This window comes from Peromyscus leucopus, chromosome 7 (assembly GCF_004664715.2).
Source record: "Peromyscus leucopus breed LL Stock chromosome 7, UCI_PerLeu_2.1, whole genome shotgun sequence".
Lineage (NCBI taxonomy): Eukaryota > Metazoa > Chordata > Mammalia > Rodentia > Cricetidae > Peromyscus > Peromyscus leucopus.
In genome coordinates this window covers 82762041-83915473 of record NC_051069.1, presented here as the reverse complement: position 1 = coordinate 83915473, position 1153433 = coordinate 82762041, and the positions used below count along the sequence as shown (strand labels likewise).

The following is a 1153433-nucleotide window of genomic DNA, read 5'->3' as shown; positions in this document are numbered from 1 at the left end:
CATGATTGAAACAACCCTTTCTCTTGAACATAAAGAAGATATTCAGAGCTGGAGAGATAATCGCTTACCAATGAAAAGTAGAAACTACTCATGCAGAGGACACAAGTTCGGTTCCCAGCGTCCACATTCAGGGACTCATAACTGCCTATAGCTCCAGCTCCAGAGAATCCAACACTCTCTTGTAGTCTTGATTTTTACTCTTTGGCTATCTGTGGGGGAGGTGCCGGCCAGCTCCCAAATAAATCACACAGAGGCTTATTCTTTTTTATGAATGCCCAGCCTTAGCTTGGCTTGTTTCTAGCCAGCTTTTCTTAATTTAAATTATCCCATCTATCTTTTGCCTCTGGGCTTTTTACCTTTCTCTATTTCTGTATACTTTCTTTCCTTCTTAATATGTTTCTGGCTGGGTAGCTGGGTGGCTGGGTAGCTGGGTGGCTGGGTAGCTGGGTCCTTCTTTTCTTGATCCTTGATCTTGCCCCTTCTCCTCCCAGATCTCTCCTTCAATTTATTTTCTCTGCCTGACAGCCCTGCCTATCCTTTCTTCTACTGCTGTGGGCTGCAGGAATATATCATAAGAACTCAGCAGGTTATGGCAAAGTCACTACCTGGAGGGATCAAGGATTTCCTCCAGAGGAAGCCAAATTCCAAGGAGCTTTTGGTGTTACTTGGCTTGTTATATATCAGCTGTCTTCTGTTATGAAAATCATGTGTGCCTTCATAGTTTTCCCAGTTGATTTTTCCCTAAGAAGGGCTAACAGCATGGGCTGATCACTCTCTGGACATACACATTCCAGGTATTTGGAGAACAGCCTCAGGAAAGGCTTTCTCTGGAATCAGATATCTCCCCTGGCCACTTTCAAGGACTAGCAGTAATAACAGTCCACATGCAAGTCTCCTGATTTAAGATAAATTCCACAAGGAGACACCGCCTAGGTCAGGTGGACGTTAAGTAATAGCTTTACACAATTTAGCTCGGACCCGCCTTTCTTACAGCCTTACTAACTTTATATACCTCTGACTCCTTACCTAAGCACTTCTAGGAATATTTAGATAACTTTCTGTGCTGACAGCTATGTAGCTAGAGTTTTCCTGCCTTGCCCACAGTCAGGACAAATCTTTGTCACCTGCCAGTCCCACAGCCGCTCAGACCCAACCAAGTAAACACAGACTTATATTGTATACAAACTGTATGGCCGTGGCAGGCTTCTTGCTAACTGTTCTTATAGCTTAAATTAATCCATTCCCATAAATCTATACCTTGCCACGTGGCTGGTGGCTTACCAGCGTCTTCACATGCTGTTGGTCATGGCGGTGGCTGGCAGTGTCTCTCTGCCTCAGCCTTCCGCTTCCCAGAATTCTCCTCTCTCCTTGTCCCACCTACTTCCTGCCTGGCCACCTACTTCCTGTCTGGCCACTGGCCAATCAGTGTTTTATTTATTGACCAATCAGAACAATTTGACACACAGCCCATCCCACAGCACAGCTATGCTCATCCAGAACCCCAGTTCAAGCTTCCCTGTATTTATCATCATTGGCAGCATCCGGCCAGGTCCATCCCCAGATGGAGGAAAGTACTTTATCAGAGATACCTCTGTACTCTCTAAGAACAGACTTAAGCATCCAGACTACCTGTTTGAGAAGGCCTGGCAGATGTGCCAATTAAGCTTTACTTCCTCCTTTCCCAAACCTTACCTCCAGTTCCAGATCTCCCTTTAGCTATCACCAGAGGCATCTAGCTGTACACAGGTTGCCTAGAAACTGAGCACACTTTCCCCCACCCTGCAGAAAAAAACAGCAGATAGCTTGGACAGATATGAGTCACAGGAAAAAAGAAGACAGTTTTATTTTCTCCCATTGACCTAGCAACTTATAGATTCTTAACATTTTCTACTAATCACGTTTAAGACTATGGTTGAGCACATAAGATCCCTCTTCTTAGATACTACCCTAATTTAGCCTTTAGTTAATTAATTTCCCCATTGGTCACTTCCCTTTGGGGTTGCAAATGATAATTAACGGTTATTGCCTCTCTATGTGATTCTTATCGCCCCTCCATTTGACTCTGGAAGCCTGGCTTTACACTGTCAAGGGAATACTGCTTGTAAGTGTATATATACCAGGACTTCCAGGGCACGTGGAGGACAGAGAAGAGAAAAGAGAATGGAAGAACTAGATGGGTAAGAACTTGAGAGGAACAAACTGCGATGGGGAAGAAGTAGATTGAAGGGCTAGAAGAGAAGACTAGAGGAATGAGATGGGAGATGAGGAAGAGCCAGATGGGGAAGGACAAGATGAGAGAGAAGGAGATGGGAGAGGAGCTGATATGGAAAAGAACTAGGTGGATGAGAACCTAGACAGGGCAGAAGTAAGATGAAGGAATTTAGATAGAACCTAGAGGGGACAACAGATAAATGTATAGAGAAATTGAGCAAGAAAGGAGCGTAAAATGAGAGCAGAGTATAAGCTTGTAGAAAGAACTGACAAAATAATAAAGTGTATGGACTAAGGAATTTCGTGTACATAGATTCATTTCTTTTCTTCAAAAATTAATTATCAGCTGGTTGTAGATTCTTCTCAGACCCTGGGAGGGGACTATCGAGGGGCTGGGCCCCCATAGTCCCCAATATTCTACCTTGCTACTGGCTGTTCAGTTCAGACCAATCAGGCAAAGTAACAGAGCTTCACAGAGTTAAACAAATGCAACGTAAGAGAATTAACACATCTTTGCATCATTAAAATAAATGTTCCACAGTATAAACAAATGTAACACATCTTAAAAAAAAATTCCACGACACTCTCTCCTGGCCCCAGTGGGTACTGCACTCATTTACACAAACCCATACACAAACACACATCTATACACACGATTAAAAGTAACAACAAAAAATCTTTTAAAAAATGTTGACCCTCGGTGTTGGCAGCTATCGCCTCGCCACCTCCGTGGCCGCTGCCGCCGCTCCCTAACTCCAGCGCCGCCTCTCGCTTGCAGAGCTCCAGCTGAAGGAGAAGCGGGGTAAGTAAGGAGGTGCCCACACCATGGCTCCTACAAAGCAGACTGCCTGCACATCCCCCTGTGGTAAAGCTCCCAGGAAACAACTGGCTACTAAAGCCGCTCGCAATAGTGCGCCCTCTACTGGAGGGGTGAAGAAACCTCATCGTTACAGGCCTGGTACTGTGGCACTCCGTGAAATCAGACGTCCACTGAACTTCTGATTCTCAAGCTCCCCTTCCAGCGTCTGGTGCGAGAAATTGCTCAGGGCTTCAAAACAGATCTGTGCTTCCAGAGTGCAGCTATTGGTGCTTTGCAGGAGGCAAGGGAGGCCTATCTGGTTGGCCTATTTGAAGGTACCAACATTTGTGCTATCCATGCCAAATGTGTAACAATTATGCCAAAAGGTTTCTGGCTAGCACGCCGCATACGTGAAGAACGTGCTTAAGAGTCCACTGTGGGGCTGAAGAGATGGCTCAGAGGTTAAGAGCACTGACTGCTCTTCAAAGGTCATGAGTTCAATTCCCAGCAACCACATGGTGGCTCACAACCATCTGTAATGAGATCTGGTGCCCTCTTCTGGCCTGCAGTCATACATGCTGTATACATAATAAATAAATAAATCTTTAAAAAAAAAAAAAAAAAAAAAAAAGAGTCCACTATGAGGGGAAACATTTCATTCTCAAAAAAATTTTTCCTCTTCTTCCTGTAATCAGTAGTTCTGAATGTTAGATATTTTTTCCATGGGGTCAGAAGGTACCTAAGTATATGCTTGCAAGTGGAAAAATAGGGGACAGAAATCAGGTATTGGCAGTTTTTCCATTTTCATTTGTGTGTGAATTTTTAATATAAATGCAAGATGTAAAGCATTAATGCAAGCAAAATGTTTCAGTGAACACATTTCAACAGTTCAACTTTATAACAATTATAAATAAACCTGTTAAAATTTTCTGGACAATGCCAGCATTTGGATTTTTTAAAAATAAGTAAATTTCTTATTGACAGCAACTAAAAGGTGTTTGTAGCATTTTTATCATACAGTAGATTCCATCCATTCACTATACTTTTCTAACTGAGTTATCCTACATGCAAGTACATGTTTTTAATGTTGTCTGTCTTTTGTGCTGTTCCTGTAAGTTTGCTATTAAAATACATTAAACCATAAAAAAAAAAAGTGTTGACCCTTGCTGGGCGTTGGTGGCACACCCCTTTAATCTCAGCACTTGGGAGGCAGAGCCAGGAGGATCAGGAGGATCTCTGTGAGTTCAAGGCCAGCTTGGTCTACAAACCAAGTTCCAGGCAAGGCGCAAAGCTACACAAAGAAACCCTGTCTCGAAAAAACAAAAAACAAAACAAAACAAAACAAACAAACAAACAAAAAACCACCACCAACAACAAAATGTTGACCTTCTAATGAAAAACACAAAGTGAAATGCCAGGAGATGTTATTGCTCATGTAGTGTGTTGGCCAAGACAAAAACAAAACAAAACAAAACATAAATAAATCAGGTATAAACCCTGCAAACAAACCATAGAAAAATAGGAGGGGCCGTTGAGGAAGACGAATCTGCAGCAGCTTCAGGAACTTCAGTGGTGTGCATCTTTGGATTCAGTCAGCACTTATCCTGCGGGTACAGGCAAAGCAAAGCAAAGCAGGCATACGTAAAGGGGTGTTCACTGCAGCACTGCTTTTAGAGACAACTTGAGTGGAGACTGAGTGATTTAATCACGAGCATAGCTGTAACAGAACTGTGAGACAGCATCACTTCATTGAAAGGGGGTGAGTTGAATGGCTGGAGCTCGCTGACAGGAAGCAACCCCACGGCCAGCTGCAGGAGGATCACTGAGAGTTAAGCTGGGAAAGGAGAAGGTGGTGGAGAAGGGGCCAAAGCACAGAGGCATTCTGTGGAGGAGAAACCGCCACAGACCTGCTGAGCTAAAGGTCAATGAATACATGGTTTTGTTAATGAGATGTAGGAAATCAGTGAGTATTGTCTTCTCAGCTGTCGTGGGCAGAGCAGGGGAGAGAGAGAGTTGAGCCCTCAATGTCTACTGACTTGTAGTTTTAAAGTTTTTATAATATAAATATTTTGTCAATAAGACAATCTAATTAAAAAATGTGAATGCTTCTGTTTAAGCATGGGATTCCCTTTGTGTAATTCCCTCAAGCTTGCTTTGCCTCCAATCTGACATGGTGCAGCTCTTGCATGGGACTGCACTTCCTGTTACTTAAGCGCAAACCCCAGTTCTTTCCTCCAATCTGTGCTGACAAAAAGGTTTGTGCATCTATTTGATTGCATAAGGCAGGGTCCAGACAAGGTTTCAAGAATTTCCCCTTCTCTTCATCCCTTTCTTCCAATTTAAACATTTACCACACAGCCAGTCTTGCTGGTACATGCCGATAATCCCAGCACCTGGGAGGTAGAGGCTGGAGGACCAGGAGTTCAAGGCCAGTCTCATGAGTACAGGAGTTTGAAGCCAGTGTGGACACAAGAACCTGCCTCATAAACAAAACAAAGGAACATCATCATCATCATCATCATCATATCATCATCATCTCCTCCTCCTGCTTCTCCTGCTCCTTTTCCTGAATCACTTATATGAAGACCACTTCTCTCACATTCTTTTTCTTATCTTCTAATACACTTTGAAATCTACATTTTGATTATGTAAAATGGAGGTTGGAGGAGGGTAAACCCAATCCCAAACACCACGTGTGATATGCCCTCTGGTGGTTAAATACTCAAACTGTTCATTTACTAGCCTCTAGTTTTCCAAAAACACAAGGACTCTTACTTTGAAAATCTAAGTAAAAACTCTTACTCCAGGTCTCACGGCATGGCTCAGCAGATAAAGGCGCCTGCTGCACAGGCCCAGAGAACCCCAGAACCCCCATAAAAGAGGAAGGAGAGACACAACTCCACAAAGCTGGCCTCTTTGTGGCCTAATCACCCCACATACAACACGTCCTGCATGCATAATATATACACATATAAACATACATGTGCATATATACACATATAAACATACATGTGCATATATACACATATAAACATACATGTGCATATATACACATATAAACATACATGTGCATATATACACATTATATACACGTTTTTGGAGCCGGGATTTCTCTGTATGGCCCCGGCTGGCCTCGAACTCAAGGACCCACCTGTCTCTACCTCCAGAGTGCAGAGATTAGAGGCATGAGCCACCACACCTAGCTTAAATGAATTAATTATTAAACTCTATACATTTTTTTTAAAAAAAGCTGGGGGGACACACAACTATGTATGTCAAGAATATGCCATAACTGTGGAAGACAATAATTGAAATGTGTTTAGTTACCACTCATCTTCCCCAAGCCAAATATTCAGGTCGTGTGGTCTTCAGTTTAGAGCCAGGTGTGTGGACACCTTCCCTCACTTGGAGGTGAAAACCCAAACTAACTACAATCTAATTTGCCCATGAAGGCAACAAGGGAATCAGCATAAAATACACACCCACTGGGGCGGGTGATGAAGAACCCTCATTTCGGTGGATGATCTAAGAACAGGGAGGAGTCAGAGAAAAGTTTCATTTGCGGAGAGTCCTTGTGCCTGACTGTGGTAAATCGGGGTCTCTTTGCACAAGCCTAAGGAGAATCAGGGTGCGGTTTTCTGAGAGCGCTTTTGTCCCGTGGGCAGCAAGGCCAGCTGGGTTAGGAATGAGAAGTGGGCGTCTTGATGAAGTGCTGGATGCTTGTCCTGGGGCCAGTGGTGGGAGGTTGCCCTGCAGAGCGCTGTACACTACTGCTAACGGAGGACATCTCATTTCTGTGCCGTCACCCTTGGATTCTGGCAGAAGCTCACGGATGCTCAACAGGCCATGTGTGCTTGGATTTTCCTGGGAAAGTGGCTCTAATGAAGAGTGACCATAAGTGGACTAGCCCTTCCTCTCTCTTGGCCTTTTTCTTCCTAGAGCTGACCATGCTTTAATATTTGATGGGACATTGTACTGGAAGGGACGGACAAAATGAAAGAACAATGATCATGCTTTGTCTCCTTGGACCTCAAGTAAAGGGCTTTCAGATAATTACACTTCTGAGTTCAGTAAATCATAGTTGGTCTGGCTGAATTTCTTTGTGATTGATTGATTGATTCATTCATTCAAATCTTTATCTCTTTTTCTCCTATTCACTTCCTGTTAAGACATTACCTAACAGCAGTAATTGTAATATGTTTAATGTGTATCTTTCTTTGTTTGTTTGTTTCTTATTTGTACAATTTATTGGTTTTGTGTGCATCTTATATATTTTTCATTTATTCAGTCTATTTGTTTGTTTGTTTTTTGAGACCTCGGGCCAGCCTAGGATGCCTTCCATAGTCAAGGACGACTTTGACCTCCTAATCTATCTCTACCTCCAGAGTGCTGGAACATTAGCACCTTGCTTGTGCTGAGGATTGAACCCAGGGCTTCATGTATGCTTGGTAAGCATCCTACCAAATAAGCTATATCCTGAGTCCTATTTTTGTTTTGTTTTGTTCTTTTGAGATAGGGTCTTGTCCAGGAAAAATCACAAGGTCAAGAATCAGATACAAAAGAAATTGGAGAAGGGGAATAAATTCTCCTCCCACCCCAGGGAAATTGAACCCAGTGCCCTTTTCTCTATCTTAAATTGGGGCTTGCTATAATGAATTTATGAACCATTGACCTGTATTATGAGCAGCATGGATAGGTGCCATCCATTCTCAGAACATGGTATTACAATCAAATAACTGTAGTCCTGGCTGCCATGGAATTAATTACTATGTAGACCAGGCTGGCTTCAAATTTGCAATGATTCTCCTGCCTCCACTTCCGAAGTGCTGGGATTATAGGTGTGTGCCACCACACCCAGCTCTTATACAAAACAGTCCTTGGTGTGTCTTCAGTTTCTGGTAATCCTCTCACCAAATCTCAGCTATCCAATTTCTCTTAAATTCTTAGTACCAAAATCATAGTTTCTCTTTATGAGCCTAAAAAGGAATATTGTTGGGATGTCTACTGCAGGGAAGGGAATTTCTGAGCCATAGAATTGAATATATTTATTTTTAAGTGAAGTACAAGATTGTGCTTAGAATGGATGAACCAAGACCTATAGGAAGGTCACTGAAAGGTCTGTAAGTTCTTTGTAGCAGCTCCCATCAGAAGGTCCAATTACAGCCCTGGGTTCAGTCTCTAAGGGAGGAAAGAGTGCCGCTCGTTTTCCATCCTCCCTTTCCCTGGCACTGGATTTAATCCTGTATACTTTTTGAGCAGTAACAGCATTTTCTAACTCTATTGTTCGAGGTCTGCACCAGACCTCAGGAGCCATTACAGTTCCTATTGTTGAGCTTGGAGCCCTCCCAACATCATGCAGAAGCCCAAGCTAACCTCACAGGGCTGAGAGATGTGTGGAAAGGATCTCCAGGCAGGCCGTCATCCTCAGCTGAGATGCCAAACACTTTAGTGAGCTGTGAGATACCAGAGCAGTAGATGGCTGTCAAGCAGAGACCAGTCCTAATTCCCTACCTACAGAATTATTTGCTAGTTAAATGGTTGTTGTAAGTCAGTTTTGGGGTGCTTTTCTCTGTACCTATAGATATGTGATAAACTCCCACCAGAAGAACTGATAGTTCCCATATCCCCACGGCCACCTGGCATTGACCAACTTTCTAATTTTTACATCTCTTATAGGGATAACCTGTTTAATAGCAATTTCTCCAAAATTGCTAACGAAGTTGCAGATTTCTTTATATTTTTAGTAGACTTTGGGCCTTTCCCTCTTAAATTGTCCATGTATCCTTTGTTTAGCTTTCTCATGGAGTCCTATCGTTCCTTCATGGTCTGCTGGAGTGCCTGTATATTCCAGGTGTTTCCAGGTTCTCGGCATAGGCTTCAAACTGAAGAAGCTCTTCACACAAGAGGCTGAGTAACAAAGGATTTTATTCAAAAGCAAGGCAGTGCAGAGACTATACACTAGAGAGCAGCTGGCTCTGAGAAGCCGGTGCAGCTCAAGATTGGTGGCTAATCACTGCCCAGGGGCTTCCTTTCCTGGGTCCAGGAGGACTTGCTTACTAGGGGCAAAGGCGGGTGGTTTTCGGTTTTGATTGACAGGCTTAGGTTATGCAAACACTTCCCATATCCTTTCCACAGTGTATCTGATTTTGATCACATGCATGCCCAATTAGGCACAAGCATAAGATGACAAGTAAAGGATTTTCCCTGAAAGTTCACTCACAGGATGTAGTTTGCATTCCAGCACGTGCACCCATAAAGAGTCCAGGCTGGACCAGCCCACTCATTGCCCTAGTTCCAAGATATATTCCAAGATGTACTTGACCATAAAAGGGAGGGGGTTAGTATGGGTTTCTAGAGAGCTACAGGTCAGAGTGACCAGCAGCTTTTTTGGAGAAGGGTTTGTGTACAGTCGGGTGTAGCTGGGGGTCCTGTTGCTGAGTGCTTTGGTAGAAAAAGAGTGTGTATGTAGCCCAACCCAAACAGGTTGCCAAGATATCCCTTGCTTATTTCCCTCAACACCTTTTCATTTTTTAATCTCTTCTATTCTGTACTAACTCTGTGTCTATTGTTCCCTGTCTTAGTCAGGGGTTTCTATTGCTTCGACAAAACACCATGACCAAAAAGCAAGTTGGGGAGGAAAGGGTTTATTAGGCCTACACTTCAGCATTGCTGTTCATCACTGAAGAAGTCAGGACGGGAACTCAAACAGGGCAGGATCCTGGATGCAAGAACTGATGCAGAGGCCATGGAAGGGAGCTGCTTCCTGGTGGCTTGATCTGTCCACCTTCTTATATAACCCAGGACCAATAGTCCAGGGATGGCACCACCCACCATGGGCTAGACCCTGCCCCATTGATCACCAAATGAGAAAATGCCTTACAGCTGATCTCAAGGAGACCTTTCCTCAGCTGAGGTTCTTTCCTCCGATAACTCTATAGCTTGTGTCAAGTTGACACTAAAAACCACCCAGTACACCCATTGAGACAGGGCCTGCCTTTGTGGGTCAGCTCAATTCATAAGGGTCATACTCCCTTTCCAATGCTGGCATTGCAGGTATGCACCATTATGTCCTGTTCTGTAATCTCTATTTTTAATCTATGATGGCTTCTAAAAGTAAAGTTCTTTAATTTTTAATGTGATCAAATGCATCCACTTCTTGCTCTACAGTTTATATTTGTGAGGTTTCGTTTGAGATGTTTGTATTAGTTAGGGTTTCTATTACTGTGACAGAACACCATGAGGCAACCTATTAAAAAAAAGTACTTAATTAGGTTTACAGTTTCAGAGGGTTAGAGTCCATACTGGCAGAGTAGACATGGTATCAGGCAGCTGGAGCAGGAGCTGAGTGATCACATCTCACAAGCAGGATGCAGAGAGCACACTGGCAATGACTGTGAGTCTTCTAAAACCTTAAAGCCAGCCCTCAGTGACACACCTTTCCCAGCAAGGCCACACCTCCCAATCCTTCCCAAACATTTCTGCCAACTGGGGATCAGTATTTATTTATTTATTTATTTATTTATTTATTTATTTATTTATTTATTTATTATGTATGAAGTGTTCTGACTGCATATATACTTGTATGCCAGAAGAGAGCACCAGATCTCATTATAGATGGTTGTGAGCCACCATGTGGTTGCTGGGAATTGAACTCAGGACCTCTGGAAGAATAGCCAGTGCTCTTAACCTCTGAGCCATCTCTCCAGCCCCGGGATCAGTATTTAAAGGTGAGCCTATGGGGCTATTTGAATTCAAACTTTCCTGCTGAGTGTGTGGAACACACCTGTAATTTCAGTATTCACGAGTAGAGACACAAGAATCTGGAGTTCAAGGTCAACCTGAGCTATGGAACAAAACTCTGTGTCAAAAGAGGCTTTCCAACTCTGGAAATGCAGCCAGTGCTCTTAAGCACTGGGCCATCTCTCCAGCCCCTTATCTGGGCCATCTCTTCAGTCCCTTATCTTGGTCTCCTGCCTTAGTGTCACTAGTTCTGGGATTATGACCAATAAGGTCAGTGTATTTGTCTTGGGGTTTCTATGGCTTAGATAAAACACATGACCAAAAAGCAAGTTGGAGAGGAAAGGGTTTATTTGGCTCACACTTCCACATCACTGTTTATCATCAAAGGAAGTCAGGACAGGAACTCAAACAGGGCAGGAACCTGGAGGCAGGAGCTGATGCAGAGGTCATGGAAAGATGCTGTTTACTGGCTTGTATAGCCTGCTTTTTTACAGAACCCAGGACTGCCAGCCCAGGGACGGCAACACCCACATTGGGCTGGGCCCTCCTCATCAATCACTAATTAAGAAAATGCCCTACAGGCTTGCCCACACCCTGATTTTATGGTGGCATTTTCTTAATTGAGGTTCCTTCCTCTCAGATGACTTTAGCTTATGTCAAGTTGACATAAAACTATCTGGCACAGTATTATCTCAATTTTACAGATAAGAAAATAGAGGTTCCGAAAACTGACATTCACTATGCTAGGTTCATGTGCCCATTCCATGGTCTCTCATCCCACACAGCATGCTTGGCTTTTCAACTCATGGTCTGTTTACCCTCCAAGTTCACTGAAGGGGCTGGGCAGTGGGGCAAGGTGAAACTCCATCATTCCTATCTGTCAGGGAACACCAGCCTGGATGCAGAGATAGTTATCTGCTCTTCCAATTCAGATCTCATAATATTCTGTTTAAACAGGTAAGCCTAGTGTCAGCAATGGTTAGACATTCTAAAACCAATGTTCTGTGCTGGATTTAAGTCACACGGGTAATAATTTACAGAATAGATCCGTGGGTGGTAGGAAAGCTGTAGAATCTATAATTATAACATACTCAGTTCAGCTAAATGATTAAGAAGCCAGTGAGCCTAGGTCCTCACAATATAAAAAGAAGCAGGGTGGTAGTGGTGTACCCCTTTACTTCCAGCACTCGGGAGGCAGAGGCAGGTGGATCTTGAGTTCAAGGACAGCCAGGGCTATACAGAGAAATGAAAACAACAACAACAACAACAATAACAACAAACCAATATAAAAGAGTGTAGGTTATTTCCTTTCCTTTTCCTCCCTTCAGCAGAGCCTAGATTTTGTTTGGATAATGAATTTTCAGGTCAGCCATGTGTTCCTTACGTATGATCCAGTCCTTGCCTATTCATTTCATCTTATTCCCCTGACCATCAGTTGGTTTAAACATGGGGATTTACACATCTCTGGCCGCACGGGGAGAAAATTTGCCGGGATGGTTTCTAGGAAGTGCCCTCCCTCCACGTCCCAGACTTAAAGAGATATGTAAGCTTAATGGGGGCTTAAAGCATAAACATATATTGTGCCACTGTCCAGTCTCCCGCCTCCTCCAATCCCTCCCTGCTCACCAACTAGGCATCAAAGACAGAAAAATTATAGTATGGTGCATGGAAACCCATCTGAAACCAAGTATCGAATACAGATATAGCCCCAAATAGTGAGGGGCCCAGATGCTATGGTCCAAAGGTGAGGGGGCTAGGCTATGGGAAGAGAGGATACAGCAGATTCACATAGGCATTAAACACGGGGGGTGGGGGGGTGGGTGCAGGAAGCAGGGTCCAGTGGGGGAGCTGGGACTCAAGGTGTGGCTGGAGCACAGGGGACAGCCAAGAAACAGAGAGATGAAAGGAAGGCGCTTTCCCGTGTTCCCTAAGAAAAGAGAAAGGAGGGAATCTTTTCCAGGTGGGAAAGGTACCCAAGTTACAGCCTGAGAAAACTTCTTTGTGGACAGTGAACTTAAGCAGGTGCAAAAAAAAAAAATTATATTGGGCCTTTGGAATTTTTGTTTATTGAAGAATGTTAACAATAGTATGAAGAACTATGCAGGATGGAGAGGCTGCTCAGTGGTTAGAGCACCTGCTGCTCTTGTGGAGGACCTGGATTCTGTTCACAGCTTACAACCGGCTGTAACTCCAGTTCAAGAGAATTCAGTGCTCTCTCTGGCCTCCTAGGGCCCCAGGCATACACATGGTGCACATACATATGCACAGACAAAATACACACACAAAATTTTGTAAAAAATTTTTAAAAATCGGTATCCTAAAACTCTCCTGCAGAAATACGCGTTTAAAATGAAAATACTATCCTTCAGTTGGCAGCCATTTCTCAGCAGTATTCCCAGTGGGCCTGTTTGAGGGTTTCTTCCTCCCAGCATTACCTGCTGCTGGTGATGGGGGATGGAGATGCGGTCTAGTCACTGGGCTCACTCAGGCTGTGCAGGAGCTAGGGTTGGAATGATACAGGAACATGAGCGTGGTTCCTGCGCAAGGATGATGTACAAGGAGTGAAACATTCTACATTAAAGAAAACAAATAGTTTGTCTCTATAGGACAAGTGACTCAACTTCTTTAATACATTTTTATCTTAAGAGGAAAAAAAAAAAAGAATTGTGAACAGTGATCCAGGCACAGTAGTATATGCCTGTAATCCTAGCACTCTAGAGCCTGAGACATCAGGGTGGTGAGTTCAAGGCCAATGTGGGCCACTTAGTACGACATCATCTCAAAAAAAAAAAAAAACAAAAACAAAATGAAACACTAGAATTATGAACCGTGAGGGTAAAACACACACACACACACACACACACACACACACACACACACACACACACACACACCAGTTCAGGAATACCCCTGAGAATCGATGAATGCTTATCAACACATAGGAAACAGTAATCATTTCCCATTGTCTAGTTATTTAAATGTGGCTTTTGTCTCCATTCGAAACAATGACCTACCCCAAAATAAACAGTGAAAAGGATCTACAATGAAAGAGTGTATGTCCCACTACCCCTGAGCCCCAGAATCTTGTTCTCTTTCCTAATGACAAGTAGAGTTTCCGGTTTTAAAAAAGGAATATATTGCATGAATGCCTTCACAGATATACTTGTTACATTACATCAGGTAATCTGTTGTGTAACAAATTACCCAGAATTTTATTAGTGCCAAACAACAAGCATTTTTTGTTGTTGTTGTTTGTTTGTTTTTAACCTCCCATTCCCCCTACTTCAGACCTGAGCTGGCTCTAGTGAGGACTTCCTGAGGCTGGCTGGCACGTTGCCAGCTGGTGCAAATCCTCTCTCTGTAGGTCTGCTGAGACCCCTGCTGGCCGGGCAAAGCTCCTCACTGGCTATTGGACAGGCAGTTTTGTTTGGTCTCTGGCTTTTAGCCCGAGCCTTCCTTCTGGTTTTTGCTACATGGGCCTCTCAATAGGAGCACAGGACATGGCTTTAATAGAGCAAACAGAGGGGGGGGGGGGGGGAGCAGGACAAGCCAAGGGTTTTTTTTTTTTTAACCTGATCTTGGATGGACAGCCTGTCACTGTTGTTAGGCTCAGTTTGTTAGAGGGAAGCCATCAGGCTGAAGCACCAGTCAAGGGAAGGGAATCCAATGAGGGGCTGATCTAGGTTGGAGGCCACCAGGGGCTGCCTGCCACACGTGTACTGTATTTTTATCTACAAATGCATTTCAGATGCACGTCCACGTCCACACTTTTCCTCACACAGCTGCAGTTTCCAAGTCGCTCGTTCGGGAAGACCTCTCACTCTAACGCTGTCACGGCATCTCAAGCCCGTTCCACACAGCGTTCTTCGGATGCGTGGCCATAACGGCAAGTCCCATATTGGCAGGCTCTGGGTTGTTGGCCACACAGTGGCTTCTCAGCGTGTGTGTTACATGTTGATAGCTGTGGCCAAATTGCCAGCAGGGGGAGGTTGAACCAAACTGGCAAACCTAAAGCAAGGATTCAGGTCTGCTTTATCCACAGCGTCTCTCTACAAATTCCAAAGACAGGAGGAAAGTGAAAACCTAAAATTCAAAGCTCCTAGACTGGACAAACTGGGGCACTTAATTTTTATTAGCTAAATGAGGAGCAAGACTCTGCTATCCGTTTAACTGGATCTGGGTTTACCCAGGGATTCTTTTCCTATTATTCAAGTAAGATCTGCAAATGGTGCTCATGCCTGCAATCTCAGCAGGTAGGAGGCCGGCTATGCTGGCAGGGAGGTGGCTATCAGGAGTTTAAGGCCACACAGTGAGATGCTATCTCAAAATGATGATGATGATGATGATGATGATGATGATGATAGAAAATAAAGAACACACGCAGATAATAACAGTAAGGATCCTTCAGTGCAGGCCTTGGGGTACCTGGTGATCCCTCCGGTTCCAGTAACCATAACCTGAAATAACATTTCTTACTGAGGTTGCTGGGTTTCTTAGGGGTACTCTTATTTCTTAGGGGTCAGCTTATTAGATTCAAACTTTATGGGATGTGGCGCTAGATGCTGTCAAACCGAGTTGATACTGAATATTTACTTTGGAAATGTTGCACCTTTGGCCATTTTTGTTTTTCCTCCTAATCTTTAAGGCATGGGAAAGACAGAGGCTGCTGGGTGGAGGCTGCAGGTGGACGCCTCCGATCCTCCAACTGTCCTTCACGTAGAAGAGCTCTTTCTACAACCCGTCCTCGTCTCTGTGTGTGTCACACGGAGAAGCGTTGGCTAATCGGTCCATCGCTGAACTCGCCTCCAGGTTAAAAAAGCGTGTTGTACCTCGAATGAAGATGGAGTTGGCTGTTCTGTGCCTTCAGGAACACGGAGGGGACGTTGGCTCTTCGTGGCCTATTCCTGAGGCCTCCTGTGTTGTGCTTTCCTTCCACAGGGTGACTTCGATTTCTCACTCTTTCTTCACAGGAGTCACTTTTCAAGTGCCTGGTCGCACTGATTCCGCTCCTCTAAACATGCGTCCAAGACCCAGAAAGGTGTGGAGTGCAAACTAGCAGGCTTTCTGTGGGGCCCCATACCATAGTAGGACTTAGTTACTGTGATTAGAAACAGTTGACTGGGGGCTCACAGTTTCAGAGGGTGAGTCCATGGCCGTCATGGCCAGGAGCGTGGCTACAGCCTGTCAGCCATGATGCCGAAGCAGTAGCTGAGACCTTACCTCTTGAGACAACAACTACCCGAGGCAGAGATGGGAGTGGAGGATGGGGGAGGGGAGCGACAGGGGCGGGGAGTGGGAACACAGAGAGGAGAGAGAGAGATTCTGCCATTTATGTAGTGCAACATGGATGGACCTTGAGGACATTCTGGAAAGTAAAATAAGCCAAAGAACAGATACTGCCACACCTGTAGTTTTTACAAAAGGAGCTGAGACAGGAGGATTGTTCAAAGTTTGAGGCCAGCTTAGGCTAAAGAGTAAGAGTCTGTCTCAAAAAAAAAAAAAAGGACAGATATTGTAAGAATCCAGTTACATGTGGTGTCTACAGTGATCGTGTAGACACAACAAGGCTGATGGGAAGAGGGAATGGGAACTTGGCTTTAATTGGCTAATTTTTATTATTATGTGCTTGCATGCCATGGTGCATGTGTAGAGGTCAGAGAGAAGCTCTCAGGAGCTGACCCAGGGATCCACCTCAGATCACTGATGCTTCTACCCACTGAGCTACCTTGCCGGCTTATTATTTTTTTAAACATGGTATCTTGCTACGCTGCCAGGCTGCTCTCAGGCTCCTTGGTGTAGACATGCCTCCTGGCTTAACTCCCCCAGTAGCTGGGCCTCCAGGTGTACACCATAGCACCTTACCATGGTTACCACTGAGTGGATAAAGAGAAGGAGAAAAAGGTCTAGAGATGAGTAGTAGTGATGGCTACAGAACAATATGGATGTGCTCATGGCCACTTAGTTAAAATGAGGCGCTGGAGGGGTGGCTCAGTTGTTAAGAGCACTGGCTGCTCTTCCAGAGGACCTGGGTTCAATCCCCAGAATCCGTATCAGGCAGCTCACGGGAGATTGAACATCTCCACAGACACTTGCACTAGCATGCACCTGTACACACATATACATGAAATTGAAAATTTTTAAAAAATTTAGAAAAGCAAAGTTAAAATGATAAATTCTATTATGTGTTTTCACCACAATCGCATTAAACCTTACCGCTCCCAATAGCATCTCTACACATAGGAAAAATGTCTGCCGTTTGTCTGACCCCTGTTTTCCATCCAGTCTATGGTTAATTTTGGCTCACCACCTCTTCCCATCCTTAAGTCTTTGTTTATTCCACAGAGAACCTTTTGGATCCATTTATACAACGGAGGACTGCTTCCCTGGACATACTCTGACCGGAAGTGGGCAACTAACGTGATTTCAGAAACCTACTTTGTGTAGGGGTGAAAATGAGACGATGAGGTTTGCAGCTCTAAGGCTGTCGTCTCCCCCATAGCCACTGCTGGGAAACACGAGGCTACCCTGCTGGAGTAGCCAGTGGAGACTTAGAACAGGCCCCACTGCTGGGAGACCCCTGGTGTTCTCTCACATAACTTTGCTACCCTGACTATTTTATAGACTTTTTGAAATGGACACCTTTCATATTGTGGTTTTTGTTCTCTCTTTCTTTGAAAATCACATCTAATCTCCCCTCTGAGTTATTTTCCATTAAGCACAATTTTCAGCCTCAGAACAGACCCAGTTACTCAATGACGGCTTGGCCAACAAGGATAAGATATTAGAAAGATTCAGACTTGGGCTGGAGAGATGGCTCAAAGGTTAACAGCACTGGCTGTTCTACCAGAGGTCCTGAGTTCAATTGCCAGTAACCACATGGTTCACAACTATCTATAATGAGATCTGGCGCCCTCTTCTGGCATACCGGCATACATGCAGACAGAATACTGTATATGTAATAAATAAATAAATCGTAAAAAAAAAAAAAACCTGTTAAAAAAAAAAAAAGAAAGAAAGATTCAGACTTATAATGATGAGCACGTCAAGAACATCAGTCTCTCTCCCAGAGGTTCCTGGTGTCTTCACAGAAAACTTGGTGGGGTGCTGAATGTGGTGGTGGTGGTGGTGGTGGTGGTGGTGGTGGTGGTGGTGGTGGTGGTGGTGGTGGTGGTGCATGCCTTTAATCCCAGTGCTCAGGAGATAGTCAGGCAGATCCCTATGAGTTCAAGGCCATCCTGGTCTATAGAGTGAGCCTCCATTTTATGGATGAAAGAAAGCCAGGCGGTGGTGGTGCACACCTTTAATCCCAGCACTTGGGAGGCAGAGGCAGGCAGATCTGTGAGTTCAAGGCCAGCCTGGTCTACAGAGTGTCTTCCAGAACAGCCAGGGCTACACAGAGAGACCTTGTCTTGAAAAAGAAAAAGAAAAAGAAAGAAAGTCAGTTTGGTGAGTGATTTTTTTTTCTTTGCCCTTAGCAGCAACACCATGTGGCAAGGCAGTGCTCAAAGCCCATGGAGCCTGTTTATGTAGAAATCCCACCATTCTCAGAGTGCAGCCTGTCTATGCAGAAATCCCACCATTCTCAGAGTGAAAAAGGTCTTCATCTTTCTCTTGCTTGTAGCAAGTCCTGCGAGTCAGTCCTTACATACACTATCCCTTTGTTGTTTGTTTTGAGAGGGTCTCATATAGCCAGCCTAGTCTTGAACTCTTTATGTAGCTGAGCATGACCTTGAACTTCTTATCTTCCTGCTTTCACCTCCCAAGTGATAGGATTTTAGGCATGTGCCAAAGTGCCTGGTTTCTGTGGGGCTGGGGATTGAATTTAGGACTTGGTGCATGCTAGGCAAGCACTCTGCCAGCTCAGCCACACCCCCAGCTCCCAGAGATGCAAACAATTTTGTTTGTTTGTTTGTTTACATGTACATGCCACAGCTTGAAGGAGTTGGTTTTCTTCTTCTACCAGTTGGGTTTCAGGGTTCAGCCCAGGTCATCAGGCTCAGCAGCAAGTGCCTTTACCTGCTGAGCTTTCTCCTTAGAGATGCAATCTTTAACAGGTTTATTTTATGTGTATGAATGAATATTTTTGCCTGTACGATGTCTGTGAACCATGTGCATGCCTGGTGCCCACAGAGGCCAGGAGAGGGCATTAGATCCCCTAGAACTGGAGTTACAGATGGTTGTAAGCTGCCATGTGGATGCTAGAAATTAAACCCATGTCCTCTGGAAGAGCAGCCACTGCTCTTAACTTCGAGGCATCTCTCCAGCTCCCAGAGCTGCAAACTTAAGAGCTGGCCCAACATTCCCTGAGATTCAGCAGTGCCCATCATCACATTTCTCCCCAGTTCTACCTGTACTTCCTCAAGCCCTTCTTTGGTATTGATTTAATTTGATAAAAGATGCTTATTGCTTGTTGTGTGGTACTTAACCTGGTCCAGGCCCTTTAGATACAGCAGTGGGTGTACCTCAGCCTACAACTCCAAGTCCTACACTCTTGTGTCCTCTTGATCCCAGGAGGCCCTTTGATTACACTAACCAGTCTCTTTTCATCTTCCCTGGAACACGTTTTGACCCACTGAGTTTTCTAGTAATGATTACAGAACCTCGCTGGTTAGAGATGACTGTTATTGATTAGGACCATTCCATGTCAGTTCTCTGGTTAGGATTCAAATGCCATGCCTGTCAGGGACAAAATATAGATATGGAGATTTCATTATAGCTGCTGTGGACTGAAGTATGGCTCTTCAAGTGGTCCTAATCTCCTGATATTCGAATATTCTAGTGTACATGCCAAGAGGACTTTGTGGCAGTGACAAGCCCCTTTTAGATGATCCTGGATTGTCACAGTGGCCCTGGGTTCACAGAGTACTTACAACGTGTGATCCTAATTAGTCTTAACAATAAAAACCTGGAGTCAAATATGAAGGGTGAAAGTTGAAAGATCAGAGAAGCAGATCAGCTAGCTACTAGAGACTTCTTACCTTTACGAATCCTCAGACTGAATGGGCTCGAGATCCTGTCTCCACCTCCCTAGTACTGGGATTAAAGGTGTGAGCCTCCCAAGTGATGGGATCAAAGGTGTGTGCTACCACTGTCTGGCCTCTATGGTTAACTAGTGGCTAGCTCTGTCCTCTGATATCCAGGCAAGCTTTGTCAGAATACAAACAAGATATCATACAACATACTTATAAGAGAGAGCCAGTTTGGCTGGAGAGATAGCTCAATGATTAAGAACACTGAGGGCAGACCAGAGGCACCCAGAAAGACCAGAGGGAGATGCTGTCTCAGCCAGGAATGGCTATGTAACTACAGCCCAGTGCAAAATGAAAAGGTGGGTCCCTGTTCACAAGATACAAAACAAAATCTCATAAAATTTTCTGATGGTGACAGCCAAGTATGTGTGTAGGTCACACGGCTTTGATTAAAATGGACAGCTTGGCTCTACAACAGCTTTCTGAAAAATAAAGTCCCAGGCAGAAGGATTAAAAAAAAAAAACCAACCAACCAACCAACCAAAAAAACAAACAAACAAAACCCACTGGCTGTTCTTCCAGAGGATCTGGGTTCAATTCCCAGCACTCACATGACAGCTCACAACTGTCTGTAACTCCAGTTCCTGGGGATCTGACACCTTCACACCAACGCACATAAAATAAAGTTATAAAGAGAGAGAGAGAGAGAGAGAGAGAGAGAGAGAGAGAGAGAGAGAGAGTTTAAGGATAAGGTACATGTTAGAAAATGCTGTACCGATGGCTTTGAAGCTGGAGAACTGGGTCACTAGCTGAGGAGTGTAGGTGAACTTCATTCAGAAGTTGGAAAAGGGAAGGAATAGATTCTCCTCTAGAACAGGGCTTTTTAGACTTCTGACTGGTAAGGAGTTTGATAGTGTATGGGATATGCAGGTAGATGGGGAGAGGGGCCATGAATATATAACGAAGATGGTAAACTTCCACCCTCCTGACCTGGCAGCTTAGAACAGAGGCCTGGTAGGCTCTTCTATCTGTGGACAAGTTCAAGGCCAGATCAGGAAGTTGTCCACCCCCCAACCCTCCCACCCCTGAGACAGGGTTTCTCCATGTAGTTTTGGTGCCTGTCCTGGAGCTCGCTCTGTAGACCAGGCTGGCCTCGAACTCACAGAGATCCACCTGGCTCTGTCTCCCAAGTGCTGGAAATAAAGGCGTGCGCCACCACCGCCCAGCCCAGATCAGGAAGTTTTACTCCAAACTTGATCTGTTAGTTTCCCCAACTTTGCTCTAAATGGGGTGAGGAAGTCCCCCTCAAAGACCCTAAAATCCTCAGTCCTTAAGGAGAGAGGAGGCTTCCTGAGCCTCTTTGTTATCTGATGTGGTTGTGTCTGAGACATCCCCTCCCCCGGTCCCCACCCCCATTTCTCTGTGTAGCCTTGACTGTTCTGGAACTCACTCTGTAGACGAGGCTGGCCTGGAATGCAGAGATCCACCTGCCTCTGACTCCTGAGTGCTGGGATTAAAGGTGTGCGGTACTTGCCTGGCTCCCTCCTCTTAATTATTTAACTGGCATAGAAAATAAATCTGATCAAGACCTCTAGACAGTGACAATGGGACGGTGCCACCCACAGTCAGGATGTGGAATTCTGGAAACACCCCTGTAGACACATGCAGAGGTGTGTTTCCATGGTAACTCTAAATCAGTCAACTCGACAATGAAGATGAACCACAATTCAATACACAACCCCAAAGTCATCTTCATCCTCATAAAACCACTGAAAGCATTCTTGTTAAAGTCAGGAACAAGACAAGGCTGTCCACTAACACCATCTGATCCCATTACTCTCCATGAGCGACACAAGAAGGGGGAAAGGACAAGAAAAAAAAGGGACAAGAGAGCCGGGCGGCGGCGGCGGCGGCGGTGCACGCCTTTAATCCCAGCACTCGGGAGGCAGAGCCAGATCTCTGTGAGTTTGAGGCCAGCCTGGTCTACAGAGTGAGTTCCAGGACAGGCACCAAAAACCTACGCAGAGAAACCCTGTCTCCAGGAAAAAAAAAAAAAAAAAAAAAAAAAAGAAGAAGAAAAAGAAAAAAAGAGGGACAAGAGGAAGTGAACTAGTTATGACTTGAAAGTGTTACCACTGTATTTCTGGAAGCTTGAGAAAAGAAACTGACGAACTGCACAAATAAAGGAATTTGGGGAGCTGGTTCAGTGGTTAAAGTGGTTGCTGTGTCCAAGTTTGGATTTCTAAGCACCCCCACAAAAAGCCAGCTGAAGCGGTATGTATGCAGAGTCTGGCAGAAGGGAGGACACTTGCCCACCAGACTCTCAAGGTAGCTGCAGGATCGTGAGAACTGAGAACATGGTTCAGTGGTGGAGCGCTTGCTTTGCCTGCACAAGGTCTTGTGTTCAATTCTTATCAGGGAAGGAAAGCCTCTTGAATTAGAGTATTATCAGTTGAGCACTACTGTAGGTTTTAACTTTGAGGGCTTTTTTTGGGGGGTCCCAGGAATCAATTCAGGATCTTGTGTGTGGCAAGCAAGGGCTCTATACTGAGCTACCCTGTTAGCCTGGAACAATTGTACTCAAGATCACTTTCAAACTATAGATTCCACAATCATTTTTTAAAATTTATTTTTATTTATGTGTTTGTCTGCCTTGTGTGTGCTGGTGGCTTGAGAGGCCCGAAGAGCACATCAAATCTTCTGTAGTTGGTGTTACAGGTGGTTGTGAGCCATGTTGTCATGGACCCTGGGATTCAAATCACAGTTCTCTGGATAGCAGAAAGTGCTCTTAACCACTGAGTCATCTCTCCAGCCCTGTACCATTTATATTGTTAAATATAGTCTATATCCTCTTTCCCATTTTAAGAAACAAAATATAAGGGCTGGGTAGCGGCGGTGGTGGCGGCGGCGGCGGCGGCGGCAGCGGCAGCGGCAGCAGCAGCGCACACCTTTAATCCCAGCTCTCAGGAGGCAGAGGCAGGTAGACCTCTGTGAGTTCAAGGCCAGCCTGGTCTATAGAGTAAGTTCCAGGACAGGCTCCAAAGCTACCCAGAGAAACCCTGTCTCAAAAAAAAACAAAAACAAAAAAAACCCAAAAAGATGGGGTTGGAGATTTAGCTCAGTGAGAGAGCGCTTGCCTAGCAAGCGCAAGGCCCTGGGTTCGGTCCTCAGCTCGGAAAACAAACAAACAAACAAATATTTGGGGGCTCCTAAAAGTGTGGAACCAAGGCACTGGGCCCCCTGTTCTGCCTCTCTGATTTCAGCTCTGGCCATTGCCTGGAGACTTGAATATGACTTAGACTGTCCCACATTGAACACAGGCAGGCTTCATGAGGAAAATTTGTCTACCATATACGTGGTGGGGTCCTGGTCAACTGAGGTGTACAGCTCCTGTCTCGAAGTTGCAGTAGCTCATCTTAACTAGACTGTGCCCTAGAATTGCCAGTCTTTCCCGTTTTTAAAGAAAAGCTGAGTTTTATGTAACATCTCCCAATTTTAAAATGTTAGATCAAATTTCAAAGAAAAAAATTATTAAGCTAGACAAAACGCCGGGCGGTGGTGGCACATGCTTTTAATCCCAGCACTTGGGGAAACAGAGGCAGGCAGATCTCTGTAAGTTCAAGGCCAGCCTGGGCTACAGAGTGAGTTCCAGGACAGGTTCCAAAGCTACACAGAGAAACCCTGTCTCGAAAAACCAAAAAAAAAAAAAAAAAAAAAAAAAAAAAAGCTAGACAGACCATTTTGATGGACTGTCTTTGGTACTACTTTGTAACTTAAAACAACCATCGCAGGGGGAACTGAACAAGTGGCTGCTGTGAGAACCAGAGAGTTGACGTTCAAGGAAAAGCGGTGTCTGGTGTCATGGCAGAGCAGGAGGCCAGGAGCAGCGAAATGTGCGGTGCTTTTCACTGACATGCAGCTCTGGTTAGCAGTAACTGTGAGTCAAATTCTGTGCTTGAGGCTCTGCAAAAGTCTACTTGGGTTAAGTAATGCGTCACCCTCCTTAGTTTGCAGTGGAATAACCAGGCCAAGGTGACATGGTTTAAATGCACTAAGGATAACTGTTTAGAACTGTGATTTGGAAGTCTTCAGAGTAGACTTAACTGGTCTTAATGAAGACCTATGTCTTACTTCCGTCAGGACACATTTTTACAAGTTGCTCTGGGCCTTACTCTGCATTCTTTTATTTTATTTTTTTAAATATGTAGGGGTGAACATTCAGTACAAATTTTTTTATTTTAGAGAGATTATAACAAAATCTTCCCTTTCCCTTCCTCCCTCCAAGTCCTCCCATACGCCCTTTTCTGCTCCCTTTCAAATTCATGACTTTTTCTCACTGTTACTATGAATATGTGTGTATGTGCACATATAACCTGTACACACACACACACACCAACCCTGTTTGGTCTGCATAATGTTACCTGTGCATATGTTTTCAGAGCTGACGGTTTGGCACTGACAAGCAGCTGGTGTGTTCTTCTCTGGGAAAACCCACCTCTCCCATCCCCGGCTTTCCCTGACCACCTACAGTTCTCTGTGCAGCATTCAGATCTCGTGAGCTTTTCTCTGTCCAGTTTGGCCCAGTCACTGGTGTCATCCTTGGTCGGGGCAGTCCCACTGGGGAGACTGTGGGGTAGCTTCTGATATTACAGCCTCACAGCAAACTCCAGACCCTCCGGCTCTTAGCCTCTCTTCCTGCTCTTTGCTGTGTCCCCGCAGCCTTAGGTGGAGAGTGTTTTGTATGTATACACTGGGCCTGGGCTCCACAACTCTGCAGTCTGGTTGCTTGTGATTTTCTGAAGTAAAAATTATTTCAAAAGTAGGGGTGTGGGGGCTTGACTGAGGAGCGGCATATACCCCTACATTCCAGGCAGCTGGTGGGACTGCCGGAACACCCCTTCCCAACCCTTCCTCTGCCCAGGGGATGATTTCACTTTCTTTTTTCCCTCAGAGACAGGGCTTCTCAGTGTAGTCCTGGCTGTCTTAGAACGGACTCTGTAGACCAGGCTGGCCTCAACTCAGAGATCCACCTGCCACCAAGCTTAGAGATGATTTCACTTTCTAATCCTAGACTAAACAATTAAGATCTAATGTGACAAACTCTAGTTGGAAAATTACGGGTTCCCATGGAAACAGAAACAGGTTTCCAACAGGCTTGGCTGGGGAGGGAAGTCTGTAAACCTTCCCAAAGGAAGTGATATCTTTAGTGAGTGTAAAAAATTAACTAGATTTCAATTACAGGCAAAGGTCAGATTGAGAGAAGAGGCTCAGCATTGAAGATGTGTGACAGGCTCTGAGAATGGAGAATCAGTTGGGCTGCAAGGTACAGAAGAGCATTCTACTGTAATTTCATGGATAGCAACTGTTACTTTCTAATCATTGGCTCGCTGTTATTATGGCTTCCGCCCTTACTGCCTCGCTCGCTATTCCTCAGGGCCTGGCACCAGATTCTACTGACCTTTTTAGAGGGTCTGACAAATAGCCTCCTAGTCTAAGTGTTTCCCTGACCCCCTTCACCATACCCCCATCAATCAAAAGATAAGATTCAGCTTCTGCGTGGCAAATGTTCTGGCTTCTGTGAATCTGTCATCTCCTCACCCTATTCCCACTCTCAGAGTTAATCATTTCTTGCAGTCCCTCCCCCTCCTGGTCCTCTCTTCAGCATCAACTGTGCACAGGGTTACTTTGCTGTCTCCTTCTTTGCTGTCCTTGTCCCCAAGTTTTGCACTGTACAGTGTTATATTTATCTGTTTTGGTAAGTCACAACACTGAGCAGGCTTTCGTATATTAAAAACAGCAGGGCTTGTGGGGCGGCGGTGGTGCACGTCTTTAATCCCAGCACTCAGGAGGCAGAGGCAGAGGCAGGCAGATCTCTGAGTTTGAGGCCAGCCTGGGCTACAGAGCAAGTCCCAAGACAGCCAAGGCTACAGAGGAACTCTTGTCTTGAAAAATCAAAAACCAAACCAAACCAAGTCAACCAACCAACCAACCAAACAAACAAACAAAAAAAAATGCAAGGCTCAAATAATGAATTAGGAACAAGTCACGAAGCCTACACTACAGCATTCACATCACATCTCTCCTTAAACCTATTGCATCCTGAGAATACGATTCTAACTTACAACCACACGAGTTACCTGGGAGTGTCCCATGTGAACTTGTTCCTATAGTAATAAAATACTATATGTTTTTGTGCTTGGTACTGGTATAAAAACTGACATACAGACCAATGGAATCGGATTGAAGACCCGACATTAATCCACGCACATATGAACACCTGTTTTTTGACAAAGAAGCCAAAACTATACAATGGAAAAAAGAAAGCATCTTCAACAAATGGTGCTGGCATAACTGGATGTCAATATGTAAAAGATTACAAATAGATGCATATCTGTCACCATGCACAAAACTCAAGTCCAAGTGGATCAAAGACCTCAACATAAATCCAGTTACACTAAACTTAATAGAAGAGAAAGTAGAAAGTACTCTTGAATGCATCGGCACAGGAGATCACTTCCTAAATATAACACCAGCACCAGAGACACTGAGCACAACGATTAATAAATGGGACCTCTTGAAACTGAGCTTTTGTAGGGCAAAAGACACAGTCAATAAGACAAAAAGACAGCCTACAGAATGGGAAAAGACCTTCATCAACCCCACATCTGACAGAGGACTGATCTCCAAAGTATATAAAGAACTCAAGAAACTAGACATCAAAATACTGAACAATCCAATTAAAAACTGGGCTAAAGAGTTAAACAGAGAATTCTCAAAAGAAGAATCACAAATGGCTGAAAGACATTTAAAGAAATGCTCAACATCCTTAATCATCAGAGAAATGCAAATCAAAACGACTCTGAGATACCACCTTACACCTGTCAGAATGGCTATGATCAAAAACACCAATGACAGCCAATGTTGGAGAGGATGTGGAGCAAAGGGAACACTCCTCCACTGTTGGTGGGAATGCAAACTTGTACAACCACTGTGGAAATCAGTATGGCGGTTTCTCAGAAAATTGGGAATTGATCCACCTCAAGACTCAGCCATACCACTCTTGGGCATATACCCAAAAAATGCTCAATCATATCACAAAGATACATGCTCAACTATGTTCATAGCAGCACTATTTGTAATAGCCAGAACCTGGAAACAACTGAAGAATGGATTAAGAAAACAACTGAAGAATGGATTAAGAAAATGTGGTACATATACACAATGGAGTACTACTCAGCAGAGAAAAACAATGACAGCATGAAATCTGCAGGCAAATGGATGGAACTAGAAAAAATCATCCTGAGTGAGGTAACCCAAACCCAGAAAGACAAACATGGTATGTACTCATATAAGTAGATTCTAGATGTAAAGCAAAGAACAATTAGACTACAACCCACAGAACCAGGGAGGCTATGTAGCAGGGGGGACCCTAGGATGACTGTGGCTTATAATAATTTTTGGTTTTACTCAATTACTGGGCAAGCCTCAATGAAACATTTCACTCACTATTAGGGTAAGAATTTATGCCTTATCAAGGTGATAATAGAAAAATAAATAAATAAGTAAATAAATAAGTAAATAAATAAACCCTGTCTTGCCGGGCAGTGGTGGTGCACGCCTTTAATCCCAGCACTTGGGAGGCAGAGGCAGGAGGATCTCTGTGAGTTCCAGGGAAGCCTGGTCTACAGAGTGAGTTTCGGGACAGGCTCCAAACCTACACAGAGAAACTCTGTCTCAAAAAAAAAAAAAAAAAAAAAAAAAAAAAAAAGAGAGAGAGAAAACAAAACAAAACACAACCCAAAAAACAAAAAAGCCCCCGTCTCGAGAAACAAAAACCAACTAACCAACAAACCCCAAACCAACAAAAACCAGGAGCATGGTGGCCCAAGACGGTAACCCCAGGACCCAAGGCTGAGAGACAAGAGAATCAGCAGTTCAAAGCCATCTTCTGCTACACTGCTTTTGTGACTATGCTCTACAAAAGCAGACGCTGGCTGCAGATGGCTCAGAGGGTAAAAGGTGCTTGCTGAGGAAACCCCGCCCACCTGAGTTCGATCCCGGGATCCCAACGTGGTGAAAAGGTGAACAACCGCAAATTATCCCTCTAACTGCCACTCGGTTGCTACGGCGTGCCTGCACTACCAGGTAAAAATAAATAATTTACACATACGCTCGATTTATAACACCGTCTCTACGATTTTTTTTTTTTTAATTATTTCAGTCTCTGCAGGGGTACCATGCTCAGACGTCCTGAACAGTTTTTATCCGATTATCCTCAGGTTGGGCCAAATGCTTTTTCTCAACTCTGCAGTCACCACCACTAGCTCACTGCCCAGCATTTTAACGTGAGCAGATTGCCAATCTGCCTTCCCACCAAGGTCTGAGAGCTCCCCAGGGGCCGTGGCGCAAACAAGTGTCTCGCCCGTCAGATCTATTTTCTGAGCGGAGCCGCGCGGCCCACGTGGCTTCTGCAGTTCTTTTAAGCAGCAGCTTCCTTCCCGCCCCAGGAAGTAGAACCCGCTCGCATCTAACACCGGTTGGCTCGAGAAAGAAAATGACTTGAGTTATCACTTGGCCTTGAAAGTCGGGTCAAGGAGATTCCCTAAATTCCGCGGCGCCTGTAACGTGACTTAGACGCCCGCAATTCACCGGAAGACGAGCGGAGTGGGCGGGGCGCGCGAAGCGCCGGGACACGGAAGTCACCCGGGACGGCGCGTCGGAGAGTTCTTTATTTCGGCAGTCGCTTATTTCAGCCTGGCTGAAGTCTGGCGCGCTCGGCGGCGATCTGCTCCCTCGGTGCTCGACTCACCCGCGCTGCTGCCTCCGCTGAAGGAGGAGCAAAGCTCAAGATGGCCGACAAAACGCCAGGCGGATCTCAGAAGGCCAGTTCAAAGGTAGTTTCTTAGGGATCTCCGTCAGTCAGCGGGTCTTCCGCTGTGGTCTGGGGCTCTCAGAAACCTGTGGCCCTCGAGAGCTTACTGGGGTGAGGGCCGAAGGCCTGTTGGCCACAGTGGGCCTGGCACCGCTGCACCAAGGTGCGCAGGTGGAGAGGCCTGAGAGCGCGCGTCCCTCCCGGCCGGGATTCAGCCCCACACTAACGTGCCTGGGGGCGGTGGCGAGCGGGGCTGGCCCCTCTTTTGACTTTGGGGTCAGACCAGTGGTCGAGACATTGCTTCGGCGTCCTTGGGTCGCATCTTGCTGCGCTCGGAGGCCGCGGGGCCAGCGTCTGGGAGAGGCGGGAAGGTTCCCGGGCTGTTTCTCCCCCTCACCCCCCACCTTCTTTTTTTCGGGTCTCACTAGCTCCTGGCTTTTACTCGGTTTCTCTCATCCCTTCCGGGAGATTAGCCTGGACGGTCGCAAGTGTGGGAGAGGCCCGCCGGTGGAGGGGCCTCGGGGTGGGACGTGTGGAGGGAGCAGCTCTCTGTGCCTCGGGGTTCCACATGTGGCTTTCCCATCACTTCTCAGGAAGTGAAGAGTGGACACCACTTTGGAGGGCCGCAGACTTGGGGGTCTCCATCACTGTGTGGGGTTTCTACTGGAGAGGAAAACTACTGTAGGCCTGGAAAGTGCCTAAAGAATAGAGCCTTGGATTAGAGTTCACCGGGAACCCAGTGCACTGCTGGGGAAACCGTTGGCCTCTGAAAGTTTGTTAGTGAGGTGGTGTTAACATCTGGTGTTAGTTACCATCTTGGCCAGGGCGTTTAATCGTGTGCGTTTTTGTTTTTTGTATTAATTTGCTTTGAGGTTCTCATCCCTCAACTTGATATGGAAGGTGATAAGTACTGCCGTAAACTAGTTGTGAGGCTTTAGATGCAGAGACAAGAAGTTGGGTAACACTTATAAGAGCCTAGGGACTTAAAAGTGTATGGTTATCAGTCCATTATTAGGTAATTAAGTTTACAGAAAAGGGAGTCTTGTATTTGCCGTTATTGAAAAACAACACATTGAATACTTGCTCTCTGTTTTTAATAAGACTTGAGTTTTTCTGTCATTTTGCTGAATGAATGCCCCATATTTTCTTTGCAAATAGTAATGCCTTTACTAAACATTCTTTAGTTAGGTGAAACTATGGTAGGGGGTAGTTTTGGGTGTGCTTACACCGAACCTTTGTCGTAAGTTAGTTTCCTTTCTCTCTAGTAGATTTCCCCTCCTAACCTTTCTTGGGGAGAAGGTGAATAAAGGGGTACCTCATGCTGCCAGCCTTCATTTCAGACCCACGACAAAAACAGCTTCTCACTGTGTAAGGAGGCTGTTACATCCATAAAGCTAGCCACATCCATAAATATTCTGTTTTTTCTTCTCGAAGTATTAACTGTCCTCTACTTGAGGCCGGATACATTGAAAACTTTTCAAAGTGTGTGTTCAGATTTCGTTCTAAAAGAATATTTCTCATGGCTGTGAATGTGTAGTTGCTTCCTTGAGTGTTAAGTAACTTGTTGGATTTTTCTATTAATACTCTTCAGTTTATAGTCCCTTAGATGTTACTAACAGGTTTCTTACCGGTGTCTGCAAAACTCAGTTTTGGCATGATTTCTTCATTAGTATGGAAGTGCTGTGATTGAGTGGCAAGGTTATAGGTTTGAAAACAAGACACTTTTGGATTCAAATCTTGACTTGATAATTAAATATATTTGTGATAATATTAAGGCACATTGCTTAATCTCTTGAGCCTCAACTTTTCTCATTTTGTTACAGATAAAATCTTAATCTTTGTATAGGTCTGGCTGTCCTGGAACTCACTTTGTAGACCAGCCTGGCCTCTGCCTCCCGCGTGCTGGGATCAAAGGCCTGCACCACCACCACCCGGCCTATGAATAGTAAATCTTACGAATATTCACCTCATCCTGCTTACTAGGTTTTTTTTTTGTTTTGTTTTGTTTTGTTTTGTTTTTTTTTCAAGACAGGGTTTCTGTGTGTAACAGCCCTAGCTGTCCTGGAACTCGCATTGTAGACCAGGCTGGCCTTGAAATCACAGAGATCCGCCTGCTTCTGCCTCCCTAGTGCTGAGGCTAAAAAGGCGTGCGCCACCACATCTGGCTGCTAGCTAGGTTTTTGAGACAGGGCCTCATGTAGCCCAGACTGATTTGAGCTTGCACTGTAACTTTTAGCATCCTGATGCTCCTTCCCTCTATCTCCCCAGAGTTGGGATTATTGGTATGTGTTAACCATTTCCAACTCCCTTTACTTTTAAAAGGAAATAGAAAGCTCTTGGTTTTCAAAATGTCAGGATACACATTGATCCTGTGATTCTTTGGGTGTGCTTACACCGAACCTTTGCCATAAGTTAGTTTCCTTTTTCTCTAGTAGATTTCCCCTCCTAACCTTTCTTGGGGAGAAGGTGAATAAAGGGGTACCTCATGCTGCCAGCCTTCATTTCCGACCCACGACAAAAATAGCTTCGTAATGACTGCTCAAATTGGTGTTTCTTTTATTTTGAATATAAGTTCAGACATGAGATTATAAGATCATTTTGGCTAGTACTACAGTATTTGGAATTTCCAGCCTTTCATATGACTTGATTTCTTTCTCTGGAAATAACAGGTATTTACAGGATAGAGGTACTTACTAAGTCATTTCTAGACATTGAAAAAAATGTTAAGTTTGTACAAGATACAGGGCTTTTGCCATTGACAATGGCAAAGTCTTTCTTTTTTCAAAAAGTGTGTGTATGTGTGTGTGTGTGGACTCTCATGCCACAGTTGCATATATGAAAGTCAGAGGACACTGGGTTCTGAGAATCAAACTCAGGTCTCCAGGCTGTGTGGCAACGGCCTATATTCTCTGAGTCATGTCCCTGGCCCCCTTAGTGTCTCTTAATTACAAAATACACAAACCACTAGAGTTCTTTTTAGCTTTAAAATTAACTTTATGTATTTATTGTCAAATGATGTACACAGTGTATGTAGTTGTCCCTGATGAGGGAACTTGATTCCCTTTCATTTTCATGTAATTGTTTTATGCTTTTCACTTTAATATCTCCTGTTAGACATTAAATACATATTTTAGAAACGAACAGAAATTTTCCTATTGCATTTTTTTTAAAATTTTACTAAAGTATTTCTTGGCTTCAGGAGGGGTTTTGGAGCCGTGTTGCAGCTTTGATTCAGAGGGGAGAGACAAGAACCTATGGTTGTTAACCTAGATATTGCTAGACATTAAAATAGTTTATTAAAATTTTGTTATTTTGTTGGGCAGTGGTAGTCCATGCCTTTAGTTTCCAACACTTAGGAGGCAGAGATAGGTGGATCTCTGTGAATTTGAGGTCAGCCTGGTCTACAGAGCAAGTTCCAGAATAGCCAGGGCTACACAGAGAAACCCTGTCCAAAAAAAAAATGTTATTTTGACTTTATTTTGTTATGCATGTTCATACAAATGAGGATATGAAGAGAATGATAATTATACTCTGTGGCAGTGACAGTGCCCATTTCCTTTCCTTTTTTTTTTTTTTATGCATTTATTGTGTGTGTGTGTGTATGGGCATGGGGTAAGGTCAGAGGACAGCTTGAACGACTTGGTTCTTTTCCTTTATTATTTGGGTCCTGGAGATCAAACTTAGGATTGTCAGGCTTGGCAGCAAACACCTTTACCAGGTAAACCATTTTGCCTGCCCCAGTACCTTTTTTAATTTTAATTTTATTTTTTGCTTTTAAATAATCTCTTGTGTAATACTTTCTGGGAGATGTGAACCAAAGTCTACTTAACTCCAGATAGGGAACTGACAGGCAGACTGAAGACAAAAGTAAGGATACCAGCACCGTCCAACTTGGTGAACCAATGTATTTTATGGGGCGTACTTACAGGAATATGGATGAGATGTTATTTACAGAAGAAGAAATGACTCAAAAAAAGCTATTTGTAATTGGTCTGAGCTTTTTCCAGGTAACTCTGCTTGTCTGAGAGTCTTCTGGGCCTCTTAGCTGGTCTCTTTAGGGTGTCTTTGGTCTGAGAATGTCTCTCAGGAGTCTTCAGTACTTAATTCCCTTGAAAAGGTAGCAGTCTAGGATACCTGGTTAGTTTCAGGAACTTCCTGAAGCTTTTGGATTATTTTCTGAGCTTCCCTGCAGGATGGAATGTTTCACCTCCCTTTAGAATATTGTGTCTTAAGATCTTCTCTCCAACATGGAGGTTTAGTTTGGAGGAAGTTGTTGCACACTACCATCAAAAATTATTTTATAGAGGTGAATGAATAAAACAGGAACTACTGAATAGTTGAGCATGTAGTACTGAATTGAAAGACTGCTTACTAGCAAAAAAGTAATGCTTAAAAATAGTAAAATTAGAATCTAAGGCTTGAGATTCCCATTTATCTCCCCCCTCCCGTGTGTGTGTGTGTGTGTGTGTGTGTGTGTGTGTGTGTGTGTGTGTGTGAGAGAGAGAGAGAGAGAGAGAGAGAGAGAGTGTGTGTGTGAGGATTTAAGTGTGAAAAATTCCAAGCAGAACACAAACTTTGAAAATTCAGCTCTTCATAGTTTGCCAGCTTGAAACTGAACCTTTAATATGTCATGATTGTAACTTTATCTTAAAATATAAAATGGTTAATGTTTTTGGTGGTTGGTTGTGTTTTTGAGTGGAAGTAGGAAATATGACACCTCCTCCCCATTTCTTTGAGACAGGATCTTATTCTAGTCTAGGCTAGCTTTGAACTCATTATATAGCCTAGACTGGCCTTGGACTCTGCAATCCTAGCACCCTGGATAATAAATATTCAGTATCCAGGGTGCTAGGATTACAGGCCTGATCATATGTCCAGTTTGAACTTAGTCCCTCCCTTCCTCCCTGCATCCTTTATTCCCTCCCTCCCTCCCTCCCTCCCTCCCTCCTTTCCTCCCTCCCTCCCTCCCTCCTTCCTTCCTTTTTTCCTAGACATGGTCTAATGAGCTTGCTTCAAACTCTCTATGTAGCTTTGATGACTTCGAACTCTTCATCTTTCTCTCTCTACCTCCTGAGTGCTGGGAATATAGGCATGTGCTACTTCCTCTGGTGTATAAAGTATTGGGATCAAACCCAGGGCCTTGTGCATGCTGGGCAAGCACTCTCCTAATGGAGTTACATCTCTGGTCTCTGAACTCCCATTTCCTTCCTTCCTTCCTTCCTTCCTTCCTTCCTTCCTTCCTTCCTTCCTTCCTTCCTTCCCTTTCTTTTCTCTTCTCTCTCTCTCTCTCTTTTTCATTTTTTGAGACAGGGTTTCTCTGTGTAGTTTTGGTGCCTGCCCTGGATCTCGCTCTGTAGACCAGGATGGCCTCGGACTCAGAGATCCGTCTGCCTCTGCCTCCTGAGTGCTGGGATTAAAGGTGTGTGACACTGCCGTCCGGCTGAACTCCCATTTTCTGGATGAGTGTGTTTTAGACTTGGTGTTAGGTATATGTTTACTTTATGTGTATGAGTGTTTGCCTGAATGTAATAATGTATGTACATCATGTTTGTGCCTGATGTCCAAGGAGGTCAGAAGAAGGCATCAGTCCCCTGGAACTGGAATTGCTGTAAAAGGGCTGTTTGACCCGGAAGGGATCATGAGCCACAGGTTGAGAACTGCTGCTCTAGATCCTGTGTTTTAGACAAGCTTTCAGCACTATTTTGCTAGATTATGGCTGCTGGTGTTAAACAGTATTATCTTACTGGACTGATTTGTTTTCTAAAAGCCTTTTGTTTTAATTCTTTTGGCTTTTATTTTGGATACTTTCTTCTTGGAAAGTAAACCTTAGAAAATATAGTTATCATAGTGGCAAATGAATGAGATCATTTGGTGTACATGTTGAAGACTTTTTTTCTCTCACCCTTCTTACAAAGAACATCACTTTTTTAAAAAAATTTTTTATTTCATGCACATTCATCTTTAGCGTGCATGTTTGTCTGTGAAAGTGTTAGATCCCCTGGAACTGGAGTTACAGACAATTGTGAGTTGCCATGTAGGTGCTGGGAATTGAAACCAGATCCTCTGGAAGAGCAGCCAGTGCTCGTAACCACTGAGCCATCTCTCCAGCACTTAGTATCAATTTTGAAATAAATAATAAAAATTTTGTTATGGAATTTTAGAATAAAAAATTAATCTTGCATATTTCCTCTTAAACTGTATTGTCACTGGGAATTGATTCTAGGACCTTGTACATACCCGAGTGTACACTCTGTTACTGAGGTACACCCTCAGTTCTGGAAATAAGTTTTGAAAGCCAATAACACTTGAGACTATTAAGAGCTATAGGTTTGTTCCTTAACTTTTAAGAACATTTAGAGACATTAAAAAAATGTATTTAAGCGTTTCCTATATTGATAGTATTTATGAGTATGAGTAAATAATTATACAGAATGTTTTAATGTTCTTAAAGTTTTAAAAAGTACTACTTCGTGTGTATGGGTGTTTTGTCTACGTGTATATCTGTGGACCATGTATGTGCCTGGTACCCATAGAGACCAGAAAAAGGCATTGGATTCCTTGGGACTTGTGAGCAGCTATGTACGTGCTTAGAATTGAACCCAGGTCCTCTGTAAGAGTAGCCAGTGCTCTTTAACCACTGAGCCATCCCCCCAACCCCCAGATTTAAGTGGAAAGCTTGGTTTGGCTTGAATAGCCACTTGTAATGAGCAGTCAGGGTGGTGTGTAGTCTAGAGTGCAGCTTTTTTGGTAGACATTTGTGTAGACTGGGTATAAGTCAACAGTTATATTGAAATTCTTTCTCTTGCATGATCATGAGTGTAATGCTGAGATACAACATTTCAAACAAGAAATTTCCAGAGTTTGGGGGAGCATGCTGTGTAGCACGAGTGTCAGTGTACAGAACAAGGCAGACCTGTTAGAAGTATCTGAAAGTAAGGAAATGATAGGCTTGAGTGGAGATTGGGAGCTATCCAGAGCTTAGTGGAATTTGATTGATTGCTTTGAACAGTGAGCAGAGCTTTGAAGGTTGTATTTTGGGGTATTAGAAAGAACTGGGGAAGATGAAGACAGAAAATGAATGGGAAATGAATTAATTGTTGAATGACTAGTCCAGGTAGTGTTCAGTGCACTTTCATGGGGAGAATAAAGACTGGACAGATAGTGATTGGGCTGAATTGTGGAGAGGTTTGAATGTGGGGAATAAAACAAGAGCTGGAAAGTCCTTTAGGAGAGTTGTTCCAAAATATAGATTAGAAAGAATTTGAAGGTTGGAGGGCCAGAGGTTAGAGGTTATTGAATTGCTGGCTTTACTTCAGATAACTTCATATACCCTTTCCTAGAAGCTTTTCCTGGCAATCTTCCTTTCCCTGCCAGGTTAAGATTTGCCTGGCCAGATGTGCTCTTGTGGTATAACCATATTGTTTCAGCTGTCTTTTTTTCTTTAAATTAGTGTCTAGGCCAGGGAAAGGTTCACAGGTAAAGGTGCTTGCTGTCGGGCCTGACCACCTGAGTGCAATCCCTGGAGACTCAGGTGGTAGAGGGAGAGAACTGACTTCTACACATCGTTATTTGCCCTTCATAACACACACACACACACACACACACACACAAAATCACCCATGCACATAAAGTAAAAGTCTTAGGAACCTCAGTTTGCATCTCTTTGTTAATCATAAGTCTAAAATTATTCTGATCTGAATGCTGGGTAGCAAAGCAGCATATCATTGGTAAAAGGTTTGCAGTAAGTATTGACATCTTACCTTAGTTGAAATCAGCTGATTCATCTTCTCAGGTCCTGCTGTTAGTGCTTTATTTACAAGTTCATCACATTGTAGCTGACTTTTGAACTGGTTACATTTGATTTTGAGATTGTTTGCCAACTTAGTGAACAGTTATTTAAGTGATAGCATTTTTTTTTTATTTTTGGTTTTACATTTTGTTGTTATTTTACTTATTGTGGTGACAGGATGGACCGCTGTGGGAGCTGGCCCTTTCTCAGCAGGTGGATCGCAGGGATTGAACTCAAGTCATCAGGCTTGGCAAGCACCTTTACCTGCTGTCTCAGTGGTCCTAAGTGACGATAGTCTTGATGATTAGATTACAAATGTCTGGCGTCTGAAGAGACTTAACTTTGGGGAAACAGAGTATCTGGTGGCTTTTATTTTGAAATCCTAGAAATGAAAACAAAAAGATAAATCCTAGAAAAGGCCATTTGGTTATGACAATGATACACAGATTAAGGAGATGCTGTCTTCTTCAGCTGCTGTCTTGCAAGCTGCTGCTTCTGTGTAAACTTCAGGGTTATCTTGACAATTCCTTTGCTACTTGCAAAGAGTTCTCTTTGGGATTTTGAGCTGTTGAATAAAGTTGTATTACATATATAAATAATTTTGGATAATTTTAATATGGTTTTAATATTGAATTTTCCTGTCCAGGAATGAGTCTTCAAAAAGTGATTTGGATGAATGGATTTTTTTCATAAAGTTTGTGTTTTTCCTTTTAAAAAAATCTTTAAAGTTAGTTCTGAGTATTTTCTGTTTCTTGTTACTGTTACATTATTTTTGTTTGCTAGTGGGTTAGAACTAGTGTATTGGAAAGTAGTTGTTTTCCTTTAGCCTCTTGACTGAATTCATCTTTTGTAAAAGTAGGTATTTGTTATTATGGATTTTCTAAGTTCCAGATGACTAAAGATATCAAGATGTGTTTTACAGAGTTTACATGGTAGCTACCCCTGCACCCCACATCCTCTTTACTTTTGAGAAAGGCTAGCTGGGAGAAGAACATTTACTTTAAAGATGAGGACAAACCATACAGAGAAAGATGAAGGTGGTGGGGCCGCAGTGCCTGCTGCCTCTTACTAATTTTTCTTAAGGCTTGGCTCACTGGGTTTCAGAGAAGTAAATATTGTAGATGAGGTAATTAAAACAATACTCAGCACCTTGTGTACTCTGAAATGTGTCGTTTAAGAAAAAAGTAATGTGAAGTTGTAACAGTTGACATTCCCCCAAAATGGCAGTATTTAAAGACAGTTCTTTTCTGTGCCAGAAGTTAGCCTGTTGGCATGCTTCATTAGAAATAGTTAGCCAGCTCGCTTACTTGCTCTTTCCCTGAGACACGGTCTCACTGTGTAGCCTTGACTGGCCCAGAGCTTACTATGTAGAGAGGTCCTCCTGCCTCTGCCTTCTTGAGTGCTGGGACTAAGGATGCCCTATACCAGCCTGGCAGAAGCAGATCTCTTACAGCCAGTTGAGCATGAAGATTTGATAAAATTTTCCTTTCCTTGAACTAGTTCTGCAGTGAATTTTGAGCCTTCTCCTAAGCAACGAAGGTTAAGAAGTGTGTTTTCTTGCTGTTAGAACCCATTATTTATGTTTGCTGTGAGTGACTAGAAAAACAGAGATTTCTGTGTCCTAAGAAGTGCTGCTCTGGCAGTGTTAATGTTGGGACTTGGGAGAAGCCTTTGTATACATGTTTTGTTAGGAATAGTGTTAGGTTTGCAGCTTGTACTATGAAAAGGTAGTTACAGTTCAGATTTTTCATTTGCATTTATGTCATATTTTGAAATATGCAGTTAATTTTAAAGAATTTACTTAACACATATACCTTGGATCACAGGTTGTTTTTTTTTTTTTTTTTTGGTGAGCCAGAGAATGCCATTGTATTGTTCATTTTCATTTGCTGAAAAACAGTTACTGAAAGCTAGGGAAGATTAAACCTCTGCAGCATAAGAAACAATGTAGAAAGAATTTCTGATCCTTTAAATACTTGCTTTTGTTATTTTGATACTTGTAGAGCCGATCATCGGATGTACATTCATCTGGGTCTTCAGATGCGCATGTAAGTATAAAGGATACCTTTTTTCTTTAAAATACAATTTCTCTTTATAATACAATTTCTCTTTATATGTCTATATGTATGAATTACATGGTAAATGAATACAGTTATATTGTGTGAACATTTAAGTGTATCTGGCTTTGTGTTTTGTTTATATAAACTTCCTCAAATTGTATATAAACTCCCTCAAATTGCACTAGAAACTTGACATGTATATTTTATTTTTTATTGTGCTCATAAAAAATTCTGTGTACATGAATGTGTTTGTTTATATATTGATTACATTTACACACACCCCTTTCTTGCTGCACATTGTATTTGCCTATTGAGATTCCTGAAAATAAGCTGGCATAGAGAGTGCTGATCAGTTCTTTATCATGATATAATGTTCCACTATAGAAAGTTAGATGTATTTGTTTTCTTAGTGGTTATATACCTTTTTCATTTAAAGCTTTTTGGCATTTTGAATGTTGCAATGAATACCTTTTTCCTGTGTTATAACAGTATTCAAAGCATGGTGTGCAGACTCCTCCTACAAGCTGTTGAGAACCTTTTAGAAGTATATGAACTCAGCTGTTTCGTGATAGGGGCTTGGGAGATGGCTCAGTAGGTAAAATGCTCACCACAGTACCTGTGTGAAAGCTGGGCATGGTGGTTTATGTTTCATTTACTCTTTGTCCTGGGGAGACAGACAGGTGGATGGATCCCTGGAGCACTCTGGTGGCTAGCCAGCTTCTGTTCAGGTTCAGTGAAAGACCTTGCCTCAAATAATAATGTGGCAAGTGACTAGGGAAAATACTTGACAACAACCTCTGGCTTCCAGACTCCTGCACAAACAAGTGCACATGTGCTCTCCTCCCATGCTTCATGTAGGCCAAAATAAAAACCCTTTTGTAAAAATGCCAAGGCATTATTTGCCTTTCTCATTGTGTTGACATTTTCCCTGGTAGTACAGAAGCTGGTAGGCAAAATATTGGCACATTAGCATGAATCAAGGAAGTGACTCCAAAATAAACCGTTTCATTCATTCCCATCTTCTACAGTAAAGTATGCTAGTTTAAGGATATTTTAGTGGATGAGCAGGGTGTAGCCCCAGCATTTGGGAGGATAAAGCAGGAAGGAAGATCATGGGATCATGAAATTGAAGCTGACCCACTATTTTAACAGACCTTGACTCAAAAGAAAAAAAAAATGAGTATTGTTAAAACAAAAAAAGTAAAGTTGTAAAATTGTTAAGACTCCACTCGTGTATGAGTCTTTGGTTTTTATATCCTGTGATGAAACAAGTACATAGAAGGTCTGCTACTTACTAAAGTGTGTTTGTAGTAGTTCATAACTGCTTTATGAACTAATAAACCCATTATCTGACTTGGGTATTTGACAGATTATTTTCTTGAAAGAGAAGGAAAGAGTAACAAATGTTTCCAGTGTAATATTTTGAGCTTTCAAGGGTAAGTCAGGGTTAGAAAATCGCTTAAGGAATTTACTTATGAACTTGGTGTTGCTAATAATGTGTTTTTTAGATAACCTAGTGAAAACTGTCAATATGTAGACACTTTGGATTAATTCTAGTTTTTAATACTATGGATGTCATTTTTGAAACCATTTTTAAAACTTTATCTGAAGATGGATGCATCTGGACCCTCAGATAGTGATATGCCAAGTCGAACACGACCCAAAAGCCCAAGAAAACACAATTATCGGAATGAAAGTGCCCGTGAAAGCCTTTGTGATTCTCCTCATCAGAATCTCTCAAGAGTGAGTATTGCTAAAGATGACAAAGGATGGCTAACGGTTTACTCTGTCCTTGATTGAGTATGGTGGTTTTGTACTTGTTTCATTTTCAGTTATTTGAAATTAATATTTTTTATTAGCAATAAACTCCATTTATTTAAAGAAACATTTGTAGCTTATATTAGACATTTTGTTGAAGGTGTTTGTTTAATTTTATTTGAAACTTAAACATTTGAATGTAAAGTGATTATTGTCATGTTTATTGAATTACTAGACATATTCAGGCAATTAATACAGTCCTTGGATCTGGTGAAATTGTTCAGTAGGTAAAGGTGCTGGCTGTGCACGCCTAGAAACAAGTTGGATCCCTAGAACCTGTGTGTAGGTGGATGGAGAGAAATGACTTCACACAGTTGTTCTCTGACCTTCACAGACATGCCTTGGTGTGCACACTGCCTACCCACAACATGAACACATACACAATATAAAAAAGGATGCAGTCCTTGTTTCTAAGACCGTATATTCTCTCTGAAAACAACAGGACTAGATTTTAGTCACTTGGGTAAGTGGAGTCCTGGGACAATCAGGAACACAGAAAGAGGTTCTCTTCTCTGTTTGTACATGTATAAATGTGTGTGTGTGTGTGTGTGTGTGTGTGTGTGTGTGTGTGTGTGTAGGTGCAAGTAGAGGCCAGTGGTCAACATTGGGCATCTTTCTTAGTCACTCTACGTAGTTTATTGTGAACCAAGGCCCCTTCACTTAACCTAGAGCTCCTCTTGCATTCTGCAAGCCCAGCTAGCCACTGGGCCTCAGACCCACATGCTGGGGTCACAGACACATACCTCCCTACCACTGGCTTTTTGCATAGGTGCTGGGGATCCGTACACAGGTTCTCGTTGGTGTAGACATTTCACTGACTGAGTTATCTAACCTGCCCTCGAGAAATGGGTTCTTTACTACAAAGCAACACTGATCATACTTTTTTTATTTCTATTTTTTTTTTAAAAAGACAGGCTCTCACTGGGTGGTGGTGTCGCACAACTTTAATCCCAGAACTCAGGAGGCAGAGGAAGGAGGATCTCTGAGTTTTAGGCCATCCTGGTCTACAGAGTGAGTTGCAGGACAGGTTCCAAAGCTACACAGAGAAAACCCTGTCTCCAACCCCTCCCCCCCAAAAAAAAACCCCAAGCCCCCCAAAAACTGACTTACAAAAATGATTATATTGCTTCTTTGAGAAACATTCCGTAATTTTCTTTGCCATTTTCTCTTCTGGATATCTAAATCTAGGTGTTAGGATACTAATAAAATATGAGCACATGAATTTTGTTTCTTTTCTTTCTTCCTCCTCCTCCTCTTCTTCCTTCTTCTCACACCCTCCCCCCCCTTTTGCTTTTTGAGACAGGGTGTCTCTGTGTAGCCCTGAGAGTCCTGGAACTCACTCTGTAGACCAAGCTGGCCTCGAACTCGGATCTGCCTGCCTCTGACTCCTGAATTCTGGGATTAAAAACATGTGCCAACCATTCCCAGCCACGAATTTTGTTTCTTAAAATTGTGTTTTTTCTTGAATTTCTATGTAATTTTCATTTGTTTAAACTTTGAAGCTAACTCCAATGACAGTGAATGATGGCAAGACATTTTTCTTTCTTTTTTGAGGAAAAGGTGATTTTGAATTTGTTTTAAAAAAATTGACTTTTGAGGCTGGAGAGATGGCTCAGTAGATAAGAGCACTTGCTATTTTTTGCCCATGGCCCAGGTTTAGTTCCCAGTACCCCACAGGTGACTCACAATTATCTGTAACTCCAGTTCCCGGGGAATCTGACACTCTTCTGATCTCATTGTGCATCACATGCATATATGCAAGCAAAACACTCATAAAATAAGTAAAAATCTGAGAGAGAGAGAGAGAGAGAGAGAGAGAGAGAGAGAGAGAGAGAGAGAGAGAGACAGACTGCTTGATTGATTGCCTTTTGTATTTTTAACTGCTTTTCTTTCCCAGAGGGATTTTAATGTAACTTCAAAGTAGGTGGCCTCAATGTTTCTCTTCCATACTACACTTCCAAAGTAACTTAGTTCTTTGTTAACTTCTCATTTTAGTAAGGAAGAGAAAAACTTCAGATTTCAGGGCTTTAGGTTATATTTAATTAATAATCCTACCTTTAAAGTTTATGAATCAAATGAGTAACATGAAGCAACTGAAAACCTATAGACTATTTAGATCAAATTTCAGAAGGAAACTACTTCTAAATTGTACATATGAAGGCTTCATAAAAATACTGTTTTCTTGGACCAGCTAGGTGGCTCAGGTTGTGAGGGCACTTGCCACCAAACCAGACCCACCCAAGTTTGCTCCTTGGGACCTCCATTGTGGATGAAGAGAACCAGCGCTCTCTCTCGCTCTCTCTCTCTCTCTCTCTCTCTCTCTCTCTCTCTCTCTCTCTCTCTCTCTCTTTTCTGGTTTTTCGAGACAGGGTTTCTCTTTGTAGCTTTGCGCCTTTCCTGGAACTCACTCTGTAGCCCAGGCTGGCCTCAAACTCACTCCGCCTGCCTCTGCCTCCCGAGTGCTGGGATTAAAGGCGTGCACCACCACCAGCTCTCTTAAGTTGTGCTTTGGCCTTCACACATATGCCTTGGTACATGTGCTCTGTCCCTTACATGCAGACACACAAAAAATAAATAAAATTAAAATGTACTAAATTCTTTAAAAATGTCTTCTCTTAAAAAATTGAGAATTTCATATGTATATAATCCACTATTCATCCATTCTTCCTTTTTCAACTCCTCTTATATCCCCCTCCCAACTTTTTGCACTTTTTCTTAATTTTTAAAAATTTAGTTAAAATAAAATTACATCATTTCCCCCTTCCTTTTCCTCCCTCTGACTCCTTTTCAAATTCATGTCCTCTTTTTCTTTGATTATTTACATACACACACACCCTGCTGAGTTGGTTTTAGTGTTGCTTATGTGTATATGATTTTAGGGCTGACCTCTTGGTATTGTATAACCAGTTGTGGGCCTCATCCCTGGGGAAGACTAATGAATTCTCCCTCTCAGCAGTCTTTAGTGGCCTCTCTTCTGTCTAGAGGTAGGGCCACTGGAGATTTCCCTCTTCCACTTAAGATGTCTGTTGGTGGTGTTATTCAGGTCTGTTTATGCAGCCAAATTGTCAGGGTGTGGCTTCATTTTCATTTTTAGGAGACACAATCTCAAAGCAGACTTGCTGGTCTCTGGCTCTTAAGTCTCTTTCTCCAGCTGTGTTTTTGAGCTATTCCTTGGGTTTGGGCACCTCACAGTCAGTTGTTCCTATATTTTGAACAGTTGTAGTTTTCTGTAATGGTCTTCTACTGCTACAGAGAAAAGCTTCTTTGAGGGCTGAGAGCTGCATTTATCAGGCAGAGGCAACCCCCAACCCCATTCCACATCTGGAGCTAGGCCTGTGGGTGTGGAGATGGCAGTGGGCAAAGGAAAGGATGGAGGATGGAAGGAGGACTTCCACTTTGTATTTTTTAAACCAACTGGGTTTACTTAGTGCTGCCAGATACAGTGTTCTTATGTAAGCTGAGTATCTGAACTGCTTGGCATGAGAAGTGTTTTGGACTTTGGAATTTTTTTCAAGATTTTGATTTTTTGGAATATTTTCATATACCTGAGGGCATGGGACTCAAGTCTAAACATAATATTCATCTGTTTTGCATATATCTTCTTAAAAATTATTTATGTATGTATTTATTTATGTATGTATTTATTTTTTTTTGAGACAGTTTCTCTGTGTAGCTTTGAAGCCTGTCTTAGAACTAGCTCTGTAGACCAGGCTGGCCTCGAACTCAGAGGTCCACCTTCCTCTGCCTCCTGAGTGCTAGGATTAAAGGTGTGCGCCACCACTGCCTGGCATGTTTTGTATATATCTTATACATACAGCCCAAAGGTAATTTGTTACATGGTATTTTGCACCTGGATTTTGACTGCAACCTGTTCTTTAAGATCAGTTGTGGGACCTTCTACTTGTGGTATGGAGTGTTTCAGATTTTGGATTTTCAGATTGAGGATGCTCATTTGTGTGTTCAAAAATTATTGATAAAGTTTTATAGATGCTGAAAGCTGAAATTTGCAGTAGATGGTACATTCCCAGCAAAGAAAATGAAATGTTAAATATCAATATTTTTGATAAGTGAGGTACTTAATCAAGTTTTATAAAAGGATGTGATGTGGTTTTTAATACCTGAAATGGAAATTACAGATGCTTCTTGAGAATGCCCCTCCCACTTGATAATCTGTTTTCTGTCATTGCTACTTTTGCCCATCATTATCTATATTTTCCCTCCTCTATGCTTTTGTTTTTGTTCTAAGCCTTGGTTTTGTGGAATATTAGTTTTAAGATGTGTTGCATTACTTTATGCTGTGGAATATTTGTTTAATGATACAAAGATGTGTTGCATTCTGTTATGTTACATTTTAAACAAATGTTACAGTTAAACACTGTAAAGGTTACTTTGCCTGCCTAAAACACCTGAGTGGTCCAATAAAGAGCTGAATGGCCAATAGCTAGGCAGAAGAAAGAAATAGGCAGGGCTGGTGGACAGAGAGAATAAATAGGAGGAGAGATCTAGAGAAGAAAAGTCAGGATTGAGAGAAGGAATAGAAGAGGGCACCAGGGGCCAGCCATGGAGAAAGAAGGAAAGAAAGATATAAAGAAAAAGAAAGGTTAAAAAGCCCATAGGAAAAACGTAGTTAAAGATAAATGGGATAATTTAAGTTAGAAAAGCTGGCTAGAAACAAGCCAAGCTAAGGCCGGGCATTCATAAGTAAGAATAAGTCTCTGTGTATTTATTTGGGAGCTGATGGTGGGCCCAAGTTTAAATAGTCCTCAATGAATGAGTATTTATAAGAACCAGCTTGAGGTAGGCATCTGCTTGGAGTAACCCCAGCTTTTTTTTTTGCATTGGTACTTTTAAAACAGTAACTCTTCTAAAGACTTGGTTATCAATTAAAGTATGTTAGAATTCAGAGGTAACATTAAAATATGTATGTAAAGACAAAATAATCTTTCTGTTTCTTTTCACAGCCTCTTCTAGAAAACAAGCTTAAAGCATTCAGTATTGGAAAAATGAGCACAGCAAAACGAACTCTAAGTAAAAAAGAACAAGAGGAGCTGAAGAAAAAGGTAACGTTTGAAGTGTATTTTAGGTTATACTTGGAAATGAGTGTGCAAGGGGCACTAGAAGCGGTGTTTCCTGAAGGGCTTACTGCTTAGATGTTTGCAGCTCCACACGAGTCTGGTCTCTAACATGAGGGAGTTTAGATGAGTTCAGCTGCTCTGCCTGTCCTCTGATTTATAACTCTGTGTGATGATGAGTTATTTTTTGACCAAGTGTGAGTGTGTGTTTGTATGTACGTGTACTGTATTGTACCCATTTCCCTTAGATGGATGATAACCTATAGAGTGAGAGTACTTTCCTCCATTTATCTTTTTTAACCAAATGTTACATCTTTGTGATTACTTGTAGGATAGAAAAAATTTTACATTTTTATAGCTTTGTGTTCATTTAAAATCCTATTGAGGGATCTGTGGTTTTACTCTTTGGACATTATATTACAAATGCTTTTTATGAATAGATGCATTTAATTTTTTTTCTTGTTTTCCTTTTGGGACATATTCCTGAAAGGGGAGATTGTTGGAGTGAATGGTATATTAATAAAAGTGATGACCCCACCTTCATATACTTTCATGTAGTGAATCTTACTGAAGGACTCTTTGCCACTCTGTAGTGTGAAAAATAATACCTCAGTGTAGTTTTGAATTTGAATTTCTTTCAGTGGGATACAGTTGAGTAGCCCCTTCCCCCTGTTTTATTTTATTTTTTTTAAGTTTTTCTTCTGATTTTATTCTTATATAAACTATTGTTATAATCACTTGGGAAGTCTTTCCCATGATTTGTTGTTTTAACCAAAGTTTTTTTCCTTTCTTTTTCATTTCTGGCTTATAGAAGAATTTCCCTGTATTTTCTTCTAGGATTTGCATTCTTAAGAGAATCCCAACGAATCCCTAGGATTGTTTCCATTTTTAAGAAAATTTGATCTTCATGCAGTTTTTCTTGGCATATAATACAAAGTATTGATTTCATTTTATCTCTTTTCAAATAGTTTTTATGCCAGTTTTATTTATGGGGAAGTCTGTGCATCTTTCTCTGACACTAGACACTCCTTTTATTGATATACTTACCCCTCTATTGAGCAACACTTTTCTCCTTGTTATTGGATGTGTTTCTTTCCTGATGCTCCATTCTTCTGTTTGATTTGGGTTTTTGAGGCAGAGTCTCATTAGTAACTCAGGCTGGTCTGGAACTCGGTCTTCCTGCCCTCACCTAGGAAGTGACAGGCACGTGCCACCGTTCTCAGCTTGGTGTTCTTATTCATATATATTGGGGACGTTAGATGATGTATAGTTGAGAATGTCAGTTCTTCTAGTTTCTTCTTTAATGCCATGTTAGAAATAGGTGCTGTGGCTTTGCATGTATTGTATCTTTGGTTATTTGAGAATGAAATTTTTATGTTTGATGAATTAAGTCATTGTGCTTTGGAGAACTTCTCAGATGGTAATAGGCTAATATGTTTTCATACAGTCATTTGTCTTGTGCTCTTAGTTGTTGAGCTGTCTCTCTACATAGTGTGTCTTTAATCCCAGCATTTGGTAGGCAGAAGTAGGCAGATCTCTGTTTAAGACTAGTCCGGTCTATATAGTGAATTCAGGTCTGCCTGGGCTACATCGTGAAATCCTTCAAAAGCCAAAAACTAGTCAAGCCACACCCAAACAGCAATTCTTATGTCACTAATATTTCGTATGTCTTTAGGAGGATGAAAAGGCAGCTGCTGAAATTTATGAGGAATTTCTTGCTGCTTTTGAAGGAAGTGATGGTAATAAAGTGAAAACATTTGTTCGAGGCGGGGTTGTTAATGCAGCTAAAGGTAAGAGCAGAGATCTGGATTTGAACAAACCTTGGGTGACGCAGCAATATAGTTATGGAAGACTTTTGACTTTTGAGTTTCACATTTCTTTCCTATTAGCACCCTCTAGTGCTTAGATTAAGTAGCAACTAAGTGACCAAATATGGAATAATGAATTCATAGTAAAAGAACAAAAAACTTAGTGCCAAGCTTAAAAAAAAGCAGATTATGTTGCAGAAATTTTAATGTTTCATAGTTTTGCTATAATGTGATTAAATTGTGACTTTTCAGGGTAGTGATAATAATGTAAATTTAATTTCATGTTCAAATCTTAATACTAAAAGCATCTTAATTTTCTTCTTAAATAAAAATAACAAAAACCAAAATTATATGAAGTTAGTTTTACAACTTAGTATTTTAAATTTCAGATGAACATGAAACAGATGAAAAAAGAGGTAAAATTTATAAACCATCTTCAAGATTTGCAGATCAGAAAAATCCTCCAAATCAGTCATCTAATGAAAGGCCGCCATCTCTTCTTGTGATTGAAACGAAAAAACCCGTAAGTAATTATTAAATAATTGAGGATTTATTTTAGAAGCTGGTATTGTTACTGGTACTTTGAGTGCATCCCCTGCAAGAAGCTTTTTATGGTTTATAAGTCTGGAGTATTGGGTTTTGATGTTGTCTAACTCGGTAATTCCTGTAGATGAGTGATGGCAGATTGGGTTAGGACGTGGCAGTAACACCCTTGGACATTTGTTACTGTATTCATATTACATGTTGTAAGTCAGAAGCTTTGTGAGTGTAGGGTAACACCGTTCTTTTCAACCGTTCTGAAACTAAGATCCTAAAATTATTAGCAATATGTACATGTTTCTCAGGATGGTTTTAGAACTTCTTAGTGATTACTGTCAGAGCTGATGTTATCTGTCTTTTAATTTCTCATTATAGAGTTTTTATTCATCGGAAATAGGAGTTTTATAAGGGATAATAGGTTGATAAATGAGGGATCAGGCCACTTGGAGCCACATTTGGTTAATTAAATATGATTACATTAAATAGTGAGATTGATTTTTCTTGTGTGGCTGTTAAGATAGCTCTGAAAGCAATTAAAATATAACAGCTTTATTGCTATGTAATTCACACACCTTAAAATTTGCTCTTCAAAGTCTGTATAATTAGGGTGGACTCTTAGTATATTCAGTTATTCAAAAATTGCCATTTTGCAATCCCAGAAGATTTTTATCACTGTCAAACCATAAATCTTGTTCAATCTTCTTTGTTTTCAACTGTAACTTATCATATTCTTTATAGCCACTGAAGAAAGGGGAGAAAGAAAAGAAAAAAAGCAATTTGGAACTTTTCAAAGAGGAACTAAAACAGTAAGTTTTATAGGGAGAATTCTCTATCATAGGCATCCTGGACTGATAATTATATCAGATGTTGGTATGTATACTAGTTATCAGCTGGCTTACAAGTGAGCTTGCTGTAGCTACAATAGATGGTAGTATGTGCTTGAGAGTCAACTAGCATGTAATCAGTGTCCATTGCTGCTTGTCATGTGTAGATTTAATTCAATTGGTTTATTTCCTATCTGGAATCCTATTTACTCACTAGGGTAGAGGTCATCAGATCTATTAAGAGCAAAAATGTAAGCAGTAGTTTCATGTTGAATTTTCTTTTCACCCCCAAAGAGACATTATTTTCAGTGTGGACTTGTAGAGATAGGCTTGTTCCTGTCTTGTAACTTGAGGGGCTCACTGATCTTGGTTATAATTACTGGTAATGCAAATACGTTGCATTATTTGAAGATGTTACTTCGATAAGCTCTGTTTATAAGTATGAATTTGGCTTACTCTAAGTCTGCTAAATATTTTCAACAGAATTCAGGAAGAACGTGATGAGAGACATAAAACAAAAGGCAGGTTAAGTCGATTTGAGCCTCCTCAGTCAGATTCTGATGGTCAGCGACGTTCTAGTAAGTGACGTTTATTTTAGTGTATGTATTTATGATTTATTGTCTTAAAAACTAAGAGTTGTTCCCTTTTTTTCCCTTTAAGTGGATGTGCCTTCAAGAAGAAATCGATCATCTGGTGGTAATACAGTTTTTTGCTCTTCGAATTAATAGAAATTTCAGCTTTGTATTTCACAGAGTGTAATTTGTTTTTTTTCTCCTTGTTTTAGTTCTTGATGACTATGCACCTGGCTCACATGATGTAGGAGATCCAAGTACCACTAATTTATACCTTGGAAACATTAATCCACAGGTAATCTCAGTAAAATAAAATGAGTGTTGACTTCCGGTTATTTTTGTTGTTGGACAGTTAGAAAAGTAAAATTTAGATTCTGAAGTTAACGAATCTGATGGAATTAGATAGTATTTGTAATTGTTTTGTAAACTTGGCACTTACTGGTTAGATCTAAATTGTTTCCTGTACATTGCTGAAGCTGTGTCTTCCCTTTAGTGACTGAATTGTGCTTTTTGAGGCACCTCTTCGGGAGGTGTAGCTCTCTTAGAGCTCCTTTTCCTCCTCCTCCTCCTCACGCTTTCCCTGCTGAACTGTGTTCCTGTTTTAGCTGGAGCTCGGCTTCAGTGTTTCAGGTCCTTCGCTTCAGTTTGATGAGTATGTTTTGGGGGATACAGTAGTGAGATGGAATATTTTGTTGAAAAAAATTGTACTTCCGACTGTGCTGTGTATGTATAGTTTTCTGACTTTTTTTGATCACCCTGATAGATGAGGACTAGAGAGAAGAAAGCAATAGAGTCTGTTTTTCTTTCCATCATCCACAAATACACTCCCCACTCTTGCCTGAAATGCTGTTCAGTTTATAGCTAAACCACTGCTGTCAAACAGGAAGAGAACTCAGATACACCTTTGGTTCCAGTAGCTCTAAGATCCTAAACCCTAGCAGCTCTAAGAACCTAAACCCTAGCTGCTTATTTAAATAAAATAGAAGGCTTCTAATATGAAAATATTGCAAATACCCCAGTGTTGAGTTCCTAATATTAGGATGTAATACTATAGCATTAATATGTTGCTTTTTACTTTGTGAAAATGATTTTGCTTTCTGGGCTGCATAGACTTCTTTGTGCCCCTCCCCCTTTGTGTATAACCGAACACTCTCATTTTTTAATAGATGAATGAAGAAATGCTGTGTCAAGAATTTGGAAGATTTGGACCATTAGCTAGTGTAAAAATTATGTGGCCTAGAACTGATGAAGAACGAGCAAGAGAAAGAAATTGTGGCTTTGTGGCTTTTATGAATAGAAGAGATGCTGAAAGAGCTCTAAAAAATTTAAATGGTAAAGTTCTTACGGTCCATTTATAGAATTTAGATCTTTCTTTGGTATAGAAGATTATTCATAAAAACTGTACTAAGATTTTAAATCAAATTCGAAAGGCTGTAAAGGAAATTTAATTCAGGTTGCCAGAAATACTTTTTTCTCTGGAGGCTTGTCAAAGTAACCTTTCTCTTTTCTTTTTTCTTTTGTAGGAAAAATGATTATGTCTTTTGAAATGAAGTTAGGTTGGGGTAAAGCTGTACCTATTCCTCCACATCCAATATACATTCCGCCTTCTATGATGGAACACACACTCCCCCCACCTCCATCCGGACTGCCTTTTAATGCGCAGCCTAGAGAGCGGTTAAAAAACCCCAATGCTCCCATGTTACCACCACCTAAAAACAAGGAGGATTTTGAGAAGGTAATTTAAACAATGTACATAGGGCTGAATCTAATATGTAAATACTAAATCTGTGGTAGTATTTCTTTTCAACAATTTTATAAAAATATGTGTGTTACTCTGGCAACTCATAAAGAAATAAGTAGATATGTTCCCTGCCTTAGCCCATGGAAACCCTAGATTGAATTAATTTAGGTCCTATTTTTATTTGTGGCTACCATTCCCTTTTGACCCCTCGGTAAGCTCCCCTCCCCTTGTTCAGTGTTGTATTCAGGTTTGCTTGAATTCAGTGTTTGAATTTACTTTGTTCTAAGAACATGATAGTTTTTATTTGGTTAAGAGACTTTTCAATTAGAAAGACCACCTAAATAAATTGTTTGGATGGCAGCAAACTAACTTAGCTTTCGAGGTCTTGAGGTGTATTAGACTATATAACAGCATATATGGTATTTCAAAAATAGTTAATTAATGTAGTAAAGGCAAAGGGTGAGTATTTTTCTTTATTAAACATAAAACCAACTTAATTTCAAGTTTAAGAATTTGTTGGTTCTGTTACGAGTTAATTACACTTGAAGTTGCAGGGCTGTTTTTAAAGGCTTGGGAACAAAGTAGCAAACTGTATGATCAGAGGCAAACAGTTAATTACTTCACGAATTAAAATCTTTATCTGATAATTCTCAGTGTAGTACCTATTTCAGTGCATTGATGTGCATTCTAGCAGGAATGTTCTGATTCTTTGCATTTGGTGAACATTAATTGTTCACTGTGAACACATCCATTTGCATTTATGTAATTTCATAGTGTATAATTACTTCCAGTGCAGTGATTGCCTGCAGAACTTGTGATTAGATGTGTAGTGTTTTCAATGCATTATGTATATTTTTGCTTGTTACTTGTTAACAATACTCACATATTCTATGTTTATTATCTGATGTGACTTCATATACAGACTCTGTCGCAAGCCATAGTCAAAGTGGTTATCCCAACAGAAAGGTACATGTTTTTCTTTATTATTACTGATCTAAATATAGACAATATCCCCTTCTGAATTGAAAAGAAATGGTGTTGAGGAAAAGGTAATATCTTGACTGAGCAATGGCTCCTTCCCAGTGCTTTTGGGGGATGTATAAAAACTAATAAGTTATTACACTTGGGAATTTTATGTTATCTTTTCTTTTGTTTTTATTGTTATTGTTTTACATAGTTTTTAATAGCTTTAGAAATTAGAATGGTTAAGTAGATTAATGTAGAGTTGTTGGTCTAGTAATTTGAAACTATTGTGAAGGGAAAATAGGTATTTTAAATAAAACATGTCTTAAATTTTAAATAATATTACAATTTGAACCAATCTATTGCTTTTCTCTTGGTTTCTGGATTATCTACATTTAATATATAATCTTGGTTTTAGATGTGCAGTTTTTTTTTTTTTCCATAATTGATTTTGAGAAGAAATTCCAATTGTTTTTGTGGACAAAGGACATAATAGGAATTTTTAGTCATGATAACAAAGATATTTGGATCTTTTTATTTCTCTTTCTTCCCCTTTTTTTTTTTTTTAAATACATTGCTAATGAAGAACAATCATGGTGTAGGTATGCTCTTGCTCAGTCAAGCTCAGCCTTTTCCCAAACACAGGAACACAACACTGGTTGAATAATAAATGAACACAAAAGAATTCCAAATTCTCTTTGACATTGGCCTTGGTGAGCAACACCAGCTGAACTGTCTGCGGCAGCGGGGGACCAGGAAAACATCATGGGATGGATTGGGAAAGTATACAGTTTTTGACCAGACATTGGTACGATCGACTCCAATAAATGTGGTTTTATTATAACTGAGAGACTTTTTTTTTGTGGTTGCCCAGAATAAGATAATTACTGTTTAAAAATAAAATAATGCACTTTAAAATATAACATTTTTGTACTACACTGTTTTGTTTTGATTGAAAAGTCATTTTTTAAATAAGAAAATTATATAATCCTTAATGGAAGAATATGATTGCAATGCTTTACTCTTGATTCCAAGATAGCAGCAACTAATTGTCAGATTTTGATTTTAAATAGTCATATGAAACATTTTAACCTCCTTTATACTTGTAATTTTTTTATAGATAGATTTTTATCAGTGCAAGCCTATTTAAAACTATAGTGGGTTATTTTTCCACTGTTAAAACGTTCACAGGGAAAGTATTTTTTGTAGCATTCAAAAAAAAACATACCCAGTAATTTTATGTGTGACTCAGATTATTTCTAAATAAAATTTTATGTATATATTTTGCTGAAAAATCTTGACTTACCATTAGAATGAATCCCTTGCTATGATAAACCATTTTTCATGTTCCTTAAATGACTGAAGTCAAGTTGTTTTTGACTGTATTGATAAAAGTCTCTGGGTCAATAACATTTGTCTACTTGGTAAATGGTCATGTATTATGATTTGCACATGAAACTTCCCTGAGCTTTAATTTGCCTTGTATCAGTGGGGATTTTAGAACTGACTAATAACTGCATGGCCCTTTCTAAACAGTGCCACAAACTATGAGGGTGCTGAGTTCCTTCTCACTAGGGAGCAGCACTGCGTATCTGCCCAGTTAATATATTTGTGAAGGAGAATAATTTTTAAGTTAAAATTAACTGATTTTTTTTTAACAATTTGAAGTTGAATTGATAGTTCTAAAGGATAATTTCCCCTTTGTAAAGATTTAAACTTCCATGTAATTTTTTTGATCTTTAGAATTATTTTTTTCTACTATGTAGAAATATTAGTGTCCATTTGAGTAGGCTTGTATAAAAATTGTAGAAAATATAGTCAGTATAAGAGATGATTTCACGATCAGGTATTTTGAAGCAGAGTATTATAGACCTCCCTCAAAACAAAAAAAATCTGTCTTGTATAACTATATTTATATTCTAGCAGTTACATGGACTTAATTGAGCCAAGAATGCTCAGGCTGTAATTTATATGTGTCTTCTCCCAAGAGTCAATATCCTTTTGCTTCTCCCAGTTGTAACTTGCCCACTTTGTACTACTTGGGGACTGGTGGAAGGGAAGTCAAGAGCAGCTTAGGAATAAGGAAGCTGAGTCCTTTCTGCCTGACACATTACTCAATATCTGAAATTAGTTTGGAATCTTTTAGTAAGGATTTTATTTTCTGATTTAAAAAATTAAATTCCTCCTATGAGTGCAACCAGTAAAGTAACTTAATAAACAGTAGCTCCAATCTTTTTGGCTCAAACATTGGAAGATAAGTATTCCAGAGAGTGGACACCTCACCATGTCCCCTGTTTTGTAAAGTGTAGGAGGACTTCCTTTACTCATGGCTTTACAATATAGTTTTTTCATTGGTTGGTAATATGCAGGCAGGATTACACGTTAGGAATTCTAAACTAATTTTGAAGTGCTTCAAAGGGATGTTGCCTCATTAAAGGTCAGATTTAATAAAAACTACATCTGGTATGTGTGTACTAGAACACAGGAATTTGGATGGGTCTTTTATTAAATCAGGCCTTATATTTGTTAAATAGTTTTACATTTTTGTAAATTAAAGTTATGGTCATAACATTTCAATATCATTATGAAAGTATCTGTATTAGGACTAATTTCTTTAAAAAAGACATAGTGTATACATTTTTAGATGGCTGTAACATGCAAATTGCAAGTTGCTGATATCCAATTAGTTGTGATTTATAATTTAATTTTTTTGCATTTTGGAAATGATGTTAAGTGGCATTTAGGAAATTCAGTCTGTTACTGTGAGGCTGTTTTGTGGCTCCCCACACTCCTTCACCTCTCCTTCCTCCCTTTCCTCCACCCTCACTGGCCCTTTCCCTCTTAATGCACAAGGCCTTGAATGTGTGCTCCAGGTTACTTTTTTGATATGAAATTCTGTTAGTCAGCAGAATGTTTTTTTTTTTTTTTTAACTGCACCATTATAGTAACTTAGGTCAAATGTAGTTTGATATAGGGGTGTGTCTGAATCCATTTTCTTTAACTGTGTTGTTGTTGTAGGAATTTGCTCGCCCTGATACACCGAATGATAGAATTTGTTGTACGTGAAGGGCCAATGTTTGAAGCTATGATTATGAACAGAGAAATCAACAATCCTATGTTCAGGTGTGCTTCTTTTATTATGTAATAAATCTATAACAAAATTTAGCATTAACTATTTTCAAGTGGCGTTAAATACATTCACATTATTTTACAACATACCACTTATCAATTCATTTCCAGACATCTTTTCACCTTCCAGAACTGAAACTCTATACTTATTAAATAAGAGTAACTCTCCATCTCTTCTCATTAGCCCCTTGGAAACACCATTCTTTGTATTTCTGTGAATTTGACTGCCTTACATATTTTTCTAAGTGTAGAATCATACAATGTTGGTCTTTTGGGACTGACTTGACTTCAATACTTTCTTTTGGAGGCAGATGAGGCGTAGAGTGAGATGATCTCATTCTGTAGCCTAGACTGGCCCTGTGCTTGTCCTACTTTAGTACTGAGATTTACAGGCAAAATCCATCCCCAGCTCCTTTTAAAGTCTGTGTCTATATTCTATACTTTAATTATCCTCATATAGGTATGAAAACCTTTTAACTCTGTTTCTTTCTCTTTTGATACTGAAAATATTTCCAAGAGTAGGCTAGTGAGACAGCTCACTGGGTTCAGGGCTCTTGCTGCCAAGCTGACAACCTGAGTTCAGAGTCCAGAACCCATGTGGTGGAAAGAGAGAGCTGTTTGTTCTGTGGTGTGCATGAGCATGTGCACACATGCAAACAAATACATCGTATATAGATGTATTTTCCCAAGAATAAAATTCTAAAAGTAGTAAGATTTAGCTCTTAGCATTGTCTAGGAGGAAAATAACTTCCATTATGCTTTCCCGTGAAAGTCATAAGCAAGCTAGAATTGAGCAAAGTAGTTTGAAAGAAATTGTTTATCATCTGAATTGCTTTATTTAAGACATTGATTCAATATTCTATTAAATAGGGTAAAAGCTTTTCAAATTACCTGTTGAGAAAATCTCTCCAGTATTCTAGTTTATCTTCTGCCCTGTGCTTTATAATGCCAGTTATGGTATGGTGGTGCACACCTTTAATCCTAGCACTTGGGAGGCAGGGGCAGGTAGATTTCTGTGAGTTGGAGGGTAACTTGTTGGTATATATAGTGAGTTCCAGGACAGCCATGACTACATAGAGAGATCCTGTCTCAAAACCAAACAAAAAATTTAAAATTATAAAAGCAGTCATTCTGACTGTTCATATTAGTTTTTAAGGCAGTCTGGGGCATGGGAATGGTGCATATTATGGAAAAATGAAAGGACTCCTTTCCTACCCCCATGCCACAGGATCTTTGTTTTTGGTCTTCTTTAGAAGTAAGAGGGCAAATAATATTTCTCATTTGTTTTATTTAATTGATAGTAGTGTGCTCTCTGTCTCTTTTTAATTGAATAGGCACAAGGAACTGGTTTCATGTAGACACTAAAGTAGATAGCTTTCTCCTAAAGACTATGGTATTTATTGTTTTTGTTTGTCTTGTTTAGGTTCTTATTTGAAAACCAGACACCAGCCCATGTCTACTACAGGTGGAAGCTTTATTCTATTCTGCAGGCAAGTAGGATCAGTTGCTTTGTTGACTTTAACTCTGAGGTTAGAGCTTTCTAATAACTTTTTGGGTATTATTAGGGAGATTCTCCAACTAAATGGCGGACAGAAGATTTTCGTATGTTCAAAAATGGATCTTTTTGGAGGCCACCACCATTAAATCCATACCTTCATGGGATGTCAGAAGAGCAAGAGGCGGAGGCCTTTGTGGAAGAGCCCAGTAAAAAGGGAGCACTCAAGGAAGAGTAAGAGCTTTTCTGTTGTATGTTCAGGAAAGTTGTCCTAATGCTTGCTGCCTTTAGTTGTCTGCTCTAACTCTTTCAAGCCATAAGAGAAAGCGAGATTCTCACTTGCCAGTGTGGAGCATGTTTTATTTCATATTTTAGGATTTTAGACATCTTGGATAAATATAATGGTAAATAACAAGAGTGTATCCTGTTGAATTTAACTACCTCCTGATGAAATTAGTGATCATCTCTTAAATATAGTTGAGCTCTTTCTCTAGCATTGCAATACTTAAGGTTCTTAGAGAAATTACCTAGAGATTATTAGAATTTTTGCCAGAGTCCAAGATAAGAGAAGAAAAATTACCGTGTATTGGGGTCAGGTAAAGCCTTTCTGTAGTTTTATATAGAACTATAGAACTACTACTATTGTGTGTAGTAGGTCTGAGATGGCAGCTAGGAAAACATTAATATTAGTGCACACCTAATATGGCTCACCTAATAAAAGCTCTTGTTGCTCTTGCTGAGGACTTGGATTCAGATCCCAGCACCTACATGGTGGCCCACAACCATCTCTATCTCCAGTTCTAGGGTTCCTGTGTCCTCTTCTGGCCTCTGTACGCACCAGATGTGCATGTTGTGTATGTACATACACACATGGAAATAAAACATTCAAACACATAAGATAAAAATTAAATCTTACGCCGGGCGGTGGTGGCGCACGCCTTTAATCCCAGCACTCGGGAGGCAGAGCCAGGTGGATCTCTGTGAGTTCGAGGCCAGCCTGGACTACCAAGTGAGTCCCAGGAAAGGCGCAAAGCTACACAGAGAAACCCTGTCTCGAAAAACCAAAAAAAAAAAAAAAAAAAAAAAAAAATTAAATCTTACAAAGAGTGTTTGTTTAGAACTGGTATAATGAGTTAGCTCTATTTTAAAAAGCAGACATATTAAATAAGTGTTTAGAGGTTCTTTATACCTCGTGGAAAATGTTGGCTAAAAGATTTTAGCATGTAATGCTACATACTTCATTGCACAGTGTGGAAAGCTTAATACCCATTGCCTCAGTGCTTTGTTGGTGAGGTGGTTTTTGCTAGTGGGGTCCTTCAGTTGTTGAGTGTATTTGTTCCTTTAGGTTTATGTTCATTACATTAGCTATAGATCCAGTCCTTAGTCTAATTCTAGCTATCTTCTGGTTTTAGAAATGAAGGTTAAAGTTCTTATTACATTTACTTATTATATTTGTATATGTGTGTATGCATACTCATGGTATGCATGTGGAGGCTAGGGGACAGTTTGCAGGACACTATTCTTTCATCTGTGGGTCCTAGGGATGAAACTGGTTATCAGGTTTGGAGGCAAGTGTTTTTACCTGCTTTGCCATCTTGCTTTCCAACTAAATAAAGTTTAATTGAAAAACAATGGTGCTCATTGCTTTGCATATATGTAAGGCTTCCTTGGAATAATAGCAGTAGAGGAACTGTTATAGGGACCATGTGATCTGCAGGACCTAAAATATTTATGTTTTCCTTAAAGAAAAAGCTTGTCCTACTTAATTCCTTGTAATGCTAATAAAGTAATACTTCCTTCAAAGAAAGGATATGGAGAACTGGGAGGTTTTTTATTTTAATGGGCATAGTAAGAGTGGAATACTTTTGGAGACTTTAAAATAAATGACCATAAAGTTACTAGAATATTTTGTTATTTTTAGAAAAAGTATTCTGCTCTATATAAGTTTTTAAAAAAATTGTAGATGGGCAGTGGTGGCACATGCCTTTGATCCCAGCACTCAGGAGGCAGAGGCAGGTGGATTTCTGTGAGTTCGAGGCCAGCCTTGTCTACAAAATTAGTTCTAGGACAGTCAGGACTGTTACACAGAGAAACTCTGTCTCTACCCCCCTCAAAAAAAAAATTATACCAAATTTGGAGAGAACCTAACAAAACTCAATCTTGAAAACCATTTTATCTGAGTGGGTTTTAAACAAACTAGTCTTTGTGAGGTGAACACAGTAATTGGTAAATTTACTGAGAAACACCCAAAGAAGTTAGTCTGTGAGCAGTAGTTATTGGTACGTTTGGAATATTATGTTTAAATATTTATAAGTGAAAACTTATATTCAGACAGCGGGATAAATTAGAAGAAATCTTGCGAGGATTAACGCCAAGGAAAAATGATATTGGAGATGCCATGGTTTTCTGTCTTAATAACGCTGAAGCTGCTGAAGAAATAGTGGATTGCATTACTGAGTCATTGTCTATCTTAAAGACACCTCTTCCCAAGAAGGTATTGAAATGATTTCTCTTTCTGAACTTTAGATAAGGGGTTAATAGTTGACTTTTTTTTCTTTTTTTAATTGGAATTAGCTTCTTTTTTACATGAAGAGCTTGACGGATGAAATATTTTCTATGTAGTCTTTTCTTTTGTCTGAGAAACTAGTTGAAATGTAAATAACAGATTGTATTCCTGCAAAAGTTGTGTTTGTAATGATGATGGATCTCATAGAGATTAATTATTATTTACTATTAAATTATAGCCAAACTCAAGGAATGAGTGTACAGGTTACTTTCTAGATATGCTGTTGGCTATTGTTTTCCTTTTGTCTCATTTTGCATTACAGATTGCCAGATTATATTTGGTGTCTGATGTTTTGTACAACTCTTCAGCCAAAGTTGCCAATGCTTCATATTACAGGAAATTGTAAGTATGAGCTGATACTCTTAAGGTGATGAATTTAAGGATGAGGAGTTCAAAAGGATTGTTCTGTTAGTATTGTTCATTAACAAGAAATAATTTCAGAGCCATCTGTGAGATGGCTCAGTCGGTTAAGAAGTTTTCCGTGCAAGCCTGATGACTAAGTTTGAGTCTGGGAACTCGGGTAAAGGTGGAAGGAAAGAAATGACTCCACAGAGTTGTCCTCTGACCTGACTTCAGTCCTCACTCCCACAATAATAGTAATAATAAATCAGAAAATTTAAAAGCAATTTAGTAGAATTTTTAAAGAAATGGACTTATGTTTATTGAACGAAACCACTGTAAGGTACAGTAGTAGTTTTTTGAAAACTTCTTTCAGTTTTTCTTATTAATGACATTTATTTGTGTCTATGTATGTGTGAACATGGAACATCTATAAGTAGTCAGACAACCTGTAGGAGTTGATGTTCTTCCACCATGTGGGTTTCTGGGATAGATTGCAAGTTGTCTTTCCTAACAATAGTGTTTTTATCCACTGAGCCATGTAGCTCGCTCTTGTTTGTTTTTTTATTGAAGTGGGGTCTCACTCTAGCCCAGATTGCCTAGGATTTACTGTGTAGCCTAGACTGACCTTAAACTTGTGGCGATACTCTTGCCTTAACCTTCCAGGTGCTGAGATTATAGTGTGAACCACCATGCATTATATTTTATTTCTTAAATATTGACAGGACAAATAAGTGGCATTTAAAAAAATTTAAATTATATATTTTGCCTATTTAGCTACTTTATAATAAACATAAATAGCATAATAAATAATGGCATATGTAAAAGAAGAAACCAAAGTTTTAACATCATTGTTTTCTTTTGGTAATCATTGTATTGATTTATTTTTTTTAAAAGATTTTTTTTTTTTAATTTTTATTTTTTCCATATGAGTGCTTTGCCTGCATGTATTATGTGCATCACATGTGTGCCTGGTGCATGTAGGCCAGAAGGAGTCAAATCCCCTGGAATCATAGTTATGATCTGCCATGTCCATGAATGAACCTGGTGCTTTTAGGAGCTAGCTTGCCAGCCCTGTTGGTTGGTTTTCCTTGTTCTTATTTTCTAAAGCACAAGGGAGTTGTAGTGGGCATTGTAATTCGTATGTAAATCTTCAGTTCCACAGAGTTCCCCCTCTGTCTGTATTTATTAAATGGTTAGGCTCAGGGAAAGGAATTGATTGTAAAAGGAAATTGAGAATTATGGCCTGGACTGGGAATTGTAACTCAGTCGGTTGAGTGCTTGCCTGGCATGAAGAAGCCCTGAGTTTGATCTTCAGTACCACTTAAAACCAGGTGTGGTAATACACACTGTGATCCTGGCAGTCCAGAGGTAGAGGCAGGCAGCTCAAGGTCATCTTAACTAAGCTATATAGTGAGGAAGAAACTGGGGACTGGTTTGCATCTTAGTCTCTTTAGCTCTTTGAAGTTTTTTGGGCTCCCCTCTTTCTCTTTAACCCACTAGCACTTTTTATTGATAAAAATAGATTTTATAATCTATCCAGAAGTTGATTGACACCACTTTCCTGGCTGCCGGCCCAAGTTGCCATTGTCCCACCTGAATTACAGCAGTAGTCTCCTAACTTGTTTCTCTTCTGTACCCCCTGATCAGTACAGCGTCCAGGTCATCCTTTGAAATGAGTGGAGTTCAGTTTGTAGAGTGCTTGCCTAGTGTGCCCAAAACTCTTGGGTTTGATCCTCAGCACTTTATAAAATCAGATGTAGTGGTATGTGCCCAGCACTTGGAAGGTGGAGGTAGGAGGATGAGAAGTTCATGGATATCCTTGGCTGCATAGCAAGTCCTAGGTTAGTTTATGCTACATATGTATGTGTATGTGACTGTGAGTGCTTGTGCAGGCGAGAAAAGGAGAATGGGATCGGGAGAGCCCTTACTCTTAGTTCTGCTACTAATTCTTTTTCCCTTCTCTTATGTCACTTACCTTTTAAGTTTGCTATTATATGACAAAGAAGGAGGGCCAGATGGCTGAATTCATCATAAATATAAAATTGCTTGCTAAAGGACACTGGTATTTTAAGTTTCTTAATTTGCTTTGTATGTAAGACGAGTGGTTTTTCATTGGCTAGCAGGCTGAAGAGAATGTGAGTTGTTAAATTCTATTTTAAAGAATGTATTGTTTGAATTTCAGTTTTGAAACAAAGCTATGTCAGATATTTTCAGACCTCAATGCTACTTACCGTACAATTCAAGGCCATTTACAATCTGAAAATTTTAAGGTATGTATATTTTATTGTTTTTGCCCTGATGTGTCAAATAGAGGAGGAGGGCTATAAAAGAATGTCAGACAAATATAATATTCAAGACTTGGATCTTTTAGAAACTACTCTTAAAATTCTTTAAATATTGTGTTGTCAGATAGTTTTTAGTTTTATGTTAATTATTTAGATACTTTTATTTTAAAATTTTTCTTTCATGATTTATTAGTTTTAATTATGTGTATGTGTCTCTGTGTGGGTATATGCACATGTGTGTGGGTTCTTAGCTAGGCCAGAGGTACAGGATCCCCCTGGACTCAGAGTTACAGGGAATTGTAAACCAACTGATGTAGGTGCTGGGAGCTGAACTCAGGTCCTCAGAACACATTCAGAAGGCCATTTGTTTTATAATGGTATATGCAATTTGTCTGGATTAGGAACATGCATTTCGATTATTCGTGGTTGTTTAGAAAGTATCTTCAGGGCATTGTTAGCTCAGTTGATATAGTAGGTGGTTGTGATGTGAGGCCTACTGTGGCATAGGGCCTGGAGTGCCGCCTGACCCTGTGTTTGCTGAGGTACCATGCTTGAGCTGGAGGGCAGCAGCCAGCCACGTCCTCCGGAGTCTTGGGGTGACCAAAGTTTTGGCCTGTATCCCCTCCCCAGAAAATGGGAAGATTGAGTAGATTTAGTGACCGCCTTCCATAGCACGCCACAGAGGAGAAAGGCCCCACTGTACCCTAGTGTGAAGTGAGTCATTAGGAAAGCAGAGGGCCAGCTGAGACAGTTCTTCACAGCTGGGACCAGGTGCAGAACTTGATAGAAAGAGAGTTGACATCACTGGTTTCCTAGTTTGCAGAAGGGTGCTTGAAGGTGACCACTACTAGCTTAATAATAGCGGGAGCATGAAGGTGGCTTAAAAATGTCCTTGATAATGGTTTGAAAATTTGGTCTTCAGAAGTTGTGTGGAAGATTTAAAATTTCTTGGAATATGGGGAGTGCTGGACACTGTTATTGTTTAAATCATGAATACACATTTAAGACAGGCAGCTGGAAATAATTTTAATGAACGGCTTTGAAGGAAAAAAACCTCAGTTTTTTAAAATAACTGTATTTACTATTTTATAATATAATATATTATATAATAATATCTTATAAAAATAAGTGTATATATATTTTATATGTAATACTATATTTTTAAAATCACTGCTATTTTATAATACAATATACTATATAATAATAAATATCTTATTATATATAATATAAAATAAAAAATCTTATAAGATTTACTATTTATAGGCTGGGCGGTGGTGGTGCAAGTTTTTAATCCCAGCACTCAGGAGGCAGAGGCAGGCAGATCTCTGTGAGTTCAAGGCCAGCCTGGTCTACAGAGCGAGCTCCAGGACAGGCACCAAAACTACACAGAGAAACCCTGTCTCAAAAAACCAAAAAAGAAAAAAAAAAAAAAAAAAAGAAAAAAAAAAAGAAAAAGAAAAAAAACAAAAAACAAACCAATAACATTAAGCTGTAGGCTAATGTTAAGAAAAAGCCAGTCAATCTCCCCTGTTCCCGAGATAGTAATTGAATAAGTGAATATACTATTGCGGGAAGAAGACTTTCTTTGTTGAGAAATTTCTTTAGCTTGGGAAGCTGTCCCATGACCCCATTATATAGATATTTGTCTTAGTTAGGGTTTTATTGCTGTGAAGAGACACCCTGACCACAGCAGCTCTTATAAAGGAAAGTATTTAATTGGTGCTGGCTTATAGTTTCAGAGGTTTAGTCTATTATTGTCATGGCTGGAAGCATGGTGACATGCAGGCAGACTTGGTGCTGGAGAAGGGGCTGAGAGTTCTATATCTGGATCTACAGGCAGCTGAAGGAGACTGTGTGCCACACTGGATGTAGCTTGAGCATAGACGATCTCACAGTAACATACTTTCTCCAACAAAGCCACACCTCCTAATAGCGCCACTCCCTGTGCGCCAAGCATTCAAACACATGAGTCTATGGGGGCCATGCTTATTTAAATCACTACAATATTCAAACAAATCCATTAAAATTTTTTTTAGTCATAAGTTTTGATTGTAAGTTATACTTTATAGAAAAGTATAGGAAATGTGCAAAGGAAAGTTGTTTGCCAAGACTTCATTGGGTCATAATTGATTCAGGGTAAAGCTTGATTGCTTTGGTTTCTAGTGGTCAGAAGGTACTGTGAGATTGTTTTTCAGAATGTGGCTCACATACATTATGGACAACATGAGAGTTGACCTTAATTAAAAAACAAGTGGTTTTCTTCCCCCCACCCTCCCACCCCCTGTATTTTTAGGCCTTTACTCTTTTTACTTGGAAGATAACATTGCTTTAAAAAATTTGGAAATGACATATATATTCTCTTTAATTTGGGAAAAAAAAAAGATCTAGCAACTTAAAGGAAAATTCAGCAAATCACAGTTGTTATCCTCATGAACTGAAGTTTGAGACATACTGCCTCAACTAGTCATTCACTTCCTATTTTCTATTTATTTAGCAACGGGTAATGACCTGCTTCAGAGCATGGGAAGACTGGGCAATCTATCCAGAACCATTTCTGATCAAACTTCAAAATATTTTCTTAGGACTTGTAAATATCATTGAAGAAAAGGAAACAGAGGTAGGTATTCTGTACTTAAAAATTGGTCTGAGGAGAGGGATGTTACAAGCATATATATATATGTGTGTGTGTGTGTGTGTGTGTGTGTGTGTGTGTATATAATTATAAATATAAATAATTTCTTTGTGAGAAGTGCCTCTGTTTACCATTAAATAACCCAGGAGTCAATGTTAGATTTGTCAGGGATTTTCATTGTTGTCTTATTTGATAGTGGCTGTTTGTTTTTTTTTTTCTTTTTCTTTCTTTTAATAACATGAAAAGATTTATGATATATTAGTAGAAAACATAATACACAGAAGTCCCTCAACAAGGAGTTCTTCATAAACTTACTGTAAATAAATTATCATTAAGTTGAAGATGCATTGAATACTTGTATCTATATGACTGAATCTGAGAGCTTAGCCTAGCCTACCTTGAATATCTCAAGCAATTAACCTATAGCTAGGCAAAAATGATCTAACAGGAAACCTAGTTTTAAAGAAAGTATTGAGTATCTCAGTTAACTTATTGCAAAGCTGCCATCAAAAATGATGGCAACGAAACACTGTAGATAGATAGTATTTGTCCACGTGATCAGATGGTTGACTGGTGCCCATAACTAAGTGCCACTGCCCAGCATCATGGAAACACCACACTGTATGTCGCTATGTGAAGAAAAGATCATAATTGAAGTTATTACTAAGTGTGTATTGTGTTGCACCATTGCAAATTTTCAAAGAGTCAAACCATCAAGAGTTGGGGATTGTTTCTGTATAAAAATTTCGATTATGTTAAAGTTAGCTCAAAAGTAAACATAGACTTGGAAGATGTAGCATGATGGTACCGAATTGTGTTCATCATCATTCTCTTGCTTTTTCCCTCCTAAATGGTTTGTATATCTTTCATCTTCATTTCTGGTAGTAATGCATGAATCTCTTTGTTGGTGAATTGAGGCTATTCATGTTTAAGGTTATTATTGAGAATGGTTTCCTAATTGTTATAATCCTAATTGTTCATTGTTTGTTTGTTTTCCTGTTTGTTCTTGGGTTTCTCCCCTCTTAGGATCCGAGTTTGCTGGTTTATGAGGTTGGATATGATGGATTCTTTCCTATTTTTTCTTTGTTTATATAGTCCTGTCCTGAAATTTTTTTCATTCCTGGCTCTTGTGATTGAGACTGTCTTCCTCTTCTTGTATATGTATATAGTATTTAAATATCTTTTGCAGTATGGCTTGGTGCTTGTGAACTGCCTTAGTTTATGCTTGTCTTGAAATGTTCTATTTCTCAGTATTTAAAATAAGACAGATTTGCTGGCTATAGCACTTTTGGTTGGCAGTTATTTACTTTCAGGGCTTGATTTATATCATTTATTGCTCTCCTGCTTTGGGGTTGCTGAGAGATTTATTACTCTGATGCTTCTGCCTTTGTGGGTGAGTTAACATTTTTCCTTTACACCTTTTACTGTTGCTGCTTTGCTTTGTATTTTAATGTCTTGACCATGTGTACCACAGAGAGGTTTATCTGGTCATATCTGTTGGGGTCCTAGTGCCTTGTGTGTTTAAAAATCTGGATTTATGAAATTTTCCACTCCTAAATGTCATTGATTCATTAATTCACTGTGCTTTTAGTGCTTATCTCAACTTGTACTGTATCTTGGGGATGGTTAGGTTTGGGCTCTTGGCCATATCCTAGAGTTCTTAGATGTTTGTGGTCTTGGTCATTGATTCCTTTGTTATTCTTACTGATAATTGAGTGCAATATTTCATCCACGTTGTCCTCTACACCTGATATTCTTTGTTCTGCTTCGTAGTCTATTGGTGATGCTTCCTACTGTTTTGTTTTGCTTTAGATGTGTTTTGCCTGCATATGTACATGTGTATGCTTGGTGCCCACAGAGATCAGACAAAAGGATCAGATCCCCTGGAACTGAAGTTAGTGATGGTTAGGAGCCACCATGCGGGTGCTGAGAATTGAACTTAGATTTTCTTTCCAAGAGCAAGTGTTCTTCACCATTGAGCCAGCTCCCCAGTCTGCCCCTATAAACACACACAGACAACTAAATTTAAAAAAAAAAACAACAAAAAACAAAAAAAAAACCCTAAAACAAAAAAACTAACCCCTTTTTAAAACTATTTAACTTTATAATGTGAGCAGGCATGGGGGCATGTACTTGACACAGCTCATGAGGAGAGTGTAGAGGACAGTCTGAATGTTTGTCAGTCTCTCTCGCTCACCTTACTTAGTTTAGTCCACGGGTTGAACTCAGATTGTGAAGCCTATGTTCAAGTAAGTGTCTCACTTGCCATATCATCCTGCTGACTCACTGCTATCAGTTTTATTTGATTCATTGAGGCTTGCATTTCTAACTTTTTTAATCCAGATTGTTAACTTTCTTAACAATTTTTCTCTCTATTGCTCTCATTTACGGCCTGGTTTGTATCGTTATGTTTACAAGAAAACGTTGTCTTCTGACTTTTAACTTATATCAATATCTGAGTTTCCTAGTGGAGAACTTAGGATCTTTGGGAGGCCCTTGACTTTTACCTTTTTCTGTTGCTGTGTTGTAACCTATGCATGTAGGTGTGACTGTCCTTGTAGTAGGGAGTCTTACTGAGCAGCCCTCTTTTGGAGGGCTTAGTCTCCAATACTCTTTGGTGAGGTTGAGGTAAATTGCTTTTGGAAGCTAGACATGTATTTGCTTCTGTTCTTCTCCAGAATGTTTCCGCCTCTATGGATTTTCCTGACCCTCCTTTACCTGTTATTGATGGGGAGACAGCTACTCTTCTGCCACTTTCTTAAACTTGTTTCAGTGTCTTCAGTGTACGGTGTTCTCCTGCCACTGCTCTTTGTACATGTTCTTCTGTCTGGACCTTGTGTGTTACCAAGTGTAACTTCAGGCTACCTTACGACTTCTTTATACGAAATTTAATTATTCAGTAGTATAATAAGTACCCTTTTTATGTACCCTTTTAATTTATTGTTCTGATAGATTTCTTTTTTAAACAAAAAACCTTTACTGAGTTCTTTGACAGAAGAACCAAGCCTGATTTTGTTCATCCTTGGGTCACAGGCTAGCTGGCCCCAATAATAAGCACCTAGCACATGTTAGGTAAATAAATGTATAGATAATTGCTGCCTTGGCAGGCTGGATGATAAAGCATGTGTTTACATTGTGTCTGGAAATATGGATCTCCAGCCACATTAATCTAATAGTGAGAGATTTAAGAAGTCGAGAAAATACTACAGTAGAGCATGTTTCTGTAGGATGTGCCAGATGATCTTGATGGTGCTCCCATTGAGGAAGAGCTTGATGGTGCACCTCTGGAAGATGTGGATGGAATTCCCATTGACGCCACTCCCATTGATGATCTCGATGGAGTCCCTATAAAAAATCTTGATGATGATCTGGATGGAGTGCCTTGTAAGTTCAGATTTCAAACATTAAAGCTAACAGGTTTGATTGCCAAAATGCTTTATTTTCTCACATGATGTTCTGGAGAAATGTGGAGAAATGTTTTAATTTTTGACTATGTCAAGTTACTCACCTTTTCTGATATTTTAAAATTTTAAAAGGAAAGGGCTCTCTTATGGTCATCTTTCTCTTTTGGACTGCTACTCTCCTGTAATAGTAGCAGATTTCCTTTTTGTGTCAGTTGTCTGAAAGCTATGGGCAATATCTTGTGTTTGTTTATAGCCATAATGTCAGATGCCCTGTGTCATCTGTTCTCTGGCCTAAAATTATATTAAACCATTGGATAAAGTATAAACTTTGCAGCCCCGAAAACATTTGTTTGTTTGTTTGTTTGTTTATCTCCCTCTCAGCTCCGTATGTTTAAAGTGTTACCTGAGTTTTCTGGGTAGTAGTTTCTTTATGCCCATTTTCTGTCTTCCTGTTCATGCTTAAAGTCACCCACTGCCAACTTCGGTCTGCAAATATTAAATGGAAAGTTCCAAAAAATTGCCAAGTTTTAGGTATCATAGTACATTCTCACAGTTATTCTCTTTCATGATTGTTTATATTACATTTTTACTGTGCCTAATTTATAATTATGTGTGGACAAGAAAACATAGTCAATGTATAGTTCAGAGCTGTTTCTCAGACATTTACTAGTGGTCTTGGAATATGTCTGCTATGGGTAAAGGGGCTTACTTTGCACTGCTTAGAAATTGGGTCTGAAGCAAAAAAAGTGAGTTCATTATAATCCTTGTCCTTGATACTGTCAATGTTTTCTCTACATGTGGACTTACTTCTATTAGATTTTTGGTAAGGCCATTAGTTTGAGTCATCCCCTAATATATTTAATAGCTCATCTTTTCTTCAATAGTGGATGCAACTGAAGACTCAAAGAAGAATGAACCCATATTTAAAGTAGCCCCGTCAAAATGGGAGGCTGTAGATGAATCTGAATTGGAAGCACAAGGTGAGTAAATTACAAATATTGAGCTTTTAAACAGTTGTGTACTGGGATAGTGGTATCATTCAGTGGTGTAGTACTTGCTTAGCGTATGTATGACACTGGGTTGAATCCCCAGCAATTAGTGAGGGGAAAATTAAGTTCTTATAATAATTATTGGTGCCTTTGTATTTGCATGTGTATGTTTTCTTTTTGTGTAAAGTCTTTGTTTTCAGCTTTCACACTCAATGCTGCCATGTTTTAGGTCTATCATAATCATTCATTGATTGTTGGTGTTCCTATAGTAATTGTTTTAGATCCTTCCGTTTGGAAGCTTTGAGAGTACAGTCAGAAATCATGAAAACCTTTCAGGCTAAGGTGTTTCAATATAGTCTAGTTGGGAAGCAGCATCCATTTGGAAAGCTACTTCAGGGGTCAGTTTCAGAGAAACTGAGCTTTGACCTCCTATAATGTTTATTAGATCCAGTTTACATTTGCCTTTCTCTTGACTCTTACTTGGTATCTGTTAATATTTGTTGGTCTGATCAAATAAATCTTGCCATTCACCATAGAAATAAATATGACAGTGTTTTTTAATCATTTCTGAGTTTGCATAGATATCATGTAGGTATGAGACAAGAACATGTAGTGTATAGTACATGAAGAAGAGATAAGCTTAAGATTAGTTTCTGTAATATAAACTTTCAGCTCTAAAGCTGGGCTTCTACTGTGCTGTAGCAAAAAAAAGCTAATCTCCCTTTTCCCCTGCAGCTGTAACAACTTCTAAGTGGGAGCTATTTGACCAGCACGATGAATCAGAAGAAGAAGAAAACCAAAAGTAAGAATCTTAAGTTTCACATATACCCAGTTCCCTGCACATGTATACTCCCTTTTTCACCTACAGGTATGGTTGAAATAATAGTGAAGAGGAAAACTTCACCTTCAAATCCTTGGGAGAGAATCATCTTTAGCTTGCATCGTTTTTTTCCAGTGAATGAAGAGCTTTGCTCTCTGGTCTTTGCACCAGGCTTCACTTTGCTGAGTTTTCTTCCTGAGGCTGTACATTTCTGCCTTGTAGCTACTAATGCAGTAATTGTATTTGTTTTAATTTTTTGTCATCAAATATTGTTTTAGAGCCACAAAAAAGTGATTTTTAAAATGTTAAGTGGGAAATTTATATTCCTTTCCTTTTGGATAGTGCATTGCTAAGTACTATTTTATTATTTTAAATGTTTAAACATGTCAGAAGAACTAAGAATGAAGGGGGAGGACCTTTGTGAGTATAAAGAAATTACGATTTTGATAGTTTTCTTTTTTGTAATCACCATAGAAGTATTTTTGCCTTTGGCATAATGGTGGTAAGAACTTAAAGTTTGTATTGATAAGTTTTAGGACGCTTCATACTTTTTAAAGTCATTGTGTGAATATTGAGTTTTATAATAGGAACAATTGGTGTCAAGATTATTCTAGGAAGAGCTTTTTGTTTTGTAACAACTATAGTCTTTTATCCTCAGATGGAAGAAGGAAAACGGGCAAGCCCTTCTGCTGGCCCAGCACATTTGTGTGCACTCGGTAAGGGACTGATGGGTTGCAAGGCAGTGTGCTCAGGCAATAGTTTGTAGGCACTTTGATGGCCTGAGGAAACCAACAGTGATCTTGGTGTGACTGAAACAAGTTGGTAGTGGTGAGATGCTTAGAAAGTCAAAGTGTGGCTTATCAATGGCGGTGGCTCTCTGCAACTGCAGAGTACTAGAGTTGAATGCTTTGAAATGTTTTCATTGACGTTTTATGTCGGTGACTCTGTCATTAGCAACATCTCAAAATGTTAGCATAAACATATACTGTACTGGTCAAATAATTCTTTAATTTACAGTGAAGGGTAGAAAGTTCATCCCATAACTCGATACGTAATTAGGTTCATTTTCTGAAAGCATTAGGGGGTTTTGGGTATAAAATTGATTTTTGTGTTACTGTATGAGAATGTTTTAATATTGATGTGGAAGTAATCATTAGTAGAAACATGAGTCAGAAGTAGAATTCATATTTTTAATTTTTCTTAAACCTCCGAGTAAATCATGTTAGTATAAAAATGTAGTTTATGAAACTGCAGTGCAAGAAACACTAATTTGCACATAGCTTTCTGGTTCTTCAGAATTTTTACAGCTCACTACTGCTCTCTAGTGGCTGGATCAGAAATGCCTTTTGGCTGAGGGCTGCTTCATATGATAAACTGTTGCATTTTCAGTAGAGATGGAATTTAAAGTTAATACTTGTAACGGATGGAAAGAAACGCTAAAAACAATAGCATTTGTAATGAGTTTGTTACAGATTTAGAATTTTGAAATTTTTTTTTTGTTGTTTTTGTTTTTTGTTTTTTTGAGACAGGGTTTCTCTGTGTAGCTTTGCGCCTTTCCTGGAACTCACTTGGTAGCCCAGGCTGGCCTTGAACTCACAGAGATCTGCCTGGGTGTGCCTCCCGAGTGCTGGGATTAAAGGCGTGCGCCACCACCGCCCGGCTGAAATTTCATTTTTCATAAAATTATAGCAGGAAGCTGTGGCTCAGAGGTTACTAGCACTTGTTGCTTTTGAAGAGGACCTTGATTTGATTCCTAGTACCTGCATTGAGGTTCACACATATCCTTAACTCAGTTCCAGGGGCTCCAAAACCCTCTCCTGATGTTCATGGGCAACAGTGCATGTACATGGTACACATACATGCATTCAGGCAAAATACTCATACACATAAAATAAAACAAATAAATATAAAACAAAAGGAAGTACAGACTTCATAAACTGTGGGAGACCAATCCCCACATTTATTTACCCCAGGGACTCTTGAGGAATGAGGAATAAGAGACTTTGTTAGAAATAAAGAGGGGAGAGAAACGCAGGATAGCCTTAGGTGGGTCTGGATCTTTATCCACCAGTCAAGAGCTTTATTCCAAAGGGCTATTTATAATAATCCCAAGAGGCGGGGCAAAGGACCTCCCCCTAGCTAGGTACAGCCAAGTGTTGACCCTTACAAACACCTGATACTCAGGCCTGTGGTCTAATCAACCGCTTATGCAGTCCTGCTGGGTACAGCCACTAGGAAACCTCGTGGGCTCCAACAATAAACGTATATAAAACAAGAACTGAATGAAGAGCTATCTTTCAGGATCAGCTATAACATAATAGTTCAAGTTTTCTAATACTCAAGCTTTATATGGTGCTTTAGTATAATGTGCTAATCAGTTGAGGTCCTTATGTTTTGAATTGATTATTGTATGGTGAGTGTGACAAATTCATTTATTTTCTAGAGTATAGCCTTTGTGGAAGGAGGGTAAACATTTGGCTTTTTAAAAATAAACCTTTAATGGCGGGGCGGTGATGGCACATGCCTTTAATCCCAGTACTCGGGAGGCAGAGTCAGGTGGATCTCTGTGAGTTCGAGGCCGGCCTGGTCTACAGAGCGAGATCCAGGAAAGGTGCAAAGCTGCACAGAGAAACCCTGTCTGGAAAAATCAACCAACCAACCAACCAACCAACCAACCAACCAACCAACCAACAACCCAAAAAAACCCAAACCTTTATGAGTTCACTGAACTGAGTAATATGTAGCACGCATTGGCTATTCATTTTATTTCCTTGCTTGACAGTGTTACAGAATAAAAAGCACACTGATAACATTAACACAGAATTTATTAAAAGCATGATTATATTATTATATTGAAACTCAACTTTTTTTGTAGAAGGAAATGTTTTTCAGAACAGTCTAAAATATTATTTGACCAAATATTTACAGAAAATGTTTTAGATGTTCTTCAATGTCATTTAAGTTCCAAGACAGTGAGAAACAAATACGCAAACTGTAAAATACAGTATTTTGTTTTCCCTACTGTGACATGCAGTATATTCTCTATTTCCACAGTCAAGAGGAAGACAGTGAAGATGAAGAGGACACTCAGAGTTCCAAGTCGGAAGAACATCATTTATACTCTAACCCAGTCAGAGAAGAGATGACCGAGTCTAAGTTCTCCAAGTACTCTGAAATGAGTGAAGAGAAGCGGGCTAAGCTTCGTGAGATTGAGGTTTGTGTTGCAGTAAAGTTAAAACTACTTTCGTGGCTTTAACGGTCAACACCGAATTGACTTCCCCTTGGCATGGCATTCTCTGCTCAGAAACCTCCAGACGGGTTAACATTGCCTCTTAGTTCAAGGATCCCTTTTTCTGAACACTAGCCTTGTTTTTCTCTCTAGATTTGTTTCCTGTCCGATTATCCCTGTGATTTTACTTAGGATGTGTGTATGTGTGTATTTTGTCCTCTGTTTGAATGCATGGCATATTGGAGAGCCTCTGAGGAAATGGATTCCAAGGAATAGCAAAAAATGTTCAGTTTTAAATGCTTACCATATATAACTAGGAAAAAGTAAAATGTTTTCTGACACATTCAATTTAGGTTTACATTTTCTTAATTATAGTGGTTTATTTGAAGTTTCTTGACAGGGTGCGAGTATACATTGCCTGAGTCTTAACATTAAGAAGAAAAAAAAAAATAGATGGGCAATCCCAAACTCTCTCATGGAAGTTTTCCCTCCTCCCTTAGTCCTTTCTTTTTACAATGCTCTTTGTGTCTCAGGCTGCTTGGACTTTTTGGAGAGAAGCATTTGGTGAACTTCAAAATAAATGGTTTCTATTAGTATATATTAACTATATATACTGAGTTTCATAACATTTTCATACATGGATTTAATGTATTTTAATCATATTCAACTTCCATTACCCTCTTGTGTCCCACCTCACCCCAACTCCCGTTGAGCCTTTTCCTGTTTCCAGCCAATCTTACACTTTGATGATTGGTGATTTTGTGTGTGTGTGTGTGTGTGTGTGTGTGTGTGTGTGTGTGTGTGTGTGTATGTGTATGTGTGCGTGCGTCTCCCAATGAATTTTCATTAGGTTTGCTTTGGGATCTTGAGTGGTAAGAGCTTATTTATAGGGAAGTCTCTCCTTCACATGACAACCTTTAACTGTTACAGATGCTCAGGGAGGGACAGGACCTCATGAGGAGAGAAACATTATTGAGTGCTCAGGGTGGTAAACTTTCCCAGCAAAATAACCAGTTAGTCTAGAACTTGAAAAGATGTGTGAGAGTCCTCAATCCATAGTACACATTAATAGTAACACTGCATGCCTGCTGTGTGCCCGCACCTTTCTTCTTATGATACATACTGTATTGATGGTCTCCTTTCTACTTCTCTCCATAATCACGGGAGGCATATTCTTCCCTATTACCTCTTTCCCCAACATCACCAAACCAAAGACAGCATTTTGTTTTAACCCTATGCAGAATCAGCATGATTCCAATTTGTCAGTATAGATAAGAAGCTTTTAGTTAGTAATTTAATTCATTTCCCCTATAGGACATACCTTTGTTCCCTTATTTAGGGGAATAAGGTGTTGCATAGTGGTGAACACACTCACTGTTGGATCTTTTTCATCCTGTGAAATCTTTTGTAACTCACTAACTCCTCTGTCTTCCTGAGCAGCTCTTCCTATTTCGACAAACTACTAAGAATAGACATGAGCAATATATGCTTATAACCTCAGACGCTTGGGACCCTGGGCAGGAAGGGTATAAGTTCGAGACTTACCTGGGCTACCTAGTGTAGCTGAAGCTTTCCTGTGTCCTATCCAGTCCACAGCTGCTCAGACCCAAGTAAACACACAGAGGCTTATATTAATTAAAACTGCTCGGCCATTAGCTGAGGCCTACCACTGACTAGTTCTTATGCTTAAACTCAGCCCATTTCTGTTAATCTATATGTTGCTATGTGTTCCGTGGCTTTACCTGTGTGCCATTACATGCTGCTCCTTGGACGGCAGGTTGGCGTCTCCTCACTCAGCCTTCCTCTTCCCAGAATTTTCCTTGTCTGTTTATCCCGCCTATGCTTCCTGCCTGGCTACTGGCCAATCAGCGTTTATTAAACCAGTGTACAAAAACATTATTCCACAGCAACCTAGAGAGTTCAAGAACAGCCTGAGCAGATTGTCTCAAACTAAAAAGAAAGTAACAGAGTGTTTGGAGTGGGTGGGTGGGGGTGGTTCTTGGGGGCGGGTGGTTATCTACTAGGGTAGTTGTTTTAGCACGTAAAAGACTGGTGTTTCAGTCCTCAGGGCTGGGGAGGACAGTGTAGAAATAAAGACTGCATTCAGTAAAAATACATTTTCTTGACCCTTGGAATGTCAGTATAGGGCTGGGGGATGACTCCGTGGGCAAAGGTGCCTGATGGCACACATGGTGGAGAGCCAGGCCCTAGTCAGACCCCTACTTGGATTGCTGTGGCTGTCTGTGTGCACACCCAAAAAGAAGGGTTTTTAAAGATACCAGTACAGATTGCCTAATTCTTCTTTTCAAATGTTTTGTTTCCTTATTAATATAAAGAGAAGAAAACCACATAGTGTAGCTTTGTTAGCTGTTTTTTTGAGGGGGGGATTTCGAGACAGGGTTTCTCTGTGTAGTGTTGGTGCCTGTCCTGGATCTCACTCTGTAGCCCAGGCTGGCCTCAAACTCAGAGATCCACCTGGCTCTGCCTCCCAAGCGCTGGGATTAAGGGAGTGTGCATTTATTATTTCCAAATTCTGTATGTATGTTTGTATGTATGTGGTATATATTGTGTGTGTGCACTGTATGTGATCTTTTGTAGTCAGCTTCCTATCCGTATATCTCCAGCTCTCATAGTACCTACCTGTCTTATAATTCGGAAGATAAACCAAATCCTAGGTTTAAAAGTGCAGGTCTTCGCTTCATCTTGGCAGTACCTAAATTCTCCATCGTCACTCTGAGACATTTACGTCATGGTACAGAGTTTTACAGCTGGCAGCAGATTTGAATGAGAACTCTAGTCTCACGAACTTTGTTTCCATGCTTTCTTACCTTGCTTCCCTGTGCGTCAGTTTTTTGGTCTTAAAATTCAGTGCCTTTATTAGAGAACTGTTAAGTAAAGAATAAAGTTCTACATTAGTTTCCCTAGGTAGTTTTATTATATACTATATTTTATACTACAGTTTTTCTTCCTTTCCTTAAATGCGTCTTAATAAAGCTGCCTAAACAGCTAAACATACTTTAAACTTGGCACTAATAAACACCAATGGACTTGTCTTTCACAGAACTACTATTCTCTACAAAAACACTTGAAATCCTACAGCCATGAATTGTGCTGACTGGATGCCACTTCCGAGTGGCACTTGGGCTGGTGCTCTCTTTCCTGTACTGCTTTCCCTGGTTCTGCCAGCAGGGGTAGGGAGTAGAATGCTGGGAGCCAAGTGGAAGGAAGGTCTTTGATGGTGGTGGGGAATTTTTTTTTCCTGCCTGTCCCTAACGAAGGACTGTTGAAGTGAGAATGTGAGCCTGGTTGTTGTCAGCAGGAATATTTATTAAGCCTTTGCATTGACTATTTCCTTTTGTGTTGAGAAGTGTGGTCACTCTTTTTTATGGGTATCTTAACTTGTATTTGGGCCTTAGTTAGGCCCTATTATCAGAAACTCTTTAAGGTGGGATTTTATAATGTTTTCAAAAAATATTTTTAGCCATATTTGGTGGCTGATACCAATAATCCTTGTACTGGAGAGTCAGAGATGAGGAATTAGAAGTTTGATTCTAGCTTGACCACATAGTGAAACTGTCTCAAAATAAAACAGGCTGGGAGACAATGCAGTCTATACAGTGCTCACCATGCAAATCTGAAGACGACCTGAGTTAGAGACCTAGAACACATGTAAATACTGGGCTTGCTGTTGTGCACCTGATGTTGCAGCACTACACTGAAGAGGATGAGTCAGAAGTTGCAAAGTTTTCTGGCCACCCAGTCTGTTCTAATTGCTGAGCTCCAGGTCCCAGTAAGAGACTATCTCAAAAAACAACCAAACAACAACAAAAAAACCCAACAAGGTTGATGGCCATCCTAAGGCATAATGTCTACACACACATACATAATTATAAATATATTCCCTCCTCTAACATTCAGTTTGTTGTTTGATTCATAGATTCATGGCTTAGTTTTCAAACCAATTTCCCAGTGTTACAGTCTAAGCAACAGAATTTGGTTAGAGGAGGATTCATACAGTGGCAAACTCAGGGATTTGCATCATCTTGCTTTTTTCTCTCAGTTTAGTGTCTTTTAAAATGTGTAATTCATCAAAACATGAAAAGTACAAATTTTAAGCTAATTTTAAGATTTTTTGAAGGAATAAATGGAGAGAACCTTAAATCTCTGGTTTATAGAACCCTGCTATGGAAGTGAGATGGGTAAAAAAAGGTCAAAATCAAAGAACTTACAAGATACAGTCATGAATTCAGACAGTGTGACAATACTTCTGTTTGTTTGTGGGGCGGGGAGAGGATTAGAATCTTTCTCCAACGCACAGGCTTTATTTCCTAAATGCCTCAGTAGCATATAGTCTGTTTGAATGGCGTATAGCAGAGTGAGATGGTAGTGTGCTAAGATGTTCTCTTCATCTCTTCAGTAAAACAGGGTTGAACAGGTTTGGAATGTCTGTGTGCTTCTCTCCTCATCACTCTCCTTCCCTTAGTTGAAGAGGAGACTACTGTCATCTTTTAAGATTTCGTGAGACATTTAAACTCCTGGATGCTTCAAACAGTTTTTATTTTAATAATTGTGTGTGTGTGTGTGTGTGTGTGTGTGTGTGTGTGTGTGTGTGTGTAGGGTGTGGTGAGAGGAGAAAGCAGATGCATTTTGTGGAAGTTGGAGGACAAGTGTCAGGGGTCAGCTCCCTCATACCTTGCTGAGACAGGGTCTGTCTTGCTATTTCTGCCATTCTGTATACTCCAGGATGAAACAGCAGCAGACATTTTATCTTCTGAGCCTTCATTCCAACCCTAATGTCTTTCTTTAAGCTTGAACTATACCATGAATTTATTCTCTTCAAAAAGTTTTAAAATTACATTTAATATTTTGTATATGTGTCACATGTGCATATCACAGCCGTCAAATGGAAGTCAAAACAACAATGGAGCTCTCTTTCTACCATGTAGTTCCGCGGGATAGAACAGGTCATCATCAGGCTTGGCAGCAGGCACCTTTACCCACTGAGCCATCTTGCTGGCCCACATTATCTTTTTTAGTAGTCTTTACAGAATTGTAAACATTTTTACTCTGGCATATGATGCACACCTGTAATCACAGCACCCAGGAGGCCGAGGCAGAGGGTCGGTCACAAGTTTGAGGCCAGCCTGGGATACATTGTAAGACATTGTCTCCAGGAGTAGGGGGTGGTCAAAGTATTTCAATCTCCAGAATAAAATGTGAAATTAGTCTCACCTTTTCTTACATTTTCTTTTTCTGTTACTGATTATATATATATATATATATTTGTTGTTGTTGTTGTTGTTGAGGGGAACTGTGGGGGTGGGTACAGGCTTTCAGATTGTTATCTATTGCAAATGTGTGTGTTTCTGATTTTTGCATATAATTAGCCAGAAATCTTAGGATGACTATGTAAGTGGTCTACTAGCATGCTACAGGGAATATTCATCATTTACATAGCTTAGGGCATTCTAAGGGATCCATTTTAAGAACTGGCACAAGAAAGTGTGATCTTTTGTAAGTCAGCATTTACTCTTCTTGTCTTAACCGGTCTGAACAGTCTGAATGTGGTTTGACTCAGTGCTCTGAGGGTCAGTGGTGCCCTGCTGACTGCAAAGTGCAGCTTCGGATCATGCCACTGGGGGTTCGTTCGTCTGTTCTAAGGAGCGGTAACTAGAACGCCGCCATTGTTTCCTTGAGGCTTTCAACTGTTTTCTGTTGATGTCCTGTGACTCTTCAGTCTTGCTCCACGTATGCTTGCCTGCACTCACTTTGTCCTTCTCATTTGGAGAACTAGGTAACAAATTCATTGTTCTTAAGGATGTGAAACAGTCTATGGTTTTAGTCCTCGCCTGCCTGAGGATGTGTGTTGGTGTTTGATGGTCTGGATTTTGTGTGGTGGGTGGGCTTGTCTGGCAGACTTTCTGTTGAGGTTGTATTTTGATCCTAACCAGTCCTAACCAGTCACTGCTTTGCTGTAGGAGAAAAGCAATGCTTGAGAAATTGTGATAGAAAATTCTTATTAAAAATGTCATTTTTCACAGCTCAAAGTTATGAAGTTTCAAGATGAATTGGAATCTGGAAAGAGACCTAAAAAACCAGGCCAAAGCTTCCAGGAACAAGTGGAGCACTACAGAGATAAACTGCTACAGCGAGTAAGATTCGAATATGTTCTTCAGTAACAGCATTCCCACAGTCACCTACTGTGGAGTTGGGGTATAGCATTCTAAAGGGAAGTGCATTGCACATGGTAGCCTTTAATGTAGAAATATTGAATGATGAGTGGAAATATTTGATTCTGGGTACTACCCGTGGACTAGACAGTCTTGCTAAGAATATGCTTTCAGAACTGGAAAACCCTATGAAAAGACATTACATTGATGGTAGTAAGAAACCGGTAATGCTAGGAAGTAACGTGAATGAAGATGGAGATGAGGTTCGGGAAGTGCTGCTGCCGGAAAGTTCATTTCCAAGAAGGTGTACTGAGAGGGAGAATGCCTATGCATCAGGGGGTGCTGGCTTAGGTACAATGAATTAGGAGCGCATAGAGCACCAGAACTCGTACCCCATATGGTGACTGCTGGAATGCCCAGGCCTTCCGTTGGAATTGCTGTTTTATCTTGTACCTTGGCCGTTATTACAGTGATAGCAATAGAAGAAAAAGGCGTGCCTGGGAGCTTACGGGTACAGAATTGGTGCCAGGGAGCTGCCCAGTCAAGTGACTGTATAGCTGTGCTGACCTGTGGAATCCTGTGCTCTTCTCAGCTGTGCGCCACTGGAGTTCTCTCTGATAGATCATAGTTAGAATTGCTATCATTGTTACTCTGGTGTTAAGTCAGAATGTTTAAAATAGATTAAGTGTAGTATAGTCTCTATACAATGTGTAGACAATCAAGAATTAATTTTTTATCATCATTCCAGGAAGTATATACTGTGCATCATTAAGAGAAGTTGGTCTCCCTTGTACCTCTTTAGATTTATATTCTGTGATGTATTTGGGCAAAAGATAAATTTTATTTTTAAAATGGTACTAGTTGTTTGTCTGTACGCTTTGAGTACCTTCGTTGATGGTATCAGGTTATTAGTTTGCATGGAAGATTACATGTTGAAAAGCTCCCTGCATCTCAGTGGCAACAAATGAAAAAATATGTCAGTTACTAGTTTAGTTTCCTATATTCCATGAGTGTTAATTGGAGACAAGATTGTGTTTTTAGAAGGCACATGATGAAGGTCAGCTAACTGTGATCTTTGTTTGTAAATAAAGTTTACTAGAACACAGCTATGCCTCTTCACCTAGGTATTGTCTGTGTGGTTTTCTTGTTGTGATGGTGCAGTTGAACAGCTGTTAAAAGGATTGTATATAACCCTCAAGACAAAGTGTTTTTGGTCTGGCTCTGTAAAAACATTTGCCAGTGTCCAGTTATAAGATTTTCTCACTTTTTAAAAATGAGAAGCAGAAGTTAGATAACATTTTTGATGCATGCCAATCATAAATAAATTCCATTTCTGTTATTAAAGGGCTAAGTTGGTTCAGTATCTTTAGCCACTACTTCAATTATTCTACTATTAATAGAAATTAGAGTTTTATTGAGAAATGACAGTAAGGACAAATAGGGATAAACAAGCAGTTATTTTTCTGGTTTATATAATTATATTAGTATATAATCCGTTTATAAGTTAGGATTACATTTCCTTTTACAATTACAATAAATCTTTGGTGAGAACTCTTTATGAAGTGAACCTTCTGTATACAGGCAGAATCGCTTTGACAACTAGATTCTTGCAATCTGTGATGGAAAGGTCAATGTGTTGCTTGTTAGCTTTTCCTGATTCATTTCTTCCCTCCTTCCCCACCCCTCCCTCCCCCCATTTTGAGGTGGCAGGGATGGAGGGATAGGAGCTCTTAGACTGATGTCCTGGCTTTCTCTGGTGTGACCGTCGTCATTGTGCCTAGACTTTTTGAGTCTGGTTTTCCATATCTAGATTGAGGAGTGATAGTGTTTTAAAGGATCACAGGATGACTTGGTGTGTGGAAAATTGTTACTCTGTTGTTTGGGCTATGATGAGTACTCAGTAAATATTTTGCTGCTGTACAAGGATGATGATGATGATTTAGTATATAAGAGATGGCTAGTTGCCAAAATGAAAATGATATCATAATTTAATTAGTACTTGAAAAATTCCTAAAAGAGAAAATATGGTTAGATACATAGGATAGTCTAGATTGACATTTTTTAAAACAACTAAATATTTTCTTTTAAAAAACAAAACAGGAGAAGGAGAAAGAATTAGAAAGAGAACGAGAAAGAGACAAAAAAGATAAAGAAAAATTGGAATCCCGATCCAAAGACAAGAAGGAGAAAGATGAATGTACTCCAACAAGAAAAGAAAGGTATGGCATGTCATTGTTAATCTGCTTTGTTTCAAGATTTGGAGTGCTGCTTGGTTTTAAAGTATTTCTATCATCAGAAGCAACAAACCAGAAGTGGTTTTTCACAATAAACATGTTTCGCTTCTGCCTGTAGGAGGCAGAGTTAGCTGAGTGGGACAGTTAGTTGCCACTTGGCTTAACTAATTAGGGCATCATCTCTTTACTTGGTTCATATGGTATCCTTAGCCTTAATTCACTGCAGGAATTCAATTACACTATTGGGTATCAGCCCCTCGGCTTGAATAACAGCTTGTTCTATCCACCTGTTGACTCCACTGTAAGCATCTTTTTCCATCTTGAAAGGAGATTATATATAGAAGCCACAGTGACTTCTTCATCATGTTAAGTCCTTGGTTCCAGCTTTTCTCTTTCAGTTTTTATTTAATTTATATTTTTTTAACTTTGTTCCGATGGTGTGTGTGTGTGTGTATTTTGTGGGGGGATAGATATACTGCCATTGTGCTCTTGTGGAGGTCAGAAGAAAACTGTGGGGTTTGGTTCTCTCTAAAGGATCAAACTCAGGTTAAGTGTTCTGACTTGCTGAACGGCCTCACTGGACTGTGTTTCTACTGTCATAGTTTTTAAATGTCTACTGTAGTGAAGCAGTCGCTTCAGTGAACAGAATCAGAGTTTTCCACATTAGAAAAAACCAAGTGGTTGCAAATGAGTAACCTGGCTTAATCACTCTGTGTATACTTCTAAAAAGCAAAATATACAGATTGGCTAACAAAGAACAAAGAAATGCCACTTTTTTTGTCTTTTATTACTTTTATATAATTTCAGTTTTACAGAAGTTCTAAGAATAGTATAATTAACCCGCATGTACCTTTCACCCAATTGCTCCACCTACTAAAATGCGTCTACTTCTCTTTTCAATTCTTCCCTTTGTACCTCTCCTCCAACCAGTTCGTTATAATTGGCCAGTACAGAGTCCAGTTCTCTGAATAGTAATCATTTAACTTCAGTAAAAGTACCACATTAAGAAGTTAGCATTGAAAAAATAAACCTTCATTGTTAGCCAGTCCAGAACATCAGATTTTCTTCATCTTCCTAGTAATCTCTTACAGCAAAAGAAAAATGAATTTAATTGAATTCACTTGTTTTTGGGCACACTGTCTTAAGATTTACTTGTTCATGAAATAAAGGACATTGAATGTCTTCGGGAAAATAGCACTGTTATGGATAGTGAGAGTTAAGTTACTGTAAGCTGGAAGGGATTTGTAGCTAATTCAGTGAAAATTGAAAATGAATACTTGTCTTTTTTTTGTCCCTTATGGAGTTTTATGTGCTTTGCTTTGTAGGAAAAGACGACACAGTACTTCTCCCAGCCCATCTCGAAGTAGCAGTGGTAGGCGAGTGAAATCCCCATCACCAAAATCAGAACGTTCAGAACGGTCAGAAAGATCTCATAAAGAAAGCTCACGGTCCAGGTCATCTCACAAGGATTCTCCTAGAGATGCTAGTAAGAAAGCCAAAAGGTAAATACAAGTCACTGCTGGTTACAGCTCAGTCCCCGGCTAACTGTTCTATGGGCTTCGGAAATCATGGAGTTGGCATTTTCTTTTTTCTCTTTTCTTTCTTTCTTTTTTCTTTTCTTTTTTTTTTTAATTTTTTTTTTTTTTTTAAGATTTCAGAAAACCAGAGAAATATACTTTTATTTTGGGTTATCTCTCTCATTCCTACTCTGGTTTTTGTCATGATTCAAGTGTAGAAGAATGCTAGCAAGTTAAAGATTAGCCAAGGAATTTTCCACATGTCCACTGTTGGAAATAGGATGTTACTTTTCATTCTAATTTTTGTTTCTATATAATAAATAGCCTTAGATTTTGTCAAAGCTGAAGAAAAGGAATACCCCTTCCCCACAGAAGTAAGTGTGTGGGTAAGGAAATAGAATACTATTTAGATCATCTCTTCAATATATACTTTTATATTTTGTTTTATTTAAGCCTTTTAATTTCACAAAAGTACTTCATGAATGTATTTGATGTTAACAGAGAGAAATTTTCTTGAACTGCACCTGGATTTATATGCTAATACTTTATTGTCATAACCATTTTCTGTGATGTCTTTATATAATAGGTGACTTTCTCCTGTTAAGATCACACATACTCTTGTGTATATGTAGGTGTATATGTATATGTATATGTATTTGTTTGGGAAATCATCATGAACAGAATTTAGCCAAATTACTGGGGCCAGATATGGTGTTAGATGCCATTAATCCCACTACCTGGGAGGCAGAGGCCAGCTTGGGCTACATAGTGAGACCCTGTCTCAAAAACATTAAATTATGTTGTTTTAAATGATGGCCTTGAGTAGGAATTCCCCCCCCCCTCAAAATTACAGAGTGCACAGCTTCTGTGCTTTTAAAATTGTGTGAATGTCTTAGTTGCCACCTTGACCTTGATCTTATGGATTCAAATTTTGGAGTATTAGTTCAGTTACCTGGGGAGCTTATTAAAATGCACATTCTCAGTAGAGCAATAGTAAGGCTCAGAAATCTGTCTCTTTTTTTTTTTTTTTGGTTTTTCGAGACAGGGTTTCTCTGTGTAGCTTTGTGCCTTTCCTGGGACTCACTTGGTAGCCCAGGCTGGCCTCGAACTCACAGAGATCCGCCTGGCTCTGCCTCCCAAGTGCTGGGATTAAAGGCGTGCGCCACCACCGCCCAGCAAGAAATCTGTCTTTTTAAACAAGTACTCTACTAATCATACATGAATGGTAAGTATAAAATAAATCTGTGTACACAATAAAGAATAAATTTGAGTTTGCTGTTTTATCATTGACTTCTGGGGCCACTTGAAGCTCCTTTTAAGCCTTGTAAGAACGTAAGCAGTGTTGTGGATGAATGCTTAGACACTGTGCTTGTTTGTTTCTTCAGGTCGCCTTCTGGTTCAAGGACGCCTAAAAGGTCTAGGCGGTCTAGGTCTAGGTCGCCTAAGAAATCAGGGAAGAAATCCAGATCCCAGTCCCGGTCTCCACACAGGTCTCATAAAAAGTCAAAGAAAAACAAACATTGACATATATTTTTAAGATGCTGTCGCTTATTGGAAATGCAAGTTTGTTTTGTGCCTGAATGGTCTGTTTGGTTTTTTTTGTTTGTTTGTTTGTTTTTGTTTTGTTTTGTTTTTTAAATAAAAACACACACACAAACACAATTCTAATGAAAGAGCATTCCTGGGGTTTTTGTTTGTTTGTTTGTTTGTGAATGCATGTGTAAACTCATGAGTAACTGCATCTGTAGACCTGTCATTGTTTTATATTGTATAAATTACTTTTGTTGTGGCTGTTTCTCAAGATGAAATTTTTATTGTGCTAATGAATTTCATCAGAAATGTGTACAATGGATCTGCTGGCAGCAGTAGTATTTGTTTTAGGATGTTGTGACTTAGACACATAATACAGATGTCTTCCCCTCTTTTGTAGCTTTGACAATTTGAATTAGATTTCAAATAAAATCTGAACAGAAAACTATAATGTTGTTTTTTTGCCCAGTTGGTGACACCAAGTCCCTTAAAGACCTACTAAGTGAATTTGGCACTACTGCTGTTTTATACCGAGTGCACTTTACGAGCTCCAGTGTTCACGCAGCTAGTGTTTTGTAGTTACTCAGATGACTACCAAAAGTAAGGGACCGGTAAGAAGACGTCCATACCCAGAGATCAGAAGGCTTAAGTGAGTGGGTATGATGTGGTATTTGTTAGTGTAATGCCCAGTTAAAAGTTGGTTTTCAAAGAAGCAACATGATTTCAAAGCACTCAACCCATCTTCTGAGCAATTACATAGTTTAGGGTAAATTTAATTTTTATCTTCTATCATGAAACAAGTTTATTTATAAAAGATTTTATAAAAAAGATTTGCCATAGAATTCTTTTGTATAATAGTTGCCTTTTTATAATTGTAGGTTATCTTTAAAACACTGGTATCATGATATTTGTACAAATTTGTTTGAAACAGCTTTTCTATTTTGAAGGATTTGGTTTGAAGTACAGCTTTAAATAAAAATTGAAAATTAAATGGTTTCCAGGCAATTTAAACACCCAGTGGTTTGTAAATTCAAGGTGCAAAAAGTTGACTTAAACCATTTGCAGAGTTAAATTATGTTATAAACAGGAAAGAACTTGCTGTAGTCTGAGGGAGAAATAGGAAAACTTGTGAATGTTGATCAAAACACTGCCGTGAATATAATGTAATAAAGGGTTACATAGACTCGGACTAACACTGTTGTTTGTCAATCTTACTTTCAATTTTTCAGTTAGGTACTTTATGTAGTTAGTTATGTTTCTCTCTAATAATGGATTGTTTGGATTTAACTTACTTTTTAAAATCCTTTCACCTTGTTTACTTAATCTTGCCTAATCACAAAATAAGGCTCCGTGATTTGGGGGGTAGTCCTGTCAGCTGTATAGTAAGGCATGTTTTGCTTACCCAGCACATCTACAGCAGCTGTAGAAATGAGCCAGTCATATTGTCTGACATAGTGGTTCTTAGCATGAAAACATTGTTCAGTCCTTTGTTTACCTGCTTTATTAGGAAATATTAGTTCCTTAAAGTTGCTTAGAATAATTTATGTGAACATTTGGTGCTGATAAATACAGCTGTTACAAAAGGAACATGTTTTTCTTTGGTGTTCATTGTCTGGGAGAGTGGCATTTTATATCATCTTTCTTTTCAGGAAGATAGTGTGGAATTGCTGGTAGTTGTGGCATTCTTCATTCTTTGGGTCTTTAGATAGGCCAAGAAATAATTGGTCAGAAAGTGATTTTCTTTCTTTCTTTCTTTTTTTTTTTTTTTCAGTCAAGTCATGAGGGATAGTTACTTTTCTCTAAAGTACAAAAACCTTAGCTTGGTTTGGGGTGTTTATTTGTGGTGTTTTCTACTGCGGTGGATCCATATGTAACTATTATAGTTAAATCTTGCAACAGATAGACTTGGCTTCCTTCTGGGTAGGTGGGAAATTACTTAGACCTGATAGAATATTTTCTGGAGTTTTCTAATGTATATATTATTAGGTTGTGTTGAATTTTGGTTTTTTTGAATTGTAAATAGCATTAACTAGGTTATTTCCAATTTTACTTTATGAGGAAACATCTAGAATAAGCTGTTAAAATTCACAATGGAATCAGGTGGCACACACCTGTTAATCCCAGCATAGAGATGTGATGACTGTAAACTCGGGAGTTGAGACCAGCTTGGGCAATAGAGTGAGATCCTGTTCAAAAACATGTTCCCTGTAAGTGTCATGGGGTTAGGAACTGGTGTGATTCTTACAAGAAGGGAGCTGTTCTGCATATTTTTTCTAATAGCTTAGTTTTCCTATCTAAAGAACACATAGCATAATTTCTGTGAGTTGACTTAAGTGTTCATAAATGATCTGAGAATTATAGGAAAGATGGTTCCAGCTGTGTGACTCAAAGCTGTTGTCTTCTACTAAGTTGTATGTGTGAGGAAATCCTCTGGTTGTCCATCCTTACAAAGGACCTAACACAGGAGTCCCTTACCAAGACGATGCTGTTTGACATATTTCTACACACAGGTAGAAAGTAACATGTTGGCCGGTTTCTTGCTAGTGAGACCTGTGACTGAAAAGGATTGTGTTGGTGGTTTTCCTTGGCCTTGTATTTCCGTATAGCTGTGAGTCAGCATGTTGGGGTTTCTGGCTGTAGTGAGTTGGAGATTAAAGAACTAGAGGAGACAGAAAGCCCCGATCCCAAAGGATCCTTTTATTTGGCTCACAATATTTTTGGCTTCTTTTGCTAAATTTTGTAGAAATTGTTCTGTGCTGACCTAATTTTCTTTATTGCAGACCATTCCTGTGGGCTTCACCTGAGAATTCTGTTCCAATTAAAGAGTGTTGGAGGGAATGCTTCCATTGACCTATGTATTTTCCCTGGTCTTTAATATTCTTGAGTACTTGAAAATACTTTAAAGAAATTTTGTTTATGATCAAATTTAGGCTTATTAGAAATATCCTATATACTTTGCCATGATGGTGGTATAAGTTCTGAAAAATTACATGACTATGATAATAGTTTATGATGGTTAAAAGTGAGGGCAGATAAACCTCTGTTGCCAATGTGGCCTAGCCTGTTCTGATGACCACAACAGTGTGATTTCTTTAGTAGAGAAAGTTGTTTTTACAAATAAACAGTACCACTTTTCTAAAACTATATTTTGAAAAATAAGCTTTTTGTTTATTATTTCCCTCTTCTGATTTTTTAGTGGACAGCTTAACTACAAAGAATTCAGTGCAGATATTTGTGAAGACAGTGTAAGTTTAAAGGGTCTTGTGATTAAAAACTCACATTAACAAAATGTTTGGTGTTTTCACATTTCAAATACACGCATGCAGATTTTTAGGGAGCATTTATTATCCTTTTGGCTTTTTCTTGTTTTTCTTATCATCTTCCTAAGATTTAGCTAATACATGAATATAAATCCCAGAGAAGTGTAATGAGAGACAAGAGGTGGGAATGTGCTGCTGTTGCAAGTGAGCCTTGTTCCATTGTTAAATTTCAATGCCTCTCTTCATTCAGTACCACCTCATGGGGCTCCAGTGTAAATGGATTATATGTATAACTGGTCATTTGTATGGTTTTGTAGATAAAATGTCCTCACTCCCTTTCTCATGTAACTGTGCTTAGTGTATTGGTGTTTTTTTCTTCTAACTTCAGCAGGGTCTTGTATGTTGTGTCTCTGGTGATTTGAAAGAGCAGAAAAGACAGATTTTTTAGAACTGGAATGACATAGTTGGAAGTGGCTCAGCTGATGTGCCCAGAGTGGGACAGACTCCATGGAAGGCCAGTGGGGCTGCTTTCCAGACTAGACATAAAGATTAGTTGCAAACAAAGCTCGTGGAATTCACTTTTATTGCCTTTAAAGAAAAAATTTTAATTACTTAAATAAAATATATTGTTTTCTTAGTACATTTAGACTGTTCATGTAATTTTCTGCATATAGTTTTCTACTGGGAACCCTATAGGGTAATCTAGCTTTCAGCAGCTTTCTCCCATGCAGAACGGTGATGTGAAGAGCTGCGTCTCTCCATTGTAGCTACAGAGATAGGACATTTTATGCTCTTACACTCTCATCAGATAGTTTTATGACAGCTGATTCCCTGTTAACTAGGAAATTTCATACCCTTATTTTCTCTTTAAAGAAAGTTCTTCTGTTTGTTTCATTGAGGAAAGCTTCAGAGTCCAGCATACAATAACAGCCATCTATCCACCAACCTATAAATATCAGCTCGTTAGTTCGTGTGTCTGTTTTGATTTTAACCCTCATCATGGTATCATAACACTAAAAACTCACTGGTTCCTTTTTCAGGTTTTGTTTATTTTTAGTTATGATAAAATGCTCTTGGCAATATTTATCATCTTAAGCATTTTTAACTGTACAGTTTGCTGATGTTGGGTATATTCACATTGTTGTGCAACCAACCTATATAAATAACTCTTTCATTGCAAAACTGAAACTCTGTACCCACTGAGTTCCCCTCCCCTCCTTATAGCCACATTCTGCTTTGTTACTGTTTGACTAATCTAGAAAGTATAAAACATTTAATTAAAATTCTTTACCATTTATACAACATGGTGTGCTCTGTGGTCTCTCTATGATTTGTATGATGTAACTTCACACCAACACGTCATAGCCTGGCATATTAAAATACTTAGGAAGCAAACTGTTTTTGAAACTGCAATGGATTAATATTAATGACCATGCTCAGATGCTTTTCTGGTTCTATTTATTGGCTTGTGAAAAGGAATGGAACTTTTCAGTACTTGCTAAACTTAGAGCTCGCTTTAATACTCATTTTGCTACAAAGGGAGGGGAAGATAAATTGCTGATTTTGGTTTTGAATGTTGTTTTCCTCATTTTAGATAACAGTATTATCAAATTGTTTTAGAATAAAGAACCTTCTTTGAGGGCTTTAAAATTTGGTGTGACACACCAGTAGTGGAGAAGAGGAAGGACCTGGGCTGTGGAGTCAGGTTAGGGTGTTTGTGATGCCTTCTTCCTTCTCACCTGGCAGCGGAGAGTGCAGCCACATGTACACTGCCCGCATAGGGCTGTCTTTAGTGGTCTTTCGTAAAGAGTCAGTATTCCTGGGAACTGATGGTGGAAGCATCCTGTACTTCAATTAAAAAACACATTACAAAACACTCAAATATTGTTTAACAATTTAAAAAAATTACTACATTTGCTTAACAGATAACCTGTGATCTTTTGGTATGTGTGTGTTACACAGTATTGACCACTTGGTAAATCTATTAGCCCAGGATAACATTTTGTTTTTAGTTACTTTGGCGAAAACATTGTGAATGCCAGGCATGGTGGCACATGCCATTAATCCCAGTTGGGAGGCAGGGGCAGGTGTTCGAGGCCTCCCTGGTCTGCATGGTTCCATGCCAGCCAGAGTTACATGGTAAGGCCCTGTCTGAAAATAACAACAATATAAGAAAAAAATATCTTTTGCCAGTTGTCATTTACTATTGTGGAATTCTAGTCAAGATTTCTGAATGGAGAAGTTGACCATGAGCAGGTGAAATAAGGTGTGTAGGGGTGAGCCTGGAGATTTGCTGTGCAAAGTCAAAGGACTTTTTTTTTTTTTTTAAGTCTACACAAATCAATAGAGCTGAGCAGAAATATGCGCTTTTCATAAAACTGACAGAACAAAATCCTCTAAGAAAATGAAGGCGGGCCAAGCGAACGTGATCTCATTTGTATTTTATATGTATTTGCAAGTTGGAGTCTAGCTTCAGATTGTGCAAGAAGAAATGTGCCCTAACACTACTTTTAGACTAGATCTTTAACTGTGTGGAATTTGGAAAGGAAATTACACTTTAAATTCTATTCTGAAATAGCAGCTTTGTGGTAATGTCCTCAGGACTTTGGCAAAGCTCCTTTGGGGTTCTCAAAGCTGTAAGACATGAGTTTGGAGGAGCCGAGCTGATGAAGAACATCTTGTGGTGGCTTCATCCAGGGAATCCCTGCCCTGAAGAAACACCTCCCTGCACACTGACTTCCTCAGCAGCTGAACAGTCCCCTTATGAGAAGTGGTGTTAGTTGATTTGCTTGTTGTTTTTGTTTCAGCATATTTTACAGCAGTGTGCAGAAGCTACTGGGCATAAGCGGTTTAGTAAAGTGTTCAGGAAACTGCTTTTCATCAAGTTTGCTCTGCTAACATTCCAATAAAGGCTGGCGTAGCCTTCACAAGCCTCCCACAATGTAGTGAGGTATTAGATACCAGAGATTGTTTTATTAATAAGCAGCTATCTTTCTAATTGCCATAATATTTAGGTAACATGAACTTAAGCCCTGTAAATTTCAGAATGGCATGCTATGTGTAGCGCATATGTTTTACATTATGCACAGGATATATCCTAAGAGCATGTTTTGTCCAGAAAGCTCTGCAGTGTGCCCAATGATGCCAAATTCTGTATGTGTAAGTGCCACAAAGCAGAGGTACCACTCCTCAAATATTTCTCAAGAAGCATTTACATCAGCGCCTAAAAATAGTGGTTTAATTCTGAATTGATTGCCCTGAAAGCATGCTTAATTTGACTTAAATAGCAGGTATGTTAGAGAAAGTCTTTAAGTGGGGAATGATCATTTTACTTGTTTGTTCTCATGATTGACATAAGAACTTGTTAAAGCTTCTCAGAATATTTGCATATGTTTTGGAATAAAATCTAGTGGAACCTTTACTTTGTGAATATTAAATGATAAAGCCAGAATTAGCAATGTGTAGAGAATGGGAGAAGGTCTGGTGTCAAGAATTAAGCTGCCTACTCTATACTTCACATCTGTTCTTAAGTGTCAGAACTCGGCTGTATACAATAGCTTATCTCTAAAATATTCTTGGTTTGTAATCATGGCGTTAATACTGACAGTGTTTATTCAGTGAAGAGCAGGTGATTTTCGATGCATGCCAGACTTCTCAGTGAACTTCAAGTCCTTAAGTGACACAGATTGCCCGTTTTCCCAGGACCTCAGACCTCCTTCAAGAACTCAGGTGATAGGAAGAAAACCTGCAACGTAATCTTTGTAATCTTGGTGTCTGATGCCACGTTTGTGCCTTTGGTCAGTTTATATTATGTCTTTGCATAGCACCCATGTTATGTGGGTCCTTGAGAGCCTTGCAAAAGCTCCCATGGGTGTTAGAGCTTGGTCTCCATTGAAATGGAAGGTGTACCTGTGGTGGACTTTTGGGGGTGGGTGGGGGGCAATGGAAGATTTGTCCTGCCCTTCTGTCTTCTCTAGATTCCCTGGCAGTGCTTTACTTTCTTCTCTGGAGCTTCTACCTCGTTCCTTGCAGTATGTTGCAAACAAACTGAAAATGATTAACTGCCTGGTCTTGGTTAGAATGATGTGTCTCTTAACTGCTTAATATATACAGATCCTGTGACCGAAGCTGCCCATGCAAGACAACTGGGATAGGGGAGTGGAAGGCTAGTTAGCACTCTCACAATCGCATGCATGAATGGATCCAAGTAGACAGACTTCAGGACCTGTGAGGTCTCTAGGTAGTTTGTAAAGTGATTTTGGTAGTGGTACCTAAGATTTTATTTATTTATCTATATTCATTTATCTATCTATCTATCTATCTATCTATCTATTTATTTATCTATTTATTTATTTATTTATTTATTTATTTATTTATTTATTTATTTATCTATCATCAACTTCCATATAGATGGACTCCCACAGAGAAGTCTCCTGTCAAGGAATTCAATAACGGGAGGGGCCAGGCCCAAATTGAACAGGATGGCTTCAGATGGCAAAATATTCTGAAAAATGGGAAACAGCATGAGAGGGATAAGTACTGCCATGGAGGGTAGCAATGCCTGAGCTGAGGGTTCAGTAGTAGGATGGAGCTGGTGGTGGGAACAGAGCTGCAGGCTGAATGGGCTGAGGGTTAGTGTGTCTCAAGTGGGCACAGTACCCCTGCACTGACAAACAGGAGGCACTATAGCCCGAGTACAGGGAGGAATGGGGGATGGCACAAGATGTGGCCAGGTAAAACCTGGCACTTTATTAGAGGAGGAAGATGCAATTTAAAAAGATGACTGCTGTGCAGAGCGGGTGGGACGGGGCAAGAGCAACAGGGAAACCAGAGAGGAGGCTTAGGGCTCCTCTGTGCAGGTTAATGTGATCACGTGAGTAAGGAATCTAGCACTGTCCCTGTGTGTAGCAGCTCTCGTCTAAATAATTTATGTACTCATCATTTCCCTGGATCCTGTGGTTCCTGCCCACAACAGAGGCTAAGTGTTCACCCAGATTGACTTCATTTGCCTTCCTGCGCAAGACTGCCAGCAAATGAGCAGGACTGACTCCTTGCACTTGCTGGCACGTGAGAAAGTGATGCAGCTGTACCACACAATGATTCTTCCTGTCTCCTGTTCATTGCCATCTGCTGCCACCAGCTCCTGCTGCACTGCAGAGGGTTAGTTGGAAAGCTGAGTTGTGAGATTAACTATGTTGGGCAAAGCAGGCTTCTTTACAGGAGCCCCTCTCAAGACCATGCGTGTGTATTGTGTGTCCTCAGGCAGAGTTGACATCCCTGAACCTGATTTCAGGAGGATAAGGCACAGCCAACACACTTCGGAAAACTCTTTGGAACTGTGGTTAGGTAACTATTAGTGTCTTTTGATTAAAAAGTCAGACTGTCCCTAGTTATATTAATAGGATTCCTGGAAAGACCTGTTTGGGGGCGGGGGAATGACTGCAGTTGAGAGAGAAAGCGTCAGGCTCAGGAAGTAATTACAGGGGCAGTCTCGAAGGTCCCCACCAGGAAGGGTTGAAGCCCCAGGCCTCAGCATCTGGCTTGGCTAGAGGTTCGGATTCCAGGAAGGGACTGCCTGATAGATCTCCCCTCTTCCCCACTGTGCCCTGCCTTCAATGTTGAGAAGTCTAGGTTACCTGTGATCAGATCATTTACTATAGTTTACTTTGCCAATACCGTGCTAGCGACTTGGGTCGTTTCTACTTTCCTCCCATTCTGGACAATGCTGTGATGCCTGTCACTGTGCACACAAAAAGCTTGGGGTTGTTTTCTAGATATAAAACTGTTGGGTTAAAGAATATAAACATTTTAAAGTTCAATGGTGCATATTGTCAGCTTTCTTTAAAAGGAAAAAAAAAAGTATCATTGTTTTAGATTTGTAGTGTTGGGAAATGAATATGTACCACACCTCTGCCAGCCCTGGGAATTTGTGACACACTGTTTCAAAAAGGAATTCAAATTGGATGAAATTACTTGTTCCCAGCTGGGGAGATTTCTGGACTCTATAAAGCAGGGGGAGATTTTGGCAGGCTATCTGGATGAGTGAAGTAACTGGTTTAGTCATCTGGAGAAATCTGTGGGTCTAAAGCAATCCCACTTGCATAAACCATGCTGAGTGGCAGCCATGTCCCCAGATGCTCACTGATTTCCTCTGACAGCTGAGGCACAAAGCCAAAGACACCCAGTATGAGTCTTTTGTGCCCACTTCCCCTCTTTTTAACCACTATACTATTTATGGGAGAGAGAAAATGTATAGTAACTTCAGTGCAAGTCTTGGGATGACTTTACCTGTTCTCAAGTTTCATGTGTAATTTTGCAGGGTTAGTTTTGTGTATGCACAAATATATAACACTATGTATGTGTTGCCAGGAAGACATTTCTTAAGGAAATAAAGGAAGACATTTCTTAAGTTAAAAAAAAAAATCAAACTAAACAACAGTATCTGTCCTCTTCCAAAGAGAGAAGAACCTCTGGGTACGCTTCCAGCTCTCTGGTTGTGTACTGGCAGATGATTTGCTTGCGAATCGTCTTCCAAATGAAGACTGGGATGGCATGCTCTGGGCCCTTCACTGAGAGCTAGTTCATCAGAAACTACACTATAAATTCTTACCTTCAAATCTTATTTTGTGTTTATTATAATCTACAGAGTAGCAGGGATGAGCCTCAAGTGTGGCCATGTGGAAGAGGAAAGCATCCCACCCTTCGCCGTGAGTGAGGGTAACCCAGGCCTCACTTGTCAGAGCGTTTGCTATGGGTTGCCTCTTCAAATAGTGGTCAGGTTATCAGATTAATAGTGACCTCCCTCCCCCACCGCTGATAGTCAAGAAAAGGCCCTCACATTAAACAGTGGTCATGAGGAAATCAGACATTCAACCCTCCTTTTCCTGTCACAGCTTTTCACAATCTGGGTCTATTTCTGTGCTCCTATAACCTTCCTATTAGGTCTTGGACCTTGAAGCTGCCACTCTCAAATCAAGCCACACCCCCTTGCAGCTGACAGGCCCTTGCTGTGAAGGTTAGAGGACACAGATCTTAAGGTATGGGTTAGGAGAACAAGCTCAACCTCTCTATAGCTATAAGATGAATGTATGGGTCTATCAGTATCTAGCACCTTGCCATATAGGCTGTGATACACTAAATCATGAGATGGGAAGCTTCCCACCATTTCCTGAAAACCTAGAAGGGTCAGAAAATCTCCTTGGTGGGAAATTGCTCTGGAGGATTTCCGTGCCCATCCCAATGCTGTACATGAGGGCTCTCCCTGCTTATATCCATGCTTTACGTAAGGGCTTTCTCTTCTGCTCTTTCAAACTATTAATCCTGGCATCCTCAGAATGCTCACAATGCCCACTTCAAGGGCTGATCATGGTCTCATGGTTGTGAGTCTTGCTCTTCTAATAAAGCTCATTCTTAAGGTTAATTGGTCTCAACTTCCTTCTCCATGAACCACCGTGGTGGGCTGAATGAAAATGGCCCCTTAGACTTGTATATTTGAATGCTTGGTCCAAGTTAGTGGAACTGTTTGGAAAGGATTAGGAGGTGCAGCCTTGTTGGAGGAGGTGTGTCACTGGGGGTGGCTTTGAGGTTTCAAAAGCCCACTGGAAGCCTAGTCTTTCTCTTTTTACCTGCAACTTTAGGATCAGATGTGAGCCCTCGTGTGCCATGCCTGCCTGCCTGCTGCCATTCTCCCTGTCATAATGATCATGGACTAACCCTCTGAAACTGTAAGCAAGCCCCTAGTTATTTTCATTTATATAAATTATATTGGTCATAGTATCTCTTCACAACAATAGAATAGTAACTAATACAACCACTAAGACTAAATCAATTGTCTTTGCCTCAGGTTACGGGCCATCCCTCACCTCCAGTATCCCAAACCCCCTGGGACTGGTTACTCCCTATACTGTTCATGATTCAAAATACAGCATTATTGGCAAAACCTTTGCATCCTTACTATCCCAATCAAAAGGGTTGCATTTTGTTTATCTGAAGGAAACCTCATAAAAGATGAGTTTAGCTCTACTCTGGCACTGGAGGATGGCCGGGAAGGCCGTGACCTCGCTGTCTAGTAGTCCCATTGGGAACTAGCATCAGCTGTCTCTGACTTGCCTTCCACACACAGAAGACAGGGAGGTCTTTCCAGATCAAGCAACCCTAAGAGAATGGTTCCAGGTCAGGGGTGACAAAAGATTCCAGACAACTCCCGGGAGAGTTTCTTGTTGTGTGCCTTTAAACTGGGTCAAAGCATCATGTTACTTAGGAATGAAAGCTCACAGGTACCTGCAGGTATCTCATGAAGGACTCTGGGTCAGACTGAGGCAGCCTAGGTTTTTCCATAGACTGAGTGTAGGCAAGACATTTCTTGTCTGTGTGCTCCAATTCCTTTGAGTCATCAATTTCCCAGGCACCAGCTCACAAACCAACTCCAGAAGAATTACGAAACTCTCAGAAACTCAGATTCCTGGTCCAGCAAATCTGGAGAGGGGCCTAGGGCTCAGTGTCTGTTTGCATTGGATTCTGGAAAAATTCAAACTGTGTAAAGAAGGAGAAAGAACAGCACAGTGGATCCAGTCATTCAGAGCCACTTTGATCTGCGTGATTCCCAGACAGAACTGTAATTATGTGTCTGTCAGCATGCTTGTTCACAAGGTACGGAATGGAAAGCCCATGATTCCATAGCACCCCACAGAAGGTTACAGGTGACTTCTTGGTGTCATCAGGAGTATTGGCAGTATTCACAAATTCACAATTGTCTTATAAACTTCTTTCTTTTTCCTTTGAAGCCCAAAACAGGTCCATTCATGCATGAATATAGCTCTCAAATATTTTTAGTCCATTGATATAGTCCATGTGGCCCAGTTTCAGCTTTCTGTAAAGAAACAGGATCGTTTTAGATCGACCCACAATCTGAGTTTTGTCAACTGTACTTCACCTTCGTTTTACTTCCTGAAAATTCGTAATTTGACCTGAAGTCTAGGTTGGACTTAAGTTTAAGCATTTTGACATGATTATATGACAGAAGATCGTGTGTAATCCCTCAGGGGCTCATGATGTCTGCCTGTGTCTCTGTGGCATGAGCAACTGTTGATGCCTGAGTCCACTAATTTTTTTGGGGGGGAGTTGCAACTGGTCATTGCCTTTTCACTGATTAGCAGAGAAACTTCCTCTTGTTGACTATCTGCGTACCCACAGTGCAGTTCATTGCTGACTGGCAGCCTAAATGCTGGATTCTCTCCTTTTGTTTTCAAAGTCACTCTGGTGCTGGCTCTCACTATTGTCCTCCAAAGTGGCCATTGTGCGTCATGTAACCTCCTCGATTCTGATGTATTTGGTGGGCTTTAGTTCTTCACATCCTTATCCTTCCAATTCATCCCTTTGGCCAGTGGCAGCCTCTTCAAGCTGCTGCTGAGTACTTTGATAGATAACATTGCTTTTTCAGAACTTCCTACTTTTTAGAAATAACAAATCTCCAAGACCCTCTTGTATACTTCTACTCCAGGCTTGAAATGGCCATTTCTCCAAGGAGCTTTAGTGGGACTCATTATTAAAAAGACTCTTCAGAAGGTGCCAGGTGTCACCCTCTGGCCTACACACACACACACACACACACACACACACACACACACACACACACCCCTCCCCAGGTGATTCTGACAGGACATCAAGTTTAAGGACTGTTGGATTAGATCTGAGGTTCCTTCCTACTCCAACCTATTCCAGAATGCTGTTGCTATCTTTCTTGCTAACTGACTGCAAACAATGTAGTTTAAATTATCTTTTAAACATTTATATAAGCCCAAACTTATATATGTGACTTACATTCTTTTTCTTTGCTTATTGCACTGTCAATTGATATATCCTTTTTAAAAAGAAGTGTGGGTATATATTCCATATCCTAGTCATTATCTGATCTGGAAGTCCCACTTTTAAAAGGTAGGTCTAAGGAAAGAATAGAAAAAAATATAGAAAAAGTATCAGAGTTTCATTTGGAATCTGTAAGACAAAAACAAAAATCCCATAAAAACATGTAGTTCAAACATCCAAAAACAGGGAAGTGGTTTGGTAGAATGCTGAGAAGTTGCTGGAAAGAATATTTTGAGGCCATTAAATAATGCCTAGGAGAACTATACTGCCAGAGGCAGGATTATATTTACAGTGCCATAATATGCATATGAAAAACTTTAAATGGAATATATCAAAGTGATAGCAGTATGTTAACATATACATAGCTGATTTCTCCCCACCCTACCTTCTTTTTTTTAAGCAAATGAGTTAAATAGGGATTTTAAAATTCTATAAGTTCTTTTTATTTATTTACCGACTTTGTCATTTGGAAAGAACAGGTGTGTGGGATGGGAACATAGAGCACACACAAGAGGCGTCACGAGGCAGGTGACAGTGAGAGAGAAGGTTCAACACTGGGCAGAGAAGGGCCAGGGTGCTGCTGCTGCCTCCTCTGTGCTCACACACAGCTCTGCTACAAGTGTGCCTTTGACTCACAGTGTCTTATTGTCCCCATTGGGTGTCACAGGCATACTGTCCCTGGGGAGTATTGGGGTTTTTTGCCTCAAAGATCTCTGTTGCGTGGGTTAGAAGTGGGATGGCTGTCCAGCCTAGCACAGGAAAGCATTTGGTGGTGAAGGGATCGATTAAACACTGGGGCTTGCCCTTTAGTGATTAGATATTGAACACATTCTCCAGGGTCGTGTTTCTCTGTGTTACACTCTTAACATCTAGAACCCCTCCCCTCCATTTTCTCTATCTAGACTGGAGCTGATACCTGAGGCAAAGCTCCATTGGGGGTGGGGGGTGGGGAGAAGCCCACATCCTGCCACCAGCTTACCCTTCTGCTTGACTCAACTTCATGGCAAATCCTCTAGGGCACACACCTCTCCATTTTCTGTCTTGGCAAGAGGCTGTGAGGCTGTGAGGCTGGGAAGGCAAGGAGGAAGCCCATCACAGAGGGTTGGAGATAGCAGGCTGAGACTTCCTAGCTTCCTTCACCAGGCACCCCGGTGGGCTTTGAACACCAGGGCAGGGTTTGAACAAGGGCATGATTTAAACTGACCTGCAACTTAGGAGAACCACGTGCAGTGTATTTTGAGGGCCGGCTGGGTGTTCTGGTATAGACCCAAAGTCCAAACATGAAAAGAAGACTCGGTCTGTTAACTTGGAGTGAAAAAGAAAATAAAGCAATAGATAGGAGACATATTTCATAAGCGCTTCTCATTTACATATTTTTATGAGGTTTCCATAGGAGTCTACTTCTCAGGAGACCTGACATGTTGGAGAGGCAGCCTAGAGGAAGCCTGCGAGGTTTCAAGTTTAATTTCTTTTCTTTTCTTTTCTTTTTTTTTTTTTAATGATTATTTTGTTTTATGTGAATTGGTGTTTTGCCTGAATGTATGTCTGTGTGAGGGTGTTGGGCCCCCTGGAATTGGAGCTACAGTTGTGAGCTACCATATGAATGCTGGGAATGGAACCCAGGTCCTCTGGAAGAACAGCCAGTGCTCTTAACCTCTGAGCCATCTCTCCAACTCCTAAGTCTTAACTCCTTAAAATTTAATTAAAATATTTTTCATGTGTGTTATGGTTATACGTACTAGTCAGTACCTCATACCCGACCTCATGACCTCATACCCGACCGACCTTTGTTAAAAAGAAGATGTATTTACTTCTTTATTTGACTTTATATGTATGATGAGCCTTTACCTGAAGGTGTGTTTGTGTGCCTGATACCCTCAGAGGCCAGAAGAGGGCGTTGGATCAGCTGGAACTGGAGTTACAGACAGTTGTGGGCTGCCATGTGGGTGCTGGGAACTGAACCCAGGTCCTCTGGAAGAGCAGCCAGTGCTCTTAACCACTGAGCCACCTCCAGCCCCCGTGCCCAGCTTCCATGTGCCCATGCTTTCGTAGTGAGCACCTCCCTCACTGGCCCATCCCCTCCCTCCCTCCCTCTACACATCTAACTTGCTTTTTATCCTTACTGGGCCTTGGATCTGAGTTCTTGTCGTTGCCTATAAATCTGCCTTGTTCTTTACCGACAGACATTTAACTTGTTTCCATTTTGTTTTATTACACGTGTGGTACAATGAACAGGCTTTGAGCATTGTAAGAACACTTCAAGGAATATATCCACAGAAAGAAAAATCCCTCAGGGTGGAATTGCTGTGTTCAAGAGTAGGAACATTACATTCTACAGTTTGACAGGCATTTAAATTTCCTTCCTCAAAAATACCAATACTTTTTTTTTTTTAATGAGGGGAAAGGGCTAGGGTGCCGAGAAGGAGGGGTAGGGTAGAGGGGGAGAGAACCGATGTGTGAGGACACGAGGCAGATGGTGCTGAGAAAGAACCAAGCCCTAAGAGGAAGGGCACATCTTTGATTAATACTCAATTGTCACACTACTGGAATTAATTTGTGAGTAATTGGCTCTGAAGTCTTTTTTTTTTTTTTTAATTTCATTTTTTCTTGATACCCCCAAAGTCTGTAGCTCATCCTGGCAGAGGCTAAAATGAACAGAACTAGGTTTGGGGGTGGAGGTAATGTGCCCTGAGTCACAGTGAATGGACCTGGGCCCCTCCTGGTCGGACTGGCTTCCTAAGGAGAGGGCTGTCCTCACAGTGCACTCATGGGATCTGAGGACCAGGGCACAGCTCGACCGGGTTGCTGGCAAGGTCATTGATTAGAACACCACTAGATCTAGAGCATGGTCCCCAGACCAGGAACAGCTGCAGCCATGGGAAAATGGTTATTCTTGGCCTGACTCCAGGCCTACAGAGTCTACAGACCCAGCAGTCAAGACCTGTCGGTGACCCTAAGAAGTGCTCTGTAGCAGAAGTTTCTCCAGTCCCACCCGGCCCTGCGGTCCCATAGCCGCTTATAAAAAATAATCATTCAGGGGCTTATATTAATTATCAAGTGTATGACCTATGGCAGGCTTCTTGCTAGCTAGCTCTTTTATGTTAAATTGACCTATAACTATTAATCTATGTGTCACCACATGTTCTGTGGCTTTACCTGAATCCTATTACATGTTGCTCCTTGGACAGCAGTTCAGCTCCCCCCCTTCTCCGTTCACTATCTCCCTTGGATTTTCCCACCTGGCTCTATCCTGCCCTGCCATAGGCCAATGTAGCTTTATTTACTAACCAATGGGAACAGCATATATTCACAGCATACAGAAAGACATCCCACAGCAGTGCTCCAGTTTGAGAGCTAACCACCTATACCAGAATTCAGAGCAGATACAGCAGAGCTGATTTCCAGGAAAGCAGCTGTATTCTGCCCTTTCTGGGGCAGAAGTGACTTATGAACAGCACTTACCCCTCCCCTGCCTGGACCTCTCACTCCTGTTCCAGTGGGAAAGGGTGCTGTGGGTGTGCCAGGGTCTCCCAGGTGTGCCGAGGTCTCCCAGGTGTACCGAGCTCTCCCAGGAGGTCGGCTTGCTCTTTTGCTTCTTCATCATGAGTGTAATCTATTGGGCTAATAAAATGCCTTGTAGGCCTCATCCTGTAGGTCCCCTGGTAGATCCAAGATAGAGTCTCTAATAAACACTCCCCACATACAGGGATAAAGGGGAGCTGTGTGAAGAATAGCTTAAGGGAGTTAGTAATGGTGTGAGTCCTGCTTTGGAGGAGATAAAAGCCACTGTGCTCGCTAATAGCTTTACCATCGTATTTTAGAGTCCAGGAAGTTATACATATCAAAGGTAAATATCTTTGTCAGGAAAAGGGCCTCTTGGGATGCAGAGAATATGAGAATATTAGAACTGAAAAGGGCAGCTTGAGATGGTAATAAAGTCATGTCTCATCTAGGAATAATATTGAAAAATGCTAACACAAATGATTGAAACTCTCAAAGGAGTTAGCCCATTGTGATGTGGCCCAGTAGAATGGGCCTGGGAGACACTGTGCGGAATGGAATTCCAGAGGCATGCTGGGCATGGTGGATGAACCAGGACTGCATGTTTCCACCCTCTAGAGAGGGCAGATGCCGTTGGAACTGGCAGCTGGAGCCCAAAGGTCACCTGTCCAGAGAAACTGACCATCTATTCTGAGTGGGTAGAGACCTTTCATTGCCCTCTGAGAAGAGGACACAGGCTGAGGGTAAATGTGGGGTGGCCAACCTCCCCTGCCACAGAGTGGAGGCAATCTCAGACCCTTGCAGAGGCTCGAGGCTATGTAGCACTTCTGCCTGTATATTTCCATGCTGTGTGGAGGGACAGGACTCCTCCTCTTCCCACCTGCCTTTCCCTAAATTCTACTAGTACACATGAGCAGCCCTGTGCTGGGCCTCCTTCTGGAGGTGGGACGTTGGACAGACAGCCTGCAAAGCTAGAGAACAGACATCTTTTTTCTTCTCCGAGGTCCCCACTAGAGGTGGCCTGCAGAGATCACGAAGACGGTACCTCTGCCAGGCTCCCTCTGTGTATCCTATTGTAACACTTTCTTGGTAGCACCTTCCCATAAAAAGGAACCTCTGAGTCGCCCTGAGGCCTTCTGGCCACAGTCACATCTGTGCCCACCAGAGATTCGTTGAGGGCAAGGGTGCATGGGTGACAGGCTGATTCACAGAAATTTCCCGAAGCTGCAGGTGAGAAAACAATAAAAACAGATGGGTTCAAGGTGTTGTAGAGGATGACAAAGGCTGGGCAGAGCAGAACTGGCTTTCCAAGCCTGACGTCAGGCAGGCAGCAGAGTAGTACTTCGGTCTGAGTGCCTAGTGCCTGGAGCGGCCGGCACTCCCTGCCTGGGATGCCTGCCCAGGGTCCCTTCTTGTTCCCCTTCAATGCATCTGCAGTGAGAGGGGACATGATCCTGTTGGAAGGGTTTGCAAACGTTTGTGGACATCTTGACCTTGTAAGGTGGAAAAGACAGCTTTAATGAAGGACTCTGCTTGAGACACACCGCTTCACGCCCCCACCCCTCCCCCGGTGACCTTTTCTTCCGAGAACAGGCTTCTGTTAGCAGCTTTTCCTCCTCCTGGACTCATTCTTTTCGACACGATTAACAACAGGTCCCTAGCTTCTGCTGCTGATGCTGCGATTGGAGGCTCTAGCCGATGAGCAGAAAACAACTTGCACGATGAATTCCTAGGTGGGGTCCTGCAGTGAGCGAGCTCAGCAGCAAGGAAGAGGTACGAGGCGGCGGGAAAACACCCGCACCGTGATACAGGCAGGGGCCGCTGAAACAAGGATGCCTTGCTGCGCTGTAGCTCGCCTCACTGGACCGGGGCAGACGCCCTTCTCTTCTCCTAGCTAGGGCCCATCAGTCCTGAAGTGCAAGCAGGCTGCTGCAGGGCTGCATTCCCACTTACTGCCAGAAGGAACTGCAGCTTGGATATGGATGTGTAATAGAGTCTTTTCTCCTCTGCCTCTGACATTTGTATTCTCTTCTGTAAAATAAGCTGGGTCAAAAACACTTGTTTCATCCACATCGCTTAACAGTGCCACAGGCCGGCTTTCATTTTCAGAAGTGATTTTTTTTTTTTTTTTAAAGAGAATTCAGTAAATAATTTAGTGTTAGCAGGTGCACATGTTAGGTGAAAAAGCGAGGCACAGTGACCCCCGGGGCTTGACACTGTACAAATTAGGGTTGTTGCCTGCGTATAATAGTCACTATTGTGTGCTTCCTGTTGACAGTTACTTAGTGTATCCTAGACTCATTAGGAAAGAGGCAAGCCTGGCTGAGAGCACGGCAGAGTCCCAGGCACTAGCAGCACTGACTCTCAAGGCCACCACTTGTTTGATACTCTGCTATCCCCGTCTCTGCACTGGGGACCAGACAGGCTGAGGTCAAAGGCTACACCCTGGATGCAAAGAAACCAGGAACTTCTCAGCCCCTTTGGCCTTATTGCGTGGGGGAGGGGTGGATTCTGCTCTCATGTTGATGATGTTTCCCCACGAGACAGGTTTTGGTTTCTGGCGAAGTGTCTTTGCAAATCTTTCCCCCATTTCTTTCTTGAGTTGATAACTCATTGCATTTCTTATTCTTCTTTCCGAGAAGTTTTTTGTTTTTTTGTTTTTCATTTATATTGGGGAATTTCTGGAAAAACGATGAATAGCTTAAGATGAGATTCAGTTAATTGCCTAACCATACGGCTAATATTAGGCATATTTATTTCTCAGATTAAAATGTTTATTGTGAGCAGTATATTATGTAGGGTTATGTGGAAATGTCTGGTGTGCATACACCCCTGGATGCCTTGATCTTTCATTTTTATTGAGTAATTGGAAATAAAAGAATCTTATTTGGTACATTTTGATTTTTTAAAGAAAGATAATGTTCAAAAGGCATAACCTCAAAGAACTAAGGCGCAGTCTCTCAACTGGAGCCCATTATTTGAATTTGTACTTTTAATAGAAACATTTAACTCAGAATTCATTGATCTAGAATTTCAGCCCACTTGCTTTAAACTGCACAATTGGTTTTTCCTACCACATCTGTTGAAATGTATTGAACATTCACTACAACCTGTCATTAGGGAGACGTAGAAAGAACCAGCCTCGAAGCATCTGCTAAGTGAGTTGGCCTCTGGAGCTTCTATGCTTAGCCGCTGAACTCCAAGGAGGGCCAGGACTGCTTAACCTGAGCCTGCAGAGAAATCAGGTGAGGACCTCCCCATTTGATTTCTGGTTTGCTAACCTGGTCAGGCAGCTGCAAGGCTTTCCTCATGCTTCTGTCTCAGCATTTCCCAATGCCTTACATCCTGTACCTGCTCCCAACACCCATGCTTCATTTCCTTCCTTCTGTCCTGCGCGTAGACCGACTGTGAATCATTTTCATGACTGTTCCCATCTTCGGCATCATCCACACCTCACAACTTGCCATGTGTCATGCTTAAGCTAGCTTTTAAGGTTTCCAAAGCAAATAATACTGCATAAAAGCAAGTCCAAGAAACAAAAGAAAGACATATGAATTCAGAAATGGAATGATGTGGAAACCCATACAGCTACTGTCTGCAGAGCGACTCTTGGCTCAGAGCATCCCTTCCGAACCCAGAAGACCAGCCACTCCCCATCTCAGAACATATTCACTTTATGCATGCACGTGCACCAACAGCCAAGGGGTGCGCAGGGGACCTGAACGTGCTGATAGGAACTCCTCCCTGGAATGTGAATCCACAGTGACAGACAGGCAGACAACACTTGGCTGTCGTTCGTGCCAGTGGCTGACTTCCCGACTCTGTCCCTCATGAGCTTGATTCCTCTGTCTTCTTCTCTGCCCCGCAAGGTGACCTCTCTCCATAGCACCTTAATAGAATCTATTTCTATCTGCCAATCGAACTCCGTTCCTGTTCTGACTGATATACTCTTGACAGGGTTTGGGGGAGACACAAGCCAGTGGGGTGTCTTTCAGCAGTAGACAAAAACCACATTTTCAATTAACAATTATCATAAGCAAAGCACACTGAATATTATAAAATTATAAACAGTACATGAAGCCCACAGTGTCATGGGTGGTGTTGCTTAGAAAGACTGAAAAATTCATGTGTTCAAGTTAGAAAAATGTTATTTTGAAGGAAATCATGAAGTGATAGTATGGGCATCTCTGGCTGTAGGGGGAATACAGATGTCATGGGGCACCACCACAGTTACATTGAAAAGAAAACTCTAGATTTGGGTTTAGGGAAGTTCTCTGAACCACTGTCAGGGTCAGGAATGTGAAGAGAGACCGGAGGCAGTGAAAACTGGGGAGACCTTCTGCCGTGGCTTGGGGGGAGTCCGAGGTTCAGAGCTGAGCTAGGATGAGCTTCTTTGAGCCCCCCAGATGACCCTTCACACACCCCTTTGTTTGGTGCTGAGAATTCAGGGCGGGACCTCATGGATGGTGAATCTCGGTTGTCAGTTTCTTTCTATCTGGAATCAACTAAGAGGCATGTGTATGGGCACACCTGGAGGGACTTTCTTGATCAGTTAATTGAAGTGGGAAGATGCATCCTAAATGCGGGCTATACCTCCTGTGGCAGCAGACAGAAGGAGGTCCAAGGGAAAATCTTTTGGTTTCTGCCTTGGTGCCTCCCCATCTCGCTGGGCAGTTCAGTTAACCTGCTCGTGACATCATCAGCTCTGGTGCTGCCACCACCGCTGAATTCCTTCACTGGTAACAACTTAGCGTTTCTGGGCTTCCGATCTGGACCGAGGACCAGTGGCTCACCAGGAATCCTTCAGGCCTCCAGCACCAGGTTGGGACTCTTGAGGTACCCAGCCTTGTGGACTCGGCAGGTACCAGATTCTTAGCCTCTTCAGTGTAAAGACAGCCATTCTGGACTATCTAGAATGTACTGGGCAAGCCACTCTAACAGAGTCTATTTTAACATACATTCATTCTCTTGGTTCTTCTCTTCTAGAGAACTCTGATTAACATGCTAGCTAAATGCTCAGCCATGCAACTACACCTTTATCCCTACTGTCTCCCTTCTTGAAGGTATAGCACAACCAGCTGAGGCAGGGTGGAGAAAGATGCTCAGGGAACCTGACCCTCCTCTCTTCTTTTTCCTCACCTCCTTCCTTCCCTTGTCATTTTGTGTTCTCTGGCTACTCCCATCCCCAAATGAAGCCTTTATGGCTTTGATGGCTGAACAGTCAAAGGTAGTCATTATGCCAAGTGTGGGGCTCTGAAGTCACCTTGCTCCCAACGAAGGGATGGATGTGGAATGGAGACCCTGTGGTGGTTTGAATGAGAGATGTCCCTATAGGCTCAGGTCCTTGATCACTGAGTCTCCAGTGGTTGATGCTGGTTTTGGCAGCATTGGGAGGTGTGTGTGGGGCGTCATTATGGAACCTTTAGGAGCTGGAGCCTTGGTGGAGGAAGTAGTCACTGGGGATGGCTTTGAGAATTCATAGTTCATTTTCTCTACCTGTTTGTGGTTGAAGATGTGATCACTCAGCTTCCTGCGATGCTGGCCGGCTTCCATTCCTCCCTGCCGTGATGGACTCTCCCTCTGGAACTTTAAGACCAAATAAACTCTCTCTCCTATGAATTTCCTTAGTCATGATGTGATATTTGGGACAGAAGTAACAGTTTTGGAGTGAGATTCTTATACTATAAGGCATATTGTGTATATTATTTAGAGTTCAAGCACAAACAGTTATTCTCCCCTCCCCCTGTCCCAGACAGGGTTTCTCTGTGTAACAGCTCTGGTTGTCCTGGAACTTGCTCTGTAGACCAGGCTGGCCTTGAACTCAGAGATTTACCTTCCTCTATCTCCCAAGTACTGGGATTAAGGGCATGTGCCATCACTGCCCAGATAACTTCCTTTTTTTTTTTTTTAAAGAGAAAAACTTGTGAGATTTTATTTGATCTTTTACACCAAACTAATTAAAGGTTTTTAAAGATGAGTGAGTTAACAATCTGGTGAAGTCCATGAAGCTTTCTGTTCACTATGCTCCTATCCACTGCCTTGAAAAAGTAGTCCCAAAGACTACAAAAGCCATGAAGGCGAGTGTTCCTTTGAACTAAAAGAATTCCGCAAGGAAGATACAGCTGTGGTAAAAGAATACATTTCAAACATATAAAGGAGTGAAAAATGGAAAGGGAAAGCTTCCTTCAGCTACTGGAGTTATCCCCAGAGCAAATACTGTAAGTAGTTTCTGTCCTAAATTCTTCCAGCATTTACCATCATAAATTGATGGAATATGTTTGTGCTTCTATTTCTTGATTTATGAGCCTTAAATGGGAACTTTTAATTTTCCTCTACCAAGAAGGAAGGCTCAGAGGACAATGGCGGTGGATCTGAGGGAAGTACAGGGATAGATGTGCGGATGAGAAGGTCAAGCAGAGCCTATTAAATTTCTTCTTTAGTTTAAATTAAAAAAAAATAAAAAGGAAGTACACTTTAGCTCCTGAGTACCGCTGCTGAAACTGACAGTCATCTGCGATGATTATTACAGGGTCCTCTCTCCCCCTCCACTGTCTCTCTCCATTCATGCCTGTCATTATCACAGCACCGTGTTTTCCTAAAGACTGTCTTCTACCTGTAGCTCAAACACAGACCTCCATCCTGTCTTCACTCGGAATGTGAAAACCTGTCACTGCCTTTGTAAAAATGCTGGTATGTAAGTATCGGCCGCCAGAGCCAGCTGTGCCTTGAAGCAGGTAGAAGAAGATAGTCAATCCTAAAGAACCTTTCAGGCAGGGTGTGGCTCGGGGTTAGAACACTTGCCTATGTGCATGAGTTAAAGTCCTATCGCTGCAAAGTGTGAAACAAAAGAAACAAGAAAAAAAAACGTGATCAAGGATTAAAACAAAACAGAACAACACCCATCTTTGCTACTGGAGGAGACTTTCCCCAAATTCTCAGCTCAGTGAATTTTCTCTTAAACTTTCTTTCACTTCCATAAGCTTGTGTTCAATTGCATCGTGTGTGCGTTGTTTTAGCTCATTGAGTTTTGCTCACTTAGTTCTTTCAACTAAGATATAGAGTAAATCTTTTGGTTTTTAATTGGGAATATATTTTACTCTAATACTTGACTCGTTATTTACCAAGGCATAATATTCTTGGTAGGAAATAAGTGTCCATTAGATTATTGAGTCACCCCCCTCTTCCCAACTGATGGTTTCTTCTCTTCAGGTACGATTGCATGGTTTTACTGGAATTACTGTTTCATAGGTGTCAAATTTCCCGAATGCATTTTTCATGCCTCTACTTTTCTTGCTGTGTTTTAATTCCTTCTTCCTTCCTTCCTTCCTTCCTTCCTTCCTTCCTTCCTTCCTTCCTTTTCTTTCTTTTTCTTTCTTTCTTTCCTTCCTTCCTTCCTTCTCTCTCTCTCTCTCTCTCTCTCTCTCTCTCTCCTCCCTCCTTCCTCTCCCTCCCTAACTTCCTTCTTTCCTCCTCCTCCTCTTCATCCTCCTCCTCCTCTTCTTTTGACAAGGTCTTACTGTGTAACCCTGGCTGACCTGGAACTCACTATGTACCCTGGACTGTCCTGGAGCTAGCAGAGAACTGTTTGCCTCTGTCTCCAGAGTGCTGGGATTAAAGCTGTATGCCACCACCGCCCAGCTCGTCATACATTTTAACTGCTGATCTCTCTCTCTTTTTTCAGACTGACCATTTCTCATAGCATCCAGTAGTTGGCATGAGTTTCCTCTTTAGATATCTGAGTTTTACTGAAAGGAAACCTGTGCTTTCAGGTAAATGGGTAGGGGTCAAAGAAAGGCTGATATAATGGGGACATTGACCAGAGAAGTCTGGCAGGTGTCCTGGGAGATCCCACTTACCAGTATCAGGAGGGCTTCAGTGGCATCCACATGCCTCTGCCCCAGTCAGGGCAGCACTGCGGAGTCCTGACTGTCCCTGCAGTCACTGTTCCCGAGTCCTGACTGTCCCTGTTCCTGAGTCCTGACTGTCACTGTTCCCGAGTCCTGACTGTCACTGTTCCTGAGTCCTGACTGTCCCCGCAGTCACTGTTCCCGAGTCCTGACTGTCCCCGCTGTCACTGTTCCCGAGTCCTGACTGTCACTGTTCCCGAGTCCTGACTGTCACTGTTCCTGAGTCCTGACTGTCCCCGCAGTCACTGTTCCTGAGTCCTGACTGTCCCCGCTGTCACTGTTCCCGAGTCCTGACTGTCACTGTTCCCGAGTCCTGACTGTCCCCGCAGTCACTGTTCCTGAGTCCTGACTGTCACTGTTCCTGAGTCCTGACTGTCCCCGCAGTCACTGTTCCTGAGTCCTGACTGTCCCCGCTGTCACTGTTCCCGAGTCCTGACTGTCACTGTTCCCGAGTCCTGACTGTCCCCGCAGTCACTGTTCCTGAGTCCTGACTGTCCCTGCAGTCACTGTTCCTGAGTCCTGACTGTCCCTGTTCCTGAGTCCTGACTGTCCTGCAGTCTCTGTTCCTGAGTCCTGACTGTCCCCGCAGTCACTGTTCCAGAACAGCTCTTTGTGAAGACCTCACACACATACACTCTGCCTTGACCATCTGGCCCCACCATTTCTTCTCTCTTTCCTTCTTATCCAAGTCCTTTCATAGGAACTTCCTCTAGTCTCTGGTCAACTATTGAGGCCTGCACCTTTCCTGGTAGCTAGGGAAGGGCATTGTGCAGGTACCCATATAGAGACCATCTTCAGGTGCAGCTGGAGAGTTTCTCTCCAGCTCCCATCAAACCCCCGCAGTCCCACAGTCCACTTATAAAACAAACACACAGTTGCTTATATTATTTAAACTGTTTGGCCTAATGGCTCAGGTTTCTTGCTATCTATTCTTCTATCTTAAATTAACCCGTTTCTATTAGTCTATAAGTTGCCACGTGGCTCATGGCTTTCTGGTACTTTACATCTCGCTTGCCATGGCAGCAGCTGGCTGCGTGTCTCTGCCTCAGCCTCAGCCTTCCACCTCCCAGAATTCTCCTCTCTCCTTGTCCCACCTACCCTATCTTTCCTGCCTGGCTACTGGCCAATCAGCATTTTATTTATCAATCAATCATAGCAACATATATTTACAGCATACAGGACATCCCACAGCATTCAGGAGCCAGGGGCTGTGAGATTTTCTTTAGTGTTAGTTCCACAGTCAAATGCCCGGTGAAAGCCCTTACCACCACAAAGTGTATCAGGTACACCTATAGACTTATTTTTAAGGTAGCTGATATGTGTTGGTGTCTAGATGCCTAATTAGCAGGAGGAAGATGCTGCTTTTGCACATTCTTTGGCTAATTAGATCTGCTATGAAATCATTCACTTGATGACCACCCTAATGAAGCCAATAAAGACCTCTTCTGAAGCATTCTATTCTCCCTACCTTAAGCGCCGCACCTCACTCAGCAACGCGGGCACCAGTGCTAACAGACTCATTATCTTCCAAATTCTGATGTCTGCATTCACGCTCTGTTGGCTTCATTAGATACAAAATAAAATCACTACCTATTAAAATTGCATTAAAGCACTAACTTAAACCGACAAAAGCTGAGGAACTTAGAGCCTGAGCTGCTGTTGGGCCTCCTGTATGTGGGAAACGCCCGCAATTTGCAGACTCCGTGGATTGGGCCTCACCTGGACTTTACAGCCTAAACTTGATTGCTTCCCTCAGCTGAACAGAGTTGCTGGTGAGAGGACAAGGGTTTTAGCTATCTGCAGCCCAATGCTACTTTAATGTTTCAGCAGTTATTTTCTGATTGCCAGAAGGAAGAGAGATTCTCTTTTTAAGTCTAACGCAGTGTTTTCCAAAAAGACCACTGACCGACCGGTTTCCTCCGTTGACAGCTTAAGGCTGCTTATAAAAGGGCAGTCAAGAGGCTGTGCTCCTCCTATCCTGTCAGATTGGTGTCACCAAGATTTAAAAAGCACAAAACAAACGTACGCTAAACCATCTTGGTTCTTATATTTTAAAAGGGGGCAGGAATTTAAATGCTCAAAAGCAGCATGTGAGTCCGCCTCTTCAGGGGAGTGGCAGAGGGAGAGATTTGGAAAAACTCAGCTGGCAGTTACAGAAGGAGAAAGATGCCGGTGGAGAGCAGAATGCTGCCCCAAACAAACCCACAGCTAGATTAACCTGTGATCTTGGCTCAGTTGCTGTGGATGTTAGTTTTCTTACCTAGGAGTGGACTTGTGGCACCATATTGTAAAATGCTCCTCTCATAAGCCAGTTTACCTATGTGCATGCATGCATGCTTGCGTGCGTGTGTGGATGTGTGTGTGTGCTTTTAAAAAACTGCCCTCCAGCCAGGCATGAGTGGCAAACACTTGTGCTCCTAGTACTTGGAAGGTGAAGGCACAAGATTAGAAGTTCAAAGTTATGCTCAGCTATATATTGAGTTCAAAGCCAGCCTGAGATACCTCAGTCTTTGTTTAAAGAAAACCAAGCTGGACAGTGGTGCACACCTCTAATTCCAGCACTCTACTCTGGAGTCAGAGGCAGGTGGATTTTGGTGAGTTCAAGGCCAGCTAGGGCTACACAGAAAAACCCTGTTTCAAAAAACAAAAACAAAACAAAACAAAAAAGAGAAAGAAAGAAAAACCAAAACAAATCAAAACACAAACCAAGCAAGAAGCTGCCCTCCAAAAGACCTGCCCACCCCCATAAATAGCACTGCTCAGCCATCACAGATTTTTTTTTATAATATGTTGTATTCTGTTATTTTGAGATGTTCTATGAGCTATTATGTCTGATTGCTTTTCTTTTCTTTTTTTTAATTTTTATTTTTTAAATTACACTCACATATGTGGTATTCATAGATTACATTCGCAGTATTCATTCAAATATATATATATATATATATATATATATATATATATATATATATATATTTTAAATGTCAAATGTCATTTATTGAAGGAGGGAGGAGGTCTTAAATACAGGCTTATAGCACAGTGGGAGAACCCCGGAGGTCAGAAGTTTGCTACTGATGTTTTACAATCTTGCATTTAAGCTGTTAACACCCATTATTTAGGATACACAGACAAGGAACTTCCCTTAAGCATTCAGGAGAGTGGAACTTGGCAGGGAATTAGCATAGGGAGGATATCAAGGTCAAGGTCCTCAAGCAAGGCAACAGTTATCCAAAATGGGGGCCAGGGACCTACTTTTATTAAAAAGTGAGCTTCTGACTTGGGTTGCGTGGGACATCAGCAGGTCACCTTACCCGTCATGGAGACGCCTGCCCAGGCCACACAGGTGCTCTGTCTTAGGTTGGTGAGTGCCCCCAGGTATTACCCGTCTCTGAACACTCATTATTATACAGGTTCAATCGTGTGTGAGCTGCAGAGTTAACTGCTGCCAAAGATCTCAAAGTGGCACTGGGCTTGCAATTTGTGTGTTCGACACAGAAAAGACCAACAGAGGTCCTATCTCACCCATAGCCAGTAGGCTAAAGGCAACTGAGCCATTCCCTTCCTAAACGAGCCGTACTGTATGTTGGAGTCCTTGTAAGATAGTATCCCAAAAGCAACTGGAACTTGAGTTTATAAATTTATAATTTTCAAAGCCAATCGAGATGTATATTAACTACTGAATTAAATTTATCATGCCCAATAGAATGGAAGATTAGTTAACTGTGGTAGCTACTTTTGTTGCCAGGGTCTCCACTGTGCTAGCTGTAGTAAGCAATTATGAAATGGTAATCCCAGAAACAGTAGCAGTGGTGGCTGCCATTGCTATAACAGCAACAGCAGCAGCAGCAATGTCAAATTCTCTTCTGAAGTGTGTGAACATCCATTGGCATGGATACAGCTCCAGTAACATGAATCGCCAAGGCCCATTTTTCTTGATCCTAGCACGACTTTAGCTGGCAGCTCTTCTGGAGAATCCAATCTCATGGCTACAGTTCCTAGGCTTACATTAATGCTTGCCAAAGCTGGCGATATTGGGCTCTCAATCTCCACTGGCATCAGAAGGGTAGATTTTTTCATGAAGACCCATTAGGTCTCTGTCATGTTGGGCTTCAGCAGCAGTCACAGGGCATGTTCAGTGCTCAGGAATCCAAAGAGGAACCGCATTGTCCTGAGGAAAGATATAAACAGAACCCCGGGGCCACACCAACACTAGATCGGGTCTCCTCCACGTGCTAGTAGAAAGATCCTTCCATCTCTCCAGAGGGTGATTTGCAACAGGAGCCCTCCAGTGCTTATCTGCAGCAGATACTCCAGCAGAATCCACTGATAAAAAATTTAAAATATATAAAACAAGGGAAAGAATAGAATGTGGAGAGGAATGATGAGTCCCTAGTTCTCCCTTTTTTACTTTAGTAAAATGTTTGTTTAATATTTCAAGTTTTTCTTTTATTTTTATTTGTTTAAAATTAATTAATTAATTAATTTTTCTATTATCAGCTTGATACAGTATGTATTCTTATCTTAATAGTGAGATATTTCATTGAGGCTTGCTCAGTAATTGAGTAAAACTGAAATTTATTATAAGACGCAGTATCCTAGGGACCTCCATGCTATATATATAGCCTCCATGGTTCTGTGGGTTGTAGTCTGTTCTTTATTTTATATCTAGAATCCACTTATGAGTGAGCACATACCATGTTTGTCTTTCTGGGTTTGGGTTACCTCACTCAGGATGATTTTTTCTAGATCCATCCATTTGCCTGCAAACCTCATGATGTCATTGTTTTTCTCTGCTGAGTAGTATTCCATTGTGTATATGTGCCACAATTTATTTATCCATTCTTCAGTTGAAGGGCATCTAGGTTGTTTCCATGTTTTGGCTATTACAAACAATGCTGATATGAACATAGCTGAGCAAGTGCTCTTGTGGTATGATTGAGCATTTCTTGGGTATATGCCCAAGAGTGGTATGGCTGGGTCTTGAGGTAGTTCAATTCCTAATTTTCTGAGAAACTGCCATACTGATTTCCACAGTGGTTGTACAAGTTTGCATTCCCACCAACAGTGGAGGAGTGTTCCCTTTGCTCCACATCCTCTCCAACATTGACTGTCACTGGTGTTTTTGATCGTAGCCATTCTAACAGGTGTAAGGTGGTATCTCAGAGTCGTTTTGATTTGCATTTCTCTGATGATTAAGGATGTTGAGCATTTCTTTAAATGTCTTTCAGCCATTTGTGAGTCTTGTTTTGTGAATTCTCTGTTTAGCTCTTTAGTCCATTTTTTAATTGGATTGTCCAGTATTTTGATGTCTAGTTTCTTGAGTTCTTTATATACTGTGGAGATCAATCCTCTGTCAGATGTGGGGTTGGTGAAGATCTTTTCCCATTTTGTTGGCTGTCCTTTTGTCTTATTGACTGTGTCTTTCACCCTGCAAAAGCTTCTCAATTTTGAGAGGTCCCATTTATTAATTGTTGTGCTCTGGGTCTGTGCTGTTGGTGTTATATTTAGGAAATGGTCTCCTATGCCAATGCGTTCAAGAGTACTTCCTACTTTCTTTTCTATTAAGTTTAGTGTAGTAGGATTTATGTTGAGGTCCTTGATCCACTTGGACTTGAGTTTTGTGCATGGTGACAGATATGGATCTATTTGTAATCTTTTACATATTGGCATCCAGTTATGCCAGCACCATTTGTTGAAGATACTTTCTTTTTTCCATTGTATAGTTTTGGCTTCTTTGTCAAAAACCAGGTATTCATATGTGCATGGATTAATGTCAGGGTCTTCAATTAGATTCCATCGGTCTGTATGTCGGTTTTTATACCAATAACAAGCTGTTTTTATTACTATAGCTCTATAGTAGAGTTTGAGGTCAGGGATGGTGATGCCTCCAGAGGTTGCTTTATCGTATAGGATTCTTTTAGCTATCTTGGGTCTTTTGTTTTTCCATATGAAGTTGAGTATTTTTCTTTCCAAGTCTGTGAAGAAAGACTTTGCTTTTGGTTAAGATTGCCATTTTTAGTATGTTAATCCTACCTATCCATGATCATGGGAGATCCTTCCATTTTCTGATATCTTCTTCAATTTCTTTCTTTAGAGATTTAAAGTTCTTATCAAAAAGGTCCTTCACTTGTTTAGTGTTATCCCAAGGTATTTTATATTATTTGTGGATATTGTAACATAAAGATATGTTTTTCTGACTTCTTTCTCAGCCCTTTTATCATTTGTGTATAGGAGGGCTACTGATTTTTTTGAGTTGATCTTGTATCCTGCCACTTTACTGAAGGAGTTTATCAGCTGTAGGAGTTCCCTGGTAGAGTTTTTGGGGTCACTTATGTATACTATCATATCATCTGCAAATAGTGAAAGTTTGACTTCTTCCTTTCTGATTTGTATCCCCTTGATCTCCTTTTGTTGTCTTATTGCTCTAGCTAGAAATTCTAGTACTATATTGAATAAATATGGGGAGAGTGGACAGCCTTGTCTTGTTCCTGAATTTAGTGGTATCGCTTTGAGTTTCTCTCCGTTTAATTTGATGTTTGCTGTTGGCTTGCTATAAATTGCCTTTATTATGTTTAGAAATGTTCCTTGTATTCCTGATCTTTCTAAGACCTTTATCATGAAGGGGTGTTGGATTTTGTCAAAGGCTTTTTCAGCATCTAATGAGATGATCATGTGGTTTTTATCTTTCAGTTTGTTTATATGGTGTATTACATTGACAGATTTTCGTATGTTGAACCATCCTTGCATCCCTGGGATGAATCCTACTTGGTCGTGATGGATAATTTTTTTTGATGTATTCTTGGATTCGGTTTGCCAATATTTTGTTGAGTATTTTTGCATCAATGTTCATGAGGGAGATTGGTCTGTAGTTCTCTTTATCTGTTGCGTCTTTGTGTGGTTTGGGTATCAGGGTGATTGTAGCCTCATAAAAAGAGTTTGGTAGTGTTCCTTTTGTTTCTATTGTGTGGAATAATTTGAAGAGTATTGGGATTAGTTCTTCTTTAAAAGTCTGGTAGAATTCTGCGCTAAAACCATCTGGTCCTGGGCTTTTTTTGGTTGGGAGACTTTTGATGACTGTTTCTATTTCTTTAGGGGTTATTGGTCTATTTAGATGGTTTATCTGGTCTTGATTTAATTTTGGTATGTGGTATTTGTCCAGAAAATTGTCCATTTCTTCCTGGTTTTCCATTTTTGTGGAGTGCAGGTTTTTGAAGTATGATCTGATGATTCTCTGGATTTCCTCATTGTCTGTTGTTATGTCTCCCTTTTCATTTCTGATTTTGTTAATTTGGGTGCTCTCTGTGGTGGTAATCTAATTGTACTGAAATGTGATTTTGATTGTATGTTAATAAATAAAGTTGTCCGGGGGTCAGAGCTATTAGAGCCATAGCAAGAGTGTGGCGGTGGTGGCACATGCCTTTAATCCCATAGATCTCTGTGTGTTCAGGGATACAGCCAGCATTGGAGACATATACCTTTAAGACCTAGGGGGCTGTACATTCAGACAGTGACGAGGCAGTCATGTGTTTGGGTTTACAACCAATGAGAAGGCAGAACAAAATACTATAAATAGACGAACAGACAGGAAATAGGTCTCTTTCGGGTAGCTGGGACACCACAGGCGGAAGGGTGAGATTTTAGCTCTGAGCTCTGACCTCTCGGCTTTCTCTTTTACATTGTTTTTGTGTTTCTTATTTAATAAGACGGTTGGTTACATCAATAGCTCTCTCTTTGCCTTTTGGTTAATTTGGCTAGGGGTTTGTCTATCTTGTTGATTTTTTCAAAGAACCAACTTTTTGTTTCATTGATTTTTTTTGTATTGTTCTCTTGTTTTCTATCTCATTGATTTCAGCTCTCAATTTGATTATTTCCTTGCTTCTATTTCTCCTCGGTGACTCTGTTTCTTCTTGTTCTAGAGCTTTCATTTGTGCTGTTAATTCATTGGTATGGGATTGCTCCATCTTCTTTCTGTGTGCATTTAGAGTTATGAATTTTCCTCTTAGTACTGCTTTCATAGTGTCCCATAAGTTTGGGTATGTTGTACTTTCATTTTCATTGAATTCTAGGAAATCTTTAATTTCTTTCTTTATTTCTTCCTTGACCTATTAATGTTTCAGGTGGGCATTATTCAGTTTCCATGAGTTTGTAGGCTTTCTATAATTTTTGTTGTTGTTGAAGTCTAACTTTAAGGCATGATGGTCCGATAAGATATAGGAAGTTATTCCAATTTTTTTTGTATCTGTTGAGATTTGTTTTGTGGCCAAGCATGTGGTCAATTTTTGAGAAGGTTTTATGGGGTGCTGAGAAGAAGGTATATTCTTTTGTGTTAGGATGGAATGTTCTGTAGATATCTATTAAGTCCATTTGAGTCATAACATCTGTTAGGTCCTTTACTTCTTTGTTAAGTTTCAGTCTGGTAGATCTGTCTTTTAGTGAAAGTGGTGTGTTGAAATCTCCCACTATTAATGTATGGGGTTTGATGTGCGTTTTAAGCTTTAGTAGTGTTTCTTTTATGAATGTGTGTGCTTTTGTATTTGGGGCATAAATGTTTAAAATCAAGACTTCATCTTGGTGGATTTTTCCCATGATAAATATGTTACATCCATCCTGATCTCTTTTGATTGATTTTAGTTTGAAGTCTATTTCATTAGATATTAGGATAGCTACACCAGCTTGTTTCTTAGGTCCATTTGCTTGGAAAGCCTTTTCCCAGCCCTTTACTCGGAGGTAGTATCTGTTTCTTGTATACAGCAGATGGATGGGTCCTGTTTTCTTATCCATTCTGTTAGCCTGTGTCTTTTTATAGGTGAGTTGAGACCATTGATATTGATGGATATTAATGACCAGTGATTGTTAATTCCTGTTATTTTTTGTGGTTGTGTTGTGTTGTTCTTCTTTGGCGTATATTGGTGTGGGATTATCTATTGCCTGAGTTTTCATGGATGTGTTTAGCTTCTTTGGGTTGGATATTCCCTTCTAGTGCTTTCTGTAGGGCTGGGTTTGTGGACAGGTATTGATTAAATCTGGTTTTATCATGGAATATTTTGTTTACTCCGCCTATGGTGATTGAGAGTTTTGCTGGGTATAATCGTCTGGATTGGCATCCATGGTTTCTTAGTGTCTGCATAAGATTTATCCATGATCTTCTAGCTTTCATAGTCTCTATTAAGAAGTCTGGTGTTATTCTGATGGGTTTGCCTTTATATGTTACTTGGTCTTTTTCCTTTGCGGCTCTTAATATTTTTTCTTTGTTCTGTGTGTTTAGTGTTTTATTATGTGGCAAGGGGACTTTTTTTTTTTTTTTTTTTGGATCCAGCCTATTTGATGTTCTGTAAGCTTCTTGTATCTTCATAGGTATTTCTTTCTTTAGGTTAGGAAAGTTTTCTTCTATGATTTTGTTGAATATATTTTCTGTGCCTTTGAGTTGGTATCCTTCTCCTTCTTCTATCCCTATTAGTCTTAGGTTTGGTCTTTTCATGGTGTCCCAAATTTCTTGGATGTTTTGTGTTACGACTTTTTTGTCTTTAGTGTTTTCTTTAACTGACAAATCTATTTTCTCTATTGTGTCTTCAGTGTCAGAGATTCTCTGTTCCATCTCTTGCATTCAGTTAGTTATGCTTGTTTCTGTAGTTTCTGTTCATTTAGTCAGGATTTCTATTTCCAGCATTCCCTCGGCATGTGTTTTCTTTATTGTCTCAAATTCATTTTTTCAGATCTTGGAATGTTTCTTTCATCTGTTTAATTGCTTTTTCTTGGCTTTCTTTGATTTCTTCCAATTTTTTTTTGTTCATTTTTTCTTCCATTTCTTTAAGGGGATTTTTTATTTCCTCTTTAATGGAGTTTTTCATTTCCTCTTTAAGGGAATTATTTATTTCTTCTTTAAGGGCCTCTATCATCTTCTTAAAGTCATTTTTAGGGTTGATTTCTTCTGTTTCTTCTTTCTTGGTATGTTCAGGTCTTGCAGGTGTAGAATCACTATGTTCTGATGTTGCCATATAGGTCTTTATGTTGTTGCCTTTATTTTTGCACTGGCGTCTACTCATCTCTTCTTGTGCTCGGTGCAGGTGGTGTCTGTGTCTGAAAGTGCCTCTCTTGTTCTAATTTTTAGTCTTGGTTCACTAGGAGTTCTTGGTTAAATTGGTGCTGTTGGGCTGTTTCTTTGGGAGCAGCTGATCTCAGTCGGTGAAGTATATACTTATGATTCTGGTGATCTGGTTTGGTGGCTGGGCAGCACCTACTTCTGTGTTCTCAGGTCACGTTTTGCTCATTTGTCAACTCCTCAACTGATCCTGTTTCCTCAGACTTCAAACTGTAGGGATCTGAATCCTCTCCCAGATGGATTTCAGCTGAGTGGGGTAGTCTCACCAACACCTCCAAGTTGTTGGGTTTTGCAGGATCAGCATCTGGGCCCTGGTTGGTCTTAGACAGAGTGTTCTGATCTGTTCTGGTTCCATCCCACAGAGATAGCTTCTTCCCCAGGTGTTGGGATTAAAGGCGTCCCTGTTCCAAGCTCTTGGTTAAGAGCTTGTTTTCACTAACTCTTCAGTGGGTAATAGCTCAGTTTCTGGTCTTTATTGCAACTGTGTTTTGGCTGCCACCCACTGGGCCTGCCTGCCTCTGCCGGCCTCTGCCAGGCTACCCGGGGCCAACCTGCCTCTGCTGGCCGCTGCCACTGGGCCTGCCTGCCTCTGCTGGCCAACACTGCACCTGTCTGCCTCTGCCGGCCGCCACTGGGCCTACCTGCCTCTGCTGACTGCCACCCATCTGTCTGCCTCTGCCGGCCACCACCAGGTCTGCCCACCTCTGCTGGCCACCGCCATGCCTGTCTGCCTCTGTTGGCCACCGCCGGGCTAACCCGCCTCTGCTGGCCACCGCCGCCACCACGCCTGTCTGCCTCTGCCCACAGATTGTTTTTAAAAGAATAAAGGCTCAGGGACTGGGGAGAGGGTTCAGTGAGCAAACTGCTTAACCTGAGTCCATATCCCAAGCGTTACCATAAAAAGATCAGGCAGAGTGACATGTGCACATAATGTTGGCACTGCAGAGGCAAAGATAAGAGGATCCTAGGAATTTGCTGATCTCTCCATCTAGCCTAATCAGCAAGTTCCAGGTTCAGTGTGAGAACTTGTCTCAAAAGGAAAAAAAAAAGTGGAAAGCAATAGAGACAGACACTCAGTGTTGACCTCTGGCCTCCAGACACACACGTATGCAGGTGTGCAGGCACCCACACATATATACACACACACACACACATGAACACGTACGTACACACACCTACACCACACATGCATAATACACAAAAGGAATAGAAGTTCCACGCTGGTACCTCTTCAGAGTTTCAACACACGCTGGACATCTGAATTTTCATATGAAATGTCCCGATTTGAAATGTTGACAGTTGTATTAAGTGAGGCTGCTGTGACGAAGGTCCCGAAGCATCTGATGATTCCAAGAGGATGGAAATCCAAGTTGGTGGGACAGCTGTGCTGCATACGGACACTCAGGGGCCAGTGTGGAATATTCCTTTATGCCGTGTGAATATATGTCATTGTGATTGTTTTAATAAAGACGCTGACTGGTCTACAGCCAGGTAGGATAAGGTTAGGCTGGAGAACCAGACTAAGATAATGCTGGGAAAAGAAGGAGGAGGGGTCTGAGAAGTCGCCAGCCAGACTCTGAAGAAGCAACGTGAAAAGTCCATAGATGAGGTAAATGAGCCTCAGGGCAGCACATAGCTTAATAGAAATGGGTTAATTTAAGTTATAAGAGCTAGCTAAAAACAAGTCTAAGCTATTGGCTGAGCATTTACTATTAATAATAAGTCCCTGTTATTTGGAAACTGGCTGGAGGGACAGAAATGTCCGCCTCCAGGCCAAGGTTCCCATTTGTTGTGTGGCCTTCCCACAGAGCATTATCTTCTACTGAATCCTGGCTGTGCAGTGACTCTCTGGAGCTGGGTCAACCTTGAAGTAGGTGAGAGCTGAAGGAGGCCTCCAGACACACTCTCTGGAGCTGGGACTGCATACAGATGGACTTATTTGCTTTCTTAGCTTTGGACTTCGAGATCATTCCACTTATCTGCTATTAGAGAATGTTGTAATGTTTTAGCTAAGAGTTTTAGATGCAGCCTTTCTTTACAAGTTTCTGAAGTAGAATGTGCATCAGAGGCATTGGCTTTTCTACTTCCAGTTTCCTTTGTTTCCTTTTCTCTCTCCCCATGTCCTCCTGTTTCTACTCCCTTCTCCCTCCCTCCCTTCCTTCTTTCATTTCCTTTTATCTCATAAAATATGCTACATATAAGAGAACTATACAGAAAACATGCCCAGTAGTTCATACTGATGAACACTCACATATAACCAATAATTATGCAAAGGAAACAACTCTCTGAATTTTAAATATTGTTTGTTTTATTTTTGAGATTATAATATAATTGCATCACTTCTCCCTTTCCTTTCCTTCCTCCAAACTCTTCTGTAGACCACCCCCACCCCCTTTACTGTCTGATTTTGGTGGAAAGCACATTCTGCCTTTAGAAAAAAGAGTTTATTTCTTTATGTGTATAGGTGTTTGGCCTGCATGTATGTATGTGTACCACGTGCATGCCCGGTGCCTGCAGAGGTCAGAAGAGGCTGTTAGATCTCCTGGAACTGGAGTTACAGATGATTGTGAACCATCACGTGCATGCTGGGACCTCAATCTGGGTCCTCTGCAAGAACAGCAAGTGCTTTTAACTGCTCAGCCACTTCTGCAGTCCCCAACAATCCTGTTTTTTAAGATATAATTTTCTACTTATGTGTACATATCAAACAACCTAACTAGTTTCACTTATTTGTGAAGTTTACACAAATGAGCAAATCCTCTTACCTTGTCTCCCTGTTTGATGTTCTCTCAGCTCTTCTTGGCCTTTATGTAATATGGCAAGTGGTGTGTTCATCTGAACAAGTGCTTTTGATGTTAGCAAAAGTGAAAACTACTGTTGAAGGATATAAAAATCCTTAAAAATGAGCCAAACACTTTTAAGAATTTTGTCATACCACAGAAAATGAGCCTCCAGGAAGGTGACCATCGTTCACACCATGAGCTGATTATAAAAAGATCAAGGGATGGAAGGGACTATATATGTACTGCATGTAGTTTGTTCTTTTAACAACTTCTCAAAAATATGTTGGATATACATGAGTCATATTAAATTCTGGTGGTGGAATGGGTAGAAGGGCCAAGGCTACTGGGCTGCAGACTGTGTTTTCCCTTAGTAATGTACTACATGTAGGGTACCTGCTATGAGCTGACTTTGTTTCCCCTAATGCACAGAGTCAGGAATTAACTTGTATTTGGAGGTAAGGTCTTTGTGAAGAAAATAGTTGAGGTCGTGAGTAAGGGGCTTTCATCATGAAAGTAGAGACTTTATTTGAAGAGGAGAGAAATGTCTTTTTTTTTTAAACCACCTGAGAACATAGTAAGAAGACAGCCACCTGCAAGCCAGTGTTGTGGGATATTTGTATGTGGTGTGAAGGTGCATTGCTGTGATTGGTGTAATAAAAAGCTGAATGGCCAATAGGTAGGCAGGAGGTGTGGGTGGGAATTCCAGGGAGAAAAAGAAAGAGGATAGGCACATGGAGGATGCCAGGAGACAGAGAGGAAACAGAAGGTACAAGATGGAGGAGAGGTAACACCATGTGACAGGATGTAGATTATTAAAAATGCGTTAATTTAAGCTGTAAGAGCTAGCTAAGAACAAGCCTATGCTATAGGCCAAGCTTTCACAATTAATGAAAAGTCTCTGTGTCATTATTTGGGAGCTGGCTGGGGGAACAGAAAAAGACTCATTGCTAATGGCACCCGATGTGGGGCTCAAACATCCATATTGGCCTGATAAAGCAGACTATCAGGTAGGGTCTTTTAAGATGTCCTGCTTGAACAAGCACTTGAGCTGCTGGCACTGGGTACAAACTCCTGCTTCAGGCAGACACAACAAATTACCAGAGCTGGGGTGGGTTAATGTGGCTATAAGGCTGGTATCCACCAACATGAGACTAGGCTGTCATGGAACTGAGGGGGATAGAGCCATCTACCAGTGCACCACATGTTAAGCAGTGCCATGCAGTGGTACTAGCAGTTTAAGATTTGGCTCATGCTGTCAGGGCAGGCTGCAGATGTGGGGGAAAAAATCCAGGTCCAGGCTGACACAACCTCTGAACAGGTTATATAAAGATGTACTTAGATGCTAAATAAAGAAAAATAGATATAGACAGTTATAAAATATAGTTTAAAAATAATAAAGTCTTTAAAGAAAGAGTAAAGTAATATTTAAAAAAGCTATGTAACATGTCAGGATGGGAAATACACAAGGCATCTGGATCCTGTATGGTGCTTTGTTGACTTTGAATTTTTAAATGCTAATGTATAAAAAATAATAGTTGTTGAGAGACAATGGATTATGGAAACTGCTAAATTAAACCAACCTATGTGTTTTAAGATTACCTTCACTTCAGAATGAAAGTCAAAAAATAGTGGCACTAGGGGCAAGGTTATACCTTTGTTTCCATAGGAAACAAAAAGTTATGGTTCTCTTCAAAATTAATGAAGATCAGATTTGATTGGGGGAGACTTCCTAAAAATCTTGACTACAGACATGGAGAAAACAAAACAAAACAAGAAAGACTACAGGACAGGTGACATGTATGCTGATCCCTCTCTGAGACTGGATGAAACATGACAAATCTTGTTGGCTACAGAGTCCTCATGACTTATTATTACATGCCATCCTTTCATATAGCATGGATAGAAGTTTATTTATACAGTCCAAACAAACTTATACAGTTGACAGATGCCTTTTACCTGCTCAAACATAGAATTAAAAGTCATATTTAGCTGACTTGTACACACTGCACATTCCATACTTGTTTTAATACAGACATATATGTTACCTTTAAAAGTTTATGTGTTTTCTGAAAAAAAAAAGGACCAGATACCAATAAAGACAAGTATCTCAAGTGCTCTAGCCTCTCAGAATGCTTCTGTTACAGCTTCCTCAAAATTTTGCATCTAGGAAAATTTCAAAGCTGCTAGCTGAGATGGTCCAGCCTCACAGAGTATCTAGCCAAGACTTAGATAATCTCTACACTTTCCCATCACATAGAGACTAAGCAAAAAATAATACAGCCAGTTTTCCCAGTTCTTGACTATTATCCCAATTTTCTCAGGGTTTTCCAAAGATGCCATCACAGCCAGACAACAGGAAGTAGTCTAGAGAACACAACTCTCACAATCCCAAGAGGTCGGGTGGATGGTTTTTTGGTTATTCAGTGGATTATAGATGTTTATCATCATTTGGGGGGTTGGTTACAAGCTGTTGTTGGTCATGGTCAGAAAAAAACCTGAACAAAGAAGATTAGATTCACAGATCTCTCTCTGAAGGGAAAAAGGGGGATATAGAATGATGAGATACAAAATGTGGATTGTTGAGTCTGCTTTTGAACAACCACTAGTCTCAAATATTTTACCTTTGGTATGTATTTTTATATAGTGACCCACATTTAAGGTTATTTTGTTATACTGTATACATGTTTGCACTCTTTTTTTTTTTTTTTTTTTTTTTTTTTTTTTTGGTTTTTCGAGACAGGGTTTCTCTGCGTAGCTTTGCGCCTTTCCTGGAGCTCACTTGGTAGCCCAGGCTGGCCTCGAACTCACAGAGATCCGCCTGCCTCTGCCTCCCGAGTGCTGGGATTAAAGGCGTGTGCCACCACCGCCCGGCTACATGTTTGCACTCTTGTTTAAACTATTGTATCTATGCAGCTTGTTTAAAAATGTAATGTAAAGTTCTAGTCCTTAAAGCTATTATAAACCATTTATGATAATTAAGAAACACAGGTCAGCTATAACAGTCAAATTTGTAGGCATGCTAAATATGTTTTCAAAGTCATACAGAAATATATTTTAGATACATAGATGGTCTTCAAACACTTCAGAGATCTACAGAATATGGTATTTAAGATGTTTTAATAACATAAGGCTTTTCATGACAGTGAGACATGTCTGCTACTGGTGGCACCAATTTATTTCAAAAAAGGATGATGGGTATCAAAGAACCTCCATATAGAGTTTGTTTTCAATGTGGCAAAGCTAGCCATTTGGGCAAGGAACTGCCCTTGCCTTGACTGCTGACAGCATGCTGTCCAAACTGGGCAAGCAGGACACAAAAGAAAGTGACTGCTGAATTTTGCCGTGACAAGTTCTTCAAAGTTCCTGCTTCACAGAAAAGTCTGTCAGATATTCTAGGGCTGTAGGCCAAAGATGAATGCCCCAGCATTGCAGAGGAACTGTGGGTGACTGTCCAGGCAGCCAGCTGTCTCTGTCGTTTCTGTAGTTTTGGAAGTTGCTTGCTCCATACCTTCTGTTTACTCAGGTAATATTATATCCTTCTTGGATATATGATAGGGATTGAAGACTAGATAGCTATACACTTTTTCCTGTTACCAAATTCAGAAAAAAACTTAGGTAAGAGAAATAAAGCTTATAAGGTTGAGAAACACAAAAGCTTAAGTTGTTTATCTAAGGAGATGCTTTTAGGTCTAAGAAGATTTTTTTTAGGATGGTAATAAAAGTTATGTTAGAAAATAGTTTAGATATAAAACTTTGGCCTCACTAAGTAGGATAGATAATAGGGTACTTTCTCCAAATTTGCCAAATACATATGGATTAAACATTGTGAATGTAATTCTTACTTGATAATTGTTCTTATTTATATAGTTTTACTATGTCAGAATTAAAACCCTTCCTTTTTTATTTTAAAAAAGGGGAAATGTTGTGGGATATTTGTATATTGTGTGAAGTTGTATTGCTGTGATTGGTGTAATAAAAAGCTGAATGGCCAATAGCTAGGCAGGAGGTGTGGGTGGGATTTTCAGGGAGAGAAAGGAAGAGGAGGAGAGATCTAGGGGCCCAGGGGAAGCCAGGAGACATGGAGAGGAAACAGGAGGTGCAAGATGGAAAAGAGGTAACACCACGTGATGGAAGGTAGATCAATATAAATGAGTTAATTTAAGTTATAAGAGCTAGTTAGGAACACGCCTAAGCTATTGGCCGACCTTTCATAATTAATAAGAAGTCTCTGTGTCATTATTTGGGAGCTGGCTGGCAGGGCAGAAAAAGCCTCGTTGTGTGCCAGGAAGAAGATGTACCCTGGGAGCTTCATCAAGCAGCTTGCTCTTGGGTTTCCAGTCTTCAGGAGCATAGGAAGCAGTGAGTGGCCTGTCCTTTAAGCCACCAGCTCTCTGGATTTTTGTATAGCGCCACAAAACGTCTAATATTCATGTGACACCAATGCAGAAAACAGTTGATGAAGTATCCTGCAAAGATGATTTAGCTACATTGAAAAACAAGGCACATGTTTTGAAAACTTCTTAACTATAAACTTTCACAATCAAAGTAGGCTGTGGGTAAAAGTGGTTTCCACAAGCATTTCAAAATAGTGACCAGGTTTTGTGTTTATTACACAAGCATTTCAAAATAGTGTTCTTGAATCCTGCTAGCGTCATATGCAATGTCCATGAGCCAAGAATGAAGCTGCTAATAAGCTGCTAATATAATAAGACAAATAACAATTGTCATGGCTCATGCCTGCCTGTAATTCCAGCACTAGAGAGCTGAGTAGATGGACTGCTGTGAGTTCAAGGCTAGACTGGTCTACATTGCATGTTCCAGGCCAGCTTGGGCTACAAGAGTGAGACCCTGCCTCTAAAATAAATAAGCAAACAAACAAAAAAAGTAAAGTAAACAGTGGGAAGAACCTGTTGAGTAGTTTGGAGTACAGGCTTCAGATGGAGTGAAATCATGTTAGGTTTCCTCTCTGGAAACATGGACCCTCAGGTACAGAGAAGCTAAGAATGGAGGGCTAGTATCGGACATAAACTAACATCAGGGTCTAAACTGAAACCTAAACTTGAGACCTAAGTGGTGGATTCCGGCCGGCCGTGTGGATTATGACCGAGTGTCAGCAGGAAGAGTAACGGCACTCCAAATAGAAAGTGTGAGCTACAAACTACAAAACCACTTGGGCCTCCATGAATGACCAAGCTGACTGAGGCAAAAACCGCATGCAAATCAGCTGCTGTCTGCTTCTTGTGTAATCGAGACATGCCACACCGGAAAAGGAATTTGGAGGGTAGACTTTGCATTGTGTTAAGGAGCCACTGAACTGGAGCGCCAGAGGCTCCCGGAGCAGTTAAACTGAGAAATGGTACAGAGTCAGTTTTACAGCCTGGATGTTTGTACATTGTGTCCTTCAAACCCTCAACAAGTATTTGGCCATCACACTCCATAAGCAAAGCATTCATGCTAAATTCTGAGGCAGTTTTAGGAACATGCACATCATGATCAAATGTTTTGATTGATTTCCTCCGTGGCTCTATCTCTACCTTTCAATCCTTGAATCTCCCCTAAAATTTAACCCTTATCTTTGAGAAACTTGAAACTTGTGGAGCATTGATTCTCAAAGAAAGGGACCCTCATATTTACTTGAGGTCTATGAGACAGTTTTCAGAAGAATGAGACACGATTCTCAGTTCAGTCTGGGACTGTGCATGCCTGTCACGGTCTAATAGCTAATGTCCGCTACCTTTAAATGTAAAACAAAGCAGGGGACACATGTAAGTCAAACCAGAGTTTAATGACTTCCTTTTGTTTTTGCTATATCTGTATTTCAGTTACCTTTATTTCTGTAACATAATGGCTTCCTGTTTATAGTGGTGATATATAACTTCTATTTAAAATCAACTTAGGTTAGGTCTCAGCCAGCAAGTCAGATGAAAGCAAATACCAAACATACAATAAGGCCAGTAGTGGCCGTCCCTGGGACCAAGGAATGAATGCACAAGAGGGACAGATGAAGAGCTGGGAGGCTCACACAGGAGAATAAGACAAGCACACATCTTCCCTTATAAGCTCAAGAGTTCGTACAGGAATGGCAGAAGGAGCCTGGACACTGGCTGCTTCTCTTTCTGTAGGAATTCTGGGGTGGAGGAGACCAGCTCTGACCTGTTGAGGGTTCTTGTGGGAAGGAGTGAGGAATGAAGAAGTACTAGATAGAAATATAGACAGAGATGACAAGAAAGGATAGAGACACTGAATAGCTTCGGGAGGGCCCTGGATCAATACCCAGTCACCTCCAGTTTATTCAAGATGGGCTTTTTATACATCAGCAAGTGGAAGGGCAAAAGACCTCTCCCCTTCGGAGATTGAGGTATAAAGTATCAACACGTGTAGACTCATCAAAACACCTGGTAACCATGCTCTTGGCCAAATCATCCTATTATGGAGCCCTGCTGGGTAAAGCAAGCTCAGACTTTCTGACCTTGAGTAAGGCCTTACTAGGGAGCCTCTGTGGGCCCCCACACTGAATGGCTCCCCAGAGAAGGTTTTCTATGGGTAGAGAATGGAATTGGGGCATAAGACCTTCTACTGTGAAAGCAGATGCTGAAGTGGACCATGAAGTTCCAACTTGAGAAGGCTTTTTTCTAACCTGCTTATTCTCAAAGCCTAGACCCTTGGAGTTATGGAGTCAGTGGGTGGGGGAGGGGAGCATTCCAGCCTCACTCTGAGCAGGTCCTAGAGCCACTTGAGAGAACCTGTAAATCTAAAAAATTAATTTAGAGCTGCAGACCTGGCAGAAGACACCGAGCACAGATCCTCTGCAAGTGGCCTTCTGCTGGGGGACAGCTGGGCGACTTCCTGTTTCCTCTGCCTTTGGCTGCAAGCAGTGGTTGGCTGTTTCAGCAGGTTTCTGTGTCCTTATGTTGCCCAGGAGACTCACCTGCATATTTGCTACTATTAGGCGGCATTTCTGTAGGAGCCACTGGGAGGAGAATGTGTGGATGTAGGAGGCTCACATTTCCCTGTTCTCGACAGAAGCCTAGCACGTGGCTCGGCATTCACTGTTCCTTGGAGGACACTGTGAAATGAGGATGCTAAAATTCTGCTGGACCTGGCTATTTATGGGCAGCATTAGTACCACATTTCCCAGCTTTTTGAAATTTCCATCTTTCTCTAGTGGGAAATTATAAGGCCTAGCATCTGTAAATTGCTTTGAGAATAAACCGTGGCTGTGTGAGTAGGTGGCATTGTCTGCCTGGCACTGGCAGAAAGACCCAGCGCGGGGGGGGGGGGGGGATATAAAGACTTTTCAAATTAGGAGGAACCATGGGATTAAACTGAATGTGAGCCCCAAATACAGAGTGCATAATCAGCACTTTGCCTTAAACTACCAGATGGATAACGCTGTTTGGGGATTACAGCGTGGGTTGTTTCTGGGGAGATGAGATTGCTGACCCAGCCTGGGACAGTGGACGGGCTGTGGGCACATTCGCAACTACTGAGCACACATTTCTAAAGGTTTCCACAAGAACATCAGTGAGCAATTGACTGCCCAAGTGATGGGGGATCCTCACAAGTGCCATAAACCCCCAAACTCCTGGCTAACATGGCTGGCAAAGTCCAGCTGTTTGCAGAAAGAGCCAAAGCCTCCCACATGGCATCACGCCTCTCAGGTTTCTCTGTAACATGGCATTCCAAGCGGAAAGGCCACATTTGAGAGGTGGGTCTCCAGGGTCTCTGACCTGGTGACACCAGCAAAGATTTGGCAAACGTGTAAAGCCATGATGTGAGCATTGTTGTGGACAGAACCAAACCGTCCAGGGAGCCCGAGCTTCCAGGACAGTTTTGGTTATGTGACCCAGGAGGATTCATTCCCATCATCAGGAGAGGGCTCCTGTCTGTGTCAGTGACAGGTCTTCCTCTGGGTTGTGACTGCCAGCTGTCGGGCACATTACTAAATGTTATACATTACATCTGCATTCTCCAGACAGAGCCCAGGTGTTGGCACTGAAGGAACACCGTGCTGTTCTCCATAATGAGTATGAAGCAATGGAGCAAAACAAGCGTAAGGCCCACTGGTCAGAGAAAATGAAGTTGGGGTGGGAGCAAAATAGCCATCATTAGAATAATGATAGGAAAGTGAATCCAGATGAGGCCAGATGCTTGTCATATAAATCAGAACATACTGGCGTCATAAATTCCCAGTTTCTTATGTTGCACAGAAATTGTACCCCATCAGCTTGATCCTGAAGTAAGTAACACATTGGGCGTTGGCTGGAGATGGAGAAAAACAAATTATATCCCCAGGAAGGCTAGGGCCTTAGGTGTTTGTTGACCTGGCATTTGACCCGTGGTGTTAAAATGCAGATCGTTTCCAAAACTCTTAAGTGGGGCATGGGTTTGCAGTAGAGAATTTCCAGCAGAAGAAGCTGAGTCCTAACAATGGAATGTGGCACAAAAATAGACAGTGACAAGGCCGAGAGAAAGAAGCAGCTCCCCACACCAACAAAGCATTCTGTGCTCTAGAAACGGGAGCGGCAGGGCCTGCCCGTGGCCTGAAAGGTTGCTCTTGGGAGGTAAGTGGGACCACATGTAACGTCGTGACTGAGAAGAAAGATGTGCTGGCTGAGGGCGCATCCGCCAAAAATGGATACTGTATTCTGAACTGAAAATGCATCCAGGTTTCTTTGGCATGTAACTAAGGCAAGATCTGAGCGAAAGAGTTGACACAGAACTCTGGGAACTCAGAACCCAGACACTGAAGTAGAAGACAGAGAGGGAGGGACTAGGCAGAGAGCCGTGGAGACATAGAATGAAACCCTGTGAGCGGAGCACTTGCTTTGTTTTGTCTTTAGTTATGTTTATGTGTGTCTGTGTGGTGGTTTGAATGAGCCCGTGTAGGCTCATATGTTTGGATATTTGGCCCCCTCGTGGTAAACTATTTGGGACGGATTAGAAGGTGTGGCCTTGTTGGAGGAGGTGTGTCGGTGGTGGCAGACTTCGAGGTTTCCAAAGCCCAGGCCTTTTCCAGTTCGCTCTTTCTCTTTGTGCCTTGTGTGCCTGTGAGTCAGATGTGAGCTCTCAGCTGCTGTTCCAGTGCTACCTGCCTGATGCCATGCTCCCCACCATGATGGTCATGGACTCTAACCTGGAAATGTACGCCCCAGATTAGATGCTTTTTATTATAAGTTAACTTGGCCGTGGTGTTTTGTTATGGTAATAGAAAAGTCATGAAGACTCTGTGTGTGTGTGTGTGTGTGTGTGTGTGTGTGTGTGTGTGTTTGCACGAGCACACATGCACATGAGGCTAGGTACCACTAAGGCTAGAAGAGGGCATCAGGTCACCCTGCAGCTGGAGTTACAGGCAGTTATGAGGCACCTGACATGGGTGCTGGGAACCGAACTAGGGTCCTCTGCAAGCTCTTAACCACTGAGCCATCTCTCCAGCCTCCGAACACTTGCTCTCTTCCATCCTTTCTTCGACTGCGTTTTCCGTCTTGTGATATCAAAACCAAGTATGCGTGGGATCGTGCATTCCACTTTACTCACCAACGTTTCATAGGAATGGGACACACGAGCCTGGGGTCCCGTCTGGAAGTCTGTTGCTGCAAAGTGATTTACCTGTTAGTTTCAAGAACCAGGGTGCACTGCTTTGAATGGGATTTGCCTTTGTGTGTGGCCATGTGTATGTCCTGGGTGGCTCAGGGCATGTCCAGAACCATTTTCTTCACAGGGAAGTGGTGTGACCCTACCTCGTGACTGTAAATGCTTCTCTGACTTCCATGTAATGCAGCCAAAGCAGGCATCTCTATTGCTTTTGATAAACATGGGGAGTTGAGAATGACGGAATCATCCTGAGAACTTGAAAACATTATTTTTCATGTCTTGGTACCAAGGGCCTCATAGTGTTGCACAGGTTGGGTCTGCAACTCCAGCGTCAGAAGCAAGTGGTTCTGAAAGCGAACTGCTCTTCTCGATCTGTGCAGGCTGGTGTGGGGCTGTAAGGAAGCAGTGTGTGTGTGTGTGTGTGTGTGTGTGTGTGTGTGTGTGTGTGTGTGTGTGTGAGAGAGAGAGAGAGAGAGAGAGAGAGAGAGAGAGAGAGAGAGAGAGAGAGAGAGAGCTCCCTTTCATCTTTACGAGGCCATTGCAAGGGCTAGCAGCTGCTCAGAAACTGTCCCCCAAACCATCATTGATGTCCCTGCAAGAAACAGTAAAGAAATTGCTAGAACACTCATCTGCCCAAGAGACCCTGTGGCCTCTTTCACCTGCTTTCCTTCCTCCCTGGAGCTCTTTCCTGCTCTTTTCTGGGTAGGAGAAAAATGACTGTTGACTAACTACCCTGAGGTCCTCTGTTCTCACCCAGTTTCCCCAGGGATCCTATGTGAGGGCTTTTCTTACTCCTGGGTTACAGACAGAAACTTAGGACTAATATCAGGTCACATTTTGACCAAGAACATAGGTCTATAAGGTTACCTGGTAGGAAGTAGATTTAGGTTTGGTTCCAAATCCTGTTGGTGAGCACCTACATCCTGCTTCTCAATTTTAAGGAAGTTAACTTTCGTCAATAGAGAGAAGCTTCCCATTGACAACCTCTTGCAGGTTTTGTGGGACACCAGAGGCCTGGGGTATCATGGGGAATGTCCTTTAATCTGGTTTAAACAGAATTCTCTGGCTGTGGAGCCAATGGACTTGCGGAATTCCTATTGGTAGGGCATTTTTTCTCCTTCCGTGTAGACAGTTGGTTCTGGTGAGTCACTACTTGTTTTCAAAACATTTCTGATCATGACCTAAAGCCTCATTGTCAAAGTTCTCACAGGTTTCCAAATACACTCATATCTTCTGAGTGACTGGAGCCATGTGGAGAAAAGGGTCCAAGATGTCCACAGTGCCAGGGGCAGGCCCACAGGAGACAGAAGACTGGCTCTAGGAAAAATTCCTGCAGACTGAAGCTCTGGGAGAGGCACACTACGTAGTTTGATGATAAGCCGTATAGTGGGCTCACAACTCATGGATTGTGTGATACTGAGGAGGAAAAGTCCATGGGGAAATGAAATGATTTTCAGAATGCCTCAAGGCTCCTTGACAGCTGAGAATAGAAGAACACAGCTTCTACTTTGATGGGAGATGCTTCACAAAAAGCTGGGGGAAGACCTGATTTTACTGTGTCCATGTATTTAAGGTCGTAGTCTTAAGGACATAGTCTTCTTATCACATAAGTCATTTATATGGAGCCACAACAAACCAGGCAATAAATACTTACTGCACACTTGCTTGCTAAACGCTATGATTCGCTTTGTTGGAAATAAAGCAGTGAACAAAGAAACCACACGATCAACCTTGGGAAGGATTTTTTTTTTTAACCCATGCCAATGTTGTCAACTTCCTAAGAGGCCTTCCTTTTTCACTGTGCTTCCTAGGAAGCTCAGAGCCAAGTTCTTCAACTCACTTTTAGCAATTGCTCAAACTCTCGTGGGAAGAATTCATACAGGCCATGCCCTTGCCTCCCTGAGGTTTTCCGTTTTTGTCTTTGTGGACCACCTTGCATCCTTGTTATCTTTTTTCTTTTCAAATAGGAGTTTTCAGTTAAATAATAAAAGATCTCAACAGTTGTGTGAGACAGAGCAGATACTTGTGGTGAGATGCTTTGTTACCACATCCTCCCCAGACCTGTGGGAAGTGAGCACTACTGGGAAAATATGCTGCTAGGTGAGGTAGCTCCCAGGGCCTTGGGAGCTGCAGGCCGGGGCTCTTGAGAAACAGGGTCATGGGGAGGATGCCAGAGGTGATGCTACTGGTCCTGATGTGGGACCGGAACAGAGAACACCGGAATAATTTTGGCTTGAGATTAGGACAAAATTTCTAGTAGTTTCTGAAATGGTCCTAAACAGGTTTCTGCCATTTGTACTATGTATTTGGGTGAAACAGTGTTCTTAGCACCGATGATCATATAATACAAATATCCATCTGCTCTGAAGAATGTTGAAGATGCTCTCTGTCTTGCAGCATCAAACGTAGACCAAGACTTAATGCTCTCCATAAAAATGAATAACCACATGAGATGATTAGTGTGCGTGATGGTTAATCTTGATTGTCATCTTGATGAGGTTTAGAATAGCCATAGAAACAAACATACGAGCATGTTTGTGAGGGTTTTCCAGATTAGGATGAGGTAAGAGGACCCATCTTCATGGTAGCCACACTCTATGGGATGGGATCTTGGACAAGAAAAGGCACAAAACGATAGTGTTTATCTCTCTCTGCCTCCTGACTGAGGAATCAATGTGATCAGCCACTTCGAGGTCCTGTCTCCATGACTTCTCTGCCGCCGTTGACTGTACCCATGAGCTGGGAGCTGAAATAATCCCTTTTCTACTTAAGCTGCTTTTGTCAGGGATCTTGACCAAGCAAGACTAGTCACAAATACAGTATGCAAATTTACTTTCATTTGTGTCAAAGAATTATTTTTAAAGAAATGTGTTATTTATTATCAGTAAATGTCCGACTTGCATACTATTCTATATGCCTATATATCTGGGGTTATCAGAAATTTTCTCAGGCAGAAAGGGGTCAGGAGAAAAAAATGTTTAAGAAGCCCCTGAATTAGGATCTAGAAGAAAAGGAGCACAAACAAACAATGAAATGAAACGAAACGAAACGAAACCAAACCAAACCAAAACCAACCCTCTAAGGCTTTGTTGCCAACATCTAGTACTAAGGCAAGACCCAGGAGGTAGACAGCTGGTACAAAGGGCAAGTTTCAGTTCTGGTGAGCATGTCCAGGCAGGGTGTGGGGAGGAGAGTGCTGAAGGTAGGCATTTACTAGCTACATGTTTTTAGAGAAGTAAATTGGAGCTTATTTCTCCTACAACCCCTCCCCCCCTTTTAAAAAATCTCCCATATATTACATTTGGACCACAGTTCCCCCCCCCCCCCCAACACACAACCTCTCCTCTTCTCCAGATCCACTCCTCCGTTTCCCTTCAGAAAAGGGCAGGCCTCCCAGGGACATGAACCAAACATGGCCTATCAAGTTGCAGTAGGACTGGGCACCTCCCCTCATATTAAGGCTGGGTGAGGTGACCCAGTAGTAGGAAAAGGGTCCCCAAATCAGGCAAAAGAGTCAGAGATAACCCCACTCCCACTGTTAGGAGTCCCACAAGGAGACCAAGCTACATAACTGTGACATGTACACAGAGGGCCTAGGTCAGACCCAGGCAGGATCCCCAACTGTCAGTTCAGACTCTGGAAGCCCCATGAACCCTGGTTAGTTGATTCTGTGGGCCACTTTCTTGTGGTGTTCTTGGCCTCTCTGGCTCTCTCAATCTTTCCTTCTCCTCTTCTGCAGGATTCTCCAAGCTCCACCTAATGTTTAGCTGAGGTTCTCTGTATTTGTTTTTGTTTCCATCAGTTGCTGGGTAAAGCCTCTCTGATGACTACTGGGCTAGGCACCAATCTATGAGCATAGCAGAGTATCATTAAGAATCATTTAATTGACTTTTTTTTTTTTTTTTTTTTGTTAGTTGGGTTTGGTTTTGGTTCTATCCTAGGTTCTCTCTGGTCCTGGTCTTCAGGGGTGAGCTCCCTCTCATATGACTCTCAGATTTGATTGGTCAATCCCACAATTTCTGCGCCACCTTTAACCCAGCACATCTTGCAGGCAGAACAAATTTTTGGTCAAAGGTTTTTGTGGCTGGGTTGGTGTTCCAATCCTTCCACTGGAAGTCTTGCCTGCTTACAGGAGATGGGTCTCTCTCTCTCTCTCTCTCTCTCTCTCTCTCTCTCTCTCTCTCTCTCTCTCTCTCTTTCTCTCTCTCTCTCTCTAGTCATGTTTGGTTCTATCCTAGGTCTCCAGGCTATCCAGCTTCTGATTTCTGATTCCTGGCCCTCCAGGCAGCTACAACATCCTTTTAAGTCTTCTTATCAGGCTGCATTTTAAAGTTTAAGGTCAAGGAAACCATTTTTGTATTGCAAGCCAGGCAAACCCCAATTAGGAGACTCTATGACCTCTTCACTGGATTCTGGTCCAACCAGAGTGCTTGCTGCTTGCTTTATTGATTGATTGATTGACTTAGTTATTTTTATTTTATTTTATTTTATGCTTTGCCTGCATGTATGTCTGTATACTGTGTGTGTGCAGTATTCACAGAGGCCAGAAGAGGTCATCAGATACCATGGGGCTGGAGTTGCAGATGGTTGTGAGTTGCCCTGTGGGTTCTGAGACTTGAACCCAGGTCCTTTGGAAGAGCAGCCAGTGCTCTTAATTACTGAATGGTATCTCCAGACCCACTCTGGTTGCTTCTTACAGATACCGACCTCATTCCGACTCAGGGTTTGTACTTGGGGTGTCAGCAGCACTTCTCACACCCTCAGCCCCCCACGTAGCAGTCAGGAGCATGCACTTCTCACGTCCTCAGTTTCCCATCACTTCTTGCAAAGGTCACCTCCCCAATGTAAAGTAGCTGCTCCCAGGTATGATCACAATACTTGCGTTTAGAACAATCTTGCTTATTTAAATCCATGTGCACTGAATGTCTCCTAGTCCATGAGGGTGGCGGGCAGACTTGTCTCTGTCACGCCTGTATCCTACAGAACTCCACCGGGACCTGATATTTTGCAGGTGCTTAATATTCATGAAGTGGACATTATGCTCCTGGGATAAACACAGCTTGGTTACAGAGCATTGCCCTTCCCCTCAATTTGATTAGATTTACTTTACTCATATGTTTTTATACACATTATGTATTCACCCCCACTCATATTTCCCTCCTCCCACCCCTGTCTCCTTCCAGATAATATCCCCTAGGCTGAGCTGGGGGAGTACTTCCTCAATTACTATTGTGGGAACAGTTTGTATAAGATAGAAGCTACCTAGGCCTTCAAAGTGTCGGGGAACCTTCTTTAAATCCCCCTGAGCCAGCTGTTTTTCTCACGGGAACATTTTAAGTGACTGCCCCAGTTCCTTAATAATCTCAAGATTACTTAAGCTATTTCCTTTTGAGATTGTAAAGGAAAACATTCTTTAAAATTCTCTTTGGGATGTGACCATTTCATCTAAATTTCTAAACTAAATTTAGTAGGAGTGACTACCTTTGGGTGTTCTTGGCCTATGTAGTAGGTAGATAGACAAATATTTATTTTTTATTTTTATTTTTGTTTTTTTGAAACAGGGACTGGAACTTGCTTTGTAGACCAGGCTGGCCTCAAACTCACTGAGATCCACCTGCCTTTGCCTCCCAAGTGCTGGGATTTAAGGCGTGCGCCACCACAGCCAGGCTGACATATATTTAGATTATACTAAAACATATAAGAGGAGGGAGTCACTTGGACTAATGAGGACAGTATGTCTTAAACCAAAGATTTCTGAACCAATTGTGCACACTCAAGGTCTACAGGAAACTTGTATTTATTGAAAGTGCAAAGGAAGGAATGAGTTTTAGCGCTCAGGAACAGCATTTCCCAAAGACAAATCTGGGTTCACTCATAGACCTAGACAGGAACCAGCTGTGAGCCCCAGTTTCCCCAGTTTTCTGTTTTCCAACAGGAACACCTGATCTCTGCCACTTCCCCCAGGCTGGGTTCTAGCCTTCCACACAACAGAACATGAGAATCCGTCTTTGTCCAGGAGCAGGACAAAGCCACAGCACCTTCCAGGAGGAGACAGGACAGCTCAAAGGACATTCTAGAAGAGATCAAATTATAATGAACTAAACAGTGTTTTGAAACTTATGACACCCTGTGGCCCGATGGGATCCTGTGCAAGTGAAATTGTTATATGATTTATTACACACACACACAACAACAACAACAACAACAACAACAACTAGACCCAAAGGAGAGAAATTCCTGGACAAATGCAGGTGGAAAGGCATCATCTAGTTTTTGGAATTCATTAGCTGTCACAAAGTTTGGAATTAATCATGACACTGTGCAAATAGTAAAATATTTGCAAGCAGGGAGAGGGTGGAGATGCCAGAACCTGTGAATTTATACCAGCTGAGCATCACAGCGGAACATCACTGTGGAGGCGGCTGACAAATGGAGTCACTATTTTGCCAACTCCAGGAAAGCGTTACACAATTGCATCAAAATTGTTTCTATGCAAACAATTGTTTTTTAAAAGGGCCCTTACCTCAAATAACTGCAATTGAGTGCTTTCTGAGTAAGCACAAACCCACATATTAGCTTCAGACTCTTAGAAGGTATTTCTCTGGGAATGGTGATGGAGACCATAGGTGTGTTATTCTCTTTTTTGCTTTTCCTATTTCCTCCATCTGTTTTTTTTTCCATTCAAAAACACAGCTTTAGGTTTGGTGGGGTAAAGAGTAGAGGGAAGAAGCAGGAGGTGTATTTAAAGGGAGGTGGAGGTGGGCAAAAAGGAGGGTGGAAGGCAACACATTGAACATCTACTGCAACATCTACAGGCTTCATTTCTACCCAGAGGGAATGAAATGACGCATCCACTTAAGAAAGTTACATGTGAGCTGGGTGGTGGCGGTGGCGGCGGCGGCGGCGGCGGCGGCGGCGGCGGCGGCGCACGCCTTTAATTCCAGCATTCAGGAGGCAGAGTCAGGTTGAGTTAGAGGCCAGCCTGGTCTACAAAGAGAGATCCAGGACAGGCACCAAAGCTACACAGAGAAACCCTGTCTCGAAAAACAAAACAAAACAAAAAAGAAAGTTACATGTGAGAGTTGATGGGTCTGAGAGATGGCTCAGCCTGTAAAGGTCCTTGCCACTATGCCAAAAAACCAGAGTTACACCGGCAGAACCCACATGGTGAAGAGTCAACTTCTGCAGGCTGTCCTCTGACCTCCACATCAGTGCTGTGGCACTGCACGATCCTATATATAAAAATGTTTTATAAACTGAGTATGTTCTAGAAATGTCCTATCCACATACTTCATTAGAACCATAAGGGAAATAATGCTTCAGCTGAACCTTACTCATGACAGACATTATGGATTTTTCTGGAAAACAGGACCAAGTCAAACCATTAACATTTTTTGTATTACTTATTTGTCTGTGTGTGTCAGGATGGGGGCATATGTGTTAGGGAGCACATACGGATTTCAAAGGACAACTTGTAGGAATCTATTCTCTCCTTTGGTCATGTGGATTTCAGGATTCGAATTTAGATCTCGGGCTTGGACACAAGTGCCTTTAACCAAGGAATCATTCCGCTGGTCCTACATCATGCTATTTTTAATTTTTCAACCCCCAAACTAAACCCATACAAAACAAAATAACAAAAGAAATAAAGCAAAAAAAAAACCCAAACAAACAAACGAACAAACAAACAAACAAACAAACAAACAAAAAACCCCCCAAAAACTCAAAACGAAACCAAACCAAAATAGTTAAAACCACAGAACAATTGAATTTTCACCCCCTCCCCCAAGAATCCTTGTACCCAGAATATTCTGTATGATTCCCTGAAGAAACATGTCATCAACGGCAACGCTTTAGATTTAGAGGGGTCATCAGGCCACGGGAGGCTGCTCCTGGGAGACTAAGATAATTCTGCAGCAATTGTGTTTTACTTGTAAAAGCTTCCAAGGGACGAGGCAATCAGCCTCCCCGTGATCCGCAGTTTATCACAGGGTTGAACCTCAGGACCACAATGACTCACCTTTCCGCCTGTCTAGGTGGAAACTAGAAGACCTATGTCGCCTTCCAACCTTCCCCTATCCTGCCTTCACCTAGGGCTACTGTAGCTGTTACATTTCACAGTTGAGGCTATGGTTGACTCGCGGTATCTCCCTCACTAGTTAAAAAAAAAGTACATAAGCCAACACAGAACAAACTAAAAAAGTAAACTTTCAACGACCAAGAACGTTTTCCTTTGCGATCAAGTTCTTGGATCTCGTCTCTTCCTCTTTAAAGTCAAGGGACCCGACAAGTATTTTACTAGAAATGAAAACAAAGCGTCCACCCCTCCCCCAGCAGCCCTGTCTCAGAGGATGTTAGCAGAGGTGGAGGCTCCGCTAGGAGCGCACGCCTTAGAGCATCTGCCGGGAGGGCGGGAGGTGGGGGTGGGGGTCATCGAAACCTAGTGGCCTTGTCCAAGTCCGGGGCACTCGGATAGGGCGCCGAAAAGCACACTCCGAATCCCTTCAGTGACCCCGGGGCCAGAAAGATTTACTACTTCCTCTTGAAGGAGAAACCACAAGCCAGCTGGGAAGGGCGAGCACCAGGGTCGAAGCCTCAGCACTGTGTTCCCATTATACCCAGCGCTGCTTGGCGGCGCTGCTCCCGCCTTGGGAGAGGACACCAGCGCTGACCGCTGGGGACGAACGGGGGATTTCTGCCCAAACTTTTATCACCAACTCTTCTCGGAAGCAAATACTCGAGCCGAGCCTTGCAGCCGCTGAGCACCCAAGTCTCCGGCAGTCCAGGAGAGCTGCGAACCGGGCGCCGGCGCCGCGCTCTGGGAGGACCTAGAGCTCTGTTCTGTGACTCGGGGATGGCGGCCCAAGCAGCGCCGCCTTGAACCGGGTCGCATCTCCAGCCCCTAAGGAGGTGGCGGCGGGAGTCGGGAGCTGCGAGGAGGGAGGGTGTGGGACAGGCATAGGAGGAGGGTAGCGCGGCGAAGGGGAGGAGCCGGGGCGACAGACGGCGGCGCGCACCAACCCCGAGCGGGCTGGCAGGAGCCGCGCAGAGGCCGGCCCGAGCGCGTTGCAGGCGCCCGGCGTAGGGGGAGTCGGGTAGCAGCATCCTCCCCGGCGCCGCTTTAGTGCGGCCGCGGCGGGGGCTTCCTCTGCCTCGGGACTTGGTTGGGCAGAAGCAGCCGGTGCCGGGAGAGGGTCCCGCTCTTTTGCCTCCACCTACGTGTCCAGGGTCCTCCTGGGCTAGTCCGCGGTCACGGAGCTCCGGGGCTCGCCTGAGCCGCCTGCCCGGACATCCTCCGGGTGATGGAAGAAGCAACCGCCGCTGCGGGGCCGTGCTGTACCCTATCCGCCGCCGCCGGAGGGATGGGAAGGTTCGCTACGTGGAGGCCCAGAGCGAGAGATGGAGAGCCGATTAACCTGGAGCTGGGACGTGTGTAAGCCATCCCGCACCGTCGCCTCCAGCCTGCTTCGTGCCCCAGAGCCGGGAGGGAAGCTGCGAGTCCCAAGAGACTCGGGGAGACGTAGCTGGAGCCGGGACGCGCCGCGCTCGGTGGAGCGCAGAGCAGGGATCTGGGCCCGGTGAAAGTTTCCCCTCCCGAGCTGCAGGGCGCCCGCTGCCGGGAAACTCTGCCTAGGGCTAAGGCAGCGGAGTCCCACGGCTCTCTGGAAGGCTTGGGGACCCTCGGCAGAAGAGAACCGGACAGAAACCGAGGAGAGCGCTAGCCGGACAGTCTGCCGGTCGGAGATCCGGGGACGCTCTGGGGGCGCACCCGCTGCTCCAGGTGAGTGGGGGAGCCCGCAGACCAGAGGGTGGGCGTTACTCAGGCGGAGGAGGCATCTGGGCGGGAGACTAGGCTCACCCCTTGACTCCGCTTCCCCTCGCAGGTCCTTCTCGGAGCCGCTGCCATGGGAGAGCCAGCCCTGGGCGCAGGGGACCAGCCGCCTCTGCCGCCGCGCCCGCCTCGGATCGGCGGCCCCAGTCCCGGCGCCCGCAGCCGGCCTGCAGCGTCCCCCTCCCGGGCTGCAGGGCCGCCTCCGCCGCGCCGCCGGCCCCGGCTGTGCCTGTGATGAGCCGCAGCTCGCCGCGAGCTCTGCCCCCGGGCGCGCTTCCCCGGCCGCTGCTGGCCGCGCCTGCCGCCGTGCAGCGGGCCCTGCTCCCGCCGTGGCCCCGGCGCGCAGGACGCCGCTGGCCTGCGTCCCCGCTCGGGATGAAGGTGTTTCGCAGGAAGGCGCTGGTGCTGTGCGCGGGCTATGCACTGCTGCTGGTGCTCACTATGCTCAACCTCCTGGACTACAAGTGGCATAAGGAGCCGCTGCAGCAGTGCAACCCCGACGGGCCTCTGGGTGCCGCGGCGGGGGCGACCGGAGGCGGTTGGGGACGGCCGGGGTCGCCTCCTGCAGCGCCACCCCGCGCTCACCCGCGTATGGACCCCCGTACCCCATACCGCCCTCCCGCAGCCGGCGTGGGGGCAGTTCCCGCAGCCGCGGTGGGGGCTGTAGGAGCTGCGGCCTCTCCAGGCAATGGCACTCGAGGCACCAGGGGTGGAGGGGACAAGCGGCAGTTGGTGTATGTGTTCACCACGTGGCGCTCCGGTTCCTCCTTCTTCGGCGAGCTCTTCAACCAGAACCCCGAGGTGTTCTTCCTCTACGAGCCTGTGTGGCACGTGTGGCAAAAACTGTACCCTGGGGACGCGGTTTCCCTGCAGGGGGCAGCGCGGGACATGCTGAGTGCTCTCTACCGCTGCGATCTTTCGGTTTTCCAACTGTATAGCCCCGCCGGCAGTGGGGGGCGCAACCTCACCACTCTGGGCATCTTTGGGGCAGCCACCAACAAGGTGGTGTGCTCCTCGCCTCTCTGTCCCGCCTACCGCAAGGAGGTCGTCGGGCTGGTGGACGACCGCGTGTGCAAGAAGTGCCCACCTCAACGCCTGGCACGCTTCGAGGAGGAGTGCCGCAAGTATCGCACGCTGGTTATCAAGGGCGTGCGCGTCTTCGATGTGGCTGTGTTGGCACCGCTGCTTCGAGATCCAGCCCTGGACCTCAAGGTCATCCACTTGGTGCGTGATCCTCGTGCGGTTGCCAGCTCCCGCATCCGCTCGCGCCATGGCCTCATCCGGGAAAGCCTGCAGGTGGTGCGAAGCCGGGATCCGAGAGCCCACCGCATGCCCTTCCTGGAGGCCGCGGGCCACAAGCTGGGTGCCAAGAAGGAGGGTATAGGTGGGCCAGCAGACTACCATGCTCTGGGTGCAATGGAGGTCATCTGCAACAGTATGGCCAAAACACTGCAGACAGCCCTGCAACCCCCTGACTGGCTGCAGGGACACTACTTAGTGGTGAGGTACGAGGATCTGGTGGGAGACCCTGTTAAGACCCTACGGAGGGTGTACGACTTTGTGGGGCTGCTGGTGAGTCCCGAAATGGAGCAATTTGCCCTGAACATGACCAGCGGTTCGGGCTCCTCCTCCAAGCCTTTCGTGGTGTCGGCTCGCAATGCCACACAGGCCGCCAATGCCTGGCGGACCGCGCTCACCTTCCAGCAGATCAAACAGGTGGAAGAGTTTTGCTACCAGCCCATGGCAGTGCTGGGCTATGAGCGGGTCAACAGTCCTGAGGAAGTCAAAGACCTCAGCAAGACCCTGCTACGGAAGCCCCGGCTTTGAGAGGGGTTCCCAAGAGATCTGAGGCCCTCTGGAGACACCCACAAAGAGGATGGTGTGTTTAAACAAACACAGCCCAGACCCAAGCTGAGGAAGCCCACATATTCTATTATAGATATATAATATAAATAACCACACAGGCACTTGCTGTCAACGTTTTGAGTCAGTGAATTTCAAGGAACAGCCTCAACACACACACACACACACACACACACACACACACACACACACACACCTCAGAAAAGGCAAGACTTGAAAGTTCTGACAAATTGCCCTGTCCTCCTGCCTCCTGTTCCTCTCCCCTTCTCATCCTCTCTCCCTCCTCCCTTCCATATTGAAGTGGAATGTTGATAAATCAAGTTCCAGTAACCCAAATCTTGTTTACAATTTTTTTGTGGTATCTGTGAATGTGTAAGATTAATTTGGATGTGGGGTGGGGTGGGTGGAGAAGGGGGAAGTGGTCCCAGAGCAAAAAGCCCCCACCGGGCTGGTAAACCCAAGGAGGCATTCTTCAAAAGTAGACTTTTGTGTAAACAGCAAAGGTTACGTGTGAGTATTAATAAAGAAGATAATAAATAATATTCTTTTTTTTTAATATTTGCCTCCATTACTCTGGATTCACCAGTGTTACTTGTCTTTGTAACTTCAGGTGGCCTCTGCTCCCCTCCTCACCCTACATTTCCAGCCATCTACTTGGGGGACTGCTAGGCTGGGAGAAGCCTTCGTAATAATCTGTTTCATGTGTTGTTTTCTCACATGTAAACCACAGTCTGCCAGATGCCTAGGACTGGAACCAACCTTCTACAGGCAAACCCCAGCAGGGCAGAGAAGAGAGCACACACTAGTCTCCTGTTCAGCCTTGAGTCGAGAAAGGAAGAAACAAGCCCTTGAGATTTGAAGGCATTCGGTTTTGATTACTACTGTATTGTGAGTTGAGACAGGGTACCTTGAAGCAGAGACTGGTGTTTTTGTTCTAAAGTTGGTTCAGAAAAAAAGAAAAAAAAAAAAAAAAGAGAGAACATTTAAAGGCATATAATTTTTTTTAAAAGTTCTGATAACTAGAATATAAGTTTGAAAATGGAGTGGATTCTTGGTGGTGGCGGCAGCAACTTCTGTAGTTAGTGGAACGACAGAAATATCTCTTTGGAGTGTTTTTGTCTTTGACACAGTATCCGGAGGCATATTAAAGTGAAGTGAGGACCGGAGGGGCACTCACACGTTTCCTTTCCTCACGTCCCATCCAACTAATAATACTAAAGGACAGGAATTTGATATAGTTTGCTTGGGATTTGGGGTGTCCTGGAGAGAGGATGGTCTCTTTATTTCCTAAAGGCAAGTTTTCAGAACAAAGTATGTGCTGTAGACAGTGTAGGATTTTAGCTAAGAACTTTTAGATACTAAAAGGGTTCTAAAGAAGAGGAAATAAAAATGGATTGGTGTGTAGGATTTTGAGATTTGGCATTTTCCAGTGGGGGGAAAAATTAAATTTCCCAGCAGTGGTTATGATACTCCTACATCCTGAACTCATATTGTGCTGAAGTATTCTGTATGGTGTCATGTTACAATAAATTATGAAACCCAAATAGGAAAAACAGACAGTATAGTTGTATATTGTATATTATATTAAATACGGTACAAGTTCAGTATTCTCGCAGCTTTATTTTACAGTAATTTATTATGAGATTCTGGAAAGCCAGCAAATGTGGGTTGAATGCTGAGGACTTTATTTAAAAAAAAAAAAGATAATATGTACATAGGAAATGTTTTAACATGAAGTGATTCTTGAGTTTAATTATCATTACAATGTGAAATCAAAGATGAAGAAGCACATTTTTTTTTAAAGGTCTATTAGAGGGGTTATTTCCTAATCTCCTGAAATTGTTTCCCATGTCTTGCTATTGAGCTAGACTGCTACTAGAACACTGATCAAGATTTCCAAGGTGTTTTTTATGGTAGTGCCTTCAGCAGCAGAGGGGACTTTGTAAGAGCTCTAATTTAAGAATCCTTTAAAACTGAACAAAGTAAATATTAATGGGGGTGACTATAGATGAAAAAGGGCTTAGCAGCAAATTAAGGCCGTGTCATTAAAAACAATGATTCTGGATAAAATAACCAGTTAAAAACAAATTTTGTATGGCATTAGAATCAGCTCTTTTCAGCCACAGTGAAATTCATTTCTTGTTGAGCAGAAGATTTTTAAAGCAGGCGACTTCATTCTTTTCCAGTACATCCACAGACTTGGATTGCACTAGAATCGAATTATGGTTTTGGATCTTGTATTTAAAACTTACTAAGTGCTGTAGAGAACCTTAGCGCTTACAGAGCATTCACGGCCTCTGCTGAGAGGAAATTCTCAGCTAACAGCAACAGCTCTCCCCTCCTGTTTGCACAGAGTTTCTGTCTGTATTTTCCTTGTTTTGCAGCAGCTGAATTCTCGCCACTCCGCCACTCCTGGGCTCTGCAATTTGAAAAGGTGAATTGTTGCTCCTGGAGATTTGTACCTAGCTGCATTCTAGGAAAGTGAGATGGGTGTTGTTCCCACTAGAGGCCGAGAAAGTCATATCAGTGACATTTAGCTGCCAGAGCTTGGAGAAGGGGAGAAGCATTTTTGGTGTTAACAAGCTCTTGTCAGCCCCTGGTGCAAGCAGACCTGTGCCATGACAAACTGCAACAGAGCTGTGACCATTTCTGAGGCAGCGTGTATGAAAGCAATCCTTTCACGTTTCCCGACCTGGCAGGATGTCCATCAGCGGGAGGAAATATTCCTCAGAGTAGCTTATCTCTCAGAGATTCTGTTTGTGACTTCTGCCTGACTGCTGACACGCCTGGCTTGGCCCTTTGACTTTGGAATGTATTTGTTAATTAGAAAGCTCCATTTAGAGAATGGAGTCCAGGCAGTGCCTTTAGTCAACAAATAGGAGTTTGGAACAAGACAGAGGCGCAGGCTGGGTGCTTGAGTTTCAGGAATCTCAGAGCCAATGAAAGATTGTATTTACACTGACCCCTGAGTATAGGAACTGGAGCAAAAATCTATGCCCTTCAGTATCTACCCACAGTGAGTGCTTGATAAATATTTGTTAGATAAGTGGATGAAATATGTGGCTATCAAATACTGAAAACGTTTAGAGGGAAAGAGGAGAAGATTATGTTAACCTGGACAGGGAACGTGCCAGGCTGCTGAGCAAGGTCGGGGCCTGCAGACTGTTAGATGCATGGAGCAAGTGATGCGTATCTGCAATGTTTCCAAGGTGACCCAGCTCTTTAATTCCCACCAAAGAAGGAGAAAGAACTGCAGAATTTATTAATGTGGAGAGGCAAATTCAAAATAAGGAATTCAACTTCCGGCATTTGTTTTCCAAACGGCACGAATACAGACGGGCAGGGATCTGACATAACCGTGGATCAGAATTGCCCAGGTGCCTAGGGGTGGTCTGTGAAGTTTAGTTTTGAAGCAACTGTAATGTTTACTGTTCTGAGTGCTGTGGATGCACAGACTGAAGAAATGTAGTGTAGGCTGTGGCCAGGCAGAGCAATGGCTACTGTCAGAAAGCCTGTCCCACTGTGGATGCTGAGCCAGACAAGGCTGCTCCCGTGTATCCACAGCCTGGCTACAGCCAGTTCTGCCCAAGATTTTGGTCTTGCACTGTATAGTTGTGGCTGGATTATGCTGTTGGTTTGAAATGAATGTGAATTTGGGTGAAACTACTAAGCTAATATTCCCTAGGAAATGAGCAATTAAATAAAGATCATGTTTGAAACACAGTCATTCTCTAGACATGAGTTCAGGAGGAGCAAGAGAAATGAGATGACTTCTGTTAGTCATGGTTGATCATGATGATGTGTCTTGTCACCCCTTACTGACACACAGGCCCATGCAATACCCCATACTTGATTTCCTGTACTGTCTTCGAGGGTATTTCACCAAGAAATTTTCTTCTTTTCTTTTCTGGTGTTGAGGATGGAACCCACAGGGCTAAGGCAAGTGCTCTATCATGAAGCCACATTCCAAAGCCATTTTTTTTTTCTTTTTGGAGAAAGGTTTTCATATGACCCAGGCTGGCTTAAACTCATTATGCAGCCAAGAGTGATCTTAAGCTTCTGGCTTCCTGTTTCCACCTTCCAAATGCTGGGCTTATGGTTGTACACCACCATGCCTGGTTTGTGTGATGCCGAGGATCAAACCTGGGGCTTTGTGCATGCTAGGTAAGTACTCTACCAACAGAACTGCATCCTTGGTCCTCAAGAGAATGCCTTAGTATCTGCTAACAGTATGTGATGAGCTCACTTTTGATCTCAGGCCTCTGGAGAGTCAGTGAGCAATCATTGTATCAGAACTGGTGACAGTTCTATGTCAAGATACAATGTGGATAGGTAGAAAATGACAATTACAAGGGAAGAAATGGCCTGAGGTGTGATGGGCTGTCCAGAGATGAATGCAGAGTTTACAGCCCCCCCCCCTTTGTCACTCACCTTAAGGACAGCTCTTTCAAATTGTTAAGGCCAAGAAAATAACTTCCCTCCCTTGCGGATGTTCAACTGCTGTTTTTACAACTCAAGTAAGAGCCACTGACCAGCTCCAGTCCAGGATCTGGTCTGAGTCTTTAATAGCAGAAGTGATAAGACTTAGCATTTATCAAAACCCTGCATATCCTTAATCAAATTGTGCTCAAGAAAATGTTAAATCCGACCTAACACATTAAGTCCACGACCTGGGAAACTTGAATCAGTGTTTGGGGACGCAGGTGTTTATAAACTTGAAGGAACTTTAAAAGGGGAAGACCTATTTACACAGTTGCTAATGGGATGATAAAGTGTAGTCAAGGTCAAAATGTAACATTTGGTCAAATCAGTTACCTGTAACAAAATGTCAGAAGTATTTGGGGGCTGCTTAAACTCCCAGGTTTGTGACAGTCACCCTGCAAAGTGAATGGTATCACTATAACACAACTGGACTCAGAAATACTTTGTGATGGCTCCCATGCCAGGCGTATGGACACGGCTTTATAGAAATTCACCTCATAGTGGGTTGTTTTCTGGACAGAAGCAGATGCATAATTTGCAATGTTCAGTGTGAAATGAAAATGCAGTTCTCCTTGTTAAAAAAAAATTAGTAGGCCTTTCAGGATGACAGCCACAGGAGATTGAACCAGCTGGGAAGCCTTCCTAAGCATGTGGCACCATGCAGTTGTAGGGGTTGTGCGTCCTAGAGCTCCTGCTTCCAGATGCAGGGAATGACATGCCTAGTTACAGGAGAGACGAGCTATCTGTGCAAGGGGAACTGCAGAAGCAGGAGCTGCTGCATGGGACACTGATGAAAGCAAAGGTGTGTAAGGACACTTAGGTGATGAAGTTCTAAGTAGCTGAGTGTACACATGCAAATCCCCTTTGGTGACTATAGCAAGTTCCTGGCAATGCCCTTTTAGTCATGGTGGGGCCCGAGAACCTCAAGATTATCCATTTGAAGATTCACAGAACACGTACTGTTCTGTGACCAGTTTTCCCAAGAACAACTCAGAAGTCTCACATAGGATGAAGAACAAGAATGCTGGCAAGTTTTGCTAATAATATTTTCTTCCTTCTAGAACTCATATAGGGATTTCTTTCTGTATATTTAGCATACATAAAGACAGCATCCAAGTATGGAAAAGCAAAGCTTAAGTTACAATGTACCCAAAGGGCAAAGGTATGAGGTGTACTAAGCCAACTGGTATATCTTTACTGTGTTCTGTACAGTTGATTGAGATTATTTTTATTATAGGGTTGAGACATTCATATTATACATATGTATACACACATACATTCGGTATTTTCTCCTGGGTACCACTTTTCTAGTCTCTACTATTCTCTCTGCTTCTTTCTCCTTTTTCTTCCTCTCTTTCTTTTTTGTTGTACAGGACTCAGCTATGTAACCCAGGCTAGGCTGGAATTCTTGCCTCAGTCTCCTGGGTTTGCTTGTGGATGCTTGTTCATTATTGAAGGTCCTGGATCTTTTGAAGCTTTTACATATTATCAACCCTGCTCCAAGATGTAGAAATGTCTTCCTGTTTTCTCGTCTCCTTTGCCACACTGTGCACAGATCTGCCAGTGTGAAGCACATGCTGGTCGGCCTGTTTTCCTCCCTTAGGGCAGAGCCATTAGAAAGGAAGGGACTGAATCTTGTTAGTATATGTTTGTGTTTCCTCAGGACCAAGAGTCCTGTGCACATAGGTATTTCTTAAGGGTGTGACAAATAAAAGATGCAACCAGGACAGGATGATTTGGGGATAAATACTCTGTCAAATAGCTTCAGACTCAGTACTGCTGTATTCTACCAAGTCTTAGCCTTCAGATGCATGGCCAACAGAAGCTAAGAAAGCAAGATGAATTAGTATGGATGAAAAAGAATAGTAAGTTAACTCCCAAGGAAGATCTAGATGGTAGTCTTTTTCATATTAAGTTTGAAACAGAAATAAACAAATTGGAACCCTCCTCCATAGAAAAGTCACCCATTATAGTCAAACCAAATGATAATTTTTCAAGTCTGGCACAGGAAAGAGTGTCACTGTAATGTAGCTTGCTATTGTGCATTTGTGACCTGTAGAGGTCTCAGCCAATATGATCATCTTTTAAGCATTTCAGGGACCTGAAAAATTTCAAGAACCATTGAGGTCTAAATGTTACAATTCCACTTTGAGATGTCCCAGTTACTCTGGCACATTCTCTGTCTCTCTAGGATTGTACTAGCACCTAGGAGGAATCGAAATATTTCATGTTCTCATCTTTGCATTCAGCACCTACATGAAGAATGGAATTGGGTTATCACCTTTAAAAGAAAAACAGCCCTGGTGGTGTTGGCACATGCCTTCTCTTCCTTCCTTCCTTCCTTCCTTCCTTCCTTCCTTCCTTCCTTCCTTCCTTCCTTCCTTCCTTCCTTCTTTCCTTCCTTCCCCCTCCCCCCCCTTTTTTTTTTCAAGACAGGGTTTCTCTGTGTAACAGCCCTAGCTGTCCTGGAACTCACTCTGTAGACCAAGCTAGCCTTGAAGTCACAGAGAGTTGCTTGCCTCTGCCTTCCAAGTGCTGGAATTAAAGGTGTGCAGAGGAAGGTGAATCTCTGAGTTCAGGTCTAGCCGGGTCAACAGAGTGAGTCCCAGGACAGCCAAAGCTATATAGGGAAACCCTGTCTTGAAAAACCAAAACAACAACAACAACAACAACAACAACAAGACCCAAAAAACCAACCAACCAACCAAACAAACAAAAAAATACACAAACCAAAAACCAAAACAACAACAACAAAAAAGAAAACACATCTTCTCTCTGAGATAACATCCACATCTATGGTTTTTAGCCCAACCAGTTTGGCTAAAAACCAATTGGTTTTTAACCAACCCAGTTATTTAAAAGCTGGTGAGACCAGTATTTTCCTAAGGCTATGGGTCTGGAGTTCTCTTTGTTGAGGTTAAAACTTGGCTGTCTGTAGTTTTTTCTTTTATGTTTTCACATTTCCCAAGTGATTCCTTCATGTACAGTGCTCTTTATAGCATCCTATCAATGTTCCCATTTCACTTTCAGATGCCCTGAATGCCAAGGATGATGGTGTGCCAGGCACTGTGCAAATGTCCTGTAAGTAGGGTCCATTAGAGCCCATAGGACAGGTGCCATGATGGGTCTCATTTGGCAGATGGGAACACAGGTTCAGATGGGTCATTTCTAAGGTCACTAGTGAAGGGCAAGCTATCTTCTTGTTTAGTACATCTAAGGTCACACTGTTTGCAGTTTAAGTGTTACCAACAAAAAGCAAGCCCCACCCCCACCAAACAAACAAACAAACAAACAACCAGCCCAGTTCCAGCAAATTGCTTTCTGAGAGATGCACCCTGAGCGCCAGCTGCACTTTGATTAGGTGCCAGTATCTTTGGAGAGGCGTTCATATATAACAGAAGAAAGCGGTAATTGCTATTTTAGGCTCTGGTCAAAATTTCTCTTACAATGGATTTTATTTAGCAAACACTGTAATGGGCCATTTTGGGGGGTAGGGTGCAAGGTAACTCTACAGAAAGCCTAGGTGGGAAATTTGGGGGTTGGATAAAGGGAGGAAAAATCGGGACAAGATAGAATGTTGGAGCCCAACAGGGGAAATGACCGGGATACCCATGAAGAGACAACAATAGCCTGGGACTTGAAGAACACCTGTCCTACTGGGAGTTGTTTACCTGGCTGAGCCACAGTGCTATCACTGATGAAACCTCGGTGATGGCTTCTCTGTGTTGGGCAGCTTCCACTAAGGCAGAACACAGAGAGGCCCGAGAAGCTCCCGGGAAGTTAGAGCTGGAGTTTGCTCAGAGAGTGTTGGTTCACCCTGGGCATAGGGAGGAGCAGGACAATGTCTTTCCCACTCTGAGCAAAAGGCAGCCTCACTAAATGATGAGGTGGTCTCGACACAGCTTCAGGGGCAAAGCCTGAGCAGGAGGCTAAGACAGGGCATAAGGAACTCAGTGGGCAGGCCCAGGAGGCAGGCTGAAGCATGACGGCATGTTACAAAAGTTGATGCAGTGGTGTCATGTGGGGGTATTGTGTCCCCCAAAATATTGTGTATTCTAATAAATTTATCTGGGGTCAGAGAACAGACAGCCACTAGATACAAAGGCTAGAAAATGGTGGCACTCACACCTTTAATCCTAGCATTCCAGAGATAGAAATCCCTCTGGATCTCTGTGAGTTCAAGGCCACATTGGAAACAGCCAAGCATGGTGACACGCCTTTAATCCCAGAAAGCCAGCCTTTAATCCCAGGGAGTGGTGGTAGAAAGTAGAAAGATATATAAGGCGTGAGAACCAGAAACTAGAGGGTTTTGGCTGGTTAAGCATTTGGCTGGTTAAGCATGTGGCTGGTTAAGCTTCAGGCTTTTGAGCAGCAATTCAGCTGAGACCCATTCCAGATGAGGACTCAGAGGCCTCCAGTCTGAGGAGACAAAACCAGCTGAGGATCCGGCAAGGTGAGATAGCTGTGGCTTGCTCTGTCTCTCTGATCTCCCAGCATGGACCCCAATAACTCACCTCGGGTTTGATTTTATTAATAAGAACTTTTAAGACTCCTCCTACAGTGTCATTCATGGGTGTGGAGTCTGAGGTATAAATCACGTGCCCACACTTACAGCTCTCATTAGAGAAGAGTCACAAGCTAGAGACTATAGTTTGAAGTCCTGGCCAGGAGCTCTCTGATGGTCCGGAAGCTTTTTTCATTCGTAGGTTCCTAGGATCCGTTTGACAGTTCCGGCATTTCCTAATGAGTCAATAGCACATCTAAGGCCTAGGGAAAGCTCTCAGATTTTTGGCTTTGGGGGCCAACACAGTCTTCCTGGAAGCCTACAGCTGAGGGGCTCGGAGAACATCTGTCTGAAGTTGGTCATTGGTCATATTGACTCAAGTCGGTTGAGGAGAACAGGAAAACGTGGACAAATGGGGGAGCCTACTGGTGAGCGATGATGAGCCAGGCTGGATTCTCTCTTTTCCTCTTATTCCTCCATCTCTCCCACCCTTCTTCCTGTTCTTACCCACTGCTACCTCCCTCCTTCCTTTCTTCCTCTTTTTTCTTTCCATTTCTTTCCTTTTCTTTTCTTTTGTCCTCCCCACCCCCCTTGCTTCAGACATTCAGAGGTCTCGGAAGACAGAGTTGGATTAGTTGAGGCTGGCTCAGGTGTTTGTTTTGGCACCTGAGTAGGGTGCCTTGGTTGACAGTGCCATCCATCTGTGTGTCATGTAGGGGAAGGCATTTCTCGCAGGAAGATGGCCTGTAATGATCAAACACATGTGAAATGGATGCCAGGTGGTCTCAAACCCACAACGTCTGTATGCTCATTTAAGCACTTTTATTATTACTCTCTGGTTGCCATGCATAATCAGGTACTGTTTGTTTTAGAGTCAGAGATGCATGAGGAGTGTGCTGCATTGTGAGCAGAGGTGTGTGCCTCATTAGCTAATTGGGCTGCCAAGCTTATTGGATGTACGGCCATCGTTTACTTAGTCCCAAGTAATATAGATAAATGGCATGCCAGATGGAATTCTTGTGATAAAATTCTTGGAGGAACTCTATTTTATGGTAAGTTTTTCTTCAAGATTTTACAATCATTCCACCTTACACTTCCATAGTACTTTGTTGTTTACCAAGGATACTGCCAGCTTCCCGCCTACTATACGTTTTCTTTTTCTTTCTCACTCACAGAACCTTAATTTTGTTCAGAGAGGCAATATGCTTATCTAAAAATATTTCCCAGTCTTCTTTGGAATTAGAAATGATCACATGACAATAAAGGAGGCATAAGTAGAAGCCTGCTGGGAACATCAGCATTTTTCAAATATTGCCTTCTGTCTCCTTTCCTTTCTCCCTTCCCCTCTCCCTTCTCTCTCTTTCTTCTCTCCCCCTCCTCCAGCTTCCTTCCTCTTCTTGCTTCTGGACGGCCTGCAGAATTGAGTATGGAAGGGGGCCTGATCTTTCAAGTGACATGCAGCCATGATGGTAAAATGTGTTTTCAGGAAGATGAGGGGGGGGGGGATGTTGATGATGCTGTTGATGATGTCCTGAGGTGACCACACCAGCCAGGAACCACTAGTTTCCAGAATAATTGTGATATGGAAAAACACACACACCTCCTTGTTTAACTGTTGCCAATAGCTTCCTGTTAGTGTCAAATATAGTCCTCATGAACTCACCGATTAGCTTCACTAATAATATTTTATTTGATCATTTGAGACTTGCAACCATGGGGTGGAAGTGTTACTATGAGTCTTCTTTGAGGGAAGACCAGGACTTGGGGAAGCTATTCAGGTTCAGGATGCAGAGTAGGTTCAGTTTGGATGGCCAAAGTGGCTCTCTTTATACTAGCCAGCAGTTTTCAAGTGGTTGTAGGACTGTGCCTGGAGTCAGTCTGGTTGAGGGAGCAGATTATTAAAGGAAAACCACTGACATTTTTTTCTATGATTATAGATTACTACTGGGTTTTAGATGGGTTAGCAAAGCGGTGCCGAGTCTTCTGCCCTGTTCCCAACAGTCTTTTATAATGAAGGCTTGTTCTGTTCAAGTGCCAATAGTGCTTTCCTTGAGCAGGACTGAGATAAGTTAAGTCAAATGAAATTGCGCGCTTGTCGACTCAGAACCAGAAATGAAGATGTCTCATAGTCAGACTCAATTGGTACTAATAAATGGTATCACCAACAATGCCACTGTTTTCACTGTCACTACCCGGACATTTGTGGTTATAACTAATTGTAAGGTCAGTCGGTTATTCCCTAGTTACATTATGAAGCTTTAGGCTGGGTGCAAAGAAGACATGCAGTTGGGGATGTGCAGTGGAGAACCAGGAGGGATACAGGATTGGAAGCAGTGTGAGATGAAAGATTTGTCATCTATATTTTTTGGCAGGACAGAATGTGGAAGTGGTGATGTCAGGAATTCCAGAAGCCTCCCCTTTGTGAGAGGGTGAAGGTGTTATTAGTCAAGGGTTGGGGGAGTATGTTGGAATGCAGATGGCCGTGATAAACATGAAGGCTAGGATGTCAAATGGCTAGGTGCTCAAACTGGGCACTGCAGTTATGGATCATGTTAGAGGAGGCCATAGCAGAGGGGGAAATCATTGTGATGGGCACCAAAGGCTTGCAGAAGGCCACATTTTTTCTTAAAGAACAATGTGCTGTCCTACAAGTTGTTCAGGCTCTTCATGTCTCAGGGCACCAGCCAGCTCATTACTGCATCTGCTAGGCCATGCCTGTGGATGCTTCTATCTCGGGCTGTGTCCCATGTCTCTTTTCTCTGTCCACCTGGCTGTACAGTCATCTGTAACTGGCTTCAAATCATTCGATGTGTGTTGATCTGGTCTATATTCCAATGTGACGGTAATCTCCTTGGGAGCAATTAAATCACACTTTCCACTTCATACCTCCTGCACACAAAGTAGTGAGTGAAATATTTGCGGAGTAGCTGATTTTCTTGAGGGAATCCATGCCTTCTGCTGTCTTGGTGTGCACAGTTCTTCAAAACTCTAGGGTTTGCTGCTGGAAGTTTGATTATCCAAAGACCACAGTACTTGGTTAAGGGTTGAACACATGGCCCATGTAGAACCAGTAGAGACGTTTGTTAAGGTTTCTGGGAGAAGCAAGCTTACTTATTACAGAGTAAGATAGGAAGGGCAGTATTCAGTGCAGAATTTACTTAGTGTGTGGTAAGCAGCCCAGCTCCTCTAGGGCAGGGCCCTTGTCTCGTTCTCTGTGGGCCTCCAGCAGAAGGCGTAATACCTGGTACCTGGTCTGTCTCCAAACTCTGTTTCTTTCATTGTGAGTGGAATGGTGTCATGTTTCAGCAACTCAGACTGAGGTCCTCAGACCCCACTCAATAGACTTCTACATCAGAATCTGCATTTTAATATGATTTTCAGGGATTCTTGTGCTTTGGGGAAGGATGGCTCATGAGACCTGTAGTCTACTTCATTTTGTAAACATTTGGCTCGGAGAGGCTGTTCTGGGGATTGCCAGTTCAGTACAGGCTCCATCAGAGAGTCTGCTCACAGGGCTCTGTGAATACACATCTAAAGAGGCTCTGACGGCTCAGTGTGACATCTGAAATAGGTCCCTCCCCATGGGAGGAGAGAGGCAGAAAAGCCCCCGGATGTCTGGATCCTTCCCTAGCTCTGTGTGTACTGGCAGGCAGAGTGCGTGCTTACTTGTGGCTATGTTAACAAACTACCAGGTTCCTCACAGTCTGGGGAGCCTGGAGAAGGCTAAGTGAAGCCTAACTTCTGTGACAGTCTAGGGGATACTACGTGTTAAGTGAATTCTGGACTTCCATCTTGCACCATGTTTGTCCAGAATTTGAACTTTAGAAGAAAATTTGTGCATGTACTATTAGGAGGGCTATGGGAAAACAAGCAGTGTGTAAAGAACACAAAATAATGAATATCTTTAATGTGTGTGTGCCTGCACGTGCATGTATGATACATGTGTAGGGGCACATGTGTGGCGGTTAGAAGACAATGCTTTGTGTTCGTTTTCACCTTACACCCTGTTTTGAGGCAGAGTCTCTGTTGTTCGCCACTGTATCCACCAGGCTAGCTGGGCTCGAGCTTCCGGGGATTGTTGTGTCCTTACTACAGGGCCACAGAAGCACCGGGATTGCAGACACATGCAACTGATCCTGGCTTTGCATGGGTTCTGGGGACTTGAACTTAGGTCATCACACTTGCAGGGCAGGTGGTTTATTTCCCCATGCCTTAATATGCTTGATTCTGAGCTTGTTTTCTTTTTCTTTTTTTAAATTTTTTTCCTTTTATTTTATTTTACAATACCGTTCAGTTCTACATATCAGCCACAGATTCCCTTGTTTTCCCCCCTCCCGCTTCCTCCCCTTCCCCCCAGCCCCCCTCCATTCCCACCTCCTCCAGGGCAAAGCCTCTCCCTAGTACTGAGATCAACCTGGTAGACTCAGTCCAGGCAGGTCCAGTCCCCTCCTCCCAGACCGAGCCAAGCATCCCTGCATAAGCCCCAGGTTTCAAACAGCCAACTCATGCAATGAGCACAGGACCTATACCACTCTTGGGCATATACCCAAGAAATGCTCAATCATACCACAAGAGCACTTGCTCAGCTATGTTCATATCAGCATTGTTTGTAATAGCCAAAACATGGAAACAACCTAGATGCCCTTCAATTGAAGAATGGATAAATAAATTGTGGCACATATACACAATGGAATACTACTCAGCATAGAAAAACAATGACATCATACGGTTTGCAGTCAAATGGATGGATCTAGAAAAAATCATCCTGAGTGAGGTAACCCAGACTCAGAAAGACAAATATGGTATGTACTCACTCATAGGAGGATACTAGATGTGGAACAAGGATGACTGGACTGCTACTCACATCACCAGGGAGGCTACCTGAAAAACAGGACCCCAAGAAAGACACGGGGATCGCCCAATGACGGAGAAATGGCTGAGATCTACATGAACAACCTGGACATGAGTGGGAGTAATGAAGGGCGAGGGTCGAGGGAAAGAGAGCCTGTGGGAGCGGGAGCTTGTTTTCTTCTTCTTCTTCTTCTTCTTCTTCTTCTTCTTCTTCTTCTTCTTCTTCTTCTTCTTCTTTTTCTCTTTTTTTGGTTTTTCGAGACAGAATTTCTCTGTTTAACTTTGCGCCTTTCCTGGAACTCACTTTGTAGACCAGGCTGGCCTTGAACTCACAGAGATCCACCTGGCTCTGCCTCCCAAGTGCTGGGATTAAAGGTGTGCGCCACGACCACCCGGCTCTGTGCTTGTTTTCAAGTGACCTAAGTTCCGGTCGTTAGACTCTCCACTGGCTATAAATGACAAGGCAGATCTTACTCTTTAAGATTCTCCCTGATTTCTGTTCAGCCCATCCATGGAGAATATATTTCTACTCAAAGGAGTTGTACACTCAAACATAGCACATGGGTGTTTGGATGCAAAGACGGGGGTCTCCTCGAAGGCTCAAACGCACATTTATATGCATAGACACTCGACAGAAGTGACCTGTACTCATTTCACGAATGCAGGGCAAATACAATGAGTCCCTTCTTCTCTGTCGATTGGAAGGTGAGGTGCTAAGCTGGAGAGAGAGGAACACGCTCATGGCCCCGTGGCTGCTGTCTGCCAGGACGTGGGGCATGGCTGACTCAGCACTGTCCCTGGAGGGGAGGAGTCTGGGTATTGCCAATGGCAGCTGTTCTTCTGGGCCTTTCGGGACACCTGAAATAGCTCCGGACCTCTGGCCTTGAGATCTTCCAGCCTCCAGCCTGAGTGTGAGTCAGTTCTCTGGGTGACAAATGTTACGATGCCTCCCACTCCGACAGCAGAGGCTTCTGTGACTTCCTGACGCTTGAAGGTTGTTTCCTCAGCACTCTGGATGAGGACATCCCGGGAGTGCCACCGTACATCTTCCCATCCCACAAGGGTCTCTTTTTCTTTTTCTTTTCTTTTCTTTTTTTTTTTTGGGGGGGGCGGTGCAGGTTAAGTGTTCTCATTTATACATTTTTTTTTTGACAGCCACATGGTTTACAACTCCATTAAATTGCAGTCAAGCCATTACATACTAAATAGGACACATTATGGAAGATATTCAACTTTGGGGAGCAAGAGTATTCTGTGCTTGGCCACAATGATTATCACCACTGAAAGCTAAGAACCCTCAGTGTGTGTGAGTATGAGTGCAGGCACATGTGTACTTCTAAGGATGCTTTCTCACAGATAAGGAACACTGTACAATATCAAGGCTGAGCAGGGTAAAAACAAAACAGTGTGTCAGTGCATCCAAAGCGTGGGATGCAGAAAAATGCTTTCTTCCCCTGGGAGAGGTATCAGTCCTTCTGTATTGGCTAAGCTGGTGGTTCATTCACTTTTGAGAAGCAGCTTTATGTTTTGCAATGGAGGAATGGAAAGATCATCCATCCTCTGACACCCAGAGGATGATACTTTGTAACTTTGGTCCTCTGCATGGGTCCAGCTACTGGCTATGCATTATTTAATCCTTACTGTGAGGAACTAAATATACACACAGCAACCTTTGAGATTGCCACTACTCATAACGATGTCTGCAGATCACTGTCAGAGAGGTGAGGTAACATGCCAAGGTCACACAGCTAGTAACTGGTAGAGACAGGCTGTCTCCTCTGGGGACTCATCACTGAATCCCATCTCACTTATAGAGTGGATAGTTGTTTTCATTTAGATCAACCTGGCTACAGTAACTCCTGACAAATAAAAAACCTAGAATAGGCGTGGCCATTTGACAAGAAGATGAGAGCATTGTAAAATTCCTTCCTTTTGTGTGAGTAATTACTGAGTGATTCTTGACTTTCTACTTTTAGGTTTTTTTTCCAAAGAATACTTCAAGTTATCCAATCCAAATATACAATTACGATGTAATTTCTAATTTGAATCATCATTATGTATCATCTGCAATTGGAACCAAATTATCAACTTTAATGGAAATACCCTTTTTAGGGGGATGGGGAAAGAGACTACATTTTTGGGTGACATTGAATCAGCTTACAGTATAGACTGACTAGAGAAGACTTAGTTGCCTGTTTTCTTAATTGGAAGTACACCTCTGACCTGTAGTGACCTGTTGCCAATAAAGACACACATTTGAAGCTTAGTTACATTTGGGCCTTGTGTCTTAGTGATCAGGTTCTCAAGACATTGTGAAGACATCCTGTGCAGTTCAGAGTAGGCTGGGAAATGAACACTCTTGAGCCTGCCGTCTTGTACAATGTATGTTCCTAAAAGATTAGGATTAAGGGGCTGGGGAGATGCTCGGCAATTAAGAGTACTGGCTGCTCTTCCAGAGGACCAAGATTTGATTCCCTGCACCCACATGACATCCGATAGCTCTGTAACTCCAGTTCTAAGGCACTCACTGCTTCCTTCTGGTCTCCACAGGGACCAGTCTTTCAAGTCGTGCGTAGACATTCATCAGGTAAAACACACAGATAAAATAAACATTTCATAAAATGGTTTAGGACGTCGCCTGTGGTGCATGCATGCACACATGAGTGTGCGACAATTCTCACGGCCTTATGCAACAGCACAGTGCTCACTGTCAAGGAGAGAGCTGAGGATCACAGATCTGGTGCTGCATTGTGCCTACCCAACAACCAGGAAGCAGTAAGAAGTCCAACGATCATTGATTGATAGTGGCATTGGTGGATGATGATATTACAGACTCACAAGCTAAGGTCCTGGAATGATCTGCCCAGTTGAGGACTTCTTCATGAAAGAATTCTTGGCTGCCTGTTAACGTTCCTTGAGTTTCCAGAGAGAGAGAAGTCATCTTTGGTATCTCTTTCCAGGTGAGAAGATAGTCTTATTTATCATCTAGGTACCACTTTAACCTGTTCTGAAACAGCGTTTGTATAGTTTGGAGGTATCAAATGGGGTGAAACTCCTAAGATAGCTGAACACAGAATGCTCGATGGCCTAGCTCTATAAAAACCGACTTCTGCAGAGAAGTAAGAGCAAACTCTCAACACACTAATTGCTGCCCAAGATTCTACTTTTGGAGGTGTGGTATAATGGAAGCAAAGAACGTAGACAGCTCCAGGTGTGGCAGTCAAGCGGGGTCAGGCTTCCTGTAATCCAGTAGATCCCTTTTCTCTGTTCTTCTGTCAGGCTTCGGTGGTTTGCACATTCCCCTCTTTTTGTTTGAACTCTGGGCAAGAAAAACAGCCTAAGAAGCATCTTTCAGCCTCTTTCACTAAATAGTAAAACCCAGATCCACAAATGTGTGTTTAAGATTTTGATTTGGAACTAAAGGAAAGGGTAGGAAGCCAAGGACATTTAGCATTTTGGGTGAAACACCTCATTTCTTTGGCTCATACAGTTTTGCCTACTGCTCACAAGATACCAAAGAAGAAATTAATGTGAAAAAAAAAAACCCAAAGGCTTTTAAACATTAAACAGGCTTTTCATGTTCCTGAGCCACCTCTGCTGTGTCTTCAACCAATGGAGTCAGATGTTGCTGCAGACTCTTCTTGCTCAGGAGGCTGGTGTGTGCCACCCCAGGCTGGAGGCCGCTCCAGCTTTGGTTGATTTCCTTGAAGGAAGAACCAGGGACATGTTGTCCTCCATCTCAGCAGGTGCAAACATTAGTCAAGAGCAGGACAAGCACCCTTGGGGTCCTGTGGAGTATGCAACATCTGGATTCTTTTCTTTCCTAAGCAGTGGGTTTGATTCTACTAGTACTTTCTCTACCACCTGACTGGATCTGGGGCGAGGTGGTCATATTTATGCCAAGAATAATTCTTCCATTGGCCAAAGCAACATTAGCTTGGGAATTCAAATATGGACTTTTGAAAGTGCATATGTCATAGTCAGCAGAAATATAAAGTGCTATAATGTCCTAGGGAACGTCACGTAGTTTACATTGTGGGAACACTTATAAATGGTTCAGGCGCGGTGTGATAAATGCCATTTCAGGACAAAGTTCTGGGCAGGAGAAGCTGATCCCTGCTGGAAGGTGGCCAAGCACTTAAGAAGGCTTGGTATGGGAAGGAACATCTATCTCTTCAGGTACCAAAAGGTAAAAGAGGGATTCTATGACCTGCAAGGGTGAGGATCAGGTGGGGGAACCAGGCAGGAGTGTTGAGTGCAGTGATCTGAAGCAGTGAGGAGGACTGCTGGCAGGTCCCAAACAGCATTCTCCATTCACCTACAGTGAAAGGACCACCAAGCTCTAGGAAGTTCCCTGGCCTCCCAGAATGAAGACTGCATCTCACAACCTTCCTTGCAACTGGGTGTGGCTCATGACGATGCCCCTAAGGGGTGTGTCCTCCCTCCTGATCTTTTTTGCTTTATGATATGTCTAGAATATGGATGATGTCATGAGCTGTAGCTAGAGTTTTCTTGCCTTGTCCACAGTCAGGACAAATCTTTGTCACCTGCCAGTCCCACAGCTGCTCAGACCCAACCAAGTAAGCACAGAGACTTATATTGCTTACAAACTGTATGGCCATGGCAGGCTTCTTGCTAACTGTTCTTATAGATTAAATTAATTCATTTCCGTAAATCTATACCTTGCCATGTGGCTCATGGCTTACCAACATCTTCACATTCTGCTTGTCCTGGTGGTGGCTGGCAGTGACTCCTTCTGCCTTCCTGTTCTTTCTTTTCTCCTCTCTGTTAGTCCCGCCTATACTTCCTGCATAGCCACTGACCAATCAGTATTTTACTTATTGACCAATCAGAGCAATTTGACATACAGAACATCCCACAGCAATGAGACTTCTGGCAATAGTCCTAACCAAGACAGGAGTTGGATCCTGATCCAGGAGGCATCTTAGAGCCATGAACCATACATGATTAAGTGGGTGCACGACAAAAATAGCCTACCTTGCTTAATTTACTGGTATTTTGGGTCTCTGTTATAGCAAGTAGGTCTGTGTTTTAAATAATTCAAGAGGCCAGCTTTAGCTGGAGTCTTCTTCCACTGATGACCAATCTGGACAGAGTATCCACTCTCAAGCCACTGGACTCTGGTGAGGCAGTCAGTAGTGCTTCTTATGTAAAAGGATAATAATACTGAGGAAGATGATGGGAGCAGCCAATGTTTATCACAAGCCCTCTGTGCTGGAAAGCACTCAGTGTATTATTTCTTGTACTCTTTATCCGAGCCAGATGATCTGGCTGCTATTATTGGCCCCGTCTTATAAATGAATAATGAAGAAATGAAGTAGCTTGTCTAAAGCCTCGTGGAGAAGTTTGTTCTCTATTTTTCATGACCTTTGATACCTTTGAAAGTTACTGGCCAGTGACTCCATGCATAGTCCCTTAATCAGACTTTGTCTAATGTCTCATATGGTTAAATACAGGCTACTCATTTTTGACATGAATATCAGGAACTGATGCTGTCCTTCATGTCAGGAAGTATACAAGATTGTTCCCCAACTGATGATGTTAATTGATAACCTGTTGGTACTTGAAAGGGTTCTTTTCTATTGAAAAGTTACTCTCTTCCCCTATGTAACTCATAAGTATTTTATGGAGAGATATTTTGAGACCATCTACTTGTACTAAATTAATTTAGTCCCCATTGATAATTCTTGCTGGAACAATTGCTATTGTTGTATTTGTCAAATGATGATTGTTCCATTTCCATCATCCCTTCCATATTTATTAATTGAAATTCTACTGGAAAGACAGAGCCTTTTATTCTCATATTTATTTGTCAATTTAGTTTTTATATCAGTATGGATGAATGGATTCTATTGTATCCTATAGGGAATTATACATTTCCGTCATTACTTATTTTACTGCTGAAACTGTCTCAGACTTGGACATTTGGCTCCCATGTCATTTTAACATAGCCATATCAGTGTTTGAAGGTTCTTACTTCTTAACAGCTGGAAATAGTTCTTGTTCATCTTTTACCGACTCAGACTCAGTCCTTTCTCCTAGGGCTCTGATTCCTTTTTGTTGGTGAATGACATTTATAAATTAAGGCTGGGGAGCTAGATCTGGTCATTCTGACAGAACCATTTTGTCTCAGTACAGGTGGGTTTACCGGTTGCTGCCATTTTTCATTCTTTCCCTTTTAGTTCCTTCTGTCTCATGAATTTATTTTTGTAGTCTGTGAGGTGTCTAGATAGATGCCACCATTCTAACAGTTACATCACAACAGCACACATATTTACTTTCGTTTACTGTGTAGCAGCAAATTATTTCTGAATATTTACTATTCTGACAATTCCTCTACTAGTCAATCAAAACTTATGCTTGGCCTAGATGAGAAGACACTGGACTCAAGAAAACCACCGGGCGGTGGGGGCGGCACATGCCTTTAATCCCAGCACTCGGGAGGCAGAGGCAGGTGGATCTCTATGAGTTCGAGGCCAGCCTGGGCTACCAAGTGAGTCCCAGGAAAGGCACAAAGCTACACAGAGAAACCCTGTCTCGAAAAACAAAACAAAACAAACAAACAAACAAACAAAAAAACAAAAGAAAACCTAACTGTGTTGCTACATTTAAGTGTTTGGTGTGAAGAGACTGGTCCCTAACTCAGTTCCTCAGCACAATTAGTTTGGAGAATGTGTCAGCGCTTTGTTTCCCAGCTTGATGGTATTGGGAAGGAGTGGAAACCTTGAGGGGTGAAGCATAACTGGAGATCTTTAGGTAATGGGACATGTAACAGTTTGAATTTGCACTGTTGGTCACTGGCTCGTGTTCTCAGTGTCTCACAGCCGATGGTGCCATGGAGGCTATGGAACCTTGAGGAGATGAGGGATGGCTGGGAGAAATGGTTGCTGGGGGTGAGTTTTAGAAACTTATAGCCTGGCCTTAGGTCCAGCATATTCGCTGCTTCTTGGATCCCCATGTGTAGCTGGAAGTTTTCCTGTGTCCCGCCCAGCTCCTAGGCTTGAGACAGAAAAGAGAAAGGATATAGATAGTCATGAAAATAAAGTCTTAAAAAATAAAATAATATGTAAAAAATATAATAAGCCATGTAAAGAAGAGAGTAGAGAGGTGGCTCAGCGGTTAAGAGCACTGACTAATGTTCCAGAGGAACAGAGTTCAATTCCCAGGTCATCTGGAGTTTGATCACGCCAAGCTAAAAAAATAAAAATAAATAAATAAATAAATGGAAGAAAGGACCATGTGACCTCCCTCTTCTCTCCTTTTAAGAGGTCACATACAACAGCAAGAAGCTTTACCTTCTTTAAATCCTATAGCCCAAGGTCATGGGTGGAGCAAATACCACTGCACCCATGGTGTGAGGAACCTTCCCCACATGCTTCTGCCTCCACAAACTCTGTATTTCTTTTCTTTCATGATAGACTGAGGTCCTCTGAAACTGTGAGTCTTCTCATAAGCTGTTTCTGTCAGATGTTTCTGTCACTAAGATGCAAAAGTAAAAGTTTGAATGTGAATGCCCTTCAGGAGATTGTGGGACTCTGGTCTCTTCCTCTTTCATTCTGGCTGAGGCGAGTGGTTTTTGTTTTGCCTTGTGATCCCTTGCCACAGGCCCAAAGCAGGGAGGCCAAATCACCACAGACTAAAACCTCTACAACTCTGACCCAAATAAGCATATTCTCTTTCTAGGTTGATAATCTCAGCTAAAGATTCCTCACCTAGCATGCACATGGCCTGAAGTTCAACCCTCTAGTTGAATGAGTTGATGGTCTTCAGGACTTGTTCTAGTGATAGAAAGCTGACCAATACCAACACACCAGCCATTTACCCACATCGTTGCTTAATCATGTGCAAAAAAATCAGACTAACACGGTGTTTGGCATGGTCACCATCTAAGTAATTATGCTTTTCATTGTTTACAACAATAATGTTACCACATATGTACAGCTTTGGTCAAAATTTCAATTTATGAGTTGGTAATACATCTGTCAAGATCCTTTCCCCCAAGGAACACTGCAGTTATGTGCATAGTCAGCAGGTAATTTATGGGCGCTAAGACCCAATCTGCCAGAGCAAGAACTATTTTGTTCTGTTTCAGTGCAGGATGTCTTTATTTCATTTTCTATGGGTTCTTCATCAAAATCGCTCACACAGTTTGGTGAGAGACTCTGGGAACACAATTCAATCATGTTGATTTAGCCAACAATTTCCCATGTGGATAATGCAGTTAGAGCAATCATATAAATCAAAACACCCAGTTCTTATCTACAAAGACTTTCCTATGTTGTGCTTGATGAGTTTGGTGGCAAGTGACAGATGAAGAAAGAAAAACTCAAGATTTTGAGAGAGAGAAAAGTGAGGAAGAATTCCATCTAGTCTCCTAAAATGCAGTTTGGGGGTTGCAGTTGTCTTGAACCAGCTCTACAAAAAATGAGCCATTCCTGAATGCTCCAATCTGGGCTGCTATTACAGAAATAGCATAGACCTCCCAGTGATGATTTGACCTCCCTACTTTTGGGTTTCTTTGCTGTTCAAGAGTGGCCTCTAAGTAGGACACTTGTTAGACATTGTGGAGACACTGTCTTCCCTAGGGAAAGGTTTGCAAAGACACCCAGCATCTCTTGGACTTCCTGTGTGCTTTGAGGAACTGTTTCAGCAGAAGCATACTTTCCCATGAGTGGTTCGACTTAACAATGTGTTCTGCAAAAATAAGATCTGGTCCAGTCTTCTGTTAAGCACTAAAGTGCTGTGGGATGGTCTGTATGTCAAATGTGTGCTCTGATTGGTCAATAAGTAAAACACTGATTGGCCAGTGGCCAGGCAGGAAGTATAGGCGGGACTAACAGAGAGGAGAATTGAGAGAACAGGAAGATGGAGGGAGAGATTGCCAGCCGCTGCCATAACAAGCAGAATGTGAAGATGCCGGTAAGCCACAAGCCATGTGGCAAGGTACAGATTTATAGAAATGGATTAATTTAAGATATAAGAACAGTTAGCAAGAAGCCTGCCATGGCAATACAGTTTGTAAGCAATATAAGTCTCTTGCGTTTACTTGGTTGGGTCTGAGCGGCTGTGGGACTGGCGGGTGACAAAGATTTGTCCTGACTGTGGGCCAGGCAGGAAAACTTTAGCTACACTAAAGACCCAACATGATGCTACATGAAGCCCCCAGGGAAGAGTATTTCCTCAATGAGAGCTCCTGGTGTGGAGGAAGTCAACTGTTGTTCAAATCTTAGATGGTCTTTTAATGAAAAACCCAGAGCCAGATATCAGGGTGAAAGCTGAAAGATCAGAGAAGCAGAACAGCCAGCCACTAGTTCTTACCTCCATGAAATCCTCAGCCTAAAGAGAGTGAGTTCCTGTTTCATCACATCTATATACCCTTCCCTGCCCTGCCCTATTACTTTCTAGGATTAAAGGCATGTGTGCTTCCCAAGCAAGGGCATGAGATCTCAAGTGCTGGGATTAAAGGTGTGTGCCACCACTGCCTGACCGCTATGTCTAATCTAGTGGCTGGCTCTGTCCTCTGACCCTCAGGCAAGTTTATTATGGTGCACAATATATCACCACAGTCAACTGCTCTCCTCTGGTTCAAGGACACTTGTCTTCCTGTTGGCTCTTGCTGTTGAAGCTTACAGTCCTCAGCTCAAATTATGTGTCCTGCATGACTATTAAGGGATCCCCTGTGGCCATCATAAGAAGTTTGGAAAACTCATGATTAACCCAGCTCAGCTGCCTTGACAACAAGGTATGCAATCCCCCAGTGTCTGTCAGAAGTCTAACATGCAGCCTGGTGTCTGCCAAAGATCTCAGACCTTCCCATTTGCACTATGATTTGTGTGGTGGTGCTGGTGGCTGCCATAAAGAGCTCAGAAGGGGGTTCTGTAAACATTCTGTGCATCTGGAACACAGCATTGATATTTTCCTATTCTCCTGGGAATCCATGCCCTTCGATCTCCTTGCACTACATCTACACCAATAAGCCAATAAGGCATCTGCGGAGCACACTCTGGGTTGCCCTGGAGACCTGGCTGGCTGTTCAGGTATGTGGCATGGCTGTGGGCCTGTGAGGGCTACAGGGAGGGGTCTGGGCAGTGACTCACTTGGGGCACCCTCTACCTGGGATGCCTTTCCTGCCATCTCAGGGTGTCCCCTCTGGCCATTAAGGGATCAGATGGCCATCCCTTCTCTGAGTGTTTCCTTTGATCCCACAGGCACCCTCCCTAATTCTCTCAATTCCAATTTCCTTCCCCCCTCCCTTCAGTGAGAGCCCCTGGTATGGAGGAAGTCAACTGCTGTCCTCTGGCTCAAGGACACTTGTCTTCCAGTTGGCTCTTGCTGTTGAAGCTGACAGTCCTCAGCTCAAGTTACATGTCCTACATGACCTATAAAGGGAGGGAGCTCCTGTGGCCATCATGAGCCCCTTCCCTCTCCTCCCCTCCGCTCCCCTTCCTTTCCCTTCCCGTACCTCCCATTTTTGAGAAAGAGTCTTGTTCTGTAGCCCAGGCTTGCCTTGAGAATTTGTGCCATGCCTCCAGCTTTAGGCTCCTGAGTGCTGGGATTATAAATGTACACCATCACATCCATCTTCTAATTTTATTTTCCTTATGATTCATACTTTACCTGATTCTTTGTACTTTCTCTCCCTCCTTCCCTCTCTCTCACTGCTTTCCTTCCTTTCTGTTTCATGATTGTGTGCATTTGTATGCATTTGTGTGTGTGTGTGTGTGTGTGTGTGTGTGTGTGTGTGTGTGTGTACATATGCCATGGCATATGTGTAGAAGTCAAATGTCAGCCCTCCCTCTCTACCTCTGACACAGGGTCTCTCTGATGCTTTTCCACTTTACTTACCACGCTAAATTGCCCACGAGTGCTGGGGATTATGTCTCTACTTCCCATCTCCACGTAGGCATGCTGGGGTTACAGACACTTGAGTAGATGTCTAGCTTCTACTCCAGTTCTGTGGATCCGAACTCAGGTCTTCACAATCACACGATTATCACTTTACCCACTGAGCCATCTCTCTAAGGCCTTAATTTTTTCTTTCTTTTTTCTTTTCTTTTCTTTTTTTTTTTTTTGAGAGAGTTTCATGATGTGGTCCAGGCTGCTCCGAAATTCACTGTGTAGTTTATATTGGCTTCAAACTTGGACTCTTCCTGTCTTGGTCTTCCAAGTGCTGGGATTACAGTGCTGACTTGTTTTCCAGACTCTAGGAACTAGCATGAGGACTCACAAAGGTTACAAGCATGTCTTCAGGCTTTGGAACAGTATGGAGACTCTGCCTTAGAACAAGTCTACAATACTCATGTGGATCTGAACATAGAACCTTCCACTCTCCAAAGCAGAACTGATCTTGCTTTCTTTGCTGGCATGGTGGAGTCTTGGGAACATCTTCTAATTGACAACTCTCAGGCCTTGGTGGCTATCTCTTATGGAATCTTATTATTCTGCTGACTGTCTTTGTAGTGGCCGAGAAGAGTCACGTGACTCATGTCAGATTGTGTCTGCTAAGACACACACACACACACACACACACACACACACACACACACACACACACATGCGCGCGCACGGGGCAATGTATGCATGTCACACTCAAGTCACTCCACCGTGTGTGTGGGTGCTCATAGGGTTTGCTTTCCTCTGAAATTTGGGGGCTGGCTGTTACTTCTGGGGGGACTCGGCGCACCTCAGCTGCTGCACCGTGGGAGCTGAGCGGAAGCCTGCCATCTGACATCTCTCCCTACCCCAATTAATATCACGAAAGGGCAATGTTTATGCAAAGCCACATGCCGAGAGGCCTTTTGCTCCTAATTTAAACTATTAAAATGCCATTAAGAATTGCGGTGCACACTTCAGCTCTGTTTTCCTTCATTATTTCTTGTTGAAGAACAGCCATGTGGAAGGGAAGGCATTTTGTTTCCATGCAAGTGGGGCTCGTTTTTCAGGACAGTTTATGATGCCCTTTGGTGGAATTTATCATCCCCGAAGCCAGCCCCCCACCCAGGGATGGAGTTAGCAGATGCGATTTCTGTCAGCAAAAAAATAAGTGCGATCGATATGAACATACCAAGGCATTTATTTCAAATATTGTCCAGATAAATTGTCATGGTCATCATGCTGGGGACAGTGTTGATTTCAGCTGTGGAGGGCTGGGGAACTGGTGATATTTCTATTCCATTCGTTTGCTCCTTTGCTGTGACGCGTCAGCATTCACTTCCGCAGCAGACACCTCATCTGAGGTGACATCTGCTGCTCAGATACAAGGCATGTTGTCCGAGAGGTGGTTGGCATGTCACAGGAAACTTTCCATGAATATAGAGTCTACCCACGAGGCTTGTTATTTTTGAAGTTTGGGCCCAATTTACATTTTTTTTTTTAAATTTTGAGATTAAAACACACACAGTTTGATCTCGGCTTTGACCTTTTAAATTGTTACAACTTTATCTTTGGCTAAAAGCATGGAGAGTGGGGTAATTACATTTTGTGAAAGAAGAGAGTTCTATGCTCAGAGGGTAGTCACAGCTATGGTAATGTGTCTCTCACACAACGACGGTCCACGCTAGATGGTATAAACAAAGAAAAACAGTATTTTTGTGCATTTTTATTGAAGAGTGTATTTAGCCTCTGGATGATGGCTGCTTTGCAAGGAGCTGTTTCTGGGTCTTTTTCTTATCTTGATGTCCTGTCTCCAGCTGGGTAAATGGTTTTCTGAAAATTCTGTTCTGGGCTGCTGCAGCAGGGCTGAGGAAGGACACAAGGTCTGACTCTCCAGTGACTCATTGAGAGAGTGGGGGCTTCCTGCAGAAACCAGCGTCCCTCCAGGCCATATCTTGCTGGCTTCTGAAGGAAGAACAACTTTTGCCTGCTTTACCTTGCTAACTCCCTGCAGCTGGGGGCAGGGGCCTCCTCTGGGATCCTCCTATTCCTGCTGGAAGATCAGGAGGGCTCACCAAGCTTGCTCAGTACCGCTTTGTGTTCCAGATACCATCTGCTTTTCCAGGCCTCACCATCACCCCTGAGGACTGTGTAGTTGCCCCTATATACTAGTGGAGAAACAGGTTTTTCACCCCATCTACTGGGTTCCTAAGCCTACTCCAGGCTCCGGCATCTGCTCAGGGCAGGTTGTCCTGAGCTGTCATGTAAGGGACGCGGGAGGATTTTTAGTCCAGCTATTTGCTTGACTGCCCAAAGGAATATATTCCATACAGAGAACAATGATATTCTCTCTCATGGGATATGGACCACCATGGCATCCCACAGTGAAACCCTGTGACTTGGGAGCACAAAATAAATCAGCTACTACTATCTCCAAAGTCAAGCCTGAGCCAGGACACCTTGCTCCTCTGGTGCTCCAATGCCATCGCAATGCTCTCCTGCTGTCTCCTTTGCACATAGTGCCGGGCCACAAGCTTTTCTTAGAGATAGGGCAAAGGACACCAGATATGGTGTCCAAGGCTTCACACCTGGGCTCCACTGACCATAAAAGGTGACTCTAAGCAACTTACCCAAGAATTATAACCTTTGGCCTATCCTTCAAGGGGATGATCCGGTTCCTGCAGCAGCCCTTTACAGAAAGGAGTTGAGAGTTAGGTAGAGTCTGTCTGCAGGGGACTGGGTAGGCAGGATAAGGACCACTGAGCACACTTCTTTCTTTGAGTGATCTGTGAACTGAATTGGTGGCAATTGCATAGGTGTTGGAGGAGTGTAACTGCTTCTCTTACCAGGATGGGAAAGTTCTGGTGGTTACTCTGTAATGGTTCTGTTGCTCTGTGATAGTTCTGTTGGTCTGTGATGTGTATCAAGCTTTCTTGGACCACCAGACACCAAATCATGACACAGAGACTTATTATTAATTATAATGCTCAGCCTTAGCATAGGCTTGTTTCTAGCTAGCTTTTTTTCAATTTAATAACCCATTTCTATTAATCTATGTGCTGCTTCAAGGCTTGTTTGCCTCATCTATATATTGCTCATCCTGCTTTCCTGCTGCCTCCATGTCTGTCTGTCTGTCTGACCCCTGGCTAGCTGGTCCCCAATTGGCTGGCCCCTGGCTGGCTGCTTCCCCTTTTCTCTCTGCCTGCCAGCCTTGCCTATACCTCCTCTACCTAGCTATCGGCTGCTCAGCTTTTCATTAGACCAATCAGGTGCCTTAGGCAGGCAAGGTAAAACAGCAGCACGTCTTCCCATAGTTAAACAAATGCACCATAAACAAAAGCAACACATCTTCACATAGTTAAACAAATATTCTATTCCATAACATTTCCCCCTTTTTGTTTAAATAAAAAGGAAAGGTTTTAACTTCAATAGTCATGGTTCTATTGTCCTGTGATTGCTCATACACTATAGTTTTAATTCCCCTTTTGACCATGGCTGAATGATATTTCTTGCTTTTCTAGTTTTTTTTTAAAATGAGAACCTTAAAGCCGGGCGGTGGTGGGGCACGCCTTTAATCCCAGCACTCGGGCAGATCTCTGTGAGTTTGAGGCCAGCCTGGTCTCCAAAGCGAGTTCCAGAAAAGGCGCAAAGCTACACAGAGAAACCCTGTCTCAAAAAACCAAAAAAAAAAAAAAAAAAAAAAAAAAAGCTATTTATTATTTTCTTTCTTTCACCATATGGTACACCCTGGTGGAGGAGAATGCCAACTACTCATTTGTAACATCACAATGTGATGGTTCTAAAGAGTAAAACACATCCAGCACATATACGCATGAAGGAGGCACTCAATAAACAGGAATGGCAGCTACCCCAGCCACTGTTGAAAATTGCTCGGCTGTTGCTTTTAGTGAGACTGGTAATTAGATAAGTATGAAACAATACTTGCCAGTGGCCAGTCCTGTGCAGAGGAGGAAGAAAACAAAACACACACTGCACCAGTTGCCATAAGCCTCCTCACCCCCCTAGACAGCTCTACCTCTACCAAGGAGATCTGAGGTGTAGACAAGACTAATTCATGTGCAAAGTTATTAGTGTTGGACTTTGGGGTACTGGCATATGCTGCTGGGCTCTTCCCACGGCATCTGATGTCAGCAGTCTAGCCCCACAGACTCACACTCGATGACAGATACAGGGGGTTTCCAGGCTGCTGTGTGTGCTTGTACCACTGTGGCCAGCTCAGCTGCGCAGCTCCTCCGCTGGGCCATGATAAAGGCGCATTATAGTAGTAACACCATGGTGTGTGTGTGTATGTGTGTGTGTGTGTGTGTGTGTGTGTGTGTGTGTGTGTGTGTGCACATGTGTGTGTATGTCTGTGTCTCTGTGTGTATGCAGGCATGGTTATGTCCAGCTAAAAGTATATCAGACTCCTTGTAGCTAAGAGCAGCCTCAAGACTTGGGGAAAAGTTTTTGCTTTCTGGAGACAAACGTTATCCGTTCTTTCTCTTCTTTCTGCCTGGAATGTCAAGGTGATGACTGAAAGAGCCGCAGCTGCCTTGGAATCTTGAAGCTTGAAGATGGAGATCTGAAATGCAAGGCTTGTGACGCCAAAAGAAAAGCTGGACTCCTGAGCTGTTCCCAGATTGCTGACCCAGACTGCTTCTGCATAAGACCAATAAATCATTATCCTTGAAGCCCTTGCCTGTCAGGCTTTTCTCTTATGTGCAGCTGACTGCATTTCTAACTGGCACAAATAGCTTCCATATCAATGGGCTGCAGACATACAAATTTCACCCTTTGAAATGGGCTCTGGGTTTTATGGGAAAACAGAGCACATATGAACAGATAATGAAAACAATATACAGTCTTTCTCAGTAAGGAACTGGCCTTTCTAGCTACCACTTTGTCTTAAATTATGGCATCTGGCCTCCTGTGTCTTTTGATTCTTCAAAAAATTTAATTGAAACAATTCATTGTAAGGAAGCAGATGCTGCTGTGTCTGGATCTGGCTAGGCTCTGTCCTGTTCTTTGGCCTGATTTCTTGTCCTGGCTCTTTCTTTTGGTCATATCCCCGGCTTCCTCCTGGCACTGTTTATCATATAAGCCCATTCCCTCTGCAGTTGTGATTTCAGAGGTAGCTATTGTCCACCTTGACAGCTATGAGTGACTTGACCAAAAGTGGAGAGAACTGCCAGAGAAGCCAGGGACGGTCACATTTGCTTTTCTTGGCACTTTAGAAGGAACTGAGTGTCCAAAGTGTTCCTGGATTTTCTCCTTTCCCTACTGATGCAGGACCTGGTTTCCTGGAAAAGAAAGAGGGATACAGTTCCAGAAAGAGAGGCATGGCTTCCAAAAGAGGAGCAGGGCTTCAGAAAAGAGTACTATGGTTATAGAGGGAAGGATATGGTCTCAGAGAGGGACATGGTATCAGGAAGAGGGATGTGGTCTCAAGGAGAGGGACGTGGTCTCAGGGAGAGGGGCGTGGTCTCTGAGATAGGGGCGTGGTCTCTGGGATAGGGGTGTGGTCTTTGGGAGGGGGCGTGGTCTCTGGGAGAGGGACGTGGGCTCTGGGATAGGGGCGTGGTCTCTTGGATAGGGGCGTGGTCTCTGGGAGAGGGGCGTGGTCTCTGGGAGAGGGGCGTGGTCTCTGGGAGAGGGATGTGGGCTCTGGGAGAGGGTCGTGAGCTCTGGGAGAGGGACGTGGGCTCTGGGAGAGGGACGTGGTGTCTTGCAGCTAACAGTAGAGTTGCATGTTCCTTACCCACCTCCCACTGTGCCTTGGAAAGAGCTCTGGAAAAATCACCTTCAGCCTCTCCCAGCCACCAGCACATGGAGACTCCAAAGTCTGCACTGTGTCCATACCTGCCTAGAGATTTCCCATAGCAAAGAGTTCCAGATCATTCCTTGCAGATAAGGAGGTCAGATAGAGAAGTGGGGGGTGTTGTGGATGATTGATTGATAAATAAGACACTGATTGGCCAGTAGCCAGGCAGGAAGTATAGGTGGGACTAGCAGAGAGGAGAATTGAGAAAGCAGGAAGATGGAGAGGAGGAGATGCCAGCCTGCCGTCCAGGGAGCATGATGCAAAGACAGCAGGCAAAGCCACAGAACACGTGGTGACATATATATTAACAGAAATGGGTTGAGTATAAGAGTAAGAGCTAGACAATGGTAGGCCTGAGCTAATGGCCGAGCAGTTTAAATAATATAAGCATCTGTATGTTTATTTTATAAGTGGGCTACAGGACTGCCAGGGCTTGGCGGGACCCAGAGAAAAAACTCTAGCAACAGTGTGGGGGTGGGGGTGGGGGTGGGGGTGGGGGAGGTACAGAGAGGCTGGTGGTGTTTGTGAACTGCTCTGGCAGTGTGGAAACTGACCCCCTCTGAGCCCTGCCTTTCCCAGTAAAAAACTGTGCCAGTACCACCTACCCGCAAACAGACAAATGGGTGAAGAAACTAAGATGAACTAGGACACCCCCCCCCCAAGACTCCGTTGTCCCTGATTTCCAGCGCCGCGGCCCCCTGCAGGGGCCATCCTCCACAGCACTCCCTGTGGGAGAAGGGACTTTCCCCTGCTCACCTCTTTGTCCTTGTGTCATTTATGGAAGGCTCTGGAGCCAGGTGCCGAGGCACTTCCAGCATAAGCTTCGTAAGTTTTATGAACCTCAATTGAATTTGCTTTTTCGTCTCCTTAGTCCAGGCCTTTTAGCTCATTTCTGGCTTATAACCCTGGGTCCACTGAAGCAGCCACCGACACTCCCCCACCCCCTGCTCGGTTTCCTCATGCCTGGATGTACCCGGGATAGGGTCCCATGCTACGCCTGGGCATCTGGGATGGGACACATTGCCTTGGCTGTTTCTTCACTGTGGGGTCCCCTTCAGAAGTGAGGCTGCCTCCTCTCTGGGAACCTCCCTCCTACAGTGCTGAGCTGACTCAAAGTACTCAAAAATCACAGGCAAGGGGGTGAGGCTAGAGAGGATGGCTAAGTGGTTAAAAGTGAAAGACCCTAACCCTTCAGGCTTACACCCCCAAGCCCCAGGAAATGAGAAACTAAAAATCTAGTTCCAAGGGGCAAGCTGACTCAATCATTATTCAACCACCCCTGTAACAATGTAACAATGTAAAAAGATTTCTGTTAAGAGATGTGCTCAACTGTGACTGGGATAGTTGCAAGTGTTCCAGGAAGGACCACTGTGACCTTTGTGTAAACTCCACTCCCGCCCTGATACCCCCCTTGAGGTTTCAGGAAGAATGTACATGTGGACGTGACTGTACCCACTCGGTGATCAGACCGTGATCTTGTGAAACGAAATTGTATGGGAATTGTAACCTTATGGCTTTTGTGGGTTTTTCCTTTAAAAGCACCTATGTGACTACAGTACGATGCGATTCTTGCTCTCAGGAGCTGAGTTTGCCTGACTGTACAGCTGCAACAATAAACCTCGTGCTGTTGCATCAACTGGACTGGAGTCTGGGTTCTTGGGGCGCCCACTTGAGACCCTAGATTTTTGGGGTCTAACAAAAGTACTTACTGGTTGAGCAGAGGACCTGGGTTTGGTTCCCAGCACCCACATATCTGCTCTCAACCACTGGTGGCCAGCTCTAGATCATCCAAAACCTTCTTCTGATTTCTGTGGGCTCCTGATTGCATGTGCTGCACATGAATGCACTCAGACACACTCACACACAGTAAATAAATATATATTTAAAAAAGTCAGAGGCAAATGAATTTGCTAGACCTCGGTATGTGGGTAGGCAGTGTGAGGCACCAGCTTAACAACCGAATGAGACACACAGAGTTGTCCAAGCATGGATGTCACTGTTACTGTTGGCCTCTTGAGCACTGGAGCATGCTTCCTTATTGTGGAATATCTATGTCTCAGACAGAGCTGGTCCTGGGTGATTCCCAAATGGGGGCAGGTGTTCCCTGTTCTTCACTCCTTTTCTTGACATCTCACAGAGTTTGGAATTATCAGGGAGTGCAGAGTCCACTGAAGATGAGCTATGGTGGCTAGAGCTGGGTGATGTTGATCCTGCTGGGAATGACCTGAGAGTGTCCTACCTGGGTGGGTTTTATGTGTCCCTGGATGCTCAGCCTCTCCCCCCCGCCCATGTTTTCCAAACTAGACTTTCTATCCCTTGTCTACATATCAACTGCCCACATTATTTAGGTACAACCTCAATCATAGCAGGCACACCAAAGACAGTGCAATCCCTGCTCCCCATTGGCCCACCCTCACATCAGCAAAACTGCAAGAAACTGGCCTGGTTGGTCTCCAGACTCATAGAGATCCGCCTGCCTCTGCCTCCAGAGTGCTGGGATTAAAGGTGTGTGCTGCCATGATGGCCTCAGGCTCGTTTTCTTCAACTCATTTTAAGAGGTGACCAGTGACTGACCTTAGTCCCCAAGTCAGAGCCAAGTACTGCAGGGGTTTCCAGAGGAAGATGCAGCGACCTCCTCAATCAAAGCCCCTTTGATCCCTGCCCCATGCAAAAGCAGTGTGGGCAGGGATTTTCATTTCTCCAGTCCATACACCTCTAAAACACAGAAATGGGCCATGCTGTAGAGGTGCATTTTAAATTTTTGTTTGTTCATTTTTCTCAGACAGGCTCTCCCTGTGTAGTCCAGGCAGCTACCAAACTGTCTAAATCCCTCTAAGTTCTGGGATTACAGGCATGCGTCACTATACCTGGCTCTGGATTTTTTTTTTTTTTTTTTGAACCTTCCCCCAACCCTCCAATTAGCAATCCTGAAGATCTTCCCATAACAGTGCCGTATGTTCTTTGTGGAATTTGCCTTAATTCCAAACCAGAGATCAATGGACTCTGCCCTCCTAGAAAATTCCAGGCCAGTGGTCAATGTTGGCGATCTTCCTCAATTACTTCAGTTTGTTATTCTGGAGACAGGGTCTCTCATTTGAACCTGGAGCTCAACAGTATGGCTAGGCTGCCTGGCCAGAGCTCCAGGGCACATGTCTGCGTCCACAGTGCAGGAATTACAGGCATCCCAGGGAACTCAACTGTTTCACATAGGTGAGGCAGATCTGAGTTCAAGATTCCTTGTCTGTGCAGCAAGCCCTTGCTGACTTCCTCAGCTCCCTCCACATATTCCATTATTGATTCTGTAATGTTTTATCTTATACGTTATTTAACCTCTCATTTAAATATGTAATTTTCTTTAGATAAGCGTCCTTTGAAAAACCCTGCATATTCATTATTGTGTTCCTATATAATTTTTTTTCTAGAATAGAATAGAATTGAATTTTTTTCCTCTAGACTAGAATTTTTAGGTCAACCGTATATGTATTCACAGTTTTGAAAGCTGCCACCGGGCCGCTTTGCCAAAAAAGCTTCATCAGTTCTCAGTCCCCCTGATGCCAACAGAACAGCCCATAGTTCAGTCCTCCGGCCCTTTGGTGATTTTATGGGCACCTCAACATTCTTTCCACTGAAAGCTGCCGAAGTGATTGTGGTTTTCTGTACCAGAACTGAGCCTGAAGGGCTGGGCTGTGGTCCCATCATCTGGCTTCTCTGTTTAAAACACTTCCGTGACTGGTAAATACAGTCCACCCTGCACCATAGGTCGCCTCCCTGAGTCCCATGTTTACTCCCAGCCAGCCCTATTTCTCCTGCCTTTGGGCTAAGCATGACTCAGCCCGCCTCTCCTCATCCCCAGGACTCTGTCTCTCTTCTCCCTGGTCAGGATGTTTCCTCTTCTGCTAGCTAATTCTTCTCTTCTTAGCTGTGTCCCTATTTCTGTCTGTGCGTCGGGAGCCTGGCCTGGCCTGGCCTGGGCCTGCTTTACACGCATGCCCCTCCCCCATGCCCTTCGTATGCACTTTGCTCTGGGGCGCACTGCTGCTCTGGAGTGAATTAAGCATCTGGTTAGACCAGAATGGACAGTGTTCTTGGTAACCATTTCACACACTTGCATTTTGTCCTGATATACACGAGGATGGGGATGGTACCATGTCTTGTTTTCCTTTTGTGCTCGAAAATGTTCCCAACACGATAGAAGAGAGGGTATTTCTTGAGTACCTACCATGGATGAAGTTCTTTCTTAACTATGACATTGGTTAATATTCACAACCATTCCTGGAAAGCTGCCTTCATGTTTCCGATATGAAGCAAATTGCCCTTGAGAACTCCCCTCAGTATAAATTCAGATATGCCACCTGAGAAATTCCTCCAGTGAAAACTTGGATGTGCCAAAGCACAGTGCTTGGTTCTTCCTAAACCCACCGAGTAAGCAACTCCCTTCAGGAGCTTCCCACTGCAGAGTGGCACAGTGCTGAACTCCTCCTGAGAGAACTAAGTCATGAGGAATGCAACAGCCCATCTTCCCGAAAAGATCTTTCAAGACCTAAAAGGTTCACAACGTGTTACCTTCTTTTTTTTGCATATCAAAGCATCTTTTTGGACTTTAAATATTGACTTATTTTTATTTCTGACAGTTTCATAATGTACTTAAGGACGTTTACTCCTACCCCCCTTGCCCACCCTTATCTCCTTTGCTGTTGGAATGCTTCTTCTTTCCAGGTCACCATTCTTTTTTTTTTTGGGGGGGGGGGTTTTGAGACAGGGTTTCTCTGTGTAGCTTTGTGCCTTTCCTGGAGCTCACTTGGTAGCCCAGGCTGGCCTCGAACTCACAGAGATCCACCTGGTCACCATTCTACTCTCTTGTCTCCTTTCTGTGTGTGACCCACTGAGTTCACCCAGAGATGCTTGCATGAACGGGGTTGGGGGGATTAACTGGGGACTGGGCAACTCATCAGTGGCCTCACCACTGTGGAAAATGACACCTCTTCCCCACAACCACTAACTGCCTGTAGCTCCTCATGGGCCCATGACATGTCCATGGTCCAACCTTGCGAAGGGCTGATGCAAGTGAGCACAGGTGCTCTGAGTTCCTGAACGCCACGGCTGTCGCGCCCACACGATGACTGTTTGCGGCACGCGTTCTCATCCCCCTGGCTCTTACATTCCTTCTGCCCTCTTCTGTGGTGTTTCCTGCGCCTTGGTGGTACGAGCTGTCTTATTCAGGGCTGAGGACTTCATTGTCACTTACTCTAGTCACTTTGATCACTCATGAGTCACTTTTTTAACCACCGCCCAAGGGTAAGAACTTTCTCTGATCAAGGGTGAGTGCGGCTCTAATCTACGGATATAAACATGAGTACTTAGATGGTAGTTTAACAACACGCCCATTTTTCAAACTATAGTATCAAGTTCCACCCCAGAACCTCTGGCATCCTCAGCCACGGCTACTGATCAGGTTTATCGTATGTACAATATCAGGCATGAGTCCTCCTATAGAGTAGACCTCAAATCTAATCAGAAAGCAGTTGATATAGCGGGTAGCCATTCCAGCTTTGATCTGGAAGTTCCAACCCCCACTGAGGCTTCGGTAACTGTCACGTCTACAAGGCAGGGCCGAGAGAGGACCCTGAAGGCCGGAGATCTAGATGCACCAGCTCTTTTGGTTCCTGGACCCTGGACGCTGGAGGTAGACCGAGCAGAGTTCTCCAGAGAACACCGCCAGACTGCGCTATACCTTTCCTAGACCCTGTTACCTACCCCTTCACTTGTAAGTTACCCCACAAAATAAACCTCCCTTTTAACTACGTGGAGTTGCCTTAATAATTTCACCAGTAGTTGATTAACCCCATAACACATGCTAGTACTGTACCAATGGGCATATCTTTTTTTTCTTTTCTTTCTTTTATTATTATTATTTTATATATATATATATTATTTTACAATACTATTCAGTTCTACATATCAGCCGTGGGTTCCCCTATTCTCCCCCCTCCCACCCCCTCCCTTACCCCCAGCCCACCCTCCATTCCCACCTCTTCCAGGACAAGTCCTCCCCCGAGGACTGTGATCAACCTGGTAGACTCAGGCCAGGCAGGTCCAGTCCCTTCCTCCCAGACTGAGCCAAGTGTCCCTGCGTAAGTTCCAGGTTTCAAACAGCCAACTCATGCAATGAGCACAGGACTTGGTCCCACTGCCTAGTTGCCTCCCAAACTGATCAAGCCAATCAACTGTCTCACCTATTCAGAGGGCCTGATCCAGCTGGGGGCCCCTCAGCCTTTGGTTCATAGTTCATGTGTTTCCAATGGGCATATCTTTAATGGCAGGTTGTTACTATTGCTCGGAAGGTTCATAGTTGGGTAAGACTGTTAATGTCTTTTCTCTCTCTCAGCAGCCTGCATATCCCTTTCCAGTACTAGAAAGGCATCCCCTAGTAGGGAGGAAGCTTCCAGTTCAGTTCAGCTTGATTTTTTTTCTCTGTCTAGTGATAAAAGTATGTGGTGTCTTCAGCAAAGGGTCATATGTTCAAGTTCCAGTGGGCAGCCAGGAACAACGACAATATCATATATTATAAAAGCAGTCTTTCACTTGGAAATCTTTGTGGGCTCACAAAGGAGATGCCAAAATAGTGCAGACAGCTTCCAAATACCTTTTATCAGGCTTTCCCAATGTTCAATTTACATAATTATAATTACAAAAACTAAGAAAACAATGCTGGTACAGTACTAACAAAATATAGATTATTATTAGTACTTTTATCAGATTTTTTTTAAATACAGATACCTTTCCCATTGTAGAATCTCATTATCTCACTGGTGCAAAAACTGAAGGCATTTCCCTTAGGGTGAAGTGCTTCTTCCATTCAAATAACATTGGAAGTTGGAGCCCAAGCAATGAGACAGGAAAAAGAAATATAAAGTATTCAAGTTGGAGAGGAAACAGTAAATTTTTCTTGCATTCACAGATAACATGACTTTATCTAAAGAAAATTCTGAAGACTGCACAAAAGGACAAAATAACTGGCAATGAATCCTGGGGCTATACTTCTATACTTCTATACACTGACAATGGATAATTTGAAAACAAATTCTACTTATGACAACATCAAAAAGAATAAAATTCTCAAGAACACATTTACTAATTAAGCAAAATAATAATTTATTTATTAATATCTTTTGGATATTTTAAAAACTAAATTATTACTTAACTGATTTAAGTCATAAGTGTCAACAACTTGAATTAATGTGATGTCTTGATACATGTATACATTATACAATGTTTAAATCAGGCTAAAGTTATCTACTCAAACATTGATCACATTCTGATAAAATTTTCCAAAATCTTTTCTTTTTTTTCCATGCTAGCCTAAATTTTTTTTAAATTTTGTAATTTAATTTAATTTTACATATCAGCCACAGATTCCCTTGTTCTCTCCTCTCCCCCCACCCTGCCTTCCCCCCAGTCCCCTCCCATTCCCATCTCCTCCAGGGCAAAGATTCCCCTGAGGACAAAATCCTTTCTTCTAGTGTTTCAAAGACTCTTACACTAGAAACTCCAAAATGCTGCTGAAAGACATCAATGAAGATATTAATAGATATGAAGACATTCTGTATTTACAATTGGTAGACTTCATAGTAAGGTATCCATAGTTTTCCAAAGTGATTCACAGATTGAATACAATTCCTGTCAAAATCTCAAATGGTATTTTTTTTTTACAGAAATAGAAAGGGAGTTCAAAATTCATGTAGAGCTTTTAAAGATTATGAATAGCCAATTCCAAGAAAAAATAACAAAACTAGAGTGAACACACTAACTGACTTAAAAATACATTACAAAGCTGCTGTGGGATGTTCTGTATGTCCTGTGAGAGCCCGTTCTTGGGTTCCTTGTGGCTTTACCCAAGCAGGTCCGCATAGAGGATGATTAGAACCACGAGTATGAGTGCAGGTGTCTGAGATGGTCTGCACTTGGCTGTGCTGTGGGATGGTCTGTATGTCAAATTCCTCTGATTGGTCAATAAATAAAATACTGACTGGCCAGTGGCTAGGCAGGAAGTATAGGTGGGACTAATAGAGAGGAGAAAAGAGAGAACAGGGAAGCAGAAGGGGTCACTGCCAGTCACCACCAGGACAAGCAGCATGTGAAGATGCCGGTAAGCCATGAGCCACATGGCAAGGTATAGATTTATGGAAATGGATTAATTTAAGCTATAAGAACAGTTAGCAAGAAGCCTGCCACGGCCATACAGTTTGTAAGCAAAATAAGTCTCTGTGTTTACTTGGTTGGGTCTGAGCGGCTGTGGGACTGGCGGGTGACAGAGATTTGTCCTGACTGTGGGCAAGGCAGGAAAACTCTAGCTACACAAAGCTACAGTAAAATGCATGGCACTGGCCTGGAGACAGACACACAGGCCAGTGGAATAGAGTAGCAGGCTCAGAAACAAGCCTTCACATACATAGTCAAAAGATTTTTGACAAGGGTGTCCAGACCGTTCAAGAAGTAAGACAGTCTTTTCAACATATGTTTCTGGGGAACTGAATATTCACATGCAAGAGAATAATAAAGCTGAAACCCCGCCTTATGTCATATACTCAACATGGAATCAATATCCAAATACAAGAGCTAAAACTACAAAACTTTTAGTAGAAAAAAAACATAAGGGGGAAAGTTCATGGTTTGGCAATTTCTTGGCTCTAACACAAGAAAAATGGGCAACAGAAGAAAAAAAAACAGATAAGTTAGACTTCACTTATATATATATATTTTTTGTGCATCAAAGGCCACCATTACTGAATACATTTTCCTAAATATAATAGTAAGTAGCTGGTAAGAAAGACACTCATCATCAGCAATCATTAGAAAAATGCATTCAAAACCTCCATGAAATTCTGTACCACACCAGCAGGATGGCCAGCATTACCTAAGCTGGAGATGAAAGCATCTGGGAGTATGAGCAGATACTGGGACCTCAGAGTGCTCTGGGAACTGTCAAATAGTGTCTCCATTGTGGAAGACAGTATGGCGATTATGCAAAACAACATACATAAAATCACCACATTATATACATTGCTACTGTGTATGAATTAGACATTGGTGTGACATTCATAGCCAAATGTTCATAGCAGCCTTATTCACAGCAGCCAAAATACGGAAACAGCTCAAATGACCTTCAGTAGAGGAATAGATAATAAAAGTACATATACAGACAGCAGAGTAATACCCAGACATAAGGAATAAAACCCTTTAAAATAATATCTTTTCATATTTGAGAATGTCACACAAGGTATTTTTACCATATTCATTCCCTTTCCTCAGTTCCTCCAAGATCCTCCCCCATCTCCCTACCCGCCAACTCCATGTTCTCTTTCTCTCATTTTAAAACCTATCAAGCCCAGTTTGTGGGGTCTGGGTGTGGGGTCTGCCCTGGGTTGTGCTCAATAAACCAGATGTCATACACACCATTGAGGAAAGATGCCTTTTCCTCTCCTATTAGCAACCAAATGCCAATAGCTCCTTAGCTAGGGGTGGGACTTCGTGGCCACCTCCCCTCCTCCATCTTAAAATTTTTGTTTAGCTTAAACTTTCACAGGGTTTATACATGCTGTCACAATTGCTCTGAATTCATATGTGTGATTGCCCTGTTGTGTCTGGGAAACACTCTTTCCTTGATGCTATCCACCACCTCCTGCTCTTACAGTCTTTCTGTCCCTCCACTCCATATAGATCTTAAAGCCTTGAGAGGAGTGTTATGGAACATTGTTAAAGGTATGTTACATTCATTTATGCTGTGGAATATTAGTTTAATGATGCAAAGACGTGTTGCATTCTTTTGTGTTGCATTTGTTTAACTCTATGAAGCTGTGTTACTTTGCCTGCCTAAAACACCTGATTGGTCTAGTTTTTTTTTTTAAGATTTATTTATTTATTATGTATAGTGTTCTGCCTGCATGTATGCCTGTACACCAGAAGAGAGCACTAGATCTCATTACAGATAGTTGTGAGCCACCATGTGGTTGCTGGGGATTGAACTCAGGACCTCTGGAAGAGCAGCCAGTGCTCTTAACCTCTGAGCCATCTCTCCAGACCTTGATTGGTCTAATAAAGAGCTGAATGTCCATTAGCGAGACAGGAGAGGGATAGGCATAGCTGCCAGGCAGAAAGAATAAATAGAAGAAGAAGAGAAAGGGAGGATCGAGAGAAGGAGAAGAGAGGACAGCCAGGGGCCAGAAGAGGGGCCAGTCACCCAGCCACACAACCAGCCATAGAGTAAGAAAGAATATAGACTAGAGAAAGGAAAAAGCCCAGAGGCCAAAGGTAGATGGGATAACTTAAGAAAAGCTGGCTAGGAATAAGCCAAGCTAAGGCCAGGCATTCATAAGTAAGAATAATTTTCTGTGTATTTATTTGGGAGCTGGGTGGCAGGCCCCCAAAGAATAAAGACAACTAACTACAGAGGAGTGTGATACAGATGTCCCATTTAGGCCTGAACACTCCGAAGTCTCTTACTCCCTACATATTGACAAGTTGAAGGCCTACAAGAGGTTACCCTGATGAGAGTTGAAAGATGCACTGATCTATGGGTATAGCAATAAATCATTAGGAGTCATTTTAATGCTATGTCAATTTAGCAGAATAATGGTAGGTTTTCCTCTAAGGCACATAACCTATTTAGATATAGTACTTGGCCTCTTACATGCATTTCATATTGGGCAGCAGGCCTTAAATCCTTTAAAAAAGATTGATGAGGGGAATATTGAGGGGGTGGTTTGAAGGGAGGAAAGGGAAGAGAGAAATGTAATTAAATTATAATCTCAAAAATTAAAAAAAAGAAAAAGAGTGGTTGGTTACTTCCATAACATTTGTGCTACTATTTGCACCAGTGGACATATTTTGCTAGGCAGGTCATTATTGTAGCTTGCAGAGTTCACAGTTGGGTTACTGATTATTATTTTTCTCCTCTGGTAGTGTACATATCACCTTCTAGCACTATGAAAGCTAGAAAATAGGGATGAAGTTTCCAGTTGAGTACCAGCTAGATCTCACCACATTCTATGTCTCAAATATGTGATGTTTTCAGCAATTGGGTCTTACTGTCAAGTTCCAGAGGGTAATCAATAGAATTGACAAGAGCCTATAATGTTTTCTGGGGGTCTCTATGAGACCTCATTGGCCAACAACTCAAAAAGAGGTAATCCTTATCTGGTACTAGGGTTTTTATTTGGTAAGATAGGGTGTCTAGCTAGAGTATCCTCCATTATATGGTAAATCCACTTGAACTTTTAATATACATATACATTTTAGGGTGCTTCCACAGTAGTAGTTTTCTACATACCATTTTGAAAGGCCTCTAGTATTAATTAGCCCTTTCCATAGGAATAAAATTCAAATACATGCTACAACATGGATGAACCTTGAAAACATTATGTAAGCTGAAATAAGGCAGATATAAAGGGCATGTGTTATATAACCCCCTTTATTAGAGGTAAGAATTTCAGTTGGAAATAACAGAAGGATTCTGCAAGTGGGTAGTAATGATGATTACACAGCAGTTTAAGGTGTATGAAGTGAATGTTTTGAGTCACACCTAACAAGGGCTTTGACAGTGTGTTTTCTGTTTGTATATTTTATCACAATATCAAAAATAGCCACAGACTCACACTGCTACCTTTGGTTTCACCCTAGCATCAACCATCACCCTTTCCTTAATTGTAGAGTCTCTCTCTAACAGAGAGTTCTTGGTTCTCACAAACCTTGCTTCTGTTTATCTTCAACAGTGGCACACACACACACACACACACACACACACACACACACACACACAGTTGTTTCCGAACTGCTAAGTCAATATTCCTAAAAGAACACAGCTTGCCAATAACAGTCAGTGTTCAATGTACACCCTTTTGTCTTTGGTCTGACTGAATTGGGTTGAGATCCGGTTTCTAAGATTACTTTGCTCTTTTCCTTTCTTCCACATGGTCTTTGGTGTGGTTATGTCATTCACTTCAATACAGTTAGGTCAATTTGTTACAAGTGCCTACTTGACATCAATGAGATAATGCATAGGATGTATCTAATGCACTACCTGGCATAGTGCAGAGCCTGCCAATAGGACCTGGACCTGAGTTTGTGCCCTTGATTAGCATTTTCCAAAATTACTCTGTACCCATGGAATGCCGAGAGAGCGCTGCAATCTGGTTTGGTGTGCCCTCCACACCAGTGATTCTCAACTATGGTTACCAGCAGTATGGATCAAGTTGGAAGGGCTTGCATTCATTGTCATCCTGTTCCAGACAGCTGAACTATTTACCGCAAGAAGATAAATCTGTACGTTTAAATGAGGAATAATTATGAAAAACGTAGCCATGCAAGGGACAGAGGACTCAGGGTGTAAAACCTCAGATACGCAGAAAATGAGACTGTACCTCCTCTTCTTCTTGTTTCTCAAACATGCTTTCTTTAGCAGCTCTTCCCTGCCAGTCACCTTGGTCTTTGCAGTGGGTTCTGAAGCCAAGTGTCTGGATCAAATGGTGCATCTTCTCTGCCGCCTCGAGATCCAGGAAGGATTGTTTTCATTGCATACAGCAGGAGTTACTCCCATCTGAGAAGCAGCTTGAGCAGGAGAGGGAGATGCTGGAGGGCATGAGGCAGCCAGCTCACAGAAGTGAAGGAAAGCTGCCAGACTTCGCTTGGCAATGGTGGGCCAGAGAAGCTCTGGGAACTCAGGACCGGGAGCCAGCATCCCTGTGTCCATGCCATGGATGTTGGCTTGAGGCCCTGGGGTTTTCCTGATGTCAAATTTTATGACACTCTCAAATAAAATTCCCATATAAATCAAACCATTAGAGCTGATTTAATACAATGCCAAGTTTAAGGTATGGGATTTGAGGATGGGAAGAGTGGATCTTCCACTCACTAGCCATGTGTTCCTTCACATTACTTAACGTCTTCTACAAGGTCCAATTTTCTCATCAGTGTGAGGGAGGTTCTAGCAAATTTAAAGCACGGATGTGGGATCAGGAATTTGTGTTGATTTTCTGGTTCACACTAGCTATACAGCCACAGAGAAGTTATTTGGTGTCCTTACATTCTTTGCTTATCTACAAAATGGGTACTAACCCTCCAAGGCTTGATCTGAGCACTATATGCGATGGTTTGTGTATCTTGCCAATATTATTATTATTATTACCATGGTGTTTTGGAGAATTAAATGAACTGCTGTATGTGAGCTGCTTGGCAGAGAGGGTCTTTACTGTGGTGATCCCCTAATAAGCGATGGGCAGTGGTTTATGTGGCTTCTTGGAGGTTGGTGAATTATCCATGCTTCCTTACACTTGTGTGAGTAGTTGACTTCTTGTTAATTGCTCCCCGTTGCTCTTATTTTCTTCACAGGAGTCTAAAAATTGCAACAACCTTAGGAGACTTTTGGAGGAATGCTTATACACTGATTTGATTCGACTGCATAAATTCCTCACAGGTCCTGATATGGTGAGACTCGTCCCTAATTACAGAGGTCTTTCTGCTTCTAAAAGGTGAAGCTGAGAACTGATTCTAGTAATTCAGGTAAAGGAAAATGTAGACAATCTTTTTCCTGACTGTGAATTCGTCGGCCCCAGGTTCCCCAGCTCTGTGACACCGGGTTCTGTTGGTGGACACAGGACTGTCCCCACACAGCAGAGGAGACTCATGAGCAGAAACAGCACTTCCGTTTGCCTTGGCTACTGCATCTGGAGTGCCCTGCTTTCCGCATCCTGCACCCTTCAGCAGCTTTCTGTCCTTATGACCCATCCCCTCATGTTCCTCTAGAGGCGGTCTTCCTTCTCTGCCCTGGGGCCTCCAGTGTCCACTGCAGCCACCTCATGATTGCCTGCTGACAGTGCCCTTGGGATAGGTGGAAACTGCTCCCTCAGCTCTCCTGAAAACCAGGGAAATTTGAAGAATTAGTTTGGATCCTTGTGTCTCTGTGTCATGTCAGCCTAGAGTAGGCCCAAGGCCTGGGGCTTTTCAAGCTCTCAGGTATCACTGTCCTCCAATGTTGCTGCTTCCGAGACACAGTTCTTGATGTGCTTTAAGCCTCCAGTGAGGGCTTCCCTCCAAGCAGCTCCTCTCAATAATTCCTCATCTTCTGGCTAGATCGGCCTTTTCAGTTCTTTAGAACGACTCTGTGGGATGCCGTAGGAACCCCCTCACCTAAGTACTTTCCAGTCTAGTCTGAAGTCCTCTTGTAACACCTCTGTGTCTGAGAACTCTGTATACTTCTTATTTGTGACAGCTGTAGCGTCCTGGTAACTTTCTGTTTAAGAGGCAGCTTGCCCACACGGTCTCTGCTGGTTCTCGTGAGAGAGGCGGAATCAGGATAAGAAGAGCTGTAGGGATTCACACGGTTCAGATTATGTATACAGCCTCATGGGTGAAAGTAACACACGACCATCTTTTCCTTGAAAAATCCTTAATCTCATATGAAATGTAGCATATGTTGTTGGCAGGTACAACTTTGGACAGTGACCTGGATGTACAGTTTTGTCTGTCTGTCCTGAAGAGCTGGGGATGTCTAAAGAGTCCATGAGGTGCCTGCATCCCCAAGAGCAGGAAACCCGATGGAGGTTCCAGCCTGTGGATACGTTAAGGGACTGATACATGGCTCCCAAGTGTGAAGCTGGGCCTTAAACTCATGTCTTCTTTTTGTCTCCTCTTGCTGTATCACAGGGGTTAAAGGAGATCTAATGGTTCAACCGCAAGTTTTCCCTTCTGTAATAGTTCATTGTCTGTTTCCTTAGTTTATAACTTGTATGTACATAGGGGAATTCTCCCAATAAAATCCTACAAATTTTGTACAATCAGCCCAGTGTTAGACTTCTGTCCTGAATCTCTCTAAATAGCAAACCGTCTAGGGGCTTTTGGAAAGGCTGTGTTGTGGGTGAAAAATCACTTCATTTTTCAGAATGTGATTAACCTTAGTTTGCTCATTTGGCAGTTTGTAATCCTCTTGAAGTCAATGCCCTTCTGATTCAAAACTGTCAAAACTCTTCTGTCAATGGGATAACACATCTGGGGCTGAAGACTGAGGCAGTGAAGGGTCTGCCCCATGTCCTCGGGAGCTCTCTGTGTGAGAGAACAGCGAATGGTCACTGTCAGGCTGATGGAGGCAGGATCTGGTGGGAACTAAAGTGAATCAGTACTTTGAACAAGGCACGAGGGCACAGGACTCATGGTTTAAGAGAACACTTACACCCCCCCCCCCAGGCAGTCTGTATCGAGTATCTACTATGCATGTGCCACTGTGTCTGGTGATAAAAAGGACAATCACATCCAGATTTGGCTTCTGATACATCAAAATAAGGTTGTTGGAAGTGGGAAACCCAGTTTTGAGGGTTAACATAAAGGAATGATACAAATTGGTATAACAACTATCACTGTGATTAAATCAGTTGTCTGAGTGCAACTGGAATTTATGAACGTGAGGTTGAGGAAGACTACATGCGATGGGAAAGTCTTCCTAGGGAAGAAGGGGATGGGTTAGTCTTTGAAGGAAGAAATTTATGTGGCATGATTTCCAAAGGCATGCCTTTACAGATATGGAGGCTGGGTCTGAGTCACATGCATCATCTAAGGGACAGCCCATCTATGGAGCACCAATTTCCTAATATGTAAGCAGCTAGCACTACAGTATTATTACAAAGATTATGATAAGCAGGTATTTTGACTGGGGACCAACTTATCTCAGTTTTTGAAATGAATAGCACTGGGATAATTGGTCATCTATAAGTGAGTGAGTGAGTGAGCCTCAACTCCCATTAATAATCCATATTCAAATAAAAATGGTGAAATGGATTATAGTCAAAATGTATAAAATTAGACCTGTAGTTTCTGAAAGAAAACAAGGGAAATGTCTTCATAGTTTTGGAGCACCAAAAACTCTCAGGGCATAACAAGCACTAAACATGAAAAAGGAAGTTGACAAATTACTTCAAAAGAAATCGTGATAACAACTGTCCAAAATGAAATTGAGAAAAAAAAAATCTCAGGCTGGTAATGCAGCTCAGTGTCCGAGTGCTGGCTCAGCATGTACCAGGCCCCAGGTTCAGTCACAGAACCAGAAAAAAACCAACCAAACAAAAAACCAACAAAAAGCCCCACAATTAACCAAGGAGGTGAAAGGCCTGTACACTGAGATTTATCACATGTAAGGATGAAAGGAATAAAAAGGGACATAAATGAGTTTGGCGTGCTGTGTTCATGAACTGGGAGGCTTGGTACTGTTAAATGTCTACACTAGCCTGTCGCTCCTCATTTTCAGTGCAGTTGCCATGAGAGTGCCAATGATTTTTATAATAGAAATAAAGGCAGCAATCCTCAAGTTTGTATCGAAGCATAAAAGGTTCACTATAGCCAAAGCAATCTTGAGCCAAATGAGCAAAACAGGAGGCATTGCACTATTGACTTCAAAATATATCACAAAGCTATAGTGATCGCAACAATATGCTCCTGGCACAAGAGCAGATATACAGACCAACGGGATAGACCAGAGTCCAGGGAGACAGCCATGCATTTACAGTCAATCTTCAGGAAAGGTGTCAGGAACATACAGGAGAGTAAAGGACGGCGTTTTCCATAAAATGTCAACAACTGTACAGCTACGTACAGAAAAATAAAATTAGACCCTTTCCTCACACTATGAATGAAAATCTACTCAAAGGGGATTAAAAATTTCAACCCAAGAACTGAAACTGCAAACCTAGGAAAAACTCATGGGGGAAAGTCTCCATGATCCTAGGCTAGGACAATGATTTCTTTGGACGCCAACTGAAAGGCACAAACAACCAGACAGAAATAGACAAATGGCATTACATCGAACTAAAGAGTTCTGGACAGACAGAGAGACAGTGAACAGGATGAAAAGATAATCCATGGAATGAGGAAAATATTTACAAAGTATGTATCTGCTAAGGGTTCATGCCCAAAATGTGATTCAGACAATTCAATAGTAAGAACACAACTAACCCAGTGGGAGAAAAATTAAAATCACAGTTGGATGCCATCTCACACCTGAGAGAAAGGATATTGTCAAAAAGATGGAGATGAGTGTAGCAGAGGACTCAGAGGAAAGGGGTGCTGTGGGGTGATACACAATGGCTGTCTCCCATTCATGAATGGGCAACATGAGTCTGAGACTGTCAAAAGCCATCGAGCTGAGTACTTCGGATCTTTATAGTTTTCTCTATTCCTGAATTTTAAAAAAGTGTGGAAGAGTGCATAGTGCAGGCCAGCTTCTTAGCAACAGAGCCTGTGGGCACTGCAGGCACTTGTGTGTCTTGACACTCTACCTCATTAAGCTGGTGGGTCCATCAGCCACCTCTTTGGCCGAACAGAGTCCTGCGGGACTCAGATGGGACTCTGGCCAGAGATGCGATGCTTTCGTTCTGTTCCTTCAGTGGTGCATTTTACCAGGACAGATTTTGGGAAGAACTGTTCAGGAACTCCTCTTCCCCCACGCCATACACACAATCACGAATTGACTCCCTCCTTATATTTCTCATTTTCTTTTCTCCTTTCTTCCTTTCTCTTTATCAATCATACTTTAATTTTTTTTTGAGATAAGGTCTTTTATGTGGCTCAAGCTGGCCTGGAAATCATAATTCTGCTGCAGGCTCCTAAGTGTTGGGAATACAGGCATCCACCATCACACATGGCTTTTATCTGTCACCTTTATTCCACTAGTCCAAAGACAATTTAGTATGGCTTATAAAAATACGTAGTTACTTGTGTAGGAAATGTGAAGGCAAACCCGCAGAGAAACAGACACCATTTGGTCCTGAGCCCTCTCCATGGGCAGGCTACAGAGAAGGCTCCAAGCTCCTTTACTACAGCAGCAAAGGGGGAAATGACCACTGTCTACAACTGGTTTCTTGGGTAGTGAGCTAATGGCCAGTAGGAGAGGAACTGGATCTTTTTGTTCTTGGCTAATTTTGCTTCAGGAAGGCACTGATGGTCTGAAAGTGAATGGCTCTGGGCCCTGAGTCTCTGTGGCCATCTGCTGCGAGCTTCTGCAGCTCACTGAATGCTCATCCTCACACTGCTCTTCGGGAGTCTTACTTTTGATGTGTGTGACACCTCTTCTGAGTTCTGGCCAGACACACTTGTCACTGGATGGTCAATCCCAGCAGAGGTCTTTTTGGCTCTTCTTGGCTGTTTTTCTTTGATTGTGGTAGACTTGCTTTTTTTCCCCTTTTCCAATCTCAGGTTTAGTTTAGACTTTTAAACTCTCTTAAGGTTTTAGCTGCCTCTATCAAGCACGTGGGTGCGGGCAGTTTGTAGATCAAGAGCTCTCTCCGGCTGATCCTTCTAAGAGTGAACTTCGTAAGCGGAGGCAGTCGATGCTCCTGCTGTATATTACAGACCCATCTTCTGCTCCTCTAATGAGCTACTTCCTCTCAGACCTACCATTTGGTACCTGGGAATGAGATTTTGAGAGCACTCACCAAAATTAAATCCCGACTTTCAAGAATGGGCAGTTTGCAGTGGCTTCAAGCATATCGGACTCTGGAGAGGGGACATGAACCTCAGGTTGAATTCTAGGATGGAGCACGTACCTCGATCTTTCAAGGCTGCTTACTATATAGTACAAAGAGGGATATAACATCCACAGGTTGTTGTGAATGTTAGATAAGCTCTAATGCTTGGGAACTCTGAAAATTCTTGTCTTTTCCACTGTAAGTTCTGAAGGAGAGAACAAGAGAAAACGCATTTACAAATTTGACCATGGATTTCATTTTGCAGGTTGCATTTAGACCTGTGGTGGAGGACAGAAAATCTGATTGATATTCTCTGTTATGAAGACTTTCAGATAGAGCTACACAATGCAAAACATGATTACAATTCATTTTTTGTTATTGTTGTCTGAAGATTTTGTTGTTCATTACTCTTTGTCTAAATACTGAACTTCTTCTTGATGATAAGTAGGCATTACAAAAAATATCTCCTCTTGAGAGGGATGTTCGTGATAAGTTGCATTTATCAGCTCATCATAGGTCTCTTTTTGCTTAGATTACCAGCAACTCAGAACTATATGTATTGTCAAAATGTCTGAGATGTCCAAGATGCTAGAAGCATATTCTTCTTTACCTTCTTATTCCATCTGGTCTTTCTTTTGGGGGTCATTAAGACAGTCTTATTGGATACTTTTCTTTTGGTACAGATCTTTTTCAGAAGTGTAAATATATAAGTTGATGCCATAAATAATGTGGTTACATCATGAAACACTATAAACGCTGGCCCAGGAAACGGTGAGATCCTATTCAGCACTGTCCTGGCTGTCTTGCTCAGTAGTAAGAGGCTCTCTTGAATTTTAAAGCTGCTGCTCGAACATTGTTTCCTACAGAAGGAAATGGGTGCCAAGTGGAGGCAGCAGCAACTACAGTCCTTTAGGTTTGTATAGGACTTTGAGCTATTCCTCTCTCTGTGGCTCAGAGTGTCTACCCAAGTGAATTTATTTTCATTTGTGTGTGTGTGTGTGTGTGTGTGTGTGTGTGTGTGTGTGTGTGCAGTGTGTGTGTGCAGTGTGTGCAGCTAATACTTGACACCTGAACCAATGCTTTTTCAAACTTTCAAGCACATACAAATCATTTGAAGACATCTTTTTATAGTACAGACACTGAACTCTTGTGACACGCCTAAGAGTTTGCATCTACAGCAAGCTCCCAGGCAGGCAATACTGACGTTGCTTGTCTGTGGGCTATGCTTTGGGTAGCAAAGACTTTGAAGATGCATGACCCAACCTGTCAAACGAAAAACCTGACTTGTCTGGGAGTCACACTTCCTAATCTCAGAACTATATCTCTAGATCTTTGCCCCCCCCCCCTCCTAGGCCCTCCTAGAACCCTCTTCTTCATAGTATGTGATTTCTATCGCCCAGTGTTTTCTGTTAGGGATATAGAATTTTGTCTTCCAATATCTTTCTTTCTCTCCCTCTGGACCCACAGCACTTGCTGAAGTTCACTCCTCAAGCAAATATGCTGCGAGCTGCAGTGTTAATGGGTGAATCCAGCACCCTTAGTCTTAGAGATTGCTTGGCACATGTGGTAGGTTCCACAGGATCTTGGGTCTAGTAGGTGCTCCATGGATATCTGTTAGCTGAGCAACAGGCCTGTGACTCTAAACATTTTATATAATTGAGAAATGTGTGACTTTCCATCACCCTCTTTCTTGTTTTCTACAGTTGCTGGATTTTAATAACTTACTGTGTGTGTACTGAAGAACTGTCTGTAGCAGAGTATTAACTGAACATGGGTATTTGTACCCAAGCACTGGTGAATTTGGAGCAATAGCTGTAACACTGATCAGCACATATTTGATCAGAGACTAAAGGTACTCACAAACCAAGGACCGTGTTTAGAAATACTACAAAAATGTGCTGTGAGGTTGCACACATAAAGCCACCATTTCCAGCCTAGACCACATGCTGTTTACAAAGTCTTTCCCATTAGCCTTGCCATTTCCTGCCTCAGTCAGGATATGAATAGGGACATCAAGTATAATTAGATAGAATTTCTTACCTGCCCACATGATATGTGGTTTAGTAATATAGTCATAGGTAGCACGACATTGTAGAGCTTATGTAGCCACATAATCGGACTTTTCTGTTGAGTTATTTGATAGATCATAATTGCCCAAGCAAAGGAAAGGCTCCACTTACGTATCTAAATATCAGTTATTAGTTATACTTACAGCATCCAAGTTCACTAACAATAGGTTAAAAAATAAGTTCTAGCAGATTGAAGGCTCCTGTGTAATACCTCCATCACCATGGCCTTGCATTTGTTGTGGTTTCATGAGCGAGTGGGAGAGAAAAGCGCTGTCACAATCAGCGAGTGACGACTTGAGTATGCATCAGACATACTCCGGCACTTGTGCTAAAGCCCCAAAGCCAGTCATGATTAGATCATAAATTCCTCTGAGGTTTGGCTGAACATGTGCTGCTCACATTTAAGAGTTGATGAAAACCGTGAGCATGAGGGCAATGAGCACCTCCAACCTACATGGAGAGAAGAGCAGAGATCAAGCAGCTTGACAGAGGCCGCCAAGCGTCTGCTCTAGGAGACAAGGCCTTTGTCTCTTCTTCCTGTGCGCGGGGCTGGGTCTTCCCGTGGCACCGACACAGGGCCCTAAGAATATCAGCTAGCTAGCACATATGTGCCTTCTGTGCTGTCCCCTCCTTTCTAACTCCAACTGTAGAAGAGGCATGGGTGACACATGAAAGGGCGGCGGAAGTACAGCCACCCTCTTCCTGTGCTTGGCCCGGCTAAGCGGAAAAGGCGGGGCTTGATTTGTAGAAGTACAGGAAGCTAAGCACCGACTTGTAGGGGACTGATTATTTTGATGGAGACTAGCCTGAGTCTGAGAATGGACTTTCTTTATGTAAAGAGAGCTTATTTGAGGGACTGACAGGGACTGGAAAATTTTCGATCTGTTGAGCTGTGGTCCAGGAATAGAGAAGGAAGTCTGATGGGGCAAATACGTAGGCGGTGGATGGAGGAAAATACAGTTGTTCCCAATTTGAGTGATGCTTGGTGCAGACTGTGCAGTAAAGCTGGCTGAGCATCCTGGCTATCTCAGGGTGAAAACGGAGAGGAAAACATTGGCCTAACCCTTTTTTGTATCTCAGGAGTGGACCTTAGTTGAGTTAAGTCTGATGTCACATAGCTGTGATCCTAGCACCCAGGAAGCCGAGGTAGGAGAATTGCTCTGAGTTCGAGGCCAACCTGGGCTATATATGGAATGCCAGTCCAGAATGTTACATAGCAAGACCTATGTCAGAGAAGGGGTAGGGGTGGGGTGAGGGGTGGTGTCAGGGAGGGCGGGGAATGTGGCAGGGAAGAAAAGGAGGAGAAAAAGAGAAGAGAAAAAGGAAATACTGCCTTAGTATTCTGAGGTGTGCTTGGAAGCTTCTGTCCAAAGACGTTACCTCATCGACACCTCTTTCCTTGGATTAACAAACACCTGCCCTCCCTTTGCCTCTGGGAAGTTGTAAATTGAAATAGAAATATTCCCAGGGCATTAACAGTTGAGGCAGTATGATTGGGGGTGGGGAGGGAGCGGCAATCAGATAGGAGGTGGGATCAAGTCACCCTTCCTGCTCAGAAACCACTGATGACTCCTCAGTGCTGCTGTGCTGAAGTCAGATTTGGTCTGGAAAATCCCTGGCAGGCAAGGTTCCGCAGAACTGGCTTCTGCTGCTCTTCCTGGCTGGGGTTTTCTACCCCTGCCTCATTCATGGCTCTCCGGGATCTGTGGAGTCTATGATGCGCCCTCTGTCCTGTTCCATCATATTCTCCTCTTCATCATTCACCCACTGGGAGCTGGGTGTAGTGGTGTGTCCCTGTAACCTAAGCTGCTCCAGAGGCTGAGGCAGGAGGTTATCGAGTTAGAGGCCAGCCTGAGCTACATGGGAGAGCTCATCTGAAAAACAAAAATAGCTTATCCATTGGGCTGGCTTTTGATATTCCCTCTTACGTAAGGTCTTCCTTAAGCACCCCAACGGATGCTTACGTAAGGTCTTCCTTAAGCACCCCAACGGATGCTTCCTTCCCTTAGTACTGCTAAATGCTGAAAGCTGCTCCGAGATAAGATGGCATTATGTGCTAGCAATTAGAGAGAGAGGGGGGGTGGGGTGGGGAGAGATTTAGCAAGTGAGAGTTCATGAAAGGCTTCTGAACAAATTAGGGCGTCTTTTAGGTGTTTGTCATCAGCATCTCCTATTTTTTTCTTTCCCCAGATCTATCTTTTCTTCTCTTGAGTCTAATGAGATCTCCTCCCCTGCTGATTACAAAGCAATTCTTGGGCAGACCCCACTCTCAGTTTTATGTACTGAAGAACCGGCTGGTGAGCACTTCAAGTACCCCCTGCCCTCCTGCCCCCTCAGTGCTGAACTTAATAAATCACTTGCAAAAAGTCCTGGTGTTTGCAGACTTAAAAGTTTATGACATGCTGTAGCTTTGTCCACACACAACTCTAGGATGTCACCTTGCCTTCCAGACTTAGATGACCCTGCCCGCGCTCCATAATTGACTGCGTATATCCCAACTTTGATGTACATCTTTCTCCTCAGAGTGCTTTGGAAGTGCTTCGTAAGTGTTTTGTGTGTGGTAAACCATAAGATCCTAGAGAGAAAAACCTAGTGAAAAGCTTAATGAAGGTAATTTCTGAAAGAGCTGTGAACAAGGGGCCGGGTGTGCCAGTGACCATCAGGCGGCCATTTTGCCTGGATTGGCATGTACCAGACTGAAGCATCCCATTCACGTAAGACATCAGATTTTCAGGGAAAGACTCTGTGGTGATATTGTGTTCCCCAAAATATTATGCACCCTAATATATTTATCTGGGGTCAGAGAACAGAACAGCCATAATATTAAACATAGAGTTTAGGCAGTGGTAGCACAAGCCTTTAATCCTAGTATTCTAGAGGTAGAGATCCACCTGGATCTCTGTGAGTTCAAAGTCACACTGGAAACAGCCAGGCATGGTGACTCACACCTTTAATCCCAGGAAGTGATGGCAGGAAGCAGAAAGGTATATAAGATGTGAGGACCAGGAACTAGGGGCTGGTTAAGCTTTTAGACTTTTGAGCAGCAGTTCAGCTGAGATCCATTTGGATGAGGACTCAGAGCCTTCCAGTCTGAGGAAACAGGATCAGCTGAGGAATTGGCAAGGTGAGGAAGCTGTGGCTTGTTCTGCTTCTCTGATCTTCCAGCATTCACCCCAATACCTGGATCTTTTTTTTTAAAGATTTATTTATTATGTATACAGAAGATGGTACCAGATCTCATTATAGATGGTTGTGAGCCACCATGTGGGTGCTGGGAATTGAACTCAGGACCTCTGTAAGAGCAGTCAGTGCTCTTAACCTCTAAGCCATCTTTCCAGCCCCTGGGTTTGTTTTTATTAATAAGAACTTTTAAGATTTGTGCTACAAGAATCCTTCTTGCTTTTTCTCTGTGTTTGTTTTGTCTGTCTGTCTGTCTGTCTCACACACACCCCCTCCGTGTGCATGTGTTAAATGGTTTCAGGATGCACAGATGTGGACTCAGGAGTGAGGGGAACCATAGCTTTGACCATATTTCCAATATATAATGAAGTTTTGGATTTTTCAGTGGATCCAACTACATCTAAACAACAAACTTATGGCATTGTTCCTCAGCTGGGTGGCAAAATGTAGGACAAATTTATCCCCATAACAACAACAAAAAAATTAAAAGGAGGATATGCACCAGTGTTTTATAGTTAGCTTCCCCTTCTGTATGGAACTTCTGTATTCTTCATAAGAATCTCTCCTTTACAAATGATCCTACCGCACTTAATACCCAATGATGCCCAGTTTAGCTCTTGCTTATAACATCTTGATATTTTGGGTAGTCTCCTTAAAACATAGCTTTTGCCTCCCTTTGCCTTCCTATTTATTTCTTCTATTATTTCTTTCTTTTCCCCTCATGGGACCGAATTGACTATATGGGGGACTGAGTAATTATTGACTATTTCACAGTCTAGTTAGACCTACTGTGGGAGTGTTTCAGTAGGGTGCCAATTTTTAGGGGTGTAGAAGAATATTTTGTGGGAGTCATCTCTAAAGGCAAAAAGAGGAAAATTTTAACCAAGTTGGCTTTTCTGGAAGAGCCTAACAACTTGAAGTAGATCAACAGACTTTTTAAGAAATAAGCTACAAATGGCCAAAAACCACAAGAGTTCAAATCACATCCGGTGTAACCCTGGGAGAGAATTTCTGCGGCAGAAGGAAGTCTGCTATTCTTGACCTGAACTTCAGTATTCTGCAGGAATGTGAGGGCAGCCAAAAGCTCCTGCTCTCACCGATGACGGCATATTCCTGCCCATAAGTCTTATCTGACAGGAGGGAGCCGACCGCCACAGAGCGAACAGATCTCCCCAGTTGACATGTACACACAGCGAGAATTCGGATATACACTTAAATCAAAGCAATTAATATTATGAAACCCTCATCTCATTTTAAATGATGTTTCTCTTTATATGACGTGCATTATTTTTAAAACACAGCACAGACATTGCCTTTCAACTCTCCCCTCCAGTGCCTCTGGCATTATTCATACTGAAACTTTCAACTGGCAGACTTGGAAAATGCTTTTTAACTACAGCTCACATCATTAGTGTTTCTGCTGTCTAAGCAGAAAAACAATGGGATTCAGTTTAGCAAAAGGCTTCAGGAAAACATAAACTCTGAAGGGTAATAGATCTGTTTCTCAAACGGGTTTCCTGTCTAATGAGCAACCTCATGATTTTTTTTTTCAATTAAAATATTTTCACAGCTCTCAGAACAGTTGACCCAAGTCTGATTTGTTTGGGATAATCTTCGGTTGCTGACATGTGTTGACTCTGAGGTCACTAGTCTTTACTCAGTCCTTGCCCTGCCAACCTTCTCTTGGCTGCCTCATCCCTTCCAGGGCCCTCACAACTTGTTATGGACCAATACAATGCCTGGACTCCAGGCTGTTCTTTTGGGCTCCCTGATAGACATTTCTGAAAGGTTATTTCTAACTCAACAAGTCTTGTGATGTTCTCTCTAAGCAGCACATACACTAAAACCACCGTGACATCGTCTGCACGTTCAATCAGCTTTGTCTTACAGTTTTGTTTCCTACATCCAACCGCTGCCCAGTCCTGTTGCTATTGACCTTGACATATTGTCAAGAGAGCTCTCTCGTGTTTCCTTTTCTGTTTTTGCTGCCTGAGTTCCAGCCACACCATCCCTTGCTTGTCTGGCGCACGACATAAACCGGCAATCTAGTTGACCTCGTGGGCAGAAACTGATTTTTTCTCAGACGCCCCGTTCATGTTGCCCCAGAGTACTCTTCCCACAGAATATCTGGGGTTAAGGTCCTTTCTTGCTAAAAAAATCCTTGTGGTGGGCCTCAATTTCCTTTCGGATCTGTTTGCAGCTGTTCGGTTCTATTTTTTGATATCTCTCTGTACCGAATCCCAAGAGACAGCTCCTTACTGCTCAGTGGAATGTCTGGTGTCACCCCTCTGTGTCTCTCCTGGGTTTCTACTTCTGTGTGTCTAACAATGCCACACACGTGTTCTGTAGCTTCCATGTTCTTCTTTTGATGTTTTAACAAAACTCTCTTGGCAGGCTTTATGAAGATCATGTTTATATTTATGTTTCTGTTAACATTAAACTTGGACTGCTAGATGAAAGGATGTTGTCTTTTTTTTGCGTGTCTTTTTTTTTAAACCTTTGTTTTTGCTAAAGCTCAACTTCTTGATAAATTAAAAACATTCATGTGTCTCCTTGAGTAAATGAACTGTGAATCTTTCATCTGATCTTCCCAAGTTCAATGCTCTCCTTTTTGCGCTTTCTCTGTACTTGATGTCTAGCGGTTTTATTTTACTGTCTTTTCTTGCTGGGAATCAAACTCAGGACCCATGTATCCTAGGCAAGGACTCTGCAGCTGAGCTGTATTCCTGGTCCTGGCCATCCGTTTTCTATAAGTGATGTTGGTGTTTCCTTTGTGTTTATCTTTGTGGGGCTTGAGGTGCTTCTGGACCCCGAGGCTTGATGCCTTTTGTCAGCTTTGAAGTATTCTTGGTCAATGCCTTCACATATTGCTCTGTGCACCTCTTCCACGCCTTTTCTTTTGAGACTTTAATCCCATATATGTTAAATTTTTCTTTTCTTTTTTTATTTTTTTTTCATTTTATATACCAACCCCTGTTCCCCTCCTTCCCCTTCTCCTGCTTACCGCCCCCCTCATCCCACCCCATCTCCTTCTCATAGGGGGTAAGGCCTCCCTTGGGTACTTAACATAGGCTGGCATACCAAGTTGGGACAGGACCAAGCCCCTCCACCCCCATCACTGCTGAATAAGGCATCACACCATAGGGAATGGGCTCTAAAAAGCCAATTTGTGTATCTGGGATAAATCCTGGTCCCATTGCCAGGGGACCCACAAACACATTTAAGCCATGCAACTGTCACTCACATTTAGAGGGCCTAGTGAGGTCCCATGCAGGCTTCCTAGCTGGCAGTCCAGAGTTTGTGAGCTCCCACTAGCTTGACAGCCCCCCCCCCCCGCCACTTGCTCCTATAATCCCTCCTCCTCTTCTCCCTGAATTCCAGGAGCTTGGCTGAGTGCTTGGCTGTGGGTCTCTGTACCTACTTCCATCAGTCACTGGATGTAGGTTCTATGATGACAATTAGGGTAGATACTAATCTGAGTGAGTACAGGGGAAGGCTAGTTCAAGCACCCTCTCCACCATTGCTATGAGTCTTAGCTGGGGGCCTCCTTGTGAGTTCCTGGGGATTTCCCTAGCTCGAGATTTCTTCCTAACCCCTTAATGGTTCACTCTGACAAGATATCTCTTTCATTGCTTTCTCTCTCTCTCTCTGTCCCTCCAGCAACTCGGCCATCTCGAGCCCTCATGTTCCCACCTCCCCTCCTCTCCCCTCTACTCCCCCTCCCAGTTTCCCACCTCCCTTTCTCTCCCCTCTACTCCCCCCTCCCAGTTTACCCAGGAGATCTTAACCCTTTCCCCTTCTTGGGGTGATCCGTGCATGTCCCTCTTAGGGTCTTCCTCTTTACCTAGCTTCTCTATGGTTGTGAACTGTAGCCTGGTTATCCTTTGCTTTACATCTAACATTCACTTATGAGTGAGTGCATACCATGTTTGTCCTTCTGGGTCCGGGTTACCTCACTCAGGATGATTTTGTTAGATTTTTCTATGGGATTTCCCTGTATCTCCTGCAGTTTTTTTTTCTATATCTCCTGCAGTTTTTTTTTTTTCTATCTTATTTTTCTGGAGTAGTTTCTACTTTCCTATCTTCCATGTTGCTAGTCCCCTTTCCAGTTAAATCCACTTACTGAAGTAATTTTAGTACTCGTTCATTTGGTTCATTCATTTATTTTTAGTAGTGTTGAACAAACCCATGGTTTTGTGCATGTTAGGTAAGCTAATATCAACTTAGAATTTCTATCTACTTTTTATAGATTTAATTCCCTGTTGCAATTTTCAGTTTTATAGATTTTCATTGACTTAGCAACTTTAGGTGTTCAGAAGTATTTAAATAACTTGCTGGGTCTCTAGAGGGTCTGTTTCTATTTTTATTTTTATTTACCCTTTATGTAGTGCATTGCCTTCTGCATGCCAGGCCAGGACTCTGTCTCTACACTGCATTTCCACCCCAAGCTTGCTCCTGTTGCTTTTAAAACATCTTGTGGTCATGTCTCTTGGTACGTCTTATAAAATTTTACTGATAGTCAATAGTGTGTGTATAAAAGCTACAGGTTCTGAATGGTACTTTCTCCAGGGGGACCTTAGAATCTTCTGCTATGTGACATGGTCAGTGGCCCTGCCCGGCTTCTTTCTTCCTGAGAACCTCTTTCTGCCTGAATATAGGTGTTTCTGATGAGTCCAAATGCCTCACAGGAGTGGTGTTGTCTAGACTGTTGGCTTTGACTTGGATTCCCTTCTCTCCTGATGCTCTGGCTTTTCCTGGTCTGAACAGTCTTGCTGGCCCTGAACTCCATTTTTTGTCTCTCTAGACCTGCAGGTTGTTAAAAATCCACAAGATCATTTGTTTATTTCACCTCCCTCCCTCCCTCTCTTCCTCTCTCCCTCCCTCCTTCCCTCCCTCCCCCTTCCTTCCTTCCTTCCTTCCTTCCTTCCTTCCTTCCTTCCTTCCTTCCTTCCTTCCTTTCTTTCTTTCTTTCTTTCTTTCTTTCTTTCTTTCTTTCTTTCTTTCATCATTTTGTATCTTAGGGGCTGATTATTGCTCAGCCTCAGCCTCTCCACACATGACACATATCAAAGAGAAAAGGGAGGCTGTTGGGCCTGCCTCACTAGGGTGTCCTGGTCCTGCAAATCCTGGCTTCCTCAGGAATTTCCAGTGTCTTCAAATTTTAAGTTTTAAAAGTCTTTTCACACCTCTGTAGCGTGTGTTCAGTGGGCTGACTGTTCTGTCATGAAAGAATCATGAAGGAGCTAGCCGTAGCTGGAAGTGGGCGGGTGTCTCGTCAGAGTTCTTTGTCCTGTGAGACACTTGAAGGGATGTTTGTTTCTCCAGTTCTTTAATTCCTTGGGTGCAGGAACAGTGAAGAATGGAAGTTTGTTTCAGTTAAAATATGAAATGCTAATTCATTCCTTAATTATTCTCTTTAAATTAAATTTATTTATTTTACAGAAGTTTCTCTGCCCTCCTCTCCTCCCATTCCCACCCCCCACCTCACCTCTGCTCCCCCAATCCACTCTTCTGTTTCTGTTCAGAAAGGGGCAGGCCTCCCATGGGTATCAATAAAGCATAGCATATCAAGTTGCTGTAAGACTAAGTACCTCCCCTTGTATCAAGACTGGGTAGGGCAACTCAGTATGAGGAACAGGTTCCCAAAAGCAGGGACAGGCTCTGCTCCCACTGTTAGGAATCCCATAGGTAGACCAAGCTACACAACTCTCACATATGTCAGTCCCATGCAGGCTCCTTGGTTGTCGGTTCAGACTCTGTGATCTCCTATGAGCTCAGGTTAGTTGTTTCTGTGGGTTTTCTTGTGGTGCCCTTGACCCCTCTGGCTCCTACAATTCTTCCTCTTCTCTTTAGCAGGATTCCTCAAGCTCTGTCTAATGTTTGGCTGTGGGTTTCTACATCTGTTTTCATCAGTTACTTGATGAAGCCTCTCTGATGACAATTTGGGTCTTCACTAATCTATGAGTATAGCAGAAAATCGTTAGACATTATTATGTTGACATTTTTTTTCTTGAATCATGTTTGATTCTATCTTAGATCTCTGGGGCCATCCAGCCTCTGGGTCCTAGCACTCCAGGTAGTGTCAGGGGTGGGCTCACTCTCATGGCATGGGTTTCAGGCTGGTCCAGTCTTTGGTTGGCAACTTCCACATTCTCTGTGCCACCTTTGCTCTAGCACATGTCCATAGGCAGGACAGACTGTAGGTCAAAGGTTGTATGGCTGGATGGTGTCCCAATCCCTCCATTGGAAGTCTTGCCTGATCACAGGAGATGGCCAGTTCAGGCTACGTATCTGCTTTTGCTAGGATTCTTAGCATGGGTGATCTTTGTAGATTCCTGGGAGTTCCCTTCACCAGGTTTCTATCTGATCCTGAAATTCTCCCTTTCCAGTCATCTCTTTCAGTACTCTCCCCCTCCACCCACACCTCAACCCAGTTCCTCATGTTCCCACCCCCTCATGCCCTCAGACTACCCACAAGATCTCTTCTATTTCCCCTTCCTATGGAGACCCATGTGCCCTCCTTGGGCCCTCCTTGTTACTTTAACCTCTCTTGGTCTATGGATTGTAGCATGGTTCTCCTTTACTTTACAGATAATATCAACTTATAAGTGAGTATGTACCATGTTTGTCTTTCTGGGTCTAAATTATCTCACTCAGAATTTTTTTTCTAGTTCCATCCATTTGCCTGCAAATTTCATGATGTCATAAAAAAAAAAAAAACAGCCAAATAATACTCCACTGTGTAAATGCACCACATTTTCCTTATCCATTCTTTGGTTGAGGGGTATCTAGGTTGTTTTCAGATTCTGGCTATTATGAATAATGCTGCTATGAACATAGTTAAGCAGGTGTCTTTATTGTATGATTGAGCATCCTTTGGGTATATGATTAAGTGGTATAGCTGGGTCTTGAGGAAGATGATTTCCAAAGTGGCTGTACCAGTTTGCACTCCCACCAGCAATGGAGCAGTGTTCCCCTTGCTCCACATCCTCTCCAGCATAAGCTGTCATTTGTGACTTTGATCTTAGCCATTCTGACAGGTGTAAGATGGAATCTCAGAGTCATTTTGATTTGCATTTCCCTGATGGCTAAGGACGATGAACATTTCTTTAAGTGTTTCTCAGCCATTTGAGATTCTTCTGTTGAGAATTCTCTGTTAAGCTCTGTAGCCCATTTTTAAATTGGATTGTTCAGTATTTTGAAGTCTAGCTTTTTGAGTTCTTTATGTATTCTGAAGATCAGCCCTCTGTCAGATGTGGGGTTGGTGAAGATCTTTTCCCACTCTGTAGGCTGCCATTTTGTCTTATTGACAGTGTCCTTTGCCTTTTCAGTTTCACGAGGTCCCATTTATTAATTGTCAACCTCTGTGTTTGTGCTATTGGTGATCTAGTTAGGAAATTGTCTCCTGTGCCCGTTCCTTAATTCTTATGACAATATTTTTCTTTTGAGTGCTTGCTATGGGGCCACATGCTGAGAAAATAGCCACGAGGAAGACTCAGGTTCTGTGGAACTGTGGCCAGTGAGGAAAAAGACAAACTGGAACCCTTCAAAGATTGGAAAGTACCACATGCAGGGTCAGGCTGGATGCCGGATGGGAGACGGGCTACCTAACCCCATCTAAGTGGGACTCATTGGAATTTACATGAAGGGCACAGTTCAGCCTCGAAGAGCTTTAGGTCCCAGGAAGGAAGAGACAGGCAAGGGACCTAAGAGGGCTGCTAAAGTGGATTAATGCTGTGAGATCCTAAATTAAAATTTTCAACGTACTTTTTTTTTTTCCTTTTAAGAGAACATTACTTTGTACACTTCAAAACATTTCTAATCTTGGCTAAGCAATTATCTCTGGCTTGTAAGTGGGTGCTATATATACGCTGCTTTAACTCATTTAGAAATCAGGGTATTACAGCTCCTGAAGAAGTCAAGGTGCTTTCAGTAAGCCCGACTTTCTTCATCAGGGCTACTCACCTGTGGTAGACCTGAGACTATATGTACATGCAAATAGGTTATATTTATTTAAATGTAACACTGAGGCATAATTGATATATTTTTGAAACTAAGTTTCTTTTATCTGTCAATATCTCAGCCAATAAATCTAATGTATACAAAGTGACTGCAAACAGGAGGCTGATTGAAGGAGTGTGGGCGAGATCAGGGGAATAAACACATCCCAGGCCTGTAGGGACAGAGAGCAGTGCACAGGACAGTGGGAAGATGCAGGCAGGGATGCAGCAGCTGTGAGAGAGCATCTTCCAGCCAGGGAGTGAGCAGCAAGGAAAGATACTGTCTTCTCTCCCCTCCTGAAGCTGAAGCGAGCTTCAGTCAGGAGGGCCAGGCGGATGCTTTCCCATGGCTCCTCTCAGCACCGCAAGGAGAAGGGCAAAGAATGGACCTGGGGACAGGGGGCAGCTATCGGTGATCTGCACAGGCCCAGGTTTGATTAACAATGACCAGGACAGGAAGAGAGGCTACTGGCTTCTTCCGTAGTTCCAGCCTTGTGAGGCTAGCTGACAGAGTGGCTTTCCTATGCTGAGGACTGACATTCCAGAAGGGTTTCCGTCATCTCTCAAATCCTTAAGACAGAAGTCGCTGAGAGGAAACTTGCAATGAGATTGAGCAAATATAAGGACGTTGGAAAATGCAGAGTTTTACAATCTGCTTAGTCGCTATTTCATGCCGTTGAGTGGTGCTGCCGATTGGATTTTCTTCTGAAGTCAGGGAGCATGGAAAGCGAGCTTAGAAATGTCGTAGACTCTCACTTGTCCTGGTGGGATGGGCTGCGGACTCTACTCATGTCTTAAGCAAAGTGTGGCATTCATGGTGGGTGCAGAAAGGGATAGACTAGGAGAGAGAATGGGGCCAGAGATGTCAGTGACAGAGATGTCAGAGAAGGGACTTTGAGAGGGACACAGGATTCATAATCATTGTTATTCAAGAGACTCCTTTAAATATGGTCATCAAAAAAAACCATCCCCCAACAAAGTTCAAGATGTTGATAGGACCATAGTGTTATGATACAGAAGTAGCTATTTTTTTTTCCAATTCTGTAATTTAATAGCAAAATCTGGAAGACTTTACTGCTTAGCACATACAAACGTGCCTATATGTATTGGTTTGCACACCCAGCTGCATGAAGTGTCTGTGTCCCCAGGCCCCGGGACTTTGTGCAATTAGGCTAAATTGCATTCAGTCCCTATCTGGTATTTTTTCTGTAAAACCTCCTACTCTGAACATCTTTCTGCATTTCATGTTATATAATATTCCAGTAACTTTTTTGTTAATTTCTAACTTAAGCATTTATTATTTTTTTTTCAGGTTGAAAATAGGCCAGTTCTTAAAAAGGGAAAGAGTAATGCAGTACCTACCCCTTTTAAAAAGGAAATCAATATTATTCTTTTTAAATAATTCAGTTTAACTTTATCTTACATATCTGAGTATTTTGCCTGCATGTATGTCTGTGAATCACATGTGTACAATGCCCTCAGAGTCCAGAAGAGGGCGTTGGATCCCCTGGAACTGGAGCTACAGATAGTTGTGAGCTGCCACGTGGGTGCTGGGAATTGAACCCAGCCAGTGGTCTTAATGGCTGAGCCATATCTTCAGCCCCGGGAATCTTAACCATCAAAGGGTAGATGCACCATTTTGCTCCTGAGAGCCTGAGATGGTATATATTCGTATCAGTTTTTCAAAAGCATTGTTAGTAGCTACTTGTGTAAATACTTTGTTCACTTTAAGTTCATTAAATCTCATGGGAACAATATGAACATGAACAGGTGCCACTAATGTTGTTTTCCTTATGTATGCGGAGAAGCAGAGAGCTGTGACAAGGAGAGGTCATGACTAGAACAAGACCACCATCTAATAAAGGGAAGAGCCAGGATTCAAACCCAGAAATCTGGCCCTGAAGTGTCTGGGCTAAACTATTGTGCCCGGCCATTGTCAATCAGTGGGGAATTTGTCTCAGATGATCCTGCTGCAGTATGGTTCAGATGTCCATATTATGAATGGATGTGTTTATCTATTATTTAACTAACATTTTAAAGAGTTTCTTGGGTGTAAGTCCTCAACTTAAAAAATCTGGGGTTTACCAAGTTAGTTTGACCATTCCCCACCCCCCCCAAAAAACATCAAAACCCTGTAGATCAGGGTTGCCTGATTTTAAACTGATTCCTTAAAATCAAATCATGGGCTGTAATTTTTCTAGCAGGCAAGTGAAAAGTGCGGAGTGGCCGAAAGCATCAACTAAACTAGACAGGGATCCAGACTTTGTGTCTGCCCTCTTTCATTCACCTCTAAAGCTTGTCTGAAATCTGCTCCATGGATATTTCACACCATTGAATAGTGTTGTCCTTGTTGGATTTCCTTCTGATCTTAGGCAGCCTGAAAAATAAGCTTGGAAGTATAGTGGTGAACCTCACTTGCCCTAGTGGGGTGTGCTGTGAGGTCTCTTTATACAGGGAGGCTTTGTGTGACATTTTGGAGTGATTTCTGAATGCTCAAAAAAAAAAAAAAAAAAAAAAGGGGGGGGGGGCAGGTTCTAAATGCAGAAACACTGAGATGTATCTGGGAAAAGCAGCCCCAGGGAGGGCACACACATGTGAAGAGGAGACTATTTAAAAATGTGTGTGTGTGTGTGAGAGAGAGAGAGAGAGAGACAGAGACAGAGACAGAGAGAAGAGAGAGAGGAGAGAGATCTCTCTTATAGAGATCCCACACTATAAGTTGTCTGCACCTGGACAGACAAAGGATGTGCACTCACACATCTCTATTAGTGTGCACTCTCCTGACACAAGAATCAGGGTTAGCTGAACTTCCACACACCTGCTTCCGTCTTCGGGCCTGAGCCGCGGCTGGATCTTCTCTTTTTACAACTTCTGCATGCTCCCCTCACCTTTTCTCTCTCTCTTCAGTCTTTCGGTCCCTTCTGTAGGAGAGGACAGTCCTGTGAATGACAGTGGAGAACCATCTGGGTCTTTTAGACAGCTGCCGCTCACATTTCTCTCCCTCAGCCAGACTCCTAAGGATCAGGACTAATGGGAGCCATTGTTGGTGCTGTGCCTCAATTTTCCATTAGACTTGGGTCTGCTCTGGCAGAGAGGAAACTACTCTCTGGATGTAAACTTGTGACCTGTGCAAAATGAATTCACTCTTCCACAGCACTAGAGGACCATTTAGTAAATTACTTTCATTGCACAGAATACCACCCCTGTGTCCTGAATGATGGAATCGTTGTCACACGGGTGAGCTATTTTTTCTCTTAGAAAAAGTGTACTTACACGAAAGGCTGTTGATGGAGCCTCACTCTGCTGGGTGGAGTGGGGGATGCCTTGCCAACAGTCTACTAGGACAGGGCATGCCTGCCTGGTATATACTGAATTTTGTCCATGAAGTTTCTAGAAGGGCATAAAGAGGATTACCTGCCAGATCCATAACTACATTCCTGACTACAATTTGCAGCATTAGTATAAATGAATGGTAAAACCATCACCAACAACTGCATTTAGCTACCAGATTCTGGCACAATTGAAGATACATACCACATAGGATGCTATTTAATTAATGATACAGGCTTTTACATCTATTTTTTGGCTGAAGAGATTATAGATTGATTAAGCCTCATGCTTGAGGTCATGTGCATAAATGGTGGCTGACCTTCTGACCCACAGTGAGATGGCATTAGGAGATGAAACCTTGCTGTGGTTCATAGGTCATAAGACTTGAGCCCTGATGAAGGTGTGCCCTTAAAAGAAGAGATAATGAAGTTTTGTTCTTTGTCGCTGCTGTCCACCATGAAAGGACACAGCGTCCATGGGTCCTTGGATCTGCTGGAGCTTTTTACTTTTGACTCACAGCATTCAGAATGATGAGAAATAAATGTTTGGTCTACAGCCTCAGTTATGGCAGCCTTAGCATTGTCTAAAACAATCATGAGGGTTCAAATTTATTTATTATTTAACAAATTTATGTTCCAGGTACATAGACGAGAGAGGAGAAAACACCCTACAGTATGAAAGTGCTTGATCTAGCTTGGGGTACTGGGAGGTAAAAGTGGCAAGCAGAAAAGATAAAAGGAAAGAGATGAAGTCAGGCAGGTGGTCACCAGTGGCCAGAGCATGCAAGGACAAGGCATACAAGTTGTTGTTGTTGTTTTCTTTGGACATTATAAGGACAGTGGGTACTCATATAGAGCTGTATGGAAATCATTGGAAAGTTCTCTCAGAGGTGTGTTGCTGAGTTATCTTACACTTTAAAAAGTTGCTGAATATAGACTGTGAGGGGCAAGGGACAAGGTCAAAGGGCTATTATAAAGTGGCTGTAACAATCCAAGAGAGCATTGATGGCAGATGAGTCCAGGGGTGACGCTGAATGTGAGAGGTGTTTTAGGCAGATGCTACAGGAGTTTTGCTGTTGGATATGTTATGCAAGGATTCCTCTAAGCTTCATCAATTTCCTGTTCACACTTTGTCACAGCACTCATGCTGCACTGTAGTATGGGACCTTTGCTTATGTCTGTCTATCAAAGACAGTGTTCCCAATGTGGCTTTGTATTTGGTGCCTAGCACACATGCCAGGCACTTAATAGCATCAGAGACATGCATGGATTGTACTAGTCCAACCTGCACATTTGGTATATGGAGAACCCTTTGGTCCTTAGGACAAATGTTGTATTTGACAAATGAGCTCAGAGAAGGGAAATGATTAATCCAAGGTAACAAAGTTAAAAACAAGATAAGAACTGTCATCAGAGAGGCTTCATCCAACAATTGATGGAAACAGATGCAGAAACCCACAGCTAAACATTAAGCAGAACTTTGGGGAATTCTGTGGAAGAGGAAGAATTGTAGGAGGCAGAGGAGTGAAGGACACCACAAGAAAACCCACAGGATCAATTAACCTGGACTCATAGGGGCCCACAGAGACAGAAGTGATAATCAGGGAGCCTGCATGAGACAGACCTAGGCCCTCTGCACATAAGTTACAGTTGTGTAGCTTGGTCTTCTTGTGGGACTCCTAACAATGGGAGTAGGGGCTGTCCCTGACTCTTTCTGGCTTTTGGGACCTGTTCCTCATATTGGGTTGCCTGGTCCAGCTTTAATACGAGGGGAGGTAGCTAGTCTCACTGTAACTTGATATGCCATGTTTGGTTGATATCCATGTGAGGCCTGGTCTTTTCTGAATAGAAACAGAGGGGTGGATGGGGTTGGGGCAGAGGCGGAGGTGGTGGGGGAGGGGCTGGGAGCAGAGTAGGGAGGGGAAACTGTGGTTGGGATGTGTGAAACAAAATAATAAAAAAAAAATGATAAAAAAGAACTAAGGGAAGCTGATATATAGACTACGTCTAGGCAGTACCACCATGGACTATGTTTAAAGTGTGCACTGTAAGGGGTTTCTCACTGAGAGGTTATCCCCTGCAGATTGGTGATGCCTGTTATGAGCACGAAGAGAGGTGGAGCTCCTTTCTCCCACACCACATACCTGGGAAGTTTCCTTGCCACAAGGAGCGCCATTTTTTGATTTTTGTCAGGGTACTCTAAAGATGAACAACGGTCCATTCTTTTCCCATGGGCGATGTCAAGCGCCTGCTGCCCATTAGTGATGCAGAGTCAAGTGACTCAGCCTTTTTGTCCCTGGCAGAGAGTAATCATCTTTTGAGCTTTCATGAATGGGTCATATAGATGTTTCCACTCTACCTCATGAAGAAATGCCTTAGTCATCCACACCTCACCCTTGAGGTGCAGTTTATCTGTTTACTTTTTCTTTAACAATTGTATTAGTGTATATTCTCTGTACAAAGCTATGGGCTTCATAATGGCGTTTTCACTCAAGAATATCATGCTCTTTGATCATATTCACCCCCTTTATCTTCTCCTGTCCCCACTTCTTCTACTTGCCCCTTCCTCTTTCCAAATAGGCCCCCTTCTGCCTTCTTGTCATATATATATATACACACACACATATATATGTATATAATGTGACATATATGACCATGTATGATATGACACATATATATGACCATTTACCGATGACAGCGGGTTATTGAAGTCATTCACTATTATAGTATTGGGACCTATCTGCCTCTTTATGTCTAGTAATGTCTGTGAAATCAGCTGCACCAGCATTTGGTGCCACTGTTGGTAATCATTATGTCATCTTGTTGACTTGTTCCTTTACTTCTGTGCAGTGACTTTATTTCGTCTAACCCCTTTTGACTTGAGTCTAGTCTGTTGGATATAAGGATGGCTCTTTCTGTCTGTTTCCTGCTTCCTATAGCTTGCCATACATAGCTTCCCATCCTTTCATTTTTCGTTTATGTGTCTTTTGCAAACCACAAATAGTTGGATCTTGTGTTCTGGTTTCATCAAGTAGCCTGTATCTTTAAAAAGATCTATTTTTAATTATTTTCAATTGTGTGTGTGTGTGTGTGTGTGTGTGTGTGTGTGTGTGTGTGCGCATGTGACCTCAGATGTCCTTGGAGGTCAGAGGTGTCAGGTTCCATGCAGTTGGAACCACAGGTGGTGGTGAGACTTCTGATGTAGGTCCTGGGAACTGAATTCGAGTCCTCAGAAGTGCAGAGCACACTCTTAATTGCTGATCCATTTCTCCTGCACAAGCTTGTATCCTTTAACTGGGGAACTGAGATCATTAACATTAAGGGTTATTGTGGAGAGGTATTTGTTGGCTTTATTGATTGGTTCAAAGAGTTTTCTTATTTTCTTTCTTCTTTATTCTTCATGGGGTTTTGCTGGTTTACTGAGCTACACATGTTTGATTTTTTTCTGGTTCTTTATTTATCTGGTCCCTTTGTTGAACTAATTATTATTTTTTTTAATGCAGCCATGCAGTGACTTTCCTCCTCATCTGTGTGAATCATTCTCTTAAGCTTCTTTTGTAATGCTGGACAAGTAGTAATAAATAGCTTGATTCTGTGCTTGTCTTAGAAGATTCTTATGTATCCATCAACTAAAAAGGATATCTTCGCTGGACAGAGGCATCTTGTTTGGCAGTTACTTCAGGAAGCTGACTTCTATGACTCCATGCTTTCCCAGATCTTAGGGAGTAGATTTGTCATTGTAGGAAAGTTGGTTTCTCTTCTTTCCAGATTTTAGTTTTATTTGTTCTGCAGTTTAAACAATGAAGTGGCTTGGAGAGCTTTTACTGTCTGTGTCATGTCTACTTGATGTCTCTTGCACTTATATGCCCATCTCTTTCCCTAGGTGTGGGAAATTTTGACTACAATTTCATTGAATGGATTTTTCTATAAATTAGGTTTTTTTTAATTTAATTTTATTTTATCTTAGCTCCTTCTTCCCATCTTCTGCAGGATAGCTCATCTGCCCTGTAGATGATCAGGTTTGGTCTCTTGATAATGTCCCAGAGTTCTTGAAAGTCGTGATAATGCTTTATTATAATTTTTCTTTCTTTTCCTTTTGTTTTGGAATTTGGAGCTGAACCCAAGGTCTTCAAGAGCAGGAATCAGAAAAGGGAAAAAGAAATAAAATAGCAACAATAGGGAAATTATTCAGACATGGTAGTTCCTTTTCTTGTTTCTCTAACAGCACACATGGCAGAAGCAATGTAAAGGAGGAGAAGATTCTATTGTCTCATGGCTTTAGAGAATAGGATCCATCATGGTTGGGAAAGTATGGTGGCAGAAGATGGTGGGATTGTGTTGCTGTTGTTTCCTGCCTGATAGGCAAGTACTTTAAGACTTAGTATATTTTCATCTTCATTTTAATTTTTATTTTGAGACAGAATCTCACTAAGTTGCTCAAGCTGGCCTTGAACTCATTCTGTAGTCCAGGCTAGCTTTGAACTTGTGATTCTTCTGTCTTAATCCTGGCATCCCTTAGTATCTGGGATTATAGGACTGTACCACCAGGCCTGAGTACTTTTTTTGTGCATGGCTGTCTAAATATGATACTTCTTTAACCTTGTTTTCCATCCATGGTATTCTTTCTTCTGCTTAATCTAGTCAATTGATGATGTTTTCCATATTTTTTTATTTGATCAATCGACTTTTTCACATCTAATATTTCTATTTGGTTTCTTTTCAGAATATCATTTTTATGATTTTTTTGTGTTACTGAATTTTTCATTCATGTTGCAGACTTTCTCATCCACATAATTGACCTCTTTATCTAGGCTCTGGGTTGCCTTCTTCACATCATTCCTTCACTTGTTTGAACCTTCTTGGAAGACATTCCATATTTTAAAAACTATTTTTATTAATTCTTTGAGAATTTAATATAATGTATTTCAAACATATTCACTCTTCCTCCAACTGCTCCCATTACCACTCTCTCCACCATGACCTCCCTTCCCATAAAATTTGAGTTTTCTTCTTCCTTCCCATTAAGTTTGTGTTGTCCAACTCATCTTGGAAGTGGGGCCTTCCCTGGGCTGTGGTTGACCTATCAGGGATCACAGCATTAAAGAAAACTGACTCTCCCTCTCCCAGAAGTCATCAAATGCCAATAACTCCTCAGCTAATGGTGGGATCTCATGCCCACCTCTAGGCTGGGATTTTGTCTGTTTGAATTTGTGCATGTCTTGCTCATGCTGTCATAACCATTGTGAGTTCACATGTACAACTTCTGTTGTGTCTGGAGAACACTGTTTTCTTGATGTTACTTCTGGTTCTTACAGTCTTTCCAACCCGTCTTCCACAAAGATCCCTGAGCCTCAGAGGCAAGGATGTGACACAGACGTCCCATTAAGAATTGAGAGTGCTGATATTTCTTATTCTTTGTCTGTTGACAAGTTGATGGTCTGTGTTAATTGCCATCTACTTTAAGAAGCCTCTCCGAGTAGAGTTGAGATATGCTCTAACCTATGGGTAAAGCAATAAGCCAGTAGGAATCATTTTAATATGATGTCCATTTACTGAAATAATAGTACTAGGTTTGTCCTCAGGATCCATGATCTGTCTATACATCAGTTCTTGACCTTTTTTAACAATGTTAGGAATAGGTTTCATCTCACGGAGCAGGCCTCAGAGAGTGGTTGTTTGCTCCCATAACATGCATGCCACTATTTCACCAGTGGGCATATCGCATCAGGCCGGTTATTATTATAGTTTTCAGAGTTCACAGCCTGGTGAGATTGATGAGGACTATTTCACACTATATCCATAACAGCAGGTTGAAGATATGAGAGATAATAGAGAGAATATAATAGATTTAGTACAGAAGAAAAGAGCAGAGCAATCATAAAGCTTATGCAAGCGAGGTAAAAATGAAAACAAAAAATTAAAAATACAAATGCAAAAGTAAAAAAATTAAAAGAATAAAAAATAAATCAAAACAAAAGCAGAAAATAGTGTAAGAGTATAATAGTCAGTATTTCTACTTTTATGCGATGACTGTAGCTTTCTACCCCTGGGGTATCTTTGAACTCTGAACTCTGCCAGCGGGCAAGCGGCTGCCAGCGTATCTTCCTGGTGTTCAAACAAGAGACTAAAATGACTAGGTGAATTCTGCGCTCCGTTTTGCTTCTGAGTTGAATTTCTGTGTATAACTGGTCCTCTTCCTGCCTCTCCTGCTGAGAACAAGTCTCTCCAGCCTTCAGCATGGGTGCCCCAGAGCTTGATGCCTGCCCCCGCCCTATCCTCTTCTTTGGTGGCGGGTAGCACTTTCTACCCACAGGTTTCAGTGTCCGGGCCTCCAAAGGGGCCATGCATCTTTCTTTACCTCTGTAGTGACATGCTCTCTTTCTGCTGCTCTGCAGCTTTGCTGTCAGGTCAGCAGCCTGCAGTGTTCACTTGAGTGCGTTTGTGCACAGGTTCACTCCAGTCCCGTGTTCCCATGGTTCTTGGGATAGTCTCCGGCTTAGTAAGTGGAGTGTGTGTGTGTGTGTGTGTGTGTGTGTGTGTGTGTGTACATGCACGTGGGCACACATACACAGAGGTAACAGTGTTTTTTTTGGGGGGGGGTTATTTTATTTACTTTTAACTTCCTTCAGCAGAGTAGTTTGACTCCAGGGTTTCTCTGAGCATTGGCTCCATCCTTCATACCAGCTTGCAAATCAGAACCAGGGCCCTTCTCTAGGCAGACAGGTTCTTTCTCCAGCATCACTCCATCACAACACACAGATGAAAGCATCTCAAGTTTTGTTTTTGTAGTGTTTCTGGAGGCTTTCCACTTCCTCGTTTGCAGCCTCAGAGCAGGGCAGGGTATTTTCCCTTCTTTGCCTGTTCATTGGTTGGTTGTTCTAAGTTGGGGTCTAGGGCTTCCTCTGTAAACCTAACTTTCAGTATTTCTGAATCTCATTTGGTCTCTCATCATCTGCTGTGGCCTCCCTATTCTCTCTATGCTCTCTGTAGTCCGGGATCCAGTGTTTCCTTTAAGGTTAGTGGTGATACAGGAAAGTGCTGTTTGCCTCTTCTTTGCTGTGGCAAGAATTCTCATCAAGCTGGGGAGATGGTTCAGTGGGTAAGATCACTTGCTCCCTAAGCATGAAGACCCAAGTTCAAATCCCTAGAACCCACATAAAGAGCCAGACCTGACTGTGTGTGTGCCTGTAACCTCAGCGTTAGGCAGACAAAGACAGATGAATCCCGAGGGCTCTCTGACACTCAACCTGGTCAAATGTAGAGCTATCAGTTCAGTGAGAGACCTGGGCTCAATTCAATAACTTGGATAGTGACAGAGGAAGACATATGCCCTCATGCCCTGGTCTCAGTACTGCACATCTGTGTACATACAACACATGCTCTCTCTCCCTTCCTCACCCCTCCCTCCCTCCTTCCCTCCCAGGTACCTTTAAAGGCTTACATAGGGAAGGGAGTTTTGATGAGGTCCCATAAACACTGCCACAGACTACACAGCTGCTCTCAGATCTCTCCCCACTTCCCCCACGAGAGACTTCCTGGACCAACCCCGTGTAGGTCATGAATATTTCAGCTTCACCCCTTCATCTGCCTTCATCAGAGAACCTGTCACAGCCAGGCCCTTATCATCACATGGTTCTCTGCATCTTGAGATGGACCCTTCTGTTCCTCTTCATCGGTCCAAACCCTTTGGAGTTCATAGTTTGCCATCAACAGACAGACAAACCCTTATCTCCCCAGAGTTGTTTCACTGTCTTTCCCCTCTGATGGAACCTGGCTCTCCCCAAGGACACTGTTCTCTCCGAGGCCCTCTCATATAGACACTTTTGATTTTGTGCCTTAAAGGGGGAGTGTCTTCCTTACTCCCCTTCCAGCCTTTAATTAATTATTGCACTTGCTTTCAACTTCAAAGACCACAGCCCTTTGAAGCGCATCATCAGATGCTGCCACCTGCTACCCCACCTTGCTGCTGCCCTTCACTGACGTCCTCCTCGGTTCTTCCAGCACCTGACCTGCTGCCTGCCTTTGTCTCTAGTGCCAGTGACAGCAAGAGTTACCACTTATTGGAGAATTTCTCTTTTCCTGGAACCTTCTAAGCACTTTAAAACATTATTTTGCCTAATTCCAACAATACTCTACAGTAGGTGTTAATATCACCCTCATTTTATAGCTGAGTAGAGTGAGGTGTAATGAGATAATGTGCTTTGCCTGAAAACATACACAGTGGTTCCAGCAGGCTCAGAAAGATAATCTGGTCCCAAGAACGCACCCTTAACTGGTAAGCGGTCTCCGTATCAGTGTTGCTGGCAGCATCATCTGTGTAGTTGTCCCTTGACTTTGCTGGTTCCTCTAACACACCCACAGCCACCCACCTATGAGACTGTATTCACCATCTCTGCATCAGCCGGGACAGCATTATCTTAAAATACTGTTTTCTGTTTTTCTATATTTTGTGTGATCTCTAGTCCTAGCAATTCCTTATTGAAAAACTTCTACTTCAGAAGATCCTCAGGTTCGTGGGAGCTTCAAATCCTTCATCTGTATTGTCCCTCCCACAGGTCCCCATATCTCAGCATACCTGCACTCCTCATCTCCTACCAGTGGCTGATGACAGGGTTGAGAAGCATTTTCTAACTAGTTATGTGACATTGTATAGTAAAACACCAGTTTGCCCACAATTCTGTGGGTCAGAATTTGAAAGGGATTGCTGGATGGTTCTTCATCCCCACATCTGCTGGAGATTCTCATGGCTGTAGTCAGACAGTGAACGAACTTAGAGGAGATGGCTTCATTGACTGGAGCCTTGGGGGTGACTGTGGGATCTCTGTCTCTCCCTCCTTCCTTCCCATGCTTGTCAGGGTGGCCTCCACATGTCTCCTGTAGGCTTCCTTGCTTGCAACTGTATCTCAAGACCACCATTCTATTTAGCAAAGGTGGTGGCTGCAGATCTTTTCATGTTTTACTCCAGGAGTTCAGCTATACAATTTCTGTTCTATTCTTTCAGTCGAAATGACACACATGGCAAACCTGGATCTAAAGTGAAGGGGAAATTTACCCCCAAGTTCATACTGGAAAAGAGGCACAGAATGATGGTGTGTGTGGGGATTCCTGTTGTAGCAGCTTTGGAAACACAATTTTATTGGGACACAAACCTGTAATTTTTTCACTATAGCACTGTCTCCCACATCCTCCCCTAATTCTTTCCTGCCTGGCACGGTTCCTGTCCTGATGGTCAATTGTCTGTTGACTCCATGTCTGCAGCTGAATAGATTAAACTTTCTAGAGAAAGCCCACAAAGCATCCTAAGTCCTCTCACCTCTATATTATCATCCAGAATCTCAACCAACCACTCAAGACAGCTAAACAGTTTTAACAGTTTCCTGGATTCCTACTTTGCACTCTCATAGGTTTCCTACATACCACCCCTCCCTTCTTAACTCCCTAACAGTACTCTACTCTTCTAGACAATGGTAGTTAACAAGTTAACCAGCTCATCTCCTGGTTAACTCTACACAAGGTTGGCTTTATGAAGCAGTGATGCAGTCACATGAGAAGTGACTCATTGCCGCCACCCGTCAATATACCTGAACCTGGAGTGTTTTGCCTTCCGTCTGTTGGTGTGGGTAACAGGTCCCTGAGCCAACCCATGCAATTGCAAGAGGTGGGCTTGTATGGCATTCCCATCATTTCCAGTCTCCTCCACAACTTCATTACTGCAAGTATGCCTTCCTTTCCAATGTCAAGTTGTCTGCTAAATTAATCATTCTAATTAGCATACAAACAGACTTTGATATTACTACTTTAAACAAGCAAGTAAAAACAAGACCCTGCTTTGACTTCATATCTTGCCCAGTTACTAAGATTTTCTTTTGTTTCTTGACAGAATGTCTCTAAAATAACAATCTGAACTTCCAAACTCAGATTCTTCATCTCTTGTTCCTCATCCAGTCACACTGGTGGGGCTTGTCTCTGCAACTCCAGGGGACCTTAGGCAATGCCAGTTCTTTTGTGTTGTGGAATAATCTTTTTTGTGAAGATGTGTTTCTGCCTTTGGATTGGTTTAATAAAGAGCTGAATGGTCAATAGCTATGCAGGATAGGTGGGACTTCCAGGGAGACAGAGGAACTCTGGGGAGAAATCTGAGAGGTGGGAAATGCACTAGCCGGACACAGAGGAAGCGGGACATATGGTACAGAGCAGAGGTAACAAGCCACATGGCAGAATGTAGATTAATATAAATTAGCAGGTTAATTTAAGTTATAAGAGCTAGTTGGAAATAAGCCCAAGCTAAGGCCAAGCTTTTGTACTTAATAAGAAGTCTCCATATCATTATTTGGGAACTGGTGGTCCAAAAGAAAGTCTGACTATAGTTTTGACATTTTCTCCTGACAAAATTCTGGCAGCTACAGTAGAGCCTTTGCTTTTCTCCATTCCATCCATCCATCCATCCATCCATCCATCCATCCATCCTCCACCCATCTACTTATCATCCATTTGTTTACCCATCATCCATCCATCTACCATCCCCCTACCATCCACCCATCCATTCATCCATCTGTTATGCCCAGATTGCAGGGACCTCCAAAAGACCACCACAGAGACTGAATCCTGCATGTAAAAGCAAGGAGCCTTTATTTCAAGCTCCAGAGCTTGGTCCCTCTGTTTGTCCAACACAGCGGTGAGAGCAGAGAGCCCTGAGTTCAGGTGGGGCAGAGTTTTTATCATAGCAGAGGTTGGGGTAAGGGGATTTCCAGGGTTCAGGACCCTGATTGGCTGACAATTGTCTAGGGGTAGCTGTAAAACAAAAATAGGTGTGTGCTAGACTCAAGGAGATCTGGCCACTTTATTTAATGGCTGGAATGTTTGGGATGTCTGGTACTTCCTCACCCCTGGGTGGATCCCTGGGTGGTATCAGCTTAAGGCTTTTCCTGGATCTGGGTGTTGCCTGCCAGTAAGCCTGTCACAGAAGCTGTGTCTAGGCCCCTAAGCCTGTCATGGCTGCAGTGTGGTCAAGCTATTTTGGGGCCCCTTCACACCATCCATCCAAATCCATCATCCACCCATCTACTTATTATCCACTTGTTTATCCATCATCCATCCACCTACCATCCCCCAAACCATCCATCCATCCATCCTTCATCCACCCATCCACCCATCTATTTATCATCCATTTGTTTACCCATCATCCATCCACCTATCATCCATCCATCATCCATGCATGCATCTATCTATAGTCTTTTCATTCTTCTTTAAATATATTCTGAATTTGGATGTTTTACCATCTCCACTATCACCCTCTTTAGAAATTGTCACATCACCTAGCCTCCCATCCCTCTCCTGGATGACAGCTTGTTCTGTTCCTAGTTGGAAGGTGATTAAAATCATTGCCTGTGTAATCATATTGCCTGATTCAAATGACAAATTTATTAAGAGTCAATTCAGACATCACTCCTTTACTTAAAATTCTTTAATAATTTTTGCGTTTTAATTTAGACAAAAATCAAATTACTAATTGTGACCGAAAATAGCCCATCAAGTCTGGCCTCTACACACTTTCTCAACTCCACTCATGACTTCCCCCTTACCCATTTTGACTGACTGGCCTGCCTTCCAGCCTGTGAGTGTGCCAGCCACACTTGCAGATTTTAGGCAACACTTTCCCACACCCTGGAACAGTTGCCTTCTCTTTGTTCAGGTCTCTGTTTCAATGCTGTCCCCTCCCAGAAGCCTCTCTTGATTTCCCTAGATAGATTGTGCCGCCCCTCTTTAATACATCTCCACAGAACTAATTACTTGAAATCAGCTTATTGATCAAATAATTTCCATGTTACTGTCAGTCTCACTGATAAGAATTCTAGATTTTACTCGACTGCAAGGATTATATTTATTAATTCCCAGGACTTGGACACGGCTGGAGCAGAATAGCACTCTATAAATATGTATTGACTAGGAGAATGAGAGATTTTTGATTCATTAAAATATAAGTAATATAAGAAATTTAAGCATGTAAGAAAATTTTCAGATAGCATCCAGGCATAAAATAACAGTGACAATTTCCTCTTGCCTGCATGTAGGACATCTGCACTATGCTGCCAGTCTCTAATCCCGAGAGGCAAGTTGGCTTTGGAAGTCACAGAATCTAGTACATTAATTAACATCACTCATTTCCTCATGCACCATTTTTCAAGTCACATTGCTTAAAATGTCTTCTTCGGGTTACCATTAAAGCCATAGCAGCAGATGTGGCTACAGTGTCTTGGATAGTCGTTATGTCCGGAGAGAACACGAGGACCACACACTTCCTCCCCACTTTTCTCTGGCCCCTCTTAGCTTTCCATCATCTTTTTTTCACGATCAAGGTTTATTACACTTATACTCTGATCCACGGCTATAATTAAGTCTTCTGTGCTTTGAGGAGAGTTTAGTTTCTTAAAACCGAATACCATTAAATGGCAGTTGGAAATTATGATTATGTAAATATTATTCAGTAGAGAACCAAGTAGTTTGATTAGACTCAGGGAGAATGAAAATAATCTTAACTCTCCAAACCTGTGGCACTCTATTACAAAGGCCCCATCTTCAGATCAAATGAATTCTGATTTCAGCTTCACATTTCTTCAGTCACTCAAAATCACACTGTATTTTTATTTGATTTGACATACGACATTTCTTGACAGCTTCATTTTATCTTTCTCCAAATCTCTAACTGACTTCCTTTTTTTCCCTTGGTACAGAAAGTATATTAAAAATAAGCCTTTTAGGGGAAAATGCTGAGTGCAGTGTTCTAGGTATTTTGTACGCATTATTTCATCTACTATTCAATATGACATGAAGTAATAAATATTAAATAATATTTTATTATTATTATTATTATTATTATTATTATTATTATTATTATATGTGAGCGAGTGTGTGCGCATGTGTGTGCGCACAGCTGTGGGTACATGCGCACCATGGCATACATGTAGAAGACAGAGGACAGCTGGTGGGAGTCTGCTCCCTGCTCTCCCTACGTATGCTCTTGTTCTGAAGATGGAAGTTAGGTCTTCAGGCTTCAGAGGAAACACTTTTACCTGCCGAACTGTTTCACCAGCCCAGCAATCATTTCATATGCGATTTTCTTTTTGAGACAGAGTCTCGGTATGTACTCCAGGACTCATGATGTTCCTGTCTCAATTTCTCAAGAGCTGGAGATGTAGGTGTGTACCATCACATCTTACTTGCATTTGCTTTTCAAATAAGAAAATCAAACTTCAGAAGACACAAATGATTGCCCAAGTTTGTATCATTTGTGATTTGGCTCGAGCAGCCTGAAGGTTTGGATTCTAACCATGTTGGGATGTCCTTATGAATTTCAGAAACTTCCCAGTTTTCTTCATTACACTGTCATTGAAGTAAGATGTAGTCTTAACTGAAGATATGTTTAAGTCCCTATTTGATCCTGTGCTCTTCTTTTGGCATTACTGTACGGGTATCATCTTGAGATTTTGTTTATGACCACTGCATTTCTGGTTTTGTCTATGCGGTTTTATTTTTTATTTATTTTTATTTATTTATTATGTATACAGCATGTATGACTTCAGGCCAGAAGAGGGCACCAGATCTCATTACAGATGGTTGTGAGCCACCATGTGGTTGCTGGGAATTGAACTCAGGACCTCTGGAAGAACAGTCAGTGCTCTTAACCTCTGAGCCATCTCTCCAGCCCTATGTTTTTTTTTTTTTTTTTTTTTTTTTTTTTTTTTTTTTTTTTTTTTACCCTTCTATTTTACTTAATATTTTTTCTGGCACATAGTAACAGACAAGTTTCCCAGGAAGGGCAGTTGGGACCCATCATTTCTGAGTCCTTAAACTCAAAGTTATTATGATGTCCTTACACTAGACTGATAGTTGGGCTAGGTATTGAATTTTGGGAGAAAATAATCAATCAGAATTTTGCCAGCTTTGCTCTTTGCTCTGCTTTCTTTGAAAATCCAGTATGATTGATGAAAAGTTTGATAAAAACTCATTTGTAGATTTTTTTCTTCTTGTGGAAGTTTTATATTTACTCTTTATCTTTGATGTTTCAGGAGAGTCTATTTTAGGTATGGTCACTGTGATCAGTCATTGCAGCACTGAATCTTGTTCTTGCCTCTGGTCCAGGAGACTTCCTTCTATGATTGACTTAATTATTTCCTTCCAATCTCTCCCCACCTCTCTCTGTGTGTTGGATGAGTATTAAAATTCTTGGATTAAAGTCTGGTTCCCCAAATCATGCTTTTCTCTCTTTCTCCTTGGAGTACTGAGGGGCAAACCCAGGACTTCACTCAAGTTGGGCAAGTTCTCTACCAATGAGCTACATCCCTGGCCCTTTGTTTAAACTAAAACACTTCTTTTTGAGACAAAGTCCCTCTCTGAGTTGCTCATTTTAATTATGAATTTGTAATTCTCCTGCCTCTGCTTCCTGAGTATCTTGGATTATAGGCCTGTGCACCTAGGCCTGGCTCTTTCTCCACATCTTTGTTTCTTCTGTCTTCCTCTTTCTTCTTTGTTTCATTCTCTTGTCTTTATTTGATTCTGTCATATGTTGGTTTTATTTTTAAAATTATACTTAAACATTTTTAAGTGCGTTTGTTCTCTGTACTATGTTTCAATATCCTGTCCTGTTCCTATGGGGGCAGCCACTCTTAAAATCTACCTGATGTTTAGTTTATTTTGTTCTTTATATATTCTAGATACTAGTCAGACGTACAGCTGGCAAAGATCTCTACTCTCTGGGCTGCCTCTTCCCTTGATTGCAAGTTTTCTTTACTGAGAACCTAAAAAAACTAAAAATCAAGAAAACAAACAACCCAAATAAAATATAGGCTATGGAAATGAACTCTCAAAATGAGAAGTACAAATGGCTCCTACACACTTTGAATGTGTTCAACAGCCTTAGCTGTCACAGGAATGCAGATTCAAACTACTTGAAGATTTTACCTCCCTTAGTCAGAATGACCATGATCAGGATAGAAATGCAAACAAACGCTGGCCTAGATGAGAAAGGGAGCCCCAATCTACTGTTTGTGGGAGTGCTAACTAGTGCAGTCATTCTAGAAGTCATTTTGGAAGTTTCTCAAAAAACTAGAAATAGAACCGCTAAGTGATTCAGCTATATCATTCCTGGGCAGATACTCACAGGACTTTATATCCTACCACAGAGACACCTGAACATTCTTGTTTATTGCAGCTCAATTCACAAAGTCCAGGAAATAGAATCAACCAAGATGCCCATCAACTGATGAACAGATAAGGGGAATGTGGTACATGAACACAATGAATATTACTCTGCTGTAAAGAGAAAGGAAACCATGAAATTTCCAAGTAAATGGATGAAACTGGAAAAAAATTATACTGAGTAAGATCACCCAGGCTCAGATAGATGCCACATGTTCTTTGCTGTATGTAGATGAGAGCTTCATATCTTTCATTTTTATATGTTTAAGCTGGAATACAAATACAAACTAGGAAACTAGGAATAGGCCACTCAGGGTGGAAGTCTTAAGGGAAGGGGAGTAGTTTAGCACAGGTAAAATGAAAATGGACTGGAGGACCAAGGGGGGACGTAGGGTTTGAGCCTGGAAGGGTATGGGGGGGGGAATCAGTTGCTGACAAAGGCTTAACCCAAATCAAGGGTGTGTGTAAAAGTTACATGAACACTTACAATCTTTCAACCCCAAAAATATTCAATTAGAGGGGATACTTGAACACAGGTGATGTGAAAGGAGGGGACGATATACTTGGGGTTAAAGTTTAACTGGGGATAAGGGCTGGGTGAGGGTAGGAGATAGGTTAGTCAAAACTGATGACTCTCGAACAAGCCTTATAGAAACCCACCAGTTTTTAGCTAATAAAAAAAAAAAAAGATCTCCAGGCTTGTACACACACACACACACACACACACACACACACACACACACACTTTACAGAACGGAGCTTGAACAACAGTGTCCTGTGTGAATGGACAATGCTGCAGCACCCAAAATAACATAGGCTATTACCATTTCTCTTGGTTGCCCACCATAACTAGATGGTAAGACCCTATTGCTGAAGACATCACTTAGGGTGTAGGATACAGAGAACTCAACCTCAAGCTGGCCAGGAAGCCCTTCCCTGCTGACTAGCTTAGGTAGTTTTAGAAGGTGTTATGCAGCCTGCCCAGGGAGAAAAGACACCAATGTCTGCTCTGAATCCTGCGTGCTGCAAGAGGACATGCTGGCAAGTTGTGCCCACTGGCACAATACTGGTGTAGTGGTCGTTGAGGTTAACGTATCTGACTGGATAGGAGGCCTGCACCACAGGAAGAATTTTATTTCTGGTACCGTAAACCCACTCAAAAGTTCATGGCTAGGAAATCCTAGATCCTAAGGGGAACCTTTTTGTTTTCCTAAGTGGTCATGCTGCCAAGCTTCATTCTAAGTATTTATGGTTATAGTTGTACATATTTGCCAGTCTCAATTTTGGTAAGAGAAGGCTCTTTAGCAGTGGGTAGTGTTAGCACAGAGACTCATGACTGCTTCAAGTACTGAGTATAAATAACTCTACATGGTGTAACATGAATTGCTAAATGGTCTTATTAATAAATAAACAAACAAACCAGGAGCCAGATATTGTGGTGAAAGCTGGAATATCAGAGAAACAAAACAAGCCACAGCCAACCTCACCTTACCAACTCCTCAGCCTCCAGAGTGAGACTTCCTGTTTATTCACACCTTATAAACCTTTCTGTGCCCTGACATCTTCCTTCCTTCTGGGATTAAAGGTGTGTGTGCTTCCCAAATACTCGGTAGCAAAGGCATGAGATCTCAAGTGCTGGGATTAAAGGCGTGTGCCACCATGCCTGGCTCTGTTTCAAGTGTGGCCTTGAACTCACAGAGATCCAGAGGGATCTCTGCCTCCCAAGTGATAGGATTAAAGGTGTGTGCCACCACTGTCTTGCCTCTATGTCTAATTTAGTGGCTGGCTCTGTTCTCTGATCCTCAGATAAGTTTATTAGGGTATACAATATATTGGGGTACACAATATATCACCACCACGTGGTCAGATGTGGATGGCCATCTGTATCAACCTTCTTCCATCCAAGGCTCCAGATACCTAGAAGAAGGGATGGAAACAGTTATGCCAGTTTGGTGTGAAGAGCTGTGAAATGTCAATTTCTAGCCACGACATGGTTATTGCACACATCAGCTCTCAGTAGCTATTGGTACCTGCATAAGACCTGCACTCAAAATTCCAGCAAGAACAGGGGAGGGGCCCGCAAACCCCACCCACCTTTGAAGTAGCTACTGGCAGCCAATGGCTGCTGAGGGATGGGGAATCACACATCATGAGGACATGGTGCTAGCAGATGGCTCATGCCCCTGTGAGTGGTTATACATCTTTGTGCAGAAGGGCAGCATTGAGTGGATTTGGGAGTTATTAACAAGAAAAGTAAATAGATAAAAAGAAGTCATGAAGTTGAGAGGGAGATTGAGTGGAGGACACTAGTTGGAGGGAGGTAGTGGTAGATGGATATGACCAATATACATTGCATAAATGTATGACATTTCCAAGAATAAAAATTACTACTACAAATCCATTGGAGGCTGGTTGTAGTGGTGCATGCCTGCAATTCTAGCAACTTGGGTGGCTGGTACAGGAATGCACTTGTGAGTTTAGGGTTAGCCTGGGAGGTTTCAGGCTACTCTGTGTGATTGCAGTAATGTGTGAGAGTGGTCCTGCCTCTTTAAAAAATTCCATTTGAAATTGCATGTGGGGTATCACAAGGAGATATCAGAGGGAGCAGGGGAATGCAAGAGATGAGGGGAAGGGAAGTATCCTAAAGCATACTTCCTTTGAAAATGCCATAAGGATATCTGCTACTTTGTCTGCTAATTTAAAAAATAAAAATAATCTATCCATGCATTCTTGGTAATCTGTTATTCTGTTTTCCACAGTGGTTCTCTTTCATGATGCTTATTCCCCTCAGATGTCTCTGGAGGTTTGCTGCTTGCTCCTGTTTTTAGCAAAAGGATTAGACTGGTCATTATGGCCCATTAAGGTGGGTGGCAAAGTGGGTCCATCCCTCCAGCATTATCGCCTTCTTTTAACAAAGCCAAAATAGAGTGGGGTTGCTGAATGTTACGTTCTAATGAGAACCTTCAACTTTCCCAAGGTGCTATGACCTAAACAGCCCCCTCCCCACTTTCCAGCAATTCCCTTTGCCTTCCAAAACCATGGCAAAAATTAATCTCCTAAGCAACAGTGTTTGGAGGAGGGACCTTTAAGATGTGGCTGGGGCCTGAGGTCTTTCCAGTGAGTGGAATGAAGTGTCTTTGTAAAAGGCTTGGTGGAGGACTTCGCACTCTTGATTTTGTGCCGTCTACCTCATGACTCAACCTGTATGATGGATGTGTATTAGCTAAATGGATCATGCTCCACCTTCAAGGTCACATGTTTCTTTCTTGAACTGCAAGAGCCCTTTCCTCCCCACTGCTCCTGGGGCATCAGAGATAGCCTGATGACAAGCACATACTATGGGCTGCCATGGTGGCATACAAGCTCTTCTTCTCCTCCAAAACCTATACAAAGGCCCTGATGCTTGCTTCATGAGTTTGAACTCTCCTCAGAGCTCCTGGCAGATATCTGTCTATCCGTGGTGTTAATAACTCTTCTATTAAATCTCTTACTCCAAAAGACAACCTGCCTCAGTTTCCCCTTGGTTCCCAAGCGTGAAATGGTTCATAATAGTGTTGTGACTCAGATGAAGGCCCCACTAAAATAAATTGCCCTTTGGGGACTCCTGTATCACCACTTTCTCCAGGCCTGGCACAATCTTCCACTTTCCCCTGGGGAGTTTTTGGGTTTTCTGAGAGTTCTTTCCTTCTGTTTGGCTTTTTCTGACAACCTGGATCCTGGGTCAGAGTCCTCCACCAGGATTGGGTTAGACCCCATTGCCCTAAACCAGCTGACTCTAAGGACACTTATTCCCACTCAGTTTACTATTTGTGACATGACATGACATTTGTGACATGACATGACATTTGCCACACCTCCGGAGGGGAGTTAGAGTTTTGAGGATGCTTTTCTCTCTTATCCCTCTCCACCAATCAACTAACTCACCCCATACCTCTTAACATGTACCTTTGACCTCAGAATTCTTTCAGAATTGCCTTGAAATAGCAAATGGCTGAAGACTTCCGGTATCAGAGCATTTTTTCTACCTTAAAACTACTTTCTTTTCTGATTGTTGTATATGCTGTTTGCTAAATCTTTCTACTAAAAACTTACTCCCCCGAGTTTCTTTCTCTGGCTGGCCAGACTGGAAAACTTTTCTGTGCCAGGAGACAATAGGCTGCCCTGTCTCCCCGACCGCCCCCAGTCCCGCCCACCCCAGCCAGATTCCTTTGCTTTGATCATATAGGAGTCTAGTTTCTCCTAAATGGTGTCACCCAGAGTCTCCTTGGTTGAGTTCCCCCTGCTCTGAAACACACGTGCTTCCTCCTCCTTTCTCCCTGGCCTGGCACGGACATTCACCATGCAGCCTTTCCTCTCCATGTGGTGCCCCACCGGGACTTGTCTCAGGGCTGCACCCACTCTCCCAGAGAAAAGGCCACCTGTCGCCACCTACAAATTCTCAGCCCCTCCAGAAGGATAAATCTGCCTTCTCCTTCACCGCTGTCTTATGGCTAACGTGAAATCAGGTTTCACTGCAAGGCAGACACAAAGGGGGCCCCTCATTCTTTACAGCCCACACTGACTCACCCCTGAGCTGCTCTTAAAAAAACTAAAAAGTAAAACTCAATTCCCACCCCGCCAACCAAGGCAACAACGTATGGGTCCTCCAGCCTTTCGCCTGTCAGGAAGCTCAGTCCTCAACAGCAAGCCTGTCTGGAGAACAGGGTTGAGTCCACACCCCCACTGCCACCAGCCAAGCTTGCAGGGGCTGGGTTCTCAGCAGCCAAAGTAACTTCAGAATCGAGCAGGCCTTGCTACTGCTCATTCTCAGACAACTCACCTGATAGTCCATATTCCGTCAAGAGGGTCTAAAAGTGCTTCTGTAGGCCCCCAAATCTCCTCAGCCAAGCCTCTTGTAATTTCCTTTCATCCTCCAGGACTACATCTGGGACACAAAGATCTGATCCTTCCTACACTCCTCCCCTGCCCTGCAGTTCTCAGCCACAAGCTACAAAACCGTGTGTGTGTGTGTGTGTGTGTGTGTGTGTGTGTGTGTGTGTATGCATATGTGTGTGTATGTGTGTGTGTGTGTGTGTATGTGTGTGTGTGTATGCGTATGTGTGTGTATGTGTGTGTGTGTGTGTATGTGTGTGTGTATGCATATGTGTGTATGTGTGTGTGTGTGTGTATGTGTGTGTGTATGTGTGTGTGTATGCATATGTGTGTGTGTGTATGTGTGTGTGTATGCGTATGTGTGTGTATGTGTGTGTATGCGTATGTGTGTGTATGCGTATGTGTGTGTGTATGCGTATGTGTGTGTACGTGTGTGTGTGTGTGTGTGTGTGTGTTTGTGTGCAGGCACATGTGCCTGCACACATAAGGGGATTTGAAAGCTGCCTAACGTGCCTCCCTCTCTGCAGTGGAAATCTTCCTAAACACTGTCTGCTCAGCCATAAGCCTTCACTCGGCCCTTTGCCCTCTCAGTGGTGAGATGTAATCATGTTATTTAATGTGTTGTCGTTTTGTTTATGTGCTGCAGCTGTGTGTCATCTGTGGTCGTAAGTGTTACTTGTATGTAACCTGTCTTTATGTGTCACTCTGTGTCCGAAGGGGAGGAGAAACCTAAGTGAGACCTTGCTACTGTTGAGGTCACAGAATGCTATATACCCGATTGTAAGATGTGAACATGCACATGGATGTGAATGCGTGACTGTGCAGATGGATACAAACATTTTAAGAAAAAGAGATTTTTGCTCAAATATCTACAGGACATCTTAGAATTTATAGATAATCTTATGTGTTTTACTACATCATCAACACAACTTTTTTTTTTTTTTTTTTTTTTTTTTTTACAATATATTTGGGTTAATAACTAGTTTTTGTGATGCAATGTAATTTCCTGAGAGAAGAATTATGGACATGAAGTACATTTCTGGTAAAGAAGGTTAAAGAAAGGAAAATGCTTTGGGATGAAAAAAGATTTGATATGAAAATTTATAAGGGATGGTCCGAATCATTATATACCATACATATCATAGGTCTTATATGATGTAATAATTCCTGAGGTTAGAATTCCACTGCACTGAGATGAAATTAATGCCAAGTCTGTGTACAGCAATATGATTTTCCTAATATTGATCCAATCACAGAGATATTTTTTAAAAAAAAAAACCGGTTTACAAACCGAGGATTCTGCTTTATCCTTTTACTGAGATACTGAAAACATGTGTTTACTTCTTGGAATCCTGAACACACCTCAGTACTGGGCAAAGCCTTCACTTATTGCATAGACACGGCCTTCAGAGCCGGGAAACAAATGGCCGCCAAGAATTACTCCCGCTTGAGTCAATCCTGTTAAACTGCATAATGATTACAAACTTACTCTGCTGGACAAAAACATAAATCTCTATGAAGCTGGCCTATTATGCAAAATTTCATCATGTCTATGATCTTTGGTCATCAAGATTGATAATTAAGTGGACAGCTGCACTAATGAAATCAAAGTTTACCGATGTAAAGTGCCTGGAAAGTAAAGACAACCAAATTATTTCATTAATTGGAAGAGGACCCTTTCTAGCCGCAAGGGAAAGGACCATGCTCTTGCATTTATTAAATCTTGTTGTATTTAAAAAGTATTCAAAAATTTGCTGCATTATTCCTCAGTGATAAAAATGATGCTCGTCTCGATTCTGATAGAAGTACAAGTGACGATGACATTGGGCCCCTCTGGTGTAACCGTGTTTACTCAGTTCTCTCTCCCATCTTACTTGAAAAAGATCGCTTAAAATGATTCAAGTGTTTTCACTACCTTGGTAAAATGATTTCCTTATTATTCAGTATAATTTGGATTTAAAAAAATCTAATTTAAAATTGACAAAATCTTAATTTGAGTCTTCCAGAAGAAAGTCCATGGGGACTGCTTATGTTGTAAACACAGACTTTTAGAGCCCCATACAAACTTTTCTTTTCCTACTAAGATAAAAGAAAAGAATATTAACTGGCTCTGCTCTAACCAATTAGATTACTTCCGTTTTACTTCCATTTACTATAGCTGGTGATATGTGAAGATTTAAATGAACTCTTCTCATCTGAAGTGGAGTCTTTGTCTCCTTCACCCACTGGCTTTTCCTCTTTCACACATACTATATGCTTTTTATTATCCTAGTAGATATAATACCTGTTACCTCAATGTTAAATCAGATACAGAAACAGAACAAAAATCACTCCTGATTACAATGGTTCATAGATTAATAGGACCTAGAAATTTCTTTCCTAATGACTTTAGCAACCATTTCCCTCTCCTGAAGATCTGTTGTCCTGCCTACTCAGGTTCTAGGACAATACATCTTAGCAACGTGACACATGGACTCATAGTTGTTGTGCTTGGCCAATGGGAAGCCGTGAAGTTCCCAGGAGAAGCAAAGCCTGTGTCCTTACAGTTTCAATGAGCTATACACTGTGTCACCAGAACTTCAGCAGTGAGCATGGAGAGTCAGAATGTTACAGGTCTAAAGCCAAAAATGAGAGCTTGGCCTACCTAAGCCTGCCTGCCTGCCTCCCTCCCTCCCTCCTCCCTCCCTCCCTCCCTCCCTCCCTCCCTCTCTCTCTCTCTCTCTCTCTCTCTCTCTCTCTCTCTCTTTCTCTCTCTCTCTCTCTTTCTTATACCCAGTCTATTACCTCCCTCTGTATATGACTTAACATTCTTGTGGCCAAAATTCAAATAATCTATTTAATGATTAGCTTTGTGGAGATCTATAACAACCCTATGGAGACCTAATTTAACTCTCCGATACCTTCTACCCCAACCTCCTCTAGGATAAAGATCTTGGATCTCATGGCTACCCCCTCTTCTGACGGTGCCCATTGTGTTACCAGATCCTCTATTTACCCACTAGTCCTTCTCGACAACTGTAATTCAAACTGTCCGCAGAACTCTTCACAGACGTCCTTACACACCAGGTTATTCTTTGACAACCTTACATAGACACAGACGTCCTTACATACCAGGTCATTTCTCTGACAACCAGTGTTGATGGTTATATTCATAGGCCCCTCTCTGATCAGTCTGCTAACTCGATTCATTCTGACCACTTCATGTCACACCCATTCATGTGACAGCACCTTCTTGATGATTGAATACCGTTACCAGTCTCTGACCCAGGCTGGGATGGGGAGGCCTTCCAGCTCCGTGCTTCCCCAACAGACAGCAGGAAGCTGTCAGAAGCTGAGTATGGTGCCCAGAACCCTGAAAGACCCCTCATAACTCCTCTCCCAGAACCCCCTTTCTTTTTATAAAATAAAAAAGCCGGGAATGTTGGACTCCAGGAGCTGCTCGGGTCTTGCCCATCTGTAGCTAGGACAGCTGATTCTGCAACAAGCCCCAGGCTAACAGACTTCAAGCTAACGAGAGCTTTGGGTAACACACCCCAAATGATGAATGCACTTTAAATCTCTCCCTCCCCATCCCTGATACCGAGGTAACATTTTTCTTCCTCAAACTGCACAACCCTCTATCAGAGACGACCTCTTTACAAGCATGGGCTGCTAGAGGCCTCATCAACCATGTGGCATGGAGCATTCCCATTCTCCGAACCCTGTAAGAAGGCTCTTGCACTGTGTGCCACATGAGCCTGAACTCTGCTCAGAGCCCCCGACACACAGCCCATTTCTCTGTTTGTATTGTTAACAACTTCTAATAATCTCTTACTCAATAAATCATCTGCCTGAGTGTTCCCCTTGAATCTGGCACCTTTCACCTGCCAACACACTCTGTCTTTTCACTAGTTAGCCAACTTATTTTTACACAAATGATAAAAATCCTGAGCCAAAATATCACGAAGAAACTCGTAAAAGCACTGAGGAATCTGTTTTGATCCAAGCATTTCTGAACCAGGAAGTCTGGGTCCTGCCCCAGCTCTGCATTGGCTGGCTATAGGGACCTGGGCCTCAGCATTTCAGCAGTAAGATGAGGAAGTCTTTTCAGGTTTGCTCAGACTTCTTTGGGTAGGCATAGTCTCAAGTCTGTTATTTAGGACATAAAATTGTGTGACAAGTGGTCTCCAAAAGGAGTGACGTTGTTACACGTCCACAGCACGGTGGTCCCAGACATTCACAGAGCCTTGGGCATGTCCACACGCCTCTCCTAGCTGACATTCACTGGGAAAAGAGCAGAGCCAAGTACACTTTGGAGTCGGTTCAATTTCGTGTATTTGCCAGCTTTCAACTCCGTGATAAAAACAAATCGAAGACCACCCTACACTAGCATTGTGTCAGTTCCAAAGTAGGGGTAAGAGGGGAGTGCTGAGGCGGGGGGGCTCTGATGAAGGATGGGGGCCTGGGTCATGTTACCATTTTGCAAAGCTCCAGGGAATCTGAACAAAAGAAACAAGGACTTTGAAGGTCCCTGCCAGGCTCTTCTTAAGAGCAGTGGGATTAGGAGGAAAATGGAGCCCCTGAGAGCCTAACCAAGCATTTACTGTCCCTGGCAGCCTACCCAGCAAGCACAGTCACCTTCATCTCACGACTTAAAAAGGAAACCCGGAGGACAGTGGCTTTACCTGATCTCTTTGATTGGATCGTAAAGCTTAGGTCTTACGTAGACAAAGCTTGATGACCAGGTAAAGAAACTCTGGACATGTCCACCCAAGACTTCATTTCCAGAAGAATGGGGCTTAATTTCTGCATCATAAATGCTCTAATCCGCACAACTTTCCTCATTAAAACAATTCAATTAAAAAAAGTGGAAGCATGAGCTCACTTTGGTGGTAGCCATTAATAGCTCTCATTTGGATGAATATGAAAGCCTGCCCCCACCGTCACAGAAAAATGAGCCGATGCCTTAGCAAGTCCTGAAAGAAGAGTTTAATATATTGGCTAAAAACACAGCACACACTGAAGGAATGGATTATGGACATAAGCCATAAAAATGTTTTCAATTTCTCTTGCTGTTAAGATACATCGTAAGAAACTAGTCAATTTCTAGAGAGTCACTCGAGGCGATTTGCATATAGAATGTTTATTGCAGGATGGCAGATGTGACTCGGATAGAGTGAGCAGGGCCAGCTCTTGTGGATTTTGCTGCCCTTCTCTGCATAGGCTTCCAGTATCAGAGGATGCAGCTGAGCCACATTCCAGAAAGCAATTCAGGAGGACAGTTACAAGGAGGCCTCTCCCACAGAGCTGGTTAATTCCAGCTTACTTTACAGCAAATCGATGTGACACTGCTCAAGTTTATCTTGTGAGATGAGTCCTCTTGAGAAGTTCTTTCAACATCAAGAGAAATATTTGGTTTACTCCCAGTGCCAGAAGCCTTTAATTTTGTAAAGAGAAGTTGGAATAACATAGCCTTACCCTGCGTACGCACGGACATCCTTTCCAATAAGGCAGCTTGCTGCAAAGCTGTATTGGTTGCAAGGTTCTTTGAGACATTTAATGATGCAGGGAGGGTCAAAGGGGGTCGTGAGTAAGAGTGATGAGGGTGATGATCATTCTGGAAGGAGGACAATGTGCTCAAAGAGACAGAAAGTCAACCAGGAAGTTGTCTTTGACTTCATTCCCGACAGAAGAGGTCTTAAGATGCAATGGTCTTGCTAACAGAATGGCTGTCCCCTTGAGGGTCCCCGGGAAGAAGTGGAGGGGTTAGTCCCACTGGTTGCATTTGCTTGGTTTCTCATTCCCAAGGCGGTGGTGGCAGCAGTGGACAGCCACTTTCTCTCCTTAGCTGAGCACACACCCAAAGCCTCTGCTGGGGTGACCTTGTTGCCAGCCACCCACAGGCTCTAGGTGTCTCTGGAGAGCAAATGTCACCTCCTCAGGAGGTCTGCTGTAACCTCCCTGTCTCAATTACATGTCCTTATGCACACAGTGGCCTGGGTTTCTTTGGTGGCTCTTATGGTAGTCTTGTGTTTCTTTTCTTTTCTTTTCTTTTTTTTTGCACATGGTTGGTTTTTCTGGCTGATCTCTGTGTGTCCCAGGCTCCCTGCTGCTTCCAGGCTCCAAGACAGGCCTAGCACAGGGAAGATTCTCAGGAAGTCTCTGTGACAAATGAGTGGACCTGGTGGCTTTTGAAGGAACACTGATCCATTCCCTTGCCTAGTGCGGGAAGAACTCTCCAGCTGCTTGATGTCTACTTGTCCTCTCCCACTCTGCCTTTCCGGTCCTCTGCCCTTCCCCATGTCCATTTGTAACAACTCTGTTGGTCTCCTTGCTACATCTCCCATGCTGCTGTAGAAGAAAACAGATGGGTAGAGGATTTCTGTTGAATACTGAATATCACTCTCCATTGATGAGATCACTTTGGAATTTGCTAAAATTATTCTTCACACTTACATGGCCAGGGAGAAAAATATCCCTAGGTTTTTTGAGAGCTGGGATGATACTGCCTGCCTTGAATCATTGTTATAGAGACAAAGGCTTACCAGGGTAAAGCTGTCAACAGTTTACCCCCGGCTGAAGACTATGTTCAGTAAACTGTCTTCACCAGAAGTAAGGCAGGACTAGAGCTCTCTCTCTCTCTCTCTCTCTCTCTCTCTCTCTCTCTCTCTCTCTCTCTCTCAATCTCTTTCTCTCTCTCTCTCTCTCTCTCTCACACACACACACACACACACACACACAGAGAGAGAGAGAGAGAGAGAGAGAGAGAGAGAGAGAGAGAGAGAGAGAGAGAGAGAGAAATACCTGTCACTGTATCTAATCATATTGGGATGCTTACCATCATTTAGACTGTACCAGTGGTATCTACAGTCTGAACATCAACAGGAGATGGTGTGTCCCTGGAAGGAAGAGTTTTCATGGAACAATCTTGATATTTCTCTCTCTTCCTTTAGAAATGTGGCAAACACATAGGAAGACTAATGATATGCCTTGAGCATCTGAAAGGAGTTCCAGGTGTTACTGCCTGCCCGCCATGGTTGATTATCTCCATGGTGGACAATAAAGTGCTTATAGGTGTGGCTTCTTCAGAGAGGCATCTGAACTTTCTCCAGGTTAAGGCCTCCAGCTGCTTAGAACTGATGGAGTTGAGTTGTTGAATCCCAAGTGCAAGTAAACACAGCCATGGCAGCTGCAGGTTAAATACCTCCTCCCCCTGGTGATGGTCACAGCAATTTGACTCTAGGCCAACTCTCTCCCTCACCTTCATCACAGCCCAGGAAAGGCTGCCCTGGTGAGAAGCTGCGGCAAGTCTCAACATCTCAGAGCAAGCAGGGAGGTCTGACAGTAACCTAGCAACGGGGTAACAGAAGCATCCTCCCGGTGTTCAGGTTTTCCAATAATGAAATGATAGTCATAACATTTTGCATTTAAACAGCACAGTCTCTGAGGCTTGCAAAGTCTGCTGTGAATACAGAAAAGCAATCCCAAGAACCTTGTCTTCCAGGGCTGGCTAAGTCCATTTTATAGACAGGTAAGCCGGAGTAAACAGGTTACAAGGGTCATTGTCATTTTAAGAGGGAGAGCTAGCAGGAGAGGATGCAGGGAGAACTTCTAACCAATAGAAAAGGAGCCATGGAGCAGCTTATTTTTTTTTTTTCTTATTAAACTTTAGCGCTCCTAGAGAGCAGAGACTGCTCTTCACATATTTTGAAAAGTGCTAACTTTCCTGATTGCTAAATTATAGATGAAATCGATAGGTAGGTGGTCCAGGTTACAGCTTCGCTGCTGAACAGGGATTTGGCTATTGGAAAAGTTTGCAAGACATTTTCCTGAAGTATGATTATTCTGTGATTGTTTTCTGAAAATGTAGCTTATTTCTGATCCCAAGGCACACACCACTGTTTGCCTGACTCTGCTTCTCTGCTAACAGCAGAAAAGCGGTTTTAAGAGATGATTGGAAATTTTTTTGATTTTTTTTTTTATATTGAGGAGTAGTCGCTGTACTTTCCCTTTGAATTTTGGGAATCTAAGGATGGATGCAATCAAGAAAGAATGGTGGAAAGTTATGCTAAGTACTTCTTAGGCTGAGTTCCTGAATTACTCTGACCATCTCATTGTTCACAGAAATACTTACATTTGGAGCCCAGGGAAGCCAGAGAAGGAGTCTGATTCCTTGCAGCCTGATGCTGTGTGGAAGTCCAAGCCCTGTGGGGAGGCCACGTGGAGGCGTCATCAGCCAGCAAGCTCAGCTCCCGAGTCTTCTGCCCAAGCACCAGGCACGTGCAAAGAGGTCTTCAGGGAACTATTCTGGTCTCCCAACAATCTTAATTTTTCCACCTAAAGCTTTAGATGTCACAGGATAGATACTGGTCACCCTTCCCAAGTCCTTTACGAACTGTAAACATTGTTAAATCATTGTTGTTTTATGCCAGCGAGTTTAAGAAAAGTGTCTAAGCCAAACAAAGGAGAACAGTAACAGGACCCTATTCTTTGTCCTCTGAGTATTTACATCCCGGAGAACAGGCTGATCTCTTTCTTGACTCCCTGCAGCAAATGTTTTGTCTAAGGCACTGCAGTCACGTGATTTTATATGTAGGGCAGGATGAGTGGAGAAGTTTGCTTCTGGGGACGTTTATTGTCAATATGATGGGCAGTTCAGAGTGGATCTCAGTGCCACTGTGGGATGTTACTCTTTGTGCATGATGCTTATGCCCGAGTGCCCATTCTAGAGCTATCAGAGAAATCACCGGACACACCTAGCAGAGACACACCTCACACTAAGGCAAAGGATGGAGAAGCAATTTCCTCGATGATACTAAGCACAGATGATGTTCAATGCCTGCCCTACTGCTACCAGCCAAGACTTCCTCACTACCCACTGATGTCCCAGAGCATAGAGACAAAGGTCAAAAGAATTAAAGTCTGGATGGCTGCAGTACTTGGTCACCTCTTGTGACTAAGCAGGTTTTCTTTATAAGGACACAAGGAGACTTAGAACACACAACTCCATTTGTAAAAACACTGTCCTGAGTTCCAGAGAATACCCCAGTGAACAGAAGGGATCTCACACACAGACAAGGGCTATAGATGAAGCTTTGGAGGTAGGTCACCCGGTTTGGGGGGGAATGGTTTGTCACCCCTGATGCAATAGCTGTACCTCTGCAGTTCTCAAAAGCTCGGAAGAGAGGCTTGGAATGCCCTAACGTGTTTTCTTGCTATGGGCTTAGCAACAATTGGGTGAAGACCTCATCAGCTAGGTCTAAAGCTGTCTCAACAAGCCAATCAGACAGAATTCCATCCAACCCAGGCAAAGGGCTGACAAGGAAGAGGGAGCTGTTGTTGAGCATTCTCAATGTAAGGCAGCACACAGCACAAGCAGGTTTTCCAAACACAGGCCAAGGAACCCTGCACCCGAGTCGCTCAGCGGGCAGCAGAACAGGGTGCAGAATTGCCCACAAGCAGTGGTTCTTGGTAAGCTGAGTTATGGAACAAGTGACCTAGGGGAGAGCCGTCAGGCCCTTCAATAGAGAAGTGTGCCCATGAGGCTGTGGCTGTCAGCATGGGCCTTAGATACAGGGCTGGAGAATTTCCTCAGTCACGTGGAGCTGAGTCAGGATATTTCAGACAGTGACTTTCCCGAGTGTTTAAAGATGCTTCACAGTCCCGCTCATGCTTGCCTACAAAATTCACACAGTTATTTTTGTCATCTCCCACCTTCTAGGTATCTGGAATGTTTAGCTTGTAAAAGCTACATTGGTCCCATAACAAGCCCTGCTTGGGATGGTGGTGACTTGTTCCTTCCCTGGTTCTCTGTCCTTCCTACAACAGTCACAGGCCTTTCACGGTCTCATCCAGTGTGTGGAGAGTTCCGGTATTCTGTGCACTGTGGAGACTCAGACACCCCTTCTAAGGATGGGAGAGCAGGGGTGGGGTACCCTGTCCTTTTCTTCATCCCAGAGACTCAAATCCAACCTCACCAGAGTCCTTTTGGTCACTTGCCTTCTTAATGGTGACTTGAACACTACTAATTTTAATTAAAAACAACAACAACAACAACAAACAAACAAACCAGGTATCATTTTAGCCCCTAACCCTGGATATCCAGGGACACAGTTTTCCTTCCTTATGACAGGACCAGCATCCAGTGGTCCCAGAGGGTGGGCTGTGAAGCTAAGCAGGGTTCTCCTGGAGCCCCAGGGTCTACTGCTGTTACCCTGCTCGGTTTTGGACTTCTATGGGGACCGTACCCCGTTCTACTCTTGTATTTCCCCCTTTCGGAATGGAAATGTCGAACCTATGCTTATCCCGCGATTGAGTTCAGGAAGTACATAACAGTCTCACAGCTGGAGAGGAATTTTGCCTTTGCGTGAATCACACCTTGGGTCTCATCCATATCTAATTTAGATGCCATTTAGATGAGACTTTGGCCTTTAGAGTTTGAGTTGATGCTGGAATAAATTAAGGCATTTGGAACTGTTAAGATGGAATGGATATATTTTACATCAAAGAAAGACACGGACTTTTGCAGGGTTCAGGAGCAGAATGCTTTAGTCTGAATGTTTGAGTTCCCCAATTTCATATCTTGAAATCTTAATCTCCCATGTGAGAGCGATAGGAGATAGAGACTGAGAGGTTGTGAGGGTGCATGTAGCCTTTATGGGCAGAATTAGCATCCTTTATAAAAAGAGCTTCCAGAGAGCTCTTTTGTCCTCTTTTGAGAGGGGACAACACTGGACAGCCACCTGTGAACCAGCAAGAGGACCCACACCAGAAATTAAATCTTCCAGTACCTCAACTCAGATTCCCAGTCTCCGCTGAGACTGAGACATGCATATTGATTGACCCACCCAGTCAATGGCATGTTAGCACAGCCCACGCTAAGTCACATTGTGATCCCTTTTTTGTGTTCAGCCCAGGGCTGAGCATTTTGCATGCCCTGTCTTCTTTAATTATTTCTGTTGTTATTGCTTGTTGTTCTTTTTTGTATACAGGGTCTCACTCACAGAAATCCTCCTGTCTCTGCCTCCCAAGTGCTTGCTCTGTTCTACCAGCTCTCCATTGGTTTTTGAAACTGATCAATCCCTGGAGATGCCTTGTTCATTTACTTGGGTATTGCTGGTCTTCCTGAAAGCTGGAAGTTCATCTGAATCACTCATAGCTACCGCGCCCCACCCCCAGCACTGGAAATGGAGACTAGCACAGGACATGTGAGCAGTAGGTGCTTTTAAAGTGAACAATCTTAGCCTTCAGTGATGAAAACCTTCTCATCCTTATTTTACATGTAAACTACATACCAGAGCAACTCAAATTTCTCCTTACCGAGACAAGTAATGGTAGGTAGTTCCTTTCTGGGACCTTAGCTATAATCCACTTTCATATCTCCTTCTTTTGATTATCAAAGTACATGGGCTCAGAATCAGGCAAACTCAGCTTAAAACATTGTTTTTGCCGTTTAGATACTATTCGACCTTGAGCAACTTGCTTACCCTCTCAAAGTCTAGTTTGTTGTTGTTGTTTGTTTATGGCAATAAAATGATGATTCATTCCGAGGGCTGTTGCAGGGTTAGGGGAGATTGCTGTCTCACAGTGGTCAGTAAATGTCTCATTTTAGGTGTCCTTCGGGACGAGTGTCACATCTAGGGTTCCCATGGTACAGTGAGTGCTATCAATATACACTCCCTCTGAACGCCTTACTGTTGCTAAAACCAATATAACCAAATGCCATACGCCGGGTGGGTACAAACCACAGGCCTTTGTTCTGGAGGCTAAGTGTGTGACACCCACGAACCAGTGTCAGTGAGTTCTGCTGAGGGTCTCTCCTGAGTAGCAGTCTGCTGACTTCCCACTATATCTTCACGTGCTTCAAAGGCTCCTTGGTGCTTTTGGAGAAGGGCAATGGTTTCAATCCAAGCTCTGTTGCTTTTGGCCTCCTCATGTCCTAGAGGACCCATCCTAATGTCATTGCCTGGTGGGGGGTGGTGGGGGTGGGGCTCTGATTTCAGCCTATGGCTGGGGTGGGGCACAGACATTTAGTCCAGACACTGTTCCATCATCTAGAGGAAAGGAAAGGAAGGAATGCCTGAGCTTAAGCAGGGAGGGTGGGAGGACAGGAGAAGATACTGGTTTTTGACCTTAGAACTTTCCTGGGGTCTGGGCTTTTAGGGGAAACTACTATTTGTATATTCAAAAGAGTTCCAAGGTCCACGGTGCTCACTCCAGGCATGAAAGCTGGGCCCTTTGGCATTGCTATTTATTTTGTAGATGTCTTATTAAGTAAGATCTCCGCTTGTAATGGATGGCCTCTCAATTTCTGACTATCGTGAAGCTCCCGTAAACAACACTGGTTTTAGGGCCTGATGGTCCCTGGGAGCGTCCAGAGCAGCCCTGTCTGGTGGAAGAGGACCAGCACATGCGAATTTCGAACACTTGCAGTGAGGGAGATTCAGGCTGTGATGGGCTTTGTTGTGAGCATTCAGCAAGTTCTGGGTATTTGGCATGGAAAATGAGAACACTCAAATGCTTTTTAAGTTGGTTGAGTGTAGAAATGAGAACTTGTTGAACATATCAGGCTAAACAAACTGTACTGTTAGAATGTGTCTTCGGCTGCTTTTTTTACCTTTTTTTTTTTTTTTAGACAGGATTTCACTTTATTAGCCTAGAATTTGTTGTGTAGACCAAATTGGTCCCAAACTCAGAGATCTTCCTGCCTCTTTCTCTTGAGAGCTGGGAATAAAGGTGTATGTTACCATGTCTGGCAGCTTTTGATTTTCAAACTATGGCTTCCAGAAAATACTGAGTTTCCACATTCAGCTTATACTACATTTATCTGTGGTATAGCCTTGGGACACAGATATCAAAGGTCATCTGCTGTGACTTCTGTATAGAAACTGGGCAACCTTTTGCCTCAAAATTGGTTCATATTTTGAGGTAGATTATGACATACACACACATCTAAGTGGGAAAAGAAAAGTGTTGTTCTTGGGACTTTCTGGAGAAAACACAGTAGATCTAAAGAGGTCAAAAAATGGCTTACGAGTGTGAGCAGGAAATAGTGATTTTTTTTTTGGTGGGTATGGTATGGGGATACTTGAAGGCTCTTGTACACTAGAGGGTTTGTGTGACTTGAAACACCACAGCGGGGAGAATCGGGACTTTCTTACTGACTTTCCCAGATGCGGGCAGAAGGGGAGGAGGGAGGAGGGAGGAGGAAGGAGGGAGGAGGGAGGAGGGAGGCTTTAAAGTATCAGTTCCTAGTGCTGAAAACAAGTGAGTCAGACGTGTTACATCACTTCATATTTTGTCTTCACGTGACACACAAGGACTCGGAAACAGAGAGGGGATGGGGCTTAACCAAGGTCACACAGGTAGAGGTGGCTGCGGTGTTGACATAAGAGTCCGGACACTTCCTTCTCTCTCTTCAACTGGCCTCACAAAGAGTCACCTAGAGGGCCAGAGGGTCCTTTGTTCAGGTGATGAGTGTCCATTTTGTGTCTCAGCCAGGCAGGAAGTGCTAAAAAAGTGCCTGCCAGGCACACAGGGTTCACCACGGTCTCCTCACCAGGACAGCTCCAGGACAGCTTGCCTGAGGTTTGCTAGGGACAAGATGGCTCAGGCTCTGAATTTTAAAAAGTGCCTCAACATAAAATGAAAAGAAAGCCAGTAGTATGGATAAAACAAAATGAAACAGACAAACAAACAAACAAACAAAAGCTTATGAGCACACAGTGGGTCCCATTGCATTCTCCTCTGTGGACTTTAAAGTGGACCAGGAAGCTGAGACCCTGGATCCCACCCAAGGGTAAAAGACTTCCAGCAGAAGCCGTGAGGCCAAGGAGGTCATCTCTTGTAGGAGGAGGACATAAATGCTTTAGAAAGAAGAGGAAGGACCCTCACTGGAGGAGTTTGAATACTTCCAGGTGAGTCTTTTGCACTCACAGCATGCATTTCAGAAGCTCTGGATGCTGAAAAATATACCTGGGAAGAAGTTGGTTCTAAAACCTGGATCTTTGCCTGACTCTTGGCTGCTTGGGAGCATAAGTAGGGGAATATTTTCTGTCCACTGTACTAAACACACACACACACACACACACACACACACACACTCTCTCTCTCTCTCTCTCTCTCTCTCTCTCTCTCTCTCTCTCAACACAATCTAAATTTGTTTTGGTTTTTCTGTCTTCTTCTTCCTCTTCCTCCACTTCGTCATCCTCCACCACCTCCTCCACTTCCTCTTCCTCTTCCTCCTTCTCCTTCTTTTCAACCCTGGAAGTAGAGCTGACTTCTCAGTGGAAATGACTTGGGGTTAAATCTCAAATAATTAGTAGCTAGTTCCAGCTGGCAGCTGCTGGGGTTCTGGAATGCACCCTGTTCGCTGCCTTCCAGGAAGAGAGAAAGATGGGAGAATTGGTGGAGAAACAGATATGGGGCTGAGATATGGCTGGGTGGTAAAGAGCAATTGCTGCTCTCCCAGAGTTTCATCCCTAGCAGTCACATTGGGTAGCTCAGAGCTGCCTGTAACTCCAACTGCAAGGGATCCGATGTCCTCTTCTGGTTTCTAAGAACACCTGTACACATGTAGTGTGTGCCCACCCATCCCCAGCCTCCCAAACATGTAGGGTTCTCCTATACGACCACCAGCAAGAGAATTTTCACATGTCTGCTTTGGAGTTGGTTCGCAGTTGTTTGGTGAATGGGACACAGTGGGCACGGAAAAGTACAGGCAAAGCAAAGACATCTGCCAGGGGGGTTGGGGCATCAGCTTTTCCATGCTTCCAAGAGTAAGGTGTTTAGTCATATTTTACCCCCAGCATTAGGTCCTGTGCCCTGGAAGAGTATTCTCTTATCAATGAACTCTCTTTTACCCAACATCCCTCCCCCCCACCCCCCGCCTCGACTGTCCTAGTATTCCATTCATATTCTTTCAGCTGTGCCTGGCACATGCTGACAAGAAGATTGAATGACTTGGTCTGTTGTCATCAGTCATATCAATGCTGGCACAAAAATTAAGTTGCCATGGTGACTTGAGATGGAGGCTACTTATGGAGCCATTTTCTGTGACTGGTATAGTTGCTGCCAGCACCGAGTGGTCAACTTGACAGCGACAGAGCCCAACAATGAATCTAAATGTAGACTCTACCCTCTAGAGGCAAGGTGACCACACTGGGCCGCTTCCCTCCTGGGAGGTGCGAAAGCAACTCATTCTGTGTAGTCAGCACATTTCCCAGGTATACTCAGGCATTTGCTGCATTTTTTTAAACTTTTATTTATTTTTATGTATATGTATGTTTTTCCTGCATGTATGTCTGCATACCACATGCATTCTTGGTACCCAGGGGAGTCCCGAAAGGGATATCGTATCTCCTGAGGACTAGAGTTAGAGTTGTGAGCTGCCATGTAGGTGCTGAGAATGAAAACCATGTCCTTTGGAAGATCAACCAGTGCTTTTAACTACTGAGCCATCTCTCCAGCCCCCTTACTGAGTACTTTGTCCACTGACATGGGACTTGATAGAACATTTCATTGGAGTGAACGTTTCATTTGCAGCAGAAGGCATTTGACAGAGGGCACATAACCGTGGGACCTAAAGTTCTACAGAAGCTTCTGTTCCGATAGAGAAAGAAAAGAGTCTTTTGAAAGCATGACTGAGGTCCCATTGTAGAGCCGATACCTTGAAAAGAAAGGGTCCCACCCTCCAGAACAGAGCACATATCCCGAACCAACAGTTGGATGGCACAGGGTCCCCAGTAGGGAGGGTATGTGAATCCTGGAAGGAGAGGGTACAAGTAGGAATGGGTTGACTTCCTTGTGGCCCATTTGGAGACTTTTCATTTCTTTCTCTGCAACTCTAGGTTTACAAGTTCAAGATACTTCCATCAGGGAATACTATGAGTACCATCAAACTTCAAGCTGTGGTAACAGTGAGTCTCTCTGGACTCTCTGTACCAGGAAAACACCAAGAAAGAATAAGGCGTCAGTCTGGCATAGTCAATTTGGCCCTGATAACCAGGAAGGAGATGGATTGATGTTGCACAGTGAGGCAGGAGAGACCATCCCTGCACACCAAGTCGGGCGACTCTCCTCTGATGATCCTGAGGGAAAAAGTCTGGTGCTACACAATGGCCTAAGCATTTTAGGATATGTGAGAAATTAGCTCTGTCAGGAGTGGAGAAATTTTCAACAGAGTTGCAAACTGAGGCATCCAGAATAAGTGGTTGCAGAGGAGATGGTGCCTATCAGATGCTGTCAAGATAACTGGCCCTTCTAGCTCGCCCTGAGCTATTCTGGTTTAACCACTGAAAAATCTCACATCCTGGGTGAAGCAGGACCATTGTGCTGTGTGACCTAGCCATAGCCTGGAACCCTGCAGCAGGGGCAGGGCTGAACTGTGCCCTACTAACCATTCTCTCGCAAATTTCTTCAGAAAAAGAAAGCACCAGGCTTCTGGAGGTGTTCTTTCTAAATGGGGTGACTCACACAAATGGAGCAGATACACTGGGAGGTGGCTGGGCAGAGGGGACAGCAGTGACCGCTACAGCACCTCAGAACCCTGCCTCAGGGTGAAGGAGTCCACCTCCCACCCACACACGGATTTCCTGCTGTGGGTCTCCAGCTGAGGTGCTCCTGGAGAGTTGCCTTTAGCAGAGAGAAGCCACCTTGCTCCAGGTCTGTATTCCAGAATGTGATTGCTCTAGCTTCTGGCCAGTGCAATGGAGGAAAGTGTGGCTAGTTGCTTCAAGCTGCATCCCCTGAAGGGCCATTCTACCTTCAGGGTACCCAATGGGGTTGGCTAAGGATGCTCCTGCAACTGTATCTCAACTCCACTTCTTAAGTCTGATTCCTTTCTCTCCTTATGGTAATTCTTCCCCCCAAACACTCCACGAAAATCACCTGGCGCTCGGGTCTCTTGGCTCCTGAGGTTGGACACTTTGGAATGAGTCGTGGCTCCTGGGTTCAACACTCCCATTGCATGTGGCCACTGATGCTGCGCCATCCCTCCTGACCCCGATTTACTTTCTAATTTCCCCCGTGAGTTTTTGGCTTAAGCAAAACTTTTTAATGTTTACTATTCTCTGTCTATGCAATGTATGAATGTGTGTGTATATAAATATTTATCTTATAAAGCCAGTTCACATAACTTTAAAAAAATCCCAAACAGTAATGATTACATTCCATATATAGTGAGCATAATTTATCATGTTTACATTGTGCTTTCAGGCACATTTAGAATACTTTATAGTACCAGTTTTATTCTGAGTGTTATTGAGACGACATGGTTTTTCATACGAATATATAAAAGTATTTCAATCAACCGTGAAGTATACAAGCATACTGCTCTCAAATGACCACATCTTTATCAACTGGGGGCTCTTCACACGGCTTCCTTTTGCTCTTAAAGCTGGCCCTCTGTCTTTGAAAAGAATCCTTACTTGACCTGAAATTTCTTTCCCAGAAAGAAGAGAAACATCTGCCCTTCAAGGATCCTGGTTCTTCTGGCAGAACAAGACTTGAGTGCTAGGGTAACATCTCAGTTAGTTGCTGCCAGGCTGCTTTCAGAAACTACACTGCTGGAATTGATAAAGCCATGATCTCAGCCCAGTATTTTCAATTAGACATTTCATATTGAACTTCAGTCACAGATCCACTGACCTAAAATCCCACACCATGGATGGTCTTACATACTTTTTATGATGACTACTGAAGTAGGGACCATTATTCTAGTTAAGTGATCAAAATGAAGACCCACAAGTCGGTCGCCTTGCATAAAGTCAAGAGAAGCAAATATTTGCTGGGCAGAATTGGGTGCTAGCTTGTGTGTGTGAAAGTGCCATTGTCCCATTGGCTGCTAGCATACTCTAGTAGCAGGTGTTGGGATTCATGCCACGTGACATTGATTTTGAAATGTACCGGATGGATGGATGTTATAACTCATTGACTTCTCTCTTCCATGGAGTCTTCCTCCATGCTGGAGGTCATGAATATTAAACCTAAATTCAACTTCCTTCTTATTTCTTAAGCTGGCATTTATCTCTGCTTTACACTTTCCTAAGTGCAGAAGGTCATTACATATGCTGGGCAGGGTGAGAAACCCCCAAACTTGCCATTGGCTGGGATAGTGTTTGGGTGAGGAAAAACAGTAGTTGATCTCCTCCTGATTTACAGGTTTAAAAGCTGAGGTTTGCTAGCACTGTTAACCAGAGTTGTTGAATCTATTAGACTGGCCTTACCTGTGTAATCTGAATCTCTAATCCAGGTGACATTTCTAAATATGGTCAGTAACATCTAGAAATTCATATGATTTGAAGGGTAATATCTTTTATTAAGAGACTCAGGGTATCACTTTGTCTGAGGGTCTTCTCAGCTCACAGCAACTTTATGCCTGAAGGTCTGCACTTGTACCATCAGGGATGGAGTCTTGGAAGCCAGTTTTCTGCTAAAGACTTAGCCTCTTTAGCCACAGTTCATCGACCCAGGATAGATGGGCTAGCATATTCTTTTTTCCTCAATGAAATGTAAATTAACAATATAACCCATTTTAGTTACTCAGGTCTTCTAAAAAAAAAAAAAAAAAAAAAAGATAGAGTCTTGGGATGTAACATGAGAGGGGTGAAACGATTGCCAGAGAACTTTCTTTTCTTTGCTTCTGCCCTTCCCTGAGCCCAGCTTTTTTTGCCTCCTGAGATGCCTCTTAGCTTTAAACAAATGAGCTCTTCTCTGTTACTCAGAACCAAAGAGACTTAACTTAAAACACAACTTCATTTGCTCAACCATTCCCCATGCCTACACGCCACTGTACAGGTTTACCTCCCTCCTCCCCCTTCACCCCCCTTCTCCTCCTTCTTTCTGCCCACCTCTATTATTTTTCCCCCAAGACTACATTATGATCGGGCATTCAGGTTCCAGAGAATCCTCGTTTTAACACAAAGCCATTTTCTTGCCAGGAATCACATAGCAACAAACTCTCAGCTTTGAAGGAGCAATTAAGCTAAAGGGTATACCTGCCAGAGTGTGGCTCACAACCTGTTGTCTGAAGAAAATCTGCAGCGTCACGGCTGTTCTCCGAAGGCAGCCTCCTCTCCGCTAAGCACACATGTCTAGTCCCATTTCTATGAGTATCACCAGCTCCTTTCCCTGAGAAAGGAACAAGCCTAGAAGACGCAGGAAACCAGGGGATACCGTGGCCCTTTACATGCGTTTCTTCAGCTGGCTTCACGATTCTTTAATATTGAAGAAGAAAGACTTAATAGTCGTCTCTCCACCTGTCAAGGAGAGTCAAGACACAGCGGGCTTGTTTGAAAAAGATCGTTCAAATTCAATATTCTTGCTTGCTGTGGTAAAAGGAAAACAATGAAAACCTGGAAATAACCCCATATTTCAGATATGAAAAAAAATGCTTGAGTAAATGGTGAGATAGCCGCACTTGAGAAAGGTGAGCAGTTATTAAAATGAAATGATTCAGAGCAAACAGATCACACCAAGAGCTCTGTCCAGGGCTAAGCCTACCAGCTTGGCATTTACCCATTTCACCCTCATAAGGCCACCCCTTTCTGTGTTTTTTCACCATATACACCAAAGAGGACAACATTCTCCAGTTTTCCTTGCCAGGATGTGGCTATGTTCTGGTTCATGAACTATGTTGGGATGTGAGATGGGCAACGTGCATGGTGTAGCATTCCAGAAGATTCTTGGACCATCTAGCTTAGGATTGTTGTCAGGCAAAAAGAAACTTCTGTTCTGTTCATTTTACTATATGCTTCATAGTGCCAAATTGATAGCATAATTAGTACCATATCTAAGAAGGAAAGATATTCAGTTGTAGTGCATTCAATATGGTATTATGTAAAAATATCTGTGTTTCATGGGGATGATAATACTCCTCCCACCCAATAACCATAGATGATGTAACAAAACTCCCAGTGCCAGATATGGGGAACATCCTCAGAGTTGTACATTAGAGGAAATCCAAGAGATTCCCCAAACTCTATAGACTATTGCTGATTCCCTTGCTTCCATTCTAGACTTGAAGTTAAGATCCTATTGCTGAAGGCACCACACACTTCAGATGCAGTATGTGGAAGATACGAGCTAGATTTGACCTGGAAGCCTCCTCCCTGCGGACTAGCTTTCATAGTACTAGAAGACACTATGCAAAGAGTCAAGGGGGGAAAGGAATCAATGATTCTACTTGCAAAGCCTGGGAACTATAGCAATGGCTGGCTCAGCAAGATATCCCTGGTGGTATAGTAGTGACACTATTACCTTGAAGGCAATTAACAGCCATCTAATAGGACTTGAGGCCTGATCAATAGGCAGGAATTCATGTCTTGTACTGTAAAACTAGCCAAACACCCATGGGTGGAAAGGCCACAGACCCCCGAATAGAACCTATTACTGCCATTTTCCCAAACTAATATAATTTGTAACTATATTCTAAGCACTTATTATTATACCCACAGATAAGTGAAACTTTCATGCCTTATCAAAGAAGCCATTTTTTTAAGCAGATAGAGGTTACTACCGAGATCTATTATCTGTCAAAATGCAGAGAATAAGTAACCATGAAGTGCCCAGCCCCAACTGATACATCTACAATACAGCTCGCATACATAAGGCTCAGGGATCATGACGGAGAAGGGAGCAGAAAGATTGTAAGAGTCAGAGGACCGGGACATCTGCGGAAGATAGTGTCTTCTAGACACGACAGGGAAGCTGTACCCTGAGAGCTCTGCAACATGGCTATCTAAACAAGACCTGCATAATGACAACTCCAGTTGATACGCCAATGAGAGGAGAATAAGCATTCTCTGGGGACAAGTTACTCGGTAGGTTATCCAGTCCCAAGTGGTCAGTCCTAAACAGGTACATAAGAGCGACACTAAATGGACACAGTAGGTTGTGTGTGTGTGTGTGTGTGTGTCTGTGTGCATGTGCGTGCGTGTGAATAAGAATTATAGAAGGGGTCATGAACATGAAAGGAAGTGGTGGGGGAGACATGGAAGGAGTTGGAGGGGGTGATGGAGGGATATGGAGGGATGGGAATGATGTAAAAGCAATGCTCATGGGTGAAATTCTCAAAAATAAACCATTTAAATAAAAATTACCTGTGATAGAATCTACTTTAATGTACACATATTTAAATAATTTTAAGATGGTTAGGGAAATGTATGGCCATGCTCTAACTTTAATTCCTGAGGGATAGGATGAGAAGGTGTTTATGATTCTCTTTAACTCCCTTTATTGAAATTCTAGCAATAGCATTTACAGAAAAAACAAACAAACAAACAAACAATTCTAGTCCCCTCGATGCAGGTGCAGTTGGTTATTTGAACAGTGAATGTAATCAAAAGCTTTGGGTTCAAGTTCAAGAGTAAAAATGTCTCCTATTGTTCTGCTGGCAGGAGCTACATCTGCCCAAGAGTTTCACATCTGTGAGGTCATTCTCAAAACTGGCTTCCAGATAGAGAGATCCTGCTGGGTCCTTCTTGTGGCTGGATAAGTGCTTCTGGGGAATACTGTTTGTTTTATATTAAAAGAGGAGGGGCTATTGTGTTTCCCATAAATCCTAGATGCACCTTCATCATGGGACAATAGTGGAAAGAGGTAGTTAGATTAGAGGAGGGAAGTCATTTAGTTATGGGAAAACTTGTCCTAAGGGACTCCTCAGCTGACCATAGGGTCAGAGCTCAGGGTGAAGGGTGGTAGCTGACTCACAAGGGCTACTACAGTATCATCTATAGGGTGCAGAGAAGTCTACATATTGGTCTACAGATGCTTATCTGAAAGTGCAAATTTGGAAACACCAGGCTTCTACAAAGTCAAATCACAGTAACACATGCTTGCAAATGCCTTTTCCAAGATGTTTGGAGAGATATCTACATCTATATAGCTACGTATACCTATATCTATAGATGTATATCTATATCTATGTCCATCTCTATATCATCTATCTATCTATCTATCTATCTATCTATCTATCTATCTATCTATCTATCTATCTATCTATCTATCTATTCATCCATCCATCCACCCACCCACCCACCCACCCACCCATCCATCCATCCATCCATCCATGCATCTATCCGCCTGCCCGCCCTCCCTCCCATCTGTCCATCCATCCATCCATCCATCCATCTATCTATCTACATATCTATCTATCATCAATCTGTCTTTCCATAATGCAGTACTGTGTTCTACTTCTTCATTTCTTTAAGGAAAGAAATAACTGCCAATAGTTAAAATTACACTACTAATTAAGAATAGGAGCTAATTGATTTTTCTCCACCTTACTGAAGAAATGGAAGCTGCTGGCTTCTTTTGGCTTTCTCTTCCTTCATAAGGTGAAAAAAATTCAGGAGAGGTAAAGAGTGTGACAGAGACACATTTTAAAAGAGATCTTTTCCAGGGCCATGCACAAGCCATTAACAAAGTAGTAAATGCATCTGAAGTGATACTCCATGCTGACATAGGTAATGGTGTTCTGGCATTGTGGGAAGAGTATGACTTAGGGATAGATACATCTGTGTTCAGGTCTCTAATATTTCCATTAGATTAGTGTAACAGGATGAGAACACACGCCCCCTTTGGTGTCACCTTGGCAGGGCCTCAAGACTAACTTCTGTTTGAAAGGGGAGAGTGGGGTCACCATGCAGGACAGGCAAATGATGTGCTCAGTCTTTTTGGGGTCCTCATGTCCCTCAGCCACTGAGGTAACAAGAGGACTAATTTGAAACAGAAATGGTTTTGTATGAAAGGTTGGAACATGTTTTTCTTTCCTTTCAAGTCTAGGAGAAGGTCTTTAATGGAGTCTCCAGTGAGCTTGACACACGTCCTGCTAGACAAGTGTCTGAGTCACATCTGAAGGGTAGAAAGGGAAAAGGCTGCCGCTGCTTTGCTTCTCTCGGGGAGGCATGGGAAGGTGTCATGACAGAGGAAGGACTTCCACTCCTCAAGTTCACTGGGGCAAGACATAGATTTCCTTTTGATGAACTGCTAAGTGTGAGGAAACAGGTGGGAAGTTATCCAGACTCCAACCGCGATAGTTTGAATGAGAATGGCCCCCACAGGCCTCTTATGTTTGAATACTTGATCCCCTGTTGGAGGAACTGTTTGGGAAGGCTTAAGAAGTGTGGCTTTGTTGGAAAGGTGTGTCACTGGGGGAAAGTCTTTGAGGTTTCAATAGACTCCTATGAATCTCTGGTGCTCTCTCTCTGCTTCACAGTTGTGTGTCAAGATGGGAGCTCTTGGCCTTTTCTTCATACTGCCATCATGGGCCCTTTGAAACCATAACCAAATTATATGCTCTCTTTTATAAGTTGCTGTGGTCATGGGAAGTGTTACATAGAAAAGTAGCTAAAATATTAACCAAGAAGACAGCCTAGAAGGACAGAGGCAACTCAGCGGAGAGTGTGGAGCCCTTTACATAAAAATGCTGTAGTATTTGTGAATAGCCTGGGCATATTCTTCTGTATTCTTATTATTTCTGTGTTCCTTTGAGTGTCTAATACAATGTAAATGCTATGTAAATTGTTATTATATTTTAGGGTATAATGGTGAGGAAAAGTCTGTACACGTTCAACGCATAGCAACCATCACCGTGTTGGTTAGCTTTTTGTTGGCTTGACATAAGCTTGGGTCATCAGAAAAGAGGAAACCTCAGTTGAGAAAGCGCCTCCTTCGGATTGGCCTGTAGGCAAGTCTGTGGGATATTTTCTTGATTAATGACTGATATAAGAAGGCCTAGCCTACTCTAGATGGTGTCACTCTAGGAACTGGTCCTAGTTTGTATATGAAAGGTAACTGAGCAAACCAGGGGGAGCAAGCCAGTAAGCAGTGTTTTCCCCCGTGGCCTCTGATTCAATTTCTGCTTCAGGTTCCTGCCTTGAGCTCCTGGCTTGACTTCCCTTCATAATGGACTGTGATTGGGATGTGGATGCCAAAGAAACCCCTTCTTCCTAAGTTGCTTTCAGCCGTGGTGCTTTATTATGGCAGTAGAAAGCACATCAAGACTCCCAACTATACAGTCACACCAGGAACTGTATAACGCTATTTTCCCAGAATATTTTTAACTCATGTTGGTTGAATCTGTGTATGCGGAATCAATGGCTATGAAGAGCTGATGGTATACTGTGGATATGAGATACCCAAGCTAATACTGGACATTGCTGAAGAATGATCAAGAAAAAATTAGAGAACTTGATGGCCAAACAAATAATTAGATAACTAAAATTCTACATTTTTTAATCTTCTACTTTCACAACTCACTGCAAACAGGTACTGGAATCATTTTCCTTTGTCTCTTAAAAATTGATGCACTTATTTTTAAACAGATGCATAATCATATAAGAATTGTACACACTAGTGGGGTACCATGTCATGTTTCAGCACATGCAAACATTTAGTATCAAGTTAAAGTAATGATAAACATACCTATATCCTCAAAATTTTTGTCTTTTCTTTATGGTAAAAACTTTCAAAACCCATTTGTTTATGTTTTTAAGGTGATATGTGGCACGTAATTGTCATCCACAGTCACTTGCACTGGCACAGCAGCACTTCCCACTCCTACCAACAGTAATTTTGTGCCCACTGATTAACCTTCCCACACTTCCCTTGTCCCATGTCCCCCAGTCTCTGACAGCCATCACTCTGTGCTCAGCTTCTGTGAGGTTGACTTTTCACCTATTACACAAATGGCTGAGATCATGCAGAGCCTGTCTTTTGTGTTCAGATCCTTTATTTAACATAACCATCTCCAGTCCCATCCATGGTGTTACACATGACAATATTTTATCTTAAAAAATAATAGATGAATTGTGTTCCACTGAGTACGTGTGCCCCATTTTCTTTATTTGTTCACCAGCTGATGGACACCTAATGTTATCCTTTTGTTGAAACATTCCCTAGAGGCTCATGTGTTTGAACAGTGGGTCCCAAGCTGTTGGCACTTCCATGGGAGGTTAATTAAGACCTTTAAGAAGTGAGAGTGGGACTCACCAGAGAAAATGAGTCACTGGGGGGGTGGGCCTTATGGATTATAGTCCTGTTCTAGTTCCAAGACCAAGACTTCTCTGTAGATGTAACCAACCGTCTTATTAAATAAAAAACACAGAACCAATGCAAAAAAGAAAGCCAAGAGATTAGAGCTAAGAGCCTTACCCACCTGCTGAGCTAGCCAAGAGACCTCTCCGAAAAGTGGCCTACTTCCTGTGTGTTTGTCTTTATATAGTCTTTCTGTTCTGCCTTCTCATTGGTTGTAAACCCAAACACACGACTGCCTTGTCACTGCCTGTTTGTACAGCCCTCCAGGTCTTCTATGGTATTGAGATTAAAGGCGTGTGTCTCCAATGCTGGCTGTATCTTTGACCACACAGAGATCTACCTAGTTCTTCTACCAAGTGCTGGGATTAAAGGCGTGTGCCATGAATGCCCAGCTCTGCTATGGCTTGCTATTAGCTCTGACCCCCAAGCAACTTTATTTATTAACATACAAATAAAATCACTTTTCAGTACAAATAAAATACTACCATACCTCTCTGCTTTTGGTCAGGTGCCTAGATGTGAGTCATGAACCCAGAACTGATGGGCCTGCTGCTATACCTACCCTACCATGAAACTGGGAGCTAAAAGAAATCCTCTCTCACATTGTTTTTGATGTGCATGTTGTCAGAATGACAAGAAAAGTAATTAAGTCACTTAGGCTGTTTCCATGTCTTAGCTTTTGTGAAGAGAGGTATAATAAACATAAAGATACCTATGTATCTCTCTCTATATATGCACACACACATAGGTTTCCTCACAAAGAATAAGGGTTAAGATATCAGCATCATTTTGGGTGAGGTAGAAACCTGGTACAAGGAAACTCCCAGGATTCTATAAGGATGACCACAGCTAAGACTCCTAGCAATAATGGACATGTAGCCTGAACTGGCCATCTCCTGCGACCAGGTAAGACTTCCAATGGGGGGACTGAGACACCAACCCAACCACATGACCTTGACCTACAGTCTACCCTGCCTATGGGATGTGGCCAACCAATGACTGGTTTAGCCTGAGACCCATGCCATGAGAGTGAGCCCATCCCTGACACTACCTGGAGTGCCAGGACCCTGAGGCTGGATAACCCAGAGACCAAGGATAGAACCAAACATGACTGGAGAAAAAAAGTGTGAATGTAATGATGCCTAATGATATTCTGCTATACTCAGATTGGTGACTACCTCAACTGACATCAGAGAGGCTTCACCCAGTAACTGATGGAAACAGATGCAGAGACCCACAGCCAGACATTAGGCAGAGCATGGAGAATCCTGATGAAGAGGGAGGAAGGATTGTAGGAGCTGGAGGTGTCAAGGACACCACAAGGAAACCCACAGAAGCAACTACCCTGAGCTCATAGGAGATCACAGAGTCTGAACCAACAACCAGGGAGACTGCATGGGACCGACCTAGGCCCTCCACATATGTGCGACAGTTGTGTCCCTTGGTCTGCTTGTGGGACTCCTAAGTGGGAGCAGGGGTTGCCCCTAATGCTTTGGCTGGCTCTTGGGAACCTATCCTCATACTGGATTGCTCTGCCCAGCCTCAATACAAGGGAAGGTGCTTGGTCCTACTGCAACCTGATATGGTATGTTTTATTGATACCCATGGGAGGTCTGTCCCTTTCTGAACAAAAACAGAAGAGGAGTGGATTGGAGTATGTTGTAGAATATTATTTTGAGATGTGTTACATTTGTTTATGCTGTGGAACACTTGTTTAATGATGCAAAGATGTGTTGCATTCTTTTATGTTGCATTTGTTCAACTCTGCGAAGCTGTGTTACTTTGCCTGTCTAAAACATCTGATTGGTCTAATAAAGAGCTGAACGGCCAATAGCAAGACAGGAGAAAGGATAGGCAGGGCTGGCAGGCACAGAGGATAAATAGAAGGAAAAATCTGGGAGAAAAGAAGAAAGAACAAGAGAACAAGGAGAGGAGGATGCTAGGGGCCAGCCACCCAGCCACCCAGCCACCCAGCCATCCACAGAATAAGAGTGAAAGTAAGATATACAGAAGTAAGAAAGGGTAAAAGCCCAGAGGCAAAAGTTAGATGGGATAATTTAAGCTAAGAAAAGTTGGCAAGAAACAAGTCAAGCTAAAGCCAGCCATTTATAACTAAGAATAAGCCTTCATGTGTGATTTATTTGGGAGCTGGGTGGCGGGCCCCAGCCAGAAGAACCAAAGAGCCAAGAGTAAAAACACAACCAACATCGGGGGCAGGGCAGAGGGAAGGTTGGGGGAGGGAATGAGAGGACAGGAAGGAGGAGAAACTGCTGTCCATACAGAAATAGATTTAATTAAAAAATAAGAAAAGAAAAGAAGCAAGCAAATGTCTGGCAGTGCTTTTAGTATGCCCAGTGTTAGTTGCCGGGAATCGGCAACATTACTGTAGACTGATGTTCAGACCCACTTCTTAACATGGCCTTTTACTCATAGGTAAACAAGACAACACAGCCTCAGGATATTTTCTTATATGTCAATAGGGTTGTATTGCACATATTTTCTCAAGCTTCGAAAGTAACATAGTTATTGAGCCTTGTTAAGGCCTTCCATTAGAATACAAGTTTTTAACTTCTGTACTGAGACTACAAAACAGCACTAATAACACCGTGTCAACAAAAAATGCTATTTTCCAGTTTTGGCAATGTAAATGTCCTCAATTAAAGTTCTGTAATGCTATATATAAAAAAAATATCGGCATCAAGCGGTTAGGAAGTAAGTACTACTTTGTGGGATTCAAAGCTGGCGTCAGCAGCTGAGAAGATGCAAGGTGAGAAGTAGAGGATGCTCTTCCGGGTCAGGTGAAATTATAGCTACTCGCCCCCCCCCCTTCCTTGGTTAGTCTGGGGGTTTTGAGCCTAGGTTTTGGCGAGAAGGACAGCTAGCCACAGCCATGGCTCTGAAAGCCTTCTGCATGGGCCTCTAGATTCCTCTTTCTCTGCTGCTGTGACATTTAAAGGTCACGCTTTCTAGGGTGAGTAACTATAAGGAGGAAGTCTCCCTGACCTGTGCGTGACCTGTGCTGGGTTCTTCATGAGCGTGTTAATCCACAGCTCTGTTAGATTAAACTGTCACTTAAAGCAGCCTCCTGGAAAACAGAAGAGCAGGAGCAGGAACATGAAGCAGTTTCCACAGGCAGGTCTAGAGGTGGAATCAATATTTGTTTCAGATCAATGCCTGTGGGCGAGAAAGGCAACAGGGAAAGAGAGAAGAAACAGTCCTGAGTACCGTGTGGTTGCATTAAAAAACTATAAAAAGAAGAAAAACCATATTTATCGAGATGTACAAAAGTCATAGAATAGTCACAGGCTGCATGTAATGTGCCTCCTCCAGCACAGGAGGAAAAGAAAACAGGGTGAGTTTCCTTCCTGGCCTCTTTCAGCCACTCCCACCAGAGGACCCAGCATCCTCTTCAGACTCCATGTTATCAGCGCCGTGAACTTGCAACTTGCCTGCTTTCCCACTTTCTCAGAACCAGAGGAAACACAGTAAGACAGGGAGGAACTGAATGAAACCATTAATTGAGCTGATTCAAAGTTTTAGCCTATTAGGTTTTCGTCTACTTCATTTTCCTTGAATAAATATTATACAAAAATCCATAAAATGAGTGACACGTGGTACCGCAGTGGATGTCTTACCACTTTAAAGAAAGGCTTTGGTGCCAGACTCAAACGCCAGCTCAAGGCTTACTGTGTGCTAAACAGTTTCTATCACTGAGCTAATCTTATCTTTTTGGGCTGATCTTATCTTTTTGTGGTGGAACTTTACGAGGTAAATCACACAGCATAACCCAATCTGATGATAAGCGGAGACTGGAAAGTCCCAGAAACAGCAGCTGAAGAATAAAAGGATAATGCCTGGTATAATGGAAATTAAAACCGAGTTTGAACTCTATTGAAATGCAATGAAAAGAATAATAATTGATATGAAAAAAAAAAAACAACTACTACTGCAGGAGTTGTCATCGTAGAAAAACTCATAGCCTTAAATATCCTCAGCAGTACAGGAGGGAGACCACACAGACATCATCTGTCTTAAAAATAGCAAAAACATTGAATAATGGAAAATAAACAGGAAGTAAGGATTACCATATTTCATCAATTTAAAGGCCTGCTTGACTTTTCACTTTGATGTCTCTGCAATTGGGATAGGTCCTCAATTTTTGTTGGTCATGTAGTGGCATGGCTTCGTTGTTATTGCCCATGCATGTAAGAACTTGACTGTTCTTCTGGTGACAAAATTGAAATCCCTTGGCACGTCAGTCAAAAAGCCATTTAAGCGATCTCTCAGCAGCGCTATGAGTGTGGGCTGAGGTCTGAACTACTCCGGGTGACACTTCCACTGAGAGATAAGCAGTGGGGAAACTTGTAGAAAGAGCAGGGACATTTTGTGAAGCAAACTTGGAATGCATAGTGTGACACTCTTCCAAGAAATGAACATTGCCTTGCCTCAGTGAGGACCAGCACCGTGGCCAGATAGGAACACTGATGGCTAAGTGCACTGTGACTTCAAAGAGCTGGTCTCCCTCAGAGAAGAAGACCTTTTAGAGACACCCGGAGCAGCTTCATATTTCCCTTTTATGGATACATGAGGGAAATAAGACCAAAACTTAGGTCTAAATAAATCTGAAACTATTCTCCCAAGAAATACCAAGTAAATGAAGTGCTAAGAAGGCCTTATGTTGTAGATTATGTGAAAGTGTTTTGTTTTTCAAAATGGTCCAAAATAATCATGAAATGTGATAAAATAGCCAAATGCTAGAGTTAATAAGAGTGAGAAGTGAGAGCAGAATGTATAAGTAACTATAAAAACTAGTTTCTTGCAAAAGCTAGTAATGGCTTTGTAAACTCTTCGTGAGCTGGTAAAAAAGGAGAGTAAGATCAACATGTACAAGATCAAGGATGAGAAAAGAGGAGTAACAGACAATGCAGAGGTTTAAAACCACAAAGGAGCATCTTATACAACTCATTGGCAAGCTTTTCAAAAACTAAGAATATGAGTTGGCCAATGTGTGTAGTAAATATTTTAGACATTGTGTACTAAAGGATATTACGCTGGCATTTAAGTGCCATTTCAAATTCAAACATTTAAAAATTTATACATCAGATTTTGCTCAGTAACTGTAGGAAATGAGATGTTGGGCCAGGCTGGGCCTGAAAGTCACTGTTTGTTGACTTGATTCAGAAGAAAATAATAATCTTCTAGAAAAACACAGTTTGCCAACAATGACCTAATAAGAGATGGAAAATTTGAGTAGAAAAATTATTGTGGGAGAATTAAAAAGGTTGTGTGGTCTAAAAGACCAGAGTTAGGTAATTCCACAAGTTAATATTTTGTCTTCAGATAAAAATTGCTTCTTGGCCTTTTGTCTAAGATTAGGTAGTTGTCATCTTTAAAACAAAAACAATGCCAGAAAACTATTAAAGATCATAGAAAAAGATGAAAATCCCTCAAATTCATTTAGTCAAGCCAGTGCCACACTGTTGTCAACAGCAGTTGTTACCCAAATAGCATGAACATCAAGACAACATAGGAACCCAAGGGCTAACCTCAGTCTACCTCACTAGATCTAGAGTCCCCGAGGAGATGGTGTGGCACATCTCTGGGAGTATCTGTGGGCATGCTTCCAGAGGAATTAACTGAGGGAAAGACTTACCATGGATGAGGAGTCCTGGGGTAATAAAAGGAAAAGGGGGGCAGCTGCCAGAGTTCCAACCTTGGAAACCATGAACCAAAGTCAATTTCTCAGTATTGTTTATCAGACTACAAATCAAGAGAGAAACCATGTGATCAGAGAAGCAAGTACCGAAAAAGTACTCTGATACTAAAATATTAAAGATAAGTCAAAATTAACTAATGAAACACTGATGCAAATAATTATCTTTGTTGTTCAATATTGTTTGGAGATTTTAGTGAATGTACACAGGAAAATAATAAACTAATTTGTATAAACACAAGGGGGAAAAGCTAAACTGACTATGTGATTTTATATCTAGAAGAGCAAAGAAAGTCTAGATTCAAGAATTTCTAGAACAATTAAGGTAACTGGGTAATAATAGAAACAGATTTTTCTCAGGATTAAGAACTTCAAAATGGGAAAACTGTTTTCTGTCATATGTGGCTGTAAGCTTTAAGATTTAGACACACATGTTTAGAATAACTACAGACGTAGGCAGCTAATAAGGGGTGGTGGGGGTAGGTGGGAGAAGAAGATCTTCTAAGGAAGGAAGAATATAATGTTAGAAAGAGATAGAGGAAAAATTAGAGCAGGAGGATTAAATGGGGTGAGGATGGAAGAGTGGGGTAGAGGTGAGAATATGGGGATGGACAACTACCACTAAAGGTCTTTGGAAAGCCGTGTGGAAACCTACTGCTATAGACATTTAAATGGAGTTACCATGTAACTTGGAGGTGCAATGCCCCATTAGACATCATATACTACCAAATTAAGCCCTCAAGTACCAGGGATGGGTTATATCTTTTTGAGTTTCCAGAGATCACCCCAAACATTGTGGGGTATTGTCAATGTTATTGGTTACCCTCCACAATCAGACAGTAAGACACTGTTGCTGAAGACACCACAAACTTAGGTCACAGACCAAATCTAGCTGGTAATCAGCTGAAAGCATCACCCCCATTGGCTAGTGTTCATGGTCCTGGAAGATGCCACACATGCCACCAGAGGAGAAAAGCAATCATCAGTTTCACCCAACTGTGAACTTTTTGAGCAATGATAATGACCTACCTAGCAAGCCTAGCCAATTGGTGCAATTGCAGCACAAATGCTGTGGTAGTACCCCCTTGATTGGATCTAAGGCCCACTCCATGAGATGGAACCCATCCATACCTGACTCTGCTAATTAGCCCAAGAACCTGGCATTAGCCTGGTAGGGCCGGCCCTAGGAGAAAACCTACTTTGAGTCTTCTGCTAAAATAACATAGCAAGACAATGACTCCCTAATGACTTACTCATTTCTATACCTGTATATCAGAGAATCTCCAACCTCTCAACAGAGAAGCTTCTTCTTACAGTAGATGATAATTAACTCAGAGAGCAACGACTGGACAATGTGCACAGTGAAAGACTTTGGCGTGCTCATCTCCAAATGGGATTCTTCCCAGACTCTTTACCTTAAGGCTTAGGGGATCTATGCAATGGGGAGGTGGAAAGATTGTAAGAGCCAGAGGCGGTGGATGGCTTTAAGGAAATAGAATTTTCCAGCCACAGCAGGGCAGTTGCCCGTATGAACTTATAGAGACTGTGAGAGCATGCACAAGACCTACATAAATTCCAGCCAGACAAAAATCCCAGCATGTGGGAGGGGAAGTGGATGTGTAGTCTCACTAGACAAAAAGCCATCAGAAACTGGTAACTGATAGCTGAGAGCAAAATTAGTTTTCTTCAATGACATGACACCAGGTATATCAGCCATACTCCAGAACAGGGTCTATGCTGACAGGAATTTGACTTTTCCCCTCATCCCTCTGTGTGTGTGTATGTGTGTTTGAGAGAGAGAAAAGACGTGAAGTTGGATGAATAGGGAGGTGGGAATGGATCTGGGAGGAGTTGGGGAGAGGATATAATATGGTCAAGATATATTTATTGTATGAGCTTCTCAAAGAATAAGTAAAAATATTTTTTTTTTTAGAAATAGAGCTAGGAAAATGCTCCTTTTGTAATACTAACAAGATTTTAAATATTTGAGAGAAAGTATAGAACCTATATGAAGTAAGAAAGTAAATTGATATCTGATGGAATGGAAAAACTTAAAACTTTGGATGGGCAGGGCTAATATAACAAACCATGTCAGTCTTAGGAAGTTAATGAAATAACCTGGAATTCTAATGCAGACTTTTTGGTGCAGTAACTAATGGGATCTTGCATTTCATATGAAGAAACAGTGTCCATAAACAGCCAGTAAATATGCAAGAAGCCGCACAGTGAAGAGGCAGCTGCTTGGCTGAATATTAAGATACTGAACTCACCATCGTAAATCTGTGTGTAGAGGCAGAGGGTAGCTGCATAGATCAGAGTACAGATGGACAATTCATAAATAGATTCCATTCTATATGGAGAATTCTGTATATGAAAATGTGGTGCGTGTTTTTCAGTAGCAGAAGAATGGTTTATTTAATAATCTCTGAGTACAACAGACTCTCCATCTGGAAGAAAATTAACTTTCTGTATCTAGGATAGTTCACAAGAATAAACCCCAAGGAATTAAAAGAATGAGACGTGTGGAGAGAGACCTTGTGTTTTGAAGGTCAGTTCTGCTACCTAGCTCCTCCTAACTCCATCCTACCCTAACTTAACTCCTCCCAGCATGGAGAAGGGGATGCTGAAGGACAGAGGGTGAGGCCAGTCAGGTCAGTGCAGCAGAAAGGCAACTTAGAAGTGAAGGCTTCAAACCCAGCAAAGACAAGGGGAGTGGGCAGCTGGTAGAGTCTGCTCACGAAAGCTAGTGGGAAGGGGGAGGAGAGGGGCGGTGGAACGGAGAAAGGGAAGGAAGGAAGGGAGGGAGGGACGGAGGAAGAGAGAGACAGAGAGAGAGGGACAGAGATACAGAGACACAGAGAGAGACAGGCAGACAGAGACAGAGATAGAGAGACAGAGACAGAGAGACACAGAGACACAGGGTGAAAGAGACAGAGACAGAGAGACACACAGTATTGTAATAACTCAGCAACAACAATCAATATATAATGTAGTACGATAAGATTTTGATGGAAGCCCACGAGATGGCTTAGTTGTTGAATGTGTTTGATCCCACGGGATGGAAGGAGAGAAGCTGCTCCTGAAAGTTGTCCTCTGACCTCCACACGTGCAATGGTGGCATGTGTGCATATGTGTGTTCACACACACACACACACACACACACACACACAAAAAAAAAAACAAACAAATAAATACATACAATAAAAAGATCACGAGAGGGCTGAAACCTTCACATCGCCTAGTGCCATCGCCACATGAGGCAGGTCTCCGGCGTTTGGGGTGATGTGCTGACAAGGACAAATGTACTCACTGCTAATTATATAATAGAATACCATGTACAAGTACAGTCCACAAAAGATGACAATGCTAATAAAATTCTGTTCCTGCAGACTGGAGAGATGGCTCAGCAGTTAATAGCACTGGCTGCTCTTCCAGAGGCAGATTTCCAGCTCCCACAGGGTGGCTACCAACTGCTGTAACTCCAGTCCCATAGGATCCGATGCACTCTTCTAGACTCTCTCAGAACTGCACACACATGGCACACAGACACACATGCAGGCAAAACACTCATACACACAAAATAAAAATAAAGAAATCCTTAAAAAACTCTGCTACTGATTTGTACAGTATGTACAGATGATCTTTGAGTCATCATTCCAGCGTGTGCTCCTTTCCATGAGAAGCGGGGAGTGCTGTCATGTTGGTTTTGGTGTCATTCACACCTCATGTTATTCGAGTCCCCAACGTCCCCAGGAGCCCACCCCAATCAGTTGGCTTCAGCGATGATGGTTGTGCAAGTGGAGGCCACTAAAGACGTGTTTCTCAGAACGCAACCCTGTTAAGTGACACATGGTTGTGTGCTTGCCCTCAGCTGGGATCATTTGCTCTTACTACAAGGCAGGGTGGCTTTCCTACTTGCTTTTGTTTGCTTTGGCTTCTGGCCAGCCATTTACTGGTGTTCCAGCTGTCTCTTCGAGGACAGGAAGGCTGATTTCATCTTAGGTACCGAGGAGGAAAATGTCAATTATTGTGTTAGAAAACTAAGCAAAAATGCTGTCTTCTTGACTCATTCATAAAGAACACCCCTGCCAACCTGGTCACTAGAGATAGGTGTGGGGATTGGGTATCATTCCACTATGGCCTGTGGAGAGTCTTCAAGTAAATTTTGGTGGTGAGGAGTTGCTCTTGAGCTCCTAGAGATTGACTGAGGGAAATCGTGGGTGTCAGGGAGGAGATAAGGGTAGATGCTGACTGAGCAGCCAGACTGGAGAAGCCAGTCTACTGAGTCTGGCTTGGGGATGGGAGAAGCAGCAGATCTGAACTGAGGTCCTGGGAGAGGAAAGAAGCTTGAATGGGGTGGGGATGTTTGAGCTCAGAACCCAAGGCAATGCTTCGCTGCAGTAATTGCGAGGTGGGACGTCTGAAGGGCTATGGGTGCTAGAAAGGGCAGTGGTGGGTGGTTTTCCAAGATGCCAAATGACACAGACAGAGGGATATTTAAGGAAATTTCAAGTAAGAACAGGGACAAAGTACATCTAGAACCTTCAAGAGCACCATCTGGCTTCTCTCATAGAGCCAGAGAACTACCATCCTGGCTGGTGACAGCGAGGCTCGGCACAGCCACCAACCATGCCAGTGCACAGCACTTCCCAGAGTGTACCAGGCTGCCCCCAGAAAGGATGTCAGAATGTGGTAGCTGGAATGAGAGTGACTCCCACAGGCTCACATGTATAAGTGCGTGGAGGAACTGTTTGGGGAAGGATTAGGAGGTGTGGCCTTGGAGGAGGAATATCACAGGGGCTTTCAAAAGCCCACACCAGGCTTAGTCTCTCTCGGTCTCCAACTTGTGGATAAGAAGTAAGCTCTCAGCGGATGCTCCAGCACCATGCCTGCCTACTGCCATGCTCCCTGCCATGATGGACATGGACTCCACTACCCTATGGAACTGTGAGCCCCAAATTAAATGCTTTCTTCTATAAGCGGACTTGGTCATGGTGTCTCTTCATATTAATAGAAAGATAACTAAGATTCAGAATAAAGAACTGCAGTGAGAGGGTGGATAGGCCTGGGTTTGGATCCTAACTGGCCACTGACTGGCCATCTGGCTGATCTTGGGGACCCAGCAATCCCCCTCCCACCCCAGAGTTATGTTATGACTAACATGAGAGTTGCTGGAGGGTTCCAGAAGATCATGAGCCGGGCACAGAAGATGGCACTCAGTCAAAGTGGGATTCCCTCATTCTGTGGGATGTCATGAGAATGGCCTTCCTCAAGCCGTTGAGGTTCCATCCACTTTTAGTCAGGTTTACCTGGCCCTGGTCCAGTGGATGGGGTAGGAGGAGCTTAGCAAACTGTAGTTCAAGGTGTGGTTATGATTTGCTCTCTGTGGCTTTGCCAGGAGTGGTACCTGACAAAGCACCTCTCAGTGCCACAGAATGAGTGAATCACTGACTTGTTATCAGCAGACTGTTTTGAGTAAACCGTTAGGTTGTGCCGTTGGCACCTAACACTTAGTGTCCTTTGAGTCCTCTCTTCTCTGCAGTTTGTAGTTCTCCACAAAGGCTCGCCACACCAGCTTTCAGATCTCACATCATGCTATGCGTGTTAACATGCACCCGAAGCCCACATTAAAACCGTATTTCCCTGTAAAGTAGGAAAAACGGGTTTTGAAGGGTCCTTTAGAAATAACTGGCCACTGGAAACTTACTTAATTGGCAATTTTGCTGTGATTTCTTGGCAATCATCCTGTTTGCTCAGGGGATTTTGCAAGGTGAGCAGAAGTCACAAATAGAGTTCAGATGTAATGAAATTCTTAGGAAAACAAAGCAGAACAGTTAGTGGGGTTGAAATGCTGTTACATTTTGGCAATAGATACCTATTAATTTATATTTTGTTCATATTTGGAAGGAAATGGCTTTATATCCTGGCCTCCAAGATTTTTGAAGTCCCCGAAGGACTCACACAGATCAACACTGAGGATGGATGCCTTGGCTGATAAAACGCATTTGAAGGACTGTGGATTTAGCATGCCCACGACTTACTCTTACCCAGGGTGGGTCTAGGTGCCTTCTTGATGGAACGAGGACCTCTTAGGACACTTTCCTAATTCTTGCCTTTACTCCCTCCACTCCTGTTTCTCCTGCAGCTTCTTCCCTGATGACTTCTACTTTGTTTTCATCCTCAGCATCGAAACCTGCCCTGTTCCATCATGTGCACCAGGGCCACAGTTCCTGGTCAATAAGACACACTGATCTGTATTATTCAGTTCTTGCAGGGGGAAGGTGAAATCATTTTGTATTCCTTACAAAGGGAGGTTAGTGAGTGAGTTGAAGGCAAGAAACAGCAGATCAATTCTTCGGGTCAACTCAAAGGCATCTTAATTCTCAGGCAATGTGCTGTGCTTGTGTTGGAAGAAGGTAAGAACCCAGAAGTCACAGGGTCTCTCTTCTCATCCTGGCATTGGCCTCCTGTGTCTCTAGTTTAGAGAGAAAATGACAGGATAAGGTGGAGGAGAGAGAAAAGGGCGGGTAGTTGAAGATGTGTTTATGTAATTGCACCGCTAGATCTTTGAGACCTGGATGAGGGCCGAGAATGAGGATCATCTACAACCTGGGACTCAGAAGTCAGAAGTGCGTGGATTCAGGCTCCATCCAGACCTGCCCAAGAAGCAACTGCATTTTAACAGCTCCTGGCTGAATATGTGGGGATTAAAGGCTCAAAGAACCCTGGACTGGGTGTTAGAGCCCAGCATGCCCACGGCTCTGATTAGGACTCTTGCATCTGTCCTTACAATGGGTGCCGCTTCCTGAAGCTGCTCCACAGCTGAGGTGCTTTAAACAGAGTTTCATTGCAGGGCACACAAGGGTTAATACTGACTGGCAACTCGACAGACTCTGGGATCACTTAGGAGATATGCCTTTGGGTATGGCTGTGAGGATTATCTAGATTAGGTTAGCCTCTTGGCATGCCTGTGAGGGATTTTTCTAGCTTAGGTTAGCTTCTAGGCTTGCCTATGGGAGATTTTTTTAGAGGCTTACTGAGGTAGGAGACCCATTTTAACTGTGGGTGGCACTATTCTGTGAGCCTGGGTCCTGGACTGAATAAAAAGGAGGAAAGAGCTGAACACTAGCACTTAGGGCTCTCGGTGACTTCCTTGCCACACACCATATCCTTCAACTTGATCCAGAATAAACCACTGCTTCTCTAAGTTGCTTTTATTGGGTATTTTGCCATAGCAAAGCAACAAATAATTAAAACAGGATGTGTTTATTGCGTATGTTGTTACATTTTTACTACTGTGCTCTTCCAATTAGATTAGAAACTTCTTGGAGATAGACACTTGGTCCAGTCACGTTCTTTCCATCACCATTAGTTAGCACTGGATAGGAAACAACTTGATTTTCTTACCCAAGTGTAGGGGCTGAGCTTCTTCTTGGAGATTCCTTTTGGCTGTAAGATTCTTTGATCCTGTGATATGCCTTTAAAAATCAGAACCGTGAAGTCGAGGAACCAACTAGCTTCCTCCCACTTCCTCTTGGCCCATGATCTGGCCTTTTAACCATAGATCAGACATGCCATCAGATGACTGTCTAACCTAACCGTGGACTTCTTGAGTGGCAGAGAACTTAGTGACTCCATAACCAGTGGGTTACATTTTTCAGAAGGCTCCTGTGTGTGTAGAAATTTGTTGACATGTTTGTGGATCTACATGGTCAAACTGAAAAAAGAATGGGTATTAGTATTACAACATCTCTCTCATTACACTGAGTGTGTAAGTCAACAGATGCCCAGGTACCCAGAGTCTTTGCCTTTTGGTGTGAATGCAGCTGCACAGCCTTCTTGCCTTGAATGCAGTCGAGTCCTGTGACTTATTTCTACGCCACAGAATATGTCACTTTTGTGATTACATTACATTATGTGTTAACAGTGAGGTCACTTCTGCATTACACTAACACTATCCAGCATTCCCTGCCCTTATCTGTCTGGCTACCTCTGTTGATTTCATAGCCACAGGGAATGGAGTCTACTGACAGTCTGAAGAAGTTTAGAAGTTACAATCTCACAGTTGAGTTTCCAGATGGGAACCCATCTCTGACACTTTGATTACAGCTTTTCTGAGGATCCTGCTCAGCCATTCCTGGCTTCTTGACCTAAAGAAACTGTGCAAGAATAAATGTGTATTTTTTTTCAAGCTGATAAATTTGTTACACAGCATAGAAAACTTATATACTAAACTAATAACCAATTTCTGTAAATTTAGTGATATAGTAAATAATCTCTACTATGCTGGGCTCTTACAGATATAAGAGATTATTGATGGTTCCCAGTAGGTACTCAAATAAGATGGTTACTTATTTCAATTGTTATTCTTTTCTTCTTGCATTTTCTAAGTGTCTTCCTAGTCAATGACATGCAAACATTGTACATTCTGTCTTCATTTCTTTGTGGCTTTATCCTTGGTCAGTCAGTCTCTCCCATCTAGTTCTTACCTGTACCAGATTAGTCCAGAGGCTCTTGTCCTGGTGACTAATGACAATGCCAGCTTCACCCTGTCAGTAATGTCTTTGAATCTTAGAAGATTTTGCTATTACTCATGACTCATGCTTTGAAACACCATTTCTCTTTGCTGTTCTTTTTGTTTACTTGTTTATTACTGTCTTTGGTTGACATCTCACCTCTATAGAACCTCTCAGTTCCATAGAGTCTGGTGTTATGTCCTTTTCTCTGTACATACTCTATGAATTTGAGATAAGGTCTCATTATATAGGCTCTCCTGGAACTCACGGTCCTCCTGCCTCAGGCTCCTGAATGCTAGGATAACAGGTGTGCACCACCACACCCAGATCTATACATAATCTTGTCTTTTATGATTTTTAAATCAGTCCTGTTAAATGGCAGTCATAGGTTGTTACCTCTCTAAATCCACTGGTCCTCTTCAGTGTGTTCTTCTGAGCTCCAGACTCATCTGTCCAAATGCCCTCTTGAGTCCTTGTTTCAACCCAAACATGGGGAATCACACCTAGCTTCTTGTTTTCACACATTCTCCCTATCTCCACCCACAAATCCTATGTATTTTAGCTTAATAAATCCTGGCTCAGCTGTGGCCACTTGTCTCCTTCTCTTTGGACACCACTCTAGTCCGACCTTGCACAAACAACCCTTGAACTATGACAATATCCTTTTAGCACACTGTTCTTCAGGCCACAAGCAGTCATTTAATTTTTTTCTTAAAGAATTAACAGCATATCTTTCCATTGTATTTAAAGTAAAATTCAAATTTTAAGGGTCCCAACATGTTCTAGGTGGGGGCGCTCTCACCATGTCCCTGCCCTTTCATTTCTTCCTGCCTCTTATTCACTCTAGAGATAATGGCTGCCTTAGCATGATGTAACTTTCAGATTTATACCTAGTCCTCTATTCCTATGATGGCTTTTTTTTGTAGATAAACTAGCTCATTGGATGTCAATATGTAAAACAATATTTTGATAATCTTTTGACATCTCATGCTCATCTTGAGAACATGTATTTAGTTTGAGTTGAAATGATGACAGTATGAACAGCCATGAGCAAGTTTGCCGTTCAGAGGCTGTGGAAATGCTTCCACAGTTGCCAATTGCCTTGATTTTAAGGTATATCTAGATTTTAAAAAAAAAGATTAAAATGGAGCAGGGGCTACTTCTGAATAGTTTGTGTCTGGATCAAAACTTTTGATGGCTCCATGCCCTGAATTAACACCATGAGAGGAGGGCCGTGGTGTTAAAATGCTGGGGAAGGCGGGTCGGTCAGTGATGGCGTGAACAGTTCCCAGATCAGAGAGACATGTAACAAGGCTCTTTGCTGAGCAGGTTGTTCAACATGAGCGGTCACCATCGGCGCCTGTAATTTTCTTATCGCTAATTGGACAAATGCTTGTGTTGTCTGTCACTTCCTGCATTTGTTTTCTGCCTCACTGCACTCTTCAGCAAGGCAATGAGGTTCTGCTAGAAAGAAAGGTGTGTGTGTGTGTGTGTGTGTGTGTGTGTGTGTGTGTGTGTGTGTGTTGGAGGGATTGTGGATTGTGGAGGGAGAGTGAGTGGGAGGGAGGGATGGAGTGGGGCGGGGAGGGAGATAAATCTGGTCCTGAGATGACAGGATCCAGTGAGCTGTGTGGAATTCAGGAGGAAAACACAGTTCTTCAGGAGTATGCTGCATAAGAGTGCATGAACGCGGTCCCTCAGAAGGACCCCTCCCACTAAGCCTGTGTCTGAACACCGAGGACTGGAGGAAACAAAATGAGAGCTCTCAGACCAGCGCCTCCTGCTGAGACACAGATTTCCACTGTGTGTGTGGTGACATGAAACCCTTTGTGTGTCCTGTCAAAGACTTGAAAGGGCCCAGTCTGTTTTTGATGGTTTACTGAAGAAAACAAGCTGGTTTCGGCAGGGTTCCACCTGACCTTCAAGTTTGGGCACCTCAGTCCCTGGACCACCCAGTCAGCTCAATTCTTTTTCACATGGCATGAACGAGAGCAGCGTGCCAGTGTTGGCTGGCTTGTCAGATCTTGAAAGGAAGGATTGGACTGCCTGGCATCAGGTCTCCATGCTGCCCCCGATGCCCCTGACACAGGCAGGCTGTGAATGGTGCCTTTTCTGATGTGATTTTACTGTTCTTTGCTCCCTTAGCTCCCAAACCATTAAGTTTCCCTTTTTATTGTTTGTATCTGAAAATTCACCTCCTTTCTGGGCATAGAGCAGAAGACAAGAAAGGGTTTTTCTTTATTGGAAACAGTACTTGATATGAGATCACATTAGTTAAGAGTGTGCTCTCTGTAGTCGGATGAAAGGATGACAGAACTTGGCTCCTTTACTGACTGAGCTTTTGCCTTGGGCCAGTTCTTCAAGCCTTGTAAATCTGCTCATTTGAGAAATGAGGACCGTCACGGGAGACATGGCTCCCTTGGAGCCCAGCCTGCATGTCACCTGCTGTGTGTCCAGTGAATGGTCACCACACTGGCGTATCTAGACATCTGGCGGGGTTTTTCTCACTTTCTTCTCCAGCCTTCAGACTCCATCTCTTATAAGTCCTCTTGTCCTGCAGCTAGGTTTCTGGCCTTGGCCAGGGTATTAGTTCACAAACGTTTCTGCCTCCATCTGGCTCTCCAGGCTTCCGCTTGCCTTCCTTAAGCCTCTCTTCCTCATCTAGGTCTTCACATTCACCTGTCTGTGGACACCAGCCTGTGACTAATGCAAAGACTGAAGCCACTGTTCTCTGCCCAGCCACAATTTTCCTCCAGGATGTTCCTCTCTCAACACCATCTGCCAGTCTTTCAGTAGGGAAATTTGGCTCAGCTCAGCCCCCTTCACTCTGTCTCTCCGAGTTCAGTGATTCAAGGGTCTCCTGGACCCTCTGCTTTACTTTCTTATCTTCTGTCTTAAGGCCTCATAGTTTCTACACCGTCTTCTTAATAGCTGCCTTGTTTCCATTCTCTTTCTTTTTCTTTTTCTCTTTCTTTTTTTTTTGGTTTTTCGAGACAGGGTTTCTCTGTGTAGCTTTGTGCCTTTCCTGGAACTCACTTGGTAGCCCAGGCTGGCCTCGAACTCACAGAGATCCACCTGCCTCTGCCTCCCAGTGCTGAGATTAAAGGCATGCGCCACCACCGCCTGACTTGTTTCCATTTTCTGTTTTCCACTCCATCTTTCTCTTGGTTGCCCTTAGCTATTCTTCTTGCTTAAAGCTGCTGTGGTGGTTTGAATGTGAATGGCTTGGTGCAAAGTTGGTGGAACTGTTTGGGGGATTAGGTGTGGTCTTGGAGAAGGATTGTCACTGGCTTTGAGTTTCAAGTGATCCACGGGGTGTCCAGTGCTTTCTCTGCCTGTGGATCCGATGTCAACTCTCAACTACTGCTCCATCTCCATGCCTGCCTGCCGCCGTGCTCTCCATCATGATGATCATGACTCACCCTGAAACTGTGAGCCCCCAAATAAATGCTTTCTTCTATGAGTTGACTTGGTCATGATTTTTTTTTTATGGTAGTAGGAAAGTAACTAAGACAGCTTCTACTGCTTCCCTGTTATTTTAGCATAAACCTGAGCTCTGGAACAGCCTGCAGCGTTCTTCTTGATTTGTCCAGCCCTCTCGCTACCTGGTTTCTCTGTCTGAGCTCATACTCCAGCCACAGCAAACCCATGGCGAACAATCTTCCTGCTCAGACAGACTCTAGTTTGCACGCTCCTCCCTCTGGAATGCACTTGCTCTTTTCTCCACCTGGATTATTAATTTCAATATTCAATTCAGTTGACACTTTCGGAAAGCCTTCCCTTTATATGGATATCTACATATATGGAAAGCCTTCCCTTAGATATGGGCCAAGCTTCTCTCCCTTTGCATTCTAGACCTTTCTAAATCCAAGCTCTGGTCACACTCCATGGATGAAAGGGATTCACTGTTGTTGCTTGAATATGGTGTCACACTTAGCAGCAAGACTGGCATATGGTAGACATGGCATGTATTTCCTGAAATGGTGAATGGAAAAAAGAAAGAAGAGGAAAAAGATGATAACAATCATCTTCATGGGAATATTTAAGGTCTTCCTGAAAGACATCTAGACATTGTTATTTGCTCAGGTAACTTTATGCGATGAACTGCGTGGGCTTCATCTCTGTTGTCCTCTCATAGGGAGCAAGCCGGGATACAACTGCTCTTTCTGGCCAGCTCCTCAGGCGCAAAGCGGCTAAGCAGCCTGCCTCCTAGGTTCTGCCTTTCTGAAACAGGGGAGGTTACCTAGTGGCTTAAGTCTCCTTGTTCTAGGACTAATAGGGAATGTAGGAGAACAACCGCCAAGCTGCATTGAATGCTAGCTCTGACTTGCCCCCTCATGGGAACTGTGCAGCTTCTATGGGCCTGCATGCATGGCCAAGGGCCTTTGCAGTGGTTAATACCCCCTCCTGCACCTCATTTTCTCTTGTTAGTTTCTTGTTCTGCATGCCAAAAGAGAAAATTTGACAGAAAATGCAAGTATATTTGTAGATCTAGAGTGAGTTTTGAAAGCTTGTGGGCTTTTACCCCTTTTTAAAAAACAGACTGTGAAGACTCCTGGGTCTCTAATTTATGCTGAACACATTTCAGTTCTGAACAGCTCTGATCGACTTACTTTCCAGAGCATTTATCTTTGGCACACAAGGGGAGTTGTAACATATTCTTTACCCAGCCGGGTACATTTTCAGGATTTTGTCTTTTGTTTCCTTAAATGACAGAATTAAAAGGACAGAGAGGAAAGTAAAGGCAGCATGCAGCAGGAAGATGTGCCTTGGCTGGCTGTTCGGGCATTTGGTTATTGTAGATCAACAATTAGGCTTATGAGCTACCTTGTGCCCATTGTTCCTGTAAAAGGTCTCTTAAGTGCCAAGTGGCACGCGCGGGTGATTGGCAAGGGAGGGCCACAGAGTTGCCCCAGGGCATGCAGGTAAGCAGCAGGAGTTTGGCCAAAGTACTCTCTCATGTTGTCACGTCAAGGTTTGGCTGGTTAGCATGGTCTGATCTTTATTGATTTCTCTCTTTTGCGTCTATCACACTTTTGTCAGCCATCGTCCTCCTTCGTGACTAACCAGACCCCTTTTCTCTCCTCACAAACACCAGAGTTTTGACCTCCTCTGAAGCCAACCTCGGGAGCCCTTAGCTCACCATCCTCAGGCACAAAAGACACAGTGATGGGACATACACTCCCTCAGACACGGCAGACATCGTCCCCAGGTGTCAGCAGCCTGGAGCTGAATCAGAAATCTGGTCCCGTGCCCCGAGGGTCCCAGCATCTCCTGTGGAGTTGTTCACGTCTTGGCTGCATGTTCAAAAGAAAATTCTTGGACATAGGTCCCAGCCCTGGAAGTTTGTGTTTAAGGCTGAGGCATGGTTGCTCTTAAAATCTCTTTGGATAACTTTAATGGACAGTTAGAGTAAAGAACCGAAATTCTTTTATTTATTTTTAAAAAGGTTTTTTTTTTCATTATATATACCAATCCCAGTTGCCCCTCCCTCCCCTTCCCCACCTTCCCCCCAACTTCCCCCGATTCTACCCACCATCCCCTCCTCAGAGAGGGTAAGGCCTCCCTTGGGGAGTCAGCAAAGCCAGGCACACTAAGCTGAGGCAGGACCAAACCCCTTCCACCGGGTCAAGGCTGAGCAGGGTGTTCCACCCTAGGGAATATGTTCCAAAAAGCCATCTCATGCACCTGGGATAAGTCCTGGTCCCGCTGCCAGGGGCTCCCCAAACAGATCTAGCCACATAACCGTCACCCACACTCAGAGGGCCTAGTTCAGTCCCATGCATGCTCCTCAGCTGACAGGCCGGAGTCCATGAGCTCCCAGCTTGGGTCAGCTGTCTCTGTGGTTTTTCTCATTATGATCTTAACTTCACTTGCTCCTGTGATCCCTCCTCCCTCTCTTGGACTGAAGTCTCGGAGCTCCGCCCAGTGCTGGGTTGTGGATCACTGCATCTGCTTCCATCAGTTACTAGACAGGGGAAGAGCCGATGTTCCTGGCTGTTTTGTCAGTTTGGTGTGAAACCACTGGATCCTGACAAGCTGGTTTTGCAGACATGGCCAAACTTGTCAGAAACGTCTTCTCATGGAAGCCACATTTATCTATCATACTCTGCAGATGCCGAAGCAAAGGTGCCTTAGCCTTGGGAATTGTAGACAGGAGATAAAACTCCTCAGTGCAGAGGCTGAGGTGCGTGTGGCAAAAGGAATTGCATAAGAGTCATATGAGGCAGTGGGATAGGTAGAGTCTGAAGTGGGGGAGATTAAGCCTGTTGAACCTGTCAGGAGCCCTTAAAATGGAGTGCCAAATAAGAGACTAGTATTTACAGTTTGTTTAGTCTTTTCAGAAGCCTTTGGTAAAATTAGTTCACAATAAAGCAACCAAGTAGCCGTGTGTGTGTATGTGTGTGTGTGTGTGTGTGTGTGTGTGTGTGTGTGTGTGTGTGTGTGTGACAGAACTACTAGGGGCCATGGACTGAGGAGGAGGTGTGACACTTTGCACCGGGAGCTACTGGGCATTTTCACTCTGGCAGGCTTTAGTCAGGGCTCCACACAATGATCCGGTAATGGACTTTGAGGCTTAAGAAAATTCCTCTCTTGTTGTTGTCTCCCAATTGCATTGCAGGATACTGTCTGAGAAAGAAGCATCTCCAGCTAAAGGGTGGTCAGCCCCCTTCTTCTTCCTGCACTTCCGTCCCAGCTTATATCCATCTCTTCACCCTCATTTATCCATGACCGGGCAGTGCGGTCAAGTGGCCGTAACCTCCGGTAATCTACTTGAGATAATAGAATGTCCTGTGTGGTGTCACAAGGAAAATTAGCCATGGACATGCTCGGCACGGCTCTGCAGGCAGATGAGATGTGATCCTTTCTCTAACGACAAGCAGACCAGACAACTACAGCCTCCATTGCTGCCTAGACCTTACATGTCTCCTTCCACACTTCCAGGGCCTGCTAGCTTGGCTTGGGGACCTCCTGAGATGTTTCCTTCTCCAGTTTGTTCCAATCTGAGTGCTGTGGTTCCTTTTTGGAAAACTACTTGTCACCAGCTCCCAGTGTCTGGATTCAGGTGGAAGCTGCCACTTACTGCCCTCCCTATGCCATAAGCAAACCTTGGATCCAAGGACTAAACATGCTTCCCAGGCCTGACCAGTTAGCCTGGGCTACCCCTTTGGTTCACTGACTAGTACAGGGATGGTCACTGGGCCCAATGTGGTCCAGTGAAATCTAGTACAGGGGTTTTGTTGAAACTATGGAGAAAGGTGCTCTTGTCTACTGGGCTTGCTAAGCTGGTGACTAGAAGCTGCCTTCAGGGTGCAGTTTCCTGACAAAGGAAGACAGAACAGAAGAAAGCAAAGACAAGAAATGAATCCAGTAACATCTCTATCAGACATGCCGACTGGACTTTTCTGTGATGCTAGCCAAGAAAGCTTTCAGTCTGTCTTTCCCCTTAAGCTAGGCAAAGCTGTAGCTCTGTTATTGGTCATCTTTTCCTATAAGGTCCCTAGTAGGTGCCTTCTGCATACTGCAGTATCCCAACCCACTGCAGACATGCTGTCCCATCTTCTTAGGGATTGGGTCTTAGGTAGCGGTGTGTGGTAAGTCCATATGCAAAATTTTTCTGTGCCTAGAAGCTGATGGGTGAGGGACAGGAGGGGCGAGGGTCAAGACTTGCCTTTAAACAGCAGTTTTCTGGAGACAATAGTTCTCTATCTACAGTTAACTCTCCACAGTGATTTGGGGAGCTTAGGTGAAGGAGGAGATTGGGAACAGGTTATCTTTTATGTGCTTTGGTATTGTGTCTTAAGCTCAATGTGTGGTACCCACCTCGAGTCTTACAAAAACCTTAACAGTATTATGCCTGTCTTATAGGCCAGAAAACCATATCAGTAACTATCTATCAAATACTGCTCCAACGCTTCTATAATTTTATTTTAGCCATTATGCTTATAACTTGCAGTAGATCATAATCAATATTTTATAGATAATGGAATCAAGGCTCAGAAAAGTTATGCAAATTTATTATGTCTGCACAGATAATATGACCACAGGAGTGGTGACGTCACTGAGGACAGGGCTTTAGCCATACAGGACAGTGACTGGTTGGAATACAACCTTGGCATCAGGATCAGCCAAGCTCTGAAGAGTCTTGTGGTGTATTTTATGTATTTGTAATTGGACATTTGTAACACTGGTGGCTAATATTTATATTTCCAGGTACTCAGGAAGACATAGATAGACCTAGTTTGGAAGTCAAGCTTGATGGTAAGCAGATCCTAATTTCTAGGCTTGTTACAGGGCCTGGGAGAGATAATTCAGCTAATGGGGGCCTGTATCTGCATGCCTGGCATGGGAGGGGGATCTTCAGAGAAAGGCTATCACACATGATGCTCACTCACTCTGAGCTCCACACCTCAGACCTTGACATACATAAGTTAGGACCTCTGCTCAGGTAAATTGTTTAATAAGATTTAATGTAATTATCGGCCCTGCGCTTTATAAAGTCAACAAAAGGGGTAATTAAGTACACAGAGTAAAATATAACTCTCATCCACTCCATATATTACAAAATAAAGATACAAAAGTCCTAAGCATAATGAGCACACCTTCAGGTTCTTCAGTTACTAGCTCACAAAATGTGGACCTGGCCAGGATCAGGGTGTTTGTTGGGTCCTATCAGTATTTTTTTTCCTATGTTGCATTGCCTGGGATAGTCCTTGGGCATTGCCTAGTCCTGGGCATTGCCTGGGATAGTCCTTGGGTATTGTCTGGTCCTGGGCATTGCCTGGTTCTGGGCATTGCTTGGTCCTGGGTATTGCCTGGGATAGTCCTTGGGCATTGCCTGGTCCTGGGTATTGCCTGGGCTAGTCCTTGGCCCACATTATGTCCTCTGGCAGCCTGTGCTTCATAGTGAATCATGCTAGCCCATTTCAGTCAAGTTCGAGTGTCTGCTTTGTGGTGCAGTCACTCAGAATCAGTCTCATGAACATCAGTCACTCCATCACTCCCGTTTCTATCCCACAATCATGACACTGTGGTAAACTGAACAATAGCTCTCAGAGGTGCTCACTTCCTAGTCCCTGGAGCTTGCCAGTGCCCTCTTCCATGGTGAAGGTGTTCTGCAGATGTGAGTAGGGGTGTGAGCGAGGGAATGTGTTAGACTATCCAGGTGGATCCGCTGTAATCTAAGATTCTTAAACAAGTAGGAACTAGGCAGATAAGAATTGGAAACAGTAATGGAAACAAGAGGTTGAGTAATCCAAGGAAGAGTCACAAGCCACAGATTCTGGCATCTTCTAGAAGCAGAAAGGGACAAGAGACAGCAGGTGCACTCAGAACCCCCCAGCTCTGCCCTAAGCCTGAGCTATGGACCAGTGCAGCTGGTCTTCTGACTTCTAGTGCTATCAGGTAATACATTGTGTGGTTGAAGCAACTAAAATTGATGCAATTATTTGCAGTATGAGTGACAAACCAAGATGTGCTACAGGTCAAGGTTTGGGTTGTCTCAAATCCTTTTCTTCCAGTGACTGACTTCCTTCTACTATGAAGTACTTTGATCATGTGCTTGCAAAGGTGTGCTGCTGACTGCCTTTGCTATGTGGCTGGACTTCATGAATCCATGTTTTAGAAGAGGAAAGAATAATTTTTGGTTTGGGCAAAATCTCAAAGACCCTGCCTGTTACTTACAAGGCCCTTTTTCTTCTTGCGTCACAGGAGTACATGCCCAGACACCACAGGTAATAGTTCAATCTGCACATTTGTTCATTCCTTGGGTTTTGTGGTGGTGAAAGAGTTTTCCTTGGTGGACAGACTCAAACATTCAATTCAGATTTCCATGTTGTTATGTGAAGGTGGTAGGTCAGTTGACGGGTCCCAGAGAGCCTTGAGGGTGGTGAATTCACAAGGGACCTGGCCTCAGCCAGATGGGAGGGTGACTTGACTTATGTGTTATTAGTAGCAATTAAAGTCATATGAGTCTGATGATTATACTGGATTTTGCACAACTGTCATCAGGCACATGTAATGCTGGTGGCTGATATTTATCATCGCTATTTGGGAACCCTTTTTTTTCTCTAGCAGGCAAAGAAAAATTATCTTTGTAAGGTTGTTCTGTAACTATGATGTCATCTCAAGGGGAAAGAGCAGGATAGCAGAGAGTCCCATAGATATTTAGTTAAGGACAGCTGTTTTTCAATGAAGGCTCTTATTAATTAATTTATTTATATTTATGTCTGTATAGTATCTGTATGTATGTGTGCATGTTCACATGTGTGAGTGTATGTGTGCGGAGGTCAGAGGTCAACCTGATGCCATTCTTCAGGTAGCATCTACCTTGGCTTTTGAGAAACAGCCTCTCATTAGCTTGGAGCTCACTGATAAGACTAGGACTTGCTGGCCAGTGAGCCCCAGGGGTCTTCCCGCTTGATTCCTCTCTCACAGCACGTGGGTTACAGGAATGTGAGCCCATTTTTGTTGTTGTTGTTTAAAACATGAATTTCAGGATCAAATTCAGGTCCTCATGTTTGCATGGCAAGCATTTTTATTGAACGAGCTAGCCCCTCGGCCATCACTTCTGGTTGTTGTTGTTGTTTTTCTTCCTCCTCCTCCTCCTCCTCCTCCTCCTCCTCCTCACTCCTTTTCTTCTAAGGAAATGTTTAGTGTCGATCAGTATGTGATCAGTATGTGGGATTTATGGGGGTTGGGGCTGCTCTGGCTGCTTCAGGGTTGGGAGTTGAGATCACAGGAACTGGGCAGGTTGGATTCTCTTGCTGACACTTCCCTGAGTCCCCTCAGGACTGTGCTGGGACCACGCTGCCACTCTCAGCTCTGTGGCTCCTCCCTTTGTGCTCCATGCCAACCCTTCTGCCTTGCATTCCAGAATCTGTTCTTAAACTGGGTACAATACAATTGATTAGGATTTATTTATCTCAATTACAATCACAGTTGAGTTTTGTTTCTTAGAAATTATACTCTGGTCCCCTTGATTGGAGTTTTGAGTGTTCCCAGTCCCTTCAGTCACACATCTGCAATCTTTTGGGTTATTTTCAGATGGCTTAATTCACGCATATTGATGGCTTTACTGGTGGTATCTTGCCGGGCAGATGTGCTTCTGAGTGGCTCTGGGTCCCACAGTCACTGCCACACTTTCTCCATGTGTGGTGACAATCTTACCTCTGAGCAGGAATACCTGCTGTCTTCAAAGGATACACACACACACAATACCTCCACAAAGGAGAGACTGGCAAATATGCTTTCACATTCTCCCCCCTCCCCCCATCCTGAAAGTGGAAGGTATTTTGAGAAGAGGCAGGAGACCTGGCTCATGAAGAATGCAAATCCCCATGCTCCTTTGTCAATTTAGGTGCACAGAACAAAGAAACAGTTTGAATACTGTGGTGGTTTGAATGAGAATGGCCCTCATTGGCTTTTATGTTTGAATGCTTGGTCCCCAGGCAGTGGAACTATTTGAGAAGGATTAGGGAGTGTGGCCTTGCTGGAGGAGGTGTGTCACTGGAGGTGGGCTTTGAGGTTTCCAAAACCCATGCCGGGGTCAATGTCTCTCTCTCTCTTTGCCTGCTGCCTTTGGATCAGGATGTAAAGCTCTCAGCTACTGATTTAGTGCTTTGTCTGCTTCCTGACATGCTGACCATGGGCTCACTCTCTAAAACTGTAAGCAGCTCCCCAGTTAAAAGCTTCCTTTTATAAGAGTTGTCTTGGTCATGGTGTCTCTTCACGCCAATAGAGCAGTGACTGAGACAAATACTCAGGGACAACTTCACAGGTGATGCTGTCCAGCCCAGCACCTCTGTGCTCCTGGGATTATGCTAACCCAGCTCTACTTGGCTTACTCCCCACACTCCTTCTCACATTTCAACCAACTGCCACTTAGCTTGTTAGTAGTTACTTTTTTCTTGTGATTGTGTTGAATGGACAACCATGTTGAGATAATAGTCCTCCTTCCCTGTCCTTCAGGGACTATGCATGCATTACAGTGTCTGCTCTTTTTCTCTGCTCACTTTTCTTCTTCACCTGGTTCAGACATCTGTGTGTACATACCTCTTTATCACGTGGTCAGAGTGTTATCCTGCCTCCCACAGTATCCATGTTTGTTCAGAAGTCTCCAGGCCCAGCCCGCTCCCCACTGAGGGTTCCCTGCACTCTTTCTTACTCATATATGTTATCTGCTTTCAGCACTTGAGCTTGACCCACTGAGCTGCCCTTCAGAAGATCAACCCAGAGTGGGAGATGTATAGATGGGCTAACTGCATAGGAGGGAGGGAAGTTTATCCCTCAGAGCAAGCTCTCTTGAGGTCAAGGCTATTGTAAATGCTTGTGAAGTGCTGTCTGGAGAGAATGAGCTTGTAATTGCCCCATTTCCGCATGTCCAGTGGGCGTCAGAGGGAGGAGCTGTCATTGTGGCAGTGTGATAACTAGAGGTCATTTTCATCCAGTGCCAAATGGAGTTGTGAGCCTTTTCTCTTTTTAATGTGGATAGGTCACTGTTTTTATGGCTGCACTTGTTTCATCATTCTTATAACTCACTTGGCTTGTTGGCACAGCTGGGTGTTGCAGACTGAAAATTATTAGGAGTATTTTCCCTTCAAGTGGATTGTCTTGTATACTTTATTCCAGGCTATCTGTCATCAGTACTCAGTATAACCTGATTTGTGGTAGGCAAGGGAATGGGCTGGATTTGCTTGTCACTTCTCAGCCTGTTTCTCAAGATGTGAGCAATTCATGAGCTACCCAGTGGGCATGTGATATGCTAGTGCCCCACCACTTTCATGGAGAAAAGACTCAACAACGTTTCTCCAAGGCTCAAACAACAAATTATAATAATTTAGTCCGATTTGGTCCCCTGACATCTGTAGTCTAAGATCTATTGCAGGGCAACCACATCTGATACAATGATGGAGTGTGGGCTACAGACGAGCAACTCTAGAGAGCTTGTTGCTTTTCCTCATTAATATCTTTCCTGAACTTAAAAGGCTTAACTCATTATTATAAGTCTTCGGTAATGAATGAATAAGTCAGGGAGTTCAGGCTATCTGGGTAGAAGGTGAACCCAAAAATTTCACAGTGTTTTCTCAGTCTCTATATCCAAATGGGTTAGTGATGCTGTGGAGGTTTAGATATACTAGCATAGAAGCCAATGGTAAATGGGTTCCTTATTTACTATTTGGCCATTTTTGTAAGTTTCTTCTAATTCTATCATAATATTTAGATGTAGCTTTCATGTATGCCCATTAATAAACCATGTATTTCTTTCTCTCAGAAGAGAAAAAGAATTGTCTTAGAAAATTGCCACTTCCAGAGATGGGAGTTGTAGGCAATTTGCTTTTGTAGAGATAGAGCCAAGCTGTTCAGGAACTGAACACATTGCTGTGACATGTAACATGAGGAACAAAGTTGGAATGATGAGTTATAAAGATGGCTTCTGCTGGCAATCACTGTCATGGAGGAAAAAAAATAATCTTTTCTCTAAAACCAAACTCCCTACCATGCCATCCATTTAGAGCACTTGGAAATGAAAGCACAAAATATTCACTGTGCATGGTCTACTGTTATGGAATGTTATTTTAAGATGTGTTATATTTATTTATGCTGTAGAACATTTGTTTTAATGATGCAAAGATGTGCTACATTCTTCTATGCTGCATTTGTTTGACTCTGTGAAGCTATGTTACTTTGCCTGTCTAAAACACCTGATTGGTATAATAAAGAACTGAATGGCCAATTAGCAAGGCAGGAAAAAGGATAGGCAAGAATGGCAGGCAGAAAGAATAAATAGGAGAAGAAATCTGGGAAAAAAAGAGATCTAAGAGTGAGAGGAGGAGGAAGACTTCAGGGTCCAGCTGCACAGCTATATAGCAAGCCTTGGAGTAAGAAGTAAAGAAAGGTATACAGAAATAGAGAAAGATAAAAGCCCAGAGGCAAAGGGTAGATGGGATAGTTTAAATTAAGAGAAGCTGGCTAGAAACAAGCCAAGCTAAGGCTGGACATTTATAATTAAGAATAAGCATGATTTAGAATGATTTATCATGATTAAGAACGTGCATGATTTATTTGGGAGTTAAGTAGTGGGCCCCCAAAAAGAGCCAAAAAGTAAAGAGTAAGAGTTAAAAGAGTTTTTTGTTTTGTTTTGTTTTTTAAACTGAAAAACAAAAACTATACTCTACAAGGCATGGTAAACAACCAAAACAATAAAGAGTGCAGTTTTTATTTAACATTATGTAACATTAGTGTTAGATCAAGATCACACATGAAAGGTTACCTGAAATGCCAATGATTGCCAGGAAAAGGAAATCCCAGGTCTACAAATGGAGTGTGTGTGGGGCGTGGGGGGAGGGGACTCAAAGTTCTACCTTTAGATGAGGAGGAATACTGGCAATTGACAGCTGCTGGGAACTTTCTTTAAAAATGTATGTATCCCTTGATAGGCTGATCACAGTTCAGTGGAAGACCACATATCCAAGAATATATGGGCAGTACAAACTGGACTTGATGGACATTAAAACAAGAAAATAATACAAAATCAGGTGGTGAGGGGGAAGGATCTGGGAGAAATTGGAGGAGGGGTGAATAAAATTGAAGCACATTTGTATGAACTCTTTTAGAGAGAGAGAGAGAAAGCGAGAGAGAGAGAGAGAGAGAGAGAGAGAGAGAGAGAGAGAGAGAGAGAGAGAGAGAATTCCAGGTCTAGATAGCTGACTCTGTTGGAGGATGGAAAAGAAGTAAGGGGAATCCAGTGATACTAGCTCAGTAGGACTCAGTCTAGTCCAGCCAACCTCCACACAGATGTCTTCTCTAAAGAAACCCTCACTGTTCATGTGGCTGAGCTTTTAAAATGTATATAAAGGAATAGCAGACCAATATTCTTTACTATGTGCCTCGAGTTTATTTTCACAAAGCGCAGAGTGATTCCTTTAGAAGCTGGGTTTGCCATTTGCTGATAGCTCTCATGACTGGCTGCCACTGGTTCTCATTTCACTGAGCATGAAACCAGTCTTTACAACAGCCTACAGAAACTGCCCTCCCTTGACCCCTCCCACTCTGGCCTTGTATTCTGCTGTGGATATCGTTCTATATGCTGTGACTGTGTTGCTCTGATTGGCTGATAAATAAAATGCTGATTGGCCAGTACCTAGATAGGAAGTATAGTATAGGTGGAATAAAAAGAGATAATTCTGGGAAGAGGAAGGCTGAGTCAGGAGTCACCAGCCAGACACAGAGGAAGCAAGATGTGAAGGCAGAACTGAGAAAAGGTACCAAGCCATGTGGCTAAACATAAATAAGAATTATGGGTTAATTTAAGTGTAGGAGCTAGTCAATAGTTAGCCTGAGCTAATGGCCAAACAGTTTTAATTAATATAAGCCTCTGTGTGTTTATTCAGGTCCAAGCGGCTGTGGGATCAGCAGGTGAGAGATTTGTCCTGACCCCAGGCCAGGCATGATGCAGGAAAACTTCAGCTACAGTATTCTACAGTTCTTGCTTATCTTGTTTTCCTGATGTTCTCGAAGGTTACAGACAAACCTGGCCACCTCTCCTTACAGATGTATCTGACTCAACTCATCATCAACTCATCATCTTTGCCAAGTCTCAAATGCCACCTTCTCATGGAGGCCATACCCTCTATGTAAGGTCTAACTTCCAAGTCACCGCCAAGTCTGTATTCTCAACCTGCTTTTCTCTGCTCTCACACCCTGTGGGGCCATGCGGCTTGGTAATATACCACATAGGTACATTTACCTCTTGCCTTAATGAATGCATGGCTTCCATGTGTAAGGACAGTACCAGGCATAGTACAGGATCTCATTAGGTATTCACCAAATAGAGAACAGGGAGTGTATTGGTGACCATTTTGGTTCTCTCTGCTAAAGCAATGTGAGGGTAGACATGCTTATTTTTCTAGCTAAGACTTTCCCCATTACCCTAACAGGATTCTGTCCTTATGACCCTAACACTACTCTTTCCTAGTCTGCTCCATCAGGTATAGAACAAGCATTTTCAGAATGTAAAGTCTTTGCTGTGGCAAGGGTGTCACAAACAAGAAGGAAGCTTTCAGTTTCATCCGATCTCTCACATCAGCTAAGAGCTGTTTTGTATCTGTATATATTGATGACACTGTTAGTCTTAGCTGATTTCCTGTTGCTGTGGTAAAAAACAAAACAAAACAAAACAAAACAAAACAAAACAAAACAAAACAAAAATCCCTGACAAAAGCAGCTTCAGAGATAAAGGGGTTATTTTGTCTTCAATCTTGTTAAGGTCCTTGAGAAGTCCCACAAAAGACCACCAGTCACATATGCAATCAACAAGAACATTTAATTTCTTGAGAATAAAAATTCTTGCATGCTGGAGTCAAACCATCTGACACAGTGGCAAAATGGTGACCCTGAGAAGTTCACAGGCTCCTTTTAAGCAGGATTAAGGGAATTCCATCTGTGGTTAAGTGTACTTTGAAGGGATTGGGTACAGTCCCTTACTGGTATATTTTATGATTGGTTCATGACATCTGGTTAGCAACTGTGGTTGCAGTGTCAGGGGTCTGTTCGATTGAAAATAGCAGGAACAGGTCCTGCTTGTGGCCAGATAGGACCCTCATTGGATGTACTTCCTGAGTGTCTGATTGAAGCCAGACATGAGTCAACATAGGATGGTGGGGTAATATGGGGCAGAGATCTTAGCAAACTGGCCCCTGGAAAAAAGCAAGCAAGCAAGCAAGCAAGCAAACAAACAACAACAACAACAACAAAAGCTGGCCCTGTTAGGGTCAGTCCTGTTATAAGAGGGGATGGCCACTTCAGTTTTCAAGGGTAAAGTCCACCATGTTGAGACATTCTGTAGGACAGTCCTGTTGCATCTGCTGTCAGGGAGCAGAGAATGAGGATGTTTGTGTTCAGTTTGCTTTCTCCTACTTGATAGAGTCTGGGATTCCAACCCAGGCAATGGTGTCAACCAGGAAATGGTGCCCCAAACAGCAGGGGAGGGTCTTCCCAACTCAATTAGCTTAATCAAGATACTCCTCCATGGGCACATCCAGATACTGTCTCCAAGATGATTCTAGACTTAGTCAAGTTGGCAGTTGAACTTAACCAGAACACCGAACCACTGAAAAGTCCAATATTAACTAGCAAACATGTACAATCAGAAAGGGGTTTCACCTTGAAAACTGTGCCCTAGAGTCCATTCTTCTCCTCCTCCCCCTCCTCCTCCTCTTCCTTCTCCCCAACCTCCCCTCCTCTCCCCTTCCCATCTTCTTCTGGATTTATGGATAGGATCTTGCTGTGTGGCTTAAGTTAACCTTAAACTCATGATCTTTCTGCCTCCATCTCTCAGAGCTAGGTTTAGTGATGCATGGTACCATTCCTGGTGATTTCATTCTTTTTAATTAAACTGGCTTAAGAAATACTTTGGCAAAGCTATAGCTTGACCCATTCTTGCTGCTAGGTACATAGCTTTGACTGACATTCTTGTGGCTTAGGAGTCTACTTAATTGTGGATGGAATTTGTGGATTTTTGTACTAGAAATATTTTTTTTACTTTTCCTAGAAGCATTCAAGGGTCCACTCTCTGTTTTGAAAATTTCAATTTCATGCCCACCTCTAGCAAGCCTCCTCCAGGGTGAGTCCTGCAGAAGTGAGGGGTGAACTGCTAAGAGAATTTCAGTCTGTTCCTGTGGATTTTTCTGTGACCGTGTCAGCTCTGCAGATCCACTTGCCCAGCCTCTAGCATCAGGACATCCACTCTTATGGAGTCCCCTTTGCAACCTCTATCGATGCTGTGTTGGATTTTTGGTACTTTCAGCTTTTATGTCCTAGAAAATTATAGTTGAGTGAATCATAGAGGTTTATGAATTCTGATGATATAATACTAACAACTAAAATGGATATTTGTTAAGTATAAACAAACATTGGCACCCAAATAAGATGAAATATATTAGAACCAGCTTTGCCCTGTATTAACTGGAGGGGTAGCTGGTGCAAATCACAAATCCACTTTTTCATATGTGGACATACTTAAAAAATACAAGAATTTCTGTGAAAAATCTCTGTCAATACATTTTAAATGGGTAATGTGGTTAAAGTGGTAAAGATGTTGTGGCTGCTTTAGCCCTGAAACTTCCAGATTGCCTGTAGACAAGAAAATCTCAAGCCTGATGAACATTGCTCTGTCCCCTGGCCATTGGGAAGTGTCCTCCAGGAACACAGACCCTCAGGTCCTACCCAGACTTCCTGCCTGGTTTTAATAAGATCCTTAGTTTATCTAAGTACATACTAAAATTAAAGAAGCCCTCCCACACACCCCTTTGGAATAAGAAGGGCACGAGGAGGGCTAGCTTGTTTACTACAGAAAAAGCAACAACTGGACTTTGAAGGAAGGGAATAAACACCTAGAATGGGCAAATCCTGTCAGACCAATAGTCATCTCTCCACTTTCACATGGGGTGAACTGTGGGATTGAGAGTGGGGACAGTTCCCACTGAAGATTTGAGTGGCGACTGAAGGCACTTAGAAAACATACATCCAAGGTGTACCGAGCCAGAGTTGAGCCAAATTCAGATGCATTTTTCAGCTTTTGATCTGGTATTAATGAAAGGAGACAATTTGAAGTGGTATGTTGGATGACATTGTTGCTCAATCATGGGTCCTCAAAGGGAGCGGATATTTTTCTTTCTTCTTTTGTCCAGGCGGCAGCTGTGGCTCCCTAAAATGATATCCCAAATGTGTTGCATGCCAAGGATTTAGAAGTTGATGATTCACAGGTTTTGTGAATTGGAGTTTTTGGTTCTGGAGTTAGCAGCTGAAGTTTGGAATTAGAATGAAAACTTCGGTAGCAACCTCATCAACCTGTGATGGCTTTTTACTTGGATGCTCCCCATAGCCCCAGGTCACATGACCACACATCTACCATGTGACTTGCTTGGGTTCTTCTCCTCTCCTGAACTATCCTCTCTGATTTTGAAATCTTTGACATGCTAACTCCAAATTACTCTAGGAAGCCTCTGATGCTTTTTCTGCAAACAGTTGATGCCTCTCCATTCTCGAGGCTCCTATCAGCTCCCAGTTGTTGTTTTATGTAAGTCTCTATTGTTCTATTTACCAATAAAGACTTGGGAGTCATATGTTGGGGTGAAAACCTGCTAGCTCAGAGAGACCAAGAAGCAACCAGCTAACCTTTCTTTTTGGCCAAGACCCAACAAGAGAGTTTCTCTTCAGCTATGTCCCAAACAAACAAAATCCCTCAAAGCTCCAAACCCCTCCCTACTCCTTCCTGTACAGCTGTCTATCTGTCTTTCTGGCCCCTCTGTACTCTCTATAATTAGTTCCTGTCAACCTGTTGCTGACTCTGCCCCCTGGCTCCAAGGTTGATTTTATTAACACAGTCTTGGGTTTTCACAGTTCAATCAAATATCCCACAACACCTGGTTCTCAATGTTGTTTGCACAGTAGAATAACCTGGGGAGCTTTGAAAAATATTCCTGGATTTGGGCCACAGTCTGGCTTGATTCTGAAGCTCCAGGGGGTGGGAATCAGGCATTAATAGTTTTAAAAGCTCTCCTGGTTGGTCCAATGTGCAGGCCTAATGGTGAGCCAGGACCATGATGCTTTCTTGTTATGGCTCCACGTAAGCCTAACATTTCTATGGATTGCAGAAAGAATGCCATTTTCACTTTATTGCTCTACCCAGATCAGAACCCTCTAGAAGTCCGCAACAATTTTCGTCTCTCTGTTCCCTTATAACAATTAGCAGTTAGCTCAGTGAGCCCATACTTTCTCTTTTCAACCCTGGTGGAAGCCTTGTGTGACCCTGGTCAGAGGGTGTGTGACTACTGACACTTTGGTGCTGTCCCTGCCTTCCATTGGTGAACTCAGCATCAGGGGGTGGGGAAATCAGGTCTGTATATGCTGAGATGGGGAGATACAATCTTTATCATTAAACAAAGGATGTGCTTTTACTGCAAGAAGTGTATCATGGGATGCATGGCTACAGAGCCCTTTTTGTACATCCAGGAGCTTTGTATTGTGACTACTGCATAACAAGCCAGCCTCAATGCCAGTGACTATTAAAACAATAGTCCATAGTTACTTTTCTACAGTTTCTGTGGATCAGGAATCAGGGAACAGCTTCACTGGGTGGCTCTGGCTCAAGGGCTTTCATAGGTTGTAGTCAAATGTCACCTGGGACTGTTATTATTTAAAGGAGGATCCCTTCCAAGCTGGCTCACTCGTATGGTGAAGAGTTGTGCTGGACATTGGAAGCAGCCACATTTCCATGACACATAAACTTTTCTACATGACTATCGTTGTGTGGCAGCTGATTTTCCATAGTGTTAAGACCTAAGACCACCTGGCAGAGGCTGAAATGCTTTTTGATTATGAATTATTATCTCCACAATCTCCTGTTGGCTATGTAGGTTAATTTAGGAAGATACAACACAAGAACTTTGTAGCAGTACTTTCTCTTTGGGACTACCAGCCTGCAAATAATGACATGGAGACTTATTATTAATTATAAAAGTTTGGCCTTAGCTTAGGCTTGTTCCTAACTAGCTGTTATAATTCCAATTAACCCATTCTTCCACAAGGCTCATTACCTCATCTCCATACTGCCCATCTTGCTTCTTCTGTGTCTGGCTGAGGACTCTGCCTTTCTTTTTCCCAAAGTTCTCTGTCTGCCCAGAAGTCCCTCCTATACTCTCCTACCTAGCTATTGGTTGCTCAGCTCTTTATTACACCAAATCATAGCAATACATCTTCACACAGTGTACAAATATCCCACAACAGAACTTAATTTTTGTTTTTGACGGGAGTTGTCCACCAAATACTTGTGTTTGAGACTCCAAAAGATGGGCATGTAATATGAGCTAACTGACCCAATAACTGCCCAGAACTGAGCAGGAGGCACAAGATGATCAATCACAGAATTCTTAGGATTTTACTAGTGCAATTAGGAGAAAGCAACCCTTAGGGTATAGGAATCACAGGCCATAAGGCTGACCAAAGCCCAGGAGTGCTGATGGGCATCCTTGCCATGCCTGAGGCCTACTGAGGTCCAAGCTAAAGGGGAGAAGAGAAGGTAGAGAAGCCAGCATCATAAAGCCCTGGTTTGGGTCCTTACCTGCACCAGAGCTAGCTCACTGATCTCTAGGTTACACAAGGGAGAATTTCCTTTCTGCCGCTAGATTTATGAAGGTTTCTACTACTTAGTACACCAACTAAGGTTTGACTAATCCAGGCCCTCGGGTCTTCTAGCTTACCCTTTGGCACTGGCCTCTACTCTGTGCATGGCCATTTACCCTCCATCTGGTCTGTGTGCCATAAACCTTATATTACTGGGTTGTGTCTGTCCAATGCTCCATCCAATGCTAGTGTATGAAATGGTCTTGGTGTATACAATGTATTTTTTTTCCAGCAGCTTGGCATAGCAGGAAAATACCCATGGAGCTATATTATTCTGGGTTCAAACTTTGCTTCTTCCATTAGTCACCCATGCAATCTTAGACCTTGTCTCCTTGGACCCTGCACATAGGCGAGGATCTTAGGATGATGTTTCCAGGGTCTGAAGGACGGAATGAGATAGCATGCGTAGAAAAGCAAGGCCAATGCAAAGGCTCATCCATATCTGCTTCCTTTCCCTCCTGCTGTCACTTTCCCTTTCTTTACTCAGGAGACAGTGCCAGGTACAAGGGAGCCAAAATTTAATTCAGTTTAATTCTGCTTAATCGGCATGTTTTCATGCTTGCCATCTGCTAGATGTGGGTGGAAAACGTGCTTTCAAGAAGGGCTATTTGGCGGTTTCCACTAACTGAGAGTTCTCTTAGACCAGGCATGGGCTAGGTAATTGTCCAGTATGGTTTTGTATTGCTTTGGGCCTCATTAGGAGGTGGGAGACACTTGAGTCTGATCTTGGTGTTAAGACCATGCTGAGCCACTCCCCACCCACTGCTCAGTGGGGAGAGGAGTGGAGGTGGATTCTGATATGCAGAGAAGCTGACCACTATAGTGTGGTAGTTAGCTGCTCCATGCTTCTTTACCTTAGGCTGGGGGAGATCTCCTCTCTTCCCTACTCATTGCTAAATTTGAGAAGTCGGTTTGATGAAGCAGGAGATCATGTTTCCAAGTCAATGCACTTTCTGGCCTTTACCATTGCTCCTTCTCCCTAGTCATATTTATCCCATTAATGACTCTCACATTGGCAGTGCCGAACCGTGATTATCAGTAGTCTATTAAAAGGGTTTAATAATTGTTTGTTGAACACAGTGAATGACAGGCTGATGGAAAATATTTACAAAGCATATGGAACCTTCTATGTTAAATAGCTAAGCTTCTTATACCCTCAAACAACACCCCCCTACTCAGCCTAACAACTGCTCTCACACGAATAATGGACACACTTGAATGCTTCTTTGCTGGTCTCAGGTATTTTAAGGGTTTGCTTCAGGACCATTTTCATGAACATCAGCTCTCCTTGAACTACACTGCAGACAGAGAAGGGTGATTCACTGCAGACAGAGAAGGGTGATGCACTGCAGACAGAGAAGGGTGACTCACTGCAGACAGAGAAGGGTGATGCACTGCAGAGAGAGAAGGGTGATTCACTGCAGACAGAGAAGGGTGATTCACTGCAGACAGAGAAGGGTGACTCACTGCAGACAGAGAAGGGTGACTCACTGCAGACAGAGAAGGGTGACTCACTGCAGACAGAGAAGGGTGACTCACTGCAGACAGAGAAGGGTGATTCACTGCAGACAGAGGAGGGTGATTCACTGCAGATGAGAAGTGTGATTCACTGCAGAGAGAAGGGTGACTCACTGCAGACAGAGAAGGGTGACGCACTGCAGACAGAGAAGGGTGACACACTGCAGACAGAGAAGGGTGACGCACTGCAGACAGAGAAGGGTGACTCACTGCAGACAGAGAAGGGTGACTCACTGCAGACAGAGAAGGGTGATTCACTGCAGACAGAGAAGGGTGACTCACTGCAGACAGAGAAGGGTGACTCACTGCAGACAGAGAAGGGTGACTCACTGCAGACAGAGAAGGGTGACTCACTGCAGACAGAGAAGGGTGACTCACTGCAGACAGAGAAGGGTGACACACTGCAGACAGAGAAGGGTGATTCACTGCAGACAGAGGAGGGTGATTCACTGCAGATGAGAAGTGTGATTCACTGCAGAGAGAAGGGTGACTCACTGCAGACAGAGAAGGGTGACACACTGCAGACAGAGAAGGGTGACTCACTGCAGACAGAGAAGGGTGACTCACTGCAGACAGAGAAGGGTGATGCACTGCAGACAGAGAAGGGTGATGCACTGCAGACAGAGAAGGGTGACGCACTGCAGACAGAGAAGGGTGACACACTGCAGACAGAGAAGGGTGATTCACTGCAGACAGAGAAGGGTGACACACTGCAGACAGAGAAGGGTGACTCACTGCAGACAGAGAAGGGTGACTCACTGCAGACAGAGAAGGGTGACACACTGCAGACAGAGAAGGGTGACACACTGCAGACAGAGAAGGGTGATTCACTGCAGACAGAGAAGGGTGATTCACTGCAGACAGAGAAGGGTGATTCACTGCAGACAGAGAAGGATGATGCACTGCAGATGAGAAGTGTGACACACTGCAGACAGAGAAGGGTGATTCATTGCAGACAGAGAAAGGTGAGGCCACTGACCAGGTCAACACTAAGAAATACCTCAAGTGCCCCCTTTGAAAACATCTCATCCCATCAGATGTCCATGTGCTTCATTTACTCTTGTAGATATTCTTCTCACTGCCGATGTCCTTCTGAGTCTAGTCTGAAGGGTGGAAGGAGAGATAGCAATATTGTACGATTATGAAGTTCTTTAAGTAGGTAGTATCTGGAGGGCAGGCTCTCACCAGGGCACTAGACTCTCTAGTGGGTGTGAACATTACTATCACTAGGTAAAATGTTTTCCCTCCATAAACTTCAGCTCTATTTCTGAGGCCTTCAATGGATTGAATCAGGGCTACCCAGATATTCTGGAACAACCTTATTTAATTAAAGTCAACTATTTATGAATATCAACCATCTATGACGTATACCTTCTTAGCAACAGCTAGATTAGTAATTGATTGAATAGTGAGGACCACAACAGCCAATTTTACACACAAAAATGGCCATGAACATCCATTCTTGTCATTCATGTCTCCTTAAATCATTCAGTCTCAACATAAAGACAATAACAAAGTCCCAGTTCCTTCTGGTGTTACAGTTGTCTTGCGTACAACAGAAACCCTTTCCTCAGAAGAGGATCAAAGTCCTTGGAGCAGCTTTTCTTCTTTTTCTTTGACTTCTTGTAACAGTACTGTGACACAAAGTTAGCTTCAATTAATCTGTCTTATATTGAATGATAGATAATATCATAGGAGAAAAAAAAACAAAAATATTAGATTAATATGTTGATGACATTTCAACATATAACAAAATAAGACAGAAAGAACCATGGCTACTGAGTCCTAACTTCTGTAGCTCAACATGTTGTAGCTGGTATTCAGATCTACCTTCCTCTAACTGCTCCACATTCCTTTTGTCTCAGTAAGAACCTTGGCTGGCTATGGTTCTTAGATCCCCAGAGCAACTTATTGTCTCATCCTGATGAGTTTGGGCCATGAATAGATTTTCCTAATCGAGCTATTGTAGTTTGCCACTGACTAGACTCACAAGGTATGGTTTGCATCATACATGGTCTCTGGAACTGTCAATGTTCTGGACTTTCTCCTCTTTAGGTCTACTATACAGTATTAGTTCAAGTCCTCAGAAGACACTTCAGACCACAGTCTATAGAGCAACACCCTTCTTTGTCTATACTTACAGTTTTTGAGGACTGGAGTGGCCAGGCAGGACATTGTGGTCCCTGGGTGGAAGCATCTTTTCTTAGACTGGTAGACCAAGAGAACATAGGATTATGAGGGCATTTATTTTTTCTCAAGGGAGAAGCACTGTGTCAGGGAAGTCAAATTGTAGATGGAGGTTTCTGTCACACCCAATCCTACAGCCGTTCAGTCCCAAATAAATACACAGATGCTATGGGATGTCTTTCTGTACACTATGAATATGTGTTGCTCTGATTGGTTGATAAATAAAACTGTTTTGGCCTATGGCAAGAAAGCTTACAGCCAGGTGGGAATTGAAGGAGAGATACAGGGAGAAGAAAGGTGAAGTCAGGAGAGACACCAGCTGCTGCCTAAGGAGCAGCAAGATACCTGCAGACTGGTAACATCATGGCCAATGGCAACATATAGATTAATAGGAATGGGTTATTTTAGGATGAAAGAGCTAGCTAGCAAGAAGCCATAGGCCATACAATTGGCAATTAATATGAGCCTCTGTGTGTTTACTTGGGATGGAGCGGGGGCGGGACATGGGAAAACTTCTGACTACACACAGAGGCTTGTATTAATTATAAACTATTTCGCATATTGCTCAGGATTACAACTAACGAGCTCTTACACTTAAATTAATGCATAATTCTTGTCTATGTTTAGCCACGTGGCTTGGTACCTTTTCTCAGTCCAGCATTCTCATCTCTGCATCTTGCCCCACCTATACTTCCTGCCTGGCTACTGGCCAATCAACAGTTTTTTTTTTTTTTTTTTTTTTTTTTTTTTTTTTTTTAATAGGGTTTTTCTGTGTAGCTTTGGAGTCTTTCCTAGAACTCATTCTGGCTTCCTCAAATTCACAGAGATCCACCTGCCTTTATCTCCTGAGTGCTGGGATTAAAGGTGTGCACCACCGCGACCGGTCCAATCATCATTTTATTAAACCAATATGAGTGCCAAATTTTTACAGTTACAAGAACATTATCCCACCGTATCAAATTAATACCCAAATATGTATTCCAGTACAAGCAAAGGGCTATCTCTTCCACAATGGGAGTGGCCCAGGAGAATCAATCTGTCACCAGGTGGCTGCCTGATTGCCTGGGTAAATAGAGCTATGCTGGGGATTCAGTGTTTGTCTCTGCCAGTGGCAGACTGGCACTCAGCAGTGGTTGTGGGCAGGTTGGCTTTGGGGAACGAAAGTTCATGTTGCTGAGCTCACACATACCTCCATCCCTGCCACAGTGGACACTGTTTATGAGGCCATTGGGTAGACCAGTGGCTAGACAAAGAGACACACGGGTACCCACATAATGGGTCGTTTTCTTCACTTTTCACTTACTTATTAAAATCTACCATTCTGAGATCATTATTAATTTGTTAGCATGGACATGAAACATAATAAATGCCATCACATTCCTTGCACACTCAGAGATGTCTCTGTACATTCCTCTTTGCAAGGCTTCTTGCCTCTAATTTCCCAATCATGCTGTTTCTAACTTCAAGCCATCCGGCCAAAGCCGTAGCCCATGGCAGTAGAGATCTTTATCTTTGGCTTACTTCTTGTCCAAACAAAGGCAACAACAAAGTGTCCTGCTCACTGTGAGGATTGACTGGCATCTCTGTCCCTCAGAGATGCTAGGGAAGAGGACCACAGCACTGCAGCTGTCTACCTTTGAATTCTGCATATCATGTAAAACCATCTGTAAACCAAGCCTGTCTCAGGCAGCTGTTTATATGGTATTCCTTGTGGGGCTATGGGTACAGGATGAGGAAGAGAAAGTAAATAGTGGAAGAGGAACCATACACATTTGGATGTATCTTCACACAAATTAAAATGTACCTTTAATGCCTGCCTGGTCATTTTATATATCACTTCCCTTAGCTTCATGTCTTGGTGGGCTATACAGCACTCTGTTCATGATGGCAGCTCAGGTCACATGCCCCCGTGGTGGTCCATGAGTATGTGTCAGTCTCTCCTAAGGTCCAGAAACAGACCAGATTATTTTTCAACCATAGGTAGTTATCTACAAAGGACCATAATACTTTGCTTTAAAATCCTAAGGCTCTGAATGGCAATTCATCTATAGGGACTTTCCAGAGCCAGTATTATCAGATCTGCTGGATCATGGGGCCCAAGTGCCAAGAGAAGTTTGCATTGTATCTTGGATCAATTACAGAGCCTTCTCTTGTTTAGAGTTCCTCTCAAACTCACAGCTCTTCAGATCATTTGTATACGACTTTCCTAGACCCCTTGTAACATTACCACACACTGATTGCTTAAAAACTTAGACATTTTTTTCTTGTACAGGTCCAGAGGCCAGGAGTTTGCACTCAAGGTCTTACATTCTCCATCTTTATGCTTTGAAGGAAAAATGCCCCCTCCCTGTCTGCTAGCTGCTAGTCTGCAGGAACCCTTGGCTTTCATTGGCTTGTAGCTGGCATCACTCCATTTTCTGCTTCCACTGTCACATGCTATCAGCCCTGAATGTCTCTATTTCCATATAAAGACAGGAGTTGTTAGAATTAGGAATTGCTCTAATCGCCTATGATCCCATCTTAACTTGATTACAGCTACAAAGATACTATTATTAAGTAAAGCCACATTCGTGGGTGCCACGTCTTTTGAGGGGTATATAATTCAACTTTGGTAAATGATCTGGTTCAGCAGGTAAAGAATCTGTTCCCTCTACAGTCCACAGCCAGTGTCTATTATGCCCTTTGTAGTCTCAGAAGGGATCATATAGAATAGCTCTCCTTCATCTTCAAGAGGATAGCTCGATATGCTTACACCACCAGACTGGGCAATTTCTCTGAGGTTCAAAGTTCTGGCATTTTTGTCAGGTTTATTTCCAAGCTCCTGACAGGCAAATGTCTTACCATTATGTTCAGAATAATAGCTACCCCTTGCTCACTAGGTCCAAATGTCATCAATGTATATAGACCAGTGTGATGCCTTGGGGGAAGGGAAAGGCGATCAGGGTCCTCAAGGACTAAATTACGACCAGATTAAAAGAGCTGACATGCCACTGACGGAGGACAGTGAAGTGGCATTGCTGGCCTTGTCACGTGAAAGCCAACCACTTCTGGTGGTTTCTACGAGTTATCAAGAGCAAAGCATTTGTCAGATCAATAGGTACTGGGGAAGTGATAATATGCTCGGGCTTGCTGTCACAGCTGGGGAGAGGAAGAGCAGGTGTGTGAGACCACAGATATGGAGACAGCAGAAATCAACATTGCTCTGTGTCCAACTCTCTATTCCATGCAAATGTCAGATCTTGGATTCCTAGTAAGGGACCCTCCAGGGGATGTTTCACAGGTGCAGTCTGTCCAATTATGCACTCCAGCTTGCCTCAGCTCTCCATTTTGCTCCCCTTTCTTTCTTGTCTGTAGTTCTTCCACGGCACCCCAACCACTGGTTTCTTTCGGAGACAGTCACGCTTTCCCTCAGACAGTCTATAGTCTCATTGAATAGAGAACATATCAGAATCTCTTTACAGGAGTTAGAGAAATACAAGAGTCAAATGGTACCTGAAAAACTCCTCCATGAACCCAGAATGCACATCTCATTCCTCAAAACCCACATCTCCAACCAGAACTTTTACCTAAATTTTCATTATTATTATCATTATCATTTCTACTGCAAAGCTGAGGATCAAACCCACAGCCTTACAAGTGCTGGATGAGTGCCACTAAGCTATACCCTTGCCCCCTCAAACTTTGAATCCACTTAAACAGCACCTCCATATCTCTAGAGGTGCTGGATGGAAGGCCCAGTTTCTTCTTGTTCAGAACCAGGTTGACTGGCTTTTCTGTGAACCCTTTCTTCCTCTCAGTTCCCTCCCAAAGGACAGACTCACCAGTCATTATATAAGCCTTAGACTGGGTGTCATTTTGGTGTCCTGTATGCCCCTTCCTTCCACATTCCTTCAGTTTCAGCTGCGTGTGTTTCACCTCTGAACCTTATCTAAAACCCTGCCTTCCTCTCCATCCTCCTGACATTGTATTGGCTGCGTCATCATCTGTGACGGCTTGAATGAGAACTGTCACTCATAAGCTCAGGTGTCTGAACGCTTGGCCCTCAACTGGTGACACTGTTTGAGGAGATTATGGACCACAAAGGAGGAAGTACGTCACTGAGGGTGGCTTTGAGAGTTGACAGCCTCACTGCACTTCCGATTCAGTCTCTGCTTTGTGTTTGTGATGGAAGGTATGATCTTCCTCCAGCCACCTCCCACCATGTCTCACCCACCAATATGGACTCTCCCTCTAGAACCATAAGCCAAAATAAACTCTTCCTTCTACAAGCTGCTCTTGGTCATGGCATTTTATTACAGCAACAGAAAAGTGCCTAATGTATCTTCCTTCTCAGCTAGTAAAGTAACACCCACAGGGAGGAACACTAGGCAGTTCACTGTCTCTATCTTTCTCCGCACTCCATCTCCACCCGGCCCATGTGATTATCTTCCCTGCCTTAAGTATTTCACCGACTCCCTGTTCACACAGGGTTGTGGTGCACCGTAGTTTGTTCCACACCCCCAGAATTGTCTCCTGTTCATCCATTTCTCACCTTCAAACACATAGCAACCCCTGCGGTCACCATGTGGAAACACCCCCTTCCTCTGTCCCCCTGTCTCCACTCTCCCCTTGGGCTGGGAATGCCTTCGAAGTATTCTAATAACTCAGCTCTTCCTTCTCCTCATGGGACGGGGCTCAAGAGATCTGGAAAGTCTCTCATCTTTCAAGACCTCCCTCAAATGAAAGCTTTGAAGTCTCTCTTAATCTCCCCTCTCCTCCGCTCCCCCATCTTAAAGCCAAGGCCACTCTCAGGACAAACTCCACATGCTTTTTATGGCTTTCCCTTACTTTTTACAGAATTCAAGTCTATATCACTTTACTCAGATTTTCCTAAACTTCTCAAATTATTTTAACAGAGAAATCATGATTATAGTATCATTATAAAAATTAAACAGTTCACACAAGCCCCCAAACCTCATTCCACGTAGCTCTTAATCCTAACCCCCTTTCGTCTTCTATCACTCCAGATTGCTTTTCACAAACAAGACTGTGGTATTCCGGTTTCTTTGTTGCTGTGATCAACATCTGAGAAGAAACAGTCCAAGGGGAAGATGGATTTATTTTGGCTCATGACTTTTGCGATTTCAGAGTGAGGGCAAGCCTTGTTGCTGCGCTTTGAGGAGACCAAACATCAAGAGCCAACGGTATGGGGGAGCAAATTTGTTCACTTCCTAGCTATGAGGAAGGGAGGGAGGGAAGGGAGTGAGACCCCCCCCCACACACACAGAGAGAGAGAGAGAGAGAGAGAGAGAGAGAGAGAGAGAGAGAGAGAGAGAGAGAGAGAGAGAATGAACAAGGACATATTTTCAGTGGCTGTTTCCTCTAGCTTTAGGTCCCTTATAACATTTTTCTCCCTCTCAAAAGAGCACCACCAGCAGGTTATAATACATGATCCTATGGGGATATTTCATATTTAAACCCTACTGATCATAGTCTAGAAATATTTCCGTTTGAGTGCATGCAGATGGGCTAATCATAGCATGGGATTGCTGCAGTGTTCTACAGAACCGAACAGTTTAGGTGACCCTTCTGCTATTAATGGACATTTGGGACTTCCCCTAACATTTTGTGGCAACAAATAGTGTCACACTAAAGATTGTTCTGTGTATTTCCTTATGTGTATATGTCAATTATTGGTTTTCTATATAGTTACCCTAAAGAAGAAATTCTGACTAGAAGGTGAACAACAGCTAATCCTATAAGCCTCAGCACCACTTTTTTCTTTGAAATTTGGTAGTCTTTAAACATTTTCCTCATGTTTTGGTAAGAATTATTTGTGCCTGGTGGTGGTGGTAGCGCACACCTTTAATCCCAGAGCTCAGGAGACAGAGGCAGGAAGATCTCTGAGTTCAAGGCCAGCCTGGTTGGTCTACAAAATGAGTTCCAGGACAGCCAGGGCTACACAGAGAAACCCTGTCTAAAAAAAACTTTAAAAAAATGTATATTCTGGAGAATAATCTTTAACCTATACACACATACATACATACATACATACACACACAGACACACACACACACAGACACACACACACACACACACACACACACACACACACCTCCAAGTTTGTTTCTTGTTTTCAAACTTGGTTGTATCTAACTCAGGAAGTTTCAAACTTTTAAGTCATATTTGTGTTAGTTTTTAGTTTCTGTCTCAGGAAGACTACATGGCAAGGTCACTTGCATGTTTTGAAGTATTATTTACTTTTAAGTTTCCTGTTGTTTTGCTTTTTATGTTTAGTTTTTTTTTTCAGTCACTTGGGATTTAGTTTTACATGCATTAGAGGACAGTGTCTAACTTTCTTTCATACTCTAAATTGAAAAGTAATTAGTCCACTTATCCCCAGCCCAAATTGAAATGCTGCATTTCCCAAACTAGACTTCTAAAATATTCACAGGTCTGTTTCTGGGCTTTGTACTGATCTTCGTGATCTTGCCTGTTTCTGGGTCAGCAGAGCATTGTTCTAGCTACAGTCTCTTTTTCCTGTATTTTGCTATCTGATAGGAAACCACTTTTCAAAAAAGTGCTAATTATTTGAGAGGAGGGGACAGTTTCAGTCGTCAGTGAGTCAAAGAGCTTTTGCAGAGCGGCACCTGTGAGTGCTGAATGAGTCAGTGCTCAGTGCTCTGGACGCTGCACTTCATACCCTTAAGGTCCCCGAAAGATGGTGTTGAAAATAACAGCGTGTCCAGCTTTTCACTGCTCAGCCTTTCTCTTGGATGATTTCATAAGTGTCTAATTATTATTTTATTTTGAATAAATAATACGTCTGCAGTATGCATAACTCAAAAGGGACAAAAGTGAAAACAGACTCCTTCCAGTTTCCAACCGTCAACCACTTCTATCAAGCCCAGCATGCATTCTGGCCTGAACTTTGTTGCTCTAACACAGTGTCTCAAAACTCAGTCTATATCAGCATATAAGATTCTGCTTTATGAAATGGATGTACCATAATTTATTAGTCAGGATGACAATCAAGTTGTTTTAATAAGCACTTTCAATATATGTAATTTCTCATACATTCAGAATACAAATTGCTGTTTTCAGTATAGTCAAATGGAAAACCTGACATTTGAACAATTTTGTTATTTGAAATTCTGATCTATATCTCTTTCTTTGTTGTGTGACTATACATATGAGGTCTACTTGTATATCATCTTTTTTGTAGTAGTTGGAGCAGTTCCTTACTATGTGAGAGATCTAAAATTTTGATTGTCAATCCTGTAGTCTTATCCTACTGAACCAAAGAGTCTAAATTTTGTTTTAAAAGTAGAAGCTATATCTATACCATCTCCAGGCTAGTGCTGCTTATTTTGGGGTCTTTTATTGTACATGTGCCTCTTATAGTATCCAAGCCTTCTAAGAATGAATAGGCATTGGTCATTTGAAATCAGTCCTACTCTGGCTGATTATGTCTTCTGTGAAGCTTTGTAACTGTTTTCTGTTAGCATTTCTTCAACAATATTTGCTCATGACAGTTGTGTGTTAAGCTTTATGAAAGTGTTGTTTGTGAACACTCTGCAGAAGTACAGCCTCTGACCAAGGAACCCGATGCGAGGATACTACCCACCGAATAAACAGAATGGACTCTGGAAATGCTTGACCCATGCTCCATTCCTTCTTGACTTCTTAGCTGCTTAACATTGGCCATAAAAGGTTTCTGGCACTAATTCCTTGACACCTGTCTCTTACCCTCCCAGTGCAGGTTCAAATCAGACCAACCAACTGTAAATCTTAGCTTGGCAATGAGACACAAGAGAGAACAAACCCTCTGATGGTAAGTCAGCAGTATCTTTGGAGAATGTTGTTCATAGACAAGGCAGGAGGAGTTGTCAGAACCGAAATGAAGTCATGTTGGACATGTAGTGCTTACTGATAACCTCAGCACTTGGGAAGTTGAAGATACCAAAAGTTTGAGACCAGCCTGGGCTTCATAGTGAGATTTCATCTCAAACCAACAAGATAGAGTTCCTTATGCCAGACTTTCCAAAAGTAACTAAAGGCAAGAGGCTATGCAGAAATGGTTTTTCTGTACCAGATACTAACTGAATGTGCTCTAATCTTGGCTCCCACTTGTAATCTGATTCTATTTGTTTTAGATGCGGGTATACTTCACTGAGTTGTTAAAACAAGCAGTGGGGGAATCTCTGTAAGTTCAAGGCCAGCTTGGTCTACAGGAGTTCTAGGACAACCAGGTCTGTAAAAAGAGCCTGTCTCAGCCGGGCGGTGGTGGCGCACGCCTTTAATCCCAGCACTTGGGAGGCAGAGCCAGGCGGATCTCTGTGAGTTCGAGGCCAGCCTGGGCTACCAAGTGAGCTCCAGGAAAGGCGCAAAGCTACACAGAGAAACCCTGTCTCGAAAAACCAAAAAAAAAAAAAAAAAAAAAAAAAAAAAAAAAAAAAAAAAAAAAAGAGCCTGTCTCAAAAACAAAACAAAACAAAACAAAGAAAAACAAACAACAAACACAAGGAGTGGGGAAATGTAAGCAGCCTGCGTGGCAGAAATAAATACATTCTAAAGAGACACTTATGTCCCTCTCTTGGGCTATTATACTATTCAAACAATGTACACCAACAAATTAGAAATTCTAATTGAGAAGAAAATCCAGAAGCCCTGGTGACAACTGGAGGAGGAAATTGTCTACCAGAGAAGGAATCTAATGTGTCTTGGAGACAGGCTTGCAGGAGAGATAGGAGCAGAGACTATGGTGGGCAGGACCACACCTTGGCCAGACAGCCTGGTTCTGCGTATTTCTTGCCTTCCATTTAAATGCTACTCTCATTTTAGGATTGCAAGTTGGACTTGGGGTCCCCTGGGTATCTTTGTACCACTTCCAAAATGTGGCTACATTGAACATTTTCCTTTATTCTGCTTTTCACTGTAAACAATTAGCTCTGAACATGATGTTGGAGGTGCAGGGAGTGCTTAAACTTTCAGCTTTGATGTATATTGTTAGATTGATCTCTAAGAAGTTTTGAGAAATTTCACGATGAATAAGGACTATAATAGCGTTTGATGCTGGGTTTCAGACCTGCTCAGACATACCCAAGTATTATGGAAAGCACCAGAGAGGCTCTGGACAGGGCCCTGAGAGTGAGTCAACCTCTATGTGTGTGAATGTGCATGTGTGTGATGTACCCATGTTAAAGCATTTGAGGAAGCACCAGTCATCTAATTAATGAGAATCCTGTTTAAAGCTCTAATAATGAATGAAAATATTAGTAGCTTGACTAAAGAACTCTTGCCTTTATTATTCATTAGAAACTGGCAGTAAATAATAGGTTTGAATTTCACAGTCATGAGGCTGCTAATCAAAGCACAGGGCATTGCTTAAGATCATAATTCATTATCCTTCGCAGCAGTAGCACAACAGGGCTTGTCTATTTGAATTGCTAACTGAGCACCAGCCTCTGTTAGGCTCTTGGACTCATCCAGAGGGAGGAAGGCTGGTAGTCACACAGCAAGATGAGAACACTGTCTCAGGTCTAGGATGAGCCATGATTGGGATCCTCCTCCAGGATTCAGCCCGGTGAGGGTTATCCCCATGTTCTTGTCAGCAGTAATTCATGATGGCAGGCTGGGAAGAGAGCTTATCTCTAAGCAAGCAGCCTTCTGGGAGGCAGAGACTAGTTTTGTTCTAACTCATTCTTCATGACTTGGTGGTGCCTTCCGTCTGCCCCCACCTCCTCACACCTTACTCCATTTCATCTGGTAGGTCAAATTCTTCTTCCTTCCACTTGCTCTGGTAAAATCACTATTGGGGACTCCTGCCCCCCCTCCCAACACAGAGCAGACACCAAATTTGCAGCCCCCCTTCTACTTGACGTGGGCAGAAGTGAGATGACTCCTCGCCTTCTGGCCCTCTTTCCTCCCTCCTTTAGTGTCTTCTCTATTTTTATAGCTCTTTATAAATTCTGGTCACCTCTGGTGGGATGAAAGGAGGCTGTGCTGCTTTGCTTGACTCAGTTTCCCCTCATTTGGGGCATCCTCTCAGGTTTTTTTTTTTTATTCCTTCAATGGCTTGTTGCTCTAGTCCCTTTGTTCATGGGTCTGAGGGCTCACACATCTCCCTTATGTTAGCATTTAGTACCTGCTGTACCCAGATTTCTAAAGACAAGAGTGGAACACTCTCAATTAGCCTGGTCAGAGGAGACGCCTTGAAATGAACCTACAGTCAACACAATCATACTCCATAACAAAATTTTATTAGGATGATGTCAAATTAGAAAATTTCTCTACTTGCCATATTTACCCGAAATGACAAGATTTTACTTAGTTGAATATAAAAGTTTCCCCCATTTTCTACTATTTGGAAGCAAGAAAACTGACATGCAGAGCAGTATACCTGATACCACAGGTCTAAGCCTTAAGAAGTGGTCAGCAAAGCATGCATTAGTTTTAAGCTTTGGGCTTGAGAAAGATATCATTCTCTATCTCCCACAAAGGCAAGTCCATCATGTCTTGGGCTCCTAAGTCTGAAGCCTGCTCCTTGGAGCCTAATAGCAATGTCTGCATTTCAAGAGAAGCTAGGTTTGAGGTATCTTATGGCTTCAAAGGCACAGGTCATGCAGCTGAATTAAAAGCTATTGTGTTGGTCTCTCCAATGCAGCCTTGAGCCACGCTGGGAAAGGGTAGGTCCAGATCGGTGCTTGTCCTTGGTGCCTCAGTGTGGCCTAAATGCCACCAGCCCTATTATTTTTGTCTTTTTGCCACCAATCACCAGTCACCAGCATTGAAATTGGAAAAGGTCAGGGCCCCTGCACAGTCTCCCCCATGTGGAAGGGTCATGCTGCAAAATATGACTTCCCAGCATGCAGAGGGAACCTGATTCAGGAGCCGAGAAGTTGCTCCAGTGCATACAAGGAGGAGAGGCTTCATCATTGGAGCAAAACACAGAATGTGGGAAAGAAACCAGCTTTCCCTGGAAAGAGTTCCCTTAGGCTGACAAGAGGCCCTGGGTTTAACATAGACACACCTGCAGGCAAGCAGCCCCTTGGAGTAGTGGGAAGAACAGTATGGAGAGAGTGCCAGCAAGGACCACAGGGCCTCCAACTCATGCACATTCTCTGAGGCCATCAGTAGTGGGCACTGAACACTCACTGGACTCTGCACATAGCCCTAGAGTTAGTTCGAACAAGTGGAGTCAAGTCCTAAGAGATATGAATTATCGCTTATGCTCAGGGGCTCCTTTTTCATGTTATTAATGCTCCATAATTAAGGGAATAGAACCCCAAATCCATGTGAAGGGCCCAGAGAGCTGCCTGAGGAACAGGAGGGAGGAGCCCCCTGCAGACCGAGCAGATCTGGTTCATCCCAAAGGCAGCCAGACCTGACTCGCCTGGTCCCCCCAATCCAGCAGTAAAAATGGCTGTCAGATAATTAAATGAGGTTGCATAATACAGAGGGAAGGTAATAAATTCTCATTTCTGAAGGCACGGGGGGATACATGTGACAAGGTTTTGATTCTGTCCAATTTATGTTCTTAATTCTCGTTGTGTCTCTCTCTGCACCGCCTCTTAGGCTCTTGGCATTCCTCCGTGGTCTTACATTACTTGTGATTACATCTGCACTCATCATGCCAATTAGTCCATCTGGGGTTGACCCCGCGTCTGCTCGAGCTTGAGTTCGTAGCTTCCCAGGCCGAGGTCTCCCTCGTAGATGTTTTCCTTGCCAGGAGTCTGGAGTGAAGGCTTCTGGTCTAGAGCTAGCTTTGTGGTAGGACTGCTGGGTGAGGAGCCTGGCTCCTGGTAACTCATGGCGAGCTCATCTTGGTTTACAATACATTCCGCATCGTCCTCTTTCAGCTGTTCCTGGTTTGTTGAGAGAGAGAGAGAGAGAGAGAGAGAGAGAGAGAGAGAGAGAGAGAGAGAGAGAGAGAGGTCATTTCATGATGAAGACAGAAAACAGACGCATCCCCATTGTGTAAGAAAAATAGAATTGTGTGTGTGTGTGTGTGTGTGTGTGTGTGTGTGTGTGTGTGTGTGATACATACATACATGCAGGTGGAGGCCAGAGGTTGACATCAGGCGTTCTTAATGGTTTTCCACTGTCTCTTCATTTTTTTGAGCAGGGTTCTCTCACTAAACCCTGGACTCACCAGTTTGGTTAGATTAACCAGCTAGCTAGCTCTGGGGATCTGCTCGTATCTATCTCTATAGTGCGGAGATTACAGGTGCATGCCTGGTGCTGGGGATCCCAACACAGGTCTTCCTGTTTGTAAAGCACATTCTTTACTGATGGAGTCATCTCTCCAGGACTGGAGACTCCCTGTTCTTTGAATTAATGACCAGTTTTACTATGGCCCATCGTACTTGTTCACGGCATAGCATTCTCTGTGTCAGCATGAAAACTTGGCTTTCTACACAGCCTCAAATAGTCTCCAAGTTCAAGGCCAGTGGAGACCCATGACCCATCTCCTTGAGCTGAGGGGAGAAGAATGGGATTTGGTGGATTTTCTTCACTGGCACCCAGGAAGGTCAATCAGACTCAATATAGCCAAATCCTGTGTCTTTAAAGAAGCCTTATCCTGGTTTTGAGAGGTGCCCGCCTTCCAGAAAACCCTTGGAGCTGAAGATGTTATATTTCACTTTAAACCAGGACATTTCTTGAGACAAGGGTCACAAGACTAGAAGTGACTAGCATTGACCCTAGAGAATGGGATAACGGCAGAAATGCATAGATTGACCAGGGATGGTCACCTCATCCAGAGGTTCCCCCGAAGGGCGTGGCATCTCAGCTCTTCTCCCATTGGTTAGGGAGGTTGACATCAAATCACTGCACAGAGAGGGCTGGCTGGATCACCTTAGGACAGGGTTCCCACCTTTAGAACTCCGGGGGCATCTGAGAGCTATTTAAAACAGGTCTGTTGTGTGAGGATTATTTCTGTCATGTTCCTCTGGGAAGCCCCCAGGTGCTGTTACCTGAGAGGAAGAGTCTCTGTCTGTAAGGGAATGCTGGCAGACAGCTCCTTAGGCCACTTTCAGCTCCTAGAATCTGCTCTTCTCCAGCTCCCTGACACTCTGATTTGCTGGTAATGACTCTAATTGCTTCTCAGTAGTTTTTTATTCTACTCCCCTGAGCTATAAAGCACAGACCTAATATTCAAAACTTCAAAACACAGCAGTTTGTGAGGACACATCACTTTTACATTTTCTAAGTTCATTTTATGATTAAAGATATTGGCAAAAATAAAAAAAAATGCCTTTTTAAAAAAGAAGAATAAGCCAACATCAGCAACAACTGAGCAGAGAAGAGAAATACTTTTTGGCACAGTAAATGTCAAAACCGCCTCCTCCTCAAGCTAGGGAGTAAGGGCCCTGATGTCTCTAGCTCATCAATACTCACCAGACTTCCCCCTCTCCCCCCGACTGTTCACTCACCCCGTAGGCCTGAGGACTGGTGAGCAGCCTGGAGACTGGTCCACACCATGCAGGCAATGTGGTGGTCAGTGGAGGACCTGAGTGCGTTAAGATGGGCTTCAGATATCTGGGGTGGGGGCTGTTAAGGAATACTTGTCAAAAGGAAGCTAGGCTTTCATTTCTCACACAGCAGAAACCTGTACATGCTGCCCAAACAGACAGTTATGTTCACCTTTAAATCTTCTGCTCCCTCATTTAGGAAGCGATTTGGCCTGAAAAAAATGTTGTTTGTAATCTTTGCTCTACACACACTGTTGCAGCACTCCAGACAGCCTTTCATCATGCAGAAATGGCGAAGGGGCTCCACATGTTAGAGAGAGATGCAAATATCCCTCCTGATCCCTCCAGCCCCCACACCATGGCTGATCTGTTTTGAGAATGCATTTTGAAGAATAACCTAGAACAATAGTATAAAACACACACACACACACACACACACACACACACACACACACACACACACACACACACACAGGGGAGAGAGAGAGAGAGAGAGAGAGAGAGAGAGAGAGAGAGAGAGAGAGAGAGAGAGAAACACCAGTCATTTCCACAAAGAAGCAAGAGGTATTTCATGAAATGTCCAGCTATTTCAGAACTGGGTAGTCAACATGGAATGTTTTCCAAGATTCTTCATTTTCAGTATTCAGTACAGTCACTTTATACTTCATACATCAGTGCACTGCTATACAAAATTATGCAAATGAGCTGCTGCTAGGTTTGCTCTATTGTTTAGCACCTGTCTTTCCCATCTCTTCATCCCAAAGTGTTCTAACCAGTTAAAAGGGAAACCTGTTCATCTGAAGCCATAGTGCTTCCCTCCAATCTATCAATAATGAAATCCCCAGAGGCAACCTCATGTGATATCATCATCATCATCACCATTATTATTATTAGCTGAAAGAAAGTAGTAGAATTATTCCACCATTCTATTAGAAATGACTTTTAAGTTTATATTCTTCCCTCTGCTGGAGAATATTTCACTTCATCAACTCTCTGCAAAGCGATGATAAAAAGGGAAAGAGGAAAAAGAGAAGCAGTTGACACTGGCTGGCTTGTGAAGATCTGCAGCCACCCACAGGCACTCGGGGTGTGAGAAGATCGGGCGATGAATATAGGAACCTCCCATAACTAAAGAACACCTCTTTCACTCCTGTGATGCCCCAGCAAGTGGGAGCAGAGGGAGGACCTCTGGTCCCCTCTGAGTGCAGGTCACTTGACGGTCAAACAGCAATGAACATGGCCTAGGTTTGCTTGGAGGAAAATGATCCGATTTGCAAGCCAGTCTGCAGTACCACATGCAAATGGGAAGGTTGGCTCCTTTAAGATGAGTGGCTGGTGAGGCTGGTTGAGGACCAGGGAAATTACCCTTCAGAGACCGGCTTTGCTGTCACATCTTGTAAGTACATATACAAATCTGAAAGCCCTTGATGAGATCCTATTAATTTTCATTAAAGTGTTATTTCCTTCATTTTCTGGATGAAGGGATCAAGGCCTGGAGATATTATGATTTTATATAACCTAAAGTCTCCCTTTGCAATTTTGGTTGATAGCCTGGCCGTTGGTGGCTGAGCCCTCCCTCCATGCCCCCCACCTCTTACAATTATTTTGAATTCACCACCATCATCTCTGTCTTAGTTAGGGTTTTATTGCTGTGAAAAGACACCATGACCATGGACACTTTTATAAAGGAAAACATTTAATTGGGGCTGGCTTACAGTTCAGAGGTTTAGTCTATTATTGTCATGGCAGGAAGCATGGTGGCATGCAGGCAGACAAGGTGCTGGAGAAGGAGCTGAGAGTTCTACATCTTGATCCAAGGGCAGCAGAAGAAAACTGAGACACTGGGTCTTGCTTGAGCTGCTGAAACCTCAAAGCTAGCTCCCAGCAACATACTTCCTCCAATAAGAGCACGTCTACTCCAACAAGGCCACCTCCTATAATGCCACTCTCTGTGGGGGCCAGTCCTATTCAAACTGCCACAATCTCCTTGGGAATTTATCAAGGCAGAATCAGGCATGGCAGATGATCTGCAGGGTTCTCTAAAAGCAGACTTTAGAGTCTCTTTGTGCTGGTGAGCTGAGCACACCTTCTGGGTCGGGGCAGGAGGGTATTGTGTCCTGTCAGAGTTTACAGTTAGTACAGGCCCATGAAAATCTGTGGAAAGGCTTTTGAATGACCAACTGAAGAACAAGGAAAATGAGTTAAGTTGGTTTCTTGAGGTCTAAGTGGTGATGCATCAACAATGTCCTAGGGGTGCCACTGTGGTCAAGGCTGTAAGAGTGTGAGAGAGGCCCTGGGACCCTCCACCATGCTTCTCAGTGTGCTGAGAAGTTAAAAATGACAAAACAGAGTTATTTAAGTAAAATACAAATTTAGAGTTGTTTTAAGAACATTCTTTTAATCCTGATGAGGTACTTCTTTAAATTATGTACCATTAGCGTATAACCTTAAAGGCTAAATTTCTAGTGTATATATATATTCTTATGAATGTTAGAACTCAAACCAAACAGAGCCATATGGCTCCTTCTCGATCGTCTCTGCAGATTATACAAAGAAGCCATGGACATGAACACTCGCTGCATCGCACAACTGATGGTTCAGTTCTTATTCTATCTGAACCTCGGGTTTGTTATATTCAGTAAAATAACATAAACACAAGGGCTTGAAGCTTTGACTTGCTATTCAGATGCTATTTTTTTTTTTATGGCATTGAGGATTAAGCCCAAGCTACATCCCTAGCCCTCTTTTTACCTTTATTTTGAGATGGGGGTAGGGGAGAGGCGTTCTCAATAAGTTGCCTATGCTTGCTTTGAACTTGTAGCTTTCCTGCCTCATTCTCTCAAGTACCTGGGATTACAGGCCTTTGCCACCAGGCCTGGATCTATTTATTTGATTTTTAAAATTTGTTTTTAATGTTCTGGCCCTTGTCTAAGTGATAGTGGGGCTCAACAGTGAGGGTCAACACAGCTGCCACTAAGGCATTTGATGTAGCATTGGGATTATGGGCTCTGAAAGCAGACCTTGTGCCCCCGAACAGCTGTGTTGATTGAGTTGGGGCTAGCAGGAAGTGATGAGTGAGGGAGGGGTGGTGATGTGTGACTCCTGGGAAGCACGCGATGCCCTTTGATTGTTCTGTAGTCATGTGAACCCCAGAAAGCATGAGCTCTGTACATGATGGGAGGTATGAAGCTCCATGCATTGTCATGTGATGTGGAGCTGGGGCTGTACTCCCTAACACCTCGGTTTGCTCAGTGATGGCCATGTATGATGCGCTCAGTGGACCATCTGCTGAGTCTCTGGTACAGGATGATATTCAGAGGTGGTGTGGTGTGGGGGATAGAAGTAGGTTCTGAATGAGTTCCAGAGAAGAATGAGAAGGGCAGATTACAGCCAGTGCATGAGGTTTTCCTGCGGACAGAAGGCCAAGAAAGGTCAAATGGACCACTTGAGTTTGTGTTATCAGACAATGGGGATCCCAGGAAGAGTGATGATGGAATAAAATAAGATGACTCACTCACCCACCCACTCACTCACCCACCCACCCCACTCACTCACTCACCCACCCACTCACTCACCCACCCACCCCACTCACTCACTCACCCACCCACTCCACTCACTCACTCACTTACCCACCTCACTCACTCACTCACTCACTCACTCACTTACTCACCCACCCACCCCACTCACTCACTCACTTACCCACCTCACTCACTCACTCACTCACTCACTCACTCACCCACCCCCTCCTTTCTCACCATATGCTTTTGTTTCATGTGCCACACTAGTGCAAGATAGAGACAAGCACCCGCAGAAGCAGAGTAACAATTATGTGTGAAGATGGAGTGCTTTGTTTCCAGCCTGCTGGACCCTTGAGTGCAAGGCTATTCCTTTTGTCTGTGTACAGTATTTGGTACATCTTAGTCACTCAATAAATGATTGCTAAATCAATAAAGACACCAGCTAAGCGAGGGTAAATACAGGCTCAATGGAACCCAGCAGACCTGTCTTGAGACTATGGACTCTTCCCTCACAGTTCTGTCCTGTCATAGAGGCAGACTGTTAGCATTTAGGCATCTGGACTGTCCCACCCTTAGGGTCCTGACAGGATGCATCCTCCGCTGCAGCCACTAAGAGCACCCCCTGTGCACATTCGCTGCTTTCCCTTATAAAAGGCGGGCCTTGCCCACCTCCGTCTCTCTCTCTTCTTTTGCTCCTGTCCCCAGGGACCAGTCTCTGGCTCTTCTCTCCCCTCAATAAACCTCCCACGTGGGCCCTGTTGTATGGCGTGACTCCTTCTTGCCGCTTTTAAAATCCAACACAGACTAACTGGACTGGCCTAGTAAGATGATGGAATGGAATTGGGAAGCAGCGACTTTCTGGTTCTTCATTGCTAAGCAATATTGGAAAAGCAGCTGGATCTCCAAGGTTACCTGAATTATTAAAAAGTAAGAAAAATCTTTTGATCTACAAAAAAAAAAATCCTCAACAGCAGATTTTGCAAAATGTGTTATTTTTCTCATTAGGGCTCTAGTATGTGTTTGGGGAGGGAGATTCCTCAAGGGGCATTTGGCTACGGCTAGTTTTGCTTCCCTCGTAAGCTGAAATTACACTGAGACAAAAATGTGAAGCTCTTGGGGGAAAACAGTGGCTTTTCTCATTTTTAAAGGGACTAGTGGTTTGGTTCAGGGAAGAGTGGAAGCTGGAACTCAACCTGAAGTTGAACAATGTGAATTAGGAGACGCCATTAGCAAATGTATTTTCTCCTTTGGCCAGAGACACTAGAGCAAAATTTAGTAGCCATGCACACTAACAACTAAAGTACCTGGGCACAGGAATGCCTCTGATGTCTGTTCTGGTTTGGGTTACTGTGGATCATTACTCTATCATTACATCATTGCATCATTCATTTTAAGTTCCTTCAACCAATGGATATACATTTTGTTGGTGTTTGCGCCTTGTCAAAGTGACTTTTCATAGATTGGCGAGCATCGAAGACCCTGCTCATCTTCCCCTCTAAGGCTCCACTACCCCTTGCATGGACCCAAGATTTGTTTTCTTTCTGAGTCCTGTGTTGGATAAAGTCCTTGCTTCAATGTGATGTTAAGTAGAGATAGAGCCTTTGAGGGATATCATGAGGTCATCAGTGTCTGTCATGAGGTCATCAGTGTGGATTTCCCATGCTGTGATTAGTGTCCTCAGGAGAAACTTGCATTCTCTCTCTCTACCAGGAGAAGGGGCTTCACCAAAACTTGACCATGCCGGCATCTACTCTTAAAATTTCAGTTTCCAGACCAGTGAGAACATCAATTTATGTTTTTGGAAACCAACTAGTCTATGGCATAGAAGCCACAGCAGAATAAGATATCCGTATCTCCATCCTTGAACCTGGTTTTGAGACCCTTGTAAGCTTGTTTCTTATCATATGTTTTTGTTGTTTTATGTGGCAAACTGGAGCAGGACAGAGCCACAGAGGCAGGGTAACAATGATGTGAGAGGATGGAAAGCTCCTTTTCCAGTTGCAGGACCCTTGTATTTCCCTAAGCTAGCCTCCGAATTCCAGTCACCTAGAGAGCTTTGTTAAAAATTCTGATCTCAAAGACCTTTGGAAAGTCTGATTCAGTAGTGCTAGAAAGGGTCTTGAAATGCCTTTTCTTTTCTTTTCTTCTTTTTTTCTTTTTGGTTAGGGTCTTTACATTTTAACCAGCTTTCCTGTGACCCATGTTAGTTTCAAATTCACAGTAAGTGTCCTTCCTCAGCCTCCCAAGTGCTGGGGTTACAGGTGTGAGTCACCATCTCTGGCTTTATTTATTTATTTCTAGGAACTCTTGTTTTTTTAAACAAGCAATGCAGCTAACAAAAGATCAGGCAAATCTGGAACACAGTGGAGTCTCTTTGAGGTACATACTGCCACCCATTTAATATAGACCTTAGAGGGGAAGACAATGAGAATGTCTTTTCATGTCCATAAGTGTACAAAGTTTAGGATGAGGACAGGTGGAAGGAAAGCCTACTTGGCCCTGAACCCACATCTATGCAATGGCTTCTGATGGTTGCTTTATCTTGTCTGAGTGACGACACAGATACTTGGCCTAAGACAATGAATACTTGATGTTGGTCTTGGATGATCAGGGCAACGGGTCTTGGCTTGTGGAGGAAAAATTTGTCCTTCCTGGGAGCACTCGCATGAGCCTGTAATGTACTGGCTTGGTAAGTAGGTTTCATATAAGCATGGCACGCTTGCCAGGACCCAGTTGCATAAAGAATGAAAACACATGTCTCTAGGTCAGGTCCTTGGAAACACTCTACTGCACTCACTTCTAAGCATTCCCATTTATCTTGTTTTCTCAATAGTAGAGGCGGGGGCAGCAGCAGCCCCAGTTTTTAAATCAATAAACCTGGAAGCAGACAACTTTTTGAGTTCCAGTCTTTTCGAACCCACTCTTAACTGCATTTCCTGAGTACTTTCAGCTTCTAGTGCCAGCTTGCCAGCAGAGATAGTGAGGGATGAATGCCAAGATGGTGAGAAGGGTAAGTGCACGCTGGACTGGATGCCAAATTGACTCTCAGCCCTTAGGTTCCTGCAGAATACCTGGTCCCACATGCTCTGGCTCTCACCTTTCTGAGCCCCACAGTGCTATTTACAGAGCATCCAGGAACAGGGCTAGCAGAGGACATCCAGACTCATACACACCCAATTGTTCTTTGATTCCAGTATACAAATCACACCCTTTTTGTTTGGTTCTAGGGAAATGTAGCCTAACAAAGTGCGTCCTTCCTCTTCCCTTTGGATATGTCAGATCTTATCATCCGACATTCACTGTCTTGCCTTGCTGGTTAAACATGTAATGGGCCATTCCGTAGAGTTGGCACGTGGGGTTCAGATAGCAGGAAGATTCCTACAAATTCCTTCATCCCTCAGCTCCCTGGCCAAAGGAGGAATTCTAGCTGTGCAGTGTGCTTGCAGAGACTGTGGCTAGGTGGGACCCTGCCTTCACAGCAGCTACTCTGAAGAAAGAGCAGAGGATGAATCTTTTCTCCCCCCCAGATTATTGTGGTGATACATTGCGTACCCTAATAAAGCTTATCCAGGGATCAGAGGACAGAGCCAGCCACTAGCTTACCTCTAAGAAATCCTCAGCCTCAAGAGAGAAGAGTTCCTATTTCCTCATGCCTTATGTACCTTTCTGTGTCCTGCCATATTCCTTTCTGGGATTAAAGGTGTGTTTCACCACTGCCTTGTTCTGTTTCTCTCAAGTAGCCCAGTATGGCCTTGAACTCACAGATATCCAGATGCATCTCTGCCTCCCGAGTAATAGGATTAAAGGTGTGTGCCACCACTGCCTGACCTCTATGTCTAATTTAGTGGCTGGCTCTGTCCTCTGATCCTCAGGTAAGCTTTATTGGGGTACACAATATATCATCATGGAGTGTATGTGATGTTCTGATTTTAAAACAACAGAAAGGCCGGTGACACTAATTCATTCACATAATCACATAATAATATGCTCTTTAGGTCAACAACTGTACCCCCCATTCTCTTAGAGGAAACTGCTGTAGACAACTGCAGGACCACAAAGGAAGAAACAAATTCCAGAATAAACACCAAGGGCCCTGGGTTGCCTAGAGGAAGCCAGTGCCAGGTGAGCTGAGACCCTTCTGGTCTAGTCTCTGAGCTCTGTCCCTCACATGTCCTTCTGGAGAAGCCTGTCCCTTGAAGTCCAGGCAGTGTGTTTCCTCCTTTTGGGAGCCTTCCTGGACCTGCCCTGCTGAACTGCTTCAGGTCCACACTGCTTTGACAACCACGTGTACACATCTGTCTGAAAGCATTTGTCAAATTGCCTCAAAACTAACTGTTTACAACATGATTTCCCACTCCAGACTCTTGATCTCCTTGATGGCAAGAACTTTATTATATTTGTTTTTTTTTCCCCTAGTGATGGGGATCGAACTCAGGGCCTTGTGTTTACCAGGTGAGCATACTTGATTATATTTTAAAAGGATTTTCATTACAGAGAGGAAGAGGGAATTGGCAAACTTTATAAATCTAACACATTGGTTAATAAATCTTCATAAAACAAGAAACCATGCCTGCTTGGAAACACAACTTGATCATGCACCTGCAAAATCCTTGCCCCTTGCTGGTGTTTCATCCTCATCAAAGTGTCTCCTTCCTCCCACAGGGACCTGACATCCTGATTTTTATATGAACCACATTCTTGAGCTTGCATCACAGTTTTATTGCCTGTAAGTGCATTCCTGCACACAACAGTTTGTCTTGCCCACTAAGAAAAGTGTGTATGTCCTCTGATTCTTGGGCTCCTCCCCAACATCTTCATTTTTTCCAGCCTACCTGCTGATGATCCAGTTGACTTTGGGCATTTCCCACAGTCTGCATTTTGCTGATTGGCGCTCAAGTGAAACTCAAGAACTTTCTTCTGCCCTGGGCACTTCCTTCATATTTCCAGATGGATTAGATTCAAGCTCTGTTCATACCTGATTGTCACTCTTGATGTGGTCCTAGCAGCCACTAGCTGACAGGTAAAAAACAGGTTATCTGTTTCCTACTGGGAATTCCAAAATAATGAAATTCTATCTCTAGAATAATTTTATTAGATAGAATATTTTAAAGAGGCATTCATTCATTTGGTATATTCGGTGGTACATTTGATATGGAAGACAGAGCCTGAGTCAGTCCATGTGTTCCTCAGCATTGAAGTTTCCCTGTCCTGACTGCCTGTTCCCAAATAAACACACTGAGGTTTATATTAATTGCAAATGCTTGGCCAATAGCTCAGGCTTATTATTAACTAGCGCTTACATTCATCATTCTCAGTTTGGCTCTACTGCCGAACTTTATCCTGTTCAGCTATTGGCCAGTCAGCTTGTTTATTAAACTAATCATAGTGACATAAACTTGTTCGGCCATTGGCTGGTCAGCTTGTTTATTAAATCAGTCATAGTGACATATGTTCACACAGTGTACAGAAGGATTATTCCACAGCAATAATTAATTTCTTCAGTCTTTCTAACAGTGACTGTTATTTTTGGTTAAATATCATTGTGAAGTGATAAGTTAAACTTTGATTATAGCTATTATCGTTGATGCTCAAATTGACCCACCTTTGGTTAGTGAGTCTTAGTGACATGATTCCAGTGTCTTTTTTCTTTTTTGAGACAAGGTCTCATGTGTCCCTGATTGCCATTCAGAATGATGCAAATTGATCTTGAATTCATAGAGACCTGTCTGTCTCTATTCCCAATTTCAATATCTTTGGTATCATTCTTATCACCTATATGACTATTGTTTTCAGTCTCAGTTTATACATATCTTGGCTCATACTTTGGATCAAAGATTTCTCTGAAATTTCCTGTTTTCTTTTATTGAAAAAGTGATATTTCAGAGCCAGACTCTGGACACTAAGGATGGCTACATATAGTGGAATAGAAGTAAATGACATCAATCAAGCTTTCTATTTAAGTAAAATAACAAATAATAAACACACACATACACACATACATACAGGCTGGTTTGCAGCACTTCCTCATATCCATGGGGCAAGTACTTTCCTCACGGTTAACTTTAAGATACTAATGTGACATGGTTAAGTGGGGAGCTGAGGAAAGTTGGGTGCAGTCTGCTTTTGTCAGCTTCCCAATGTATTTCAGGTTTGCTATCTCATGCCTTCCTACAGACACTTGCACATCAAGTTCAAGTTTCTAATTATTCAGGACATAACAAAAATAATTAGAATTTTCCATAATTATTCACTCGTTATCTCCCATATTGCACACAGAGCAGACATGGAATATTACTATTGCCACCATAATAATTACCCAAAATGTTAATTTTTGCATATTTGAATTTTTTTTTGCTTTAACACTCCTTTTGTATTCTAGCTTCCCATTTACAACACCCCATAGTAACCATAGATAGCAGCCCCTTATTTATATTGCCTGAGTGTATGGTATTAATACTTCCCTAGTCCTAGCTGTGCAAGGACTGTGTATCAAAAGCTCACCATCAGATCTTCTGTCAATGTCTCACAAGTCATTTAGATTGAAACTTGTTATTCAATAGATTTCTCAGGAAAGGCTCATGGGATCAATATTCTCTGAGTTCTTGTATATTGATAACAGTCAGTGCCCATTATATTTTGAAAGTCAATTTTTCTGGAAATAAAATCATTGACTTACTTTCTTTGAGTATCTTAAATATATCACTCTATTTCTTTTGACACAAGAAGTTGCTCCTGAAAGTATAATGAAAATGTAAATCATGTGCTTTTCTACTTGATGTTCAAATGGCTTTTCCCCTAGAATTTATTAATACCACTAACATTTGTCTGTCGCTGTCTGCTCTAGGCTGATGGTCGGAGGCATGAGGCATGCTCTACCAGCAGCTCCAAACCTGTTGTTTCAGGAAGTGTCTCTCAACTTAGAAGTTGCGGTTTCCTTGCTCTTGTGGTTTGAATAGGAAGTGTTGACCCCAAACTCATGCTTGATCCTGAGCAATGGTCAGAGGTGGGACATCAAGGGGTGGCTGGATCATCAGGGTGCTAGCCTCTCAAATGGATTAACAATCCACAGATGAATTCATGGCTGAAAAGAGTAGGGGAGGGTGGGGTCTGGCTGAGGAAGTGGGTCAGCTGGGATAGGGTGTTGAAGGTATTTAGGATCCTGCACTCTTCTTCTCTTTCTGCTACCTGGCTACCAGGGTGGAAGCAGCCCGCTCGGATGCAGTTGCTGTTGTAATTTCTCGCTTTACCTTAGGCTGAAGCAGGGCAGCCAGCTAACTACAGGCTGAAACCCAGCAACCGGGAGCCGGAACACCTTTTCCTCCTGTCAGCTGTCCTCACATATTTAGTCACAGAGAAAGGAAGGTGACACATGTGTTTTGCCTTCTTTCTTTAGGGGCTCCTGTTTCCCGGATGTTCAGCTTTCTTTGCTTGTCTTTGATATTTGTTATTTTTTCTCAAATTCTTTTTATAGTCTTCTTTCTTTTTTATTTAAATTTTTATCCTTTTCATCAGCTTTTTTTTGAAAGTATTATTCATTGTGTTTATTTGGTTTACGTTCTATGTAACTTAGCCACGATTTCTAAAATGACTTTTTTCTTGTAAATTATTTTTGGAGTTTAAGTTTTTATGATTCTGATTATGGTTGTTCTTTTGCATCTTGTATCATTTGCATTCTGCTTTCTAACTTAGCTAGTGAGTGATGGTATAGTTCTGATTTACTTTATGGCTGCATTTTTGGGCATACTTTCCTAGTGTATGTTATTTCTGTTTTATTTTTTTCTTGTAAGAGCTACCTAGACCTGGCTTCCATTATTTTCACAGTGTTCATTTTTACATGAAATTATTTTCCTTGAACTTATGGAAAGACTCGCATTTCAGGAAACTATTTGCAATTTCGTAGTCCCTCTTCTGTTGAATTAACTATGGTGGCTTGTGTTCTGAGCTTTCCTGCCTGTGTACTTCCCCAGCTAACCTGAAACTCATGTGTGTTTTGATTCCACTCTGCAGTCTCTCACCCTGCCCTGGTGGAGCTATTCTGAGAGCTTTCGGCCTTCTTGTTTGTTCTTGCCCCGTTGGCCCCTCTTACTGAGACCTCTCCGTTTCTCTTGATAGAGAAGGTGGTACTCTCCACTCTGTGAGCATCTTTAATGTTTGTGTTCATGTTAAGGTACCCCAACTTCTCAGGGATGCTGTCTGCTCTTAGGGGCTTCTGCTCTCAGCTTCTTCCAGATGCTACTACTCAGTTGCTTTTTCTTACCTTCTGTCCAGATGCTTGTGTTTATATCTACTTGTCATCTGGCTTTATGAGACAATTTGACCCTAATTTGGTTGGAAATGTGTCCACGGGTGTTTGGTTTTGTTATCTAATTGTTCTACCCATTTTTTTTATATAGGGTTTTTAGAGATTCAAAGACTGCAGTGTTGATACCACTACCGCCCTCCCAGTGTCCCCCAGGGGTGCTCAAGCTGCCTGAGACCTGCCTGTGATCAAACAGTACCCCCTTAGAATTATCAAAATGAACATCCGGGGTCACAGCCAGGTGAGCTGGGTAGTCAGATGATGCCCGGAGCCATGGTTCTCCACCTTCCCTGGCAGAGGATTTATCTCTGAAAATGTGCCAACATGCTTATCATCTGAATGCAACTTTATAGGACATTACAGAGCTCCCAGATACCTTGAAACTCGTCCCTATTCCCCCAGAGGCTTGAGAGGTAGAAAACCCAGGAATGATTAAGAAAAAGGGCAGATGAAGGACTGATAAAGTAAATGCTGACAATCCTGTTTGTGCTGGGGGTTAGTTTTAGCAGTGATAGCTATAGGGATCTACTTATCACATGCTAAGACAAATCCATTTGGCTCCTCAGATCCAGACGATCCGGGGACAGAGAAAGGGCATCAGTGTTTGTTGGAAAGCTTAAAGGAAAGAAGAGTGTTCTAAGATACCAATGCACCAGTGTAAGTAGGGCAAATGGAGTAAAGATAAACCAGCAGACGTCCTGGGATAAGGAGGAAACCCTAGCATTCTTTCATCTAATCTACATCCTTGGATCTTCAGAAGAAAGTCTAAACCCAGTCTCTACCAGCTGGTCACCTGACGGCGATAGAAGCTCCTGCTGTGCTTATTAAAATGAAGTCTCCTGGGCCCTTGAAATGGACCCTCTCATGTAGGTGGGCTGAGTGATCTGTACTTTTAAGCAAACCTGTGATACTAGACCCTGTTCCAATATGATCTCAGCTCTTCTTTACTCATTATACTTGCAAACCAACCTAATTACAAATGAGGTTGCATTTTGAGATCCTTAAGTTAGCACTTCCACACATCTTTCTTGGTGGGGGGTCAGGTGGGGTAGGGGTGTTATTCAATCTATAATACCTAACTACTTAGCTGCCATCTAAGTCTGCTATTTATTTATTTACATTTTTCTCGAAGTAAAAGGACAAGCTAGGCTTGAACCACAGCGTTGTTACTGATTATCCATGGATGGCAAAATTTCTTTGAACTTTATAAAATGGAAACAATTTAGCATAGTGACCTCATAACGGAGAAGATTAGATAAGATAAAAATTAGACATAATTTCTAGCACCATTTTGGGCACATAATCAGTACTCACTCAATAGGTATTAGCTACTATTTTTTTTTCACTGTTTCCTTTGAGGAGTTACAAATATTAGAAATATTTCAGGGATGGAGAAATGGTTCAGCACTTAAGACCGCTGGCTGCTCTTCTAGAGGACCTGGGTTTGATGCCCTTAGTAACTCACATGGTGACTCACAACCCTATATAATTCCAATTCTAGGGGCTCCAACACCCTCTTCTGGCCTCCCCAGACATTGCAAATACATGGTGTATACACACACACAGACAAAACACCTATACACATAAAATAAAAATAAATAAATATTTAAAAAAAGAAATATATTTCAAACATCCTAAGTCAAGTTACTTCTGTAACATCAACCACACAGTCTGTAGAATTAACAGTACTTCCTTTGCTGGCTGCTGGATTCCTTAGAAAGATATTGCAAAGTTCCTCCCCTAAATCCCCAAGCAGATACTGCTCATTTTATGACCAATGACACAGTTTCACAGCATAATATGTCAATTATGCACTTAGAGGATAAAGGTCCTCCTCGCCCAGGAATAACTACATCTTTATAAAAGTGAGGTATATGTTTAGAAGTGGGGACTTTTACATTGAGCAGCAGGTTTTTAATGCCACCTTTGTTCAGTCTTCTCTCATTGTTTGTTCACAGGGTCCTAGCTGTCCTTGAGGCCACCTTCTAAATTTCCCATATCCATTGGTCACTTTTTATTCTTGGCCATTTAGAAAACTCCTTAGTAAGATATCTGTGCCCACTCTTTGAGTAAGACAAAGCCAACACACACACACAAGAGGGTGACAATGTAATCTTGACTATCACTCATTGAGTTGATGTAGATGATATTGAGTTATTTTTGAGCTGTGGAGTGAAAGCTGTTCAGGAAGTATGAAGACTTCTATTTTTTTTTTTTTTTGGAAAGGACACAGAAAAGAGCCCTATGTTACTGGTCATGTCTTATAATCTCTTAGAAACTTTACTCTGTGGTGTTGTATGCAAGTTGGACAAAGAATGCCTCTTTTGTAAGTCATCACTCATGCAGAAATGGGATTTTTAATGGTGCAGATGTCCAAGGGTCATTCATGCTCCTGTAAGTAATCCCCCAAAAACTCATTGGTTCACCAAGTTGGACATGGGTGGAATGTCTCTTTGTTATCCATCAGTGTCCTTTTGGGACTGAGCAGATGCCTATCCATGCATTTCCAAGAAAAGTCAACAGCATCCCTTCCATTCTCATAAGCTAGTCTGTCCACTGCCAGCTTGTGCTCTCTGATGTCTAGTTCTCTTTATTTTCCTGGTACTTGAAACAGGCACATCTGCTGCATCCTTGAGGTAAGCTGGACTATGAGACCAATGCTGGCCCATGTGCCATGGTCATAAATAGCAAGTATCATTTTTTTGAGATAGGGTTTTTCTCTGTAACCCTGGTTGTCCTGAAAGTAGCTCTGTAGACCAGGCTGGCCTCGAACTCACAGAGACTCTCCTACCACTGCTTCCCAAGTGCTGGTATTAAAGGTGTGCGCCACCACTGCCTGGTACAAATATCACTTCTATGCAGAAACATGAGCAGGTAGCAGGTAACTCTTTGCTACAGTGACCCAAGAGTGAGACCCTGAGTTAATACATGGTGAGCAGTGTGCCCAGAGACTTCATCCATCTCTTCCAGAGCCTTTAAGTGTGAGAGAAACAAAACTGCTGGATGAGCCACTGAGATTTTAGGAACATTTGCTACAGCACAGCCTGTCTATCTCAATATGACTTACTATGCCTTGTCAGAGATGTTTGGGATCTCAGAGGCATTCAGGATTGGTAAGGGATATTTATATACCCATAATGAGATATCTTAGAGATGATGTTATGTCTAAACACAAAATTCATTTATGCCTCATACGTACTTATTCAGTACTCTACTGGTAATTTTATTATTTTTGTGTATAAGTGTGTTTTGACCCACCTGTCTCATGAGGCTGGGTGTTGAATGGAATATTCTACTGGTGGCTTCACGTTGGTGCTGAAAGGGTTTCAGATTTGAGTTTTGAATTTTTCAGATTTGGGTTTTCAGATTCAGGGTTCAAGATCTATATTGTGCGCTCTCTATTTTATTTTTTTAAATGCTAACCCTGAGTTATTAAAATGATTCCACAACCCATGATGGGTAGTCACATAGAGTTTGCAAATCATTTGATGGGCCCATCTGGCCCATCTGTTGCCCAGGAGTGAGAATAAGTGCTCCAGGGAGGAGGGAGAGCACACTCCAGTGCTTGCTTTCCTCAGCCCCTGTCAGAAAGTCTGGGAGGAGATTCCTTTAGTCAGTGGACTGGTTCTGTCTGTGGGATTCTTCCGCTCAAATGGACGAGGATCCAGATTCAGGTCTTGTGAGCTCCATGCTCTAAGTATAGGCCTGTGCACATTGAGGATTCAGATTACAGTGTATCCTGCTGATCATTAAAATAAACTGTTGTACAAAGACATGACTGATGTACTGAACTGTCAAAGATGGGGTTGGAGGCCTCCATCACAGCTGTGCCCTTAGTATACAAGCCTGCAGGGCGACCCTCCCTGCATTTCTCTGTAATCTCATTGGCCATACTCTTTTACATGCTATCCTGAAATGAAGCTGGATCCTTTTTAGTGTGCTTCTGTCTCTCTGGGTCTTTACATAGGCTGTTCATTCCAGTTGTACACCCTGGCACATGGGAGTTCTTTACCCATTCATTCACGTGCAGATCTGTGTCTCTGAACAATGACCCTTTGATGTTTCATTCCCCACTCTCCCAGGGCCCCTCACTCCCTATCTTACACAGATTCATCATTAAAGCACAGAGCCCTTCCTCCTACCACACCTTGCTTGAACCAGAGATGTTTCTCTTTTAGCTTCTCATCTTGGTGGGGTGGGGTGGGGTCACATGAAATACCATCCAAATAGAAGTGCTTTGTAAATGACGGAAACTTCAATGCATACGCCAAGGTTAGCAATGCTACGTACTTTAAAAGACAAGATTGATTTATGAAGGTGGACGTGAGAGGCTGTTTTGTAGTACTCATGTTGTCTCATCTCCATCGTATACTTATTAGAGATATTTACCTTTGCACACACTGACTCTTAGGTCTTTCCTTAAAGCCTGTAGGATAGGGTGGCATTTGCCTGCCCAATGCCTAGTCCCCCTTCCAATAAAATCCCTACTTCCTCAACAGATTAGGAAGCCAACAAAATGGAAGAAATTGATGGCTAGCGTTTCTAACTATTTTTTTTTTAAAAAAAGCATTAATCTTGTCTCCTTTCCCTTCTTGTCTAGAACTTGACTGCATTTTCTGGAACCCCAGAAGCTACTTTGAGGTCAAGAGTAAACTTGGGGATAGATAGAAAGCATGCATTAAGACTGGCATAAAGAAAAAACAATGGATTGTAGTAAGTAGTACCAATGACATCACCGAGCTCCGTGACCTGCCATAGTTTATCTACAGCCAGACTTCTCTAACTGGGCCTATTTTCTCTGCCTGCTGTCTTCCCCCTCACACCCCCACCACCAGGGAAGAGGTGCTTTGCCACGCCTACCTGCTGTGATGGACTGAAATCTCTGAATCCTCAAGCCCAAATCAACCTCTCCTTCAGGTGGCTTCTGTTACAATAACGACAAAAGTAATTACTAATACCTGAAGCAGAGCTGGGGTCCAAGTCGGGCAACGCTTCTTTGCTATGGGTTTTGTGCCCACTAGAGAACTTCCTCACCAAGGCTCCACAAGCTTCCACCCAGACCATTCTGATTACATGTATTACACCAAAATTATCTGAGCACACGTTTCACCTCCTGTTAGGCTGCATGCATCATGAGGGAGGAACACTGTCCCTCATCCCTCTTGGTCACTGTCGCTCACTCCTCTTTGTGCCCACATATGCTTAGTGCCCGGTGACCAGAAATGAATCCTTTCAAGTGGTACTTGATGGATCAAATTGAGACTTGAGAGAGATTAGGGGTTGGCATGCAAATTCTCTTGGGATTTTGTTTTGGATTTCACTAGTAAGTAATAAAGTCTTGGGCTATGAATGGCACTGATGGGGTCCTTTGAACCCCTTATTGGAAGGAAAGGGATAACAAAGGTCTAGCTATGGATTTCAGCTATGGATTCCCCCCAGGGAGGTTCTTACTTGCTGTCACATTTTCCTGCTGTAGAATCCATGTCCCTAGAAAGCCCTGAAGCAGCCTGCGCAGTAAGAATGCCTTGCCTGGCTGTTCTAGCCTCCTCAAGAGGCAAAGCCTTTCCCCAGGGACTGGGGATCAGAGATAACTGGCTCCTCAGGCACCGCTGCCTGGCTCCTCTGCAAGCCCCAGTCCTGTCCCCTTGGCCCTCCCCAGGCACTCTGGGAGGACCCTTCATGCTTGAGTTGCAAGATTAAATGAATGTATGTTTGGATAAGATGCTTTTAGGCTCTAGATCAAAGTTTTCGCCACTGGGGGAGGGGGTGTAGACCCCTTTCAGCACAAGTACAAAGCCAGCTTTCCCATCCTGGGGGCTTATGGCTCCCAAGGAAGGCATAGCCTGTATCTGCTGTACCAACACATTTTCTGGGGGAGTAGAGGTCATGGCTACCAGGGAACCAATGCGATGAGAAAATGGAAAATGCATGTTTTATTAAAACCACTTGAAATGTTATTTGGCATGAACAAAATTGATCCTTTGGCTAAATAAAACCACTGGAGAGCAAATTAAACTGTGACTCATAATATGATTATTCTGTCCTTGTAAAAATAATAAAAATTGTTTTGGTAGGTTTGCTGTGGGTGTTTGTGTGCTTACTTTAATAAACAGTTCTAGGGCCCTTTCTGGGAAGGTACAGATATGGACTTAAGCCAAAGCAGTGGCAGGGGCTGTTCTGTTTGCCATGTTGCAGAAGAGATGGAGAAAGCACCTAGCCCACAGACAGCCTTACTCTCTCAATTCACCTCGATTATTTACCATTCCTTTGCAATTGTGAGAAGACTCACAGAGCTGAGTGGAACTGGAAGTCTATTCATTCTTTAAAGAGACATAAAGTGGCAGTTGGAGTCCCAAATGATAATTCTTTTCTCCTTATTAATATCCAACTGCTGCTAGGAGCCCTGGGAGAGAAATTCATTTAATGCCAGCTCTGGAAATTTCAATGGGATTTAGCTCTTGTCCCAGGTTTGAAGCCTGTTTTGGAAATCACCTCAGAAATTGGGAAGCTGAATGGCTTGTGACCTTGAGGTGCAATTCCTCTGTAATGTTTCAGAAGGATGTCGAGCTTCCCCTCACACGCATCTGCCTACTGCTCAGCAGTGGTAAGGGAGAAAGTATTGGTAGTTTTCCAGAAATATGATTATGTTGTGGATATCTACAGCTCAACTTGAGCCTTAGCCAACTGAAATTTGCTAAAGAAAACTGGATCTTAAAACATTTCCACCTCAACCCCACAGGACTTTGGTGCCCAGGCACTCTTATAACATTTAAACACATCACCAGAAAACTTGCTGCCTGCTGGCAGACATCATCAATGATGGGAGGGTCTCTGCCATTATTCATGGGTCATCTACCAAAGCCCAAGACTTTCTGTTAGCAAAATGCATGATACAGACAGCTGATTGCTCTGGATCTACACAATATTTCAAATTCCTTCAAACTGCTTACTGAATAACCATTTCTGGGGCTCTCCTGCTGGCACAGGGAAGGTGTCCACATGCTGATAGCAGTGGCCCTGTCCAGGTTATGGGTGTAGACTGGCTATGTCCTTTCCCCAATTCTATGACTATCCCTAAGTTTCTGATATAAGAATCAAAAGCAGCCAACTCCTGGCTCTCTGACCTTTCAGTTTGGGATTGAAATATTCTTGGTGCCTACCGTTGAGTAGACATGATCTACACTGGAAGCTCCATGCCAGCTTTGCATATGAAAAATCCTCTTTAATCTGTTTATCACTATCCTCATCTTAAGACTGAGGTTACCAGAGCCTGGGCGATCAAGAGGCCACTACACGGCCATGTAGTCAGGATATAGGGGTACCAGGTAGAACTCCCCAATGTTGTACTCCTCACCTTACCTTGTCTCTGGAGCAAATGTAGTACAACCACTTCCTTAGCTTAGGCTGAGTCATTGGAGGGGTCTCCTAGGAAAACAGTATCACTCTGAGGCTTGGCAGCCTTCACGCCCAAGGCTGTCAACCTAGTAGGTGAAAGGAACCTGAGAACTCTGTGGCATGACTCATGGTAGGAGAACCAACCATAGATTGTTAGGCAAAGTTTTTTTTTTTTTTTTCCCCACTGGAAAATTTACTGGAAACTTCCATTTGCAAAGATGGAAGTTTTAGTATCTTTGTCTTATTGTGTCCAGGTTCCTCTAGGACAATGTAGAAAAAAGAAGAGGAAATTCTCTCTCTCTCTCTCTCTCTCTCTCTCTTTCATTCCAAGGTTACATCCAGGACTTGCGCCTTGAGAATTTGGGAAATTAAACAGCCAAGGAGATTCTTATAACCCAGACCCCAAGAGAGGCAGGGGTCTCAGGGTTAGTAACACATACAGAACTGAAGGATCTTTTTTCTCAGGGTTAGTAACACACAGAGAACTGAAGGATCCTTTTCTCTTAACCAGATAGAGGGAGGTCAAGGGCATCTAAAAGTTGATGATTTTAGAAGCTGGAAATTCCATATGCCATCTGCTGACTGAATGGTAGTTGTTATCATTTTCTCCTAATTGAGCTTCTTTTTTTTTTTTCCCTGTTGCTGAGCTTAAGCGTGCTTGCCAAGAAGGGCATGTGCACTCTCTGCAGGTAAGCATGGTGGGCAGGGGTAAAATGCTCTCCAATAGCCTTCCCGGACCTCCCCGAGAGCCCTGGCAATGGCTTGACCATAAACCCAGTGTGGATGTAGGACCTTTCAGAGCATTTGGAAGAGTCCAGGCAAGCAGACCAGCCACCCTTCTGTTGGCTTTCACAGGACCCCAGAAGCCTGATGCCACTCAGAATCAGGGGAGTAATTTGACATTTTGAAAGGAGTCCAATGTAATTTTTAGTCCAGGCGGTAGCCAGGCTCTGAGCAAATCACTGGTGTTGACTGTCTGGTGACATCCCCTCTAGCTCTGATTTGAGTTTAGCGTTCTTGCTCAGGCTAAAGCAGCCATTGTTCTATGCCACGGCTTGGGTGAATTTTTGTCTTTCCCATTGATTGTTTCCAGGTCAGGGATGTAGTTCTGGATTAATACATGTCTGGAAAGCAATCAGACTGGACAGAACTCAGAGGCTCTAGACCACCACCTGTGCAGTGTCTCCTGGTGTTTTCCAAGACTCACCTAATGCAGAAGACCAGCTCTGAACTCTCTAGAAGAATATTTCTGAATTCCTGAGAGACTGTGAAACAGATGCTGGTGTGGCTTACCCCTGAGACATTAGAGTCCACATCACTAGAAATCTTGAAGCAGAAGGTTCCTTTTTTTTTTTTTTTTATTTTATGATGTGTTTATGGATGGAATTTCCCCGGTCCTCTCTTGCCTTGCAACTTGGGTTAGTGTGCTGGAAGACACTAGCTGGCAAACAGGGTGGAGGGGAAACATGGCCACTGAAGTACTTCCGAATGGACTGTGAGCACTGAGTGAGAAGAGATGGCAAGGCTGGTAGCATTTCCAATTTTGTGTTCAATCTTTGGCTTGGTCATTTCACAGCTTGGACATGGTTCTCGCTTTGTGGATATAGATGCGTGCTAGTAAAGCACGCTGGGATTTATTTGGTGAGTCAAATAATAGCCTGCTACAGGTAAGCAGGAAAGGAAGGCACTATGATCTAACGGGGAAATATTTCTCTTGTCTTGTATTCTGGAAGCTTCTCTTTCATGCTTGCCATCCCTGGCTGCTCTTGTGGTTCACAAGGTCCTGGAGTTGAAAGAAGAACGTGGAGCAGATCACCCACAGCTTCCAGGCAGCTCCGTGAATTCTCTCCTTGCTCACACAATGAAGGAACTGATGGTACAGCTGCTGCCTCAGGATCTGGAAGAATTCCCAGTGCTGATGCTCATGCAGGCCACTGCAATCATTCTCTCACTCTCTCTCTCTCTCTCTCTCTCTCTCTCTCTCTCTCTCTCTCTCTCTCTCTCTCTCTCTCTCAGCCTCCGGTTCTTTAGTATTAATGGAATGATGGTGAATTGCTTCTTGGAGTCATCAGCCTACATACCTTTGCCCTTCAATTAGGAATGACCTAGGTGAAGAGGATCACTCAAATAAAGTGGACTCCAAAGAGCATTTGGAAGACTTAAAACATTTCCCAGAGATAAATTACTTGATTTTTTTTTTTTTTTAAAAACAGACCCTAAGTTACACCAATTGCTTACTTTAAGTAACTTTATAACAAGGATGGCATTCTCTGCTAAGTGCTGGTCTCTATCAAAAAGTCTTTTCTTGAAAAAGGAGCCAGGCTTTTGATTGATTTGTTTTTATTCAGAAAAACTGGAGTGGAGTTTGTTTTCTATGTTGAGAGCTGGTCATCGCTTCTGCTGCTGACAGGACCACAATGGACAAAAATGGACCATTTCCTTCTACACGGAATCGTGGAGAACTGAGAAGTAAAGAGCGTGTGGGAAATAGCTTCCAAGTGATTATTCTTGTTTGCGTAAATGCTTGATTATGAGGATTGTTATTCCAGCTATTCACAGAAAGAGCATGGAAAAGAAGCTAAGCCCGGGCTTCCATTATAATAACAATGGAAACAAAATTAAAGGACACATCACACTTTTTAAAGACCAAATGCTTGTAGGTTTCTGGGATTGCCAAGTAAAAAACAAACAGACTCAGGATCTACTTCCAGGGCCAAGGGTTCTTTCTAGGCTCTCTTTAATACTCACTTGGGGTCACTACAATACATCATGAAGGAATATGTGAATTTTCTTGTTTAGTCTGCAAAGCTTGGCCCTCTGGACTACAGCACTAGATTTTGTAGGGTGGCTAACACATCTTCAGATGCTTCAGGGTTCTAGAAATTGGATTCCAGCTGCCACTGACCCAGCTGGTTTTAGAGAAGGTGAATTTATGGTTGCTACAGAGAGGATGCCTCCCACTGCAGTGCCGTCTACCGAACAGCCCCCCCACTGGGGGCGGCTCAGAAAATCATTGTTCCCTCTTTTATAAGGATAAGTAGGACCACCACAAGTGTTTGGGAATTTTATTTCATTTTTTTTTTATATTAAGGTCAATGTGAAAAATGTTAATATGCCTTGAGGCTCATAGCCAAAAATGGCTAGAGACCCAACTACAGGATTTCAAATGTCCTTGACAGACCCAAGAACATTCGTGATAAACTAAAGCTCTGTTCTTCTCTGGCCAAGAGCAACAAGAATGCCACTACCCCAACTCTCTGTCTGTGTTCAGTGACCCAGGGACATTTGGAACTTAGGGAAACAGTGACATAAGGGAGATGATGTAGCTGGTGAATGGCTTCCAGATCACCCGTCAACCGACTTTAAACCCGAGACCGTTTGACAACGGGTCGTCCCCACCTGAGATCATTTGCTAACTGGTAGTCCCCACTTGAGACCGTTTGATAATGGGTCGTCCTCCAGCTGGGCTGTCAGACTGGAGTCGAAGGCTCTGTGCTCATGGTGGGTGGGAGGGATGCTTACAGGATCCTTGTTCATCCCGGCTCTCATCCCACAACAGAGGAGACTAAGAAGAGGATCTTGGCATTAGAGGGTCAATTCATTGCCTCCTCAACAACAGCAGCAGTGATTCATGGTACCAGTAACAAGGCTGCCCTGGTACACTTTGACTTGGCTTTTTGTTTCATTCAGTTTCAAGGATGTTTCTGACTCTTTTTTCTTTTCTTCCCCCAAATGTCCCTGTTGTCTTTACCCATTCAGCACTGAAGCTTTGGAAAAAGCCAAGGACTCTCAGAAATACAGCAAGGCATTTTACACTTATTCTGACTGAAACTGAATGTACCATCTCTCATTTCCCTGGACCTGTTTTCTCCTCTGTTCTCCATGTCTCATCAAAATGGCCTCTTCCTCTTTCATGACCCAACATGGGCCTAAACTACGAGTCTTTCTTTGCTTTTCTCCACTACGTCAAATCCCTCATCAGCTTCTGTCTGGTCCCTTCCTAAGACATTCCCATCATCCTTGTATTCATGTGTCTGTCAGGCCATCTATCCACTCACTCACTCTTCCTTCCCCTCCAGTCCATAACTAGTTCCTTCACCTGGGTTGTTGGCAGCTCTCCTCAGAGTTGTAATGATGCCCTCACAGGTCTACAGGCAGTGCTGATCAGTCCAGATCTTTGTTCCACTTCCACTCAGAGCCAGAGATAGTATTCTGTAAAGCTGATGGGATCATAGGGCTTCCCTGATCAAAACAAAACACAACACAACACAACACAAAACAAAACACAGACGGCTCCACTGGTCCTTAGAAAGAGTCTAACACAGCTGGCCTCTGAGACCAATCTCCTCCCATGAAGCTGTATGCTCTGAGACTTGTTTACAGGCTTCCTTTGGACTTCACCACTGTCCCTGGTCACTACCTTCTCAGTTATCTGGAACGTAGCTCAAATGTCAGGTTCTAACACTGCAGGCCATAGGAGTCTAGAGAAAGGAGGGGCAAGAAAAGCATCTCAGGCACCTGCTTAAGAGGATGGCAATGCCTGGTTCCCAGTGTAGTTGACTTCCATAAGAAGTGTTCAGTACAGATTTGTAAGTATTTAAGGGATGAATATGACAGCAGAAAAGAGCAGTTTGGTCATGTGGTCCCAGATTCCAGGGTCCAGGGAAAGCTCTGCCTCTGCACACTGCCAGTTGGCTTGGATACCCCATGGAGCTAAATCTTTCCTGTTCTCCCTCTGACAAAGCCCTCAGCCATCCCACATGGCACAGAAATGGACGTACCAGATGGCCTTGCCAACACCACCAACATTCTGAATATCAAGGAGCATCTTGTGAGATGAAGTAGAGAAGAACAGATCTCAAAGTGTGTTTCAGGAGGACAAGCAACTTGGATAACGTGTTATATGACAGATGAGCTCAGGACTCCAAAGAAGCCATGTAGATTCAGACTATTTCTAAGCAATGATTTTCAGATTCCAATAGCCCCCGGCACTGCCCCCTTTGCCTTATCTGCCACCCAGGTTTTGTATTCCACGGAACCTTCTTTGAGAACCAGCACAGCGTTGTGGCTTGGGCACCGGTGGGTAGCTGAAAGCCTTACACCTGTGGAAAGCCCAGCTGAACTTCACTCATCTTCTTAGTGCCTTGCCCAGGACCTGGCTCTCAGCTGAGGCTCAAAGGATTCCTGCTTCACCTAGGCTGGAAGTCTGCATTAGGCTGGAGATAGAGAGCTTAAGGTTGGGGAGGCCATGGCATCTGTCAGGCCAGCTCTGCAGGTAGAGCAGGACAAAGGAGGATTCTGGCTTGTCTGAGAATGGCCCCGGACCAGTAAGGTCACCACAGCTGACCTTCCGTGTGAGCATCACCCTGTCTCCATCCTCACCCTGCCGGTGTCTACACCCATAGCCTCTCAGCTGTCAGTCTCTGACACCAAAGTGCCACCACACTGATGAGACTGGGCTGTAGCCAGGGGCACCTGCCTCCGATGCTTCCCGTTGGATAAAACCTTTCTGACCTTCAAGAAAAACTACTGAGTGGCAGAGGACCAGGTGGTGGGGCTTATTCTGAGCAGGGTCCACTCCACACTCTATTTATTACTCTACCCGTCTGTAGGGATGGTCTGGGCTATGGCAGGTAAAACTGAACCCAGTGCTCACTGAGCCAAAGGCGTGACTTCAGGGCTTGTTGAAGTACCAGCTGATTGTCTCTTCTGAGGTGACATTCTTTAAACTGTATGTTACAGAATGATGGGATTCCCCTAAGGTTTCAGCGGGAACCCCCCCCCCTTCTTCCTCACTATGCAGCTCAAACTGTCCTGGAACTTACTCTGAGGCCCAGATTGGCCTAGAGTCTTGTGACAATTCTCCTGCCTCACCCTCCCCAAATGCTAGGAGGATAGGGATGTACCACCACACCTGGCATCTCTTCCTTTTCTCATGTCTCTTCTCTATGTTAAAATGGGAGGGAAAAGATCCAGGAAATGTCACAGTGCAGCTCTGTTGTGAGCTACTGTGAGCTTCAGGGGAGTACAGCTGGGCGCGTGCCCTGCCTCTGCTCTGAGTGGCAAGGCCAGTGCTGAGGAGAATGCAACCATATTACATTTGTCTCAAGAGGAGAGCCAGTCTTCAGGCTCCTCCTGGTCAAACTGCTACCTGACTGGGGCAGACATGAGCCAGATGTGGGACCAGCACAAGGAAGATACAGGGATGGAGGCCTTACCTTGGGCTTAGAAGCCTCTTGGAGGGCTGGTACTTGGCTGCTGTGGGATGAGGAGTGGTAACATTCAGCCCCGTGTTACTTTAAGGAGGTTTTGCCTCCAAGTCAGTTGAGTTCTAGTCAGATTTACCACCAAATGAATCATGAAGCACATTCAGTTTGCAAATTGTGAACTCTGCAATGGTATTACATCCAATGTTCCAGTGAGTGAAGCAGGAGTCAGAATGTTTAGGGAGTGTGCCTCAGTTCATATAGTTGAGATTTATACATTTGAGACCTGAATCTAACTCAGCCTACTCTCAGCAGAACCTAGAGCTTGCTACTCTTTTGACTACATCAAGGTCCCCTTCTCTCCTGTGTTGGATGTGCAGACCCCGTGGTTGGGGATATCCCAAAGCTATAAAACCAGGTGCATGGGCTCCGCGATTGTGAAGGTCACTTCTTGTCTCTTCTTTTATATCTCTGACATGTCCCCTGTCTAAGATGGGCTCACCCCTGATAGATACTATGAAGATAAATTTGTTCCCTCTGAGACATCTTCCAAACTGCAAGACCCTCACGGTTGTGGACTGAGTGGACATGTGAGACCTTTCATCATTCTGTGCCTTCAGGGCACTTCCTCTGCTTGAGGCCTAGGTTGTCTTAACTGAGCCAGGAGCTTGGTGTGTTAATGTGTTCCCTGCTGGGGATAAAAGAGAAGGAAAGAGGACCCCAGAGTTGTGTCATTAGCTCGCACTTCTCTTGTGGTGGTGGTGGAGTAAATTAGAAAATTCACAGATATTCGTCTTTTTCCATCGGTCTTTACAGTGGAGTCTTTAAGGATACATTTTCTATACATTCCTCTCCTCATGTATCCATACACTTATATCAGTTCATAAATAAAATATACAGCTGCCTGGCTGAAATGTATCACCTGCTGCCAAGATTCCTTCTGCAGGTTAATGCCTCCTGCCAGGGGAGCTGCCCTGGTTAGTGGTGACTTTCGATGACCTACTTGTATGCAGCAGTCAGGGCCTCACTTAGCAGTGAGCGGTGCATCCGTGCAGATCCACACACTCATGTTATTTTAGTTCTTTATCCCTCCCCCCCAGATCAACACTATGCACACGAAGGTAGCTGTGTAAACACACTTTACACGAGCAGCTGACAGGAACAGCTGCTTCTGGAAGAGGCAGGGGATGAGAGACCAGTGTACACTATTTAGCGTTTTAGCACTGCTCATTCTGGCCATAATTGACATCTTCCCTCTAACAGCCCTCAGGATCCCCTGCTTCTGGAAGGGAGGGCCTTCGAACTGGAGCTCACCTGAGGCCTGAGTCTTCCTGCGCAGGGGTGAGGTGTGGGGAGGGAATCTAACTGAAAACTGAGTGAGATTGGTGCTGTGAGTTCCAATACGTACCTGTCAATCACAGCAGCATAGCCGAGCCTCATTTGGCCCAGAAAGAATTGGAAATTACTAAATAATTCTCGAATAATAACCCAGGCACGGGCTAGTCTCCAAGTCAGAAGTTGGTTTAATCACCATGATCATATCTTAAAATAAAGAGTCCTCAAATTTTTCTCATAGCTTTTTGCAGAAGTCAGTGCTTTGAACATTGTGGCTATTGCAGGGCACAGTCACTGTTAAATGGGGCGTTTAACTAGGGCCAGGTATGAGAGACTAGAGAAGGAGGGTATATACATCTCTAGTCTTGTCCATGTTTATAGAATCAACTAGAACAGACATGATGGGTGATGAACACAGACTCCTACAGCAGACATGCTCAGCCTCATCCTGGGCTTGGAGAGCTGAGAATTATTCTGTTTCTTGTAAACTAAATTACAACAACTTGGATAAAAAAAAATCAATGGACTATTATTTATGTTCCATTTAATCCAGGTGTCTTAATAATGTCTATCTGGCCAAATATAGGATTGATTTTTCATTGCTGTGGGACTCACTTAGCCTCAAATAAAACTAAGCAAAACTAAGTCCAAATTGCCCACTGCCTCCCAGATGTTGCTGTTTACAGTGGGGGAGAACACACTAAATTCATACACCAGAGACAGGAGGAGTGGGGGGGGGGGTTGGGAGCTTTTGCTCTCTGTGCTTTTGACTAACAGAATTCTGATTGCAGGGCAAGGCTCAAGATCTTTTTGCATTTTTTTAAAAGACTGATTCATGTAGCCTAGTCTAGTCTTGGACTTGCTCTGTAGCTAAGGATGACTTGGAACTCTTAATCCTCCGGCCTCAACCTTCCAAGTCTCCAAGGATCACTGGTGTGTGCCACTATGACAGCTTTGGGGGTTCAAGATCTTATTGCACTTCTTCAAATCTTAACAGGAACCCAGCAAGGGCTCAACCAGTCAACCAAGGAATGTAGTAGAAGATTGATCTGCAAACTAGAAGCCACACTTGCTGTCTCACACTAACTTGTGAGGAAATCCACTGGATTCTAAATGGGTGGCCCAAACGATGATACCAAGCAATTCATAGCCCAGGGAGGGCTGAGGGGTAGAGGGCAGTAAAGACACATCCGGGGCTTCACAAGCTGCTCCTGACAGGTCTGGCATACAGTCACATCTGATCATTCAGTTCTTCATTTAAATCTTATCTCGACTCTAACTCAAATGTCCCCATTTTGTATAATGCTCAGAGAGGTTCCACATTTCCCACTTAGCAGACCTGTATGTAATTCAAACTCAGTATGTCAACATGCATGTTCTTTCTGTACAGGCCCATATAATAATACAACTGTTATAAGTCAAAAGTAGCATTTACAGAAAGATTAATATTATAATTTAGACTGGTGTTTACGACGTGAATTTTCTGTCTATAGCATGAAGGCACTGATAGACACTCATTGGGCCCCCTGTGTGATAGCATTAGCTTTAAGTGGCAGCTGATCACTTAGAATTGTCTGCAGTCCTTTCTGAGTCAATCCCCATAAAGCTTCATTGTCTTCCTATCCTGGAAGGCAAATGACCTACGGCTTTTGCTTCTTCTGTTCTTCAGATCTGGGAGCCCTTTGATTTGCAATGCCTGCCATGACCTATGGGCATGTTGAGGGCTTTCCTGACACAGGGCAGAGAAGCATCAAAAGCGACGAGAGACACTTGCGCTCAAGAAGCGACCATGAGGACAATCAAGTCTACGATCTGAGGCTAGCCCATTAACCCCTCGGAAGCTCATGTTACTCTTGGTTCAGTGGGATGATGGTTGGTTTGGAGAAAATTAATCCCAGTGGATATTCAACAGCTCAAAGACACTCTTTTAAAAACGTTATTTCCCTACCTCCAAGCCACAGAGGATGAGGATGCGGTACCTGATGATGAGCAACAAAGACACTCTCCCATCCATCCCCACAGCCAACCTAATTCCTAATTCCTAATACCTTTTATCCTTAACTGCCCCCTCTTTCATTCTCTCTTCAGCCAACTGACTTTCTGTTGTGCTTTCAGACCATTTCCAGCATCCCTGTAATTAAGTGATAACGTAAAACTAAACGGAACAAATGCGCAGAAATACCCTAAGGCTCTTGCCTTCTACTGCCCATGACACCCTTCCCTGTTGAGAAAGAAGGGACCGTACTTTCTGGCACTAGACAACTCTCTATTATTCTATTTCTAGGCTCTGTAATAGTCAATCATATGGCATGCCCAGCAGAGCTGAATGATTTCTGGAAATTGATTAACTAATTGCGGTAATGACAGCTGTGCTCTGATCATGTTTTTATGCACACGGCACCACTCTGCCAACTGTAGTTGCGTCATCGAAGGTTCAATACTGACCTCAGGATGACGGAAACAGTGCTGCTGTCCTAGAGAGCAGGCAACAACTGAGCAGCAGTGCCACTGCTTTTTCTCCAAGGCTGGAAAGCACCGTTCCACCTTCCTTCAATGCATTTGCTTTTAGACACCGCATACGAAGGCTACCTAAGGAGCATTTGCCCTTCGGTGCCTGGACTTTTCCGTGTAACATCATGTCCTTTAGGTTCTGCCATGCTGTCCTTTCCAAGGTTAGGTTATACCCCTTTAGATGTAGATGCTGCATTTTCTCCCTACCTTCATTGAGTGACAGGTTGGTTTCATATCTGAGCAGCTGTGAAGCATTACAAATATTCTTGGAGGTCTGGCTTTTAGTTGATTTGAAGATGGACTCAGAAGTGGGGGTGCTAGTCAGATGATGGTTCTATTTATAAGTTTTCAGGAAAGAATTTTGCCATGCAGCCTAAGCTGGCCTCAAACTTACTTCACAGACGAGGGTGGCCTCAAAATTGCAATATTTCTGCCTCAGTTTCCCAAGTCCTGAGGTTACAGGCATGTATTATTGAGGCCTGCTAAATTTTCATTATTTTAGGCAGTTCCACACTGTCTTCTTTAACAGCTGCATCAGTTTGTGCCCTCACTCAAAGTATGTAATGCATTCTATTTGCTTCACTGTCTCACAATGTTTGATTAAAACAAAACAAAACAAAACAAAACAACAGCCATCTTAACTAGTGTGACAAGGACCTCATTAGAATTTAGACTTGTCGGGGGAGGGAATAGGAGGAGATGAGGAAGGGGAAACTGTGGTTGGTATGTAAAATAAATGAAAAAAAGTTAATTAAATACAATTAAGTTAAAAAAAATAAAGGCAAAAACAAAACAAAACAAAAAACACTTGGAATTCAGACTTGTGCTTTCCTGCTTATTAGTGTTTCAAGCATCTTTCCATGAGCTAGTTCTAAGTGTCTACTCAGAGAAATGACAATTCAAGTCTTTGCCCATTTTAAAATCAGGTTATTTTTTTGCCACTGAGTCGTAGAAATTTCTCAGGTGCTTTGGACATTGATCCTTATCAGATCCATCGCTTGCAAACCTTTCTCCCATTCTGCAGGTTACCTTTCCACTCCACTTACTATTTCCTTGATGGTGAAGAAGCTTTCAGTTGACCTGGCCTGCCTTGTCTGGCTCTGCTCTTTGCTTTGTTTTATTGGTGTCATAGCCAAGGAATCGTTGCCTAGACAAGCGCCACGTCTCCCTGTCTTTTTTTTTCCTTTAGGAGCCCTATACTATCGGGTTTAACTCTTTAAGTTGATTAGTCCAACTTCACTGACTTTCATGGAGACATGCAATGCCCCTAGCACTATTTGTTCTAAGGGATTCTCCTCTTCCCACTGTGTTCTTTGTGCTCTTGTTGAGACATGTTGACCGAATGTTCGTGGCTTTATTGCATCAACATAGACTGACAACTGAGTCTTAGTTAAAGTTAAAGTTAAAGTCTTAGTCCTTTGGCTTAAAACATCCATTTTACCTAGCAATATACTCTTTTAATTACTTTATTGTAGCTCTGTAAGAAGTTTTGAGATTAAAAAAAAATGTAGAGTCTCTAATATGATTCTACTCTCCCAAGACTGCTTTGGCCATTTTTGGTTTTTTGTGGCTCTATATCAGTGGTTCTCAGCCTTCCTAATGCTGCACCCTTTAACACAGTTCCTCATGTTATGGTGACCCCCAACCATAAAATTATTTTCTTGCTTCTTTATAACTAATTTTGCTACTGTTCTGAATCGTAATATAAATGTCTGATATGCAGGGTTTCTGATTTGTGACTATCATGAAAGGGTCATTTGTCCCCGAGGGGGACACGACCCACAGATTGAGAACCACTGTTCTATATGAAATTTATGATTATCTTTTCTATTTGTGTAAAAAAAATGACATTGGAATTTTGGTGGGCATTACAAATGGATTTGTGTCTCACCACAGGTGGAATTAACATGCGATATCTTCTCGTTAATTTCTATTGTCAATGTTTTTAGTTTTCAGTGTGCAAATCTGTCACTACCTTGGTCAAGTTCATTTCCGAGTATTTTACCCTTTTTGATGCTATTGTAATGGGTTGTTGGTTTTTAGCTTTCTTTTGGGACAGTTTGCTGTTAGTGTTTGCACATTGGTTTACATTCTGCAGCTGAGCCCGTTCTTGGTTCGAGGACACCAGTCACACAAGGTGGTGACACACAGGCAGAAGGGATGCAGTGGACTCAGAACCGAGTTCAAATGGTGATGAGAAGTAGTCACCCTTGGGCTGGGCACGGGCTTGCAGGAATCTCAGGCCTAGGCAATCTTCACCAAAGACACTTAAGAAAATAACCGATCTGCATTTGACAAAGTGTGAAAGTCAAATACCATCACTCAGGGCAGAGAATGTGTTTTCTTTGTATGAATGAGAAAGGCTGAGCACGATTTTTATTTTGCCTACTGAGTTCTGCAAATGACTTTAGCCATTTGGACTACAAGTTGGAAGGGCTTCCCTTGTCTTGATGTTCTGTGTAACCTGTGTGTGCCCATCCTAGGGAGGGATGTGATGACTAGGAACTGGGTATTTAGATGTTCTGGGGAAATAGGCAGGGATGAAAGCCTATACTGACCACATAACCCCTAAAGACCCTCCGTCCACTAGCTTGCTCTGCCATGGCTCTCTGAGTCAGTCATCGCCTCCTTTGTTCTTGGCATTTAATGAACAAGATGCTCTTCCCGGGGAGCAGGGCAGATGTACTCCCCTGCACTGTTATTATCCTGCTTCATCTTTTGAGATTTCCTCTCCCATGCTGTAGGTGTGGTCATATAAAGAGCAAGGCTCAGGGCTGCTTTCAGGGCACTGAAATGCCATACTTGGGGCCTTGGAACAAGTGCTGCTGGATAGAAGAGACTCCTAAATGCTGCAGGATGCACACAGGTGAGATACTTCAGTTTTCATGACTGGCTGATGCCTGCCCTGAGGAGAGCTTCCACAGCACAGTGTGAGTGCCGACTCAGGAACAGAGCCCCAAGTGGGCTATGAATGGACAACTCTGCCATAGAGGCTTGTTCTAGTCTTTCTAGAATCCAACTGTTCCAGACCCTGAAAAGATTCATTTTTTTTTTTTCCTGCTGGAGGTATAAGAACAGAGGAGCAGAGGTGATAAAAAGCAAACCCTGAGGCCACCATTGCCACTTGGGGATCTTAAGCAAATCAACCTGTCTCTAACTTCAGTTTTCTCAGACGATGTTAAATGACATGATAGACATACCCATTGACCTGTGCTCCTGATGCCCGGCATAGAGCACACGCTCTTAAATGCCGGTTCTCCTTTCTCTTGGTGATGTCCAACTCTTTTATGACCTTAGCAGAAAGTGGGTTAAAACACAGAAAGAGCATTTAATATTTCATCTGCTAGCCACCACTTACTTTTACATCCTAAAGCATTACAGCTTTTTTTTTTTTTTCCTAAGGGGTAAAGAAGGCCCTAAGAAGATTAAAGCAGCATGTAAATTTCAGCTTAGTTTAAAGCTAAGCCCCTTAAGAAACCTCTCTTTGCAGAGAAGCTGAAGCCTGTGGCAGGGAGCTCCTGCTCCAGAGCTCAGGGCTGGCTTCCAGGCTGGCCCCCGGGGCAGCTTGCTGTAGTGGTCCGTCCTCGGACAGCTTGCTGTAGAGGTCCGTCCTCGGACTGAACAATGTTAGAACTACCCAGAGGCTCACTAGGAAGATCTAGGGGTGGTGGTGGGGACCTTACATGTTTCCCGATGAGAAGATGCTTTCAGTTGGAGGACACTCTGAAGATCATGCATGCAGGGAACTGGGACTCCTGCACTCGGGGCCCATCTTAGTTTTAAGGAACTGGGTAACCTTAAGTAGGACCTTAATCCCAGGGGACACAGTTTCCTCCATGCCTAGTGATGGGAAGAAAGGATGATTTGGCAAAATTGTCACTTAAGGTAGAACTTGCTAGATGTTTCTTCTGTGCTGGATGCTGAGGACCAGTACCTGGGTACATCTGTAACCCATTCAGATGTTTGACATATGGGTTTGACATACTGACTAAACAGCCAAAGCAACAGCACTCACATCCTGCATCCTGGAAACTCTAGGTGTGTCTTCACCTCACCATCTGGTTGGTATTTTTGCCTTTCACCTAGGTCTGAGCCTCAGTCTTATTAGCTATGAAATGGGCACAGAGCTTCTACCCATATCCAGGGTCATGATGAACATTCAATTAAATAATGCAAGAAGAGTCCTCAGTGTGTGTATCATTCATTAACAGTTATTATTGTCATTCTGAAATTCTTCGGTTCATTCTGTGCTTATCGTGTATCTAATTGGAGGATGATTATCCTCTGTAAGCCTCTTCAGTGTAAAAATAGGTCCTCTGGAAAGTGCTTCCAATCTTTAAATGCATTCAAATTACCTGAAGATATTGTTCAAAGGCATATCTGGTTCCAGGGGTCTGTGGGGCCTGGGATTCTAAGCAGCTCTTGGGAACTCTCCAGGCTCCTGACTCACAGAGCTAAACTTTGAGGAGCAAGGCTTTGGGCAGCGGTCTGGAATCAGATGCATATTAGAATCCCCTGGGTGGGGTCCTTCAACAAGTTTTAGCCATGCCCCTACCAGTTAGATTCCTGTGTCTTTGGGACAGGACTGAGCCTCACAGTTGTAGCTACCTAGGGGCTTCCAAGCATGCCAAGACAGGACCTCCACTCTGAGTTGGCTGCATACTGCATTTAAAGTGAATGATAATGGAGCCTTATCCCCAAAGACTCCAATTCAGGCCTGAGCATCAGGGTCCTTTAGGTGCTTCCTGAAGCAAGTTTAGGAACCTCTCACTAAAGCCTAAAGTAGTTCTTAGTAGACACAGGGAGACATCAAATCAACTTGTATTTAAGTAGTTAATTTCGCTTCAAATGGACCCTTGACCCATAGAAGACTTGCATTAAAATATAGCCAAGTAAGAACTTAAAAACAATATCAAAAACCATACTTTGTAGGCAAAATCCCATTTAACATCTGTATTGGGAGATGCTCTGCTGTCCAGTAGCTAAGAAACAGGTCCAAGAGAAAGATCCTCTGAGCCCCTAATCCTTTTCATCACTGACTTCAGCATGACCTCGGGGAATTTATTCATGTTTATGTTTCTATATTTTCTCATTTGCAAAACTTGGATAATCCTGTAAAGTGATCTCAGGATGGACACACCCTCAGGTTCAACACACCCCTGCCACAGGACCCCTGGCCCTTCTGATTTACTGACTGAATGCCGCAGTTAAGTAAAAATGCACAGTGTGTGAGTCTGGAGGATCAGGTGCGTGTTAAACCACAGTCCCCTGTCTGCTTTAATGCTGCCCAATGCTTCCTGCTCTTCTGCAGGGTTTAGGATGAGTGCCCCGGGAGGTGCAGAGAATCAGCCAGAGGCCAGCAATGACTTTAAAAATGTGGCGGGGTTAGACTGCTTCCAGTGGGAGTCAAGGGGACAAAGGGGCTCCGTACATAGAACCAAATGGTGTGTCTGGAGCTATCCTGCCTCGGGAGGATGCTTTCAGGGCACATGATGCAGTGGTTCTTCTACCTGGGAGGCTGGGATAGACCACAAAGATGCAGAGCACCTAGGTAAGAGTGGGCCTGGCCCTTGTGTTTTTGTAGGTTCCCCGGGTCATTTCCATACTGACCCAAAGTGGAGACTTCTGTTTAGCACTAGCTGTCCCTTAGTGTTTTCAGGTACTGTCTTCTATTTCACCACCTGAGTCCCACAGACTGAACTCAGGCCACCAGGTTGGTGGCAAGCACCAATCCATCCAAGGCCAAAAGGCTTCATGCCAGCAATAAACACCGGAAGACTTCATTTTCAGGTGTTGTGACCCTCTCACTTTTGGCATAGCTTGCCAGGATCCCCTTGAAATTTGGGGTAGCAACGGTGAGCTGAGGGGGTTTAGAGATAGGGAGTAGGGAGTGCAGGGCTTTGGGAGCCGGCTAACTGCACCATGGCTTTGCAAAAAGGGGGCACACATATTTGTTTTAGTAGGATGGAGCATGTTGCTAGAATACAGCAAGAGCTCCCTTAAGGAATGCTTATCAGGGCCAATGAGACGGCTCAGCAGGTAAAGGTGCTTGCCACCAACCTGATGGCCTGAGTTCAGTCTTTGGGGCTCACGTGGTGGAAGTAGAGAGCTGACCTCAGCCAGCTGTCCTCTGACCTCTACTAAAAGTTCAAAAGGAAATGCTCGCCAGAGCAATGAATGAACAAGGTAGCAAGATGAGGGGATACAGAGGAGCCCAAGGACACCAGAAAACAGAACGGGCACAACGTCAGAGGAGGGAAGCAGGTGGACATGAGGTGTTGGTGTCCACAAACAGCAAGGAGAATGAAGCACGGGCCTGCAAGAGCCCGCAAGGGAGAGGCAGGAAGCGCTTGGAGCCCTGGGAGCTTGAGTGGAGTGGGGGAGGAGCAGAGGCCCCGAGACAGACAGGTAAGACTGTGAAGAAATGATAGGAGAGAAGACAACAGGGGTTGTGATGAGGGGCTGAAGGAATAAATAGCCAGGGAGGGAGGCTAAAGCGGTCACGAGGGAGGCCATGTTTGTCCAGGAACCTGTGCCTGAGCAGGGCAGAACCAGTGTGGGTGAATGGTCAGGAATCTCCTTGTGTCTGGAGTGGGAAGTTTTCAAACTGCACAATCCTCCTCATTCTCTGTTATCCTCTACAAGACAGCAGAGTTCCTCCCACATGACAAATCCACCTCAGCTAAGCTCCTGATATCCTCTTCTAATACCACAGACAACTTTTTGGCAGCCTTCCCACCCACCACATCCTGTCCCCACCCCCACCGAGACACAACTGGACCTCTAGGCATTTCCCTTCTCAGTGTGGACTCAAGCCTCCTTCTTGTTCTGTAGACTTCAGTCTACCCAGGCTGCAGTTAGTTTATATGCAGCTTTTGTATAAATTAGGGAAAGGAACCTGACTGGGTCCTGGGTAGATGATATAGGGAAGGGTGTGGGCGAGAAAACAAAACAAAACAACAACAATAACAAAACAAAGTTAGCCAGGAAGGAGCTCTCCTGTGCTGGGGCGCCATGTGGTGCAGCCTCAGGAACTCCAGGGAAGTTCCTCACAGGAATATCTGAACTAAATAAGTTATCAAAGTACCTTGGGAATATCAGCACAGATATTCCCTGCTCCAGGTATGCATTCTGGGGGAAGGCTGGCAGAGGGTGAGGTCTTTCCAGGGGCTTGAGCAGGAGCAGGGGTGGGCAGAGGTTGGTATTCAGTATTGTGGGGTGTGTTTGTCTGAGAGAGTGTGTTTGTCTGAGGTCCATGTTGGGGCCAAATGTGGGAATGAGGTGAGAAGAGACAGGAAGGGTCAAGCTTTTGGTTTCAAGCAGAGATAAAAACACAGTGAAATATGTCCGTGAGAATGGTCATTCCTGGAAGGTGAGACTGTTTTTTTTTTTACTGGGAGAACTTTCGGCCGCAATGAGGCATTTGTAAAAGACCTGTTTCTGGTCACAGAATCAGCGGTGGAACCAGAACCTGACTGCACTGTGCTGTGCTAGACTATACTTCAGTCTAGGTGATTGGCAAGATTTTCCTCTTTCCTTCCCACCTGCTAAGCCAGCAAGGACAGGTTTGGGTCAGCATAGATACCATCCTTGGTCCTTTAAAAAAAAAAAAAAAAAAAAAGAGAGAGAGACAGAGAGATATGGCTTAAGCATTTCTCTTTCCTCCAAGTCTTCACAAGCGACCAGGTTACCATGTAGAAAGTTAAACCCAAACCCCATTGGCTGCTGTCTGACATGGATTTCTAGAAAACATTTATACTGGATGAAGTTGGGGAGGAGGATGAAGAGCGTTGGGCTTTGGTGGGAAATGCTGTTTCTGGTCAATTAGTAGTCACCAGCTGGAATGACGAGTGAGTAAGCTGAACTATAGCCAGAGCTTTTGTCTGCACTTCCACTTGAGTTCATAGCAGGCTTGCTTATGACAGAGAAGGGACATTTCCTTAGTGTTTCCCCACTTTTCCCGTCTCTTGGGAAGGCTACTCACAGAGATGGCCTTGGGGAGACGAGAGATGGGAAAATCCACGCTGTAGGTCATGTAGACCTACCCTTCTGGAGCACTTACTGGCTGAGCCATCAGGAAGTACATGGCTTGATGGCCCTGGGGCTTTGTTAAACTCCAGCAGCAGTGAATACTGGAGGCGCTGGAGAATGGTTCCCAAGGCTGAGACAGCACACAGAGAAGGGCCAGAGCCCCGATCCTTTGGAGCTTTCCGGAAAGGCACTGGGAGAAGACAGAAACAAATACCTCCCTTGAACTTTTCCTTCCCTGTGGCCCTGAGGCTGTGGGGAACTTGGGTTGAAGTCCTCAGATCTGATAGGAATCCAGCCAAGTTTGACTCATCAATGGGACACTCAAGATGTATTTGGAGAAGCCAATAAGTTATTATTATCTCTGCTTGATAAGGTTGTGTCTCCTAGAAGTTTCTCTCAAGAAAGATAATGTGAATAATGACTCTTCCCAGAGTGTTCCCCCAGACATTGAGAATCTGCCTTCTATTAGTAACAGTTTGAAAGTCTGATTTAGCATCCCTCCTTCCCTTCAGAGTCTTGTTATTAAAGCAAAAGTCCTAGAACATCGGGGTGGAGTTACAGCGATCACTCCAGAGGTGGACCTTCCCCTGAAAGCCCAGAAGAGGAATGCTTTCATTACCAGTTCTCCACCCCAGGCCCCACACACTCTTTGGTGGCCTAGCACCTCTTCCTAGTGACTGCTCACTCTGCGTGTAACTTACAATAACCAACTGATTTGGGTCTCTGGATGTTAGCACTGGAGAACACACATTTTTATATCTGATCCTGAACAAGATAACAGAATCACTGCTGATTACTGGTATTAAGAAACAGATTCCCTTTTAATGAACTCAGAAAACAGTAAGACACAGGAACTCCCCTTTCTATCACCACTCACTTGAGAATCCTAAACTCCAACTGATGATGTGAGATGTTTGGCTAGGCCAGGGAAGAGAGAGCTGTGAGCAGATTTCTGGGAAGTGCTATCGGCCATTTCTACTGCTGCTTCTTCACCCATGTTCTGGTAGGTGGTCCCCATCCCTCCCGACTCTCTCCCGGAGTGACAGTCACTTTGGTAGACTGCTGATAACTCATTTCCGTTCTCAGGAGTAGTATGTGTTCTTACTATTGAGCATTTTGTTTGTGTCCTTACCTCATTTCTCTTTCTGGACAACCACAGAAAGTGAGGAAAGAGCATTCTCACTCAGAAACAGGCCAGAGAAAGTAGGTAAATTTCCTAGAGTAACAGGGCTCCTAAGTGGTTAGAAACTGGGACGTGAAGGCCTGAACTGTTTCTGTTGGACCTTGAAGGACAGAAAGCAGAGTTTTCTTTCACACAAATTCACACCAAGTTGGGTCTTTGTGTGTTTATGAAGGGGAAATACATCGCTAGAGAAGGCCCTGGAAAAAGGCTGTCTATACAAATAAAAATATTAGAGTATGGGATGGTCTCAAGGAAATCCTTGGAGAAATAAGACAGACGTAGTTAGCAGAGGTCATTTCTCTTTAAAGCCCACAATCAAAATCAACTGCCCATCACCTCATATAAAAAGAAATGATTGGAAATAAGTGTATCACCAGCTAGGGTCTGGCTGATAGTCAGACGTGGTCACTGGCTTGTCTCTACAGTGTCTTTCTTAGCTTGTGATGGAGGACAATGCTTGTCACTTGTCAGATTTATTGCAGCAAAGGACAAAATAGTCATACAAATGCTCCTTTGCAGTGTAGTCTAATAGGCAACTAATCGGATTGCGATCATTTGCTTGTTCCTATTGGTGTATGTGGTCTGCAAAATCACAAAATGGATTTCTTTGAAAAATATTTTTAAAAATGTTAGACCTTAGCAAACATAGGCATTATTCTTCTGCTTGTCTGAGACCAACCTGGCTGTTTCCTGGGCCAAGACTGTTGGACACTATGGAGGTGTCCTCGGGGAGTGAGAGGAGCTGGGTGGGGCCACTGTACAGCAAGCCTAGGCCTTGCTGACAGGAGGCTAGGAGTTTCCCAGGGGACCCAGCCCACTTCTGCCCTTCTAACAGCACCCCATGCCTTCTAACCCCAATGGGCACAACTTGGAGATGACAGCTAAGCTCCTGGCTAGACTCTGGGCACCTGCACTGAAGTCCTGCCAGCTTCCTACTCAATATCTCCGGCAAGGGCAGCACTTGTATCTGTCCCCACAAGTGTGTGGGGGTCAACGGAACGGTGTCTGCCAAGTGTTCAGTGCTGTGGTGGGCATGCAATGAGCTCCGAAGATCTAGCCATTCTCCCAGGGCAGTTCCATGGTATTGGGTCTTGTTAGTACTCTAGAGATGATGTTAGGAGTGGGATGGGGGTACAGCTCAGAAGTAAGGTGCTTGTACGTACAAGGCTTTAGGTGCCATCTCCAGCATTGCAGACAGGTAAAAAAAGAAAAAAAAAACAGCATTCAGAAGGATTGGTGTAGGTCTCAGCAGATACCCTGCCATGCTATATACTGGATTTGATTGTCTATGGATTTGAGTCTCCTTGGGGGGTGTTGGGAGACTGAAGGATAACTGATTATAAACTCAGCCCAGGTCACCAGCCTCTTCTGCCTGGGCTACCCCACGACCTCTCTCTGCTTCCCTTCTGTCTCCACATGCATTATTCACACTGCAGCCAGAGTGGGCTAAACCGTAGGGTGAGTGCCATGCATTCCTCCGCATAGAACCCGGCTCTGGAACTTGTCAAATGCTGCCACTGGCGCCTCTGCTCTCTGCTTTTCCTCAGCCCGGTGTTTCTCTGTTCCAGGCTTTTCTCAGCTGTGTTTTCATCTTTCCGTCCCCTCCCTCCTGGCCCATCCTCACCACTGCTTCTTTAGCCCGTTTATAGCCAGACGTTTGCCACGTCTAGTGGGACTCTGTCTTTTTAGGGAGGCCTGTCCCATTCTGCCCCATTGTGGCGACTATTTGTTCTCTGTCATGGTACCACAGTCTGTTCCCAGTGGTCATCTGGTGTAGGCTCCATCGCGGGAGATAATGGACATCTCCTCCTACTTCTCTATCTAGTGACAGATGGAGCCACAGGGGCAGTAATTACACTTGGCATATGCCATAAAGTAGTCTTTCCCTTTTCTCTGGATAACTGGTTTTTAAACATTTATGATCATGCCACTGACTGATTCCGTAGGTGCCAGAGGTATCTCAGTCTGTCCCACAGAGCCTGGCTCCCACTAGAGCTCTGGAAATATTTAAAGAGTTGAATAAACATAAGCTGAAGCGTTTCAGTGTGGCCACTGAGCTCTTTGACCTCAACACTCACTCTTGAGTTTAATACTACTTCCTCGATTTCCAAATGATGAAGTTCAGGCCGAAGAAAGAGAAATTATTTGGCTGGTTCACAGAGTAGACAAGCTGGGGATCTGAGGCTGTACACAGGCTCTGGTCCATCCTGCTGCCTTAAGGACTCCATACTGCTGGCAGTCTGGCTCTGGTCTCTGGATATCGCCCACAGCAGGCTAGTTCTCAAGCTCGCTGATCCCTCCGTGCTTATTTGCCTGGCTCCCAGCCTCGCAATGACAGTCAGTCAGCTGCCTATCTATGTCTGGATCAGGCTCTTTAGCTTGTTATCTGGATGAGTCCCATCTCTGGAGGTCGTATCTGTAGCCCACCAGCACAGAGAATGGCATAACAGATAAGGTCTGAGACACTTCTGGAAAGCATTACTTGGATCCCTCAGTATAATAACCAACTCAACCTAATTTTCTAGGGACTCTTCTAATGCTAGCACAGAAAAAAGAATTAGTTTATGGTAAACTGGGATGCGTGATAACTGTATTTGGCAACATGACCCAGAGCAAAGAGACTTTGGGTCCTCCTTAACAGGGGATTACCAAGGGGCTCTGAAATCATGCCACTCATGAAACTTCCCCCTCAGCCCAGCAGCATCTGCCCCTACTTCCCCCTGCTGAGATGTTTGCAGTCTAGTCTTGGAGAGAGTGGCTGAGGCCAAGAACAACCAGTTGAATTTCCTCAAGCTTCTTTGGACACATCTACCAAATGGAAATAATGCGGACTCTCTACTTAATTTGTGGGGATTGATACAAAATGAAAATGTTGTTTAAAAACAACAAAGGATTTCAAACCAGTGGTTGGATGGAACATTAAACCAAGTACACGGTCCTTCTGAGTGGGGATGTCAGGAACTGACTAGGTCTCCTGTCTGGGAATCTGGCCCTGGAGATGATAAGGTCCCACACCAGGGCTGTGGGGGTTAAACGGCTTCAAACATTTACTGCACTGGGGCCCATCCATGGCCCAGTGGCAAGTGCTTCACTGAAGTCCAGGTCTGCTTCCCCATCTTGTCTAGCTTAAATTTTTACCTTGACACTGACTCAACTGGGTGATCTTCCAAAAGTCACTTCAGCTTCTCTGGGATCAGATCCCCCCCTGCCCCCCGCCCAGTTTATCACACAGGGATTGCTAAAATCTCCACAAAGCTCACCCGCTCCAGACCTGTCTCGGTTAGCTCCGTGACATGTATATACATGAGCAGAGTCTTAATGTTCTTCTGGAAGCGCTTTCTCCCTCCATGGGTGCAGAAATCCTCTTTGGATTTCAAGGTCCATTCCCATTATGAGGTCTCTACCTTCTGAATACATACATGAAGGGCTCCTAGACTACTTCTAAAATTCCTTCAAAGATCACCCATGTCATACATGAGCAGCTAGAGGGTTAGGAAGGTTTTAGGACTCAGAGGATGATATGATGGGGTGGGGGATGGGGGGGTCTAAGCCAGTCCTCCACAGCGTTACATTATTTTCTTATGGGCTAAGGGAGTATCAGGATGCCTCTATCTATGACTGCACTTTGCAATTATTCTTTCTAGAATAATTTCACATAAGAATAAATAGAAAAAAAAAGACAGAAAAGCAAAACCAAAAACATTCCTTGTCATCTGGGCTCTCTATATGATTTTTTTTTTTTTTTTTAAAAAAAAATGAGTTATTCCTGTTTTCTCAAAGCCTGGACACCCAACACAGAATGGATTCACTGCTCTTTCTACAGTCCGTTTGCATTCAGCTAGGAGAGTGGAGGGTTTCCAGACCCTTTCTTATGTTTTCTGCTGAGCAAATGGATGCTGCCTATCTTAAAGGAGCTGTTCTTAACCTTTCAGCTCCCTCAACCTAAGTGGTGTGTTGGGGCTATTTCACCATTCCTCTTCTTCAAAGAGAAAGTTGGAAGGAGAGGAGGAATGTTTTCAGTCCTGGATCTGGGCCATGTGAAAGCATGGGGCATCTGGTCATGTGCCTGGTGGCTGGAAACCTTTGAGCTTTTCCCAGGGGTAAAGAGTTAAGGGAAAAACAGTCTCTGGCTCTGTAAACCTTCTTACTCCCCAAATCATGCCCACCCTGTGTGCTCCGGTCTTCCCACAGTGGAGCCGTGGCTGTGTGAGGCTCTGGCTCATTTTTAAGGCAATTGATGACTTTATTTTAAAGAAAAAATGAAAAGTTTCACTTTCAACATGAACTGGCTCAGGGCCAGATGCATATTCCTTGTTGGGGAAGATGGTATTTTGCTTTGTTTTCTCATTTTTTTTTAAGGCTTGCTTTCTTCTAAGCCGCGTGCCACCTTCTACCACAGAAATGTTGATGGCAGAGCTCCAGCTAGCTGGAAGGGTCTTCAAAATACTCAGGATGTCCAGGACCACATGCTACTTTCTCCATTTTCAAGCTTTGTAATGAAGTGCAAAGGCTCAATTTCAGAGGCCTCGTGATTAGAAGGCCAGTGTGGGACCACGAGTGAGCTTGTAAACTAGGAACCATTTCTGGTGGGTGCTTTCTTCCTTTTCCACAGGGCTGAGGAAGAATCTTTCTGGAAGGCTGCTATGAATTTATAATTGGTATCAAGCCAAGGAGTTCTGAGAGGCTTGGATCAAAGTGTGGGGGTGGTATGGCCTTTCTAAAACAAAACCAATCGGCTAACTTTAAAAAAAAAACAAAACCCAATTTAGAATCTAAATTTGTGCTGACGTGAGAGGTGGATGCCTTCAGTTTTCTGTTCACTCTCATGACATACAGGATGCTCTCTGTATGGAGAACTTCTGTGCAGCCATTGAAAAAAATGTGTAGGTAGATAGTGCCTATGCTAGAGATCCTAAGGGGTACTGTGCCCTATGTGCAGAGAGGGTGGTGACGAGAGCTGGGGCATCCAGAAGAATTTGTGCCCTGGGGCTCCCACATACTCGTTTGGCCATGTAGGTAGTTATAACGTTCATAAATAGAAAATAATATTTAAGTTCCAGAAAAATCTTCTGGGCCTCTAATCATCCAAAGCTTAGAATGTCTTTGAGTTAAACCGGATTGTTTATCTGGGAGGATGTGGGATGTCCTTAGGCTTCTCTGTTTAGATACCAGGAAATGAATTCTGAGAAAGGTCAAGTGCCTTGCCCAAGGTTGTAAAAGGGAATGACTGTAAACAGCTTGACTTCAGGGAGCCGTTGCCATCCACCTCAGACCAGATTAAATGGGCTCTTTGCCTCAAACAGTCAGCAGACTTTCCTTTTAAACTGTTTTTATTTTGTGTATGCTGCTGTCTTTTTTTTTCTGCATTAATGTCTGTGTACTCTCTCTCTCTCTCTCTCTCTCTCTCTCTCTGTGTGTGTGTGTGTGTGTGTGTTTGTTTGTGTCTGGTGCCCAATGAGACTAGAAGAGTGCATTGGATCCCTTGGAACTAGAGTTACAGACAGTTGTGAGTTGCCATGTGGATGTTGGGAATCGAACTCTGGTCCTCTGGAAGAACAGCCAGTGTTCTTAACTAGTTTTTTCAGCCCCAGGTAGTCTTTTCTTTAAGAACAAGTTCAAGCTGGGCCTGGTGGTACAGACTGGTAATCCCTGCTCTTCTAGAGGATGAGACAAATTTAAGGCCCACCTGAGTTACAGAGTAAATTCATGGCTAGCCTGGGCAACTTAATGAGACCCTGTTTCAAAAACAGTAGGTAGCCTCATATATATGTAGCTCCATAGTACTTGCCTAGCATATGAGAGATCCCAGGTTTGATCTCCAATATCCCCAGCACTCTGCAAAGAGAAGTCTATTGTCTATTAATTGAAGCTGCCTGCCTGAGCTGTGAGACCTCCTGGCTGCCAGCATCTCCTCCCATGGGGGAGGGTTCGCATCTCAGCAATGAAGAGAAGGGTGTCTCAGGAAGCAAAGACAGTGAAACGGTCTTGAGAGCCAGAAAGAAACAGAAGCATGACTTTGTAAGTTTGATATTAGTATTTCCATTCCCCCTAAGCCAAACAGAGACCTCCCACAGCTTGGGAGTGAAACTGTGTATTACTTTGGCATGGGGTCAGAAATGATCTTCATTAATAAACTACCACGCCTGCTTTGCCTGTTGGTGATGACCCTCTCCTCTGGCTAGATGGGAAATCAATGGCATTCAGACATTTAAATGTCAGACTGTGATGCAGTGTAGGGTAGGACTTAACAGTTTATTTGACCTTTTGCATACATCATTTCATGTTTTCCAGACGTGTGTGTGATCTTAGTTTTACAAACAGGGAAATAAAAACATGGGAAATGATTTATTAATAAGAATACAATTAAAGTGGCAGGTGTGGGCCTCAAACCTGGGGCTTCTTATTCCAATTCAAAACTCTGTACCATAGGAGAATTTAACTTCCTGAGTCATGAGATAGTCTTCCTTTGTCACCAGGGAAAAGCAGCCTTCCTCCTGCGCCGGCTGGGAGCTTCTGCTCTTGGTACCCACACCTTTGACCTTGAGAACAAAAGGACACTAACTGGGAGAATTAGGTCCAAGTACAGCTCTATTAGAAGCAGGTGAAATGTCAGTCTTATGACATAAAATAGAAATGATGAGGACAGTCCCTCCGCTCTGCATGTCTCCTTGGGATGTTCATCCAATTGTGCTGACAGGGTAGAGGCAGGAAATGTGTTGGGAGTGTTCTTTTTTTTTTTTTTTTTCCTTTCTACTCATTGCTCTGGCTGACTTTGCCCCTGTGTGTCCTGAACACCAATCCTAAATACTATGAAAATGATGAGTGAAGACCATCATTCCATATTTTAATATGTCTAAGAACATTCTAGACACAGTCTTAGAAAATATTTTGAAACTATATCATTCTTCTCTACCCAATGGGGAAAATTTTTACGTGAGTCCTTTTGACAGATAGAAACATTCTATTTGTCTCCTAGAAGGAAACAACACACTAAGCTCCACTATTCATGGGGGAACAAAGCCTGAATTATGACATTTTTGTCTGTTAAGTGATTTTTAAGATACAGAGAATGGAAACATCGCAGGAAAATAATCAATCGCTCTGTCGTGGTGTCAGAGGACAGAGTAAGACCTACTTGTGTCATTTAGTGAGTGAGAGCTGGTGTGTGGGTGGTAAAAGCCCTGCCACAGGCTCAAAACAATAGCAAGTCAGAAGGAGCAGGGATGGACTCAGGAGAAAAAACCAGATGGCTTTCAAACAGTTGGTCTCACTGCAGAGTCACAGCAGCCCTCAGTAAAGGGTCTGCTTGCAGAAGCATGAACATTTTTATGGACGGGGCTGGTTGTGGCTCAAACCTCCATCCTGATGGCCTCTGACTCTCTCTCTCAGAACCGAGGAGCAGGTGATCTGCTTGCTGTCACCCACCAAGGCATCAGCATGGCCCCTCTACCCCAAGGAAGCCAGCTGTTTAATCATCCTACCTTTCTGCCTAGCAGATGAAAACTTACCCTCCCTGCCTGCCTGACTGAGAAGCAATTTCTACACCTTCCCCAGGTATCCTATTCCCACAGCTACCGGGAAGGTCATCTCCCTTTGTATCTGACTGAGTCCTTCCAATTGCAGGGTTCGGTCCCGACCTTATCTTCCTTCAGATGATGACCTACGTTTCTGATGGTGTCAGACATTTGAGGACTGAAATTGTCCCCCAGACTTTTACCACTCACACCTCTAACCATTGCTCACTCAGACCAAGATGGCACCCCCTGCCTCATGACAACCCCACCACCTAACATTTCAGACCCAGGGGGTTCCTCAGTCATCCTTCCATCCTAGAGAACAGGCTCCTCTTCAGATACACACCTCTTCTTTCAGACATCTTCCGTCAGACTACTGTCTGGGCAACAATGAACTCATTCCTTTTGGAGACTTCACTGAGGTTCTATTTTACTGGACATTGACTCAGGGAGTTAGGAAAACAACTGCAAAAAGCCGGAATTAATTAGTTTCCTGCTGGAGACAGCGCAGCATGCCAAGGGCTTTCACAAGGCTCACCACTGTCCCCCACAGGGGTCCTCCCAGGTAGTGGTGGCTGCTGCTACTTCAGTGCTGTGGAAATGGAGCCTGCATTCAGCAGCCAGTGGGAGAACAGTATCTTGCTGTTTCTAAAGCTGTTCTCAGCCACACAGCTCCTCACAGAAGGAGGGCAAATGATGGGGGTGAGCTGTATCCCACAGATCAACTCCCCTCACAGCCTAGCCTCTTTCTTCCCCCTGGAGCCACAGGAAAACAGTTTTGCGAGTAACTTTCACTCAGAAAATGCATGGCGGGCTCTGGTTGTGTGGAGGCTGAAAGCCACATCTGCTCTTAGATGGGTTTGCCTGTCTCTCACATCACAGTGGCCACGAGGTTTCGTCATGCTCCTTGGCCAAAACATCAACAGTTCCATTCCCTCCTTGCATCCTGCTAGAGCAGCGATCCTCAATCTTCCTAAAGCTGCGACCCTTTAATATAGCTCCTCGTGTTGTGGTGATCCCCAAATCACAACGTTATTTTTGTTGCTACTTCATAACTGTAATTTTGCTAGTGTTATTAATCATAATACAAATATATTTTGGAGATAGAGGTTTGCCAAAGGGGGCCACATGTTGAGAACCACTGTCCTAGAGTATTTTAGCTATTATTTCTACTTGACAGAGAGACTATCATCACCCCTGTGAACAATAGAGGCACGAACATTCTTGACCTCATGGCTTTTAGAGAGAGCGCTTGCTAGCATTGCTGGGGAACCGTCTTGACTCTGATGCTGGCTTTGGAAGCAGTCTGACCACTCACAGGCAGAGCTGCATAGAACACGGCAGTAGGTAAGAGTACAGTGCACCTGATCCTATCTGTATCAGACAGAGCCCATCTCCAGAGGCGCCATGCTATAGCAAGCATGGAGCTGGTCATGCCACCCACTCCTGCCTCTCTGTGGGATGCTGGATGTCAAGGGGACAGAGGAGCTCAGCATCCTCTCGCTGAGCTCCTGTTTACCACGGTGGCCACCACAGCTTTCTTGTTTAGTTCTCTGTGCCACGATTTTTTTTTTAGTTCTCCCCGCCCCCAGTGGGCTGTAAGCTCCTTGAAGCTGCATTTTCTATTTTACAAACCCAGCAGGCAGCTGTGTGCTTGCTCAGAGTAACTTTTCAATAAATGTGTTCTGGACCAATGAGGAGAGAAACATGGCTCTCTCTCATGGAGCCTGGTTTTTGCTGTTAAGGTGGCACCCTGATACATCTCATCAGATGTCTGCTGAATTCTCTGCCCCTCCCCACCTCCCTCTCCCAGGCTCACCCTTATCCCTCCATGCAGAGGGCCGATGCCAGGGAAGAGCCTAGAAACCCGGCCCACAGAGCGGTACAAATGAGCATTCTGAGTAGGTTTGAGAGCAGCGAGAGGATGGGCTGGATTAGAGTTTTCTAGGGTTTTCAGGGGGACTCTGGGAGTGACACACAGCAGCTGTTTCCACTTAAAATTGATTAACAAGTATCACTACAATGAACTCAGAATTTAAAACAAAACTCCATGGAAACGAATCATTCGAGATCATCGCAAAATGGCTCAAAGGAAAGAAGTTTTTTTTTTTTTTTTTTTTTTTTTCAACGGATGACCCACAAGATCTTTAACCCAGATTCTCCCCATGGATAAACCCTCCTCGGGGCTGCGTCATAGACAGGCACCGGAGCCCAGGCCCCCCCCCCCCCCTCCCCCCCCCCCCCCCCCCCCCCCCCCCCCCGCTGCCTGCTCAGCCTGAGAACTGTAAGTTGGCCCCAACAAATGCCCTGGCTGGCTCTGCGAAGCAGGGGTAAAGTATCATTTGTGACAGAGGTGGCCCAGGCAGCCTTATAGTGCTTTGGGCAAGAGCCACACTCCAGGGGAATAACCTCGGAACTGCTCCGGGGACTCTTGGAACCGGTCCACCACCGTACTGCGCAGCGAGTAGCTGCTGGCCGGGTGGGCAGGGCTCAGCCCTTCCCCACCTAGGATGTTAAACAGAAAATACTGTTTGGTTTTTTGAATGTTCTCATTAGAGTTAAGAGTCTAATTCGCAGAAACAAATAACCCCCAGGTGTGACACTCAAGGAAATTTCAGAGCGTCCTGTGGTTATTAACGGCGGTACAATGGGGCAGTCTTAGTGGAAAGCCTGATGAGGAGGTAAATCGAATAAAGAAAATCAATTTTCGAGAATAAATGAAATTTAAAATGCTCCAGCTGCAGGGCCCCAGCAAAGACAAGGCGTAGTCCATCTTCTGGTCATCTAACTAATGGAAGTCACACTTTATTCCTGTTACATTGGGTGCACATTACCAAGCTCTGTTCTCTAAAATTAGATCTTTGCTAAGACCGAGCTGGCTCCTCCTGACAGGGCCAGCGGTGGGGAGAGCCTCTGATGCCAACAGGCTCCATCTGGGCAGACTCTGTGCTGCTCAGCTCCATCTTGCATACTCTGTGTCTCCAGAGCTCATGAGGTCACCACATGACATGAAAAAAACAAAGCTCAAGGTCTTCTGCTTTCCCCTCCAAGAAAAAAGGGCCTTGGCTGTTCCCAGTCAAGCATTCCCACACCCCAGCCGGAACTGAAAGTTGCCGCTATGCGATTTTTCTAAGTTAAAAATCATGTGTTAGGCTCATGGGTAAGGAACCATAGACACAGGTCACAAAGACCCAGGGGTGGTTGTCCTTTTGTGACATAAATTGAACGATACTTTCAGTCTGTATGAATTTTAGGTGTTTTTTTTTTTTAATTGTCTCTTTAATGGTAAGGATTCCCACTGGGCAGAGTTAAAAATAGACACTGTTTAATGTTGCCCTGGGGTAGTGCTTAAGTGTATATTAATGTGCAGTGGTGCAGTGGACACCATCCCTTACCCTGTGCTGTGGAGAGGAGAGAAAATGGAGGCTGATCTAGGTGGAGAGATGTAGGGGCCTAGAAAGATCTTTAGTTTCCTTGCCTGGGTTCTGTGTTTCTGAGCAGGTGGGTGGATTATGCTTGGCTGAGGCAGTTGGGGCTGATGATTGCTGGGGATGGACGGAGTTAGAATATTTAAAGCTAAGAAAGGTGGGGAGGGTGGAGAAAGGCTGGATGGTAGAACTCATCCAGGTGAAAACATTCCCCAGATCTTTAGCCACCCACTACCCACAAGACCCCAAAGTTGGTTATATGGGGAGAGTGGGTTTGCCAGTTTTATTTCGTGTTATTGACAGAGCTATGATCAACCTTGGGGGTCACAACCCGTGTCTCAAGTCAGGTCCGGCCACCCATCCCCAATAAGCCAATTGAAAGAGCCAAAGGCAAAGTGAGAGCAGAAGAAGGAGGTTTATTGAACGTGGCCACACTGGGAAGAGGGAAACGGGTCCAGTGAATTGCCTGCATCGACCACGAGTCCATCTTTGGTGTCCTGAAGTGAGATCAAGGTTACAGAGAGGGGCGAGGATATGCACATCTCAGCTGTCCTGATCAAGGTGTGGGTGCACCCACCACTGACCGTTACTATCCGGATTTCAATCTCATCCTGTAAGGGGGTCTGGCAAGGTGCTAGAACTGCGTGGAATCTCTTTTCCAGAGCCAAGCCCCCTCCTCTGGCTGGTACCCTTTCCTTTTTTCAGCATGAGATGCCTGGGGGAACCCCCCCTTTCTTCGGCATCCATTCTTCCAGTTCTCTGATAGCCACATGGGGAGACACAAATGTCTCTTTAGAACATCTTCATTTCTGCCAGGGCAGTTACAGATCCAATCGACAGTTATATGTCTAGTGTATCAAAGACTACCAGCGGATGAGAACAGTAACAACCACCCTTGAGACACACTCCCTGCCCTCAGATTTGTTTCTGTCCCAGTAAGGACAAGGAAAATAAGCAGAGGACTTCAATTTCTGTGCTCAGTGACCTGAGAGACAAGGGACGGGGATCTCTGGAAGTGTCAGGAGTTGTGCTTATAACAAACTTGGTGGCAACAGGACCCCTGCCATGTGACAGTGCTTCGTAGAAGTACTGGCTGCAACAGTGACCAGCGGACGATGCTGTGTGCTGTGAATTGCAGAGTGCGTTGACGCTGATATATCTCAGTTCTATTAAGAGAATGCCATGCTGGACCCACATCGTGAATGTATATAGAGGGTACTGCATCCTGGACATTCAATAAACCCTGACTCTGACAAGGACCCAAAACAGGGCGGGGAGAAAACTGGTTCTTCTGGGAAGGAGTGGAGGAGGATGATATGGCCAATGCTAAGAGTAAAGGCATGAGTACTTAAGTTATTTAACAAGTACCCCTGCATGTAATTCTCTCAACAAGCCACAGAGGGAGGAGATGCCACTATTTTTATCTCTAGGATGAGTATACCGAGGCAGGGAGGAGTCAAGTGCAGTCCTTGCCCTGTACCAAGGCACCCAAGTAGTAAGTACAACATTGGATCTCACTTCCTGTCTAGCCATATGCCCTTATATGGGCAATGTGCTAGAAACACGGCCTGGGATACAGTCAACACTCAATAATTGTTAACTGTCCCCCCCCCCCACACACAGAGAGAGAGAGAGAGAGAGAGAGAGAGAGAGAGAGAGAGAGAGAGAGAGAGAGCACTAAATGTCCACTGAAGTTTTCTTCCAGGGGAAAAACAGATAATTCCCCCTTAAATTTCCAACCCAACACAGACCCTCTGATGACTAAACACAAGAGGCGATCAGGCAAGCACTCGCCAGCTGTCTTCTCCCTCTAGCCAGGCGCCAAGCCCACCAGGGGCCAGCCATGGAGGAGCCTGTTATGTTTGCCCCAACCCTGTCCCTGATCGCTTCTCTTGGGACTGATATCTCAGGGTCTCCTGGACTGAAACATTTCCCTTACTCAAGTTGTGATGTTCCCACTAGCAGGAGACTGTGACATCATCAGAAAGTACAACCAGGAAATTTGGGGGTCCACACTTTCGCAGTGTTTGCCAGATGTGGACCATCTGCCTACTAGACAAGTATCTATTTTCTTTCTTTTAGAGAAGCGGTGCTACAGCTTTTATTATTTACTTACGAGGCCTGAAATGTTCACCGTTCTCTTTTCTCTGCCTCCCACCATCTATCTCTTTGCAGGCTTTCACCACACAGTGAGATTTCTGGAAGGTTATTCCAACAGGAAAACTACTTTTCAGTTTTACAACTTCTCATATCATCTACTTTAAAAAACTACACCTAAGATTTAAATAATATCTCAAACCTCTACCTGGTAAGTACAGACCACAGAAACTCCACAACAACTGGTCTCAGGGGGTGGCATCATCTCTGACCCAAGTTACCAAAGTCCTCACTCAACAAGAAGCAACCTAGGACCCAGGCTTCCTCGATTGTCTCCTTGAGTCCTAGGACCAGGGCCCAACTGCTACACTGCATTGTTTTCCACTGGCAAGCAGTAGGCAATGAGGGATGCCTGGGCCTCATGAGGGTGGTGGTGAGTGGGTGCAGGGGTGCGGGAGGGTAGGGGGTTGGGTTCATGCATTTGTCAATCACTTTGAAAACCAGAGCTCTCTGCTTCTTTGAAAGTCAGTTCCCTCAGAAGAGAGGCTGCATCTCAGGGCAGTTACTGCTCTCCAGTGCTTGGATAAGATCTCCCCTGTGTTCTCATCTGTCAGGGGAAAGGTTTATTTAATTAGCAGGCAAGGGTTTTCTAGAGGCGGCCTCTGTGAATAGGAAAGAGGCAGCAGCTTCCCGGGCTATTATTGCCATTTGTCTTTTTCCTCCCTGACATTTGCAGTCTGTTGCAAGACACAAATCCTACAGAATAGATGTGCTGGGGGTGGGTGGGTGGAGCAGCTGGAGGGGAAGGCGACGGGTCACCAAGGATTTGGGCTGAAATTGAAATTGAAAGCCTCATAAGAAACGTGCCAAGATGGTCGGGGCAAAGTGGGAGCAGACAGTGCAGGCCTGAGCACTGGGAGCAATGCCTTCGGAGAGCACGCTTCTGTGTGCTGGCTCAGAAATGAGTGGGACAGCCCTTGCCTGTCCTTTTGTCTGTCTTTCCTCCACAGCATGGTGTCTACTGTGTCCGGACTGTCATCTGCCCATACACGTGAGTCACTTATTTGCTGGGCATCACTTAGGGCTTGGCTACCTAGATGGTCTCCTTGGCATGGATGAGATCCTGCCTCTCTTCCTCTTTCTGGTGTGCTCCTTTATTCAAAGTCTGCCTCTCCGTGCCTCGGTGAGATTCATGAAAGCAGGTGGCTCAGCTATCTCATTCACGGTGGCATGCCAGTTTGGGGGACTGGTCTGGGCATGGGAGCTGGAGGGCTTCTATATGCTAAGGTGCCAATGACAGCATACTCCTGTGTAGGGCAGAGGATGCAGGAGGACAAAGCAGGAAAGACAGGAAGACACTATAAGCCAAGGAATGCTGAGGATGCCAGCCACCATGACAAGCAAGAAGGAGCCAGGAAGGACACCTCCCGGAAGCCAGGGGAAGGTGTGTGGACTGTTGACACCTTCATTTGCAGCAGGTAACCCTCAGGGCCTCGAGGACTCAATTGTAGCTAAAGTCATTCCCAGCTTGGGGTACTTCGTTACAGCTACCCTAGAAAATGAATCCCTGATATCACACAGCTTAACCAGAGCCCAGCAGAAAGCCAGGTGGCAAGTCCCACCTCGGTTGCTTGAAGCTCAGTGTCCTGTGGCCTCCACTGCAGAGCAAAGCTGCAGGTTTTCAGGCACAGCCTGGTGACTTGCTGGTGATGACAGATGTGTAGAGGCTGGTAGGGTAATGTGCGGAGTCCACCAGCCCTCTCCCTGTACCAGGGCATCCCTGACCTGGCTATCTGATTTTCAGCTCGGCCCACCTGAGGTCCTCCCTGTACCACACACACCCTGGACACGATGGCTTTTCACATAAGTTTTCACTTTGTCTGGTTTGTGTTCTCTGTTTCTAAGGAGTCCTAGGATCTGCTCTGGGCACTGTGCTCTACATGCCAGTTAAGTTTTGGGATACTTCTTCTCCCACTTAATGATTATACAAGTAGCAACACCCAAAGAATCAGCAACATGGTATAGCCAGGGTTCCTCTAATTAAGGACTATTTGTAAATCCATATGGAAGGAAGGTCAGTGGTTCATGGGTTTGGGTTTTGTGCTTTAAGGCAGATTGTACTACTTTGTGACAGTGACTCTCACCTTGGTAATGTTGGGCTCTTGAGAGTTTGGGACTTTATAGAGTCTCTCAAAAAGGTCAAGATCCATGTGATATAGGAAGGATACATTGGATCTTGGGCTCTCTGTTAGGAAGCCATGCTTTCCCCTGGCTGGAATGTTTTCTCCCCATCCCAGCTTGTGCAAGAAGCAGCTTCTTGTTCTTCCTCTACTAACTTCTCTGAGGCATGTGGCTAAGCCCAAGCCCTCGGCTAGCAGGGAGACTGCTGAGGAATCCTGACCTTTTGGTCATTCTCTAATGACTTTTTTCCTTTTTGAATAGTTATACTAGTGTTGTGGATAATTACATGTATCCACTTGGTTGGGCTACAGGGATGCCTAGGTATTTTGTCCAACATTATTCTGGGTGTGCCTGTGATGGTGGGGGTATCTGTGAAGGTATTTCTGGGTGACATTAATATTTGCCCTAGTAGACTGAGCAAAGTAGATGGCCTGCTCTCAAGTGGGTGGGTCTCATCCAACTAATTGAAGACCTGAAATAGAACAAAAAGGTTGAGTAAGGAAGAATTTGATTTTTCTGCCTGACTTCATAGCTAGATACTGCTTTCCTGCCTCTGGCCTTGGACATAGACAAGAACTAGGACCATCAACTCTCCAAGGCTCCAGCTGTCTGAGACTTACTTGGGGACTTCTCAGTCTCCAAAACTAATGCTTTAGTCGATGCCTTATAATTAGCATCTACACAGATATGTTTCTGTTATCTGTCTGCCTGTCTGTCCATCCATTCATCCACCCTCATGGTGGTTCTGATCTTCCTTCCTTCCTTCCTTCCTTCCTTCCTTCCTTCCTTCCTTCCTTCCTTCCTCCCTCCCTCCCTCTCTCCTTTCTTTCTTTCTTTCTTTCTTTCTTTCTTTCTTTCTTTCTTTCTTTCTTTCTTTCTTTCTTCCTTCCTTCCTTCCTTTCTTTCTTCCTCCTCCTCCTCCTTCCTTTTCTCCTCTTCCTCCTCCTCCTCCCCTTCCTCCCTTCCCTCCTCTTCCTCCTTCTCCTCTACCTTTGCTGGTACAAGGAGGGAAAGGAGAGATGAGACATATACTTCTTATCTATGGACCCTCCATGGTCCAAAGTGTCTCTATATTTGCTTCTTTAAATCCTAAATTCCAAGGACTACTTCTAAGGTATTAACCATTATAAAATAGTATGCCTATAGATTTGAAGATCTACCAAATTAGAGTGTTGGCATGCTCTTCACACTGGTAATCATAAAAGGTAGTTATGCTTGCTTTGTTTCCAACACTTAGTTCAATTTAGAATACATACCCTCTGTGAGTTTCTGATATTTTAAAAATGGATGCTGGGAGTTGTTTGGTTGGAACTTGCAGCTCGCCCCTGCAAGGTCTGAGAAACCCCATCTCTCCTCTCTCTCTCTCCAAACCCTGCCCTCTCAGAGAATGTCCAACAAAGAAAAGGTGACAAAAGCCCAGTCCCACACTCTTGGCACCTGCAGCAGCTCCTCCTTTGAAGTTGCCAGCGGCCTAAGTCCCTGCTTAAAGCATTCAGTTTTTGACTATACTTGGGCACAAACTCAGCTTGTGGCGGACACATCATCACCCCTCACCTACAGGCTATCTAACCTCCCTGCTTGTTTAGTTCGGGCACGTGACTTCTCCTGCCTTGATCTCTGGGACTGGAGAACTCACCTGGGAGTTGCTTTGCTCAAATAAACCTGTTCTTTTACTTTTCAGTTCAGCTTGATCTGCCTGAGTGAAACCTATTATCACATTACAGAAAACCCATTAGGAGTATGCGAATGCTAGTCCTCACTAGTCCATTTACACAAGAAAGTGGTCATGTAACCTTCAGTTGTTTGGTTGGTTACACACTTGCCCTTGGTGTGCTATGCCCTTCCCAGTGTACTCAACAGTGGAGGGGAGACTGCTTTTCTTTGCTGTTACTCTCTCTTTCCTGTCCTTGGCCTATAGCACCCGTTCTTCTGGGAGGGGACACAGGTGTGGGCAGGAGGACTATGCCAGCCTTCTTGAACAAGTGGGAGCTATGTGGGGAGGTATGGGGGAGTGCTCCAAGGTGACAGGTTGGCCTGGTCTAGGCTTTGTTTCCAGCAGTGCCCCAAGTCACACTCCAGGCAGAGGAAGGTCCCACTGCAGTTGAAGCCTGAACTACTCCTGGTTCCAGCTAGACAGTGGGAAAGGAGCAGGAGAGGTTTAGAAGGTTTTGATCAGGCTTGCCTAGATCTGCCAAATGGCTACTCACCATCACCTTGGGCAAACCTCCAGTTTAATATACTTAAATTGAAATTTCAAGTTGCGAAACACAGGATTTGGGGTAGCTTAAATCTGTGTTGCCAAGCCATGGTCATTCCAGTACGGCTTCAAAATACAAGTATCTCTTGTATCCTTTACAGTGACATGCTGTGGGATGGTTTGTATGTCAAATTGCTCTGATTGGTCAATAAATAAAACACTGATTGGCCAGTGGCCAGGCAGGAAGTAGGTGGGACAAGGAGAGAGGAGAAGTCTGGGAAGTGGAAGGCTGAGGCAGAGAGACACTGCCAGCCGCCGCCATGACCAGCAACATGTGAAGACGCCGGTAAGCCACCAGTCACGTGGCAAGGTATATATTTATGGAAATGGATTAATTTAAGCTATAAGAACAGTTAACAAGAAGCCTGCCATGGCCATACAGTTTGTATGCAATATAAGTCTCTGTGTTTACTTGGTTGGGTCTGAGCAGCTGTGGGACTGGCGGGTGACAAAGATTTGTCCTGACTGTGGGCAAGGCGGGAAAACTCTAGCTACAGTGACAAGGAAAGACACAAAGGATGGAAGACAGACAGATAGACATGTTTAAGTCTTTCAGGTCCCTAGTCTGTTTCTTATTATTGCAACAAAGTATCTGAGAAAACAGGTTAAGGTAGGAAGGGTTTATTTGGAATCAAGATTTCATAATTGTTAGTACATTGTTGGTGACTCACAATTTCAGAGTTGTTAAATGGTTGGTTGGCACTGTTGTTTCTGGGCTGAGAACATGTGGTAGAGGAGGCTGATCACCCACCTGATAATGGAAGGTGGGAGAGCAGAGAGAGGAAGAGTAACCAGAAGGGACCAGGGCCAAGTCAGATCCTTCAAAGGCATGGCCCAGTGACTGGCTTCTTCCAGCGAGGACCCGCTTTCCACAGTTTCACTGCCCTGTTCAAAGTTTGAATCCACAAATGCATTTAATCATTCAGTAGATAGGAGCCCTCATGGCCTAGGCCCCTCTAGAAACATCTTCACTGACGTAACCAGAGGTATGCTTTGCAAATCTAGGTGTCTCTTAAGTCAGTCAAATTGGCAGTCAGGTGTACTCATCATACACGCACACACACACACACACATACAGAGGCACTGACACACACACACACACACACACACACAGAGGCACTGACACACACACATACACCACACCCCTCCTATCAGCAGATGACATCATCATCCACAGGACTGTGTTGTTAGGACCCTGGGGAATCAACCTTGGCATTCCCCTTTCCTTCATCCCCTTCCACACTCAGTGCAAACAAAGTCCTTTGATTCTCACTTCAAGGCCAGATCTCAAGGCATCACGATTCCTTAATTCCCCATCTGAGTGATTTCTAGCTCTTGTCTACGCGAGTGCATCAGCTTCCTACATGGCTTCACCTTCCAACAATCTCCACAGCACAGAGTCACCTGAAGGGAAGGGACACCAAGTATGTCATTTGGTGTTTAAACCCCATGAATGTCTACTCCATTTAGAATGGGAACTCCACTCAGGTGGCTGTGGCCTGTGGACCAGGCTGCCTCGTGGCTTCCTCCTCACTCACTGGCTTTTCCTACACCGTGGCCATGCTGGCCTTCTGTTTCTTAAACGTGCTTAGCTCTTTCCTCCCAGGTCTTTGCACAGTCTGTCCCGTTTGCCTGGAATGTTCTCTCAGCTCCTGAGGAGATGCCTCCTGCTCACCTCGTTTCAGAAAGTCGGTCTCTCATTCCCTCCTTTCACACAGTCCCTTAAGGGCTTCATTTGTTTTCTGTTATGTCAAATTATGATCACACAATGTAGTTGTTCCTCTTGCTAATGCCACCCCCCCCACTACATTATTCCACTGAAAGCTGTATGAAAACAGGGGCTACATCTTTCATCACCAAGTACAGTGCCCAGCACATACTAGGCACTATGTAATTGTTTATTCAATGGGGTGTAGGTCTTTGTATACCTGACAGTCACAAGACTCTGTCTTCTGCTTATGGATTTAACACATAGGAATAGGGGTCATTTACATGGCTAAATCCTTTTTTTTCCTCAGTGGTAATGACCCCCTTGAATCTGTCAGTACAGTGTACATGTCAAAAGATCATTCCAGCTGAAAAAAGAGTGCACATGGCTCTTGTAGGTCTTCTAAAAGCATGCTTGGGGGATTGGCAATATGTTCCTGCAGAACTTCACCAGGACTCCACTATAGAGGCACTTGCAGACAGGACAGAAAGAAGGAAGCCTAAAGCCTCCCAAAGTGACAATGATAAATCCAAGTGAGGGCTTCACTTCCTCTCTGAACAGTCACGGCCTCGCATATATAAAGAAAAGCACACTGAACGACAGGTGTAGATTATGGTGGGGTCCAGTCGAGGAGTCTATAAAAGGAGCTCTCCTCATAAATGTGTATGAACTAGGGTAGGGGTGGGGGATCAATTTAGACACAGGGCCAGGTGGTGTAAGAAGTACCTTAGGGAGCGATATTAATTTCTTCTACCATTCCAACCATGTTCCTATGTAACAGTGAAGTCCAGGTGGCCCTTGACCCCCTGGAACCATCCCCTGCTCCCCATCACCTCGATTCAGCACCACGTGGTGCCGGAAGTCCAGTTCAGTGCAATCTGCTCTCTCAGAACCTCCACTCTCCACTTAGAAGTCATTTCCATCATTCCAGAGCTCCACTGGGAACTTTTTGAACTTTCCCATGCACACACAGACACCTGTGTTTCTTTAGCTGCTAGATGTCTCGTTTGCTGTTCCTGACTAGATCGAGTCAACCCCCAACGTCCCTGTAGCTCTGTCTCGGGGCACCTCTTTCCTTTGCTCGCCTGCCTGTGAGTCTCAGTGTTTATATTCTGCTGTTAATTTGGCCTGCACATGCTCCATCCATGTAAAAATCAGGCCAAAGGGCACTGGACGTGTAACCTGTTGCCCGCTGTGGGTCTTGTACTTTCCACTTCTGCTGACCTTTGAGAGAGGCACTTGTTCACAAAAGATTACAGAGTCAAAAGACCAGCTTTGAAAACCACCCAGTTAACAGGGAGCTGCTTCCCAAGCCCGGCAGGGCCAAGCTGCATGTTCTGCCTGCCTGCTCACAGCAAACGCTGCCCTTGGCAGAGGGGGAGCATCCTGTCAGGGCAGCCAACAGATCCTCTCATTCATTGTCTCTTGAAGGGGGCGAGACGGGGAGAGGGAGAGGAAAGGGAAGGGAAAAATGGGAAAGTTGATTAGGGTGGAGGTGTCAGTCAAGAAGTTGACTGGGACATAAGAGAGAGAAGGAGAGGCCTAGACAGGATGCTGAGTGACCACTTAGGAGGAAGACGCCCACACGAAACAGAGATGTAGGGTTTGTCCAGGGAAACTCCTCTGACTTGGTACCATTCAAACCTTACTGATATGAAGTTGGAGATCATGGGCCAGTAAACAATCAGACCTTTTCATGTAGTTGTTGGCGGAGTAGGGATTGGTACCATGTAAAGTGGGGATTGGTACCATGCTGCCATCCCCAGCAAGGCTCACTAGCTGTCTGCTAGTAGCCTCCCCTGATTCTGTGCCTCCTGTGGCTTTAGGTTCCTGGTGCTGGTGGAGAGGCTGGGCCTCTCTAGCCTAGGGTCTTCCCTCCCCTTCACTCCTCTCCCCAGCGTCATCATGGTTCCCCTTCGGCCTGTAAATTCTCACCTCAGCTAGGGGCTGAGGTGCGCTTGGTGGCAGGACTCAGACCATGTATTTCTTGCCTAGCCAAGCACTCAATGCGGTTATTCCTGAACCTCTCTGCTGTGTTCCACGTTGGCTGGTTCTGGGTTGGGAACTGAGGTCTTTGAGGGAGGGTAGTTAGGAGGACAGCTGAGGAGACCTTTAGAAGACCGGAAGATGTTGGTGTCAAGAGTGGGATGAAGTACAACGTGGGCTGGCCCAGGCTCCCATCGGGCTCTCATTCGGGTGGAACACGAGAACAAGGGAAGTGGGACCCGCTCCCTCACAGCCAGGATGTCCCGTGCGCAGGAGCAACGGAGGAGGTATGCCAGTTACACTGAGCATGCGCCTTAGGGCAGAAGGACAGAACGCAGGACAGTGCTCATCAAGAGCCGATGGGCAGCCGATGGACCCTTCAAGCAGTGTGCCCACAGGGCATCTGAACTGTGCTTTAGGGGCCCTGGAAACATCCTGATAACTAACCTTCATCTAAAGAGAGGCAGTAGAGTGTTTACATGCCATTTTGAAAGTGGCTCTTTATCCAAAAATGTGTCATCAATGGCCAATGTCTTAGGGCGCGCTTGCTGCGTTTTCCTGAGTGTCAAACACCTGCTCTGTCCTGAACGTTATAAAACATCCTCCTCTATCCTGTCAGTCCCTCCCAGCAGTGACATATCCCACTCTCTTGTTTCCACATGCTTAACTATGTTATAGTAAATGTCAATAGTGAATTAACTACCCTGCTGCATGCTTCAAATATGACTTTTAATTAAGCACATTAACCCAATGTACCATCATTTGAACAGCAACTAAAATAAGATTATATGCACTTTAAACTTTTGGGTGCCCACAGAACATGAGAAGTATTTTATGAAGCTTGTATTAATGCATATTTCATTATAATGTAATTCTCTATTAGATATTCCACTTATGCACGGAGCTGAAATAGTTTCTGTTCTGCAGTGATGCTGACTTAAATGAGTAAATCACCAGGAATCAAAAAAAAAAAAAAACCTTAACTCTTTTTGAATCCCAATGTTGTGCTTATACACAGTTCTTTGGGCCAGAATTCCCTCTGTATTTCATAAGGCCCAATACTGGGGATGCAAGTGGGTGGAGTGAGAACTCGTGGCTGCAGGCCTTCTCCTGCATACATTAACTAATTTGGGATGATGGAGTACATCCCCTCTACATGCACAGGACATGGCTGATTTTGAACGAGCCGTGAGACTGATCTGTACAGGAGAGAGGGGCTGCTGGCCGTCTTGACACAGCCAGGGGAGCACGCACACATGAGGCATAGAGAGACCCTGGATGCTAAACGCGTGGTGCTGCACAGCTCTGCCCTAAAGCATCCTGTGCAATATTACTAATAGACATTTTATGATTTTTATAGCTTCCGAGTTATTTTTGCGTCAGTACTAGCATTCAATTATTTCCTGTTGAATAAGAAACAACACAGGCCTAAAGATGGAGAGGAAAGGCTGCTGTGGGGAGAGGTCTCTCCAGATGGAAGTTTTCTGGCAGATTGTGCTTTATGACTCAGAATGAGCCCAGATTATTGCAGCAGATGGGTGGCAGCAGGGCCCACAGACACTGCTTGTCACTCAGCAGGCTCCCCTGAATTCCTACTATGTGTCAGTTATCCACTGGGAGACAGGAGGAGTCAGCATAAGCATATGCACCTGAGGACTCCACTCCTTCCCTCCCTCCCTCCCTCCCTCCCTCCCTCTCTCCCTCCCTCATTCACTCCCTCCATCACTCATTCACTCACTCATTTACTCACTCCCTCATTCACTCACTCATTCACTCATTCATTCCCTCCCTCATTCACTCACTCACTCATCCACTCATTCATTCCCTCCCTCCCTTCCTCATTATCAGCGATGTTCACTGTATTAGGAGGGCTGCACACATGTAAACACAGAGTACATTACTACACAGCATAGCAAAATCAATTAGAAAGAAGAGAAAAATACTATGCAGCTTAGAAGTGAAGACAGAGACTAATTACACTCAGGGCAGTCAGAAATCTTTGGGGGAGAGGTGACATTCAGCTTGAATGTTGGAATAGGAGTCAAAGGTTATTGGGAGGAAGAAAGGGTGGGGCCACTCTAGCAAGGAGCTGGCAGGAAGTGAAGACTTGGAACTCAGGTTTTTTTCTGCTTGGTAGGGACAACAAGGAACTGATGGTGGATGTAGCTTTTGGCTGAAAGACAAATAACCTGTTCAAGATCTTTGGTTGTATTCACGTGCTGGCTTCGCTCTGCATGCTGGGAGAGGCAGACTCAGAGCTCTTTACTTTCTGATCCTAATGGTGGCCTTTGTGCTAGGCCCAGGCTGGTTCTAGAATCCTACACAATGGGTTTTGAGAAGCCACAGCCGAGTTACTGGAAGCGGCACACTGGGAAGTCTATTTAGCATGTTTGCTACCGGTGAAGGAATCTAAAGTTTTCAACAGGACAGTGTCAAGGTCAGGTCTGGTAGCTGGGAGCACTCTGGAAGGGGTGTCATAGAGAAGAAACTGAGTGGAGAGGGTCAGCAATCAAGAAAATTAGAAGGGAGCTGCTGACTTAAGCCATTAGTTCTCAGCTTGGGTGCATATCGAACCCCCTGGGATATTTTTAAAAACACCAAACCAGGGTTTTACCCCGGCTAACTTATCTGGATTTAATCCAAATAATACCCAAAACCAGGTGGTTCTGTACGTTCAAGCATTGCAATCTATTTTTGTGGGTTTCTCTTCGTGAAAACATTTATTTACATAGGCACTTAATGGAAATTTTACCCCCTTCAATATAGACTCAAAGATGAGGAAGGATTTGCCACTATTAGGGGGATATTGGTAAGGAATGTTTTGATGCTTATCTAACTATGTGCCTACTGTGTGTGTGTGTGTGTGTGTGTGTGTGTGTGTGTGTGTGTGTGTATGATTTCATTTACTTTCTTACTTTTATTCTCTGAGTATGTATTTATTATTCCCAGTAAACAGAAGAAGCAGCCAAAGGTTGGGGACCTGTAGACATTGAGTTAACTTACTCAAGATCTTAGGGCAATCGACATTAATTACAACTGCCAACTAACCATCATATTTTTGGGAAGACTGATAGGTTATGTGAGCATTTCTTTTAGGGTTAGACTAGACCATTGTTGTCCATCTATTATTCCAGCATCCTTTCACATTATTTCCTGATTGTCTCAAATCGGATGTGCATGCTACACTATGGTCCTGAGAGGTACGTTTTCTCGACTGTAATTCCTGTCCACTGTACAAAAAAAAGGACCCTCAAATCAAAGACACCTTCACTTTGTTTAGTCTTTCACAGATGTTTATAAAATTTGATTTGTTTTGCCAGATGTCACTTATCAACCAAATAATCCTCATGGCTGTCTAATTATCAGAACTGATAAACAGAACATTGTTGGTAGCTAGAATATTCCCTGTGTGTGCCAGGTTCTTACTCTTTTGGAAACGTCTGGAGTCGCTACACAAACAGCCATCACCCAAGATGTGCATCTAATTGGCAATCTGGATCCCATGTATAAGGCCACAGGCTGCTTCCTGACCTGAGCCCGTAGCTAGGGAGCTTCATGGCTGGCTAGTGATGAAGGATGCTGGAAGGGTGGCACACAGCAGAGTGCTGAATTCCTAACCTGCTGCCTTCAGTCATCAGATCCTATCAATCCCTAACAATGGACTCTAGCAAGGGGCAGTTAACGTATTTGTTACCATTCACTCTCTTGACAAAACTCCATGCATTTCCGTAGCTTCTGCTTCTAAAATTATCCTGGGGGAAGAGAACCCAACCCTTCCAGCTGGGCTCTTTCCAAGATTCCACAGTGGGGGAGAGGACCATAGCAGATGTTATAGGAAGAAAAGAAAGCGGAGGAGAAGCAGCATTTCCCTCCCATCTCCTCTCGTTGATTCTATATTAAAAACAAAAAAACAAAACAAAACAAAAAACCCAAAAAACCATTTGTTACAGTTTCTGTGAGATACACTGCCCTGGACAGGGGAAATCTCTGAGTGAAGCATTTGTCATTCAGTTGAATTTGTTAATTTGATCATCTGGAAACTCAGTCTTGATGCTGTACATGTCATCAAAAACTGACATGAACACAGCTGTCCCAAAGATCACAGACTTGACTCTCAGGTGAGGTCCAGGTCCACATGTGGATCTTTTACCGTAACCAAGCAGCTGGCGTAAAGATGCAATTGGTAAATTCATAGTCTTGGTTCCTAGGTTTCAGGAAACAGCATTAGTAAATGTGGTTTGAGGCCAACATGCTGAGATGTGATAGATGGGAGGAATGAGGCAAACGGGCACGATTGGAGCTGAGAACTGATTCCTCACAGAAGCCAGAGTGGACTCTAGAGTCCAACAGAGTTTGGTTCACCATCCAGTTCACTCCTGACTTCCTTTGTGACATCAGGTCTCGGGGTTCTCTTCTACGAAGTGGGCTGAATTGCAACACCTGACTCTTAATGTTCGAGTGGATTAAAGCATTCCTGTGTGCAATGGGCACAGACAAAGGACACAGTAACAATGCCTCTGTTAGGAAGTGACCCAAGCCATTTTCTTTAGAGGTCAAAACCCCTTGAGGTCACGACGGCACTGTCACTCACATACTAATTCACAATGGCATCCGTGGATTTATGTGATTATAGATTCTATAAAAAGATGTGCTAGGCTGGGGCTAGGTGCACAAGAGGCTGTGCGTTTTAGAAAACTTCATAAACAACCTCATGTGTAAAATCAAACAAGTTTTCAGGACTAAGGCAAACTTGCTTGCTTGTGCTGCTTATATTCAATGTGGTAACAATAGAAGGCCTAGCCAGGGCAATTACATAAGAAAAAAGTAAATAAAAGTGACTCATCATGAAAAGAAGTAATAAAATGATCAACTTTTACATCTTGAAAATCTTAAATAAAAATTCCACGAAAGACTATTTGAACTAAGCATTACACCAGAAGGCTGGAGCATACAAAGCCTAGTCGAAAGAATTAGTTAACTTTCCATATATCAACAGTGACTAAGACAAAGGAAATGAAGAACTCAGTCCCATTAATGAAAGGGTTGAAAAGAATAAAGACATGAGTAATAAACACAGGGGAGGACCGAGAACAGAATGAGAGCAGACACAAGTTACTGGAAGACATCTTGCTGCCATGTGTCAGAAGAACGTGTTGTGAAAATGGGTAAATAAATGTAAAAAGTAAAAAAATAAATAACAAGGGCACTGGGGAGATGGTTCAGAAGCATGAGGACCAGGGTGCCGGTACTCAGAGCCTGTGCAAACGCCCAGCAGATGAGGTGGCCACATGCAATCCCAGCTCTTGAGGAGCAGAGGTGGGGATTCCTGGGAAAACCTGCCTGGCTAGACTAGACAGATAGTGAGTGCTGTCTGATTCAAGTGAGAAGAGACTCTGTTCACACATGAGCAGTCCAAGAAGACACGTGACACGAACCTCTTGGTGTGCCACACTCCTACTTTCTTTGTCTTTTCATTTTTACTACATTTATTTATTTATTTATTTATTTATTTATTCTATGCGTGCCATCCTCCTGTGTGGTGGTCAGAGGACAGCTTTTGGGAACTGATTCTCTCCTATCTCCATCTGGACCTTGGGACGGAACTTGGGTCAACAGGCTTGGCAGCAGGTGTCTTTTCCCCACTGAGCCACGTGACCAGCTGACTCTGCTCAAATGTCTACACTAGAAAGTGATCTAACAAATTCAGTAGTATTCTCATTAAAATTCTAAGTGTACTCTAAAAACCAAAACCAAACCAAACCAAACCAGAAAACTTCTATCATTTATATGGAATCAGAAGGGCTCCCAAGTAATCAAAACATCGACAAGAAAGACAAAAGTTGGAGGCTTTATACTTCCTTATTTCAAAACACATTACAAAGCTAAAATGATCAAAACAGTGTGGTACTACCATAAAGACAAAAATATAGATCAAGGGGGTAAAGAGATCAGAAATATATATAATCTTGTGTATATAGTCAAATTATTTCCCATGAAGTGCCAGGAACATATAATGGGGGAATGGACAGTTTCTCCAACAAATGACCTTGGAAAACAGAATCTATGTAAAACAGTGGAGTTGGAACCTTACCTCATCTCGTAAAGATAAAGCAAACTGAAAATGGACGAAACTCAGAGAAGAAAACAGAGGGGAAAGGTTTTGAGACATTGGGCTTGGCAATTATATTCTGCTATGACATCAAAAACAATAAAAGGGAAAAGAAACCAATGATGTGATATCAAATCATAAAACTTCACCGTACATGAAACAATCACCAAAGCGGGAAAACAGCCTACAGAATGGGAGACAATCCTTGTAGGCCATGGATAAGAGCTAATACTCAGGGCATATAAAGAACTCTCACAGACGGCCACAGAAATAAACAACCCAACTGAAACAATGGACAAAGGACTTGGTGAGACACTTGTTCACGGAAGTTATGCTCAGGAAAAGGTGTTCAGTGCCACGGCTGCTCGGAGAACAGTGGGTTAAAGCCACAGGGAGCAACCAGTTGACACCCGCTTTGAGAAACCATCCTCTTGCCTGTTCATTTACCTCAGAGGTCCTCACCCTTCCTAATGCTGCAGCCCTTTAATACAGTTCCTCGTGTTGTTGTGAACCACAACCATAAAATTATTTTTGTTGCTGCTTCCTAACTCTAATTTTGCTACTGTTATGAATTGTGGTGTAAATATCTGATCTGCAGGGTATCTGATATGCGACCCTTGTGAAAGGGTCATTTGACCCTTAGGATCATGGTCCGTAGGTTGAAAACTTCTGATTTACCTGATCTGGTCATTCAAAAAGCCCCTAGATCAGGTAGGCTCTGCCCGAATGTGTCAAGGCACCTCTTCCTAGGGCCTGGATTTTTCTTGGGCTTTCTGGTAGATTTTATAGCAGAATTCCCCTGGCACAGGTTAAGCAATACGGGCCTCTTGACCCTACCTCCAGACAGCCTGAACCCCAGTGTTTAGATGTAAGACAAGCTGAACTCTAAGTGTGTGCCCAGGTGTCTGGAGCCTTCCTCCTTTGGAAGCCACAAGAGGCAGCTCTGTGAACCCGAGAAAGGTTCTTGGAAGCTACAGAACGAGAGGGCCATCATAGTCTGTGGTGGCCTTGGCCTCTCACATCGTTTTCTTTTCTGACCCATGCTTTCTCTGTCAAAATAGGATCAGCTTTAAAAGTCAGTCACTGGGCAACCAGTCGTGTCCTGCTAATGCAAAGTCACATACCTCCAGATGGCCCGTCCTCGAAGGTGAATGAAGGGAAGGGTCCTGGAACACTATTTAAATGACTTGTTTTAAAAGATGAGAGTAATATGCAATAAGTCAAAACTCCTTTAAAAACATAATTAATGTGTGTGTGTGTGTGTGTGTGTGTGTGTGTGCACTTTTGCACATGTCTGTTTGGTATCCACACTTCTTTGCCCCCACTGGACCACTAGGAGACCTGGAGAGTTTCAAGAAAGAGAAAGTATTCATGTTGGTTGCAATGACAAAATGTTGTGGATGTCGCCTGGCTGGGCCTAAGTCTGTTTTAAGATCCTTTGTTGTAAGTAAAACTAGATTCTGCTTTCTGTAATGTTTCTATTTGCACAAAGCTTGTGATACAAAGAGAAAGTCATTGAAAACGGTTTGGGCCCAATTTGGTCTACACGTTGTTCTATGTCAGACTAATAAGCCAACAGGGTAGTGCTCTATTTAAAGACACCTCTGTGAATCCCAGGAGAGAAGAGGAAAAGGGAGAAGAGAGGGCAGAAGAAAGAGGGGGAGCCAACAGGACGGCCTCTAGTCAGCTCAGTTTAATCATATATTCTGATTAACTCCTCAGCCTAAATGAGATGCACAGATCTTGGGACACATACACACACATTTTAATACAATTTGTTTAAATTGTGACACACCTGGCTGTCCCTGACGACCTCAAGAGGTTTAGACTCACAACAGCTACTGGATAGAGGAAAAGAACCAGAATGGATGGGCAATTTTTACGCTAAAAACAACCCAGAGCAGCCTGAGGATCACACGAGTGAATTGTGGGTAGCCTAGTGAGTCACAGTGCTCCGCTGTGAAGACACACGGCTCCTGTTTTAAGTAACTGAAACCAGAGATTTGAAAACACAGCTTGCTCCAGTCCCTCAGGTGTTAAGTGAAAGAGCCAGGGGTTCAGATCCTGCTTTTAAAATTCACATTCTGCATGTTCTAGAGCCTGAAAGAAAAGCTTGCGGACAGAGGCTGTCTCTGCTTCTGCTCTCTGTCGAGCTTTGCTGGTTTGCTGGTGAATTATAGACAAGAAGTAGTTGAGAAATCTAGGATCCTTCAGATGCCATATTTAAATCTTATTGATGCCTCCCCCACAGAACGCCCTGTCAACTGACAGCCCGGGGCATGGTATTTTGGTTTGCTTATGCTACTACCAATGGTTTTCCCTCCCAGTCATTGCCAGTAATTATTTGTGAGTCCCCTGGAATTCCACCTTACCCTGTCTCACAATCTCCTCATTAGCAAGCACTCCTGATGTGGATGTTCCTTGGAGAGGGACCCTCCAGCCTCCTCTGCTAGTATGCATTGTCTGGCATCCTTTTCTTGGGTAATTAATTGCAATTTGCACAGCTTCCTGTGAAGTGAGAGTTTGAAGGGAAGAAACACAGCTTCCAGCTCGCTCACTCACCTGTGGCAGCTCAGGGCTGGGTCTGGGGGTTTTCTCTGCTGGAGTTGCAGGCTGCTCACTTCTCACTTGGTGGGCAATCCTTTTCCTCCCTGTCTCTCTATACTTTACCCCCACCCCACCCCCCACACTGACACCTACTTTGCTTCTTAATGTGAATAAATTACTCTCCAGATCCTTTTTGCTAATGTTCTTGGGGCCTTCCATCACACCATATTGACACGTCATTTAAAAACGTGTGGCGCTAGGTGAACAATAGTGAAAGCAGACTGCTGGGCTGTTCTCTGGAGTTCTCAATGATCACAGACATGGTGTTGGGTTTCTTCCCTACTGCAAAGCTGTACCTGGCTGGGTGCGTTCAGTTCTGATCCCTGGCTTCGTGTTAACAACTGTTGCTCAATTCACTGTTTCCTTCTAATTATTACCAGCACTCCAGAGTGACAAATGCTGGACAAGGATGGGGCAGTCTAAATGCCGGGCTGTGCTATCTGCCATCATAGCTTCCAACCGTCATGGGTAAAAAGTACAGACTATTACAAAGTTGAAATCTCAAAAGCACTGAGGATACAAAATGTAAACTTGTTGCACAGTGACTTTGTTAACAGAATAGTAATAAGTGCCTTGGAAATCCACGTTGGAAGTCCCCGGTACTGTTGGGTCATGCTTAGTCTCCTGTAGTGGTATTGTGTTCCCCAAAATATTGTGTACCCTAATAAACTTCTCTGGGGTCAGAGACAGAACAGCCACTAGATACAAAGGCTAGAAAATGGTGGCACTCACACCTTTAGTCCTAGCATTCCAGAGGTAGAAATCCCTCAGGATCTCTGTGAGTTCAAGGCCACATTGGAAACAGCCAGGCATGGTAACACACGCCTTTAATCCCAGAAAGCGAGCCTTTAATCCCAGGGAGTGGTGGCAAAAACAGAAAGGTCTATAAGGCGTGAGGACCAGAAACTAGAAGCATTTGGCTGGTTAAGCTTTTAGGCTTCTAGCAGCAGTTCAGCTGAGAGCCATTCTGGAAGAGGACACAGAGGCTTCCAGTCTGAGGAAACCGGATCGGCTGAGGAACTGGCTAAGATTCATGCTACAGTCTCCTGTGCATCCTTGTGCACTGCCAGCAGCTAACACGCCATAATTTCATGCTTGACCAGCTTAATACAGCCCTAGGCTCCAGATTCTGTTCACAACCAGGCCAAGCCACAGAAGTTAAGTGCCAAGCAAACAAGTCAGTAGAAGAGTGAATAGCTGTCAAAAGACAATGCTGCTACCACCCTGAAACACAGCAAGGCTTGCCCCGGAACACCCCAGAATTTCTGCTGTCATTGAACTGAAGGGCTCCTTTCATTCCCTGCAGATCAAACATTAAGTAGGTATTTCTGGTGCGCCTGCCATAGCCCAGCACAGCGGGCCTATTGGCTGGAACTCGGAGGAAACAGGCACTAATGGACACCTACAGTTTCTCAATAGAGACTGAGATGCTACGCTCTTCAGCCACTGTGGAGCCAGGGGGTCTTGGAGAGGTCCACGGAGGTGCCAGTTGGGTCTTTGGTAGGTTTCCCACACCTTCTTTGGGGTTCTCGCTGTCAACGGGGCATCAGCTCCCTACCCTTTCTCAGATGTGGCTCCCATTAATTATTCACCCTCCCATATTCGACAGTTTGTATTTCAACTAACTCAGGAAAGGCCTTCTGCTTTGGTCTACCTGCACTCAGGCAAGATTTTCCCTCGGGCCTCGAAACCATTCCCAGGGACCCTTTCATTTGCTCTAAGGTGAGAGTGGAAACGGTTTAGTGTGAGGAATGCGAAGAAGAGAAACTGAAACTGTGTCGAGAGATGTCAGGCACCATCAGGAGTGGCTTTATTCATTTCGTCATATTTTACGCAGTAAGCATCATTTGAACTTAAGCTTTTTTGCAGATAGCAGAATCACAATTAAAGCTGAAAAGGACCCTTAATTCTAAAAAATTCTTGAAGAAATCCTTAACAAAATTCTGAAGACTGTCTCTCTCATTATCCTTCAGGCTGAATAGCCTGTCCAAATACCTTTTGGCACTTCCAGTAAATATAATAAATTCTTTTCTCTGAGAGTGTCTCAGGGCAGCATTAATTTGGTATGATTGGGAGGCAATTTGCTTTAATTAGGATCCTTCCCACTGTTCCTTAGAGCCTCTGTCACGCGGGCTCTTTGGAGAAGTGGGTTTAGCTCCTGTGTACTTTGGTCTTGGGCCTGCATACCTGCGATGGGATCAGTTTGGGAGCCTCTGATGCCTGCAGTCTGGGAGCTCAGTAGGATTTTATAGAAGTAATAATCAATTCGGTAGACTGAGTTGTAAAGGAGGCTAGAAGACTCACGCCAGGCCACTACTGAATAATGTACATTTTGATGGGAGAATGGAAGGTACTGGAATGATTACCATTTCCTGTCTATGAGTTTAAATACACACTTCAGAAGGTGACATGTTGCTTGCCTTAGCTCCAAGTAGGGAAAGCTGTGCAGAAATGTTGCAAAGAGATGTGAAGAGAGTTAACCCTCAAAAAACCACTGAGAGTTAAACTCAAAGAATTTCTGAACCTTGCTCAAACACACTGAAATTTTATTCATTCACCAAAACGGCACTGACAGGCAGGTACAAAAAATGATGCTATGTAGGGATTGAAATCTTTAACAGTTGTGATTTATTAGAAAAATTAATGCTGTAGACTGTAAATTACCTTATTTTTCTTCCAGCATTTACTCACATGGATAGGAATACAGTGGAGCCTGAAGACTGCCCAATTTATGGGTTTCCTCTTAACAAAAATAATACAAACTTCTGAACATAAAATCAGCACAATCACCTTAAAAAAGGCCCATATAACTGAAGGGCCCCCAAAGCTGGTCGCCTATCATTTGACTACCTTAGATATAAACTACCATGCTCAGTGCTACCACCCTTGGGGCAACAAGATCGGTGTCCACAGCTAGAACAACCTTCAAAGCCAAATAGTGGCCCAGAACCAGAGTTTGCAAAAAAGCTATGGCAAGTTATCAAAATCAAGCAATGTTTAAAAAAACAGGCTGGGTGGTGGTGGTGGTGGTGGTGGTGGTGGTGGTGGTGGTGGTGGTGGTACACGCCTTTGATCCCAGCACTTGGGAGGCAGAGGCAGAGGCAAGCAGATCTCTGTGAGTTCGAGGCCAGTCTGGGCTACCAAGTGAGTTCCAGGAAAGGCGCAAAGCTACACAGAGAAACCCTGTCTCGAAAAAACAAAACAAAAACAAAACAAAACAAAAAAATGCACACCCCATCATAAACCATCACCTTATTTCAAAAGTTGGATAAAGATGAAAATGAGCTGCAAAAATTCCTGCTGAGAGATCTCTATTTAATCACTCAGGCTAGGTATAGCATGTCTGCCATGTAGTCAGGCTGAGTCATACATGGTAGGCCATATACGCATGTGCAACTACACACATAGACATCTGTCTATTCTTGAGAGGACTACTCCCTCTTCCTGTCTCTCCCGTCTGTGAGCAAACTGTCAAAGCAATCCTCAGCTGCCAGGTAACACAATCCTCAAATGCTAGTAATATAAAAATTACTATAATAATGTAAGTGATGTCGTAGCTGTCCGTGGCACTTTGAGTGCTCAATCTGCAACTATCCTATTTTCTAATCTTTATTCTTTTATTCGCCAAAATGACTGATGTGGGCAGTTTAGACACCCGGCAGAGGAGGTAAAGGTTTTTTAACCTTAATAGATCATTCCGCTGTGTAGTGTATCCCATAGACTCGACATGATGAGAAGTTATAGATATTTTTTTTCTGCTTTGCCCTCTCTATATGTTCAGCACATGAACATATGTATGACAGGAAATATTACATTCTTTTTGAGTTTTTTTTTTTCCTTTGGGGCCTGGCAGGAGCAGGGGGGTATTCTTTTAAAATTTCTTTTCCTAAGAAAAGTGTGGGAACAAAGGGCGAGAATAAGTCAATTCTCAGAATAAGATGTTCCACCAAGATATAAGGGGGGGGGGCAAAAGTAATTTTCAACAGCTAGGCGTGAGCTGGCATGAGTGGGAGTCGATCAAATCAATGACAGGGCTTCATAATGTGGTGTTGGCTGCAGCAAGCAAATACTAGAGAAAACGCTGCAGGAGCCCCCATTATGTCCCTTCAGGATGAATGAGTCATTCTGCTGGAACCCGGGGTGTTCAGGTGCTCTGTCTGTCACTGATTCCTCTGGTGTCAAAGGGGATCTGCAGTTACCTAAAAAGGGAAGCATTTTTTGTTTCCTTGCTGAACACTTAAAATGAGAGAGATTTGTCTTCACTCGAGGGATCAGCCCATGCCTCGCTTCTACAACCCAGCCCAGGGACTTGGTGTCTATGAGCAGAGATCTGAGCGCTCATCTAACTATCCAAGCAGTAGTCTAGATAAACTTACAGTCAGGTGAGTGATCAATGGCTGGCTCAGCTTGCAAGCTATGGCTGAAAGAATGGCTTACCCATCAGAGCCACATGACTCCTGGAATAATTCTGATTCCAGCTTTTGTGCTGGACATTATTTAAATGGATGGTTACTTACAGAACTGACAGCAGGGAGAAGATTTGTGTAAATTGGCTTCATTCAATGGATAGATCCATTTATACTTCACATTGGGATAATTCATGCTAGTTTTCTCTGATGTCATCTGTTGTTCAGGTCACAATTAGTCATGGTCTGTATTAACTGAGGGGTGCTTTGTATATTGGCAGAGGGAAGCAGATTATTTGGGAAAGTACCTATGCATGTTGAGCTTTGAATAAGGGTAAAAGAGATTATTTGCAAAGACAAAATGTTTATTTCCTAAACAACTGGATCTCTTCATTCTCATGAGGCTTTGTGGAGGAAAGTGTTTTCTTTACTAGTGTACAAACAGTCATGAATAAAAGAGACTAGGACAAAATATTTATTCTAGCTGTGTAGTGCTCTTTGCTAAAGGAAAAGATGGCAATTTAAAATATGTTAGGAGATGTCTCTTTTATAGGCCACACTATGGATCTTTTGATAAATCCAATATGAACATGCTCATTTATAAGATTCAATGATCAGAATATTAATTTTAAAATGCATTTATAATGTCACCAAATATAAGGGATGTATATGTCTATGATGGTGAGACAGTAATCCATTTCAACTTTCCGGAATTCTTGATGCAGATTGGAGTACTTTGTGTGTTTCTGTGTGTGTAATTTAGTGACTCTGATTTTTAGGAGGTAACAAAAATGGTGCCCACTACTAACATTCCCTCTGAAAAACAACAATAACAACAAAAACAAAACTAAATGTTTCCTGGCATATGATTTTTTTTCTTTTTGCAAAACATGTCTGGTCCTGAACAGAATTTTATACTTACATAATTCCCCCACTCTTAATTCTTTATTGTCTTAGTGCATTCGTAGTGGTGGGGTATTGCATTGCTCCTTAAAAGAAAGCCAACCAGACAATAATAATAATAGCGCTCTGAATATTTATCCTGAAGGCAATAGCAAGGGTAAATGACAATTTGTATAACAGCTGGATGAGAGAAAGAGTATCCAGAAAATTCTTGAGTATCAGCATGGAGGGAAGAATGGATGTGGATTAGGCTTGGAGGAGGACTCTGAAGTTCAGCTGCAGGAGTGACTGCTGTGCCCATGGGGTACACAAATGCAGTACTAAGTAAGGGCAGCTAGGAGGCAGAGCTTGGTGTGGGGAATACATGTAGGGCTCATCTTGGTTTCCATGTTGTTTTAACCCCAGAATAGAAAGGAAAAGACAGAGACTTTAGTAATAAGGAAGGAAGATCTTAACAGCACCGTAGTTAACGCTGACATTTAATGGACAAAAGAAGAAAGGTAAGCCTGGGTCAGTGAGATGGCTCAGTGGATAAAGGTGCTTGCCACCAAGCTTGATAACCTGGGTTCAATTTAAGGACCCAAATGGTGGGAGGAGAGAGCAGACTTAGGAGAGAACAGACTCTTGTAAGTTGTTCTCTGACTTCCACATGTGCAATGGGGTACACACACACACACACACACACACACACACACACACACACACACACTATAAAAAACAAACACCTTTAAAAAGGAAGATGAGCCTGAAAACGCCTGCCCAGAAGAGTGGTGGGAAATGCCCAAACAGCATGGAGCTAAGGAGGGCGTGGACAAGAGCACTTCAATAACAAGGCCCCGTGACCAATGATCAGCAGTGTTAGCTGCAGCTGCAAGACAGGTCAGAACAGCAGTACCCAGTGTTTGGTAATGGGGTGTCCCTGGGGACTGACAAGGGAAAGAGGTGACAGTACCCAGGGTTTGGTAATAGGGTGTCCCTGGGGATTGACAAGGGAAAGAGGTGACAGTACCCAGGGTTTGGTAATGGGGTATCCCTGGGGACTGACAAGGGAAAGAGGTGACAGTACCCAGGGTTTGGTAATGGGGTGTCCCTGGGGACTGACGAGGGAAAGAGGTGACAGTACCCAGGGTTTGGTAATGGGGTGTCCCTGGGGACTGACGAGGGAAAGAGGTGACAGTACCCAGGGTTTGGTAATGGTGTGTCCCTGGGGACTGACGAGGGAAAGGGAACCAGGCAGCAGGTGGAACAGCTGGGAAAAACAAATAGTTGGCAAGATCAGTGCTTTGAGGAGTTTGACCCTGAAGGGGTGGTGACGTGTGAGGGGCTGTGAAGTCACTGGAGGGTTTATTCATGTCTTTGTTGCTTAAGCGGTCAGGACCTATGCATTTAAAAGTCCTTTCAAAGGATTTAGTCGGAAGGTTGACTACACAAGAAAGGAGAACTTGTAGGAATGGACTGTTCTTGACGTTTGACAGGTCGATGGGAACAGTTCCTACCAATCTGTCTTCCGCATTCTTTGTGAGGAAGGAAGCGAGCTCAATTGTCCAGAGTGAGAAGTCAGAGGGCTGGAGATTTTGGGAAAGGCGGGGTAAACTCTGAAGTCACTGAAGACAAAACGATGAGAGGTGTCCAGTAGGGGGTGTTGGGTAGTGCAGGTCTGTTAGAGGTCGATGATTAAACATTTATTTGTAAGAAAGGCAGAAACCAGTTTTTATGGGTAAGCAGCTCTGTAGCACAACCATTCAGACTGAGGTAAGGACATTGACTCATGAGCTGTGGTGGCCGTGGAAGCACAGGGTAGGAGTTTTTACGGCTGGGGACTTTTTTCAGATGAGTGGTATAATGGAGGGAGTGGAATCTGGTGCCTTTGCAGGGCTGTTGTGAAAACGGTGAAGCATGGCTCCCACCTGGGCAAAGAGGACCATGAAGGAAGGGTGTGAGCCAGGCTCGCTCTCTCTTGGCTTGAAGAAGGGCCTCGTTTACTGGTATGCCACCTTTAACACAGCTGTTCCACAGAAGGAGGAAAAACATGTGTTCCCTTGAAAGCTGTAATTTTTCTGTAAAGGCTCTGAATAGAAAGAATTTCCTCTTGATCAAAATAAAGGAGAAAGAGAACTGGGTCTAACTTTGAACAGTTCTCTCTCCCATCAGGCTCGTAGGAGGCCCGACTACAGACAGACAAACTTCAGATGAGTCCGTGCTAATGCATGTTCATATGTGAGAATAAGTTTCTGATATGCCAGACACAGCTCTCTCAGAATAAGAAGTTTGTAGGAGAAGCCATCATTCCTCTTCATTCGGCTAAGGTAAAAGAGGGTCACTGTATGCCAAGAGTTGCTGTCCAGATGAGGAGAAAGTACAGGAAAAGGATGAATATCAAAATCTTACTCCAGCAGGAACCTCACCTAACTATCTACCATCCTATTGAAAGGAAATCTGAGCAACTGCTTGAGAAAACTGATCCATGAGGCTGAAAAGCAGAAATCTTACTCATTCTAGAGTGTCCTTCATTTTTCTGTAGTATGTAGCCTTTTGATAATATTTTTTTATAAAAACTTGTAGATGAGATGAAATAGCAAAGTAATGAAACAACATTTGCTATGTAGAAAGCAGGTAGGAAAACAGTAATGAAATAATTTACGGTCAGACTTCACAACATTTTTAGCCGACTCCTCAATTTTCTTCACCAAATGATGAGTGATAGCCAGTGTAACCTCTGCTTCCCAGAAGGGCAAACAACCAGGAATTTCAGGTAAGGAAACTGACCAAACCTCGAATAAAAAGAAACAATGGTCGCGCATCCCTTTAATCCCAGCACTCAGAAAGCAGAGGCAGGGGGATCTCTGAGTTCGAGGCCAGCCTGGTCTACAGAGCAAGTTCCAGGGCAGCTAGGGCTACACAGAGAAACCCTGTCTCAAAACGAAAACGAAAACAAAAACAAAAACAAAACACCACAAACAAACAAACAAACAAAAACAAAAATAATCTAACTGTTCAAAGAGCAACCTGGACTGAGCCATGGACCTGAGGCAGAGGCTGGAATCCTAGCGCACGCTGCTGTGTGAGTTGAGATGATGGATCTAGCTCTCCCTGCAAGGAACACCAGGCTATTTTTTCCCCTTGAGTGTGAGCACCTCTTTCTACAAGCATGATCCCCAAATCTGGAGGGCTCCACGTAGAAGGGGCTCTCTGACTGGCTTAATGAGATGGAAGGGTAGGAAAGGAACCAGCATGTTTTTTGTTTGCATCAACAAATGGAACAATTAAAAAGATAAGAAGGGAAGCCAAAATGAAGACTATTCAAAAGAAGCAGATAATGGAAAGAACGAAAGAATGAAACAAGAATCCCTCAAAGACAGTTCGTCCTAAGAAAATATGGGCATTTTTGGTTAAATCAGTTCAATGGGAACTACGTGTCTTTGAGGTCCAGTGTTACTCAAGCACAGGTCAAGGAAACAGTTCTTCAATAGGGGAGTTCTGGCTCTGGAGTTCAGGCTCAGCTTTTCTGAGCCTCAGTTTCCCTACCTCTGAGGATCAAGTGTTGTTCCTGCTCAGTGCTATGGCAGAAAGGCCGTTCGTTATCTTGCCCTCTCCCATCCACAGCCACCCTGATGGGCGGGGGATGGCTGTCTTCTCAGCCCCTTTTCCAAATGCTGAAAATGTGCCTCTGGACAACTTAGAGAGAAGAACTCTTTCTAATTTGTCCTAGAAAAGTTTATTCCAAAGCCAAGATGATGAATGGGACAAAGTTGGGAAAACATATATTTGTAAGGTGACAATCAATTTAAAGAGTCCCATAGAATAGATGAGGTTGTGACTGTCAGGAGCGAGACAATGTTGAGAAGAAGAGTAAAAGCAGGTCACGTTGGGAGCTACATCTAAAGTTAAGCAGCTATTTATGGTAGCATACTAAACTTTATATCACATCTTTCTTTCATATTCATGCATATTTTCTGTGACCAAATCACATCAAGTTAAGGTATCAATTACCTCCTAGTGGCCTAAGAAAGCACACTTGTTCACTACATGCCATCAAACAGACCTATTACATTTTACTGAACATGACAAATGTACCTTAGTTCTGGAAGGTACATTTCCAACACACAACAGAAACCAGGAGCCTTCTTCCTTTCCTTAAATAAAACCATGAATATATACTTGTTCATTTTGATACAAGTAATCTTAATCTGGCTAACAAGGGCCAGATTCTCACAGAATAAAACATTTCCACTCTGAAGTATGGTTTTGGATAAAAACAACTGTAAAACCAGCTCTAATTGCCAAGCCTTATGAAACCATGGAGAAGGGTCATGTGAAAATAGGGGTTCTTAGGGCGTGAGGGTGCTTACACAAACTTGCATGCAGACTGCTTTGGGTTAGAGAAGTTGCTTTTGTGGCAAGAGAACCGGGAGGGGGTTTCCTTTAGCTGTCAGACAGACAGGTCCTTGAAGGACAGGGTCAAGTTCACATGGCCAGCAAGCCTGAGATTCAAGCCTGATCCATATCTTGCTGCTGGTGACCTCTGGGACCTAAGTGCATGGTCTTTGAATAAGTTTGGGTCTATTTGGGAAACACGGACTTTTCCTGCAGTGAACACTCTATTCACTTGAATAAAAGCACTTGCATATATAATGCTTACAGTCTACCACTTATGATAGAAAAAAAATGGGCAAATTCATTTTCAGGATCGCGTAGAAGCTGTTGTACTGGTGGTTGAGGCAAGAGGAAGCCAGGACACCAGTGCTGCTGCCTGTAGGCAGAGACTACTCCTTCTCTCCCCCCAGTGCTCTGTCTTCAGCCCTTCAAGACTAGAGCAAGTAGTCTCAGCTCTGAATGTTGATCTTCAGTGAGGGATACTTGGCATTTCCAGACCACACTGAATTGGAACAAAGGTATTTTGTTGGGAGGGTCTATAGCTCGGCTTTAAGGGGTCCAGAGAGCAGAGGGTCAATGAGAACACTTTGTTCCTGAAGGGACAGGACTGACCTGGCAGAGGTTCCTCTTGGGCAGAGCCTAGATGACCCCTTCTATGGGAATCGGGAAAGGCTATGGGGTGGTTATGGCGAAACAATATCCAATTCGTGCCCTTGGGTCATAATAATCTCCTTTTGAAGCTCTTTGTTACATATGCTGTGTACAGTTGTGGGAATCTCACCCAGACCATGCAATGAAGAGGTTATTACTGTCGCCAGCCTTATTTTATAATCAAGGTCCAGAGAGTTCCAGTAGGTGGCCCCTTGCCACATAGCTGGTAGGTGACAACGGTGTGAACTGAGCCCTTTGGCTCATGCTGTGCCGCCTGGGGCTAATGAGTCTGAACTTGACTTGGTAGGATGGGGCGCAGCAGCCTCGCCTATTCATAACACGAGTTAGCCTGAGGTGAATTTCAGCGAGGTCTACAGACAGAAGACAAGTGGATGAGACCAAATTAGCGCAAAATACTGAAATAAATGTTCTGTCTCTCTCTGCGCAGGGTGTTAACTGTGGAGCACTCCCCTGTTAGAGAGCTGCTTGAGGAGAAAAAGCAAGTTCACTCAGAGGTCTAGAGAATGCCATCTGTGAGGCAAGTGGCTTGCCTATCCCCAAGAGCTGGCTCAGCGTGAACTCATCAGATACCTGCCTGGGTGGGAGGGGATGCACTTCCTAGTTCTCTCCCCCTAGTCTGTCCACTATGACTATATCATCCAACTTAGGGTCACCAGGGCTGGACACCTATGGTCACCTGGACCCCTACTTCCTTACACCCTGGCCCTTTATCTCCGTAGATCTGATGTCCCCACGAATATCACACCTGATTCTGAGGACTCGGAGCAGGAGTTTCCTAGCCCTCGCCCTTTCCTTTCTATTCCCATTGTAACCACCATAATTAGGTACCCTGTGACTTCTGAATCAATGCTGTTCGATCAGTCTTTCTAAAGGCAGCCAATATCACTCCTGTGTCTACACACCACCTGATTCTTCATTGTCTTCTGAATCACATCCAGACAAATTCCCCCAGCACTCAAAATCTTTACAAAGTTCCCTTCTTAGACTTGCTTCTTCTAACAGCCAGTCCTCACCGTGCTAGGCTGTTACTCCTCCCCCCGCCCCCCAAACGCATGTAACACTTCCCTTTCTTGCCTTCTCTGAATGTACCTTTGCCTGGAGACAGGAGACAGTGAGCACATCTAGTGTTTGTTTGATGTGTCAGTTTTTACTTCCTCCATTTGGGCGGTACAGTTTTTCTGCAGGGCAAATGTGATTGGACTCATTCAATGGATTTCAAAACAGTGGCTCAGAGGGGCACAGGAGCCTGAGGTTCCGTACCTAAGAAGTCAGAACCTCGAACTTCATTTTGTCCCTACCATCCCCATCCTATCTGTCAAATTCTAAGTCCAGCTCGAACACACCAATTCTGTGCTGTTTCCGAAACCAAGTAATGAGGAGCTCACTCCTCTGGGTCCTTATAGCAACTTATCTCTCTTGCTGACTACTTAAAACAATTGGGGGAAAGTCCTGAGAATTCCTGTACAAGGGCATGGTAGGGCACAATGCCAACAGAGAGAGATCAAGCTTTCAATGCACTGTACTCTGATGTATTAGAAATGGTGGCTAGGAACTCACTAAACTGATTTTGAGACCCACGCTGAGTTCTGAGCTGCAGTTCGAAAATCTCAACCTGAAATCTTCTAACAGCCCTTCAAGATTTTTAGAGGTTTGCAACAGACTGGACTCACAAGAGAGACATGTTTAGCAGGGATTTACGTGTAGTTCCTCCAGGAACTGGGTCAGGAAGGAAAGGCCTTGGCCAGCCAGAGGACATCAGCTCCTTTCGGGAAGGTCAAGGGTGGCCATGTCCCAGTAGGGCATTTTCAAAGAGTGAGATTTGGGCAAGCCGAAGATGCAGGGAGCAAGATTTCTCAATCGGATGTGTCTGAAGACTGAGAGGAAACTTACATGCTCATCATAATCTTGAATATAGTGGGAAATCAGCTAGAATTTAAAAATAATAAAAATGTAATAAACTTCTTTGTTTCTCTCTGCATAGAGAGTCTTCAGGCCTTCGGGCCTATAAACCTGTCACTGAATTTAGTATCATTTCCACTTTATGAAGCACTTGATGCTTGCAAAGTGCTGGTACAATTACCAATTACCATATTGTTCATCTTCTGAGCATTGCGGCTTACAGAGGGCCCGAGGACTTCAAAATCAGAGTGAAGAGTTGTTTTTTTTTTTTTTTTTTTTTTTTTTTTTTTTCCAAAAGGAGAAACATTGGTCAAGCCAGTTAAGAGCTTATACTGCTGGAGCTGCTTAAGATGTGGGGTGCTTCCTTCTGGAGACCCCTTCATTTTTCAGCACCTAGAGCCTGTAGAACACACAGCCTCTCATGACAGACACTGGCATGCTACACTTGAAAGTGCCCAGAATGCTGGGCAGTGGTGGCGCACACTTTTAATCCCAACACTTGGGAGGCAGAGCCAGTGGATCTCTGTGAGTTCGAAGCCAGCGTGGTCTACAGAGTGAGATCCAGGACAGGCACCAAAACTACACAGAGAAATTCTGTCTCGAAAAACAAAACAAAACAAACAAACAAAAAAATAGGTGTCCATAAAGACTCAGTGCTCTTGGAGCACAGGCTGGAAAGACACATGTAAAATCCAAGCCTAGGCCAGAGGGAGGGGTGCAGGGAACAGTTTTTGCAGTTGCTGGGGAAGAGCCGGGAGAGTAACACAAAGCTGTTCCAGACCCTTCCAGTGCTAGCTGGCTAGTGCACATGAGAACTCCAGGCATGGGCTGGCACAGCATGCTGTGTTCTGGCTGTGTTTATAGGCAACACGTCAATGAAACCCAGTCCACTGCTGGATTTCAAGGAATTTTGAGGAAATAGCTTCAAGGGGTGTCAAAGGCAACTGTTTCAGGATGTGTCTGCTTCCTTTGGGAGGGAGTGGTTCCCCAGTGCTTCTTCCCCTGCTTTTGAAAGACAACAGCACCAACCACTACCGTTGACAACAGGTTGCCCCCGGAGCTGGGCGTGACTGAGATGCTGGTTCCCAGACTGGGAACAAGAAGCAACTTTTTCTTTGAAAGTGAATTTTGAGCCACACATTTTCTGTTAGGTCAGCTACGGCCTCTGTCGGAAATCCTGCAGTTTCTGACAGTAGATCACCAGCTAAGTACCAGGTCAGCTGGCTGATGGCTGTGCTTTTAGCTGGAAAGTGTTCTACTTGACTTTGCCTGGAATGCTTACTCTACTGGCTCATCTTTATTAGGGGATATCTAAGACTCAATCTCTTCATGAGAGGATACTTTCATATTTTAACACATTTATGTCTTAAAATGCATGTTGAGGGCTCCAGAATATCATCCAAAGTAGGATGAGAATTTCACTGCACTAATTTTTACCAAATAGGAAATTGGTGGGTGTTTGGGAAGCAACTATCTAAGATCATTTCATTCTCTCTGTCACAGCATTGCACATCTGGCCACCAGTCGTCATCATTATAACAAAGGTACTGGGTGACTCTGTGCTTAAGCATTCATCTCCTGCTCTCAAGAGGAAAAACGGGTTTCTTGCCTGTGACGTGTGTGTGACTGACAACCTGTGCGTGTTATTTCCTGACAGTTGTCCCGTTTTTCCCAAACACCTTGAACCTGCTGGTGATCTTGCTGCCCTGCCAGAAAGCCTCTCATGCCCTCAGTCTCCTTGCAGGTTCTAGCCAACACTCAGTGCCCGAGTCCTCTCCACATGGATCCCTGACTCTCTGGAGCTGCTGCTGATCCCATGCCTTTTTGGCTCCCAGCTTCTCAATGTTCCAGTTGTTTGTGTTCCCAGAACTCATCTGTGGAAACCTAAGCCCCAAGGGGTGACACTCAGAGGTGGAGCCTTTGGCAGTGACTCGGTTTAAAGTGTTCTGCTCTCATAAATGGGACTTTTGTCCCTATGAAAAGGACCCGGTGACTAGTTTACTGCTCTGACTTCAGAAGAAGGTTGAAGACATACTTCCCCAACCCCAAGGAAGAAAAATCAAGAAAATGTAAACAAAACGCCTATAATTTTTATGAAGACATTGAAACCAAATCCAATCCTGGAAGTATTAAGGGTAGGCGCCTGATAACTGACTGTCACAGGGATGAACAAGAGATACTTTGGTCCATTTTTATTAGCCAACTAAGCCACCAGACAAAATACAAATTAATGAGCAGTAAGAGAGAATCCCCCCCCCCTTTCTAATACAGGGTCTCCCTGGAACTCATATAGAACAGGCTGGTCTTGAACTCACAGAGCTCTGCTTACCTCTGCCTCCCAAGTTCTGGGAGTAAAGATGTGTGCCACCATACTCAGCTGAGAATTCTTACTGTAACTGTAACTGTGGAATGCTTAAACGCATTCCTTACTGGAAATAATCTTGCCCTCTTGAGACTGCATCACCTCTTTCTTCTGATTCTCTCTGCCTTGCTGGTTTTCTTTGATCCATGTATGCCACATCTGTCACAGGTTTTTCTGTCATGGCTTTCTCCTTGCTTAGAATGCTCAAGCTCCCTTCTCATTATTGAATTCCAGGTTAGGAAGCCTGAACTCCTCCATGGACTCTTTCTGACAGAAAGAACAGTAATTATCACTCCATTAAGCCCTTCCTCTGTGAAGCATCAGTGTACTCAACTTTGTCCACGCTCACTTATGAGGTGGTGTGACATACACACAGAGACTGTACCATCACCATCTCTACCCTGAGAAGGAACCTTAATTTAGGGCAGTCCGTGCTGTGTGGTGTCGACGACGACGGCTTTATATGCAGACAGGTGCTGAGTAACTTCAGTCCTCCAGAGAGCCCAGGCTCTGCCTCATGCCAGGTGGTAATCTGTGCAGGCGGCAGCAGCCATCCATGCTGATAACGTGTCTCTGGTAGTTCATGCATTTGTTGGCAACTGGAAAATACCCTGGCTGCCACAGTTGAGGAGTGACTAAGTAACAATTAAATGTTAAACAGAAGACTTTTTCTTCCCCCCAAGGAGGAGGAAATAAAAAGACAAAATTCAATACTGGCAACCTTGAAGCAGTGTGCATTTGATTTTGAAAGTCTTTACATTTTTTTTTTTGGAATATTTTTAAACCAAATGATATAGCACTAACCTAGAAATCATCAATAGGCCATCTCATTGCTAATGGCAAAACAGGACAGCTTCACCCGGAAGGGGCAATTGGAAGACTTCCTTTATCAAGGGAAGGACGGTACAAGAGGAATAATTATCATCAAAGCCTAGTATTGCTTCCATTGTGGAGTCAAAAAATTGCTGCACTTCTCTATCATGTCCAAATTGCTCTCCATGGTATAATTTCCAGAAAAGTAACTATGGGAGGATGGAGCATAACTTAGGAAAAAATTTAAGTATATACAGCACAGAGCACAAAAAAGTGCAGCTTAGCCCCCAGCCTGGGCCACTGACTCGGGATCAAGTGAAAATTGTGGCTGGCTCACAGCCCAAGTGAAGCCTTTTGCTTATGGAGACTGAAGACTTCCTTATGGTACTAAAATACAGTGGTTATAACTAAACACTATTGCTGGGATATAAAATAATGGAAGCTGGGCAACTCACAGATAACAAGTGATAATGAATATTAAATGCATTTCATGACAGATCTTTTAGAACTGTGGCTGTCAATACATAGGAAAGTTAACAGAACTCTAACGTTTATTAAGCATCACTCCAAGTGCCCTGAGTGAATTCTTTTAATAATCAAAACAAACCGAACAATTACATAACTAGTCCTGGGTAGGCCATCATAGCAAATAACAGTTGATTTAAGCTAAGAGGCAAAGAAGTGATTCACAGTAGAGAATCAATGCCTGGCCATTAAAGCAGACCTTCTTCAGTTGATAAGAAGCAACAGTGGGATGTCTGAGTGTGCCTTGCTTTATACTAGAAATGCCTTCCTGGAAGGATGCCTATAAACCAGAAATCATCAAACAAAACCATATAAAACACAAGCTCTGTGGAATTCGTCCACACCATGGAGTCTAGGATAGCCTTGGGCCATGGAAGACTCTTGACAGTTATGCAACAAGCCAAAGAATGAATCACTGAAGGAGTGAGGAATGTCTAAGACAATGCTGCGCATTGGGAAAATATTCAATAGATTGCTTTGGTGTCATAATTTAAAGGAATTTGTGAACCTATTTTTCACAAAAGGAGGTGCTATGTTCTGATTTTGTGGTTGCATAAATCTCAATTTTCACATTGTTTGCTTAAAGTGGAGGTGAAATGAGAAAGTATTCTCTTCTAATAGAGATATTATTAAAATGTTTATGGGAAAAAGAGAAGAAACATTTCGGGGGGCTTAAAGTTCAGGTAGAACCATTGTAGAAAACTCAGTCACCATCTTTGGAGCCTGATTTTTATAATGGCAGGGGAGGCTATGGTGTTTACACAACTGTTCAGAGGGTCAAATCTGTAGTTACAGTCAATGTCTTGGAGAGCTTGCTCCAACTGTGGACTTAGGCTGTAGGGTCTTGAGAAAATAGCACGCTGAGTGTTTTCAGTGTTTTGGTTCTGTGATGCTAGTGAGTTGGATTGCTTTCAATAGGAGGCTGTTAATAACTAGTCAGCTTTCTCATGGATTCAGACAAAATAAAGGGTAACATGCATTCATCCTATTACATGGAAGAAGAAAGCAGTGAAAATCCACACTATGACTTGTACATGATGGTTCCGTGTGTTGCTTCCATCAAAATGTCCTGAGTACACAGGGCCCAGGAAACTGGCTTTTTCTTGCAGTTAATTTTAATTTCCTTTGTTTGAGGACTAAAATCAAGGGCTAGATGTAAGCTATTTCAACAGCGGCACCTATGAAGGCAAGGGTGACCAAAAGCCAACTGACCAAGGGAAGGGGGCAGTGGTGGAGCTGCTGTTCCTTGCAGGAGCTCTCCTTCTGGCCAGCTTCCTGGGGGAAGCAGATACAATGCTGTAGGCATTCTTCTGTGAGGAAGCCATCAGGGAGCTATTCAGAGAGAGCCTTCAGGAAGCAGATTCCTTTTGCTTGTCTCAAATATGCACAAATCACGGTGCTTCCTGAAACCACTTTGGGATCATCTGATTGCATTTTGTAAGTGAGAGCTACAAACGGCTGTATGGCTGTAATCTGTAGCTCCTTTGAAAACATCCTCCTATCCCCAAGTCTCTCACTAGTGACTTCAAAAGGATGTGGGGCCAACCCTCACTTCAGCAAGGTAAGCAGCAGAACTTCATAAGGCTCAACCGTGCCCACCTACCTTGTTTGCTACTGAAATGTAGCATCTATTGTAGTGGTTCTCAACCTTCCTAATGCTGTGACCCTTTAATACAACTCCTCATGTTGTGGTGACCCCCAACCATATTGCTACTTCATAACGGTAATTTTCTACTATTATGAATCATAATGTAAATATCGGTGTTTCCCGATGGTCTTAGGCGACCCCTGTGAAAAGGTCATGCAACTCCCATGGGGATCATGATTGACAGGTTGAGAACTGCTGATCTAATGTGTCACCTGGCATATAGTGGATACTCATTAAAGTGTTACTTGTATATTCTGGTATCTTTCCGGCTTGCTAATGAAAATAAAATGTGCCTCATCCCCAGGCTGATGAAGCCTTTAAAAACTACTAGAGAAAGGATGACATTACAGTCACTAAAACAATGCTAGGCACATGTACAGCACTAGCACTGCACGTATGTCAAGGACAGCAGAGCTCAGTAGCTGGATCACATGAGCCAGGAGCCTTGGGTTCCTCTGATGGGCACATTGAATTGAGTAGGATGCTGGCTTCAGATCCATCAGCAACATTGGATATCTCCGACGAGCCTTTCCCTCCTTTGGGCTCAGTGGCTCCTCTAGAAAGCAGAGGTCCCTGCTCTCCTGGAACACTGCATAAGGCAAACTCAAGTCATTCAGGAAGGCCATGGCCTTCTGCAATAAATGAGTTACGACTGCTTCCACCAGTCAGCATAGTGAAAATCTGCATGGTGGGGAATGGTCATTTGAAATTGAAATTGCTGCTCATAATATTTATACCTAGGATTTAACATTAGAGTGACCATGTGGATGGAGAGCCTTCTGTCAAGTTTTAGAAGTATTCTTTCTTTCATTATCACTCACTTTTTCTTTTTCTCTGTTAAGATTAAAATACTGTTTCACTTATGGTCCCTAAATATGTGGTCCTAAATACCACTGGAGAACATCGCAGATACTAAGTGTTTATGGCTCCTGGAGTGGAGTCCCACCCACTCAAGCTCCAGGGTAGCAGGGAGTCTGCTACTCTGCCCAACAGGAACATACAAGAGCCACAGCATTCACACATCCTGCAGTGGGCCTTTCATTTGGTGGGTACTTTGTATGAGAGCTCTGTGAGCTCTCTACCCATGTGGCTTTCTGGAATTGTATTTCTGGGTCAATTGGCCAACTCACTGTTATCTCTGAGAATTCTTCCCACCATGTAAAATGCTGGCAAGCACACACTAAGTGCTTATGTTAGTTAATATTGGCACAAGGGAAGTGCTCAAAATGATTTTATGCTGCCCTTTTTATTTTGGAAAAGGTCATTTTTTATCTTATGTCATTTGCTTTTGTAGGACTAATATATACACATGCTTAAGGAGAGCAATGATAAATGATGGGATGAAAAAAGACTCTACAAAGCCGACAACCCAGCAGGACCATTAGTCATGAAGAAGGCATGCAAGATTCCCACACCAGCTGTAACACTCTGAATCTAGGCAAATAACTCTATGCGATGTCTTAAAATATGAATAAGGATGCATCAATTTTAGCTTCTAACCTGCTCATTATCTGAGATTCTTAGTGAGGTTGATAGGTGGCTCTAAAAGTTTGGGTTTGGTGTTAATAGAACCAACACTGGGATGAGATAAGACTCAGTCACCCCACAGAGCACATGGAGCTTCTACTAGGACTAGGCTAGACACAGCGGTTCAGCTGTGGAGTAGAACATAAATGATGACATGTAATATCTGGGTCATTTGAATTTATCCTTTAAGAGGTCAAACTGTGTTCAAACTTTAAAAAAAGTCCTCCCTTATATGCAGTGGACAATTATCTAATTTTAGCCAAAATCTTAGCCGTGAAATTTTGGGCTCCTGTGTTCTTAATTAAGTCACTAGTAAATTAGGCTTGCAAAATTCCGGTGGTTATACAAGAAAATTAATGGGAAAAAAACCCCATATTTCTTTCTTCCTATGTAGGGTAGGGACTAAGGAAGGGAGAACCAACCATAGACTTGAGTTCAGCTAAAGTAATTGGGAACCAGGTCAGGTGTGTGGCTGTCTGTATCCAGAGAGTGAGATACATAGGCTAGGGGGCCCTGGGTGAGTATCTACATGGGGCAGTCTAGATGAAAACCACTAATATCGTCCAATTGGCCTTGCCCTGCTTACAGACTCATTTAGTAAACTTCAGATAAATTAATATGCATTTCTTGCTACATCAATAGCTGAAGTGATAGGAAACATTGCTTTCTGGCTTGTTTGCTTGCTGCTTGTCTGTTCATTCATTCATTCATTCAACAAGTATTTATTGAGTGTCCCCTCCCTGCCAGGCATTATTCTATGTCCTAAGGACAACCACAGAACAAGAACAGACCCAAATCTCCATCTCCAGAAAGGATATATCCTGGTCAGAGGAGGCAATTAAAACCAAGCACATAATGTATCAGAAAGTACTGTTGTGGTAAAATTATAAAGCAGAGAAGAACTAAGTGAAAGCCCCATAGGGACTTGTTCATTCTAAGGACGGGCTTGCAGGCAAGAGGAATGAGAGAAGGGAAAGGCAGAGGCATTGCAATCTGAGGGGAGAGCCATGGAGAAGCTGTCCCTAACACACCCAGAGCACATGGGGCCAGATTGTGACTTTAGTCTTCTCCTGGATAGGGAAAGCTATCCCACCCCATGGGGACATGTTAATACAGAAGTTTGATGTCTGGTTTACATTTCTGCCTCCTTCAAGCTTAGTTAGACTAAGTCTATTGTCTTAGGAGATGGAAGTACTTCTTAGAGTCCCTTGCATAACTAACTTTATACCCCTGAAAAGTTGAAGATGCAATTTGTTTTATGGTGCTAGGGATTGAACTTACCACCTCACATATTGTGAGTGCTCTAGTGTCATGTTATAAGCTCAGTTCAGACTTTGAGGATGTGACTAGAAACTTAGCGGCTCCTCTGTGATGGTGTTCTCTTTGTGATCAGCTCTGACTCCTAACCCTGATATCACCAGAATATTGTCAACAGATACATTGACATATCAGAACTAGTCCTTGTTTGAAGGGCAGCTTCAAGCACATATTGACATATGGGGTTTTATAAGTAGAGTAAGATAATCATTCACAGTAAAGTTCACTTAAATACTTCAATGGACTTTGGAGGGATCCGGGCTTGAATCATGAAATTGACTTTTACCAGCTGTGGAATGTGAAGTTAGTTAGGTAAGTGATCTGGGAGTTTGGCTTTCTATCACAAGGATGGCAGTAAGAATCCAACCCAAAAGAGTGGTTAGAAGATTCACGAAGTCAGTACCTGTTAGTGCCCACTAGCATTTATTCCTCACCGTCCCCTTATGTCTCAATTTCTTCTTTCTGTTGCATGATTCAGAATTGCTGCCCACACTGAGTTGTCATGAGACTGCCATTAATCATCAGTTTTGGCACCAAAGGTTTCCAACAATATGGTTGAACAGGAGAGCCAGGTTGTTGCTCTGAGGCCAGCCTTGACCTCAATGGTCTCTTTGTGTGTATTCTCTAGCACCCCACCCTCCTGAAGAGCTCAGAATGGAAGTGAGGTGCCGAGTGGAAAGCCCTTGGTACTGTGCATGGCTATTGCTCATCTTCATTAAATCTTCCTTTGTGTAGTTCTGCCGATTCCCGAAGTTTTGAGAAAAAATTTTATAATATATATATGAATTACATGCCATGTAAAAGTAAAACAAAAATATGAGCCCTAGTGGTTTGTTTTATTGCTAATGATAAAATAATAAGCTATACCTGAGTACCGGGTATCGACTGCATAGGAATGGGAACTCTCATGGCTAGATTCCTGAGAGACTACCTCACTAGCCGATCAAACCCTCCCTTAGATGTTACTCTTGAAAGCATTTGTATATATGGTTAAATGTACAGTCAGTCAATTCTAAGTAAAATAAATTACCCAGTAGGCCTCCTGTAATTTAGTTGCACAGCCTTGAAACAAGAATGGAGGTTTCTCTGCAGGATTCTTCCTCAAGATCACAGCATTAGCACCTACCCTAGCTTCCAGGCTGAGAGTGTGCCCTTCAAATTGTGTACTTGTTAGCTTCTACAACTGTACAAACCAGCTCCTTGAAATGGGTCTCTGTATGCACATATGCATACGTAGATTCCTCCCAGAAATTGCTTCTGTTTCTCTGGAGAACTCTATCTAATTCAGTGTCTGAAGGCTCATTTATTTATTTTTGTCAAAAATTCCCTTTTTATGGTGCTAGGGGTCAAACCCGGGGCCTTTCATATTAGGCAAGGGTCCTATCACTGAACTACCTTTGCAATCTGTCATGAATATTTGGCAGAAGGCTGAGGCAGGATGGTAGCAAGTTCAAGGTCTGCCTGGGTTATAGACTGAGTTCAAGACCTGCATGGGCAACTTAGCAAGATGCCATCTCAAAACAGAAAATCAAGTAGGAAGCATTCATGGCTCATGGGTAGCATATGCAAGGCCCTGGGTTTAAACTCGCAGTACTACAAAAATAAAGAACGATTCTTTATGATGCTGCTTCAACCATGCAATGGGATTTTACAGAAAGGAAGTATCAATAGCGCCGCACCATACAGTGCATTTCTGTCAGCCTCCTAAAATTTCCTTTGGTCAAGGATAGGTAACCTGACTCCAGTGGGAGACGGTCCCTACTTTGGCAATGACTAGCATGGCCTAACCTCTCAGGGTCACAGGGAACATCAACGGGGTTCTAAGTGAACAACAGAGTGAATGTAAATGCCAAATTCATTACTAGATTTAGAGTGTTAACAGCTGGTGTGGGAATCTTGCATACCTTCTTCATGACTAATGGTCCTGCTGGGTTGTCAGGTTCTTAGAGTCTTTTTCCATTCCATCATTTATTTATTTATTTATTTATTTATTTATTTATTTATTTATTTATTTATTTGAAACAGGGTTTCTCTGTGTAGCTTTGTGCCTTTCCTGGATCTTGCTCTGTAAACCAGGCTGGCCTCAAACTCACAAAGATCCACCTGATTCTGCCTCCTGAGTGCTGGGATTAAAGGCGTGCACCACCACTGCCTGGCCATCATTTATATTTATATTCTTAGACAGGTTATGAATTTGGCATTTACATTCACTCTGTTGTTCACTTAGAACCCTGTTGATGTTCCCCGTGACCCTGATAGGTTAGGCCATGCTTTTATTGCTAAAGTAGGGACAGTCCCCCACTGGAGTCAGGTTACCTATCCTTGACCAAAGGAAATTTTAGGATGCTGAGAGAAATGCACTGTATGGTGCGGAGATAGTGATACTTTCTTTCTGCAAGATCCCATCACATGGTTGAAGTATACTCATAACTTGTCTAAAAATATAGCTATATGATGAGGTCACAGAGTAAAACTGGTTGGCATGCTCCTCTCCAGGTAAAATTTGGACCTTAACTAGGACACAAAACTCCTGTTGTCTATGAGAAAATATATTTGCGCAAGGATGGCTGCACTGCAGCTTCTAGAATGAACGCACGGGAGGACAAATTGCAACGTGGAGAGATATTACACAGAGGATAAATCTGCTTCCATTTCTACTAGGCTGTCCTTAATCGTATGGAAATAAACCTTTGGTGGAAAGTGAGATTAAAAACTGTGACATCATCTAAATTTAGAGCTGCTGCTCCAAGCTAAAACCTTGAGTGGGCTCCAAATTTCATTTTCTTGTCACCTAGTTAATTTTTCTACTTTCTCCTTTTTCTTTGTTGCAAAGCTTCCTCGCAGCACTTTCACAATTTGGAGGAAGAAAATAAAAACCTCTTACCAAGTCTCTGATTTCCTATTTCCTCGCCGTGTATTTCATTAGGTGTTTTCTTCAGTCATTTTTTATACTTTCCTATAAATTTGGTTATCAGAGATTGAAATCAAAGGCAGGGGCCAATCCTGTTTCTAGAAGGAAAGTCCAGAAGGAGTATAAACCTGGAATCACCTGCCAAGCACAAACTCCCCTAGAGACCAGGATGGCTCCAGGTTGCTAATGAGACCAAGACAAGAGCTTGCTAATGACCAAGATGCATTGCTCTTTGTTGGGTGGTAACCTGTACCGCGTACGCAAACGCAGAACCAAAAGTGAGGGGAGACATCTGGCCACAGACAGTAGAGAGATGTGTTTAAGCACAACTAAGCTCCAAGCCCTGCCCTCCACAGCACCACGTGATGTCAGAGCACGCCAGGGATGTTTTCTAATTCACATGCAAACATGCTCTCACTTACCTCTGTGCATCTTCAGTTGGCTTCACTTCTTTCTTAATCCTTGTTTCCAACTTCTAGTCCTTCTTCAGTCTGTGTTTCTCTCATTCCTGATGTGAATTTACAATATTTCTTGCCTCCTTGTCCCTTTCCCTCATAGCCTCTCCTCCTTCACCTGTTTGCTGAGTTCTATCACACTTCTAAAAAAGATCCTTTCTCTCATCTTAACTCCCCCTTTCCTCTTGACATGTTGTGGTTTTAATCATTGCTTTGGATTTTCATCCCAGTGGCTGGCTTTTTCTTACTGAACGGAGAGGGATTTTGTCACTACAGAAAACCAGCAAAGACCCAACCCATTCGGTTCACAATTCAACTGTCTGTGTTCCTCCCACGCGGTGCTACTGACTGGATTAGCCATGGACTGCTTGCTTCTATAGAGCAAAGCACTTCAGCCTGATTTTTCAGCCCTCAAACTCACATGGCAGGGCATGTCTGAGCTGCCGCATTCCCACTGATGGCTAGAGTTGTTAAAAAAAAAACACATGCTTTTCAGAGGAAAGCCCTTACCTAAGTGTTCCTGAGGGGCAAACAGAGCAACACTATTTTATACTATGAGGAACCAGACTTGTAGTCCTCAGCCTGGTCAAAACTCCTGGTAGAAACTCCTACCCCATTTTTTTTACACAGGAAAAAAAGGTATACAGTGGACTCCTGGGAGGCGCATGGAGCTCGGTCCTGCCCACACCCATGAGAACAGTCCAAACCTGCAAAGGCCACTGAGACTGTTCAGTGAAGCAAGTCTCTGGCTAACCCAACTGGAAGTAAGACCTTTATATAGGAGAACAAAATAGATAAGTTCTTCAGGACCACCTGGTTTTGTTATCTGACATTAGAAAATACCCAGTCACCACAGAAACATCATGTACACTTTACACGGGGATTTCACTTTGCTTTTTCAACACTCCACAACTGTTTACCTGGTTTTAGATTTTGAACTCATTCCTTGGTGTAAGGTTGCCTGTGGATTCACTTTACCTTTGTGTGCTCCTCAGGATATAGGCCCCATTCCTTCATGATGAGGGTGCAAAGTAATCTGCCCCCAGGAGGACCTGCCACCTTGTCATTAGAAAGGATACTTGTGATCAAATCCATACCACATCCTGAAGAGCTGTGCACTCTCTGTCTTGGTCAGGTTTTTATCCAACTTATTTGCTTCCTGGAGAGAGACCATAGAAAATAGTACATCTTAAATACATGCCAAACCAAATCCAATTCAACTACATTCCTAAAGAAACATTTCTTTAAAAAGAAGTCTAGGCATGTTCATCTTAATAGTGAAAGAATTTTCAAATTAGCTCAGAGATTTTACTTTGTGGATGAGACTTTTTGGTACAATTCAGCATTCTCTTTCTTAATCATCAATTTCATTAAATAGCTAAGAGATATCACTTTCGGACACCAGTGAAAATGGTGTTTCTGTCACATTGCTGTTGTGGGAATTTTGCAGTCCATTTAAATCTAGGTGACATTTATTTACAGAGTACCAAGAAATCACTAGAGAAGTAATAGCCTACTGATCATTACACTGGTTTTCATTCATTTTCTTTTTGGTAGATCACTATTAAAGGCTGTGACTGGTTTTTGATGCCTTTCTGTTAAGATTAGGAACAGTTCAAAGAGATGTTCCTGATGGGAAGCCACTAAAAACTGTAGGTACACTTATTTCTCCCCACCCCACAAGCGCCGGAACGTCAGGGAGAAGGAAATAAAGACAAAAGAGAATGACCATGTATTTGAGGCATTGTGTCAGAGCGGAGGATGAAAGGTGGAAACAGGAAAGAAGGCAACTGAAAGGTTTTGTGCTAACAATGCTTGCACCATGGCAAGATGGATCTGCAGGAGCGTTTTGATGCCTGAATATTCCATTCTGCATATTAAGGAAAGTGAATTCCAATCAATTTCGATTGTGATGGCTGCTCACACTGGGCTTAGTGTGGGCTTTTTGCTTTGTCTGGGCCCAGAATTTCCACTTCAAACTATCTATGACTTGGCTGATCAGCAGTAAAGTGAGCATTGTTCTGATGCATGATGACGCATGGAAGACCATGGAAACCCACCCACTACACTGAAGTCAGCCCTCCTCAAGCCCAGCTTGACTTGATTTCATTGAATTTAACTTGTTTCTTGCTCTTCCCAGCCAGCTCCATTACTGATAATGATGAATAGCTATGCTTTGCTCTGTGAAATGTCTGCTAGTGAATGTTACAGCTCCAAGAAATGGGAATACAGGAATGGTAAGTGTGTCCTATTGTTATTTACCATTTACCTTTTGTAGAAAATGGTACAGCAGAGACTCACATGGAAACCAAACCCAAGTCCATCATCCTTCTGTCTTAAGATCTCTAACATTTCAAAATTGAAAGCTTCCTACATGATGCTCCCTGAAATACCACTGTTCCTGTGATACTGATAGAAATTCCACGGCAAACAATGAGGATAGATAGGCTAGACAGTTCCTTAAAGGGTTCCTTAACACCCCAACGTTCCAACTTTTTGTTTTGTTTTTGAGACAGCACCTCACTACTTAGTTCTGGCTATTCTGGAACTTGCTGTGTAGACCAGGCTGGTTCAAACTCAAACTCATGGAGAACCACCTGCCTCTGCCTCCTGAGTGCTGGGGTTAAAGACCTGGTGCCACCACCTTCTAACCTTTTATAATGACCATTGGAAAAAAATCTTCAAGAGGGTAATGTTTCCACACCCACTGGACTATAGACCTCATTTTTCATTCCCAATCTTTCCATGAGAGCCTGTTGTCTCTCATGGGCACTATGAGGTCTCTGCTCTGTAAATGATGAAATGCCATGCTTTGGTCTCAAGAGTTAGAATTTCTTCTTATCTCTCTCCAAAGGAAACAGTCATCTAACTTGGTCTCCCTATCCTTTCTCTCTGTAGCTATGTTTACCCAACAATGGCATCAGAACAACTGCTTCATACAGCCATTTCTGCACCATGAAGCAACCTGGGCAAGCTATTTATGAGCCTCTATTGCTCACAGCATGGCAGGGTAGCATGCTCAGCTACCAGAGCAAAACTTCTCACAAAAAACTGGAAAACCAGACTAGTTAAAAAAAGCTCTGCACAGAATGTGAGGACTTTCTTCTCAGGGTCTCTTTTTCTTTTTTCCTTAGGAACAAGGACTTTTGGAGTTTTACCCATCAACAGGCATGGGTGATTTCAGTAGTTGGTTGCATCTACTAATCACAAAATAGTTACTGAGTAAAGTTGACAAAAGGGAGTGTTGGGACCTTTCCCCTCTTTTAGAAAAGAAAGGGTGGGTGCTGAGGTGGTAAGCTTGGATGGCATTTGGAGGCTCAGCTGCCAGCCTTCAGCAGCCTAGCTGAGCGGCTTTGAAATAATGACAGTTCCTAGCTATTGAAGGCTCGTTAACTTCCAGGCAGCATGCTAGTCACATTATTCAGCCATTAATTTTTCCAATCGTTATTTTTCAATTTTCACCACAATCCATCTAGGTTGGTTGAGGTCTAGTTATTTTGTACTCAAGGACCTAGAGACACACAGAGAAGGGAAGATGTGAGTACAAAGTCACACAGTTAGAAAGAAACAGCAGTGATTTGAGACTGGGATTGAATTGCTGGACTCTGAAGATGATGTTTCCTCCAAGGGTCTCATATTTAAACCATAGAAAGCACAGCCATTCTCTAATGGACAACATAATTTCATAGTTTTCTTTTCCTCTCTCTCTTCTTCCTTCCTCAGACTCTTTCATAGGCTGACCTCAAACAACATCCTCCTGCCTCAACCTCATGAATGCTAGGATCATAGCATACTCAGTGTGACTTACAGTTTCTTAATTGTAAAATTAATTGAGGAAATTAGACTGGTCTCTAAGGAACAAAAACCATTTGGAATTACTAATTTGTATTATTGGCCATTCTTAAAAGCAGTGGATGCCTCTTGAGCACATGCCAATCAATGTCAAACAACACTCTAAATGATTTTTGCATTTTGTAGATTCTGATAAAAAGTCATGAAAGTGTGCTCTGTCATTACCTCCATTTTAAAAACAAGGAACCCAAGGTGAGTGGGGAACATGGAGATTTCTAAGCACACTTTAAGTTCCCCTAGAAGCAGGAATTCTTTCATCCAGCTAGAGCTCTGGGTTGTAAACAGGAAGCCAATGGGGGCAAAAGAGGTCTCTGAGAAGGAAGATAAATTCAGGACACTGAGATGGTCGTGGAGACAGAGGGAACAGCTACATACAACTTAGGCTCTTGGGCATTCTTTTCAAGGATTTTCTATAATCTTAGAAATTCTCCTCTCTTGTCTTTCCTCTTTCTCCCCCCTTTTCATTTTGCTTCCTAAGGATACAGAATTGGAACTTATAAGCACTCCTGAGAGGACATATTTCTGGAAAAACTTCTACAGATTTTTTTTCTCAGTCAGCTGAAGGGTGCAATATGTAATTAAAAACAACCTTTATTTTAGTTGAGTGACTGGAGATGTTATTCATCTCACTTTGTAAAAAAGTAAATGGAGTTCTAATTCTAATAAAACAGGGGTGGAATGTGTTTTCCCAGGTGGGAAAATTCCACTGATGACTAAGAATTGACTGTTTTGCTGATCCTAGTTAAAAATTTCAATATGTATCTTAAACATCTGTTGGCCCAGATCTGGATCCATTCATTTATTTCTCTGGAGTTATTGATGACTTAATAACTTGGTTATGAAAGACCATTAATAAATGAGCAGAAATAAATGAGTTAGTCCAGTGTGTGTTCTGCTCGTGTAGTGGGGGCTAAAGATAAAGGAGCCAAGGGAAGGCCAACCTTTGTTGTCACAGTGGAATGGGGAAGGTAGCCGATAAGACAGCATGGGAAGCAAGCCCTTAGAAGGGTCCTAATGTGCAGAGGACAGAAGGGGCATCAATCTACCTGCATTATTCTGAAATAGAGATCAACACAGGCTTCAAGCAGAACGGATGTGAACGGTCATCTGGAGGAGGATGGATTTACAGTTCCATGGTGTTTTTCTTTCTCACTAACAATGGTTATTCTCTATTAAGTTTCTTTATTCCACAGAAGCGATATGCATTTTAGAACAAGCATAGGATACAACATATCCTCACCTTTTCTACTCCCAGATGAATTCTTAAATGTTCCCAAGACCAAGATTTGGACTTTCTTCCATTGAATAACAATGATACACTCACCAACTCAGAGCCTCGGGTTTCCCAGCTCTGCATGGGAACTGGAAATTCAAGAGTGTTGAATTGTACCTTGCTACGTCTAAGAAGCAGGATGATGGATGTATATGGAATTTCTGGCTCCTTTATTATCTTCTGTTTCTGGGAACATTTAAAAATGGCTAGGCAATCTGATCTTTCTCCCATCCACCCCCACTCTTTGAACAAGGGAGCAGAGTAGAGATTGGGAAATGACTGGGCACAGCAGGAAGTGGGTAGTTTTCTTTTTACTGAGCCTCTCATGTATGGCACCACTCTGAGAGGAGAGATTATGACGGTCTTCTTTATTTTGGGTTTATTTGGACTGGTGAAGGAAAAACCAAGGGCTCTGGCCAGAAACCTATAAAAACCAGACACAGAAGCTAGGAAGGATGGTCTGCTGCGTGGGCTCCAAAGAAAAGCACTAAGAAATGAGAAGGCTTTGCCCCAATACTGTGAAAACGGGGCTTTTCCTGACTGGACTGGGAACTGCAGCCGGTACCTACTGTGGGCTGCCGCTCATTTCAGATGGGTGTGTGAAGGAGTGTTTTCCTTTCTCTTTCTCAGTATTTCATATTCAATACTAATGTCAGTAGAAGTTAAGATTATTAAATGGATCCTGAAATTATTTCAACAATGATAGGAGGCCCCGTCTGGGTTCCCAAGTTGCTTTTCAGTGGTCCATATCAATGGAATTGACTTTTGGTATTTTGCCTTATCACTTCCATCCAGATGGAGAGTCTTATGTGGTAATCTCAAATTTATGCCTTGATTTACTAATTACTAAGGAGAGAACCAAATTTTGTGCTCTAAAGGGAAAGATTACAGGATTCTGAAGTGGGGAGGGGTGTCATAGCATAACTGAAGGGCAAATGGAAAACTTTTGAAGTTACCTTTTAAAAGGTCAACCATTAATTCTTACTTTTCACATAGAAACACTTTATGCAAATGTTCTCACCATCTCTATTCCGAAATAATTCTTCCATTTCCTGATTCCCTTATTTGGAACATTTATGTGTAAGAAGAGAACATGGAGGCAGATAATGATCAGGAGATGGGCAAAACTCTAATAAGATGCTTCCCAGGTATCTTCATAGGTCCATAGGTAGCCTGTACTACCAGCTCCAGGGTTAGCTGCCAAGGAGTGGGCCTGGTCCATATGACTTGGGCTGGTAACATGTATATTCATACAGGGAAGATAAATTGTTTGGCTTTTGGCTCAGGAAAATGCAATATTGGTTTTTAAATGGATACTTACAAATTATTTGATTCTACTTTCCTTAAAAGGTAGAGCCTAATCTCCCTCAACACTGTGTGCAGTATTTACTTAAAAACTCGTATCTCCTGACTAAAATGTACTATACAAGTGGTGTGATAGTATGCCATGCTCAAGATTCACTCATAAAAAGGCCCCAGGATTCCCTCTTTGCTTCCTTTCTTAGACTGCCTGCTCTGAGAAGCTGGCTGTCAAGTGAGGACTCTGTAGCAGGCCTGTAGAGCATTCTGTGTGTTACCACAGAGCCTTCTACAGCTAGAAAGAAACTGGTGGCTTCTGACAACATAGATGTGGATTCTCTGGATCCAGAAGTCTTCCAAAGACAATCACTCCAGCTGACATCTTGTCTGGGACCTCATGGGAGACCCTGAGTGGAAATACTCAGTTAAGTTGCTTTCAAATTCTTGACCCATAAAACCTTTGAACTAATAAACATGTTGCTCTAAGTCATGATGTAGCAGTAGAGAGTGAGTACTAACTAGCTCACTCTCTATTGTAAATTATAGATAGAAAAGGTACTCACAGGAATTGAAAAATGTAATAAATGATGATGCCTGCATTTGCATAGTTCTTTACAGAGTATTTTTTTCTTTTACCAAATAACTTATTTGTAAGGTAGAAGATTTATCTTCCCTATGAACAGTCCATCAAAAACTAATCATGGGTCCAAAATGACCATATTACGAATTGAAGACTGAGGACAAAGACAAAACAGAAACAAAACAAAAACAAAAGACAAATGAATGGATGAACGTAAAGAGGGGAGGGTGTTCACACCATGTCATTGTTCTTGTTCCAGAGTACTCTTACCTGATACCTGATTTATAGTATGGTTTAGTTGGTATGATACCCCTTTTATATACCTGTATCCATATGCACTCATAAACCATAATGGAAAATGCATCTTACAAAACAAGATCCTGGCTCAAGCTTCCCTCAAATAGGCTAATATACCCTCAGAAACAAAATTGCCACAATAAAGCTAAGAGTTGCACATTCAGACACATGGCCCTATTGTATTGCATTCTGCATACATCTGAAACAAAGTGAAAGGAAATAATATTTCTTTCCCTATAAAATGACTTCAAAAATCACTTTTGGAATACGTAATGGTGTGTCATGTGGGGTGACTGGTATCACAGACATAATAGGACTCAATGATTAGGTAATAGGCAGCAGAGAACAACAGCGTAAGCTATAGATAAAACAGCAACAAAAATGAAACACCTGAATCGGCAACCCATAGAAACAGAGCTTGAAATAACTTGGGTATTAGAATTAATATGCAAAGGCTTTAAAACAGCTATAAAAACATGCTGGAGAATTTAAATTCACTGAGGTAATAAGTACAAAATGAAGACCTCAGAAGAAAAAAATGTGAGCTATTAAAAAAAAGAGAGAAAAAAGAAAGAAGGAAAAAAGGGAGATTCCAGAACAAAGGGTTATGATATCTCCAAAGAAAACCTGACTGTGTTGGCTTAAGGGCTGAAGAGATGCACTGTAAACACTGGCAGTGAACTTGAAAAGAGATAAATGAAAGAATCCAACATGTAGAACACAGTGAAATTAGGATTTGAATCATAGGAAAGTGCCTAAGTGACATAAGAAAAGTGTATAAAGCAGCTTAGCAACTCCATGACTGGAATGCATGAAGGGAACAGGCAACACAGAAACCAGGACGTCTGAGAAAGACAACAGGTGGATTCTACACACTTGACTGAAAGCATCTACACGGACATCTAGAAAGCTCAGTGAATCTGAATTAGGATAAATATAAGGAACAACAAACCATAGTCAAACTTCTACAACTGAAAATAAGAAATTAGAGTAAAAGAGATCAAATTATGTCTAGCAAAATAAAATAAATTCTACTAATGTTTCATGGAAAAAATAAAGGCGTGAAGGCAAGAGAATACAATTTCCAAAGTGTTTAAAGAAATTGAATTCTATATTCAGAGAAAATTCTGAAGTATATGAGGCAGTATTGGTCAAACAATGAAGGAGAAACAGGCAATTTCTAGTGGGGGCAAGCTGCATCAGCAGCTGTTAAATGAGTAGGTTAAAACAAAGTATTAATCTGACGTAGTTGACGTTTTGTGTGTGTGTGTGCGCGCGCGCGCGCGCGCGCGCGCGCGTGCGCGCGTGCACGCGCATGTGTGTGCGTGCGTGTGTGTGTGTGTGTGTGTGTGTGTTGCATATATATTTGCATGAGTATGAGAACATGTGCATATGAGTGTGCGTACATGTATGTATGAAGGGCAGAAGTTGATGACTTTTAAACTCTCTACCTTGCTGGGTGGTGGTGGTGCACGTCTTTAATCCCAGCACTTGGGAGGCAGAGGCAGAGGCAGGCAGATCTCTGTGAGTTCAAGGCCAGCCTGGGCTACAGAGTGAGTTCCAGGAAAGGTGTACAGCTACACAGAAAAACCAAAATAAAAAAATAAATAAATAAATAAATAAATAAATAAATAAATAAATAAAATAAACTCTCTACCTTATTTTCTGAGACAGGGTCTCTCACTAAACCTGGAATTCATTGATTCATCAAGGCTGGTTGGCTAATAACAGTGATCCACCTGTTACTGCTTCCCCGCACTGGGGTTATAGACATATATCCCTGTGCCTGGCCTTTTATATGGGTGCTGGGGACCTGAAACAAGGCACTCGTGTTTTCTGAGCAAGCACCTTACCAACTGAGACATCTCCCTACCCAGCCTTTTATTTTGAGAGGGACTCTCATGCTATGTAGCTAAGGATGACTTTGAATTTCTAATCCTTCTGCCACCACCCCTTAGGTGCCTGAATTACAAGCATGTAACACCAATTCCAAGCTTGTGCAGCACTGCAGAATGAAGGCATGCCTTTAGGCATGCACTTCAACAACTGACCTATATCCTCTCCCCCAATGATTGACACTGATGTAATATTATACCAACTATATCCTGCAGTTGTTGGGTGTGCTATTAAAACAGTTGCTAGAAGACACATCTTTTCCACATAGAAGAGTTTACCAAGATGGACCAATCATAATTATAAAATTATAATTACAACCATGTTAAAAGACTTAAATCTTATCTATTATAAAATTGAAACTCTTTACCCAAATGGCAGATCAATTATGTTAGAGATCCCAATTTCTCAACTCTCCCCATGTTCCTGGCTTTCCAATGAAACCTGACAGTACTTTCCACCAAGAAGAGTTGCCTATTTATCTACCTAGTTTCTAGGATAGTCTTCAAACTCTCTCTGGTAATAGAATACAGCAAGCAGTGCCACAATATTAGAACGGAGGCTAGCCCTAAGAAATATTGCATGCTTCATCTTATATTCTTGCCCTCCATCTTTGCCAGTACAATGGTGTGCCCAAGGTAGCACACAACAGTGGGACTCCTGTTGCACACCTCTTAGTGTGTTACCCAGCCTTAATGTGGTGACAGATAACCACACAAGCTGGCTCCTGCCTCTAAGTCTTCCAGATGCATAGTCTCTAATGTTCCCTGTGGCTATGACAGCGGTAGAGCATCATTACTACTTATCACACAGGCTGCGGAGGCTCCTTCCTCTGGGATTTTGTCCCATCTGGAATGTCCTTCTTTTAGACCTCCATGGGAACAGGAGTTTTAGACAAGCAGCCCTCGCAAGGAGGAATTAAGAAGCAGAGGATAATGGGGGGAGGTTGTAGTCCCTACTTCACTATAACTGAAGGTTGACACACGGTGGAGAGGACTTCCTAGACAGTGGAACAAGGTTTTCGGCTTAGTGGGTATGGGGGAAGGGAGGATTCCATATTGAGATAACCAAGTAAAAGGCGAGGGCTATGCGCTAGGGCTTTGAAATGAGGATCTGCTTAAATTCTTGGTAAAACTGAGAAGCTAGACTGGCTGGGAAAGTGACCACCTCAGTGTCAATGGGAAGGGAGACTGTATATAGACTAGGCAAGTGCCCATGGAGGACTGCCAGGATAGAATGGCTTTGGCTTTCAGTCCTGGCTCAACACCTCACCGGTTGGTTGTCTTGGGGAAGGCTCCTTCTTAAAACTTTCATCTTCACTCTTCAATATAGGGCTATAACAATAGATATCCTGATTGGGCAAAGTAAAAATTAAAGATGATTTAAATCTTATATATAAAAAGTGTAAAAAAAAAAATTGCTCCTTAAGTTGTACCTTCCACCTCTCTCTGCTCCCTCGTTATTATTCCTGCTTTCTGGAGCATGAAATTAAAGAATCTGCTGGTAAGAGAAACATGTGGAAGTTGGCCCTATATGTAAAAATGTTAGTGGAGAGTGTGCTTCTGGCTGTGTGTGACACAGTTAAGTATAATAAACAAAAACTCCAGAGTTAGTCAAGGGAAAAACCTAAGGAATTTGCTTAGGGATATTCATCTTAATTTTTTTTTTTTTTTTTGGTTTTCCGAGACAGGGTTTCTCTGTGTAGCTTTGCGCCTTTCCTGGAACTCACTTGGTAGCCCAGGCTGACCTCGAACTCACAGAGATCCGCCTGGCTCTGCCTCCCGAGTGCTGGGATTAAAGGCGTGCATCACCACCACCCGGCTTCATCTTAATTTTATCAAGGCAGTTTTAGTTACAATGTAGCATTAAAAGGTCACATCTGGGCCATATCAGTTTCTGAGCCTAGCACTCTACTCCAGAAACACTTGCTGGGTGTTGTGTGGAATTTGCATCCCATGAGACCAATGCCAACTATACAGACTCCAGGGATGAGGCGAGTGCAGAAGACATTTGCTGCTAAGTGTGATGCCTGGAGGTGGAGTCCACGGTTCTGTTCTTGTAACTGAATTAGGAGTACTTGATAATATAAACAATGGGAGGGTAAGTCTTATGTAGTGAACTAAATGACCCTACATTTTGGTCATTAGTCTCTCCCTGGGATGAACTTACCTATGTTTCTGAGCTCTGCACCTCTAGGGGACCCAGGGTAGAAAGTGTCATCTGTGCAGAGGAATAAATCCCTCTACTCTGCACGGGTGACTGCAAGTTTCAAAGGCGTTCAAGGTTATTGCTTTCTGAGAGTTGGCAGACAAGTGTGTTTGTTCACTGTACTTAACGCCCTTCATGTTTGACAGACAGTTCTTTGTGCCTCTGCTTAGCATGGGTCTTTCTGGGGAAGAAATCTTATCCTTTAAATCCCTGGTGTTCAGTCATGGCGGGTGTCCTTCTGCTCTTCTTGGGACCTTTTGTAGCTGGGATTTGACTGTCTGGAGCCACAGCAACCAGAACCAAGATTACACCCACACAGAATGGACAACCAAAACCAGACCTTCAGGAAAGGGACTACCGGAAGTAAAGGAAAGTGCAAGCTAATATTTAGAGAAACCCTGGAGAGATTAGTACTGTGTTAAAAATAAAATTATGTTAGTGAGCTTTATCGTAATAGTTGACAGAGTAGGGTTAGGAGAAATGGAAGACTTCTAAGCTTGAGAAACTGGTGAGTGTGTCCATCACATACAGAGTGAGAGCGAACTCGCCATCACAGCTCAGTGACTGGCCCTGTTTATCACTCCTACCTCGACTCATTTACTTCTGCCTTGTTCACTCTCTCCCAGCCACACTGGCTTGCACACTGTTCTGCCTGGGCTCACACCAGCCCACTGACTCATCCTGCATCCCTGCTGGGCCTTCTGACTGGACCACTGCCTCCATTTCCACTTGTTTTACTTCGGCACATACTTCGGCTTTCTATCAAATGGTACTTCCGTAGGCCTGTCTTATATAGCCAGTGGCCTCTCCTCCCTTTTCTACTTCCACGCCCGCTTTATTATCTTTCTCTGAACTTACATTACAACCTTTACTTACTGTCTTTTTCGAATAGGTTTCCCTCCTTGGAACATAAGTTCTGTGTGGGAAAAGACTTCAAAATAGTAATGGTTGAACTCTCCTCACAGCAGCTTAGTATATGACAGGCATAGGGTCAACGATATGCATGCATGCATATCTGGTAAAATGAGATGTTCTGGAACCAAATTGCCTTCTCTGTGCCTTTGGTCATGTGATCTAACTTCCGTGTGTACAGTTCCTCTGTTTGTAGATGGGATGATATAGTACCTGTTCAGAGTTATCTTTGAAACTGGGGCAATACATATAATATACTTAAAACAGTATTAAAAACCATGCCCAGAATTTAATAGGAATATTATGACAGGATAATGAAAGGGGAAAAAGAAGACATACCACTGAGGCCTCTCAAGTCCTGGAAATTTCCATCAAAGGCAGGAGTGGTACTCCAGAGATTTTTCCTATGTCAAAAGGGCATGCTTCCAAGAACAGGGACACAATTACAAGGAAAACTTCCTAGGGGTTGGGGGAGGGAAGCACTATTTGTTTTTCAAGCTTCTGAAACATACACAGTATCTTCCATTTCCCACAGCAGCACAATTGCAAACAGTGTGCCTTTAAAGCTTAATGGCTGCTTTGGAGCACGCTTTCCAAAGCTTCCCAGCCTGGTATAGTAAGAACGCACCATTATGCACTGCAAAGAAGGGAACAGTGCTTCGAGTTCACATCCCAAAGGTATTCCCTACAAGCTCAGAGGTGAAAATTCTTTTATAAGCAGCCACATTTAATTATACATGCTTAGCATTGATTTTGAGGCTGTACAGTCGGTAATGGCTGTAAGTACTTTAAACAGTTTTAGCTTTTGGTTAGGAACTGCTGTTACGATTGGCCAGTGCAGAAATTATCCTACTTCTTAATCTTGTTAATATAAACATAGTTTAATAAATGCAAAGCAAGTAGAAGCAGTTTTGCTGAAGCAGACTTAGGCTTGTGATCAATAGATACTGATGAAAGGTAAGGCGCTGCCAGGCAAAAGGGGAGCAGAGAGCTTCTTGACAGAAGGTTTGGAAAGTACCAAACACTCTTTGCCCAGGTTCAGTGGCAGCTGCGGGGATCCTGTGGCCAATTACTTCTGGTTGGAGTCCACTGCCTTTGACATGAAGAGACAATGGCCCCAAACTCTTTCTGAAACAGGTTTTGCTATTTGCTAGCTAAAGAATATGGTGAGAGCGGGGCGGTGGAGGCACAAGCCTTTAATCCCAGCACTCAGGGAGCAAGGGCAGGTGCATCTTTGTGAGTTTAAGGCCAGCTTGGTCTACACTTTGAGTTCCAGAACAGCCAGGGCTGTACAACACAGTGAAACCCTGTCTCGAAAACAAAAAACAAACAAACAGAATGTGGTGAGAAAGAATGCCTACAAGAAGCTCCTATAAGCTTCCCAGGAAGCACAACATTTAAAGTGGGAGAAGCTTGACATGGACAGAGTCCCTTTTGCCCTCTGCAGGAAGCTCTGGGGAGATAGGTTGGTGAACAACAGTGAATGCCATTATTTTGGCCACTGGACAATGCTTTTTGTCCCCTAAAGAGAAGGATTTAGTATATGACTGATTATTTCCTTTTTCTGCTCTCTGGGGGACAGAAAATTCATTTGTAGATGGAGCACAGCAAGGATGCAGGTCTGCAACCTGCTTATTCGACTCCTCTTTACCCCTCTGTTTACTTTCTGTCCTGATTACTCCTATTCTACTGAAATTTAAAACACGTAATTATTTAATTATATGCAGTAGTCTTAACTGTCTAAAATCTTTTACAAGATGTGATTGGTTTATTTTAATGATGTCTGTGCATGTCAAGCGTGTGTGTGTGTGTGTGTGTGTGTGTGTGTGTGTGTATGCTTGCTTGTATTATGTACATGTGGAGGCCAGAGGTTGGTGTTGGGCACCTTCCTCTGTGGTTTTTTGGTCTTATTTGTTTTGAGCCAGCAGCTCTCACTGAACCTAGAGCTCACTGATGGAGCTAGGCTGGCCAGTCAATGAACCCCAGAACCAGCCTACTCCCATTCCTACTCAGCCCTGTGATTACATCTGTGCACCCCTGTGTCGAGCTTTGATGGGGGTGCCGGAGATCTGAACTCAGGGCCTCACGCTCCCACAGCGAGTACTCTACCCACTGAGCCATCTCCCCAGCCTTCCGCCTGTGACTTTCACAACAGCCTGCTGAGGGAAACATCATTATCATTCACTCTGTACAGACGGGGAAGCTGAAACTCCAAGATGTGAAAGCTTTTCCAAGACCCAAATGTCACCTAATGTTCACTTTCTCCGTAGCACAATCCTGTTTCTGAAACAACTAAAAAATACCTTTCATTATGGTAACATCTCCAGGTAAGAGTCATTGCTGAATTAACAATGCTGAACTTTATTTTAAAGTGTTGTATGAATAAGCTAATATATGTAGAAACTTTAAAAAGGAGTTAGGCTAGTAGGAAATTTTACCAATAATTATATGTGATTATAAAATTTTAGGCCATTAGAGGAAGACAAAGGAGTTTCTTTGATGAATTTTCTTATTCTGTATTCTAAAGAAAAAAGTACATGAAAAGGATAGAAATTAGATAAAGGTTTTGCTTGAAGGTTGGAGAATAGATTATTTGACCTATGGTGGATGAAAACGCTTTTGAAAACTCAGCCACAGCCAGACCTTCCTCACTACTCATTACAGCCCAGGTGATAGCTTTGATTCTGTCTCTAAGGTCATCAAGCTGGCCCTAATCCCAACAGTCCAGGTGACCATGCTGTGCTCTATCCCACACTGAGGTTGTTTCCGGGGCAATCGTCTGTGAAAAGAGCACCATATGGCCCTGGGGCACACATGACAACCAAGTTCAGAGTACACCGAGTCGTGTTCATCACGAACTTCATTCTTCGGCCTTCTCTGCAGAATAGGGGCTCTTCTTTCTTTTGATGTCTGATGCAGGGAAGTGGCCTTCTGCCCAGGGATGGCAGCCAGGTGTGTGACATTGATGGTAAGAGAGGTGACCCACGAAATCAAAGCAGGGATTGTCTTCAAGTTCAAACACGATCGAAGCACAGTTTTTCGAGCGAAGCCATATATTTACCGCATTCTCCTGATGAGGTCTTCAGACTTCTAATTGCAGCAAATGAGGAAAATTCCCACACATTTGTTCTTTTGTTCTAAGGTGAGTGATCAAGTTAGAAATGACTAGGGCAATATCACCAATGAGAGATCCTATCTCGACGGCAGATTCAAAACCTGGGTTTGGAGAATAATTTTCTTCTACTCGGGATTAGCATATTGTCTGAGTAATTTTCTCAAAGGCTTTCTGGGTCTTTGTAGAGAAGGCGTGTTCAGTTAAGTCAGGAATGGATCACCTAAATTGTTTCTCTGCCCCTACCTGTTTCACTATTTCTGACCACCCAGATCTGATGAATGAGAAGCCATTCAGGAGAAACAGGTTCATCTGTTGTGTGCTGAATAAGCTTTGAGTGAGTACTCTGAGATCTGAGGAGCTAGCTGCTGGACAGGATGTGAGCCACGGGGTGCCTCATTCTTAGAGCTAGGGTCTGAATCTCAGGCTGTGTTTTCAGGATTCCCAACATCACAAGAGGCTGTAGTGAGTTGGTTCTGACCATTCATATGTTAAACATTCATAGACCAACACCCTGAAGTCCTATGTGCTATTAGCAGAGGCAGCTCATTTTAAAAATAGCTCCCCTGGCTAGGTGCTCTATAAGCTTGGACCAGACAAGTACACTGACTTATCCAACTTGCCTGCTGTGAGGAGGGCTCTTCCTTCAGACTTTCATCCAGGTCCACACCAACTCTGTTAAAAAACAAAAAAACAGAAAGAACAGATAACCATACGTGTCCTGGTGCTGCTGAGGAGATGAGATCTGGAGCATCGAATCATCAGCTGACCTAAACACAACGTAAACGTGAGCAAAGGTTTGTCAGTAAACCGTCTGGCCTCCTCAGAAACAAAATCCACCATCGACCGATCCTGGAGAGACCCTGCACAGCTGTGCTCAGCACAGCAGGAGGAAGTGAGCGTCAACAATGACTTTCAGTCAGGAGTAAGGCCCTGAGAATTTGGGATAGGAGAGGGCACCACAAGAAAGACCTCTGTGGCTTAAAAACCAGGGTACCCCACAGGATTTGCTGAGTAAACTTCCCAGAATCCCAGGTCCCCAGCCAGGAGCAGGAATCTCTAACGCAGAGAAAAATCAAGCCTTGTCTAGTTTCATGTGGGCTGTCCACAGGGAAGGCCTAGGTTGTGGGGCCTGAAGCTTAGATAATTTGGGGGTAGGGTGGGAGTGTTCTTCAAGGAAATAATATAAAACACAACTATAGAACGTTCTAAAGAGACTCTTTAGAAAAGAAGAAATCACAAAAATTTTGTAGAGCTAGTAAATGCGGCCAATATCACATAATAACAATAACAACAACAATAATAAAATCCCACAGTTGTAATTAACTGTGTATCTCTAAAATCACCCTTTCCTCTGTAAAATTTGCTTGCATACTTTGATGTTTCCTTTATCTGATAATGACCTAATTAATATTAGGGAGGATGGAAAGAAAAGGGAATCTTCCCCAGCTATCCTGAAATTCTTGCTAGCCAAGAGGAACTAAGGCGTGCTTCCTTTCCCAGACCGGCTTGCTCCATTCAGCACCGTTACGCTAATCCGCCAAATGCAAGATTCCTGATAAATTTCACTTCACGCAATTTCCATAAACAATGTGCAATGTACTGATTTCTACGCGTGCCTCCTAACTGAATACATTTCGCATCTCCATTTTGACAGCCATCAACAACAACTGAGTTTTCATTTTCCAGAATTGCTTCTGGCTTTGTGTATCTCATACCGTGTATCCTGGTCCTGTCGTCGTCATCGTCGCCCCCCCCACCCCCGACCTCTCCCACCCGGTACCCACAGGCCTTGGCTGCCAGGTGCTGAAGGCTATGTCCGCATTTAATGGAGCCTTTATGCTCAGTTTCTATACGCTTTTCCTACCCCAGGACGACCAGCAGTGACTCATACACACAGAAGTCACTGTGGCTAGTATAAATGTATCCCACTCACTGCAAATGAAATACATGCCCACCTCAGGAGCTCCTGGGTTGGATCCTCCAAAGGCCCAGAGAGAAGAATAAGGGCAAGTGAGGAGCTGTAGTAGACTGAACCAGCCCTTCGGGCTCTGTTTCAAACATTCTCCTCTCCAACATCTTACAGAAACACAGACCCTGGGAACACAATGCTGAGGTTCTTCCCAGGGTCCTGGAAGAGCCAGGGCAACTGAGGGGCTCTCATGATTACATTTCCTCTTCCATAGAGTGGGCCCCTGGGGTGGGGGGTGGGCTGGGAGTGTGGGAGGAAGTGCTGAGGTCAGGCTCCAGCAGAGCCCCTGTGAAGGCTGCCTTTAGCAGATTTTCAGTCTTTGCTTCAACTTCTACCTCTACCTCTCTCAAACAGCTCCTGGCCCGGAGTGACCTCAGAGGTAGAAGTCCTCCTCAGAGCCGTAAGCTGGTGGCAGGACAACAGCCACGGTGAAGACGAGACCCGGAGACCTGCTTATGATACCTAATTTCTGCAGATCAGAACCCCTCTGCTTGAGCAGCCAAAAGGGGACAGCTCTTTATTGTCTCAACCCGTGGCATTCAGGCTGGTGGCGGACAGGGCTCCATGGTGGAGTGGACTAACATGTGATTTCTCCGCGGTGGAGTAGGAAAAAGTATTTTAACGATTTCATTTAAGAAGGAGATACGGGCACGCAGGGGTGGAGACAAGAGGTGGAAAAGAGGGAGAAAGGGAAGACAGACAGACGCAAGGGAGTGGGGGAGGGGCGAGAGAGTAGAAGGTAAATAAGGTGAGACGCCCTCCCCCCAAGTCCAGCGCAGGCAGTGGCCATGGGGCGCGACCACAGGAGTCCCATACGTGAACGTCCCGGCTGCCCTCTTCCCTGGGACTGGGGTACCCTCACGCTGGGTTGGTGGAGCTGAGCCTTCCTACTCATGCCCGGGGGGGCCTTGGATGCTCCATTTCAACAGCATCAGCCCCACCTGTCCCAGGGCTGCTGGGCCCCCGGGTGGGCTGCGAATTGGACCGAGACCCCCAAGCGTCCATGGCTGGGCCGCTTTGGGACCTTCTTTTTTTTTTTTTTTTTTTACCTAGTGCTTTGCTTGAAACACTGGAGAGAACAGAAATGGAATTTCTCAAGGAGGTGGGGCTGAGGGTTCTCACCCGAACCCAAGCATTTCCCCCAGCAGCAATCAAAGCAGACACTTCCAATCCCAATTATTCAGGCAGCCAGATGGATCTGAGGAAGGATGGCAGGCGATTAAGGGCTCTGGCTTCCTGTGTGCAAAGTGCCTCTCAGAGGCTTGGCTGGGAACAAAACACCGCCCCCCTCTCCACCTCAGCCCATTTCCGGCAGGAGGAGGTCTGTTTCCGGACAGGCTGCGGCTGGTCTTGGCCTAAAGCAGAGTGGGTATCTGAAGTGACTTGAAGAAAGTCAGAAGGCCGCCCTTCAAAGTCTTTTTCCGGGGGGGCAGCCTGGGTGAGCACCAGGGGAGCGAACAGAAATGCCCCCACATATATTTAGTTGGGAAGGTTTAATGAAAATAAAATTTAGAAAAAAAAGGGTAGTTAAAGCGCTGTGAAGGGACAGCGTAAGAAACACCGGTCACTTGTTCACTTGAGACCTTGGCAATTCCTGGTTTAGAAAAAAAATCTTGCTAAAATATATCGCTTGCCTTCCTGCCTCCTTAAACACAGGGTGCTAGGCTGTTCTCATTGTAACTAGGGGGCTCAGCATCACCTTTGGTCCCATAAAACCTAATGCTCGCCACTTTATAATGATTTCTGAGAGGTGTGCGAACCTCTTTATGGCCACATTAAATGTTCCCTGAATACTATTATTATTATTTTTTTAAGTCTGCCAATTGGACTCCCTTGATTTCCTGGCTCCAGCAGTATGTCCGCATATTTTCTCTCTGTCATGTCCCCCGCCACGGCACCACTTTTTATTTAGTGGGACTAATAGCCTGATAATGAAATTGGACACATTTTTATTTTTAGGTTTATTATATAGTAACAAATCTCAAACATTGGGCGAAGGTTTACAGAAACACTCGGTTGTTCGTTCTTACCTCACCCCATAGACCCTCAGCGTAACCCCCATATTGCCTCTGGGGGTGGTTTTCTGTGTTTCTCTTGGTGGTTGTGTGTAATAGTGGGCATTGATGTGCATGGCATGCTCTCACAGCATCTCTGGGGCTATGCAAACGGCCTGGCTATGTCTGTATCACTCACTCTTCTATTCAAGGAAGCAAACCAGAATGTGAAAGAGATGTATTTCCAGGCCAACCTTGCATCCACTCACTTTTATGCATTAAAGATCACTTAGACCCTATGGGTTTGGGAGAGATTGTAGAAACAAGACATGATGTCACTCTGGCTGGTGATGCCACACGTGTGCAGAGCAGCTCCCCAAGTGAAATGAAGGGTTTGTGGGATGAAGTCCGCCCAGCTCAAGCGATCCTAAAGACACCTTGACACCTCTCCCGCAGTCAGGGTTCCCTGCTGCCAGTCCGACCTAGTGCCAGTACCTGATACTGCCTCTGAGCTCTCACTGTGTCCCGTTTCACCCATGCCTTTCTCGTGGCCTGGCTTCTTTCCTTCCGTCTCCAGGGTTGTTGTTTGGGCCACACTGCCTGCCTCTGGGCACCTGTGATATCCTGCTTTCTGAGCTTTCAAATATGACTCTTCTTTCCCTGCCGTCTCCGTGGCTCCCCCGCCATGAGTCCTTCATGGGTCTCAGATTCCCTCTCCTAAAAGTTTCACCCTCTCTGGGTAAACTCCCCTCTACTTGTAGTTCCTGTGTACCCCGAGATCACCTGCCTTTGTGTATGGTGACCCTGGCTTACCCTCTGTTCACCTGTGTGGCTCCACTGAGGTAGCGCTGCAGGACAACCTAGTGTTCTGTGTGGTGATATTTTATTTGTGCTGAAATGTGATATTTTATTTGTCTGTTAATAAATAAAGTTTGCCTGGAGATCAGAGGTCACAGCCAGCCATAAAACAGAAGTCAGGTGGTGGTGGCACACACCTTTAAATCCGATCACATGGCAGGCAGAGTCTCTGTGTGTTCAAGGACATAGCCAAGCGTGGTGACACAGGCCTTTAATCCCAGTACCAACCATAGAGACCTGGAGGTCTGTATAGGCAGGTAGTGACGAGGAAGTGAGGTGGCTGGGTTAAGAGCCAACGAGAAGGCAGAACAGCAAGGCAATAAAGGTGCAGGTTAGACAGGAGGAGGCTCTCTGGGGAAGCGACAGCGGTGTGGTGAGCTAAGCTTAGTTTGGTGGCTCTCACTATTGCTCTGATCTCTACGGCTTCACCCCTGTATTTGGCTCTGTGTTTCTTACTTAATAAGACTGATTAGAAATTCATCTATGGTTCTGTATTGTTTGCCAGCTCTCATTGGAGTCCATGACTCCAGGGCCACTCTTCAGCTGTGGAAGTATCAGTGCCAATCAGCTGTTGAGAGGGGCGGTCTGAAGCCAGACTGCCTGGGCTGGGACGCATGGATCCATCTCTCAACTCATTTGGCCTGGACCACGCATAGTGTCTTTGTTCAGTTTCCTTACTAGTACAAAGGGAGAGTTCTGCAATACTACTTCACTGAGTGATTATAGGGAGTGTTTCCTCAGAACTCGGTGCATAGAAAGCTCTTAAACGTTATCAGCTACTGTTGATATTAGTTTTTGTTATTATCAGTATCTTCTGTCAGTAGCACCAGAGTTCAGACTTGCCATGCCTGTTCTTACCAGTGTCTCTAGACAAACCCTTAGGTTTTGCATTGAGGCATCCTAGAATCTGTATAGCAACAACCACGTGACAGTGCATAGCAGGACTCCAGGCTATCAATTCTATCCACATTTCTCAGTTGGGGATACATACATACACACACACACACACACACACACACACACACACACACATATATATATACATACACACACATATATGTATATATATGTGTGTTATATACATATCTATATAATACATTATACATAATACATAAAATTATATATAATACATATATATGTATATATAATTTATTGATAGAGTAGGAGAAAAGGAGAATAGCTAAAGGGCAAAGAGAAGGACGAGGGAAGAGCTAATCGGGAAGAAGACGAAGGAGAAATAGAAACATTACAAAGGAAAAGAAAAGACCACATTATAAAGAAAAGGTGCAGGAAGCAGGCAAAGAGCCGGGGCCAGGTAGCCTTAGAAAAAAGGAGGCCCAGAGTGGACGTATGCACATCACAGAAGGCCAAAGCTTTCTCTAAAAATAGAGAGACGAAGAGCCCGTAAAGGATTAAAAAGTATGGTTAAAATTTTGTATGACATTTTGCATTCTTGATGCACCTTTTAATTTTAAGCGAGTGGAGCGCTGCCTCCATGGTATTCAAATGGAAATGAAAGTGAGCTTTGCACATATTCCCAGCTGTGCCCTCGAACATCTCACTCGGGGTTCCTCATTTACAGTGAGCATCCAGCTCCATTTTCAGAGCAAAATGCATCTCTTGTGGACTATAATGCAGCCTCCTTTCTTTGGTGGATTTTATTAGGCATAATAAAATCTCTGGATGCTCCCATACCCAACCATAGCCAAATGAATGCTTCAAAGTTGAGTTTTTTTCTTAGCAGGAAAGCAATGGATACAACTAACAAAAGGTTCACTTTTCCCATTAAAGCAGACAAATTCCTTTCTGATTCTTATCACTCAGCACTGGAAAGGCAGTGAAATATTACTAGGCCTTAGTTTCATTATGTGAATTCCAATGGTCCTAGGAACCCTTTTGATTCTTTTGAGCCTCCTGCTGATGGGCTGCATAGTGAAGGAGCAGAAACCATTTCCTCTAAGACCAGCGTTTGATGGCACAGTGTAAAATAGGACATTTCCAGTAAAAGAAGAGTGACTGAACTTGAGCACATAAATACAGCTCAACAGTGGAGCAGGGTGAGAGACACTGGCTAAGGCTTGGGGGCTTGTATGGGCATGAGGACACTACACGGGGACTATAGTCTGGCAGTGTACCTCACTGCTCCCCACATCCTTTCATTAACTATTATTGTAGTATGTACGATCAAAATCAATCCAATTTAATAACTAAAATATTTTAACTTTATTTTGGGAAACAAGGAAGCAAACCGAAGTTAAGTGGAAGAAGCCACCGTAATCCTTTTCCCTGTTTAATTTCAGTATGACACTAGAGTAAAGAGTTTGGGCCATGGGTTTCAAATCTGACCTCTGTCATATTTTGCATTTGCAACGTTGAAAGTGTTAAAGTTTTGTTAATCAGTATGGTGTATATGTGTGTGTGTGGGGGGTAAGTGTGCCACAGCATGCATGTAGAGGTCAGAGGACAACTTTGTGGAGCTTCTCTTTTCAACTTAACATGGGTTCTCAGAATCAAACTCAGGCTAACAGGCTTGTGTGGCAAGTACCTTCACCCATAAAGCCACCTCCCTGGTCCCTCAAACATTCGTGTAACTTCTTTAAACTTTAATTTTTTCTCAACTGTAAATGGCAATAAGCATGGGTCCATTTTACAGGCCATTACAAGTTTTCTAGATTACTTTCTGCTGCTGTGATAAACACCATGGCCAAAAGCAACTTGGGGAGGAAAGGGTTTATTTGGCTTACACTTCCAGGTTATAATCCGTCACTGGGGAGAGCCAAAGCAGGAACTCAAAGCAGGAACCTGGAGCAGAAACCAGGGAGGAAGCCTGCTTACCGGCTTATTCTCTTCAGTTCGTGCTCAGTCTGCTTTCTTATACAACCCAGGATCACCTGCCTAGGGTTGGCACTGCCCATAGTGGGCCCACCCTTCCCACATAATCAAGACAATTCCCAAAACACATGGTGATACGTAGGCCAGTACGTATCTGGGCGTTTCTTCAATTGGGGCTCCCTCTTTCCATTCAACTCTTGGTTGTGTCAAGTTTACAATAAAAACTAAGAAGTTCAACAAGGAAGAAAAAAGACACACACACACACACACACACACACACACACACATTATATAAAACACTGGCTTCCACTCAAGAAACAGTCACAGAATATTAGCTATGTCATTCTTATTAGGGAAGAATTGATGTACTTTAAATCAAGCGATAAATGTAACTTGGGTTAAAACCAAGGGTGGCATTTCTATAAATGATAGATGCCAAGATACAAAGGACAATAATAGAACTTCTGCCATCCATGGCCCAAGACTGACTGGAGGAGAGATGCTGCCCGGACAAAGAACTACAGTGTGGAGTGAGGATTGTCACACACGGGCAATTTGAACATACCAGTAAAGAGCCTGATGGGGTGGTGGTCAGGGAGAACTAAGTATGGTTCTTAGAAGACTGCGTCCTGAAAAGTGAGAATGAGGTTTATGACAGAAGAGGTTAAGGGAGGGGACTTGAGGCACAGGGGGAGCAAAGCACAGCAGTATAGAGAAGGCTGGAATGGTGAACAGCTAGACTTCAGGCAGGGTTGCTTTTATGACATTGCCAAGTGTCTGGAGGCAATTCTAAAGACTCTCGAGTGCCATGCTTAGGAAGGCATATTAGAAAGATCACTGGAGGTATGTGTTGTGTTAGCAAGACTCCAGGAAATGCAGGCCATTTCCTGAACAGCATCTGTGGTTTGTATTAGGACACAGGTGAAGAGGAGATATATTTCAGAGGTGTGGCCATGCATGGTGGGATGCTGAAGGGGCACATGACAGACATCTCTGAATTTCTTCTACCTAGGACCCCTGAAAGAACTGCTTCCTTTCTATGTTAAAGAGGAGGAAGCATAGGTGAGAGTCTCCCCAAAGTGACATCAATTGTAAAGGTGAAACCGAAGCTCGGGGTCATAAGGTCAGAGCATTTCTGCTGCAGTAGAAGATGCCACATCTCCAGATTATCAACTCAGGAGAAATCAACTCTCCACCTTCAGGTTTCTGCTCTTTGCTAGTCTGAAATAGAGGTTCAGACCAACAAGTAAAGCACAAGGAATAAGGATAGCTCATGGCTTCTTCAAACACAAGGCTGTGGACTAGAAATTTTCATTGTCTGGCAAGTTCAGTATTTGGAGACAGTTTGGACATCTAACTTAAGGACTGTGGAGAGTGTCATGCCTCTTGATTATTTTGGCATTCCTGCCTTGCTGTCCTGAACTGCCCACATGAATCTGTTTTTCTTTTTCCCAGAGATTATGGAGCTGGGATGGATTCCATAAAAGACTGTCAAGCTGAGCAGACTAAGGGGGTCTGGTCTGTTAAACTCTGCTGGTAGAGTTTACTGGAGATTCTCCATGACCTTTATCAAGAGGCATGCTTCATTTTCACCATAATCCATAAGACTGCTTTGTTTTAGCACGTATTTGTCTGACTCCAGACAAGAAGCTGTTGTTCAGTTTCTTTCTCCCTAGGATAGAGATATGAATGGCGACTGTCCTCGGTGGCTTTGTGGATATGGCCTACATGGGGTCCAGCAAAGGCTTGCCAAGAAGTGTCTGGAAGCTAGAGTTGCGCTGATGTCGATTGTTGATGGCACTGGTTTTGTACCTGTGCCTTCTGGTTTGAAATCTCTGACCCAACAGTTGTGTTTCTCCTATCTCACCTGCTCCTCCAGCAGGTTTTCCTCGTGACTTCTGATTCCACCGAGGCTTACTGGCAACCGAGTTTGGGGGTATGATGACTGAGAAAAGTAGGTACGTTCTGCCTGCACAGCTGCACCATGTGGCAAGGGTTTAAACCCATCTGCTGACTTGGGAATACCATTGAGAGATGTGTGAGACGCTAAAAATATTGTGGTCTTTGAAAAGCAAACTTCAATAAACAAGTGCGCGTCACAGACACAAATACATCCTGTGCTTCATGTTTAGCAAAACTTCCTTTAAGTTCAGAGTGTTTAGTTCTGCCAAGAGGTAAGCTAATTTCAGACGACAGTCAAGATCAGTTAGAAACTGGATTACGAATGATTTTGCAGACTAATTTATTTTGACCCAAGCCACAAGTGCACTGACACCCTTTGGTGGGAAGACAGATGTAGTAGCTTAGCGAGGCAGCTGGCCTTTCTTTCCTAAGGCTTCTCTGTGGGTGCCCTGCCTGAGCAATTAGGGATTTATCAGAGCCAAATGCACATCCCTAGAAAAACCATCCTTTCAAGTGGATTAGCTTGTTTAAATTCTAGTGTGTTACCAGGTGGGGTGTCTTCTCAAAGTCAGGCTGAACATGTTATATGGGAAAAGACATTTTATTGCTGAATATAAAGTAGTCACAGGAGCATGCTTTATGTGTTGGTATGAAATAGAAAGTGGTTGAAAATAAATCCTAGACTATTGGGCGTTTGGGGGGAAAGTGGAAATCCTAATACCTGAAAACCACGTGTCTACCTCACAGTCAAGCAAACAGAAAGAGATGACAATTCAAAAGGACATCTTTCCCTCACCTCCAGCCACTTCTAGCTACAGGAAACAGCCGAGAGAACTGTAGCCTAATCCCAGCTCTCCAGCAAGACGTGCTTGGTGCACAATAAGGGTCTGGAGAGAGAGCTGAGAGCATCTTTGCGGTGCTGATCTTGGGTGTTTCCTAGCTGCCATGGAAGCCTGGGAGGGAGCTCCAATGGCTACATGCTCTTGCAGTGCAAGGACTGTATCCGTATGAAAATCATCTGCAGAAATCAAGAGTGGACTTTGACCAAAGGGTCATATAGGTGAAACAAGTATTTAGAGACTATTAAAGGTTCTCTAAGCATAATCTAAGAAAAGTTGGTCCAATTAAAACCAATGACCATCAGGAGATATTTTTGTCTAGTGATGCCTTAGAAAGAATCCTTACAGATAAGCAACAATGCTTTGAAGACTGATGGATGTTTAAGTCTAACAAACACATGAAGGGTAAAAATCATCCCATGCAGAGGGTAGAATTCTAGTGCTTTGTTTGGGACCCTCTGTGGTGATATTGTGTTCCCCAAAATATTGTGTACTCTAATAAATTTATCTGGGGTCAGAGAACAGACAGCCACTAGATACAAAGGCTAGAAAATGGTGGCACTCACACCTTTAATCCTAGTATTCCAGAGATAGAAATCCCTCTGGATCTCTGTGAGTTCAAGGCCACATTGGGAATAGCCAAGCATGGTGACACATGCCTTTAATCCCAGAAAGCCAGCCTTTAATCCCAGGGAGTGGTGGTAGAAAGCAAAAAGATATATAAGGCGTGAGGACCAGAAACTAGAAGATTTTGGCTGGCTAAGATTTTGGCTGGTTAAGCATTCAGGCTTTTGAGCAGCAGTTCAGCTGAGACCCATTCCAGATGAGGACTCAGAGGCCTCCAGTCTGAGGAGACAAGACCAGCTGAGGATCCAGCGAGGTGAGGTAGCTGTGGCTTGTTCTGTCTCTCTGATCTACCAGCATGGACCCCAATAACTGGCCTCGGGTTTGATTTTATTAATAAGAACTTTTAAGATTCCTGCTACAACCCTCCATCCGAAATCAGCTTTCCCATTTGGGGGCAGGTTTTGAGAAACTGGTATTTCCGGCATATCATGACCCCCTCTAAGTGCTAATGCCTAGCCTTCCTTAGCACAGTATGTGGTTTTTCTGTGTCTCTTTGGAAATAAGACTTAAAAGGCAAGGACTTGGCACAGGTAATTCTTGGGCTTGTGTTCACATAAGGTAAAAGTGATTGAGTCAGAAGAATGGGAAAACACAATCTCAAGGTCACCACAGTTATTGGGAGAAGCTCCCACAGAGCACTGGAGTAAGAGAGCATGAAGCCAAGGACACAAAACTGTGATAGGACTAGTTAACATGAAAAGTCTCAACTAGGTAGTATCCATGAGTGTTATAAAGTATATGAATCTATGGAAGAAAATCTGGAGCCATTGTAACACTGTGTATTTTAGCAATTAAAAACACTATAAGGACGGGTTTATAAGTAATTTCTTTAAGTTCGTCATTACAGCGTGCTTGCAACTGGACGCTATGGTAATTCCGTGCCAGTGTGTCTATGATCACTGGCCATCCATCACCAGCATCCTGCAGATGCTCCAACATTTTCAACCATGTGGACCTAAACCAAAAAAATGGCCAAAGAAGATTGTTTCACCAACACCAATAAATCACTGAAATTGAAATTAAAAAGGCTTTGGGATGAATAATAGCTGCCAAACCCAGCATTTAAGCCCATAATTAGAAGTAGATTGTGATCTATAATTGCAGTAAGGAAAAACTTATTTTCCTTTGAGTTGGTTAACACTTTATAAGACCACATGGCATTATTAATAATTAACACTCTGATTTATGATATATATATCATAACACACACACATAACACACACACACACACACACACACATTCTTTAAATGAAAAAGATTTTTCTGTAGCCCCAGAAGAGTTAAGTAACACACAGTTTTAATATATAATCTTATATTTGCTAAAGGTGAATCAATCTCTTGATTTTAAAAAGGAAACTGACAGGAAGAGGTAATGGGTAAGTTAGGAAGCTGTTACTGCCATGACTCACCAAAAGAGAAGAAAATAATTTTCATCTCTTACTGAGTGGGATTAAAGTAAATCACTAGAAAAAAAAAGTAAAGTGACAGATAAATTATTTCTTCCTCTGTTTTAAACCAAGCTGCTGTAATGGTGTCATGTGCATGCTCAATGGCTTGACTCGGCGGAAGTGAAATTAAGTGCTCAAACTCAAAACGTTGAGGGATGCACTCTCAGTGCTAGAATAACATTGAAAAATGCACTTTGATACTAGAACCAATGATTTAAAATCAGGAAACTGAATCGAGAACGGGTAAGAATGCTATTGGGAAGTTGTGTTAGAATAGACAAGAAAGGAAAAGATGAAAGAGAGGAGGAAGGGGCTGTAAAACAGCTTCTTACATTATCACCATGACCACGGAAAATGCACAGCATCAGCATCAATTTGGCAGGAAATGAAATAATGAGAGTTAAGTGGATGCTTATGACTGATGCATCATTCAGGCTTTCTCAGCTGATCAATCTAGAAGATCATGATGACAGCTTAAACAACTGGTGTGTGTGAACTGATGTTTTAACTGACATACTATGTCCATCCTGAAGGTAAATACCTATGAGAGCCCAGATCATTTCTTCCTTCTTCTACATATCCATTCATAGAATATTGGTGGGAAACAGATGAAGAACACTGCTGTTTTGCTAGCTATTTTGGGAAACATGAAAAATTTGTTAGTGCATCTTTAAAGTAATTATGCTGGTTTTCACTAAACCTAAGATAACATCAATCATAAGGCATGCTATTATTTTATGTACTTCCAAGAAAAAAATTACTGCTGATTATATTTGGTACACCATTAATTGTATGACAAATGTTTACTTCAGAAATGTTAAGATGTGAAAATGTAAGTTTAGAATCAGTGACATATATTTATAAAATATTCAAAACCCAGGGTTTATCAGCAATGCTTGCTTGTAAACATACTAGCCCTGTTTATTTCATATATGACTAGTATACTTAGAGGTTATTGAGGGGGAAAGTTAAAAGAGATACCTTATCAAACTCTCCAATGTATGCTTTGGGTTAAGGTAATTCACCTCTTTTCTTAATCTTATTGGAAGCAATCCCCAAGTCACTTGGTAGTTAATCCAGGCTCAGAATGAGGTGAGTGAGAGGCCCATGGGGTCCTGCAGTTGTGGAGTGAGTATCTGCACACCCCTGAAAAGGATGCCTATGTGTGCATCCCTGGGACCCTGCTGTCTTACTCTGTCATGACCTTGGGTGAAATCTACCTTCTTACCATTTTCACACATCTACTATTGGATTCTTGGGGACTGCCCTCACTTCTTTGTCTTCTCCTTTGTATCCACTCTTGCTCCTTAAACTCTGGATCCTGACAAATGTGGACAGCATCAATTGAGCTCTCTTACCACTTGACCTTAGATTGGTTTGACCAATAGTGAGCACTGACTGTTAAGACCCTGAAAAGGGAGAGGGAGTAAAGATCTGGTGTTTATGCAAGGCCCCCTTCTTTCTGAGTCACCAAACCTCAATTAAGTAGATCAAAAGAGACAATAAAAATCAAGTAGATATTAATGAAATGGAAATGAAAAAAACGATACAAAAAACAACAACAACAACCAACCAACTCAAAGATCAATGAAATAAAGCTTGACTCTTTGAAAAGATAAACAAGAGTGGTAAACTTTTAGCCAAATAGCCAAAAGAAAGAGAGAAGAAAATTAGAAATGAAAGAGGAGACACTGCAACAGATACTCGTGCAATTCAGAGAATCATTCAAATATACATCGAAAACCTATACTCCAATACAACGAAAAATCTAGAACTGGATAAATTTCCAGACACATATGACCTACCAAACTTAAATCTAGAGGGTGGAAACAACTTAAAAGGACCATAGCAAGCAAACAAAGTAGTGTTGGAAACTCTCCCAACTAAAAAACTGTCTACAACCAAATGGATTCACTGCTGAATTCGACAAGCCTTTCAAATAAACATTAATTCCACTGCACCTCAAATTATTCCAAAAATTAGAAAGGGAAGAAATGCTATCAATGTCATTTTAAAAAGCCATTAGTACCCTGGTACCAAATTAGATAAACAATTAAAAAAATGAAAATTATGAGCCAATCTCCATGATGAACATGATTAGAAAAATTCTAAATAAAATATTTGAAAACTGATTTCAGGAATACCTTTAAAAGGTGACTAGAGAGATGGTCCAGCTGTTAAGAGCACTGATTGCTCTCCCAGAGGACTCACATTCAATACTTAGTACCCACATGGTCACTTACAACTGTCTGTAACTCTAGTCCCAAGGGATTATCACTCTCTTTTGGTCTCTGTCACATGAGGCACACATGTGGTACACAGATAAATGCATGTAAAATACCCAGATACATAAATTAAAATTTAAATAAAAAATATCAAGTCATTCCTCATTACTAAATTGGCTTACTTTCAGGGATACAAGAATGATCCAACAAATGCAGATCAAGAAATATACCACATAAATATAAGGACAGAAATCACATAGTCATCTTAATAGTTGTAATAAAGTTGTTTTCTTTGGTGATGTCTAACATCTCATTATGATAAAAGCCCTGAAGAAACTAGGAAGGGAGCCTGAGGAGTTTATTCAATGGCTAAAAATACTTGTTGCTCTTACAGTAGGCCTGAATTGAGTTCCCAGCACCATGTGGTGGCTCACAGCCATCCATAACTTTAGTTCCAGGGCATCTACCATTCTCTTCTGACTGCCATAGGCACCAGGCACCCATGTGGCACATAGACATACAATGCAGATAAAATATCCATATACATGTTGTGGAATATTCCTTTATATCGTGTGAAGATTCATTACAACCAATTACACTGTGATTGGTTTAATAAAGAACTGAATGGCCAATAGCTAGGCAGGAAGAGGTTAGGTGGGACTTCTGGGGACAGAGAGAACTCAGAGAGGAAGAAAGGTGGAGTCGCCAGCCATGTACAGAGGAAGCAGGACAAGTAGGAGGAGATACAAATGCCATGAGCCATGTGGTAGCACATAAATTAATAGAAATGGGTTTATTTAAATTATAAGAGCTAGTAAGTAACAAGCCTAAGCTAAGGCCGAGCTTTCACAATTAATAAGTCTCCCTGTGGTTATTTAGGAACTGACAGGCAGGACAGAGAAAGACTCATTACATACACATAAAATAAATAATCTAAATTTCTTTTTAAAAGAAACTAAAAAGTATATACCTCATCATAGTAAAGGCTATAGAATCCAATACAATAGCAACAATAAACTAAATGAGGCAAAGCAAAAAGCGAGTCTTCTGAATTCAGAAATGAGATGAAGATGTTCTTTTCTCCACTCTTACTCAATATAGTCCCTGAAGTCTTAACTAGAGCAATGAGACAAGATAAAGAAATCAAAGGAATAAAAGTAGGATGGAAAAAGTCAAGTTATCCCAATTTGAGTTGATATGATTCTATATATAGGAGACCCTAAATTGACCAAAAACCTCTTTGAAATGAGTATCCCTTTCAGCAAAGTAACAGGATACAAAATCAGTAGGGCTTTCCTGTCTAACAAAAACAAACATGCCAAGAAAAAAAATCAGGAAAACAACCACATTCAAGATAAACAAGAAACTTAGGAATAAATGTAACCAAGGGAATGACAGATTCCCACAGCAAAACTTTCAGAACACCACTGGAAGAGACTGCAAAGGACAGCAGAGGGCTGAAGAGACATCTCAGAGGGTAAAGGCAATTTCTGTTGAAGCTGACCACCTAAGCTCTAGTCCCAGGACAAGAACTCACATAAAGGTGAAGGAAAAGGACCAGCTCCACAGAACCATCCCTGACCTTCGCACACATCAGATAATAAATAAATGTTTTTACACTAGACCATAGAAAGACTTCATAGACTCATGGTTCGCAGAAACAACATGAAGAAAATGACTGTCTCACTAAAAGCAATGTACAGATTCAACACAATCCCTATCAAAATTACAGTGCCATTTCCCAGAGCTAGGGAAACAATCTTAAAATGCATATGGCAGCACAAACGGCACTGCATAATCAGAGCAATGGGGAACAAAAGGAACAGTGTTGGAGTCATCACAATGCTGGGCTTCATGTTGCCTTCCAGAGCCACAGTAACAGAAACAGCGTGGCACTGGCATGAAAACAGACACAGACATCAGTGAAATAGAACAGAGGACTAAGAATCAAAGCCACACAGCTCCAACCACTCGAGTTCTAATAAAGGTTTCAAAAACATACAGTGGAGAAAATACAGCTTGTTTAACAAATGGTGTTAAGGAAACTGGACAGCCATGTGTGGATAAATGAAGCTGGATTCCCATATTTTGTCCTGTAATGAAAACTAAAAAAATTAAAATACATCTAAGACCTTAATGTAAGACTGGAAACTCTGAAATGGTTGGAGGAAAACGCTTACATAGGCATAAGCAAGGACTTTTTCCAAAGGACTCCAGTAGTCCAGGAAGCAATCATAAACCCCGACAAGTGGGCTTGCATGAAATTAAAAGTTTCCTGTATAGTAAAGTAAGTAAGTGAGTGAAGAAACACTCTACAGAATGGAAGTACATCTTTGCTAGCTACATAACCAACAGAGGATTAACATTTAGAATATGTAAAGAACACAAAAACTAAATATCAAAAAAGGTCAAACAGCCCAGTCAATAAATGGACTAATGAATGGGTAGTTCTCCAGAAATGTACATATGGTCAGTAAACAAAGGAAAAGAAAGTTCAATATCCTGGGCATCAGAAAAACACAAATTAAATGACATAGGGATTCCATTTCAGTCCAGTAAGAACAGCTGTAATTTATACAAACAAAACAAACAAACAAAACAAACAAACAAACAAACTCAGGACCAGTGAGATGGCTTAGTGAGCATCCTAGTTTGCTCTCTGTTGCTGTGATAAAACACTGACCCAAGCCAAACTGGGGTAGAAAGGGTTTATTTAGCTTACAGGTTACAATCCATCATTGAGGGATACCAAAGCAGGAACTGAAGCAGAAACCAAGGCAGGATAAAGCACAGTTCACAGAAGAACACTGATGACTGGCTTACTTCCAGACTCACATTGTTATGTAGATAATCCAGGCCAACCAGGGACAGCACTTAGTCTAGAGTGGGTTGGATCCTCCTGCATAAATTATCAACCCAGAAAGTGTGTGGCAGACTTGTCCATAGGCTGATGAGATCAAGGAAATTCTTCAACTGAGGTTTTCTCTACCCCACTTGTATAAAGTTGACAACCAAGATTAGCCACCCATGGGGGAAAGAGAGAATGGACTCCTGAAATTTGTCCTTCAAGTCTCCCACATGAGTACATTGGCATGGTCATGCCTGTACTCCCTCATGTTACACACACACACACACACACACACACACACACACACACACACACAAAACCCAACAAACTAATAATTAGCAAAATAAATAGATTGAACTTAAAAAAAAGAAATAAAACAAATGCTGGGGAGGCCGTGGAAGTGAGTGGGAATGTAATGTAGTCTAGCTATTTTGAAAAACACAATGGAGGTTCCTCAAAAAACAAACAAACAAAAAATATATAACCATCACATGACCTGGCTATAACCACTTTTTGGTAAAGGGACCCTAAGTTGATATATACCACAGATACTTACACATCCATACTTTTTTAGTTAGCACTATTCACAATAGCTAAGCTATAGATAGAATCAGCCTTTGTGCCTACCAACATATAAAGACGATGTGATATAAATAGACAATGAAGCTTTGTTCATCAAAAGGAGGAATGAAATTCTGTTGTTTTTTGGAAAACAGATGCAACTGGAGATTATATGAAGCAAAATAGGACAGATTCAGAAAGACCAACATTGCACATTTTCTCTCATTTAAGAATGCTAGGTTTTCCATAGATGTATGTGCACATACGCCACACATATGAATTACATGAAAACTGAAGTGAAGAGTGTCTAGGGAAAGGAACTAGACTAGAAGGAGGGGGTAGATGGGAGGGCATGGGAAATGAATATAGTCCATTTCATGATATATTTGAATGAAACTGTCTTCATAAAGCCATCAATGTATATAGTGAAATATGCCACTATATGTATATATTTTTACAATACCTCTGAAATTTCAACATACCTAAAGACAAACCTCTAGAGATGAAATCATTATGTTATCATTTAAACCAGTTAAATGCCTTCTTCATTAGGAGAGGGTCTACCAAGCTCCTTATGGAGGATTTTTTACAAGACTTGCTCAATTGATGTTTTTATAAGTTCAGTTTTGTCTTGTTATAATTTCTATGAAGTCATCAATTGATATACTAGCTGTATATTTTAATTCCTCTTTCTCAGTGTCCATTGTAGTTAGTTTTAGTTCCATTTCCTTTGAGTAGTTCTAGTTGTAATTATTAATATTATATGACTTTTAAAATTTCTTCCTCTTAATCTTCCAGTACAAAGAAAAATTTTACTTATTAAAATCCAATGCTATTTTTGCCTTATAATTACCACATAGGTCTATTGAATCTACAAAAGGTAAGATATACAATAAAATCTGAGTGATCTTAGTTTTCTTAAACCTTGAAAAACTTTTCATCATTCTAGGGAATTATTATATTATTATCTATTATTTTCATTATTCTCTTAATAATTTTATAAAAAGACAAAATTATTACAAAGAAACACAAAGGCAAATACAATAGTGAAATGAGTCACCGTTACTTTACCATTCTTTGGTTTTATTTTTATGTTGCCGATTTTATTTTATCACCTGTCAGAAGGTACAAAGGAGACAGGAAATACTCTTTATAGTCTCTGTTTAGTTTCCTTTGAACACAATTGAAAATTCAGAATTTTTCATTCCTCACTCATTACAGCAAAAGGAATACAATTTACAAAGTCATAGAGTTCAGGATTATAGATAAAAATGAGAAGACAGATGCAAAGAGGCAGCAGGCATCTCCACTGTGAGGGTGGTGGTCAAATTGATTGTGTAGGAGTCATATCATTTTAGATCATTCTTCTGCAGATAATGACCTCTTAGATGTATTTGAAACTCAAGAATCCATGAGTGAACAATGCTACTCTAAAGAAAAACTGAAATGTGGCCTTCTTGTCCAGTTAGTCATTCTGCAGGAATAATTTTATGATATAATAAACACTATGAAGCAAGAATATGGACCATCCTATACTTATAAAAGGCTACATCCACTATCCTTTAATTTTTTTATGCTGTTTTTGAGTCCAAATTATCTGATGTGATTTGTAAATGGGTAAATGTTGAATCAGGTATTTACACTAAGATAACAAAGATTACAGGAAGAAAAATAATTTAATGGACTCAGTAATTATTAATTATATATCCAAAATTGAAAATATTTTGTACTCTAGACCTAGTAAGATAGCCTATTTTTCACTTTAACAAAGTTATGAGTTATCTAAAATTCCAGGAACTTTATTTAAGTTTCTCATTCTGATGATACAAGTATGTAAAGAATAGTCAAAAGTGAGGAACAGCAACAATCTCTTAATGATACATTTGGAATCTAGAATGAGTATTGGCAAAATTAAAGTGTCCCAGCTTCATGCATGACACCGATAAGCAGTTGATTAATCTCTAGGATATTCCCCATTTCAGATCTACCTGGTATCTAGCTATCACCTCAGTAAAACAGAACAGAAAGTGCATTTGATGTGTTTACTTTCTTTCTGAAAGTTTTTAGAAAGTTGATTTTCACCTCTGAACATTATTCACAAAAGTTCTTCAAATACAAAAATAAAGATGCACGAGAACTAAATGGTGATTTTTTTTCTTATATTGAGGTTAAAAATGAATGTATGCCTTTAACTCATAGCACAACTGAGAACACTCTCAAGCACCATGTGCTACCCTGTAGACAGGTGTGTTGAAAACACCCTACAGTTCACTATGTTACTCTGTAGACAGATGTGTGCTGAAAGCCTTGGGTGGCTTTGGAACCAGGGTCATTTTTATTTGAATTTTGCCCCATTTGCCCCATTGTTATGTGACAGTGGACAGAAGCCTTTGCTTTTAGGAATCCCACTTTTGGTGTCTATAAAGGAGAGAAATAAAACCTCTACAGGATAGTACTAGAGACTGCCTCGCGCACCCTGATACAGCTACAGCAATGGTGATCAGAAAAGCAACAGGTGCTCAGGGAGTTTGCTTCTTCTCTTTCCCCTCTGCAGTGGTGGTGCTTGGGTGAGGCCAAACTAAACTGTGACTAGTAGACATGTAGACCTGGCTCCAGGACATTTAAAAACAGAGGATAAGCAGTCATGTGTATGAGTGTGTGGACATACGAGGCATACAATGAAGTGAAGCAAATCTTAGAGGAAAAACATGATTGTACTGATATATGGATGAAAAGGAAGAGTGCCTGGTTAGATACAAGCTTTGGTTTATGGTCATTTATGTTTAATTTTGAGATAGGGACTCACTTTGAGGACCTCATGATGGAGCCCAAGATGGATGACTTTGGGCTTGAAGTGATCATCCGAGTCTAGCCGTCCCAGTGCTGGGATTACATGCATAAGCCATCAAACCTGGTGGATAGACCTTTCTCAACCACGAGTACCAACTGACAGAGATTAGACAAGTGCTCCTATGTGAGGTCTTTGGTGCTTTAGATATTTGTTGAAAATTTAGGCTTTTTTGAAAGACACAAGTTATCTGATTAATTCTTGGTTTTTCTCTGTTGACAACTTCATTACCTAAAGAAAACTGAAAGCCACAACAGGGAATGTTATTCTGCTCTCAGTGCTGAGCAAAAACACAGAGCAGCAATGACAGAGAAGGAATGGCTACCTTAGGGGACAGTCACATTACCTTGGACTTTATTAATGAGGAAAGGAAGAGGTAAAGTCACTCAGGTACACCTTCTGGATTGTAGTGAGGCATACTTCATAACAGTCAGAAAAACACAGCAAAACTGTCCAGTGGGCATAAGGCCTCTCGGCACCTCTCTTGGAGAAGAATTAGGCCATATGTAAAAGTCATACAGTGGCAAAAAAAAAAACAAAACAAAAAAAAAAACTAGCACTGGGAATTCTAAGATGAAATGTTCTAACTTGAGTTTAAAATAAAACCCAAGCTACAAATACCAATATGCTCATTGCAGATTACCACCCACTGTCCCCAGTCAGGTGGAAATGGCTGAGCTTGTTCTGGCTTCCCTTGGTGAGGGCAGAGATCCTTCTTCCCACTGTAGAATGAGTTCTGTACTTTTCTGGCACCAGGCCATAAAATCAAATATTTCTTGACCCGTTATCCTCTGTTCACTCCCATTGCTACTTGTGATAATCTTTTTGAGTAAGACACATTTGCCTATTACTCATATTGTGGCCATACATACTTTGTCATCAACTATTATTGATACCAAAGAAATAGGAAGAGATAAGCTTTGGTTTATCACAGTATAGTGTGTGCTTCTATAACAAAATTCTGTAACATAAGTGATTTATTTTACACAGGTCTGGAGACTTGGGGTGCAGTATTAAGGTGGTAACAGGCTGTTGGTGGAGGGCTGCTCTCTGATCCAAGAAGGGACCTTCGTGCTGCCTCTCTCAGAGGAGACAGATGTGGCTTCACATGATAGAAGGACAAAAGGATCAATTTAGTTTCCAAAGACTTTTTATAAATAAATGATGGATCCATTCAGGAGGGTGAAACTTTCATGACTTCATCACCTAAAATCCCCATCATTCCAATATTGCATTGGGGTTAAATTTCAATGTAAATTTGAGAGGGATCACACACACAAGGCACAGCTAATATGTTCTAGATGTGAGAAAATACCAAGTTTTTTTTTTGAAAGGTTTCATAAGTGTTGCTCCAACAATGTAGTCCCGTGAATGATGGGACTCCTGAGTAGACAGAAGACCAGACACCAAAGATAAAGTGTGTTCCATAGGGAAGGTAGCATTAGATGTGGTTCAGAGGAGCATGCATTTAGGTCACTTTTGTACCATATGACCACTGGTGATCCTCTTGTAAGTCTTTCCTGCAAACCAAGTGCAACTCCCAGTCTTTTAGACACACTGGAATCCTAAAGGGCAGCTTCTCTCTCCTCTCTCTCTCTCTCTCTCTCTCTCTCTCTCTCTCTCTCTCTCTCTCTCTCTCTCTCTCTCTCCCTCCCTCTCTCCCATAACCCTGGCTGCCCTGGGACTCACAGAGATCCACCTGCCACTGCCTCCCAAGTGCTGGGACTAAAGGTGTGCAGCACCACATCAGACTACCTCTTCACTTTTAACCAAAGCCCATGGGTTCTCTCTGTCTTCAAGAATGATAAATTGAGGTTAAATAGTGATCTTTATGTTCAGAGGGTGTAAAGTCACATTCTGGATACTGCTCAAGTTTTTTCCAGTGAAAAATGATGGTCAGAACAGGCAAGAAGTTTTCTAATTTAAGATCAAGGTCAATTGAAGCAGAAGGCTTCTTGAACTTTCACATGTAACTCATCACCAGAGGCTCTTGTTAGAATAAATATTTTGAATCAGGAGGCAGTCAGTTTGGTCTCCCCCCCCACAAATACCATAAAGTATCAGATGGCTTAAGAATTCTAGGGTTTAGAAAGTCCAAGAACAAGAGGATGGCCAACTCAGTTCCTGGTTAGGCCTCTAGGCTGCTTGCTTTGTGTGTGCTCACATGCCTTTTCCTTCATACTTATTTCCAGAAACTGAGAGTTCGATAATGTCTCTTATAAGGACACTGATCCTACCAGATCAGCTCCCCATTCTTATTTCCCCCATTTCACCCTCCTAACCTGCTTACAGGGCTCATCTCCACAAACACCTAGAAATTAACTATATGAACTATGCATAGAAAGGAGAGGGATTTTAGTAGCAGTTGGTGGTAGTGGGGCTTGAGAGTCTATATTTTAGGTCATGTGGTGCTGCTGGTCTTTGCTTGGGTCATATTTGGGTTATCAGGGAACTGAACTTAAAGACCCAGTTTCTATATTGAGATAGAGTAATGCTGAGCAATGATGAGCAGGACAACATTCGGCTAATGGTATCAGTAAGTCCTATTCGGGAATGATGCTGAGGACAATATCCATCCTTTGACATAATGACTTCATGTGAGGACAGGAGTGGCAGGATAAGGGAAAGGAGGAGTGTTTGTATGTTTAACCCAAACAAAGGTATGAAAAGCCACACGAAAGCTTACTGTCTTGTAAGCTAATTAAAAATATAATTGAAAAAGAGTTTGAAGGAGGTACCTTTAAAGTGTGGGTAATGTTGCTCCCAGAAGCAATAGGTTATTAAACAAAAATCCCAGTGCCATGTGTGGGATCCCTTTTTATGAGTTCTTGCTTAGGGAGGCCATACAGACTCCCTAGATAATACAGGCTATTGTAATTGTTCCTGGTTGCCCACAAGAACTAGATGTTAAGACCCCATTCCTGAAGACATCACAAACTTGGGTTGTAGGACATAGAGAAATCAAGTTGGAACTGAGTTGGAAGTCCCTTCACAGCTTCCTAGTTTTACTTGTGCTATGCAGGCTGTTGGGTGAGAAGTGCCATCGACAGTCTTACCGAGTTGTACACACCGTGAGCTACACTACCCACCTGCCAGGCAAGCTGTGACCACTGGTGAAACAGTGGTATGACTGTGGTGGGGGCAATCAGCTACTTTTGGATTGGATTTCAGGTTCACTCTACAGGAGGGAATTTATATTTGGTTAAATAAACCTAGTAAAAAGTCCATGGCTTGATAGTTGGAGGGTCTACAGCATTGGTTCTCAACCTGTAGGTCCCAACCCCTTTGGGGTTGCATATCAGATATCCTACATATCAGATATTTACATTTCAATTCTACCATTATGGAGCAAAATTACAATTATGAAGTAGCACCAAAATAATTTTATGGTTGTGGGGGGCGGTCACCACAACACGAGGAACTGTATTAAAGGGTCACAGCATTAGGAAGGCTGAGGACCACTGCTCTAGAGAAACCTGCTGCTGTTACTTGGCTGGATGGACATGATGTCAAACTACCTTCTAAATATGTTTCATTCATAGATTAGCATTTGTCAGAGAAGCTTCTGTTCACAATGGGCAGTGGTTAATGTAAAGGTTTATAACTGCTCAAAATGCTAGGAATAGATGACATCAATATTCCTCCAAAGCTCAGGGAACACATGGAAGAGATGGAAAGAGAGTAAGAGGTAGGGAATGGGGGAGGAGTGTTGTGAAATGCTGTCTTCTGAGCACGACAGTCACTGCATTCATGAACTCACAGTGATGTGGCTACTTACAGAAGACCTGTGCAAGACCATACTCATTACCATTTTATTATGGATGGGAGAGGGGTCCATGAGACTCCACCTCTCCTTGAGGAGCTATGGGCAATTAATGGTTGTGGTGGTCATAGACACTGCTAAGCTGGTCTTACTCAAGTAAATAGGAACCTCCCGTCCTCATCCCCCATAAACATGCTCATGCAGACAACCCCAATTAAATGCAGTAGGACACACACACACAAGGAAAAAGACATGGGAGTGGGTGGGGGCTTCTTGGGAAGAGGAAAGGGTTCAGAGGTAGTGGGAGGGAGATGAGAGAGGAAAATGAGGAAATCGATCAAAGCATGTTATAGCCATATATGAAGCTGTGAACAAATAGCTCTTGTTCAAAAGTAAAAAACACACAGACTGACAGCCAGTTCTTTACAAAATGATCTCGTGTACTTTTGCTTGGAGCACACTGGTCAGATATTTAGTTTTTTTTCCAAGTCATGTGATATTCTCTAGATCAAATGCTCCATGCTTCTTTATCTGAAGGTCAAGTCCTCAGACCCCTTCTTTGGAACATTATTAAAAGTTCATCAGCTAATGCCCAAAAAAGAGAGATACCAGTCCTACAGAGGAGAATAATGTTAGCACATAGACAGGAGAGAAAAACCTCACCTAAATTTCCAAAGTGGTACGTTCAATAGATCTACAAAGATAAGTACAGCTGAAAAAAACAAAAAGAAAGGATGAAGACTCAGGCCATTATGCTGTCATTTTATCTGGATGGCTAATGAGAATTGCCAGCCAGGAGAAATAGGCGCTGACTTTATAAAAGATCTGAATAGAAAAGAACTCCTGCCTTGATACAGTTTGACAATTTCCTGTAAAGGAGGCTTGTTAGTTCTGGGCTCAGGGACACCGGTTTTCTCCAGTGATTATGTCACCAGCTCTCAGAATTGCTTTGGATGCCTAGATCTTTATTTTCTGTGAGCATAAATCAAGCTCCTTTGGATGTGAGGTCAGGCCATGGAGCCCGCACTCAGTTACCTCCAAGGGTATTAACTTGAAGCGAAGCTCACAGGCTTCAATTGTTAGATCATGGACAGCCTTGTGTTCCTTTGGACTGAATAGTGGCAGCCTTAAAGACAGATAAGTGACCTTCCACAGTTTAAACCTGGAGGCTCCTAGCTGGTAGACTGCAGCATTCTCAAATATAGGAGGCAGGATAGGAAGGGCCAACCTGAGGACCCTATGGGGTAACAATAGACTCCTGGGAGTCTAGAACAATATCTCCCAGTTCACTAATCAGCCTTTGATTCACAGCCTTGAGCAGCACACTATAAAGGCTGATTTCAAACTTGGTAACTAGTGATGGGCATGCTCAGTTTGGCCGTCATCCCATCCTACCGTGAAATAAGTTGACATAGCACAAGTCAGTGGTAGAAGAATCAGCAACTCCACTCTGCAAAGCTATTTTCTAAAAAGAAAATCAAGATGGCTTAAGCAGAAGTGTAAGTTGGGAGATACTCTTCTCAGCATGCTCTTGAACTGGCTCCTTTCTGTTTCTAGTGCATATTATTACTGACTTGCTGCTTCTCCTGGAAGCTACACAGCAATGACTTGGCTAGAGGCCAGAACGTGCGTTCCTGGATTTGTCTAAAGGAGTTATGGTGATATTAAGGATCCTGACCAGCAGTTCTGATGTTTTCAGATCTGAGTTTCTCGGTGCTGTATTGCTAGAATTCTTGGCTGCGGGATCAGGAGGAGGGCAAGGACAAAGAAAATATAAATTGAACTAGAGTGCTCAAGGTGTATTTAATAGTCACCGAGCTACAACTGAGATCGTGTTTAAAGACTTCAGGGACAAATCTCTTGAGAAGCTCACTAGTTTCCTAAGTAGGGCATTGGAACAGAATAATGAAGAGGAAATGCTGACTTTGTTGGTCTCTCTACTCACTCTAGTTCCAGTCTCTGAGGGTGACAGTCCCTCTGAGATGCAGTGGAAGAGAGGGATGGAGAAGCTGGGCCTTGTCTCTCACTCTAGAGCTGTCATTGGTGTCTTCTGGGAGCAGTCTATATTAAACCTATACAATTTTTATTGTCTTCTTGAGATGCCATCTATTGCCCTGGGCTAGCAACAAGAAATCTGGGTGAGCAGGGCACATCCAGAAACACAGTGCTCCATGCCGAGTCTCACAGATGACTGTATCTTCACTATATTAAAATTTAACTCATTTCCTGTATAGTTTGGATCAGGAATGGCCCTCAAAAGGGCATATGTTAAAGGCTTGGGCCTCAGACATGTGGTGTTGGGAAGTAGTCAAAACTTTAAGAGGTCTGGCTCAATAAGAGGTCTCTAGAACATAGGGGGTACCCTTGAAGGGGTTGTGGAAACACTGATCCTTTCTCTTTCTCTTCTTCCCTCCCTCCTTCCTTCCTTCCTTCCTTCCTTCCTTCCTTCCTTCCTTCCTTCCTTCCCTTCCTTTCTTTCTTCCTTCCTCCCTCCCTCCTTTCCTTCCCTTTCCTTCTTTCCTTCCTTCCTTCCTTCCTTCCTTCCTTCCTTCCTTCCTTCCTTTCTTTTTCCTTTATCTTTTTAAGTTTCCAATGATGTTGTTCGACCACGTGTTCCTTCCACATGGTGCTGCCACAGGCCCAACACAACCCATGCAGCTGTTGCAGATTGCTAATTCTAAAACCACAGCCCAAACAAACCCCTTCTTACAGGTGGATTGACTCAGGCATTGTTAGCATGAGAGACAACTAATACCCTGCCTACCTCTAAAGTCTAAACATCTTGCCCAAGTTCTTCCACAAGGTTAATTTTCACTAATCTATCCTGTCTAAGATTCCCTAGCCCTTCAAGACACCAAATATTCCTCCGCTTAGGGAACATTCCCAGAACTTCGTTTCATTGTTTGCTTATCGCTCTTGGTGTGTTCTTACCTCCTGTCTTCTGGCTTGCCTGGTGTGAATGTGGTTGTTCTTTGAATTTGTCTCTAATTCCTTTTCTTTTTGCATGCAATTTCCATTTGAGGGTGATTTCTTTCTGTCTTCAGAAACTCAGTCTCTTAGAAAATGAAATCTATTCTCGGCAGTTAATATTCTTTTTTATTTTTTTTTAAATTTGTCTACTGAATTTTTAAAACTCAGAAACATCATTCTTTGTTCCAGAAAGCCTTTCCTGTGCTCTAATTATATCTTTGTTTTAATTACTTTTATTAATGTCTTCTTTCTTTTTCCATTAGTTCAACTATAAATGAAGCTGCCAGCTCTTGTTGCTCAGCTTGGTATTTCTTCTGGTTTCAGAGTCCCTTTGAATCACTGTAATTTTCCATTCTCTAATCAATTTTGTGTGCTTCCTTAATGCCTGTCCTGCTCAGTCAGTTTGGGTATTTGATCAGACAGAGCCCAAGTAGGTAGCATGTGAATAGCCCATGTTGGTGGCCTTCTGCTGATGGGGCTGATGAAGCCCCCCTTTCCACAGAATGGACTGGAACTGCCATGACTCGTGACTAAAACCTCATTTTTTTTTTGGTCTGAGAGGTCAATAGTTGGTATGACTCAATGACCTCTTCAAATTCAGAGAAGAGTCCCTTTCTAAGGAGAGAGGTGGATGGGTTCTTTCAGACCCATGAAGGAGGAGACTTTTACTTTAAGGAGAAGGAGTGTTCCTTCTCTGTGGGCTGGAAGGTGTTGCTGGTTATCACGGAACCTAAAGTCCCCGCCCCCCATTGTGGGTCCTTTGGAGTCTGCCCCTAATCTCACTTCTGCTGACCTAAGTAGTAAGACTGAAAGGACAGAGGACAAGGACAAGTATTCTCTTGGAAAGACATCTTCAAGTTCAGAGTTTCTTCTTGATATGTACCCCAGTATCCTCATGATTTCCCATTTCTTAGGGTCTCAGCACCCTTAGTGACTCCCTGTTCCCCATGGTGCAACAACCACAACTTAATCCTTTGGGGTGAGCCCTGCTTTAGGCTCACTCACAGGAGCAAGTGCTATCCTCTATGCTTTTCACCATCCTGGAGTCTTCCCTTTCTCCAAAGCCATGCTGTGCCTTCCTCTCCCCCTGTGGCACATATTCCCTTCAAGTGGAAGTCTCCTTGTCATTTCGTAATCAAGACACCACCTTTTGCAAGACCAGGAAATCTCAACTGGGATTTTTTTCTTCCTCATCCTCCACTTCCATTTGTTCCTCAGTGGTGACATTTGACATAATCTACTCTACCTGTATCATCTTATCTCTTTCCACAATGTCTTATATGAAATTGACCCCTCCTCTTCATAGCATTCAGCTGATACTGGAAATCAACTGCACCAATCATTGTTGGACCAGTCCTGTGCTTTTCTTATCACATGTGGGAGGCAAGGCCATGGAACTTCAGTTGGTCTTTCATCAAAGGGACTGATATCCTTGGCACTCAAGAATTCATGAACTCTCACCACAGGCAGATCTTCCTATTGTTTTTAATTCCCACACCATGAGCAACTGGGTTGGAACAGCTAGGCCTCCAGTTGGCCACAGCAACTGAACTGATGTGGAGGTTACTCTTCCATTGCCCAGGATCCAGAGGATTTCGAGCCATCCCTACCAGTAGTCTATGCTTTTCAGGGACTGTCTAGGTGGATGATGGAAGAGATGAATTGTGAAGAAAACAGCACTTTCTGAAGTTTGGAAAGGTACACTGTGGTGAAAGGTTCAGCTCTCTGGAGTGTTTGATGGATTTGTTACATTTTTGTCATTGTGACCAAATATCTGACAGAAATGCTTTTTTGGAATGAGGGATTATTTTTAGCTTCTGGCTCATGAGATACAGTCCATCACAGAAAGGAAGACATGCCAGCTGGAGTGATGGTAGGTCTGTGGTGGTCAGACCGTGTGACACACTTCTTCATATCTTGGTGAATCCGGGAGCAGAAAGCATGGAAGAAGTGATATAAGTCTACCTGGAGACCCACTTCTGGTGACCTCCTCACTGTCTTTGCCTCCTGCCCTAACGGTTTGAAATCTCCTCCAACAGTCTTACAAACCGGAACCAAATGTTTCTACACACAGGCTTGTGGGGAACATTTCCCATTAAACTGTCATACTCGAGAATCGGGGCTGCCCTTCCAATGGCAGCTCATTACAGCCAAGTGGCTGATACACTCAATCTGGATGCAGACCCTTTGCTTTACAGATGGATTCAGGTGACACAGGCCTGTGGGAGGACAGCAGGACCTAAGTGGAGGGGGGAACTAGAAGTGATTACTTTTACCATATGTCTGCAGGCCTGGGGAATGAGTGAAGACAAGGATCTGCCCTGCTCCAGTGGCTAGCATCTTTAGGCTTGGGTGCCTTATGGAACCATTTTCCTAGTCTCGCTCTGGAAGCTATATTGAAAACGCTAACAAATACAGAGACAGGTATTATGTTGCCCCCCCCCCCCCCGTGTGTGTGTGTGTGTGTGTGTGTGTGTGTGTGTGTGTGTGTGTATGCATATTGTAAAGGTGTGTCAGTATGTTCTAAGCAGCCTTTCCTGGATGAATAAAATACTACCACTCTTCTTGGCGCAAGGTCTGTTGCCCCCTTTAAAAGTCCCCTAAGCACTCTGTAGCTCTAAATGGGCCATTTAAAAGCAAGGGCCAGTGCTTTGCCCAGGGCCAGACGTGGAGATGGCACTTGAAAGATGTGTGGAAAATGGAAGAGTCGGTATTCAGTGGAAAAGCAAGATTCAGCCTGGGCTCTTTGTTTCTTTAGCTTTGACACCATTTGTTTCCTCGATTACATTCCAGTCTCTCTCTTTCTCTCTTACAATCCCCTTAACACTGGATGTACACATGCCTAGGTGTGTACGCCTTTATATTTGTGCATGTGTGTAATTGGTATATACATATAGGAGCATCTATCTGTAATATTTCTGTGTGTACATGAGTGTGTACATACGTACATATCAGAACACACCAGAGGCTGCTAATCACGACTTCTTCATGGAAGTTAAAGTGAGAAGAGCCACCTTGCTTGGGCCCATTGCCCGAGACCTGCAGTCTTGCTGGAGAAGAGCAGGTGAGGTTGGGCACAGAAGGGAGGGCTGTTCACTGGAGTGACACAGAGAAGAACCTGTCACGATGCTGACACAGGCCACACAGTCTGGTCTGAATAGAGGAGGTGGTGGTGCGGGAAGGAAGGAAGGAAGGGATAGCAGAGGGATGGAAGCTGTGGAGGAGTGAGTGGGCCAGGACCTGGAGCTCAGGGGAGGGATACCTTCCAGAGGAGGAGGGCTGAGTCTTCTCCTAGTGTAGGAAGCTTTTCCCAAGCTGTAGCAACAGACTGGAGTTACCCACTGTGATGGTCTGAACTCCGAGTGGAAGCCCTAACCACCAGTGTGACTTCATTTGGAAAGAGGATGTTTCGAGGGTCATTTTGGTAAATGAGGCCAGATTGGAGGTGTCTGAATCCAATGGGAGTGGTGTCATGATAAGAAGAGGAAGAGAGGAAGCGCCCTCCCCAACTGCCCGCATGCCTAGAGGGACGGGGCGGGAAGACCGTGTGAAGATACAGACGATGCCTGCCTTCAGCAATGGACGAACCATCGGAGGGGGACGCCCAGGTTCTAGCACTCCCAGTGTTGAGATTAATGAGCCCTGTCCTGTGCACTGTGGCGTTGTTTCCTTTCCCATTCATTCTCCTCAGGAAGAAAGAGACCCAGCAGGGGGTCTCTTGAGCAATGATTTTTTTTTTTTTTTTTTTTTAAATAAAAATCAGGCTTTGCACTCTTTCTTTCCACATCTGCACTCTGGTCCTCCTGGTGAGGTTTGGGCATGAGTAAAGAGCTCAGCTTCTGGAGTGGAGACCTGACTCATCCCCTCCTAATACTGTGGCCCATGGCTAACAATTTATACTCTCTGTATCTTAGTTTTCTTGTCTGTAATGTGGGACAACATCATTACCAACCTCACAAGCATTGTTGTGGAGAATCAAGAAAATCAATACACATTTTATTAAAAAATTTAGTAAATGATAACCAGAGTTGGCTCATTTTTTTTTTTTTTTAAGCTTCTCCTTCTCAAGCTTATTAGCAGGGGACCCATGGCAGCCCCTGGAGCAGAGGGAAGGACATGTAGACTGGGACACTTGTTTCTAAAGGCAATTGCGTCTTGACTATTAGGAGGAAGAGGCAGGAGCAAGGGAAATTGGATGGCAGGCCTAGTGAGGGCTCATGTCTGAGGGCTTGGTTTCAGCTGACGGGGAAGTGGGGGAAGACATCCAGGAAGTTGTGAAGGATGGACAAGGAGTGGTTTAGATGTCCAAGAGGGAAAATGAGCCTTCTAGAGAAATAGAGAAAGCCTTGCTAAGTAATCTGCAGCCAATTTAAATCTGGAGACAACGAATGCAAAGTGTCAATAGGTTTGATGGTGTGAACTTCTCCCAACCTCCAGCTGCCTAAGTGCGGCAGGGGGAGGGCCTGGAGCAGCTTCTTCTGACAATCCTTACGTGTGGGGTGTGCACACGGAGCACCGGAGTCTTCTTTCACACCCAGCGACTGTGCTGATTTCCTCATTACACACTATGTTAACGATGAAGGGAAATATATTTGAGTTCTCACCTTGTGGCAGCTTCATTTTCGTTTCTGGGTCCGTCCCCTTGGGACTACATGTGTAAAGTGCCAGTTTATGGTAATTTAATTGGTGGAATGCTTTGGACAAAGAACACATTTTCTTCATTTATGTAGCTTTGGGCACTCCATTTCCTTTTCATTTCCCCATTGGGATCTTCCTATTTGGCGATAAGAGCGGAGGGTGACACTATCCTTGCTCAATACCTACTGTGTGCCAGGCAACATTGTAGGCAATTCACATTTATGACCGAATCAGTTTTTCACAACCACCTCATCTTACAGAGAAGGGCACAGGTAGTGTAAGTGGCTTACTGAGGGTCACATAGGAAGTAAGAGCCAGAGCAAGGGTTCACCAGGCAGGCTTTCTCTGAAGTACATGCTTGGTACCCATAAGCTTCTCTAATATACCTACAATTTTCTGTTGATTTAAACTATTTGTTATGAAGATATATAGTATGTCCCACTGAGCTCTTAATTGTGACTTCTCCCTCCCTTTTCAATCCCCTCCATGCATCACTGGGGATGGGTTACCAGTATCATTCATCCGCCCATCTAGCTAACAAGTACATTTTTTAATGGATGTCCTACCCTGTTTTAGGAAAGACAAGGATGACGCAAGACTCTCCTCACCTCCTAAGAACTCAAATTTTAGCTGGGGATTCTGATCACTCATTAGGCAAAGTATACCCAAGGATGTAGACCCACTCCACGTGCACAAGGCTCCAGAAGACATAAGAAGCTACATGCAGAAGAGAGTTGGGTCTGTGGTGCTGAATTTACTTCAGCCTCTGTGGGAGTCCTTTTAGTTCCTAAGCCTATGCCAGCTCATCCAGCTGGGCTGGAGAAATACTATGGCAACAAGGCTCCAACAGGGCTGCAGTCCTTGTGTGCTCTAATTTCCTGAAACAGGGAGTGTGGAATGCTGGGAACAGGGTGGGACATGGCCAGTGCTCATTTTCAGCAAGTTTAATTGGTTTCTTTGTTCAAATGGACCTGTCCAGAATTCCTCAAATAAACTGGCTGGGTACATCCTGTGTGATTCTCGGGACAGAGTGAGGACTGAACAGAAAGGAGACTGGCCTTGGAGCTGCCCAATATGGACTCAGTCTACACTTGGTCACAGTATAGCTGCGTAGCCTTGAGGAAGTTATTTCTTTAAACCTCTGAGGCCTTCAGGTTCTGATTTATGACATGGACAAAGTGTTACCTTTCTTGAAGGGCTCTAAGAAGGATTAGCAAAGAGTTTTGGAAAGTTCTTGGTGTAACAGAGGTCCACTCAACCATCGCCATCCTTAGGGTTACACAATTAAACATGACGATGGAAATGCAATGGCAGAGTGTCCTGAAGTGGAACCATTATTGCTGGAGCAATCTTCTTCCCTCCTGCTTCTACTTTGCCTTGGGAATGCTCAGAAAGAGTGAAAAGTCCATAAAGATGCAATTTATGGGGTCCAGCTGCTGTCTCCAGCCCTTGAAAAAAATCATATGGTCATTTTAACTTTTGTTGGGCTTTTATTGCTGTGCCTCAGTTGGGGTAGTGGATCTTACGGTTATGACTTCACATTGTTATCAGAGGAGCAGGAATGCATATTTGGGGGGTTCTTATTTGACTGGTTCTACCTGCCAGATACTGTGCAGAGCAACAGTTCTGTATACGTTTAAATATCACAACCAATCTGGTAGCTTGCAGGGAGGGGGCATCATCCACATTTTAAAGATCAAGAAGCAAGGTTCAGAGTTGCTGAGTCATTTGCTCAAGGTTGCACAGCAAGAGAGAATACAGCAGCTGGCCTGGCCCTGTGCTCTGCCTGCTACCCTGCATGGCCTCCTGAAACATATTATGGCCAGAACCAGTTTAGAGATGAAGAATACTGAAACCCAGAGAATAAAGAATAAAGAAACCCAGAGAGGTTTCCTTACCAACTTAAAGCGACAGAAGAGGAGAGCAATAGTGAGCCCATTTTCTTGAAGTTTAATTCAGCCTCCCTTTTATTCCTACCTGGAAGACCACATTAAGAAAATAGGATGTTGGTTTCTCACTGTCAGAGAAGGGTATTCCAAATATGGGAATGGAAAGATGAGAAAGAAAGTCCAAGTATAAACATGTATAAATAGGTATAAACATGTGTCTTCATGTAAATTATTTTCCTTATGCATATGCATATTTTCCTTACACACACACACACACACACACACACACACACTTCCTATTTCTACTTGACCCTGAATCCAGGCCTTGGTTTCTAAGTAGAGTTCTCCATGCAAATAAAACAGGGATTCTTGAAAAAACAGTTAATTCCAGGGCCACAGCCAGGGAAGTACAAGAGGAGCCTGAAAAATCGTTCTGTTCCAGTTAGTTTTTTTTTTTTTTAAATGCTCTAAGATGAGAGCATCGGTGATCCAGCAGACAGGGTGAAGAGGCTCCCAATGGCCAAACTGATGACAGTTTGAAAATCCACATAAACAACAACAGCAACATTCTCCAATCCACAGGACAGACCCACAGGGTTTGTGCTGACATTTAAAAAAAAAAAAAGGAATAGCTTCAAAGGACCTTGCCCCAAATACTGACTAACTATGTGTGTGTGTAGATGGGTGACATTACACATTACAGCAGAGACATCTGGGTGACACTACCTTAACTAAGTGGTCAAGGTGAAGATGCCAGCAATGGGAGACATCCGAATCACTGCTCCCCACCCCCATAGTGCGCATGCAGACTCAGAATCACTTCCAGAATGTACCTGTTAACAATGATGCAAAACCTGTATCTAATCATGAGGCAACACTAACCACACCCAGATGGGGACCCCTGCAGACTCTTGGCCTGCAGGCTTTAATAAAGAAATATAAAGGCTCTAAATGGTAATGAAAGATGGAAGAACTATTCCAGATACACAGTGACCAAGGGCTCACGACAATAAAACCAGCATGAGTCAGAGTTGTCACTACAGATCTAAATGGTGTGATTAGTGAACTGGGGGAACGGAGTGATCCAGGTGGCTGTGTCGTAATTATAAAGCACAATTCTCATTCAGCAGACTCACACCCTGACATACTGAAAAGTGGTAGAGGATCGGTTGAATGACTCTCAGTGACTGAGGAGGAAAAAGGGTTGCATATTGATCGTACTTGTTCTTCAAATGTTTGATGGGAAAAAAGTTACCTTCCCCAATGGTAAGAACCTCAACCTGAGAAGGAACCCTATGCGGTACTGTACGTGGAAGGCATAGGGAAGTGCTTGAAACCACGGGCTTGGGTTTGATCCGAGCTTTGCCATTTACCAGCTATGTGGATTTAGCCAGGTTATTTGTGTCCTCCTTCCCTGGTCTGTAGACAGGGTTAACCATGGCAGCATAGAGGCTTTGTGGACTTAGGTGAGCTGACAACAGGCAGTGCTTAATATCAAGCAGTCTACAGTGAGTTTTGAGAACTGTGCTCTGTCTTTCTCCCTGAGAACATCCAATGGATCCATTTTCCCTCACAGCATGTGCCTGGCAAGACCATTTGTGCCCTTATACAATAGGTCCATCCTATTATTCAGGCAGATGTCTATATGTTTTGCAGATAGACGTCATGCAGCAGATATGTTTATAACCTTCAGGTGGAATTTATTGTTGGTATACATTTGAGACACAATGAGGCCTGGCTTTATTTATTTATTTTAACTACATATAATTATTCTATCAGGTGAAAATATTGTGCTTGGAATAATTCAAACACTGGACTGAAGAAAAAGTGATTATCTCATTGACAAGATGTCTCTTAAACTGTTTTAAAATATGCAAGCCTGGCCTTTTACAAAGGATTTAAGGATATCTGCCACCAAGTGTGGCTAATTCAATTAAAAGTGGAGTAGTTTAAAGGGTATGTCAAGCAATGTTCTGCTCCGAAAGGGAATCTAGATCTACTTTGATCTTGATTCTTTGGGTTTATGCCTTTTCCATCCTTGTATGCGTGATATTAGCTGTAACAATCCAATATTAAGAGCTGCATGTGTTTGGGGGATGATGCTTTAGAAGGCATCCTTTGTGGAGGACTTTTTTAGTTCATCTTCACTGATCAAATTGTCTCAAGGACTCTGTGTACTTTTCCAGTTAGGTTCAGCTGACGTGAGAGCAGATGGCCTCTGACAGAGCTCCTTTGCATCATCCTCCAACAGTCCCTTGCAATGTAACTTTAAAACATTTATTTGGTTCACAATGACCATTGCTAAGAGGACCAAATGGGCTCCCCCACCCTGTACACAGGGTGAAATACTCCAGCTGGGCTAAACTCGGACTTTGTTCCAAGGGGACATTCCACTTGAATGTGCCCTGTTCTAAACAAAGACACAGTGACTTTTTTCTTTCCTCTCAAAAGACAGAAATTTTGATGCACCTTCAAGATTCCATTTATATCAGTGACATAATGGTGTCAGCTCTTTGAAGGAAGAGGGAAGAGCAGGCAGCAACTGGTATTATATCGTTAAGTGCCCAAGAATCAATTACATCCTTGCTGAGACAAGAGGCAATTTTCCCATTTAAACTTCACAGATGTAGGGACTGGCAAATTATTGTTGGGTTGTTGCTTCTTTTATTATAATTAACAATTAAAAAACATGTTATAATGTAATTATCTGTTTACTAGCACTTACTGGCTCAGGTTGTAGCAAAGACTTTATCTTCAAGAAAGTATTTTAATCAACTCTTCTATATTCACTCACTAGTGCGAAACTGTTTTGGCCCCTCACAATTATGCCAATGGAAATTTCTAGTCTGATCCAGTTGTGGAAGGAGCCTCTTATGGGAATGTATTAGTTTCCTTTCTTAAAATAAGCTCTGAGTTCACCAGTTCTCCATTTTCTTGTCCTATTTCTCTCCTGTTTGCCCTGTTCAGTTCTCAGTAAATGCAAAAACCTCAATGTGCTCTGTACTTACTATGAACAAGGTACTTACCATGTCTCAGGCACTGGTTTAGGTATCATGTGCTTGATGAACTGTGTATGATAACCATTATAAGGACTTTCTAAGATAGTTTCCGTTATGGTACCTGAAGTTTCTCCACACAACCCACCCCCCAGTCACAGCACCATGAGGCTAGATGATCCGGCTATGGCCGTGGAACACAGGTAGCTGGTACATAGCACATCTGTGAGGGTCCACTAGCACTGTGACATCTACTTTGCAAGAGCAAGGATTGGTCAGATTTTCATTTCAAGAGGCAACTCATGAAATGCAGGAAAAACATTTTGAGAAGCTACTTCCTAAGATCCTGACTGACAATCAGCTCCAGAAATTACTGTGTGCCAGACTAAAGAAGGGCATGGGTCAGACGGCCAGAGCATGGCCACTGGGAACGACAGCACAGCTTTATGTGTATCTAACAGTGCAGTCACCCTATCAGTTTATGTGGTCTCCTACTCTAATAGAAGAAGTGGTGTTACTGTATCTGCTTTGTACTTAAAACAATTAAGATAAATAGAAAGGTGATGATAGATGGATGGATAGATAATGGATGGATGAGTGGATGAACAGACGGACGGACAGGCAGGCAGACAGACAGGCAGATAGATAGATGATTGATAGTTAGGCAGATGATTGAGTTACTATAAGATATATAAGATTAAGATATATATATATATAAAATATATATATTATATATATATAAAATGATTCTGGGATCTTCCTATGCATTAGGCATCTTTTATAGGGGAGTAAATTATCTGTAATTATAATTATAAAGTAACCTGCTTATTACTTGTACCCTATCTTTCAATAAAATTGGATGTGAAGCAAATTGAAAGACTTTGAACAAGGACAGTATTAAGTGACAAGGGGAAACAGTGAATGAGGGACCCACCCCTATTATGGAAAATGATGGTCTCAGAATACCCGAAACAGGACTTAAACATCCAGTCAAGCTTGGCTCTATACTTAAAATGGCAGGAATCAACATGTGTGAGAGTAATATGCCCTGGGTTCTGATATTTCATCTTTTATGTTTGTTCTTCATCAGCTTGAGAAACTTAGTATATACATTCCTCTTGGGTGTGCATCTTGGGGCTCTCTTGCTATTGTCTCTCAGCTGGCTGCAAACACAGTTCTTAGAAGCCACCACATATAAATGCTCAGAAAACTTGCCCCCCCCCCCGCCCCGAGAGAGTAGAAGAGAGGGTTTGAAAACTTGAAAGGGCATTAGGTGTGCTTACTGTTATCATTAACGGAACATCCAAAGCAGGGTCACCTTTACACTAGTAACTGAGTCAAATAATATAGGCAATTGTGTTTGGAAGATGGTCTCCCCCCGGAATCTACAGTGACTGACAATGGGAAGAGAGGAGGAGGAAGTAGGACCGACAGAAGGCAAAGGTCCAGTCTTTGGAGCCTACCTCCAATAGGAAGAGTGGAAGGAGGAGTCCATTCTTGCCATCTTTCCAACTACCATATGGATAGCTCATCCTTACAAGCATCTATTGAGTGCCAGCTTCATGCCAGCACTGTGTTGGAAGCTGCAGAAAGGAACGCTCTCTATCATCCTGGAAACCATCAGCTCCTTGGGAGCTGAGACATGTCTGGCTCACTGCAGAGAGCAAAAGAGTAGGGAGGACCTGGGAGGTCACTGGTTATTTTGCAAAGAGGAAGCTGTGTCCTCAAATGCATTGATTCTCTGAGAAGTGAGTGATGGAGCTAGACACAGGAATCAGATACTCTGGTGCCCTGCCTGTGCCACACTTTGGTTTGAGCCCCAGGAGCTTGGCAGCTATTAAAATAAAAACACACTTAGAAGACAGGTCATTTTCAGTCATTTGTGCTTCAGGGTTAATGACTTCACCTGGACCTTTATGTGAACAGATTTGGAAACAGCAGAGGCAGAAGGACAGTAGAAACCTGCGATTCAGGAATGCAGGCTGTATCTACAGAATCTATCCTGGTTGGCTCACAGTGTGGTTTATTGATGGATGGCCACGTGTTCCTCCCAACACACTTGGAGACTCACAACTTAGACAACTGGCACTGAGTTGGGCTCATTCACATATACCTTCTCTCCATGGATACATAGATGCCATGATCAGCACAGTGTATGGACTCCTGTTGAATCAAAGATGCTCACACTGGTTTAAAAAAAGGCAGAGCTTAGAAGCCTTTTCCATGTGAGGCCATGTGGAAGAGGCAGGACAATGACATCAGAGGTGGGGAGGGCTCTCACGGGCAGCACTCTTGGCACCAAGCTCAGCTCTAAGAGTCCAGGGGCCTGGCAGAGCTACATTCTGCCTGCTGGGAAAGCACGGTCTTCACTTGCAGCAAGTGGACCATGGAATTGTATAGTACTCTGGATAGCTGACTCACCGGGGCTACTGTTTTGCTGAACACCTTCTAAACAGGGGTGTTGATGTGGCAAGCTGGGCCAGACATGCATAAGCCCAAGTCTGTTGGGTCAGAACTTCTAGGCGATTTTGTTTCCTGGTTGGAAAAGTAGGCACTCTTTTGCTTCCTTCCCTCCCAGCCTTCTTTCCTCCCTTGCTTACTTCTTCCCCTCCTTCCTTGCTGCCCTCCATCCGTCCTCATTCTGAATCTGCAGGTGGCAGTCCTATTAGGACCAGGACAAGCAAACCACGGGTACCAGAAAGAGTTCAAGTTACCACCTTTATGGCTCATCTTTTTGTTTCAGTTCTGGGCTGCTTTTTCCAGATTTTCTAATACAGAAGACAAATAAGACCCATTTGCTGGGCTATGTGTTTGGATATTCCCTAGTTTCATATCAAATAGTAGCCCTGAGATTCCAGTCTCCCACCATCTTGTGCCTCTAGACCTTTCTATTTCACTTGTTTCCCTCCTAGCATGTCCTTCCTTCCTCCCTTTCTAGTCTGTTCCAAGAGACACCTCACCACTGAGGCAGAATTAAGAAGAGAGAATTAAGATAGAACTTAGAGGGGACAGTAGATAAAGGTAGAGAGAAATCAGGCAAGAAAGGAGCTAGGCATGAGAACAGAACTGAAGCTGTGTAAATAGGATTTTATCCCATAGAAATAAAAGCAAGTGGACTAAAGAACTTGGTGTGCTGAGATTCTATTTCCCAAAAATAGTCCCTGCCATTCGTAGTTTTCTCTCCTGAGCCCCTGGGATGTATAATATTAAGGCTGGTCCTTCTAATATTATACAAGATGATCCTAATTCATATCACATCCCAATCCCCCATCCTATCCCTGTGCCCCTCCCCCTGCCTACTCTGCTCTCTTTTCTTGTTTCTCTTACTCTGCTCTTCACTTATCTAGTAGATAATTTGCATATTTATCGTGCTATTTGCTTATGATTTATCTCTTCTTGTTACAGTGAAAACTCCCTGAGGACAAGCTTTTGTCCTCCTCTCCTCTCCTCTCCTCTCCTCTCCCTCTCCTCTCCTCTCCTCTCCTCTCCTCTCCTCTCCTCTCTCCTCTCCTCTCCTCTCCTCTCCTCTCCTCTCCTCTCCTCTCCTCTCCTCTCCTCTCCTCTTCCTCTCCTCTCCTCTCCTCTCCTCTCTTCCTTTACTGCTTTTCTTGTTGTTATGTGATCTATTTCAAGTACTCAGAACAGTCCTTGACACACATATACCTGTTATCTATTATCTGTGTGGATTGTTTTATGTGAGGCTAGCATGGTCCTGGGCACCTGCTGTGTGGAAATCCTCTCAATGGGCTATGCCCTGGGACCTGGGCCTCAGAAGAGCTGTAGTTTGCTGTCTATTGTTGTATTGGTTGTCTATTCATCCCATGGCCCAAATGGGACCGGTCTTGTTTATAGGTACATAGCAACTCATCAAATACAGGAAGAAGGACTAAAGAGGTTATTTCTAGAGGGCTTTTCTCATCATGATTATAGTTCCGAATCATGCCAAGAAAAGAAAAGAAAAGAAAAGGGGGAGATCAGGTGGCTCCAGATTGGAGTGGTTCCTTATTTATAAAGAAATATGTTTTAATAATTCTGCTGATAGTTTAATAACTCAATTGCTTTTGAAGAGCTTTCCCCCAGAATGATGGCTACCTGGATGATCATGCCTGAGTTTTATCCCAACTGATGCCACTTCCCTCCCTTGGATTCAAGACGTACTCTGATGAGACCAAAAGCATCTGCTAGATCTGGGGTATGAGGTTAGAGTGCTGCCAGTGGGGTAACTTTCTTTTCTTAACAACGAGAAAGAGGTTAAGTCTGACGATGAGAAACTATGTAAATATAGCCTTTGGGTTGATCAGTCTTCTAAAGCAAATCTATCTGGGCTCCATCATAGGAATCTATCTCAATGGTTGACTTCTGTCTTTATAGAGAGTGGACCAGTCGTGTAACAGTTTCAAAGATTTCTTTCTTTTTACTCCAAGTTCTCACCAGCAAGAGCCCCTCTTCACTTTGAAGCTGTGCCTTTAGATGGGCCCTTAGTTCTTTTAGAGGATTATCCCTCTAAACAACAGGGACATTTATTTACTGTTATTCAAAAATATCTCTGTGCATAATTTGCATTGTGTGTTTTGATGGCTTATCTCGCTGATGGAAAAGTACTTTATAACCGAGAGGCATTTCAGCAGATCAAGGAGATTCATTACCCTGGCGGTTTTTCATTTTCAGATAGAAATGAGTAGAAATTATCCAATTTCTCTTTTTATAATAACGTCCAATACATTTAGTGTCCAATTTCACACTGGCCCTTGATTTATAGCATTTGCCAGATGAATTGAAATCTGCTGACAATACGAAAGTGGGATGTCTTCTAACCCTTTAAGCACCAGGTGGCAAACATAGAGGATAACACAGGATGTTTCACTCTAAAACACACCCCAGAAAACAATTAATTTATATTCTGTTTATTCATGTCTTTCTCTGTGTCCTATCAAGGACACCTGCATATTATTGGCATTGAAATGAGTCTCTCTGAAAATTTTACTAAAAGCAACCAGTAAGTAGAGAGGTTGTGTTAAACCTGTAGCTTCAGTGGCCCTGAAGTTCCAATGGCTTGCATCTCTGTACCTTTGCATGACAGCTTTTCAGAGGATGTCTTCTCACTTCCTCTCCACATCATTAGGGGGCGATGTGATCCAGATGGGCTTGGGGTCAGGATCTAGCCACTACAGTTTACCTCCTGTTTGGTTTTGAATAAGTAACTGTCTCCCAGGACCTGTTTTCTGATCTTTCAAGTGGATCCAATAAGAAGATAATAAATAATAAGGCATCTGGCACACTGCAGCTTTGTACCATGAAACCTCCCACACACTTAATTTCACTTAATTAAAGTAATATTTCAAGGTCACACCAAGGCCTAGTACCTTTCTCAAGGTGGCTCTCCTGGAGAATTAAAACAGATGACGCAATGATGAAAGGAGGCACAGTTCTGATTCTGCAGATATATTGGGGGGTCAGTGCAAGACATGGGGGAGGGGTTGAATTTTAGGAGAAAAAGAGGAAAGAGAGGGAGGGCGGAGAAGAAAAGGAAAGCAAAGCTTTGGAGGCTATCCTGGAAGACCCCTTGGTTAGCTTTCACTAGACTGGCATCTCCTGTAACTCCTCAGAGCTGATGAACTCACGGACGGACGGACATCCTGCCCTTTTCCTTTCCAGTCGTCTCACTGTGCTAAGGCACAAGGTCCCCGGTTGGAAGTCCTTCAAGTTCTCGCAATGCTGGTGGGAGGCCCTCCCTGCTCTCTAGACTACACCAGAAGGGCTGACAGACAGGAAGTGTAAGCACAGGAAAGACAAGGCCAGCTGAGAAGAACAAGGAGAACAGGAGAGGACTAATTTGAGGAGGGCTCTTGCTGCTGGCAGGGTTGACCCATGGCCCCTGCTGAGACACACCTCCTCACCCTCCTAACTGCTAATGAGCCAGTTCCTCACCTATGAAAAGTCTTTGTGAGAGCGCTTAGCGGTAGAATGAGCCTGGTTGGTCCTCACTGCCCACCCAGCCATTTTAGACTGGGGCTGTAACTCAGTGGTAGAGTACTTGAATAGCATCTATGCAGTCCAAGGCCCAATCCCCAGTGGCAAAACAGATAACCAAGCAAACAAAGAAACCAACCCCTGTGACCACGGAGTCGATGGTGCGTGATAATAAAGCAACTTTAGGTCTTCAGATAGAAAGCGCTATAAATTCAAAATAGCTCCTGCTGGTCCACCAAGAGCTGAGAGGTGAGTTACTGTCATCTTCCAGTGCATCTTCTCTAGTCTGGGCGCATGAGTTGTCAAAAGCGGAGGGAAGGCAAGGGAATGGCCCCTTTGTCGACCATTGCAGTGTAGAAGGAGGTGAGGACTAGGGGAGACCATGGTTTTTGATATAAGGCTGCAAAGCAAAAACATTTCCTCTCTGTGTACTGTAACTTGTGGCCAATTAGGTGTAAATACATTCTGGCTGACCAGCTCCCATCCAGAGGTCAGCAGCTGTGATTTCTAATGGACCATATTCTAGTCATAGGAACATGAGCATCGTCAGCTGGGAAGAATGACAGGGGTGGATGGGTCTACCTGGTGCCCTCTTCTTCCAGAGTGGGCAGTGCCCTGGGTCTCCCTGGGGAGACTCTCTCCACTGTCATGTCATGTTCTGTTTGGTTAAAAACTCGATTCCATCTGCTTCTGCCACTCCTGAACCACATGCCAGCAGCACCCTGAACTTCCTCCCCATTGCCTGGCACACAGTGACTGCTCCATTGCAAGTGCTCAATAAATGGTGTGGATGGGTCACAGGCTGCTGGGGCTGGAAGGGAAACTAAAGAACCCAGAGGTGACACATAAGCTCCTGTGGCAAGTCACATTGTCCTGATTCCAGCCCTATATTCCTCTTTCACTTACAGTTCCCTTTCCCTTAAAATGAAGCAGGTTGCTTCTAGAACTATCTCATTCTTGGCTAGACATGCTCAGATTCCAAGAGAGTCATCAGTGGACCCAAGGTGGCAAAAGGAGGCAGGGGACACCAGCAAGGGCCTGTCAGATCCAGCTCTGTCAGATGATGAATACATTCTGCTGCTTTTGAAGCTCAGGGGCATTGTATCAGCTAGGGATCTGAGATTTTAACGCAGAAAGCATCTGATATCTGCTAGAAGAACAGTTGAGACCCGAGGCAGCTTAGCAGGCAGGAAAGTAGGGCAAGTTGAATTCTATACCCAGTGGGAGCGCTGTGGTCACATGACAGGAGCAGGCTGTGACCTTCCTGTTAGGGTCTTGGGGAAAAAAATTGACTCCTCACCTCAGTCACCAAACTGGAGGTGGAAACAATGAAAGGCTTTTACTAACTAGAAATATCTGTTTTGTTCAGTGAAGAAAAATATCTCTAATGGGTATTCATGAAATAATTCCTATCAAACAATACTATAAACTTAGCAGCATGCACAGTTCAGGTGGACTGGGAAACACATCGCCTTTAAGTTAAATGACTGGGCTCTCTCTTATGGTCACTAGGAAATTATAGAGGGGAGCTGTTAGCTTGGCATTTCCTTTTTCAATAGTAAATCAATGGATCCTTCATTTTGACTAAATTGTTTTCCTGCCCTCCAGGGAAAATATGACACAAGTGTAATGCAGATGCGGAAGCGAAAGGCCAGGCTGGGACAAATCATTTAATTAAATCCCCTTTTATCAAACAACCTCCCCTCAGTTTGACAAATGGATGAAGCAAAATGTGCTTATGCAGGCAAAACAATTAACCAGGTCCATCACAGTTTATAACCAGCTTAGTTTGAGGGGAGGTGGTGATCCACCCTGTGCTTGTCATGTGTGTGCCGGGGAGGTGGCAGGAGCCAGGAGCCCAACCTCCTCACCGTGGTGGCCCGGGACCTTCACTTCCATCATGGAGTAAGGGTTATCTTAGCGTAGGGGGTTGGAAGCACCTGAGGTATTGTGTTTGCAGAGCCGGGTGGAAGGTTATTTAGAATATCCCTTGGTCTGAGTCTGTGTGTGCATGCACACATGCATGAGATGAGTTTGTATGGGATGGTGGGGGTGGTATGGAAAAACAGTGTTGGAGGACCTCAGCTTTAGCCTGGTCCAGTCGTTCCCAAACTTGTGCCAGGTACATGGGAGTCTGAGGAGCCCCTGCTGAAGCTTTTAGAAACAAATTTCCAGGTCTTCTCTGGAGAGTGGAATCAAGTCACTGATTCTTAAGGAGAGACTGGTCCCCAGTTTCCAGTCACTGGTCTGAGGCACCTCAGCCTCCTATGCAGGCTGCAGGGCCAGGCCATACCCGATTCAGGAAGGTCATTGTTCAAGAGGATTCAGGGTCTTGCTTGATGGGTAAAGGCCATGTTTTTGGCTTAAACTCAGTCTTCTAAATCTGAGATCCCAGGGCTTTTGCTACCATGCCCTGCTATCTTCTGTGCCCTTGCTAATGTCCATTTATCTGTAAACTAATTACTTATTCAGTTCTTTTACTTGTTCAACATTCAGCTCCTGAGTTTATATAGGCTGCATTATGTCCAGCTGCAGATGTATAGGCCCAAGGGTATAACAGCACCTATATGTGGTGGTATTGTGTTCCCCAAAATATTGTGTACCTTAATAAATTTATCTGGGGTCAGAGAACAGACAGCCACTAGATACAAAGGCTAGAAAATGGTGGCACTCACACCTTTAATCCTAGCATTCCAGAGATAGAAATCCCTCTGGATCTCTGTGAGTTCAAGGCCACATTGGAAATAGCCAAGCATGGTGACACGCCTTTAATCCCAGAAAGCCAGCCTTTAATCCTAGGGAGTGATGGTAGAAAGCATAAATGTATATAAGGCGTGGAGACCAGAAACTAGAGGCATTTTCGGCCTGGTTAAGATTTTGGCTGGTTAAGCATTCAGGCTTCTAGCAGCAGTTCAGCTGAGACCCATTCCGGATGAGGACTCAGAGGCCTCCAGTCTGAGGAAACAGGACCAGCTGAGGACCCGGCGAGGTGAGATAGCTGTGGTTTGTTCTGTGTCTCTGATCTACCAGCATTGACCCCAATAACTCGGCTCGGGTTTGATTTTATTAATAAGAACTTTTAAGATTCCTGCTACACCTATACCCTGGAGAAACAGCCGTGCAGTGCATGTGGCAACTTTCAGAATGCTAAACAGTTAGAGGTATCGCCCACATGCCAGACATCACTCAGCCTTTCCCTGGGGCCAACTCAGGGAGTCCTTCAAAAGAGCCTTGTGCAGTAGGGACACAGCAGAGGCCAGGAGGGGTAAAGCAACTCCCTCAGGATGCACAGCAGCAAGGACAGGAAGCAGACCCAGGATTAGTATTTTCCTAGTCCATCTTCTAAGCTGCGCATTTGGACCACCTCTGGCTCAGCTTGGTGCACATTCAAGAGTCGTCTAGTGGGGCGGCAGGGGGAAGGACTGAGTCCTCAGTGGGAAAAACTCATTTAAGCATGAGACAGGTGGGATAGGGGGAATGGAACAAGGACACCCCAAGCCACAGAGACTTTGGAAACAGAGGCCTGGAGGTGACTCACTGTAGGTTGCTGTCACACCTGGTCTGGGGAGTCGTGATGGCTTCCCGTGTGTGTGGCTTGTCCTCCTACTTAGGTTAAACTCTTTGAGGAAATTTGATTCTTCTCTGGATCCATTTCCCAACCTCCTTAGCACCCCCCCCCCCCAAACACTTTCTGTACAAAGAAAGTGGGTAGGGCAGAAATCACAGAGACTCAAGAGGCTGAGGCATCTATACAGGCTTTGGTAGGTGGGAAGGACAAGATGTTTAGCCCTGAGGACAAAGTAGGAGCCACTCACCTTGGGTGGAGGCAGCTCATTAAAACTCTGGCATCTGCCTTTGTTCTTAAACCTTAAAGCACAGAAGGCATTCCAGAGGCTACCTTGGCACCACAATCAGCTCGCCCTTGGTCTTGTGGGGTTTTCAGAACAGCAGAATTAGCTGGCCCAAGATGCATTGTCCTCATGCACATTAGCTACAGTCTAGCTATGCTCATGGCTGGAAAGGGCCATCGAGGTCGAGTGAATTTACAGGGAGGAGGGGACTCCTGCTGATGGCGGCCGAGAAGGCGCTTGTTCAACCTGCCACTTCCTTCTGCAGCAGAGACGCCATTTAAAGACTTTGCAAGTGCTGAAAATACGGCAGCTTCACAGCGTTTGCTGGAGGAAATCAGGAAGTCTTTCAAAGGCAGTCTAATAAAATCTTTAGTTGCCACTCTGCTTCTGCCGTGTGAATTGCCGGAGGTTTCCTTTCTGCTCGTTCTTGGCAGCGTAGGGCACGCACCTCATCAGGCATATGAAGCTATTTAGGAAAAGAGCAGTAGGAGCCTGGAAGGGTTAGCCGAGGGCCTCAGCCGGCCTTTGTTCCCCAGGAGAGTTTTCACTGAACACGGTGATCTGCTCTTTGATGGGAAATTCCAGAATGATCACAGCCTCATGGTGAGAAAGAGCACCGTGCCCCCGAAGGATTTCCACTAGCAAAAATGGAGTGCTTAAATACGTCTGTGCAGAAGAGGCTTTGAAATGAGTCTAGCTGACTTTGGGGGCTGCTCTTCCATAGCACTTGGCACAGAATTATGCACGGATTTATAGAAGCTGTTCTAGAGAATTCTCTTTGGACTTGAGGACTTGGGGCAACTCCATTCTGTGGCGTCAGGAAGTTTCTCTTTTTGGGCAGGCTCATCCCTTACCAGGACATGGCTGGCTGTGTTGACATATCCTTGCTAACCTAGGTCTTTTTCACATCTCTGTTTCCCCTTTCTCTTATCAACACCCAGCTTCCCCAGGCCTACCTTCTGTGTCCCTCCCCCACAAGGGGCAAACACTGGTAACCAGTAAGTGGTTATCAGTAACCGGGATGAACTGGAACCACTCTCAGTTCTCACCCTAACCCAGTACACTTCATGCTGAACACGTCTTGTTTTCAGGCTACGTGTAAAGGGGTGTGCCGATACACTAGGGAACATGGGAAATGAAAACCACTCATGGATAAGGTGAGAGTCTCTTAGAGGACTTCAGATGAACCATTGTACAATCAAATGGATATTCCTCCAGTGTCAGATACCTTGGTATATGTCCACAGTCTCTAGCTAGCCCGCCATCTTTCCTCTGCCACGAGGAACCCGAGGGTTAGTCACAGGTGTCTTATCATGAAAATGTGTGCGTCTCCTCTGTTGCTAAGGATAACCCAAGGCTGAGATCATCAGTTGTCACCCGAGAGCCCATGTCTGTAGTGCGGTTATATTGAAGGACTGAGTGCGGGCCCTGGTGGGCTGTGGTTTCTGCCTTTGCCAGGTCTGTCTCTCTGCAGCCATTCTGAGTTCCCTATCTCAGCCCTCCAGATGTAGTTTGGTCACATATGGGGTAATCTTTAAAATATGGCCTAAGCGGCAGGCCATTTGCACATCTTCCCGATGACCCGTCTGCCCATTGCTCTTTGGAATCAGATCACTCGCTCCATCCGAATCCTCCGTCTCGTTATGACAACCCGATGCCTGCCCTGGCTAAGCAGCCCCTGTGTGATGAGCGCCTGCCGGTCTCTCCTGCGGCCCATGTCTTCCCCATTCAGTCCTGGTACCCTTTCATCACTCTTTGAAGAGATTTTTGCTCTCTATCCGTTATGGTTAAAACCTTCCTTATGGAAAAGATTTCTGATCAAAGTCACTTTTCCAGGAAGGCTGTCCTTCCTAAAATAGATAACCGTTTCCGTTGTCACCTTACCCTTCACTATCCCAACACTTAGCAAAGATCACCATCGTATAAAATCACAAATCTCAATTGGTTCCTGTCTATCACATTCAGTACAACATAATCTCTAGGAAATGGGTCTTTGTTCTACGTCCTCATAGCACAGGGAAATATCTAAAAACAGTAGGAAGTGAACATTTCTGAATGAGGGGCCTTGTGAGTGACTGCCGGGGGAGAGTCTCATGTTAGCCCCATTTTACAGATGAGGAAATCGAGGCTCAGGTGACTCACTTGGAAAGTGGTGGGACTGGGATGGGTGCAGAGTTCTAAATCCAGGAAAGAAATTCTTTAACCCCTCTAGTTAATTGCTTGTTACTGACAGGTGCTTTGTAGGAAACCCCAAAACAAACAGGCCATCGGGCTTGTAGACCGAGTCAAACAGGAAATGGGTACTTGTAGCTAAGAATGTTTAGTACCTAGATGAGGCAGAGAAGGGAACATTTAGGTCTCTATGAATTTAGATGGGATAGGAGATTTTTGAAGTTAGAAGGACAAGGTCAGCACATGCAAAGGGTGCAATGTGCTTTAGGTGAGGAGTACTTAGAACAGCGGGTTCTCTGTCTGGAGTGGCAGAGGGAACTCTGGCCAAAATGGACATATAGTGACGCTTTTATACAAACAAAATGGGCTTCCTAAGGCCGGGCTCCTGTACTGCAGACAGAAGCATCCTCCATGAGTGAGTGCAGTCTACCCTGCTGGTATCTCATCAAGCTCTCCCCAGTTAGGAAACCTGACAACTGGAGTCCTCTGTTCTTTGCACGGCTTGCTCCCCACATAGATGCGGTTTAAAGCTATAGGTTACACTAGAATGACAAACGGGACCCATGGGGCTAAGAATTATAAGGCCTTGTTTAAAGCGTACGAGAGGACAAGAGAGGACACAGGTCTGTGTAAGGAAACCATCAGGCCGGTGGGGCCGGGGGTGGGGTGGGAATGGGGGATACATGACAAGGGTTTTCCTACTCAGCTGGAAGAATGTTCTCTGAGGTCGTGATCCTTTGATTGTTTCCAGTACTTAAGCATGATCAACTGCCATTTAAGCCATGTAATGTACAACGAGGAACTCCAGTTACAGCCTCTGGGAAAGAAAGAGGCTTTTGAGTCCTCTGAAACGCTTGCTGGCTGAAGAGACACATTAGGACGTGCTGCTATAAAACAAACCACTCTACCGGTGAGCAGAGCAGAGCCCAGGCTGGAAAGGAGAGGTTGACCCAGTCCCTGTCACCCCATGCTTTCTAATTATGATCCCTTAAAGCCTCTACCAGGGTTCTTCCCAGTGCACGTGCGTCTGCTACACTGATGAAGTGAAAGGTCTTTTAGGAAAGGTTTTCAGCATGATAGGATTTCAAGATATAATCTGTGCTGTTTCTTCAGTCACTGCTTTGCTTTGTTGTGCTTTTATCTGTGTTAATCACTGTGCTAATGTGCTGCTCACACTTCCCGAGGTGCTGCTGTGAAAGGCTATAGTGTAAGACACAAACAACCAAACCAGATAAACAAATGAATCCACGGATGAGAGGTCATATTAGAAAAGCCAGTGTCCAAATGAGGTTTTTTTCCAGCTTGGTATTGAGTGTGAGTGATCAATGGTCTCTCTTCCAAGACTATCCACAGAAATGTGACGTCCAAGGTCAGCCACTGAGCCTGAGCAGAGCTGAGAATGCAAGGCAATATTCCCAATGGGTCTCTTAGTTCTCCACAACCAGAATCCATGCTACCATGTTTAAATTCAATCTCACAGTCCCAACGAACCTAAAAAAGGAACAGCACCAATGAAGGTGAAAGTGTGCGTTTTCTGCTTCACTCCGGGAGCAACTGAATTCTGGTCCTTTTGGCCAGGAAACAAATTCCATAGGCTCCGTTCCTAACCTGAGTCATATTATCCCTAGGCATACACTCAATGGCAGTCCTTGGCTCGATACAGTAGGAACTGAACCGTTGGTTCAGAGTTCCCTGACTTCCAGTGCGTGTTGCGATGACTTAAGCCACCTCCACACCCCACAGCCACACCACACAAATTTCCGTATCTAGGCACAAGGAAGGTCAAAACAAAAGACGAAATTTCATGAAAGAGTTGCAGCTATGCCGCGACGTTTTCACTGACTTCCCAAAGAACACTTTAGAATCAGCACCAACTGTGTTTAGAAATAAAAACGGAAACCAAATTCAACACCCTTGCTGTAAAATTCTTTGGTACTGAATTGGCCAGAATCCTAGGTTTCCTTTGTATAAACAGGGTCAAGAGTGAGGCCAGCCAATTAATTGTAAACTAAGGGCCTGGCATCCCATTTCCTCATGGTCAAAGATGGCAATGGAGTTGCCAGGTTTCCACAAAATTGTAATGCAAACGTGTGGCCTAATGTCCTGGTTGGAATATAAAAGTTGTCCCCCTCTCAAGGCTCATGTTTTGAAAGCCTGCTCTATGGAAGAAGGCAGTGCTGTTTTGGGGACCGGAGCCTAGCCCGAAGAAGTAGATCACGGGGAGTGGGAGCATGCCTGCTGAAAAGACTGTCCTGGGTACCTAGCCTCCTGCTTTCTTTCTCTGCATGGGGTCATCAAGGAGGTGAAGAAGTTCTTCTGCTAAATGTCCCCACTGCCGTGGTGTCCTGTCCAGTCACATTGAGGCCAAATGTCCCCACTGCCATGGTGCCCTGTCTGCTCACACTGAGGGCAAATGCTCCCACTGAAGTGGTGCCCTGTCTGCTCACACTGAGGCCAAGTAGTTATAGAGTGACAAATCCTCTGAAACCAGGAGCAAAATCAATCTTTCCTCCCTTTGATTTATCTGTATCAGGCATTTGGTCACAGCAATGAGAAAAGTATCTGATACAACCTGTCCAGGGCTCAGTGCTAGAGCCTGGAGCATTTGCAACAAATGGAGAACCAAAGAAAAGAACTTGAGGGGTTAGGGAGATGGCTCAGCAATAAGATATTTGCTCTGCAAATGTGAGGACCCAGGGACAGTGGCACCCTTCTGTGTCCTCAGCCTTGGTGGTGGCGTGGGGGGCAAAGGCAGGTGGATCCCTGGGTTTTGCTGGCCAGTCAGTATAACCAATAAGTGAGCTCAAGGCTAGTGAGAGAGATGCAGTCTCAAAATATAAGGTGAACAGCAACTGAGGGAGATGCCAGATGTGGACCTCCGGCCTCCTCATGAGTGTGCATATCATGTATATGTGCATGTACAAGCAAATACAGATACACACACACACACACACACACACACACACACACACACACACACACACACAGAGAGAGAGAGAGAGAGAGAGAGAGAGAGAGAGAGAGAGAGAGAGAGAGAATTTCTGCATGTTTTCCATCTCCCTGAAACTCCTGATCCTTAATCTACTTGTGCAGACTCTCTCTGAGGAGCTGGTTCCTGGGAGGACTTATTATTTGCAGATACTTCTTTTAAAAAGTCCTCTAATTACTTCTCATCACAGAAACAGTCTTAGTTGATGCCCAGTGAGTCCCCTGCACCAGGCTGGGTCGGCCACAAAAAGAGCTTCTCTTTTTCCCTTCCTGATCCTTTCTGTGCCATTCCTACCTCTATCTTGGTTTTTCCAAGTTTAAGGAATGTTGGAAAAATGTGTCTCAGTAATTGAGAGAGGCTGGGACTAGCACAGAAGCAAAACCATGGGCCTTCAGTGGAGCAGGGCCAGGCTGCCCACTGGAATTTGATGGAAGTTGGAATCGAAGGGCGCTGATGCAGGGAGCAAGGTAGATGTGGTGGGAGACTTGTGAAATCATTTATTGATGGCTTCTGCTCTAGTGAGTTGGAAAGATCACCAGTTTGAAGAGTCAGCTGAGAAGGAGGAGATGGGGGCTTGAGGAGAGAAGGGAAGGAGAACCAGTTAAGCGGTGTGAGAGAGAATGGGCTTGGGAACTTCAGGATGATTGATGAGCATCTTCCAAGGGCCCAAGTGCCTACTGTATGCCAGGGCCTGTGCTAGGAGCTGGGAGGCAGACTCACCCTCACCAGCAGGAGTCCCACAGTCTACAGTGGAGTACTGCTTTTCAGATTCACAAGCAGAGTATGAAATTACTTTCTGGGTCAGTGATCTATCAGGAGCGGGAGTTTGAGGATGGTGGTGAGAATACCAAGCGAGACAGAATCTGTTCTACCTGGACAACAGAGTCTTGATGAGAGAAAGGGTCTCAGAAGAGATGACTAATGTAGTATGGGACATGAAGAGGAAATAGTGACCATTCAGTAATGAGAGTGGGAAGGCTGGCTGCCTGAATAAAGAGAAAAAGTCCTGTGCGGGATTATATGATACATTGGGGAAGAAATTAAAGAATACAAAATACTGAAATGTAGGGTATGTGTGCATATCTACACACCCAGTCATAATGTGTATAGGCTTACATGCATGCATGTTTGACAGAGGAGTCCTGTTGCTGGAGGGCTTCTCTCCAGGTTCCCCAAGCCCTGCAGTCCCACAATTCACTTATAAAATAATCACTCAGCCGCTTATATCACTTATAAACTGTATGGCCGTGGCAGGCTTTCTGCTAACTGTTCTTTTATCTTAAATTAACCCATTTTTATAAATCTATACCTTGCCACGTGGCTGGTGGCTTACCGGCATCTTCACATGCTGCTTCTCCTGGCGGTGGCTGCAGTGTCTCTCCTCCTTCTTCCTGTTTCCCCAATTCTCCTCTCTCTTTGTCCTGCCTATACTTCCTGCCTGGTCACTGGCCATCAGTGTTTTATTTATATAGAGTGATATCCACACCAGAGTCCCAGAAATATATCTGCTGAATGTCATGACCAGCACAACTGGCCTTCCTATTTCCATGCAATATTAATCACATACTTGAAACTACCTCCTTATCTCCCAGGAGCCCGGACTGCAAACAAACTCGTAGGAAGCCTACATTGTGTTCTTTGTTTTTATAACATATATTGAAAGCAGTAGGACATACCATACAACCCAGTGAGAAACTGACAAGGAGATAGAAACACAGACCCATTTCAATTCACTTTGGTGTCTGACTGGGTTATACACTCCGAGGATTTGGCCCAGTGAGCTATTAAAACAAATTAAGAAATGTTTGTATCAAGGATTCAAAGCAGAAATATTCAGTAAAACAAGTGAAAAAAAAAGTGGAAACTCTGCCATAGCTTTATAAAATGCATTTACTTCCATAGTCTTCGGTGTTTTTGTTTGTTTATCTTGTTTTGTTACCAGCTGAGAAATTTTTGCTGAAAAGTCACTGCCTCAAAATCAATTTACCTTAGAAAAGAAAAAAAAAATCACCCAGCCCAACAAACAACTGTGAACAACAAAACCTAGTGTGGCAGTTTGAATGAAAATGGCCCTCATAGGCTCACAGGGAGTGGCACTATTAGAAGCTATGGCTTTTTTAAAATTTTTATTTTGTTATTATTTTTTGTTTCTATGGCCTTGTTGGAGGAGGTGTGGCCTTGTTGGAGGAGGTGTGGCCTTGTTGGAGGAGGTGTGGCCTTGTTGGAGGAGGTGTGACACTGGGGTGGACTTTGAGGTTTCAGAAGCTCAAGCCAGGCCAGATGTAGAACTCTCGGCTACCTCTCCAGCACCATGTCTGCCTGCATGCTGCCATGCTTCCTGCCATGACAATAATGGACTAAACCTCTGAACTGTAAACCAGCCCCAATTAAATATTTTCCTTTATAAGAGTTTCTGTGGTCTCTTCACAGCAATAAAACCCTAACTAAGACACACAGCCAGGTAAACTGTGGTTAGCAAATGTCCTGTGTGACTTCTGTTCAGAACAGTATCAAGTTAGCAGTGGCTGATGGTGACTGGAAGCTTCTACATCAGTGCTTTTTAAGACCCAAAGAAGACGGTCCCACTGAAGCCCTCAATACTGAAGTATTTGTGAAAAGACAAAAACAAAAACAAACAAACAAAAAAACCCAGCAACACCGGCCTACTGCTATCTCATCTCAGGGACAGAACATCCTTGTCTATCTGCACAGGAGAGACTAAGAAGCTGCCCACAGTCCCACTCTCGGACTCAGTTTAGAGAACCGGTGCTGTCACAGGGCAGGCATTGAAGACGAAGACTGGGGGTATAGGGTCAGCCATACAAAGTCACAGGCTTTTATCTCTGAGCCCAGGCTTTATTTGTTGCCTGTCACAGTACAGCTCAGTGAATGTTTGCTGAGTGTTTAGTTCCGTTCTTCACTGCTGTCACAGAATCCCCGACCACAGCAATGTAAGGAATGATGGGTTTAATTTAGCATATAGCTTGAGAGGAAGTCCATCATGGTGGGGAAGGCATGGCGTCAGGAGCGTGAGGCAGATGTTCATATTACACCCACAGTCAGGGAGCCAGTGAAGGTAAATGCTGCTGCTTAGCTCTTACTTTTCATTCATCCAGGATCCTAGCCCATGAAATAGCCCTGCCTGTGTCTATGGTGGTTCTTCCGACCCCAATCAACCTGATGACATAGTTCCTCACCAATATGCTGTCTTAGTTATTTTTCTGTGGCTGCACTGAAGCTCCAAAAGCAACTTGGGAGGAAAGGGTTTCTCTTGCAACTCTCTGGTCATACTCTAACACTGAGAGAAGTCAGGGTAAGAACTGAAAGCAAGAATCAGGAAGTGGGAACTGAAGCAGAAGCCAAGGAGGAGAGCTGCTTACTGACTTGCTCCTCCTGGCTTGCTCAGCCTGCTTTCTTATAGAACCCAGGACCACCTGCCCAGGGGTGGCACCACCCATAGTGGGTTGGGCCCTCGAAAATCAATCATTAATTAAGATTATGACCATCAGACTTGCCTACAGGGCAATATGATAGAGGCATTTTCTCAGTTGAGAGTCTCTCTTCCCTAAGGAATGTTGTTTGTGTCAAGTTAACATGAAACTAACCAACAGACATACCCAATGCCTTGTCTCTTAAGTGACTCCAGATGCTATTGAGGTGACAGTCACTATTAACCACCACAGTGTGAATGGAGATGGCAGAGGATGGGGGTGAACATTGGTATTTGTGATGTAACACTGTATCCCGAAAGGATAAATGTCCTGTGAGTAAGACAGGAACCAGGCTGGAGATGCCAGGTGTGGAATGCAATGACTAGTCACAGGGCCTGGGAAGGAAACAGTAAGGACAGGAGACGTCACAGGCCTGTATTATAAATGTGGCACTTTCCACTTGTTAGCTGTAGCTTCAGTAAAAGGTGATAAATATCAGAGGGGTCCTGAGGGGAGTTCGGGAAATCTATGCACCTGTCTGGTAGAAGACACCAAATCTGGAAGCGTTTGGAACTCATCAGAGACTCGGGTGCTGGCAAAGACAACACAGTCAGCACAGAGCCCATCACGATATTCTACTGCATGAGGAAAACTGAAATCTTCCTGCAGACTGCCAAGAAATGAGCTTCTGGGATCAGGACAAAGCTCTAAATTACTGTTAAGCACCCTCAAGAACACGGACTAATCCTGGACCAGTATAAACAGGTTGAAAGGGCTAGAGAGGTAGCCACATGGCTAAGAAGATCTGCTGTTTTCAGAAAGGACCTGGGTTTGGTTCCCAGCACCCACATGCTAGCTCAAAAGCATCTGTAACTCCAGATCTAGGGTCCTACATCTTCTCTGGTCTCCTCAGGCACTAGGCATGCAAGCAATGCACAGACATACATACAGGTAAAATACTTAAACACATAAAAATATTTTTAAAGGTTAAAAAGGCTTTTCTTATTAATAGAAACATTGAAAATAATTAATTTTTAGCAAAATGTACTAAAATTTTAACCATAATTTCCTTCATGTGAAATGAACCAGGCAAATATAACTTTTAAATAATATTTTATTCCTAATTTTAGGTAATAAACATTATTTTAGTGTGCACAAAAATTAACCACTTGAGCAAATGGCTGGTATTGGCTAATAAAACACAGGATTAAGTTTACTGTTTTGAGCAAAAATCTTCAACTCTTTGAGAATCCTATTAAAATGACAAAAGGACTGTATAAAAGAGCAGACCTATGATGAGAACAAAGAAAAGTGGAATTATTTTAATAGATACATCAGAATAAACTGTAACCCACGAGGACACAAGGGCAGCAAGGCAGAGCAGCCTGGGGGAACAGTAGGAAGCCATAACTAGTCCAGGGCAGCCATCAGAGGGGGCTCACCAAGCCCTTGCCCAGCACCACTCTGTGTTCTTGGCACAGAACATGGTTTGTCTGACTGGGACTCATGCTGACAGGATGCATCTGGGAGGAGAGGGAGGAAAAGGCTTGAGGTCACGGTGGAGAGCCTCATGTCCAGACTGAATCCTACAGAAAATAAAGGTAGCCAGTGCCATTGAAGGAGGACAAATGGCCAGAGACACTCAGAGTCACCATCTACAAAGATGGGTGCAGCTTCATTACTGACTGGTTATACTCTACACTGCAATACACCTATCTCTGAAGGGAGTTTAGAGAAAAAAGGAAGGAAGAAAAAGAAGAAATATTCTTCAAAACATTCCTCTGGCATTTTTCCAAACCAGACAATTGCCCTGAGTACAGCGAAATTGTCATTAAACCGTATTTTGCCTCTAATAGGCAGTTCTCTGTCCAAAGTAATTTCCTCAATGTGATGTTAAGTGTAAACCTGAGTACTATTTTTAATAACTCCAGTTAGAATCCCATATTTTGGCTATGCAATTGATCTTTGGGGTAGACGTAAAATGGGCATTTTAATGTAATTCCTTGGATTTTACTCTGTAATTTTTCTTAAGTGGTTTCATTTAGATTTAAAATGTACATTACCAGGTAAAAGGTTATAACAGATTAAAAAAAATATGAGTTTATTTTCTGATGAGAAACCAGAGATTCCAGGGAATTAAATGATGTTGATGAAAATGCTGAATTTATCAAAGTTGGAATCTGTTCACTGCTTATTGAACCACAATGGATGAGAGAAGGTAAGCCCCCACTGACTAGGGCTTAGAAATACAACATGTCCTCATTGCGTGTGCACTTTATGATCCCATGTTGTTTGGACTGGAGATGAACATGGGGCGTTAACACATAAGGGAGATGTGGCCATTTTGTTTTATTTCTGGGTGAACAAAACAGATAAGGAATATGTAAAGGCAGGGTTGATGTCTATCATTAAACATGACATGGCTCACAAACAGCAGCCAGATGCACATCGTACTAATGTGCGATGCATTATAACATAATAGCAATTATTATAGAAAAAAGACTTGGACTGCAGAAATGATAATGGGAAATTTGATGTAAACCTTTCATAATCTGATCCATTTAGGAAAGCGGAGCTATCAGTATTGGGAAGCTGAGTGAATTATAACTAACCCAATGCATATATTCAGAACTTTATTCCTTAAAATACCAAAGACACACTTTCTTCATGCCCAGAAAACCTGCACTCATTTTTTCTTGGTCACAAAGAAAAATGTCATATTTTTAAAGGGAAAATTGTGTTGGAGGAGTCACTCAATGCTAGAGCACTTGCCTAGCATGCCCAAGGTCCTGGGTTCAATCCCCATCACCAAGAAAAAGCAATTAAGTTTGTCAGGAATGATGTTGCATGCCTGTAACTTCAGCAATGGTGAGAAAGAAGTTGACAGATCAAGAGTTCAAGGGCAGCCTGGATTCCATGAAACTGTCTCCAAACAAACTAATAAAAAACAGAATATTAAAAAAGTTATTAAAAATGTAATCCTCTGGCAAGGAGGAACTCTCTCTCTAGGAATTAAATATCAAGGGTTGAGGAGATGGCTCGGTAGGTAACGTGCTCTCTATGCAAGCAGGAGAACCTCAGCTTAAACCGCAGAACCTGTGATAAGAAGCCAGGAGCTGTGGCAGGTTCTTGTAACCCCAGAGCTGGGGAGCAGGAGGCAGGCAGATCCCAGGAGCTCACTGACCAGCTAGTCTAGCCTAATGGGTGAGCCCCTGCCTAATGAAAGACTCTCTCAGAACAAAAATGGTGGAAGATACCTGAAGAACAATTCCTGAGGTTGTCTTCCAGTCTCTACACATGTGCACATGTGCACACATACCAAAGAAGTAGATATCAAGAGCAAATTAAACTGAGTCATCCCAAGTAGAATAGCTGAACTGAACAAGCATCAGCAGTGGATGAACAACTGGGAAGAAGAAGATTGTTGGAAAGAAGATGTTTATATGGTATTCAATTATTGCCCCACTGATTGAAAGTAAATTAGAAGATAAAAAAATGGGCTTTTGTGACAGATGTTACTACTGTCATATGGGAATAAACTCAGCATCATGACAATGGACACCCTGATGTAGCATGCAGGGCAAGCCCCCAAATGCACAGACAAAGGAAGCGATACACATTACTAAGCACACAACATCACCAACGGGCATTCTTGCAAGGAAAAAAAAAAGTACTCAACCTGAATTTTAAGACTTGACCTAATTTCTATTTTATAAGAAATACAATACAGGAAAGAATATATTAATTGACACTATGAGGAAACAAGTCCAGAATGTGGACACGCATATAAAACAAATGACCTGGTTTCTTCTATAAAAATCAATATCATGAGGAAAAAAAAAAGAGTAAGGCCAAAATACACTATATTACCTTGATCCAATCCTGAATTTAAAAACATTTATGAAAGCAGGTTTTGTAATAACAAGGAACATTTGAACACAAGCTGATAATAATGCCATTGTGATTTTTTTTAGGTATGTATTTTGGATACTTAATAGAATGTCTTTATCCTTTAAGATACATGCTTTAGCGTTAGATAAGAAGAATATGATGTCTGTTCCAATATTCAAACAGAACAGTGAAAAACAGAAGAGTAAACATAAAGCATATAGAGGATGGGGCTGTAGCTAAGTGGCAGAGTGCTTGCCTAAAGCATGTGAAATCCTGGGCTCCATCCCAGTCCTACGAAAAGGTTGTTTACATAGAGATAAAGCTAGTGTATATGTACATACAGAGGAGGATGAGAAAGTTAAAGGGGAAAATTATTAATGATGGGAAGAAGTAGGGGTGTGTGTGTGACATACTACACGTTGTAGAGACACTGGAAAGATGATTAAAGACCTATGTGGAAAAAAATGACTTAATCAGCATGCTTAGGCTCGGTAAACCCCGCTTCTTTATGATTGTTGCTGTCTCCTGAACTCCAGTCTAGTTTTGTGTGTGTGTGTGTGTGTGTGTGTGTGTGTGTGTGTGTGTGTGTGTGTGTTTGTTTGCCGGCTTGTTTTGTTAGAAACTGAGATAGAGCTATGAAGTCCTCAGTTCTAAGTGTGGATTTCTCCATCTCTCTTTGGGGATCTGTCAGACTTGGTGTGTCTTGGAAAGCAATGTTGTTAGCTGTATGCTCATTTTATATAGCCGTATTGTCTGGGTAAACCAATACTTTCAGCATCACATAATAGCCTTTTTTTTTTTTTAACCTGAGATATTTTCTTGCTCAGAAGATTATTATGCGCAAGGCCTCATTGGGTGTCTGCATGGTGAAGCCTTTCTAATTCTCTTATGTTTGACTGACTTATACCATACCCACACCATTAGTCAAGTATGCTTCTTATGGGCAACACATAGTCGATTCTTAGTCTTTAGCTCATTGTGACAATTTATTTCACTTAATTGATGCAATAATGAATGTGGGTGTAGACATGCAATCTCATCACTTGGCTTTGTGCTGTTTTTCCTGTCTTACTGCTTTCTGGGGGAGGGGGGTGCTGTTGAATTTATTTCATATTCCATTGTAGTACTAGTTCAATTTTAAAATATACTCTGATTCTTTACATATTTTAATTGATATACAAATTAGAATATAAACATGTAATTCTTTACAATCTATTTTAAATGAAATTTTGACCACTCCAAGTAGATCTTAGGAGACTTACTATTTTGCAGACCCTTATACCACCTTCTCTTTTGAAAATTCATGATAACATTAAATCTTTTTTCTTCCAGCAGTACACATGGTTTTTAAGATCCCAAGAGAAGAAAAAATCTACTTATTATACTATACTAATGCTTGCTGTTTCTACACCCTTCCTTATTTCTGCTGTTCTATCGTTTCTCTGCCCGCTGAAGGGATTCCTTTCATGTGCCTCTCCAGAATGGGGAAACACTCTCATTTCTGTGAGGAGGGGAAGATCTTAACAATCTTCAAGTTCACGGAGCCCTTCATCTGCCATCTTTTATTTTGCCATTAAGCCAATCAGTGGATAGTTCAATTTAGGCATCACGTTTTAGGTTCCAAAAACCTCATTTATTTCCACTCCACATCTTTATTTTTCTCTTGATATTTTAAAATTTGTTTCTGTTGTGTTTGCTATTACTTCTGTGTATGTGTATATGGATATGCATATTCTTATGTGTGTGCATGTGTATATGTGTGTGTAAATGTGTGTGAGGCATGGTCAATTAGCCTCATTAAAGTATTAGTCTTTACGTTCCAATGCCATGTCATCTTGAGGTTGGCATCTATTCTGTTTTTATTTTTGATGTATAATTTTTTCTAATTCTTCGTATACTGAGTGATTATGGGTATATCTTAGAAAACTTGAACGTTACGTCAAATGATTCAATCAGATTTTCCTTTGACATATTTATTGTTTTTCGGGCAATCAGCAGGAACCAGGGCACCAGTTCCTACCTGCCTTGTGTGGCCTGTGGTTCCAGTATCGATTCAGTTTTGAAGTTTCGGCAGCACTATTCAGCTCCGCCTCGCACGTGGGCCACCCAGTGTCCTTCCGACTTGGGCTCTGCGGTGCGGTTTGGTTTTGGGTGCTGCAGTGTGTTATCTAGGGTTAGCTAAACACACACACAGCTAGAAAGAAAGCCCGGAGTTAATGACAACTTCCCAGAGCCACAATTGTCTGCACATGCTAGAGCTTCCTCAAAGCCGTTCACTGGCTCCCGAAGAATTAAAGCCCCAGTTTTCCTGCATTGCTGCGCATTTTCTATGCCTTCTCCATAAAGTTGCACCTGTTCCTAAGGATAACTGGTGAGAGGAGCAGGCGAGGAAAGTCGCAATGGGATTATTCTTCCTTCTGGTCATGGCCACAGTTCCTTTTAGGGGCATTTTGGGTATTTCCTCATTTGTTAGTGCCACGGTCACCTGCTACCTCATGCTTGTCTAAGATCAGGGAGGGAAAAAATGAAGAAAAGAACCACAAATCCGGGGACTCTTCCAGGGCCTGCCTGCCTCCCTCCCCCGCTTCCTCTTCAGCCCACCTCCCTCCCCGCCTCCTCCTTCCCTTCCTTCCCTACTCTTTTGACCTACAGCTTCACTACTTTCCTTTTCCGTAAACCAGAAGCAAAGAATTTCTTCCATAGTTCTTTTCTTTTTCTTGCTGTGGAAATCCATTCATCGAACTGCCTTTGGGCCCAAGTCGAGAGATTCAAGTCTCAGAAGGGAGAGGGGAACCTCACCGCTGGCCCAAGAACTGGTTTACACCCCGGTCTGTTATCATTCGCTTTGTCTTTTCTTCCTCCTTTTGTTATTAATTTTTAAAGTTAGGATACAAAGTAATGTGTTTCATTATATTATTGTATAACCTGTGAGATATTTTGTTTTTATTCACCCCTCTTCCCCAGCTCCCTCCCTTGTTCTTCCTGGTCTCCTGTTCCAGGTCTCCCTCCTGTTTCCACCTGCTCTCATATCAAGTATTTCACTACCACCTTGTTTTTCTTCCTCTCCTTTCCCTTTCATGATCCTTCTTCTTCTCTCATAACACAGACTCTCTCTCTCTCTCTCTCTCTCTCTCTCTCTCTCTCTCTCTCTCTCACACACACACACACACACACACACACACACACACCCCTAGAATTTGCATATAAAACAAAATGTGGGATTTGTTCTAATTCTGGCTTATTTTGCTTGACATAATGACCCCAGTTCCGTCCGTTTTCCTGAAAATGCTATGATTTTATTCTTTCTTACAATAGAATAAAATTTCGCCATGTTGTGTATAACACGTTTTCTTTATCTGTTCATTTGCTAATGGGCTTCTAGGCTGGTTCCTACCATATGCTTTTAGAGCTTCATATAATTGCTACTTGTATTGGGTCAAGTACTTTGAGTTGCATTTATTGGGCGACATGGGGGTAAGCATGAATGCTCTATTTTAGCCAGACTGGGAGCTTTTCCTCACCCTTGAATAACAAGTTCCACAAACAGCACTTAAGTCACTTTTGTCAGACTTCATATTTCATGTAAATATATGTCTATTACTTTGAAAAAGGGAACTGTTTTGGACAGTGCTTTCTAACAGTCAAACACATTGCCTTCCACAGAGTGGAATGCGGTTGTTTGGTAAACTTAACACAAACGCTTGGGTGACGCTCACTGATGCTGATGTTCAGAGAAAATAAATAAGAACAGGGCTAGTGGAGGGTGGCTGGAGGCTGTGGCGGTAAAGGATGTATCTCTGGAACTGGAGAGATCTGGTATCTATAAGCACAGCACAGTAAAGCACTCAGTTGGTGCTGGGAACACAGGAGCAGCTAACTAGTTATAAACTAGTATATCACTAGTTATAAACATGCCATTCCTTTAGGTCAGCAGCAGATTGCAATAGTTATCCAATATCTATAATTAATATGTCAAATTAGATTGATACTAGCAATAAATACATAAATTTAGAAATCATTATAGAAGAATCTATAGAAAGCAGAAAATAATTTCCAAAAGGGAGCAGTGGGTGAGAAACAGAAAGCATAATTCTATTTCAGTGCGTGAACCGGTTGCCCATGCTTCACGAGACAACATATTTCTCAGGTCTGTTGATTGAGATAACTTGATATAAAATGTGCGAGCTGGTTTAAAATCAATACAAGACATAAACATAAAATATAAATTGATGAAACGACACAAATCAGATATTTGAAAAACGCATAAGCAAGGATTACTATGTGAAGATGGAAATAGAAGCATATTCTAGAAAGCCTCCCTTTGAGCTGTTGGATGATGGTAACAGGTTTTGTGGGGTTTTAATGAAGTCTATCATTTCGAATGCATAAGTAGGAGTTGTCTCTAAAATTGATGAATCTAGTTACAGTACGAAATGAACTAAACTCTCCAGAGACTATTTCTTTCCATTTTCCATGAAAGCAAGCTTTCACAAATACATCTAATTAACAACACTGTATTCATGTTTATCACAATAAGCAGTCGGTATGTGGCTAAGAAAAGGCGCATGGGTATCCTTTGAGTTTACAGGAGTATTTGTTGGACATTTGTTGCACGCTTTAAATTCTTATACACTTAATGCCTAATGCTCCTAAATTCTAAAGCAGTATTATTATTGTTATCACCCTCACTTTATAGATAAGAAAACTGAGGAACCAAGAGGCTGAATTTGGACCTCATAGCCCACACTTCTAAGAGATAGAGGCAGGGAATGACTCACTTTCAAACAATCTCTCTCTCTCTCTCTCTCTCTCTCTCTCTCTCTCTCTCTCTCTCTGTGTGTGTGTGTGTGTGTGTATGTGTGTGTGTGTGTGTGTGTGTGTGTCACACGCACACATGCTATTTACTGCATTAATCTCTCCGTGAAGAAAATTGTTAAGCATGCTTGGGAACTTTGGTGCCAGGGAGGAAACCAAACAGAAAACTGTAAGAGAACTTACTATAAGCATCCCTCCACTGTATTAAATTGGTGTTTCCTCACCTCAATAATACAGGAAATTTTGTGTGTAAGCACTTGTACTTAACCTGTTTTTCTCTCTCTCTCTCTCTCTCTCTCTCTCTCTCTCTCTCTCTCTGTGTGTGTGTAGGACAGAACTCTCATCTCTGTATATATTCCAATGATAACTGTTATCATGTTATCATATAACTTTATAGCCAGTGGGCAAAAGTGATAAGAAAGTATTTTTGCATGGCTTTGGGCCAAGACTCAAGAATCAATTTTAAATATACAACTAATGTACCAATACCCGGAGGAGTCAAACTATCTAAAAGTTATTTCCCTGTAATGGACACAGGCTAGTGTACACAATTATGTTTCCTTGATTTGGGAAAGAGAGTGAGGGATGGCTTGGTTTGAATAAGGAAGGATAATAAATTCCTGTAATTCTTTTAATTCTAGGTTGTAGCTGAGGAAGACAGGTTTCCTCCTTTGGGAACTTTGGGTCAGGGCTGGCTTTGTTGAACTTTAACTTTTTCAGGTCACAGAGAAAGGCTGCATGGAGAATTTGTTACAAAAGTGAGCCTGCTCAGTCCTCCCTGGAGACAAGGCCTTCCTGTGCCTGTTTTTTTTACAGGCCTGTCTTGTTATGAATGTATACCTCTTCTCCCCCAGAGGGTCTGTTAATCAAGGTAGACTGCAGGCATTCAGAATGAGCTCCCTTATGCATGTGGGAGCAGAATGCATTATCTGGGGGCATGCATTCTGCTGGGGGCATCTTCTGTTCAAGCCGCGACCCCACAATAATGCCACATCACCCGGTTTAACCCATGCTCAGAAATAGCTACCACCATCACCTCCATTTTAGAGTTTAGAGACTGAGACAGAGAGGGTCTGTGCTTGGATTTTACAATCTAATATCCAACACAAAATGGTTAATTACTCAGTTGAAGATGGCTACGATTAGATGTCACCATCGTTCTGCCCAGGGTGCTTTGCAGTGCTGTCCGGGAGGCAAGTTCTGTGCTACCTGTGTAGGTGAGGCTATGATTCCAGCTGTGATTTAGCAGTAAGTTCATGAGAAGGCAGGTCCTGCATCTGTATCTGGGAAATGTGGCAAAGGTTCACCCTGCGATCTGGACTCATTCTCATGTACCATTTACTGAGAGTCTGTTAGCTCCACATGATGTCCAAACCTAAACCAAGAAAGGCATTACCATCCCAGCTAATTGTGTAGTGCCGCTTCCACAGAGCTGGTCCTCTTGGGCTTTGCCGTTCATTTGTAAGCACATGTGAACTCGGGGTTGGTGATCCTGTTTACTGACGTGTATGTGTGTGTGTGTGTGTGTGTGTGTGTGTGTGTGTGTGTGTGTGTGTGGTGGGGGAGCCTGGGACCTTCCATTTCTCTGGTTTTCTGTCTAGCACTAGAGGGTTTTTGCAAACTGTGTCTTGAGTTTCTTCACTGTGGTGTTCATGGACCTCACAGGAGGGAAAAGCTGGACTCTAACCAAGAAGAAATCCTACTTTCTTTTTGCATCTAAGCCTCCAAAATAACATGGGAAGAGTCCTTTTCCTTTAAAATTTAAAAAGAAGCAAACAGTTGATTTATTTTTAAATTGCCTCATTAAATATATTATAGTATTATTTTTAAAAGAAATTAAGTTCCTTTAAGTCAAGAACTTTGCACCATGGCTAGGTTCAGGCTTAAGAGCTTGCTTCAGAGGCGGAGATCTTTATTCCTGTCTCTACGACATGACCATTGCTGTTTGAGTCATGTCTATCAAAGAGACACTGATGCTATGGCTACTAATTGCTACCAACAAAGAACATTTTCCTTATTTCCTCCTGTGGTGGTTTGTAACTGAATGAAAATCTATAGGAATTGAAAAAGAAAACCTAATTCAAGGACTTTCCAAATAATTCAAGAGAAGAAAATTCTCTAAGAAGGAAAGGGCTTGTGTAATATGTAAACAAATCATAATCTAGCAAGAATGTGGGGCTTGTGTGGGATCACATCTGCATTCTGTCCCTCAGCTTTTACCACTGGTGTCCTTTTATCCAAGTTGTAACTTGCATGCTGTTGTTCTATGGAGAGTCTGACGTGAATGCTGGTGAATGTGGCACTGCACTGTGAAGAAGCAGGCCCTGTAAACACAGTGCAGGGGATGGGCAGCTGTGAGTTTGAAAGCTGAGATAGATGTGATGGTTTCGTTAACAACATTACAAGCCAGGATAGGATAGTGGAGTCTATGACAGGATCACTATAACACAGTTGAACCCAATCACACATCTGTGTTTTTGCATATGTGTAGACGAATTGCTAAATAGTCTCATTAGTAAAAAAAAAACCCAGAGCCAGATATTGAGGTGAATGCAGAAAGATCAGAGAGACACAACAAGCCACAGCCAGCCTCGCCTCACCAACTCCTCAGCTGATTCTGTTTCCACGGATCCTCGGACTGAAAGCTTCTGAGTCCTCACCTGAATGGATCTCAACTGAATTGCTGCTAAAAGCCTAAAAGCTTAAAAGTCTCTAGTTCCTGGTCCTCATGCCTTATATACCTTTCTGCTTCCTGCCATCACTTCCTGCGATTAAAGGTGTGTGTCACCATGCCTAGCTCTTTCCAGTGTGACCTTGAACTCACGGAGATCCGGATGGATCTTTGCCTCCCAAGTGATAGGATTAAAGGTGTGTGTGTCACCATTTTCTGGCCTCTATGTCTATCTGGTGGCTGTTCTGTTCTCTGACCCCAGATAAGTTTATTAGGATACACAATATATTGGGGGACACAATATCATCACATATATATATATATACTCTTTTACCATCCTGGCCTTGAAATGTTCTTATTGCCTTGAATTCTATCTGCCTGAGCTAACTTTCTGAACATCTTCATGTCCATACCATCCAGTGCTCTTCTTTTGATTTCCTTAGGCTGGGTCTCTGGGGTTTCTGCCCTGATTTCAGGTTTTCAGCTGAGAACACCCTTTCCATGTGCCTGAATCCCTGTTGCTTCCTTTCCCTACGATGTTGTGGTCCTATCCATGAATCTCCTCATCCTGGTTAGTGGCCAGGTCGGGTGCTGACTCCCCTGGGCCTTTCCTTTCCTTTCAGAATCTTCCCCAACTGGAGCAGCTCCATGAGGTGACCCCATGCTGTGTGATCTTGGCAGTGAGAATGACATGACATGACTTAGGTTGACCTTCAAGCACCTCATCCCGGATACCGTGTTTGACATCATCCTCTTTCTTTATCAGCCTTGTCTTGTCACCTGGATAATTGCTGTAGCCAGTCCAAGGGTCCACTATCACACCTTTCTCTTCCCAGTTCACTGGGCATCAGAGACCATGTAAGTGACGACACCTGTGGGAAGCCAGCTGATGCCACTGGAAAGCTCCGCAGGAGAGCTGGCTACACAAAGTATGCTACCAATTTGGGGACAACTTGAGAGTAAGAGAAGAAATCACAGAAAACAGATTATGCCTGATTACTTTAAGGAAACTCTGACATCTCTTCCTTGTGTCCTCCGTAGAATATCTTGACCGTGTATTTGATACGTCGGTGGAATTCACCTTCTCTTAGCTCTGCCTTCTATGCCCTCATTTTTCCACGCAGGGATCCAACCTCCTGAATTTTATTTTCCAGAAATCTGAACACACCACTGTCTCACTAACGCTTTGCAGGGGACCCAACAGTTGAGAGTTTAATGCAATGTGTGTACTCATCCGTAGGCGCCTTCAGGTAACCACCACTGTGAAAGGAATTGCAGGCCACATTTATGTGGCTAGAAAATAATTCAAGAAGCATTTCAAAATGCTCACTGTTCACCTTTAGTCAAGGCACTTTTATGTGTTTAGTAATATTCACAGTAGTTTACGAGGTCTTTTTTTTTCCTGAAATGCGGTTTAATTCGCAGCCACTTGGCCTGTTTTACACACCAGCCTTCTTATACTAAATGTGTGAGGCTTGCTTCTGTTTTTTCTTTGGCAAATGGGGAAAATTCTTGCAAATGTGTAACAAAAGCATTTATATTTATAGTTATATTAATTTAGGTTTTCATGAATTATTTATTCATTTTTATTATAATCAATGTGCCATATGATGGTGCCGAAATCACAGTCTCTGTTAATATGAGTCTTCTCAGAAACTCTTTGTTTGAGAAGGATCTTTTCCTATCAGACATGGGGGGTTTGTCCTAGAGAATAGTTAGGAACTGGGGAGGATCATTATGATGTATGGATGTGAGAAATAAAATGTTTACTTAATCCCTTACCTTCTGGGAATTGAAAATGAGGACCTGGGTCACAGAAACATTTAAATAAAGATAAGAACACTTTATGACAGATTTAGCTATTTTCAAAACTGGCATCAGCTATCCACTTTTATCTAATTGTTTGCTACCCCTACAATCCAGACTTGTAGCAGCCAGGGGCAGGCACTGCTTATTAGAGGGTTTCTGACTGGGACCTTGGCTTTCTTTTCTGTGAGAAAGTGTACAGCATCCCCTTTGAAAAACATATGGCTTTCTCACCAAATATGTGTTAAGCATTTTCTCCTATCTTAAGTGCTAGAGCCAGGAGGAGTTAAAAACAAAGGGAATCTGAATTCTTGTTAGTTTCAGTGCCTTTTCTTTAACAGTCTTACTAGACTGTGGGTATCCCGAGGACAAGAGTGTGTTTTACTTATTAAGTCTATAGTGTATTGCACTGAACTCTAATATCATTCATTGAATGGAAGAAGTCACTGGTGAATAAATCTGTTTGTAGGACAGCTTGGAAACAGACACCATTCCAAGACAGTTGAAAGATATCAGCTCAGCGTATGGTAGGTCATATTGCTTCACCTGTTAGTGAAGGTCACCAGGACTCTGGGGACAGTTGAGGTATAGATCTACCGTTGCACTCCCAACCAAGTCAGCTTTACTATAAATGGAACAAGCCAGCCACACCTCTCAATGACTTGCTCATTTTAGTAGGGTCGCTTACCGGATCTGAAGCCATGTCAGCATGGGAGTGGTTCCTCCTCCGAACACCCAGACAGTGAAGAATACAAGGAGCAGGGTAGTGGTGAACATCATCTGTTTGGGCTGAGATTCTGTGTTGCGGATAGCCAGGGCAAAGGCGATGGCACCCCGCAAACCTTATAGAGAAGCCGAGAAGAGGAAATTAATATTCTATTTTTCCGCTATATTTATCTTTACAATTTGCTAATATAATTTCTTTATTAACTAAAATTTTTATTCAGAGATGATTGTAGGTTCATACAGAGAAATAGTATTCAGAAATACTTTCCCTTAGTCTCTGCCAGTGATAACATCTTGCAACAAAACAGCATGGTATCTTAGCCAGAATATTGATGTCTATCTATACAGTTTAGACACAGAACAGATCTTCCAATCAATTTAGGAGTCTCACTTGCTGCTCTTTTATAATCTCACCCTCTGTCTACACCCCCCCTTTCTCTCTCTCACACACACAGAGCCCTTAACTCATAGTTACCAGCCAGTCTGTTCTCCATTTTTACAACTTTTACTGTTGCTTTTACATCTATGATAGAATCAATCACTTTGCCACTGTGTCCACCCAGTATAATTCTCCCTGGTATGGATGTTCCACGGGTGGTTTGTTTAGTCACCTGCTTGTTGAAGAACACCTACACTCTTCCTAGTTTCTAGAGATTAAATGAAGACTGCTCCAGTTGGCTTACAGTTTTGTGTGTGACATGTTGTCCTTTCTCTGAGGCAATGCTCCAGATTATGACTAGAGTGTTGCAGAATCTGCATGCTTCATTTGTAAAGAAATGACCACTTTGCATTCTGACTAGCAACCTAAGAGTCATCTAAATTTTCATCATCTTTGACATATTTGGTAGTATCCCTTCTTTAGTTTAAACTGTTTTGATAGATAGGGAATGGTAATTTATTATGGTTTGAATTTTCTTCTCCAAATGGCTAAAAGCATTGAATATTTTTAATTTGTTACTTTGTTATCTGTATACTTTGCTACATGAAATAGCTCTTGTATTTTTTTCTACTTTTTAATTGCATTGCTGGAATTTCTAATTGCTATGTGATGAGTTCTTTATACATGGTCCATAATGGGCCTTTGTTGAAGGCAATGTTTTGAAAATATTTCCTTCTATCCTGTAGCTTCTTTTCTCATCTTTGAGTTTTTGTAGAACAATCTTTTTAGGTTTGATGAAATAAAACTTGTCAATTTTCAAATAAATTGTAGTTTTGAAGTCAATTCTAAGGATTCTTTTTATAAACCTAGTCCCCAAAGATTTTCTTCCTTAAGTTCTATGTGTAAGTCCCCAATCATCTTGGAGCAGTTTCACATCAAGGGAGAGAGGCTCGTGGTTATCTTTTGCGCTGGCGACATCTACTTTTCCCATTGATTGTTTTTCTTATTTTTTTTAAATATCTGTCCAAAACTCAGCTGTTTACATTGTGTGAGTCTGTTTCTGAATTCTCCATTTATTCCATTTATTTGTGTCCATTCTTGTAGCACGCTATCCTGATTGCTGTAAGTACACAGTGGGCCTGTTCATTAGGTACAGCAATTCTTTCTGACTTACTTTTTGTTTTCAAAACCATAGCTTTCTGGTTTTCTTGCTTTCCCATAAAACTGTAGATTTATATTGTGTTTATCTTCAAAAGAACACCTTCATGGGAACACTTTCTTTTCTAAATTAAATGTGTCAGATAACAAGGAAAACCAGGACTACTGAAAATTAATAACTAATTAACCACCACTTAAGACATTCTAGACTGATTGCATACTTTCTCAAACTCTGTGACTGGAATTTACCTATTAGAACCTCTTTTTCTTTGTTTTACCTTTTGTTCTACAGTAAAAATATGCTAATTGTATGTTGTTTATTTATGAAGCTGTATGAAGCACAGGAGGTATTACAAAATGAAAGGCCAGAACTTCAAAGTGGGATGATATTAATAAAAATAGAAATGCAGACTTAGATGGGGAGTAAGTAAAGTGAGAGTCGCAAAGGAGCCAAAGCAGGAGGCGCGGGGGTGACCGGAGACCCGCTGAGCACCAAGCAGAAGTCCAAGAGCTACTCCGCTCCTTTTATAGGAAGTTTTAAGTCAGATATATATCCTTTCAATGGTCCAGGTTCTATGTTTTCTGTGGTGCTAGGGATCTTCTCTATTACTTCTCCAGGGTAGAGGGAAACAAATACCACTTTTTACCCTAGATAGGGTATCAGTAACAGACCAGAGAAATAATCCCATCCAAGACCAGCTTGGTGAACCAATGAGTTTAACTGGGATTGCTTCCAGAAACCTGGGTGACCCCTCAACAGCTGAAAAGGGGGTGTATGGAGTTCCCCACTTAGCCAACATGCTACCTCCTGTGTTCTCTAGCACTCCAGAGATGCGCAGCTGAGGCAGGAGTACTTGCGACTGCATGTATGTAGAAGAAAAGAGCTGGCATCTTAGGTGAGGGTCTCGTGGCCCTCCTCGTGTTTCTCTTTCTGTGAGGTACTGTTAATGGGCCTGGTCTTGTGAGGGTGTCATAGAAGTCATCACAGGTGCTTTGGTATCAAGACTGAAATGGCCACGGTTGTGCCAACGGGCAGACAGCATTTTATAACAGCTTGGGGATTTCAAATTGTTATTTTACATTTCATATGAATGAAAAAAAAAAATAAACACCTCAGATACTGGGCAGGATGAGGGACATTACAGTCATCTCACCGCCAGAACTTAGATTATAGCGCTTCTTTGTTCTGTTCCTGTTGAGAACATACATGAGGCAAGCGGTATGACAGGAGAGACAGAGGACCAAGCCAGAGAGATTGAACACATTCTGCCCGAAACAAAGCCTCAGAAATAGAGAGAGGAACGTGCACTCTGATTATAAAATACCTCCAAGGGACAATGTAAGGGAGGAAGGAAATTATTCTGAATCTCCATGTAGACAAGGAAATGGCCTGAGGAGAGGGACGCCAACATTTGAAGCAGACATTAATAAAAACGTTCCTTTACATCAGGAGTTCTGAACGCTAGGGTGGCTGTGCTCAGCCCAGCGCCCCCACCACAGGTGTTGTTCAGGAGCTCAGACTCAGCTGTGGAGAAGGCTGGGAGGGCGGCAAGCAGCCCCAGTGCTGGGGCCATTTGAATAATGCTCTCTCCAGGATGCACAGACATTAGTGTCATCAGCGAATGGGAGTGCAAGGCAACAGACTCCTATTATCGGAGGACAGGATTTATGGGTCAAGGTCGTTTAATCACGGTGCAAGCCTGGAGAGAGAAAGCGATCCTTTCATTTTCCTCTTCCCACTCCAGCTCATATTGCCAGAGCTGTCCACTGAGCAGCACTGCCCAGACGTTGTAGTTCTTTTGAGTTTTTATAAGAAATAGTAGAAAATAGACTACAAATGAAAACATTCTGTATCTTGCCCACTGTAAACTCATCCATATTAGATACCAAGGAGAAAGTAGTAAGCAATCATTAACCTTCTTAACCATGTTTAATAATGTATGGTTATTTTGCCAAACTGGCATAACTATGTTCTTCAGCAAGTTATATGTAAGCAGTTCTTAGTTTAAACACATACTCAAAATAGTGGCAGGGTTGATGGTGTACATGTGTAACCCCGGGACTCAGGAGGCTACAGCAAGAGGACATTAACTTTGAGGCCCATGTGGATTGCAACAATAAGACTATCTAAAAAAAAAAAAAAATCCAACAAAAACAAAATAAAATGAAACAAAGTCCCCTCCAGATCCCCCAACACTCTCAAATACACAGATACGAAAGCATATCTGTTAGTTTGACTTCCTATCAATCAATCTATATGAAACTTTAATACATGAAATTATATTAAAACCTATATTCACACACAAGGCAATGTGGAGATTTCTGGGGAGAGAAATCAGAAAAGTCTAGCAATGGCCTTGTGGCAGGTTGGGAAATGTTTATTAAGTCTAAACTCTAAGGCCCCGTGAAAGGATGGCTCTGAATGGATGGGCAATGAGTGAACTTCTAAGGGATATTTGGAGGAGAGATTATCTGTACCTTGCCCTGGTCATCCTTAGTCCACATGGCACCTGCCACAGGTGAAATCGGCTAGCAACAGTGAGAGCAAGTTATTGGGGGTCCTGAGCCTGCTGAGTGGACAAAGTGAAGCTGACTTGGAACTTTAGAGAGGTTGAAGTGCTGTCCTGTCCTGCTTGTCCCTCGTGACTCTAGACATTCCTCCTCACACATCTAGAGCCTTGGCAAATGTCTAATCGATGGCCGTTCATTGCTTTGATTAATGCATATATATTGATTACCTCCTGTATGGAGTTCTGTGCATGCTGACCCTATCTTCGTAACACCATGGATTTAGGCCATGGAGAATTTTAGAACTGAAAAAAACAAAAAACATTTGGGCTACTGGAAAAATACTGAGATGTAAAACAAAAAACAAAAAACAAAACTGATATTGATCTCAGGATTTTTGTTGTAGCAAAACACGACTTTCAAAGAGCATATACAGTTTTGCTTGGAAACACAGGAAATTCAGAACACGTCAAAACGTGGATTGGATTTGATTTTCTGAGTACTTAGGCCCCTTGGTTCACCTTTCTTTTTCTTTTTGTTTCGGTCAGCTGGTCAAAGTAATTCTGTACTTCTGGGAATTGGCAGACTATATAATTTTGCTTTAAAAAAGATTGACTTTGTGAGGAGTTTGACACATTTTATATGCCCAATTGGAAAGTTATCATCATCTTGGGGAATAAAGGAAATACCTACAATTAAATGTGGTTTCACTTGAAATTGGCCTCTAAGGGCTTCTTATGTTAATTATATTGATGTTCTGCTCATAACAATAGAGCACTATTGAGCCAAAGAAAGACTTCCAGCAAGGACCCCTGCTGCAGAAAATGTGCAGTTTCCTGTTTATCTTTCAAGAGCAAAAGGGAAGCATTTAATCAATTACACATCTGCATAGGTGCTGCAAATGGGCACAGGTCAGATATATATAGCCACACTGAGACCACGGGAATAGAAATCTCTCTTCAGACCTTCTTATTTAAGTTGCAAAGCGGTAATGCAAAACTGTAAATATTTCCCGAGCACCCATTATGTGCCTAGCTTTAGCCAAAACACAGAGTGGGAATGAAGTAAGAAAGGTTCGATTTCTCTGAGGTGCTTAGTCCTACAAACATGACTATGTTACAATGTGGAGAGGGAGGGAGGAGGGAAAAGAACACTCAGGAAGTCAGTAAAACCCACAGGGAAATCTATCATTTTATACGTTGACTTACACACACACATACACACACACACACACACACACACACACACACACACACACACGTAGGGGGAGAGAGAGACAGATATACATGCATATGGTTTTAAAAAATATGTTATTTATTTATTTTTACTTTATGCATATGGATATTTTGCCCATGCCCATATGCATGCCTGGTGCCTGTGAAGGCCAGAAGAGGGCATCAGATATCCTGAAACTAGATTTGCAGATGGTAGTGGGCTTCCATGTAGGTGCTGGGAATTGAACCTAGGTCCTCTGGAAGAGCAGATAGTGTTAATAACCATTGAAACATCTCTCCAGCCCCTACATACATATGGCTTTAATAGAGTTACTCCACACAGTGGGATAATGTTCCCCCAAGGAACCATGAGCTAGCTAACAAAAAACTCAATGCCAGGCAAGGAATACCTACTTTCAATTTGTTGTTCAGAGGGGTCCAAGAAACTCCCCCAAACAGTGTAGACTATCAAAATTGTTCTCAATTACTTTCCAGAACATGGAAGTAACATGCCAGTGCTGAAGACACCACATACTTTAGTCACAGGACTTGAAGAAACCATCCTGGGATTGACCTGGAGGATTCATCCCTGAGGACTAGCTTTCATAATGTTGAAAGGTGCCATGCAAGCCACCAAGGGAGGAAAGGTATCAACAGTCTTACCCAGCTATACAGCTTGAGAATCACAACAATGGGACCAGCAAGATATCCTCAGTGGTGAAAGAGTGACACTTGCATCTTGAGGACAACAACAGCTATCTAACTTGACCTGAAGTCCAGGGACTTACAGGGAATTTATGCCTGATATTGCAAACCTAGCCAAGAACCTATGACTGGAGAAGTCATAGGCCCCAGAGGAGAACCTACTAGTACTGATTACGGTGATATTTTATTTATACTGAAATGTGATTTTATTTGTATGTTAATAAATAAAGTTGCCTGGGGGTCAGAGCTAATAGCAAACCATAGCAGAAGCTGGGCGGTGGTGGTGCACGCCTTTAATCCTAGCTCTTGGGAGGCAGAGCCAGGCAGATCTCTGTGTGTTCAAGTATACAGACAGCATGGAGACACACGCCTTTAATCTCAATACCAACCATAGAAGACCTGGAGGTCTGTACAGACAGGCAGTGATGAGGAGGTCATGTGGTTGTGTTTACAACCAATGAGAAGGCAGAACAGAAAGTCAATAAAAGGATAGACAGACAGGAAGTAGGCCTCTTGCAGAGAGGAAGGACAGCAGCGGCAGTAGGGTAAGAAAGGGTTTTTAGCTCTTAGCTATTGCTCTGACCTCTTGGGCTTTTAACTCTGCAATTGGCTCTGTGTTTCTTATTTAATAAGATGGTTACATCTACAACTGATTACTACAGCAATCTGGTACTAGAGTACTAAAGCTTTCTAAATGCTTCTAAATATGTATCCTTACACCCATAGATAGGTGTAGCTCTCACATCTCTTTGAGGAAGCTTCTTTTTTACACCAGATAGAGACTACCAGAGAGCTTTGCAACTGGTTAAAATGTAGAGTGACCGTGGGATGCCCAGACCCAAATGGCACGTCAGTAATTCCACCCCTACATCCAAGTCTCAGGAAATATCTCAGAGGAAGGAACAGAAAGATTGTAAGAGCCTGGGGACCCAGATGACTGCTATGAGTTCGTGTCTTTGGGATATGAGAGGGGTGCTGCTTCTATGGACCCTAGATGATATGGCTGACTACAAAGATCTCACCAAGTTGACATGCCAACATGAATGGAGGAAAATTTCACAAGGCCCCATCCCTAGATGGCGAGCTCTAGGCAGTCAGTGGCTGATGAGGGAATAAAAAAAAGGCTTTTTTTTTTTTTTTTTTTTTTTTTCAGGGATGAGATCCCAATCCTAATGTGTCAGCCCTAAGCACATGCAAATAAGAACAACACTAATTGGACTCAGTAGGTTGTGTGTGTTATTATAGAAGAAGAGGTCATGAATTCTAGAGGGGGTGGCTGGGATGATATGGGTGGAAGGTTGAGGGAAAGATGGGTAGAAATGATGCAAATATAGTGTACTCATGGGTGAAATCCTCAAATAAATATATTAAAAAGGTCAACCAGGATGTATTAAAGGGGGCATTTCAAAACTATAGACTGATAAAGGGAAATGATGAGGGTCACGATGGCCCACTCATGACCACAGTCAACAGATGTGTGGCATGTATGGGTCTGAAGTCACTGGAGTGTAATCCTCCTGGATTATCTGTTTTCATCTGAGTTCTTTCTCCTATAACCCCTAGTGAAACACCACTGTGTTCTAACTATTCTTCACAGTTCAGCTAAGACACTCCTTTGTCCAGTAAGCCTCCTCTGAGGCCTGAGGCTGGGACAGGCTGCCTTATTTTTCTAGAAGAGTTCAGTTCCCCTTAGAGCTTCCATACAATGCTTTATAACTGTCAGACTTTGTTTACCAGCAACATTGGAGCAAGACCAGGGACATAATAAATGCTCAGTGAATATTTATTGACTAAATCAATGGCTAGATAAATCTTTTGATCTTTCATAAATCTAGATTACATAGAGAAAATTATGGCTACTTTATAGTTTGATGTAATAGTTGGATAATTTTCTGAAAGTCCAGTGCCTGACTTTTTATTATTTAACCTCAGAAGTCCTTATGTTGAGTTTCAAGGGTTCTGGAATCTATTCTTAGGACTATCTCTGATGTCTTGCATGAGTCTAAGCATCTCTGTTATCTCATTTTCTTTTTTAAGTTATTTATTGATTTGTTTATTTTATGTGTATGGGTATTTTGCCCATAAGTATATCTATATCTATATCTGTATCTATCTATCTATCTATCTATCTATCTATCTACCTACCTATACCACATGATGTATGTGTGCCTAGTGCCCACAGAGGCCAGAGGAGGGCATCAGATCCCCTGGAAGTGGAGTTACAGACAGCTGTGAGCTGCCATGTGGGGGCTGGGAATCAAACTCAGGTCCTCTGGAAGAGCAGATAGTGCTTTTAACAATTGAGCCATTTCTCCAGCCCCTGTTAACTCATTTTTAAGTACACATTTTAAGGCTTGACTTGTGGCCTTCGACTAAAGTGCACATCAAAATCTTGTGGAACTTAAAAATCTTCCTGTCAGGGATTTAACAGAGATTTTGATTCTGTAGCAATGAATCAGGCCATAGCTCAGGCCACTGGTCATGGTAGCCCAAGGCCATCACCTCAACTTTATACTAGCTGAAAGTCCACTTTGTGTCTCATGAACCCCCTGTTCTCCTCCATGTCTCTCAGAAAAGTTCCCTCAAATCCTAGTTTATAAGGTTCTAATTCAGCTTAGCACATAACTTACCATAGTTCACAGAGACCTCTCAATCAAAATCCCACTCTTTCTCTGCTCTCGCTGAGAGACTCTGTAAGCAAGGCAGTGTTCAGTTGTCTTTATGCCATGAGCCCCCTCAGCCTGTTGCTTCACTTCCAGAATTCTGCATTTCCTTTGGGCTTCTCTAATGTTTGCCCATTTGAACTATGTTTCTGCCCGCCCCTCACTCTCATGGGTTCCTGGAATCCTCTAGCCACATTGTTCTGTCTTTGAAATCCTATACAACACACTGATCAGACCACTTGTATTACTAAATCATAATCGGGATTGAATCAATATTTAATGTGGTATGTTCTTTTTCTCTCAACTTCTAATCTCTCAAAAGGTTAGAATTACATCTTTTTAAAGTAGTTCCCAGATTTCTCACAGCATCATGGATGTGAAATTCAACAATGCTCTTGAAGTGAACAATTGCACTGACTTCCAACCTTCTAGATAGGATATGGCAATATCCATGTGTGATTACTTAATTCTTCAGTTCCTTCAGCATATAGAGTTGAGCAGCAAATGAGAGCTAGGTCTTGACTTAAAGGTGCATCCGGGTTAGTTACATAAGGTGCTGGGAAGAAAACCAGAGTAGGTAAGAGGACAGCCTGTGTGTACGTGAGGGGTTCGGTGTTAGGATGCTGAGGGAAGCCTCAAAGGTTAGTGACTTTTTTTGTTTGTTTTTTGTTTTTTTTTTTAGACAGGGTTTCTCTGTGTTGTTTTGGAGCCTGTCCTGGATCTCACTCTGTAGACCAGGCTGGCTTTGAACTCACAGAGATCTGCCTGGCTCTGCCTCCTGAATGTTGGGATTAAAGGCGTGCACCACCACTGCCTGGCAGTTAGTGACATTTAAACAGAGACTCCAATAGAAGCACAGGCCTGGTCGGCACCTACTCACCTTTGGGAAGCTGGAGCAAAGCTCCAAGGAAGTGATGTGGAAAGCAGTGTGGCTGGAGTACGATGAAGAGGTTCAGATTGGGGGACTGTGGCAGGAGGAGACGCCATAAAGGTCACAGAGCCAGGTAGCAATGGGCTTTGTAAGGGCAAGGCGATTGGTTGTTATTCTAAGATGAGAAATTTCAAGAAGGTCTTAGGCAAGACAATGATTTCATCTGTTCAGTGACTAGAAGAGGAACCATGGCTGCTGTGTGGGAGCCCGATTTCTAGGCTGAAACCAGGAGCCAGTGGGTCCCATACCTTAATCCAGGCATCAGGTAAGCATGCTCATTGGGGTGGGAGTATGGCAGGTCCTGGCATGCCAATCCTTACAGTCTTTGTTGTTGGGTCAGATGAAAGCATGTAGGGTGGGCAGCCAGGAATACATTGTGTCCTGAGCACTCAGAGGAATTAGGGAGAACTACGTAAGGACTGTGTTTGAGGATGGGGTATGTGTGGGTAACCAAGGCTTGGATTATAGCCACATTCATGTGAGAGGTTGATTCATTTCCCCAGTGGAGAGGTTGAGGCAGCAGATGCTTAGAAGAAAGAATCCATAGTTCAAGGGCAGTTAGAACCCTATTACTAGAGGGTGGGAGGAAGACGGGGTACTTGGGATTTGAAAAGTTCAGGAAGGTGAAGCTTATTGTAAACCACGTTTGTTTTTGCTTCTTGGCCTTTGTACTCACTGTCCCCTCAGCTGCCCCCCCCCCATGCTATCCCTCCCTACTGCACTGCCTCTCCCAGGCAGTCCCTGGGTAACTACTCATCTCAGTCCTCCTCATCGCAGGTGAGGCCTGCCGGACCACCCGATGACAGTATCTCCACCTTCACCCAGGGCTTTGTGTGTGTGTGTGTGTGTGTGTGTGTGTGTGTTTTCATTGTATTCCTTGTCATCTGGAATTTATTTATCTATTTATGTATACGTTTTCCTTGACTAGAAAGTGAGCTTGGGAAGAGCAGCCCCAGTCTGTGGCATTTGCTGTGACATCCCCCGGTGCTGGAATGACTCCTCACAGGGTAAGTAAGTACTCCTCAAGCTTGCCTTGTGATGAATGGAGGAGGGAAAGGTCATTTTTGCATTTGAAAGTGTTACTGGAATCCAAAAGGAAATGAACAGTAGAAGGACTGGGGTACAGAAATGTTCCTGAGAAACCTCTCTGTCCTTTAAAAGAATTGTCCTTTAGAGGAGTCTTTCAGCATCCTATCTTTCCATTTGGAATAGAAGCCTGTCTAAGCCTCCCCACCCCCTCACTTAAACTGCTGTGAGGGGGTTGATTTCAAAGATCTAACACATTCTTATTATTAGTCTGGTAAATCAAAGCCTGAGACGGGCCTACAATTGAATTATGTATAGCTTTTACACTTGCTAAAGTCTTATGACCTTGCACAGGGTAACTACTTTCAGCAAAAATGTCAGTCTGGTTTCAAAATAAGCTTTCCCCGAATTGTGCAACCTTGCTGCACGCCTCCATTTTCAATTCAACATCATTTTATCACAGGGAAGGGAAGCCAACAGATTGTTTGCAGAGGAAAAATCGTCTACATTCAGAAATAAATTGAGTGCTTCTAGAAAGCAAGCTTGTGTTAGACAAGTAGAACTTTCTTTCCTTCATCTCCCCATGAACTTGCATTACTGAAACTCAAGGCTGTGGAGAAGGAAAGTAAGGCAACAGCAATATATTTTTATCTGGAATGAAGTTTGTTTTTGGAAGCCCTGGGCAGCAGGAAGGGTAATTGGGGATGGGATTAGCTCTGCCACAGCTCTGAAGTCAACACACAGAGCCGCCTCTGGCTTTAGAAGTTTATTTTTATGTAGTGAAGATGGATGTGGTAGTATACTGTGGGCTGATCCTCACTGCTAGCTCCATCTCCAACAGTGGGGTTCCAAAGAGTCAACATTCTCTGAGCCACATTCAACTTTTGGCCAGGCTGTGCTCAAGGGAACCCACAACTTTCCCTTTAGAGCAGAAATTGTCAACTGGGGCAATTTTCCCCCAGTGCATGTTTGGCAAGGTCTAGAAACATTTATGGGTGTCCTGGGGCTGGGAAGCAGAGATGTGGGTGGAGTGGTGGGTGGGGTTTGGGAGTTAGTGAGATTTTTGCTGTCATCTACAGGGCAGAGGCCAGGGATTCTACAAACATTCACAATGTACACAAGAGCTACCACAGTAACTAACTCAACTTAAATATCAGAGATTCCTAGGGTTGAGAAACCTCCCTTTATATCTAAGATGTTTTGCATTATAATATTATTGTAACATTGTTGCAAACAATAACAATATTTCTCTAGAGGCTACATTAGCAAAGATCGCTACCTGCCACAAAACCTACCTGAATATATATGGTCCCAGATACTGCAGAATATGGTCCTAGATTTTCTTGGACTTCTAAAGAGCCTTATTTATTAGGTTTGAGGTAGACACAAAACTGTCTTTCTTTTTTCTTTTTCTCCCTGAGATGGAATCTCCTTGTGTAGACCTGGCTGCTCTGGAATTCACTATATAGACCAGGCTGGCCTTGAACTCACAGAGAGCCACCTGCCTCTGCCTCCCAAGTGCTGGGATCAAAGCCATGCGCCACCATGCCGGACTGAAACTGCAGTTCTACAGCGTTGCCACGTCACATCGATCTTGCTACCCTAGACAAAAATGATGTGGCGTGGCTTGTTTTTCTAGTTTCCTTTTCTGTTGCTGAGGTAAAATACTGACCCAAAGCAACTTAGAGAGGGAAGGTTTTTTTTTTTTTTCCATCTTCAACTTTATAGTCCATCACCAAGGGAAGATAAGGGAGGATCTCAAGATAAGAACCCAGAGGCAAGAGCAGAAGCAGAGACCACCCAGGAATGCTGCTTACTGCTTACCAGCATGGTCTCTTGTTTACCCCAACACCATCTGCCAAGGGTAGCATTGCCCATAGTGGGCGGGGCCTCCCACATCAATCATTCATCAAGGAAGTGCTCCACAGACATGTCCACAGGCCAATCTGATGCAGGTGGTGCCTCAATTGGGATTCCTCTCTTTTCATCTCATTCTGGTTTGTGTCAAGGTGACAAAGACTAACCAGCACACTTGGATTCTCCAATCAAAGCCTTCCTTTCCCCTGGCAGTTAGAATGAGCATCCCACCAGGAAGAATGCCGCTGTAAGAAATGTGTTGGAGGGCAGTACCCGTTCTTCCCAAGACGAGTACATTTTAAAGTATTCAGCAGGTGTAATGGTTCATGCACATAACCCAGGTACCCTGAAAGCTGAGACAGGAGGGTTTCCACTAGTCTGGGGAGAGTTTGGACTACAAAGGAAGTTTCAGGCCAGCCTAGGCTACATACAGGGTAAGACTTGTCAAAAAAAGAAAAGAAAAAAAACTCTAAACCAACAAACTTTAACATGGATGCTTGCATGTCTGCCTGTGGGATTGAAAATAGCTTCAGTAAAGTGTACAGAGGGTGGCTGCTGTGAGGACCCAGGTGCCCATTCTACAAATGGCAGCGAAGACTGAGTCAGAGGTAGATCAGCTGCCAGAGGGCTCTTCCTTCTCTCAGCAGGAATCACTAGTCTTCTAAAGCTTTGGGCTTTGGAACAAATTCCTGGCAGAGCCTTTGGGTGTCTGGGTGTTTGGGTGTAGTGTGAGAAATCTTGCCTTTCTACAGAAGTTTGGTCAGTGTCTGAAACACAGGCTGACCAGGGTTTGAACTTCCTTGGTATATCAGAGCTAATGCTGCACTATTTTGAGTTACTAAATGGCCCTATGGGTGTTCAGCACAAGGCATTTGTAAATGCAGCTGCTTCTTGCTCATTTGCACATATAACTTATTTGAATCAATTCTATTGGCTTCTTTCGAACTCTGTCTGTAGAACCCGAGGCAGATATTACAAGGGATTTGTACTAGCACATAGAGACTAATTTTTTGAAATTGATTTGCTTATGTTAATAGTTTTCTATGGTCTTGTCTGCTCCATGCCCCAAACCAGCAAACAATTAGTAAGTAAATTCAAGCAGAAAATAGAGTAGAATTATATAGTCTGTTTGTTTGCCTCAGTGGAAAGGTTGATTTGGTTAAAACTATTAATAAAATATTTGTTCACTGTGGACAAACCCCCAAATGCCCATGAAAGAACTGAGTGGCTAAATTGTTCATGTTCCTGTATCCTTCTAAGACTGTATTCCTGAGACACAGGAGCAGTGACATTCTGGGTTATCTCCTTTCATTATTGAGTGTGCTGGGGTCTCACATGCTTTCATTGGTTGCACTATCTCAAAAGATAAGTGAGTCTGGTCACTTCAAGATACTGTCACTTTCTCACACTCTGTAAATGCCAAAAAAGGATCTCTGTTTTACATGGATCAACTTGTGGAAGGAGGGGAAGACTATATTTTTTCATATACAAGCTGGTACTTTGAATTTTAACATTTTGGTTGATGTAGTGATCCAGGTTATATGTCTGCACATGAAATATTAAATTGTCCTCACTTGAAGGGAGAGAACAAAGTTTGGGACATGTACATAGCTTGCACTTAGCTTCTGCCCCAGACTGCGTCCTCCACAGGGATTAACAGTTAGCCCTTCTTGAGAATGAAGACCTCAGTCTGTGGCAGGATGCTGTTCTGAGAGCAGCAGGCAGTTCCTTGGGGCCACTCCTCCTGTGGGAGCTGTCTTGTCATCTGTGATGGTGAAGGGGAGCAAAAGAAATGCTCCCTCTGTGTGTCTCTAAGTTGTCAGTTTCTGGGCAGGAGGGTTGAATTTTAAAGTATCATTAAAAAAATACTTATTTTTATTTATGTGTATGTGTGTGCACTTGGTTATTATCTGTATGTGCACCACATGTGTGCAGTGCCTATGGAGGCCAGAAGAGGGCACTGGATTCTCTGGAACTGGAGTTACAGTTGTGAGCTTCCCAGTTATAGGTGCTGAGAATTCAACCTAGGTCCTCTATAAGAGCAGCAAGTGCTCTTAACAGCTGAGCCATCTCTCCAGCCCCAAGGCAGCTGTATAGCTAGTCTAGTTTTCACCACTAACCGCTTAGGCTAGGGACATCCCCCCCCCCAACTTGGCAGTCTAGGAAGCTGTGGGTTAGAACCATTTAATTACAAAGGGCAGAGTCTACTTCAAAGCCTGAATTCTTTGTACTTTGACAAAACAGTAGTTTCTATTTATGAAATACGGTGGTGTACCAAGTAGCAAAATCTAATTTGCTGCTTAAAAATGCAAGAGCAAGTCTTTTTTACTATGAACGTATTTTGGAGCTAAGTGAAGGATGATAATGTTTTGATTTCCTAATAGGAGAAACAAATGTATGGGGCTGGCCACCATCCTCAGCGGTTTCTCAGCTCTTCTGTATTCACCGCAATCATACAACCCTTTCCCAGTGGGTAAAACCACGAGGAGCTAATGGGATCTGTGATCCATGTGGGTCTGTGATGCTCATCTGCCCTGCCACAACAGTGCTGTGCATGCTCATCCATTATCAGGATGACTTTTTCTATGATTGCTTGTCACAGTGGTTAAAACATTTTTGTGGTTCATTTCCTGTGTAAGCTGATTAATCCTGTCCCACTTAAAGACCTCAGAAGGCCTATTGTAGTTACCACTCACTAATGCCTGCCCCAGGCCACTGTGTTTTCCACCTGAGAAAGATGGGCTTTGGCATTCATATCCCCTAATGGAGAAACGGTCCATCTCTGTGCCCCATTAGTTGGTTAGTGGCCTACTACTGAACTAATTAATTACACAAGATAGGCCGAGGGCAGGGAGGGGAGGGAACACAGGAAAGGGAGAGCCCTGCATTTTAGGTGAGAAGGCTGTGAAGAGGTAGGTTGGATAGGGAATACTTAGAGGGTGATGGCATTCTTGAGCTGTCTTTTCATCTCTGGAAGCATAGGCAAGAGCAAGGAAAGGCAAACTCCTGTTACAGAGGCTCAGACTTCAGAGTTTTAGATAAGCCTGAACACACATTTAAGGAAACCGTCTTCCTAAGTATAACTTGAGTTTAGCTTCATTTTTGATTCAAATAACCTCAAGGTTTTTAATAAGAAAGCAAACAAATTCCCCCAGCATAGAGCAAGCAAAGATTTGAAAAATATTTTCAAATCCACATGTTACTGTTACCAACTTTCAGACTAGATAATAGTAGGCTTCATTTGTGAACCTCTTGCTTTGAAATTATTGTTGTTTATCTCCCACCTATGGAAATGGGCAAGGCTGATGTGAGCTGGCAGGGCAATTTTGTAATAGCTCCCAGAAATAAAGCAAGATAGAATGGAGAATTCTTAAATGGCAATGTGTATTAAATGTACCATTTAAGTTGGGTGGGCAGTGGTGTACATTGTTCATTCATTTGCCTATTATGTACCAAATATATATGGAAGGCTACTCGGTTTCCTCGAGCAGTGTTCAGGGGCTGAGTTATGAAGATAAGCATCATGTCCTTATGAAACTCCAAGCATAGAAGGGATACAGGTAGACATAATGATAACTGTGGTAGAATATAATGTCTTCTAGGATGGAATGTTAAGGGGCCATAGAAACAGATAAGAAGGATATCAACACAGACTCGAGGTGTTACAAAGCCTTCTTTCTAATAAGAAAAGTCTAAGCTAAGGTCTGAAGAATCAATGGAATTACTAAGATGCAAAGGTGGGTCAGAAGAAAGATTTTTGCCTGAATGGATTGGAAGACATCAGTAACTAGATAATGCTATGCTGATCAGATGACAAATGGAGGCACCCAGGAGTGGCTAGCAGGAGTGTCCAACCTTTCCACATTGCAACATGACATTATCATCTACAAGTGTGTTGGGATGCATTCACAGCTATTCTGGAATGCATGTGGTCCACAGGCCACTCTGGTTGGACGCGCCTGTAAACAACACAACGACATGGGAGGAATGAGATGAAGAGATGGCTCAGAACAGAAACCATGAACTGTAATGACTTCGGGGAACATTCTTCTCAAATCTGAACACACACTTGAATTACCTGGAGACTCTGTTAGAAAGTAGATTAAATTCAGCATTCATAACGAGCCCTCAAGGAGTTTCTCAGTTGAGGACTATACTTTGGGTATTGGTATGGTTTAGCTATGAAGTGTGAGCCACACAGGTTCATGTATTGAAGGCTGGTCTTCATCTGGTGGGTCTAGTCATTGAAAAGTGACAGGATCGGAAGGGCTCTGACTTCAATGGGTTGGTACATGGGTGGATTCGTAATTTGATGGCATTATTGAGAGGCGGTGGGAGGTAAGGCCTAGTTAGGAGAAGGGACATGGCTTTGAAGGGTGTTTTGCTCTTGACCTTTTCCCTTTGCTTTTATGCATTCTATCCGCCATGAGGTAAGAGGCTCCGTTTCACATTCCCACCATGATGTTCTGCCTTCCAAAGGCCCAGAAGCTACAATGCCAAGTGACCATTGTCAGAAACTCTGAAACTGTGAGCAAATAAGTCCTTGTTTTCTATTCTAGTTCCATTTCCCTTGCTGTGATAAAAATATTTGGACAGAAAGTACCTTAGGGGAGAAAGGGCTTAGCTCACAATCCCATATTAAAGTTAGGGGAGAAAGGTTTTTTTTTTTTTTTTAAACTCACCATCTCATGTTAAAGTCTACAGAGAAGTCACAGCCACAGGAGACTGAGATAGCTGATTACATTACATCCATAGTCAAAAGCAGAACTAAATAAATACATACACACTGGCTTGCTTGCTTGCCTGCGATCATTCCAGTTCCTCTACTCTTAATACAGTTCAGGAACCCCTGCCTTCCACAGCGGGCTTGGTCTACCCACATGAATTAATTTAAGATATGCCCCCAGAGATAGGCCTACAGACCAGACTTAAGTAAACAATCCCTCATTGAGGCTCTTTTCCCAGGTGATTTTAGGTTATGTTGAGTTGGTAATTAAAGCTAATCATCCAACTCTTTTATTTTGCAGGGTAATTTATTTATTTATTTTTGTCACAGAGATCTAGCAGAGGTGTTCAGGATTAGAACAGCATGAAAATGTCCCTTTTAGACACTAACTGGTGACTGGGAGAGGCTAGTCATTTTAACAGTTTCATTAGTCCACAAAAGATATGGAAAGACTCCTGTTTCTGTTTCTTAATGCTGCTGATCCAGTGGCCTTCTTCACACTTTGCCTTCATTTTCTCCCTCAGCTATGGCTTAAACAGAAAATGTTTCTTACAGATCATGGTTTGAACACTCGGTTCCCAGCTGGTCATGCTACTTTGGGGGAGTGGACATTTTAGGAGCAGAGACCTAGATAGAAAAGGTAGGTCTCTGAGGGAAGGTCCATAGGAACAGATCCTTGGTCCCTCCCGTGGGTGCTGTCTGCTCCCTGTCAACCAAGGAGTGTCAAGCAGCCTATGTTACAGCTTCCTGCCACTACAATGCACTCCTGAAGTGTATGGCACCAAGTGGCTAGAGACTGAACTCTCTGAAACTGTGAGCTAATAGTCATTTTGACACAATGCCTTAAGACTGACTAATCCATGCTCATTTCCATTTGTGTTCCCTTATTGGTTTATTTCTAGATACAATACTTTTGTGCTAGAGTCTCAAATGGAATCCAGATCATGGATGATTGGTGTTTCACAAAATGACACCAGGAAAGGTGGCCTCCAGCTTTGCAGTGATTCTTCCATTGACCATAAGCTGAAGAACACAGCACTCCACTGGAATTAGTGGGAATGCTCACTTTTACACAACAATAAATGTTGATGAGGAAAATGAATTTCAAGTTTTTCTTCCACATCTGTCTCCTCTTCCTTCAGTGCTGGCAGCTATTAAAACATTACCATGTGCCAGTGGATGATGGAATGGACAGTGAACACAATCAGCAAAGCTTGGTGGACTTGGCATTGTAGTTCTGGTGATCGTGTGATGAGCTGAGGGATGCATTGCCATACAAATCTACATTGTGGTCATGTTCCCCTAGTAAAAGCTCATCTTGGTTTTTGTGAGAGGCTACATCTTGGCCTCCATGTCTTCTTCCAAGTGCAGCAAAAGGGGATGAATTCCAGGAAGGATGCTCTTTGTTACACCCTCTGGCTTCTGTAACCATGCTTCTCTAGCCTCCCCCTCAGCCAGATAAGCAGATCATCTCTGCATGGTAGCTCCTCCACACGGGAGTCTACGGTTCCCAAATCAGTGGTTTCAAGAAGGCTGCCAGGGCTCAATTAGCCTTGGCATTTCCCCTCCTTCTATCAGCTCCTGGCTCTTATTTAGTTTTAAATTAAATAAAAATTGCAGCACATGGATTTGAATTAAAACAAGAAGACTGATCTTTGTAATATGCACCACATCAATAGGGAAGCTAATTTGTGCGAAACACATCTCCTCCTTTAATTTAAACTACAGAGAGCAGCCTCTTTGGTTTTGAGGGAGCTGAGAGCTGGGGTGGGGCTGTTCATGGGAGCATTACTAGGGCTGTGCTTGGGATCAGAAGCAGAGGTTTCAAGGAAGTTTAGCATTCTGCTTAAGCCCTTTGTCCTGGATGTCACAGGATACACCAGAGTGGTCACAGCCTCCTGGCCTTGAATTTAAAGGAAGTCTTAAATATGTCTCAGGATTAGCCTCTTTGATTGACTCTTTAACAGCATCTAAACTATTAATTGAACTGTCATCATTAAAAACTCCTTAAGACAGAGAAGACAAACAGTGGGTCCAGATTCCTTACCTGGCGATCATGATCCATGTACCACTTTACTGTTTCAAGGCTGTATGTATAGACACTACTAGTCTATATTGACGAAATTCCATGGGGGATTGTAGATGAGAAATTCAGTCTGTGGTCTTTCTGTTGTTTTGTTAGTCCAGTTGTTTTGGAGGTAAGGGATGGAGGCCTGGGGGAGGGCAATCATCTCCGAATCATCCATGAACAATGGGTGCTTTACTCAGAAACATTGCTAGGCCATCTACACGTTTTGCCTGCATATATTCTGTACATCATGTGTTTGCCCGGTGTCCATGGAGGCCAGAAGAAGCATTCAGATCCCTTGAATCTGGAGTTAGGGGCAGTCACCATATAGGTGCTGGGAATTGAACCCAGGTCCTCTGGAAGAGCAGCTAGGACTCTTAACCCATCTCTCCAGCCCCATATCTCTTGGTTCATCCACATTTGGAGGTAGGTTTTGCCATGTTTTAAGGAGCCTGAGCCCACACATGGCTCTCTTGAATGAGAATAAATAAATAGAGACAACATGAGTTTATCTACACAAGTCAGAACACTTTGTTGGGGTTTTCCCCAGGATCTGAACTATGGTACAAAGAAGAAAGTTAAGGTTAAGTTCACTAAGTTCACAAAGAACTCATGTCTGCTTTAAACATTCTTTTCCTTCCTACTGAATGCCAAAAAGTGTGCAAATTGTAAGGGCGGATAAATAGGAGATTTAGCAAATGGTAGGCACCATTGACTGAAGCAGAAAGCTAAGGTTTCTATGTGATTGACATTTGAGTCTGAAGTGTACAGACTTAGTGGGCTAAGCCAAGCCAAATCTCTCTCACAAAGGCACCTTTGTCTTTGTTTACCTGAATACCCACCCACCTTAGAGCATGTACTGGCTGACAAATGTGTGCTGAGGGAATAGCTGGGTGACCATATAGAAAAATGATTGTATGACTCTGGCCAGGGAAGCAGGGAGGCTGTCTTCAGATCTTGACTTTTGCCTCCTCTCCTCCAAATCCAATCCCCTCGTTCTCCCCTTGGCTCTGGAGCAGACCCACCTGCTGCAGCCTCTCCTCCTTCTCTGTCCCCATCTCCAACCGATCACATTGTTATGGGATAATCTTTTTGTACACTGTGAAGATATGTCTTTGCCAAGGTGCCTTCTGATTAGATTAATAAAAGAGCTGACTGGCTGGTAACTAGGTAAAGGCAGGACAGCAAGACCCAGAGGATGCTGGAAGGAAGAAGGGCAAAGTCAGAGGAGATGTCATGAGACACAGAGTCAGCAGGATAGGAAGGAAGTACATGAGATAATGAGCCTTGGAGAAGCACATAGATAAATAGAAATGGGTTAATTTAAGTTATAATATCTAGCTGAAAACAAGCCTAAGCTAATAGCTGAGCATTTGTAATTAATATAAGTCTCTGTGTGGTTATTTGGGAGCAGGTGGTCCTGACAAAAAAATTCTGCCTACATCACATGACCTTCTCCTCCACCCTTCCACCCTGACACTCATCCCATTATCCCAGGCCCCAACACTAGCAGGCATTTCTTTGGAATCCACAGATCATGCCAGCCAGGGAAGCAGGTCAGGTACCTGCAGATCATCGCCTCTCTCTCCCCTGCTCTAAGTCAAATGTTCCAGGCTCACCCGCAACTTTGTAGCAAACTACCTGCTGCAGCATCCCCTCTCTTCTTTGACCATATCTCCAGCAGATCACACATATCTTTTCCTCCAACCTTCTTTCCCACTCATTATTTCCCACTCAACTCATTTCCCACTGTTATCCTAGCCTGCAATTCCAGCAGGTATTCTCTGGGAACCTGCCAGCCAAACCTGCTAGAGAAGAAAGTAGGCCCACCAAGCAGGAAAGCTGGCTTCAAATCTTCACTCTCCCTCCTCTGCTCCCAGTCTCATCCCAGCTCTTTAGCAGACTACCTGTTGTGTCTCTCACTTTCTGTACCCACCATCTCAGAGGATTATGTAGATCTTAGTGGAATATCCTGATTCCCTCCAGGAGCGTGGCCTCCCAATTCTTCCATTTCTAGGTGTTAGCTCCCAATATGTAGAAACACATTTACCTGGAATCCCCAGTGGTCACACCTATCAGGATCCCAGAAGAATTTTCTATCAGACAACACATAGCCACTATATCCTCCTAAGAACCAGAGAGGGCAACAGAAACCAAGAAAAAACCAAAACAACAACCAAACAAACAAAACAAAACAATACAACAACAACCTACCTGGTGACCAGATATCAACACCTAGAATTATAATCTTCCCAAACCCAGATGCCTAGTTGCCAGCATAAACACAATCAATAAATAGCCAGAACAGTATGTCTCCACTAGAGTCCAGCAACCCTACCACATGAGGCCTTTACTATTCTAACATGTAGATGAATTTCTAAATTGTCTTATTAAATAAAAAACATGGAGCCAGAAATTTGGGTTAAAGCCTTACAGAGATCAGGGAAATATGGAAGGCCATAACCTCACCTCACCAACCCCATAGTGGACTTTTTGTCTGAATCTGTCAAATGTTAATGGACTAGACATTGTTAATATAATTCTTGACTGTATATATTGTATATACTTATTCTTATATTACTTATAACTTTTTTATTTTAAATGAAAAAGGGGAAATGTGGTTGATATATTGTACACCCCAATAAACTTATCTGGGGGTCAGATAACAGAACAGCCACTGTATTAAATATAGAGGTTGGGCAGTGGTAGCACACACCTTTAATCCTAGCATTCTGGAGGCAGAGATCCATCCAGATCTCTGTGAGTTCAAGGCCACACTGGAAATAGCCAGGCATGGTGACACATACCTTTAATCCCAGCACTTGAGATCCCAGGAAATGATGGCAGGAAGCAGAAAGGTATATAAGGCATGAGGACCAGGAACTAGGGCTTTTAAGCTTTTAGGCTTTTGAACAGTTCAGCTGAGATCCATTTGGGTGAGGACTCAGAAGCTTTCAGTCTGAAGATTCGTGGAAACAGGATCCGATGAGGAGTTGTTGAGGTGAGTTTAGCTGTGGCTTGTTCTGTTTTCTCTATTCTTTCAGCATTCACCCCAATACCTGGCTCTGGTTCTATTAATAAGACCTTTTAAGATTCGTGTTACACTAACATATCTGAAATATAAGGAAAAGACCTTAAAACAGACTGTATGAAGATAATAGAGATGCATAAAGAGGAAATGAATAAATCCCTTAAAGAAATCTATGACAGTACCAACAGTCAAAGGAAATGGATAAAATAGTTCAAGACCTGAAAGCAGAAACAGAATCAATAAGAAAACCAAACTGAGGGAAATCTGGAAATGAAACATTTCAGAATTGGAACAGGAACCTCAGAGGAAAGCCTCACCAACAGAACACAAGAGGTGGAAGAGAGAACCACAGGGCACTAAAGACAAAATAGAAGAAATAAATACCTGGCTACAGGATACTTCTGTCAAAGAAAATATTAAAAAAAAAATCCTGGCCCAAAACATCCAAGAAATCTGGGATACAATGAGAAGACCAAATCTAAGGCAGTAAGAACAGAGGAAGGAGAAGAAGCCCCAGTCAAAGGCACAGAAAATGTTTTTTGACTAAATCATAGAAGAAAATATCCTTAATCTGAAGAAGGAGATATCAAGCAAGGTACAAGAAGCATACAACACCTAATAGACTGAACCAGAAAAGAAATTTCTGTCGGCACATAATAATCAAACACTAAATGTACAGAACAAAGAAAGACTATTAAAAGCTACAAGGGAAAAAGACCAGGTAACATATAAAGACAGGCCTATTGGAATTACACCTGACTTCTCAGTGGAAACCTTAAAAGCCTGGTCAGATGTCCTGCGGACTCTAAGAGAGCACAGATGCCAGCCCAGACTACTACAAAAACAATGAAAAGAAAATAAACAGTGGTACCTTTGGCGGTGCCTTGTTTAATAATGTCATGTCAGGGCTTTAAAAAATATTTTTTTATTTTTATTTAACACATATATACATATATATGTATATGCATATATTCTCTCTCTCTCTGTTCCCCCCTCCTTACAGGCCCTTTGTGTGTATATTATGGTTTCCAGCTTTTATGGGATTCCCAAGTGTGTGAATGAGTGGATTTCTCTCTCTCTCTCTCTCTCTCTCTCTCTCTCTCTCTCTCTCTCTCTCTCTCTCTCTCTCTCTATCTATCTCTCTACCTCTCTATCTCTCCATCTCTCTATCTCTCTATTTCTTGTTTCTTGTGCTTTTTCTTGGGCTCTTTCCCTCCTGTTTGTCTGCTTTGTCCTATTCCAATGTGTTAGTTTTGTTTTCTTTTATCTGTTATCTTATTACTGTCCCTTAGAAGCCTCTTTGTTTTGGAAGGAGAGACAGAAAGGGGGTGGATCAGGATGGGAGAGGAGGTAGTGAGGAACTGGGAGGAGTAGGTGGAGGGGAAACCATCATCAGGGAATATTATGTGAGAAAAATATTTTCAATAAAAAATTTACATTCATATTTTAGAAAAATATTATTGGTTTTCTTCACAAAGGACCTCTTATAAAATGGTTGATTAAGCAAATAAAGGCCCCATCTAAATTTATTTGTGAAGCGTGGGCAACTAGATTCTGTCAGAGGACTACTGATGTCATACCTCACCAGATGGCCCCCAGCACTCCAGGCATCATCAACGTCAGTCTCCATTTGAAGCGAGTATCTTTTAAGGCAGCTGCATTTTCCTCCTGGTGTCAGCAGGTCTTACTCTCGTTTACTCAGATATGGTGTGTTGTTTGCGTCTCTTTGCAAATCCCTTCCTATGGCTCAAGTGATGTTATGTTGACCTTTAGAATTCTTTGTTTTCAGGGCCTTGGGATATGTCTTAGTCAGAAAAGTGCTTGTTTTGCAAGCATGAGGACCTGACTTTGATTTCAAGAACCCATTAAAAAAAATGACAGGCATAGTGGCCTGCTTATAATCCTAACTCTGGAGATGTGGAGACTGGAAGATCTCTGGGGCTCACCCACCAGTCGGCCTAGCCCACTCGGCTATTATTCTGCTCTCTCACACATGCATGTGCATGTGTGCACATTCACCCACAACACACACACATGTATGTGAACATGAGCACACACACACACACACACACACACACACACACACACGCACGCACGTTTCCTGGCAAATAGGAAACTGTAAACTTTAAGTTCTGAGTGAGCTATAGCTGTCAGAATCCATGCAGAAAATCAGAGATGAGTGTGTGGTATATTCTTTGGAGAAATGTCACCTTGTGTGTGGTACTCACTAGTAGAGAAGTCTCAGCCTGTACCTTGGAGGAGCCAGTCACATGGTTAGCATTTTGTGAACTAGACAAGGAGGGACATGCCACACAAGCTGGGGTTGGCTTGCTTTAGGAAAGACATGGGTTTAATTTAACTTACGTTCTCTTTACCTTGAGGGTAAATCTGAGGTAGTATCATACAGACAAGATTCTAAATTCAAAGTCAACAGGTTGGATTCAATTCACAATTATTTCTTTAATTTGTTGTGAGATTATAAGCAGGATGCCCAACTTCTCCCTGTCTCTACATGGTCCAATAGGGAGATCCTGGGAAGATGCAGAGTGGAAAGAACAGTGATCTCTCTCTTCACCTGGACAACAATTATACTGGTGGTATGTGTCTGATGTAACTGCTTTTGGTTCTTTAGAATTGGAAGATTTGGGATATCCAGTACAAGCTTTGGACAATAAATTGTGCTAAGTCTGATCATTTTTTTCCTCTTGGTATACATACTGGTTAGTTTTGTCAACCTAACAGAAGTCAGGTTCACCTGGGAAGAGGGAGCCTCAGCTGAGAGAATCCCTCTATGGGACTGAATGGTAGATATGTCTTTGGGGCATTTTATTGTTTAATGATTGATTTGTGTGTGGTAGGGGATGGGCAGACCACTGTGTGTGGTGCTACTCCAGGTCAGGTGGTCTTGGGATATACAAGAAAGTAGGCTGAGGAAGCCTTGGAGAGCAAATCATTGAGCAGCATTCCTCCATGATCTCTGCATCAGTTCCTGCCTCCAGGTCTTGGGTTCTTGTCTCGGCTTCTCTCAATGATGAACTATGCCTGGGACATGTAAGCCAACTAAACCCTTTCCTCCCCAAGTTCCTTAAGTTGCTTTTGGTCATTGTTTCTATCACAGCAATGGAAAGCGCATTGGGACAGTATAGTGACAGCTGTCCATCAAAGCACAAGCAGTGACATGTGAGATTCTGAAGCTGCTTCTAAACAGCTGGAAGGAGCCAGCAGGCTGATGCCATGGATTTGTGCTCTGACAGCTGACTGCTGGTCCTCATCACAAGGGGACAAACAGAGAGGCCGGCAGCTATGGCTGCCCCTCTGCTCGCCATTGCAGGCTCCTGGCCTTTTGGTTGAAGTGAGTTCCTGGAGATTTAAAGGGTGAGAGTCCTTTCACGTTGCCTCTTTTGTCTTTCTCCCTTTCTCCATTTGGAAGCTATACATTAAAAACTAGGACATTAAAAAAATAACTGCATATTGAAGTGACATTAGAAGGTCATTGCGCAAGTTCAGAAAGCCACAAGCTCAGAAGGACCTGAGAACCTTATAGCTTGGGTTGACCCTTTCCAAAAGGACAGCCTACTCAAGCTAAAATAAATAAGTATAAACTAAAATTAAATTAAATTTAAAAGCAAATATAAACAACAATGACAAAAGAAAGCAAACCCAGGGCAGGAGGCACATGTGCTTTCCAAAGTTATAAAAAAAAAAATCAGATTAAAGTGTTTAATTTCCAACTACAACAAAAAGAAGTCTATTTTCACTTTTTCCAGCTATTTGTAAGAAAAATCAACAGAAAAAGACCCGATAGAAGGTTATGTTAACAGTAATGGAAATAACTACCTTTAAAAGGCTCTGAAGCAAAGGAAGATATGGAGAGAGTCCAGAAAATGGTGTGTATGTTAGTTACTTTGCTGTTGCTGTGATAAAAAACACCATGATGAAGGCAACTTAAGGAAGAAAGTTTATTTTGGCTTATAGTTCAGAAGGATAAGAGTCCATCATGGTGGGGAAGCATGACAGCTAATAGCAGACATAGAGTCAGGAGCAGGAAACAGAGGCTTCACATCTGGAACCAGAGGGATCACATCTGGAACCAGAGGCCTCACATCTGGAACCAGAGGGATCACATTGGAAGTAGGGTGAGGCTATATAATCTCAAAGCCCTCTTCCAGTGACATGCTTCCCGAAGCAGGCTGTACCACCTACACCTCCCCCAAACAGACCACCAGTTGGGAACCAAGTACTGAAATACCAAGCCTCTGGAGGCCATTCCTCTTTCAAACCACCTCAGTGTACATATGAGCAGAATATGAATACTAAGCAGGCAGAGAACCTAGGGAAGCAAGAAAGCTTCTGGAGCTGGGAAGCACAGTTACTCAGATATAAATTCACTAGAGCAATTCCAAGGCAGATTTGAGCACATAGAAGAAGATCACGGAGTGGGTAAGGGATGCTACTGAGACTGAGAAAAAAGGTGGAAAAAGATAGGAAAGTACCAAGAGCCTAAGGATAGGATGTCATCAAGCAGACACATTATTAGAAAAGAGAAAGGTGAAGGAGCACACTCAAAGAAATAATGGGGCAGAGAATCCTCCCCTGTGTGTTTGATAAAAGACATGGCTATAAATATCTGAGAAGCCCAATGAACTTCAACTAAGATGAACCCAAACAGATAAACACCGAAAAGACATTATATTTAGTTTTTGAAAGACACACACACACACACACACACACACACACACACACACACACACACACAAAGGAAGGGTTTCTTAAAAGCTGGGCTCCATGACTTACCACATACAGAGACATTGGTTAGATGGTTAGCAGATTGCTCAGCAGAAAGTTCAGAGGCTGAAAGGCTGGTGAGATGCTCAGGGGTTAAGAGCACTTGCTGCTACTTCCAGAGGACCCCATTTCAGTGACCAGCACCCACATCAGGTGACTCATAATTTACTGTAACTCCAGGACTAGGGGATCCAACAGCCTTTTCTGGACTGGGTATTTGTGCACACATGACATATACTTGGACAGGCATACAGGCAACCATAAATTAAAGATGGTATCAGAGGAAGATGTAGGAAATTATAAGCTGGATGAGAATAAAAACACATAGCAAGATCTTCAAGACACAATGAAATGAAGGCAGAAATATGTAGCTGTTATCCCATTAACGCAAGAAAGATCTTGAGCCAAAAGCCCAACAAACAAACAAACCTTGTGATTTGAAGAATTAGGGGAAAAAAAGCCTGAAGCTACCAGATAGAAGGAAATAATAAAGTTTGGAGCAGAGATAAATGAAACAGAGGATAGAGATACTACAGGGGAAATAATGCAATCATAAGCTTGTTGGAAAAGGTCAACAAAATTGACAATTCTTAAGCTAGATGTATTAAGAAATGAAATAAAATTCAAATTGATAAAATAAAAAATGAAAATGGGGACATTACCGTCCATTGTAGAAATGTAAGACTTGTAAGGAAGTTCTATGGGTAATTAAATGTAATGGATAAATGAGTAGAAACACAACACTCACTAAAGATGAGCAGAAAATCTGAACAGACCCGTAACTATTAGAAGATTCAACCAGTAATAAGACTCTCCTGAGAAAGAAAATGGCAAGCTCTGGTGGCTTCGTGGGTGAATTCTGCCAAGTGCTAAAGAAAAACGAACACTTACCCTGCGGACTCCTGTAAAGAAAGCGAGGAAGAGCAAACACCCCTTAGCTCACTCTGTAAGGCCAGCACAGTTCTCCCACCAATGCCACCAGGCAAAGACATGACAAGTAAACAAGTGGGCTGACATCCCTTCTGACTATTGGAAGAAGAAACCTTAACTCAAATTCAGCACCACATTGCAAGAATTCTTCATCACATCCAAGTGAGATTCATTCTTAGAGCAGCAAGATGGCTCAACACTGTATCAACAGAATGAAGGGGCAAATCACACAATGACTTCAGTTTATATAGGAAAAGCATTTGGTCCAGTTTACTGGCTTTCTTTTAAAGTTATTTTATTTAGAGGTGTGTGTGTGTGTGTGTGTGCGCGCGCGCGCGCGCGCACACGCGCGCGCAGGTCAGAGGACAACTTTCAACATTCAGGAATGGGTTCTCTACTTTTGCCACGTGGGTCCGAGGAATTGAATTCATGTTGTCAGGCTTAGTGGTAAGCACCTTTAACCACTGAACCATTTTGCTAGCCCCTCACCAGCATTTCATGACTAAGAGATGCTCAGCAAACTAGAAATCGAAGAAAATCAACATCATAAAAGCCATATATGAAAGAATGACATCAAATATCATGTTTGGTAGCAGAAGACCCCCCCCCCCCGTTCAGAAGAAAGAAAAGGCTGCCCTCTCTCACCCCTTCTATTCAACACAGTACTTGGAATTCTATCCAGAACAAATAATGAAGAAAAAGGAATAAAGTTATCCAAGTCAGAAAGGAAGTAAAATAACTTCTGTTCACAGACTTGAGAAAATTTTATATGTAGAAAATCCTATAGATTCCATACACATACACAAAAGCTATTACAGATAACAAATGAATTCAGCAAAAGAGAAAGATGCAAAATTAATGCACAAATGTCAGATGCATTTTAGTAAACCAACAATGAAAAACTGAAAGGGAAATTATAAAAGTAATTCCATTTATGACATCAGAAAAAGGAAAAAATTACTTAGATATTAACCAATGTGATGAAATTAAAATTATAAAATGGTAAACTAATTTAAAATCAGGAATAAATGAAAACACTTTCCCTGCTCATGAACTGTAAGATTTAACATTAAGATTAGCAATACTACCTAATTTGATGTTTATCAAAACCCCAAATGACTATTTTCTTTGCAAAAACAGAAAATCCACATGAATCTCAACGAACCTCCCCAGCCCTCCATAATCAAAATAATCTTGAAAAACCAAACCAAACAAAGTAAGAGGACTCAAACTTCCATGTTTCTAAAACTCACTAACAAACTTGACGGCTTGAACAACTCCAGTAATGGCTGTGGGACAGCATGAGACTAGAGTTTAACCCTCAGAGCTGTGTTAAAAAGAAAGTCTGGGCATGGTAGTGTGCACTTGCAATTCCAACGCTGGAGATGAGGAGACAGGAGGCTACCTGGGGATCATTAGATAGCCAGCCGAATTTAGTGGGTGAGTTCTGGGCCAGTGTGAGATGTGTTTAAAAAAAAAATGGTTGGGTGTTGCTTGAGGAATAACACCCTAGGTTGTCCTATAGTCCCTCCCCACCCCCACGCACATGTATACACACACACACACACACACACACACACACACACACACACACACGCATGCACGCTCGCACGGACTTTCAATCATCTCAACAGTATGATGCAGGAGAAAGACAAACATATGGGGTAGAATAAAACAACAACACAACAATAAACTCTCACATAAAACTGCCAAGATCAGTCAAAAAGCAAGTGCAGTTTTGAACAAATAATAGTGGGACAACTGGATATTCAGGTGTAAAAGAATGAAGGTGTACTCCCAAATTAGACATATACAAAATGTACCAACAACTAAGCAGAGCTCAAAACTATTACATTCTTTGGAGAATACAGGGCACAATCCTTGTGACATCACATTTGGCAATGGTGTCTGTGGTAGAACACCAAAGGCACAGAGGACAAAATTAAATAACAGACTAGACTTCATGAAAAGTTTGAAAAATGTTGCGTATCAAAAGACAATATAAGCACAGCATGACAGAAACAAATGGAATGGGAGAGAACATTTGCAAATTATCTATCTTATAAGAGGCCAGTATCTAGGAAACAGACCATTTGAAAATTGTCAACCAAAAGACAAGACTTGATTTGAAATGAGTAAAAAGGTGGATGGCCAATATGTTCCTGAAAAGATGCTCAACACTTCACAGTAAGCAAGGAAATGTAAATTAAAACAATGTGCTGCCACCTCATATGGTGAGCATGGCTACCATAAAAGACAAGTGAACACGTGTTGGTGATGGTGTAGAGAGATCGGGACCCTTGAGCACCATTGGTGGGACTATGAAACACTGCAGCTGTTACGGAAGGTGGTATGGCAGTTCCCCAAATAATTAGCAGGTAGAATTGCCATATAATTCAGCAATTCTACTTCTGGATATGTATTTAAAATTGCCAGCAGGGTTTTAAAGAGATGTACCCCATGTTCTTAGCAGGATTGTTTTGTACTATCTAAAAGAAAAAAAAGAAACCCAAGAGTTTGATTGGATAAGCAATAAATGCTATTCATACACATGCATAAGGGACTATCATTCAACTTGAAAAGGAAGGAAATTCTGTATTATTCTACAACAGTGACAAACACTGAGGACACTATGCCGAGGCAGTCACAAAAGACAAAATAGCACAATTACATTTAAATGAAGAAACCACAGCAGTCAAAAATCACAGAAGCAGAAAGTAATATGGTAGTTTCTAGGGGGCTGAACGGGGATGGGGAGCTTTTGTTTAATACATATAGTTTCCATTTTATGAGATGAAAAGAGCGTGTCTCTGGGTGGTGGTCATCACACAATTTAGGAACGTATCTAATAACTGTGCATTTAAGATGATAAAGTTTATGTTATGTCTATTCACAAAAAAATTAAAGGGAAAAAATGAAACAAAATAACAACCAAGAAACAAAGGCTGTTAATCTCTGCCTGTCTTGCCCCAGCCATGAGTTTCAAAGGCTTTGGGAAGACAAAATGTGACTTCTGACTTGTGGCATCATTGGGCCCCATCACATTGTTATGTAACATGGAAAAATGTTTGAAAAAGAGGCCAGCTGTTTAATGGGAACGCCAGTATTTTTTCGACTATACCAAGCAATACTATGAATATTATTCACTTGTAAGAAAATTGTTATTAAAAACATGTAGAAGTAACTTAATCTCTGTATTGCTCTGATTCATTTCAGTCAGTGCTTGGCAAGTGAGGCAGATGCTGACAGCTCACAACGTTCTCTGTACATCAGGGTCACATAGAGGTAAGTGTCTTGAAGATTAGATTTGCTAGTCTATTGGTTATAGTGGTGAGCTAACCAGCATCCCCATGAATTAAACCAAGCATTTCAACTCCATCAGGGTTAAGGAGTCTTGTTTACCTTTGAGAATGTGAGAGCATTTAACACACACACACACACACACACACACACACACACACACACACACACACACATCCTCTCACATGGTTTAAGTAGATGTACTGTGGATAGATAATATTCCCCTAGAAACTGAAGGCTATTAAATGACAAACCTAGTACCAGCTGCAAGCTTCCTCCCTGTGATGAGTTGTTGGTCAAGGAGGCCTCAGAAACCCCCCAAACGATATTGAATATTGTTTGGTTTGCAGTTCTTGGTTTCCCACTAGAATTAGATAAGACTCCATTGTTGAGGCTGCTATAGGCTTGGGTTACAGGACACAGAGAAGGCAAGTGGAGTTGATGTGGGAGCCTCCTCTCTGCTGACTATATTTCACCGTGTCAGGCTGTATTACACTGTGGGAGAAAGCCAGCAAAAATCCTACCCAGCTGTGGACCCCATGGACTACAATAACAAACTGAAAGGCAAGATGTGCTCAACAGGGCAACAGTGGCATGACCAGCATGAAATAACCAACCACATTATGAATGGATTTACAGCCCAGTGCACAGGAAGGAACTCATGCCTGATGCTGTAAACTTGGTAGTGTGCCCATGGCTGCAGCAGTCATGGGTTCTAGTTGGGGAACCTATTGCTGTCATTTTGCTAAATGGACATGGCATCAACTACCCTGTGACTAGTTACATTTATATCCAGCCATTAGTGCTGCTCTCGGTCTTTGTCAGAGAAGCTTCTTTGGACAGTGAGCTGCAGTCATTGTACAGACTCGCTGAGAAAAATTGACAGTGGAGTCCATGGTCTTAATGGACTAAGTCAATTCCTTCATGCTCAGGGAACATTGTGGAAGAGAAAGCAGGAAGAATGTGAGAGCCAGAGGATGGGGAAGAGTGTTGTATGTCTTCTGGACCTGACCTGGTTGTTGTATACATGAACTCATATTTGCTGTAGTTACCTGCACAAGATCTGCATAAGACTAGGTCTATCACCATTTTACCAAGTGTGGGTTCATTAGACCATATGCCAAGCTACCTTCCCCCACCGAGGGACTATGGACCATTGATGACTGTTGGGGGTTTTGAACTCACAGATAAACTGCCCAGGATCCAGTACATTACCCTCTGCTTAGGCTCATGCAAGCAACTACAATTAAGCCTCTTGTGTCATTAGAAACTAAATAAAAAAGACACAAAAGGGGTAGGGGGACTTGTTAGAAAGAGAAAGAATTTTAGTGGAGAGGAAGGGGGATGACAGAGAGCAATGGGAGGTTAAAAGGACCAAAATTTATTATATTCATCTGTGAACTTATCAAAGAAAGGGTTCAAAAAAGAATATCATGAAGACACCATCAAATTATGGACTTCTATCAGTCCTTGTCTGAATATACCACATTGTTGGCCTCTACTAAGGTTTGTTTGCTTGTTTTTCTGCAGCTCCAGTCCTATAGCTAAGCAAACTTATACATTGCCACATTGCAAAGAAGCCATCAAGCCAGGTGGTCATTTGGGCAGAGAGTTTGCACATATGTCTATAATCTCGATTTATTACTAAAACATCTTTGCCTAATAAAACAATGCTTGTAATCAAATGCCAGGCTTTCTAAATAAGATATCAGTAAGAAAGCTATGGATGTTTTGACGGGAAACACTTCACACCCCAGTGCTGGCTTTCAAGTTTTAAGTAAATAAGGTTACCTTTACTTTCCAACAAGAGAAGTAGCACACTGTCAAGGTTCAATGTTGTCCTAAGTCATGGATCACTGTCAATTTGACACCTCACCGCTTTTGTTATTTTGGTTTTTCGAGACAGTTTCTCTGTGTAGTTTTGGTGCCTGTCCTGGATCTCGCTCTGTAGATCAGGCTGTCTTCGAACTCACAGAGATCCGCCTGGCTCTGTCTCCCGAGTGCTGGGACTAAAGGCGTGTACTACCACTGCCCAGTGACACCTCACTTATTTATGACTCTGGCAACATAGCATGTCTGGAAGTGTTAGTAAGCCCGGTCAGAGGGCCTATGAAGGATAAGCTTTAACTGTGGATCGCCATGTGCCTGTATTTGATAAGACAACTAATTCCAAACCTGGGAGCTGCACCAAGTGCTCTGTGGGCCAGGGCAGCACAGAATTAAGGAGGGAACAAACCTTCTACTCCAAGGACCACTTTAAAGGATATTAATTTTGGGGCTGCAGAGATGGCTCAGCAACACTGGTTGCTCTTCTAGAGAATGTGGGTGCAATTCTCAGCACCCACATGGTTGCTAATCACCATCTATAACTCCAGTTCCACGGGGTCTGATGCCCTCTTCTGGCCTCCATAGGCACTAAGCACACATTTGGGGTATAGATACATATGTAGACAAGACAAACACCCACACTCATAAAATAATAAAATGATTTTAAAATGTGAATTTCAAAATGCTTGGTTGGCATTGAGGTGAAGTCTGGATTGTAAATGTTTTTGTCCTTGGCCTAATTACTTAAGCTGTTAGAGATCCTATGCACAAAACAACTTAATATTAGCGTCCTAGGACTGGTGAATTATAAGCAGCAAACAATGCATATCAATCAATATTGGTTTCCCTCACTTTGTTCATGTTTTCCTAGGTGCCCCCGCTGTCTTAGCACTGTTTTGACGGCAGATGTTTTTCACTTTAATGTCATGGACCTGCCCATGAACTCTTCTAAAGGCACTGTAGGTGTGCACACAAATAGAAGATACACAGAGTCTTTGAATTCTGTTTCCAGTCAGGGAAGATCATTAGATAGAAAGCAACTGCAATCCCTCAGACTAGTTCAGTGGTCAGAAAACTCATTTGCTGTTTTCTCTTCTGGAAGAGCCTCTGTCCACATCTTAGCAATGAGAGCATGCATTACAGACCCTGGATCCACTCTTGGGCACCTGTTGGTGATTAATTAACATGGTTTTTTTCAACTAATAACTGAGCCTACATGGATCTGATTAGCTTTGTGGTAACCAGGAGAAGTTTCTGGAGCCCTGCCTGGATGATAAAAGCATGGGGAGAAGGGTGGCAACCTTCAATACTGTATCCTGGGACATGCAGCTGAGAAGACTGTAATTAAATTCCTCAGTATGGAAACTGCTCTGATAACTCAGAGGGAAGTCCAGTGCTCAGCTGAGGCTCACTTCTGGTCAGATACTCAAGGCCACACCTGTAAATTCCCTTTAACTTCCCTTCTCTTTGGGAATAAGTACTCCCTGTTGCTCATCACTGTGGGATGAGCACGGTGCTCAGTCCAAGGGTAAAGAAAACTCAGGTCCCCCATGACTTTCTGTGCTCTGCAGAGGCAGGAGAGCAGCAGCATGAGAGTACAATGAGTCACATACCTGAAAACATCATCATGTGCTGGAAGTTCCAGGCGATCTTCTGTTTCCTGCCCAGATTCAGGAGGAAGGAGAGGGGGTAAATGTTGCAGGCTCTGGCAACAAAAATTGCTAGCTGTTGGGACACATTGAGGAAAATATTGCTGCAGAGGGCCTGACTGAGCAGGCTCAGATATCATGTCCATCTGCTTCTCTATGATATGACCCAGAAAACAAGTATAAACATGACAACTCATCTATGTCTAACTCGCTCACCAAATTCATCGTTCAATGTCAATTCCTTCCCAGGATGACATAAAACTCTGTCTGTCTTTGAACATATGCTTGGCTGAAAGTTGGTTCTGCAATGCCATTTCAATCACTAAATTTTCCCATCACATTTACGTTGCTGGTGACTGACTCTATCCTCAATTTTGCTGGAAGCTGTGAGGTAGCGACGCCCCGGTATGATGGTATTAGCTTCTCCAGCAGCACTTTGGAAAGAATAAATTTATTTCTGATGGTGGTTTCCGTCTCACTTCCCATCAGTTCATGTGTCTGTTTCTAGCAAGCTTGCTTACCCATTTCATCTAGTGGATTTTTTTTTTTTTGAGAAAAGATGACTGTCAATGTATATAATATAACTGCTACTTCAGGAGACTTCCCTAAAGTCAGAGTCTCGTAAGTGAACAGCTACTGAAAAGCTCAGCCATAAGCTTCCCCCCTTTGCTATTGTCTCTAGTCCTTCTTTGGTGGTCTGTCTGTTCTAGCTTGTCCTCTGCAGGATGAAGCTATTTGGAGTGAGATAACTTCCTTCTTTCTAAGATCTAGGTTTCAGGGGATATTTGAGAGTTCAGCAGAATCCCAGTGGTGAGGGACTGACACTCTATTCAGGTGAAGAGTGGGGACAGGAAGATGGCAAGCTCTCCTGAAGTTAGGATCATCTGCTTGTGACTGACGGAGGCAGCATCTCATTTTCCAAGTGCTATGGACAATAGCTGCAGGTAGTTGCTCAGTGTCCCTGTGGCCAGATACTTGCTTCCATGGGGGTTGCCTCCTACTCCAGTCCTGCAGAAGGAGAACCTTCTGTATTAAAAGTGGGGTCTCGATTTTGTCTGTTCTCCTAGGAAGGAAATGATATCTCTCTTTCTGTGTGTGTGTATATTCTGGGGTGTGTGTGCACATATGCATGCATGTAACTTACTGATTAGATTAGGCTGCCTGGCCAGCAGGTCCTAGAGATTTGCATGTCTCTGCCTCTCCAGAACTGGGATTACAAGCATGTACCACCATGGCCAGCTTTTTGAATTATGTTTCTCATGCTTGTAAGGCAAATACTTCCCTGGCTGAGCTAACTCTACAATCCCACAAGGTGTTATTTGATGGAAATAAACTTGTGTATGCATAATGCTTTTGATGTTGATAGTAAAACTGTCATGTTGACTTCTATGATGTCTTCAAAGTTCTACTAGGAAAAAGGTTTAACCGTTTTTTCTATTTTTTTTTTCTTCAAAGGATACAAAGGCTCCAAGTATAAAAAGAGCGTTGAAAATGTGATTCTGGAAGGTGAAGAGAGCCAGGCCCATGTAGCAGAAGATGACATTCTCAGCCAGGAAGTTCATAAATTCAAACAGCTGAAAACAAAACAGAGACCCAATCTGACTGATTATGACTCAGATTTGTGTGCAGCTTATTTATTGTAACTTTGATGGCCGGGCAATCCTCCTTCCCGTGGCAAGCCACCACTTGGGCCTTGAGCTCCCGCCATCAGGTCAGTTGATGTCCTTGGTTCTCTGCCCAGTGATTCATGCCACAGTCATGGCACTGTCCTATTGTTGTCCACTGCCAGGCTTCCGGAGATACCTCAGGTGGTGGTAACAGAACAATTCCTACTACGATGACAATTCCCACTATGATGTCAAGGAAGCAGAAGTCAAGTGGCTCGCTCAAGCTGTGCCATAGTAAAGAGGATAAGGCTGTTTAGCCTGTCTGTACCTTAAACAGTAGATGCACTTGAGTTCCAAGGCCCCAGTTAAATGAACGAAAGAGAAGAAAGCAGCTTAAAACTAAACTGGCCTCTCCAGGCAGGCAGGAGAGACAAACCTAGAAAACTTGGAATGAGGAAGAACATCAATTATATTTTAACATCAGAGTGATTAGTTTATTTCAAGCCCTAGACAATGAGACTCATTAAATTGACGGATGTAGATATATCCATTAAATGTCTACAATTTCTAGCTAGTAAAGGGGATGATTAATCCCAGGGATCAGCTTCTGCAGCAAGAACACAATAGATCCATCAAGTTCAGTCGGAAGAATGGAGTAATAACATGCTATGCTGAGGGGTGCTCCCTAGAGTTATTCTTAGACCATTAACTAAACAATTTAAGTTGAACATAAAAAGCGTTTTTCTAACTTCCATATTAAAAGTAAAAGGGAAATGTGTCCAGGGGCTATACCAAAGTCGGATCTGGCAGAGACTTTATTTTATGATCCAGGCTTTCCATTTGGAAGTTTCTGAAACTTCATTCCCGGACCTACATAAATCATGTTAGGTAAATGTCTCTGGAGGCATTGCTCCCGACTTTGTGAGGACTCATTATTTTTTCATGTAATGTATTTACAGCCCCACAAATAATGCCCAATACCTGTTCCCTGACAGTTGACAGAAAGAGAAGCAGGATCTTGTCAGAAACATTATTTAAAACCAGTAATAGAAAGAAAGGATTAAAAAAGACACAGCTCCTTCGGAACAAGATGGTCTTTCCACAGTGGCAGCGTCATCAATTTCCGTGAGCACTCTGCTCTCATTCTAGGGCAGCTAATGTAAACAAATGCTGTCACTCAAATAGCTGCAGAAAACGTAGAACGCAGGGCTGGGGAATACAGAAGATGGAGAACCCTTTGCTACCTCATTATGCCTTTATTTTTCCCCACAGCAAGATCTGATCATCATTTTAGTCGGTGTGAGCTGCCTTAACAAAGGATCTAGTCTGCCTGGATTAAACAATAAGCTTTTATGTCCCACAGTTCTGGAGGTTGAGATGTACAAGATGGAAGTGGCAGCTGATCTGACGCTGGTGCTTATTCCTGTTTGTGGCAAGCACTCACAGTAAAGTCTACTTTTCTTCTGTCTGTTCTTATAGGACGACTGATTCAAATCATGAGGGATCCACTATGAGGACCTTACTACTTCCCAAGCCTTTGCCTCCAAGTAGCATCCTCTTGGTCCTATATCTGAATTTGGGAGTGGGTGGTGGGTGGAAATATGCCCAGTCCTTAGCAGCACTCTAGTTTTTAACACTGATAAGCAAAGGTCAAGACAAAGTTAAAAATGTCTCTCATGTACCTACTCCAAGGGTATTTCACCCTCGAGAGGACATTTTGTGACCAGGAATATATTCAGCCTCTTCTGTGTGGTTACATTAGTTTCCCTCTAGAGTGTACCACATTCTCCATAGCCTCTATGGCCTCTAAAGCCTCTCCAGCTTGGATATGGAGCATAGAATTCTGGACCAGATAACTCAGATCCATGCATTTCTCTACACCTCCCATTTGGTTCAAAATGGGTATGGAATATTTGGAGCCAAAGCAATTCAACAAGGCTTTTGAAGGGAGTGCAGGATGATGACACCCACCTTTCCACAGGATGAGAAGTCAGAAGGATGCTCACAGAAGCCACCCACGGCCATCTGTGATCACAGGGGAAATGGCTCAGAGAGAACCTGAACCTTGGTCATTCTATTTAAACTCTTTTATCCAACTTCTCCCAAGGCAAAATCAAGATCCTTTCTGCTCTAAAAGGTATGGGGTCAATTTTCTGACCCTTTTAAAGATAATAAGAAAGTTTATTATTCTTGCCTACTGCCACTCATCTTAAAGAGAGAAATGGGTCCTATGGGATACATCAGTTCTTTCTGCTAGTTGAGGTATGACAGGAGCTTTTACTGTTCATTTTACTTTGGGTGTATGGTTTTAAGTGTTTGCTTGACAGATTTCCTTCCTTTTGACAATGCTGAATTTTAGTTTGATTTATCCACTCAGCCTACTGAAACCTACTGCTACACATTATAGCATCTGTGTACATATACACAACACAAGGTTTCCACTCAGCATTCAAGTTCATTCTGGGATCTGTTTCTCTGCTCCCATTGCTGCCTGTTCTGTCTGACTCGCATGGTCTTTTTAAGTAACATTGATCCATAATGCATCACAATATTCCATAGAGCTGGCCCAATCCCATGCTCTAAGTTATTCAGAATTTTCTTGATTTCATATATGTTAAAATAATTGTATTGATTCTTAATTACTCACAAAATTATATATGACATATATATCACATGTCAACAATTAAAAGTTCACAGGCTGGGCGGTGGTGGCGCACGCCTTTAATCCCAGCACTCGGGAGGCAGAGCCAGCGGATCTCTGTGAGTTCGAGGCCAGCCTGGTCTCCAAAGCAAGTTTCAGGAAAAGGCACAAAGCTACACAGAGAAACCCTGTCTTGAAAAACCAAAAAAAAAAAAAAAAAAGTTCACAAAAGGATTGCCAACACTCAAAGTCAATCTCACCCCCTTCCATGTCACACTCACTTCCTCACAATTAGAACTTACACCACCACCAATTATCTTTCTCTGCTTTTCAGTTTCATATGAACAAAATTAGACAATATTCCAACTTTATCATCTACTATTCAATAGAATATTTGTGAGATCCTTCATTTGTTAAATAGCAGTTAATTTTTTTATTATATTAATAGTTCATTATCTGCTTATTCATACTAGTACAGATAAACATTTGTGCTGTTTCAGTTTGGAGCAATGATGAGTTTTGTTATTATGTGTTTTCCTTTCTGGAGTATTATTGGGCTGGAGTGCAGTCTTCTGGAATGGTATACCCACTCACACTCCCATTAGTGGTTCCAATTGCTTCACATTCCTGACAATACTTAGGTTTTGCTTTTTTAAAAATATTTTTCAAATTCATAGTTTTGCTTCTTGACATTTGAGTTTAGGAATCATCTTGTCAATTTGGACAAAATAGCCACTGATATTTTAGTTGGAATTGAGTTGAATTTTTAGATAAATGTGGACAAACTCTTTCTAGCTTCGGAACATGGAATCAATCTGTGAACACTATCTTTATCATTATTTTCACTTTATTTCTCTTCAGAACTCAGGAATGAATATTTTGGACATATTTGCTTAAATTTACTACTGTTTGGTGATTTATTGCTATTGTAAACAGCAATAACACATCTAAGGTCACTTTCTAATTGTTTATTGCTAGATTTATATACATATATATGTATGTATGTATATATATATGCATATATATTTGATTTTTAAATGGACCTTTATTTAGGGCCTTATTATTACTTATGTAATAATTTTCATATTTATTGGTAGATTACTTTAGACTTCAAAATCAATGTTGCTTTAAAATAAGAGTAAGTTTGATTTTTTTTTTATAGCCAATGTGTATTTGGCATCCTTTGTATCTGCTGATCTCATCTCATTACACTTGTCAAAACCTCTAATACAGTATGGAATATATATCATCATAAGGCTATCTTTTTTTATTTTTAATACCCAAAGAAAAATGTGTAATATTTCTTTATCAAGTTCAGAATAACTTGCACATTATAATTATGTTCCCTTCAATTCTTACATATTAAAAAGAGACTTAAAAATAATGTATTGATTTTCATAATTTTTTTTACTTAATCATATTAGTTTGCCTTTTATTGCTGTGATAAAACACTGACCAATACCAACTTGAGGAGAAATATTTTAATTTGATTACACTTCCCTGTCATAGTCCATTATTGAGGAAAATGTGGGCAGGAACACAAGGCAGGAATCTGGAGGCAGGAATTGACTCAGAGTCCATAGAGGAATGCTGTTTACTGGCATGCTTTTTTATATACCACCTAGGACCACCTGCCAATGGGTGGCACTGCCCACAGTGGGCTGAGCCCTCCCACATCAATAATTAATCAAGAAAATGCTCCATAGACATGTCTACAAGCCAATTTGATTAAAGCAATTCCTTAGTAGAGGTTTCCACTTCCTGGGTGACTCTAGTTTGTGTCAAGATGACTAATAACAGGCCCATTTACTAAGATCACATGGTACAAGGACTCTGGCATATCATCAGGAAAGCTCAGTTGGTTACAGTTGTTTTTAATATGCTACTGAATCTTATTTGATACTATTGTGTTGGATTTTGAGTGTATATCTTGTACAGTTAAAGCTGTATAAGACATACAAGTATATATCTTCTGTAGCCAAGCTCATAAACAAGGTTCACATACTCTTCTGTTGGGAGCTGGGCAGCCTAGTCTCAGATCAGCATATGACTACCTATCTAATGGGTTTTCTTGGGGCAAGGCACCTGTGGAAATGGACTCTCACTTGGCAAGGACCAATAGTCCATGGGACAGCTAGCAATTTGCAAAATTTGTGCAGCTTGCAGGCTCTTTTCTCTCTCATTATATTGTTGATTCTTTGGGTGGTTTTTAATTCTACTTTGTCAGTCACACATGCAACTGCTGCAATTTTCCCTGGAAATTCTGTTCCTTTTCAAATATTTTCCCCTAAGATTCAGCAGAGGGATACTGCTTCTAAAATCTCTTCTCTGGAATTACTAACTACAACTCCCAATCTTGGGAACTTTTCTGACATATGAGAAAACAACACTTGAAACATTAACCATGTCTCACAGTTCTGGAAAGGAGAGCAGGGCAGGACATGCACACACAGACTAGGAAGAAGGCCTCAGGAATACACGTAGTGCCAATTGTTGAGAGTAAGTTCCCTGGACACCAAGCATAGAATCATTGGTAGTATCTGGTATGCTCCAAGAGGAAAAAATACAATGCAAAATGTAGGATGGATGGATAGATCCATCTTTACCATACATAGACGCTTATATTGGTGGAAGAAGTACGGTACATTGAGATGGGAAAAGAGTGCTTTATCAAGGTCTGCCTTTACAGAGAGATTGAGACAAGGGACCCTCTTGTAGAAAAGAGAACTGTATAAAAATATATCTTGCAGATGTGAAAGAATTGTCTAGGCTTGAATATTGTTGTCCTTAAAGCGTTGTGCCCATGTCTATTACTTTTTAACTTTGTAACCTCAGTAGCCGGCAGCTGACATGAGTGCTGGGAGAGCAGGGTGTGTCTGGTTTGATATTTAGTCGAGCTGCAGAAATGCTGAACTCTATGTCTAGAATAAGGTTATGCAGGGGGTGGGAAGGTGTATTTGGGGAAGCACAAAGGGGAACAATGGGGGTTTTCATAGTGATCAAGGTGTATTTCTTAAGTTGTGATATATTTGTTAAAGTCAGAAATAGAAGCCAATAATAAAGCTGTTCATGTAACCCTGGTAAGAAAAACTCTGTTTAAGTACAAATAAAGACAGACTGAGCTATTCAGTGCCACTTGAGTGCAATCTACTTGGTGGTTAGGAGTTTTCCTTGCACCCACGCCCCTTCCCCATCTCAGGACTTGAACCTGAGCGGAGGCTGGACCTTGGCACTCTTCTTAAGTGCTTAGAAGAATTCTGGGTCTACAATTATATCTATAGGAAGATTTTAAAGTAGATGTAATTATTTTAGTAGATGCAGTAGATTAGTAAGGATTTCTATTTGTATTAATGATCTGTATTTTAATATTTATTGGTATACAATTGTTCATAATATTGTTAATATTAGTGTACTTATCATTATGCATTCCCTCCAGTATAGGTTATTTTCATCTTCATTCTTGATAAATCCTTTTATTCCTGACAAATTTGATGAGGGTTCTCAAGATGTACCTTCAGTCTTGTTGATTACTCTGTGTTGTACCCATCTCCCAAAATATTAATTTCTCTCATCTTTATTATTATTTACCTATAACATTCTTTATTTTAATTTGTTTTTTATTAAGTAGCTTAGCCTTCCAAGTCCTGGCAATCCTGGAAGCTTGTCAGCCTTTCCAGATAGGTATTATTTGTATATTACCCAGCTTTCTGAGGGAGAGCTCTCCTGATTAGTCAGCCACAGCTCTTCTTAGCCACAGCTATTTTTTGCAAATATAAAACCATTTTTCTTGGTAGCTCCTATGAATTTTTATTACATTTTATTTTGAATTACAATAAAATGTATGCCATGTTAGGGAGAAATTACTGTTTTATGATATAAGTAGAGGAAAGATTGATTGTCAGGTATGGATTCCTATAAGAAAGTGTGTTGTAGAATATTACTTTAAGATGTATTATATTTGTTTATGTTGTGGAGCATTTTTTTAATGATGCAAAGAAGTGTTGCATTCTTTTATGTTGCATTTGTTTAACTCTGTGAAGCTGTGTTACTGTGCCTGTCTAAAATACCTGATGGTCTAATAAAGCGCTGGATGGCCAATAGTGAGGCAGGAGAAAGGATAGGCAGGGCTGACAGACAGAGAGAATAGATAGAAGGAGAAATCTGGGAGGAAAAGAAGAGAGAAGAAACAGGATGAAGTAGCCAAAGAAGGAGGAGGACTTCAGGGGCCACCCACCCAGCAACACAGCAATCACAGAGTAAGAAACAAAGAAAGGCATACAGGGATAGAGAAAGATAAAAGCCCAGAGGCAAAAGATAAATGGGATAATTTGAAGTTAAGAAAAGCTGGCTAGAAACAAGGCAAGCTAAGGCTGGGCATTCATAATTAAGAATAAGTCTCTATGTGTGATTTATTTGGGAGCTGGGTGGTGGGCCCCCCAAAAGAGCAAAAACAAACAACAACAGAAGTGTGTCTACAAAGATGGAGAGGCTAATTACAACTTCAGTGATGTAGCAATGTTGAGATTCTGAAGTTCCAGATTCTAAGTACAATTTATCTTGGGTTGTCTTCAACCCCATGACTAACCATTCCTTACTCACCCTTGTGTTGGACCTAATATTCTGTGACTAACAGATAAACACTGTTTGAAATGAATTAACTTAACATAACCCTAGTTTTCACCACCCAAAAGGCTGAGTCATCATGTAGCATCTGAGGCCGATATTTTGCTATAGGCGAGATTTCTTTGCTTTGCTGAAACCGCCTACTCAATGCATTTAAAAAGTGCCTTGTTTTATGATTTTCTTTGGTGTTCTAAAAACTTCATGAAGCTGCTCCCATATTGAAAAAGCAAATCTAGAATAACCTAAGTTTGTGTTCCTGGTCACTCATAATTGACTCTAGAATAAACTATCTCATATCCCTTTTGAGGTGAGAGTTGTATTTTTATGTTGACATGGGATAGATTACAGTACAGACTGGATGATATGGAGGGAAAAATAACAAAATATAAGAAATAAAATGCTTGCTTCCTTTAGCCTTGCCTCAGCTGTTCACATTTTTATCCATCAATTCCTAGTGTTCATTATTCTTAATTTCTTTGAAGTTGTTTTTCAATGCAGGGGAAGACAGTGATAACAAATAATTCTTAACTTGCTTGTTATACTCAAACACACTTTGGATGAACCAGCAATGTATATGAAAAAGGCAAATCCAATTGTGAGTTATGTAATAAGTCATCCATGATTTTTTTGTATGTAATTTTCAATCAGGAAATATTATAAGCATTATTTATATTAGCAACGATTTAGAAAAAAACCATAAGAAACACACAAAAAGATGTGAAAGTAGGAGAGTGACTTCTTGGGGAGAAGAATGGTCTCAGTAGAAGAGGGAGAGAGCCTGAGAGAGGATAATGGGGTGAAAATTATTAAAATTCTCTCTATATACATATAAAACAATCAAATAAATGAATAAATAAAATGGTTAACTAATAACATATTCATATAATGGTATGTATGTCAGGGAATTTTGCTAAGCAATGAAAGAAAAATTGGAGCAATACAAGATAAACTTGTGTGTGTGTGAATCCATCTGAATGCACTCATGTGCATGCTTGCATGTATCTTATGAGGAGAGTTGCTTTACCTTTCCTTTCCTTTGAAACTATTGCTTTCATAGTTTGAAAAATTAAATGGGATTAGAACTGACATATTTAGGTAAAATATAAATCTTTCCAAGTATTTGCTTCCTTTAGTTTTGCATCAGCAGCTAGCCCATGTCTCTGTATTTCCAGGAAGTCAGCAGGCACCCTTGTCCTGTCCTAGTATACTTCCTACTTTCTTTAAAAGTTGCTTTCTGGGATGGCAACACAACAGCATTCATCCTTCTGTAGAGCATCTGCACAGACATAGAGTCCACATGTGTAACATGATTCTAAACACATTTTGTATAAATAACCTTAGTGATATTTGTATTTGTATAGATAACTCAATAGTATTTCACAAACTGCTTGTCATACAACTGAATTTGAAGGTGCTAAAGAATCCCTAATGGTAGTATAACTATCCCTCTGTATCTTTCCTCCTACTGAATTTGACTTGATAGTACTTGCTCCCAGACACCTGGTTATTTTCAGATCTCTTCACTTATAAACAATGCTGCCTGGAGCATCTTTGCACAGGCTTCTTTCCCTAGTGAGTGATTACTCCTCAGGTAGATTTCCTGACACAGGCCTCTCTGACAGTGGAGATGCATTAATTTTCCATTTTGAGCATCCCACCAGCCTGCCCTTCAGAAGAATGAGCCAATTTGCATCTCTGCTCATGCTGCAGAGGGTACCCTTTCCTCCACACTCCTGCCAACATTCATTTTTATCAATTTTTAAAAAACCTTTGACAATCTGATAGATTCACTTATTTTAAATTGTGATGGTTGTTAGCATTTTAAAAAGGGTCCTTTAATAGCAAGGCGGCTGTGCTGATTAGCACTCCTCTGTCTAGGTCTAGCATGTAACATCATGGGCTGAATGAGCAGGCATTGTAATTATTTCCTTTTTGAGGCACTTAATGAAAATCTGTGGGTGAATTCAATTTTGTTCCACATGCAAAACCTCCTAAAGATGTTTCAAAAGGGACTCTAGAGCAAGCCTCTCATCAGACAAATCCAATTTGACTATTAGAACTTCACTGTCTGAATCAGGCCTCAGGTAGTCAATCACTGAGGAAATGGAATTACTGGCCAATTTAAGCAAAAATGAATGAACAAATAAAAATTTAAAGAAAGCTTCATCCCAAAGCCAGTAATAATAACAATAGCAACAAATCTCAAACTAGTTGATTCATAATTCAGTGTACAAAACCTCTAATCTATCTCCTTCCCTCTCGGGGTCAGGGAAAAAAACTTGACTCAACTTTTTATTTATCAGTGTAATAAATAATATTTACTTTGTTTGCTTGTATTCACAGTATGCAAATTTTTGGAGGTGACCCAGGTTAAAAGAAGTCTGTGCTTAGCAGAGCTGTTTTTCAGGGGAGAAAAGCAAGGTAATAGTGCCAACAAGAACAGGAAAGAATCAAACTGCTAAGAGGGCAGACAAGCTGCTTTAATATTCTGGAAGCTCATGGTAGCCATTCATGTGTCCATCAGGCAACAGCTTTGCTCAGCAAACCATGTTCTGCAAATACTCACTAGACCCTATGCAGATCAGCATGAGGTACTTACTGAGACCTTAAGAAGTCACCACACTGCTCAGATCGGCATGAGGTACTCACTAAGACTCACTTAAGAAGTCACCTGTTTTATGAAAGACATTACTCACTAATTCTCACAGACATTTTCCCATTTCTTCCAAAGGGTGAAATTTGATCACACTATCATGAGTCATGTGGAGAAATTTTACATAGCTCAGTATAACCTAGTTAATGAATATTATTTTAAATTCACAAATATTTAAATATTAATTTAAATTTATAAATATTAAATATTAATTTAAGTTCACATATTTTATACAACCCAAGCTAGCCTACCTGCCCAGAGCAGGACCATTCACAATGGGCTGGGGTTGGAAGGGAAGATACAGGAGACTCTGATCAGATAGTTTTCACTTGCATTTTTTAGTATAAAGAAGTAAATTTAGCCAAAATTTACTTTTTAATCAATTAACTTATTTTTGTCAACTAATTGAGGTTAATTAAGGAAGGGCGACTTAAGCCAGCAGATAAATTTATTTTTCCCCAAATGTGCATTACATCCATCTACCCATAAAGCCCAATCCTTTATAGACGCAAAACATCAAACAAGAGAAAAATTATTTCTTGCTGAAGTCTAGTTTCCCTCTGAATGAGCCCTTTCTGACTTACCATTTCCCCCTCAGAGAAATTCCAGACCTCCACTGTGCTTTGGAGGGGGACTTTTTAAGCTTTCCCACTTGTGATCCCTTCCCACCTAAGAAATTTTACAGGACTTTTAACATATAGGTATATAAAATACAAAGGTATACACATCAAACAATGATAATAAACCATAAGGGAATAGATTTTAAAACAATTTTGGTGTGTATTTTATTTGAACATTTATAAACATTTATTAAAGCAATTTTGCATAGTAATGAGATGAATGTACTTGCTTATTCTTATATAAAGGATCAAGTCTTGGCTGAATATTTGATCCTACAGGATTAGAGCACCTTCAACATTTTCAGAATTGATCAATAATTTGATTTTTATAACCATCAGTGCTAAGAATGTAGTTTTGCATATGTACAGTATAAAAATGCAGATATATTTAGAGTCATTTCAGAAATTGCTGGAAATCTTCTCCTAATTCCAAGCCAAAATTCATCGAATGACTTTTTAAGAAACTTGAGTCAGCAACTCAAATAGCAATTCTAAAAATCAATACTCTAACACAATACAATCCAAAGATACAATAATTTGACATACATAGAGACCAGTGGTAGGAAAACACTGCATCCTTATTTTCTGTAATTAAATCATTATATTTCTACAGGAGCAGCTCATAACATACAATAGTCTTCAATCTGAACAGAAGGCCTTCAGGCAGAATTGGTTGTATGGTCTGGCTTGAGGTATGCTCAGTGCAAAGTGTGTGTCACATGTTTAGAAGCAAGGCTGCAGTGAAGTTGCATGGTGCTACAGGGGTGAAGGCTTCTAGAAACACCTGGGTTCATTATCCATTTCAATTTGAATAAATTTTTGGTCATTGAATGATCACAAACCTTATATTAGTGCCAAATTTATTCATGATGCTCACACTCATCTATGATTTCCCCATGTGGGGTCTTGCCCCACAGTTTAAGGAGCTGGGCTCTAGAGTAATATGATGACTGCATATAGCATTATAGAGAGGTGGTGTATATAGATTATTTATGTCTCAAATAAGATGCATGTTACAGAATTGCTGTTCTGTCTCTGATCCCTTTGCTGGAGGTAAAGTCACTGAAATTATCTATTTTTCGTAGCATACTGCATAAGCACTTTTCATAATGTTTCTTTGCTTGAGATGTTTTGGGCTGTTGGTGCACTCCTGCTTGCTACCCAGCCCTCGCTCACCCTTTGCATTTCATTGTCTTTTCTAAACCTAATTTTACTTTTAAAAACCATGACTCCTTCAAAAGCCCAGCCTATAAAAAGACAACAGAACACATTTTAGGAAGATGAATAGGCATCATTAAGCCAGTAAAGTTAATATAGGAAATAAATGTAGTTACAGCTTCAAGGAATTGGGCTTCATTAAACTGAATAAATAGTGAACAACTATTGTAGCCAGATTTTCTTGAAATCTTCAAGGTTGTAACTTAAGGGAAAGGCTGTTTTCTTTTAATTTGCCAAATTACTTTAGCCAGTAAACACTGATAATATTCTTATTTCTGGTGGTTTTTCTACTTACAACTTTCTCTTTCTTTTTCTATTGAATTGCAGGTCCTGTAGCATCACATTTATGTTTTGATATCATCAAGAGTACTTAGACTTAAGTACTTAAGCTTCACAATGTGTATAATTTGATGACATGGATCAGAAATATTGGTCCCAATATAAGATTGGTCTTAGATCTATTTTTATGATGTAAGAACATACAAATACATGCTTTAGGATCACAAGATTTCTAAGACAAAGTCAATCTGTATAGAGTCCAGACAGTCTCACAATTATTAATTTCTCCAGTACTCTTGTGAGTACACTGCTTGGTCTGTAACAGACAATGGCCTAGGAAGAAACCTCATATCTACTTTTTGATTGCTGTGATGAGACACCATGACCAAGGCAACTTACAGAAGAAAGAGCTTATTGGCGCTTACTGTCTCAGAAAATTAGAGTCTATGACCACCATGGTAGGGAGCATAGCAACAGGCAGGAAGGTATGATGCTGGAGCAGTGAACTTAATTTAGCTAAGAACTTAAATCTTGATACAACAACCATGAGGCAGAGGGAGGGAGGGAGGGAGGGAGGGAGGGAGGGAGGAGGGAGAGAGAGAGAGAGAGAGAGAGAGAGAGAGAGAGAGAGAGAGAGAGAGAGAGAGAGAACACTGGGAATGGTGTGAGCCTTTGAAACCTCAAAGCCCACCCACCCCTCCTCTAACAATCCTTCCCAAAAAAGTCTCATCAACTGGGGACCAAGCATCAAATACATGAGAGTATGGGGGCCATTCTTATTCAACCACCATGCTACACAAGAAAGCAAATGGCATCTGGTGACCACTTGAGCATGTTAACTACTTCTCTTACTCACATTCCTTCGGCTCACAGACTCATCTGGAGTGTCAATTTGTTTTGTCCTATTTGGCTCTGGCAGTAGAGAGGACTTTGCTCAGAATACATAAAAGCAAGAGCCACATCTATGACAGGCAACTACCCTCTTTCATTCAACACTCTTCTTAGTTTGGAAAATAAATATTTTGCTGAGGGCTATAGTTGGTATACAGGGCCTAGAGTCTGGAATGTCACTGTAGGTTCCTCTCTCTCTCTGAGTGTGTGTGTGTGTGTGTGTGTGTGTGTGTGTGTGTGTGTGTGTGTGGTAGGGGTTGTGGTAACAAGGATCCTCTAGAGAAACCACTTTACAGGAAACTTGACAGCTCTAGCTCTGGGAAAAATAAAGTTGTAGACTAACATAATTAGTTTTTCTGTGGTTTCACCAATAAACGCTAGGTAAAGAAAATTACTGGGTTGAGGCAATATTTTATGTATATACATATATATTGCAAAAATTAGATTATGCATTTAAAAAAGTCAATTAATAAGTACAAAGACACACTGATATTAATATTAGGCACTAGTATAAAAATTTCACATATTACTAATTTTTAAAAGGCTTCTACTCCTTTTTAAAAATCTTTTTTCCCCACTTAGCTATTCTAATCTTATTCATCTTGTGTGTATAGCTCTACGGCTATTTTAAGGGAAGTTTTAGGTTTGTAGTAAAATTGAGATAACTATCCTCTATACTCCTGTTACAGACAGAACTTTTCCATCAGTATCCCCCATCAGGGCAGCAGTATTTGTTCTGAGGCATCTACCTTGACATGTCATTATTACTGAAAGCCTGCAGTTTCCACAAAGGTCAAAGAGCATGAAGATCAGAGTCTGATAAGGCTACCTGTTCTAGTTTGTGATGACTGGATATGTCCTTACAGTGAGAGGGAAGGAAATTCTCTAAATTCTCTCATGTCTTCCCATCATGAACTCAGAGCCATGAACCCAGTGATTGTCCCCATCTCCAAATATCAATTCCACTGGACATTCTAATTTCAATACAGGAATAAGGAGCATGGGGCACAAACAGGCAGTCCATAACAGAATAGAAGAAAGGATTTCTAATGATATTCCTTTTTAGGCTTTCAAACTAAGTATCAACATCCCTGTCTTTGTCATCCATCTGAATGACAGTCACCTAAGAAATGGCTGAAACTCTGCCCACCATGAAAACCATGTGTTCTTGTGGCAACAAACATTTACCCCAGACTTTACATGCTGTTTGCTCTCTACACAATCCCACTTACTTGATAAAAATACTGTAAACTAAAACATGTACATTTTAGGACATTATTCAGTACTGTTTCTTGACTGGCTATTTTCACAATGAAATGTTTTAGATCAACCACATCAATAGGAAATGTTAGAATCAAACTGGTCTTCTTTTGTATAAGCTTTGCCTCCAGTATTCTGCAGTGAGATGTTGAAGCCAGAGTCTGAAATAGCACTTACTTCTATCATTAACTTGAAGATCTCAAGGATGGAACTTGCTTTATTATTATTATTATTCTTAATGAACACTACCATTTATGGTAAAGTATTTGCCATATTCAAATTTCTATGGGCAAATGTTCTAAAGAAGATAATTTTGCATACTCATAAACAGTATACCAGGCACTAGAACTTTACAGAACTCCATCATCCTTCCACTAGTCTTTATTTCTGAGGGAAAAGAATGTGAATACTAATTGAACTGATTCACTATTAACTTGACAAGATTTCCTGTCAAGCTTTTGCTTTGGGATCCAGTTTGAAAAAAAAAAACATGGAGAAAGATTTTTCAGAATTTGGAGGAGGCATTGATATTTTCCTTGGGTCTTTCAATGTGATCTTAAAGCTAATAAATTTATATAAAATTCAACTTTGCACTGAATATAAATAATGATATTCACATTCTTTATATTTGTTCTCTAAGTGGTTAGAGAATTAATTGATTTGGCTGTGAGAAAATAAAAAGTTACAAGCAAAGGGTTAAAAATTATTATTATTTTATTCAGAAGATTCTGAGTTCAATTTTTTAAAACTCTGGCAGAATGAACCACAGAAAGGCATTCAATAGCAAGCCAGGAGCCCAGAGCAGAACATTGATTCAGCGGGGCCTGATGAGAAAGTAGAAACTGTGAAAGAGTCTTTATAAATCAGAGAAATCAATGGAAATGAAAGATAAAAAAATATGACATTTGGATAATACCATTCAACTTGAGAACCACTATCAAATGATTTTTATGAAGGCATGACTACTAATAAATCAATGGCTGATGAAAATTAGGTTTGCTGGACTCATTCCTTTGGAGCACGCAGTTAAAACACAGTGAATGTAGATTATCAGTGCTTATGTTGGACTCCAGAAAATTCTTATTTTGTACCTATTAACTTCATTGAGCTTTCTCTTTTGGTGAGATTTATAAAGTTCCCTCTTCAGAGAGCCTCTTAGAACTGAAGATACCACAGCCTTCTACAATACAGGGAAAATGTCAAAAATTATGAATTATTATAGTGTAAGAAGGTATTTCTCTTTGTTTCTGGGGAAGGCCTTTCTGCTTTCACATAAAAAAACTTTGCATGGTTAAATCAGGCCTGGAGGGGAGCTTTATCTTAGACTTGATTTGCTGACTTGATGGACAATTTTATTTTTGTATTTAAGCACAACAGAGTTAACTCACAAAGGTCTCTCTGAAATTTCTCTTGGATGGGTGTGGATTTATTAAAATCTACTCTGCATGCTACACAAATCACTTGCTTGTGTGCAGGAAAAGACTCCACTCCTGAAATTAACCTTCTATAGCTTCTGTGGAACATGTTGATTCCTACATCACACATACCAAATACTGGCGGCCAGTAGGTTCCTCTCCAGGTGCACAGGTAACTTTTGTTCCCCCCACATAAATGCTGTGCTGAACAAGAGTCTGTGTGCTTGTTGTTCAATATGTTTATGTCTGACTGATTTACTTCTATTTGTTCATGTGTATGCATGCTTGTGGGTATGCAGTTGTATGTGTATCCACATACATGTAGAGGCCAGAGAACGACCTCAAGTGTCATCCCTCAGGAGCTGTTCACCACCTTTTTGGAGATCATCTCTCACTGGCCTGCAGCTCACTGACTCTTCTAAGCCGGTGGGCCTGCAAACCCCATGTAGTGGCCTATCTCTGATTCCCCATCCTCCCCTTCTACCCCAGCATTACATATGTGCTCCATAAAACTCTGATTTTTTAAATGTGAGTTTTCGAGATCAAACACAGGTCTTCATGATGGCAAGGCAAGCATTTTACTGACTAAACCACTCAACCCTGGCTACCTCTGCTTTAAATTTTATATAAGTAACTGTATTTAGCTATATCAATTTATTAAAAATGAGTATGTAGGAGAGCTGATGCTTTCTACAGAACTAAATTAAACATGTCGCAAGATTTGACACAAGCTGTTTAGCAAATGCTGGTACATTAACAGTAAGCAAGACAACTGCAAAATGTTGCATATTTAAATATAGGAGCATTCTTAATTTATATTACTTTGCCCATGTCTAGCTTTTGGCTCAGACCTAAAGTGAGAGAAATGGAGCTAGACATAGTTGTTGATATATGTTGGGAATGTTTTGTATAATAAAGACAAGTTTAAAATCTAATATTCAAAAGACAGATGCTTAAAACAAACATTGTCTTTTGTTTTACTGATATGTGAACTTTTCTCCAAGGCCCATGTTTTAGAAGTGTGGTCCTCAGCCTGCAATGCTATCGAGAGGTGATGGAATCTTTGGGAGATAGAGTCTAATGGAAGACATGAAGTCATTGAGGATGTGACCTTAAAGAGGATGTTGGGACTGGCTATCTGCTCCTCTCTGCATCTCAGCTCCCTTGAGGTGCTATGCCCTCATTTGTGATATGCTCCTATGGTGTTCTTTTGCCACTACAGGCTCCAGTTATAGAGCCAAGCAGCCATGGCTAAAAATGTGAGCCAGAAGAAGCTATTTCTTTTTATAGTTTATGAGTTGATTACCTTGAGTGTTTTGTCATCACAATGGAATGCTAACATACCAAGTAATAAAAAAAAAGAACAAATAAATACATTTATATATATTGTAAATGAAAAGAAAATGTCTAAGATTTGTGTGTGTGTTTGTGTGTGTGCTTGTGTGTGTGTGTGTTTTAATGATTCCTTGGTTTAACTGACTTTTCCAGTAATTGACCACTTCAAACTCTGTGTTGGTGGAAAATGCATAGAGTTGATTGTCTATTTGTGAACTTAAAAAAAAAAAGTTTAACATTTCCATTTGTTTTTTTTCTTACATCTTTTTATACCTGCTTCATATTACTTCTAGTATACTTCAGTTATTTAAAGTATTAAGGCTGTGCAAGGTGTCCCACTATAGCTAATGGGCTCCAAAAGGCCAGCTCACGCACCAGGGATGGATCCTAATCCTACTGCCAGGGGGCCTCTTAAGCAGATCAAGCTACACAACTGTCTTGCTTATGCAGAGGGCCTAGTCTAGTCCCATTGAGGCTCCATGGTTGTTGGTCTAAAGTTCATGAGTTCCAACTAGTTCGGTTTGGTTGTTTCTGCAGGTTTCTCCATCATGATCTCAATGTTTCTTGCTCATAGACTCCCTCTTCCCTCTCTTCAACTGGACTCCTGGAGCTCAGCCTGGTGCTTGGCTGTGGATCTAAAAGGGGCTTGAACCTGCCTCAACTGAATGTACCAGGCTCTGATGACTGACTCCCCATGGAAGACCTTACTTTTTTGGAGGAGGGAATCGGGGGTGGGTTGGGGAGAGGAAAGCTGAGGGGGGTGGGAGGAAGGAAGAGAGGTGGATCTGTGGTTGGTATGTAAAATGAATAAAAAATTTCTTAATAAAAAAGGGAAAAAATAAAGTATTAATTATTTAATCTATTTTCAACTCTTTATTTGTTTTTTTTTCTTCATGCTGTTAAACTTTGGGGATATTTAATAGTAGTTGTGGTAATTGGGAATCTCTGTAATTTGGCTAGTGAAGTCTTGTTTTCTGAGACTGAATACTGTCTGGAAATGTATGTGGGAATAGGCCTATACAGATACTGGGGTGTACCCTTGGCACAATTTAACGTGTCCCCCCCCCCCATTGAGTAGCCTTTTATAATCTTTCCTCATGGACAGTTAGGAACATAATAATAAAAATGTACAGGATATAAAGCCTGAACTGAGTAAGGATTCATCTTAGAGTTTGTAGGACATCAAATGACAATTATACAGATCAACACCCAGGATGTTCACAGCTTAAAACCAAAAGGGTAGAAAGCAACAAAAACACACACAAAAGAGGGTAAACCTAATAGTCCAGTGGTTCTCATCCCATGGGTCGTGATTCCTTTGGAGTCAAACGACCCTTTCACAAGGGTCACCTAAGACCATTAGAAAACACAGATTTTACATTACAATTCTTAACAGTAGCAAAATTACAGTTTTGAAGTAGCAATGAAAATAATTTATGGTTGGGGGTCACCACAACATGAGGAACTATATTAGAGGGCCACAGTATTAGGAAGACTGAGAATCACTGTTCTAGACTATAAAAGAGATTATAATGTCAAAGATTCACCATCATGTATCATTCCTATAGTTTTTAATTAAGCATTCTTTATCAGATTAAGGAAATTATTTCTGATTCTGTTTTTCAAGAAGCCATATAACCAACATGTGTTGAAAGACTCACATCCAATGTCAAGAGCCTGAGACTAGATAGGACAGAGACCTATCGGGGAAACCAAAATCAAATACTACTGTTCTGCTAAAGGAATGTGGCAATGAAATTACTTCTAAGGACATTATGCTATACTCACAGAGCAGTGTCTTGCTCAGCCATATCAGAGAAGCTTCCTGCTGCAGCACATAGGAACAGATACAGGACCCACAGACAATGTGCAGAGAGTGAGAGATCTTGGAACCCTTAGCCCTAAATGGCATGTCTCATCAGATCTTTTTCCCCAGGACTCAGGGACCTCTGTTGAAGAGGAAGTGGAAAGAGTGTAAGAGTGTCAGAGTCCCAGTCCATCCCTGGGATGGAGTTAGATTGGTTAGTGCTTCTGAAATACTGATGAACATAGCTTGATATTGTTTTGTTCAAAATCGTATCTATGCCTGTGAGATTGACATACATGGTTCATTTTCATTACTGACCGTAATTAATCTCAGTTGTCAATTTGATGAGTTCTAGGATCACCTGGGAGACAGGCTTCTCTGACTATGCTGGCTGGGGATTATCTTGATTATTTTAATTGAGGTGGGAAGACCTGTTACTGTGCGTGGCACTTTGCCCTGGTTGGGATCCTGAACTGCACACATGTAGAACCAAAACTGAGCAGCAGTATGCATCTATCCCTCTCTGCTTCCTGACTGTGGCTGCCATGTAACCAACTGTTCCAAGCTCCTTCCTGCTGACATGATTTCACTGCCATGATGGACTGGACCCCTGAACTGTGACACAGAATCAACTGAGCTATTTTGTCACAGCATCAAGAGAAGGCACTAAGACGCTGATGCTGACTGGTTTTGACCTCAGGTGCATTGTCTTAGCTATGTGATGATAATGATTGTGGGTACATTCCTGCTTTATCTTTTCTCTTAAAAGATTTTTATAAAGTTGAAAGCTAAAAAACACCAGCCTTGTGCTTTTGGGGAAATGGATGTTTTAGTTACTGATTCAATTTCCTTTCTTTCTTCTTTTCAGATAGTTTGCTAAAGCTTATGCTTCTAGAAAATTATCCACTTCATCTAAACTTTAAGATTTATTTGCATAAATGTTTCATGACATACTCTTATCTTTTTAATCTCCAAAGTGCCTCTGCTGAGGACCTCATTTTCTTTTATAGATATGTTTACTTTTTGTACTTTCATTTTGACTCACTAGAATGGTCTGTTTTGTTGGTTTTGTCAAAGAAACAACTTTGACCTCGTTGCTCTTCTCTATTGTAGTTTCATCTTCCATTTCTTTTATTTCTGTTTTTATCTTCCTTTTTTTGCTGAATTCTGCATTCTTTAGATTTGTGTAGAGTGCCTTTTCCTAACCTCTCACATTGGTACCTTACCTCATTAAAGTTAGATCTTTTGTGGGTTTTAATATAAACACTAAGGGATATAAATGCTTAATTTCAATTAAATGCTACATTTAATTAGCTACATTAAGCAAATTTTGGTATGCAGCTTTTATTTTATTTCTTTTATAAATTTACTTACAATTAAACAAGTAATGTATAAATGTGTCCTTCAAAAGTAATTTTTGTTGTTGTTTATAGAGCCTTCCTTGTGCCCATTTTGATGCATTTCCAACCACATAAGATATTTTCATATAAAAAGATGTATTCAATAAAATATTACCTTTTATGTCTTCAAAAATGTTATTATCTTGAAAATATACAGAAGGAATATTTACTGATGACTAGTTTCAACTGATACTACAAAATTGTCCTCCAAGATAGAGCATCACTCCTCATCAATGGGTACCAGTTGTTTCCTTGAAGTTTTATTAATACACAATATGATCAAATTTTGTATTTTTTTTCAATCTTAGGGACACTATTATTATGTTACTTGCAATTCCTAATTAATTTTGAGCTTGGATCATCTCTAATTTTTCCAGCCAGTTGGTTTTTTCAATCATTTTCTTTTATTCCCTTTAGGTTTTTTTTCAAACTAGTTCTTCTCTGTTGAATGGCCATCATGGAACAATTATAACCATGAAACAAGAATAAATAATACTATAAATATCTACATATGTTTCATATAGTTGAAGAAAAACAATGAGCTATTCTCTAGCCAGAACCAGAGGGTTTCAGAGGGATGAGAAATAAAAGTGTCTGTTGTACATAAACCCTCAAGATAAAAATAAAAGAATTTAGCAGAGTTGAGGGAAAGGAGCCTGATTTAAAAAAATGCTCCAAAGATGTGTCAAAAGGCAAAGGGGAAATTAACCTTTGAACAAGCTAAGTACTATCACAAGAATATAGGACGATGTTCAGAACTGATACCAGAACGGCTGGGACGGCAAGAAAATCTGGCCATAGCTATGTTCTCGAGAAACTGGCCTCCAGAATCAGGGCATCAGTGGTGTGAACCCCGATGCCATAAGCTATTGTAGCTCCACTGTCTTTGCCAGATCTTCAAAGGATGGAACCTTTGTCAAGTTTGACAAGGCTTCAGAACACACTGAGAACTGTAGAACTGTGTGGCACATAGAGGGGCCAAAGCCTAATGGCGGGGAATGAACTAATCTACAGGAGCAGTTACGGCAAAATCAATAAGAAGTGAATTGCCTTGGCAAATCACTCTGATTGGTCAGTCTTGTGGTAAATATGGTGTCCTCTGAATGGAGGATCTGATTAGTGAGATTTATACTGTTGAGAAATGCTTCAAGGAAACAAATAATTTCCCACAACCCTTCAAGTTGTCTTCTCATGAGGCAGAATGAAAGAAAAGAAATTCCATTTTGAAAGAGGTAGAGATCCTGGCAAAAGGAAAGGCCAAATCAACAGGGTAATTAGAAGAATGAACTCAGGTGTCTACTGTGGTATTTTTGTAACTATGATAGTTAATAAACGTTGACTGTGCCCATAAGTAAACAAACAGAACAACAACAACCACCCAACACAATATTGCCTTTAAAGTCACTCCACAATCTTGTCATTTCTTATTCCCCTCTCAGTCATTCTCTTAAAACAGAACACTTTGTTGCCTGGTCTTCCTTTGCATTTTGTTGTGTATATTAAAAAAATAATTTTACTTTTGTGTTTTAAATGTAATGGGAATAAAACTATGTTGCATATATTGCTCAACATTTTGTTCTTGAGATTTATCAGCATTTCTTTTTTTATATTAAAACTCTATTTTGAAGAACTTGCAAGTAAAAAAAAGTCAGACACCAAACTTAACTAGACCCAAAGTCTGTGAAACTCAACACACTTAGATAGAGTCAGAATAGCCATTCTGAAGCTGTGGAGCTTCACATTGGATTTTGCACTTTCACTATTAAATACATTTTTGTGCACCTACCCACTGCTGAAAAAAATGAAAATCTATGGAAGAGTAGAAAAACAAGTAGTTCTTTATCCTATTTCATGACTCAAGTGTCCATAACATGAATTTAGTTTTCTCTTATCACCTAATACTTGAACATATGAACCTATGGGGGCCATTCTCTCTCCAAACACCACAGGAGATATAAAGTATGTCAATGAGTGTTGAGGTTTTAGACAATGTTGAAAGAAGATGTCAATGAAAAAAAAAGTAATTTAGGCTAAGGTCTAAAGAAAGTGAGGGGTAAGCCAGGCTAGCATCTAGAACCCTCCAAATACGGTGAGCAGCAATATGAAGTCCCCAAGGATGAAGCAGGTGGAGTAGAAATAGAGGCAGCCAGAATGTAGATACAGTATATGATTATTCGGGGACCCACAGGATTCCATGGGAATTTAGACTTTTACTGAAGAAGATGGGAAAATCCTGGAGGGTTTTAGAGGAACTGAACAGCAGGTCTTCCTTATGCTGTAGCAGCATTATTCAGCTGCTATGTTGAGAATAGCCTGCAGGGAGCCAGGCCTGAGGTAGAAAAGCCAGTGTGATGGCTAATGGAGTAGCTTAGTTGGGAGATGTCAGCATTCTGTGTCAGAGTGGTGGTAATGGGATTGTGAAGAGAGGATATGTGTATGTATATACATAGGTGTCTCTCTGTGTGAGTAAATATATATAGTATTTATATACTAAAGACTAAAGTTAGGGCATAAGAGAAATAAAGAAATCAAAGTTGACAGCAAAAGGTCTGGCCTGAACAAATGGGAGAGTGGATTGCTCTCAATGAGGAATGCCTGTGTGAGCATTTGGATGAGTAGATAGGGTCAGTTCTAGGCATGTTAAGTTTAGAAGAACATTAGAAATGTACATGCCTATGGTGAGAAGATATATAAATATGAGAGAATATATAAATTTGGGCTGGAAGTATATAATAATCCATTATTCTGAAGAAGATCATTAGGGAGGCAACATAGAAAACACAAGAGGTCCAAGGTCCTTCTACAGTCATAATTATTAATGTAGCCATGGACTGAATGGTTGTGTGCCACTCAAATTCATATGTTGAAGTGCTGATTCCCAGTGCAATGGGTATCTTTTCTGGTTGGGGTAAGTATGTAAATCTATGACCCTGGGTCCAGTGCCCTTCCAAAAACAGACACAACAGCCTCTCTAGTCCTGTGTCTGCTACCAGAAAATACAGCCAGACAGCAGTTCTCTGCAGAGCAGAGAGGAAAGCCTCGTTAGATAATAAACCTGACAGTACCTTGGGTTTGAGTTTCCTAGATGACAAGCATCTGAGAAATAAATGTTGCTTAATTAATTCAGTGCCTGGTGACCTAACAACCTGACCTAAGGCACACAATTAACAAATAAAATTCCCACCACGTCAGGCCCTTTTCTACCACCTTGCACATAATAACTAATGTGTCCATCACAGTAACCCCATGAGCTGGTGCTATCATCAGAATATGGCTTGTCCTCTTCAAAATACATGTTAAAATTTCCCCATTATGAGATATTAAGAGATGATCAAGGCCCTGCCTTTATGAATGGATTAGTCTGGTCAGATGATTAATGGGCTAATGGGTTATCTTGGTAGTAGTAGTTCTGTCTAGGTTGTTCTTGTGTTCTCATCTCTTGCATATGAAGCTCTGCCCCAGTTCAGAACTCTGCCACCAAAAGTCCACCCCCAGATGTGGCCCTCAATCCTGGGACAGAACCATGAACACAAATAATCTCTTCTTGGTATTAGCAACAGAACGTGGACTAAAGTGGGTAGGAAGAAATAATGACTTCCTCTTATAGGTGGCGAAACCAGAGAATGGCCGAATAGCAACTTGATCAAGAACACACAACTAGTGTTTAGATCCAAGGCTGGAACCAGAGTCTGCTCCAGGTTCTGCTTCTAACTGTACTCTCCTATTTTAGTTTTTAACCAATCTGGTAGTGACAGTTTCATTTTTGGGTTCCCTGGGTAATCAGCACATCAATCATTTTGTGTTACACAGACTGCCATAAATACTCATTCTCCAATAAAGTGTATGCCGATTTCTTTTGTCCATTTCAAAAATTAATTGGCAGTGTGTTTCTCGTGGATTTAGAGGGATTCCTTGTGTACTCTGGGAACCGATGCTTGGGGACTCATTTGTCTGACTGCAGTTTTTTTTCTCTCTCTGTTTTACTAGACTCTCTATTGCCTTTGTGATACCTTTTGGTAAACAATCATTCTTTAACTTGATGTAGTAAAATGCATCAGGCTTTTCCTTTGCATGCATTCTTATATTCAGGATTTTTATAGACTCTGATATGACAAAGTCTATTTTCTGAAATTTTTGTATTTACATCTTTAGTCAAATCTGGATTAAAAACCAAAACTAAGATGTGCTGTTGGACTCAGAACAGACATCTTTTCAGGAGAGAGTAGGAAAGTGGCAGAAATGGACATGAGGTAGCTTCTGGCTGGCATGGCTACACTTTATGTCTAAATTCTGGATATGCACCTGAGTTCAGTTTGTGTATGAATGCACACCATGCTGTACACTTATCTGTATTTTTCTTTGTGTATCTTTTACTTCAAGGGAAAGCTTTAAAACTCAAGTCTAAAGTTCTTTCCCTGTTTGTTCACAAGGCTAGTCTGCTTACAACTTTGCTTGGTATTGATACAATTGAATTTATTTCAGCCATTGACCTTCAAATTGCTCTGACTGTCCTTCATTTTTGGATTTATTGATGTCCTTATTTCCCACTTTCCTTTACATTGATGATTTATTATTTTTATTTTCTAGCCCTTTGCTGCCTGGGAAGTTATTCACTGTGTTATAAGAGATATACCTAACTTAACATAAATTATCTTTGATACTTTTGTTCTTTTATTTAAAAATAATTATGTGCATTGGGTTTTGCCTGCCTATATGTCTGTGCACCATGTAAATGCTTGGTGCCTATGGAGGCCAGAAGAGGGCATCCTGGAATTGGAGTTACAGACAGTTGTGAGCCACTATGTGGGTGCTGGGAATTGAACCAGGTTCCTCTTGAAAGGCAGCCTATGTTCTTGACCAGTGAGCCATCTCTCCAGCCTCATATCTTTGAAACTCTTCTATAAGGACCTAAAGTCTTCAACATAGTTGCTCCTTATTTCAATAATTTCTGTTTCTTTCTTAACACTCTGCTCTAATTTTTCCATTTGAATGAATTTGAACACAAATATTTTATAAACTTTCTCCAATTATTCCACCATTGGAAAATTTGGGCTCTCTGCTTATTTCTGCTGTCTTTCATGGTCATTTTCTCCATTTGATCTTTTAACTTCCCACTGTGAGGTAGTGTTGGTGCACTTTAGCAAAGGTGACATCTTAGTGGCCTTGGCTGAGAATATAGTCCTACAAAGATGCTTTATCTTTGTTTTTGCTTTGTTCCAATCTAAGACCTGGTTTTAAATTGATTTTTCAGTTTGAGTCTCCTGGATGTCACAGACAATATAAATTTAAACCACAACCCCCCATAAAGTCAAACCCAAGGTTTGAATTTCTCAAGGGAGACATCTTTCTCCATCCAGAACATACCCAATGCTATCTGAGAGATTGTTACACAAAGTTGGTCTCATTTAAGGACTATTCACCAGATAAATCTAGCACATAAATCAGATACAAACATAGTTTACAACTATCATTTGTATACTATTAACATAGCAGTTGGCTGTCTACTTTGTGCCAATACTGTAGTAGTCACTGGGAATTCAGTAAAGAATAAAACACATTTTTCCTCCTGGGAGTTCATTGTCAGAGGTGCTGATAATCTTATTACATTGAAATGACCTAAATTAAGCATGGACATCAGGCTTTCCTCTTCCACCCACACGCCCTTAGCAGGCACTGGATCAGTCCTAGCTCTTTTTCTCATTAAGTCCTGAAACATCCATAGGATCTTCCACACTGCTTTGTCAACATTCATGTCATCACCACTTGTACAGGCTCATCATTCCTTAACTAAGAGAAATACTGGGAACACCTAGTATTCCTGCAAAATTCAAGAAGCTGCCAAGACCAGAGAACACTGGGCACACTCCGAGCGTCACAGAAGCAGGCAAATGCTCAGTGGCTCCCTTGGCGACACCTAACACTGCTCCTTTGATCCAGCTCCAGTAAGACTCAGCCTTGTGTCTTCATGCCCTAACAATCACTACACTGGAAATCTTCAAGAATGAAGGAAAGCACTAGGAAATGTTCATAAAATTCCAGTGAAGAGCAGCCTAAAGCTACCTGAAAAAGTAGAGAATGATCGATACAAAGAAAAGAGAGTCATCGGCCTCTTCTTCGATTTGCCCTGATTTCATGTGAGCACAAGGCTGGTGTTTATTTTCATTTTGAGAACCATATAAGAAGGTCTCTTTAACTTCTAGAAAGCCATAGGAAAGAAAACAAAATGTCAATGCTGTCAGAGAAACACAAATTTAGCACCTTCCAAATCACAGGACGTCTGAGTCCATAGGATTTAGGAGTGATGGGCAAAAGGCCAGCACTGGACTTTTTCTGAGTTCATTTTTATTTTTTTAACAAAACAATGCTTATTTTTGCCCCAATTCTTGTATTCTTTGACAATTTAATACATGTACATAATGAATTTCAGGCATGTTTACCTTCATTACATTATCTTGGCTCCTTTCTCTCCTAATGGCCCCGCCTTCTTCCCAGTAACTCCCCTTCTCTCTTCATGACTTTTGTTTTAGTTTGGTGATAGACTGAGTTTAACTAGGGTTGTGAGCATGAGTACAATTATTTTTTAATCAGAGCCTACACCCAAATGGCTACAACACTGAAGAAAATGACAGCAATCATTAACTGACAATAAGTGCTCAAGGAGGGTTAGGGCTCTGAACCCCTCCTCTACCCCTGATGAAATACTGATGAGTTTAATCTTGTGTAGGTCTTATGTAGATAACTTTAACAACTGTGAGTTTGTGAGAGCAACATGCCATGCTCAGAAGACAGAACTTCATAGCGCCCTTCCTCATCCTCTGGCTCTTAAAGTCTTTCTTCTCCCGGTTCACGGTGTTTACTGATCCTGGGAATGGTGGTAGAGATGTTCCATGTAGAACCAAGCACAAAACTGTCATTCTCAAAGTTTGACCAGTTGTGATTATTTGCATTAACTGCTGCCTACTACAGAAAAGAAGCTACAAAGGCCGAGAGCAGAAATAATTTTGGGATAAACTTAAGTATTTAGGAGACAATTTGACATGTCTATTCAGCAAAAGCAAAATGAACAAATAAGCCAAAAACATTAGTTGGTTTTTTTTTCCTAGGGTCAATGACCTCTCTTGTTCATGACCAGCTTTAAGGTATCAGGCATGATTTTATAAGGCTAGAGAAAGTTGATTTGTAATTTGATAATTTTCTTTGCCTTGTAAAAACCACTACTTTAATGTTTCTCTTAATTTTTGGAAAGGTAAGTAAATAAATCACATAATTCTATAGTTAGTTTTGTCAGAACTGAAAGCTGCTCCCTCACAACCATCTCTCCCAACCTGTGCATCTTGTAATTGGTGTCACTTTCTGTCAAGTCATATAAAGGTAGTGCCGAGTCAGGGATACAGCCTGAACATGGGGTCCTTGGTTGCAAGGTGTGTGAACTGGAAGTTTTGACTGAGGAATTTAATACCTAAGGTATAAGATTCTTGTCATATAAACTCTTGCAAACATGAGGGGTAAAATGCAGGGTACCTTTTAATTTTCTACACTCTCTAACATGTAGGGATTCCTAATGAGTGATTGCTAGAAGACAGTCATGACAACAGTGTGCACACTATGACACCTGGGGCAGAGAGCTAAGGAGAGAGTCACAAAGTATTGATGGTATACATAGTATCTACTTATATTATTAAGGGTTACTCTTTAATCTTCAGCTCTTTATAGTCATGGAAACAATATAAAAAGAAGAAAGAACTAAATACAGCTGTTTCCTTTACCTAAACCAAACAACAAGGTGTAATGGTAATATTCCATTTTTAGCATGCTAAGAGGACACGATTTGGCGGCTCTTTCTGAAGTAGATTTTAGTGTCTTATTAAAACAGAAGAATGCAAAGTGAAGACCAGAAAGTAGGAATCACACCAGGAAAGGGCTGTCTGTCTCAGAGAAAGCAAGTAAAGAGAGGGTTGAAGAATGACTCTTGTCTGTGACGGCAGAGCTAAGGAGAACCAACTGGATTAAGGGGCTAAAGACACCAGGGAAGAAAGGACTAAGGAAGACACTGAGGAGATGTAAGAACCTGCTGAAACAGGACAGGAAGAGGACAGAGTCTGAACTAAGATAGAAAGCCACGGTTTCTAGATTTCCCATCCCATTCATTGCTTTAGTCCATATGAGGTGAGGCACTGAGGGATAGCAGGGAGTGGATAATATGCAGATTAAGGAGAAAGCAGAAATGCCTTGATGTATGGGCATGGATGTGCTATGGTCACGTTTTTTCTTCGTATGTCAACAATTATTCTACCAATGATTGACAGGACTAATGCAACTTCACTCATTTATAGTTTGAAAATAAAAATCCCTAAAATTCTATCTACACTGATCCTTTGAACTTTATAACGCTCCCCCATTTTTATAGATTTGTGGAATTAGATATATTAAGAGTCAACATTCCCACTTTACCAGGATGAACATAGAGTGTCAAAAATTATCCAGGAGCCAAAGAAACAGAGCTGAGGAGAAAATAAGAGATAAACTTGAGTGAAAAGGGAAAGTAGTTAGAATCTAGTTTTCATATTTTAAGGCCCTCTGGAAAATGTTATTTCTCTATTTTTATGAACTATATTTAAATTAACCCAGATTTGAAAAGGTGTCCCAGTGAATAATGAGGCCAAATCTTCAGCGTGCTTAACAACCTCCCCGGGTGAGAGAAAGACTCTCACTAATTCTGTAGATGAGGCTTACAGGCTCAGGGAAATTAAACACCATGTTCAAGATCTGGCTGTTAGCCTTGATGTATCCCTTAGATTGGGAAGGCAGCATGTGAGTCTCCCATGTGCTCTGTTTCTGGGCATGTCTGGGGAAGAAGGTGTTCATCATTTATGCTGGGAAGTAGTAGACAAATTCCATGGCAACTTTGGAGTACTTTCTGGGTCTCTGAGGACTGAGGAACATTCTATTATTTTTAAGCATACTGCTTAGATACTATTGGTAGTTTTTCTGTAGAATATCTTGCATAAGTAAGAAAAAATAAACTTATTAGAGTCCAAATTAAACTAGAGCTCCCAAAATGTGAAGGAATGAAATGATCAAAACCCACAGGTTGTAACAGAAGAGTAGATGGCATCTAACATAGCTTTATTTGGGCAACAATGAGAAAGCAAAGATGAGAAATTGAGTTGGAAGGGACATGCTTGGGTTATAACTCAGGGAGACAGAGCGATGTATAACACTATACGCACACATCATATTCATAACTAGATTAAAATTGCTACAAAAGACTAGAGGGAAAAATGTGTGGTGGTATTGTGTTCCCCAAAATATTGTGTACTCTAATAAATTTATCTGGGGTCAGAGAACAGACAGCCACTAGATACAAAGGCTAGAAAATGGTGGCACTCACACCTTTAATCCTAGCATTCCAGAGATAGAAATCCCTCTGTATCTCTGTGAGTTCAAGGCCACATTGGAAATAGCCAAGCATGGTGACACACACCTTTAATCCCAGAAAGCCAGCCTTTAATCCCAGGGAGTGGTGGTAGAAAGCAGAAAGATATATAAAGCGTGAGGACCAGAAACTAGAAGTTTTTTGGCTGGTTAAGCATTTGGCCTGGTTAAGCTTCAGGCTTTTGAGCAGTAATTCAGCTGAGACCCATTCTGGATGAGGACTCAGAGGCTTCCAGTCTGAGGAGACAAAACCAGCTGAGGATCCGGCAAGGTGAGATAGCTGTGGCTTGTTCTGTCTCTCTGATCTACCAGCATGGACCCCAATAACTCGCCTCGGGTTTGATTTTATTAATAAGAACTTTTAAGATTCATGCTACAAAAATGGCCCAAATATTAGCAATTACAATGCTTCCCTTCAAGTAGCAGGATTTTTCCTCTAGTCTCATTATCCTGTTTTGTATTTACCAATATGTTATCTTTATAAAGAAGAACTAAATGAAACTGTCATTGAAACCATTTGACCTATGAACAAGAGGCTGGGTTTTCTAAATAAGCGGGGAACTTAAACCCTCAAGCCACAGCAATGCCTGCTTGTCCAAGCCTGTGAGCAGACAAAAGAGATGGCTGAAAGCATTGTGGAGCAAAGTCTCTGGGTCTTGTCTTCTCATCACTGAGAAGTGCTGCACATGCATGCTTCAGTGTACTGTGTCCAAGCAGTGCGGGGGTGAGTCACTTTAGCAGCCCGCACCATGGGGCCACAACAGCCCAGCAAATCCAACTATCCAGGCTATGACTCCAAGCTAATAGACCTACTTCCTGCATTTTTGCATCTGCACTGGGTTTAAGGAAGTGAACACGTGTACCATTTAAGAGAGTAAAACCACATCCTGAGGCCCCGCCTAGGTCCGGTAGCTCTGCATGCTCAGCCTCCTCTTGCTGGACTCATCTCCAGCCTTCAGACTCCATTTCTAAGGACAGTGAGGACAATCTATTCAGTTTCTAATTTGCTGAGAGGGGATGCCTCATATTCTCTAATATCAATTCCTGAAGCACATTCAAAAACAATTTTTATTCCTTGCCAAACTTTGGATCTTTGAAAGGTATGAATGTAGACAGTCTTTGAAATATTGAGTTGGGAGCCATTTTAAAAGTCCTTAACTTAGCAAGTCTTGAAAGGAGGTCTGGAGGCAAAGTAATGTTATCTTACCTGTTGAAATGTATACCAGGCTCCCTGTGGGGTGAGGGGCTCCAGTACCCCTGGGGAACTATGGATTTATACATAGATTATGTTGCATTCATTTAAAGCGGGGCTACTTTGTAGAAAGGGTCAGGGTTATTTGGTGTGCTCCTTTCTTATTTTAAAGTAGGTTTTACTGTCTCCAGTTCTAAAATGCTCTCCTCCCAGGTGTAGATATATATTCTTAGGATGCCTAAGTCATAAGCGAACCATGATGAGATGCTTTGAAAGTGCATTTCAGTGTTGTCGTTTGCCTTTTGGAGATTTCATAGTTTTGAGTTTTGTTATTTTTTTTTTTCATGTCCAGCATGCAATGCGGACCCAAGGCTTCTTTTTAAGCTTCAGCATTACATTAGTATGTGCTAGTGTTTTAAGCAGATAGATGAAGACGTTGGAAGCATGGTAGGCTCAAACGTTGTTAAAGTGTTCAAGGGACAGATAACAATGCTTAGCACCCGGTTTTTGATTTGTATTTGTTTTACTGTTACAATTTTCTGATGGTTCAGGAAAATAAGAATCAGGGAGCCGAGGTTCAAAGCTGAAGATTTTGAACTACGTTAGGCAAGATTTTTTTTTTCTTATCTGATTGACAGGTTGTCTTGGTGCCGATGTGCTTAGCAGAACTGCATCTGGATGTGTCAGGTATCATATAACGAAGACAGTCAACCTCCCTATGGACTCCTTGCTCCTATGCATTTTCTATCTCACCTTCTAAGACAGAGAGGGGCTCATGTCACTGCCCGCAGGTTGTGGATAGCTCCCTACTGTTTACTGGATGAAAACTCATCATCTTAACAAGATGTTCAGGGCCCTTCCAGGTGGAGCGACCAGGTCCACTCCTCTCTCGTGTCTGACCTTCCTTTTCACGGGCCCTAGCAGCAGAGGCAAAACCAAGAGGCTGCGTGGACTCCGGCTGAAGATGCTCTCCAGTGACCAGTGGTCCAGGCAGAGGGGAGACAGGCTTGGTAGAACAGAACACGGCATCTTACGCTAAGAGCTAGGGTCAGGTAGGGGATACGGGCAGACCGGGCTTTCTGGGGGCACAGCCAAGGCTAATTAACCGTTACTGAGAGTGGACGCTCAGTGGACAGGAGTGAGAAAAAGACTAAAGCTGGAGAGGGCTAGAGAGAATGTCCCCTTCCTGTGCCTCCAGGAACCTCTTCTGAGGCAGGCTCTTCAGAAACCCACCAGTGCTGTGGGATGGATGTCTTTCTGTATGCGGTGAATAGGTGTTACTCCCATTGGCTTAAGTAAAGCTTCGTTGGCCTATGGTAGGGCAGGATGGAGCTAGTGGGAAAATCCAAGAGAGATAGTGGGAGGAGAAAGGAGAGGAAGGGGAGACGCCAAACCGCTGTCCAAGGAGCAACATGTAATGGGATGCAGGTAAAGTCACAGAACACATGGCGATACATAGATGAATAGAAATGGGTTAATTTAAGATGAAAGAGCTAGCTAGCAAGAAGCCTGAGCCACAGGCCATATAATTTGCAGTTAATATTGAGCCTCAGAATGATTATTTTCTAAGTGGCTGCAGGACCATGGCTGGGTGGGACCGGAGAAGCTTACTCCTACATACAAGCCTTCATGGAAGGGGCAAGTATGCCTCCCTCCCTTGAGAGGAGCCATATTCCTCTCAGCTCCCTGCTCTGTCACCGCAGGCTCTGTGACCTTTGTCAGGACATTTTGTAGCTCTGCATCTCTTTCTTCCCAGCAGTAAACTGAGATGCGGCTTATTAAAAGAACTGAGGATTGCTTAGAGATCTATTAAGAAGTTTTGGAAGGACTGAATGAGGTCAGCCAGTTCTCACATGTACTTACGTACACAAGCAAGGCTTGTGTAACCTGAGTTGTTATGATATTGCTATGGCAGATTTTTAACTTTTTAGCCTGTTTTGGAAATAAAGTAGAATTAGATTAGTATAACGATCAGGGTGACTTAGCAGTCCAGGTGGTGAGCTTCTCCCGTGTGAGCATTCTAATTCTGACGCCCTAGAAGTTGCTCTTCAGTCATGGGCAAACCACTATGACTGGTCCCCCCTGGTTATGAAGGGGGACTTTACAAACAGAACACCATCCAGCGGATGTATTAGTTATTTTTGCATTACTGTGACTGAAGACCTGAAGTGAGGTAAAGCAGGAAAGGTTTCTTTGGGTTCATGTTTTTATAGGGCTTGGGTTGTGGTTGCCTGGCCCTGTGTGCTTGGCTAGAACATCATGGAGGCAAGACCATGATAGCAGGACCATGTAACAGGAGAGTCTTCATTTCATGGTAGATAAGGAGAAATGCAGAAGAGAGAGAGAGAGAGAGAGAGAGAGAGAGAGAGAGAGAGAGAGAGAGAGAGAGAGAGAGAGAGAGAGAGCACAAACCAGAAAGGGCCATGGCATGACAGTACCATGGACATACTCTCAGTGGACTACTTCCTCCAATTAGGTCCAACTGTCTCCCTTTTACTGCCTCCCAACAATGTTCTCATGATACACATCCATCATCTTCTCCTCTACGTTAGGTCAGAGCTCAAAGGATATAATCATCTCTGGAAAAGACATGCTTTACCAATCTCATCATTTTTTCAGTCTAATCAAGTTGATAATCAAGATTAACCAAAAACAGCTATTTGATAGTGTGGAATCGACCCCCCCCACACACATTTCTTTTTATAAGGCTTAAAATATCAAATAGGAACATTTCCCAAGATCTGACCTAGAGAAAAGTCCTACATAGTGAGGAGGGAGCTGAGGAGGAGAAATGACCTTTTATGTGTTCATCTCTATCCCACATGCCTTTCCTGCTAGTTTACAAGAAAGAAAAGTTTATGTCTTAAGCACTAATGGTACTAGGGTAGGTGTCGGACTACCTGCGGGATGAGGAATTTGTTACTGCTGCTGTGGACTTCTTCATGACTCAGAGGTCAGGAGAATGAACACTATGAAGACATGGACATGTGAGTTGGTTAAGAGCATAACCCTAGAGAAAAAGAACAAAGCCTGAAGGAGTCTAAAGATGGGGAGGGAAGAGCCTGGACAGCAGTAGTGAGGGACAGAGCTTCCAAGGAGGAAAATCTGTGTGTGCCACCAACTCCTCCCCTCCATAGCATCTTTAGGGTCAGAGACACGACATCCTTTCAGGAGGAGGAATACCTTTCCGGAAGGAATTAGTATCTCCTGGCCTGACCCATACCACTGCTGAGAGAGTCGAGAAAAACAAACAAACAAACAAACAAACAAACAAACCAAATTCAACTTAAAAAGTGTAAAAACCCAAGAGACAGGGAAATGGCAGAGAGGATTTCTTAATTCATCTGCAACACATTGGCTCCATTTCTATTAAAAATTGCTATGCATCCCCTCTCAGAGTCTGGATCAAGCAAGGACATCAGGCTGTTTTATTTAGAAATGTCATCCTGTGAGGGCATCTGCAAGTGGGAAGATGCAGTGTTTTGGGTTTTGTTTTATTTTATTTTTGTTTTTCGAGACAGAGTTTTCTCTGGAGAGCTTTGGAGCCTTTCCTAGAACTCAGTCTGTAGCCCAGGCTGGCCTCGAACTCACAGAGATCTGCCTGCCACTGCCTCCCAAGGGCTGGGATTAAGGCGTGCACCACCACCACCCTTTGGTTTTGTTTTGAATGGCTTTGGGGCAGGATGGAAAGGATGGGGAGATTGTGGGGACATAGGAAGGAAGAGCAGCCTCTCCTCTCTCCCCAGAGGAGATGCAAGGATCCCACAACAACCTACGCTATTTGCTGTGATGGGACCTAACACAGAAATACTATTTCCTTCGCCTATAGATAGTTTACATGAAAGTATCACCAAGCAAGGCTGAGCGATCTGACTCTCCTGTGAAGATCCCATACCCACGCTTGGATGTCTTGTTTTCTGCAACTTCCATTTCGGAAGCCACAGACAGCCGTGTTTCACGGGTGCCTTGTCTTTCCTTCTGGCCCTGTTTCTTTCTCTTAGCCTTTGTGCCCAAAACTGTGTTAAAATACCTTTGTTGAACTCCAACTCAGCTTTATCAACTGGCTTGGCCTGAGTAGAGGTCCCTGAGAGTCTAAGGGGACTCCTCAGTTTTCTGAGGGGACAGTGGAGTGTTGTGCCTACTGTCTTTGTCCTTCCTACCCCCAAAACACTGACAGCTTTATTTACTAGGTGAAAATAAAAATGCAGCAGGTCAGGGTTTTTAAATTCTAAGAAAACTAAAGTAAAATTTAACAGAGATAAGAGAGTTAGAAGTCATAAATTTCAATTTCAAGGACTCTGTGATCATGAATGATCATTAACCTCTTAGAAGAGACTGAAAAGCCAGAGGATTTTATGAAGGCTTTATATTTATATACATTTATACAGTATTTATAAAGTCATTGATTCTACATTAAAAGGGGAACCATTCTTAACTGGAAGTCTAGAATGATTGGGTACCATGTCTGATGCTGTATTTCTAATAAGGTTCCAACAGAAGACCTAAAAAAAAGGAGTTTCTCTATTTTGTCTCTGAATCTCTGAAGAGAGGAAGGGACACAGCAGAGAGGTGTGACAGCAATGTCCCCCTGGGTGGCGCCTTCCCAGAGCTGCAGCTACGCCCTTAGGATCCCAGGGCTGGGTTTGCAGTATCACAGCCGGCATCCATTGAGTTTGCAGGGTGTACCATGCTGGGAGAAGGTAATAAACATCTGTCTTTGAGGAGTTCAGAGGTCTGTGTAGGTAAACCAGAAGAGGCTAAAGGCACCTGGATTATGGTTAGTGGGCCACTCAGGTATAACTGCCAAACTAGGAAGGAGAAACTTTGGTCAAACGAAGTGTGCATACCTTTTCTCAGTTTATCCCAGATTTTGAGAGCATTTCTCAAACAGTTGCTGCGAACACTGGGGAGGAAGACAGGAAGCAGACAGCTCTGAAGGGCTGGCTCTGGGCTCTTGCTGAGCTGTCAGTGGATTTATTCCACGAGACCTCATTCTGCTCTCACACTGCTTCAGGTTGCTAACTACTGTATTTGAACACACTGAGAAATTGCCATACTACAGATTTGCCTATGCCAACCTATCTTGTTTTAATAGTTTAAGTTTTATTCATGGAGTGAAATAATCCCATTATAGATCAGAAGCTTGAGCTGCAATGTTTAATTATGATTCTGACTCTAGAGCTCAGGGGGAAAAAAAAAGAGCCACATTTGGACATTGCCAGTTTCAGCACATGGAGACCTGAGAGGAGAGGATGGTTGAGTTCAAGGTGAGTTCCATGGGGTGAATAGTGAGACCTTGTTACAAAACAAACAAACAAGGGGAAAATGAAACAACCTAAACAAAACTGCATGTGCACATTGTGTTTGTTGGGACACCTGTATAAACTAATCTAAGAAAACTTTAATCCTTACAACCCTATTCATGCATTCATTTGGTAAGGACAGTCAGATCCTCTGGGTCCATAGCCATCAAATCAACCAACCACAGTTCAAAAGTATTTGAAAAAAAAATTGCATATGCCGTGACATATACAGACCTTTTCCTAAATACCATGTAGTCTGGCAACTATTTACACAGCATTCATGAGGTATTGGGAATTGTAATGCAGAGATGATTTAGAGTCTAGTGGAGAGGAGAGCGTGCCTAGGCTATATGCCAGTACTATATCACTTTACAAAAGGGACTGGCACATCTACCACCTTTTGTGTCTGTGGGCATGTGTCTCAGGAACTAAGGGGTGAGTCCACAGCAGTGCCTGGCATCATGATGTAAAGGCTATCATTATTCTTCTTAATGAATGTGGTTTCCACCTCAGCCTCATCTTGAGCATTCTGCTCTTGCTCAGCTTCTGAGATTTTAAAACCTTCACTCTCCAGAAATGTCAACCACATTCTCACACTTCCTCCTGATTCTGCTCCCTGCTCTCTGGGGACTGTGGTAAACACAGCGGATTTTGTTTATTTGGACTCACCTGGAAAGAGCAGTGAGGACATCTTTATATGTTTTTCTATTCAAATGGAGGATAAAGAGATTAAAACAATGGGCAGTCTCCGTGTATCTCTTTGTCAGCTGGAGGGAACACTGACTAGAGCAAGACATAAAGAATGGGGTACTCGTCCCAAAACCTTCCAAAAAGAGACAGTTTACCCCAACTTTTACTGGGTTCCATCTTGCCTCTTCTGTATTCTCTTGATCTCTAGATGATAAAACATATGAAAAAAAAAAAAACAGAAAAAGCAACAGCAAGCAATCTATGTAATTGTTAGCATATGTGACATGAGCCATTTTAATGAAGATTTACATCAAAATCCACGGGGTGGAGAAAGCTTTATAAAAGATAAAAAGCTGGGGCTGTCAAGATAGCTCAGCTGCTAAAAGCCACTCCTGGTAAAGGCACCTGATGACCCAAGTTCTAACCTCCTAGGCCCACATCATGGAAGGAGAGTACTCACTCTTGAAGGTTGTCTTCTGACTTCCCCTTGTGTGCTGTGGGGCATACATGCACGTCACACACACACACACACACACACACACACACACACACACACACACACACTTATATAAAAGATGACAATAAAAAGAAAAGCATTTATGTGACATGGCTTTTAAGCATGGAAGTGGGCCATGGGACTCTCTGAGGCCCCTACAGAGTCTGTAGGGTAGGAGGCAGGATTTTCAAGACTGTAAAATGAAGCCATGCTCTTTGCCTCTGAATTCATTCTCGTGAATATAGTCCAGTGGAGGTTTTCAGAGACTGCATAACATTGCAAACCGATGTCAGTTGAAGCAGACAGAATTCAGCTGCATTCTATAAACCAGACAGTAAGAGATTCGAAAATATGTAAACAGAAAGTGTTGCTTATGTTAACATGTGATAAGTTCATTATTGTCATTTCAAAATAAGTTACCTAATATTTCTAAGTCCTCATTTAAAATTTCTAATATAGTAACATTGATGCCTGTAATTTCCCCTATGCTGGTAAATGTTTAACAGTTGGCCATGTGGGGAGTGGGAAAGCCCTGAGGTGGTGTCAACTGGTGACTGCACAGTGTGAATACATCCTTTATATTTTCAGGTTGCTGCTAAAGCTGAGTTGGCAGGTAGTTCCAGTTAGCTCCTCTGAACACAATTCACAAAAATGAAGTTCTCTGTGGGACCTCAGTAATTTTAAAACTGTAAAGAAGCCTTGTTATCAAAAGCTTGTGGACTGCCAGGGGTAGTGGCATACCACCATTAACCCCAGCACTCTGGAGACAGAGGCAAGAAGATCTCTGTGAGTTCCAAGCCAACCTTGTCTACATAATGAGACCCTGCCTCAAACAAACAAATAAAAACAAAAACAAATTAAAGCAACAACAACAACAACAACAAAAATCCCACAAACCCGAGCTGTTTTAGTTGCCTTCTGCTGCTGTAATAAACCATCCTGATCAAAAGCAACTTGGGGAGGAAAATGGTTACTTGGATTATCCATTCCCCATCATGGTTTATCACTGAGAGAAGCGGGGGCAGGAACTCAAACAGGAACCTGGAGGCAGGAGCTGAAGCAGAAACCATGAAGAAATGCTGCTTACAGACTGACTCTGCATAACCTGCTCAGGTTGCTTTCTTATACCATCCAGGCCCACCTGCCCAGGGGTGGTGCCACCCACAGTTGGATAGGCCCTCCAATATCAATCATTAATAATAATAATAATAAATAATAATAATAATAATAATAATAATAATAATAATAATATGCCTTACAGACTTGTCTACAGGCCAGTATGATGGAAGCATATTTCCAGTTGAGGTTCCTTCTTCTCAGGCAGTTATAACTTATGTCACCTTGACAAAAAAAAAAAAACTAACCAGTCCACCAGACTACCAACCAACCAACTAATCATGCTTCAGAACTTTCCATATATAATATAATCACATTTTTGTTTTCAAATGCAACTGCATAGAAAAATTCTGAAACAATTTATCAATTACCCCTCTAGTGGAAAAAAAAACCCTGCATTTGATAGTAGCAGTTGTTTTTAGAGGAAAACAACAACAACAACAAAAGCCACGTAGGTTTTCCTCTATAAACTGTTGTGGGCTTGAATTTTCATAGAAAGCATGAAAGTCAAATAGAAGATGGAAAAGAAAAGAAATGTATTTGAATCTATAGTTTGAAGATCTCTGGACTTCACTTTCCCAGTAGAGTCTATGGGCTTGTTTGAGTAATAGGATTTCTTCCAGCCCCATAACTCAGAGTCTGGTAATATTCTCACCCCTCTTGGCTCATTCCTCACATATGTGATCACTATAAGGATGCTAGGTCTTTATCCCCTCACAAGATAGCTGTCCTGGATGAGGCCCCCATCTGCCATGCCCCATCCTTCCCAGTGACTTTTGTTTTTTCACATCTAGTTGGTGTTGAGGTCTCTTCTCAAGGACCTTCTGACTTCCACGGAGTGAGACTTCTTTTTGATGTTCCCTGAAGGACCAGGTGACTCTAGCTCAGTTACTTACTACCCTCTAAAGTCTCCAGTGACAGCTGTGTCATGTGGTCTTTACTCCTAGCACTCCTGTGTGTCTGAGTTTCAAAGAAGACAACAAAGAGGCTCATCCATTCATACCTCAAATACAACATGAGTACCAGCCTATATCAAGCAGATGGCTGGGCATTGGAAAACACTAGCAAAGAAATAGAACATGCCCCTGCTCTTATGGTCTCAGGATTCCAGGGCTTAGAGTCACCTGACCCTTGTTCCATGACACACACTGGTGAATCAGAAGAACTAGGCTAAGAAATCAGGCCTTCTAGGCGGCCTCCCTCCCCATCCTTCTGCCTTATCCAGGTGCTGAGGTGGCTGAAGACTGGCCTTAGGACACAAGATAATTCAGCATTTGTATATCTGAGTCCTGGAATGAATATACCTGTGGATTCAATCCAATTCAAGATGCCTTGAAAAGGATGACTATGCTGCTGAGTTATGGAAATTGTATTGCCGAGGCTAAAATGATTGAAACAGTCAGATGAGCAAAGCATAGCAAACTGACCTTTGCTGTGTTAGAGGCCTATAACTGTGAAAAAAAAATGACCACAGCTTTAAATATCATATCTTTGAATCATTTGAAGGTGAAGGGATTTTTAAAGCTGTGACTGAGAGTGGGAGAAAGGAATTCAAATAGGCCATCTCTGTGAATGCACCTCTGTCAGAGAAAGGTCTTTGGAGCTAGAGTGAAATGGCATTTCTTTGTTAATAAAGTGAACGTGTATGAAGAATTATTATGTATATTTTTCAAAAAATAATAATGTAGATCTCTCTGAAATGCAATAAGTGTCTGGGTTCAATCCACCTAACCCATTGTCTAAAATATAATGCAAATTCTAACATAAGCACCTATGAATAAATCGAGTCATATCTTACATGTTGGAATAATTCACAAAGCTATGGTAAATGCTTTTCTTATTAGAGATTTCTTATAGTTACAATCAGAGCATAATAACCACCTTGACCAGATTCACTTAAAAACAGTTCTATTTATGAGAAAACCCCCACATGGTATATGTTGAAAATTAGTTCAGTTATCATGCAATACATAGGGAGTCAAGACCAGCTCATGGGAATTAAACCTGATAATATTTCAGGGTTCAGGGAAACCTAGACATCAGAAGAGTGCACAATAAGAAAATACACAGAGGCTCTTATAGAATTTTTGAAACAAATTCCAAAATGACTTTAAGTGACATGCATCTTCCATTCAGCAGAACCACAAACATGGCATGGCTTTTTGAAGTCTGATTGTGAAATGTGAATATTTTATGCTTTTTTTTTAATCAAAATGGTCATTCTGGAGTCTGAGCTTGCTGAGGAAACTGCTCTTTCGCAAAGCACTCTGCACCAGGCACCTCCCGGAGCACTGTGGTGCCCCCTCGCCAGGTCAGAACCTGATGTTCTCGGGACGCCTGTGGCAGGAGCATCTTACAGGGACTGTCCTTGGCTCATGTGAAGTTCTACAGTGTTTTGGCCTTGTTTCTGCTTACTCTCAGGAAATAGCAACAGGACAGAGCTGGGAGCCTGTGTGCTGACTGAAGGGTAATCTTCACTGGCCTAAGAGGTCATTTGGTTCACCTATGACAACACTGGTCAATGAGTTTTGATACTAGACAATGAGAGGGAAAAAATGTCTTAAGAGTAATGACATTCATCTGCCTCAATATTTCCTTTGAGTCTCCATTTTTACTAAAGTCTCAGGGAGGCTAATGACACTTGTAACATTTTGTTTAAAACACTTCATAAAGTCAGGTTTTTAGCTTTGTGTGTGTGTGTGTGTGTGTGTGTGTGTGTGTGTGTGTGTGTGTGTGTGTGGTTTGTAGCATCAGCTGAAACTTTCAATGCAATTTAACAGCAAGGATTTTCTTCTCAAATTCCTGAGCTGAGGTATTAGAAAAGGATAAGAAACGTTGCTTTGATCCCATTACTCATCAGAACATTTGTGCAAACAATAGAAAAGCAGTCACCTTTCTTTTGAAAGACAGATCCGATTTCAGCTCCTGAAGGTCAACATTCACATCGTCACCTGTGACTGAGGAACCACTCAGGAAGAACTGCTCATATGCACTTACAGTGTTGACAAGGTATCCCATATAACATACATATGCACTGCAGGAGAGATCTACATTATTTTATGTATATCTTTTTTAATATATGTAAAACTGAGCCATTTATGAACACAGAGATTAGAGACAGTCTTAAAAAGAGCTTAAAATACTAATGTTCTGTCATGGAATTGGGATAATTTTCATATCACAAAATGTGCTAGTATAAATTGTTTCTCAGCAGAAAGTTAAGTCTGAAAAGTAGAAACCTTGATCCAGCTACATTCTATTGCTGTCAGCCAATGATATCTGGGAAGTGTATTTTCATGCCCAGTTGGACATTATTAGTGAATTTGCATCCTTTAAAATTGTTTTTCCTTAACATTGGAGATCACTGAGTGACTTTTCTTGGAGTTATTAAGTATGATTTTGGAAATAGAGGTTTCTTTATCTATTATCAAGTCCTTGAATACATTCCTTTGGTGATAATGGGGCTTCAGAGTACTTATAACTTACTAGACAAAGGTGCGATTCATTGAGTACAACAAAATATTTTGAGAAAGAGGGTTCTTGAGAATGTTAAACATTCTCAAATATATAACACAAACTCATAGAATACTTGCATGTGAATTATAACCTCAAATACACATTTGATTTTCCTTTGAACGTTTACCTCATTATATATAAAAGGTTCTATTTTTATGTAGTTCTGAAGAACTCATTAAGTGGGCCTTAGCTTCTAAGAAACAGTCATGGGAAGCTGTGTCCTAATTCACATATAGATAGAATGCTAATTGCAATCATTGTCACTTAAGAAACAGTTTATGCTCAGCTGACGAAATTGCAGATTAGATTTCGGTCTCTGAAGCTTCAAGAGTACTGAATCCAAGAAATGTTGGTTGGGGTGCCACATAGTTTTAGGTGAAGTGGACACGTTTTACTGTTTTCTAGGTGTAGTATAGTGAGCACAGTATATGGATAAAAACGGGTCTTTGCAAATCCTTTGTTTTTATCAAGATCAATGATACATATATAATACATATGGGTAACTGGAATGTTTTTTATTAAATAAATTTTTCTTTATTAAGAGATACTGAGCATCTTCCAAATGCACTTGTGAGGGAAGAGCTAGAACCTGAGAGGCCAGGAGATACTTCTGGTTCACAAACTGGAGATGAAGGAAAATTGTTAGTGGTGAGAACGCACTGGACTTAGAATTGGCTCCAATCTCATTTTCCCCATGTTTCTCCTTACCATGTAATCTCGTGTGAATGATCATTCTGCTCACATTCCAGTTTCCTGTTTGGTAAACAAGAGCTAACAGCATGTAGGTCTGTGGTTGATGTCACAAGAGTTACAGATGTTAATTTTCATTAAACCATCCTAGGCAGTGAATGACAAATATCCAACAAGTATTAATCAATTGACTACTTTACAAAGTTAGAGTAGGTAAAATTGATTTATTTTTTTTTTGTAGTAGGATAGTTTAATGTGCTATGATTGCTCCAATGAATCTGCGTGTGACTCTTCCGTGGAGCCTCTAAATGAATTTTGAGTAAGTGGGTAGGTCACCTTAAAAAGGAACCTGTGGATTTGGGCTTTGGCAGTGGGATTGCCCTTCCAGAGCTGAGAACTGTAGAATACTTATTTTGGTGATGTCTTGGAGTCATCCCACCTACAAAAATATATGCATTTATATAAACACTCAAATCTTGGTGTTTCTAAGTCTCCACCTACTCACACAGAATATAAAATGCCTGGCAGTTTTCTTTTTTCTTAAATATTTATAGAAACCCCGAGGGAAGAGTTCCTTATTGACTTTAGTGTCTCCTTGATCACTGCTTCTTGGGTGTTGCCCCCTGCCAGGGGTCTTAGACAATCCTGCTGCTGAGGCTGCACTTCAGACCCAATAAATCAGAATCTTTGAGAGGGCACGAAACACATTGGTTTTTAAAAACTCTCTGGGTGTTTCCATCATGCAGCCTGGTTTGGGGACCACCGTCCAAAGCCCACCAACACGTAACTGCTCCTTACCTTGATTCACTGGCTCAAAACCCTCTCTGCCTGCAGACCAACAGGACCTTCTATGTGCAGTCCTTCTATGTGTAGTTTCTCCACTCAGTCACTCATTAGAATTACTTAAGTAGAGTTTAAAATGCTGTAGCTATGCCCTAGTCTAGACGAAATAAATCACAAGTCCTGGGCATAAGGTCCAGGTCCTTGGATTATGAACAGCATTTTTGATGTGGATTGCTTTAGCTGTCTCTAAGAGAGTTGAGATGGTCCCTCTCAGGAGTATTGCTTCGCCTGCCGCTGTGCTCTGGTGGCACTCTCCAACACACAGCTGCAGCTAGCCCCAACTTGCCCAGATTTCACCCCAGGTTGCCACCCACACTAATCATGATTTGTCACCTGCCATTCCAGGACTGTCTCACTCCTTGGGGGCACTGACTATTTCTGCTACTGGCATCTTGAGCCCATGTTTTCCTGCCTCTTTGTCTTTGGCATGTATGATTCTTTCTAGTATTTTTTTCTCAGATAAAGCTCTCTCTCTCTCTCTCTCTCTCTCTCTCTCTCTCTCTCTCTCTCTCTCTCTCTCTCTCTGTGTGTGTGTGTGTGTGAATTTTCTTTTGAAGTGATCTCCTTCTGTTTCTTGGGCACTTGCTCAAATTCTTTCTAGTTTTTTTTTTTTCTCCATCACCCTGAAAAGAGGATTGGGCCCCAGTAGAGATACCCGTGTTCCTGATGAAACCCTCTTGCCTCTATTCCTATCTTCCTCTCTGCCTCCAGTATCAATCAGTGTTCTCAAAGTGCAGGCACGCTGGCAGGTGGGTGAGTTGGGGTGGTTAAGTTCATCCCATAAGAGGATGCTAGCCCACAGGGTCTGTCATATTCCCTTCCATTTCTCGGGATTTATCTCTCAAGGATCTTTCTTTACATATCAATTTATAAATATTTCAATTCCAATTATGAATAAAATCCAGATTCCTTCCCTTGGGTGGCCTAGAACTCAGGCAATAAGCACGAAGGTCTGAACACATTTTAGTGCCCATGAATGTTCTAGAGACTTTAGTTGGAGTTTACTGTCTTTAGTATAGAGAAACCCTTCTAAGAGTGTCATAGTCTCTATGCTGGTACCTCGGAATTCTACAAACAGCACTTCCATTCTGGGAAATATCCAGTGGGAGTTTTAAGGGAAATAAATGTTCCCTTAAAAATCAAACTGCTTTCCTCTAGGTGGGCTCAAACTTGCCATTCTTCGAATACTTAGATGAAACAAAGGCCTCCCATAGACCTCAGCGTTGTGCTCTAAGAGCAAGACAAAAAGCAAACAACAAATCAGCACAGAAGGAAAGAAGGATGGTGTTTTCCCTGCGAGGGTGTTATAAATTATTAATTTATGCCAGAAATGAGTACAGGCAGTGTCATAAAAATGAATCACTCTGATATCAGCCTGCAGACCACCATTTGAGAACACCTGCATTAGGACATAAAAAGTTAAGACATAGTTTCTCTTCTGGCCCTAGGGAAGACCCTGTGCAAAGAACTCCCCATTAGCTATCTAGAAACTTGCTGTGTCAGATCCCAGAACACGACACACTGCCACTTCCCATTCAAAGTGCCACCAATGAACCGCTACCTGACTGTCTGTTCCTAGTGGTCAGTAGATCTGCCCCGTCCTATGTCAGAACCCCACAGAATCATAGGCAGAGTCTTCAAAGAAAGGAAGTCAAAAGCTGAGCAAAATGTCATCTTTCTGGAAATGCAAAGTGACCTTATCTAGACGGACATATCCATGGCCCTGTTTTCATGGGTCTCTGGGGAACAGCAGTCATGTGCACACAGGCTCTTACAGTTATGACAAGATCAAAACTTCTTTCCCACTAAAGAAAATCCCCCCCTTTTTGGATCAGGTTCTGTTCCCTTTTACTTTGTCTTTGAATGTTTAATTTGAGCAGAACAAGGCACAGTATGAAAAGGGGAAAGAAACATGTCTTAATGCACCATTTTTAACAACTTGGAACAAAAAGAAAATGTACCAGCAACAGCTCATTACCTGGTGCTCTGTACTAAAGCAGGTCCACAACCATGGGTACTCTCTTCTCTCTCAAGACCAGACGGGATTCCAGCCATCCCCATCCCCAACCCTGGTGTTATGTAGCACAGTTGCCTTAGTGACCTTCCTAAAACCAAGTTCCCTTTCAAGCATTTTATTCATGGCTCCAGATCATATTTCCATAGATAGGATTGTTTTTGGATTTTTGAGTCACATTTCTAGAAGGAATTCAGCTTCTTTCTTGAAGGAATAAGAAAAAGACTTTCTGTTAATTACGTTCTCTACACCCTTCAAGGCCATCAAGGAAATGGCAGCCTGAAGTTTGGCCACATTCTTAATAAACACACACTTGGACATATGCATTCAGCCTTGATGTTTTCTGTTCCGCTGCATCAATAAAATTTAATTAAAATGTGTAGAAAAATTACTGCCATTTCCATTTATCATCCTCAAATGCTATTATGATACTAAAGCCCTTCATACCTATACCTATAAGTAGGATGATAAAAGTATAATGGGCCATTAAAGGGGGTTATGCCACTGCCATCCTTAGAAATTTTAAGGTAATAATGGGTAACCATCTGTCTTGAATGTCATCAAAGTAGGGACTGGGACAGTTGATGGATTAGACTCTATTCAGATACATTTTTTTTTCTCATTTTGCATGGAATCAGACATAATCACATGAGAGTGTGGGTCATAAATATTAATAGGTTGCTATTTAAACATTGACGATGTTAGTTTTTGTTGTCTAAAGGTGAAAGGAGAGATGGATGGATGGAGGGGTGTGTGTGTGTGTGTGTGTGTGTGTGTGTAATTTAAAAGTTTATCTTCATAGCCCTACCTAGCTCTCATCTTCTTTGGTTTTAGTCTGGAAATTCCCAACTACAGTGGTGTGTTATGTATTATCAACAACACAGATGTGAGGTTAACAGACCAGTAAAGTGCATGTCAGCCGTTATGATCTGAATACAGTTGTGCTGGAGGGGAAAAAGATTTACATGAAAAAATTTCAAGGGGAAGCATGGCTCTTGGTTTGTGCCTTATTTATCTTTATTTTCCTTGTCTCCTGGGATCCAGTGCTCAGGACACAGAGGAAATTCACTGGGATTCCAAACGGTCGTCCGTGGCCCCCGTTGTTCTGTGGACTCTGGTGGAGTCAAAGCTTCTAGACTAGGGGTTCACAGACATTCTGGGCACCGAAAGTACGGTACAGTGTGTTCTTGCCTTGATGTGGGAGCCTCACTGTCATTAGCATTTGAAAGGGAACACTTATTAGTCAAACTACTAAATGTCCTTTATACAACATAATGAGTTTCATTGAAAAGAATCACCAGCTCAGCTACAGAGAGGTTTAAAGACTTTGCCATCATTTATAAATCCAGCCCTTCTAGGGTAATATTTTAAAGGTACTTTGAATGAAGAGAAGAAGAAAAGTGCTAGAAATCTTGACAAAAGAAATGTAATTAGAGTAAAAAATAAAGGCAATTCTGTGCTTTCTGCAGATATCTTTGATCTTCTCAGAAGTCAGGGAAGCACGGGCATGGTTGCTCCCCTCTCACTCTCTCCCTCCACCATCTCAGAACAGGTAACTGGCATGAAACGTGACTGCTTTTGTTAATGTGTTGAAGGGGTGAAAACGCACAAAACCGTAATCCAAAAGCACTGTAATGCAAATCAATAAGGCAGAGACACACTGCAGGAAACACAGCAAGTAATAGAAATACACTTGATCTTTCTTTCAGTGTCTCGGGATTACCTTAGACATTAGCCTTATGCATAAAGCTCATTAAATTTAAATTAATGCATGATATCAGAATTAAAGAAACAATTAATTAGCACATATTGTTTCTCCTTTCTAATTTTTATCTTGGAATGTTCATGGTCATAATCCAGTCATTCATTAATTTACTTATTAATTCAGTAAGATTTTATTGAGCTCCTAAGTCCAAGGTGAAAGCCAAATGGTAGATTTCCATAAACATCTCTTATAGACTAACTACCCTAAGGGATAAGAGTCTAGAGTCTTGAAAGGCTGAAGGGGATTTAAATAGTATTTGTATGAATGGCTTATTAGAAGAAAATGCAGTGTGAAGATCAATAATCACATTGCTCACAACTAACCCTTAAAACTTTCCGTCTATGCAACCCCTTCCATCTATGGATTTATGCTATAGGGGAATCATTGTCTCATTTGCTTTTGCTTCCCAGCCTTCCATCATGTCTGCCATGCAACCACTGACATGCTTAGTACATGCTCAGAACATGCTTAAAATGAAAAAAAAAAAAAAAACCTGGAAAGTCTTTTGCTCATGTCCTGAGACGCTGTGTGCTGGCAGTGTGACGTTTATACTCTGCCATGGATGCCAGCAGTCTTAGAAAAAAACTGTTGCAACCATTCACTTTGGTTCAGACTGAGAATTTTTCCGCAAAGAACTGTCTAATTCTCAGTGTAAAATTTTTCTTCCCAGTAGGACTAATAATGTTATTTTTTGATTGCCTCAATCATGAATTTAATTTGGCAATTTCAGGCCCTCATCACATCTCCATGAATTATCATTTTAAAGCAAGTTATCCTTCCCCAACTGTAGTTTAAGAGAAGGAACCAAGTGTGTACCTTGTGCTCAGTGTTTGACAGAATATTGGGTTTGGAACATGCTTGACAACACATTTAGTTCAACCTTTCACTTTAAAGTAAGAGAACTAACTGAAGGTCACATATGTTAAGCATCCAGGGTCCTGCCATAAGCAGCAGAGCTGGGGCAAGATCCCACTTTGAGGGCTCTCAGTCAAATGTTCTTTCACCATATCTCCTTGCTCCTCTCATATTCCATATTCTTTATTTGAATTTTCTTGCAAAGTCATGCACAGCACATTCAATTTGGCTCCCATTGTCTCTTTTTATTGGAAATTTAAATTTGGATTTGCATTGCTGCTTTCCCATTCAATGGCAATAAACACTAAAAATATAGTGTGGGGGGGGTGATGGAAATAAAATAAGCATCTGGAAAGAATGCTATAATGAAGGTGCTATTGTTTGCTCATAAATGCTTGACAAGGACTCTGACTTTGCAAAAGCAAATGCATGGCATGTCCAACTCTCTCGCATTTCAGTTAAGAAGGTAAAATGAACCCACACTGGTAGATTTTCAAGTATGATAGAAGAAATTTAAGAAAAATTACTGCCTGGACCAGCTGAACGTATGATAAAGGTAGCCAAGTGCGATGGTTTGAATAAGAATGGCTCCCTATATGCTCATTGGTTACCAGGGAGTGGAACTGATTGAAAAGTTTACAAGGATTAGTAGGTGTGGCCTTGTTGGAGGAAGTGTGTCACTGGTAGTGGGCTTTGAGGTTGCAAAAGTCTATGCTAGGCCCAGTCTCTCTCTCTCTCTCTCTCTCTCTCTCTCTCTCTCTCTCTCTCTCTCTCTCTCTCTCTCTCTCTGCTTACAGATCAGAATGTAGCTCTCAGCTACTGTTCCAGCACCTGCCTGTTTGCCACTCTACTTCCCACCCTGATGATAACAGAGCCTCTGTTGCTGCAAGCAAGCCCCTAATTAAATGCTTTCTTACAAGAGTTGCCTTGGTCATGGTGTCTGCTCACAGCACTAGAACAGTGACTAAGACACCAAGCGTTTGTCCCTTTATCCATGCCAATCATGAAAGCCTTACTGAACAAGTGAAGTTAACTGGTACCCTCTTGCCTATTAATAACAAGCATTTATTAAGAGGCCCAATCATTTGATCCAAAGTAGTAGACAGTCTGAAGCTGAAGTCTGCCTCTGGGAAGACTTGGGAAACCTTCTGACTGGTCACCTAGTCTTCATATCACTCCACAGCACACACAAGGATGGCTAATTCTCCCCTTTGTCCAATACAGCCAGATACTCAATTCATTTTGTTGGTCCCTTTGCAGCAGAATCCCTTTGGAGGGCTTGTCTATACACTATGAGGCTCAAATTTCTTTCCTCCTCTTATGTCTTGGACTTGTTTTTATTGAGTTTTACCATGCCACTCTGCCAGTCTGTGGTATCGGTGTCAACAACCTTCACATTTCCCATTTTTCTTGATATTTCATCACCATTGACATAATTCACCACACTCCTTAATGAGCTCGTATCTCCCTTTGATTTCTAGGAGGGGATACTGTCACTGATTTTCTTTTCTTTTCTTTTTTTTTTTTACTGACTATGACAACATATTTGAGACAATTAACTTATAAAGTGAGAAAAATGGTTTTAACTCATAGCTTTCAAGGTATAGTTCAGGATTGGTTGGCTCTGTTTACGCCTGTGGTGGAGCAACACATCACAGAAGTGTGTAGTGGAGTAAAACCATCCACCCCATGGTCAGGAAGCAGAGGAGATGGGGTTTCACAGTTCTCTTTAAGGGTATATCCCCAGTGACCTACGACTTCCCACTAGGCCCCATCCCACTAGGTCCAATATTAGCTACATGCTGATGACTTCCAACATTGCACATCTGGCCTAGACATGTTCCCTGGACAGTAAGGACTCTCTGTCCAGCTGGTGACTCTACAGTTCCATTTTACTGCCTAATGCATACCCCAGTTGAACAAGTCAACACAGGCTCCTGATTGTCCTCCAGCCAGTTAGCCTCACACCCTTCCCTGGCTCATGACGACACCTCTGCTATTAAGTCACAGCACATACATGCCTGTAGGAAGGTGCTCAAGGGTTTCTTGACATCGTTCAGATGCTCTGTGACCTGGCCCTTGCTGCTAGGCTGCCGTCTTTTACACTGTCCTTGGTACACTCTATTCCAGCCATGTCTGGATTAGCTAGAATAGACAAAGTTGATGGATAAAATTCCTTCACAATTGTATCACCTTTAGGTTTTATAACACAAAGTTGATTTATATAGATTTCCCTCAAGGCGTCACTTGTTAGCTTCCTAATGTCCCATTATATGGTCCTGGAGAGCGAGGCAAAGAGGTCAGGCAGCTGCTACTTCTGTTGGCAGTGTGGACACAGTGTGGGAAGAGATACTGTGTCCTTCAGCCATGTGATGTCACATAATATTTTCAGAACGTACCCATGTTTAGTGGGGATGTGGTAGCCATATCTGTAACCCATACTTTGGAGGTTCTGTACAACACATAGTGAGTCTCCAACTCACATGTGGAGTTGGAACTTCTCTTGTTACTCTGTGCAGATATGGCTGAGTATGTCTGCTCTCATTTTTTTGCAGAGCAGTGACCACAGACTCTGTATATGGGAGTGTGGGCTATGTATTGACCCCATACATATACATAGGTGCTCATGTATATATAAATATGCATGCATGCAAATGTTATTAGAGGAAAGTGAATTGGAAGTGGTGTAAGAAAAGGAGAGCCATGAGAAGGGAGTGAAAGAGAATCAGCATTTATTAAACTCCTACCTCACCTAGGCAGAAGGCAGTGGGGGAGCAAGGGCGGGGGTGTGCCGTTATCTGGATGTTAAAGAATAAGCTTGTAGAAACCTCTTTCTGTAAGGAGAGAGAGTGTTATGAGATGGATTGGGAGCCTGTCAGGGAGTGCTTGTCATGACATTCAGAGGGAGAACAGAAGGCTGTAGGGCACTGATTTTGGCTTTGTCTCCCCTAGGTACTGGACTGCTGTCTCGCCATGAGACGAGTTATCTTTGAAGTGTTGCTGAGCAGTCTAGATAGCATGACTTAAAAGTGCAAGTCCCTAAACAGGATTCAGCTTCCCAGAATACAAATGCTGAGAGGACCAAACGAGGCTAGGAAAAACCAGCCCAAGACATTTCCCTTAAAGCCCAGGAGAGTGCTACCAGTCTTCATAATTTAAAAGATCCTGCAATTGGAGGTTTCTGGGTATTAGTATCAGGATTTTGGTGTATTTACTTCTGTTTTACTGGAGGGCTGTCAAAATGTCAGCAATTGCATTTTATGATGTCGCTAAAGCATCCACCTGAAGAGAAGTGATGGACTTGGGGAAGGGTGGCCTTGCAGAGTCCCTGTTCAAGAGGACACAATCAGGACAAGCTAAGATTGAGACATGACAAAGAGGGAAGAATGCAAGCCAGAGCTACTGCAGAGAGCCCCATGTCAGCCTCCAGGAACTCCTGGCCAATTCCAGATTTGGCTAGGATGCTGTCTTACTTTCCCTACACCCACTGCCCAGTATCACATGAGAAGTCTTCGGCTCCCCTGTCTTCATTGGCATTTTGGATAGATCTCATCACTGAGTCCAGTTCTTCCTCACGTCCTATAGCCACAGTCCCTGCCAAATAGTACTGCAAAGCTTACTCATTGCACATTGGGCACTTGCTTGGCGTCTTGTTTTGTGCTGAGTCATATAGGATGATTAGGAGAGGCGATCCAAGCCGATGATTGGAAATGGACTTGCTTCAGTACTCACAGAATGATAGCATATGGCACTGGCAAAGAAGCCCTGGTGAAGCTTATCCTAGAACACATACCCCAGCAAATCCACAGACACCCGGACAAGTGTCTGATGGCTCAACCCATGCCAACAAACCACCAAGTCCATCAGTCAAAAAGATGGACACTTACAGACGTGGGAACCAACTGCTTACTGCTGGATGTTATTTGGATAACTAATTTTTGTTGCTGCAATTAAACAGCAAAAGCTAACCTGTCTATGTACTCTGTCCTCATATCCACCAGAGTGAGGGTCCTAAAATAGAGCTCCAATTATCCTAACATCAGTCTGTTCTGAATACTTCAATAACAGCTTTTTGAACTGAGTTATATATCCTCCCCCCAGATTTATGTATTGCAGTTCTAATCCTTAGAGCCCCAGAAATTGACCTTATTAGGAAGGGTCACTGTAGATGTAATCAGTTCTAAGGAGGTTATGCTGGAGCAGGGGAGGTCAAAACCCAATATGATTGATGTTCTTGGCAAAAGAAGAAATTTGGAGATAGGCTGGGGTCTGGAAGAACCATGTAGACACCAAGGCATAGATCAGGACGATCTTTATGTAAATCAAGGAACGACAGCAAAGATTGCCAGAAAAATCACTGAAAATGAAGAGAAGGCAGTACTTATTTCCCTCCAGAAGGAGCTAATAATGCCAGCACTATTGTCCCCATTTTCTGGACTCCAAAGCATTGAGACAATGATCCCTTCTAGTTACTCTAACCCAGGAGTTCCCAACCTGTGGGTCGTGACCCCAACGGGAATCCCATATCAGATAGCCTGCATATCAGATATCTACATTATGATTCATAGCAGTAGCAAAATTACCGTGACGAGGCAGCAACGGCATAATTTTATGGTTGGGGGTCACCACGACATGAGGGACGGTATTAAAGGGACGCAGTATCAGGAAGGTTGAGAAGCACTGCATCCTATTGCTTTTAGGAGGAAGTTCGACTTTCTTCAGACAGCACGTACCATCCATGTTTCTCAGCCTGGAGCTGCCTGTGTGGTCTCCTTCCTCACTGGGTCTGTTTGACTCAGCTTCTCTCTACTTGTAAGTCCACGGAGAGAAACTTTGTCTGTGCCAATCCGTTGGCCTTGAGTGTCCTTTCCTTTTTAAAAATCATTTATTTATTTGTATTTTAGGTACAATGTGTTTTGCCCATATGCATGTCTGTGTAAGAGTGTGGGATCCCCTGGAACAGGAGATACGGACAGTTGTGAGCTGCCATGTGGGTATTGGGAATTGAACCCAGGTTCTCTGAGCAGCCAGTTCTCTGAACTGCTGAGCCATCTCTCCATCTTCTCAAATATCCTTTTTAATACTCTCTATCTTCTGCTACATCTGACTCGGTACCTCCTTTTTATTGTTTATCTTGTTCTAGATTGGGCATTGTCTCTGGCAACTTCCTCCTGACTTTCCCAACCACAACCATGGAAGAATGCCCTACTGGATGCTCCCCAAATACTCTCCAGATATTACTGCCATAGTATCTGGCACACTGTGACTTGGGTGCTTATTATATCCCTGTGCTCATCAGTAGTCTCCACAGGGGTTTCTCCCTTGAAAAGGAAAAGCAATATTTAGTCTCTGCATATCTAGTACTCAGGACGTGCTTGGCACAGAAAGGCTAAGTGGGTCTTAGTAGAGGGAGCCTATGTATATTCTTCTGCAGATACCTAAACCGACATATCCTCAGAATAAGGGAGACACATTTTGCTCATGTGGCAATGGGCAGTTGAATTTTCTTGGAAACAAAAACACTCAACTGAAGACCAAGCATTTTTCCACATCCTTCTTCATTTTCTTCTCTGTATAACCAACCACATCCACATGGTTTCTAATGCCTTTAGATGTAAGTGACTGTGAATTATTACCGACTCTAGACCTTTCATCTTCCAGACTGACAGTTTATGCTCCACATCTCTCAGGAGGGAGAGACTATTATAACTATATTTTTGCTTACCAAGAGAATTGTTAATGGTTGTCCTGGAGGGAAGAAAAAAATCTATAAATATCCAACCTGTAATGAAGCCTTAAGCTTACTTTCTTCCTTTACTAATGAAATTCTTTCCACGTGCACTGTCAGAGTGACTTCACAACTACCACACCAGGAAAGAGACAAAGCCAGCCACGAGTTTTTCTTTACCTGCTTGGTCCTCAGTTTGGAATCAGATGACAGATTGTTGTAGGTATAATGTGCCTGTGTGACTCCACAGAAGAGAACAGCAACTATGCCTGAAATTCAAAAGAAGACCAGTCAAAACCAACTTTCTTTCCCAAGTCAAAGGGCTGGAAAATGTCAAGAGAGGTAAAAAAAACTCACAATGATGACCATGATAATGAAACCTGGGGTAAATCTTGCTACTTGCTTGAAGCAGGTCTTGGAGTTGAAACCCAAAGAAAAGCATTAAGCAGTACATTTTTACTAAAACTGGAAGTAGTTTCTTCCTGGAGAGAAACGATCCCCTAGTCACGAGTTAGAAAAGCTAATCTTAGAAACACATGAAGAAAAGTGGGGAGTCAACCTGGGGCTTCCCAGAGCCAGTGCCAACAACTGGGCTGCGTTTCTGTACTAAACACCGGCACATCTGCTTTCCACTGTGCACCCGGGGGAGCCTGGAAAGGTTCCTGTCATACCGTAATTGAATCCTGAAAGCCATGAGTCACAAACCTAAGACACGGGCAAGGGTTTTGTTGCTCTTTCCAGTGCTTTTACTTGCCAAACAGGAGACAAGAGACCTTGTGTACTCCTTTGCCTCTCTGGCAAAAACTGGGTGCACTCGTTTTGGAGCTGGGCACCAATGGGCACCTCTGCCCAAACTGTGCTCTCCTTGAAGGTAGGGGGGCTGCGGTCTATTCCGGCGTGCTTCCCACCAGCCCATTCCTGGCCAGCTGCAGGGAACATTTCTTAAGCCACATTACTCACAGCTTTAAATGCTACATGAAGTCACATATGCCAGATGCTCCTTGAGGACAGAGAATAGCAACAACGGGACAAATGTGTTACTTGTTCCTTGGCTCTGCCTCTCTGTTAGTGTTCCTGGCCTGGGTGGGTTTTGGTGAGAGCTGCACTCTACTTTGGATTAAAGATTAGATTAATTATGGGAAATTGGGCATAGAGGGGGGCTTGGGGAAAAGCATAGGAGATAAGTATTCCTCAACTCAGAACAAGAGAATTGAACTGAATTTCAAGCAGCAGAGGCTCTCCATCTAAAAACACTCATAAATTAAATGCTGATGATTCTTAAGAGTATAGAGCTATGTGAACTGAATACTGGCATTTCAAATGAGGCTGAAATAAAGAATTTTAAACGGCTGAGCTTCTTCATATGTAGACTGCATGCATTTATTTACATGTTGGTTATTTTTCAAGTTGGTATCAGATAAAATATTATTTAAACATGTTGACATAATACTAGTACATAGCCCTCTCCATTGCCTGTTCCTTTTAACAGTGTGTTTTAAATTTTTAGATAAAGAATAAAAACAAGCAGGAAAGTTTGTTAAGAAATCTACAACTAATAAACATTCCTGGAGATTTTGGAAAAATTTTCAGTTTCTTAGCATGTCTTGGGAAATTCTAAGAAAAAAAATAAAATATTTTTACTCTTCACAGAATTTCTATCAAAAATCAATCAGTACCAGGGATGCTTAAGAGGGGTTAAGGATGCTGAGGTAGTAGGAGGGCCTAGGCTCATATATTGTTTTGATATCAAATGTTTCTCTGTGTTTACTTGAGAATATGACGAAGTATCTATCTTAACTTCTCTGAATCAGGGTTCGCTGCCACACACCCCCCCCCCATTACTGGCACACTAACGTAACAATATGTTGATGTTCTGGAGAGAACATGAACACATGAGAAGGTGTGGAGGACAGTGAATTAGCTCATTTTGAGCATAAGAACGGCTAAGGGATGCTTTGCAGGGCAGGGGCTCGGGGAGCCGGTTCCCGCTCTTCCTGGTGACTGCATTGTTCTTTCCTTGCACTCAGGCTCAGGCCCTTGGTGACTCAGCAGCCCAGCCTGCTGCCTTCCTCTGCTTAGCAAAAGCCTCTTCATTTCCCCTGCTGTTCCTGCCTCTGGGTTCACCCTTTGTTCTCTCACTGTACAACACCAACTGCATTTATTGGTCTAGCCCAATCACTTTTCAATTCCTCCGGCCCTAACGTCCTTCCCCAAGTCATCATCATTTTCAGCTGGGATGACAGCATGACTTCCTAGATGAAGTCCTCGGCTTCCCAGCTGGTCTCTTACATTCTGTTCACACAGAAACAGTGATCCTTTAAAAACATCCCAGGTCATGTGAGTCTTCTGCCCAGACTTTATAATGTACTCCTGGGGTCTAACCCTGTCCTTTCCTTCCGTACAACGCTCTGACCTCATTTTTAACCCATGCCCTCCTGACTCTCGTCTCTACTACACATTCCTGCCACAAGGTCCTTGAGCACCCAAGTCCTGGAATTGGAAAAGCTCTTCTCAAGAAACCCTGGCGGTTCCCTCCTTCGTTTGGTATCTCTTCAGATGTCACATAAACCGACAAACCTCCCTTACTCGCTTTGTAAAATTGACCCTTTCATCCTTCTCTACCCATCACTCACTCCCCGCTCCATGTTATCCACGGCTACCTCACGGTTCCTGCCCTTTGCTGGCTTTCCTGCCTTCTTCACTGAAGCAGGAGCTTAAGAGAGCCTCTGGCCACTAGTTCTTAGAGAAGCACTGGGCACTTGTGAGTGTTGTTAATAAATAACTTTTTATTTCTGTCCCTGTGGAATAGGTGAGGGACTAAAGCCATTTACAGAAGGTCACCGTGGGGGCGACAGCAGAAATCCAACACTCCTCCAGCTTTCTTCGCTTTTTCTGCCTACCTTAGGCCATCTATGACTGCTCTGAAGTGATCCCCATCTATCTGAAAACTGTCGTTTCTGCTAATCCAGGGAAGCAGATATCTGATGGTGGGCATCCCATTCCCGCGCTGGCTCGCCTCATCCTTTGAGCAGGTTTTTCTCTGTCCTCCGTTGGGTTTCACTTCCTTACCTCTATGGAACACTAACCCACAATGTCCCTGCTAAATACTTTCAGGACCACGTGTGTGTGGCTACAGCATATGTATGAGACACCATGAACATCATGTGATTAGAAGCTTGCTGCTGTAATTAAAGTAAGCAACAAGGTTGATTTGACCCTTAGTATTAGCATACGTGATCATAATCCTATAGCCCGGTAATTAATTAAATCACACAAATTACTATGATTAGGATGACTTTTACAAACCAGACACATTTGAAACTGCCTCATCTAAATACATCAGCTAAGCCACCCCTTCTTATGTGTAGTTTCACATTGTGGTTTCAGTTATCTGCACTCAATTCTGGTCTGAAAATACTAGATGGAAAATTCCAGAAATGTTTCAGTTTAACATAGCTGTTATTTCAACTTATTGTTTTAATAATTGTTCTTTTGATTTGTATTTGTTGTTACTGATCTCTTACTGTGCCTTGTAGGTTAGGCAGTGTCCAGTATTCAGGCATAGGTGTGGTCTTGGACCATGTCCCCCCTGAACAAAGGGGAACCTGTAGTATCTATAACATTTTCCCTTGTAGAACAGCTTCAGAGTTGACAGTGTTCTGTTTTCTAACGCACATGTTAATTGTAACAGTGCTTCTCCACACCCACTGTAACCTAGCTAGTTCTTGGTTTCTGTCATGTAGGTCCCTGCACAGCAGCCTCAAATGCTCTGTGTTTCACATGTGAGAGACAAGAGGCCAAGGGCTGTTTGTGCTAGTCACCCATTAGCGCTCAGCCCACCTTCCTTCTTGACTCTGATCCCAGCTCTGGGAATCACGAGCCACACTCTCCTGTGGGTGCTGTCTGCCGGTGCCATCCCAGAGGGAGAGCAGCATGCTGGACAGAGGACTCCCTCCTGTCGGCTTGCTGCTCCTCGCTGCTGGGCTTCCTGCTCAGGGGCATCTTAGGTGGTTCTCCCCTTTAGTCCTGCAGTCAGGTCTAGCCTCCTTTCCTACTCCACTGTTTGCCTTTTGTTGCCCTCTGGGCCACCTCCACACACCTCTCAGAGAAAGTAAGGGCAGCCAGGAAGTGTCTTCAGGGCCAGAGGCCTAGCAGCTCTATCTCCAAATTCCTGTATTTGTTTCCCATAGCTCTGCCTAGTCCTGCTGTTCACATTTGCTGTCTGGAATGACCTCAGTTCTTTCTTTGACTTTCCTAGAGTCACCCAAGTTCCTGCATTCAGCTGTGTGTCAGTGGCCTTGTGGCTTCCCTATTTCAACTGTATTTTGAAAGGGACTCTTGGGGCCACCCTCTCATTCTAAACTTGGATGGTTCCCCGAACCCTTGCATGCTTGCCATTTGGAAATAAAATCAGCTTATGTTTTCTATTTTAGAATTGGGACTAAGTGGGACGCCAAGGCAGACGAGACTTTATGTGTTAGAGGTCTCAACTCATTTTCTTTCCAATTCTGGAACAGGTGGTTATAAAAAGTAGTAGGGGTTTGGGACAAAAGCAAGTAGCTTTGTACTAGGAATAGGTCAGACCTAGAAACAGGGAAAAAGAGGTATAGTTCAGACTTGGGCATGTCTTCTCATTTCCAGTCCCACGGCCTTTGCAGGACATATGTGCAACCCCACAGTGGGGTATGAACGTTCTCATTGGACATGTTCAGGCTAACGATCATCTTCCATTGTGTGTACTAGTTAAACAAAGAGAGGCTATGGATTTGAGAGGGAATGGGGTATGAGAAGGGTTGAGGGAGAAGAAGGACTGGGATGGGGATATTGTAATTGTATCTTAATTAAAAATGAAATTGAATAATATGTTTTAAGGAAGCTGATTGCTTGAGGATTAGAACTGTAAATAAACTGCTTTATGAAAAAAACAAAAGACGAGGAAAATGAGGAATCCTGCAATGTCTGTCCCTGGGACAGAGGCAGCTCAGCAAGAGGGACCTATGTCCTCTCTTCTCTCTTACTGCCATTTCTCACTCCTCATACTGCCTGTCCTCAGCACTCCTGGGATATGCTTAGTTACAGCCTGTCAGTGTCCTCTTTAAACACCAGAAGCTCTTTACCCTTCTGGAAGTGCTATTGTGACCCAAGAATCTGCATTAGACAAGAGAATGTTTGGAATTCAACCAAACAGAGCTAATGAATATCCAGATGAGCAAGCACAGGGGATCTTATTAAAATACAGTAATTTTGGAGGAAGGCCCCAGACTCTACATTTTTATATTGTCAGGAGATGTCCTAGTTCTTAGACCAAACTTAAAAAATAATCTTTGACCAAAGTCAACTCGCCCTTGACCTCATAACTTGGCCTTAATCTTACACGGCCCTAAATGAGCCCTTCCTTTTGTTATTGGTTCTTTGGGAACAACATACTTTTTGTCACCCTCTTCTATTTCTTATTTTATCAATGTCTCTTGCTAATGATAAGGGTGTTTTAAAGTCATAATTTTTTGTATGTGTTTTTCCTTCTCTGGCTTTCCTGAATCGACATGATTCTATGAAATAAATTTTTGTTTCAGAGAACAATTATCATCTAGAACTTCTAAGGGCTTTAATTATTTTTTTTTCTTTTTAAATAAAGCAATGCTGGTGAGTTAAGAAATTACTTACACAGAGCAAATTAACAATTTATTTTACCATCAAACAGTTCAGTAAGATTTCTCCTCCAAAGAAAGCAAACAACTCTCATCATTTAATTACTATAAAATTATCATATCTTTTTATCGAAATGTCATAGGGTCAAAAATTAACAAAAAGACATGGGCAACTAAATGTGCCCATTAGAAATTTCAAAGTAGACGTTTCTTAATGAAGCTGTAGTTGAAGATAAAATCAAATTAGAAATTTTAACTTACTTAGAAATAAATATCACTAAGTGTATATTTCTGTTAAAACCAAGGTGATAAAAATGAAATTATTGGCAGATAATTTTATAGCTGTATATAGAATTTACTAGTAAAAGAAAGATTGATAGTAAGTGGACTATTAACTTCAAGAAGTTAGACATGTGGCATAAAATAGATTCAAAATAAGTATAATAAAAAGACAGCTAGCATCTAATAATGTAGATGGTGGGTAAAATATAGAGCAGCAAAATAACAACATGCTTCATGCCTCTCAGCAGCCCAGAGTAGCTCCAGTCTCTGTCTTACCCAGGCTGCCATTTTCTGGCTCTGAACATGGTTATAAAATAGGTGTTGGCAGCTACAGCATGGCTTGGGTTGGGAAACCTAACTAGGACAGAGTGGGAATGAAGAGATGATAGACACTGAAGGAATGACTGACACACATACAGAAAACCTGGGGTTGGGTGGGCTGTCCTCCCACTGATGGTGGGATACCCACTACTGTCAACCTGGAAACTCAGTCTGTTTATTATGACCAGCACAAGAAGGAAGGATTAGCTAGTCACAGTTGGGGGGTCTTTATAGGGAAGCAGTCTTAAACTGTAAACATCTGGGAGGAGGAATCTGGTTGATTCTTTCTGTACATTCTCTCAACATTTTCACATGGACCAGGGTAACACTTTGCCATTTCCATGAATCTGAGGCACTGGGGATTCTTGACATGGCTATACTCATGTCAAAAACACCCATTGACTCAGAATTTTGTCTGCCCCCCAAGGGTGGTATTGGCCAATGTCTTTACAGTTTGAAGATTCAGCTTTCTCATTTGCACAGCTCTAAAATGTTTCACAGGCTTGTTCTGAGTATAAGGCAGTGTGCTATAGACTAAAATGCTTTCCCAATTAACCATATTACTAAAAGTCAGTAAATACAAAGTTTTCCTATAAGTATTAGAAGCAGAAGAAATGAAGAAGACATGTAAGGGGGGAAATAAGCCCGAGAAACTCATTCAATGGACAAACACAACCTTTCCCATTGAACTGTGTGATGAGACATATATGCTTTGTATATTCTATATCCTTAGAGGTCATTTGTTGCTTTATTTCCCCTCTTATTACTGCAATGACAAAAACAGATAAAAATTTCTTAGTCCTAATAATTCAACCAAGACAGTTCATGGTTGCTCTATTAAAATAGCCAGACATGAAAACAGCCCTAGATGCCCAACAACCGATGAATGGATAATGAAAACATGGTATATTTATATAATGGAATATTATTCAGCTGTTCAGAAAAATGAAATTTGTGGGTAAGTGGATGGAACTAAAAAAATGCATTCTGAGTGAGACAACATGAACTCACAAAGATAAATGTCACCGATTCCTCTCACTTTGTGGATGTTAGCTTTGAATTCTCAGGTATGTGTGCTCCACTGGGAATATCCATAGAGGTCAGGCAATTAGTAAGGGGCTTTAAAAAGATGTGAGGGTAAACTCAGTGATATAGAGGGTTAAAGGGAAATAATGGAGCAGGAAGGGTTTAAATTGGGGGTGGGAAGACAGGGTAGAGGAGGGCATACAGGGAAGTGTCAGCAAAGGGTTAACCTCTTTTGGGGTTGTTGGTCTGTAAGTCCCATAGTCCTCTAAACATTTCAGGATATTGCCAATGTTATTGATTACCCTCCAGAACTTGACAGACCCTAATTCTGAAGACATCACATACTTGAATCATAGAGCATAGAGAAATCAAGTTGATAATGACCTGGAAGCTTTATCTCTATTGGCTAGCTATCATAGTGGTAGAAGGTACTATATATCCTACTGGAGAAGAAAAGTAATCATCAGTCCTATGCAGCTATGAACTCTGAGAACTACAGTAATGTCTAATCTGACAAGACATGCCCACTGGTTCAAAAGTGTCAAGAACACGATGGGAGCAGCTAACCACTTTCCAATTTGATTTAAGGCCTGTTTCTACAAGACACAGCTCATACCTGGAACTACTACTGGGACCAAGAGTCTAGAACTAGACAGGTCATAAGCCCCAGGGGAGAACCTGGTACTATTGTAGTAAACTAAATGTACATATTATTAAACTGACTCCTAGTGGCTTATCTTTCTTTGTAAACCTATATCAATGCATATATAAACCCTTATCAGCTTCTATTTGCACTAGGTGGTATTTAACACAAAGACTCATAACTGGTTAAGGTGCAAAGACTAAGAAGCTGCATATTTCTCATCCCTAAATGGGATGTACGTATCACAACCCTCTGCCCAAGACTTGGGGATCATTTCAGAAAAGGGGGCTGAAAAAATGTAAGAGCAGAGGCATGGATAATTACAAGGGTACAGTCTTTTTCTGGACATAGCAGGGCAGTTGCAGGCATGGCTTCATAGTTGTTGTGATAGGATACATAAACCCTAGGCCAGCTCAAGCCGTACAAAATCCTATCATGGAGAAGAGAGATGGTCACTAAGACTACAACTAGATGAGGAGCTATTAGCAACTGAATACTGCCAGGAGAGGGAGAGTCAATTTTTAAGAATATACTCTTGGTAGATCCACTATGCTTTAGTAGGAGGCTACATGTTCAAGAATATAAAGGCAGCACAAATTGGACTACATGGTTTATAATAAAAAAAAAGACAAAAAGTTGGCTGTTTAGGGACTTGATGATCTGGAAAAAGTTGGGGGAGGGGGTGAATGTGATCAAAACACATTGAATGGAATTCTCAAATTACTAATAAAATTAAAAGAAAAATATTCTTAATTTTGTACCATATAAATTATATTGGTTCTACTTCTACCACTTCTGGAAAAACAAGCAGCCATTAAATACAACCCTGGAAGAAATTAGGAAGTGGTTTAGAGAAAGTAAGAGTGTCTGACTCATGTTAGTGCACAAAATCACCTTTCAGCATCTGCCCACTGAGGTTTCAGTGGTGGGTAAGGTCTTAAAAGGCTTGGCCACAGGGATTCATTTATGCAACTTTGAACAAAAATTAAACCAACACTTTCAGACACTAGTTAAAAGAACTGTTTTGAGAAACCACAAAGCACACAGTTCAGTTTAAATTCACTTGCAAGGAAATTCAGGAAACAGCTATTTGGTAAAAATAATGATACTGTTGGTATGTAAATTATTTCCAGAGAGGCCAGTTTTCATGGAACAATTACTGCCTTTTGAGTAACTGAATACAATTTACACCATTCTCTGATATTTATACTTCTGGACCCCCTTAGAGACCTCCATATTAATTTGCTTGCTTACGTGATCAAGGTTCATGATTCTGTGATTGTAAATTATGTAAAAAGAATAATACTACATTGGGAATGAGGAGGTCTAGGACCCATAGGCGACTGTTCAGACACTGCCCAAATTGGATGATTGGTTCAATTTAAATTCATTTCACTCCACTAAATCCCATTGTTTTCTCAGTAAATTAAGGAAGGTAGTCTGCAGTAGTGGTTTCGAATTGGGGTAAGACAACTGAAAGAAAATATGAGAACGTCATAATTTTAACAAGCACTGTTACATACTATAAAATAATATAAGTACTCTTATGAACAACAAATGAAAACAAATATAAAAGTATGGGGTACATAATATACCTACTTATATTTTAGCCTGTAAGAGTCAAGAAATTCTGACAAGCACTGCTGAAGGTAGGTAACATAAACATCCTCCAACTTGAAGTGTCTGGGGTATGGACACAACAGTTCTTACATTGTGTCATGGTCTACCTAAGATGGGTCCTACAGATGGATATTGACTTCCTGTCCACTTACTTATCCTTAAAAGTCTATTACTTTTCTCTCTGTATTATCTCCAACCCATAATAGTTTCTAGAAGATACTAGGTGCTCAAATGCTTGTTTGTCAATTCTTCCCTATTTACTTTGAAAAGAGGATTTGGGGTGAGGCTTTACATCCTTATATACAAACAAATGTTTATGAGAAATGGTTAGTAGTAGAGTCCATTTTACCCTTATATTTAACTGTTTTACTCAAGTCCATTCTCACCTATTGTCTCAGCCAGTGATAACATTATCCTTTTCTCATTAAAAGTCGACAAGGCCTTCAGACAGGGAAGCATAAAAATAAATATCTGTCACACGGAGCATGATTTTCATTGACATTAAATGCAGACTTGAGGGGTTTCTAAAATTGGAGAATATTGCATTTTTATACAGGAACTATTGATTATATTACCAGAACACAGAAAGAGAGTAAGAAAGAAAGCAACGTGTCTTGTTCTTACACAGTACTCTGAGGGTTTCAAGGTTGATGGGTTATTTTTTTATGCTACGCATTTCTGTATTCTTGATCTAATACAAGAGCTGTTCTGACAGGTTTGCTACTACCCCTGAGAGGGAGCTTGGAACTAAGAAGTCAAAGATTTGACAGAATGGAAAACTCCTTCAGGGAATATGAAGGAATCTAAGTTTCCAAGGAGTATGTTTACTGTCTTGTCCCCCTTGTTTGGCACCTGGGTAGATTGGTCAGGAGTCTGCGGAATGGAGGAAAGAAAATAGCATGAACCTATGTTCTCATCCCTGACTACTCTGGTGTAAACAGCATATACAACTCAGCATTGTTTCGTGTCTAGGATGCAAAGTTTTTAAATTTCCACTAAGCAACACTCCATCCCTGATCCCTGACTATCAATGTAAGGAAATTCATACTAATGTAGTAATGAATACAGGTTAACCTGAGGGCTGAGGAAGAAGAGAATTTTTTGTTTGTTTGTTTAGATCCCCGACATTTTGCCTAAAGTTTTGGTAATTCATCAGCCTTAAGCCTGCCTGCCTGTCCATTTCTTTAGAATCAATGAACACAACTATAGTGGGATAGCTGGAATTTCTAATTAGTAATTGCACCTATTAGTGGGAGATGTTCCTTCTCATGTGGCTGTTCCACACGGGTAGGATCCTGAAGGCCCCTAAGTGAACTAATTGTTGTCAGTGAGAGGCAATTGTCACTGACAATTGCCAGTCTTACAGAATCTAGAATCACCTGGAAGAAGAGACTCTGGGCATGCCTGTAGAGGGGTATCTTGATTACATTAATTGGTGTTCAAATCCCCTCTTGATTGGACAGGACCACTGCCGGGAAGGAGCTCGTGGGTTGTATAAGATGTAAAAAGCAAGCTGAGCACTAGCATGCATTCACTGTTCTATCTTGTGACTTCAGGTGTCACATGACCAGTTGATTCATGCTCCTGCTGCCTTGGACTGTACCTTGAACAGTGAGCTAAACCAAGTCTTCCCATCCTTAAATTGCTTTTGTCGGAGTACAGCACTAGGAAAAGAAACCAAGAGAGTGTCCTTTCCCACACTGTTTTAGTAAACAGAGCCATTAATGTATGCATCCAGAAATTTCTTTGACTACCTTTTCTTCCAGTACCTTTACATTGGTTATTTGGATCACAGTATGGCAATTTTTACACTCCTGTGCAGAATATAGTTCTTGAGAACTCATTTTACTTTTTTCGCTCTGCCTCCTGATGCTATGAAGTATTGGCTGAGAACACTCACAGTGAAGAAAGCAGGGGTAACACTGTCCATGACTTCAGTTACTTGTACAAATAATTTGGATATTGACATGAGGGATAATTTGACTCAAGAAAGTACAGGTGTGCGCTGATAAGCTACAATAGGGGGAGATGTGTTGTGGGATATCTGTACACTGTGTGAAAGTGTATTGTTGTGATTGGTTTAATAAAGAGCTGACAGCCAGTAGTTAGGTAGGAGGTATAGGTGGGACTTCTGGGAAGAGAGATGAAGTAGGAGGAACTGAGGAGTAGGAGTAGCCAGGAGACACAGAGAGGAAATAGGAGGTGCAAGATGGAAGAGAGGTAATGCCACATGATAGAACACAGATTAATATAAATGGGTTAATTTAAGTTATAAGAGCTAGTTAGGAACAAGCATAAGTTAAGGCCAAGATTTCATAATTATTAAGTCTTAGTATTGTTATTTGTGAGCTGGTGGCCCAAAGAAAAATCTGACAACATATGACACTCAACATGGGGCTCAAAAATGCACATAGCATCTGAGAAAGTGGTCCCTCAAGTAGGCTTGGTTGTATAGAGGTGTGGCTCTTTTAAGAGGCCCTGCTGTGCAGCGGAGCCCTTGAGCAGCCGGCATGCTAGGTAAAGATGCTTGCCACATCATGGACACAGCAACTTCCCAGAGCTGGGGCAGTAAATATGTTGGCATGAGACTAGGCTCCCAGAGAACTGGGGGCAGAGTCAGCCATCTGAGCCACACGGCAGCTGGTGTGGCCAGTTAAGGTTTGTTTCAAAGTCAGAGAATGCTCCAGTTGCATAGTAAAGCAGTCCAGACTGGAAAAAAAAAAAAAACCTTTAAACAGATACGATAAAAAAGGGTATAGGCAATCATAAAAATACTTTAAAAGTAATAAACTATTTAAAGAGAGAGTAAAGATATATATATGTATGTATGTATATATATATATACATATATATATATTTGTTTTTTTTTTTAAAAAGCTGGGTAAATATGGGAAACACAGGGTGTCTGGATCCTGTATAGTTCTCTTGACCTTGAGTTGTTTAAATGATAATGTAAAAAAAAATAGCTGGTGAGAGAAATTGGATTATGAAAACTTAAAAATGAAAGTCAGAAAATATGTTGCATTGAGCGAGAGGTTATTCCTTTGTTTCCACAGGAAACAAAAGTTATGGTTCTCTTCAAAATTAATAAAGATCAGATTTGATTGGGTGAGACCTCCTGAAAGTCTTGACTATAGACATAAAAAAAAAACCAAAAAAGACTACAGGGACGGGTGACATATATGCTGATCCCTCTACTATAGATAGGAACAGCTCTGAGACTGGATGAGACATGATAAATCTTGTTGGCTATAGAGTCCTCATGATTTATTACATGACATCCTTTCATATGACATGGATATATATTTGGGTATACAGTCCAAACAAACTTATAAAGTTAACAGATACCTTTTACCTGCTCAAACATAAAGCAAAAAAATCATATTGGAGGACATTTGTACACTGTGTGAAAATGTATTGCTGCGATTGGTGTAATAAAAAATTGAACGGTCAATAATTAGGCAGGGGGTATAGGCAGGACTTCCAGGCAGAGCAAGAACTCTGGGAAGAAGAAGGTGGAGTCACCAGCCAGACATGGAGGAAGCAGCATGGGCAGTATGGAGGGGTGAGGTAACAAGCCACATGACAGAATGCAGATTAAAATAAATGAGTTAATTTAAGTTGTATGCACTGGTAGGAGAAGCCTAAGCTAAGGCTGAGCTTTCATAATTATTAAATCTCCATGTCATTATTTGTGAATTGGTGGCCCAAAGAAAAATCCAGCTACAAAATAATCTTTAACTGACTTGAGCACACTGCACATTCCATATTTGTGTTAATGTAGATACGTTACCTTTAAAAGTTTATGTGTTTTCAGAACAAAAGAACTGCCCTTGCCTCAACTGCTGTCATAATGCTGTCCAAATTGGACAAGCAGGACACAAGGTGACTTCTGAACTTTGCCAAGACAGGGTAGGACAGTCCTTCAAAATTCCTGCTTCATAAAAAGTCTGTCAAATACTCTAGGCCTGTAGGCTAAAGATGGATGCCCCAATATTACAGAGGAACTTGGGTAACTGACCAGGCAGTCAGGTGTTTCTGTCATTCCTATAGTTTTGGAAGTTGTCTGCTCTATACTTTCTATTTACTCAGGTAATACTATATCCTTCTTAGGTCTTTAATGGGGTTGAAGACCAGATAGTTATAGTTACAGTTTTCATTGTTACCAAATTCAGAAAAGAAACTCACAAAAGAGGTATAAAGTATGTAAGGTTGAAATACATAAAAGTTTAAATTGTTTATCTAAGAAAATATTTTGAGGTATAAAAAGATAGTTTTAATATAGTAATATAAGTTATGATAAAAAATGGTTTAGATATAAAGTTTTAAATTCATAAAGATAAGATAAATAATAGAGTATTTTCTCCAAATATGCCAAATACAAATGGACTGGACATTGTAAATGTAATTTTTACTCAATAATTGTTCTTATTATATTTAATTTTACGATATTAGAGTTAAAACCTTTTCTTTTTATTTAGACAAAATGGGGAAATGTGGGATATTTATACACTGTGTGAAAATGTATTGCTGTGATTGGTTTAATAAAGAGCTAAGTGGTCAATAACTAGGCAAGAGGTGTAGTCTAGACTTCTGGGCAGAGAGAGGAAGTAGGAGGAATCTAGCTGTGGGAGACACCAGGAGACATGGAGAGGAAACAGGAGGTGCAAGATGGAAGAGAGGTAACACCACATGACAGAACATAGATTAGTATCAATGGGTTAATTTGAGTTATAAGAGCTTGTTAGGAGCAAGCCTAAGCTAAGGCCAAACTTTCATAATCAATAAGTCTCTGTGTTGTTATTTGTGAGCTGGCAGCCACAAGAAAAATCTGACTACAGAGATTTGTGTTAAACTTACTTGTGGGAATTCATTCCTCCAATGGCTTTGGGGATACAAACTCTAGGGTGTGGCTTTCTGTCTGCTTACATGACTCCTGAAGAGTGGAGGGAGTTGAGTGGTGTGCTCTCTTGGGTGGTAAAGACTGTCAGGTGTTATGAAGCAGTGTGTGATTGGTTTCCAGCTTTCCAAGGTCTCTGCAACTGGATTTACCATATCCTGTATTTGTGAGTGTATTTTCCCATTTCATATCTTAATAAATTCCTGATACCCCTCAAACAGACACTCATGGGTTTCACTTACACTTGCTTACTGAACCTGCATCATGTCATGCTTGCCCATGACTCAGTGTGTCAATAACTAATGTCCTTGGGAACGACGGGTGCTTGTTCCTGTAGCCTGAAGGTCTAACATTTTGAGGTTCCTGGTAAATACGTTTCCTTATCTATTGGTAAGTCTTGGCTATGTGAGCTTTACGGAGTCCTGTCAGTGTGAAATTGAGAGCAGTGTTAAGCAAAGAGGTGCTGGACAGATTTGTTTTGAGAAAGAGTTCTAATTAAGACCCTTATGCATTTTGCTCTAGATACTGAGCACCATAAACACCATATCCCAGCCCAGTCAGAGGCAAGTCAAACAGAACACGTTCCCTTCTAACCTGAAAGCTTTCTTTGGGATTTTCAACCCATTTTTGCCAATTGGTGAGATGGTAGGGATGGGAAGGCAAGAGCCGAGTCACAGAGATCAAGAGAAGTCTCAACATGTCTGGTGAAGTTACTGCAGCGCGAGAGCTATTTTCTTCAGCTATTGTGAGAGAAAGAGACTTTCCCTGGTTCCCTTTTCACTCCAGAAAAGCCTTTCACGAACCAACCTGACATGTGTCAGCTCTTCCTTATCAGGCAGTGTAATTAGGGCCTGAGACTGCAGACCAACAGGAGCATGTGGGGGACTAGACAGACATGACTTCACTGTTGTGTTCCATACATGTGCCTAGGGCATCTTTGTTTCAAATCTCGGTCAGTTCTCTCAGAGAATGAACCAGATCAGGACTTGTTTCAACCTCTCTCTGGTCCTTCCTTCCTTCCTTCCTTCCTTCCTTCCTTCCTTCCTTCCTTCCTTCCTTCCTTCCTTCCTTTCTTTCTTTCTTTTTCATGGAGCCTTTTATTCTCTAGGCTCAGACTTCAAAGCTCATCAGCTTTGCTCAGCCATCAAGACTAGTTTCCTTCATATTTTGCAAGTTTATTATCTTAGATGGAAACCATTCCAAGCTGAATAAATAGTGGGCTATATTGTTTAAATTTTGTGCGAGAGAGGGAGGCATGTAAATACCCTCGCCTTTTCCTCCAGTGGCTATAAAATAGGCCCCAGGAATCTAAAAATGGAAGGTGCATTTATTACAGTAGTGCCTGGGAGCAGGGAATCATTAGACACCATGTCAATGTTGCCCTTAGAAATCACACACTTCAGTATTTAATGAGAGCCCTGAAAATTTGCTTCTGGCAAAAACTGGACCCCCAAAGTCTCTGCTGGGAAAGAGATTACAAAAATGAATTTTCAAATAACCTTTCCAGCTGTGCTTTTTTGTTATCTTCATAAACTGAGCATCAGCTCCTATGACAGGATTCAATTTTATTAAGGATTATGCTATACATAATGCTGCTGAATTATTTTCAATATTCAATTTAAAATAATGGCTTTAGTAACCTAATGACTTTCAGAAAGTAGGTCTCTGGATGGGGAGATTTCTACCTGATCAGAAGTCAGGGATGCGGGTATACTAGGCGTCTCTTGGAGAGAACACCTCAGGGTCTTGCATTTCCTCAAAAGCCACCTCTGTATTTGTACAAAGTCCCTCCACTGGAAACTAATGAAATCTGTTTGCTTTAGCAGTGAAGAGATAAGAACCAATTAATAGAATGGCTTGTTCCAGCCCCTGTGAGTCAGCTGAGGAGCCAGAAGCTAGAGGCTGCTCCCTCCACAGCTGGCTGTGAAAGCCGGGCAGACACAGTCTCATAAATTCTTTCTTCCTGGCACTCCTTGCTATGGAGAATCCCTGATGTCCATTTCAATGTGCACACTTTCTTCCCAGAGGAAGACTTTTCATTTGCACTTTATATCTGTCCAATCTTCCTAAGCAAGCTTCTCCAACTGCACTTGTAGTATTTCCAGTAGCAGGAAAAAGCAGACTTCTGGGGAATAGAAATACCACCCTTCATTTGCATGTCTAAAAGCCACTTGTTTTTCTAAAAAACCAAGTTCTTCTGTGTGACTATTGAAAATGTGCAGGTGCAGTTTCCAAGAGACTGGGATGAGGTGGTGGCAAACATGGCCCTTGAAGTGAAAGATGATGAAAATAAATCAAATGATCATCATCAAATTAGTAACAACTGGAGTGAAAGTTGGAGACATAGTAGTGAGAAAGCCCCCTTCCCCAATGAAGTGCTCATAATGAATCTAATAAGAAGCTGAAATGACAAGGATAATTAGCACCATGCAAACCATCTTCAAAGCTTGATTTTTGTCTCTTTGTTTGTATCTAAGTATGCACCTGGCATAAGACGGTCCTGAGTACTCTCGCCTCAAGGCTGGGCTGCCTTTGAACTACATTTCCTTCCTGGTCTGTCATCCACTTGTGGTTTCCTTTGTGAAATAGCCTGTGTAGATCGTTACTTCCTTGATCCCATTTAGGCTTCTTTGTAAGCAATCAAAACAGACCCTGGCTACTGCCACCAGGGGGAATTTATTGGAAGGAAGTATGGCAGCTCTCAGAAAGAAAAGAAAAAGGCACCAAGTTCCAGGGCTCTGCTGGCAGGGATGAGTAGAAGGTCTCAACAAGGTTCTGCTATTGCAAAGAACAGGTGCCAACAGTTATGCATCTTTCTAGTCTTGTCCTAAAGATTCCTATTCCTAGGGAAAGTATCTGGTGGACCTAACTCCAGAAGCTGTCAATCATTTTAGCCAGGGAGGGTGAAACACCTTGCTTAAAATACTATTATCCAGTGAAGTAGGAGAGTGATTCCTTAATTAACACTGGCATATTACTATCAGTGGAAGTGAGAATGGGTGGTGGACAGATGCACCAATACATGTCCACTACATTCCTCTAGACTAGGTTATTTTCCTGTTTACATGTCTAATTTTTAGCTGAGGAGGTATGGAAGTCAGGTTATAGATGAATGAAATTCATGATGATCATTTACTTGGTCTGTGGATCTGCTCTGGGACAACCTGACCAGTGGCCAGAAAGGAACTATAGCAATACCATCAGGTACAGGAGCACTTACTACTCTATCATGGAGTCTGTGATGCAGAGTTGGGGAATTTGATTCTCTGATGAACTGTGCTCACTTATTCCAAGACTCAAAAGACAAGAACCGAGGCTTGGGAAGTACAGTATACAATATGCTTACTGCTCAAGCATGAGGAGGTGATTTCAGTACTCCAACCCATAAAACAAAACAAAACAAAAATCAAAACAAACAGAAAACTGAGGGCAGCAGCAGGTGCCTGCTATCCTAGTATTAGGATGGAGGCAGAGACAGGAGGGTCCTTGGGGCTTGTTGGCCAGCTAGTGTGGCCAAATAGTAAGCTCCAGGGTCAGTGAGAGATCCGATCTTAAAAAATTAGAGGACTGATGATTGAAGAGCTGATGTAGATCTCTGGCCCACACATATACATATACATATACATATACATATACATATACATATACATATACATACACACACACACACACACACACACACACACACACACACACACACACCAGACTGAGTGCTGGAATGCTTCAGTCTTGCTGTGGACCTGGTAGTCTATTGTAACATCTGTCCTTCATGCCTACACATTAGGTTAGTACTTCAGAATTTCAGAACTTCAGTACTTCAGTATTTCAGAACCGCGAAGAGTAAATGAAGTAAGAGAGTGAGCTCTAGATGCACATGGACAAGCAAGTCACTGTAGAACCCTACACTATAAAATAGCTAAAAAGATACTTAAAAAGTAATTTGTAAGTCTAATATGAAGATAACCATAAAAATTTACGGAGGGCCATAAAATAACTTAAATAAATAGAGACATAATTCTCAAATTATTTTCTGTTTGAAACACAACATTATTTTCAATTCATTTAGAATTATAAATGTATGAGCACTATAAACAGCACAGAGGCCTTTAAAAATAAGATGAAATGTAGGATATTGATTAGCAGTATCTATATACCTGTATACATATATGTAGATGTATAGATAAATTAATTTTTTAGATTTATTTTTATGTGTATGGGTATTTTGCCTTCATGTGTGTTTGTCTGTGCATCACATGCTTGCAGTTCCTATGAACACTAGGAAAGAGTACTAGATCCTCTTGAGTTGGAGTTGCAGATGGTTGTTAGCCACTATGTAGGTGCTGGGGATCAAATCTAGGTCCTCTGGAAGAGTAGGCAGTGCTCCTAACTGCTAAGCCATCCCTCCAGCCCTGATCTATTGGATATTAAGATAAACCATGAAGCTGAAACAATTTAAATAGTGAAGATCCAATGCTAAGTGAACAACAGAAAGTCCAGAACATACACATAATACATGTTTGCACAGATAGATTTAAATCTATGGGTGGCTTACCATCTGTGAAGGAAATCAAGTCCCTATTCTATCCCACAAGTAAAAGCAAAGAACTACTACAATAAAGCATATATTATCATTAAAGAAATATTGGGCATTGTAAAATGGGGATAAACTTACACAAAACTTGAACATGTCTACACTAGCCACATTACCTGATACAAGCAAACACAATGTAACATACTTAAAAGGAAACAGGGGCACAGAGAGAAGATTCCATGACTAAAGGACTTGTTGAGCAAGCAGGAGGAATAGAGTTCAGATCCCAGTACTCCTGTAAATGACATCTGGGTGTGATGACTCACTTGTAACCCCATCACTTCGGATGTAGAGCAGGGGATCCCTGAGGACACTGGCTAGCTACCTAGATACATCAGTAAGTATGGCTTCAGCAAGGACCCCGCCTCAATATAGAGGGTAGAGAATGACCAAAGAAAGAACCTGTGCCAATTCATGAACACCTCATACATATATGGGAACACACACACACACACACACACACACACACACACACACACATGAATGAAAGGGCAAGTACAAATTAGAGAGTGCTCATAGAACATATGACAAATGACAGCTTGATTTTCTTGATAAAGAACAATGAAAACAAAATGTGGCAAGGTGAGGACTTGAGTGAGAAGAAAGGACAGAGAGCCTAACAGGTGGTCCAGCAAAGGAGAGATGCTGATAAACAGCCTGCCATCAGAATGCTTTTATTCAGCAAAGGGGGAGTACAGAAGGAAATGGAACTCAATGTCCAGTTCAGTGTGTTTAACAGGTTGATGAGAGTGGTCTCCCATGTTGGCAGAAGCACCGGGGGTATGTATGACTTTTACAGAAGACAATTAGAACAGCTCTCCATAAACTTAAAGTATTAGCTCAGAGATTTTGTTTTTAGGCAGTTCTATGAATAAAATTCATATACCTAATGTGGTAGTTTGAATGTAATTGGCCCCATAAGCTCATAAGGAGTGGCACTATTAGGAGGTGTGGCTTGCTGAAGAAGTGTGTTACTGTGGGGGCAGGCTTTGAGGTCCCTGATGCTCAAGCTCGCCTCACTGTGACCCCCAGACCATTTCCTGTTGCCTTTAAGATCTATGGGACTATCAGCTCCTTCTCCAGCACCACGTCTGTCTGCATGCTACCACATCCCACCATGATGATAATGGATTGAACCTCTAAAACTGTAAGCCACCCCACTAAATGTTTTCCTTTATAAGAGTTGCCATGGTCATGATGTCTCTTTACAGCAATAGAAACCTTTACTAAAATATCTAGCTATAAGGAGTATTACCTCAAAAATATTAATACTAAAAACTCTAAATAATCAAAAGGCTTAGTAGAAGTTAACTTTATGTGCCATAGTATTGAATGTCAGAAAAAGCATTTGTTAAGTAAGGGAAGCAAGTTGCTTACTACTTCTCTAAATTAAACTTAGATTAAATATCTAAATGCCTGAATATATTTAGAACATATACAATTTGTTATACGTGAATGTAAATGTATACACATACATTTTATTAAATGGACACTATAATATTAATAATAATTATAAATAGGAAATAATGATACAAGCTATTTCTAATTTGTTTCCTTCTGTGAATGTATATTTTCTAAAATTTCATATAGTAAATATGTCTTACCATAGAAATAAGTAAAAAAAAAAGTGAAGATATGTACTTAAAAACAGATATGCTATAGTCAAACTGGCAGAAATCCTGTTTTTAAGACCAGTCTTAAGTGAAAAACTAACTCGTAGAACCTACAAAAGAGGTGAACCAGACATGGAAGGCTCACAGGCCTGCTTTCAGGGTGATGTCCTCGAGGACCCATGTTGTAGAATATCCCTTCACACTATGTGAAGATATGCCACTGTGACTGGTTTAATAAAAAGCTAACTGATCAGTAACTAGGCAGGATTTTCAGGGCAGAGAGAATGCTGGGAAGAAGAAAGGCAGTCACCAGCCAGGTAGAGAAGAAGCAGCATGGGCATTACAGAGTAAAGGTAAAAGCCATGAGACAAAAAGTAGATTGATGAAAGTGGGTTAATTTAAGTTGCAAGAGCTAGTTAGTAAAAGCCTAAGCTATTGGCCAAAATTTCATAATTAATAATAAGTCTCTGTGTCGTGATTTGAGAGCTGGCAGGAGAGGCAGAAAAATCCACCTACAGATCCATTTGGCAATGCCTGGGCTCAGGGAGTCTTTCTGGGAAATGGTGGCACATGGGTCCCACATCCAGGTCCTGCATGCTGCACTATTAGTATGCCAGATGAGCAATCCCCCATGGTTGCTGGTCAAGTGTTCCTTAGCTCATTCCATTTTATACTTTTCTGCATTCATTGCTGTATATTCATTTGTTAAGCATTTTAAAAAGGTCTCTAGGTTTCATCTTTGCACCATACTAATTTACCTGTGGTCTAGGATGGTATCGTCACACTGAGATGAGATTAGAGAATTACATTGGATATTAGACCTTCAGATTTCTTCAGAGGTGAATATGAGAAATGAGCATATGAAGAACAAGTCTCCAACTTCTCCAAATTATTATTAAAGACATTTCCATTCAGGTGCTCAAACTCCCCATATGATGACCCAAATGATGAAATCTCCTCAAATTTTAGTAGAAATCACCCTTAAAAATTTTTGCTCACTTATATAAATAAGTGTGACTTCCTCTGATAAGGCTGTTTCAGTCCTGGACTAGTCAGCATGTTCTCTTTTGACTTTGGCTCCCAGAGAGCTCAGAGCCATGGTTATTGCCAAACTATAGCAAACACACAGCTGCCTAATTTTGAAGAAAAAACTCTATCCCAGAACATGAATGTTTATCCTCAACTAAGAGGTCCCATGATACGCATGGCTGGTATTATGAGTTGTCACAAATCCAATTTGGAAACAGGCAAGGATTAAATAACAAATAAACACATAAGTGATTTGGACTGCCCAGGCTTGGTCTTTGGCAATAGGAAATGCTCGTACCTAGCTTGGTTTGAATCAAATGCCTCTTAGGCATATTGCCTAAATCTGGAGTACTGCTCGGGAGAGCCTGCTGCTGGGTTCAGCCATAGATAGTGGGGTTTTCCTACTACCAAGGCCCATACCTGCAACTGCCCATCTTGTGAGGCTCGCTCCTTAGCCTTCAAGTATTCACTAAGGGAATCAGGTTGAAAAGGTAAAAGAGCAAGGTAGGAAGAGCAGCAGTGTAAAGTTTCCTGTAGACTGAAACCTTGCATATAGTTTCTACAAGATCTAGTTGAAAGGAACCCAGAAGTAGAAAATCTTCATTCATAGAAATGCGCGTGCGTGCGTGCGTGCGTGCGTGCGTGTGTGTGTGTGTGTGTGTGTGTGTGTGTGTGTGTGATGTGTGTACTTGCATGGCTTTATTATAAGACACTTCCTAGCCTTTCTAGAAGGTCAAGTATTGATTCTTAACTGTTAGCATAATGTAGATAATTTCACAAGTTAGGTACAGAACAGGACAGAGACTATGGGGAAAAGGGAAACTATTTTTGAATAACTGTGACATAAGGGGTTGCCTATATTGTTTCATTTAGAAAACATTATCCATCCTAGCCCTCAGATGCACAGCCTCTCAGCAAACTCCTCAGTAACATGACAACGGGTCAACATGACAGTCTTTGCATTGCAATGATTTAGATAAAGTGCCCGGGAAGGTGGAATCTGGTGGTGCCATCTTGATTAGAGCATCATGAGAACTTTCAAGGCAGTTTTCTGCCTAGAACCCTGTAGAAATGCAGGGCCCACAAGGCTTTACAGTGTTTCAGGCCAGCTTATCACTTGGTCATCACGCTAAAACGATGTGCATGGCAGTAACAGGACAGAAATGACTAGCCCAAGAGGCAAAGCAGGCTCCTGGGACCCAGAGACCACCCTCTCTTGGAGGCCATCCTGGTCTCCCACAGGGGAGGTTCATTTGCCATAGCTTTAAATCTCAGTATCACCACTCACCACACAGTGAACTGGGGCACCTCTTATTTTTGGGTCTTTCTGTATATTAATGAGATCATCTGGGACAGGTAGTAAACTGGTTTGGGGAACATCCTCAATGGGTATCGATTTTAATTATTTAGGTTGTTCATCATTAGAATGAAAATACCTCAAGAACATGGGTCTAACTATGGGTAATGGTATAGTAGAGATTCTCAACACTTGCTTGTCAATTAAAATGTGGTGGGTAGAAATGGGCCCAGGACTGAAATCTGAGAGTAGCAGGAAGTCAGACTGAAGAGCCTTGGTGAGCCTTGCACATGGCAATCACCCAATTAGTACAGCCACCCTAGTGCAGCCCATGCAGTGACGGAACAGGCATTTGGTTGAGGAATCCATAGCAAAGGATCCAAAGTCCATGGGATCTTAAAGACAGCTTTCTCTGGATCAACTGCCCGACCTCAGAGGACTCTGTAGACTTTCTGCCATATGGGACACTAGACGGTAGAACAACCCACACTGGCTTATGGCTTTCTGACTTGGCCAGGCTGTGTAAAAATTATGTACACTGATGTGTTTATATGTGCACACCCTGGAGAGGCTGCCCACACTGGAGCCTGCTGGCCCTTCATTCTCCCCAGCAAGGCTGGTTGTGTGTATCCCTTCATAGTGCATGCAGCCTTTCCTTTGTAAAGTCATCCATCATAACTATAAGCCAGTCCTTTCAACATCCCCTCCTGTCCAAAAAGGAGAAAAAGAACATTCTGAAATCATTCTGTTAAACTATTTTGCACAAAGTGGATGAATTATTTTTTTTTATTATTTCTCCCCAGGGAGCCCTACAGAGGCTGATTTTGATAGAATCCATTTGATTCACTATTTAAGAGAGACTTCATTTCCTCTCCTGCTGGGCCACACATACAAGAAGCCACATTCACAGGTCTTGCTCACACTGCAGCATGAAGTACTGACCTGTTAAGCCGGCAGCCTCTGCAGACAGGAAGGCACTCCAAGAAAGGAGGAAAAACAGGCCTGTTTCCAGCATCGGGAACTCACAGAGCTTGGTAAATTTGGTCAAGTGACAAGATGTGTTAAGGAAAACAACAACTGTTTTTATAACTAAATCTGCTTGTTGGCTAAGAGGAATGGATTTGGTGACGACAGCTGCAGAGTAAAAGGCTGATTGTTCATATCTGAGTAGGTGTAGCTCGTCGGTCCTAAGAAGAGGAGCATGGATTCCATGCTGCGTTGTAGGCTCAACACACCCATAAAAATTCAAACCAGTGTTCAGATTTTTTTTAAAAAGTATCTACTAAGAGTAAACCCATCAGGCTGTGGGTATGAACTCTCCTGAGTGTGGTTTGTCTCTTAGAGTGTCACCCCACCCAGCAAAGGAGAGTGCCTTGGAGTCAGAGGCATCCCTTAGAGGAGGCAGTGGTGTTGGTCCCTAGGATGTAGCCTGAACCTGCTCCTCTGTAGAACCCCTTCCCCGAGAAGTGGAAACAGGGCAACAGATACAGTTATTAACAGTGAGAGGGGAACTGTTCAAGCCCTCTTGGTATTAATATACGGAGGAGGATTAGTGTTAGGTTTAAGTCAAACACCTTTGGCAAACAATGGTTCATTTTGCCAAAGGTGGTGCTTGGGCAGTAATCTATAAACTATAAATTAGAAGGCAAATAAAGGATGGTGACCCAAGCTGGGCAAAGAATGGGTTATGGGGAGATGGTTAGGAACCTCTGATGATGGGAAAGTGTGACATTGTTAACATGTTTGCTAGGCACCAAGTGCCCTGGAAAAGAATGAGATGCGATTGACTTGTAATGTAATGCTTTTAGAAGAAAATATGAAACCTATTCTATATTAAAAGATGAATAGTCCATGGGGCGGATGGAAAAGCATGACCTTTGACCTCTAGGATGGAATATTTGTGTTCAGTCCTTGGCTTGTCTAGCCATTGGGTGTGTGACTTCTGAGCAGCGTATTACTGACCCTCACCTCTGTCCTATGTGACTTGGCAACATGAATAATACATCTCCCCCCAAGTTTGGAGAGTGAAATGTGGTAAGTGTGTGAAAAGTGATTTGTTAAATTTCAGGAAGCTAGAATGCTGAGAGTCAGAATGGCAGGATTCGAAAGTCACTCTCCGCTTAGTCACAAATCTAAGCCACTTAGTGCCTCTGGTTCTCCGAGGGAAAGTGGGATGATGGCCTTATCTGAGCATTGACACATGCCTCCGTACAGAATGATGTACTCAGGGCAGCACTGGCATGCAGTGAGGGCTATGTGAATTTTTCTGTTGGTGGTTTAGGTTAACTTCTTTTGGTAAAACATCCTTCCTGAGAACATATCTTGAAAGATCTGGATCATGTGGAATAAGACACAGGCTTACCTTAGGTCCTTCCCAACTTCCCCCCTTTGTTACTCAGGAGGAAGGCTTTGCTTCTCATCAGGTTCACCCTCCTAACCCTTTCTGGTTTGTTTCAAAGGGAAGGCTTCCACTTGTTAGGTTATCAGAGTAGCATATCTAAGTAGGCTAAAGAACATCCTTCCCTTTAACCTTCTCCAGGAAGTCATTAGTTCTGAGTGGAAGTCCAAGTCTACAGCCTGAGGCCTGACCTGAGGAGCCTACCTTAGTGTGGACACGATGTCCAGGGTAGGAGCAGACAGACAGCTGTGTGCACCTGCCTCCTCTACAGCCTGTCTATAGAGCCTGTGAAAGCCACCAAGTGTCACACAATTGACTGTAATGGTGCGCTTTTCATTGCCCCCTAGCTCAACTGTCTCTATGCTCTTTCTTCCAGATGAAACCTGACCTCTGGCAGATTTCTGGCCTCCAGCACAGTTCCCTCTCCTCATCAGCCTGCTCACTTCTGTGTCCACACATTCTGCTCACACCAGCCTGAAGGGAGTTCTGATTTCAACTTTCCCACCCCATCTGTGCTATGAGGGTAAAAAGCCTGGTTTTGAAAAGCCCACACATACCCTAGATCTATGGCCACAGCCAAATTATTTAACTTTAATTGTTCGAGATTATTCAGCTGTACAATTAGAATAATAACAGGATCTACCTTACAGGATCCCTGTACAAAGTGTCTGAGATTAAAAAAAAATGCTTAGGATAGTGGTGGGGTGTCAAAGTTCCCAGTAAATTCTAACTGGTATTATTATCACCATGCTCATTGTTACTGTTGTGGGGACCCAGAGTTAATATGGGAGGTCCCTTACCTCCTTAATCTTCTGTGTAAAGAGGAGACAGTAATGACATGTCCTATAGGCTGGATTCAAATGAAGAGGTGCCTGGGAAGGTCTTGTCACACGCTACACTTTCAGTTGGTGTTCCCGTCGTCATTATGACTACTCTAGTCCAGGTAGTATGTGACCTCTGCCATAGCTCTACCTAACGATTAAGACACAAAAGAAAGCCATACATAGCAACTATGATTTCTTCATTTCCTCCCACAATACAATTGTGAAAGCTTTTAAATCCCCTACTGGTCATTGTCCTGGCCTGCCCTATCAGCCGGTGAGTGACAGCAGAGCATCTGACTTTATCAACCGTAGTTGATGCTATTCTATTTTGGACCTTGGCTCTCCAGTTCTTCCTCTTTACCTTCATGTAGTCAGTCCTGGTGTCCTACGCCCACAACGTTCCTTAGGTGCCAGTTTTTCTAAGGCTGTCTAAGAGAAGGCACCGGCAACAGCGGTAGACTTGACCGTAGACAGAGAAAGAACCTGCCCCCCTACTGCTGGTACTGATTCAATGCCTCACGGTATCACCCAGAACGGGGGTGGGGGTGGGTTCAGCAGCGCTATATCAAATTCAAACTGATCTCGCCACTCGCTGCTGAGGAGGTTATCCAGCCTCAGAAACACTTCCTGCATGTTGACTGCTCTGGACCTTCCCCAGCTCCCACGCAATGACAAAGGATATCAGTGCTGTGACGACTGCATACGCCGAGCCCATTGCAAAGGAGCCTGCGAAGATCCCGAGGAAATTCCCCACCGACTGGAAGAAGGCGGCAGTGTCAAACGCGTTGGGGTTCTCCTTGGGACTGTAGATGGATATAGAGCTGAAAAGAGAAGAAGGTAGCGTAGTCAGTGATGGTCAGAATTGCACACACTACCTTCCGGGAGGGGCACACTTTCCAGTGAGACTGGATGCTGGAGAGAGGATGAGGAAAGAAAGGTGGAAGAGGAAGAGGAAGCAGCAAGCGCCCCTTGTCTTCCAGGCCAGTCCCACGGTATCCACATATTATGGCCATTCAGTAAACATTTTTATATTGGGAGAGTCGTAAAGAATATTGTTTCCAAGCAAACTAGGCATGAAAGCATGGTAGGTGTATATGGAATCTGCTGAGAAGATAGATAACTGTGAATTATTTAGTGGCCATATGTCTTCACTGCTCTTATATATTCACACATGTTCCTGATAAAAAGTGCGCTTTTATGGCCTGTGCACAAATGGGCGATACAAATCACAGCATGCACAAAATATCCTGCCATGGTCTTGTCATAAGCCACAAAGCATTTTTCTCCCCAGTGTAACCCTGTGGAAAAAGAACCAAAGAACCCTGATGGTGTGCAGAACCCCGCAGAATGAACTCTCCAGACAGGCAAAGCCCCCACTCTCCCACAGAAATGAATAGCAGCAGCCACCCAAGGTCATTTTTCACATCTAGTTATCTTGTCAATAGACAGATCTCCCCAGAGAAATGCAACCCACCAACAGGCAGTCTGGTTAGTTAATTTTTTGTTTGTTTTGAGACAGTCTTACTCTGTAGCCTGGTCTGGCCCCAACTCATAGAAACCCTCCTGTATCAGTCTCTCAAATGGGATGGTAGGCATGAACCATCACTTAAATATTTCTGAGGATGCTCTATTTGATTTTTTTAAATGGAGGCTTCAAATCCCAGAGTGCTAATGAGAAGGAGAAGGTGTGTCCTATATTAGGGACTATGAACTCCTCATAGTGTCTCATTAAAATGAGCTGATGTATTAAACCTGAAGGGTTTAGGGAGACAAACAAAGTTAGATTTAGAATTTTTTTATAGTTTTAATTTTAACATGGAATCTTTAAAATTAATCAGGAAAAAAAATTAAGAATTTGACAGTGAATTCTGAAAAGAACTTCATAGCTGTGTGGAGAGGAAAAAGGCACACCAGACATGCTGACTGAGATTAGACAGGGTTATACAGAATGTAAGAGTCTTTTCATCAGGATGGTTAGAGCCTGCTGACTCTCTGCCCTGGCTCTCTGCCTCTAGACACTAGTTAGGAGAAGGAAGGAGGAGTGGATTCCAGCCTTCCCCCAGGAAGATATGTAAGGGAAGGTAGGACTTTTAAATGTTCTTTGGGTTTCTGTGGATGCTTTTAAACCTCCAAAGCAGGTCAAACCCTTCTACTTTGATCTCTTAATTGGAGAAGGAAGATGATGGTGGTGAGGTGAACCCTGAAGTGTATGTGAGAGAGGACCACCTTTGAGGTGCTCCTCCTCCTGTGGAGTGCTAGACTTTCAGGAAAGCAGGGTCCCAAACACACCTTTGAGTCTTTGTCATTGCCAAGCTGGAGCTGGGGAAGCCAGAGTTCACCCTGACAGTCACCAGCACGAGTCTCTATTTCCGGGAAGAGATGTGAAAGGGAGAATCCTTCCCTTTCTTTCAAATAAAAGTATTTTTAATTAATTAATTCACAGAAATAGAGCTTTGTAAATAATTCTAAAGTTCTGGAGGCTGTAGACCTGTGGATCTGGCCCTTTGAGCTGGCACCTCTTCATCCCACCTCCATTTCCTTGGAAATGTTATTTCTGGGTGCTCTTGGTATCCACAGTGATATCTGGTGACACCTTATACATTATTTATGAACTGCTTTTCCTCAAACCAATTTCACTTTTATTCAGGTGTAAAAGCTTTCATTAAAGAATATGTATAAAATTTTAAGTTTGATATGTTAAATATATTTTATAATATAAGTGAGAAAGTGTACATTAACATAAAGTTCCCAGTGTATGACCTCAACTCATCCTGCTGGCCCTACTGATTTTAAAGTTTGCTCTTTGGGATATGTTATCCTATTTCTGCCCACCAAACATGATAGCGCCTTCGTTTGCCCAACTCCACATGCTTCTCTGTGACGTTTGCTTTACTGGAGTCCAGGGAGGTAGTCTATTGAATTTGTTGCTCATAAGTCCTCCAGAATAAAATCACTGGGTACATGCTACATGCTGAGTGACACATTACATACAGAGTACTGAAGACAGGTAGAGAAGCACACAGAATGGAAACAAAATTAAGTTCAACAACTATCAGCTGATACATGGAAGACATCTCTAGGCAGAAAATCCTAAGACACGGATGACAAGCACAGTGCCGAATGTGATGTTGTGAGAGCTATGAAACATTTAACAGTACAAAAGGGGAAACACTATTTCATAATAAAGGAGATGGTATTTGATATCAAGTCAACAGACAGTGATGGAGAGAGACTATTCCAGGAAGTGAAGGGAGTATTAAGGAGGCAGGTGAGTTCTGGGCACCATCAAGGCATAGCTGCTGCGTGGTTACGGCTGGAACTCAGGTGTACAGGAACCCATGTGGAGAGAGAGGGAGAGTTGGGTGACATGGCATTTCTTAGAGCCTGTAGATCCATGTTAAGGATGCTCACTTAGACAACATTTACTCTTATGCCTACATTATAATTTTCTTAGTCTTTTATTTGTGTGAAATAAACAGGATCAATTATGGGTCCTCCTCCACTGCTCCCTTCCTACTTACTACAATAAATTAGCCGAAGAAAAGAGAACTCAGAATCACATAGTTAGTCAGTTCATGATGTGAATATTTTGTTTCTTATTTAATCAAAAACAAAACAAACAAACAAACAACAACAATAAAAGTAATTCTTGGGAGAAAACAAGAATGTACATGAAAATAGTTGAGTGGCATTTGTTACACTCACTTTAAGACAGTAGTTTCTGGGGTACCAGAGCCTTTGTTTAGATGGAAGTAAGCGTGTGCTGCCATGGGTACTGGCAGCAACACTTGGGCTTCTTTAAGGAAACCTTCATTCAAAGGTGGCTTCCTCACCTACACGCCAAACTTTGCTCAGCCTCACTTAAGTCTTGTTCCTCTTTGTATGCCTAGGAGCACACAGCCTGGTGCTTGGCATATGGAAGTCTATGCTATGCTAAAGATGATGGCATGATCTCAAGCATGAAGAAAGAAAGAAAGGAAAGAAAGGAGAGAGGGAGGGAGGGAGGAAAGAAAGGAGGGAGGAAAGGAGGAAGAAAGGGGAAGAAAAAAGGAAGAAAGGAAGGAAGGAAAGAAGGAAGAAAGGAAGAAAGAAAGAAAGAAAGGAAGGAAGGAAGGAAGGAAGGAAGGAAGGGAGGAAGGAAGGAAGGAAGGAAGGAAGGAAGAGAGGGAATGAAAAACAGAGTCTTGAAAAAGTTAGTCAAGTCTTAAAAGGAACTATCCCCTGTAAGAGTTCTATTAGACATTGAGTAGCTGCATCTGTTGGAGTTCTCAGCCCAACTCCAAGAATCACTCTTGTATCTTATTATTCATGTCACAGCTTTGGCACCTCTTGGAGGACCTGGGGCAAGTCATCAAACTCAGACTCAGTTTCATCACCTAGTCAATAGAGATGACAGTATCCCTCCATAACTGTGAGTGTATGATGCACATGTAAAGCTCCTATGTAGATACTGTCAATTCCAGGGTTATTCAATAAATGCTTATAATGTGCACTCAAACAAAAACCCAATGAAAGTTGTTTATCCCCATTATCATCATCATTCTGCTAAGAACTCCCACAAGTCTCACACTGGCAGATAGCAGAGTTCTATAATTTGAAGCAAGCTTTAGTTCCAAGAATGGACAGGAGGGGTATGGTTGACCTCCTGTCACTCTAAGATTGAGGTTGTTAGAAAGGAGCTAGTCATAGAAGTGGGTTTAGAAGAACAAGGCACCATAGCAGTGTATTTCAAAGAATAGTGTCATGTTCATCACTGAGGTCTTGATCACCTGCATCATCAAGGAACATGTCCTGGCAGGCTGGGCAGGGCTCTCCCCAGGGATAATAAGGCCACAAAACAGTTTAAGATGAAACTCATGAGCAATGCCACCTGACTTTTGGGGAAAAATGAGGCAGCAGGGAAGAGGAATATACAGGAAAGAGAAAGACTTTGCAAAACCTAGCTGTCCCCAGGGAGGCGCCTTCTCTACACTGCCAAGGTTTCAGAGAATTGGTCCTCTAGATCTTGCTCCTGGAAAGACATCTCTTTGGGCTCTGGTTTCCAGTCATGACAATAAGCCTCTGTATTGGGTGCAGCAGCTAGTATTAGAAGCTGGAAATGACCCAAGATTTAGGTAGCACACACAGAGTTATTTAACTTAAGCCTAAGGGAGAAATATGAGGTTCATGAAGAAATATGAAGAGCAACTTCAGCTCTTGTGACTTGACCCCTGTACCAACTGTGATGGCTGAACCATTAAAGGGTAAAAATATCAGAAGGACAAGAGAAGGGGAAGGAAGGAGGCTGTCTGCTAACCTGCTCAGTGACTGTCCTTCAGAACACCGAAGAGTTATGTGAATAGCACAAACTGGTGGCTGTTAGAGTCACTAGAGTTTGGAGGTGGATGGAACCAATAGCTTTGAAAATATTATGACCAGAAATACCCAGTAGTGTTTAAATATTCATCTCATAAGTTGGAAATAAGTCTAGGTTATCGATTTATCCAGTTCAAGAACTGACTGCTCAGCAGAAAGTGGGAAATAAATGTGCACAGGCCCTTCTATCTAAGAAATTTGAAATAAATGAATTATTGTAACTTGAAGAAACAACATTAATAAGGGTCTTTATTTTCTCAGTGTACCGTTTAAGATTCATAGGCACCACTAATATTCTGTCTGCTATTTCTCAATAACTGATTTTTTTATGCCTATAATACAATGGTCCTGAAATGAAAAGGCTTGGCAGCATAGGGAGCATTGAGTATCTGAATTTGAAATAGATCTTGGCTCTGTCTCATTGGCTGTGTGACCTTGGTCACATTACTTAAACTATTTGTATTCCCATTTCTATAACATTATAATAGTACCCACTACATAGGGTTGCTATGACAATTAAATGCATTGGCATTTTAAAGCTCTTAAAATGGCATCCGGTGCCTGGAAGGAACTAGATAGTAATTTCTTAGGAAATCTTCCTTCTTCAAATGATAAATTTCTTTCTTTCTATTTCTGTCTATGCCTCTTTCCTTTTCTCTCTTAGACCTTGGTTTAGTTCTGAAGGAAGGATTTCAAGGTAGATGTCCTGTGAAAACTTTCATCTATATGGAACAAGACTTTCCTGACTATCCCCTGGTCTAGACCTCTGAGGGACAGGAATTGTTGGTGTATGCAAAGTATTTAGTATGGGGGATTCTGTGGCATACAGTGAGTTCATGGTGCAAAAGGAGGCAGCGAGGAGTGCGAGCTAAAAGTAGATAAAGGAAGGAGAGATGCTGTGGGAAAAATGACTGACAGAGAGTATATACAGTAAGGAAAGTATGATCTCATCGGTCCCACCCATGACTTTGATCATCTTTCCATTCTGCATCTTATCGAACCACCATTTTCCAAGTTGTTATAACTAAGTCAAGCATCTCAGCTTCCAAGACCCTTCACTCTTGATATTCTTCAACTGCAGCCCCTTAAAATGCTTTGCTATACAGTTACTTATGGAAATGACCCAGCCATGCAATGGCCTCAGGTTCCAGGCAGCTGGGCAGCTACACTGTACCTTGCATGGTCCTCCTGCAATTTAGGTGACTCTCTGGAACAAGTTTCTTCTGTACTTTTCAACCTACCCTCACTTCTTTGCTAACTTTAAATCAAGGTCACTAGAAAGCTTATAAAAAGTGTTAAGTGAATATACTGTATCGCCTTTAGAATTTCTATGACTTTAATCATTAAAAAAATATGTGAAAATGATTACTACAGCCAAAAATATTTAAAATAACCTTCTATTTTCTCTGTCAAATCTTTAATGTCTAACAAAGAAATTCAAACTATTGGCGCCAGTTCATTGACAAGAGCTCTTGATTAGTTGTGACATAAATATTAAATGGCTTTTTTTTCCCCTTAAAACTTCTCTAGTTGTGCTATATAGAATCCCCCTTTGTGCTGGGTGAGTAAGTTCTATTGATAAGTAGTTCCATTGATGATGTCTTGGTCAAACTCCATTATTCAATTACTTTTCTTCATTAAAACTTAGTGAAGTCCAGCTTTAAACCTCAACCTTCAAAGCAGAATTCCTCTTTTCTACACAGAAAGGTCCAGAGAGTTCCAGGTGGTTCCTTGAAGGGATGAGAAGCAGTGAGGTCCTCTAGCTTGTCCCTGTGGCACTGGGTGGTAGAGGGTGTACCTGGCTCTTGTTCTTGGTGAGACAAGCTCTAGTCTCACTCTGCTTCCTGTTGAATCATTCTCCCAGAGACCTCAGGTGATATGCTGTTGAGAACTCCTTCTCAGGTGCCGACTCAACCTTCATTTTCTTTGCAAGCTATACATATTCCTGTTGACCGTCATGGCTTGAATTAGTGGCTGCTTGGCCTCAGTGGCTTTACCTCTTCTCCTGATGTCAGAAAGTTCCCTTGATAAGTCCCCTAGGTCAAGAAACAGTGCTGGCTAGCTGGTCTCACTTGCTCCCCAAATATGCCAAACAAGGGTGCGTACAGATCCTTCTCCAGCTGGCTCCTGCTTTATTAATTCTGTAGGCCAGAAAGGACAGCAGTCCCTATGTGCTTATGCCCCACACTCTGAGTATCCATAACCAAGAATTCCCTCCTTTGACACTGCTTGGAGGGGGACTTAGCTCTCTCCCTTAGAGGATGAACTGGCAACTCCAGCAGTCTAGTGATTCAGGGGGCCCCTCCCACTTTGCTGAGGGGAGAGGAAGCATTCCTATGAGGATGGGCGATGCCATTGCATCTTAATACTACAACTCTGAGACACCTCCAGCCTTCCAACTCATAGCACTGGCTGCTTCCTTGAATTCAGTAGTTGGCAGGTGTGGGCCTCTCTACTAGGGAGCCCCCTTGCAGGCTTTTTGCATTTTTCAACCAAGTCCCTAACCCAATCTAAAAAACCAGAAAAGGCTCATGAGATATGCACTCTGGTGACTTGTGTGTGATATTTAATGTCAGGTGCTTACAGTTTATTTTCTCCCCGTCTAGGGTTGGGTTGCCATTCTGCTCTTTGGGACACATTTTAAAAGAGCAATACAGCACAGAACGGCAATGAACGTTCTTAGACGCCATTCCATTTTGTTGGGCTTGTAAGTCACAGGCAAGGACCAGGCAGGAGAAAAGAATTAATTACAGTGTTAGTTAGCTCTCTGTACTAAGAAAAGAAAGATGAACAGAACAAGAAACAAGTGGATCCTTATCTATTATTTATCTTTTAATAACAATACCAACGTGCCCTTTCCCAGGGAACTTGCTTAATTATGAATAAGGAATTGATTTTTATGGGGCCAAGAATTGTGTGTACACATTGGAATTCATTCTGGCGTCTGCCTGCCCATTATTTGGGCTTATGTTCTGCCAAGGGCTGATGAAGTTCTGTCAAGAGAACCTGCTGTAAAACATAATGGCTTCAGGAATTGGGGGCATTCCAGGCACCCTGGGAGGTTAGAAGAGCTGTCTTAATAATAAGGGGCCTTGGCCAGAAGTTCACTGAGCATGAGTTAGAAGCGTAGGGTTTCACCTTCTCAAGGGCCAAAGGGCCCTGCAGAGGGCTGTGCCAGGGGAGGCTCATTAATTAACTCGTTCAGCTTCTGAAGTATCATTTAATGATTGCTTGCTAAGAGCCCAAATTCATAGCCAGAAAGTGATTTTCCAGGCCCTTGACAAATATCTTGCCATTCTAATGTCAGCCACGAGAGAAAAAGACAAGGACAATTCTGTGGAAAGTAGAGGTGGTTGTGTCATAGCCATACTGTGAGTAATGCAATCTCAAGCCAAACTGATTCATTCCACCCACAAATATCCATTGCCCCTACTGTGCGCAGACATTGTTCTGAGCACTGGGTATACAACAGGGACAAAACATGGCTGTTCTTACATTGCAGTGGAGACAACATCAGTACAGCTAAGCAAACAAATACACGACATGGCAGCTGCTAAACAGACACTAGGGTGGTCTGAGTGGAAGGGAGGAGGTGATGGAGGGCATGTGTGTGCTGCACAGAAAGGCTGCCTGAAGAGGACTGTGAGGGAAGTGAGCTGGAAAGAACTTCCTGGGCTCTGAAGCAGAGCATCATCCATGGAGGGTCAGAGGAGCCACAAGGAACCAGTACGGCTGGAGCAAGGTGTGCAGGGTGGGAGGCAAAGCTAGAGTGGGGAATGTAGCTGACTCTTGGGGAGCCTTTCAAACCGGTGTTAGGATTTTCCACTAGGGGCAGCCACTGAAGAGCTTGGAGGCAGAGGAGAGGTATACAGACTATTCCAAGTAACAACAGAGGAAGTCAGACAGCTGGCAAGCTGACATCGCAGTACAGCCAAAGACTGAAGCAGCCCCATCTCTCCTCGGCAGCTGGAGGCTAAGGCTTGAACAAGATCACAGGAAAGACAGGGGTAGTGAGGTGGAAGACCAAGGAAAGCGCAGGAGGCTAAAGGATAGACGGATTTCAGAGGAGCGGCTGCAGCAAGCATTTGAAAGGTGATCTTGCAGAGGAAGGACTGGAGACTCTGGGGAGAAATGACTGACCTCATGTTTCTGGTGGGGAAGATAAAGTCCCAAGTAAAATACCATTGGAAGATATTTTAGATTACATTCCCTTTCAAAACGTCCTGGTTCTTAGATCTGAATGAAAATGGGATGGGTTCTACAAAAGAGCCTTGACGTCTCTGAAGATGGAGATGCTTAAGCCTAGAATGAAAAGACTTCCTAGCCAGGGTGCTATAAAGGAAACTCATGCACTTGAGAGTTGATACCGTGGTGCCAGGAGACTGCTCACGGAAGGGTCACTGACTTATTTTCCATCTTTCTCCACATCTGCCAGGGAAGGCGTCAGTCAGGGCATACAGCTGCTGGAAAGGCCGGCACAGCCAGGAAGGAGCAACTGGTCTCTCAAAGGACACAGTGAGAGGGAACAGTATCTCGAGCAGCTAGGAAGTTCAGCAGAGAATCATGCCCTTGACAGTTTCCTAAGTGGCTCTGGTCCATTAAATCCCAACTTCAAGGTGACACAAAAGAGCCCTTGAGTTTAAAAGTGGTTAAAAAGGAAGGGGTGTGTGTGTGTGCGTGTGTATGTGTGTGAATTATATGTGCATTTTCTTTGAAAGGAGTTCCTAAATTACTTTGCAATTTAGCCTGAAAAGTCTTGTCAGAATTAAATTATTCTGTCGGCTTTGAGAAAATGTCTCTCATACCTAATATTGAAAGTGAATTTTAGATAGCCTTAGAGATGAAAGCAGCTTGCAAACACTCTTAGAATTTCCATTTTCTTCTTCTTTTTTTTTTTTTTAAAAAAAAAGCAGAAATAGGAATTTGAGTCTCATGAGCCTGAGTGAGAGATGGAGTTTGGAGGGGGGGGGGTAGAGGAGACAAGATTCCTGTGTCCTATTGAGAATTTCTTCCCCTTTCCCAACTTTTCTGTATCACTAATCCTCATTAATAAAATCTTAGCTCCAACCATCCTGTGATACGTGAAACTTGGAGTGAAATAGAAAAGTTCCTGAAAAGTGGGTCCATAGCAACTCACAATGGAAGTCTAGTAAGAATGAAAATGTAATCATAAACAGGCACAAGTAAGACAAACATTAATCCCCAAGTTTGAAACCAGAGAATGGAGTCAGATTCTCTTTCATTTCAGGTTAATAGAGGACTCAAAATACCTCTTACTCCTGTCTAGAATTTGCTTTGTTAAACATTTTGTCAGCATTATTTCATCTAACCCTCGCCATAACCCCCTGAAGCAGGTGCATTATTATTTCATTTTGTAGGTGAGGAAGCTATGGCTTAGTGAGATTAAGTGGCTTTACCCACTTCAGCTTATTCAATCCTCTCAACAATCTAATGAAGAAAGTATTCTCACTTTACACACAGACAAATTCAAAGAGGTGAAATCCTTTGTCCAACTTTACTTGAAGCCATAAAACACCAGCTTCTCTACTCAGGTCTCCATGAGGGAAGCCGGTATTACAGGCTAAGAAGGGAAACATTTGGATGCACCACCCAAGAGCAAGCAAATAAATGACTCAGCAAAAACAACTTCATGCAATCAAGACAAAGACCATTCTCAGAAGTTGAAGATTTTAGGACTCCTAGTCCTAAATGCAAGGGAGAAAAAAAAATCACAATAGTAAAAATATCCATTTCAATCTGACAACGAATGGTTAGAATTTCTTAAAAGAGATCTTTCCTTTGTAGTAAAGAACTGTGTCTGTATCTCTTGACATTCCTGCCAACATTAACTCTGGCCTTCCACTCCATCTGTTGCTCGCCCTGCTTGCAACATGTAGTGACTATTGTCTCTCGATAGCAATAGCTTATCTTGTTCTCTGAGCTTTCATTAAAAAATAGTGACAAAATTATGTGTAAGTTGTACTTCCTTCAGGGTTGGGATTAGCTGTGTGTATACTTATGTAATACTTAAAACCTGGAACATAGGAATATAGGAACATAGCTTCCTATAGAGGTTAGCTTTATAATTGTTAATGTTTATATCAATATTACTAGGTGACTACTGTCTCTTTTATCATTTCTCCCCTGAAAGAAATCAGTAAAAATTAAGGACCATTTCTAAAACATGGGGACAGTTAGGATTTGCATTAAGTGTCAGAACTTTACTAGAATCTTTTAGGATGGAATAAGCAATACACACAGTTAGATCAAATACTGAATTTCTCTTTTTCTCAGTTAGGCCTACAGAGCTACCGGGATAGTATCAAACAAATTGGAGGCATGTACATTTTTTAACAATAACTGAGAAGTGAAGACCCCCAGTTGTCCTGCAAATCAAACAGAGCTGAATTTCTAGCTGTTCTGACAGGGAAGGACCCCAAAATACACAGACATATCACAGAAATCCTACTGTTACAGTGGGGAGAAAAACGTTTGTGAACAGTGTCTAATGACATTCTGTGGAATTGTTGATAGCAATGATCAAGGGAAGGAGGCATGAACCCACCGGAGTTTGCTTTCATGGATCCTGCCAATTCACAACTCATCATATGCTGCATGGAGATAAGAATTAGACACAGGCGCGCGAATTTGGATTGGTGCCTGAGTGTCCCACAAGTGCTGTGTGCTGCGGGCATGGCTGGCGAGTGGCTGAATGAAATGTTGCTTTCCTCTGGCTGGGTCAAAGGACGTTTCACAGACAATGAGCTGCCTTCCTAATCTGAGGGCTTTTCAGGCATCCCTCTCTGATGGTAAACAGCTGCATGAGACAGCTGATGGAGAAGGCAGCGCCTGGAAAATATTTGCCCTGATCAACCGATTCACCCAGACCATCTCTCCTGACACTGTTTTCTCGTTTATTAGCAATTAAGTGTGTATCTGGGTCCCAAATCACAGCTTAATTTAAGTAGATCTCTATATCCATCTTTTTAGAACAGCAGAGAATTTCACTCCAGTTCAAGTTATGTTTGGGATAGAAGCACCTGTTACCATCGTAAACTAAAGTCTTTTACCAGGACCCACACATTTGAATTTTATGTAAAGCATGGAGCCTTGAGATCAACAAAGCTTACCAAACAAAGGTTCTCTTCTACCTAATGTTCTTAAGTTATACATCCAGAAATTGCTAGAAAGTACATACTTTACAGAAGACTGAGTCATTTCTGGTAAATTCTATTTAAATTTCACCAACATAGCTTATAATAACACATATTCATTAACAGATCTCTCTCCAGTACCATACAATAGAGAATCTTATTAAAAAAAAAAACAAAAACAAAAACAAAAACAAAAAAACACCTTCCAGTCAGAGACTCAACACAAAGGCCAGTACTTCCCTCGTTAAGCCATTGAGCTATTGCTTGGTCCCAGAAAGTTGGGAGCCTAAGGGTTGGTTTTGTATATAAGTCTGTAACAGTTTATAGCCTGGGAGAACAGGTCATTGGAAGACTTGGTGATGGTTGGGATGGAGAGCAATAAGAGTAAAATTCAAGTTAGAACCAAGCCACTAAGCCATGTAAACAACCTGCTTGGGGTCCAGAAATCAATGATTCTGGGAGCCCAGACGTGATGTGAACTGAACTGTGTCAATGTACACATGCTTTTCATCTAGAAGGACACTCCTCATTTTTCTTCACATTGCCCATATGGTCCACATGCCCTAAAAACGATGGATGCTAGTACAAATCCTGATGGCAGAGCAGAGAGGGAAGAGGCGAGAAGCAGAACTATTGGTAAAACAAGATGTGAAAGAAGAAGATCTGTTAATGGGAACAACTCTGTGCTTTAGCCCTGACCTTTCACACACCTCCAGCTCAGCAGGGGGCCCATGTGGCTGCTTTGAGCTCCAGACTCCACAGGGGAGACTAAGATTGACTAAGGAGAAACTAATGGGGGATCCTGACATCCATCCATCTGTGAGTTGAAGAGTGGGGTTTTGAGGGTGGCATATACATCTGAGCTGATCAATCTGACTTTTCAGTCATGGCTTTATTGATATTAATGTTAATTATGTCAATACATAAAAAGCCACATGGCTACCACAACCAGGGCTTGGTGCTCCTGAGGTCAACCAAAATATATGAGATGCAGCAGTTCCAAAGTCTTGGTTTTCAGCTCACCCATGGCTAGATCTCTACAAGATCCACTGTCATTATATATCCCCCACCACCCCACCCCACCCCACCCCCCGTCTCTCTCTCTCACACACACACACACACACACACACACACACACACACACACAGAGTCATCATATATCACAAGAAATAACACACGTTCACATTTATGCACACCAGAAGCTGGGAAAATTGTCCCTTGAAGACTGAATTTTGAAATGATACTTTGGTGATTACAACCATGTGGCATGCAGGTGCCTTCGAGACAGCTTCAAACTAAAGAACTTCTCATGGAGCTCCAAAGAGGACACAGACTGTCTGTGGTTCAAGAGGAACCCACAAAAGTGCCAGAAATAGGCTGCTCCCACTGGAGGCCAGCAGGTAAAAGGACTGATTTTTGGCAGCTGCTTCTCCTTCTGTCATCTCTTGTCTTCCCCACCCCACCTCTCTCTCTGAATTTATTGAGTGGGTGTTTTTCATACAAGAACATGACCCCTTTAACAGTGGTGCTATGAGCTAGCGAGCTAGTGTTGTGCTATACTTTTCAGATGGGACGAAGGCTATACATAAGTTGCAAATTCTTTGGGTGAAAGGGTAGAATTCAATAATTAGACCTCACTAACTCCTCTGGATTAAGTGTATTCATTAGACTTTTATTCAAACTTATTACTACCTTCTTAGAAAATTCCATTTAAAAATAAATGCCCCAGGGCCATTGTTAGGAAGCACCCCAATGGAAACAGGTGAGGTGGCCCAGAAAAGGAGAATGCCACTTTAATGAAAAGAAAGAAACATGCAGGACTGTGCTGCCTTTTAGAGCCTGTGTGTGATGGTCAGGGTGGCTAAGCGGGACACACACACACACACACACACACACACACACACACACACACACACACACGTTAAAATCACGTGCTGAGAAATAACAAGTCCCTGTTTTGTCAGTCAAAGCTAATGTACATTATTAGGAAGAGTCTATCGTGTATAAATGGAGATTCCAGCACCCTGACTATTTTATGGATAACTTCACCCACAGAAAACGTGGGTTATCCTGTAATAGCACTGGCACTGGGACTTCATTGCAATGGCATCCCACAGAACTGGGTAGCATCCAAGCCATGCTTGGCCTGATGGCTTCCTGACCACCCTTCATTCCTGATTTGTCAGGTTTGTGGTGCTAGAGAGGAACGAGACTTCTGGGTCTGGATACTCCCACCGAAAACATTCAACTCTTAAAATTCTGAATTTCAGAAAAAAAAAAATAGAATGTTAACTGGTAGCAAAAATAATGAGAGGGGTAAAGATTCCTGGCTTTTCAAACCATAATAGAACAATACAGTGTGACACAAAAAAAATAATAGTTTGTTAGTAAACTGAGTGATCACCCTGCATAGTACTATCTTAATACTTAAATACTGAACTTGGAAACCTTATATAGTCTATTTCAGCAAAATGTTTTAGCAATGAAACCTTCTTGGACTCCGAGGATTCTACATTTTAGTTTTAATAGCTGCCATTTATTGAGAGACTTTTGCAAGCCAGAATTATGATCATTATTTTGAATACATTACTAGCTAATTCTGGCAATAAACCCATAGCAGAAATAGTATTGTTTACACATTATAAGGGGGAATAGAGACAGGTCCAGTAATGCAGCCAAAGTCACGTAGTAAATGGTACTATCCGGTGTCAGGTCCCTTGCCAATCTGCAGCAAAGCACCTGTGCTGTATGCTCAACCTTGATGCCCACACCTAGTGAACGGTTTTGCAAGTCTATGCTTAAAGAAAAGGTTAGCTGAAGGTGGCCCAGTAGGTAGGCTCTTTCATGAGATAACCTTCACTGGGTGTCTTCATCTAACTTAGTTTAACTTGAATCTTCACATTTTCTTTGTTCTTTTTTATTTTTTCCCTATGTTTATTTAGCAGTGAACCAGCAAAAATAATTTAAAAAGCAAAGTGGCCCAACAGGTTACCCCAAGAAAGAAGAACCTTTGAAACAGAAATAGAACAGGGTTAGCTTTGATCCAGAACTTCCCCCTAGGCACAACAAACTGTTTATGTTTGAAAAGGTGGGGTGCCTTTTTTATCTGGCAGCAAGTAGCATATCTATCCTTGGCTGCCACTAAATTTTTTTCAGGTAATTAAGACATTATTTTTCTATCAGAATTCATTATGATTCCAAATGGAGACCCTTTTGGTGGCAAGATACTTTAGGCCCTCATCATAGAGCAACTGAGTACATCTAGATAGGTTATAACTGTACATGACACCCTTGAATAGTGACATTTGAATTGTGTGATTTGTTCTTCAGAACACACTAGAGCATATGTGTCCACATGCATGCACACACATACACATATGCACATACCACACACACATCTCACACATACATACCACACACACACATCTCACACATATACAACACACATACATACCACACACACACATACCACACACACAAATACCACACACACACACCACATACATACATACACACACACACACACACACACACACACACACACACACACACACACCACAGATACTATACATACAAACACACAACATACATTTTACACACACACACACACAAACCACATGCCCCCCCACCCCCATACATACAGTGCTGTGGTCATGGCTCTCTTGACCCATGTCTCCTACAGAGGTCATTCTGGAGCTGGTCAGCTTGGTTCCTCTTGCTCAGCTGTTAGGGAGACCGTGCCATAGAGCCATATTCTTTTGGCTTCAATATAGTTCATTGAAACATTTTATGCCAGTGGAGGATCCGTGCTCTGCCTACAACCCCTAACAATCATCTGCCTGAGGTCTCCCCACCATGAAAAGCTTTCAAGCAGCAACCCCTCACCTTCCTTCTTTATTGCAGCATTTCTTACAACGATCTCTTTCCCACTCCTGGATTTCAATCAAAAGGCCTCATCCTTGCTTGGCTTAGGGAAGGCAAAACAATAACATTGCACTCCTCTGGAACTTCTCAACTAAGGTCTGACACAGTGTGAGTGGGGTATGGGGGTGACAGTGTGGGGATGGCCACGAAGAACCTTGGAGTCTTTGGACTGACTGGAAACTTGCCCTTGCCCTCAACTGCCCAGACAGTAAATGTGAGCAATGAAGCAGCAATGGAGAATTCACTGGAAAGAACCCACGAGTGGCATTCTGACCCCCAGGCTGCAGTTCTGGGACCTTTGCTTGGTTGGTTTGGATGGGGAATAGGCTTGGCCCCATGAAGGAGAGAGCTGGAACATCCAGCTTCCTGCACACTAGCTTTGTAAAATACTGTCCTGTCCTACAATACAAACAAAACACTCTCTGGTGGCTGAGCTTAGAAGGGGAAAAAGACTGGCTTTCTGTCATTCTCTAGAACAGAATGGAGCGGAGTCTTTGGCAATCTGTTTTCTGTAGCCCCAAGCCAAGCTTTTCTCCATGGGCTTCTCCACCTCTTCTGAATGATGTAGGAAGCAAACTAGGGCACACTACAGTTTGGCAAAGCCTGGACAAAATATGACTGTGGAGGTGAAATACACACGCTAAAGCTTCAGGGCTCATGAAGCACAGACTTTCATTTAAGGGATCTGGACCATGTGAGAGATTAGTGGGCAGCATGCATTCTAATCTCTTCTCAAAATCCTTCTCAAATCACAGGCACCCACAGCCCTGTATTTCTTTAGGTGTCAGAGTTTGTCCCAAGTGCATGAAGGATACCGGCTTTGATGGATGCTCTTACTACACTCAAGGCTCATTCATCTGTAGCTCTAGAGGCCACCAGCCTATTCAGGTTTTATCTTTTCCATAAGTTACCCAGAGTAGATGCCACATCTCTGTTCTTTCATAGTTGAATAGTTCCTGTTGGATTATCTGGCTGTTTCCATCAAAGGCATGGCACGTGCGGCCATTAAGATGACAATCTTGCTTATGGGATATGAAAAACCTAATCCACAGATTCTCTTCCTCCAGGTCATAGCAATCCCTTTTTCTGGAACTTTTCTAACTCAAGCAAATGTTCAAAAAAAGAAAAGTACCAGAACATTTATTATGAGTCAATGAAAGTTGCTACTTCTCTCAGATTTAAGAGGAAATTTTAGCTTACTCTTAGCTACCCCACACTTACCAACAAAGATGGGAGAAAAACTGGTTCCTATAGTCTCAATTTTAGAGGGTCCTTAAAGTTCCAAGGAAGGTAGGATGATATAAGAGGCTGCAAACTGGATTCGGAGAACATCCTAATCATCCCTGAGGTTGATATTCAGTGACTATGTTTAGGTGGCCCATTAGGTACCAGGGTGTTAGATGCAAGACCAGTGCACCTACCCATGGCTGCATCCAAGAGCTATCTAACAGTTGTCAATCCAACTGTTTAACATGAATGGTTTAACATGCAGACAAAAAGCTCCACCCCCACTTACTGATTCCACGAGCCTTCCAGTTTCCTAGTGAATTTCTTGGAGCACATCCTCATACCCTTTTTCTTTTTTTGAACAGAAATGCTAGTGGGAAAAGCCCACTGTAGTGCAAAGGTGCACATTATTCTGAGAGCATAGATTTCCCCACAAATACGTGCGTCACTTCCACTGCTCTGTAATAAACGGCTGCAGCGGTTGCCATGACAATTTTCATTTTTAAAAACCTGTATCCATACAAAGATAGACAACACAGATGTTTCCACGAGGCATCACAAAACAAGACCAAATGTGATGGCGTTGCAGCCTCTGCCAGGTGAGGATGCGGTGCCTCTGATAGACCAAAGGATGGGACTGTGGGTTGCCCCGAGGCGGCCATTTGCCTTCACTGTAAGCAGAAGTGGGCTTGATAAATTTGAGCTGTTGTCTGTTCAGTTTTATCCTTTCAAAAGGCACCCACCTCCCCTAAATCTGCATGCATCCTCACTCCAGGAGTGACTGCTGCTGGGACCCCTTCCCTGATTACCTCAACTTCTATAGCTGCCCACCTACACATTACAAATATACTACAAGCAATTTAAAACCATATGGGCTTTCCAGAGAGACCAAGTATACTTCTAGAGAAGGGAGTTTGATGCTCTCTGTGTGTGGTCTAGTTGGCACCAACAAGGGCAAAATGCTATTATCTGTGCCACTAGTCTTTGGAGTAGTGGGTATCTTTTGTTTGTTTTTGTTTAGGGCATGGTATTGCTAGCCAAATCAGATGTGAAAACTGATGTGAGAACTTCCAGCTATGAAACAATGGTCTGACCTCCTCCTCCTAAACAAGATTCAACTGGTTACCCCTCGACAATGCCAAGGACTGCTTCTGGCTGATGTTCCCACGCAATGTGACATCTGGGACTGTCGCCATAAAACAGTGAAGGGAGGAATGTTGACCATATTCCTCATGGGAAAAGCATCAGAAGAGAAATTATCCTACTGTCAATGCCCCAGCTCATGTTATTCCTGAATGCTCAAAGAACACAATCTTGTTTGTAGTTGGAGTTTTTAAAGTATTTTACCAAACAATTGATTAGAGCTATTTTGCTGTTGCTATGAGCATTGAATTGTAGTCAGCACAAATTGCCCAATGCCTGGGAGTCTAAAAAGAAAAGGCTGTTTCTTGGGAAGTATAAGTGGTCCTTGCATTCTGGAATAAGGGCCTTCCTTTGCTTTGCTAAACATCTAAGTAAGCCAAAGTCCTTTGAGGTGGTTGTCCTTAATACAAGGCTGAGAGGTGGCTTACTAATAATCCATGGCATCTGTAGTTCCTGTGAGCTAAACAATAGCCTGTGTTTGATCCTCACTTGCAAGAGACTCTGTGACCATAACAAACAATGCTTCCATCTTCTTCACAATTGCCTTGTGATTGGTGCTACTAGCTGACCATAGGAAGAAGGAGTCCAAATTCTTTCAGGTACCTGCAGACATTACAATCCCATATGTTGATAGAAACAGTGTGTATAATAAGTTGGATATAATTACAACAAATGAGTAAAAACTTACAGATGAGAAATTGAAGTATCTCAAAATGTTTCATCTCTTCTTTCAATATCTAAGTGTGACATCAATGGCGCACATGTTTTGGGAAGCCCAGAAACCAATGAGAATATGGAGAGTGAAGACACCGCTTCAAACTCCTGGAAATAACTCCCAGTCCATCCCAGCTCTGGTTGGTGACCCAATGTCTATACACCTGTATGTTCTGCTGTCCTAAGGGGGCGGGCAATGAGAACAGAGAACAGACAGAAGCTCCCTCTGGACAGACTAGGATTCTACAAGAAAGGGAAAATAAACAGTAGAACTATTTAATTTATCAATTTTAAACAATGACATAAGTGGGTCATAGCCCACTATTTCTAAATACTAATAAATGTGCAGAAATCGGCAACATTCTTGTTTGCTGGGTACACTTGAAGTCACCCTTCTTAAATTCAAACTCAACTAACAGTCCACCAGGAGAGCTAGTCTGCATGTAAACAACCTTCTGCTTATCAGCCAGGACAGGGAAGGCAGGGAAAGAACTTCACCTGGTCAAGAACAGCTCAGGTGAGGGGACAGGGTGGGTATAGACAGGGAAGGCTGCTGCTTTTCCTACAAATGCTTCAGCTATGCCTAATCCTCTTTCACCAAGGCTAAAACTTCTTGAACTGACCACTGGGTTAGTTATCTCTCTCATTCTGGGAGGGCTGGCTGAAGACAGCATGGGGGAACGTTCAGTGTGACCTAATGTAACCAAACGTAGAAACATGGTGAGCGGGGCTGCAAGCAAAATGCTGTCAATGGTAACTGGTTGCCTGCCATTCTTTCTATACAAGAGAACCTGAGGGAGAAGTTACATCTATAATAACAGGAGAGTTCGTTTTCAAAATCTCTTCCCTTTGATGGGGTCACATTTATGCATACAGTAGTATTTACTGAGGACCTACCAAGCACTCAGAGTTTTAGAGGCGCTGGGGATATAGTGAAATAAATGATAAATATATAACCCACCAATCAATTTGCTGAGATGGAAAATGACTCGTGACTCACTCTACCCACAAATGAAAAATAGTCCAGAATTTAGAATTATAAAGGACTTTCGATACTATCTCCCCTGGAGACTGAAATTCAGTAATGTGGTTTGCCTAAACTCATTTCCACAGCAGATAGCAGCCAGGCTTTACTCTCAGTCTGCTTCTCAGTGCGTCATCTCACTTCCAAAGACTGTTTGGAAAACTCTACATTTACATTCCGTTTCCAACTTGGTCTTAAATACTTTCTGAATTCCTACATTAACCCTCTTACTGCTAGTGTAAATATGCAGCACAGGAGATTTCAGATAGACCGCTGCTTCCAATTATGATTACTAGAGAGAACTGGCTGCATTTGATCTGAGAACAAAGAGGCCCTAAGCCTCGGTTAGTTTGAGTCCCGATCTGGGCCTAGGTTGGAAGATGATTAGAGGATAAAATATGGCCCCTTTTCTCAAGAGGTTTGTAATTTCAAAGAAGAGATAAAGCACAGTAATATTTTCTCACATAAGTTTTACAGATCCAAGTGGATAGACCACTGTTTCAGGAATTCAGAGATGGGGAGGAAATCGTGAAGTGCTCCCTGCATTTTTTTTTATATGGATCCTGGTCTTCTCCGTTAAAGTGAATGTGTTCGATCATTGAGAGGAAGGGAGAGCAGGTTTCCGACCTGCCAGGTTAGGTAGTGCCTCTTGGGAGGTAGCTGTGTGCTAGACAAGCTCTTGGCCTCTCTAGGCACGATAACTGACAGTGTATTCTAAGGCCTTAGTCGGATCAATGGTACACATAACATAGTTACATATCCAACCCTTTCAGTTGTCTCCGTGGGCTCATCTGTGAAGAGGGCGCCATGACAACACAAGTCTCCCTTATTTCTCTCTCAGGGCTCTTAGGATCATGTTGTCTAATAGAGGTGGATGGCAAGGTATGATTACTGCTAATGGGATTCTGTAAAGAGCTGTCTGTCCACATATTCCTAGACTCGGTTTGTCACAAGCAAACAGGAGTCTAAGTGTTCTGCTCAAGTTTCACTGCAGTCAATGCCAAGGACAAGTAGAGCTCCAGCTAACAAGGCAAGTGGTCAAATGTATCAATTCGCTGGTCCAGAGCCCTAGGAGGCAACCTTTAGGAGGTTATTGAGGAAGCCTATCCTCCGACTAACACTTAGAATCACCCAGATTGAACCGCAGTTCTGCACATTTTGCTGAGTGCTGTATCAAATGGAAGGTGAATATGACTTCGAGGAGAGTGCTCCTTCTGATTCCCTGCTTCAATCAGCACAGCGTCCTCACTGTCCCTTTGCCCACCTTTCCTCCACCCCCACTGCACTCACAGTCTGCTGGCTGGGGCTTCAGGCCCTGCTGTTCCTTCTGGGAGAGACTCTACCCCAGAAAGGCCCTTCTAACTGCCGGAGAGCATTTTCCCACGTCCTTGTTTGTTTAAAATTCTAAGCCAAGGCTTTCCTCGATTTTTAGTCACCTCTACAAACTTTATCAGTCCGGAACACTATTGTTGTAAGCATCAGCTTCACTGATACATTGATGTTTCAAAGCAGGGAGAGGAGACCTATTGAACCTTTTGCTTCAGCAAGCTGCAGGCTCATTCCCTCTAGGGCCAGCTCCAGGTAGCCTAGCCTGGGGCAAAGAGCCTCTTTGCTGTGTAGGCTCCTGACCAAAGCTGCATCTGAGGCTCACACCAAAGGGTCCAGGTCATGACACTTCAGGATTCAGTGTGAAATCTTAAAGTTGGCCCCTGAAGAGGCTCTGCTCTCCCCATGGAGACAGGCAGCTGTGCTAGGTGTGTTGCTGAAAATAGTCCCTGCCTTTAAACAGATCTGGTTAATTTTAGTGATTTTTTTTAATCTCCTAGAAAGTCTTATTTTTTTTTAAACAGAGTGCTTTAACACTATTTATTACTAGGTATTGCTTTACTTGATATTTTAATCATATTAACACTTTAGTAATTGATTTTAAAGGATTTTTAAGAAATCCAGCCATAAGGGAAGCAAATCTGAGATGGCCTAATGTGCCATTACAGCTGGATATCTGATGCTTATCTCTGTAATGCCAAGTTGCTTAATCGACCTGGACAGTGCGGCTGATAATAGCATCTGGCCTCGCCCAATGAGGCGCCTTTCCCTTTGCTCAGTTTCAACTCCATCCCTAAAGGCCAATGAAGACGCCTTCCTGCCAGGCTCAGTAACACAGACCTAGCACTCGAAAGGCAAAACAGAGGTTGGAAGATTGTAATGGCAGCCTGGGCTACAAAGCAAAGGCCATCTTGATAAAACCAAAGAACAAAGGGGAAAAAGAGACAATCCTACTGGAAATTAAGCACATCCATTGACATTTCCAAGACTCGTAGATGAGAAAGATGGTAGTCACCCATGAGCATAAAGCTTTAAAAGACAAGATGTCTATTCCATATCATGTGAACAAAAATATCTGTAATCTCAAATTCTTGTAAGTGTCTCAGATGCAAGCTCTTGGGAGGAAACTATTGGCTTATCAATGGAAGGATGGAAAGAAAAGTGTGACCAAGCCCGACACTTCACACTCTCTGACCATGTGTACTTGTCTTCTGGGATTGGAACTGTCAACAGCTTGCATAGGTCAACAGCATGCATAGTGACAGCTATTCAAACAAGTCAGTTCTGCATGGTCTTCATCCAGTACCTGAAAGCTCAGGTTAGCATTTTAGGGGATCATCTCATGTATATGAGAATCAGAGCCTCAGTGGTCAAGATGACCTTTGGCTTAACAATGATTCCTGATCCTTGGGAATCACACTCCATTACAGTGTTTTTTCACAGTGTACCGGGTTTGGTCTGTGTGGCCACAGAATGATACAGAAGTAGTAATGTACCATCAAAGAATATATTTTAAAAGTCATCCCAGGGGTGGAGGTATAGCTCAGTGGTAGAGTGCATGTCTCATATGTGCAAGGCCCTGGGTTTCATCCCCATGAGAATGCACGTGCACTGAGGAACCATTTTTGTTCTTTTCTTATTCTCTCACATGCATTCCTTTACTGTTTATCTTGCATTGTTGTCTCTGGAGAAGCAAGTCTTATATGTGCTTGTCAAGAAATTGCTGGAGCTTTGGGCCAACAGCATGTGAGCGTGTGTAGAAGTGAACCCTCTAATCCCATCAGGTCTTCCCCAGCATAGAAAAAAGGGGGAAATGATCCTATGAAATTATTGAGTTTGTGTCATAACCAAGTTGTTGCTATGATCGATTGATAAATAAAATGCTGATTGGCCAGTAGCCAGGCAGGAAGGATAGTGTAGGTGGGACAAGGAGGAGGAGAATTCTGGGAGGTGGAAGGCTGAGGCAGAGAGATGCTGCCAGCCACTGCAATGAGGAGCAGGATGTAAAGTACCGGTAAGCCATGAGCCACGTGGCAAGGTATAGATTAATAGAAATGGGTTAATTTAAGATAGAAGAACTAGATAGCAAGAAGCCTGAGCCATTAGGTCAAACAGTTTAAATAATATAAGCATCTGAGTGTTTATTTGACTCTGAGTGGCTGCTGGCCCAGGGGGACTGGAGATAATTCCAGCTACACCAAGCTCTGGAAACAGTAAAAGAATACAGAAAAGAATAAAGCAAGTAGGACTTGCTCTTAAGACACTCAAATCCTCCTGATGAGAAGCTGTGTGGAGAGGAAACCACAAAGACAGGTGGCAACCATACTCTTCACACTGTGGGCAAGGCAAGTGGGAGAGCTGGAGAGAGAAGACCTCTGGGGCAGCATGGCCATCAGCTTGGGTCCTTCTGGGGAGACCCAGGCATTAGGGCTGAGGAAGAAGGCTCCTTCAGAGTGTGATGAGAAGGTAGGGGTGCAGTGGGGTGCATGAGGATGTATGCAAGCTGTCAGTTTTAAAAACTCCTCTAAATATGTGGGGACATTCTATTTGAAAGAGACTGCAGCACAATAAAAGATCCTTTCTCCCATTAGTTCTGGCCAGACTTACAGATAACGTGCCAGAGATGATAAGGAGATAAAGAAAGAGTCTACACCACTTCCTCTCAGTTGTGATATAGCTGAATTCTTGCAAAGGTGCAGGGAAGGAATCTAGAAGACCTGAAACATCTCCTGTTCTTACTCATTACCCACAGATCTCCATGGGAGTATCCAGTGAGGGCCACATAGACTGAAGTCCAGTGAGGGCATCAGAGGCTAAGCTTCTACAGCCATGGTTCTCAACCTGTGGCTCACCATCCCTTTGTGCATGCTCGTGTGTGTGTGTGTGTGTGTGTGTGTGTGTGTGTGTGTGTGTGTGTATGTGTGTGTGTGTGTGTGTGGTGTCAAAGGATCCTTTCACAGGGGTCTCCTAAGGCCATCAGAAAACACAGATATTTACATTACAATTCACAGCAGCAGCAAAATTACAGTTATGGAGTAGCAACAATAATAATTTTATGATTGGGGTCAGCACAACATGAGGAACTGTGTTAAGGGTTAAGGGGTTGCAGCATTAGGAAGGTTGAGAGCCACTGTTCTAAAGAGACCCTGCAATTCTGGAAAGGGACAGGAAGAGGAAATACCTTTTCCTGCTCATCTCAATCCAATGGTCCACTGTGTTCATGTGAACTGTAGCTGGCCTGTGTGGTGTGGCTCAGTCTCCGAGCCCCAGATCTTCCACAAGGCCAGTTCTGTCCTCAGAGCTCACAGCAGGCTTGCTCTGTGTCCTGACCTGTGTGGATGAAACACCTCATAGACTAGCTCAATTAATCAGCCTTTTGCATATTTAATAGGGTCTTAACAATGATTTATTTTCTTGGACTCTGCAATCTTTTTTTTTTTTTAATCTTTAGAGCAGGAATTGCAAACTTGGGTGTCTGTAAGCTGTATGTCTCATGCAGAGGTCAAGCTGGCTGAAATACCAGCAGCCTGAAGCTGTTCACACCTGCCCAGGCCCATAGTGTCTAATAGCGATTTCCTAGGGTTTTTCTGTTTGTTTTTTTATGAGGAACTGAAATTTTAAGTGCATGGAGTGTAATTTGCCAATTTGGAAATGTTGGAATGGCACATCAAATATTAAACATTGCCCAGGCTATGCAGCCTGTGGGCTGATGGAATCTGGACGGTGGGGGTCAGTGGACAGCACATCCGGTAACTTAAGCTTTAGACAGTCATGCTGGCACATGCCATCTTTGGCACGTGGTAAAGGAACCGTACAGAAACCACCACTCTTAAGACCTCTTATTTTGGTGGCCTCCCATCAGTGAGGGCTATCTGGAGTCCCAAGCAATGTGCCATTTACAGTCTGTAGAGGTGGTTCTAACATCCACCGCATCAAACCAAAGTGGAACTCCCTTCTGTACTACTACATAAGTTTATAGAAAAATTATAACCATATCTTAAAAACCTAGCTGAGCTGGGCGGCAGTGGGGTACACCGTTAATTCCAGCCCTTGGGAGGCAGGAAGATTTCTGTGAGTTCAAGGCCAGCCTGGTTTACGGAGTGAGTTCCAGGGCAGTCAGGACGACACAGAGAAACCCTGTCTCAAAAAGCAAACAAACAAGCAAGCAAGCAAGCAAACAAACAAACAAAAAAACTAGCTGTACTCAAAACAGACAGATCCTGGGAATATGAAACAAAGGTAAAACCAACAGCTAAGGTGATACACTCCACTTGATGCTAATTACAAAACTTCTTAGAAAAAATGATTTATGTGCTTTCTTTAACTGACTTAAAGAATCAAGTAAATAGATAACCTTATTATTTATTTATTCTTTTCAATTTTATAAACTTTATTATAAAAATCTACAAATAAATAAAAACATCACACACTAAAGTTAATCAGACCCAAGGTCTATATAACTCAATAAACTTCTAATAAGAAAATTCAATTAAACAGATGTTCTCTTTTTATTATGACTGCTTCACAAAATATTTTAATATAAAAATATACAATAGGAACAAGTATAAAGGAGAGGCAGAGAATTAAAAAGTACACATTTAAAAAGAAAGAACCACTGCCATAAAATGAAAGTAATACAATGTGAAAACTCTAAAACCTCCATTTAAAACGACTAAAGCAAACCACAAAATTAAATATAAAATATAGCAAGATGATGTAACTGTAGCCAATTTAGAAAAGGTAGGAAAAAAAATCTAGCAAGTAAAATATAGGCAATAAAATGAACTCAGGTTATAGCTCAAAAGAAAACTGGACAGATTATGAGGAAATCACTCACAGTGCATGTGAAAAAGAGGTACAGCATGAAGCAATCTCAGGCATGCAGAAGAAACTCTTAACCGCTGAGCCATCTCTCTAGCCCTCAGAACATATTCAAAGTAATAAAAACATCTATCATTAAACTCTCAATATTCCCAGTGCTCCAAGAGTGAAATGCTTGCCAATTCTGAATTCTATACACACATAAAGTACCCTTCCACAGTCAGGAGGAAATCAACTTTTAATCCAGAAGCCAACACTAGTTGGTAGGTCGCAGTAGTAAAGTTATTTACCATGCACATACCTTAGTAAGTCCATTAGCCATCACAGGAAAAGCTTTAGAAGAACAGTAAATGCAGAACAAAGAGTACGCCTACCAGCAGTGATAAACAAAAGAGGCCATTAAGCAAGCAGAAAGTAAAATAAGTGCTAATTAGACAAATATTAATGATTCTTGAGTGGTTAAAAATATGGTGGAACTGGGGTGGCAGAGAACAACATGAGGGGTGGAGGGGTGAAATCATAAAGACATCATATGTCCAGAACTCTCGAGTCACTGATGTCAGGACTCTGTTAGTTAAGTATGCTGAAATATAAGGCCAACCAAAAATAATGGATGGAAACAGAATGAATCCCTTCCCTGTACAGTTGTACAATAATGATCAAAAACTAAGAGACAATGAACACTCAATCTCACAGAAGCAGGATGGGAGAAAACAAGAACAGAAACGTCCCTTCATATATGAAAGCGCAAAATAAGAAGAGGCACATTCACACACAAAACATACCTACTTTGTAAGTATTTAAAGGATTTGCATATGAAATATGCTTTAATGTGTTATCTTTTAATTTATATGTGTATAAAAATTCTCACACAACAGCAAAGAGATATACAAAGATGCTCACACAACACTATTGCAACAGTAACAAAATTTGGAAAATGGTGAAGTAAATTACAATGTATAACTATGTTCCAGAAGACTATTATATAACAAGTAATACAACTTACATCTAGGATTAAAATTACAGATAGGCTTAAAAGACATTATAGTAATGCCAGGCGGTGGTGGCGCATGCCTTTAATCCCAGCACTCGGGAGGCAGAGCCAGGAGGATCTCTGTGAGTTCAAGGCCAGCCTGGTCTACAGAGCAAGATCCAGGACAGGCACCAAAACTACACAGAGAAACCCTGTATCGAAAAAAACAAACAAAAACAAAAACAAAACAAAACAAGACATTATAGTAAATGAAAAAGCAAATTATAAGACCTCTTGATTAGTTACATAAATCATCAGTTGCCTGTTTGTCCTGGTGTATTTCTCTACCTTAGGCATTTAAAAGGAAACATTTAGTATCTTGCTCTATCTAACTGCAAGAGAAGCAAACACCTGCTCAGTGACCTTCTCTGGTGTCTCTCCCTAACCCATTAGAAAGTAAAACTTAACAATGAAAAGGATGTTGCTCACCCTCCACCTTTAACCCCCCTTGAATGTAAACTTTTGAGCCTCAGTACCCAGTTTATAGACAGCACACACCAGAATACAAGGCAGGGTGATAGACAACACCATCATTACCTTTGATGACATCTGTGAGCTCAGGAACCACCATTGGAACCTCTGTTCCTAACTAGACTTGTTTTGTGAGAAGATTAATGCTGTTGTTGATTTGCTGTCCTGGAAATGATTTTCTACTCCTTGTGGCTAGCATGGTCGAACTGAAACAAGTAAGTGCAGTGGGACACCCTTCACTCAGACTGAAGATGCAGAAATGTGGAAGAGCTTATTCATAGGCGCAGGATGCAGACACAGGCACATGAGAGAAAAGCTGGTTGAGAATCACCTACCCTGATGTTAGGATGCAACAACAAAGGAGGAAGGGTTTTTAGAGGATTGGAGATGGGAGGAGGGAACGGGAACAAAATTTTAAGCCCCGTATGGGTGATGGACACCAAAATTATTTGACAAAGTATTTGAAAAGTTTCTTTTCTCTAGAACAAAAGAAACTTCTGGAGGGTTAATTCTCCAGTTGCCACACTGTCACAAATTCACTGTGTCTTATGGAGGTGCTCAGTAACCACCCAGTATCTGATCCATTTCCTGTGCCAGGTCAGAGGGTGGAGCTGAGCGAAGCCCCTTTACCATGACAGTTGTCTATGTGTGTACAGATCGGCTGTGACCAGGGTGCACTACCCAAGAGACGATAACGCCAGGAAACACTCACACCATGGCAGGCTAAGTAAATAAAGACTCTGGGAAGCAAGATCTCAAAACTTTAAACAAACAAACTAAAATCAAAACAAAAACAAACAAATAAGCACCCCCCCAAGAATGCGAAGGAGAACCCATGACTATGGAGATGGAGAATGAAGGCACCTTGAAGAAATCTCAGCTCATGGACCAGTTCTTTGTAAGCCAGCCTAGAACCCATGTTTTTGCAATCACATTTCCATGATATATATTTGCATAAGGAATATAGAAGGCATAAAATAGAAATAAATAAACAATTTTTTTCTCACTCTCCTACCCTGAGTCCTTCCCGATGTAAGCACTGTTAATCTTTTTCAAGTTTCTCTATATTTAATTATAACATAGTTTGGATGTAATTAACAACTATGTAGTTTTTAAAAAACTTAAGCTATATATATATATATATGTATATATATACATATGCATACATACACACACATATATCAATAAATTGCATTTTAATTGAATTTATATATTGGGTGCTTTTCCAAATGAGTTTCTAGACAGACTTCATTCACATAGAGTTACTATATTTAATAAACCAGTTTTGCTTAACTGGACATTTTGCTTGTCTCAATTTTTTTACTATTATAAGCAATGTTGCAAAGAAATCGTTGTAAAACTCACCTCCCTCCCCCTTATACATGAAAAGCTACTTTTATTGTATTTAAAATTCCATGACTCACCCCCCCCATATACATGAAAAGCTACTTTCATTGTATTTTAAATTCCAGCATGAATTGGTTTTGATTTTTTTTCTTGGCCCCACTCTTTCATAAACCCTGGGCTATGCCGTCCCAGGACCGGACTCTCTGAAGCTCAGTTTCTGGGAGGACTGCTCACCAGCAACCTCAGGACTTTCAGAATTTTCTTTCCTTTTCCTGATGAACTTCAGCATCATACCCCAGCTGTGCTTGAACTCACACTGTAGACCAGGCTGGCCTTGAACGCACAGAGACCTGCCTGCCAGCTACTTTCCATCCCTACCCCCTTACAATTGGAGGATTTACTCTCTTGAGAAATTGAACCAATTAGTTCTAGACTAAAACAGACCTGTGGGAAGAAGTGGAGTGTAGAACTGAATAATTGGGGTGGAGTCAAAGTCTATACTGAGAACCACAGGTCCTTTGCTCCAGAGTTCCAAGAATGTTATCCCTCAACATAGAGCTCCAATCAAAAGAATTATATGGAAAGGGAGAGTAGCTCACAGATGCTGACATCTGGAGGTAGCTCTGAATAAAAAAGTTTTCCAATTAGTTTACAAGCAGTGCTTTTCAGTTGACAAGCTCAGAATTTCCCCCTTCCTGCGCCATTTTAGGTTTCCTTACCTTTATCTTAATATGGTTGTTAATTAAGACTTGCCTCTCTGGAGAGCTAAGAGAAAAACAGATACCAGAACAAAAGGTGGGGTGAGAGATAACCTGAACAAACACTACTTAAGGTGCCAACATTTAAAAAAAATTCCTATCAATATTCTCACAGGCAAGAGAAGATACTGCATTCATGAAAAGGGAATAGGAGAGCAGAAAGAGACACATTCAGAAAACAGCGAGAGCTCTCAGAAGTACAGAACTAAAAATGAAAATTTCAGACTTGGAACGTCTGTGGTGAGGAAGTCTCCTATAAACTATTTCAATGGATAAAGAGATGCTTAGGTGGATGTATGGAACAAAGATGTGGGAAAGATGAGAAAAGGAGGTTGCATTGGCTGGTCTAATGTTCTTATTAAATGGATTCTATTAAGATAGAGAGAAGAGGAAAGATAGAACTGCCATGGGAAAACTCCTGGGGTTGGAAGATGAGAGTTTCTAAATTGAAGTGCCCACCAAATACGAAGCTCAGATAGTGGAGAAGAGCCCTCCACTCATGCCAGGTGCCCTGGGTCCTTCAAACAGGTGACAGGCACTAACTTCACTGCTAACAACAAGGGTGGAAGGCACACAGCACTCGTTCACAGATGACAAGGAAACTTGTCGGGAAATTCTGAGGTGACATTATTTTTTACCTATCTCTGTAGTCAAAGGATCTTTCATTCACAAGTGGGAAATGCAGCCATGTTCACCATGTAATATTTAAAAAATAGCAAGGACAGGGAACACGGCCCAGTGGTAGAGCATTTGTCTAGCCTATGTGAGAGTATTGGATTCCCATACTGCAAAAAATTGTAATAATATGGGGCTGGAGTGATGGCTTACTGGTTAAGAACACTGGCTGCTTTTTCTAGGATCTGGGTTTGATTGTCTGCTCCCATACAGTGGCTCATAACCATCTGTAACACTAGTTCCAGGGAATCTAATGCCCTCTTGTAGCCTTCATGGGAACTAGGCACACATGTGATTCACAGACATACATGCAGGCATAACACCTATACACACTGTGGTAATTTAAATGTAATTCCCCCCATAAGCTCATAGGGAGTGGCATTACTAGGAGGTGTGGCTTTGTTGGAGGAAGTATGTCACTTTGGGGGTGGGCTTTGGGCTTTGAGGTCTCCTTTGCTCAGGCTTCACTTAGTGTGACACTCAGACCACTTCCTGTTGCCTGTGGTCAGCTCCTTCTCCAGAAGCATGTCTGCCTGTAACCATGTTGTACCATGATAATAATGGACTAAACCTCTGAAAATGTAAGCCACCCCAGTGAAATGTTTTTTCTTTATATGGTGTCTCTTCACAGCAATAGAAATCCTAAGACACACATCAAATAATATAATGATTAAAAAATAATGAGGTAGGTGAGATGGCTCAAGCCTAATGACCTGAGGTCCATCTCTGGAACCCATATGGTAGAAGAGAACCAAATCCCACAAATCCTCTGCCACCCACACTGGGTGTACATCCACCTATAAATAAGTAAATGTAAAAAACAAAACACTGTATATTCACTTCTAGAAAGATACTAAACAATGTTCTCTTTGAAAATGTTCCATAAAATAGGTAAAGAGGGTAGGTGGAAACGAAGAACAATAAGAGAGAAATGGAGCTCAGGACAAAGACAAGGTTCGCTTGCTATCAAAAGACAAAAGTTTGGTAGACAAAATACAAGAGAATCTATGACAGTCCAGGTAGAGATGGAAGGCAGTGAAGAGTTTGTCAGAATGAAAAAATTTCCAATGACTAAAAGGGAGGGCATCAAAGGGGATTTGAAGACTTAGAAACGGCCAAGTTCTTAGAAGAGACAGTTTCGATGGATAAAATGCATGAAGAAGCAGGTGGGGCTGAGATGATGGGATGGAAGGCAGTAGTGTGGGTTAGAAGAGACACTAGCAGAGTGGCAGAGCATGGGTGTTAGCGATGGCTGAGAAAGGGGCCAGAAGAATACACTAACTGCCCAGTAGATGGTAGGAACATAGAGACGGGCTATTTTACAAGGGAAAGTCGGGCATATCTGAAAGGAGGGAGGAGAAAGTTATACAGAAGAGATTCAGATGGCAGAGGAAGAGAGGAGCTTGGGAAATAACCTTGAGTTGTGTACAAAGGAGTAGACATCCAAGTGAAGACACTTGACTACAGCAGAGAGGGGACAATTTTGGTGAAGCTGGAGAAAAGATTAGAAGATCAAGGTGCTCAGGCTTGGGCTGATTCTGTGTTCATGATTAATAGCCGATAGACATTTCGAGAGGTAAGAGCTGAGGTCCACACTGCCCTCTGGGTGGGTAAAGGAGCGTAAGGAACATAAGATCGGTGTAAACCATGTAACAGGCAAGAACACCTCACCACACACAGGGCCACTCTTTGCTACTTGCTAGATACTTGCTCCCCTCAAAATGCAGTGTCACCCAATAAAATTTGTCAGTCACAGAGAACAACTAGCTTATAAAAATGTAATAAATAAAACACTTGGGATGGACTGCAAAAACAATGAGCTGTTTTCATGAATAGGCAGTTTGGATCCCTTTTCATTCTATGGTCTTCTAAAGATATTTTTGTCAATTTTCAGAATATTTCTCCTTTCAAGACTTTTCTTCCCTTATGCTTCAATTTCTGTTTCAACTAATTATTGCTATACCTGTTTGTAAAAGTAAAATTTTAACAACAACAAAAAATTCCCACAATAAAAAATCAAACTGCATCTGACAAGGAATGGCTAGATTCATGTGCATTGACACTGTGGTAAGACAGGGTCTCTGCGTCATCTGTACATCATGCATATACATAGTTCAAGGCCACGTACAGTGTAGTATGACTGTCCTTGAGCAGGTGGGAGCATTGTGGGGTCTAATGCAGTTCCTTTTGCTTCTCAGAAATGGGAGATTTCTTCTACAGCACATACATTGCTTTTGCTTAGAGGCAAAAAAAAAAAAAAAAAAAAAAAAAAAAAAAAAAAAAAAAAAAAAAAAACCACAGAGGAAAAATACTAAATCGTATTTTATTGTAATTTTTTGACACTTTCTTTTAATTCACAAAGCTTGAATTGATTCTTAGTTAAACACATTCTCTCAGCTGTTTGGCTTGCTCTGTGCTCTTCTGAAAAATGATGGATATGCCCACAACAAGTGCTAAAATCATGATGTAATGAAGGAGTGGTTTCTATGAGTAAGATGCTGCCCTTAGCTTTTTAAAAATGTTTTAAGCTGTCTCAATAATTACACAATCAGAGTCCTCAACTAGTAAATGTTAAATGTTTTTTTTAAATAAATATAGGTTTTTGAACATTTAATCATTTAGTTCTTCATATATCCAAAGTAGTGGATGTTCAAGGAAGAGGGCACAGTGTTGCTATTATATAACCTTTTTGTTACTTCAGAAATCAGTAACAAGGCGGGGGGGGGGTGGTGGAGAACAAAATTTTAGGATGAAATACTTTTTATGGGAAAAAATTACCACTGGGTCATTTTTTTAACAGCCAGATGGTCTCCAAAGACATTATAAGTTAGACCCTAGTCTATGAGATGATTAGAAGAGCTGTGTAGCCCTGGAACATGAGTGAGAGCATGTGGCATAAACTAGTGTTGAGTGGATCTTGGTGGAAGATGATCTATAAGTCAGCACAAAGCAACTGGACTGTGGGATGCTTTTAAGCGATAGTGTGGGTCAGTCTCCAATACTTGATGACTGGCATATAAAATGTGGACAGGGAGAGTGGACTCTGTAACAGTACTTTACAGAAGTCCCAGTCTTCTGCTGAGGCAGTATATAGCCCCAGGTGGTAGAGAGGACAGGAGAGGAAGGAGCAGGGATGGAGGAGAAGGGGGTGAGGATGGGGGAGAAGAGAGAGAGATGTTCTGAGAGCCCAGAAGTAACAACTTTGCATGTTCTGCTTGTTTCAAAACCTCAACCCCTGAATCCACATGATTTGTATGAGTTCAGCTATTTCAGGAGACCACCCTCTGCACAGTAACCCAAACCCTTGCAGTCCTTTGTTCTCAGACAGTCTCTCCCTCATGGGAGTATATTAGGTGAAGAAGCAAGGTCCGGCCCAGCTCATTGCTCTTCAGGGGTCCCTCACGCCCCTGAGTTTGCAAGAGGCACCTGGGGGCTAGTGTGCCAACGTGATGGTGTGAATGTCTAACTGGAGGCGCAGATAATAACTGCCTCCCAAGGCTATGCGAGGTTCCTCAGCATTAGCAAACCTCCATTTCATATACCCTCTTGTTTATAGAAAGCAGACCCAAATACAGGCTACTAGTCCATCAATGTGAAATGACAGGTACAGGAAATCCCCTGCTGATTTGCACCAAAATGCATATTTATACACCCCTGAGGGTGAATTCTTTGATGCTTCTCACAGAAATGTTCTAGCTTGCTTATAGAAGAGACTCCTGTGTGTTTGATTTGAATATTAAACATAAACAAAAGAAATTACTTTAAACACAACTTACTTAAAGAATTCCCAAGGAAACTCAAAGCACATGAAGAAAGCCAAATTGGACCAATATGGATTTTTTTCCTAATGTAGAAAAAAAGGAAAAGTACCACAGCAGGTTCTGAAAGATGTGACAAACAATTTGGAAACAGCTGTGACAATTACAAGAGTATCCCGATAACATACTGCCTGTATTCTTGTCTCAGTTTGATTCCTTAACTCCAGGAAATATTGAAAAGATACAAAACATGCTCTCATGCAAGCTACTTTTACCATGATCAATCACTTCTTTTTGTGTTTGCTGTGCAGTGGTTAGGATCCTCTGATTAATATCTTACCCAAAGAGATCAGAGACACGCTATTTCCTTACCTATATTTTAAAAAAAAAATCTTAAAATTGAAAAATGTGGGAAAAGTACTGTTAGTTATTTTGCGGCGCTGTGCTCTTACCCTGCAAGGAAATGTCACTAAACACAACAGAATCTGCTAATAAGAGTTTTATTAAGATGAAAGGGACAGAGAGTGCGCAGGCCTGTGGAAGACACGTGTGTGGAGAAGAAGCCGGGAATATGGCACCAGCTTATAAAGGCTGGGTGGTGTACATGCGTACACAGGTCAACGTAACCGCCTGCGCAGATCACATGGCTACGCTGCGCGCTCTTGCATAACCATGCAACTTCACGGATCCTGGTCACGCAAGACACCTTGACCCAAAAATGGCTATCTTGACCTGGAACTGGCTAGGTGGAAGTGTCCATGTCCGCCAGGCATGCGCAAACACGCCCAACAGTGGGGGCGTGCGGCGAGCTCCTCGGCCAGCGAGGAAGAACGACCACCATGCGAGGATCCGTCTCAGAACACACTTTATTGGAGCGCCTCTTGATCAAGGGAGAGCGGGAGGTGAGGGGCCCCGAGGACTAAACTGCAGCTGCTTATATGAGGACTCAGGCAAACGTGCCGTACTGTGATTGGGTCCCACCAGAATGCTAGCACGGGGAGCCACGGGATAGGCTGAGGACATAAGGCCAATTACCATACTCGTGCATCATAGCCAAATATGGAGTTGTTTACAGCTAGGCTACCAGGAAGCCAGCGCCATCTTTGAATAGCGGCTCCCTACAGGGGCGTGTTGTGAACCCTTCAAGTACTCCAATCATCAATAGCAAGTGGATAATTTTTTGGAAGTGGCAGTTGTTAACCCACTGAAAAGAAAATTCAGTACAAAATCATGAAGAATTTTTTTGAAAAACATAAAGTTTAATTTTAATATATCAAAGGTCCTGGCATTCAGAGTCTTCATAATACTGTGATTTTTTTCAAATTTTATAATCCAATATTATAACCAAAAAGTGTTACTGTTTACTAAGTAGTAACTATTACAGCATTTCAGGTATGTTATAATTTTAACATAAAAATTATCAGAAACTTATGAGGAGAAAAATCACATAGAAGCATATTATAAGAGAAGCTTTCTAAAATTCAAAGTGAGTTTAAATGGAGTGAACACTCTCCTCTTCAAGGCTCAGAGATAATCGTGAAAGAGAGGGCAGAAAGATTGCAAGAGACAAAGGTGGTGGATAACGTCAAGACACAATGTTTTCAGGATACAACAGGTCAGAAGCACACAGGAACTTACAGCCATTATGATAGCATGGCAAGGCCAGGCCAGACAAAATCTCGCCATAGTTGGGGCGGTGGACATGTAGTCCATCACTAACTGAGAAGATTTTGGCATCTGATAGCTTCGGGGAAAGACAGAGTCAGGTTTCTTTTATGGTATGAATACTGACCACACACTCCAGGGCAGGCCCCATACTCCTGGGTAGTTAGTCAACACAAATGGGAGTCTATGGAGAGAGAGGAGAGAGATGGGCAGGGGACAAACTTAGGCAGGCAGGGAGATGGGGTGAATATGATCAAGATACAAAAATAATAAAAATAAACTAGCTGGAACCTGACAGTAGAATTAACACTTTTTCATCTGTTTAAATAATTGACCACCTAAATTCCCACCTTTTCCTTTTTTCTCTTTCATGGTAGATTTGTCACACTGTTTATATACTTGTAAAACATGTACATACATGTCCAGTGACACAAATCTCTTGTTTCTGCATTTTCCATGCTGTTCATTGGACCATACTGGTTCATTTTCTATACTGATATCACATTTCAATAATTATAAGAACTGTATTATTCCATTATTCTTCATTTTTAGAATTACTAGATATTATAATTCATTTGCTCTTCCATATGAAATTTAAATAATGCAATACAATTCTAGGAACCATGGTTATATTATTTTCATACAGATTATATTACATTTTAAAATTAACCTAGGGAAGCTGTCGTTTGAACATGCCCCCAAGGTCCACATATTAGAAACTTGATCTCCAATGTAATGTGTTGAGAGGTAGATCCTAATAAGGGGCTAGTCATAAAATCTCCACCTTCATGGGTGGATTAATGGTGTTATCCCAAGAGTAGGAGACTTGTCATAAAGCATGTTTGTTATAAAGTGAATTTGGCTCTCTCTTGCCCTTCCATCTTCTACCATGGGAGGATGCAGTATGAAGACCCTCACAGCCAACAACTACATGGGTTTTGATTTTCAATTCTTGTTATATCTTCCAGGCTTCATATTCTAGTTTGATCTCTGCAGCTCTGATCAACTTACTTCAGTCATAAGCAATAAAGAGGAGGGAAAGATTTATTTAGTTTGTATTTCCAGATCACAGTATATCATTGAGGGAAGACAAGGCAAGAATCCAAGCAGGAACTTGAAGCCGAAACTATGGAGGAACACTGCTTGCTGGCTCACTCACTCATAGGCTCATGCTTAACTAGGATTTTTTCCCCTCTCTTTCTTCCTTCCTTCCCTCCTTCCATTCTTTTTCTTTAAATAAAGCCCAGGACAACCTGTCAATAGATGGTGCTGCCCTCAGTGGGCTGGGCTCTCCTGTGTCAACTGTAATACAATCCCGAGCAGATATGCCCACAATCTGACCTAGGCAGTTTTTCAATTGAGGTTTTTCCTCTCTGATGCTTTTTTTTTTTCTTACATAATCCAGACTCTCTGTGTATTTTCCATCCTCATGTACCTCATTTTCTTGATATTACTTTACTCCCCTTTTAAAGGAATTTATTTTATTATTTTAAATCTATCTATCTATCTATCTATCTATTTAATTTTATAATTTGATTTAATTTTACATACCAGCTGCAGATTCCCCTGTCCTCCCTCCTCCCGCCCCCCTGTCCTTCCCCAGCCCACCCCCCATTCTCATCTTTTCCAGGCAAGGACTCCCCTGGGGATTCAGCTCAACCTGGTAGCTTTTTTTTTTTTTTTTTTTTTTTTTTTGGTTTTTCGAGACAGGGTTTCTCTGTGTAGCTTTGCGCCTTTCCTGGAGCTCACTTGGTAGCCCAGGCTGGCCTCGAACTCACAGAGATCCGCCTGCCTCTGCCTCCCGAGTGCTGGGACTAAAGGCGTGCGCCACCAACGCCCGGCTTAACCTGGTAGCTTTTAAGCTGTGTGTGTCAAGTTGAAAACCAAGGCTTATCAGGACAAGCGCTCTGTTATAGCTAGAGAAACCACATGAAAACCACACAGTAGAATTTGCGTTTTGAATACTGAGTGTTCCTATCTAAGAACATAGCGTATTTCTCCTCTTCTCAACTTTTCAAATGGTGTCTCTAGGCTGTGCACAGTATTTCTGTGATTTCAGTTAGTTTTCTGCCTGGTAGGAGCACTTGGTCACTATAATGAGCCTTGGCCCTTTTCTTTGTCCTCTGGGAGTCCTGACCAAAGCAAGTGTTCAAGAGATCATTTATGAGGTTAAGGCTAGTGGTTCCTCTTTATTTGAATACTGGGTTCATTACTGGTCTCTTTCCACTCCCATCCTCAATACACGTCACTTGGCAAGCCCCGTATATCAGATCCTGTGCTGTCTTCTGATTCAATCACTTCTGTGTCTTTCTTCTAATGAGTCACACACCTATTCAGAGATAGCTCCGGCTCAGGAGGAAACAGACTGTGCAAAGCTCCCCTCAGACTGCAGGCACTTGACTTCACGGGTCCTCCAGTAGACAATAGAGTACATCTTACTGATTACCCAATAAAGGAGAAGAAATTGCTCTCTGGATGTGCTGTAATTGGATCATGTCTTTGTTCATATGGTATTCAATAAGCATCCAGGAGGATTTCAGCTTTTCTTTTTATTAGTGTAAGAAAGGTACAAACCACAGTTAGGACAGTAGAAATTTTCCACTGCCAAGAACGATGGTAGAATTCTCAATTCACATTCCACAGCTATGCAAATCTTTTGTGTGTCAGGAGGGGTGCTTGGCATTCTCTCAGCTTTGATTTACAAAAGACAACCCTGAGCTTAGAAAATTGAAGTTTTTTTTTTTTTTTTTTTTTTTTTTTTTTTTTAAAAAAAAAAAAAAAGGTTATAGGAGCTTATGTCCGTGCATTAAAATGATCACGGGAGAAAATCGAGGGGTTCTTCAGACAGCTCAGGATCAGCAGGAAGTGGGGCTAGGCTCCAGGAGGAGGGTGGTTCATATGTGCCTCTGGCTTGAAAACCAGTTTGGCTGGTGTGTCCCCAGCTCTTGCTGGGACACAGGAGCTCCTTGCCAGGAAGGCTCCAACATCATGATGCTGCAAAGACAGAAGGCCAAGGTGAAGTTGTTGGCAGAAAGTTGAGTTGCTACTGTCTTCCAGAGGGTGAAACAGAAGAGATTTCCCTGATGGAACCCTATACTAATGTTCCTAGCAGAGTCGCATTGGTAACGGGGCACTGTTGCCCTCCTGTCCTTCTGGGCACACAGAAGGCATAGTGCCCTTCGATGTCAGCTCGATGCTGCTCTTAGCAATAGACCCAAGGCACCTGAGCCCACCTCACTACTGGCAGAGCCAGAAGCCTGTTAGCTTCTAGTCACTTGTGCACCAGGTATCTGTTGGCTGTTGCATTGCAAGTGATGGTTGTCATCACCACTAGGTACAAGGATCTAGTGGCTACCACATTATAATCAGCCCAGATGCAGCTCTTTTGAACCTTAAAATAAGACTTACCCTTACAAAAACAGATTAGACATACTTTTGAATGAAACTCCTGATCACTTACCAAGACTGCATACAGTCACAGGAAAGGGTGTTAGAGCATCCCAAACTCTGGGAATGGTTCTTAGATGCAGCCTTCCTGATCTATCTTCTGTCCCTGGCTGGATCTGATATAGGCCACGGGCATGCTCTAGCTATCTATTCGGGAGAACACTGTAGAGCAATCTGCTGGAATGTTTCTAACTACAAGATTCATCTTTAATGCCAGTTAGTAAGAAATGGGAAAAGTTGGGATTTTGATGGGGATTGCATTGAATCTGTAGATTGCTTTTGGTAAGATTGTCATTTTTACTATGTTAATCATACCTATCCATGAGCATGGGAGATCCTTCCATTTTCTGATATCTTCTTCAATTTCTTTCTTTAGAGATTTAAAGTTCTTATCAGAAAGGTCCTTCACTTGTTTAGTTAGTGTTATCCCAGGGTATTTTATATTATTTGTGGCTATTGTAAAGGGTGATGTTTCTCTGACTTCTTTCTCAGCCCTTTTATCATTTGTGTATAGGAGGGCTACTGATTTTTTTGAGTTGATCTTGTATCCTGCCACTTTATTGAAGGAGTTTATCAGCTGTAGGAGACCACTGTGGAAATCAGTGTGGTGGTTTCTCAGAAAATTGGGAATTGATCTACCTCAAGACCCAGCTATACCACTCTTGGGCATATACCCAAGGAATTCTCAATTATACCACAAAGATACATGCTCAACTATGTTCATAGCAGCACTATTCATAATAGCCAGAATCTGGAAACTACCTAGATGCCCGTCAACTGAAGAATGGATTAAGAAAATGTGGTACATATACACAATGGAATACTACGCAGCAGAGAAAAACAATGACAGCATGAAATTTGCAGGCAAATGGATGGAACTAGAAAATATCCTGAGTGAGGTAACCCAAACCCGAAGGACAAACATGGTATGTACTCACTCATAAGCAGATTCTAGATATAAAGCAAAGAACAATCAGACTGCAACCCACAGAACCAGGGAGGCTATATAGCAGGGGGGACACTAGGATGACTGTGGCTTATAATAAGTTTTGTTTTTACTCAATTACTGGGTAAACCTCAATGAAACATTTCACTATTAGGATAATAATTTATACTGTATCAAGCTGATGATAGAAAAATAAATAAATAAATAAATAAAAATTTAAAAAAGAAATAGGAAAAGTACCCACTCTAAGGTTATTGACTAGGACCATCCCGTGACACAATAACTCAGAGCCAATGATGAGGATGATAGTAGTAGTAGCAGTAGTAAATGTAGCAGGACCATTTGTTGAGTTTGTTTGTTTGATTGTTTGTTTATTTAAGACAGGGTTTCTCTATGTAGCCCTGGCTGTCCTGGATCTCACTATGTAGACCAGGCTGGCCTCGAACTTCTAGAGATCTGCCTATCTCTGCCTCCCCAGTTTTGGGATTAAAGGTTTACACCACCACCGCCTGGCCATCTGTTGAGCTTTTATCATGGCTTAATTGGATGCCATAAATAATTTACCATAACAGCTTACAGCAGCTGTGTGGCAGCCCATTTTATCCAGGAGGAAAGCAGGTATCTGGGAGGTTTAGTATTTTTCTTCAGGCTGCACATTGGCAGTGACAGAAGCAGAGGAGAAGTTCATCTTCATCCAACCCATCAGGACTCGGTGCTCTTTTCAACACAGAACTCAGCTTTCACTAACTTCTATCATCTACACAGTTCTAAGAAGTTTAGAGAAGTTTGCTTACCTGACATGACCATGCAAGTCCCAGAAAGAGCAAATAAAGAGTTTGAATGCTACCAAGTGTACAAACAACCAAAATGAAAATTTAAGGAGGAGAAATAAAAACCATTTTTCAGTACTATGGTGGATTGAACACAAGACTTTGTATAGCTAGGCAAGTGCTCTGCCTTTGAGCTACATTCATAGTGAAGAAACACATTTTTTAAAATATCCCCAAACACCAAAACAATTCTACACAAGTAACCCAAAACAAATACTCTGAAGATGATGAGTGATGAAGCTAAAATTCTCTCTACACTTGGAAATCTTTGATGTTGGCATCAGGTGTTGGCATTAGAAAGATTCTCTCTGTGGCTGGTATAAAATGCCACTTCCCAGAGAACTATGGGATGGAAGAGACATTTCTAGACCATATTGCCAGATGAGTTAACAAATCCAGGTCCTGCAGCTGAACCATAGAATGCTTGCCTAGCACTGGGGAGGACACAGGTTCAGTTCCCAGAGATGTAACAATCCTACCCCAGAAGCTGACAGAGTTGACCTAGCCAAGTGTTAGCCACTAGCAAAGCTTAGCACAGACCTCACAGACCTCAGGCTTCCAAACTCTTGATTCAGGACACTTTAAACACCTCCCAGCATATTCCTAGTAGAAGTGACACCTTGTAGAAGATTCTCTGGCTATGGATAGCAAAAAAGAAATACAGACTACTAAAAGAAATCATAGTGAAGATATTTCATGACAGAAATGGATAAAGTCCTTTTGGTGAAGACTCCCAAAGCACAGTGAACTATAGCCAAACTAAACAAATGGGATTATGTCAAACTCTGTCACAAAGCTTTACATCAATGGGAACAATCACCATGGTGAAAAGACAACCTGAAAAATGAGAGAAAAGATTTGCAAACTACTCATGTCACAAGGGGTCAGCATCCAGAATGTGTTAGGAACTCAAACACTCAGTAACAAATCTCAAATAATCCAATTTGAAAATAGACAAAAGACCTAAATAGAACATTTCTAAAAAGAAGGCCAAGTCTGTGAAAAATGGTTCAATACAGCTAATCATCAGAGAAATGCAAACATAACTACTGCAAGATACTATCTTGCTACTAGGTCAGCTGATAATAAGAGATAACAAGTGTGGGTGAAAACAGAGCAAGGCACAGCCTTGGTGAGAATGTCAGTTAATAAAGCCATCATGCAAGCAGTGTGAAGGATGGCCCAGAAATTAAAACCAGAACAATCACATGATTGTTCAGTAGTCCCACACTGGGGTATGTTCGGAGGCAGCCAAATTCCTACGCACAGTAGTGTTCCTCACAATAGCCAGGATAAGGATTCAACCAAATATCAGTGGGTGAATCGACAAAGCAAAGTTAAATATGCATATACTGGAGTATTATTTACCTATAAAAAATAGATAATATCTTGTCATTTATGATAATGTGACTAGACTCAGTGGGAGGTTTTCCTGCACGGAAAGCCAATACATGATTTCATTCCTCTGTGGAACCTGCGTGAGACACCTGGAAGAGATGGAGAGTGGGATAGTGGCCAACCAGAGGCCACAGCAGACGGAGGAGAGGAGGAGGAAGGGTGTGGCAATGTTACAGTGGATGTGAGGAGTAAATTCTGATGTTTATTGCAGAGTTACTAATAATGACAGTTAAGAGTGGATGGTGCAAAATAAGTGAATCCTCAGCATTTCACCAGCAAAAAAATGATAACTGATGTGAGATATGCTAATTACTGTGATTTGGTCAGCATACAATGTATACACCATCAGAACATCATTTATAGTACACATTAACAAGTATAATTATTAAGAGTTATAACTGTATAAATGTATGCAATTATATGTATCCATTTAAAAATTTGAGCTGGGCATAGTGGGTCACAGCTGCAATCCCAGCATTCTGAAAGGCTTAGGCAGGGAGGATTCCTCTTAAGTTGAGCTAGCCTGAGCTGCATACATAGTGAGTTCAAGGCCAGCCTGGGTTAACACAAAATCCTCTCACCCCATCTTCCTACACACAAAGGAAAAAAAAAAAAAAAAAAACTCTTGAGTTAGATGTGAAATTAGATGATGTTAATTATTTCGTTTTGCTCAGTTAGATACTAGTCAAACGCCTGCAGAGACGGTCAGAGGCAGAAAAAGGAAGAGCAGGGAGAACAGTGGGGAAGAACCCTCAGGGGAATGCAGGAGGCCAGAAGCCACCCAACAGCTGGACTTCAGAGAAGGTCTGGCATGCTTTCTAAGATGGGTGTTTCTAGGTTCTAGTCCAGAAAGGAGTCAGGCGAAATGATGACTCAGAGAAATTTTATATAAAAAAGCATTTCTGCCACTGTGAATAGTCTCTAGATAAGCCTGAGATCCCTTAGTGTGATTAGGCAGAAATCAGCAGAGTGACCCCAGCCAAGAGGATTAGGCCAGCTGCTTCCTCTCTCAAAAATCCCCTTCTACTGGAGCCCACCCTTGCTAATTCATTCACCCAGTGGGTGTGGCTAATTTTGTGCCACCACCGCAGAGGAAAGGATCCACCGAGACAGCATGGCCCGTGTAGCCAGTTTGAACAAAACACTTGCCCGACCCTGAATTAGAGCATAGAGAGACAGGGGGCAGGCTGTTCAGAAGCTCCAGGCTCCTCTGATTGTCTGCCTTCATTGGGTCTGTCCATTCTCCTTTCATTTGCTTGTGAAAAAGAAAAGAGAACTATTTTCAACATTCAAACATCAGGGTTTAACATCACATAAAAAATGGAGATCCCCATTTCTCTTGAAAATTCAGATCCATCAGTTTTGGCCCTGTTTTCTGAATGGCAGTAACTAGACAGAACTCAGCAACATCAGCCACTTTCAGATATATTAAATATAGGCAATCTGAGTCTCCCCGAAGTCCATCGTACCCATCCTGGTCTGCCTCACTTGTCTGTCTATGAACCCTCAAAGGGCTAGAATTCAAAGCAAAGGGAGTTCAGTGAGGGCTAAGGGCACCTTGCGGAGGAGCTGGGTCTTAGGGTTTGAAGCAGTGTACTGACCAACAGGAGTGGCTTTTGGTTGAACAGGACTCTGAGAGGAGCATAAAGAACACACGGAAGGGAACCGAGTCTGGAGGCTGTGAGGCCAGCAAAGACTTCTTTTGAAGAAATCCAAGAAAGGATTGGGAAAGGCCTTCAAATGGTGTCAGATGGAAGGTGAAGAGATGAACCCTGGGTCATGTGTAGGTGGCTGAGCAAACAGCAGGGACTGAGATGCAAGTAGGTTTTGGAGTAATGGAATGGTGGGAAGAAGGTAATTAACATCCAACATTTCCCAACCCTCAGTAGAACGCCCTCAGCAGAGTCCTGAAGTCAGCAGGACTATCCTTACTATATCTTACTGATCTATTCACACATCAGGACCTTTAGGGATGTGGAAGTGGAGATAGACCATAGAAGGCCTTTGAAGAGACTGCCTGGAGCTAGTGGTCATGGCCTTTGATAACAGGCTGGAACCTCTAAATCTCTGATGGGAGAAAGAGTTTGTCAAGAACCTTGGGGTCCAATGTACATGCCATGTTTTAAAATTCTGGTAGATAAAGATAGCCACCACACTCTATAGGTATGGAGAATTGCGCAGAATTTTCACAATTTTGCCTCCCAAACCATACCAGGTCCTGATGGTGGGATAAAGGCCACTGTGGGGCCAGCCTGGCACTGAGACAGAATACCTAGTGTTCTTCCTAGATTCCCTACGTGCACTGCTGACAAGTCATTTCTCAGCTGCTAGCAAGACCCCCTGAGTCTTCTAGCGTATGCCCACCTAAGGGGAAGGCTCAGCCACCTCTCAAAATTGAAATCCCATGTTCACCCATGAATGCAGAGATAATCTCAAAACAGCTATTTATTTGAAAAGAGGAAAAAGCAAGTAGAATTTCCTATAGGTTTCAGTCCAGTGGTTTCAAATAGAGATGAGAGACACAGAAGGTTTAGCGCATCTCTCTGAGGAGAGGAGAAATAGCAGTTTCCACAGAGTAACACATCAGAGGACCGAAGCCATGCTGCCGCCATGAGGGCAGGGATGGGGGGGGGGGGGCTTCTCAATGAACTTCATCAGGACTGTGAGAAGAATCTCACAGAATACAGAGATTCCCCCCAACAACTCACCAACACTCACTTAACTCATGCATGGACGCTGCAAAGGCAATTTTCCAAGCCCTGTATTTCATTAGCATTGGAGAGAGAAGTTGGAGAACGCCCACAAGGAGTAGTTGAAGACAAGACGGAAGGCAAAGAGGTGAAAAGGGAAATCTAGGACATACTGGCTCCCCAAGGATCACACAACCTCTAGAGCAAGGTAACGAATAGTGCTCAGTTTGGGAGGAAACTTGTAACAAACAGTGCAATTTTGTGTATAGGAGAAAGAAAAGAAAATGCATTTACAAAGAATGATTAATATTTAGAAAGGGTGCTTACTCGGCACAAACTACAACCATTATGCTCTGATGAAAATGGGATTTTCAAATTTTACAGAAATTTACATTTTTATGCATAATGCACGTACATTTTCTGAGTACAGCAGCCAAGCACCCCATTTTTACGGAGGCTTTCCTTTAGTTCAGTGTGCATGTGAAAAGTCTCAACATGTCCTAGATAAAAATTCATCTCATGGTGTTGGGCTCTGTCACTCCCAAGGGAAGGCACATAAATCTTCATTTTACCAGGACAATAGCTTTGTATAAGAGGATAAACTAGTCCCCCTTAATCTCCACTACCTTCCAGCTGACAACAGAGAGCTGCACACATGTCTGGCAGTCTGGGAATAAACTGAGTTAAAAAAAAAACAAAAAAACAAAAAAACAAAAACCAACACTTCTAAACACAGCCTTGTCTTTCCCAGTATCTCAGCTAGCTCTGATATCCCTAACACAAGAGGCCAAGTAAATCAATATCTATTGTCTTACAGTTAACAAAAAGTTAATCTCATTAATCTTTCTTGAAAATTCAATGTGTGTCTTGTTGGACATTAGATAGGCCATGTTAGTTGCCCAAGATTGCTAGGAAGAGGCCTAAGATAAGCTCCATCCCTGGTGGCTTTAGCTCATTATCTTCCCACTGACCCCATGCCTGCTTCCTATTAGCCTTGACCGATGGAATCCCTGTCCCTGATGGCTCCTGTCTCTGAGTCATGCTGTGGTTCTTGGGTTCATCTACAGGCAGTTCATCTCCTCTCATGGGAACTCTTTTCTTTCTTTTGACATTTATTCCATTTACTTCACTTAATTGGAGCAAAGACCTTCCAGTTTCTAGGCGAGGGAGGGTTTGAACAAGTAGCTTAGCCTCCCTCAGTACAAGGTTTCTCGTCTAAGTGGGAATACAAAGTATGTACAGCATAATAATTTAGGGAGGTTGAGATGGTTGACATAAAACACTTTCAGAATATAACACAGGGTATACAGATAATAATAAAACATCCACGGGGATATGCTCTGGTAGGCCAGTAGAGTAGCATGACTGATTAGAACCCAGGGTTAGAGAGGCTGAAGGTGAGGCTATGGGCCACAGGAGAAGATGGGGTGCCCAGCACAATTCCCAGGAAAGTTTCAGTGACAGCCATGAAGGCTTGAGTTTGTAACTATGCTTTGAAAATGGCAAAACGGAAATGGGAGAATAATTGTCCCACATAAGGAATAATGGGTTTAGGGATTCACTACTATGTTTAGAAGGCTGTCAGCAGTTTGGGGACACCTTGGAGCTTGCTACACTTGCTTTAGAGAACAGTGGCCGTGAGCTGGTGCAGACACTCCATCTTAGTACACTCACCACATCATGCTATGATGAGCTGAGGCACAGGTTCCTGCTTGATGTCACTAATCAATATGGGAGAGAAGACAGCAACACAGATACTCTAGACACTCCTAAGTCACTGCCCTATTCTGAGCATGAGAATCAACAATATTTTCACTTTTCCATGGGTCAATCTATGGTTGTGTAGCACAAACATACTGCCCTCCATTGAGTGGTGGTTACAAACGGTGAAGGACTTGTCACTGGTGACGTCAGAAGACTTAATCCCATAGGATGATTTGCCAGGTAAGAGAGCCAGACTCTGCAGAACTCAAAGGCTGCTGGTCCCCAGACTTCTCCATTTCTTTATATTGTTAGTTTCTACTCTATGGCATGAAATCCATTCAAACTTGTCCCTATGAATACATTTAGTTTGGAGGGATTATTTGTGGGAAAATCTATATGCAGAGGAAACCAACAAAAAATGATAGATAAAATATAAAGAGTCAGTTGTATATGTGTGCATTTGCTCATGCCTATGTATGTGCACAAATTTTCAATCTTGCAAAAAAAATTTTAAATGTAACTCAGTTATGTTCTCCTCTTTTGACAAAATCAACAAACAAACCAGATACATAAACCATCAACAGAAAAGCTTCATTCTACTTGTTTAATTACTTAAGTCTCTGGGTGAATCCAGGGCCCTCTTCCTGTTTTCCTCTGCATGTACAGAGGCTACATCTGTGATGGCAGCATCAAAGGAAAAGAAGGTGGCCTTCTTTAACTGTAACTGGCTGCACTAAGTCACAACATGAAGGGAAAACACTGAAGAAATAACTGGTCTGTCCACTCCAGTAACTGATCAATTAGTGTGAAATAATTAATGACATTCGACAGCGCACCTGCTCTCCAAATCCCTCACTCAACACACATGAGCTAAGTAAGCACCAGCTAACAAAAGCAAGTGCATGCTCCAGGGAAGGGAGAAATGCTGAGGAGGTGGGTGGTGTCTGCAGAGTTGGGCAATGGGCCGCAAGAGAGCAAAGGAGAAGTGTCTCTCTGTAACAAGCTGTATGTCTGAAGGACCAACTGAGGATGCTGAGATAGAGAAGCTGTGAAATCATTATCAGGAAGGTGATGAAAGGTCATCCAAACACACCATTTTATATTCTTAGTTGCTAATAAGTTGGCTCCATGATAAAAAGAAAAAAGTGTGGGTTTTTGTTGAATTTAGTAGCCATTTCTTTTCAAGTTTGTTGGGAGTGGGGAGGAGACAAAAGAGAAAAAAAGACAACTTTTGTTAGTCTTTCCAATACTCATCTTCGGGTCACTTGTCAGTAAATGAACTTTCTAGAGGTTTTAGACACATGGTATAAGCCCTTGAGTCAATCAGCTTATGTAATGGGGAAAGCAGAGCTCAGAGAAACAACAGAAGAACCACCTGTCTGGTGTACTGTTTCCCCAGAGCAGCAGAGTACTCTGGATGTGACCACAGATGACAAGGATGTAGTCTCCAGTCTCGTAATGTGGCTGTCTCCTGAGATCTTCAGGAAAGTCACAAACACATCACACACCAGTGATTGCTTTTTGCTCTGAACATGTCAGTTTATCATGAGCGAAAAAGTTGATTTCCTTTTTTTTTTTATTGCTTTGACCTTTACAGCACTCTAATTTGATTGGGTGACTAGTTAACTTTGCAGTGTTTATAGTCATGCCCTTACTTGGATGGACTTGATAAAATATTCCAATTCAACCAATCAAAAATAGAATACAGAAAAGTTCAACATAGTGTAATGTTTTCTTAAGCTACAATCTTCTTCCCACTAACCAAACAATGCAGTCTTACAAACACTGAGAAGGCATTTCAAATAACATATATCTGACTGTACTGACCAAAGATAATGAACTGTTTGATTTGATTAAGTTCACATCAACTTTCCTATGTTAAAACCTGATTGTTTTAGGTGAAATGCTTTTATTGTTATTAAGGCTACATTATCACAGACTTAGATTTAATAAATGAAGATTTTTTTAAAAAAAGAAAAAGTGATTTCCATTTCTTAAAAACAGATTTATTTTACTTTTAATTGTGTGTGTGTGATTGTGTGCGTGGTGGGGGGGGTATGTGCATGTGAATGTGAGTGGCCTTGAGGCTCAGAGGCATCAGATGACCTGGATACCAGCAGTGGGAACCAAACTCAAATCCTGAGCAAGAGCACTATGAGATCGTAACCACTGAGGCATCTCCCTAGCCCCAAGAAGTGACTCTTCTAGAAAAAAGTGCCAAACAATTCGTATGTCCTACATTTATATAACTATTTTGCATTGTGTGGGTGTATATGTGTGTGAATATGCCATGGAGCATGTGTGGTGGTCACAGGACAACTTGTAGGAACTGGTTTTCTCCTTCTACCATGTGGGATCCAGGGGTTAAACTCAGATTGTCAGGCTGGGTGCCACATGCCATTCTGTAACCACAGATCCACCTCACCAGCCCCCACGTTCTTTTTATTATAGAAGCTAAGGTAGATCCTTTCTGCCAGATTTTTAAAATTAACACTCACCTATTAATGATATAGTTTAAAGGGGGAAATTGATAAGGTCCCAGTTTGAGTTTATCATGAAAAAATTTAAGGAACAAAAATAGAATTATGATTTATAGCTCATTAAAAACTTCCCTCTTCAAACATTAAGAAATTCAATATATTTGTGTGCTTTCTAAACCATACAAATTATGTCTAAGGAATCTGGCTATTAATGATTCAATATCATATAAAATATGATGGTGATACAATAATTAACAATTCAGGGACTGATTATGTCAAAGCACCCTCTAATACACATGCACTCTCTTTCCCCAGCCTGCTGTTCTTTTATGAATCCTGATGTTTTATTCTACACTTTATTTACTTCTCAGACCCATATCAGCCGCCAACCTGACAAACTTGCCGTTTCCCCAGAGTTCAGCCATTAATAAAAATATTAAACAGAATAAGTTTCTGAACAGAACTCACTGTTAAGCTACTAGAAATATTGGGACTTATTGCTACACAAATCAATACACAATTACTTAATTTTTCCTGCATCTGGCTCTAAATTCTCTGTATTAATCCACAAGTTTCTGATGAGAGGCCAAGCATCTCTCATAAATCCACACACAATTTCATAGGGATTAAAAATAATCCCTGCATTTGGCTCAAAAACTTGAATACACTTTTGAAAACAGAAACAAACTTGTTCAGTGGAAAGCAGCAGGGACAGTGAGTGTGGCCAGAGACTGCAGGGCACAAGTGGGCATTTGTAGAAGAGAAAACATGTAGTTCTTGATTGCTTTACTTTTTTCTTTCTTTCTTTTCCTTTTTTTTTATTCAAATTCTGAAGGGTTTTCCTATCAGAGACAACATTCTTGCTTAACATTAAAGATGGCTGCTTAGATTCCACCGGGGTTGGATGGGCCATGTTAGGCCAATGTCACTCTTGTACTTCTCCTGCAATAAGCATAAGAACAAGAAACATAATCTTAGCTCTCTCACTGTACAAACTCAATTGTCATAGGCAGACGAAACTCTGGACTCAGTATCAGGCCCTGTGCTTGGGTTAAAGGGGAAAGATGTGCACTTTTTAACACCTGATAACTATTGCCAGATAGAATCTACACAGACTCTCCCAATCTTACTGCATTTCCTAGCTTTTTTTCTAAGGAGATCAGAAATCTGGATTCTTGTGTTGTCTTTATTTTAAATTTGGGCAACATATTTAATATTTTCTTCAAGACTCCCGTCACTTCAATACTCCCGTCACTGAGAGGTCTTCACAAAGTGCTAGCCCAGTGGCTTGAAAAGACTGGGGAGCAATTAAAATTTGTGTGGAAGGGAAAACTTGAAACTCCTCAGAGATGTCCTGCTGTCTTCTGAGGTCACCAAATCCAGGTGAGTGGTGTCATCTCATAGTAGTGAAATTTAGTCAGCTCACAACAGGACTGCATGACCTTAAATTCACAATGGATCTATGATTCCAAAGAGGCTCAGAGATGGGAATGAATCCATATCTGGAATGTTCTTGAGAATGCTTGCCAGCCAGATGGGCTGTGAGCTTGGCTTTACAGAATGATTGCCATTTGCAGATCAGGGAGATCAGGGAGCCAGCCACAGTGGGACGGGTATATAATCCCAGCATTTGGGAAGTAGAGGCAGGAGAATCAGAATCAAGTGTTCAAAGACAACCTTGATTTAGTGAGGTCAAAGCCAACCTGGGCTATAGGGGACAGTCTGCCTGTCTCTCTCTCTCTCTCTCTCTCTCTCTCTCTCTCTCTCTCTCTCTCTCTCTCTCACTCTCTCTCTCTCTCTCTCTCTCTCTCTCTCTCTAACTCACACACACACACACACACACACACACACACACACACACACACACACTGTGTATGTGTATGCCTTGGATATAATTCTTTGCTGATTAAACAAGACACAAGGCATAGGACAGCAGAAGTCAAATGAGAGCGTGGCCCAAGGTAGGGACAGTGATGACAAAATGCTCCTGAAAACAGGGGTGCATGACAGTTAATCCTGGAGATACAAACTGGCCATACCCAGTTATGTTTGAATATCACAGCTGAAAATGCAAATGGAAGCTAAAACATTTTTGGATGGCATCAATCTTTGTTAAGCCCTGGCCTCATATCATCTTACTGCTTGACATCCTGGACAGTCACACATCTACATTAGCTGACTGGCCCGCAAAGCACTTAGCTCTTCCATTGCCAGCAATAAATTCTGAGTTGATATAAACATATTTTTCTAAGACAAGTTCATGGTACATACATCTAATGCCTCATAAACATTTTTATGTGGCTAGGAAATTGGGTAATGCATCTTAAAGTGAGCTGCCTTGATCAGATGCTCTCATGTTCTTGGATACTGATGTGAAATGTTCCACCGACCTGGATACAGCTCTGATCTAGTGATAGGCTCTGACAGGACTGGTTAGGGCTATTCTATTTCAGAGCCACTGATTAAACTCCCAAGCTAATCATTCAGAGGACTGGTTGGCTGGCCAAAGATTGCAATTTTCAATCAACTGTTCTGGCAACAGAGATTTGTGTCTCATTTCTGGGGTTTCACTCTCATCATTCATGGACAGCTTTTTCATCACATAAACACATATACTTCTATACACCTTTTACCAGTGTCTACCATGAGATCTCCATTAAGTATCTATCAGTCAATCAATCACTCATCCATTCATTCATTCATTCATTCATTAGTGGACAAAAACCTGTCAACAAAAGTGAGCCAACTATCATTCCAATTATAGGTTATAGGAATACAGCCTTACATTCTATTAGGTAAGTAGGTACAATATTTTTATTCATATTAAAATGTATTTGTTATTTAAATCACTTTTACTATCAAAGTATAACAGTAATATAACTATCTGCATTAACGTTTAAGGCAATGTAGAAGTGTAAAGTGTACAGTGTCTAAAGCCATTCTGTTGCATTTATTTGCATTTATATGCCTATTGAGTCTTTTGTATAAATATTATTATATAATGTACATTTTTCAGAAATTTTATAACTTGAAATGCCTTAGAGATTTTTCTGTGTAATACTTGTATTAAAGACCCTGGAAATTTTCATAGCTTGCATATAGCATGATATATTTAATTCTACTTTATCAATAGACATTTTGGCTATTTGCATTTTTTATTGTTGGCAGACTGCTGTAATGTATAGACATCTTTGTTGACATAAGCAAATACTTTTTGAGGTAAGCTTCTAGAACTTGCTTTGCTGGGCATATTTAAAATTTATGCCAATACTGCCAGAAAGTATGAGTTCAACTGTCCTCAAGCTTTGCAACACTGACCATGTGTATGCAAAGAAATATATCCATGTCTGTAAATAATACATAGAAATTCATAATTCATCATTCATATTTTTATTAAAATGGTTTTATATTATCTTTTCCACATTGATTAGTAGGCATTCATTGTGTGTTTAAGATATTGACATTGTCAAAGATATTACAGATGCTTTCTTGTAGTCCATCCTTCATTTTCTACTAAAGCTATTTATTTTTTAAAATTCACATGTAGGCACAGTGTCTACTTTTTTTTTCTTTATTGTTTCTATGGATTTTTAAAGTTTTGCTGTGCATGTGTGCTGTATGGATGTACATGTATATTCATATGTATGTATGCATATGCATGTGGAAGCCAAAGAGAGTCTTGCTCTATCACTTTCCACCTTATATGTTTTGAGATCTGGTCTCTTTACTGTACCTGGAGCTCACCAAAGAGCTAGACAAACAGGCTAGCATGTGATGGTATTTATGTGTGTTGAAATGTGGTGATATTTTATTTGTGCTTTAATGAATAAAGTATGCCTGTAGATCAGAGGAAATAGCAAGCCATTTTAAGTAAACAAAGAAGTTAGGCAGTGGTAACACACACCCTTAATCCTATCACTTAGTAGGCAGCATCTCTGTGTGTTCAAGGCCACACTAGGGAACAGAGCAAAAAGTGTGGTGACTCATGCCTTTAATCCTAGTACCAAACATAGAGACCTGGAGGTCTGTACAGACAGACAGTGATAGGGCTATGTAGGAAGAGGAAGTGAGGTAGCTGGGCTAAGAGGGCCAATGAGAGAGTGCTGTGGGATGGTCTGTATGTCAAATTGCTCTGATTGGCCAGTGGCTAGGCAGGAAGTATAGGCAGGACTAACAGAGAGGAGAAAAGAAAGAAAAGGAAGGCAGAAGGAGTCACTGCCAGCCACCACCATGATAAGCAGCATGTGAAGATGCCAGTAAGCCACGTGGCAAGGTATTGATTTATGGAAATGGATTAATTTAAGATATAAGAACAGTAAGCAAGAAGCCTGCCACGGCCATACAGTTTGTAAGCAATATAAGTCTCTGTGTTTACTTGGTTGGGTCTGAGCGGCTGTGGGACTGGCGGGTGACAGAGATTTTTCCTGACTGTGGGCAAGGCAGGAAAACTCTAGCTACAAGAAAGCAGAACAGCAAGGCAATAAAGGCGTGGGTAGACAGGAAGTAACTCGCATTTGGAAGCTGCCGAGTTGGTGAGGTAAGGTTAGCTGCGGCTTTCCCTATTTCCCTGATCTTTCTCTAAAGCTTTCACCTCTATATTTGGCTCTGTATTTTTGTTTGTTTGTTTTGTTTTTTGTTTCAAGACAGGGTTTCTCTGTATAGCTTTGTGCCTTTCCTGGAACTCACTCTGTAGCCCAGGCTGGCCTCGAACTCACAGAGATCTACCTGGCTCTGCCTCCTGAGTGCTGGGATTAAAGGTGTGTGCCACCACCGCCTGGCAGCTCCATGTTTTTTATATAATAAGACCATTTAGAAATTCGTCTACACCAGCATGCCCCACTGATCCTCTTGTCTCTGCACTGAGATTACAGGCATGTACTTTGGTTTGTGTGCTGGGCATCTGAACTCAGGTCTGCATGCTTGTACAGTGGACACTTTACCAACAGAGCCATCTCACCAGCTCTGTCTCTAGATTTTGAATCAGAAGACATTAACATTTCAAAAAATCACTTAAAACACTTCCTATTTGTTCATGGTTTTTCCTAAGCATTTAGTTTCATAATTTTTGCAATTTATTTTTGGGATGGTGTGAATTAGGTCTTTAACTTTCTCTCACAACAGAACAGCCCGATGCCCTATCATGTTTATTAAAACTCTCAAGTGATGATGTCTTTATGCTGGAGAGACAAATTGCCTTGGTTCCACACCCTTTCCCAATGTGCTATGTTTCTATCTTCTAAAATTGCATGTCACTGGTTAAGTCGATGGTCAACCTGATTATTTTTGCCTCTGTATATGACTTGGATTTCTTTCCCGGATGTCCCGGATGTCTTTCCTGAAACTCAGAAGGTACCATCTCTGCATCTCTCATGCTGTTTGTAATTCCAAATGAAACCGACCTAGGACCAAGTGGTTCTTTAACCCTTTCGATCCATTTATTGCAATATTTCAAAGGAATAACATGTGTACACATGTACATCTGTGTGTATGTGCTAGTGTGTATAGGTGCCCAAGGAGTCCAGAAGAGGTATTTGTATGTTCTAGAGCTGCGTTATATGTGGTTGTGAGCTGCCTGACTTGGATTCTAGGAACCTAACCCAGCTCCTCGGAAAGCGCAATGAACACCCTTAACATCCAAGCTGTCTTTCAAGCTCATTCATTATATTATTGACCATCTTAGTTAATTTTGTGCTGCTATAACAGAATATCAGAGGATGAGTAAGTCACAAGGAAAAATATAGATGTTTCTTGCAGCTCTGAAGGCAGAATCCAAGATCAAGGTCCCCATACCTGGCAGGGATCTTATGCTGTACCATCCATTGTAGAGGGCAAGGGAGGGTGAGTGTATGAGAGAGAACAGCCTTACTCATGAGCTCACTTGTGATAAAGTAACGGACTCCTGTGACAATGGCATTGAGCAGAGACTCGTGACCTTGTCACTCCTTAAAGGTCCCATTTCTCTGAATTGTTGTATTGTGGATTAAGTTTCCAATATATGAAATTTAGGGGTCATATTCAAACTCTAACCCTAATTTTTTGAGACTGTTTTGTCCATTGCCTAGAGATTTTTCTTTTTATACATTTTATACTTTTTAAAAATTATTTTAGACTTGTCAAGGTTATTTGAGGAAGATAATTATTATCCTTGATGGCTCTGGTTTATTTTTGTGCCTTACTCTCCTGCAGAGCTAGATTTCTGAGTTCACTAATATTTGGTCCTTTGAATATTTTGAATTTACTAATTCAAGTTGTATCTATTAAGTAGTTTATTTTGCTTTTCATATTTAAAATTTCCATAAGTTTACTTTTTATAATTTCAATCCTTTCCCTTGTAATGAGTATCCTGGCCCTTTGTACACCTACCAGTGACCAGGTTTGCATACCTGAAGTCTGGTTTTCTAGTTTTGCTCCCTGTCAAGTTTATCTGATCTGTTCATGTAATCCGCATCTTCAGTTATGTCTCCCTTCTAAGTAGGTTCTTCTTTCCCTGGGTATATTAAAGCTCCCACGAGAAGCTTGGATGAATGAGAAAACTGACAGATTCCATGGAGAATTAAAATCTATGCCTTGTCTACATTTGAGGAGTGTTCTGAGATCAACAGTTTTCTATCAAAAAATTTATCAGAATTATTAACAAAATAACACATATAGTTTCTTCTGTGACTTTTTCTTATGAACATGACAAGGAAAGATTTGAGAATAGGCAATGTCTGATAATCTCAATAGTCACCTTCCACATCAAAATTAATATTTAAATCTCTGCAGAATCAAACACATGAGGATAGGAATGGAGAAAGACTAAAAGAACAGAGCCACACATGTTAAGGTAAAGATGCTCAAATATGACACAGATATCCATGGCACTTAGTCACGTTTGACTGTTTAACTGTCATTTGGAAAATAAGCCCTTTGGCCTGGGCTATAGTGTTCATATATCCAGTTTGAATTCCACACCTCTGTAAATACCAGATGAAACTGCATTATAATTCTGATATGACAGGAAAATGCAGTAGAGAGTGGTCTGGATTTCATGTCTCATTTCACATAAGAATTTACTGGGTACCCACTCTACTACATTTTGACATGAGAGGTGTGATGTTAACCCATGGAGAACATCCAAATGGTGAATGGATTTCTTCCCTTGCCTTACAACACTGCCTGCCAGCAATGGGGAGAAAAAAAAAAAAAAAAAAAAAAGATGTGTCTGTGGACTCCTGGGGTAGAAAAATTCATCAAAGCTCCCAACTTCTTTCTCATAAACAACTGGTATTTTAAAGCTATTAACATGGGAGTTGGGCATTCAGGGACAGTTCATTTATCATCCAATGACTGGTGAGGGTGCCAGGCCCTGCAGTCAGGCTCTGAAAAATGGGTCCCGAGTTTATACACCATTGCCGAACAGTTGCTCTTTCCCAAAGTTTAATCAGATTTCCTCAGCATCACATGCCTCAGGAAGGCAGTACCCATGTCAGACCCATAACAAGACTGCTATGTAAATTCATTGTGGAATCCAAGTAATATGAGCAGATTATAGTCTCCAGGACAAGAGGGATTTTAATTTGGGCCAAAATTATGACTGAATGTTGATTTGACCTCTTGTTCCTTGAAAAAAATTATAGAAAAGAATTCAGAGCAGAGTACTTTAAATAAAAGATGTTCTCCTGGTTGTGCAGAATGAGATGTCAAAAGTTTGTTAGAAATAAAACATGATTTATGATGAAAAATCTTAATGAGTTTCAACTATAAAGTCTTGTCATTTTATTAGGTTGCTCGTTTTACCCTCTGGTATGAGAGTTTTGACTTCCTTCAGACTTTAAGGCTCTGATTTCTCACCAAAAATTCAGAATTCAGCGTTTTACATCATACTGTCACTAGAAGCTCTTAAGTCTTTGGGAACCTTGCCTGATATGAGGTCAAAGTCATGGTTTATTCTTGTCGTCTACAGTCTGCTACCTAGTACAAACTACCATCTGCCACTAGGTATTGTCCTATCAGTGAATGTCACTGGTCATGGCTGAGTCAGAAGCCAGAAAATACTATCAATTCTCCCAACCAGATACTGAAGGATATTAGATAGAGACAAACAATGGTTTGCATCACGACAAAAGGACAGTGAAGCAAGGAAGGATTGGTTAGTGGTGGAGGAATGAGAAGCATCATGGAACAGAAGACTTCAGGTCACCATCACAGCTTTGTGCAGTGGAGAAGGGGCCACTCCTGTTTATCTCGTCAGACTTTGGAGTAGTTTTAAATGGTCCCAAATATTACTGTGGATTCAGGTGGTAGTTCTCAAGAACCCAAAATTTCAGGTCCCAATGGAAAGTAGCTTCTTTTGTATGAATGATGAAGATTATAAAGATAATCAACCAACAGACCAGTGGACCTCTACCTGTCCCCATGTATACCATACACACCTCTAGTATTTGCTGCTGTATGCAAATCAGGTACAAGAAAGGCTGCTTGAAAAAAAAAGTGTGAGAAAGACCATATGATCTTTGAGACTCTTGAAATCCCAATGACAGTAATTTCCTGTGGTGAATTAATAAAGTGGATGCTGATTAAGTATCCTGAGTAGCTTGATTCCAGGAAGAAAATGAACTCACCACATCAGCATGAGTAGTCTCACCCATGGATCAGTAATTTCTTTTGTTAATTACAAGAACCCTGGTCCTACCACTGCCTCATGTACAGACTGCTTAGTGTATCTCATTCTCTTATGGCTGGTTTTTCTGGGTTCAGACTAGGACACAGTGTGGGGCCTCTAAGCAAGAGGACAAGTTTTCAAACTGTGGGCTGAAATGAACATGAAGCTCCGATTACATAGTAATGAGGTGTGGCAGAAGACAGGCCCGGCTTCCTAGCATGAGGTACCATTTGCACAGTCCAAAATGATGAGAGTACCTGTGATTTCATAGCCGGCTCCCATTAATTTCAGCAACTCTGCACAAAGTAGAGAAGTATGGCCTGTAGGCAGACCCTCTTGTACCATTTTGAGAAATGTTTGGGTGAGTGAAATCTGGAGTGTTACAGTAAATAGATCTCTGCTGTGTCTCTCCTGTGCCCACATTATCTCTCCTCCCATAGCTAGCTCATATCCATTGTCTCTAAATATTGTAGTGAAATTTGGAGTCACTGTCTTCCCAATCCTCCCCCTCTTTATTCATCTTCATTATATCTGCCACAGTCATTTCTCATTTTACCTATAGGTATTTCTGCCAAAACCTGAGTTCAATGTCCTCTGCTCTTCATTTCTTAGCGAGTTAAGCATCTTATTTCTACATAATTGTATCCCTGGAAAGATTTATAACTGATGATATATGGACAGTAAACTATATTTGAAAGTATATTTCACTTTTAGCTTTAAATTATGGTTTTGTTGAATTTGGGTCTTGGGCTATTGTTTATTTCCTACCAGACCTTGGATACTCCTCTCTTCTTGGGATGCATTTACTCCTAATGAAGACACTATTCTTGGGCAGTTTGTAACTGTGAATGACCTTCATACTAAGGACCCGATCTTACCTCTCTGGTTCCCTTAAAATTTGCACTTTATCTTTACTGATCTCTTATCTCTCTGCACTTCAATCAGTCATTCATTCTCCCCACCTCTCTTAGTACTTCCTTACAGGCCTTTTACATTTGTCACTTAGAGTTTGATGCTTCCTAATTAATGAATCACTGTCTGGTCAAATGGCACACCACACACACACACACACACACACACACACACACACACACACACACACACTGAGAGAGGGGGATTTAAAATTAACTAAAAATTAAAATATATCGACTGTAGATTAGTTTCCACTTATCAAGCTGTAAATACTATGTGATCTTTCAATTTGCCTTTTTAACTCTAGAAAATTATTATTCACCATCTCTTCAAATACTGCCTCCCATCACTCCCTTTCATTTCTCCTTCTGAAATTTTTACTGATGTCTTCTGGATTTCTTTCCATGCTATCATTCACATCTCTTAACCAACCTGTCATAGTTTTTAAGCCTGTGCTACATTCATTTTGGATCATTTGTCAACTTCATCTTCCACTTGCCAGTTGGTTTATCATCTGACATTTATGTCATCCATTGAGTTTTTAATGTCAATATTTGCATTTTCATTGGCCAAGCTCCATCTTTTGCATTGAACTCTACTTTCCTCACCATTCCCACTCTTCTACTGGACTCTTCTGTTGGTTTTAATGTGCCCATTTTATACTCTTCCTCAGACTCCTTGCCTTTTGGGTGCTTGCCCCTCTGGCTTCCTCTCATCTGCTTGGTCTGCTTGATTCCTGGCTTTCCTTTAGGTGGAGCTATGCCCTTTGGTGGCCTGTTCCTTTTTGCGTATGAGCTCATTTTCAGGAAGAATTGTTGTATTTTTCCTGTGGGATTTCCATGGCCCTGCCCATGAAAGTCTCACTTTGAAACAAGTTTTAATGGTGAGAGGGGAGTGTGGTGGGAACATTGTTTTAATTGTCTTCTATACTTTTTCTGTTGATTTATAAAGTTATGTTTCAGATTTCACACTGCCTGGGACAAGACCTTTGATCTTTTGAATTCCAAGCCAATGGCAAGCTTCCTCACCACTTCTTAACGTCGGCGTTAAGAAGAACCAATGTGGCTGAATGCACACTCTGAAAACTCAGACTTTATTCAATTTATTTTCACCAAAGCTGCACTAACAAAAGATGGGGAACAGGACTCCAGTGCAAGAGCCTCTGAAGCTCCGTGAGAGCATGCATCCAGTGCAAGAGCCTCTGAAGCTCCATGAGAGCATGCACCCAGTGCAAGAGCCTCTGAAGCTCCGTGAGAGCATGCATCCAGTGCAAGAGCCTCTGAAGATCCATGAGAGCATGCATCCAGTGCAAGAGCCTCTAAAGCTCCATGAGAGCATGCACCCAGTACAAGAGCTTCTAAAGCTCCATGAGAGCATGCACCCAGTGCAAGAGCCTCTGAAGCTCCATGAGAGCATGCACTCCCACACAGTGGGCTTTTCCCATTCTTGCTATGATGTTTTTCATTGTTTGTGACATATAGAATTCATTTTTCTCTCCTTCAGTTCCACATGCAGAAAAGAATGTTTTCTTTCTAAGATAGAACATTTCTTCAAGCTTAGAGTAGCCCAGGGGCCTTTCTGTTTCAACACATCATGTCATGATGAGTACAGCAGCTACAGTTTTGGAAAGTTTGTTAGACTTTTCCTCAAATTGATTTCTTCTCAAAAATAGACCACAAGCCACCAGCCTCAGGCTGGGACAAGACTCAGATCTGACCAATTACCATGTCCTAATTCCCTTAGAGTATTGTGTGATTGCTCTATGGGAGATCATCAAAAGCAGGCAGAGCCATTTGGAAATTTTGTGATTGATATGCAATATACTGGGAAAATGAAGTATTGTTTTGAGCTCAAAACTGCATATGCCTAGAAATATCCTCCCCTGTTTAACAGAATAAGCCATCTACGTGTATGAGCAAACACAGAGGGTTGCCCTTAGAGAATCAGATAACGAGAGAAAAGAAGCAGCCACATTGGATCCTTGAGCCCCGCATCCCAGTCAACTCATCCCTGATACACAGGCCAATGAGTTCCTTTGCTTACATTAATTTTAATTGTGTCTGTGTCACTTACATCTGACTTATATACCAATGAAACTGAGATAAAGAACCATCAGTATGAATTCACAATATTTAATTATGTTTAGTAGACCATTTTGTCATATGTGGTTTGGCAAGAGCAAGTCAAGTTCTACATCATGGGGCTGAGTTCTGAAGAAGGAGCAAGCAAATGTTAGATCTAATCTGAAAGTCAAGAGATGGAGCAGAGTCGCTGGAGAATGCCAAGGCTGGAGCCTAGAGATCTGAAGAGGCACTAAGAGCTAGGGTAAAGGAGACTGCAAAGTCATGGTAAGGAAACAGGAACCAGAGGTCAGGACACAGCAAAACCCAAGATAGCAGCAGTGGACAGGTGTGCAGTACCCCACTGGGACTGTCTGACTCACAGCCACTGTCAGCTGAGGACAGTGGCCCTGGTCCTAGTTAAAGAGCCCAGGGAGCCTTTTCCACTCCTGCCATGTGACACCACCTAGTGTTGAAGAAATGACATTAGCATAGAATTGATTGCCTGGACAGGAGTCCATAGGCAAAGTGAGCCATACATTATTTTTCTTTTAATTATGTAACACACGAGTATATATCTAGACAGCCATCAAAACAAATGTAATTCAGGCTGACTATCAGTTTCCAAGCCAAAATTAATTCCTGAATCACCTTTGGAAAGATGTGTCAAGACATAAGGGACTTACATTTTTAGCTAAGCAGGCTCATGAGAAATATAGCTCTGGGTTGTGGTGGAAGTTTCTGCTCACTCTCATCAGCAAGGTGTACCGTCTCATCGTGTCCATGTTTCCCAGCAGGAGCCAATGGGAGACATGGGGCTAATGAGAGCAGCTAACAGGGCTTTCTAAACAGTTGGAAGAAGCACAATAAAGACAATTAAACATACATCCTCTGGAAGGACTGTTAATGAGAGAATTAATAAATGCCTCCATCTGCACCTGAAAAGACCCTAATTGATTCACTCAGTAATTATTGGAGAAACTGCCAAACAATTAGTTTGTGTTGTGGGGAACAGAGAAAAGTCTAGGTTGCCTATAAGGAGTTTGCATTCTTCCTAGAAACGATATTAGAATGGGATTTCCTTAGGGACCCATTTTTATGTCCAAACTTTACAGCTCTTCTGAATTGACTTTTAGAGAAATGTTTTCTCATACATATTAAATCCTGTCATAGTTATTATTGCCCAACTTGCTGAGGGGAGGGATGGCTGACTGTATCCAGCCAATCTATAGATTGCATGTACAGGTGCTGAGCACATTTTGGTGAATTGCTGGATAATAACTCAAGGTTCCTCTTTGTTTCATGGCTGAGTCTCACAACATCCTACTAGCTTTCATGTTAAATTCCCCTTAAAAAGCACCGGCCTTAAGGATTGTGGTCTTTCAAAATATCACCTGTGGTTAAGTGCCAAGTATTCACTGGCATCACACTTTCTGTGACGTTTTCTAGCAAAAACTTCCAGGCAGCACGGTGCTCTTATTGAGAAAGGGAAAATTGCTGCTCTGTTTCTCCCTCTTTTAATGAGCTGCAGTGAACTTCCCTATCAGTATTTGCTTTAAAATGAATAAAGACACTTAGTGTATATTTATTACCCTCTGAGAGCCTGCTCTCTACAGAGGTCCTTAGTTCATCTCTAAGAAAACTTGAAGACATTTATATACTATGGAATTATTTTAAAAGAACATGTTCCAGCACAATGCTCTACTTATCACTTAAAGTATATAAATTATATTTGTATGGAAATAGCATATATTTGATATATGATATGCAAGTAATTTACACACAAATAACAAAAAGTACTTCACTATGTCTTCATAATTATATGTAAAATAAAGAGATAACATAAAATGCATAATTTATATATAATGTAATTATTATAATATACATAATTTGTCTGGTCAGGGAAGAGGAACTTCAATTGAGAAAATACCTCCACCAGATTGGCCTGTAGGCAAGTCTGTGGGGTGTTATCTTGATTAATGATTGATATGGGAGGGACCTGCTCACCATGGGCAGTATCATACCTGGGCAGATGATCCTAGATTATATAACAAAAACAAATTGAGCAAGCCAATTAACAGCATGCCTCGACAGTCCCTGCTTCAGTTCTTGCCTCCAAATTCTGGCCCTGTTTGAGTTCCTGCCTTAATTTCACTCAATGATGAACTGTGCTCAGGATTTGTAAGCCAAATTAACCAGGACAGAAATATTATATAAGTATATCTGTATTTACATATAGTTAGTGGTCTTTGTTTTGATTTATTTTTTGAGACAAATTCTCATTGTATAGCTAAGGATGACCTTGAATTTGCTTTGTCATTGGTGGGAATTCTGTTGTCAATCTAGATGTTACTATATATTTAATTTTTCTGGTATTTGCTAAATACAAATATTACTATTTATTATACATGAGTACTATAAATTAGGGTGCTTTGTTTGCTTTAAACTGTATTATGCATATTTTACATCAATATATTGCCTTCTCTATTGTTTTTAAATGTGTGGGATGGGTGACATCAATGCACAAAATTTTCTGAACCACCTGGCAACCATTGTATACAATTTCATGGCCTCAACTACTTTTTAGGATAAATTTCCAGAAGTGTAGTTCCTGATCACATGACTAAAAGTCTAATGACTCTTACTAAATGCTGCCAAATTATCTCTGTAAAACTTTTATCACTTTTAGTGACATAGGAGGGTTCCCATTTCTCAGATGTCAACTCTATGTGTATGACTACACCATCTTGAGTTCTTAAGATTTGAAGATTTGCTAGTTTAAAAAAAAGATACATTAGAGGTTAATTTTTCATTTATTATTAGTGAAGTTGATCTCATTCATAGTTACTGACCATTAGGGTTTCTCCTTTTTGTTTATTCTCTAAATGCTTTGCACATCGTTCTTTAATGCTTACCTCTTGTTACTGATCTTTGCTGATGAGAGTAATAATAGAAGCTAATGCTTGACAATGTACTGAGTGCAACAAGCTAGGCCTATCTAATCTAATGAGGTATGTGCTGCTACCATCCCTCATCTCTGAAAGGCAGCGGAAGCACCAAAATGTTATGTAACTTACCCAAGATAACTTTCTTAGTAACTTTTCTATTGCTGTGACAAAACACTGTGACCAAAGCAATTCACAAAAGAAAGCATTTAATTTGGGGTTCATGGTTCTGAGGGTTAAAGTCCATGACCACCATGGTGGGGGGCATGGCAGCAGCCATGTAGGCATGGTACTGGAGCAGTAGCTGAGAGCTCACATCTTGAGACAACAACCATGAGGCAGAGAGAGCTAACTGGGGATGGCATGGGCCTTTTGAAACTGCAAGCCTGCCTCCAGTGACACACCTCCTCCAAGAAGGCCAAGGCTCCTAATTCCAAATAGTTCCATCAACTAGGGACCAAATATGCAAACATGAGTCTATGGGGGCCATTCTCATTCAAACCACCACAGTAACTTATCTAAATATTCTATATTGAGGAGATATAACAATTCATAATGTGTATTATAAAGGCCGTTTGGCTTTCTTTGGTCAGTTTGGCTAGAGGTTTATTGATTTTGTTTATCTTTTCAATGAGCCAACTTTTTTGTTTGATTCTATGTACTGTCTTTTTTTTCTTAATCTCCATTAAAGACTGCCTTTTATTTATTATTTTCCATTAATTTTTTTTAAATTTGACTTTTCCCCCCCTAAGACCTTGAGGTGCATCATTAGGTTATTTATTTGAGATGTCTGTATTTCTTTATTTTTTATCAATATATGGATTTAAATGTTTTTTCTTTATTTTTTATGCTTTAGTTCACATCTCCCCAGGAAAGGAGGCTGTATAACAAGCAGTTACAACCTTAAAATACTCCAACCTCTGTTTCTTGATTTGTCAATGTTAGCCAATATATCTTAATTACATAAGATAATCCTAATGGGGGAAATCATATATAAAAATGGTTATTCTTTATATTCTTTGGATTATAAATTTCCACATTTATGAGGGACTACTTCATTAGAAACAGGTCATTTAAAGAAAAACAGAAAGCTGTGTAGGTAGGACAATAGAGATTGATATAAATGACAGCATAAATAGAAAAATATTTCTATCACATAGTCTTCCTAGATTATAGAGATGCAGAAATTTTTCAGCTGTATTGCTTTATTTATTGCTCAGAATAACTTTGTAATATATACTGCATAACTACTCTTACAATTTGTGCATAAGCAGACAAACACAGATGACTATGGCCAGATAAAACCACTGTTCTGGTATGCTAATTTTGTTATGTTTCTATCCATCATTTATTTTTCTTCATTCATGGCAATTTTACTTGAACAATAATTCTGCTTTCCCCATCTCAACTCATTTGGTTCCAAGTGAAGTCACTTATGGCCTTAACCTCCTTGCACATGACTTAGATGGGTGAGTTATGCAGTGTCAGTGAGTAGCCCTAAAACAGTAACTTTTCCAGAATCTACTAGATGTAGCAAAACTTAAGGCTGGGAATGATGGGGCAGTGGTTTTTGCTTTGTTCTGAAGAATGAGGCCATCACCTCCTAACCAAAAGTGAAAACTCACAGTGAAGGACTAAGGAGGGAGAGTCCTGCTCATTTCCTGGAGCACTTTCCTGAGCTCTTTCTATGGCTGCTGCTCATTTACATCAGCTCAGTCTGTTTGCTTACAATGGTTGAGTTGGTTCTGTGAAAACTGTACTGATTGCACACTTAATTAATGGGGATCCTAACACCAGATCTGACTTCTAATTGTGGCTTCTTTTGACTCTGCCATGCTGCCTCTGAAATTAATGTCTTTGTTTAGGATTCTAGCACACATAACCCCTCTAGATCTCTTTGCTCTGTCTTTTGCTTCCTTTTAAAGTCTATTTAACAACCTTTGGAAAGGTAAATGCATCATGTAACATTTATTCATTTTAAGCTAGTGTGCACACATTTGGAAAGGATATTCATATATACTAGAAATCACAATATGGGTCAGAGATAAGCTAATTTCAGAACTTCTGTGTTAATTGAAGCTACTTTTATTTCAGGACAAAGAATTGCTAGATCATTTTAAACCATAGAAACATAATACAGCACTCATCATTTTGTGCCATGTAGGAGAGATGGGAAAATCAAATTCAATTATAAATCAATTCTCTGAAATTGAGAGGACATTTAACTGAAGAAACAGTATTAATTATAATATTTTGCTTCATAGACTATCAAAGAAAAGTGTCTTTAATCAAAAATGTCACTAAATACTAGAGCAAACTATTGTTATAATATTAACAATTAAAAATGCAAAGTATTAAAACTGAATGGAATGAATAGTTCTTAAGTAAAATTTTATGGCTGATGAATGCAAGCCTATTTCCAAAAGGTTTTAGAGACCCTGTCAATGAACATAGTTGCCAATGATTTGGGTTTATTATGGTAGTCTCTATTAATCCATGGTCAAGTCCAATGAAATTATTAAACAGAAGCTACCAAAAATACACAGCTGGTAACCTTTAAGAGTCCTTTGCTATTGTGTACTGTTATAAATGTTGTATTTTATCATTAGGTGTTGCTGTTAATTGTCTACTTCACCTAATCTATGAAATTAAACTTTATCATAGTTATTCTTGTATAGAAAGAAAACATTACATCTGTTGGGTTCAGTATGATACTTTTAGATAATTATGATAATTTTGAAATGTAGCCCTTGTGGATAAAGGGAAAGACAATGTATACCCACTCCACATCAAAGTTTAAAACTTTTATTTTTCTATGATGCTTGCAAAAGAATAGCCCTAGAGCTATTCTTTTTGTAAAAAAAAAAAAAAAAAACCTTTGGTGTTAGGTGTAGAACCTAGGGCCTCATACATGATAGTCAAATGCCTTACTACTGATACTCCTATCAATTATCATTGTTCTTAAACTTGAAAACCACCCAAGGGTTGAACTAAGAAAGGCAAAACATAAAAGAAGCTTTTATTTGTTCTTTTAATACACACTTTAAGTATATATACTCCACTTTCAAAAAGTTACAATCTAGAAGTCAAACTCACATGCAAATCCAATGGCAACTGAAAAAGAAGTAAGAGCATTGGGAAGTCTAGGTTCTATTTGTGAGCTGGTGGATCCTGAAGGAAAATACTGGGATGAGAGTTGGAAGGTATGCCTAGGTGGAACCAGATCCTGGGAGAACAATGGAGGAAAAGGGATTTTTGTGTGAAGGCTTAGATCTACCTCCAAGAGGCTATCAAGTACTGAGTGGTTCAGTACAGAGGCAAAGAAAGGAGGAGGTATAAATGAACTGTTAGTGAGAAAGTCAAGGAAAATCTTTAAGTAATGTTGAAATAGGGTTCCCCTAAGGGAGATGGAAATGGTTGGAAGAGAGATTGAGATGGGCATTAGAAGGAGTTGTGAGCAAGAAATAACACAAAGAGATCATTATGTAGAATCTAAAGTAAATTGAAGAAGCAAGGAGTACCTGGGATGATTCTTTCCTATTGAGAGGGCCTTAAGTCCAATTAGACAACTGTTGGTTACTTCCAAGATAAAAGTGCCACTATCATACCATTCAGGATGTCTTGCAAGGCTGATCATTGTCGTGGTTGGGAGGCTTTACAGCTTGGTAAGTTATTAATCGCTTTTCTCCCTTTGCACCTTGCATACCACCTTCTGATCCTACGAAAGTTAGTTCTCAGGGAAGAAGCTTGCAGATTAGTTCTAGCTCAGTTCCTCCAACCTAGCTAACTGACTATGGCTCGACAGGTCATAGAAACTGGAATAGAACTTATCACTGTGATTTTCTTAAACCAATGTAATTTCTGTTTTCTAAATACTTAAACCCACAAATAAGTGTAGCTCTTATCCCTCATCAAAGAAGCTTCTTTTGAAACAGATGCAGACGATACAAATATTCACAACTGGTCAAAATGCAGAGAATAAGTGACTCTGGGGTACACATTTCCAATTGATACATTTACAGCACAACCCCCATACCCGAGGCTTAAGGAAAATTGAAGAAGAGGGAAAAGACTGCAAAATCCAGAGGGACTCGAATGCCCACTATGAGCTAATGTCTTCTAGACATGACAGAAAAGCCACACCTATGAAATCTCAATATGGTTGCTGAAACAAGACCTGCATAATGAGAAAACCAGTTGACATCCTAACGTGGATGAGAGATATTTCCTAAGGCTCTTCCCCTAGATGAAAAGCTATAGGCAATCAGTGGATGATGAGAGAGGGAGTATCAGTTTTCTCCAGGGAGAGCTCCTGATGAGTTTTCAATCCCAGTGGTCAGCCTAAACACATGCATATATGAGCAACACTAAACTGATTCAGTAGGTTGTGTATATATGTATATATAACATATATATGATATATAACATATGATAATATAACATAATATATATAATGAAAGATGAGGTCATGAATTAGAGAGGGAGTAGGAGGACATTGAAGGATTGGATGGAGAGAGGAAAGGATACAAATTATATATATATATATATATATATACATATGTATGTATATATATACAGTACTCATTACAAAATTCTACAAACTATTTTTAATAAGAAATGCATGAACAAGTAAAAAGAAAACCACATGGAAAATAGTGTAAGAAGAGACAAGGCAAGCCATAGGAAATGCTGGTGGACAGAGAGGCCAGAGCTAGACCATCACACACACACACACACACACACACACACACACACACACACACACACACACACACACACTGGCTGACAGTCAAAGAAATTTATGGCAGAGACCTTGGAGATCCTCATGTATGGACTTTGGGCAGTCAAATAGTCTTCCTCAGATATAGCTCTATTTTAGTAGGAACTCACTGGGTTTACACTGCACAGTGCCAGAAGAGCAAAGCTGAAGATTTCAGGGCTTCAGCTAGAATGTCAACTGTCTCCTGCCCAGAAAGGAAGACACCTTGTCAAGATACATGCATTAGATATGCTTTGTTGTTGTGACCAAAGCACCTGAAAGAAACAGCTTGGGTATGCAAAGACGAATTTTGTATGGTTTCAGAGAGTTTAGTCCGTGGCTGCCTGACCCATGTGCTTGAATTGAACATTGTGTCAGCAGGGGCACATGGTATAAATGTCCCTGGCATACAAGAAGTTTGGGGGGGGCAGGAAGGGGTCAAGATCTATACCACCAAGGACCAGACTCCAGGGATCTACCTCTTCCATCTGTATTCTACCTCCTAAAGTTTCCAGACCCTCCCCAATATCTCCACAAACTTTATTCCTAGGGGGTGGGGCATTCACTTTATGATTAAGATTCATTTAGAAATGCATAGTTGGGTTAGGGATGCTTAAATGGACTTGAGATGGAAAATAAACAGTGTCCAGTGCCCCAGCCTTTAGTCAACAGGGCAACATTCATCCCCAAGTCCTTGTTTTTAATGAGAACCACTGTGAGTGGCAGTGCTGGGCAGAGGCCAAGCCTGCCTCGGATGGAGCTGTGTGGGCCGCCCAGCTCTTTTGTGCTCCAGTCGTTTTGCTTGGCTTGGCCTTTTACAATTTGGCAGCACAGGAAGTAAAAATGAGGGACTCAGCAGATTTTTCCATTTTTTTTTCTTCAAATATTCCTTTAATGTTAGTATTTCTGGGACAAGGATTCTTGGTGTCCTAATTAATTGTTCTTGATGTTTCTTTCAAAGCATCTTTTTGCATTTGTGATTCTGCCCAAGGCTTTTGCTTTTATTTATACAGGCTGGTAGCTACCTGTAACACAGAAAACCCTGTGTGTCTCTGTGGCCAGGTAAACATGGCTGAATTCAGTGGCAACTTTGGAGGGAGGCAGTCTTAAGAAATGTCAACTGGCAAACAAAGGAAACTAGAAAACGAGGGCTGCCAAGCTCTGCCTGCTTTCCGCTCCCCTCCCTGAGGTCTGCCTTAAAAATCTTTTGTTACTTCACAATACATTTTCAACTGCATTTAAAGTAATTAACGCCGGGAATAGGATTCTGTTGTCACATTTAATTATCAGATAGCTGCTTTCCTTGGGGATAACTGACAATTGCCCAAAATGTTGGTCTTAATCTAAAACCACAGAGAGACCTCTGACACAGTGAAAGCTGCCAGAGTGGCATTTATTAAAAATAAATGGCTACATGTCTAAAGGGGAGGTGGAGAAAGCGCGCCGGGTCTCTTGGGAAGAAGCTCCTCAGCACAAAGGGAAGTGGCACCGCATTCAGCTGAGGCAGCTTCCAGGTCATGGGTGCCTGCCTGCTTGGGAAGAGCTAGCGACCTGTGCACCCTTGAAAGCGCTGAATCTGCGTGGAGAATGTAGTGCTGTGACCCTGAGTTCTAGGATCCCATCTGCCAAAAGCTAAATTCCAGAGCTTCTGTCAGTCTGTTAACTGGAAAGCAACTAGTGGAAGGAAAATACTAAGTGGCAGTGATTTTGAAATGAGGAAGCTCATTTCCATGCATCTTAGGAAACTTCAGTGAGTCAACTCAATATATGCACTGAGAAAAAAAAATCTGTTACCCTCTGGGTAGTATCTTGTAATAAGCTGGGAGTGTGAAAGCCATTAACAGTATTAGATATTAGGTGCCTAATGAATTGTGCCCATTATTGGAGATCTTCTGTGATAACAATTCCTTAAAAGCTACCAAGTGCCTGTATCTCTCTGCCATAGAGAGAAGATGCTATCAAAGACATCAGGAATTACCTCCAGCAGGAACTGTGATTAAAGGAATGAGGTGAGATCCGGGACTTACTATGTGAGGACTATGGCCACCGCATCATTCAGCACACTCTCCCCAAACAGCAGTGTGTACAGGTCAGGGTCCACATGTAGTTCATGGAAAATGGCCAACACTGTCACTAGGAAGACACACAAAGATGACCTGTTAGTTAGGTCAGAGCCATGAAATTGGCCTTCATTGTCACTTTTAAGAAAGCTTCCATTAAGTACTGATCTTCTCAAACTCACCCTCCATACCAACAAGAGATCTTCATTCATAAGTCATAGATTGTATCATTCTCCTGCACCCCAGCTGTAACAGTCTGCCCAGACCATGCTTACCTCCAGTGATGCCTCTCTCCGAATACCCAGCCCACCCTTTGCTGCTCCTCTCAAGTCACATTGAACTTGCTGCAACTTTCCAAACACACTGAAGTTTTTAACTAGGTTTTTTTTTGTCTTTGCATTTGACTCCTCCTAAAAGGGCAGAAGTGCCTTTGGCATTGACTTCCACCATTCCCTCATTCTTTATATGTGCCCTGCACTTCATAGACACATACAAATGGGAAGGGAAGACACATACAGACACAGGGAGGGGGGAGCATATGCATATATTCTTGCTTCCAAAGATCCTTTTGTTTATTCTTTAAGAGTCTTGAAAGGGATTCCACCTCAATCCCTGATTTTTCTCAGCTTTGAATTGGTTCATTCCTTTATGATCCTAGCATTCAGATCAAATCACAGACTCATAAAAGGGACTGAGTTCCCTGGGAATAGGGTCCAATTTGCAAACCTTGATATTTATTTGACCAGCATGCGACAATTATTTGATGCATGCATGAAGGAATGGACAAATGACTATTCCTGTGGAGGGAAAGGCAACCAGATCCTGGCTCTCATTTTCTCCTAGAAGCACATTCAGCCATAAAACAGACAGTGTTCTCCTGAGCAGGACTTGCTCACTTACTATGTTCTGTTTAGTTCTGAGCCTTTGTCAATTGATCAGGGCAGTGGACACCACTCACTGATTATTTGTGCTCCTCAAAACTACCTGGTGTCTCTATAATCAAAACAGTTATGCAAAGTGTGAGCAGCACTCATTAGGAAAATGATCCACTGAATTGATTGCCAAGAGGGAAAGAGTGGTACAAAATGATAATGATGGCAAAAATTTTAAGGCAGAATGTGTATTTTTACTTCTGTTCTTTCCTCTCCCATTTCGTGAAGTGTGAGGCCAAAACATATTTGGTAAACAGAGTGTTAGTGGGGGGTGGGCAGGGAAGTGAGTTAAGCATGAAGATTTTGCAAGTAATCAAGAAATTTGGAAGTCTGCCACAGTAGGAAACAACTGAAGGTCTTTAATAAGAGGGTTGACACATTCTGGTTTGAACTTGGACAAAAAGCTCAGACATCAGTGCAGAGGCAGAATAGAGAGGTGACTCTAGGCCTCCCTAGTAATTCCAGTAAAAGATAGGTTGATCCAAGACAGGGAGAGGAGTGGAATCAGGTCCCAAGCTCTTTTACACACACACCCCCCCACACACACGTTCCTGGCCCTGCACACCTATCATTGCAGGTGCAGCCAGGCCAGTGACCACAGTGCCTATACACAACTTAGTTATTGGTTCTCTTTTTTTTTTTTAGTTTTTTTGAGACAGGGTTTCTCTGTGTAGCTTTGCGCCTTTCCTGGAACTTACTTGGTAGACCAGGCTGGCCTCGAACTCACAGAGATCCGCCTGGCTCTGCCTCCCGAGTGCTGGGATTAAAGGCGTGCGCCACCACCGCCCGGCAGTTATTGGTTCTCTTATCTGCACCCCACAACACTGTGCTGCAATGTAGCATGCTGTTAGCAAGTAGATAAGCAAGAATGAGTGTTGTAAGGACAGAATATAAGGAACAGCATGCTTAAAATAATGTATTACATACTTGAAAATTGCTAGAGAGTAGATTTTAAATGTTTTTACTACAAAACCCAAAAAGATTGATCAGCATGTGAAGTGATGCCCATGCTAACTGGCATGATCAGCCTTCCAATTGCTCATGGGCATCAACTATACCACACACTATAAACACAGATGAGTTTTATTTGTCAGTTAAAACATTTTATCTTTTCTTTAATGCTTTTTTTTAAAAAAAGAAGCTACTGTAAGAATCTAACAACAAAACAAATGAAGAAAGAAAGAGAGACAGAGGTCATGAGTTAGAATGACAGAGGGTCCTGATTCCTTTTTAAAAACCAAGGATGGGATCGATTTCATTATTTGGGATGAGAGGGTCCTATTAATCACAACAGGCAAATCGCAGAAATCTACTCTCAATTCCTGAGTAGCTTCGAACATTTGCTGTAACCTGTAGCTTCTACAGGTGGAGACGGGAGGGACAAAATGCGTCTCTCTTACATGACTGCTTTCTCCATCTTAGGTTGAGCCAGGAGACTACATCTAACCAAAGCAATGAGGTTTCAACTGAGGTTTTCATTAACACCATTCTCCTTTTGCTAGGATCTTGTGGAATAAAATACAAGTTATTCTTTAGCAGAAAATTCTATTGCTGCAGCTCAAGTGCCAACTTCAGCTTCTGGCTGTATTTGTTTCTGAGCTCCAAGGATAGCTTGTGACCCATCTCTGCTCTTGGGGAGGCTTCCCAGGTTCATGTGTAGCATAAGGCTTGGTTTCCTATCCCCAAGTTCCTGCTCATTGGTACCCACTCTGTTCTATGAGATTGATTCTGCATTTTTCCAAAGAGAGCACAAGGCTATTTTGATGAAAGTCTTTTAACTATATATCCAGTTATGTTCAAAACTGATCTGGCATTCACATGATTCCTCCTGAACAAAGAACTGAGCTCTGCTTCATAAACGATATCCCACACAAAAGGGAAAGCTATTACTTGGCACATTCCTATCTACCCTGTGAAGAAATGGAACGGCTTCAGAATAAAGCCAGCCAGTGTGTCCTAGAGGAGGGAGTATTTTGTCAGGACAGCAAATGAGTTGAATAGGTGAGTCAGGAAATTGGCCACCCACTCTGCTACAAAGCTTAGAACTTTTAAAAGAACTCATTTAGTTAGTTCACATGCTCAGCTGCACTGCCCCACTATAGACTTTCTTGAAACGGCCACAGTATAACCCACAGCAGCTCTCCTTAGATCTTGCTGGGTTGGAGAAACTAGCCCTTCCCCAAGGGTAGGCTAAAACTCAGTACTTATTTAAGATGAGTCTTTTGTGACCTCAAGAGAACATTCTAGATAGCACATGTAAGAGTGTATAGGAAGGATCTGTCGGGCAAAGTCAGATTGTCTGAGCTTACAATCTTATTAAAGGATTTGGTCACTTTTGCCTGTATCACACTGTTGATCTCCTTGCCTCCTCATGGCGGCAGCCATAGCTTCACTCATACCTTCTCTTACAAGATCGTCTAAGGCCAGATTCTTATTTATTTATTTTTACTTTTATGCATATGAATGTTTTGTCTGCAAGTATATTTGTGTACTATATGATTGCCTGGTCCCTATTGAGCCAGAAGAGAGTGTCAGATCCCCTGGGACTAGAGTTATCAATGGTCGTGAGCCACCATGTTGATGCTGGGAATCAAACACAGGTCTTCTGCAAGAAGAACATGTGCTCTTAATGTTGTGCCATATCTGTAGCCCTAAGGCCTGATGTTTAGCTACAGAAAAACAACTTTACCTCTCAAGTTGGTAATAAGGGGTATAAGCTATGACCTTATGCTGAAGAAGATTCCCATTCATACAGGCATGTACTTTCATCTAGGGCACTGGAGGCATGTGGCAATTGAGTGACTGACAGATGCCCCTGAACCATGGAAGAGTTTTGAGAAAATAGTTTGAGCAGCCAAATAGCATAGGACTGCAATGGGATGAGTAGGAAGACAGTGGTGTGGCTATATTTCTGAGAAGTGGTGAAGTGGGATAGAGATCCAAGGTCACATCTTGAGAATGCAGAACTGAGTAGGGTTTTCTTCTAGATGTTCAAAATGTTGCAGGTTGAGTAGAATAAGCCAGAGGATAGAGAGGTTGAAGACAGAATAGAATAGAATAGAAGGAACTACTAGGGCAAGAGCTGAAGAAGGCAGAGGAAAGTGATGGCAGCAGAGAAGTTATATGTTCCTTGGTAATGCAAGGTCATCTGCTGAGAGCTGGGTACCGGTGGAGGAGTAGGGCCCCTGCATCATCTCCAGAGGAATGAACTCAAGGTCCGTGACAAACTGTTAGGATCAAATACAGACCAATTTTCAACCTCTAAAAGAAATCCAACATTGAAATAGTATATTTGTATTAATCTCATCATCATACTGAAACTCTAACTAGTCTGATCTTAACCAGAAAGATAATAAGAAAACATTCTTAGAGTGAAAAAATACAGATAACTATTTAAGCCCATCAGAATGCCAATGTGTTGACTGCTAAATGATACTTTGTGTGTTTTTAACTGCCTGTCTGTAAATGATCTCTCTCAGTAGCTCTGAAGTCTTCAGAGTGATTTAGTGACAGTCTGTGCCTTGGAACCTTTGTTAGTAGCTCTCTGGCCCATATTTTCTTGATATTTTATACAAGGAATTTAAATTTCAAATGGCATTTCAATGGGCTAGCACTCAGCAAACTAGCACAAGATCTGCCCAGGTCGACAGACAGCAAGACACAATCGTTTCCTCCCTTGTCATTCCAAGTCAGCATTCAGTCTTGTCAAATGCTGGCTCTCCTTCTAGTGCTCACCATTGCTTTCTGTGCAAACCAGTGTGTATGACACTTGTCCATGACACACGGAGAATCAGAAGTGTGTAAGTCTTCTGCCGCCGAATCCTTGTTTATCCTGACAGGTGTCATTTATTTCTATATAAATGAGGTAGCATTCTCTTCTTTTCTTTTTATTTTTTTTAGCATTCTTCTCTTTTCAAAAGTGAATACTGTGAACTTTTTCTTTTTCACAAATGGTAAGCATTTATAGGGGAGTTTCTAAAACAGTTGTAGCCCTGTGAGAACACTCTGGAATATTGGAATTATTTTGAGTCTAGACCCTCCCTCCCCATGCACTTGACTATAAAATCAATTATGGATGGGTTTTGCCAGTGGGGCTCTGCCAGTCATAATCATAGAAATATAACAGAAATCCCACACTTCTGTACTAGGTCAAAGAAGGATGCCCAGTCTGGAAAGCACATCATTAGATGCTACTTTGTTGAGGTCATTCTAAATTGCACATTCCACAAAGCATCACAAATTACTTAGCCCTAAAACACAGCAATTTTATTTGACCTTCACAGTGATACATGTTTTAGGTATTGAGTTAGTGGTGAAAAAGATGTTCTATGCCTGCACACTGTTGCAGCCTTTTCAGCCAGGTCTCCTTAGAAACAGGCTCTAATGGCCAAGGTGACGTTTTCAAAGGGTAGCCCCATGTATCCTTGGAGCTTCTGAAATATATTCAGGAAGATCTTCAAGGCCAGAACTATCTTCACAATAACAGGGAAGTGTTACTTGCACTTTTTATTCTTATTCTTTGTTTCATGTGCAGTAGAGTTTTCAAATGGCCATATGATAGTATTAATGCGGCATATTGCATTCAGGGGCAGATGTAAGGATCCTCTGTCTTTTATTGCTCATATCTCACATTGAAGAACTTTGCAAAAAATAAGGCAATGCTACTCTTTTGAACATATTTTTGTTTCTCTTGGAAAATAAATTAATCTTTCATAAGATATATTATTTATAGTCACATGTAAATTATTTATACTTCAAACTAACCATTAAAATTACATTTTGAGATTTGTATCAGTTTCTAATAAGATAAATAATAATGGGTATATCAATGGAAACTCTTTGGGCTCCTTCTTAATTTAAGTGATTTATGAAGGAACATATTGCAAAATGCCTGAGAATGATTGTCCTAAGATGACAGGTGGGCATATAATGGCTTATTTTCTATGCACTATGACATTAGTTAAGCATCCTGTTTGAGAAAGATAAGGAAGTATCCCATCTGTGAGTTTCTGGGGAGTTCAGTTTGCATGCTAGATCCACACCCAGAAAGGCTCCCTATGTCTTAACATCTTTTGCCATGTAGTAACCCACTGAATCTGAGTGTACATGCAGAAGTTTCACAGTAACTCTCAAATGAGGAAATGGTCATCTTTTTTATACTAACCCCAGGAGTCTAATTTTAGAGTTACAATTCCATACCTGGTATCTGTATTTGCTTAAGCCATTCTTTTGAAAGGTAAATATTGGGGAGCTGTTTCTTTAATGGAAGGGTATACAGAAAAAGCACAGACGATCACAATCTCATCCTTGAATTCACGGCTGCATGGTGTTTGAAAATAATTGCATTCACCTTTTGCTCAAAAGCCACAAGTTCAACCCCTACTGGTCTCTGAGAGTAGAAAACAGTAACTAGAAGGTCATGCAATTTGGCAATTAGAAAAGCAAATACTAACATACAAATGCTGCAAAGAGATATATTTAATAATCAACCCAGGCAAGGACTAGTTCCTAGGTCTTGTATCTGGGAGTGTATGGATTGAAGTCCACTTGGCACTTCTGCCAGTGTTCTGAAATTTTCCCCAAAGGTCTCTACAGCAAGAATATTCTAAATTTAACATGAGCAGAGAACATAAACATTTAACAAAGACCCAATTTTCTCACCAATGGGGTTTAATGAGCCATGGTGGAATTTAATGGGGATCTGTGCAGTATACCCACTATCCAAGTGAAGATGACTCACCCTGCCGCATAAGCATTCTCCGATCAGAATGATTGCTTAAGCACTTTGCCATTTTAAAATGGAAAATGGCAGGTAACTGTTTACCTACAAATCATGAAATGCATTCAGAGCAGAGCCCAGTAGCTCCAAAGAGCAGTCAAAGTTAGTGATGGGTCACTAAGAAATCATCACTTGGAGGTAAACATAATACTATGGTGCATACATAGAACAATTGTAAGGAAAGCAAGAAGTTAGAAGACAGTTGTGTTAGTCATGATCACGACTGACACAGAATAGGAGCGTTTCACAAATTTTTCTTACTATAAAAAGATATAAAACATATATCATGTACCATAATTTCCCAACCTCTAGATAAAGATACTAAGGAATATTACATAATAGTTCTAAAATGGAGAAAGTGTCCAAGGACAAATGAGTGTAACACTAAGAAGTGTCAACACTAGCAAGGGAGAAAGGGTAAAGAAGACTAGAATGAAGGGGTTATCAAGGACTAAGTACAGTCCTCAGTGGTAGAGTGCTTGCCTAGCCTGCACAAGGCCCTGCGTTTGAATCCCAACATTGCAAAGAGCAGGGTGATGTCATGTGCTTATCCTGTCTGAGAATCTGAACAATATTCCCTTCCCAAATCTGTCAATGAACTAATACCTGGAATGTGTGAATATATTTTATTACATGGCTACCAGGGTGCTGGAATGTATATAAGGCAGATGACTTTTAAGTGGCATATTATCTTGTATCATCTAGAGCAATGGTCAATCCTAGTCACATGAGCCCTTAAAGATGAAAATTTCCCCTAGCCACACCCCAGCTTTGTTTTTTTTTTTTTTTTTTTTTTTTTTTTTTTTTTTTTTTTTATAAATAACAGTCGATCTACTCAAATGTGTGCTGCTTACATACTTTTGGCTGTGGGGCCATCACTGGAGCCTAGTCAGTCTACTGGAGGCCACACCCTTAAAGAACACTTTCTTCAGAAGCCATCAATTGTTTATAGTTACCCAGTCAGGGGCAGAGGCTGGTAAACCCCTTCCCTCACTATGCTAGAATGTTGACAGGTTTGATCTTTATCTAGGGCTTGCGCAGGCAGCCACAGCTTCTGTGAGTTCATGCATATGACAATCCTGCCATGTCCAGAAGACATTTTTGGGTTCCACTCCCCTCTCGCCACCGGCTCTTACAATCTTTCTGATTCCATCTTCTACAATTGTCTCTGAGCCTTGAGACTAGGACTGGAGAGTATGAGCTATATGATCACATGTGGCTGAGCACGCCACTGGCGTTTATCCTCTGCACATTGACCAGCTGTGAGTTTTTGTAGTAACCAATATCCACTGCACAAGAACCTTCTTTGATGATGCCTGAACGATGTGGTAATCTATACAAAGAGATACCAATTCAGAGGGATGCTTGATACTATGTCCCTTTAGCAGAATCATAGTAGGTTTACCTCTGGGGAACGCCTCAGCTATGAGTTCATTGCCAGGTTTATAGTACCAGATCTGTGCTTTCTCCTGTGGAGCAGGCCTCAAATCTAATCATAAAGAAGTCAGTTACCCCATAACAGTCACGCCACTACTGCACTCATGGGCTTGTCTTGCTATGCCAGTCATTATTGCAGTTCATAGGATTCACAGCTGGGTTAGACTGTTGATGACTTGCTTTCCTCCAACAACCTGCATGACACCTTCCAGTGCTATCCTGGCTAGCCAGAGGAGAAGAAATTTTCTGACCAACACCAGCTTGATTTCTCCATGTCCTATAAGCAATGCATTTGGTGTCTTTAGCAATATGGTTCAAGTTCTGGTGTGCAACCAAGAGCAGTGGCAAAAGCCTACAATATTTAGGGGGTCTTTGGGACCCTCCGATCAACAACTCTAGAGGAGATATCCCACATTCATCACTGGGCTTTTCAATTTGGCAATCTTTGGTTTCAGAGATGTAGAGTAACACTAACTAAACTTTTTTTAAAAGTATGTTTCCATACGCTTTCCAAACGTGCTGAGTGTTAGCCCTCCTCCCCTCCTCCAATCCCTTCTGTCTTACCCTCCCATTTCTTTTCCCACCTTTACATTCCCCCCATTATTCTTATTTCCCCAGTCATAGCATCTGTGTTCTATTATCCACTTCCCTTCCTTAAAGTTTTTCTTCCCCTCTCCACTAATGGCCTCTTTCTAGTTTTCTGGATTCTACAGGTGATCCAAATTAATGACACAAGTCTAAAGATTTGATGCATAGAGCCACAGAAATGATAAGTTGAGGGTGAATGCAATCAAAATACATTGTATGACATTTCAAAGAATTAATATTTTTTAAAAGGACATGTTCCACACATACAGGTTTGGAATTCATGATGCAGAAAGGAAATCTGGGTCTTAGCAGATGTGAGGCAGGAGAAAGCAGCTACTTCAGTAGACACAGGTCTAAATGATTTGGACACACTGTTTTTAGTGTGTGCACTTGGTGGTGTGTTCCCCCCTAAGAGCCTGAGATCCCTGAGGGTTGGCCAAACCTTGAGCTTCTCTGGTGTCCTCTAGACTCTTTGGCGTGACACTGGATACTTAACTACATGATAAATATTCTTCTAGCAAAATTTATTGCTTGTAAGTGAATTCACAATTTGTGTGCAAAAATGATTGTCATTAATCATGATTCTGCAAATTGTTACCAGCAAAACAGCAGAATAAAAATGAATTTCATACAATGAAAAAAAAGGGGGATGCGAAATTTCTTAGGTTGGAGTGAGAAGACTAACTGGAGGGATGTGAAGAAAAGGCAAAGTCAGGAACATTATATAGGTAGTAGAAGAGTTTGGCATGCCTTTGCTGGCTTTAAAATGTAGAAGCTGATTTGCCAGGGCAGAGAGAACGAGAGAGGTCTTGGACAGCCATGGATGACTTTGTTAGTGAGCAATGGAACCTTAGCTCTGCAGCTGCAATGGTCTGTATTCTGCCAGGAACCCAGGTAATCTTACAGAGAGATTCTTCTTAGAACTTCTAGAAGGACCCCAACCAGCCAAAACCTTGACTTTGGCCTTATGAGACCCAGAGCAAATAACTCAATCCAGCCAAGGTGGATTTCAGACCTGCAAAGATGTGAGATAATAAATTTATGATGCCCAAATCTCCTGGATATGTGGTCATGTATTATATTGCTAACATATTAATATATCTGGGCCTCCTGGACCATAGCAATTTGAACATGATGGATGGACCAGCATTGTACTCTTTAGAACCCAAGCTCCTGAGTGGGGATATGACTGGAATGACCCTATTCTCAGCCATTGCACAGCCTTTTCTGCCACTATAGCACAACTGGCATAAAAGAAATCACATACCCAAATCCATGTTTTAAATCATGCTTCACAAAAACAAGCTTGGATCAGAGTAAAAACCATGAGTTTCTGCCTACAGGCTATGGGCACTAACACTAAACATTGATGTAGTCATCTGTGAATATGTCTCCCGGTGTCTTCATCACACAGCATATCTTCAGTCCCTGAGAATATGTTGTTTTATACTCACAGAGTCACCTTATTTCCCAGGCCACACTGCTGTATATAGTTACCATAGGAACTGGTGCCGACATGGGTGAGAGTCAGTGCCAGGTCAACAGTCTGGGTAAGCCAGGTCTTGGGAGAATAAATCCCAAGTCACAAAGTGGCCCCCACAGAGGAGCAAACAACGACTGCAGGAATTTGCTCTTTGGGGCATTTTGTTTCATTATTCTGAATTTTCTATAATAAATGTTTAACATTTTTTGGCTCAGAATGGGCAGAAAGCCATTCATAAAGTTGGCCAAGCTTAAAAACATGAAACGTGGTACCCAGAGTCCCTTTCTCAAAGCCAGGATGCCATCTGTGAGGCCCTAGCCCTCCTGAGTGCCTTGTCTGTGCTTCCAGATTGCTGACCTCTCTGTATGGGCCATAGACTCTGGCTTCCTCCTATCTCTCCTTTGTTTGGGGAGACTGGCTTCCTGTGGTTTTCCTCCAAGCTCTCTGACCTCTTTTCTCTGTCCTTCTGAAACTCATTGCTTTAACACAAACTCTGCCCAGGAAAGCGTACTCAGTGTCCTTCCCACCACATACACATCACAGTCTTCAGCCTTTCCCTCTGTCTTTCCAGATACTCAGGTCTCCAGCCACTTCCCAGGCAGTTCCACCTGCAGTAGCTGCCTGTCATTCAGAATGGCTGTTTGATTCGTACTCCACTCCCTAGGAGCCAGGCTCCATAAATCTGCTTTTCTTGAGTCTAAGGAAAACATTGTCACCACCTAGAAGCTTTTTGTTTGTGTTCTAAGAATAGATAGATAGATGATAGATAGATAGATAGATAGATAGATAGATAGATAGATAGATAGATAGATAGATAGATGATAGATAGATAGATAGATAGATAGATAGATAGATAGATAGATTTTATTTGCAATGGGAAAATTGCTAGCTTTAGAGAGTACAGTAATAGGAGTCAAACCACACTTTGCAGTCCAGCAGTTTACAAGGTCAGGCAAGGAGACAGAAATCCATCCTGAATGTGTTATATTACATCAGACCCTGCAGCAAGAATTATCTTTGTTAGTTGTGAAGTTGTAGCCCCCTACAGTAATCTTTCTAGAAGGAAAATAATGCAAAAATAAAAAGTTCAGTTGCCGGTAAATTTATTTTCTTATGTGAAAGGGATAATTAAGTACTTTTGCCCCAAGAAAGAGCACACAAGCACTGGACATGGTTTTCTGGGATACCAAGTTCATCATTGTGGCTGGAGAGATGACTCAGCAGTTAAGAATACTTGTTGCAGCCGGGCGGTGATGGCACACGCCTTTAATCCCAGCACTCGGGAGGCAGAGCCAGGCGGATCTCTGTGAGTTCGAGGCCAGCCTGGGCTACCAAGTGAGTCCCAGGAAAGGCACAAAGCTACACAGAGAAACCCTGTCTCGAAAAAAACCAAAAAAAAAAAAAAAAAAAAAAGAATACTTGTTGCTTCTGCAGAGGACTGGGTTTATTTAGGTCTAGGTGATTCAACACCTTCCTCTGGCCTCTTCAGACACTGCACACATGTGGTGCACATACATGCATGCAAGCAAAACACACATACACATCAAATAAAAATAAATGCATCTTTTTAAAAAGTTAGTCTTCGTTGATATCTCTTTCTCAGCCATGCGTCTGTCAGTGCCTTGATGTTTTCTGACGAGCAGCGAGCACTACTTTTGTTGGTTGATTGAATGAATGACCTTCTCAAGGTTAATTCTTTGGTAGGGGCAGCTTCTGTGTCATGGATTTTCCAGGTGATTCACCGCTTCTCTCTTTGCTTGCTGGTTCACAGTACTTGTTTATAGATGCTGTCACCATTTCTGCTCAAATAATACAGTAGTAACAACAAAGTGTTTCTTATCTAGAACACCCAGGGAAAAGGAAGACATCTAAAGGCTTCTTAACCCAAGGACTCAAGAATCTTCTTAGATCAAGAAAAATCTCAGTCCACTGCTAGCAGGTACTCTCCTACCCTACACCCCTTACCCTTCAGGTGGCACCCACCCTTAGGGGTGTATCACCATTGACTTCACACATCCATGGTCTTTTTTGCCTGCCTCATTTTCTCATGGTTTTGATCTGACTACATACTGTGCCCTAAAAAGATCCTGACAGTAAGGAAAATATCTAAGAAATGTCTGAATCCAGTTTGCCCCAATGTACAACATTCTCCCCAACTCATCAACAGAAGGTGTGGGCTGGACAGTGACTTGCAAAACATCCATTCTGCAGGTCTGCCTTTGAGCACCGCTGAGAATGAACTACTTTCATGGAGCAGAGTCATTCCATTCCCAAGAGCAGTGAGCCAGAGAGGTCCATCAACCACAGCTGTTACCCACCTGTCTGCAGAACTGTTGGATTGCTTCAGATGTGGGTTTTTTTTTTCAGTGTGTGCTTGAAACCCCATCATCAGGACACCTGGAGTCTCGCTGCATCTATGTCCAATATCCTGAGGCCTCGCTGGCCATCCTTTATTACTGCTTCCAAGTCTGTTCTGTGCAGCTGATGCTCCATGACTGGACTTCTAACTTCTCAAGCAAGACTTTTGTGTGAGACCCTGCTATTCATTACTATGCTCAAGTAGATAATGGTGGTCAGAAACCTGACTCTGGTGTCAAACCAACCCAAATTGGGGTCCCAACTATGATACAAATGAATTTGGTGATCTAGCCAGTTACCCACCTCAGAAAAGTTGAGTGGAGTTGGTAAATGAAGAGAAAAGCTCATTCCTCAGATTTCTGGCAAATGGCTAAGAGGAACCATCTGCAAAGTGCTTGAGGTACTGCAAGCAGACAAACAATGGTGGTCACTATTACTATTATTGTTCATGCCAGTGGTGGGTCTATATATAAAAGAAGTGATAATCTCTACTTGTTTCCCTTTTGACATAAAATGATTCAAGTAGAGAAAACAGATATCAAGTAGAGAAAGGCTAAAGACGTGCTTTCTTTCAACCCTGTGCATACTGTGTGCACATTTATTCCCTCTTTCTGAGGATTGGGGTCCTTGTTTGCAAATGAGGAGGGTTGAAAAAGATTGTCTTTTAAGGTCCTCCCACATCTCAAAATTTATAATTCTCAGAATCCAAACTCTGAGCTGCAGATCTTGGATGTGGATTTCTCACATCTTCCTAGCCATGCAGAAGGAGCCCTGCTGTGGTGCTGGGATCAAGGGAGTGGTTTAGAGTTAACAGAGCTTCAAATGCAGAGGGGAGAACGGTGAAAGTTATTAATGAGTTTAACCTTCTCCTCTGAAATGAGGGGAGAACTGTCTCTCTAGCCTTGATCCCAAAAGTGTCTGAACCCAGGGATCCTTTGCTAATGTTGAGAGGGTCAGGATGTTTGTAGCCCTGGGAGGGAATGAAAACCCTCTGCTCACCACAGGCCTCTCTCTTACAGATGAGGAATAGGGCTCCTGGTTCCACTAGCTGGCATGTCTTCTTTTTCAGAAGAGCACAGTGTTGGCTTGTGGGGAGGGAGCCTTGAAAAAGCTATCCCAGAGCCTTAGCCAACTAGACTAGTACAGGGCTCCTCTGTGTTTACAAAGTCCCCCTCCACCCCTCCACTGCTACTGCTTTGACTTTTCAACTCATTGCCAGTGGTTGGAACTACATTCCTCCACAAGCTTGGAGTATCTTGAGGCGGGATCATTAAATGAAATCAATAGTAAAATGAGAACTTGACTCTTGACTATTGAGTGTCATTTTCTTTTAAAACTTGATTGGCACAGGGCTGTTCTGTCTCAAGAAATAGCAGCAGTGTGGGATAAAGAATCCTGAAAGTGCTCTGTCTTCAATGCTGATGATTGTGAGCTTTGTAGACTTAAGCAATGAAGTATTTACACCCTCTGCTTCTTGAGATGGATAAAATCATCTGGCCATGGTGGTGATCCAATCAGGGATATCGAATATATCAAGTCAGATATTTGCACACACATTTAGAGATCATTATCAGTAGATGACAGGCTCTCTGTGTAGAAAGGTGAAACGTTTACTTTTGTGTTCCTTATCAGCTTTGAGGTGCTTCCTCTGTTGCTGACTCATGCAGGAATGCTATTTTGAGGAGTGGAGTAAAAACACTGCTGATCTTCAGGTGGCTGAAAGTTGGCCGAAGTTGATTAAGATATTTTGCTCATATAGATGTTAGTATCCATGACAGCACAGTCCAGAAACCGAAGGCAATCCAAAGATGGCACTCCAGTCTGGTTCTCATTGGCTGGCTGGGAAATCTCAGGCTATTTTCAAACTTCTTTGCACCTCAATTATTTTACTAAAAAGTGACTCTTCTCTCCCTGAGACAATGATGTGAAATGAACAGAAACACTGTGTGTGGAAGCTATTTGAGTTCTTTGAAAGAGATACACAATATAAATCCAAGCTGGTATTTTTATTTCTGAGTAAATTTGCTCGAGAATAGAATCTGGGTTTATATGAGGGTGTTTTATAGACTAAGGTTTATATAGAGGCTTTTAAACTGATGCTATCACAGTGTGCTTAACATGGAATTGGATAGACTGAGAAAATGTGTTTGAGTGCTGTTAAATAACACTGTGCAGGCTTGCAGCAGATCACATAGAGAAAATGGCTGGTCTGCCAGCACTATCTCCAAGCCTCATAGCTTCAGGGGGAAATGCTCTAGGCTAATATGCTCAGGCTTTCTCAGAGATGCAATATCTTCCCCTTTGGAGTTCAAGGAAAGCGCATAAATATTTTCTCACTTCTGTCCTCTACTGTAGCTGCAATGCAATGTTCTCTTTCAAACATAACATCCTGAAAGGAGGATCAAACATGTTTCTCCACAGTGACCACACAGATAATTCCACTCTATGAACTTTAGAGTACTTGGGTTTTATTCTGAAGAATATGAGTAACACACCTGCCTCAGTATATTCCTATGCTCCTTAGCAGATGGCAGATGTTAATTGAATGTTGTCTTTGTTCTCTATGTTAATTGTGATACTGAAGAAACTCCTTTGTCAATTACATAATTGCACTGGTTGCTTTGATTGGTGTGTGTGTGTGTGTGTGTGTGTGTGTGTGTGTGTGTGTGAATAAAAAGTTATTCAATTTCAAGTTAGGATGCTAAAACCAAAGACAATAAGCCAAGTGTCTAGCCACTCGGCACTAGGAAATACAGAGGTGGAGGGGGCCAGAAGGTGACAAAAAAAAGCCAATATATAATATGATATACAAAAGGATGACAGGTTCTCCAACAAAACAAATAAATGAAGAACACAGTTAAATAGTGAGACACAACAGTGACCAGAGAGCATGATCAAAGAGACAGGATGAAAACACATACCGAAAAGAAAAACCCTGTGGATTACGCCAATGTTAATAATCATTCCTCCCATGTTAAAAAAAAATACGGAGATTTTAACTGAGGAGTTCAATGACAAATGAAAAATTATGAGAGACAGCCCAATTAAGTCACCCCTACTAAAGAGGCTTTTCTCCCAAAATAACAGTTCTGCTTTTAATTATAGGTTCTGGGTCTGTTAATCAGCCATCTTCCTCAAGGCTAAGCTCGGTGCAAATAACAGAGAAAGATTCAGCAAAATGCCCTGTTTAATTAGAAGGAATTTAATTAAAAATATTTTTATACACATGACCAATCACCATTATTTATGCAGATGTTCTCTCATGCTGCCTTGGAGACGCTCCTCCGCACCCCTCATGTCCCCCTTTAAATATGCTGCTGTGCTTCTGCAAGAGCTGCTTCCAACGAGAAGCACTGTGGCTGGTAGTTAATACCTATTTTTATCAAAACAGCGGTGCAGCTCACACATCACCCGTGCAGAGTAACCATGGTAACCCCCAATAGAAAGGGTCTTCGGATTATCGGTGCGATCAAAGGTAAGATAGTTCATGTGCCTTTGGAATAGTTACACTGAGGCAAACTTGAAAGGATGAAAGTGACTCTTTTAAATTTTGTTTTTCTACCCCTTAAATATTAAAAGAAAATTTGGACTTGCAAATGTGGTGTGTGGAAATGCCTTTCATTTTGGACAACTCTTCCTCAAAGTGTTGGTAACTGAAAAGATGAGTACTCACACGTGCACATTTCTCCAGCACTTCTAGCTGAGTATGACATGGAAACAATAATAGTGGTAATCCTATTTCCGAGTTGGAGAATTTGTTCCAGAGTGGGGAAAAAATCCCACATTAAGAAGCCTGAGAAGCCGTGTTTTGTGTCCATGAGCTCTGGGGAGGATGGTAGACACACATCCCATGGTTTGAACTGCAGACAGTGACTCAGGGTGTGGACTGGCAGTCAAATTACAAAGAAAAGGCATCGTTAATTAGAGGAGCAGTGGGGCTGATTTAAACAATAGTGAAGGGCCAACCCAAACACGGATCTGAATGGGGCTTTACAATACATGGGCAGGGTAGGACCTAGTAGGAAACATTAGCGGATAGGGAATAAAAGGCTTCAGTGCCCACAGCTGATTAGTCTATCAGAGCATCCATGATCAAGGTAACACCATACGGAGCCTCACAGAGAAGCTGCTATGACCATACTTAATTAATGGATGGGCCAATGGGGACAGTACCTTCACACCCAGTGACTGAATTCTGAATCTTGGAGTGTACAGCAGGTATGTAATGGGAAGCTTCCACGTGGGCATAACTATAATTGCTTATTTCCTTCCTTCCAGTATTTTTACACTTGTGGTTTACCATGGAAGTGGATGCTGACAGAGGACAAATGCGAGAAAGCAGATTATTTATTGTGGTCACTTTATTGAGAACAGATTTTTGGCAATTTCATGTGTAGTAACAAATAACAAAAGTGTTATGGGATGGGCATCCAAAGAACCACTTAAACACCCAAGGAAGAGTGGACTGTTGCTAAGTTGTATTATAGAACTTATTATAGAACACTTAGCAATTTATAAATGATTTTCTACAAAGCATCTTATTTTATCTGGCAGCAACTCTATGAAGAGACAGAAAATTTTCTTTTTTCTTAATTTTGTTTGATTTTGTCTTGTTTTGACAAGGCCTATTCAAAGATGTGCAATATAAGTTTCCAAGAATTTAAGGCGTTAATCTGTGGTCTTCCATCATTCAAGCTGAAGTCTTGCTCACCTCAGAGCATCACCCCTCCACTCACGGTACCACCCTCCACTCCACGGTACCACCCTCCACTCACTCACGGTACCACCCTCCACTCCACGGTACCACCCTCCACTCACGGTACCACCCCTTCACTCACAGGAAAATCGCTCCATCCACGGTACATAGTCCCAGATGTTGTTAGCAGCATTTTTCATAGTTCTTTATTTACTTATCGATGTCTTCATTTCGATTTATTTGTTTTGCTGTACTGGAGATAGAACATAGGGCCTGCACATGCTAGGCAAGTACTCGATCACTGAGCTATGTCCCTGCCCAACTTTCTGTATGCCCCAAGCTCCTGGGCACTAAGACTTTAGACATTTACAGATTATTTTAGGAGAACATTGTTATGGAAAAAATGTATCTTTCTTATAATTACTGATAAGTAAAAATATCGCATTTGTAGGTAACTCCACCTATGCAATAAACCAATTAAGCTGAATTAATAATTCCATGTTTAATAAAAACAGAGCAAAGCAACTCCTGGGTGATTCTCAGGAAGGCAGGAGAGAAAATGAGGTGGCAGGTCTGGTGACCAGATTTTAAATACCCTGTGGGCGTGGTCTTGAGCAGCCCCGGGGGAGGAGCTGACCCTTACTGGGCTTTCTGAGGGGGAGTCTCTGGGATGGGAGGTGTAAAAACAGAGCTGAAATTCCCAACAATTACAGTAAGAAATGAGATGTGACACATTTAAACTGTAATGTGCACCACAAGGGTTTGCACCGATATTTATTTTAGAGAAGACACTAGTATTGAGCTTACTTCACTTTACAGTTCACTATTTTTACTCAGAAAAGCAAATATTTCACTCTTCAAGATTTGGATTTGTCAGCTCTGTAGACCAGCACCATCATTTTTCACTGATACCTGTTAGAAGTGGAACACTGGGGCCAACTCTTGACCCACTGAACCGGAATTGCTGGAGGCTGGACCCAGTAATTTGTGTTTTCACAAACTCTCCTGGGGAGCCTTTGGTATTTAAAACAGAGCACTCCTAACTGCACCAGAAGTAATTTTAGCTACCATCACATTGCTCTAGGAATACACAAGGAAAATAAGGCCTAGGAAGGGTAAGCATCCATCTTGAATTTTCCCTATGCACTTGAAGCAGGACTTGCCTGAGACCTGAGGTCTCTTAACTCTCAATAATAAAAATAGCACCAGTCCATGACATGTATCAAATAGGGGATGGTCCAGCTAAATACGAGCAAAACAGACTTTGACTTTAGATCCATATGCCTGTTGGCATCTAATTTTAGCAAATGAATTATAATCCATGCATTTAATTTAGTCTCCAGACAGGATAATGTCACCGTGAGTTTCCTAAATTCAATTACCGGGAGCCAGTAGTCTCCTTATAAAAGCCCACATCCAGTGCTCAGGGTCTCATCAGGTAATTTGGATTCTTAGCACATCTTAGCTGCCGGAGGAAGTGAAGACGTGTGACTTACATGTCATATGTGAATTTGCTGATTTTGTTTTAAATTTCATGACGTGCACAATATCATATTGAGTTTTAAGATCTTTTCCTCTACAGCTCATGGTAGTTTACTACAGCACTATAAAAACTATTGTTTAACTTCTATATGTGGTTTTTCTTTCAAGCACGCAGATAGGCTTACACAAACACATTGTTTGCTTTGTTTTAATGGTATTTTTGCTTTTGATAGCCTCTCCTATCTCTTATAATCTAGCCTCTCATTTTGTCTCTCTTCCCAACTTTACAATCTAGCGTATGTCCCACCAGGCTCTCTTCTCACTAAATTTCTCTTTATAATAATCACCACACACATTTGCAACACATGTTAAATCAGAATTTGAAACAGAGGAACAGAGAAGCATTTCTACAGTGAGATCTGTGGTCTTCACCTACTTTTCTAGAAGGTAGTTGCATGGCTCTTTAACCTCTCACCCACAGTGAGCCAGTGAAAGGATTCTGAGGCCTTAGCTCTCTCTGAAGGTTGAGATTGGTAAAGGGGCTTCTGCCCCTTGCGATCTGAGACCTCACATACTCACGTGGGTTGCCTGGGGCTCTCACCTCTCATCTCAAAGCTTTGGACTTCCACAGGTGAGAGAGAGTGTTGTTAAAGTCAGGCCTTAAATCAAACTGAAAATTTGCATCATTACATGGGAATGAAGCTGCTCATTACTAACCTGAGTCTCTGTTGGCAACTCAAATACCTCAGGTTTTTATCTATCAGCGGGCAAAGAGTAACTAACATCCAGGATGTTTTTTTTAAGGCAGCGATTGGAAGGAGGAAAAGCAGTGTGCATAACTATACTTCGTGAGTCCCTTTTAAAGTTCACACCAAGAATATACAATATTATATATTATTATTATATAATAGGCACAGGATCTAGTTACCTCCAGATACATACAGTAGGGTGTGACATTGATTTTAAAAAATTGCATAATTGTATATATAGTTTTCTGCATCTTACTTTACCCAGTGGAAAAAAATGCCTCTTAGAAAATCCTAAAGTCTATAGGAAAAGAACTAATTTACCCTTTTAATGACTCCATAATGTTGTTTAGGGGCCCTACAATACCTACAGCCTATCCTCTTAGGAATGTTGCAATAAACATCCTTGTTCATAAACCCTTAAGAGCTAGTGACTTTATTTATTTATTGTACTGGTGTGGATTCCACTTCTAAAAGTCATCTTGCTGGGTCAGGAGGGCCTATGTGTTTGAAGTTACAATGAATGGTGCCTAATTGCTTTCCAAAAGTCTCCTAATGGTTTGCATTTCCATTGAAAATGTGTAGACGTCTACTTTCCCTGCATCCCTGCCAACAGCAACTCTTAGTTGGTGTTATAGCTACTGCCAAACTGTGGAGGGTAAAATGATATGCTGCTGTTTTATTGTACATTTCTATGACTTCCTTAACTGGAACAGCTTGTCATGTTTGTGGCCAAGTAGATCTGATCCTTTACAAATTGCCTGGTCTTAGCCTGTGCCCATGTTTCTGTTACATATTGCCAGATGATCACTGTAAAGAAAGAGTATTAATTCATCATGTGCAGGGAAACTACTTCCCCCAACATGTTGCTTGTCCTTTGATTTTTTTTTTCATAATATCTTTTCCCATTTAAAATTTTTTCTTTTTAAACAGGTATTTTTAGAAATCATGTTCCCATTTTTTATGAAGGTCAATTTATATTCAAATTAAAATGATTTATAAATTTCCTTGAAGGTTTTACTTATTACCTTTTAAATCAAATACATTTTTTATAAATACCATCTTCTAAATGTATAGCCAATCAGTTGTGCAAGTAGCATTTAATGAATCTATCATGTTTTCATTTCTTTCAGATTCTCATTTATTCTGGAATATTTTTCTTAATCATCTTTTTTCCCCCTATCCTGGGCCAATGCCATTCTGATTGATTATAATGAATTTTTATGATATTCTTGTATCTGGTTAGGCATTTCCTCTTCTACTTTTATTTGACATCATAATCCTTAAAATAATTTTATCAGTTTCAATTTGAAAGTACTCTGCTTTCCTTGAGAGCATATTAAATTAATTTAGGAGAAGGTGACATTTAATGAGAGTAACACAATATGCTACTAGCTTTCTCCAAAACCAAGGATGAGAAGTCTATAGAGAACTGAAAATAGAACAAACAATAACAACAAGAGCTGTGAGAAATCTTAGGAAGAGGAAGGCTGTTTGGAATTGCTGTGTATAAAGAGCAGGCAACTGGAGGTAGGAAGAATGGGACAGAGAAAAAGAAAAATCAAGAAACAAGAACAACTAAGCTCACTTGATGTCTGCATTTTTGACTTGCATTTCCATGGAATAATCATTGCTTGCTCTCTGTTGTATGAAGAATGCACATTTAGCTAGGCACTTGGGCAGGTGTTTACTTCAGTCAGATCAGAGCATTACAGAACATTCTGGAGTTTAAAGAAAAAGACTCTGAAAACTCTCTTCATTTATCCTGGGCCAGCAGATTGCAATGCTGTTTTCCTCTAAGGTCTAAACCCTGTGCCAGACAGTTAACTAGCACAGGACTTCTCAACCTTGGGACTCATGACCATTACACTAGGTAACTACCTATTACAGTGTCTGTCCTCTGCATCATCAAAGCCTAGCAGCATTCCTGCCCTCTCAATGTCAGATGCCTAGCTACCCATCTTGAGATGAGTAGAAATGATCTCTGTGGTGAATGTCTCCTGAAAGTCAAGTATCCCAGGTAACTGGGCTAGAGAAATGTTAGCAAGTGAAAGTGATTAGCTGCAGTCTTGAGGACCCATTCCTGTACTTGTCAGTTTGTTGAAATATCCGAAGGAGCCGTGAGGGTTGTAACAACACAGCAAAGCAACAAGCAGAAACAGTATTGGTGCTGTCCATGTCTTTCTGTATGCTGTGAATATGTGTTGCTCTGATTGGTTGATAAATAAAGCCGTTTGGCCTATGGCAAGGCACCTTAGAGGCAGGCAAGAATTCCAAACAGATAGACAGGAAGAGAAAGGAGAAGCAATGCAGATGCTGTTAGCTGCTGCCAGGAGAAGCAAGATTGTAAAGGTTGTAAAGATTGTAAAGATTGTAAGCCACAAGCCATGTGGCAAGGTATAGATTTATAGAAATGGGTTAATTTAAGATGTAAGATTTAGTTCCATGCTGGGCCCTCTGGATAAGTGGGACAGTTGATTAGATTGAACTGTTTGGGAGGCCCCCAGGCAGTAGAGCTGGGACCTGTCCTTGGTACATGGGCTGGCTTTTTGGAGCCTAGGGCCTATGCTGGGGCACTTTGCTCAGCCTTGGTGCAGGGAGGAGGTGACTGGACCTGCCTTGGTTGAATCTACCAGGCTGGGCTGACTCCCTAGCAGAGACCTTGCCTTGGAGGAGATGGGAATGAGGGGTAGATTGGGGGGGAGAACTGGGGGGGGGAGGAGGATGGGGGAATTTGTGGCTGATATGTGAAATCAAGTTAATTATAAAATAAATAAATTTATATATATATAACTATAAATATAAAGAACATATACATAAAGAACATATACAACAGTTTGCATAACCATTTAAATCACTGAAAGTCAGATGGCCTCTTCCCTAGAAATGGTCTGTATCAGAACTTCTACAAGCAATGTGACCACTGTATATTGTCTTTTTTTTAAAAAAGATGTAAGATCTAGCAAACAAGAAGCCTGAGCCATTAGGCCATACAGTTTTAATTAATATAAGCCTCTGTGTTTACTTGGGTCCAAGCAGCCACAGGGCCTCAGGAGCTGGGCAAGACCAGGAAAACTTCAGCTATGTATTAGAATAGTTATATTACAGTTTTATTATTAAATTATTTAGTAATTATTAAATTGCTCAAAAAGATGGGGAAATAAAAATAAATAAGAGAAAATGTAAGGGACAAAAACTACACTATCAGCAAGATGGTACAGTTGGTAAAGGCACCTGTCAAGAGAGTTCAGTCCTTGAGACCCACATGGTAATAGGAGACAGTTGACTCCTGCAAGTTGTCCTCTGACTGCCACACATACACTGTAGTATGCACACTCAGGAACACACACACACACACACACACACACACACACACACACACACATCAAACAATAAACCAATCAATGTCAAACAAAATTAGGAATTAGAAAAAAAGAACAAAACAGAGATGAGGTTGATGTAAGATGGTCAACAAATGGATACAGATAAAGAAGTGAATTAGGTAAATGGGAAATCCAGTTGTAGAGTGCTACTGGGTGGAATCAGGAAGATTTAAGACACAGAATACATTTAAAAATTTTGAGAGACAGGATGCAAGAAATAGAGGCACAGCATCTGGATAATGGAAGTCACAGATGCAAATTACACTAAAAATGTAAAGAGATACATACGTAAACTTCAAATATTTAAACTTAAAGCAATAGAGAAGAAAAGGAACTTTCAATGCATAATTTTATACCTAATCAAATTCCCGTTATAATAAGATGATGTAAGTAAAATATTTCCAGGCCTACAAGGTTTCAAAAAGATTATTACACAAAGATGAGCATTTGAAGGTTTAGAATGAGACATTAGAAGGAACAGGGGTGATGCAACTTGCTAAGGACTTCATTATTTAAAAAGAGTCTATGTTAAAAACATCTACTAGCAAGTGAAAGAAAAAGAGAGTCCCCAATTGTAGAATTTATCTCATTTGTTTATAATGACAGTTCTATTATTTAATGTGTCATAATTTTCAATATTAATACTAACCCCAAATATCTGCAGATCTTGTAGATATTTCTAGATATTTTGTTGCTATTGTGTGAGGCAGTTCTTGGGCTCAGAGCTTCGAGCACACTAGCCTCAGCCCTTTGTACACTTTTCATTTTGAGATGAGGTCTCACCAAGTTGCCTAAACTGGCCTTAAGCTCACTTTCTAGGATAGGCTGGCCCTGAATTTGTGTTCTTCCTACTTCAGCCTCCTGAGTGGGTCAGATAGCAGGCTTAGATCCCCAAGGACAGCTAAAAAATAATAATAATAAAGCTAGTAGGTTTTGTATATTTATCTTATATCCAGGCACCTTACAAAATGTTACATTTAATACAATAGTTGTTTTAGATAGTATAATATTAACAAAATGTTCTTGATTTCTACTATAATTGAATTTTGTCCTATACCCCTCCTCCTATTTCAATCTCTGGAACACTGTGCCAGTATCTTCATGCTCTCTGCCATAGAACACTGACCACATGATGATAACTATAAGTCTCCAGGCCATAGAATCCAATTGTTTGTCCAACGTGAAGTCCAAGGAGAGATCAAAGGGAAGGTAGAAAGGGAAATGTTGATTTTTATATCTTGATTTTTCACTGCAGTGTTCCATGGAACCAACAGTGTCACTGAATAGAAGCTTTCCCTACAGTGGAAGATTTCATACATTTCCCCTACTTGGTTTGCTGGGCCCCTTACTCCTCTCAGCCAAGGACCCCAGAGTCAGCACTGTTGATAATACAGAGCATTGGAGTTCTGTTTTATTCTTTATACTTCTATAGCCATTGTTTTGAAGAAAGTCTGCTACAAATGCATCTTGCAATTAGCTATTTTCAAGCTGTTATTTAAGATGATATAGGCTATTAGATTTTGGTTAATACTTTGAGTTACATTAAATTATTTTAATTCATCTTTTAAACCTGGAATTCATTTTTAATGTTGCTGCATGGTTTCAAATGCCTTTATCTCACTAATATGTCAGATGTTGTGTCCTCTTTACTATAGTTATGAGGTAGGTGAAGCTGGTAGATTTTATAAGGTTGACCACTCTTACATCCATAGAGTACTAAGCTTAGTTGGTGGGATGTTTTTGTTGGTCTGCCTTTGTGGTCCAAGAGATTGAACCCAGGGCCTTGTTGATGATGGGCAAGCATTTCACCTCTGAGCTGGATCCCCAGTCCACTTAACATTACTATCATTTTGATGCATCTATTTATTTTACTAACATTTACTGATGGTCTCTTCTGAGAAAGTTAGAGTTTAGCCACAGAGCATGCAGTAGTTGTCTCCAAATTTTTATGGCTAACACTAATAGCTTCTATTTGCAAGTGCTTTATTTTGAACTCTAGTATTTACAAGTCTGAGTAGGGTGGATTACAACTTTCTGCTGTGGTTCTTTTTCAGTAGTTTGATTTCAGCATCATGCCATCTTAAAATAAATAGGATACCTTCATGCTTCTGCATGGCTTGCAATAGTTAAGCTTTATTAGGGTTTTTTGTCTTTGAAAGTGAGATGTAGTTCAGCTATGAAACCATCTGACCATGGTACCTTTGCTATGGTAAATATTTTGTCATCTTTCTAATCTTTTGTTCCAGATTTTTATTTGTTCCCAGAGAAGTTTATTATAATTTTATTCGTGGTTAAAGCTTTTTTTTCTTGCAAGTTGCCTGGAATATTATTTTTGGCATTGTACTATCTGAGGAACTGACTCCTGTCCATTAGGTTGTTTGTTATCCTTGTCTTCTCTGTCTCCAATGAAGCTCATGCTCCATGATGCATCTCTCCTTCTAGTTGTTCACTGAGTTAATCCTGGAAATAATTCTCTGTTTGCTTTTTGTTGCTGTTTTTTATTTTCTATTTCATTACTCAGGATATTTGTCTCTATTAAGTCCCCCTTTCTGGATTTTTTTAGTTTATTTGATTTTTATTTATCTGGGTTCCTATGTTAAGTTCTAAATTCCTTTGTAGATTGAGGTTTTTCTTCAATAATAAAAGTATTTAATGCCATAACATTTTGTCTGGTTGTCTATTAGATGTGGTTCCAAAGTTTCTCTTTACTTTATATCCTAGATATTAACTATTTTCCTCTTGATTTCTTTCCATTTGTAAAAAGAGTTCTATTGTCTCCTTTGCTTTTTAGGCAATGTGGTAAGAGACTATTACTAGCAAATCCTTTGCTCTAGTTAAAATCTGTTGATGTTCCTTTGTTACAAAATACACAGCCAAGTTTTGAAATTTTCTGTTGATTAACAAAAAGCAGTTTTCATTAGGAAAGTAAAGACCTATTAAATATCTCATATATCATGTTGATTAGTTACATTATTCAATCTATTACTTTTTATTTCTCTATTATAGCTAATTCTAAAAGAGTTTATTGAGGGCACCCAGCATAATTACCCTTTAATCAAATTCTTCCTGCTTTCTTGAATTGGTAAACATATATTTAGCAACTACAATACTGCATGTTCTGCCTTCTAACACCAGATGTTACAGAGGGGAAGTCCAGTGGTGTAGTTTTATTTTTGTTGAGGTGATAAAATATCCAGACAAAAAGTTACTTGGGGGTAAGGGGTTAATTTTTAGCTCACAACTCCAGGTATATAGTCCATCATTGTAGGAAAGTCACAGTGCAGAAAAAGAGACAGCAGGTCACTTCATAATAGATAGTAAAAGCAGTTATTGATTGCCTCTCTTCTGAAGTGGATTCTAGGTTGTGTCAAGTTGACAATGGCTTTATTTTTTTTCTTTTACATTTGTATGTGATTGCTTTATCTAGTTTTCTCTTCTTCCATGTAATTTAGGAATGCTGCCTTGATATATACTTTAGGATTTCTAATCAATCCTGCCTGAAATCAGATGGACTATAATGGATTTAATCTGAGGGGTTGAGCTTTTTTAATCAGCCCAGGAAAAAATGCTTTGTTTGTATAATTACTACTTGTTTTTTTTAAACCTTTCCCTATGCTGGCTCTCATATATATATATGAATGATGCTTCTTGACTTAGCTATCCAGTTTCTGATTTTACCTTCTTGGTTTACATATTTTAAAAAGGTTATTTTATGGGGCTAGATAGATAGGTCAAAGGTTAAGAATGCTTGTTTCTCTTCCAATAGGCCTGAGTCCAGTTTCTAGCACCCATATTTGACAGCTCACAACTGCCTGTAACTCCATCTCCAGCAGATCTGATACCCTCTTCTGGAAGAAACAGATACCTACACACAAGTGGTATATGTGTGCACACGTCCCTCCCCCCAACAAATAAGAATAAACAAATGTTTAAAATTTCCTTTCCTACTTTTCAGGTTTTTTTTTTATATTAACCTGCCACTAATTCAGGCTTTCATTACAATGGGTGATATTACTTTTCCATTCAGTTATTACTCGGAAAATCAGAGGTCATCTCTGCACTTGGCCTTTTTAACTTCCTTTTCAAGATCACTGCAGTTTTCTAACTCCTGAAGTAATTGGTGTCCTGGGTGTACACTCTGCTTATTTGGAATGCTCTTCCTCTCTCTGGCTGCTAAGAAATCTGGGTTTTTATTTTGTCTTTTAGTTTCCTGGAGCTTGAAAGTGTGGAACTTCCCTCTGTGTTAGCAGTTCTATGTGTGGCACACAGCAGCAGCATGTCTAGCCCTTAGGCACAAGATGGAAGTCACCATACTATCCAGGAACCAAGGAGGTCAAGTTCACTAACATTAGATCTACATCAACCTCTGTCCTCTTTCTATCATAAAGGTCCAAAGTGCACAGATTTACAACATACACGTTTCTTACATGTATGACCTTCCAGTTCCAATGCAGAGCCTCCTCTACAGCAGGTATAGGTATCTAGATGCTCATACTATTCATGATATGGAAAGTTCCCTCTACAGGAACAACACAGAGCTCATGACTTTACCAGCAGTTAGGGGACACGTGGGAACCAAGAGCTTAGAAAAGTCAGGTAAGCAGAGAAACAAAAGACAGAGAGAGAGCAAGTTAAGGTTGCCCTTGTCCCAGAATCCACTGCAGACTCTCAGGAACCCTCTAGAGTAATTGTAATGTTGTTTTAGTTTCTTCTCTTCTAACTGTGAAAATACTTCATACAATGGATTTAATGAAGGGTTTATTTGGGCTCACACTTTGAGGGTCAGTCAGTCATGACTGGGAAGTCATGATGGCAGGAACATGAAGCAGTTGGTCACAGTGGATACACAGTCAGGAAGTAGAGGTAAATGCTGATGCTTAGTTGACTTTCTCTTTGTTCAGTCCAGGATCCAGCCTGTGGAGGGTGTCATACATTCAAGGAGGTCTTTCCTGCCCATTTAGTACCATCCTCTACTCTCGTAGATACACTCAAAGGTGTTTTCATGGCGATTCTAAATTCTCTCAGGTGGATAATAATGATTAACTATCACAAATATTAACATTTTTAAAAATACAGGATCTTATTAGCCTAGGACACAATGGAACTTGCTAAGCAGCCCAGGTTGCTTGTGGATCTTGGATTGTCCTGCCTCTTGCCTCTCAAGTTATGGATTATGGTCATGACTACTCTTCTAGTTAGTAATGCTAGCTCTGCAAACAATTATTGAAGAGACAATCTACTCATCTTTAAACCTTTGTTCTTTTTAAGTAAAAATATTAAATTACAGGATCCTTAAAGATTCTTTTTAGAAAAATATCCTAAAACTTTATTATTTTAAATTATGTATAAAAGCAATGAACACATATTGTCTGGATTCTTGATCAAAGAAAGCAGCTATATTTATGAGGCAGTTTGGGAAATTTTACTCTAATTACAAATTGCTAATATTGAAGAATTGTTATTAGTATTAAATTACTACCATAGCAAACTGAAACTTTAGTATCCCAAAACAACACAAATCTGGCATCTTATATTTCTATGGGTAGATCTCAACATGAATCACAGTAGGATAAAATTGTGTTAGGGCTACAATCCCTGCTAGAGGTTTGAATGTGAAACATCCATTACAATAGCAGTGTTTGAACCCTTGGTCTCCAGCTGATGGTGCTGTGTGGAAGGCTGTAGAAGCTGTGGGAGATGGAACTTCTCCAGGAGCTGCCTCACAGTCCTGCCACCATGACTTCCCTGCCACCACAGATTATAAGACAAAAATAAGCCTATCTTTCTTCAGTTGTTTTTGTTAGGTGTTTTGTTAGAATCATAGGAAAGGAGCTAACATAAAGCTTTGGGGGACAACCAGTTTCCTTGAGCATCCCAGCTGGCAGTATTCACCTCTAGTCCTTGGATAACATCTCCCTTCCTCCACCATCAGCACCAATATTGTGTATCTCTATGCCTTCTTTTCATAGTCACGTCTTCCTTCAATCAAAGCCAGGGAAGAGTCTTCAATCTGTAGGGTTCCACATGATTAGATAGGGTAATTTCCTCAACTCAGGGTTCTTAATCACATATGCAAAGTCTCTTGTGCCAAGAAAGTTCATGTACTCATACTCATAGGCTCTGGGGATTAGGGCTTTGCAGGGCCATTACTTCACCTACCACAAAAGTTGCTGCTAGTATTTTAGGTGCAATGGTGGCATTGCAGTTAAATTCAATACATGTCTATAATGGAAGTGTGTTTATGGATTGTTCATTTGAACAACAGTACAGAGAATGTATAATCCTTTTTGATGATATAAGGAATAACTTAGAATAAGTACATAGGATAGTTTTGTTGCAGGAATCACTAGAGATAAAGATTTGGAAGCAAGGGTAGAATTAGAAGAAATATATATGCCATTTTGCCATTCCTAATGGAACTAATAGGCCTAGACCATAGGGAACTGTGGCCGGCAAGCCTGATGGGGAAGCTAACTGCCATTTAGAGAAACAGAGAATGAGAGAAACAGTGCAGCAGGAAGCAGCACACTGTCTAGTCAGAATGAGGGTCCTCCCATGGAAGCAATCTCATTTACTCAGCAACAGCGTAAAAGACATGGCCTCGGGGGTGTGGCTCTGGACTAAGAGAGAAGGCAGAGATATGGTGCCTACATGTCACCTGTGGGTCCTGCTTGGGTTCTGATTGCAGACAGAATGAACAATCTAGGAATCTGAAAGTGAATAATTTAGTTGGTAACAGTGGTGGGTTCTAAAACTCTTGGCAAAGTTTACAAGATTTTAAAAGGTTTTGCAAGAGAATGGCTCTTGTTCATGCTTATACATGATTTTAGATACTTAGGGAGTCAAATGACACTATCTAAATTTAATGACAATATCTACATTTAATGGCAGTACTTTTAAGAATCCTTATCTCCTCTCGGGAATGGAAGTGAAAGTGTTACTTGTTTCTTAAAGTAAAATCACCCCATTTTACACGTGATACTTCTGACTCTGACCATGCAGCCCTCAAAGGAAAGCAGCCCGCAAAGGGAATCCACCAAGGATGAAGAGCTTAGGACTGTTGCCAGAAAAACAAGCAGGAATGTGCACAACTTGCTGCATCCCACTCACAGCAACGTGCCCATCTCCATCTCGGTGCCATTGTGAAATGATGCCAACAACTAAAACGTGTCATCTCATTCACTCTCAAAGACAGACCTGTACATAAGTCTCACCCCCATTTTCCAAGTGGAAAAACTAAGGCTCACGCAGCTCAGACAGAATGCAGATTTAGACATTGGCCTCTCACACACTGCAGGCTGTTCTTAAACAGTAGTCATCATCTCTTCTATTTATTCATCATCTGTCTACTATGGACTCGGTAGCAGCAAGCCTTCTGTATTCTGCCACACCTGTAGGTGCTTTCTTACATACGGTCACTAAATGTCATTTAGTGATGACAATGACAAATAAATGAATCATATTGAATACTGTGTTTTGCCTTGCTTAATTGGAGAGCTGAACCAATAATCTATAGCAGCTAGTTTTAAATCCAAACTTCATGAAAAGAGTTATGGGCTATATTTTTCCCACCTACTACATGGGTAGTCTCTATTGACTTCTTTTATGTCAACATTTATGTAGCCAGAAGTTACTCCTGTCCTGCCCAACCCACAGTTGGGACGAATCTCTCCCACCTGCGTCTGCAGCTGCTTGGTTCCAAGTAAATACACAGAGGCTTACATTACTTACAAACTGTATGGCCTATGGGTCAGGCTTCTTGTGAGCTAGCTCTTAAAACTTAATTCAACCCATTCCTATTCATCTACATGTGGCCAGGTGGCCATGGCATTACTGGTCTGTGGGAATCTTGTTGCTCCTTGGGCAGGGGGCTGGCATCTCTCCCCACTCCTCCCTTCTCTCTGTATCTCTGCTTGGATTCTCCACCTGGCTGTAAGCTTTCTTGCCATAGGCCAAAATATCTCTATTTATTATCCAGTGGGAGCCACACATATTCACAGCATACAGAAAGACATCCAATAGCACATTTATTTCTGATATTGAGTAGTTATCTAATTTAGGAACATCAAATGTCTCAACACACTTCAAAATGGGACTAACATAATGCAGATTGTCAGATTTGCTGGAGTTGTGACAAGCTGTATAAAAAACCAGTAATAGTTACACACACACACACACACACACACACACACACACACACACACACACACACACGGGGGAGGGGGGGGAGGGGAGGGTGGTGTCTGGAGCGGTTAGGCCTTTATTTATTTATGTTCTGATAAGGAGAGGAACAGTTCAGACTCTTGGTCTGGAGATCACTGAAGCTGCCTTTCACCAGGTCAGAGGTCTCATTGTTTATGTGTTAGATGGCACAGTTATAGTATTTAAATCATCCAAACATTTACTCCCTTCTCGCTTTGCTTCTGAAGCATGGGTGTAAAGTAGTTTGTGGGTCATTATGCATTACAATGGAAAAAAGGGAGACTGGAAAAGAGATTTTTAGAAAGCAAACTTCAGACGTCTTAGTTCAATTTCGTAAAATATAAATTACCTGTATTTCAACAAAGGCCATAATCCACCTGGTGCCCTGTGTCTTAGTCACCGTTCAATTGCTGTGAAGAGATGCCATGGTCACAGCAACTCTGATAAAAGAAAGCATTTAACTGGGGCTTGTTTACATTCAGAGGTTTAGTCCATTATCGTCATGGTGGGAAGCATGGTGCCACACAGGCAGACATGGTGCTGGAGAAGTAGCTGAGAGCTACACGTTCAGATCCACAGGTAGCAGGCAGAGAGACACTGGTCCTGGTTTGAGCATTTGAAACTCCAAAGCCCACCCCTAGTGACACACTTCCTCCAAAAAGGCCACACCTTCTAATCCTTGTTAAGTAGTGCCACTCCCTAATGACCAAGTGTTCAAAACTATAGCCTATGGGGCCATTCTTAGTCAAACCATCACACCTTGTAAGCATGCCTGATTCTTTTATTTAACTTTAAATTGTTGTGGTGTTTTTATTAAGGATCATGTATTTGGCTTACAGCCCTGCCCTTTGACATTGCTCTATTGAAGCATCTACCCAATAATGTAATGCAAGCAACACACATAATTTTAAATTTTTAGTGGTCATATTAAAAACAGTGAAGATAAACAGGTGAAATTAGTTTCATGTTTCAGGGGCACAGCACCTGCCCAGGATACTTAAGGCCCTGGGTTCGATCTCCAGCACAGCAGAAACAACAAAGTTATCAATGAGATACTTTTTAATATTGTCTTTGGAACAGAGTGTATATTTATGCTTATAGTACATATTGACTAAGCCTGTCACATTCTAAGTAATTAGTAGCCATGTATATCTTGTAAGCTACCAAACAGGGCTGTAGACCCCCACCTTAGCTAATCTGACCCAAATCCAAGACAGCCTGGAGTGATTTTCCTGGGAGAAATAGCCAAGTCTATGAAGTCAGAGTTATCCTCCAGTTTCGAGTTCTGAAATAATACTTCTGGAGCTCAAAGTGCGGCAGCTGCATGTGAGTCTCGGTGCAGCTGCAGCATAGAAAATGAAGACATTTTTATTCAAAGAAGAAACGGAGAAACGATGGAGCGCAAAGAGGCACAGATCACATGTGCTCACATAGGCAGCTCTCTCCAGACCTCACAGGAAATACCACTCTTGTCAAATACCAGGATGAGTTTTAGAATTCTCTGGTTGATTACTTAATACATGGAAGAATGTATAGAGTCCTTCCTTTTTTTTTTTTTTTCTAAAAGACACTATTACTTTGAGTAACTTCCTATCTAAAATGCCTACATCATTATTAAGTTTCCACATGTCCATGAACCATGGCTTGCTCTTCTCAGGAAAGTGCCAACCTGACTACCTGACAGGGAGAAGGAAATTCTATCTACTTGGTTAGAAAAGAAATGCACACGTTTTTATTTTAGCTGACTGTATCTTTTTAGAGGACAAAACCAAATATTTCTATATACCGAGTTTGACCTGTACCTCATGTCTCCATCCTTTCCAGGGCCATGAAACATCTGATTACCGAGAGTGACCTGCGTGTTCAACTGCTTCCCATTTCAAATTCAGAGGAGATTCTTTTCAATGCTCCAGACTTTGCTCTAACAGTTCCTTCCACAAATGTACTCATTAATTAATTTATTGAAAACCCACTGTTCCAGACAGTAGACGTACTAGCTTTAAAAGATAGGTGAAAAGCCTTGCCACCTAGGGGACAGACCATCAATAATTAGAGAGCTCAATAAAAATAACTAATCAGTGCTGGTAAGTACTGTTGAAATAAATGGAGCGAGGATGTTGAGTGCCTGGGGTGAGAGGCAGGCAAGGTTTTAATAGGCCAGGCAAAGCTAACGTTACTTCAAAGGTGGCACTTGAGCAGAGATCTTGAAGAAGGTGGGGTGAGAAGAGTGACAGCTGAAGCGAGACACACGGACCAGCCACGTTCAAGACATGTGGCCCTGTTGGGTGGCTGTCTGTGTCTTCATGATCCTTAAAGACCCCTCTCTTCTCTTACCCACCACACTTAAATGGGCATTGAAATCTGAGTCAAAATCATTATCTTGGGTGGTCTCAATCTACCTAATGGCTCCAAGTCTGTGAAGGAAGAGCCAGGAGGAGAGAGCAGCAGTTCCTTTCATGGGCTTGACCGTCTGACAGTGGGGTTATCCAGTCAGACCTTCATTCCCCACATTGGAGCCTTTTGCTACTGTGTTTAAATTTCTTTGTCTTTGCCCCATCTTTTTGATCTCCTTATACTGAATTTATCTGAAGAAAAGCTGCCTCATAGATTGAGTGGATGCTCCTATACCCTGTTGTCCAGCCTTCACTGTCTCTGTCAGGGTCTGTCCCTAGGTATCTACTTACTGTCACAGCCATTAATCATTGTAGAAGCAGGGGCCTCATCAGTGAGGGAAAAATCAAATTATGGTCAACTCATCCTAGCTAAACTAGGAAATTTACTAAGTGAAGTAAACCAAACCTAGCTGGAGAGAGTCTGAAACCAGCAGGAAGAATCGAGTCTAAACATGATTCTCTAACAGATATATATGAGTAGGTAATAACCCTGGCTCAGATGCAGCTAACCGGGAAAGGATTCATTTAAAGAAGGCCAAGAAATGTCAGGCCTGGAGAGCACAGGTTCTCTTTCATAAATTAGTGAGTCATGAGAATTTAGGCAATAAATGAATAATTGTGGGGTAAGATTAACTAAGTGTTTTAAGGTTATTGAAGATCTTAAATTACACCAATTTAGTAGAGAGTGGGTTCAATGTGTTTAATATAACAATTAGCTCTCAGTAAAAGAGGGGAAGCCAGGGCTCTTGCCTATGTACTGTGGGGCTTCTGCTGTGTGAAATCATGACCACATTCCTGAGTGGGGTTAGAATTCCAAACTAACCAGCTGACTGGATTTGGGTTGATTTTACATTTTCTTTAAAACTAAAGTTAATTTTCAAAGAGATCTCACAGAAATAAGAGTAACGGGCTGCTAGAGCTGGAAGGGTGTAAGGACTGTGGTTGGTACTTTCCAGTTTACGGATGAAGAGGTAGTGTCTTCATCTGAAAGGTCAGGAGGTGAGAAAGCAAGAGATTGCATATCTTCCACCTGAGAGAATCTGTGAAGTTTAAGAGAGTGAGGCAGCTGCCCAAAGGTGCACAGCTGGCCCACGCTCGACACAGAAGGTGGGCTCAGTTTCCTGCATTCTCCTCCTGACTGCAAGCCGATGTGAGATTTTAAAGGACTCATCTGTCCATTCAGTTATTTGATACAAGGGAGGTAAATAACCGTTGACTAGGCTGGATCTCCCCCCTCCTACCATTTCAGTCCATTTTCTGTGTTGTTCAAACAGAACCGTGGGAGTATCACCAGTAACAGAAGGACCAAAGCTTGAATACAACTCGGATGTGCTTGGAGACAGCTCAGTCAGTCAGAATTCAACAAACTCAGGCTGTAGCAATAAACTCACTGTTGAGACCAGGAAACAAAGGATGCGGTGCTTTGCAACACACACATTTGCGTAAAGGTGACCTGAAATTTGACCCAACACTGAAAGGCAGAATGTTCAGATTTAGCTGAAGAGTGGAGCCCTAACCAGCTAGAAAAATCACTAGGGATGCCATCCTTTGTCTTGAGCTTATGTTTTCAGCTGTTGCCAAGTCACCTCTGCATTTCCCTGGGGCATGTGATGTAGTGTGGAATCATTCTGGAAAATGCAATGTAAATCTCTCAGTAGTGATGGAATAGCCAAGTTGTGGTTCACCCTGGGGGTGGTGCAGTCTATCTCTTTATGCCACATGGATCTCTGATTCCCTCATCTGCACTGTGGGCTCCAAACCGGAGTTTGAAAAAAAATATCCTTATGTCCCCTCGACATGTAAATAAATGTTTAGTCTTACTCATAATAAGAGAAATGCTTGGGCAAACCACAGCAAGATGTAAATCCCTTAACCTATGGGGGATCCTAAATTTGCCTCAGCGTGTCTGTGAGGAAAATGAACCTCAATAGATCATGAGCATGAATGCAAACTGGTACACAGTTTAGGGGAGAATTTCACTATCTAGGCATATCTATTCCTAGAAATCATTCCCAAAGACACACTGAAAACACATGAAAAGCTGTTAATTTAAGAGCTGTTAATTGCAGCACAATTGCTAATTTAAAAGCACAAGAAGACACCCTTGAATGCCCATTGATAGGAGATTGGCTAAATAGTGGCCTATTCTGTAGCTGTAAAAGGGAGCAAGAAAGATCTTTAGATGCTGCCAATGTCCAACATGCTGCTAATTAAATACAGCTAAGAAAAATAGCCAGTATAGCACAGTGTAGACTAGAGCGTTTTCATGTGTGTGTGTATGCCTGGAAGTGGAAATGTAATCCAACAACCACCAAAATGTCTCAAAAGTCAGGGCAGAGGGGACGGGACTAGCAGTTAGGCTTGCCACCCCATGGCTTTTCATTTCTGAATCGGGGGATATTTAATCTAATTTTTTAAACAAAACAAAACAAAAAAGCACAGTGAAACAGAAGAGCATTATTATGATTGACTTGGGGCTTAGCCACACATCGGAATAATTTCAAGTGATTTAAAAACGGAATAACTTTTAACTGCATCCCAAGTGGGGTATACTCAAAGGCTAAAAATAACCACATAAAATCTTAAGCCATTTTCAGTTGCTATATTTTTAGCAATAATGTATGTGAGATAATTTTGAGAGTATATATTTTAAGCAAGTAAAAATTATATTAATGTAGTAGGAGGAAGAAAAAGAAGCAGAAGAAAAAGGCAAATACAAATTAAAATTCATGACATCATAATAAAATGTCTATAATCCTAAAACCGAGCTGAAAATATTAAAAGGAATTTCTGGTATAACTTTGCCTAAACACAGAGGTCTAAAAATAATTACCCATCCAATAGTAACAAAAACAGTAGCAAAAGTGGTCCTTAAATGAATTTTCTTTTTAAAAGATCCAAGGCTCCTTGGAGAGATGAGTGATTTTTAAATTGAGGGATGAAAATCATAGATGATAAAGCTGGAACACTAGACCTATCTAAATGCAAAAAGTTTAATCAAAGACCATGAGAGTCATATTAAAAAGATACAGTAGAAACCTGAAGACCCCCCTGTGAAAATGGAGTGTTTTAACCATAAAAAAAGAGTAGCCAGCATAGAAGAAAAGTAACAGCTGTGTTAAAAATCCACATGTTCAGAAAGATGTGTTTTAAAGACCTGTCTTGCTAGTAACATATGGAGGATGCCATGGAAATGACACATTATTTTGGAAATTAGTAAGTTAGAGGAAAGAATCATTTGTCTTGCTTGGTTCTTGTTGTTTGTTTATATTACACCATAGGGTGCTCCAATAGCTGAACAGCGAAACTCTTTTGAGGAGACTGTACTGGATTAAGTAGTGACCTTCAGTGGGAACTGGGGCAGCCAATGGGTAGACAGGGAACTGCAATCTGTAGAGCTTGTCAGATGCCTGTGCCTAGGAAGTAGCTGGGTTCACTGTTAGATTCTGAGGTCTGAGGTTGAGCCTGAGAGTGTGCAGTATACCTCATCTGATGCCAGGACTGCTGGTCAGGGGGTGTTGGCTGTTATCATCTACTGGGTCTAGTGGTTCCCTTGTTGGACATAAACAGTTCCACAGAACAACCCCATGCAAGGTCACTCTGAGCAGGATGGAGCAGCAAGAACTAAATAATCATCTCTAGGCATAAATAATGAGCATTATCCAAATCCACACTGACAGAACATCACCTATTCTAACCATGAAGAGGGAAATGGCTTCTTTACCATTTATAGATGTAGGCTTAGTCTGGTCTCAACTCTTTTAAAGGAAGACTTAACTAAATGGATAAGCATGGAATTACTTTTACTTCTTGACACATCTAGAGCAAAAGCCTGACTCCCTAAATATCACAAATGGGAACCCAAGCCCCGTGACAAGTCCTTCTCTTCTTCCACCCTCTGAGATAACACACGGTTCCCTACTGTCTTAGTCAAGGGTACTATTGCTGTGGTGAAACACCATGACCAAATCAACTGGGGAGGAAAGGGTTTATTTGGCTTATGCTTCCACATCACCATTTATCATTGAAGGAAGTCAAGACAGGAACTCAAAACAGGGCAGGAACCCGGAGGCAGGAGCTGATGCAATGAAGGAGTGCTGCTTCCTGGCTTGCTCCTCATGGCTTACCGAGCCTGTTTTGTTCTAGAACCCAGGACCACCAGCCAAGGGGCAGCCCCACCAACAATGGGCTGAGCCCTTCCCCATCAAACACTAATTGAGAAAATGCCCGGCAGGCTTGCCTGCCTATACCCCAATCTTATGGAAGCACTTTTTTTTTTTTTTTCAATTGAGGCTGCCTCCTCTCTGATGACTCCAGCTTGTGCTGGGTTGACAGAAAACTAGCCTGCACGCCCACAGTGAGCATTCTCTTTCATTATATCCTATAAGGAACCCATTTCATTCCTCTGGTACATTCTGGTAGTCTTTGCTAGACTGGCAATTCACAAATGTGATAGATTACGCTAAAAGCTGAATCAGTGGTCACCACTTTCCTTCTTATGTGATGCTCCCAGCATCATTTTTAAAGTAATCCAGATAGGAAAAGGTTGAACCTGATCCTGATTAAGCCTCTAGCTTTAACCATTTAAGAAACATTGGGGACATGGAGACATTGCAACTAATTACATGTCATCTTTGGAAATGTTTTGTACAAACTACTAACAAACCAATAATGACAATAACAAGTGAACTGAGCATATTTAAACAGTGACTGGAGGTTTCATGTTATTGAATCATGGTCATGAATAGTTGTAGGTTTTATAATGGCAATAATGGTCACTTTCATGGTATCTGCATACCAAAATATACTTGAAATTCACTTTAATGTGATACCATCATAATAAACAGGAGTGGATGGAAAACATGTGCTCATATTTGGCTAGTAAGGGGGTAGGTGCCAATTATCTTTACTCTGCTCCCTTTCCTTGACATGTTTAAAAAGTCCCACAGCAAACAGCTTTAAAAGAATCTTTAAACTATTTAATTCAACTTTGAAAGAAGATATGTTGAATAGAGACGAACTTAAGTACAACAGCTTAGAATGACTCTGTGTTTGAGAGAAGCAGCAATGGCTTTACCAAGTCCCTTCCACTATGGAGACTGCTTTCTGACCAATTTCTTGGGAGCTGTCTGATCTCACCTATTTCTTTTTCCTTTTCTTTCTTGATTTTTTTTTATTTAATTCACTTGCAGATGTGTCAACAGCCTGTGATGAGGAATGAAGAGTTATCACCAGGGAGACTAGATGACTGCCCGTGGAGAAACTGCCAGTTTAAATGTTTGGTTCTACAAAGAAAGAAATGCATTATTTGAACAGTTACCTGGATCTGTAGCAGACATCAGTGAGCCAAAAAATAAACAGTCAGTGAAATGGAAGTCTCCACTCTTCAGCTGGCCAGCATACACCATGGCCTTCACAAAGCCATACATAATTAACCTGTAGAAGAGAAACAGAAGACCTTTAAACATCAAACTGGATCCTGGGTAAATCCATGCTACCTTAGAGAACATTCTAATGAGCTTTCTTGATAGGTACCATGTGGAAACCACCAATCCCACCAACTCATGGCCCCTATGATCTCTCAGCTCTGAAGAGCATGTTCACTAAATATCACAATCCATTCATCTAGCAAATGGTAATGGAGCATTTGATATCATATGCCATGGAAAATAAGGTAAGCTTCAAAGACGTAAAAAATTGTCAAACGTGGCCCATCAAATCGTGCCTACAGATCTAAGGGCTGTGTTGATGTCTGGAAAGGGATTTCTTTTCAGTTTTTCTTGTTTTATCGGCTAGGGGTGTCTGCTGTGGTGAGAAGACAGCTGGCTTCTGCAGTCACACCACAGCCCAGCAGCCCCTTTCCCACAGATACGCCTCCCTTGCTCCTAGTGTCAGGACTTTCTCACTTTGAGTGGAGAAGCAGCCGTCAGGTAAGAGCACACCGGCTTCAACAGCATTGAAGACAACACTGAAATGATTATATATTTGGTTTTGCAAAGAAGGATGCTCTTTAAAGAAGATTTAAAGGGTAACTTAATATCTCTACAACACGAAATGCAACATCTCTGGGTCATAATTTGCCATCATCCTATGGTTTTAAAAGTAAGCCAGTTCCAGAAGTTGCGAGGTTAGGGAATGAAAATCCCAGTGCCAGGGGTAGACTTCCTCCCTAGGAGCCCCAGAAGGGATTAGCAATACAGGCTTCTATCACTGCCGCCGGTTGCCCACCTGCACTAGTTGCCATATCCTTGGGTTGCAGAACACGGAGAAGTCAAGCTGGAACTGAGAGGGAAGCTTGCCTTCTCCCAGCTAGCTTTCACAGTGCTGGGACCATCTACCTACTGCTGTCATCAACAGTCTTAGTCATGTACCCCGCAAGCAACAGTCGTGACCTCCCAAGCAAGACGTGCCCACTGCTGAGATAGTTGTGTAGTCACACACACTGAGGGAGTCACATTATTTTCTGATTGAATTTGGGGCCTACTTCCCTGGAGGGAATTCACATCTGGTACTCTAAACCTGGTCAAAAGCCTTACTGAGTCATGATGTGGCTGAGAGTACACTGCACGAGACAGCATTACGATCATGGAAAACCTAAAGCGATTCTCTAGGTAAAACCAGAAAAGACATGGGCTAAGTTGCCCAAGCTCCTGTAAATAGTACATCACTCATGCTCCTTCTATAAGTAACCTTAATTAAGCTTATTTACCAAAACAAAAAAATCTAAAATAAAATTAAGAAGTGAAAGTACAAGGGGTACTAGCTGAGAAGGGGTGGGGGTCTGCTGAAGAGGGAGGAGAACAAGAGAGGGCAATGGGGGGGTTAATATGACCAAAATATGTCATACACATAATGTATGAAAATATCATTACAAACCCACTATCATATTTAATTAACATATGCTAATGAAAACTTTAAAGCTTTTATTTATTTATTTAAAGCATTGATTTTTGCTTAACCCCTAAGAAAGAAAATATAGAGATTGGTGAATTGACCCTCAGTACCAATATAATTTAAAATCAGCAATAGTCCTTAGAAACTGCAGCCCATCCAATCTCTAGACAGATGTTGAAATCCTTATATGTACCTGCAGTTTACGTTTTTTTTTTTTTTTAATGTGCTGAGGTTTTGAGCATGGTTAAGAAACAGCTAAATATCAATTATTAGAACTTAACGATTTCCACAGTGATACAAACACTTTCAATTCTGTTAAGAGAACTACCTCCTTAAGGGGATATTTCAGAAAGAACTGCATTTGAACAGTCACTATCACATTCAAGCTATATGATGCAGGGTATTATTAGAACTGTCTAGCCTTCGGTACCTTGATTCATCAGATAGGGTAACAATAATAGAGGATGAATCACACAAGCAACATCTGGTGTCCAGTGCCCTTAGCCCTCTCAGGGAGCTGCTTCCTACTGCTCTGAGAAGATGGAGATGGGAAATATTTGTTTACACTTTTTGTCTCTTCACGTGCTTTAATTAACTTAATCTGCAGTCGATCCTGTAAGGTCAACAGTATTTACACAGTGTGACGCAGTAACCTATTTAACATGGCAAATTAAGCAGGATGCTAGGGCTTGAATTGAGACAGCCTGGTTCCAATGCCGGAGATTTTTGCCACCATAATGTGTTACCTGAAGAATGGCTTTTTACTTTCCACTATACCGATAAGCTGTCTCATGCAATGGACTCTTAGCCATGCCATGAAGTAATCACTCTAGACAGTCCAAGGGGCAGGACTGGAATATCCTTAAAAACTTGAGGCTGACACCATCCTCTGCATTGAACTTATTGAGTGGATCCACAGTAAACTAGAGATAAGACACCCAACATGGCTCTGCAGAGCATGGATTCCAGGAGAGGAACTGAATCTTAACCAGACTGAATGTACTCAATATTAGCAAACACTGTTCCAGTAAGGTATGACACAGGGGCTGTAAAGAGGCAAGTCCCAGGGCCTCAGTCAAGGGTAACCCCAGCAGCCACAAACTGGCCACCAAATACAAAATCTCCCACCAGATCCCAGGAAGCTTCATTGAGCTTATTTTGTTGTTGTTCAATATATATTTTATTGCACACCTACTATATCAGGTCCTCTACTAAGAATTAATGAACCAAGGTCTGTGCCTTCATTGACCATATGATTTAGTAGCACAGACAAAAATGAAATGTAAATAGTATCTGTTACCAACATCATTCCCTTGGTGGGAATCTGCAAGTATGGACGGCCCTGTGACATTTTGGACAATGACAACCTGGACAGAGGAATGATCTTCATTATTGTTCCTTTCAGCCCTTTTCACATCCCAGCTTCACGAAGATCCTTCCCACCGGAACTGTACTTCAGACACTGAGCACCACCAGGCTACAGAACCACGGTAAACATTACGAACTATGATCCTATCCCCGAGTTCTGGATCTACTAGTTAATTTGGTGGAAGAAGAAACTCTGAGTTGAAATAGACTTATGGTATATTGTTCAGAAGCCATTAATTTGGGAAAAAGAAAACAACACACATACCTACTGCCTGTGCTTAGTGAAGCTAAGAGGAAGCTAGAAGCCATGTTTGTACAATGGCTGTAGACAAAGCTGATGCCCTTATATAAGCCAATACGGCAATTCACCTGAAAAGTACTATCAAGGTAGTCTGTATTTCATCAGTTTTTCCTTGGATTAATACCAATAAATTAATCAAATCTGTCCTGATACATATATATTCAGTTTTTTTTCAGATCACAAGTATTTTTTAGAGCAACAGTTCAAAAAACAGTTACAGCATATAAGACTGGCCAATATTCAACCATTAAAATTATATACAAGAATATGTTGGGTACAGAAAATTTATTAACAAAATTTAATAAATAATAAATTTAAAAATTTTGAAGTTGAGTAAATTTAGACATCAGTTCAAGCAAAAACAAAACAAAACAAAACAAACAAACAAACAAAAACTGTAAGCATGTATCCTGGCTAGACTTTGTTAACTTCACACAGGCCAGGGTCATCTGAGAAAAGGATACATGTTTCCATCAGATTGGCTTGTAAGCAAGCAAGTCTATGGGGAATTTTCTTGATTAGTAATTGGTGTAGGGATCCCAGCTACTACCCTGGTCAGACAGTCCCGGGCAGTATAAGGAAGCAAAATGAGCAGGCCATGGGGAATGAGTCAGTAAACAGCATTCCTCCATTGTCTCTGCTTCAGTTCCTGCCTCCAGGTCTCTGCTCTGACTTCCCTCAACAACGGACTATGACATGGAAGTAGAAGCCAGATAAACCCTTTTTCTTCTATCATGATTGGTTCTTAGGTCAACTTGTCACAAATTAAAATCTCCTGAGTAGGGATCCACTCCTGAGGAACTGCCTTGATTGATGTGCAACGGCCCACCTTGACTGTGGGCAGCACCTTTAACTCCTTATCTGAGTAGCTAAAAGGAAGGTCATCTTTGGCTGGCATGGCCTTCCATCACACCGGTGAGTTGATTTGTCCCACTGTTGCTACCACTGCTAAAACCCGAGTTTCCAAGCTTTCATTTTGGTTTAGGGACCAGCGGCTGTCCACGTACTTTCCAGGCCTCTAGTGCTGTGTTGGGACTACTAAGGCCTCAGCCTTGAGGACTGAGTAACTGCTGGTCATCTCTCCAGTGATAGACAGCTATTCTGGGACTACTTTGGATGTTGAGGTGACTGTCTTCAACACAGAGCACCAAGTTCTCATAGTCTCAGGTGTGATCTGGCTATCGTTATTGGTGAGGAGCCGAGGACACCCTGAGTGTATGAGGTCCTGTGTGGATGTACATTGTTGACACAGGCACAGCCATACCAGGGACCCCAAGCCCATGTGAATGGCAAAGCTTTCCCCAGGTAAGACCCAGAGAGAACTGGCAAAGCCTTCCTTGAGGTTCTGAGTGTGGGTATTGATAGTGTGTGTAGAAAATATCCACTACAGTTTTCTCCCCCAGGGGATTTTCAGCCTGAAGCCGCTCCATGCTATTCTTCTGGGGTGCCCAGACCACCTGATCCCAGCTTTCTGTCCCTGTGTCCATCTGCTTGTCTTCTCTTCACTCCCTCCCTGGCCCAGTAAGGCCTAAGTCACCACATCCCACTCCCTGACTACCCCACACCCAAATACCCCTGCATCTCACCCCTACATCTCCCAAAGTTGCTTTTGGTCATGGTCTTTAACACAGCAATAGAAAGCTAACTAGAACAGCATAGGATCCATTATTACTGTTAATAGCAGTTACATAAAAGGAATTAAATGTGAACTTTTCTTCTGCTTTACTGCATTTTTCTAATTCTTTTAAAATAATAGCCATGGTAGAAACAAACAATAATGCACATTAGTGAGCTCTGTTACAGACAATAGATAGTCATTGTGCTATTTAATCCTCATAGTCCTCTGAGGAAGGCGTTGTAATTATACTCTTCACAAATGAGACAATCAAGAGTCACAGAGGTTAAACAGTCACACAGTGAGCTTCCGTTGAGTTGAATCTGGGTGGACAAACACAAAAGCTTAGCGCATAGCATAGCTTTGCAATGCTTTGGAATACTTATGAAGTTAGTGTGTGGGTGGGGATCTATACACATTTGCTTTACAAATATAAATTAATAATTTACTCCAGATGAACTACTGGACAAAAGTAATTATAATCACAGTTACTTCCTTGAATTAACATAATAAATAAAGTGATAAATAAATAAATAAAGCAGCGCAAAAAGAAAATCTCCAAAAAACTGAACCCAGCACAGTATGAGCTTATTTTAGTCATTTTCCCTGGTACTGATCTAACAATATCACTATCACTGCTAACTGCAACAAGTTATTCTTACTCTGCTCTTCCCATATTGGCACGCTATTGTCATTGCTACATTGTTATTAATATGGCAATTAGGTAAGATTACATTAACTGGGAGGCTGAAAAGTGAACTCATTAGCAGCCATACACTTTCATAGAGTGCTGTCTTCCATCAGCACTTCACAGAAACCCGTTTAGGTGTCTTGGCATGGCAAACCAGAGACAGAGGTCGCCAGGGCTCCCTGAAATTAGATGCCTCCCGAGTGCGGGGCTGCCGCATCAGAAGCACAGCCGTTGATAACGCTGATGTCCACTTGGGCTCTCACAGAAACATGCCGTCCACTCTGTGCGAGTCTTTGGAGAGTGGTGCACAGGTGCAATGGAGACCACAGGGCTGGGACTCAGCCACAGTCACCAGAGTAACAAGATGGCAGTGTATCACTCGCTCTACTGGAGGGCACTGGGCGAGAGAATTTGGGGAAAGTATGCTCAACATATTTTACTGAGTGTTCATGAGGCACGTACTAATTTTAAATTTCTTCATCTTGTCTCACACTCTCTAAACTACAGACCTAAAGGCATGCTGGGAAAATGTTTCAAAACAAAAAGTTCCAGAGCATCCAGCTGCTTGGGTAATTTCAAAATATGTCATTTTAATCTCTGTGTTTTAAAAAATTTCTCTTCCCTCCTTTTCTTTAAAAAAAAAATAACTATCGTTAAGCTATGTCTATATCACCAAGAAAGGAGGATTTTTGCATTGAACTCGTAACGGCTAAGCGAGGGAAGCCTGGGTTATTTCCATTAGCACTGAAGGATCACATATCTGCCTGAGCACAAAGAACAGGCAACTATATGAAATTTACTCACTATTGAGGCAATCTGGGACCCACAGGCCCCAGAATCAATGTGCACCTGAATTTCTGAAAATTTTTAAAGATTTATTTTATTTATAATTATGTGTATACGTACCAGGTTTTCTTTTTTGGAGCCATTAACCAGCTCCCAAATCATGACACAGAGACTTATTATTAGTTTTGAATGATCAGCCTAGCTTAGTCTTGTTTCTGGCTAGCTCTTAAATGAACCTGTTTCTCTTTATCTACCTTTTGCCTTGGGGCTTTTTACTTTTCTTTCTATATGTCCTACTCTGTGTCTGCTGGATGGTGGCTACCTAGCTGGCCTCAGACGTTTCCCTCTCTTTCTCCCTTGTTTTCTCTTCCTTCTCTTCTCTCATTCTTCTCTCTCCTTTATTCTCTTTACCTACCAGCCCCACCTGTCTCTCCTCTGCCTAGCTAATGGCTGTTCAGCTTTTTATTCAACCAATCAGGTGCCTTAGGCAGGCAAGGTGCAACAAATGCAACACATGTTTACATAATTAAACACACCCTTACATCATCAAACAAATGCCACATACCTTTACACAGATAATATTCATAAACTAATGTAACAAATCTTTACATAGTTAAAATAATATTCCACAACATATATGTGTGTGTGTGTGTGTGTGTGTGTGTGTGTGTGTGTGTGTGTGTACAGGGACCTGTTGAGTTCAGAAGATGTTGGGTCCCATGTATCTGGAGTTACAGGCAGTTGGGAGCCACTCAATATGGGGGCTGGGAACTAAACTCAGGTTGTCTAGAAAAACAGTGCCCACTCCAAAGCTTTAAGCTGTCTCTTCAGCTCATGGATTTCTGAACTCTGTGCCTAAATGTTTCCCTTCGAATTCGAATTTTTCCTATTTATTTGTTTATGTGCTGTTGATGGTCTCAGTATCACACTTGGTTTTTACTGGGGCATACATTCAATAGTAATGCCCCACTGGAAAAATCATGAGTCCTTAGTGCTATGTTGCATGGAACTGGGTCTTTCAGCCAATTTCATTCATTTCGTCAATCAGGAGTTCATTAATTTGAATACTAAATTTCTTCATTCAGCAAACATGAGAAGCTGTTGGGTGTCTGAAATAGATCAGTAAGGGGTTTGCTTATAACTCAGACCTGAGAGCAAATATTTGAGGTGCATTAGTCTAGTCTTGGATATAGATAAAAGTCTAGAAAGAACATGCAGTAGAAGAAGGTCCACTGCTGAGGCCTGGGGACCCTGTCACTTCAAGAAAGTTAAACGAGGATGAAGAAAACAGAGAGGCCAGGAATCTGTCTCCAGAGATGTGAGTGTCACAGGCATCAAAGGGAGGAGATGTTCTAATAAGGTCAGAGAAGTTGAGCAGTGTCAAGAGGACCAATTAATTTAGGGCCATTAGAGTGTAAAGTGAGATCATAATGAGTAGAAGAGAATCTGGAAAAAGAAGAAATTGAGACAAGCAACTCTTAGGCATCTGACTAGAAGGGGACTCAAGTCTTTTTCCAGACAGAGAGCAGGGATGGAACTTGAATCAATTTCAGATCAGTGAGATGCTAGGAAGCTGTTCATGTCTCACTGGGGCTCACAAAGAGGAGTTTGAACATAGTGATTTTGCTTCATTATGATTAGGAGCAAAAGATGGCAAAGGGAATTCCAGATGGCAGGATTATATGGACCTTTGAGTGTCTCTTGGGCCATGTGGCTCTTATGGGTGTCAAATTCATAATCTCCTCCTCCCTTCTTGTCACTGTTTCTCATATTCCATGGTCTTAGTAAGCATTTACTTCCGTAAAAGTCTCTGTTGAATCCTGTGAAAAAATACAAAACTATTCCAGCACATGATTTCTACCCTTAGGAAGGGAGAAGTCATCTGAATCAGGAGAATTCATAAAAGAAAGTGTGTCTGTGAGAGGTCCAGTTCAAGTTAACTGAGAAATGCTTGGCTTTGGGGACTTTGAGGGCTCTGAGCAGGCTGTGAGAGTCAGCTGACATATGTGTGGAACTTGAATGATGCATCCAGATAACGATCCTGTTCACAGAGCTCCAGCGCTATGTGGGCTTCCCAACTTCTGATTGCTTTCCTGAACTGTAAATCCTGTTTTATTCAAGGCGATTTCTTGACATAGGAAAACAAACAAACAAACAAAAATACTCACGGATAAACAAAGAAAACCCAACCATTGGTAATCTTAGAGCCATCACCATCTGCCACTTACTACTGGGACATGAGATAGGCCTGTCCTGTGTTGAGCTCCATTTACAAATTCTTTATTATTTTCTTTAATTAGAATATAATTACATCATACCTTCACTCCTACTGCTACCCCTCCTTACCCCCAAACCCCCAGCTCATGGCCTCTTCTTTAACCATTGTTGTTACAGGTACATGTAAATGAACAAGCATAAAAATACAGCCTTCTGGGTCCATTTAATATTACCTGAATGTTTATGCTTTTAAGGCTAACCATTTTGGTATTGGATAACCAATCAGGGGGCTCATTCCTAGGACAGACTAATTCTCCCTCTCTCAGCAGTTAACTACTTGGAACTCTTCATCTAAGGACCTGTGGGATTTCCCCCTCATCTACATTTGGATGTCAACTCGTGTTGGAATTGTTCAGGTCTTGTTTAGCCAGCCATGTTGTTGAGATTCATGGGTGCAGCTTCCCTGTCAGAAAAGGCACAATCTCATATTAGACTTCTTGGTCCTCTGGCTCTTACCATCTTTCCATCCCCCACCCGCTTCTTGCAATGTTCCCTAAGTCTTGGGGGTAGTAGCATTTTTGTAGATGTATCAGTTGGAGATGAGCATCCTACCATAAAGTGTTGCGAAGCATTTTTACTAGTTGTGGTTTTCTGCAACGGTCTCCTGCTGCAGCCAAAAGGCTCTTTGATAGGGTGTGAGATTTACACTTACCTACACTATAAGTGTTTTGAATGCAGTCAGGAACAATGCTGGTTTAAGGAAGTGGCAAGAGCAGGTTCTCCTCTAAGATCCATGACCTCACTAGCCACATGCAGTTGGCTAGGCTTCCAGTCCCATATATGATTTTCCTCCTGTTTAGGAGGCCTTATTAAGTTCAGTTAGATTTCTGTTGGTTACAGTTAAAATGTAAGTGCCACTATTGCACCATTGGGGACTTCTTGCCATGCTGGTCATAGTTGTGGTTCATAGGCGTACACTACAGATTGCATTCCTTCCTTAGCACATCATCTTGTGTTACAATGAAAACTAACCTCCAGGAAGGAGGCTTTCTAGTCAGCTCCAGCACACATTATCAGAGCCTAGTGTCTGAAGTGTGTGATGTCTTTAGCAATAGGGACTTACCTTCAATTTCTACAAGGCAACCAAGGGCAACAGCAATGCCCTATATTATTTTGGGAGCCTCTTGGACTCCTCTAGACAACAATTCACAGGAAGTTTCTCATTCCTGCTACTGGGGATTTTGTTAGACATTCTATGGCTCTTGGTAGGAGTATTATCACCCCACATGTTACAATTTTACTGAAATGTGTGTGTGTCTGTGTGTGTGTGTGTGTGTGTGTGTGAGAGAGAGAGAGAGAGAGAGAGAGAGAGAGAGAGAGAGAGAGATAGAGAGAGATATCAGTTGGACAGCCATCATAATTCACATTTTATAAACAGGTAAAATCAACAATTAATATAAATGAGATTTTAAAACATTTCTATTTTTTACTATTTAGTATTAAGAAGGCAATTTAACGTAGCTGTGCTTTCGTTTCCCAAGTTTTAAAAGTCCATCACTATGACTTTTGTTTCTGGTGGAAACCATCTTATCCTATTTCAGGTTCAGATAGAGTCCAGAAGATGTTCCCTCTGGGCATGGACTGCAGTTGTAGAGTCCTGTGCCTTCCATGGTTTTCTTCCAGCCAGTTCTGTACTTGGCTTCCTGTGAACCTACCACTACCCATTGTGATTTTTCAAGAGGGGAAAATACTGCAGACAGCAAGCTGTGATCAAATACATTGTTATTTAATCCTGGATGGGATCCCAGTCTGTGACCTTGAAACCATTGGAAGAAAGATGAATCCATTTTTTTCTTGCCTCTGCTTCCATCCCAGCATCCTCTGGAAGCTTCACTCATCCTTGCATTTTTATGATAGTTCCTGCTGCTCCAGAAAACTACACAGTTGCCTGTTGGAGATTAAGACTCCCTTCTGTGAAGTGCCTTCAGGTTCTTGGAATAAATATGATCTAAACCCTAACATGAATATGGAATGGGCATAATTGCAATATTGAATGTAGAAGAGAAAAGAAATCTGGAAAAAAAAAAAAAAAGCACTACGTATAGGCAGAGCCTGACAGGGCATCCTGATTTTATGCTTCTCACATTCCCTGTCTAGCATAGCAGTAGCCATTCAAATGTGAAAAGGAGCTGTGTCTAGCACAGAGCCTACCCACCACCACTCAGTGTCAATGATTTCAAATACACTTGTGCAAGGCTGAAAGGGATCCTGAAGACAACACAAATCCAGCCACACATATTAAAGGGCCACACACCCTGAGAAGGGGCATCATGGTCAGGAGGAAGAAGGCATTAGGATCAGACATGATTATGGGAGAAAGAAGAAAAGAAAGTCACAGCATAGGAAGGAAAAATGGCTATCAAGACAAGTGGAATCAGTGAATGTGCTGTGGATAAAGTTTCAGCTCAGTGAATTTCTCTAGTAGATTGCCTAATTCATGGGCTCATAAATTTTGCTGTATATTAGAATCATCTAAAGGCTATGATAATGAATACGAATCATTTGAAGGCTATGATACTGGCTAACTTCTGACAAAATAAGGCAGACTTTAGACAAAATAAGGTGGGTTCCCAGTGTCATGTTGTTAAAGTCTGTCCATTGTTCTAAGATGTGGTCAGGGTTCAACACAAGTTTTCTAAGTCATCACTTTTTATGCTCCAATGTTTAAACCAAATACACAGAACCAGAGGACTAGTGTGGGGTCCAAGATTCTGCATTTCTGATATGGGCCCCGGTGGTATCATTGTTGCTGGCCCCAAGCCACACTAACAAGACACTCTAAATTAGAATATATAATTCTGGGAGTATATTAATAGTAATAGATGGGCAATTTCTCATTTCATTAGGTCACATCTGATGCTGGTCACTGAAAAATTCTAAGAAGTTTGTAGAAAGTGCCAGAGTGAATCCTCAAGATTTTCATTTTAAATACTGTAAAAACCTCAGAATAAATTCTGTTTATTAAAGGAACATGTATATGCTAATTAACAGAATATTGTAAGAGGCTTCCTTGCTTTGAGCCCAGTTATATCAACTTAGATCATCTGATGTGAAATATGTGTGTGTAAGTATATCAGTACCTGGTGTGTGATACATATAAATCATACATAACTATGTGCGTATTCTCTGGTGAATAATGATGAGGAGGCTTTCCAGAAAGATCCTCAAGGAGAGGGAGTCAGCAAGACGACTCTGAGGGTAAAGTGCTTGCCACACAGTCCTGGTGACCTGAATTCAATCCCCAGAACCCAAAAAAGGTGAGAGGAAAGAACCAACTCCATGTCATCCTCTGATTTCCACATGTGTTATGGCATGGATGCCTTCTCACATATATATCACACACACATGCACACACAAACACATATAATAATAATAATAATAATAATAATAATAATAATAATTTTAAAATATTTTTCTAAATAAAATTATGACTTTTACCCAGGCCAAAGCAGAAGAGAGGCTGTGAACGAACCTCTGACCGTTGACCATGACTTTCTACCTTTGAAAGCATATTAAAGTGTGGCCATCATCCCATTTGTTTTCATTCTGCTGGGAAGGGAGAGAATCAACTCCCACCATTCCCCTTGCACAGATAAGGGACCTATCACAAAGTGTGCAGAAGTTATCTATGCCTTGGCCTGTGCTCCACCATCTTTCTCGAAGTGTGAGACTAAAATACTGTTTGGAGCCAGGTGTTTAGATTGAGTGTAGGAGGAAACAGTCCAGCAATTCGGTCGGGAATCAGCTCCTGCAGAACTATAGGGATCAAGACCTGGTTAGGCCAGTGACTTAGCGGAAGCCACACTGAAGCCAGCTGGCAGCAGGTCCAGGGATGTGATTTTTATTTCTCCTAAATTCACCTGAGCTGGGTATCCATGTCAATCCCCTGAAGCCTTTTCAGCAAAGGGAAAAAAAGCCTGTGATTTGAATATAATTTGCCTAATACATCATTCATAGGAAAGTTTCCATCTTGTTTCATAGTCTCTAAAGCATATTTATCTTTTCCAGCTGTACCATTTGGAACCCTGAAAACAACTGCTGGTTGCAACAGAATGTAAATGACAAGAAAATGCAACCCTCTGGATTTTCCCCAATCAGATCAATATCCCAGCAAGCAGTCAGCTGATAAATAATGTAGATGTTTCAAACATATTTAGTTCAAATTAAGATGTTACATTAGTTGCCGTTTGATTGATGGCCTTAAAATATGTTGTCATTATTAATGACAAGACAGAATGAACAATTTATCTTGTGAAAGATGAAAATCAAACATTATTTCTTTGCCCTGATTCATTTTCAACCATGTCAACGTATTCTTGAAAGATTTTAAATCTAGAATAGAAAGCTTCAAGAGGCCTGTTTCGCTTGTGCTGCATGAAACACAACCTGTTCCTTGAAATTCCTTTGAGGTTATGAGGTGAGCTTCTTTTGTAATAATTCAATTCACTCTTTAGAGTGGACAGATTTCTCGGAGGCTTTGCTTTCATAGCAAAATTTATCCACTAATCAAATGTAAAAGAAATTGCCCCGATACTTTAAAGGACAACAGCGTATAAAATGCCTACTTTCGTATTAGAAATGATTCCGTGATGTATCTGAGCTTTGCCACCATTACTCTTGCTCTCCATGCCCAGCAACCCAAGTATCTCTTAAAGAAGGTCTGTCTGGAGGTTGTTCTCAAATGCTCCTGACATAATAGTAAGTAACCAGACTAATGTTAGACCTATATAAGACCAATGATACTAACTGATCAGTGAGGGCTTTTTGGACTATCACCCAGTATTATGGTCTATACACCACCAGACAATAGATATAACTCACTCCTATCCCTTTACTCCCTGCCCACTACTCCCCATGCCCCAGCTTGACAATGGCTTTACTCTATGAGGCACTGAAGTGAAATGTTCTACGAGCCTTCATCTAGTCTGAGTTGAGTCTTTGGATTCAGGCGTAAAGAAGGTCTACAGTTGATTTGATTATGTAACCACTCCTTTGTTTAGAACAAAGACGCCTGTGATTTAGCAAACCTGATTTGATCCTTACAGGTACAACTGAAGAAAATGTTGATGACACAAAATTTAAAAAAAAAAAAAAGGACAGTCTACTGAGATAACAGAGAATACAGAGAATAACAGAGTGTTAGTTAGGAAACCTTGGTCTTTGACCATAGGCAGCTACCTACCTCTCACTGATTTCCTTGTCATCTAACAAACACTATAATAATCTGTGCGCTTGACCAGGAACTCCTGCTGAATGTTCCAAGCCTTTAGTTCCATTTTTTCCCCAGCTAACACTTTTTCTGGGAAGCACAAAAGACTACTGAGCATTCTCTCTCTCCAGGAAACTATCAGTCGAAAGAAGCTCTATTTTGGAAGCTGCCAAGAGACATCATTAGGTAGGTGTTTTCTACAAGGAAGCACACGTTTGTGTCTATGCCCATTCTTGAACTTTGCCAAGATCTAACTGGGAAGAGATGATTCTCTCAACGGACTGCATATTGGCTCTTGAGAGTGGGGAGGAGTCTTGTGGCCAACATGAATCAAAATGAGCACTGGTCCCCACAAAAGCAACCTTGCCAGGGAGTCACAAATGGCTCAGTTAGTTTAGTCTGTCACATAGTAAAAATTCAAGACAGTCAGATTAATTTGGAGTACTGTGAGAGGTAGTAGCTTCCTTCCATAGATGAATGGAAGTAGCCCTTGATGATTCTGCAAGCTGGATACTGGGTTATTCTACAAAAATATACATCTACATTTGGGGAGCAAAGTGAGGAGATGGGATAAATGACTTTTAAATTGACTTCAAACTCGGAAAGTTTCTATCTTTATAAAAGTCTGAAGAAAAATAAAAGCAAGGAAAGAGAGAGCAAGATAGACAGTTCTGTGACTGATAATGTTTTCTAGCATTTAGTTACTTATTAAAGCAAAATAAACACCTTCATCAGATTGAAACCCAAGAACAGGCCTTTGACTTTGCTAACCAGCATTCTTTTTCTTAACCTAACAGTAGCCTTCCCAAATACTCAGTCTGAAATTAGAATGAGAATAGACAAAGAAATGGTCTTCATCTGTGCTGAATACCTGTCTCCCCAGGAGATGGAGGTAGCATTCACACAACATATTTAACTCCTGCCATGGTTAGGATTTTGTTTGTTTATTGGCAATTATACAAGCTAGATTCATATGGAAAGGGGGAACCACAATGAAGTAAATACCTCCATCAGAGTGACCTGTACTCAAGTCTGTGGGGCATTATTTTGATTAATGATTGATATGAGAGGGCTCAGCATACTGCAGGTGGGGCCAACCCTTCATGTGTGATCCCGGGTTTAAAGCAAACAGAGCAAGCCATGAGAGCAAGCTATTAAATCAGTGTTCCTCTGTGGTCTCTGTTTTAGTTCCTACCTCCAGGTTCCTCCCTCGAGTTCCTGCTTTGGTTTCCTTCAGAGACAGACTCTAAGTTTTAAGAGGCCATGTAGTGGTGGTGCATACCTTTAATCCCTGCCCTTGGGAGGCAGAGGCAGGTGGATCTCTGTGAATTCAAGGCCAGGCTGGTCTACAGAATGAGTTCTAGGACAGTCAAGGCTACACAGAGAAACCTTGTTTTGAGAAAACAGGAACAACAGCAAAAAAGAAACACAGCTTCTCCTCCCCAAGTTGCTTTTGGTCATTGTGTCTATCACAGCAAAGCAACAGAAAGCAAAGTAGGAATCTCCCCCAAGAGTGGGAGCCATGCAATTTTGCTTTTCCAAATGATCTTGGACACAAAGTCTAGAGATCTTTCTGTCACATTGAACAACCGGGCTCTTTCTGGTTTTGAGGAGAACTCACGGTCACTTACACATAGGAAATCTCACATTGCTAAGCCAACAAGTAAAGGCATCAGAGTCCCCCGATGTCATAGTAAAGCTGGGAGGAATGACATCAAAATTAATGACACATTTTTCAGAGATATTATTGTCAAAGATGCTATTTTCAATTAAATACATTTTCAAAATGTGAGGTTTACACCAAAAAGAATAGGTTGTTTTCTATCTTACCAAATACGGAGTCATCACAGTTCACAACAACTTGGCTGGATTTAACAGAAGTGTTACCTTTAGCTACTTTCAAAAGAGAAATTACGTTTCTACGTTTGGACTCAAGTGTCAATACATTTAAGAAACACACACACACACACACACACACACACACACACACACAATTGCTTCTCCATATCTCTGACTTCTATGTATCATATATTCAACTAATAATGGATAGAAAATATCGGAAAAATATATGTGTGGTGAGTACGGACATACTATCTTCCTATCATTATTGCTTAATAATATACAAACTATTTATTAGACTAGACAAGAGTTTGTGAGAGCTAAGAAGATGAAGCTTTCTCAAAAGATCCCCCGTCTGAGCCCAAGAATCATCCTAGATTGGGGCTTCTAATTCCAATAATGATGGGCTAAGGCCTGAGGCAACACAAAACAACAGAACAAATGAAGATTACCACCAACGACCAAAGACAACAAGATAGTGACTAAGGAAGAGGTAGGCACTGCAGGCAAAGGAAACCAGAAGTGTCTGGAGCAAGAGGTAAGCAGTTACAAAAGCCCTGCCCCTTGTCTGGCTCTTTCGCTGTTTGCTGTAAAGCCTGCTCCATGCTCCCTGAGAGCAGGAGGAGGAGAGAAGAGGGAGGTGAGAGATGACCCACAGCAAAGTGAGGACAGCCAGAGGACCACATCGGGTGCTGCTTGATGGTCAGTCAATTGTTCTGAGAGCTTAAGGGTTCTGGGGTATCCCCCAGGGTAGGTGTGTCGTGGTGGAGGCCTCTCTAGGATGTTAGGCATGTCTCCACACTACATTCATCTAGGTCATCATTACCACCATACCCCCCATGTATAGACCAATCACTCAGGGACCTTGATAATTCACATACTATGATTCAACAGATATAGGATGCGGCCTGAGGTTCTGGACTCTAACAATCAGAGCCAACACCAGTGCTGCAGTCTCTGGAATACACTGTAAGTAGTAAGGCCCTGAACTACACACAGCTTTCCATTTCCTAATGAATAGGGCTATCTTAGTAGAGTTTTCCCTTTATTCCTCACTACTAGAAGTTGCACACTGACAGCTGAGTGCCAGGAGAGTATTTTAAATTTTTTCAGAATCATTGACTAACAATAAAAAGGTTATATGTAAAAAGTCAAACTGTGAACTTCTGTTGGAAAATGCAATGGAGGCCATGCTGGGCTGTTGTGTCTTCCTGGAAATGATCAGAGCTGACTAGGGCTGTCTGTATGCTCTTCCTGGGACCCTTACCAAGCTTGCTACTGAACTGCTTTTACTGCCTTGGCCCTGGTTGCATTTGTGTCTGTAAATTCTGATATATTAACTTGAACCATTTATCAGAACAGTGTTTTGCTTCCAGTAAAGCATGTTTAGCAGTCATCTCCCTTCTCCATTTTGGAGCGCTACATCACTGGGGCTAGGGGTGGAAGCAAGTCCACAAAGAGCACACTTCCTGCTGTGGGGTGGCCTGGCCCTTTGGCAGATAAGGGCAGGAACAATGAATGGTCTTACCAACAGCAGCAGGGTTAGTAGGTCTATGCTTCAAAATGCGAATGCAATTTTCTCAAGTGGTAAACATTGAGCAGCTGATCACGTTCACAAGAAACAGAAGAATGCATCCAGTTGGTGATTAAAAGTTCAGTCCGAAAAAGATGAAAATCACCTGGGTCATGGAGAGTTAAACAGGAGGAAAAAGATGGACTGACGCTGGGGGGCGGGGGAGAGGAGAGCATCTCAACACTAGCTGTGTCTGAGGAACTGGCAGCTTTGGATCCTCTGGTTTAAAAACATTAAGGGCCAAAAACACCAACAGTCAGAACACTGAAATAACCCAGTGTCCCCTTGCAATCTTTGCATGTGCAAGCTCGCCTACTGGCTTGGCTTGCTGTTTACTTACATCTCTCTTTCTATTCTTCTTACACCTTTTTTCTCCCCCGCACATAAGATTTTGAGAAGGAACTTGGGGGAAAATGTTTTCCTTGCATAATTCTTTCATGCCTTTGTTGATGCAGTATCTGTAACACCAACAGAGTCCTCACAGAGAGAACATTTCTGCCTTTGTTAGCAAAAGATTTGAATTAAAGGCACAGGCAGTAGTGTGCTAGCAAGAGTAGACCAGACTCAACTGTGTTCTTGGGGTCTTAATGCCTCTCATCTGGTCTGCCTCACAAATGAAATTCCTGGATTCCAGAACCTTCCAGACCCTTCCCACTTGACAGATAGAGGCAGAGTCTTCTGTTAGTTCCAGAACCCTTTATGGCTCCCTCTATAGGATCCCAGGCCAAGTTTGTCAGCAGCCCACCTGTATTCAAGCTTCCCTTTTCCTTTTAGCAAAAATTAACAAGAGCGGTAGGAGAGATGGCCTTTAGGAGTGCTTGCTACTCTCACAGGGGACCAGAGTTTGGATCACAGCATTCAGGTTAGGTAGCTCACAACCACCTGTGATCTAACTTCAGGCTCGAAGACTGCACACACACACTCACACAGGCACACACATATATACATACCAATAAAAATAGAATATTTTTAAAAATCCAATTCCTTTCTAGGTATCAACTGCATGTAAAGAGAAGAGCCCTTCAGAAATGCCGAGCTCAACTCCCGGCACGACCATCCAGCGGCAGTTTAACCCAGAATGACACAGACGCTTAGAACATTAGCTTCTTCTGCTCACCGAGGGCAGCAATATCAGCCTGTGGATCTGTTCTGCAGAGACACAGTAGGTATCTCAATAACTGGATGCTACTTCTTCAACAGACAAGTGGAGCATTGATTTCCTAATATGTTTTGTCAACACATGGCTGCCATCTCTATGGAACATAACACACACTGAAGGGCTCTGCCTGTGGGCCTGGGTGTCCCATGGCAGATGAAGAGTACAGAGTTTCCATGCGTAAATGGGTCAGTTGGGTGATGTGTCATTTTTTAGTCTACTGCCTCTTTGGGCTAGGACTTGAGGATCCCTCAATGTATTTACCCTACTTTTTAGTTTCCACTTCGGGCCTTTTGTAGATGGAAGGATTTAATTTACCAAGAGAGTCTGGGCTTTTAGCTTTTAATCAGAGTGTTTGCTTTCTATTGCTGTGACAAAATTCCAAAGGAAAAATAATCAACTTGAAGGAGAAAGTGCTGCTCTTGGTTCAGAGTCTCCGTGACTATCTGCAGTCACTTACTTGGCTCCGTCATTTCCAGGTTTGTGGAGCAGAACACTATAGTAGAGGATGGAGCAAGGGAAGCTTCCCACCTCAGGTAACCAGGAAAGAGGACACTTCCAGGTCCGACCAGCCAAATGACATACTTTCTCCATCTAGGTAAGCGTCATAAAGGGTGCTGTACTGGCCAATGTCCGACTTCCTCTTTGTATGGGGATATATTCTGCCTCTATCATGGTTCTGTATCTACTTGAAATAATCCTATGTCCTTCAGGTCTCAATTCAGGGACCAATCCCATTTCAAAGACCAATACCTCCCCTCCCCTCCCCACATTTTCGAAGGAAAGAAGCAGTCTACAACAGCAGGATTGGATTATCTCTAGTCTGGTTTTGTGTAGTGTGGATGCTCTTGGCTGCCCATGTGGAAAATTACCTGTGTCAGTTAATTTCACGTGACTGTAACAAACACCTATGGTGATACACTTTTAAAGAGAAGCGGTTTATTTTGATCACCACCCTTGGAGATTACTGTGGCGAGTTGGAGCCACTGTATTTATAACTGTGGCTAAATAGCACATCATGGATGGGACATATGCCAGAGAAACACTAGTAAACACCTTATGTTCAGAGGCTAAAGTGGGTGAGAAGTGAACTATGACCCCATAAAAGCCCTTCAAGTGCATGACTCCAATAGCCTAACAACTTCTCACCAGAACCTGCTTCCTTTAAAGCTTGCCTTAGCAACCCAGCCTTTATCAAGTTGTCCCAGTTGGGGACACCTTAAAAGACTCTATCATTAGCTTTTATCCTTCACTCATCAATCTGCATAACAGACTGGCCTTGGGGACACTTGTTGCTGCCTGTCTGTACAGATGTCAGCTTTCCAGAACTCCTTCCCCTGGGGCTCAGTCCCCCAGCTCTGCAGTGGAAACAGCTTCTACAGAATCCACTCTCAATAATCATTCCACCCAATAATGAGGCCACTGCTTTCCTCTCATGTGGTTATAATTCCTAACCATAGTAGCCAGCAGAATTTTTAAAGACTTGCAAATGAATGTACTATGTTAAGTCTACGTGATATTTGTAAAGATTCTGATAACATATAACAAAAAATATATGTATATACATGTATGTGTGTATGTATGTATGAGTAGTGTATGATAACTCATGCCTGTAACCCCAGCATTTGGAAGAGTGGGACAGAAGGAACATGAGTTTGAGGCCATTCTGGGCTAAATAGTGAAACTCTATCACACACTGCCTCTCTCTCTCTCTCTCTCTCTCTCTCTCTCTCTCTCTCTCTCTCTCTCTCTCACACACACACACACACACACACACACACAATTTTGTACATAAAACTAAGGAAAAATAATATATAAATATATGTAACTATGCATATATTGAGCAAAATCAAGATATTGTAGTATATGTAAGATATATATTACATAAGATAGTACATGATATTTGTAAAGTTAAATCATATGAGATATGAATGTATGTATATGTGTACTTAGGTGATAGATAGATAATAACAGGAAGACAGATGATAGGTAATAAATAGATAGATAGATAGATAGATAGATAGATAGATAGACAAGATAGATAGATAGATAGATAGATAGATAGCCACACAGCCTATTTCCTGAATCATGAGGCAAACATTTAAAAAGTTACATATGGCTAGAGATGTGACAAACAATTTGAAAAATCAAAACAGATTTTTACGTAGACTCAGAGCTTTTCTCTTTGGTTCTTTTCCTAGCACTCAAAGTCAGAACCATCGCTGTGAAGCCCGGGCCACCTGAGGTGGATGTAGTGAGCTGCCAACGCCTCTGGCCTTACTTGCTGAGAAAAGAACAAATGAACAGGTGTACAGCTTTATTTTGTCAATTCAATCCAGACATATAGAGGTGTCAGAAAACAAGGCTCTCCTGCCCATATGAAACGCCTTAGACTTTCTCTCAGCCCCCTGGCATCCTCCACACCCTGTGTAACTACACAGAGCCAGGACTGCTCCTCCTCGCCACCTTCTGCTGTCTCTACTTGTGTCCCCCAGCTCAGCTCCAATCCACCTCCACACTCAGTTAGCCTTTATTAAAGAATTGGCAAAGTACTGAGAAGGCCTTTCACACCCAGGTCTATTTTCTAGGTCCATTTTAGGAAGGCAAAGAGATGGGAGGTGAAATCTGGCTTCCTAGATCCAGGAAGAACTAAATTGAAGATGTTATGCCTGTAGCATTAAGTATTTTCCTCATGCCTTCTCTTACTTAAAAAAAAAAAAAATGAAGTCCAGACCTCATACAGACCCTTTCCTATATCTCTTACAATTTCAGGATACTTAGAGAAGAGCCAAGCCACTCATGTGATCAGAGAGGGAATTCTCTTTTGGAATAGTCATCTTTCCATCTTTTTTTCTGCTACAGTCAAAATAAACACTTTCCAGATGTTTGCTCTGAGAATGTGATGGAGGCTCAAGAACAGGTGTGCTCTGGGTAGGGCACTCTAGAGGAGCTGATGATAAAAACACAGTGGGAAGCAGAGTGATGTACCCCTTGCTCCAGGGAAAGAAGAGGCAGAGAAGAGGCATTTTGCAGGGGCCATGAAGGCAGGGAGTGTTCCTCCAGAGCCTCCCTCTTGTAGCAACCAGGGCTTCAGACTCTTCACACCAGCTGCGGACCTAAGTGAGGTAGAACCAGAGCCAAAGTGATAGACAGTTAAGTATCTAGAGTGGTGGAGAGCGGCAAAGAAAAGAGGGGGAAGTGAGTCATGGCAACGGAAAGTGACAAACAGGTAGAAAGGAGACACTTGAGCTGAGTGTCAAGTCTCGGGGACTATTCCATCAGTCTCGTTTGTTTATGGTGGGAGCCACCCAGCCCAGGGGCTTCCCACAGGCCAGGCGAGTGCCAGGTAGACCCACTGAACTCTCAGCTCCATGTTATCTTTTTAATTAAGGTGTGATTTTTGCATTTCAGCAATATGACTGACAAATGAGTGCATAAAATAAAAATTACTGTTTTAAGGTGGCCTTCAAGAAACTTTTTAAAAATACAGTGTTTTGAAGTGAGCAAAAGTGACAGTTAGGGGGAAGGTGGGTTACAGGCTGACATCTCTAACACTCAGAAGGTAGAGGTAGATCTTGAGTTTGTGGTCAACATAGGGAGATTTTTTGTTCCCAAAAACTGAGGCCTGAAGCTGGAAGAAGGCTCAGTGGTTAGGACAATTTGCTGCTCATTTGGACAGCTCAGACAGCGTGTAGTTCTGAGAAAGACATACATACCCATAAATAAAAATAAAATAAATCTTTAAAAGGAAACAAGGGCTCGGGTGTTGCTTAATGGGAGAACACGTGTGTGGAATTTGAGTGTTCTGTGTTCAAGACTTCTAAAAGTAGTAGCAGGTAGTTCTATCATGTCAAGTATTAAAGAATTTGATGGGCGTAGAGGAGGGGACATTAGGTGGCAAGTGTGCCTTAATCCAGCAGTTCTTCTGGCAGATTAAACTAAGTCACCATCATCAATAAAAATGAATAAGGCCCCTAGGAATGAGCCACCGTACCCAAGAGGGGAGGGGCTCCCAAAGTCTCACAAAATCTGCAGAACTCAGTATGCTGCAGGCTTCCTTTCCAAACTACCTAGTCTAAAAGCCTCATGAGCGGGGAGGGCTGCTTTTCCCTGCTGCTTTTCATTCCTGTGCCTAGTGATACTTTTTCTTCCCACTCCCCAACTTCTTACTTTTAGCAAATTTTATCTTTAGTGGCCACTAATTGGCCTCACTACGACTTTTTCTAAGACCAAGTTCTATCTATTTACCCATTCTCTCTTCCTAAGGCTCAATTATTTCAGATAATTGCAATCTTAATATTCACCAAGAGTTCAGAGGGCTCCGGACACCCATAATTTGGCTGTCTCCTAACTCCCCGTTTCATTTAAAATGAGTTTCCATCGACTCTGCATCCCTCATCAGCAGTTCCAGCCGCTGCTAATGTCATCTAGCCTTTCCTTTCCATGTAACTTGCACGTTGTAATTCCTCCCCTCAACCTCCTGACTACAGTATGATGTCTACTTTTCACATCCCTCCTGTCTAGTCAACCCAACAGGCTGATTTAGTTCAGATACCCCACAGATAAATAAACCCAACAACACATAAATCTGCTCTGAGTTTCAGCATCTGCCTTCCTTAGGTGATAAAAATAATATGTCTCCGTGGGTATGTGATTGATGGAACAAAGATTGCTTTTAGAAATCAACAAACCAATAAACACGAGGTGTGGTGGGGGAAGTTAAAAAAAATAACTTGTTATTGAAAAGCAAGGTCAGGACAAAACTTTGTTCTGACCCCAGGATGCACTGAGTTGGACGCTGAACTTTAAAGCCAGGTGTCCATGTAGACAGAACCAAACCACACAACCTCAAGTCTGAGTCCTTTCAGAGACCAGAGTCGTGATGGATGGAACACTGGCAGCTGGCATACAGGAACCTAGGACTTGGGGCAGAAGGTGATTTTCACGTTTCATGTCGAAGGACAACAGATTTTCCAGCAAGAAGGCTGGATGACTGGGTTGCTTGCCCTGTTGAATAGCATTTGCAGTACTAACAGAGCACCGATTGACACAGGGCTTAAGGCACAGGTAGTCTGTTCCCTAAGCATACTGAGATTTCTAATCTATATGCCTTGGGCACAAAAAGAATTGGAAAGAGTATTCAGCAGTCCCATTGCCCCAGTTCCAACTCCTAATTGGAGTGGACCACACAGATGTGTTCTCTGGTCCATCTCATCTACTTGGGGACATACTAAGAAGGTAAAATCCTGAGCCCCAACTCAGACTGAGATGTACATTTTAACATGAGCCCCATTGGAAAGATTTAAATCTTAAAAAAGATTTGTTAAAGATTGAGAAGTACCGCCTACTGAAGGGAAATAAACAGTTCTGAAGATCAGAGGTGTAGGGTGCATAGAAAAAGACCCAGTTCTTCATCTGTATCAAGAGATGGCAGTTTGTCCTTCTTGGAATTGAAGCTGTTGTAGAGACCTCTTCTGCCATGTCTTCACCTATCTCATTCTCCATGGAAATTGTAGCTTTCTGGGCACTTAATTGCATTGGTAAGGGTGCTGCCAGCATGGAGGATGAGGGCCACTGAAAAGAGTATCTTGGAACTGTTTCCTGGCTGGAGAAATATCAGTTAACATATTTCTCAAAGGTAGTTCCTTCAAATTATTTCAAATTATGTAAATAGATTGAAATGACACTCTAATGATTGCTTCTGATGAGGAGGCTTTGGAGTGCTTCATATTAGAATTTTTACTTAAATGTACGCCAGGGAAGACAGACATTAGAGTACAGAATTCCATACAAATTGAGCCTCAACACAAGAGAAGCCACTCTCAGATGCAAAATAAAGACTATGATGTCAGAAGGGCTTTTAGAGGCCAGATGGTGACACTCATCATTTTATAGATGGGAAAACAAGAAACAGACTTAGAAATAATGTATGGACAAGAACCAGAGCTCAGGTTGCTTATTCCAGCCCTCCTTCTAACCACCACTTCCAGGGCTCTAGACACACCATTCATCAATGCATATAGCTCCTTATTGGGCAGTTTCTTCTGTGCTCTTTAAAAGCTATCTTGCTATAATTTAAAGACTGTGAAGGCAAGTGTGTAACAGCTTCCTCCAAGATTGAAACATTCCTTCATGCAGGAAGTTCCTTAAGCAGGAAGGCAAACAACTCAAAACAGTATCAGGAAGTCCCTGAAACCCACCAGATTCACCAGCACCCTCCCTTCCGAGTAAGCAATAAAAGCTCAGAGCCCCCCTCAGATAGACCAGAGCCAAGCTCCAAACAAGACTCTTGAGATCAGACCAGCTGCCTAGAAGAAGCAGAAGCCAGCTAAATAGACTGGGAAAGATTTAGACCAACTGAGTCACTTGGAAAAGACACTCTCTACCTGTTGATCTGCCTGCAAGCTGTGTGCAATATGCTCCAGGTTCTCAGCTTTTATGAGATGTCACCGATGCTTTGTTGAGCTTTGTTGATACAGCTGTTTTTGAGACATTTCTCTCTTGTAACTAATTTCAATAAAACATACTGTCACCAAGTTAGACTTTGGTGGGAGCTGTACTTTGATGTGTCATGGGATCTAGGGTGTGTGTTGTGTCTCCCCAGGAAAAGTTTTGTCATACGACAGTGGAAGCTCTTTTCCTGTACTCTAGACAGCAATTGGCATAAAGTTAGAAACAGTTCCATTCAATGGTTATTCTAAGCTGGGGCAGGGGATTGCGCAGGGAACCACGGACACTCTTGGGGAGATGGCAGTGCTCTGTTTATTAAGATGGCACTAAATGATATATGTACTTGTTAACATCCATCTAGTTTATACACTTAAAATGAGTGCTTGCCTTATATGCAAGTGTAGCTTAACAAATTTCATTTTTAAAGAAAAGTATAAGAATCATTATTATATTTTATTCATTTTTATCACATATTACATCATTAGGTCTGTTTTTGCCCATGAATATTCTGAATACATTTGTTTCCAACACATCTCTCTCGAGTGGATGAGCTGCTTGTCCACCAAGCTACTAATAAGAGCATCTTCAGAATGAGGCAGCATGAGGCAAATACACACTTTTTGGCTAGGGATTTTAAAGATAATGACCTAATTAAGTAAATAATATCCTCCTAGGTAAGGTAAGAAATAATCTAACTACTATCTAAAACACTCAAGGGAAGAAAATATGTGCAGGAAGGTTATGGTTGATTAGAAAACAGCGAGCAAATGGCACCTAGCTTTCCTCACTCTCAAGGAGTTCTTTGTAACAAAAGCTCCCAGGACAGTTTGAACAATTCAGGTCATAGTCCCTAGACTGGACTGCCTGCAGGACCTTTCAGTAGCTGCTGGAGAGCAGAGGTGACTTACTTAAAAGTTTAGCCCTAAGAAGTCCCTGCCTCCACAAAAAGTCATGAGGAGCTGAAGAACAAGATACTAAGAAAAGGAGGCTATCCCTAATTATAAGGCAAACAAAGATAAAAGCTGAGCATTTTAAAATGACAAGAGAGAGCAAACTTTAATTAACACTGTCTGGCACATAGCAAGTATTCAATAAATATTTGTTGACTGATAACTAGAGACTTAAAAACGAATTCCTCTGAGCATCTGTGTAAGGAGACAAGAGTCTAAAGCCTTATAGTTTGCTTCTAATCAACTTAGCTCAAGCACACAGACTGTTTCCAGCTATACATGATGAACATTTTCTATTTTTTTTTTTTTTTTTTTTTTTTTGGTTTTTTTTTTTGAGACAGGGTTTCTCTGTGTAGCTTTGCGCCTTTCCTGGGACTCACTTGGTAGACCAGGCTGGCCTCGAACTCACAGAGATCCGCCTGCCTCTGCCTCCCGAGTGCTGGGATTAAAGGCGTGCGCCACCACCGCCCGGCCATGATGAACATTTTCTAAAATGCTTTCTCCAAGGACACCATCATGGCAGTGGAACTGCCTTCAGAAAACCAATTCTGAAGGCCTTGGTCACTCTCCTACTTGAACCATTTGCATTTAAACACACCCTTACCCATCCTGTATTACCCTACAGGAACCAAAATTCCACTTTTTCTTCCCTCTGTATTATTAGATTACTCTCTACCTAATCAATCTCTGTTCACCACCAAGGGGAAGTGCTTCTGTCTCTCTCCTGCCAAAATGTCGTGGCTGGCAGGGTTCATCTTCCATAACAAAGTGGATCCTGGCTTTGATTTGGATAGTGAAGAAGTAGAAGGCAGCTGAGAAAAATGAAACATTACTTCACAGCGGGCTTTCTTTTCAAAGATGAAGAACATGCTTTGGAGAATGACCTGTCTGTACTTGGGCTATTGCTTTGCTTTTCCCAGCCTCTCTGGGATCTGTTGTTATTGGAGTATTTGTCTGCACACTTCACAAATCATTTGGCTAATATTAATTTATTGGACAAATATTTATTGATGCCCTTTCTCTGTCGGTCATTGTCCAAAGTAGCCCTCATAACACCATGCCTACAAGGCAAAGCCTGCTTCCCCATGTCCTACATGTGGTTTTCCTCTTCACATTCAGTCTCGTAGCTGTCTTAGCTATTCAGTTGTTAGTAGGTGGAACTGTTCTTAGACACTCGACAGAAGACAACTACATTGCTAATGACAGTAGCTATTCTGGGGTAGTTACTTAGGGTTGAATGGGAACATAACCAACTTCTGCCTCTTGTGAGTGTATGGAGCAAGGGAAGATATAGACATGGAGATGACTTGTTATGAGGACACTAAAGAAAAAAGATATTAATGATAGAGAGCAAATTAAAGAGAGATGATGGGGAACAGGAGGGCCAAGTAAAGCATCATTGAAGCTGAAAGCTAAAGAAATCTTGTAAAGATCTAGAACAAATCTTGTCTGGTAGAGACTACTGTATGAACCATGAATTTCAGGCAAAAGAGAATTGAAAGCCTTCCAGGAGAAAAAAGTGGATCCAAGTGGACCAGGGATATGGGAGTGAGGCAAGCTTGGGGCAGAAGGCAGATGTTCACCAGTCATGATCAGCTGTTTGGATTATTTCAGAAGCGAAAGAGAAGCCGTAGGAGAACACAAAACAGAGAGGAAAGTCTGAGTTCTTTTCAACAGATTTCTTTCTGAGTGGAGTACAAGAGCTTTCAAAGAGGACCCTTACTATATTCCAGGTACAGGATGCCTGTGCCAGTCTTGTGGGCAGAGAGGCCACAGTGAGGATAGGGAAGGAATCAGATTAGATATGTATCGCAAAGAGAGTATCCTTGAGTGCTGATTCACTGGACAAGGTGGGGGACATCAAGGATGACCCTCAGGGTCTAGCAGCTGCAGGGATAGTGGTCTCAACACCTCATGTAGAGATGTCGTGAGGACAGAGGGTGTGAACTGAAATTTCCTGAAAAGCTCACAACTACACTGTAGGCCCTGTGGATTGACTGATTGGGGTTTTCTGATTCTAGTGAGTTGGGGTATCCCAGAGAGAAAGTCACATCTTACAGGAGCTATATTTGATAGCTGCATTAGCCATTTATCATCCATCCTGTATCTGACCTAACATCACTTCAACTATCAGGTAAAAATATTTCAAACGTATGGAATTAGCTGATCATTTACTTCCATTAACTCCAAGGCTAAGAATGTCATCAGATAGTATCTGACACCTTATAACATCTACTTTACTCATGCTTTGCTGTCACTTGTCTCCCTAATGTCCCCAGCAATGGATTTGATGAATGTATTGATTTACAACTTTTGTTCTGTGACCAAATAAACAATTCACATAACCAATTTCATGGTGGAGGGTGTCATGTAGGGCAGTGTGAATCCATGTTCCTAGGCCACACTCAATCATATTGGTTCAAAATAATCCGTGTCTTAGTAATAATCAACCACACTCCCTTTGGATTAACAACTGTGTTTAACATCAACCAAGGTGATAGTGAAATGATGATGATGATGATGATGATGATGATGATGAAATTATGATGATCTTCATGAAACAAGCTAGGATTGACAATGTCCAGCTTTCACATTCAAAGACAATCCATGTTCTGATTTCCCCAGGCTCATTCCCACTTTTTCTTGCCTTATAACAGTGGTAAAAGCCAGTACCCCGTACTGATATCAAGCAGCTAGCTCCCTGCCTCCACACCCCACTCAACCTGTTCTTTCTGCCAACTTTCATTGCCTCATGTACTTCTCATTTTTAGAACATTGTATACATCAACTCTCTAAAGGAAGCCTATGTTGACTCCAGCTTGAGTTAAATACCACTCAGTTGAGCTTTCAGATTCCTATGTTATGGCAGTCCTGAGACCCAACGGGCCAAAGCTTGAACCCAGACCCTGCTGTGTTTTATTTATAATGTCTTAAGAAAGATACTTAATCTGTTCATACTTCAGTCTCTCCCCTGCAAAGTCAGCTCGGCAGTTCCTGTTTCAGTGGATTTTGTGAGGACTGTAAGACACAATCTGGGCAGTGTTGGCATGGACAGGACTCTATACATGTTAGCACTTCTATGCTTGTCCATGTCTGTCTCCTCCACTGATACAAATTTTGTCTGAGCAGACACTGTACTTCATTGTATTGTATGTGGCACATGGCAGAAACTCAATAAATGGAGGATAAATGATATCCAGGCTCCTGAAAATGCCAAACGAGACCTCTGCTGATTCATGAGCCCTGCCCATCTCCCATCACTCTAGGCTCTGTTTCAGCCAATGTTTTCTGCTAGCCCCACTCATCATTTCATGATTTCTTCTCTCTAGAAAAATGCAACTTTAGACAGCCACTTTGGCTGACGTTTCCTGTCTTTGTGGTTCCTTCTACTTGGAAGGTATTCTTAGACCAAAAAAAAAAAAATCAAAAACAAAAAACCCTTGTTACTTATCCTTCGACAGAAATATAGCCTGTTCTCTTTACCTGGACAACCTCCCCCCACTGTATTCCTCAATAATTTCACCTGTATGCATACATTTTTATAATAATTCTAAGTGTCTATTTTCCCTTCTAGCTTGTAAACCTTTAAGTTCCAACTCTACTATTCATGTACTAGTCTTATCCTATGGACTATAGCTCACACATGGCAAGTAACTATTTAAAGGTTTGTGTAATCCAAGTGCACGTTAGGACAAATGAGGTAGATGTTAATACTTAGCTGATTCTGCCAATCAGAGCCAGATAGCAAAGCATGAAGACTTGAGGCTTCACTGTAAGAATCTTGTGGACATGGGCAGGGCTATTGTAACTTAAAAGCAAGGATGTTAGTGGGCCTCCAGCCCTTCTGTGCAAGCCAGCCTTCTTCTTCTAGGAGCTAAATAAACTAACCTCTTTGCTAGTTCACCTTTCTCTGAGCTTCACCTGTGATAGAGAGTACATTTGCACATAGCTTGCTCTCTGCATGGATTTGTATCTGGATTTGCAGTGATGGGGGATCTTTGTTGCTGCTCTTTGCTTCTGCAGGTTTACAGCTCGGGACATATATTGATCATGTTCATTTTCCATGTGAGCTTAGTTAAGTCTGATCTAGAGATAAGAACTCATCACTCTGAACTACCAAGACATTCAGTAGTTTGCTGTTTTACAGGATTTACTTTGTCATATTATCAAATATTCTCTTTTATCCAGGCTATAAATATAGGAAGATCAGAAGTTACTTCTAATTAATTTTCATAACTTTAAACATTCACCAAAATGCATAACACATTATACGCATTCAATAAACGTTGGAGAAATGCATGCATGGGTGCATAGGTACATGGATGGATGGATGGATGGATGGATAGACAGGAGGAGATGAAGCTTTATATACTGACTTATCTCTGCCCCTAAACCACTGCTATATTTTCTTAAATGTTGGCACAGCATTTTAAAAAGTGTCAGTCAAAACACCATAGGCTTCCAGTAGCAAAACCCTCACTTATGTTGCTAAGCTCTGCCATAATTGTCTGATGAACTAATGACTCAGTTCTTTTGTGGTCAAAAGATGGCTACAGCATCACCTTCTAGCCATTACATATGGACATGACACACCCCTTCCCCCAAAAAATGAAAGGGTCATTTCATCTTAGACAAAGGAATCTTTTCCTAGAAGCCCCCAGAGATGGCCCAGAGGTCTCATTGATCAGACCTAGTTTGCCCTCTTCCAACTACCCTCTATCAGGAGGCCTGTTCATAATAACAGGAACTTACTCATGGACTAGGGAAGAAGGCACCTTCCTCAGAGCCCTGTGGGTAAGAAGTAGATGCAATGCTTAAATTAAATATAGACTACACAGGGGGTAGGAAAGGAGAGGGGACATCAGATAGGCAATCAACAGTGTCCTTTCCAAAGTTTAAGCTCCCAGTCAATGCTCTCAATATAATATTTACACTCAAACAATGTTGAATTGAGTTCCTTCATTCTCGCTGGACCAGTGCAGGATTTATAAAGAATGGAATGTTCCTGAGCATTATCTGCCCTAGTTTACTTCCTCTGCTTTTTGATTCTCAAGGTCACAGCTGTTCCTGCTCATCATCTGTAAGTGCCTTTTGCTCCTCCTTCTGAGGTCAGAAGCACTTGACCACACCTGTCTCCCTTCTACTCAAGTGTTCTCATGGTGGACATGATCTCAGACACAGTGCCTCACGAGAAACATGGGACTCTTAAGATGTGACAAAATACCAGAAACAAAACAAAAAGTGTACACACAAAACAAAACAAAAACTATGGGATCCATTTTGTGTTGGCCAAGTAATCCTGGACATGGGGCCTGCCCAAGAGTGTGGTTGATAGAATCAGTGTTATCCACTAGAGAATATTGACTTTCACTTTTCTGGCAGGTATCTATTACAAATAGCTTCTTGTATAGGGGTGTTCATTTATCAGTGCTGGGATTTTGTCTAGTGTGAACATGTGCAGGTCTTGTATGTGCGGTCCCAGTCTCTGTGAGTTCATATGATATGTCTGATTTGTCAAGAAGACAGTTTCCTTAGAGCAGTGTTTCTCACCCTTCCCAATGCTGTGACCCTTTAATACAGTTCCTCATGGTGTGGTGACCCCCGACCAAAAAGCTATTTGCATTGCTACTTCATAACTGTGATTCTACTACTGTTATAAATTGTAGTGTAAACATCTGATATGCAGGATATCTGATATGTGTAGCTGGAGTTATCTCCAGTCCCACCTGGGCCTGCAGCCACTCAGACCCAAATAAACATACAGACGCTTATATTATTTAAACTTTTTGGCCTAATGGCTCAGTCTTCTTGCTATCTAGTTCTTATATCTTAAATTAACCCATTTCTATTAATGTATAAGTTGCCACGTGGCTTGTGGCTTACTGGTACTTTACACCTTGTTTTCATGGCAGTGGTATCTGGCAGGGTCTCCTGACTCAGCCTTCCTCTTCCCAGAACTCTCCTCTCTGCTTGTCCCGCTTATACTATACTTCCTTCCTGGCTACCAGCCAATCAGCATTTTATTTAATCAATCAATCAGAGCAATTGATTGATTCACATTCACATTCACAGCATGCAGAAAGGCACCCCCAGCAGATATGCAACCCCTGTCCTTTGACAACCAGAGGGGTCATGACCCACAGGTTGAGAACATCTACCTTGGAGTACTCTTCCACTTCCGGCTCTTATTCTCTTTCCACCTCCTTTTATGTATAGATCCCCGAGCCTTCAGGTGGGGAGGGAATTGATACAGACATCTCATTTAGAGCTGAGTACTCCAAAGTCTCTCCTCTCTGCACATTGTCCAGTTGTGGGTCTCTGTGTTAATTGCCATCTACTGCAAAAGGAAGCTTCTCTGATGAGGACTGAGCAATGCTCTGCTCTATGGGTATAGCAATAAGTCATTAGGAATCGTTGTATCCCTCTGCTCCTTTAGCAGAATAAAGTAGTAGGTTTTCTTCTAGGCCTATGACCCATCTAGTCTCAGGTTCTTGGCCTCCTTATCAGTGTCCCATGTGGGTTTCATTTCATGAAGTGGGCCTTAAATCCAATCAAAAAGTAGTTGAGTTGATTACTCCTATAATATGTGTGCTGGTCTTTGTTGTGTAATTTGTCTTATTGTTTTTTATTTTATTTTATTTTTAGTTTATCTGCTTTGATTTTTGTTTTTCCCCCATGTTTTTTTAAGAGAGAAAGAGAGAGACAGAGAGAAAAATGAAGTTGGATGAGTAAGGAGGTGGGAAGGACCTGAAAGGGGTTGAGGGATGAGGAAGAATATGATTATATTACATTATATGAAAAAAGTAATGAAAATTTAAAAAAAGAAAGTGAATATTAATAGCATTGAGGAGAGAAATAGCAACACATGGGTAAGCTTTTATTCCCCTTTTACTAATGGATAGAACATACAGAGATGTGTGAAGAGGCATGGGACTTGGATAAGACTCTAGGTCAAATGGAAAGAACAGATATGCTTAGAGCATTCCATTCAACAATCCCAGAACACACTCGTACTGAGCATACAGGGACAATTCTGGAGAGATCACAAGTTAGGTAAAAAAAATATATATATATATGACAAAATAACTTGCTACGTTACATCTCTGACCTAGAATATGTCCTGAAGGTCACTGTCCTTTTCCTGGTGCCTATGTCTCAGTCATCCCTTGTATCCATTATCCTTTTCTAAACCGGAATAGCTTATCTTCCGCTCAGGTTGTCTTTGAGCCTGATCATCCCTTTCTAACTGTTATCACACCCTCATGATCTGTTTGCTTCTGTCACTCCCCGACTGCCAAAGGATGTGAGACATTGCTTGGAACTGTGCTCCAGTGGCTCCTTTGAGGGCTCCTCTTGTTGGCCATCTGTTCAGCTACAGCAGTGTGTTCAGGAACTGTCTTGATGTCTTAGTCTAATTCACTTTCTGTGCATGACCTGCCCAACAGAGTTTATTTACATGGCTTCTGTTCCTGTGGATTGGATCTGCTCCAGGAACCCTGTGTTGGTTAGTTACTAGGAGCTGTCACTTGATGTTTATTGGAGCATGTGTCACTGATTCAGAGGATAAACTTGATGACAACAGAAGGCCCAGATCTCACACCTCAAAAGGTAAGTACACCGTGCCATGAATTTAAAATATTCTGTACTGTCTGAGTCTTAGTGCCAGTTTATTCCTTCCTGCTAAAAATATATGTGTTCCTTAACTTAGCCTCCCAAATCCTTTCAAATAATGTCTGTGATCTATTTGTGGACAATGTAGGGTTTACAAAGAAAATTAGGGCAGCTCTTATTGCCCTCATATCAGGGCAGAGACACCATAAGTACCTTCAACGATCCATTTCTCATAAATGAAAGTGTGTGTTCATGACATGAATGTCAAAGAGCAAGCCTTACACAATGTGGCCTTCTGGTATAAGTGTGGATATCTCAGTGAGACCCATGAGAATTGTGAATGGGGATTGAGGACAACCTCTGACAACTTTGACTTTAACATCTTATTAGCAAAGCCATCACTTACATTTTAATGTTCAGTTGTACAATAGATGAATCCAGGCATCAATAGAATCATGCTACATACTACAGTAACCTCCTTCCAGGCTACACCTTCCAGAAATCTAAGGTACTGCTACACTGCCTTCTCTAAAGGAACATTGTCTATTCACAGAAAATAATGAGCCAATGAGCTGCAGAAATAGGAAACTTGGAACAGAGGGATAAAAAGTAATAAGATATAGCATGGTTATCAATTAGAACAAATTCATTCAGAACATAAAACTCAGCCAGTTACAGTAGCACATGCTTGTAATCCCAGCACTCAGGAAGTAGAGGCAAGAGGATTTCAAATTCCAGGTTTTTGTTTGTTTGTTTGTTTGTTTTTGGTTTAGTCTTTTTGTTTGTTTGTTTTAAAGGATGAAAGAAAGATAACAAACCATGTAAGGCTGTCTTTCTTTGAATGTGGTGACTCAAGCTAATACTCTAGATGATGCTAATTTAAGTTTTTTAAAAAAAGATGCAGGGGCTGGGGAGATAGCTCAGTGGGTAAAAATTGAGTGTTAATTGCACAAACCCAATTACCAGAGTTGGATCTCTAGAACTCATGTAAAAAAACAGATGCAGTGGCATGCATCTGGAATTCCAGCATCCCTATGGTGAGATGGAAGAAAGAAGAACTGCCTAGACGCCTACAGGCACCACAGCTAGCCAGGGGCAGCAGCAGCAGCAGACACTTTGACTCAACATGGCAGAAGGCAAGAACTGACTTCTCCAAACTGTTCTCTGATCACAACATATGCATGACACGTGCCCCACCCAATGATCATTAAGCAATCGATGATAGGCAGGTGCTGTGGGATAATCCTTCTGTACACTGGGAAGACTTGTTGCTCTCATTGTTAATAAAAAGCCGATTGGCCGATGACTAGGCAGAATTTTCAGGGCAGAGAGAATGCTGGAAAGAAGGGTGGAGTCGGAGGAGACTCTATGAGACTCAGAGCGAGCAGGATGGGAAGCACATAGATGAGGTAAATGAGCCTCGGGGTAGCATATAGATTAATAGAAATGGGTTAATTTAAGTTACAAAATCTAGCTAAAAACAAGCTTAAGCTATCAGTTGAGCATTTATTATTAATATTAACTCTCTGTGTGGTTATTTGGGGAGTGGCTGGCAGGACAGAAAAGTCTGTCAACAGGTAGGTAGACAGGTCCCAACTGAGCATCATTGTGAAAAGATGGGGCTTTGTCCTACTCTTTGCATCAGTTAGGTTTTGCGCTTCATCCCCATCTTAGTTAGGGTCATTATTGTTGTGATGAAACACTATGACCAAAGCAACTTGGACAGGAAAGGGTTTATTTGGCTTACATTTCCATATCGCCTTACTGGCTTGCTTCCAATGGCTTGCTAGTCTGCTTTCTTATAGAACCCAGGACCACCTGCCCAAGGGGTGGCCCCATAAACAATGGACTGGGCCCTCAAACATCAATCACTAATTAAGAAAATGCCCTGCATGCCTACCTATAGCCTATTCTTACTGAGGCCTTTTCTCAATTGATGCTCACACCTCTCCAGTGACTCTAGCTTGTGTCAAGTTGACATAAAACCAGCTAGCACACTCCCAAATAGTAGCATCTATGAACTATTACTTCCTTTTCATCTTACCTCAGCTCAACTTTTCATTTCAAGCTTCTTAGATGGTATACTTTAAGATATATAACAGTTGGAGAGAAAATGATTTGGGGGTTTTCTTAAAGCCCATGTTTTGAATGTTAAAATCAAAAGTCTGTAAAGACTTAGAATATAATGAATAGATTTGGACAAAAAGAGCTTTAGCCTGAACCAGTTTTTCTAGCCCCACCTCAACTTTAAGTCCAGATCAAAGGCAGTTTTCTAGGCTAGAGAAAGGGGGATTAGAAGGAAAATGAGGATCCTGCACAATGATACGTTGCTGTTCTGTGGACTGGGACTGAGAAGGAAGGACAGAAGCCACCAGGGTTGACAGAATTGACCAGGGGCATAAGACTTGAGGATAGTTTCCCACATCAATCCCGTGAAAAGCACTTCATCTCACTGAGATTTCTGGTGGAGAGTGCCTTGGGAGGAATGGAAACAAATGTGAGTTGCCCACAAAGAGGACTGAGGCAACTTTCTCATTCACCTTGCGTCACTCCAGCAGGAGAGATAAGCAAGGCAGCCCCAAAGGCCCTGCCACACGAACAGTGAGTTCATGCATTCAGATGCTAAGACCAAAGATGAGAAACTACCCAGAATTTACATCAAGTGTGGACTCTGAATAGAGGACAAGAAGAGAACAGACGTGCCCACCTTCCACCAGCACGGGTATTTCTAAAACTTATGGTTCAGCAAGTACATGCTTTTGTTCAGTGCATTATGAAACTGTATTCATGAGATTTTCCTTGTAGCTTTGTTACAGTGTGCATGCTAAGAATACTTAAAACACAGTCCAGGATGACTGATTTGTTTGCTTCCTATCTTCCATGAGTCCTTCTCTTATCCTGCTATTCTGAACAGCTTGAGGACATAGACCACATGTCATTTTTTTTTTTACATAGCTAATCTAAGGTTGTGAAAATGTAGGTGGCCAATGAACATAAGCTAAGGGGAAATTATACAGTTATAAAATGTTGTAGTGTTTGGATACATGGAAAACATGTGAATCTCAAATATAAGTGATGTATGCAAACACACTGGAGGACAAATGTATAATTCAACTCTTGTGAAACATCTAGAATGTGTAAATTATAGAGACAGAACATTGGTTAAATGTTCTAGGGGTCTTGGAAGAAGGAGGGAGGTGATTGCTTCTATCTGGCTATAGTCCAGGTAACACTCATTTATGACACAACAATAAAAGATTTGCTTTGAGTACAAGGAAGACTCACCAACCAGAACACAGGATGCAATCTCTGACAAAGTCAATATACTTGCATGTGAGAGTCAACACTCTTCTTGGTAAACAATGAAACTGAACTCTTCTTTTTCCACATTCCCCAAATGGATTTGAGAACCAGATCCATAAGTGAAAATCTTAAAACAATTATTGAAACCTCTGCAATCCATAAGTTGAGGCAGAAAATCAGATGAGGTACCCCCAAAGTCCCCAAATAAAAGGACTCCTGCCATGGCAAAACTCCAGGAATTCTTCAATAAGTAATACTCTGTTCACATGAAATCCTTGTATTAAAGAGATATTCTATAAGTAAGATTAGATTTGCAATACCACTTCAATGACCCTGGGGAAAATGAGGTTAGAGGTGGTGGCTTTTCTCGTGTTCATGCAATGAAGCCATGGCAGAGAATGCTATGAATCAGTGCGCAGCACAGAACTTGCCATCTGTGAGCTTGGACCATGGAATGAATGAATGAATGAATTGGCAGGCAACAGAGTGAGCTAAAAACAACAAAACAAACAAACAGAATAACTAGAGGCAAAATAGGATTCTGGAAAACCATCCAAGTCACGGGGTTCCTTCTGATTTCATGGTCATCAAAGAAGTCTTTGAAAAATGAATTGATTCTTTGAGTCTGCTAATTCAGTGAGAGGAGGTGCAGCAGACAGCCACACTAACTCCAACAGCACAGTGTCAGCGGGGGTGCTGACGGCTCCAGGAGAAGAACTCAATGAACTCTACCCATGCTCTTGCATGTGACAGTGAACAACTGACTCAGCATCTCTAAACTTCGCTTTCTCAGACATTTCCACTACTGCACGCTCACATTCTCCTTTCCACCTTTCCATTCTTCCCCAAGTCTTATCATGTTTCTGTTTGAAAACCCTGACTATGAAATCTCAAAAACACATGGATTTTATAAATATTGTCATGTTTTTAAGAGAAGTTGTTCTTCCAGAAGTCCATGTCTTTATGTATGTTGTGCTTTTGTTCTGAAACCTTCTTTTTGACTTGTTGAACTCCTGGAAAATCTTTGGAAACTTACATGACCGTATCTCTAGGAAGATCACTCTGCTCTAACCTAAACTGCCAACTCGACAGAGAACTGACCATCTTTGTCTTGTGTTCTTCCCATGCCTGTACTTTAATAATTCAGCACCTACTAGCTTACAGTTATCTGTTTTTGTGTCTGGTTCTCTTTTAGCTTGGGAGCTGCCCTCAGTGTGGTAAGAACCACATTCCTTTGCTGTTGTATCCTAACATCATAGTAAGTCTTCAAGCATTTGTTAAACAAGCATTTGTTGAACACCTACTGTGTGCCAGACAAAATTTTGGGCATTTGGATTCAGTAGGAAACAAGGTCAAACACTACATTTTAAAAATGTGGGGTCCAATGGAAGCAGACTATTAAAGATAGTGGAACAGGAAAAGCACACACTGGGGGGGGGGGGCTTTGGCAAAGTAAGACGCTATGTTTAGTATTGATTATCCAGTTGACCAGACCAATCTCTGGGAATTCTATGTGGGGTTTTCTAGACTGGGTTAGTTAAGGAGGAAGATTTACCCTGTGGGCAGCCACATTTCGTAGCCTGGGGTTCTGGACTGAATACAAAGGAGAACATGAACCGAGCACCAGCCGCTCCCCCCACCCCCACCTCCCTCCACCTCCTCTGCTTTCCGACTTTCCGTGTGATGTGAGCAGTTGCCCCTGCCAGCATGCTCTCTCCTTTGTGATGAACTGCACTCTTGAACTGTGAGCCGAAGCAGACCCATTCTCAAGCTGCCATTGTCAGGCATTGGGTTGCTCAAGGAGAGAAGGCGACTGATGTGTGTTTCCGCCCTCCTTCAGATTTCATCTAAACCTCAGCCACACTTTTCATCATGTTGAGAGGACCAAAGGCTGGTAAACCTTTGGTTCAAAACAGGTGACTGAAACCAATGATTCAATGGAAGGAACATCCCCTCCCCCATCCAGGCAGCTGAACTCGAAGGAGAAGGTGGTTAATTGGCCTGCTAATCAGTTCCTGGGAAAGGGACTAACACAATAATGGACCAATAATGAGCCGGCTCTTCTGAGGCCGGCAGCAGCTGGTTTGTAAGGTATTAATCAGCCATGAGTCAGTGGGTAGGGAGTATTAAGAACGAGGTTCTCTCCTAAATAAATTATTTCCCACTTACTCTGACAATCATAATTGGTGTATTTGAAAAAAATTATTTTAATACACTAAGTGGAACAAAGCTCAGATTTTGAGTCATTCTAATAATATCCCTTGATTAAAATATCAAGTTATCATGTTTTATATTATTGAAGATTTACAGCCAGCAATAATAACTCAATAGACTGCATGCCACATTAAAAATGTCATGGTAGTATGTTACAATTTAAGATTTGTTCTGGAAGGATCGTGCTTTTCAAATCTCTTATATAATTTCTTCTTGAAAGCAACACTTTCTGTCCTGGTATTTTAATTAGCCTTTAACTGGAATTTTCTCTTTGGGTTTACCGAAAACAATGTCTTTCCATTTTCTTATTACTTGTTATATCCTAGGTCCAATCAGTGTTCTCTGTTAGTCACTTGCCATTTCCAGTTTTTGCCAAGATGTTCTAATGCATGGTAGAAGCATTTTATTTGGGAAAGACAGCAGATGAAATAGTAAAATTTGAAACACAGAAATAAAGACCTGATTCCGAACTCAGTCAATGCCTATAAAAAGAATTAACACAAGTATAAGAACTACCCATGATGGCAGAGCTGGGTGGTAATCTGGAGTTTCAAATGTGTCCACATCTGGTTCAAGCTCTATGCATTTGGTTAGTGTAAAAACATAGTTCACTTATCTGATACAGTTGAACTTTTTCTTACTTGATTAATATCCTTCACCAATATTTAGTATGAAGCTACAGAAAACACGACTTCTTAGTGTTTGTGTTAGGGAATAAGCTAACTTATTTTTCTAAATAAAAAGTATTAAGTTTCGCCGGGCGGTGGTGGCACACGCCTTTAATCCCAGCACTCGGGAGGCAGAGCCAGGCGGATCTCTGTGAGTTCGAGGCCAGCCTGGGCTACCAAGTGAGCTCCAGGAAAGGCGCAAAACTACGCAGAGAAACCCTGTCTCGAAAAAACCAAAAAAAAAAAAAAAAAGTATTAAGTTTCAATGTAGAAATTTTGAAAATGTGGGTAACATATAAGACTGATATCCAGTCTTATCCCACTAACATATCAGCTTTGTTACCACAATCACCATCATAATGAACAATGCTTATTATATCCACCAAATATATGAAATTACTCATATGTCCTATTAACACTGTATATACATATGTATTCTGTAACTTAATCCTCACAAAATTATTACAAGAAAATATGCTAAAGCTGTAAAACCAGTGTGATTCATATTTATTTCTATGGTGCTTTTTATTTCTTCTGTGCTTTCCAGGGGGTCTGAAGAACAGGGGCTACATTTCCTAGACCCCATCACAGGTTCTGTGAGTGATTTACATTTTCCCATCTAATGACACAGTATATCTCTAGACTTGGGAGACAGCTGAGACTTGAAAGCCATTTATTTTCCTATTACAGTGAATGTGGTGATATTTTATTTGTGCACCCCAACAAAGCTTATCTAGAGACCAGAGGACAGAGCCAGCCACTATATTAAACATAGAAGTTAGGCAGTGGTAGCACACACCTTTAATCCTAGCAGTCAGGAGGCAGAGATTTATCATAATCTCTGTGAGTTCAAGGCCACACTGGGAACAGAGCCAGATGTGGTGGCACACACCTTTAATCCCAGCACTAGTTAACCATAGAGGTCTGGAGGTCTGTACAGACAGACAGGAAGTAGTGTAGCTGGGCGGAGAGAGGAAGTAAGATGGCAGGGCACAGAAAGGTATATAGGCATGAGTATACAGGAAGTAGCTATCTCTTGGGCTGAGGAGTTCCTACAGGTTAAGACATGGCTGGCTTGCTCTCTGATCTTTCAGCTTTCACCCCAATACCTGACTCCAGGTTTTTCTTTTTATTATTAATAAGACCATTTAGCAATTCATGTTACAACAGTGTGGAGGATGGGACTTAGCAGAAGTTAGTTTTATGGCAGCCTCTGAATCTTTTTCTAGCCATGCACTCAAGGTTTAGGCAGCTGCATGGGGCAAAGTTTTCTATGGTTTCTCATTCTGGTCTTAGAGTCCTCCATGATCTGGGGCACTGTATAAAATATTTCCTTGACTTTCTTCTTCATTTCTTCCTGCTGTTTTATACGCTCCAAAATATAATTAAATTCCTTCTGTTTTTAATACCTAGGATGGATATGTTTCCTGATTAAGACCTTACTGTGACAGCAAAATATTATTCCTAGGGTGTTCCCTAATACCAGTTCTTCAATTCATCTGTCATCAGTAGGTGTCCAGCAATTCAGTTCCATTTCTGATAGTATGTATCTGAAGTTACTGTCATATCCCTACTGGTTAAATGTCTCCTCATCCTAAGACTGTCCACACTTGAAATGGCAGTTTCAAAAACCAGACTACCTATAGTTCTGACCAACTAGCAATAAATCAGTGGTCCCCACAACTCCCTTAGAATAATCTGTCAATTATTTGCTAGAACAGTTTACAGAACTCAAGCAAGTACTTTACCCAATAGTACTAATTCTCCACAGGGATGCTACTCAGGAATAGCCAAATGAAAGAGAGGAGCATGTGAGGTAGGGGTAGGCATGAAGCAAACATGCTCTCCTAGTGGCTTTCTGTATCTGGCCAGACAGAAGCTCTCTGATATTCAGGTTTGCCACTTGGTTATACAAGCATAATAGAGTAAACCATTGGCCACTGATGACTGAATTCACTTTTTGGTTGAGTAGGGCATGGGGCGGGACTGAGAGGTCAATGCTCTACTCATGCCTTTGTTTTTGTGATGACCAGCTCCTACACTTAAGCTAGAGGGGACCCAGCAAGAGTCACCTAAACAGCATAAACTCAGATACAGGGATGCTCCTATCATCCCTGTCTCTAGAGAAATTCCAGGGTGTTAAGGGTTTGTACCAAATGCTAGGGGAAATTAATTACAGGGGTAGAAGGGTTAGAAGCTGCAGCTAATGCCCACTGGATCTGTATCTAGGGGCAGAACTCAACTTCTGTGATATATTGTATTTCATTTTGGAACACTTTCGTCAGTCTACATCTTACACATTTTTACCAGTCTATGACTCATACCACTTAGAGAATGTTACAGTAGTCTATTTTTTAAATGATAGTATGAGAATTTTACATCATTTATCATTTTGACTTGCAGGAGTTGAAGAACATTCTGTTGCTAATATTTAGCATATTATATTTCAATGACTTCTTAATATTGGATTTTAGGATGAGTTGTAATTTTTACTTTTAAAATAATGATAAAATGACTGTCTCTGTTCTCAAGTTTTGCTTATATTTCCCCACATTTCATTTTGTATCAAAGAGGGATTCCAAAAAAATTGAATTACAATATCTCAGGCTATGAATTACTTTAAGGTTCTGATATTAATATCCATCAAATGGACTAAAACTATACAAAGTATTTTTAATGGAAAAAGATCCCTTCTTTGGGCCATTCTATTTGAGATAACTAACTCAAATTCAACAACAACAACAACAACAACAAGACTGACTTTAAAAAGTGAAATTGCCAAAAACTCCCCAGCTAGGAATTCCATGATGGGATTCTCCAGTATGGAATTTCCTGGCCACCTCTGTCTTCCATGCTGGGATTTTGTCTGGCTTGACTTTGTGCAGGTCCTGAGCAGGCAGTCACAGCCACTGTCATTTCATAGGTTCAAGTGCTCTTCTTTATCTGGAAACAATGTTTCACTGTAGTCTACTTCTGGCTCTTACAATGTTCCTTCTCTCTTCCACAGTGATCCCCGAATCTTGGGAGGAGGTGTGTGATATAGACATCCTGTTTAGGGCTGAGAATTCCCCAGTTTTTTATTCTTTGAACCTTGACTAGTTGTGTAGCTTTGTTAATCTACAGCAAAGAGAAGCTTCTCTGATGAAGACATATAGATGTACTAATTAATCTATGGGAATGAGGATTAGTCTTTAGAAGTTAGTTAATATTATGTCCATTTAGCAGAATGATAGTGGTAGGTTTTCCCCTAAGGCCTATATCATACCTAGACTCAGGTCCCTGTCCCTATTAATGGTACCAGGGATGAGATCTATTGCTGTGTGAAGAATCAATTTTATTCAGTGATGCAACCTCTGAGAGGTTATTTCCCCATGCTCCAGTGTGTGGCCTTGTGCACATACCAGCAGCATTATGTGAACTCCATGGGAGGGAGAGAGATGATAGAAATAGAGATAGGTAGAGATAGAGGTAGAGGTAGATAGAGAGAAAGACAGAGAGATAGAGATAGATAAGATGAGGAAATTAAGAAGGAATAGTGGTGGGAGGAATAGGCAAGGAATTGGGGGGAAGGGAACTAGGGATAGGCTTAATCAAAACACATTATATGCATGTATTAAAATCCCAATCAATAAAAAATAAGGGAGGAGTCAGACTTAAATCTGATGTTCTTTGGAAGAAAAGAACTGCCACAAGGCTATGCTGAGTGTCACTTTGATCACACTTACAGGCAAGCACTTCCTTTCCCATGTGTTCTTTTGTGTTCAATAAGATGAAGGAGACTCCAAGGTCTAAGTTTAACTTCATTTAAACTCCTAAACTTTCATTTGCAAGCATTTGCCAGGAAGAAATGCTATTTTCTATGATAACACATTCAGGGCAAGCATGACCTTTTGCTTCTCCTAAGCCACCGAGTGAACACTTGGACCAGTGAATCAGGTTGATCCCTATTTACGCAGCATCAATGTCTTCCAGCAATTTGTTAGAAATGAAAATCTACTGAGATGTAGTCAACTGGAAACTATGGAGATGGGCCCCAGCAACCTGTGGGCTGGTAAAGTCTAGGACATTTTGATCATGCCCATGTAGCATCCAAGATGTTCCTTCTCATCTGGGTTTCCACGTGACGAGTTAACACGTTGGTGTTGACACCAGGACTGTCTTGCTGAAGATGCTGACAATGTCCAGCTTCTCCTGCTAGAAAAATCTGGAGTTTCTACACTCTGCCCTATCAAAGAAGCTTTCAACTTGGTGAGAAGTTGGCTGAGTTATGGATTGATTATTGCCACATGTAGAATATAGTCATATTAGACTAGAGATAGAAGCATTGGTATTTACACAAAAAGTTGTAGACACATAAACAGAAACATAAATGTGTGTGGGACATACATATACATACATGTATGGGCATCATTGAATTGTCAAGTATGTCCTAATTTGGGGATCTAAAGAGGAAGTTGGACTTTGAAGGAATAATTTATGAAAAGTAGCAGAGTGTGGTCCTTGTAGGTAAATACATTCTGGATCTCTTAAACTGCAGCTATTCCCAGTGCCAATCAGGTTTTCTTAATTGATTAAGTTTTTAAATGAAATATGTCTGTCTTTGTCCTAATTAATAGTATTTATGACACCATCATTTTGATAGGCAATTATGTACTTTTCTAGTAATATCAAAATAAATGCATACTCATTAAAATAAAAATGTTACTTTTAAAAGCATCATAACACCGTCTTTTAATGATCATAAGATTAATTTGGCTAATAAACAATCACATATTCCCATTAGGGGAACATCAGGAACGAATATTGACTGACAAGAGAATATATTATTTATTTATATATAATTTAATGTGTGAAAAATCTCATGAAAATGGAAAGGAGAAAGAAGCTGACCTTAATATTTGTGGAAACAAGCAGAGTCTGTGAGAATAATGGCAAGCTGAACTATCAAATAGTGTTGGACTGTAGTATTGAACTCAAGTTTTTTTTTCCATGGAAGCAGAGATGAAATATTCTGATACTGACATCCATGTATAATTGCATTAAGCAATTAATTAGTTTCTCAGTGTTAGGGTGAAACAAGAGAAAGAAGTTAGAATGCAGTAATGAACTAGGATTGAAGATATAAATAATATCTCAGGTTTTCCTTACTCTATATATGGATGGTTATATACAGAAAGAGGTATAGATGTGCGTATGTGGACAGGTTAGTGCACAAGTGTATATTTCTTTGTTACCTTAGGGCATCTGAAGGAAGCCACTTACTAGTATTAGCAACAAATTTCAATTTCTAATGCCATTCCCTAATAAAAAGAACCCAGGATCCCTAAAGAAACTTCCCTGTACTGGAAGTACAGAGAAGGAAATATTCAACGTGAGCCTGGAGCATCTTGTGCTGCCAGGGAAGTAAGAAAGTTCACAGAGGTGTCTGTACGCCAGACCGGCATGCAGGCCAACTAAAAGAGCTCCCAGCGGCCAAGGTTGACATCATTTCAGTGACATAATGACGGAGTCTCACAATATTAACCGAAGAATAGAAGCATCCCTGGGTCCACACTGATACAGACAAGTAATTGAGTCAAGCAGCAGCTGGCAAGAGGCACGTGTCCCCATGGAGAAGATTTTTTAAAAAAGTGTGCAGCCACTCCACCAAAAGTCAAGAAGATGGGAGGCTGCATCCGTGGGCTGTGCATGGTGTGCTCCTTTCAAATCATGCAGCAGGAAAGGGAGGAAGGCAGCTTTATGACAGGGATACTGACCAGCACCACCTGAGGCAGGGGGTCAAAGTCCACATCAGGTGTCATATTTATGTTGAGAGGATGAGCCCTTGTGGTGATGTGATGAAAATGTCACTATACTCCACGACCTTTCTTCCCCAAACCCCGAACTCCCATCTAATCATGAGGTGAATATCACAAAAATTCCAGTACAAGGGCGTTCTACACTACACCTGTCTAACTCCCACAAAATTGTCAAAATCATTAAAACAGATGCAAGCTTGAGAAATTGTCACAGCCAAGAGGAGTCTAAGGGGACCTGACAGCCAAATGTAATTCAGAATACTGGATAGGATCATAAAACAGGGAAGGGACACTCAGGGGGTACACACACACACACACACACACACACACACACACACACACACACACACACGGGAACTGCAACAAACTGTTTAGTAATAGACAGAGTATGTTAGTTGGGATAAATCAATCAGTTCTAACAAGTGAGTTCTAAAATAGTGTGTTAATAAGGTAAAATGGATAACAACCCTAATTCACTCAGTGTTTGTGTGTATCTTAAATTGCTACAAAGTACAGAACCTATTGCTTAAAAGAATAAAACACATCACACTTCTCCAGGAGAGGCTATTTTCTGTCTCCAGGAGGCCCTCTTCTGATTGTTTGAATAGTACTTCTGTGGAGGGCCACATGTATGGGGCAAATCAGAATCAAAATCCAACTCCTATTCTGTTGTGGAAGTCATGGGCCAGATAACAGGATGCACTGTAGAAGTGGACCTTTGTGTTATGTGCTCAAATGCACTGGGATGTGCTAGTGGGTTCCATGGCATTCCTGTTTCATGAATGGAGGCATGAAAGTTAGAAGACTATCATTTCTGCTGCACAATTCTTTAGTGGTGAATATGAGTGAAAAATCCAGCTTAGTAACTTCTGACCCCTTTAAGCCCTTGAGTGTGAATGTTTAGACTACAGGACTTGCCAGGCATTATGATGCCAAGAATGCAAGTGGTGAGCATCTAATGCTGTTCATAGTAATAACAGTAGTTAGCATCCATGTAATGCATAGCATGTCTCAGATGCTAGAGATACCGGAGTCACCATCATTTTTATCTTTGAGACCTTCAGAATTCTTAACACAGCCTGGCTAATGGCAATTTTTCTATTTTGTTTAAAATATCGCTGTGTTCCAGTTGTCAACATAGTTTCTGGTGGCCTCAGACAGCCATGAGGCTGGTACATTTCTGCAGATCTCCTCTCTCCTCTTTAGCAACCAGAACTTAGGGCTGCTCCACTCCAGAGGCACATAGGATGGCAGGCTGTTTTAATCTGTAATGACAGTCACCCATATTCTATACATGTGTCCCTGACTGAAAACTTCTTCAGAGCTGAACCACAATAATAGAAATATTGGCTCTCTTTCCCTAGTGTACCATCTCCATTCAGCAACCCGCCTGAACCCTGCATGTATTCTTCTTGTCATAAAAGAACAATTGATTCTGTTCCTCCACACTATTTGGATAATAATTAGAACTCATTAATTTATGCTCTAATGGTTTAAACAAGCTTTAAAAATCTTCACTGCTTTTTTCTAGTGAAATGATTAAGTGAAAAATAGGTTTAAATGTTTCTTGAATTAGGCAAATAAATAATAACTAAACCTGACTAAGTTAAGAATCAGAGGAATAAGATGTAAGCCATATATATCTCATTTTATAGGTATTCACCACGCTAACACCCAGAGGAAGTTTTTAATGAGAAGGAATAGGATGGCATTCATCAGAAGTTCGCTCACCAAGGGAACCCTCCTTAGATAAGGTAGATACCCCAGTGCATGGTTAGGCATCATTTTCAATGCAGTCCAAGCTTAATGGCCAATTAAGGCCATTTGTTCAACTCTGCCATCCTCTTTTGTTGTTTACTGCTTCAACTTTGAATGCCAGAGCTTTTTTCAAAGAACCCTGGCCTTTCCACAGAGGAGGTTTTGCCTTTTAACCTCTCATTTAATATGACAGGCATACAGATGATGCTGCCTTGATGCTCAGGCGATAATTCAAAGGAAAGTGAGATGAGGTCTTCAGGCCAAACAGAGCATGGACAGCAAATACTGATCACTGACCATTTTTAAGGCACCAAGGCACATTTTCTTTTATGACTTTCTCTAGTTGCAAAGAAACTACAGGTATTTTGTCGTTGGAGTGCACAAAAAGAACCCGGAGAAGGAAGTAAAGGATGTAGCTAAATTCAGACCACCACAGAGTTCTCTCCTGGACTGCTGTTATGTCAAAGTACTGCTGTATTTTGGTAAGATCATCTTTATTTTAGTGTCGTAATTCTAGCCCATGAGTCTGGAAAGAACGGAACACTAAAATGGTCCTTTATAAAACCTTTACAACTGTGCCCAATGAGCTTTATAGCATTAACTCCTGGGTATGTCTATAGACTTGGGAGGGTAGTGTCATCCAAGCCTAGGAAACTGGGGGGACAGTATAATGGTGGCTACTGTTGTTGTTATTTTTGGAAATCCTTTCATCAGGATGTTGACCTTGAGGAGTACAGATTTTGGATTTCCATACCATCCCGGGTGCCAGAGTACTCTTCTATTTATTGTGTGACAAGCAACGGGGTTAAGATGTTGTGCAGGATTAACAAGGTCCCTGCCTCAAGGGTAGAGGGTAAAAGGAAGAAAATAGAAGACATCATTTTAGAAACTGGCAGCTGCTACAAGGGGAGCAATTCATTGGGAGTGCCCTCTTATAAAGATGGATTCTCTCCACAGGGACACTAGGGTAGAGACAGGGCCCTGGGGCAGGAAAGAATTCAGAGGCTTGAGAACGGTGGGAGCTAGCTTAGTTGGATCATGGCAAACATCCAAAGGGAGGCAGCCCAGGGAGGCTCTTGCTTCCAAGAGACTTCAGAATGAGCTCTTGCTTCCAGTGAGTTCAGATGCAACTGGAAGTTGTAGGCAGAGATGCCATGGTCTCCTGTTTGGAGAATGGGTTTGGGAGGATAAAAGTGGCACCTGGGGACCATTGTACAGGCTGTCCAACACTTGAGATAAGAGGTAAGAACAGCTTACACTCCAAGTGATGGGGGCTGGTTCTTTTCATTTAATATGTAATAAGTGACCCCTGAACATCAGGCGGTTTCCTTGGGTCTCCTCTTTTTTCATTGGCATCATCTATCCCTGTATTTCAATCATCACCCTCTCACAGCACATACTGCATTGTTTTCGTTTTCTTAATTGTTTATGACCATCTTTTCTCACATGCTAAATTGTGAGGTCTCGGAGGACATGCTCGAGATATAATTTATCTTTCTATTTGCAAAACGGAGCCCAGTGCTTGGCAGTTCCTGGTCTCTCAATAAATGCATTTTGAGTTTAATTGAAAAGTTGAATTGAATTCAAGGCTGCTATCTCCACTTCTCAGGAAAAGAGCTTGTCACCAGGACCTGCCAATGTGGGGACATTCACCTTTTTGGATGACTCAAATAATTTCTTCCCTACACTGTATGATTTGCAGCCTGCTCATCACAAATTTAAAAAAAAAATAGCAATTAATAAGCCCCAACTTTGAAACACGGTTGGCTGAAAAGGCTACTTTTTTCAGCTACCTGCTGCTATCAGTTTTACTTTGTTGTGTTTTTTGTTTTTGTTTTTAGAGATAGGGTTTCTCTGTGTAACCCTGGATGTGCTGGAACTCTATAGACCAGGCAGGGCTCGAACTCACAGAGATCTGCCTGCCTCTGCCTTCTGAGAGCTGGGATTGAAGGTGTGCACCACTATCACCTGGCTTCAGTTTTACTTTCTAATCATAGAATAAAGTAATTTTTTTAAAAAGTTGTCACCACTGATAATGACCTCTATAACACCAGAGATCGAAATATTTATCTTTCCACATTAAATATTCTGGCAACTTTATGTGTTTTTTTCCATCGAAACTAATATTATTCTTATTTTTTCTCCTCATCAAGTGCTATCACTTGAACCATGGAACAAAACAACGGTCCCACTAAGACAGCGGACTCTTGTCTCTAGAGTATGTAAATGTGACCTTAAATAGAAATAGGGGCTTTGAATATATAATTAAATTACAAATATTAACGTGGACATATTAATCTCAGATTATTCAAGTAGACCCTGAATAATCTGAATTCATATGAATCATATGAATCCTGATGGCAGAGAGGCAGAGAAAGATTGAATATACACCTAGGGGGAGAGGTGAGCATTGCAGAAAGAAGCGATGGACGCAGTGTTTGAAGACTGGAATGATGGATCCATATACCAAGGAATTACGGCAGCCACCAGAACGGAAAGAAGAAACAATGGTGACTGCCCTGGGGGGTCAGCAGGGAAGGTGGCACTACAGATGCTTTGCTTTTTACCAGAGATTCTGGTTTTAGACCTCAACCCCCAGAACCCTGAAAGAAGACATCTTTGTTGTTGAATGTTTTCTGGTGTGTGGTTGTCAGTTACAGAGACCAGAGGGAACCAACAGTCACGTTCCATCCTCTTCAAATACTGTTCTAGAATTCTTTGCACATGGTCTGCTTTCCATCCTTCTATCTTCCATTTCATCTCTCTTTCTCTTTGGAAAACAATGGGTGACAAAAGCAACACACATACACACATACACACACATACACACAATACACACATGTGCACACAATACACACACATACACACATACACACACATACACATGCATGCAATACACACACATACACACAATATACACACACATACATATACACACATACACAAATATACACACATACACATACTCACACATACACACATACACAAACATACACACACACAATACACACATACACACAATAACACATACACACATACACATATATACACACAATACACACACATACACAAATATACACACATACACACACATACACACAATACACACATACACACATACACACAATATACACACATATACACACACACAATACACACATACACACATATACACAATACACACACATACATAATATATACATATACACACACATACACACAATACACACACATAAACACATATACACATACACACACATACACACACACACACACGTGCACACAATACACACATACACACACATTCATGCAATACACACACATACACACAATATACACACGCATACACATATATACACACATATACACATATGTACACACATACACAAACATACACACATACACACACTCACACATACACACACATACACATATACAAACATACATACACAATACACACATACACACAATACACACACATACACAAATATACACACATACACACACTCACACATACACGCACATACACATATACAAACATACACACACAATACACGCAATATACACACATACACACATACACACACATACACACACATACACACACACATACACAATATACACATATACACATACTCACACATACACACATATACACATACACAAGCATACACACACAATACACACGCACACAATAACACATACACACAATATACACACATACACACAATATACACACATACACAAATATACACACATACACATATACACACAATACACACATGTGCACGCAATACACACACATACACACAATATACACACACATACACAAATATACACACATACACACACTCACACATACACGCACATACACATATACAAACATACACACACAATACACACAATATACAAACATACACACATACATACACATACACACACATACACACACATACACACAATACACACATACACACATACACACACACATACACAAATATACACATATACACATACTCACACATACACACACATACACATACACAAGCATACACACACAATACACACACATAATAACACATACACACAAATACACACAATACACACACATACACACAATACACATACACACAATGCACACACATACACACACATACTCACACATACACACAATGCACACACATACACACATATACACACACATAAACAAATATACACACATATACACACACATACACACATAGACAAACATATACACACACATACTCACACACACATACATAAACATACACACACACAATATACACACATACACACATATACACACATATACACACACATACACACATAGACAAACATACACACACATACACAAATATACACATATACACATACTCACACATACACATACACAAACATATACACACAACACACACACACAATAACACATACACACATACACACACATACACACAATACACACAATACACACACATACATACTATACACACAATACACACACATACACACACATACACACACAATACACACATATACACACTATACACACAATACACACACATACACACACAATACACACACATACACACATATACACACAATACACACACATGCTCACACATACTCACACATACACACAACACACACACATACACAAATATACACACATATACACACACATACACAAACATACACACATACATACACACAATATATATAAATACACATATACACACAATATACACACACATACACACATATACACACACACATACACAAATATACACACATACACATACTCACACACACACACAATACACACATACACACAATAACACATACACACAATACACACATACACAAATATGCACACATACACATAATACACACACATACTCACACATACACACAATACTCACACACATAATCACAAATACTCACATATACATAAACATACACACACATACACAAACATACACACACATATACACACACATATTCACACATACACACACATACACACAATACACACACATATACACATACACATACACACAATACACACATACACAAATATACACACACATACACAAATATACACACATACATACACACACAATACACACATACACACAATACTCACACATCTCACACATATACACAACACACACATGCACACATACATACACATACACACACATACAGATATACACAATACTCACACACATACACACAATACACTCATACATGTACACATACACACACATACACACACATACACACACATACACACACATACACACATACATGCACATACACACACACACACACACACACACACACACACACCACTTCAGAGCTTGTACTTACAGGCTGTTATGGATGCTTTCCACAAATTGGTGAGTGTGTGAGCTCACAAATCCTCTAGCCAAGCCACCCTTAGGTATCTGAGACCTCAGAGTTCCTTGCTCTTGTGGCCCCAAGACTGCTTCTGGGTCCCCATGGGTCCCATTTCTAAGCCTGGGGTGGAGCTGAAGTGGGACTAGGGGTAGAACAGAACAGAATTGTGTGTCAAGAACTCCAAACTGAGCCGGACTGTGAGGTCTTTATCATGGCATACCCATCAAGGCAGGAGTATAAAATGTGTTCATCTAGCAGACTGGCAACTTGATTTGTAGCATTAAATATCCAGATGTATTTTGAGGGTATCACTTGTACTCTTGTCCTATGATCCACAAATGTTAGAAGTCAGTGGCTGGATCAGGACTCAGCAAATCCGAAAGAACCAGTCATCTCCAAAAACCATTTCCAAGTGCAAACTGAGGATCTGTCAAGTTAGCAACTCTGTTCTCACTCTAGCAACTAAACATTCTTCAAGTGTGAGACCCAGAAATTTTCCGAACTAACCACATTTAGATTCAGAACCTGGCTTTCGAATCATGAGTCTTTCTGTTTTCATAGAAATCCCCTAAATACCTGTCTGCTCACATAATACAGCAGGTGTCTTCTGCTACCAAGCAGCTTAGCTGACCCTTCATGAACAAAGGACAACTGAAAGAGAGGATTTACATCATCCAATGAAGAAGGCATCTCCTGTTTCCTAGAACTCGAGGAGAGACTGACAAAGTGTTTTTTTTTTTGTTTGTTTGTTTGTTTGTTTTTTCTGAGATAGGGTTTCTCTGTATAACAGCTCTGGCTGTCCTGGAACTCACTCTGTAGACCAGGCTGGACTCAAACTCACAGAAATCTGCCTGCCTCTGCCTCCCAAGTGCTGGGATTAAATGCCCCCCCCCATTCCTTGAGGTCTAGGCCTAGGGTCTCTCTTCAAGAGCAGGAATCTTGCTAAGTCTATTCACAAATTCTTCACTCCTGATATGTGCTCACTCTGGCTTACTCTTATCAAGAAAGCTGCTGAGGTTTTCACCGGATCTAACTCTACCCCAAATGCACACTTGTCCTTGCTGTTTCTGGACCTGAAGTTCTACAGGAAGGTTTCCCTTCCTGCAACAGTTTCCCACTGAAACCCACCTTTATGTATAGTCCTCCCCTGTGGAAACTCTCTCAGTGTAACCTGGGGTATTTAATAAAAGTCACACTTTCCACCATATTCTGTGGGTGGGTTCCTCTCGGACTTCCTAGTCTTCCTACTTTTCCCACGTTCTGTATCCAACCCCTTCTTCCTCTGATTTTCCTCCCAAAGATGCTGAGTTCATTTGTATCTCAGGCTCTGTCTGGAATGTGTAACTGTCACCTTTCCTAATGACTAGACTCCTGCTTTCAGGGACACCACAGCTTACCCAATAATTCCTGTAGTCTCTCTGGAAGGCATACGGGATCTCATCAAGCACAACTTTGGGGTCACTGTTTTATTACTGATCATCTCTCCTGGAGATGGGGAGGATGGAGGATGGAGGTGGAGAGGATGCCCTCTGGACTGGGCTCTTCCTGACTAGTTTCCTGCTGTTTTTTTTTTTTTTTTTTTTTTTTTTTTTTTTTTTTTTTTTTTTTTTTTTTTTTTTTTCTTTCAGAGTCCAACGTGGTGCTTGCTTTCCTGAACAAGCAGGACCACGGGTGGCTTTAGAAGTTGTACAAGTTGGTTGTCCCTCTTAGGTGAGGCCCTCCACAGATGACAACATGGGTGGTGCCTGACCTTCTGGCCTCACTGCCTCCTGCTTCAGAAATGTTCAAGCTCTGCTTGGTCTACGGCAGTTTTCTATCAGTCCAGTGAGGATGATCTGGCGAAGCGTCATTTACTCCACTCTGCCCACCTTTCGGTCGGCTGCCAAGATGACAGAGGGCATCTCTCTCATGAGGCCTTATTCTTTCAGGAGGCCTAAATGCACATATTTTTAGAACTTATCACACAAAGCAGAAATAGATCCATAATCTTTTCCCATGAAATCAGGGGCTATGTGCTGTCAATCATTTTCTTTTTGCCAGCAAGTGAGAAACGCATTAAATATTTATGTTCGCTGCATATATCTTGAATATACAAGCCATACCTAGCCTTCTTCCTGATTGCACTCGTTAACTAGGTACAGCCAAACACAAGGAACAAGGCCATGTGTACTTGTATGCTTTTAAAAATACTTGTTCATTTGCTCGCTTGCTCCCACTGCCCTCTTCCCAAAGAATCCTTACCTATGGAGATTTTCTTCATTAAAAAAAGAAGAAAAAATCACCCCAGACACCTTAAAGACATGAAAGACTCATATCCATGATATAAAATCATTAAAAGGAGGGTAAGAAATATTAAAAACAAATCTAGTATTAACTGAAGACAGGTACAAGCTAAAGTTATAGGCTTGATCACTGTGATAAATCAACATGTGAATACAAGAATCAGTTCTTAAAAGCTGACAGCTAAACACAGCAGTCTACTTTCTAACTTCCTGGATACTATTAGTAAGGCACATATAAAAGCTACAGAAAGTTTAAAGTATTATGATTTAAATGTGGTGAACACATAGCATTATGTTTTACCATGCTATTTTTTTTTAAATAGTATTCACAGACACAGTATACATCTCTGACCTGTTTGATGCACCGAGACAGTTATAGTTTGGAAAACAGAGAACTATGGTATTAAACTTTCTCACATACAACTGGAATAGTTTCCTTCTAGAAATATGTATCTACAGCTAAATTGAGGAAGAAATCACATTCCAACAACACCACAGAAATTTAAAGAAGTCATAACATGCAACGAAAGGCTGAGAATCAAAGAGCTGGGCTGGGAATTTTCTCTCTCTCCCACTCAGAGCAGCTCAATAGGAGCTATACAACAACCGCGCTGCTTTATGGAATGAATAGTAAGTGCTGTCTAATTCATTCAGAGTCAAGAGGCAAGTCATCCGTGTGTTTAGTAGTACATTTAGTTTTTTAGTAGCACAATATTTTTGTCATACTAGAAAGCCAGAGTTGATGTAAATAGTTGATTGATTTCCTAACCTAAATGCCCCAAAATTGATTGGATTTGTCTCTAATTCTCAGATAATCGAATTCACCTGACAACATCCCTTAATTGGTCCATAGGGTACAGTTATCCTGGGTTCAAGAGTGTATTTCTGTGTGATAATCCTTGTACCTGCTAAGTACTGAGTTCAGCTGGCTTTCTAAGTGCACAGGAGAGTCTGTCTACACACAGGTCTCTTAGACACATTAAGTCCCTCTGCCTTTCAGGTGCCACTAGGAGCAGGCTGTGAGTTGGGGTGAAATCAAAACAGTGCAGGCTCCCCTGAAAGCAGGGCTCCATTCTGCTCCTGCTTTAAGATTAAGCCTCCACAACTGGAATATTTCTTAGTAGGTTTATCTTTTGTTCTTCATAAAGGAAGCGCCTAGCAGAGACAGGAAAAGAAAGTGACTCCGCCATCAGCTTGCCTGGTAGGCCCTTGCTCCTGACAGCACATTTAAAATTAGTCCTGGATGCAAAAGAGGAGGACCAGTGCCTCCAAGGTTCCCTCCCACAGTGCTCTCTTCAGTCCCAAGAATTTACTTTGAACTTCGTTCTAGTTTTTCATGGAGCTCTTAATGACTTCAGGAAATGACAAGAGTTTGCATTTTCCCTGGCATTTTCTAATATTGGGAGCTTCATGTTGCTCCAGAGAGCCCCAGCCTCCTTGTATTGTATTTTTTTTAAAATACCTGTAATCAAAGCCTTAACCCAGGTCCTAAGCAAAGCTAACAAATAATTATCCTGCACAATATGGCTAAAAATGGGAGTCTAATTAATTAAAGCACTAATTGAACTTCCCCATTACTGATACATTAGTTCCTGCTCTGACATAAACATTAATCAAATTCACTGAATAATTCAGTTCTCCACTTCCCTCACCTGTGTAGACAAATCTGCCTGCTGTCCTGTCCTGGTAAGGTGGGAGGAAATGATGCTGACGCAGTCCCATAAGGCCTCCGTTCAGTGCCAATAACCGTTGATGGCCCGAATAAAATGGGAAGAAAAAAGCCAGTACAGTTAGTCTCTACATGTGTATGGTGCTAAATGTAGATCATTATACTATTTTTGTATGAAACAAAAGTATCTATGAATATATTTAAATTTAATGTTATGCAAGACAAATCCTGATCTTAACAAATAAAACCATTTGGAGGAGAAAGTAGTTGAAAGTGTTTCACAAGAACTTCTGCATTTTAATGAAGTGGGCTATTTAGATTGCCGTTGTAGAGGCCAGTAGTTTTGCTCTAATTATGTGATTAGATAAATATTTATATATTTTCCCTCTGTTGAAATCCAAGTTTCCTGCGGCATCTGAATGCTGGCACTGTCCCCTCCAGCTGAGAGAGCCCATTCTCAAAGTCTGCTGAGGAGGGCACACTTTAAATGTCACTCTCTGAGATCTCAGGGCATCCTCAGTCAGTCTTGGCTTGGCATTGCAAGGGGAGTCCAGGGTACTGTGCTTGTTGCTGTCAACCTGGTTCTTGGCACATGGGAAGCGAGCTACACACTCTTGAGAGGCATTGGCCTTATTAGACACTCGGTCTTCAAATCAAGAACAGGATGCCTCCAGCAGAGAAAATATCTCTGGTGTAACTAGGGGATGATGGTGGGTGACATGACACAGATTTCATCTCCTTTCAGAACACTTGATTTATCATCCCTGCTGCTGCAAAGTCAGCCTGTAGCTGTCAGCCACCCCAGGGCTTGTGTTGGTTGAAGAAAGCCACCTTGTCCAAGATCTAATCCCTCCGGCAGGCACCCAATGCTATAAAAAGACATGACCTCCTGTACCGGTGTGGAACAACACTAACAGGCCATCGGATCCCACTGCCCTCTGCCCTGTAAGGTTGGCTACTCGAAGTAATGAGGTGGATGTGGCCTCAGCAGGCAAATGCCGAAGGAAGCTACGGAAAGCAAATGGGATGGGGGAGATGCAGACAATTCTGAAGATGAGAATGTGGGAGGCCATGTTTTTCCTTCAATCCGGGCATGCTCGTGGGCCAGGGTCCCAGCACCCTCAATGACTGGCTCCTCAGCACTGCAGGCAGCTTAGAGAGGACAGAAGAGCCGGGGTTGAGCCGACAGGGCGGTTCTTCCACTCAGAACCTTTTTAATCGCCTCTCAGATGCTCATCAAGCTCTTCAGGATCCGGTTCAGAGTTGCTTCAAAGCAGACTTACTTCAAAGTGACGTTCAGATGTTCAGAGGCTTGAAAATAAACTACAGAGTCCTCAGAAATCTCATCGGCTGCCGCCGCTGAGTGGGCACCACCCCTGCCCTTATTGTTGAAGGAAAATGAGATTCCAGAAATTTCTCTCATTATCAGGGAAAGCAGCAGTCTACCCCTGGCACTAACTGATAGGAACACAGCTATTTAGGCTTCCAGCAGAATCTGGCCACCATTCCGTGGGCTCTGAATTTTCCTTTTCATCACCTCAGGCACATGGAAGGCTCCGGACAAGGCTGTCCACGTTGGGCATCATCACCCAGTGAGGGTGAGACATGGATTTGGCACCGAGAGCCCCAACTGTGCTTTACTGACAGATGTATACCGGGGTCAGTGAGGCACAGGGCACAGGAGGCAGAAAGTAGGGGCGCAAACACGGTGGTAGGCTTTAAAGAAAGAATGTGGACTTAATACTTGATGGTGGCTTTGTCCCCAAAAGCCATCTCGGGCTCAGCTGCCTGTACAGAGCCTCAACTCATGAAAGGGCACCAGGAGAGCTATGTGAAAAGATTTCTTTTCTTTTTAAAAAGTTATCTACTAGATGCTCTGAAAAGAGCTTTTTGTGCTGAGCTTAAGGCAGCTCAGTTTAACTAGCAGTAGGCAGAGCATTGTTAAAAACGGATAAAAATGGGAGATAAGCTTTGCTCCCACAATCTGCTTCCAACGGATATGGAAAAGAAAAGAAGTGGCCCCTTGGAGGCACATTGTTGCCGCGCTCCTTGAGCTTAAAGGCCTTCCTCTGGAATTAATATTTACCTCCAATTACAGTTTCCTGGGGTAAGGAGTCCCTGCCGATGAACCCGCTCTGAAAAGCTTTGATTTACTGAAGGAGCAGGCAAATCCACTCACTCAGGTCCTCCCTCACAGAAAGGGCCAATGGGAAGATTAAAATCAGAGTGGGAGGCATTTTTAGTTACATTTCTTTGAAGTCCAGACCTTGGCTCCTTCTCTCTTTCCATTCCCTTGGAGCAGAGGAGCTCTGGAAATTTTGCTCAGCTTTTCGAAGATGCACATCTGCCTGCAGGCTGTAGCTTTACCTTCTCATGCTTTGCCACCTTTGGGAGGATTTTCTGCCAAATTAAGATTTGCCTTGTGTGGGGGGAAAGGTGTGGACGTATCACTCCGCTCGCCAAGTGCCTCCAAGATAGAGTGCCTTGGAGAAGCTGCAATCCTCAGATGCTCTGAACGCTGGGGACTCTGCATCATTCCTCCTTTCTCTATTAATCTAGAGGCTGCACAAAGCTCCACCCATGTCTATGGGTAGATGGAGGAACAAGGTGGGACATTTCCTACAAGACAGAAGACCATCAGATTCTATCCCCTAGACCAATGTAGCTCTAGCCTTTGCTCTTTCTTTTTCTTTGTTTGTTTGTTTTGTTTTATTTCGAGACAGGGTTTCTCTGTGTAGTTTTGGTTCCTGTCCTGGAACTCACTCTGTAGACCAGGCTGGCCTCCCCTGGGAGTGCTGGGATTAAAGGCGTGTGCCACCACCGCCCGGTGCCATTGCTCTTTCTTAGTGTCCTTCTGCACACTCATTGGTGACCATGACTGGACTTTCACCAACGGTATCACCCACAGCAACCTCAGAGGGCTGTACAGGGGTGGATGCTAAGGTGTACTGTGTGCTGCAGCAGCTGAACAGGGATTGCCGTCTCTGATGTGCTCTGACGATACACAGATGTGACTGACTACAGAGGGAATTAGAGCTCCTCATCTTCCACCACGCCATCCCTGGTCTCACTGGGGTCACTCTTGTATAACCAGCACTGCCCAGAAGGACATGTAATAGTAAGATTTTAAACAAAAGTGGTCTTAGAATTTCCTAATGCTTTGTGTGAAGTGGGAGAGGAAAGAGAGATAAGGGACAGACTTTTAATAAAGATAAAATCCATCACAGCAACTCGCCAAGACTTTGTGCCAGCAGAGAAACCTTGAGATGGACCATCTACCATGTCTAGGGGTCAGGATAGCTCTTTCTCCTTTTGGAAAACAGGGGAAAGGTGGGAGGCCTACCTATCCTCCAGAATTTTGCCTGAGATCACTCGGAAAGACTGTCAAGAGAAAGACATAAAGGAGGGAATGCCGTCTTATAAAAGCTCCTGGATCCAGCATGCTGGAGGATCAAGGCAGTGTGCAAAGACAGCAAAGAGTAGCCACCTCGGTGATAAAGCAAAGGTACTCTGGCCTTGTCTTTCCCAGGGAGAGTTAACCCCAATATGTGGAAACACAGGGTTGGGATATGAAGTCTGATGATGTTCCTTGCTCTTCTCCTTCTATACAGGAGTGATATGTGTGCCCAGAAGCCCCCACTAGAGAATATCCTCTATTCTTCCTTTGTTCTGTTTTTCCTTTTGAAGCTCCCAACAAGCTCTCTCTGCCAGGGGAGTGTTTTCTTGTGTATGAAGAGATCCTGGGATTGCTTGCTCTGAAGAGCACCTGCAGACAATGACTGGGAAATGTGTTAAACCTGTCCTCAATTTGCTTTATTGACATGGAGCCTCAGTGGGTCCTGTGCAGAATAGACATTTCTCCATGTGAGCAACTATTGAAAGGGCTTCATGGCTGAAAAGGATGAGTCAGTCAGGGGCGGACACCACAAGAGGAAAGGGACAAGGGGGAAACAGAAGGGTGGAAATGGAGCCAGAATTCAAGAGACAAAGCCCATGACAGAAACAAATATAACAAAAGCTTCTGGAGATGTGGAGAAAGAACAAAATTATCACAGAAGCTCTTCCAATAAAGGGATTTGCAGTAATTTATCCAGGGTGGCCAGTGAGGAGAGATCCAGGACCATGTCTATCAAAAGAGTCCCCTTTGGGTGATGTGGTTCCTGTCTGCTAAGCTGTTTAGTCTTAATAAGAGATTCTTCCTGCCCCCCAATGCTGGGTTTTTGTTTCACCACAGAGAAATGCAGAGGCACTTGACTTGGTTTATGACACTGGACAAGTGGTAATTATCTGTCTATAATTCCCTTGAGGGGAGCTAATGTTTCAATAAATTATAAGAGCCAAGCTCGAGTGGTTTACACCACCATCAAAACCCTGCTATGGAAGTATAATCTTATAACCACAACTTACTAGGGAATAGGTGTTTGCACAGGGGGCGGTTTAGGGGCCTTGACCCTCCCAGAGAGCATGGAGAGCTGTCAGGCTAGCCCCAGCTGCCGCCAAAGCACCCCGAAACAAACTGAAGACAGACCTGTCTCAATGAGTTGCCAAGTTGAACACATTAGATCCCCCTGGCATACATAAATGAAAGACTTGCTGACTTCCTCCCCCCACCCCCCACCAAACATTTATGTGGCCACAGTCATGTTCCCATGTGTTTAATCTGCTCACAGCATCTCAGAACAAGGCATTTTACACACTGCATCTCCAGACACAGGGAAATGAGAACACCTAGCTCTCTTCAACCTGTGGAGAGCCTCTGGAGGTCGAACAACCCTTTCACATGGTTCCCCTAATACCACCGGAAAACACAGATATTTACATTACAATTCCTAATAGTAGCAAAACTACAGTTATGAAGTAGCAATGGAAATAATTTTATGGTTGGGGTCACGACAACATGAGGAACTGTATTAAAGGGTCACAACACTAGGAAGGTTGAGACCCACTGACTTAGATCTTTATGCAACTTTGGTCTTGGTCATTTCATAATGAAATTTATTATAAGATCTCCAATTTTGAAAATGAGTTAGAGCCCTATTAGAAACAAAGGGGCTCTCACACCATCTGAAAGACACTTGTGAGACTCCATTATGGCTGCATAGAGATGTCCTGTTAAACAGTCACATGCAAGAAAGGAAAATATAGCAGGAGAGCTAAAGAGGCTGAGGAGACGTTTCAGCTGCCAAAGTGCTTTCTGTATGAGCTTGGGTCCCCAGGGCCCACATAAAAAGATGGGCAGAGTTGTGCAATCAGTAACACAGAGCTAGGGATGTGGGGACAGTGACTCCCTTGTTGATCAGCCAGTCTAGTCACATTGGTCAACTTCAGGTTCAGTGAGAGACCAAGTCCCCAAATTTATGTGAATAATAACAAAGAAAGACTCCAAACATTGAGCTTTGTCTTATACACACACACACACACACACACACACACACACACACACACACACACACACACGGAACTAAACTAATGACTTGCTTTTTACTTAATTCATTTATCTTATACCCCTAAGTTTCAAAAAGAATTTGAAGTCACTTAGAATATAATGCTATAATATATTTAGTGCCAAACACATTCCACAATATATGTGCAAATAGGGTGTTTGACTATACATGTGACTTTTCAAATGTACCTGGAGGGAGAATGAGAGAATATCTATTACATTAGGAATCAAGAAGTAAGAAAAAATCCCTATACTTGGAAGACCGAGGCAGGAGGATTGCCAGGAATTCAAGTTTAGCTTGGCCTACATTGTGGGACCCTACCTCAATGCCCCCTACATCCCAGTAAGGTAAGTTGCAGCAAACTGTCTCTGATTTTCTCCGTAAGTTTCTTAGAAAAAAAGGAAAGGAGGGGGAAAGATGATGGATACCTCATAAGGCTTGAGGAAACAGCTTCAGTGAGAAATGTGTCTGTGTGATCCAGTGGTGGCTTGAGGGGGTCTCTGGAAGACCGTGCCAGGTAAATCACCACTTCGTACCAATCAGATCTCGTTTCCTCCTGCACCTCGCAGTCACAGAAATGGCATTTCATCCATCACACCGTCTCATATGGAGAAAATACCCAGAGGCCTTTTGAGCTATTCAGGGAAGGACGACTCTTTTCTGGAGCAGCAATTGGGCTAGGTTAGCCCTTCCAATACACGGGCAAAAGCTATGGGGTGGCTAGGCAAGGGCTTCAGTGTGGAGAGCAGAGCGCTACCGGTGTACTTCCTACACACTCTCCGGCTCCGCTGCCACTTCCTTAAACGTGTCTGAATCCCAAATCCACGGAAAACTTTATTCTGAACGTGATCTGCCTTATAATCTCTGTCCTGTGGAATTAAATGTGTGGCCATCAACAGTCAAAGATTTTCAAAAGCATATGCAGTCAAATCTCCTGGGTTCTATTTTCACAGATTTAACAAATCACAGGTCCAGAGTTTTTTGGGGGAGGAAATTTTCACCTGCTTTAAACATGTCCAGACCTTTTCATTTCCCCCAAAAGAACAAAACATAACTGCTTATATAATATTTTCTTTATAGTAAGTATTGCCAGTAATTTAGACATGATAGAAAGATATATAAAGATGTGTGGGAGTTACATACAAAAACTTGGTAATTTTATGTGGGGGGGATTGCGCATCGTTAATGTGGGAGTCGGTGAGGGTCCTGAGGTCAATCTGTCATGGATATAGCAGAGGGATAACATGTTTTCAAGCATACTTACTCTTTATCCATAACTTTGTACATCGGAATCCAGGACATTGGGGCTAGCATTGGTAATCTTTTTTTTTTTTTTTTTTTTTTTTTTTTTTTTTTTAGCAGTAAATACAGGTGGGCCAAAAATGTTGACAGGAATAATTATGTAAATCTATGTAACAAAATACTCCTAGATGTTAATGTCAGTACAGGTGGCCTCTGTCCCTAAATCTTTGTGGCTCCTCTCAATTGAACAGAGAGAATTGTATACCCCATTTTTCACTTATCTGAGGAGACACAGGGTTAAGTTAAATATCTGATTGAAGTAACAAATTAACCCTAGTAATTCTTGTCCTCTGAATTGATTTTTTAAATGGCCCTGATCCTGTTTTTAGTTGTCTTGTTACTACTACAAGCTGCCTCAAGTCTTTTTAGAACAGGCAAAAATCATGAGCCAACAAATATAAAAACTGAGAATGCCTTCTATGGCATCTTAGGTAAACTGTAGGAATAACCAAAATATTCATATCCAAGCACAAGAGGAGGGAGAGAATTAGGGCTTATTTGTAAACTTGATTTTGTCTTTATTATTTATTTCCTTTTATTCTCTTTACATATTTTTAAACTTTTTTTTTATTCTGAGAATTTCACACATGTACAATGACATATGACTGGATCTCCTCCCCATCTCCCCAATGCAGCTCCCCTCACATTCTTCCCAACAGGACCCCTCGAAACTTCGTGCCTTTTTTCTCTTTAAATGACCACTGACTCCAGTCCAGTGCTGTCCATATGTGCATGGGTGTGGGGCCATCCACTGGAAAATGCGAATCCTTCCAGGAGCCACACCTTCAAACATGAACGATTCTCCCTTCCTCCAGCAGCTATCACCCGCCAGTAGCTCCTCAGTAAGGGACAGGCCGGGTGATCACGACATCTATGCTGTATTTGGGGCTGGCTTGACCCTGTGCAGTAGCCCCAGCTGCTGTAGGTTCCCAGTGCCATAGCCCTGCCATGTCTAGAACGCACTTCCCGGCGCTCGTCCCCATCCGCCTGCTCGGACGTTGTCTCAGTGCTCTCTTTAGAGGTGTTCCCTGCGCCTTCGTTGGGGGAGGTAAGGGTGGAGAGGGATACAGATGTCGCTTTAGGGCTGCACACTCAATCCCTTTCCTCTCAGTACTCTGAGTAGCGACGTGACCACTGTGTTGATGGCGGCCCACTGCTAAAGGAAACTTCTCTGACCCAGGTCGAGAGCAGCCTGGGTCTAAGGCTTCTCTTAATGACCCAAGATTCTACCTTGTAAACTGTGCTGGAGGAGGAAATGACCAAAGGCAAGGCAGTCATTAGGGAACGGGAACAGCAGGGAATGGACGCTCACAGGAAGGCTGGACCAGTCCTCTCGGCTGCTGCCACCAACCACCTTTCAGAAATGCCACCGGAAGGAAAAAAATCAGAGCCAGGTCAGTAAAAGTTAGAGCTGGCATTGTTTTCCAGGAACACTGACTTGGGACACCCAAGTCAAAATCACAGGCAGAGGCAAATGCCTCTGAGTTCTAGGGAAGTGAAACAAACCAGTGACTTGATGAAAAACAGGAGGGGCCGGGGCTTCTGGGAGGGGAGATAATGGCTCCTCCCACCACATATAAAGTGACATTTCTGTAAAGTTAACTTCGGGACAAACAAGATAGGTCTATGAGTTGTAGTCTTGGCCTAATGTCTGTTTTCTGAGATCTATTTTAAATATTCACTGCATTCCTCGCCCAGCCAAAGTTTCTCATGCACAGACATTTCTCACTCTAGAATTCCCTATATACTTTAAGTCAAAGCACATCTGAGTCTTCCAGACAAATAAAATGCCCCTTCTGAGAACCGCAAGCATGTTTCTCTTTCCACCCACACTGGTAAAAACCACTGTGTCCAGTTCCAAAGCTAACTCATTCCCTAGCTTGTCTTGACATTTTAAACCTTCTGTTGTATCCAAGTCTGCTGTGATTTTCTGGTTTAAGGATGGGGTGGCTGAAGGTGATCTTCTCTGTTACCTTCCTCTGCATTCAAAAGGGGACCTTGGAGGACTTGGCAGGAAATATGAAGATAATGAGAGGAGGAGGAGGAGGAGGAGGAGGAGGAGGAGGAGGAGGAGGAGATGATCAAAGGCAAGGCAGTCACTAGGCAAAAGGAACAGCAGGGAAAGCATGCAAACAGGAAGGCTGGACCCATCAGAACTCTCTGATGCTGCCACCAACCACAAGGTCTTTCAAGCCTGCTTTCTTTTCATCCTCTTCCATTAGCCTGGATCTTGCCCAGATTGCCCAATTTGAGAAACTCTGCATTTTGTGTCTTGCCCCTGACTAAAAGTAGAATCCTGTCTTAATGACTACAATTTATAATGCCCAGTTCTACTGAGGCCATTGCCAACTCGTGGCCAACAGCCCTCACCCAAGGTGCTACAGTGTACACAATTAGCTTCCTTAAATGAAAAACACCTAAGCACCAAGTTCTGATTTATTTAAATCAATCCTAGTTAATATTTCTATTATATAATGATGTATTCAGAAATATAAAGGACTTTTGGATTTATTTGTTTGTTTGTATTCTTGAAATAGGATCTCACTATGAAGTTGAGGCTGACCTTGAACACTCAATCTTCCAGTCTCTGCTCCCCATGTGCTTGGATTACAAGCATGTGCCACCATAGCTGGATAGAAATTACTTTTGAAATATCATACTATAATATTCTTAGTCAGTCTTGCAATGGTTCTCACAGTATGGCATTGCATTTATTTGTTTCTTCTGAATGGAGAATCTTTGCCACTTCTAGGACCCAATGGTTGTAGAAATAGTCCTTGATAAAGTTATAACCTTCATAGTTTTGAGAAGGTTAAAATAGTCTCCCAGAAAATATAATTTGAATCTGAAATGTCTGATGTGGGTTTCTGTGTTCGAACACCTGATCCCCAGTAGTCGGCACTGTTTGGGAAAGTGGCAGAACCTTCAGGAAGTGAAACCTCACTGGAGGAAGTGAGTCACAGGGGTTAGGTCTCCAGCCTTTATAGCCACACCTACTTCCTGCTTCCAACCAGGAAGGGCAGGGAGTTGCCCCTTTCTCATGAGATCTAATAAACATTCCATTGATCTAACACCCCCGCCCCATCATTTAGGACTCCTAATGCCCTTGAGTCAACAGACATGAAAGACACAAGATTGAAAGAGTCATAGAGTCTTACACCACACCAAGTTTCCAGAGAACTACTTAGGTCAAGAAATATGTGACAGGGTCAGAGTACCTGATACCACTATAAGAAACTGAGGTCACTTGAGAAACTGTAAGGACGAACTCAGAGTTGCAATGGAGAGGCCAGGATTATTAGAGAGTCCAGAACCAGTGGGATGTCCATAGACAAAAACGACCTACACAGGGTGGACCCATCCGAAGAGAGAGGCTATGTGTGCTACAGCAGCAGAGCTGGTAGCAGGGCTACTTAAGCCAGTTGGAACTGAAATGATTCCATCATGAATCCCAAATGCCAGTCACGGAGGTGCAGGGTCCCCCACCCCCAGCCCTGGTTTCATCTTGCTTCAATCCAATCTTCCCTTGTTGTGCCCCATTTTTGTAGTGGGTAGCCATTCCAGCTTGGATCTGGAAGTTCCAACCCCCATTGAGACTCTGGCAACTGTCACACCTACGAGGCGGGGCCAGGGGAGGCGCCTGGAGACCCTAGAGCTGGATGGGCAAGCGCTCTCTCTGTGCACTCTGTGCCAGGACGCTGAACGGTGGAGATGGGCTGTGCAGAGCTCCAGAGAACACCGCTGGACTGCAATACACCTTCCCCAGACCCTGTGACCTACCTATTACTTAATTTGTGAGTTACGCCATTAAATAAATATCCTTTTAACTACGTGGAGTGGCCAAAATAATTTCACCAATACATTTTTCCCTTTTTTCAGATATGAATGTATACTTTGTACCATTGTATCTCAGCAGTATATATATATTTATTTTACAGGGAGTCACAACTAAGAGTGTGCCTCAAGTCTCAAAAGAGACTTCAGACTTTGGATTTTTGAAAGTTGTTGAGACTGTTAAAGAGGAAAAGGACTTTCAAAATTAGACTGGATACATTTTGCATCAAGAGATGGCCACGAGTCTGTGAGGAACAGAGGTGAGCTGTGATTTGAATATGCAGTGTCCCTCATAGGCTCAGATATTTGAGTACTTCGTCCCAGTGGGTAGCGAAGTTTGGGAAGGCTGTGGAACCTTTAGGAGGTAGAGCCTTGCTGGAATACGAGGGTGACTGGGGGCAGGCCAAGAGACTTTATCTGTGCCTCACCTCCTGATCACTCTCCATTTCCTAAGTGCAGATGCAAGTCAAGAGCCTGCTCTATGTCTTCCCTGTGCACTACCCTGTCTTCCCCACCATGAGAGACTATATATCCCCTAAAGTGTAAGCCATAGAGTCTTCTCTCCATTAGGTTGCTTCTGTGGATATATATATATATATATATATATATATATATATATATATATATATATATATGTATATATATATCGTCAGAACAACAGAAAAGTAACTAATCCAGGCAGACTTGGAGTTGTTTGGAGATAAATTGTTAACTTGGGCCAAGTAGGAGTGGTGGGACCACGACATAACTGGTACCTGACAATTTCAGAACTTCAAACAACAGCAGAGTCGGAGCCAAGTACCTCCAGACAGCAGGATAAAAACCTGTGCCACTTAAAAGTTATCTCAACAACAAATATCTACTAGTTACATGGTGGGCATTGTGTTGTCAACTTTACAAGCATTCACTCTTTATCTTACCAGCACTGTGGGTACTCTCATTTCACAGCAGAAGAGATTAACGGAGAGAGAGTTATACAACGTGCCCAGTGTTGTATAGGGAAGAGGAGGGATTGAAGAAGGCTCTCTGATCTCAGTCCCTGTCTATAACCATTTGGCAACACTACCACTTTCCACATCAGACAGACATGCCATGCCAGTCTCTAGATGACAGATCATTTGAGGACTCCTGACCGAAGTCCCCACACCAGAGGTCAGAGTTGACAAATCAAGGTGGGCACATGACCCAACCAACCCTGGGATGGAAATGACCATTTTACCACTGGCCCTTTTCTGCAGAGGAACTCAGAGCAGTGGCTTCTAGAGTCGGCTTCCTTCCTATCCGACCTTCCGAGAGAGCAAATGTGGCAGGCACAGAGATACACAGGGAGCAATACTATCCGGATCTGTACTCCAGGGCTTTCTTGAGGCTGGGAGAAACCCAAGCTATTCAAGCTACCCTGAATTCCTCCCTGTCACGTCACCATCCTGACACAAGTACCCCAGAGACACCCAGTCGGTGTGGTTCCTACATGTCCATATTTAAAGCACTGCCCTATGCATTTCTGCCTTCTTTCTGATAAGGCAACCTTCCTTGAGTCCTGCCGAGGTTCAATGCTAGAATACCAAGAGAATCTGTATTTTCTCCTGGAAGGAATGGAAACAAAACCACCTACCCAAACCCACTGCAAGCTGGATCCTGCGTGCAGATCTCACACACTCCATCTGGGGAGCACTCCAGTAGGAGCTGAACAGATAGATGGACTCAGAGCCACGATCTGACTTTGCCTTCAGTGAATTTCCCCTCAAACAGCCCTCTTTAGATATCATCCCCAGATGAAGTACATGATTTAAACACGGAAAAGACAGAGAACACTGGCTTTAGAACGAGAGTTAAAAACAGTAGCTACTACCGTCATATCTAATACCACAAACACCAATTTTCTTTTTTTTTCTTTTTTTTTTTTCTTTTTTTTGAGACAGGGTTTCTCTGTGTAGCTTTGCGCCTTTCCTGGAGCTCACTTGGTAGCCCAGGCTGGCCTCGAACTCACAGAGATCCGCCTGGCTCTGCCTCCCGGGTGCTGGGATTAAAGGCGTGCGCCACCAACGCCCGGCCAACACCAATTTTCTTTATAGACTACTTTCGTTGTATTTGAGCTGCTTTAATTCAGGTGAGAGCAAATGCCACGAAATCCTCAATAAACAGCAAAAACAGCACAATTAGATAGAAGCACGATTTTTCTATTTCAAAATAAAACTTGGCAATATGCTGCATTCATCGTATGCTGATCATCACAGCATCATTGCCATGTGAACCACACTTCTGTGAAGGAGAGGACACGGGGTACCACCTAGGATTATTTCCTCAGGTTAACCCGAGCTTCCTGCAGTAATTCCTGTGTGTGTGGATGAACAGTCCCCTCGCTTTTCTTCTTTTACAGATAAAGACAAACTTAGGTGGCGCGAAGAGCAAGCTACACAGTTCAGAGGCAGGCTGGCCCTGAACTGGGAGTCACAGTTTCTGATGGTACGCTCTTAGCATTTTACCACCACGAGCAGGCCAAGTTTGCAGGGTCATGACTCTGGGGCATGGAGTTACGACACAGGAGCTGACGTCAGAGGACAGGCAGACGCTGTCAGCAGAACCAGAGGCCCAGACAGAAGCAGCTGGTTCTGGATCTGTCCTCACTCAGGCTGTGTTCTGGGGCTCCAGCGGCACAAAGAGAACGACGAGGACTCAGGGTTTTTTTTTTTTTTTTTTTTTTTTTACATCTTTGACGGACATGACCTTAGATGCCTGGTACAAGATATTACCAGCCCTCCACTGGGGTTTGGGTGGCAACAAGCCTATCCAGTGTGAAGAACTGGAAATTCCTATGACATTTCAGGAGCCAGAGAAGTTTCTCCTCTCTTCCTTTAGAACCTTTGTGACAGTCACAAGGTACACAATCTGTAGCGGCATTTGGATATCTATGTCAGCCACCAAAGCAAGAGGTACTTTGTTCACATATCTTAGAAATGTATATCTTTCCACTTTTTCTATCACCACTGACTTACTCGACTCTGAACCAAAAAAAAAAAAAAATTTTTTTTGAGTTACAAGAATCCAGACATCTGATTTAAAACGTCTTCATAAACAAATCATTCCAAACAGTTGGTGTGCGATTTGGTCACCGTGGCTTCACAGAGAGAAACACAACCCTTTCCATTTCTCTTTGATAATAAAATACCATCATGGGATTTACACTCCTTCTTCATAGCAATTCAGCCTTGTGATAGGTGTTACTAAAAACCTTTGAAGTGCTTGTTTGGACATGCCAGATTTTCTTTAATATACCAACTGATAAATAATTCCTCTCTGCAATCTTTCAAACTGAAAAAAAAAAAGTCATGAAAATTGAAGGGGGAAAAAGGCAAAATAAAAGCCTTTTCACATTTCTTCATGTACGCCATAAAGCATAGACTATGGCTCAGGAGCGCCACCTAGTGGAAATTTGAAGGTAACGAGTGTTGTAAAACCGGAACACAAGACACCCTAGAGTTTCTGTGTCAGAGTAATTCTCTTGTTCCGTACAAAATGAGTGATAAGCTGACATTGCTTCTTTTTAATATGAACATTTATTTCTTAAATTATTATCTATTAGCTTCTCTTCTAAGATATGCTAAGCTCTCTGATCCTTAAACGTCCCCTTTTGAAACATTATAGCAGGACGCCTGTGATCTTTCCTCTTCTGCTTTAAGCCTGTCTGGGAAACTGCTGGGTGAACAGTCCCGCCCTCTGGTGGCCACCTCTGATACAGAAAGACTGAGCATTCCTTTGCTGAATTTTCCACACTCTCTTCATTAATTCCAGTGTTTTCTTTAAGGACCTCGAATCCACTCCAGTTAAAACAAGGAGCCCTAAGGCCAGCTTCATGGGACTCAAACCCTGTGGGTCTATCAGGCTGTCAGCACGCTGCTTAGAAAAGACGGAGGGTCCCACCTAGAGTCTTGTAACATGGCTGCTGCTCAGCCAGCAAGCTTCTCACTCCTGACACACACGTCGCACTTGGTAAAGAATTGCTGATTAAATCGAATTAAATAGTATTCAACCGCCGGCTGTTCTTCAGTGCAGAAATCAGCATCAGTTGTCACTTGTTGGTGATTGCTCTTCATGATAAACCAGACATTTCTGGTCACTGGTATAAATCACTATCAGAGCCCATCGCCTCCAAGTCAACCTGGGCTCCGTGCAGCCGTGATACGGTGACTTTCACGTCACCGTTGAGTTTTTACTCTGGACATGTGGTGAGACGACTGTATTCATGGTCCCACCCCTTCATCTCTGTGCTTGGTCACTTTGCAGTGTCCTGTCAATGGGACCGTGGCCTAAATCAAGTGGCTTGCTTTGACCAATAGGCTTGCTGGGAGAAGCCAGGGCAAAGGTTTAAAAGCATCCTGGCACATTTGTGTTTCTTGGAAGGCCCCCGCCAGCACCATAAAAACAGTTCTAGGCAAGTCTACCAAACAACGGACACTCATGGCACAGCCTATCTTGTCAATCTTGTCAATCTTGTTGCACACCAGCCAAATGTCAGACACACGAGACCAAGCAGTAGAAGAAGCAGCTGAGGGAGCAAAGCTATAAACTTGGCCTACACGGTCCCTGAGCCCTTACTGTCTTAGGCCGGGGAGGGCTCCTTCCCTCCCCCCTTTCCCCAGCCTACAGACATATATGATAGTACCAACCTTCAAATGATTTGCCATGGTTTCCTCATCATTTGGTGTGGTGATATGTGACTGATAGAGGATACACACTGTATTTTACAACGGCCCAGTGGTTAGCTAGAGGAAGTCCTGATTGGCAGCAGAACCGTGAGCATAAAAGTACAGCCTAGATGTAGATAGAACAATGAAAGCCAGAGGGAACATAAGTGAGGAAATGACCATATTATAGATATAAACTTGACATTTTATGATTGAAAGTTGGAAAAGATACAGTCAGACAAGAGGTCAGAACATGTCAAACCCTAGGTGGCTGAATGTGGAGAAGGAATGGAATTCCAGTGTGAGGGGATGGATGCCAGGTAGGGGCCACTCTCAGCAGAGGTTCAGAGGAGCTGATCAACTTGTAAATGCGGGTACTTGTCTAACTGGGTCTCAGTTTCCTTGCTTCAAAAGAAGGGCATAGACAGGAGGCGTTCTGAAGCCTTCCATGTGTCCCAGGACTTTATTATTTCAGTATGCTAATTTATCCCTCTGCAAAAATGATTGTAATGGCTATGATGGGTCTATCCACAATTGCTGCAAGTCATGGGAAAGCAGAATGTGCAGCATACAGGGCAGTTGGATGTGTGTGCATCTGAGCTGGAGAGAGATGTGGTTAAGGTTTGCAGAACACATGCTCCCCTCCCCTTTTCCTGCATCTCCCAGTTCTTCGGGGAGCACCCTACAGAAGTGAGGCTCATCATCCTCATGTCATCTGTGCTGAGGTACCCTTGGGCAGCACTGAGCAACGAGAGCATGGAAGACAAGGAGGACTCCACTTCCTGTCAATTTCTCACACTGCCTGTGTGTGTATTTCCCCTTTCCCCAGCACACGAACAGATAAGATAGCATTGACCTTTGAAAGATTTGGGGTGTGGGGAAGGAGTGAAAAGAAATGAACTTAAAGGAGCACATTTTGCTGGGAGGGCAGTTAACTTTGTGGGCAGCTGCCTTCTTAGCCTCAACTGCAAAGCTCCCCAGGAGAGTTCTCATTTTTATTGCTTTATAGCATCCGCGGCTGATGGAAAGAACATTGTAGACTTTCCTCAGCTACGTGCATTGTTCCTGCTCTTTTCTGTAAAGGACATTTAGTAGAGGCTTGTTTATGCGGATGTGAAAAGGGTTAGAATTTCTTCAACTGTATGTGTAACTCTTCCTCTATTCATTACAGCATGAATTTTTCAAATGCCATGCCTTTGGAAAAAATAACAGCCTATTTCCTCACACAAATGGCTATGTGGATGTCAGGCTTCCAACTGCCTTTATCATTTCATGTGTCTTTCTGACATCTTTCCATCTTATAAACTACTGATTATGCAGGGAAGTCTAATGATTCAGAATTAATAATACAGACAGTAATTATATCTTCCTAGTCCTTACTCCTCCAGAATTTGCTTCCTGATCAAAATATGTTTTATTGAAGTGAGATGCTGTGAATTCTAATGTTGGTCTGCTTGTTGTAAATTTTGGACCAGGAAATTGAAGGTAAGAAAGTGACAGCCGCACCACTCCCTTTCTCCTACAAGCTCGGCTTTTCCATCTTTCTGGTTGTCATGGTTTGCATGTGAAATGTCCCCCATAGGCTCATCAGCTGAAGCCTTGCTTCCCAGACATTGGTGTTATTCTGAAGGTGGGGACTGTGCCTTTAAAGGTGGTACCTGGTCCCCACTTGGCTCCCTCCCTTCTTCTGTCCACTGTTGTTTAAAAAAAAAAAAAACCCTCCTTACCACAGGTTCCCACCACCATGATGTTCCACCCAAGTGTGCCGGGCCCTATCCAACTTTTTGTTGCTTCCTTGGAGGTTTGAGTCACAGTCACATGTGTGTGGCCAGCACACTGGCCTTTCGGTTCTTGTTCATCATCATTGTTTCCTCTCACTTCCCTTCCATATTCACTCACTGAGTGCCAGACACCAAAGGGGTTCCTCACTCTCACTGATTCTCAGCCAGGGGAAATGTTAATCCTGACACTCGCCAGAGAAAAATCAGTTCCACCAGTTCGGGGCCAAATTTGAAGCAAACTTTATTAATATATGAAATACTGGCCAAGATGGACTTTGGTCAGGACCACTCCCTGGAACTTCCAGCCAAATGGATCAGAGACACAAGTCTGGGACAAAACTCACACTTCACCATAATTTCCCATGAGACTTTGTTTTTATTTTTCAAGAACTACAACTCCCAGCATTCCAGGAAGTTACCTTGTTCTTGGGCAGGTGAGGCTTACTGGTTAATTTGGGGTATTACAGAAACACCAGAGAAATATCACTACCTAAACTCAATAATGATGATGATAATGAGCAACCAAAAGAAACCATGTACTGGGGTATCTGGCATTGTTTTTAAACTATCACTTAATTGAGTTGGTTTGCCTAATACTCACCATAACCTGCTATGTTTTAACTCCAGCTTGTAAATTCAAGAAAGATTGTTCTTTTTTGTTTTGTTTTTGAGACAGAGTCTCTTTATGTAGACCAAGCTGGATTTGAACTCACAGAGATCTGCCTGCTTCTACCTTCAGAGTACTGGGATGAAAGGCATATAACACCATGCCTAGCTGGTTGTTCTCTATTTTAAGGGAATGAAAGACAATTCCAGGAGGACATGGCAGCAGTAATGGAATATTGGAATGTATCCCATCTAAACACTGTAGAAAATGCTTTCAGAACCCCGGCAAGCTCTCTTTAGGTTAAAGGGGTTCCTAATTATGCACACACACACACACACACACACACACACACACACACACACACCCCAGACAGTCATAAGTACAGAGTCACAGACAGACAAACAGACACACACACACAGTCATAGACAGACAGACAGACAGACAGAAGCACACACTAAATAAATGTACAAAAATGCTTCTTAAAAATACAACCTTTGGTCTGTCAGGAGAGACCCTACATAGCTCTGTGGCTTGGAACCCAGGTCTCTCCTCAGGTTCCCCCCTTAACCATCAGCTGAGGTAACTAACATTGCTTAGCTCACTTCCTCCACCATTGAGTGAGGAGCAATTATGTGATAGTGTGATCAGGAATGGATGAACACATGTGTTGTGGAACCTTCAATACTCCACACACTGTGAGTAGTAGGTGATATTACTAGCAATTATGATGAAATAAAAAGCTAAGGAGTTAAGACAAAATAAAATTCTGTTTTACAATCTTAAGAATGGCTTCCTCACACCTAACTCACTCGGAGCCCTCTCTACACCAGGCTCTCCCTACATGAGACCCGCTCCTATTTATTCCCCTAGGTGGGTTCATGCAATCCTTTCCTATGTTAACATTAGTGCAAACAAGTCCATATTGAATTCTGTTGTGGATACCAGCACAGTTCATTTAATGTTTTATTTTTCTGTCCCTAAGGTGTTCCTCTGAAATGAAACAAAAATCAGGAGAAAATACAAAAAAACACAGGACCTATGCCTCCCCGACTCTATTTCAAAGGACCGCTTGCTTCTGGTTCTGTCTGAGAGCAGCCTGTGGCCCCAGATCTCCAAGATGCTAACTTGTAGTTCTGTGTAATGGAATGGATTCAATTTTCCCTACAAACATAACGATGTAACAGGCAAGGTAGGGAACGCTGATATGCAAAGCACTCTGGGAACAAGCCCATGAAGTACAGCCCTGTGTGTTGGATAAACAAGAGCATGTGTTCTGGCTGCAGTCCAGCCTCCCTCATCTCCCAGTGTGCTGCAGGGGTGGGCACTGTTCACATGTAGAACACACTCTCCTCAGTTCAGAGATAAGACCTAGGCGGATGGAATTCCTAGGGAACGGACTGTGACTGTAATCCACATTAAAGAAATGGGCTGTCTGAATACAGTAGATGTGACTGCTTACAGATAGCCGGCATTCATTGCAAATATTAAATAAATAAGTCATTCTCATTGATGACTTCTTATTCATATTTCATGGCTAGTAGAACTTAACCTCGTAAGCATATTAATATAACCCCTCATCAATTTGATCTGTAAAGTTAATTTCTTGGGATATGTGCCATTGGAAAAAGCTAGAATCTCAAGTTCAGAGATGCCTAGAAATTCTGAATAGGGGTTTATTCTTTAGACTGAATCATTCCATTCCTACCTACCATAATTTAAATTTCAGGAAACTCCTGAACTATAATGGGATTTCATTGACCTTTAGAATAGACCTTGTCAACAAGACTCGATTTCTTCCTGACTGTTTTTGCTTGTTGCCATGCTCCTTACTGTGGGAGTGTTGGAAATCACTCACATTCCTCTACTTCAGTCTTTGGGAGAATACCAGTAGACAACTTTCCTTCCTCTCCTCAGTTCTCAAGGGCCAAAGCAATGACTGCATTCTGTTCCTGAGATGGTACAGAGGAATAAGTTGCTTCCTTCCCAGACCACTCTGCAGGCTGGGCAGCAGAAGTTACAGAAATGCCTGGATGGGTGGTCAGAGGCGTAGCCGTGGCTGGTCCTGGACAGAGCTGTGACTGCTGTCATAACATTGCACACAGCCAGGACTTGTCTAGGCAGGTGGCCCAATACAGACTCAGCAGTGTGTGTGTGTGTGTGTGTGTGTGTGTGTGTGTGTGTGTGTGTGTCTGTCTGTCTGTCTGTCTGTCTGTCTGTGTGATGCACACATACACTAGGGAACAGACAGCAGCAGACTGGTTCCCATGGGATACAGAATGGCATCACCATGACCCAGACTGCTGGCAGCCAGAGAGACTTTGTTGCCGGGACAAGGAGGGTGCAGAAGGGAGGTACAGAAGGTGATGATTGATGAATGGCCTGAAAGCCAGTCTATGCCATCCAGCATGCCCAGATGACGACCCACACTGGAGGCCCCCCATCCTCATGCCCTAGTGCTCTGAAGCCTCTGGCAATTTGAAGTAATTCTGGGGAAAGAGAATTCCATGTTCCCCACATATATAGAAGAGTCTATTTATTGCACACTCAGCACTGTGGGTTAAAATGTGTTTGAGGACTGATATCAGAGAAGGAAGATTGCAGTTAGAATGGCCTGAGATTCCAGGTGAAGTCATGTGGGCTTCATTCTGTAAGTCCTTGCTATGCGGGTTTCTGAGCACTCTACTTCATTATTGTATGAACTGAGAACCAGTCCTGGAAGCAAGGGTAACCACTGTCATAGACTGCCACAGGATTGGCTAAACACTGCAGATGCCTTTTCACCCAAAGGGAAGAGATGGGATAACTACTGTGAGGTGCTGTTTAGCCAGCACAGTGGGCTTTGAGTCCAGTCTGTGAAAGACACATCACTGGCCAGAAACTGTCCCAGGTGGTCCCACCAGCTGCTGCCAGTTCCAGAAGCAATCATTGTGTTTCTATGTGCAAATCCAAGAACGTTAACTTCTTGGGGAATTTGGAAATTGGGTTGATTTTAATCTCCATTAAAGGACAAGTGATACTTTAAATTACCATTGCTAAGAATCACAGTGGAATTGATTGACTGCTCAAGCTTTTCTTTTTGTCTTTCACATTTAAAAAAAAATAGTGTATTGTTCAAACCACTGGCTCTATTAGGAAAAAAATGTTGAGGCTGCTAGAGGTACCTATGAATCTCCACTGTGACTGAGGTTTGCTGATAATGTTCAACAACTAGAGTTTTGGAAGGAAATTCCTTGCTTTGTAACATTTGTTGATTTCCACGGAATAAACACTTCACAATGCCCAATTTCAAGCTACATACAGGATACTTCTGAGCTTAGAGCCCTGAAGAGATGCTTGTTAGGCCATCTTTATAGTGCTTTTATGCCTGAAACATTAGCCGTCAGCTCTCTCTCAGCTGGTACAAGCCATTAAATCCATGCCTCCTGGGATGGTGATTGCAAAACATGATTGAAAAAAAAAATGGGCATTTTTCATAAGGAAGTAAATCAGTCAGTGTTCACCTCTGTGACAAACATCTGAGTGAAACAATTTAAAGATGATCCTTTGGGGCTCGCAGCATGGGAGGATTCAGTCCATGGAGTCAAGGAAGGTGTAGACGAGCAGTGCAGTTCCCATCAGGGCACCCAGGAAGCAAAAACAAGAGCATGCGTTCCCTTTTGAGTTTACTCCAATGGTTCTCAACTTGTGGATCCTGACCCTTTAGGAGTCAAATGGCCCTTTCACAGGGGTCACCTAAGACCATCAGAAAACAAACATACTTAAATTGCAACTCATAGTTGTAGTAAAGTTACAGTTATGAAGTATCAATGGAATAATTTTATGGTTTGGGGTCATCACAACATGGGGGATTGTATTAAAGGGTTGTAGCCTTAGAAAGGTTAAGAACAACTGGTCTACCTGGATTCCAGCATCACTGTGGGTCTTCCCTCTTAGCTAATCCTCTCTGGAAACACCCAAAGACACACCCTGAGGTGTGCTTTACTAATGGCCTTGCACCTCAATCCAATCAAGTTGACAATGAAGAAGAACCATGACAAGCCCATGCCTTGTTGATCCAAACACATCTCTTTAAGACAACATTGAGTACTGCCCATATGTAAGACAAAATGGCACACAAGGCAACACCCCTGGGGATTTGGGCTTCAATAAATTATCAATAATAATTTAATAATACTCATAAACTTCTTCCTGAGCTTCTATGTAATAGCCCATATTGTTAAGGGAGTTGTTAAGATCAGAGCCTGGACCCTCCTATCCTTGAAAAGCTAGGCTCAGTCACCTGTCCTTACAAGCCAATTAAAAGAGAAGTAATGGTGAAAAGCAGACAAAAGAGATTTACTTAATGTGTCCACAAAGGGAAGAGTGGTAAAATGAACTGGTCCAGTGGTTCCCCCAAGTCCATCACCCTGGGGTCCTATTATGAGGTTTGGGTTTAAATAAAAGGCAAGAAGTATCCTTAGCTAAGAAGCTCTGTCAAGACATGGTCCAACCCACCATCATGGTCTCCCCTGAAGGGTTATGACAAATCAGAACTGTGTGAAATCTTCCCTCAGAGACAAGCTCCTACTCCAGCTGGTACCAGAAAGCAGGAAAGTTGGGGGAAACTCCAGCTCTTGGGATTATTGTTTCTATAGTCTGATAGGCTAAGAGCGGGAGCAAGTGTCCTCTTAGATATCTTCATTTCTTCTAGGATGGTCACAATATAAGTCTGTGTAGTAGCTAGAGTCAAACTTGGCAAGACCCAGTGACTTTCTGTGGTCCAGGTGTTCAGCTATCTGGGATTGCTAAGTGAACTCACAGGAGCCACCGAACAGGCATATGGTACTAGTAATGGGTTCATTTTTTGAAGTTGAGCCAGGGACTTTCAAGCTGTGTTGTGCCCTGGTTACAGACATGGTGTGAATCCTGTTAACTGGGAGTAGATCCCAGCTCTGCACTTTTTCCACATGACCTTCAGCATTCAGCAAGGTCTCTCTTCATTCTGGGCTTGTGTCTTGTTATTGTAAATTGAGGACAAAGTATTATCCACTTTGTGGAGATCGAGGCCTGAATGGATTCACATATGGGAAGTGCTAGACTATCACTGATATGAAAATTGTTGACATCTATGCGTTCTTCTCTCATTGGGTACATCACATTGCATATATTAAAACAGGGAGGAAAGTAACATTCTTTCAGAGAGCAAAACCAGAAGCTCAATTATGATTGTGTGACAACTTCTAATTATGAAAAATTTCATATTCTATTCAAGAGGCCCAACTGAGCCTTTTGGATTGATCTAACAGTATCCTAAAAGCTGGGCTAAAATGCCCCAATGTGCTTGCAGCTCTCCTGGGACCCCTCAACTTCCTCCCCAACTACTCAAGTACCTCGTTGGTATTGCAATTTGGTTGTGAAATGTCTTTCATAGGCCCATATGTTTGAACACTGGGCCTTTGGCTGGTGGCGCTGTTCAGAAAGGTTGTAGACCCTTTAGAAGGTAGAGACTCAATTGAAGACGTGAGTCATTGGGGTGGCCCTTCTGGTTTTATACCCACTCTCTGCCACCTGACGACAGAGACACTGTGACTGTACTTGTCACACTCCTGCTTCCATCCCTTCCTGTCATGGTGGACTCTATCCCCTCCTAAACCATGAGCCCCAATAAGCCCCCCTTCAGTTGCATTTGTTAGGTATATTGTAACAGCAATAAAAAAGCAACACAGGGTGTGTGTGTGTGTGTGTGTGTGTGTGTGTGTGTGTGTGTGTTTCCTCCAGTGAGTCACTGGCCTCACTGTGGTCTCCACCATTTATCCTTGTCTCTACTGCCCAGCAGTGTAGGGCATGGATTTGGTTCCCATTCTCAGCGCTGACTTTGTGATGGATCCCAGATCTCAGGACTCTGTTCTCACAAAAAGGGGCCCAAGCCTGCTGATTTTGCTCCTCACGGCCCCTCTTTGAAGAAGGATGAGAAAAGATGCACTTAGTGCCCATTTATGCAACTGTCTGCTGTCTGGAGATGGGTTTTAGCTCCCCTGGGAAGATGCTAAAGCAACAGGGATAATGAAGGAGACATGTCTCAGACTAAACTCAGGGCTGATGGAATTTAATGAAATGATGCTTCTGTAGTGTCTGGCACTTAGTAGGTAGTCAATAATTAATACCCTCCCTGGAACACTGAAGAACTCAATAATGAATAATTCACTTCTTTCAAGCTCACAGAGTCATTTTTTTTCATTTCCAGGCAAAATTTGGCAGTTGGATTAGTTGATATTTGCCATCCATTTTCTCAAAAGTTGAAGTTTGATTATACAGAAAATTTTAACAAATGAATTCAGAACCATTAAAATTGATATTTATAGTCTCCCACCAGAGGGCACAATATAAAAGCCGAAGGCTGCTCAGCTAAGGCAGTCAGGCCCTTTACCTTGCAGAGTGTCTCATTTTGTACATTTTGGAGTAGACGCTCAGCTTCCTCCCTGGTGACAGTTGTCCCTATCTTGTCAACATCCATTTTAATATAAATCCATATTCTGCTCTTCATGTTTAGGGTTTGACTGACTCTGAAATCCACAAATAATTTTTATCAAAATGGCCTTTCACACCTGCTCATTAAAACAGGCCTTTAAAAAGGCCCACCTCATCTTCCCAGCAGGCAAGGCGATCAGAACTTTCAAATGATTTTGAGATTTGAATTTGGAATAACACATGGAAGTGTTCTCTGAGCACATTCAAAATCATCTTTGACTTTGAGCCACTTTGGAGACATAAAAGCCAATTCTAGATTTACCAGCTTGTACTGTGCTATGAATCTGGTTTATATGCAAATCCCTGAACTCTGAGAAAATGTAGCATTCTTCCATATTCCAAACAAAATCTATCACTCTCAAAATTTAAGTATCTGTTCTTTAAATCTGAAGTCTCCCATTTTTGGGGGAATCAATCTATTGCTTTTTTTAAAAAAAAAATATGTGTTGGCTTAAGTCAGGGACAGGATTTCTAATACTTTCTGTCATTTGCACTTGCAGAAGGAGATGGAAATGAAGGTCATCCCTAACATACTTTCCATCCTTGAGTAATGGTGATAAAGGTCACCACTAACATACTCTCCATCCTTGGGTAATAGTGATGAAGGTCACCACTAACATACTCTCCATCCTTGGGTAATAGTGATGAAGGTCATCCCTAACATACTCTCCACCCTTGAGTAATGGTGATAAAGGTCACCACTAACATACTCCCTATCCTTGAGTAATGGTGATAAAGGTCACCACTAATATACTCTCCATCCTTGGGTAATAGTGATGAAGGTCACCACTAACATACTCTCCATCCTTGGGTAATAGTGATGAAGGTCATCCCTAACATACTCTCCACCCTTGAGTAATGGTGATAAAGGTCACCACTAACATACTCTCCATCCTTGGGTAATAGTGATGAAGGTCACCACTAACATACTCTCCATCCTTGGGTAATAGTGATGAAGGTCACCACTAACATAATTTCCATCCTTGGGTAATGGTGATGAATGTCACCACTAACATACTCTCTATCCTTGAGTAATGGTGATGAAGGTCACCACTAACATACTCTCCATCCTTGGGTAATGGTGATGAAGGTCACCACTAACATACTCTCTATCCTTGGGTAATAGTGATGAAGGTCACTGCTAACATACTCTCCATCCTTGGGTAATAGTGATGAAGGTCACCACTAGCATACTCTCCATCCTTGGGTAATGGTAACATCATCACCCATCTTCTCAAATTAAATTTTGTATAAAACATTTACTCCTTGGATTTGTTCTTGATTCTGATTTGGAGGACTTACACACTGAAGTACCCATTGTACATCTTTCCTGTAAACTAAAGGCTACTTTTCTCGACTAGCTTCTCTACAAGATAGCGGATTCTTAGGAGCTGTCTTATTAGAAAAAAAATTAAACTATAAATTAAAACAGAGGAGTTAAATAGTATTTAATGTCAAAAATTAGAATTTATAAGAGGGGAATTTTTTTCTAGATCAGAGTAGTTTTGCCCAATGACATATCACAAGCAATATCCTACCTCCTTTTCATCACAGATGCACATTTTTATAACTATACCAGAAACATAGTTTAATGAAGGAGAATGTATCCCAACATATGCTTCTTATTTTAAAAAGGCTGTACAATTTAACACTTCCCATCATAAGAATTTTGCAAACTCACTTCAGGGTACTAAACCCTATTTTCAGTGTGGAAATAATCTTCAGAGAAACAAAGAATTCACCATAGTCAAGGTAAAAGATACACAAATTTGGGGGTTCCAATGAACAATAGGGTCCCTAAATAGCATTTTTAAAAAATCTCTTTCCTGACCCCACACTCTGCTTTTATTATATTTAACCACACTCTGCTTTTATTATATTTAACAGACTTAAAATAATTTTCACAACACTCAGCAAACATTATAAAAGCTTGCTCTTGATTCTTGGAATTCCCAGCCTGTCACTGGGAGATCCAGCATTGAGGTCATGCCTGAAACTCCACCCTCTTAGCTCCTTCTGGAAACTAATGTTTTCATTTCAACCCAAACAATCAGGGTTTCTTGATTCAGCTGTCTCAATACACACTCAACTGGAAAAATTCAAGTTATGGAGGAAATCACCTAAGTATCCAACAACCTCCATCTTTCTCAGGCCAGTAAAAGAAAATCAGAATTAAAAAAAAAGTTTATCAAAGTCTTTTGTGAGTCAAAAATATTCTTAGGCTGCAAAATGGCTCAGTGGTTAAATGCTTGTTACTCTTGGAGAGGACCAGAGTTCAATTCCCAGCCCCTCCATTGTGGCTCACAGCTCTACAGAACACCAGTTCTAGGGGATCCTCATACGCAAACCAAAATAACTTTTTAAATATTTTGAAAAAATACCATTTTTTGAAAGTGTCTCTTAGATAATTTTTTGATGATTTTTGTGGAATTAAAATTTGTTTTGAAAAAATAATTATCCATCTTATGAACATTATCACCTTAAAACCAAAAGGTATTTTCTAAACTACTACCTAAAAGTGTTCCCATGTCTTCTTTCCTTTCATGAATGACCCCACAAAGAGGAATTCTTTGAATCAGTCCTCCTGTGCACTTCTCAAGCTCTATGGGGAAGGATTAATTAATTCAGCTAATATTCTCTGTAAATTATTGCAATAAAATGGCATGCTGAATAAAGGACTTTTGGCTAGGGGGTGGTATTTGAGACAGAATCTTCTCATGTTGTATAGGCTGACCTCAAACTCACTATGAAACTCAGATTGATTTTAAACTCTGAGTCATCCTCCTGCCTCAGCCTCATACAGTTCTGTGTCTATAGGTTTATACCTATAGTTAACATTTTTATGTTAAACAAAATGATCCAATTTTTATCATCATATTTAATAGATATGAAATTATTCTTTCCAATCCCTGTGAATACTCCTAAATGCTGATGTTCAGTTTTGTAGTGAGGCCCTCAAGTCTGAAAGCACAGGTCTGTACCCAACACTGAACGAAGTTCAGGTCCACTTTCGGGGTGATCCTGACAGGTCTCCACATGTTATGATTCTAATTGGCCTTGACAAGTGCTCATAATTAAATCATATGAAGAATATTAACACTATTAAAAAATTCTTCGGCATATTTAAATAGCTATGAACAACTCAAGGTTAAACTATAATCTCTTAAATTTCATGGAAATTTAAAACAAAATAATTTCCATTCTTCCCGAATATTGGAATTTTCAATGTGGAGGGAATGGAATCAGAGCATGTGTTTTGGAATGATATTGTGCTGGCTAAGCATGTTTCTTGTAACTTCTCCTTCTGGAAGCCTGGAAGGGAGGGGGTGAGGGGAGGGTAAAAATTATTTGGCAACCTTTAAGAAGGTACTTTGGAAGTAGTTGTATTTTCCTAATATGATAAATGGAAAATTAGTTAAACTTAGAGGGAAACGGGGAAAAACATTTAGGGCGATTTGTATTTTTTCCAACAGAAAAACCAATTTTCTTCCCCCTACAAATTCAATGGAAGTAGCCAAGCTAAACTAGAGGTCAGTGGAGGCAATGGATCAGTTGAGTCTAAGGAGAGCTTAGAGACACAGCTCCTGAAACGTGCAATTTGGGCTGTAATTGAGCGAGTTAACGTTAGCCAACCTGCATGCTCTGTGTATGTAATTTCCTCTAGAGGAACTAAATGCAGTTTTGAAACGTTTGAGAACATCGCGTCTGTTACCAACGCTGGACTCTTCGTAACAGATTTTACCTCCAGGCCCTGAACAGCTTCACTACAGTTACCATCCTTTGTGGATGGACATCTCTGAGGAAAAGTTCAAATCCTAGCGTGCATGAGAAGCAACTGAGATAAAATGGGTTAAAATCACGTTTTGAGATTGAAAATGCTCTGTATGAGCACAGATATGTACACAGAGGCACATACAACATAAGTGATTATGTTATTTATCACACCTCTCATAAGTCTCAAATTTTGTCTTGTTTTGTTTTAGGTGACAGATTTGAAGAGCAGGTTTCCAGGGTGAGTAGTCCCTTAACTACTTTGGAGAAACCTTTGCCGAGAGCCAGAAATCTGAACAAATAATTATCCTTAACTTTGACAAATATTAATAGCATTTGAAGAAGTAACTGACCCTTGGTGTTTGTAGCCATACAGTAGATTAATGTTGTCCCTGACTGTCTCTTATGGTTATAAAATGAAAATATGATAAGCTATGTAAAATCATTGTTTGTGGGCAGAGGGCAGAGGGCTAGGAAAACAGTTCCTTTTACTATATTTCTAACCTGAGCTGCCTTCCCTTAGATGCAGTGAGACCAGAAGTGAAATTACTCCCTGAAGCCTGAGCCCTGCACAGTAAATACTCCCATTCTTCCAAATGAGTTTCTCTTTACTTTCCACTCTCCTAGGATAATGTTGCCCTCTTTCTGCACTCCTAATTCCCCTCCACTGGGATAAGGCTGTAATTGTATTTAGCCCTGTGCAGTGCAGTGTAAAATAATCAGGTCATTGATTTCTGTGGAGGCCTTAAATCTGCAACCTACAATAGCTACTGTTTTGCTGCAAATTAACAGCAACATCTTCACAATCATGCAAGCAATTTATCTTGATGTGGAAGAAGCCAAGGTTTGTGTTGGAAGAGGAGGGCTTGGTGATAGAATACCAAGCTATGAAAAATCAATAGGAACAACTGAACTTTGAAACAAAAGCTGCAGGGAGACTCAGAAGCAATTAACAGGTGATGTGGAAGGAAGGGAATGTTGTCACATTACATGACACAAAAATGTAATGAAGATATGACCTGTTTAAAGAAAATGGTCTAAATTACAGTTAATTAAGGATCAGCAATTCAATAGACTAAGTCTCAGGCAGATCTCCCATCTACTCATGACTTTGTCAGTTTGGGTACTTAAAGAGAAGAAGCAAAAGTTTCAAGAAAGCTAATAGCCACTCCTTAACATAGAGGAACTAAAGTGTTAAGCTTGGGCTACTGAGCAAGCATGGTACCCATAGCAGGTATAAAGGACTGAGAAGAGGACCGTTATATATGTGAGGCTGATTAATGGAGACTTTCTCAGCAACCTTAGCGTCCAAGGTCTCAGACAGCCAGGTGCCAGGATACAGAAGTGGAAAAAGACCATCAGACAAGATGCTCTAGCTACAGCAGGCCTAATGACTTTGGGGAGTTCATGTACCTAAAAGGGAGCCAACTTTCAACCAGTATAGGACAGGAGGTGCCTTGGAAAATATGTTACAGTCTATTGATTATGAAAGGGATCATATAAAATATTTATAATACAGGAATCTTATTTTAAATTAACAGGCTATTTTTTAAATAGTTTTAGGTTTACAGAAGAGTAGAAGTATTCTAAATATGATCACAGCCCCTCACTCCAGTCTCACATTACATCTTGCACTATCTGGTCCACTTGTTACAGCTTCCAGACTAATGCTGATACATTATTACTGATTAAAGCTCACAATTGACATTTTAAGATCTTCTCTTTGCTTTACACATTCTATGTAAATATTCTTTCTTGCGATTCCTTGAATTTCTATTGTAAATTACTAAATGTTTGGTATAAATCTATACAACAAATTAGGAGAGTTCTCAAAATACTTTGTAAGTTCTTTGCTATTACAACAAAAATTAGAAAACTTTTCTAATAAAGCAAATTTGGGACGTTTTATAGAGGTAAATATATGCTGTAAATTATTTTGAGGGAAATCTTGAAGGATCAAGTGAGTTTTCTACCTAGAAAGTGTGCAAGACAGTGTTTGGCACATGTGAAATTCTTTTTTTTTTTTTTTTAATGTGTAGCCCAGGCTGGCCTTGAACTCTTGATCCTCCTGCCTCTGAACTCATGATCCTCCTGCCTCCACCTCCTTCAGCAAATCCTACTTTGGCATGCATCACCACAACTGGCATGTCCTTGCTGTACTTTATAATTCTGTTTTATCTTTCTTTGTTTGAGACAGGGTCTCAAGTAGCCAAGCTGGCCTTTAACAGCCTATGTAGCTGAAGATGACCTTGAACTCCTGGCCCTCAACTCTTCATTCATTCATAAGTTATAGATTACAGGTACATGCTACCACACCCTGCTTTGTATTTAATATTTCTTTCATATGGTAGAATTTACTTAAAGAAGGAAAACAAGTGTACCCTGCTGTGGATATCACTCTATGTAAATAAAACACTGATGGCCAATGACCAGGCAGGAGGTAGGTGGGACAAGGAGAGAGGAGAATTCTGGGAGGCGGAAGGCTGAGGGGGAGACACTGCAGCCACCGCGAGGAGAAGCAGCATGTGAAGACGCCGGGAAGCCACCAGCCACGTGGCAAGGTATAGATTTATAGAAATGGGTTAATTTAAGATATAAGAACAGTTAGCAAGAAGCCTGCCACGGCCATACAGTTTATAAGTGATATAAGCGTCTGAGTGATTATTTTATAAATGGATTGTGGGACTGCGGGGCTTGGGGAACCTGGAGAGAAGCCCTCCAGCAACAAATGGCGCCCAACGGCTCGAGTTTCCACCTTAAACCTGAGAATATTTAATAACCAATTCTAAACAGAGCCAAAACCAGGTTCCTGCTTCTTGTCTCATACGGGCAGCTAGATACGGCAAAACGCAAGTTTGGACACTGGCGGGTTCCTGGCGGGTACGTTTGACCGGCAGTATGGCGGAAATGAGGCATCTGCCAGCGTCAAATTAAGCTGTGTGGTAGATTTAGTCTTTACTAGTATTTAAAAAAAAAAAAAAAAAGAGGTTTCTGGGCTACACGCTGCTTTGATAAAAGCTTAGACCCACTATTTCTGAGACTTGATGACTCCCAGAGCTGGCGGAAAACGTACCACTGCCATGTTGGGAAGCTGAAGTGGGCGGAGCCAGCAGCCACAGCACCGTTTCAGGCTTACAATGGTACAGTTTAAAGCAATAGGCTCAAGGTAATATAAAACATAAGCCACATAAAGATGGCTACCACACAGAAAATCTGGATTATGTTCTCTTTGATATTCATAACTAAAGAAAAACATTTGATTACAAAACCTGTTGAGTTATGCCAAAATGTATATTTTAAAGGTACCTTGACTTCAAAATTTGGATATAAGGATATGTTACTTTGGAAAAGAGGTTCTGCTTTTGTTTCCACAGAAAGCCAGAGGCTGTGGACTTGTTCCAGATTAAGATACATCAGGTTTCACCAGCCAAGACCCCCTGAAAGGACTCCGATGACACCATGGCCCAGATGATCCAACATCCAGATCGGTTTCAAGGCAACTGGTTCACACAATACAGCCTCACGGACTACCCATAGGTCTAAAATTTTCTTTGCATCCCCATAAGATACAGCGCCCCCCTCCAGCAGGAAGTAGTAAGAGATGCTACGCCCAAATTCCCAAATATACCAAGCTGGCTTTAGAGGTGGAATTGGCTCACTCCCCCTCTAAACCCAGACATATTGCTTTAAAAAAAAAAAAATGGTTAAGTGATTCTTGTGTCCCAAATCATAAGAGCCCTCTGGTGTGGGACAGAGAAAAACCAATATTTTTATTTAAAACAGGTTGATTATAAATGTGATCTCTTTCTAAAAAAGAAAAGGGGATATGATATGGATATATAGGATATGGAGATGATAAGATTAAAGGGTAGATTAATGAACCTACTTTTAAAGAATAACTTGTTTAAAATGTTTTACATTGGTATAGATTTTAGTTTATGTTTAAAATGTTTTACATTGGTATAAATTTTGGTTCATTGATACAAACTTGAAGTTAATTTTGTTATACTCTCTCTATATATGTATATATTTCTATTCTTGTTTGAGGTGTTGTGTTTATATAACTCATTTAAAATTGTAATGGATAATTAAAAAATAGATTAATAATTAGTCATCTATGATAATCATATCTGTAGCCATGTTAGTTAAGTCTTCTAGGTATACATAGATATATTTCAGATAGGTAGGTAATCTTCAAACACTTCATAGACCTGGAGAATATGGCATTTAAATAACTTAGAATTCTGTTGACGTGAGACACAATTGCTCCTGGCTGCACCAATTGATCCCGAGAGAATGTTGGGCTTCTAAGACATTTCCATTTGGAAGTTTGTCTTTTTGGCACAAAATGGCCTACTGGGCAAAGAACTGCCCTTGCCTTGATGGCTGACAGTACAAATGCAATGCTGTCCTTTCTGGACAAGCGGGACACAAGGAAAGCGACCACTGTACTCTGCCAAGACAGGGTAAGATGGTCTCTTAAAATTCCTGCTTCTAAAAATGGTCTGTCAGATACTCTAGGCCTGTAGCCAATTTGAATGCACCAACAATGCTGAGAAACATTAGGTGACTGTCCAGGCTGCCAGCTGTCTTGGTCTACTCTTGCAAGATTCCCGAAAGTTGCTTGCATCCATCTACCATTTCTCAGGTACCATTATGTTCCTTCTCAGGTCTTTGATGTGGTTGAAGACTAGATAGTCGTAATTTCCTCAGTTATGATAAAAGATAAGTTAGCTATAAAACCTTAAACTCACAAATATAAGATAGATAGGACATCTTCTTTAATATTGTAACTATAATTCTTGCTCGGTAATTGTTTTGTTATATGTAATTTTACCATGTTAAAGTTAAAACCTTCCTTTTTAAAAAAAAGAAGAAAGGGGAAGTGCTGTGGATATCACTCTATGTAAATAAAACACTGATGGCCAATGACCAGGCAGGAGGTAGGTGGGACAAGGAGAGAGGAGAATTCTGGGAGGCGGAAGGCTGAGGGGGAGACACTGCAGCCACCGCGAGGAGAAGCAGCATGTGAAGACGCCGGGAAGCCACCAGCCACGTGGCAAGGTATAGATTTATAGAAATGGGTTAATTTAAGATAGAAGAACAGTTAGCAAGAAGCCTGCCACGGCCATACAGTTTATAAGTGATATAAGCGTCTGAGTGATTATTTTATAAATGGATTGTGGGACTGCGGGGCTTGGGGAACCTGGAGAGAAGCCCTCCAGCAACAGTACCCTTAGTACTCCAAGAAAATCATTGATTAATAGTTTCAGAAAGTACTAGAACTTGCAAGAAAAGTACAGGTAAAGAGAACAAAATCACTCTTACATTTTAAAGGCAGGAGATGCAACCAAAAGGCAAGTGGCTGAGAGTCACACGGAAATACAGACCCGAGGCACTGACATCTGGCAGCAATGACCTTGAAGACTGCACTTTCTTATCAATGCTGAGCAATGATGTCAGCGTCTGTAGTCATGACTCCATTGACCACGTGGGTTGCCTGTAGGAAATGAATGAGCTTTCCACCTGCCTCTCATGCAGTGGGGATTATCAGGCAAGAGTGAAATAGGCCAGTAAAACCTCTCAGAGCTGTAGTTAAGACTGACTTCTAGTCATTTTATTGGGACCATTTTAATTTAATGACATCGGAATATAATTGCTAAATCAGGTTGAACACTTCCCACACCTGAAGTGCTAAAATCCTTGGACCAGAACACTGAACATTTTTTCATTACAATACTTCTCTGCCAGGCTAATGGTGTTCTACCAATTATCTTCTGTATAATACACATACTGTTTTGTCTAGACATGTGTCATATAAATCTTTCAGCTATGAATCATCAAATCAGTTGATTTGGTTTAGTTTTGGTGATTTCCAAATAATATAGACTAAATATTGGTTGAAATTATTTCCATGCCTATAGTCTGCATTTAGTAAATCCTAAGAAAATTATTAAATCTCTCTGCTAAATTTGGGAATGTGGAACATTTTAGTGCTAGTGGGAGTCACCTAGGGCTCTTGTTAAGATGTAAATCTGGGCTCAAGAGGTCTGTGTACCACCTGAGACTATGCATGTGTTGTTGATGTGATCCTGATGCTGTTGATGTGTTGAACGCCCAAGAATGAGATTTCAGTTGCAAGTATGGGCTTGGCATACTCCAGAATCAGTGACATTTCATAACAGTCACTAGACAACCAGAGCCTTAGGTACATGTTTCAAAAAGGGGAGCTAAGGACAGAAACATCTATCTGCACTGACTATTGTGAGGTTAAAATGAGACAATGAATATAGAGTGGTCAGTTAAGGGCAAGCACTCAGAAGATACACACAAGCTAGCTGATGTCATTTATATCATTATTTCCATCTGACAATGGAGGGATGCATAGCTTTCACATACTTCCACTAATTCTCTTCTCACTTGGTGATTTAGTTATGGACTCATGAAAAGTAAGAGCAATAAAAGGTCAGCCTCGTAGGAAGCACAGGTAAGGATGAGGAGGGTTAGTGTGTGAGGTTCGGACTGGGATGGATTTGACAGTCAAACCCACAGTGAGAAGGTTGTATGGCTCTGCTTCTTCCTTGGGATCGTCAGGCACCTGTCTGCAAGGGGGAGGGAGCTAAAGTGAGGGGGGAGGGAGCTGAAGGCAGTGAGCAGGGTCAGGTGGGATGGCTTGTGAGCCTCTGGAGACAGCTCTTGGCTCTTCTGGGAGACAGCTTAAGTGTTTCAACTCTGCTTTATTCCAGAGAGAAAAGGGAATATAAAGGTTGGGGACAGTGGTAGGGGCATCACCTAATTTGGACTAAGTGGCACACTCCTATCATAAGGCTTTGTATGTGGCAGCGGATCCTATAGCAGAGCTCCTAGTACAAGTCTTAGTTACCATATGTGCAGCAGGGGGAAATTTCTAGCAGGAAACTGTGCCAAGGATCACATTAGAGATAAATCAAGCATCGGGCTTAGAGACAGCTTTCAGAGAAGCCCAGTCTTCCAAGAAAAGGGACATTCTCCAGGTAAGGCAGGTAGAGAGCAGGAAGTCTCTCTCCCCGGGGAGGGAGTCCCTCATGTTGCTGAGCTTTAGAGAGATGCAGACCATAATAGACTGCAACCTCTGACCAGCAAGACCGCCAACCAGATTGAAGCCAGAAATTTCATATTTGATGATGGCCTTTATTTCTCTTCACCTGAACATTGCCCACATAGCTCCTAGGCAAGCTCCACTAAGCAGTCTCCAGGGTCAAAACTAGCACTTCCTGTCTGTTCTGTTGCTTTCTACTTGGCTTTCTTATACCCATCTTCATATTCTCACTAAAGTGGTGGGGACTGGTTCCTTAAAAGTATATGTCCCCAATTATCACCCTATCGTCAACAGAGTCATATCCAAACTTCGGAATACAGGTTAAGATGTGGCCTAACACTGCCTCTCCACCATATTTAACTGCTCTCATGTCCTCTGGCCTCCTGGGACAACAGGCAGTATGAACGCTCTGTCTGGCTGCTGGCCTCTGCTCTGCTGTCTTGTCTGATAGGATCTGGTCTGATAGGATGTCCACTCCTGGATCCCTGCTTGGCTATCTCCGGAACAGTTTAAGATCTCAGGTCAGCAGTCATGTCCCTGGAAGCTCCTCTAGTCCCTTAAATGTCTCTGAAGCCCCACCCAGAGCAACGCATGTGCCCTGAGTCACAACCAAGGCACAATCAGTCATCAGACCCGCGAGGGAGCCAGTTTCAGTTAGGCCACCTAATCCCAGTCAAACACGAACGACTTTAAGAGGGAACCAAAAACTACCCAGGAGAGCTTCCTTAAACTGCGGAGTCATGCTTGCTGTTCAAAGACACCAAGAATTGGAGGCTGAAGGTTATTACATGGGACTAGAAATGAATATGGCCTCCCTTACTGTTTCTACTTTTTATCTCTCTCTCTCTCTCTCTCTCTCTCTCTCTCTCTCTCTCTCTCTCTCTCTCTCTCTCTCTCTCTCCCTCCCTCTCCCTCTGTGTGTGTGTGTGTGCAAGCAGGGCTACATAGATTGTTATTCTTCTATCAAGTTTTTGATAAATGAGAAAAAATACCAGACTTCACATTTTAGGGTGCTGGCCGATGAAGGGAAGACTTGGGCTATTTCGTTCACTAGGAATCCCATAGCTAGAAGCCTTCAGCTTCATTGCTCTACGGAAGGACTCTGCAGACAAAAACTCTTGCAGAATACTTTTTAATAATTTCCACATTTTTCTTTCATGATTAGACACTGCTCTTGCTCCACTCCAGCACTTTTACATAACATTCTCCAGTGCTTCCAATATTTCTTTTTCCAATTTGGAGTCAGGTTTCATTTTTCCTTGGGAGTTCTTTCTTTCTTTTTTTTTTTTTTCTTCTGGATCCTGTCATTTTTCTCCCCAGCACTGTCCAGGGCAGCAAGGGAATTAGACTAGCAAATCAATATGTGCTCTCTTCTACCTCCACACTGCCCCTCTGATGTTCTCCCTGGTCTCTTCCTCTCTACCTTCTGTTTCGTTCAACACACACACACACACACACACACACACACACACACACACACACACCTCTCCTCTCCACCGCCAGCAGTACAGTCTGTACATACTGCGTGGTGGATGGAAGAAACCACCCTGTCAGCACCCTGGGCTGTCCCTTCACAGATTAGAGATTATGTTTCTTATCTGACTGTGTCTGGGAAGGGATGTATTTATTTTTCCCCTTGATACCAGCAATAGCGACTCCAGCCAGCTCAGAATCCAGAGTAAATGAATGCACACGGGAGGCCCAGGCCTTCTAGCCTGGCCCAAGAGGACTCTATGAGCTACTTTCCAAGTCCAAGAAAGAGAGAGACAGAGTAGTCCAGATGATCTCAAGAGAGGGGAAAGATGGTTGAGAATAAAGCAGCCAGAGAAGGGAAGACAAGAGAAGTGTGGATGGAAGAGAGGAGGAACAGACTTGGGGACTCAGAGGGATGGACCTGGGCATGCTGGCACACCCTCCCTTGGCACTCGTCTCCCTCCTGCTGCCTGCCAACCCACACTGTTCTCATTAAGATGCACAGAGGAAAACAATAAAAGAATAGTTTCCCAGGATTGGAATGAACCACAGGGTGACAAGGCAGAGTTCTGTAAATCCGTTACATAGCTCCTTCCACTTGTCCTCTTTGTTTTCTTTTTAATGTGACTGACACATGCAAGAGGTTGTACAGAAGACCTATGCAAGTTATACATCATAATAATATACTAGACAGTGCAGCTGGGGAAACACCCAGACCATGACTCGGCACATTATCCGTAATGTATCTCTCCTTTGTCTTTCTTTCCATACCTCTTTCTTGCCTTTCCCGCTAAAAACAGATCATGGCACTGAATTCTGTGTTTTCAGTCCCCTTATTTATTACACACTTGCACACATATCTTCACATGTGTGTGTCTTAATAGTAATCAATGCTGGCCAGTTACAAACAATGATGTTATAATCAATGTGTCCATTTTACATCATATTTTTGAGATTCAACTCTGCTGTCATAGATGATGTTATTGCTTTTCCCTGCTGTGAATTTTTACATTGTGTGAATTTACTTGTCTATGTGACTGATGGGGTCTAAATTGTATCAAATATTCCACTATGGTGACCACTGAAGCTATAAATCCCCTTATGTATGCTCTCTCTTGTTCATATTCAAGGAGATCACTAAGAAAACTTAAGGTATGCAATTATGAACAAAATACAAAATACAATATTTATAAATATTTGCATATTCATAGCTATATTATAGTAAATTTATATAAACAAATAAAGAACTAATGATTCCTAAGGAATAATATATCCTGAGTCTTTCTGTATAAAATATTAAAACCTAAGAAGCTGATGTGACTAAGACTAATTAGTAGGTAGGTGGATCATTGTGGACATAGAGTGTAGGTCATTCCAATAGAATTGAGAGCCACAAAATGAAAAGAATAATGTCTGGAAGAAAAATTCTGGAGAAATGCAAGGCTAGCTATTAAATGGTATTATCAAAATTGGCTATACATTTGAGATGAAAAATTTAACTGGAAATCTATTGTCCACCAAAATCAAAACTGTTCCCCCAAATGGACTCCCTACAAACTACAAACAGCAGTTAAGAAGAGAGGGCAGAGAAGGACTTATTAAAGGAACACAAAATTGCTAACCAACAAGAAAGCACTATGTAACCCGAGAGATGCGCTTACAAACTGTGTAAGTGAATATGGATTAATATATGTAACATACAAAGAGCTCTAAAAAGTCTGTGGGAAATGAACAAAACAACTCAGATGGAAAAAAGGATTATAAAAGTATAACCGAATTCAATAATCAGGAAGTCACAAATGATGGCTACAATGCAATTTTATTTTGTACCTACTGGATTGTGAAACATTAAGAAAAAATGGTAACCTGACTTTGGAAAACAATCTTGGTGTTATTTTGCAAAAACCTGAGTGGCTATTTTAGATTTATATCCCCGAACTTCCACTCTTCAGCCAATAGGACGGATGGCCATCAAGTCCAGGAACAAAATGGGTAATAACTACTGTATTGTTGCTGCCTTACCACACAAGGTAAAATGACAGTATGTGTATTTCCAGACTTTATAGCCACTCTCAATGTATTCTAAAGAAGCCTTCAGTCCTAACTAAATACAGAGATACATAAAACCCTAACTGTTACAACTATGTCTTTGCCCAGGCTTTTAGAAAATCCAGGTTCTTTTTCTTTTCTTTCTTTCCTTCGTTTTTACAGATTGTAGCTCCCTAGGGGCTCTGATGAAATGGCGAAATCTGTGCAGCCTCTTGCCTATAAAAATTCACGACTAACTTAAAGAGCTTCATTCCTCCCTGAAGTCTTTGTGCATGACCTCAGGGTTCTTGTTCCTCAAGTTGAGGGCTCATCTCAATTTTTTTCTCTTTGTGGGGTTAGAGCTTCAAGAGATGAGTAAGTCTCAGCTTCTCCCTCTGTCTGAGATGCCAACTTCACTCAGCTTCTGAAGGACCAATGTGCCCCTTCTTTAAGGACTAAGAAATCAGTATTTGGGGGGCTGCTGGGACTCACCAGTAGATCTAAAGGTCCCCAGGTGAGCAGCCATGTCCACTGAGAGGGCAGCAACAAGCACCCATGAAGCCCCCTGCAGGATTGTGCATCATAGATAAGGCTGCTGGGCATCTTAATATTCTGCATATATTAAAGATTCCTATGGGAAAATAAGTCCTGAGGAATGTTGGCATGAATAATGTAAACAATCTCATATTTATAAATACAGGTTTTCCTGGGTGAAGGATCAAGATTCCAGAAACACTAAAGAAGTTAAGTATAGTCGATCTTCCTTCTAGCTGCCTCCAGTGAGAGAAGGCAGGCTCGATTTCCTCTATGCCCAGATTGCATAATCACGAGCTATAATGATAAACGTATGAACTTGAAATCACTGAAGGTCTAATTTATCAGGCAGGTGAAGCAGCTCAGTACAAACCATGAGGGCTGTAATGGCTGTATTAGGAGGGTAGGGGGCTGCTGAGAATGTGCACTCTGGGGTCTGGCAGGCTCTACCATTCACTACTATTTAATGATTGTCTAGCTTTGAGGAAGTCTCAGACTTGGCAGCCTTGCACATAAACGTAAGTAACAACAGTGGTTATCTCATGAGGTCAACACTGTAACAAAATGAGCACACATGAAAAGCTCATGTCAGCACCTGACATGAGAGAGCAAATTCAAAATGCTAGTTACTCTCTCTATAGACATTCCTGGTATTGTGCAGTTGGTTGAAATTCTCCATTAACAGAAAAACTAAAGAGAATACCAGTCCCATGCTCTTATAAAAGTATCTTGGGCCAGCAAGATGGCTCAGTCAATAAAAGTACTCTCCATCAAGCCAAAAAAAAAAAAAAATCTCAGTTAGATCCCCGAAAGTCACATAGTGGAAGAAGAGACTGATGGATAGCTACATATTATCCTCCGAGGCCCATGAGTGCCATGGTATGTGGGAGTCTACACACACACACACACACACACAGTTTAAATGAAGTTATACCACCTGGGGTGATAATGTTCTCCTCCAAGACTACCTAACAAAAATAATCATAGTCCCAGGTGTGAGAAAATTCCTTTTGAGTTATTGGCCAAGGGACTCCAAGAGACAACCCATAAACAACATAGGCATTACACTGTATTTTCATTGCCTCCCAGAATTTGAAGGTAAGTCCCTATTACTGAAGACTCCACATACTTCAGACATGGGACTTAAATGATTCTGCTGGATCTGACATGGAAGCCTTCTTCCTAAGGATTAGTTCTCATAGTACCAGAAGGTGCCATGGAAGATGACAAGGGACAAGAGAAATCAATAGACCCAACTAGCTGTAAAGCCTTGATCCACAACAATGACCAGGATGGTAAGATATTCCAAGGGTGCAATAGTGGCACTTATATCTTGGGGGTAACCAACAACTTTCTTATTGTACTTCAGGCACTAGAAACCTAGCTGACTAGGCATGACTGGTGACGTCATGGTCATCAAAGGAGAAGCTACTCCTCTTTCTTACACCACGTTCCTAAACCAGTGTAACTTCTAACTGCATTCTACATACTTAGCCTTCCACCCACAGATAAGCGTAGCTCCCATTCCTCATCAAAGAAGCTTCTTCTTCTTTTTTTTTTTTTTATAGCAGATAGAGATCATTACAGAAGTCCACAACTTGTCAAAATGCAGAGAACAGCCAACTGTGGGATGCGCAGGCCTGACAGATAAATCAACAACATGACTCGTACACTTGAGGCTCAGGGAAGTTTGTAGACTATGGGGTGGAAAGATCGTGAGAACCAGAGGACTAGGACATCCACTGTTGGGTCTTATGATGAGAAGCCACATCCATAAAATCTCAAACATATGGTCACTTAAATAAGCCCTACACAATGACAACACCAGTTAACACATCAACACGAATGGGGGAATCTCACAGGCTGCACCTCTAGGTGAAGAGCTACAGGCAATTAATGGCTCTTACTAGAAAGAAAATCAGTCTTCTCCATGGCCCTGATAGGTTAATCCCCAGTGGTCAGTACTACACACATATGCAATGAGCAACATTAAATGGACTCAGCAGGATGTATCTATCTATTCATCTGTACATATATGAAACAATAAAGGAGAACACGTCATGAGCTTGAGAGAGAGACAGGGAACACAGGAGGAGCTGGAATGAGGAGAGAGTTATAAAAGATATAAGTACAGTACTCATGTATAAAATCTCAAAAAAAAAAAAAATGAAAAGAAAGCAGCCTGCAAGATTTTGTGACTCCTATTATGTACAGTGTAAACAAAGAACATAGTTCTGAAGATTTTCCCAGAACGACACTTTTCCTCAAATCACCATTTAAATTTCTGGTTATACACATAACATCCATTAGAAGAAGCTAAATACAGTGAGACAAACCTTGAATTTTAGCCCTTTGGGAGGCTGGAGGATTGCAACAAGTTTGAGGCCAGGCTTTTCTACAAATCTGATTCCAGGCTAACCTTGGCTAGCCTGAACTACACAGTAATGCTTCTCCCCACAAAAAAAAATCCATTCCTAGTTGCAGTAAGTGAAAAGCACCATGTCCCTTAAACTGAAATAGTCTGGAAAAAGCTATTTCATGCACATCATGTATGGTACCTTTTACTTTTTTAAAGACTATTTCAGATCTAAGAAAGAAGAGAGATTTTTAAGAAATAAAAGTATAAAATATAAATATATGTAAATATACTTAAAATTAGATGTATAAAGGAAACAGGATATTAATGAAAACTAATTACACTATAATTAAGTGCTGTCTAGTCATCTTGAAACTTTGTCCATTAAAAAATTCAGATCCTCATGATACAAAACTGCTAAAATTGATGTTTGCTATCAATCAACAAATACATGTCAGGAGGCCATAGATCTCAGAACCCTCTGTGAGCTTGGTGCGGTGTGTAGGGGTATAGGGAAGTCAAGAGCACACTCTACTGGGTCAAAGCTGAGGTTTTGATTTCTGTCTTGACCATGGCCTGTTTCTCACTGATGATAACACTGGCCTAATCAGTTAGTCTTTCAAGATGCTTCCTCTTCAGACTGAGCAGGTTTAATGACATAGATCTTTAAGGCCCTTACCAGTTTCAAAATTTACATATCGAGCTCCTGCATACACGCACAGGTCATGAAGGCCTCCCAAAACAGCTTGGTGAAGGACCAGGCATGCTGTATTTGTCAGGTCACAGGCAGTTTAATGACCACTCAAGAGTCTAGATGTGATGAGTGTTCACTCCTGCAAGCTTCCACTTTTAGGAACTAGCTGCTTCACCAGAGCACCCATGCCACACATGTTCACAGACTATATAGTTCAGTTGTTCTAACATTGACTAAACAAGTGTTCAGTACAGACTCCTCCTGCTGTCAGGTTTGTGAGCCCTGACACCACCTCAGCTTTGTCTGGCACACACTGAACACCTCCTAAGAGAAGGGCTGGAGGCGTAACTGGTGTGTACTCTCAGCATCACTTTCTTGGTTAGAGTGAGGATAGCTGCAGGCAGTAAAGAAGAAAATCATAAGTAGAGCTTGTGTGTCTCACAGTTTAAGACAGATGCATCACCACAGTCACAGCAGTGAAGCATCTTTCTGCAGTGGGGCTTTCATGTCCTGGTAGACTGGACAAATGCCACCCTATTGGGATCTTCTTTTGCTTTATGGTGAGCTGTGTGCCTGAGTTGCTGCAGTTAGACATTGGACCACTGGCATAACCAATAAATATTATTTAGAAAAAAAAAAAAAGACGTTCACATTCTACAGTGCCACCCCAGCCATATACAATTCTGCTGATATTTGAAGCTCTCTGTTTCAAACTCCTTGCTTATAAATTTCCCTTTAGAAGAAAACTCTTGGCATATGTTACTGTCATATTTCTGTCAAGTATAGGTAAGGCCCTACAAAGATGATGGAAAAAATGAATTGAGACCATATACATCACTCAAGCTAAATAAGAATGTGATTGGCTTTGCATAACTCAGGCCAAGTGGTCCACATACCTAAATCAGAAGCACAAACTCACAGAGAAAATCCAGCCACCCAGCAGCAGTTTGCTTTGTTCTGAATCTTTATGTTTGTCAGAAGATATAGAAATGTCGGACCAGGGCTGGAAAAAAATCTATGAAGAAGTGACATCCTGGGACTGGGGGTGTCTGGCACTCAGTGGCAGGAGGCTTGCCTAACATGCTGGATCCCCAGCATGGTAATGCAACAAAACACCTAAAACACAAATGGAGTGAAACAAACCCAAACTTAATGCTCTTGGTTCAAGAAGCAGGAGTTCACGAATCCGAGATCCCATCTCACATTGCTGCCCTCCATCACCCCAGAGCTCAGGCTCTGAATGTCACTTACCCTATGACCACACAGGAGATGGCTGTTCCCAAGAAGGCATATGTTAAAATGGATCCCAAGTTTTGAAAAAAGTGTCTCTGGGTAGAAACAGAAAACATTTCATAGAGTACATCTGCATTTCTTACTGAAACAGGAAATAAGAATAAGCCAAGCCACTCACAGCCTTCCCCTCTCTCATTATTTAAGCAAATCTTCTTGGGGCCTCATTCTTGGATCCACTTCCCTTGGGTATGAAGCTTAGTAAGTGATTTCTCCACAACAAATAAGGAGAAGAGAAAAGCAGTGAAAAAATCTGGATGATGATGCCAAGGGAAAGATAACCCACAGAACCGCCTAGACCCCAGAAGAGGGAACAGGCTGGGCATGAGTGGTCAGGGCTCTGGGACAAATACTTAACCAAGACACAGTTGTCAAGAAGGGTTTTGTAGACATAACACCTTTAACTTTTAAAACCTCATTCTAAATGGCATCTGGCTTTCATAGAATATTCTGAGTTCTCCCTACACATCTTCTGAATGTGATGCAATCAAACATTAAAATCTAACTAAACAAACACTTTATGACTCAAATATGAAATGATGCCTAGTACTGAGGTAGGGTATGAGGAAGGATGACCTGCAAAAATCTAACCTGAATCCTTTCAAGTGCTTGCTTGGGAACATTCCCTTCCAGGTTTTTAGTGAGAGCCGAACAGCCAGCATTGACAGCAAGAGGGAGCCTGGAGTCCACAAAACACAACAACAACAACAAAACCCTCCATGTCTGCAATGAAGAAGCTCCCTGGCTGCTGGGTATGACAAGCTAAAGGGAGGCAGAGGAGAGCCCTGGAAGTCTCCAAGGTGCTGCTAGGCAGCACAAGAGAGGCATGTTCCCTCTGCCCTGCTTTGTGGCACATCACTAACCACCTAAGTGAATTACTAACCTGTGACATGGACAGTCGGCCTGTACCCAAGAACTGCCAGGCATGAGCTCAAAGATGGAAAACTGTGTTTCTCTCTGTGAACAACCACGTTCTTCCTGACTTTGCTCAGTGGTGATAAACCAGTGTGAGCTAGCATGTGAGTGCTTAGTACACAGTCATCTAGGATAACACTTTCAATGGCCAAATCACACAGTTCGCATATGTCATTTACAGATCTCCTAGAGGGCCACACTAAACTTTCAAAAGGTGAAATGGAGTTTTTTAATGTTTTGTTTAACACAGTATATTCTTAATGCTATAGTTTCTTTACAAAAATCAGTATAAAACACTATTGAGATGATTTACATTCTTCTTTAGAATGCTAAGATTTTAATATCTAGTGTACATGTTGCATTTACAGTGTATCTCACTTTTAGACAAGCCACAGAGTTCACTAGCTATGTGTGGTTTAATAGATTAAAAGAATTCCAAGAATGTCAGGGTTAAACATTTATTGCATGTTCTACACAGTGCTGTTCTTACTGAATTGGAAATCCCATAAAATATAACTACCTCTCATTAGTGTTGGCAAAATTTCTACTTAATGATAAAAGATGGGGACACTTAGGTTTACCTTTTTCAGACTGTATCCTGCATGAAATATAATGGGAGGCAGTAAAACATTGAAGAAGATTTCTGGGTCAAATGTCATCTGCCAAAAAAAGACAAAAGTCAAGTTAGACATGTGTTTACAAAACAGGTATAGGACTGTTACAAAGGTTGTATGAGGGTTATATTGGTATGCTATTAAATTAGCAAAGATAAAAATAAGAAAAAATAAGAGAAAGTACAAAATTAGAAATTTATAAGTACACTATCACGTAAAATAATATTTAAATCTAAAATGTAGATTTTTTTTAGCCTGTTGCTAATAATAACAGCCAACAAAAATATCTCAATGAAATCTCTCTAGGAAAGAAAGCTTTTTCTTTTAACTTGATTAGTCATTCCTAATTTATTTTATTATTCTAGTTTTCACTATATAGTCCAGAATGGCCTTGAATTCACAACCCTCCTACCTCAGTCTCTCCAGTACTGGGAGGCATCACCATGCACAGCTCATTCTTCATAGTTCAAGTGTTTTTAATTATGTTTCACTTTTTTTTTTCTTGGTCAAAAAAATCTCATGTTCAAGTTCTTAGCTGTTGATAAAAATTTAAAGTGTTTCCCAAATAAAAGATATTTAGAGAGACTTGGTCTTCAATTTCTCTATTTTATCCTCCTCCAAAGTTTAAAATATATTTCCAAGCTGAGGAAAACACTTTTGAAAATGAAGATGCATTTTCTAGCATTTATACATGGCTTTTTACTTGTGTTAAAATAAACTTAGCCAAAAAATGTATGAACTGATGTGAAGTATAATGAAATGAGATGTGAGAATTCTTGAATCCAGTATCTGCTGTACACTTGACAATTTGCAAAGAGCTCATTTGATTTCTAAAGCCATCTTACACTAATCCTCATCTTCATCTCTCTCATATATATATATATATATATATATATATATATATATATATATATACATAATATATAATCATGCACACATCCACACTCACACACTCACATACACCACTCATTTTATCCCTGGGACCCACCCACCATTAGGATGCTCATCCAAATCCCTAGATGCATAGGTTTCACACTCTAATTTGCAATCTTCCTCTTGTTGCCTTTCTCTGCATTCCTCTCTGAAGCAGATCCCAGAAGTGGCTTTGCTGTGGATCTGCCCAACCTCTCCACCCATACTGCCTCTTCTCTATGTGCTCATAGCCCTTGGCCCCTCCTGGTAGTCTGGTTTTTTTGACATACACTGAGTGACGACTGACTTGCTCTGTTTTCTACATTAACTACAGGATCACAATGATGCCTTATCAATTCAGTCCCACCTTGATCCCTCCCTGTGCCTAGACCATGGCTCAATATATATTTACTCAATTGAAAAGACAAGAGAATTACCTTTGGGAGTCAAACCTGTTAAAAGGGAATGACACACTTGGCCTCACCACAGGTGAGGAACAGTAAGTGAACATTCAGAAGAACCTCTCTAGGACTTGGTGGCTTTCCTCTTAGGACAGCGAGGACACTGTCAGACGTTCTCTTCTCCCTTCTCCATGCTCAGTTTCAACTCTGCTCATCTAATTAATATTTAGGGAGGGAAGGTGGAATAAGTAGGAGCTGCTAACTAAGCTTGGTTAATTCTATATCCATTGATTCTATACCTCTCTGTACCAGTGAGCATCTAGGCAGGTCATCAATACTGTTGACTTCCACTAGAGGCCTATGGTACATTGTCCTGGTTAGGGTTATCATTGTTGTAATGAAATGCCATGACTAAAGCAACTTGGGGTGGAGGTGGCTTATTTGGCTTACACTGTCCAGAAGGAGGTCAGGACAGGAATTCAAACACGGCAAGAACCTGGAGGCAAGAGCTGATTCAGAAACTATGGAAGGGGACTACTCACTGGCTTGCTCCTCATGGCTTGTTCAGTCTGCTTTCTTATAGAACCCAGAACCACCAGTCCAGGGATGACACCACCCACAATGGGCTGTGCCTTCCCCCACCAATCACTAATTAAGAAAATGCCCTACAGGTTTGCCTACAGCCTACAATCTTATGGAAACATTTTCTTAATTGAGGTTCCCTTCTCTCTGATGACTTTAGCTTGTGTCAAGTTGACATAAAACTACTCAGCATATACATCCTCGGTTTTCTGCCTGAACCCCATGGCCTTGTTCTTATGGTATTTTGCTCCACTAGCTCCCTCAACATCAGTTTACCACAGTTCATGAGAACTGTGATGTGATAGTTCAGCTTATCTTTCTACACCAAGTCTAGGGGGCACTGGGGAATTTAGATGGTCATAGATTGGCTGTTTTTGAGTAGGTGACAATTCCTGAGCCCATCAGCTTTAGGTCTTGGATCCACACAAGCCCTCCCTTCAGCAGGGATAAGGGTCATGGCCTGGTTTTTAGCCTAGCTTGCTGTGTGCATCTACTTCGGAGTGTTTTACATGTTCTACAGACAGAGAATGGGAGACTAACAGCTGCTTCCTGCCCAGCTGTGTCCTTAGACACACCCTCCTGGTTGTCTATCTCAGTCACCATTTCACCCGTGTAATTCCAGTTTCTAAAAAACAGGAAAACATCTTCAGCTAAGAGTATATCCTTATTTGCTTCTCTACATCATACATAGTTTACTCCCTGATAAAGGTTTAATACATTTTTTTTCAGTTTTTTGACAGATTGAAGAATACCTGGAGGCTTCTAGCAAGATAATAGTTCTCATCTCTCTCACTCTTGGGCTATCAAAACTCACAGTACTACACAACTACCAGGCAGTAACTGACCAATCACCTTAGAAATTGAAGAAGGCCAACACAGAGAAATAATGGAAGGCATGTCTTCTTGGCAGCTGCTATTCATTCCCAGGGACACTGTAGTATACTCTGGCTGACATTTTATTGAGCGCCCACAGAAAAATGGAGACGGCAACTTTGCATTGCTATAACTCATCACTCTGCCATCCATTCTGAGAGGTGTACTAGGCCCTAGTGTAGACAGATTTTTCTTTGGGCTGCGAGCTCACAAAAAAAAAAAAAAAAAAAAAAAAAAAAAAAAGACACAGACTGCTGTGGGATGGTCTGTATGTCAAATCTGTTGCTCTGATTGGTCAATAAATAAAACACTGATTGGCCAGTGGCCAGGCAGGAGGAAGTATAGGCCGGACAAGGAGGAGAAGAATTCTGGGAAGTGGAAGGCTGGGTGAGAGAAACTGCCAGCCACCGCCATGACAAGCAGCATGTGAAGACTCCGGTAAGCCACAAGCCACGTGGCAAGGTATATATTTATAGAAATGGATTAATTTAAGATATAAGAACAGTTAGCAAGAAGCCTGCCACAGCCATACAGTTTGTAAGCAATATAAGTCTCTGTGTTTACTTGGTTGGGTCTGAGCGGCTGTGGGACTGGCGGGTGACAAAGATTTGTCCTGACTGTGGGCAAAGCAGGAAAACTCTAGCTACCCAGACTTATTATTAATTATAAAAGTTCACCCTATAACTTAGGTTTATTCCACTAGCTCTTATAACTTAGATTAATCCATCTCTATTCACCTACGTTCTAATACATTGTTCGGTTACCTTTACTCTGTACCACCCATCCTGCTTCCTCCAGGTCTGGCTGGTGACTCTGCCTTTCTTCCTCTATGAGTCTTCTCTGTCCCCAGAAGTCTCGACTAACTTCTTCCTGTCTAGCTAGTTTATTAAACCAATAACAGTGCTCTTTATTAAACCAATCACAGTGACACTTCTTCACACAGTTTAAAGGAATGTTCTGCAACACCCTTGAGACAAAATGCCAAACCCATTTCACAGATGAGGAAATGGGGGCTTCAAGACTTTGAGATGTTTTAGCTTGTCTCGGTCAAGCAGCTAGAATTCTAGGTGTAGGTTTCTGTCCCCAAGGCCTTTTTGTCTCTATCATCCTCCACACACTGCATGCTAAAAACTTTACCTTCTGACATCATAAATTAGATTTTTCTCTGCCCAGAGTCATCTGAGGGGACTTGGTCATCAGAATTATAAATAAAAGGTGCTGATCACTGACTGCAGGACTTGAGACAGTTCTCAGCTTTACTGTTGTAGAATGAGTGATTACTGTTTAATTGGAAGATTGATTTGTCTGCACACATCTAAAAGACCTTTTTGCAGTCCTGTACTAGACACCAGAGGCAGGATGACTTAAGACCTATACTCTAGAGCAGTAGTTCTCAACCTGTGGGCCATGACGCCCCTTGGGGGGGAGGGTTACATATCAGGTATCCTGCATGTCAGATATTTACATTATGATTCATTACAGTAGCAAAATTACAGTTATGAAGTAGAAATGAAAAAAAATTTATGGTTGGGGTCAGCACAACATGAGGAACTGTAATAAAGGGTCACAGCATTAGGAGAGTTGAGAACCACTGCTCTAGACAGTCTCTGCTCGGTGTGAAAGCAGACAAAATTAACTGATCAATTCCCTGGTAGTTAAACTGACCAACACCCTTTCCAAGGGACAGAGAGCTTTGTGAAGAAAATGATTCAGGCTGTAATGCTCAGCAGGCCCTCCTGAGGGCTCCTTGAAGAAGTAACATTCAAGCTGATATGAAAAAAAACATAAAAAAAACCACCAAAAGAACAAAGAGAAACCTAGACAAAGAGAATAGCACTTGCAGAGATCTGAGGCAGGGAGCAGAATGCCAAGGCTGGAGTGGCGAGGCCAGGCAAGCCAGGTGGGAGTGTGCCCGAGAAGACCAAAAAAATGCGAGGTGACACTTACGGGAATCTGGATAGAAACAATCCCAGGAGAAAGCTGGAGCACAGATGAGACAGATCTGACCTCACGCTTTAGGACAGTGGCTCTCAACCTTCCTAATGCTGTGACCCTTTAAAACAGTCCCTCGTGTTGTGGGACTGTTTTACCCGACCATTAAATTATTTTGTTGCTATTTCATAGCTGTCATTTTTCTACTGATAGGAGTAGTGATGTAAATATGGAACATGCAACTCCTGTGAAAAGGTCGTTTGACCCTCAAAGGGGCTGCAACTCTCAAGTTGAGAACCGCTGCTTTAAAAGATGCAGTGGCGACAGGTGCAGAATCCAAGCCTGGTGCTGGGGGAAAAGCGCATCTTCTGGGGGTGCTGGGAAGCAGAAGGGACAGTTGACAAACAGGTGGTAAGGAAGACAGGAAAGGAAGAATTACTTCTGGGACTCTGCACTTTAGGAACAGAGCAGAGAGAGAGAGAGAGAGAGAGAGAGAGAGAGAGAGAGAGAGAGAGAGAGAGAATATCTCACACGATGTGAACACAGTTAAACTCATCATCTTGTTTTGTACATTGCCTCACTCAAAAAAAAGTCGCTCTGAAGGCAGCAATCTCCACAAAGAGTAAAGTTGGTGATGTTCACCCAATGTGTAAAGCAAACTACCCATTATTTTCAAAAAAAGTTAGGCTAAGTCTACCAGGGTTTGTGGTTTGTAATTTATTCTTGGTTCTTAAGACATCTTCCCTTTGCTTTATAAATTCTGTAATAGATTCTACAACATTAATCTTATAATTTCATTTATTAGTTTCCAAACTTCTGGCTTTTAATATATTAAAATCAAGGCAGTAAGTCAAAGGGCCCCATTTCAACTCTAAGCCCTTCATGATCTAGGTTACCTAGGATTGTTTTAAGAGTGTGGACCCAAAGAGCCATGCTGCCTAGGTCCAAACCCCATCTCCTTGGCCTGGGTGGCTGTTCACCCTTCTGGTGCCTTGATTTCTTTACTGTACAACAAATAATAATATGTTATGTACAGATAAGGTTGTTAGAATGATTAAGTGATGTCATCTTTAAGCCCTACACCATTACCTGGTACCTAGTTAGCAGTTTGTAAGTGTTCATTACTAATATAAAATTAAAAAAAAAAAATCTATGACTAAGTATTTTCAAGTAATGGGCCTGTAAGAAGGCTCAGTGGGTGTCTGAGTGTCAAGTTACCATGACCAAAAAGCAATTTGAGGAGGAAAAAATATTTGGCTTATACTTCTACATCACTGTTCATCACCGAAGGAAGTCCGAACAGGAACTCAAACAGGGCAGGAACTTTGAGGCAGGAACTGTGGAGAAGCCATGGAGGGGAGCTGCTTACTGGCTTGCTCCTCGTGGCTTGCTCAGCCTGCTTTCTTATAGAGCTTAGGACCACTAGCTCAGGAAGAGCACCACCCACAATGGGCTGGGTCCTCTGCCATCAATCATTAATTTTAAAAAATGCTCTAATAGCCTGATCTTATGGAAGCAGTTTCTTAATTGAGGTTCTGTCCTCTCGGATAACTTTAACTTGTGTTGAGTTGTCATAAAACTATCTGGCACAGTGAGTAAAGGTATTTTTGGCAAAGCCTGATGATCGGAGTTCAATATTTGGGATGCATATGGTATAAGGAGAAAACCAACTCCCACAGCTGGCCCTTGATTTCCACTTGTGTGCTGTATCATATGTACACACACATATACACTAAATAAATAAATGTAGTAGCAAATATAATTACAAATACAAAATATAAAAATTTTATAAATATATTTATATTGTATTTGTATAATATATTTCATATAAGATACATATACAATCATATTTATGATTTAAATATTAAAAGTATAAAAACAAATAACAAATATAATTACATTTCTCCCTTCCCTTTTCTCCTTCCAAAGCCTCCCATATATGGGAGTATATTCCACCCTGCTTGCTTTCAAGTTCATGGCCTATTTTTCATTAATTGTTATTGTATGCGTGTGTATATATATATATATGTACATATATATTCCTAAATATAACCTGCTCAGTCTGTATATTGTTACTTATATGTATGTTTTCAGGGCTGACCATTTGCTACCAGATAAGCAGGTATGTCTTCCCTGGGGAAGACTATTTCTATCAACCCCCCCCCCCCACACACACACCCAAGGGAAAAAAAAAAACCACCAAAGATCTCCTCTATTTTCAGGATCTCCTGACCATTCCACACCTGTGTAGAAATGTGGGTAGAGATTTTAATGCTCTCTCTAGGTTGACTCTCCCTGAGATGGTCAGCTACACCACCATTGCTCTAGATCTGCGGGGCAGCTGTGAGTGTTCCAAAGCAGAGGAGCATCGGTGAAGCTGGAGGGGTGAGCATACAGCTGTGAACATCTGGAAGGTGGAAGCGCGGTGGCACGAACTCCTCACAGGAAAACCGTTGCCTTTGCAGCTTTCCTGCAGAAATCGGGCGGAATGCCGAAGCAGAACTTTTCAATAATCCGACCAGCCCGGTCCCTGCACGAGGGTTAACCCGCACGCGAGCTGGTGGAGCACAGTTTCTGCAGCAGCCAGATGGAGCCAGCAGGCTGAGAGTGGCTGGCAGCGCAGGGGGATTTATTTGTGTATACAAACAGATTTGTGTTCCTTTCAGCCGAGCTCTAGGCTTAGTCGCTGCTAAATCAGAGTTCTGGGAGTGACTCCAAGCCAGACAGTTTCTCAGAAATGGCTGGATTTGCCGCTGCCTCAGCCTCCGTTGGAAATCCCACGGTCGTTTCCCTCAGACTTGTGCTCCAGTCATGGCCTTGGTAGTGAGTGAGGTGGTTGTAAAGGCCTGGACTATTCATCTTTTAAATGAAAATACTGGTTTGTATATGTGTGTGGCAGGGGACATTGCCTGAGCGGAAGGTGAAGAAGAGCAGAGAGTAGAATTGCCCTGGTCAAAGGATTTACATAGATCAAGACGCAAATTACAGATCAGACCCTGCCCACCAGAACTTCATGTAATCAGAAATGTGTGTGTGTGTGTGTGTGTGTGTGTGTGTGTGTGTGTGTGTGTGTGTGTGGCCACTAGACACATGGCATGCTCAGCTCTTGAACTGAAGGACTGAAATTTCACCTCTAACACTGGTGGCCAGTGGCAGTCAGATAGCATATCAATATTTACACAGTTAGCGAGAGTCCACATTCACACCACTTACGTTTTCAAACATAAATCTCACTCCTCAAGATGTGGATGATTTAAAACAACAGACCTGAGACTCTGAGATGCAAGCATTTGCTATGTCTCTAGAAAACAGATCTCTAAGCACCAGAATTAAATCTTAAAGATAACAGGAGGACAGTGAACTATCAGCATGTTCACAACAGTGGCATATATTTGAAATGCTATTTCCCATATGTACCCGTATTTGACTAGAAACAGCCCACACATATGTTCCCAGAGATAACCAACTAGAAAATTTCCAAAAACAGAAAGACTATTCCAAGCTTAATCCTTGAGGCTTCAGAAGGTTGTAGACATGAAACTATATTTGGGCTTGAGCATGCAATGATTCAATATGACTTGTCTGGGAAGAAATACCAGTGCTCTACTGACCTACTAAGTAAATAAGCACTAAAGGAACCACACTTGTGAAGGACCATGATCGATGTGGCCTAGTCCTTCCAAAGACTTGTTTTAAAAACAGTATTTCATCACATCTGACAACATTCCTGAGTGGTAGCTCGCAAATGCAATTATCCCGATTTTCCAAAGACAGAAGGAGAAATTAATGGCATGCCCAGTGTCAGTCAACAGGACAGGGATATCACTGGGAGTTGAGTGTGTATGTATGGGCCAACTAAATGCATACTTCCCAAGGGAACTAAGTTCATATAACTAAGAAAGATTTGGGACTAAGAATTAGGCATTTGTTATTTGGAGAATAGTTGATTCCTTCAGATAAGTAAAAACAGCTAGCAAAATGGCATATTCATTCATCTCCAATGTTTTAGCCATTGGAAATTTAGCAAGCCTCTTGCTATAAGGAATATGAAGGTACGTTGTATAACAGATTGATTCCACGAAGGCTATAAAGAAAGGCAACAAACTGTACACCTGCAGCACAAGGCTGCGAGGTAAACTGTAATTTGGAGTTCTCCAACACAGAGAACCCCCTCTGGGATGGCTGGCCTGTGGTAAGTCTTGCTATCAAAGCAGTGGATGAGCTGGGATCTGCAGTGTAGATGAGAGTCTACCCATGGGCCCCATGCATGCAGAGCCGTGCTCATTCACCAGCTATAGGCCTCACGGGCCGGGCCAGGGTAGGTCAAGGCACAGGGGAGGGAAGCCGCTTTCGGGAGCTCAGTTACAGCTGGTAGCAAGTAACTTAAATATTTTTAAATACTAAAATAAGTGAAGATATATTCAAAAGTAAACTCCATGATCTGCATGCATTTTTAAGACAAATAGGAGACTTTAGAGGAAACTCGGATGACCCCGGGACACACAGCCACAGGACACATCTGGATACACATGTCTTCTACCCCAGCTTCACTTTGGCTTGAACTACAGAAGTGAGAGAAAGGGCAGACTCAAAATACTCAAGGAGACTATGCCATGACCCTAATCAGGTGACCGTGGTCTCCTTCCTCAACTTCTCCTATTTCCTCATTTGCACTTTGAGTAGGGCAGTGTCTCCAAGCCAGCCCTTCAGAGGATTAATGAATTTGGAGGATTCTGACTGCTCTGGATCTGAGTCTAAATGAAAGAAAATGCTAATGGTCTGGGGATTGGAGACACAAAGCATACCTACAGAGCATAAATTAACAAAGCAGAGGAATGGGGGAAGGGAGTCCCAGTGGGTCCATGGCAGCCCAAACTAAACCTCTCTCAAACCCTGGTAATGAATTTGAGCTCTATTCAGCAAAACATGAAGAAAAATCAAGACACTTTTATAAGCAGAGTCAAATACTAAATGCTATTGGGAATTTGAACTTGTATGATCTCTAAGAGGTAGAATTTGACAATAGCTATGAAAGCACTGTCCAGATCACTTGATTTGGCAACATCTAATCTGAGAATTTTTTCCTTCTGCAAATAGACTTGTGTGCATGGGAACCCCACAAAGTAGAGAAGATGGTGGGATGAACCATGGCCTGGTTAGTCCATTGTGATATAATCCACAGCTAAAATTTGATGCGACTACTAGAAACGCTAAGGAAGCAGCCTATAAATGGATAAAGTTGATTTCTGCCATTTGTCAACTCGAAAGGACTAGGGGCAGAGCTGTATGTCTGGGACATGTAGCTGAAACTGCCCAGGCTCACACATGCCATTTCCTTTTTCTCCCGGTCTGACATACAGACTGTTCCCTCGATGTCAGGTGGGGTCTATGTCTGAGTTCTAGCCAACTGAATCCAGAGAGAAGTTATAAATACTTCTTCCAAGTGGGTCCCCCATTTTTGCTGTTCTCTTTCCCCCATCTATCCCTGAATTCCTCAAGCCAAACCTCCTTCCTAATCTCGCTTTTCATCTCCATCCTTCTGCTCTCTCATCTACTTCTCTATTAGCTGCAGGATGAGACCAACAGGAGAGACATTGAACGAATGCTTCAACATCCCCTACATATACTTTTGAATCTTTTAAATTCTGAGTCATGCGACTGTCTTACCTACTCAAAGAATAACGTGTGTGTGTTTTCTTTTTTTCCTTTATAAAGATACATCCTTTGAGATTAGTTTGCCGGCACATCAAAGTCAAGCTGGGTAAAAGGAAAACATTGTCAGGCTGCAGCTACCAAGCCAGCACAAGGGACTGTGAGTGCTGAAGGAGCTGGCCGTGACAGAGCGAGAAGAAACAAACCCAGGACACAGCTATTCACTCAACAAGGATTTGCTTAAAATAAACCAGGCATATGGCAGGGAGGATTAGCAGGGCTTAGGGTTGAAATAGAGAGGTAAAAATGAGAGAAAAGAAAGAATGTTTTTACACCTGGATGAGTGACAGCGAATGCGGCTGGGGAGCCGCTAACTCAGTGAGGGTAAGAGGGTCAGGACCCCCGAGGCCTTGTGAGCCTTAGCTCACCGAGCCTGACTTTCTGGAACACTTGGAGAAGTGTATTTGATGGCATGGTAGAGTCACAAAGAAACACTTCATAATCACTGGAGTGCAGCGGGGTCTCTGGGGAGTGAGTGCCATGGAGAAGAGAAGACAAGAAGAGAAGACAAGAAAGGCTGGAGAGAGAGAGAGAGACAGACAGACAGACAGAGACAGACAGACAGACAGACAGAGATAGACAGAGAAAGAGACAGACAGACATACGCACACAGAGAGAAAGACAGAGACAGAGAGACAGACAGAGACAGACAGGGAGACAGAAACAGAGACAGACAGACACAGAGAGAGAGAGACAGACAGACAGAAACAGACAGACAGACAGAAATAGACAGAGAGGGAGACAGAAACAGACAGACAGACACACAAAGAGAGACAGAAAGAGAAACAGAGACATACACAAAGAGAGACAGACAGACAGACAAAGACAGATATCGGGGCCGAGAGACAAAGACCTCAGCTGCAGAAGAGCCCAATAAAGAGCTACAGAACACTGCTGGATGCAGGTGCCAGCATCAGTGACAGATGCGCAGGGAGGCTGGGGCTTTGTGTACATAACCTCGTTCTCAGAATAATTTCTTAGCACCACATCTGGGACACATTTTCCCCAGTTATTCACTGTGTATGTGAAATTCAATCACTTCAGACAGGGGCAAGAATGCAAACTTTCAAAACGAACTGTGCTTTTGCTCAGGATGGATCACTGAGATGGGCTGGGAAGGGACCAATTCCCCCCCCCCGCCCCCCCCCCCCCCCCCCCCCGCCCCATACCTAGATAATGAAACTGTGATTTGAAGATTGGGATTTCATGGTTTGGAAGCATAGGCCCATCTTTTCAGGTTGACTTCAATGGAGAAGCGGGTACAGGGTTATGGAAGAAGAGTGTGCTGAGAAAGCAGGGTCAGTGGGCTCCGGGCCGCTTTCTCGGGGAGTGGGTGTCTTGAGGGACCTGGAAAAATATCAACTGGATAAAGGAGGGAGAAGTGGGGGTGGATAAAGGGACAGAGATGATGAGCAGGAAAGAAGGAGATTGGGGGCTGGACAGAGGGGTAAAGCAAAATTAAGATGTTGAATGTGCTTAGGAAGAGAAATAAGTGGTAAAAGCAACAGTGACAATAAACGACAAGCGACCCTCTTTAAATCAGTGAAATCTTACTCGGGACATTAAGACTGTGGCTCGGCCACATTAAAGGATGACTATTCGTGTAGAAAACACTCTTCCATTTCTCCAGATTTTTTTATAGAACCCTTAATCTTAAATGCAGTGGGCAATTGTCAGAGAGTTGAATGTGATTTACATAGGCTAGGGTTGATAGACACAGGGCTGTCGGAGAGGGGCATTTTTAGAGGAGCCACATCATTTGGGAGGCAATGGAGTAGGGTGCTTGTCCTGTGCCTGCCCAGCATCTAAATCAGAGCTCAACTTCCCTTCCTGCCTGGGCTCAGCCTCTCTTCCTGCTTGGGCTCAGCCTCCCTTCCTGCCTGGGCTCAGCCTCCCTTCCTGCCTGGGCTCAGCCTCCCTTCCTGCCTGGGCTCAGCCTCCCTTTCTGCTAGGGCTCAGGCTCCCTTCCTGCCTGGTCTCAGCCTCTCTTCCTGCCTGAGCTCAGACTCCCTTCCTGCCTGGGTTCAGCTTCCCTTCTTGCCTGGGCTCAGCTTCCCTTCCTGCCTGAGCAGTTTGACTTTTCCTGTTCTACACTCTCTGAGGCTGTGTCAGGCTTTTATTGAACAAAATGTTCCTCTGACAAAAAGTATTAGAATCCCTGGCCTAAAGAAAAGCTGAACCCTGGAGCTATCAAGGCATCCATGTCAAGTCCTGGTCACTTGGGGGCAGCACTGGGCTTAGACATTCTAAGCTAGAAATCATTATCCTTTATTTTATTTATGATCTTCATTTTACTTCAAGATTCCTTATGGGGATGGTGAGCTTTTAGATGGGGTTATGTAGTACTGGCTAGCTTGGTGCTCACTACGCAGGTCAGGTTGATCTCAAATTTGCAGCAAGTCTCTTATGTCAACTGACCAAGTGCTAAGACAGCATGTCACTCGCCCCACATACTTCTGGAAATTGTAAGTGATATGTGTCTGGTTGAAGTCCATCTTCATCTCAACCAGGAAGCAAGGTACACCCCCCGAAAGTCAGTGCCTTTTCCTTCCTCGGCTATATTCTTTAATTCTGTAAGATGTGTCCATAAACAATAATTAGTACTGTGCATTGTCTATGTTGTAGGAATTTAATAAATATCCTTTTATGTCCTGACTTCCACGTATGATATTGGTTTTCAAGTTTATCTATACTAATGAACATGTGGATCTTGTCTATTTGCTTAAACTGCCTTGGATCATTCTACTGGATGAATGGATCCAGATTTTTCTTATCTGATGGACAGATGGGTTGATTTCTATCTTCCACCAACACACAATACTGAAATAGACATTCTTGGACTTATGTCTTTGCATACACTCAAAAGCCTTTCTGGAAGTGGACTGTTAGACAGTAAGCAGCATGTACTGCCTCTTTATAGATATTACTGCTGGTTACACCATTTACACTCACACCAGGGATTCTTTGACTATTTTCTCACATTCTAGCCAATGATAATTTCCTAATTTGGTGGCAATTTGATTAATAGTAAACATCATATTGCTTACTTTGTTTCTGATTATGAATGAAATAAGTATATTTATTCTGCTTGTTGGGCTTTTATGATATTTCTTCAGGGTAATTCTTGATCATATATCTTTTGTCTGGTTTGGTTTTCCTCATTGATTAGTTTATTTGCAGAATCTGGTAACAATTCTGTTTAGTTACTTATATTTCAAATACATTCTTCTGGTCTTATTATCTCCTTCAACAATTTGTTTTTGTGACATTGTTGAAAGTCTCATATAATTTTAATGTTGTGCAAAGTGTGTATTTTTATATTTTTTGAGTTATAGTGATGGTTTTATTTTTCCATATTTATATTTTTCCTTACAATACTGTAACTATATTTTCCCCCCAATTTGACCATTTTTGTTTTGTATTCTACAATTAGATCTTTAATTCTCACGAAATTTGTATGTTATAGACATGAAGTAGGACTCGGTAATTTTCTTTCTGTCGCACAGACAGCCAGTTGTCCCAGGGAAAGTTCTAGTTTTCAGGAGTTCATCCTCTCCCCACTGATCTCTCTTGAATTTGTGGCCACTGTCTAGTGCTTTTCCAAAGATGCAGGAAGCACTCATTTCAATAAATATTTCACACCTTCCATCAGAAAGAGGGCCCACTTAGTACTCCAGAACACAGGGGGAGCTTTGGATAGATGGCATTCACTAAAATATCACTCACACCAACGACAATTTAAAAAGACAAATACCAAGCAAGAGTCTGTCCACTCCACTCACATTTCTAAACATCTAAAAAAAGGTGTAAGTCTAAATAAGCACAGGAAGGTGAGAAGTTTTAGATCCTGTCTAAACCTCCTGAAAATAAATGTACATAATAAGATAGCCTGAATATCTAGAAACTTTTGTGGTAGTTATATTGTACAATTATTTGGATTCTTTCTTTTCAACATACACGTTTCTGCCTAAAATAGACAATGTGATGCTATCTGGAAGTTATATCAAAAATGTAATAAAATTCCCATCACAAATAATCACAACTGCCGGGCGGTGGTGGCGCACGCCTTTAATCCCAGCACTCGGGAGGCAGAGCCAGGTGGATCTCTGTGAGTTCGAGGCCAGCCTGGGCTACCAAGTGAGTTCCGGGAAAGGCGCAAAGCTACACAGAGAAACCCTGTCTCGAAAAACCAAAAAAAAAAAAAAAAAAAAAAAAAAAATCACAACTACACACATTCCAAACAAATTGGAGTGACAAAGAATGAAGGCAGACCTGTGTATCTACCACTTAGCAATTCATCATCATAATTCACAAATATAACAAATTATATTTCCATGATGCTGTTTTGCTTTTCAAACTTCCTTTTCACATAGCAACTCAGTTTTTCTTCCCAACAACCTTTCCAGTGAAATATTGTGAATGCCTTATTTTTACAGATGTGGAACGAAAACCCTGGTACGTGATTTGCCTAAAGTCACATACCTGGTAAGCAACTTGGCCTAGATGCAAACTTTAGATTCCAACTGCTTTACTGACAGAAAACATAATTTTAGTGAAAGAAAGAACAGTCAATACAGTGAGCACCTACTAAACTCCAGCCAGTGTTTTAAGTTCTTTGCATGTATTTTTTTTTATTGTAATTCATGAGGGCCCTGTACTGTAATCAGAAATATCTTACTTTTACAAATGGGGATAATTGAACTTAAGGAGTTTACCTAGACTTCCTTAAATCACATAGATATAAAGTAACATTTGAACTAAGTCCTACCACTCAGGGACTGGCCTCTATCTCCTCTGCATCCAAAAGAAGATTAAAATCACACAGCCCACTGCTGTATGTGTCTCTCATCACCTGCTATGTGCAAAGTGTTCCAGACAGCACCAAATCAGCAAGGCCTGGAGAGACTCCTGTCCTTTGCTTAAGTTTCTTGATCTCACAGATTAGTCCCCATGTCACCTACGTGACTCTTGACTAAGGTGATCATATGGCCTGGCTGCACATAATGCCTCTTGTCTTCTCCTGCCCATACACAGCTTCTCTCTTCACTCCCAAATTCTGGCCTGTGAGACAAAGGCAACAGCTGCTTCCTCCTGACCCTAGATGCCAAGACTTTTGACCCATTAACCGACTCTACACTTGGACAGACTGCTTCTGGTCTCTTCGGGCCTGACCTTCATGGGGTGGTGGCCTGCCATGCCTCACAGTCTGTGGTTTTGACATGACAGGGAGGCTCAATTCTAAGACTGGCATAGCATAGACAGAACAGTAAAGAGCAGGTGGCCAAGAGAAGGGCCTGTTCTCCCATCCCTCCATAGTGAACTTTCCTTAGGACCTGTGCACCCAATATATTCTTCCATCAAGAGTGAATGCTTTGTGTTTTCCCCCAGTCTGGAGTTGATCTTATTTTCTTGGCCAACCTTGATACCTCAGGTCAAAGACATCTTGCTTCTATCATACCAGACATAGGGGAATCCCAGTCTCACTATTTCTTTCTAAGCCTAGCAACTGTTTTGAGTTTGCCTTCTCCTTATCAGGCTCAGCTATGAATTGCGCATACAGTTTCCCCATCATAAGATCTCACCAGGGAGCAACTGGCCTGGGGAAGCTGGACTAGTAAGGGCTGAGTCAGCAAGAAACACTGTCAGAGCAGGATGGAGGGGGTGGGAGGGGAAGGAGTGCATGCTGACATCAGCAGAAAGTAGGATTAAGATGAGGCAATGCGCTTTAGAATGTTGCATTCACCTTAAAAATGGTGCAGGAAGAAAGCTGCAGACCTCCATAGACCCACCTCAGATCTCTCACTCTAGGGGAATAAACGCTGTCCGGGGCAAATGCTACAGAAATGGGAAATGGAAGCAGACTAATATTTACGACATATCTGACACTTATTTTCACATTTAGCTTTGGAAAACGAAGCTCTGCTGTAGGTATCACTAACCGCTACATTACAGATGAGGGGATTTGCTCAGAGAAATTAGCTTGCTGGTCCTTTTCTTGAGAGTGGCCAAATGAGATTCACTCCTGGGTCTAACTGGAAGGGATGATGCACATCCTCAGGTCAGATTAGAGGCACCCAAGTTTAAGCTGAGGGTATGAGGTTCTATCTGTCAGGGGATTATTAAGACAGCCATTGTGGGAGACAGACTTTTTAGAGAGATCAAAACTGAGATGTTTGGATACTTCCAATTATCCTAAAATAACATTATTTAAGCACATGGTCTATCCTGGCAAATCTACTCTCCTGAGGGAATAAAATCTTACAAGCTGGGTTGGAAACATTTCCCAACTCCTGTGGCATAAATATTCCTATTGTGACCCATTTCATGCCGTCAAACTTAACAACTGGCTCATCAGATTCTGACAATTTTACTGAAATTCAGCTCAGAGGAGCTGGGAGAGTCTCACATTTCAGTGGGGTCCCCTGAGTTCCACTCTGTGTTAACTGACTTAGGTGTGGTTTGGGGACATTAAACCTAGCTGGAGGAGGTCAGTATTGTGACACTGTGAAGCGCCATCTAGATGAGAGGTCTCTCTGGTGAAGACCTTACTGCACTTGCTGCCAGGGGTGTGATCGGTCCACTCAGTGACTGCCAAGGCTACAGAGCCACGTCACCCAAGGTCATGCCCTTTCCAGAGTGTCTCCTATCCAGACACTGAACGGTTTGGTCCTTTAGGGGCCAGATTACATGGTTCAGATATGGCTGGCTCTGAGACCACAGCTTCAGCAAAACCCAAGGCCTGCTTCTCCTCTCATGTGCTTCTGCCCTCAGGCTTCTTCCTCCTCGATGCATAAGTGGAACTTCCGAGTACTTGTACCCTGTTCCCCAAATACTGCCTGTGCTGTGGGCCGTGCTTCTCTGGGAACTCAGTAACAATAGGCAAGAGAAAAGGCAAGGTTAGTGTGACTTCTGGTGTCAAGCTCAGCCTGCGGTGGAATTGCATCAATCAGTGCTCAGTAGGCCTTGGCATGAGAAACGATCTGAGAGGGACTGGAGTGGGTACAGTTAGCATGACTGCACCAGTGGGTGCTATCTCAGGACTAATAATAACAACAACAATCAAGAAGAAGAAGAAATGATATGAGAGGAGCTGTGCAGAGGCCCCCTCAGCCTCCACCCCAGCTTAAGACAAGTCGGCTGCCTGACCAGCACCCTTCGGTTCTGCCTGCTCTGTGTCTGCTACCCCAGCTCTGCCAGCTACTAGGGAGGGGCTCCTCGCAGGTGGCCTGAGGAGAGAAGTGGGGAATGCCATGGGACTGAGCCTTAGGTAACTGCTCCCTGGAGACCCGCGGTGATGAAAGTGCAGTGCTACCAGTTTAGTGTTTTCGAAGCAAATGGGGAGAGCTAGTGAGAGATCCATTTGCAGTTTTATCTGCTCAGACTCGGTGTCTCAGAGGAAGCCTCTTTCTTCTTCCCCCTGCTCCTTCTGTCTCCCCTGTGCTCGGCCTTCTCTTCGGTCTCTCTGCCCTCGCTTCTCCCTGTCAGAATATTCGGAGGTGAGTGAGGCTTGTAGCAGTCCAGGCCTCTGACTAGCAGGACCATTTCGGAGCCCGTGTAGTTTTACCCTGAGGATAAATCTAGGACACACTTCGGTACAAAATAGCCAGCAGTTAAGACAGGACACCGTGGCAGTGACAGATGGCACCACAGAGCGATCTGACAGATACCTACTTGCACCATCTATTCATGTGCCAAGATCTACCGAGTACCCACCACGTGACAGGCACTGGGAACACAATGTGACAGAAGGCAGACCTAGGCCCTGACCTCCTGGAGGCTTTGCAAAGCGTCATAGAGAGAAATACTGACTTCTGACACTACTAACTGCAAAAGGAGAGTGGGGGGAGGGGGGTTTGCTGAGACTATAGCTTGTGACACAGAATAACTTGATTCTGGAATGTAGTGGCATGGGGTCACTTAAGATAGGGACAAGCACTCCTCAAAGGCTTATCTGCTCTCAAGAACATCCCCATACCAGGCCAATACACACACACACACACACACACACACACACACACACACACACACACACCCTTGTCATGGTGGAGAGGCAGAACACCATAGATTTCAGAAGAGTGGAATTTCTGAAGAAGTTGCTGTGGTTGTCATATGTCCTCCAGAGCTTTGACTTAGAAACTCAGTCCCGATGCAACTTCACGGCCAGGGAGGGCCTTTAGGAGACAGGCCAATGAGGACTACGACTGAAGGATGGATTGGCGTTGTTCTCGGGAGTAAGCAATCCACTCCTAGAGAGTGTTGCACTGGTTATTTTTCTGTATCTATGTGAAAATATTGTCCTAAGAGAGGAAGGATCTATTGTGGCTGCTAAGAGATTTCAGTCCGTCTTGGAGAGGAAGATGCAGCAAAAGCAGGCTGGGACTGGACCACTTCCACCAGCCATGCCATGCCATCATAAAGTCTCCTCAGCCTTCAAAATAGAGCCAGGAACTGAAGACTTCATATTCAGAAGGTGAGCTATTGTGGAATATTAGTTTAAGATGTGTTACATTCACTTGTGCTGTGGAATATTTTTTAATAATGCAAAGATGTGTTGCATTCTTTTATGTTGCATTTGTTTAACTCTGTAAAGCTGTGTTACTTTGCCTGTCTACAACTCCTGATTAGTCTAACAAAGAGCTGAATGGCTAATAGCTAGGCAAGAGAGAGGGACAGGTGGGGCTGCCAGGCAGAGAGAATAAATAGGATAAATCTGGGCTTGAAAAAAAAGAGTGAGGAGTGAGAAAAAGAGGAGAGGAGGACGCTAAGGGCCAGCCACACAGCTACACAGCCAGCTATGGAGTAAGAAGGAAAGAAGGATATGTAGAATAAAGAAAGGTAAAAAGCCAGAGGCAAAATATAGTTATATTGAGAAATATGACAATTTAAGTTAGAAAAGCTGGCTATAAACAAGCCAAGCTAAGGCCAGGCATTCATAAGTAAGACTAAGTCTCCACATATTTATTTGGGAGTTGGTGGCAGGCCCCCAAAGAATAAAACAATCAACTATAGTGAGCCTCTGGGGGAACATTCTAGATTCAAACCCTAACAAGTGTGTTCCAGGAAGATGAACGAGTTTTGGCCCCTTCCCCCACTTCCTGCCCTTACCACTTGATGACTTCTATGCTGACACTGTAAGAAGGGCCCTCTCTGGATGGGTGCCTTGATCTTTGGTTTCTAGCCTTCAGAAAGACAAGCCAAGTTTACCTTCATTGTGTTACCTTGTCTGGTGGTGGTCCACTATCAAGGCCCAGAATGGACCAAGACAGAACTAGTTAAAGTAAAAATACAGTTCTAATAAAACATGTGGCATTGTGCTGATCCCTAATGTGAGGTGTCCATATGCTAGGGAGCTGGGATGAGAGTTCAATTGTATTTCATCTTTTGTTAATCCTTGAAGATTTCTATTTTTATATGTGTGTTATAATGTGGGATTTTGGTTGTATGTAATTTCTAAACAAATAGGGTTATAGGGGCTCCGGGGCATTTTATTGAGGTGTTTGTGTTTACTATTATGGTTTGCATGTGGTAACATTGTGACTGAAGGCTGGTCTCCAGGGTGACATTGACAGAATATGGACCCTTTGGAAGGTGGAGCCTAGGTCCTGAGGTACTTCTCCTTGAGTTCTTAAGAGATGTCTGTTACAAGAACAGGAAGTCTGGTCATAAGCCACCCACCCTTGCTCCTGTTTGAGATGTGACCTTCTTTTCCTGAACATTTTGCCACTGTTAGGCGATACCATCTGACCCCCTCATCATAGACCAACCCAACGGGACTGCCTCTTTATAACAATGTATCAATTAAAAATTTTATAAATGAACTTTCTTGTTTATAACAGATGTTGTCTTATCTAAAGTTTAGAATGAAAGCGGCTAAGTGTCCAGACAGCCTCATGGCCCTCTCTGCCAAGCTCGAGTTGCACTGGGATCCTCTCATGCAGTATAACCAAGACTGGTCAGGATGGAGAAGCACAAATCACCACACCTGTTTCTTTGTAGAATATGAAGGATAAAACCTATTGCATTGAGAGGATACCACCAACGTTTCTCCAATCCCTGATGCTGATTAATCACCCAGAGGCTCGCTCCCTCCCAACATGCCTAGAAAAGCTTTACAGGAGACTGTCCCCCAGCCCTTTTTTATCCCTCCCGAGAGTGCTCCAATGTTAACTGCACATATTTATCTCCTGGTCCAGCCACTTTCCCTGGTTAAACTGTACCTGTTGCCAGAAGAGCTCCGGCCTTGGCCTCTGTGCAAGAAACTCATCAAGCAGAGTAAAAGACCAGAAGGCTCACAGATAAACGTAAGAATCAGAAGGAAAATTTGGACAGTGAGAAAAATGACAATGAACTGATCCACTTAATGGGAGCAACCAAATTAAAGCTGTACAATTAGCTGTGTCCGTAAGTTTCTTTAAAGCATCCTTAAGAATCATGGTCACATTAGTTATGTTCTGTGACCTACTGGGTGAGGACCAGATTCTCTTTTTTGACACAACAGGACATTATAGCTTAGCACCCCAGAGCCACTTCCCTTTACCAACTGATAGTGTCACTTTTCAAACAGGAAGTGAAGACTTAGCAAAATTTTTACTGAGGAGTTTCCTTTGTCGGTAAACTGTAGTCATCTGATTTATGGGGGAGAGGAACAATACATTTAACCGTGCTGACAACTTTTTAAAAATGTACTAGATCTGCATGGCATCTCAGCCGAATGTACTGCTCACCCTTCCAGCCCAGCAGTGTAAACACGTAACGCACTAACACACGTGAACGTATTAATGAGAGAGACACATTGATGTGTTCACCACTTTCAGTTATCCTATGAGTCTGCCCTGTAATCCAGCTCCTTGTCCTCTGTCCAGATCCCTCCATTTCTTCCCACCCCTCCTTTCTATGAACTCACCAGGGAACACCAAGTAGTCTCTCCCCTATTCTTCATGCCTGTTTCATCGGAACCCCACCTGTCCACCTGTCCTTCCTCTCCATCTGTCCCTGGGCGCCACCCAAGTGCTCTCTTTGCTTTTGCTTCCTTTTTTGCCTGCTGCAGCCTACGTAACCCTCCACCTTTGTGAACATTCTCCTCCTTTGCTGACTCCGAACAAGGGGGAACACACGCAACCTGTCACTGAGGGGCTTCCAAGGGGAGACCTGCCCTCATTTCTACCTGTTTTTCTAGTTTCCCTACTTCCAAAAGTCAGAAATGTTTTCTTTCCTGGAATATTTTTTGCTTTCCCCTCTTGCATACCATGCCCCTCTCTCTGCCTGAAATGTCTTCCTACCCTTACCCCATCCTCCCACACAACTGCATCCAGAATCCATTTAGGATGCTTCCTGGTAAGCCTTCCTGTCAGGCCTAATACCACAGGACACCAGCCCCTTCTGAGTGTCTGGGGGTCTAGGTATAACCCTTCCTTTGGTACTTGCATTTTAGTATTACTTACTCAGAATTACTCAGGTAATATTTTCCTTTGGCTTACTAGTACCTGCCTAGAAATCATGTTTATTTCATGTGGGGTTGCAGTTCATTGATGTTGAAGAATAAATACATGAAATATTACTAATAGACAAGGGCTGTTGTTTCTTCAGCTGGTACTGAGAATCACACCTGGGACCTTCATATGCTTGGCAAGCTCTTTATCACCAAACTACATCTGATGTTTGGATAGACTTTTTTTATTTTACTTTTTAAATTTCCATCTCCTTTTCAAAAGAAAAATTTTAGCTTCCTATTTACATGAAAGTCAGAAATGTTTAGTCCTAAATAGTACTCAACAAATCAACATTTGTAAAGCCATTGTGTAACATAATATTGGCCCCAACAGGTTAAAACTAAAGACACTGCAGATCCACAGAGCAGCTCCGACAAATGGTGTTGTGAATCAAATGTATAGTTCCGGAGCAGCACCGGACAGGTGCAGCCGGGTGCACAGATACTCATAACATGTGCCACACTGTTTTCACTTGTCTCTAAGTCAAAAATACCCATTTCCTTTCCTACATCTTTACCTGTGTTGAGCATGAATAGAACAGGTTTAGCAGATGGTATTTCCTGAAATTTACATGCAGCACAAGCACGCAGCACATCGCTGCTGCTGTAAATGCCAGTAGCTCTCAATTTTCCAGCTTCATACTTTCCTAGTGGAAGGAGTGCATGAAGGCATCGAGCTGAGCTGTGCTCTGTTTCCAAGCAGCACGGGCAGCTAACCAGACCAGAAATGCGTGTGCTCATATAAAACCTTCCAAGAGATGATGGGAATTCCTCCCTGTCTCTCCAAATCCTTGACATTTCATCCAAGCTCTAGACTCTATTCTTCTAAGAGTAAAATTGACTATCAAATCCTAATATGTAGATACAAAGGCTGAATACTCATTGTACTACATGAAAGGAGTAGTAGGAAGGAAGATCCAGTGGGGCCCTGTGGTGGCTTCTGTTCTCCCCTAGACCTGCCCATCTCCTCCTGCCTGTGAAGCTGAAATTCCCTGGGCCTCAACCTCTTCTCTATGGGCTTTTGGAGAGCGTGGCCAGTGTGTGGGTACAATAAGCTGTCAGGGTTCAGGATCAAATGCTGTGAGTCTCCGTGTGGCTTCTTCTCACTGGCACTGGAGTCTGGGCCATCATGTAATCTCTGTAGACTCTAATTATTTTATTATCTGCATATGCACAACCGACATGAGAGGATAACTGAACATTTTAAAACATTCAGCATCCAGGACACTATAATTCTATCAAATTCAGGATGATAATTTTTCACACATTGCATGCTTCTCCAGATGTGTATATATTGGCAAGTTTTCAGATTTATTCAGTTATCCATTTCTTTATTCACTCATCAGATATTTATTCAGCATGAGGCACCACGGCAGGCTTTAAGGATACCCTGGTCAATGAGAGGCATGGTCTCTGTCCTTGCAAAGTTTGATGTCTCGGGTGTGGTATATCTCTCTCTCCCAGGGGATGTGGAATAAATGAATAAACCAGCCTCACAATTTAGTGTCCCTGACATACACTAAGCACCCAGGTGTTGCAGTATCAGTGCAGCACCGTGGCTGGAGGAAGTGAGGGTGACAGAGATGTTGGCAGTGTGGGACTGCAGTGACAGCAGCGGGCAGTAAGAGTGGGAGCAGTGAGAGCAGTGTGGCGTAATGGCTGGCGCTTCCTGTACAGCATCTCATTTAAACTAAAACAATCCCACCAGACAAGTCTTACAATAAGAGTGCGTCTCACAGAAGTGAGGACAGATTGGGGCCCTACCAAAGACTGGGGAGAGCAGTGGGTAGGGAAGGACAGAAGTTGATCAGTGGGCACCACCGTCTTCGTTTCTTTTTCTGTTGCTATGATAGAATACCTTGATAAAAAGTAGTTTAAAGGCCAAGTAATTTATTTTGGCTGCAGTTCAGGGGTACAACCGTCACATAGGGAAGTCACAGCTGTGGGAGCTGAAAGCAGCTGCATCCACAGCCAAGAAGCAGACAGCATGGGTGCTTGGCGCCCTTTCTCCCTTCTTATGTAGTCTGGAACCCAAGACCAGGAATGGTGCCAACTACTTTTAGGATGGGTCTTTCCCCCTCAATTAATGTAATCAACCCCTCAGAGTCATGCCCAAGGATTACATTATCCCTCAGGGTATGCCTAGCGTGGTGGTTCTCAACCTTCCTGATGTTTCAATCCTTTAATACAGTTTCTCATGTCGTGCTGACCCCCAACCATACGATTATTTTTGTTACTACTTCATAACTGTAAGTTTGCTACCGTTATGAATCGTAATGTAAACATTTTTGGAGATAGAGGTTTGCCAACAGGATTGAGACTCACAGGTTGAGAAGCAGTGGCCTAGAGGCTCATATCCCAGGTGATTTCAGGTCCTCTGAAGCTGACAATTGACACTGGTCATCACAGGTACTAAGTCAGTAAGACAGGACTAAGAATTTCTTGTGCTAGGGGATGACTCGGTGGTTAAGAACACTGTTGTTCTTGGAGAAGACCAGAGTTTGATTCCTAGCACCTACACTGGGTGGCTTGGAGCTGTAACTCCACTTTTAGGGGCATCCAGCACCTCTGATCTTTAACTTCTAAGGGCACATGCACTCACATTAACATCCACATCCACGTAATTTAAAATAATAGTAATAGTTTAAAGGCTGTCTGTTGTGCTTTTGTTCGCTCAATAGGATGGTTACTAATAATGGTAACACACTTACTGCACAGTCTACAAAACTAGAAAAAGGATTGTGGTTGTTTCTACTTTAAGGAAATGGCAAATGATTGAGATGATGGGCATGTTAGAGTTATTTAAGTGTATTCTACAGTGTGGATGTATGTGAAAACATCACATGATACCACATTAATGGATACAATTTTATGTTTTTCTGTAGCATTAAAAAAAAGTTTAGAGAACTAATCAGTGGCTGAGTGCCATTTGTTGCTCTTGCAGAGGACCCAGTTCAGTTCCCAGCACATAGGCAGCCCACAACTATCAATAGCTCCAGTTGCAGAGGATACAACCCCCTCTCTGGCCTCTGCAGACACTAGGCACTCTTGCGATGGGCATACAGCTATGCAAGAAAAATACTCATATAAAATAAAATAGATAAATCTTTAAAATATTTTTGAAAAGAATGTTGGGAACTACAGTTATTTAAATGAACGTAGGGGAAATGACATACCGTGTGATCCATGTACCCCCTTATAAACCTTCCATGAATGAATCCTTTTGTGGAGTCTCTTTTTACCTAGCAGAAATTAACTGATTGATATAAACAGATGCACTCAAGAGAACTTAAGAAGCCAAGCCAATAAGTGTACATTTCTACACATCTAGGGCTTGCCCATATTGTCACATGAGCAACAAATACCAAGTAAGTCATACTCCAGTTATTTAAGAGCAAAAGCCAGTTCCCTTAGAGTCACCTAACACAGTAAGGACTCTGGGAGATGTCTTGTTCTCCAGCAGCAGAGATGGGAGTATTTATTTGTACTGGGCACAGAGTCACCGACTACAAACCCAAGGCATTTGAAGCACCAAATGCTGACCTTGACTCAAAGTTTCATGGCTTAGAAGTGTATCCAGAAGATGCCTGAGCTAGTCAATGTCAAAACAAACAAACAAACAAACAAAAAACACCCTAGGGACACAGCTCATCATCTGACCATGGAAAGAAATATTTTCATCTCTTGCCTTAAGTTTTTAAAAGAAAACACTTGATTGTGGCTGCTGATAAAGAAATTACTATATCGTAACACAGTACCAAAATTTCTGGCCAGGTATTTATGGGCAGTCCTGCTAGAGAACAAAATTGCTATGGCAACAGGAATAATTCCAGCATCCTTGGAGAATCAACCTGTCTGGAGTACTGCTGTGTAGAAATACAGACAAAATTGGGTAGGAGCAGAAGGAGAGAAGTAATTTATATCCAGGAAATTCCAAATGTAAAACTGGCCAGGTGTTCTGGTACATGCCTGTGAGCCTAGCACTTGGGAGGCTAAGGTGATTTCAAGGATAGCCTGGGCTACATAGTGAGTTCTAGGAAATTTTAGGGTACACACAGAGACCTTGGCTCACAATAAATAAACAAATAAAACTGAAATCTTTTAAAATTAATATCCTGGGTTAACAAGTTGTATAAAAATTACTTTTGATAAATAATTTTCTATAAAATTGCTTTTGATAAATAATTTTCTATAAAATTACTTTTGATAAATGATTTTTCTATTATCCTTTTGGATAAAGAGAATCAAATGACAGATCATTCGAAACATAACCTGGAAGTTGCTCCATTTATTACAGAAGTATATTATTTAGCTTCCTTGCTGTGTGCTCAAATCTACCTGCCTCATTAAGTGTGATTTGGCTTAATATTATAATTTGAATTTCCTTTGTCCTAGCAAGTCTTACCATATACTTAATATAGAAATATACTAGTGGAAGATAATGAAGAAAAAGACAAAAAGACTGTAAATCAGTCATCTCGAAAAAGAAAAAAAGTAGAAAAAGTAGAAAGCCAAATCCCTCCCCTACTTCTCTAAACCTCTCAAAAGCAGGAAAGTGTGTGTGTGTGTGTGTGTGTGTGTGTGTGTGTGTGTGTGTGTGTGTGACAGAACCAGAAGAGTGTCTGGGTTTCTGAAGCTTGATTTAAAAGCAGTTGTGAGCCATCTAATTGGGACTCTAACTTGGGTCCTCTCGAAGAGCACCAAGCACCCTTAACCACTGAGCCATCTTTCCAGCTCCTCTCCCCTCTTTTTTGCCCAAAATGTATGTTTTTGTTGTTCTTGGCTTTTTGTTTGTTTTTGAAACAGAATTTCTCTGTGTAGCCCTGGCTGCCCTGAAACTCACTTTGTAGACCAGGCTATTCTCGAACTCAAGGATCTACCTGCCCCTGCTTCCTGAGTGCTGGGATTAAAGGCGTGCTTTACAACCACATGGAAATACGTTATAATAAGAAAATTAAGTCTGTATGCAATGAAGGTGATAAAAATGTATTACCATCCAATCAGAGAGTGCTCACTTCTGACCCAAAGACTCTGAAATAACTTCTGCAAGCTTCTGGCTCCTACCACACATGCACATCGATAACAAGAACTCACCATCTCATGGGTGGTGTTCAACACACAAAGTACCACAAAGGATAGTTGAAGCTAACTACTCATCCTAAGTGTATGCAGTAGGAGCATGGTTTCTTGCTAGTGGCCAAAGTAGCTAAGCTATCATAAATGTGCAATACAATCTCTCTCTCTCTCTCTCTCTCTCTCTCTCTCTCTCTCTCTCTCTCTCTCTCTCTCTTTGTGTGTGTGTATTTTGCTGGAACTCAAGCCCAGAATTTCATACATGCCAGACAAGTGTCCTATCACTGAACTGCATCTCAAGCTTGAAATTAGTTTTTAAAAATATGAATCATAAAAAAAATGAATCATTTTGCAATTTTTAACCAAAAATTCCTTAAACAACCATGGTGAAGATTTCTTGGGTAGACTCTAGGTTAGTGTATTTATAAGCAGCTAACCAGCAACCAGTGCCTTATATTGGCACCAAAGGCCATCCAAAGATCAAAGTTCACAGATGGAAACAGTTCCATTCCTCTCTATTTCCTCTTTGGCCTGGGGAGGTTTGAACCAAATTCCCAGCTGGTAACATGTATAACACTAAAATCACACTCATGAACAGTGGGATTCATCTTAAGAGAGGAAAAATAGCTGAAAGATTTTATCTTTAAAGGGAATTAAATACAGCTCTGGCTTGCTGGAGAATTATATTAACATCTTTCCCCAAACTTTATGAAAAATACTGACAACTGTGTTTATATAGTCAACTAAATGCCCCAGTGTTACAGTGTTGAAAAGGACAGGTGAGTAGGTATATATCTTATATAGAGAACCTTATATATGGTGCCATCAATTATGGAAAATGAAGCTACATGTGCGGACAGGGTCCTTACCTTCTCCAGTATGGCGTTGCCTTGGTGGGGACTGATATTGTGCTGGCTGATTTCTCTCTTGTACTTATATTCGTAAACCTGGTCAGTGATGTTGATCAGCAGAGTTGATGGGCTGAACGACAATTTCCCACATTCATAGACGGTTCCACTCTCAATATCGGTTGGGGCTGTGGCATATCGTAAAATTAATCCCATTATGAGACCTAAAATGAACAACAAATAATTGTTCTGGAAGAAGGAAACCTAAATCTCCCATAATTGAATGACCCAAACGTTTGATTTGGAACCAATAGAACTGACATGAAGAAACACAAGGCCATTGCTTGGTCTGAAAACTGTTCACTCACAGATACTAATTCGTTGGGATGTGTTATTGGAATAAGTCATGGACACTATTATCTGAATACTCAGAATATATTCCCATGGTTTTTTCCTTCCCAAATTTGGAGAGGAAGTACCCACCTCTCCTCTCCATTCAAAGTATTCAAAAGAAACTTTACTCTGTGATCAACATCGAATAACCTGTTATTGAGGAGTTGGATCCCTAGGGGAGGGTCTGTCTTGTGGAGAACTGTCCCTTCTCACTGACATGATTCATTTATATCTCAAGCCCAGCGGGAGAGGTGGCCTGTTCTCTTCCTGGGGGCATGACAAAGCAATAGTTTCTCCGTTTTTACTGACAGGTATCTGAGACCAACCCAAAGAGGATTTGGTCCAAGGACACACACAGGTCCAAGGTACTTTGGATGGACTTTGGCTCCTGAGTGACATCTCTGAGCTTCCTCCTGAGTGACATCAAGCAGCTTCTTCTCCAGCTACCAAATTCTGTACTTCCTGCCAGTCAACAAGGTACCTTTTCTTAACCTTTCAAACAATTTCTAGTTTTGCTTGCCCATAGTCACATGTATCTTCATGACACAGCATCCTTTAGACAAGGGGCCGATTCTTGACTTCTAAGCTTCTAAAATCTATTAGGACATTCATGGCAGTAAGATTGCTATGAACTTCTTAAATATAAATATATCAGCAAAAAATGGAGGCAAGAGCTTTAGTCCTTGATTTAAAATTTGGATTGATGTATGTGTTTTGAGAGAAATAATCCAACTTTATTCTTTGAATCTTGATTTTTGGGGGTTTTGCCCCTTGCTTGTGAAACCTATAATCTAGTAACATGTCTTTTCATCTTTGTTGTTTCATTTTTTTAATTTTTAGACAGGGTCACATGTAGTCTAGGCTAGCCTCAGTCTCACTATGTAGCCAAGGGTGGATTTGAATTCCTGATCCTCCTGCCTCTGTCTCCTAAGTGTTGAGACTGCAGGAATCCACCATCTTATTGAAAAAAATTCCATATTTCCAGTGAGATATTTTGCATTAGATATTTTGTTCAACATAATCTATAGGTCTAAAATAAAAATATAGTTTGGGGCCTGGAAGGTCTTGAGTTTGTGTAAGTTGAAGACTCATAAGCAGAAAATTCTAACACAGTGTGACGTCTCCCAGGGTAGCTGAGCTGGGAAGCACGCTGCTGTAGAAAGAGGCACTGAACAATGCAAAGCCCGAGGAGAAGCTGAAGGCTCACAGGAGTCTTATCTTGAGGAGCTGATCAGACAATGAGCAGGATCTGGGCTGCACATCTGGGTAGCCGTGGGAATCACAGTCAGCAGAAAGTGTATCCGGATCTATGCTCTCTCAGTACAACTGCTGGTGGGAGGTGCTTGCTCAGCCAGGGCCTGTTTCCTGGCCGCTTTGTCTCTGGCCAGATCTCATCAATAACATGTACGCAAAAGTGGTATGTTTCACTTCTGGGCTGGGGCGGAGAACATCCAGTGAATTCTCTCTCTTCTTTCCCTCCTTTATTGGCTGAATGGGGAGAAATCCAAGCCTCTAAAGACAGACAATGTTACTGGTTAGAAGGAGCCTGGCTCCCTGAGAATCCAGGAGTGTGTGTGTGTGTGTGTGTGTGTGTGTGTGTGTGTGTGTGTGTGTGTGTCAGGAGCGCCTGCATTGGGCTGCTATGAGGGAAAACTTAACTTTTGTTGTATAAATTGCTAATACCTTGGTGTTTCTGTGTTCACAATCACTAGTAATCACCTCATTAGGACAATGTCCCAGTGTAAAGGGACTTTGGAGAGCTTATGCTTTTAGGAAGCCAGTAGTGGTGTAGAAAGAATATATGAGGCAGAGGAGAGGAGAAGGAGAGAGGGAGGGAGGGGAGAGAGAGAAAGAGAGAGGAGATCAAAAGGCATCTCTGATATTTCCGTTCAGTGGTAATGAGAACTAATGAAAGATTTTAGGTAAGATAGTAAAATAATTTGATTTTTGTATAAGAATTACCACTGGGACAACAATGTGGAGAACTGATAGAAGGGTAAGAAAAAAAGCAAGCTGACAAACTTCTTCGATGAATTTTTAAAATCTCACTTACAGTTCCTTCAGTATAACCTGCTCTTTCATAATGAAAACACTGCACACAATCTTCACAAACAAGAGAAGACACTTAAACATTATGGTTTAGACATAAAGGGTCTCCCTAAAGGTGTATATGTTGAAAGTTTGTCCTTAGCTGCTGGGTTCAATCCTTGAGGCCACTGGGGGAATCCCAAAGACTATACCTTGTCCCAGCTCCTTCCTGTCTCTCTCTGTTTCTGCCATAAAGTAAGAGCTCTAGGCACTATGGCCCTACTTCCATCATGTTCTTTATCACCACAGGCCACAGGGATGGGACCAAGCAGCTAGACTGAAGTCTCGGAAACCATGGACTCAAATCAACCCTGTCTTTGCTATAGTCTTGGCTATTTCAGCACAACAATGAAGTCTCACCAGCTCACTGACCATCACTGAATACATGATCTGCCACAGAACAGTGGGAACCTTCCAGGCATAGTACTGAACGCTTATGATAACCTACAGAGGGGCAGAGGATACATCACCCACACCTCACGCTTTGTAGGTGCCCTGTGGAAGAACAACACTCTGTCGACTCATCCCCTAAAAGTGAGCCAGCTGGTGCCATGGCGCAAAACTAAAGGAAACACAAAACAGAATTTGCAGAATTGCAGGGGTCTCAATGGAAGAACCTGAATAAATGTCATTTTAAACTCCCGGTAGGTAAGCTACTAAATTTTGGAAAATGCTCTCAATGTGGTAGCAAGAAATGAACAAAAAGTGTCTGCCTGTAGTCATTTCCCAAGTATAGAAAGCAAGTCCTTGTCACAACAGCAAACACCTACTCATTGGTGTGGTTAAATTCATATATGGCCTCAAAAACTAAATGATCCTGCCTGGTCCTGCACCAACTTGGGTCTCGGATGTCAACAAGAAACACCCTGAAGTAAGTGGAGGCATTTGCAGCAAGAAATAAGCAGATGTATTAGCCATGAAAATGTGGCTCTCTTGAGAGGAGGGCAGTGGGCATGGACTTAGCATCTTGTGCCCCAGCATCTATCACCACGCTTATGCTGAGGCATCCTATACCCTGTGCACAGCCCATGTCTGAGCCTAGCAAGTCTGTAAAGGCAAGGAGCCAGGTGCTCCTCTGAAGGACAGCCATAGATAGGTATAATCACTCCATAATTTTGACAGACCTTTCCTAGAGCTGCAGTGTAGGCTAAGGGTCCCCTGCACAAGCTCTTTTCTTTTCCTTTCTCCAAAAATGTTGGTTCAACATCAAAGACAGACATCTATCCCGGAGTCCCCATTTTCTCTCAAAGAAGCTTCTCATAGTGAATTATTTTCTAGAGCTAATCTCTTCCAGCACTTCCTTCTTATAGGAGCCAACTTAACACATGAGCCAAAAGGTTCTGGCCCTAGTTTGCGCCAAATCCCAAGCGTTTGGAGAAATCAAATCTTGGCAGTTTCCAGAGGCACCGAGGCTAGCACAGCCATGCTGCAGGAACAGCAGCTGGACAATCCTTGCTTGTCAGAGGCCAGACGCTGCTCCCACACAGCCTCCCACAGTTTTTCACAGGTAAACTCAGTGCTCTGGGCATATGCTGACACAAAGATGGAGCGGTGAATGGGCACACACGCTGCCCTGGCAAGATTACACAGGAGTAGACGAGAGCTCCAGGAGGGCTGCAAGAGGAAGACAAGTCTGAGTAGAAGGGATTGTTTCAGGAAGTGCCAGTCACCATATCACCGATGAACAGAAGACTGGCCACCGTAGCTGCAGAACGCAAAAGCACCACTTCCGTGGGAAAACAAGAAAATCAGACATTCAAAGAAGCTATCCTGACTCAGTACAGGACCACCTCCCAGAACACATGCTCACAGCCACAACCTAGATCTGCGCCAGCACTCGGAGCACTCTCCGAGACCCACTCCTTCCACAGGAGCTGCCATCACCTTTCCAGGCAGTCTCTACCTAAGAAGCATTGGGGCTTCTTTCACTCTGAATGTCTGAACACGCAGGGTAGGGAGAGGAACTCTGACTTCCTTCAGCTTCACACAATCCCCTTACAGAGCTCGATTCGCAGAGCACCCGGTACTCGAAAAAGGCGCTTGGCCTCACCTTGGCAAACATATGCCCTGGTATACAGATCTCCCTCACCTGAGTACAGCTCACGTGGTGTGAGCCACACAGCATCGGGAGTCAGACTCATGGTAGCCCACATTACTCAGTGTTGCTTTGCAGAATTCTAGTACACAATGAGACCGTTTAAGGCAGAGGCTCTGTGCTATGATTCATCCCCTTTCCTCCAGGAAAGACAAATACTTTAGGCAGATTTGCAGTTGGATTTTTTTTTTTTTTTTTTTTTTTTTTGTGCATAAACTCCCTTGAAGTCAAGAAGAAGAGGATCTGCTATGTAGTCCGCCAGTCCCAGGGATTTTCAAGTGTCACAGAGAATGAGCACCTCAACAAATGCTGTGATGTCCCTGTCCTTAAGGGCTTTCTATACAATTGTCATCTAGCTGATGTCTGGCAGGCAGCTACACCACGTCAGAGCATGAAGGGAATGAGGAAGTGATGTGTGGTCGCGTGTACCTGTTATCCCAGCACTTGAGAGACGGAGGTAGGAAAATCAAGGCAAGACTAGGCTATATGAGACTGTGTGTCAAACAAACAACCAGAGATATGGAGATATAGAGATAGAGAGAGATGGATAGAAAGATGGAGGGTCGGGGAGGAGAGCAGAAAATGGAAAGAGCTTCAGGGATGCTCCCATCAAGGAGCATTCAAAAACATCAGCCGTGCCATCTGGAGTCTCTCTTATTTCATTGTCCACTTTATTCTACTTGCATGCCATCTTACATGTAGGACATGTTCTGAGGCTTGTGTAAGCTAGAAAGAAAGAAATACAAAATGATTTTATCCCCCAAGAAACATTAGACTATGCCAGCAGCCTACTGGCCTTTTCGTCCCGCACAATTCTGGTATGCTAACGTCCTCTAAGAATAAGGTACTATAAGTGTCCCACTATAAACCTCATTCTACAGTCAAGTCCTCTGCATCCTGCTGACGACAGTTATTCAATATGGTACAGAAATGTTCTGCTGACAGGGCTTTGCTTAGAGAAATGTGGATGAGACTTTAATACTTTTACAAATCCTAAATGGCAGCAGATGGCAGAATGGTCTTCAACATACAGACGTATCCCCGTCTCTTTTGTGTTTATATGGTCACGTGTTGTGCCCCACAGCAGGGCGAAGCACAACTCCAGCTCCCCTGGGCCTCAGTTTTGAACGAATGCTGCTTCCCTGGAGATGAAGGGCACAGGCAGCCCAGCTGTGGGTGTGAGTTCTGTGGACTACTGCAAGCAGTCACTCAGGTGCTCCATGGAGTTTGCAAGATCTTGGAAGCCATGGGCACGGGCAGCGAGTACGTGAAGAGTAATACATAATACAGGACAGCTGAGTTCTGGAGTTGATGCTCCATGTGCTGAGTGGCGACATTGCCCCTTCTCTAAACCAAGTAGGTGAATCCCTAACCATTTCAACCTGACATGCGTGGTAAAAACAAACAAAGTAACTAACTAACTAACTAACTAACTAACTAACTAACTAACTAGTTTTTGCTCTCTCTCTCTACCTTCACATCACAAAGTCCTATTTGTTTGTGTCGTGACAGGGTCTCAAGTTCACGCTCCTCCTGCCAGCCCATCACCAGTAGCTGATATTGCAAACATACAACCCCCACACAGGGGATGCCCTGTTTGTCTGTTTTCAGCTGCCCATCCCTCCCCACACAGCCAAGTGCTCAGGGTAAACTGACTTCATCCTCAGCTCCAGGCACCTTCTTTTCCCCCCTTGCTGACAAGTAGCTCTGGAATAAGTGAAGGGAACCCTGCCAGGGAGCTTCATAGAAGAGTTTGAGAGACAGGGAGGAGAGGAGGGGAGAGAAGAAGAGGGGAGTCAGGGGTCAGGGTTTCTGTTCACTTGTTGCTGAATAGAACCCAGGTCCTGTACGTGCCAGGCAAGCACTGATACTGGGGTGCATCCTCCCCAGCCCTGAACACGTCTTAACACTCTATTCAAAATATAACGTGCCAAGTCCCAGGGAATCTTAAACTCCGAGGAGTTTAAAGGAAAGATAAACTAGCCCAGTCCTCACAATACTGGAGGAAGTCTCCCCCAGGCATGTAAGGATGTGCACGGGTTTAGTCTATGGAAAAGAGGAAACACACAGCCGCCATGGAGGGTCATGCATAAATGAATGGGCAATCCGGCCGTGGGGGTGACCAGTAAGGGCCACAAGGAAGGAAAGAGCATGATGCTCTAAGAAAGCCAACCAGCAGACATTTACACATATTGGAGTTTAACTGCATCTCTGATACTTTTAACTTCTTATTTTATAGTTATCCATTTTCAAAGTCTTGGTACTCACACTGGTTGAAAGAGATGACAAAGATTTGGGTGTCAGTGTCCAAATGCATTTCCCAACAAGTTCCTGTTTAGTAATTTGGTTTAAACATGCATTTAGTCAGGGCTAAAAGGAAAAGTAAGATATCTATATATACAATGCTGCCTGTTATTTAAGGCTTTTGTTTTTTTTCTCCAGCCCCGCCCCCACCAACCTAAATTTGAAAGCTGAGTGTGGGTGTTGCTAAAAGGGACATAATTCATTGCTTCACGCTCTTCACTACAAACTTTCCTGGTGGGGAAAAATGTTTCATAATGATTTCAGGACTAGAGTGTGCTACCTCCCAGCCTGAGCACCCCCATATACACCCGGATGGAGAGCCTTCCATCAAGTTGTCCACCTTGGGACAACTTCAAAATATTTGTGTGGAGGAGTCCCATGAAAAATGGCACAAGTCCAACCATCATATTCTATCCAGAGTAAGATACCTCATACCCACCACCCACCCTTGGTACACATTAGATAATACTTAATATGCCATGCACACATGTAAGCATACACATAACACACAACATGCATGTGTACATACACATCTGTAACACAACACACATATTTCACTGGGTTTGGGGATTTCTAACGTGTATTATAGATTACTTTTCCCTGGAAACTACTTCAGGCACCAGCTTTTTGTAGCCAACATCCTTCCTTAGCATCCCTAAGAGGCTGTCAGCAGACCTGTAGACAAGAGGGTCCAACTAGATACATAATGGCTGAACAGTGGTTTCTTACTTCACAGTTTTACAAAGCAATCAATCATTTTTCCTAGTAGCATAATGTTGGGGACAGTGAAAGGAGCTTCCAAGAAGGGAGATGGTTTTCTTCCTGATTGGGTGGAAAAGATGGTAGAAAATGAAATCGGCAACTGCCTGTTGAATGCTGTTCCTAGTGAAGCACTGGAGTGTGAACACATGGGAGCCACCTAGAAGGTTGTAGACACATTGTTGGGCCACAGCCCAGAGTTTTTGATCATATCCACCTGCTTTTGGTCATTGTTCTTTAGTGAATGATGCTATTAGGGCAGGGCCCAGGCTGTTAGAAGCACTGTATAAGACAGCAGAGACAGTAGTTCCCATCAATAGCCAATAGAATTGAGACTACAGCCTTGGAATTCTACCAAGATCAACAGTGTCAACTCAGCATGAAGCTTTCAGGGTTCTGAGACCCCTGAAATAAAAGTCATCATCTTCCAGACTCTTGCAAAAATTAAATCCAGTCCAACTAACATATGGTGAAAGCTCATTTTTTTTTTTTTTTTTTTTTAATGATTCACATAAATCCACTTTCCTTTCTCGGGCTATATAAAACATCCACCACACACATTCTGACATCCACAGGTATTTAAAACCCAAACAAGGCAATTGGCAAGGCAGCTTCCCCAGGGGGTGTGGGCAGGTGTTTCCAGGCAGCAATATCACTTTCCCTGGAATACTTCAGCTCCAGCTACTTAGCATGAATGTGATGTCACAGTATTGCATCCACTGGGCTACATTGGACTTTTTGCTCTGGACACTACCATTTCTGAGGCTTCAGGTAATAAAGGAACTGAACTGCCACTGACCACAACGATTCCCCATTGACTGAATGGGCATACTCTGATAAGAACACAATGGTGACCCAAATCTGAGACCACACTCAAAAATGTTCCCTCCAACTCTGTATAGCATGTACATTTTCTAATTCTCTGGCTTCCTTATATTTATTTTGCAAACTTCCAAAGGTACTGTCTTAGGGTTTCCATTGCTGTGATGAAAAAACATGACCAAAACAACTTGGGGAGTTCAGATTTATTTGACTTACATTTCCATATTGCTGTTCATCATTGAAGGAAGCCAGGACAGGAACTCAAACAGAGCAGGAACCTAGAACAGGAACCTGGAGCAGGAACTGAAGCAGAGGCCACAGAGGGGTGCCGCTTACTGGCTTGCTTCCCATGACTTGTTCAGCCTGTCTTCTTATAGAACCCAGGACCAACCTGCCCACGGATGTACCACCCACAGTGGGCTGGGTCCTTCCCCATCAATCACTAATTAAGATAATACTATACAAGCTTGCCTTCAGCATGATCTTAAGGAGGCATTTTCTGCATTGAGGTTCTCTCCTTTCAGATGACTTTAGCTTGTGTCAAATTGACAGAAAACTAGCCAGCACAGGTACCATTGTCTGGAACAGAATAAACCTTTTGTAAACAACAGCAGGTATTCTAGAGTGAATACTTGGGGCACGGAGCACTGACATTATAGTCCTGAGTTGGAAACACAGCCCTGCAATGACCAGTTACCCTGTGCCTCTGAGTATTGGATTCCTCATCTGTAGCTGGAAAGCAATAATCTCTTCTTTATGCATTTATGTGTGCATATGCATGAGCGACTGAGCATACACATACACACACACACACACACACACACACACACACAGACACACACACACACACATGAAAACGCAGGCACACACATTTGTGATACCTGGAAGCCATATAGAACCAAATTGGCAAGCTTTGAGTCCCACACCTGGCCTTAAGTACTTGTGTGACTTTGGGCAAGTTACTTGATTCTCTGTTGTCCCAGATTCCCTATCTAAAAATGACTGCTGTGAGGATTAAATGGGTTAATATGTGCAAAGTCCTTACAGCTATAAATTTTTACATGATACATTCTATTTGTTGTTAGCTAGTTTTTATTATATATCAACGTTTTGAGATAACAAAGGTTAATATTCCCTGTCACTAATCCTATGAGTTTAGTTCAATTAGACTCTAGATAATAGCTCATAAATAGTTTGAGTAATAACCCCCCTCTCGTGGTGTACAGCATCAGTAGCCCTTCCGACCTGAGAGGAGTGATAAAGAGGCACCAGGGCAGCCAGGCCAAAGCTATACAACTCTGAAGGCTCAGGACTACAGCACAATACACAGGCTTATTTAGGATACAGAGGTTATTTTACTTTAAAAAAAAAAATCCCTCACCTCTAGGTTGTGTGTGTGTGTGTGTGTGTGTGTGTGTGTGTGTGTGTGTGTGTGTGTGGTTTCTCTGTATAGCTTTTGAGCCTGTCCTGGAACTCACTCTGTAGACTAGGCTGGCCTCAAACTCATAGAGATCCGCCTGCCTCTTCCTTCTAGTTTTTGAAACAGAGTCTAACTCACAGCCTTCACTGGCCTGTAACTTACTATGCAAGAGTGATTTGAAATGAAACTTGCGTTGATCCTTCTGCCTCTGCCTCCCAAGTGCTGGGATTACAGGTGTGTACCAGTATGCCCCAATACAACATCTTATGTAGAAAAAAAAATGTTTTTGATTCAGTTCTTCTTCTTATTTAATTTAGCCAACACCATACAGTGTGGAAAACCTTGGGCACAAAAATCAAGGTTTTTATAGCATAGGGGAGAATCTTGATCCTAACTACCTAGCCTGCAGATCCTTCAGGTTAAGGCAGAGGCACTCTGATTTAGTGATAATGGGACCTACAGAGATGCACACAGCCATCCCTAAGTGCTCTGATGGGGTCCCTTCCTAGTGAGGGATTCCAGTAGAAAAATCAGTAAGATTCACTGAGCACCAAATTAAAGATCAAAGCAGGCCTGCGAGAACTATGAGTGATAAACCAATGCTACTAAGTAAAATCGTGTCTAGGAGAAAGGGCTAGATGTCATGATTGACTATTTGATTCCACAAAGAAAGCTACTGGGTTTAACGGAAGTCGCTCCAAGACAGCTGACTCAAGTGTGTCTGGGTCTGAATTTTGGAGAAATTTTGAAGCTAGAAAGGAGTTCATGTCCTCCTTATTTCACAGATGAGAAAAATCAGACCAGAAATTAAGTCACATAACAAAACAATACATCCCACCACTGAGAGAGGGGAAAAAATCAGCCTTAAGAGCACTGAACCTCACAGAGAGCCTGGGTGCTTTCTCTATGGAGTTTGCCAGGTTTCAACAGGCACAGTGCCTAAGAAGGACCACTCAGGCTGGGGCAGAGGGGAGAGTGGGGATGAGCGTGTGGGTTTGGCTGTGGGGGGCACAGGTTGAGCTGTATCAAAGCAAAACTGGACCAGTAAGGTGGAGACACATCATGCCAGCCATCCAGTTTCAGCCCGGAACCTCTGAGAAGGGCTGGAATGAAATCAATGCCTACGTAAGAGTTGGAGAAAGACAGTTTTGTGACTATAGTTTCTTTAAACCTGAAAAACAAAACAAAACAAACAAAAAACCCTAGCTAATGATTAAATTAAATTGCTCTATTAAACTTAGTTAAGAATACTCTTAAGGGATCAGAAAACATCTGACTATGACAGGGCTTTTGAGGAACTCAAAAGTCTAAGTATAGAGACTTGGAATTTCTTTGGTTCCTACTAAATGATGAAGAAATTTCTACATGGATTCAGGAGAGTCTCTAATTGGATGATGGTGAAAACCAAAGATAGAACTCTAAGATGTTCAAATTGTTTTGTCCCTAGTCTTAAATTCCAACCCTCAAAGGTATGGCATTACAAATGGCCTGTGAGATGTGGCAGCCCCCAGGGAGATACAATGGACTCTTTAATGCTATCAGGGACCAAGGAGCCAGTGCTCTCTTATGAGCACTGAGGAGATGACGCTAGGCCCTGAGTAAGCAGCGCTAAGTGTTCCAGCTGCTACCAATCAATATTTTGACCATTAACACTCATTCTGACTTTTAGTGCAGTTTAAATGATTATTACTGTTCCTTATTCTTCCATTTTGAAACAACCAGAGCCATAGAATGTCATGAGCGACAATTACCCTTCACCATGCCTGGTGAGGCAAAAATATTGCCACAATGACGCCGCTAATTTTTAAAAGCATCCCATGACCCATAATAATGAAAGGAGACCTTTTTTTCATATAAGCAATTACTTGTATTTATATCTTCAGTTTTATTTCCAATCAACACAGAGGAAATGTCTTGGCCCCTATAACCCTGCATATGATATTTTAAGGTTAACAACTTGAAAATTGTTTCTAACAATAATTACGAAAGAACTGTTCAACATTCTGCTTGGTCACATTGCCCCTTGTTTATCCTCTAACTTCATTTTCTGAGCCTCTGATCCCTAGGATTTTTTTTTAATTGGATTCCCAAGTACACTGATTAAATGTATCAACCTCTATTGAATCTTCTAAGGGACATTTAGCACAGGTCACCAGAATGCCTGCAGAAAGGGACAGGGAATGTGGTACCTTGAAGAAAATGCCAGTCTCAGCAGAAGGGCAAACGGCAAGTTGTTCAATCAGTTGATGATGGCAAGATGGTATAGCCAGAAAAGTGGGGGTTGCTAGCCTAATTCACCGATAAGCCTGAAGAAAAAGGCCACTCTCCAAGGCGCCTTGTGGCAAGCCTGGAGGGTAGAGAGAATTGTTGCAGTCTACTTTAAGGTGGCAAGCCTGTTAGGGGTGGAGTGGGGGGCTGCTGCAGACTACTGTAAAACAAGAAAATTAAAACATCTAAGTTTGTCTTCCTTTCCCATTGGTCTTCACTATGCATCTCACCGGACTCCCATAGGAACAATGACTTACATCCCCAGATTGGAGAAAGGGTGTACTCTGGAATTTCAGTTTGTCAGACCTGCTAGAAAAGAAACTATATGGCCAGTCCTTAAAGTGCTTACACCAGGAGCATATATTTGGTGCTTGTTTTACTGTATTTCTCCACTACCCACTCACCCTCTGCCTGCGCGCACACACACACACACACACACACACACACACACACACACACACACACTCCCTGGAATATCACTGAAGAAATTTACCTATTACTATCTCAGCATCCTTAGTTAAAAGTCATGCTGAACCCCAGCTCAACAGCAAACTAATACCATGACCTCCATAAGCCCTACTTCCTCTGTAAAATGGGGCTTCTGTTTGCTGAGGTCCCTTCCCACTGTATGAATTCCATATTCATTTAAAAGACTATGCAACTAATGCATTTGGGGTTCTCTCCCACTTACTATTAAGAAATATTTCTTAGAGTTCCTCTTTTCCCTGGGTTTTAGTTTGACTATTTCATTGTACCTACCCCTGACAGAAAGTATGAAGTGCTTCAGGTATAGCATTTTGATTATCCTGGAATAAGAATGTGAAGGCCATCCTGATGAATTATTTTCAGAGTCTAGCCTGGACAAAAACCTCATTAACAGCTTGAAATGTATGAACACACACCGGGAGGACCATGACACCTGGCTGTTCAGCTTGGGGAGGACCTCCATGCCTGCTTATTAGCCAAAATTTAATCAGAAATTAATTCAATCAAACTTTAACTACTTTTATAAAACAATCTACCTACAGTAAAGAAGGAAATTGGCAACAATAGTTATAATTCAAGCAAGTTTAAGGCTGTGGGGTAATCTTTCCTCTAATAAGGACTTAATCTTAAACCTGTGTTACATCACTAAGGTATGGACAGCCCTTGGACGTGATGCTAAGGATGACATTGTTTCTGGCTTCTCAGATTACATCCTGTATCTTTTTGATTATTTATTACCCAAGACAGAGAAAGATCCTGGTAAATCCATTACGGAGAAAAGGAGAATGACTCATGGCTGGGGCTCTGCCTCTGAAAGCACTGTGCAGTGCCCTTCTGTTTAGGCATGTCTCTTCTGAGTTCCACCCCCACCCCCGAAAAGTTTGCTGGGTGCTGTGTGACTCTCAGCACAAAGGAACTGAACTCCACTCTGAACTGGCTGCCTGAAAACAAACTGCACTGCTTGGCCTTAAATGTCTGTCCTGTAGCTCAGATGTCTCGCAGGGGATCTAGTTAAGGATAGGATTTCTCATACTTCACTTCAGGGCAGTACATACTTAACATCAGGATGTCACATGCTTAGCACAGAAAATGTGCCCTCATCTTGTCCCCTGGACCTTAGACATATCAAAGGGCCTCAAGACTACTGAAATAAGGGTGAGCCAAAAAGTATGTCCTTCACTATGCATTATGGCAGCCCTTTGGCTGTTAGCATTGTGTTCAAAGTTGTTATTTTTTCCTAGGTGGGATAGGGTAGTGAAGGCAGTTGGTAGTGCAACAATTGTCTCGGTATCAGTTCAGTACTGGTGCCTTGTATCTTACCTTAAAAAACTAGGTAATCCAGTCTAGTCTGTATAGACTACATAATCACATTTAATTAAACTTTCCAAAAAGGATGGATGACATGGTAACTTGCATAGAAAGAACATCACTTTGGGAGGTTAAATCTTAAACTAACACTTTTCCGCATGGTTTAAAGAGTCGGGTGTGGTTACTTATGCCTACTACTCCAACACTCAGGAGACTGGGGCAGGAGGATCATTGTATGAGGCCAGCCTAGTGGGTTCCAGGCCAGCCTTGGCCACAGAGTGAGACCCTGTCTAAAAGTTAAAAAAAAAAAAAAAAAAAAAAAAAAGCAGAAGCAGGAGAAAGTGTGTGAGAGCACAAATAAGTATCATAAACAAGATCACATGAACTCAGGCTAAGCATTAGACAGTACTGCATAGGAAAGTCTTGGTTTAACACTTTTTATTATCAGAAGCTAAAACAGGGTTCATATGATGAAAAAGGATTTGGACACAATGATTCCCGTAACAGGGGTGAGATCTGTTTCTACAAGTATTTCTTCTTGAAAATAATTGGAAGAGTATTTCCTCCAGGGAATCTGAAGTGATTTTGGTTAAGTTTGCACGCTCCTCTGGCTGCCTAGGAAGAGGCTGCTCTTCAGGACCAGAGCTCCACGACCCCCTGCATGACAAAGGACTCCAGCTGTCAACAGACTCACACAATGTGCTGCCTCAGAGCAGGACTGTGACAGCCGCTCTGCGGCCAGGCGAATTTCTGCCGCTCCTCTAGAAAGAGGCTAGCATTCAGAACATCGCAGCACCTCCCATCAAGCTAAGGACACCTCAGTCAGCATCTTCTCCTCACTTTCGGTACTTCGCCATCTGAGCACAAGTGTCTATTTACGCCCAGGCAACAAGTTTCACATGAATCCCACCATTTACACACTCACCATACACCATCGCGCCTCCAGTCTCATGCAAGAAGCGGAATCGATGATTTTTAAATAACCAGATTGTTAAAATGGTAAGGATGAGCAAAAAATTGAAGGCAAGCAGCTCCACTGCTCCCTGGTGCTGAAAATGATCTTCATCCTTCCCTGACGTAAGCCGAAGCTGCCCCGCCATTCTCCGCTCGAACGTGATGCTCAGAAAAATCCCTGGGTGAGGGATGAGCACTTTGAGCAGGTTTGCCTAGCGTGGACTGTCAGCCACGGGATTTCAGGATAAACGCTGCTACTTTGTTGCTACTTCACTAGCGATGGCTTAGCATTCAGAGGGCTTCTAGTTACAACTTCCTGTTTCTCTCTTAAAGCAGCCTCGTCTCTTTTCAAACTCCAGAAGGTGGTTTCATCATTCTCTGTAGATGATTCATTTTGGGAAGTGATCTTCCACAGAGGTCAAATCTGAAAGCAAGATGCTGATATGTAGACTCTATGTGCCTCCTGTTTTCAGCATGATTTCTTAGACTGTGTAACTGGCAAACTGTAGGTTGATAATAAAGCAGTTCAGTTCCCCACATCAATATTTTTCAGATTCAAAAGGGTAAGTGCAGACCCCTACCTTCACCCATTCAGGTTTCTCCTTTCCCGCCAGAGCCTCCCATGTGCTAAGGATGGACAGATGTGACTTCTCGGGACTATTTCTTAAATTGAGAAGCACAGATCCAGCACATGATTCTCTGGTTTTCTCTAATTGTTAGTCACAGAGTAGACCTTCCAACTAAAATAATCAAAAGGAAAATTCTAGGCCTGTTAACTATGGTATTTGGATATGTTAAGGGGAAAAAAGGAAGAAAGGAAAAGAGGGAGGGAAGGAGGGGGAGAAGAGAGAGGGAGGGAGTGGAGGAGAAAAAAGAGGGAGGAGAGGAAGGGAGAAAGGAGAGGGAGGTGTTCAAGACAGTGGCACCTCCAGTTCTTCCTCCTTGGCGAACATCAACACTTCCTTGCTTTTAACAACCAATCACCATGCTGCCCGGTGTGCTGTGGAATCCCAGCATGTCACCACATGGTAGTAATGGAGGAGTGCTAATGTCTGGTTTCTATTGTGTAATTCACTGTGTATGGAGAATCCAAGTGCGTACTGAAAAAATACGTCACTAAAGGCTTCGGGACAAACACATAATAATATTAGGGACTGCCTAATTATGATCTTGCAGGATTGTAATTCTAGCATTCAGGAAGCTGAGGCAGGAGGATCGATGTGAATTCAAGGTCTCCCTGAGCTACATAGACACTGGAAGGTAACCCATCAAAAAACTAGTATCGCTCTCTGGGAGAACTTATCAACCATTCCCCTGCCTCAGCTTCTTTGCTTACAAATTCGGAAGCTGGTTTTCTCTGCGTGCTTGGCTTGGCAGGGGGCGTTTGTGTGCATGGCAGAGGTTCTTATGCACTCCCCACTTGGCAGCCATCTCTGCCATGACTAATATTCAAGACGGTCTGAAGCCTGTCAGCGATTGCTTGCAAGTGTTTGCCAGCAGCCTCACCTTCCTGATTTGCAACCCCACAGGCTGAGTCCTTAGATTTACAAGATAATACAGATTCAAAACCTGCGAACTTCCTGTTTTGCTGCTTTTTAAGCCGTCGAGGGTGAGTCAATCACTTTGGTTGTCTCTTGCCAGGGTTTCTCCATCTGAGAAAGTACATGTTCTCTGGTTGTCTTGCCCCGTCTTTTTCACTCTTATACCCAGCAAAGAGAGGTGACCAGTGGATGAGAAGGAGCCTGAGAAGTTTGGTCAGCCGTTCAATTCTTTCCAAAGCTCCGGATTTGATGCTGACAATGGTAAGGCCATGGTAAGGCAGTGTAGAAGGACTAGGGAGAGTGGGTAGAGCAAGGGGCCGCTCACCTGGAGGTCTGATCCAAGCCTCATTCCAGCTGAGAGTGGAGAAGAGAAGAGCAGCGACAGCAGTCGCTGGGAAGGTTTTGGACAGAGACAGTTTTCCTCTTCTGTAGACGTTTAAATGGGAACATTAAAACAGTACAGTGTTGTCTTGAGGCTCAGTGCGCATGGCCTTTCTACCTTCCCAGTTACAAAAGCTAGGGATGTCAAAACCCCACGATAGCAAAAGACGGGTTTTAACTCCCTTATTCAACTCCGTGACCCATTTTTTTGTTTGTTTGTTTCCTATTATCAGTTTACAACTCCATTCGAGGCACCTTTGGAAAGACCTTATGATTTCATCTGTTAAAAAAAGGAAAGGGCTGGCAAGATGGCCCAGTGAGTAGAGGCACTTGCTGTCAACCCTGAGGACCTGAGTTCAACTCCTGAGGTCCACGGAATGAAAGGAGAGAGCAGATTCCTGCAAGCTGTCCTCTTGACCCTTTTCTGGACCTTCATGAATGCTGTCAATCATGTAGCCAACTGTCAGTCTTGGCAGTGTCTCCCACTACAACCTGCACTATGGCTTTGCTTGGATCAAAGTTACCTTGCTTCTTTTGTAAATCTGTGTGGGCCCTGTTTTTAATTCTTTGGATAAGATGCCAAGAACTCATAAACACCTGCCCCAGAGCCTAACTTCCAATACCAGTTTTGTGTCCTAGGAAAACTAGGATAGCAGATGACTGGAATAGCCAAGGTTTCCCAAGTTCCCAAATGCTGTGCTATCTGTATTTTGTTGTTGTTTTTGAGACAGGGTTTCTCTGTGCAGTTTTGGTGCCTGTCCTGGATATTGCTCTGTAGACCAGGCTGGCCTCGAACTCACAGAGATCTGCCTGGCTTTGCCTCCCAAGTGCTGGGATTAAAGGCATACGCCACCACCACTGCCAGGCATGTGCTGTCTGTATTAAGGAGATAGATGTTGACAGAAGGAAGATTATGGTTCCTGGGGACCATAACCATTAGTGTCACATTCTCACATGAACCCCAAGCAAGGCCCCTTTGTCTTAGTTGGCTTTCTAGTGCGATGATCAAAACAATTTGGTGAGTAAAGAGTTTATTTGGCTCATACATCCAGATCATTGTCCCTAGTAAAGGGAATTTGGGGCAGGGACTCAAGATAGGAACCTAGAGACAAGAACTGATACAGAGATTAGAGAGGAACACTGCTTACTGACTTGTGCTCACTCAGTCTGCTTTCTTAAACCACCTAGGACCACTGGAACACCACTCTGCAGTGGCTGGGCACTCCAGCATCAATCATTAATCGAGAGATTGCCTCATAGACTTACCTACAGGCTTTCTAACGGAGGCATTTTCTCAATTGAGGTTCCCTCTTCCCAGATGATGCTAACTTGTGTCAAGTTGACAAAAAGAAAAACAAAACAAAACAAAAACATGGCCCGGAATGCAAAACACAGCCCTGAGAGAAATTATTAAATGCCTTTAAATCCCAGTCTCAAAACCTGTTGGGAACTGTGTTGAAGGTGCTCATCCCAAGATGCTACATGCAAATGAGCACAAATGCATACACAAACAAATGTGTATAAATGAGCTACATGCAAATGAGATAGGAAAGAGAAAGGACAGATCTCCCTGGCTTGCTGGTATCAGTATGTCCTGCCTCAGCTTGTCCACAAAGCCCAACAGCCATCGAGAAAGAATCAAAGAGAGGAACCTGTCCTGCCAGGGTAAGCCAGGGTGGAGCAGGTCTTGCACACAGGAGGGAATGTCACCCAGTCAGTGTTACAGAATTCACAGTCAGCAGTGAGCACTGGTGTTATAAGGGGTTGCAAGTACAAGCTTGGGAGGCTAGCCACCTGGGACAGGAGACACTGAGGGACTCCGTGTCGTGTTCAACGCAGGATCCAGGCAAGCCTGGCATTGTGCCTGTCACTTAGCCTTGTTATTCCCAAGCCATCAAAGGGGCAATGGCATTCTATCCATGGGCTTCCGAATGAGGCGGGGCCCCTACAGTCACCCCTTGATTGCCATCTTGTCCATTCTCACCTTGTTTCCTGCCGTCACCTCCCCTCTGTCTAGTCCATGGCACCTCTTAACTTCTGGAGGATGTTTCTTCAATGAAAACAAGCTTTGGCCCATCGACTTCTCTTCTGTCCTGCACATGTGGAAAGACCAGTCATAAGGGAAAACTGACTCACTGACTTCGTATTTTATTTTATCTCCACAGGCAAGGCAGAGGGGCTGGCCCCAGTAGCTGTAACTGCCCCGAACCCTGTAGACTTCTGGCTTGGGATGGAGTAGGAAGCCTGGAGCCAGGGGCAGGGAAGAGACAAGAGGGAAGAGCCACACTGCAAAAATCAAAGAACCTGTCAGCCAGGATCACCCCAAAGCCCGAAGCCTGAGAACTTCCCTTTCCTTGTTCTCCTTTCACGTGTCCACATGACAAATACATTTACCTCTTTCTGTAAAACCTAAACCCTCGGTCTTCCCCACAACGACTCCAATTCCCTTGCCTAAAAGAAACTGCCCTGTGACTGAAGTTAATTTTGGATTAAGTCAATTTCATATGGCCGGGAGCAATAACTCATGCCTGAAATCCCAGCATTTCGGAATAGAATTGATGTGAATGTGAGGGCTATATAGTGAATTCCAGGCCATTCTAAGCTAAAGATTGAGATGGTGTCTCGATCAAAACAAAAATCTTAATAAGGAAAGAAAAGGGGAGGGGGGGGAAAGAAAGAGGGAGGTAAGTTAGCTTGCTTTTGTAAAAACCAACAAAGAAACTGTACCAAGCTCCTCATCTCTCCCTAGTGCCCACCTTCTTTTCAGGAGAGGAGAGACGATGGAATTCAGTACAGGGATGCATGGGCAATACAGTGTCTGAAAATGAAGTGTAAATTCCAACCAGACTAGGACAGAGTAGCCTCTTTGTCTCGCCTAAGTCAATTCAAACTCAAACCCTTGAGACAGCCATACTCGGGATATGGGAATTTATTGTCTGTCGGACCATAACCAGGACCTGAAGGTCTCAATTAAAACTGCCACTGAGAACACTGTGTCATGGCAGCTGGCAGAAAGGCCCTTCTGGGTCCCCGACGCCAACCACAAGCACAGCCACTAAAACAGTGGATGATTATGAATATTGTTTGCTCTCTGTGTCCTTCCTTAAGAGATAATCTAAATAGTCTTCCTTCATTAATGTGGGCTTCAAAATTAAGTCTCTAAAGTAAGAATGTTAAATAAGGAATCTTTTCTGAAAACCATCATTTATTCCAAATTGTACTTTGAAATTATTTCAACCTTGTTTGTCAAAATACTATCACTTTGAGAACTCTTGAATTTGAAAAAAAGCAGAATCAAATGGTGATCAGCAATTTAAGATTCAAACAATACTGGACTCCCCAGAGCCTGGTCCTTAAGCTGGTTCTATCTCTATGTGAGAGATGGACTTGTCCTGTTAGAGCCTTAGCAGGTTGAAACTCTTACCTCCCCGGCCACTGTCTTAACTGAAGAAATGTCACACTTTCTGTGACCTCTGTTTGAGAATGTGGCGTAGAGCAGAGGCCTTGTAAACTCACTTCTAGTCCACCAGGAGGCTGAGGACCCTACACTCTGAGATGATGCCCCTGCAGTGGTGAACCCTAGTCTGCAGAGCAGAACCCACTGTGAGCTGAAGCTCTCTGGAGAGCTGTGTCTGTGTGACTGATCCTGCAGGCTACTTTCCCTGGACTGAGCACAAGGCTGAGACTAGAGATGAGACATTACAAGCCAACTGCTAGAATTATCTTGGACTATCTTTAGCCCTTTCTTATGTATTATTGTCCCTTCTAGCCAGCCTCTGCCTCTGATTTAACACCCTTGCTTTGAGATAAAGCTCTTGGGTTTTATCGTTAAACTCAAAGAAGTTCTCCACCAAGCTGAAAGCCGAAAATGTGATCAAAGAGATTTCCCTGCCTTGCTGCGGCACTTCTGCTCAATAACCCACAAGTGTATCCTGTAGGTTCATGACTTTGTCACTTTTCTTTTGTTCTGTGATCACATCAGCTCATGCAGTCTCTTCCAGGGTGGAACATGTCTTTCAAGGAAACTGGAATCCAGGTCCCCAAGCTACTATCTGGCCCAGAATAAACCTGTTTATTTGTTTGTGACTTGTTTTGTTTTTATTTTTTGAGAGAAAGAGAGTATTTCTCCCTAGGTTGTAGCCTAGGTTGGCCTGGAACTCACTACATAGCCTGGGCTGGCCTTATAATCTCCTTGTCTCAGTTTCCTGGGTGCTAGAATCACACGTGTGCTATATGACATTAGGCAGGCCTTAAGCTAGTTTTTTCTTTCCTTAAGGCACAGCTGTTATTTTATTCCTATAACATCCATAAACTCAGCCTATTTTTAAAAAAGATTGTCTCCTACAAAGACAATACAAGAAAGAGAAAGAACTTTAGGGTTGCACTCATCACCCTTAACCTCATAGACTCACTGACTGTTGGTCAAGTCATGTGAAGAAAAGGTTCAATCTTTGATTGCAAGCTTAGGAAACTTACCTCTGTCAAAGAGTAGTTTAATCAGGTGACACCTTGGTCCCCTCAGATGGTACCTGTTACAAGGGGTCAAAAATAGAAGCCAAAACATTCAATGCCACTTCCAACAGATCAGAAATACAGGTGAACATTCTGCCCTGCACGGACCACTGTGGCAATGTGAAGCCTGTTGGGCTGAACCACTGTAATAGTGAAGGGAACAACCTCTCTGCTTCTTGCAGTTCACTAATTGATCCTGTGGGAGCCCATAGAGGCTCTCTACTGAGACCTTACTCAGGGTCAGAGAATCTGAGCTTGCTTTACCCAGCAGGGCTGCATAAGAAGATGATTTGATCATGGGCATGTTTACCAGGTGTTTGGAAGGGTCTATACTTGGCTGTATGGTGTGCTTTGATCTTGCAAGGGGGAGGTCTTTTGCCTCTCCCCTTAGCATATTATACAAAGCCCTTCTGAATAAACAAAGTGGCTGTTGGGTATTGACCCAGGCCCTCCCGAAGCTGTCCTGTGTTTCTGTCTTTCTTCTTGTCATCTAGGTCTCTCTTTCTACTTAATATTTCCTAATTCCTCTCTCATCCACCCAAGAACCCTTCCAAAGGTGGGAGCTGGTCCCTCACATGATCCCACTGTAATTACTGACAAAAGTTACATTAACAGAAGGGGTATGCAAATGTAGTCTCTGCAAGTGCATTGGAGGGGCATTCCTGCATTCCTTCTGCAGGAACTACCTCTGCAATTTCAGATGAAGCCTCACCCAGAGCTTCAGAGGGGTGGGGTCTTGGAGACAGGTCTACCAGAAAAATCCTGAGGCAGCTTCTTATATTGATGCCAAGCACTGCACCCTGGGTACCGTTTTCAGAGATCCGACAGTGCCATGCCTGGAAACCAGCATCGTACCAGAGAGGAGCTGGCTGCTCTCATACTCATGAGAACTCTTTCTGTGCATATTGGGACCGATGTGTTCAGTGCTCAAAATGATGCTCTTAAAAAGGTGAAAAGTTTTCTTATGTCCACCCACATCAAAGGTGGCAGTGCACTCCAGCTGAGTCTTTTAAGCATCTAAGTTTGATCACAACAAACATCTAACGCTGATGATTAAGCATCTAATGTTGATCAAAAGTTGTGTTGAGCTTTCGCCTAAGTAGCTCAAAGTACACCATGTTAAGGTCAGCCTAAATAGGCTTAACAGTTATATCATGAAACAATATTCAGTACTTAATGCACTAATCTCAATGACTGAGTTTCTTATTTTTGCTCAGTTTTGCTCTTTTGAGACAGAGTCCTGCTATGTAGCTCCGGCTGACCTGGAACTCACTATACAGACCAGGCTAGCCTTGAACTCATGACAGTTCTCCTGCTTCTGCCTCTCAAGTGCTGGGATTGCAGACATGAGCCAATGACGTGGCTGTAACTGTTGCATTGTGAAAAAAAAAAAAAAAAAAAAAAGCATGGAAATCTAACTTCCCTCCTTCTTGTAGACTTAGATTTTTTTTTCCTTTTTTGTCCCTGCAGCTCAGTTTCTTCAGGTTGGTCTCATTCTGATGCATCTTCCCCATGTGTAAGTAGCACTTCGTGCTTTTCTGTTTGAGATCACTCAGTTGTCTCAGAGTCCGCCACTTAGAGCCAATGACTTGTCCGTAAGACAAATGTGTGCTTTGTTCCGACACATCCAGTCACCTTCACCACCCTACGCTGGCCAGTTCCTCCTACAGCGTGACTTCCAGCAGCTCACTCTGGTTTAGATCTGATGGTTTTTTTTTTTAACCCACCTGGTCCCTTTTCACTGTGTTTTGTCTTGCCAGATTTTGAGTCACTTCACCGAACCAAGACCATGTGAGTTTTGACACCTGTAATGAGCACCTTCCACCTTACCTAGCAATCTTGGTGGGGTTTTTGTTTGTTTGTTTGTTTGTTTTTGTTTTTTGTTTTTCTGACACAGAATTTCTCTGTGTAGCTTTGGAGTCTGTCCTGGAACTCACTCTGTAGACCAGGCTGGAATTCACAGAGATCCACCTGCCTCTGCCTCCCAAGTGCTAGGATTAAAGGTGTGGGCCACCACCACCTGGCCACCTAGCAATCTTAACATGTACTCCGTGGATCTTCCTGGTTCTTCTCCCATGAATGCTGTTTGGAGTTCTGAAACTGCTCTTTGCAGTGACTCCTTGAGGTTTCCCATCTCCTCTCTTTTTGAAAAATCTAAGAAAACTGCTCTCAAAATATTAGATTCAAAGAAGCAATAGCTTGTTGTTGTTTGTTTTTATTCTTTTGGCACTTTTCAGGGGCCCGCCACCCAGCTCCCAAATAAATCACACACAGAGACTTAGTCTTACTTATGAATGTCCGGCCTTACTTTGACTTAGTCTCTTGCCAGCTTTTCTTAAATTATCCCGTCTACCTTTAGCCTTTGGGCTTTTCCTGTTCTCTTACTTCTGTAAATCTTACTCCTACTCCATAGCTTGCTGTGTAGCTGGGTGGCTGGACTAGAGAAGTTAGAAAATGGGTAGGTATTATATAATATGACTATTCATATTTTAGGTATGAAATAATACTATAGTTAAATTTTTCTTTTAATTCTTATTTCTTTAGCTGGGTGTCGTATCTAAGCCTAGAATACCAGCATTTGGGAAGCAGAATTGACATGAGGCCAGCCTGGACTACGTAGTGAGATCCTTATGTCAAAAAACACAAATCAAATAACAACAAATCAAACAGCTCACACAACTTATTTGTATAAGATAATACAGATGAAATCATGAGATGTCTGGAAATCCAACAGGTGCTTAGAGAAGGGAGAGGAGCCCAACAGGTGCCTAGATCAGGGAGGGGGTCCAGCAGGTGCCTAGAGCAGAGGGGGGAAGTCCAGCAGGTGCCTAGAGCAGGGGGAGGGAGTCCAGCAGGTGCCTAGATCAGGGAGGGAGTCCAGCAGGTGCCTAGAGCAGAGAGGGGAGTCCAGCAGGTGCCTACAGCAGGAGGGGGAGTCCAGCAGGTGCCTAGAGCAGGGGGAGGGAGTCCAGCAGGTGCCTAGATCAGGGAGGGGGTCCAGCAGGTGCCTAGAGCAGAGGGGGGAAGTCCAGCAGGTGCCCAGAGCAGGGGGAGGGAGTCCAGCAGGTGCCTAGAGCAGAGAGGGGAGTCCAGCAGGTGCCCACAGCAGGAGGGGGAGTCCAGCAGGTGCCTAGAGCAGGGGGAGGGAGTCCAGCAGGTACCTAGAGCAGGGGGAGGAAGTCCAGCAGGTACCTAGAGCAGAGGGAGGGAGTCCAGCAGGTACCTAGAGCAGGGGAGGAAGTCCAGCAGGTACCTAGAGCAGAGGGAGGGAGTCCAGCAGGTCCCTAGAGCAGAGAGGGGAAGTCCAGCAGGTGCCTAGAGCAGAGAGGGGAGTCCAGCAGGTGCCTACAGCAGGAGGGGGAGTCCAGCAGGTGCCTAGAGCAGGGGGAGGGAGTCCAGCAGGTACCTAGAGCAGGGGGAGGAAGTCCAGCAGGTACCTAGAGCAGAGAGGGGAAGTCCAGCAGGTGCCTAGAGCAGAGAGGGGAGTCCAGCAGGTGCCTACAGCAGGAGGGGGAGTCCAGCAGGTGCCTAGAGCAGGGGGAGGGAGTCCAGCAGGTGCCTAGATCAGGGAGGGGGTCCAGCAGGTGCCTAGAGCAGAGGGGGGAAGTCCAGCAGGTGCCCAGAGCAGGGGGAGGGAGTCCAGCAGGTGCCTAGAGCAGAGAGGGGAAGTCCAGCAGGTGCCCACAGCAGGAGGGGGAGTCCAGCAGGTGCCTAGAGCAGGGGGAGGGAGTCCAGCAGGTACCTAGAGCAGGGGGAGGAAGTCCAGCAGGTACCTAGAGCAGAGGGAGGGAGTCCAGCAGGTACCTAGAGCAGGGGGAGGAAGTCCAGCAGGTACCTAGAGCAGAGGGAGGGAGTCCAGCAGGTACCTAGAGCAGAGAGGGGAAGTCCAGCAGGTGCCTAGAGCAGAGAGGGGAGTCCAGCAGGTGCCTACAGCAGGAGGGGGAGTCCAGCAGGTGCCTAGAGCAGAGAGGGGAAGTCCAGCAGGTGCCCACAGCAGGAGGGGGAGTCCAGCAGGTGTCTAGAGCAGAGAGGGGAAGTCCAGAAGGTGCCTAGAGCAGAGAGGGGAAGTCCAGCAGGTGCCCACAGCAGGAGGGGGAGTCCAGCAGGTGCCTAGAGCAGAGAGGGAGAGTCCAGCAGGTGCCTAGAGCAGAGAGGGGGAGTCCAGCAGGTGCCTAGAGCAGAGAGGGGAAGTCCAGCAGGTGCCTAGAGCAGGAGAGGGGGAGTCCAGCAGGTGCCTAGAGCAGGGGGAGGAATTGAGTAGGTTTTTAGAGGAGAGAATAGAAGTACAGCAGGTGCTTACAGGGGGTGGGGAATCTCACAGGTACTTAGGGGAGGGAGGAGGAGTCCAGTGAGTGTTTACAGGGCTGGGAAAGGGGAAGGGAGAATCCAGCAGGTTCTTAGGGAAGGAGTCCAGCAGGTGCTTAGATGGGGAGGAGAATCTAGCAGGTGTTTAGAGGAGAAGAGTCTAGCAGGTGCTGTCTGGGGAGGGAGCAGTCCAGCAGGTGCTTAGAGGGGGAGTCTAGCAGGTGCTGGAAGAGTGCAGAGGCATAGACAGTTGTGTCGACAGCTGCCAAAACTGAGAGACGGACACATAAAAGTTCAGCATGTTCTACTCTCTTTTCAATGCATCTTTGCATATTTCCATAAGTAACAATTTAAAATAAGGTCAAGGTAAAAGGTAAGTTCCTTCTCCATGGTTTCCTTGGTCTGGACTTCCACTGAGAGAGTTGGCCCAGCTTGTTCTCCCAGTCTTGCCTTCTTCATTTGGTCTTTGAAGTCCCACCACCACCACCACTGACAGTGGCAGCTAGGGCATTTCCTTTCTTTCTAGTTTATCTGTTTTCAAGAATTCGACATTTCACTCTCCCCTGCCAACCCTCGGTTTCCCCTTCTAGCCATCTTCATCCCTTTGTGTCAGCCACTGCCCTGCACAAGCCCCTTTTATGAGCAACCCCCAGGGGCCACACTGCGCTGAGACACAGACCAATGACTCACTCAACCCTCATCAGAGAATCTTTTCCCTGTAGTAGATGGGAGTTAATATGTGCCCACCACTGGACAGGGTGCAGCCGGTGAGAGGCCTAGGAGCACTCAGTCCTGAATGGGAGCCCCTCCCCTCGAGGCTCAAGGTTCTATGCAGAAGAGGAGGCAGAAAAACTAAGAGACAGGAGTGGGGATGGCTCTGAGGAAACAGTGTCTTCAAGAGACAACAGGATCAATACACACATGAACTCACAGAGACTGGGCAGCATGCACAAGACCTGCTCGGGTTCAATGGCCATGGTCATGTTCCCCAACCTACATTTTAGAAGTATTGAAAATCTGAAACTCCCATTTCCTTCCAGTATGTTAACTAAGGAAGGAACCACTCACAGGATAGACAGGCAAGTCCATTACCAGATTAGCAGAGAATGCAGTTTAGGCTTGCAGTTTTCTGCGATTTGGAATTTGCGCATTCACACCGAAGGCGCATCCGAGCCCACGTCTAAGACTCTGCGTTTACTTAGGCACCTGCCTGCAAGCACAAACCCTGTGCTGTGTATTGTCTCTAGGGTGGACATTGTCTGTGGAAAGATGTCTCCCAGGTAAGCCCCTTACCTGGTGACATGGAGGCTAGCCTGTTCCTACCTGAGAAGTCAGGAGATCAGGAAGAGGGAGGGGGAGAGAGAGAAAAGAGACTGAGCAAGATAGAAACAGAGACAGAGAGAGAGTGGGAGCTTTCCTTTGTTATGAAATACAGTTTTCTGGCATAGAACACGGTTCAAGGGTGCTGGGACCATGTTCTGTCCATAGGAGATGGAACAGGACCACAGGGTCACAAGCTTCCTTGTGAGGACTATGTCCAGAGGGTAGAATAAGTGAATGTGTTCTCATTGGGCCAAACCAGGACCCTCATGAAGACCAGGACCTATCAGATCTCCTGAATTTGCAGTTTTAAAGCTGGAGTATGAGTTGAGAATGCTGACGTCAAGTGATTCGTCTCCTTAACCGTTCTGAGTTTCAGATGCTTGTCCTACAAAACATCACAGAAAACTCTGCTTTTAATATGGATACAATGACAAATACAATCGTTTTGTGAATTAGCAATATTTTTTTCCTGAACCATGTAATTGTTACCCTTGGAAATGTAGTCTTGTATTTAAACATCTCCACTGTATGAACACACAGCAAGAGCTCTCTATTGCTTCTCAAATACCATAGATCTCAGAGGAAGGTCCCGGGACGGGTGGTGTCAGCATCACCTTCACAACTGTGGAGTCCAGAGGAGACCCAGCATGAGAGCAGAGAGGGCCCTGGCCCCTTTACCAGGGTTCCTCCACCTGCCTCTTCCCAATAAGGGTTCAGACTCGGCTCTGCTCCTTCAGAGCTTAGCCACCCTCAGCCTGAGACTAGAGCTACCCGCCATTCCTCTTTGCAAGACATGCTTCGTTATTGTCAATGACCCTCTCCCGGGTATGGAACACCTTCAGAACTCCCAAACACTGAGCCTCTCTGCTCCATTGCTCTCCTGCTTAGTGAATTCTATCTATTGAGGAGCAGTCTCCCAGCCCAGAGAGTGATGAGCCTGCTCAGTGATGGACAAGCCTCTGTTGGCACACCAGGGGAGCCTAGATGGCATTGGGTGCTCAAGAAAATGCACTTGAGGATGAGCTGCCATGTCCTACCTCCAATTCAGAGGAGGCTCCTTGCTCATTGTCCTCCAGCTCTCCCTTCTCCACCTAGTTTCTCCCTCCCCCTCTCCTGTCAAGGAGAGCAGAGCAGAGAAGTCTCATCATGGAAACAAGGGGCAGACTCTCAAGGCGTGCACACACACACACACACACACACACACACACACACACACACACACACACAGAGGTTCTCTCACACACACACAGACACACACACAGACACACACACAGGCTCACACACACACAGGCACACACATACACACACACACACACACACACAGACACACACACAGGCTCACACACACACACACACACACACATCCCCGCAAGTACCACACGGTCACCTGCTACCATCACCACATCTTCACTTTCTTGCCCGTCTCCACTCCTCTCTAGTATCTTTCTATTCTCAAATTGGACACGGTCTTTATTATTTATTGTTTGTATGTGTGTGAATACAGATGTGTGCACACCACTGTGCAACTGTGGAGGTCAGAGGACAACTTTTTGGGGTAGGCTTTATGTGATACTTTGTTTGTGTTCTGACAAATAAAGCTTACTTGGAGATCAGAAGGTAGAGCTAGCCACTAGTTAACCATAGAAGCCAGGCAGTGGTGGCTCACACCTTTGATCCCACCACATTAGAGGTTCAAGCCTTTGATCCCTGCACTTGGGAGGATCATGACTTTGATCCCAGCACTTGGGAGGCTCATGACTTTGATCCCACCACGTTGGAGGTTCAAGCCTTTGATCCCAGCACTTGGGAGGCTCACGCCTCTGGTCCCAGCATTGGGGAGGTGGAGACACGATCGCCCACGCCCTGCCCCACATTCAGTCTGAGGATTCATAGAGGTGAAGGTCTCTAAGTTGGCTGCCACTCTGCTCCTCTGATTTTTCAGCTTTCACCCCAATATCTGACTCTGGGTTTTCATTGTTAAGACTAATTAGGTTCGAGCTTCAAGTATGTTTCCTCCTGATGCCTTAACTCTTTAGAGTCAGTACCCTCCTACCACTGTATGAGAGACAGGGATTGCACTCAGTTTCTCCAGCCAGTATGAAAAGGCCTTTAATTACTGAACCATCTCACTGGTCCAGGACAAGGTTTTCATTCCCTGAGCTGTGTCAACTTAAGATCGCAGAGTATCTGTGGCAGCTCCAGCCATCTCACTCTTTAAGAGAGAAAATGACACAAAAATATTGTTTTTTTTGTTCCCTTTGCAACAGTAGAAGGTCTCCGAGAAGGACTCCAGCTGCCCGAGTGTTTTATTCCATGGGCCTGACTGACTGCCTAGGGAAAGATGTCTAGACCGTCACAGAGAAGATAATGTACAGGGGCTGATATGAAACCCTTTGCTGAGACTCAAAACCAGTGTGGAATGTGTCTGGTTCATGCACATGAAGGTGTACTTCTGGAGGGACTGCAAGGGCCTCACTCTGAGTTCCAGGACTGGGTGGCATGCAGACAGTGTGGATCTGAGGAAGTGTTGGGTTGGTGGTGTGGCTCTTTGCTTTCTATTGCTGTGATAAGCACCATGAGCTAAAGCAACTAGGTGAAAAAAGGAAAGATTTGGCTAATAGGCCCCATCTGGTCTATCACTGAAGGAAGCCAAGGAAGGAACTCAAGCAGGTTAGGCACCTGGAGGCAGGAACTGAAGCAGAGACCATGAAGGAGTGCTGTTGCCTGGCTTGCACAGTCTGCTTTCTTAAATAGCCCAGGCCCACCTGTTATGGGATATTAGTTGAAGGTGAGTTGTAATATTCGTTTATGCTGTGGAATATTTGTTTAATGATGCAAAGATGTATTGTATTCTTTTATGTTGCATTTGTTTGACCCTGTGAAGCTGTGTTACTTTGCCTGCCCAAAACACCTGATTGGTCTAGTAAAGAGCTGAATGGCTAATAGTTGGCAAGAGAACAGATAGGCAGGGTTGACAGGCAAAGAGAATAAACAGAAGAAAAAGGGGAGTGAGAAAAGGAGGAGAGAAGGATGCAAGGGGCCAGCCACCCAGCCACACAAGACACAGAATAAGAAGGAAAAAAAAAAAGGATATACAGAAATAGCAAAAGATAAAAGCCCAGAGGCAAAAGGTAGATGGGATAACTTAAGAAAAGCTGGCTAGAAATAAGCAAAGCTAAGGCCAGGCAGTTATAAGTAGGAATACATTAACATGTATTTATTTGGGAGCTGAGTGGTGGGCCCCCAAAGAGCAAAGAGTAAAACAAACAAACAAACAAACAAACAAACAAACAACTATACCCACCTACCCAAGGGTGGCACTACCCACAGTGGGCTGAGCCCTCCCATTTCAATCATAAATCAAGAAAATGCCCCTACAGACTTGCCTACATGTAGACAGAATTATCTCCAGTCCTGACTAGTCCAGCAGTCTGGATGAATCTCTCCTACCCAAAGTCCCGCAGCCACTTATATAATAATTATTCAGAGGCTTATATTAATTACAAATTGTATGGCCTATGGCTTTAGCTTCTTGCTAGATGGCTCTTTCATCTTAAATTAATCCATTTCTATAAATCTATCTGTTGTCACATGGCCGTAGCATTACTGGTCTGCTGACATCTTGTTGCTCCATGGGTGGCGACTGGTGTCTCTCTCCACTCCACCCTTCTTCGTCTTGTCTTCAGTTTAATGCACCGACTAACCTTATCCTGCCCTGCCATAGGCCAATGCAGCCTTATTTATTATCCAGTGGGAGCCACACATATTCACAGTGTACAGAAAAACATCCCACAGCACTTACATGTCAATCTGATAGAGGCGTTTTCCCAGCTGATGTTCCTTCCCTCTTCCCAGATGATTATAGCTTGTGTCAAGCTGACAAAAATTAACCAGCACGGACGGTCTCCTGTCTGCACCTTTAGTAATGTGGGGCAGCAATAACCCACACTGACAGCCCCCGGTGTTGGTCTCAGAAGCCATGACCACAAACATTCATCAAACCACATGAAATTGCAGGGACCACTCAATTAGCCTGGACAGTCCCCCCAACAAATGTATTCATATTTTCTGTAATAATATGAATCTCTACTATGGGGCCTTGTCACAGGCTGGGGCCAAAAAAAAAGGAAAATTCCTCCCCATGGGGATAGCAAAAAAAAAAAAAAAATCATTTGGAGAGAGAGAGAGAGAGAGAGAGAGAGAGATTGATTGATTGATTCTTATGTCTCAGATGCCCTGCACCAGAAGCTTTGGTGGTGAGGTAAAGTGTAAGAATTCCTTGGGAAGATCCTGACACTAGTGGAAGGTTGGCAAGCACTGCCCCAAGAGATAGTGCGGCAGACGGATGCATTGATAGCAATTGGGGCCATAAAGTAAATAGAGCCCGAATACTAAGAAGTACTAACAGTTTATTCAAAAATAAGCCGTGTTAAGAGATAAACCTCGCTGCAGTTAACCTTCAGAGAATCCCTTTGATCTGTCAGGAGTTCAAGTGCGGGGCAGTGCCAAAGCATAAGCAGTTAGGCTAGGCCGAGAGGCACGAGGGAGGCTCTGCTGAGAGATGTGAGGGGAAACCTTCAGAAGGTGTTTGCAGAAGCCAAGCAGAAAGTACTTGATTGTTTAAGCTGTAAAGTTCCAAGAGGTCAGTTGGCAGTTTCTGCTTGGGCAGGCTCAAATTAAATTATGTTGTGTACACAGAGTCGGCTTCAGTTTGCTTGTGTAGGAACCCCAGACACTGGAGTTGTCTCTGCCTGGTGACTTCCTCGTTAGAAAGGGAAGGGACAAAGAAATGACACACACATGCAAACCATAGCCAGCTGTGTGAGGCCTCAAGACGTCGGTTACTGGCCCGGTACATTCAAATGGAGTTCCTTCGAAGGAGTTTGGGTGTACAGTGCCACAGCCCATCCTTCTTTCCACGCCTCCTTCCTCCATCTCCTCTGCTTCCCCTCCTCCATCTCCTCCCTCCTCCATCTCCTCCCTCCTCCCCTCCTCCATCTCCTCTGCTTCCCCTCCTCCATCTCCTCCCTCCTCCATCCCCTCTGCTTCTCCTCCTCCATCTCCTCCCTCCTCCCCTCCTTCATCTCTTCTGCTTCCCCTCCTCCATCTCCTCCCTCCTCCCCTCCTCCATCTCCTCTGCTTCCCCTCCTCCATCTCCTCCCTCCTCCATCTCCTCCTCCTCCATCTCCTCCCTCCTCCCCTCCTCCATCTCCTCCTCCTCCATCTCCTCCCTCCTCCCCTCCTCCATCTCCTCCATACTCCATCTCCTCCCTCCTCTCCTCCTCCATCTCCTCCTCCTCCACCTCCTTCACCTCCTCCATCTCCTCCTCCTCCACCTCCTCCCTCCTCCATCTCCTCCCTCCTCCCCTCCTCCACCTCCTCCCTCCTCCATCTCCTCCCTCCTCCATCTCTTCCCTCCTCCATCCCCTCCCTCCTCCATCCCCTCCCTCCTCCTCTTCCTTCCCTCCCTTCCATTCCCGTGCACAAACACAATAAACACCTGACTTCCTCTCAGGTGTTACACACCTTCTTTCCCAGAAGTTCTGCATCGCTTGGTCCCTGAAGCATCTCATCTGGTTGGTATTTTCTCCCCTTCTCATTTATACCTTTCCCCCTCAACTAAAGCCCATCACTGCTTTGGAGTATGTTGCACTGTGGTTCTGCCCACAGGAAAAATTCAAACTTTAACGCAATAGACATGGAGATGATTAATCACTCCAGCCATCTGGAACAGCAAATAACGCACTCTCCTTTCTCTGCCCCGTTTCTCTTGAAGGGAAAAATCTCCCTCCCTCCTTCCCTCCCTCCCTCCCTTCTGAATGCAATTCTAGGTCCACCCATAATGAGTATTTCTCCTTCTCATCAGCTCCCAAATAATGACATGGAGACTTCTTATTAATTATGAAAGCTCGGCCTATAGTTTAGGCTTGTCTCTAAATAGTTCTTATAACTTAAATTAACCCATTTATATTAATCTACATTTTGCCAGGTGGCTTGTGGCTGTTAATTCTCCTGCACATTCTGCTTACTCTGTGTCTCCTGGCATCTCCACCTTTCTTCTTCCCAGAGTCCTCTCTGTTCCCAGAAGTCCTGCCTATACCTCCTGCCTAGCTATTGGCCATTCAGCTCTTTATTACACCAATCACAGCAACACATCTTCACACAATGTACAAATATCCCACAAAATTCACCACCCCAGCACTGAGTGGAGTCCTTGTGATTCTGCAGTTGCCCCTCTCAAGACATGGCTTCCTGCTTTTTCTCATTTCTCTCCTCTTGTTTCCCTCTCCTTGGTTTCTTGTCCTCTTCCACAGACAGCCCTTGTTCCCTAGTGTATCCTCTTTGTCTGTATTTTTTCTCAATTCTCTTTCAGGCCATCTGTAGTGGATAGAAGCTGGGCTCCCTGTGGGGTCACTGAGAGGCAGATGCACGTATTAGCAGAGACTCTGAACTTTGAAAATCCAGTCCTTTGTAAGAATTCTGAGTAGTCAGAGTATTTGGAAGGCAATTGTAGACCTGTTGTAGTTGTGCCCCACAATCTTTTCTTACCAGTATAAACCTACTGCAAAAGGAACCAGAAAACGGACACATACACTGTTGCGTTTCCAAGCCTCGGAGACGGAAACATCTAACTAAGTTCTTGTTCTCTCAAGGAGTGCTCTGCTCCCAGTAACAAGTTTCAGTGGGAGATTCCAAATTCTACCTGCTTTCTGGAAGGCACACTTCTGGCCAGCCACCTGCCTCCAAGGCAGACAGCATTTCTTCAACAAACTCTATCATTTTCTCTGATATTAGATTTCTGCTCAGAGATGCCCTTCTGCTTGCTACAGAACAGCCTCCTCATTCTGCAGATTCATCCAGCTGTGCCACCTATACAAGGTCAAGTGACCATCACTGCCCTTGATGAACCAATTCTCCCCTCTCTCCTCTCCAGGATCTATCTCTAGTGTTTTACAAAATGAACTGAAGATGGGTTCTGCCAGACTCTAGCAAGCCAAGAAGAAATGCCTAAACAAGGGTTTAAACCCAACAGGTTTGGTTGGAACAGTGCCATCCTGAGAGTTAAACCACCTTTGCTGCCACCTAGAGCAGGCTGGGCAGCAGCTTCTGTAGCGGTGTCCAGTGTGCCCTTGCTGGCCTGTGCCATTGCTTTAGGGCCTTTTTGGGCAAAGAACACTGCTATCCATCTCTTTTAATCCCACTCAGGAAAAGACTCATCATTGTGCCCATTACACTCGAGGTGAATGTGGAGAGGAAGTGACTTCTCCAAGTTCTCATGACAAGGAGGTGGCAGTGTGGGGACAGGAGCCTCTCACCCCGAGTTCTCTTGATTTGGAAACAAAGACAGCAAGGAGACATGTTTAACTAGGGCCTCTTTGTGTTTCCATCTGTGCTTCCCCATTTTTCCCTTTTGAACTCATATCACGTAAATCTTACTAATGCAGTTTTGATAAAAGGCTTTGAAATGCATGAATTTGTTCTTGAAGACAGAATCATTAATTAAAGGCCACACTTCTGTTTCATCAAACAGAACATTATTAAATTTCCAGAATGTTTTCTTGGGTGGAAGGCGGAGGGATATTCTGAGCTCTGCACTTCTGAATGTATATTTCTCTTCATCAAAAATAACTCTTTGCCCACCACTTTTTGTCTCTGCCTTTGAAGACAGGGTATCACCCCATGATCCTCTTTCCTCAGCCTCTCATAGTGTTGGAACTACAGGTGTGAGAGCTAATTCTGCAGTTCGTTGTTTGTTTGTTTAAAAGTAAGAACAAACTACTTTCTCTTCTGACAAGAAGCTATTTTTCTTCATTATCTACTTTAAAAAAATATGTACTATCAAAAGAGCCACCTTCATTTCTCATCACTTCATATATCCCGAAAGCAGTAGGTATGACTTCACTCCCAGCACGGCAGTATTGGACAGAGTTGTCTGCACATTAAGAAACCATTTTTTTCTTTCTTTGTCATCTTTTACTGTCATTATATATAATGGTGGGCTTCATCATAACATTTCATACGTGTATATGAACTTTATTTTAATACATATATGAGATAAATTTTCTTTTAAAATATAGTGCTTCCTTGGGCTGCATCAGAGAAAGCCAATTACAAGGGCATGCTAAGTTCTTCGAGTTTATTTTTGAGTCTGCCACAGACCCAGGCCGTTTCTGAGTGAGTCTTTGAAAAACCTTGCTTTCTGTGGGGAAGTGGGAGGAGGGATGAAGGAGGGGTCTGTGGTTGGTATGTGGAATGAATAAAAAAATTTCTTAATAAAAAAAAATCTTGCTTTTTGTTCTTCTATTGTTAGATGAGATTTACCATCTGCTGCAGAGATCCCAAGGACTAAGTATCAAATGATGGCCAAGTGCTTTGATAGCACTAACTGGTTATTAATGATTTAGAGATGCAGCAGCCTTCATCTGCCGCAGGAAGCAGTGAGTGGCACATCCCACTTCAATATCCAGCATGCCTCTGAAACATCCCCTACCCTGAGTTTCTCAGAAAACCATCTGATTTCTTTAAAATGAGACTTTAAAATTAGTTCTCATTTTATAGTGCTCAATGTACTTTCACAGCAGTTGTCTTGTTGTGTTCCTAAGAAAAAACCCTGGGTGGTATAAATAATATGCAGCCAGCCCTCCCAGTGTGTGGGCTGTGTGGCTGTGGATTCAAGCACCCTCAGATTGAAATGTTCTGTTTTTAGAAAAGCATCTGCACTGAGCGTGTATAGGCTCTTTTCTTTGTCATTGTGCTCTAAGAACTCAGCCTAACTACTAACAGACATTTATATTATGTTAGCTATTGTAAATGGTCCTGAGATGATTTGCTTATGGGAATATAAGCAAATTTATATCATGCCATCTTACGACCCAACCTAACAGAAGAGACTAGAGCACACAAAGTTGTTGCTGTCTGTGGAGCTGGGCAGGACCAGATTTTAGAACCAACTCCAGGAGATACCAAGGCACAAATGGGGCTACAAGGAATAGAATGCCCTATAAACACTTATTTGTTTATATAAACAAGTGTTTATTGATATTATTCTCATGTAAGGAGAATAATTGGGGTAAGGTGCCAAGGGAAGATGCAGACTCCATAGTGATATCCAAGGTTGTAGTAGGACAGCCCCATAGGGTTGAGGAAATTGGCTCAGACTAGTTGCCAAGGCATGCACATAATGTACTCCTTAAGAGACAACCTGGAGTCTGCCTGACGGCCTAGCAAAAGGAGCTCTCAGAGTTCTTGGTCACTGTCAGAGAGAGTTCCTAGTTGCTGGCAGAGTTCCTGATCTTGCCAAGTCTGCCTGAGGACCTAGCAACAGTTGCTGTCAGAGTTCCTGGTCATGCCCAGCCAATGAGGGATGACCACCACACAGACTGGGTGCTGGGAGGAGGGCATATAAGGCCTTCCCTGTTATTAAATAAATGAGTTCGTTATTTGCCTTCAATGGACCCCTGGTGTCTGTGCCATTGACACTATACCTTCTCACCCCCTCTCTTGAGGGAGCTGTTAGGATCCAAACAACACAAGATCACTCTATCTTTTATCTTTGTAATCTTTGATAAATTGGCTTGTTGCTTCCTGACCACAAAATACTGCAGTTCCTCGTGACATACTTATTTTGAAGGTATAAAATCCAAAAGAAGGGAATAATTATATCTATTCCTTTTTGTTTGTTTTGTTTCTTAACAGATTTTACCTCATGCACAGTTCTTTTAGCCCTGGGTCACATGATCACTGATAAGGCAAGAAAATTAGAAAGTGTATTAGTGACTTTTCTATTGCTGTGATAAAACGCCATGACCAAAGCAACTTAGAAGAAAGAGCTGATTTGGATCTCCAGTTTCAGAGGGTTCGAGTCCAGGATGGCAGATGGGAGCCAGAAGGTGATAGGCATGGTGACTGGAGAAGCAAGCAGAGGACTCACTTCCTGAACTTCAAATTCGAATCAGAAAGTGAGCTAGAAATGGTAAGAGTCTTCAGACACTCAAATCCCACCTCTACTGTCCTACGTCTTCCAGCAAGGCCATACTCCTAAAGCTCTCAAACAGTGCCATCAATTAGGGGTCAAATGTTTAAATGCTTGAGACTATGGAGGGCATCTCATTCAAACTACCATAGAAAGCAATATATGGTTTTTGTTGTTGTTGTTTTGTTTCTTCCCTAGTGTGTCCTGGCCTGAGCAGACGGAAGCATCGAGGAAAAGGGACCGAAGTCAGTGGATAGTCTCAGAGACGCCCCATGAGCCCTGATGAAGGAAATCCTTTTGACAGATGATAGCTATTCAAAAGCCAGTTTCTCAGTGCTGCAGAAATATCTAAATACAGTATTTTAAGGTGGCTGAAGGCCACCTCAGATGGTCCCACTACGCAGAGCACAGTCCATTTCATGAGACTGCAGGATGTGGGCTTTCTCCCTAGTAGACACAACAGTCCCACCTTGCTAGTGATTCTCAGGAATTGTCTTTAACCTGTTTTCAAAAATCTCTGACTGCCTTTCCCTTTCCTTGTTGTGCACATTATCAAGACAAGCACAGTAAGGTCACTAGGAACATGTTAGAAGAATGAGTCACTTAGCAGAGGACTGCTGTGGGGAAGACAGATGTGTGGTTCCTGCTGGAATCAGTCAGAGTTTCTGCAAGAAAAAGAGCTGGAAGCGAGCAATGCAGAGAAGGAGGCACTTATGTAAAGGGAGGGGAGGGGACACTGGGTCAGGAGAAGGCACTGCCTGTGTTGCATGCCATGGGCCAGGAGCTGCAGCCACCACCTCCCCAGCTGCCTCTCACACTGGGAAAACACTGAACATCTCTAGAAAGCCTCCACCGGCTCCTATAGAAAGACTGCACAGCAAACCCAAGCCTTGGCATATACACATCTTCTTAAAGCAGTGCTTCTCAACCTTCCTCATGCTGTGACCCTTTAATACAGTTCCTCATGGTATGGTGACCCCCCCAACCATAAAATTATTTTCATTGCTACTTCATAACTGAAATTTCACTACCATTATGAATTGTAATGTAAATCTCTGTGTTTTCTGGTAGTCTTAAGAGATCCCCATGAAAGGGTCACTTGACACCCCAGGTTGAGAACCACTGCCTTAAAGACTTTAAATACAACACTTGGAGACCCCAATTTGTATGGTATTTGGGAGTTTGGGAAGGCCAAGTTCTTGTTGCTAGAGGTGTTACAGCCTCCACTGGACCCCAGACTACTAGTCCAAAGCTGTCAAATGTGGGCAGAGGCAAGAACCAGTGCTTACAGTAAAAGGAGTCTCCCTTAGAGATGGACTTACTCACATGGTATAGTCAAAGGATTTCCTGTGTCCCACCCAGCCTGTGGATGGGACACATCTCTCTCACCCACAGTCCTGCAGCCACTTATAAAATAGTTACTCAGAGGCTTAATATCAATTACAAACTGGATGGCCTATGGCTAAGAATTCTTGCTAACTAGCTCTTTCATCTTAAATTAACCCATTTCTATTAATCTATATGTTGCTAAATGGCTGTAGTGTTCCCGGTCTGCTGGCATGTTGCTCCTTAGACAGCGGTTTGGCATCTCTCTTTACTCTCCTTTCTCCTCCCACTGTCTCTCTTGGATTTTCCCACCTGGCTCCACCCTGCCCTGCCATAGGCCAATGCAGCTTTATTTATCAACCAATCAGAGCAACACATACTCACAGCATACAGAAAGACATCCCACATTACTTCCCCTTTTCTGTCTAATCAAAAAGGACAGTTTTAACTTTAACACAGTAAAATTACATATAACAAAACAGTTATCAAGCGAGAATTACAGTTGCAATATCTAGTCTATTTGTATTTGGCAAAATTGGAGAATATTCTACCATCTATCCTATATTTGTGAGTCTAAAGTTTCATATCTAATTTATCTTTTATCATAACCAAGGAAAATTAAAATTATAACTATCTAGTCTTCAACTACATCAAAGACCCCAGAAGGATAGAACATAACCTAAGTGAACAGGAAGAGCACTGTAAGCAACTTCCAAAAATTTAGAATAACAGAGACAGTTGACTGCCTGGACAGTCACCCAAAGTTGCTCTGCAACATTGGGCATCCATCTTCAGCCTATAGGCCTAGAGTTTCTCAGTCACTTCTCCCTGTGTCCTTCATAGTGTCTGGAAGATTCCTCTTTGAAGCAAGCACCTGAAGGACCATCTCCCTTTGTTTTGGCAAAATTTACTGTTCATTTTTCTATGGGTCTGCATGTCCAGTCTATATAATATTCTGTCAAGCAGTCCAGGCAAGAGCAGTTTCTTATCCAAATGGCTAACTTTTGCCATAGGGAAAGCAAACTCCACATGGAGTTTTCTTTGATGCCCATCATCTTCTTTGAAGAAAATCAGTGCTGCCAGGAGCAGGTGTGTCTCACTGTTCAGAAAGTTTAAGTTTTTAAAACATTTTAAATGCCATATTCTGTAAGTCTTTGAAGTGTTTGAAGATTATCTGCCTAATGGAAATATACTTTTATATACCTAAAAAACTTAACAAACATGACTATAAGTTTGAAGTTTGATTGTCCTAGATGGCTATTTAATCTGTATTTCTTAATTGTATATTACAATTTTAAATGAGCTGCGTAAACATAATACCTTAAAAAAGAGTAGAAATATACATGTAGTAACAAAATTAACTTTGAATTTGTAATAAACTAAAATCTATAGTGAAGCTCAAAACAGCTTCCTACTTGTATCACACTGTTGTGTGTTTAGAAGCCCTTTTTAAACTCTTTTAGGCCTTATGGAAATTTGAAGGTCCCAAGTTGGTACACCAAATGTAGCTAGAAGTTTTCCTGTGTCCCACCTGGCCAGCAGTTGGGACAAATCTCTCTTACCCACAGTCCCACACCTGCTTATAAAATAATCACTCAGAGGCTTACTATTAATTACAAACTATATGGCCTATGGCTAAGAATTCTCACTAGCTGGCTCTTTCATCTTAAATTAACCCATTTCTATTAATCTATATGTTGCCACATGGCTATGGCATTACCAGTCTGCTGACATGTTGCTCTTTGGGTAGCAGGCTGGCGTCTCCCCTTACTCTCCTTTATCCTTTCACTATCTCTCTTGGATTTTCCTGCCTGGCTCCACCCTGCCTTGCCATAGGCCAATGCAGTTTTATTTATCAACTAATCAGAGCAACACATATTCACAGCATACAGAAAGATATCCCACAGCAACATGGACTTCATCTGTGCTTTAAATTCTACTGACAAAGACTTAATTTAGGATAAATCACACATGGTGGCAGATCTGGTGTCTGGAATATAAAAATAACAGCCATTGTTCACTGGGGACTTAGTTTGTGCTAGACTCTGCTGTTAGTGCTTCACATATGTCTCTTTGCATCTCACAGTCACCCAAGTGGCAGGAAGTGTTCATGGAGCCAGCACTGAACTGAGAAAGTTGAGGCTCAGAAAGATTAGTTGCTCAGCATAGTAAAGACACCAGTGGCAGGGCCAGGTTTCACAGCATGGCTCCTGAGTCCAGGTTCCTCATAGCTAGATCTCAGGGCTGGGCCTAATATGTGGGACCAGTGCTGAAGGAACTGACCACTAGCAGTCTGTTGACTGTTAAGTTACCGTTTAGTGCCCACTCCCTAGGCAATGTAGGCAATGTGACTGGATCACTCTTTGAGTGGTCATCAAAAATGGCAATCAAGGATTAAAAGACTGTCTGTGCAGCTCCTCCATTTGTTAGTGATCTCTGTCAAAATTAAAGTGACATACTGTCTGGGAGTCTCTTCGAGATTTGAATTCACAACAGTGAGTTCTTGTAAGACATCCTTCACAGTCAGTGGTGTGGTGGTTGTTTTTCCATCTTCCTGTTTCTAAACCCTGGGGACAAATGGAGGGAAACTGATGGGGGGACAACAGATCCTGAAGGAGACCAATGAAGACTCTAACTGTACCCAAGGCACCTGTGTGCCTGCCTTTATTTTTAGAAGGGCACTTTTTGGGAATCATCTCAAAACCTGCCCAGCACTGTCCCTGTGCCCTGGCTATTTATCACTGTGTGCTCATAAATCATCCTGATGCTCACTGCCTTAAAATAATCCTTCATTTATTTTTCTCATGAATCTGAAGTTAGGGCAGAGCTGGGAGACAGGACAGGTGCTCTGTTTAGCTGGAGTCATTTGAAGACTAAGAGAAGACAGGTGTCCTGTTTAGCTGGAGTACCTTGAAGACTAAATTTGCCTGAATGTTAAAGTTTCAATTCACTCCCACTGAGAGACTGAGATTGGTGTTTGTGTGTGTGTGTGTGTGTGTGATGTTGTTGTTGGCTGTCAGCTGAGACACCAAAATCTTTCAGTGGGATGCCTTGCTTTTCTTACAATGTGGGAGTGCCTCTGGTGAGGATTTCTGAAGGAGAGGACCATTATGCAGCCATAGTATCTTTTAGTGCTTAGCCTTGAATTAAGATAGTCACTTCCAAAAGTCTCAAGACCCAGATTCTAAGAGTGTCAGAGATGGCTTGCTAAGAGCAGAAGGCTGTTGAAGGCTAACTCAGATGAATGTTGCTCCTCTGGACCTTGGTCCTTGGGGGAAGGACACAGTGTGGTGAAGGAGTGGGCACTCAGATTCACCACTGCAAAACAAAGCAAAAATGCATTGTCTAGAATTTCAGCTTGTTTGTTGATTCAACTTTTGGGAAAAGTTCATTTGATTAAAATTATTTTCATAAATCTACCCTAGTGAAAATAATTCTTCTGGCTTAAGCCTTTTCTACCGTTCTGCACATTCTGTGGGTTCTTTTTTTATTATTTAAATTGTTTTATTTTATTTTATTTGTGTGTATTTTATTGTGTTTTGCCTGCATGCACGTCTATGCCACTCTTACATGCCTGGTGCCTGCAAAGGCCAGAAGAGGGTGTGGCAACACCTGGAACTGGACTTACTGACATTTGTAGGCTGTCATGATGCAATGAAACTCTGGTCCTCTGGAAGAGCAGCCAGTGCTCTTAACCACTGAGCCATGCTTCCAGGCCCCTGCTGGTTCATTCTTATTCACCTTTGAATGTCAATAAGAGTAGCTTCTCTGGGTCTCTGATCATTAGTTACACAGCCAACCTGGGCACAAGAATCCTCTTCAGTGACAGTTTGGAATACTTTGTGACAGTGACCTTGAAAAGGGGAAAGAAAGGTGAATGGAACACAACCAAAATCATGCAGCTGCTTTGGATATGGACAACTTTGGATTTTCTGTGACACTGAGGCCAACAGGACAGACGAGGAAAACAATTACATAAAAAATACAAAGAAAAGGACATTTCCCACTATCTCAGGCTTTTCCTGGAGACCTTATAAATAGCACAAGTGACTAACCAGTCCCTTCCTTTCCCTCCTCTGCCACATTCTGGGTGACAAAGCAGAAAAAAACCCAGATAAGCCCCCAGAGTGGCTACATTTGTTTGTGCTCGTCCATGTTAAGCTTCCTGATCCAAGTGGCTTGGGGGATGAGTAGTCAAACTTAAAATACAGATTTTATTTTTTCTCTCCCCCTCTCTTTTTCTCTTCCCATCTCCCTCTCCAAACAGAAACCACAGCTTAGAGATTTTATAAGATGAACAGAGTTAACATGAGCCTGAGCCTCTTGGTAAAACCATTATCTGTAGATGTGTGGTCAATGAAGACACCAGCTAGGGCTCTCTTTTGGCCTCCTGACTCCCATAGATAAACACACACACCATTCTGTATACCATGTGATCTAACACTCATTTGTGCCATGAGAGCCGTCACTAGGAAGATATTGGTTATTCCATCCCTGCTTCTGATGCTTCCTCTCTTAGCCTTTTGCTTGCAACATGCCAGCTATTAACAGCTCAGATAACTTTGCGTGCTTTGGGCTTTATTTCCATCAGCCTGGAGTTTACTGTTCAGGTCCTTGGAAATAGAACAGCCTTCCAAATGCCAAGTTTGAACATCAAAATTTGGATACAAATAATTCATGTTCCAGTGTGCTGGCAGGGTGGGGGAGAGAATACCTCAGACAAAGGAGGTGATTGCAGGTGGGAATGGTCTACTGCTAGTATGGGTCAGTCGGAGTCGTGTTTTGAAATGCTAGCCAAAGCTGTTTCTGTGTAATATGCATTTTTAATTTTCTTTTTTTTCCTCTTTAACTTTACACCATAATATCCAATCCATAAAATCAATGAAATATAACATAAGAACTTAAGAATGGTTTGGACATATCCTCCAAATCAATAGTAAGATTTCCTTCCTAACAACACAGCATGTTCATAACTTTTCTGAATATCTCAAACTGAGTTTTCTGACATTAAGTTTGAAAGTTTGAAGTCAAAACATGACATGAAAAGAAAGGCATTATATGAATCAGAAGTCTGTCTTTCTCTTCATGTAAGAGGGTAACTCATGGGGCCCACAGAACTTACTCTCAGTCTATTTAATTTCTAAAGGCCCCACCTCCAAATACTGTCACATGGGAGCTAAGATTTCATCATAAGAGTATTAGAATAAATATAAGAATTCAGCCTATAATGGGCAGGTTCTGGAATATTCTAGTCATTGTGACAAGCCCCGTTATTTCCCCAGAAGAACCTGCAAACCACTCATTCCTGCTGTCCACCTGGCCTCAGAGGTGAAAGGCAACAGTGCCTCAGGAACCTCAGAGCAGCATCTGAAACCATGTTCATAAGAGCTGGCTAGCCCTGTGGCCTGAGGAGGAGGATCAAAGATTCCTCCTGAGGAAGGGCTCAGGAAGAGGCCAGGGTCACATGAGAAGGCTCAAGGTGAAGGGACCTGACAATAGAGGGCAGTACCCAGCTTCAGGCACATTCTTACCTTGACACTTACAGGCTGCTAGCAAGGTAATCAAGCTCTCTGTCCCTCAGTCCCCTTAGGTGTGCCTCTCTCACAAAGGTGTGGTGAGTGACATGAGTTAGCATGAAGTTAACAATTCAAGTTGTCAGAGCCACAGTTTTGCATGTCACACATGCCAAGTAAAGGCCTAGTAGCTACATTCATTGTTTTAGTTACTTTTCCCTGCATGTGATAAAACACCATGGCCCAAAGCAACTTACAGAAAGAAGAGTGTATTTTTGGTTGTGATTCCAGAGTGGCAAGAGTTCATCATGGCAAGGAAGCATGGCAGCAGGTGGCAGGCACAGCAGCTGGAGCAGGAAGCTGAGAGCTTACATCTTTAACCACAAAGCAGAGAGAACAAAGTAGACGTTGGCTGGCAAGGCATGTTAATCTCAAAGCATCCCCCACCCCCTACCTCCAGTGGCATACTTCCTCTGGTAAAGCTGTACCATCTAAACCTTCCCAAACTACACTACCAACTGGGGATCAAGCTTTCAAATGGCCAAGACTATGGGGAACAATTCTTAATCAAACCACTACACAAACAATTGCAAACTGCCCAGATACCAGGCGAGGCCAGACCCCTGTGCTTGACAGAGCAGGAACACAATGGCAAAGAGTCCTGGAGACACTGTGGCCAATGCTACAAGTTGTCAAGTGATGTGAAACTCTATAACCAGATCTAACTAGGGCTAAATGATGTTTCCATGGAGCTGAGTTATGAGTCGTGTGATCGAGAGTTACACCAACCAGACTCTTTTTTTATGGAAAAATAAAAACAAATAGCATAAGATGATTAAGTGTACATTATTTCAAATGAGATAGAACTTGAGCCTACAGTAATCAATCTTTCTACCATAAAAAAGCATGCCTTGTGCTTGCACCATATCTACTAAAATTGGAACAATAAAGAGAAGATTAGCATGGTCCCAATTTCACAAAGTGTTCTATATTAAAGAAAAGAAAAGAGGTACATGCTGTGGCCTGCGCACAGTGGTACATGCCTATATTCCTAGCACTTGGGAGGTAGAGGCAAGAGGAAGAGAAGTTCAGGTCTTCCTTGACTACCTACTGAAATCAAGGCTATTCCGGCCTTGAGACCCTATTTCTTAAGGTAAAACAACAATAATCACATTTGAAAACTCAAGGGTTGGGCCTGGAGATGGCAATCAAGTGTGAAGATCTGAGTTCAATCACAAGTACCCATGTAAAAGCCTAGCACTGGGTATAATCTCATAACCTGGGGGAAATGGAAGGCAGGAGGATGGCCAGATCTTACGGGGCAGTCATTCTAGCCAATCAACAAGCCCTAGGTTAAGTGAGAGACCGTGTCTCAAAATATAAGATTGAGAGCAACAGAGAAAGATATGGGTGTCAACTTCTGACCTCTACTTTTGTACAAGTGTACAAAACACATATGTACACACACACACACACACATACACACACACACACACACACACACACACACACACAAGCACTCACTCATGCACAAATTATCTCAGGGGCTAGTTGTACTATAGCCTGATAACTTAACAATAGTGTTTAAAGTCACTAAAGAATGGAAGTAGAGAACTATGTCAGATTTTTCCCCCAGTGCTGGGAATTCAATGTAAAGTCTCACATACTCTACCACTGAGCTGTATTCCCACTTTGCCCCCTCCCCACCAACTTTTATAGACCAAGCTAAATCACAGTAATTGTGAATAGTTCCTGAACTAGTAATTTCAACCCTACCAAATCCAATATGCTTTTATATGAAATATCTTGCAATTTGAGAGTTGGAAGCAGTTTGGGCATCGGGAGCTCAAAGCGGTCATCAGCTACACTGAGCTCTTGAGGGTAGCCTAGGCTACATAAGACTTTGTCTATAAAGCCAGAAAAGGGCAGGAGAGATGGTTCAGTGATTAAAAGGGTATTCTATTCTTTTGGAGGAACCAAGTTCAGTTTCCAACACCTACATTTGGTGGCTCACAAATGCCTGTAACTCCAGGTTCATGGGATCTGACTCTCTCTTCTGACTCCTTGGGCACCTGCATTCAGACATACTCATATATAATTTTAAAAAAAGAAATCTTCAAAAAGACCAGAAACAAACAAATAAATGACTTGAGAAAGGGGGAAGTAAAATAGGATGACTTTTCTAATAAAGGAAATTCATCTTTATACACTGAATCATAGAGAGAACTTATATCTTTCTTAGTGAATATCTGACATAGTTTTGTAAGAAGGTAGCGAACTAATGACCACTGGCATTAACTGATCAGATATTTCTCTATAAGTGTGATGTTTTAATATCAATGTACATATTTATTTAGTTTAACATAACACTAATTTTCAAAGCATAGAGAAGAAAATTAAAAGTACTATTATTGCTCTATGAGTTAGAATTTTCCCTGTGGCTATATCATAAGGATTTACATTAAATTATTATAGATGTCTAACTTAAACATTTTTTATAATAGAAGTTTGGATTTTTCTGTTGCATTTGAACTAACGCTTATGTCACACACATTTTTATACCCCTAGGAATAAAAATGTGCTTTTAAACATTTCAACACCTAAAGAATAATCTACCCTGTGAGTAAATGAAGCTTTATTAAATCTATTCACTATTAAAATGTTTCTCCTATTTCTTTACTAGAAGACATGTCCATTGTTCTGTTTCTCATTATGATTGAGAAGCTATAATTAACCCTCTCACTTAGATTATCCAACATGTCATATACTATATTTTGAGTATTGAAAATATTAAATCTTAAAAAGATATCATCTTACTATGTTTTACATTATTTCTAATGATATATTTTATTTTCATGTGCATTGGTGTTGTGCCTACATGTATGTCTGTGTGAGGATGTCAGATTCCCTGGAACTGAAGCTACAGATAGTTGTGAGCTACCATGTGGATGCTGAGAATTAAACCTAGGTCCTCTGGAAGAACAGTCAATACTCTTAACCACTGAACCATCTCTCCAGCCCCATGTTTTATATTACTATTTTCTAACTGCTTTCCAAAATTACTGTCTAAATTTAAACTTTTTAAAAATTGTTTTTTATTTTTTAAGAGAGGCCCAAGTGGACCTAGAATTTTTTCTATAACTGAAGCTGGCCTTGAACTCTTAACTATCCTGCCTCTACTTTCGAATGCTGGGATTACAGATATGTGCCACCATAACCATTCTAATTTGAACTCTTACAAGCAATATATGAGAAAAGCCTTATATAGCTATTTGGTAACTGACATGTTTTCTTTAGAAATGTTGTTGGATATTACATTTCTACAGTCATCTATTCTTTTATTGTTAAAAAAAATGTGTGTGTGTGTGTGTGTACAAGCATGAGCCCCAGTGGATGGGTATGCAGAGGCCATAGTTGGAAGTCAAGTGTCTTCTTGACTCTTCTTTTTTCTTTCTCTTGAGACATGGTCTCTAGCTGAACATGAAGCTCACTGTTGGGCCAGACTGGCTGACCAGTGACCTGCAGGATATACTTGTTGTTACCCTTCAATGCTAGAGTTATAGGCACTTCTGGCCATGCACAACAGTTTTACTTGGGTGATGGGCATTTGAACTCAGGTCCTATGCTTGTCCTGTAAGTGCTCTTACTCACTGAACCATCTCCCCAGTCCTCATTAACTAATTATCTCAGCAAAAAGTGAGTGTTTTCTCAGTGCCAGGCACCATTTTACATGTGTGGGTTTAACTATACGGATAGTCCCTGACTTCTGGGAAGGGCAGTGTAAACCAGATCAGAAACATAATCAGCATCAGATGGCACAAACTGGTGTGTACAAACTGGGTTTTGTCCTAAATGCAACATAAAGCCATATAGAGAGGGGGATGGCATGGTCTTGTCTACAGATTTTAAAGCGCTTTCCCACTGATGGATGGTGAGTGAAAAGGGGCAGGAGCAGGAGGTCCATCCACTGGACTCAGTCTATCTTCTGGACCAGAAAACGGATACGTGCAGCCTGAACAGATGAGGTACAGGTGCAAGTGGTAAGAGGTAAATCCCACACTATTTGCAAATATTTTTAAATATATAACTGTGGTTTATTTTAGTCTCTTGTCATTTTGTTGGAAATATATTCCAAATATTATTGTTTGTCTTCTATATTTGAGTGCAATATTTGATGTATCAAAATTTAACTTTTCCATAGACTTGGTGCTACAAGTCTGTACTCCAAGAACTCAGGAGGCAGAGGCAGGAAGATGGCTGTGACTTCAAGGCTAGCCTGGGCTACACAGCAAGTCTGAGGCCAAGCTGTTCCGTGAGACCCTGTCTAAGACAAAAACAAAAACAAATTCACTTTCCTGTGTACCAAGGCTTTTCTTGCTCTGTAGTTTTCTCTTACTCTGGCGTGGGAAGCAGAAGAAATCCTGATCAAAGGTGTGAGGAGAGGATGAAGTCCTGTGTGACTTGTGTGCTGCTGATATAAGCACAGCCATGCCATGCATCCCAATGCCTCACATGTGGGAGGGGCAAAGCCTTCCCTGGGAGAGGCTCAGAGAACTATCAAAGCCTCCCTTTGCTCCAAACACGAATATCAATGAACAAGTGACAGTGTGCACAGAAACTACCAACCATGGCCTTCTCCTCCCGGATGACTGTGGCTTGAGATGGCTCCCCTACAGAGACCTCCTATCAAGATCAGCTAAGCCTGCCTCTGCCTCCAAGTTCCTTTGTATACAGTACACCCATCCTGGGTTTAGATGTATAAAATAAATAAGCTGAGGTTCTGGGTGTCGTTGGTGTCCCCCCACTAGAGAAAGCACACTTCATCAGATCCCAACTGTACATCACACTTGTCTGTGTGTCTGACCTTTTCTCAGTCCCTTGTTGTCCCAGTTAGGTCACTCGCTGAAGCCACACAGAACACAACACTCTGAAATATTATTTTTCCTTTTCTTTTTTCTTTTTCTTTTTTTTTTTTTTTTTTTTTTTTTTTTTTTTTTTTTTTTTTTTTTTTTTTTTTAGTTAAGGTCTTTATGAAACATTAAAATTTTAACGGTTTCTGTTATATTGTTTTCTAAGGCCTAGAAATGCCAGAAATGTGCAGGTGCTCTCACATTCCAAAATGGTGTGTTTTTACAATGCTGGTGGGATTCACAAACACCAGTGTGACCATTGGCCAATCCATAGAAACAGTCCTAAAATGAAAAGCCAGCTGCACTACTGATAACATCCCCCAAAGGTCTTGTGCAAATGCTTGGTGCTCAGAGTGGTGGGGAGGGAGGCTGATGTAAGGGGTGAGGCTCTGAGGGAGAATATTCGATCATTGGGGGTTGTGCCCTTTGAAAAGACTGTAGGATTCTGGTCTCTAGGTCTTTTGCACTGCTTATTTGCTGGAAATAAGGGTGTGTGCTCTGGCATGCACTCTCACCAACACCACCCTTACCAGAGACTTGAAGCAATGGTAGCAGACCGTCTTGGGTTTAAGCCATATAACCTGTGTCAGGAATCTTGTTATGGAGACACACAGCTGACTAATATTGTTGGGGTACATCCTATATCGACCCTAAAAGGGAATGAGGGAGGGGTCCTCTCTCTCATCTTCAGCCCATTTTGGGGGACTTGCAACAGTCACTCAGGGAGTTTGGTATGTGGTTTCATTTGACTGGGGATATAGAGGACCAGAAGCTAAGCTAAGCTGTTCTTCCACTGAGGCAGGGTTATAGGGACATAGATAGACAGGGCAGGCAAGAGTGGGCTCCTTAAGACAGTAGCTTCTTTTTCTCAGAAGACATACTGAAGAGAGGTGACAGGGAGGCACAGGGTCAGTATCTAAATAGGAGCAATGGGGGAAAAGAGGAACCCAGAACCCCATAGAACACCTAATCCAGAGTTGGTTTAGTGGACTCCTGTGTCTTGATCCTCTTCCTCCAGAAGGGAGCTATTTGCTCGCTTCAATAAAACTGTCACTTTGCTTTCTCTGTGGCTTGGTCTTCTGTCTTTCCTGGATGTTCAAGTATCTGTCTGTCTTATACAAGGAGCTCAGAAATCCCCTAGACCAGTGGTTCTCAACTCTCAGGATCCTGTGACCCTTTAATACAGTTCCTTACGTGTGGTGACCCCCCCAACCATAAAAATTACTTTTGTTGCTGCTTCATAATGTTGTAATGTTGCTGCTGTTATAATTCATAGTGTAAATATTTTTGGAGATAGAAGTTTGCCAAAAAGGTTGCAACCCACAGGTTGTGAACTGATGCCCTGGACAGATGTTAAACCACTAGTTTCTGGAGCTAGCTTAGCTGAAATGACCTCAGGCAGTGTTATGCCCAGATTGAGGGGACTCCCCCCCCCCCAAAGACCACCACGGAGACCGAAGGCCGTATATAAAAGCAGCGCACCTTTATTTTCAAGCTCCAGGCTTGCGTTCTCTGTCCCACTCAGCAGTGACAGCAGAGAGCCCAGAGTCCAGGCAGTGTGGGATGAGGAGATTTCCAGGGTTCAGGACCCTGATTGGCTGACATTTGTCTAGGGGTGTAGGGAATGTTTGCAATGTCAGGTATTTCCTCTTAGGTGCGGGCCCCACTGGGAGGGGTCAGCTTATGGCTTTTCCTGGGTCCAGGTGTGCCTCTAAGCCTGTCATGGCAGCTGCATGGTCAAGCTGTTTTGCTCCCCCCCACCCCCTCCACACCTGCCCCAGCAGCAAGTGATACCTAGGCATAAGTACTTATTGCTCAGACCCGGACCTCCACACACACACCATGAGGGCAGGAGAGGTGGGGAGTAGGTCCGACTGGTGCTGTTTAAGGGCACCTACTCTGTGGACCAACCATCCTGGTTTTCCCAGGGCTGAGTTTCTGTCCCAGCAGCAGCCGGCCTCTGCCACCAAGGCAGTTACATCATCACATGTTGCCAGGTGCCTTTCCTCCATCAGCCATGTGACAGGTGTGCCCTTTAAAAGTGCCCGCCAGGCACAGCTCGTGCTCTTGGCCTCTTCTCTTGTCTTTCGTCTGTCTTGCCTCTTGCTCCTCTTTGTCTCTTCTCTCCTCTCTTGGATCTTCCCTTCTTCCTCTTGTCTGTCTCTTTCAAGTCCCCACTCCCACAAGGCCTTTCACTCTTCCTCTCTCCCCTCCCCCAATAAACCTCTTGCACTATCTCTGTGGCCTGTGGTGTGGTGTGGTGTGTTTGCTTAGTGGCATACCTTGGCAGGGCCCACCAAAAGGGACCCACTTCGCCCTTCTTTTTTTATTTATCCTTCCCCTCCCCCCAGGACTGTCTCAGTTTCAGCATTGCAAGTCTCATCCTGGAAAAACCATCAGCCTAGGACAAAGTGTGAAGTTTCCCTACCCTACATTCTGTCTGGAAGTCACACACAATCAGAAGCTGAGCCAAAAGGCTAGGAGAAGCCCTCCCTGAAGAGGTATGCAGTGGGTGGGGGCTTTGAATGGACTCTTTGCATCCACCTCTCTACAAATTCCTGCATGATAAAGAGCCAACCCGAAGCATCTGCCCCCAGTTTGTTCTCCTGAGATTCCCCACCTACTTTCATGACTAGATGTGACTGAAGAGGCTTTCCTTTCAAGAAATGCATGGGTAAGTCATGGGATCTCGAGAGGAACTGTGAAGCAAGTTAACATTGCATGACTAGTGCCAACGTCACAATGTCACGGCCACACTGACGCTTGAGGGACAGGATCCCATCGAATTCTTCCCAAAAGCCATTGGTAGAGCTCTGTTTTTCTCTGGCTGTTGTGGACTGCAGTTCTGTTTAGGCCTGTCTTAGATGCTTTGTTGATCCCTACAGACACAGACTTCAGTTACTCAAGTTTTATAGCAAGATGCCCTTTAGAAATTTTTCAAAAATTCTCAGTACTCAGTCCTTGAGGATTTTAATCGTGATTATATTAAAACATATTAATCTGGGCAGGCCTAGCATTTTAAAGTCTTCCCAGACTGCGGGTTTTATGGGATGGCTTTATTATTTGCAACCTATTGATCACAGGCAAGCTATGTAACCTGAGGGTTATTTCCTCATTTATAAAATGAGAATAATAATAATAATAATAATAATAATAATAATAATAATACCTCATTCAGAGCATTGTTGCAAGGATTGTAGTGAGCTAGTTAATACAAAACACCTAGACAAGTCTAACAAGGTCTGTATGGTTGCTTTACACTGGTCCAACCTAGTTTGGCTAGAACCACACTTCCTACATACCCCCTGCCCACTGCCATGGTTCTGGTTGGGTCAGCCTTAAGAGAACTGTCTGCATGACTTTTAAGGGTGAAAAATGAAGCAGGATCCAGGTCGACAGCACTTCTAGTTCAATCAGGATCTGTGCCCCCAGATTTTTACCAAGTCCAGTGGGCATATATTAGTTACTTTTTCTGTTGCCACGATGAACTGCTGTGATCTAAAGCAATTTATGGAAGAAAGAGTTTATGTTGGCTCATGGTTCTAGGGGATGAGAGTTCATCATGGCAGGGGTAGCAGGTAGCAAGTAGCAGGTATGGCAGCTGGAACAGAAAGCCAAGTGCTCACATCCTCAAGGGCAAGCATGAAGCAGGGAGAGAGCACTGGGAGTAGGGCAGAGTATACAATCTCAAAGTCCACCTTCAGTGATGTACCCCTCTAGTAAGGCTGCACTTCCTAAATCTCCCCAAACAGTACCAGCCAATAGAGGCCAAATATTCAAATACCTGAGCTGGTGGGGAAACATTGCTCATTCAAACCTTACTCCTGATTCCAATTTGTATTCTCCTAGCTTGCTTTCTGTGGCTGTGTTGAAGACCATGACCAAAAGCAACTCAAAGGAAAAGAATTTGGCTTATATGCCACATCACAGTTCATAATTGAGGGAAGCCATGGTAGGAACCTGGAGGCAGGAACTGAAGCAGAGGCCATGGAGGAACGCTGCTCACTGTCTTAACAATAGCTCACTTATTTTGCTTTTGTATGCAACCTAGGACCACCTGCCTAGGGGTGGCATCCCTCACAGTAAGCTAGATTCTCCCACACCAATCATTAATCAAAGGAATGTCCCCACTTACCTGCTTATCAGCCAACCTGATAGAGGCATGTCTCAACTGAAGGATCCTTCTTCCCAGAAGGTTCTAGCTTGTGTCAAGTGGACAAAAACTAACCAGGTCATGGTGGGCTCTCCAGGAAGAGAAGGAGCTTAACATGTGGGTCATCCATGTCATTGATGTTGGAGATGAAGAAGGGCACAGATTCCTTGGTCCCTGTGGTCTCCCCCTCAGGGCCATTTCATTTGCAGACTTACTGACATAAGGACAGTCCTTCTGCAGAAACAATAGCATCACACTGACTTCACACCTGAATATCTATCTTTCCTCCTTTGGGCCACTCATGGTGGCTTTGCTTCACTGATTAGAGCTTGGGAGAATATCATGTTTTACATTTGTCCAGTCTATTTCTTACATCTTTCTGTTAGGTGCTGTGTTTTACATCGTGTATGTCCTGGCATTTCTTGATTGGATGATTTCTAGTTGATATGGGGCAAAGGATCTTTGGCTTCCTTATCATGACTTCCACTAAATAAACTTAAAGAAATTATTGATTTTTTTTGTATATTTCATATTGTATCTGATCAAGCCATTTTCTTACTGGTCCTAAAACTGTTTGTGAGCCCTGTTCTTATGACTAAGCAAAGGAGAAAGGACCGGGCGGTGATGGCGCATGCCTTTAATCCCAGCACTGAGGAGGCAGAGCCAGGCGGATCTCTGTGAGTCTGAGGCCAGCCTGGGATACCAAGTGAGTTCCAGGAAAGGTGCAAAGCTACACAGAGAAACCTTGTCTTGAAAAAACAAAACAAAACAAAACAAAAACAAAAAAACAAAAAAAAAAAAGGAGAAAGGACTGGGAGTAGGACAGGGAATCTCAGCCTTTCTCAGTCATGCCTCAGTCTACCTATCACATTCCTTCTTGTTCCCTCCCAGTTAGTCCTTCCTTTCCACCCTGGTAGCTCTGGGTGAGGGGTGTGTGTCTCTCCCTTTTGGTTCCTCTGCAAAATATGGAGCTTTTCTCAGACTGTTTAGAAAATGGCACTTGTCAATCTTTTCGAATTTCTGAGAATTAAAAAGAAAGCCACCGCTCTCTGGACTCTGAGTTTCTCTCTTTCCCCTGGGCTCAGGTCTCCAGTTCAGTCCACAAAACAAAGTTCTTAGTTTCTTTCCAATCAGTGATAACCAGATCAAATTGCAGACCTGAAATGTAAATTAACCAGAATCTGAATGAACTTGCCCCTGGTGAAATTTCAACCCCACCGAAAACTGGGTCTGGCTTCACTCTGAAAAATGCAGCCGTGAGCCAACAGAAGCTCAGAAAGTGAGACAGAGGACTGAGATTAAACAAGCAAATCATAAACACTTAGAGAAAAGAATAATTTCCCCAGACCATGAGGTTATTAAAAATTCAGTTTTTAATGACCAGAACATAGCATCATTGCTTACATAAAAGGTCCATTCTTCATCCACAGTGCTAGGCTGAATCCCTGGTATTTAACACACAAAGCACAAATCATACTTTAAAAGGCTGCAAGTGAAAAAAAAAAAAAATACCCGAATAATGAATAAATAGTTTTTCAGAATGAAAACACTGTGTTTCCTCAAAATCAGATGGAAACCAAGGCTTTTCATGTCATCATCTGTTATGTGCTCTATGGACTATGGAAGCCTTCATATTTTTTGCATATTTCAAATGATCCAATGAACAGCATTTTTTGATATATGAAAACTAAGTGAACTTCAAATTTCAGCGTCCACACGTGACATTTTCTAGAGAGTAGCCATACTCATTTGTTCACACGCTGCACATACCTTGTTTAGTAGTATAGGTTGGATACTCTGTTGCAGTGGAGTCTTAATGCTCACTCTCTGGAGAGTGGTGATGGTGCCCAAGGACAGCAGGGATGTCTCAGCCTTGGCCTGCACTGCCGGTGTTGGGGTTTTGTAACCTTCCTCTCCTACCTGATGCCACCAACCCTTTGCAAAAATGTCTTCAGGCATTGCCATCTCAGCAATCCCTTGGCTGAGGCTCTGCAGAGGACTTGGGTCAGTGCAGGATTATAAAGGGGAGGGGGAAAGGAGAGAAGAAAAGGCAGGGAGGATGAAAAAAGACAGGGCGTGTTTTCTGAGTTAAAAAAAACACCATTTTTAATTTTAAACATGAATGAATGAAACTCAGAATGGCATTAAGCATAAAATACACCTCGGTTCCAAAGGCGAAGGGACCCTAAGGCGACTTGATTTTTAAGGAATTTGTCTTTCTCAGAGCAGTCCATCATGAAATGCAACAGCTTCTTTCCAAGTTATTTATTCATTTAAACCACATGCATTTTCTGACAAACTCTCGGCGGTATTCTGAGGATGTACATATTTACTATGTTTAGAGGTCTTAGACTTTCTTAGTTTAGGTTCTAGAATGGTCTGTTCTGAGCGGGGGCAGAGGGTTCACCCTGGGGGAACCCTTTCCTCTAGGAGTTCTTTGTTTTTAAAAATCTATCTTTTACTAATCCTTTGACAATCTCATACATGCATACAGTGTATTTCGATCCTATCCACCTCCAACTGCCGCTCTCCCCAGAGACCTTCCAGCATGTCCCCCTTCCTTCCTTCATGTCTTCTTTTTAAATTCCCTGAGAGTTCTTAGTTTAGTGTTGTTGAACATGTCCTGACTCAGCTCCGGCCCCAAGGACTGCCTACTTACCTGGATCTAGGAGTCCCATTCTGGGTCCTGGCTAGGAATCAGAAAAGTCTGGTATTTCTGGAAGCTATGGGTGGGCTAGGCTCAGGAGTTCTTATGTCTGGGGAGGTTCATAAAGGAAACAGACACAGCCAGACAGGCTTGGGCCACACCTGGTGGGAGAGAAGGCCCTGAGTACGGTAAGCAGGGTACTTCTAGGCCTAGCAGGTCCTATAGAGGGAGTCAGGTCACTAAAATAAAGCTGGAAGACAAATTGCCTCCAAACACTGTGAGTCATGGAACACTTGCCTGTGTGCATCATAAATATTAATACCTGAAAAGCATTTTTCTATTTTGATTGTCCAAAAGTTAAAAATATAACTATCACATTTAAATATAGTGATCATGTATCAACTGTTTATCTGTTTTAATACTGAAGGAACCAATTAGATGAGAATCTGGTTAAAAGAAATAAAAAGAGTTAGATAAATTGTAAGTTATGCATGCCTGTGTTGTGATGTCATTTCCTCTGAGACTGAAACATTCTATCCTGCTGGGAGCTCCTGAAACAGGGAGGTAAACAACTCAAAATAGTTTCAGGAAGTTCCTAAAACTGAACAGATTTCACTAGATCCCTTCATGCCAGAGTAATCAATAAAAGCTAAGAGTCCTCAGGCTAGGCAAGCTGCAATGAAGACTCTCAAAGCTGAAAAGAAGATTCTGACACCAGAGAAACTGCCTGGAAGTAGCAGCAACCAGCTGAGCCATCTGAAGAGGTTTAGATCAACTGAGTCAGTTGGAAGGGATACTCTCCAACCTGCTGAGGTGCTGTGCCATGTGTTCCAGGTTCCCAGCTGTGTGAGCTGTCACCAATGCTGGGGCTAGGTTTGGTGATGCAGCTGTCTTTGAGTCATTTCTGCTCCTGTAAGTAACTCCGATAAAACTCATGGTTCACTAAATTGGACTTTAGTGGTTGAAGTGGACCAGTATTGGCTCAAGACACCCCAAGATCAAGTTTCAGCAGAAAGGAAATTTATTTGCTCCAGAAGGACAAAGTGCAGGGAATAAGAGACAAAGACCGGAGATAGAGGATGAGGGAGAAGGGGAGGGGAACAAGGGAGAGGAGGAAGGGATATTTGTCCTGAAAGGTGACTGCCTCTGGATGGAGAGGAGACAGATTTGGCCCATAGGCAAACATTGGTTTATAAAGTTAAAAGGGCCATGTTAGGATGAGGTATTTAATTTTAATTGGGAATGTTAATTAGGTGAGTCAAAGGGGGCTTTTGAGTGCTGAACTTAAATACTTTGATACCTGGACCTTGGTAGTCAACCTCAGGAGGAGGAAGTGGCCAAATAAGGGAAGAGACTTTGGGGCTAGCTTTAGGAATTTAATCTAATGGATTTTAGCAAGGCAAAGGAAAGGGGGGGGGGGGAGAAGGGCAAGGCATGCCAGAACTATGTTTGTCATGGTTGGGCAGACTAGAGTCCCTTCAGTGGTATCTGTACTTTGGTCTATCTTGGGCTCTCTCTGGAATGAGTAGACGTGTGTGTGTGTGTGTGTGTGTGTGTGTGTGTGTGTGTGTGTGTGTGTAAGTGTCCTCCCTGGGAAAAATTTTGTCACACAGCAGCCTATGATCCAAGCACTCAGGAGGTAGAAGCTGGAGGATCTTGATTGAAGGCTAGCTTCAGCTACTTAGCACCCCAAAACAAAAGCAAACAACAACAAAATGAAACAGTCAAAAAGGAATATGGTGGCTGAGGATATAGTTCATTGGTAGAGCGCTTGCCTAGTATGCTGTGGGTTCAGGTCCAACACTACATCAGTAAAGAATGTGAACAACCAATACCATCCATCCTCATCATTCACCAACTTGTACCCAAAAGTAATGTCTACTTCAGAAAGTATGTAATCTCAAGGTGAATACACAAGGCCCTCTCATAGTCATTTGCAGAGCTCCCACAGAATGCAGAGGCCTCATGTTCGCTCGTCTCTGCTTCAGACTATGAGCAATGTCTTCTTGTGGTCTATTTAGTATCATGCTTTCATACTTTATGAGCTTTTCTTTAGTTGTTTAATTGCTCAAAATGACCCCCAAGAATGGTTTTGGAGAGCTAGCTCATATTCCTAAGGCTATGGTGTGCCTTATGGCACACATATATTTGTTAAAAAAGCTTTCTTCAGCCTTGAGTTATAGTGTTGTGGGACATAAGTTCAATGTCAGTAAATCAGCAAGATAAGCTAAATATGGTGTGCTTAAATGAAAACACACATAAAGCAAGGTTATGTATTGATCAGCCAACAAAACATTCAACCAGAAGTATACAGAAATCCCATTTCTATTTTCTGTAGGAGAAATAACTTAATATTGGTCAACTAAATGTTCTTAATTTTATGTGTTTATATAACATGACTGCCTGGAATAATGAGCAGCAGCTGATACTTTTTTTCAGAAAATAAAAAATATTAGAAATTGAAAAATTGGACAAATAATGGTCAATGTCCACATAAATAATAAAACGTTGATACTAGACAGAAGCCATTTGCTGCTTATAGGTGTTCTACAAGTTAACATCTAAGACTTAATCAATGGAAAGCTCAACTAACAATTTCCTGAGTATTAGACAGGTCTTTATTAGGTAGATAAAGATTTAACACTCACCTTCTCCACCGTGATATTTTAGATGAGGCCATCAGGGTGTGGAGGGCTACCATGGGCATTGTTTGATGTTCTGTAGCTTTCTCAGCCTCTACTCACTTGGTGTAAGTGACCGCTCCTCTTTTGACTCAAGCAATTAAATGTGTCTCCAGATATTATCAAAGACCCCTGGGGAACAGAATCTCCCTGTTGGATGGCCTTTCTTCCTATCTTGTGCTGTTAGCTCATTTAGCCCACTGTAACAAATAGCCATCTTGGGCAGTTTGTAAACAATAGAAGTTTCTTCCCTATAGTTCTTGAGTGGAGGAAGGCTAAGACTGATGTCCCAGCAGGTTTGTTGTCTAGTAAGGGCTTATTTCCTAGCTTGTAGATGGCACCTGCTCTGTCTTCATCAGGTGGAAGGGCAAAGCAGCTCTCTCAGGCCTAGTTCATAAAGGATAATTTCTTTCTTCATGAGTTTCATCATCATGATTTTATCATCTCCCAAGGCTCTTTTTACTGGTTTCCAGCCCAAATCTTCAGACAATAACAGTTAGAGAAAAAATAAAAATAAAAAAATAAGTATCTGTTGGCCAACTTTGCAACCACATGGGTTTGAACCTTCAAAGCACGTATCATAACGTACAGTCAAATGCATGTGTATATTCATTATATTTTATTCTTGTTTATTTTCCATATTGACTATAATAGGAGAAGAAATAACCAAACACAGTGCTGGAAGCTCAGAAGACACTAAGTACATATTTCTAGTTGGGAGTGATAATCCTTGCCAGGTCCAAGGTCTGAATCAAGAGTGAGAGTTGGGGGTTGGTGAGAGCAGGGCTACAAGGAGACATTCCTGTTCAAGTGGAGATACTCTTGCTCATTAGAGATACTTCCCTACCATCTACCAGAAGGACTGGAGGGAGGGCAACAATGTAAAAGAGATGGCCCTTAACCAGAAAAGGAGGGCTTTTGCTGGAATTGTAGTTGTGTGTGTGTGTGTGTGTGTGTGTGTGTGTGCGCGCGCACGCGCACACACATGCACATCTGCCCCAGGCCTGGGAATTAGGTGATACTGATTTCACCCATTCAGGAGTTGGCCTAAGGGTGGCTCCAGGAGGAAGTTCTGGCCATTCAAGCATGAGAGAACCTGGAGGCAGAATGGTATAGTCTATAGCCTCCAGTGAATAGTAGAACTGCTATGAGCCTCTGGTTCTCTGTGTATAAAATCAAGGTGACAATATTAACTCCTTAGCAGTGTGGGGTCAATATAGGAGACATAGATAGATGGCTTCTTCATTTTAACGAAATAAGACAGAACTTGGGAGCACTGTGGGTAGAGGCTGCCTATCGGCTGGCTTGGAAATGTCTACTCTACAAAAACCTTGTATCCAATATTGCTTTTATAACAGCAAAAGCTGTTATTTTTTTTAGCCAATTTATTTTGTAATTATAAATGTAAATCAATATCAACCCCTAGCGAGTAGTTACATTTACACATTTGATTACTTTTTAAATTAAAACTCTTTATCTGAGATACCATTTAAACAGATTCTTACTCAAAATCCTTAGTTTTGCTTATGATTTTCAACAAATCTGGCTCCTTATAATGAGCTGCCCAATGTGAGGCTCATTTTCTAACCATAGACTATGTGTGTTCATGGTCCCTAGGCACAACAGGAAAGATAATGTATCCTTCTCTCTTTCTGCTACAGTAAGGGCAATTCCTAGTGTAGAATACTGTGCTGGGTAGTAAAAGCCATATACACATTCTAAACAAAGAGAGTTGAGGACGCCATGTAAGTAGCTCTGTCTTTCATCAGAAGCCAAACGTATTCCAGTTGCAGTGATAAAACTTGACATTTCAGGTTTGAAGGAGATCAGCTTCCAAGGACAGGGGGTGGATCCTTCCTTGATAAGCACAGCAGAAAGGAGACTGGCCTCTGCCCTGATAGTTTTGAGTTCTCTGTCCATGACATCACTGAACCATTACATTTCCTTCAAAAGAGAAACTCTGCACTTCTGAGGAAAACTGTTCTTCTGTTTGTTTTGTTTCTCTGAGACAGTCCCAGTGTGTGTACACTCCTATGTCTCCAAGGTTCCAGGGACTGGTTGCTGCTTAGCTGATGCTGAAACATTCCCAGCTGGACTTCCTTTCTTTTCTATATGGCCTTGTAAGTTTCCTTCCCCTGGCCTCGGCTGCTCCCATATATGCAAATGAAGCACCCTTGATGTTCTTGCCCCAGTCAGTGACATACCACTGGATCCAACCAGCCATTCTTCCTAGAGTATAACTGTCTCCTGTCCCCTTCAAATAAAACCGATGTCCACCAACACAGCCTCCTGGGTGTGTTCTTTCATTTGGTCCTGGCCATGCTCCCCAACTCCTTCCCAGACTGGGCTAGGGTGCAATAGTCCCAGCATACCAGGATGAAGCAGGACTCAAGCCCAGCATCTTGTCACTGAGAATGACAGTAACTGAGTAATACCTGTCTCAGGTAATTGCATCAATCTCCCCAGGAGTATCAGTCAAGACAAGTTCTGGGCCTTCTGCAATATGCTTTATCACCTGATCAAATATGGTAACAAAGAGACTGAGTGAGGTCAACATGCCACCAGTGGGTTCAAGTTCTTATCATCTCATGACTTTTGTTATGGATTAAATATGAAGTAACCTCCAGAGACTCAAGTTTTGAATACTTGGTCCTCAGTTGGTGGTACTATTTTGAGAGACTCTGGGAACTTTAGGAGGTGAGTCTGGTTGAAGGGTGTAAGTTATTCAGAGCAAGTACATTATTCCTGACCACTTGCTGTTTCGCTCTCTGCCTCCTGGAGAGCCAGGTAGTGAAGAGCTCTCCCCTGCCACATACTCCTGCACCATAACATTCTCTCCAAGTGCATGAGGCCAAGCAAGCACAGACCAAACTCTCTGAAATAATGAGTCAACTAATAATGTATGTGTCTTCGTTACGGTTTCTGTTGCTGTGAAGAGATACCATGGCCATGGAAACTGTTATAAAGGAAAACATTTCATTGTGGTGGCTTGCTTACAGTTCAGAGGTTCAGTCCACTGTCATCATCGAGGGAATCAAGGCAGCAAGCAGGCAGACATGGTGCTAGAGAAGGAGCTGAGAGTTTTTACATCTTGACTCACAGGCAACAGGAAGTGGTCTGAGTGTCACACTGAGCTTGAGCATAGGAGACCTCAAAGCCCACTCCCATGGTGACATACTTCCTTCAGTAAAGCAATACCTACTTCATCAAAGCTATGCTAAACTGCCACTCTCTATGGGTTTATGGGGACCAACCACACTCAAACCACCACAGTATGAAACCTAAGAGGTGGACATGCAGGAGAGCCGAGGCAAACCCTTAGTTGTTGCAATAGCTAATCTTAGCTTTCAACTTGATATACCTGGAAAGGGGACCCTCAGTTCAGAAATTGCCTGTATCAGATTGACCTGTGGGCATATCTATGGAGCATTTTATTGATTGATGATTGATGAGAGAATGCTCAACTCACTGTGAGCAGTACCATACTTAGGCAGGTAGGCCTAGGCTGTACAAAAAAGATAACTGACTGTGATCCTGAGAGCAAGCCAGTAAGAACTGTGCTTCAGTTCCTGCCTCCACATTCCTGCCTCGGCTTCCCTTGGTGATGGACCATAAACTATTAACTGAAATAAACACTTTCCTCCCCATGTGGGTTTGGATCAATGCTTTATCTCAGCAACAAAATCCTAACTACAATGTTTTTGTTGTTGTTGTTGTTACTGTTTTGTTTTTAAGTGATATCCACTCCTCCCTCCTCCCTAAAAATGAGGGTTGTGCATGGACATTTGTAGTTAGGAAATGCCATTTCTTAAGTCTGCTGGCATCTGGGTGCAACCAGTGAATTGTGGACTGACGTTCAGGCCTGGAGCTTAAGAAACTGCCCTTCAACCTCCTCCTTGCTTCCCCCACCTCCATGAATTGAAGCTAGTAACAGAGTGAGGGCCAGGAGCCAGGACACAGTGCAAGCCAGGAGGAGAGAAGCTGGGTCCCTGAATGGCCATGTAGAGCAGAGAAGTTCTGTCCATTCTGGACCATGTGATAAGAGAAATAATCTTCCTGGGTCTTTAGGAATGTTGGGTCTTTGTTACAGTCTTGCAGATTTTCATGCAACACAAACCCTGAGAGTGCATGTGAAGAACCAGGGTAATTCTAATTGGCTGGTTCCCAGTTGGCGCCTAAGTCCCACAGTGCCTGGATTATAGTAAGACTCGATACGTGTGTGAGTGTGCACCACTAAGAGCTGTCAAGACATGAGGTCCCCGGCTGGTGCAAAAAACCACAGCCTGAACAAAGCTTTCTAAATGGCAGGTTACAAATGATGAGGAGAAGAGCAAACCACAGACAAATGGTAACAAGCGGTTAAACTCAGGTGGGAACCTTTGTGGGTACAGTGTAGAAATGACGGTTAATTATATGCCGTCACTTGAGTGATTTGCAGATAGTAATCACAGTCACTGTCATTTTCCAAAACAAAAGACTTATACATGCACAGACTATGCAGACAGGTAATTTCTTCTTTTAACAAGCTTGATGAGACATCAAGATTGCTATGCTGTAAAGGTCCAGAAGAAAATGAAAATCCATTGCTACAGTGTGCAGAGTGAATACAAAGTAGCTGCTTAATTAGGCTGCAAGGCTTTTTTCTTTGGTAACAAATGGCATGACACCAACTATATTTGCTGAACATTTTCGAACATCATTTCTCACTATACGTGAAATGCTGCATTAAATACAAGAAGGAATTCATAGATAACAGAATAAGATACATAAAGATACAAGAGAGAGAGACAGAGATGGAGACAGAGAGGGAGGATACTACAAAATCAGATATTAAGATTTCCAAGAAACTTCTGGGAGTTATTGCCTTGGTCATGTTGCAAGTTTCTGCAGTGCCTCTCATCATACATGGTTTGTAAGTTTAAAGCAAAAGAACAAGAAACACATGGCATACACACTGACCTCCAGCAAACACCACCCAGTTCTTGTCTTCCACTCTATGATATGGTATTTTAAAAATTTAATAGGATGTATGTGCTGGCTATTCTTGGTTACCAACTTGTCTACATCTGGAATTAACTAAAACCCAAGCCACTGGATACATCTGTGAAGGATTTTTTTTTCTTAATTAAAACCTTTTGAAATGAGCAGACTCACTTTTAACTCACATCATTAAGGTGGGAAGACATACTTTTAATCTGGGCCACACCTTCTGCTGGCAGCCTAAATGAATGACATGGAAAAAGGAAGCTTGCTCTTTTTGCCTACTTGCCTTCACTTTGTCTGGCAAGTCCATTCCTTCACCAGCATAGAGCCTACTCCTTCAGGATTCCAGTGTATATTGAAGACCAGCTAAGACATCCAGCCTCATGGACTGAACTACTGGATTCTTGGATTTACCAGTTAGACAGCCATTGTTGAACTAGCAGGACCACAGCCTGCAGTCCACTCTAATAAATACTTTTTCTCCCTGATAGCTTCTGGAATCACAAAAATATTTTTTTTTTGTTTATCTCAAGTGCCTTTGTATATCTGTGTGTTTGCACACTCCTTCATCTGGAGCAAATGAAGAATACTGCATTTTGTAAAGCAACCAATAATGGATCATGATAGACATCGGGAGTGTCAAGTGCAGGCAAGAAAATTCCTCCCTAGTAATTTAAGACTTTCTTACTGAAAGAAAATCCAGTGGCTTACACCATCCGCTAACAGTTTAAAAAAGAGAAAAAGTAAAAACAAAACAATTGCTCATTGTTTCCCTATCTAAGGGGGCAATTATTTTACTATCACTGCTAGCAGAGCCAACCTGAACACTAAGATCTGTCCTTAAGTAGTTCTCTGGGTTTCTTTTACTACTTACTGGTCCGAGACCCAGTTTCCACAGCACCCCAAAACTGTGGAGTCCTATGCTTTCAGATCTGGGCCACTTGCAAGGTGGCTCCCTAGACACAGCCCTATGGATGGTTCTGCTTGTCTTTTGGTGAGTGAAATGATGCTGTAAACCTCATCACCTCACCTATTTTATTAATCTCCTACGTAACTATGTAAATTTACCTATTTATTGAGCTCACTGGAATGTGGTTGGGCTTTGCATGGTTAGTAGTGTAGATTAAAAGTAATGTCTACTGGAAGCTCTTGTGAGAACATTTGATCAACACGCTGGTAGCACTAGTTGAGAAGGTTGTGCGAACTGAAGCCTTGCTGAAGGAATTGAGCTACCACTGGGGACTGCTCTTGAGGGTTTCTAGTAGGGGGTCGGGTGGAGGTGGACACTTCTTGCTCCCTTTGTTCTTTATGACTGCGAATACAGTGTGGCCAGCAGTCTCCTGCCTCTGCCACCATTCATCTCCTCCCTGCCCCTCACCCCTGATAGATGGTATAGCCTCGAAATGTAAGCTCTGTGGTGCAGTCTTAGGATTTTACCCTAAGACTGAAACCTTCCATCTTAATCAGAAGCTCATTATTCTAATGGGAAAGCTCATGAGGACATGGCTTGTTAAAAGGGGGGTGGAACAACAGGATGTTTGTGAGGGGAGGTTGTTGTAGAATAATCTTTCTGGATACTGTGAATATAAGCTGCTCTCATTGATGTAATAAAGAGCCAAGTGGCCAATGGGCTAGGCAGGAGGAGGTTAGGTGGGACTTGTGGAGAGGGAGAGAGCTCTCTGGGATGAAGAGGGGCGGAGCTGCCAGCCAGAGGCAGAGGAAGCAGGACATGCACAGGATGAGGAAACAAGCCATGAGCCACGGGGCACAAGTAAATGAATAGAAATGGGTTAATTTAAGTTATCAGTGCTAATAATAAGTCTCTGTGGTTATTTGGGAGGTGGCTGGTGGGACAGAAAATTACACCTACAGGAAGTAAAACATCCCATCAGACCGAGAAGCTCTCTAAGTCCAGAAGCAAATAACTCAGAGGATTCTAAAACAAACCAGACTAGGACTCTCCCTCCCCAAGCATTTATGCACAGTAAGAAATGTGAAGGGATACACTCAGAGAGGCTGGGCTGTCTTCCATTTTCAGAGCAAGCTGAGCAGCCTGGAAGAATCAGAGACTAGCAGAGCTGCCCAAAGAGGCTCAACCTAACTGAGCTGTATGGAAAGGAGACGCTCCAGCCTGTCGAGCTGCCTGCCGGTTGTGCACTGAGCTCCAGGTTCCCAGATTTCATGAGCTGTGGTGAGTTCTGGGTGATGCAACTGTCTTTGAATTATTTCTACTCCTGTAAGTTACCCCAATAAAGCTCGTTGGTCCACCAAGTTGGACTTTGGTGGTATCCTAACTTTGGTCTGTTGTCTGTTCCCTATCTGGGGTAAGTAGACGTTTCTTCATATCTCCCGGGGAAATAGTGTCACACAACCCTTCCTTAAGTTGTTCCTTGTCAGGCACTTTGCCCCAGCAATAAGAAAAGTAACAATATAGCCAGTATCTTGCCATTGTGACCTGAGCCCAAGAAGCTCCAGGCTAATCTAGCCTGCACACACCAGTGTGGAGCCTGCCCACAAGCTGCCCTGACCACATTTCCTGCACCTGCTGTTGATGGAGCTCACACAGCTGAACCACTCACTGTCTTCTTGAGGCGCTGTGGCCAGCTCAGAAACATATCACTTCATCCTTTCCTTCCTGCTCTGTCTCACTTCCGCTGTTCCTCCCGATGTGTTTCCTCGGGATAATACTCTCCCCATCGAAACATGGCATCTAAGTCTCTTTCTCCTAGTCTCCGTGTCCTGGGAAACCTGTGCTAAGTTAGCATTACACCCTTAAATCTTAAACTTCTGAGCTGGAGCAGCTGGCTGATCCTGGGCTCCATGCCATGTCCTTACTGCCAGGGAACTGGGAAAAGCAACATCTGTCTCCCTTGTGATGCTGTGGGAAGAGGCGGAGTCTCTTCTATAGAATTAACCCTGGACAGGAAGTGTTTGGACTCTGAATACAAGGTGACGAGTGAACTTGCTTGACCCCTAGAGTCCCATTCCACCCATGCATTCCTCCACATGGGGCGGCCACCCTCTGTGCAGCATGCCTCCCGTGTTCTGTCCTCTTCCATCTCCTAACCCTGCCAATCTCTGTGTTAGCATTTGCTTCTGACAGTCTTCCTTTTCCTGTTCATCCCATTGAGCCAGATGTTGCAGCCTGACTCACCCTCCTATCCTTCCAATCCCAGACAGAGTTCAGTTCCCCTTTGTATTTCTGTCCACAGGCCAACAGTCAGTTCTCACCCCAGTCTCCTGTAATTAACATCCCAGTTCTTTGTTGCCTTCAGAGTAGCAGCAGCTGTTTTCGGGTACAACTGGAGAATGAACACTGGGCATCCTATATCTTTCAGAGTGGAGGGACACTAAGTCAGTCAGCAGGGACTTGATTCCACAGAACAACAAGATGTCGGGGCTTCCAGACTTTTCTTCTTAATGCTTTGTCTGGGCGAAGTCTTCAGCTGGCCTCAAAGGGGAATTTTCTGTAACTTGCTATCTTGGACTCCAGATGTAGTCCCCCATTTTCCAGCTTAGTCTGATGAAAATGTACATGTTGTATAATTGTTGGGAGACAGTTTATGGGGGGCAAACAGAAACGATAATGCTCCCTATGGTTAGCCCTCTCTTGTCCTCATTAGCAGCTTCTCATTCAAACACTGGGATTTCCCATGGGATGCTAATGTAATGGTATCTTGTCTCTTCCTGACTCAGAAGTTCAGTAAAGTCATATAGATTTTATGACATGTAAGGGAAAATTGCCATTATGAACACCACGCATTTACTGTAGCAACTTTTCTGGCATATCAGAGTAAAAGGTTTGTCTTTAAAAACTCAGTTTATTAAGTCAAGTTTCTAATTCCTTATCCTAATCTGCCTCCACCCTGTACCCCTTGGATGCTGTGGTAATCTCTGAAAAATCACCACTCTGACTGAAGTGGAGATAACCTATTGCCTACAGGGGCTCTGCTCAGTTTGGTTGTGTGGAGCCCAACTTTGACATGATAGGACTGAATTGCTCTTTACCTTTGCAAAGCATTTGGTGCACTATACAGTTTTTGTCAAATACATTCAATCTGTCTGCTGCCCCAAACAGCAGGTTATCTGCATGGCCAAGTACTTTTTCTGAGGCATTAGGGTTCCATTTTAAGGCCCCTGACTACAAATTTAGCAACTCTTTAAGGTGCAATTTATGGAACTTAAGTCCCAGGCTAACCACACTATGAATAATACTTAGAGGAAGGTTAACACAGGCTTTTCAGCCTGGAGTAGGCAGAAGGCAAACAACCAGGTCTAAAATGTTATGAAAAGATGATCATAAAAGTATGTGCCAGGTAGAGTCATAATGTGAAGAAGTGCATGGTCCTTTTCACCTGGGGTTGGAGGGGCAGGATTAGAAAGCCAAAAAAAAGCAGGGATGGGGGTGGTTTACAACTGTTGTCATGGTAACAGTCAATGGGTATTGTTGGAATATAGAAACCACCTCGAGGAGCTGTGAAGATCAGAGAAACAGGATGTAAAGAAGTGTCTGCCAATAGAGGGAACTAGAAACCCAAGAAGTATTTAGAATATGAGGAATGGCCTTCATGCTGTTTTTGGAATTTCAGCTTCAGATGCACCAACAGCAGACATGGAATATCTTAATGCTGAATATACTAATTCTTCGATAAGTGCAGTTGTTCAGTTGGAAGTTATGGTAGCCATCACTGAGCAGCACCAGCATATTCCAGAAGTTGGAAAGGAAGGACAGAGAGTGTGTTAAAGAAGTGAGGACAAGGTGAGGGATGGAGAGAGAGGGGATAGTGAGTACCAGAGCATGGAAAGGAGAAAGAATTCTAGTGTCATATTGCATAGTAGTGTGAAGATAGTGCACAGTACAAAATTTAAAATAGCTAGAAAAGATGAATTTGAGTGTTTCCAACCCAAAGAAGTAATGAATGTTCAAAGTGATAGAAATGTAATTATACTGACCTTATCATTATAGGTTGAATTGGATGCATCAAAATATCACACACTATACATACATACATACATACACACACATATGTAAAATACAAACAGGGAAATGAAGGAATCATTAGTATATTAAAAACAGATTTAGTCATCAGTAGAATGTAGTGGTTTAAGTGTGGTCCAAGTGAAGGTATAAGGTATGGGAACATGTAGCATTCTGAGTGAGGGGAAAGAGGACATTTTTGTAGTGTTTTACTTAGGAAACAGAAAAAAAGGGGTAGGAATGGAGATAAATGAGTTTACATTTCACTGTGCTGTGTACATATCTCAGTGTGCCTATCTTCTACCTAAGAAACTCTTGGTGACCACTTCACCAGAGCTAAGAGCTAAAGCCGGCGTCGCTCTTACTTCTGTTTTCCACTGCATGCTGGGTAACATGCCTTACAGCTGTCACTCCAGTGACAGAGTCTGCTGGCTCACTGTCTTGGCGAGCCACTCTTTATTACAGGGCCTGCCTGGAAACTCAGTTTTCATGATCTGTACTCACAGACCCCAGCAACATCACTCAGAATCCTAGTAATAACAGGTGCAGAGGACAGACCTCTAGAAGCCATTAAATCTCAGCACGAAAAAAGGAGTGATACTAATCCATGGTGGAGTCAATAGCCACCTCCAGGGTCATGACCAGGGACAACACCTCCAAGCTGTTCTTTAGCAGTGCCTAAGAAATGCAGAGGAGCAGACATGTCTTGTGGCTGAGGCTTCCAGAACTGAAGGGATTAACTCATGGCGAGCAGAGGAATAGAATCTCAGATTGGGTAGTCAAAGTCAGATCCTTTTGTTTCTCAAGCTTGGAGATTGAAAGGAAATAAAAAACAAAACCTCTAAATTCTGTCCTGTTAAACATGTGTGTGTGTGTGTGTGTGTGTGTGTGTGTGTGTGTGTATGTGTGTTAGAAGTTAAATATTTTCTATATTTGGACAACAATGTTCAAATTTAATCTTAAAATCTGCAGAGTCATGGCTCTCCCTTTTATCATACAGTTTCTCAGGGTTGATTTAGACGTCCTCAATTACATTGAAAAAGAAATATTCCAGCAGGGGTCTCTCTCCGCACATGGTACAAAGCATGCCTGACATCTGCAGCCTCTCCATCTTACTTATCCACAGTGATATGGAAATAGATGTCCATGCAAAATATGCCAACATTCTTTTCTTATAGAATTAGAAAGCCACAGAAAAGATAAAATGCAACATCACAATCATGATCAGGATGATAAACACGTTTGTTCACTATGTGCTATTCATCAAGTAAAACACTTAGAATCCACACATTTCTATCTGTATACATTGAGTAGAATCCCTGACTTGACTTCTAAACACATGTGTCTTTAACTTCTTTTGTTTCTTCTCTTGTTTACCTAGGACATTGGATATTTTGACAGGGCAATATGTATTTCATAATTATTATTATTACTATTATTATTTTGAGACAGAGTCTTACTATAAATACTAAGCAAACCTGGAACGCTAGATCCTCTTGCCTCCACCTAACAAGTGCTAGGACAGTAGACATGAAGCAATATGCCTGGCTATCTTATTAATTCTTGTTTTAATTAATACTGTCTTGAGACAGTATCTTATGTAGCCCAAGAGGGTCTCAGAATTGCTGTGTAGGTGACCTTGAACTCCCGATCCGCCTGCCTCTACTGTCCACATGTTGAGATTACTGGCATGTACCACCATGCCCAGCTTCTCTCAGAGACTTTCATATGTGTTTTCCCACTGTCTTAACTACTTTGCTATTGCTGTGAGAAAACACCATGGCAAAGGCAACTTTCAAAAGAAAGCATTTAATTTGGCTTAAGGTGTCAGAGGGTTAGAGTCTATGGCAGTGGAGCAAAGGGACAACTAAGAGCTACTGTCTTGATTCACAAGAGGCAGAGAGTGCAATCTGGGACTGGCAGGAGTCTCTAAAACCTCAACATCCCCAATGACACACCTCCTCTAACAATGACACACCTTATAATCCTCCCAAACAGATCCACCCCCTGGGAACCAAATATTCAAATATATGATCCTATGGAGGCCATTCTTATTCAAACCACCACCATGCCAACTAAGTGTGTGTGTGTGTGTGTGCAGTGAAACAGAAGCTAGAACATTGGTGCACTATTCAACAGAGTCCTTGACTTGTTTGAAGTGAAGATTATGCAGTGAGAACTTTTGCATTGCTTTTTGTTTATGAACTTGAAAAAAGAGGAGTTGTAACTGTTGATGTCCATACTTATAGGAGGGATCCTGAAGGTGGATGGATGACCTGTAATTCTAATGATAACAGGTGGGCAGGGCCTCTGGGCAAAGCCCATGCCTTCCTGTAGAAGTTTATCCTTACCATCAATTGGTTGATTTATTCAGCCCTAAAGGTCAAAGTTCAAAGTCATCTTCTGCTTTGCAGTAAGTACTAGGTCCTCTCTTAGCGTGTTAGCAAATGACAACTAAAATGCAGTGCCCAGGCAAAATAGACATCATTTACAAAAGTCCTGTTAAAATTCTTGGGACCACACTTTGGCAAGTACCCAGACGCCCCTTTGATTTCTGTACTGTCATCTCAAGCTTTTGTTATTTTCCTCTTGCTCTGTTTCTTTCTGATTGCAACCCTTATGTATGTCCTTTTCTGTTTCTGTTTTCATTCTTTCTTTATTCTTTCATGTCTGAAAAATAATTTAATTCTAGAAAAAAAAACACTGAACATCTTAATGGCACCTTTTGATTATATATATATATATATATATATATATATATATATATATATATATATTCCCTTCACTAAAAGTTGATATTGGACCATAAAAACTTCAATCCTGACTGATAATAAAACATGGAAAATATAAAGTGAAAATGTTTTATTCCAAGTGACATTGCCACTTACTCTTTAAGAGTATTAAAGAATTACTTTAATTCTCTCATGAAAAAAAGTCCATTAAGCTTCTGTAATGAAGGAAATATATATTTATAATGGAGCAAATGGCACTATGCCTTTGTCTGAAGCAATCCCAATGTCCAATAAAGAAGAGCCACATTCAAATGTGGTGCCTGTGAACACCAGATATTATAAGAATTCCTAGTCAGCAGGATGGCATGCCAAAAGCACTCCACAAATTGATTTAGGCTGTCTCACTAACTTGTGGTTCATTCGAAATATTCCTGCAGTATGAAAATCAGCACCTGGGCAGTTCTAGTACAGACTTTGGCATCCAGTCTTGTGTTGTCTACCCACAGGGTGCTGCAATGTATGCGGAGCATGCGCGATACTCCTGGGAGTATTCCCACTGCTGGGGCTCATGTGCTCCTTTCTACCTGCCTCTTTCCTGTGCAAGCCACGTCTTCACCCTCTGTTTTTTGCTATTGTTTCCTTTCTCCTTTGCTTGTTCAGCTTCTATATAATCATTCTTCTGTGCTCTGTGCTCTGGTCCTTGTTCCAACCTCATGTTCATTTCAGCCCCCACATTTTCCCCCCTGGTAAACATCTTTGATTCTAACTGACAGTCTAAGATTTTCTTTCTTTCTTTTTCTTTTTCTTTCTTTCTTTTTTTTTTATAAACTTTCCAGAGGTTTCTGTTGCCATAGTGATGTTTCATGATTATCATGGCCATGACAACTTCCTCTGGCACTCCGGTTGCTATAACAATGCCAGTCAGCGAAGAAATCCGTGGGAACTTGTGACAAAGATGCCAGTTCACACCTCTGTGCAGGACAGCTTGCTGGGAGATGCTTCATATTTAATAGTTTTCACAGCACCAAGAAAATGAGTGCACAAATAAGGGCAACTCATTTTTCTGGGATTAAAACACTATGATACTAATATTTATGTTTCACATTCTGAAAAAAATCCCTCCTTTTGTCCAGGTTTTTGTCTGGTCTGTCTTCCTACTTTTCATTTTTGATAAAAATATGTTTTATAAGTTAACAAAGATAGAGCTGCTATAGGTGCAATTCTTAACATCTCCAAATTCATGCATCAAAATCCTAAACTACAACATGACTGCTTTTGGAAATAATGCTTTTAAAAGGTGATCACAGTTAATGAGCTTGTGAGTGTGAGGCCTTACTCCTATGGGATTAGTGGCCTTATAACAAGACATAGCAAGAAGGAGAAGGGGACCCGTGGGAGGAAGGACCAGGGGAGGATTTTGAAAGGTGAGCACAATTATACACACGTATAAAAACTGCACAAGAAAACTTATTATTTTATACAATTAGTCTACATGGCAATAAAATTTTTTTTAAAAGACAGAGCAAGAAGGTAAGTCAGGGGAAAACACCCTCACCAGAAACTAAACTGGTTGTCACCTTAATCGTATACTTCCAATCCCCCAGAGCTTCGAAAAAATTAACTTGCCTCATTTAAACCACTCAGGCTATGGCATTTATTATGGCAGTACAAGCTGATTACCATAAATCTCAATACTAATTAACATTCATAACTTCTGTTAGATTCTTTTGATTTTAGACACATCAATTTCTAGAAATATATCCAAATCAAATCAGAGTATTATACTGTGCATTGTGAATAGTTTGTTATCTGAATTCTAGATGAACAAGGAGGGAGAAGGTGACACTACATACCATATTTTGTGAGTCTTTTGTTGTTTAGTCTCAAGAGACTATGAAATAATTTCCTTCATGGTTATAGGGCATTTTTTTTTACATGTCATTGTCACTGTGTAACCTTGCTAGATTGTAAAGTGTGGCGACTTACAGCTCTCTACTTCCCATCTCAAAGGCTTCGGGGGAAGAAGGAGCAGCCGCAACATCAAAGCTTGCTCAGGACTAATGACAAAAGTGCTTCTTCATCTCAAAGTGTGCTAAAGTAAAAGACACCAAAATGTAGTTCCACTTAATGAAAAGATTATGGATCAGGTCATTGGCACCTGCATTTGCTTCCACTAAAGGTGACAATCAAAATAGCATTATTTGAGCACCATGATAGAAAAGCCAGTGTCAATATTCTATATTGTCAGTACATAATTTCTGTGACAGTCATAATAGAAATATTCTGAAATGGAGGATTTCTAGGCAATTTCAAGAAAAATTATGCTGCATTTATGTTGGTGTGGAAAGTAATTTTCTGTTATTCTATTTTAATTGTCCTAATTTTGCTTAAAATAACCTGATATTTCTAGTTATCACAGTAGAAAAGAAACTTTTCTTTTTACCGTTAGCGATAATGGTAATAACTTTCTATGTGTGCCAGGCACAATTCTAAGCAAGTCAGATCTGTGATTTCCAATTATCACTGTAAATGTAAAAACTAGACAAGAAGACAAAGAAACTGAGGTGCTGAGTTTAGGATTGCATTTCCAGTATTTCTCACACAGCTCAAGAATATAAACTGCTATTCCATCTGAAACCATTGTCAGCCAAGGGAACATGCTAAAACCTGTCAGGCTGGCCTTGAAGATGGCTGCTTACATTCCAGAATCACGACTGAGTCGAAGTAGCTGAGCAGCTGCTGTTACACTTGATTCTCACTTCGACCTCGTAGTTTTCCCCTTGTGCTAGGGCAAGACGACGCAGAGGTTACTCCATCTTGGATTCCTGCTGAGGCCATTTTAGACTTAACTAGAATTTGAGCTCCTTGATGATGGAGAATAATGTAGAAAATTGTCCAACTCTAGTCTAGGAACTTGAGGTCAAGATGCCCCAACTAACTTAGCTTCTGTTAACCTGCCTGCTTGTGCAAAATCTTTCCCTGCAGCTATGGAGTGGGATACCAGGATATGTTTTTTGCCTTTAAAAATGCCTTACCTTAAACCATTGCTATAGATGGATCTTAAATACCCAAGTGTAGCCCCAGACAGCTGAAATGAAGACTTTCAATTGGCTATAGACCTTTTCTGTGTGATCTTCTCTGGTAGGCTTCCTGTAACATTGGTAAGACAGTAAGCAAGTCCTTGTCCTCCTCACCACCTTTCCCCAATGAGTCAAGTAGACTATTGCTTAAAAAAGAAAATGGGATTCCTAAAAAGTAAGAGTCTTTTTAGGCTGTGTTTAATCATTTAAGAAAAGTTGTAATGTAGAAATAAAGAAACTTTGATCTTCACCCTCCTCCAGCTTCTAGTGACTTAGTCGGTGAAAAGGAGTCTTTGTACATATGTGTGTGTGTGTGTGTGTGTGTGTGTGTGTGTGTGTGTGTAGGGGGTGGGGTGTTGAGCAAATGAGCCTGACTGAGAACAGACTAGACTAAGGAGAAGTCTGTTGGGGGTATTTTAGAACTTCATTAGTCAGTTTGTGAGTCACAATTAAAAAAGAGATCATTACAATACACAGTCATAACCAATTTTAGGACATTTACATATTACTAATTGATCCATGATATAAATAAATTGCTTCAAGGCTGTGTGATTTCTCTTACACTTTGCTTTCTGGGAATCCCAAAGTAGAAGAGATCCTGTCTAATGCCTGGGCTCTCACAATAAGCCTTTTATGTTCCTTATGTTGAAAAATCCCATCAATAAATGTACTTCAAATAACTATCTTCTCTTTGAAAACGTTTGTGTCACACTGAGATTCTCCACAGAAATATGAGGATTCTCATATTTCTAAGAGATGATCCCATGAAAGGACAGGAGAAGCAGGAAATTTTCACACAGCATGGAAGACGGTCAGGCTAACCCAGTGGGCAGAGAGACAAAGGCCAGTAGATTGGACAGCGTCTTAACACTCAGACATTGTTTGGCCTCTCTGCTCTGAACTACTTTTATGAGCTGACCCATGAAGTGTGTTAGGTGGAGAACTGGGTTTTTTTCTAGTGCTTAAATGTTGGGTCATGTCCAGCACACCCCCCAGGCCACCATCAGGAATATACTGGGTATGAGAAGCAATGACCTCTTTACATGGTTTCTAGAGGTAAGCCAAGAGGTGAGTGGTGTGAGTGTGATGTGATACAAAAAGACCTGGATGAACAATTTAAGGACATGATTCTGATCCATTTTGTTTCATTCTCAAAATACCTTTGATACATATCTTTTAGGTTTCAGTTGCTCCTAAAACTTTAGAGGTATTGCAAATATAACTTGACAATATCGTAGTTAATATTCTTGGTAACAAAATGCGGTCTAACATCTATGAGCTTTTCCTCTGCAAACAAGGAGGGGAGAAACAACAGAATACTGAGCTCTGGTTTCCCATCTCCATGATAGCAAAGTTTTAAATTATGAAAGACCTTGCTTATCAACTTATTTAAACTCCTTTGTAAAGAGTGTATGAACTGGGATGGTATATAGAAAGCACATTAGAATAACTTTTGAAGTAATTGGAGTTAAAGAGAAATAGTTCTGACCTCACCAATAGCAGAATTAAACAGGAAAAGATGATCAAGTAGAGAATTTACTGTGTTTTTAAGCCCTGGGTGGTGGTGGTAGTTGCAAAAGGGTGGGATTTGCTCTGGACAATTTCTCCCAGGGCAAAGGTGACAGAGGTCTTTTACATAGTTCCTTTTATAGCAGGACATTATGATGTGTCATAGTGATTTTCTGGGATGCCCAAAAGAAGATAGCCTATTCCCACAGAGTTCAATGCTAATGGGTAACCCTACACCTCAAGCCCAATGTCACGATTCAGCTGTTTGGCAACTGTACATTTGATGGGAACTTCGGGTGCTTTTAATGTAATCAAAGTGATGGGCATACTTTTAGGAACCAGTCCTTATACCAATGTGATGCTTTTCAATGGCTGTTTTCCTTTTACAATAGGAGCAAATTTTAGAATGATGAAGCAGAGTATATATATGTGAACCAAAGTAATATAATTGGGGTAGAAAGTTCTTGGAAGATCCTGTTTGAACCTATATGGACATTTGAAACACCAGGAAAGATCCAAACATTAGTGACTTCTGACTCAGGGAACAGTAGTCCATTCATAGTGAAGAGGTTGGTGGCGAACAATTGTACCGTCCCACTGACCTGCACAGGAACCCAGATGCTTGTACATCATCTCTCTCTTCCTTTGGTTTTGATGGAGTCTTCTAAACCAAAAACAGTTCAGAGTGGAACTGAGGCTACATCTGTTGGCTTCTTGATTCTTATTTGTTGTAGTTCCTTAAAAATATGAAGCAAAATTTTGGAACCGTGAAGCCACGACCATATAGTCACTCCTTAGATGTTAGAGGTCAGCCAGGAGACCTCCTCCATTTCTCCTTTTGATTCTTTCTGCTAGTCCTCTCTTTCCCTGCAATCATTTGATTATTTGGTCACATTTTTGCTTGGCTTGTCCCGCCTTCCCTTCTGTAAACAATCTTATTGAAGTACGATTTTGTGGTCTAAAGTTGAAGTGACTTTAGAACATGTTTGTTTGCTACTCTTCCTCTCATGTCTCCTTCTCTACACCCTCCCCACCCTTCCCACCACCCTCCCCACCCTCTCCACCCTCCCCATCACGTCTTGTCCTTCTTCTTGGTATTTCTGGAACGAGGTCTTGCTACGTAGCCTAGACTTACCTTAGATTCTCTGTGCGACACAGACTGGCCCTGAACTCACTGCAGGGAGCTCCACTTACAGGCATGAGCGACTGTGCCTACCTTAGAGTACACCTGAGAGATTTTAAAATGTTCAGATTTGTGCCACGGTCACTGTAATTCTAGAACTGTGTCATTAGCTCCCTCTCCCTAAACCCCACACACCCCTTAGTCATCACTGTTCGGTAACTTCTTTCTTGCAGTCATCATCAACCACTAACTCACTCACGAGGTTTGCCCATCCCCCAAGTTTGCCTTTTCTGTATTCTGTATATAAACAGAATCCTACCATGCAGGTTTCGCTTTCTCTTCCACATCTGGTTTAGTCTCCAGTGCTAGGCTGCCCTCTGCTAGACAAGACTCTTGTTTGATTTTTCGTCTTTTTATTGAAAATATTTTTTGTTTTTTGTTTTGTTTTGTTTTTGTTTTTTTGCTTTTTTTTCCCCCACATAAAATCTGATGAAGGTTTCTGTTCCCCTTCGCCTGCTCCTCTCAGTTCCTTCCCACCTCACCTGCCATCCAGATCCACCCCCTGTCTGTCTCTTATTAGAAAACAAACAGGCTTCTAAGGGATAATAATAAAATAAAATAAGATAAAATAAAAACTAATACATATTAGAACAAAACAAATAGAAGGAAAAGAGCTCAATAAAAGGCACAGGAAACAGAGATAGATGCAGAGACTCACTCGTTCACATACTCAGGAATCCCATGAAAACACTATCCTGAAAGTTATAATATACACAAAGGACCTGTATGCTAAAAAGAGAGAATATATATAATATATGCATATATGTATGAATTTACATATACTATACATATGTAAATAAAATAAAAAAATTTAAAGCCCTGACATGACCTTACAAAACAACAAACCTTTAACGATGCTATTGAGTTCATTTTCTGTTGGCCATCTACTGCTGGGCATGCAGCCTACCCTTAAGAATGGTTTGTTTCCCCGGTGAGACTCCCTTGGAGAAAACTAAACTTTCTTTTGTAAGTAGCTTCTGGATTAGGGATGGGGGCTTGTTTCCCTTCTTTCAGCTCTGGGTCCCCATCTGGTGCAGACCTGTGCAGGCCCTGTGCATGCTGCCTCATGTCTGCACATTCATATGTGAGGCAATCCTGTTGATTTAGAGAACCTTGTTTTCTTGGTGTCTTCCATCCTCTCCGGCTCTTACACTCTTTCTACCTCCTCTTCTGCAGGGTTCCCTGAGCCCTGAGGGGAGGGATTTGATAGAGACATCCCATGTAGGCCCACATGTTCCAAGGTCTCTCATTCTCTGTGCAATGTCTGACTGTGGGTCTCTGCATTTGTTCCCACCTGCTGCAGGAGGAAGCGTCTCTGATGATGGCTGAGCAAGGCATTGATGTACGAGTGTAGCAGAATTAGACAGGACTCTTGATAGAAGAGCATCTGACCTAGTGTGAGGTGACTGAGAGGAAACCGTGTTCTGGGTGAGCTGCTTTTGGCATCTCTTTCAGGTGGTTGCTCTAAAAGACTTGCTTGCTGTCATTACCTCAGGAGTTAACTGGCTTTGGGGAAGGCAACGGAGGCTTAGGAAGTAAAAGTAAAACCTTTTATCCGTGAAATATTTTCAGTCAGTACATTTTATTTTAAATGCATTTTTAATCTATACAAGGCTTGAACAGTAGGCATATAGACTTTTTGCACACTCCCTGCCCCGGCATCCCCTCCTCTCATGCCTTAGTTATGGTGTGTACCAGGCTTTTTCTTTTGAGCCACCAACCAGGTTCCAAATCATGACATGGAGACTTATTAGTTACAAATGCTCAGCCTAGCTTAGGCTCGTTTCTGGCTAGCTCTTTTAACTTAAATTAACCTGTTTCTCATTATCTATCTTTTGCCTTGGGACCTTTTACTTTTCTTTCCTTCTGTATATCTTACTTTTACTGCTTCTCGTGTCTGGCTGGAAGTTGCCTGGTTTCTTGCCCCAGGTATATCCCTCTCTTTCTTCCTCGTTCCCTTCTCCTTCTCTTCTTTAGAGCCTAGATTTCTCCTCCTACTTATTTTCTCCGCCCGCCAGCCCCGTCTATCCCTTTCCTGCCTAGCTATTGGCTGTTCAGCTTATTCTTAGACCAATCAGGTACCTTTGGCAGACAAGATGAAACAAATGTAACACATCTTTCATAATTAAACACACATCTTTACTTCATTAACAAATGCAGCATAAACAGATGTAAGACATCTTCACCTGGTTAAAATAATATTCCACAATGGTGCTTTATCACAGGAATAGAAAAGTAAGTAATACAATGTATTTCATCAGAGTTTTGAGGATTTCCTCATATAGATCTTTTATTATTTTGTTGGATTTAAACTTGAGTAGAAGTTTCTTAAGAAGTTAATATAAGTGACAATGTTTTTAATTTCAAGTTCTACTTGTTCTTTGCTGGTATATAGGAAAACAATTAATTTTCTTTCTGTGATTCCACTGTATTTAGATAGTCTTATCATTTGAAAATGAATATTTTTTTTCTCCCTCTCAATCTTCATACCTTTTCTTTCTTCCTTTTATTATTGTTATTTAATATAACCTGAGTTCACCAGGACTTCAAGTATAAAGTAGAAATACTTGTAAAAAGAAAATATTCTTGCTGTGGTCTTGATTTTGTCAGCAAAGTTGCAGATTCTCATTATTTGGTAGGTGTTTTTGTTTGTCTGTTTTAAGAACCTCTGTTAGCAAGTGGAGAAAGTCCCTTTTTCTGGTTTGGTGCTGACTTTTGGCATAAACATATGCACATTTTGCTAAATGTTCTCTCGGTGTCTATTAATATGGTCATGTACTTTCTCTTCTTTAGACGATGTAAAGGATTTATACTAACTACTCTTAAATGTTGAACCAAACTTGCAAGGTGTGCAGGCCCACTTAGTTACCACATTTAACTCTTCATATTCATTTTGTGTTACATTTACTAAATATTTGATGAGGATTTTTTCACTTATGTTCATGAAAATTATTGGTCTGTAGTTTGCTTATAATGCCCTTATTTAATATTTGATGTTATAATAATATCATCCTCTTAGATAAAATTATGAAAAAGTTTCTCATTCACTTCTGTTCTCTGAAGAAATTGTAGAGAAATCATGGAATTTTTCCACAAGTTGTTCAGAATTTTCTTATCTAATTACTTTAGTCAGGTGCTTTCTGTTTGGAAGGTTGTTGACTACTGGCTCTATTTCTTTACAAGATATCAGCCTGCCATCGGTTTCTTCTTGTGTACTGTGGCATATTTATCTTTCAAGGAACTGGTCTGCTTCATCTAAGCTATCAAATTTGTGGTTGATGGAGCTGTTTGTGATATTCATTTGCCATCTTTCAAAGTCAAATGACATTTGAAAGACATTCAAGAGGTCTGCAGTGGAACTTTCTCTTTCACTTCTGAGTTGTGTGACTTGTGTCTTCTCTCTTTTCTACTTAGCCAGTCTGCACACTAACTGATTTTATTGGAAATTTTAATAAGTAAGTGTTTCTTTTTGCTGACGGTATCTATTGATGTCCCTTTAAAGCATTCACTGATTTCTGCTCTAATGTTTATTTCTTCCCTTTGTGCTCTTTGGGTTTATTTACTCTTCTTTACCTGTCTTTTTCTAGTTTCCTAATGTAGAAACTTTGATGACCTGTTTTAAATTTTTCTTCTTTAACATACATGTTTAGAACCTTGGCTTCCCTATAAGAGTGACATTCCCTGATCAACCGCTGTCCCCATGAACTTTGATAAGTTCCATTTTTGTTTAGGTCAAAATCATTTAAATTTTCTCTTGATTTAAGTATTATTTATTCTTTGTGTATTTTTAGATTACTCCATATGTCATTCTGTTATTGATTTTTACTTTAATTTCACTAAGAGCAAACATTATGTGATTTCTATTCCTTTACATTGGTTAAGGATGTTTATGGTCCATAGTGTGGTCTGTTCAGGAGAAAGTTCCATGTAAGGTTGAGAAGAACATGTAATTTTCTTTTTTGAGGATGAATTCTAAATAATATCAATTATATCTAGTTGACATATGCTGTTGTTTAGTTCAACCATGTCCATGTTGAATTTCTGCCTGTAGGATCAATCCATTCATTTTTTAAAATACATTTATTTATTAATTTACTTACTTATTTATTGACTATATGTCATAATATACATGTGGAGGTCAGAGGAAATCTTGCAGAGATGCTTCTCTTTTTCCACCTTGTGGGTCCCAGCAGCCCACTGAGGTTGCCAGACTTGGCAGCAGATACTTTTTTCCCATTAAGCCGTCTTGCCAGGTTAGGGGGTATCCATTTCTGATAGAGAGTCACTGGGTTTCCAACTATAATAGTGACTTCATCTATTTGTCCTTGGAGATCTATTAGTTCTTGCTGTATGAGTTTTGATACTCAGTTATTTCCGCATGCACATTAAAAATGCCATATCTTCTTTCAGTATCGATATGTAATGCCATCGTTACCCCTAATGCTTCAAGTCAGCATTGTCTAGAAGTATTTATGTAGTCTCACTTTTCTTGTTGGCATGGCATATTACCTCATCCTTTTACTTAAAATCAGTGATTATCTTCGTATTTAAGATGGAATTCTTTTTTGTTATTGTTGTTTGTTTTGAGACAGGGTCTCTCTGTGTAGCCCTGGCTGTCTTAGAGCTTGCTGTACCAGGCTGGCCTCAAACTCACAGAGATCCACTTGCCTCTGCCTCCCGAGTCCTGGGATTAAAGGCATGGGCCACCACTGCCCAGCTTAAAATGGAATTCTTTTAGAGAGCATACAGTTATTATTCTTCACTTACCTTAATATTTTTTTTAACTTTCTTTTTATTTATTCTTTTTGTCTTTCACATCATGCATCTCAATCTCATTCATTTCCCTGTTCCTTTGTACCTGCTCCCCCCCCCAAATTAAATAAAATGAAATTTAAGAGAAAAAAAGAAGAAAAGGAAACACCAGTCTTGTCATAGAAGCTGTCGTATGACACAGTGAGTTATGCTGTAAACCCTCCAATCCGTATATCTTTACTTGCAAGTGTTCATTGCAAAGAGTTACCGGTCTGGTTTGAGGCCTCTGGTTTCTGCTACACTGTCGCTGCTGGGCCTCTTCTTGGTTATCCTGTTGTCAGTCTGTGGTGTGGTGATCCTGCAGCTTTGAGTCTGCAGTACTGGCCCCTTCACATGCTTCAGCAGATCATAAATGGGGGTGGATGTTGGGGTGGGCTAACTCATAACCCTGGTTCTGGGCCTGGGTAGTTGTAGGGTTGGTCAGTCTGCCAGCTCTCCTCTGTCCTCCCTACCAGGGTGAGGTCTTCAGCATTACCCTGGCTAGTTCACACCTTGCCTTGGTGATGAGCAAGGGGTGGGGCCAGTTCTCCTGCTTTCATGCCCTCAGGGTCCCCTCTCCCACACCCACACCTTCAGGGCCAGCTCTACTGTCAAGTGCAAGGGTCACTCTCCAGAGTGTTGCAGCTGGTAAGGGGCAGGGTAAGAACAGTTCTCCTGCTCTTACGACCTCAGGACCAGCTCTCCCACCCGTTATAGGTATGTGTGTTTTGGTGGGCGGGGAGGGGGGAGACACAACACGACATGATGACATCTCTCTCTTGCCCGCGCCACCATATGGCGATGAGGGGTGGGGCCAGATCTCCCATGCTCATGTTCTCAGGTTGTCAACAGGGTCAGCTCTATTCTGCTGCCCAGGTGAGGTGCAGGGCCCATTTTCCTGAATGCTATAGCTGGTAAGGGGGAAGGTCAGTTCCCCTTATTGTTAATGTAATTCTTGACTGTATATATTGCATACACTTATTGGATATAGTTTTTCTTGTATTAGTTATAAGATTTTTTTTTTAATTTTAGACAAAAAGGGGGAAATGTGATGATGTTGTGTTCCCCAAAATAATGTGCACCCTAATAAACTTATCTGGGGTCAGAGAACAGAATAGTCGCTAGATAGACATAGAGGCCAGAAAATGGTGGCACACACACACCTTTAATCGTAGCATTCTGGAGGCAGAGATCCATCTGGATCTCTGTGAGTTCAAATCCACACTGGAAACAGCCAGGCATGGTGACACATGCTTTTAATCCCAGGAAGTGATGGCAGGAAGCAGAAAGGTATATAAGATGTGAGGACCAGGAACTAGAGCCTGTTAAGCTTTTTAGGCTTTTGAGCAGCAGTTCAGCTGAGATCCATTTGGATGAGGACTCAGGCTTCCAGTTTGAGGAAACAGGATCAGCTGAGGAATTGGTGAGGCGAGGTGGCTGTGGTTTGTTCTGCTTCTCTTATCTTCTAGCATTCACCCCAATACCTGGCTTCAGGTTTGATTTTATTAATAAGAACTTTTAAGATTTGTGCTACCGGTGGTAGGGGCAAGTTGGGGAGGGCATCTTTCCCTCACCCTCACCACCACAGGGTTCAGTGGTTAAAGGCCAGGCACGAAACCAAAGATAATTTGGTTTTGTTGTTGTTGTTAGAGTATTTAGATCAATAATTGACTATTACTACAGTTTGCTTTGCTTCTATTTTTTTCTTACTTTTTTTCCCCAGTAGTTACCCTTGTTTTTGTTCCTACTTTTCTTCTCCAGTCTTTACTTTTTGTGGTTCCCACTAAGCATTTTAGGATTTCAAGCTTGGTTCGTTGTTAGCATTTCAATTTAGATATCTCTCTAGCAAATTTTTTAGTGATTACTCTATAGTTTGTGATTTATCTTTAAGACCAATTCAAATCCTCTTCCAAATAACACTGTGAAGCTTCAGTCGGTACAAGCATTCATAATTACAAAATATCCCCAGTTTATCGCCATTATCTCCTCTATCCTTGCTGCCATTTCTTTCAATTATACATACCACACATAATGGAACGCACTGCTACTGTTATTACTTTAAATAAAACTTCTGTTTTTTAGATCAATTGAGAATAACACAAATTCATTTTAGTCTGCTCCCACTTTTTCCATCTCCAGTGTTCTTCTGACTGTAGACTTTCATTTCTGGCCTACATTGTTTTCTTTCTCTCTAAAGAACTTGTTTTACTATTTTTTTTCACGTTATCTCTAAATCCAACAAATTCCTTACTTTCTTTTTTTCAAGTCAGGCTTTGTTTCTCCTTCACTTTTGAGGGATTGTTCCTCAGGCGGAGACTCTCTGCTGGTGTCCTTATTTTCCCACACTACTCATGGTATTCTGGTTTTGTTTACATGGCTTCTGAGAAGTTGAATAAAACCGCTGCCTCCTGTCCTCTGTAGGGAAGGTATATTAGTTACCTTTCTACTGCTGTGATAAAACACCAAGGAAACTTACAGAAGAGTTTATTTGGGCTTAGAGTTCCCAAGGGTTAGACTCCGTGATGGTGGAGTGGAGGCAACAGGCAGCAGGCATGGTGGTGGGAGGAGCATCTGAAGGCTCACATCCTAAACCTCAAGCATGAAGCACAGAATGCATTTGAAATGATGTCAGTGTTTAAGCTCTCAGATCCCACCTCTGGTGACATAGTTCTTCCAACAAAGCCACACTTCCTAAACCAACCCAAACAGCAGCACCGAGGGACCAAACATTCAAGTTCTGGAGCTATGGGGTCATCTCATTCAGACCACCACAGAGGTGTGCCTCCCCATACTGATTTCTTTCAAGATAGTTTATTTAGCTTAGACTTTCTTGGGTTTAAACACTATACTGTGATACTCAGGTCTGGGCTGTCCTCCCTTCACCCCCACCCCAAATGCCATTGTGTTAAAGCTTAGTCTTCAGCTTGGTGCTCTTGGGAGGGGAAATTTTAAGAGGTGGTGGATTCTTGTGTCTTCTAGTCGTTGAGGACAGCTTTGAAAGGAATCACGGAACCGTTGTCTCTCCCCTTTCCTTGCCACCTCCTGACTGCATAAGATTCGTATGTTTCCTTGGCTACCTGCTCCTTCTGTGGTGGATTGCTTCATGTGCTCCAAAGCCAAAGGGTGGAAACCCCTAAGACTGTCAGCTAAGCTCAACTTCCTTTTTTTTTTTTTTTTTTTTTTTTTTTTTTTTTTGGAGGGAGGGGTTCTTGTTACACTCATGAGAAGTTGACTACTGCATGACTAGGCATAGTTTATTTATTTGTTTGATTAGTAACAGGTACTCACAATACATTGTAGGCTGGTATTTAGTGATTAAACCGTCCAGGCTGACCTCAGATTTTCAGTCCTCCTATTTAGCCTTCTGAGTGATAGGATTGCAGACGTGTATCAGTATGCCCAACTAGAATGTTTTTTTCAATTTCTCACTTTTTTGTTTAGTTTCATTTATTAGTCTTCTCTGGGATTTCTGAAAGCATGGCTTCCTGTCAGGAAGTCCTCAGTCACTATTTTAAAATCTTGCTCCCCACCCCCTCTTCTGTGATCCCATCACACATGTGTTGCATCCTTTGTAGTTGTATGACAAGCCTTACATACTCTGCTATTTTTACTTTTCAGAATTTTTGTGTGTTTTTCAGTTTGGGAAGTTACTGATTTTGTACATTTCATCTCAGAGATTCTTCCTGTGCCATGTGTAATTTACTAGTGAGTATAGTAAAGATGTTCTTCGTTGTTTCTATTGGTGATTTGGTCTCTGGCCCTTCATTTAGAGTCTGTAGTAGAGCTTCTGCTTTCATGTTTCTGCTCACATTATCCTTCTACTCCTGGGCTTTCTATACATTTTTACAGAAACTCGCTCACAAGGTTTTCAAAAAATTCTTTATCTCTACAAGGAACTGATACATGCTTGAGGTGATGGAAATGCCAGTTACCTTAATCTACTAATTAGTATACATGAGTTGAAATACCTCACACTGTGTCCATAAATATACAAAATTATACCGTGTCAGTTGAAACTTTACGAAAACCATTGCTGATCTAGTAATTTCAGATACCATTGTGGTGTCTGACTGTTGCTCTTATACTGGAAGAGAGGAGCTGTGGCAAACAGAGCTTTAGCAGCAGGGCAGTGACGTGGTGTGGGGAAAAGGCATTGTCTGTGGCCCTGGGGTTGGATTCCCAACTTTCTAACAGTGTGTGTCCCTGGACTGTGCACTGCATCAGCACTTCTTAGGTTCTGTTGATGTGAGGTGAAGCAGCATGGCTGGAGGGATCAGGGTTTCCTCTTTTTCTTCCCTAAGACAGGTTCCAGTCTGATAAAACCCATCCGTTTAACTTCTGGGAAAATCAATCCTCCTAAGTGCAGACCTTGGCAAGAACAGACAGCTCTGGCAGGCATCAAGAGTTCCGTCTCTCCTCCTTCCACCAAAGCAAAAAGTGTTTTTTCCTTTAGTATTTACTGTGAAAACCTTCTGGCAATACTGGAAATAGACTCACCAAGAGAAGGGTGCCTGATGACTGACCAAGTGCTCTGGGATTTTTCACCAGCATATTCACACTGAGCCCTCAGCATGTTACCAATTACAGTTTGGAGTTTTTCCACCCCCAACCATTCTCAGGGAGATTTCTGCTTGAATTTTCACCTAGTAGGATGTAATTCCTCAGTCTGATTGTCTATCTTTCCAATTTGGGGAGCTACAGTTTGCCCCGCGACCTCATGTCTCTGAAAAATATGAAAAGTTGTTGATTGTTTTCGGTTTGATCACATTCTTAGCTCTTTTAAAAATATTTTGTGTTCAAATCAGTATGTGTGTGTGGGTTTGCACTCTTGCTGGGTTTGTTACTATACCATTCACCTTGCTTTGCTTCTCATGGCTCTCTTTCCGGGATGCAGGCTCCCTCTCTCCTGTCTTCCTTTCCAGTGAGGGTCATCTCAGTGTGGCAGAGGACACCTCTCATGTCGGTCAATGTGACCCTCAGCTTCACAGGCTTGGTGATACTTCTTGGGTGCTTTGTTCATTTGGATGTGTTCAGTGACCAGAGGATCTATGTCTAAACCTTTCAGTTCATCATTCCTTTCTCCATTTTCAAGCCTATATAGCAAAATTTCACACTATTTTTGGTTCACTAGCACTTTGTCACCCCCATCCCCTCCCTCCTGGTTTGGCCTGGGCACACCTACCAAGTCTGTCATTCTATCACCAGAGTGACATACATTACTTCCTTGAAGTGACATGTTCGGGTAGGTTTTCAGATGTGTAGAACCCCCAAAGCTCAGGGAACTTGACAGGTATTACAGTGAACACTAAGTACACTTGCATTACATTGTTTGTAAGGTTTTCTGAGCCAAGAGAGTAGCAAGCCATCACAGGTTACTTCATGCCCCTCAGAGGAAGAGAGCCCATTCTTTATACCTCCTATCAAGAAAGACTCTTCAAGTTGGCCTACTCTTTCACAGGCCTGCTCCTTGGAGCAAAGTTTAAAAAAAATGTTGATGAACAACAAAATTGACAGAAAGTCTGTCTCAAGTATAGCAATTTGAAATTATTAAGATTTGGGTGTGGTTATTTATTTTTACTTATTCAATTAAATGTTGGCTGAATATCCGATTCTCCAAGATGTAGAGCATCTTCAGCATTGTTCAGAGCTGACTGATACTTTAATGAGTGATCATCAATGCTGAGTACACTGTTTTACATAAATACTACCCTAAATTCCAGGCAAAATCCACTGAATGACTTTTCTAAAAAAAAATGAAAGATAAGTCAGACAGAAATTCAAACAGCAATTTTTAAAGGTTGATTTTTATATTTGTTTTGTTTATAATTTTTGTTTTTTATATTTTAAATTATGTGCACATGTGTGTATCTGTATGTGAATGTGTGTACCTGGGAGTCCAGAAGAGGGTATCCAATTCCCTGAAGTTGGAGTTACAGTTGGTTGTGAATCACCACATATGCTTCCTGGATGTCTAACTCAAGTGCTCTGGAAGAGCAGTAAACACTCCTAAGCAGCAAACACTCCAGCTCCACAAACATAGTTTTTAAAATCATAACATTCTAACTCAATCCCATTCAATGATATAACCATTCTATGCTCACACGCTACTGAATGACAATAGAAAAAAATTTGTTTTGTTTTTTGTAATTAAACTATTATATTTCTATAAGAGCTGGAGACTTTGCATTTATAGTAAAAATACTGCAACTCACATCATATGGTAGTCTCAAGCTGGGCAGAGGCATTTCAGGCTAACTGTGTTTGTTGGAATTTCATGCTGTGTGGGCAGGCTTGGTGTGAAGAGCATGGGCTGTAGGGGAGTCAGGTGATAACACAGGTGAGCACTGCCAGAAACACCTTGGATTCACTGTGCATCTGATTTGATTTGGGCTGTTACACATTCATAAATCTTCTTCCACCTTTTTCACAACACCCACAATCAATTATGACCCCCTGTGAGGTCATGACTCAAAGTTCAAGTTATAATCTGAATAGAACAAAGGGCTGTGGGGATGAGATGCAAAGAATCTGAGGGAGTAGCAACATGAAGTGCCCTAAAATGGAAAGACAATGTCTGCAGCAGCTACCCTGGTCCCTGTTCCTGTGCATGATAATTTTCCCTGTCTCCAGCAGTGTACTCTGACCTGCCTGCATCTGCATCTCTACCTGAGGTCTTTTCTTCACTGTCCATCTCTCGGGACAATGACACAAGAGGAATAACACTCCAAATGGAGCTCTCAACCAGTAATTGGCACAGCTGGTGTGTGAACAGTGCAACTGCTTCTGCCCACGAGCGGGATGAGTTTTCATGGGTTTTGTTTCTCAGAATTTGCCCACAGGACTCAGCACCATCCACTCACTGTGGGTAATGTCCCACTTCCCCTTTCCTTACCAATGTTTTCAAAGCATCCAAAATAAAGTGCATGGACTCCAGTTCATATCACAAAGTCTGCGGTGGGAAACCCAGAGTTAGTAGCCTATTGGGGAGGGACCGAACAACAAAGAGAACTTAGAAAAACAAACAAACAAACAAAAAAGTTGGGTCATAGTATATAGGGCCTTCATTAGCTGGGTTGAAAACATATAAATATCCATTGATGGATTCAAACTTTGAACCAACTATGTTTTGAGGAAGTCACTGGGTGCTGTATTTTGTCCTGGTTGTACGGTTGCTTTGCTTCCTGCCCATAAGGACGCAGTCTGCTCTGCCAGCTCCTTACCATGATGAAGTGAAGCCTCTGAACCCATGAGCAAAACAAACCTTTTATCTTAACTTGTTCCTATCAAGTGTTTGGTGGCAGTGGTGATAAAAATGATCACATATACTAAGGCATTATCATTTATATAAACTTTAAATTCAGCTGGGCCTCTTTATTTTATCTGGCAACACTGTGTGATTTAGAAAGGATTTGGGACATTATCTGGATTTGAACAAAGCTGAGAGACCCATGAAGAAGTGCTAATATTTCCTAGGACCAGACCTCAGCAGGTAGGCCCATGGGGGAAGTGGATAAAAGATGTAAAGCATTTGGAAAGCTGTCTCTACCCTTGAGGTTAGTGGAAAGACATCAGAATTACCTAAAGAGGAAGAAAAGAGATCTCCAAATACAGTTCAGACACCCTCAAAATGTCCTACAATTGATCAGGAAATGTCACTAAGCCTGTCATCCAGGGATTCTGTTTGTGATGTTCTCCTGCCCATCCCAGGACACACCTTTCTGGGCTAACATCTATCCTGTCCCCTGACAGACCTCTAACCTCTGATGTCTGCCCCCAGGAAGGACAGAATCAGAGCTCTGCCAGGCAAGGAGCAAGAAGGAAAAGCAAATTCTCTCTTAGCAAATTCCCTCTCTGTTTCTCTGAGATGAAGTTTTCCCTCTAAGATAACCTCCACTTACGATGCTCACATTCCTCAGTCAGGAACCTCCACTTAGGATGCTCACATTCCTCAGTCAGGAACCTCCACTTAGGATGCTCACATTCCTCAACCAGGTCAGCAAAACCCATTCTACTCATGGAGATGAGATAGGAAACCTGTTTTTATGAGTCACTCTGTGTGGAGAATTCTTCCCTTTCATTTCAACTTTCGTGAAGAAACTTCTATTCCCATGGGAAAACACTTCAAAAACATTAGATTAAAAAGGAAAGAAGAAAAATGAAACCCATTATAGCAATGGGTTCTCTCTTCTGTTTTGTTCTTTCTGCAATTTGTACAACGCACACCAAAGACCATTAGGGAACATAATTTGAATTGTTTCACTCTAAAATTAAAGTGTTGAAAGAAAAAAAAAAAACACTGCAGCAAAATGAAAGCTGGCCTTCTTTCATTTTGTAATACATGAATTTATTGTAACTTTCATTTTTGAATTTACCCCAGACTAAAATTCCATATATAGACTCTATGAAAAGGAACATGTATGAATTCTTATCTAAAATGTACGGGGTTCTTTTCACTGTTATTTTACATTAACCTACATTTATATATCTACACAGGTTCAGTAGAGTGACTGAGTAAATCAAGCTATAACTCATATGTATGTTCAGCAATCTTGCAATAGTCAAGCTGGGACCCAAGGACCCAAGGATCTTTTGGTTATTTACAAATGGTATAAGTTAAAATTTCTTCAGGATCCTCATGTGGTCGGTATTTCTCTTCCCATTTTATAATTGTAGAAATAGAGGATCAGAACATATACTTTCTCCAGTCATTATAGTTCCAGGATTGTGAAAAAAGAAATTGATGCTGGTATGATAGCCAGTCATCTATAGTGCTTTGCCTACAAAACCCTAGAAAACTAATTGCAGTGACCAAATCCAGAAGGATGGGCAGTCATACCATTCTAGGTAGCCGGTTTGCTGGCATCAGACTCCAGACCACAGCTGGAGTCTCATAACCAGGAACTAACCCTCTTCATATTGAGTCATGGGAACAGAACAAAACACAGTGTGAACCCACATTATGTTCCAGCACACTCTTCCTAACCAATTCCTAGGGTACTGTCCCCAGAGACATGATGGTTAAAGGGTCTGGCCCCTCTGACCTGCACAGGTCTGCTGGGATGGGCAGCAGAAGAGGATGAACCAGGCCCTGGCCCAATGATCCAGACAAGCTCCATTTCAGATGTGAACACACACACACACACACACACACACACACACACACACACACACCTGTAGAAGAAGCACTCTTGTTTAGAGGCAGCATCCATCTTTTGGTTATCTTCCATACGTGAAGACCAGAGAGAGTGTGAACACACTCTCTCCCTACTGGAAACATTCTAGGTGAAAAGCTGCATCCATACTTTGGTCATCTTCCAGATGTAAAGACACTCTTTCTCCTTTTATAGGTAACACCCTAGGTGAGAAGCTGCATCCATCATTTGGTGATCTTCCAGATGTGAAGACCAGAGAGAGAGTATGAGCACACTCTTTCTCTTTTATTAGAAACACTCCAGGTGAGAAGCTACATCCCTGCTTTGGTCATCTTCCAGATGGGAACACTCTTTCATGTAGGAGAGGTACTCTAGGTGAGAAATTGCATTGGTCCATTGGTCACATTGAAGGGAGCTTCTTCCCCTTCTCACAACATTTTTTTCCCTTCTCAAAATGCCCAACACCTCCAGAAGAAAGGAAGCAAGTTGTTATTTCTCTTCAGTTATCCCCCTGCTCTCTATCACTATCATTTTCATAGGCAAGAGTCCTCAGCTCAGCATGCGCTCTGGCTTGGGTGGAGTTCCATCTCAACTCATAAGTCTCTCTTACAATTCTCACTTGCTCTATTAGTTAGCAAACATCTGAGTCTTTGCAAATTGTTGTATGTGATAGGCAGATTCTCCAGACCCAGCTGTCAGGACAGAGGCCTTCTCTATACAGCTCACAGGACAGTTTGGAAATATCTGGTCCTCCAAAGAACTTGAGTGGTTCATAGAAAAACAAGAATGTCCTCAGGCCAGGATTTGCTGTCAAGACAGGCTTTAGCACTCAGGGGACAAAGATGCCAGGGTTTGCTAACTATTGAACCTGAAAATAAATCCAACTTCACTCTATCTAACTCTGTCTCATTCCTGGCAAAATGGAAGCTCCCAACACCTCATTCTGTCCTTTTAGAGTAATAATCTGACCCAAAAGAACTCAGAAAACCTCAGTGATATCAGGCTTCAATGTCTCTGCTGAATGGGGCACCTAGATACAATATCTGGGCACGTCTTCTTTGCCCCAAGAATCCAACCAGGAATGATGGCCTCTCTGGAAAGAACACCAAAGTTTTGACATTAGTACTTTAGAACTGCTGGGTAGTGTAAGATGAGCAATGAATGGTATAAACACATGGCCTTGGAATAATAGAGATTGACCAAAGTAACCTCCTCTTATGCTTGTTATAGATGCCCCATGTAGAACTGTCTTATTTATATATGCCCCATTTACATATACATTCCTTATAAATGGGGTAAAACACCTAGCATTTGATTCTTTGGTGAGAAGCAATATTGACTCACTGATCATCTTCCACATGGGAATGTTCTCTTTCCTGTGAGAAGCTGCATGCATCCTTTGGACATCTTCCAGATGTAAATTTTTCTCCTGTGACCCTACCTTGGCTGTTATAGATCAAATCATGTTGTCAGAGTCAAATGAGATCTACACTTTCTGGCAAGTCTCAACATTGAAATATAAGGAAAACTTAACAATAAAAATGAAAGAGTGAGAGCGAGAAAGAGAGAGAGAGGGAGGGAGGGAGAGAGAGAGAGAGGGAGGGAGGGAGGGAGGGAGGGAGGGAGGGAGAGGAGTGCAGTGGGGATGGGGTGGAGTAAAATAAGAAAAGTACATGACTTACATCATGATATTGTCAAAATGAAACCCATCATTTTGAACAGTGAATATATGCTAATAAAATGAAAGAAACATAAAAATACAGTGAAATGAACCCCACGAGTAGAAGTCCATTCATCTAGCCTCCCAGCTGTTCTCTGTGACAAATGCTCCTTCCTGTAGTCATTTCTTCTAGGAATTTTCTTTACATCCTTGCTAATATCCATCATATGCAAATTAGTCTGACCCAAGATGCTAATGCTGATAAGCTGAGGTCATCCTCACTGACAGGAGGCAGCCTTTGCCTTCAGGGAGGAAGTTGCTATGCCCAGACCTGGCACCTTCAGTCAGAACTCATAAACTCATATACTCGGCATTTCAGCACTGTTTGTCCTCGGCTAATTCTCTGCTGTGGTGCCTGTGCCTGTGATCATGCTGTACAGAACCAGAGAATCTGCGATATTCCAGTCATAATGAACAGCCCAATGTCGTTTGAGCCAGTCTCGTCTGATAGGGAGAGTCTACTGCTCTGTCTCTACAAGGGCTTGGACCATTCCTTCTCCAGGGCTGATAGTGTCACGAAGTTTGCTGCTCTGTAAAAGAACCTTTTTCATTTTACACAGCTCTGAGCAAGAGTTTCTATTTCCGTTTCTCTTGCTTTTGACCGTGAGCTGAAATCTGTGCTATGTCACAAGGCTTTCTTGTTAGCTCCCACATTGGGAAGACGACTCAGCGATTTCATTATGAGCTCATGCCCCAAGCCAGGGGCTCTCCAAATCACCTTTCACAACCAAAACCACTTCCCGATCCAAACTCATCCTCCTCTCCTTTCATCTGGTCTTCACCTGAGACCCTGGATGAAGTCTCAATTTCAGAATATGCTGCTGTTTTCCATCCAAAGAACGGTTGGTGAATGCTGTAGCGCAAACCAGAGTAGCTGCGGACTGTGCTGTCTGCATTATGCTATGGGTCTGCTTCCCCCATGCACTTGGACATCTGAGCGGAATCTAGGCCTATGGACTCGTTTGCATAAACCACAAGAAGGAAAACTGAAACCCACAGAGGTGTCTCCTAATCCTGTATGTGTGTGTGTGTGTGTGTGTGTGTGTGTGTGTGTGTGTATGTATGTATGTGTGTGCTCCTGCAAAGATGGGGAGGTTTATGTCGGGTGTCTTTTCCTGTCATTTCCACCTTATTTTTTGAGAGGCGGTCTCACTGAATCTGGTAGTCATCAATTCAGCCACACTGGCTATGCAGGGAGCCCCTGGGGTCCTCCTGCCTCTACCTGCTGGTACTGAGGCTAAAAGAACGTGCTGCCGAGCCTGACTTTTTATGTGGGTGCTGGAGATCAGAACTCAGGTCATACTTGTGCCACCAGTACTTTATCCATGGAATCATCTCCCTAGCCCTCCCTTAATCTTTAACAAAGCATTTTCCTAAGCCATTCATGAAGAAGGAGAAGAAACCAGAAGGGTAATGGTAAGAAAATAAGGAAAACAGAGAAAGAGAGAGTGGATGGAAAATGGACTAAAGTTCAGTTGCATCTGAAGGCAGCAGTGATTTTCAACTGTTCTGGGCAGAGAATGAGCAGACAGAATGAGTAGCCATAGCCAGACCTTCTGTAGAGTTTGGTGTCCACATTCTGTGGCTTTAATGTCATCAGGAAAGGGCTCTCCAGGACTTAGAGCTCTCCAGAACTCATGGATCTTTGTTATAGGATCCCCAAGAGGCCCTCGTGAGGAAGTGAGTCAGGACAACATCCTCACTTGTCCTTAGCCAGCTTTCAAAACTGGATTCCACATGGCTTACTGCACTTGTAACTGAACATCATTCCTCTGACATTCCCTGGCTCAGAATCCACTATGACTTCTCTCAGTATTATCAGATCTACACTTAACTGGCCTGGTCCCTCCCGGCCCAGAACTCCTTGGATCACTGGCACAATAAGAACACGCTGTTTCCTTGTGTTCAAATTCAGATTTGCTGACATGAGAGCCAGTCTTTCCTTGGCCAGAGGGCTCAAGATGTATGCTTGTGTTTTGAACTGATTGTGCCCCTCCACCCACTACATTTATGTTTAACCTCTTACCATATGTGACTTCCTTTGGAGACAGAGTCTTTATAGGATTGGGGCCAAATAGGGAGATACAGGTAGGGCCCAGATTGTAATGTTAGTCCTAATAAAAAGAGACGACAAGAAGTTTACTTGTTCTTTTTCCATCATGTGGGGACACAGTGAGGAGATGGCCCTCTGCCAGATCTTGATCTTAGACCTTCTAACCTCTAGAACTATGTGAAAGTAAGCCACGATCCATGTTGTTTGGTCATGGTAGTATAAGCAGACCAAAATAACAGATTGGTAAAACATTTCTTTGTCTTAGCTCCCATGGGTACACTACTGGATATGTACAAAGGATCTTCATGTGAATTACTGGACCAAGGTGCAGAACAGAGTGTAGACTAAAATATGCATTCCACCGGAATGACAGTAAAGGGAAGGTTATTTATGCAGTGTCATACCGAGACTGACTGGACCAACTAGCAATGTCCTCCATAGGCAGAGGAAGTGGGTTATACAGGAGTGCAGTATGTCAGTCTTGGCTGCCAGTGCTTCTTCATTCCAGGACAAAACAGAGTCCTCATGTAGGGGCCTCTTGTGTGAAGAAAGCACTCATGCAAAACAGATTTACAGATCAAGCTGGTCAATGACAATTCTTCTTTCTTAGAATTTTTTTTTTTTTTTTTGCAAAATTCTCTTGTCATTTCTCACCAATTTCTCATTTTTCTCTGTTGATGTGGAAACTTCAGGTCTCATAGCTAAGTTCTAAAATAAATGACTTATATGTGACACTTTATCTAGAAGGTAATGAGTGCCTGGGGGATAAGGTCTTCAAGATTTTACAATAAATGCTCGAGCAGATTTCACAAAGGACTGAGAACAAGGGGAAATTGCTTCTCAAGAACATTGCTAGCAACTGTTTCAAGGCTGAGAACAACTGGACATATAATCAGAGAGAATCCAGCCTTGATTATAGTGGATTATAGCACGAGCCGTCATCATCCCGCTGTAATTATGTGTCAGCAGTTAGGCCCTCATATTCTTTTTTTAGAAAATTACTACAAGCTTTACAGGAATAGATCCAAGATAACAAGAGACATAAGGATCTCAGCAAGAACCCTTTTGTGACTAAGGAAGTGGCATTGTGCCCTTCTCCAGTTCTCCAAAACTCTCCCAAATTAAACCCTGACTGCATGGGACCTCAAACTACAAAGCACTGCATAATTTTTCTTCTTTATCTCCCATTCCCATGTAAACTAGATGCATTCCTTCAGAGCGTACACATGTTAAAATTCTTTAAGATAGCAAAAGGTATCAAACAGTACTTGCTTTTTTTAGTAATGCAAACAGATACCTCTTAGAGTTGCCTTTCTTGCCTAAAACTTGGAATGCTGCTGTCATTTACCAAAAATGATGAAAATGCTTTATTGTTTTAGACAACAGAAATAAATAAAAAATGCTGCTTAAAAACGAAATTGGAAGATGTTTTACTGTCTTGTGGTTTTTAAAAATCTATGATTCTTAAAGTCAGTGCCCATTCCATTAACTTCCAAAATGATTCCGTAATGGTTGTACCTGATCCTCTTTTACCTGGGTGCTATGAGCCAGGTGTCTTCCATTCCTGTGTTTATCTTCTAGAGAAAAGCTCACTGGTAAAACAGACAATTCACTTACAATTTTGGCATGGCTTTTTGTAAAGTAAGGGCCATGACTACATTACCAGTGGTACACAGATAATTAAGTAACTGTGTCTTCAGCAAAGTGCTTACTGTCCCCATAAAAAGCACCCAAGGAAGATGCAAACTCATTTTAATCTCCAGGATAAGTCTGTTTTCAGTAAAAATGTGTATCTGAGTTTCACAAAGTGCTCATTTCCAAAGCAGCAACCCATTGCTCACATATCTTCACTTGGAAATAGAGCTCAAGGGACTATCTCCTGTGAACTAGTCTGAGTCACAAAAATACATAAGGGCTCAAAAACAATTTTTTAAATGCCATAGGATAGAGTTAGAATACATAGAACTTACATTTAGATGATCTCCAAATTATTAAAGAGTAGAAGTATGGCAATTTCTCCGAGTGCTTTGATGATTGACACCCCATGTGCTTGTGGTCCACGTACCTAGTTCCTTTCTAATGGGATGTGGGAGGGACTGACTCCACCTCTGCACTGTGAAAGCTGCGAGCCATCTTCAGATTTTCCACATGTATGGAGAGGACAGGAAAGTACTATATTCTTAATCATTTTGGCTTCTAGCATCCTTCTGCCTCATTTTTAATGTCTAAAATGCAGATCATCTCTTCTACCAAAATCTTCTGTGGGGCTTGGCAGGAGATGAGTGACATGCAAGGGGCTAACACTGCAGTGTACAGGTTACCATGATGATCGTTACTCCAGTGCATTGTTTTCCCATGCTTCAGGTTCCCACTCGTACATTTCTTTGCAACTGGCTTGAGGTATCACATTTTAAACCCAATCAAGATATTTTCATCAATATTTTATCCCACGGCATGGCACACAAACATTTGTTATTTATGTTCTCCTTTAGACACCCATTAAGTTTACTAGTTTTAAAGTGCCCTTTAAGCCTTGTTTACAATGGCATCCAACTGTTGCAATTTAGAATTTGTACTGGGGAATGATGACTACAGCTGGGATAAATCTTTCTTTCCATTTTTTTTTTTTTTTTTTTTACAACCAATTCTTTTGAGTAGCTTTTTATACACAGCCAAGATTAGCATTGTTTGGGGTTGCCTTAGGAATTGTCCCCAAACAATTTTCTGTTTTCCTAACTGCAGCTACTCAGAAAATGTCTTAGCACATGACATTTGAATTGAAAGTTGTTATCTTTTCAGAAGAATAAATAACTTTGAAGAAAAAAAATAAATAGGCTCTCACTTTACATTTTCTTATGCAGGTGATTTTTCACTTAGCTTTCACCCTAGAGAGATTTTGGGAGTTAACAATCTTATTACACACATAAAATTTACATCCAGATCTGTGTATCCTTAGGTCCAAATAACCAAGAATCAAAAATATTTGGGAAAAATGTTTCTGCTTCTCACCAGTCCCTTTACCTCTGTACCCCATTGTCCTTTTTTTCAGGAAAGATTTCTACAGAGCCGGTCTTGATGGCATATATCTTTAATCCCCACATTTGGAAGGCAGAAGCAAGTGATCTCCGTGAGTTTGAGTCCAGCCTCGTTTAAATAGTGAGTTTCAGGACAGCCAGGGATATGATGGGAGAGACCCTGTCTCAAAGAAACCCAAAAATCCAAACCAACCAAACCAAACTAACCAAACAAACAAACAAACAAAAACAAAAAACAAAAGAAAACAAAACAAAATCTTCTAAAGAAGGGGCACACAGTGTAAAATTATGCAGAAACTTCTGGAGAAACTTTGCTCTCACTGTATGAACAAATGCTTGCCAGCGAAGTGTGTAATTATGATTCTTGCCAGGTTTTACTGAGTTTAGTATTGCCCAGAGACATTGGAGCTTTTGTAATCAAGATGATCGTCAAAAAAAAAAAAAAAGTCTCACTGAAAAATACATAATTTTTTTTATTTTGGTATTGTTAATGATTTTCTGAGCTCCAACTCAGAAAAGTACATTCTTCTATCTACCATCTACTTAGGTAGTGTTTATTATTATAAATAATCTGATGATTTAAAGAGGGATGCATAGGTTATATGCAAATACTAAGTCATTTAATAGAAGTGAGCTGGCATCCACGAGTGTTGGTGTCCACAGATAATGAATGTGGAGTTCCTGAAACTGGTCCCCATGGATACTGAGTGATGACTGTATATCATTTCATCTTTATTACAGGAAAAATGTTAACTCCATGTTCCAGATAAAAACAACAACAATAACAACAACAACAAAAACCCTGAAGTTCAAAGTAAGTTACCTTAGCATCAGATCACCAAGAGGTAAGAAAAATAGTCAAGTTAAACCATGTGATTTCCCTTAGGGTAACATTCAAACAAAAGATATTAACATGACTATGAGGGAGACTAAGGGGAATGCTCATCTACCATTTGGCTTTATAATATTAACAATACATCTCTAAATATTCTTTCATTAGTACACAGTTCAAAAACCTCTTGAAATTCTTGTCGCATCCTTTCCTTACATCACCAGCCTGAAGCCCTTCTCATATTACCTGTGATGGGACCATTTATTACCAAGCTCAGGGGCTGAGATACTCAGTTTTCTCACAGTACATTATTTTTACATTTTTAAAGGATTTGTGCTTATGCTAAAATAAGCAACAGCCCATTTGATACTGGCTTATTTTCAAAATAAAAATGATGTATCATCTCAAAGGCTGTCTTACCAAGGCAGTTTTTGTTCCCACTGATCATAGGAGGTAGAAGATTTTATTTTCCAGAACCTTGAAGACTGCTCAGCAGGCAACCACTCAGAGACACCCGATCCGTGTGATGGTGGGGGTGAGGGGGCGTTTGGGCTAAGGACTGAGCCATTCTGGGAGGGTGCAGGAGACCAGCTGCTCTGGAGATGAAACTGCTAAGAAGGGAGTTGCTAAGGGAGCAAGCAGTGGGGAGCTTGGTCCTGCCATACACAGTGTGAAACAACTGTGCTATCCCCTTAGGAAAACATAACAACCTTCAAGAACTTATGCTTTATGTAAAGGTCTTGGGAGGGGGGGTAAGACAATTCAGAGAAGATAGGCTTAGAGCTAAGTTCTTTAAATGGAAGCTGGCTGGAGCTCCCTGAACTGCTAGATCTTGGATTTAGGCCAAATTTTAACCTTGAAAAATGGTCATGACTTTGCTTCGTACTTCATTCATGAATGATAAGACAGAGCTAGGTGCTTGGATCCTAAAATAAATCTGAACTGGAGAAAGTCACCAAAATGCCAACTTGTTCAGGCGTAACAAGAACTCTGTCTTAAGGCTTGGAATACCACAGCTGACCTGAAGGAGATCAGGGACCAGCTGCTGTAAGAGCTCACTGGCAGCTGAGGGCAGTTTGGCACACCAAGAATCTGAGCACTTGGAGGCTGAGGCAGAAGGCTTGCTGTGACGGCAAGGCCAACCTGGGCTAACTAGTGAGTTTAATTTATGCAGTAAATGAGTCCACATGAGGACAGAACAGACAGCTTCTTATTGAACAACTTGATGATACATCATCTTTATTTTGAAAATAAGACAATATCAGATGGGCAGTTTCTTGTTTTAACAAAAGCTCAAATCCTTTAAAAATGTAAAAACAAAACAACAACAAAAACAAAAACATACTGTAAGAAATGAGTATCTCAACCCTTGAGCTTGGTGATAAATGATCCTATCATTGATTACAAAAAAAAAAAAAAAAAAAAAAAGCATTAGACACACTCTCAGTAGAAAGTTCAACCTGAACATCTGGATTGGAATGGCTTTGCTTTAATTAATTAATTATTTAATTCAACAAAACTTCAAAAGTCCAGTTGATTGGTCAGAGGTGGCAGCTATGGCAGTCTGTGTGGTCATCCCAGCCTTGGAAGACTGAAGCAGAAAGTGCCATGATGCATACTGAGTCCCTGTCTCACGGAGGACTGGGGATAAGGAATGCTCACCCAGCATGCCCCAAACCCAGTGTTCAGTCTCCTGTATAGCAACGAACAGTGACGGCAACAGTGCCGCCCAGTCCCCTGGTTGTATTTCCCGTATCCATGGGGACGCCAGTGTTCATCTGAGACAAGAGTCTGAGGTCTAGGTGAAAAGTAGATGTAACTTGACTGAGTAAGGGACTGGTTCGTTCATTCCATTGGAACAATATCAGATGACATTTTGTCCTATGATTTTGCTGACCTATAACTAGATGTTTGTCTCTGACCTGTAACTTAATGACAACCATAATCTTAGTTCCTTCATTCCCAACAATTTGGTAAGAGTCACACTAAAGTTTCCTGAGAAAATACTACTACTACTTCCAAAATAGCTATAATTTCTGTAATCATTTGCTCTTTAAAAAAAAAAAAATGAAATTCTGGGCCTGGGATGACTCAGTTGGTTTGAGCCCTTACTGCTCTTTCAGAAGATCTGTTCTTAGTACCTACATAAAAAAAGCTCACAACTACCTGTAACTCCAGTATGAGGGGATGGGACACTCTCTTCTGGCTTCTGTGGGAGCCTGCATGAAAGTGATATCCATAAACTCACATAAGGCATTCATATACACATACTTAAAAATGCTTAAAAAGGATAAATTCTTCCTCAAACCTCTTTATTTTCATGATTTAATTTAAAAATCTTTTTTTTAAAGCTGAGTAATTTAAATATATACAAGTAATTTTTTTTTTTTTTGTAAAAATGTTTATATTCTGTGTTGAATTCTGAGTTTTGGTAGACCAGTGGAAGACAAGTCTTCGGAAGCCTTCCTGTTGTTGTCCTGTATAAGTCGACATGAGTCCATAATAGAGAATTTTCCTCTCTGATCTCTTCTTTACAGTTAGTTTATGGAGGACAGCTCTTTGTTTTTTCTTCATTTTGCTTGGCAAGTTCTTTACCATTGTGCGACTTTATCCTTGGCTTTTGGAAACCATGGAGCATAGATTAGTGTCAAACTTAAAATAGTTCCCAAATATTGTGGTTAAAGGCATGTCCCACCACACATAACTTAGTAAGTTTTCATTTTGTTGTTTTACAGTTTGTGTTTTGTTCTTCAGCAAAGCGACATGCAAATTTATTGAGGGAGTGTTTCAGAAAAGCTCTGTGCTTCCTTGGAAAGTTCTGGGCTCCAAAAGTCACTAAGCCATGAAGCCAGGGGCCTGAGGGGAAAAAAAAAGAGGCCTAGGAAACATTTACTTGACCTATTTGTGCATTGGGCCCATTTCTACAGCATTCCAAGATTTAAATAATGCATGAGCCGTTCTCTATCCATTCTCATTAATTATTTATCCAGAAATATTATCGAGCATCCTACTCTGTGTCAAACACCGTCACAGGAGCAGTCATATAGAGAGAACAATGAAGTTTGTAGTTATAGTTAGTGGTTCCAAGTCTACAAACGTTTTGACATGATAATTAAGATTATTGTAGTTGGAAGGTCAATTAACCAAAAACCATTCATATTTTAAACATATTCTTTTACTTCTTATAATATTTAGCATTTATTATCTATAAATAAATACCTCATCACTTCATGATCGATGCCAGGATCTTATTTCCTTGAGTTGGTACTAGCAGAGAGTTCATTAGTGTTTATGAGGTGCTGAGCAGTAAGTAAAATGTTGTTGGAGAAAAAGAACCAGTCAGTGCCCTCAAGGAACATCACAGGAAGACAAGATGTAAGCCAAGGCCAATCAAACAGGACAGGCTGCATGGGTATATTTCTTTTTCAATGAAAAATATCAAACTTTATTGAAAGATGGAGAGATGAGTATTAGTGTGATGGCTCAGTGAATTAGGACACTTGGCCTCACAGCTGACAATCTGAGTTAGTTTGATCCTGTGGTAGAGGAAAAGAATGTCCATAATTTGTTTTCTGACGTCTCATTCATGCGGAGGCACATGCGTCCCCCCCACTCCTCTAAAAAAAAAATAAGTCATTTAAAAACATAAAGACAGTAGAGATGCTTATCATTAATGAGATGAAGTTAATTCTTTCCAAGTTGCTATATTGCTTCCAAAAGTTTCTGTGATGTCCCAATAAGCCTTGATATTGTTTCAGTTTTCCAGCTTACTGTGGCACAGAATGTGGTGTATGGATAGACACATGAACTGTTAGATGACCATCAGCCAGTCTGAGTAACAACTCTGCTGCCTCAAATACTGCTATTTCTTCTCTTTCCCTCTCCAAACCTTTCCTTTCCCATCTCCCCTCCTTTCTATCTTTTTGTAGTGGCATTGAAGACTTCTTCTCTAGCAGTTTCAGGGGTACAGTGCAGCTGTGACACTATGCCAGAATGCTGCATTTTAGAGCCCAGAACATAATCATTTGCCAAAAAGAAATTTTGTATCCTGACCAACACTGCTTACTCTCTTTACATGAACCATTAGCAACCATCTACTCTCAATCTTCAGCAACCATCTCCTTTCCTCTTTATGCTAATCTATAGCAACCACCTATTCTCCTCTTTATGCTAATGTATAGCAACCACCTATTCGCCTCTTTATGCTAATGTATAGCAACCACCTATTCCCTACTTTTTGTTAATGTATAGCAACCATCTTCTGCTCTTTGCTTAGAACTGGACTCCGCCGACTCCACACATACATGAGATCATGCCATGTGTAGCTAGAGTTTTGCTGCCTTGCCCACAGTCAGGACAAATCTCTGTCACCCACCAGTCCCACAGCCACTCAGACCCAACCAAGTAAACACAGACTTATATTGTTTCAAACTATATGGCCGTGGCAGGCTTCTTGCTAACTGTTCTTATAGCTTAAATTAATCCATTTCCACAAATCTATAACCTGCCACGAGGTTTGTGACTTACTGGCATCTTTTCATGCTGCTTGTCAGGGTTGCGGCTGGCAGTGACTCGTTCTGCCTTCCTGTTCTTTTATTTCTCCTCTGTTAGTCCCGCCTATACTTCTTGCCTAGCCACGGCCAATCAGGTTTTATTTATTGACCAATCAGAGCAACTTGACATACAGACCATCCCCCAGCACAGCCAAGTGCAGACCATCTCAGACAACTGCACTCAGGCTTGTGGTCCTAATCATCCTCTATGCAGACCTGCTGGGTAAAGCCATGAGGAACCTGAGATCAGGCTCCCACAGGACATACAGAACATCCCACAGCAGCCATGTTTGTCTTTTTTGTGTTTGGTTTATTTCACCAGAAATAAAGTTCTTTTGGTTTATTCTGGTTTTCACAAATGATAGGATTTCTCTCCTTTTTAAAGGTTGAATAATATTCCAGATTCTCTTTTTCTGTTTGTATTTTGGTGGATACCTAGGCTGTTTCTGAATCTTGCTTATTATGCATAATGGTTCAGTGAATGTGGGAGGGAATTCAGAATTCTCTTGAAGGTATTGATTTAATGTTCTTTGTATTCAAGTCCAAAAGGATTGTTAAATCATCTGGAAACAGAAAGATAACACAAATATATGGAGGCTAAGCAACATCCTCTTTAATACCCTTTGGCTTGAAAGCTAATTTAAAAAATGCCTGAAATAGCCAGGCAGTGGTGGCGCACGCCTTTAATCCTAGCATTTGGGAGGCAGAGCCAGGCGGATCTCTGTGAGTTTGAGGCCAGCCTCGTCTACAAAGTGAGTTCCAGGAAAGGAGCAAGCTACACAGAGAAACCCTGTCTCAAAAAAACAAAACAAAAAAAAAGCCTGAAATAAAGGAAAATAGAACATAGCAAAAGTAATAGGATACAGATAAAGTAGTGACAAATGTCTTTCAAAAAGATATCAAACACCTACATTATGCTTCAAGAAAATAGAAAAGGAACAAACTAAGTCAAAAATTGTGAAAAAGGGAAACAATAAAGATCAAAACATAGATTAAATCAAAGAATTAAATTCGTAGGGAATTCAGCAAAATAGTTCTTTATAAAACACTAACAAACTTCAGCTGGCTTAACTAAAAATAAAGAGAAGTAAATAAATGCACACGTGAAAGAGGAGACAGTACAACAGATACTTCAGGTTTAGCAAAGGTTTCTCTCTCTCTCTCTCTCTCTCTCTCTCTCTCTCTCTCTCTCTCTCTCTCTCTGTTACACAAAAACATCAATTCAAAATGGAGTAAGACCCAAAACATAGGTAAGACACACCAAGATACAGGCATAGGTGAGGACTTTCTGAGAAGTCCAATAACTCTGAAAATAATACTAATATTGACACATGGGTTGGAGGAGGAAGTACAGGAGAGGGGTAAATAAGAACAGAATACAACAGCACATGTATAAAATGCATATTGTAATTCATTATTTTGTATTCTAGCTTAAATGCTAATTAAAAATAAAAAATTAGGTCAACTTTTAAAAGGATCAAAGAGGACTACTCTAAACATCTATATGCCAACAATTTGGGTAACCTATAATAACCAAACAAATTCAAAGTTGGAGAGATGGCTCAGTGGCTAAGAATCCTTGCTGCTCAAGCATGAGTTCAAATCCCTGAAACCCAAGTAAAAAGCAAGTTGTGGCTGTAATCCCAACACTGTGGTGGACAGAGACAGGAGGGTTGCTGAGATTTGCTGGCCTCTGAACTAGTTCCAGCCTCAGTAGGAGGCTCTGTCTGTCTCATGGCAATAATGTGGAAAACAATAAACACCAGGCACCCTTCCCTTGCTCCCATGAACAGGTACACGCACCCTCTCTCATACATGAACATATACCACAAATATGTATTCTCTCAATTGATTTTATAAAAGCCTCAGGTGTAGCTTTAGTTTTTCTGCCTTTCTTACAGTCAGGACAAATCTCTGTCACCCGCCAGTCCCACAGCCGCTCAGACCCAACCAAGTAAACACAGAGACTTATATTGCTTACAAACTGTATGGCTGTGGCAGGCTTCTTACTAACTGTTCTTACAGCTTAAATTAATCCATTTCCATACATCTATACCTTGCCACGTGGCTGGTGGCTTACTGGCGTCTTCATATGCTGCTGGTCATGGCGGCGGCTGCAGCGTCTCCTTCTGCCTTTCTGTCCTTTTATTTCTCCTCTCTGCTAGTCCCGCCTATCTTTCCTGCCTAGCCACGGCCGATCAGGTTTTATTTATTGACCAATCAGAACAACTTGACATACAGACCATCCCCCAGCACAGCCAAGTGCAGACCATCTCAAACACCTGCACTCAGGCTCATGGTCCTAATCATCCTCTATACGGACCTGCTGGGTAACGCCACAAAGAACCCAAGAAGGGCTCCCACAGGACATACAGAACATCCCACAGCACTCAGGAAGTAAACAAACATATGTATGTAAATAAGTTGATAAATTTCTAGACATATGCACTCTTCTATGACTCTGTAAAGAGCCTAAACATACCAATAATAAATAAATAGATTGTGTTGATAGTTACAAAGCTTCCTTTAGGTCTGAGAATAGGGTCCACGCCTATATCCCAGGACTTGAGCAGCTGTGCTGTGGATATTGTTCTGTATAAATAAAACACTGATTGGCCAGTGGCCAGGCAGGAAGTAGGCGGGACAAGGAGAGAGGAGAATTCTGGGAAGTGGAAGGCTGAGTCAGGAAGACACTGCTAGCCACCATGAAAAGCAGCATGTGAAGATGCCGGTAAGCCACGAACCATGTGGCAAGGTATAGATTTATAGAAATGGAATTTAAGATATATGAACAGTTAGCAAGAAGCCTGCCACAGCCATACAGTTTGTAAATAATATAAGCATCTGTGTGTTTTTTTATAAGTGGGCTGTCAGACTGCCAAGGCTTGGTGGAACCTGGAGAGAAAGCTCCAGCTACAAAGCTGAGGTGAAAGGGTTGTAAATTTGAAGACAATCTAGATTGCATAGTAAGATTTTTCTCAAACAAAAACCTCCAACATCCCCAATAAAGAAAATTCCAGAACCAAATGGAATTTTACCAAATGTTTAGGGAAGAAGCAATCTCAATCTCTATTAAGTGCATAAACTTCTTCAGAAAATAGAAGGCAGAATATTACCATACTCTATGAAACAGAGCCATCCTGTTTCCAGGGCAGCAGTGACACCAAAGGAAACAGTATCACAGTCTAGCATCTCTACTGACACAGATATGAACAACCAATACAATGTTAGCAAAACTAAAATGGACAGCATATTGGAAGGATACTATTCCATGGCCAAGAGGGATTTATCTCCAGGAGGTCAAGATGGTTCAAAATATGCAGATCAGTGGATGTGGTGCTCAAGTTAGCCAGATAAAGGTGAGGATTCAGGGGATGCAACCTTTACCAAAATGCAGCACTTAACCACAACACTCTGTTAACATCAAAATCAGTGGAAGAAAACTGAAAGCTTTTGTTCTAAGACCTGGTACAAAGCAAGGTTGCTCTCTCTTGCTGCTTCTATTTAATATTTACAGGAAAGTAATCCCAGCCAGAGCAAATAGTAAAGAAAAGGAGAAAAAAGGAGGAAAAGGGAAATAAGCAACTAAATTATTTCAAAATAAGGCAAACATTGGAGTTTGCAGGTGTCATGATAGGTGGATGGATCATAGTTTTCAAAGAGCTCTAAAGACTCAAAACAATGATGTGTTAGAACCCAGAACTTCAGAAAGGCTGTTTGCCACAGAGCAGCACACAAAACTATCCAAACATGAGTCTACCCATTTCATTGTCCAAAAAGAACACACAGGTGCACATGGGGGGGGGAGGGGGAGAGAGAGAATCTCGTTAAAGGGGACAAAGTCCTGTGTATTGACAGAAAATTATAAAACGGCAATGAAAGAAACCAATAACAGATAATTGGAAAGGTAGCCTGTATACATGGATTTAAAAGGTTAATGTTTTAAAGATATTCATGTTTCCCAACCCAAGAGGATGGACAGATTTAATATAATTCCTATGAAAATCTCAACCATTTTACAGAAATAGAGAAAACAGTCCTGAAATTTACAGAATACTAAAAAGACCCCAAATGACCAAAGCACCAATGACCCCAAATGAGCAAAGACAAACTAATGAATCACACTTCCTGATTTCAAAACCTAGTTTAAGGCCACACAGGAAAAGTAATACGTGCTTCAGGACTGGAGAGAATACTCAGTCAGTAAAGTGCTTACCTTGCAAGTACAAGGATGTGAGGTCAAATCTATTAGGGGGAAAAATGGGTATGATGGCAGTCCTGGTCCTGAGGAGCTGGAGACAAGCAGATCTCCAGGGTTGCTGGTCAGTCAGCCTTGTCTCAAATCTTCAAAGAGAAAGGCAGATGGCATCTGAGGAAAGACACTTAAGTTGTCCTGTGTCCTTCTCAGATGCGGGCACTGCCTGCACCCTTACCCAAACAACACATGCACAAGCATGCACACACAGTCTCTCTCTCTCTCTCTCTCTCTCTCTCTCTCTCTCTCTCTCTCTCTCTCTCTCTGTTTTTATCTCTGTCTCTGTCTCTCTCTTTCATACACACACACACACACACACACACACACACACACACACGTGTAAATTGTATCTGGTGTCTTAAAAACAGAGGAGTTGGGGAGACAGTTCAGTCAGTACAGTGCCTGCTGAGCAAATATGAGGTGGGGCCAGAGACAGGCAGATCCCTGGAACTTATCAGCCACCCAGCCTAGCTGAATTAATGGGCTCCAGGTTCAATGAAAGACCTTGTCTCAAAAAATATTGTGACTTGGGCCAGCTAGATAGCTCAGTGGGTAAATGCACTTTCTGCCAAGCCTGAGGACCTGTGTTTGATGCCCAGAGCTCACATGGCAGAAGTAGAGAACTGACTCACTGACTCGATTTAAACTGTCTTCTGTCCTCCACACATATGCCATGGCAGGTGGTTACCACAAACACACACAGACACACATACCCATGTACACACAATAAAGAAATTAATATAACACGATTAACTTGCCAAAAAGAACAAAATCTTAAAATAAGGTGGGGAGTGATCAAGGAAGATGCCCAGTGTCAATGTCTGACTTTCATGTGTACTCACATCCACATGTGCACACACCTACATAAACACATATATCACACACACACACACACACACACACATACACAGAAAGAGAGAGAGTGTGTTCAGTAGAATACAAGAGAACTTAAATACAAACCCAGAAGCCCGAGTGTGTGAAGTAATCTTTTGTAGAGGTGTCACGAATACATAATGGGAAAGGATAATATGCCCTCTAAATGGTGCCAGGACATCTAAATATTCACGTATGTTTAATGTTGGTTCCTCACCCTATGTAAACAATTCAAAACCAATTAAAAATTTAAATGTAAGACCTAAATTAATATAGGATACTAAATGATTAGTCTTTCTTATTATTTTTCTTTTCTTTTCTTTTTTTAGCTATGACACCAAAAACAAATAACAATGCAAAATAGACACATGGGTGGCTGGGGAGATGGCATACTGGGTAAAACATAAGGACCAGCATTTTAATCCCCACCACCCACATAAAAGCCAGGGATGTGTTGCAGACTGTGTAATCCCAGCACATTGAAGGTAGAGACAGAGGATCCCTGGGGCAAGCTGGCTAGTGACGCCAGCCAATCACAGAGTACCTGGTACAGCAGAGAGCATGGTCCAGTGAATAAAATGGGAAGAAACAAGGAAGACACACCTATACACATACAAACAAAGGCACAATGCACACAGACATGCAGAAATAAATTAGAGAAGTGGAGTTGCAGCAAACTACAAAGCTTCTTTCATTGCAGGAAATCAATCAACAGAGTAGAACACACACACAGCGGGGTGGGGGGGGGGACATGACGATGACACACAGAGAGATTGCATTCAAAATGCACAAAGAACTCAAACAACCCAATGTAGGTGGCAGATTTTTCTCTTCCACCAGCCAGCTCCCAAATCACCACACAGAGACTGCTTATTAATTATGAAAGCTCAGCCAATAGCTTAGGTTTGTTACTAACTAGCTCTTACAACTTAAATTAACCCATTTTTGTCAATCTGCTTTTGTCTTGTGGCTTTATTATCTTTACTCTATACTGCTCATGCTGCTTCTTCTGGCTAGCTGGCAACTCTCCACATCTCTGCCCTTCTTCTTCCCAGCGTCCTGTCTGCTCAGAAAATCCTGACTAGCTATTGGACATTCAGCTTTTTATTAAATCAATCCAAGTGACAAATCTTCACACTGTACAAAAAGATTATTCCACAACAGCTCAATAGCAAAGCAAAACCAAAAACCACCTGATAAGCAGATTGAAAATGGACAAAGGTCCTAAAAAAGGCATTTCTCAAGTGGTATACAAGTGGCTAACAAGTGTCTGAAAATGTGTTCAACATAGCAGTCATCAGGGAAATTCAAATGAAAACTGTCATGAGATAAAACCTTACCTCTGCTAGACTGTCTAGTGTCAGAAACACAGACGATAACAAGTATCGGGTAAAAGGTGGCCCTTGTGTACTGCTGGTAGGAATGTAATTTAGATCAGTACAACTCTGATGTAAATGAGCCTGGAGGTTCTTCAAAACCTGAAACATGGTTCATAAACATTGCAAATTATGTGATGCTACAGAAAATGCCATTATGTACCAGCACACTCAGGAAATAGGCTTATTTATAAAATCCTTGCATGGTGTTCCTCTACTACCACCTTAGGTATTACAGGGGTTCACAAAAACAGTTACTTCAAGTGTGTAAGAAGTTAACCGACTTAAAAATTCTCTTATTTTCTTCTCACACCCCACTGAGTCCATTTGCACAGACACCAAAGCCTGCTGAGCCTGCTGGCCAATGTTTAATGCAGTTAACAGTATTTAAACAGTGACTTCAAAGTGAAACTGTTCATTGATCTTTTTTTTTTTTTTTTTTTTTTTTTGCCAATGAACACATCTTTTTCAAAATATATCCTAATTTAAGAATTCCATGCCAATGTATAAAGCAACTCAGAATGTGTGTGTGTGCTTATGCACACACACATAAACTTCCACAACTACCCAGTAATACATTGTTATTTCTTTATTGGCAAGTTAAATAATACATGGTATGCAATTAGTACCTGTGTTTGGAATTCTAATAGAGGATATAAACATTTTATCTCCTAGATCTTTACCTTTGTACTAATCAATATAACTTGGTTTTATGACAGGATATGTTTATAGAGTCATTATATAGTGTTTATTGTGCACATGGAATAATACCAACTGACTGTAATTACTGTTTTTTAATGAAAGAAACATTGTTGTTTACTGTTATAATCCATCTTATTACCAAAATAGTAGTTCTTTGAAAAAACCCTTTTGGACAGTGAATAAAAAGTTATCAATAGCAGACCTGGTTGCTAAGGGGGTATTAGATTAAAGGAAGTGTCCTAACATTTTAGGGACTCTAGAGTTGTATATTTGTAAAAAAATGCATATGTGTATATGCATCAGGGTTTGAAAAGGGAAGCTATACAGTTCCCAAGCAGAAGAACAAATCATTAGTGATGGAAATAAAACATTCCAGCTCAGAGAGACAGCAGCTACTTGAGGAACCTCTGATGTCATCCCCTGGAGCCTTCAAAAGCTAAATTTTAGATCTTATGCAGAACAGGAATATTTTAAACAGAAAATGGAAAATTATCCTGAGCAAAAATCATCTGCTGGGCTATATTTTCTATGGTGAGATGGCTATATTTTAGATGTCTTAATGAGAGCACTGGTTTTATCGTTATGAAAGAAAATGATATAAAGAATAGGTCTTTGATGTTTATATAAATGAACATGGTTCTGATTAGAAGGGATGGACATTTCTATGAACCTATTTCAGCAAAGGATTTGGGTCATAATCAGTCCAGGACCTTCTTTTTTCTCCCCCTGAAAACTATCTCTGTCTTAGTCCCCTCCACCATCCCTTCCTATTCCCCACCTTTATCACCCACCTTCCCAGGGAAAGATGTGCCTTGTTCACTGGCAGGGAAGCACAAATGAAGACAGAGGGGGAAAAGCTTTGATTCTCAGGGGATTCCGCACTTCAAAAACTGAGAAAGTCTAGGAGGTTACGATTTCAGTTATGCACCTATAGCAGTGGAGGTTGTCTGGATAACAACCTCTGCCACATTTCCAAATCCCTGATATTTTCTGTATATGCAGTTAGCCACTTGGCAGATGAGTAGATTCAAAACACTGTTTTGGGTCCCCTGGCCTTTTCTCACATGGCTGTCCCAGTCATGGTATGTTTTTATGAAAGGGCTTTGGGCAGCATAAGTCACAATAGAATCAGAACTTGGAGAAATCATTGTTTCTAGGCAACTACAGTCACTGACTGCCTCTGTCTATCAGTGTCGCCTAGCATACGGTCCTTGGTTTTTATCTAATCTGATAGCGTATTTCTATTTCTGGGAGGAATGATTTTAGACTTGAAGGTGATATTTGAAAGTGAATGTACGTGCTGTTACTGGTTTGTGGACACTATATATTTAGAAGAGTTGAATTAAAGTCAACTTTCATACACAGTTGTCATGAGCACCTGTGGCAGTTTGCACTCAGGCAGCTGCCGCTTTCTTCCAGCAGCTTCCCATAGCTGCTTCTCATCCATCACTTCGTCCCTTAGTTCTGACAAATGACCATGTCTCCCTGACCACAATTAGGTGTCCAGAGGCAAAGGGAGTCGATCCTTCTGACTGATGCTGAGATGTGTGAACTGGGACTTCCTCAGCAGCTGGGAGTCCTGTGAGGACAGACTCAAAGACAAAGAATGAGTCACAGGACATTCAGTAGCAGCTGTCTCACTCATTCTTGAGGCTCTCTGTGATGGTATTGTCCTGGGATTTGGGGTTAGCTATCTCAGAGCCCACAACAGCAGTACTAGTCACAGATGCCGGTGATTTGAACCGGGTTTCTGTCAACTGAAGCACTTCTCATAAATTGGTACTGGTCACAGTAGAGTAGACTCAAGTAAGGCATGTGGTAAACATGCTCTTTCCAGGGTCTTATCACAGACTTAATAAGAACATGGGCAGGTCTACAGGTGAATCTACTGTACAGCTGGTTAATGATTGTGAGGAGCAAGAGGCCCCAGGATGGGGAGCTTACTTAGAACAGCCAGGCCCCCAGAATAGTGTTTGTTTTTCCTGTGTTTGAACTCAGAACATCTTTTCCATCAAACCAGTGTTTCATGTTTGTCTGTCCAGAGACATCGGAAGTGAGTTTACAAGATGAGAAAGCTAGGGACAGCCTCCCCATACCTGTACGATTTGGTTTTCTTTTTGGCAATGAATTTGAGCTCTAAATATTTATACAAAACATACGTAATGAATAGTTTCTATCTTAAAATAAAATTGTAATAGTGCTTTCTCAGGTTTTAACTAAAACATTCCATCATTGTAAGTTTACACAGGAACCATATGGCTAAAATGAGCTCCTTACAGCTAGATCACCCAGTGAGCATAATAAATATTGACCAAGTGTTGGTTGTTTGAAGCCCTTTTCTGTAAATGCCACTGCCTGCTTCTACACCCTTGTTTGAACAAGTTCAAGTAAACATTAACTGGAAAATGTTTTAGTTCTGCATGTGCTGTGGAAATTAAAGATTCAACATTTTCAATAAAAGACCATTTGGGGGCCTATCCCTTGGAGAAAAGCAGGAGACCAGATGAAAATCAGATAGTAGTTAGAGTTATAGGGATGACAATGGGTCAAGGAAAACTACCAGCATCCTCAGGACCATCTGGATGGCTCAAAGCTGCCTACAAATGATGAAATAATGTTCTGGAAGACACGTTCAACCTTTGAAGCAGCATGTCAGAGGGAAATGCTTTACTCTGTATCTGTTATTACATAGAAATGCTAGTGTGGGTATCTCCTCTTATTTGATAGTTCTAAAAATTGACTTAGTTAGTAATTTACTGAATTCATTTGTGCCCCAGTACCAATGCCTCCCTTCAAACAGCAAGTCACCAAGAGCTTCTGATGTTGGATGTGATAGAAAACAAACTGAGACCTTGCATCCCATTTTCTAGCTCCACTCCAGATCTATTTTTCCCCTCCTCATCAGGAATCAAGTTTTGCATGGGTAGAACTAGAGATTGCATTCCCCAGTGTACCTTATCTTTGGATATATTAAAGAGACTTCCAACTTTCAAAGTGTTCCAAGTTTTTAAAGACTGTGGGACTTCTAAATTTATACTATATTTTTATATTGTGATATTAACATGAGCTCTTGGATAAACAAGAAAAAAAGATAATGATTTAACAGTGATATGTTTGTTGACAAGGAGTCAATTATGCTGGTTGGTTTTTTGTCAACTTGACACAGAGTCACCTGGGAAGAGAAATCCTCAGTTGAAGAATTGCCTCCATCAGAATGGCCTCTGGACATGTATGGGGATGCATTTTCTTGATTGATGGTTGATATGAAAGGGCCTAGCCCACTGTGAGTGGTGCCACCCCTGGGTAGATGGTCCTGGGTATATAAAAAAGCAAACAGAACAAGCCATGGGAGCAAGCCAGTAAGCAGCTCTCTTCCGTGGTCACTGCTTCAATTCCTGCCCTTTCTTCCCTCAGTGATGGCCATGATGTGAAAGTATGAAGGAAAATAAACCCTTTCCTCCCCATGTTGCTTTTGGTCATGGTATTTATTACAATGATAGAAAGCAAAGTAGATTGCTACATGTGGCTCTTGACTTACCCATAGCAAGCAAAATGCAAAACACTTGCTGATAACTCCAGACTCTTGGGAAGCCTTCATATTTCAGACTGTGAGTTCCTTGGTGACACTTATCTTTTATGATGTGTGTCAAGCACATGGACACCATAAAACATTTCATTGAGTTCTTTTAAACAATGAGCCTCCAGAAGTGGACCTGTGGAGAGCATGTTAGCTCAAGTCCTGGTTTCTGGTTTGGTTTTTATTAATTCAAGTACTTTAGGCTTGGCAGAGGCACTCCCTGTTCCTCTTCTCTTATACTGGGCATCGCCTCACATTCACGTGGCGTGCTTGATCCCTAACCAAGTCCTGGGCCTCTGCCCGTCTATGAAACTGTTGCTGGCAGGATGTGCACTTTCTGGCTCTCTTACTGATGGCCTAGCAGAAAGCCCAACAATGCCATCAGGAGTAATATTAATCCGCTCTGAACCAGGGTCCTTAGAGAACACACACTCCACATACTGCTTGGATTTATATTTATAATTATGTTTAGAATTTCCTTAAGTTGGAACTACCATTTGGAAAATTGTGCTTGGTTCCTGAGTGGACAGTAAGTCTACAGTCTGCCCTTTGCTAGTCTTCATGAAGGATCTAGGTTGATTAGTAGCTGTGACCCTTGTGAGAATCACAGACAGAAGTGAGGTGTTAACAGAGTTGGAGAGCAAACCAGGAAGGCAGCCCTCTGAGAGTACTGTCTCGGGGAGCTGTTTTCATTACATTTTCCTTCTTACCTCAAAAACAACTTTGGAAACAGGAGCACCCTATACTGTCAGAGTAGAACCACTGTCATTTTAGCCTCTGAAGTCTAGCTCATCTGTACAGATGCACTGCAGAAAAACAGCCTTTCAGGTCTTTCCCAGAAACCCTTGTTCAGAACATACAAAGTCCCATTTGAACAAATCATCTTGCTTTGTGGTTATGACCCATGGTCAAAGAAAACTTTTTTTTTTTTCAAACCAGGCTGAGCTAATGATGTTTTAAGGGTGGTGAAGAGCTGAATTATAATTGTAGACTGACTTTGAACACTCTGTTCAGGAGGGAAGCATACACAGTAAAGCTCACCATGTGAAAGATGAAAGGCATAAGCCCTCATAGCTCTGAGTCTGTGAGCTCCTCCAGAGAATAGGATGTTATTTATAGCTTAACTGTAGGCAAAGAGTAAATAAAGGCAAATGGCTGCTGATTATTCCTAAAGGATTAGAACACATCGCCAGGTGCTGAAAAGTGAGCACCTGTTATTTTAATTAAGTATATAATATAAATAAATTTATATTTACTCGACTTAGTCTCCAAATAGAAATCCTTCCTTCTGTGTTTTAAAGCAAAAGGTGAGTTGTTAAAGATCCATCCTTTATAAGTTGGTCTCCTAGAAGTTGAGAGTGGATTGATGGCTGCCAGTGGCTGAGGAGCAGAAGGGAGTGGAGTGGTACAGACAGACTGACAGTGAGGCAGAGGTAGGAAATCCTACTGCTGGTTCCACACTAAGGTGGCTCTGAATAACAGCAAAGCATTCCCAAGGGCCATAACCAAGGCGTCTGTAGATTTTTACTATGAAGAAATGGTAAAAGTTTGAGAAGACAGACATGTTTAACCTTATTTGAATATTGAATTGAATTGTATTCAATATACAGCACTGCAAACAGGTGTTGAAACTACCCCATTAACATGCTCAGTTTTTAATGAATCATTTTAAAGTGAGTTAAAATGCAGCTTTTACAAACAAATTAATCAATAGTAGTGGATGGCAGACCCATAATAATGAGAAGATTGACAAAGAAAGGCAAAAAAGAGATTTGTTTACAGAGGTTTCCATGCACAAAAAATTCACTAAACATCATTCTAAGTTCTGTTTGTTTTACTTTATGCAGTCTATAACTTACTTGAAAGCATTTTAAAATAAGCATTATACTATTTTGAGCAGTATAAGATTTTAGCTTTTGACTTCGAAAATTCATTTTCTTTGTAACAACAGGAGTAGACTGCTTGGTACATCCTGCAGGTAACATTTTGTGTGAGGTCAAATATTTGCATTGAGGGACTGTGCTCGATTCATACAGTGCTTGCACAACATGCACAGAGCCCTGGATTTGATCCTTTGGTTGAGTATGGAGGCACACATCTGTAATCCCAGATTTTAAGTTCAAGGTTACCTCCAGCTAAACAGTGAGTCCAAGGGCAAAAACTACAGGAGAACCTTCTCAAAAACAAGCAAGCACACAAGGAAGTGAGCAAACAACACACTTTTACCAGCATTCTGCAGCCACCTCACATTTCCTGTATCAGTAGACTGGTGTGCATAAGGCAACTGATGCTCTTGAAAATGAATAACTTTTAATGTAAGATGTTCAAAATGAGAAGGTAGGGGAATTTTTCAACTCAAGCTCATTTTACCACAATTTTGAAGCAGTGGAAGTGTGTTTCTGTCATCCAGCTATTCCCAAATTCAATATCCATAAATTATAATATTTAAACTATCTTTTGTCCTTGTTTTGAATGGACCATTTTATAAATTTATATTTTGAGAATATAAAATCAAAAGCAAAAATATTGATTTAATCAAAGTTACGAATATAGAACTCACTGTTAGGTTTATCTTTACACCTTTACTGTAGTTCCCATTCATTTCTTTTCAACGTCCACCTCCCATTCCACCAAGGCCCACCATTTAAAACACAAAGTATGTTTAGGACATCAGTTTCTCCCTACCACCCATGCAATAACTGAGTGCCTATAAATTTCAAGACATCCAGGCACTACATGAAAAACCTGTTCTTTCCTCAGTACTTTGCAATCTAAATGAGGAGATAAGACAACTCACTTAAAATTATTTTTAAACATTTACAAAATAGTTTAAACATCTAAAAATTATTTCATCCTATTAAAAGGTAATGGAGGTGAACAGATCAAAGTACATTATACACATGTATAACAGTGTCACTGTGAAACCCATTATTCTGTCCAATTAATATATGCTAAGAAAGAAGGTACTGCATGTAAGATATCTAGATTACATATCTGTATATGTCGATATATACACATTCTAAGTATATCTGGTATTGTGCTGTTGATATTTAACAACTGGCTCTCCAGGATCAAGTAGCCTCAACTGTAGTATTCATCAATTTCCTTAGGGTAAACAGTTCCATCAAAACACAATCTCAAAGTATTATCACAAAATCAATTGGCTTGAATTCCTCAAATGTAAACAGCCTGCTCTTATGAATGTCTGTCCATAACTTCCAGAATATCACTACTAAAATATCTATGGAGAGTTCAAATTAATTTTATATAATTCACAAGAGAGTTCCCTTAACAAGTTTCTACTAAAAGTCAGATATTAGATATTAGGAGCATGAAGACAATTAATTATAGTGTAAGTCCTCTAGGACTTCACAAGTAGGAGTGAGACTAGATAAGTAAATAACTGACTTTGAACACTACTAGTAGATATTATTTAAAAAAAAAAACATAAGGAATGATGAAGTAACCAGAGAATGTGTTGGGGCAAGTAGAGTTCAGTGTCAGTCATGAGTAGGAAGTTGCGAACACAGACCCTAGGACAACCTTGTTATTATTCTTTTCTTTCTAAACATTTTTAAAAACAAGAATTTTAAGTGGCAAATCTTTCAGATCAACAAATAGATATCAATAATAACTAAGTGAAATAGTAGCAATGTTGCTAGTGACCAAATCTTATTCCATGGATGGTCCTAAATCATGTTCAGAGTAAGATTTCAGGGTTAAGTGACCTAAAAATACTCAGTGATGACGGTTCCCTAAATTGCTGTTGCTCTTCGCAGAACCTTTAATTGGTTCCTGTGACTTGGGATAGTCTTTAAAGCAGGCTATGCCATATCCAGACACTTTTACAGAGACTTTTAGAGTCACCACTACAAGAAGCCACTTCTGGAAATGCATGAAGCACAAATGGCTCGCTGAGAGTTTTCCAAGGCCATTCTTGCCAGGAATGGACTCTGTAGATCCACAGATCATCAAACTAGTAGTGTCTCTGTCATAAAGACAATCTGAAAATAGAATCGCCATTCTTGAAATCTGTTTTATCATTACTGTTATGTTATGGGAAGTGTAATACCTAATGGATGTGTCTCTAGAATGCCAAGGTGTAATCAAACATAAATAAGTACCACCCCACTGGATTTTAAAGTCTAATTACACCTGATGATGGGATACTAGAAAAATGTACCCCAAATCTTCTATTCATTGCCAGCTTCAAGGTTGATCTTATGGTCACTTCTCTCCATGGCAGTAGTTACCAGATTGGTCCTTTGTCATCATTACTACAGAATAATGTGTTGTATGGCTATCTCTCCCTAATTAAAAGTTCCTAGCCTGGGTTCCCAAAGCTAAAAAAATTTCCAAGTACAGAAAGCTACAAAAATGGATATGTCTCTTTCACTAGGTGATAAAAGCAGGAAATACTTCCTTGGGAGAGAAGTCTTCTATCAGTCAAGTGACTGGAAGTGATTGGGCATGGAACTCCAGGGATGTAGCCTTCTGGAGTCCCCATCCATGCTGAGAATTGGGGTGTTCTGTGAATGCAGTTACCTTGTGCTCCTGTAAGTAACCACTCAACCGTGCAGGTAACTACTAATACCAAGTAACTACAATAAACTAACTGGTTCATTAATAGTGGAATTATTACTGGCTCTGTTGTTGATACTCTATCTGAAGTGAATACATAATTTTTTATGTCCCTCTCACCCCCAGGAAATGTCACATAACACAAACATGGACTGACAACCAAACATGGATTTGGGAAAAGTGGCTATGTGGTACCTATAGTCAAATGCTGACACATTCAATCGAGGCTTATTCACCCAAGAGTGGATCATCCAAGGGAATAATCTGGAAATGGGTACCTTTCCCCATGTCATGCCTCTTTCCTGTAGTGATGATTGCATGTTCCTGCAATTGGTGATATGACAGGCAACTAAGACCAAAGTATCTGAGACTACAGTGTACTTCAGAGGAATCCCAAGATGCCTGTCTTTCTGAACATGGCATACAGTGACATACCACACTGGTCAATGGTATTGTCCACTGTGAAAGTATGCAGATGCTCCCCAAACTGATAGACTGATAGACTACAGAATGTATTAAAGTCCCTGGAAGTAGACATGCAGGATGTGATAATAAACAGGTGGTGGCTTCAGTCATGTGACATGGTCATTCCAGAAAGAACTTACTTATGTGATAGAGGAATTTCAGTGGGGAAAAAGACATGCAGACGCTACACATTCTGCTGCATCTACTTTGTGATTTGGCAGGAAACTTGAGTAAAGGGGAAGATGAAATTACAGTATTGGCTTGCTGGTTCCTTGAGCTGGCAATATGCAAGAGAAGAACGCAGATTGGGACTTGTTAAGGAGCCCTTGATCCCTTGGAACTCATGGGGGGAATTGGATAGTGAGGAGAATGTGGAAGAAGTGGTAGAAATTAAATATCCCCTTTAGTAGGGAGAAAGGGAAAATGCATGATTCAGCATGCAGATATGGGATCCTTCCTAATGGCCTGTACTAGAAACAATGATAACCAAGAAATTTTCTGTATTTGAACTGCTCGAATTGAGGAAGAATTTTAAACAGGGAATGAAAGAACCTCTCAGACCTAGCTCCTGAAGCAGTGGGACATAGGGGTGGTTGTAACACGAATCTAAAATGGTCTTATAATAAAAACCTGTTGCCTGATATTGGGGTAAATGCTGAAAGATCAGAGAGACAAAGGAACAAGCCACTGCCATGTCTTACCTCTAGGACTCCTCAGCCAGAAAAGCTCATCTGAAAGCCTTCAGTTCCTGTCTCCTCACGCCTTATATACCTTTCTCCACCCAGCCATTTCACTTCCTTCCTAGTGCTGGGATTAATGGTGTGTAAGCTTCTCAAATACTGGGATTAAAGGTGTAAGATCTCAAGTGCTGGGATTACAGGTGTGTGCTACCACTACCTGGCTCTGTTTCTTTCCTAGACTGAGTCAATCTCATATAATCCAGGGTGGCTTTGAACTCGAAGAGTTCCAGGTGGATCTCTGTCTCCTGAATGCTAGGATTAAGGGTGTGTGTGCCACCACTGCCTGACATCTATGTTTAATCTCATGGCTTCTTCTGTGCTATGATTTTCAGCAAATTTTATTAGGGTACACAATATATCACCACATGTGGTTATGATCAGTCTGAATGCCACGGAAGCAGAGAAATTGAATAATTGAGCTGCTCATGCAGCATTGAGATAAAGGGAGTATAGTCTGAAACAATACAGGTAAATCCCTGATGGGTTGGCTCATGTGAGCCATTGGGGTCACTTCGTCATTACCAGCTGAGGTCCCTGTGAAGAGTCTGAAGACAAGAGAGGAAGGACAGACATTAACTGAGTAAAGTGGGCATGAGGGAGTCAGTGAATGATGCCCAGTTCACAGGGCAGGTAGGTTGTATTCGCAGAAGAGTTAAGGAAGCAGTTGACCCATGAGACATCTCAGGTCTCAGATGGGACTTTGTCAGCTTTGTTGAATTCCATGATGGGACATGACCTGTATGAGATGGGAGAGGCTTTGGTAAATCAAAATGGTTTAGAATGGCATGTGGATTATGTTTGTAAAGTGCTGACACAAACAAGAGAGAATGGGAAAACAGACAAAAGACGTGAGGCACTTGAAGGCAAATGTGGCAGTATTTATGCCGAGTTCGAGTTCCCAGGGAGAAAACGAACAGAAAGCCGAATGCTGTGCTAGCAAGCTTCTGAAAGCCGTCAAAGCAGGAGCAACAGTTCACAGAAGACGAAATGATAAAATGGTGCAAGTGACGAAGAATAAGCCTGTCCTAGGGTGGCGGTTACTTCACTAGAGTAGACTATTACATTCCCCGTGAAAGAAAGCTGACAGGGGGCAGAAACTGTTTGCCTAGCTCAGAGTCCTCTCAGCACCCATGTGTGGCTGTTGTAAGGCAAAGGCCAGGGTGCTGGCCTGGAACCTGTCGACACTGGGGTGATGGCTTCAGGAGGAAAATATCATCTCCTGTTCACAAATGAGAGAACTAAAGTTAGAGAGTGAGGCACTTGGCCAAAATATACAGCTTATACAGCTAATAAGAGGCAAAGCTAAGGGTCAGAACCCAAGAAGACAATCCCAAGGCCCTTGCCTCTACTATGCTCTGACATTTACTACACTGCCTCATCAAGGAATACATGTTATTACTATGGGCACCAATTAAAAATGTAAGATCAATACACTAAGAACATATTTTAAAACATGATATATATATATATATATATATATATATATATATATATATATAATTAGGATACAGGGAATCATAAATCTAATCTTAAGAGTGTCCACTCTGGTCTTAAATTAAAAGGCAACCAAAACAACTGCTTCCAGTCCATAGAGAGCTAGGCACTACAGACACAAGACACTTCCTCAGGATAATCACCAGAGGAACAAAATCCAAATTGCATCCCACAGTTACACTCACAGTTGCACCTGATGTCACGGCACGCTGAGACCTCCCAGGGCCTTTCCATGTCATCTCAGGCTCTGACAATGTCAGGCTTGCATTGCTTATAAAACAATGTGGTGCCAAACAAACTCCATTTCAGAAAAATGACCCTCACCGCAGATTGTCAGCCTGAGCACTATGGCTTGCCCAACTAAGCCTTTGCACAAATAGTTCCCGTAATGGGACAAATTAGACATTTCTATTTGACCTGTTTTTCCTCTGCTGATTAAAATTAGAGATGGCTAAAATTTGTGAAGACATATATTTAACAAAAGAAAGTAAATCAAAACATGTTTAAATTTTTGTTCTAATATTTAGACAAGTTTTGAAGAAAAGCATTCTTTTTAAGTGACAGAAGATATTGTTCCTATAAGCCAGTATCTGTGAGTGACCTAAATTCTAAGAAAGTCACTTGGCAGATTCTGCAGGAAGGTGTGGAGTCACTCCTTACTCTGTAGTCTGGTCAGAGACTGAGAAATGAGAAATGTAAAATATATTTTCATTATTTCATTCTTTATACAGGATCTACGGTTGGTCCATCTTTGTATCCCACCCACCCGCTGGTGAATTTCAGACCACACATACTTTCTACCTAGCTGTGGAAGGGTGTTTGCATCTTCTTTTTTGTGGTTTTTTGAGACAGGGTTTCTCTGTGTAACTTTGGAGCCTATCCTTGAACTCCCTCTGTAGACCAGGCTGGCTTTGAACTCATAAAGATCCTCCTGCCTCTGCCTCCCAAGTGCTGGGATTAAAGGTGTGTGCTACCACTGCCCAGCTCCAGCCATTAAGGGCTAGGCTCACAACCAAAAATATAAGGGTGTTTGTTTCTTGTTTGCAAAGTGTTGGAGCCTGCGGTATCTGGGTGGAGGCGTGCAGATTGTAGAGACAATGAAGAAGACAGAAAAGAGTTGAGAGGACTGCCAGTCAATGCTGAACAGCTCTGAGTTTATTTCACAGCCAGCTTGTATACCGTCTTGAAGGACAGAAGCAGAATAATGCACAGCACAGGCATTCAACCACTATCTATCCTGTCCTTGAGTCAAGGAGCAGGCAGTTTCATTTTCTATCTCAATGTACCTCCAGCAGGCATCAGCAGCCCGAGTCTAGCCAGATAGTATGTTCTTACCCATAGGCTAATCAGGACTTTCTTATGGTCCTGGGACAAGCAAGTCTGAACTCTATTGACTCAGAATAGACTTCAGATTCAAACTGGGAAACTGAGTCAGTTGTGGGCTCCCACAGCAAAGGTGTGAGGAGAACTTATATGGGCACTTTAAGCAGAAGTCCGGACCCATGATGCTTCTACTCTCACGATGTTCCTGTTTCCTTCTGTTGCTATCATGAAAATATTGACGAAAAGTAACTTGGGGAAGAGAGGTTTTATATGGCTTGTGAATCCAGGCCATTAGCCATCACCGAGTGAAGTCAGGGCAGGAACCTGGAGATAGGAACCATAGAGGAATGGCTTGGGAGAGCAATTTTCAGTGCCCTCAGCTAACTTCCTTATACAGCCCAGAACCATCTACCCAGGAAATAGCACCACCCACAGTGGGCTGGGCCCTCCTACATCAATTATAACATGACAACCCCTCAGAGGCATGCTCACAGACCAAGCTGGTGAACACAATTACTCAATCAAGCCTGCCTTTTCATGTGATTTCTAGGCTGTGTCGAGTTGACAGTTAATGATAACTAGGCCACATGACCAATTATCTAACTGATTTGTCCAAAAATTTTATTGGGCATTAATGACAGACCATATTCATTATAGCTACAGAAATTTTGTTTTATTTAGTCAATATGGGAAGAAAATAGCTAAGGAGAAATAAGGCTTCATAGTCAGAAAGACTGTACTCTTTCTCATACTTCCTAGGGATGGAATGAGAATTCAAAGCATAGTCCTTGAGATACAGTCCCTGATCCAGAGGCCAGGAGCACTGGTTTTTATTGTCTTTTCCATAGATGTCATTTATTTTTCATTCTTTCACAGTCTCATATATGTATATTCTGAATTTTAGTCCCGGTTACCTCCTGTTGCCATCTCATACGCACCTCTTCTCCTGCTGGAACCCCTCTTCTTCCCCACAATCCTCCTTCTACTTCATCTTTTTTTTTTTTTTTAATGTGGGTTTCCTGGCTGAGTGTGGTGAGATACTATCTACTGGAGCATGAACAGCTTATCTGTAGTCATATCATTGAAGAAAGTGACGTTCTTCCCCCAGTCACCATTAACTGTCAATAATCCTTCAGGGAGGGACGAGAACTCAAGAGCTGTTCCCTCTTCCCTGATGAAATATCAACAGGCTCAATCTTATGTGATACTTGTGTAGGTAACAATAGTTTCAGTGAGTTCATGAGTGCACCACCCTCGACATGTCCACACACAATTTCACTGCAGTCCCCTCATCCCCAATTTCTGGTGAGTGCAATTTCCACCTCTGCTTCCTTGATGGTCCCTAAGCCTTGGTGGTGGGGTTGGGGTAACATAAATGTTCTTTTGGGAACTAAACATTCCATAATCAGATATTCTTTGCATGTCAGTCAGTTGTGAATCTCTGTATTAACTTGTCTGTGTGAGACTGTGGGAGTCCAGCTCTGATCTGCTCACACCTTTCCAAGGGTTCTTTGGGGAGGGAGAGAGAAATTAAGAAATATTAGATAGAAAAATAGACCTAGATGACAAGGAGAAAGGCAGAGACACAGGATAGCTTCAGAAGGGCCCTAGATCAATATCCAGCCACCCAGAGGTTTATTCAAAAGGACTTTTTATAATATGCAAAAGACCTCCCTCCCCCTTGCAAGTTCAAAGCACATGGTACAGCCAAGTGTAGACCCTTCCAAACAACTGGTAACCACACCCGTGGTCAGATCATCCCATTATGCAGCCCTGCTGGGTAAAGCAAGCTCAGATTCTCTGACCCTAAGTAAGGTCTTGCTAGATAGCCTCTGTGGGCTCCCACACTTGTCCACTGCCAAAAGCTTCTCTGGTGAGGGCTGAGAGCTGCATTAATCTACGGGTACAAAGATAAATCTTTACATGGCAGTTTAACACCTGTCCATTTAGCATACTCTAGAGCAGTTTTTCTCAACCTTCTTATGCTGCCATCCTTTAATACAGTTCCTCATGCTGTGGTGACCCCCAACCATAAAATTATGCTACTTCATAACTGCAATTTTGCTACTGTCATGAATCACAGTGTAAATATATGCAGGATATCTGATATGTGACCCCTGTGAAAGGGTTGCTTGACCCCCCAAAGGGTTCACAACCCACAGGTTGACAACTGAAAAACAGATACTAAATATTTAAAATTCTATATCCTTTTGGATATAGAATGTAAGCATGTAAGAACTCATTTCATTTTTTATGACTGCTTTATTAAAAGCTTAAAAAGGAAAAATTAACTTCTTTCCTAAGGATAATAGACTGTTTCATGGTAGCTTTGCATAGCAGAAGACAGCAGAGATTAAATTACCATTTTACAGTGAATCGTTTAACATATTCAATAACATGATGGTTTTTATAAGGGAATCTTAACCATCCCCTCATCACTAGTTAGTTATGCCAGATAAAATACAGGTCGCTCAGTTACATTTGAATTAAACATAGATAATGAATATATTTTAGTATAATTATGTCCCATGCAATATCAGATGTTTTTTTTCTTTTTACTAAATAAGCTGTTTTTCTACATCTCAAGTTTAACTGGGAATCTCTCATTTAATTTGCTAAATCTGGAAACCTCATTAGTATATTATATTTTTTAAATGTTTTTCAAATAGTTTTCAATTTCTGCAAATACGTTCTTATTTATTCAGTGTTGTGGATTGAATCCAGGATCTTACAAGCTTTAGGCAAGCTCTCTACCACTAGGCCCAATGCTCATTCATTCATTCACCCACTAGTTTGTTTAGTGACTATTTTCTTACATTCTGAACTGTTTTCAACATTGAGATTTATTTTTAAAAAAGAATAAGAATAAGAATAAGAATAAGAAAGAGAGAGAGGGAGGGAGAGGGAGAGAGAGAGAGAAAGAAAGAAAAGAAAGAAAGAAAGAAAGAAAGAAAGAAAGAAAGAAAGAAAGAAAAAAGAAAGAAAAAAAGAAATGAAAGACAAACACCTCATAGAGCAGTAGTTCTCAGCCTTTGCTGACCATTATATTTGGCTGGGAAATTTAAAAAAAATGTTGAGCCCTAGATTCAATCCCCAAAGATTCTGTAGTTCAAATGTTTATAACTTCTCCAGGTGATTCTAGTGTGTAGTGTGTTGAGAACCACAGCTGCAGATGAAGATGAATTCTGCTTCCGTGGGCTTTATGTCTTTGGAACCTATTAATGGTTTTCTCTTTTTTTTAAATTTAATTTAATTTTATTTTACAATATAATTTAGTTCTACATATCAGCCACAGATTCCCTTGTTCTCCCCCCTCCCACCACCCTCCCCTTCCCTCAGCCCACCCCCCCTTCCCACCTCCTCCAGGGCAAAGCCTCCAGACCCTAAACTGGCACACTATATTAGCCAACTAATTCTTTTTCCAAAGCAAAATAACTTCATTAAGCTAGCATTACACATGAAATTAAACTGTTTTACTCAATTTTAGAATAGTGAATATTTAAATAAATAAATATACATTCATCCATTCACTCAAAAATGCTTATTTCTATCTAATGCTGGAAACTGTACAAGGTATTTGGGATGGAGCCATGGAAAAGAAAAAAAACTCCTATTCCTCTAAAAGGGATAATTAATATGTATAACTAGTAATACTTGATATGAAGAAATAAGGCTTAAAAAAGGAATTTGATGGTGGGGAGCCATTCATTTAAAGTGGTACAATCAAAGAAAGCTCCTCTTGGGATATCTGACCATATTCCTGAATGATGACCAGAATTATATAAAGTTATCCAGAGAAAGGTAAAAGAAGTATCAAGTGTAAAGTCTTTGAAGCTAGAGCAATAAGCTTGTGTTGCTGCTAAAAACTGGAAGGGCAGCATGGGTAGGGCAATGCCAGAGAGACAGTCATACTAGATGGGGGCAAACAAAAGGGTGTGTAGGCACCAAGAGCAAGCTGGAGATACAAGTCCATAGTCCAGATACAGCGTGCCTATAATTAACCATTCAGAAGCTTTGGGCTGCAGGGTAGTACACAGGGTCTAATTCATATTATAAAAATATTACTCCAGTTTCCACGTAGATCAGGCGGTACAATAATGGTTGAGTAGAAGCAGGCACACATAAATTGCTAGAGGTGAGAGATGATGTGGACTATCATGGTAACAGTCATGGATTTAAGAGATTCAGAAAATGAACCCAGCAGTACTTGCTGGTAGGCTGCCTCTAGAGTAAGAAAGAAAGAGTAGACAAGAATGCTTTGGAACTCAATGGGGACAGGGAGGTGTCACCAGAATTCTAACAGGGCCCCACTAACCTTGGAATGTCTAACATTCATCCCAGGAGACAAGCCAATATGGCTGATGTGTATGCCTGGATCTCACAGAAGCAATTAGAATTGCAGAAATCCATCGAGCTAATTAGCTGTCTTCTGCATGATGCCCTTTTCCCCCTAAAGTTTAACACACTAGACTGTTTTTAAAATAAAGTAAGGACGGTCATTTTCTTTCAAGGTGAGTGGCTTGTGCTACAGGTTAAACTTGTAATCTAAACTACACTGACACCTGACAGCTTAGAATCCTCTACTACAGGAACACCTAGAAGAACTGCTCCCATCATGACTTTAAGATGTCCACAGGATGTACTCAAAAAGTAATTGTAAAAATTATATAAGATGATACAAGAGGCATCTTAAGACTGTTACCAACAAATTTCCTATGACTAAACATGATTTCGTTTATCTACAAATACATTTCCTTTAGAAAGAATAAGAATAAAGTTTAGGTTGAGAGGGCAGAAGCTTATGAGACCCTGGCCATCCTGAGGATCTATAGGCATTTTATGATCTTTTTTGGGGGGGAAGGAGAGCCATTTTTTTTTCAGTGGTGTAGCCACTGGTAACTTGACTGTGTTCAAATAACTGCTTACCCATGTTCCTTTAAATAACTCTAATTAAACTTACTTGGACACACACACACACACACACACACACACACACAAATAAGCTATTGTGGTTTTTAGGGTGAGGGTCTCATAAGTACTATTTGTTAGTAGCTTAAAGGGAGAATCTTAATAGATCAAATAAATTCTATTAAAATAGTTACTAAAAAGTTAGTTTGTGAGAATGTAGAGCAGTATCAAAAGTTTGATTTTGAAATTTGTCATTAAATTAGTTGTGTGACTAAAAAACAAATCATTTAAATCCCCAAACCCCAGTTTTCTTATTTGTAAAAAAGGTGGTAAACCTACTTTTAAGGTCTTTGTGCTGTGAGAAATAAAACTTGCATGAGTGTTGGATGAAGGATAAATTCACTTGTGAAAGAGAGGTAAGTCACAGATTGGGAGACACCATCTTTTCTATCAGCAAGACTAAAGAAATCAAGGACTCCAAGGAAACCACAACAAGCTAACCTCACTGTGGAAAACTGGTGGGAAAAGTAAGTTAAACAAAAGAACGTAAAGTGTAAAGTTGTCATTTCTTTTTTCTTTCTTTTCTTTCACTTGTTCCTCTGGTAATACTTATTTTCCTTCAGCTAGCAGTGTGCTTTGGTTTATTCCTTTCCCATGATGGATCCTTTTTTCCTCCAGTATCATGCCCAGCACCTTCCAGCAGCATGAAAGCTAGCCAGTAGGGATGAAGGTCCAGGTTAGTACCATCTTAATATCTGTGTTCTGGATCTTACTGTCACATTCTGGAGTAAGAACATTGGCAGTAGCATGGAATGCTTGGGGGCCTCGGAGACTTCACTGGCTAATGACTCCGAAAGAGGCAAGCCATTCCTAGAACCGGGGTTTTTATCTATTAGTCTGTGTTGTCTAGTAGGGACATTGTCATTCTGCTGCAGGGTATCCGAGTTCTCTTTCCCTTGCTGTGGTGAAGACCATGGTTATTCTAGTTTTCTTTCCCTTGCTGTGGTGAAGACCATGTTTATTCTAGTTTGCTTTCTCTTGCTGTGATGAAAATCATGTCCAAAAGAGACTTGGAGAGGAAAAGGTTAATTTCAAATGAAAGGTATAGTCCATTGTGAAGGTAAGTCTGGGCAGAAATTCAAGGCAGTAACCTAGAGGCAGAACCCAGCTGCAAGAACCAAAGCAGAGGCCATGAAGGAATGCTTCGTAGTAACTTGGAGTACATAGCTTGCTCAGTGTGATTGCTTATACTACCCAGGACCACCTGATCATAGGTGGCACTTCCCTCAGTAGGTTGTGACCTCCCATGTTAATTATTAACCAAGAAAATTCCCTATATAGAGACTTGCCTACATGTAATACCACGGAGGACTTTCTCAATTGAGGCTCCCTCTTCCCAGATGACTTTTGTTTGAATCTAGTTGACAAAATGCTAACCAGGATAATTGACCCTTTGTTAACTTGATGCACTGATATATCATTACTAAGCCACAAGCTTTCATTTCTTGTTTATTTCCAAGATTTCATATTACTATCACAATATAAAACATATTATACCTTTAAAGGTCCCACAGTCTTTAAAAGTTCACTGTCTAAAAATCCAAAGTTCCTTAACTGTAGGCTTCCATACATTAAAAAATAAATTACATAGTTCTTATTCCAAGAGGCAAGAACCAGGGTACAGTTCCAATCAAATGGGCATAAGCCTAACACCAGCCGTATAAGTCATCCTGCATATCAGTGTCCCATATCTGGGACTCACTCACAATATTCTGGGCTCCAAAGGGCCTATGAAGCTCCACTTCTCTGTCTTTGCTGTCTATAACCACTTGTCCCTTAGGCTCAGGCCTGCTCTGTGCCATATCCTTGGTAGTCATCTCATAGTCTTGGCATCTCCAGTATGCTGGGGTCTCCACAGGCTTCACATTCACTAATAGTCTCCTGGCCTCTCTTCAGGGACTACAAGCCTGTCACATGGTACCAAGCCTCTCCATGACCCCTTCAATCCTGGGATTTCCATTGCATCTGAGGTTGTACCTTCACCAATGGCCTCTCCTGGTCTCTTACAGTGCCAGCTGTCAGCTTCTCATCATAACCCTTTCAATCCTACAGTTCTCATGCTACTCAACCAAGTGCCATCTGGGGGATTCTTACCCATTACAAAGTTTGGCTGCTAACATGAGATGCTTCATTGCTCCCCTCTGGACCACAGCTTCTGTGTGCTGACCTTGAGAAAATACTCTCCAGAAAATTTCACTTCAATGATGTTGGCTTCTTAGTCAAAACTGGTTTCACAGACCTGACCAGAAACCACAGATTCTTAATTTAAATATATTATACAAACATCCCCAGTAGAGTCTTTGAGAGCATCTCAAACTTCCCTCTGAGGCATCACAGGTCAAGATTCCATCATCCAGATTGCTCAGTATTCTTTTCTTTCAAGTTCCCACAGCAAAGATCATTAAGCTTTGAGCACTAATTTTCCATCCTAAATTTCCAAACCTTTTCACAGTCCTCCCCAAACAACATGATCAGGTCACTTACAGCAATAACATAGCATCCTGGTATCAATTCCTACTTCAGTGTGCTTTCTATTGCTGTGATAAAGTCCACGACTAGAAGAAACTTGAAGACAAAGCTTTAGTAGGCTTCCCTGTCACAGCACATCATCACAGAAGCCATGGCAGTGATGTAGGAAAGGAATTTGGAGGCAGGAACTGAAGCAGAACCACAGAGGAGTGCTGCTTATTGGCTTGCTCTCCATGGTTTACTCGGATCACCTTTTTATACAACATAGGACTGCCTACCTATGGGTGGTATCACCACAGTGGGCTAGGCCTTCCTCCATCTCAATCATTGGTGAAGGAAATGCCCTGCAGACTTGCTTACAGGACAGTCTGATGGAGACATTTTTCTTAGTTGAAGTTTTCTCTTCCCAGATGTCTCTAACTTGTATCAAGTTGACAAAAAACTAATTATCACATAGGGCAACCCAAATTCAACTCTTTTTATATTTGTGTATATGTTCCCTATCTGTTGTGAGTAGACATTTGTGTATGTCTCCCCAGGATAGTGTTGTACAAATCTACTTTTTCTGATAGGTATTACTCAGATTTTCCAAGCTTACTTCCTGGAGATCCTAGCAGACTCTGCCTGCATGCCATCTTGGGTCATCTTATATTTATTGTTTTAGGAAAGTTACTTTTAACTGGCCAGGAAACACCATGATTATTCTAGTTTTAGGACAAAATAGCAGTTAAGCGTAATGGGATTCCTTCCCATTTCTATCTATCAACTCTGTTTCCTGGATCTATGAATTGTGCTTACAGAAGAGATGCCACCATATACTGTATATTGATTTAGATGTAGCCAACCTCACAGAGAACATGGGCATTGCATCATTCACTATTACATCTAGTGATCTACTAGTAAAGGTTTTGTTACCATCTCATCCAGTTTGCTTCTGTGCTTTCACAGGCTATCGCACACTGGGCAATTCATCACAGTTCTGGAGGCTGGAAAATGTAAGATCAAAGAACCATCAGGTTTAGTAGTCAAGACTGTTCCTTGCTCTATGCATGGGATAGAGACATGCTATTTCTTCACATAGAGCCAGAAAAGCAAAGATGAACTCCCTCCACCAAGCTCTTTTCAATTAGCACTTAATCCCACTCACAAAGGAGGGACTTGATGCCCACATCCTCCCTTAAAGGCCCCATCTTTTGACACTGTCCTATTGCCAGCACCTGCAATTGCAGGGCACACAGTGAAATCATTGCCATTCCTGTACATTATATTCTAGTATTTAGAGTTCTGATTTTCAAAATGAGAAATGCTTTCAGCAGGAACAAGGAGAACACCAAGTGAAGCCAAAATGTAGCAGAGTCATGTTTCTACTATTAAATAGTGAAAAAGATACTGGCTAACACCAGAAGGTAGAAAGAGGCAAGGGATGGTTTGCCCAGATTCAGGAGGGGCTGAAACTGCCAGCACATTGACTTTAGACTTGTAGTCTCTAGAACTGTGAGACAACAGATTTCAGGCTATTTTTAAAGCCACCAAGTTTGTAGTGTGGTACCTTAAGACATCCCCAGGAAACTAAGACAGTCACTGTTTTGATAAACCTTCCACGTTAAAAAAAAAAAAAACATAGCATTTTAAGGAAGATGAGCTGTTCTCTGTAGGGTAAGAGGCTATGTCTCCCATCTTTCACAAGACATCAAGGAGAAGCAGAAAGGCAATATGATATAGGTTGAATAATCTTCAAGTGAAAAAAAAATTATGTTGTTCCCATACAAACATATTTTTTTTCTTTCCCCTTTAAGGGAATGATTGGTTGATTCTGGATAAGGAATCAAACTGGCAAGTATACCTGGAGAATATGAGCCAGGGTTATAATAATGGGCAATGACTTAACATTTAACAAGGTCCCTTCAAACATTGCCAGAGCCAAAGCCTAAAAGACAAGGTAGGTCATTACATTGTCCAAATGCCTGAAGCAATATTTGATTTGGGCCAAGGCAGTGCAGACACTCCAAATAGATGGGGAGGGGGAATTTTAAATAATCCTGTAAGGAAGCTCTCAGAGGAGTGCAGCATCCATCATTTTGTCAACAGTGATTTGGTTAAGACTGAGACTTTTGGAACAGGTCAGCTGAACTTTGATATATAAAATGTGGTGTTATTTTACTATTCAACATCTTTGTAGTATGTTGATATAATTTGGTTATCAATAGTTACTATCACCAATCAGAAAAAAATAGTCTATAGATGCCACTAACACAAATTCTTTAGATCTTTAAGAGAGGGAAGCAACAACAAGCACTTCCCTCCTATTTTACAAGAAAGAAAATTAGGGGCTGGTGGGATGGCTCAGCGGTTAGGAGCACTGACTTCTCTTCCAGAGGGCCCAGGTTCAATTCCCAGCACCCCCATGGCAGTTCACAACTGTCTATAACTCCTGTTCCAGGGGATTCAACACTCTCACACAGACTGGCAAAACACCAATGTACATAAAATATAAATAAATAAATGTTTTTAAAAAAGAAAGAAAATTATAACTTGTCATCTGGGTTAAAGAAATTACTTGCAAAGTGGTTTCAAGAGAGAGTTGCAAGTGTGATACATTTAGTAACAAATATGGTAGAAATACTACCAGGAGGTAGCAATTAAGCTTATATGTAAAATATAAGCATGCAGAGACCAACTAGGGTTATATCTAGGACTAGAAATCTTGTAGCAAGAGATAGAGAATAGGATAAGAGTGCTAAAGGGACACAATTAGAATGTGATTATTCTCATTAAATGTTTGGGTAACCCCCAAAACATCAACTTGTAGTGTGTGTCTGTTTGAGCCATGCCCTGAAGCACCACTCCTAGTGAGGCAGCTGTAGCTGTTACCCCTGCCTATGACCTTGAGGTACCTGCCCCTGGGGCATGGCCACTTGGGGATCCATAAGACCTGGGATGCACATACGCAGCTCTCTTGGCTCCCTCATGGTTTGGATGCTGAGATCTTGGACCAAGCCAGTCAGTGTGGGACATAGCTCAGACCTATGATAAATCTCCTGTGGTTATGAGTTTACCACCAAATAAATTCCTTTGATTAAGCTGATTCTGTGGATTGTCAGTGGTTTAATCACATTATCTGGTACCCAACACGGGGCACCAAATGTAACCAGAATTTTCTCTGGTCCCTCCTGGCCCTGTGATCCACAATCCATGTTTCTCCATTCCTGTCTAGCCCTGAAGTCCGGCAGCTGTTTATAAAATAATCATTCGGAGGCTTATGTTAATTACCAGTTGTATGGCCTATAGCAGGCATCTTGCTAGCTAGCTCTTATAATTTAACCTGTTTCTATTAATCTGTAAGTTGCCATGTGGCCATGGCATTACTGTTCTGCTGGCGTCTTGCTGTTATTTGGCGGTGGCTGGCATCTCCCCTTCCTCTGTCCTTCTACTTGGTTTTTCTGCTTGGCTGTAAGCTTTCTTGCTATAGGCCAAAACAGCTTTTTTTTTTTTTTTTACTAACCAATGGGAACAGCATGTATTCACAGCATATAGAAAGACATTCCACAGCACTTCCCCTTTCCTAGCTAATCAAAAAGGAAGAATTAATTTTAACTTAGTAAAATTACATATAACAAAACAGTTATCAAGCAAGAATTATAGTTACAATATCTAGTCTATTTGTATTTAGGAAAATTAAAGAAAATATTCTATCATGCCGGGCGGTGGTGGCGCACGCCTTTAATCCCAGCACTCGGGAGGCAGAGCCAGGCGGATCTCTGTGAGTTCGAGGCCAGCCTGGGCTACCAAGTGAGCTCCAGGAAAGGCCCAAAGCTACGCAGAGAAACCCTGTCTTGAAAAAAAACCAAAAAAAAAAAAAAGAAAAAAGAAAATATTCTATCATCTATCTTATCTTGTGATTCTAAAGTTTTATATCTATCTTTTATCATGGCTAAGGAAAGCTATAATTATAACTATTTGTCTTCAACTTCATCAAAGACCCCAGAAGAATGTAATATTACCTAAGTAATATAGGAAGTACATTATAAGCAACTTCCAAAAATCTAGAATGAAAGAGACAGCTGGCTGCCTAGTCACCCAAAGTTCCTCTACAATGTATCTTCAGCCTATAGGCCTAGAGTTTTTAGTTGCTTCTCCCCGTGTCCCATAGAATATCTGGCATTTTCTTCTGCTTATCAGGAACCTGAAAGACCATCTTGCCTTGTTTTGGCAAAATTTAGTGGTCATTTTTCCATGGGTCCTGCATGTCCAATATATAACATACTGTCAAGCAGTCCAGGCACCAGCAGTTTCTTGCCCAAATGGCCAGTTTTGCCAAGAAGATAAAACTCCATATGGAGTGTCTTCAATGCTCATCTTCCTCTTTGAACTAAAGATATGATAGAATAAAAGGGAAGATTATTGAATCTACTTTTAAAGAGTAACAATTTGTTTAAAATATTTTACATTGCTATGGATTTTAGTTTATTGATACAAATTTAGTTATACTATGTGTGTATTTTTACTTGTTTAAGGTATTATGTTAATGCAGATCATTTTAAATTATAATATAAATAAATATATAATATAAATAAAATATAATATAATTGTATTATAATATAATTAAGAAATACAGATTAATAGTCATCTAGGATAATCAAACTTATAGTCATGTTAATTAAATTTTTAGGTATATAAAGGTATACTTCAATTAGATAGGTAATCTTCAAATACTTCAAAGACTTACAGAATATGGCATTTAAAATGTTTTAAAAACTTAGACTTCTGTCAGATGTGGGGTGGGTGAAAATCTTTTCCCATTCTGTAAGCTGTCATTTTGTCTTATTTACTATGTCCTTTGCCCTACAGAAACATGCATCGGATCATGATGGGGAAACATGCAGGGACGACCAAACCAAACTAGAGGGAACTCATGAAAGTTGGATCAATGGCTGTGGAGCCTAAATGGTACTGGACCAGGCCCTTTGCATGGTGAGACAGTTGTGTAGCTTGATCTGCTCAGGAGGCCCCCTGGCGGTAGGATCAGAATCCATCTCTGGTGTATGAGTGGGCTTTGTGAAGTCCACTACCTATGATGAGATACCTCGTACAGCCTTGAGGCAGGGGGAAGGGCTTGGACTTGCCTCTACTGAATGTGCCTCCACATGGGAGGCCTTGCCTTCTTGTGGGAGGGAGTGGGGGATGTGTTGGGAGGGGGAGCCTGGGGGGGAGCAGGAGGAGGGAAGAGGGGGATCTTTGGTGTGTAAAATGAATGAACATTTTTCTTAATAAAAGTCTTGCAGAAAAAAAAACAACAACAACAACAACAGACTTTTCTGGACAATGAGACACACCTGCTCCTGGAAGCCCTCAAGGCTGGCTTACCTGTGTCCCTGACAAAAGGATCAGCTTTAGTGTGATGCCCAGATAGGAAGCTGTGGCTGAAAGTTTTCTGGTCCTGCCTGGCTCCTGTGGCCTCGCAGCCACTCAGACCCAAATGAACACACAGAGGCTTATGTTAATTACAAACTGTATGGCCTACTGGCTCAGGCTTCTCACTAGCTAGATCTTCCATCTTAAATTAACCCAGTTCTATAAATCTATACTTTGCCACGTAGCTTGTGGCTTACTGGTATCTTTACATCTTGCTTCTCATGGAGGCGGCTGACAGCATCTCCTCCATTCTGCCTTTCTCCTTCTTCCTCTCTAGTTAGAATGTCCCACCTAGCCTTATTCTATCTCACCATTGGCCAAACAGCTTTATTTATCAACCATTCAGAATAACACATATTCACAGCATACAGAACGATATCTCCCATCAGGAAGCAGAAGTTGTTTCTTATGCACTGTAGCCTGTGAGGGTCAGAGCTAGCTCTCCTGCTCTTGTGGCCCCAGGGCCAGCTTTCTCACCTGCTGCAGGTGATAATGGGTGAGGGGTGGGGTGAGAATATCTCTCCCTCACCCATGCCACCACATGGCAGATGAGGGGGAGTAGGGTCAGCTCTCCTGTTGTCATACCCTCAGGGTCAGCTCTAGTGTGCTTCCTAGGTGAGGTGCATGGCTATCATGAGGGATAGGATCATCTTTCTTGAGTGCTGGGAGCTCTCCCTTGAGTGGTAGGTAGGGCCAGTTGGCCTGTTGCAATATCTAGCAAGGGGCAGGGCCAACCATCTCAGGGCCAGTGAAGGGCAGATTGGATCAGCATAGCATGGTTCAAATGATCCCCATGCTAACACTGGCTATGGGCATCACCATAGACACCAGCTGCTGCAGGACCATGGACCCAGACATGGCCTTGACATAGGCTCCTGCCCAGACATTTCCATGGCTCCAAGTGGCAGCACTGGACACCCAGATCAGCATGGCCCTAGGCACAGCATGGTCCTCAGACATGGTCCAAGGTGGCTAACTAGATCCCAGTCATCTGCATAGCCCTTGGTGACAACAGGAGCCCTGGACATCAACTCAGACCCTGGCTTCTGTAGGGCTATGTACCCAGACATGGCTCTCTGTAGCAGCTCTGGCCTAGACAACACCATGGCCTGGGTGGCAGCATAGTCCACTCATATTAGGATGTGCCTGATGGCAGCATGGCCATCAGACACTCATGGCCACAGGTTGCAACCCAGAACACGGTCATCTATGTGGGTTTTGGCAGCAACATGGGCCAAGGACATCAATACAGACCCTGGTACCTTCTTTTTATATGTATATCTCTATCTTCCACATTAAGAATCTTGGTTCTCAAAGATGTAGGAAATTTCAGTTAGAACTTAAGATAATGAATTACTTGTTTTACTCCATTTTATAATACAACTATGAATTATAACAGTTTGAATCTGCCTTTTATAAACATGAGATTATCTTTGCTGGGTATAAAATCTTCAGATCACATTTTCTTTTCTTGAGTCTCGTAAGAAAATGAAAGGTTATTCTGTGATGCTTTTGAAGGCATTCTTAAAGCATATGTTCTTTACTACTTGATACCCAAAGGATTTTTTTTTAAGTCCAGTAAAATTACAAGACTTTGTTTTGGTTATTTCAGATTGATTTTGCCAAGTTACAGAGTATTTTTTGTATGTACTTCACAGAATTTTAATCTGGTTTTAAATATTTATTCTATTTCCCAAATCTCTCTTTTAGAAACTTCTGTATTTTAAATCTTGTCTTCAATATATGCCATTTTCTCCCAAATCACTTTGCTTCTTCATTCATTTTGTTCTTTCGTTCTTTAAATTCCTGGAGAATTAGAAATAGTTTCCTTTTGCCAGAGTTCTCTAGCCAAAATTTTTCGGAGTGAAACCTAGCTTCTCCTGGCATTCACAGCATCCTCCCAGAACTCCCTGCACTTAATGTCTGTGGAAAGGAAGGAATCTGAAGCATGTCATTAGTTGCACAGTATTTGTTCATATCCTATTCCCATCAAAGCACGATACATGTCAACCTCTTCATATGAGTCATGTGACCTTGCACCAGTCTTTGAAAGACATGTTACTCCTTATACTGCTATGCCATGCTTTGGGTCATACACTGGTGATCTCTTTTTAGGTTTATTCTGTTTCACTGGTTTGCCTTTCTACTCTGCATAAATACCTATTTTTTATTTTGTAATATATATATTTAAAAAAATTTTTATTTTATAGTTAATTTAGTTTTATATATCAGCCACGGATTCCCCTGTTCTCCCTCCTCCCACCCTCCAGCCTTCCCCCCCCCCCCCAAACCGTCCCCCCATTTCCACCTCCTCCAAGGAGTGGTATCCCCTGGGGAGTCAGCCCAGCCTGATAAATACCTATTTTAATTAATGTTTATTACAACATCCCAAATTTATTATTTCAACTCCTCCAGCTTTGTTTTCCCTTCATGTTTGGCTTGAGTGCTTTTGGCCTTTGCTATGGCTGCTTGCATTTTTAGTTTGTCAATTTCAGTAAGAGCCTTGCTGGGATTCTGATGGAGTTAACTATAAATTAGCATCTTTACATGAGGCATCTTTATAATATTAAGTCTAGAAACAAACATGGCTTATCTTATTATGAACATAGTCATCTTATCATGAACATGGTGATTTTATCATTATTCAGGTCTTCACCTGGTCTCCATAAAGATTCTAAATTACTCTTGACATGAAGACATCTTGGCTACTGGGAAATCTTAATTTATTACAAGTCCTTCCATGAGAGAAAAAAAAAAGTGGTATTGCTAGAGTATATAATTTGGAGCATTAAACATGTATTTGATACCCAGGTAGAAAAATCAGCTGGCCTTCCTTAGCAGTGGCCAATCTTTGACACAGGCAGATATTAGGTAGAAGACAGTACATCCCTTATCTGTGCATGTGTTTTCCATGAGATCCTGCTAGGGACACCATAGAAGGATGTCAGCTACTCAGCAGGGTGCTCTTCTAGCTTTCTGGTATACTTCCTCAAAGGAGCCCTGTAGTCTATTTTTGTATCACCAAAGAGAGATGCAAGAACATCACCCTTACAGGCCAGAGACCAACAAGAGGTAGGAAACTCAGGAAGAGCCTTACAAGGAAATCAAACTGGCAGAGAGGATGAAACACAATTTTCCTACTGTACATGATCTACTCTCCTAAGTGGAGTCCTATGGAGGCAAAGGAAGGTGTCTGTAGCTACAGGAATTTCTTATTTATGCCCACTTAATATGTGCATGTATATTACTATTTTCCCAACATTTGTGACTCCTATACCTCACAATTTTGTAGTTGGCTTGAACTAATGGGCATTTTCAGTATATATGCCAACCTGAAAAACAGATAATGATAATGATGTTAATTTATTCAGGTAAACATATTTTAGGTGAATTTTTCAAAAGGTCTTAACAATGGGTACATAAGTAACTGCTGAGTAAAATGCCAGTTTTACATGAATTATTTTCTCTGTTAAACAAACTAGAAAAATGAATTTTTAAAAAATTACTAAACAAAAGAAATATGCCTCCCTGGATTAACTTAGTCAAAGTGGAGAATTAGGTCACGTTACATGTTAATATGAATTACTCTAAATTGTGAATTATGTTGCATTTGTATTTGGGCTCATTTGCATTATTTTTACTTGAGTGGCAAACAATATGACTCAGTTAGCTCAAGCCAGTTCATGAATGTGTTGTTACGATCTTGACAATCTTATTTTTATATCCAACAGTCAACTGTGTCATACCAGAAAAATATCTATGTATGGAGTAGTTGATTTAAAATGTATTTAAAATTATGTTAAAATATTGAACTTAAAAGACTTCAACAGAACCCAGCCTTAAGGTAAATCTAATAGATATAAATCAGATAATTAACAATACTTGGTTACAAGTATAGAATGGTTATATTGTCAAAGTTCCTCAATCTTAGGCACTGAAGATAGAAACAAGAGAATCACTTGCCATTTTAAGAAAAATTACTATGTAAATCTTTTAGACAAAAAATAACATATAGTAGTAGCTATATTTTGATAGGTAAGTATAGGTTTCAACATCTAAGTTTAAAAAAGGAAATGTAGCACTGAAGAAAATATATAGAATCATACTTGCACTTTCCTCATCGTATTCTGTCTCCCATCCCATTAAATAACATTATGCCCTGATGTATCCCCACAATTCATACTGTGATGCCTAATCCCCAATGTAATGGACTCTGGACAAGGCATGCTTGGGGGGTGATTAGTGTCCTTAGAAGTTCAGAAAGATCTCTTCCCCTTTTGTCATATAAAGATAAGACAGAAATATGTATGTGTGCATATATATGTTATAATGAAATCATTATTTTGGGCAAAGAAATATGTACATTCATGATCTATTGCACTAATCCTAAATGGTCTTATAATAATAATAATAAAAAGAAAACCTCAGAGCCAGATATTGGGGTAAACGCTAAAAGATCAGAGAGACAAAGGAACAAGCCACTAGAGAAACTTCTCATCACTACCGAATCCTCAGGCAGAATGGAAGACGAGATCCTATCTCCTCAAATCCTCTGAAAGCCTCTGAGTCCTCAGCAGAAAGGGCAGCTAGTTCCTGTCTCCTCTCCTTATATGCCTTTCTCCGCCCAGCCATTTCACTTCCTTCCTAGTACTGGGATTAATGGCATGTGTGTTTCCCAAATACTGGTAGCAAAGGAATGAGATGTCAAGTGACTTGTGACTCCCAAGTGCTGGGATTAAAGGCGTGTGCCACCACTGCCTGGCTCTATTTCCCTCCTAAACTGAATCAACCTCATGTAGTCCAGAGTAGCTTTGAGATCCAAATGGATCTCTGCCTCCCAAGTGCTAGGATTAAAGGTACGTGCCACCATTGCCTGGCATCTATGTTTAATCTAGTGGCTTATTCTGTCCTTTGATCTTCAGGCAAATTTTATTTGGTTGCAACACAATATCACCACGATGATTCAGAAGAGTCTAGACATCAAACTTGTAAGTACTTTCAGAACACTCTCCAGCTTCCAGAACTCTAAGAAACATAATTGTTTTAGAAGTCACCCAGTTTGTGACACTTCTGTTAGAATGGCCCTAACACAATTAGAGAAACCGTACTTTTCATGCAGGTATTCTTGGTGCTTGTCTTTCTTTTCCATTTTATTTTTTAATTTTTTGTGTTTATCATTACACTGTTTCTCCCTTCCCTTTCCTCCCCTCAAACCCTACTACCTAGCCCTCCTCACTCTCAAATTCATGGCCTCTTTTTTCAGTAATTGTTATTGCATGCATCTATGAATATGTCTATACATATATCCCTAAACATGTTCAGTCCATATAATGTTACTTGTATGTGTGTTTTCAGGGCTGATCATTTGCCACTGAATAACCAATTGGTGTGTTTTTTCCTGAGGAGGATCACCTGCTTCCAGCTTTCCTCAGTTGCCTATATTATAGGGTTAAGGTTCATGGGCTTTTCCCCATCTACTTTGGCCCATCTATTGGTGGAATCTTTGTTCAGCTCATGTTTGGGCAGTCATGCTGATGAGATTTTATGGCAGTAGCTTCCCATATTACTAGGAGACACAATCTCTGTTGCTTGCCTTTCATATTCATAAAACTGGCACATTCTGGGTGTGTATTGCAGTAACTTCACTGCTAATACCATTTGTAGCCTGGATTAATATATTATTTTTATCCTAAATGGTCTATTCCTTCAGCTGTTTATTTATCTGTCCATTGAACAACCACTAACAGGAAAATCACTTGCATTAGTTACTGCTCTCTGTACTGTGGTACACACAAATTGACTTTATAGTCTTTACAACAGGGATATCCTTTACCTATATTGAATCAGATGGATACAATGTCCCAGGACATAAATGCCAGAGCACTTAATAGAATGAATATGAGGAATTAATTCTGATTATTAGGTAAGGACACATTTTCTCAATTTAATTAAAAATAATCTGTAAAATATTTCTATTATCCCAAATTTGGGTAATTCTACTAATAGTGAAATGGAAGATATTCCTCCAAATTGACTTCACATTTTGAACACTATAGCCATAAGATAGCATACATTTAAATGTACACTTTCTCTGTAAATAGTATAAATAATAAGCTTTTATGTTTAAAATCACACTACATAAGAGAATTCTGTAGGCATTTTTTTAAACTGCTCATTAACATTTGGAGGGGGCTAATTCCCTGTTGTAGTGTTTTGTACAATGTAGCATACTTCTAGAAACCAATAGCATTCCACTCCCCATTTTGTAGTGGATATTTGTTCTATGACCCTGAAGTACAGCCCTAGAGATGTAGCAGAAAACTGCTCTACCTGCCTATGACCTTGAAGTATATGCCTCTGAGGCGTGGCCTCTTGGCTACCCTTGAGACCTGAGATGCACATACACTTGCTGTTCGCTCCCTCGTGGGACTTGGATGCAGGACTGATTTAGATGGCAGGAACCATGTGAGACTGTGCCCCAGCATTCCAGAACCTGTGACAATTCTGTTCTGTAGAGTGAGTTTTTCTCCCCTAATAAATTCCTTTGCCCTTTAAGCAGACTCTGTGGATTTCTCACATTACCATTTATTTGACAACAAAAATGTCTCCAGACAATAATGCAACAGAAAACACTGACCACAAAAGTAGATGACTGGGAGACTGGAGAGGTGGTTCAGAGGTTAAGAGCACTTAACTGCTCTTGCAGAGGACCAGGGTTTGGGCCTAAGCACTGACATGGTGGCCCACACCACTCTGTAACTTCAGCTCCATGGAAATCTGATGACTCTTCTGACTTTCCAGGGTTGCTGCATGAACATGGTTCACACACATCCACTCAGGCACCAGTGAGTGGTACATACACACACATACATAAAATTAAAGTATTTTTAAATTAGATGACTGGAATCAAAGCACCGTGGGCTTGGGTAGTTGAGATGACTCAGCAAGTAATGGTGCTTGCAGCCAAGTTTGACTATCTGAACTCCTAAGAGCCATGAATCCACATGGTAGAGGGAAAAAACTGATTTCTGCAAGTTGTCCTCTGACCTCCACCCCAACCGCAGTGACACACACACAAATAAATAAATAAAATTATTTAAACCACTTCAGTCTTTAATTATACCAGACACATTTGTAACAATAGCAGTCACACTGGAAATAACATTGCCATTATTTAAAATAATGATCAAGAACTTTGGCTTGCAGTTTATGATCCATTAGCTAAAAGCATCCCATAGTTTACTGGAAAGGGGGAGAAAAGCACATTAATACTTACCGAAATTTTCCAATCTCCGAGTTTATCTCCTGTCTCTAAAACTTTTCCTTTGCAAAAGTTACTAAATTCTTGAAGACTATCTTAATATCTAGAAAATTTAATTGCAAAAACTTCAGACAGCTCAATGTGGTTTGTCATGTCTCTAAATGCTCACTTCACTCTTAGGAGACTGAGGCAGAGAGGTCACGAACACCAGACTTACTCCTTAAGTTCAGAACTGTTAAACAAATATAAACTAATTTTAAGCAAAGAACCAAAAGGGCCCCCACAAACAACTTGTATAAAGTCATAACCTTGTTTGTTTGTACCGATAAAATGATGCCAATTTAATATTTTGGTTTTGTTTGTTTTAAAGTAATCCCACACACTGTCTAGTATTAAACTGACCTCTGAGGCATGCGGAAGGGGTGTTGAAGACAATACACAGGTTAGTAATTACAACTTCGCTTACAACTGCCAAGGCAGCACCAATGAACCATACAGTTCAAGTCTCCAGTCACTCCAGACACTTCAGAGGAAAGTTCATTGGAGCTTTCGCTTACATAACTTATCATATGGACTGGGGGGATGCTTGATGGGCAAGTTAAATCAAAATTCTGCCAAAGGAAGCATGGGATGCTCCTCTGTATCAGCCACATTTCTCAGTCACTCTGTGTAAGTTTTTAACATCTTAAAATTTGTATTCTGTAGCAGCATGTAAAAATCACTACCACGTTAAACATATTCTAAGAATTCCTGCATAACAAAGTCTGAACTCCTACACAACAAGGTACAAAACATTAACCTCACCAGTATTCTTCCAGAGCACGAGTCTACATGTTATCATCAAATTCAGGGAAGTGATCCACAATCTAGAATAGATAACTCTCATTGTCTCAGAGTTTATCTCTACATACCCGTGCCTGTGATTTTCCTATCTGACCTCTAAAACTAACGCAGTAAGTCTATTTGACAGCGTACCAAGAGCTAGCTATCACGTGAGTGCTAAAAGTTAAAAAGTGTTCTAATAGAACCTATTTTCAAGTTACTGCCGAAGAGCCCAGACCTTCTTCTAAAACTCAACGCGCTTTAGGCCACTCTATTTCCGTAACTTGGTGTCGGTTTGAGATAATCAGCCAGCACAGGTACCACACCTGACAACCCAGGGTCCCCAAGGCCATCGCTACAGCAACGCGTCCTGGCAGCTAGACAGGCCTGGGCCCAGCACGCGGAGCTTGGGGAGGGAAGCGGGCTCCTCGGGGACCCGCCTGGCGGCGCCGGTGAGGAAGGCTGCAGGACGCCAGGACCTCATCCTGCCAGTGCTCACTCAGCGAAACTGTACATGCCTCCGCAGATACCATGCCAGCCCCGCAGCGATGGCCCGGAGCCGCTGCAGCTTTTCGCCCCGTCTGCCCACAGGCCCCACCGCGCTAGGAAGCGCGCGACCCGAGGCTCCTGCCCGTCCAAGGACCCCGCCCCTGCCCACGCGCGCGACACACCATATAAGGCCCGGAGCAGGCGGCCCGGCCCCGCCCCCCAGGCTCTGGCCCCGCCCCGCCCCGCTCCGGCCCCGCCCCCTCGGTCTCGGTCCCGCCTCCGCCTCCGCCCGCTCCGGGGAAGCGGAGGCTGTGCTCCCGTAGTGCACTTTTCTCTCCGCCCTCTCCCTTCGGAGAGCCTTTCCACAAAGGCCTCCGGCGCGCCCGGGGAGCCCGACCGTCACACAAGAGTAACCGTTACTGAAGGGCTCCGGCTGCGGAGCTGGCGAGCTCCGCCCTCCCGGGCGCGCCTTCCATCCGTTTCCCACCCCCCCCACCCCCGCCCATCTCCACCCCCGCCTCCCCGCGAGCCCGCGCTGACGCTTCCCAGCGGCGCGCTCAGACCCGCCCCCGGCTCCGCCCTCGCTCCCGGGCGTGCCCGCGCGTGGGGCCCGCCGCATCCACCCCTCTTCACACCGTAGCTTCTCGAGTGTGAGGCGTCCGGGCTCCTCACCGCCACCCCACCCCCGCGCGCGCGCGCCGCTCGCCCGGGACCAACCGGCGCAGCTCTAGCGTCCCGGGCCGGGCGGGAGTGCGCGTGCGCGCGGCCGCGGCGGGCAACCCCCCCCTCCCTCCCCAACTCCCCGTCTCTCCTTCCCTCCTCCTCCCCTCCCTCCGCGCCTCTATAACTTGGCGGGCAAGGAGGCGGCGCCCGCGGAGTCGGAGGGCGGGGAGCTCGGAGGAGGGCGCCGGGAGTTGTGGAGACTGTGGACCGGGAAGTCGCCGCGCTCGGCCGGCGCAGCCCGCTCGCGGGCTCCCTCGCTGCCGCCCTCCGTCTGCGCCGCGGGCCTCGGCGCCGCCGTGGGGCGGCTCGGGGTGCGCTCGCCCGCCCCGGCCCCGGCCGCTGCCGCGCGCGGGCGGGATGTGGCGCCTGGTGCCCCTGAAGCTGGGCCGCCTGTCCCGCGCACTGAAGCTGGCGGCTCTCGGCAGCCTGTTGGTGCTGATGCTGCTGCACTCGCCGTCGCTGCTCGCCTCCTGGCAGCGCAACGAGCTCGCCGACCGGCGCTTCCTGCAGCTCAATAAGTGCCCGGCGTGCTTTGGCACGAGCTGGTGCCGCCGCTTCCTCAACGGCCAGGTGGGCTTCGAGGCGTGGGGCCGCCTGCGCCTGCTGGACTTCCTCAACGTGAAGAACGTGTACTTCGCGCAGTACGGCGAGCCCCGCGAGGGCGGCCGCCGGCGCGTGGTGCTCAAGCGCCTGGGGTCGCAGCGCGAGCTGGCGCAGCTCGACCAGAGCATCTGCAAGCGGGCCACCGGCCGGCCGCGCTGCGACCTGCTCCAGGCCATGCCCCGCACCGAGTTCGCGCGCCTCAACGGGGACGTGCGGCTGCTCACGCCGGAGGCGGTGGAGGGCTGGTCGGACCTGGTGCACTGCCCCTCGCAGCGCCTGCTCGATCGCCTGGTGCGCCGCTACGCCGAGACCAAGGACTCGGGCAGCTTCCTGCTGCGCAACCTCAAGGACTCGGAGCGCATGCAGCTGCTGCTCACCCTGGCCTTCAACCCCGAGCCGCTGGTGCTACAGGTAGGCGCGGGCCTGGGGCCGTCACCCGGGGGCTCTTCAACGCCAGAGGGAGTGCGTCCCCAACTCTCCCCAAATGCCTTCCCGCGAGTTTCCTTCCGCCCTCCTGTCGGTCCCCGTCTGGATGCCAGGTCCAGTGCTGTCGCGTGCCCTTGTACCCTTTCCAGCCTCTCCCGAGTGCTTGGACATTACGGTCACCCTTCCCTTGCTGTCCCTTCTGGCTAGCCTAACTTTCCTGAGTCTGCCTCTGTTTTATTCCTTAGCTCATCTCCCTGATAGTCACTCAGCTAGTTCTGGGACCAGGTGGGGACGATGAGATCACAGGGTGGGATGGTGGTAAGTGAAGGGGGCTAATCCGTGGGCTCGTGCTTTGCGTGGAATAAGAAGCCGAGAGATGGGAAAAAGTTAGTGTTGGATTTGGGCTGGGAAGGCTGAAGGCCAAAGTGGGCATTTGCATCCTGATCTGGTGATCTGCTCTAGTCCTGGCAATCCGGTTAAGGAAAGAATTAAAGTGTTTAGGTTTGAGCTAGGAGCGAGGAGAGGAGTTTCTGCTGGCCTCCTGCCCAACAGACGTGTTTGCTCTCCTCTGACTTTATTTTGAAAATAAATGTGCCTTCCAGGATAGAATGGAATCCTTTTGCTGGTGGCTGCAAGAAGAAAAAAGATAAGAGAAAAATCCCGTTTATCTTTGGAGTAATTTGTGTTTCTCCACACCCCACCCCCGCCGGCTAAAGTGCTGTGCCCTTGGGCAGTGATTGCAGAGGGAGGGGTGTGATCCCTCTTGACTGCAGGAAAAGTTACCAGTTCTGTACGTCAAGTACTAGAGAAAGTGATTTTAAATTAACCACAAGTAATTGATGGTGTAGTTCACACCCTTTCTCTGCTAAGAATGTCACTAATGGCTAGAGGGGTTTGGAACTTGTTTTTGTTGTTGATTGAACTATGAATAAGAATGTACTGTATTTACGGCTTTTTTTTTTTTTTAAGTTTTCTACATCCATCTTAGTCAAGAGAAATCAGCCTTGATTAGTTCAGCCACGTAGTCTTAACACGAATATTTGGTAAGATGAAGCTCTAATGTGAGTCTTAGTAAAATTTTAAGGTGCCGTTAGGATATAATGTGATGGGTCACTTTTAACGTTCAGATTGTGTGATAAATACTGTTTTATCTCTGATCGATAGTGAACAGTGTGTAAACTCAGTTAAGTTTACCTTGGAGAATTATTTTATTCATTGGTTTCCAGACTAGTGAGTCTCTAAAGGTTGAGTCCCTAAGTATAAGTATGATTACTCCTCCCTACCCCCCCTCACCCCCCAGCTATATTTGTATCAGTAAGGTTGGTCCCTGGACGAAGCTTAGCTCTGAAGTCGATAGTCAAATTCTCTGGGGTCCCCAAATTTAGCACTGAACTTAAGGTATTTACAGTTCCTGCATTTAAAATACTGAATGCCCACTGAACAATTTTTATCAGGTTGACTCTGAGTAGAGATACATTAGGAACAACTAATATTAAGATTAATATCTCAGAAACACTGTGTTTGCTTCTTTATAAACATAGGTGTCTGAACTTGAGAAACTTTGGTATGTAATCTCCACACAGCAAAGCTGCCTCTTACAGGAAGCTTTTGTGTCGTGGCAGTCTTGGCGTTTTCAGCTTGCTTCGCAGTTGAGATAGTCGAGTGTGCTTGTGTCTTGTGTCCTGACTAACTCTTCCCCACACTGCTCATTTTCATCTTTGTTGATGATGTGGCATTTTTCTCACTTTATTTGAAACCTAATGACACAATTGCTCTGGGTGAATGACTAGGTTACCAAGAGTACAGGGTAAATGTAGTATGTGAGAAAATGTGTACTAGATTGTGGCATCTTTAATTTAGACAGCCCAGCTCCCAGGGATAGTACTAATACTCCATTGTAATACCTACTTGGAAAAGACACATTTTAGAGTTCTTAATAGTGTGATAGTGGCTTTTCTTTTCTTTTTTCTTCCCCTGAGTAGACGGAGTTTGAACTAAGATCCTGGATTAGCTGCTTCCCTTACGTAAAGAAACACTTGATCTTGGGTAGAGAGCTTGAAAGTATGAATGGTATGCTTGAGAATTGTTGATGGCATAAATGAATAAGTTGGGAAGTAGATCCACATTTGTACTCAAGAATACTTCTTATATAGTAAATCAAATGATGATTTGCATTACTTTTTAGCTGTGCAGACGGTACATTTAGTACGTGCAGTTTCTATAAAGCCAGCTGTCTTGATAGTTAAGATATTGGTGCTGATAGGAAAGTCACTCACAGCTACTGCTTTACTGATGTATACTTTTGCTTCATATAGTTTTTAAAAGTGTTTTTAAGGAGCTAGGGCTTTACAGCTTAAAGACAAATCACCTTTCAGTTTTTTTCCAGGAGAGGGAGCCACTTAACGAATTTTTGGAATGCTTGATGTCAAACTAGATTTTGCTTATTGTCCAGTTAGTTATTTCTATTGTCCAAAATTTTTTTGGGGGGGGGACCTTTTGAGCTTATGTTATCAAACTGTTCTTCACAAAAGTAACAATAATAATGCTTATAAGTTAATTACTTAAAAATTACAGTACTAGTGAAAAAATGAGAATACAGATTCATTTAACTCGTTAGCTCTTCAGATTTTAAGAAACAGTGGGAAATGAAGTGCAGGGTGTCGTCTGTAAGATACACACACCTCTGTTAACTGTGGATTGTGCTGTCCCTATTTCACTGTTGCTGTTGCCTACTGGTCTCACCGGTTAGTCTGCCTTCTAGGAAAGCTGTTCTGCAACAGACTAGACAGTCCCCAGGATCTCAGTCATATCAGAAACCGTTCCCTTTACGTTTTCACCCATCAAGAGGTATATTCTCATGCCTAGCAGGCCCTCGTCCTGTGGAGGGGCAGGGAAGTATTGAGAGGCCGTTTTGTTGGGTTTTGTATGTGTAATAACCATCTTGGATCACTAGAAATGGAAGAAAAACATTGGTGTTCTGCTGGTAACTTTTCTGTTGGTATTTGTGCTTGCTGTCGGTTCTTGATGGGGGGGGGGGTGTCCTGGGTGGTGAGTATCTGGAGACGCTGAATCTCTGCCACTGTCTGGGACCCACCTAGGAGTCCTGGCAAGTGAAGAAAGCCCTTGGTTGTTTTAGGGGGAAGAGCCAAGAATTCGTTTAATTATATTATATTGGTAGAACTTTATTTGCTTACATTTTCTGAATCATGGTTTTAATAGGACTTAATTTTTATAGTATGCAATTATTATTGTTCAAGCTGTGGCTTTTAAGCTTTCCTTTTACTTGTAAAATGCAAAATATATACAGAGCATTTGTGTAGGGCTTGATGCATGGTAAACAGTGAATAAATGCTAGCATCAGGACAGAAAGGTGACTGTAATCACCTAGTGCGTTTGGTCAGCTGCCGGAAACATGGTTGGAGTGTGGATCTGACAGAATGTGAACCGAACCTGAGCTATATTGATCTCATTCGTTCTGACAGAGCCAATGGAATTTGGTAGAGAACATTCAGTAGTGTTTTGGCCTTAGCAGCAGTGTGTGTTCAGGAGGATGTACTTCCAGGTGCCTTGTTGAAAATAAGTTTTTGAAGTAGACAAAGAGGATAATGATCATTTAGATGAAAGTTAGGATAAGTTGACAAGCATTAATTTTTTATATGGTAACTTGTATTTCTCTTAAATGGGTCTGTTGAGTTAGGTCTTTTGATTCTGCTATGTTGGGGGACTCTCAGATTCTTGATTTGAGAAATTCATTTTTCTTTCTTGCTGTTGTTTCTTTTCTAAGTTTAACTAATGGATTTAGCTAATCTCTTCTAAAAGAGGATTGGAAGACTGGGGTACTAGGTCTCTGCTAGGGTGTGAGCTTGAGGCCAGAGCGAATCATCTTTGAAGCTTTTCTTCCTATCTCTAAATTTTACACACTTGTAATCAGATTTCAAAACCAAGGCAAAAATCTTCTTAAGGAGCAGAAGACTACAGAGCCTTGCATCTTGTTTAGCAGTTTCTAGAATGGATGTTTTCTACTTTGGAGATTTCAAGCAGTAGTCTATGGAGCCCCCTTCAGTTTCTCCCTCTCGCAGCTGATTTTAATAACTGGATTCCTGCATTTAGCCTTCGAAACCCTTTAGAGATTGATGCTGTGTTTTCCTTTTGGTGCTCAGCTCAGTCTTCCAGCTTCAGCCTGCAGTGCTAGGCTTGCAGCTGTGAATCTCAGGCCATGCAGGGCAGAGGGAGCACTTTTTATCAAAGTTCCTAAGCTTTTGAATCTCACCTGTGTGCTTATAATTGAGGCTTCATCAATATGTTTAACACTTGACCAAACTTCATGAAACTACAAATAAAAAAAAAAAACAACACACAATTTAATATACTTCAGGTCCAAAAATGAGGGAAGAATTTATTTATTTAAATTAGGAAAGCCAGTGAAACAGACATCCTTAAGGAAACATCACTTCATATTATTTCTACTGCATGGGCTTAGTCTGCGATCCTTACATTTGTTGCTGGGAATAGAGATCTTTTTGTCTTTGTTGGTGCTTACTCTGCTTGCTGTGGGTTGGTATTTCTGGTCTTGGGTGGCTGGTTAGTTTTCCGGGTGATTGTCAGCCTGGTTTTTGTTCAACTTTTCTACCTTGTAGCTGCTCTGACCTATGTTACTGTCATTGATTGCTTCTAAGTTTTCACAGAATGCCAACTGTACCTTCATTCCTGTACCTTCCATTCATCACCTGAATAGTAAACTAAAAATGTCCTTGGGAATGTAGAGACTTGCATTTCTTAGACACACAGTGAATTTTAAATGGTTGTGAAATAGCTTAAAGACTGAAAATGATAAGTCTAAGGTGGGGTAGATAGTTATCCATCCTAGTTATAAACCCTGCAAAGTTTTATTTTTGACCATAAACTCTTGATCTTCCTGTCCTACCTACCAAGTCCTGAGATTACAGGTATGCATCACCAAGCCTAGCCTTTGGAAAGTTTTAGGAGTTATACATTGAAATCATTTATCCAATTTATAGGTTGCAAAGAGGAGTTATCTATGTAATATTACAGAGCTTGTTAGAATTGCAGTCAAAATAATTGAATTTTGCTTGTTCATTTGGCAAATTGTCTTGTAAGGTATTTGCATTAAAAAGTTAGAGAGACTGCCCTGGGTCACAAGTAGAGCTAGCTTAGTGTTTTGGGGGCAGGGGACACACACACACACACACACACACACCAGTTACAACCATTACATTATTATAAGCCCAGAAGTGAAAGTATATACACATCATATGTCCCATTTAGGGAGGGATACCTGGGTCCATCATAAAAGTAATATATGCCTTTTTTTTTTCAGGGGAGGGGGCATTGAATACTGAAGGATTTGGGATTTTGCCAGTACAGAGGTAGATAGTCGGTGGTAGGAAGGTGGGGTCTGTGTTGAAATTGTGCCCATTTATATTCTGTAATAACATGAAGTTATTTGATGACACGGGACAAGTCACTCAAATGCTTCAGGCCCTGAGGTTTAATTAATAAAATGAGGATGTTAGTACTTACCAGACAGGATTGTTTTAAAGATGAAAGGAAACGGGACATTAAATCAATATGTGTAAAATATCTTTAATTTATAAACATAAGTCATTAGATTATATTATTTGCAAGTTTTTTAGTTTTCAGACAGCTATAATAGTTAAAAGATTATCTTTAGTACATTATGCTGATATATGTGTCAGATTACATAGTTTTTGCCTTGACAGATATTCATATACCACCTCCCTTCCATATATATGTGTGGTGTGTGTGTGTGTGTGTGTGTGTGTGTGTGTGTGTGTGTGTGTGTGTATACTTCATAGCTATTATTTCAGGCTCCAGTTTACTGGGAACAGTCATTTAAAGGGTGGGGGGAGGCGTGTTAGACATTTCTTTCATATGAGGTAAGTGGAATAGCATAACTATCATAAATACAAAATAAGTCATTTATTTTTCTTGGTAAATAAGTAATTATAATTTTATTCAGTACACTGACATTGATGAACGATATAAAAGAGAACTTACATCTGAGTTCCTATGGCATTGCTGAGTACTGCCAGCAACTGTTCTATATACCCTTGGCTCACAGCAAGAATGACAGATCAGGATGCAGTTTGTACAACTTCTGCTTTCTGGATCATTACGTTTGGGTAGTACACAAGAACAATATAATTTTAAATTTTACATATGAAGAAGAGGACAAGGAAGATCTCTGGTGATAAGAAATCAGGGCCTCAAGTGGGATCTTGTGTGGGAGTGGGGTACCCATTCGGGATGAGCTCAGAATTTATTTTCAGAGCAGCAGAGAATGAGAAATAGTTTTAGAGAGTGCGTTTAAGGAAGACGAGAGGGACAGTAACTTCTAAGATGTGCTATTGGGTTAAGATGGGAAGGGAGGGAAGTGAGTAATCTCTGCGTTCATCATTAGACTCCATTGTAAGAAAGCACAGAGAAGAAATGTGTTGGGGAATTTGTTTCATCTTAAATTTAAGACAACCAGAATCCTAATCTCCATAAACTAGCACCAGACATTTATTTAATGGTGGGAGGAGACACTACTGTTAACAGATGTTTTACTGTCCTTAAGAAGGCCTGTGCTTTGGAACCAAGGAAGTCAGTATTGTGTTAATGAAAGTAAGATCACATTCTTAGGTCATTGGATGGTAAAGAAACGTTTTTCTTATTTCTTCTATTGCTTTTTTTTTTTAACTGGGAGCAAATGTTTTCATGTAGCATTTGTACTTACACATTCAGGTTCGAAATGTGGGTAACAGTTGCTGTTTGTGCAGGAGGTAAGAAAGGATCTGTTGAGATGAGCTGCATAAAGCTTTGCCAAGTGAGTTTTGGGGGTAAATTTCTTTTTACAAGATGACTTATTTCTATATAATTTAGATAGGTTTTTGTTGTTAATGTATTTGACATTGCTTTCCAGTTTTGCATACAGCCATTTGACATGCTGTTCAGTGAATAAAACCACCTTGCTATTTTCAAAGCATTGGTTAGTGTTGGAATTTGAGGTGGGTGGAAAATGGCATTCAGAAAATGATTTCATGATAAATGAGATATATCTTGAGACTTAAAATATGTTGAGTTTGTTAGGTGTCTGCTGTATTTGTGGTAGATTTTTGGCCACTCTTTCCCAATATAAATTAAGAAGCTAAGATCTTAGAGAAAGTCTAGCAAAAATTAGGTAACTATTGAATCATCTAGTAACTTTACTGTACCCCTCTAGACAGTTCACAAAACTGTGAACATTAGTCTGTCACCAGTACAGCCCAGCTGACTAATCTGTATAAACAGCTGTTACAACATGCATTGCCACACTGGGATTTCATTCAGATTTGTGTTTTTTAAATAATTTTAAGATTGAAATTAAACCTTTACACATTTCTGTGCTATTTATAACATTTGCTTTCTTAAAATGTTCTCAAGTTTGAATCTTGTTTATTTTTTGTGTAGAAATGCTTGTTATACAAAAACTGATGGACCTTTAAGATTGTATATTTTAATGGTTGGTAGGCTTTTTGAAGTTAGTTTATATTAGGAATTCCCTCTTTAAAAAAATTAATCCTAAATGGCAGCACCATGTCTTATGTGTTTATTTGATGTTTCTTGTGAACTGCAGTTATCTATCTCCCAATACAATGCTATGAGCTCCTGAGTGATTATACAAATTGTATTCTTCTATGAAAAGATTTGGGGCAATTAAAATTTATTATGTGAAACGAATTTTGGTTACATAGGAGAAAAAGACAGGAGAACATAAGTCTTTATAAGTTGACCTTATTTTAATCTGTGGGGTTTTTTGTTGTTTGTTTGTTTGTTTGTTTTTGTTTTTCGAGGCAGGGTTTCTCTGTGTAGTTTTGGTGCCTGTCCTGGATCTCGCCCTGTAGACCAGGCTGGCCTCTAACTCACAGAGATCTGCCTGGCTCTGCTTCCTGAGTGCTGGGAGTGCTGCCCGGCGTATTTTAATCTGTTAGTCTCAGGTCATTTATAGCAAAATAGTAAGTCATTTGAGAGCTCTGTTTTCTTCCTCTGTAAAACTGGAATGATATTTGTTCCGCTGTCTTCAGTCAAGCAGTCCAAGCAAACTTTCTAAAGAACTGCTTCCCCAAATCCACATATTCATCATGAAATGTGCTTATTTTCCTGACATGTTTTAAGACATCTATGAATGACACCTTCTAATCGTGGCCAAGAACCACGCAGTCCAATCCCTTCCTTCTAGAACCTTTTAGTTCATAATGGGCTATACAAGTTTGTTAGCAAATTTTCTAAAATACATGGTATTTTGAATATGTATAACACATCCATAAATACTAATAATACAAGACTTTAAAAATTGGTGACATGTACAAAACAAATTCCAAATGCTTCATTAACCTGTTACTACCAAAGTACAAAACAAATTCATTGTATTTTAATGTTCACTAGAAAGAAAGTGGGATTCAAATATGTTGAGTTGGTTATGTGAATTATAAATCTAATTTATTCTTATTAATACAGTGTTAACTGGCCTAAAGTCCAAGGGTATTTAAAAAAAGCCAGGCCAGCTATAGTTCGTTTTGCAATAGCCAAGATAGATTTAAGGCATATTGCTACCCATTTTCAATCCAGTAGTCCACGGTTTAAGAATTTTCTCAGATTTTATAAAGGTAACTTCATATGCTATTAACACATAATGGCATTCCACAAGCACATATTATGATACAAAATAACTTCAGATTATTTCCATTACATGATCTCTATTTAGGCCAAGCCCAAGTGTGCTATTAGACCGACTATAGATGTGGTAAGTACATCCCAGGCTTATGTTAACATAGGAAACCGTGTTCTTGGTGAAAAGAATTGCCCATGAAGCTGTAGCAAATGATTGAGAGAAGTAGCTTGACTGTTGGAGTCTGGAGTGGGAGGAGGAAGGAGTGTGTTCAGGTATTGAGAAGTAGAGGTTGAGGTGGACAGTTGAGTCTACCTTTATCATTTCAAACCCATTATTATATGCTGTACAGTATTTTTTGTATTGGTGTAGAAATTTTGTTTAAGACTGTACGTTACAGAAAGTGTAATACCTCTGAATTTTCTTGTCTTTTTCCATAATCTTGACATGTAAGTTGTATATGAACTCCATGAGCTTTTTTGTTGTTGTGTTTTTGTTTTTTTGTATAGTGGAAGATGACTTTAGTAAATTTCTGGCTTTTAGATAGTGTCAGTGTGTCCATTGTTATTATTGACATCACTTGAATTTTGTGGTAGTCAAATAACTTATGGTTTTATTGCCCAAGAATAAACAAAATGCCTAAACATGATAATTTGTATTGCATTTCAAGATCAAAATACTTTATTTTTCAAGTTAATAGAAGGCATTTATAATATTTAGATCTTAGCAGTTAACCGTGCTTAGATGCTTAGATTAGTTCTTTCAATTAAGCTCCGTCTGTCTCTGTGGATCTCAGTCTTTTCCAGGGCCTTACATAATGTACAAGTGTTCTATTACAGCACTACATGCTACATAAAAGTAATTTCTATGTTTACATTAATGTTAGATAGTTGTCTTTGTGCTGCCACTAACTTAATTTTTGAAACACACTTACGGAAAAGCAAACATGCAGATTTAGAGCTGTTTTGTCCTTTTCTGTGGTCTTTATTTTTATAACATCGGTCTCTATGTTTTATACATGCATTCGTACCTTACCAACATTTAGAAATAATAGTTGAGAGCCCCTCCTAGATCTGCAGTTGATACTGCTCTAAGTCTGAAGTTCCTCTCCTTTGCTTGAGAAATGTTTTCATGTTTTTTTCAGTTGTAAATAATTCAATAAAATAATTGCATATTTCAGATTAAGTGAAATACTCTCGTTCTAGACAATTTGAATATCTGGTTTTCAAATTTTTGGTTTAAGTCAAGAAATCTAGGCCTCCATAGTAAGCTTCTTAATCTAGGTTACTGTGCTATATACCTATAGGAGTTCGCTAATCAGAAGAGAAAAAACCCTCATTTTTAATATTACTTTATATTTAACAAATCCAAGTTACAAATGTCTCTCAAATTCTGCTTGGCTATGGTATTTTGCTTGTAAGCCAGAATTGTTTTAAATGAAATTATATAAGTATCTTGGCTTCCAACCCTGAGCCTTTTTTTTTTTTTTTTTTTTTTTTTTTTTTTTTTTTTTTTTTTTTTTTTTTTTTTGGTACCGCAGTGTGTTTAATAAAAATTAGTTCTCATTAATGAAGAGTATTTTGACTATACAATGAAAAAATACTGTCTTATGAGCAAATGGTGTGACTTCACTGATTAAAGTTCTTCCAAAAGATTAGGTAGCAAACTACATGAAAGAATTGTGGTGCTCTTCTTAAAATGAGGCATAAGATTTCAGTTAAAGATTGTCAGAAATCACTATGCTAATACAAAAGTCGTTTAGTGTGACATTTGTTCATATATTTTACCCTCCTCTATGAGGGGCGCGGGTAATGAAGTGTACATTTGACTGTTGTTTGCCAGTTGGAAAGGCTCCAAAAACAAGGAGGCATTTGTACATGTGCAGATGTTGGCTGGGATCCCTTTTCTCTTGTTGTCAAAGACCATTTTATTTTCACAAAGATATGCTTGTGTCTGTTCTACAATATGGCGCGTGAATAGTACAGTGTATGGAGGTAGTTTTGTTTTACTTTTTACATGACAAAATAATGTAATTCCACATTCTTACATAATTTTTAATGTTCCATTTTCATGTATTCATGCATTCACACTTCTGAGAAATAACTAAGTCTATTGTAGTCCTTTGTCTAACAAAAATGTCAATGTTATGGGGTATTTTAAATTGTGAGCAAAGTTGAAATAGTGTGTGGTTTGTGAACAGTTTTTGCACTGTACATTTCACATGAGCAATCGGTCACTTTTTCTCAGTGCCCAAAATTTAAAAAAAAAAATTGTTAAGGATTAAAAACATGTTTACCTCTAATTTCTAAGGGCTAAGTAGTTGTTGACTGTTCCCAAAGTGAATCCATTAATTTACTATATTTAAGATCCATGGTATCTTTCCATGTAATTAGTATTTTGTCATAAAATATTTAAATTTAAAAGTAAAAGTTGTATATGCAAAGTATGATTGCTGTCTACTTATAGACCTAAAGGGGGCATAAGTGAGAACTGGGAATTTCAGGTGAGGTTTCATTCTAAAGATGTTTCTTGTTCTAGCATAAAGATTTTAAAGTACAGATAGTCTGTTTGGACAATTCAAGATTTAGGCAAAATTATCACTTTTTTTTTTTGAACAAGGAGGGCCACATCTCTGACTCTTTAAACGTATGTACATTATTCAGGTTTCAGTAATAGAAGTGGGCTGCTGCATTTTCTCTGTGATGCTGTAAGGTTGTTCTTACTGTCTCCTGGCTCACTTTCACTCTCCTTTAGTGCTGGTGTGAGTATAATCTCATTTTTTTTCCAGCTAAGAAGTACAAGAATGACACAAACCTGACATAGTAGTAATTCTACATGTGAAACTTACAAAAACTCTTAGCATGTTGTTTTTTGTTTGTTTGTTTCCCTCCAGTAGTCATTTCTGTAGTGGCACATTTTAGCAGTAGAAAGTATCTTCAATGGGACTGGGAGTGTTGCTCAGTGGTAGAGTGTCTGGCATGCACAGGGCCCTGAGCTACCCAGGGCCCTGAGCTACCCACCCAGAATGGGATCATGGGCAGATCTAGTTGATAACTAAGTTGGAAATGACTTATTTATGGTTATAAAAGCATTACTTTTGATTTGGAACTAGAATCTTCCCAATAGTTAAAAAGCCCATTAGAAAATCTCACTATTGTGAAAAAGTTACTTTGAGGCTTGGGCAAGGGGGAAAAGGAAACAAGATTAATAATACAAGACCATAGATGCTTAGGATGGAGGTTGTGTTAACCAAGATCAGTTTATTCTTTCCCATCTTGGCTATTGGTAAAAGTCCAAGAATCCTTCTCAACATTCTCTTGACTGCTTCTGAATTGGTTAAGCCTCTAGGACTGTAGAAACTTTAGTAACTAACACCATATGATTTGTTCAGTGTCTGGTCTTCTAAAATAAAAGCCTGTGGCTAAACAGAGCCTCTATAGTTCACCCTTATTGTCCACATAGCACAGTGCCTAATCAGGTAAATAATTACTGGTTAGTGTATTTTCAAGACTGTCCATTCAAAAGAAACTGTTGTTTTGCTTTCATGTGTAGAATAAAAAGATAGAGAAAAATATAAATATTTTTAGAATTGGTAATACAGTGTTTCTTGCCTTATATTCCAAGATACTGAAAAGTAATACTTGTCACAGATTTCACATAAAAAAAATTTCCACACTTTTTTGGGGGTCTATAGTAATGGTATGAGTTAGGAGGGAAAATGAAGCTTATACTGAAGAACTGTACCTAGTAGGAATCTACTGAGAGCATCTGGGGAGAGGCTAAGGTAACTTCATCAGACTGTCTCATAATATTAAGAAATTCTTTTGTAGAGTTTTCCATCTGATGAAGGTTGGCCATTTGCAAAATATCTTGGAGCTTGTGGAAGAATGGTTGCTGTAAATTATGTTGGAGAAGAACTGTGGAGTTACTTTAATGCACCATGGGAGAAAAGAGTTGACCTTGCTTGGCAGTTAATGGAAATAGCAGAACAACTTACAAACAATGACTTTGAATTTGCACTCTACCTCCTGGACGTCAGCTTTGACAATTTTGCAGTTGGTCCTCGAGATGGGAAGGTAATCATTGTGGATGCTGAAAACGTTTTAGTTGCTGACAAAAGACTAATTAGACAAAGTAAGTATTTAATTTTCATATTTGTCTTTTGTACATTTCCATGTTTAAATGTTATATTCATAATAAAAACTTAAGTTTCTTCTTAAGATGACAGTCTTGTGTCTTTTTAAAATTTTTGTATAACCAGGATCAACAAATATTTGTTATACTTCTAATTAAGTTTTCTCCATATTTAGTAAAATCCCATGTTTAAATGAATTACACCCCCCTCCCCACCCTCTTGTGGAGTCTGTGGAGGTATGTGTACATGTAGGCACATCTTTTGCATACTGTGTTCTATGGTTTAGGACACAGCTTCTTAAACTGGGTCACGACCTCAAGGGGTTGCATAACCAATTGTAGGGGTTGTGAAAAAAATGTAGCAATAGTCAAAGGATTTTAAGTTGTGTAAGAAGCAAAAATTAATTCAAAATCAACTACATAATGAATCAGAGACATTTATACCAGAGAGTGCTTGTGTTGTATCACCTAACTTCACTGCAGCCTAGATTCTGAACACTGTGTGTGCTATGCAAAGCACAGGACGTACTATCATTCCACATGGTCTTTGCTACCTAGAATACCTTGTTGCATACTGGAGACTATTGTGTCTTATGAATTGCAAACAATTCATGTAAAATATAGAAATGTTGGACTACAGAAAACTTGCTGTTTTCCTACAGTTGTTCCGTGGCATATAAATATCAAATTAGTATATTTTTATATTGTATTATGTTAGAATATTTGATATTAAAAATGACTGTTTGAATTGCTGGCTTAAGTTTTCATTAAAAAATCAGTTTGGGTTTGGGATTAGGAGAGATTGCTAGCAGTTTCTGAAATGACTAGAAACATAATTCTGCCATTTTCTAGTATGTATTTATACACAGTGGCATTCCCAGTATTGACTCTTATTACAAATTCAAAATATCCATCAGCTCTGGAAAATATTGAAATGCTATGTGCTCTGCAATATTAGACACAACATTAGATACTCAAATGAGAGCTAATTCTTACATTAAAAATAAACACATTCATCTCATTAATAGGAAATTTTTCTTTCTTTAATAAGTGGTGCAACTATAGCTAATAATTGTTTTAGAATAATTTATGTTTTTTTTAATCAGTAAATGTTTGGTTTCTGTTCCTATACATTCAGTGTTGTATAAACATTTCTTGAGCAAAAGGAGGTTATGTATGGAAAAAGTTGCAAGGACTTGTTTAATGCAAAAGGAAGTTTATGCTGTTACAGCTCATCAAAGTGTCAGCTTTAGTGGAGGCTTCATTTCTCTGCAGGGCCTTACAGGAATGTTGTGTTTTTTTCTTCTCTGGGGTTCTCATAGTGATGGTTTTGTCTTATTTTTAACTTGGATGGTGTCTAGCACTGCAGATCTGGCCTCAGTCTAATGTTATGATTATTATATCTCAGTCCATTTGTTTGTGAGCTCTCTGTATAATTGGTAGGTAATATATAGGAAATGTTTTGAAATTCAAATACCATAGTAATTTCATCATGTGAAGGATAAATAAAGCCTATATTCTAGAAGTAATTTGACTAGAAAAAGAAATGTTAGGGAAGTCACGCTCTCTCCTGAATCCTAACATTCAAGCAGGTAGCTTAGTAGCATCACAAGTTTGAGGCCAGCTTAGGGTACATACTGAGTTAGAGGCCATCCTGGGCTACAGTGAGATCTTATCTCAACCCAAAAAACCCAAGAGTTGTTGGAGAATCTTAACTTTCTTAGCTTACCTCAACTCCTGACATAAGGGATATGAATAACTTTAGGTTACCTTTCAGAATTCCCAAGTTGTGGTACCTGGCCCATGTGGCTGACCTGCATTTTCTATGATCATTACAGTCATACTTAGCGCTTTCTTTTTTTAACATCCTGTTCAGATTCTATACTCACCAAGCTCTCTTCTGATGATCTCTTACTCATGGATCCTTCCACAGGGAATGAATACCCTACTTGAGGGTCCTGCTCCCCTCTTCCTTTTCATATATTTGTGACTATTGTAGGATTGTATGTCATGCTTTATGTTTTTAAAAGTTGTAGTCTTCAGAGCGGTGATGGTGCACACCTTTAATCCCAGCACTCAGGAGGCAGAGGCAGGTGGATCTCTGTAAATTCAAGGCCAGCGTATTCTACAGAGTGAGATCCGGGACAGACAGCCAGGGATACATGGAGAAACCCTGTCTCAACAAAACAAAAAAAAATTGTATCCTACTTTCTCCTAGCTAATGACAACAGCTTTCCTTGGCTTAAGTGGTTCTGATGACCTCTTATTGTTCTGGTAGAATCCAGATTTCTTACAGGGCACAGTATGTATGACTTTATCCTGCTATGCTTCATTTTAGTATCTGTCCATTATCCTTGATGCCTCAGGAATAATAAATAGCCTTTTGTTCCCCTAGATGAATCTTTTGCTTTTGGGCTTTCCTGAGTGCATTTTCCTGAGTGCATAAGGAGCCTCATTTCTGTTTTGCACACACTAGTTACTTGCTCTTTAAGCCTTGACTTCACCAAGCATATGCTTACTTTTGTGTTCTCTTATATGTGTTAGTCTTCTGAATTTAAACCCAAAAGTTCAAATCTAGTTCCATTCACATAAATGACAGGCGCACCTGAATGTCTTATAGCTATTTTATAATATAAAATATTTACACCATTATGTTACTATTACCTGTCCTGCCATCCAGGTAGAACCTTGAACTTTGCTCACTAAGTTTTAATTTTTGTCTCAAATATTTGTTTGATTTGGCTTTCCTTTCTGGACCTTCTTTAGTTGTTATGGTAACTTTTTAAAGTTACATTTATTTGTGTGTTTGTGGGTGTTTATATGTGGGTGTGGGAATGCTATGGTATATGTATGGAGACATGGTGTATATATGGAGGACAACTTGTGAAAATCTCTTGTCTCCTTCTATCATATGGGTCATCAGGCTTACCTTTATCTGCTCAGCCATCTCACAGGACTGCTATGATCATCCTTGTCCCTCCTGTCTGTAGAAAGTTACTTTCTACAGCATATGACCATGCAAGTTACAGTTTGTTTATTTTAGAGTCACTTGAATCTGTTTCCTGGTACTTGTCTCACATTCTAGCTGCAGTTCTGTTCTCTCAGCCAGGTGGACCAGTGTTCCTATGTTCATCCCTTTGCAGATACTGCACTGTGGGCTACAATGCTATTTTTCTCTCATTTCTTGATTTGTTATCTTTAAGATCTAAATCAGGCGTTCTTATGTAGCCTTCTGATGCTCCAGGCAGAAATCTAGATCTGTCCAGTCTTGTAGCATTTGATGATGCTTTATGATCCTTTTTATATTAGAGAAAATCCTAGATGAACCTGAAAAATGGTAGGGATCTTGTTTGATCCTTCTACCTGAGATGTCAATAAATGACATTTTGTGAATTAATATGTAAATTATTTATGAATTTTATTAATCAATATATTATTTAAATTTGCCAAATAATTTATGTAATAAAGTATAGAATAAATATATGGTAATGGGGTGTTCTGTTAAGAGAACAGTAAGAAGGTTTTCAAATAAACTTTTCTGACTTTTCTCTCACAGATAAGCCTGAGAACTGGGATGTATGGTATGAAAGCAAGTTTGACGACTGTGACAAGGAGGCTTGCTTATCATTTTCAAAAGAAATTCTTTGTGCTCGTGTCACTGTGGACCACAATTACTATGCCGTTTGTCAGAACCTCTTGTCTAGACATGCCACCTGGCGTGGCACTTCTGGAGGACTCCTTCATGATCCACCAAGTGAAATTGCCAAAGATGGCCGACTGGAGGCCTTGCTGGATGAGTGTGCCAACCCCAAGAAGCGCTATGGCCGATTCCAGGCTGCGAAAGAACTGCGCGGATATCTAGCACAATTAAGTCACAACGCGAGGTAGTAGATGGTGATCTTTTCTTTTCCTTTGCTGAAATAGCACTGGCAAAACTAAACCACCAAAAAACTGCCTAGAACAAAACAAAATGTGCAAGTATTACATCAGAGGATAATGAACTTGTTCTGATAGATCTTACATTAACATCCATCAAGATAAGACATTACTATACATCAAAGTTCACACGATGCTTCTGAGAGTCTGTTCTTCACTTTGGAGACTTGAGATACCGTTGACTGCTTTCCCCCTTCCCATACCTGAGTGGATTAATGATATTGTTACACTATTGGAAAGGAGTCTGATAGTTACATGGCTTGTGTATCAAAGGGTACTTGGTACTTAGTTTGCATTTCTATCACGATTTTGTGAATCTCTTGCATTTACTTTGAATGTCAAGTTAGATCGGCCTGTTTTATAGGCCACCTTTTCCTTCTGATGTGTAAAATTATTTTCCATTTTTTTTTAAGTTTTACACACCCAGGTTACTATAGGTGTTTGCTTAAATTTTAATATAAGTAGTTTTCATTCAGTGCTATGCGATACATACTTTACTGTTAGAGCAGGACTCCCAGGTTTACTGTTTTTACAGAGATCTTAGTATTTCGTTATGTAAATAATTTACCTCCCCTCAACCTTCTGTGCTTCATTGCATGATATAATTTCAGGTTATTTAAGAGTTTAATCCCTCAATGCCAGTAATTATAAGTATACACTGAACATGACGTTCAACATATGCTACAAAATGTCACTGCGTCCTTTGTGAAAAGGCTTTAAGAAGAATACACTAGCAGTCTACACTTTGATAACATTGAAGAAACAATAAAATTCAATGTTTTTAAATGCTAACTAGTCCAAGATAGTAATGCATATGCCAAAGAAATATTAGACACATTCCATGTTTAGAACTGAAAATAGAATTGGTCAATTCTTAGCCCACTTCAGTGTTTTAGCTGTCACTTTTAAATTAAGATCTATCTGTTCCTTTAATGTTGACAGTTGAGCTACTGCTTTAAGAAAATGTATAACTTAAAGATCTTGTACCATTTTATTCATTGGTAGGTTTCTCAAAATGAACACAGTAATCAGTGTTAGAATTTAATTAGGCATCAGAACCTTTTACTTATTGATATATTTATAATTTTTACTGTAAAGCTTGTCTGCCCACTGTGATCTTCTTTACCCAATTGCTAAATATTAGAACATCAAATTTCAATATGTGAGTAGAAAGATTAACAAATAATATGTAAAATTTTTGTCTATTTAAAAACTGTTCTATGTAAAAGTTGACTCTCAATAGCACAGGCAATATTTTTCTGTTTGAAGTTGTTTCATTGGTTTGCAGTAGAGTTTGGGGTAGTGTGCAGTAGTGGGTTCTGGATTGACTTACTGAAATCAGAAAGTGATTAAAACATGCACAACCAAAGCCAAGCTTGTCCTTTTCATTCATTCAGCAACTATTTATTGATCATCCATTCTGTACTAGGTGCATTCATAGCTGCTATACACCATCTAAACATGACGTGGTCAAGTAACTTATCAACTATATTAGCATAAGTACTTCTTAAGTTGATTCATTATTTAGGGTGACACTTTTCATGTTATTTGATTATTGTGATGGAAATTCTCTTTCTACCATCTTAAATTAGTTTCTTATCCCAAAGTGAAGGAAGATGGGGATAAAGTTAATCCAAGTTTAAAAATGGGAAGGCCAAGGGTAAGAGATCTCCATTATAAACAGATTGCATTGTATTGCTTCTTATACATCAGTATATTGCATAGCTCTCAATGAAACATTCAAGATTTTGGTAATCTAACTTTTTAATCTAACTTCGAAAAATTTTTGAGAGTAAGAAAAATCATCAACACTCCTTTGCTTCTTCCTTAGAACTACACTAAAATATACAATTTCAAAACAGCACCATTATATTTTCTACATATTCATAACATGGAGGCTGGAACTCACAGGAGCTGTCTGTGGGTCCAGAGCTTCCTACTTTTGGTGAGTGATTGTGGTTGTGATTACAGAGCAGGAAGTGAAGAAGCTCTCCGGAGAGTGATGGCTACTTCAGGTATAACCACCATGAGAGATTATGTGGAATTTCTTTTCTCTTTGGAGAAGGCTGAGAAGATAGTACAAGAATTAGGAATTTTAAATTACAGGGAAAAAATATGTATGTGAAAAGCAATAAATATTTTGTTCTCTTTGCTATCAAGATGTTCACATTCAGATATTTATTATACAGCAGCAATTTATATTTTTAATCATTGCCCATTAATAGACACGGTAAAATATTTTTGAATCAAACATTTGGGGTTTGTATGTGCATTTAAATTGTCTTTTGTACTGTACGTTACTGTTTAATTTGAATATTTTATCAGAACTGTCTCCCTGTGCCTTTATAAAATATAAAGTTGTCTCTGCAACTTTTAATGATCTTAATAAAGAATACTTTAAGAACCATACTTTGCAGACTCTGTCTTCAACTATTCAAGTTTTTCTTGAATAAGAAAAAATCATTCCTGTCCCCACACATGCACTTTTGTTACAGTCTTTGGAAATTGCCTTGATTGGGTGTAAGCTGAGCTCAAACTGTATGTTTTCTTTTTCTGTAATAGTAACCCTTTAAAACTTACTACTAAGAACTGGAAAAAAAAGAAGCTTAGGAATTTTCAAATGTTCACAAGAGAATTATATAATGTTCATAGCTAGTATACTCCTTCCAAAGTTATCAACATTACTAAACTTCTTTCATCTTCATCAAAATCTGCTTCCCCCAGCTCATTTTGAAGCAAATTTAGCTGTGTCGTTTTATTCAGGAGTATCATTAAGTGTGTTATCTTCCAACAAAGCCACAGTGTAATTAATCAAAAATGAACAGTAATGCCTCAGTGTTGCCAAAGCAGAAAGTTTTTTTAAAAAACCTTCTACTACAAGAATTCTGAACCACAGGCTGAATAGATGGAGCAACTTCATGACCAAGGGAGATGGTAACCAAAGTGGATTGAGACATATTCAGTATGTACATCTCTGAATTCAAGTGATACTGAAAACAGCAGCCCAAATCAGCACCAAATCAATTATGCCACGTTTTAGAGGATATTGAAGAGTTACTGGCAAAACTGGTGGATAGAATAAAAAGAAGCCTCTTGCTTTATCTCTGGAAAAATCAAATGACACCAGGAAATTTTTGCAGAACACCTAGGATTCCAGTTGATAAATGCACTGTTAGCATAAGGTTGCAATTCCTGATACATTAGCAAGTCTAAATAGTGGTCATACTAAAGCTATTGAAAGTTGATAGCACATTCATGGATCAGGATGGCAATTGGACCTGCAGTCCGACCTTACAATAACAGTTCTGATAAGACTCAGTGGCAAGTGCCCAGTGACACCTGTGAAATGTCTTGCCAGAAAAGAACCAGTAATGTGGAATCTGGCCCCTAATCCGTCCATTAATAAAAAGTATAACAGGAAACTAATAAAAGAATAGAGTTGGGTATAGGCAAAATTCAGATTCAGAAGTGTTCTATACAGTAAATGGCACAATTTTCTTCAGTAAACTGTAGGGGAAAGCAGCAGCATTAAGAGAGGTAAAGAAAACATCCATCTCTGCAGTTTGAGAAAAATCTGCTTTCTTTAAAAATTGGAAATGTAAACAACAGAATGACCTGAATGACCTTATCAACTTCACTTTTCCACTTGAACATGTTGAAGAGCCCTGAAATACCCATTACGCTAATTTATGCTAAGCAAGCTATAAATTACTAATATATAGTATTAACTCTAAGTCCAAGATTTGAACAAGAATACTTTCCTTTTGTAAGATTAGTTGCTCATAGTTAAAAGATAGGTAGGAGAAGAGCTGGGCCCAATTTTCTCACTGACCTGTGTTTGGCTGAACATTTTTTTTCCTATTTTTCCATGGTCTGCAACTTTTGAGGGCTAGAAGCATATAGTAGAGTACAAGCTCACATTGTAAAAGGACAAGTCATGCATTTTCCCAATTACAAATTTGAGGAAGGAGAAATTTATGGGAACAAGCAAGAGGTAGAAGAATCCCAACAGACAAAAGTAACAAAGACTGGGAAAGGTGAAGGGAGAAGAGGATAGAAAATAAGAGAACTGTTAGTTTTGAAAGAAATGGTAGGGCTTTGTTCCCTTTGACCTTAAAATTTGAGACCTCAAATTTCTAGGTAGATTGATGCCCCAGCATCCGTTTACTAGAAGTCTATCTCTAGGAGGCTGCCTTAGAATTATTTCCCTTTCCTGTGTTGCAGCTATAGGCCATACCTTGACCCCTAAGGACAAACAGTATAGACCAAAGTCTGTCTTTTTTGAGAACACATCAGTACAGATGCCACACAGCTAATCAGTCTTGGGTTTGGGTTATTTTGCTTTGTGCGACTTCTCGAACCGAAAGAGAAACAAACCAGTGACAACTGCAGTATCCCTAAGGAGTGCGCCAAATTTTCTTTGTATCCAAGGAAGGACATTGGCTATTAGTTGTGGTTTCTTGTAGCATGCCTTCACCCATATTTTTAGGGTTTTTATTTTCAAGTTGTATTTTATATTTAGGGGTGTTTTGCTTGCGTGTGTGTGTGTGTGTGTGTGTGTGTGTGCGTGCGCGCGCGCGCGCGCGCGCGCGCGCGCCCTTTGCATGACAAAAAAGTACTTGGGATTCCCTGGAACTGGAGTTACAGGTAGTTGTTGTGAGCCATCATGTGAGTACTGAGACCTGAACCTGGGTCCTCTGCAGGAGTAGCAAGTGCTCTTAGCCACTGAGGTGTCTTTAGTCCTACTCATGGATTTTCAAGCTATTGTAACTATGTGATTATACTTGGTGTCCTGTGGCTTTGGGTTATCCTTCCATTCTGGAAGAATGATTTAGTAATCCTCGATGGATAGTGACTGAATGGTGATGAAACATCTGCCCACAATTGTTTATTTCCTGAGATTTGCCTTATAATGTGTTTCCCCGTTGTCTCAGTAACCATCCTTGAAGGATATCTTTTAGAGTTTTAAACGGTGCTCATATTTTTCTAGTAATGCAGCAGATTTGGTTATTGCTTTGATTTCCCCGTTATTACTAGGAAACAACATTGTGGTCCTTGTGTGAATTTTTTTTTTATAATTATTTTAGGCAAATTATTTTCAAATACTTTGAGAAGTAGTATAAACTAAAGATCAGAAGTGGCAGGCAGTTTTGTCTTAAGAAAGTAGAGACATCAATGTTGTAATTAAGATGTAATTAAGTTTTGTGGGTAGTTTTTATCTTTCTCTAGTACTAATAGTTTTTACTGAAAAATCCTTGATGGTCAGGAGTAGGGACATAGTTCAGTTGGTAAAGACGTTGCCAGACAAGCACCAGGACCTAAGTTTGATCCCTTGTGAAAAAAGCCAGGCATAGCTGCATGTACTTGTAATCTCTGTTCCCGGGAGACACAGACAGGCAGAAACCTGGGGGCTCCCTGGACTGTGAGCCTAGGTTATGGGCAAGTTCCAGATCAGTGAGAGACCCTGTCTAAAAAATAATATAGTGTCAGTGACAAGAATGACACCTAAGATTGTCCTGTGGCCTCCACACACATTTCCCAACCCCCATATATAAATCTTTGCCTGTTGTTAAAACTATAAATAGAAGTCCCAAGCACTTGATACCCATTTGTTCCCAAGGGAAAGATATCTCTCTGCCATTGAAAACACGGCTAAAAAAAAGTTAGTATGCCATTGAACTGTTTAAAACAGGAGAGTTTGATTTTTTAACTCTTGCCCAGTTGTGACTTGTAGATAAATTATTGAATGTCTGTGAAACAAGTACCCACATTTTGAAGATGTAGAATGCCTGCTTTGATTCTGATTATGAGATTATTGGACAGGATCAGACAATATGGAAAAACACTTTGGAAGTGTAGAGTGCTACACATATGTTATAGTAACAAATAAGCATTGATGTTTTGCCCAAAGAGAAAGACGGAACTTCATTCAGGATTAATTAACTGGCTTCTTGTTGGTTAATGGCACTCAGCCACCAATGACTTCTACCTCCTTGTGACTTAAGACCATAAACCAGCCTTAGCTGGGGAAAGGCATTCAGTGGATTATTTTTAGAATGCCTTCTGTGGTTCAGATGAAATGGCTGAAGCTATTATTTAGCATGAGAATTCTAAGTTTGTAGCTCCTTGTACTTCACAGGATGTTTACAATCAGCTCAAAAAAAAAAATGGGGGGAGGGAAGACATATTTGAAGAGTAGGTAGTATTGTTAAACTCTTGTATCGAACTAACTTTCCCATTTTTTATTGAAATATCAGAAACAGTGTAAAAGATCTGCTACAATGACACGTCTGTGACTACTTGTTGCCAGCCCATGGGTTCATTCAGGATCATCTTTAATGAAGAAATAAATTGATACAGCAATCTCTATTAATGTCAGGATACTTAACACTTGTGTGTCTGGCACATGTGGTGGTACACACCTGTAACCCAGAACTCATCAGGCCAAGAAAGGAAATCACAAGTTTGAGGCTGATTTAGGCTGTAATATGGAAACCTTGCCTTAAAAAAATGGGTGTAGATACTATATGAAACTAGTAGCTATAATAAGTCCTAGGGGTTTCTCAAAGAAGTGATAATGATATAACTAAATATGCAAACTCATCAAAATCAGATAACATACTACTCTGTTTCCATGCTCTTCTCGGAGAGGAAACAAAGCAAATGCAGAGGATAAAGAGTGAGGGTGAGCTCTCCCGTCTTGACATGGCACTAGTCTTAGGTGAGGGTGTTGTGGAGTGAAGAGGTGCTGACAGGTGAGGAGAAACACTTGGGTGAATCTAGAGATCCAGGTGCCTCTTTCCCCTTTGAATGTCTCCAGCGCCTGTGCCACACGAACTACCATAGTAACACAGGTGGGAGTCAGGCTACTACAGACCATAGTGAAACTCCATCCTAAGTCATTGTAAACTATTTATGCATCAAAACATGCCGTGTTTTGCTTAGCCATCTGTCTAGCTAATCACATCCAACATTTTATCATTAAACATGCTGCTTGAAATATCTTTCCACAAACAATCCGTCCATGGATGAGTACCACTGTAAAAAGTGGAACTGCCAATTCAGTGTCACATACCACTTCTGCCTCAAGTTAGCTTCCAAATTGTCCTCTGGAGAGCTTCATCTCTCTCTCTCTCTCTCTCTCTCTCTCTCTCTCTCTCTCTCTCTCTCTCTCTCTTTTTATCATTTTTTAAATTTATTTTACAATACTATTCAGTTCTACATAATAGCCACAGATTCCCTTGTTCTCTTCCTTCCTGCCCCCCTCCCCTTCCTCCCAGCCCACCCCCCATTCCCACCTCCTCCAGATCAAGGTCTCCCCCGAGGACTGGGATCGACCTGATAGACTCAGTCCAGGCAGGTCCAGTCCCCTCCTCCCAGATTGAGCCTGAAAGACATTTAAGGAATTGCTCAACATCCCTAATCATCAGGGAAATGCAAATCAAAACAACTCTGAGATACCACCTTACGCCTGTCAGAATGGCTAAGATCAAAAACACTGAAGACACTTTATGCTGGAGAGGATGTGGAACTAGGGGAACTCTCCTCCACTGCTGGTGGGAAGGCAAGCTTGTACAACCACTTTGGAAATCAATATGGTGCTTTCTTAGAAAATTGGGAATCAATCTCCCCCAAGATCCAGCAATACCACTCCTGGGCATATACCCAAGAAATGCTCAATCATACCACAAGAGCACTTGCTCAGCTATGTTCATATCAGCATTGTTTGTAGTAGCCAAAACCTGGAAACAACCTAGATGCCCTTCAACTGAAGAATGGATAAATAAATTGTGGCACATATACACAATGGAATACTACTCAGCAGAGAAAAACAATGACAGCTTCATCTCTCTTAAACTCCCCCAAAATAGTATATGAAAATGAGCTTCTTACTCTCTAAAAGTAGATCAACATTTACTGAGTTACTTTTAATTTTTACTGATACTAATGCATAGAAAACTTTTACCTGTGCTTTTATTTGCACCGTCTTAGTAAACTACTTGGTGAGGCTTGAGAAAACTAATAGCAATTTACCTTCCTGTGTGATTTAGAATACTAGATAGATACAAGAATTAGGAGGGACCAGGAATGTCTCTCTTGCTGTTGACAAAGATGTGACAATGGCTTGTACCATGCTATATATTAGTATCAACTTCCACTTATCACAGGCAGGGTTGGAAAGCCAGAGTTCTTTCTGTCAGCACATGCACAGAGCTTTCCCTTGGGTCGCACAAAGAAGCTGTTTGTGATTCATGAGACAGTCACTTTTTTTTTTTCTTACAAGCATCTCAATTTTTTAAAATTTTTTATTTATTTATTTTTTTCCCTTTTATTTTATTTTACAATAGCATTCAGTTCTACATATCAACCATGGATTCCCTTGTTCTCCCCCCTCCTGCTCCCCTGCCCTTCCCCCCAGCCCACCCCGTATTCCCACCTCCTCCAAGGCAAAGCCTCCCTGAGGACTGAGATCAACCTGGTAGACTCAGTCCAAGCAGGTCCAGTCCCCTCCTCCCAGACTGAGCCAAGTGTCCCTGCATAAGCCCCAGGTTTCAAACAGCCAACTCATGCAATGAGCACAGGACCTGGTACCACTGCCTAGATGCCTCCCAAACAGATCAAGCCAATCAACTGAGACAGTCACTTTTTAAAAGGCAAGAGAAAGTGGAAAAACCGCACTGTTGTCTTTCCCACAGTAACCAGTAGGTGAGTCATTGACAATGGGGAAGGGGAGGGAAGTTGGGAATACTACTCACACTTTCCACATGGAGGCTGGAGAGCTAGGAAGTCATGTCTTCCCCTTACACTGGCTCCAACCTTAGGCTCCTAGCTTTCTAGTGAGTTCAGTAGCCATTTAGTATTTTTGTGTGTGAATTATCTGTTTTCTTTCTTTTTGTCCATACTAAATGGAGACAAAATAACTCCTTCAAACTTAGAATTTTGACATTTCATGTATTTTAAGAGAGTCTGTTTAGACTCTTGTTTATACCTAAAGGGTAAAACAAGAAAAATAGACTAGCTACAGGCTGAGCAAAGCATTCTCTAGTCAGTGCTCACCTGCTCTGACTTTCCCCTTGCAGGGTCTTCGACATGTGATTCCACACTGGATCAGCTCAGGCCATCACGAACAGAAGCCACAATACCCAAGAGTATCCCAGTCCTGTCTTTACAATGTTTTTCAACCCATACCACCAATTCTGTAAGTTGTAGTGGTAGATACAACACGGTTTCAGACAAGAACATAGGAACTAGGATCTGTATTTTTCCTCAATTGGTTCTTGAATACTTTGTTTTTGATACAAGGTCTTCTTATAGAGCCTTGACTGTCCTGGAAATTGCTATGTACACCAGGCTGGCCTTGCAATCAGAGATCCAGATACCTCTGTCTTCTGAATGCAGGGATTAATGAATGAATTTTTTACTGAAATGTCTAGAGGTTTAGAGGTAACTACAGGAATAACAAATTGGAGCATTTATGGGCAATGGTGCTACTCAACAGCTACTGCCCAGCTCACAGCTGGTGTTAGACATTGGATTATAAAACAAATCTTGATTTTAGATACCTAAAACTTGGAAACTATTTGTTACAGTTGATAAACTGTGGGGTTTTTGTTCTACTTTGTATGTTTTTCTAATATTTTGGAAAATACACAAAACAAAGCTAGCAATTTTCACCATTTAAAATCACATTACAGCAGCATAAATTATATTTGCAGTGCTGTGTACAACCATCATCATTGTTTCCAAAATGTTTCATCATCTCAAAAAAGTTTTAAACTCGCTATGAAATAACTGTTCATTTCCCTTTTCCTCAGTTGTTAGTCATTTTCAAGCCAGGAATTGGCCTGTCGTAGATAATTTACCATGGGCTCACAGGACAATATGCATCTTTTGTGTCAGGCCTCTTTCACTTGGCATACCATTTTCAAGTTTCACCCAAGTTGTCTTGTGTATCAGTATATCCTTACTTGGCTCACACCCCATTGTATATATAGATCACATGTGTTCACATATTCATCCATTGGTGTATACTTGAATTTCCAACTTTCACCTGTGGTAAATAATGCCACAGTGAATGCTGTTGTACATACAGGTATCTGTGTAAGTCCCTACTTTTAATTCTTTGGGATCTATGTCTAGGCCTAGCATTGTTAGGTCCTATAATAATTTAACCTTGGACTTCATTGAAGCACCAGTAAACCATTAAACTGCCACACACTTTCAACACAGCTGACTGGTGCCTTCGGGAGAGTGCACAGTTGTCACTTCTTGTTCCGGAACCAGGAAGCGGGTGGCAGTAATTTCAAGTGAACTGGGTGTTGCCACTCTATTGCAGTGTCCACGTAGGCTGACATTGCAGGCATGCAAAAGCTGCCTGGGTTAGTTGTCTTGTTGGCAATAAAGAGATTAACTACTGTGAATTAATTTAAAGAGTCAGTCCATGCTTAGAGATGCTGAAGGTCATCCTTGTAAGGTTTGGGATAGGACATAGAAACAACCCGACGGTACTATGGGGGGTGGGGGGTGGGGGCGGGGAGAGAGTGGAACTGCAGGGACCTGTGGCTGCCTGGAAAGGGAAGATCCTGGGACGATTGAGAAACAGCAAAGACTAATTTTGTTCTAACTTAATTTTAAATAGCTTCACCCCTCGTGCGCACATTCCACGTGATAGACATCGTGCCAAATACTATGTAGCTCATCTTTGAAGCAGGCTGGTGTGTTAGTGACTTGCCCAAGGCTGCAGAACTGGGACGTTGCCAAGATGGTATCAGAGTCCAGCCTCCCTCCGGCTCTTTGTGTCTGTGCATGTATCCTGCATACACTCCAGCCCTGTTCACATAAGGTTCCATGAACTAACTCACTCTCTCTCTCTCTCTCTCTCTCTCTCTCTCTCTCTCTCTCTCTCTCTCTCTCTCTCTCTCTCTCTCTCCTTATCTCCATTCTTCCTTGTCCACCGTAGTGACTGTTCACTGTTCTACAGTGAGGCTGCCCAGGGCTGTGCTACACTTCAGAGCCTCCAGTCTAGTTCACAAGGCACAAAGCTTCGTTCCCAAAGTCCTTATGTTACTATTCTAAGCAATATATATAGTTTACAGATTCATGAGTTTCATTGTAGCACTTCACACACACACACACACACACACACACACACACACACACACACACACACACCTTTGATCATTCCCAATCTCTTAATCTAGCCTCGTGCATCTGAAACTGAGTATCTTTCTCCTGACTCTCTGCCCAGTTTCTGTGTCTATCAGTGAATGACTTAACCTGTGCTGAGCTTGGACTTGACCCTCCTCAGGAAGAGTGCTACTCTCTGCTCCTTAAGGAATCCTGTGTTTTTGCAGGGGGGAATAAAAACAAAACAAAACAAAAAAAACCCTGCCAGCTCATGAGGATGCCTTTCTAAAATATGCCTGCCAATGTCCTGCTTGGACTGTTTTTCTTTAAATTTATGTTTATATTTTCATTTCATTTCTCATTTCAGAGCAGGTGTGTCTACTAAGATCCACACAAGGGACCTTCTGCTTCTGGGATTCCTGCTTCCATTCCAGTCCATTACTGTTGCTCTTTCTCCTGCTTCTTGCAGAATTTCTTTCATTTGCTCAGTGCAGACGCTCTACTTACTGTTGACAGACTGGTTTTAACGGTGCCATTCTCAGATCTGCAGCTTGCTCACAGTTTCCTCCTCAGGAGCATGCATTTATTTCCTCGTGCCCCAAATTAGCCCTTGTTTTCCATTAGAGGTTAAGAGTACCACAGTCGGAAGAGATACTCGGGTGCTTGTGTTGAGTGTAGGGGCTCTGGGTTACAAGAAAATGTCTCCAAGTGATGCTCAGTCTGTTCTGTGTTGTTCCTCAAAAGACACCAAGGGCTGATGTGATGTCCTAGCAGGTAAAGACCCCAGGGGCCAAGCCTGAAGGGTTTGATTCCCAGAACCCACACGGTGGAGGGAGAGAACTGACCCTCACAAGTTGTCCTCTGATCTCTACTCTGGGTTACATGTGTTTTGACACTTCTCCTGTAGGAAAAACACCAGAGGCTGGGAAATTTAGGAAGAAAAGAGGTCAGTTTTATCTCATGGCTTTGAAGTAGAAATTCAAAACTGGACATCCTTATCTAAAGAGGGCCTTGTGCTGTGGTGGCACAGTGATTCATGCCATGTGGTGGGGCCAGGACTGGGGTGCACAGTGTGTATAGAAGAAGCCAAACATGGGGGTGCTCCCTTCATAAGTCTGCCTTCCAAGAGGGCAAAAAGGAGGACAAAAGAGAGTGATAGGGAGTGAATATGACCAAACTACACTTAGATACATATATGAAAAATGCTAAGACCTATGATTTTATAGGATTTATATGCGCTTATTTAAAAAATGTAAAATAAGCCTGTTCCTGTGGTAGAACTGATCCCAGACAAGAGACCAGCAGTAACTAGCCCAGTTCTGAGAGATGGGCATTCATTTCTCTGAGACTAGTTCTCTGTGACCTCTGACCTCTCTCTCCACTTCCTACCAGCCTTCGCTTGCTCAGAGGTTCTGCCTCCTCTCTGCAGTGGTACACTGAGGAACAAACTTCCAGCCTTCTCGAGAACAAACTGTATCCAAACTCCTACCTAGTATTATAATGGATAATAATCCACATGATAAGAAAACTAAATATCCATCTAAGGATTAAAAACAAAGAAGGTAATTTCTAGGCAGCAAAGGTCCCCTGCTGCCTAGGAAGGTACTGCAGATATATTTTTTTTTCACTTGAATCCAGATTCTGTGGGCCCTGAATTTTCCGTAACTGAGGGACCATTCTTGAGAGAAAAGTGTTTTCAAGTATTTTAAAGGGGCCTATGTGGGACTTTGAAATATAAGCTTCAGTGATATGTTTTATGAAGAATGTGGGTTTCAGAAAGCCTTATAAAACTTTCATTTTAGTTTTACAAAATAATACATGCATAATGCATAAAGTATATCCATATATTCATATCAGAGCCAGCCTAATGAGCTGTGCAGAGAACTGTTACCTGCTGCATTTTTAGTTTTGATGGATTCATCTTCATTTTGCATTTCTGTAATGCAGTGATTATGTGTGCGTGCCACTCAGTTTCTGTCAATGTGACACAGAGACCCCTGGGAAGAGAGACCTCAGTTGAGGAATTGCCTCCACCAGAGTGGCCTGTGGGCATGCCTATGGGGCATTTTCTTGGTTGCTAATTAATAGAAGATGGTCCAGTCCACTGTAGGCAGTCCTACCCCTGGGAGGTGACCCTGGGTTTATATATATATATATATATATATATATATCTTTGAATATGAGCCTGGAAGCAAAGCAGTAGGCAGTGTCCTCCATGGGCTCTCTGCAGCAGTTCCAGCCTCCAGGATGCTGCCTTGAGAGCTCCTGCCCTAGCTTTCCTCGATAATGAACTATAACCTGTAAGCCAAATACCACCTCCTCCATCCCCTGAAGTTGGTTTTCGTTGGTGTTTTATCATAGCAATGGAGAAGGAAACTAGTGTCTTTTATGGTTTGAGTGTGAAATATCCCCCATAGGCACATGCATTTGAACTCAGGGTTCCCAGCTACTGGTGCTTTTTGGAAGTTGTGGGACCTTTTGGATATGGGTGTAGCTGGTAGAACGAGGGTATTAGGGGTGGGGCCCAAGGGATGTAGGTTGCTTGCACTCTTGGCTAAGCTGTCAATTGCCTTATCTGGGACCTAGCAAGCACTGCTGGCAGGCTCCCTCCATCATGGATAGAGCTGTCCAACTACCATGTACCATCTCAAGCCATGAGCCAAAATTTACCCTTTTTTGAAGTTGCTTCTGTCAGATATTTGGTCACGGTGACAAGAAAAGTAGCTAGCAAAGTATATATATATATTCCTATATGTTTTTAAAGATATATACGTACCTGCACTGTGTGGTTTTTATATACCTTTCCTTTAGACTTGTCAGTCTAAACACTATTTTTGTTTACTAACACTAAACACTAAAACACATAGATTTGCAGTCAAAACACTATTTTCCAAAGTGACTTGGGACAGTGAAGTTTTCTCTAAATGCCATGTTATTTCATCGGTAGTTGATACTCTATGTGAGAGGGGGAAATACACATAAACATATAGCAGTTAATTGTGAAGATAGAATCCTCATTATCTATCTGTTAGGCAACATCTTTTACAATAAGACATTTCTCCTCATCCCCTCACTCTTGGATCTGAGATTGTTTTTGGCACTGGCTTGGACCCATAGAATGTGGTAGGATGCTGTTTCTTCTAAATGCATTAAATGATTTGGAAGCATCTACTATCGCCCTCTTTGTACACTAGTGCTTCCTTGTGAAGGATCCTGGGGACATTTGTCTTAGGTGACAAGTAGTACACATGGCTAAATATATCCATGAGGCCATTTTAGACACTGCTATGAATTATTTGTGCCACACAGTGTCTGTAACTACATGTGACTCCCAATGAAAGTCAACAGAACTTAGTAGCTGACCAAATTAGTGGTGGTTTATAATTACATTTTTATCATGAAGTTCTGATACAGTTTATTAAGCACCAAGGTATAAATGATTCTGACCCTGACCCAGCCTGGCATTTTTTTTTAAACATTCAAGGAGGAACTTTGAAATGCATGGTTTAAAATAATTCATTGAGTTTATTTTATTCAACAAACACAGGAGAAAATAGGTAGAGGTTAAAGTGGACGTGTCCAGGCACGTGGTGGCAGTAGCTAGAATCTGGGATTCCTGTCCAGTTTGATGGTTCCCTTATTATATATTTGTTCTCTTTTAATCTCCTCTTGGTCAAATTCTATAACTTAACTACTTATGGCCCATATTACAGGATTCCTTTTTATGCCTGTCTTAGGGTTTACTTAAGATATTTATGCTCTTTCTACCCATCATGGTAGTGTGACATATATTGTAAAAGAAGAATTAAATATAATGGATGTGTGAGGAAATACTTAAACCTAAAAAAGAGATGTATTTGTAATGTTAACCACAATGAAATTCTAAGATGGAAGATAAGCATCTTTAGTTCTCTCAGGATTCTGATTTTCCTTTGAGATGCATAGTTTTCTGCAGCATAGAGACTTCAGTCTGATTTTGAGAAAAATCCTTTGTCTGCTCTTAATTCACAAAACTGAGCTCTGCATTGTAAGTATGCTGTTGCCATCTCGACAATCTAGACGGATCTTGGCAATCATGAGGAAAATTGTTAAGCTCTCCAGATCTTCAGCAATGCTTTTGTTATTCCGACAAGCTGTCCAGGCTGTCAAAAACATATCTAGGTAATTTGGTCCCTGAAGAGAAAATAATTCATGTCATATCTTTGGAAGAAGAAATCTCCTCCTCCACTTTAAGTAAATAATTCACTAGCCTGGATTCCATTTGAGAGCCTCATTCTTCCTCCAAAGTATTTTATAAAACTAGTTCTGTCTTAATTAAGAAACATTACATTACCACCTTTCTTTGTGCAGTTTGTGATACTAAATTGAATAACATGAAAAGCATGAATTCAAGCCATCAGGTTTTAAGTTTTTCTTTATGCATGGTTTTAATAAAACTTCTAAATTTGCATTTGACAAAAGATAAAAGTGATATTCATATCTGTTTTCTATTTTCTTTAAAAAACATACTGTAAGTCACATTTTAGGAAATGACCCATCAGATGAGGTTAGCTCTTTTCAGCTCATATGCTACCTCAGGTGACATTTAGGGCTACTGGCAAAAGAGTTTATGGGTCTGCAGATCTTTTAACTTTGTTCAAATTTTTGGCAAGATTTTATTTTTCTCTGTGATGCTTATTTCCTGTTGGCAAGTTTATAACAACGTGATGTTTTTAAGAATATGTCCCTGGTGGTAATCTTCCAGACTTGCCTTGCTCCCATTTTATTTGTTTGTTTGTTTATTTGTGTATTTTTAATGCTTGGAATTTTGCTCCTTGCAGGTCTTCAGTTGAGTGAAAGGCATTCTTGTATGTGTTGTCTCCTTTGCAAGGTTATTGTCTCTGTACAGGGAGTCTCTGCTTGTGGCTGAATGTACCTAGGGTCGCACGGATGGGGCATTTGGAGCGAAGACAAGTCATAGCAACAGGAACTCATCCTTCACACACTCACCACCTGTCTCTAACAGTGTGGGAGCCCATTTTCAGGTTCCTAGTGCTTTGCCCAGCAGGTCTGCATAGAGAGGATGATTGGACCATGGGCCTGAGTGCAGGTGTCTGAGATGGTCTGCGCTTGGCTGTGCTATGGGGAGGTCTTTTGTTCCACCCCTTGGTGTTTCTATAAATACCCTAGGGCAGAGATAGTCAGGGCCCATTGGAATAGGTTCCAGGCCCTTTGGAGGCTATTCTGTATTTTCTATCTGTTTATCTCTGCAATCTGAATCCTTCTATCTAACATTTCCTGCTATTCTCACTCAAGAAAACTGTGGGGAACTGTGGGGCTGGTGGGTAGCCACCCGGAAAAACAGAACCAAGGAGAAATTCTGGACCAGCTTTTCAACAATTTACCAAGTGTTTTTGAAGAATCGTTCTGTGTGTGTGTGTGTGTGTGTGTGTGTGTGTGTGTGTGTGTGTGTAGCATTCATATGTCTGTGTGAGCACACGTGTGTGTATATGTAGAGACCAGAGGCTGATCACAGATGTCTCTCTCAATAACTTTCATTTACTGATGCAGGATCTGGTTTGGAACCTGGAGCTTACCCATTTAGTTGGTCTGCTCGTCACCTTGCCTGCTCCCTTGCTGCCTCCCGTGTGGTGGCATTACAGGTGGGATGCCTCAGCAACCTTGCATTTATGTGAGTTTCTAGGAGCTAAGCTTCAGTCCTCATGCCTGTCTGGCAAGCACTTCTTAGGAGCCATCTCTCTAACCTTGAAAAAAAAAATCATTCTTAAAAGAATAAAAAGACTAATATTAAAAAAGAAAGAAAGACCACAGAGGCCCATTCATTCCTTTTTTTTTTTTCCTCTGTCTTATTTATCAAGTCATTAGGAAAGCAGGTTTATTTTGCCACTTTGAAGTGATACAAAGGCATGTTAAGCACGGGTTTTCTCACCATAGTAACCATTAGTCCACTAGTGACTGCACATTCCAAGTGGAAGTTCTAGAGAGCTAAGCTGCCATGTGGGAGGCAGGAGCATGGTCTGCACAGCTCAGCATCCTTGCATTGGCATCTGCTGTCAAGTGATACATTTACGTAGATAGACCGTGCTGCACAGTGTGGAAATCACTGGTGATAGGTATGAGGCTAACTAATTAAATAACTGTTAAAAACTCAGGGTCTCATTCCTGCTAGCCACAGTTACAGTGCTTGGTAGCTCATGACTTCTGCATTGGATGTCACAGATGTAAATCATTTGTCTGTATTGTGGTAACTTTTTTTTGACATGATATATTAGGGACAATATACCTTTGGCTAAAGCACCATATGAGCCTCATTTTTATTTATTTATTTATTTATTTATTTATTTATTTATTTATTTATTTATTTATTATTTTATTTTTGGGATGAGTGTTCTGTCTGCATTCCAGATGAGGAGATGAGGGCATCAGATCTTATTATAGATGGTTGCGAACCACCATGTGGTTGCTGGAAACTGAAGTCAGGACCTCTGGAAGAGCAGCCAGTATGCTCTTAACTGCTGAGCCATCTCTCCAGCCCACCATATGAGCCTTTAGTGATAACTCATTTTAATCTCCTCTAACTTAAGGGCAGCTAACACTTTCATGGAATCATGCTGTTATTTTTCTTTGATTTGCTATTGAATATACTTTTCCTATCTCAAATACAGTTTTAGTATATTATCAGAAGTTTCGGGAAATGGTGGCTCCACTCCCACGCTTGTCCTCTGCACATCTGCCTTGTAAATCAGTGTGCATGCTTTGTCAGTAGTCAGAAGTGAAGGGAGCTGAATAACATTCATACCATCTCTACTAAGAAAATCACTCTGATTGTGTGCTTTCTACTATGCAAGGAAATGATGATCCTTAACAGAAATCTTCACCATGATTTCCATGTGGACACCACAGCCTTAAAAGAAATACCAGGAAATGTAATTGTTCTGTATTAAAGTTCCATCTGCATCCATTTGCCAGTATCTCTGTTGCCTTCCCAGAGCCGGGTTATCACCATCTCTGTGCTCTGTGGGGTGTGCAGGTGATGGGGGTGAGTGTGGAGGATGACCTTGTTGCAAAATAACTGCTCTTCTTAGAATTTTTATTTATAGGAGCTATTAATACAGCTTTCTGAAATTGGCCTCTGTGAATGTTCTTCAAAGTCTTTAAATAGCTCTGCCTTCTACTAGATTTTAAATTCATTAAGTTCCTGTCATATTTCTTTTAAATATTTGTAAAACAAAATTGTATTTTCATTTGAAATTGGACATAAGTGCTCAGCTGTGGAAAAGATGCATTAAGCCTAAGTCTGCCCCTCCTCGGACTTAGTTTTCTCCCTGGTGATTTTTCTTTTGTATACTCTATATTTTAGCTGTTTATTTGTTTTTTGCCATTTCTCAACTCTCCTCTGGTGTGGGATATTTGTATACTGTGTGAAGATGTATTTGCTGTGATTGGTTTCATAAAGAGCAGATTGGGCACTAGCTAAGCAGGAGGTATAAACAGGACTTCCAGGCAGAGAGAGAGAGAGAGAGAGAGAGAGAGAGAGAGAGAGAGAGGAAGAAGGAGATGAATCTAGGTGTCAAAGAGATGCCAGGAGACATGGAAGAAGCAGGATGAATGGTACATAACAGAACGTACACTAATGGGAATGGGTTAATTTAAGTTATAAGTGCTAGTTAAAAACAAGCCCAAGTAAGGCCAAGCTTTCATAATTAATAGTAAGTCTCTGTGCCATTATTTGGGAGCTGACTTGTGGGACAGAAAAACTTGTTACACCCTTCAGCATGTGATGTCCATGAAGTAGGGATGTTTCAACACTGTTTTAATTTGGTGGTTACAATATTGCCTGGCAATGACACCAAAGTGTCATTGAATGGATGAATGAGAATAAATTCTAGAATTTCAAATGATATGCTGTTTTTGTTTAAAAACTAAACAAGGAAGCTTCATACATGTAACATCCTCTTTACCCAGCATGCACATAACCAGAAATTTCAACCCCAGAAATTAGTATCTAATTGCATTTTCTTAAATGAAATTGGAATTTCCATTAGAAGATGCTGGCCTGAAGGTTGTTTGTTTATTTTTAATTAAAAATACTTATTGGCAAATTTAAATTAAATTAGATAGATGATTAAATCATCTTCGAGATAAGAACAGAAGATTATTTATTCATACTAGGAAAGATATTTATATGCATCTTCTTCCTTCTAATAATTGCCTATTTCAATCAAAATTTTCTTATGCTGAATTTGTTCTACATAAAGAACAGTGATGATGGATACTATTAAAACAGAATTCATGATTTAAGGAAACTCTTCTCTCTCAAAACACACTATAAGGCGCAAAGCTACTCAGAGAAACCCTGTCTCGAAAAACCAAAAAAAAAAAAAAAAAAAACACACTATAAATTAATTCTGTAAAATATTTTCTGGTCCCTCTTTCTTGCAAAGTTTTAGTGACTGTCCTGCCTTTCATCATGAGATTATTTGTACAGGACATTAAAACTGGTGTCTTCTGCAATAGTCTACTGAATATACTAAACCAAATGAACAGGTAGGCAGGAAAATGTGTTGTATCTTCCACCTACTATTACTGATCAAAGAATAGAAAACCGATGTTTGGCTGCAGTACAGCCCAGTAGAGCTTTTAATTTTATCAACTCAAATATTGTAAAATGTCTCATCAGAATGTCTAATATCCAAATGAATATTAAGAAAACATGTAAGCATGACATGACCAGGAGAATGAACACAGGTTCTTATCAAAACAAGGATTGGATTATTACAAAAAATGTCAGCTGGACAGTTTGGAGGCCACATGCTATGCATTTCCTTTGGGGGACATAATGCATGCCATTCATATATAAGAAAGGAGACTATCCTGCCTTAGCTTCCATACCTTTAGGAAGAAGTTCACATGAAAGTCTTTCGAGCACGGCCTCCCCTTGTCATAGGAACCTACTGGGCACGGTCCAGAAGTGGCACTGAATACAATACATAATAGATGGAAAAATGGGATGGCTGTTATAGTTAATTTTCTTTACTTGTGAGTTAACAGAAAGTTAACTAGACTACATTAAAGTTATGACTATAATCCTCACCAGTAGCTTGAAGGTGGCCAGCCTTCGGGAAGACAGGAAAGCCAGGAGTTGGGAAGCACTGTTTTGTGTGTGTCAGCTTTGCCCACAGATCACTTTCCAGTAGTTTGGGCTGGGAAGGCACTTTATATAGAGACTTGTAAGGGAAAGCTCATGGAAGGGGTGTTGGTCACCAGCTGGTATGCTGCATAGGCTCTTGTACTGTCCTCCATATTGAGTTCATATGCTCCTACCCAGGTGGTTTTTCTTGGAAGCTTATGAAATGTTACCACGTCGTCTCTCTTCCCTGTAGTTCCAAGGAGACCCAGAGAAAAAGCTCATCTGGATCTTGACCCAGCAGCTGGTCATCCAGCAGAGTGAGCTTCATGTGGCCCATTCCTCTGCACCCTGGCAGAGAGCCTCCTTTCTTCTTGGTCGTCTCGTCATCCATCTGTCCCCTGTGCCCCGGTCTTCAGGACTGAGTCCCACTCCCATAACTGCTCCTTGACTCCCTTCACTAGGTTTAGAGTGAGGGGAATCACTTCACAAGGTGATAGACTTCAAGAACCTGGCATTTCGGATCCCTATGCATGTTTCTTTAGCTATTTCAGCTTTTATGCAAAGGGATTTGTGGGATCGAAAATGGGTTCTCTGATCATGGTGATACTCTCAAAGGTGTCTGAATATCTCAAAATATAGAAAATTCAGTTTGGGTGTTTAATTTGATAATTTATTTATTTATTTATTTATTTATTTATTTATTTATTTGTTTATTTATTGGCAACTAGTTCATTGCTTGTTAGCTAGTCCATATGAAGGTGAGATACCTCAAAACAGGCTGGAGTAAAAAGTAGAAGGATTCATTCTAAACACCCATGAAAAGATGGCACAGCTCTGGGACTCCTGAAAATTGGAGACCATAATCCCCAACTCTGACATGACCATACTTGCACCTACCAGTCTTATGTCCCTGAGAGACTCCCCTAAAAGTTCAAGCATGGAGATTTGGGGGAACATGTCTTCAAGATGACAGGAAACAGGGACTTCTGCTTCCTTCTAAGTATCTTTCCTTAGGATGAGAGAACCAGGAATGACCCTGAAGGCAGGAAGGTAGGGGCTTCCTCCTCAAGGGTGTGTCATTTGTATCTTCATTCTGAATGTGATTTCATAGCTGCATAAACATCAGAACTTAAATCATAGACTGTGACTATTTGCAAGTATGTACTTCGACTAAAAAGAAAAAGGTCTCATTACTGATTTCATGGCTGCCTTATTCTTCTTTGAGTTGGTCAGTAATCCTCACCTTAGTAAAGTGCACATAATCAGTTGTAAAATGATACCCCAAGATCTGCATTTGACAGGCTAATTGGTCCCATTGAATTTTAAATAGTATGACCTTGCACAAAAATTTCATCGTTCTTGATGCCCGCAAAATGGAATGAAATCCGACTGTGCTGGGTCACCACCCTGTGTGGCCACAGTTGCCTAGAGTCGAGGAGTAGGTACCACCTTCAGTTGGTCATGTCACCTGCCTGACCCTTGTAAAGAATTAAGTGACATGACTGATGTCTGCTCCAAGGCCATGAGGACCCACAGTCAACATTTCCCAGTGACTTCTGCTGTTGCTTTTTTATTTCATATTGTGTGGAATGAGGCAGCCACCCCCCCACCCCCCGCCGCCCCCACTTGCCTGTTCCTCAGCCCAGCTCTCACACTACCCTTTCAGGCACAGTGCTGCTGATGTCACTGGGGTTGATTAAATGCTTCTTTTCCTGGAGACTATTTCTGTCTCCATCTCTTCTCTCTTAAGGGAAGAAATGATCTGAAGTAACACTCAGTACATAAATAAAAATTCATATAAATGTTAAACATGATTCATGTGATTCAAAATAAACTCCCAAGCTGTGAACAATGGAATTTATTTTATGTGCCTACATTTTAAAATAGCTGCCTTGGCCCATACTGGACATTATGTCTTCAGGGAATTTACGGCTGGGAATTAAGCATGCTGCTTTCTAGATCTGCATCTGTCAAATCTGGGCCTTTGCATGGGAGTGCAGGACTTTGCACCCACGAGGCTCTTGTACTTATCTGCACAGTCTCCTCCTTTGATTGGGTGTTTATGCTAAGATATGTGCCTGCGATGGATACATTCTGTGGATAAGAGTCTCAGAAAACACTTCCCCCTTCTCATTTTTATTTGCACTGACAATTTTCACTTCTTATTAACTAAAGAATAGTGAAAACAAATCTTGATTTGTACTACTCCAATTGCATCTTTAGCATGTTTCAGAAATTTCATTTCTGCTAAGATGCCCGTATTAAGCAGTTTCATAATATTTATATAAACTCTGTAAAAAAAAAGTGTTAAGCGTGAATCTGTATTCCTAAGATATCTCTGTTCTATTTGGGGGGAATTCTTTGTGTCCCCCGGGAAACTCCATTTAAAAGGAAATCTGACAATAAACCTTTGGACCACTTTGTAATTTATAGAATTTGTGGCGGTTGAAAGTCACTGGAAATTGGGGTGAATTTGAAAGCACAGATCCACATAAAAACTTTACATGGGTGATAGCAATTCAGGGGACACAAAGATGTCCTTTAGGGGTTAACAGATGAACCATGAAAGACAGAGGATTTAGACGGTAGTCACCAAGTGAAATGCTTCCTTGGAAAGGTTATACACTCCTGGCTGTGGTGGTACCCACCTATAATTCCAGCACTCAAAGGGGGATGCAGGAGGATGGCCAGAGGTCAGAATGGGTTAAGTAGTGAGACTGTCTCAAAAAACAACACAAATTAACTGTAAGTTGAATGATTTCAACTGTATGGCATTTTGGAAAAGGCAAAGCTGTGGTCATAGTAAGAAAACATGTTTGTAAGAAGTTAGAAAGGAGGAAGGGAAAAACAGGCAGAAGATGGGACTTTTTTAGGCTAGTAAAAATAGTGTGTAAGACAATACAGTGGTGGATCATTGTCTTTTACAGTCATCCATACTCAGAATGTGCACCACCAAGAGTGAGCCCTATTATAAACTGTGGACTTGAGTGATAATGATATGATGTCAATTCATCTCCTGTAAGGAATACACCACTGTGTTGTGGGATACTGGATGTTAGAGAGGCTGTGTACTGTGGAGTTTTATTTTAACTGGGCAAAGATGTGTTACCTTTGTTTATGCTGTGTCTGTTTAATTATGTAAAGATGGGTTGCATCTGTTTCACCTTGCCTGCCTAAGGCACCTACCTGATTGATCTTATAAGGAGCTGAACAGCCAACAGGCAGGAGAAAGGATAGGCAGGGCTGGCACACAGAGAGAATCAATAGGAGGAGAAATCTAGGCTCAAGAGAAGGAAGAGGAATGAGAGAAGAATGAGAGAGAAAGAGAGGGACACACCTGGGACCAGAATCCAGACAGCCACCAGCCACCCAGACACGAGAAGCAGTGAAGGTAAGACATACAGAAGGAAGAAAGGTAAAAAGCCCCGGGGCAAAAGGTAGGTAAAGAGAAACAGGTTAATTTATGTTAAAAGAGCTCGCCAGATATGAGGCTAAGCTAGGCTGAGCATTCAAAACTAATGATAAGTCTCTGTGTCATGATTTGCGAGTGGGTTGGTGGCCCCAAAGACAAAGCCTGGTATAGCTGTGGATAGGAACAGGGGATGTGAGAATGCTTCCTTACTTCCTACTTCCTACTCAGTTTACTGTCAGCGCACAGCTGCTTTCAAAATAGAATGTATTAGAAAAATACACTGTGGGTGGATACTGGAAACTGGGAAACCATTGGAAGCACATTGAAAATAATATGGTTTTGGAAAAGGAAAGACAGTTGAATCTTGACTACACCAATTTGAAATCTTTGTAAAGCTGAACTTTTCAGTGGTCAAGTGAATAAGAGTGGTAGTCACTTTGCTAGACTGTTAAGAGAAATAATTACGATAATGTTTAAAAAAAAAAAGCTTAGTAAATAGCTAAATGTTGCTAGAATTGCTCCCCAGAGAAAAACACAAGCAACAGCTATGCCTCTTCCTCCTCAGGTCCCAACAACAAAGTGAGGTACTGTTGGAGAACCCCTGCGATTAAGATTGTAGTCACCATGAGCTCTGCGCAAAATGGAGGACTCCCTTTCTCAGTGGGTCTTCTTCTTCTCTGTCTAACCTTATTTGGAGAGTGTTTCTAAGCTCAGATGCCTGACCCTAGTTGGAGGATGACCCTGTACAGAGTTCCTTGCAAGTGCTGTATGACATAGCACAAAAGTCCTGCTCTTTCCTCCAGCCCATGTGATAATTAGGTGCTGTGTTTGACCAATCAGCCCTTCCCATCCATAACCCTAAGAATCTTTATATACCTTACTCCCAAACAATAAAATGAGCTGTCTCTCTGAAGCTCACTTCTTCAAGTTCTTTCCACCATGCTCACAGCTGTCCAAACCCTACTCACCTCTTCTGTTCCTCAAGGAAAGGGAGATCCACAGGTACAAGTTCACTGAAGTTCACTCTAGGGAACTAATGAGTTTAGTGGACTTTACACCCCACAGGTGAGGGGTTACATACTGGAGTGTGGGTGCTCCCTGCAGAAGGCTGTACCAGGGAAAGTCTTTACCCAGCACTGATGGTGGCTTTCTCATAGCCCTACCCTATTCTTCCTGGTCTAACCCCTCCCAGAGGCCATGTGCAATTAGGGTAGAGTTGCATACAGTAGATGGTATAGAGTGTCTGCATACTCACATACTAAGGTGAGGGTTCTTAACCCTCTCTGCCACCAACCCACCCACCATGGTAGCATGTCAAACAGTCAACAAGCTCAACTGGGATGATCATTTGTGAGTGGCACAGCTAAACTCCCAAAGATGGCAGTTGTTTTGCTTGCGAGGATAGTCCTGTAATAACACTCAGTAACTCTCAATAATAGCCCAGTTGCTATTACTTGTATTATGTTCCAGATTTCTGAATGAATTGGTTCTTTATGCCGGTGAGAGCAGGAGACAGGCTCATCACTGGTAGACTCCCAAGGCCTAGTAGCACGTTGGTGTTGACGGATGAGCAGTAAAAGGCAGGAGATTCAATCTGGCCAATTCAAGCACACAGTGTTTGAAAATTTTGCCTGTTTCTCAAGCACTGAAAATATAACCTGTCCTTAAACAAACTGACGCTATTTAAAAGTACCTCATATATGTTTATCTTTTAAAAAAAATGTAGGCATGATCTGCAGAGACCTATATTTCTTGATGGATTTTCCTCCTAAATAATGTATGTGAACACAACTTACTAGGAAGATATAAGCTGCTACCATAGTTAATAATCTTATGAGAAATGTAATTTGTTTGGGTGCAAAATTATGACAAAAGTATCTTGAGAAATATAAAAGGAATAGGTAGACAGATATCAAACAGCTTCTTTTCCATTTCGTTCTTTCCCCTGCACTAATGATCCCCACTTAAAAAGCAATCTAATGTCAAATGGTAGGGCTTCGTGAGCTATACAGCACCCATTCTTTCTGTCTGGCCCCCTCCTTCTTATCCTGTGTCCTCTTCTCCCCTCCAAGCCAATGGACTTCTGAGGAAGAAGACCTTTCTCCCATTTTAAAAGGGACTGGTGTCACTGAGGTAAGATAATCTTCATTGCCACAGTGAATGCTTCCCGGGGGATGCATAGCAAAGATGAGACATGTGAGGAGGTTTGCTGTAGGGTTCTGGGGAAGAAATTTCCTTGATTTGAGGGAAATGCCATTGAAAAGCTTGCTTTCTGTCCATCTGGTGCTGTGAAGTTGCAGATGCAAAGCTCAAAACTACCTCAACTCTCTTTCTGTCACAGGGAAGCTACTTGTTAGGACCATGTTAACACAGTAAAGGACTCTTTGTAAGGACTTCTAGAGAAATGAGGCTGGCATGGTCACTTGATTCTGAGCCGGAGTAAAGTTATACTCTTCACTCCTAGCTACCCTAGCCAGTGCACATCCTCTTCTGAGCCACCCGTCGGTGTTCTTGTTTGTGTTTTTTCTTTTTCTTTTTTTTATCCAGCAGAATGTGTTCTAGCTTATATCAGCCAACTAATGAACCATTAAAAATAGTATTTCTGTCATGTTGGCTTTTATTGACATTATGAACAAAAATGTTAACAAAGATATGGTAAGACATTTATGATCGTGGCACAGGATAAAAGGAAAGCAGGAATTTGAAACCCTGGGAAAACAGCTCTGCAAAGGCCACTGACTCGTCTGCTGAAGAGCATCATTATGCTGACATCCTTTGATTGACTTTTCTCTTTGACAGTTTTGTGAGTTGTCGCATGATTGTCTGCCTATCCAAGTTAGGGATGTAGCAGAAACAACATGCATAACTGTATGAGACAGCCTGAGCAGGCTCAATTGAACTTAATCATACTGGGGGTGATCAGAGTGCCATAACCCTGACGGTTACAGCAACAGGGGGGTGGAGAATGGGGGGAGGGGCTACGTTTGGGTTTGATGCAATTAAATCTGGATGCAATAGCCTTTACAGATGAAGATAATCAATCCTTTTTTTTTTTTAAATCAATCCCTCGAAAAATAAACAAGTAAAAACCTCATTCACAGTCACTCATTCTCAGCACTTTGAACAGGAATGTATCTCTGCAACAACCATCACCCACTGCCAAAAGAAGCTTCCCTGCCCACACTTGGGAGCAGCACAGACCTATACATATAATAACAATTTAGAAGGCAGGCTGAAAACATGGCTATATAGGAAAACAATGCCAATAAATTCTTCCCAAGGACATATGATGTCACCGGTCATGGGAACAAGTATTTATTTTTTCTTAAGTCTTCAATCTGTTGTCAGACTGTGGAGACAAAAATCACATTAATATGTTGCATGATGTTTAAATAACCTGTCTTGACTTTTCAAGAGAAGTAATTTCCAACATCCAGAAGAAAAGCATACATCCTTCAGTTTTTCCCTTTTGATTTTCATGTTCTTTGCCTTTGCCTTATAAATCCTCTTAAGGAAAACAACATCAGAATGTCATCGGTAAAGAGGAAGTGTAGGATGTCAATCGGGATGTACATAGATGTGTACCTGTCAAAGAAATGAAGATGATTTTCTTCTTCCTTTCCACGGACACTTACCGTGTCCTACATAATGTGTATTCATCAGTTAGGACAGGAGATTCTACAAGCCACTTATGGCGTTCTGCATGTACCCAGTCTTGTCAGATTTTACTGAGTACTTTGATACCAAGCTCATCCTCCCAGATGTCTATAGAGGTTCCCCATTAGCTCAAATGTGGATACCCCAGATTAAGCCCCCTCTTATCTGGGTCTTTTCCCCATCTCATTGTCCATCCTTCCTTTTGGTAGTGTAACATTCTTCCAGCCATGAAAGAAAGCAGCCTTCTTTTTTTTGTTAGACTTTCTCCCCTGTCTTGTCTCTCCTGGCATTATCTATGGACTTCTGTTTACTGTTCTTTTGTGCCTGATGGTAGCAGACCTCAGCTCATTTGTAGTTCTAGAAGTATAACTTTCTTTTGAGATTTTATTTTTATCCAATTCAAACTACAGGACATACATGTGTTAACATGAAGCCTTCATTATGTTAGTTTATTTCACTTGAAAACTCACACTAACTATATGATTTTTAAAGTTTGTAATTCAGTTGAATTTGACTTCTTTTCATAGTTTTTTTTTTAGCGCGCGCGCGCGCGCGCGCACGCACACACACACACACACACACACACACTACTGGTATCCATGCATATGTGCAGGAAGCTAGAGGTGCACCAAGGCCAGAGTTCAGTGTTGGGTCCGTTATCGAGAACTCTCTGGTTCAGCTAGACTGGCTGCCAGTGATTCCTTTTTTTTTTTTTTTTTTTTTGAAAAGGCTGTAATATGTTATTAGACTTCACCTCCTCTGTGCTGGGATTTATGAGGATGTGCTGCTGTGCCTGGCTTTTTATGTGGGTGCTGGGATCTGAACTTGGGTCTTTATGTTTGTGAGATAAACACTTTGCCAAATGAGTCATATCCTCAGCCTTCAAATTGTCTTTCAGTTCTACTCAGACAAGTTCCTACTACTCATGGTTGGTCTGTGCTGTTGTGTACCAGACACATTCCCATTGCTGTATCATTTCCAGATCCTTCGTCACCGCAGTCCCTCCAATTACATCTCTATCTTCTCCCCAACTCTCACCACAATTCTATGCCTTATCTTCTTCCCAGTCCAGCTAATCCTTAACTCCAGCTGTACTGCTAGCTCTCCCAAGTCAGTCATTTACTTGGCCCATAACTTTAAATCACTAACCAAGTGCCAAGGTCTTCCTCTCTACTTGGCCGTTGTTGCTAAGTTCCCCAGGTGGGTGAAGTTATAATGTACATCAGCATTATTTCACTTAGAAGCCCAGGGGCTTTTGGTGCCATTTCTCTCTAGGACCAGGCACTCGTCAAGAATGATGGAGTCATGATTCCAGTCATTATACAGCTTGCTGGCTCTCTACTAAAAATGTTTTTTTCTCTTTGTGGCTTTCCAAACAGGACTTCACCTAATGGGGGGAAAAGGATAATTAGGTATTTACTTGAAACTCTTCCTTATTCTCAAATTCATGATATTTGTTTAATCTGTCCTGTGGCTGGAAAAATAGGATATTTTATTGCTATTTGGAAAGAAACTATAACATCTGGGTTCTGTTACAACACATAGAAAAAAAAGAAGAAAATCTGCATATAAAACATCTTGAGTGCATCACAATGTTATGTATTCAATTGAAGTAAGAATGGGATGTGGATATTGGTGGTCATTTTGGATGGTGATATTTTAAGTGTCTTGCTGACTTCATGATACATTACAGTGCTCTTCAAAATAGCTGTGATGAACACAATTTATGTTTATGATAACAGTAAAAAGAAAACTTAATTTCAGAATATTTCTTTTGAATTCTCTTCTTGCTTTTAGGTCGTTGCCAGGAGCGAGGGACGTAATGAGGCAGACTGATATTTATGGCCTAAGTTAGGCAGCCCCTGTTGATTTGGCCTTGCCTTCAGAGAGCAGCCCTTCCTTACCTTCTGTCTCAAAGTGACTACCTGTGGTTACATAAGAACACTGCTTGTGGATTTCAACTCGTTTCTGCTTTTTATTACATTAAATACTTCAATAATTTAGCAATTCCATCTCTGACAATCTACCTTAAAGATTTGCTGTCAAAAAATAATGATCAATCACTGGAGGAAAAAGAATCTCAAAAAAAAAAAAAGGCTATCAACTGGGAATGGTAGGAAAACAAAAATTGTATACTGTCGTCTGTGTAGAAATGATCTTCAGCTGATTAAAGTAATGAAAATGCCCACATATATGTGTATTAACAATCTCAGGATATATTACTTAGTGTAAGAAGGAGAGTGTAATGCAAACAAAGCCATACTTAATACCCATTATTTAAGAAATTAAAACATTTTAAAGGAAATTCAGGTCTTGTGATTAATATGTATATTGGTGGAGTAGAAAATAAACTCCTGAATGTTCTACAAAACTGAATTACGGCTGACTTAAGGCAAATACAGGCTCCCTTTAGAAAAACATTAAAAATTAAGTATAATCATATGGGCAGGACAGAGGCCAGATGATAGACTGATGGCCTAGTATGTGTGAAGTCTTGGTAAAATGGTCTGGCGGCACAACCCTGCAATCTTATCACTTGGAAGACACAAGCAAGAGGATCAGAAGTTCAAGGTCATCCTCAACTACATCTCAAGTACAAGGCCAGCCTAGGCTATAAGAGACTGTCTCTCAGCCATTTGAGTTTCCTCTGTTGAGAATTCTGTTTAGTTTTATAGCCCATTTCTTAATTGGACTGTTGGTCGTTTTGATGTCTAATTTCTTGAGTTCCTTATATATTCTGGATATCAGTCCTCTGTCAGATGTGGGGTTGGTGAAGACCGTTACCCATTCTGTAGGCTGTCATTTTGCTTTGTTGACCGTATCCTTTGCTCTACAAAAGCTTCTCAGTTTCAAGAGGTCCCAATTGATTGATTGTTTGTCTCAGTGTCTGTGCTACTGGTGTTATAGTTAGGAAGTGATCTCCTATGCCAATGCATTCAAGACTACTTCCTACTTTCTCTTCTAGCACATTCAGAGTAGCTGGATTTATGTTGAGGTCCTTGATCCACTTGGACTTAAGTTTTGTGCATGGTGACAGATATGGATCTATTTGCAGCCTTCTTCACGTTGATATCCAGTTATGCCAGCACCATTTGTTGAAGATGCTTTCTTTTTTCCATTGTACACTTTTGGCTTCTTTGTCAAAAATTATATGTTCATAGGTGTGTGGGTTAATGTCAGAGTCTTCAATTCCATTCCATTGGTCCACATGTCGGCTTTTATGCCAATACCAAGCTGTTTTTATTACTAGAGCTCTATAGTAAGCTTGAAGTCAGGGATCGTGATGCCTCCAGAGGTTGTTTTATTGTACAGGATTCTTTTGGCTATCCTGGGTTTTTTGTTTTTCCATATGAAGTTGAGTATTATTCTTTCCAGGTCTGTGAAGAATTGTGTTGGTATTTTGATGGGGATTGCATTGAATCTGTAGATTGCTTTTGGTAAAATTGTCATTTTTACTATGTTAGTCCTGCCTATCCATGAGCATGGGAGATCTTTCCATTTTCTGACATCTTCTTCAATTTCTTTTTTCAGGGACTTAAAGTTCTTGTCATATAGGTTCTTCACTTGCTTGGTTAGTGTTACCCCCAGGTATTTTATGTCATTTGTGGCTATTGTAAAGGGTGATGTATCTCTGATTTCCTTCTCAGCCTGTTTGTCAATTGTATATAGGAGGGCTACTGATTTTTTTAAGTTGATCTTGTATCCTGCTATGTTGCTGAAGGTGTTTATAAGCTGTATCAGTTCCTTGGTGGAATCTTTGGGGTCACTCAAGTATACTATCATGTCATCTGCAAATAGGGAAAGCTTGACTTCTTCCTTTCCAATTTGTATCCCCTTAATCTCCTTATGTTGTCTTATTGCTCTGGCTAGAACTTCAAGTACTATATTGAGTAAGTATGGGGAGAGCGGACAGCCTTGCCTCGTTCCTGATTTTAGTGGAATTGCTTTGAGTTTCTCTCCATTTAATTTGATGTTAGCTGTTGGCTTGCTGTAAATTGACTTTATTATGTTTAAGGAATTGCTCAACATTCCTAATCATCAGGTAAATGCAAATAAAAACAACTCTGAGATACCACCTTACACCTGTCAGAATGGCTAAGATCAAAAACACTGAAGACACCTTATGCTGGAGAGGATGTGGAACTAGGGGAACTCTCCTCCACTGCTGGTGGGAATGCAAGCTTGTACAACCACTTTGGAAATCAATATGGCGCTTTCTTAGAAAATTGGGAATCAATCTCCCCCAAGATCCAGCTATACCACTCTTGGACATATACCCAAGAAATGCTCAATCATCCCACAAGAGCACTTGCTCAGCTATGTTCATATCAGCATTGTTTGTAATAGCCAAAACCTGGAAACAACCTAGATGCCCTTCAACTGAAGAATGGATAAATAAATTGTGGCACATATACACAATGGAATACTACTCAGCAGAGAAAAACAATGACATCATGAGGTTTGCAGGCAAATGGATGGATCTAGAAAAATCATCCTGAGTGAGGTAACCCAGACTCAGAAAACAAATATGGTATGTACTCACTAATAGGAGGATACTAGAGGTGGAACAAGGATGACTGGACTGCTACTCACATCACCAGGGAGGCTACCTGGAAAACAGGACCCCAAGAAAGACACGGGGATCACCCAATGACGGAGAAATGGCTGAGATCTACATGAACAGCCTGGACATGAGTGGGAGTAATGAAGGGCAAGGGTCGAGGGAAAGAGAGCCTGTGGGAGTGGGAGATCCCAGCTAGATCAAGAACAGAGAGGGAGAACAAGGAATAGGAGACCATGGTAAATGAAGACCACATGAGAAAAGGAAGAAACAGAGTGCTAGAGAGGCCCACAGAAATCCACAAAGATACCCCCACAATAGACTGCTGGCAATGCTCGAGAGACAGCCAGAACTGACCTACTCTGGTGATGGGATGGCCAAACACCCTAATAGTCTTGATAGAAACCCCATCCAATGACTGAGGGATCTGGATGCAGAGATCCACGGCTAGGCCCTGGGTGAAGCTCTGGGAGTCTAATTAGCAAGAAAGAGGAGGGTTTGTATGAGTGAGAATTGTTGAAACCAAGGTTGGATAAAGCACAGGGACAAATAGCCAAATGAATGGAAACACATGAACAATGAACCAATGGCTGAGGGGCCCCCAACTGGATCAGGCCCTCTGAATAGGTGAGACAGTTGATTGGCTTGATCTGTTTGGGAGGCATCTAGGCAGTGGTACCGGGTCTTGTGCTTAGTGCATGAGTTGGCTGTTTGAAACCTGCGGCTCACTCTGGTAGGAGGGGACTGGACCTGCCTGGACTGAGTCTACCAGGTTGATCTCAGTCCTCGGGGGGAGGCTTTGCCCTGGGGGAGGTGGGAATGGGAGGTGTGCTGGGGGGAAGGGAAGGGGGGCAGGAGAGGCGAGAACAAGGGAATCTGTGGCTGATATGTAGAACTGAATGGTATTGTAAAATAAAATAAAAGGAAAAAAAAGAGACACTGTCTCTAAAAATAAAAAAAAATGTAAGTATGAGATCAAGAGGTATTCTTGACTCATCAGACAGGAAAATAAGTAAATATAATACAGTGGTTCTTTTTTCTTTGAATAAATAAAATACAGTAGAATCAATTAAAATATTTTAGTGGGTTTCTTTTGTTTGTTTATATCATCTTATTAAAATCTCAAAGCACATCAAAAAATGAAGTGAATATAGTGCTGACCACTTATATACTCAGCACTTATGTTTACAGTGGCTAAAAACTTCTAAAGCTTTAAAAATAAATTAACATATTATAACTGATATTTCTGAGCACTTCAGGATGACTCTCTGATAAAATAGGGGCATTTTTCTATAGAAGTACAGTTCTATTATCAAAATTAAAATATAATAAAATTTGTTTTATTCTGTCTACTATTCAATCCACATTTAAGTTTTGTGTTATTTCCCCAAATGGGTATATGTGTGTGTGTGTGTGTGTGTGTGTGTGTGTGTGTATGTGTGTGTGTATGTGTGTTTGAGGATTCTAATAAGGGATGATGCACACTGCACTTAATTGTGATGTTACCTGACTGTTTTAGTTTAGAGCCACCTCCCCCATCCCTGATTCCCCTGATTGGGATTGGAACTCAGGTCCTGTTGCTAGCTAGGCGAGGGCTTTGCTTGCCCAGCCTTCCCAGACTCTGCTTCCCTCTTATGGATATGAGCTTGTTGCTGTGACTTCTTTGTTTCCTGGTGAGACAGATTTGGCTTTAATGTTCCTGCAGTCTATCCTGTTTACCAAAAGCCGGATGTTCACTCTTTGGGATGTTAGGTTCTGGTGGAATATTTTGGGAGTGACTGGAGAATGGAACCACCTGCTTGGTAACAGTTTGCGATGTTCATGGTTTCTGGTGCTCCCTGCGTTATCTTGAGAGCACTGCTCCAAAGCAGAAATGGCTCAGCTGGTGCACTCTCCGAGTCCCCCCAGTGCCCACCAGCAGTCTCTGTAGTGATGCTTTCCCACCAACCAGAAACTGAAGGGTAACAACAATCACCCTTTTACTTCACTCTATAAATACACACACACACACACACACACACACACACACACACACACACACACACACACACGAGTTTTCAAAATTCCTCACACAGCTAAGGATACCCTCGATTTTGGAATATGACTGCCTAAGATAAACATCCTGTAAGGAGCAACAGAAACACCAGATCAAAACAAGCTACTTTCACTGATGATTATTTTCCCCTCAAGTATGCGCTCAAAGTACTTTTAAAACTTCCATGTTCTGATAAATTCAAATATCGGCATAGTTCATTCATGCTGTAGAGCTTTGATGGTTTTGCTGTGTAAGCACCCACAGACTCTCACACTGCCTCTTTTCTGGGGTATCGAGACATGGAAGACAAGTGTGCCTTTGTGTGCTTTGCTGTGCCTCCCAAACTGAGCTTTCTGCCAATCAAAACTGACCAGTCATGCTGTGCCAGGCTCCTGCATCAGTATTTGGGCATCTGCCAGCTCCTAAACCAGGCAGTAGGATTAGTGCTGTGTTGATACACATCCCACTTAGTTGAAATTCTGGCAAAAATATGATGCTTTAATGGTACTTTGGGAAGGTACTTAAATGTTCCATTCAGACTTTGGTCTCTGGACATGTCAGCTTTTTGATGTGTTTATAGAAAAGTAGCTACAATTTACTTGATTTAAGTAAAATAAAGATATAAATGAATGTCTTTAACTTAATTTGATTGTGTGCATTTGCTGTGGTTATCATTGGGTAATTGAATATTACTCTCATAATTAATGGAGTAGATGCCTATCTTTTGGGTATTGTATTGTTGTTTCAACATGGAATCTAGAGTGTGGCTCTTGTGTTTTGCAATGCTCTTAACTGACATCACACTTGGATGTTGTCATGTGTGTAAAATAAGTGGCAGTGTGGATTGATCATCACTTACTATTTAGCTAAGTAGATTTAAGGCTCAGGATGACTCCTTGGACTGCCTTTGTGGTTAAGTAAATGAGTTCTTTTGCATTATTGAAAAAAATGCAAGAGCTCAAAATATTAGGAAGGTGGACAAAGAGGGGGGCAGAAGTGGAAAGTGACTTCATTTCCAGTGTTATTAGCAATCTGCTTTCCTTTTCAGAACTGCCTCTGGCTGGAAAGGATTATATAGTGTATGTTCTCCAAGCTGTTATGTAAAATTTTTATTTTTTCCATGAGTTCTTAAGCAAGAAGCCAAAATGGTGTTTTTTTCTGGGCCTAAGTGCATTGTGCGGTCTTCAGAAGCCTATTTCATGGTCTGCTAGATTCTAGTGGAGATGGTTGGTAATGAGATAATATTTATTTATATGGAAAATAAATTTACGACAGAGTGCAAAAAGCATGTAAGCAAGCATTACCTGCTTTAAAAATTCACAGTGAAACCATTAAAGATGTGTCCCATTTCTCCAGGAAAATACTTTCTCTATGGACACATTAGAAATGCCTCATGCACATGCCTAGAAATGTACACACACACACACACACACACACACACACACACACACACTTTTATGCACAGGTACATGAGCACTTAGAAATGTCATGGTGGATGTTTCTTGCCATCTAATGAAAATGACAAAAATCTTACTGTCTGAAAAATGCTGCTGTTTGGAAATCCATTGATAGCAAATATTAATTTTTTTTCCCTAAAGCAATTGAGTGATACATGGTTTTCCCTACCAAAGAATAGTGAAAGAAACTTCTGGAGTATCTTCCGGTGACCTTGACAGCTGACACACTCATAACATTTCAGACCGACAGCTTGAGGCAGCCTCTGGCCAAAGCATTGCAGTAAATTGTGGCTGCATTTCAGGCGACGGTTTAGCTTCTTCCAGAAACACCAGCGTGCTCAGGTTCTTGTTGATGTTTGGGCTGAAGACTCCAAAACCACACTCAGTCTGCCATGTCTCGGAAGAATCATCGATGCTGTCAGAACTTAACGTGATTCATAAACATGCTTTGCTCCAAGAAACACATCGTGTGATACCTTGATGGTGACAACTATGACAATTTTTTATGATTAAGTTGGCTGTGTCGAGACTGAGGGAGGTATTGCTTCGTCTGCGGTCGGGTTTAAGTCTCCGCAAAGCTTCCCCATGTCCTATCTAAATCATGGCAGACAGGACTGAGTGAAGCAAAATGCGAGGCTTTCAAAACACACCTCACCTTCTTTAGGCCGTCACTCCCCTTAAGCTAGTGCCCTTCTCCTTCTCTTCACATTCAACTTTGCAGGAACAGAGGTGGCACCAGCAACTCCTGACAGAATGCCTTTTGTGGAGGTTAGAAGATATCAGTCTGTGTGGAGTTGAAATGGCAAGACTACACTTTTTGTCCTCACAACTCCCTTCTGTTTGCTCTAATGAATTACCCACATTTAAAAAACATGTTTTTAAATGTAAGAACCAGGCTCTGTGTGTCCCTTTGAAATACAAGAAGCACTTCCAGCATTCATAACCATCCAGACTTTCCCTCAGGTGAAGCTGGCCATGGTCTGGCCTGTGCAGACAAGGCCTGCGTGTCCTCTGTGGTTAATGGAATTTTACTCCCCTTCTCGGTGGCTTTACTGGTGTTACTAGCGGACTCCTGTGACCTTTGAGTTCTCAGCTCTTGATTGAGCTTTAGCCTCTTGAGTGTGTTGACTGTCTTGCACACACAACACTTCTGTCTACAACCTCGTATGTGCTCCCCGGCCCATATTCCAATAGTGGAGGGAGATATTCGGTTTTTTTTCTTAGAACACTATTGGACCTTGGAAGGATATATAAGAAACTGAAGCCATTACTGCCAATACCATGAAAAGTTAAGCTGAATTACACCTATCAAGAAAAACGAGAGAGAAGCAGGGGTGTAGCTCAGTAGTAGAGCACAGCCAAAGCATGCACAAGGCTCTGGAATCTGTCCTCAAGCCAGGGTGAGATGGGAACGGGAAGGGATGCTTCAGTCTTTCCCCCAAGAATGCTCTACCCAGCCCATCCAATATTTTTCTGGGTCTACACTGGTGGCAGCTATAGCAGTGGCTGGAATGACAGGGGCTAAGTCCTTCATCCAGGGTCTCACTGAAGCCCATGCTACCCTTATGTGCCCATGCTACCCTTATGTGCCCATGCTACCCTTATGTGCCCATGCTACCCTTATGTGCCCATGCTACCCTTAGGAGCAGGGAGCCTTCCCCACCAACAGTCCCCAAACTCCCATATCTCTTGATGACAGGAGATGAGTAAGGTTTGTCTTCTATAGCATCGTTTAGTATGACTTCTTCTCATTTACATTTATGCTAAATATTAAGAGTCCTATTGTTTTATTTTATAGTAGATTTGGTGCTACTTTCCTTAGTATTTTGTCATGTTTTTACAACATATGTGATCTTTTTTTACCATCCTATATGAAATTGTGAAGCTAGCACCTCTGTATTTTTCTGCCTTGCTTATGAAAATCTGATGAATACGTGTGTCATAGGCACACATTCTCTTCATTAATAGAGGTATTACTGCAAGCCTGTGATAGTGTCCCACTGGAAACAAGCCTGCAGGAATGTTCATATTTTCAACAGGTTTTATTTGCTGAATTGCTCCCTGGTGCATTCTTTCAGAGTAAAGTAAGAAAAATGCATTTCTTATGCCTGACATTTGGGTTTTATTTTAAAACTGCCCATTGTTTTTATTCACCGTTACATGCACCGATCGCTGCCCAAGGCTGCTTTGTAAAAGTGCTTGTGCTGGAACCTGTTGATCATCAAGTTCTCACTTCGGGCTTTTATGTTCCGCCCCAGGTTGGGTCTGCTGGCTGAGCCATGAGTATGGACAGAGAGCAGCCCATGCTTTGTTTCAATTCCACTTGTGACAGGACGGTGTGCTGCATGCTCCTGTCTCCTCTGGGCTTGGTGATAATGGGTCCTGACAAAACTAATGTTTGTCAAGTGAACCGGAGTACAAAAGTTAGGTCCACAAAGAAAGAATATTTTCTTTTCCTGTGAACTTGGAGACAAAGGCTTTGTTATTAAAATGTACAGGGATATAGTTTTTCCAACTGAAGCCATCTCTTATATGACCTGACAAATGCAGGGGTCCCCAGTGTAGATACAGCGTTGTGGGCTTTGAGGTCAGGGAAGCAAGTGCCCAAACAAAAACTAAACAAGGCCGGCCAGGTGGTACCAGACTGCAGTCACAGCTCATCAAGAGACTGAGGCGAGAGGGTTCCCTTCAAAGCCTCCTGGGAAATTTAGGGAAACCTTTTAATAAGAGGCATGTAGTTCAGTGGAGTTGTGTGTGCAAGGCTCTCGGTTCTGTCCCCAACACTGGAAACATAAAGGAACAGAAACGGAAGGACGAGGCTCAAGAGGCCACTTTTGCAGAGATAGCCAGGAGAAGGGTGTGCTATAGAAGAGGAGAGAACAGTGTGAGTCCCAAGGAGAACTCACAGGGAGTTTAAGGGATTTCCTGTTACTGAATCTGTACACTTTCTCTTGCCTTAGCTACTTCCTGAATGTAGACGTGCCCACACATTCTAACAACAGCCACTGTCTTGATGAAAAAAATGTCCTTTCAGGACACTAGGCCTTACCATGATGTCCAAGGGACTGACTCACTGCAGTAGCTTTTCTATATAATTAACTGTAGCCATTTGACAGACAGTTCATTAGAAACTGTTAGGGCCTTAGTAAAAGTGCATTGGTGTAACGGTTAGATTTGGCTGCATTTCCTTAAACTGTGCATATTGTATTATGTTCCTGGTGTGCATTCAATATTGCATCTGACAAGGAAATTATGTTCTAAAATCAGCAAGGAGGCAAATTCCAGTCAAAATTGTTCTTTTAATCTTTTAATGGCCTATAGAAAAGAGCATGTGTGGCTTTGTATATAAATGGTCCTGTATACAAATTCATAAGTACGTTGAGTGAAAACCCTTTAAGCCGACCAAAGGAAAAGAGGGAAGAATATGGGCAGATGCCTTTAGACTCCTTAGTTCTATTTGTTTGTTCTTTGTTGCTTTGAAAAACAGCGTGACCAAAGCAACTTGGAGGGGAAAGGTTTACTTTATCTTATCTGTTACAGTCCATTAGGAAGGATTGTCAAAGGAGGAACTCAAGGCAGGAACCTGGAGGCAGGGACTGAAGCAGAGGTCCTGGAAGAATACTGCTTACTGGCTTGTTTCTTCTGACTTTCTCAGTTGTCATTCTTACACAATCCAGGAACCCCTGAAGGGGTAGCACCATCCACAGTGACCTGGCCTTCTCTTGTCAAACATTAATCAAGAAAATGCCTCACAGACTTGTCTATCAGTCAGTCTTATGGAGGTATTTCCTCAATTGAGGTTCCCTCTCCCCAGGCAACAAAAGCCTAACTATCCCATTAATCAATCACTAACTTTGAAGTTCCTGGGATTGAAATGGAGAGGGAAGTTTAAGGAACAGTTCCTGCCTGCCCTTCTTTGGCTTTGCTCCATTTGGCTTTAATATAAAAAAAAAATAATCTCCGTAATAGATAGTGTTTAAAAATATTTGTCCACATGTGTGAGAATTAAATGAATGGCACATGTATACATGCAATTCTCTTTGTATTTCTCTGGCCATCCCATAGCTTCCCCAGCTTTGACAATCTATTTTGAGTTCATGTCTATGTTCTCATTTTTGGCTTCCAGCACACTTATGATTCTGGTTCAACATTTCAACTGCTGGTGTGTACCTGGAGGTCCCCTGGGGGCACCCTAGCATTCTCACATTAATCTTGTCTTCTGCCTTGTATAAGTACCATGCCAAGAAATGGTGATAATACAGTCTTAGGGCCACCCGTGATCTGTCTTCTAGAAAAGTGGAAAAAGGCTTTCTTTTATCTTCTCTTCTCTCATCTCTTCTGGCGTGGTATTAGTCATCAGGTCTTTGAGATAATTGCTTAATTGGTCTTCCTGAAATTTCACATTTCCCTTCAGTCCAATTTTGCTACTGCCAGAATTCAAGCAACCCCCTGCCTAGAAGCCCTTGATTAAATGTTATCATCTACACTCAGAGGTATCAACATGGCATCTCAGGTACCTATGCATCATCCCAATACATCCCACTCTAAGCTTAGCCTTCTTCTAAGATCAGTGAACCATGTATGCTTGGACTCCTTCTCACTCTTCTCTTTGATCAGGGGGAAACAGCCTTCTGCTGTGGGATGGTCTGTATGTCAAATTGCTCTGATTGGTCAATAAATAAAACACTGATTGGCCAGTGGCTAGGCAGGAAGTATAGGCCGGACTAACAGAGAGGAGAAAAGAAAGAACAGGAAGGCAGAAGGAGTCACTGCCAGCCACCTCCAGGACAAGCAGCATGTGAAGATGCCAGTAAGCCACGAGCCATGTGGCAAGGTATAGATTTATGGAAATGGATTAATTTAAGCTATAAGAACAGTTAGCAAGAAGCCTGCCACAGCCATACAGTTTGTAAGCAATATAAGTCTCTGTGTTTACTTGGTTGGGTTTGAGAGGCTGTGGGGCTGGCGGGTGACAAAGATTTGTCCTGACTGTGGACAAGGCAGGAAAACTCTAGCTACAAGGAACTGTATGGCCATTAGCTTAAGCTTATTATTGACTAGCTCTTATTTTAATAAGACCATTTAGAAATTCATCCACACCACAGAGCTTTTCACCAGTGTTAGACCTGGTTGGAAGAATCCAACAAGATGGTAAAGTTGTGAGAAGATGTCCCAGATCAAGTCAGTGATTTCTCTGAGATTTCCTTATTACCTTGAGGAAGCAAGAGGAGCTGGAGATAGAGAATGCACAGCAGAGAGAAACTCTGAGATCCAGCTGTTGAATAGAGAGACCTTGCCAACCTGAGCCCCTTCACAAACGCTCAACAATATAACCTCATCACAGTTTGTATGCAATATAAGTCTCTGTGTTTACTTGGTTGGGTCTGAGCGGCTGTGGGACTGGCGGGTGACAAAGATTTGTCCTGACTATGGACAAGGCAGAAAAACTCTAGCTACAGCCTTCAGTACCCTTTTGGTTATTATACGCTTCCTACCTTTGAAGGCCCAACTCACATATCACCAATGTCATAAAAACTCTACGACAATCTCATCAGGAGCATTAGTTGCTTTATTGTCTCAATGTCTTTTAGCCTATCTCATGTACATTTAAATTGCATTGTATTTATAGTTGTCCTGTCCTATTTTCCTCACTATATAAAATAAAACATATATATATATATATATATATATATATATATATATATATATATACCCACAAAATATTTTTTGTATGTCTGTAGAGGGAGAGAAGACATATACTTTCTTTTTATTTTCCTGTTATTGCTCAGCAAATGTCTTAAGTAGAATAGATGCTCAATAAACTGTCAAAGGTCAATACTTATGGAATTGCACTTGACTGGATGATCAACTTGGTTCCTGAAATATGAAATGGAAAGCAAAATGTTTATTTGGGCTGAAGTTGTAGAACTGAACTTTTCAGAATTTAGTAGTTTAGAGTAAATAATAAATAATGTATGAGCTTAAAAGTAGTTGTAACAATAAGACCATGTTCAATGTAACAGGGAATATGGAAGAATTTGGCAGGAAAAATGGATAGTGAGCAGTCTGATTGCCTCAGTAATTCTCAATGCATGTATTTCAGTTCAGAGGATGATACTGATTCATCTGGTGTAATTTAAGCACTCAGATCATTTCAGGAAGGATGGGTTAGAGTATTTGTGCAAGAGGAAAGGAAATATGATGCAGGATGTGTACCCTGTTCTCTAGGAGTCAGCCATCCATGGTCATGAATGATAGTTGGCACTTTGTTTCCAACAGTATTTTCATATGACACATACACACATCATATAACACAAACACACCACACAGAGATAAATATAAACACATATACATACAAAAGAATGCACACACATATAGAGGAAGACATTTGACCCCCACACTCCTTAAATATAATCAAGACTCAGAGAGTGAAGGCGCTCAAGTTTATTACTGATTAAAAAATAGTGTGTGTGTGTGTGTGTGTGTGTGTGTGTGTGTGTGTGTGTGTGGTGTGAATGTGGGCGTATTTGTATCAGGGCAGTGTTTGTGTGGAGGTCAGGGAACAGCTTTCAGAAGTTGATTCTTTCCTTTCATGTGGGTCCAGGTATTGAACTCGGGATGTTAGGCTTGTGCAGTGTGCACTTTTGACTTGTTCAGCCTTTTTAGCAGCCATCATTAGTGATTTTTTCTTAAAAACCATACAGAAAAGTAGCAATAGTATTAAGAATTCTCATACCCAGTTTCAGCAGTAATCGTCTTTTGACCATCTACACCCTTACCTATTTTTTATTTTGATTTATTTTGAAGTAATTAGTGTATATTATGTGTGTATCTAAATGATGCAGATTTTTCTAAAATATATCCATAAAGAATTATCAAAGGTGAATGAATGCAATGAACAATATTCTTTCTTTATATAAAATCTATATAAGCTTTCAGTCATCTTATAAGTCTAACACTAATTTGCATTTACTTAAATTTTTATTTACATTGACTTACTTTTTAAAAAGCATATCACACATTATTATTGGTGTGGGATTGAGCTTGTTTTAGTCTGTGGATGCTGTACCCTGTTCTTATTTTCTGTGTTACTTGCTGAAGAAGCCATGACATCTGCTCTGTACTACCCTATACCAAGTCTTTTGTTAACCAAAAGTCAAATAAAGTCTTAGAGATTACAGACATCTGTGACTTAGTACCAGAAGAAAAGTAATAGAATTTATGGAAAGATGGAATGAGTAAGCACTGTATAGTTTGAATGGTAGCTTTTGCATATGAAAATTTCTTTGGCACTAAACATACATTTATATGATCATGAAATTTCTAACACAAGTGTATGAGCTGTTTCAGAAATTAATTTTTAAGACATCCCCAGCACTTATATGACATAATATATAGAATGTCAACTCTCTGGGGGCACTTGGAGAGTAAATCCAAAGCCATGGGATGGGGGTAAAAATATTAGACTAGGTGTCTTTATTCATGATAAATTTCAAGTTTCAATAACAAGCAAATAAATCAGTATAAAAACATTCAAAACACTGAAAATAGAACAAATAAGTTGCTGTTCCAATACAGGGGACAAGACAGGAGTAGAGAGCTGTTTGCAGTCCAGGGAGACCTGGAGCAATGGGATGAGGAGCCACTGGGGCAGGGCAGTTGGGCCCCAGGAAACTGAAGAAGCTGTGCATCTTCCTTCAGCAGAGGGTCCGTTTAGCTGTGCCTGTAAGCATGTCTGCCCTCATGTTCTCTCTCATCTCTCCATGTTGACTTCTCTGAGCTCTTCCTCATGGAGTTTGATGCCTTGTGGTTTCTGAAGCCTCATGGCTTCATAGATTCATGCTTGTTATTTTTTCTTATTCCGGGTATTGGTTGATCTTGGATTTTGCTGCCCACTTCTGTGTCTCTGGGGCTGTGCTGTCAGCCACCTTCCTCAGAGACCTCCATGTCCTTCCTCCTCCCCCTTGTCTTCCCGGCAGACCAGGAGTACTCTGGATGCATTATTCAGTGCTTGTTCTCCACTGCTCTTCTTCTACTCTTTGCCCAGGTGGTTGCATCAGTGACGCAGACTCCAAACATGTGAGTTATCCTTTCCTCTCATCTCAGAATCTGAGGACGGTCCCATCTCTCGTGGATGACTCATAAAGTGCTCCAAATGCCCCACCTTGGTCTCCTCAGCTTCTTTATCTGCAATGACTCTAGTACTTTATCAGCAGTTCTTCCTGTCTCCGATTTCTTCCTTTACTCTGCCCTCCACACTACAACAGTGGCTTTTATCATTGTTTTACTTACTTGTTTGTTTGCTTGAGACTCAATTCCAATATATAGGGTGGACTGGCCTTGAATTCCTAATCCTGCCTCAGTCTCCCAATTGCTGAGATTCCAGTCATAAACTGCCTCTCTCAGCTAGCTGGACACTGAGAGCTTTTAAAACCACTTAAACAATGTACTTTGCCTTGCTTTTAATTAAAGCAAACACAAAACAAAATAAGTGAAAACAAAACTCTGAACTCCTTAAAATGCCCGGCCAGATTCCGCAGGAGCTGTCTTGTTTTTCTGCTGGCCCATTTCTCACCAGGTTCCTCCCACGGGGGGCGCGGGGGGGGGGGGGGCTTCAGCCACTAAGTCCCACAAATTATTGCCTGTCATTCATCTGTACCCTTTCTAGTGCTGTTCCTCCTCCTTGAAATAGTGCTACCTCCTGCCTTCTGTCTCCAACCCTTTATGATTCTACTGCCCTTCAAGGCACAAGTAAAGGTCATCTCATTAATGAGTCCCTGGGATGATGGAGCAGTTCACCTGCAGAGTTTCAGCAGCGTTCCATACGCCCTTGTCAGCCCAGGAAGTACACTATAGTCCTCTGGCTGTTTCCAAACTGCTGTGAGACCTCTTTTACATCAGGGTCCTTGGTCTCCTCTGATGAGCACAGGCAGTGAGCATGTATGTACAGTGATGTAACTGAAATTGCTCCTTGCTACTACAGTGTTCAAGGCAGAGCTAAGGCATCGCTTCTGAAGATTACCTTGCTGAAATATATGTAACATGAAATTGCTGCTGGGAGCAACCAGCTGGGGAGTAGATCCATTGTTAGTAAACTGCAGTAAATACCCAGCCAGAATTTTCCCTTAGGGCAGCTGTGCGGGAAGACGCAGCTTTTCCTTCTTTGTGGGGGAAAGTTACCATTCTCTGATTAAGAAAGAAGAAAACAATAGGCTAGCAATATCACATCATCAGAGAGGCATCATTTTGCTTTCTGCTCATTTTCTCTTCTCTCATGTGGAATAGATAAATGAAGCTTTGGGGACCTGGATCGCTAGGAAATGATGCAGCAGTTGGAATGAAGGAGTCACAAAAATCATTCTTTGACCTTAATGTTGTGACTCCCTTTCAAGAGCTTCATTATTGAAACGGGGTGAAGTCTAGCCCCAGAACCTTTTGTCTTTACCCCTGTACTTTGTACCTTGTACCTTATAACTGCTTGTTTGTTGTTAGCATTATTACCTTGGGGCCTAGGGTTAAAACCGTGAGATTTTATAAATGTTTAAAAGATTTTAAATACTTTATCATTTCATGAGACACAGTAGAGGTCTTCAGATACCTGATGCCATCCCTCAGGTGGCTTTGCTTCTAGTTGCTAAAAAAAAGAAGTATAAGCTAAAAGCAGAAGTTTCATCAAGGCTTCTTTTGCTTCCTTGAGTGATGACATCTTAAGGTAGGGACAGAGTTGTGCTGTATTGATAGGCTTCATTTTAGTTCTGCAGCTCCACTGCCTCTGTGGCTGTGGACAAATTATGTGGCCTTGGTCTCTCCATCTACAAAAGAGGAACTGTAATGATATTTACTTCGTGGGGAGATGTGAATTAAATGAAGTTATTTTTAAATTGCTAAGAGCAATGCCTAGAATATAGACAATATTGGGAGTGCTTATAAAATATGGATCATTCCTTGAGGAGTACTGTGTCTCAGTCTCATGGTTGAAATTTAGTAGAAAAAAAATGTTGAGAACTATAGCCTCATTAGTTTTTCATTTTTAACGTTTTGAAGCATTGCTATATATTTTCTTGTTCAATATTCCATAGTCTACTTTGATGGAAAGGAGTGATAGCTACAGCCACTAAAATATGAATGAAGTATCATGATGATCATGGACTAGCCCTCTGAGACCGTAAGCAAGCTCCCAATTAAAAGTTTTCTTTCCTGCGTTTCTTTGGTCATGGTATCTTGTCCCAGCAATAGACAGTGACTAAGAGAGCATCAAAAGCAGAGCAAGCATGCATCTGAAAACTTCAGGTGTACATTGAGAAATGGTGGAATAATGATGTCACTGTATTTTAGAAGAAGGAAGAACAATGTGACAGTGATGGGACATGAAGTTTAACCCAGAGGATGAAACTTACAGGCTCTAAAAAATAATTTGGGAAGAATATGCTATTACATTTTGTTGGTTATACAGGAACTGATTTTATTACTCTTCAGATGTTGAAATTCACAGATTTATACATACAGGTTTGTGTACGTCCCCTGTGAAATTCCCAGTGCTAGCCTGTTAGTGAGGTGCCCCAGCTTCAATTTAAAATATTGACATCTGAGCCAGGAATGCTAGGTGCCTGTTATCTCAGCTCTCTGGACACAGATGTAAGAGAATCTGGAGTTTGAGTCACCTTGATCAAGACTTTGTCTCAAAACCAAAAGAAAAAAAATCCTTCTTTATTTCTATTATAATACATATTATAGTAGAAAAATTTATATTTTTGAGGAGTGTCAATTCCCAACTCAACCAACATAACAACTTATTTACTTCAGTAATAGTATCATTGTGCCAAGATAATAACAAGACATTAATGCAGACAACCAAACCCCTAGCTTAGCATCCAAATGGTTCTGTATATTTCCTCTTGTTTTCAAACTGCATCACTCTGGGGATTTGCAAATGACTTTGTTCTAGAAACGCTATAGTCTGTTTGCTGTTGAGTAATTGCTTAGTGATAGATAGTTTGGTTCAGTTGTTTCCATCAGCTTTCAGTTTGAGGACTTGGCATTCCATCAAATGATAATTTAAGTTCATAAGAGAGTAATCCTTCAGCTGTTAGTTTTTCTTGGTGGCTATCATCAATTATCAGGAGAAAGATCTGTTTTTCCAGAGACTAAAATAAAAAGCAAATGGCCCAATTTTCAAAATTCTTCATGTTGTCTTTAAAATCATCATTCCTAATAATGCCGTGTATTATGACTATATATATGTAATATCTATTGAAATGCCGTGCATTATAACTATATATATTCAATGTCCATTGAAATTTAGTAATAGCAGAATCTCAATATTTTATGAATTTCATTGCATATACTTGATAATCAGCCAAATGAACTAATCTTTCAAGCTTTTGAGTTAATTTTGATGTCTTTTCTAATTTACAAACTACCTTTAAAATTATAATATATAGAATCTTCTTAAGAGTTCAGCATCTAATCAAACCTGGTTGGGAGACTGAGTCAGGAGGATCGCAAGTTCAAAGCCTGCCTGGATCACACAGTGAGTTTGTAATATAAAGGAATTTGACAAATGGTCACCACTATTTGTACTTTTTGAGACTGGACTGTAAGACCAAGGTGGGTCCCCTTATCTCAAACCCAATTATGTTTATCTTAAGTGTTTTCCAAGAAGACACTGCTTGACTTAGGGCAGGTGGCTTCCTTACTCTCTCTCTCTAGAGAAAGATAAGAAGGGAGATAAGAGCTCCCAATTTGATGATGTTTTGCATCAATCTGTTGCTTATGTGTTTGTTCACATGGTAACCTCCTTGGAAGGGAAAACAATTTGCTGCACTCAAGACTGAACACTAGCTGACTAGCTGACTGCCTCAACTAGGCTCTACTGGATGCCATAGCTCCCAATTTAATACCATGTGCTACTTGTAATTTGTTTCTTTACGTTTGCTTGCTACACACTTAATTCACTTACTTGAAACCAAAAGTACAACTATCTTGTATCATTCTTTGAACAGCATGGAGTTCAAGGCCAGTCTAGACAACTCAGTGAGGCCCTGTCTCAAAATTAAAAAAAATAAAATAAAAACATAAGAATATAGCTTATTGACTATAGCACCCACAGAATGTAGCACTTGCCTAGCATGCACAAGACCTAGGACCCAAGTACCTCCAAACAAAATAACTCAATATGTCAGGACTTACATTTCTGAATAGTCTGAAGTATATAGAACTGCAGCCAGCTTGTCCAGTTATGGCTTAGGAATTCATTGCCAAAGTCTTTAAATTTGCTTCGGGGATCGCAGGGCAATTCTCTTGGATGTTGCCATTTGTGTGATTAAGAATAAAGCATGTGTACGCATGTTCTTGAAGCTTTGTTGGAATACTGGGTCAATGTAGACTTGTTTCCTGTACCTTCAAATCTTTAGTTTAATAAAAAGTCTCATGGACAAAGCCACTTTTCAAAGATTTTTAGATAATTTTAAATAGATGTTACCTCAGAACTTACGAATTCTCACTCATTTTCTTATTTTTGTTTCTTTGTTTTTGAGATAAGGTCTCATGTAGCTTAGAACTCACTATGTAGTATAACTTTTAGTTTCTGACCATCCTGCCTCTACCATACTCATGCTGGGAGTATAGGCATGTGCCACCATGCCCAGCAATGAATTCTGACGTATAAATTCCACTAACATTTTATAAAATTTCTGTAAATGTGGATGATTTTGTACTCATTTCAAATGAAATGATGCAGTTGTTTTGGACTGGGATCTTGCATTTAACTCTAAGATACCAGACTAAAAGACACAATAGAGTCAGTCATGCTAAAGTTGCAAGTCACCAACTGGAGATAAGTTCTGTGACCTTCCCAGAAATGAGGAGAGTTGAGAAATAGCTGGGCTTCTCAAACAGGCCAGTAGGCCAATTAAGGCATAAGGTTTTTACCCTAGAGTAACCTGATGCTAGGCAATCAGCTATTTTTCTGTTATTCTGGCTGCCTAATCCTACCTTGCAAAGAAAGTTGTTTTTGAAATGACCAATCAACTTTTTTTTTTTTTTCCTTTCTTGGGCTTATTCAGTCTACAAAAACCAGTCTCTGTTCTGCCAATCTGAACATTATTCTGTTTTACAGAATGAAATATTGCCTATTCTAGAACTGAATATAAAGCCAATTAAGATCATTAAACTAAATTGTTGTAATTTTGCCCCTTGACACCTGAGAAATCAAGTGGGCACTTTTCTATGGATTCATGTAATTTTCAGATTATGAGAGTCGTGTTAGAATGATATTCACAAAGGACACCCAGGTTTACAATTACAACAATTTCAATTTCAATTCATTTCAAATGAAAGGAAATGTCATGTTCTACGTGACATTTACATAAAGTGTTAGCTCTTTAGTTTTAAAGCAGAAATTCAAATTCTTGACTGGAAACAAATATGCTGTACTTGAGATTTCCATTTCATTGTCCCATACTAATTACAGAACACAGTTAGAGAGTACAATATGAAATTGAAGAATAACTGGAAGAAAGGATTTTTAGCATTCTCATTATAAAAAAGTATTAAATATTTGAGGCAATATTCTAAACAGTCCAATTCAGGTTCTGTACCATGTATACATACTTGGAAATAGCATTTTGTACCTCATGTATATGTCTTCTTATTGCTTTACAATCAAAAGCAATATAAAGCCAGGCATTCCTGAATCTCAGCTCTTGGGAGGCTGAGGCAGGAGGATCTTGTAATTGAGACTAGCCTGGGCTATATGCAGAATTGCTGGCCAGACTGGACTTACAGGGTGAGATTGTGTCTTGGGGAAAGAACCTCAACAAACATATTCTTGTTACTTAATGTTGAATTATTATTTGAAATTTAAAGATACCAAAACATAAGACCCAAATCATTAAAAACACATGTAAATTGCACAGATATGTAATGAGGCAGAGATTTATTTGATTCATTATTGAGGGAGCCAACAAGAGGACACATTGTGTTAAAAGAGAATTCCAAAAAGAAGGTTGAATACAGAATGATAATTTAGGCACAAAACAGGAAACTAAAGTCTTCCTCATGGGGATTATAATAGGTTTATGTCATTTTGTGTGTATGTGTGTGTGTGTGTGTGTGTGTGTGTGCCTGCATGGACGCGTGTGCATAGCCTGTGTGTGGAGCCTGTGGAGGTCAGAAGAGGGTGTCAGATTCCCTGGACCTGGAGTTACAGGTGGGTGTGAACCTCCTGACGTGGGTGCTGGGCACGGAGCCTGGGCCCTCTGCAAGAGCAGCAATTGCACTTGCTTCTGAGTCCTTTCTCTAGCCCTGGTTTTCTTTCTTTTTTTTTTCTTTTCTTTTCTTTTCTTTTTTTTTTCTATAGGGAGATAGTTGTTTATAACTCTACCAGGTCAAAGTTACTTGTAAAGTGTCAATATTCTGACAAGCTGATGACTACCATCACAGAGTCATAACTCTAATCAATGTAAACTGTCAAACAGTGGCATATGTCCTAGTCAGCTGACTGTCCGCAGTGTTCCCGTAAGGCAGTGGAAAGGTTACCAAGGGAAACCTCCATCAACTCTGGCTCTACTATCTCTTTAGTGATTGGAAAGTCACAAATTGTGTCCGCCACCCCCCCCCCCAGCTTTGTTGCACTAACACTACCACCATTTGTGTCATGAGTGCAATTGCCTGGGGGCTTCATGTGGATTTGAGCAACGCTTCTGCTGTAAACATAGACTCACTTGGGCCTGACAATGCCTGGCAGGTGCCTCGAGCAGGATGAAAAGGCCTGGCATTTCTGCCTTCATGTTGAGTCTGTCCCTTTTGATGCCCAAACCTTTGTGTCAAATTCTACTTAGTTTTGCATGTTACTTGTTGAGCAACTGATAAATATTTTGTCCTACACTATATTAGAAGGTTAACTTGACCTAAACTTGACTGTTCTTTTCCCTAAATCCCTTTCCAGTTAAAAAACCAACTAGCAACTACCATGATCAGAAACACCGGACTATGAAAATAATGTGAAGTAGTGGTATTTTGACATCCTAGAAGATCTTTGTTCAACACCAGAAAAGATAGAAATATGCCTTCTCCTCTAATCAACCTCTCTTTCTCTTCTTCATTATTTCAGCCCTTTACCTGTAACCCTCAAACCCTAGAGGAGAGGCTATGTTACAACATAGCTACCTCTTCACCATTGGTTGGAGACTTTTTTTTTTGCCTCCTCTGTGGTTTGGAGCAATCACAGTCTGATAAATGTCTGTCTCTTGGAACCATGAACATTCTTTCCTAGAAGAGAAAATCTTCACAGCAATTTCTCCCCAACATTTGTCTTGCCAAACTTTTCCAAACTGACCTTTGCCAATGTTTTCTTGTAACACGATGGCCCTGGCAATTCTTCTCTGAACAAGCAGCAGTAAACCCTCCCCATTAACAGCATCACCGCAGTCATCAACACAATGAGAAGGAGCCAGCAATTCAGAGCAGCATCTACTGCCTCTATGGTCCCACTGCCACTGTTATTTGCCTGGGCCCCAGCTGCAGCTTCTCCTTAGCAAGCCTCCTAGTCTGGCCTCAAACTCGGGATCTTCCTGCCTCTGCCTCTGTCAGTAAATCTGACCAGTGTGCACCACCACAACTGGTCAAATGTAGTTTGGGTCTGAGCTGGGGCCCACAAGGCCACAAGCAAGCAGCTTTTTCATGAATTCATAACCACAAACGTTGGGCGCCAGATGTAGCATGAATCTTAACAGGTCTTATTAATAAAATCAAACCTGAGGCCAGTTATTGGGGTGAACACTGGAAGATCAGAGAGACAGAATGAGCTACAGCTAACCTCACCTGGCCAACTTCTCAGCTGGTCTTGTTTCCTCAGACTGGAAGCCTCTGTGTCCTCATATCCGAATGGCTCTCAGCTGAACTGTGCTGCTCAAAATCTAAAAGCTTAACCAGCCAAATGCTTCTAGTTCCTGGTCTTCACACCTTATATACCTTTCTGCTATCTGCCATCACTCCCGGGGATTAAAGGCTCACTTCTTGGGATTAAAGGCATGTGTCACCATGCCTGGCCATTTCCAATGTGGCCTTGAACCCACAGAGATCCTGAGGGATTTCTACCTCTGGAGTGCTAGGATTAAAGGTGTGAGTGCCACCATTTTCTAGCCTTTGTATCTACTGGCTGTTTTATCTCTGACCCCAGATAAGTTTATTAGGGTGCACAATATTTTGGGGAACACAATACCAACACAGGTTGGACACTCGGTAAAGACTTCTTTATCATGAAATGCTCTTCTCAGACTTTGAGCCATTGGATGTACTTCCAGACCTGGGTCCTAGAAAGATAGACACACATCCTGTCACCTTGTAGGCTGACCTCTTTAGCTACAACAGCCAGCTCTGTAGGTTCAACCAACCATAGATTAAAATTCCTTGATCTCCCCCCCTCCAATATGTGAAAACCACCAATACAATTAAACTTAACAAACATAGCAACTCTTGTGTGGCACCTGTACTGGCCTTATTATTATAGAGCAACCAGGAGCTGACACAATGTAAGAGAGGATGAGCAAGACTGATAACCTGAGCACTGTGCCATCTGCAAATTTTGCTAGGAGAGGAGACCCAGAACCACTGTGGATAAGATTTCTTTTCCAACAAAGCTGTTTACCTAGAAACAAGATAGAATAATCCTTTAACTTGCACTACGAATTTTTGGAAATAAAAATTACATAAAATGTTAGTATATAATTAAAAAAGACAGAGATAAAGAGGTTACCCTCTTCTCTGATTTTCTAGAATTGAAATGTTTATGTTTATAGATTTTGAACTGATACCATTTCTTCCTTCCTACCATTTACTCTTACTCACTTTGTACGCTTGGCCTGGGGCTCAGGCCTGTTGTTAGCTCCTCACCTGTAGATGGTCTTTAGCAGACAAGGATGACTTCACCTCCTTGCACTTAAGACTCTGATATGTAACAAATAAAAGTCAAGGGGTGGGGGTTTAGCTCAGTGGTAGAGTGCTTGCCTAGCTAAGCACAAGGCCCTGAGTTCAGTCCTCAGCTCCAGAAAAAACAAACAAACAAACAAACAAAAAAACAAATAAGAGTTACTTGTTTTTCTTTTTTAGTTCATATACAGACTTTTAATAATATCTCAAGTGTCTATTAAAAAAAAAAAAAAAAACAGCCCGGTTGGTGGCACAATTTAGTACCGTTTACTAGGGATGATGTGAGAGAAGGGTCAATTTGGTTCAGGAGTTTGAGGCCCACCTTGACAACACAATGAGAACTTTCCTCAATTTTGGATAAATAAAAACAAGTAATATAGACTTGACATGCTGTATCATTTTTAACCATATATACTTAAAGATGTAGATTTTATGTGGAAAACATATTTCAGAGTACCTCTCCAAGCAGCAGTTCCTAAGACACTAACAGGATTTTCAACACTGTTTGTTACTCAGTAGGATTATGGTATTTTTGTACTTACCCAAGTTGGTTCTTATTTTACTTTTTAGGATAACACATTCTTTAATGTGTGAAAGAAAGATTGCCTTAAACCCCGAAGGAACATACCTCACATTTATGCCTGTTTCCCATTTCAGCATCAACTCCCTACTTTCTGCTAAGCTAATGCTTCTCCTTTTTTGGTCCACTCATTACTTGATGGGTTGCCTACCACGGCCATTGTTTTTAGGAAGTGACCTGCACAAGGTTGCCCACCTCTAGGAATGTTTGAGACGCTTAATGATACATTAGAGTAATTTCACACACACACACACACACAAAAAACTTCCTGGCATGCCTGAAGAGAGAGACCTAAAAACCTGTGGGGGTTCAAGGTTGTGAGTTTAGTGTGAAGGTTATGGAAGTCTATTATTGGTACTGAGTGTTTCTTACAGATGCATGCTTTTACTTGTGGAGCTTGGTATCTGAGCCTGGATGCTGAGTATGAGGATTAGGGTTTGCTCTTACAGATGCTTCTGTAAGATTTGTTCTTAAGTGTTACCCTCATGGTTCCCCTCCCCTCTCCTTCTCTCCCCTCCTCCCCCCTTCCTTCCCCTCTTCCTGTCTCCAGTGAGATTTCAGACCTTCTCAGGCACCTGAGAGAAGTAAATTTAAGCTTGGTTTTCTTTTATCTCCTCTCCACCCACATTCCATTGATACCAGTCTATCTGGCAAGTATGGAACTTCTGTCCTAGAAAAACATAGTTCAGTTTTTTTCTTAGATGTCTATGCTGGTCCCAGAATCCATCAGGGATCACAAATGATCTCTGATGCCCAGATGTTTGGAATGGCACTCTTCACTTGACAATAATTGAACAATGATGGAATTATTTTCCTGGTGGTTGTATCAAAGACTACCCGGGCAGAGGGGTGGGGGAAGGACCAGGAATGAAAATGACATAGTTAAAGCAGATTATTAATGGAATCCTTATAGAAAATACAATAGTTGGGAGGGGGGAAGTTAGTAGAGGACAAAGAGAAGAGTAAGCAGTCACAAAAGAGAGGTTCATTTAGTGTGATCTTGAGTAAAATGATGGACATGCACAAACTGAAACCTGCTGAAGGAGGACTTTCTGGACGACACTGTGGCACTTTGCTTATGTTAATGGACGACATCCACTGTCCTAACTTTGCTGTTCTCCTCCTTCCCCTCTGCCTTCTTCTCCTTCCCTCCCTGTACCTCCTTTCCTCTTCTCACCCTTATCCCGCTTCTTTTCTTTTTCAGGGACTGTTCTGTTCCAACTCATGTCAATACCATACTACTTCATGTGGGGGCAGGGGCAGGAATGACGTGTCATTTTAGGGACTGAAATGTTGGAACTGACTACACCATCCATAGTCCTGGGACAATAGTTTTCAATATGTTAATTCAAGAGCATTCAACTATTTCTTTGGAAAACAGAGTGAAATAAAAAATAAAAAATAAAAATCCTGAAAGAGGCCCTTCACATTTGAAAAGAGTTTTAAATCTCCACTGAAAAATGAAGGCACCACTAATCAAATAAACATTTGGAATGAAAAAAAAAAAGAGTCAAACATTTCTCCATGAGAAGAGAGAGTGTGTTGTTGCTTGTTTTTGCTCTTTTGGGGGTCTGCCACCCAGCTCCCAAATAAATCACACACAGAGGCTTATTCTTAACTATGAATGCTTAGCCTTCATTTGGCTTGTTACTAGCCAGCTTTTCTTTAAATTATTCCATTTACCTTTTGCCTCTGGGCTTTTCCTGTTCTCTTACTTCTGTAAATCTTACTCTTACTCCGTGTCTTGCTGTGTAGCTGGATGGCTGGCTCCTGTGTCCTCCTCCTTCTCTGGCTACTTCTTTTTCTCCTCCCAGATTTCTCCTTCTATATATTTTGTCTCCCTGCCAACTTAGCCTATCCTTTCTGCTGCCTTGCTATTGTCCGTTCAGTTCCGTTTAGACCATCAGGTGTCTTAGACAGGCGCATTATCACAGCTTCAAAGAGTTAAACAAATGCAACATAAACAAAAGTAACACACCTTGAAATAATATTCCCCAACAAGAGTGAGGTGCTGGAGAAGTAGAGCTGTGGCACTTATTTCAGGCACGGAGTCTTATGACTCAGTTATGTTATGGAGCCTCTGACTTTGGTCAGCACACATGAACAAAATTCTGTGAGTTAAGGAAGGTACCTCTCACCAGCATCACTTGGCAGTGAGACTGTTAGCCACCCACATCACCTTTCTGTGCCATTTCCCCATCTGTGACACCTTGTTTTGCACATCTTGGCTACAAGGAAACTACATGTATTTCTACATGTGGGAAGCTCTGAGTAGGGCCAGACACATAGCAATGATCAATAAATTGTTAGCTCTTCCCATCTTGAAGGTTCACTGTTTGTTTTGTTGAGACAGTCTGGCTAAATCCAGGATGGCCGTAAACTTGGTGTGCAGTCCAATCTGGAGTAAACTGTATCCTCCTGCCTCTGTTCTGGAATTGCAGGAAGAACTAAAAGGCTTGGCTTAAAAGCTCTACTTTGCTGAGGATACAAATGATTTTTCCCAACCTACAGGGCAGCAGGAAAGTGCAGAATTCTCTGAATCAAGTGGAGCAGAGAGCTAGCTGATTCCAGGGTGGTAGATTCTAGAGTGTGTAGAATAATTTTAGTCATGATAAATCTTCCTTTGGCACATTTTACTTCACCAATGAAAGTTATTTTCTAAATATCATTTATATTAGTTAGTGAATGTTCTACAGATGATCTCTTTAAAGAGTAGACAGGCTTCTCAGACACTTATGCAATGTGTGTTTCTGGCTGGCATCTTCTAATACTAATAAGCATCTTTTGGACATAGAATAAAGTTAATGCATGCACACACCACAGTGTTTATCCTTAAAGTAACTGAGTGTGGAGATAATATGACCACTTAGCAAGTGTGGACTGATGTTTAGGACACAAATCAACTCTGATGGCAGAGTTTCCTGCTAAGCTCAGCTTTCACACCAGAACCTACTGGCATGTTTATAAATCAGGGTCTGTGTTTAATATTTTTACGATTTTTCTCATTACCAATCAAGCTGCATTGAGTTAACTTGGGCATTGGGGTAGTATTCATAAAGTAAAATATTATTACAGAAGATAGTTTATATGATAAAAAATCAATCATGTGAGACCTGGAAAGAATTTTAAATCTCATTAAATCGAAGTTACGATTTTTCACATTCATGAAGAGAATTCTCTTAAAGGGGAATGTTAAGAGCAGACTGGGGAGAGTCGTGTGTTAAGCATATACATGCAGACTTCTGAGGAAGAAGCAGCAGAGATTGGAGAACTGGCTCTCAAAACATAAAAACATAAATCTATAGAATATGTTTTCTTTGCACAAAATAGTCTATGAGGGAAAAACATATGTGAGTGCAAAATGTTTAAGAAGTCAAAGCAAATGGATTAAATATATGTGTGTGTGTATATATTATATTATATTATATTATATTTTATTATATTATATTATATTATATTATATTATATTATTTTATTTTATATAATGAAATGTTTAAAAGACATTTCATAAAAATTTTATTTTAGATTTTTTCCCTGGATTTCTAGGAAAAGCACAAAGGTAACCCAGTTTCAACCTGCCCCATAGCTCATTTCCCCATTATGAGCATCTTACAAATCTGTGGTGGTGCATTTTTCTTGATTAGGCAATCGGTCTTAATATAATACCAGCAACTAAAGCCTGAGCTCCATCTGGGTTTCCCTAGCTTTTCACTTCGAGCCCTTCCTCTGCCTCGGAACACCATACCACACCCTCCTCTTGGATGTGATGGTTTTTCATACCTGTCTCTGTTTTGGATGACCACGACCACTTTGGTATGTCAGGCATCCTGTAGCTACCTCTCACTGAGATTTGCCTCATGGTTTTCTCATGATCAGAGTGAATTCTTGGGTTTGGGAGGGGAACCTGAGAGATCAAGCGCCACCTTGTTAAGTCCATTCAGGGATAGACTGTGAACACAGATCCTCACTGTAATGTCGACCTCTGTCACCTGGCCCAGACTGTGTTTGCCGGGTTTCTCCACTCTTCTCTTCCCGTAGCATCCTCTTTGGAAGACTGTCAGTGTATGCAGCTCACATTTAAGGAATGGAGAAAGACTCTTAATCCTTAGCCGCTATAAAGTAATGCATGAAAATTTACATACATAAAGGAAATTTTTTTTCACCTAAGTATGTAGTGTGAACACATTTTCATGCCAGTAAATGTATTTCTATAAGATGACAACAGCTACAGCAATTCCATGAATCTAATTCACCGCTGCCAACTCAGCTGTTCGAGGCTGGCTCTAGATACAGACACTCAGAGCGCTAAAGCCTAGGACACAGAGGCACACTTTTCATAACCTCAGGTTTGGTGCAGAAGACCTTGGGGGCAAGGTTGTTAACCTAGCTTTGAGTCTCCATCAGGCTGTGGTGCAGACAAGGTCATTTATTTTCTAGTTCTATCATCTAATTTCATAGGAAAAAAAATAAGACACCAAGCCAATGTTTAGTTATCTAAAACACTTTTAAAGCATGTTCCAGAGGCAGACGAGACATAGGCTAAGCTCCAATATTTTCAGAATAGATACTTTAGAAAGAAGTCAGCTGTGTGGAATGCTGGGTGTTCTCACAGGGTGGGGCTTCTGCTGACTGAGCCATTTACAACACAGTAGAGCAGAGGTTATCTGAAGACTTTTGCTAAGTGGATGTGTAATCATCTCTGTGTAGGAAACAGATAACCTCAGTTTATGGCTTTGTTGGCCATTAACTAGCCTTAAATCTAACCCAGTAATCCCGTCCTAACATTTCTTTGTCCAATTGGCTACTTTTGCAAATGCTCTTTGGACCATTTTTGAGAGCTTGGTGATTTATTCATTAGATAACATATCCAAATCTTTAACGTATGCTCAATTCGTATTTGCTCAAGAGTCATGATTCACCTTTCTGGCAATTATCCTTCAATAATACCATATCATGAATGTTATTTGTACTGCTATTTCGGTCCTGCTGTAAGATCCTTAAACATATGTAGGATGTCCTAGCAGAACATCATTTGCTCTTGGTTGAGTTTTCTGTATCATCTGATAGTACACCAACCTGTCATAGGCTCCTTCAACGAACAGGTCCTGTACCGTTACTAACTTGATTACATGCTTAAGTCAGACTTTCCACTTTCCTTTTGTGAAAATATGAATGTAACTGAAAAATGCAATTGAAATAAACTTTAAAAACTGAAATTATTGGGCAAATCTTGAAAACATTACTGGATCTGATTTCTGTCCTAGGTGTTTTGGCTTTATACAGAGGTTGGAAGTCATAGCTCATGGTCCAGTCTGGCTTACCACCTGCATTAGTTAATAAAGTTTTATTGGCTTACAGCTGTGTTTGTTTTCTATTTGTTGTCTCTAACTGCTTTGGGCTACAACTATAGATCTGAGTGGTTGCAACAGAAGCCTTCTATCCCACAAGGTCTAAAATATTTAGTATTTGTTTTCTAACAGAAAAAAAATTGTCAAGCTTCATTTTGTCTATGATTTTTCATATGTTTGGTTAATATTTTATTACTAGACAGAAGGCATCGGGCAGCAAATACCCCACAGTAACAAAAGCTATCCTTTGTCATATAATGAGGATGGTTTTTAAATAAGTCTAATCTACCCTTATTATGTTATTGCTCAGCATTACTTTTTTATCAAATGGGATATAGTTTGAGCAAATCATTCATCAGCTAGCCTTATATAATCAAGCTTTCTAAAATATTTAAATTATACTGTTGACAATAGGTTCCAAGTCATAAAATATTTCACTGGGTCAGTCCGGCAAATAATCGCCTGCCTTAGGCACATCATGGCTTTGCTGAGTGAGGAGCTGAGGAAGCTTTTGTCATTTTGCTCTCAGCCTCTTCTCTGATGAAGTGATGGCGTTAGGATGTGTTCTGAGTAATATTTATGAAGCTGCATTTTGATAACTTGAGTTTGGGGACAGAAGAGATAGTTTTTATATTACTGTAAGGATAGAGAACAAAGGCAGGTTTTCTAATACTCAAAATTTCAAAAGTCTTTTCTTTTCACAAATTGGCAATTTTTGGAAAGGGAAACCTTCGATAGTTCATAGTATTATGAATCTCCTGTCTTTAAAACTCAGCTGATATCGAGGGCCACTTGATTAGTTTTAAATTTACCAAACCATCTTCTGTCTACATATTTTTTTCTTTAAAAAAGGAGTGGGGGTGGAAATAACTCGCTGGCTCTTGCCTCTTTTGAAAAGCTTCCATTCTTTGTTCTGGGCTTCGTACCTTCTGGACAGATGCTAACCAAGGGTTTCCTCAGGGCCAAAGGGTTGAGTGATGTCTATAGATAACGTGCACAGAAAATGACATGGAAAGGATGTCGTTGTGTTCATCTTTTCTTCTGTTGGACAATAGACCGGAACATGACAGAAAACTAACAGACACACTTGCTGGAGATGATGCAGGGCATCCGCAAGCAACTCATGCATGTAAGGAGCCGATCAAGAACTGTAGGCTTATGGTAACCAGCTTCAGGGCATGCACAACTGTTCCTGAGGCTTTCCATAGCCCTTTATCTCCATATTCTATCCCCAGAGAATTTCTTACTTGCATTGACCCCATGCTTCCTTATTTTCATGCCTAAGGGAGAATTCTGGGTTGGGGCTCTCTAGCGTCTGAGTGCTGATTCTGAGGAGTCAGTCAGTTTGATTGATAGAAGTTCCCAGCATACAACTGCATTTTGATAATTCATATTTGATTACAATTATCTTTCATACCTGTAGGAGCTCCTTTCTTGGATTCAGATATTCTCCGGTTGAAAATGTTTAGGAAAGTAAAAATTGTATCTGCACTGAACCTGTATAGATTTTTTTCCAGTCATTACTCCCTAAACATTAGAATGTAGCATCTACTTACACTGTATTTATGTGACTCGGGGTGTGACAAGCCCCCTAGAGCTGATTTAAAGTACACAGAAGGATGTGCATACGTTCTGTCCAAATATCCAATCTGATATATGGGTTGGTGCATCTGTGAATACTTTTGTTTTCCACAAGCATACTAAAGCAGGTCTGTATTTCTAGTTTGTTTCTTCCATGTCAGAGCCTTGACATCCACTGAGAAATATTTTAATAATTCAAGGTCACATAAATGACTGGCTTTTGTGAGGCCTAGCATGTTAGCTTTTAAGATTTGTCAATTTAAGGCTAACATTGGAAACCAGCGGCCCTCACAATGTTCTGACTTGCCTACTGTATGCCATTTAAGACTGAGACTTCAAATCAAGCTGAAGGATTTTAGTTCCTAAGGTTTTTTTTTTTTTGTTTTTTTTTTTGTTTTTTGTTTTTTGTTTTTTTTCACTCAGAGAGGGAATGGTGAAAAGCTAGGGAATACTTCATGGACTTTGAGCTTTGAAGAAAAAGGAAGGCCTATGGCCTGTGCTTGCCAACACACTCTGCTGCCAATCCAGTGATGGGACTGAGTTCACCCTGTCAGTCTTGCAAAATCAGACTATTTATTTGCTTAATTGGGAGAGTGAGGCAATGCCTTGCTAAGTAACAGTTACAAAACTCATTTGGGTAATTAATATAGTCTTCGTTTAAAGAGGCAAATGCAGGAGCTATAATCAGAACCGTGCTGATGCAAAGGAGGAAATTCTAGATAAATCTGCTCTTTTTCTCTCATTCCCATTCTGGTAATTCCCTCATTTTTCATTGCCTAATGATACAACATGGGTTTTGTTGACTTGACTCTTTCCTTCTGTTTCTATTAAAGTTTAACCTGGAGATGAGTACCTTCATCCGGCTCACAGAATGTAGGCCTTCAGTTGGGCTTGGAAACGTTGCTCAGGAGCATACACACCCAGCTTTCAGGACAAGTCCTTCTTGCCTGTTGGAAAAGAGACAGTTTTGTCAACTCATAGTCTCTCTTTTTCATCCATACACAGGTATGCTTAGGGAGGTTTAAGATAATGACTGCAGGAGAGCCCTAATTGTAGGCTGTAAAGGATACTTGAACTTGACAATAACAAAACGTCAATTCCACCAGAAACAAAAAAGGAATGACTGACCGTTTTCTAAAGTCAATGATGCAGACCAGCTCGAAAATGAAGGTTATTCAGATAAAGACAGCTTGGCCGGCTTGCAGACACTGTGTTTGCATTTTGTTCCTGTCGGGGAACTCTCTGAAAGGTGCCAGCTCTAATGGAATTTAGATAAAGACATTCTCATTTCAGCTGAATTTCAACATTCCTTGGTGTCTGATTCATTCCTGTAATATCATCAAGCTGATAGAATTTCAGAAGTGTTTCGACATTTTTAACAGTCTCTGTTCCCGAGGAAGCTGTCACAGCATCCCAACCTGGGGGTTAGCAGAAGAGAGGGAGAATCAGAGTCATGCCAGGCAGGTGAACTTGAGAGGCACCGCATAATGGAAATTTCCAGCGCAATTACATTCCGGGCCAACATGAATCAGCTGAATTAGGTATCTCCAACGTGTGAAGTTGAAGCGGCTCAGAGAAAGCTTCCACTTTTGCCTCAGAATCTTTCTTTCACTGTCAGTATAGTAATTAGGGAACTATACAGAAAGCATGGGGGGAAAATCCAGCAAATACTTTTGGTGAGTGGGTCAACTAGCTTTTTTTTTTTTCTTTCTTTCTTTCTTTTTTTTTTTTTTTTCACTGCGGTACAGACTGCAAAGGGCATGGTAGGAATCATAGGATGGACAGAGAATGATGAAAGACCAAGGCAGGCAGGGCGTGAAAGGCAGGCAAGCTGGGGTAGGTCACTGCAATGTGGGCAGGGGTAGCGAATGGATGGATGCCAGATTACCTACTTTTCTATTGCTATGATAAAACACTCTGGCCACGACAAGTTACAGAAGAAAGGATTTATTTGGGTCTAAGGGATAAGAGTCCATGATGGCAGAGTGAAGGCGTGGTGGCTGGAGCCAGAAGCTGAAGGCTCACATCTTCAAAACACAAGCAGGAAGCAGAGAGCAAAGTGAGCACAAGACTTTGAAAGCTCAGATCCGGCCCCCAGTGAGTTATTTCTTCCAACAAGGCCACACTTCCTAAGTCCCCCTAAAATAGTGTCACCAACTGAGAGCCAGGTATTCAAATGCCCAAGACTACAGGAGACGTCACTCTCAAAATATTACAGATGAAGTAGAGGAAAAGGACTACATGAGAAAGCGTCAGAAAGCTCCCAGGAAATGCAGTCTGTAGCCTTCACACTTATAACACAGCGTGGGCCAGCAACAGTAGCTGGTCCATCCAGAATCACCACCCTTGCAAGACCCAGACCCACTGAGGTCTTTAATAAGATCCCAAGTGACTCAACTGCACCTGGGATGGACGTTACAAAGCACTGGGCTTTTGAGACAAGATCCCACTGTGTAGGATTGACCAGCCTAGGATCCCCGATCCTCCTGCCTCCACTTTCCCAGGGCTAGAATCACCCAGCTTGTGTGCTTTCCTTCCTTAAGGATCAGCTGGAACACAACGACACTCTGTGTTCTCTGGAGGTCATTTGATACACATCTAGGGTGCCCTCTGCAGCACGGAGTCACGAGGCGAATGGAGAACTGAATTAAGAGTTAAGCAATGCCACATGACTTAAGTAGCTATTTTAGCAGAGAAAGGGGAATAAGTCTGTTCTGTTGCTATGGGTGAGAGTGTCTGTCTTAGTTAGGGTTTCTATTGATGTGATATAAAACCATAATCAAAAACATCTTAGAGCCGGGCAGTGGTGGTGCACGCTTTTAATCCTAGCACTCGGGAGGCAGAGGCAGGCAGATCTCTGTGAGTTCGAGGCCAGCCTGGACTACAGAGTGAGTTCCAGGAAAGGCTCCAAAACTACACAGAGAAACCTTGTCTTAAAAAAACAAAACAAAAAAAAACAAACAGCAAACAAACAAACAAACAAACAAAAAACAACTTAGGAGGAAAGGATTTATTTCAGCTTACAACTATCAGGTCATACTCTTATCACTGAGAGAACTCAAGGAAGGAATTCAAGGCAGGAACCTAGAGGCAGGAACTTTTGCAGAGGCCATTGAGGAACACTTTACTGGCTTGTTCTCTGAGGCTTTCCCAGTCTGATTTCTTATACATTTCAGGACCACACGCCCAGGGACGGGGCAACAGCATCTGCAGTGCACTGGTCTCTCCCACATCAATCATTGATCAATAAAATGCCCTGCAGACATGCCCACAGACCAATTTGGTGGGAGCATTTTCTCAACTGAGTTACTCTGTTGCCAGATAGCTCTAGTTTGTGTCAGGTTGACAAAACTATCCAGTACATTGTCTTTGAATGGCTAGAAAGAAGAGTATATGTTTGCAATAATTAAGTAATGGTTTTTGGACAGATAGGAACATGCAACACTAGGAAACTTAGAAGCAAGTGTCACAGAGTTTAGATCTTTATCCTAGTGAAATTTTAGGTTATTAGTTAGGTTAGAACAGGGCAATATTTCTTAGGTTTTATAGTTAATGGAGAGAACTTAGCATTAGTGAAGGGACAGCTAGTTCATAAAAGATCATCTTAAATGCCAAGACAAGTTAGACACAGCCTAAGCACGAAAAGCAAACCTGATAAGCGGTTTGTGGATGACAGATTTTGCTAGGAAAAGCCATTTTCTCCATTTGCTTGGTTGAAGTCAATCTCAGGATCCCAGACCTGGTAAGTGCATATGTGCTGTACCACTCAACAACGTCTCCATCCTTAGGCTCTTCATGATTAGGATGGAGCTGAGCCAGGGAAGGGAAGGCAGATGTTCCCTCAGAACTGCTGGAGGTGTCACCATAGTAAGAGCTAGGGAAACCCTCACCACAGAGTATATGGATTGCCTTGCTAGACAGTGATGAGAGCACAATCTGTTCCTCCTCTCCAGCTCAAGAGAAGGCAATTACCAACGGAACAAAGCAGCTTGTGGTCAGTCCATGATAAAGGAGCATAAGAACTCCAGTTTACCAGCAGCAACGAAAAAGTGAAAACAGACAGGTAAAATACAGGTGGTGGAGGTAGGGTTGGGAAGGTTTTGATCTCATGGTGCTTAGGAACTATGCTTTGAAGGCTGGCTTTGTATTCGTCTGTCTCTGGCACTTGTTGGAATACTACAAGAACCTTCAAGTTTGCTCTTTAATGCCTGTAAACAATTTGGCTTGCAGAAAACACCAGCTGTACTATTAAAATCTCTTCTGCTTGGATTCCTTGTGGTGTCTTAGTTGCCAAGACTTTGGTGTTCGTTTTAGCATTATGATTCTTAAGCTTTTGAAGGGTTTTCATGCTGTTTGACTTCAGCATGATTGATGAAAATAACAGTTAGCTCCTCTTTCCTGCATTGTGCTTAATCAGTTGATTAGTGGAGGGGGCTTGCTACACTAGGCTGCCTGTAGAAGCATTTGAGTTGAGCTGGCCTCCGCCAGCCTTTACAAAAAGATGGAGCTTTGCACTTGCCTTATCCTGCTGTTGGAAAGTGTGGGGCCTCAAAGCAAGCTGCTGTGAGAAGAGCCCCATGAGTGTGGAGTTCACATATAGACTAGATGACACTACACGTGTGCCACCTTAAAAAAGGACTTAAGATTGATTTATTTTTATTCTGCATGTGTAAGTGCCTGCATGCATGTATGTATGTGTGCTAGATGAATGCCTGGTACTCACAAGGCCTCCTAGAGCTGGAATTTCAGATGGTTGTGAGCTGCCATGTGGATGTTGGGTACTGAACCTGGGCCCTCTGAAAGAGTACTCAGTACTCAGTGCTCTTAACTGCTGAGCCATCTCTCCAGCCTGTTACAATTTTCTTAATCAAGCTTTCTCCTTTGTCTCTAGTCTCAAAACCAGTTTCTGGTTAATTTCTGTTAGTTTTGGGCTGTTTTTGAGTACACAAAATGAAGTAGTATGGAGAATGAGGATATGGATTTTTTTTTCCAGTCAGATACCAGACTTCAATTAAGGTAGCCTCATTTCGGGAGCAAGTATGAAAATTTCAGGAGCACTGGCCAATGAGCCCTTAGCTACTTCATAGGGTGGTCTCTTGTGACTTCATTTAAATATCAAAGGTTTTCATTTAAACATTGTAATTCATGTATAAATTTGAAGGATTGCACTTGAAACCCAGCATTTTTGGCTGGTTTCACTTCGACATTTTCTCTCAGATGAACTGGGTACCGGTAGCAGCTTCCTCCTTTGAATGGGCCCTACTTCACAGGCCACACAGCAAAGCTCTTTTCATTCCTGTCTGCTTTAACACCGAGGATGTTTGCTCTTGAGAATCCTGGTCCAGTCGGAGCACATAAAACTAAATCAAGGATGAAATAGTCTCTCTCTTTGATATCAACTAAAAATTTTAATTACTGATTAATTAATTCTTCAGTAATATTTAAAGGGAAGTTGTGGCTTTAAAAACAATTCAAGTATGAAAACTCCCTGACCGGTCTTGTAGAGCTGACCTCACAATGAATCATTAACAGAAATGAGCAACTTTGTAGGTATATTTTTGAGGCTATTGACAAGTGAACCAATAGAGAAAAAAAGTGCTATGGAGAGTATTTATTAACAGTTCTATTAACTGTCCACTCCAGTAAAGGCTTTTGGAAACCTAAAAGTAGGAGTGGAGACAGAAGTTAAGCACAATGAAAGATTGGCTTTTAATTAAGGAGGAAGTACGATTTCTAAGTGGAATATTTTTGCGCATTACAAAGCCAGCTGTGCTGACTTTCATTTTCTCTTACAGAGGTGCAGATACATTCATGATCATTTCATATGGGCGTGTTCCCTTTGACTTCATGGTTAAAGTTATAAAGCATATGAACTCATAACTATGAATTGTTTTTACCTTTGTGTTTCATTGAGAGTGTCTTAACTTTTAAAGTTTTATTGAACTGGGTTGTTCAAGTCTGGTTCCATGCACGTATATAGTGTAATTTGTGCACATCCTCCCCCAAATTCATCATTTTCCTCCCTTTTCTTTTCTTTTCTTCTCTTTACCCCCACCCAGTCATCTCTTTTAGTCCACTAGAATAGTCAGTCTCACTTTTACTTTCATATCAGTAAATAAAAGATTGAAAAGTATCAGCTAGCTGAATGTACTGGTGTGTACTGTAATCCCAGAACTCCAGAGCTTGAGGAAGGGGAAAAGAACATTTGAGGTAAGCCTGGACTGCACAGTGAGACTCTGTCTCAAAAACTAAAAGAAAGACACAAAAACCAAAATGACACCAACAAAGCAGGATCATCTTAGCTTATCGTAGTTACTTTTCTTGCTGCTATGACAAGATGCCTGTTAGAAGGGAGGAAAGTAGATTTTAGTCACTGTCCTGGGACTTGAGTCTAATCATGGCTGGATTTTTAGCTCACTGTCCTGGGTCTTGAGTCCATCATGGTTGGATTTTAGTCACTGTTTTGAGTCTTGAGTCCATCATGACTAGATTTTAGTCATGGGACTTGAGTCTTCATGGCTGGATTTTACCTCTCTGTCCTGGGTCTTGAGTTCATCATGGCTGGATTTTAGCTCAAAGTCCTAGAACTTGAGTTCATCATGGCTGGATTTTAGTTCACTGTCATGGAACTTGAGTCCCTCATGGCTGGGTGTGCATGGTAGAGGATCTAGTTGATCCATGGTGATGGATCTGTATCAGGGCAGCTGCTTGTTACATGGTACTGACCAGGAAGCAAACTGAGGCCAGGAGGAAGCAGTGCCAGACAGTAACCCCCCAAGCCTGCCCCCCATCCCCAGGTGACTTATTTCCTCCAGGTGGGTATAAATTCCTAAATGTCCAGCAGCTCCCAAATAAGCACCATTAGCTGGGTACCCAGTGTTCAAGCACAGAAGCTCTCAGGGGGCATTTCAGACTTGGATGTAGTTTAAGGGAGATTGGAGGAGAACCATATTTCTATTGTGGTAGGTTACGCTAGAAAAAAATCTAAAGGTGGATCCCTGGATGTAAAAAACGAAAATGCACTTCAATGTGCTTGAAAAGTGTTGTGCTCGTTAATAATAAAAACACTTTTAATCCTAGAAACAAAGCTGTTTTTTATTTTTAACTTAAAAATTTTGTCTTTGTACACCTGCTGTAACTTTCACTCCTGGGTTTTCTATGCATTTTTATTCCCTGGAGGCATCTGTAGTGGGTGTCTAGGTTGGGGGCAGGGTAGAAATGAATGAAGATTTCTATGTTCTATAGCCATTTGGACATACTTCTTTTCCCAAGTAGATATTGTTTTTTATGTCAAATCCTCAGTCCTCCTTTTGGAAGTGAGGAACACTCCAAGCAGCAGCAGATTTTCTTTTACTGACAGAATGGCTCGCCCTGGGCTAGAGACTCAAGGACCCATTCAAAACCTCCCCTTTGCATCTCTTTTGTTTCCTAGCTGGAAGCCATTGTACAGGTCTCTCAGTTTGTAGTTCGAGTGGTGGACTTGGACACTGAGTTTTAAAACCACGAGCCCACATCAATTTTTGTTCTTTTATTTCTGAAGTTATTAGTTTCATTTATAACACGTCTGAAGGGAAGAGACACAGGGAGTGAACTGCTAGGGGTAACTGTGAAGTTTCCTTCCTACCCAGCTAACATTTCCATCTCAGAATGAGCAGAAGGTCCAGAGAAGCAGATGTGTGAACTTGACAGATGATAGACACTCCACGCCACAACAGGTCCCCAAGGATTCAGAGCCAACGCGTGGCCTCTCTGTGGCTAGGCTTGGTTCAATAGAATCTTAGAAATATTTCTTTTTAAATATTCCTTCTTGATTTTTTCCAGTGGATTGTTCGTTAGAATCTCTTTCTTCATAATCTGTGGTTATTTTGTGTAAAAAAAAAAAAAAATCAACATTTCCCCCCATTTGTCACTAAAAACAGTCTTGGATTGTCCAAACAAGTTATTTGAAAGATATTTGAATTGTGAAATTTTCTTTAATATTATTAAAAGTGTTAGTGTTGAGGGGGAGCCTATGGCTAACATATGTATAACGTTTATAGTTTTTTCTATTAAAGTAATATATAGGCATGGTAGAAATATTGAAAAACTTTTATAAAAACATAATAAAAAATTGTACCTTTACTTGGAAAAATTTTAGTATAGTCTGTTCGTCTGTTCAAATTATATGGTCTTTTCTGTTTTTACATTTTATAAAATTTAAAGTATGCCACATAGTTTTATATCTTTATTTTTCTTTTAAGTAAATGTTTTAGTCAAGTGTGGTGGCACATGCTTATCAGCCTAGCACTTGGCAGGCAAAGACAGGGCGAAGGAGGGTTACTGCAAGTTTGATGCTAGCCAGGGTCCCAGAGTGAGCCCCAATCTCAAATGAGCCCCAACAACAACAACAACAAAAGCAAAAACATTTTATCATGAAATATTTCCTGCAGATTTCCACAGTCTGGGTGGACTGAAGAGTGCTTGCTTAGCATGTAAGGCCCTGGGCTAAACCCATAGCACTGTGAAAAAACCAAACCAGCCAGCCAAAGGGCCAAACAAGAAGGCCATTGTAAACAAATGAATAGCATTCCTCTCAGAAAGACGCATAATGTAATTAACCACCGATTTCAGTCTTTTTGATGGTTTCCATTGTTTGGCTGTCACAATTCTGTGGAATCTTTTATCCAATGTTTTCAGTGTCTCCAAATATTTGCTGAGAATATAGTCCTAGAAGTGAAGCACTGTGATCAGGCTACGTGCCTGGTGGTTATGGGGGCACTTGCCCCAGGGTGATTCTTTTTACATGCAGCTTTTGAGTCCATTTGGAGAACAAACACAGAGGCAGGATGACCTTACTCCTTGCTGGACGTACAATTAATGTCATCTGTCTGTCACCACTCAAGACATACAGATTGAAAACTTATTCCTACAGGTAAAAAGGGTGCCACCCTATAGGTTTATCGAAGTAAATTGGGTTCAAATTAGCACACAGACATATTACAATCTTATCAGAAAACGGGCCTCAAAAGTTATTGAACATATCAAACCATTGAAAGGATTCATAACCCCCACCTGGACCCTCATAAGAGGGGGAAACTTAACATGGCAATGGTGATGGCCTCCACTAACTTTGTTTCTGGTGATCCAGAATGTCCATCAAGGGACTGACAGCCAGAAAACTCCAAATTATCCCAGGAACTTAAACTCGGCTACCACTACTGTTGACACAGCCTACTCCAAATGCTATCTGCCTATCCTTCTGTTTGCCAGTTTGTCTGCCTGGACCCATTCTGGCCCTTTGCCTCTATGGTCCCACACCCTGCCTAGACAATTGATTAGTCCCTGATGCTCAGTTCAATGTTGATCCTCCAGCGTGGCTTGACTCTGTGACTTGACTGGTGACCAGTGCCTCCAACTGGGTCCCTTAATTTCTAGCAGCCTCCTGCTTCCACTAAGTCCTCTTTGGACCTTCCAGAGATCTTCTGTGGCTCATTTTACCTTTCTGCAGCCACTGGGTAGCCCTCCTATTTGCATTTCCTGTGTGAGGTGTAATGTATTATCTGAGAGGTGACATTAGTAATTACAATTGGAATGCAAGAGCCTCTGCTTGCCTCACCAGACTTTCACCAGAATCAGGACTGCTTCACGAATTTCAGTCAGCCAACAGAACCCGAGAAGCTTGTGAAAGTCCATTGCTACCCAGGTTGTGTGGTGGTGGGGACTGAACTCAGGGCCCCTGCATGCTAGTTAGTAAGTACTCCACCACGGGGTCAGGACTCCAGCTCCCAATTTCTTTTCTGGTATTCTTCTTTTCTTTTTTCTTTTCCATCTTGTAAGTTTACAGGCATGTCACACCAAGCCTCTTCTGACCTGATCTCCTTATTCCCTTCTTCGTCTGGGGTCTGCTTGCCAGGGACTGACCCTCTCACCTCAGATGCAAGTACTGAATTCTGTATTCAAAATGGCTTTGAAGTTGCTCTTTTCTTCCTTCCAGCCAGTGAGACATCTCACACCAGTCTCACCTTCATTGTGCCAAAGAGAAAAGTCAACAGAAGAGACTGAATTTAAGCAGGCCTTTGAAATGAAAGCACCGATCTGAATAGCAGAGTGTCTTGATGGGGTGTTTTGTCTTAGATGTCTTGTAGGAGTAGATAATTTACATTTGAGATTGTTTTGCAATCAAAGAAAGTCTTAATTAGCTCAATCAGAATGTTTACCTCGGTGTCTAGCTGGTTTCAGAGTGACAAATATGTCTAACTCCCCTATCTATTTTTTTTTTTCTTTTTTCAAGACAGGTTTCTCTGTGTAGTTATGGTGCCTGTCCTGGATCTTGCTCTGTAGACCAGGCTGACCTCCAACTCACAGAGATCTGCCTGGCTTTGCCTCCAGAGTACTGGGATTAAAGGCATGTGCCACCACAGCCCAGCTGCCTTTATCTATTTTTGAGACAAAAAAAAATAAAAATAAAAATAAAAAATGGAAGGTTGGCTGGGTTATGGCTGGGGTCTGTGTTTGCTGAGCTACAAGTAGACAGGGTGGTTTCTCATCACTTCTAAGTCAATGGGAAGGGCTAGTCTGCACTAAAACCACTTCCAGATGCATCAAATATAGGCCCCTTTTGTCACTGTTTTCCGGGAAGCATGGAGTCGAAGCCAAGATCAATATTATGGCTTCCCAGTTGATCTTGAATCTATCAAGTTGGAAGAGGACGATTTTTTCAAAAATTTTAATCCTTTTTTTATTATGATGATCATTGATCATATAAAGACATGTTTATTAGCCATATTTTCTTTAGTGAATTGTGTTCTATCAAACAGTCTATGGGAATATTTGATACATTAATCAGTTGTGAGTTGTTTACAAGTCTGGTCTTGCTAACACATAACAGACTCTCTTCTGACTAATTTGAGCCAGACTGCGAATCCTTTTTCTGACTTCCCCAACTTTAGGCTTTTACCTTTGCCTAGTGGTCCTGCTTGCTTGGTGTCATCAATGCAAGAATTCTGCTGAGTCAGCAAAGTGTCTTCCTTGCTGTTTGATGAAATTCCCCATCTATCATCATCATCAGTCCTCAACAGCCATCAGCTATCTCCTTAGGGCATAATCCCATCAAGTTAGTTTAGCCAGACTCCCCCTTACCCCTCTGTCTTCTCAGCAGGAATTTTCCATTTACTGATACGTCAGCCTCTGTCCTGCTATGTGGCCGTCTGTGCTCTTGGCCTCTGTTGGACTTAGGTCAAGGCTGAGCTCTCTCTCTCTCTCTCTCTTTCTCTCTCTCTCTCTCTCTCTCTCACCATAGTACTGTCTAGTTAGTAGCAGCTCCCTAAGAAAGTCTGCCTTTGCATTCATTAACAATGTTGAGTATAATTTTTTTTCTTTTCTTTAACCTGTACTAGAGATTTCCCAGTTTGCCTTATTAATTGATTGACTGAGACAGGGTCATGCTCTGCTGCCCAAGCTGGCCTCAAACTTCTAGGCTCCCATGATCCCTCTGTATTAGGCTCCGGAGTGATGGAAACACAGATGTGTGTCACTGTAACTTTTATTATTAAGTTTTCATAATGATTCATCTTACTGCTTAAACCTTTTTTATGTTTAGAATTTTTTTTATTTCTATATGAGGTCATACACCTAATTTTTATGTTTAAGTTTTAAAAATGCATGTTCTATATTTAACATGTAGACATTACCTTGCTTAATGACATTACAAGGTTATGCTTTTATCATTTTGTGCATATATGTATATTTAAGAAAAAAGATTTTATTCATTGAAATATTCCTAAGGAATAAGAATATAAGAAGGTTAGGTTTTTTTAATTGATTAAAGAATATTTTTTATTTGCTCTTCAATCTCACATCATCTTCTTATAAAGTACTAGCAAAGAATTTGCATTTGGAAAGAACAATCATCCTTTTAAAATAAAGCTTCCAGGGTTGCAGATGGAGAACGGTACTAAGGGCATGGTAACATGACCAAGGCCCTGAGTTTAATTCCCAGCACTGAGGAAAAGAAAAGGTCCAACAGGATCAATAAAGCTTTCAATCACTAGCATCAAAAGTGCCTAATTATGATAATAATCGCAATAACTGTGATAAAGTCTTTTGCTATTCAAGTTATATCACTTTCTTATATAAACACCAAGTCATTTCTTGCCATCAAGAGCAAAAATATTATTAAACCCTTTCTGTAGAAAATGGCAGACAGCAGAGTTCTGTTGCTTGCTCTGACTAGAAGAGCTAGCAGAGGGCGGGGCTGAGAGTACACTTCAGGGTTTTTACTCATTTTATTGCAGCGGTGATAAAAACACCTAAAAAAATAGTGTAAATAAGGATGGGCTTCCCTGGCCTGGCAGTCTGGGGGTCCAGTCTGTCATGGCAGGGGAGGTGTGGCAGTAATGAGTGGGAGGCAGTTGGTTACATTTTATCTGCTGTCAAGAAGCAGGCAGTGATGACCCAGGGCCTGGGCTGTCACTCAGTCTAGGACCCCTAGGGCTGGTTTTCCTTCCATTTGTATGACTCATGTGCTTATCCTGTGTTGTCAGATTGCTTACCTTTCAAGTCCTATTGATTTTACGTATTGAATCATTTGCTTGTCAAAAACTATACCAATTTGAGATTGGAAACAGTAGTCAAAGTCATAGCAATGTTCCAACAACCACTCTGATGACTCCAGGACACACTCAGAATTTTCCAAATTTATTTCCTTCTCAAATATTATGAAGTTACACTCTGTCACTGTTGATGGGCAGCTGCCCACAGGCATGGATTTGCCTTCCAGTCTGCTGTGAGACGTTCATGCTGACGGTTTTGGCTCTCAGTTCCACACTTCAAACTGCAGGATCTTAAAAAAAAAAAAAAAGAAAAAAGAAATTAGTTTTCTTAAAGAAAGGAGAGCGATTCTATGTTTTAATAATGTTATTTTATCATGTACTTTAATGCTTTTGTGGCTCCAAAGTTCTTAAATGCTAATATTCATTTGTTTCTGGTGGGTCTTTTCATCTGGAGTTCTGGGTATTAGCAAGAGTTAGGAGGAATCCATATATTAGTCCTGACTGGCTTCTGGCAGAGAAACCAAATGGCACTAATGTCAAATGACTAGCTTGCTGCAGATAGAGTGCAGCCAGATAAATGAAACCTCCCAAGGTACATTATACCATTCTTTGCTTTCAGTCCTAAGTACACTCTCTACCATCTGACTTTTCTGCCATGGGCAAGAAGTGAACTAGGGTGAAAGCGTAGATTTATATAGGAAAAAAAGAATCTCAAATAGAAATGAGGGTTGGAGGGGGTGGACACACACCTCAGACACAGACGCCACTGCCCTTGAGTTTTGTCTTCCCAGAGTTATGCTCCATTTAAACACCTTCTCAGTGTTACTGAGCATGGCAGGACATTGATTCCTGCATTAAAAAGAGTGCTTTCTTCTAGCTTGCAGTTCAGTTTGTAGGGATGAGATCTCAGACCTGGTTTTAATAGAAAAATGTATGAAAACGTTTCATAATTGGACAACAGAGGAAAGATTTAGATAGTCTAAGAGATAAACAGTACATATGGATCTTTCTAGGTTTTTAAAAAAATTATAGCAATTCTTATTTTTATTTTCATTCCCATGGCAACACACTAAAGGAGTCTAGACAAGTCCCTGAGATTAAAATATAACCTTTTCTTAGCTGCTTCAAAGAATTTAACTCTTTCTGTACTGTAATACAATAATAATTCTTTTTACTACTGAAATGTTTACTGCAGAAAATTTGAAGTATTTAGAAATGCATAATTATGAAAATAAACATAGGAAATAACCTATGGCTTCTAATAGAGAAATCACAATCCATTTCTCTGTTGTTTCTTTTTTCTCTCTTGTACACAAATGTGGTTAAAACCCTTGAGACAGCCCACTGCCTTGAGTTCTTTCCTTCACCATGACATTGTATAACGTTCCTTTTTGTAGATGATAACTGATGTTTACTGACAATGTGAAAGGGTACAGAACCAAGGCATGAATATATCAAAGAAAACCTCAGACCCTTGGAGAACAAGTAGAGCCAAGACGTTCTTCGTGGTTATTCTATGTCAGTTATTAATGTGGATTATTGTATGTGTACATGCTCAAAAAATGTTTGCTCAGCAAACGTCAAATTTCAGTGTATAAAACCCAAAAAGGCAAAAAGTAAAACTATCATTATCTTTATCCTTTTCTCTTTCTTTGTTATTTTGAATGCAGCAGAAAGGAGATTCGAACACGAAACTAGGTCACACACACACATACACACACACACACACACACACATAAAAATTATATGAAACACCAGTAAGAGAAACTCAGGACAGGTCTGGAACAGGCTGGGTGGCCGTGAGACTGCTGCAGTCTGACTTCTGTGAGGGGAGAGGATGGGAAAGGGAGGGGCACAGGAAATCTCAAACTGTAAGGCAGGTTCTAGGAAATTCCAGCCGCAAAGTCTCTTAAGTAATCTTCATTGTCAGTCGGACTATGTTTAGAATTCTTTAGGAGTCACACCTTTGGGTGAACTTGGGTTTCCAAAGAGGTTGAAGTAAAGAGAGAAGACCCATCCTGATTATGTATGGCACCATCACACGGGCTGGGGCCACAGGCTGAATAAGACAGCCTACGGCAGCTGAGTATCTGTATTCCTCTGTGTGTGTGTATGTGTGTGTGTGCATTCTGGCTGTGTGTGCAATGGGACTAGTTGCTTCACACTCCCGCTGCCATGCCTTCCTTCTATGAAGCATGTACCCACAAACTGTGAGCCCCAAATAACCCCTTCAACCCTAAACATGCTTTTTATCAGATATTTTGTCACAACCTTGAAAATAACAGGAGAGCCTTGTGTCACAGGTACCCCACATCTTGTAGAGTCATTAACTGAGAGCAGCCTGGTTGGGTTGGGATTGACTTGATGTAAAGACAGTGGCAGGATCATAGCATTACTATATTTTGCTCATCATCTGTGATATTTCAGCGGTGCATTTATAGCAGAGTGATGTAGAAATGTGCTTTTTCACTCGTTTCTTTAAGGAAAGTTTAAGCTGGTTCCAATGTATGCCCCTTCTCCCTACATAGCAGTTCAGCATACTAAGTGATTGTTCAAATCTTTTTCATTTTTTCTTTGCATGTACTTAATTTATTTACTATTAGCAGTGTGTGTGTGTGTGTGTGTGTGTGTGTGTGTGTGTGTGTTTGCACACACATGCCCACCTTGGCACTTACGAGGAGGTCAGCAGATAACTTTGGGAAGCTCATTCTATCTCTTTAACCTTTACGTGGGTTCCAGAGATTTAACTCATGTCTTTAGACTTTTACTGCAAACACTCTTACCCACCATCTCACCAGCCCCCAGCCCCTACTGGACTTTTTTCTTAAGCAGTTTTCAAATGAGTTCACTCTTATTCATCCTCACCACAGCATGCCAGTCTCTGAAGGGCCTCACATGGATGGTTACAATGGTGCTTTGACTGGTCTTGCTTCCTGTAATTATTAACATCTCAAGGACTCATTCTACACTCCAAGGGACCATTTCTAAGGTCTCTTTCACTGTCTTCTTTAAAGGCTTTGTATAGTTATCAATTACTTTCAGGACAAATGTAGAGTTCCCTAATCAAAGCAGCAAAGGTCTTCCTAGCCCTAGTTCTCAGCACTCTGTACCGGTCAGAAGCTTCTAGAGCCACTCTGCACTTTTACAAAGCCTCAGAGCAGCATGCCCTTCCCTGTGTCTCCATTTTTGGACTGCATTCTTCTCAGGAATGTGAACTCATTACCCACTTATGCAAAGATTAGGAAATATTTGTTTATTGTTCCATTTACTTCAGAAACTTCTTGGAGTTGCAATGAAATATCATTTCCACAATAAATTTCACCCATTTCAAATGTTCAATTTACCACATTTTCATAGTGCTAAAAAATGTCCCCTGTTAATTAGTAGCTGTTCTCTGTTACTACACCCCCCAGATTCTCACAACACTTCCTGTCTCCGTGGATTTGCATCTTTTGATTGGTTGATATAAATCATGAAGCACGTGACCTCTTGTTACTTTTTCCTAATGGCGTAATGCTTTCAAGGTCCATTCATTTTGTGGTTTTTTAGTACTTTGTCTATGTTGTCATATTAGTGTTTCATTTACTATGAAACAATACTCTATTGAATAGATGTACCACATTTGTTTATTTATTCATCAATTGCTGCACATATGGTCTTGTATAATATTAGAGGGGCCAGCCTTAATATTATACATCCCAGGGCCTCAGGAGAGAGAACTACTAATGGCGAGGACTATTTTCAGGAAATAGAATCTCAGCACACTGAGCTCTATAGCCCACTTGCTTTAATTCCTCTGGCATAACATCCTTTATACACAGCTTCAGTTCTGTTCTCATGTCTAGCTCCTTTCTTGCCTGATTTCTCTCTGTACTTATCTATTGCTCCCTCTAAGTTCTATCTTAATTTTCTCATCTTAATTCTGCTTCATCTAGGTCCTTTTCAGCTTGTTCTTACTCAGCTAGTATTTTCTCATCTGGCTCTTCCTCATCTTCCATCTCATTCCTCAAGAACTCTCTTCTAGCCCTTCAATCTAGTTCTCCCCCATCTCAGTTTGTTCCTCTCAAGTTCTTACCCATCTAGTTCTTCCATTTTCTTTTCTCTTCTCCATCCCCATGCCCTGGAAGTCCTGGTATATATACACTTACAAGGAGTAATCCCTTGGCAGTGCAAAGCCAGGCTTCCAGGGTCAAATGGAGGGGTGATAAGAATCACATAGGAAGGCAATGCCATTAATTATCATTTACAACCCCAAAGGGAAGTGACCAATGAGGAAATGAATTAACTAAAGGCTAAATTAAGGTAATATCTAAGAAGAGGGCTCTTATGTGCTCAACTATAATCTTAAATATGATTGGTAGAAAATGTTATGAATCTATAAGTTGCTAGGTCACTGGGAGAAAAAAAAACTGTCTTCTTTTTTCCTGTGACTCATATCTGTCCAAGCTATCTGCCATTTTTCTGCAGGGTGGGAGAAAGCGTGGTCGATCGCTAGGCAACCTGTGTACAGCTAGATGCCTCTGGTGATAGTTAAAGGGAGATCTGGAACTAGAGGTAAGGTTTGGGAAAGGAGGAAGTAAAGCTTAATTGGCACATCCACCAGGGCTTCTCAAACAGGTAGGTAGCTTGGATGGTTAAGTCTGATCTTAGAGAAACAGAGGTATCTCTGATAAGGTACTTTCCTCCATCTGGGGATGGACCTGGCTGGATGCTGCCAATGATGATAATTACAGGGAGGCTTGAACTGGGGTTCTAGCTGAGCATAGCTGTCAGCGCAGAAGGTTACCTAAATATTCCTAGAAGTGCTTAGGTAACGAGTTAGAGGCATATATAGTTAGCAAGGCTGTAAGAAAGGCGGGTCCGAGCTAAATTGTGTAAAGCTATTACTTAACGTCCACCTGACCTAGGCGGTGTCTCCTTGTGGAATTTATCTTAAATCAGGAGACTTGCATGTGGACTATTATTACTGCTAGTCCTTGAAAGTGGCCAAGGGAGATATCTGATTCCAGAGAAAGCCTTTCCTGAGGCTGTTCTCCAAATACCTGGAATGTGTATGTCCAGAGAGTGATCAGTCCACACTGTTAGCCCTTCTTAGGGAAAAATCAACTGGGAAAACTATGAAGGCACACATGATTGTCATAACAGAAGACAGCTGATATATAACAAGCCAAGTAACACCAAAAGCTCCTTGGAATTTGGCTTCCTCTGGAGGAAATCCTTGATCCCTCCAGGTAGTGACTTTGCCATAACCAGCTGAGTTCTTATGATATATTCCTGTGGCCCGCAGCAATATGGGTTCTTTCCAGTTGGGGCGTTATGAATCTCCATGTTCAAGTTTCTGTGCAGGCATCTTTACATTTCTCTTTGTGTGTGCTAAGTTGCTGTATCACCTGGTAACTCTATGAGTAACATTGTGAAGAAACATCAAACTGTTTAAATAGCATAAGCACTATTTAAAATTCCTAGAAGCAGTGAATGCAAGTTTCCATTTCCACATTCTTCTATTATTTGCTACTCTCCATTTTTGGTTTCAGTTATCCTCTTGAGTGGGAAGTGATACCTACTCATGGCTTTAAATTGCATTTCTCTGATAGCTTAACAGTATTTATAAAATAAAACTCAGCATGGTGTCATAGGATGAGTCTTCAATCTCAGCACTCAAATAAAACTGAAGTAGGAAGACTGTGAGTTCAGGGCCATCCTGGGCTATACTATGAGAGTCTGCCTAAAAATAACTAAATAAACGAACTACCCAGATACCACCTCTTCTCTTGTTCTATCTTTGACTGTTCCTATTCTTTCCCTTTTCAGATTTGCCATATTGTTCCACACATATAAAAGTTACTCCATCTATTGCATAGTCAACCACCATTTCTTGGTTTGAACTGTGTGTGTATGCACATGCCTGTGTGTGAGCATGAATATGTATATATAAGTGCTAATGTAAGTCAGAGGTCAATTTTACATGGTGAGTATCTTTTTCAATTGTTCTTCACTTCATTTTCTTTGAGAACTGTTCTCACACTGAACCCAGACCTCATCCTTTCATCCAGACTGACTGCCCAGGAGGTGCCAGGTCTCTTTTTGTCTCTATCTTCCCTGCATTGGGATTTCAGACATACACTCTATGTGGGTCCTAGGCATCCTAACTCGGGTCTTCAAGCTTTGTTGCAAGAGCTTGAATCACTGGACCATCTCCCCTACACCATAAGCCGCACTTTTGAGGGTGGAGTTGAAAATTTGTTTATTCTTATCTTCTCTCTAGCTTTCTTGTCTCTGAGAATAGACTACTTCCCAACTGAATGGAGCACACCTGAATTTCACCCTTTATTCCTTTTGGTAGGAAGTTTCCTAATTACAGTTGGGGTTTGAGTACAGAGGCATACACCTATGAGGCAGGTATAGACTGCATACACATATACGCTGTATACACCATATACACATACACATATATGCTGTATACACCATTTACACATATACATATATACTGTGTATGCCGTATACACATAACACATATACACTGTGTATACTGTATACACATATACACTGTATATACCATATAGACATACACATATACACTGTGTACACCATTTGCACATACACATATACACTGTGTACACTGTTTACATATACACATATACACTGTGTACACCATATACACATGCACATATACACTATGTACACCGTTTACACACACACATATATACTGTGTACACCATATACACATATAAATGTATACACCATTTACACATATACACTATTGCTTATGTGTAGGTGAGTAGAGGAGAGGTTACTCACAGTACTATGTTTTCTCATTCTGAAGAGAAATTAGGTTGGAGGGCAAACAGCAAAAACAAATCTACTAAAAACAACTTTGTAAAAATGATTCTGAGAGCAAGGCCAGGAAATGATGCCCCTTTCTCCTCTCCTGCCTCCCTTGCTTCAGCAACAAGTCTTGACTTCTTCTGTGTTGGGTATGGTTCAAAACAGTGTGGGTAACAGAGAGAGGCAAAAGTGAAGTAGAGAAGTACTCAGCACAGCTGAGAGCAGGAATTGGGAAGGAGGGGCAGGAAGAGTGGAAGGAGAGACGGAAGAAGTGCCAGGACAGTGGCACATCCAGATGGACCTGCTAGAAGTCAACCAGAGGGACACTGCATTGAGGATACACAGTGTACTCATGCTATTTCAGTGTTTAGTTGGGAAGTTGCTACTTTTGTATTGAGGTTCACTTTATATAAAACAGTATTTACCCTTTCAGTGGAGTTATTGAGACATTTTTAATGTAATCATCATGAGTCAAGATTCATAATTCTGTCATTGTTCTCACTAGCATCTCCTGTTAGTACTAGTATCTATTATTCTTACATGGTCTACTCCCACCATTATTGATTTGTTATCTTTTACCCAGAGTCACGAGGCCTCTGTGGCCTCGTCTCATTTTCATAGAGTGATACTTTGAGAGGTAACATTTTATGCTACAGATCAACAATTCATTTTTTTTTTTTTTCTTTTTTTTTTTTAGTTTTTCGAGACAGGGTTTCTCTGTGTAGCTTTGTGCCTTTCCTGGAACTCATACTGTAGTCCAGGCTGGCTTCAAACTCACAGAGATCCGCCTGCCTCTGCCTCCCGAGTGCTGGGATTAAAGGCATGCGCCACCACCGCCCGGCCAACAATTCATTCTTTGTATGCTGTGCTGATGTACTATGGTTTGGTTACCAGCCTATCAGTAAATGGTTATTGAGTTTTTGGAAATCTGGAGTAACCATTGTTGTGCTCTGAATGAATATGTCTCACACAGGATCAGTTTGAAGACTTTGTCTCCGGTTGGTTGGTTAGCACTGTGTTTGGCAAGTTTAGGTGGCCTCCCTGGAGGAAGTATGCCACTGGGGGATGGGCTTTCAGAAGTGAAGACCTCGGCCCATCCCCATCCCCAGTTTGCTCTTTCTGATTCCTGCTTGCAGTTAGAGATGTGAGCCGTCAGGTCCCAGGGGCCAGCTCCAGCTGCCATGTCTTCCACCTACGGCCATGCTGTTCCACCATTACAAACTCTAACCTTTTAGGACTATATGCCCACATAAGCCCTTTCTTCTACAAGTAGCCTCAGTACTGGCATTTTGTCACATGGTAGGAAAGGAACTAATGTGGCCATCAATAGATTTTTATGTGAACATGGTTATATTTTCTCAGGTATCAGTATTTTGGAATGAGGTTTTGAGTCCCATCATAATGTATGTTTAACTTTATAGAAAATGTCTGAATATTTTTTCCCCAAAGGGGCATTGCCATTTTGATTCCTATTAGCAATGTAGGGGGTGTTCAAGCCTCCACTCTGAAGGCTTCAGAGAGCAGCAATGCATGTCACCTTCCTGGCCACTCTTAGGGCTGCATTGCTACCAGCTCTGCTTCCTTGAATTTTCAGTAAATGGTAACATTCCTGCTCATCCCACATGCCGGTGGCTGTGAGAAAAGATAAGGAACATGAAAATGCCAAGAATCATGGCCTGATCCTCCATCTTCTTTCCATGTATGCCCATGTGGCAGCTGGGCAGGGCTGTGGGGAGCACTGAACCCCAAAGGCTCCAGTGGGATCAACAAAATGATAAATTGTGACTCAGATTTGAGTATGACAGAGACTAGATCTGGATGAAGGACAGTGCAGGAGTGGGGTGCCTTCCTCAGTGTTCAAATGATCGAACTCCGGAATATTGAGGTGGAAGATAGCCCCAAACTAGAGACAGACTTGTGGGTGAGGGTGACTTTAATTACACATATACAAAAAGTTATGTAATCATGGAAAATTTCTATACAACTCCACTTCTACAATGATCCCAAGCCCAGTTGGATGAATAAATACATGACTGGAGGGGCTTCAGCTATCAGCAGCATTTTCACAGAACTTCAATCTAATTATGACTTCAGGGATTTGAAAATCCTCTGGAATGTAAATATGATCTTGTGATTGCAGTGAGCCTCTCTGTGTCTTAATTGATGGCATCAGCTTTAGTGTTGAATGCATGCTAATTGATAAAGCAGATAAAGTAATTTCAGGGTTTTTAAGTAGCATCTCCCAACCCTGGCTGCATATGCCAATCAACCTAGGAAGATTTTTAAATGATCCTTAGGTCTGTATTCCTCCCTAGAAATGTTGGCCTGCCTGGTCCAGGATGGGTCCAGGATGTTGGGATTTTTAAAACTTCCAGATTATGAGAGTGTACCCCAGAATTATTTTTTAAACTTTGGTTTTGGTGCTGAGGGTTGAATCCAGGGCCTCTTGTGTACTAAGCATCTGTTATACCACCAGTCTACGACCCTTACTCCCTAAATTCAATATTTTATTGTTTAAAAATATAATATGCACAGCATAAATGTTACACAGTTGTTTTCGATGTAGAGTATAGAGTTCATTGGTATTAATTATGCTTACACAATGAATTATTATGAATTGTTTTGTAACTGTCACAGCTATCCATCTATATTAGTTACTTTCCTCTTGCTGTGATAAAACATCATGACCCAAAATGACTTTCAGAAGAAAATATTTATTTTCAGCTTATGGTTCTGAAAGGAGAGTCCATACTGGTAGGGAGGCATGGCAACCGGCAGCCAGAGCGTGCAGCTCAGAGAGCACATCTTCAATCACAGGCATAAAGCTGAGAATGAACTGGACATGGGTCGTGGCTAAATAGTCTCATAACCCTGCCACCAGCCAGGTGCTTCCCCCAGCAAGGCTGCCTTGCCTTCCCCAACAGCGCATCATCTGGGAACCAAGTATTCAAAAACATGAGCCCAAGGGAGTATTCTCATTCAAGCAACCACACCATCTCTAGAACTGATGCCACAACTGAAATTCCATTGTCATTTAACAGCATCTGCCTGTTCCTCTTGCCCAGCCTCCTGTGATCACCACCCTTCTCAGTTTCTGTGAATTTGTGTTTGGTGTCTAAAGGTGTGTAATATTCTGCTGTTTGCATGTTTCGTATATTCATTGTCTTTCTGTGGATCAATATCTCGGTTCCTTGTATCTGGTGAATAAAAACTGTTATGAGCACTAGTCTACAAACACCTCTTCAGGTCTCGGTTTTTTATTATTTTTGAAGTGTATATCTGAAGGAATTGCTGGATTATGTGATACTTCTGTGTTCAATTTATATCATTTTATCTTTTAATTAATTGAAATATTTTGACAATTTCATGCTTGTGTACAGCACATTGGAATCACATTCACTACATTACCTTCTTTTGTCTTCCCCATGTCAGTTCTTTTGAGGAACTATCATACTTCTGCATAGAGACTGCCTGTCTCAGCTTCATTTCTGCTGTTGTGACAAAATACCATGATCAAAATCAACTAAAGAGAAAAGGGGCTTATTAAGATGGGAACTCATCCTATCACACAGAGTCAAAAGCAAAGACAGTATAATCATCTTTGTTTGCTTACTGCATATGTATGCTCAGCTAGATTTCTTTACTTTTGTAGTGTTCAGGATCCAGCCCATGAAACAAATGGTTTTGCCCACATTCAGTATGTCTTTCTCCTATTTCAGTGAATAATCAAGATAATGCCCCACAGACATGTCTACAGGCCAATTTGATCTAGACAATCTGACTGAGACTCCTGTCTGGGATGATTCTAGGTATTGCTAACTTAACAGTTGAAACTAAGCAGCATGTACTTACCAATTGTTGTTTTCTATTATTTATTTTTATAGCAATCATCCCAGTGGACATGAGGCGCTATTTCACTGTGGTTTTAATTTTTACTTCCTCAATTATTAGTGATGTTAAGTATTAATTCGTGGGCTTATTGTCATCTATCTTCTTTGGAGAGATACTTATTCAAGTCCTTTGCCTATGTACTAATTATGTTGTTTTTGAATGAGAATATTTTGAATGATTCTTAAAAGCTATAATTCTCAGTTTTTGACTGCAACGCTGAACTGCATTTTAATGTTTTTACATTACTGCCTTCTACAAGCTGACTTGTTCAATGGTTGTTGTCTGTGAGTAGGAACACGGGGTCTTTGGCTGTGGTCAGGGATCATTCAAGGATCTGAATTTATCTGTTAAGTGGCTAGGAGGGAAAGTTCAAGGTGGCCTCCCCTACAACCTGTGCTGGGGTGGGGGATTGAGGAGCTTCATGGGTATGTCTAAAAGACTGGGGGCATTATACATGTGATAATTCCCCATTATATGCTCTAACTATGATTCTATATGGTCTTTGACTTTCAAGAAACCAGCAGTGAAAGTTTTAGGTTCTTTCAAGATCTAGATCTAAAATTCAAACAGTATTAAAGTCAATAAGGTCACAGAGTCAGGCCAACTTCAAGTGGAAAGGAAATAGACTCCTTCTCCATCTTGTTTCTTTTTAAAGACTTTAAAACATTTAAAGACTTTAAAATCTCTCTCTCTCTCTCTCTCTCTCTCTCTCTCTCTCTCTCTCTCTCTCTCTCTCTCTCTCTCTCTCTCCTGTATGTAATGTGTGCATATGTGTACGTGCATATGTGTACGTGCATATGTGTGTGTGTGTGTGTGTGTGTGTGTGTGTGTGTGTGTGTGTGTGTATGTGTGCAGGCATCCTCATCTGTATGCATACATGTGGAAGCCAGAAAGTCAACTTCAGGTATTTTCCTCTGTCATTTTCCACATTATTGTTTGAGAAAGAATCTCTCACTGAACCTAAAGCTCACCATTTTCACTACAGCATTAATTTAACATGTCCAGAGATGATCTTGTTCATCCTTCTCTGAGTGACAAGGGTGTAGAGAGCACACATAACCATACCCAGATTTTACATGGGTCCTGAGGACCCAAACTCAGGTACTTTTGCTTGTATAGTAAATACTGTATCCACTGAGCAACTTCATCTTATAGAGGTGTGTGTGTGTGCGTGTGTGTGTGTGTGTGTGTGTGTGTGTGTACACATATGGGTACAGATACTTGAAAAGAATATTGGATTCCTTGGACCTGAAGTTATAGGTGGTTGTGATGGTCACTGGAATCAAACTCAAGTCCTCTACAAGGTCGGTACACAGTTAACTGTTGAGCCAACTCCCTATCCCAGAGGCTGCTTCTTAATAAATGAAAAGGACATGGGTAGAAGGGGATGCAGGGAGTAAGGGACTATTGCTGTTATCTGGGGACACAATCTGCCATATCAGGTGATTCAGTGTAATGGGATCAAAGCTCAACCCTCCAATGCTCTATAGTAGGTATTTTTTTTTCCTTCTTCACATCACCAAATCTGGTACTTATTGCAGTCTATAGGAAAACCTGTGATAGAAATGCATGGAACTATGACAACCAATTTGTAAACATGGAAGCAGGGTTGCTGGCTCATATGTCTATTATATAATTTATAAGTACTTTTATTTTTTTTTCATGGAAGAAGATAGGTGGTTAGTTCCTGACCCAGTCAAAGCTGGGCAAGCATTTATTTTGAGTCGTTTTTAGTGATGTATGTACAGCCTTTCACTGGTAGGTCCTGTGGCCTACAAAACATGTTTATGAGACAGCTGACTAACTTGGGTGCATGTTGGCTGAGAAACAACACACAAAGCAAGCTTGTCCATGAAGGCTCTCCCTACTCACCTCAGCTTTACAAGAGACAGTTCAGTGAGTAGACACTGAAAGAATCTAAGATAAAATCTGTCTTCACAGCCAAGAGTGGTGTGAACTCGGTCAGGTCAGCTGTGGGCCTTGAGCTTCAGTGTCCTTCTGTGTAAATGTAAACCGCTCGTCTTAGTGCTGTGAAAACTGAGCAAAACCTGTATGGCAGCTTGATATTGCATCAGCTTCCAGCACAAGCATAGCACCCATCACCCAGAGCAAAACAGCCAGGCATAAGTGTCCTGTTGATGCGCCATTGAACAGTGAGCCCTGAGACCTTGTCTATTGTGTCTAAAGCAATCTCCAGGGAGGGTTTCTATTTGTTCTCAGCTACTAATTTAGTTTGAAATCGTTGCTTAAAAATAAATCAGATTTGGCTGCATTGGAAGTTCTTCATTAGAATCAGAAGGAATGGAGTAACTCAATTTACAAGTTTTATCTTGCCATTTGTCATTTATAATGTGTGTGTGTGTGCACAGTGGCTCAACCAGATTAGGTCCTTATACTGACTCTTCTGTGTGTGCACTAGAACCCTTAACAATGTTTGGTGAAATATACTAGCTTACTACATAAATATAGCACAATTTTTTTTTAAATTGCCCATGACACTTAGGTAGTCACATTTTTTTTTTTTTGATTGAAAGCTGTCATGTGTGGTGGTAGCCCTAACCTCTAGTACCTCAGGTCATGTTATAGAAGACAGAATCATCCCTTGCCAAGAATTAGGGTTTATTGGGGGAATTGGGGCCACTGACAACTTCTGCTGTCTTGAGGAAGGCGTGGCATGTACCTGAGTGGGTAGAGAGGATTTCCCCAACTTGACCTACTTGAAAGTGTAGAGCTCAGCTCCACCTTGGCCAAAGCCTTTGGGTGTGAACATGGCTGAGGAGCAGGGAGGATTGCAGTAGGGCTTGCCTTCATGCTCGGTGTGGCCCTTCTCACACTCCTCCAGGTGAAGCCAATGCCAGTACTTGTCCAGTGAGGCCGTGCACTCTGAAGTATATTGTATCACTTGGGACACTTCAGCATGGTGGAACCCAGTCCCAGACCAGTGACTGCAGTTAGAAGGAAGCTTGCTGTGGGCCCTGAACTTGTAGATACAGTCCTTGTGGAGGTAATCAACTTGAAACGAGGCCATGAATGTGAGCCTTGATCTAATTTGACTTTCTTCTTCTTAAACAATAGAGTTGGGCACATTCAGACACAGGGAGTAAAATGTTAATGAAGAGACAGGGAGAAAATACAGCTATCCACATGCCAAAGAGGGAGGCCTGGGAATGATTCTCTAGCCCCTCAGGCCTCAGAATAAGCAGAGGGGTCAAGCAACCTTGGTTTTGTATGCCCTACCTTCAGATATAGGTGACACCACCATATATCTACTATGTAAGCCTCTATCGATGGTGCTTTGCTGCAGGGATGCTAGTGAATAAATAGTACAGGTTTGAAGAAACCCTGACGGGCATCGGCCCAACCTGGTTTTACATATAGGGTGGAGTTGCTGATTGTCCCCAAGTGAACTTGGTAGTAATCATGAGAACATGTTTTGCAACCCTCTCATGAAGCCTCTGTGTAGACTTTTCTTTGATGTCCTAATCTAATATGTGTCAGAAAGAGATGGGAGATATTCTCATGTCACAGGGTTCTCATTTAAGAGAAAAGCTGGAGCCCCAGTTATGAATCTCATTTCTGGTTTGGGTTTCTTCTCTTTCTCCAAGAATCCTGTAGAAGCGCAGGAACAGTTTTGTTGGCAAGTTGTCAGAGTGAGCATTTATTGGGAGTGAAGAAGACTGGATGAGCTGGCATGGGTGTGGGTAGTCTGCAGCTGTGTGGTCTGTGGGGCGGTAAGGTGGTGAAAGACATCCTTCCTCACATGCAGCCTGAGCAAAGGTTTGTTAACCAGGTGGTCGAAGAGTAAATATGGACATCAGGACATCACAATGTGATCCCCAGTCTAGAACACTCTGAGCCAAAGCACAGGGTCTGCAGTTATATATTTTGTGTAGATCTTAGTGCTGTTTTGTTGTTTGAAACATATGGATCTCTTTCTTTTGGCAGCAAATAGCTATTAAGTACCCTGGAAATTTATATGTGAGCCAAGTAAGGACATGTTGACTTAGATGAGTAAACATGAAACCTCCTGAGGCTAATTTTATTATCAACTGCAGTCTAATTACTATCTACCCATGTTTAAAGGCATGGGCAGTATATTTTGTGTGTGTGTGATTGTGCCATTTTACAAGTTTTTAGCGAAATAAAACTGTGGGAAATTCAAAGCTTATAGACTCCCAGAACAAATTGCTAAATTCTTCTTGCCTGGGCTTGCTCTGTCACCAGGCTTTAGTAAGGCAAGACATGCTGGTTATTTCTTTTCTAATATATAAAACAAGGGAACAGCTATATGTCTTTCCACTCACAAAGCATGTAGTGGGTGTGGTAAGGATAATGGAGAAACTCACTTGATTGTGGCTGCTCTGGAATCTTTCCTAACTTTGAGGAAAACTGAGAGGAGTGTGGGGCAGTGAGCAGCCAACGTCATTAACAAACAAAGAGCCACTCGACTGTGGGCAGAGCCAGATTCTAGATGTGGCTCCGAGTTATATTCAGCCAGGACATTTACACACTGGTTGTGGTTTACCAAAGAAAGGTCTTCACTGAGGCCAAGGCAATGAGAGGACTGATCTCTCACTCTTGTTGCTTCTTTGGAAGCTATAATTGATCATGATAGGTGATGATTGTGTTTCTAGGAAGCTGTTGAAAGGCATGAGATGGTGGATTCAGGAGCATGCTAAGTGTACAAGAAAAAGTCCCTGGTATACTTTATGGAGAGCTAACTTTTTTTTTTTTATCTCTGTACATGTTGAATGTATTTAAGGAACTGTGGCTTTGTTAGACTCAGTTATAGAGGAAAAAACACTTGCATTTGATTTTCAATACTAAAGAATGCTTACAAAGTTATGTCAGTAGTAGGTGTTGATCTTTATGGAATAAGAGAAGGGTTCTATTTAAGAATTTCTATCTCATTCTCCCTTTGATAAGTGAAAAGAGGTCTGGGATATCTGCAGTTTGCTTCCAAATACAGAGGATTTTAAGATCTGTTACCTGCCAGTTGTTAGGTTTGGAGCAATTATTTAATTTTTCTGTGAAAGGTGACAATGTGTTGTACCCTACTGAGAGCCTCTGGCCCACAGCAGGTGTGCAGGTGATGCTCTGAGGACTCATTGCTCTAGGTTCTATGTTAGTAGTGGTAAGACCTCTGGTAAAATATGAAAAAAAAAAAAAAAAAAAAAAAAACAGCAGGCTTCTTCTTTGGAGGCTGCAGCATTCAGACTAGGCAACCTTTCCCAAGTCAGCACATCTCCCAGGGGTTGTCTAGAGAGAGTACTCCTCACAGTGTCCATGTGAAATCCTCTTGAGGAAACCATTTGAGAGAGAGAGAGAGAGAGAGAGAGAGAGAGAGAGAGAGAGAGAGAGAGAGAGAGAGAAGAGAAATCCACTTCAGTCCTGTTAAATATACACTAACATTACCTGTTTTGATTTTGCCTGTATTTTGTATGTGAGCCATGATCCCCCCAAATGATAGATATTGGAAGGCCACAGCTTGCTTTTAGGAAATCTGGGGTAATTCAGCACTCCTCTTTGCATGCTTATTTTCTGAAAGACAAATGGATGCAATGCAGGAGGAAAGGGTAGTTCTGTGAAAACTGCTGTTGGTGGCAGAGTGCTCCGTTTTTATAGCATAGCTTATGTCAGTCATTTATATCACTGGAGTCTTTGGCATATTCAAGCATGCTAAAAATCCTACAAGGCAGGTTTCAGATATAATATGCCGGCCAGAATGACTTATATGTGATGTATATTTGTATAATATTTTTATAAAATATAATAATATATTTGTATAAATAAGTGAAGCTTTCTCTAAAATGGAAAATTTTCAGCTGCTCTGAGAGAGAGGCTGTCCTTCTCTGATTGCTTCGTTCCTTTGTCTTTTTCTTGTAATAGAATTTCTACAAATTTCTTCAAGATACATCCCTTTCCTGACCAAAAATTAACAGAGCAAGGTAATGTATGGCTGTGACTCATGTTGCACCACCCATTAGCTGTGATTTAATTGTCTTTGGAGTCTACCAAAAGGGCAGCATTCATAGGAGGGCAGGGTTTGGGATTTATAGACAATGGGCTTATATGGGAGGAATTTATAAAGTGTTATACATTTTAGACTTAGCAGAATAGCAAACCAACTAGTCCTTCTGTACCTCTGGGGATCATAGGTTTGTTTACTAAGAAATATGTGGTGGAAAAGATACTTGCTGTATTTATTTTAGTCATATAAACTTTCTTATAAAAAACCCTTGCAAATAAAAACATGACACACTCAAATTAACCAGATTCAAAGTCTATACCATAGTGGACTTCTTTAAAGTTAGAATAGGCATTTGGAACAGAAAACATGGAGCTTCACATTAAATTCTATACAGTCTTCTAGAATCTTATACTGGTACAAATAATTAATTATTCTTTTCAAGGTGCTTTTAAAAATCCCAAAGTGTATAAAATATGTTTATGAAAAAATAGCAAGTAACCTCTTATTTATACTGAAAAAACTGTAAAAGTATCCATAATTATATAATCAACTCTCAAGCAACCTCTTAGAATGAACTAGCCGAAAGTTCATTTATAAGGATGTATATAACCTTCTCTAACAGATGATACCCAAGGAATACAGAAGGCAGGAGTGGACAGAACTATCAGCTAGCCAGCGAAGGACCTGAAATACCCACTGGGGTTTCTGAATTCAGCATTCTTCTTAGAGCCATTCAGTTCCAGAATTTGAGTGTTGTAGCAGTGAGGTAGGCTCATTTAATGGGAAAACTCACATTATTTACCGGAAGGGTGCAGCTCTGATATGTGTATGATAAGTGATACTTTCCTGGAGTTAGGAGAAATGCACAAAGGACTCCATTCTGTCTTCTCTAAAAACATTTAGCTGCCACTTGTCATTTGTTATCTACCTAATAATGCTCAGTTGCATGCCCAGACTCTTCTGTGTCTGTGCTAGGTCTTTAAGTGTGACAGGCAGATGAGATTGTCGAGGTCTCAGGAGCTTGTCTTTCAGTACTGGCTTCTAACTAGCCTCCCATTCACACTGGTATGGAGGAGTGGATATGAATACTTCCAGGAATTTTTATTCCCTAAGAAAAGTAACATTAGTTTTATGAAAATTTCAGCCTAAAGATCATAGTAGGCAGGTAAATGATTTGTGAGATAATATGCTAATACTGGAACTGCAGATGCAAAACTCTTTCACTTATGAAGATGTGTGGAAACACTTTATTTTAGAGATATTTGAGAGAGAGAGAGAGAGAGAGAGAGAGAGAGAGAGAGAGAGAGAGAGAGAGAGAGAGAATATCATGGGAAGAGGGGTGCCATAGGATGATTTAAACATTGTGAAGGTCTGAGTCTTAAAATGGGAGAGGAAATTTCAATATTAAAGAAAATGTTTCTCATTGGATGAAAGAAAGTATAGTTTGAAAGAAAGCATTTTATCTTTTTTTTTAAAAAATATAATATTTAATGTTTAATATTACCATGGAATAGCGAGATGGTTTGCTTACCATTGAGTCATAGAATTAAAAAGAATGAGCAATGGCTATGAAGTGAAGTCTAGTGGATGCTGGAATCAGCTCTTGTCCGGCTCACAGCTCTGAGGTCTGGGTTGTCTGTGGGAACAACACTGGTCATGTCTGCTGGTCTCATTGTTCTCCAGTTTCTTCACCTGTGAAGTGAACTCAATAGTAGCAGGTAAGGCTGCTGGTAATAGCGAAATACATTGTCTGAACATGTCTGCCCACTGCCTACCACATCCCAGAAAAGGCAAGAAGAGATATTAATGATCTTCTTTTGTAATTAGACATCTTAATGGTTAAGCACACATCCTAATAGTAGATATCGAGTTCTAGGGATTAAAATTCCATTCAAGCCCTTCAATTATCTATGAGTGATTTTCATGTTGCCTTGAGGTATTAACTGTTTGATCATGATATGATCTTCACATATTCCATCAAGGAGAACACAAAGAAACTTGCACCATTGTGATAACATGTACAATCATATTATGGATTAAAATGAGTTGAGAGATTAATAAAGCAAGAAGAGAACGAGGCAAGTCACAGCACGAAAAGAAACTAATTGTGAAACAATCTCACCTTCGAGAGGGGGCCTTGAGAGTCTCATGTTTTCTAAGAAACCTCTGACAAGCAAGGCTGAATGGCATGCCCATTAATGTGCCACATGATAAATTATTTAGGCAGGGCAAAGATGAGGAAGGATCTTTCTTTCGAGACTCCCAGATCATACTGTATAGATTGGGTAATTGTGGAACAATGGTAGTTAATTGAGCAAAATAGCAGCAGATGAGATTCATCATAGGCCAGTGGGGGCACACTGCAGACTTTGATGTGAATTACTTGCACACGTTGTACATTCCTAATTGAGTGTGATCCCCCAAAGAGAAATGAACTCACATAAATTATGGGGCAGTGGAAACAGCAGCTTGCCTGGTATGTGAGGCTCTTCAGAGCATTCTCTTCTTAATGTTTATTTATTTATTTGTGTGCATGTGTGCCACAGTGCACATAGTAAAGGCCAGAAGACAACTTTCAGAGATCAATTCTCTCCTACCATCATGTGGGTCATGGGGATCAAACTCAAAGCAGGTACCTTTACCCAGTGAGCCATCTCACTGGTCATCATTTTCTTGTTAAAAGCATTACCTCAATTATTAACAATACATTTGTGCTCAACATAGAGCATTGCAAACATGAATAGGAAAATTCTTGGATAAGGGTAAGTAAAGTTGTTCAACAATCGGGATATGGATACAAGTACAATTTCTTGACCATGTAGCCTGTGTGAGGTATTGTGTTATCATGGGGAATTACATCATTGTTCCTAATTGTTCTGTTTTTGCCTCAGAGTCTTTGGCTCTGTGACTTGGTGATTTATCCTGCTAGAGCTAGGTATGCAAATAGTGAGCTGGCCATTGCCTTCTTTTATCTAATAGAATGTTGGTTGCCATGACATATGTAGATGCTCATATGAACTTGTGCCATTCGGTCCATTTTCTTGCATCTCTGCCACTGTCCCGTGTCTATGTCTCAACTAGTAACAAGTACAGTCTGGTGGTCTGGTTGAAAATGTACCCCCATAAGCTCTTATGTTTGAATACTTGGTTCCTACTTGGTAGAATGGTTGGGGTAGATTAGGAGGTGTAGCCTTGTAGGAGGAAGTGTATCCCTAGGGGCAGGCTTTGAATTTCCAAAAGCCTCACTCCATTCCATGTGTGCTCTCTGCCTCCTGTTTTTTTTTTTTTTTTTCCGTAATATGAGCTATGAAATGTTCTTGTTGCCATGCTTTTGCTCTGCCACCATGGACTCTAGCCCTCTGGAACCATACGCCCAAGTAAACACTTGATTTTTTAAGTTGTCATGGTGTTTTGTCACATGGTATTTCTGTCAAGTTGACAGCTGAAGCTGACTATGATACTTGGATACACAGTGAATTTGGAGTCAGCCTGGACTATATAATGCCCTGTTTCAAAAACAATCTAGAGAAAAAATAGAAAAGTAACTAATACATGCTGGAAGAATTCCTTGAACCCATGAACCCAGACTTGGTGGTTGGGATAGTTTGTTTCCCATGTCAATATTATTGAGCCACAGGGATCCCACATATTCGGCCAAGCATTATTCCCTATGTGTCTGTGTTTTGGGATTACATTAACTTTTAATTGATACACTTGTAATTTGTCCCCTCTAATGTGGATGGGCCTCGCACAAAACTGTTGAAGGCCTGGATAGAGTAAAAGAGTTTACCTCTCTGCAAGTGAGAAGAAATTCCTACCTGGCTGCTTCAGTGGTGTATTGGTCTTTTCCAGTTGCTGCCCTTGGGCTTCACTCTTTGGGTCTTGGGCCTGCTTGTATCAGACAGAAACTTACATTGCCTTCTCTCTTGGGGCTTCACTATGATGCATGAAGAGCACAGGACTTCTCAGCCTTAATGCTTGTGTGAGCTGATTGCTCTGTCTGTCTCTCTCTTTTCCCTCTCTCTCCCTCCATCCTTCCTACTAATACAGTAAACTTTTGTTACATAAGTAAGTTGCTGCATTAGCATTGAGGTGATTTGGTTACAATATTTTTATGTAATTTTACCACTTAACCCTTACAATTATTTCTTGACTTCAGATTTGTGCGTGTGTTTAGTGTATGCATTATGTGTGCAGAGGAGTGTACATCCTTGCACATGTATGTAGTGGGTAGCCATTCCAGCTTTGACCTGAAAGTTCAAACCCCCATTGAAGCTTCGGTAACTGTCACACCTACAAGGATGGGCTGAGAGAGGATGCTGAAAACCCAAGATCCGGATGTGCGGGCTCTCTTGGTTCTTGGACCCTGGATGCTGGAGGTAGATGGAGCAGAAGTCTCCAGAGAACACCGCCAGACTGCACTACACCTTTCCCAGACCCTGTAAACTATCCCTTCACTTGTTAGTTACCCCACAAAATAAACCTCCCTTTTAACTACGTGGAGTGGCCATAATAAGTAGGTCACAGGAAGATATATCAAGTGTCCTGTTCTGTTGTTCTTCACCTTATTCCCTTGAGGCAGGCTCTCTCACTGAATCTGAAGCTCGCCTTCCCCACCTCCCACCAAGCTGTTAACTTCTTTCTATCTCCACCTCCCACAGTGCCAGGGCTAAAGGTGCACAAGGACATGCCTAGCTTTTTATGTGGATCCTGGGTATCTGAACTCCGATCCTTGAGTTTGTGGGGCAAGTGTTCTCAACAATTGAGCCATATCCAGTACCCCAGATTGTTGTTTGTTTAGTTAGATTGTTTTTGAAACAGGGCATCATATAGCCCAGGCTGACTCCAAATTCACTGTGTATCCAAGTATCATAGTTAGCTTCAGCTGTCAACTTGACAGAAATGTAGACATGTCTGGGAAGATGGATTCTCAATTGAAGAATTGCCTCTATTATATTGGCCCATGGGCATGTTTGTAGGAGATTTCCTTGTAGGGGATTTTCCTATTGAGGAATGTTTCCTCAAAGTCAGCACACAGAAACTGTAGTAAAGAGAAGGCCATGTCTATGTTTCAAGCTGACAACTACACTTTGCAATGTGTAAAAGTCTCTCACATGGTACTGGCTTTGAAGGCATGAAGTAGTCATGGAGAACAACCTAGGCTTGGCACTGTGAGAGGCCATGAAAGGCCACAGGTGAAGGTGCAGCCCTAGTTATGGTGGATAGCCCAGGATTGAAGCAGTTGTGGAGAAAAGCTGAGGTGTGATTTCCTGAGAGACTAGGAGAGGCCATTGGCACAAGTAAATCCTCAGTTGCGATAGGGCTCCAACAAATCAGAGATGCCAGGTCTGTGGGATATCTGCCAATGACTTAAGCAGGTATGGAGAGGAGCCATTCTTAGCCTACAAGGTATGCTTGTATGTTATAAGGATGGTGGAGGCTGACAAGTGAGATCCACCAAGCCCTTTAGCGTCTATAAGACAATGAGTGTGAGTAAGTCCCAGACATCAGGCATCGAGATTCTTTACACTGTTGGTTTTGGTTTTTCTTTAATTTAATAGTAACTGTGCCCTTGTTCTTCCTTTTTGTTATAAGAATGCATGTATATTATTTTGGAATTTTCAGGAGTCCATAGTTAAGAGACTTTGGATTTTTGAAGAGATGTTGAGCTTTGAAAGCACTGAATTTTTAAAAGACTGTTGAACTTTTAAAGTTGTACTATGTTTTATATTTTGATATTAACCTGAGGTCTTAGGGACATACAAGAAAGGGAAGGTTATGGTTTAAAGGGATGTGTTTGTGTGTCACATTGTCAAGGGACAGAATGTCATATTGGTTTTAACTTGATACACACTTAGATGTACCTAGGAAACAGGGATCTCAATTGAAGAATTGCCTCCATCAGATGGACTTGTGAGTGAGTTTGTATGAGATTCACTTGATTGTTGATTGATGTGAGAGGGCCCAGTCTATCATGGGTATTAAAATTCCTGGGCAGGCGGGATTGGCTGTGTAAGAAGTGTACCTGAGCAAGTCAGGGGGAGTGAGCTAGTAAGATGCACTCTTCCATGTTTCTTGCCTGTTGTACTGCTTGAGTTCCTGCCCTTACTTCCTGCAGTGACTGACTGCTACCTGGAAGAGCGCGATTAAATAACCCCTTTCCTCCTCCAAGGTAGTTTTTTTTCAGTATTCTATGACAACAACAAAATGAAAACTATGACAGCCTGATTGTCCTAGAACTCCTCTTTTCACCCGTTAAATACTAGGACTATTAATGTGAGCCACTACACCAACTGGGTACGTTCCCTTTTGTATAGATGCGGGAACTAGTCTATGAGTACATAGTGATGGCAAACATTGGTAGTAGGACTTAAACCTTGCCTGTATTGTTCCAAAACCTGTGTTCCTTGGATATGAGAGACCACAAGTGGAAATTAGAAAGTTGCCGGAGGCACGGTGGTTCTTTTATGGAATTGCTTTAAACTGATTTCCTACAAAGTTGAGCATCGCTTCTGGTGCTTCAGATGTTGCTCAGCCATCTAGGTGACGAAGTGAATCTTTCCACTGCAAGATTATAGATGGACACTCCGGTCTGAGCTACCTTCCATCAAACAACAGGCAGAGATAACTCTTTTGTTTCTGCATTATACATCAGTCTCTTTGTCCATGAAATCATGTGAGTCACATGCTTCTATCTACATCCAGATGACTCTGAGGGAGTTCTCATCAGGAAACATGGGTGTCTCAGGTCACTTTGTGTAACCTAGTCAGCTTACATTCAAAGTCAGGAAGGAAAATACTAAGCAATTACAAAAGCAATCCTGGGATCTTTCATCTGTCAGGTTAGCACTGTATTTTACTGCAGCCTAATTACAGTTAGTGTCTGCATAAGTATGTGCCTCTCAGAGTGGAAACAGCCAATTTGCTTACTTTGTCGATGTGCTTTGATTATAGTTGACCTAACAAATTAGGTTACTTAATTCTAGACTTAATAAGACTGCCTTATTCTTAGCTCAAGACTCTTCTATTTGATAGAACTTTTTGTAGCAGTTGAGGGCTGTGATGCTACCAGCAACTTTTATTAAAGCATAAAATTAAAACTGGAGTTACAGTTCATGTACCTGATGATGAAACTCATTAAAAGCAAGTCCTGGATTGCAGACCAGTATTTCTATCCTGATACTTGTGCCTTTCCCCCTCTTGGATTTTCTCCTGTCCAGGTATATTTTCCTATCACATTTAAGTATGCAAAAACCTAGAGGAAGAGGGAGAATGGACTTGTTTCTGCGGGCATGTTCCTGTGAATGGCTTATTCTCATCATTTATCTTACAAGTAGGTAGACTTGTGTTTTGTTTTATTTGGAATAAGTCTTGGTATGCAGCCCAGGCTGTCTCAAAATTACAGTGTTTCTCCTGTCTCAGCCATCTGAATGTTGAAATTATTGATGTGCACCATGTTTTCCTTTCTTTCTTTCTTTCTTTCTTTCTTTCTTTCTTTCTTTCTTTCTTTCTTTCTTTCTTTCTTTCTTTCCTTCCTTCCTTCCTTCCTTCCTTCCTTCCTTCCTTCCTTCCTTCCTTCCTTCTTTCTTTCTTTCTTTCTTTCTTTCTCTCTCTATTTCTTTTTTTCTGAGATAGCATCTTGCTATATAACACAGGTTAATCTCACAGTTTCAATCCACCTACCTTATGCTTTTTAGTGTTGGGATTACAGGCACAAGCCACCATGCCCATCTTTAAACACCGAAGTCCTTAGTAGTGATATAAAGCCCTTCACAACCTTTCTCTTCTCTATGTCTCCAGCTTTTCTTGCATGGCCCACTGAATGCTTTTCAATTATTTTCCTTGCCTTGGCTCCAGCAGTTGTCCCCAGGCAGACTGCATTTCTGCCTCACCTTCCCCTGAACACTTCTCATCTACTAGATGAGAACCTTCTCATGGGTCAAAGCTGAGATGTAACACAGCCTCTTTGGGCCAGCCTTTCTGAAGTGTCTGGCTTGGATGGCCTTTGCTCTGTCCTCTAATCCCTGAAGCACTTGAGTGCCTTGTAGTCATTATTTCAGATGATAGAGATCTCAGAATATCTACTTAAGTTCCATGTGCCTGAGGACAAGGACAAGTAGCTCTTAGTCCCTTTTCATGCAGAATACAGCCTTCTGTGTATTTCAAGATCATGAAGTACTTTTTGTATAACGTTTCTGTTTAGTTCAAGGTTTCAAATATAATTCTTTTCAAAACACAAAGTCTATGGTGTGAAAATTATGAGCAAATTCTAGGAGAATTCATGCTTTCCATCTTAAATTGTGTACAGCACAGGCAGTATGTGAAATGCAGTGTGGGAAGTATGGATTAGAACTGTTATTTATTGCTTTCTCTTAGTCTTTGAAAATGACTGTTTTTTCCATACCTTTTACAATACTTATAATTTACCAATAAACAAGAACATGCAGACAGATTAATTAATAGCTAGCCATGCAGAGGGGACAGGAAGCCAACAATCATACTGTAGGGTTGGGATGCAATTGGAAATGTGTCAAGAGGTATTCTGTTTCCAGAGATGCTGGACTAGACTCTTCTAGAATGTCCCTACCCCTACCCCCACTCCCACAACATTACAGATGTTCTTCCAATGGTTTGTTATCACCAAAAGAAAATTTGTTGTTCTGTGTTCAAAGTGTTATATGCCTTTGGCTGAACCATGATACTGATTTGCAGTCTCCAGGGTGAGATGAAGCCTCCAGCCGAGCTTGTCTTGGGTCTAGTTATGCTTCTTGCTTTGTGGTAGATGAAGCAGGGAAGCCAGGAGATTGATAGGAAGGTGGTTCTTAGGAATGGACCAAGTAGTAGCTGCTGCAGGAGACACACTTCTAATTCCTGTGTTAGTTAATGTTTTATCAACTTGACACAAGCTGGTTATCATTTGGGAAAAGGGACTCTCAACTGAAAAAAATACCTTCTTAAGATTGACCTATAGGAAAATCTGTCAGGCATTTTCTTGATTCACATGGGAGGCACATGCTCACTGTGGGTTGTCACGCCTAAGCAGGCAATCCTGTGATGTAAAGAAAGCAGGCTGAGCAAGCCATGGGGAGCAAGCAATAGAAACCTAAGACAATTCCTATACCCCATCAATTTCCATAATCAAAACCAGCATTAGTTATCTCACATGTACCATCCACAGGAATAGCAAATAATTAATTGGCTAAATACAGGGCTTTTTTCTTCTTCTTGAGACAGGGTTTCTCTGAGTAGCCCTGGCTATCCTAGAACTCATTCTATAGGCCAGGCTGACTTCCAACTCAGAGATTCACCTACATCTGCCTCCCAAGGGCTGGGATTGAAGGTGTATGCTACCATGCCTTGCTGCAAAATATCGTTTTAAGTTGAGGGGTGCACTTATGTATTTTTAAACTTTAAAAAACTGCATTTGTTACTTGGAGACATGTTGAAACAAACTCTTTAATTTTATAAAACATTTATTATTAACATTGAAAGTTGTAATTAACTATTAACGAACAATGCATTCATGTAGCTAAGCACTCAGAATATGTTTTTCAACAATCACAGTGATACAAAAAATTCTCTCATCTTTTTCCCAGTTGTCTAGCTCTCTTCCCTAATGGGAATATAATCAGTTTCCATGGTATCTTTTATGAGTTACTGATCTTACTTTAGCAAGCATAAGTCAATATTTATTTTTCTACTTTTCTTGGGTAAATAGCATCATAGTATGTACCTTATTTTATACTGTGTACTGGGATACTTTCAAATTAACATATACATCAGAATTACAGTCTTTATTACATTTTTATTATATTGTATGCTTTTGTCAATGAGTATATGCTACAGTGTATGTGGGGAGGTGAGAAGACAAATTATAGAAGTGGGTTCTCTCCTTCCAACACATGGGTTCCAAGAATTGAACCCAGTTCTTTAGGCTTGATGGCAGGTGTCTTACCTACTGAGCCAACTTGCTGGCCCTTCAGTCTTTACCTTTGCTTTCCCTCGTACTTATATGATGCTTCTAAACATTGCTGACTTGTACATTTCTCTCTTTTTGACTGAGGCTAAGTCATTTTCACACATTTAGAATTATTTGTATTTCTTCCTCCAGGATTTGTCTTTTCATTAACTTTGTCTAGCTTAAACTTTATGAATATTTTTGTAATATATGTTAGTATGGTATTCATGCATGTGTGTACATGTGTTTGCAATTGTTTAGACACACATGTACATGCAGGTGTGTGTGTGTGTTGTGTGTGTGTGTGTGTGTGTGTGTGAAGTTGACCTTCGATGTTTTTAGTTTCTCTTTACCTTCTGCATTGAGGCCAGGTCTCTCTCCGAACCCAGAGCTTCTCTCATCAACTAGTCTGGCTAGTGGCTTGCTCTGGAGATTCCGACTCTGCCTCTAACATGCTTGGATTGTAGTCTATTTTTATAGCATTTTAGTAGTGCTAACATTAACAGTGAACTTTGCCCATGAGATAAAAATATTTTAAAATAAATATATTGGATATATTACATTATTTCTCTTATTGAAGACTAATTTTAGAGTTTGTTTGCATATGTCTGTGTTAACTCAAGTATTCATCAATAAATCCTGAGTAGATATATCCTGTGTCAACCATGCTTCTCACAACAGAAAGGATTTCAACAGCATTAGACAGTGTTCAACAGTTAGCTATTGCTTCCATCCTAGTCAACCAGTAGCTAAAGTTAGACATGTCTTCCTGAGTCACTATCTTGCATTTGTCCTATTTTTTTTCCAATAGGATGTTATAACAGAATAAGATGTCTATAAGGAATATATCCATATATATCCATTAATATACCCAACTATCCATTACAGAATTCTGTTAGCTAATTTTGAAGAGGAGGTTACAATTATTACTTAGCAATAGATTGCTCATAGAGTACTTTTAAAATATACATATGTTCATAACATAATTAACTTATTAGAGACTATATCATAGAGTAACAGATTATGGCAATTGGACTAAGATAGTAGGAAGTGCTGAGCATTTACTAGGTTGCCCCTGTGAAGGAGGAGCATAGACAAGGAAGGCCTTCAGACTGCACAAGAGAACAAGTGCTGTCACGTGAGTGTGGGAAAGGGATTCAACAAGAAGAACCCCAGGCTGTCGTGGCTCAGAGGTAGACCCTCAGCTGCAAGACTGGTCCACAATGATGTCTATGTGCTGTAGAAAGGGCCTCTGAGCCCTCCTGTGATCAGCCACTGCACCGAATCTGATGGTGGATCAAAGCCTTTCTCTTGCTGTCAACTGCCTGCACTTCTTGTAGCAACTTCTCTTCTGAAGGAAAAGCTGAGTCACACCCCCCGCCCCCCGCCGTGTTGACCATAGCAATTGTGTACTCGTAGAGAATGGGGCCTTAAAAATGAGGGTAGCTGTGTTATAGGTATAATGGGTTCCTCAGCCATAATGACCCTATCATTTTTAGAAAAGTAGATGGAACTGGAGGATATATATTAAGTGAAATAAGCCAGACACAGGCAGACAAACACAAAACTTCTCATATGTGACAGGTAAAGGATGGATCAGAATGTGGAATATTTTACTAGATCAGTATTTCTCAACCTTCCTAATGCTGAGACTCTTTAATACAGTTGTGGTGATCCCCAACCTTAAAATTATTTCATTGCTACATTATTAAAATTATTTCATAACTGTAATTTTGCTACTCTATTGAATTGTAATGCAAATACCTGATATGCAGGACATCTGATATGTACCCCAGTGAAAGGATCACTTGACCCCAAAGAGTTACGACCCACAGGTTGAGAACCACTATCCTAGAGGCTGGGAAGAGTAGGGTGGGACTGAGCAAGGAGATGAGGGCAGTTGGATGATGAATACTGAAATGACTGTACAGAAGAAATAAATTCTGCTGTTCCACAGCACAGTTCCCGGTAGCGGGTAGCCATTCCTGCTTTGATTTGGAAGTTCCAACCCCCATAGAGGCTTCAGTAACTGTCACGCCTACAAGGCGGGGCCAAGAGAGAACCCTGAAGAACTGAGATCCAGATGCACTGGCTCTCTTGGTTCCTGGACCCTGGACGCTGGAGGTAGACCTGAGCAGAGTTCTCCAGAGAACACCGCTGGACTGCGCCACACCTTTCCCAGATCCTGTAAACTATCCCTTCACTTGTAAGTTACCCCACAAAATAAACCTCTCTTTTAACTATGTGGAGTGGCCTTAATAATTTCACCAATAGTTTCCAATGACTTATACTTAAGGAAGACCTGGAAGAACGAAGGACAAAGAGAGAGAAATGCAGACTAGTGTAATCTGATACCCTATTAATATGTGTAGTTACTATGGTGATTACAAAAAGATGAATGAATCACTTAAAACATGTAGTTTTCTTCAGTATTTTTATCAGTGCTCCAGTTCTGCTCCACTTACTGATGAGCACATCTCCTTGTGACCAGAAGAACCTTCCTCTTTTCCTTCTGCTATGACAAAATATCACAGACTGTGTAATTTGTAAACCAAAGAAATTCATTTCCCACAGTTTTGTTGCTGGGAGGTTTCAGTTGGGGTTATCAGCAGGTTTAATGTCTTGTGTGACATGGATGGTGTTTTCCTCATACGTCTGTAGAGATTGAAGCAGGGTAGCTCTCTGAGCCCCATTTGTGAGGCATTACTGACAGTTGTAAATATATACCTCTTCTTATTTGAGTTCTTTTCAGTTAGCCCATTGTCCCAAGTCTAAGTTATGACACTGAAGTTGGAGGGACACAAACATTCAAACCAGAGCAGTGTCGCTCAAAATCAGGAAACCAGAACAAGTGACAACTTTGCATTTTCCCAAGTATTCAAAATGCTATAAAGTTTGCTTGCAAGCTCTGACTTTGAATGACTTAACCCCTTTCACATGGGTAGCATCACTGTGGCTTCTGATTCAAGCTAACACCAAATTCAAGCATGAGTTGACACATACGCTCTGTTATTCCAAAGTTGTTAATTACAGCTCTGGTTTGCTATAGAGTACTGTGCAACTGCTGTTTACAACTTGTAAAAGAGTGTCATCTAGCTCTCACCCATAAAGCAGTATGGTTCTCTAGATCTTATCAGCAAATGAGTTGAAACCCAGGAGGAGGAAAACTTGTCAGGTCACACATGGAACAAGTTGCAGGACTCAGAATAGCACCTAGATCATCTCACTCCATACTGTGGTTCCTCCATTGGTGAGGGAAGACATAATTTTTTTCCATCACAGTGTGTGTTCTGTGTGTGTGTATGTATGTATGTGTGTATATGTATGCATACATGGAGTTAATGTATCTTAAGTTGAAACATTTACATATACTTATGTGGTATAAGGGCCTGAAGTTGGGTGGTAGGAAGAGAGAGGTAGATCTTGAAGGATTTGGAGTAGGGGGCATGGCTATGATCAAAATACATTGTATGAAATTCTCTAAGAATTAATACAATATCATTTTAAGAAAAATAAAGGGGGAGAGAGTTAAGTTTTATTGGAACTTCTTTTATTACCATATGATTTTAAATATTCTAAAGTTGAAAATGTCAGTGTTTTAAATTCATGGCGCACCTACCTAGAGAATAGGAGCAAGCTTTTATTACATATCATGCCAATTAGAATAATGCACACACAAAGAAAAGGAGTGTATACTAGGAAGCTTTATTAAAGGAATTAGCTGTGCTTTTCCTTGGGCTGACTTAACACTTTGGCTATCTAGCTCTTCCTTTAGCACTTTCTGCCCTCTAACACTTCTTAAAATTAATAACAACAGAAGAATTTTCTAAGAACCTACAGTGTAAAGTGTTAAGCAGAAATTATACATAATGGAAATTAAAGCTGAAGTGCAGAGTACATTAACTAAAAGTTGTTTCCCTAAATCGCTTCGTGTGTGTGTGTGTGTGTGTGTGTGTGTGTGAGAGAGAGAGAGAGAGAGAGAGAGAGAGAGAGAGAGAGAGAGAGAGAGAGAGAGAGAGAGAGAGCAGGTGTTTATGTGTGTACATGTGGAGTACACTGGTCAACCTTGGGTGCGGTGCCAAGTGCCATGGGTCTGGGGAGGGACTTGAAAATTTGCCTTTCAAACTTAATGCTGCTGATGCCTCTACTTCAGAGACCACTTTGGTCACCACTGCACCAAAGTGATTGGTAGTTGCTTTGGTCTAAAAACCTAACTCTATGGCACTGCTATTATCATCAATATCCATTGCCCTGTCTCCTGACCTCCATTTTCTCCATCTTCACCTAACAAAGATCAGCGTTCTTTCCTTTGCTTAGTTTATTTCAAATCTGCCTCATGCACAAAGCTCTCCAAATATCTTCTAATCACCTAGCCTGCATCCTTCCCTCAGCCCCCATTACCGATCTTACAACAAAGGACAGAATCTTAATCTTTTCTCTTTAATCTTTATTTTAAATTGGTTCTCAAGGAGCTTATAGTGGACTTCTTTAGTGGGTTCCAAGTACACACTCACATTCATGCTCCTGCCTGTCCTTTCATCTACCTCATTTCTATAAATCTAATACCAACTATGCTGAGACCCAGTGTGTACATTTCCCAGGCTTTCTCTACTGTGACCCTGGCTCAGACTGTGTCTAGGGTAGCAAAGGGGCACTGCTTATTCACTGGTTTGTGGAGCCAGGGTCTCTTCTTTAGTATTGTGTTTAATTAATCTTTTATAAAGCAATTTGTGACAGGAAAGGAGATCCATTTTAAATAATCCAAATTTAATTAGAAGCATTGTGTATTAAATTTGAGTTTTCTCTTTCTTTCTTTCTTTCTTTCTTTCTTCCTTTCTTTCTTCCTTTCTTTCTTCTTTCTTTCTGACAGTAGCTCTGTCCCACTCTTTCTGCAACCAGTTCTGCCCCTTCTCACAACAGGGCCTTTTTGGGCCATTTTTCTCTGTCGACTATTAAATTCAAGGGCTGAATTCCCAGAGACTTCATTTCTCATGGTAGCATGTGGCTGGGCAGTTACACAGACATCCAATTATCAGAGCATCCTAATGAGCTAATGACTGCCCAGGGCATTCTCTTGAGAGGGGCTTAGGAACTTCTCTGGAAGTGGTTTCTGTCTGTCACCTGCTCAGACATGGGATGAGCCTTGCAATCACACATTCTCTCAAGCAGTGTCAACAGAGAGGGGTTTCCTTGGCGATGCCTTTTCCCAGCAGTTGAAAACTTGCCTTTCCCACCCTTGTCCAGGTGGCAAATTGCCAGGATGTTGTGCCCAGAGTTAGCTTCTTGATTATCTAGTAAGAAAAAAAGTGGGAAATACTAGAAATAATAGTTTTCAAATTGTTTAAAATTCCATCACCTATATGTCATCTATATTTTTGTTCACTTTGTTGAGGCAAGTGAAGCAGGCATGCTACTTGGGAGTCATCATACTTAATGCTTTTATAATTTATTTGTAGAAAAATTACAAATCTTTTTTTTTTTGCTAATTCTCCCATCCACCTCCACAAAAAGCAACAAATCATTCCAAACAACAGATACTCCCTTTTAATCTATCTATGTATCTCTATCTCTGTCTATCTATCTATCTATCTATCTATCTATCTATCTATCTATCTATCTACACACATAGGAATTGTTCACTGCATATCAGGCCTTTGGACAGGGACAGTGGCTTTATTAAACTTTTCTGGAGTTTGCAAGTCCAGTTTTACAGCATTTGGATACCATGTTTATGTGATAATTTCCATCTGTTTGTGCCAGGTAGCTTTCATCTTCATGCTCAATAGTTAGGACTTGCATACAAAAAGAAAATTTCATTCTAAAAAGATTGAAGCGTTGCTCCATGTATTTGATTTACTTGTTTTCAAAGATAATGAGAAATACCTACACGTAAAAGTAAATAGCTGATCAATGACCAAGAGTGATTTAGAAGGGAGAAGAGTTTCAGGGGGTAGAGCTTCCCAGGAAGGCTACATCATAGGACTTCTCAGACAGGATGCTCATCTGCCTTATTTCCTAGGGATATAATTCCAAGGAGCTGCTGAGACAGGACTCGAAGCTCATTTGGACTGGAAGACTGAGAAAAGAGGATAATGGAAGATTTGAATAAAAACCACACAGTCCCCAAATTATCCTTGTTGTTAGGGGTAACATCATCCAACAGGGGGAAGGGGCATTGTTTGGCCTTGGAGGTCCATGCCTGGATTCTAAGTCACCCAGACCATGTGATGTGGCTGGTAGGTACTGCTATGGGTGATGCGGAGTGGAGACATATGGAAAGTGATATAATCTCTAAATGTGCAATACACACACACACACACACACACACACACACACACACACACACACACGACCTATCTTTCCTTTCCCTCCCCTCTCCCTCTCTCGCTCCCTCCCTCCCTCCCTCTCTCCCTCCCTATTTCAAGCGGGTACACACCAATGCTCTGTTTAACTAGATGCCTTTGACCTCCCCAGGGAGGCCTGTCTGACCACAGCAAGCTTCTAAGGTCCTTTGGATTCCTTCCCTTGATGAGGTCACCCCAAGGTTCTATCAGCTGTTTACTCATCAACTTGTAATAAAAACTGGATCTCCCAGAGGCTATGTAAACAGAAATTAAGCAGGAAGCATTCCACATTTTAGAGAGCAGATTAAACATTAGATATTACTGCTACTGTATAAATTGAAGGCACAAGGACAGTTCAGCTGCAGATACTTTGATTGAGATAAATATATTTATAATTTCCTCATTTTTTTAGTGTTCTCTGTTTATTCTTTGGCCATTGCAACCACAAAAGGAGTGAGAATACACTCTAGCATAAGGTCCATTTATGTTATAAATATGATACATCCAGTTCTGCAAACTCTTTAGTAGATGTTTGCCATTAAACTTTAGGTAATCTGGGACTAGGGTTTTTTTTTTTTTTTGTTTTTGATTTTGTTTTTTATTTTTTTACCAGAGGAGGCATGAATGTGAATGAATCATGATTTATTTACTTGGTTGTGGGAGCCCGTTCTCGGGTTCCTCGTGGCTTTACCCAGCAGGTCCGAATGGAGGATGATCAGGACCACGGGCCTGAGTGCAGGTGTCTGAGATGGTCTGCACTTGGCTGTGCTGGGGGAGGAGGTCTTTTGCTCCACCCCTTGGCATCTCTAAAAACCCTGGGGCAGAGACAGTTAGGGCCTGTTGGAAAAGGTTCCAGGCCCTCTCGAGGCTATCCTTTATTTTCTATCTGTTTATTTCCGAAAGATTCTCCGCAATAAATCTTTCTATCTAATATTTCCTGCTACTCACACTCAAGAAAACTCTGGGGAGCTGTGGGGGTGGTGGGTAAATGCCCCACACTTGGTTATTTTTGTGGTGCTTCTGGATCAAATCTAGAGCCTGGCACTTTACAGCAAAGCACTGCATTTCTAAGCTAAAGCCTCTGCTCTTGAACTTGGAGGAACATTGTATGGTGGAAAAAACATGGACTAATAAATCAGGCACCCCTGGGTTTAAACCTGTTTTGTCACTGAGGCCTATGTGACCTTGGGCAAGGTAACCAACCTTGTCTCAATTTGCAATTATTCTACTTTGATGAGAACTTTTTCTGAATGCCCCACCTCTGACTCAGGGCCTGATTCCTGACAGGCTGCCATCAACATAAGCTTCCCTTACTCATGGTTGTTTCATTGGCTAAAACTATCAAAATTCTCTTCCAGCTTTAGCCACTAGGAAGTCTTAATTTGTTCTTCTATCATATGTATATATGATATATTTGATTATATATATAATATAAATATATCTATTTGATATATATATAAAGTCTTAATTAGTTCTTCTATAATGTATATAATATAGATTATTTTTATTTTATTTTAACATATATTAATTAGTTTATAATAATAACTAGACTATAATATATGTATAATAATATAATTATAGTATAATATATATTATATATAAACTACTGCAATTCATATATATATATATGCCTATCATTTAAACTAAATCATTTTAAACCAAATTCTCTACTTTATTCTGATTTCCTTAGTTTTCAGTTAATATCCTTTCTGTCTTCCAGGATCCCATCCAGGAAAGCACACTGCATTTGATCATATCTTCTTAGGGTCTTTTTGGCTGTGATAATTTTTTTATGCTTTATTACTTTTGATTAATGTAGTGGTTCTGAGGAATACTAGTTAGGGATTTTGTAGGGTACCCGTCTGTTGGGATTTCTCTGCTGTGTTCCCATGGTTGAACTGGGGTTATGGATTTTGGAGACCTTCCAGAGGAGAACTGCCATTCCCATCATGTCGTATCGAGGACCTGCATTGTCAACATGATTTATGATTGTTCACATTGACCTTGACATCGACTAAGGTAGTATCTGTCAGCTTTCTGCACCAGAAAGTTGTATCCCTTTCTCTCCTTACTCAGGAGAGATTTTGAAAAGAATTCAGTACGCACACTCCACAGTTGAGGAGTGGTGAAGTCTGCTTTCTCTCCTTGAGAGTCTCTGCAAGTGTTAACTGAAATTCTTATATGGGGTCTTTAAACAATTTTCTGGTATGGTTTTTCTATGGTAGAAATGTGCTACCTGTTTATAGTGTGTAAATTTGTATTAAGCAGATTAGATGCTCCTTAATTTTGCAGTTATTTATGTTAATTAATAATAGACATATTTGTAATCTATTATCTACTTTTTAGCTTTTAAATCTTTGGTAATTTAGCAAGCCTGGTTCTGTTTTCCCTGCTTGAACACTATTTCCTAAAATAGCATTATTTCTGCAAAAGTGTGTCAGAAATAGCAATACTAGTTAAAAGTCACTTCTCATTCTTAATCTATCTCCCCATTTCTACATGATGATATATTTCTCAGTTGTTTGATAGTTGACCAGAAAAAAATGGAAGTCTCATCTCATTTCAAAGTAAAATTGGCCACTAAACACACGAGGCAAGCCATACATAAAGTGAAGAACACATTTGCCATGGTAATTACTGGTTTATTTCTCACATGGTAGAGCTGTACGGCATCACATTAAGTGTGAGAATGCATAGAAGCAGAGAGGAGTTTAAGGTTAAATGGGAAACAAAATACTCCCAGTTTTAATCACTAATTACAGGTCCTTTCTTTTTCTTTCTTTCTTTTTTTTTTTTTTTTAATTCAGAAGGCGTTCCAGGCCTCCTGGATATGATTTAGTTTGGCATATGGGCTTGCCAGGTTTCCTCCTTCTTCCCTTTGTGAACTGCTTAAAATGACTGGAGAGGTCAGACGTGAAAACAGGTGGTGAAAATATTCGTGGGGGGGGGAGGAGAAGCACAAAGAATAATTGTCTGCCTCTGCCAGCAGTTCTATTTAGTGACCTGAAGAAGCTGACCCAGCTTTATATTTAGAGCTTGCAAGATGGCAGAGCAGAGCACACTGTTTACAGGCCCGTATCTTTTAAGTAACGATTGCATTTTCATTGAAAGGTTTTATACTGGTTTGTAGCAGCACCTGGCCCTTGAACTGAATAAGAAGACCTCAGATGGTTGTTAAGAAGTACACAATGAAAAGATATTGCAACCTGGAGGGGAGAACGGCTATTTTTTTTCTTTTCGAATGAAGATTTCTATGCCTTTCAAAGTCAACAACAAAACTTTAATGCATTTATTCTAACAAGCATTCTTCAAGAAAAGAAATTTTAAAGAGAAATTCAATTTGCATAACCTGAAAAATCCTTGCGTACTTACAGCCAACACTTGTTTTCTTTGTTTTATGTATCATTACTTGTGCAACTTGGGGGTGTGTTTATTTTGAAGGCTGTGTTACATTCCCAATTATTTTCTACTTCCTAGCATTTGAAGGAAAGTGAACACTCAGATCCTTGCTATGGCACCTATGTTGGTAGAATATAAACTTACATAGAACATGACTCGGCTGCTTTCGAGCCATTTCCAAGGAAACAGAAACTTTTACATCCTACACTTCAAAGTGAGGGATGGCTGGATGGTGAGTTAGAAGTTCCACCCCAATTGAATATAACTGAGTCCCTCTGTTTCACAGACTTCAAGCTTTCCCTCCAGTTCTTCAGCATTTTACCTTTATTTGCTCACAGGTTTTGAATGTGGACCAGAACCTACCTTTTGGTTTGTATGTTCTTAGGAACTTAGTGTCACTGAGAAGTCTACGTCAATGGATTTACCACAGACCAAATGTTTGGAATCTTCCTGTCTCCCTCCCTCCCTCCTTTCCTTTCTTCCTTTCTTCTTTCCTTCCTTTTTTTGTTCCTGCATTCCTTCCTTCTTTCCATTCTTTCTTTTTTAATTGAAAATAGAGTCTTCTTTCATACAATACATCCCAAGAATGGTTTCCTCTCCCCGCACTCCTTCCAGTCCCCCTCACCTCTTTTTCCCCCAGATTTCAATCTTAGAATTAATTTGATCTGAATCTCAGATTCAGATTCTGAATATTTATTACTGATATATTGAGATAGGGTCTCACTCTGTAGCTTAGGCTTACCTGGAACTTTCAATGTACCCAAGGCTGACTTGGAACTCAGGGCAGTCCTCCTGCTTTAGCCTCTCCAGTGCTAAGTTTGCAGGTCTAAGCCACCATATCTCTGAGAATCTTAGAATAATAAAGGGAGGGTAATGGTGTCCCGAAGAATCACTTTGCACTTTTCTTAGCTTTTCCCAGCATGCTTGGGACACTCCACCATAAAAAGAAAATGAAGAATCTATCTGTCAAGCAAAACCAACTTAATTATTAACTCTCAGTAGTTAATAGGAAAATGGCAAGCTTCAGTAGGATCTCCAAAAGGGAAGCATCTCAGGCTTGATAGATATGGGTCTCAGCAAGTAGTTTTGTTTTGAGTGTTTAAGTAAAAAAACAGGCTGGGGCTGGTCAGAGATAATGACCCAGATGCTTGCTGGGGTACACCTTTAATCCCAGCATTCGAGGATTTGAGGCCAGCCTGGTCTACAAAGTGAGTTCCAGTACAGCCAGGGATACACTAGGAAATCCTATCCTGAAAAACAAACAAAAAAAGACCCAGATGTTTTGGGCAAAAAGATATGTCACAACTATAGAACCGAGACATTCTCAGTATTTTATCCACAAAAAGGAAAATGCATGTGGTCTTCAGAGATTGTGCTTAGTCCTCCACACACAAGTCAAACTACCAACATGTCATCCTGGCTTCAAGCCTGCTGCCTGCAATGCTGTGACCCTCTTCTCCCACATAGTATACCTTAGTTACCTTCTCATTGTTTCTCTTGCTTTTTCTTTTATTATTTTTATTTTCTTCCTGATCCTCTAGCTTCTGCTTCCATGGTGCTGAGATTACATGTGTGCACCTCCAAATTTAGCCTTTCTTTCACTTTTCTAGAGTTCATGCATGCTCAACAGCTGTGGTTCTCAATATTCCTAATGCTGTGACTCTTTAATACAGTTCTTCACGTTGTGGTGATCCTCAACCATAAGATTATTTTTGTTGCTACTTCATAACTGTAATTTTGCTACTGTTATGAATTATAATGTAAGTATCTGTGTTTTCCAATGGTCTTAGGTGACCCTGAGAAAGGGCCTTTTGACCCCCAAAGGAGTTGTGACCTACAGGTTGAGAACCACTGCTCTACAGCATTACTGATTATCTTTCACCTACTTAAATTTTTCAAAAGTTTCATAGCTACCTGCTGAGCAAATGATACCCATTGCCTCTTAGTTTAAACCCACTGCAGCTTGGAGCTTTATCTTAGAAAACACTATAGCTAAGCACTGGATGGAGCAATGCCTTTTTCACACAAAGAAGGAAATCATTTCTCTGTGGCTAGCAGGTCCATCCCAGCAGTCAACAGAGGACAATAGCTTGTACACACACTTCTTGTATGTTTCTATTGGGAACAGAGAACAGTGAGGTTGATCAGTTGTCCTATTACTTTACTTCATTCACACTGGCAAACAGAATATATTGAATCAGAAACAGGGGGAGGTATTCTTACACAGGGTGATAGGTTATGAGGACTCTACCTGTCAAGAAGATTGCGTTTGACCATCCAGGCCCATTCTTATATAGTGGAGAAGGGCTGTCTACAAACTTCAAGCATGAGATTGCCTTTCCTAATGACATACTTGATGAACCTCAAACTTCTTACACTGATGTGGAAAGCCAGGACATCATCTGGCCTACTGTCTTTTATATCAACTCCATTTGTTCTCTTCCTGAGTCTAGTACTGTGTTCTGGCTATAAGAATCTTTTCCTGGTCCTGCATGACAGCATATGGCTACTGTCTGTTAGATTTCCTTTCCCAGTTTTGGAATGATTGTCTCCTAGTAATTGAAATCTCATCTCAAAGATCATTTCATCAGAAGTAACCATCTCAGCTACTGAATCCAATGTTGTCAACTTTGGCTCACATTGATTCTGTGATATGATTCTACTTTTCTTCATACCATTAACCATTATTTGAAATTGTTCTGCTCATTTGCTCACTCACCTTTTAAAAGTATGTCCTTTCTATAGAATGCAAGCAGGGACCTCTGTCTTGTTGCTGAATGCTATGTCCTCAGTGCCTAGATCATCACATCACACAGAGTAAATATTCACAAACATTGTTTCACCCAGGTTGTGAAGGATTAGGGACCATTATCACACACTGTAGGAACAAGTGTCAGTTAGATATAGTTTGTTAGTCTCTCCCTCTCTTCCTACCTCTCTCTCATGACATTTGTTGCAGCATTTCTACATACAGAAAAATATCTGTGCACAAAGGAATTAGCATAGCAAGCCTGGGCTGCTGTCTTACAAGGTTAGCTCTTGGCTGTTATTTGGGAGTTGACTGGTAAATGACTCCTTACACTGATAGGAAACTACCTCTAAGTGATTAGGCTGTCCTGCCACTTGGGAACAGAGCTTCCTTCATTTGGACTTTTGATGGTTGCTTGACAGGGGTTACCTAGATTGACTTCTGAGTACTAAGTTTTCTTGGGCAGGATCATTGGACAAAAGAGCAAACTTCGTGTATCTTCAGCTGGAGGAAGAAGACCCACATGCATGGATCTCTCCCCTTGCTGATTCTGTCATGTCTTCTTTTGCTGTACTAAACCTTACATGTTAGAACAACTATTTTTCTGATCTTTTTCACCTTCTAAAGAATCAAGGGATATATGAACAACTTGGGACCTTTTAGATATTCATTAAAATTACTTTCCCAGGAAAATACTAAACCATTCTAAATATCATGTAAAAATGACCAGTGACACATATAGAGGTATACTATAGAGTGTTCCTATATGGGGCCATCCTATACACTGATATCAAAACACTAAATTAAATTAAAAAAACAAATTAGGTTTGAAGTGTCTCCTGAAGTTTGGTTATTACTGTTTGAGCACATAGGCAACATAGATGCTGTAAGTATATACAATATGACCAGGAAGATGATTGAAAGTCAGTCAGGACCAGACCTTTCTGAGCAGAAGAAATTAACTGCAGAATAAAAGGAAATAGGGTTTACTAACTATCCTGTGCTAATACATTGCTTACTTAAATTATCACATTGCTACTTAAATTTTACTAACCTCCAACTATACAAAATAAGAAAAATCTGATTTTTCTGAATCAATAGCTGCATTTTAAGGTGGAAGCCAGAATTGGGTAATAGGAATACAGAGCACTTCTACTATATAGAATGCTGTTTGATATGACACTGATCTACATTCTTCTACTGTTTGACATTTATTCCATTAAGTGTTTTATTATTCAAACATTAAAGCAAACCATTAGTTGACTGGATAAGTGATAACTGTTGTTTAAAATGTGTTTACTGATAACTGTTTTGAGCATCTGAAGGTGTGACGTCAAGTAACTGGCTCTCCGGCAGGAGTTCATAGCTGGTTAAGGCAGCTCAGAGCAATAGCAGTGTCAACTCTTGGCATCTTGTGATAAAGGCAGATCTTTAGTTTAGCAACAGAAGCCAATTCCAGATCCTGGAGACCCTCCCTGCTCACTAAGAAGCATTCCAAGGGGGAGGGTGGACTATCTGGCCTCTCTTTTCTTCTCTGGATCCAGGGACTTATGCCCATAGCACTCAGCCAGGTCTAGCTTACTAGTGTTCCCAGTGAAACAGACTTCCATGCTTCTCCTCCTTCTGCCATCCCTTAATAAAAGCGAGAATTGTTGAGACCAAGGTTGGAAAAAGCACAGGGACAAATAGCCAAATGAATGGAAACACATGAACTATGGGCCAATAGCTGAGGATCCCCCAGCTGGATCAGGTCAAATGTTTGGGAGGCATCCAGGCCGTGGAACTGGGACCTGTCCTCAGTGCATGAACTGGCAGTTTGGAACCTGGGGCTTATACAGGGACACTTGGCTCAGCCTGGGAGGAGGGGACTGGACCTGCCTGGACTGAATCTACCAGGTTGATCTCAATCCCCAGTGGAGTCTTTGCCCTGGAGGAGATGGGAATGAGGAGTGGGCTGCGGGGGGGGGGGGGGGGGGGGCTGGGGGCTGGGGGCTGGAGTGGGGAGAACAGGGGAATCCATGGCTGATATGTAAAATTAAATTAAATTAAATTATAAAATAAAATTTAAAAAAGGAAAAAAAGAAAGAAAAGCTTTTGTGACTTATTCTCATCCTCTATGACTAAACATAGTTAATTCTGCATGCTTAAGTTGGGAGATCTGGATAATGGTACTCTTAGTATTTTAACTCACTAATTATTAAGCCCTTACTGAATGCTGAATGATATTTAGCTTTCATGTCCTTGTAGTCTTGCATGAGTGAGTGCTTGGAAAAGGGAACAGATCGTGTTGATATAATAATACTAAATGGTGCCAATCCAAAAATTTGTTCATGATGCAGTAGGATGCGGAGAAGCAGCTTGGCCCAGTGGTAAATGACATAGTCACTGAATGCCAGAGCCCCAAATTGCAAGTAGAGAAGAGGGTACGAAGTGACAACAAGAAAGGCAAGTAAGGGTTAAATGGTGGGAACTAGTGCTGAAGCTGAGCAGGGGTGGGGGCAGTTAAGGTGGTGCATTAAGGGCCAGAGCCATCTTGAAGCTGATGAGGGGCCTATTGGTTAACATGTTGTTGGCACGTCTCTCATCCTTGTCTCCTGCTTCCAACTTCCTCCCTTGAGCTTCTAGAGATCATCTCTCAAGTCAAGTACAATACTTGAAGCCAGTCTGCTGTTCAGAAGGGAGGAGCGAGTGGTCAGTGCTGTCAAATACCGCCCAGAGAGTGTGTGAGATGACAGTGGAAGGTCTCTGCCACCTTCATTCATCCGAAAGTCACTGGTTACTGTTGCAGGAGGTGTGTTAGCATAGTGATGAGAATGAATCCCAACGGCAGAGAACCTCAGAGTGAGGCGACGAGGAAAGAGGGAGGAAAGCACAGGGGGATGAACTGTAGCTTGAGTTTTTCTGCCTTGCCCACAGTCAGGACAAATCTTTGTCACCCGCCAGTCCCACAGCCGCTCAGACCCAACCAAGTAAACACAGAGACTTATATTGCTTATAAACTGTATGGCCGTGGCAGACTTCTTGCTAACTGTGCTTATAGCTTAAATTAGTCCATTTCCATAAATCTATACCTTGCCACATGGCTGGTGGCTTATCGGCGTCTTCACATGCTGCTGGTTATGGCGGCGGCTGCAGCGTCTCTGGTCATGGCGGCGGCTGCAGCCTCTCCTTCTGCCTTTCTGTCCTTTTATTTCTCCTCTCTGTTAGTCCCACCTATCTTTCCTGCCTAGCCACGGCCGATCAGGTTTTATTTATTGACCAATCAGAACAACTTGACATACAGACCATCCCCCAGCACAGCCAAGTGCAGACCATCTCAAACACCTGCACTCAGGCCCATGGTCCTAATCATCCTCTATGCGGACCTGCTGGGTAACACCACAAAGAACCCAAGAAGGGCTCCCACAGGACATACAGAACATCCCACAGCAATGAACCTTCTGAATTGTTTGGCAAGTAACAGGGTGGCCATCAGAACTGGTCACAGATGTAAGGACAGAATTTTTCTAAAATAGGATTCCACAATTAATATATAACACAATACTGTGCTGACCTTACCATTCACAAAACTACTTTTCAAATGTTCTTAGAATAGCTTAAAAATAGCAACCTAATGTGAGAAGCACAGAGAGATGGAGAAAGTAGACTATTGACAAACTCATTAGAGCCCTTGGATCTAATCATGCTTGAAGCTTCCCACTGCTGGAGCTGGACTTGGAGAGAACTGAATTGAGTTCTCTATTTAGCTCGAGTCAGAGTGAGTTAGGCTTCTGCAACCTGCAAACTGTGAATAGTACAAAGCTCTCTTCCTTAAGGCAAACTAAAAGCATTTCTGTTTTCATCGCATACATATATATCTTCCCTCTCCAACACAGAATGCATACACACTATTATTGTGGGAAAAGGTAGAAAGATCCAGCAGTGAAAAAGTGATGTAGGGAGACATGAAAGTAGCAATTGATGAAACTGGACTCTTGAGAGGATTTGAGCTGATGAAACTAATAACTCAGTGCAATGACTGGTCATCCATATTTTTTATAACACATTAATAAGAAAATTTAAAGTTACACAGGAAAGTTGAAGAATCCTGGGAACAATCATATAGATGCCACGAAAGTTCTGCTGTTGCTATTTTGCTATGTGTCCTACTTTGGCTTTGTCAAACATCTCATGTACCCATCCTGTGTCCTTCCAGTGGCTCAGCTTATTTTTATGTGTTTCAAAATAGGTGACAGATGATGATCTACTTTACTCCTAAATATTGAGGCATGTATATTATTGACTTTATTTAAAAAATGAGGCTCAGTTGAGACAAGGATTTGGTATGTAGCTCAGGCTGGCCATAAGTTTGCCCTCCTGCTGAACACTAGGATACCGGTGTGTACCATCACACCCTGCTTCCGAATTTGTTTTCCATTGAAAGGACCCAATGTGTTAAAAAGTCTGTCTATAACAGTTCTACTAGTCTAATGATATATCTGTCTTACTTATATTTTAAAATTCAAGCAGTTAACATAAAAAGAATCATAAAAAGGTCTTTTTATGATTCTTTCATATTTTAAAGTGTGATCTGTTAGAAAAAAATCTAAAAAATACAAACCACGCTTATCCAAATTGTCTTTTCAATATATGAATTCATGGAGAAGTTGGAAATTGTCATGTATCAGGTATGAAGTTTGACATGTCTACAGTAGTTTTAAAAATCAGTTACATTCCAAAGAGCTCTTCTATAGATACATGGCCAATGTGTCTATAGATACATAGCATTGCAGAAGTCACTATGCATTTATGCCAATCAAGCTTTCTCTGATCAAATGTTGACCTGGAAGACATTATGAACCTAGGCCCATTAAGACTTCTGGCTGTCATTATTGATAATGTCCTGTAGAAGTCTTGTCATTTGTATTCGTTTATTTGTCCAAAGGCTCACCTATGTATTTTATTCTTTTATATTTGTGTGTGCATGCATGTGTGCACATACATATGAGAGGACAGAAGTCAACCTTGGGTATTGTTCTCAGGTGCCATCCACCTTATTTTTTGAGACACAGTTTCTCACTGGCATGACTTCACTTTCCCATTCCCTTACTCCTTTCAGGGCACTGGTGTCCAGAGGAATGGGGAGTGATCATTTTCTGAGTCTATTAACCCAAGCCCTGGTGAAGGAGCCTATGGACTTCAGACTCTTGACTGCTTTCATTAAAACTTGCCTGGTTCCTCCATCCTAGGGAGAATCACAAACGTCAGTAGATCCCAAAAGGTGTTGCTCTGTAGTGGGAATGATACCTCACTGGGAGCTCACCAGGGCCAGAGGCCACTCATGCCATCCGGCTCCTACAGGACACTATTATGTATGTATTCATGGATGTATGGCTGTATCATCTAAGGTTTTCAATATAGCTTTTATTATTGTTGCCAGCTCATTCATTTGTTCATTTATCCATTCACTTATTTCCTTGCTTATTTGGTAGCCTCTTAGCATTGAGAATGGAAGCAGGGATTTGGAGTTGCAGTTTGCTTACTCACTTGCCAAACCTGTATGACAGGTGAGTTATTACAAGTGTTTTCCCTCCAGTGGCTTTTGTTACTGGGTCCTAGATAAACCACAGCTTTAGACTATTGTGTACATGTTTCATTGCAGGCACAGTGCTCAAAATTGAAAAGGTGAAGGTCAGCTCTTTAAATGTTTCCATGCTAGTGTGTGCGATCTTTCTTACAACACAATAGCCTTTCAGAGTACCCTTCTTTCCTTTTGTATAACCACGAATGAGTTTTTAAACTCTGAGAGCTACACACTCGTGTCCCTCCATTCTCTGCTCTCTCCTGTCTTCAGTCACATCACCGGTGACTACAAGGAAACGGTGACAGAAAGGAGTCCAGGAAGAGGCTGCCGAGGGTAACATCTCCGCAAGGGTTCTTTCCAACTAAAGCCTTTAAATAGATTTGGAGCATGGAGCAGAGTAGAATGGTGACGGCGGTGTGTCTGCTGCTTACCAAATGTTGAATTCTGTGTCAGGAATGATAATTACTGGCTCTGAGGAAGAAAAACCATCAACCCTGTCCTGATTACTAATTAATCAGGCACTAACAGCTTTTAGACCAGTGACCCTGCTTCAGCAATGCAAGTCACAAAGGGATGCTTAAGAGTGAAAAGAACTCCAGATGTGTTCTCCTGCCTGGTTTAAAAAGTCCTTGTTGGTTTTGTTTGGTGGCTTGCTTTATTTCTGTCATTTGTTCTATTTTCATGGGAGTGGCATTTAATGAGGAGAGTCTGCCTGTTGGAAGGCTTAAAGAAGAAATCCTGGGGATGGGCACGAGGTGATGAAAACCCCTTCAGTGTGGACATTTCCTCCTCCACACTGACAAGCCAGAGTTTCCCCAGTGGACACTTCATCATATCAATCAGCTTGGTTATGTCTTTACTTAACACCTGTTCATTGGCAAAGATTTTGGAACAGAAAATAATGTCACCGTCATAGTGTTGTATTTTAGTTTTATTGATTTATTAAATTAGGCTGTAGCAGTTTTTCTACCACTTGATACTTTAGAAACATTTTTTTTGTGGCCTTAAATTTATTTTGTCATATAGCTTGTTATTGTGTGTGGCATGGAGGAAACCTTGAGGGAACGTGTATTGTTTGACATGGGGATCCGAATGCCTCAGACTCACTCACGGGAGTGCCAAAGTCTTTCCTCTCGGGTGAGGCTCAGACAAGAGACACAGACTTGCTCTGGTCGGAGTGCCAATGTCGGCGGTGTGTGCAGAAACTGGCAGCCACAGCTTCCTTCTCCTGGACGACTGCAGCCTGAGGTTCCGGTGTTGCCTGCTGCCACTGGTGCCGCTCCATCGGAAAGAGCACATCCCATTGGGTCCCAGCTTTTCTGTATGTGTGTCTGTTCCTTTTTTACTCCCTTGCTGCCCCTGTCAGTTCTCAAGGACCAAGCTGCACTGACTACACCGTTACTTGGGTCATCCTCAATTGAATACAGGCACAGAAGTGTATTTATCTCACCCCTACGAGTGAACGTTTAGACCAATTCTCCTTCAGTCTTGGAGCACAGTAAAGGATACATGCTTCAAGGCTTTTGGCATATTGATACACTGATGTTCAGAAAGCTGCACTTGTTGGTATGAATACAGCGGTACACAAAAAGACTCCGTTCTCTAGCCCTCCACATCCCTGAATAGTCAGTCACCTTTTAAACATTTCATCAATGGGTAAACATGGATCTTATTGCCTCAATCTATGTTTATTTCCTTCAAAGTTAAAGTGAAGGCTTACCAAGAATTTTTACAGAATAAAAAATATGCCACTTAGCACTATCAAGCTGACTCAGCTTGTAAGAACACTTGCCAACAAGCCCTGCAAACAGAGTTCAATCCTCTGGACAGACACACTGGAAGGAGAGAATCACTTTCTTCAAGTGTCCTCAAAACACACCATGACAAGCACAAGACACCCCCCCATAAGTAAATTTAAATGAATAAATAAATGTAATTATTAAACTGCCAATTTCGCATCATTGGGCCATTAGACTTTTTCTTTGACTGGTAAGGGATTCTTTATATATTAGTCTCTTCATCTTATATCAAAAAATAATTTGTTTTAGCTTGTCATTTACCCAAAAATTCCTTTGGCCTTTTTTGTTTTGAATGAAAATTAACTTCCAATTACAATATTTTAATATATAATCTTGAAGGAGGAACTTGATTTTTCTTAGATGAAGTTGCTTCATCTGATCCTGGTCTGTGGAGTGTATGTTAGGAGAGGAGTAAGGATGACTAGAATGGAGAATCTAGATGGCCTGGATGAAGTGCTCTACAATAGCTCTTTCCAGTCTAAAGAGATAGGCCTCCATCACTTCCCACTTTTACACCAGTAACTGCGTATAATCAAGCTGGATGGTACTGTTTTTTGGTCCTACACAATAAGAGCAAGCATTACTATTTTTATTTATCTACAGGGTTACAAATTCAGGGTAATTTCTTGTATTTAGTGAACTTCCACATGCCCTTAGAGCTTTCTTTTCCTTCTGTTCAACTGTTATGAACCATTTCCATTTAGAAAATGCCAATAGATTTAATGAGTCAGGCCTGCCCCTTCCACTGAATGCCTGCTGCTGACTGATCTTGCAGGCAAAGAAGGGCAGCACACATAGAGACACCAAAGGATCCTTCCGGACTCCCAGTCTGTGTAAGTTTTTATCTTCAAATGGGCACACACAAAGCCTCTGACACGTAAGATATTCCAGTGTGGTGGCGTTGCTTATACAAGGGGCAGTGCAGTTTACACCCGGAACAGTGTCTGATGTCTGTTTGGTAGATGATGCACTGTGTGAGCACAGGCTCCTCACATGAAGTAGAGCCTCTGGAGATGTCTATCACTAGATACAGGGATTCTGTGGATGAGACAGTTGACTTTTTTAGTAGAGTGGCATGAGGACCTCTTCCAACATTCAGAACATCAGACTTTGCTCCCAGATATTGACACGGTGTGGAACGGGAAGATTTTGAACTTGCAAGTGTGTGTGGCCTGCTATGGTAGATCATGGGAAGTCTCTGTTCAGTCAGTGGTCTTTTTTTTTTTGTGTGTGTGTGTGTGTCACCTTAGTCAAATGTTTATCTGTCCCGAGTCCTGTAAACTGGCATTTCCTATAGAAAATGTCAGTGAGGAATTCTGGCTTCAGTCTGATGTTTACTAGGGTCCATGTTCCCTGATTTGTTCAGTTTTGAGCGATCCATCCTACACTGGATTTTCCCAGCCAACTTCCTGCACTGTTAACCTCGCATGAGATCTCAATTTCTAATTGTTAAGAGAGCATGGGTTTCTCTTTGAGAAGGTCATTTCTAGAGTGAAGTGCTAGATTCCTGCCCTCCCCTGCTTTATCCTTCCCAGTGGAGGTGAAGTTCAATGCTGACATTTAAGGGTTTTTGTTGTTTGTTAGTTTTTAAGATTACAAACCAATGCAAGGAATGAGGAGGTAGTTTTGAAATCTTCCTCATTTGCATCTCTTTCCTAGTAAGTTCTCTTCAGCTCTGTCCAGCATGGCAGACCAACCAACAAAGATGGAGTCTGGGAGATGTGACCCAGGGTAAGAAGACAGAAAGAAAGAAAAAGAGAAACTGAAAGTAGGTTTGGACAGATTGAGGAAGGAAGGAGTGGAAGGTGAGAGGTGAGAGAATGTGGTTGGAGCTTTTGCTTGGCCCATTTTGTGATCAAGGAGCTTGCTGATCTCTGCTATTCTGCCAAGCTGAGACACTGACAGTGAAATAACTACACAGTGCAGTCTGGGAAGGTTGGGATGGGGATGGTGGATCTTCTAGTGTGATGTAAATAAAATCCAGATGTTCTCACATAATTCCCGTAGGAGGTGTGGAAGGCTCTCTGGCTAAACACCTTCCTATAGCAACAAAAACAATAGTGACAACTACTTAAAAGTGATGATGTGTGCCAGACACTCACAGTACTTAAAATAAACCCCCGAACACTGAGTGGGTGGGTGGGGGGCATTGGGATTATCCTTCCCCATTTAGAGATGAAGAGTTCCAACCACAGTGATATTAAAATAGCTCTTCCAAGGCCACAGGTGATGAGGAGTAGCAATTTAGCCTGACAACCTGAGAGGATGACTATTGCTGAGACCAAAGAGACATGATGGTCCACAGCAGTGAGTGCTACAGAGCACTGTGGACCAGTGATTGGATAAAGTGGTAGAGGCTTGGTAGGTTATAACAATTGACTAGTTTGTGGGAATTAATAAGGAATGTAGATTCATGTTCTAAACCCCTTTGCCCATTTTCCAAGGGCTTGTCAATCTCTGTTGCTTACTCACTGACTACTTAGGGATGAAGGGAGATGGGCAAAGCTCTAAATGGTGGCCTTTACCAAAACAAGACCTTGTCACATAAGCTAATGGTTCAGTGGATGGATCTGGAGTGAGACAACTCCACTGGATCAAAGCTTAGGTTTTAGTCTCTGCCACCCTGTGGATGGGGCTCAGGAGTGAAACAGAATCTGTTACAGACAAATTAAGAAAACAGTGTTCTTCTTGAATGGAGCATAAATATTTCTGAGGCTAAAACTGATTTTTTTTATGTAGACAAGGTTCTAGTATTTAGTTTTGTCACCATGCATCTGGAAAAATAAAGAATGGATGTTTTCTTCTCAAGTTCCAGTAGCTAGACTGAAGTATGATTCAACTAAAATTACCTGAGTGTTTTTGCTTTATACAATTACTTTGATCCATGCCTCTTGAATTCAATATTACTAAACTGCATGTTTTTGGTTAAAGTGGCCATTAGAGGATAAGTTCCTTCAGTCCCTTACAATTTATTCTGTTGGCTAGTGACAATTCTTGTTTCTATTTCTGGGATGTAATGCCATATGGGACAGTTGCTTCATTTAATAATTGCATATATTTGCCCTTGACAATGACTCTTTTGACTCTTTAGTATGAAGATGGCCCAGGCTGTGGAGGAGACAATACAGTTTAGACTTCCCTAAAAATAGGAGTGAAGGTGTGGGCTGTTTACCACATTGATAGACAGGGCCACACTTCTAACTTTTCTGAGGCCTCTGGAACTCCTTAGGATGTTTTGGAACTTAGAGATTCCTACTGTTAAATTTTTGGTATCTTGCAGCATAGGGATTTATACACAGTCTATCATACAATTATCTTCTTAGCGTTCCAATGAATGCTCCAAACTTTGAGCATTTGAAGACTGACTCATATGACTGCCTGTGGTGTTATTTATTTAATACTTTAGTTTAAATTAATTAACTTTCCTTAAATACATTTGTCTAAGAAGAAAAATTTATATGACAATCTTGAGTGATTAAAAATAAAACATTTGCCAGTGGTCACAGCCTTCATCGCAGAAGAACCACAGGCAGAGCTGTGCAAACCTCCCTCAGGTAGCCATGTCTAATTCCCTGAGGTGGCAGACTCCATTATCTGGCCCCTAGTCCTTGCCCCCTGAAGGTGATATATGGAGTCATGTAAGCTTCTCATAGGTAGTGCCTATCCTAGAGATAATATTTTCCTTTCCCCAGTAGACTCCAGTCCTCACGACAAGAGGACTGCTCACAGAGTCATGTGTGCCCTCAACAGACTTCTGAGGACCTGTAGTGAGAAGCTGTTAGTTCTCTAAGGGGTTTATTTCTGTGATCGGAAACTCCATCTTCTCACACAACTGAGCTAGGATGACTTCTAATATCCCATTCACACATTGATATAGTGTCCCCAAGACTGAACTTCGAGTATCACTCAGTTGATCAAAAACCTGACAAATTAGAATAACAGCAAATAAGGATGCAAATACCCACTCAGTAAAGGTGGGGTAGATATCTATGCTAAAAGACACTACCAGTGACCTAATGCCAAATGCTCAGATCCCATCATAAAAACCACAGACGTGAAAAGCCAAGACAGTGTCTTCTCTAGTAATTGGTACTACCAAAGTGATATTTCCTGATAAAAAGCAACTGAGATGCCATGCAAGACAATGACTTCAAAATGACAATTATAAATATGTTCAAGGAACTCAAAGTATATGTGAATAATTGTTAGAATAGCAACCAAGAAAAAACACAAACAGTTGAATGAAACAAGAAAAACAACTCAAGATGTGAAAAAAGAACTTGATAGAGAAATAGAATCTTTGAAGAAAACTCAAATCAGAATAAAACTTGAAGTGAAAACTTCAGTAAATCAAATGGAAATCTCAGTGGAAAGCCCCGCCAGTAGATGGATCAAGTGGGAGAGAGAATATCAGAGCTTGAGTACAATATAGAGCAAGAGGAAGGAAAATGAAAATTCTATAAAAATCCCATGAGTGGAACATGCGGGAACTCTGGGACACTGTAAAAAGACCAAATTTAAAAATAATAAGTGTGGAAGAAGGAGAAGAAATGCAGATCAGAGGCACAGAAAATATTTTCAACAAAGTTATGGAAGAAAATTTCCCTAATCTAAGGAAAAGATGCCTGTATAGGTGCAAGAGGCATACCGAATACCGAATAGACAAGACAGAAAAGACATAACCCACATCATAGAATACTCAGAACACTAGATATACAGAACAAAGAAAGGATAATGAACACAACAATAAAGAAAGGCCAAATTTCATGTAAAGGCAGGTCTTTCAGAATAACCATTGATTTTTTCAATGGATCCAGAGGGGTTAAATAAATATACTATAGTTTCTGAAAGACCACATTTGCCAGGTCAGACACTATGTTCAAAAAGTATTTGTCATAACTGAAAGAGAACAAAAATTTTATTTTTATAATAAAAATGTGTTAAAGGCATTATGGTCCAGCCTTATATAGGATGTTGAATAGAACCCAAAAGAATGAAGAAAAAGAAAAGCATATCCGAGAGTGACAGTGAGAAAAATATAGAATAGAGGTTAGTGATTAAACAGAGGAGGACTAAGAAAACTAAACACTGTGAAATCAACAAAATGATATTAACAATACATATCTTTTAGTAATAACTTTATCAGTGGTCTGAATGACTCAGTCAAAAGACATAGACTAGATGACTTAATTAAAAAAATAGGGTCCTCTGGGTGGTGGTGGTGCATGCCTTTAATCCAAGCACTCAGGAGGTAGAGCCAGGCAGATCTCTGTGAGTTCGAGGCCAGCCTGGGCTACCAAGTGAGTTCCAGGAAAGGTGCAAAGCTACACAGAGAAACCCTGTCTCGAAAAACAAAAACAAATAAAACAAAACAAAACAAAAAACCCAAAAAACAAAAAATAGGGTCCATGATTTTGCTGCCTTCAAGAAACACACTTCACCACAAAAGATAGATGTTACCTTCAAGTGAAAGGATGGGCAAAGGTGTTCTAAAATGGAATCAGGGAACAAGCATGTTGGTGGATTTTTCTTTGGGCTACCAGCTTACAAAAAACAACATGGAGACTTCTTATTAATTATGAAAGCTCAGCCTGTATCTTAGGCTTGTCCCACTAGCTCTTATAACTTAAATTAATCAATTTCTATTCATCTATGTGACTTGTGGCTTTTACCTCTACTCCTGCATTTATTACTCCCTCTTGGTCCAGGGGGCAACCAATCTTTCTTCTTCCCTCAGACCTCTCTGTCCCCAGAAGTCCCTGCTATACCTCCAGTCTAGCTATTAGTCATTTAGCTTTTTATTAAACCAACCACAATGACATATCTTTACACAGTGTAATGAAATATCTCACAATACAAGCAGGAGTTGCTATTCTAATAGACAAAGTAGACTTCAAACCAGAAGTAATGAAAAGAGATAAAGGTCGCTTCATACTGATCAAAGGTATCCTCCATCAAGAGGACATTACAATCCTAAACACACATGTACCAAACTTGCTTGCACCCAGCTTCATAAAGCAAATGCTCTTAGACATAAAACAACAAATTAACCCCAACTCTAATAACACATGACTTGAATACTTCATTTTTATCAATGGACACATGATCCAGACAGAAAATGAGGAGAAATTATAGAACTCAAAGACATCATCTATCATGTGACTACAACTAACAGCTATAATATATTCCATCCAAACATTTTCCAGTACAGTCTTTTCAGCAGCCCATAGGACCTTCACTAAAATAGACCTCATACTGGGTCACAAAGCTTCTCTCAATAAATACAGGAAAACTGAAATAAATCTTTGTGTCTTATCCGATCACAATGGAATAAATTCAGATAACAACAGCAACAGAAACTACAGAAAATAGACGCAGTCACAGAGACTGAATAATAAATTGAATGATATGCAGGTCACTGATGATAAACAAAAAAATAGGAAATTAAAAATTTATTAGAATTGCTGGGTGGTGGTGGGGCATGCCTTTAATCCCAGAACTCAGGAGGCAGAGGAAGGCAGATCTCTGTGAGTTCAAGGCCAAACTGGTCTACAGAGTGAGATCCAGGAGAGGCACCAAAGCTACACAGAGAACCCCTGTCTCAAAAAAATTATTAGAATTGAATGAAAGTGAAAAGACAACATACCAAAGTTGTCTTTTATATATAGAAGTTTGTAGTTCTAAGTGCCTGCATAAAAAAAATTCAGAGAGACCCAAATAAATAACTTAAAGATATGTCTTAAAGTTTTGGGAATATAAGAATAAACAATATCTGAAAAAAAACAGGGCAGAAATTAATGAAGTGGAAATGAAAAAGAAAAAAGACAGCAATTCAATGAAATGAAGTCTTAGTTTTTTTTAAAAGGTTAACAAGACTGACAAACTTTTAGCCAAGTTAACAAAAGGATAAAAAAACAATCCAAATTAACACAATGAGAGAAGAATTAGAATACTATAACAGACACCTGTGAAATGTAAATAATTACAAGGACACGCATTAAGAACATTTATTTTTACCAAATCAGAAAACCTAAAGTGGCTAGATGAATTTCTTAATGTGTATGACATAGTAAACTTAGTTCAACATAATTGAACTAAGAATAGGTGAAAAATTTAAACTGATCCATTATCAACAGAAAAATGAAACAACAAAAACCTTCCTGACTGAAAACCAGCCAGGCCCAGATGGATTTGTTACAGAATTGTCCAGATCATTAAAGAGAAAGTAAAATCTATGCTTCTCAAACTATTTTATAAGATAGAAGAGGAATATATGCTTCAAAATTCTGCCTTATACTGACACACAAACCTTGTAAAGATACAACAAATAAAGAAAATCATAGACCAATTACCCTAATGAACATAGATTTAAAATATGTCAATGAAATAGCTGCAAACAAAATCAAAGAAGATCACCCACCATGATCAAGTCAGCTAGCTCTATCTCAGAGATGCAGGGATGGTTCAGCACATATAAGTCAATAAATGTAATGTACTATATAAACAGATGGGAGGAAAGAAACTACATGATCATCTCACTAGAGTCAGAAAAGGCCTTTGGTAAAATTAAATCATGATAAATTTTATCAGAAGACTGGATAGACAGATAACATATCTCAACACAATAAAGGTAACATACAACAAGCTCACAGACAACATCATGCTAAGTGGATGAAAACTTAGGTCATTTACATTTTGATCAGAAAAAAGACAAGAATACCATGTTCTCTGTGGTAATTTGAAGGATCATATAATTGAATCCTTGGTCCTCAATTGGTAGAACTGTTTGGGATTAGGAGGGATGGTCTAGTTGGAGAAGGTGTATCAGCGGAGGCTAGCTCTGAGGTTTCAAAACCCCAAGCCATTTCTAGTCAGAGCTCTTTGGCTTTCTTCCTGGTTGTGTCTTAAGATGGACTACACAGGGAGTTCCAGGAAAGGCGAAAAGCTACACAGAGAAACTCTGTCTCAAAAAACCAAAAAAAAAAAAAAAAAAAAAAAGATGTAAATTCTCAGCTAATGTTCCGGCACCATACCTATCTTCCTGGTGCCATGCTCCCAGCCATTGTGGCCATGGGACTCTAACCCTCTGAAACTGAAAGCCCTAAATAAACTTTTCCTTTTATGTCACCTTACTCGGTCTTATCACAGCAATAGAAAAGTAACTAAGACACTCTCCATTTCAGGTAAATATAGTACTTGAAGTTTCAACTAGAGCAGTAAGACAAGAGCCTAGCCTTTAACGGCTGAGCCATCTCTCCAGTCAGGCGGCAGTGGCGCACGCCTGTAATCCCAGTACTCAGAGGCAGGCGGATCTCTGCAAGTTCAAGGCCAGCCTGGGCTACAGTGTGAGTTCAGGAAAGGTGCAAAGCTACACAGAGAAACCTTGTCTCGAAAAACCAAAAACAAAACCAACAACAACAAAAAAGAGGTACATGTAGTTTAGCCTAAAGTGAAGGCAATGATTCTCTCAACAAAAAGCCCAGTGTCAGGTATAAGTTGCCTCTTTTTTTTTGTTGAGAGAATCCTAACACTGAACAGTCAGATGCAGGCAGATCTCTGTGAATTCGAGGCCAGCCTGGTCTATAGAGTGAGTTCTAGGACAGCCAGGGCTACACAGATAAACTCTGTCTCAAAAAGCCAAAACTAAATAAATAAATAAATAAACAAACAGATGAAGTTGGGAAGAAAAAGTGGTGGAGTGGGTAGTGAAAGAGTTAGAGAAGGAAAGATGGTAGGTTCAATCAAAACATATTATATGCATCTATGAAATATTCAACTAAAAACAGAAGCATTTTTTATCATGTATAAGCATAGTACACAATTAGCTAAATAAGGCAAAACAGTAAACAAGTCTAATCAGTGACTGGTGCTCAATGCTCCAGACTTGTAGGCTGGCCTGTTGTTTGTATAACCAGCAACTGTCTAAGAAGTGTTAAAGACCTAGCTAGCAAGGCTCTTGTACTTTCTACTTCATACAAACAGCTTCGCAGAGAACTGGGGGGAAAGTCACACAGTGTAACTCAGTGTTCCTGTACTACTGAATCCAACTTCCTTCCTTAAAACACTTCAATGATGTGCTTTGATGGATATGAGATGCCAAGTGGTAGAGAGAATACACATGCTTCCTTCACAACACAGCTAGCCTTGCCTCACCCAGCCAGCAGGGGTGGGTGGTGGTGGTGGTGGCGGCACTACAGCATGGCTGTAATTACCCATGTTCAAAGGCTTTGAAGTAAGTTAGGACCTTCTGCATCCACTTGAACAAAGCCAAATGGTGGTGTACCTGCTACTTTCCAACCAGCACCTACGATGTAGCAGACTGGCTCCACTCCAGCTGAAATTTGCCTTTATTTTGATGAAAACTTTAAAGGAAGGGGTAAAGCACAACATCTGTGGTTTGTTTCTTGAGGAAGAAATCAGAACACAATGGCCAAAAGCAATGTTAATTGGCCTAGAACAGCAGGCAGTTGATATTAGGTACTCCCATGTCTGACAATGATGAACTCTGGGAACATACTAATTTCATGTGGATTCAGTAAAAAATTATGACAAACTCCCTGGTTTAAAACAGCAAATACTTACTCTTTCACAGTTGTCCTGGCCAAATCTAAAATAGTTTCACTGGGCCAAAATCTATGTATCTTCAGGGCTTTCCTTACATCTGCAGGTTCAACATTGCCCTTGCTACTTTTGTGTGAACTTGACACGAACTAGAATCATCTGAAAGGAGGGAACCTCACTTGAGAAAATGCCTCCCTAAGTTCCAGCTCTAAGGCATTTTCCTAATTAGTGATTGAAGGGAAGGCCCAGCACATGGTGGATGGTGTCTGCCATACCTGGGCTGGTGGCCCTGAGTTCTATATGAAAGCAGGCTGAGCAAGCCATGATGAGCAAGCCAGTAAGCAGCCCACTTCCATGGCCTCTGCATTAGCTCCAGCCTTTATGTTCCTGCCCTGTTTGAGTTTCTATCCCTACTTCTCTCAGTGATGGAATACGACGTGAAAATGTCCTTCCTGACTTAGTTTGGTCATAGTGTTTCATCACAGTGGTGGTAACCCTAACGAAGACACATATGTTGCCTCTTTCAACATTCCTTGACTGCATGCACTTGTTATCTGCCTCTGTGATCAATGTCATCTTTTCCTCTTTGTGTTTTCTCCTGCTCTCCATCTGTTATCTGTGGCTGCATTAACAAACTACAATACATTGTAGGCTTAAATCACACCAATACTTGCAGAACATCGAAACATTCATAGGTTCAATGTCTGGTAAGAGCTTTCTGGTACACAGGAAGTTGTCTTTTCAATGTACCATTATTGGACTCACAGAAAGGACATTTATGTTTCTTTATCTAAGGCTACTATGGTTGGTCATTCCATTCTTGTGGACTCCACTTCAATGACCCAGTTCTTTCCTAAAGACCAAGTGCTTAGGTACCATCATGTTGGGGTTATGATTTTAGTATATGAGGGTGGGTGGTGAACCTATTGTACATCTCTCTCTTAGAGACATCTGCTATTGGGTTTGTGTTTCACCTGGATACCCGAAGATGATCTCTTCTTAAACTCTAGCCTAATCTGCAGGGACATTGTTTGCATCAAAGTCACTTTACAGATCCCAGGGACTCAAATGGTGGTATATGCTTGAGAGCTCATTTTTTAGTCTAACACAAGGACAGAGACAGAGGAGACCTCAGAGGAAAGGGGCAAGGGTAGTGAAGCACCCTCCATGAATGTAGTGTCATTTGGCATCCAGCTGATTTACTCCAGACAACTGTCTTCTGGGTATTGTCTGCTTTTCATAGATAAAACTGTGTTAAGGATCTTAAACTCATGTCCAATATGACTTCCTAGACTTAAGTACTAGGGGCTTTACCGGATCCAAGTGCCAGCAGCCAAGTCACATAATATTTCTGGCCTTCCCAGTCACTTATTAGCAGTGGATGCTCTCTCCATCACTGTATGCACTGCAGCTGCATGATATCTACATCAGCTCCTGCTTTTTTTTTTTTTTCTGACTTCCCTTTAAATATAAGCTTCCTGTGACAGGCCAGAGTGAGGACATCATTGCAATGACAAAGTCAATGACCTTCATGTGACTTCATTGAGACCTTAGGTGAATGTAGACTGCCTTAGAAAGCAGAATAGATGGCGTCCTCATACATTGAATATCTTCTTCTCTCACACCCAAGCTGCTGCAGTGTTGGCCAAGTACTCGGTATTTTTGTTGGATTAATCAACCACACTGATAATCTTGCCTACAGGAGACAGAAGCATCCAAACTGTTCACCTTCATGCACACTCTCTGTGCTGCTCTGTAAATTATATTTAGTAGATACTGTAATTGCCGATAGAATGGAGCTTCCTAGGGCTCTTAACCATGAGCTGTCAACCAGCTTTACTCTGACAGAAGTTTTGCGAAGGCAATGAAACATTCTGGCAGGAATAACTGGTCTAGGATGCTTCACTCAAGGTCTAGAATTAGGAAAAGCATTAGCAATGACCTCCATGTGTCCTCCTTCAGTCCAACTGAAATGAGAAAGCAAATGACAATGGAATCTTTCTCCCACCATCTGGTAAAAGGAGATTTTCAAATTGTCTTTATCCTGGGCTGAGCTTGAGGAAGAAGATTGACAGGGAACTAATTCCCCACATAAGGCATGTGTGGTGTTTAAAATGCCTGTCAGTGCCTTGTCTCTAAATTCTAAATACGAAGCAACTCTACCCAAAGGTGGGAACTGAGTGATGGCCTTTCTGTGATACAACATGAAGAAACAGACCTTGAAGTGGGACGTTAAAGGACATCCAATATTTTGCTTCAAATATAAAACCTTAGTGTCAATGTGTATATTTTTTCAGAAGGAGTCTGGTACATCCGAATAAGTAGAGTTTGGGTGCCATTCACACGGAGGACACTTCACCCAGTTCTTCAGAGCGGGTGCTATAAAATGCTGTCCTTTCTCTCTGTCTAAAGGGCCAAGTGAGGTTATCCTCTTCCCCTGTCTCTTCCTCCCGCCTCTCAAACATCAACTTCAGGCAGTCCCGTGACAGCAGACAGCTGCTCCTTTCCAGTTCCTAACGGTTTATGTCATAACTCGGCATTTATCTTGGGCACTCCACGGGATTGAGCTTATTATCTTATTGCTTTGCCACTGCAGAATTTATTGCATAAAGGGGCCTGCTGCTGGCTGGGAGCTGGGAGCCGCAAGTGCAGAGTTTTGGAGTCCTCATGAATTAGGGCACCAGATGCCTAAGTAAGATAAACCTGCTATTGCCCTAGCCCTGGGGAGGAAATGTCTCCCTCAGAACCCACCTTCTGCAGAGTTAACAATTTAGATTAAATTAGTTGAGAACACAAGAAGGCAATTTTCATTTGTAAAGGGATTAGAGGCCCCCCCCCTCTTTCTTCCTAGGCTAGAAAAACAATATAAACACAAAGATAAATTGAAATGGGATTTTATTTTTAAATGGCTTTCACTAATACAAGTAATAATATAAAGGGAAAGCTGTTTGGTAATGCTGGATTGTGTCTAACCGTGGCATTTAAATAACTGCAGGTAATACATTTAAGGGTTTAATTTGTTGGGCTAGTATTTTCTGGCTTCGGTGAACTGATGATTCCTGCTAGAAGCTTCTCTCCAGGGGTACTCGCAGAGGTGCTGACCCCACCAGCACCATCCTAGAGTGGAAAGCATTCCGAAACCCGATGGAAGTGAGCAGGAAGCAAATGGCCTTTAGCATAGAATAATTTACATTCATAATGCAATGTAATCTGAAAAGCACTCAGATGAATGCTTTGTACTGGGGAAACTCAGATTCATGCTATAAAATATAATCAAATGCATTTCATGATAATGAACTACTCAGGTTTAATGAATTTTTTCTTAAATCTGGAGTTAATGCCCTACTTTACAATTACTTTTGTCCAGTGAGTATTTAAATGACTGATCACTCACATATTCAATGGAATATTTCATAGAAACAGGAAAAATGGAGAGAAAACGTCAGTCCCATTTTCCCATTTGCTTTTAAAGTATAATTACTAAAAATAAGAGCAATGGGAACTCTAGCATGTCTAGACAAGTCATGCTTTTCTGAAGTTCAGTGACTTCTGAGGGAAATGGTGCAGGCTCTTTGTGCCACCTGCTCTTTTGGTCATAGATTAATAACATCTGACCAAGCATGAAGGCATGCTGAGGCCATCTGCTATCACAGAGTGGGATGTGGTTCAGCTTTTCCAAGCAGGATTCTGTAAAACTACCCAGCATAGCTCTCAGTCCAGAGTCGTCCTGCTTAGATCCATGACCCAAATATTTTGCTAACAAGAATTCAGAGTCCATCTTGGTCAGACCACATGTACTTCATCTGCTTGCTACTGGTTAGAGCACTGGCTCTTATGTAATTTTGTGAGAACCATGGCCTTTCTCTTATATTGTATAATAACAGGATGTCAACTGAGACCTGTACATTTATCTATACTTTGATACTGTTTACAATGTTGAGAATTTAGATGCCAAGAACCTCAACCTTCTAATCCAGTCAAACTGCCCTGTTCCTTCATCTCTCACTCCCCTCTCTTGCCCAAACCATCCTATCTATTTTTACCAACAGTCACTGAAAGCTGAGACCACAGCACTGTCTCCCTACATCTCTCTATGCTCTGCTCTTCTGTTGCTAAGAAGTTGAGAGGCGTGTGTGTGTGTGTGTGTGTGTGTGTGTGTGTGTGTGTGTGTGTGTGAGTGTAGGATGGGGTCATAGAGGAGGACCATGCCTTCTCAGTCTGTGTCCACTATCTGGTTCCTATGAGTCTCACCCAGCCCTTCCCAGCCTTTCTTCTCCAATTTGTGGCCAGGTACCCTGCTGCTACTGTTATTCCACAAGAAAACACTGGTTTCCAGAGAGTAGTGTGTGCAATGGGAATGGCATCAGCCTGGTGACTAAGGGACTTCTTCTGTCTGTAATGCACTTAGCCACACAAGGAAAGCCATTTGGGCTTACAGTGTCACAGACAAAAACAAGAGCCCTGAATCAGAGGATCTCAAAACTTTTATGAGATTTCACAGCCACATCTCTAGCACCACTCCCTTCTTCCTTCTCTTCCTTCCATTTTGAGTGAAACTGGGTAGCTGGAACTGAAGCAGTTATTTGGGCCAACTGAACTTTGCAAGGAGAGATGGTCCTTAGGTTCCTGCTTCACAGAAGAAACTGCCAAACATTCTACAGGACACAGAGAAAAGCGTTGGGGGGGGGTGTGGGTGGAGGGCTCTAAGCCTATAGGCTGAAGATGGATGCCCCAACATTGCAGAGGAACTTTGGATGACTATCCAGGCAGCCAGCTGTCTCTGTCATTTCCAGAATTTTGGAATTTGCTTACAATGCATTTCCTATTTACTTAGGTAACATCCAGTTATATCCTTCTGGGGTCTTTGGTGTAGTTGAAGACTAGATATTTATTATTTTCCTTGGTTATGATAAAAGATAAATTAGATATAAAACTTTAGACTCACACATATAGAATAGATAGAATATTTTCTTTAATTTTGCCAAAATACAAATAGACTAGATATTGTAACTGTAATTCTTGCTAGATAACTGTTTTATGTAATTTTACTCTGTTGAAGTTAAAACCTTCCTTTTAAATAGAAAGAAAAGGGGAAATGATGGGAATGTTGTTCTGTATGCTGTGAATGTGTGTTGCTCAGATTTGGTTGATAAATAAAATGCTGATTGACCAGTAGACAGGCAGGAAGTATAGGTGGGATAAGAAAACAAAGAGAATTGTGGGAAGGCTTAAAGGCTGAGTCTGGAGACACCAGCCTGCCATCCAGGGAGCAGCATGTAACAGAACACAGGTAAAGCCACAGAACACATGGGGACATACAGATTAACAGAAATGGGCTGAGTAATTGTAAGAGCTAGTCAGTGGTAGGCCTGAGCAAATGGCCAAACAGTTTTAATTAATATAAGCCTCTGTGCATTTACTTGGGTCTGAGTGGCTGTAGACTAGGCGGTTCACTGGAAAATGAGCCAAGGAGCATGAAGATAAAAGATGGCACAATTCAACTGAATAAACTAGGCTCTACTGGCATCATTCAGGCACCACCTTCTATTTCCTCAACAACTTTTCATACATACACACACACACACACACACACCACCACCACCACCACCACCACCACCACCACCACCACCAAACCACCAAACCAAACCCAAACCAAACCAAACCAAACCAAACCAAAACACCCAACCTCATTGTAAGCTGCCATTAGTGATTTTCTGTTGCAAATAGCTGAATGCAGACCTGACAAATACAGCTTTTGTGTGTTTAGTGTTGTTCACTAGGGAGTTCAAAGATCAAGAACCATGCTTAATGTCCAGTTAATACTGTCAATCCATTCATAATATAAATTGTTTCTGTCAGAGATATGAAGACTTTTATGTGTTTTTTGGTTCTATTTTGTTGAGACAAATCTCATTAAGTGTCTCTAGCTGGCTTCAAACTCATGACAATCATCCTGCTTCAGCTTCCCAAGTCCTAGGATTATTGGAATGCATCATGACATCCAGCTTTTAGCAATTCTTTTAAGGAGAGCAGGTTAGCACTTCTGTAGGCATCGTGTTAGTATTTATCTTAGTTCTTCCTGAGTTCCTTTTATAAAATACTCTGAAAAACAACAAAGCTATTTAGGGGAATAATGGATTATTTTAGCCTACAGTGTCAGCTTATATTCCATTGTCTTTGTTAGGATTTCTATTGTTATGAAAGGACACTATGACCACAGCAATGAAAGGACACCATGGGCATGGCAATTCTTATTAAGGAAACATTTAAACAGGACGGCTCATTATCATTGTGATGGGGAGCATGGTGGCATGTAGGCAGAAATGGCACTGGAGAGGTAGCTGAGAGTCATACATCTTGTAGGCAACAGGAAGTTAACTGATACACTGGGCAGTATGCTGAGCATAGGAAATCTTAAAGCCTGCCCCACAGTGACACACTTCCTCCAACAAGGAATACCCACTCCAACAAACTCACACCTCCTAATAGTGCCAATCCCTATGAGATTATGGTGGCCAATTACAGTCAAACTACCACATCCATCATTGTAAGGAAGTCACAGTGGTAGACATTTGAGACAGCTGGCCACAATGCATCCATGGTCAAGAATCAGAGAACAATGAGTGCAGATGCTAGTGCTCAGCTCACTTTCCCCACTCTTTTGTATATCTCTGAATCCTCTGCCGAGGGAATGGTGCTACCCACAGTGAGTGGGAATTGTATTAATTAATGTAATCAAGATGATTTCCTACAAACTTTCTCAGAGGTCCATCTCCCAGATGATTCTAGGTACTATAAGGATGATATTTAATATTAACTCTCCTAATTTCATCCTTTGTCAATCTGACACCCGAACACATAACATTTAAGCTATAACCTTCTAACCCTTGTCTCCATAGGCTTGTGGCCATCTTTGCATTCAATCCAAAATAACCAGTTCCAACATTTTACACATACAAAGTCTCTTAACTGTGAGTGCCTACAAAAACAAAACAAACCAAAAGCAAATTATTCACTTTCAATATATTGTGCCACAGAATTCCTATTCCAAAATGGGACAATCAGGACATTACAAGAAATGGTCAAACCAAAAGCAAATGCAAAATCTAGCAGGGAAAACATTAAATCATACAGCTCCATGTCTGGTATCTGGAGTTCATTTGGACTCCCTAGTGGGCCTGGGTAGGCAAACCTGTCTATCTCCTGCACCCCAGCACATACAGGGTCATACTTCATGCCTGCAGCTTTCCTCTGCAGATATTCTGTGACTCCGTTATTTCCAATAGCCTAAGACCTCTATCCTCACCTAGGCTTCTTTGCCTTCACAGTTTCCAACAACAGCCGTTCAGGGCCTCCCTGAAAGGACTCTGACCCTATCACACATTGCCTGGCATCAACATCTCATCAGAAATGTGGAGTGAGACCACATGACTATGTGAATTTAATATCTTTTATGCCTCCAAAGCTAGTATCACATAGACAATGTTCTGCTGCCAGCTGGAGATGAGGCCTCCAACAAGTCAGATTTTGTTCTCAGGATACCTTGCAGTATCCCTGTGCAGCACAGGTTTCTCAACAATGATGCTGATCTGTATCAGTTATAGCTGCTTCTTCAGCATCAACCTGAATATCATCCGATCTTGAGCATTTCTCTAACAAACAAATTAGTCCATTACCTTTAAACTCAACTTCATTTAGGTACTCAGCACACAAAATGTCACACTAATTACCCCTGACCCAGTTCCTTACAGCTACGTTTGTTCTGCTCTGAACAGCCTTAAGCTAGGCCCCCACTGGCCACATTTCTAGCCGCATTCTCATCATCTAAGCTTCCATAAAAGTGACCAATTAGGCTCTACTTATAGCCTTCAAGGGCTTTTCTAACACAGAGTTCCAAAGTCTTCTACACTCAAGCCATAAAACAGTTTTAGTGGTTTTAAATCCAAATACCAGGTCTTTCACAGGAATAGCCTCATTTCTGGTACCTCTTTTTGACTTTTCCAGTTTCTTTTCCAGTTGCCAAATACTCTGACATCCCCTTGTATGAGGCTTGTATTCATTATTTTAGAGTATTCACAGTGGAAGGAGCTTGAGAGAGCTGATCATGTTGTATCCATATTCAGGAATCAGAGAGCTGAATATGTGCATGCATTCACTGCTCTCCTCATCTTACTGTACATATGATGTGACCAACTGCCTGAAACACCCGATGCTCTGAGTTTGCAGCTGTGCTGGTTGATAGCCTGGAACTGTGATCTAAAGTACATCCCTTCTCCTTTAAGTCGCCTTTACAAAGTATTTGATCAGAATAAGATAGAAACTAAAATGTCATCTATTCTTTGATTAACGTCTTTAGATGATAAATGTGAGTATAAAATTTATAATATACTCTCTTCTTGTAGAAAGTAGTTAGTACACCAAAACATGCCATAGTAAACAGAGAAATCACTTTATATTGATAACTAGTATAGCTAATTATAATAATTTTCAGGCTAAAAAACAGTTATTTCTATACTTTGGCACAACTACTTTCTTTGCTAATTGTTTTGATAGACATTCATTTATTTTTGCCTTTAATAGAATGAATATAGCTATTGATTGCAAAAAGTGAACGGCTGGCAATTTTAACTTTGGAATGAAACCTGGATCTGAATTTAATTCACCAGTGAAATTGATTCAATAAGTAAAAATTTAATCTTTTAAAAACTTGATTGATTGAAATAGTCTAGCCTTTTATAGATTCACATCTCTCTCGGTAAATACCAGCGGCTTGCTAAGATAGATTGAAATGCAACTTTAGTTTTTCAAGTAAATACTAAAAGCCTTTGCAATAAGATTATGGATTGAAATTTTAAAATGATGAAGGTATATTTGGTTGGAAGAAATAGTGAAAACATGTTACCTAGGTTACATGAATTTATAATCAAAAATATAAAATGAGTCTTTCCTAAGCCTACCTTGTAATACACCTCCCTCCAACTTAGATGTATATGAAATCCCCTGCCACTTGATGACTCCTGCTTTGTAATATCACTCATGTTTTAAAAATCAAGTAGAAATTATCTTTTCTAGAGGACTAATAGCCCTGTTCCATAATGCTATGACCATATATTCATAACAAGTCATTGTTATCACAGGTCACTAGAGAAAGAAATCAGCTTTCTTTGAAAGACTTCAAAATAGTAACAGAAGCCTTGGCTTGGATTTTTAAATGAATTTATTAAATTATTATAAAATAACAATTTTGTAACAAAAGTGATAGTGTGCAGTCATGAAAAGAGTGTGGCTCTCAAAGTTTCAGTTTCTCACGTGTTCAGAATCCTGGTTTCTCAGTTCTTTGTGGCATGTGCCACTTGGTTGGTCCAACCATCTCCAGAGTCTCTTATTTTCCCCAGGTGAGGTTGGAAAGGTCAGATGTGAAGTTCCTCTTCCTCCTTCCACAGAGACAGGGAGGCACTGGCCCAGTTAGCCTTAGGGGCTGCACACAGAGAATTCTAAAAAGTCTCCTTCAGAAGAGGGAACAGTATGAAACAAAGGTTCTCTTTTTACTAAGACCACTCCCACTCCTTCCCATACTGGATGAGCAAATAGAGAAAACAGTGTGTTGCCATCTTTTGACTAGAAATTGAAAATGAGAAGATGGCATTATCCTGGACCCAGTATCCCAACCTTGTTGAATCACTGACTTACTCATGGGGCTACAGAAGTCAGGGTACTTTTTTGACTTGTCATTGAATGCATTTCTTTCTCACATATGACATTTATTGCAATAGGCAAAATTTAACTTCCCCAGACTCCAATTTGTTGTGGGATATTCAGTCACACTGTGGTCCCTGAGTTTGCATTTTCATTAATTAAATAAAATCAACCTTGGGTCAGAAGGTGGAGCCAGCAACTAGTTGACAGAAAGTAGTCATAGAGAATCAGAGGGGGTCCAGAAGACAGAGAGATGCACAGACAGTAGTAGGGAGGGACTTTGAGTATGGTGGTCTTGTTTGGTTTGTCATGGTGGAAGGATGCTTTCTTGCTGGATCACTGGCTAAAGGGGAAGGCCATTTGAGCTTCTTGGCCTCTCTGAGCTAGTGGGTTTTCACCCCAGCATCTGACTCCTAAGTCTTTGTTAGTAAATAGAATAATAGAGATTTAGTTAATAACTACATTTGGCAGCAGTGGCAAGAGGTGATTCCAGTGGGACACAAAAGTCCTGCCCAGCCTTGGCCTGAGCAGCAGGGCAGTGATTGCTGAACTTCAGTCAGTAGCTGAAGCAGCAGTAGATTCAGGTGCAGCTGCAGTGACCATTGATTGCTTTGTAAGGGTATGTGATGTCTTAAATAGCACCTGAATCTACCGCTGCTTCAGCTACTGACATGGTATGTTAGAACACAAAGGACCTAGCAAGGAGTCATCCTGGAGGCATCCCAGAGAAGCAGAAGAGTACCATTTCCTGCAATCAACATGCTCTGATTGCAGGGGTGCATGGAGGGAAGGCATTGACTGGGAGAGGGAATAGTGAGAAGCAGCTTTGCTTACAAGAGCAAGTGAGGGCAATACTTCTAGCTGAAGTAACTTATTCTGGGCACAGGGAGTATTACATGCAAGTCAAGAGAGATGACAACAGCAAAGCTCTGAGACCACCCCAGCACAAGTCATTTTACAGTGGCCTACTTATGCTGCTCCTCACTGAAGCACAAGTCTGAATCCCAGAGCAAATGTGCCCTGGGTCAGACAGGTGATCCAGGAGGACTCATGCACGTCATGGCCTCTACTGACTGGCTCTTGTTAAGGCATGTGGGGAGCTCAAGGTGCAGATCATTTTGGGGAGGAAACTTGGTAAACATGGTTATTTTAAAATGTCTCATTTTTGGTATAGTTGGGATAGACACCAGAGATGATCATCTTGTTTCACAGGCATTTGAGTTAATAACTGATTCGTTTTCCTAAATAAAATCAAGATAGAGTTCTGTTGTATATTGCATTTCTCATTGTCCTTTGTTTCTAATCTAATTATTTGAAATTACATTAAATACATCAACAGCTTATTAAATACTAAAAAAAAAGCCTTAGGGGAAGGCCAGCTAATAAAGGGCTTTTATGACAAAGTTAGGGCATTTGGATTTCATCCTGGAGGCATTTGAAGAATTTTAATTAGCCAAATTCATGGGCAAATTAGCACTTGGAAGGCCAACTCTTGGCTCTGTGTGGAGGAAGATAAAGGAAGAAGCATGATTCAAGATGGAAGGCCCCATGGACGCTCCTTCCACAGCAAGGGCAGTACAGGATCTGCTTGGCCCAGGATGTGGGGAAGGAATGTGGTAAGAGGCCCAGGGAGAGCTGAGATGGGCTGTGCATGCTGTCCATAGGCAGGAGAGAGAGGTCACTCCTGGAGGCAATAGCAACAGACTGCAAATTATGGGCTAGAGATTTATTTTCATTTCTGACAAGGATCCATATGCTTCTGATGCCATTGACTTAGGTACCACAATTTAAGAACTACTGGCTCTGGGAACTTGTTGCCTTCTGTATTGGGTATATGAGGATCTGAATCTCTTCCAAGAACTTAAGAGTTAAGGAAAGTAGTGGGCTGCCAATATATCTTACCAACAACTTATAAATTGTATGAAGTCAAGAGATGGAAACTTCACACTTTGCAATGTCTCAGATTATTAGTTTACACTTAAGTTTTTAATGCCAATTTTCTTTTCCATAAATGGCAGTGTAACTGAGGTAGAGGGAGGCAAAGGGATCTTGCTAACACAGACTTATGTGATTAGGAACATGGAATGACCTGGAGAGATGACCCAGTGAAGTGCCTTTGTAGTGTGTGTAGGAACAAACAAGAGAATCTTGTAACAGATTGAAATAATAATGCAGACCCTGTACAAATACTTTCTTTAAAGAAAATACAGAAAAATGCTATTTTCTATGAAAGTATCCTACAAGTAAAGTTTCACTAGAAGATAATAATAAGCTTGTTATTTTTTGAAGCTTTTTACAGATTCCCTCTGTCCCCTGATTCTGTTTGGCTGTGGTTCAGTTCAAGCATTGTGAACATATTCCGCTGTTTGGGGGCTCAGATGTAGCCTCAGAGAGCAGAGCTTGACAGATGCCATCCTAGGCCCTTTACCAAAGATGGATGCTGATAGTCTGTCAAGAGGTGCAGCTATGATTTCCTTTTTCTTTTTTTTTTTTTTAAATTTTATTTTTTTATCCAGAGCTGAGGACTGAACCCAGGGCCTTGTGCTTGCTAGGCAAGCACTCTACCACTGAGATAAATCCCCAACCCTGATATCCTATTATTATCACACCCCTAGTTGGAGAGCCATTAGCATAGACTGTCTAGGGTACAGAGGTCGGGGGTGGGGGCAGTGTTTTGTCTGTATGCCTCTCTCTCTCTCTCTCTCTCTCTCTCTCTCTCTCTCTCTCTCTCTCTCTCACTCTCTCTCTCTCTCTCTCTCTCTCTCTCTCTCTCTCTCTGTGTGTGTGTGTGTGTGTGTGTGTGTGTGTGTGTGTGTGTAGGTCAGAAGTCAACCTCAGGTGTCCTTTCTCAGGAGAAATCCACCTAGTTTGTTTGGAACAGGGTCTCTCAGTAGCACACAGGGCTCACAGATTTGGGAATGGCTGACGAACAAGCTCCATAATCCTCCTGTCTGAAATCCTTCCCTTGTGATTAAACTCAGGTTCTCAAGCTTGCATAACAAGCACTTACTGACTGAGCAGGCTCTTCCCTCAGTCTTTCCATTTTTCTTAGCAAGCGATTATAGTAGGTCTACATCTCAGACCACAGACTCCAGGGCATGAGAAATCAAGCCCCACTGACTTCCTCCCTCCTTTCTTCTCTCTTTTCTTTTCCTGTCTCATGACTTCTTTTCCTTTCCATCCACAGTCCGAGAAGGTGAGGTTCTGTAACATAAAGCACGGTGCTTTTTAATGAGGTGCAAATTATTCTCATTTATTGTTTCATAAAATGATCACTATTTTCAGACAAAATGATCTTAAAGATTCTAAAGACCCCAGTAGAAAATATTCTTGCCTGAAACACACTTTCAGTAAAATAGTATTAGGGTACAGAATTAACACATAAATTCAGTACGTTTCTGTGTACAGAAATGAATGTACTGAGAAAGAAATCAGGACCAAAAAAAAGGCACATTCACAACAACCTTAAAATACTTAGGATAAACCTAACTCAAGCTGCAAAAAATTCTTCCAGTGAAAACTATAAAACACTGAGGAGAGAAATTGAAGACTCCAGAGGTTAGAATGTCCATGTTCATGGATTATCAGAGATAATATTGTGAACATGGCCATGATATCAAAGAAATATGCAAGCTTATTGTAATCTTTACCAAAATTCTAGTGACATAAATAGAAAAAAATTCTAAAATTCATACTACAAGAATAAAGGACCCTGAAAAGCCAAAGCCATTCCCAGTAAAAATAGCAGTGTCACTATACTTGATCTATGCTCAGGGCACCATCATACTTGGTCTATACTGAGGGCATCACTATACTTGATATCAAGGTATAGTCCAGGGACACTGTAACCAAAGTAGCTCTAAGTCAGCACAGCACAAAAATAATTACAAATCCTTGTTTGTTATAGGCCCAGATGTGGAGTCATCTTAGACGACCATAAATAGATGAATGGACAAAACAGTATTTATTTATTTAGAAAGAATAATGGAATTGTGACCTTTGCAGGAAAAATGGGTGGAACTTGAGATCCTCATGTTAAGCCAACTAAGCCAGACTAAAAAGACAGATATTGCATATTTGTAGAGTCAAGATTGTTCTAAGAGGACATGGAAGAAGAAGGGAGACTATTTTAGAAGAGGAAGGGACCCTGCAGGACCAGGGGTGGTGACAAGAGCTGGCAATGGGGGTATGAATATCATCAAAGAACATTATATACATGTTTGAAAATGTCATAATGAAGCTGACTGTGGTGCAGTTTGTAGATGCTGATACATTTGAAAATATTTCACAATTTAAATCTTCCAAATTTATACAAAACTTCCAAATTTATACAAAATACTTCCACTGACTAATTTGCATCAATTTTTTGAAGTATTCAAGGAAGCTGAATGGCAAAGGTCAAGAGATTATGCACTAAAAAAAAGAGATTATGCACTGACAGTTAGTTATAAATAAATGATAGACCTAGGGGCAGATTGGTGAATAACTTTTTCTCTTTCAGAGTCTCACAGTATTTTGTATTTCTTGTTTCATTAATTGTATTCAGGCTTTTTATTGTAAGTATTACATATATATGTCATTAAAGTTGAAATCTGTCACTGAGATTAATTATAGATGGAAAAATATATATGCAACTTTGGGAGTTAGAGTGATTTGCCTAAGACTACAGATTTTTTTTTTCTACAGTGCGTTCAGCACTTAGCTTACCAATAGCTCTGTATGAGTCAGCTGAGATTGGCTAAGTACTCCTGTAAGAAGAATTTTCTATTAGAAATTAGAAGTATGTCTTTTTTGAAGCTTCCTAACTCATACACATGATATGAGAGACAGAGAGACAGAGAGACAGAGAGAATAAAGTTAACATAGAACAATGCAACAATGTCCCTAGACATTTTGTAGAAGCTACAAAAATACCAGTGCCAACAATGGGTTACTTATTTTTGGAGTTGCAGGACAATGAGGTCCCATAGATACCCCCCCCAAACATTATAGATTATGGTCATTGCTCTTGGTCACCTCCAGGACATTATGGTAAGACCCTGTTGCTGAAGCTACCACATATGTGTCATAGAATATGAGGAAATCAAGCTGGCACTGACCTGGAAGCTTCATCCCTACAGGCTAGCTTTCACAGTGCTGGAAGGTGATACACAAGATACCAAAGGAGAAAAGTAATCATCAACTCCACCCAGTTCTGAACTCTTCAAGTTACAATAGTAACTCAAGACATGCTCACTAGTGTGATAGTGGCATGGAACTAACCAGCCACTTTCTAACTGAATTTAAATCTAGCTCCACAAGATAAAAAAACAAACAAACAAACAAATAAACAAACAAAAAAAACTGGCACCATTATTGAGCCAAGTACCCATGGCTGGACAGGCCATAGGCTCTACAGGAAAATATACTACTATTGTCCTGCTAAATGTACATAGTATTGAAGGGACTCCTAATGACTTACTGTTATAACCAGAGAGAAATACAACTCTCAACCCTCATATAAGAGCCTCCTATTTTGGAGATTAACTCTGAGACCCACAACTGGCCAAGTGTGGAGAATAGGAGACTCCAGAATGTGTGGCCCCATCAGGGAATGTATATGCACCATACTCCATCACTTGAGTCTCAGGGATAATTGTGAAAATGGAGTCAGGAAAAGCATAAGAGCCAGAAGTGGTGGTGGATGACTGCAAGGAAACATCTGGACTCAGAAAGGCAGCTGCTCATATGAACTCACAGTAATTGCAATGGCATGCACAAAACCTGTGCAAGCTCATGCCAGATCTAATCTCAACCATGGAGCAGGATACTGGGCACACCATCTCACCCTTACCCAGAGAGCTATTTGCAGTTGTTAGCTGCTGGGAAAAGGTCTGTTTTCTTTAAGATCGTAGTCCCTGGTAAGTCCACCACAATCCAGTGGAAGACCACATATTCAGAACATTTGGGGCAGCCCAAATTGCTCTTGAAGGGTTTTTGGAAAAGAGGATACAAAGTTGGTTGGATAGGGAAGAGGGGGTGGATCTTGGAAAAGCTGGGGGGCAGGTGTAAATGTGATCAAAACACATTTTATGAAACTCTCAAAGAACTAATAAAAATGTGAGGTAAATAAATAAAACTGAAAAAAGAAATTAAAATAGGACTAAAATCTTGTGAGGAAGACATACTTGACTCTAAAGGCCTATTTTATATAGGACTCTTGGACTTGGCTGCATCTTTTATTGAACAAGCTTAAACAGAAATTGTATTCAGCAGCCATTTATGTAGGTCTTACCATGTGCCAGACATTTTCGAAAGTGGATTTACAAACTTTAACTCTTGGCTTCATGGCAGTTGGTGTGCCTCTCCCTCCACTTGCAGAGGAGGAAAATCAAGCAAGGAGAGGTCTTGGTGTTTTTGTGGACCAGGGTGTCGGTACTAGGAGAGCTGAGGCAGTTGGAAACCTGGGACTGGTGGGCTGGCTGGCTGGCTGGCTAGTGTTTCTGAAAGAGTGGAGACAAAAGAATCCCACAAGTCTCTCTGTCTCTCTGTGTGTGTCTGTCTCTGTCTGTCTGTCTGTCTGTCAGTCTGTCTGTCTCTCCTTCCTTCCCTCCCTCTATCTCTTGTTCCCTCCTGTAGTTTCTTCCATCATGTCACCAATGGGCACCGTCAAAGCATCTCCAAGTGTGTGTCACCACACAGCATCCCACAATCAAAAATGATGCACCCAAGGAGGGCCTGGGACTCAGGCCCTGCAGAGCCCAGGGGCAGAATTAGACATAGAAACTCTGTGGCTTTGCTGACAGTATTCTCTAGTCTCTAGAGGCTGCTGTGGTAGCCAGGATGGCGTAGAGGGAAGTCAGGAACTCCCCAGGAGAACACCAGAGACTGTAGCTTTCTCTGTGTTTTGCAGAGGTTGTGACTTCCTTCTGCGGAGAGTGGTGAGTTCAGTGCATGAGTTCTATGTCCTTGAATAACTTTTCTCATCTAAGATTTGAACAAAGTACAAAAGTGTTTAAGTTGTCGTTTCGGCTTCCAGAGAACAGAGCAGTGACTAGAACAAGTTGCCATAAAAGGAAAAGAGCTCATTTCCAACCCCGTGGCTGAGATGATTGCTTTACTCAAATTCCAGATTTCCCCTGTAAGATACAGTACTAGCCAGAGACTCTTGGTTCAGCCTGAGCTTGCTGTATCTTAATGACATGTGGGAATTCAACACTAGGAAACTGGGGAGACATTATACCTTGAATGGAATCCAGAGCTGGCATTTGTGGGATAGTGGAAAATAGACTGAGAATATGTTGTAATGGCATCAAAACTTGGGAGAAAAAAAAAAGAACTTGGAAATGTTATTTTTTGTGATTATCACTATATGCCAACATTTGATATTCTTAGTTTAGCCCTTTTGAATTGTCAGGCGACTGTGATTTGGCCAGCCTAGAAGAGGCGGCTGCTTTTTTATGCATAGTGGCTTCTTGGGCAAAGCCTTTCTTGACACAGACTGATTATCACCTGCCCAGCTGCTTCACTGAAATTCAACAAAGGGGGCATCCTTTCTGTTAGAAAAAGACAATGCCCTTTTAAAAAGGCCCGGCAATTGCATTTGGTTCAAGTCAACCCTGAAATAATATTTGAACTAGATCAGTTTCTGGGGTTAAGATGGATATTTTGAGACATTCTTAGCAGTTTGATGACAAAAGCCCACCTCCTGGGGGTTTATAGCCTGACAGGCTTTCTTGCAGTTCAGAAACAAATTAAACAGAAGGATGAGCAAAAGATGATACTGCCAACAACACAGACTCAGACATTTACCATGAATTTGTTAATGTCGAAGTCCACACTGAATTTTGATCAAGTGCCTGCTTTGGTGTAGGTAGAGGGTGGTTTTTTTTTTTTTTTTTTTTTTTTTTGGTTTTTCGAGACAGGGTTTCTCTGTGTAGCTTTGCGCCTTTCCTGGGACTCACTTGGTAGCCCAGGCTGGCCTCGAACTCACAGAGATCCGCCTGGCTCTGCCTCCCGAGTTCTGGGATTAAAGGCGTGCGCCACTACTGCCCGGCGAGGGTGTTTTCTTAAGAAGGCTACAGGTGTAGTTGATTTCAGGTATCATCATGCTGTCTAGTTTCTTTGGGGGGCGGGGGATCATGGACGCTGGTTTGGTTTGGGTCAGATTTAGCTGGAAATAGCAGAGAACTCACAACTAGGAACAATGTGCAGAGGAACAGCTTTAGTTCCCCTCAAGAATCCCAGGCTCTCTGGGCAGCATGGGCAGTGGGGATGCCATGGTTCTGTTGACCAGTGTTCGATGGCTCATTGACTCAGTCACAGAAGTTCCCTGGGTGGCAACATGGCACTGTGAGCCTAGAGAGTATTTTGCTCACCTAGGTACTCTGACAAAGAGCTGGCCCACACCGAAGTCTGGGGTGAATTATTTTTTCTTCAGAAGAACTTTTGAGTACAGCACCAGAAAATCATGGTTTCAATGGAATGAAGCTCTGTGTTCAAGCTGAAGACCAGTTTTGCAAACATGTGGTAAAGGGGAAGACGTGTGAGATCACTAAATAAAAGAAATATAATTAGCAAAGAGAGCAAACAAACAGTACGCAGTCTGTGGCCATAAAGACCCCTTCTCTGCCAGATTTCTTCAGTTCAGCTCTTCCAAGCTGTAGCCAACAGCTTCAGATCTCATTATAACATTCCTTTCTTCTGCATTCTGACCTTCCACAGTTCCAAACAAAGAAAAACCAACCTCTCTGGGTCCCAGGCCACTTACCATGTGTCTGGCCCAAGACAAGTCTCTTTGATGTATCCACTCAAATCCTTAGCCCTCCCCTTAAAAATCCCAAGGACCCAAACCAGTAGCTGTGGTCCACTTTTCTCCCTTCTAGGTGACTTAGAGTTGAGGTTACCTGCTTCACCCCATAGCAGTCAAAAGTGTAGAAGCCCAAGTAGAGTTCCTCATGGGCTTTGAGAAATAGTGTTGAAAAACTGTTCTATAATTTATTTAAGATCTGCTGCAGGCCGCAGAAATATATCACAAGAACTCAGCTGGTTATGGCGAAGTCACTACCTGGAGGGATCAGGCTTCCTCCAGAGGAAGCCAAAACCTAAGGAGTTTTTGGTATTACTTGACTTATTATATGTCAGCTATATTCTGTTATGAAAATCACGTGTGCCTTCATAGTTTTCCCAATTGACTTTTCCCTAAGAAGGGCTAACAGTGTGGACTCTCTGGACATACACATTTCAGGTATTTGGAGAATAGCCTCGGGAAAGGCTTTCTCTGGAATCAGATATCTCCCTTAGCCACTTTCAAGGACTACAGGAAACACTGCCCAGGTGGGTGCCCAACTTCTGAGGATAAGAATGATAACAGCCCACGTGCAAGTCTCCTGACTTAAATTCCACAAGGCTACTCTGCCCAGGTGCGCCCCAGCTTTCAAGGATTAACAGTGATAGCAGCCCACATGCAAGTCTCCTGACTTAAGGTAAATTCCACAAGGAGACACCGCCTAGGAGAGGTGGACGTTAATAGCTTTACACAATTTGGCTCGGACCCTCCCTTTATATACTGGGACTTCCAGGGCACAGGATGGAGAAGAGAAAAGAGAATGGAAGAACTAGATGAGTAAGAACTTGAGAGGAACAAACTGAGATGGGGAAGAACTAGATTGAAGGGCTAGAAGAGAGGACTAGAGGAATGAGATGGAAGATGAGGAAGAGCCAGATGGGGAAGAACAAGATGAGGAAGAGCCAGATGAGAGAGAAGGAGATGGACGAGGAGCTGATTGGGGAAAGAACTAGATAGATGAGAACCTAGAAGGACAGAACTAGATGAAGGAATTAAGATAGAACCTAGAGGGGACAGTAGATAAATATAGAGAGAAATCAGGCAAGAAAGGAGCTAGACATGAGAGCAGAATAGAAGCTGTGTAGAGAGAGAACTGACACAGAATAATGAAGTGTGTGGACTAAGGAGTTTCGTGTACATAGATTCATTTCTTTACATCAAAGATTAATTATCAGCTGGTTGTAGATTCTTCCCGGGACTGGGAGGGGACTATCCAGGGGCTGGACCTCCATAGTCTTCGATAAAGATCCCATAAAATTTCCGAAATTCTGCCCTTTCAAACCACAGCCTCAAATACAATAGTAAACTTGAGCACTGAGCACTGATTATCTTCAAATTCTCCTAATCATTTGGCTATAAGTAACCTTTCCCCAAGCACTCTGATAGCAAAAGAATTTTCCTTCAAAGGAAATATTATGACCTTTTCCTTATATTAATTTTGCCAAGACAATTGACTTCTAAAATGGAAATAAAATTGCCTTGCTTTCTAAAGTTGTAGCTCTTGAGGAGTGGCCTGTGGCAAAATGGTAGAAGTATTTGCGTGACATTATTGGCAAACTTTCTTTTTTTCTCCATGCCTAATGTCAGGTTTTATGCCTTAGTGTGACAATACATATTGCTTTTGGCAGATGATACACTCTTATTAATACTAATCGTTTCATCACAGGATCTAGATTTTCCCTAGCTGAGGATGGGGTAGAGCAAAGTGGTAGGGTTGAATAGATTCTGCCTTTCTTTAACAAATGCTGGTATGTACACATTAATTCATTCAGAGCCTGTGTGATGGTTAAAGGAAATAAATGACTTTGTGCACAAGTCACCTTTGAATTTGCATGGCCGTAACTGATAGGCATGGGCAATGAGACTGACATCAGCCATCGCATGACTATAGATATCACATGACTAAAGATGTGAGCAGTTGAGTCTTCTCCCACTCGACACCCTGTGAGGATGGGAGCTGTTTGTCTCTCCTTAGCATTGTTTTTATACACAGCACAGGGCACACAAGTGTAGATCTGGATTTGGGGGAGAATAAAATGGCCCCACCCCACAAGCATACATACAGAGGGAAGAGAGTGAGTTTCGGAGATAGAAGGTTCTAAGATAAAACAACTGCTCACTGATGATTTGTAGTCTCATAGCTTGACATTTCAAAGGGCCAATTTCCTTACGTAGAATGGAGATAATAAAAGCCATATGCTTATGAGAAGAAAGTGAAGAGAAGCACGATTCTTAATACAGGAAGTCTGTTGTCCTGTGGGGTGTCTTGGGTCAGGCTTCAGATGGGACTGAGACATGTCAGAACACTGTTGGTTCAGTAGCATGGCCACAGGTTTCTTCACATGGAGGTTTTCAATGAAGAAACAATCAGGAAAGGGGATATTTGATTAATGAGACTGTGTGAATGATGGCTCCACGCTGAGTCTTCATTTGACTTGTGCCAAATTTCTGTGCTGACTGGGGTAAGAAGCAAAAGAAAGTGATGAGAGATTTCATTGAAAAGCCAGCACTGGGAATATTAATAGACTTGTTTCATGATTTTTCTAGTGAAATTGGGGTAGAAAAACACACTTCACTATTATAATAATGGTGGTGGTGGTGGTGGTGATGATGATGATGGTAAAGCTCAAATCTGGAATCTTGGGTATTCTGGTGTCCCAGCAGAAGTGGTCATGCCTACTGCTCGCTGAATGATCAGGGAAAAGGTACTGCCCATCTGATCTGGCAGCACCCAGCACTTAGTAGATATCTAGCAAGAAGCAGTACTTACAATTTTTGTTCAAGTAGGAGCAGACATTTTCCTGAGAATGTCTCCCAGAAATACTTCAGTTCACTTCCAGATAGATGGAATCCAAGCTGGACAGAAGAGGGCCAAATGATAGAGGCATCTGAGTGATGACTGCTAATGCAGCTTCTTCCGGGCTGGCCTGTGTAGGGAGCTGTAACTGGCTGGCATATTTAGTGTCTATTGATTGAAGTGTACAGGAAAGAGAGCGAGCTGGACTTGCAAGCAGAAGACCTACTCAGAGCAAACTAAGTTCTTAGATGTATAAATATATGAGTTCCTTGGGATCAAACCCTGGAATTTTGCCCACTGTCCACCATTAATTAGCTGTTTCTACTTTAGCATGTCTTCAGAATTGCTCTCCCATTAGGCTGTACCTTGATACAATCTGTCAATCCCATTGACTTCTTTGATTTGTTGTTGCCTTAATTAGATGGGCAAATGTTTTCACTGTTTACATTCATTATGGAATTCATTAGTGCTATATGGATGGTTGTGTGACTCAGCTTTTTTTTTTATTTTTTTTTTTTTGCAGAGGTGTCTTTTTTTTTTTTTTCCTTTTCTTTTTGCATGTACCTCCTGCTGATCTCAGGAAGGGGAATCCCAGGGCATTTTCATTGTATAACACCAGCAAAGCTATTGACTAATGATTTCTCTTTTTCTGATGAAACCTGGCTTCATTTTTTTCTAAAGCAATATGGGACCTTATTTTAGGCCACTGTTCTTTTGAGGCCAGCTTCCTAATTTACAAAATGGAAAGTATCATAAAAGAAGAGGAGATAAGTTATAAAAGAAAAGAAAAGAAACAACTCTTTTAAGGGCAATTGTCCAAAAAGAGGGCTGGAGCCAGGGACTTGGCTTTAGCAAATGTTAAGTCTGTCATAGAGTAAATTATTATAAATAGGTTGCAATTGTTTTTCTTTGTTCTCTGTTCTTTTTAGAAACAAGAGAACATAACTAGGCTTCTTTCTAAGATATGAGCTGTCTTTGTAACCAAAGGAAATTCACGGGCTTTGGAAGAGAAAACAGGAAAAGGGAAAGTCTTATATGTGTCAGAGATCACCGAAGACCAAGAGAGAAGGTTGGCAGATTTATGTTCTCAAAGAGGATTGTTCTACCCAAGAAAATGGCCCATCAGACATTGAGTGGGGAAGCAGAAGGGCCTTGGTGTTTGGGACTTGATACTATGAGCTGATGCTCATGTGCTGTGTGCTTTGAAGTGCTCAGAGGTTTAGGAGGGTGGGATAATCCTTAACTCTGTGAGTTGTTCCTCATGGAGCTTGGTGAAGATGGAGTAAGTTCACAGTATTTGAAAGGGCTTCCTAGGCCTGGTCAATGAGAAACTTCACCACAGAACTGGTGGATAACAGATTGCCTCATTCATTGCTTTGCAATCAAAGGTCCCAATATCAAGGATAAGGAAATATGAAATTGTATGATATTGAACATTTTGTTGATTAGGTCAGAGCATTCAGAATTTTCTCCGCATTAATAAAATTAAGTTAGTGAAATAGAATATGTCTTACACATCTGGGGGTTCTGAGCAATTTGCTTGTTTCTAATGTCTCATCTGGGAACAGAGAAAAACTTTTTCATTAAGTCACTCATATACTTAGATGGGCTTCAGTCATGAGACAGTTTATGCTGTTGATTGGAAAGATTTCTTAAAAAAAAAGCCAGGAGCAAATACCAAATCAGTACATTAAAATCTTAGAAACTGTCCAAAAGGCCACTAGAGGGAAGGAAATTAAGTGTGAAGTTTTAATGCAACAGGATTGAGTGCCATTATTTTTTTTAAATTGTACTGTACATGTAAATCACGCAAGGGTACTCAGGAAACACACATTCTGATTCTGTGGCAGTGATGATGTTTCTCAGCCACCCTGAGTGAGCCTGATCTCTAGTAGTTCACACAAAGCAGAACTATTTGAAGATGAATAAATCTAAAAAAAAAATAGAGTCTCTTAATAAGACAAACACATCTTAAAAACGGAATGTTGAGGTAAAGAAATAAGTCACAGTTGCAGAAGGATATCTAAGGTATGATTATAATTTATATAAATTTAAATAATCCAAACCAATGTTATACAGAGTGAAACAAGCATTGAAATAATTTCTAATTAGTAGTTAAATTTGAGATCATGGAGAGGGAAGAGTTTGAGAAGACTGCACAGTGTCTTTGAATAAGGTACAGTCATTATGTCTTAAGATTGGTGGTAGTCATGAAGTGTGTGTGTAATAGTAACACTAGCAGGTTTGTGTATGTGTGAGTTAATTCAGCATTCCAGTGGAGACTATACAATTTTGAATGCTTCCTTGTGATATTTTGTCATTTTGTTGAATAGTCTGAGCTGATTTTCCTCTGAGGTAATGTGGAAGACAGTTAAGCGACAGTCAACAGTACTATTTCTGAACAAAGAAAACAAAGCTTATTTAAAAAGAAATATGACATTTTCTAAAATATTTTTAACACAGGTTTTCAGGACAGGTAATTCTACACATATTTAATCATTAACATTTAAAATTGCTGAAGAATAAATGTTGACATTCCAGTAAAAGCAGAGCTCATAACATATTGTGTACTATTTAGAAACAGCTCGTGTTTGTCATCACTTGTCAGTAGGGTAGATGTACTGAATGGGAATATCTCTGATATTTTTTCCATTTTATTCAGAATTAGTTAAAACTCCTTCTCTAAAGGAAATTAAAGGCAGTGTAGGATTTTAATGAATAAGAATACTTGTCAGAGGAGAACGGTA

The 1153433-nt window shown here is 41.9% G+C and overlaps 4 protein-coding genes and 1 long non-coding RNA gene across 7 annotated transcripts in view; 4 read left to right on the top strand and 1 right to left on the bottom strand.

The window, feature by feature from the left end:
• Positions 1-28208: 28208 nt before the first annotated feature.
• Positions 28209-88677, top strand: LOC114690963 (U2 snRNP associated SURP domain containing). Of its 3 annotated transcripts, none has more exons than XM_028866000.2 (28): positions 28209-28613; positions 38384-38428; positions 40052-40183; positions 45220-45318; positions 47006-47120; positions 47528-47661; positions 48417-48484; positions 48986-49080; positions 49163-49195; positions 49287-49369; positions 50241-50406; positions 50598-50809; positions 51738-51781; positions 54797-54901; positions 56331-56397; positions 56473-56636; positions 58734-58896; positions 59231-59310; positions 61493-61580; positions 64090-64212; positions 67455-67611; positions 68516-68611; positions 69356-69422; positions 72495-72654; positions 78711-78821; positions 80940-81058; positions 82399-82575; positions 83976-88677. In XM_028866000.2, exons 1-28 carry the CDS (start codon positions 28569-28571, stop codon positions 84112-84114), a joined length of 3087 nt encoding a protein of 1028 aa, XP_028721833.1. In that variant the 5' UTR covers positions 28209-28568; the 3' UTR covers positions 84115-88677. The 3 variants fall into 3 exon arrangements, with proteins under 3 accessions (XP_028721833.1, XP_028721832.1, XP_037063740.1); XM_028865999.2 differs by having other exon boundaries at positions 49163-49198; XM_037207845.1 differs by lacking the exons at positions 28209-28613; positions 38384-38428; positions 40052-40183; ... (7 more) ...; positions 50241-50406; positions 51738-51781 and having other exon boundaries at positions 50665-50809.
• A 52461-nt stretch (positions 88678-141138) lies between these two features.
• Positions 141139-144424, top strand: Chst2 (carbohydrate sulfotransferase 2). Its single transcript, XM_028865997.2, has one exon. It carries the CDS (start codon positions 141192-141194, stop codon positions 142782-142784), a length of 1593 nt encoding a protein of 530 aa, XP_028721830.1. The 5' UTR covers positions 141139-141191; the 3' UTR covers positions 142785-144424.
• Positions 144425-302871: 158447 nt separating this feature from the next.
• Slc9a9 (solute carrier family 9 member A9) lies at positions 302872-854576 on the bottom strand. Its single transcript, XM_028865996.2, has 16 exons — positions 853765-854576; positions 838918-839120; positions 811043-811120; positions 809508-809584; positions 709650-709765; positions 670818-670923; positions 600263-600401; positions 597301-597406; positions 573569-573657; positions 519457-519570; positions 517961-518072; positions 483202-483355; positions 414331-414382; positions 399361-399440; positions 306066-306171; positions 302872-304496 (listed from the first exon to the last, which is right to left on the bottom strand). The coding sequence occupies exons 1-16, from the start codon at positions 853937-853939 to the stop codon at positions 304269-304271; spliced, it is 1935 nt and encodes a 644-aa protein (XP_028721829.1). The 5' UTR covers positions 853940-854576; the 3' UTR covers positions 302872-304268.
• Positions 854577-983289: 128713 nt separating this feature from the next.
• Dipk2a (divergent protein kinase domain 2A) lies at positions 983290-1003368 on the top strand. Its single transcript, XM_028865992.2, has 3 exons — positions 983290-984203; positions 996720-997023; positions 1000580-1003368. Exons 1-3 carry the CDS (start codon positions 983547-983549, stop codon positions 1000909-1000911), a joined length of 1293 nt encoding a protein of 430 aa, XP_028721825.1. The 5' UTR covers positions 983290-983546; the 3' UTR covers positions 1000912-1003368.
• A 148252-nt stretch (positions 1003369-1151620) lies between these two features.
• The window catches only part of LOC119088360, a 4908-nt gene continuing 3095 nt past the window's right edge, over positions 1151621-1153433 (top strand). The window contains exon 1 of the long non-coding RNA XR_005092027.1: positions 1151621-1151755. This is a non-coding gene — a long non-coding RNA (uncharacterized LOC119088360). The remainder of the gene's footprint in view (positions 1151756-1153433) is intronic.

Coding starts and splice junctions, on each gene's coding strand:
- Dipk2a (XM_028865992.2), top strand. CDS start 983,547: ATGTGGCGCCTGGTGCCCCTGAAGCTGGGCCGCCTGTCCCGCGCACTG. Junction 984,204..996,719: donor CCGAGCCGCTGGTGCTACAG/GTAGGCGCGGGC, acceptor ATTCTTTTGTAG/AGTTTTCCATCTGATGAAGG. Junction 997,024..1,000,579: donor CAAAAGACTAATTAGACAAA/GTAAGTATTTAA, acceptor TTTCTCTCACAG/ATAAGCCTGAGAACTGGGAT.
- Slc9a9 (XM_028865996.2), bottom strand. CDS start 853,939: ATGGCGGGGCAGCTTCGGCTTACGTCAGGGAAGGATGAAGATCATTTT. Junction 811,121..838,917: donor GCAACGCCATACTGGAGAAG/GTAAGGACCCTG, acceptor TTTTTTTGGCAG/ATGACATTTGACCCAGAAAT. Junction 670,924..709,649: donor GATGTCTGCTACAGATCCAG/GTAACTGTTCAA, acceptor GTGTCTTCCTAG/TGACAGTGTTGGCCATTTTC.
- Chst2 (XM_028865997.2), top strand. CDS start 141,192: ATGAGCCGCAGCTCGCCGCGAGCTCTGCCCCCGGGCGCGCTTCCCCGG.
- LOC114690963 (XM_028865999.2), top strand. CDS start 28,569: ATGGCCGACAAAACGCCAGGCGGATCTCAGAAGGCCAGTTCAAAG. Junction 28,614..38,383: donor CTCAGAAGGCCAGTTCAAAG/GTAGTTTCTTAG, acceptor TGATACTTGTAG/AGCCGATCATCGGATGTACA. Junction 61,581..64,089: donor TACAATCTGAAAATTTTAAG/GTATGTATATTT, acceptor CTATTTATTTAG/CAACGGGTAATGACCTGCTT.